This window comes from Prinia subflava, chromosome 1 (genome assembly GCF_021018805.1).
Source record: "Prinia subflava isolate CZ2003 ecotype Zambia chromosome 1, Cam_Psub_1.2, whole genome shotgun sequence".
In the NCBI taxonomy this organism is placed as follows: domain Eukaryota; kingdom Metazoa; phylum Chordata; class Aves; order Passeriformes; family Cisticolidae; genus Prinia; species Prinia subflava.
Window position 1 is genome coordinate 146,410,470 of NC_086247.1, and position 1,153,433 is coordinate 147,563,902.

General features: G+C 41.5%; 5 protein-coding genes and 1 long non-coding RNA gene across 23 annotated transcripts in view; 3 read left to right on the forward strand and 3 right to left on the reverse strand.

The window, feature by feature from the left end:
• Positions 1-3,585: 3,585 nt before the first annotated feature.
• Positions 3,586-7,193, forward strand: LOC134563265 (uncharacterized). Its single transcript, XR_010083345.1, has 3 exons — positions 3,586-3,777; positions 5,872-6,014; positions 6,789-7,193. It is a non-coding gene; the product is annotated as an uncharacterized LOC134563265 (long non-coding RNA).
• An 8,121-nt stretch (positions 7,194-15,314) lies between these two features.
• Positions 15,315-560,131, reverse strand: DPP6 (dipeptidyl peptidase like 6). 4 transcript variants are annotated; one of them, XM_063415978.1, is made up of 26 exons: positions 559,829-560,131; positions 184,810-184,924; positions 177,399-177,497; positions 154,054-154,148; positions 151,791-151,865; positions 130,933-130,985; positions 113,997-114,078; positions 97,214-97,334; positions 68,329-68,483; positions 67,034-67,131; positions 63,098-63,221; positions 62,220-62,258; positions 55,205-55,312; positions 54,556-54,647; positions 53,341-53,388; positions 51,301-51,419; positions 31,066-31,113; positions 27,963-28,061; positions 25,583-25,652; positions 22,964-23,158; positions 21,930-21,984; positions 20,980-21,085; positions 20,088-20,146; positions 18,738-18,810; positions 18,565-18,638; positions 15,315-17,586 (listed from the first exon to the last, which is right to left on the reverse strand). In XM_063415978.1, the coding sequence occupies exons 1-26, from the start codon at positions 559,883-559,885 to the stop codon at positions 17,440-17,442; spliced, it is 2,406 nt and encodes an 801-aa protein (XP_063272048.1). In that variant the 5' UTR covers positions 559,886-560,131; the 3' UTR covers positions 15,315-17,439. The 4 variants fall into 4 exon arrangements, with proteins under 4 accessions (XP_063272048.1, XP_063272065.1, XP_063272073.1 ...); XM_063415995.1 differs by lacking the exon at positions 559,829-560,131 and adding an exon at positions 499,573-503,443; XM_063416003.1 differs by lacking the exon at positions 559,829-560,131 and adding an exon at positions 304,370-304,513.
• Positions 560,132-884,148: 324,017 nt separating this feature from the next.
• On the reverse strand, positions 884,149-910,823 carry ACTR3B (actin related protein 3B). Its single transcript, XM_063416015.1, has 12 exons — positions 910,669-910,823; positions 903,303-903,358; positions 901,411-901,535; positions 900,356-900,466; positions 899,884-899,979; positions 899,622-899,729; positions 898,224-898,367; positions 897,451-897,624; positions 894,928-895,020; positions 886,158-886,283; positions 885,684-885,767; positions 884,149-885,094 (listed from the first exon to the last, which is right to left on the reverse strand). The coding sequence occupies exons 1-12, from the start codon at positions 910,710-910,712 to the stop codon at positions 884,999-885,001; spliced, it is 1,257 nt and encodes a 418-aa protein (XP_063272085.1). The 5' UTR covers positions 910,713-910,823; the 3' UTR covers positions 884,149-884,998.
• A 22,723-nt stretch (positions 910,824-933,546) lies between these two features.
• Positions 933,547-947,715, forward strand: XRCC2 (X-ray repair cross complementing 2). Of its 3 annotated transcripts, XM_063416170.1 has the most exons (4): positions 933,552-933,624; positions 935,604-935,707; positions 937,967-938,048; positions 943,616-947,715. In XM_063416170.1, exons 2-4 carry the CDS (start codon positions 935,696-935,698, stop codon positions 944,329-944,331), a joined length of 810 nt encoding a protein of 269 aa, XP_063272240.1. In that variant the 5' UTR covers positions 933,552-933,624; positions 935,604-935,695; the 3' UTR covers positions 944,332-947,715. The 3 variants fall into 3 exon arrangements, with proteins under 3 accessions (XP_063272232.1, XP_063272240.1, XP_063272224.1); XM_063416162.1 differs by lacking the exon at positions 935,604-935,707 and having other exon boundaries at positions 933,547-933,624; XM_063416154.1 differs by lacking the exons at positions 933,552-933,624; positions 935,604-935,707 and adding an exon at positions 935,715-935,915.
• A 33,444-nt stretch (positions 947,716-981,159) lies between these two features.
• LOC134560291 (collagen alpha-1(III) chain-like) lies at positions 981,160-988,118 on the reverse strand. 2 transcript variants are annotated; one of them, XR_010082708.1, is made up of 5 exons: positions 986,068-988,118; positions 985,398-985,563; positions 983,400-984,470; positions 983,025-983,178; positions 981,160-982,140 (listed from the first exon to the last, which is right to left on the reverse strand). XR_010082708.1 is itself a non-coding variant. In XM_063416134.1 (3 exons), the coding sequence occupies exons 1-3, from the start codon at positions 986,682-986,684 to the stop codon at positions 983,616-983,618; spliced, it is 1,638 nt and encodes a 545-aa protein (XP_063272204.1). In that variant the 5' UTR covers positions 986,685-988,118; the 3' UTR covers positions 983,190-983,615. The 2 variants fall into 2 exon arrangements, 1 of the variants encoding a protein (XP_063272204.1); XM_063416134.1 differs by lacking the exons at positions 981,160-982,140; positions 983,025-983,178 and having other exon boundaries at positions 983,190-984,470.
• KMT2C (lysine methyltransferase 2C) overlaps positions 984,789-1,153,433 on the forward strand; it is a 188,848-nt gene continuing 20,203 nt past the window's right edge. For 4 of the 12 annotated variants that reach the window (XM_063416057.1, XM_063416045.1, XM_063416124.1 and 1 more), the window contains exons 1-41: positions 985,562-985,744; positions 1,032,034-1,032,122; positions 1,044,991-1,045,129; positions 1,058,018-1,058,224; positions 1,061,504-1,061,643; positions 1,063,221-1,063,330; positions 1,086,606-1,086,768; positions 1,087,432-1,087,603; positions 1,090,276-1,090,390; positions 1,091,184-1,091,356; positions 1,092,096-1,092,256; positions 1,094,620-1,094,733; positions 1,096,320-1,097,053; positions 1,104,822-1,104,941; positions 1,107,342-1,107,458; positions 1,111,135-1,111,236; positions 1,111,395-1,111,499; positions 1,112,663-1,112,844; positions 1,113,542-1,113,706; positions 1,114,304-1,114,413; positions 1,119,849-1,119,914; positions 1,121,365-1,121,577; positions 1,124,221-1,124,349; positions 1,125,571-1,125,690; positions 1,127,781-1,127,911; positions 1,129,413-1,129,599; positions 1,134,841-1,134,945; positions 1,135,299-1,135,346; positions 1,136,502-1,136,639; positions 1,136,817-1,136,849; positions 1,136,932-1,137,051; positions 1,139,097-1,139,235; positions 1,139,483-1,139,697; positions 1,139,814-1,139,887; positions 1,142,486-1,142,668; positions 1,143,290-1,145,155; positions 1,146,170-1,146,495; positions 1,147,268-1,149,093; positions 1,150,141-1,150,252; positions 1,151,192-1,151,270; positions 1,151,390-1,151,453. In XM_063416057.1, the coding sequence (XP_063272127.1) occupies positions 985,569-985,744; positions 1,032,034-1,032,122; positions 1,044,991-1,045,129; positions 1,058,018-1,058,224; positions 1,061,504-1,061,643; positions 1,063,221-1,063,330; positions 1,086,606-1,086,768; positions 1,087,432-1,087,603; positions 1,090,276-1,090,390; positions 1,091,184-1,091,356; positions 1,092,096-1,092,256; positions 1,094,620-1,094,733; positions 1,096,320-1,097,053; positions 1,104,822-1,104,941; positions 1,107,342-1,107,458; positions 1,111,135-1,111,236; positions 1,111,395-1,111,499; positions 1,112,663-1,112,844; positions 1,113,542-1,113,706; positions 1,114,304-1,114,413; positions 1,119,849-1,119,914; positions 1,121,365-1,121,577; positions 1,124,221-1,124,349; positions 1,125,571-1,125,690; positions 1,127,781-1,127,911; positions 1,129,413-1,129,599; positions 1,134,841-1,134,945; positions 1,135,299-1,135,346; positions 1,136,502-1,136,639; positions 1,136,817-1,136,849; positions 1,136,932-1,137,051; positions 1,139,097-1,139,235; positions 1,139,483-1,139,697; positions 1,139,814-1,139,887; positions 1,142,486-1,142,668; positions 1,143,290-1,145,155; positions 1,146,170-1,146,495; positions 1,147,268-1,149,093; positions 1,150,141-1,150,252; positions 1,151,192-1,151,270; positions 1,151,390-1,151,453 (9,568 nt within the window). In that variant the 5' untranslated portion in view covers positions 985,562-985,568. Of the gene's footprint in view, positions 985,457-985,561; positions 985,745-1,002,539; positions 1,002,906-1,032,033; positions 1,032,123-1,044,990; positions 1,045,130-1,058,017; positions 1,058,225-1,061,503; positions 1,061,644-1,063,220; positions 1,063,331-1,086,605; positions 1,086,769-1,087,431; positions 1,087,604-1,090,275; positions 1,090,391-1,091,183; positions 1,091,357-1,092,095; positions 1,092,257-1,094,619; positions 1,094,734-1,096,319; positions 1,097,054-1,104,821; positions 1,104,942-1,107,341; positions 1,107,459-1,111,134; positions 1,111,237-1,111,394; positions 1,111,500-1,112,662; positions 1,112,845-1,113,541; positions 1,113,707-1,114,303; positions 1,114,414-1,119,848; positions 1,119,915-1,121,364; positions 1,121,578-1,124,220; positions 1,124,350-1,125,570; positions 1,125,691-1,127,780; positions 1,127,912-1,129,412; positions 1,129,600-1,134,840; positions 1,134,946-1,135,298; positions 1,135,347-1,136,501; positions 1,136,640-1,136,816; positions 1,136,850-1,136,931; positions 1,137,052-1,139,096; positions 1,139,236-1,139,482; positions 1,139,698-1,139,813; positions 1,139,888-1,142,485; positions 1,142,669-1,143,289; positions 1,145,156-1,146,169; positions 1,146,496-1,147,267; positions 1,149,094-1,150,140; positions 1,150,253-1,151,191; positions 1,151,271-1,151,389; positions 1,151,454-1,153,433 lie in introns of those variants that run through there. The other 8 variants (XM_063416066.1, XM_063416117.1, XM_063416028.1 and 5 more) reach the window with 7 other exon arrangements.

The window sequence follows — 1,153,433 nt, forward strand, 5'->3', positions numbered from 1 at the left end:
TGCAAATGGACCCAAACTTATAAAAATGTAAGCTCTAGTGACCTGTCAGCCATTTTGTGACCATTCTTAGTCCACCCTGGGTGTAGCCCTGGTCAGGCTCTTGTCCTGCCCGAGGTTACCCTAGAGGCCTTTCAATAAATCCCTACTTTATTCTCCAGCTCTGTGCAGTCTCTGTTTCAGGTCAGCCTTCCCAAGGCATCACCTGCCCTGCTGGGACATCCTGCAGTTCCAGCTACCACCACCAAGCTCCTGGTTCATCTCATCCATCAGCCTGGGATTCCTGCTCATTCCTGCTCTTCCTGAGGGTCTTGGTGCTTCTCAGAGCCCTGCAGAGGCACCAGGGTCAGACTGTTCCAGGGTTTTGTGAAGCAAAGTGTCTCCTCCATCCCTTCCTGTCTTGGCAGAAAAGGCCATCACGAGGTTCCTGGTCCTGTTTTGTTGTAATGCCATGTTTACTGTGTTTGTTTGCCTTATTACACATGCTAGTAAAGAAATGTTATTCCTACCCCTCACACTGAAGTGTAGAATAAGGACTTTACAGTTAGAAATTGTAAAGCAGGTATATTTTATCTCCAGCTGGGACACACAGGGGGATATCTCCTCCAAAGCATGTGTACCTGGTCAGAATAAGATCCAGGTTTAAATACACATGGATCCCACAAACCCACACCTGCCAGGTTTAAACACACATTGACCCCACAAACCCACACCTGCCAGGTTTAAACACACATTGACCCCACAAACCCACGCCTGCCAGGTTTAAACACACATGGATCCCACAAACCCACGCCTGCCAGGTTTAAACACACATGGATCCCACAAACCCACGCCTGCCAGGTTTAAACACACATGGATCCCACAAACCCACACCTGCCAGGTTTGAATACACATGGATCCCACAAACCCACACCTGCCAGGTTTAAACACACATGGATCCCACAAACCCACACCTCCCTACCCTCCATTCCCCACCTCCTCTCCCTTCATATTCTAATTATCTGTCACGCCTCCTGGCAGTGTGAGTTGGGCTCTTGGGAGGAAGGCTGATCTTCCCTTCAGGTTGATCTTCCCTTCTGGGCAGGTGCAGTGGAGGTTTGGCTGTTTTTCAGGTCACTTTGCTCTTGCCAAAGATGAGGAGCTTGATTTTGCCGGATTCAAGCCACAAAGTTCTGCTTTATCTATTTTTGACAAATATCCAGGTCCCGCTTCGCTGAGTTTCAACATTATACATCTTACCTATATGACTTCTAATTAGTAACTACCTAACAACCAAGCTTAACAGCTAATCTTCTGTGTCCTCAGTACAAGCTGTTTCTCTGCTTCTACAAAATCACTGAAAGCTGCTTCTAAAATCCTGTATTTTTATATTCATAAATGTCCTCCATATCAATATTCTTGCCTGAGAGGCTCTTAATTTCAAAATTATAATAATTAGGAGGGAGGGGGTTTACATTCTCCATTCCAAGAGAGGATCCTGCCTTCACCTATCTTTCAGACTAAGCCAGCTGCTCATGGAGGTTAATGGGGACCATCCTGGAAAGTGGCACTCACATAAAGTCCTTCGAGTCCACCTCTGCCACAGAGGTGTGTCCATCTTGTGTCACTGGCTCTGGAACTCACTCCAGTGACTTATGCCCACGGGCAGGAGCAGCCTGACCTGGGCAAAGGGGTTTTTCACTCACGTAGGCACAGGGATTTCAGGGTTGGGTGTCTGCGAAGCTGCAGGTGTTCCAAAACAATGCTGGAAATATTGAAACAAATAAACAGCAGGGCTGGTGTTTTCCTTATCCTAGTAGATCCAGCCTCTGTGTGCTTCCCCAGGCTGTGGTCCAGAGGAAGGGACTGTGCTGGGGTTCTCCAGCAGCTCCAGGAGCTCTGCACAGCACAAGGGAGACCCTGACTCGTTATCATAGCTGATTAACGCCATCCATCAATGCCTGATTAAAAGCAGCAGAAATGTTTTTTCTTCCTCTGCAGCAGAAGAGCTCTCTTATGCAGAAAGTGCTTCTCTTAATTACCACTCTGTAAACCCTCAGTGAGGCAGAGCATCAGCATTGTAGCTTAATTCCTCTCTGTGGTAATAACCTTCTCATTTCATAAGTGCATAAGGCAGGATAATGCCTGTGGGTTTTGGTGCTTTTCTTTTCTTTTTTTTTTCCCCTGTCATTTGTATCAGAAGTGTCCTTCTTTCAGTGATGGGATAGCAGAAAATGGAAGAGGATGGCAACTCCTACAGCAATTAGAAGCAGAGCCATGCTGTAACCCTCGTGTGGGGCAGGGGAGCTCAGGCTGAGATTGCAGATCCAGCTTTCACAGCTGGCTCGTTTCTATTATCTGCTCATCTGTGCTCTCTCAGATTCTGGGTGAAACCCCAGCTTGGCTGACATCAGGGACAAAATTCCCATTTGCTTCAATAAGTTAGATATTTAATCCATTTTTTTTAATGCCATTACATGCTCCCTTTAAATAAAGTTGTGTTTTAAAGTGTTTTGCAGCACAGGTACCTCTGCCACTTAAAGAAGAGTGTCAGTGGGCTTGTGAGAATGTGTAACTTCATTGTGAAACCTGATTGTGGCAAAACCCCCCCCCCCCAAAAACTTGGACATGACTGGCCCTCGTGCACAGCAACAACAGCAAAAGGGCATGAGTTGAATAAGGGCATGTGCCTCACCCTGTGTGGTGAGATTTGGACAGGATCATGTGAGGCAGAAATGGATGAACAGATGTGCCTGGGAAGATGCTATAGCCCTGAAATGATGTCAGGCAAGCACTGACAAAAAGGCATTGAGGAAATCAGAGCTAAAAGTGATTTTTGGCTGGGATAAATGCAAGAGTGAAAGTGAAATACAAAACAAATGCAAGGGAGGGTGGGTAAAATATAAAACAGTGCCAGGCACAGGAGGGGCTGTGAAGCAGGCACAGGGGGAGAGAGGAGCAAGAGGCACCCTGTGTGTACCCTTTGCCCTGCTGGTGTGTGTGGAAAGCAGGAAGAAAATCTTTATAATGCTTTTTAAGCTGCCAGCTGGGTTAAGAAGGGATTGTTTCAGCTGAGCACATGGGCTGGTGTGATGGCAGGACAGAAGAAAGCCACGGCACCTTGCAGCTCGTCAGGGATATGCTGTACCCAGCCCCTTCCTAAACATCAAGGCAGAACACAGACAGTGAAATCCAGAACTTTTGCACTTAAAAGTTGTGCTGTTTTTGCCACCCATAGAGAGCCGTAGGAAGAGCTGGGTGGTTCAACAATGGAAGGGAGAGGGCAGAGGGGAGCTGAGGCTGGGGAGGCTGGGGCAGGGGGTGGCAGCCTCAGCAGGCACAGTGGAGGTGTGGTGTAGCAGTGCATTTCCACAACAAACAGATGTTTCCAAATTAGGAAAAGGGGTTCAGTTACACCCCTGACTTCTAAGAAGAAGCACCAGAACTTTCTATTCTTCCCTCATTGCCATTGGGGCACTGGTTGGGTTTTGGAAATGCTTCTCAAAGCCTGTAGCTGTTTCTATTGGCAGCAGTTCAGATTGTCCCTCCTTGTTCATTGTATACTTAAGAAGGAGCTCAGAGGTTCTCAAGTGCTTTTTGGGTGCCTTAGCAAGTTGAAGAGGTGTCTCTGCACCGTGCTCTGCCTTTGTTTTGTTTCTAGATAATTTTTTATTTTCTTATTTATCAAAAACTTTGCTTTGCAAAGCACACCTGAAGAGCTCTCTGGTAAATATTATTAAGCCACTCTGGAAGGCTGCAGGTCAGAACTTGATCCATCTTCATGGGGCTCATTACTCTCTGGTAAGACTGGATCAGTGTGGTGCAGGGTGAGGAGGCTGGGGGTGCCCAGACTCTGTGCTGGGTGATGGGAGGCTGGAGAGCCCCATGTGAGTCAGGGATAAATGCTGAAAAAACCCTTGGGTGTCACAATCAGCAAATTGAGCTTTCCTGTGCTGTTGCTACAAGAAGAGAGTGAAGTCTACCTGTGCCAAAGTGGTTTTACAGGGTGGGCTTTGACAAGGAGAATCAGTACTGCTCTCCACATCTGTGGGCAGCAGTGCCAGGACAGGCCACAAAGTGGTCATGGAACCTCAAAAATTCAAGAGCAAAGCTATAAGCTTTACCTGGTTACCTGAATTACAGTCCAAAAAACCAAACCCAACTTTTTGCTTCATGTTTTTGGAGCTTTTCAGATGGCAAGTTGGACAGACCCTTTTCCCAAGCAGAGAAATGAGGTAATCCTTGAGCACCTGTCGAAGTCCCAGTCCCAGTCTGGAGGGCCATTGTCCCTTGTCCACCCTGGTACCAGATCTGCTCCTTGTGATGAGAGGCAGAGCAGCTCCTGGCAGTGCAGGGGAAAAGCTGTGTAGGGTTTGCTGTGTTAATCTTCATGAGTTCTTTAGCCCTGCAAATGCCCTTTCTCTTGGCTGGTGCACCCAGGATGTTGACTTCTCCCTAAGAAGGAGGGGTTTTTCATGTTTCCAGAGGGGTCTCTCTGAAGTCTCCACCAGCACACCCAGCTACAGCCAGAGGCACACAAGAAATGTCCAGAGCTGGGGACAGCTGGGGCTCTGAGCTTTGTTCCAGGCCATGGTTCACCCTGAAGATCCTGGACAAATGACCAGATTGACAGCCTGGAAAAAGCAAAGACCTGAAATGACTCTGCAGTCAGTTTTACCCAATTCTGGCAAGATCACATTCTGGTCAGCCCTGTATGAGACACGAGAGACTCAAAAATCCCAGGCAGACAAAGCAAATTGTAATCCCCAGAAGAAGAAAAGGCTGTTCCAGCCTGATAGGAAATGTCCAGGGAGATGTCTGGAGGCAGGACTCTTCTCCAAGTGGTGTGTCTGGCTTACCACAGCATCAAAGTGTAAAGGTTGCAGTAAGTTTTAATGGCTCCAAAGCCCAAATAATGCATAATTGGCATCCTCTGTAGGTTTTTGGTTGTTGATTCTGATAAGCAAATACAACCACCTCAGAAACTGCATGAATTAATTGGGGCAAATATTATTTTTGTATGCCTTGCCCAAGACAACTTATCTTGCACTCTGACTTTTTTCCTTTTCCTCTCTCAAGCATCTTGTGCCTGCATCATTGCCATTTCAAAATTTTCCATCAAGAATTTTCCTGTCTTTCCTTGTTCTTCACCCTCATTTCTAGACGTAGCATCTTTTTAACACCTAATTGTTCTAATTGCCTAATTATCTGTCTCACACAATTGTGATTCACAGCTGCAAAATGTTCTTTAGCTTCTGGATGAACATCTCTTTCAGTTCCTTTCATCAAAACCAAGGTGAAATTGTTTTGCTTGGAGGAAAGGATGGCCAGAAGCCAGAACACCATCTCCCCCTGCAAATTGAGCTGGATTTGGTTTCTGTCCCTATGCAGATGTCCCCAAGACCTCACAAGTCACATCTCTGGGTGACACCTCTGCAGGATGGTGGAAGTGTACAGAGGGAAAAGTGCAAAATGCAGGAGACAACTTCAGCATTCCTTTTTTTTTCCCTGGAAGAGCTGGATCTCCCTGTGCAAAGTTTTGGGATTCCACAGTTTGTGGTTTTTCAGGGCTTAAGGTCCTGCAGAAAGTAATTCCAGAGGTGAAATGACATGAAAGCAGGCAGAGCTGACATCTGTCCTTCCCCTGTCTTTTTAATAAACTCAATGTCCATCTAAATATCCAGTGTTCCTCTCAGCAGCTCCTGAGGGCTCCATTAGCTGTTTGAGGAACTGTACTCATACAGCTCAACTTTTTTCCAGTGTCTGAGTCATGAGCTTCTGCACCACGGCATGATGAGATCAGTTAGTGGGGTGCCTTTGCAAAATCAGGAACAGTGCCTGAATCTGTGATATTTGGGGGATTTTCTGCTAACTCCAAATGTTCCTATCTTGCAGAAAGCATTGTTGGGAGATGTTGGAAAGCAGGGCATGAGCAGCACAAACTGCAGCAGCGCTGTGGGACTGGGAATGCTCAGCAAGGCTTGTCCCAGCACAGGGACACATCCCTGGATGTCCATGGGAGCTGAACTGTGAAACAGGTACAATCCAGCAGGCAGGGATCAGCCTCTTTCCCTCTATGCCTTGTCGAAGTTAAAGCTGTCAGAGGTGTGCACTGAAAAGTGTCATTCATACTATGCAGACTAAGAAAGTTACGAAGTTTAAAAAGCAGACAACTGCCATATGTTCATATACTGACTGAAAGCCTGGGAACTGCAGTCTATATTGCTTGTAGCAGGCTTTCCACATTTTCCTCAACAGCAGCTAGACACCGTGGATATGCACTGGATTTACCAAGCCTGTGCAGTAAAGATGGTGCTGAGATCCTCTGGGTCAAATTTGTGGGGTTTAAAGTGTGTGGCAGAGACAGTGTGGCAGATGCCAGTGAATATCCTGGAAATGTGAGAAAGGGTAGAGAGACAGGCAGCTGGGCTCGTTTTCCCATGTTTTCCAGGAAAATTATTACTGGTAAGTTAACCTACAGCACAAATACAGCAAGACTCTGCCTTGTGGCTTCTGTGAACATCAAGTTGTGTGGCCTTTTAGCAAAAGGATATGAGAAAATTTAAAGCTGTCGTCTGAGTGACAGTGAGTTTCATTTGGAGGAATTGAAATGGCAGCAAGGATTTCCCTGGCAATACCCATGCCTTAAAGCAGGCTGGTGTCCTGTGCAAATGAAACGCTGGAGGCTGACCTGCCTTTGCCTGGGGTGTGTGGGGACATGTTTTGGGTTACAATGTAAGATGTAACCAGAGGAATGTATGCTATTACCAGCTGTTAAACCCAGGTGGGGCAGGGTTCTTTATCTCTTCCAGGACCCATCCTCCCTCCAGGGGATATCTGCTGCTCATGGGCCATTAAGGCTCACTGCATGACTGACAAAATTACATCATCTATTGGGAGATGCTCCACCCAGGGGGAGGAGCCAGCATTCCTACCTGGATAAACCCTGGGATTCACTTCATTCCCAGAGGAAGACCAGATCCATCTCTCCACCACTGGACCTTCAGAGGAAAACTACACCCTTCTACAGGATCATTGCTCCAACAGAACCACATCTGTCACTCCAGGAGGACTTGATTGGACTGCTGCCAACACCCTGACCAACAGGCTGTCAGGTTGTATTCTGACTCTGTCAGTGTTTTCTTTTTGTTTGTTTGCTTTTTTTGGTACTGCTACATTTTTATTTTAATTTTCCTAGTAAAGAACTGTTATTTCTATTCCCATTTCTTTGCCTGAAAGCTCTTTAATTTCAAAATTATAATAATTTGGAGAGAGGAGGAGCTTCTCCATTCCAGGGGAGACTCTTGCCTTCCTTAGCAGACACCTGTCTTTCCAGACCAGGGCAGGAGGGGAAGGCTACTCAAGAAGACTTTTGCATCAACACTGGTGCTTCCTTGTTGCCTGGGAATATGCTGGATGGTTTCTTGGACACTTCATACATCTTCCCACTCTTCAGGAGGGCCGGGCACATTCACATGCAGGAACACCAGAGCTCTGCTCTTGAACCAGCACCACTGGTGCTGCTCCTCCCTCTACTTCACAGCCCCATTCAAGGGCTGAGCTCACTTGACATGTGTGGAGCCGAGGCTGGGTTTGGAGCTGGAGCTCTTGCTGCCACATCCAAATTGCCTGGTTAGAGAATAAGACACCCAGATGCTCTGTAACATGGGTGAGCTCCAGAAAGTTTACTTTTTATTTTATCAAAGAGGAAGGAGGGAGAAGGCGGAGCTGGAGGGAGACACAGACATGATTGGGTTCCCTGATAGGTACCATGAATGGGCATCAGAGGGGATGACAGAATTCCCCTTTCAGTGATGCACTCTTGCTCTGTGCAGCATCACTGGCCCTGTTTGTGGAGCTTCTGAAGAGTGGCCCCAGCTCAGACAGGCTCTGGGCTGTGTGGCATTCTTGGGATGTGTTTTATGGGAAATGCTTGAGCTACTGATCTTGCATAACCCCCAGGTCACATCTGTGCACAGGACACTGACCAAAACACCTCTCTTGCAGCACATCTTCCCCAGCAGCTGATATATTTATATATTTATATATTTATATTTGTATAAAGGGACTGTTTTCAGAGCCCCTTTGTTTCTGCTGCTATGCAAAAGCCCCCTCCAGACATACATTAAAGAGCTTCACTGCTTTTGAAATGGCTTGTTTGCCTACTAAGGGAGGAAAAAACATCTCTGAAGTTGGTGCCTGAGCAGCACTTATATCTCAATTATCTGCACGTTGCTTCTCTGTGTGTGAGATTATGAGCTAAGATGATTTTCATGGCTTCATCAGCGCCACTTTAAGAGCAATATTTATCCCTGGTCATGTCAATCCTTTGGTCAACTCAGCAACAAAGGTGATGCTTGCTGCCCTCTTGCCACAGACTCCACTAACGAGCTGAGTGATTTATTCATTAAGGGCAGGGAAATCTGGAGCTTTATTCCAGAGGCCCTGGTGGGAAATTTGCATGAAAATTTCATGCTGTTCACTTACAGGAGCCCTTCCCTGCTGCGCTGCCCTTCCCCACACTGCAGGAAAAGGTCCAGCCATGCTTCAGCAAACCCTTTAATAGAAATACTGAATTCAAAGGGACTTTTTCTGTAGTTGTTTTTTTGAAAAAGTCATGGGACCAGGAAGTTGTCTGTTAAAAAAAAAAAAAAAATTGGACTCTGGAGTCCTGGATGGCTTTTTGACAGATCTGCCCATGTTGAAACATGCTCTGATCCCATTGAAGATCAGAAGAAGAACTCCTTTAAAAAACTTTGGACATGCAGGAAAGCATCTTCCCAGTTCTGAAGTGAAGAGGTGCACCAAACTAGGTCAGCAGGTCTCTAGTAACTGGACAAGAAATTAAATTTGGTTTACTTTAGAAGTCAGGCTTCATATCCTCAGATGGGATTTGCTGTAAATCTGGTCACACTTGCATTTTGACTTTGTCCTGCTTGCTTAGCTAAAGGTATTGCAGGTATTGGCTAGGCTATCTCATATCAAATCCAGATAATAATATTCTTTGTGCTGTTTCGTGAAGGATGTGGGGATCCCAAATCCATGTATGCATCCAGGCTGTGTGCTGCTCTGTGCTGGGCTGAGCCCCTGATGGTTGCTGGCCTCTGGGACTTTCCTTTCTCCATTTCTTTGCTGGAGGAAGGAATAGGAAAGAAATAAAAAATAAACTGATATTTTGGGATTTTTTTCCAGTGGAGAAAGGTATTGGCCCACAAAACACAACCAGCAATTTCCACATGGTCCAGCCTGGAGATCTGGCTTTAAGCAGAGGGGGTTTGATGTGTGAACCCCGGTGGAGGGGGGCATGGACAGGGATGATGTGTGTGGGAGCTGATGCCACTGTCCCATCTGGTCACTGTAACCTGACCTCAAACCAACCAGCAACTGGACACAGGCTCTGGTCTTGTCTCTGGCACTCAGATACCATTGGGAGAGGGAGATGCCTTCAGGAGGAAAAGCCTGGGGTGGCTTCAGTGGGGGTTCCTTGGTGGAGACGTGCCTTGGTCTGCTTGACTTGATCATTCAAGACAAGTCTGGGGTGTCTGCCTGGAGGGCTCTGTCCTGCAGGAGGGGTAAATTTAGGAGTGCAAGCTTTGGCATTGTTGATTTAATGACCATTTGGGCAGCCCCGTTGAGGGAGATGCTGGAGCAGACATGAAGGCTCTCAGGGACCACACACAGCCCCTCTGAGGGCTGCCACCAAGTGCCTGCATCCCTTCCTGTGTGGGGCTCAAGGCTTTAGGCTATTTCTGAGGGAAAGACAATTTTGTCCTCTTATTGTTGGTGCTCCCAGCACTCCCTGTACCAACTGCCTCAGGGGCCTGGGTGGCAACTGCTCTGCTGAAACTCCCAAGCAATAGATACCTCCTATAATTGCACCTTCGAAGCAGTCGACTGGCTCCTGCAATGAGCTCTTGAATAATTGAAGCAATATTTGTAGGGTTTGCACTGAAGTACTAACAGCTGTGGTATGTTTTGATATTTATGAAGCCAAATAAATTATGGATTAGTCAGTGCAGTGAGCCCAGCATGATGCTTATTACTTCTGGAGTGCCGGAGCTGATGAAGTGCTGTTCATCCCCTTTCACTTCCATTGTGTGGCTGAGTATGACTGGTGTCTATTACTGGACTTAATAGAGCTTGCTTGCAGGTTTAAGTTCCAGTCTCCAAGAGCTGATGGGGTGTTTTAATTTGGTCTTCACTCTACAGGCTTTAGAAGGATGTGCTGGGACCATATCTCAGGTCACAGGCCATTGCATCAGCTCACAGATGTGGGGGTTATTGTTTCTGTGGTAATGGGGATGGTGCTGGCAGAATTAGCAGCAATTCTTGGCATTGAACTGGAAATTATACAAAATCCAATCTTCTTGGCAAGCTGGTCTGTGGGTAAATATTGTGTGTCTTCTCTAGGATGCCTCATTCGTTGCACAAACTTTTCTTCCTAACTGAGCCGGCGCTTGTGAGATTAAACTCTTCACTCCATTTTCTATTATCTGAGAATGTATTTTTTTATGGATGAAAAGATTTTCACTTCACAAGCATTCCGGATATGTTCCAAATTTCTCCCCATCAGTGGGAGCTGCCCGCTGGGAAGGGATAAGGAGGGAGCAAGTAACCCTTTGGAGCAGCAGATGGCATCCTACCACTCTAAAGCTTCCTGGCACTGGAAACTGTAATAAATATATAACAGCAAGTGCCTGTGCTCTGCTCATAGCTGCACTCAGCAGCTTGGTAGAAAACTGAGGGGTTAGGAATAATTCCTTTACAAATGCAATACTTTCTCTGTTTGTTGTCCCTGTTTTGTGGGATGAAAAGAGGTATCTGCAGCTGATCTGCTCGCCCAGATCCGCCTGGTCCATGCAGCCCTCAGAGTGTGCCCTCACAAAGTGGGCATTGGGAGCTGGCTGGATAAATTTGGGTTGGAATGGCTGTTGGAACTAGGTGATCTTTAATGTCCCTTACAACCTGTCCTGGTTTAGGGCAAATTCGGGAGGAAATTTCCAAAGGGGTCCCTCTAGAAAGCAGATTCAAGCAGTCCCTCGCCTACTGATTCAGGGAAAGATTTCCTTGAAGAAAAGTGGAAAAAACCTGATTATTTAACAAACAGAGTATTCACAAACATAAAAAATGAATAATATTGAACAATGAAACCTCTCGTTTTTCTGAAGAGATAGTAAATTCAAAAAGTCCTTGTTGTGGGTGTGGCTTGGCTCACCCAGTCTCTCATCAGTCCCTCCCGTTCTGGAAAATGCCATCCTGGGGCCACAGGTGTGAGCTCCTGGTGTTTTTCAGGGTTTCTAGTCCGGAGCAGGGTTGAACAGTTTCCAGAAAAAGAAAAGCCACAGTCCAGGGAACTTCTCTGCATCAGCCAGCTAAAAAACAACTAAAAGCAAAGGAGAGCTCTCTCCCTCTGTCCATGCTGCAGACAACATGATCTGTGAGAAGGAGTGCAGAGGAGCAAATGCAGTTTCTGAAAAAACCCTGCACGCTTCTTTTTCTCTCCCCTTTGCTCTTGGAACCAGTGTTAAAAGTGCAGAACTTAATACCCAGGACAAACAGAAGAGACAACTGGGGATACAGTCATCACAAAGTCACCCTAGGACACAATCTAAACCATGATTCTATGAAATTGTGCCTATTAGTCTGAATAAAAAGTTACACAGCCTAGAATGGCTGTCTCAGCTGCTGAGATGTTCCATGTAGACATCTGCATTTCACTGGACCCCTCCACAGAACTGGCAGACATCTGTCCTGAAAAAACTGTGGCATTGTAACTTTTTCCTAAAAACGTCTTTCTACAGGAGTTCCCAGAAGAGGTAACTCAGGGCTGCTACAGACATAGGAAATCTTTGCATCCAATGAAGTGGGGATTAATTCCTCTTCTTTACTTTCTTTCCTGAAAATTCCTGCATGAGAGGATACAGATATTTTCTCTTTAAAATCCTGCTGTAGGTAAAGACTGTACTTTTCCAACTGTTATTGGTTGAAGCAGAGTTGCAGGTATTTTAAAGGAAGTTTGGGCTGAGTTTGTGGCTGCTGTGCTGCAGGTAAATTGTTCACAGCCTGTCTTTAGAGACAAGTGAAAAAAGTTCCTCTTATCCCAATTTCCTTGTAAACGGTATCATTATCAGAATCATCACAGTGAAAACAAAAGTCTGCTGGATCACAGAGACATGAGGTTTGAGCTTAATGTTTCTGGGGCTTTTGTTTTCAATAAATGCCTCTTCAAGAAGAACTGCAGCCCACTGTGCAGAGATGATAAGGATTAAAAATGATTCCATGGCTCTGGCATTTGTTTCCACTGAGCTGGGACATGGTTTACACTCCTGTCCCTAACAACACCTTCCTCATCATCCTCTGACAAAAGCCTTATCACCAGCTCTGGTGCTGACAGTCCTGCAGCAGTGATTTCTGCTCCTGTCCTGGCACCAGCCCTCTCTGTCTTTTGGCACACCCACTGACCTGTGCTTACTGCTCTCATTCCAGTGCTAATTTCCTCAGTGACCATTAACTCCAGGAGCACAAGATGCAGGATAAAATTGCAGGCACAGCTGGTGGCTTTTGGGTGAGGATGTGCCCATATCTGTTTCCCCCCAGCATTCTCAACATCATCATGGGTGCATGGGCAGCTCCGAGGGTTCTGGCTGTGATGGGCAGCTCCAGGGAAGAAGTGGGAGCCAGATCTCAGCTGTCTTCAGCTCACACTGATTTCTAGACTCCTACAGATTTCCCACGGAGGTTGATAGCTAGGAAATGGATACTTACTGTGTTAGTCTTGCTTTTCTCATCTGCCTTTTGGCACCTGCCTTAGTGCACAGACTGAAAATGTCTGGAGAGTCTCTGTTTCTCATGGGCACGGCCCTGACCATGTCAGAGGAGGGACTGTGTCTCAGGGTGGGCTATCCCACCTCTGGGCTTATTTCCTCCTTGCTCTGCAGCTCTTTTTAATAGATTACAAACTTCAGGCATCACATGCCAGGCCCCTGTGATGGCCACGTTTCCTCATGTGTGCCACGGCTCATGTGATGCCAGCATGGCTCTGATGACAAAGGAGCTGAGTACAGGCAAAACAACCTCCTCCCTGCTTTCTGCACATTCAGATGGGAATTTACAGGGAACAGAAGTCAACCAGGAACTGTCACAGCCAGAATCTGGGCTTCTGACTCTCTGCTCTCTTTTCCTGTGGTGTTTCAGAGCAGTGGATTTGCCTTGTTCATGCTTTTTTCTGGGTTTGTTTTTTTGGCTAAAGGACTATGCCTCACTCTGGGTGCTCCCAAGCAAGGTGGTGGGGAGCAGGTGCTCAGGATCTTCTGCAGGCAGGTTCCAAACACTCACTGGAAATTAATTACATGTCAGTTCCAGTTACTGGAGCTGCTCAGCACAAACTGCAGTTCAGGACGTTGACACTGCTGTTGCAGACACTGCAAGGATCCCTTTTCCAGCAAGGATGAGGACATCCACATCAGCTTAGAAAGTTGTTTCTTGCTTTAAAATGACCCAAAAGGCAGATTTAAAGTGAAATAAGTAAAAAGAAAAAAAAAAAAAAGAAAAAAAACCAAAAAAAAAAAACCCCAAAAACCCACAACAACAACAACTAAAAACCCAAAAAACCCCCACAACCAAAAACAAAACAAACAAACAAAACAAAACAAACAAAACCAAAACAAAAACAAAACAAACCACAAACAAACAAAAAACCCCAAAAACCAACAAACAAAACCACCAAACAGCCTGGAGGGAACCTTGCTATTCCACAGGAAAACCAGAGCAGGGTTTACTTTTGTGCTTTCCTGGGGGCTTTGTTCCATCTGTATTTGCTTTTTACTCCTCTTTGCTGTCAGTTATGGACATGGACATCTTGATTAAAGCTGTTCTTCCAGTGAGGAGGCAGAATGTAGCATCATTTAATCTCAGATTTTCTATTAATATCTCAAAACAAAAAGAAAAAAAAAATCATCATGAAGTAGCTATTGGAGTAAAGAATTTATTTTGGTTGTGGCTTATTGAGGGGGCTCACAATGCTGGTTTTATATTTGTCTCTTCCTGGTTCCCAAAGGGGTGCTGGGTTTGCTTTCAGACTGTAACCATGCTGAATGGGGAGAGGATGGAAAGATGAAGTGGGAAGAGGAGACAGATCTCAGCAAGTGCCCTAAGCTCCACTCTGAGCTCCAGCTGGGAGCTTTAGTTTAGAGAGCAGAATAAAAATAAGCAAACATTGGGCCCAGTAAAGCAACGTGATTAAGGAATTGGCAACTGAGATTTTGAGATTTTTCTGTTATCCTTTCCATTTCTGCCATTTACTCTTCATTTGCCAGAGGAAAGCAGGTAAGAAGTCCAGAGAAGAATGAGCACCCCTGGGAGCCAGCATTTACTCAGCAGAGAGCATTTACTCAGCAGAGAGCTGTCTTCAGCCCAGCCCCCAGGAAGGGCTGCAGGGCAGATGTGCCCTGAGACCCAACACACAAAATTTAAACATCCAGAGATGATGAGAGCCTGCTCACTGCCAACCCAGGGAAGGTTTGGGACAACATGGGCACATGCAGGAGCACGTCTCAGGTACCAGTACTCAACTTGCACCTTCAGCATCCCCCACTAAATGTCATTTTTCCCCATTGCAAACAGCAGCCTCCACTGGTCTTCCCATGGGAACATCCCACATACCCTTTCTCGTTCACTCAATTTTTTCCTTCCCACCCTTCAAAGAAGCAGTGTTTATTTGGCCTGAGCTCGTAAGCAGAGCTTGGATGGGTTTATGAGCTCTATGCCTGAACCCACAGACAATTACAAACATGGCTGGCTGCCTGGCTTTGTTAATTAGCTACCAGCAATGCTTCATTTTTCCCCCTGTGGTTTCCTTCTGAATTAGTAGGGCACTGCTCATTAGTTCTCTTCCTCTTTGGGATGCCAGAGTTGAACATTATGGCATCCAGACATGCCAGTGAGCTGAGAGTATAAGCTTGATTTGTTTGGACAATAACAAAAAAAAAATACTAGTTGCATTTAGATAATTAAACAAAATAACAGCAAAGCTATTTTGTACTCTTGCAATCTGCCCTTCCCTGTCCCACTGTTCCATTTTCTTGTTTCTTGATCTGCTGGAAACAAAGATTGGAGTAAGTGTCCTCAATCATTTCTTGGTTTGCTTTGAAATATTACATTTCTCTTCCTCTAAATCTGGTTTGGTCTAGTGGGTGTCAGCTGATGGGACAACACCCTGGCACTGATGATGTGCAGCAAGGCACAACGTGCCAGTTTGGGCTCAGCTGAACCAGAAATAACACTCCCAACAACTTGATGATTATTTAATAACTTAACACAAAATAACAGCATTAGCAACCAGGGTGGTAAAATAATGTTTTATTCCATGAATGAACAAACACTACCATGCCACATCCTAAAGTTCTTTCTACAAAAGATTGTGGACAGAGCAGATTTTTACATTTCTCAGTTCAAGTTCATTTCAGGCTCTCGAGCCTGTTCAGCGTAGCAAAATCTGGACACGCAGCATTCTCATGGTCTATTTGGCATTTTTGCCAGATAAAGCAGATTTACACCGTAGTTCTTGTTCACACAAAGTTGATGCACTGTAAATTAAAGGAGATAATCCCAACCAAACTAGGTAATTTCTGTGGTTTATCAATATATTTTTTCATGGTGGTCAAAGTACAACCAACATTCAAAGCTTAAAATAAAGGTAAGAAAAAAAGACACACTAAAGAACACAATGGAAACATCATCATTGCTGTCAGGATGTGAGTTTACCCACAGTACTATGGAAAAAGTAGGAACCAGTATTGACATTCAAGCTGTTAAAGAAGAAAAGAAATTACATTATTTGTTATATTTCCAAGCTAGTGCTTCTAAGGAGTCCTGACCAGCAAAGAAGTGTTACCGCATGCATGTCGAACACAAGACTAATATTGGATTGGGGATCTGACAAAGAGCTGACTTACATTCCTTTATATACAACAAAATGAAATATACAGTATTAATACTGGCTGTACATTTGGTCAGAATATTTTACAAGGAGCGACACTGTCAAAATTCTTATGATGCATTACATGGGAGTGGATGGAGGTTGGATTCCTTTCTGAGAGCTGAATGTTTTCACAACTTTTAAAAGTTGCTTTCCACTGCTAAAATGAACAGTTAGACCTTTTAAAGAAAAAAATCCTCTTTTTTTTTTTTTTTTCTTCTTTTACGGTTGTCAAAATTAGTGTGAGCATAAGAGGTAATTAAAAGTGTTTGTAATATGCTAATCATTGACCTGGAATAAAACTAAGCCACACACAGCATGTGCAATAAATCTCTGCACGTTGTCTCTGTTTAAATGGCTTTATAAGATGATCTGTGGGGTCTCTGGTACAAATTCCTGTACCACAGCCTCACCTAGCAGGTTACCCAACCCAACCATTTGTTCCAACACTAAAGAAAGAGAAAGAATAATCATGACTGTCGCATATTTTTCTACATCGCAATAAAAAATATCTCAATGTAAGCTGATTTAGCTTATTTATGTGCATATTTTTCAAGGCTGCCAAAGAAAATACTCAATCTTGCTGGCAAGAGATATTTTGGGAACTCAAGAGTGAGTTTTTCTTTGCTTTATTCCAATAGATTTTTTAATATCTGGGTAGCTCAATTCCCATAGCCTCATTAGACCCCTGAGGTCTAAAGTGAGTTGGTTAATTTGTTTTATGTTTTTTCCCCATCCAGAACAAGCTGAGAAGCTAATAAGGTAAGCATGAGAACCAATGAACAACAGAAGTAAAAGCCATACAGAATTAACAAAATAATTACAGGAAGGTAAAGATGGGTACAACTATAGTGATATTTCTCACTATTGGATTTGTGTATCCTGTAGCAATGACAAACCTCCTGAAGATGGAAAAGAGCAGGCAAGTGTATGAATTTGTATCCTTTAAAATAATTGTGCTATAGTCTCCATGTATTAGATTAGATTTTTTTTTCTGACACAGTGTGATGCTAACTATAGTAACTTTAATGTGGATGATGGATTTCACTGCTACTGCTTGACTGCAGAGACATTAAATCTTCCAGTCCTCAAAGTGGTTTCTTGGGGTGTTCCTTCAAGTTCAACATCTTACCATCTTCACTTTAGAAGTCATTTTGTGGCAAACAAAAAAAAAAGAAAAAAAAGAAAAAAAAGAAAAAAAAGAAGAAAAAAAAAGGAAAAAAAGAGAAAGAAAGAAAAAATCCAAAGAAAAGGAAGATGTTGGTTGTGATGGATTTATTTCAGACAGCAGTTTCTGCTGAGTTCACCATGCTTAATGTTCTTCCATTTAGGAAGGAGTTGCTGTCAAGTAAAGCAGAGGAGCTGCTTTCAGTTTTTGTTCTTTTTTTTTTTTTAATACATGCTAACAACATCTCTTTCTTCAGGAAAATGATCCAGTTGCATATTGTCAGAGAGATCTGCCTTGTGCTTAGCACGGACAAGTAGGGTTAATCCTCCTCCTCCTCCTCTTTCAGTGGGGCGAGTGGGAGTTTGTCTGGAACCTCGAAACACTCCACAAAGAAGTTGACAATGGACTGGTACAAGTGCTGCTTAACTGCTGCATTGCTGAAGTAATGGCTTTGGTCAGGGTAAATCTGCAAAAATAAAGATAAATACACACATTTTAGAGCTCAAGGTCTCAGGACTGGCCACCTGCAGCTTGAGCTGCAAACCCACTGCATCTCCTCAGCATCATAGGGCTTCCTATGGATGCTTGTGAGGCCCAAGGGAAGTTGGGCACCACAGTGCTCCAAGTGCAGGCTTGCATTTCCCTTCACAATTCCCTTTTGGGGCAGAAGATTTTCCATTTAATTCCTTTCTGAACAGGTTCAGTTTAAGAAGAACCAGCCCACTATTGTGGGAAACCAAAAAATGTGCAGTTTTGGAGAGAAATGGCCCTAGATTATACTGACTAAAATGAGGGCTTTAAAGCAAAAATGTCATTAAGTAAAAAAATTAATAAATATTGCTTGAAAAAGAAATCATGAAGCCAGAAATGAAATAGTTTAAACCCAACTTTTCATTTAAATGGAGCAGGTAACTTGAAGAAATGCAAGAGGAACATAATGGGTTGTCTAGGCAGGGATCATTTATTGTCTAGGGTGGGTTCATTTGGAAAGATGTAATAGCTTGGACATGGACCATTCAGCAAAACAGAGATATAATTTGGTGTAAAGTGCTGCTGTGCCATTCACAGTGGGATGTCACATTTAAGTGACATATGTCTTCATAACTTTTCTGGTTGATTTAATTTAGAATCCTCTTTCTCCGAAATTCATCCTGAATTTGTTCTGTTGTTCCCAAAGAAACTCAACAGGCATAAACTCCTTAGGGATATGTCTCTCACAACCTAATTTACTGTAATTCAATAATTGTTCTGCAACTGTCCAGACCAAAACACTGATGTCACGTAAGCATGGGACTAACAGAAACATGTTACATGCTGGTGCTACTTCTACTGCCAGGCTGAGTTTGCAAGTGGTTTTTCAAACCTTGCTTCATAACAGCAGTTTGAGTTCAAATAGGGAAATAACTGCTCAAATAGAAAAAAAAAAAAGAAATATATACTGTACCTGCAAGCTGTAATTAGCCTTTGCCCTAATTAGGTGTGTGATAAGGTCCGTAGTATGCTGAAAATGGATTTTTTCTGTAAAAACAGATTGCAATCATTAAAGAGATAAATTTAATTAACAAAACTCAAAGCTATCACAAACATATAATGAGCTCAAATGACGGGCTAACTTACCATCAGCAGTAGCATGAATTATCAAAAATGTCTGTTCCTTTAGTAATGAGACTCTGTGTGATAATTTGCTGATCTGTGAAGGTAAAGGTTGCAATAAGATTAAAAAACTTGCTAGAAATTAGCAATTTATATGAAGGCAATAGAAGTGCTTATTTCCATTTAATACTTTATCATCAGGATAACAAGCAGACACCAGCACAGCATATTCTCCTGGCTACTTATATAAATCTAGAGGTAAAACAGACCCCCACCCTGTGCTGGCAGGGCAGTGTCAGCAGCAGGAACACGTCAGAGACCCTCCTCAGTTCTGATAATGTTCAAGAAAAGCCTGAACTATAAAATACATGGAAAATAGCAAAGTGAATAAAAAACACCAATGAAGAGTGTTCCCAGGTGCCTATGCCTAAAAACACTTCATGGATGTGGAGGGACTTTGGTGTGGTTTGAAAGCCAACCTCAATGAGTTTATTACAGCTTGGGGGATGGCCTGATACAAAACTCAAGTGTCCACTGCTGAGACCATCTTTGCCCCCAGCTGTCTTTCAAATGAATAAGGGAATATAAATACAAACAATTTCTAAAAGAACAAAAAGCATTTGCACTAATGTAGAGATTATGAGGGCAAAATTTGAGAGACAATGAGCTCAGAGTTTAGGCAATCAGAATAAATCTTCCCTTGGGAGGGCACAGGGTGATACCTGCTTTCTCTGTGAGAACAGTGTCAGACCTTTGCTGCCTTCATGTTTTCTGGCTGGAGACAAGGCTTAGAAGCTGTACTAGCTTTTCTCTATAACAAATTTTGTTTGTGTGACTATTCTTTATCAGGTTTTGCCTCCCAGTAATTTCAGCACAGGATCCAACCGATCCCATCATCTGTATTAAATAATGTCTTTATTAACTGGTGCTGTGTCTCCTTTTCCATGTCCTGCTCAGTTCTGGCAAGAGTTGTGCCTATCTGAAATATCAAAAACTTTGAGAAAGTCAATCTGAGTTTCACTTGAATTTGTTTATCTCAGAGAGAATCAAAGTGGCAAGACCATTGGCAAGAACTTTCAGGGAGGTCGTGGCCCCCTGTCCTCTTGGACACATCTGAGTCACTCAGCTCTTTCAATCTCTAAAACTGTATTTACCCAATTTAGAGAGGCAGGCACAAGGTCTAATCAATAAAAACTTTATCCATGATTACTATTAAGACAAGAAAAGCAGCAAGCAGGCTGAAGGACACCTTCAGAGTTTCACTAGTGAGTCCCTCTTGCACAGCCTTGCTTCCTCCCCAAAGGAGAACACAATGGAGGGAGAGTTAAACCCAGTTCACATTTTATCAGAGAAATGCAGTGTCCATGCAGTTACCTCGTATGCTCTGTTATCAACCCCGTGCAAGCCCAAGTATCTTTCAGAAAAGGCTGAAGCTTGAAGAGAAAAAAATGAAAATATCACTTTCAGTCATGAATACACTGGTGCTTCTGAGTCAAATATTATAAATGCTAAAAAACACCTTATTTTCTAACATGGACTTAACATAGAGGATGCATTTCTAAAAGTTTTTGAAAATGCACTCAGGATATGTGTGATACCACAGGTTGTCATCATCACCACGTACTTCTAGTCTCTAAGTAAGTCACAGAATTCCCCCCTTTTTTTTCTTTGTTAATGCAGCTGAGACAGAAGGACTCTATCATGTTGTGTCCCTTTCTCCTTTCACACAGGGCCTTCTCCATCAGCAGCAAGTCCCCTTTGGTCTCAGGGATAACTGTACAGCTGCTGAAGCCTGGCTGAACAGCAGTGACTTCCCTGGCAGTGCCCTGGCTTTCACTGGCACTGAGTGCAAAGGGAACTGCAGTCCCTGAGAGGAAGGAGCACCCTGTGCAGTGCTGTGGTCAGAGGCAGGATGGGCCAGGCAGATTGGAGCACAGCTCGCATGGATGGGGGTTTCAGGCAGGAAGGAAGCACGTTCAGGGCAGTGGGGATGGTTGGTGGCAAAGGCTGGAGGGGCTTAAAGACCATGCTCCTTTATTTAAAAGGAGTGATAAAATTATTTGATTACCTAACTACCATGGCTGGTCCCACTAGTGCCAGCTAAATTGCTTTAGTGGGGAAAAAGGATTTATGGCTACTCCTAAAAAGACACAGAATATAAACTAAGTAGGATCTTGGGAAAGAAAGAGGGCAGGTGGGAAAAGATAGGGAAGAGACATCATTTGTGGTCAGGAGGAGGGTCTGTGGGCTGAGGAATGGGATTTACCATATAGTCTGAAGTCTGTCACTGGGGAAAGAGCAGCTCCACAGGCAAACACCTGGTTGTCTTCACCAGCTGGAAGCATGTAAGTGCTCAGGTAACCACCATAATCCTGGAACAGAAAGGGGACAGGGGTGTCAGTGTTCCTGCTGGGAGGCACTGCTAGGTTTGGAAACAAGGCAGCTGAGACCTTGCAGCACATGCTGGACTATTACAGAGCCTTTAACATCTTGCCCTGTAAAACCACAAAACAAGGAACGCCTCCCTGGTGGTGTGGCTGGCACTCTCCTGAAGGCAGCAGGGTTGTGTGCCCAAGAGCTGGCCTTCTTCATCTCACTTTATGGCTATAGCTCTAACCAGATATTCTACCTCTCCAAAATGTTTGCCCCAAACTTTTCCTACTTAAAATGAGCGTCACAGTTTCAGTGTCTGCTGCCAGCCTGTTTACAATTCCCTGCAGGGATGCAGCTCTTCACCTACTCCAAGCCCGTGTCTCCCACAGTAAACAATTTCCACTGGCAGTCCCACTCTCGTCTCAAGCTGTGTGTGCTTTACAGTGGCTGTTTCCCAGCCAGGCAGACACAGAAAATCAGCCTCAGAAATCCACAGGGTTGTTGTACACATGAGTTATATGTACCCACCTTCCCACAGGCTTTGGGAGGCAAGGTGAGAATGAAATGAAAGTTTCAGTGGGAAAAAATGAACCATCTGATGACGTTTTTGAGCAACAGTCACTTTTTGCACTTGGAAGTTAATTTAAAAGAAGTTGTTGATGAACACGTTGGTGAAATGAAAGCCTCCACCTTTAACATCACTGAGCAAGGTACAGTCTATCCCAAAAATAAATAATAATAAAAAAGCCACCACTGATATATTCAATAAATCAGGGTTTAACTTGGCTGTTTAGCCATGTCAGCCAACTGAGAGAGCACAGAGGAGCAATGGCAAAGCATTACCTTCCCAAACACACCGACTCTTGTTTTATCAATGAAATGCTCCTGCAGCATTGTCCTAGAACATGAGAGAGGAAAAGCAATAGGTTAAAAATATTTTTCCCTTCATGAACAAAACCAATGTAACTTTAACCAGCTTTATATTAAACTGGCCCCAGAAAAAACCTCACAGAATGGTTTGAGTTGAAAGGTCACTTTAAAGATCATCCAGTTCTAACTTCTCTGCCATGGGCAAGGACACCTTCTACTATCCCAGGTTGCTCCAAGCCCCATCCAACCTTTCCTTGGATACTTCCAGGGATGGGGCATCCACAGCTTCTCTGGGCAACCTGTGCCAGTTCTCACACCCTCACAGTTAAGAATTTCTTCCCAATATCTAATCTAAACCTGCCCCTTTTTGAGTTTAAAGCCCTTTCCCCTTGACACAGACAATCTAAATCATGCTGGTCCAAGCTGCTTTCACGTGGATCTGTCAGATTTAATCTTGCAGCCTCATGTGTTGTATTTGACCAAGCAATGGCAACAAATAACCTGCACTACCTCTGGAAGCCATAATAAGCTATTGCACAGCTATTGCAATACTCTGATAGTGGTTTTAATGTGATTATGTGCAGAGTAAATCTAACAATATGACAGGACTTGACATTTAGGGTTTTGCCCTGGTTATTCTGTTTAAAAAGTTTAAGGATTTAAAGATGGATTTTTTTCCAACTACCAGGCAAGCAAAAGATTAATGTAGGAACAGATTCAAGCTTACTTGTTTGTAGCTGTATGACTGTACAGAGCTAAAAATAAATAGGCTTTGGGCATGTGATACAGATAAGTGTGCTCTAATTTAGCTCTGTTTGAGGCTTGTTTTTCTCCCTCTGCTCTGGTTGACATGAGTTCCCTCTCACATGCAGTGCAATTGAATGACTACATTGCCCCTCCCTCCCATCTCCTTGCTCTACCCTACACACCATTAAAGCAACCAGGACTAACAAGTCTGGGGCTAATTATTGTAATGAATTAATTCCTTCAATAACAGGGCCACTCACCGGACAGCTTCCAGCTGATCCTTCTCTTCCAGCAGGCCCAGCCTCCTCCTGACCTCGTGCAGCAGCTTGGCGCCCTGGAAGCCGCTGCCGCGGCCGTCGAACTTGAGCACGATGGCGTTGTGGGAGCTGACCATGACGCTCTCCCACGTCACCTCGAACCTCTCCGTGACGATCTGGCTGCCTGGCGTCCCGTCCCTGGAACAGAGACGGGCAGAGGGGCCTGAATGAGAGGGGTGGGACCACAGGCGGCTCTGCAAAATGCTGTTTATTGTGTAGAAGGTGTTACAGCAGCTGTCACGGGTGACAGAGCCACACCTAAAGCTGCCAGCCTAAGACAAGTTAGTTCTGCTTACAATGCATTATGTAGTTTTCTTTGCTGAGCATCTTAATACATAACAACCAATCAGCATCATACACAATACCTTTACCATTGCCTCCAGCCTATCATAACTACTATCATTACCACATTATTTACAGTTTAAGCTTAAAGTGTTTTTTCTATTTTCTTGCAGTGGAAAATTTTTAGACCTGTTTTTGACTGGGTAAAAACATGTTTTTTGCTCGCCTGTGGTATCTTTTGCTTTTCCTAAGACTTATTTCTGCTTGATAAAAACATATTTTTTTTTTTGTGGTCAACATGTCCTTTGCTCAAGCCATGGAACCTGCTTCCAACTCGACTTAACCTTTGCTTTCTTAGTTGTCCAGTAACAACTGGCTCAGCAATTCTTAATTTAAACATCTTTTATTCTTCTGTATCAAAACTTACTTCCATCCCTATTCCTCTTTCAGATTCCACATTCAGAGAGCCTTCTGAGCTAAACCTACATATCTTGTATGAAAGTGAAACTTTCATATCAAACTTTCATCTTTCCCAACAAATGGGCATGAAGGAAAGGCAAAGGTGCCAAACGCCCTCCCCAGGCCTGGGGCATTGCCGTGGGATGGGGACCCACAGCTCCACCGTGCAGGGTTAGGGAAGGCAGGTTTCTGGAAGGGGACACCAGTCCCTGCAAGGATGGCATGGAGCAGGCTGATTGTGTGGGATGGGGTTTGAGGCTGGGTGGAAGCTGCAGGTTGGTTTCTGCCTCCCTTTGTGCACAGCAGTCTCTGAACTGAGGTTTGAACCACACCAGCAAGTGTGGTTCACATCTCTTACTGGTCAGGATTCCTCCTGAGTAACCAGGGCAGTGGCACAGGTATCAGTTGAGTTTTCCCTTTTTTATGCCTGCTCTAATGTATATCTATTTTCTGTGTTCTCCAAAGCTCTTTTTTATTTTCTGCTGGAGTGGTTCTGTCATCACTGCTTCACACAAGTACAGAGGGAAAGGATTCTTCTAAAGTTATAAAAACCAGCTTAATAATGCCCAGTTTGGCCCAAAATTGGTGAGAAGGGGAAAGGAGTGGGCAAGACTTCCTCTTCACCCATCTGCTTAGGGTCTGATCCTGTACAGGGGAACTGTCTTGAGAAACACAGACCCTAATTCAGCCAGGCAGCTCAGAAAAAAACAGGGATGATGATGACTTTAAGCAACAATTTAGGACCAAGATTACTGTAGAGCCACTGGCATTTTTATCCACTTTTGTGTTGTTTTTGGGGTTCTCAGAGACACCAGGCACTTCACTGCAGGACTTTATTGAGTGTGTGACTCCAGTCATCTGCATTTATCCAAGTGAGACCCTGGCCCACCCAGCTCCAGAGGCAGCCCAGTCAAGTGCTGTGCACCTGGTGAGAACCAATCTTCCACGAGCACTTTGACAATGAAGCACATTTTCTCCGCGGTAATTTCGCGGTGTGACAACGCGCTCGCTGCAGTGGCTTTGTCCTTCGTGGAGAGGCGTGCAGGTGGCACAGGAACTCACCAGGCATTCATCCCTCCTGCATGGGGCTCCTCCCTCACGGGGTGTTCCCTGGCAGGCAGCAGGTGGGATGGCACTGGGATGCAGCCAGGGCCAAACAGCTTCTTCCAAGGTCAATGAATTTCCTCACGCAGTTTCTTTCCAAATTGCCAACCACCCCCCCCATCAGTAATGTTTGTTATTATTACTAAATGCTGCATAAAGAAATATCCATCTGCTCTGCCTGCCAGGAGGAAAACCTACCTATCTCCTATCTAATATAAATGTTAACTTTGTGGAGATATTCAAAGGTTTCCAGCTCTCTCTTTGCTGTCACTTCAGAAGACACGAGCACTTACAAGGGAATGATTTCTGCATGAGGGCACCTAAAATTTAAGCTCTAGTAACGCTGACTGAATTCTACTCTAAAATTACCTGTTAATCACAAGGTGGGTGCCCTAAACACTGGGACAGAAAGCCAAAATACATCCTGTATTCCTCCTCCTCCTGTTTCTGCCCCACAAACGTTTGAAGTGTAAATGAAACACCTTCACAAAATCCACAATTTACTCTGCAGGATTTCAACAGGGTGCCCTCCTGGGAGCCAAAAACCTTGGCTGAAACATGGGAAAGAAGGGTTGTACATCTGGCCTCTCCCAGCTGTGAAGTGAAACGGGCTAGGGACCAATGTGCTGGACTCTGGCACTCCTTGTACAAAACACATCTTAAAAGTTTGTGATCATGGCCAAGGTGAACAGAAAGAAAGGACAGGTGAGAACTTACACAACCAAAAGCAAGGGGTAGTGCGCGGTGTCCGCAAAGGTTGCTGGCTTCAAGATCTGCATTGGCAATCCTAATCAAAAAAAAAAAGAAGAATTAGCAGCATGTCTTTGATGTTGGAACGCTGACATGATTCCAATAGAATTTCTGGTGTTTTGGCTACAGATGAGTAGGAGCAAAATGGCATTTCTTCAGAGACTGTGGCAAATACCACCTTAGAAACACAGTTGTGCAAAGAAAAGCCCCATATTGTGATAGCTGAGGTGACAAGAAATGCAAATGGGGGGGAGTACAGTGTGAGCTGCTCAGTCATGCATCACTTTTACAGCGTTCAATTAACATCTGTCAATAGCTATAATTTTCCTTTTTTGGCAGCTGGATGAGTGACGCAGAAAGAAATCAATATTTCAGGGCAGCAGAGAAGGAGGAAAATTGGCAATGAAAATGGTAATTTAAAACCCAATTAAGCATGGTGGCTGGGGAAGAGAAACAGAATTATTTTGCTATAATGGTGTAAAGACAGAGGGATAAACAAGTATTTTAATCCCAGCTTCCAAAGGGTTAAGTTTTGTTCTAAACAGGAGGCAAAAGTGCTGAAGCCCAAGTTGTTATACTGGTACAGAACCAATGCAAAGGATGGATGTGATCACTAAAGCTTCTTTTAACTGAAAGTCATTTCTGTGGCTTTGTATCAAAGCTGCCTCCATACAAACACTCTCTGCATCAACAACAGCACGTTTATTTTTGAAATGCTAACTACAATCTAGATTAGCAAAGGCCCAGCAATTAAATTGGTATTAGGAGCATTTTCAGTAGATTAATACACAGATTAGCAGCACGGTTTAAATGGTTTGCTTTGCAATCGTTTCCTGACACTCCGCCTAATTAGTTATTCCATCTGAATGCTAATAGCTGCAAATTGGATCAATGGCCCAGGGACAGCCAAAAAGGCCATCATTTGACTTTAAATATTACTAAGTGCTACGTGCAGTGTTCCCAAGGCTGCTCAGCCCAAAGCCCTGGAAACACAGGGATGGCACAGCAGAATGGCCACGTGGCTGCAGCCAGTTTGTATTTACTACACACAAGTATACATTTGGTTAAATGAGCAGAACTGCAATGAGGCCTGCATTTAAAAAATTTAGTATCAAGCTGAGTTATCCCTGATAAACTGCCAGTCTCACATGAGCTGGCTCATGGGGGGAAATATGGGCTCTTTATCCATCCTTTCCTGTCCATAAAACCTGGAAGTGCACGTCTGTTCCTGTTATTTTATGCACTGGTTAATGTTCCTTATGTTCCATGTGGCAAACAGAACATTTTAAGGCCATTGTTATCCTTTTCAAATGGCAACCATCTCTCAGCCTTTGCTTCACATTTTGTAACTCCTGGAAATGGCTGAATTCAGTAACCTGCCCCCAGCACAGCTCACTGCTTTCATTTCACTGCCTGTGGCCTGAGAAATACCCTCCTTCCTGGCAAGGGAAACTTTATGGGCCACACTCTGAACCCAGAGTCTTTGGGGTTTTTTCTAGAGTTGCCACCATACAGGCAGGCTGTGGTTTTGGGGAGCCTTTGTTCATCTCTGAGTGTGTGGATTTTCCCCATATGGGGAAGGTATCTGCTTACAGCCAGAGAAGAAATATTTTAGGTTGTTTCAGGTACAACTACAGAGACAGGCTTACGCTTTGGCTGGTTGCCATCAGGCATTTCTCTCTCTTTCTTTGGCACATATATATATATATATATGTATATATGTGTGGGGAATGATTATACAAGTGGTAGAAATAACACATCAGCTGCAGGTGCAAACTGCTCCAAGTGTCTGTTTTCTTTACTCCAGGTGAAATCTCCTTTGTCTTTTCTCATAAAGCTTTTTTTTTTTTTAATCCCTCCCAAATCACATGGCTTTTTTGAAGAATCCTGAGAGACTCCAATGAGCAGCCATGTGAGAGTCATCTTCATTCACTACAGCTCGGATTGTGCACTGAGAGGCAGCCACAGCTGTAGCCAGCAAGCACTCACATTATCCCACTCCAAACCCATTTCAAATGACACACACACCCCGGGGCAAATGCTTCCAACAATGGGGCACCCCACCATGTCATTTCCTAGAGTGGCTTTTTCTTCACAAAGAGCATTTTAAGAGAAAAAAATAATCCAACCCTATCATTTTGCCTTTCTTCAGCTGAATTCTCATCAAATTCTGCCTCTGCAATAACCTCCTGATGTAGCACATTCCAGGAGAGTGCTTTGCAAACTGTGTGAGTTTATTGAGAGTCAAAGTCATTTTTCCTCCTGCCAGCCTACCCAGGATGGCTGTGTCATTTCACAGCTATAGCAGTGAAAGACAAAAATAAGTCAGAAGAAAGGTGCCACTTACTGTAATCATCTATCTTGATTTCCATGTATTCTACCTTAGGCATTTGCCTGTCATTTACAGCCAGCTGCACATTTTCATTTACCTCCAGCTCAAAAATTTCTGAAAGAAGAAGGACAAGATCACAAAAACTTTCAGCACAGTTTGTGAAAATGCATTTTAACATTTTATAGTCACCTTGATATATATAAAACAAGTTTCCTTACAAAAGGATTTCATTCTATTACTCATAGAAGTCTAATTCAGTTAAATCTTTGAAGCCCCTTCAAAGTTCTGCCTGGGCAAAAGCTGTGTTCCTGAAACCAGTGACACTCAGCTGATTTGCAGGAGGTGGGAAGGTGACCTGCTGTGTTGGGACACTGTGACACATCCACCCACCATGCAAAAATAGATCTCAAATGGAAAGGTCCTCAGGTCTGTGTCCATGTTACAAATAATAAGTAGGAAGGGGAAGAGACTATGGAAGGCTTCAGCCAAAGTTGTAGTGCTGTGCAAGATGAAATCCATGGGGAGAGGAGGGTGGACAAAGCTCATACAAACCTGCAACGTCAGGTTTTAGAGCAGTCTTCACCTTTGGAGTGTTTCAAAAATTTTTCATTTTGCTAATGTGTCTTACCCAAGGACTCTCTGGGTCGGAAATAGAGAATTCCTTCCTCTTTCTTGGGATTTAAGCTTTATCCCCTCATCCTGGCTATGTGCTCTACCTGCTGAGCTTTTTTGAGAAAAAGCAGCTACCTCCAGCACTAAAAAGAATAATTTCTTCCCAGCTGGTGGGGAAAGGGCCTCTTTTTGGGAGACAATTCAGGTTGTGTGTCTTCCATAGTGGGAAATGTCTCCATGTGTCCAGGGCATTATCTCTGCCACCTGAACCCAAGCAGGGTGTGAGGTTTCACACCACATTGTGTGTGCCACTGACTCTAACTTCCCTTTCGAGAAGGGGAGTTTACACTGATAAATAGAAATGTAACCCCAGCTCCTCAAGTAACACTTCTGGTACCTGCTCATCCTGTTCTCACTGCCCTTCTCTGCTGGGCAGGCAGACAAAACCTTGCCCTTCTCAGTTAATGTATTTCAGAGATCTTTAGCAGTAGTATATTGGTTCTGTGACTATTCACCCTGCTTCTGCAAAGCCTGGCTCTTTATCAAAGCCACAACCCCCACAAAAGGGGCAAAGCAACAGCCTATCACGTTTAGTTAAATATTAAGATTCTCATTTAATTATGGCACACACAAGTAGCTTTATCAGCAGAAAGGGGCTTGCCACGTAGGGGAATTTAGTCAAGCCGTTTTATTTGTTCATGTAATTGCATTCACAGAAAGCCAGGAAGACTGTGAAGGAAATAAAAAAGATTGGCATATCTCCTAAAGGACTTCCCTTTTTGCTTTAGGACCACAGGGAGCTTGAGTCTGTGGAGTACAAATGGTCATTGCTTAATTAAATGTAAGCATTCTCTAATATTCAGTGCAACTCACCATTATCAGATTATTGCAGAATACAGAGGCAAACTCCCTTTTATAGAGTAATGGGCTCATATTAAATAAGTAAATTCAGTAACATGCAACTGTCAGTTGCCCTTTATTCAAAAGCAAAAGAATGAGGGGGATAAAAAGAAAAGAACCAGGGAAAATGGTAATTGTATGCAGAAGATCATGAATTTCAGTAGAGGATGTGTTCTGCACATGAGTACATTGAGTTTTCTGTGTAAAAGATGCTACCCATATGCATCTATCAAAGTAAAACTAGTCCTGGTGTGTTTTGTTTTAGTTTTTAAAGGACTTCATTTAGTGTTTCTGTTTTGTATTGTCTCATTTTTTTCACCTAAAATTATTTTATAAAACTGTACAGGAGGGTATAACACTACCCGTGCTGGTATAGCCAGTCAGACACCTCCATGTCTATGGTAAAATTAAGGTGTTTTATTTAAAGTGGGGAGAAAGAAAGTGACTTTGGAGTTGCAGGTCAGGGTGAAGAAACTCTCCTGGCTGAAGAGCCTTGTGGGCATCAGCTGGGCTGCTCTGGGTTATCCCTGGGGAGGGCACTGCCAGCCTCAGGGTCTGCTGGGGAGAAGAAGGACCTGACACTCCCCTGTGCAAGGAGCCCTTCCTGTGGCACTCACTGCCTTCAGTGGGAAATGAAGCAGGTCTGCATTTCACAGTAAATCTTTAGTAGGAGTGCCAAATTTCTTGGTTTGCTCCTCTCTTTTTTGTTTTTCTTTTGAGACAAGAAAAGTGAGTAGCTTTAAATCCAGATAAGTAAAACTGGTACGTGATAAACTGCTCTCAATTGTGTATAAATCAGATAGAAATAGAATAAAGGTGTTGCTTAATACTTGGGCCACATCAGTACCTGACGTCCCCAACTGCAGCTAAGGCTGGGCCAAATTCTTTGTAAAAATGAAAGATGTTTTCCCATCAAAATGATGGGAGGAGATAAATCTTGGTTTCATGTGAGATTCAGTGCCACACTCTGCCAGAGTGGAACCCCAGAAATCCGTGGCTTTTTGGACTCTACATTGCCAGTCTGGTAATGGCTATAGAGAGTGCCAAATATTTTGAGGGAAGAAACCTGTTTTGTGAATAATTCCAGCCTTGCACTGCTGTAGATGCAAATCATTAGCATGACAAAACCTTACCAACAATAAGTGCTACAATCTCCACGGACAGATCAGGGAACCAGGCAGAGGCACCACTTGTGGGGCTTGCTCCTCTGTGTTATCTCTGATAATTCATATCAGAGTGATTTTATTAAAACCACAGATTAGGCTAAATACTTCTTATATTTATCTTATTGTCTTATTTCTTATATATGGGATGCAAAACAAAATCAGTGAAAGACTAACAAAAAGAGAGAGATTTGAACTATGCATTGTTTTTGAGAAAGAGGACAACAAACATCATGCCCCAACCGTCATGTTTCCACCCCAAACAGCAGCTGTTGTGATGGCAGTACAACAGCTCTGCAAGTCCCTTTGCCTGGCAGAAAACTTGCATTTAGGCAGAGTCTAGGACCCCCCAGGAGTGTAAGTTTAGCAAAGAGCAGCTAGATCTCACTGTCCTGCCTGGCTACTTTCCTCTGAAGAGTTGCAAAGCTCCAGCCCGTTCTTACTCTGTGCATCTGTTGTGTTGTGAACAGTCACCATCGGGACACGGGGACCTTGAAAAGGAGAAGAAAAGGACTTGGTTAAATTCCTGTCAAAGCACACACAGACACACGTGAACCTGGTTTTGAATTCCGTGGAGCTGAAGGCTCTTGAGACTCGCTTTTCATGCAAGAGTAATCTAAAAAGCAAATCACCCTGGTGTTAGAAAGAGTTTATGACTAAATGACGGTACTGTAGACTCAAAGACAAGTGAGGTTTCAAAGCTCTTTCCCAACAGACCACGAAAAGCATCTTTCCCTAATTTGTAAACATTATAATTAGCAAAAACACAATTAAATCACTTGCCTTTAAAATTATTCTACTGACACCCAAACATCACAGCACAAAGCATTTACATTTTGTATGCTACGGATAAATATTGCTGTTTTGCATATTATTTTTTGTTAGTGAATTAAACACCAGCTTGGCTGTCACAATGAAAAAGGCCACATATTCTGTCTTAAAATGCAACATTTGGGTATTGAAATCCATCAGTGTTATACAAAGAGGATTATCATTACTATGCAGTGTACACGAGTGAACCACACAATTCCCTGCCGCAGGATGCTGCAGCAGTCAGGATGCCACGATTTTTGCCACAGGATTCTGTAGGGTGTTTTAGTCCTTAGCACAGTGATCTGGGTTTATCTTCTTGCCCAGAAAGCCATCAAGTGGCTGACTGATAGAAAAGTGGGATGGCACATGAGACCAAGTTCATATTATGGTTGTCAGCTTCCTTCTCCCTGTTTTCCAAATGTCATCTGGAGACAGGACACTGGGCCAAGGTGGGCTGGCCCAGGACAGCCACTCACATGTTGCTCCCACACCTTTTGGTAGAATTTTCCTTGCACCTGACAACGTTGCCCAGGAAGGTGGAAGCAGCCCTGCAGTGATGAAATAGTGAATTCTTCACCTCATTGGCAGTGGTTATCTTCCTTCCCTTCCCTTTCCCCACAATGCAGTGAGTGTGAGCAGCTGGGGGAATCTGTGTGCCCAGCAAAGACCCCAACAGCAGGGCCAGGAGGCTCCCACGCTGTGTGTGTGGGAAGATCCCAGGATCAGAGACCCATGGAATCATCTAGGTTGGAAAACACCTCTCAGATGATCGAGTCCAACCATTAACCCAGCACTGCCAAGCCCACCACCAAACCATGTCCCTCAGAGCCTCATTTATTTGGCTTTTAAATACCTCCAGGGGTGGTGGCTCTATCACTTCCCTGGACAGCCTGTTCTGATGTTTGGGAAACCTTTTGGAGAAGAAATTTTTCCTAATATCAAATCTAAACCTCCCCTGGTGAAACTTGAGGCCATTTCCTCTTGTCGTATCCCTTATTCCTTGGGAGGAGAGATCAACCCCATCTGGCTGCACCCTCCTTTCAGGAGGTTGTAGAGAGTGATGAAGTCTCCCCAAGTTTCTTCTTCTCCAGGCTAAACACCCCCAGCTCCCTCAGCTGCTCCTCACAGGACTTGTGCTCCAGACCCTTCCCCAGCTCTGCTGCCCTTCCCTGGACAGGTTCCAGCACCTCAGTGTCTCTCTTATTGTGACGGACCCAAACCTGAATACTGAATATCAAAAACCACAATGTCCTTTAAGCTTCAAAAGTAAGACAGCTTTAAGAGACCTAATCTCTTATATAATATGATTCTCTTAATATATGACATTCACTGAGATCTCAACCCTTTAAGGTTGCCTTCTTAAGCCCTTCAACCTACAAGCAAATCCTGTGGGATCATCACTTGTGCAATGGCAATTTGTGTAGGGCTGGCTGAGAAAATTCCCCTGAATTGCTGTAACTGGGAGTGTGCACACAAATAACAACAAAAGCAGGTTCCTGTGAGCCATTCATGTGGGTTTGGTAGATGAAATAAGTGCATGAAAAGCTTTAAGATGCTGTAATTGTGTCAGTGGTTTTCCCTGTGTTGCCAAGAACCCACATCCCATCGCAGGCACTCAAGAGTGTTTAATCCAGACCCTATACAGAGAAAAGGCTGAAAAGCAATTTATTTATAATTAAGTTGACTAATATAGCAGCTTGATTTTATTTCCTTGTAATTGAGAATCTCCTCCCCTGACAATCCAATTCTTTTGTTAGCACCATTTTTTAGAATACAGGAAGGTGGATTATAATGCACTAAGGAAAACAGGTTTACTCACCAGGATTTAGCTGATTTTACCTTTCTCCTACTGATATACATTGATATGCTGACCATATTTATTTATAAATCTGCCTGCTTTTTACCTGTAGTCCAAGGAGCCAGACTGCTGGAAAAGCAACAAACCTAATAAACATGGGCATGATAAAATCATCACTGAAAATAAAAGGAATCCTCCCAAATGGCTTCAGTTGGAGCTAGAGCAGTCCTTTAATTAACACCGAAATGGCAACAAAAAGAAAGGGATAAAAAGAGAAATACAATACATAAAATCCTTTTATTTTCTAATTTCTTTTTCTTTTTTTTTTTTTGTTGGCATTGAAAAAACTGTGAGAAACTAATAAATAAAGAGAAATTCTAGTGTATAGTTAAGAAAATTGAATGTATTATATATTGTGTTAGTCTCTCACTACTAACTACTGCCACTGTTACTAAGTCATCTCCCCAAATCAATGTTTTTAAGCAAAGTCCTATATAAAGATATTCAGTTTGACGTAATATGAAATAAATTTTTTAAAATTAATAAATAGCCTTGAAAAAGTAGATTTTTGACTTGCTTAATTTTTTTTTAACAAACAAGGAAATATAGTAGACACAGAAAATACAGAGTAGAATCATCTCTGTGAGAAGGATTACTCTTAACATTAAATATTCTCAATGAGAACACTCCAGTTGAAGAATGCATCTCACTTGTGAGCAGCCTGAAAGTCATCAAGAAGAAAGTCACTTTTTTAGGAATGACATAAATTGCTTACCCCAATGGCAGTTTTTAAAGTAAAACAACCCAGTTACATGCTAGGCTGTGTCTTTTAATGCACACACATCCGAAGTCTTTCAACACTCACAGACTGAGTGCCTAATGCCTGACAGGGACAGAAAGAATTCCTTGAAAGGAGAATTGTGTATTCATTAACTGCCTCCCCAGCTTTGTTTTTAAACCTGTGTTGGTGTGACAGTCCCATTACACATGCCATCTGCTAAATGCCATCCACTGTCATGTGTGGATCTGAGAGGGAAACCTGATTTGTTCAATGAGCTGCTGGGGGCTGACAGAAGCAGGCAAGGACATCCCCTGCTCCGTGTCTCCTTCCTCCAGAGGCTTTGATGGGGACTCCTGAGCTCTGGCACTGCTGCTCTGTCCTTTAATCTGCACTGATCATCCCCCTGTGTCTCCCTGCCCTCCTCAGAAACCTTGGGAATGCTCTGCCCTTGGCTCACTGAGGTGCTGAGAGCACGGCAGCGTTGGGATCCTTGGAGGATAAAACTCACTTGTGCCCTTTGAGGGGTAAAACACAGAGTGCTCCACTTTAAGGAGGTAAAGCAGATACTGAGCTGCTTTGGGCTGATTTGCAAAGGGAAGAGAGACCCAGCTCATATCTCATAACCTCATGACTGTGCCCAGAATCCCAGGCAGGCCACGTTCTGCTGACACAGTGAGGATGATGCTGTTGGATTTCTTTTCCCAGAGGGGTAGGTACAGGCAGGGCTGTGACACTCCCCGAGGCGTGGGACCTGGCACTGATGTTCCCTGCCACCTCCACCAAAGGTTTTAGAGGTGGCACCACACAGGCTCCTGTTTTCCCTCTCTGCATCCCTGTGTCAGGAGTGGGATGGGGTGTGCTTGAATGCCACTGCAGGCTCCTCTCCCCTCTCCTGCCTCCAGCACTGCAGCAGCCAACTCCAGCATCCTGACACAAGTTTGAGTGTTGTTTCTTTCCTTACAGCTTCAGAGAAAGGAGCAAAACTACTGACAGAAGTTCTGTGTACACACTCTGTACATCACAGAGAGCTGCACGGTTAATAATGCTGCAGAAGACTCTAGTTACATGAATCAGATTTTCAATGAATACAGCTGAAAGTCTGGGTTTATCATAAGGCCTTTGACTTTAAAACCATTACTGTAATTATCCATGCAAGAAGTAAATTGAGCTACATCACTATAATGACAACAGGCAAATTTATCACCCAGGAAGTGATTATTGCCCATAGTAATCTGAATGGGCACAGAAACTTAGTGCCTCAGTAATACGATAAGAAAAAGCACTGGCCATGTTTTTTCATCAATATTTGAGCATATTTTATTATTATTTCCAAGAGGGTTTTGCTTAAACATGAACGTAAAGAAGCAATTCTATATATTTAGGTGATAAGGTATAGATTTCTAAAATAAAAATGGAAAATCATTTTACAGCCTTGAAGAAAAAAAATTGCCAGGCATTTGTTTCATAATACTTTTTGTATTCCAGAGTATTCCTTATGTCTTCCTGATCTAAACAGCATAGGGAATTATATCAGTTAACACAACCTTAAAATGAAAGTAGTGATTATAAAAACAATATGAAGTAAAAATGAAGAAAAGTTAATCAGTATTATAGAAGAGTTTAAAAACAATAAAAAGATGAATTGTCTTATTCTTCTCATTTATATTCTCAAAGGCTTCAATGTTGCAGATAATTTCAGACCAGAAGCTAAATTCACAGTATGTAAACAATGAAAATTCAAATTGTCTCTGCCAGTGCCACCAGCATATCTCTTAAGCACTGATGAATGATTTAAAAGAGCAGCTGCAAGTGATGGGAGCTGAAAGGGTCTGGCTCTGCACAAGTGAGATAATTGGCAACAGCCATCTCTGTGTACAGATTCCAGATCTCTTTATTTGCTAACCCATGAATTATTTATATATGCTGCATAAAGTTCATATGTTGGGGTGATATTATCAGCCTAATAAATAAAGACATGGGGAGTTCCGTGAACCACTGCTCACAATTAAAATATTTCCCCATTTGTATTTTCCAGCCGACGCTGCAGACAGATGTTCGTGCTGTTTGCTTTGGCAACCTTGTTGACATAAACATCAAACAGATTTATGCTGCTATTCACCCTCCCCAAGGCATTTAATTTTTTAATCAAATCTTTACTTCCTCAAATGTAGCTTGTCTTGTAAAATAATCAATCCTGGCTTGTTCTCAGGCAAGCACTCCGATGGTACTGCTTGTCTCTGCCCTGTGTGATACTGGTAATAAATTTCATGCTTACTTTATGTGGAGCAGAAATAAATCTGGTTGCTCTGAGGCAGCATCAGTTGCGGTGACTAGAGGGCAAATGAACAAGAGATTTATTCTTAATTCCACTACACAGAACAGGCCTGATGGGTTCTTCAAAAGGTTGCTGGAATGAATAAGCATGGCCAGGTCCTCAGTCCCTTCCATGGGACTTTGAGAGGTGCCTGCAAACAGCAGTGTGGGAAGCTGGGCTGGCACTGACCAGCTCATCCCAGTTTGCCCTGTGGCCACTGAAGGACACGGGGCCTTTGGGTCTGGATGATCCTCCCTTGCTGCTTCAGGATATTTTGTGTTACAAAAGTATTGGCAAACACCCTTGAAATACAATTGAGCTTGCTGATGTAATTTCCTTCTGGTGTATAGCTCTTCTGGTAGGAGCAGCCTTCCAGCTTGAAGCTGCACTGGCTGTCACTCCCATTTACACCTTTTTGGGGTTGTTCCAACGACCTCTTTTCTGCCAAGCATGAGTATTTCCATTTTAGTCAGAGTAGTTATGTCTTCCCAAAAGCTCTCATCCAGTCAGATAAATTAGATTATTTTAACTCTCTTTTGGACGACAAAGTTTCTTTTCATTTTATTCTTTGATGCAAGAGTGTTTTACATTTAGTTCCTTCTTCCTGAACAGAAATGACCAGAACTCTACCCTTGCTGTGAATGATGCCTAATTGGTTGCCCAGACTGCTGCTTGCCCATTCAATGGACAATTCCTTGCCTGATCCATCCTAAACGAGCATTCACCTCTTTCATGACCCCACAGGAGGTAGGCAGTTTGCAAACATCCAGTGGTCAGCATTACATGCCCAGGCACCCATCTTCTGAGGCATTTGTAACTTTTGAGCTTCAAACATACAAGACAAATTCTTGCCCTGACTCTCCATGTGCCTAGTTTTTCTCTTTGTACTATTAATTTCTCCCATTCCAGCCCTGCAAGACATCCGGCTTCTCTAGTATTTATCTCTGCCTTCTGATCATGCTTATCAGCTTTGTGTCTTAAATTCCACCAGCTTCATCCAGCTTTGGGTTCCCAGGCTGGGAACAACCTGGGTAAGGTCATTCCCCCCACCAGTTCCTAATGAACCCTGCTGCTGATCTCCAATTAGCCTTTTATTCCTCTTCATCATAATCTCCTTCCTGTTCGTTTTGCTGGTACTTAACCTTCACTCACAACACTTTCACTAATCTCCCTCTTCTCCTTCTTAATTAATATCAGCCAATGAGGTGTCACATTGAGTGGGCTGACCATTTCCTCCCTTTCATGGGGCTTTGGCAAAGGTTTTAAAAAGCATAATGCAATAATGCATGTGGGTGGATCCAAGGAGGAACGTGGAAAACATACAAACTCTGGGCCATGGAGCAGGTATATAACCACTGTAGTGAGATCAGCTGAGAAAAGGAGGCGGATTAGGAGAATTTGGTTGCAGAGTTCATGAACCTGAGAGTGCACCCCTGGAGTTGCAAGTACCAGAGGTAGGAGGGAAGAACTCCAGTTCATGTGGGGGTAGCTGGCTTCCCAAAGCCCAGGGTATTTTGTTCTAGCATGTTGGTCCAACCTGTGGAATCTGATCATGCTTAGCTCCCTCTTATTTCCAGGTTCTGTTCTATTTGAATACCTCAGTTTAACCTCTTTCAATTCAGTTTTATCCAGGCTTTCTGCAAATGGAAAGAGACGAATCCAAAAGCTAACATTTGTTCCTATTTTTAAAGTATAGGTTTCTTATTGAATTAGTACTTGCTGGTCACTTCCAATCCAAACCATTCCATGATTCTCTGATATTCAAGGAAAAAAGGATAATTCCTTAGAACTGCAGCATGAAAGAAAATACTCTCTCTCAATGCCATTTACACCTCATTAACAGACTGAATAAAACCCTGTTTCATATTTTCTGTTTATTTCATTACAGATCTACTATATATTTATTTTGATAATTTTAATTTATTCTTTTCCGTAAGTAAAATTCTCTTGCAACAAAACAATGATTTCCTAGCTAATTAAGTAATAACTGGTGCTGGATATTAACTTAAAAAACACCACCAACAACCCATAAATACCAATGCTTCACATTGTCTGGTTATTAAGCTGTTTTCCTCTGATGAGTTCTCAGGTTTTAATATACCCTTAATGTACTGACTGCATTAATAAAGGGCTTAACAAGTACCATGCAAACAGCAAACAAAAGCCAGCAATAAACCTTACAGCTGGTCCAGCTGGCAAACAAGGTGAAAGGAGCAGTTTTCCTCAGAGGAAGCTTTAAATCTTGTGGGATGGTAATATCTGTACTACCCACTGCAGAATAATGAGTTCATCCAAGGTTGCTCATATAGCTGGAAATAATGCACATGCACCCTGGACGTGCAGGAGGCTTCTGCCTGATTTGTGAAGCTTCATTATTTGAAGCATCAGAGGAAGCTTGTTGTCATGGTCATTTATCTCCTGCAAGTGGAGCTCAGAAAAAAATTTATATGTAGGGAATGACCAAGTGACAAGAACCCTGGCTGGAAGCAGATGATAGATCACCTTCCTCTGGGCAATGCCAAGCAGCTCCTATTTACAGGCAAGAATCAAAATGAAAACAGGATCAAAACATGTGAAAACAACAAACATATTTTGCAGAATGGGGCCATTTCAAAGGGGAGAGGACTTTTGCTTTAATTCCACAATATTTTTCCTGGCACTGAAAATTTTACATTTTCTGTTAATTTTATTGGTAAATTTTCATGCATATTAGTAGGGTTTTTTTTCACCTGTTTTTATGTCACTGAGTATTTATGGGGAGTTTACAACACAAAAAAGATGTATAAGAATAGAGTGAAATCGTTTATAACATAAATGAGAGATCTTCCTAAAGGAAGAAAAAATGCTCTGGAATAGCCACAAAATAATCCATTTCAATTAATCTCACACTACAGAAATAACTAAAGCCATTTTAATTAGTCTCAAACTAAGGGATAACTGTGTTGTCACCAGGAGATGGAAAAGAAGTTCTCACCCAACTTCCAAACCGAGAACACCATCCTCTCTTTTCCTCCAGAAAAAGCTCTGGTGGTACCCTCTGTTTGTGCAAAAGGGGGTTTTCATGCCAGCCTGCTGTTTTGCAGTTGTACAGCGTGTGAGGGAGTGAGAATGAGCATCCCCCAGCCTGCCTTCACCCCGGGGATTTGTGACCCATGAACTGCGCACAAAGCACTTGAGGAGCGAGAGCCAACCTCGGCTGTTAAGCAAGAAAAGGAGTCAAGTGAATGCAAATGTGAATTATATAGTAATTATAATATAAATAGGGCCCAGAGATTAAGTCTGTGCATGCTTTCAAACAGCAGAATCTAATTTAGGCTTCATAAGCCTCAGGAAAAGTTCCAAAAGGTCACAGTTTGCCTGGAAGCGCTAATTACGGCCTCCCGCTACCGCACACACGAGAACCCGAGGTTGTGGCAATCATCCTTGTGTGGGAAACCACTCTGGTCACAGCAGATAACACTCCCCCAGTGACCTGAGATGTGAGCAGGCCCCGGGAATGCCCCCAGCCCCAGCACGCTGCCGGGCCCCTTCCCTCTCCCGCTGGGTGGGACCTGCAGGCGCGCGGCTGGGGCGCGCACGGTGCCCGCGGGCTCTGCAGGGCCTTCAGCTGGGCTTGGGCTTTACCTCTGTGCTTCTCATGCATCCTGGCCTTTGTTGGACAGCTCTTTTGGGGAGTTTGGCCAGGATACCTGCCTTGTGTGGTCACACAAGGGTAGAATCTCTTGGGGGCTTCCTACCCTGCTCTAGCCTGACAGACACCACCGTGTTCAGAGCCCCAGAGCACACACTGCCAAATATTGGCTTTCTGCCCCTTGCTGCAGACCCAGAACCCAGCCAAGGGTTCAGAAAACCCAAACCCCCAAGGCCTGCACATCAAGAGCCACGTAGAAAAAATTCATATAGAGGTATATTATAGCACTTGGTGGGATTTAAAAAATCTTGGTGGGATTTATTCACCCATTACATCTGGGTGAACTGATGAAAACCATATTTTATTTTTGAATGATGTAGAATATAGATACCATTCTACAGTAACAGGCTGCAGTCATTAGGTTGCCCATAAAAAACTTCCAAGTGATGCTTGGGGTGGTCCTGTGCAGGGACAGGTGTTGGCTTTCATGATCCTTGTGGGTCCCTTCCAACTCAGGGTATTCTGTGTTTCTATGATGATGAAATCCTCACTGAGGTTCCCTAAGACATGAATTTAGAATTGTCCATTCCCATCTCCACCTCAGTCCACCACGCCAACATGTCCCACTCCCTTGTAAGAGCAGAAATGTTTGTAAAATCATCCAGTAAAGCAGCAGATCAGCTTCTAGAACTTCTGACTGCAGCAGGAAAAAAAATTCTATTTAATTTTCATTCAGTTCAGCTCCTAGGCCCAGGTCAGCCTTGCCTGAGGTCTCCAGAGCTACTGGTGTGGCCACATGGAGCTGTAGCCTCCAGCTGGTGCATATCCCAGTAATGAAATCCAGGTATCAGCATTTCACATTTGTTTAAAACAAGGTGTGCCTACTGCACTTTTATATCCATAGGCTCTTGACTTGTTTAATAAAACCCATTTTCACTGCTAATAGTTATTTCAGCATCCAATTAAGTCTCTTTAGATCTCAACAACTTAATTTATCATGATATTTGCCAAAGGTCACCTGCCAAGCTCTGGCCCTCTTAGCAGGACCAGCTGCACTTAAGAAAGCATTTATTTGAATTCCAGTAGGGCGTGAGCTTTTCTAAGATGCTTTGCCTTTACCATGATGGGCAGTTTTATGACATTTTTAGTTGACACTAAATCCATATGCTTCAGAAATCTCACCAGGCAGCAGGCTTTCTACCTAACTAAATTTAAGTAGGGATTAAAAGAAGGTTTTTCCTCCCTGTGCATTTAATGTTGTTTTCAGGCTCTAGAGTGAGACATTTGCACCACAAGCTTTCCCTGGTTATCTGCCAGAGATGCTCCAAGTCACCATGGAGTGGTTACTTGGGGAGGTTAAATAGGACTTTCAGATTCTTCATCGCTCAAAACTAGGAGTTTCTATTATTTTAATTTTGGCATTATGGACAGAAAACTCTCCTAATGAAATATTACCCCAGCAGCATTTGAGAAGCAAATTGTTTCTGTGTTCAGTTCTTTTTAAGAAGCTCAGTAGATCCACATCCCCCACAAGAAGCAACAAGCACACACATACATGTCTGAGGACCCTCCAGGTGAAAAAAAGGGAAGATTTTTCCCCTTGCAGCTGCACTGGATCTCCCAGACCCTGATACGCTCACAGTGCTGTGAAAACATGTAACACACTGTCTTGCGTTGAAAAATGTAACCAAGAATGTGTATTCTATTTTCATCTGTTGAAGTCGGGTGGGAGATATTGTTCTTTATCTCTTGTAACTCTAGGGGGGGAAGAGGGCAGATGCCTTCTGTTAATGGGACACCTGATAACAGCAGATAAGGCAGGGCCTCCTTATCTCTTCCTGCACCCATCCTCCTCCGAGGGACATCCCCTGTGAATGGGCCATTGAAGGCTCTCACAGGACTGATAACATCACCTCATCCCATTGGGAGATGCTCCACCCAGCGGGAGGAGCCAAAGCCTTTCCACCGGGATAAAACAGCAATCCCAAACACCAGGGGAGCCTGTCCCCACTGGATTCCCAGAGGATGACTGGACCCTTTCTTGAGGGTCATCTCTACTTCAATGGAGCCACATCTGTCACTCTGGGAGGACTGACTTCAGGCTGCTTCCAACACCCTGACCAACAGGGTGTCAGGTTTGCATTCTGACTCTGTCAGTGGTCCTTTGTACTATTGCATTTGTCTTATTTTATTTTTCTCTTTCTTGTTGTTTGTTCTTTCTCTATTAAATTGTATTTCTGACTTGTAAGCACTGCACTGGTTTTGCTTTCAGACCAGCACACACACAATGATGAACTTAAAGCCAAAATGGGCTGTTACATTTTTCATAACTGCTTTACTGCTGCTATAACTCAACCCCCAGTCCCTGCTTCAAGAGGTGCCTGCCTGTCTCTAAAGGCGCTGAGTGATGCTGCGGGGGCACGGCAGGCTGGGCTTGCTGGAGCCCCATCCTCCAACACACCCAGGGCTCCTCTGCTGCTCTGGGTGCCTCCTGCCCCTGGGAGGACTGGCCCTGCACTCATTAAGGCCCGTGGTGTAATTACAGGCTCGTTATTGGATTGCTGTTGAGACGAGGCGCCGCACAGAGCCGCAAATGTCTGTGGCCATGCCTTGTTAGCTCCTCACTCCAGAACCATTTAACCACTTGACATGCTGGTTCTGCCACAGGAGAGCTCTCCTGCATACTAATGGCTGGGTTTCTGTGCTAGGAAGGTTTCTCTGCAGTGAAGATTCACCGAAGCTTTCAAAGCCATTCTGGAAATTTATCTGTCCAGGAGCCTCCGTGTCCCTTATTGTCACTGCACATCTGAGCCTTGCAGTCAGTAATGGACTTTATTTTCATAACACCTCTAGGAGCTGGAATCACAAGACCTGCTTGAGTTCTCTAACAGAGCTAACAGCAGAAAAAAAAAAAAAAGTCCATGTGTCCTAACCAGGCTTTGGCAGCTGCTTAGGATTTCTCAGAGCACTGTTACCAAATGTGTCTTTGAATTCTCCATGTCTGGATGTGGGTCAACCCATTAAAGCAACTGTTGTAAAAACCACCTGTTTGTAAGTACATATATCAGAGGTATCCACATCCAATTCAAGATTTAGAGAATCCAACAGTACTATATAAAACCCACAGTTATTTTGTAATGGAAGGGGGAACAAAGAAAGCAATCCACCTGCTTTTTGCAAATATATTTGCCTAAATATGGAACTGTTTTACAATTCATAAATAGTCAGGGAAGAGCTAAGTTGTACACTTCCATTGTGGCTTGCACTGATGTTTACCTGAGCATAACAGCTGCTAATTACAATCTGGTTCCAGGGATGTTATTGATGAGACTGTGACATGCAACATTTCTACGTGATATTTAAGGCAATAATGGGCAGTGTAAAGAGGTTTAAAACACTGCTTTATAAACTTGTGTTTGTGAATCATTGATGTACATCTGCTTGTCCATGGTTGGTAAAAATATCCTTGTCTCCAGATTTTCCATTGGTGTCCTGGGATGGTAGGTCTGGCCCAAATGGCACAGGTTAAAAGGTCTGATTAAATGAAGGAACTGAGGAAGATGTAGAAAGAGGTTCATTATTCTCCTGCCTGAAGGCATGAACCAGGCTCTTATTGCGGGAGCTGGGCAGTCATGTCCCTGATGTGTACATTATTGCAAAAATCCTGAAGAGGGTTAATTACCCACCATCCACGATGGAGACAGGCTGCAGAAGGAGTCACATTTCTGCTCTGTTCCAGGAGTCAGTGCTGCTTGTCCTTGGAGTACTGTCTTGCAATATGAGCAAGGAAATGGGGGTCATGATACTTGACTGCAGATGTGTCCACAGGCAAGTCACTAATTCTGGCTGCACCTCTGCTCCCCACTGGATGAGAGCATGAAAATTATCATCTGGAGAAAGGTTGCAATAGGATTTTCATACCTCTCCTTAATTCACATTAAAAACTCAGTGCAGTATTTATTTTCCCGACAATAAAACTTCTACTCCCCCTTCCTGTATCCTGATAAATATCACTATAGGATTTTCCTGAGATAGTAAATAACATTAAGCTCTTTCTGTTGAAGGAGCCATAAATGTAAAAATTGCTGCCAAAAAATATCTCTGTGACATGGCCCCCTAATTTTGATGGAGAAACTGAAGAAAAATGTGATTTGATTCATTCACAGTGAAAGACAAATGTCATGATCTTCTGTCCTGAGGCAGAAAGGATTCAGACACTTTTATTCACAAAGTAAGTCTTCATGAGTAGAACTCCTGGTTTTTTAAATGAATGCTACATTCAAAATTTTCACAAGACTGATATTTTAAGCAATTTTCATGGAAAAAAATTCCCCAAAATCACTTACAAGAAGTGCAGGTGAAACAGACTGAATCCATAAGTAGACGGGCAAAACAAAGCAAAATGTTACTTTGTTAGTGAAATTCATCAACAAATCAATGTGATTTATTGATTTTAATTTAGCTTTTCTATGGCACACATTCATGTCTGTCTGAATCAGCTGGTAATCCCATGAGAGAATAAAATACCAGGAGATTTTCCAAAATATGTTATCTCCTCAAAAAAGTTCATCTTTATGCAGTAATGACACAAATTATAGCCACAATACTAGAAACATTGCTCAGAAACTTATGTTTGCTGACATTTAGAAAAAACATAAAACTCCTGGGGTTTAAACCTTGAGCTGAGCTGTGCCAGTGATGCTGGATGCTGGAAGCTGGTGCTTCAAGTGTTTTTTCCCACTCACTATGCAGCACATGAGGCAGCACTAATGACCAAGTTTTCCCATTTTTTCCCCATTTTTCTGACCACCTCCAACCTCCATTAAAACTTTCCTTGCCCAGGAGCACTGGTGTGTGATTTTTAGTTAAACACCCTTCCCAAGTTATTAAAAGAAAGCAGGAGAAAGGTCAGTGAGCAGTGCCTGACTGGGGTTGGAGAGATGGCAGTGATCAAGGACACAAGCCTGGGTTTGGATCTTGGTCCTGACAAGCACAAATGCTTCTCCTAAAGCAGCTCTCCTCAAAAAACACTGATTTCATTCAATGGCTTTCATGACACAGACTCACCCACACTAAAAATTTCTGTCTATGGTAAACTCCAGAAGCACCAAACATTTCAGACTTCTGCCATCTGTGTGGGCAGGAGCTTTTGCTGTGTCCACATCCGTGGGCAGAACAGCCTGGATACCCAAAAGGATTCCAAACCAGGGGTTTAGACCTCCCCAGAGTGGAAGGCTGAACCTTGTTAGATCATGCTCTGGGCTCTATGGTGTTGAAATGTCTTTAAAAGCAAAGTCAGGACAACCTGCCACAAAGCAGAGCCAGATCATTTGATAAAACTTGACTACTAAGAAAAACTTTACTGACCCCAGCAAAATTCTGGAAAATAAAACAAATGTGGAATAATGAAAAGGCTTTTCAGGGATCAGCATAAACCTATTAAGTGAAAGCAGCAAGTGATGCTCCTAAGTGTTCCCATCTCCAGATGGTGTTTCCAAGTTTCACCAAGAGGGAGGAAAGAAGTTAATGAAATTCTCAAGGAACAGTTTAAGGAGCTGAGAAGTTTATAGCTACCTGCTGCCTCTATAAAGAAACAACTTGTCTTTAAAACTCATAAAACCACAGACAGAATGAATGACTGTCCAATGGCATGAGAAACCTGACTCAGATCTTCGTTAATTTGGTTATGCTGCTCCTTCATTAGTATGAATCACTCTCAAAGGAGATCCTTAAATTGCAGAGTTTTTTCTAATCAGTGCTTTTGTACCACTTGTTATCTGTGAATGATATTGAAACACGATTTTGTCTGGCAGGACGTAAGAGCAATAAATCCTCTTTTTAAAGATTTCCCAGGCCTATAGGCACCCCTCAGTGCCTCAGGGCCAGCAGTGCAGTTACAGAGTTGTCATCACTGGCTCAGAGGACACACATGGGGAAGAGCAGATATAACCAGATAAATTCCTTTTGTACTTGCTCTTTTGGTATTTTATCAAGCACAGCTCAGTTATGACAAAACATTTTGCTCCACAGCTGCAGAGTTGCCTGCTAGGAAAGGCAGAAATGACTTAATTTCTGTTACCTGTCATTACTGATCTACAGCATCCAGGCTAAGCTACTGAGAACTGCAGTGCCAGAGAGGAGCCAGATCTGGTGACAGTATTTTAACATTTTTCTTACAAGAATCTGTTTTCTCCAAAGAGAGAGACAGCTTTAAAGTCATTTGGCCTGCCTGCACAAGACTGGCAATAAAGGCTCCCAGTCACCCCAGACACAGCTTCCAGCAGAGATAATCTTCAGAGAGACAGGATAAACAATAGTGGTTTTATGGCATTTTGGAACAAACCAATCTTATAGTATCTGGAAGAGGAGGAAGGGCTGTAGAAGGACATAGTTCCCTGTTCAGGTACACTGCTGCCACTCCTCAAAGTGAAAGCTGTTTCTTCCCTAATTGATCACTGAATGAAGAATAACACACAGTGCAGTGGCCAAGGCACTTCTCCATCACCAGCAACCATGCCAAGCATGAGACAAATCTTCCCTTAGCCCTTGTTACAGCCCTCTCACCTCCAATTTTCTTTGTGACATCTCTAAAAAACGATTAATCCCTTCTTGATAGGGCATGGTTATGGAGAACTTTAATTAGCAGGGTGGTCGGCATCCCATGAACAACACTGCCCTCCCCTCAACACTTTCATTGTGCATTAAATGTCATTAATTACAGAGATGTATGCACAGGCCAGGGTCTTCCCCTCTATTTTTTCCTTACAGCCAGAAGGAATGAAGCCTTTTTGGGGAGAATCCCACTTCCCTAGGGCCAGGATGAGCTTATGGATGAGGTGAGTTGATGGAGAAGGAGCAACTTATGCAAAGGATGCCACAGTCTGCAACATCAGGGACGTGACCTCCGGATTCCAGGAAACATTTGCCAGTTCTGTGAGCCCAACTGAAACTCGCTGTGATTTCACAGATTTTTTTATGAGAGTGAAGACACTGCAGCCAAAGCACCTGAGTGTCAGAGTACCAATTATCCTGTGGCAGAAAAGGCTGCTTCCCTTGATTTTCCTTTGAACAACCTCATTAGGAGTTGAGTTTTAATGGTGCTGGTGGGTTACACTGGGGAGAGGCAGAAGGAGTCACTGAGGACAAAGTGTACCTATGTAAAGAGGAAATACTAAAACACTGCACAGCTGACTACAGGGTAGTAATTGATAGGGCTTCTCCATCCTCCAGAGAAGGAGCTATCACCTAAAAATGGGCTTTAGTGCTTTATTGGCTCATGTCATTCAGCCTTGCACACTCTACGTGTCTGTGTCCCACTCAAAAAACAGGAATAAATTGCTTCCCTTAGCCAAAATTTGTAATTTCCTGTTCCTCTCTCGATGCAATTGAAATTTACATCCCATTTCAGATGAGAAAAATCCATCCTCAATTAAATTTATGTATAAAACAGCAAACCACTTCCATCCAGTTTTTATTTCTGTTTATCTTAGAGGGAATCAGTGCAGGTGCCTGTGCTGGTTTATGAGAAGAGGCAGAACTGTAAACCCATATTTTATGGTGAAATGATGATGAGTGACCTTGGTCAAGCAGATATTGCTTTTTCAACCATGTCTAGAGGAGATAATCTAACAGCAGTCTGCAAAGCATCATGTTTCCTTAGATCCTGCTACAGTAATTCAATCATGAGCATATAAAATTAGATGAAAAATAAGGTAACTAGCCTTCTGGGACTGAGTGATTGCAATAAATGTTGCCTCCTGACAGTAAGCATTGCACTGTCCTCTTTTAAGAGAGGTTACCTTCTATTACAGCATGATGCTCTCGTTTCAGCCCGTGCCAGGTAGCAATGCTGTTAAATGTATTCTGCAGGACAGCAAAAAAATCTTTTAAGGAAATTATATGTTACCTTTAAAGTACCAAAAGAGCGAGTAGAAAACTTTCAGCTCTTGACCTTTGGGATCAAATGAGTGATGCCAGACCTTTCTTGGTTTTTTAAGGTTCTTTTAGGATAGATATTTTCCCTTTCCCTTGCCTTTCATTTAAGTATCAAGGAGTATTTTATAAGCACTGATGGATTGCTCAAATCTTACAAACCTTGCCATCCATTGTAGAGAAGTTCAGCTGAGCCACAGTCATATCTGTGGCTCCAAACTCAATGAAATTTGCAACAGAAGGTCTCAAAGGAAGGGACAGAGTGACACTGAGGCATGGTGGAGGTACAGAAATTGTTTCTGTCAGTACAGAAATTGTTTTCAAGCCATAAATATTTGCCCATACATTTGTCCTGTGGACAGCTGAGAAAATACAATTTTTAAAGCTATTAGAGGCTTGATTACAGTAAAATCATTTAATTTAGCTACCTCTAAAGATCCATATGGGGCTGACACAGGGTATACCAGTGATCACTGTGAACACACATTTTCATATCACAGTCACAGAGTAGACAGCAAGGCCTGAGCTCTGGGTGCTTTTATACATATTGATGCATTTTTATACATATTATGGAGATTTATGTATCTTATACATATTTAGATACAAATTTATGCATGTTAGATATATTATGGAGAAGAAAGCACTAAAGAGCCACAGGTACTGTCTGCCACTGTCTGGTCTTGAACATTGGTTCCAACTGTGGGGATTTTTGGGGAGAAGCAGAGATGGGAACTCCTGACAGAAGCCCTTGGGGAGCAGAAATTGTAAGACAAACTCTTGTTCACCCTGGTGGGCTTGCTCTGTCTGCCTGATCAACTACAGGATCTGCAGGGTCCCTTGATATATCCTCATTCAAGGAGCTTTTCTTTTTATGTTTTATACATGCATATGAATAAATAAGATTTTCTGTTAATCTAAACTGTACTAGAACATGAATGCTTGGGAGCAATAACCCAACACCCTGAGGAGCTGAGGCATGGCCAAGCTGTGGCTCAGCAGTCTGAGGAGCTGTGGGAAAGGAATTGTCCTAGTAGTGGATCCAGGTGATTCTCCATGGAACCTGTTTGAATGACCAGAGTCTGACAGGATGAAATTTTTATCCAGAAATCTGTACTTCATCCAGAACAGAGGTTCCCACTGACCTGGCTCACATCAGCTGCAACAGGAATCCAGGGGAGCTGCCCCTGCTGCAAGTGCACCCATGGCACACATCTGAGGTTAGATGGATCCTATATGAAAAGTGCAAAAAGGAAATGTGGTTCCTGCAAAAGCAAATGTGGTTCCCTGCTTGAAAGCAAATGGGTTGAAAGACCTCTCACTTTCAGTCATGTAAATAAGGAGTAACTCCAGCAAATGCAGTGGACTGGTATTTTCAGAAAATCACTGAAAATGGAAATTCTACCAAGATTTCTGTACTTTCTCATGCTTGCATATCTTTTTTAAAGGTATCTGAATGGAGACATTGAGACAAGCTCCACAGATGAAGCTGTGCTGTATTTGTGCTACAATGAGATTTGAGGATTTAGTCCTGAATAATCAAAATTCGACAAAGATATATTCAGCAGATGTAAATATATCTAACCCTAATGACCTTATAATTGAGTTATTGTTTATAGCAGCTGAGAATCAGGCCCATAGTTTATTATGCAAAATCATTATCTTGTGTACTGGATTAATGTACACACTAATAAAACTCATTATTCTCTTCAGGTATCACTGCAGGTTTTTGTGAATGAGATATAATGTAATTAAAAACAAATCACCTTTTAACTGGTGATAAGGCCCTTTAGAAACCTTAATCTTGTTATTCACAAATGCTTCTAACTACAGTAAAACAATTATCTTGGTGCAAAGGAAATGGACACTGTCTCTGGTAGCTCCTGACAGCTGTTCTTGAAATGAAAACAAGAAGGAAAATAAACAAAATTTTTCTTTTAAAGGGAGGAATTTCATAAATATAATATTTACTACAGAACTGAAAGTTTATTGACAAATGACAATTCTCTGCAAATGTCTGCCATAACTATAAATTCAGATTTACAGGTAATCCCATTAAATTAATCAGTCCATTAAATTAATTAATGTATTGCCCTGTTAATGCTATTTTTCTATACTATATTGCCATATATATATTTTTTAATATCTCTAAATGCCTCTGACATGCAACGTATCATTCCCTTCCAGGGAAAATCATTTTACAATTGTCCTAGTCCAGGTATTTTACTTTATACTATGTTAACTATTCTACTTCTCTACTTTATCTTGATTATTTCCCATTTTACCATCTCGAATGTTCCTTCTTTACCCTTGGTCACCACAGACAGTTGGTGGCAGCAGTGGATACTTGGCAGTCAGAGGAGGGGCAGCCCCTGCATCACCACAGAGATCCCTGATGTCCCCCTGTCACGGGCACCACCATCCCAGGGTGCCCAGAGCCCCATCCAACCCAGCCTTGAACACCTCCAGGGATGGGGCATCCTTAACTTTTCTGAGCAACCTGCTCGAGGGCATCATCACCCTCACAGTAAACAATTCCTTCCTAATATCCCTTCAAGACCTACTCACTTCTCTCCTGAGCTGTTGAAAATAAGGAATTTCTTGCTTGCTTGATGCTTTTCAAGCCTTTTTTTCAGAGGACATGCAGCCATTTGAGTACATTCAGTCCTAGGAGCAGATGACTGCTGTGCACGCATTTTGTGTGCAATTTTGGATAATTAAGCGGAATGAAGTTATGTAGGATTAAGTTTTGTGGAGTTCTGCATTTATTCTTAATAGAGCTGGAGAAAACTTCAACGACTCTTCTCCTGAAATGCATCCTTAGTCTCTTGGATACTCTCAGGCATTTTCAAACAGGACATCCCTGATTACGCCAAGTTAAAGTGGATGTGTGATGAATGAGTGGGGAAGCACCAAATATTGTGTACTCACACTGTCCATTAGGCACATTTCTGTCAGCTGCCTTTTCTTGGCAAATTGTCTTCTCTTTGTAACTTACTTTAAATCCCTCTGTTCACAGTATTGGTTGATGTATCTGGAATTTAGTCCCAGTCACCCACAGTCAACCCCACCTTGCTGGCTTCTCTCTCATAAATTGTCTGATGATTTATATCCTCCAGGTTTTGCTGTTACTTTCCTTTAAGGATGCTTGTGGTGGCTGGAGGAATCTACCTCTACCCTCTGTGCATGTATGCACAGAAAAAGGTTGTAAATACTTGGTTTTTAGCTACAAGTAAAAATATAAAAGAAAAGAAAAATTGTCAAGAGTAAAGCTTTAAAAGCAATATGACCCAGATATTCCTGGCCAGTCTTTCCAAGCTGACCACAGGCAGGCAGGTCTGAAGGTATCAGTGCTGGCTCTAAATCCTACCCCTGAGGGAAAACAACTGCAGTGACAGAACCCAACTCATACCTTCACATGTCAGCAGGAAATATTCCAGGTTGTGGCTGAAGGATGCACTGAAATAAGTACAGTTTTCAATCAGATCACAGGACAGGCACCTCCTGTTGAAGTTCCCATTTGTGCTTGCACTGAAAAAGTTAATACAATTCCATGAAGGTCACTGAGCAAATGTTATTTGAAAGCAACATTACTTGAGCCTTTCTTTAGAACAAGAATATAAATCTAATGTGTCCAACATTAGTAAGAGACAAAGTATTTCCATTTGGTTGAGTTTAAATAGCAGTAATGGATTTTTCCCCTGCTGCTTGAATAGAGAATATATAAATGGATAGTGATGTCATTTTGCAAGGTCAGGTGGTTATGAAGGAAGGTACAGTTTTTAAAAGAAAATGATGGTTGCAGTTCCACAAGAGGCAGCCATCATTTGGATGGTGGATGAAGGCATGAAACAAAGGAGCAACATTTCAACACTTATTTATATTAAAACAGACAATAAAGAGCTGGAATTGCTTTCTCTAAGTTTGTTATTGGTTGCATCACTGGTCTGATTTGCTAGCTGCTGCCTCAGAGGCCAAAGCCCTTTTATAAAGGTTTGAATAGATGCTCTTACAACCCCCAAATAGAAAGTAAAGATTTATTTAGGCATCTGTTGTTGAAGAAGGTAATGTGACAAGTCCATTTGCTCACAAGTTTGCTGCTATGAGTCCACTGAATGTTGAAGAATTACAGATTATTAGCAAATATTAATAGACAGCATTTCGTCCCACTACTCATTTTGAAACTTCAAGAACATTAACCAAGAGATCTTTCCAGTATTACTGTAAAGCAGATGAGTGTTTTTTGCTCATGAGCAAAAAATGAGGCTGAGCAACCTTTTTAGGATCACAGAGACAAATGAGTAGATCATGGGCCCTTGTTTAGGCTCAGATTTTATCTCTGACTACAATCCTAATTAAATCTATTAAATCAAACATGAAAAGGAGGGAAAAAAAAACCCTAAACAGGTCTTCATGTGCTCTTTCTTTGTTGTCTGTGTGGGGAGATGAGGCTGATGAGGCACCAGGGTGAGATGAATGCTGACAAGGAAGGGTGGGGAGTGCTTTCACCCATGCCAGCAGCTCTTGAACTGTGCCTGGATTCTGTTTTTAGAGTGAGGTTTTCTTCTCATTTCAATAGAAATGAAGGGTTAATAAAACTTCTAAAATTTTCATTAAGGAAATAAACACTCTCAAAAAATTGTGGCGTGCACTGAACAGGCATATAGATCTCAAAAGGAAAAACAATTATTCAATCACAGGTAATTTACTTTGTTCTAGTTTCCTTCCCACTGAGGAAAAGAAAAAGGGATGATGTCACGTGAGAAAAGGAAAATGTACTGACTGTCCCTTATCCACTGATGCCTTCACCAACTCTGCCCTTCATTGCAGATGTGATGGCAGCAGGGTGGCTGAGAAGAAAAATAGGAAAAATGGAATAATGATTCCAAAATGTTTATTTAAAAGTTGGTGTTTCCTCCACTTTAGGATCTGCTTACACAATATTTCACGACAGCAACACTATCAATGGCTTGCTGTTAAACCAGCCTTTTACTCATCATACAATTAGGGATGATGCTTAAATCTTCTGGAACTGCAGAGAAAGGTTTGTAAGCATAAAATATTTTTAATTTTTTTCAGTTTCATGAAGAGGTGAGCTATTATCAAATTCCTCAAAACCTCTATTGAAAAGTATAAAGACAGTTTATACCATTAGTTTATGTATTTCTTAATTCCCTTAAGTGATAAGTAGTTCTATTGGAAAGTTTTTGACAGTCGATCTTGAAACAAATTTAAAATTTGCATTAATATGAGAAAATTGCTAAGTGTAAAACATTTCCAGGTGTCAGATATTTTGTTCACTGTGGTTACACTGTTCTGTCTTTTCCAGTCACACATTGAAAGATCTTGCAATTAAAGAAACTGAAGAAACTGCTTCTACTGCAATTGCTTATCATTCATATGAAACTGAAGAAGTGAGAAATTCTAAATATGAAGTTAGTAAAGAACATACCTGTATAAATGTCTCCTTCTTGGTGAATCTTCTGTGCTATGGAAATAACTGGAGGGGGAAAACAAAAGTGAATTTCACCATTAGAAGTGTGTTTAGAAGTATCTCATGCAATAACATCTTCACTCATATTGCCGTTTTCATGATCTTGTAAAAGCAAGGAAAGTTTAAACTGAATTAGAAAAAGATACAGAGGGATACATCACTGAGAGCTCAAGAAAGTACAGAGCAGACAGCACTGCAACTAAAACAAGCATGGAAAACTTTGGGTCCTACACTGGTCATGTCAGTGGATCAAAAAGGATCAAGTGATTGGGTGGATGACATCTACCTCTACCTCAAAATTCGTGGCAGGGAGCTGAAACGGAATGATCTTTCTCTTCCAGCCATTCTGTCATTCTGTTTCTATGGTTTTGTATTGTTCTGAGGTTATTGGTAATTGAGAGAACTCAAAATCTTGAAGAAGCACTGTGCTCTTAATGATCATTCAAAGTCTGATATATTCCAGAGAATATTTACTCAACTGTTCAGTGACTTTAAATGACTGAGAGGTGAGAACCTTGTATCCATATTAAAATTTGTCTGGAACAGAATCTGTTATTTGATTCCAGAAAGCTGTCTAAATATTTTCTTATGTAATTTCTTGAAGTGTATTTGAAAGAGTGAATGTTTACAGAAGCTATTTTACAAACATAAAGAGCAAGTGTGAAGAAGGGTGGGTTTGTTTTTCTTGTTTATCTTTTTTTTTTTTTCCCTAATTTTAACTAAATACTTTTTTTGGTTTTTGGTTTTTGGTTTTTGGTTTTTGGTTTTTGGTTTTTGGTTTTTGGTTTTTGGTTTCTGGTTTTTGGTTTTTTTTCCACTGCCTTGGTATTTTTGCTGGTCAACAAAGGATTCTTTCCAAAACTAAGTGGTTGATGAAAACAAGTTTCTTTCTTACAGAGGCTAATATCAGAAGTCGCAGCAGGAGAAGTTACTCTTCTGCACAAATTTATTTAATAGTCATAGAAAGAGAGATCTGAACTGTACAGATTAATCAAAATGACACAAGATATGTGTAGTGGTATCAGAGGTTAAGCCAAAATGGAGACAGCTTCTCCTGCTTTCTTATCCCCTCCTCACTTACAGGTTTCAGTGCACACACAACACCTTTGTAACTGAGCCAGAGCCCAGGGCTAAACAGAGGAAGTCTGATTTGTCAGGCCAAAGGTTACTCACATTTTCTGCCTCTTTTCATCATATGCCAGTATCTTTGTCACATCCCAGTCTCCAGATGTAATAGCCTGTAATTCATCACTGCTGCTGTTGGGCTGCCAGAAAGAAATGAGAAGTAGATTTCTTTGTTGTTAAAACTTCTGAAAGAGGGAGCTCTTCTGGCTCCATTGCCCATGAAAAATAAACCAAACACCTGCAATTTCTACCACTACATTCCCATTTCTGTGAATCCTCAGGCATAGAAATCACAGAGAGTCATGTTAACCATGACTCCACTGAGGATAATGAGGAGGTGAATTCAGCACAGAGCAGCTCCAAAGCCCTTCCTCTAATCCAGCGTGCCTGCATGCTTCTATTTAATCCTTTATGGCAGGGTGGAGACTTACTTATCCACAACTAAGGTGGCATTAAGAAAACCAAACCAAAACAATAATAATATTTGGAAAGAGACACTCGACTGACCTTTTCCTTCCAAGTATTTCATTTGGAAATGCACATTACCTTATGCCCAAATAAAGCATCATTGGAGGTTTTCTTTTCTCCACAAGCCTTTTTTACATCTGCACCTCCCCATCTTGCTGCTGCAAGCACAGACAGCACTTTTTACTGCTGCGTGCCTCAGGTGAGCCCCAGAAGAGCAGCAGTGAGTCACCTGTGAGGATGACATGGCAATGTGGTAGAAATGCCCACGTCCTCCCTGGGGAATGGCCCGGACGAAGAAGAACTTGCGACCGTCCCTGGAGAAAACGGGCTCCTCATTCTGTACAAACAGCAAAATTAAGGGTGCATTAGTGTTAATTGGCTGCATTTACAATTGCTCAGCACTCCAACGCCCTGTAAAATGAATTCATAGCAAAGTAGAAAGTGCTCTTTGACAGCAAACTGAGCCCACTGGAAACTGGAGAAAGTTTTGAGCACTATTGCTTCTTGCTCCTGTGAAAGCAGACCCCTTTCAGCCGTGGGAGGACAGGCAGCAAGGTGAGTTCTTTGGCTGTAAAGTCAATTCCCATTTGCAAAGCCAGAGTGCAAATGTGGAGCTGACTGCTCAGGGCCCTTGGAGCCTTTAGAACTGGTGTGACAAACCCTGTTTACCCTGCTGGAGGAGCCTCTCTGTTCCTGTCCTGGAGGAAACACAACTGAACAGCATCTGACTGCTGTCTTTTCTACAGTCTTACAAATGCTTATCTCACTGAATCATTTATGAAGGAGAGGATCTCCTGCAGAACTCTCTTTGACACAGAGCTCCTGGGTGAAGGTGGTGATTGGCTTTTATTGGCTGACTGGAACTTTCACCCAGAGGCAGAAGAGACTCAGCGGAAGGAAAGTCAAACACCACATGTGGCAAGCAAGCATCTCCTGGAAGGGAATCTTCCTTTTGTGAGCAAGAACCCTGAGGCACATGAGAAGTCTCCACGACATGAAATGTTTGGACAGCAGATTCCCAGGGAAGGCAGAAGGATGGCCCATGTGGTAGGACACAGGAGCACTGTACCAACAGGACTGGCTACACGAAGCTAACTCTAAGGCTCAGCTAGAGTGAATAACAAGCTGAACCTCTGCTGAAGCTGTCCTGTGCTATCAGGATTTTCTGTGGCTGGATGAGGCTTGGCCAGGCTTTGTGAACCCTTCTTTATCCAGGAAAACCAACAAGGAGATTGCTGCCAGCTCTTCTGGGTCCTCTGCAGTTCAGTGTTGATCAAACCCCTTGACTTTCTACTTGGCACATGCCAAGACACCACACTGACCCAGCAGGAACCTGGTTGTACAGGGAGACTTATGGCATAGCAAAGGAATAAACATTTTTATTTCGTGTCAGCTAACACATTATTCTTACTCTGTGTTCCTTTGCTCCTTTGTTCTTTACTGATTAATTCTTTTCTGCTATTTATCAGATTTGTCAGTGCTCTATTAGGTGTTCAAACTGTTCTTTTGCCTTTTATTTTCCCCTGCTTAGGCTTTCAGTGTATTTTAAAATGTGCCCATTTGCAGCTTGTTGCAGCTCTATGAAATAATGGTTTCATTTGTTTCTGACATTGTTCTGGAACCCGAAACACGAAACTCTATATTATTTCCAAATGTCTTTCATGACAGGAGAGACCTCATTGAATAATGACTGTGATAGCTCAGGCAAACCTTCTGCTCGACAGGTTTTCCTTTCCTGAGGTAGGTAGGAACGAGTTCACCCTCCATTTCTGTGTCTGTGCCTCCTGCATTATATATTCCAGCAATAAGTCTCTGCCAGCCAGAGCAGGATTGTGCTGATGGGTTTGAGGCTCATTCAGAGCTACAGGGGAAGGAGATTCGTGGCACAGGTGACAGATGTGAGGTTTGAGCTCTGGTTCAGCACAGTCTGTTTGCATGTTCCATTGCTGGAAGGGCAACACATGAATGCAGTCAGAACTTTGTGACAGAGATGATGGCTTACCCAGGTGGCAGATGGGGAGACAGATTGAAATTCTCTTGGAACAGGATTTTTTATAATTTAGGGAGCTACAATGGGCACGTAATTAAAATATTTTGCATGTGATATGATCTGTCTGAGCCTTTTGTCAACCATTGTTGACTGAATCCCACAATAATAGAACAGCCCTCCTTGAAAATAATAAATCAGTTTAGTGCTAGTAAAAGACAATACTTTTACTATGCAGCAGGTATGGATTATTTGGAAGCTTTTGCCACAGGAGGTTTATGGACACAGCTGCTATCAGTAGGTGCAAAAAGGGATTGAACAAATTCATGTTTCATTAATACATCTTAAAGGATATTAATATATCTGTATGCTGTAATATATTAATATATTTAGATATCTGTGATTTTTTTGTTGTAGATGATAGTGAAATATGAGAAAATATTGCCACCAAATACTTCAGCTTTATGGGAAAAGAGAAGGTAATGGGAGGCTGCTGGAGGGCTCTGAACCTCCTGGAGGTCTGCACAACTCAGCCCTGCATGTCTGCAAATGGTCAGCAGAAGAACACAAGGAGTGCCTCAGGGCTTATTCCAAGTCTGGCAGAATCAGGATGGGTGAGGGCACAGTGCTAAATCCAGTCTGAGCTGCTGCAGATCCTAGAGCAGAACACAAAGTCCTGGTGCAAAGAATAACAATTTTTTAAAAAGGATGGAATGTATTCAATGTGTTTGGGGAGGGATCACAGAGAATCACTGGATCTGCAGCCACCTGAGGAGGACTCCTCTGGTAAAACAAGGGAAGATAAAATGTGTTCAGGATGGTGGGGAATGCACAAGTGTCTCTGACCCTGAGGTTTGCACGATCAAACACTCACCAGGAAAAATGTTTGAAAGAGAAATTACCCCATTTATGGTGAGTTGGAATTTATGAAAGATGAGTGGACACAGAAATACAGCTCCACCAAAACCACCCACACATTAACATGGGCCAAACAATCAGCATATTTCAGCACCACACGTTGCAGCTCCAAACTGGTTTGTCTTTGTTCAACACCTTCCCAGCCTCCTGCTCTGCTCCAGTGCCTCACATGCCCTTGGCTGGACTCCACACATTTCCTCACAGAAATCAGTGGTAAAGCAGATTCTTTGCATATTGGTTTTATTACTGACTGAGAATTATACTTCTGTAAGAATTATGATTTTCTGGTTCATCCTCAGGTTTTAAAAAGGAAACAAATTAATCTGAATAACTGAATCCTTTCCAATTGATTCTCTGATGCATTTTCCCTTCCTCAGCAGTCTCCCGCCCTCTCTGTCTGACCCACCTTTGCCCAGATGCCAGAATAATGATTTGGCTGTGTTGGCAATCATTCTTTCAGTGAAATGTTCCAATGCTTTCTGTGTCACAGGCCCATAGCTCTGATAAACAGATAGGTGTGACATGAATTCTTTTAATCCCTTGTATATTGGTAAACACTTTGTTTAAATCCATCAAAGAAAACACCCAATGTGCACTGACTCTAATGGGACAATGCAGCCACCTCTCTTTAGAGCACAGGGGGAAGATCTCTCTCCATCTCCTGACACACTCAGGCCCTGGGGCAATGCTGAGCTTCATCCTCACCCCTCGTCCTCATCCTCATCCTCATCCTCATCCTCATCCTCATCCTCATCCTCATCCTCATCCTCATCCTCATCCTCATCCTCATCCTCATCCTCCTCCTCCTCCTCCTCCTCCTCCTCATCCTCATCCTCATCTGTGGCTGGCTGTACCACACCTTTGGCCATCTCTGCAGCCAGGGCAGCTGCACCAAAATCAGGGTCAACAACTGGAGAGGATCCCATGTCTCTCCACTGGGTGAAATGGGAACTCTTCATTTAAGCACTCAAAATGATTCTTTGTAGCCAGGAGCTGCTTTTTTATCTCTGGTAGATGAATTTGTGTATTTGAGTTACGGAACTCTGGGTCTTATTTCTGCTGCATCCTTTTTTCTTTAGACCAAAATTAAGTCAGTTATGGGGTAATTACATAAGGCAAAAGGGCTTTAGACAGTGAGTGGGTCCTGTTTGTCAGTTCCTCTGAACTCCGTTTTTATTTTAGAAATCTCTTTTCATATCTCCTATTTACTACATATAAGAATTATTACTGGGGTTATCATGCAGGATTAAAGTAAGGGAGTAGTAAAAGAAAAACAGTGCCAGGTTTTCAGCATCTCCACCTTTTAAGAGAATGAGTCTTTATCTTCAGACTGAGGTCATATGAAACACTGGGAAACTGGAGGACTGGAAAGAAAAATGCAACTCAAGGAAACTGTTATCAGGGGAGGGCAGGCAGCCCACACAGGCACTTTTGGAGGTTATAGGGCTCTAAACAATTTTATGGTAATCTCTTGGTCCTGCCAACAACAATGTCAAAGACTGCAGCCTTTGATGGAGTTGCAATTGCACCCTGGTTTATAATTAATTTTTTTTCAGGCCACGTTCACAATTTAATAAATAAACCAATTAAAATGCCAGTAAACTTTATCTTCAGCAGGTGCTCAGAAATTGCCTGATTTCTCCCTTGCTGACTCATTGCCTGTATATGACTGTGCCCACGACTACTGGAAAAGGGCTTCTTCACAAAAATTGAAACAAAATTGCTTACAGCTATAATTAGTGTTTAAATTGTTGTGTGTTTAAGGAGAAGTATGAGTGAAGGTCAGTCTGGCTCTTGTGCTCTGAGGTGTAAAAGCAAGTATATAAACAAAAGAAATATAAACTTCCAGAGTCCCTGGACAGTTTCAGTGGACTTGTGCCACCTCATCTGACAAGGAGTGACAGATACTTTCTAGCAAATCCTGTGTAAATACTGTGTATTTATCATTATAGTTTAAGTAGCTTATCCTATTTTTTAGCTGCACAGGGAGTGGCTGCATTATTTCTCTTTGCCTGTGTTGGAGAAAGGCCTCTATAGGTTTTGGACTTGCATAAAATATATTCATGAACTTAGCCCAGAAGGAAACATAAGATTGTTTACTATGACCTTCCATACACTGACTTTTAAATGCCACTGAGTCACCAAACTACTACAACAACAAAATTCAAATTTGTGGCTTGTATGCTTTATCTCAGAACTCCCAGGATTTTAGACAGTGAAAAAATCAACCCTGCCATCCTTGGAGACCCCCTCATGTCCCTGTTGGGTATCTTATTGTCTCCTACTCCCAGCTGACTGTTTGTCCCTATCCAAGGGTGCCCCTAAATTCCCAGGAAAAAGGTAAAACCTGTGTATGCTTTTCAAAGCATGCACATGGAGAATTTAAAAGTATTTTAAAGATCGAGGCAAGCAGTTGGATTCCTTGGTCCCACTGATTTAAAATTGGGACTCTCCTCAAAAGGAGGTCTTTGGATGGGCTGATCCCTGCCCAGGGTCCCTTGGCTGTGTCACCCACTGCCACCACCCTGGCTGTCCCCAGAGGGGCCAGGACACCTGGCTCATTTACAAATACTTATATTAACATGTCTCAACACATTTGCAAATACTTATATTAACATGTCTCAACCCAGGACTCCTCATCCTGCGCCAAGCCACACTCCTGAGCTCCCTCAGCAGCTGCCTGATGTGCAGTTCCTCTCCTTCTTGAAGAGATTAGTGGACCCAAACTGGAATTTGACATTCTCACATCACCCTCATAGTCAGGCACACATGCCATGAAAATACCTTTCCAGTTATCTAGATTAATGTGTCATCGAATAAAAGGCAAATGTAGAAAATACAATTATCCCAGTAATCATATTCAGCCAAAACTAGAATTTTAAGTAATTTTGTTGTCAGAAATACAGGCAAAAGTGCTATATAATTCTGCAGACTCCTACAAAAGCTTTTGAAGGATGCTATCAAATGTCTCCAAAGTCCATAGAAAATGTTATTTTAGTTTAGCACTGAGATGTCTGACTCATTTGGCTGTAATGAACAACCTCCTCAAACATCAAACCAAGTGTGTGCTCTCAAACTAAGTATAGGCTTTTTGGAGATGTAGTAAAAGAAATTGTATTTCCCTGGAGCAGGCCAATTATAGACTGACAGATCATTTACTTCAGATATTGAGGATAAAGCAACTTCTTTTAATGCCTGTCCACGTGGTAGGTGACTAAATAACCACAGCAGTGTAAAAACACAAGTTCCACTGTACTGTGTCAATAATATAAAACACAACTTCTACTATACTGCAGCAAGTAGCAATGAAAGGATTATTTTATTGCTGTTGCCTTCAAACTTATAAAATAAATAAAGCTTGTTAAGTTTGGTGGTTTTTTTTTTTAATATACAATACCTGGACAATTTAATTTTCCCTCGATTTGGCTTGTCTTTTATTTCTCACTCAAGCTAATACAGTCCTTATGAATGTAAAGAATATTTCAGCATCATTTTTACTCTTATATCAGCAAAAAGACTATTTGAAATGCTTGGAGCACAAAATCCATTTCCCCATACAATCAACTTTCATCTGGATCACACACAGCTCATTGCTGCAGGCCAGCCACTGGAACAGGGGAGAGCATTGTTCTTGCTGTGAACTGATGTGGTGCCATTTCTACAGGGCCTGGGCTCCTCTGAACAGGCTGAGAACAAAAATCCAAAATGCTGTAAACCTGGACTTGGAAAAATATATTGAACAAGCTATTTTGTGACGTGCTGCTCCCTGTCTGGTGTTCACACAAGGCTTGGAAAACAGTTCAGTGTCGTGGCTGAATCGAGATCACAGCTTCTCTCTCAACAACAGCTTCATCTAAGCTGAGGTCCCTTCACAAACTGACTCCTGGGCAAGTGTTATATATGATATTTAAGTGACTCAACAGTCTATCTGCATGATTTTGTCTCTGAATGGACAGAGATCCTCTTTATAAAACGACCAGAAAACAACATCAATAGTATTTAAACCATCATCATCCGTGTCAGGGCAGGATATGAAGGATTGCCTCTCGGGTTAATCAGTCCTATACAGACACTGCCAGTGAGGGATTTTCCACCCACATCAGCTTTTCACCTCTTTTAAACACAAGTAAATTCCAGGCTAAGGACTATGGGACTGGCCAGAGTGGATGGTATCTTTACTAAGAGCTTGTTTGTTACTGAGAATCTCTTTTCTGTTATACAGCTTATACCATTGTCCAAGTATCTCTCTGAAATCTGGAAATCAGTTTTTCTCTTTGAGGAAAAACTCAATGAAGCAATTATCCTGCTAAAAACTTGACCACAGGAAGATCACTCTTACCTGTCTGTGCAGCCAAGCATCGCTCTCATCTTCATGTTTCTAAAACACAAAAAAGATCATTAATACTGTACTTGTTATATATTATATTTTGCCTATCAATGCAGGAAGTTGTTGGATTGGAGTTGAAAGGTTGCTCAGAAATACAAATAAACTGTTTAAATATGTGCTTCTGGAGTGGAATCCAGTGGCTGCTTTTCTTGACTTTCCTCCCTGATGGATAAGCATTCACTAGATCAAAAAAGCAGTTTACACATACAGACAAAGCACATAAATCCACAAGATATATTATTCTCCAAAGAAATAAATCTTCTTAAGAAATAAATAAAGACTGAAAGGAAAGTTATTAAGAAAAAACTTCTCACCATGCTCTATGCACAGAATTGCATCATCTTTTTCAATGGATGGGGATATTGGAACAATTTTGTGCAGTGGAAACATATACCAGTTTAAATGATGGAATCTGCTGGCCTTATATCAATACACCATTTGTATTTGTGCCTTTATAGAAGGGATTAATTAACTACAATTAAGGTATATATAGATAAGCATGAGTTTTATGCGTTTAATGCCATTAAATACATATAATGCAGCTAGAATGCTGCAAAGACATTTAGGTTGCAAATTGTTGAGGTATGTGAGCTTGTGTGTGGACAAAGGTATTTCCAGACAGGTAATCACTCTCCCTCAAACACACCCAGAGTGTTCTTGGATTTCTAGGTGTAAAAAAAAAAAAAAAAAAAAAAAAAAATTTAAAACTGTGAACATGAATATTCTGTCTGCCCAAATTAATGTGTTCCAGCCGACTTTTCACCATGTAAAAGCAGTGAAATAGTTTCTCCTTGCACGGGCTGTGGGTTCTGAAGCCAAACCTCTCCCACCTTGGTGCAGACCCCCGTGGTGGCGTCGCAGAGCGTCAGGATGGACACGTTCTGGGCCCTGTTCAGCCAGTTCACTGCCACCTTGGTGCTGGTGGCCCACTTCACCATGGTGATGTAGTAGTCCCTGCAAACACAGACACACACAGAGCAGATCACACCACTGCCATCCCCATGAACAGCCACACGGCAGAGCAGTCGGGGCTGCTGCAGGCAAGCAGTCCAGGAGAGAGCCATGGTTTTAAAGAACATCGTGTCCTGATGTCTCTAGGCTGCTTTATGTATGGATTTCAACCCCTAAAAATGACATTTTTAGGGCTGTGCAGGTGTTTTATCTGCCACTTCTGGCAGTTATTTTCAAAGAAGAGATGAATACAGAGATAAAGAATCTTTCAAGCTATTCTGTCTTCCAAGAAGGATGGAACTGCCTGGAGCTACAAATTTACACACAGGTGGAAAAGAAATTGCAAACCATTCCCATTCTGAGCACACCAACCTGAGCTGACTCAGACCCATCACTACCAATGGCTGGGGTGTTTATGCTTATGAAAATTTGATGGCCTCTGAGTATGCTGGCTACACACCAAAGTATCCAGGAGTGCTGCATTAAAAGACAAATAGTAAGAAAGATAGAGTTTGGAGAAACACAGGGTTTCTGTAAAGCAGATGCAGCTGGTTGCCATAAAGACATCAGCAGAGAGAGTCTGCATGAGCAAAACCACCCTCCTACACTGCCTGCACCATCTTACTGCTGGACATGCTCAGGTTGTGATGATACTTGGAGTAAGTCACAGGTTTGGGCTGAACAGTCCTGTAATCAATACCTTCAGGGAAAGTCCTGTGCAATAGTGAGGACTGCAACCACTCAGGCTGGGCTGGAAAACACAGGAATAAATTCACTGATGGCTGCCTTCTCAGAGCCAGGGCTACCTGATGTCCACCTCTGCAGCAATTCAGCTCTTCATTTGTAGGGCACAACTCTGGCTGAGCTGCCAAAGCTGCTGATGTTATATTATACTGCTGGGCCAAGTGGGCCAAGACATCCTTAAAGTGTAATGTGACTTTTTACAGCATACAGTCTATAAAAAATGTATTAGTTCATTTGTTTGCTATAAAATATGTATAAGGAATTGTTGCTCTCTTTGAAAATAATGCTCTGTGTCACTGGAGAGTCCTTTGAGTTCTGGCAAGAGCTCCTGCATATACTGAAGAGTGAGGGCAAAAGCACAAAGGTCTGTTTGTCTAGAAAAGTAACAAGCTGGAAATTGATTTTGTACTTTTCAGTAATATTTAGTGCTTGAAATTGGCTGCAGGAAAAGGAACAAAAGGTCTCAATGCTTGCATCCACTGCACTGGGGGGAAGGATATGCCCAGGTGAGACAACACAGTCTGGAAATTTAGAGCCTGAAATAAAATTGTAATTTTACTCTTTATCAGCAACAGTGTAGGCCCTAAGAGGAAGAAAAACACAACAGTGCAAAATTAAACTGTATAACTGTCTCTCTTTCTCTCCAAAATGAAAGATTCAGTCTCCCCAGAAAAGGAATGTGATTTTAGTTCTTATTGTGGCTTGGAGCATTTTTTCCATAAATCCAATTTAAAGTTTCAAGGATATATATTAAGTTTTTACATCCTTCTCACTGTTTGAACACAGTTATTTCTCAGGCACTTTTAATTATTATTTAAGGTGAATCATGGTGTTCTCTACCACCCCAGAGAAGGGCATGGACTCTCAATTTCTCTCTGAACCCTCTTCTGGCCATCAAGACCATGGACAACCCAGCCCAGATAACTGCAGATACCTGGTTAGTCATTATTCTAGTTTTTGACTAGTGTGGAGTAATTTCATTTACTTCCCCTCACATCTCTTCTACAGGACACCCAAGTTTTATGGTTCCCATTTTGCAGAGGAAAACGAGACAAGAAGGTGTGATTCATCTCAGCTAATTTTAAACATCTGCTGCTCTTGCAGCTGCACTGGTTGAGCAGCCAGTGGAGAGAAATGGGAAATCAGTGCAATTGCCAAGCCCTCTCTGCCTGACCTGTCCCACATTTTATGTGGAGCTGATTTAAAGGAGAACCTTTTTCTTCCACAGGATGAAATCTATACCAGCAGATCCTTGAGCACTGCACTTCTAGACATCCACACCAGAGGAGAAGGGAAGGGACACCTTTGTCTGAGCCCTGCCAGGCAGGGTGAAGCCATCCAGAGTTTTGAAATGAATTTCCACGCCCCAGTAAAGACATTATTGGTTTGGTTTGCAATCATCTGAGACTGAGATTACTGCACAGCACCCTTGTTCATGCCCCTTTGCACGGCTGCCTCCTGGAGGCAGGAATCCCAAACATGAGGTGTGACTCTACAATAGGAATTGTCACCTACACATACAGTGTGACCACGGAAATACAGCCACAACCACCACACAGAACAGACAGTGATTTATTACAGGCCAAGGGACAGGCAGCAGCCCAGCCCTGGGTACAGACAGCTCCTCAGATCCACATTGGACTTGTCTGAGTTTTTCCATTATTTATTTGTTTCTGGCCCATGCAGGGGCCAGTGACGACTTCTGCACTTGAGGGAGAGAATATCATCCCTCAGTTTGCCACCTGAGATGCAAATATGAGAAATAAGCTGGGTCAGGATCCAATTCTGACCATCTGCTGATGAAACTCTTGAAGTCTAGTGGTTTTCACCAAAATAAAAAATGCCCATCAGGCATTAAATGTTGTAGCACTACTTCTCCCCCTTCAATTTCAACCCCTTCCCTTCACTTTCTTTTTTTCACAGAAAAGCATGGCATTCAAGGAAACTTGACAAAAAATGTTCAGAATAAATAATATTTAAGAAGGACAAGTAATCAATATTGCACATTTCACCTCTAAATATATTTTCCCATCATCAGCTTTGCTTCGTTTGCTTTGGTTTGGTTTTTTTACTGAAAAAATATCCAATTCCTGTGGAAAATTTCTGGCTTCTTTCAATTTTGACAGAAAAAAGGCAGTGACATATCTCCACTTTATTATCAGCTTTATTAATTGTACTAAATCACTTTGCTCCAGATAAAAAGAACACGAAATACCACTCTGTCCATATATCATCTGCACTGAAGTGCTTCAGATAGGATGTGTCTGCTGGAAGATCCTTATCACCAGCTTCCCCTGCTTTCTTCAAACTCCCTTCTGTAGCTGAATGTACAGTACATCCCTCTTGCCTATTTTAATAAAATTTTATCACACTGCTCCTCTCACTTCAGAAAACATATGCATAATGAAAATACACCCCTATTGCTCTGGCAGCACTACTTCCATCATCCCTAGAGATGGCAATTGCCATGGTTTTGATGAAATATACAGGCACTAATTAATTATGATGTATTTTGCATCATTTTGCAATATTGATTGCAACAAAATAAATTATGGCCCCCCATAACCATATAGAACAAATTTATGAACAGCACTTGCATCCTGCAGTCGGAAGTTATTGCTGTAATTAAAACCTTTCTGAGTCTCTCTGTTTACAGAGAATGCTACTAAAGAGAAATTATCTTGTTCAGGAGCCACCATTCTGATACTGTGATGGGGATACTGTGATCCTGAATTCCCACCTGCTGTACACAGGCCTGAAGTTTCATTTTTGAAAGGCAGATGTCCATTTGGTTTGGCCACAGGTCATATATATTCTTTCACATAAACAGATTTGGATTATTTTAGAGTTATTAACTGTAAACCTGTTCTAATACAATGTTCCATAAAATACAGGTAAAAGACAAATAATTTGAAAAAAAAAAGAGGCAGATTTGCACAAAATGAAACTTCTTGATAGCAGCAGAGAAAGGTCCAGTGTTAAAAACAGTAAAATGATCTTGAAAAAGTCAGACTCTGATCTAAAACCCCAAGGGAACTGGGGCCAGCACTCAAGGGTGAGAAAGCACCTACCTCATTCTCTGATCATCTGGGGGAGTCATTTCCAGGTCATGAGTGGGTCCATTCAGACCAATCACATGCAAAGAAATGGTTGGGTTTTCCATTCCAGCCTAGATTTAAAAAAAGAATAAATTACTATATCATATAGAATACAGAAGGGTTTTGATTTATTATATCCCCATAGATTATAAAAAGCATTCCCACTGAATGGGGTATGGACTGGACTGCTGTGGCTTTTCACAGGGTGACTGCAGATCCAGGGATGTGGCACAGAGGTGTGGAGAGACACAAACAAGGGACAATTTTACTCAGGACATTTCTAACCTTAGTAAAAAATCTGGCTTTTCAAGGTAACTAGAAATTTTGCTATTTCCTGCACCTCTTGACAAAGAGCTGTCTAACAGGATGATGTAGTAAAATACTGCTTCATTTTGTACTGTAGGAAAGGACATCCCCTGCTGAACCATTGTGATTTCCACAAAACCTGCATATATGTGGGTATCTCTCCTGTTAAATTGTGGTTCAATTTGGATCAGCACGTGAGGTCTTAGGCAGTCAGTGCTAAAGCATGAAACCCAGAAGGAATGACTGCAGCAGACCCCCCTGTAGTGCTTTAGAGCAGGAAATCACAGCAAGAACAGCAGCAGTGGGGCTGTGCTGGGGGAGAGCTGTGTCTGTGCTGTGCACCCACTGCAGGTCTCTGCAGTCAAGGGGAGAATGGATCTTAAGTCTTTGCTGTCTTTCAGGCACAGCAAATCTCTAAAACCAATGTCTCCCCTGACATTAGGCCATCCTGGATATTCTAATACTACATTTTCTTTCTATACAAAAGAGAATTTATCTAAATATAGAATATGTGTATGTATGTGTGTGTCTATCTAATCTATCACCTAGCATCTAAATATAGAACTTTATCTAAATATAGAAGCATATCTGAATATAGAAACATGTCAAAATATAGAAATACAGAAATTCCAAACCCTCAGACACCATCCAACTTCCCTCCGTTCCAGCATGGAGGCACAATTGCTTTTGTGAGCATAAAAAGCAAGGACTCCTAAATTTTATTTTCACTGTATGTAGAATTACTAATTCTCACAGAACCAGAAAAGTTCAACTTTACAAATGCAGCTAAAGAGCAATGGGGACCACAGGCACTGTGTGGGGAACAGCTGATCTTCCCTTGGATCTGTTTATTTTCATTGCTTATGGGTGTGGACTAGTAACCTCCTGTCTGAGCCTACTGGAAATAAACAATTATTTATTTCTGATAGAGCAGCAGGACTGATTATTTTATTTTCCCTTACCTTTGGATAATGGTATGTTTTAACAGTAGGGTAAAGGATGCCTGTATATATTGGGATCTCCATGGTGGGGACTCTGGAGGCATTAATTGTTGCATATGCCAACCTGGTGCCATCAGGAGACCACCAGTGAGCAATGTGAGTCTTCAAGATCTCCTCTAATTAAGAAAAAAAAAAAAGGAGAGAGAACAGGGAAAAAAAAAAAAAGGCTATTAGAGGTAAATTATTAGTTAGCAATAAATGAAACAGTGCAGATATGAAAATCCCAGCCTAATCACAGCACAGGGAAAATGCCATAGGAATATCAATCAAAAATACTCATCAAATTATGCCATATACACAAATGAACACAATTGATAACAATTACTCTGTGTTTATAGGTTATTAGCCTTAATTACCTTTGCTGAAGAAACATCAAATTATTCATATTAGTACAGACACTCATGACAGCATAAAAGGCCCTGCTGCTCCTGCCATGTGTCCTGCACAGGATTAGGGCTCACAACATCAGACTAGGCACATATAAATCAATTCAAACAATGTTTATACAAATACTCCAGCAACAATTTAAATATTCCTCGGTTCTGCTGCCAGTTGGGAATAAATAAATATAGAAATTTTCTGTAACTCAAGAAAGGCCAGAACTTCAAAACGAGATACCAGGCCTTAAAGTCTGTGCCTTGGATACCATCTTGACTTTTACCCCTATTTCATTTTTTAAATCACTTTTGCAAGGCAATTTGCCATAAGTAGCCAGGGTTAGAGCCTGAACCTTTATACCACTGAATTTGGGGATTTTTGAGATTTCAGTGGTATAGTTTCTGTTGAAAAGGTGTTCAGAAAGATGCCAATGCAAACATGTCAGAGTTCAAGTATCTAAGGAGAAAACAATATTGCCATCATGTGAAATTACTTTTAATACTGGCAGAACCTAGTTCTCATTAAATTCAAATTCAAATAACTTCTAATTTCTAATACTTTCCATATCATCTAAGATCCTTCATTGTAACAATGAGTTCATCTTACACATCTGCAGAAAAGCTATAAAATTCACTCTTGGTCCAAAGTGTCTCCAGTTACTGACATTTGGAAGGCATTAACTTGGCTTTTTAAACCTCCCATTTTGTGAAAGACAATAATGTAATCCATTTTCATTAAGAGGTTTAATATCTGTGTGAGTCATTCCTATTTAAACCACCAGAAGGGCTTGCATATGCTGTACAGATTGATGGGCAGGAAGATGGGTCCCATTACTTTAATGTGAGAATAAAAATTAAAGAGGTTGCAGAGCGTTTCTAAGGTTTCTAAAGCTTCACCATGAAGTCCTGCTGCCCAGGTCCAGGCAGCTCCAGTGTCTGCTGCCATTACTGGTTACTGGAAAAATGGATGAGGATTTTCTCAGTTCAGACCTACCACGTTTTTACATCACCCTCTGATGACCCCCCCAGTCCACCCAGGACATCTCTCTGGTCTGAACAGTAGAAACTCACTAGACACTCCTTAATTAAAAAAAACCAAAACAAAACAAAACCAAAATGCATAAGCAATCCTTGGAGAACAGACAATTCTATTCATCACAGGTTAAATAAACACTGTTAGTGAAGACTTGCATATGGCTTGGAATAAAACTCAAGGTAATATCAGAAAGGGTGCAAGGGAAAATTCATCCTTGATACTTATGGTTTTCAGAAATAACAAACTAATTAATCAATGCTTAGTGGCAACATGTAAGTGGGGTTTTGAAAGATATTTAGGAAGTTACAAATGTTTAATGGGAAAGCACATCTGGCAAATTTGCTTTGTTGCATTGTCCCACCTGTTACATGTACATTTAAAAGATGCTGCTTTTGACTTTTATATTGGTTGCCCGTTAAAGAGATAATGAAGAGCATAAAGGAAAAGGAGCAAGATGGATGGCAGATGAATCCTTGACATTTTAACATTAATTAGGAATGACTTTATTCAGCAAACATTTTCTCCAGGATCTCAGACTTAATGAAGCAGTTTTGCTGAAGGTCACATACCCAGAAAGGTTTTAGTGCAGGTTTTGTGGTCCTCTGTTAATGAGATTTAATTGAGTGAACCTTTGCCTTGAAACAAAGCCAGGACCTTGCTGTTATTAGAGAGATCATTTAGCTTTAGCAAACCAGAGAACATTCTTATGGACTATAGAACGGATTAGTACCAGAAAGTTCTTTCAGCTGAAAGAAAAAATGATTTGCAGAGAATTTTTTCTTGGAGACAGTTTATTCCTTGTGCTTGCATTTAGCACCTTTAAAAATCAGCTGCATTCAATACTGTTGAGTCTTTCTAAAGTTAGTTCAGACCCTGCCTCATGTGTATAAAAAACCAGATTCTTCCTAAATACTAAAGCCCCCCTACATATTTGGATCATGACTTCCTGATGGAGAGCATGAAGTGAAAATTGATGAAAACTTTGCCCTCTTCCCCAGAGCTTGCAGTCTGAGTGCTACATAATGTCAGGATGCTGTGAGTGAGCTGCTGGGATTCCTCACAGGCAGATCCTGGTGGCTTTGGGCTCCTTCCTTCCCCACAGTTTTGCTGGGCAGCCCCAACAGGGCATGCAAACCCCAAAAGAACTGAGAGTAAGGTGTGTGGTTGCCTTACAACAAGGGCTGGTTATACCTGCTGGGTTCAAGCACAGGGTTTGAGACAAGTCAGTGTTTATTCCACCTCAGCACATTCAGTAAAGAATCACTCTGAACCAGCTGGGTGACCCTGCTCATGAGAAGTGACTCCTCAGTGGGGACATGTATTGGCCACTGATGTGTTTGTGCTCAGGGAATGTTACAGGATGTGTAAATCCTTTATTCTAGTGGAGTAAGGCCCAGTTGAATGATCTTTTCAAACCTTTTGTGTGAAACAAACAATCTTCTAAGTTAACAGACCCTCAGGAGGAGAATTTGAAGTCCCAGGTCAGAGTATATTGAGTGACAACTGGGCATATATCCATCTTAGAGACTTCAGTATCATTGGAAGAGAGAAGAAACTGGAGGAAAGGACAGATGGGAGGAAGGTTCCCTGAGCGAATTCAAGGTTGCTGCATTCCTGCATTATGTGGGTGCCTGTCTTTGGAATCAAGACCTGAGCAGCATCCAGGGAGAAGCAGGCTGCCCAACGTGGGAATGCCCAAAGTGGGCTGCCCAAAGTGGGAATGTCTTCTGAGGGATGTGTTTCCTGAGGGAGGCTCTCCTGCTCACCAGCAGGGAGCAGAATGAGAAGTCTCTTGCAGTGGTTCTCAGGCTGTGGCTGAGATGGGAGTGGATGTTGCATTTGGCTATGACACAGTGTGGGTAACCCCTGGAAAGACTGAAGAGTGGATCAGAAGTTGGGTGGACATTTCTGTGAGGTCTGTCATCAAAAATGAGTCCAGTGTGTATAAAGTTAAGCAGCCACCAGATAGTTTCAAACTGCAATTTAATTCCTGCAGCACTTGCAAGAGCAGTGAAATGGGAGACTTTTATCTCACTTCAGGTAACAAACTTCTCAAGGAATCAAATGAGTCTGGAAGAGATCCCAAAAATCCTCTGGCTTGTAACTCCATGGATAATATCCAGCCCAATCCTGGAAGGATCTTCACAAGTGGATTTGGCTATTCCTTTTGATACTTGTACAGCAACTTTATCCATGGAACTCAGACATTTATAATTATCCTTTCCAGCTCTGTCTAAGCACTGAACAGTCCCAGTGAAGTGCACTCAGACCTCTGACTTCCTTGATAGACTCAATGCAGGAAAAGCACCAGGCATTTATCTCATGTAACCTCTGTGGCAACCAGCAGAGTCTGGAGGAAAGAACTGTTGTATGCACCACATTTGGAAATCCACAGACATGATTTTAATGTTCTGAACCATAATCTGCCACTGGAGTGTTTCTAAAGACATTTCCATGACAAATCCACTTCCCAGGCTTGCATAGGGCTCTAGACTGGCAGAGTTGCTCTTTGCTAATAAACACGTACATGTAAATGCCATAGCCAGGGAGATTTCTTTATGCTTTCCTAAAATCCATCTAGTTCTGCAGCCTTTGTCAATCTTGAGTCATATTTGTGAGTTTTGCCTTTCTTCTGAAGGTGGCAAAGTTCTGGCTTGCTGTTTGGAAAAGATGAAGCCTTCACTAGTGACTGACTGAGGAATCCACTGGTAGCTTAGAGATTACTTCCAATGATATCAGGAAAAAAAAACTGAGAAAAAAGATAATTTTCAAGTTAAAAAAACCCACCTTTTCCTGGGTCTTCTTCTAAGAAGACACAAAATACTTGTATTTTTCAAGTGTGAGTTAACAGAAAGAGGGACTTGAACAAGAAGACAAAGATGCTCAGACAGACCAGTCCTCTGACAGTCTGGCCTGTACCATTGCAACCCTTTTCTATCACTAAAAACAAAATTAAAAAATAATTCGAAGCCATCAGCAATTTAAGGTTCGAAAGCTCTCAGGACCAGTGTTATTTATTGCTGATCTGGTAAAGCACAGTAATTCTGGGGAATGTAACCAATGGTTCTGGTTGTGTGATGTCTTGTAGCTGATGCTCAGATCGTGAAGTATTTGGTGTGCTGAAGACATTTTGCTATTTTATTAAAACTGTGAATAAAAAGGAATTTTAAGCAAAATGATATTAAAGCCTGACATGAAGGCCGTGGCTTACATTGGGAAAGAAAGCTCAAAAGAAATTGTCAGTAGGACGTATCAAAAGAACATGAGAGGAAGAGAGATCAGAGAACAGCAAGAGGGTCTAGGAAAGGAGAAAACAAAGACTACTGAGATAGTGAAATCCCAAGGGTTCTCATAGAAACATCAAATAAATACAAATGCTTATTTGACAGCTGCCATCTGTTTTAAAATCAATTATTAGATCATCTCAAAGCCCCAACCACATGTCCAAATTGATTACTATTGTAGAGTGTGAAAGCAAGAATTTTTAGCCAGTTAGAGAAAACTCATTGTTCTTATTTGCCTTTACTGAGACATGTTTCAGGGATGGCTGTGGAAAATGACCTTTGATTCTATGCAATCAACTTTTTCTCTCAGTTGCTGTAGTGTAGGTCTATACTGACTTCCATTAAATCATTGTAATAGATGCAAAATCAGTGTAAAAAGTAGTTATGTGTATGCAAATAGTATAAAACTGTTTTAGATTACCATACCCAATCTACATTTTCCTGTGTTGACATTATTTTGTGCTGATGTCAGCAATAGCTCTGCAGCACTATTGATTTCAGAGCAATTAATCCTCTTTCACAGTTGTCTAATTGAGTCAGGTGGAAAAAAAAATGTAATTTTGCAGGGCTGCTGAACAATTCAACAACCTTTTGTAGAAAACATAAAAATTTATGTGGCTGAGGTCAAACTATGGCCTCAGCCCAATTCCACAGTTCCTGACACCGAGATTAGCTTAGCTGGTCAGAGCAGGGTGCTGATAACAACAAGGGTGTGGGTTTGATCCCTGTGCAGGCCATTTACTGAAGATTTGAACTCAATGATCCTTGTGGGTCCCTTCCAACGCAGAATATTCTGTGGATCTGTATGCAAAGAACAACCCTACTCAAGCTGCTTGTGCTCTCGTCCAAGAGATCCTTAAGAAAAATGAGCTGCAGGTCTCCCAGAGATCTTTAGGAAAACAAGCTGCAGTGCTCACCCCTGCGACCCTTTATTCCTGCTTGGAACACAGAGTCTCCTCTGCCACTGACAGGCAACAAGCTTAGGAAGAATAAACTATTACTTGCTTTTATGGCATTCTTGAGGATGTGTGTGGGAATCTAAAAAGCAGAACACTCTAGAAGGTGCAAAAAAGCCCTAGAAAGTAGACAAAAAGCTGAAGAAAGGCTGGGAATCTTAAATTTTTCTCATAGGAAGCAAAGAAATGAAGAAGTAAGTGAATACATTTATATCTATTATAAGGAACAAGAACAAGGACTGATTGCTGGTTCAGGATGTAAAAGGTCTTGGATATACGCTTTGCAAAGATAGAGAAAGTTTCAATCTTAAATAATTAATTATTGTGTATTGTTTCTTAGGCTTACAGAAGTCATATTGTTAATATAAAACCCATGTGGGTCTTTCTCTGATTTGCTAGAATAATATGACTGTAAACTTCTTCTGTAAAGCATTGGTTGAGAAAATATCTAGAAAAAGGCTCTGCATCAGCTGTGGCTTTGTCGCTGATCTAGCCTTGCACAGATTTTATTGTTTTCCTGTGTCTCTTGCTTGTTGCTTGTATGATAGGGACAAATAATAAATCCTAAGTCTGCAACTAGGCAGAGTCCCATCCTGTTTGTGAGACTCTGATATGGCAGATGTGTTTTAGAAACCCCAAATCCTTGATCCAAGACCTCACCATGGAGGGCGAGCAGCTCCTGTGTGTTTGGCAGCCCGGGAAGGTGGCAGCCCCTCACCTCAGGGAAAGGAGCCCAGCCTGGAGTTCTGCATCTCCTCAGGCACAGAGAAGGTGAGAGCTGCAAGTGTAATTAGTTGTGATAGATATAGTGGGTTAATTTGTGGTTTTATGTATTATAATATGTTAAAATCATGGTTTGGTAAGTGTAATATAGAGTATAATTTAAATTCCAGCCAGCCACAGTTTTGAGAAATTCCGAGGCGGGCACCACTCAAAAACCACCATTCAAGAGGACACAATGAGATGCCAGGAGCTGGAGATGATGAGATTGGCATCAGAAGGGAAGACACATTAAGATAAGGGATCAGTTCTCCTCCCGTGGGCAGCAGAGCCATCAGAGCACCATCATTGCACCATCTCGCCTGTCCATTCAAAATTTCAGCTTCCATTCACCCACCAGAGGACTAAAATTGACACTTCTCTCTCCCATAGGAGACCCCATTCAGCAGACCAAAGATGGCGGTGAATTCAAATAACTATTCCAGGGAAACAAAGAACCGTGGGGAAATCTTATGCCGGGGCAAAAATAAAGTGTATAAAACCTGGACCCCAAACGGGGCCAATTCATGAATTTTGGGGGGACTGAAGTGCAACAGAGGCTGCGTCCCAGTTCCCAGTTCACCCTGGTGGGCTTTTACCGAAATTCTGTAATTTGATTTTTCATAAACCAAATCATATTTTCAATTGGAATACTGGATTGGCATTTATAACATTGTTCTCAGTCATCTGTTTTAATTGCTTGAACACAGGTTGTTTTCTGCTCACGCTGTCTGGCAGCCCCTTGCTGCTGCAGAACATCGTGTCGAGGCAGCAGGCAAGGGTTTGGGCTCACCTTGGGCTCTTGCCTCCCCGTGGCCACGTGCTGAGGGCCAGGAGAGAAGCTCATTTCAGCAGGGTGGTTCATGCTGGCCACTGGGGAAAACCCCTCCTCACGTGTTCTGTGGGGTCAGCAAGATCCAGTCTTGCCCCCACATCCCCACATCTGTGGGCCCAGAGCTGCTGCTCAGCCCAAGCCAAGCCCAGGCCTGGCAAACAGGCAAACCCCACCAAATGTGGACACAAATGGACTGTGGTCCACCTCCACCTCTGGAGGATGGAGGGGGCTCTGGGGAACAACACCACCAGCTGCAGTGCTCTGGATGCAGACAAGTCACTGGGGGATGCTCGCTGATACCTGGCCAGGATCCCTGAGGGAACACACGGGAATGAAGAGCAAAGAGTGTCCAACAAAGCCAGAGTGAATGTCAGGGGCAAATCTGCCAGCCAGCCTGGCCAAATCCTGGCCACTCCAACCTGGCCTCCTCATCCACACCCCCAACTGCCAGCAATAACCACCAGTGTTTCTCTAGAACAATGTTTAGGACACCGATCCCCAAAAAGCAAGATGAGATCATATTAGCATGGGACCAAGCTCCTGACGGACAGAAGAGATTTTCTGAGGCTCCTAATTTCACTCTATTTAAAAACTATTAATTTAATGTGGTTTGCTTGTTTTTTGTTTTTTGTTTTTTGTTTTTTTTTTCTTTTCCCTGACCCATTGATTCTTCTAATTTGTTGTGTTTCCAACACCAAAGGATTCTGTGTTTGCCAACTGAGTCAGGGCATTAGGAATGTTGTTTATGAGGTTATTGGCAAGTAGCTGCCAGACCTTCTTTACTGTTTGAGTGATTGGGGGTTTCAAAAGCTGGATTTATTGAACACCAGCTTGATCCTATCTTCAGAGACACCTCTACAGCCCCTACAGAAGACTCACAGGAGGCCAAGCTCAGGCTGTAATAACTAAAATCATGAATGTTTAAAATCTCCCTCAATCACACAAATGGATTTGTTGGGAAAAAGCCCCAATCAACCACCCAACAAAACAGATACACACAAGTATGAGATGTCATCTGAGACATACAGGTGGATTCTTACAAATAAGAATTCAGTTATTGATAATATTCAGAGTGTCTCCTCCAGGCCACCCTCACATTGTAACACACTGAGCACACTCAAATCCCACTCAGTCTGCAAATCCCACTTGATTTGAGTGCAAAAAGCCACTGAGAGGAGCTGCCCTCCAGGTTTCATGTGGATCCTGGGTGTCCAGCAGGAGCAATGAGCCCCAGGAAGTCTGGCACCTCTGCAGAGCAATCACAGCAGGCAGGCAGGATTCCCATGTGTCACACACAAAGCCATACTATCCTGTTGGCACATCAGTATTTTGGGGCCTGATTTGTAACAAAAGCTATCCTCTTCCAATAAACACACCAGAAAAATGTTGAGTTGCCTCCACATCCTCTTTCTCCTATTTCTAGAAGTTTCCTTTTCTGTACTTCTTTTTTTTTTTGTCACCTGTACCTCAACCTTAGGAATCCTTAATTTTCAAAAGCACTCATGATTAATGCTCCCAACTGCTGCTAACAATTAGTGTCCTTTGGCTGTGTGAGTCAGCCTCAGTGTCAGGAACAGCCTTTGCACCACGATGACAAGACTGACGTGCAGATGCCGGCAGGTCTGTGATCTGTCAGGATGTCCAGATGTAATAATGAAAACGGGGTTTGAATTATGAAAACAGAAATATCAGCCATCCTATCCTCAGCTATTCCCATTTCTAGCACTCACTCCAAAGAGCAAATGCATCCAGGAAACCCACCTGCAATGGCAAACTGCTGCCTGCCACTAATGTATAATAAGAATGTGTTTTCCCATCACCTGGCACAAACCTAAACCCACAGGCTGTTGTCAGCTCTTCATGAAAGCCTGTTAGCTGGAGGTATTAAATGGGTAGAAACATTTCCTGGCAGAAGTCTTCTGAGCAATTTGCAATGCAGCTCACTGCTGTGGGTAAATGCATACTGCAAGGTCCTGTTGTACCTTCTCAGTTTCTAAGGTCCCAGACCACACAGAATTCACATGGCCCAAATTCAGCAGGTTCCTTATAGACAAATCCTTTTCTCCTTTACCCCTCTGGTGCTGCTGAACAGGTTGCTATGGCTGGAAATGCAATTTGCTTATCTGTGCAATGCAGTGAGACAAATCAGGGCTTTCAATATATGCTGAATATTTCTCTATTCAAACACGCTCAAGCAGCTTCAACTTCACCTTTCCTTTAAATTAAAAGTTACAGGTTCTGTCTAACAAATCTGTGGGGTTTATGATAGGAGGAAGATGGACAGCCAGCCTTGACACAGGGGATCCATTTCAATAGCTACAGATGTATCAGGAAAGTTAGTGATCACAAAACCCTCTGAATCAAAAATTCATTAGATGATTGCAATAGTTCAAGAACACAAGTGCCCAAAAGCAATCTCTTTTAATGTTTCATAAAGAAATATGAGAGATAAGAAGACTGAACAGCCTGACATTGCTATTAAAGAACTTGATTCTTCAACCCCATGGACTTTTATCAGCACTTGCACAAGCTGTCTTTCATGTGAATTGCTTGCATGATTTATTCACCCTGAGCAGCACCTGCTAGTCACCTAGTCTGAGTGCTAATAAATGTCAGTTAATATTGCAAAATACAGCCCTGCTTTGTGAAATGGGAACTGGAGCACATTGACTGAATTTAGTCTGGCTCCTAATTCCTCACCTGATTTAAACAGCTAAAGTCATTGAACTGCCATTAAAAAACCACTCAGGGTATATATTGCCCTGTTATGGCAAAATTCCCAGAGGTTTCAACTTGAACAGTGACTCAGGACCTGGCTAACTGAGAGATTTAGCTCAATAATGACTCAGAGGATGAATCTGATTTTACAGGACTGAATAATCAGGGGAACCACTGAGATCAATAGAATCACCAAGGAATAATAATAAAAAAAACAAGAGAGCTGGATAAAAACAGAATTCAAATTAGCTTACAGCAATATTTCAGAAAAAAAGTGTTCTTATCAAATAACAGGAACATTTATTAATAATGAAGGTAAAGGTATGCAATCAGGTTATGCCACTGACAGATCAGTGGGGTTTGACTGTGCTTATCAGAGTTGTGGCACTTGAATGTTGAGCAGAATTCTGTTCTTTCCCTTGGTGTGTGCCTTGAAGGTCATCCACTCTGGACCCAGGTAAGCATAAAGAAAAGACAAAACATCCCTGCAGGATAATGCCCATGCATGAAAATCTCTTTTATCCCTGCTAGCAGGAAATACTTTCTTTTATCAATATTTTTGATCCATAGACTCTAGTGGAGTCACCCTAAATCTACTGACAAAGCAAGGGGAAAGCTCTGCCCCTGGGGCAGGGGCACCAACCAGGTCTGTGCAGCTCTGGTTGTCAGTGACAGCCAGGAAAATCCCACAAGTGAGATAGGAAATAAACCCCAGTGGGTTTGGTGTGCAGAATGGCCAGTGGGGAATTTCCAGAGGAGGCCAGGGAGAGGATCAGAGGGCTGGAGCACCTCTGCTATGGAGGCTGAGAGCTGGGCTTGTCCAGCCTGGAGAAGAGAAGGCTCCAGGCAGAATTTATTGCAGCCTTTAGGTACTTGGAGGAAGCCTGTAAGAAAGATGGGGACTTTTTTTTAGAAAACCAGTTGTGATAGGAAAAGGAGTGATGATTTTAAATGGAAGAAGGGTAGATTAGATACACCGAAGAAGTTTTTTAGAATGAGTGTGGTGAAGCTCTGGCACAGGTTCCCAGAGTGGTGGTGGATGCCTCAGCTCTGATCATTCAAGGTCAGGCTGGACAGGGCTGGGCTTGGTCAGGCATGGGGTGCTCAGTTCCCATGGAATATTTCCCTCACAGGCACCACCCCTATGTACATCTATATTTGATAATATTATTGTTTTTATATTTATGACCATCTGAATTTCCTTAGAGAGCCCAAAGTTTGTATCTGTAACAAACGCTGGTTTTACTTTAAAGCTCCAATTAGAGTCTTCTATAGAAAGTTTTAATTGGATAATGAATTAAATACCAAATGAGGTTGACTGTTCCTAGTGGCAATGGAAATCCAGATATTTAAAATTCTTTTAAATTTTCATTGTATTGATCTGAGTTTTCTATTCCATGATGTACCTTGTTTCTCTTGGCTGTACATTGGTCCCATTATTTTCAGTTTTTTAATTTCAGCCAACAAAAACTCTATCCATAAACCAGCATATAAAAATTTCTGAAAAAAAAATCCCAATATATGGAAATGTGCAAGTAAACACACAAAGGGCCATGCAGTAACAGAGGCAAGAAATTGCCTGTATAATTGGAACTAAAACTGGTAGGAGTAAAACTTATTAAAAATCAATATCATAGAAAGACAATTAAGAATTTTAGGGGGAAAAAAAAGCCCTGATTAATTAACTGCAAATTATAAGTATTACTTTGAATTGCATTGTACAGAACAGGCTCAAATTACCAATTATCCCTGCCTGCTTTGTTCAAAGATCATGAATGTGCATTTTAATTTACGCTGGAGAAAGCTAAATATGCTGAGAACCAGCATGCAGAATTCTGCAGAAACCACTGGGGATGAGGGTGAACTCCCCCATTACCATATAAATGACATGCACAGACTTATAAATGACATGCAGGAGATCCAGCTTGTATTGTTCCTTTAGATGTAGCAGGAAAATACCGGAAATTAAAATAGAGCTTATAACCTGCCAGATAATAAATGTAACCCATACTGCACAAATCCCCATCTACCAAAGATAATTTTGTCTGCTGTTTTTTGCTGATTAAGGGTGGCTTTGGAAAGAAATTCACCCTCCTTTCCCCTCTTTATCTGTTGCACTTACTGGCAGGATGGAGATGGCTCCATTTTTATCTACCCAACAGATCACAATACCTAACATAGCATAATCTTAATTTCCAAGGTCATCATAGCCTGCTGTACCCTTAAAAAGCTTCCTAGCTAGTATTGAGGACAATTCCCACATTAAAAAAAAAAAAAACAACACCAAAACAACAATAAAAACTCCTGATTACAGCAGCTCCTTTTCCACTAGTGTATTTTTACCTCACCATCCATGACATTAGCAGTGCTGCTGTGTTGAGGCCATGGCTGAGCTGCATTTCACCATTCCCTGCAGTGGTCCTGGGACTGGCTCTGGTTTTGTGGGGGTTTTGTTGAGCACTAGGCACAGCCAGGCCACAGCAAGCTGGGGAGAACTTCCCCACTGCCAGACCATGAATTCTGATGGCAAATGTTATGAAATTGCAAAGAAAATGCTCCTGTCCTTGCTGAGTAGGACCAGAAATGGTGATTTGTACTCTTTGCCATTTATTATTTATCACTAAAATCCCAGTCTTCAAAGTCAGGTTATTCCTGGAATATTTGGATGTGGGTGACACTTAGAGGTGCCAATTTTAATACATATATTGTCCCTTCTTTCTAAGACTTCCTTGGCTGCCTTTCATCTTTTCTTGGTAACTTTCCTCCTGGAAAGAGCAGCAGCTCTGGGCTGGCTGAACACCCTCCTGCTGATGCCAGGGGCAGTGCCCGAGGTGGGTGCTCAGCCCTGCTCCTGCAGGCACAAACACTGATGTGGGAGGGTTTGTCAGGGAGGAGGGCTGGGACCTGCTCTTCAAGCTGCTTCCAAGTGATATTTCCCTGTCATTCCCTCCAGCCCCTAAAGACTGCTCCAGCCTGCAGCTATAAATCCCAATTATGTTGTTGGCATGTTGGGTGGAAGGTTTCATCTTCATCAGGCTTAGCAGGATTCCACCAGGTTAGGAAAATATTCAAAGCATGGTTACACCATGATTACACTTTTTTTTTTCCTAGTGTGAAGAACTTTTCTTGAGGGAATGCTAATAGAATATCTGGTTTCTTTTTTGCAGATGTATTTTCCCAGACTGAAAATAAGACTATGATACACTGCTACAAACACAACCACCTGGCTGAAATAATTGCCTGTAAATTACCTTTCTGTGCCTCTTGTACTCAGAGAGATGGTTTAACGTGATTTTAAGTCCAAATTCATAACTGGTATAAATAGTAATACATACTTACTAATGATCCAGTTCTATTTTTATAATATCTTTATAAAATGTATAAAGAAATGTGACTGTCAGGTTTGTCCACTAAGGACTGAGGAGTTTGAAGAAGCCAAATCCACTCCTTTAATTTCTGTGAATGCACTCACGGTTCATTGTTTTTTCTTGAAACTAAAACCAGACATTTTCTTAGGAAGACTGTGCACACAAGCAACAATTTTATGCTTTCTTCCCTTTTTCAAGTGGTCAGCAAAGTACATAGTCTTTCCACTAAGTTAAACTAAAAGCTTGAAAAGAAGTCAGAGTGGAGAATCTCCATCTTTAGGCACAATCCAGCTGTTGTGTAGAAGGGAAAGGGCTATTTCCCCTCTAAACCCTGTCTCAGCTGAGCTTTCAAATGTGTGTTTTATCCTGCAGGAAAGAGTCAGGTCAAACATGGGACAGGACAGGTCAGGAACCATCTCTGGCTGTCCCAGGAAAGTTATTTTGCTGGAACCAAAGCCAAATTCTTTGTGATCTGTTGTTTAGTGTACTGAGTGGACTTGCATCTGCAATTTCTACGAAGTCCAAACAAGCTATTCATGCAGGTGAACATCAGTTCTGTGAGGGAACAGAAGGCTGGCTGGTTTAAACCAAATTTACTCAGTCAGGAGCAAGCCTGGGCTTCCAGCAATGTGGCTGGATCCATCACATTGCTGCCTCCTTCCTCTCCCAGGGAAAGGAGCTGTGCCAGGGCTGAGTTCTGAAGTCTCAGTGGGATAAAGGAAAACACACCTCTTGGCTTTTCCATACTTCCTGCAACTTCCCTCAGCTGCAGTGCCATTCTGCAGGGCTGAGCTGTGAGATCTGCTCCTTAAGGAGAAACCTGGACCTCAGTAATTGGGAGATCCTGTTCTACAGCCCTTCCAAATGTCACCTCAGTTGTTGTTAGGACTGCACTTCTCCCATGCTACTCCCACCTCTCACCCCGAGCTTTCTGCTAACACAGCCAGAACAACTCCACTAGAGGTTCCTATTTCTAAAATTATCATTTCTCCTTTTGAGGTTTGTTATCCCATCTTGAACAGTTTTAAATCTCACAAAAACATTGAAACATTCCTGATGCACGCCCAGCTTTCCTGGTTCACTACCTGCCAGCTCAGCATCCAGTTCAAATTACTTGCAAGGTCAAAATCAGATGACCAAAATTCATAGGCAAGCTCTTAAACAAGAGGTGTCCTATAAACAGCCTTGTGTTGTTGTTTCTCAAACAAAGCAATATTTTAGCTGGGAGTTTTTAAAAGGATCCTGAGTTCCTGAGTGGGCAGACGTGAGCTGCTGCCTCGTCTCAGTGTGTTGGCACTGGGGCCGTGGGAGCAGGGTGACAACTTCTCCCACCATGGCTCAGGGCCTGGTGTTTATCAGCAGTGCTCACAAGCCACATTCACAGCTCCACTGACTCTGCTGAAATGGGAAAAATGACAGGGAAGCAAATCCCCAGATCTATTCCCTGCTCCACAGAGCCAGGCAATAATCACATCGACCTCCCGACCCCCCATCCCACCACTGCCCATCCTCAGGATGGCTGAGGTAGCCACAGCTGTAGCAGATCAGGGAAAAGGAATGAGGAGCACAAAAGGATTCTAAAAAACCAACACAGAGCTGGAAAATTATTTATCCAGTGCTATCATCACACACAATATGATCTGGGCAAGGAGTGCCTTCAGACACACAGCCCTTTGGGCAATTCACAGGGCGTTGGGGGAGAGGGGTAGAGAGGAGACAGAGTTCAGAAGCAAAATCATTTCAAAGCACCAGAATTAATCCTTTCCCTCTTCATGGACTTATGCAACTTTGTGCTGTGCCTCCGAGGGGCAGCACAGCCTCAGCTATTGCATCTGAAATCCATCAGCTGCTGGGGACACAGCTCTTGCTTCCTGTCCTGTTCTCACCATTTCTAGCCTGCTATGACACTCCAAAATAATACACGACAATTTAAGGGTTAGGATGGGTCAGTTCAATAATCAAGTGAACTTTAATTTTTTAAGTAAGGAATTGAAACTTTTAAGTCATGTCCATGCCCACAGTCTGAGGCAAAGGCTGGAAAATCAAAACAAATGCAATAAATACAATGATGTCCAGATAATTCCCTTCAAGTAAGATTTATTTTGATGCCTCTTTTCAGACTGTTGCCTTCAATTTTAAAACCACAATAGCATGAAAACATAATGTTTTGGTTTTAGGAGCTGTTTTTCCTCAGGTTTATTTCTTACCAGTTTCTCAAATTGTTACCCTAGCTATAGTGAAAGCCTCCTTTAAGGAATTGCTTTTGATCTAGTCTCATGCAGTAGCTACTGATGGCTATTTTTTTTCTCCTGCTATTGTTGTTAAATCAAATACAAGACAATGACTCAACTTTGAGCAAAAGCAAAACTAATGTAGGAGGCAAATGCTTATGAGTCATTTGAGTGAAAAGGGAAGGGCTGAAGTGATTTGCTCCTTTTTTCTGGGATTTGAAAGGCAGGTAAGAGTCCACCAGTCCCTTTAGGATGCAGAACAGTCCGACAGAGCTGGGGCAGCTTTAACAACAGGCCTTTGCCTTCTGCTCACAGGGTGCCCTGTGGGTTGGAAAGGTTCTTATTCCTGGGAAATCACCAGGGACTAGCCCAGCCCTCTGTCTGCACAGACACATCTTTCCACATCTCTGTGCATCCCTCACATCCTGTGACCAAAACTGAAGGGCACCTGCCAGGGGTCTGTGCTGGAGGTGAGCTGAGGGATGTGCTGAAAACAGCCAAATCTGGTTTTCACAAAATGCTCTGCACTTTATTTGGTTTCTAGGGACTGAGGTGAAACTCTCACTTCAGTTTTGTGTCCTAATTTCTCTCATCTCGTCTAAAACCAGGTCAATAATCGTGCCTCAGTTTGCCTGTTTCTAAAAAGATGGTAATGATTCCTGTTCTACCAGGACATTATGTGAAGTTTTATTAATTGATGCTTGCAAAAGGCATTAAGATCAAGACAGAATAATTGCCTCAGTGGAGGTCATAATTAGACTTGTACCAAGAGACACATCTGAGCGTCATCTGCGATGGTCATTTAATCTTTTTCTTGCACTTCAGCTACAAGTGTGGGGGTGCTGAGGGAGGGAGCTGCTCTTAAATACTTAGCACAAATTCAAGCCCTTGATAAACCCAAACAGGCCTGAGCAAGGGATGCTGTGCACAGATCAGGGAAAGGTTCATGCTGCAGGGAAGACAAGAAACAGGCCTTGCAATGGGGCAGGACAGAGCTGTCTGAAGGGAAAGCCTCCAGAAATCCCTGCCCTGGGAGGAGAGGCTGGCCTGGCTCCCCTTGGCTGAGGGTCAGCTCAGGGGCACCACTAATCTGATCAAAAAGGGGATTGTGAAAAGCTGATCCGACTCAGACTGTGAAATCATGCTCTTGAATCCAAATAATTCCTGCAGCAACCAATTGTCACACCATGAGGAATTACGAGCTGAAGTTGGGGAGGTGGGGGGATGATGCAAGATGACACACTTTTGTGAATCCCAAATCCTGCTGTAGGCAGAACTTTCACTAAAAAAAATTACATTTCCACATAGTCTGTTCTGAAAAGTGAAACACCAAGGCTTCATGTTTCCAAATGTTATAGAACTGGGAAGTATCCCAGGATTATCAGAAGAATCTGAAAAAATCAAAATTCATGCAGAAACTCTGGAGATGATTTCAAGAAGACATTCAACACAATGATGGATTTTTGTATTCAAAAAAGCTTATAAATGACATAATTTTAAAGAGAACTTTCTTTTTATTCTTTTCTGCACTATGTTCACTTTCCCACTGAATGTTTTATGTAACAGCATTTTGAATTAAAATTCAAGTCAGAACCCCCACAAACACACCACCAAAAACCCAACCACACAGGCTAATCAAAAGCAAAATATGATTTCATCTCACATTGCCTCTTTCCATTCAGGATTCCATTTGCATACTATATTTTTTCCAGCAAATCATGCAGATTTCTGGCTGTTTGCAGCTCTCCTCTCGAATCCTGATGGGGAGAGGAGCTGCTCCAGCTCTCCATAGTTTTACCACATGGTGGCAATGTAACCTCCCCCTTCCTGCTCAGGAGGTGAGTTGTCTCTGATTTCCTCCTTCATTACTTCTTATTCACTCTAATTATCATATTTGTAGGTGGCAATTACAGTCCTCAGAGCTTCTGCTTTCCATTTCCTCAATAATTTAATAGAGGCTTGTTGGGTTTGTTTTTCAAATAAACTCTGCAACATTTCTAAGGTCATTAACCCTGCAATAGGAGAGTTTCTCTTCCAGTTAATGTAATATTGCATGTTTCTCTGACCTCTAATGAAGTTTTGAGGACCATTCTGGAACTATTCCCTTTTGCCAACAAGCATTCATGTGCCCTTCAGTATTAACCCTTTGCTTTCAACAGGAGTTCTCTTTAGACTATGCTGCTTTTGTTGCCTTATTGGAATTGAGAAAAGAAGAGAAAAGTCTGAAATTATTTAAAAGCAGCTTTAAAAGAATGCATGAAACACACAAAAAAAATTTTGAATATGTACAAAATAATAACAACAACAGAAAACAGTAAAATATTCAGCCTGGAAAGGAATTATAGGTGCAGAAGAAAAGGTGAGCCATGAGAAAACATGCTTTTAAAATCACACTAGGGAGTAAACTTGTAGTCTTCATTTTAAATGACTGTGATACAAATGAAAAAACAAGATCTATTTGCTACTACTTTTAAAATCAGTTTGCATCCAAAGTCTACATCTAAACTACAATGCAAACATATTTTTTTTTCCACTTTTGAAATGTGTGGATACTTCTCATACATAAATATAATATATAACCATACCTCAGAAGAAAGGTTTTGTTCTGGTTCACAGGGCAGGCACCACAGATTTAAGGCTTAATCGATGATAGACAAGAATACACTATATAAGTCAGTGAAAACGCTCAAAAAATCTTGAGGCAAAACTCAGAGAACTTTAAGGAATACGTACATTTGTTAGAGGTATCAGCTTCTGCTTAACTGTATAATTCTGATCTGGATCTAATATATAAATCAGGGCATGGTACATCCTGAATGAGATTCTAATTGTGAATTTTACATCTAAATTTCTGGCAAATTTGTCTGAACTATGGGGAATATTTCTCAGCTAACAGTTTGAAATGCAAATAATCTGCCCAACAGAGTATTTGCAGTGGTCATCCCCTGCTGTATATTCAGTACCAGGTGAGATGAAGAGTAAATAATTTCTTGGTGTAGTTTATATCCATATGACCAGTACAGCTGCAAAACCATCTAGGACACCTCACTACATCACAGGAAATTCTATGAGTAAAAACACAGAGCACTTGATTGTTTGCTTTGGTACTATATGATACTTCCACTCTCATTAAAATCTGAAAAGTACTTTAAAAGTGAAAAGACATCCCTTCAAAACCCACAGTTAAGGAACTTGTTAAGAAGAAGTATTTTAAATTGCTACAAATAAAACACAGTATTTAGCTCTTAGCTGCATTTTGTGTTCCTGTGCTGTTTGATGTGACTCAAAGCAATAGAATAATTTTTTCCAATGCAGAGTGGCATTCAAGGACTTTTATAGTCTTAGAACTTCTTATGGTTGGAGAATACAGCACAGCAGATTTTCAGTCATGAAAAACAAAACAAACCAAACAAACAAACAAACAAACCCACCAAAAAAAACTCCCAAAAATAAACAAGACATTCTAATCACAGTTTACACAGAATTACACAGGCAAACCCAGGAATGACCACGATCCCTTTAGAAGAAAAGAACTGGGAAGAATGGCAGCAAATCCAGGTCTACAAGGCTCAGCTGTGCTGTGGAGATGCTTCTCAAAGTAAGAAACTGTTTTCAGTGGAAAGAGAGGAAAGCAGGCAAAGAGGCCCCCAAACACAGAAGTGGTTGGGGCTGTTCTTGCTGGAGGCTGTGGAGCTGAGCAAACATCTTAACATGGGATTATCTTGGTTTTACCCCCCTGCAGTGCCTGGCTCTGCCTTGGTGGGCCATGACACCTGGCTCAGTGTGTACCCCTCACCTCCAGACTCTGGGAAATCCTGGTGGATGTGGGCAAGGGCTGGAGGGAGCCAGAGAACGGAGCAGGACTGAGCAGTGCCTGCTGCTGCTTGCCATGGATTTGAAGGAAAACATCTCCTACGTGTTACTGCCTTGGCTTGGTCCCTGCAGTCCTCACCCCCGGAGAGGCCTGAAGGTTCCTGCCATCCCTCTGGATTTGGTCTCTGCAGTCCTCACCCCCGGAGAGGCCTGAAGGTTCCTGCCATCCCTCTGGATTTGGTCCCTGCTGTCCCACACTGGCTGCTGTGTACCTGTGTGTGGGGTTTGCAGGCACCTGGCACCCCCAGCCTGGCACACAGCAGTCAGTGCATCCCTGGCCACTTACATTTTAGTGCTTAACCCATCCAAAAGCCTTAGGATCACCTTTGAAACCTGCCATTTCCCCCACTTTCCTAATTACTGTTAACTCTGTGGCAGAGTTTCCCCTTAGACCTGGACTTGTTGAAGACTGGGGAGCAGCTGGTGCAGAAGCTGCACCATATGGCAGTTACTTATAGCAATGTAAACTAATTGAGTGTTGAGGGTGATGGAATCCCTGGATGCTTTATCTTCCAGGAACTGCTGCTGTGTCAACTGATGGCTTTAAAGATCTGCTCTAGCCCTTCATTCCTGCTGGCACAGAGCAGAACCCAGCCAGAGCCAGCTCCATGTGCTGCTGGGTGTCAACATTGCAGTCACCACTGGGCTTTTTTGGCACAGTTTGAAAAATACCCTGCACTGTATGACCCACATCCCTCATGTCTTCAAGGTCTGGGGCCCTGTGGAGAGCTGGTAGCTGGGCACACTGCTGGAAAAAGCAGCCTTGTTTTCCCAGAGCCAGGATCTGGGCGTGCTGGTCACCATGCCAAGCACACACAGGAATAGGGAAGGGTGATTTTCACATACAAAGATTTAACCTCTTGTTTATTTTACATACAAAACTTTAACCTCTGCTGGAGGAAACCGTGGACTTGAGCTCTGTGGGGGCCTCCCAGCTGACCTTAGCAGTGATGCCCCCCTTGCATTTCACACCATCACTCCTCTGCTCTTCCAGTCACAGACCCTCTCTGACCTCTGGTTGCTTCCAGATGGCATTAGGATTTGGAGTTGTGCATTTTAAACTGTATTTCAATTTGATTCTTTGTCTTTTTTTCCCCCTTTAAATTAGGGAATCTTATGCAAATTATAAGATGACTTGTGTCATAATTTTGGAAATTCTTTTGATTTCCCTGCTATTGTACAACAATGGACAGGCCAACTCTCTAGTGAGAAGCACATATCTCAGCAGAATTTTCATCCCTTTCATGTAACTTTCTCTCATTTTAATTTGGACAGAGTACATTCATTTTTGCTTTTTTTCATTTCTTAAGGCAGATACTCTTTATTTAGGCCAGGGAGCAGTGAGACAAATAGGAAAGCTATTTAAGTAGCCTATAGCTTTTGCACTGGCCCCTTAATTTCCACAAGCAAGGGTGTACCAAGAAAAAAAAACCTACAGGAAATTACTTTTTAGGTCAAATTGATGGAATTATACAAGAACATAAAATTTCTATGACTATATTTCAATTTCTTTGTTCTTTCTGTAATCACTTCTTGATTGCAGCACTTTAAAAACATTAAGCTTTCTTTGTTCCTAACATGTTTTTCAAATAAAAGTTCATGGACACCCTGAGAAGAAGAAAATGACAATTTTCCTCAGGGAAATAACGAGGCACATATTAAATTTGTCATGATAAAGAGCTCCATTCCCTACAACCATCATGTACAAGCAGTTTATGTGTATTTACCCTGTTGTGTATAAAAACAGGCATTCTTTGTAATCTCAGAGGCAAAATGTCTAACTGCAAAGCTATCAGAAAAAGGCATCAAAACTATGCATAAGATCATAAAATTTTAGCTCTAGAAGAAGCCCAAAGAAGTTCTAATCCCCTCTTGCACTGAAATAGGATTGATGTTTATCTCAACAACCCATGACAAAAATCTGTTTAATTCACTCTTAAAAATCCCCCAGGACAGAGATCCCTGCAGTATCCCTGGGAAACATGCCCAGCTATTATATTTCCACCCTGTAATACTGTACATAATTTTTGTACAAATTAATTCAATTCTTTTAATCTCTTACAACATTCAATAGCCCTGAAGACTCTTACAGGTGTCACAGCACCACACCTCAATTCTACCAACATAGAAATGCAGTTTTGTTTTGCATGCAGTGAACCTGACCACCAATACATTTTTTTGTGTGTTTTATATTCTCAAACCACAGAAATGATTCTATGGAGTAAAAGCGTGGCTTTTAAATTTGAAAATAGTCTCTAACAGGCCACTCTTTGTTTTCTGGGAATAATAGTGTTTTAAGATATTTCCTCTGAAACCCTGATAGTGGCCATAAAGCACGAATATTACAGCAGGACCTTCTCATTCAGCAGCCTGGTGCAGACCCAGGGCATCACAACCAGCTTCCATGGAGTCATTCCAGACTTCAACTTAGCATGGCATAGGTCAAAATCTGTTCTGCAATATCCAAAGTGCTGGTATACTAATTAGTGATTAAAAATATCAGCATAATCAGAAAATGAGGACACAGCTCTCCAACAGGCAATTTAACCCAAGGCCACTGTAATAAAATTGGTGCAGAGAAACAGAACTTGTGTGTGAGCAGAAAACCACAGCAGCTCTGTTATACAACTCACAGTACACCAGGTTTTTTTTGAAATATTTGATATCCAGTGATACAACACCTATTTTGTGATACCCACCAGGGCTTCAGGGCAAACAAAAACAACTTCACTCACTGAACACCTCTTAAGGTACTGGCAGCTGCTGGCTGAGCTGTGACATCAGGATGAACAACTGGCTTCCTTCCACTGCCCCGAGGAGATCACTGGCCACAGTAAATAACATTCTCTTTTCCTTCCAAAAGCCATCCTGAAGCCTGAATGATGCTGATCCAAAAATTAGAGGATGACAGGTGTTGGTTTTGGCTGGCATCCTCCCTCCAAACAACCTTCTGCAGAAGGGGAAGGTTAAGGACTGGGCTAGAGCTGGCAGGGTTTCTCGTGGTGCGGTGCTGGATTTTGAAGCCAGTCCAGGTAACAGCACATTTTAAAGTTTTCAGGAGCTTGCTGGTTTCTAGGCAGGCATTCACAATGTGCACTGTAAATGGTTCAATTTTGCCTGACCTTTGCCAGCTGAGAAGGGCCAGAAGTCTATTCCTGGAGATGCAACCTGCAATGGGAGCATCCTTGGGACAGGGGAACCTCCACCAAAGCCAGGAGGTGATGGAACTTCTACAGAACCTTTCCTGACATCATCTGGTGAAATTTAAGACTCCCTTTTCCTCTGCTTTAACATGCATAAGGCAAAATAATGTTGCATCTAGTTCATCTTCCCTGCAACAGAATTTTATATGGTAGAAATATTCACTTCAAACATGTGGCTGAGGTCAAGAGCTGCTCTTCATCCTTTGACTGCAGCTAAACTGGGCAGATTTTATGTACATTTGGTATAAATCAGTGTGCACGTAACAGTGCACAAAAACCTGTCACCTTCAGTGGGCAACTGAATAATGGCTAACACAAAGGCTAATGTATTTCAGACTTGTATTTCTGACACTGTCTGGTGTCATTCCCCAGTTACGAATGTTTCCCAAATTCCCTTCAACCCATAGCAGCTGTGTAGAACTACAAATTTACTCATGTCCATGGAATGTTTTCTTTGTGACTGAAAATATGAAAATTCTTAAAGTAACATCTGTGTTCCCTGTCCCAATGAGTCTTCTCATATCTTGTCAAAATAGAATAATTTGTAGTCCCATTAAGGCTGGTTTCTTTCACTGTCTGCAGCAAAGGCTTTTGTATGGCAGGAGATTTATTTATCCAGAGTGTCTTAAAAAATGCAGTGATGAGTCAGTCTAATTCTTCATCTCATTTTCCCCCACCAGGTTTTGGAGCTTCTAATTACTGGGAAAGGTTAGCCCTGTCTGAAATATGAGGATATGTCATCTCCTTCTCTGGTGGCACTACACAGGAACTTTAGGACATACTGGCTTTCAGGCTAATTATGAATGTTCCTTTTCACATTCAGGCATAATTTGATCATCAAAGTTCCTGTTTCCAAGCAGAAGTTCAGCATTCTCATGTTATACAATGAAAAATTGAGCACACAGACAAATTAGGTAAGGCACTGCTTGAGCAGACTTACTGACTGGTTTCCCAGTACTAAATCACTTCCAGAGCCTCAGAATTAATATTTCTAAACATAAGATATATGTCTACTTCACTTGCTTGAAATGCTATAGGCATAAAAGATACTGCTGAAAATAACTGATATTTGATTTGGCAGCTCCTGCCAGGCGCTGCACTTCCGAGACCAGTCATACATGTTCTAAATATACCCTCTGATATTTTTTGTGAGATGCTGATTAAATTATGGGAAAGATTTTTCTTTATTACTGTGTTCTCTTTCTTTATGAAGTGTACAAAAGGAGCAGAAGCACTATTAGCATGAATCAGCCAGCGCCTTAGGATGTGTAGTTCCCATAAGCTCAGAGAGAGTTTCAGGGAAATGTATGTGAGGGGAAATTAGGAGCCTTTCCTTGGTACGGCAGCAAAAAATTCTGCAGTTTCATTGTCTTAATGACGGTGACATCCTGGCCTCTCCCACCAGGTGTCACTGCGAAGTCACACAAGAGGAGCTGCCGGTGATCACGCAAGACGCAGACAAAATGAAGATTAATAAGGCATAGGAGTCATCTCTGGAAAAGAGCCTTTTTTTCCCCTCCTCCTCCTGGTTCCTAGCCACAAAAGAAACACAGCAACACCACTGTGCCTTAAGCTCAGCAAAGCAGAGTATCAGTTTTAAAGGATGAATGGTGTAAAGCTCATACTACTCGAGGGATTTAAATGTGTGTTGTGGGAGCTGGGGCTTGGCTGCCAGGAGTGGTTCCCTCTTGATGTCTGAGGATGAGGAGATGTCCAGAGGAGATGTCCCAACCATGGTGTCAGGACAGAGTCTGGAACGGGGATTCTCAATTTGCGATGACCTTGAGATTTAGAGATTTCCAAATTCAGAGACTCCCTCTGATCCTCTGATCCTCTGACAGTGACAGGAGATAAGGAAGTAACTCACAAGCAATTCTCATATTTTAACTCAGTTCTTACTCATGCTAACTCACATGCTATTTCTACAAAAGTCCCTAATAACCACAGATGTGTCCCACAGAACAAGCTGCAAAGTTGCTCCTTTGTTTTTCTAGTTCCTCCTCTAATATCTGAGGACACATGCAGCAAACTCCTCATGTCACACTTTATGCATAGCATGGGACCATCTAAAGGTGAAAATCCTTCCTTCCCCTCCCAGCAGCGACAGAGGAACACACCACTGTGTCACATCCTTGATTTCCAAGCATGCACTTAGAGCATAACACCAGAAATTATCCAGCTTTATCTGTGAACAGAGACTTGCTCAAAGGAGACCACACCAGTACCCTGTCCTGCTAAAGGGACCCTGACTTACCCTGCTGGTCTGGCAGCAAGATGCCAGTATGGAGGGAAGTCCTCCTGCCCCATTCCCCAGGATTCAGCATCACATAATCCTCAAATCAATACATTTCCAAACTGCAGCACAGGGACATGCCAGCCTTCTTTTGTCACTTAACAGAGTCATGGAGGTGACCTCCATCAGAGTGCCCTGCTGCCACCCCTCCTCACAACAGCTGAACAGCCTTTCCAAGTGCTTGGTAGCAAATTAAGATACTTTAATTACACCATGACAGAATTAACTTCTGTGGAAGAGTGCTCTAAAAAAAGCATACAAATGATATTAATTTTACCTGCAATTTACTTTTTAAATGCACGTCATTTTAAAGATACTGCTACTTATATACAGAACATGTAAATACTCATATCTTATTGCTTTGGAAGCCCTTTTTGCTACACCAGCACTTGCTCTAAAATTATCTGTAAGACTTATTGTTGCTAAAACATATTCTCAAACCAACAATGATCATAGAGCAAACTGAAATAAAAACCACTCTTTGCTGCTGCTATGCATTTAAATGTGGAGCTGATTTCAGCAGCGGAACTTTAAACTCTGTTTTATAGGATATCACTCGATTTTAGTGCAAGCATCTATCAGGCACAGCTCCGAAAATGTTAAGTCAGACTATGAAAACATTGTCAGTGCTTATTTTAGTAATAAACCCCATGCTTAATCTATGCCTTCGTGTTACAGTAATCTATGTATCAATCTATAACCTTCCAGCTAAATGCACTAAGTAGATTAAGCTCTGATTGATTTGAAATGTTTTTCACTATATTATCAAAAGTCTACAGATCAGCACAAATACCTCGAAGAAATTTTTTCTCCTTTGGCAGATTTACAAAAGCAGAGCTTAACTTGAATTGAAATGAACTTCTGCATTTTTCCAGGGCGAAAAGCCTGTCAAATTTACTCTAGATCTGCTGCGCTTCTGGGCTTGGGAAGAACCTGTGATTATTAGTGCAGCACGTCTGTTGTGTCGTGACAAGAGCGATGACACTGTGAGGAGAAGTGTCCCCCCAGGCCTGCCACGCATGGGAAGTGTCAGGAGTCACCCCAAAGGCTGGCACTGCCGGGCTGCCATCTGCAGAGCTCTCACACAGGGAGCGGGGATTGCTGCCGGGGTGCTCTTGCTGCGTAGATCAAAGTTGTTAAAAGTCATTTTCCTCAAATAGAAGACACCGGGTTTTGTTTTCCTTCTGCATTTAGGAGAGTGAGGAGCAGTTGTGAGCTGGCACAGGCACCCAGCGAGGAGGCTCTGCCGGGGGTCACAGCACTGTGGCAATGAAAAGAGCATGGAGGGAAGAGGAGTGTGCTGAGCTCTCTGTGATCCTGCCTCTCACAGCTCCTTTCAGGCTGTCTGCTGGGCTGGCTGCACAGATGGAGGGGATTTCTGCATATGCTCAGCGCTCATCCTGGTGCTTGCTGAGCCGGCAGCATCGCAAACGAGCGCGGGCCTGAGCATCCCACCCAGCTGGGCCACAAACCACAGGAGCCACGGGTGAGGAGCAAAAACAGCCTTGAGGTGCCACAGTTCAGCCTTTGCCAGGTTTTCAAGCATTTCCAGGCAGGTAAGTTCGGATTTAAAACGTTGTCCAAGTTTATCCCACTGAAGAGGAGGCATCCAAGAAAAGGAAAGGTTTTGGAGAAACAAAGGTGGTGTGCTGGCAGAGTATTCCAGGTCAAAGCTCACTGGCAGCTGTAACTGGATCCTCTTGGACCCCACTGGGGAGCTGTCTCTCCTTTCTCAATTGTCCTTAACCATTTATCCCCATGGAATGTTCAGCTTCTGCTGGATCCTGCTCCATCCATCCATGCATGCAGACAGCTGGCGTCTGAGCACTGCAGACCAAACACCATGGCCCCACAGCTTGTTCAAGCACCTGGCACAAGTCCTCAGTCCTGACACCAGTCCCAGGTTTACCTCCATGAGGACTGCACAAGTAACAACAAGAGAAGGAGCTCAGCTCACACAGTTCAGCTCTGGATTTGATTTTGGATGCCCATTAGTTGGGAACATTTAAATCAGGTTTTCCTGTGGGACCTTCTACACCTTACTTGTGAAATAAGAAAATTATTTAGTTCAATATAAACTATATTAAGACACAAAGTGACATTTCCAAATCTTAATTTCTCTCAAATATACTCCCAGTGAACAGCAGGTTCAGTGGTCCTAATCTGCCTCGTGCCTCACACGTTACAGGACCTGGCTTGGGATAACCAGAGTGTTCTCAATCACACACTCATTTCTTACCCCAGCACATTAACATAAAGTTAACAAGCAAATTCATTACAGAGGGCAAACCTGAAAGTCAGTGTCAGCCAAGAAATTGCCTGAGCAATCCTGTAATTGAATAAAAATATGTGTCAGCAAAACAAGTGTCATCCTGGGCTCGCTGGTGTGCTCTGGGGTCACGGGCTTGACAAACTCCTCTCGGTGTGGTGCTGTGTGGGAGACCCTGCCAGGAGACCTGATGTACCAAATGATGTTTATCAGCCAAATATGGGTGGTAGTAGGCACATCTGACCTACAGAGTCAAACAGCCTGCCCACAACTTCACCAGCAAATTAATAAATAAAGTGGAAGAAAAACAGTGTTTTGTTACTTCTTAGCCACTCCACTGGTCACAAAGAGCTTTCACAGCACGAGGACATTTACTTGCAAATGTGCTGTATTACAGCAGAAACACATTTTAAATATAAAAAATAATAAACTCCTATCAGATTTTTCCACTGATGTGTTTCATGAGTTTGTAAACTGATTTATAGAATCAGCATCTTTGGGAGAGGCAAACAAACTCATTTATTTTAATTCCCTCCTTTCTGAGTCCAAGGGCCCTGGTCTAGTTGTGATACAGACCAATTTAAATAGTGATTCCTGTTTTTACACCAATTCCCTGCTAATGGCATTTTGTAACCTATTCTGTTCTATTAAGCCTCAAGAAATTTGGGAGCAGCCAACAGGACACAGTTAATAGATGTATCTGGAAACTTTCTCTCCACAGAGGTAAGAAAACCTTGGGGCAGTGCTGGGATCTGTAGGATAAAAGGTCACTTTAGAGGGAAGCTGTGTCACAGGAAAAAGACACTGCCACGTCCAAAAGTCAGAATCCTTGTGACAAGGAACTGCTGGCAGCAGCGATAGTCAGCAACAGAGAGAGGGATGCATGACATGTACCTCTTTTATATACATATATGCATATATACATATATATGTGTGTGTGTATAAACATTTTTATTCTGATATATTCATTAAAAAACCTCCTACAACCCCCAAAAGAACTGAGGGTGGTGAGGATCCTCTCCTAAGCTAAGGAGCAGTTGAGATCACTTTTCAAGCAGCTGCTCACAGACACCTAAATGGCCATTTGCCAGCTGAAAGGATCAGAGAAAAGCAGTGCTCCAGAGATGACCCTCCACCCTGTCAGGCCCATTTTCACTGGAAAGAAGCCAATTACTGGGGTCTGTTTTTAGAAATCTTTTTAGGTGGCAAGATCTGGGCAGCTTCCAAGGCCCACCTAGTTCTGTGGAAAACAGCTAATCAAGTAAAATTGTTTCCTCACTTTCTCCTTTAAGAAAGAACTCCTTTCCCTCCCCATTTCTGTCCTTTTCTGTGATTTGAAAACTGGCACATCCATGAGTGATTGCAGGTGCCATTAAATAATGAAGCAGTTCTGTTCATTAAAGCCCAGTGATTTATTACCTTTGGACTAAGGGAAAGAAAACAGCCTGAAAACAGAATTCTTACACCATTCCACATTATTTCCAGTCCAGCACATCAGGCAGCTGTTAGAATAGCAGGGTTTCAGCTCCATGGTCCACCAGTGCCCAGAAATGCAATGCTGGATGTCTGATTCCAGCAAGGTCTGTAATTCCAGACTGTAACTTCAACTCATAACTAACTGCTGGCCTAAATGTTGTGTCCTACCTTCATACAGCCAGTCGCTGAGCCCATTGAAAATAACACCTTCCTTTCCTGTGGAGACCACTCGGATGGCTTGTTTCCCCACATGGGCACAGTAATAGATGTTATTCTCAAAGATAAATATCTGATTTGAAGGGAAAAAAAGAAAAAGAAAAAAAAAAAGAGAACAGCATTAAGCAGTGGCTCCAGCACAAAATGTTGCATTTTGCTTTTACAATAATTGGCAGCACAAAATCACACATCACAGTTTTATGGCATCTTTTGTCAAAAAAAAGGATTTCCACAGCCTGCTTCCAATGCCATCAGCTAACAGAGAGATGCTAATTTACAACAAACTGAAGCCTTGGTGCTTTGATACAAGTTTTATTTCTCTCACTCCTGTCCTCATTTCAGAAACTGAACAGTTCAGTTAGAGGGTATGAGATGAAGAATGCCATTGCTCAGGTTTTGAGAGTTGTTAGAGCTATTGCTGTGAAATGCTCCTGTGAATCAGGCTCTTTATTTATGTGTTTAAATGCTGATCAGGAAGTAAAGCTTTAGCCAGCCAATAATAAAAATATTGTTCCACGGCATCAGTCGTGATCATGTGGTTAAATTGTTGTGTGTTCCTCTGTCATTGATGGTCCAGCTTTGTCCCCTCACCCCAAAGTGAAACATCTCAAAGTGAAACCCCAAAGTCTTGCTCTAAACTGAGTCATAGAATCACAGAATAGAATTACTTGGCTGTAAACCACTCTTAAAGTCTTTAAGGTGTTTAAACACCTTCCAGCCCAAACCATTCTATGATTCTAAGGTCACTGAGTCCCAGCATTAACCCAGCACTGCCAGGCCCATCACTAGAGCAGGTCCCCCAGTGTCACAGCTACACATCTTTTAAATACCTTCAGCAATGGTGACTCCACCACTGCCTTGGGCAGCCTGTTCCCATGCTTGACCACCCTTTCTCTGAAGGAATTGCTCTTAGAATCCAACATAAACCTCCTTGGCACAACTTGAGGGCACTTCTTCTTGTCCTACTCTTTGCTCCTTAGGAAAAGAGATTGATCCCCCTCACTCCAGCCTCTTTCAGGTGATTGTGGAGAGTGACGAGATCTCCCCTGAGCCTCCTTTTCTCCAGGCTGAACAATCCCAGCTCCCTCAGCTACTCCTTGTAAGATTGGAGCTCCAGACCCTTCCCCAGCTCTGTTGCCCTTCTCTGCACATGATCCAGCACCTCAAAATCTTTCTTGCAGTGAGGGAACTGAACACAGGATTAGAACTGCAGTCCCACCAGTGCCCAGTACAGGGGGACAATCACTGCCCTGATCCTGCTGGTTGTTTCTGATCCAGGCCAGGATGCCTTTGGCTTTCTTGGCCACCTGGGCACACCTTGCTCATGTTCAGCTGCTGTCCACCAGCACCCCCAGGTCCTTCCCTGCAGGGCCACTTTCCAGCCACTGTCCCCAGCCTGCAGCACTGCCTGGGGTTGTTGTGACCCAAATGCAGGACCCAGCACTTGGCCTTGTTTAACCTCACACCACTGGCTCTTTTTTTAGGTCTTTGCTGACCTGCAGCCACCTGAGTCCTCCCCAGTCAGCCAGGACTGCTGGTAAATGATGGGAGGTGGCTTAGTGAGCACTTCTGGCAGCTGCCCCAGTACCCTGGGATGGATCCTGTGTGTGCCTAAGAGCTGTGGCAGGTCACTGCCCCTTTCACCTCATGGGAGCTTTATTCTGCTCCCCACCCCCGTCCTTAACATATTTCTAAGCTCTATTCAAACTGAAAAGATGTACTGAACAGGGTATCAGTAAGCTATTTAGACTGAAATGCAAACTTAATGTAATTTAGTAGACATTTATAGATGGGTTTTTAGATACTTGAAGATACTGGAATAAATGTTATGTATCTTTACCACCATACTAGAAAGCAATTTCTCACGTTATGGAAAGACAGAATCGAGAAAAATATTTGCTTTCATCTTCTGTTTCACATCCTATTACGGTATATGTTTCATCCAAAGATAACCTGGAAATATTCCAGAAGAAAGTATAGATCTTAATTTAATTTTGGCAGGAGTTATAGCAAGTTTGCCTAAAGGTAAGAATTATTACTGAAACTGTATCTTGCTCTTCTTCCTTTTAAACTAGCAAGAGCTGCATTCAGTGAATAGATTTGGAAAGTAAAAAATACATTGTGGAAGATACTACATTCTCTTTCCTACCTTGAATTTTAGTAAACAGAGCAGCCAGATAAGGGGTTCCAAGTAAAGAATTTTATGTATTAGCTAATCTGCATATGGGGAGGTTGTTGAAGTTTAAATGTGCATAAAAATGGTGAAGACTAAACAGAATAAGATACTCAGGGTCCAAATAAATCCAAATCTCTGTGTCTGAGTACTAAATGTGCTAAGGGGTGCTTGGGTAAGAGTTCTTCTGTGACAGGCACACAATCAGGTGGATTTATTCAAGTGATGCAACCCTTCCCTTGCAAAGATTCTCCCAGCAAAATAAAGTTTGCAATATTCTGTACTATATTCAATGTTTTATGAGTTTACAGGAAAAATAAAGAAGGTGGATTGACAACCTGTTCCCATCCTTCCCTTTTTAAAATATTGCAACATTTCCATCTTCACTGTTTGGTCTTTCAAAGCTTCATTGCACTCATCAGGCTGTGTGAGGTATCTGGTAGCTGCAGTGGAAAAATATCTCTGACTTCAAACTCTCTCCCTTATAATTCAGAGCCAAACTGCAGCACCTCATGGAGATTTAAAAATTATCCTCCTAACTACGGTGCCTTGTACCCTAAAAATGTCAACCATAATCAAGATAAAGGATAACTGAAGCAGCCCAAGGAAGATTTCTGTGTAATGTATCATAAATTAAGAAAAAGCTTTTGGACTTCTGTTATTCATCAAGAAAGAAATGCCTTTGGATTACCTCATATCCCATGTTAGAAACATATTTGAAGTTATTGTGAAGTACCTGTGTGACGATTTTTAATGTTTTAGTTTCATGGCATCAAAGCAGTGTTTTCTATCAAATGATCAATTCTGCCAGCTAATTAGAGGATAAGAAATTTTAGTAAAGAAAAATAATAAAAATATGTACAGACATCTCTTTTATATTACTTTATGCCAGGTTTGCATAGCACTCCTAAAGAAATTTAAAATAATGACAGAAGGGATCAAGCTGAGTTTTATGCCTCTCTGTACAGGAGATAAAGAGCAGAGCCCAAATTTCTGCTGTCTTCTCTTTTGGTGTGCATATTTGAGGAAGACTTTAACCCAGACATTTTTGCAATATATGTGCCTTAAAATCCAACACTGAGCACAACTACTGGCATGGAAAACCAAGGTGTGCCAAGTCAGGAAGAGCCCTGAGTTGAATACCATGTTCCTTTTTATCATGACACATTCAACACAGAGGAAAGAGAAGATATTCTGAAAGAAGTAAGAAGAATGGAAACAGGAATTGCTAACTCTATGGAAAAAAACAGGAATATGTAAGTTCTACAAGATAATGGACAGACACAGAATAGAAGGAAAAATGTATTTTCACCATTTTATTTTTCAAAAACAACAGGCAAACCTAGAATATTTTTCCTAATTAAATCAGAATTAACATATGGAACATATGGAACTTCTTGCCACTGGATCTAGCAGAAGACCTCTCTTTCTGCTGGATGTTTTAACAGATGCACAAAAGATTAAACACTTAACAAAAATAACTGGAACATCTGAGGGGATTAAGATGAAGTTTGGGGTTTTTCAAATGCATTCACCTAATCCCAGGATAATAAAAATCAGTGGAGATTTTGCTGCTGGCTTTATGTGGCTCAGGATGTAACTTTCAGCTATAACCCCTTTAGCCTCAGGTACCAGCACACCACTAACTCCTGTGGTCTGGGAAGAAATCTCTGCCCATTTGCAACTGGTGTAGAATTGATTACCCCAAACCATTTGACATCCTTGCACAACCCAGCTAAAATTGGAGAAAAGAATATGAGGCTGATTAGACCATAAGCATGAGATAGGAGGAAAAGTCAAAGCTTAAGTATCCAGTAAGATAAATTTATACACTAGGGTAAATATTTGATCTAACAACAAATTAAACTTAATTCACTTCAAACATACAAGAGCCTTAATGACACTGATTGATTCAAGGATTTATTTAAAATTCTTTTGCAATTGCTTAAGGGCTTCTAAAATAATACTCTCTGCCAAACTGACCCAGAGTGGTATTCAGCAATTATGCTGCATTAATTAAAATATTGGTACTTTAAAATAGATTAATCTATGGATCTTTTCAGGAATATAATGCAAATCATCTCCTTAAGACTTAAAATTCACAGTGACCATCTGTTTTGAGTAGGTGAACACTACACCTGCTTTTACAGTTGGTTAACCCACCTTCCTTCCAGCCAAAGAGGTGTGTGAAATTCCTACTTCTCCACAGATCAAAAGAAAATAAATTCATGTGCACCAATCTGCATTTTTACTGCTCCTATTTATTTTCCAGCTGTAGGGTGGCATTCTGAGTTTATGTTCTCTTTAGCCCACAATTTCTAACGTATGACTTGTCAACTGAATGAGCTGCATCGCTCAGATTTCTCATAAAGTTAATGCCTGGATGCTTATTACTTTAAGTTATTAGCACATTGAGAAGTGTAAATGTTTCCTACACATTAAAAGGCACCTTTGCACTCTGCAAGGTGAGCCCACAGGATTTATCTGTGAGAGAACAGATAACATGGAAAGGTTGGCACTTTGTCATGGAGAGTTTGATCAAGAACTGACCTTAATGTACACACAGGCAGGAAGTCTTTCCTTGACACTGTGCTGGATTTGGCTGAGATGGAGTTAATTTTCTTCCCAGTGGCTGCTACAGGGCTGTGTTTTGGATTTGTGCTGAGCACAGTGTTGATAACACAGAGATATTTTTGTTATTGCTGAGCAGGGCTTACACAGAATTTTCTGCTTTTTGTGCTGCCACGCTGTCGAGGAGGCTGGGGGTGCCTGGGAAGATGGGAGGAGACACAGCCAGGACAGGTGACCCAAAATGACCCAAACTGACCCAAGGGTTACTCTAAGCCATACAGCATCATGATCAGTTTGGGATGTGGGGGAAGAAGAAGGAAGAGGGGGACTTCTGCAGTGATGGTGTTTGTCCTCCCAAGTCACTGATAATGTGATGGAGGCCTGCTCTCCTGGAGATGGCTAAACACCTGCCAATCCATGGCAAACAGGGAATGAATTCTTCTTTTTGCTTTGCTTGTGTGCACAGCTTTTGCTTTCCCTATTAAACTGTCTTTATCTCCACCCACGAGTGCTCAGGGATTTGCTCTTCTGGTTCTCTCCCTGGTCCCACTGGAGCCAGCAGCTGTGTGGGGCTTGGCTGGGGTTAAACCACAAAACCCTGTTTTAAATTCAAAATCTTCCTTTGAGGCTTAAAATGACCAGGCACAAAAAGGAAGACACAGTGAGTGGGGAAATAGGACTACAAACCAACACATTATCCTTTTCTCATCCAACATAATGTATTTCACTGTTTGTTGTTTTTAACATTAAACCTTTTTTTTTCTTTCTGCTCTTTTACTGGAAAACTAGTAAGAGAATATTCTGAATAATAAAAAAAGAAACAGAATAATTTAAAAACTTTTTGCACCTCTCAGAAACACTTGTATTTATTTTGCAGAATCAGTAAACAAAAAAAAAATCTATGAAAAGTTACAGACCTGCCACTGGTCAAAGCTGAGCCCACACTGCTAATGCATCTGTGAAAATGTATTTATTAAAGAGTAAAAATGCTGGGTTTGAATGCATATGAGAAGAGTGAGAAAGTGTAAGAGAAGCAGCCTTGCAGACACTGTGCTCAGTAGATGAGAAGGGGCAGGAAGGGAAGGTGTGTTTATTTTTATTTCTCACTCTCACAATTCTGTTACAATTAGCAAATTAACAAACTGATTTCCTCAAACTGAGTCTGTTTTGCCCCGATGGCAACTGGCAAGCGATCCCCCTGTCCTTAGCTCCACCCATGAGATTTTCATTGAATTTCCTCCCCCTGACCCACTGGGGAGGGGGAGTGATAGAGCAGCTTGGTGGGCAACCCACCACAGGAACCTCACAAGGGGATTTAAAGTGCCTTTAAGGACTTTTTTAAAAACACTTTTCAGCATAAGATACTTCCTTAGAGTAGTCTGAGGAGTCTGAGGAGTAGTCTGAGCCTGTTCATTTCCTTTTGGGTTTCAGTGACAGGAATGCTTTGTGCTGATCTGTATATTAGCTACCTACATGTTTATATGGTGTTATTCATCACATTGATCGTGAAGTCTCTGGAAAATACAGAGATTTATCTTACCAATATGTTCAGGAAGTGGAAAAGTATTATGTCTTTATTTATATGCTAAGTAGCTGGCTGAGGTCTGTGACAGAGCCACAGCCTGTAAATGGGGTTTGGAAATGTCAGATCACGGACACAAGCAGTTTTGATGGTGATCAAACCCTTCCTGGAAATGCACACACAGAAAGAGCCTTCCCTTCTCTCACCATTTCTAGTGCTCTCTATTTCCATCCAAATATTTTGGAGAGATCCCTTCTTAAGCTGTTTTTTTTTTTTCTTTATGCTGCCATAAGAAACCTGGAAGCTGAGGACTGTGAGGATGAAGAGCTGCAAAGAGAGAGATCCCCTGCTGTTTGTTTGAGTGAAAACCTGTCTGAACCACCCAGAATTAGCCTGGGCCTGTCCTCATCCATGCAGCATCATGAAGCAGATACAATAACTGTGTTTTCATTTTGTGATATCAAGGAAGTGTGACGAGCATTGTACCAGAAAGGTCCTGGCATTTTGCAGTTACTGCTCTTACATCAACTTCAGCAGAAAAATGTGTGATCGATTCAGAATCAGTTCCAAAGCTTGTTGCTGATTGATTATGCATTATTAAATGAATACTCTGCCAATTTCTTCTTTTGAGCCTCATAAAGTACAAACTTTGATGCTCAAATAGCTGTCATTAATGTATTCTGTCATTAGTGTTGTTCCTAATGCATATGATGTGATTACACCAGCTCTTATCAGTTCTTCAAAAAGGGTAACAAAACCATAAACTGCTCCTCACCAGTGAGCTTGCATAATAAGATCTAGTATTTTAATTAGGCTTGTCTTGTTGCCATTTAAATATAGTTTGATAGCAGGTGATAAAAAAAGACACAAGACAAAAAACTTCAAAATATTTTCATGCTCTCCAAATGGTTCATGTTCACAATTTAGGAAAGAGACAGATAACAAGTGTGACAGAGGAGTGAGATAAGGAATTTTTAAATCAACTTTTTTTCTTCGCAAAATGAAAATGTCATTATTAAGACCAGTGATAAAACAATGAAACTCTTCCCCACAATGATCACATTGCAGAGAATCACATCTTAATAAATAATTGACAGAAAAGGCTGCAGTTGGAGTTTCTCATACCAGGGTTTGTCTTTGTTTTAATTCAAAGTAAGAAGCTAATTCCTTAAGACACCAGGGATTTAGAAGACATAGCAGTTTCTGAAGGTATGCCACAAAGAGATAAAGCTTAGTTTAATTCAAATTTACCTTGCCCAGACATAGGCAAAGGTAATGTTTACATCAAGGGAAGGACTACACCTAAATAATTAGGTTTAAAATAATTCTGCAGGGAAGATTTCAGGACAGAGAAGCTGAAAAACCCCAGGGGACCACTACAGCCAGAGAATACAGAAGTGAGGACTGATGCATGTAAGAATCATGCTGATCCATGAACACATCAAAACCATTATTCATGACTCATCACGGGGATGGAAGACTGAACACATCTGATTCCAGTGGTGTGAGAGTTTAGCTGCACAGAAATCAGTGCAATGGAAAGAAATGCAATGGTTTGTGCAAGGGAAACCACATAACCCCTGCAAAAGTCAAAGAAAGAATCTGCTGCCTTCAGTGGCCTTGATTGCACACTTGGGAAAGTGTAGAAGAGTCGCCACTTGTAAATCATGCAAATCTCCTGATTTTAGCCATATACCTTGGAAACTGCCAATATACCTTGTAAAACAGACTTTGAGAACTTAACTTTTCTTTCACAGCATGCGACCAACAGAGCCACCAAAATGTCAGAATGGAAAAAGCATTCCTTCATGTCTTCAAATGAAGAAACATTTCCTATCTATGTGAACAGTGCCCAGAGCTCTGCAGCAGAGTCTTAGGGGCACCCAGGATAGGATGTGGCTCTCCAGGTCTGGAGGTGACTTCTCCCTGGGGCTGGGGGAGGTGATCACCCTGTGGGACCTGGGTAATGGTGGAGCAAAGAAAGGAGCAGTGGGAGCATGTGCCACCAGCTTTCTGGTCAGGAAGAAGGAGATGTGCCCTTCTCTGTATAAATGGAAGAACCCTCACATTCAAACACCCTGATCCTCATGGAGAACCTTAACCTTTATCTCCTGCAGGGTCAACAACATGAGCACAATAACCCAGGAGGTCTGTGGAGTGCAGTTGTTTTGACACAGGTGATGAAGGAGCTGATGAAGGGAAATGCTCTGCTGGACCTCACACTTTCAAACCAAGAGAAAATGAAGGGCAAGGTGAAAGCTGCGAGCAGCTGATGTTGCAAACACCATGAGGTGATGAATTTCAGGATCATAAAAGGAAATATGGCAAAAAAAATTAATAGCCCTGGAATTTAGGAGAGCAGACTTTGACGTATTCACAAACCTGTTTGGAAGTATCCCACTTGGATTCTCTCTTAGGAAATCAGTAGAGTTGCTAAGATTGTGTGGGTTTAAATGTCTTTAGAAAATCCAAAATTGTCAAAACTAATACTCGAGATAAAGTCCCACATAGTGGACTATAGAAGTAATGGCAAATTTCTATGATGTGGAAACACATTCCCACAATTTTTACTTTTCAACTGGATACAGAAGAGATTTTTTTTCTTCTTCATTCTCCCAGCTTCAGTGCATTAATATTCTTCTCAGTTTTCTACAAGTTTTTTTTTAATATTTTTGACATTGCATCGTTACAGATGCTGTGTATTTCCATTTGTATTCCGTGAGCAAGTTAGACCACAAGATGCATGGATTCTAATCACACCTAGAATCTGCCAAAGTACAGACAAATAAGCAATTATCATAATTCTGGAGATTTAAAAATACATGTTTCAAGAAAAACGTTATGTCCTATTTTCTGTTCTTCAGAGAAGAAAAGAGGGGTTTTTTCACCTCAGCAAAAAGAAAAGACCATATCTGCTTGTATTTCATTGCCCTGTATTCTAATGGGGTTATTTTAATTTATAACTGCCTTGTTACATAAAAGAATGAAACAGTAAATGTACCATTTAGTATGGAACTCTGTTTCTGCTTTTAAGTTCCGCTTGATGGATTATCGTGTATTCTGTAACCTAATATCTCTGATGGTTATGTAGGGCATGACTATAAATTAGATTATTTAATTTGAGATGATACAATGTTCCATTTAAAATGCTTTATTGTGTTATAGAAAGAACACCTGACTAAGAAGAGCACAAAGATTATTTGTGTCAGCATAAGGAAATTGGCAGTTGGGATTTAGGATTCCTCCAGGTGCACATCTGACCTTGGACAGTGAGCTGGCCACTGCAATATTCCTCTTTAATTAGAGGCATGATTGTAGAAACACTCAACACCTCTTCCAGCAGGTGAGGAGGAGAACTAACAGAATTTCTCACAAAGTTTCCTCATCTCTCTGGTAAATGGCAGCTTGTGGGGAAGGAGAGAGCAGCACCACAAGCCCATGTGGGACACTCCACGGTCCCTTGGGTGGCCCTGCTCAGTCCTGCTTGTGTCTCCCCATGTCTGTTCCGTCACCACACTCTCAGCAGTGACTGCTGCTGTCTAAAGGAAAAGGTCAATATTTTCTCAGCAGTTTTCAAGAACAGCACTTTTCATAAGCACATATTTCAAAGGATGTCATCCACCAACCACTGACTTGTGAGATGCCAGGAGCCCTTATGCACAGACAGGAAGATACTTTTGGCAGCTAGATCTCTGAAATTAAAACTGCCCTTCACAAAGAAGAGTGGCTCAATAGCCATAAATCTCAATTGAAATTCAAGAAATTTCTGTAGCAACAGGGAATTACTGACCCAATGCTGGAATGTTCTCCTGCTAGGAATATTCTACAGTAGCAGGTGAGGAAATGTGGTAACATTTAAAGGAAGAGAATTCAGTATTCAGTTCAATCTACAATTTTCTTGTAAAGGAACAAGATTCTGAGTTCCTCTAAGCTAGTAAATCCATGGATATTTGCATTTCTTGTAAGAACACACTCAGTTTCCTTAATGCAGACTGTGAATGTCAGCGACATTTAATGCATCAATTCTGTAAGTCCATTGAAAGGTAGGAATCTACAGCTGTAACTTCACCAGAACACAAAGTGACATATAGGAAATCACAGAGGAAGCCTGTGGCAGTGTCCCACTCCCAGGGGAAATGCCTGCATCATCCTATGTCTCATATTTGGGTGCAAGGGCAATTACTTTCTGATTTATTGGTGAAACTTCTATGGCAAATAATCAATTTCATTTTGTCCTCTGAAATCTTTCACGCCCACAAAAAGAGCAACATCCTATTTTAAATAAAATTACCCACATCTTCCTTCAGTAACATTTATTGCAGCACCTGCAGTTACCCTAAATATCTTGTTCTTTTGCCACCTGATGAAGTTGCAGTGCCAAGGATGCTGGGAGGGGAAGAGATATGACCATTTCTCAGTAAAGAACATAACACTGTGCCAAAGTCTCCTCTGGGGAACAAGGACCCAACACCAAGCCCAGGAGTGACAGAGGAACAACAAGGATGCGCAAAATTAAAAATAGGACACTGCTGCCACTGCCACCAAGGAGAGAGCATCAGAGGAATAAAACCCCAACAAACAAAACAAAACAAAACAAAACAGAAAACAAAACAAAACATTTTTTCAGTGGAATTATTTGAATAATAATTCAAATAATTGAGGGGAGAGGGGAAAGGAGCAACCTGTCCATGTGCTGAGTGTATATGTAATATATCTTACTGAAACTTCCCTAAAAATATCGTATTCTAATGCTCAAGAAGGGGGTGAGGAGATGGCACATTACTATGCTGAAATTTTGCTTTTCCAGAATGCAGAGACCATGTAAAAATCTGTCTGAATATCCCTCACTATACTTAAATAGGGTTTACATAGACTTTGGGGATGGTGGGGAGAGGCAGACAGGGCAGAAATCTTTTTTTCTTGCAACTAGCAAGGTAACCAAGCAAGAAAAGCGAGCTAGAATAATTACATACAGTAGACCACAGCTAAATATTGATTCAGATGTCATTGCAAAAAGAAAAGGTGAGGGAACAACAGCTTGAAAATAACAATGCAAAAATCTATGACAGAATGGTAGAGACAAATAGACCTACAGCAATTATACACAGAGCAGTTCAAAAGCCCTGCTGGAATAGGAACAACAGCAGATGATTCAGTGCCTCCTGTGAAAATGGTCCCCTTCCCTTGATATCTGTGCAGCCCTTCTGCCTGGAACTAAGCTGGCATGACAGGCACAAATTCAGGCAGGGAAAAAACTCCTAATTAGAGGAGTCACTCCAGTTTAGTTCCAGGTGTCATCACTTACCCAGCTTTTTTGTATTTAGATATCCTAGCTGGAAAAAACATTGTACTGCAGCATTAAAAAAAATGATAAGGGAGATGGGTAGGTTCTGGTCATGTGCAGCAGGATCTGTCATTCAAATGTTTTATGTATTTCAAAAATCCAGTATTTCTTTTAATTTTATTGCAGTTTTTTAAACAGCAATATTTATGGCAATAAGCTGTTTACCAGCATCAGCATTCACTGTTTGAAGGCACCTGCAAAACCCTAACCTGGTAGAGGCTGAGAGAATCACTCCATTTTTTTTCCCTGGCATTTTCATTTCCCTGAAATAGAGATTTCTTATTGCATCTTCTGCACCTGCTGTGAAACTTAACTTCTGTTACCTTAGAACCAATTATAAACTTGATTGCAGCACAGTCTACAGGAATAAGGGTTAGTGCCTGCTCCAAAAAGGGTTGACACTGAAAAAGGCTTATTGCCTATGAATGCAGGAAAAACATGTTTTGATCCTTCTGTAGGGCTGCAGTAAAATGCAAGGACATACAAAACTTCCAGCAACCCCAATCTGCTTTCTGTATGTTTTTGGTACTTAAAGAAACGGTGTAAACACTAACAGACTGGTCAGGAGAACCTTAAAAAAAGTGTTTCTCTTTGTAGAAGAATAAACACTATGATCTATGAGAGAGATGTTTTTAGAATTATGACTGCTGCCTCTAAAGCTGTGCAAAACTGCTTCTCCCAGCATCTGATGTGTCACCATTGCCATTAATATCTGTCAGGGTGGTTACAGATTCTGATTTTGAAAAAAAAAAGAAAATAGCAGCACAGCAGAAGTGCTTCTGCTTTTGATATTGGAGTTTAACAGCTCCTGTGAACTGTATTTAATGCTGTCAATGCAGACAAATATTCACTGCATTTTGTTAGAGCAAGCTTCCTTCCTTTTGCAGCAGGGCCCAGGGATATTCCTAGCTTGTCCTTAATGCAAGTACTTTGAACCTGGATGTGCTAATTTTGGGATAAATTTGATAAAAGCCTCCTGCAAGCTTTGGGTTTGATTCCTTGAGCACCTCAGTTAAAGACATGCACTGGACAGTCTCTCACTCCTGAAGAACTCCCTGATTTCAGCTGAGCTGCCAAGAAAAACAGCAAAGGAAACCTCTTCACACTGCACTGACTTTTCTTGATAAATAGACAGGTCCAGGCCTGTCAGCCACACGAGCTTTATGAAGCTGAGTTCAGGATCTATTAACTTTTCTTAGATATTGCTGGGGCAAATGTGCCACAGGAACATGACATGAGCTCCCAGCATGTGGGCAGAGCCTTGGAACATGAGCTGGAACATGATGAAACTGGTAAAATATTCCAATAAGATCAATTAACAGAAGGTTTTTATTTTTTTTGGCAAAATCAGAAGTGGGTAGCTGTTGAGTCATAGATGACACGATCAGAAAAAGAGAAGAAATCCAAGGAGTGAAGATTCTTGTGCAGATGAGCACACCCAGAACAGGACAAAGGTACAGAATAACACTTTCTGCAGTCCTGTCATGCCACCCACAGCCTCATATTGCTGGAAAGCATCACACAAACTGAGGATAGTACAGTCTGTTCACTAAAAAACCCCCAGGCACCGTGCTGAAGGCCAGTGGGCTGATAAAGTGGAATACTAAGTGAGGCTCTGGGCTGTCAGGTGCACCATGGAAAGGATGGATTTTTCCCATAGGCATTTTGCATAGTCATTTACACCCACAAATAGTGAATATATCACATGGCTATTCCAAGTTAACAGTGTTCTTCACTTATTCTGTAAAGGCATAAATGATGACTCACGCTGTAGGACAAATGAGAGGAATGAGCCCTTCATTAACAGCCACATTTAGGGAATGTGTTCCCTCTTGCATTGAAATTAGTGGCTCTCTTTCTAATTACTCTGGAGCTCACACTGGTGAGGGCCCTATTCTTCCAACAGCTTTGTGAGACTTAATTTGTCAAGACTTTGGCTGAGATCAGAGAAAAGCTGAAGCATTTTTATGAGATGCCAGAAGTGAGAGCTTTTTTGCATTCTGATCTTCTGACAGATTTTCTCTGATCCAATATCTGCCTTTATTTAAAGAGCTCAGTTGGCATGTGTGGCATTCTGCAGGCTAGTAAGAAGTCAAGAACGATGCTCTGAGGACTTAATAATCCAAAAATTGGCATATAATTTAATGAGAAAGGACAAAATAAAGCTAGATAAATAGAAAATTACTCCTGGGAATATTCTGCTATATTTTTAATCACAGAGAATGCAGATCATTCAGGCTCCTTCTATTTCAGATTTGTTTCTTTTTTGAATGATTAGACATGCAAGAGAGAAAGAGGTCAGGCACAGCAACGCAAAGTTCCCAAAGGAAGGATGAAATAGTAGCTACAAAGAGAATAAAAATTTTGGAACCAAGCCCTCTTACTCTCCTGCCCTCCCTTTCCTTTATGTTGCCAAAAAAGAACAAACCAGGAGATTTCAAGGGGAAAGTTTTTTTATTTCCTGAAAATTGGGGTGTCTTCAAGGTGATGCAAAACTCACTTGCTCTTTTCTCCCACCTTTCCTGGGAGGTGCAGCAGGGAATGGACTGAGCCCGTGCCCAGGGGCTGCTGCTGTGTGCACACCAGGGCTGACCCACTCTGGGGATCCTCCCTGCTGCTGCAGGACCCCCTCAAACTCTCTCAGCATCCTCCTGGCACCAGGGGAGCTGCCTTGAACTTCCCTGTGACTCCTTTCCCTCCCACTCAACATATTTTCCCTCCTTCTCCTGCAACACAACTCAGTATATATTTGGCAAACACATTCCCACTATCAAATTTTAATAGACTTTAATTTTTGCATCTCCACAGAAGGTGACATGAATTTTGCTGGCAATTATGTTCTGAGTAACCCAATTACTCCTGAAATACAGAACAGTGAATGTGGTGTGATTCTAGATCTCATTTGATATTCTTGTACTTTTTTTCTTATTTTAAAAGCTTTTTTTTTTTCCCTCTGGCAATTCTCTGCTGATTATTAGATATAAAAAGATTATATTGATGTATGTAAAAGCATGTTAATTTATAAACTACAGCTATAATTTTATTTCAAGGTAAATGACTGGTAAAGAAAAGGGCAAAAAGGCACATAGGTTAGAAGTATGAAAAAATAATGCTTCAACTATCAGTGAGTTGCTCCTCATCTACCCTGATTCCAAAGGCAAGAACAAGAAATAGACCTCAATTAAAGGCAAATAATTTGACATATTTCAAAGTAAAAAAGAAAAAAAAAAGAAAAAGAAAAAAAAAAGAAAAAGAAAAAAAGCATGCTCAACAAATTCCCTGTAGCAATATTTTTCCAAGGATCATATGGAATTCAACAAACAGTGATTTTTAGAGGTACTTAAAATATACATAGCATGTACCCCACAGAAGGAACCAGCATGAAACTTGATGTCTTCAGGAATTCTTAGGGTTTTGAGTTTTCATTGTAAATTGCTTAAAAAAATATGGTAGAAACTGGTATCAGCCTCATCAGCATTAAATGATAAAGTTGGCAGTAAAGAGGACTTTTCTTCTCCTGGACTCTGTATGCTGTCCTGTTTGAGATAGAATTTGTCTGTTTTGGTATGCACATTTTTGCTCTCTGTGTGGTTATTTTACTTTGGTAGAGAAGGCAGTGGAGGCAGGCAGTTGGTCATCTTGGCTTTGGTGAAGATCTCTTTAGATCTTTCCAAGGTGGGAATTAAGTGCAGCCCCTCAGCTTGGTAAAATGAGCACGGCTGTGAGTCAGCACTGAGCTGTGACCACAGGGCACATGTTCACTGCAAAATTCTATCAAAGGAAGGAAGATTCACTTGTGGGGTGGAGAACGTGACTAATGCCACTCAAAATTAGCTTTTAATTAGCAAATGTAGTTTTTGTTACACATTGTGGAACTCTGTTAGTCTTAGAGCTAGTGAGCAGAGAAGGAAAAAATGTTTTGGCTTTCTTTGCTACATCCTAAAGATATTCCCTACACATGGTGGGGGGGTTGGAACAAGATGATGTTGGTCATTCAAATAATGTGTGCAATAAAAGAAAAGAGGTCCTCAGAAGATATTTTGCAAAGAGGTAAAGGCTGCTGACTTTCCTCTCTGATCAGATTTGAGGTCAACGACTCTCAAACACAATTTTCCTGATGGAGCAGAGGAAAGACTTTCCTGTTCCTGTATCTGTTTTCTCCAACCTGATTTTGAGACTTGCAGTTATAATGACTCCTGTTGCTGTTTTTTTTTAAATCACAGAATTTAAAACAATCTAGTTAAGGACACAGACAAACAGTCCCCAAGAGAGGACTGGGAACAGGAGATACATGCCAGATTTTCTCTTATAATGAACTTTCAAAGCTCATTTCTTCGTATAAAGCTCCCATATCAAAAAAGATGTTGCCACTTTTTCATTTCTTGTTATGGTGGAAAGAGAATGTTTGGCATATGGAAAGACTTAATATTGGATTTGCACCAGGAAATGAAGCCAGGGGATTTGGTCAGGAAATACATGCTCTGAAAAAATGGGCACATCCAGGATGGCAGTGGCTTGGGGGTAAAATACTGGGGATTTTAAGATTTTTGCAGTATGAATAGCTCCATGAAATATAATGAATCCCTGACAAGTAGTGTGGGTGGGGGTTTTTTGTTGTTTTGGTTTTTTTAAGCAGCTCTGAAAACTTTCCAGGATTCACTTCTAATTCTATTCTATTTTGCAAACATCCACAGGGCAAATTCAGGGCAGCTCTGTTCTGGAGAGATGCATTCTCCAAAAGGGGCTGCTAATATTAACATATCCCCAGTGCCAAGTTTGCAAGTCTGAAGATGCCCTTGTGAAGCAATGAGATGCTAAATAAATCAAACTGTCTATTATCTCTATAATCTGTCCTGTGTCCAACACTGGGAGAAGCAGGTGCATCCTCTCAAAAAGCTTTCATGAAGTGTTCTTTCTCTGCATTTTTAGACACCATTACTTTGCAGTGAATGGATATATTTGGGAATTTTATAAATAAATTACATGATAGAACAATCAGAAATAAATGCTAGAAGCTACCACACAGGTTTCAATAAACTATTCAAAAAGGAATTATTATTTCTTTACTTCCAAGCAATAACAGCATGGTCTCTAAATGCATTTGCACACTTGTTTTTTCTCTTACCAGCTGTTGCCCTTTTGGACCCCAACCAGCATACTGAAGCTTTGCATTGGTGACCTCAGGGGGGTACAAATTCTGGGGATCCCTGCAAAAAGAGAAAAATAAGATTTCAGCTTCAGAAATGTCCTTGTTTAAGCTGCTGCACATCTGCTTTGGAAATACACCACAAACTTGTAAGATGTCTTTCAGCCAGGTTTCAGTAGACTTTTTTAACAGTAAGGTAAATACTAGCAAGTGTTGGTAAGATCAAGCACTTAAGTGACAATTTCTGTTTCTTATTAATAAGAAGCTAAACATATTTATTACACTGCTGGCTTGCCTAAGCCTTAAGAATTAGTTCAGGGATGGCAAACAACGTAACTGGATTTATCCACACTGATGATGTCCACAAAGGACAAACAATAATTATATCTCTGAATCCTACTGCCATAAGAAAAATAAAATTTTGTCTTCTGCACCCAATGGTTTTTTTGCCTCATAAATTTCCTTTGAATATGATGGCAGAAATGATTAGCAACTGTATGGCAACTGATACGAGCCTGGCTGCAAAGGGAAAAGGTCCTATTAACACAAAACATCTATTTTTTTAGAAAATAAAATCAAAATGCTTTTCTTGTTCTTTCATCCATTACCTTCATTTTGTAGCAGTGAGCACAAGTGACATACAGCAAATGCAATATAGAAAAAGGAGGCTTTTTTGGTAAATGTCAAAGCAGCATAATGTCATTTTCCCCCAGCACAGATAGCATCACCTTAACTGTATTTATACTCAGCACAAATAATTACATTACATATTCTGAAGTCACATTGCAACAACCCTGTGTATCGTAATATCCTACAAACAAGAACTCTACTAAAGCTTGTATAAAATATTCCTCATTAGAAGATCTCAAACTGCTTGAAAAAGTAAGGGTATCATCACCACTGGTCTACAGACAGGAATAACAAGGCAATTTGAGGCCAACATCACTGAAAACCAGAGAAAAAAGCCAAATCCTGCCTGGCCTTTAAGCAAAAGGCACAGTGTTTTCCAGAGCATGTTTTCAAAAGAGAACAAAACCGAATGCAGTAATTAGGCACTGAGTGAATTCTCTTTATTGCCTGTTTGGGGCAGCAGCACAGTCATGCTCCAGCTCTGTCTGTCAGTCCCTGGGGTGCACACTCCCCCTGCACTGGTGCTGTTGCAGCAAGGACAAACACAGCAGCAACAGGAATGCTCAGGATTGATTTTGTGCCATATTTCCACAGTGGAAAACCCCTCATTTCCTCTGAACTCTTCAAAGGCCAGGCAGGAGCAGGGCAGACCCAAGACCTGCTGGCCACAGGTTCCCCTTCCATCACTCCTGCAGGTGGAACCTTCCAGTAAAGCTGACAGGGCTGATGGAGATGGGATGAACTGAGGACATGGAGGGACAAGAGGGGGTTGTTGAGGCACTGACACTTCAAGTCTGAGAGTATCATAATACCCAGCTGGGTTTTGTTTCTACAGGCAAAATGTCACCCACAGCTGCTGCCTGTAGAGTAAAATTGTATATTTTATCATGTTTTCTTTTTTACCTAGAAGGTGTCTTTGTGAGCAGCCTAAAGTCGTTTTTGTAAGGTATGGATAAGAGAATACGTAATGCTCATACTGAGAGCAGCCACAAAATTCCCTTTCCTGTAGAAAGATGAGCCACACAACTTGTTCTGGCTTGTGTGCATTAGCTACTTGAGTTTCCAGTCAGCTGTGCCTTTTAGGAATCAATCTGGTTAGCTATCTTGATTATCTTAACAGAGACTAACCTCTGAGGGAAGAAGGAAAAGAGAAAAACAGTGAATTAAATCAAAACCTCTTTTGGGAAAGAAGAATAGCCCTTCACTATTTGTCAAATGAACTGTCTAGATCTTGGGTTATTTTACCCATGGTGAGAAGAAGAGCAAGAAATTACAAATAGAAGGGGAAATACCATCCTAAATAAACAGATTATACAAATTGTAAGAATTTAAAGCTGTAATGCTTCAGATAACACAGGTGGAGCTCAGGGACAGACGTGCCGGTAACAGCAAATAATTCAGACCCTAGTGCAGCCAAGTCCTGTCAGTTCTGTTCACTGCATCATCTTTTAGAAACGCAGTTTAGAAAACTCTAATGCACTGAGAAATTCTGCATAAACCAGCTTTGGTAGCTGATAAGGCAGAAGGAACAGAAAGCTGTGCTGTAGACAAAACAAAAATAAAAAGCAAAGTCATCTTCTCATTCCTGGGTATAGCCAAGGAAAAACAGAACTGCATCTCCGGAGTTCTTTCTTAAGGTGTCTCACATGGTTGGGAAAACTCTTTTGTAGCAAAATCTTGTGTACATCCATCCTCATGCTGTGAGCTATTCCCTTCTAGCACAGGCTGTGAAGGCAGACTAAGAAGTCTTCCCCCACAAATGCTCCTGAGATGGACATATTCCTCTTGGTATATTTTGGTTTGTTTCTCATCTCTTGAGGAGAATCTTCTTCCCTGAAGCAGCCACACTTATTCACCCACCTGCACAAATTTCAACACCATGTGCAGGGGGGTTGAGAAGACTTCTCCTTGCCAAGCCTGACCTCTCAAGCTTCAGAGAAACTGCAGGAGTCACCTGGAGCTGGGCTGCTCCAGCAGTGGCCAGGGGAACCTCAGCTGTCAGGAAACCCCAAAGGTGGCATGAAAATGGGGTTCACTCCCTTGTGAACCTCACTGTGAAAGACCAAAATCCCACACACCTATTTGGGCTACCTTTGGTTCATGGTCCATGGTGGAATATGCATGGCCTCGTGCTCTGGAAGCCCCATTTACACACCCATTACCAAAGACTCACAGACAGCTTTGGGTTGGAAAGGACCTTAAAGCTCATCTCATTCCAGCCCTTGCCATGAGCAGGGATGCTTCCCACTCTCCTAGGTTTCTTCAAGCCCCATCCAGCCTGGCCTTGAACACTTCCAGGGATGGGATATTCTCTGGGCAAACTGTGTCCTAACTAACTAAAAGTTAACTTCTCTGGGCTGTTCCATCAGCCAGAGAGAGAAGGAGGAGGGGGAGGATGGCCACAACTCTGTGATGCTCTCTTTGAGAAACTCTTAGTGATCCTCAAACTGAAAATCCCTTTTGTAGAGCATTTATCAAACACATTTCCAATTATCCCATGCTATTCTGGGCATTTAACTCTCCTTTGTTAAATTCTTGCAGGGGAGTCAGGCCAAATGCACACCTGTGTCCCAGGAGCACTCTTCCATTTTACAGTTGCATAAATGGGATCTCATGCCAGTCAGCTTCTTCTGGGAAGTATGTGATTCCTATTAATCTATGTCTTCCATAGCTACATCCTTTCTTCTTCTTCAAAACAGCCCGCTTAAAATTCCTCTGTACTTTTTTTCCCTGAATCAATCAATATTATGGGTCATCTCAGCCTCTCCAAAGAGCCAGTGCTCCTCACAGCCCCTCATAATTAGGGCTTGTTTGGATTTGAGCCTGTCCCTTGTGAGCTCATTTGTGCAGGATGCTGGCTTGGAAATGGGCAATTCCAAAGGCTGTCTGTACATCTCTGGCTCCTGGTTTGGGTGAAGAAACAGATTCACTGCTTTCTCACAATATTATCACTATTTCCTCACAAAAAAAGAACCTTAATCTTAATTTCCAGCCAAAGAAATGGCAAGGTTTTATTAAACCATTGCTATTATTTCTTTACATCTTTTAACATGATTGATCTTATAGCTGAGGAAGAAGGGAATAACACATTTCAGACCAGACAGAAGATGACCAGGTGCTACATAAACACTTCCACATTAAAATGACTTGTCTGGACCTGAGGCTGTTAAATTGCTCCAGACACAGGCGTGACTTCAGCACCATGTTCAAAAGACATTACTGAAGTAATAAATTGAGAAATTTGCTCATTTAAGTCAAGATTTCTTGCCAAAAAGTCTCCCCTCAAAATTTCAAAACGAGGAAACTTAGTGAGTGCAAGCAGAGTGCTGACTGCCAGGTCACCTTTGCTTGCAACTGAGCTCAGAACAAGATGTAGACTAAAACAACCTAATCTATCATGTCTGACCTGCATTTGACTTTAAAAATTACTATTATTAATGAGAAACTTGTTTGAAAGAGTTTGTCCTGGTTTTTGGTGAAATTTTTATATCTGTGTGTTCCCCCTTTTGACATTTTCTCCTAAAGAAGGCAAATTTCCCTCAGAGACTTCGTGGCACTGGTTCTCCTTCTGAGCATAAACATGATTAACTCTTCTATATAAAGTTCTTCAAAAGCAACATAAAAATACCCAGTAATTTTCCACTGTAATTGAGGAGTGGCTCCCTTTACTTCAAGAAGAATATTTTACAATGCCAGAGTGAAAATGTCTGAAGCTGACAAAAGCAGTCAAATTATGAGGTATGGTATAAGCTGCTGTTCTATTTTCATAACTAAATTTTAATTTCAAATACAGAACAACAGGATTGGTATGGAAATTCTTTGACTTTGCTGCCACCATGAACAAAAATGCAACAATTTTCATCACTAACTGCTCTGATCTGTCCATCCTCGAAAGAAATAATATAAACTATGTCTATATGCTTTACTGTGGAAAAATTTGAACCTCCTTACTTCACTATGCCATAATTTTGGAAAAAATTTACTGTGCAATTAATATGTTAAATGTCAGTAGTTTATAAGAGTTGAAGAAATAAAGACAGCTACAAAATCGTGTGGGAAAGGCAGAAATACTTCCTCTGGTTATCTGCATCAAGCCAGCACTGAATATTTTGAAAGACAACAGTCCTAAGGAGATCAGCTCACAGTACTTTAGGCATTTTTTATGGTTAAGTATAAAAAACTATCTATGTATCTAAACTATCTGTCTCAGCACCAGAACTCAATGTCTTCACATCTACCTCTAATAACATAAAATCAGACAGCAGCTAAGACAGATTTCTTCTTCCTTAGAAAGGGAGAAAGAAAATAGAGAACAAAATAAAGAATAAATTCAGAAGGGCAATAAAGAACTGGAAATTTCTTAACATTCAAGATTTTTTGATTCTTGATGAAAAACAAACTGGAGAAAATTTGAAAAAAACAAATAAAAAACATGTAAAAACATACAAGTTAATAATAAATGTACAAAGAACCATAGATAAGGACATGGAGGAAGAGAAAAAGATTTCTAAGAGGCAGAAATGCAATTCCTTGAGTAGCAAACACACAATTCTAATGAGTTGTTTTTAATGCATTAATGGCACAATTAAATGACTTGTTTACTTCAAAATTCACCAAGGAGAAGAGGAGACAGGTGCCATTAAGAAAATTTCTTCCCAGGAGATATAGAGCCCTGCTGAGACTCACAGTGAGATAAAATAAAATATCCTACAAATGGGAATAAAGACTTGCCAGAACAGATAATCAAGAAATCAAACTCTTGGAAGATGCAACTAAAAGAATCCTCCTGGAATTCTAATAAAAGTGCTTAATTAGATGGGAAAGGCTCTTCCATTCATCTAGGCTCATCCACTATTAAATATTTAATTCTCACTCACACACACACATATTTTCCTTACAGCACTTTTCAATGAACAAAAGCAGAAGGAGGTGATGAAAACAATTTGAACTTATTAATTTCAACTGCAGATGCACATCAATTCATTCAGCTGCTCTTAAAAACATCAGCACTCACCAACCATTTTTTCCAAGATGAATGAATTCCATGGATTTAGCGTACAAAAGATAAAAAGCAAGGAAATCTAAAACATTTGTCTCTTATTTGGCAATTCTTTTGGATTCAGGGCAACAATATGAGCTCAGAGGTCTTTTTTTATTATAGTCTGCCTATGTCTGTAAACCCCCATCAATGTAATAATGTACTTGCACTTTATTAACAACACCCTAAAATCACAGAATGGTTGGGGTTGGAGAGGACTTTAAAAATCATTTAGTTCCAGCCCCCCTGCCATGGACAACCACACAAAAATCAATCACTTGTCAGAAAAGGAGCCACCAACTCCCATTGGTAATGGCATAAAATGATGGCATAAAATGATGGCCTGCCTTTCTAGTTTAAAAAATATGATTTAAAAGTGCATCAGAGACTGGTAGACAGCCCTGGGTTGCAGTGATGCAGGCTGGAGGAGTGCAAAACATTGATCAAAACCTCTGCATTTCCCCGAGTAAGCAAACAGTGGAATTGGAGCTTGGATTCTGGTAGCATTTAAAATGATGACATTATCATGTTTCTCATGTGACCCCTCTAAATCACAGAAGACAGAGTGAATTTTACTGTATTTTTAAATGGAACTTTTGTTCCTGGAGTCATATTTTGTCGCCTAAAGAGACAATGAGAGGCGATAGCACTCAGGTGATAAACACAACCACTTAAAAGCAATTTTCTCTTACTCATGGAATTTTCTTTTACTCTGTAGATCTTTCTCAGCCAGCTCTGACCTCAGTGCTATGCAAGGCAGGAGGTAAGACACTGGATTTATCTGGGCTGCATTAGTATTTATCTACAACAGAGACATGAAAAATGAAAATCTAAATATTTGAATGCAGTAAAGAAGGCTAGTCAGAATTGCAGTTAGCCAAGGATCAGCTATTCAAAATAAGGGGGGAAAGCATGCAGGTTGAAGAGAAAAAACTTGGTGAGCACTGAGATGTTTCAGAATGAACTGGGAAGATCTTCTGGATGAGCCTGGGTTGAATGTGGTTCTTCTGAGCAGCTCTGCCAATCTAGAGGAAAGGAAGTTTGTGATGAAACTTGAGCATTTTCCACCCAGCTGACCTTGCTGACTTTCAAGTGATAGTAAAAATATGGCACAGTGATGTGATGCCTGCAGAGAGCAATATGGGATTATTAGTACATAAAATGACATACAGAAATGATCTCCTACCACCAGAGACACCAGAAGTGCCTTGTTACAATGAGACCTCACTGGCCATTAGGTCACACTTCTAATTGGGCAAGAGATTGATTCTTGGGCTTGTGCTCTAAAATAATTTAACAGCCCAAGTTATTTGGTTTCACACCAAACCAGAATGATTAAGTATTCTCCGTTTTCTTTTTAAAAACGAAGTCTTTCAGCAAATCTTATTTCTTATGTCAGCAGGATAAGGACATCCTGGAGGTTTGTGTGTAGGTTCTCAGGAGTATTTAAACACTTTTCTGAACAGAATCTCTCCCCACAGAGACTGTGTCATCATCAGTTAAAATTAACATGGCATGCATTTATTTGTGCCATTATTTCCATTTTCTATCAACAGTGATGTGATCACTTTTAAACACCACCACAATTGGCCTGGTTTCAGGTATGGTTTGAAAGTGGGTGGCAAAATCCTCTCCTTACTCAAAGGACAAATCCACCACTCTAACTCTGCACTTCAGCCCCATACCAGAGATGGATAAACCTGAAATCCCCACACAAGAGGGAACGCTTGGGGGGTACAACATCTGCCCTCAGGGCTCTGCATGTGGAAGGTCCTTTCATTCCTCTTATCTCCTTCTCATGTGTGACATGGGAAAGCAACTTTTTGTATTCCAGTCTTACCTCCTCAGATTTCTAGTGGAGCATTCAGTAAATGTTAGGGTAAGAGGTGAAGAGGCATCAGGGCTGGAGTGACACAGCCTGGGCTATCAGCCAGGTATTCCATCACCTTTGCCATTGGGAGACTTTCTCAGTGGTCACTCAGTGCCAAGGAAAATTCTGGCTGTAGCATCCAATTTCCACCCAGAGGTCCTCTCTTGCTTTCCAAAATATCCCCATACCCTTCTTCTCCATTTGTTTTGAGCTCCATAGGGGTTCTGGATGCCCATTTTGGGATAAGAAGGCATTTTTAGACTGCTACCTTTGGTTAGTGATGACCTGTGCAGAGGTCACAGCACCAAGGTGCAAGGACAACAGGGAGCCCCAGGACACATCTGGGGTGCACAAGAGCTGTGCCATGGGTTGCTACATATTTCTCAGAGGTGGGGCACTGTGCAGTCCTCAGTGGCTGGCACAGATCCCTATATAGCCCTCACTATGTCACCTGAGCCCAGGACTATTAAACCCCACAATAGTGAGGAAATGCCCATAATCTTGCAGGTTTGGGTCCTCAAAACTGACATTTTTTCACACGTCCACAAACAAAAGAAGTCTGTATTTTGTAGGATGCACATTCTTTGTGCAGCATCATAGAACAGCAGCACATTGAGAATTTAATGGGCTGAAAGTTTATCACCTAACCACAGCAAGCAATAGTCAAGGCTCATCTGCAGGGTGTCTCTGCAGTGCCACAGCAGTGGAGCCCATCCAGCTCTCTGGGGAAACCTGTGTTTCTTGTTCATGTCCTAGTGGAAACCCCATCCAGGACCTTGAACATTAGGGCAAAATGTAAACAAAAATTCCCGATTCCCACCATGAAAATCCACCTACAATTTTATTCCTGGGAAGGTGATGCATGAAAGCAGCGATTGCACAGGCTGTTAGTCAGTGCTGTGCATCATCACGTTATAAATTCTCTTTCATCCACCTTTATTTCCCTTTTCTGTCAAAACTCTGTACTAACTCAACCATACTGAGTATGAACAAGGAGGAAAGCCCATGGCAAGGAGCTGATTTTTGGTGGTGGCAGTCAGGACGTGCATGAGCCCTCCAGCAGTGACTGTGGTTTGGAGGCTGACCACAGCCTGGGGTCCAGAGGGGGTTTGTTCATCCTGAGGCATGAACTCCCAGGTGCAGACATGTTTCTCAGCAGTGAAGCACATTTATTAATGATTTAGACTTTAATAGGAGCCCTGCCTCCATTTCAGGGGGTGCTGTCTTAGAAATACACAATGGGAGAGTTTGCTTCAAACCTTTCTTCTTTTTCTTTTCTTTTTGATGAGCCATAAGATACTGACCTTTTCTGTAACATAAGGATGTTGGTTGCTGGGCTTTTCTCTGCTAAAGTGCTAACATTTGTGTCTAACTATTAATTACCCAAGTGCTTTTTTCTTTTTTTCAGTCATTACTCTAATTCTTAATATCAAATCCTCCCCTCAGGGGACCATTCCTTATTATTATCACTATACATGGTTTCTAAGGTGTCCACCCACATCACAACTGATTTTGGAAGAAAGAAGTGTGTGGTAGGAATTGCTTTGCCTACACAAGAAAGGAACATTTCACATTCATTAAAAAAAAAAAAAAAAAAAAAAAAAAAAAAAAAAAAAAAAAAAAAAAGCTGGGCAGTGATCAACATGGGTGAGAGAGTGGCAAATCCCCTGGGGAAATGATTTAGTGTTGAGCTGCTGAAGTGGATTTCCTCCCACCAGCACAGCCAAGAGTCCTTCCTGAGCTGCCTTCCAGGCTGAGCTGCTTTCAACCTGCCACAGCTTGGAAGTGAGTGATGCTCAGATAGTGGCTTTGCTTAATGAAATGCTGGTTCTTTCTTTTCAAAGAGGTCCAAAATGTATTCATAAACAAGAAGCTGGTATGTGATTTAACCACTATTCCAGTGATTTACAGAGTTTAATTCAGAAGATTGTAAAAAGCAAGAATCCAAACAGCTCCATCAGGGCTTGAGCCAAATGCCAGCAAACTCAAATGAAAAATTCCTGTCCACATTAGAGGATGTAAGGTCAAGCTCCACAATCAAGCTACCAAATGTAACCATTCCAAGGGCCAGTTTTCTGTTGTCAAAATGCAACTGAAAAAGCATCAGACATCATGAGGATGCTCTTATTTATAGTTTGGCATAAAAGCCACCACACTGTGCTGAAGTGCCTTAATTAACTATATAAACTATCTCAAAATGTGATAAAACCTACAGAATGATAATTGTTAGAGAGGGAGGAGAGAGAAGGAATAGAAATAGCAGGTTCTTCATGAACTGCAGAATATTTTTTTTTACTTATTTAACAAATTTCACATTTACATTTGCTTTTACATACCTTTTCATAAAGATTTTATTTCAACCTCTACAGATCATTCTTGGGGGAAAATATTCATCTGCTCTAAGTAAAATTTAATTAGCTTAAAATGGGTTTTATTAAATACTGTATTTTTTTCCTCTTAAAATAAAATGTGGGCACTAGTAGAAGTTTATAAATGTCAGAGTGAAATTGTGCAGCAGTCTGTACAACAATTACCACATTTTGCCTCCTTTGGGTAAGTACAATTTCTTTTCTTGCTTTGCAGATGGGGACACTGAGGCACAGGATTTTTTAGTGCTACAGAGATGATGCATAACAGGCCAGATCAACATGAAATAGAGCAGGCTTGATCTAATGGGCAGGTGTCTGAAGTAGATTCAGTTCCCTGAAGTTCTTTTATCTATGGTTTTAAATAATGAATCCCAATTTCTTTTTACGGTGAACACAGAAACAGGAACATGTGCAAGGGTAAACTTCTTGTCTTTCAAAATGTACAATAAGAAACACACAAAATTGATTATATTTTCTCTAATTAACTTTAAAGTCCATTTCTTTCCTGCCAGTGGCTTGTGAAAAAATAAAAGGAAGTAGGAAGAATAGTGAGAGCTCTTCAGAGAGATCTACAGACAGCACTTTGAAAATTTACTCACGGTGAAGCACTGGCTCAGTTCCTCTCCCTGTTATCACTTCTGTGGATCTCCAGCACGTTTTGTGCACTCACTCCACTCCTGGGACTTCTCTTGAAGTTACTGGGGCTCAGCGTGGGGCACTCGTGCAGGATTTTACAGACCTGTAAAATCCCTGGCAGTGCAGGCAGGAAGAGCTGAACTCAGCTCCAAGAGCACTCCTGTGCTCCAAGTTCCTCCCAACACAACACATAAATCCAGTATGAAATCTGGATCCTGCTTAGGAGTAATTGTGCACAATTCCCTCCTTCTCAAATGCAAAATCAGGCAGGAGTGGGAATAACTGCTGATTTTCTCCCTGATCCTGGTAAGAACATTTGGAACTGACATGTCCCAGCTGGATGTGCTAAGAGCTCCTGCAAGGGGGGCAGCACTAATCCCTGGCACTTGGCTGTGTCCAGAGGGAAATGGTTCATGCAGAACTGGCTGGGTGCTGGGAGGTCTGAAAAAACATGTTTTATGGTGGGCTTTATTTGGGAGAATGCAAACACAACTGTAAAAAAGTGTACCAGTTCTGCTGGCCACAGCAAAAGATTAAATACAGAAGATTTTAATCCTTGGATATACTATCCAAAATTAGCTCTTGCTTAAGACCTGCAGTGGCAGATCACTCCAGTGGTCCAGCAGCATGCACTGGTGTGAAAACACCTTAACACTGGTGAGGGAAATCCTGCAGCTGGGGTAGGGAAACACTCTGCCCAGTGCCAGCCTGTCCATAAAAACTCTGAAGTAAATAAGTTCTTTTCCCTTATTTCAATGAAGCATGTGAATGACTCAGATAATTCATATCGAGCCCACAAAAGAATAAAACAATTTTCAGTGCCCAGTTTTTGTAAGTAGGTTGTTGCCTGCATGGCTAAATTTTTATTTTTCAAAATTAGGAAAAATAATATTAGGAAATGATTGTTTATGGTACTGGAATCCCACATTTCCCCAGCACCTTGCAGGGGAGCTCCCTGTTCCACAGCTGGACCTGCAGATGCCATCTCAGCACCTACAAATTAATAAGTAGCTGGCAACTGCAATGCTGCCAGCGCAACTGTGGGGTTATGAGAAGAGCCTGTAAAATATTTATAATGGAGGTAGCTGCAAGCAGTAACCAGCAGCTCCCATGAACAGCAGCAGCGCTCGGAGGGGAGGGGTGGGACGGGACGGAGATGCTCGTCCCGGGAACACGGGGCTGGTTCCACTAGATGGCACCCGGAGCCAGCACCGCAGAGTTTTGGGAGCAGCAGCGGCTGCTCTATTTCATGTTGATCTGGCCTGTTATGCATCGTCTCTGTAGCACTAAAAAGTCCTGTGCCTCAGTGTCCCCATCTGCAGAGCAAGGAGGGACACGAAGGGAAAGCGGGACAGGACCCCGAGCATCACCGAGCATCCCCGAGCATTCCTGAGCATCCCCGACATCCCCGACATCCCCAAACATCCCTGAGCATCCCCGAGCATCCCCGACATCCCCGACATCCCCGACATCCCCAAACATCCCCGAGCATCCCTGAGCATCCCTGAGCATCCCCGACATCCCCAAACATCCCTGAGCATCCCCGACATCCCCGACATCCCCGACATCCCCGCCCGGGAGACCCGCGGACCTCAGCGGCTCCCCCTGTGCACACCTCAAACCACTGAATGCAGAAGAAAAATGAGTCAAACCCTGGGGGTGCCGATCCCGAGTTTACCAAGAGGCTGTGAGAAAGCTGAAATAACAGAAGGGAGGTACTAGATCTGAGTGTTCTCTTTCTTCCGCCCCGGGCTTATTTTAATTTTTAAATCCTTTGAGTCTGTGTCAGTGGCATCTATTACACCCATACAGACCTGGCGTGAGGAGTTTACTTTGACAACAGGTCTTGTGGAAAATGTTGCAGTCTTGTATAAAATACCATTTGGGAACATACATACTGAGGACTTTCCCAAATTGGTTTGTCAGATTTATTGAGAGGTCAAAATGAAATCTGGAAAACATTGGTATGAGCTCCTTTTGACTTCAGGCACAGCCTGAATCTGGATATCTGCAGAACGTGGCAAAAATAATTAGAAAATTCCCTTTAAAAAACAATTTATGCTGGCAGATTAATGACATGTTATTTAAAAAGTGATGCCAGAGATTAGGTTAATTGGCTTCCTTATTAGTTAGCCTCAGCAGGGGAGTAGCAAGGGCATGAGCGAGTGGAAATCCTAAATTGCCTGGCCTTCCTGGTGAGGCAGATCATAGCTGAGGATAGGGAGAGGGAGCACAGGGACAGTGACTCTGTCACAGCCTGTTTCCAGGAGTGATTGTCTGCTGAGCAGGAGGGACACTGGAGGGGAGTGAGTTTGTCCCCAGCAGTCACTGCCTCGCCCACTGAGCTGGAGAGATGCTGAGGGCACACACCAACAGGGTGTAAAGCTGTGCCTGCTTGTAAGAGAGGGGAAACTGAAAGCAGTTTGTAAAAATGGCAAAGGGCTCATTGCTCAGTGCAGAATTTTGTCACTGCTGTTATTGACAGGTGGAGGACAAGGATGGCTGCTTGTGGATGGCAAATTTAATCATCACCAAAGGATCTGGAATATCAAACTGAAGTGAACTTTGTGCTGTGTCCTGCCCTCAACAACCTTCATCCACAGATATCCATCACAGCAATATTCTTGTGTTAAATAGGTGATGAAGAGGTTTTTATACCTTCATTCAACAGAGGCTCTACTTTCAGCTATTTCACCACCTGTTATATCACATTCACTGTTCACCTCCTAGACCTGTCCTCTGTTCCTGCACCACCCTAAAATATACACAGAGCTCCACAGGCAGGATAAATGCCTATGGTCCTTGGAAATGGCAGTGTGCTGCCCTGTCCACCACTCACTTTCACCTGGAAGGTCAATGAAATTGTCACTCCACAATACAGTTTACAATGCCTGTTCATGTATCTACAAGCCTGAACTCTGCAAATCTTACCTTTACCAACACAAGGTTCAGTGATCCCTCCAGCCCTTCTTCAGCTCGTGTTCTCCTGATCCACCACCACATCATGCTGTGGGGACACCAATGCCTGACACCCCTGTGTGCCTCCTGGTGTGCTCTCACTTCCCAGATTTCCCCTTCATGCTGAAAATTTCTCCTCTGGCACATCCCACCCTTCAGTTTCCTGCACCACTGCCCAACCAAACTCAGAGAGAAAGGGGAGCCACAGCTGAGTGCACAATAGAGTTGGAGCTGGGGGGAACAAGGTGCTGGTTGTCAGGGACAAAGAAAGGTCATGCATTACTAGAAAACTGCTTGGACCACTGCATTGTTATTTTTTTAGAATTTTTAATACATGTTATGCATGATACTTCTATTTTTTCCACCTTTGTTTTGTCTGGAATAAAACTGCTGTCAGTCAAGCCTTTTTTGCTCTTAGCCAGGCTTGCTGCAGACACAAAGCTTATGTGCTCATGCTGTGTCTTCATCCTGTTGCTGAACACTTTCAGCCCACAAGCTACTGCTCAGATACACTGCCAGAAAGATGGAGTTTTCAAAATCTAAGCATACTGAGTAAATTCCCGGAAAAACCCAGCCCAACCAACCAACACAAAACAAAACATAACCAAACAAAAAAAATGGAAACAAACCAAAACAAACAAAAACAACAAACCAACCGACACAAAACATAACCAAACAAAACAAACTGAAACAAACCAAACCAAACAAAACCCAACCAATCAACCAACCAACCTACCAACCAACCAACACAAAACAAAACATAAGCAAACAAAACAAACGGAAATGAACCAAAAAAACCCCAAAAAACAACCAATCAAACAACCAACCAACCAACACAAAACATAACCAAATAAAAAAACCTGAAACAAATCAAAACAAACAAAATCAACCAACCAACCAACCTACCAACCAATCAACACAAAACATAACCAAACAGAACAAACTGAAACAAACCAAACCAAACAAAACCCAACCAATCAACCAACCAACCAAAAATCTCTCTCACACACACATATAAAAAAAAAATCCTACCCCCCCCCAAAAAAAAAGAAAAGAAAAAAAAAGAAAAAAAAGAAATCAGAAAATAAAGAGCAGATTGGGGCAGGGAAGGGAAGTGACTGAAGAAGTCTGGAGTGTGTCACATGGACACTACAGATTTAATAGGGTTGATGGTGAGAAACCTCTTCATTTCCATGTTCCAACCATCCATGGGAACAATTTAACATCAAGCTCATGATTTTTTGTGGTGAGTGGATAACAAGACAAGCTGGGAAGCAGGCTGCACAAGCTCTAGGGCTCAAAGACTTTACATCATGTATGTCTCTAGTACCCACTTTTTTGTACAAAGTATTGTTTTTCTGTCATTAAGTAGAAGACAAAGAAGTTATTTTAGCTTTGTTGTTATTGTTTGAGGGTTTGTTTGGGTTGCAGGTTTTTTGTGGGGTTTTTTGCTTGTTTTCTCCTGTTAACTTTTTGGTTTGTGTGTGGATGTGTGTGGACTAGTATGCTGAGACAAATCCTTGAGGGGCACCTGAATGGAGCTAGGACTTCTATGCAGAAAAAATGCTGAGAGATGTCTTAATATCTACACTTCTCCATTGTTAAACCCACTGGTTACTGTACCAAAACAACTGGACTGGAAGGAGGGCAGGGGAGTAAAAAATGTAGGCTTTGCAATGTCTGATTTCTAGGCCTTTTGCCCTGAAGACATCACAGCCCTGCTGAAAAGTGAGTTCCCTTGAGGGCTGCCCGGTGGGAAGGCTGCTGATGCACGGTGCTCAGGGCACTGGGAGCTGCCTGCAGACACTGACCCTGGAGGCAAAAATCAACAGGTCTGCAGGACACGTTCCAGTGCTTTCCTGAATCCCAACCCATTTAATAGAGCGGTATTGGGGAGAGAAAACAGAGAGAAACTGAGAGGGGAGGTTCACACTGGATATAAGGAGAAACATCCCGCCCATAAGGACGGTCAGGCAGTGTGACAGGTTGTCCAGTGCAGTCCCCATCCCTGCAGGTTTTCAGAATCCATGTGGATAAACCTCTGAGTAACCTGGTTTGGGTCAGGTTACCATCCTGAGGAGGATGGACTCAGGTGTTTCCAGCCTGAGTTACCTGGTGATCCCATAATCACCCTGCATACAAAACAGAAAGGGTTTTTTAAATCTTGCATGTTTGGCCAGCTGTTTCAAAGATCCAGAACACATCCTGTCTGTTTAGCCATCATGTATCATAATGGCAGCTAGAAGAATCTCAGCAAGTATTTAAATGAGTCATGTGCAGTGCAGTACAGAAATGGCAGAGCACAACTGCATTGTCCCTTTTTATAATTTCTGCACAGTTATCACCTTTAAGGTACTTAAAACACACAACCTGGCAGCGGCTTCCTGGCTTTTAGCTTCATGTTTAGTAACAATGAATTGAGGAACTTTGCTGTGTAAGTCATGCATTTCCATTGGTGCTGTGGAAATGTCACCCTTAAATGCTCTGTTCCAGCACATGCCTACATGTGACTCTGTGGTGACATCCCATTCCTGACCAGCTGGGCCACTGCTTGGATTGCATACAGGAAAAGAATGTATCTTTTAAGGGAAAAGAGGGTAGGCATTAAGAAAAACCCTAACCCTAAACTCTAAAGAAACAAGGCAGGTGACGAGTGGTTGGGTCATGGGGCTGGAACCCAGGCACTATGAAGACAAAGCATAAAAAAGGGGATTAAAAAAACCTGCAACTAATCAAAGCTAAAGAATTGAAGAATCATAGAATGATTGAATGGTTTGGGTTGGAAGGGACCTTAAAATGATCCAGTTCCAACCACCCTGCCCTGAGCAGGGACAACTTCCACCAGAGCAGGTTGCTCAAAGCCCCACCCAACCTTACTTTGAACGCTCCCAGGGATGGGGCAGCCACCACTCCCCTTGGGCATCCTGTGCCAGGCTGCATAACACTCACAGGAAAGAATTTATTCCTCATATACTGTCTAATCCTGCCCTTTTTCAGTTTGAAGCCTTTTCCTAACACTCCATGCCCTTGTAGAAAGTCCCTCTCCAGCCCACTTCAGGCCCCCTTCAGGCACTGAGAGGATGCAATAAGGTCTCCCCAGAGCCCTCTCCTCTCCAGTGCTCTGGTGAGTGGCCAACCATGGCTCTCAGCCAGACACCAGCACATCTATATTCCAGACAAAACCCCTGAAATCTGGAATATGAAATTCATGTAGTCTGACTCTCTGGGGAAGCTGAGTACTTCTGCTTCCAGAGTTTGTCATATTTTGCACAGCACACAGCTGAGTGGATGCTGCAGCTGAAAGCCAGGCCCTTGCAAAGGGCTGTCACAGCAAACCATTTGTCACAATACACATTGTTTTGCAGGATCCTTAATGGCTGAGTTTTTAAATGAAAACATTGAAAAATTGCTTACCCATGAGGTATTTTGCTGAGGACATAATATGCTGTATATGAATGCTGATACACCTGCAAAACAAAATTAAGAAAAAGACAACAACAACAAAAAAAAAAGAGATTAGTAACTGTCACCTGTGTTAACAGTGCTTGATTTTTTTTTTTTTTTCAAAAACAGCCTAGCATTTGTGGCTGAGAAGCTCTTCTAAACACTTCAAAATCTGGAGTAGAAAAGAACAATTCATGGATGCTCTCAGAGCTGTGTTGTTCACCCGGCGCTCGCGGATCGCGCACACCCCGATGCGCGGAGTCGTCGCCATGGCTACCAGGTCTTTGATTAAACCCGGGGCACACGGGCTCTGCCAAGGCTAAATATAGAACAGCCATTAATGAGGACACCTTGGTCAGCTGGAGACATGCTCCATCAGTATAACTACACACAAGGCATGGGGGTTTTTTTGTTTGTTTGGTGGTTTTTTTTTTTTTTTTTTTTTTTTTTTTTTTTTTTGTTTTTTTTTGTTTTTCTTTATTTCCACGTAAATAAAGCAGGGAGCGGTGCTGGGTTGTCAGTCAGGAAATAAAACTGCTTTGAGTCAAGGCATAAAGCTGACCTCATGTTTTCTGTGAGCTGCTAAGTTGCATCTTCATATCAATCTGTGCTCTGTGGGCCTCAGGGAGGAGCTTGCACAGCAGCTCATCTCACAGGGAACAGTTTATTACTTATTTTCTAAGTAGTAAATAATAACACCAGAGCCAATGCCAGTGATTTAAGAGGTGGTGATTTTCCACTGGTGATAGCATTCCCTTACAGTGATCAAGAGTCAGGGCACCAGTGTGAAAGGTTAACTATGAATCATTTTATACAAATTTATACAGGGTGTCACTTTTTCAAATTCTGTCCTGCTACTATATGCAAGTAAATAAATAAATCTCCAAGCAATCATTTTGTTTGGCTTCTACTTAAATCTTTAAACCATTTTTGCTCTCCAGCAGCTCTCAGAAAGCATCCTGTCCCAGAGGACAAAGGAGAAATTTCTTGAATAATTGCTTCACCAAGCAAGTTGATCAAAATTATTTTTTCCTAGCCCACTCTGGTTTTGAACAAGTATATTTTTTTTTTTATGCTTATGCCAAGAAACCATGAGTTGTCCTGGATGGTGCTGCCAGCCCCAGCAGGGGCCATGCCAAGCACATCATTAGTGTCACAGGTAAGCATGACTCACTCCCTGCAGCCCTGGAGGGCAAACCTGCACGGTGGGGTCTAGAACAGCCCTGCAGCCTCTGGGGTCTCAGGGAAGAGGCAGATAAACACGAGGCACATCAGTAAACACAAGGCATAACGTCCTGTAAATATCAAATCAAACTTCTCTGTTACAATCTGAAACCAAACTCTGAATCCTTACACTACTGCATGAGCTCCATGAAACATGCACAGAGGTGAAAGCACTGGATTTCTAGCTGTGAAATGCAGAAACTGATGCTGGATTGATGTGATTTCCTTCTTCCCTGTGCAATTTATGACAAGGACATCATGAGGTCACATCCCCAAATCCTGTCTCCTTTCAGGCATTCAAATCCATGAGGACTCTTCACGCAAGGTGATTCTCTGGTGTGTTGGTATCAGGGAAAGTCTTGCAATATAAGTGAATTCACCACAAGACAGCATTTATTTTAGTACAAGTGCCCTTTTTAGATCCAGCTATGTCAGATGATGTCAAATAAATGACCATTTTCTCACCTTTACCCAATCATACCAAAGAGCTCTTGAATCTTCTGACGTTTATACCTGAGACCTGGCTGATGCAAGCAGCCTTAGAGTTTATTTCAGCTTTGTTGAAGTCCTAAAACTGATACAATTCCTTAAAGAAAAAGCACTGGAAGACTGAATCTGCCTACAGATCTGAAAAACCTGGTAATACATTGTTATTAAATACTGAGACACTTTTGTGTTCTAATATGCTGGCAATAGGTTGGAGAAAATTATGTAGATAAATAAATTCTGATCTGAGGCTGGGACGGTTGTTCAAGGTTATAAGCCATGCTATGTTGTCAAATAACAGAGACTTAAGCCCCCCAAATGAGTATGAACAGATGCCTTCAGTGACAAATTGAAACATGTGGCAGGCTGGAGGGAAAAGAAACAGCCAGGGAAGTTTTGAACCTGCTGGTGTGCTTGCTTGTGATACAGTCCTACAGCCCTGTTGGAGAGTTCAGAGCTGTCTTAGAGGCATTAATAGGGACTGAGGCAAAACATTTTCTTTGCTGAGAGGGCTCAGAACTGAGGAAAACTAAAGTTGCATGACACTCAAAGAGCTCTTTTATTTTCTGAATGTCATTTGTTATCATCTCGGGTCTTTGGCCAGACTCGAAAATATCTCACATCAGCTGTGCTATAGTATACAGACTTCAAAGGCTTGCAGCTGTCAGGGTTCACTCACAGGAGCAAAATTTTCTCAGATAAATTCTTACAATGTGTAGGTTTGATTATGTAAAAAAGAACTACTTGTATGAGCAGAGATTTCAGGATTAGATGTTTACTGTTAATATTAAAGTTGTTAAGGAGACAAGCGCATGCAGCTCAAAAATCCCTCTCAGCCCAACTATTTCAAACCTATTTGGAAAATACTCTGCCAGCAATGGTACTAAACAGACAAGAATCCAAGAGAAAAATCACTTTTTGTCTGAGAAATTAAATGGAGGCTTTTTCTTAGACTTGCAAACCAAATGAAGTCTACTGAACTTTTTGAGAGGATGTCTATGTTTGCTTAATATCTCTACTAAATTTCTCCTGGAGTCAAGATGAATTTGGCTATTCACTTAGCAGTAGGAAAACCCCACAGCAGGGAAAAGTGTAGGGAAGGGATGAGCACTCTTCTGAAATCAAAACTACGCCTCAGAGAATGGAGAGTACTTAAAAGTTAGTATTCACTTCATTAAACCTCTTCCTGAGGCTTGGCCATCAAAAATAGCTGTATAAACTCTGTGCTCCCCTTTTCTATCAAAGAGCATGGTAAAAGCCATTGGCTGATTTGATGCTCTTAGCCCTGATTTGTAGCTGGATTCCAGCAGCATCCCAGCTCCCCTCAGCAGAGAGGCATATTTGGGGGTAGCAGAGGTTTTGGCACTTGTTTTGCTCTGTAGACTCTATGTGTCAAGCCATGCCACCAACAGAAGTCAGAACAGGTTTGAGAGTGCTCTGAAGGGTGCTGAATATCATCACAAGCAGGTCACAGAAGCTCCCACGCCAGCTGTCACCAACAAGTGCTGTGAAAGTCATAATGACAAAACCATTGGGCCAGAAGCACTCTCCTGCTGGGCTTCTCATCCCAGGTCACAGCACAGACCTTGTTTACTTTCAATCTCAATTATGCTCTGCAACCCGTGCATGTTTACACTGAAATCATAAAAGGACTGAGATCTATCTGTTCCACTGAAGTCTTGGAAAGGCAATTATCTCTCTAAAATTCAGAAGAATGCAGGGCTAATTATATGTGACAACACCTTGTTGTGAAGTCACTGACCTCGTTTTATGCAACCAACAGAAGAAACCTGGACCTGGTCAGATGACAGCAGAAATGGAAACACTGCAGCACATGGAGCAGCAGAGAAGGGCATGTGCCTCTCCCATGCCACCAAATTCCAAAGGAAAAAGGAAACTGTGGTTCCAACAAGGTGCAGAAACAAAATGGAAGAAACAATTTCTGTGCTCTGTCACTACAGAGCAAAGCATGTGTGAATGGTAATGTCTCCTTGGAAGCACTTAAGTGCTGTAAGGATACAGGTCCTTGTCCAGCAGGGCTTACTGAAATAGAAACTATATGGTATTTAAGCATGGAGTGGATTTGGACTCATTTATTCACTGTGACTCTTCATATACTTTAAATCAGAATCCAGAACTCTTGTTATTGCCCCAGAGTAACTGCAGAAACATGTGACATATATCCAAGAAATTTGTGAAATGAGTTCTCAGCACCTTATGGCTGGTATGAAAGATTGCACTACCTGCAGAGGGTTTATCACAAGCATCAGGAAAAAAGAAAGAGTTTAGTTTGCACTTCCATCTCCTCTGTCTGTCGGTTTCTGTCTCACTTTGGGGCTGATGCCAGGCCAGCACCAGCAATAATCCACATTTATGGAAGGCTTTCTTTAATGTTTGCATGGCAAGGTGCTGAATCAATACAAAGAAGAGGCACCTCATTGCAAGGAGGTTTACAAGCAAATAAAGGGGGGAAAAGCCCTTGGAAGAAGGTTTCCCAAATCAGCCCAATTCACTCATCTTCCTGCAGGTTTTTCTACTAAAACAGCTGATTTAGGGTCTTACCAGCCAGCATATAAAATAGCTCATGGATTTGGGATTAAACCCAGGTGGACTGGCTGCCATGAGCTCATGACTGTTACTTACTTCATAAATACAGGAATAAAGCATGCTTTGCATCCATTTTCTAAATGGCTCCATAGAGCCACCTGGCCCTTCATACAGTAGTGTTATTCACATTAAAGTATTACCCAGAAAACTCGCAAAAAAAATCCCATAAAACTTAGAGCTCTCAAGGGACCAGTACAGGGCAGAGCAGAAGTGTAAGCTGTTTGCAGCTTGCAAGGCTAAATACAAAATTTCCAGTGATTAGCATCTTTCTTTTTCAGGAACCACACATTTAATCCAAAAAGCCATCCCAGTGCTCCCAAATAAAAATGAACACACCAAACAGTCATCAGAAAGAAAATTGTACAACAGTTTGCAAAAGCCTGAAAATAGCATGAATATATTTTAATGTGATTAATCATAAAGCACTCAGGATTTATCTGGGTAAAATGACTAATTTTTTATTCTGTAACAATAAAGTATATCAACAAATAAGAGATTCCCTCAGGATTCTGAACAGACCCTGGTTTTCTCGAGAATGTATCTGCTTTTACACTGTGTAGTAAGACCATAAAAATATATCACAAGTGGCTGGTGAAACAGGAACTGCCAGATCCATTAAAAGGGTTTCCCACAAAGAGTCTCTAAAAAGACATTTGCTGGAAATAGATTATACAGCCCATTTTCCTACTTATGCTATGAGCAGAGAAATCCCCAAATGCACATGTGAATGTCAAACCAATTGAATAATCCCAAACATTTGACATAATTACATATTCCACCTTTCAAAATGGTCCTGGCGCCCTTAAACAGTAACTAACACCACGATGCAAAATATGCAGGTAAAAGATGATTTGCCAGTTGGCCTTTAGTATCTGTGATATTTAACCAGGCTCTGAAGCTGACAGATTAACAGGGAAAAGAGAATAAAGTAGAATGCAGGAGGGCTGCTGCTATGCATTGGCAAATAGCTCATGCATTTTGTACCTTGTTTTTTCACAATGAAGTGAAAGAGAGGGGAAAACAAGTTCAGGAGGAAAATACCAAGCAAACATTGGCCAAAGGTTGTGTTTCCTTCTCCTGCATGGAGGTACCATGTGTGTAAAGGACACCACAGTCACGTAGGTTCTTCTATTGATCAGTCACCAATAATCAAATCTGATGTTCACTTCACAGCGTAACTGTTTTGTTCATACAGATCTTCCAGGAGAAAAAAGGATAATTATTTGATTAAAAATACCTTACTGCCATAGTCAGTTATGGTAGTCTGTGGAGGATTAAAGCAGGTCACTGTATCTGTTTGCAGAATATTCTGTATCTTTTATGGAAGTCAACATTAAAAACTGAATTTTCATTTGATGTGTCAACATCATTTGCCTTGATCAAAATTCTTTATGATGCCAATAGTTTTGTTGAACCTTTCTGTCTGTTGAGAATAAATTCTTCTTTCGCCATTACATGTTGAACTGGCCCTCCAAAGGGATGAAAAATCCATTCCTGTACCTGAACACCAACTTCTGTGTAATGTTTTGTTCATTTTTGTACTTTCATTCTCCCCTCTATTTGTAATTTAGAGCACAAGGGGTTACCTCTGACTGAGGCATGGTTGGTTAATGGTCTTTCCAATTTTTCCCTCAGTGGAGATAGAATGGTCAACAGTGTTCTCCTCAGCCCAACTATTTTTGCAAAGGATTTTATTTTATTGCTAATTGGCACTCCATAGTAACCAGCTTGGAATTAGATTCTCTCAGAAACATCATGCTATCTTTTCCTTTTGTGTCACTGCAATAAAAAAAGAAAAACTACCGAAATCCATATTGGTATTTTCTAACATGCACTCACTGAATCTTGATTGCTTGCAAGAACAAAACAAATCAATAAAGCTGTATAATCTGAGGTGTCTTCAACATTCTCACCTTTCAGATTCATTGTGATACTGACCTATTTTGCTTTCTTCTGAGACAGCATATTCTCCTTTGTCCCTGCATTGAATTATCCCTTTATATTTCATCCCTTCTCCAGTAATGCACCTCCAGTACAGTCCCATGCTGTGTGTCAACCTGCCTGCACAGCCCTCTAAAGAACTCTGCCCATTCCTCTTCATGCTTCTAATAAATTAGAAAACCCATAATGAAATGCTACCAAGGAGCATTTCCTGAGCTTTGGTTCAGCTGGCAGCCCACAGCCCCCAGCTGCCATCACACCCCTGATGTGGGATGCTCTCACCCTCTGCTCCCTGTCCAGCTGATCAGCCACGTGTGTGACGTGCTCACAGCCACGGGAAGGGCACTCTGGCACTGCTGGGACACTGCAGGGCAGCCTGGGGAGCTCAGGGAGGGCAGACAGGAGGAAAATGGGCTTGAGCAAGAAAGGTGATGAAAAGAAGGGGCCTCTGAATCAACCAACATACAGAGAACTTGGCAACTGGTGCCCCGTGTTGTAATTGTATTTCAGAGGGATTAATTTAACATTTGTGTAAAAGGAGGAAGATACACACTTGGGGAATGCATGTATAAGAGTTGTTAAGGGAAGTAAACCTTTTTGTTGCAAAGAGGAGGGAAGAATCCCAACCCAGCAGTGTGACTGTGCCTGGGTGGGGTGACACAGCCAACATTAAGCTGTCAGTGCCTCACAAGGACCAGCAGGTCTGTGCCTCATCTCAGTCACACCAGTGAGGATCAGGAGCTGCTCACTCACACCCAGTGTCATAGGAAATCACCAACTGGTGGCTCCAGAGACAGGAGGAAACTTTAGCATTTGATTTGGAAGAAGGAAGTAATACAAGAGGCAGTGGATCACCAGGACATGCCTCTATTTGGCATATCCTTTAACCATTTAACCTCCTAAGACTGAAAATCAAATCATTGTCCTTGTTGTTTAAAGGACAACCAGGACAGCTCTTCAGCCATGCAGACCTGTGAATGAGAGGCTTCCTTGGAGAACAATCTCACATCAAGGTGACATCAGGGAGGGACAGCACATTCCTGCCATGGGGACCTTAATTTTGGAAGCATTTGTCATGCAAGCTGGAGCTGATTGTGGCGGGGTCATGCGCTACAGGCAGCACGCACGGTTACTATGTAAATCTCTCCCACAAACATACAGAGGCTGTGCTGGGATTAGAAACTGATTTTCCAAGCACCAAACCAAAGGTCTCTGAAACATCAAAGCCAAGGAGTTATTCCTTGGCAAATAATCTCATCTCAAGTGTGCAAAACAACTGTAAATAAAGCGTGATGGCAATCTCCCCCACAGTAGCAGACGGCCTGCTACTGTGTCGTGAGAGAATGCTGCTAATTCGCCTTCTGTAACAGGATGACGTATTATGGAATGAAGTTTGAGCTATCCCAAACCAGGCCTAAGGTTTGGGCCTGCTGGGCCTCAGATTTGGGTCTGTGTAGAAGTAGATAAGCCTGTGGCGCAGTTAGAATTTAGGTTAAGGTGTGTGCATGCATTAGATAGGACAGTTAGAGCAGAATCATGGTAGCTACCTTAAACTGAGATTGTTTGCATTCTTTTTCACGCTGAATACCAATTAGAAAACACCTGCAACTCTAAACTATTTGAAACTGTATATAACCAGCCATTTCGGGAATAAAGGGGAGAATGTATGATTAGATCATATTGGTCGTGTTCTGCATTGCTCTGTGTCCTGGGTTGAGAAATATAACCAAAAACGTGTATTCTAGTTTCATCTGTTGAAGTCAGTTGGGAGATATTGTTCTTTATCTCTTGTAACTCTAGGGGAGGAAGAGGGCGGATCCCTTCTGTTAATGGGACACCTGATAACACCAGATAAGGCAGGGCCTCCTTATCTCTTCCTCCACCCATCCTCCTACGAGGGATATCCCCTGTGAATGGGCCATTGAAGGCCTCTCACATGACTGATAACATGACCTCATTCCATTGGGAGATGCTCCACCCAGCGGGAGGAGCCAAAGCCTTTCCATGGGATAAAACCTGCAATCCCAAACTCCAAGATTGCTGTTTTCCACTGGATTCTCAGAGGATGACTGGACTTTCTGACAATCATCTCTACTTCAACGGAGCCACATCTGTCACTCTGGGAGGACTTGTTTCAGGCTGCTTCCAACACCCTGACCAACAGGTCTCAGGTTTGCATTTTGACTCTGTTAGTGGTCCTTTGTACTATTGCATTTGTCTTATTTTACTTTTATTTTATTTTTCTCTTTCTTGTTGTTTGTTCTCTCTCTATTAAATTGTATTTCTGACTTGGGAGTATCACTGGTTTTGCTTTCAAACCAGTACACTCTGTTCCAGCTTCCATATAGTTAATAGAGACCCTGGTTTCAACCTTTCACAAAGTGATTATCTGTCTCAGCTGCTTGATGATAATAATTCTTTATTAAAAGATTAGTTTTCAAAGGACACTTTTGAGAGTCTCGTACTGCTGTCAGCACCAGCAGGGAGTGCCGAGGCAGGCTCGGGGATCCCTGGCTCTGCGGCAGCACAGAGAGGAGAGGATGGATGCTCCTTTTGCTGCTCCAGCAGCAGCCAGGCTGCAGGTATTAACACACAGCTCGTGTGCCAGCCCTCGCCCCTCGGAGAGCATTAATCCAGTCTGCCAACTGCTGCTGCGCTCTAGCACAGCTCTGCCCTGCCAAGCAATCACAAAAGGCTCCTTCTGCTCCCGAGCCACCTGTCCCTCACAGCGCTCCACTGGCACCACAAAGCCCTTGGAGTCACTGGCTTAAAGGACGACTGCTCCATTTTTAACTGGGAAATAAAATGGGAGGTGCAAAGCCCTCTGTAGGATTTGTGCACCAGCCTTTGTGCACTTGTTGATGCTCAGGTTATTGGGGAGTAGCCACAAGGAAGTTACAAAGGATTATGAATGAGGGTTATGAATAATGAGCTCATTCTTTCATTGATCTTTTCAAAATTTTATCAATATCCACATCACAGATGTAAACCCCCAGGTTTCCCCTCTCACCCTCTATTCAGAAACTTGGAAATGGGAATGAAATTATCTAGTACATAGTTGTGATTCTGACACACCAAACAATATATCTAAGGAAATGAACTAGAAGATGAACAAATGTTATTATGTATTTACAAGTACAAAAATAGCCTGAGGGCAAATAAAAGGTTTAGAAGGAGATAGCAATTATCCCAAATCCAAGAAACACAGAACACCTTCAGATCCATATAAACACACCCACAGAAATACATAACCACAATTCTCTAGGAATATTTGGGATCATATAATTGCTGTGTTGGGCCAGACCCAAAGTCCATCCAGTTCACTACCCTGGCTCAGTAGCCCAAAGCCAATTCAGACAGAGGACTAGAGTTATCTGATTTACAGACATCCTTTCCCAAAATACTTTCCCAGGCTCCTGTACTGTGCAGTTTGGAGTGCCTCTCTTTGCAGCTGTCTGCCTTGAGGGATGTCCCTGCCACTGACCTCTCCAGCCATTCTTTACAACCATTTACCCTTTTTGCACCTACAAACTCATGCAGCAACTCCCTTTTCCCAGACAATGGTGCCAAAAGCTTGTGTGGGGTATAATTCCTCTCAGGAGCCTTTAATGTTTATTTTAGCCTTAGAATTACACCCTGAATTATCCTGTTTATAGAGGCAGCCCAGGAGAGCTGGTGGAGATGGGAGTTTACAGGGTTCACATCACATTCACTCCACTGACTCTCACCTTCATTGTCTTTGGAGTTGCAGGTCTGAGGGCTGAAGGACAGCATGAGAAATCAGTGCTTAATACAGCTTTTAATGAAACATTAGATAATGCCTTCTTTCAAAGAAAGATTTCTGAGCTGTGTGGACACTGACTGTGGAAATATTCTAAAAGCCTCTTTTTTTGTGAAGTTTACAATGCAAATGGTAAAGCTTTGTAGCAGCAATTATGTGAGAAACAAGCCATGAAAATGTGCTGAATGCTTAGTGTATCTATTTAATTGATTCATTTTTAAATAATTCACTTAGAGGCAGAAATTAACAACTACAGAACCACAGCATATGTTCTTTCTATTAAGATTTACTCTTAGCATGCAAAAATTGCTTCTTCTACTGTAGGAGCTGAGAATGTGAATACTACAAAGAAGTTAGCACTGGCTTTGAAATTTTTAAAGTTGGTCCTAGGCGCAGGGCACTTTTAGAAGACTCAAAGAAAAGAATCTGAAACAAGAAAGATGAGCCCATCAGAAAACATTAGAGAGCAGCAGTTTAAAAGCAGTGAAGTGGATGTGAAAGAAATGAAAATATTCATATGTGTGCTAGGAACCTTAGTCAAGAATTCTCTCCCTGTTCAGTGATTTATTTTCCTGTTCCATAAGAGATCAGAAGTCTCAGAGCTGTATCTCAATGTACACTCAGATCCAATTCACTGGAGGAGACAATTGTATACTCTGACATAAAGAAAACAAGCTGAAATCACACAGGAGGCAGGAAGACATTTTATATGTTATCTTTGTGATGCTGTGGGCACCTTCCACGGGGTAAATGGTCTGTGGTGATGATGAGCATCACTTTGGGAAGCAGGGGGAGAGCAAAGGGGACAGGGAGGAGCACAGGACCTGCCCTGCTCCTTGCCTGCTCCAGCCCTTCACAGCACTGCCATCAGCAGCATCACTCTTCCACTCCTGCACACAAAAATATGACAACTCATGCATTTAAAGACATGAGTAAAGCCCTATGATTCCTCTCCCTTTTCAAGAAAGAGCTTCTTTTGAGCACAGAATAGAAGAAAAAAGAATAGAATATTCCATTTTCAAATCTGGGTCATTAGCTGCCCAAGGAGGAACATTAATTACTGGTTTTAACATCAAGCTGGTAAAAGCAGAGTTCTGCAGGCAGTTAAAGAGATAAAAGGCACTTGTTCAGGCTAAATACAGAGAGCCACACACTCCTTGGATTTGGGCATGTAACTTGGCTAAAGAGGAGAGCATTTGCATCAGAAGATTTGCATTTCTGAGCACAGGAACTTCATTGGGGTGCCCTGCACAGAAAGAGCTGTTTTTCCAGAAGAGGGCACTAAATATGTAGTTTTTTACTATTTCGGTGATTAAAAATTAAAAAAAATAAAAAAGACTGGAAATCAGAAGAATTAGATTATAGACTGCTCCATATGTTTCTGCAGAGACACCAGAATTAAATTCTTCCAAGTTTTGTTCTCTGAAGCTTTTTAAATCACTGGTTTTTTTCTCATTTTGCATGCCATTCCTAATATATTTCTTTCCTTAACATTTTAAAATAACCACCTGTACTTATTACCATGCAGCACAAACCAGGATGTTTATTGTCCCTTAAAACTTAGGAAGCAAATTTATGCTAAAAAGCAGGAACTCATCTCTAATGTAATTCTAAAGCCCTTGTATGTTGCAAGGAATCTAATTATTTGTTGGATTTCAATTCTTTTTTTCAGTAATTTTCATACTTATTTTATTCCTCATAAAGCAAAGCTACCTCATGTTTCACTATGATAGATTCCCATACAAGTGCAAGAAAGAAAACTGTGATTATTTTACTGTTGTCCATCTGATTTTGGCTACACAGGAAACCTTGTACATTATCTTATGAAGGCTTTTTTCAAAAACAAATTGTAATTTATTTTTAAGACATTTTGTGAATCTTATTAGGACATTATCTCTACCAGTTTGTTCAAGTTAGCTCATCTATACACTCAGAAAAAGAAGCACAATGAGAAATATAACCTTACGCAAGCTAAGAAAAATTGGTTATTTTTGTATCATAGTGTTTTCCTTGAGGCTTTTTTATTTTTCCTTCCCTGCTTGATGAAAATCTTATTTACTAAAGAAAATATTTACAAAGGAAGACTGCTGATAGCTGATACTGATGTATAATACCTATGTACTTTTGCATGACAGGCTAATTATTTCTGAGTTTTGATGTTCCTCTAGGCTTCCCTGGAACTGTGGATTTGCTTTTCAGTTTACTGATGTGTATCTGTGCCTGTGAATAAATGCGGGATACAGTTTATTGGTCTTTGCTACATAAGCAAGGCTCTCCAACTTAGTCTGAAAAACAATTTTGCACTCAGTCATGTTTGTGCAATTTCTGTTGAAGCCTCTCAGCTCAATTCAGGAGGCTTCAGGTTTAGTTCTAACTCAATTTATCTGCATTATTAGGAGAACAGCAAGGGTTTAAACCATTGTTTTTAATAGGAAAGCAGTTAAAGCTCAGCAGCTGAAGCCAGCAGACTCCGTTTTTAATGCTCTGCATTTCATGCAGAGTATTTTGTTGCAATGATCAGACTCAACAGTCCCTGGAATGGACAGAATGGAGACCCAGTAAGAAATTGGGGTTTGGTGCAGTTTTACCAAAACCATTGCTATGCAGGGATCAGGCACCAGCAGAACTGGGATGTGGGGATGGGGAGCTGCAGGCTCAGCTGAGCTTTGCTTCCCAGCTCAGGCAAAGACACCACTGTGTTGAATGAATGCACCCAGAGCATCATTTCAGGAGCACAGACTTTCCCCTGGAAACATCCCCCAAAACCAGGGAGAAATAGAGCTAAAAATCTGGTTAGCAATGTGGTTTTATTGTTGGCCCATCAAAGAGCTGCAGGCCCTAAGTCACCACAGTGGCTGGCAATGATAAATCACTGAATGCTTTGGGCTGGAAGATCATCCACATCCAACCTCTCTGCTGTGGGCAGGGACACACCCTGTACTAGACCAGGTTCCTTCAATGCTGGGATGATCCCACTGCAAGAATGCCTGCTGAGGATGAGGAGAGTACCCATCCTTTGCATTTGAGGGGTACAAACATATTTTCGATGGAAAATAGACACAAGCAGCCCCCACCCAGCCATTCCTCCCTGCTGACACAGAGTACCTGTCCTTTCCTTTTTAGTAAGAATAGAAAACAAAGATAAAGTATGCAGACCTGGGATGTGTCTTTTCATTGCCCTTTCCCCCCTGCTGTTTCTACTGAATTACAATGGCAGACCCTTAATTCTAAGTAAGAACCCATTCCCCATGGCTCAAGCACCCTAACTACCAAAGTGTCCCTGCAGTGTATTTGTTTAGGTTCCTAAGCCCCCTCTAAATTCTTGTTTAAAGTTTGTTTTTTTTTCCTCATTAAATCAAGCTGTTCCAAAGTAGAAGAATTGCTGTCAAAAGCAAAGAACCATTCAAGCTACATAGAGGAACACAGATCCTGCTGGAACTTTGTTATGATTTCAAATGAACCATGAGGGTCCTCCAAACCAAATAAAGAATTGGTTTGACTAGTTTTCTTCCCCTGTGTTAGTTCAAAATTGGCCCTGAAATTTAGCAACCTGAAATTAGTTTCTGTAGTTTCTCCCTCAAAAGAAAACTCTAGGATTAAACTTGTCACTAATTATTGCTCCACTGGCCTATAACTGTGTCCAAAAATTTCTATTCTAAACAAACAATGGGACAGGAATTGGTGGTGTGTTGACTGTTGAGCAGGAAGAACACATATTCTCACCATTTAATAACATGTTTATGACTCAATTAAAGTGGGTATCCACCCTCCTATAGTAAGAACTTTTAATTTTGTAAGCCATGTGCAGCAGAGAAGATTTGGCACCACGAGGGCCCTGCTGCTGAAGGCACAACTGGGGACACCTGAGAAGGCAGAGTTTGCACAGCTCTGTAATAGAGTTTTGAAAACCCATGGATCCCCCGGGAGCTGTGTGGCAAACTTCCCTCTCTCTGTGCCACTGCAGATATCAAATGTTAATTAGCCTGAAACAATTACTGATACCAACACAGCACAGCACGTTGCTGATCTGACAGAGATATTGCTGCTTCTGCCTGTGCTGAGATTCAGTGAAACCTCCCGGCTGCTGAGGGTTCATGTGCTGGCAGCTTTGGTTTACTCAAGGAAAGCTGACCATGAAGAGCTGATCTCCTGCCTTAGACTCCCCCAGCTTGGAGAGAAAAGCAAATGGGAGTGTGGAAATGTTTTTGAATCAACCTTCTCTGATGCCTTTGAAAAATCTGCTTTGTCTATCTTGTCAAAAACAGCAGATAAAGGAATTTGTTCATGGTGGGTTTGAGATTGAAAAAGACAGACTGTCTTTCACAAAGACCAGATCCAGTATTAAAAACCACCACAATAATCTCCTTTTAAAATAAAATATTGCCTTTAAGTGTTGACAAAAAATAGCTGCTGCTTCAGCTTCAAATCCAAAGTAAACTACCATTCACAGAATTAATCTCTTGTGTGCTCTTAGCACATTTTTGTTAATGCAACAGGTCTGGACACACAGGCCTTAGATTTAGTTATGTAAATGTAGCTGGAGCACGGCTGTTCTACCACAAAGGCGTTAAACAGCACTTATCAAACAAGCTTATTCACGCTACTGATCTCAGCTGTTAAAATAACATCACTCAAAACAGGATCTGTGAGAAAAAGGAGAAAGAAAGGTGGTCCCCACCTTCAGCCCTGAAGCCCCAGAACATCTTCACTGAAAGCCCACACAGGCACTCACACAAAAAATGCTGCCATTTTCAGAAGCTGTGAGCATTTTATTGAAATATTAAAGATTAGCTGGATAGCATTAATAATATTTATTCTATGGGAAGTAACTGAGGATGTTGCTTTCCTGAAAATTTAGCAAATTATCAGATTTGATGAGTGGCTGGCCTATGTGTTTCACTAATTCATTAATAACTTTACCTCTGATCATTAAAAAAGCACTAAATGGCCACAGTCATACAGCTCATTCTTCATTCACAACTGCATTCATACAGTTGGTGAATTGAGAAAACAGAAGATACTCTGCCTGAAGATACACGCACAGATGTAGTAACAAATATTTTAACTAATATAAACAGTATTTGGATTGAGTCCTTTTCTTGTTTTTATTTAGTAAGTGCTTTATCCTAATATATTTTTTATCCTAATAACAGTAACTTTTTCTCATAAGTATATCAATTTACTGTGCTTTAGGCTTGAAAATGCTGGAAAAAAATAATTTAAGCCACCAGCCTTTGCTATAAGTGAACAATGTCCTTATATTGTGCAGCTTTCCATAGAGGAATGCTTCTGATTTATGAACAACAATGATTCAAAACTGTATTCACATTAAAAAGAGGATATGAAAAACCATAAACTTTTTACCTCAAAATGGCCCCCTCAAAAACTAATAATTTACAACAAACACCAAAAATTAAACAACAATCAATAAAACAGGTAGCATTATTTTACGACAGAAATACTCTATTTGTGCTCACTTGATCATGAAATCACTAAACATTTGCAGTGTTTCTGAAAACAACATTGGGTGAGAATGAAAAAAAAAAAAATTTGAAATATATTTATTGCCACAGAAAGAAAACAGATTTATGTAAGCCTATTTCTAGGCCTGGTAAATCCATTTCAATTAAGCAATAAATATCATGACTACAGTCTGAGCAGTATTACTGATGATAGTTATGACAGTGTTCAATTTTCAGAGGTATATTTATCATAATAATGTTTATCACCTCGCTCAAAAGGATGTTGTGAGGATTCATTAATATTTATACCCATTAGTGTTTTGGAAATAATAAGCATTATATTATTTTAATTTTTACACAGCTAATTAAATTAGTACGAGGCTATAATTGGACCATAAGCACAAAACCTATTAATTCCACATAAAAACCAGACTTGAAGAAATAAGAAAAAATAGTAACAACAACAAGAGTAATATGTTGCTTTCCATAAATAATGGGATTTTTTTACTTCATTCAAGCTCTAAATACCAAGTCTAAGATTTGTTCTGGGTTTTTCTGAGCTCTCTTTGGTCCCACCACTTGTGTTAGAGATACAGCCAGGGAGAACAGAAACACTGAACTCATCACATGGACTAGGCTGAAAATTAATAATTGAATGAGTTCTAATTACAATAATGATTCATTCTTTCCAGCCTTTGAGATTAAAAAAGTGCATTTCTTTTACTGCAGAATAGGTAACAGCAACTGTTGTATCAGCTGCAAAAGCCTCTGAGCCCTAACTTTGTTCAGAAGCCTTTGCTCAATGCTAATCAGCCAGGATTTCTAAGTGTAATTGCCCTTAACTGGCACAACACTCTAATGGGCTGGTAAAATTGGAGACAAAAGAGCAAAAAGTTTCAAGAAGAATCTTGGCAGCTTTAATTCCTCCCTTGCATGATGACAACACTGATTCCTACTAAAGGCAATTAAATATACACTAACATCTCACAGTGTCACTCCAGAAAATCAGTTTTCTCACATATTTCCTCTTTTATTGCCTTACACACACTCCACTGGCAGCTGACTGCCACAGAAAGCTGCACAAGCTTTAGCTACTTGTCTTTACTCTTACCTCAACCACAGAAATGCCACAGGATTCAAGGGTTGCTTTGTCACTTGGCTATTTAGGAAACCCCTTTTGTGTTGTGATGTGTAATTTTGTGGTTTAATACCTTATGATTTGTTCCTTTCCCCCTCCCTGGAGTGGTGGTTTAGCCTGGGTTGTGTCCACCCATTGGGTTGTCAGTTTTCCCTGATACCAACCCCTCATTCTGGAATGTTCTCTGTCAATCTGCCCTGATCACCAGCCCCTGCCTGGACTGCCCCTTGGAGAATCCACTATTCTTGGAGGCTCCATTGGTCTGTTTGTATAAATCTCCTCATTTTAGCCCCTCCATTGGTTTGTGCTCTGTAAGCCCCACCTTGTGTCCCTCCCTCGTCATCTCCCTGTTGGCCCCTTGACCCTAAACCTTGCTTCTGTCCCTTAAAACCCACGGGCATGCCTCTGGTCCCTTTGTCTTCCCCTCTGCACTGCATTCAAGTGAATAAATAAATCCTGGAGTGCATGTGAGGCCCACTTTGCTCCTTTCTACACTGACCCGACGGGACTGCTCGGGATTCTCCAGACCCCGCGGGTTGTGTCACTCCCCTGCAAAGTGCCTTTTCACCAGGCACCAGATGACACTTTTGGAGACCAGGGATCCCCACAGACCCGTGTGTGTCCCCCCAGGAGAGGGCAGCTCACAGGGCTTGCCCATCAGAAGGGCTCAGGGCTGTCTGTGGTGGAGCCGCGAGCTGGGCAAGTGTCCTTGGCCTGGCGCCACCAGAGACACCGTGAGCTCTGCACCCCTTCTGCTGAGCTCCTGTGCTCAAACCCCGCCTGCCCACGTGTTTCGGTTATTAAACATTCTATCAGAGCCCCACACACTTGTTTTGGTGAAGGATGATTTGAAATCAAAGCTTCTCCATGGAGGCGTTCATTCCCCAATCTTTCCCGAAATTCCGCTTTGCCATTTCGGCCTCAGGGTGTGCCTTGTTTGGGCACAAAGAAGCTCAAAACAAACAGCAGAAAAACTGTAGGGGTGTTTTAAGACAAAGAAGCCTGGTGCCTTTCCTGTGACCTTTCCAGAAAAAGAACAAATCTTCTGTGTTCCAGGTTAGAAAAGCTCCCTATTAGCACAAGGCTTACCCAGAATATTGCTACCTGAAAGATTAAACTTCTGTAAATACAAGCACCACAAAAAAAAAAAAAAAAAAAGCATTTCCAGTGAAACCTGACAGCCAGACTAGCCACAATGTACCCACAGCAGCATCACAGCTGTCTGCCAAGCTTCCTGGAAGAAATATATTTTAAGGAATGTGCTTTAATCCATTATCCTTTAAAATGATGAAGTGATACAACAGGAAAACACACATTAGCTGCCTCAGTATCTTTGCAAAATGCATGTCTGGCAGTCCAGTGCTGTGGTGTTCCAGTGTGGGGTTCACTGCTATCACCCAGACCAACACTGAGCAGAAATGCTTCTGTGCAAATAAATAGAAAAATATAGAAGCAGCTATTACTGGAAGGAAATGACTTTGTGGCACTTTTCTTAAAAATATCCCGCTTCATTGGAGTGACACATTGTGCTCTTCTATTTTGATGTTTATTCCTGGCTGGTATTAAACCAGAGATTGAATCCATTCATTTCAGAATTCAGACAAATGATTAATTCATACTATGCATATTAAAATATTATACACATATGTAAAGGAAGCACAACTCTACCGTGTAAAAAAAGTGATGAAAATGTCTATACTGACAATTAAAAGGCAGCACATCACACTTTCAAATGCCAAAAAAAAAAAAAAAAAAAAAAGAAATTATTTCTGATGGGTACAAAACAAGTATGCAATAATTTCAATAAGCTCCTTTTTTGAAATTGTAGAATTAAACTTTAAAGACATGTCCTCTGCCAATACATCTCCTGAAATTTCCTTTTGACTTTGCAACAAGGACAACTGCCCAAGGCTTTGCTAATCAATTTTTTGTGTTGCAGAAAACAGCGTAATTTGAATTTTGTCCAAGAATACAGTTTGAAATGCAGAAAATGTGAAGAGCTAACTAACATGCAATTATTTGTAGCCACAGTCTGCATACCAAGGGAGAAGAAAGCTGAAGAAGTAATTTAACAGTTATTGCCATTTTAATACACAGAGCCACCCATCATGGCTTCAGGCTGCAATAACCAAGACTGAACCCAAGTATCCCTCTATTAGCATGCTTCAAAACAGAACAAAACAAAACCCAAAACAAAACAAACAAACTTTCTTTTCTCCATAAACATGGCTCTTAAAGGAATAAAAGAGGGGAGTTTGCTTTGTTTTATTTTGCTTCAGGAACTCTTGCTATATATATGAAATCCTGAACAATGTTCTCTTACAGTGAGTATATGCTACACCCTGAAATGTTCCCAAAGGCCATGTCTTCAGCTTTTCACCCTGAGTTTTCCTTTCTAGAAAAAGATGTGGTGTGATGCAGGGGCTGCTCTCTCTTCTCCAGACAGGCATCCTAAGAACAACAAACTCAGTGTTTTGCCTGTGCCTCAAACTCACAGTCTGCAAGCACTGACGTGCAGAGAGGAGGATGCAGAGGAAGCACACCCAGCCCATCCCTTTCCATTCCCATGCCCCTCCTGCCACATTGCCCACATCAAGCACTCCTCCACAGGCTGAACGCAAAGTTTGGGCTGTAAAAGCCCCCCTAACTCTGCTTCTTTCAGATCTTCAGAGTGTGCAGTCCTTTCAGTGGATAAAGGTTGAGAATAAAAAGTTAATTTCTCATTACTGTTTTTCAGAAATTAAACTTCTTCTCTGGTTTTTTGTGGGGGTTTTTTTTTCAGTTTTTTTGTTTTGTTTTGTTGTTAAAGGCAATTTTCTGTCATTCTCAGAGGAACTGAGGAAGCCCTCCCTCCTCTAGGCTCTTCCAGCTTGCACAGTGCATCTGAGCAGAGTGGGCACAGGGCTTCCACAGACAAAGGGTGATTTCTACTAAAAGAACTGAATTTTACAAAACATCTCTGGCTCACAAGGCAGGGAATTCTGAAAGAAAGGCTTTGCTTGCTCAGTGACCCTCGGGCTGTCTTTCCTGTGTTTAGAACTAACTTAACACTTCCCTGTCCATCTCTGTCTAGAACTCAGCTAAGCTTCAGGTAAGTGAAGTCACACCACCAGTAATTTCCCACTAAAAATCCTTATGAATTACTGGTCAAGTTTCTGATACAGTTTTATTTCCCTTTCTTCTAAAACCAGGCATGTTTCTTCTGACTTTCATAGCACCAAGTCAGGAATAACTCCAAAGATGACAGCAGAGAAATCAGATGAGCAACAGAGCTACAACTTTCACTACCTAGAGGACCCACCAATTTCCTTTGATTAGCAGCTGAAATGTTGTATACATTATGGAAAAACAATTTTTCCATAATGTATACATTATGGAAAAACAATTAATTCAGCTGTCAGTGAATTAATTATTTTAATTTTGAAGAATTGGTGGTATTCTAGACTACGGAAACAAAATATATAGGGTTTATAGTTCCTCCAAGTAGCACAGCATAGCTATCACTCAAACATTTCAGGCCTTATAATAGCAGAATTGAGAAAGACAAAAATATTATTCATGTAGAAGAATTGCTTCCCCCATGTTTGATTCTGTGATCATCATTTAAAAATGACTCATTACACTTTTCTCTTTTGAAGTTTGGTAAAAAATTTGCTGTAGTCCAGAACTTAGAAGCAACCTAATGGTGATTTTTTACAAATGATTTATACCTAACCCTCTGAAGAAAAGGATTTATAATGAAAGTGCTAGCTCAAGCCTAACTGCAGCACTGGGAATGGTGACACCATAATTAATGTATTATTTCAGTTGTGGGAGAAACTGACAGTAGCTTTTTGTTCTGGAGAAGAAATTTATAGGATGACAGAAAAAGGCACTGTGGGGAAAAAAAATCACAGAAGAGGAATAGGAATCCTTGTAGCAAAGACATGTCCTTACAATCCCCCTCCCAAAGGCTCTAAAATCCTGGCAATGACAGTGTTTCCTCTACTGTCTAATTTATACCTTTCTCCTCTACTAGATGGCAGTGTGACATGCTCTCAGAATTGCTAAGTGAGGGGGTTTCTTGCTTTGTTTCATAGGAAAAAATTAATTTAAAATATCATCTTGCTGGCATAGAAGTGAAGGAAAAAAAAAAAAAAAAGAAGTTAGCCACTGGCTGTGTATTTTGAAATCAAATCTGTTTACTTACAGGTTCAACATCGAAGGCAAATAGTGCATATTCCCTGTCAGGTGACACTTCATACCGGATGGCCTTCAGGGAGACCTGCAAAATAAATATAGTTTTGGAACAAAGGTTCTTCAGTTTGCAAGCTAAGACACCTAGAACTAATTGTTATGATCATCTCTCTGAGGATGAAGAGTACTGCCAGAATTAAGTGTCTTGAAAAATATGCCTTTTTTTCAAACACCAGAAATGTTATTTGGCTCCCATAAGAGAAAGAATCAATGCATTGTGACTCAGAGCAGGCAGCTGTATCAAAAAACCCAGAATTTTCCTCACAGTCTTACTGAACAGTGGCTGCTGAGGTGGCAGATATAGGCAGTACTTAGCAGAAAACTCTGATAAATGGCAATTTATTAGTTCCTCTTCATTATCTGTGTTCACTGGCCAGTGCAGGAGATAAAAAACTGTAAATAGCTCCTGGAGCAAATTAGTAATAGAGACACCACTACCTCCACAAATTAAGATGACCCAGATAAGATAAACTATTCAGTTTTCCCCAGTTAAAGTCTTTGGGATGCTGCAGTGATCCAGTGCACCCTGACCTGGGCTCTGCAAAAATCAGCACTGTAAATCTTGCTAACAAGAAGAAATGGCAGGATATCTCAGACTTGCCAGGAATTACCTTTTTCCAGGTCCACTTTCCATTTGTGTAGTGAAGCCATTTCTCCTTCCCAGTATGTTTCAATGTCATGCATTGGTGGCACAGATGGCACCAAGGTCAAAGAGAGATGCCACTAGCACATCACTCATCCACTGCCTTTGAAATCTCACCCTCTCACCTAACAAATTAGATATAAGTCATTGAGAGAGTCCCACAGGGCAAAATTGAAAGGGGGATTGGAGAAAGACAGAGCACCCCACTGGGGAGAGTCATCCCCAAGGCCAGCAAGGGGGAATGTGCTCTGGGGGAGGGAAGGGAAAGGGAAAGGGAAAGGGAAAGGGAAAGGGAAAGGGAAAGGGAAAGGGAAAGGGAAAGGGAAAGGGAAAGGGAAAGGGAAAGGGAAAGGGAAAGGGAAAGGGAAAGGGAAAGGGAAAGGGAAAGGGAAAGGGAAAGGGAAAGGGAAAGGGAAAGGGAAAGGGAAAGGGAAAGGGAAAGGGAAAGGGAAGGGAAAACATGACCAAGTAGCAAAAGTTTTCTGCCCCAGGGCTGGGAAGGAAGAGGAAAAAGACAATGTGTCTGAATAAATTGTAATGGCAGCTCTTGCACTGGGACTTTCTGATCTATGTGGAGGTGACCTGCAGATGTCACCTGAGGCAGAGGAACAAAGGTAGAACAGGAGGGTGACAATGGCATGAAAATGTAGGATCATCATGTAGCACTCTGCTTTCCTTACAAATAGCAAAAATTAAAAATCAGTGGAACAAACAGAGGCCAAATGGAAATAATTTGACTTCAACAGACCTTGACATTAAAGGAAGCCAGCCCATTCCCTTAGAATTGTAAAGAAAGGGGTTACACTCTGGTAAAAGAGGGTTGCTTATGTGACAGCAAAGTTTGAAGGTTAAATGCAGCATGTGAAGTTAAAATTTGGGCCCTGCCATAAAAACTCGGTGATAAATTCTTTGTCTCATTAAAAAATAATTAATACAATTGATGCACTAATTTCTGCCACAATGCTGGTTTCATCTACTACAAAAAACAATCCTACAAAACACTTCTATCACTGTAAGTAATACTCTATATCAGATGTGACTTTGTTTTCTTTACATTCATTTTAATAGTCACCTACTAACATCTTCCCAACAATTTCATAGGGTTTCTCTCAAATACAACTCCACTTCTATTCTTCAACACTACTCATAAAAAACACTAAAATTACATTTCAACCATTAGACAAGAAAAATCAGCAAATGCACAAATTAAAAAGAAGGATTTGCATGGAGGAATATAGAGAATGACAACAGATAGTAAATTATATTAACTGTCCTTTTTATTGAGCATGCAGAGATGAGAATTATGCATCTTTCAATTACATATGATATGCAAGACTAGCTGCAAATCTCTATATGATACTTTGCAGAAGTATGAGAGAAACTGAGCTTGCAGAATAATAACAAAAGCTGGAGTTCAATCTCACATTATCCATCACTGCATAGCCCATTGTATTACCAGTGAATTGCTTCTCCTTCACAATACATGAAGTTGAAAACCAAGTCATTTTCTGCTTTACTGATCCAACTGCAAGACAGCTGTGAAATTCAGCTACTTGTCACAGAAAATACTTACAATTTTTTTGTTTTCTATTAATATTGTTGAACTGTTGGTTTCGACATTCCTCAGAATTACTGTGCCATTCTGGTTTCTATAAATGAATTCATTATCTGCAAGGAGGAAAACAAAAGGTCATTAAGGAAATCTGAAATTGTCTGTTTGTGTGGAACCTAATTAGAGATTTAAACCAAAAGTTCTGCTGGGAACTTCTCTCTGAAGAACACAGAGTGGTTTTTAACACAGCCATTGCTAAAAGTGACTTTGAGCACAGCCATAAAAGGACATGGTTAGTGTTTGTCACATGTTTGTTGTGTCACTTTCCCTTAGATGAGTGCAAGAGTGACCTGTTTTGAATGTACATACACAGCTTGCTATATAGTTAGAGTGGAAAACAAGGTCAAAAACCCCCATTCCTTATGATTAAAGGTTTCTGAGTTCCATGGTCTCTTTAGGAGTTTAATAAGCCTGGAAAGTCTCTGAAAGTGAAAGGTAAATGACCCTCTAACAAAGCAGATTCTGGAACCTAATATTGTGCTCCAACTCTGGCATTTGTTCTTCAGACTTATAGCAGAAGGAGATACTTGCAGAGAAATCACCATTTTCACATGAAACAAGGCAAATCAGCTTGTCTCTGTGCACTTGGAGACTATTCCAGCTCTCAAGACAGGTGGACAAGGACAAAAACACAGGAGACAGTGTCCAGGTCTCAAAGCACACAACCTGCCTGACAGAAAGGCTGGGGCAGAACTATGAAAGGGACTCCAAATGAGGGTCAGGTAGGAGGTCAAAAGTTCAGGATGAAAAACATTACAACAATAAAGGAATGTCACAAACTGGAGTTCAAGTCTGATCAGTGCTTACATGCACTGCCCTGCAGATAAGACATAAAACATAAGTCCCAAGCACTCTGCCATTAAAGGAATCAGCAGTTTTTCTTGGCACAGGATTAGGGGTTATGGGTTTTTTTGCAACTTGGTTAAACTGAGACACTGAGCACTGATGGATCCTACCAAGTTTCTGCTTCCAGTTTCAGCTAGGGAAACAATTCCTCATCACCTGCCATAACTGTGGCTACCCCAGGAGTGTTATCATGATGCAACAAGGGCTAGGGACATGTGGCTGGTTCAACATTATCCATGGGTTGTCCTGGGATGAGCCAAAGACGAGTTTAAATCCTCTAGGATACATACAGGCACAAACCCAGCTCACTGTAACTACAGGGGTGTGCACAGCCCAGGTGGGGTGACCTGCTGAAGGCAGCACTGTGTTTTGGTTCTCTCCAAACTTTGGTGTGCAGACCTAGCATATCCCTTATCCACATTTCAGTCCTTTATTTCCAACCTGGTGATGGTAATCCTCGTCACAGTCACTAACTAGCTGTACAAAATGCTCTGAAGGTGCAGATGAAAAGCTTCTGCACTCTACTTATTGCTGTCAATAAAAACATCTCCCCCTCCATATCACAGATTTACACATAAGTGGAAGAAGAAGAAATCTTCTCTGAGATTGGGATGAATCAGATTCTGTAAGAGCAGAAGACTGCTGCAATACAGTTGATGCTCTCAAAGCCACAAGGTTTTAGAGACTTTAAGATTCTCAGAGTCCAAATCACAGCAGCAGCCCTTCAGACTCACAAGCAAAGTTCTCAAAGCATAACTTTTTTAAAAATTATGGAATAAATTTTATCAGCAACTTCTATCATGAATTAAAAAAGAAGTACCTGAATTAGATTGACTTGCATTTATCTTTAAAGTATTTATCTTTAAAATATCTTGAAGTATTATGACTGAGCAAACTAAGAAACTCAAACTTGAGAAGGAACTGATTGAACAGAGCTAGGACAGAAGTCAAAAAAGTCATAAACAGTACAGAGAAGATAAATAAGGGATGCTTATTCCCTGCCTTTTCCAAAATAAACACTGGAAGGCACCAGATGACACCAGCCAGTGTCAGGTTCAACACAAATAAAAGGGATTATTTCTTCATGCTGAAGGCAAACAAACTGTGGAAGTCACAGTCCCAGAACAGAGCAGGTGCCAGGGCTGCAGGTGGAGCCAAAGTAGAATTAGAAAAATGGAAGAAAAATCCATCAAAGATTATATGTCTCAAAGGGGAATGCTTTTCAGGAAGCCCATGAACCAGCCATTGTGAGGGACTAAAAGAATATCCTGAATCCTCAACTTGAGAATTTTGCCTGCTTTTTAGAATGTTCCCTAAGTATTTGCCCTTTTCCTGGGCCATGTGCCAGAAGAGACAATCCCTGGAGCCTGATCCAGCAGCAATTTATTTGCAACTCTAACTTCCATCTTCTGTGTCCAGATCCTTAAGAAAAGTGGTTATGCCAACAATTTAGGAAGTAAGGTAATAAAATATTTAATGCTTCATACACACCTGGTCTTTATATACTCAGCCCACAAAGCCTGAAGCATTATTTGTTATAAGAGGAAAGCATGCAGTCTGAATTTTTATTTCCCAGCAATATTTCAGGCATTCCAGAAATAACAGGAAAAATTAAACTGAGAGACAGACTATTACCTAATTATCAGACATGTTGAAAAATATTACTGCTTTAATAATCACCCTCTGTCAACAACACAGAATATTTTCCAATTACACGCTAAGTTCCAGACAGAAAAATCATGTTTTAAATATGACCAGCAAAACATTTGGATAATTGTAAGGTTCTCAGGATATTTCCTAGTCACAGAAAAAAAAAAAAAAAAAAAAAAAAACCCACATGAAATTAGCTCCAAGTTCAGAACTTAGGTAAAGTAGCTTATTAATCTAATGAGTCTGTGAAGCTGTTCCTTGAACATTGCAGGAACGGATGGAAGTCACATTACTGCCCATAATGCCATTGCTACCAAATTTTATTGCTCCTTATGCTCCAAAAATCCCCATAACATTTTAATAAACTATGAAATTTAAAGATTACATAGAAGTTGTTCCATGGTTAGAAGTAGGAGATAACAGACTTCCCCATTATTTGTTAAACCGTAACAGGTTTAAAATCAGGTGTTAATCTGCTGCATGTACTTCTAGAATGCATTAAAAAAAGAATAAATGAAGCAGTGCTGATTTGTTAGGGCAGTAAATCTTGCCATTATATTCAATACCAGCCATCAACACACTGTCTGAGTTAATGAACAGAAAATTGGTCTGCTTAAGAGAAGAACAAATTGATCTGCGTTACATTCCAAACAAAACACTGTGAGGTTTAGTTGGGTCTTAGTCCTCAAAAGATGAATAATATTCCTGGACTTCTGTTTTGAAATGTGTGATTTGTTCCAGTGCAAGAGAATTTATTTAAATGGGACATACCTCAATCAAAGCCAGAGAGCAATGCAGTGGCCTCTGTCTATAATGAATTCTGTCCAGCAAGCTGATGAGAATTTTTAGCCTGATTTATGGTTGTCACCAGAGCTGATAAAGGTCATCACTGCATCTCATTTTTTATAGCTGCCTTTCTTTGGGGCTGGTGTTCAGTATAAATGATGTCGAAAATTATAATTTCCAGGCGTGCAGCCATTTATTCCATTTCTTCATCCTTCTTGGATTTTTTCCATCTGCTCTTCACCAAAGCAATCATGGATGCCTCATCCCTGGAGGCGTTCAAAGCCAGGGTGTTTGGAGCTCTGAGCAATCAGGTCTAGTGAAAGGTGTCCAGTGGGGTTGGAACTGGATGGTCTTGAAGGTTCCTTCAACCCAAACCTCTCTCTATGATTCAATAGCAAAGTTCACTTTTCCAACTCTTCACCCCTCTTTCAACTTCCAGGAAGTTGTCTGGGTGATAGATTACATTTTCTCACTGTGAATGTAGACACAGATATGTAGTCACACTCGAAAAAATGTGACTGGTTGCAAAAAAAAAAACAATTACCAGAATTGATGGATCAGCCCTGGGGCTGTACAGAGCCAGTGCTGAGGAATGGGCAGGCCTGAGGAGAAACTTTTAAAAACCTGCTCAGCAGAACAGGTGAAATCATAAACCCCATGTGCTTCTCTGACTTGAATTCAGTCAGGAAATGCACAGGCAGAGAAAACAGACCCAGTGAGAGGGAGCTCATGTCCCTTGAAGTCACTGAGCCCTCCCCAGGAGCAGCACAGACAGACAAACAGACTGGGCACCAGACAAAACAGCTCACCACAGTGGACAAGAAGGTTTGGGACAACCCAGCTTCTGGAAGGAGTAAGTTTGAGTGCTGGCAGTGCAAAGAATTTGAAGAAACTACATCCATTGACAGGAACACAGCATCAGTGCCCAAAAATTCAGTGCAGTAAAACTTCTCTGAAGTCCACATTACCAGAGAGGAGAGACTGGTTTGTAAGACTAGCAGGACCATGCCTGTGAGGGAAACTTTCATTATTTGTCAAAGATTATGGAAAGCAGAAAGCTTTTCCAAGTGAGAAAATAGGAGGAAAAAAGTATTTAAATTCAGCTTTAAAAAATATTTTAATGAAATTGTTGTTTTCTATGTAGTTTTAATAACTGGTGAACGAAAAGTACACAAAAAAGGTTGAGAAATTCACATGCAGCAAGTCAGCAGCTAGAGATAATGAAAGAGAGTAGAGTGAGGACTGTTAGGGCCCGTCCAGTCTTTTAGAGGCACAGATTTAGAGGAAAAGGCAACTTCTTCAGTCCTGATCAACAGACATGAAAGATAATTGAATGAGGCTCAGTCTGATGAAAGCCATCATCGAGGGAATTATCATTTTCAATCCCTAAGATTAAGGAAGATTGGTGAATAAAGGAAATTTAAGTCATGAAGTTGTTCTAAGCCATTTCAGATAAATGAGCCTCCAGACACCAGCAGGACTGGCAAACCTATTACACTGTATCAGGAGAGCAGACAGCAGCAGGACCCGTGGGATGAGCCCTCATCCCTCCCAAGGGACAGAGGCCACTTTGCACTGGCACAGCAAATGTCACAAGGCCACCAAGAGACCCTGTGTGGCACCCTCCTGTGATTCCTCATGGGAGAAAAAGGAAAGTTGTGGGGGGGGGGGTTTAATGACCCAAAGTCATTAATGACCCCACCCATTTGGATCATTTTAATGACCCCACCCATTTGGGTAATTTTAATGACCCAAAGCAGTCAATCCTTGGTGTTTTATCTTCCATCTGAAGGGTGAGCCTTGCAGGAGCCCTGCAGCACTGCCCACTGGGGTGCACAGCATCACTCAGCCCCTGGCCAGGCTGAGCCCACCCTCACTGAGGTGACAGCAGCACCTGAACCAGCCCAGGGTTTCCTGGAGTCCTCCCAGGCAGATCCTGATCAGACACACGTGAATAACACTCTCCATCTAACAAGAGAACAGGCAGGAAGACTGCAATTGTAAGGCGGATGTTTCTTCAGACAATTGGTATTTTCAAGAGGGTGTAGTACACTTGTATTCCTTTGGAAAGATACATGAGGATCAGATAGAGGAGCTAAAATTAAAAAAGAAAAAATCTTCTGCTTGTTTAGCATCTCAGCAAATTTTCTGAAGGGCCAGGTGAGCTCCAGAAGAGCAGATGGAGACCAGAGTGGGGAAAGAAGTGGCTGTGCCCTGTGACTTGGGCATGTCACAGCTCTCATCCCAGCACACACACACCAGGGCCAAAGAGAAGGCTCCAGCTGGAGAAAGCAAACCCAGATTATCCATAGGTGACCTGCTCCACACAGGAAAAACCCACTGCCTTGTAGTGATTGCCCACATTTTCAGGGCTGGGGGAGGCTAGCAGCTCACCCTGCAGCAGTGCCTGTGGGAGCAGCACCCTGACTGAAGTGGGTGCCCAGGCAGGCTGGGGCTCAGCTGGGGCTGTCAGCATTCACAGCCACAGCCCAGCCACACAGCAGAGCTGAGGGGACACAGCAGCTCAGCAGCAGCACCAGGAGTGGCTGTTCAGTACAGCCATCCCCACTGCTCAGGTGGGCAGCTCACGGGGAAAGAAAACTGGGAGGACTCTGAGTTTCCTGTAAAAATGTGTTTTCTGAGTGTCACAGGTGAGGGAATAGCACAAACTGTGGTTAACAGGTTGTTGTGTGAGGGGCCAGGACCCTAAAAAAACCCCTAATCCTGCCAAATGCAGCAGAAACATCTATCTTCAGAGACTGCCTGCTATCTTCAGGGACTGGTTCTGAGACAGAGGGAACCTGGGGTTTTTGGATATAATGGAAGCAGAGAGGAAGACAACAGAACAGGGTAAATTCATAGAGGAAATAGAAGCTGTCAGAAAAAAAAACCAAACCAGCAAACATTATGAAGCACCAAACAAGAGGAATAAGGTGCAGCATGGTGTGAGCAAGGAAAAGGATGAACACAGGCAGGTTTGTGGAAATACTTCTTTTACTTTGCTTTCATGAAAGGGGAAATCACACCTTATTTACCAGGCCTGCAGGATTATTGACTCTCTTAGGACAGAATCTGCCTAACTGGAGTCAGGTAGGAGAATGGCCCCCCAAGACCTGAGCTCATTGGGGCAGGTAGAATTCACTCCTCAGAAGAGCACTGAGAATAGATGTTGAACAAATGCTAGGGACTGTGCATGCTCACTAACTGCTGCAAAACTTCCCCACATAGATGATAATGCAAAATAAAAGCACAATCAGTCCCCAATGGAAGCCTATTCAGGTGTCCAGAGAGATGCAATCACAAACTCAGGTGGAAATAAGGCTGTTGTGATGATGCATTTAATACTGTGATCTGTTGTTCTTTCAAGACATGCTGCAGTGCATCTATTTGATATTTACAGCATGTACCCAACAAACAACTGACTCTGAAATTCCCTCCCCACGGCAGAAGCAAAGACTGTTTTGACATTGAGCTGCTTCCCAGAGAGAAGATGCAGGGAAGGTTTCCCATCCCCTGGTGCCTGCAGCAGGCTGGGATAACTGAGAAAGGGGAGGCAAGGACCATGAATAGGGAATAGCAGTAATACCCATTTCCATACCCCCAGCTCCTCGTGCCCTCAGTGAGCTGCTCCTTGGGGATGGGCCCTGTAGACTTTGGCATTTGTGATTTTTCACAGCCCCTGCCACCACCCTGCCACTGTTTCAATCCACCTTCCCCTGTCAGTGACTTCTTTTCCTTCTGCCTTGCTACTTTGCCTGAAATAAATAAGAATTTCTTAGGCTTTGTGATGCTGATACAAGGAGCAACAGGGGACAGAGAACAGCTTGCCTTTAACAACATTGCTGCAGCCTTTAATTCCAGGAGACAACTGGAATCCCAATTTTAGCTTTCTGCCATTATGGGTCATTATCTTTTTTACTGTTCCCAGCACTTTTTTTCCCCACATGCAAGGCTGAAAGGAAAACTTCTTTAAATAGGTGATTTACTGTAATTTAGCTAAATGCTGTATAACACATTGCATTGGTGTATTAAGTGCAACATGATAGAATGTGCTTTATTATGCAAGAAGTGGTTTTAATTGCTCATCATCTCAATGCAGTTGCACTTGGTGCACCAATATAGTGCTTTTACAGTAGTACCAGTAAAATAAAACACAATTATAGCTCAGGAAAATTCCCACATCAACGTGCACCTCTAGCAGGCTTGTAAATTAACTTGTCAAAAACTCGAAGAAGACTGAGTCTTGGGGAAACATAAAACTATAAAAATCAGCAATGCTGGTCTGTTTCTCTTTTTTATCTAATCCCATCTCTTTCAAGATTCAAGCCAAAAAAAAATTTAAAAAAGATTATTTCAGCATCAAGCCTAGAACACAGGCAGAGCACACCTTTGAAATTTGGGTCCCAGATTTGAAACCAGGTAAAATTCTGCTCCTGCCTCATTTGTGAGGCTGAACTCCTCCTCAAAGAGCTCCAGTCTGGGAACTCTGTGGGCTCAAATCATGACTCAGTGGCACAGGCTGAAAAGCTGAAATGCATGCGAGAAACTGAGAATTTGTTTCAACTTCAAATTACTCCCTTCCCAATTTCCATCTGCTTTTATAACAAATGGAGGGGGGGGGGGGAAAGAGAGACACTACAATTAGGCAAAAAATGAATGATACATTCGCTGGTCTAAATCCATTTTTATTCCATCCAGGGCAAACCATCTTAATGACAAAACTGCTGCAAAACCCTAAGAACAGCAGTGGAACCTCACATCTTCTTGCCTGCTGACCTCAATTTATCTTTCTAATGACTTGGGGGAGGAGGGAAGTGCATCACTGAGATGACTTTGGTGTATTCCAGAGCTGAGAAATCTCCCTCCAAAATTCCCTGCCATCTTACTCTCCTGTTCAGCTGTGCTTGTGCCATGTGCTCTTCAAATCCTGGATGGTACAGGAGGAGAAGTGCAGTGACCCCAGGTTACTGGACAGCTGCAGACAGCATATTACACTCATCCCTCTGATTCCCTGCTGGAAACATTTCATGTTCAACACAGGCCAGAGGCAATTTAACCCCAGACAACTGTTTTCCCAGGAAAATGGTCCTTGATGCTTTTATCCACACCCTGCATATTTTTCACAGTCACATCATGCAACAGAAGAGAGAAAAGAAAGCTCGGCCAACAGGTAGCAGGGACCAGCTTATCCCAGCTCCATGAAGTGACTGGGAGGGGTGCACAGCCCCAAATACCCAATGGCACGGATTTCACTGGGAATATAAAAATTCCAGGGCTTTTTCCACTGTAGTTTCTAGCTCAGATGAGAGCCCAAGCTGCCACTCCTGCTTGGTGGCACCCAGCTTGCCTGTTCCATGCAGGGACACCTGCCCCAAGCACTCCCTCCCTCTTCTCTGCCAAATGCACCAGCTCTTATCTGCCTCATTTGGTCTGGCTTCACACAGAGGAGTACATATTACAAAGTGTTACACCTAAATGTAATAATCCATTTGACACTGAGGAAAGAAAAGGAATCCATGAATAAATTTTCATTAAAATGTGACCCCACAGCTCACTTATTTAATTTCTCTGTGCATTCCCTTGCCTCCTTCTCTTTGCCCCTAACCAAATTGCACTTGTTAGTGGCCATAATGGGCAGAAAGAACACATAAAGTGTTTTTTTTTCTTGCTTTTCATTATTATTATCATGGGGAGATTACTTAAATCTCAGTGCAGACTGCATGAGACTGTTGTATGTGAACAAGCAGAAATGCTTTGTGTGCAGCTTTGAGTAGTTTTAATTATCTTTGCATGTAATATTTCACAATCCCTCTGGTGTCACCCTGTCATTTCAGATGTGTCTGGTCAGGTATGACTGTGATGAAGTCTAACTGTGTGAGGAGTCTGTCAGAGTCATGTCCATCACCCTGACCTCAGGATGTTGAAAACTGAGGCAGGCAAGAGATGAAATCCAAGACCCCAAGACGTGTTTTGGTCACCAGTGCACGATTATTTGTTTTGGAGTGGTCACAAGAGGGCACCCTGATACAAAGCCAATGGAAACACTTTCAACACTGGCATAGAACAATTAATAAATAATTAGATCGGATACTGGGCAGGAGATTGGTGTCCTGAGTGAGATGGCACTGAGGGAAGGAAATGGCACCTGAGTGAGAACAGTCTTCCTGCACCCAATTGCAAGGGAGCCACGGGTGGAGAAACACTTTGCAATTATACATAAAATCCCATTGTTTTTAAAGACTGATGAGGGAATGAAAAAATTAATGTCAGCTAAGTAGGGTGGTGAGGCAATAGAACAGGCTGCCCAGAGAAGCTGTGGATGCCCCATTCCTGGAAGTGTTCAGGGTTGGAGGGAGCTTTGAGGAACTTGGTTTAGTGAATGTCCCTGCCCATGGCAGGGGGTTGGAAATGGATGATCTTTCAGTTCCCCTCCAACCCAAACCATTCTGTGATTCCATGATGAGTGAGGAGCTCTTCCTTAGCATTGCTCATTGGTTTGGTTTGCCAACCAGTGACAGGGTCAGCTCCTACAGAGTCCTCACCAAAGCCCAGAAAAGATCCCTGAATTCCTTATTTTGCTTTTTCTTGTTCCTTTTCCTCTTTCTACCATGGAACCAACATCCTCCACCTGTTGCTGCCTTTGTACAGTTGATCTTGAAGCACCAGCAGTTGCTAAGAAGATAACTGTGCTGATGCTGGTGCAGAAAGAAAAGGGCTGATATGAACGCCTGGTTTAAATGCAATGGGTGAAAAGAGTTACACCAGAAGAATGACTGCTCCTTCCTTCCCATTCTCATCAACCTTCTGTCCAATAATACCTTCTCAATGGGTTGAAAACTTCCAGCAGACAAGATTAAATCCAAAGAACGCCCTTATCCAATGGAAAGAGCTTGACTTCTTCATATTTTTCTTTATTTTCTATCCTTACACAGTTTTTTAATAACTCAGGGCAATTCTTTTCATCATGCGATTCCATGCTTCTGTCATAGTCTTAATCTTTCTCTGGACCATTTCTATTCCCATTCCAATCCATCTTATTTGGATGGAGCAACCCAAGCTCACTGCAGTGATCAAGGTGATGATGTCCCTCAAACTGGATAAGAACAGGCTGTTTTCAGTATTTTTCTCTCCTGAGTACAGTTCAATACAGTTTCTCCTAAAAAGTTGATTGCAACAGAAAATTGATTACACCCTCAGTTTCCTGCCCTAGAGGAAGGAAAGCAAATATAAACTATGGAATTCTAATAATCCCTCTCCTGTTTTCTTATTCATAGTCTTCTGGCTTGATAGTTTAACTATATTAGCCATTCTGTGCTAATTAGGAAAAAAACCCAGGAATATTATAATTATAAGTCTGTATTTTTAAAAAAAAATCTTCTTTTATGAGCATTAAAATTAGAAAATAATTAAAGAGCATGCTATTATGTTAAAGCTTAATTTGGTTTCAGGCCATATCTTATGCCTGCTGCTGTGTTTGGTTTCAGCTTCGAGGCAAAAGGTAATGGCAAACTCTTATAAATGCTGCCCCAGAAAGTGACACCTGGAAGAAGGAAAATATTAAACACATGGAATATATTTATATATATATGTGTATGTACTCTTGGGCACATTTTAAGTTAGTGTTTAAAAAAACCCATATTTTTCACGTCACAGTTCACAGCCTGCTCCCCCTGGGAAGGAGAACAAGGAAAAGATACCTCCAAATTATTAATAAGCATCTTGGCTTATGCATGAGTATTCCAAGCAATTTGTCTTGTCAAATGAGTCAGTCCAGCAGCTGAAGCAGCAGCAGACAGTGGAAACTGCTGCACATGGCCCAGCATATGTGCACTGACCCCTTCGAGGGGCCAGCCCAGCCCTGCTGGCTCCACTCCCTGCTGGTGCTGCCAGAGGCTCAGCATCCAGGGCCAGCTGCAGGAGCAGGCCTGGGGATGGGCTCCTGTCCACCAGGAAATGGGAAAATTAACTGCTGAGCAGAGAATAAGTGTTTATTAGGGTGGTAACAAATTAGAGCATTGGAAAAAAATTCTGGACTCCGTCCGGGCGGAGTTGGTGGATTTCAGATGTTTGTCCAAGTCTTGGTTGTTCTTCTCAGTCTGCCTGAAGGTACCACGTTACTCCAATATTCCTGCAGGGAATGCATGGCAAGGCCAAGGCTTCCAGCCAGACCCTGGAATGGCTTATTCTGCATAAATGACCACAGGGAACAAAACTGCAATAAGACCAAAATCTCTGAACTGCTGGATTCACCACCATTCGTTGTGGAGTCAATTTTTATAGAGCCAAGTGCATGCCAATATAATAATAATTTATCTAATAGATCCAGAATTTTGCCCATTATGGAAGAAATGCTTCTGAAATGATATATTTAAAACTTTTCTTGGCTTGAACACTGACATTTCCCCCCGCCTTCTTACTAGACTTTGTTTACATTTTTTTCCACCCCTGCCATTCTGCCTTCCCTGGAAAGCTAAAATGCTTTGAAGATGATTACCCAGATTTTGTCAATTATTATGAAACCTAAGCATTGGAAGACAGGTATAATCCTTCAAAAGAACCTGATATTTTAAAAACATCGTTTCAAATGCAATTAAATGGATTTGTCTCCATTTACCTCTAGATAAGTTTAACATTTGAAGGACCATTTAGAAATAATTATGATATCTCTGAGTACTAAAAATGTTTTTAATTATTGCATTTTTTTAAATCAAAGTAGAGTATTTTTGTGTGCTATCTGTCCCCAGAGGCTGGGACTTAAAGTCAAGTAGCAAAATGAAATCTCTGCATCATACCCAGCAGACCCAGTGCAGAGCTGACATGAGGCTATGAATCCCCTGCTTGGGACCTGGATCACACAATTTTATGATATCATGATTACTTTGTGTGGCATGATTTGCTATAGGGACCTAAAGATTCTAACTCTAACACACAGCAAGATCACCTGGCTTCTCTTTAAGGTCAAACAAATTATACTGCATGCATACATTTGTCTTCAAGAGTCATGAAACTCAAATAATTTGAATATTTTTGAGAAGTTAACCCAGACACTTCTGTACATTCCTTTTGTGTAGTTCCCATCCTCTCTAATATTATATCCTAGAGGAGGAAAACATTTGTCCAAAGTCCTGATCTAAGGCTGACCAAGCAAAGCAGATAGAAACAAGCTCCCAAGAGCCCTTCCTCTTGCAACAGGTCTTAGGTCAGTGAAACTCACTGATGAAAGAAATGCTGGATTGCAAGAGGCTCTGGAGAGTGCTTGGAAAGTGTCTTAGAAGAAAAAACTATTTTGGGCAACTAAACAGAAAATATACCAGAGGATCTGAGAATTCTCTGAGCTAAGAAGTGAGTGAGGTTCACTGCCCTCTTGCTCACCCCTGTGCACACACATCTCGCCTCTCATGGAAACAGGATTTTGGGCTGGGCAAACCTTTGGTCTCCTGTGCTCTTAATTGAATTTCTACTGATGTGAGATTTTAAAGTATAATTACAGTCCCTTGATCAATGACAATTATCTCATTCTAAATTTCTTTTAATGAATTATATAAGTCTGGTACTCTTTCTTGTAAAAAAAATGCTTTTCATACATTCAACAGCTTAATCCAGTCAGGAGATCCAAGTTCACTGGGGACTTTTTTCTTAGATAAGTAAATCTTTGCCTGCTAAATTTTCAGTTACAAAGCCTTGATATAAAATTTAATCACCAGAAATACAGTATTTCCTGTCTTCAAATTATTTAATTATGGTATCTCAGCATATATTTATTTAATGTTCATTAAAAGGAACAAGTAGAATACATACTGCTCTAATTAATCCTGGGGAAGCATTCTGTGTTCAACAAGTGTCCAAGAGCAGTGGAGCAAGCTCTGGGAAAGCTACTGAGTCAGGAAAATGTTCTTTGCACCAAATAAAAATCTCAAAGAAGGAATCAAAGTTGGGCAGGGCAGCATTAAAAGTAGTAAATTGCCTTGATTAAAATACATATTTTAAAAAATTAAAAGGTAAGCAAATTGCATCACAGAGAATGAGATGTTCCCAGGGATGGGCTGTGCCAAAAAACAAACATTTCTCGAAATCACTACTGAAGGTTTCAGCAGTGTGTCATAATTAGGATCAATGGCTTAAGGAGAGGCCTGAACACCCTGAAGGGTTCTCCTTTCTCCATCACCCCTTTGCAGTCCTCCCTTGAATCTGCTTTTTGCTCAGCACATCCTGCAAATATGCACCTCATTTCTTCCATCTGTGCTTTCCTGGGTGCTTATCTTTTAAATACCACTTTCTTAAAATGTTCCCATCCTTAAATCAGCCCGTTAGAAAAACCATCAGCAAGTTTATGCAAACCCTCTTTCTTGACCTTCTTTTCCTACAGTTCAAAACTGAGTCTCCTTTCTATCTGCCCACATCTTCTAAGCAGTGCTGGACCCAAGCAAAATAAAATTTCTTACTCTCTCCAAAAGCAATCTTCCCCCTGGTGAAACACTGCCAAGCTCCTGGGGAAGGAGACCAACACCCTCTGCTGTGCCCAGCTTGCTCCATCACCCAGGAGCGGAGCACAGCTCTTGTTTCTCTCCCTCCTCTTGCCTGTGCTACATTCCTCTGAAGAGTCAAAGGAAAGAAACCCCAGCAACTTAATTTCAGTACAAATTCAGCCAGCAGGAATGCAATTATGTCCGTCCTTTTTAAGGTTTATCATAGACAATTTTTGTCACTGCAGTGCCCCCTTCCCCAAGGGCTGGGGTCAGCTGGGAGCTCACCCTTACCTGGTTCACAGGTATCAGCTGGGGAAGAGCATCTCTTGGTGTCACACTCTACTTGCAGCTATTGACATGGATTTTTAACACTCAATCCCTCTCCCAGTTACACTATTGGAAAAAACCAGTGCCTTTCCTTCAGCTCTGAGAGCAGCAGGGTTTTGATTTCAAGCCACTTTGAACAGGATGAAAAAACCCCTGATCCTTTTCCTGACTGGATTTAAACTGTTCAGCACACAGGCAGGACTGTGCATGTGGTTCTGTGTCTGTGGATCAGAAACACCTCTGCTGTGAGCCACCTTCTTCAAAGGCCCCCACAGATGCTACAGCTCCCTGTGGCAGCATTTCCTCCCCACTTCCATCCCTGCTGTTCTCCTTTTTAAAATTTATTTATTTTTTAATCAAAAGGCTCCCCACTGTGAATCTAGTGTCTCTGCATCTGCCTGGCTGGCAGGTAAAAGGACCCAGCACTGAATTTATCAGCTTTGCATCCACTGCTGACCCTAGAAATGCTGCAGAGCACCTTAGAGCAACAGGCAGCTGATGGGGAGGAACAGTGGGGGCAGCTTCTACAAAATTCCCAGGGATTTCTACCTCAAATCTACAACCAAACTTAACACACAAAGGAGCCCAAATTGTTCTAGTTTTCACACACCTTTTACAACTTCAAATTATTCCCTGAAGCTGCTTCTTTCTGGCAGACACAGTCACGACAGGAGGCATTGCCTTGTTTCTGAGCTACTGTGAGGGAAAAACACTAATTTTAGTGGAGTCAGGCTTGAAATGGAAATGGGGAATCTGTTTCTGTTAATGGCTATAGAAAGTGTAGGAAAGCCTGCTGGCCCAACATGTGAGAGTGGGATGTTGCCTGCAGGGGGGAAGTCTATTTTTCCTCTTTTGTTGTTTTTTTTTTTTTTAAATGGTGGGAACAGAGTTAGGCAGTTATGGGCGGTGGGTGTTAACAGAACCTAGACAAGAAGAAATGAAGTCCAAGGAATTCTCCTGCCTCTTCCAGTCATCTTTGATTCACTAATTGTTCTCTTTGATACTGCCATAGTAACTGAATGTGTTTTCCAGCTCTTCATCATAGGCCATTAAGCCACTTCTCAGCAGTACTGACATCCAGACTCACTTTCACTCTTCACACAGCTCCAGCTCCACCTGGAACACCCCCCAGATCCTCCCTGCTTGCCTGGCCTTGTCCCCTGAGTGGCTGCAGCCAGCCCTGCCTGTGCAGCATCACGTTGTCCACACCCTCCTCATCCCTCATTCCTGGCACCTCAGTGCTCCCAGTGACCTTCAGCCACCAGCCCTGCCCCAGACTCCTCACTCATCCTGGCAAGATGCAGAGACAGAACAAACAGAGAGCTCTGGCACTGAATGCCTGAGGCCACTTTTTAATGCATGTGGGTTTTTAGATGTTCTCTCATTGAAGCCATATGTTGATACTTCAGGAAGACGTTTGACTCAGAGGCTCAACAGCAATCATGACAAGCAGGGGAATGATTAGAGTTCCGCAGGCTTTGGAGAAATTAGGTTACCTATGGAGGCTTCTAAATATAGAGATAGGTTCTTATGGAAATCTTGGCCTCCTCAAGACATCAAACTACTCAAAAATGCCACACACAAACCTTCTATTTGATCATTACTGTGTTACTTCTGCTTTTCCAGGATGCAGTATTTTTCCCAAACATGACCTTATGCAATACATTTCTCCTTCTAAATTCAAAAGTTGCTGTAAACACCAAAGAATTATTTTCTCAGTCCAAAAGCCATATCCCACCAGCAATCTAGCACTGCAGAGAAGAGTGCACGGAGGGACTGCCCAATCCTTGGCACCACACTCCTCCCTGCAGAATGTATTAATTTTTGAAAGAGCCAAATTGATTTCCCATTTCATTCTCTCAAGCAGTAATGAACAAAACAGCTACATGGCAGGAATGCTCTCCTCCACGACCTGTTAGAGTCTCTTAAAAAGCCATTAATTCCCCAGTTTCCTGTCTTTAGTGAACAGGTTACTGCCACTGCTGAACTCGGGCAGCTGCCCAGAAGCTGAAAGGCAGGAGTAGGACAAATCCTCTCCAGTACTCTCAGATCACAGATCCACAGGAATCTCTGAAGAAGGGGATCCAGGGTGAGGCCTAAAATCAAAATTATGTTTCAAATGGTTTAACATATTCCTCACTTCTTCCTCAATGTGGCAGTAGTGACAGAGCAAGATCTCTTACCTACTGCTTTGGCAACACAGGATGTCACTTCATGAAGGCATTTAGAATAAAAACTAGTGATCAACAAGCTCTAAATGCACAGACACTTCCACTGGCACCAACACTACCCAAAAATTTATTTAACAAACATCCCTATCTTTATGAATCATTGCAGAGGGTTTCTGAAGGTCATCCCCAGCAAAATGATGCTATGTTAGACCAGAAAAGCCTTCTTAGTCCTTCCCCTGTATTTTCTTCCTGCCCACACAGCATTTTCCTTTACTGGGGGTGTCTTTACCTCAGCATAAGGTAGAGGCTGTGGGGTTCTTTGTAAAGGGGCTTGGAAGTTCACTGAACCTTAGACAGCACAAACCAGGGTGCTGTGCACCAGCTATCTTGCTGTGTGTTTCAGCAAGTATTTCAAAAACATTTCAAAAGCCAAAACACTCATAAAAATACTGAAGAAAGAAGCTGCCATGTGCTTGGAGATGAGGTTTGAATTGAGAGTGGAGAAAGTTTTCTTTGACCTGTTAAGACCAGTAAACTCATTCATCTCAGTATTTTTAACACACATTAAAAAAACATTGTAATTAATGAGCTAATATTTCTAATTAACAAGGTGGGCAAATATTCTGATAGAGTAACCCAGTTTTCTTTATGCTTTCACCAGATTTACACTAACAAAGGCACCTGTGAGCATTTTCTACCTTGCATTCGTTTAACATAAGGCAGGAACTGGGATGGCATTGGAGCCCAGGGAAGGGAACTTCTTGGATGACAAACAGAAAGATGAATTTTCTTTCCTGCTGACAGCCCAGCCTTGCCAAGAGAAAGGCTCCTGCTGCCTCACAGTTTGGATGGTCACCTGCAAGCTGTCAATTGCTCTCTGCAAAGGTTGTAGTGATGTGGGAGCTGCCTCTCCTCCCGAGTAACAAGTGACAGGACAAGAGGAAATGACTTTGAGTTGTTCCAGATTTAGATTGCACATGAGGAAAATTTCTTCACTGGTGAAACACTGGAACTGGCTGCCCAGGGAAGAGGTGGAATCACCATCCCTGGAAGTGCTCAAAGCCCATGTCAAGTGGAGCTTAGGGACATGGTTTAGTGGTGGACTTGGCCGTGCTGGGTTGATGGTTGGACTCAGGGGTTCTTTCCAACCTTAATGATTCCATGAATCTTTTGGCTCATGGAGAACAGCCCAGGGAAACCTGCACTCCAGTCAACCATGCTGTAGCTTCTAGGAGGGCAATTTTAGTCTAAAGAGCTGTCAAAGCAGCACCTTACCACAAACCTTTTTCATAATGAAAAATATTAGCACTTACAAAGTTCTTAGTAAAAAAAGCAACCTATAAATAATTCATGTACTCCACATATATCTGCATCGTTTGAAATGCATCAGTGCTTTTATCAATACAGTGCAATGGATTTACACTGCAGAGAAGAGGCTTGAGGGCAATTGGGCTATCAAAGTATTGTTGATCTGAGCATTATTACTAAAGGTAAACTGAAATAAATTACCTCAGTCACTACATGATGCTTTTTTCAGCATGGTAAATAAAACTTATTAGTTCTAGGTCATTAAATTCAATATTAGACTTTAAAAGAGCCCAGAAATTCTATGATGTTATTAGTGAAACATGCAACAAAACACATGTGCTTCAGTATTAAAGATAAAAGGATTACTCCATTATATTTAGATATTAGTTATTAGTGTATTTTTCAAAGGGGCTTTTGAAATAAAGGCCCAGCTGCTGTTCTTAGAGGCAAGTTGGGCACACCATGGTCCTGGCTCTCACTGAGTGGCAGGTTTCCAAATAACTGAGACATTTCTGAAAATGTCATTTGAAGCCTCCTGCTAATTTACTCATTATTCCTCTTCTCAAAAGAATAAATATTATTTTTCCAATATTTCAGGGGAAGTGAGTGGGCAGGGACCTTAGAGTGAAGGCCTTGATTTTCACATTTTTTAAGTTCCTGTGACCATAAATATGTCCTTTGCTGTCCTGTACCTCAGTGCTCCTCACTGCTTGAATATATTGTGCTCTTCATTTTAACCTTTGTTTTTCCCTCTTGGCTTCAACCCCTCTGCAAGGATTGCCTCCCCAGGTCTGGCCAGTGTCTAGCCCAAGGAAAATGCTCTCCTAATTAAAACCCCCAGTCTCTTACCTACAGCCCCAAATCCTGACAAGAGCCACTGCTAAGTACCCTGTCTTGCAAGATGCCCACAGCAAGGTGGGAAAAACATCCTCTAAAAAGTAAGGACTGACTCTTGCACCCAATCCATTGCAATAACCTCTGTCAGGATATTAGAGGCTGCTCTGATGTTTTTCTAACTAAAACAGCATCCAAGTACTTCAAAGTGGGCAAATTCTATTTGCCATTTAAGTACAAAGACAGAAGATTAGCATAAGTATCCACAAGTGGCATATACAGTTCAGTCTCCACTGCTTCTTTTACATAGTGCTCCCTCCCCATGAGGAAGGAGTGCTCCCAGTGACGCCTTGGGAAGGCTGACCTGGAACAGAGACTGGACAGAGCTAGAGAATAAAGTAGAGATTTATTGAAAAGCCTTCAGGGTAACCTTGAGCAGGACAAGAGCCTGACCAGGGCTACACCCAGGGTGGAGCCAAAATGGTCACAAAATGGCTGACTGGTCACAAGGTCTCACACTTTTATAACTTTTGGTCCATTTGCATATTGGGGTTTAATTGTCCAACCACAGCCTCAAGCTGTGAACTCTCATCCTTCTTGTTCCTCCCTTCAGCCCACCCTTGTTTGTGCGTTTGGACCCTAAAGTTGTCCTTGGTCTTCAGCAGGGAATGGATTTGTTTGGTCTACCTACTCTGTGAAGGGAGCTGACAAACATTTAATAAGAGGCTCAGAACTGCACCCCTAGGCAGCACAGAATCTGAAAATCCTGAAAGCTAAAACTTAAGGCATCACCAGGATGCTGGGGGTCAAATTCACAGCTGGCAGGAATCACTGCAGCCTAAAAGTGCCAAAAAACCAGAATGCATGACTCAACTGGCTTCTCAGGCCAGGTCTAAATAACAACTGTGAATTATTGTTTGTAGTATAAATCAGATGACCAAGCTGCTCTTCAGCACAAAATGCAACAGATTTCCTTATCCTGTTTTTTGTCGAACATTGCAAGACCATTGCACCATCCCATCGAGCTTTTCAGAAACCTGAGCTAAACTGCTGTGTGAGAGAAATTACAGGAAAAGCCCAGTAATTGTGAAGCCTAATTACAAGGTAATGTGGTGCTCATGAGCAGAACTGCTGAACAATTAGGGACTAGACTAACGAGTAGGCCACCTGTCAGCTGGGACAGGGCTGACGACAGGCTGGCACAGGACACTCCTGACAGGCTTTAAAGGGGGATATGAAAACAAGGAAATGTTCAAATGCTACATTTAAGATGCACAGGATGAAAAGAGCCACTGATTGGAGCTCATATGCTTGTTAAATATACAGAAAATATAACTGCAGTTGTACAGGAAAGGGAAATTCAGCTCAGAGTATGAGGAATGAAGCAATGAGGAGAAGAGCACAGGAGATGTGGGATGAATAGGGCTGAATGAGACACAGCTCAGATTATTTCCATTTGGACTGCTGGATGGGGGTGCCAATTAACAGAACCCCAAACTTCCTGTACTTCACTGCTTGACATCTACTGTGGTATAACATATATACTATGCTGTCCTGAAAAACAAAACCTTCTCAATGAAGTCAGCATTGACTCGCACTACAGGGAAAACCTAACCGATGGCAATCCCTGGAAGTGGACCTAGAAATAAACTCTGGAGCAGTCCATGCTAGTCACAGAATCATAGAATCGCAGAATGGCCTGGGTTAGAAGGGAGGTAAAGATCATCCATTTCCAATCCCATGCCACGGGCAGGGACACCTTCACTATCCCAGGTTGCTCAGAGCCCCATCCATCCTGGCCTTGAAACTTCCAGGGATGGGCCAGCCACAGCTTGTCTGGGCAACCTGTGCCTCACCACTTTCCCAGTGAAGAATTTATTCCTAATATCCAGTCTAAACCTGCTCTCAGCCAGTTTGAAGCCATTCCCCCTTGGCCTGTCACTATGTGCCCTATGAAAACATCGCTCCTCTGGATCGCCCTTAACAGAGCCAAAGACAACAGTGTCAGGGCAGTAGAAGACAGATGCTAATTAAATAAAGTATTCTTTCCTCTCCCTGAACCAGTGGATAAAAATGCAAACTGAAATTTGAAATTACAGTGGCACCACAAAAATTGTAAAATGTACAAATTTATGACTTTGCCACACCTCTCATTTCATGCAAGTAAATTTAATTGCAATTCCAATTAAAAATAATGCAAATATATCCACAAATGAGCGATGAGTTGTGATTGAAAGCTGAGACAAAGCCTGTAATCTTTACATTGAAAGTGTATTCATGTCAGCTTTTAGACTGGTTCTTTTCCTTTTTTCCTAGGTCCTTTCAAATCAATAGAATGACACAAAGCTATTGATTTAGAAATATGTTCTTTTCCCACATGCCCACTGAGAATCAAGAAAATACTAAAACATGAACTCATCACATCAATTTCGTGGAACTTTCAGCATATTTTTAAATGTGACCCTGAATATAAATATTCTATTTATTGAAGCACTTGCTCTAAGACTCATTGTAGATAAGGGAAAGACTTTCCTCATTCAGTGTTTGAATCAGCCCCTTGCTTACTGGGAAGAACACTGACTGAATTTTACTGACTGAATTATTTTGGGAGCAAATCCCTCAGATGATTCAAATTCTCCTAAACATGCAGCATGCTTCCTCTCTGGCCATCAACCTCCTCTCTTCTGCAGTAATGTGGAGGGAGAGGAAGGAAATAGAGCTTTGATGAGCCAGGAGGACAGAATTTTGCAGAGCTTTGAGTGACTGTCATATTTTGCTGTATGATTAACAGGAGAGGAAGGGGAAGAAGGACATACAACAGCTACGAATTTATTTTATATTTAAGTACTTCTGTTTTAACTACTGTGTGGATCCCCACAAAGCATCAGCTAGGTTTGTAAGCTGTCATCCAATTTTAATATGCTATTTTAAAATATGCATTTTTTTCTTTTGCTAAGGCATTCCAACAATCTTGTTATACTAAGTTAATTAGTTTGGCTTTGGCATTTTTGGAGTCCTTCATGTACATACTGGAAAATAAGAGACCAATAACAACATGTGCTTAGGAATCTGGCTACTGGTCTTTCATCTTAATCACAATTTCACCACTTAGCCAGCTAAAGAAAGCTGTGAAAAATCCAACTATAATACAGAAAAGCAATTAATGTTGTAAAATGGCTCTGGGTCTTTGGATGAATGACATTGTAGATAAGCATCTTGTCCTTAAATGCTAAGTCACCCTTGGGTATATCTGGTATCAGGGTATCTACTGGCTTCATAAAATTCCTTTAGAAGGATTAAAATCAGTGTCAGTGTTTGTCCATATCAAAACAATAGAGTAAGTAATTCTAAAATTTCTGTGTATGTTTTCACAACATGTCTGTGTTTTGTCTCTTACATAAACAGTATTTTAGTAATTTCAGAGGAAAGACAGCACTAGAGGGTCATAACGAGAGGACAGAGATGGATTTTTAAAAACTCAAGAATCATAATCTTAATGAAAATTTTTATGACTTTAGTATTTGACTATAACTGAAAAGCAAGGAAATGCTGTTTTTTCGCAGCAGACTGCAGTTGTAAAAAACAAGCCTTATGTCCACATAAAGTGATACTCATGAGTGGGGGCATATTTTGCCAGCTCTATGGAATTACTTCATTCTCTGTTCCTGCAAAAGTTTAATTTATTCATTATCATTCCCTCCACTGTGCTCTATTTGCTATACTCTAGCAAATAAAGCAAATAGAAGTGAAAGTCTCAGTAAAACCCCTTTTCCTTAATAAGGACCATCAGGATATCTGCATTAAAAGGAAAAGGATGCTAGCCAAAAAATCCTGAACTGCAATGCAGCTAATATTTCCATCATCATCCTTCCCAGAAAGTGGTTGTGGGGAGCACCATTCCCACGGAGAACACAGCCTGGAAAAGAGCTCCTGCACTCTGGCAGGTGTGTTTGGGAAGGTGTTTATTGTCTGCAACAGCTTTCCCCTCCCCTTGAGTGGGTTGCAGCTGGGGGATGTATTAATTCAGCACTACCCTTTAACACTCTCTCTTTTCATTACAGGTATTAAAATTGCTCCCAACAGGCACAGCAGACAAGGGAAGCTAAACACGAGGAAGGACTTGATCCAGTTCCCCATTAAATTCCAAAGAAAAGCTAATAACTTCCCTGATAATAGGAGCTGGACTAGAACTCACATGAGCAGCACACCACAAATCATTTTATTCTCTTGTTCTGACTGCGGCAATTTCTGGTGAGAGCTGGAATCTACATCCCCCAAAGCAGCTCCACTCCAGCAAATCCAACATGCATTAATTCAAGTGTTGTTTGGTTTTCCCCTGACTGGAAAATGTAAGGCAGCAGAGGATAAAAACAGCACATGGCTTGTGTGCAAGCCCAGCCCAGCTGCTGCTGGGCCACTGTTTGCCTGTTGCTTTGCATTGCTTCATCTCTCTGCCAGGAAAAAAATGGATTTGATGAGGGAATATAAACCTCCAGTTTTGTTTATGGTAAAATAATCACTGATGGTGCTCCAACCACTTCTCCCAACCATGTGTTATATCACTTACTAAGCCTTGGATGCCCTTGGAGAAAAAAGCTATCCAAGTTTTCCATGCCTATCTAGGAGCCCACTGGGCAGCCCTAGATAAAAAGTTAGGACAATGGTGTTTGCATGTTTAACAGGAGGAAGACTGGAATGGGGATTTGAAGTTGAAAACAGAAATTTGTGGGCATGATTCTGGGCAAACAGCTCTCACTGCTGGAGCTGGGAGTTGGACAAGATGATCTCCAACCAGTCCTTGATCCTGTGATTTCAGGAGCAAAATAAAGAAATGGAGGAATTAAAAAGAGCATAAAAAAACCAGTGGCCAGGGGGCAATGAAGCAAAGCAGAGATACTACAAAGTGCTCAAAACTCACCAGTTATCCATTTAGCCTCTGGGTCATGAATCTTGAAATCATCACTGAAGAGATCTTCCACTGTTATCTTCTTCTTCTGAGACAAGCTGTTATCTTCGACTGTAAAACATTCAAAAATAAACTACCATTAATTCAACTTTGAAATGTATCTGAAAGCCCAGAAACTGTGAATGTGACATGTCATATCTCATTTGGAAATCCACATTAAGCTTTGTGTCACACACAAATCCCCTCCCATGGTGTTATAAAAGGACCACCTAATGGTTCACTAACAGAACCTTCCCTGATATATATGCCTGGTCTGAACAACTACAAAAAGACCAAGAAATGGTCCAAAACACACATTTTCAGACATAACATGATCAGAAAAGAATCTAAGTCATGCTAACACACCTATAGGTGTCATAGTGATATATAATGCTTACTATTCAGCAGGTAAACCCTAAAATATGCCTGAAATTATGCTCTATATTTTTAAAAGTATTTTAAATGGCCATTTTTTTAAAGCTTATATTTTTTAATTTCCTTAAAAATTTAACTTAAAACCACAGTTGGTAAGGTGTTTAACCTTATAAGGGCTCATACAGATGACTTCAGAAATTCACAAAAGATATTCTGTGAGAATGAGACATTTGGTTGCAGAAATATTTTTGAAAAGTCTATTAGACATAACTCTTCATCCTTAGATGTTGCATAGCTGGCCCATACTAATTTTAATTTTTAGTGAAAGGATATACAGTTTCATTTGTAAACATGGCACTATCAAAGCTGAAAATAATTTAGAGAAAAATCAACAACTTCGAAAACCCAACAATTTTGATTAAAATGTTCCCTCTTTCCTTTCCTTCCATCAACTGTAATTTTTTTTTGTTTTGACAAGCAGTCACCCTCAATGAATAATTTGTTGTCAACATTCAATTTTTTTCTGAAATAATATTTTCATGGAAATATTTCAGTCAGCTTTAAATACATTTGCTCTTTTAAAGAAAAGAGGAGGCCACATTCTGAACATTTCCACAGCAGGAATGTGTGTTTCAACAACTTTCCTCACGACAGTATCCTCACGCCTGAGGTTTATTGGCAGCCTTAGATATCTTTAATACTGTTTAGGGCTACACTTACTCTGAATACTTATGATTAGAAGAGTGGAATCAGACCCTGGAGGCACTTATTTGTGGAAAATCAGTCTTCTTTGCTGTACTAAATTGAGGCCCTTGGGCTACCTGAGATGACAGAAATATACCTCTGAATAGTGTTTTGTTCCACTAAGAGGTGTTTCAGAACAAACTTCCACTTTTACCAAATAAAATTATATTCTTCAATGTTCATATTTTTCCCTAGTCTGGCTGAGATTTCATCCACACTGTGGCTTCCAAATACCAGAATCCATTAATACAAATCCTCAGCCAAATCCCTCTGTGTGACAGCGTTATGCCAAGTTTTTCTGCAAAATTTTATTTATTAAAATGGAAAACAGAGGTGACAAGGACCCCAGGAAATCATTCCAATTAATTTCACCGTGGCAGGTCCCCAGAACTGGATACCCAGGCAGGTCAGGTTGGGCAGGAGCCCACACACTGCCCCAGGCTTGTGCCTTTTCCAGGAGATGCTTCCCAAATGCCCTCTGGAGAAACACAGGCACCCTCTTCCCCCCAGAGGGCAAAAGGACAGGCACATGCAAACCTCTGTGCTCTGTGGAGATTTGGGAAGGAGAAGGGTGGGAAGCCCTTCCTATTCCTCTTTTTTGTGCTGGATGGGGACAGCCAGTTTGGGAGCTGCACCAAGCCTGCCCCTCCACAGCCCTCCAGCTCCTCAGCAGGAAGAGAGAGGGGCAGCACCTGGGCTTGGCACACTTAGGAGCCTCTCTAAGGGATGAGGTGAGATTCCCTTCCTGTCCCCTGCCTTGGGCTCTAAGAGCTGCAAAAGGTCCTCTGCTGGACCATGGACTACATTCATCTCAGCCACAGAGCTGGGGAGGAAACAAATAAACTAAATAATAAATCCATCAATGAATTTCAGTAACACAAAAAAAACCAACTTACTGACCCCTCCTCTAACAGACAGGTAGGTCAGAGGGCTTATTAAGAACATCTGCTCCATTCCTCTGGCCCTAATGGAGACATTTATGGAGGAAGAAATGCAATTGTGGGATCTCAGGCAACCCACTCTGCCCTGAGCAGCAGATTCTTGGTGTGCCTCAGGGTGTTTAAACCAGCTGGTGGACAGGTTGGGTTGTCCACACCCAACTGCAGGGACCTGGGGGCCTTTTTGGGCTTATGGAAGGACAGGATTAAGCAAGGGCTTTTTGGGTTTTTTTTTGCATTCCCATCCCCCAGGCCAGCAGATCCAGGTGGCAGCAGGGCTGCCATGCGAGTGGCACAGGGACTTGAGGTCTGAGTGCCACATCACAAACCTCAGCATCCCAACATCACAGCCTCGTGCTGGGAGAACCAAGCAGGAACTGTGTCTGTGTTGGGTTTGATCCAACCCTGAGGCATGGCAGGAGCCCTGTTTTTAGGTCCATCTGCCTGCTCTTCACCCTTGCAGTCAGTGCCCCCAAAAAAACCCAGGCTGGGCTGACATCACACTGCTCTCCATAGCACAGAACAAACAAAGATCCTCCACAACTCCAGAAAACTCCAACAAAAAGGGGCAAGGAGCTGACCTCACCACCTGTTTTGCTTCTTCTCTTCCAAGTTTTTCTCAACTCCAGCCATGCTCAGAGGCTGCTGGATAGGTCAGAAAGCTGCAGCCACCTTAGGGTGCCCACCCTTCTTTCCATCAGCCCTGGTGCTCAGCCGCAGGCTGGTGTCAGGTGCTTTCTCACACACCTCCTGGCCTGTTGTGCTTTGCATGTGAGGGACAGGGTCTCATCTCTCTGTGGCCAGCACACCAGGAGCTCCACTCCCACCTCAGCATGCCTGCTTGGGCCCTGGGCAGACCTAACCCCTCTATTCCCCCAGATGAGCTCTCTGTACCCAAAAGGCAGTGGCCAGACAAGGCAAACAGGCAGCCTTTCCCCTTCTGTAATATTCCACCTGTTTGTAAAGGTGTAAAATACACATTTATATATAACTGTGGTTAACAAATTGCTCTCCTGCACAGCTGGTCAAAGGATGGTGCCTTGCTCTGAGTATCACAAGAGCTACAAATCTTTCTAGGCAATGCTTTGACTGTCAGCCAGCATGCTGTGAATTAATGCTATGCAATGACTAGCTCAGTACCACTTCTGAGAAATGTTTCTTATGGATTTTGCAAAAATTTTAATATGGATTAGGGTGTACTTTCTTTTTTTTTTTTTTTTTCAGATAAAAGGTCAAATTTGAAAGAAGCAAATGTGATGTACATCTCCAGAAAGCTTTAAATACCAGGAACAGATGTATGAGAAATCAGCCTCTTCCTAATGGAATTTGGGAAGGCCTTATTTTACTCAAAATTTTGTAGGACTGGGCCTTCTTTTCATCTTTACTCAGTGTGTCTGTGCCTGGGCAGGCTTTTAGAATGTTCTACATGTGTTTATATAAATACACAAACAATGGAATGGGACCTGCACAGGTGCCACATGCTGTGACAAGTGCAGAGCTGCCAATTAGGAAAGCCTCAGGACAACACTGCTATAATTTGTATAAATAGCTTAACATTTTTCAAAGGTGGGTGAAATGGCAGGACTCACACACCGTGAAATTGGAGAAGCTCAGCAGAGGCAATGGTATGTGGGTGGTGTCCTACAGAGTCATTAAATACAAACTTCCACCAACTACTGCTTCTTTTGAGAAGGTTGTTCTGGAACATCCAAGGATATACAAATCATAGAAATGTTGAGGTGATTTTAGGATTTTATAAAATAAGAAGTATTAACTAGTGATAGAGCACTGCCACTGTAATTACAGTGCCTGCTGAATGCCAAGTCCACTGCTCCCAGTTTTTGTGCTAATCTTGGAGTAGGGTGAGTGACCTGCCCCTGAGAAACCCAAACCAGAAGGGATTTCATTCCTTCTCAGTCCAGAGCTAAAACTTTTAAAGGTTTGGGCCAATTTGAAAAATAATCTGGAAGAGACATACAAATCCTCATTTTCCCCAATTGTTAAATACCTTAATCATTGTCTGCCCTGCCAAGCAAATCTTTCCCACTTTACCTGTTGTTCTTGACTTTGAAGGAGACCACCTGAGAGGATACCCAAGCTCTCCCAGCACTAGACCAAGTTATGGGTTCAGGTAAACACTTTTCTTTTTCTGAGCATGATTGTATGCCTGCATGCTGCACTCTACCCCATATATGTCCAAAATTACTGTCTGGAATCAGGCATTAAATGATATTCAGCACTGGTTTTAAAGCATCTCTGTATTTCATGCCTTGGTACAACACTGCAAAACTGGTCTTCAAACCAGCACCAAAATACTGAGAGATAAAAGTCTTCCAGACAGAAGAGGACTGAGATAGACAGGGGAGAGTAAGGATTCAGAGGTAAAATGAAAAAGGTTATTTGTACTGGTGTGACAGCATCAGGCTGGGCTCCAACAATGTAATTAGAAGGAAGAATTAAAAACATTTGAATATCCTCAAGTACTTTGCCTAACCCATGCCAGACTGCATCACCCCCTTTGAGGCTTTTGCACTGAAGAGGGCTTTGTTTGGTTGTTTTGTTTGTTTCCTGATGTTTCCATACTTGCCATACTTGGCAGCTCTCCCTGAACAACCAAAAAACTGCTCCACCTCCTTCCTTCACTGTGCTCCTTCCCCTTTCTCATCTCTTGTTCACATATCCATCACTTAATTTTCAGTTTGACTACCAAAAGGTAAACCTTTCTTCTTCCAGAGAACTATTTCATGGCAGAGAACTGCAGACTCTGCCTCTCCTTTTGGACAGGCTTCTCCACCTTCCCTACTCCTACCTTGCTGGGACATGCTCTGCCCAGCTGGGATTAGCAATGGGATATTTTCACATTTGTCAGACCAGTCTCAGAGTCCCACTCAGTCCATGAAATGAGTCCCCTGTTCCCTTCTGTCACAGCCCAACCTTGTAGCAAGTTCCAGGGCCAGCGACTTAGAAGAAGACTGAACTCAGCAGCTGCCAAGCCACAGCAGCAACCTGAGCTCTGTAATTTACCTTGGCAAAGTCTCACCACGAAGCACTTTGGATCCATAATAAAAACAGGAGCAGTACTCAGCTCAGGGTTTTTGTATGTTCATGTGGGACACAATTCTGAAACATCAGCAGGGGAAAAAAAACAACCCAAGCCCAGCCTACCAGCAGATCAGGTAATTAGAAATCTCAGAAAACATGAATGGAAATTTTAGCACAGAAAATGACTTTGCATATTCCTAAGTTTTAAGCATGGAGACCCTCTCAACACTGTTATCTGGAGGTGTTGCTGGGTTCATAACAAAAGCTGTCTGATTTATTTGTGTGCATTTGTGTGCACACACACCCCAAAGGGAGAGTGTTTTTGTGCATGCATATGAAAGATAGATATAAAAAACTACACTTCTGACTTTTATTTATAACTGAATGTGAGTATTTCAAGAAGGAGGACTCTGGGAGCTACAGGCCTGTCAGTGACATTTCAGTGCCTGGTAAAGTTATGGAGAAGTTTATTCTGGGGGGTATTGAAAAACACCTACATGAGAATTCAGTCATTGGTCACAGCCAGAAAAGCCTCCTGAGAGCAGAGTCCTGCTTATCAAACCTGATTTCATGTCATGACAGGGTAACCCACATTGTCAATCAAGGGAAGCCAGTGGGTTTAATATTTTTGGATTTTGATGTCAGTGACAGCCCTGGTCCCATCTAGGCAGTGCTTCAGCTTCAAGAGAATTTGTTGAGGCTCATGGGTATGGACTAAGTAATCTAGGCCTTCATGTACCTCTTTGAAAAGTTTGTGCTTCTGCAAAACTGCAGGCAACCTTCTCATACCTAATAATCTGTGCCTGATGTGAGTGTAGTCCACACACCATGCCCCTAAACATCTCAGAGATGAACAGCCCTGTCCAAAGATGCTGAATCTGAACATCACCAAAATTAATTTAATAAATGATCTTTAATTAAGTTTAACCCTAATTAATTTAATTACATAATTATTCCAGCATGACCACGTGGTACTTAAATTTGTATTGAAAACTTCAGGATAACATGGAATAAACTGAATATGTCATGACAATAAATAACTAAAAAAATTATGTGCTGATTGTTCCACTCATTTTCAAATTATCTCAGTGCACTCCTGTATTTCTTGGTTTGTCATTGTCTCCAGTTCCTCACACAGCAGGACTGTGGGATAAGAATTTTGTCAGGGAAGATGGCCTAGACCTGCTGGACTGCATGCATTTTGCATGTAATGAGCTGGAAATTTTGGCCCCACAACTTCTGTCTCATTTTTCCACTTCACTGCCCTGTGCTCTTCCACTTCCTGAAGTTTGATTGCTGTCTTCCCTCATTCTCCTGCTCAGCTCTGTGCTCTCTGTCCTGCTGCTCCCTAAATTGTACCACTCACATGTATTCATCCAAGAGGGAGTCCCTGTTCTTCTCCTCTACATCCCTAAGCAGGGGACCTTTGCCTCCCCCTGTGTTTTGTAGCTCCTCACCCTTTCTGACACTGAGTTATTTTTTCTGTCTTGTCTCTCATTTTGTTTGTCTTTTCATATTCAGTTCACAATCTTGTCAGTGCTGCGAAGGAGCTTTATTCCTACTCCCTAAGTAGGCATGGAAATTTACAGGGCTGTATAAATACATAATAATCAATAATCATAATGACACCACATTAAAATTCAAGCCTACAACCTCAGCAGCTTCTGTAAGAGAAGTAATTTACAGAGGTTACATGCACTGAACTTTGCTGAAACTTGGTAAGGGGATTAACTTAAAGAATTCCTTATTGGGAAGTTACTAATTATTTGCTGTGGATAAATACTATCTGGTATATCATTATGTGGAATTGCTTTGTAAACACTGTGGTCTGAACTAAAATTCAATCCAGCTGAATGGGATGGGATTTAGGTGCCAAGGCATAGGCATCTAATGCCATTTCCAATAGTCCAGGGAATGACACTCAGCTGGTAAATACTGCTCCATGTGGACATGAATTTCAGGAGTTCCTGTGCCCTCCCTCACTGCCCTGTGTGGGCTCCTCTCCCATCCTGACACATCTAAAATTACATTCCCCATCCCTGTTTAGGCAATCAAGCTCCAGGCTTGTCCCCTCAGGTCAGCAGTCCTGACCTCTGAACTGAAATGTAAAACTCTAAAACAATCTACTGAAGAATAGCCTTGAACTGGGCATCACATTGAGATAAAGTGAGGAAGGAGGATTCCTTTGATGTTGGCTTTGCAGTTAGTTTGCAATCCCTTTACTCCTGGAAGTGTAAAATTACAGGAGAAAAACAGCCTGGAAGTGAGTTAAAGGTTATAAATACCTGGTGTCAGGAGTATGACAGAGGTGACAATCAGCGAGCAGATAACGAGAATAACAAGTAAGGCAATTGCAATTCCTTTCCAGTTTCTTTGAGGAGGATTACTCCCCACCAGCTCCTAGAAACATCAAAAGAAGATGAACATTTAGAAAAGGGCACTTAGACAAGGAAACAAGCACAGAATCCAGACAGCAATGCATGTCTGCAGGACTGCACCCTGCGGCCACGGTGGGTGACGCCCTTGAGCCAAACACAGTTCACGCTGCTATAATTCATGGTGGCATTAACTGAACTCATCCCAAATAATTACACAGTGAATAAATGCAATGCACCCACAGGTGGCTCAGCAGTGGAAGCCACATTCCCCATTACCTCCTGGCACATGGATACCCCTATCCCAGCACTCATCCAAACTCACTCATCAACGCTGATTTCCTACCAACCCTCATTAAGTCTGGGAATGAGGAGCTTTACAGTAACCTTCAAGAGACTTTTATAGTAAGATGTCAGAGAAGCATACAGGAAGATAAATTATTCACAGGGGCATGCATGGAGATAAAATCAATAAGGATCTCCCTCTGGTGAACCTTCCTGCCTTCCCAGAAAACATGACATCTCCTCAGGGCACGCTGCGTGCACTCCTGGGTTGGTAGGTCTAAGGAATTGAAGACAGGCTTCTTGTCTAGCATAAACATTAAATTTAATCACACTCTTAAAACTCCAGAATAAAGCTCCATCACCAGTCACTGATTAGCTCTGACTGCACTGTGGTTGCACCATATGTTGTGCCTATGATGTGTACAGCAGCCCTGCTCTCAGGACTGAGGTTTTTATGAAGTGCTGTGTTGGCATTCGCAAGATCTTAAAAATTTATTGCACTTTCATGCCTTTTGCTGGATTCCTCTTAGCATTTTGCACCATATGTGATTGCATGAATGCATTGGAGCACCCACAGGAACTGTATGAAATATCAGTGCACTCTGCTTTTCTGGGAGGCTGAATTCACTCAAGGGATCTGGTCTTACAGCCAGAACAACCCTGGATGCTCCTCCTCCTTGTGAAACTCATCTATTTAAGGAGGTTTTTTGCCTCATTTCCTTTACTGTGAGGGATGGTGTGTCTAAAACAGAGCTGCTGGTATTTATTTAAAAGACTATTTTTTTTCCACTTTAAATTTTTTATGAAAACAAAAAGCTTTCTAGTAGACTAAGTTATTCAGAGTTTGCTTATGTCTGTTTCCTATAGACAGCAATGAGACTGGAAGAGGGAAGTCAGGCAAGCCTCACAGTTTTGTTTTCAGAAGATGCTGGGAAATATTTTTTGACCTTTCCCCAGAATTCATTTTACAGAAAAGTTAATGTCTAGACTCATTTTCTATATGTTTGGGGATCTAGCTGCTACGAAAGCTATAAATCTGCAATGGAAAGCCACATTTGAGGCATTAAACACCTGATGCACTCCATCATTTATTCTAATTCTGGAAAAACAGGAGGCTTCTCCTCCTTCTGGCAAAGAGAGGTAGAGGTAAGCACACCCTCCCCTCCTTTTCTCCCCCTTGTGTGTACTTGGATTTCTATTTTAAATGTAAGATAATTAGAAGCAACAAATTTCTAGTTTACTATCATTACTGGAGAAAAATTTCAGAAGTAGGTCAAGAGCTTTGAGAAATATAATTTTGGCAACAAGCAAGCAGAATAAATACTTCCATTTATACAGATTCTTTACCCTAAATATGAATAAAAATGTTAATCAATTTAGTCTTCTAACAGCATTTTTAGGAAACTGTTATGGTCTCCAATTTTCAGGTGATACAAAAAGGCACAAAAGACAGTCTGTGGCTTTCCAAGGGAAGGAAACTTATAAATAAGCCAGGGAAATAATGTAGGGCTTCTCAGTAAGTGGGAGAAATATTCTTTCTTTCACAACAGGGTATAGGGGGGTCTAGAGAGAAACAGAACTGTGGAGAAGCAGGTGAGAAACCCAGCCAAGCCCTCAGGGTGTCTTGGGACAGAGGTGACACTGACAGTGGTACAGAACTGAGGCAACAGGCACAGCCCTGAAGATAAACTAACAACACTCTCATCACAAATGGTCAGAAGTTTTAAAACTGAAGAAAAAATTAGCTCATGGACTTGAATAACATCTGCAAACCCAGCTGCAGTTCAAGAGCTTAATAACACCTTGCATTAAGTGTGATTTCCCATCCATGAGTCCCAGTGTGATAGAAATGCACACACGTACTTGAGGGTTCAGGACAGCTGTACTTGCACTGAATCCATTATCTAGTCAATCCCATTAATTCTCCAGGCGTTCAATCAATATTTGAGCAAAATCTCAACAACAAAAAGACTGTGAATTTCTAGTGAATTAAGAGGAGGACAACTATTCATAAGCAAAATATTGGGGTTTAATATACTGCAAGGAAGTAGAAAAGAACATTTTTGCTTTCTTTTCAAAATTCCATCAGGAAATTTCCCCTGGTAAAAAGCAAGGAGACACAAATGACTTTTCAAAGAAAGACAAACAGCTTTATTCAGCACAGGTTCGGGAAGCTGCTCTTTTGCTCTCAGTCATTTGAAGTCTCTTTTGATAGAATCACTTACAGCAAAACTGCAGACACATCACACCTTATTCATGACAGCACTGCCAACTCAGATTATTCCTGCCTGTACTTCTGCTGATTCCAGAGGGACATTGCTGTGTCACTGGGACCATCTTTTACCTCCAGGGGATTACAGCCCTGCCAACCTGTGACACCCCCTGCCCTTGGCAGCAAACCCCAGCCCTTCACTGGGATTTCCCAGCATCAGGCATCAGCTGCCTGTTCACACTGCCCAGGGGAGCCTCTGTGATTGGGACTGAAGCCAGGAAGGTGTTGAACTCAGCCCTGGGCTGGTGCTGATTCCAGCACAGAAATTACATTCCTGAAGTGGCAGCCCAAAGGGTGCATCCCCAGCACAGAGCCCAAAGCTGGAATTTCCCTGTTCCTGACAGACCCAGCTTCCAGAGATAAACATGGAGACCTAAACTGACCAACAAGCAGATACCCTTTGTGTTAATCCTAAAGATACCACTTTTGGGTTTCATGCTGTGACACAAAGGGAAATAAACCAAGCACCTACAGTTTCTACTCTGATGAAAGACAACACTGAAGTCACTCATCAGTAAGAACCACCTCCTCTTTGCCTCACATGAAGCACTAACACAACATCCTCATGACCTCTGCAAGCAAACTAAAGCCCTTCAGCCTGGTTTTCTTCTTCTTTTCCTTTTCTGCTTGTTTTTCACCTCTTTCTTCCTATTACATGAAAACGAAATTGATTTTGGATTCAGAAAGTAAACCAGATGTTTCCACAGGTTTTTTTACATAGCCACACTTTATTGATGCTGCATATTAAAAAGTGCAAATGCTATCATTTACATCTTCATTCGTGATTGAAAAACGTTGCTAGCCACCTGTGAAGTTGATTTTGGAGCCAATAATCTAGACATCTACAGTATTTTAAGACTCTAAAATACAGATCTACAGTGACATATTTTCCTGCCTGTGAAAGAATCACTGTGTTGACATGTTATTGATGAAGGCTGGATGTGCTCCAACCCAAGATGCTGTCAACAAAATTATTTCTGGCATGTTGATTTGAAACCTGCCAAAAGCCTGCCAGCACAGTGGTCATATTACAGTAATATAAAACAACTTCTTAAAACAACTCATCAAGCACAACTTCTGTTTTCTTTTTTAATAACCATGTCTATATGGCTAAGGACAATATAGACATCACTTGTCAAGTATAGTTATTATTTAATAAAACTTATACTGGACAAAATATTTGAAGTATCAGCAGTGAGAAAGTCATGGTTGGCCTCTTAGTCTTTTTCAACATAGAGCTGCCACTTCTGTGCAATAACAATAAATCCCAGGTGTGTTGTATGAAATATATATATTCCAGATACAGGTGCTGTATTTGGAGGGTCCTTGCAGATGCAGGTGACACTGGGCAAGGAGACTGAGCTCTATGCTCAGTTACACTGGTGTAATTCTGAAGCAAAAGACAAAAGAAAGTCCAAGAAATTAATGCTATGAAATAAAAGCAGGTGCAAGATGTTTTGTTGCCCTCAGAGGTGTCAGGATGGGGATTTATAGCAGTAATTTTGTAGTTTCCATACTCGCTACTTTTGCAAGCTCTGTTTCTTGCTTCTTTTTGATTTATTTCTAATTTTTGACTTTAAATATTACACTTATAAAGACAGCAAGGAAAAAAAATCTTCTAATAAGCTTGTTAACACTCTTAATTGAAAGATGTGTATTATGTCTTTCACTTATGCCTAGCTCTGATGAAAGGTATCTCTGACAACTCAGCTTATCAAGTCCAGAACATGGCATAGAGTAAAAAGCTATGGGAACACTGTTGTCCAAGACAAAAACTCCAGTGAAGTTCAGTGGAAAAATAATCTTGCTGCTAATTAGTTCTTTATAATACAAAATTGCAGCAAATTATACCTGCTGAATAGTACAACAAATGAGCTGAGGAGTGGGTAACCCATACAGTTATTAGATTATTAACCTTATGTTGCAAAAAAAGGAGCACTAATTGCAATGATAATGGCAGTAAACTAGATGAATTGCAGTGGTTACAGCAGGAGGTTCCTGGTTATTCTGCTGATTGATACTGCATTTCTGTCTCATCACAATCCTCCTGCCTGGATCCTCCACTGCTCCCCTGCCTTAAACCTAGGATGGTTCTTCATGGGCAGGAATCATTTTTAATATCCTGCCTGGCACAGAGGAAACCTCAGTTGCTACAGCATTTATGAAGTATCATAACACAGATAAACAATAATAAGTATGTAACTGCATCATTCCCACCTCTGGAGTCAAACTGAGTTACTTTTGCTTGGGGATATTTTATTTATTTTCTTTCCTTTCCTTCTTCTCCCTAGTCTCCTCCCTCCCCTCTGCTGCTGCAGGACCTCCCTGAGCTGTGCTCCACTGGAGTGTGATGCTGAATAAAAACCAGTTTGCAGACAGACACAGAGCCTGAGCCCCAGGCTACAGCAAACTCAGTTGTTCAGGTGCTAAAGGTGACACTTCAGAGTGAGAGGAATAAAAACTTGCTCTGTTTCTACAAATGACGCATGGCATGTACGTGGGCTTTCCTGCAAAACCCCAACAGAAATAAGAGGGATAAATCCATCTGCCTGTTGTGGCGATGAAAGACAACTATGTTATGTTTTTCTTCATCTTCTGTTGATGTTTTTACTAATAGGGAGCAATGACTGCAGTAACAGTGAACATCTTTGCTGCCTACTCCCCAGCACTGTGAGACAAACCTTTTACCCCGCACACAATGCAGCACATTCTGCTGCCCTGCATTTCTGGGAGGCTTTTATGAGTGCCCTAAAGCCCTTCTGTTTGCTTCCATCTCCTCCCACCATTATCTGCAAAGTGCACACAGGCAAATGTTCAGAGGCTGGGCACCACTGGTGTGTTTGAAAGTGAGTGAGGAAAAGGCTGTACCCAGAACAGCTCCCCAGAATGTCAAACCTTGCGTGTTTTATGCTTTGGTAGAGCTTTCAGTCTTACGTGTTTGCATGACAAAGCCAACAGGAGAAAATGAATGCCATCTGCATCCCACACACCTAAGTGTAGCTTTAACAGATGAGAAGCCTTCCACAGTTCAGAGCAGAAGGCTCAGAGCAGATCCTCAGTTAGCATTGACTGACACAGACCATTGGCTCCACTGGAGCCCAGCCAGTCTGTGCCAGCCACAGATGAAACCCGGTGCTGTTACTGAGTTAAAAGAAAAATAAATCTGTAAAAAGATTTCAATACAGTAATATCTGGATTTCCTAGCTGTTCTGGATTGCAGAATTGGGTATTTAATAACTTCCCATCATTTTTATAGGCATTATGATGAAATGGTTTTGGATCACCTCCAGACCCTGCAGTACTAGAAGATTAATTTAGCATCTCTGTGTTTTGAGCTGGCATTTCACATGACTTTTGTGCTCAAGCAGAGTAACCACACTGCAACACCCTCCTACACCCTTACAACACAGGTATATAAGCACCACCGCCATATGAAACATTCCAAATTGTTCCTAGTGCTCAGGGGCAGAGTGACTCCATGGACCTTTCAAAATTAACTAGAAACTTGGAACCTGGACTCTGAAATCCTGCCAGAAGCCTGTTCTCAAGGTGACAAAATTCAAGCTGCAAACACCATCTGGACCTGTTGCACCACGAGTGGTTCCAGCCAAAGGCAGAGTCATGTTCTGACCACAGCCAGGAGAAAGGAGATGGCAATACTGTACCTGTGTATGGCACAGGACACATGTGACTACAGATGCTTTTAGCCAAGAACTGTGCTGGCCTTGATTTAATGTCATTTTTCTATCTCCTTCACATTCCCCCATTAGTTTGGTTCATTCTGGTGCTGTAACCCAGATGTTTTTATAGCACCTGGCACGGTGGGACTGTGAATCCTCTCAGGGGCCCTTAGCTGCTACTGTAATTCAAGTCATAATTAAAGATCCATTCCCAATACTGACAGAGACCATAAAACTAACAGCATTTCTTTGATTTTATTTCAGTGTTTGATATAAGCACACACATTTACCCGCTAAAATGGGAGTAAATCATCTCCTGGAGTGAAATATCTGCCACAGCACCAGGAAAACTTGGTTTGATGCTTAGGATTTTATTCCAGAGGAGCCTGTGTGTTCTCCAAATGCATGAAAAGCCTCAGTGCCATAGATTACATCAGTGATCCCAGGATTCTCTATGCCACAGCACTTGCCTAGCTCCAGCTTTTCCTCTACTGTGCTCTGACAGCCTGACTCCCTCAAACCAAGCCACAACACACACAAGCCCTGGGAGAGTTCATACCCGTGCAGAAAGCATCTGCAAAGAGTGGTCTAGCCAAGCATGCCAGGATGGCATCTCCCTGCTCTATTTCTTGAGGAATTATGATCTCAAGAAACAGGAAAATAAGCTTTCCTGAAAGATTTGAGAGCTTGGCAAAACAACCTCTCAGCTTTTTTATCTCTTCTAATTCTAACAAAATGGCATTCTCCTTCCATTTGTAAAAAGGTAACTGCAATTTTTAGTGAAACTGTATTTCAGTAAAAAAAAAAAAAATCGTTCAATTGATCACTCTGAACACCAAAAAAGAATTTGTGATAAGGGAAAGAGTGAGGTGTTTAATCCCCCTAGACAGAAAGACAGCATTAAAAATTTTGTTCAACATTATATTTTATAAATTCCTAGGCTTTTTTATAATTTAGTTTATAAATATTTTGTTTCTAATGGTACAGGAAGGAATACATGAGGCAAACAAAGTTTAATTCCTAAATAATTTGCTTGGGACCAATGTGAGGAAGAGCAATGAAGACACCAGGGTTCAAGGTCAGTGTGCTGCAGAAACTGTGGGAAGAGGAATATAAAATCCATATGTGGAGCAGGGAGGGAGGAGAAAATGCATTTTACACAACTTATTTTCACACAACAGTCATTTACAGTTTTTAAAAAGACAAATTGTTTCATGCACAGATGTTTCAAAGACAATACAATTGCACAATTAATCATTGTATTAATATTTATATGAAAATGATACTTATAATTTTACCTTTAAGGGATAATTTTACCTTTGATTTTCTGCTGTTTCTAGGATCAAGTTATTTTTGTTATGTAGCTCTCTAATGTTGCAGTATTTAGCCAAGGTTTTAAATAAAATTATGGAAAAAATATTCTTCTCTGATAGAAAATTTAACTGAGTCAAACAATGGAAAAAGAACATGTAAGTGTGGGCCTGCATTTTACACAATTCTTTTAGATGAAAACCCCGTTAGAGGCTGTGAGAGTAGGAGCCAGTATGGAGGCTCTTCTCTCCCAGCTAAGTGGTTTTTTCCCCAGTCTGTACAGCCCAGAGGATTTGCTTGGTCTCTGTCCCCTTCACCTCATCATGAAAATTTCATTCCTGGTTGCACAAGTAAATGCAAACCCTAATAAACCTAATAAACCCTAATAAATTCACCCAAAATCTGTTCTCTTGTCCCAAGGGTGATTGGCTGAGTGCTCCCCTCACCCAAGTGCCAAACCCTCCAATGCTGGAGTGCAGCACAACCCCACCACAACTTCTTTAGCAAAACAGTCCTTGCCCACTCTGCACCAGCCTTTTCTGCAGCATTCCTGTGACAGTCCTGCTGTAATGGGCCAAACCCACCCCTGGGAGCACCCTGACAAACCACAGAAATTATCTCCTGTGCTTGCACCCCTCCACCAGGTCACTTCATCATAGAAATGCAGCCCTAAACTCCAGCAGCATCCCAAACCAAAAACCTCAGGATTAGTCCCCAACTCCTCCCCAAAGTTGTGTAATTCTTACACTTAAGGAAAAAAGTTTGCTTCAGTCCACCCAGAAAGAAGAGAAAGGGACACAGCAGCAAAAGAATAGATATTTTTTATATATTTTTATAATGCTGACTATTTCTTTCTGGCTAGCAACAACCTGTGCTGACACCCATGGGCACCACTTGGATGATGAGGCAGGAGGCAGAGTCCACAGGCTGTGAAATTGTCCCCAAAGCAGCTGGGAGACATCTCTATTCTCCCAGTGGGAATTGCTAGGGCATTTCTCAGATACTCTTGAACCAGAAACCCCTTCATGGATATCCTGATTTGATGTTCACAAAGTTGTGGGGTTGTTTTTTTGTTTGGTTTGGTTTGGGTGGGGGTTTTTGTTTGTTTGTTTTTGTTTTTTTGGTTGTTGTTGTTGTTGTTGTTGTTGTTGTTGTTGTTTTGTTTTGTTTTGTTTTGTTTTGTTTTGTTTTGTTTTGGTTTGGTTTGGTTTGGTTTGGTTTGGTTTGGTTTGGTTTGGTTTGGTTTGGTTTGGTTTGGTTTGGTTTGGTTTTGGGGGGGATTTTTTTAACTTTTAATTTCCCCAAGCCTTTGTCCAGCACTCTCTTAGGACAAGTGTGGTTTGAGGAATTCCTGCTCTTTGAAGGGTGCTCGGGCTGTTGGCATGAGATGCCAGCAGCTGGCTCAGCACCGATGCTGCTGTCAGGAGCAGCAGCTCCAAGGTCTCCAAAGGTTTGCCAGTCTCATGCTTGGTCTCCTTTAATTGATTTGTGTTTTTGCTGGGGTTCTCACAGCACACTACAATGCTTTACAAAGCCGTTTATTTTAATTTTCAAAACTTTCTGCATGACAGGAAACACAACCAACAAACATTAAGTCATTTTTCCTCGGGAAAGCAAGATGCCAAATTTCCCATACTGAGTTTTGTTAACTGTGCTACAACACCACAGCAACGTGACTCCTTGTATAGAAAGAACACTGTTGTTGCTCATTTTTCATTTCATTTCATTTACTTCAGTAAGTAAACTACAGGATGAAACGGAAATATCCACAATCCCACTCAAAAAAGAAATTAAATAAAAAGAAACAAAACATATTGAGACACAAATTGCGATTTTTTTTTTCCTCTTGATGATCTTTTATCATTTTACAGGGGTCACCAGCAGTAAAACTAGTGCATTATCATGATAATTTCTAATCTGTCTGAACAATTGCTGTTGCCATCTCAGGAGCACTGACAAAATCACCTCTTCTCCTGAGCCATGCAGGTGGTTTATTCAAAAATGCAGGGAAATTATATTGAAATAAACATGCTGTAAGATTTGAGAAGAGGAAAATCACTCATGCAGACTCAATGACTTATTTATGACAGGTTCATTGTGTCCCATGGAAAAATGTCCCAGAGATGGTAAGGAAAAAGTGTCTGAGAAAGAAGTTTCTTCTCCACACCTCACCAACCTGTTATTCTCACAAGAAGCAGGGTTTGGGTTCTGAAACCGAAGGGTTTATCAAACCCAGCAGGCAGAGCCACGGCCACATTTCCCTACAGAGCTCAGCAGAGCTTCAGATCAATTTGTGAGCTAAACACACATTACAGAGGCCCTCTGTCTTCATCTCCCTGTCCCTCTCACTCATTTGGCAACACCTAAAGACGTCCTGATCTTGTGATGCTGCAGTGAGCCCCTTGCAGCACAGACCTCCCCCCAAGCACCCAGGCTGGGGCTGCAAACAGCCCCCTGCTCGTGGCAGGTCCTCAGAGCTCCTTCATCCCCTGTAACATCCAGGCACAAGGATGCTCCTGAGGACTTCTGCCTTAGTGCCTCTCTTCACCTGATCTAAGTTAAAAGATAAAACCCCTCCACAGATAATAAAAGAGTTCAGAAGTGCTCAGACACAGAGCAGTGAGACAGTAAATGACAGGGGCTGGAATACTGGTATTTTTAAAGATAGATGAGCACTAGCACAGCCAGGAATTCATTTACCATGCAAAAAATCTATTCAGAGCAGGATGGGAAGTCTACCAATTAATACACTTGACAGGTGTATCTCTTCAATAAGCAGAGTTACAGGGATCATTTTTCTTTGACATACACCATAAGGGAAAGAAAAGGTTAATGTAGTGTATGTGAGAGCATTTTTAAAAATCAATTTAAGAGAATTTTGTCTGTTGTAAATTATGCTCTGGCACCAGGGAAAGCCATCAAACTCAAATTAACAAAAGGAACTAAAGAATTTAATCTAAAACTACATTATGATTACATTGCTCATTAGTGCACACAAAAAAATCAGCAACATACATTTCATTTTTACCTCCTTTGATTACAAAAAAGCTATTATCAGTGAAAAATAATGTTGAATCATAATTAAAAGCAGGACTCTCTTTCCTACCAGCCTGCAAAGCACAACATTTTCTCTAATGCAATATAAAGTAATTTTGGTTAGAAAACCCATTTGTCAGCTCTCCTCACGTTCACCACTCTGTGGCCCCTCTGCCTCCTCCTGCACACACTTTTGTAACCTCAGAGAAGGCAGAGTTTGGCTTCTGAACTCCAGACTTCCCATTCAGCAAGCCCTGGCACTGGCCTTGCTGCAGCTGTGAAGCTCCACTGGGCTCATGGCATCTGCCTAGAAGATCTGAAAGAGTTTTTAGGCTTCCCCTAATTTTACCTGGCAGAAGAGCAAATGTCAGCTGAAATCCTATTTTTCCAAGAGATCCAAAACAGTTCCCATACTTCATGGCACAGCCAGAGGATCTCCTCTCCCCATCATCTGACTTGCAAACTGTGGACTCCTCTCCCCCTCACAACAGCACCCAGAGCATCTTCTGTGCATGGAGAGGACACAGAGCAGGACAGTGACATTCACTCTCCAAACCACAATCAGAACGTGTCTTTGAAGTGACACAGCCCCACACCGTGTTTCCCAAAATTATCACCCATCACAGCCCTTGTGCTTCTCTCCAGTGACACTTGCTGTCACCAAGCTCAGGAACTGAAAGGTGGCAAGGTTTTACAGTGTGTTCTGTGTCAAGGGAATGAAGAGAGAACGTGACACAGCTGATCTGTGCTCCTGTGCTGGCTGCCAGAAGACACCACAGCACAGGGAGGGAACAGATCCTCTGAGCTGCTCAGGATAAATCAGCTGCATTGTTCTCCTTCCATGGCGTTGGCATGAACACCTGCTTTGTTCCCCCTGTGTATTAACAGCTTCCCACCACTGACACTTCTCCCTGTAGAGAGCAGATCATGGTCAGTGTAAGGAACCTCAGTTATTTGATCTTCATCCACTGCCAAATGAGGAACAGAGGCCATGGTTGTTTTGCTCTTGGCATTTTTCACCCGTGGAGTTTTTCCCACACTGAGTATCACACTCCACATTTCCCTGTGTCTTCACAGTACCATGGGATTTTCTACCTCTGTTTCCAGAAATTCTTCATCTGTTAGTAAATAATGGCAAGACTATGTGACTACACATAACTTTAGTTTTTATGTCTATGAGGTTGCTATGGACCATTTATTCCCTACTCTTACAGTTGGTTTGATCTATCAGTGAAAGGACTGTCAAGTGGTGCTCTTGGTTGCCAAGATAAAACACAAGGTTAAAGCCACCATTTCACCTAAAAATTGAACATAGAAAAGGCAATGAGCCATGGTACTAGAAAAATTGCAATCATTTTTATTATATTAATTTGGACAAGGGGTTTGAGGGAATGAGGATCAAAGAAACCCAACCAAAACCAAATTGGCTTGCACAGATTCATTCACTGCCTTGTATTGCTACAGCAGTGAAGTAGATATGCACATATATATATATTTTATATATATATATATATATATATATACACACAGAGACACAACTTTTTCTCTCCATGTCTTGTCATGGGAAAGCAGAGACTCACCCTTTACACACACTTAACTTTGTGTGAGAAGTAATTTCTTTTTCACTCATTATTTTTTATTTCCTTTGAAATGTGAAATAAACTGTCCTTCCATATGCTGAGTGGAACTGGGCTTTGGCTTCTCTGAAGGGACAGCTCACAAATCAAGATCTGCAGCCTCCTCCCCATCAGGTGAGACAGGCAGCAGTGGAGCACAGCAGCATTTTCATCACCTCACCTAATCCCTTCCCCATAAGGTCAGGGACAATGACTAGTGAATAATTAATTAAAATATGTCTGACCAGAATTTCAAAAGAATCAGAGAAATTGAAGTAAAAGCCAGTGGCTTCTTTTTAATTTTTAATTTTTCTTCCTTTTTATTTTTTTTTTTTTTTTCCCCAGGGCTTCTTTGGGTTCACAGGGAATAAAAAAAGGCCCTTAGAGGCTGGGTATTCCAAGTCCCTGGAGGTGTTCAAGCCCAGGTTGGATGGGGCTCTGAGTAACTGGCTCTAGTGGAAGGTGTCCCTGCCCATGGAAAGGGGTTTGGAACAAGCTGGTCTTTAAGGTCCCTCCCAACACCAACCATGCTCTAAATCTGAAAGCTCACCCCATCCCATTTGTGCTCCTGGCAGCGTGGTGGCTGTTGGTGCCTCCCAAAGCTCAGGAGGGCACCTGGAGCTGAGCTGTGTTTGGAACATGGACCTGTCTGAGAGCTGGGAGAGACCTGGGGCAGTCACTGCAACCCCAAAGTCCTGAGACTCCAGCAAGATAATTTAGAGCTGTGATTCGTGACAGGCACTACAAAGCTTTCATTTACTTTTTTGTAGCAGGATGGGAGGAAAAAACTGTTTTATGACCTCTCCTATTTAATAAGAAATATGTTAAGACTGTGCCTTAGTGCCCAGCTGGGTTATTGGAATAGCAAAGAAGCAGCAGTGCTTTTTTTTGTATACACTATTTTGCCTTTTGAAATATTGTCTTATAATGTAAAATGAAAAAGTCATCTTATGTACAGGAAAACTCACAGCAAACTAATGGGGCACTACAAACCTAGGGTTGTTCTTTTTTTCCCATTTTATTGGAATGTATTCAAAAACATAATCAGAATCTAGTTCATTGTCTTACATAACCCTTTGTGAAGGACTCTTAAAATTCACATCAACAGCATCTCATTCCCACTTTCCCCTTAATTTCCATTTTGTTTAATGGCTTCATCACCATTTATTCGTGATTTTGGTGCTTTTTTTTCCCTCTTGTGAGGGAGAATAACCTCTCCTGGGTAATAGGACAAAGAGTTGGAAGCTGTTTGCTTCTGTTGTGCTTCTGTAAAAAATACATTAAAAAAAATCCTTTACAGGGAATAAGCCCAGTTCTATTTTTTTTTTCCCTGGGGTCTGGTGACACAATTCCAGCAATGCCAAGTCCAGCTGCAGGTGCCACGTGAGGAGGTGCTCTGAGTTCCTCCCCTGCACAGCCTGTCCCCTTCGCAGGCTGAAGACGTGGAGTACAAAATAATCAATCTTCCAGGGCCCTAATGAGCCCCTGTGCTGCAGCCTGTACCTTGCCATCAGCTTCCAGAACAACAAAAAATGCTCAGCACTGACAGAAAAAAAATAGCTGGAGGCTTCTATCAAATTTCTTTGTGAAATTGCAGGAGGTACTTAACATTTGTCCTATAACTTTTTAAGGGAAATGAGAACATTTGCCATCCAGACAAGAAGTCATTATCTCCCGTGAAAGACAATGAAAGACATCTTGATATAATCTTGATCCTTTAACAATAAGAATTCTGAACTCAAAAAATCTCAAAAGATGGGTCTATGGAATTTCTGTGCTTGGGTTCACACTCAGCATGGACTTCACAAGAGCCCCTCCTGTTCTATAGCATCTACAATTACATATTTCTTAATCATAACACAACTACATTTTCACTTACATTAAGCCTTATGACAAGAATTAAAATTCCTAAACCAGAAAATGCATCTCCTAGAGGGGGAAAAAAAAAAAAAAAAAAAAAAAAAAAAAAAAAAAAAAAAAAAAAAAAGTGGAAAGACCAAATGAAAGAAATGGTTGAAAAAAGTTTAATTTTTACAGACTACTTCATACTTGCACTACTTAATTTTCTGATTTTGAAGTAATCCCTCTCCCTATCAGCTGGTCATTCCATGGTAGAAGTGAACCATGTAGGTGGGAGGCCATGGTGCTGATCCACATTTTGATCCAGTAATGGACAACTCATTAACCTCCCTCAGTATCGATGCTGATCCCCAAATCTGCATCTTCCTGCTTCCTCACTGCTTTGTGGCTTTTGCTGCCACTGTTTGGCCAATAATTTCCCTTTCCATACTATGGGGAGATGAAACACCCTCACTCTCAGAACAGAGTTTTTGGGTAATATGGAGGATTTACTAGGTCATCTATGCAAGATATTCGGGCAATTGCATCAAAAGCAGGGTTAGGTTGTTAAAAATCATTTATGTTCTTGACTGTCCTCAGTTTCCCTGCAGGCAAGGCTCCCAAACATCTGAGAAGATTGATGCCCGGTGCCTGTTTGAGTGTAATTTAAAAACCATCTTCCTTTCCTCACATACAGCAAAAAAACCCACAATCTCCCACAAGAGTTTTGAGGTAGGGGAGTTGGAGCCTTGAAGTTGAGCCTAACACACAAGAGGTTTGCTGGGCAGGGCACAGAGAAGGCTGCAGTGTGGAATCCTCTGAACCCCTCAGGAGAATCCAGAGGGCTTTGCCCTGGAGGAATACACCATAGAGTCTCCACCTAGGCTGAGAGAAAAGACTTCCCCCGTGGTGCCTTTCAACACTGTGTGATCTACCCCAGATTGCTCTCCCCATATGCCCCTAATTCTCGTGGTTTCTCCTTTCCCTGTTTCCCCTGTGGCATCCCTGGTGTCCTGCCCCATGTCCACTGTAGGGCACTGCCCTCTGCCCTGCCCTTTGTACCACCCCTGTGCCCTCAGACCATTGGCTCCTGACCCCTACTTAATCCTGTGCACACCACATGGTCTGGCCTTTTGTCCCTGACCCCCTTCAGCATGTTGGAATAAACCTTTGCTGGAATTTATCACACAAAAGGTCCTTCCTGCCTCTCCTGGCTGGGCTGGCCATGGTGTGTGTGGTGTGTGGACTTGACTGCTTTGCCTGAGTGCCTGCCCAAGTGGCCTTTCCACAGGAGATGCTTATTGGGAAATAACTAGCAGCAACCACCATCTAAACCCCGTGTGGCTGCAGTGCAGCTCCCTTTATTTCTGCTCAGCAGGACGGGCCAGAGCTCTGCCTGTGCCTGCTCAGCTCTCCCTTGCAACCACACCCTCTCTGAAGCTGTGCCAGGTCACAAAACTCATCCTGAGCTGCAGCTGGTCTTGCATCCCTGCCCAGGGGCAGCACATCTGCGGTGTGACCAGCAAGGGGGGATGGAAGGGCAGAATCCCGAGTGACAGGAGCAGGAGGTGACATCTGATCAGCTGTTTCCACTGCCTGGTCAGGACAGGAGCATTTGAACTGGGCTTAGAGAGCACCATGATCCTCGTGTATTTTATTTACTCCTGGCATGCTGCATGAATGGACACCACACATGGTTCCAGCTTGCTGCTTTCACTTAAAATCACTAAAACATCTGATGCAGAGGGAAGAGGAATCCCATTTCCCTCACAGCAGACTGCCTGAGCATCTTCCACAGAGCCTGGTTCAGCAGAGAACGCTGCTGTGGGCAGATACGGGATCAGCAAGAGGTGGGGATGCTTGGTCTGCCTGCTAATGGAGAATACACTTGGAATCAGCCTCTGGAAAAGTTCTCCCATGTCCATTAGGGATGGCATTTACCTTAGTCCAGATGGCATCACCCTTTGTGCACCAGTGAGCTCAGGGATGGTGTGTGGTGTACAGGAATGATGTGTGCAGCTCCAAACTGCAAGTGTCAGCCATGTGTGTGTGTAGGCAATTTATATATATATATATATATATATATATATATATATATATATATATATATATATGTATATATTCAAGAGAAACATGGGCACATAAGCAAAGGAATAGAAAACAGGTAACTTCCAGAAAAAAGTAAAATGTGACTCCATTGTAATTAGGCTTTGCTTGTCAGTCAATGTTCCATTAAGCAACTGTACAATGTGCCTCAGATATTGTTCATTTCTTCATCCAAATTCAAATTTAACACTGCACATCATGGGCTGCTCCAAAAATCAATAACTGTATTTATTACTTAGCTAAATATTTTTGGTGCAAATAAGGAAATGCTGTTGTTAGTTAATGCATGATCCTGCACAATTGACTTTTCTCTCTCCTTTCTTTTAGGATGCTCTCCTATGTCTGCAGGACAAATATTGCCAAGAAAGGGCAGTGGTTTCCTTGTCCCCACATGCCCACAGTCTCAGCTGTAGATGAATTCATGAAAAGCATTAAATAGGATTAAATGGGTTACTTTTCTGTAACCATTTAGAGTTGTGTTCAATTCCCATGTACTTCAGTGGGATGCAGATACGAGTATTTCAGCATTTCCTAGACATTTTGGTGTACGACTTCCCAACATAAATAGCTGCTCTGCAGAGATAGACCCAAGATCCAACACAGGTGTCTAAACAAGGATATCCCTTCCCTTGCAGGGGGATGCCTGCCCTGTGCACAAACTCCTGCAGCACCTCCTGCAGCACCCAGCCCTCCCTGCACAGTGTGGGGAGCTTTGAGACAGACACCCAGCCCAGCTCTCGGGTGTCTGTCTCAAAGTGGATCTGGACCTTAATTAGGACAGGAAATCAAATATTGTGGTGTTTCACATGCGTGGTGGGTTGACCCTGGCTGGATGCCAGGCACCCACCAAAGCCACTCTACCATTCCCCTCCACAGCTGGACAGGGGAGAGAAAATACAACAAAGGGTTAATGAGCTGAGATATGGACAGGGAGAGGTCACTCACCAAACTCCATCGTGGGCAGAACAGACTCAGCTCGGGGATATAAACTGAATTTATTGCCAATAAAATCAGAGCAGGATAATAAATAAAATAAATCTTTAAATCTTAAAACCACCATCCCCTCAGCCTTCCCTCCTCCCTGAGCTCTGCCTCCTCTCTGCAGGCAGCACAGGGAGTGCTTGGCGAGTGCTGGATCTGTCCTGGAGCTGCATTGGCTCTGCTGGAAGTTTCCAGCAGCTTCCCACAGAACCCACACCTGCAGCCCCCCACTAGCAAAACCTGCCCTCTCAAACCAAACAACACGCAAATGGCTCAAGAATTTAAATTATACTTGACACAATCTATTAAAGAGCTCACAGGACTTCATAAACATGGCAGAATATGTCCTGTGTTTTCCTGCTTTTTAATAATTCTAATGATAAAAACGATGCCACAATATGCCATTACAAGAGAACATTATCAGGAGCATAAAAATGAGAAATATGGGGTGCTACCACAAATTTTATAAGACAAAACACAATAAGGTGTTTACAAGGCTGGGACAGGAAACAAAAACTCCAATTAAATTTCTATATGATTGATGGTGTAGGTTTAACCACTCCATTACAGAAGCAAACCAATGTCACAGTTTCCTTGCCTTGCTTTAGCCTGGATCTCAAGGGGGCTTATGAATAGTTAAACAGTTATATCAGAATTCATCAGTTTTTAGAGAAAAATTAAACCTCTACATTGATATCTATGATATAATGACTTACAAGTCACTGCATAATTAATCTTGATATTAACTGCATGCACTTGTGATAAATAATTTATTATGGGTTATTCATCTAATTCTTTGAAGGGTATTGCTTCATGCATACACAATCTAATAACTTCCCATGCAGTAGCAGGTGCTACTTTATTATAAAGACATTAACATATTTGGAAAAAAATAATTCTATACCAATTGCTCATACTGTGTTTTCACTTCTCCAATGGACTTGATAGTGATTAAAAACTAAACTGGAAAGGGATCTCGTGCTTCCATCTTCATCCTTACTGCCCTCTTCATCGTTTTTCATATTGAATTTCATACTGAATTTTTCTTGTTTCAGAACCATTTATATAATTGTGGTTTCACATACCTACACCCTCCTTAAAGGTATTCAGGGGGAATAACACATGACATTCTCTACTGCTGCTGTTTGGATTGGCAGTGCTCAGAGAGGATTAAGCATTTCAAGAGGCAGCTCATTCAGTCTGACTAACAAGGCTCTTCTGGACAATGCTGTAATGCATTGTAGGATACAACCATTAGTTTTATTTTGGTTTGTTGCTCTAAATTGTCTTTCCCCCTACTTGAATGCCAGCTGCTCTCAGACAGATGGTTCCTTCCTCATCAAGGCAGCTATCAGAGATATAGTGCCTGAGACAGAGAGAGAGGTCCTTACTTGTCTTTGAGGAATGTTTCCAGACAGAGCTAAAAAGGAAAGCCCAATACACATCAAATAATTTGAAAAATGCTTGAAAATAAATGCAAAAGTAAAAGCATTCCTGCAGCAGCCAAGAAGCATATGTGGGAACAAAATGTAACGACCACAGCTGACCACAGCTGACCACAAAGAAACATAACTATTCAAAAAGGATATTTCCTAGACTAGCATAATTTCCTTACTCCTTTCTCAGATGTTGTTCCTCCTCTGACTGTTCATTCATTTACAGATTCCTCTAAACTCAGCCAGCTTCCCAGTGAGGTAATGGGATGATTGGATAAATTAGCAATTACCAGGGTTTGCTTCAGCTTCCAAAGAAGCTGGTGATGCTTTGGTTGGCATTGCCTCAAGAGGGTGAGATGCAGGCATTAGATATCCTCATACACCCACCACAAATAAAAGAGAATTTACCACTAGTGACTATCACTCTGCTTAATAATCAGATTTTTAAATTCTCTTCAGTCTTGGCAGTGGACAGTGAATGTTTTCATCATAACTATGACCTCCCTGTGTTAGAAATTGTCCTGACACGACTTGTAAAGGGCTTAATTAGAAGAGGAAATGTTGACCCTAAGGCCCCTGTTAAGCAAGACACTGCTGACAACCTGAAATGTGTTAGCATCATTAGTGCACCTCTGACACAGCCAGCAGACAAAACCCACGACATTCTCTGAAATTTTTAAGGTGATTCTACCAACCCTGTACATAAGAAAGGGCTTTTGGAGTCTTCCTCTATCTCTACATATTTCCAGAATGTCAAAGAGTTAATTTGTGAATACGAACCAAATTCATGTGAATCAGGATCTGTTTCAGGAAGCTCTGTCTTTTCCTGCCTCATCCTGCCTCAAGGCAATGCCCTGCAGCAGATTCACACCTAAAAATTCAGTATTCTGGCCACAGAAAAAGCAACTACGCTCACCATATGTTTACTGGTGAAAATGAGATCCTTGCACACATGTGATGGATATCTCCTTTGAAACAGGCAATTTCACAGAGTTAACACAGGGATGTTGGTAGCAAGCAGCACAAACAAGCAGGGGGCACTACTGTGGCCCTGATTTCATGTCTGAGATGTTTGGGTTTGTGAAATTCCTTTCCCAGGCGATTTGCTGTAAACAAAAGGAGATGTTTTATTAACTATATCTTTGTTATTGATTCCTTTTAGAGGAGGCACTTCTTGATGGCCCTCTGGCTTAACGAGTCTGGTTGAAGAGGTGTTAACTTTGCCATCCAATCACGTTGGTCTCTGTAAATAGTACATAAAGAAATCGCATTTTGAATAAATCTCTTTTCCTTGTTTTTGAAAATTCACGGAGTCAGTGTGTTTATTTCATGTCCTACAGAGACACACACAACTTCCCATTGCTCCCCTCCCTAGCAGTGTGTGCTCACACACAAAACTGGGCTCTGTGTCCCACAGTTACTCTTCCAGGTGAAAACCCACGAGCTTTCCAAATTTCTGGGAGGTCCAAAGCCAGCTCCACACTAAGTTAACAGCTGCTTGCACATGGCACCCTTAGAAAGGAGCTTGCTGTGCTGTCCCTGTGAATAACAGACAATTGCTTTAGTTTGGTGGTACATAATCATTCCCATCAATGCCTCAGAGTTTAAAGATCTAATCCTGTCTGCAAAATTCAATTAGAGTTTGCATGAAAAAAAAAAAAAATTAGTCATTAAAGTTTTACACAAACAGATCCCAGCTAAGGACAAATCTGCACCACTGCTCCTGTGAATTTCAGCATTAAAGAAAATCAATATCCTGTGTCATATTCCTGTAAAATATTATCTACAGTACCACTGTTTTCTCATTTGTGCATGAAGTAAAAATTTAAGTCTAGTTTTCAGTGACTGTTTATTTGGTATAAATATTAAATAGAATAGTAAAAGGAGAACCATTTTCTATACCTCATATTTCTTTTTAGAATAGGTGGCCAAGTAATGCTCTGACCCTTAGAGTGACACAGGAGACAGAAGCCCTGGTTCTGAACAGCCACTTAGTGGGGAAGCAGCCCAGTAGCACCTGCCTTTTATTAATCTAACATAGCAGTGCAATGACTATTTGCATTTGCAATCAAATAAAAATTATCTGAGCTACATTTTCACTTTCTATATTTCCTTTACTTGTTTATGTGCTTTCAGGGGATACCTTGGTGTGGGGGCCAAAGAAGTTGTTTTGGGGGAAGGAGAGAGTTGCAAATGGTCCTTTGACTGGTGATATCTTACAAACCCCAAGTGCAGAGGAGGCACAACTGGGTTTTTCTCTCTCTTCTAAAGTTGATATGTTAATAAGTGTTAATTTTATCAGACGGCGTCTACAAGGTGGTTTTCAAATTCCTGTTGATTTAGTAAAGAACTTAGGTGTTCAGCACTTGCAAAAACACTGCTGTTTCGATAGACACCTTCAGACAGATTTAGGTATTTAACCTGAAGAGTCAACATTTGCAATTCTCCAGCAGGATTACCTGGGCTTTCAGGGCAAACTTCTACATCATCAACTGCTCTTGCTGTTGTGCTAACCTGGATCCTTGCCTGGCCCCTGAAAATGTTCCTATATGGAGTTTGTTGGCAGAGATGGGAGGTTTCTGCAAACTCAGGAACAAATCCTTAATGAGCCACGAAGTAAGGAAGAGGCTCTTTTATATTTCTATTTTATTGAATGTTCGCTCTCCTCTCACATGTTTCTGGGATACATGCTTTTCCAGAAACAATGTGAACTTTACTCCAAGAACGTTCTGATAAATTCCCTAAGAGCTGACAAGAAAATCTTGAGGAGAAGAATAAAAAAACAGCTTTTTTCTTCTAAAATATTTAATACCTGGAACCTATAAAGAATTGTTGAAGATCTGCCAACATTTCCAATGATTTCCAAAGTCATACCATTTTTAGTTGCTCCAGAACTGCTGGTATCAGCAAGCATGTCCTTCTAAATAATTTATTGGCATTTCTACATAAATTAGATACTTAAAGGTGAAGATGCCATGAACCTTGTGGAGGCTGAGTGCTTACTACATGGGCTATAATCCATCAACCCAACAGACAGATTTCCAAACTGGCTGAAACCTCAGCAGGCTCACTGCTTGGAAATAGTTCAAGGACTCCAGAGAATGCAATACGCTCTTGAAATGTCACTTGCAGTAAAAGTAAATTCTACACAAAAATAAATCACCATAAAATAAGGTAGAAACCTCAGAGAGCTATAAATTGATCATTTAAATCACAAGTTAGTTATTGCTCGAAAAAATAAGCAATGCATAAAATATGTTAACTTCAGCTAAGGACAATGTATTACAAAATACAGGGCAAAACCATTTGCATAAATTCTTCAGGAAAACACCTTTATCTTCTCTATCAGTTTCTAAAGTCATCGTGAACTTTTTTTTTTTTCCAAAAAAACTACATAATTCTGATTTGCAAAATTTAGAACATTTGGAAAATGTTATGCTGGCATTTCACCTGTAATTACTGTATTTATGAAAGCTCCAGATTGCAAAGAAGGAAACAGTCTGAAGAAGAGGGTGGATGATATTTCAAGAAGAATGCTGGGGGTGAGAAACTGGTAAAAAAAATGCTTCCCTTAGCAAGATAAAAATCTTAAAACTTCACAATCTGTTTTTAAATGAAAAAGGGAAAAAAATATCAAAGAAAGAAAGCTCCCATCCTGGCTAGAGAATCATTGCAGCCAGGGGTGTGTCAGATCCATCATTTGAATGGATCACTGAAATATATTTTTATGAAGAAAAGCCAGTGATGAATTAAATGCTAAAGGGGACATAAAGATGATAAAAGCAGTATTTTTCATCAGAAAACATGAGAGTAGGAGTGGTGAAATGCTATTTGAGATATAAACAAACAAGATTGAACAAGACTACAATGAAATAAGCAGGACAATCAACACCAGTATCTCGAGTGATTGATATGCAAAAAGTAAAAGAAAAAATCATCAGGAACTCAAAATAGTTATGGAATCAATAGTGATGGCCTAAAAGTCACAGAAAGCTTGAGTTTCAGCAGGAGAAGGGGGCAGGAAGCTGCTGAGAGCAGAGATAACAAGTGAGTGCTGGTGAAGGTCACTCCACCTCCCTGGTCCCCGGGTGACAACCCCAGCCCACCGAGGGATGGGACAGCAGTGCCAGCCTCCCTGTAAGGACACAGGGACACGCAGGAATTCCTGCCTGAATACAAATCCTGCCTCCATTCCTTAAACAGGCTGATGTGCTCATCGTTGGAATTCACTCAAAGGAAAATGCCAGGAGAGTGAACTTTTCAGCTCTTAGCCAAGTAATTCTTTGCAACTGTGTTTTGGTTTTGTTTTTTGGTGTTTTTTTTGGTTTTTTTTTTTTTTAATCTAGTTTACAGCACAAACCAAGACGATGTGGGGGCACAAACAAAAGGAATAAATTAAGTGGATGATGATTATAAACTAGGGAAATTCCAAGCACAAAAAGGATTAGTAGATTCTGGGGTTTTTCCTATTTGTTATCTAAAAGTCTATTTTGACAATGAATTATAAATGTTTTGTTGACTGTTCTGAATCTGTTACTATCAAAAAAGGAGAAGACTAGACATTTGTGTATTGCTGCAAATCCTGTCGTGCCTTGCTCCCCAGCTCTGTGTTCTTTTCAGTGTTTGATTTTGACTCTGACAAATCAGCTCTCCTAGCACTGACCAAATTATGGTTTTGAGGCCTAACAGAAAATAAGGTTTGGCATCATCTTCCTGGTGAGAAGAGATGCAGAAAATCTCCTAATCAGAACTCAGTCACTATAGCCATTTTAATCATGCCTGACTTCCTGCCTTGCTGCTTCACCATTCCTACCATTACTGCTTGTTCAAGATGAGACACCCAGAGGAAATTTGATTTTGCTCTCACAACTACACAACACCATTACTTTGCCTTAATGCCCTGTTTAATAAAACCCTGGCATCAACTTCATTACATCCTGCACTGCTAATGATTTGGTAGTCACCTAACACATCAATCTTGATTCATGGCTCACTTGAACTATTTATATTGTACAAAACACTTAAGTGGAGGTCAGTTGCATGCAAAGCTTCAAAGAATAAATTGCAAGACTTTGTGTTGCCTCTAGCTCCTCCTCAGCAGGAGAACATGCCTGGCCCAGGGTAGGGAGCCAGCTTTAGGAAATGATCCAGCAACTGTGGGCAGCAAAATCAGCCATATGGCCACAAGCATAAGATTTTATTACTAAAGAAAGGACTTTATTTTCACTGTTTTTTACATTCATAAAGGAACAAATGCTTTCAGATTGTTTCATCTTAATTCCCTTGATATTAAAATTATGTGCTGGCCCGTGGAAATCCAAGCTACAGGACACAATGCAGACAGCATGGGACCTAGTATAAAGACAGACATATGAATCTCTGAAATAACTAGAAAGGGCTTTAGAATCATAGAATCATCAAGGTTGGAGAAGATCTTTAAGATCATCAAGTCTAACCTTAGACCAAACCCCACCATGCCCACTGAACCATGTGGTGCAGTATCACGTCTGATACACTGAACACTTCCAGGAATGCTGACTGTACCTTCTCTAAACACAAAGCAGTCCCTAAATCCCAGACAGGGCTGCTTCTGCAAACCTATTCCCCAGCCACACGGGGCAGGTGAGGCCATGCAGTGTCAGAGACTGCTAAGCCTGTAACTTTTTGCCCCTTTTCCAGTCCATACCTCCAAGCACATAGGAAATGTCAGTACTGCTTCCAGCAGCACTGGCTTTCTGTGCTAATTCTGCAGGTGGTTTTCTGCTGGAGCATTTCCCCACGGGCTGCTGGCTACAAGATGCTGTTGAGGCTGAGTTGTCTGTGAAAGCTGGGGTTGATGAGAAAGGGTCTGACACAACCCTCATTTTCTACACTTAGTTCTCTTTGCAGCTGTTTTTTTTGCTCCCTGTGCACTGTCTGGTGACATGAATTATGGAACAGAAGGAACAGTTTAATCAATAGCGTGCTTAATTGCTAAAAATTATTCCACAACCACAATCTCACAGCCAAGAGACCACACTATCTGTCACTGAAGATGCATTATGAGGGAGAAACAAAGAGGTTTAAGTGTCATTAGCAAAACAATAATAAAATAACCCATAAAAATTGAAAATATGACTTAGTGAGAGCATATAAACATAAAATTGTGAGGCTCCCAAGATGAAATCATATTGCATAACTCCATATAATGTGGTTCAAAATGGCAAACTGAATTTGTGTTTTAAGGTGTGCAGACATATTTATTATGAGCAGCCAGTTTACTCTATTACTTCTTGAATTCAAGGAAAAATGTAGCTTCCATCAAATTTAATTGTATTAAGTGGTCACTGCACATTGAGAAGATATTCTGTTGCTCTCAAGTGGCAGAACTATCTGCAAATGTATATGAGAATAGGAATTTCTGAATATTAGCCACTGTATATAGCAGTGAGTCTGTTTCAGTTCTGACCCTTAAATGCAATGCTTCCTTGAATACTTACTCACTTTGCTAGGAAGATATATGTGAAGAGCCCAGTGAAATAATCTGCCTCAGCACTTCTGCTGTAATTAAATGCAGTCACAAGTAATGACCACCATCTGCTCAGATCCATGGCTGGTCTGTCCTTCACCACAAATCACACATCTCCACATGCCCAGCAAAATACCCATTACCAGCTGATTCTCCAAAGCACCACACCAATAATCTGAATATGCAGCAGGTTTGTTACAGATGAGTGCTAATATATTTGGCCCACAGAAATGCTTGTCCAGGTTTGGACTCTTTAATCTTAACACTGTTAAATGTTCAAAAAAAAACATACTAAATGGCCCAGGTTGCAAAGTTAGGTCTCAGGAATTAGAAAAAGCCAAGACTTACACAGTCTCTTCAGGTTATTTGGATACACTACCATGTCCTGGGCTTAGCATATCCTTGCCTAAAACTGTCTCTTTTATTTCACAAGATTTGTTTCACACTGTGGGCATGCTCAATGCTACTATTTCATTGGTTATTTTTGTTCTATTTGTATATCTCATCTTTTCATAACTCACCACTCAAATCTCATTACATATAAAGGTTATTAACTCCCTTGGAAGTTCTCCATTAGCATTTCTTCACCCTCAGATGAGGTCTGAGTACTTTGTGAACTCTGGGCTCTCCCACAAATTCACATGGTGGATTTGCACATCCTCTGCAGCATCCTCCAGGACAAAGCTCAGCCCTCCAGCCCTGCTTCAAGCTCCCATTCCTGCCTGGAGCACTGGGCATGGCTCTATCCCCAGCCTGCCTGGACACCACCTCTCCTGAGACTTGCAGTCTCTTATGGAATTGTTCTTTCCAACAACTCTTTTTAAGGAAGTAAGAATTATTATCCTTGTTTTACAAATGTATAACTAAGTCTAGACACATGAATGTCCAAATTTACATCTAATCTGAGATGACTGATCCAAAATTCACTATGTCAGTCTCACTTTCTGCAATCAGTCTTGAAGAAAATTTCACTAGGCAAGCACTGCTTAACCTCTGAAGTCATCAAGAAAGAATAGGATAGAGGATCCAGTGAAAAAACAACCTCAGGTGAGCGTTAAAGACTGTGCAAGGATATCTCTGTGTGAAAGGGACACTTTATCCTTGCATGCAGCCTGATTCTACTGGTCAATGTACAGGAATCTTTTAAGTGAACACTTCTAATGGATGGGAGTGTCTCTCAAGCTCTTGAGTCTTCTTTGCTTTGCTTTTGGACCTTTGTTGAATGAGACAAATATTTCTTGCTAGTCCTCTCATGGACAACAAAGTCCAAGAGCAAAGGTCGTGAGCTGTAACATGGGAAATTCTGGCAAGACACAAAAAACTCCTCACAATAGGAGTGGTAAATCTTTGCAACAAGGGCTGCAGAGGATGTCATCCCCACTCTTGAAGAGTTTCACAGCTGGACTGCATGAGGCCCTGAGTAACATGATGGAACTGCAATTCAGCCCTGCTTGGAGTGGGTTTGGGCCACATTTCTGCAGAAGAACCTCCACCTCAGGTTTTCTGTGACTGCCCTGTGCTGTCTCCACACAACATGTGCTGTATAGTGGGGGGCACTGCCCCCCTGCACTATGGACCTGCTCAGGTGAGAAGGAAATAAATAGATCACACTCATGACCCAGTTCATTTTGAAGATACCATTTGTACAATCATATGATTGGTTATTTAGGCATGACCCCTTCTAGGTCTCCCCATGACTGAGCAGCCATCACACAAATCTGTACTGCCAATGAGGTGACACAGTGTAGCTGAGGCAATTAGATCATCATTACCAGAAATAGACCTGAGCTATATATTGTCTGACATTAGTAAATTCAAGGGAATGAAATACCTTGTTCCAAATTACAGTATCATCCATCTAGACTTTCTGATAGCCCTGATAGACAGATGGTCCAGCAAATGGCTGTAACCATTATATGAGTACAGTTTAACTCCCTAAGACATGTTTAAAGAGCAATGTTTGCAGAAATATCAACCTGCAAATGTGAACAGGGCCTTCTGACTGGGCAGGTGCAGTGAAACATTCCAGTAACATTTCAGAAGATATTTCCTTCAGATATCTTTCACTTTCAAACAGTAACTTAACAAAAAACTTAAAGATGACCACAATTAACAGATTTACCATTAGTAATAATGAATATGTCAAGCTGACTTCATGATCCTTAGTTTGAAATAACTCTTCTCTGAGTCAGTTGAGAAGTCTTATGAAAAACATAGGACCTACATGTGCCTCAGTAAACAATGCTGATAAACTACATTTGCTTCAATAAAAGAGGCCAGAACTTATTCTCTGTTTCAGAGGCCAAAGCATGATGGTCATTTTTGGAAGGTCTTAGCCCCCGTGTGCTCCAAAATGTTCCTCTGTGTTCCTGGGAGAGCACTGACTACCATGAGCCACAAAAATGCTGAGGAGCACCCAGGGGAAACAGAAAGGGCAGTGCTCAGTTCTCTGTCCAGCCCTGGTATCAACTCCTTTATTCATGTATGTGCTGCAGTGGGGGGTTTATGAAGATGCCTGGGAGGTATTTTTCCTGCTGCACAAAGACCTCCCCTGTGCACAGTGTTGTTTATATCTGGCAAGGTTTTTTGTGTTGTATACAAGACCAAAACATGATCCTTGGCGTTCACAAAGCATCATCTGAATTTATCACCCAACAGCTCCTACAACAAATAATCCCAATTAGTTCTCAAGAAAGAAACCTCTGGACTATACTTGTTTTAAAGGAGAGGAGTCTCTGGAAGCACATACTGTCTCCAAAAAAAGATGAAAACCAAGACGTTAATCCTGACATGATTTATTACCCCTTTCACCTCACGCAATACTTCAGTTGTTCTCTGTGTCATTTTCTGATCTTTTAGTCCTTTCTCTTCTAAATCACCCTGTTTTTAGCAAAGGGAGAAAGGTCTGAAGGATTAGGTCCTGAACTCCAACCAATATTCTCCTGAAAGGAAAATGATGCATTCTGCCTGCTCAAATTGCCATGAGAGTAGGTGGCATAGGAAAATGGATTTTTTTTTTTTTTTGTAAACAAGGTTAAGTTATATTAATTCAGTTTTTTATTTGAAGAGAGTAGAGAATTTTCTTCTTCCAATTTTACTGGATTCAGTAAGTAAGCCATGAATAGAGCACGCAGGGAGGGGATGCAGAGTATCTGTGGGAAGATCCATATGAAACATGCAGATGGGATTAATCTACTCAGTCCCTAGTTGTAATTGCAGTTTCACAGAAATTCTGCTAAGAAACACATTTATTTGGCAGTAAATATGATGACTAATTGCAAAGGATAGCTGCACATAAATTCCAGACCGAATTTTTTGGCACACTTCTAATTGTAATACAAAAGAAAATGACACACTCTCTACTCATTTTTTCTAATTAAATATAAAATACAAAATTATTCCTACTACTCTTACTGGTGAAAATGAAGGGTGTTTCAATTTAGCTATGAAATACAGCATATGGTTCCCTGATTATTGGTAAACTGTGCAGAAGAAGTCCTGGGCAGATGATTCCAGAGGAGGACCTGGCCATGCCTGCACTGAGAACTCTCAATCCAAACTTGAAAATTGTTCTATAGAGAGTTCTGTGAAGCATACGTGGCCCTAAATTAATGACTACAGGATTAGGGTTATCTGGCTGTGGTTTTTTGCCCCAAAATTCTCTAAATAAATGTCACATAAATTTCAAACACAAATTTTGCAAGGTACTCAAGGTGCAATCCTTACTTACCTGTGGCCTCTTTATAGCAAAAGGCTCTTACAAACACTCAGCACCCAAAGTCATATGACATATTTGGCAGCAGAGGATGAAATCAAATCTTTTGTGTCCCAAGCCAATGACAAAACTCACCCATATAGGATTACTAATACAAGAAAAAAGGCTAAGATAAATTATGTAAAAATAATTTCCTGACAGCTTTGAATAATGAAACAAAAAGTCCTTTAAAATAGCACACAGTGTGAGATACTCCAATATATGTGGCATTAAAAAACCCCAGTCCTGCAGTAGCAGTATGGTGCAAGTCCAGCACAGAGCAGACATGTTTCAGCAGTGCAGAGGGAATTAAATGTTGCTGCCTTTATCTGCACACACAAGAAGAGCTCTGTCATTCTTTCCACATAATGGGATGCAAAGTAAGCCAATTTATTAATTGCTTAACATCTACCAAACAGCACAGTATTTCCCAAGTGAGAAAACACATGCTAAGAGGAGAAAAAAAACCCCAAACCCCACAACCAAACTACAACTTAAAGTGTGGCAATTCTTAGCACTGGACATAAAAGAGATTCAATAGGAATGCAGAGGGTTGAACACTGTCACTTGCCCTGACTGTGAGCCCTTCTTTATGCATGAGGATTTTGAAGTCTAATGAGTATGCACAGAGCATTCCCACTGATTCACCACCACAGAGAAGAGATTTGGCTGGGATTTAATCCAGAAAACAGCTAAGAAAATAGAAAAATACAGGTAGGGGTAAAGCTCAGATGTGCTCAAGGATTCTGCCTTCTTCCCAGGACACAGCTACCTTGTATGACTGCAGATATTTTCCCTGCCTTGCTGCACATAAACCCTCCTAAAGTCCACTTTTGACATTTTTCTCTTAGGATGTTTTCCCATATCAAAGGAAAACATGCTGCAAACCAGGGCTCTGACTTGCACATCTCATACACTGAACTCCTCTGCTCCGCACAGGAAACTCAAATGTCAATATCATGTCAAAGGTAGACAAGAACCATTTGCAACGTGTTTTTCTAACTGAGCTCTGTCAACTTTTCCATAATTAAAGATCATCAATCAGACTCAAACACAAACCAAATTATGATATTACTTGCAAAGCCATGGATATTTTCAAACAGGAAACCTAAAATGTATCATTAGCTTTCTGGATTTGATCTTTCCAACACATTCATTTCAAGAGATTGTTTGTTCACCTGCTTGATTGCTCCAAGTTGAGGTAGCTACTTGCCTCTTGGGACATAAATGCAAAGAATTGTCAAGAGCTGTGATAAAAACTGTGTCTCACAACCCAGCTAAGCCTCCTCCTCCACTCATGTTCTGCCAGAAGGAGACAGATGAGCTCCAGGTCTGCCTGTCTTGGGTTATGTAACCAAAAAACGTGTATTCTATTTCATCTGTTGAAAGCAGTTGGGGAGATGTTTTTTCTTTATCTCTTGTAGCTCTAGGGAGAAGGAGGGTGGATGCCTTCTGATAACAGCCCAGCTGTTCAAACCAGGTGGGGCAGTGTTTCTTATCTCTTCCACCACTCTCCACCCTCGGGGGATATCTTCTGTTAATGGGCCGTTGAGGCTCACCAGTGACTGACACATCACATCATCCATTGGGAGATGCTCCACCCAGTGGGGAGGAGCCAACCCTTCCCTACCCAGATAAAAACTGAGATGTAGGAACACCAGGCAGCCTGTGTTCCACTGGATTCCCACTGGAAGACCAGACCCATCTCACCACCACTGGACACTTTCTACAGAATCATCACTCCAGCAGAGCTACATCTGTTTCTCCAGGAGGATTTATTTGGACTTCTTCCAACACCCTGACAACAGGGTGTCAGGTTGTATTTCTGACTCTGTCAGGGTTTCTAAGATTTTTGTTTGTTTGCTTGTTTGTGTTTGTACCACTACATTTGTATTTTTAATATTCCTGATAAAGAACTGTTATTCCTATTCCTAAATCTTTTCCTGAAAGCCTCTAATCGCAAAAATTATAATAATTTGGAGGGAGGAGGGTTTACATTCTCCATTCCAAGGGAAACTCCAGTTTTCCTTGGCAGACCCCTGTCTTCCCAAACCAAGACACTGCCACACTCTGATTCTCACTTGTGGCTTTTTGTGGCTACAGAACATCTTTGAAAATGGGAGAGAAGGCTGCAGCCTTTGCAGTAGCAGTGTGTGGTCAGGATTTTAGTGGCATGGGTCAGGAGCACGGGGGGATTGAGAATCAGGCCACACAGGTACTGCTGAGAACACAACTTTTTACTGCTTTTCCATCTTCATGAACACATCTGAGCACCAGGCTATTGACTCATCAGTGCCAAAGACAAGATTTTGGATCATGAGATCCACATGGGTATAGTGACAATCGTGAGATGCTGGCTACCCCTGGGAATTGTAATGTCACGGCAAGTCTCTTCAGCTCAGAGATGCTAATCTCCTTTCATTGTCTGCTGCTTTAAGGAGTGTCAGGACACAAGCCTTAGGTGTCATTTACATATATCAGTTCAGGGGAAAACATCAGCAAGATATAGCAACCAAATGAGCAGCCCTATCAGCCAGAAACATTTTATATCTAAACCTCAAATTCTCTGGAGAAATCTTCAGAGTCAAGGAAACAGCAAACCACTGTGTAATTCATCTTCATAATCTTGGTGTGTGATTCTTATCACTGACATACTACTACACTCCTGGCTTTTACTGTACTCTGACTCCTGTTAAAGGCGTCTGTTTGGTTTTACTGAGGGATAATGCAATAAAATCACCTTTTCCTGTTTATTTCTTTTGGAGTCAGCGAGGGACTCAATGACATTCTCCAAGTGGGAAGCTAGAAGCTATATCTTATATTTGTTTCAGCGGTGTAAATCGATTGCAATACCACTGATTTCAGTGACATTACATGTGGCTACATCTAGAGAAAGCTGTATTTGATCATGCAAGCCCTTCTCCATCCATAGCTGGAAACCAGGAAAATTTGTTTTGAGAAAATACAGCTGTGCATTTGCCCTTTTATACACTCTTCTACAACCATTTGTGAGTGACCACTGCCTGAGACAAGGCACTAGACTAGATGGGTCCTGTCTGCTCTCCTAAGGTCATTCCTGTGTCCTTTGTAGAGCAAATATCTCCAGGAGTGCACCTAGCCTACTCTTTTAGCCTGTAGAGCTATACCTCAGAACCCATTTCTTTATTGGCATGAAATATTTGCGTCTTTTTGTTCAAGTGGAGATTGTAAAAGATGCACCGTGTAATACATTTTAAAAATCACCTGGTATTGAACAAACCATTTAATTTAACTTGGCTAATCTGGAATCAATATTAGAATTAATTTCCTACTTCATCTGTCTTCTGAAGTGGTGGAACAAACCAGTTTGTGTCAGTCCAGCCCTGCAGGATTGTGTGAAATGCTGGGGCTGTATTCCTTGTTTACACCTGCTAACTAACACTGATCACTGGAAGGGTTCCGTTTTTCCAGGAGTGCTTTACAGAAGCAATTCATGGCAAAAGAAAAGAAAGTTTCACAGCTTCATTTATTTGATTTAGTGTCTGATTTGATGTTTAAATCATTAGCCAAGCTGAACTGTACTAGCTTCAATTCAGGCAAATCATAAGGAATTGCCTGTCCTTTGTTCCTGTGGAATGTTAAAGTACTCCTGGGCTTACTTTGCTTGAAGGAGGCTCAAGGTACAGAGACTAACAAGAAAAAAAATTCACAATGCCACTGGGTCCAGTGAAGGAAGAGTCTAACCTGCCAAGCTCCTCCAGTGCCTCCTGGCACAGCACCCAGGTCTGCAGTCTCAGCCACCAGATGCAGCCTCCCTCACCTCTGTGGAGACAGGAAACCTCCTGGATTTACTACACACTGCACATTTCACATGCCAGCTAGGGCAGCACGTCTCCTAGAAAAGTAGGTTGACACCAATCCTGCCACCTTCTCATCTGTTAATGATCCCAAAGCTGAAGGATCATCAGAAATCCTGCTCACACTTCAAAGGTTTTCCCAATTACCAGTCAGCCAGACACAGGACCAGGGGGAATATCCTTGGCTGAGAGCTCACAAACACAGCCCACACTGCAAAAAGACCAGCTGCTACAGAGGTTAAATCTTCCTCCAGCAGTGAGGGACTACTCTGCAGACCTTCAATTCCCTGTGATGTTCAATCCAAAATTGCTACAGGTGTATTTTTTAAATCACTTTCCAAAAAAGTGTTTATTTTATCTGTCTCTCCCTTAGCAGAATGACTTTCCCCTCACAAGGGAGGTGTGCAGTGAAATGGGAATCAGAACATGCTGGAAAAGTTTGCTTTTCACTTCTACCCAGCCAGGGGCACGGGTCTCTTGGTTTGGTGTGATATCAAGCAACCTGTGATCTCTAAAGGGGCCAGAAAGATGTAAATAAAATAGAAAATGCAGGCCCTCATAGAGATATCAGAATGATTTAATGACTTGAAACTTCCTTTACAGAGTCCTCCAATTCCCACAACTCTTATTTTGCTTAATGAGAGCTGTGAGCATGCAGATTTACTCACCAGTATTGGGAAACTCTGCTTCCTTTAGCCTTGTGATGAATAAAAAATGCTTCTTTTTACAGAAAAAGATAAAAAAAAAAGGGCTTTTATGGTCCAGAGAGTTTATTAACATGATTGGAGTGATCCCTTGGAGATTCAGAAAGCCAAGCAGTAATTCAAGACAGCAAAACCATTTAAATTTCCAGATTCCTAGGGCAAACAGTAATTTCTTGAGAACTCAGATCATGAGGCACTGGCACAGGTTGCCCAGAGAAGTTGAGGATGTCCAAGGCCAGGCTGAATGAAGCTCTGAGTAACCTGGTTCACAGGAAGGTGTCCCTGCCTGTGATTCATAAATGCCTGAGGCCAACATCTCTGCAATGGTTAAACTCTCTCTGATGCTTTTCCTGGCCAGCACAGTAAACACAGGTTGGTGTCTCAAGGCAGATACCAGTGAACAAAGAAAAGAAAGCTGGGCTTTCTTTGGAGGGGCAAAAATATGTAAGAAAGAAACATTTCATGTAAAGATATCAGTTCCCTGCAGTGTTGCTGTAATCTGCCAGTGTGCTGAGTGAGGACCAAGGGACATTGTTCCTCTCAGCTGTCAGCAGGAGGCATTTCTCATTTCTCTGACCCCTGCTCTGGTCACTGCCCCAGCAGTGGATTTCTCAGGAGCCCTCCAGGAGTTATAAAGCACTGCCCATAGCACAAGCTGGACAAGGGGAAAACAAGTGTGCAGTTGAATGACTTGGAGATCCTGGAGGCTTTGTCCTTAACATTGTGCTGGTGGCAAAGTCACACTCTCCTAAAGCAGAAGACCATCAAAATGACAAGATCAGAACAGACCCTGATTAATACAGTTTACCTCCTTGCCCTTTGCTGTATCTGCAGTGACAAAAGCTGGAGCAGGCTTTGGGGAGCAACTTTGAACCCAGACTGCACTAAGAAATACATTTTCCCTTCCCCTGTAATTCCTACTTGCATGTCTCAAGCCTTTTTATGATAATTTCCATCCTCCCATAACATTACCCTGTAATACCTGTGCTACTGCAGATTTACTGATTAAAACAACCCAAAGAAAGTCTGTATGACTTGGTGTTTAATAATTTCATTTAATAAGAAAGAAAACAACAACAACAACAAAAAAGAACTCCACGTATTTTTATTTATTTGCCTCACTGGATAGCAATTTTTGGCAAGTGTTGTTACCCAGCTGAATTTAGCAGCACACTGAGCTGTTGCACTACTGACAAATAGAGAGCACACTTGTTACAACAGTGTTAAAAATGGTGACAACAAGAACCCAAGCTCTTCTCTGGGAATTACTGGGAAACTTATGCCCTTTTGACAACTGAGATCTCCAGAGAAATCCCCTTGTGCCTCACCCAGTTTAAAATTTTAAGAGGAACTGCAGCAAGCAGCAAAAGCAGTAGTCAAATGATTTTCTCCTCACACCAGCCTTGCTAACTTCAAAGGAGATTCACAGTGTACAGAGAACAATTAATATTGGTTTTCAGAACATTCTGATGCAATACAGAACATCATTGATAAATTTTGTCCAGTACTTAGTGTATAAGCTCAATTGCAGAAATTTTGAGAGACTTATGAGAAGCAAATAGGGGACATTTGATAATTAACCTTTCTGAGACCAAAAGAGATCAAATTTAAAGCTGAAAAAACAACTTAAAAATAATTATATTAACTAAGATAGATATATTGCCCTCTTTGAGCAATATTCTTAATATAGTTTCCACTCCATTGGGAATGCAAAGTACAGGATATCCTGAATAAACATCAAAAGTTATGTCATAATATTGTTTTGGTACATGAAAAATACTCAAAAGGCAAAAACCAGAACATTGTTCCATCCTGTAAATATCCCTAATATATAAACATCTTTTTTGACACCTGGTATTTGCTTGCTTTTTGAATTTGGTATGACATTTTCATCACACTAAATTACTCACTTTGGCCTTTTTGTTGCACCACATGTGCTGATAAAATACAGGGGACTGTGAGCACTTTTGAGGCAACAAATGCAGTATTTGATATCCAGAAATTACTATATGTGGGCAGAGAAATAGCACATGCTATGTGTTGTGCTAAAAAAACATCTCACAACTTGCAATAGGTAACACAATATTTATCCTCCTAGTAAAAGGGACAGAATAAGTTAACAGACACATATTCTTCATCTTCCAAGGTTCACCTGGGAAAAAAAAAGGAAAAAACTGTGGCAGAAGGTCTGTTTAAATAAATATTTCTAACACTTTGGAGCTTGTCAAATTTTTAAATAAAACTGTTGAACCTACCACTGTCTAGTCCCAGAAAGTAACACTTCTGATGGGAATGTGTTAATTTTGATGAAATCTTTAGAAAAGGTGTTTCGTGTTTAGAATGGTCTGAACATGGCAGACACCATGGGCAAGAGCAACAAAGAGAGGAAAATATATTCACATGACAAACCAACAACTCAGAAGCAGGTCAGAAAAATTTCCCAGTTTCAGAGCTGAGAGCTGAACTTGGCCACTCGTGTCCCAGGTGAATGTCTTTATTCTGCACATGGCCAATCTGTTTTCCTAGTCCAATTAATATTTAATTGTTTATGCAGCTGCAACAATAAGTCTGAGAGAAATCCAGCCCAGAGCAGCTAACTGCTGAATGGTGAGCACATTCCTTGGGGAAGTGGGAGAATGGAAAATGCTCTCATCTCTTTGCAGTTTGCTTAGAAGCTCTATTTTTTTTTACCAAGAACTTGCTCAGTTCTTGGGTTTTTCACCCACACAAAACAGGAAAAAAGAGTATATTTGAAAAAAAAACACTAAAAAGCCAATAAATCCCACATGAGCAAACAAAAATACCCAAACAAATCACAAATTTGAACCTCTTTGCTAGACAGAAATATTTCTTCCAGAGATATCCACAAAAGTGCAGTGTCACTTTGGTTCCCTATGGACTCTCAGTTGATGATACTCTCCCCACTTCTGCTCTTCAGCAAAAGGTCCACTTATTCCCCCTCTTGTGAAGACATTTCACAGCAGGTTCTGCACCAGTAGCCCTTATGCCCAGAGCCCTGCTGGTTTTGGCAGTGACACTTTTCTCTCTGAAGACTGGAACCCAAGGTTGGTAGAAGTGATCGGATTGGTCAAAGATTATCAAATCTTAATAAAAGAAACTAATATCAACAAAATGAATTTTAAAAAAAAAGTCTTAATACAGAAAAAAAACCCCACAAAAAAAAAACCAAAAAAACCCCAAAACTAAACCAAAACAAAAAAACCAAAACAAAAAACAAAACAAAACAAAACCCGACCAAAAAACCCCCCAAAAAACCCAAACCAAACTAAAACCAAACCAAAACAAAACAAAAAAAACCCCAAAACGAACAAACAAACAAACAAACCAAAACAAAACAACCAAAAAAAAAAAAACCTGTGATGCCTTGTTTACACAAGCCTTTTTGCAGGTTGCTCCTACCCCACCTCCTCTGAGGTGGAGCAGCTCTTTCCTTCTCTCCTTTTCACTCCCTCTCACCTGCCCCTTTGAAATCCCTCCCAAGGTCACTGTTTGTGTCACCCAGCCTGGTTAAAGCCCCTCTGCAGTGTCAGGGGTGTGTGTCAGAGCAGATGGATCTGCACTGCCTGACATCTCTGGACACCTCCACCAGCATGTGTGGCACTGCCAGCCAGCACAGTCCCTCCCTCCCGTTCCTGGGTGACTTTTATTAGCAAATTAAACACCCAATGTGTGCCCTGGTGCAACCACTGCAGCCACTCAACACACTGCTTGCATGACTTATCACAAACTTATCTCAAATGTTTCTCCTGCCACTCTCCTCTGCCTGGGCACTGCAAACTGAACCAGCACAACTGAGAATAAGGAATGTTTCTTCAGAAGTTGCTCAATAGTCTGAAGTTACAAAGGGATCTCTGGGAATTGGGTGATTCCCACAGCTCCCACAGTGCTAAATATCAGCTGCTCATGGCTAAATTAGCAATTCCAGCCATGGGGCACTTGCAGGTGACACAGCCAGGAATATTTCTGCAGGAATCCTCGAGCTGTGTTGGGAGCTCCCACACTGCAGAAATCAGACACTGATTTAGGCTCTGTGCAGAGCCTAAATCTGCACCACGTCAGGAGAGAATGGCTCATCCTCTGCCACTGCAGCAGTCAGTGTGCAGTGGCAACATTTATTCACCTATCCATACAATTGATGACACAATTAATGGCAATTTGGTTCCAGCAAAAATGCATGTGATTGACCTTACTTCATTAGTCTGAGGAGTATTTTACAAACTGAGAGCAAAGTGCTGTGGTTTAACAGATGAACTACAATAGCTGATTCATTTAATCTCATTTCAACTCTGACAAACCCAGTTACCTTTCAGAGATAATATATTAATGAAATAGCCAAATGTTGGTCCAAGATTAAAGAAAGCAAGTGCCTTTTGTCTGGATTTGTATTTCAAATAGATTTCCATGTGCTTAACTTTATTGATTCAAGAAGTAGGTATATGATTAGACAGACAGATACATGGAGGGTTTTAGCTGATCTATATTCATGACACCACACAAAAGCAGTCTAACAGCATTTTAGCTTTAATCTCAGATATCTGACTCCAAATAAATTCCTTTTCTAAGCCAGAACATCAGTTTATGAAGCTACAGCTGGAATAATGATGTGGAGGACAGCAGGACACCTTTGCTAGTGACAAACAGCCTAGATATCTTTTAATTGCAGGCTGTGGTGGGAAAATAAATGAGGCAGCTTTTTCTAGCCTCCTGCACTGGTAAAGGCACAGAAAAACCCTTGTGGGCTCTCAGTGAAGGACTGAGACTGCAAAGCAGCTTTGACATTGCCTGAAGTGGGGCAGAACTCCAATCCCAAGGGGCAGGGGCACAGCAGAGCCAGAGACAGCCAAAGCTTCACAGACAAAACACTACATTAATAAGAGCAACAACAAAAAGCATTCTGACAAAAGTGTTCTGCCAAAGCATTTGATTAGTAGAAAGTTGATTTTTTGACTTGTGATATTTTCAAAATGAGTCTGCTGCTGTCTCTTTTCAAAGGTATACTCAGCACAAACCAAGACAGACAACAACTTTTTCATTGGTTCAAAGCTATTAACTTTTCCCCAGCCCTTGGGAAAGAACCATTTTTCATTTTTGCTATGGAACTGCTGTAGAGAGAAAAAGTCATTGTTTACATAGCACTGTGGATGTGACAGGCTTTGGAAGGGGAAGGGGCAGGAGCAGATCCATGATCCTGTGGCATTCCCACACCCTGGCGATTCACCTGGGCAGCACAAGGAAAGGAAAACTAAACACACAATTACATCCGGTATTTCAAAACACCAAAAAAGAAATGAGGGAGCTAACAAGTTGCCTCATTCCCCCAGGCAATATGATAATCCCAGCTCGACCAGAAGTGTGAGACAGTACACAAAACAAACTGCTGTCCCTTCTGAGTGTGTCTGTCAGCTCTGATAGCTCAGCATCTCCACAGAAAGTCAGAGCTGCTTGTCTCTCATTGAGAATCTGGCCCAAAATTATTCACTTCAGTTAAATATCCTCCATCTTTAATATTATCTATGTGCTTTAAATGAAAGGGAAACCTAGCTCATATCACAGAGTTTAGTTGCACTAACCTGTTAGTGCTAAAACATCCACTACAGGACATGATCTGAATTATCCTATCACTCACCCTGACTTGATCACACCTCCTTTAGAGGCTGAGCACAGCTGAGAGGAACAGTTTATACCGAATAAACTTGCAGAAACCTCCAGCAGTGAGAACCAGCATCAGTCCTTTAGGGCTCAGGCTCCTGTGGGGAGGAGGAAGGGCTCCAGCTGGCACAGGCTGGAGCAGGCTGCTGCTGCAAGGGCTGCTTGCTCTCACCTGCCCCTCTGTTGGAGTCTAGAACATCCCTCTGGCCACCCTGGAGGGTTTGGAGACCGGACAGGGGGGTCTGGGATCTGTACAAGGGGCTCAGCCAGCCTCACACAGAGCCCAGGAGGACACTGCCTCTGATCCCTGGCCATGGGAGTGAATGCCCACATTGTATGAAGAATCACAGGCTGAGAGAATTCAAAGTAGGTAGTATTTAGTTTATCATAGAATGTAAATGTAGAATCTAGGATTCTCAGTATATGGGGTTGAAGAGACAAGATGGAGGAATTGGGGAGTGGCCCCTGTGCTCCTTGTTCTTGCTCTCGTCCCCCATTTTCTGCTGAGTTGGATCTCAGGGATTGGTTTGGAGTAGAAATGACATGTTAGCATAGGTAGTAGGCATTGGTACAATTTTGTAAATAAAAAGTTCGTTGTGGATGGTTGTTGGGTCGGGGTACTGTACATAAGGTGCGGGGCTCTCTGATCCGCCCAGTCTGCCGCGTGTCCTGCTCTGCTGGGGATGCCCTGCAGTGCTGGGACAGAACTAAGATAAGGTACCCTGCCAGGGAGGCCTGGCAGAGCTGAGAAAGAACTGAGATAATGAAGAATAAACAACCTTGGAAATGTGCACCGGCAGACTCAGCTTGTCGTCTCTACCTCTGGTGTGAAACACTTAGGGCAAAGAGAAGACTGAAAACCTGATTAACTCTGGGAACAGCAACCCAGGGGAAACCCCCAGGGAACAGCAACCCTGGGGGAACCCTGAGCACCTTGGGGAACACCAACCCCAAGGAGAATCTCAGGGAAAAATAACCTTGAGACCCCTCCTCAGATTTTGTGAAGACACTTGTTACTTCTGCCTTCAGTGTTCCTCCAACACATCTTGCTGGGCTGCCTTTCTATGCCGTTTATTTTCTAATGGATTATTCAAGCACAAAATTAGCCCTCAGGGTGAGTCAAAGTAACTCAAAGGCAAATTAGAAGCCTAGAGGAATTAGGAGCCAAAAAGGCACTTGGAAATGAGCATTAAAAGATTTTCAAGCTTGTCTCAGACTCTCACACATCCTGCTGGTGTTGCAATAGCCCAGAGCAGATTGTTCTACTCTTTTCTTCTGAAGCTGAGGGATTTAATCTTATCTGTTTTCTTGCACCAGAAGCTATAAAGCTTGCTAAGGGTCTGTTGTTTTCTGTAACTTCCATTTTACACTCCTGTCATACATCATCCTTACCTGCTTGCTCAGGTTTTTGTTTTTTTTTTTGTTTTTTTTTTTTTTTTTTTTTTTTTTTTTTTTTTGTTTTGTTTTGTTTTGTTTTTCCTTTTTCTTTTATTCTTTTCTTTCCTTTTTCTCTTTTGAAGATAAACCCTTTGCTGGAGAGAAGTTCAGCCTGTGTTGATTAATTCAGCAGTTAAGTCTGCCTTTGTTTTTCTTGTGAATTTTAAAGATGTAGACAGGATAGCCTTCCATCAATGATGTTATCAGGATATTTTTTTTTCGTTCTAAAGCAAGCAGTAGCCCATTGCTGATTTCCAACACAGAATCACCAGTCATTCCCATACAGTTTGGCTTTAGGGACTGAGTCCTTGGCTGCTTTTGTCTCTTACATAAAAGAAGAATCAGCCTCAGTAATCAGAGCTAAACGTCAATGCTAGGAGGAAAAAAACCACCCGACTCTGCTTCCCGGTGCCAAAACCCCCACATGCTTACTGCATAAAGAGAGCACTGTCCCTTAGCCAATGCCTACTAACCAGAGATCTTTAAATCTGGTTAGAGATTTGACCAGTTCTTTGATAATGATTGTCAGAAAATCAACATTTTTCACACTATTCAATTACCATGGAATTGCCCCTAAATTTTCCATAGGAAAATTCACTTTACATTTTCAGTAATTTCTCATCTTTTACCTTTTACCATCTGAAAATGTTCAGGTAAAGGTTGTCCCATCAGGCAAGAGACATTTTTTCACCTGATCCTATAAATTCCTTTTCTGATTATTACAAGATGCTAAAAAAAAGAACCCTGCAGGTTTGTATTTTTCTCAAATCTACGCTTTTCCATATTCAGATTAAAAGATTTACCTATAAATGACAGTTTTGCCATTTTTGAATTAAATCTGCATTACAAGATACACTTCCCCATGAAAGGTACACTTGCCCACTTCTGTGTATCACCCTGGTGCAAAATATTCTGGAGGAGATCCAGGCTCAATCTTATCTCTCAAACACATTTCAAAGGATGATCCTGCTGTGTGAAACACTAAAGTTCAGTGACAGGGCATAGGGAAGGACACAGATCTGGCCCAGTGCTGAGAGAAAGCACCAGCTGCTCATTGGGGTGTCTCTGTTTATTTAGTGAAGGCTCCTATTCTCTAAAACTTGGGGCAAGAATCTCTGAATCATTGCTACACAGAGTATTTGGGAAAAGAAGGGATGGCTGCTTCAAAATTAATGGGTTGAGTTCTCAGTGTTAGTCAAAGGGACAATGTGAGCAGGACTTCCCACCACAAGTCAAAAGCTCAGTGGTTCCTGGCCAAGAAATTGTTGCTATTCATCGAGGTTATCTAAGTTTTCCTCGTGTCCTGGGGTATTATAAGTGATTTTAATACATTCAATTGTCATACCAGGAGAATAAGGTTGGAATTCAAGCTACAAGGATGCAAGGCCAGGTATGAAAGATTGCAGCAAGCCACTGGTCCAGTTCAGGACTCTGGCACAGTAGTTTCCTACATCTCCCATCCACTCAAGTATGCTGGAATTAGATCTGAGAAAATAAGTATTTGTTACTCCAGGGTATAAGAGTTTCCTACCAAATGAACTCACCTGGAAGACTGGAGGGTTTCAGGAAAAAATATTAAAAGCTCTGCAAGACAGAGCAAGGTTAAGTGTTGCAAGTGATGGATTTTTTTCCCTTCTTCTGAATCTCTGGTTTCTAGACAATTTTGGCTGGAAGTTTGGATCTGGTACACAGATTGCACTACAAGAGCAATCAGAGACAAACAATTTCTAGTGGTTGAAACTTACCAAAGTGGCCAACTACTATTGTACAACTCCTATTTTCAGAAAATCTAGGTTGTATTAACAGTACTGGAACAAAACCAAGCAGGCATGAAAGCATCAATTCACGTATTCTTCATGGATTTCTAGAGAGAAACTGAGCTGCACTGCAGGAATGAAATACAGACACACTCCCTGCCCTCTAAATAGCCAAAAACCTCTGTAGGCCTTTCTGTTGAGCTGCACTGCTAAAGGAAGCATCAATGTTTCAGCCTCTCAGAATTACCATTATTATCTAAAGAGCAGAAAAAGCAGAAATGCAATTTTACAACTGTTTCTATATAAGACACAAGGGAAGAGCAGGAGAAGAGTTTCTTTGGTAAGTAATGACCAAAATAATTTGGGCTTCTATCTGCTGAATATAAGTTACAGATGCAACAGTTTCTGAAAAATACAGTCAAATGAGTGAATCTGAAATATGAGCAAATACCAAAGGAAATCACTGCAGAGAAATACAGCTGGGGAAAAAAAGAAAAAAGCCTAAACAAACAGAATATTTCTTTAAAGGATATTGAGTTCACCTCCTGCTCCCCTCAATAAAATGAATGAGATGACTTCTCATCCCAAAATGAGAACAAGCACAGTAGCCTGAAAATCTGCCACAGAAGATCTGTGACAATGCCCTTGCAATGTTTTGTACATGTAAGAAGAGCTTCCACTGCAATATTATGTCTATTGCAAAAGGTTCTGGTTGAAATTGCTTTCACAGTTTCAGGCAATGCAATTGATGCATCACCTCAGCTTAAAGACAAGCAGAGTTTTATTTGAATTTCATGGAATGACTGGATATGGAAAATAAATGAAGAAATTATAAAGGCGACAGGAATAGAATAACACGGTCCCATAAATGCACAACCCAACCATCTTAAACTCAGTGTCAATATTGTAACAGAAATGAGTAGTCAAGTCATTCGCTTGTAAGATCGAGTCCCTTCTTTTTGGCTAAATGAACATTAATGGAAAGAAGAAGATAAGGAGTTAGCTCTGTTGGTTCAGTACAGAACCTCTCTGCAGGAAAGACATTGAGATGTGGGTCTGTGTCCAGAGAAGGGAAACAGAGCTGGGGAAGGGTCTGGAGCAGAGAGGAGGAGCAGCTGAGGGAGGTGGGGGGGCTCAGCCTGGAGGAAAGGAGGCTCAGGGGGACCTTATCATTCTCTACAACCCCCTGAAAGGAGGCTGTAGCCAGGTGGGGGAATTGGTCTCTTCTTCCAAGGAAGAAGTGTTCAGAAAAGTGGAAATGGTTGCAAGTTGCACCAGGGAGGTCTAGATTAGACACTGGGAAAAAGCTTTTCACTGGAAGAGTGGTCAGACATTGGAATAGGCTGCCCAGGGAAGTTGTAGAGTCGCCGTACTTGGAATTGTTAAAACAATGTCTGGATGTGTCACAAGGGAACGTGGTTCAGTGGTGGACTTGGCAGTGCTGGCTCAACAGTTGCATTTGATGGTCTTAAAGGTCTTTTCAACCTCAACAATTCTATGGTTTCATGACTCTATAGTTGTTTCAGAGAGAGGTGAAGGTTCCTTGAGGACATTGGCCCAGTCAAGAATTACACAAAGCACTGAGGAATCAATGTGTGAGATACTGTGCACTGTCCAGTTAATCTTACAACAGTAAAACATTTGCTAGAAATTACAGGCCCCAGGATTTACCAGACTATTTTTCCTGGGTTTTTTTTTTGTGAGTTTTTTTGTTGTTGTTGTTTTGTTTTGTTTTGTTTTTTTTCCTTTGTTTCTTTGGGAGTTTTGTGTGCATATTTTCTATTTGTCTAAGAAATTTGGTTCTCTGTAACTAATGGTTAGATCTCGAAAATTATGAAACTGCATATAAATAATCAAGGATATCATCATGCTTAAGTTACATAAATGCTTTACCTATTTCTATGTATGGGAAAAAATTCTGTTCTGCCTTGATTGATGTGTCATTACAAATTTTCAAAGAGGTTCACACAGATGATGTAACAGTTTGTGTCATGAGATCATTTAGGAATTAACCATGGATACAATAAACTTTGGGCATGTTAGGACAGTGTTAAAGGCCTAATTCAGAATGGCTTTTCTTTGGTGACCTTGCTGACAACTTTTACAATTTTCTTACTGAATTTTGTATAAGCAGAGCATGATGGTACATATCTCCTAGGAGAACATCCACGTGCCCTTAATCCAAGGAGAAACAGAGAAACATCCAGTGAGTTGCTCTGATATTCTTCAATTTCCTACTTGAATGACAAAACCTATCCCAACTTTTGCTCCCTTGTTCTCATGGGAGAGCAATTTCAAGAGGGAGCTACCAGTAGCCTTGTTGTAAACACCTAAATCCCATGTTTTATCCATATAAGACTGGCAAGATTTGAAGATTTTAATATCTTTCATGGAGCTATTGATAGCATTTTGGCTGGAACGGAGGCAGCAAATTTCAATCTCAGTACAAAGCAGGACACACTGTTCTGAATTTCATTTAGTTATGTTAATCAGCTGAACAACTTGAGAGAAAAGTGTCATGAAGGGTAATCAAGGGAAGAGGTGATAAGGCTCATTTCCTTATCGGTTGGACAGAAAGTGGAACAGAAAGGGTTTATCAAGAGGAAAGGCTCAGAATAAAGTGGTAATTCAAAATAAAAATGAAGCTGTTGTGTCTGTATTTCTAATATCCAGCAAAGTTACGCAGTTTATCCCAAATCGCCTTCCTCAAAGGTATTTTATACATCTCCCTTGAGAACCCCGGCTCAGCGAGCCAGAGATAAAGGAGCTGTTTGCTTCTTCTCTGAAAGCCAGCTTTTCTGTCTTTTTCCAATTATCAGCAGAGAAGCATTTTGGTGCAAAGTCACTGTTTCACTCACATAACTCCAGGAGGGTGTTTGGAGCACTAGAGAAAGTACATCACACTGTAACATTTCTATGTGTGGAGCTCACTGGTTATTTGACTGTCAAGAACTTTTGTTTTTTTTTCTTTAGAGATATTTTGGCAGCTTTTCTATTTGTTGTTCTCACAGTACCTTTTTTCTATCAGTTTGGTAAGGTTCAGGAGAGCTGTTTAAAGGAGAGAAGAGAGAGGGTCAGCATGTGTTATTTTTCCAATGCAGGAGGCAGTCACGGAGTGATTTTCTGTATCCCCTATGGGATAGTAGCATAAAACCCCTGGACATTTTCTTTTTGAGTGTTTAAGAATGTTATGTCCTTTATTCAAAGATGGAAATTATTTCCATAGAGAAGCATCCTGCTGCATGGAAGTTGTCCTGAGGTGTCTGGGACAGGCTGGGTGCATTTTCCCCTCAGTGTAGATGCAGATGCAGCAATATCTGACTCCATCATGAGCATAGAGGCTGTTTGGAGCAAAAGCTTGTTGTGTGGAAAAGTGTAGGCCTGTGAATTTTCTGTAAGGAATACAGATTGCTCTTTTTGCTGTTGAACATGTTACCTACCAACTTTCCCTGGCATAGGAATATTCTTAAGACAATTTGATGGAGGACTACGTAGTTAATGTGTTTGTGCTAAAAAGGCAGAGAGAAGACTTGCTACTTGTCAGACTGAAGAATTACTTGTCCTACTCCTTTTAATCACATTCTAACTGGGTATACACTTCCCTGCTATCCCCACTGAAAATTCACTCTGGAAATCCATCTGTGATTTGATGTTTTTCTACAAAACCCCATCAGCTATTCGAGTCCATTTGCTCTGGGGATTTCATTATGTGAATATTTCAAAATCCATTTGGCAATGAATAACAGAATGGCCAGTCCTTTCTTGGGGTCAAACTGAATGTTTGTTGCCTTTCTACTGACAGCTGAATGACAAATCAGTGCAAGCAGAACTATTTGGAATAATAAGAAACAGGCCTATTTCTATGCTAATATGTTTGAAACACTATGTTTCTCTGACAATATCATAATGTTGGACTTTATAAAATGTCTATACAATAATTGTTCTGTTGCTGTGCTAATAAACAAGGATTCATTATTCTAATTTTGTCCTTCATTCTCTGTAACCTTTGCAGAAAGCTAAAAAAAAAAAAAGCTCATAAATAATAGTGGTGATAAATTAACACAGAGAACTAGACATATTTACATGGACATAGACTTCATATTGAAACAGTAATTACTGCAGGCAAATTTAGTTTTCCTTTTAATCAGATTTTACAGGTAATTAGCAGTTAACTAAGATTAATTACAATTCATTTTGTGTTAATGTCATCTTTTGGTTGCAGAAAGTTTACACAGTATTTTATTTACCAGATGTAAAGACTAATTCTTACACAGACGTATCAAGGTTATGCAAACATTTTTTTTAGCTCACTGCACACCTCTCAGTTGTGTTAGAAATAATGCTTTTGAGACACTCCGTGGTCTCCAGAGAGGCACACAAAAACCCCAGGCACCCTAGAACTCCTGGAACGTTGCAAGGTGTTCCACCCAAGCAGACTGGCACATAATTCAGCTGTAAAAAAAAGGGGTAACCAGAACTGCTCACTGCATTCATGGTGAGACCATGCTCCTGCATCCCACCCCTGCAGTCAGATCCATGCAGTTCTGCAGCCTTTCTCTCCCTTCCCCAGTGCCAGGTGCAGCCTTTGCTCAGTCCTTCAGCTGCTGGTGAGCTGAGCTGCACTGTGGGGATGTCCCACATGTTGTATCCAAGCATTCCAGTCCTCCTAGGGAAGCAGCACCCTGCACCCAAAGCCCCTCACACCGTGGAGAAAAAGGATGTGTCCCAGGCAGGAGGTGCTGAACCACCTTACAGAAACACCAGGATTCAAAGCCAGCCTGTGGATTTATGGCCAAAGCTGACTCTGGGGAAGATCATACAAAACTTGAAGTAATAAAAATTTTGCTTTGCAAAAATTCAAGAGCCTGAGAAGGTTGATGTTCTTGACTTGGAACCAGCTGCATGCCAAGATGCTCTTGCTGTGTTCCCAACTTCAATAAGTCTATAATTCTGGTTTGCTTTCCTCTCTCTTGCTGTAATCCATGTGCTGCAGGTACTCAGGAGTATCATACAGGAGATTCACTGCCTGAAGGGCAGATCCTTCCTGGATGAATGAACCTGATTCACCAAACTGACTCCTAAATTATTAGAGACACTTTTTCCATCCCCTCTCAGGCCACTTTCTAGGGATGTGTGTAGTACCCTGTCAAATAATTGAGCTCACATTACAGAAGTTATTCTCCAGAGAACTAAAGCACCTCCTGACCTGTCATTGTTCAGGAATGTGAAAATGAAGAGCAAAAGAAATGATTTTTAGGCCTCATCACAATAATCAGCAATCAGAGCTGCCACTGACACTGGAGACTATGAAAACCCACATCTCCTGAATACCTGCTCAGAAAGTGAGCTATAAAGGTCAGACAGAAAACTCAAGGGAGGCTTATGGGCTCCAGCATCTCAGAAGGTATTACACTTTAAAGATCCTACTTCCTAGGGCAGGACATTTGAAAATGGTATTTTGGGTATACCTCATCTGTTTAGAGCAAAGAAAAGGTCTCTAAAATAAAAGACAGTAGTTGAAAGACAGAAACCAGTTGAAAGACAGACACCATCAATGACCAGTTTCCAGGAGAGCCACAGTGTCTCTGCACAAATGGAAAGGGTGGCCCTGAGCAAAAGTCACTGCTGAGTGATCTCTGTGGAAGAGCAGATCCCCCTGTGGAGCATCACAGGCCCAGTTTGACACAAGCTTGATCCCACTCAGGTCCCACGCTTAGGGTTGCTTTTCTGGCTGCCCCCAAACCTTTACAGGCATGGAAAACTCCAGGATGTGGGTGGCACCAAAACTCTGTGAATGTGGGGACTCGGTGTCAGAGTCAGACTGAGGAGGTAAGGGCAGGGAAGTGCTGAACTGATCCTTCCTCCTGTCACTTCAACTTGTGCTAACTTCGTGCTGGTGTCAAGTGAGAAACCACCCATTGATGGGTTTTAATACTCCTCTGTAAACAACAACAACAAAAAAAGCTTAAATGTCATAGTCTGATCTCAGACAAACAAAAACAGATGGACAGAAATCATCGTGCAAAATCACAGAGACATCACACATCCTGTTCTGTTTTCCCATTGCCTTCTTCTTGTTGACCTTAGTGAAACAAAACCAAGAAAAACACAGAAGTAAATGAACCAAAACTGAAGAAGTGGATATATACTGAACCATGACTGTTCACCAGATCTGACTGAGGAGCACACTGAACACTGCTTAGCCTGAATGAGGAAATAAATCTGATCAAGGGGTGAATAATGGGCAGTATTTCATCCAGCTCACTTGAGGCAGGAGAGCAGAAACACACACTCAAGGTGTGCTCACTGCAAACCTTCCACCTGCACTTACCAACCACAAAATGAATTTCTGAGTATAAGATTAGAGTTCGAGGAGATTTTTCCCTCAAAACAGCATGGAAAACTATTCCATTATGTCAATTCCCTCCTGCCCAAGTGAGAAGTCCCTTGTGAACTTCTGCCCCAGATAAGAACTACTCAAGTGCCTGGAGACCCCCAGAGCAGGGGGAGGCTTGTCAAGCCTCTCTGACAGCAGGGAGACATGGCCCTTGAGCAGTGGTAAGATAATTCTAGAGTCACAGCACAACTGAACAACAAAAACCCATTGGCACCCTGTTTTTAATTTCTCAGATGAGTCATTTAGCAGTTAAATAGTTCAACAATACCCTGCACTGGTAACCTGTTTTAATCTAGTGATTTCAAAACACATTTACTTGGTAAAGCTGAACCTACATCACCCCTGGGAACTAAAAGCTACCTTGTAGAATTTTTTTTAGGGGAAAAAGGGAAAGAATGTCCAGAGTGAACAAGTGATCTTACCAAGGCTGCTGTAATAATCAGCAATAAAATTGGAAGCAGGAATAGAAACAGTGACAGTCCAATTTTCATACATTAATCCTGGAAGAGCACTTTTCCCTCTGCAACTGTGTTGCAGAGGTGATCACAATGATTGCCTGCAGCAGTCAGATTTCCTAACAGAAACAATAGTATTAAAAGTAATTATTTTAATATTTAAAGAATGAATTTAAATTAATGAAAATTAATTCTGCCTGCATACCAGATTCATCTCTGTATTTTCCTAATCAGGGCCCTCGAGCTCTTTTGTTTGTCAATCCTACATGTAGAGAATGACAGACAGAGTGTCATCATCACTCTCTGGCACCACCTCCACTCTCTACTCTTTTACTAAACTGGAGAGTGACAGCTCTGGCAAGACCTTGGTCTCTGTTTGATATTAGGAGGATATTTTTCCTGTCCCCTTCAGTAATACAGCAGTGAACCAGGTGATACCGAAAAACTGAATCTACCTCCTGCACTCCAGAAAGCTGAGCTGCCAAGGCACACAGAGGAGGACCTGTTGTTCTTATTTCTGCATAACTCAAGGACAGGGATAGACATGACATAATATTTTTAATGCTCCCAGCTATTCATTTCCTTGAACCCAGCTCTGTAGGGTTCAAGGGCCTGCCCTTGCTGCTGAGCAGTAATTAGGCTACCACAAGGAGGCTTCAAAGAAAACCCTTTTTAGCTGAAGTTGCTGCGTGTGTGAAACTAAAGTAATAAATTTGGCAAGATGAGGCTGGGGGTCACGGTGACACCTGAGTGTTTGCACAGCACCACGCACCAGCCCTGCCTGGGGCCCTTGAGCAGTACACAGCATTAATATCAATGTTCCCTAAGGACAGCAAGTTCATTAAACTCAGTCAGGAAGCAAAGTGAACTCAGTAGACAGTGGAAAAAAACACAAGACAAATTAACTAAGACTCTATACTTCATTCAAGTGTAAGAATTCTAGAAGCTTCCACGAGATTTCAATAAAAAAGTCCTGCTTTAACAAGCTAAGCAAAACATTTTCCAAGAGGAACTAAAAAACTGAGATAACTTTCAGTAGTTACACAAGATCTTCAAAAGTGCTGTAGTTTATGCAATATTTCAAATGCTAAGCAAGGACACAAAACCCAATTTACATCAAAGAAGTTCTTGATAAGTACTACATAAACTTTAAAATCAGCAAGAATTTAGAACAAATTACTTATATCTGTCTTCACTAAGAAACTTTTAATTCTTTTCCCTTTCAATGCTGTTCCGTAACTACTGTTCTCTAAATTCTTTATTTTTTAAAATCCCTGAGGCTGTAGTTTATATTTCTCCAAGCATCATGCTGGAGCATACCAACAGCAGCTTTTATCTCTTCTAGAGGCTTCTTATCTTCTATCCAATCCAGAGTATCATTACTTTCCATTGCAGCATTCCATTTTTTTTCCTCTGACTTAATTTCTGCTCTTCTGATGCAATATTTGCATTCTTTGCCAGTATCTCCTTGTGACAGAAATGCCTTCAAGAGCAGTCAAAAAATTTTAGTCACTTCTCCTTGATTCTGAGTCACTCACATCTATTCTGAATCACTGTGAAACACTGCATTAAGTGCTATACTTAGACTATATTGCAAATAAAATGGGATTTTAAATACATTTCAACCATCAACTCATGTCATGTATCAATATGAGAGATGAATCAGGAGACTGCAAATACATACCCATCTATAAGCTGAAACAAAATCCCAGCCTTTCATGACATTTAGATGAATTGGAAAGCAAGCTGACTATCCTAGGTGATGGCAGGCATCTAAGTCTGAACTACATTTTCAGAAGATTTTGAGGAGTCTCATCCTATAACATTAGAGGAAGAAGCTTTTAATGGGGTCTGACAGTTACAGCTTGGCTCATGGATTCCCAAACTGTGGTGCCTGGAATTGTACCCTCAGTCCGTAGTCTTTGGGCCACTGCTGGTCCACAGCTTACACCACAAAACAGCCTCCTCAAAAGGTAACACAGTTCCCACCTGGAATGAAAAGTCAAAGTGTTAACTGAACTATTTTCTTATGCTATTCTGCACAAGAAGATTCAGAATTCTTTTTTAAGAACATATAGCCTGTGAACAAGAAAGGGTGAAGACAGATCTGGATGCCAAAGGGTGAAGGCAACGATGGAAATGCAAAGATCATTCACAGAGGGGATGCTCTCCTGGTGCTGGTGTATCTTGGTTTTCATTCATTAACCTCATTAAAAACGTCAAATTTCACAAGAAACAACTGAGAACCTGACTCCCTATATTTTGCAAGTTTCCAACATATTATGACACAGCAAAAAATACCTACAGTGCTTTCTTAAGGCTCCTGTTCTCTGCAGGTAACTTCCTGAGCTGCCCTTTTTGTGTGGTGTAACCCTTAGTGCAGACAGAACACGAACATGGAATAAATTATCTCTTACAATGAGGTGCACATTATGAAAAGGATTTGTATAACCCCTCTCGATTCAACATTTGCAAGTAGTACCAGTCCAATTTTCTTCAATCATTAATGAAAACATCAGTCTGGAATTTCCTTCTTCTGCAACAATACACAGCAGGAAACTATGCAGCATGACTAAAAGTGATTAATAAGATTTCCTTGAAATAGGGCACTGACAAATTCCCCATGCACTTTCAAACTCCAGTGAAGTGAAATCAAACTGAACAAAACAACAAAGTGAGCCTTGGTTTCTATATTGAGGATCAGAACAATGCTCTAGCTGAGTGGGTACCCTATTTCCAACTCACACTAACATTTTTAACCTCAGAGAGGTGCATTTGTGCTCCACAGACAAGTGGGAAGAACCTAGAACAAGCAGGACTCTTGTATAGCAGCACATCTCAGTATAAAGAGCTATGCCTTGGAGAGCAGGCAGGATTAGATAAGCAAAAAACCTGGCCCTATATGGGGTAGTTTAAAACTCCCAAACTGAATGAATACATCAAATGATTTAGTAACATTATTTACTTCACTAAAAAGTAGATGCTGCAGGCTCACCAAAGGAATATTTCAGTATATTTATGTTCTTGGGAAAGGTCCATAATTTCAGTTCTGATTTTAAGATGAAATTTAAGGTCTAATCTCAATTTAGAGAGGTGTATTTATTCATCTGCTTCATGGGAAGGGGGGAGCAATGTGTATTTATCTTTGTGTATTAAGGTTAAGAGTATTTTCATTTAAGGTTAAGAAGTGTCTCCTTGTTTGCTCTTACTAAACTAGGATAAAATTTCATCCTTCATAATGCTGACTTGCTTGATCAATAAATAATCCATCAACAGATAGCAACACCAAATTCTTTTTTTACTGAGAGATGACATAGGATAGTTACAACTATTTTTCAGAGGGGAAGAATAAAATGCTGGCACTTAAAACTGAGAGCATCACTACTGAGTGAAGAAAGAAAACAACAACTCTCTTATCGAAAATTTGCTGGGGGGAAGAAATAATCTTCAACAAAATTCTGTACACAGAGATGCAAAATATCATTCTCACATGCACCTAATCACAACTGGTTCAGAACTGCCAGCTCGATGAGTGCCCTGAGGACAACAACTGCTGCCTCTGAAATCCACACTACCATAGTAAGAGCTTCCCTCTTGAATCAAAACACATCTTGTAAAGCCACCTTACACCTGAAAAACCTATTAACAAACAGTTAATAGCCAGCAGAGTGTTTAAAATAGATGTCCTAAGCATATAGCAAAAAACTGAGAAGTTTAAATAATAATGTACACTATTAAGAATTAAGATTATGCAGAAATCTTGCGTATAATATATAGGAAACAGAAAATTAGAGCTATTATTTCTATAATGTTGGATGAAAAACACATGCATAAATGTATATACAAGACCACACATAGACATATACATTATCCTTAACCCTTTCACACACCAAGGCACTTGAATTTCACCTTTCTGAAAAGCAAATACTTAAAGTGGTTGCTTCCTATTCCATTATCCTGTCTCAGCTACTTGATACAGGTCCTTCTGCTGCATGGTGACGACAATATATAGGCCATGAAAATATTAAGTTGTATTTAATTACTTGTATTATAACATCTTTCAATGATCAGCTAAAATTTTCCATAAAGAAAGATCTTTGGAATAGACCAAGCAGCCTGGAATGCCTTTTCATAAAATAAGAGACAGCACAACAGACTTTTTGTAGTTCTTCAAAATAAGAAATCAAAAGCTAGAATCCTTGATTTTCATTTTTTTTTTAGTGCTAGTATAAATATACCTATATATAAAATAACTGGAATTTATTCTGTGTTTGTACAACCATTTGAAATGCTTCCTGCAGTGGATTGTTTCCCTTGGGTTTGAGACAGCAGGAGAACTTTGTACAAAAGCATGCAAACTGTGATAGCCCAAGAGTGAGGCAGAATTCAAAGCCCCACCACTGCGAATTTTATGGTTCTCTCTTCAGCTCCTCATAAAGGGAAGAGAATCAAAGAAAACAAAATGTGTTTTCATGGGTACTTCTAAAATTAGCATTGACAGACAATTTCCCAGCTGAATGTCATTGTTTCTGTCGTTATTACATGAGTAATTTTTTTTAAAAAGGTATCTCCTCTACACTTAATAGATCTGCTTGCCTGAGTCATGTGTGCAGGATTTGCCCATAAATATGGCACAACCAGTAATATAAAGGCTGAAGAAGGTAGTAACTGCAATACCAACTTATACTTTTTTCATTGCAGATACATAACTAATATGCTCATGTAACTAGAAAAAGAAAGGCGTGCAAAAAATATGGGTGAAAAGGGGGGCACAGAACAGCCTGGTACTGAATAAACACACTGGGTTACAACTTGGATCATGTATATTTGTAACACATCTTGAAAAAATAAGCTTCCTGGTGACATTTTAACGAAGTATCAAAGTACCAAAATCAAAGTTTTTTGGTCTCACCTGCATTTGGAGTCAATCACAAGCATTGCCACACACGTGGATACTCAATAATGCCATGAACACTGAGAGCCTCCCTCCCACACTTGTCCTCTTGGGGAGACCAAAACAGCCACTGCTATTGAACCACCTCCATCTTCAACTGGAATATTTCACACCTGATACTAGCTTGCATTTATCTCATTAGTAGTTACTTGTTTCCCCTTCCCCTCAGTAGCTCTTACTTCTGCCCATCTCTCCTGTAGGGTCCATGTTGGTTTTGTTTGACAACATGGACCATTGTTTACTGTAATTTTTATCCATGTCAGCACAATGCAGCCTAAATTGTTCCTGGACTTCCAGCAGTACTTCAACAATCCATATTAATACACAATAATAAACATCTGTGTGGGCTGGGAGTATTCTGGGTGCTTTGCAGAAATCAGCAGTGTCAGAGCCTCCCCTGAACTGAGGCTGGCTCCAAACTCCAGTTTGGCAGCCTGGTGTGCTCAGCACACCCTGTGGGCACACAGGAATCAAGAAAGAGGATCAGTGTCCTGTGCAGCTGCCTTTGCTCAGTGTCCCTGCCTGCAGAGCTGTGGGGAAGCCACGTGGAGCTGTGTGGGCACAAAATTCTGCTGCAGACAGAAAGGTCTGGGGCCATGAACTCTGCTGGGGCTTGGTTATCCACCTGCTGGCTCTGGGCATCAGGGAAGCCCTGAATTTTCAAGAGAAAAGGGAATGGCAGATTGATTTCTGCACACTCGTTTGAAGGCTCGTGTTAATCAACCTTCTGCACAGCTTAAAACTTGAGGGTGTGGATGGTACAAGCAAGGCTGACATCTCACCAAATCTTTATGTATCAAGAGAAAAAAAATAACAAAAATAGGCTGTAATTTATTAAAAAAAAAAAAAAAAAAAAAAGCAGAATCAAAGAACATCAAAGAGTTTATGATAGAAAAAAAAAAAAAACCCAAAAATCTTAAGGAAGCTAGTTTGTTACAAAAAAAATCTTAAGAAATGTCTGTTATAAGAGTGCAGGGAGATGAGCAGATGGATGGAGAAGGGACACAGAAAATTATGGAAATTAGGAAAGCCAAACATTACAGCTATAAATCTCCAGTGGCTATATTCTGTGTGGAGGTTAATAAATTCCAAAGCTCTAAAATCGTTTCCCTACTCAGATTTTCACAGCAAACAAACCCATTACTTATGCTAATATACCTGTCCAACACACAAACCCCACACACTCATGCAATTCCAGCTGGAAGCCATTACTCTGCCTGCACTCCCTCAAGCAAACTACTATTTTTCAGGTAGAGGTTTACAAAGCTGTTGAGTCTTTACTACATGAGTTTTCCCTCTGATGTATCTGAGACAGAAAAACCATCAGCTTCACACTTCAGTTGTGGTGGCATATGCTATTCCCTTGGGAATTACTACAGCCACCCAGGATTTACAGCCCACTCCCAAGCTGCAATATTCCTTTCACTAAGCACTATGAAATCTGAATTTCTTCGCTTGAGGAAAACTTGTGGGAAAAGTGCTAAAAACCAGAGGAATCCTGAGAAATGGGAGCCAAAATGAACAATTTCCAAGGCTTTTTTGCTCAGAAGCTCAAGCTTCACTTTCTAGACAAACTCTTCTTCAACATTAACTCAACAATTCCCTGTGTAGAATTCATGAATTCTGGTTCTCTTATTCCCCTGAAAGTTCATGTTGGTGAAAAGGGAGTCTCAGATTTCTTCCAATACACACAAAAAGGGTCGGGAAGCTTTACAGCAGTGATCTGGACAGAGTTACAGCCCAAGTCAGAAAATTGGCCATGGAAAGGGAAACTACTCTGTGCTCTGCCCAGCCAGCTGGCAGCTCAGCCAGGGCATGCAACTGCTGGGTTGGTGTTCCATCCATTCCCCCTTCAGAGGCATTAATCTGAGTTTCTTTGTTCCTGTTCACCCACTAATTTTCACATTTGGATTTAGCATGTTTGAAATAACTGCCTGTTCCACCAGGCTTGACTGAAATCAGCTGCTGGGTTCCAGTTATTGGCAGAGATGGACAGAAAGGTGAAGGCACTGACAGAGTATGGATGAACATATCCTCCCAAATCAAGCCTAGAGATGTTTCTTCAAGGAAAAGCTGTTGATATCAATATACAAAGACTATATCCTACCAGAATGTATAGTTTTAGGCATAAACTAATATTGCAAATCACTTTATCCCACTTTTTTTCATATTGCAAGCTGTATAAGTGATGCACATATCCTTTTTCTCATTCCTCAGCAGCCACTATAATTTTCTATATTTCCTGCTGCATTACCAAATAAAGAGCAATTTCAGATCTTTTGGTTTTAAAATTACACTGGAACTACCTTCATGATCCACTCTGGTTGCATGCTGTCTTAGATCTGGTTTCAGTGTAAGCAATTGAGACATTTCTGCTGTATGAATTGCAGCAAGTAGATAATTGCATAATCATTTGGTTTATTCTTCCATAATTCTCTTGAACCAATAGATTTCAGATTCTGTGGTTCATATATGGGAAGTTTATCTCATGATAAATACAGAAAAGGGAATCACTTTTGCATGGTAGAAACTCAGCTAGAGGAGGCAATCCTAGGTGTAACTCCTTCAAATAGAAGAGAAATATTCTATAAAATCCAAGCAACTTTCTTTCATGTCAGTGAAAGCTGAAATGATGTCTGTAAATATTTTGTGAAAAATATTTAGTAATTCATAAAAGTACATAATTGTTATCTGAGATGAGGTAAAAGGAACTTACTATGAAACTGTTATGGGATACAAAAGACACTGGAAGAATGACAACTCATGTAAGATCTTTAAGCAGAGCTTTAGCTTGAACAGTCTCTTAAGAAACTAAATACTGCAGATCCACAGGATTTCGTGGAAGGCAAATAACATCAGCTGCTAGAGAGTACTGCAGGAAACCAGAAAAAAAGAAGAAACCCAAAGTCACTAAAAAAAAGAGTATCAGTAAAACAGTAGGATTCTAATCTCTAATCAGAGATGTCATGTGTTATTTTAAATGTCATGGTCTGCCCTGCTTGGCTTCCCCTGCCACTCCAGAAAGATGCAGGTATTTAGTTCTCTGTCAGTGACATGAAAATGCCACTAGGCATTTACATTCAAATACCTGAATGCCATTCTTAATGCCAGGGAAAAGAAACCCCACATAATCCTATCCGGAGTGATTTGCAAACAATAAATGACTGTGAGGTAATGACTGCTTATGTGTAACTCGTTTTGGCCTAACTTCAATCTTTCAACGGCACCAACTTCCAGCTCTTAGAAATAAGAAAGGCTTTTTTTTTTTTTAGCAGTTATCACAGCAATTCAGACTTCAGTCTGGTTCCTACTAGAACAGTCTCCCATAAATTTCTATTTATGTGTGCTTGTAGGCCCTCTACTATAGTTCCTAGAAAAAAAATAATTGATTTTTCAGCAATTCAAGGATACTGTAGGTCCATTAAACAAATCATATAATTTAATAATGACTCTGATGACTAATGATATCCCCACTTACAAGCAGCAATGAAATTTCTCATTATCCCTGCCCTGGTACAGTAGGGTTGTTAAGAAAAAATGCATGTTTAGTGCCTGAGGGTGTTTTCAGGTTCATTGGTCAAAGGGGCTGAAGCAGTAATGATTGTTTCATTCCATTTCAAATAGAATACCTTTATCAGAAATAAAACATTACTTCCAACACTGCACTTCAAAGAATGGGCTCAAGTCACTGCCAGACTATTCCTAAAGGAACTTCCAACAAATTCATGCTTGGTGTAACAATGGCTCCTCCTGTGCAATAATGTTAATCTGAAAACACCTCTCAGTGCTGAGCAGCCATTTGCCTGTTTACAGGTATCAAATAAAAGCATTAAATACCACAGGTTTTTTTCTAATATTGGTAATAAAACTGAAATGTGGCAGTGGAATGCGGCGAACTACTCATAATAGTGCCACACAAAAAGTTGCAGAGTATTATTTTAAAAAGGCAGCCCAGAAGCATAACTAGAAGTGTTCTTATCAAGAGATATCTGTGATGTCTTTGATGTATGTAAGATAAAACAAGAAGAGGTGTTTTCTCAGCCCTACACAGAGAAAGGCTCATGAGTTCCACCAGAGAAAAAGCTTCCAAGGGGACCTTTTCTGCCTATGTGCCAGTAGAGGAATGTGTACAGAAGCTGCATTTGCTTTTTCTCAGGAGCAGACATTGCCCCAGAGGACACAGAGAGGATGTCTCACCCAAATTCACCCTCAAAAGGTGTTTGAGGAGGAAACCCCCCAAAGGCAATGCTGTTACTGACAGATCAGACAGCAGAGATGCAGCAGTAGCAAATGTGCAATTTAAGACTTATTGAATAGCTCCTATAGTTCAAGGGTACTTCCAGCAAAACTGAGCCCATAATTCTTCCCTAATACACATCTGTAAGCACATTGAAGATATTGTCCAACATTGATATGTCTGGCATCCAGAACTCAAGAGAGGAGCAAGGAGGGATGAAAGATTGGAATAATATTAAATCAGAGCTGTGCTGAAAGAAGGCTCAGAGAAATAGTAAAAAAGTCCTGATTTTGACTGCATTTGCACCCAAAAATTCGAGAATCCTTTCCTTTTATTGTCCACAGTATTTCTTAAGCATCATATCCTGAATAATTTGGATATCAGGTGAAAAAAGAAATCAAGCCTGTGTTTAAATTCTGGAAAATATAAGTCATCTAGAGCAAATTGCTAAGAAATAGAATTTTGCTGAACAATCATAGATATGCAAGAGTTCACAGCAGATAAATAACATGAGCTTTTAGCAAGCATTGTAAGTTCCTGGGAATGAAACCAAGAGTCACAAAAGAAATCAATAGAACTAAAAGGAAAACAGTGTTTCTAGTAGTAGGGCTTTGTGCCTTCAAATAACCCTTGCTTTGTAGGTACTTTTAAAATAATACTAACATTTCAGGAAGCTTTTTGAGAGCAATTCCTGGTTACACTGCATTCTCTTCTTATTTATAAATAGCAATACCAGTTCCCAGAATTACAAATTTGGTTTGGTTTTGGGCTTTAAATGCTTTTGTTTTTCATTCAGTGTTTTCTGTCATGATTTGGAGAAGATGGAAACCCGAATATTTAAACAGTTTTCTATTAATATAGCAGACCACATTTTGCTCACTTTAACAACATAATCCCAACAGTAGAGAGATTTGCAGTGGCCTGTGCAGGTGAACAGGTGCTCTGCAAAAATTGGGGTGGTCCAGGTCCTCCAGTGGATCATCCTGCAGAAATGGAGCAGCTCCAGAGCTGCAGAAACACTCCTACAGCTTACAAAATTATTTCCTATAAACTCCTCCCAAGAATTTCCCTGCCACAGCAGTGATGAATATTGTTCCTATCCAGCTGAGGAGTAACTCCACCATCCAGGTCTAGAAAAACAGCTGAAGTCTTGGAGGCCATTCAGTATGAAAATACATTAAATGCAGCTTTGTAGTGTTCACCATGGTTCCACTGTTGGTGAAACCTCATGGTCATATGTTTTCTTTCTCTTACAGGAATTTTCTGGGATCCAAATTTTTATTCTCTCTCTTGCTAAATGAGCTAAGCTGGAACAAGGGACTGAATTTTTTCCTTCAGAGGTACAGACAAAAATGCCAGAGATGCCCACCAAACCACTGGGGGTGTGCCCTAGCAATGGAGTTTGGTCTTGTCATTCAGCAGTGATCTTGCTCCTTGTAAGAAAAAGTCCTGAAATGGAATGGATAAAGTGAGATTTCCAGCTATGGAATAACAGAAGCTTCCATCCCTTACAGATGGGCATCCCTGAGTGCACACTTAAGAATGCATTTAACAGATAATATTAGAGATTTAGTGATACATTCCTGTTAAATAAGAGAACAAAACCTTGTTATTCCTAAGACTAATTTATATAAAATTTATATAAAACATTTAAAATCTCATCATCACATAGACTGCTGATATTTTATTAGGATTGTTAGATTTTTTAAATAAGAAACAATAAAAAATGGAACAATACAGAAATGGGATTTAAAACTGAGAGTTTGGTAGTTGTAAAACAGAGAGATGAGATACTAGGAAAGAAGGAATAATGAAATCACTTGGTTCAAATTCCCCTGAGAACTGTGTTGCCAGAGTCACTGCAGGCAAAAAGCAGTGCAGAGCCTCTCTTTTGTGCCACCATCCAGTCAGGCTTGCTGAGCTGCACGTTGAGGTTCCCTCCTGAATACAACAATGAGAGAAGAGAATCCACTCTTCCTCCTTTTCAGAGTCCCACTGAAGAAAACGCTGATTTTCAAAAAGTGCCACTCCTTAGGGATGAGCACATTATTCACTCCTAATCATTGATCCTCAGTATTGTCATGCTCTCAATGTATAACCCTGTACTTCAGGATCTTTATCAAAGCCTAGGAAGAAAGTGGACTTTTCATTATCTTATTTCTATCTGTTTCACTGTTTGTGCTCATGATCTCCTGCTCTACACTTAGTTCCTCATTTCATTGGAAACAGAAACCATTATAATGACCAGAGCTACCAGATATTACTACAATAAAATAAATACAAGATAACCTAAAAATAGGAATTAGATTTGTGACTAAGAGAAAATGAAAGGTGTTGGAAAGCAAATTGACTTAGAAAAACTGAATTAAAATTTGAGCAGTGATTTCACAGAAAGAACTGTATTTTCACCTACTCTTGTCACCTCTAGATGTGGTCATCTCTGAGGTGGAATTCAGCATGACAGGCCCTTTCCAGCATGGCAAAGGAATATTCTCCTGTGATGAGTCCCTCAGTTTGTACAGGGGTGTATCTGTGCTGCTGAAGGATTTTTATTGCTCTTTGATACCACAGCTCACCACGGCAGGTGGAACCCATGAAACAATGGAAAAAGACAGGCTGCTGGGCCAGTGGGTTTCCATGGGAGCTGATGTTTTTAAAAGATGTTTTTTAAAGCATTCCATTGGTTTGTGAGACTGGAAAGCTTCCTGTGGCTAAGACAAGTATTTCAATCCAATTCCTCCTCTGGCAGTGAGGAACACTTCGATTTGCTTTTGCTGCTTCTAAGGAAATAATGTGGGGTTGTTTTTTTTTTTTCCCTGTGAGATCACATAAATTGTAGCAGTTCAAATGGCTCTTTTTTTACTGCTAAGAAAATGTGCAGGATCAGGGAGTCTATGCCAAGGGTATGGGAGAAAATTATTATGGAGGTGGGAGGAATACACTGTACCATCAATTCAGTACACTCTGACTTCCAAAGTTCAAAAGGGACACAGTAAGTGCCATGGGAAAAGCTATGATAAAAAATCTTTTTGCAGAAGAAGACAATTATTTGCTAATAATATAAGACAATGCTTATGTAAAAGGGACTAAAAAAGTTTTAAATGGGTAGGGGAAAAAAAAAAGCAAAATCTCAGTGTGCAGGCTGGAAGACTGTATCTGCAAAGGAGATGAGAAAGGAATTAATGCAGCTAAAATTACAGTTCTGACCCAACAGCTCTGGATACTGCTAGTGACTCTACTAAAGATCCTGTGCCTGACTTTGAGGAAGCCTCTCCTCTTCTTCAGTGAGCATAAAACAAATTCTGCTCTCTGCAGGCCAGATTCTGCCTCCTCTCTGTGTAAAACAGGAATAAGAAAACTCAATTTGTCAGTTTACACTGCCAGATCTTCATGGCAGTGTCTGATAAGAGCCTGACACAATGAGGTTTTGATCTCTGATGCTTTCTGCAATATAAATAATACTAAAACTCGACTTTGGGTCATTTAAATACCACTCAGAGCATGTCAGATAAAAGCCTCTGGAGGTTACCACAAGGTTTGTGATGTTCAGAACCAGGTCAATGGAATTCTGCATTCAAGGTTAATAAGAGAAATTGTGCCTACTCATGTTATGCACTGGTAAACAACAACAAACACTGCCAATACCTAATTTTAGCATCTCACATACAAGGTTGTTCTTAATAGAAAAAGCTAACAGCCCTTAGGAATGACAAGAACTTCACTGAGTTCAAGCATCAAACACTGCATTTTTTTTCTCGGTGTATTTTTCAGGAATGTGCAACATAAATTCTTGCTTGTGACTTGAAAATATTCAACACTGGTCTAGCTCTGCTCCCACTAAAGCCATCCATAAACTCCTGTTATCTCTACTGGCAAGAGAGAAAGAGCTTTTGAAAATCTCACCTGTAATCAACAGTAAGAGACTAAATCTACCCTAAAGTTAAGGTTCAAACATAGGCAGTAAGTTGGGCAACATCAAATTCAACCTCAAGGTTCAAGAGCTGCAATGCAGCCCCCTGTACATATTCTGTATTGTGCAGAAGTCTAATTACACATCCTACACACTTTCAACTGCCTCAGACACTGCACCAAGTGGTTGGTGCTCACACGTAATGAGGTCTCTTCAATATTTCATTTGATCCTCACTGCATTTGCAGCCCACAGTCCCAACCTGCTCCAGAGGCAGAGTTATCATTTTTCTCACAGAGGTTTCTATGGAACTCATCACTACAATACAGGAGTGCTTCAAATATTCATCGCTTTCCTTCCACAGCACCTCTACGTGGCAAAGGGAGGATGTTATCCCATCATACAGATGGGGAGCTGAGTCAGAGAGTGATTAAGGTCAAACATTTTGCTAATTTAGGGTGCTTAATTTCAGATGCCTGAGATCTGATTTTATTCAGAGCAATTATCATAACTTTATATAGTTGAGTATAGCTCCTATCTAGTTCAATTGTAGTTAGAAATGTCTAGCACTTCTGAAAGTCAGAAAAAAGAAAGTTTAGAATCCAGACTCTTATTTAAAAACTGTATCCAGCTAAGCACTGGGGAAAAAAAAAAAGAAAAAAAAAAAAAGAAAAAAAGAAAGGCACAAATGGGGAAGAGCTAAATCTGTAAAAAATTTGGCCAAGGGGATCACTCAAAATGATGTAGAAACTACAGCACATGGTGTGAGGGGCCCCATGACCACATTTAACCTCCTCAGCTATCAGAACATCTTTATTGGTCCTTATACTCCATCTGATACCTTCAACGACTGAGCATGAAGTCCTAGATAGTAACACATCAGTGTTAGGCTCCAAAAACCACTCTTAATATCAAAGATTGCTCTTTGAAAAGTCCTTAAATAAGGCATTTTGGCTTCTTTCAAGCTTCCCAACATTTGGTTCAAAACTTACTTGCTTTTTTTCCTTTGGATAGGAGAGGTTGGTTTTGAGTGAGTATTTCCACTTAGATGTACATGTCAGCACTTATTAGTTGGGTAATACGTGGATATAATGAAAATAAAAGTAGTATCTTGACTAGTTTAATTAAAAGCTATCATACTGCATTGAAAAATACTTCTAAAAACCAGCATTTATTGGAGTTCATCAAGGGCCAGAATCCTTTTCTTGCATGAAATACAGGGCTGCCCAGCCAGCCCTATGCCACTAACATTGCTAGAGCCAAAGGGGAGGGGAAAGACCACTTGGAGTATTTCAGGAAAGAAGCTATCTATAGCTTCAGATGCAGAATTTCCAGAAACAACAAGAAGCAGAGGGTGGTGATGATTTATTTTACTAGTCACTTTTCCTCATCCCCACATATATATTTTTTAACACACTACATTTATCTTCAAGGGAAGGCTTCCTCTCCTCCAGCCTCCACACTTTCTCTAGGTCTTCTTGCCCTCATTAGTTGTAGCTTAGAGAAATGCTGTCATTTTGCCATGCTATGAAAAGCAGAAAGAGAGACATTTCAGGGATTTTCCTGAAAACCTCATCATATTTCTTTTTCTCAGACCACCAACCCATGGCCACAGAACCATCTGTCTAGGGGAACAGCTAAAAGCAGCACTGTTCACCTGTCCCTCATGCCATTCCTGTTTGCCCACTGAGGAATGACATATACTCTGCTGCTCAAGGGAAGCAAACGTGTTTGCAGATAATAAAATAACTCCTGTCACTGGCAGTGACAGCAGACACTGAATTTTCTGGGAGAAAGGCTGATTCACAGAAGAAAGAATTAACAGCATGGGAGGCAAGGGTTAAGATCTGGGTCTGACACAGAGCTGGATCATCAATTTGTGCCTCTATCCTCTCCCTGTGGATGGAGAAACACAAATTAAAGGTAAGAGTGCAGCCTCTTACAGCTGGGAAGACTAAGCAGGCAGCCAAAAGAGTCTGCTCAGGCTTCATGAGCTATGCCAGCATCCAGCCACGGGGTTAAATTCATTAACAGAGTGAGGCACTGAGCTACAGGATGAGGCAATATCAGTGCATCCAACAGGCACTTCTGGGGCTCCTTTTGCCCTGTCACTGCAAAGCACTGACCCAAGGCACTTGGATTTTTTTTGAACAAAGCAGCAGATATCATGAAATTCTTCTTCCTTCAGGAACAAATAGCAAACCACTTCAAATTGAGAACCATCTCACTATTTTCTACTGGTGGGATGAGGCATTTTTCGAGAGTGGTGCACCAGTCTGCTTTTATTTCCCTGGTCAGTTATTACTTAGGCCAGTAGAAATCCAGTGAAAGCTGGAAAATGCTGCATCTCCAAGGGGAGAGATAGTGCCTAACACCTCTCTGGAAGCATTTTCGATTTATTAAAGTGATTTCTTGCTCTTGGGCTCAGGGTTCACTGAATGCTGCCAGGCACGAGGATTCATTTGGTGATTTTCATGGTGGGCTGTATGTGTGTGCACACATGAGCATATGTAATCAGTGTGCACATATTCTTCTGATGGACTATTGACACCCATGGTTGCTCACTACAGCCTGGTTTAGGAGGAGATTCTTTAAATTATGCAAGTCTCTAGAAGTGCCCATAAAGATCCAAAGATCCAAATGTGCCTGATCTCATTTAAAACAACCCAAATGTGAGTAGTGGAATGAATGGATGAATAAATCATTGTTAACATGCTCAAAGTGCTTCAGCAATGTAGGACATGTCTACAAACTGCCTGAAGGCAGTGCTGACCCAAACTCTTTGTCCCCACAGCCCTGATCATCACTGCAATTCGTGGGCTTGGAGCCTGAAATACAGGAGTAGCACAGCCCTGGGCAAGCCACTCCATTCCTGTGTTAAACTTCCCTTTCTGCCAAGTGTGGGTAATGCAGTTTACCTACATCGCTGAGATGTCAGAAAGAATATTTTTAAAAGCAATTCAAAGACATAAAGCATGAAGAATGTGTTAGCTATTATTGGTATTATCTGTGGAAAGAGCCATTTTAGCTGCACACACCTTTCTGCAAGGAAGATATATTTAAATAACATAACCCTATAATTAAAATTTATTCTCATTAATAATATAAACAGTTATTGGAAAGCATCTCCTGTCCTGAGGTCTTTCAGAGTCTGTCCTATTACAACTAAAAAAAGAAAACAAACCATATTCTATAACTAAAATGACAGTTCAGCTCCATTATTAATTCTTGGATGCAAAGGGAAAGACAAAACTCAGGGCTATCTAATGCTCTAAAATCTGAAAAACTGCTGCCTTTTCCTTCTTAATACTGTCCAAAAGACCACCCTCAGTCTCCTGAATTAAATTCCGTCATTTGATTACACAGGAGTTCAAATGTGTTTGTTTCAAGTGTGCTATTTTTCAGATGTTTTCAAAAGAAAACAGAGGAAAAAACAAATGACCAGTAATGACAGAAAGCTTTTAAGAAAACATCCTTTTTAAAAAGCAAGAAAACTGAGCCTTCAAAGCCCATGCATAAGCACCTGCACAATTGGCTGGATTTTCAAGAGCACTGAGCTTTCAGTGGTCCCCAGTGAGACCAACAATAGCTTTTGGATGCTCAACAATTTATCACGACTCAACAATTTCTCCCCTGGGCATCATTTAGCAACAATGTGGTGTACAGAAAGTGGAGACAGTTGAGACTGACATGTTTGGTTGGACCTGGACAACTAACTCTGTTAGGTTCCCTGAAAACAGTAATTCCACTAATTTTGTTCCTGGATCTTACAGCAATAATAATAATTAAAAAAACCCAAACAAACTAGACTTAATTTAAATGAACACTGCACACTAGGACTCAAACGCAAATGTTGTATCATGCTGGTAAAGGTTACATAAAGTAATGATTAATTAGTCTTTTTCCCTGCTCAGGTTTTAGTTGTCTGTCAACAAAAGGCAGTAGATGATTGCTTGGCTAAAATAGGCATTATTTCCAGCTCTCTAATATCCCTGAAAAGCAAGCAGCACTTCAATTTGCCAGCAAGAATTTATTGTGTAGAATTAAAATTCTGCAAGCAATCTCTTCTCATCTGTTACTTTCAACATCTCCCACAACTGTTGGATTTTCTTCCTGGGTTTTCATGTTAACTGGTCATCTCCTGCCAAATCCCAGCTAGCTAAACAAGTCTCTGAAGCTCACTGAGTAATTCTAGCTGTGTTTTACGCATGCAGGGTGCATTTCCCAACAAACAGAATCACATCACTCAGCAGCATGACCAGGAAAAAACTCAGGAAGATATTTGTCTCAAATGTTCTTTAAAAAAAAAAAAAAAAAAAAAAAAATAAAAAAAAAAAAAAAAAAAAAAAAAAAAAAAAAAAAATTGAGGAGCTGCCCCAGCTTATTAAAAGCTAAATAATGTGGCCAGAGTGTGAAGCATTGCCCAAATGACAAAAGGAGTAAGTGGCTAGCAGACACTGAAATCTGCTGCTAAAAATGGACAGGAGCCTTCTGTGCCACCCTCAGCCATCTGCCAGCGCGGCGGTGTCAGGGCGGGAGCACAGAGGAGGCAGGGGGGAACAGCAGCCTCCAAACCCTCTGAAAACACCTCCCAGGCAGGGACAGGGGGGCTGAGAGACCACCAACAGCAGCACCTGCTTCTGCAAAAATATCTCCTCCCTTTACTCCGTCATTCTCCCAGGCAAGGGTCACAAATGGGTTTTATTTAGTTATTTATATTAAAGAAAGCTCCCAGTCTTCTCTTGTTCACTGAAATGTCACAGGAGTGATTTTTATCAGTCTTGAGCTAACAGCATGGCTTCCTACAAGTTTTTTGAGAATCCTCTCCTCCCTCACAGAACATGAAAGCAAAAGGACAATGTAATTATAGTTCCTATATGAAAAGAGAATCAGCACAAATGGACAAGTGAGCGCCACACCTTTTTCAGACAGGTCTTCACTTTTGCACACTGCCAGCACAGCAAGTCTTGAAGAATCCCTTAACTGAAGTTGATCTATTCTTGATTTAGTTGTACCATCCATGTTGATGAATACTCTACGAAACACAGCTCATAGAATTTTGGCATGGCAGCCATGCACTAATCATAATTGAAGGCTTCTATGATTGAAAGAAACTCTACAGGAACTGTCAAGGCAGTGAAAAGTAATGAAGTATAAACATCTGAGTGTCACCTCAATTCAGTCTCCTTGGAGCAACTGTCATCTCTTGTTTTAACAGCAGTTTTGGCAATAAAAATAAATAAAAGCTATGCATTACACCTGACAAGGAGCAAACCACACATAAAAATACAAACAGTATTTGGTGAGTAACTTGAAACAAGAGAATTCCTGATTTTTCCTCTGTGAACAACATAAACCATTACTCAAGAAATGGGCCAAGGAAAAATAAAATAAAGGCTTAGTGGATACTGGAGTCTGTGTTTCTTGAAACCCATAGGCATTTGTGAACAAAAATGTAAGTGCCTGCTTAGAACTGAAGGAAAAATAATCTGGAAGATGGTTTGAAAAATGTGTACCACAGTCTCCCTGAACAGTGACTCCACAGAGAAAGAGCACACTCATGTAGATTCATTAAAATCTCTCATTAACTTCTTCCCCAAACCTCTGCAACATCTATTCTTCTGCTCTCTGGGATTATGAACAATTTGTGTATTACAGTAGACCTTGCTCTAGCAACTTATAAGAAGAAAGAATTGATTCTTTCTCCAACTTTCTTCATAGAGGCCAAAGAAAAATGACAAGAAAAAGCTATTTGGGAAACAAAAGCAAAGAGAAATAAGCTCTACGTGCAGGGAGAGGACTAGAAGTACCATGAGCACAGACCATCCCAAAAGGATTCATTTAGGATTATATTTTTAGCCTCAAGTACATACTTTATTTCTCATGTGTATTTTACATGGCCTGTTGAGCTCAATTACTTCATATCTTTGTGTACATAAAACAGTATTTCCAGAATGCTTTATTACAGAAATAGCAACCAGCCAAGCCCTCTTTACTCTCCCAGAGCAAGGTGGGAAAGAGATTTATGATGTTAATTGTGGGGGGGGGGGGGGTGTAATTAACTCCAGCTGTATCAAAATGGGGAAAAAAGTTTAAATTTTTAGATATTTTAAACCTTTGAGAATAAACCCAGAAGTTTATTGCACATTTGGGCAGCAGTAACATTTTTAGAACAATGAGAAAACAACGAGATTTTTTCTTTTTTGATTTGGTAATTCCTCATCCCATTAAATTTGCTTGCAGTCTTCTTTGGTTTTACATTGTTATGTAGACACACAGAAATTCTTAGGTCAAATTCTAGGTTTATGGTCCAAATGTACACAATGTGGAACCATAGAATCATAGAATGGTTTGGGTTGGAAGGGACTTAGGCCTAGACCATCCCATTCCAACCTGCTGCTGTGGTCAGGGACACCTTCCACTGTCCCAGATTGCTCTGAGCCCCATCCAGCCTGGCCTTGAGCACCTCCAGGGATGGGACAGTCACAGCTCCTCACCCCACTCACAGTACAGACTTTGTTTCTAATATCCAATCTACCCCTGTTCCTTCAGTTTAAAGCCATTATCCCTTGTCCCATCACTGCACCTGTAGAAAGCCCCTCTCCAGCTCTCTCATAGCCCCATTTAGGCACTGGAAGGTTCTCTAAGGTCTCTCCAGAGCCTTCTCTTCTCCAGGGTTAACAACCCCAACCCTCTCAGCCTGTCTCCATGGGAGAGGTGCTCCAGCTCTCCAAACTTCCTTCTGGCCTCCTCTGTCCTTCTCATATCAGGGACCCCAGGGCTGAACACGGTGCTCCAGGTGGGCCTCACCAGAGCAGAGGGAAAGGGGGAAATCACCTCCCTCCACCTGTTGGCCACGTTTCTTGTGATGATGATTCCTTAAGTTTTAGCTTTCATGTTTTCAGACTCTGTGCTGCCATGGGGTGCAGTGCTGAGCCTCACATTAAATGTTTGTCAGCTCTCTTCACAGAGCAGGGAGACAAAACAAATCCTTTCCAGCTGAGGACCAGAGACAACTTTCAGGCCCAAAAGCACAAACAATGGTGGACTGAAGGGAGGAACAAGAAGGATGGGACCTCTCAACCTGAAGCTGTAATTGGACAATTAAATTCCAATATACAAATGAACCAAAACTTATAAAAGTGTGAGACCTTGTGACCATTTGTCCATTTTGTGACCATTCTAAGTCTACCTTGGGTGTAGCCCTGGTCAGTCCCTGTCTTGTTCAAGGTTTACCCTTAAAGGCCTTTCAATAAATATCTACTTTATTCTCCAGCTCTGTCCAGTCTCTGTTCCAGGTCAGCCTTCCCAGGGCATCAGTGCAGCCCAGGATGTGGTTGGGTTTCTGGGCTGCCAGCTCACGTTGCTGGGTCATGTTGAGCTTCTCACCAACCAACACCCCCAGGTTCTTTTCCTCAGGGTTGCTCTCAGAGTCCCTGCCCCCCTTTCAATCCTGACCCACAAGCTTTTAGCCAGCTCCCCACCCATCCCCAGGCAGAGCTCCATGGAGATTTGAAAGGTTTCCCCAACATATTTTCAGTTGGATGATTTAATGGGAATATCCTTGCACAAATGAACTGCATTTTACAGAAAAACAGCTATGCATCAAACAGCTGTAATTTACAGCAGAGAGATCACTGAAGACTTAAAACCTGGGCTTAGCCTGTGACAGTGGCTGTGTGCTATTGATCACCTGAGTCTCTCTGGAATTCACAACAGGATGCTGAAGAGAAAAAAAACAAAAAAAAAACCAAAAAAAAAAACAAAAAAAAAAAAAACAAAAAAAAAAAAAAAAAAAACCGCTTCCTTTTGGCATGACAGACAAGATGACAAGTTATTTACTGATAACACTGGTTTACTACCCAGATGCTAAGAGCATTATAACTGACTGGAGAAGGGCTACAATTTATTGGAGATTGCAGGAATTTTAGGAACATACAGGAATTCATAGGAAGCACACTATCTAGAGTGGAGGTTTGGCAGGGAACCTATATGGTCCCCAAGTTCATTCCAGTTACCTCCCAGCTCTAGGTCAGGAGACCAGTGTGGACAGTATTTCCTCACAAGCAAGAGGATGGGAGCCAACAAGTGATAAAATAAATCTTCTGAAACAAATAATGAGGAAAGCAGACCCACAACCTTATTCCAATATATACAAGGCCTAATTTATATTGTGGTCCTAACCCTGAAGTCCATTCTCAGACAGAGCTCCATCAGATTTCCACACGTCTGAGAACCTAAGAGAAATCTGAAGAAGCACTTCTCTCCACCATGATAGAACAGTACAGAGAACTGTTTGTAATATCAGCCATTTCTATAATAAAAGCCACTTGAAAACAGAATGAGCCAGCTGAAATAAGTCTGTTAGTTACAAGTTTGTTGCTCTTGTAGACTAAAACCTCAATTTTCTTCAAAAGGGTTTTCAAGATAGTGAAAGATAGTACAGGGACCAGCTCATGGCTTGATGAAATCAGCAGATTTATTCTCAGTGTAGACACTCATGCAGAACATCTCACATTTCAGATACATACACTTTCCAGACTTCTTTGAAGTTCTGTTTTACACAGGGATGCTCTGTCATCATACAGCCCAGTATCAACACTGAATTCCTTAACACGTGTGAGCAGAAGATGCCTCATACACAACAACTCAGTCCTGTAATCTCCCAGAAGGGCTTTGGAAAGGCCAGTTTGTGAACAAGGCACAAAACCAAAAGAAGACATCATGTATTTACTTATTATCACCCTCAAAGGTGGGAAGGCAACATTTCTCAAGCAGAGGAGTAGTAACTGAGGTAAGCTGGTCGTGCCAAGAGATACTGATTTGGACAAGCAAGCACTGAAGAGCCCTCAGCAACCAAAATCAAAGCATTTCCCAATCAATATAATCTCCCTAATGCACAAACTTTATGTGCTAAGTACTTTCCAGGGCTGTTTCAATCAATTTCTCCTTGGATTTTTCTGTCCCATATTTTTACAACTGCTCTTTATCTGGCTTGTTTAGCTTTGGAATAAAACTTCCAATTATACCAGGACTTGCAATGGCAAAGTCAACCACCAATATAATCCACATAAAACCATGTGTTGCACCTTTTGAAGAAAACACCATGGAAAATAAATCAATTTAATGCAACTGCACCCTCCAATGATTAAGCTTACAAAGATTAATCTCAAATCCTTGTTAGATTCAATGGATCAGCATTCTCAGCAATGTTTGTAAATTAACTTTTAAATCACAGATATTGGGACATGAAAATTAGAAAAAGGAAGGCTGTTAGTGTATTAGAATCAACTAAACTGTGATGTGCCAGGGATTCTGAAGAAGAAGCAAAGTTCAGAAACAAATTTCTTGCTTTGAGGACTGGTCAATTCTTATTACACTCACTGCTATGACATCTGCAGTATCTCAGATTTAGGTAATTAAAAAAAGAAGTTTCATGATGCTTCCCCACCTTGAGCAATTGCTCCTTTTTCTCTAACACCACCATATCTCAGAATAATAACAAGCATGAAGTTTTTCCTTACTACATCCTCCAACCTATATCATCTGCTTTTCCATGTGTAATCCCACGCCTATTCTCTCTCTCATTTAATATGGGCTAAATTGCAACATGTTTTTTTCCTGTCCATCCTTGAGTTTCCTTCTATTAGTAGGCACAAAGTGCTGCAAATGCATTTGAAAATAACCTCTTTGCTCCTGGCCATGAAAACAAAAACAGGAAAGTGTGAGGCTCTCAGCACACTTAAGTGCAGTACCATTTGTTAATTCCTACAACCACATTAAGATTAAGTATCAGACCCCTTTAAACCCAACACAAAAAGAGTTGAGAGGTTGGTCACAGTGTGTGATTAAGCTAAATTAATGACCTAAAATGCATTCCACATAATATGCTATTATATGTTTATTACAGTATCTCTGACAGTCTAAATTAACAATAAATTAAAGTCTAAGTTGTGATTTCACTTTTGACAATATCTTACTACAACTAAGTCTTAAATATCTGCATGTAACTATTTGGCTGCAGACATAACTGAAGGTAATGGAGTCAAAAACTGCAGACTAATTGCTTCAGATGAAGCCTTATTATCTCTCCAATTTCAAGCTCAGCAGCAGTTAAGCAGCAATAGAAACTACTTTAGCCAAAGCATTGTGAAACTTTATGTAAAATTTACTTTTATTTTATATATCTTATGATGTTATAAACAATAAAAGGAACAGCCATTTGTTTTCAGACCAAAAAAGGATGTTAAGCTGAAGGGTTAAAAAAAAAAAAAAGAGACAATTCAGCCTCCAGATCTGCTTGGTTTTGGTATTTCATTTCTTCCCCTTTCTAACAGCTTTTTGCATGTTCTTTGAATTTGTGAGCTCAGCTTAACTCTTCATGAGTTTCCTTCAGTCTCTCTCACCCTCCTTCACCATGAGACACACTCAGGACTTGGTCTCCTGCTCAGCTTGGACTTGTGTATTTATAGAGATGCAATGAGTGCACAAGGGATATTTTTTTGGCACCCTGGATGGGTGGTGGATGCCCACCAAGGGGCTGAAAGGGGCACACCAAGTTTGAGGGAGCAGCAGAGAGATGATGTCTGGATGTTCCTGCTGCCTTGGCGACTCACCAGGATCCCACCACTGACTCTTCTCCCTCCCAGCACAAATCAGCTCTAACAAAACTGCTCTATCCTCTGCCCATGATCATCTGCATTTCAGCTTTTTTTTTTAAGGTGGTTGTTTGAGGCAGGGAAATGCCTTCCAACAAGGCTCCTCACTCACCAGCAAAGCAAGGAGGTTGCCTCGCCCTTCCACCAGCCCCTCCTGCCAAGGCCATTACAGGCACAGCCACAGTGCTGGCACTGCAGGGCTGTTTGACAAGACAAGATCCCAAAGCAGAGCCCCTGTTATGCCTCTGTGAGCAGATGTTGTTCAGCAGTCTGGGACAAAACCCTGCTCAGAGAAATTATGGTCCATCTGCACTTTTCACCTGCAGTTTCTTTCACAAAATAGTATCTCATAATAGTAATAGCCCGACATTGCTTGCCACTGACCATTTATCACGCAGACAGCACACAGGCTGTCTCTCAACACCTTCAGTCCAGCAGCAGTAAGGGCAGAGGCAATCAGAACTGGGGGTGCAGGGGAAAATGAGAGAAGCAGAGCCCTTTCCCTGAGCAAGAGGGGGACCTTAACCATTTTCCTCCTCTTGTTGTTTTGGGAATCTTTTTCCCTGGCAAAGAGAGCTGCTGCCTTTCCACCACCATACCTCCCATACAGCAGGCCACATCTCTGGTTACTGTGTTATTCAGGTACTTATTCTGAAGGCAGGGTGTTTCTGAAAGGGAGCAGGGTGCCTTAGAGCTAGCAAAATAAACCTCTCTTTGTTGCTTTGCTCAAGGCAGGCAGGTGAAGAGGTGCCTGAAGCTCCTTCCAACACAAGCATCTCTCACCAATCCTACTTCTGCTGTAATTCCCATAACTAGTCCAGAGAGTTAGTAGTCACTCCCTAGCCCACTCACCATCCCCTCTCTCATGGATCACAGAAAAGTTAGGGTTGGAAGGGACTTCTGAAGATCAGCAGTTTCCTAGATTTTATATAGTAAAGGATTTTATACAGTGAAGTATTTTCTCTAATGGAAAGTGGAAAGTAGCTATGTCCTCTCCACTACCATCACACTTAAGAGCTTCCAACAGCTTCCACAACTTTTTTCAGGGCTTTCTCTCTACAAGTACCAGACCCTGGGCTTCAGCCTCGGCTCATCCCCTTATCCTGACTTTAAGGAAGATGCTCTGCATCAGCCTGCCCAGCACCAAACTTCAGCTTCTGCCCTCCATTTCTGAAAGGTTTTGGTTTAACCTATGACCATGCATATCCTTGCCTCATCATCCCCCCATTTACATTTCCATTTAACCTCTCTGGCTCCTAATTATACTGCAATATTTCTACTGAAGAAGCTATTAATTACTCCTTCTCGGAAAAGGTCTTTGTATTATGCAATGGAGAGCTGAAGGATACATCTCCATCCTACCTTTAAGTATAAAATTGCTTCAAGTTCCCAAAATCTTAGAATCAGATACAGTCCTTGGATTCTGTGCATTATCGCTCTCTCATTTGCAAGTTTGCTTATAACTGTCCCAAGTCCTGACAGCATTTACCTTTATCTTGATATTTTTCTGCTGAAATTCTTATTCATATCTAAACCTTCAGAATGAGTTTTAACTTTCAGGTTTTCTCCTGTGACCCTTTCCCTACATTCTCCAAACATCAAGGAGTGCATCTCTCTGCTATCTCAGGTCCTTGTGCAGCCTGAGTTGCTACAGTATCTCAGAACTCCATATTTCACGTACTTGTCTTCAGGAGACTCCCTGATATTTTTTCTACCCCAATTTTATGCAATATGGACTATCTCAGCAGAAGAGAAACTGCTGACTGCCACTAAGGACCCTGTCGGAGTCCATGTTTCCATGGATCCTCCACAGAGAGTGAAAAGTACAGAGATAGAATTAAAGCCTTTAGAAAAATTAAAATGTATAAAAGCTTTAAATGCATAAAGTAGAAATCTAACCCTTAGCTTTAAGCTTTACATGCCCTAAGTCCTAGTTCAGTGTAGAAAGACACAGCTTCAAGCCTAGTGATAGAGTACAGACATAACAAAAATAGAGTAGGGTACTGTTTATCATTTTTAGTATGAGTTTTATGTACAACAAAGTAAAACCTTATGCTAGCAAGATAGTGTTTTGCGTTAATAAATATGTTATGTGCGTAAGTTCTGATACTGTTTTTCGTAGTTTTACGAACTTTAAAATTGTACCTAGATTAGTTAGTGTAAATAAAAAATATGAATATGCATTTTACAATTTAAGATAAAAAGCCTCAAAGTTAGAAGTAAAAGCATCGATTGATTAATCAATTCAATCCATCGATCCAACCTCCATTCTCTACAACCTGAAGAACAATCCTTAACAGAGAGCCGAGACGAGATTTTAAGGTATTATACATCGCGGTCCCCGCTCTAAGGGACCTGGGCCCCGGGGTCCCCCCTTTTCCCCTGCAGCACTTGCTACCGGTGCGCTGGTTGGGACAGTCGGGGACTCTGTGTGGGGAGGGACTCCGGGGCCCCACTGCACTCGCGATCCCGCAGACGGGAACCCTGCGCGGCTCAGACCCTCCATCTGCCCTCAAGAACCCTGCGCGGCTCGGACCCTCCATCTGCCCTCGCGGTCCCCCAGACGAGAACCCTGTTTGGCTCGGGCCCCCACTACCCTCGGGAACCCTGCGTGGCTCGGGCCCCCACTGCCCTCGCGATCCCCCGGATGAGAGCTCTGTGCAGTTCGGGATTTCCCGTTGCGTCCGCGTCCCTGTAGCCGAGGGCTCTGTGTAAGTTTAAAATTTCGGGGTCCCTTTTGTTACTACGATCCCTGTGGCTGAGATCCCTGTCTGAAACTTGTGATCGATTCCTCTCTGTTAGTGTGATCCCAGCGATTGAAAATGCAGACAGTAATAAGAAGTTGCTTTACCCTGAGGCTGTGAATTATATGCTCTGTCTATAGTTTTATTAGAGCTTTGTTTGTTAAGAATCTTGTGCTTTGTTTGCTGTTTCATTAGAACTCTGTGTGTTAAGATTTCTATGCTTTAGTTATTGTCTTGTTTAGACTTTGTTTGCCTAGGTTTGTAATTAGTTGTAGAATAAGGCCGCTCTTAGAACTCTCTGCCTTCAGATATGTGCTTTTGTATAAATAAACTACTTTATTTAGATACTAAGATGTAGTAAGATCTTTAGAGACTTTATACCCGTACCCAGCCTAAGCAGACCCAGCACTCTTTCTCAGAGCCACAGTGGATGTCTGCACATAAGGACTAAGTTCCATATTCCACCTCTGAATTTTCATTCAAAGGCAACCAATAATCCCACTCAAAATTTGTTATTAAATCAGAAGTTCATATTCACTTATCTTTCCATTCTCGACCACCTTCACTGATTTCAAATACAGGTCCCTTTCAATCATTAACAAAGGTTTCAAACGTGCTGAATGCACTCCTCTCACAGTAAGTTCTTCACAGCTTCACATCTGCACTTTGAAGGAGTGTGCACAGTTTGTCTGGTCCATTGCTGCTGGCACTCTCCTTTCTCTGATTCTATTTCATTTACTTAAACCCCGCTTAAGAATCAGAGTGGGCAGAAGAGAAAGGAGAAAGAGAAGATGAAAGGGGGAAAGACAATGGACAAAGATCAAAAAATGTGAACGTAAAACATACAGAATATAAGTTAAAAATAGACATTACTGTACTTTACATCATTTTAACAGTTCTGCCTTCTCTCACATGATCCAAAGTGACCATGATTCACCAAAACTTAATACCTGATAAAGATCACAAAGAAGCAGCATTAAAGGGATAAGAACTGAAAGCAGGTACAGCCACTGCTCATGAAATGCCTGTAGCAACGCACAGCACTGCTAATGGACCACAACTGGAATGACACATCAAATTCTGTAAGAGTCTTGTGGCATTCCAACACACCCTCATGACCCCAGATCACTGGTGAACTTCAGAGACAGATTATTCTGCCCTTATCCAACAGCAAAAGAAAGATTTAATGGGAAAGGATGCAACACGACACCTCTGCCAGGAATGGAGGGAGCAGCAGTACCAAGGACAGTGCCAGAGCACGTCCCACTCGGTCAAAGTATAAAGAGCATGTAAAGTTTACACAATCTCAAGCAGCATCCTGTAGAAATGTTCCAACTTTAGAGGCTGTGGCCTTCCAGAGGCCTTCCAGAAGCACTTCCATTTCAGCACCAGATACTGAAAAGGCTTTTCTGCAGTCTTTTCTTTTTGAGACTCCAGTATTACACCAAACATGATCATTTCCACCTGTCTCCCCCTCCCCATCGCTTAGCTGAGTGCATTCCTGGTGGCAAATTAACAGCTAGAAAAGACTGCCAGTTTGATGCAATTTCATGTCCTTGAATACAGTCTTCTCTGGAGCACTATTACAGAAATTTAATCTCTTGAGGAACAGATCAGGTACCATTAAGAGAATGAACAAATGTTCTCTATGATTCCTGGAGAAAGCCTGTGTTGGGTCTATTAGACATGTAATTTAAAGAGTTGTTATCAAGGAAAGAAGTATTCTTTCACATCAAGAACTTTATTTAAAAAAAACTATGCCCTCAAACAGCAAATACTAAACAGCTCTATCAAAACTAAAGAAACCTGTTGTTTTCTATGCAAATCAGAGCTTTCTCCTTTTTCCCTTCTCTTTGGCAGACACCTTCCCAAAGTGGGCATTGCCCCTGATTTCTGCACAGCTGTAATAACCTGAGCCAGAATATTGCAATGAGAATGAGGGGTTCTCACAAGCAGGCCCTCACCTTTGGGATGAGACAGTTCTCAGCCCCAGCCAGGAACGTAGGAGCTCTGCTGTCACAAGTCACTGAGGTAACACCCTAAATTAGCTCATCTCCCAGGAGACTCACTCCCACCTGCTCAACAGCTCCAGGCCAGGCTCCCTTCAGCCCAGTGCTGGATCTGGGCACCTCAGAGGTATTTCATGGTGCTATTCCACGCCTCTGCATGGATTCTGTGCCACTGGGATGCTGCAGTGAGGAGTCTGACAGTGCCAGATAATGGCTCTGTGAATCAGAGCTTTCTTGTGAATTCACAGCTCAATCTGCTTACAAACATTCAACTACAATGTGGAACTTCAAACCTTGCTATAAAAGAGAGAGGATTCAGCAGTGGCTCTTTGTGATCTAACATACAACAGAAATATATCAACAAATAAAAGGGCAAAAGTCCCTTCCCTGTTTCAGGAGATAAAATTCACAAGTTATGATTCATGGCTGAACCTGCTGTACACCACTGCCTGTTCACAATGTGAAGGGATCCTGCACTCTTTGGACATAATTTGGTTTGCTCGTGTGCTGTAGGGAGGCTTTGTTGTCACAGAAAATCAGGATCATTGCATTCTCTCATGCAAATCATGTAGAACCAACCAAGACATTTAGTACCCAGGGGCAGTGATTTTCTGGACAGCTGCCAAGTGAGCAGGGAAGATCTGGAATGATTTTAAGTCACACCTCAGAGGAAAAAAAAAATTATGTATATATGAATATCTTTGGATAGAGGAAGATATCTCACATGAAGTTACATTTGTTTTGCTTCTAGTCCTTTTGTTCATTTCAGATCTGCGTTACTGACTCAATCCCTCAGTTGTACACATCTACCATGCTCTCACTCACATTTTATGGCAGACTCAGAGTACAGAAACTGGCTTCATTTCAGATGATGCTTAGAGAGAAGATGCTGAACAGCTACTAAAGAACATACAGGCCAGTCTGGAATTTGTTTGAAATAATCCCCCAATCAAAAATATGTCTTTGGGACCTCAGTATCACATCTCTGACTCTCACAGGGTGGGTCCACACTACTTTCCAATGCAAGCCCACCCGTATTTTTTAATTTAACCTACTCAGGGAATGAAGTAAGAGCACAGGACCCAGCTCACAATGACAGAGAATATTTATGACCTTGCAGGAAGGCAGTAGGGCACACAGGGATTGACATCCCCTGGTACAGGAATCCCAGAATTACCTGAATTCAAACAGCACAGGGGGAATGCCTGCATAATGCAGCTGAAGTGCACTCTTCTTTTCTTATTTGGATAAAGTTACATAAGTAGAGGCACATTTCAGCACAGTTTATTAGATACTCAGCTGTACTCACTCTTCAAGGTACTACAGGCTATTTCTGTGGAGTGGAGTGGCAGGGGAACATTAGCAGCATGAAATAGTAATCTTTCCATCATTTGATTGCTGAGTCTGGTCTAGGTTTTCCAAGTAAAATGTGTTCTCTTTCCACCTGAAAACACCACACCTCTCATTTGGAATTCCAGCTGTTCTGTAAAATTCAGGATTGATTAACTTAATGACAGCTAATAGGCAGAACTGTTCTATTGATCTGATTCCACTCCTCTATGGAGCCCACTTCAATAAGGCAGCCCTCAAGCTATTTTGTTCTCCTCACTTATTTTTTGGTCTTTTACATGGAGTTCCAGGCAGTTATTAACAACCTTGTCTAGGACACGAGCACATTTCAGAACAGAATCTTGCTCCCCATAAGCCCATGACAGTTCTTCTCTACACAGCAAAAGAAATGAGAACAAAACTTATCCTCAGTGTTCAAATACCCAATTAACCAATCAAGCCTTTAAATATGTTTTATAAAAATTGTTCTTTGAGAATCTGTGATCCTGTTATACTTGATATGCTGACTCACTTTTTAAAATATTTAAAAGCCTCATTTTAGCATTATGCCTGTTATCACATTTTCATTAAAAAATCAGCCTCCTTATCTTTATATATGACTGCAGAGCTATTTGCATTCCCAAAGGCCATTAAAAGTAGCAAGAATTGGGCTAAACTAAGATAACAAATTTACAGGCTTATGTTAAAACCCAGAGATCTTCAGCCTGTGTAAATAGCTAAAGTGTTGTCAGAGTACTTGACCCGCTGTTGCTATTTTCTTCCCCTTTTTAATGGAAAAGTGTTTCAATGGCACATCCACACATCCAGCTAACAAACCCCGAGTGGGAGAACAAGATTCTCTGTTCCTCTGGAGCCAGATCCTGAGTCCATCAGTGCCTGCAGAGCTCTGGGTCTAGAGAAAGCCAGCTGTGCTGATGGTGCACTGCACGGTGCCCAGCTCCAACCCTCTGAACAAGAAACCACAGCTGCAGCAGGAGCAGCCAGGAGCACAGAGGGGACCACGTCCAGCTCACATCTTGATCAAACAATCACAGCCTGACAGTAACAGACAGCACTGCTTATCACTTGCAGAATGTTTTCTGTACGTGATGTCCAAAAGACTCAGAGTTCAGACCCACGGGACAGATAAGGAAGGAGATAAATGATTGGAATTCTGAGCAGTTTAACTGGCATGGAGGTGAGCAGCATTGCTTATCAGAAAGAAATTGTATAGAAACATTTTTTAATTACCTAAGGAAGAAAGGGATTGCCTGCTTTCAGCAGCTAAAGCAGTGCTTTGCTTATCTCCACATCCCAATCATTTTCTAATTATTATCATTTTTGTAAATCTCAAGACAGAACATGACTTCATTTGCATATAGACACATGAGTCTAAAGTAGATTTTTAAATTTATGCCTGCAAAGCTTCTGCAGATGTTTTCAAACTTTCCCCACCCTGTTCCTGCAGTATTTTTTCATGGCCAGCTTCTGTTTGGGTTAGTATGGTAGGACACAGCACAGATTTAAGCCAACTGTGACACTTGCTTGCCTCTGGATCCAGGGAATGTCACAGCAAGGAACACAGAAAAGGGATGGTCAAAATCTCTTACGACAGCAGCAGCTGCTACTGAAAAAGACTCAGTCCTCTACAGCCAGACCAGCACTTTGCCTTCAGTTTTTCTCCAAGCTACATTTCTCAATTTCTTGATCACTTTTAAGCAAGGAAAAGAATCTCAGTAATTCTTGATATGCATAAGCCTGGAAATAGAATTTCCGCTAGAAATAGAATTTGAATAGAGCCTTTTTTCGGTTAGGAACAGTTTTAGATAAAATAAGGGTTTAGATCTGCTTTTGGTGTTGGAAGATAAAAGTGCTCTCAAATCAATAGACAGAGATTGGATTCAACCCCCCGCTGTCAAGCCATTTTACTAATAGTGTATTGTGAAAACAATAAAAGAAATGATGGGAGTGAGCAAATTTGCTCACAGACTCAGACATTAATATTCATCAATATGATTGATATTTATATATTCTTGATATTTCTATTTCATGCTCACACTAGGGCAGAGCTGAGAGAGCACGTACTTCCAGAATATTTAAGTGTACCATATGGGTATAATTGCAATTCAGCCAGTTATAGAATATACTCAATCAAGATTCTGCATATACCAAAGACCTATTTTGAGCATTTTGCACTTCATGGAGGAAGACCAAAGTAGCAGAGACATGGCATGCCAACAGCAAAATGGCATTAGGCAGGTAACACTACTTGAAACAAAAAACACCTCTGCTTTATAAAAAGGCAGCATATACTTCTTGACTTACACAGCTTTAAGAAGGAGGAAGGGACAACCCCCATAGCCCTCTTTGTTCAGAAAAAGCACTTTAAAAGCCCTGCACTTAAAAACCCCTGCCTCCCAGAAATACAGATACTCATTTTAACCTGCAGCAAACAGTGACAAAAATATATATTCCAAAAACATTGAAAAGACAAGAAAAGTCCAACACCTGCAGGGTTAGATGAAGGCAAAGTTTCTTAACCCCAAACATCAAAGTTGTTTTCTTGTTTTCTCTGAAGCATTGAGCTTGCCTGTTTTGGTCATTGATATAATGTCACTCTGAAAATGCAGATTATATGATCCTATTTGTGATGCTTAGTGTCTTCCCATGCTCTTCCCTTCCCTAAAATACTGTATCAAGAACATAAAAAGAAAAACAATATGTGAGGCTCTCAGCCTATAACGCCAGGAAGAACTATTTTAAGAATTAATTTGTGCCCTGAGAGATCTGTTTAAATTATCCTCCTGTGCTGTCCTAACCAAAGATTAAAGTGGAGAACTTCCAGTGTCTTAAGGAGATGAGGAAAAACTGGAGAATTGTGGCTCCACTGCGGTGCCCCAGGCACGGCCCGAGCATGGGGAGGGGGAGGTGGGGATGAGGAGAAGGAGATGTTGTTCTGCCAGTGCCCCCAGAGCCCAGGAACCTTCACCAGCCACAGCTGGAGCTCCCAGATAGCAACCAGACTTTCTCTTATGCCACCACTTTCTTAACTCTGCCCATCTTTATGACTGAGGATACATTCTTTTTTTTTTTTTTTTTTTTTTTTTTTTTTTTTTTTTTTTTTTTTTTTTTCTGCCACCCGCTGCTTTTTAGACAGGGAAAGTTTTGACTTCTTTCCGTCCTGGTAAGTGCAGACACAGAGGAATATCCTCCAAAATACAGGTTTGGCAGAGAAAATGAAGTCTTTAACTTTCTGCCTCTACAGAAGCACACGAAGCGCCCACCAAGAGAAATAAATTAATCGAGTTCAGATATGCTGTGAGCACAGCAATTTCCCCCAAAGCCAGTAGCAGTTTTACCTACTTGCTGCTTTTTGCCCTCCCTCCCATCCCTGCTTGCTCATGCACATGCTGTACCCTCAAGTGCCCCTCCAAGACAATGCCAGGCAGGAAAAATTCACTGAAAGTGCATGACAAAAGTCAGAAGCTGAATCTCACTTTTACGATTTTATATCTATCTGCAGAGGGGCTTTTAAATACCCTTACCCCCTTCCTCCAGTGAGAAAGGGCCTCCATCCCAACATACTTCCCCCTCCCAGCACACATGTAAGGAACAAGTTACAGAACAAACCTCTATAGCCTTCAGCAAGAGGTACAGGCTGTTAAAAATAGCACAATTTCAGCTTCCCCCCTAAGTCTCCACACACACCGAGAAAGCAGACCTTGAATCCATCCACACAGCACTTTCCTCCTGCCACTGGCTGTGACTCAGTTGACAATTTTAAGAACACACACCAAAAAGATTTTTTCAAAAGAAAATCATAATAATCATACAAGAAACACAAAGCTACGCACCGCAAACCTATATCTCTTTGAAATTGAGGAAAATAAGCATTACCTGGTCTTGCTGTTGGGCTTGTTTCCCTGATGCATTTTGCTCCTTGGCTGTAGTCATGCTCACCTATTTGTGCCCACTGCAGTGGCAAACAGGATTTTACTCTGTGTGTGTGTGTGTGTAAGCTTGTCTGTGTGTTCAGACATACACGCACACACACACACACACAAAGACTAAAGGGATACGGATGAGTAACTAGTCCATCACTTAATCACCAGCTGAGAAATTTCCCACCCCCACAAAAAAAAGAAATAAATAAAAATGCAATGTAAAAAAGCACTAGTCTGGCTGTCTTCCCCCTTGAGCCTCTAAAATAAAAGCAGAAGCAGGAGCAGAGAGAAGGATGCTGTGGGGGCTTCTTCAATTAGCAACAGCCTCTGCAATCGTCACAGAAACAATGATAACTGCTTGGCAACCAGCAACTGGCAGCTCGGAGCCGGAGGCAGCGATGTGGTCCTCGCTCCCTCCCCACCTCCACGGCGGCCGCCCGCGCCTTGCGCATGCACCGGGGCTGCCTCGGCGCTGGCTGTGCGGCTGCCTGGGCTGTGCACCCATCCATCCCCCTCCCCTGGCAGCGGGGCCGCTGCCCCATCCCAAATCCTGCATCCTGCATCCCTTAGAGGCCGTTGCCCCATCCTGCATCCCGCATCCCTGTGAGGTCGCTGCCCCATCCCGCATCCTGCACCCCCCCGGGGCCGCTGCCCCATCCCAAATCCTGCATCCCTTAGAGGCCGCTGTCCTATCCCGCATTCTGCATCTCGCATTCCCCGGGGCGGCTGCCCCATCCCGCATCCTGCATCCCGCATCCCCTGTGAGGCCGCTGCCCCATCCTGCATCCTCCATCCCGCATCCCCTGCGAGGCCGCTGTCCCATCCCACTTCCTGCATCCTGCATCCCCCCGTGGCCGCTGCCCCATCGCTCATTCCCCTGGTCCGCTGCCTCATCCCACTTCCCTCATCCCGCATCCTCCCTTGGCCGCTGCCCCATCCCGCATCCCCCGTGGGTCCGCTGCCCCATCGCTCCGAAGCACACGCGGGCTTTCTGGCGGGCTCGCTCCTGTCTCTCCCAACTCGCGTCAGAGCCGGGCTCCGAGGCAGAGCCGGGCTCCGAGGCAGAGCCGGGCTCCGAGGCAGAGCCGGGCTCCGAGGCAGAGCCGGGCTCCGAGGCAGAGCCGTGTCAAGGGCAGGCGCTGCCCCGCTGCCAGCGCGGCTCTGCCAAGCGGGTTCGCAGCCACGGGGCTCGGGCAGCCCCGGGGCTCTTCGGGGCGCTGCCCTCTCCCTGCCGAAGGGCAGAACGTGGCCGTGGGTCCCGCAGCCCCTGTGTGTCCCCGCCGTGCCGAGCCGTGCCGAGCCGTGCCCGCCGCGGGGCTGCCATGCGGGTCACGTTGCAGGGTGACACGGAGCACGCGTTCCCGCTGCTGCTGCTCGCTCCTGCAGCCTCTGCCAGGGCAGAGATCCCTCCGACACTGTCAGAGGAGCCTGCCCGGCGCTGCCCAGCCCGCTGCCAGCGCGGGGGACAGGCTGTGCTGGACCGGGCACGGAGCGAGGGGCGCTCCGCAAGGGCCCCGCAGGGCTGCACAGACCCTGCAGCAGCACGGGGATGTTCAGTCTGTGCTTGGGGCTGGTGCGAGCCCCCACTCACCTCAACGCCAGGTGACACGAAAATGCCACCTTGGTGCTTCTCCCATCCTCACCCCCTACCCAGCACACCCAGGAGAGAGCCCGGGGCTGTCCTCAGGGCTGTGTAAAGCGAAATGTTCTCTCACTCCCGTGGTGCTGGGATCTCTGCCGAGTGTGCTAAGGAAAGGCAACATCAGAGTGTTTATCTGACAGGGAAGTGGTTATGCCTCATTTGATCCTCAGTTTTACAGCACGGATCTGTTATACAGGGTCACATTCACCAACACCACCACAGTCAATGTCTCCTTACACCTGGGATCATTTTGATCCTTGGTTCAGGAACAGATCTACAGCAGGCCAAGTTTTCCTAAAGATATCTGCAAGCCACCACTCAGGCTCTCAAAGTGTTTCTGCACAGGAGTTCATAGGAATCACGATGTAAAACAGCTGCAACATGGAATTATGCTGGTAGTAAACTGGACAACCTTGCCTTTTCCCAGGTGCCACAATCCAGGCAACAGCTCATTTTAAACAAAAAGTGAATAACACCTCTCTAACAAGAAACAATTACTTGCATTCAAATCTAACAGCCTGTGTTTATCCTCTGACACAGTCCTAGCTTACATTGCAATTCCATCTCTTTAGTCCCCATAGTTTAAGTCACAATATTTCCTAAATGTTTATAGTGAGGTTATTGTTCACACATTTTTTCCCCAGCCATCAGAACAGAATGTTTTCAAGGTTTTATATAAATGGATCAGTTTGAATTTTCCAATTGCCTTGGTCTACTTTTCTACCTGTTGTGAGTGGTAATGAAGGCTTGCTTTACTCCACACTTCTGCAATTTTTCTTTCCAAGAGGAAATTCAAATGAAACAAAACCGTATTTGGAATTGGTGTGTTGGTTTGGTGTTTTTGGTTTTTTGTGGGGTTTTTTTGTTTGTTTTTTTGTTTGTTTGTTTTGTTTGGGTTTTTTTAACTCTCCTACCATACATGCTGGAAATTTCTGCAAAACAGATCCCTTTTTAAAACATGAGCCATACACTGTGTCCCTGACCCCTCAGTAGCTCTGCTGGCAACCCTTAAACTTAATTGCACTCCATGCCCTCCCCGTGCACATTCAATTCTTTCACAGTTAACAACTTTAGACACAGTTTTCACTGCTTTTCTGGAAATGGCCACTCTCCCTTACAGTGTAGATTTTTTTTTCTCACTAAGCTTGTTTTTGGACACATAAGAAGTTAATTGTGCCAATTAGTCCAGCAGTTAGCTGTGCAAATGCACGTGGCTGAGCCTCATTACACGGATGCATTAGGAGGCTGCTGTTGTGACTGCATCTCCCAGTGCCTGGCACAGCTACCCCAGAGCTTCTGAAATGCCTTGATCTCTCTGCCTGGCAGTACCTCCCTGTCACCCCTGACCAGGGCACGGTGTCCCATCCCCTCAGATGGCAGCTGCTCACTGCCTGAGGATGTGGCAGCAGGGGCAGTGACATCCTCAATCTCTCTGTCACCCTCCTGCCTTGATCAAAGGGGTTCTGAGGTTGCCAAACACCTCCTGGGGGGACACTGGAGGAGGGAGCAGTCCACTCCAATAAGTTGTTTAAAAACAAATGTCTCCACTTTTCACATCTTTGCAGAGAAAGTGCTTGCTGTAAGCTTTCTCTCAGTGGCTTCTTGGGTTGCAAAACAACCCATGCAGTTCCTCTGTAGCACTCTAGCAAAAACCTCTTCCTTTCCACTGCCCCAGAGGCTTCCCCACAGGTCCACTTTCTGTTCCTCCTAGGAAAACCCTGGGTTCCCTCCCATCCTCCTCACTCTAGCACGATGCTCTGAAGCATCATCCCCACCCTTTGCACACTCACCACTCTCAGGAAAGAAACCATCTCCTCATCTTTCTAGATGGCTCTGCCCTGTGAAAGACATCAGGAGCCGGGGCAAGGTGGAGAGGCAGCCTGCCTTCATCCCTGATCCCCAGCTGTGGCCTTTCCAAAGAGCACAAGAGCACCCAGGCAAATAGGAACAAACATACAAATATAGCAATATCTTATATGCTACAGCCCTTCCCCATCCACACACACACACTTTCCTGTGGTCTGAACAGTGCTCCTGAGGCAACAGTTCACTTTAGGTACATCAGCTCTTTTTCTTGATTTTCATATGCAAAGTATATGTATATGAGTATATGCCACTCAGAAATGCTCCTTAGTGTACCACAGGCAGAGAATCATCTCCTCACACATTGGCAGGGCTGAGGCTGTCCCTCCTGACCTCTGGGCTATGTTGGGGTACCAAGGCTATTGCTTGTCTGAGTCATCACTGATTAGAGATTAATCCACCCCTACCAAAGGACCAGGATCTGCATCTGCCAGCAGGCAGAGGGATGGCTCCCAGGCAGTCCCATTTGGGGCATGACAGGAGGCACTGGCAGACAAGGACCCTGGGAGTACGACCTTCCCATCCATCCCTCTCCACAGCATCCCAGCTGATCACAAGGACACAGGGAGCAGGCTGGTCCTCCCTGCCAGGGTCAAATACACAGCAGGCTGTTCAACCTCTACTCCCCATTACTGAAACCTGTTTGTCCCCACTCCCTGCCCATGCCACGTGAAGGTGTCAATCTCCAGACCCACTCCCTGCCCACACAAACTGCATCCCTGTCTCGAGCATCCTCCATCAATCCCTGTAGTCCTGTGCCACCACTGGGACAGCTCAGGAGCCCACGATGGGCACTCTCCTCTTGAACCAAGATGCTCTTTCAAAATGCCAGCTACAACCATGTGAATGCTGTCCCCACACTTGTCAGCAGTAACCTCCTCAGGCCCCACGGCAGGACAGACAGACAGACAGCTGCCTGCCATCAGGAGAGGAACCAGCGACAGGTGAAAGGAGCTGTTCCAGCCTCTCAACTCATCTTCACTCAGAGTGCTTGTTTCAACAAAATCATGCAGCACTGCAGTAATACAGATAATTTTTAATTACCTTGTAACAAATTAGTCACACATGTCCTGCAGCATTTTCTGTTAGAAGGAAAGTGCTTCATTCTCCTGAGACTGGCAGGAACAAGCTTATGGTGTGGGATCATTCTTAAAACTCTCCTTGGAGTTCACAAAGTCACCACAAAGCTTCTTCCTGCTCAAAGATTGTTGAAAACCTTGAACACTGCAAAGAGGAATTAATGTTCCAGTGGCTCTGGAGGATAAGGTGGAACAAAAGCTCAAACTGTCATCACCACAAAGACTTGTGAACTCCTAGGAGCTAAAGCACAGCAACCTTTCTTTATGATGAAGCATTACAGCAACACATGATAGCAAAAGCAGGAGTTTGTTACTTCTCACAAACATTTTTAAGCAGACCAGGGTACAAGGCCACCCTTGATTCTGCCCTTCCATGAGTTGTCTGGATACAGAGCAGCTCCTTTATGGGAAGCAGCTCTCAGGAGTCAGTGCAGAGCATTCCTATTCCCTGTGTGCTGCAAAGGCAGACCCACGAGCAGCCTGTGCTCACAGTGAGCCCTCCAGCTGCACACATCTGTTCCAGGAGCCCAGACTGAGAGCAGTGAAAAGCCTGCAGCAGCAGCAGGGACAGTTATTGGATGCAGAACCCTTCTGTTCCCTTGAAACCTGGGGGTTTAGCTGCACCACGCTGGGTTATTCATTCCCCTTTCATTGCCACTTCAAGGAAGTGGAAGCCAGTGGGCAAAGTGGGTAGAAATTAATTCTGCTTGATTAACCATACATTGGAACAGTCTGCTAATGTACTCCCTTCTCCAGATAACTACCAGATCCCATGGAGAGCTACATATCTGAAATTTTGGGGGGGTCTAAGCCATTAGTACCATTAGTATTTGGGGTGCAGTAATGTGTTACCTCCAGCAGAACACACCACATGAAGTGGTTTTGTACATCCAGCCCCTCTGAGTTTGACACTTGCTGACAGTTCCCACTGGTTTGGCTGATTTGCTCTTGGTTCAGGAAGGACACAAGGCCCAGGAAAGCACATGGCAAGAGGAAAATCTACTCACAGATATGTTACAAAGGAAAAGGTGTAAAGGCTACAGGTTTTTAGAGCAGTTATATGGGCAGTAGATGTTTTAAAGACAACTCAGGAAGACAGAGACTCTGCCAGCACAGGCACCCACTATAGAAAGGTGAGATAAGCCTTTAAAAAGGTTGCAGCCATGGATTTTGGCATTCTTTGAAAGGCTGATCAAAACTTGCTCACAAGATGCAGGGGGAACAAGGCTCAGTGTGCATGGGTGCTGCTTTCCAAGGTGTGGAGGCAGTGGCATGAGGACACAAGGCTGGCAGCTCCTGCAGCAATGGTGTGAGAAGGTCTCTCTGAACAATGCTCTCCAAAGACCAGCAGTTCACCCCAGAAAATCCAAATCCACTCAACCTCCAATACTGATAAAATACCTCCAGTTTTCATAGAGAAATTCAAAGAGGAACAAGAGGGAAGGGTCTGTAAAAATCAAGATGTCCATGGTCCCAAGGTGTGCCAGGGCATGCTGGTGACCCATTACCCCTCCTCAGTCCCAGTGCCAACATCTTATCCACACAAAAAGCCATGGCACAGCCCCTCTCCTTCTGGACCTGCATGGCTCAGATGCAGGGTCAGAGAGGGCTGTGTCCTCCTCTGAAGATCCCTCTGGAGGTCAAGGCCTCCTCATACAGAAGATGCCAAAGAACAGAAAGCTGTAAACCCATGAGGGCTGCATGGTTAAAAACTCTTTTTACAGGAGTTTATGCTTTAGATGCTTCAGAAACAGGCAGACATTCTGGCTGTTCATTCTAGAGATTTCTGTTCTGTGCTCATCTGAATGAGCTTTGAAGAGGGAGAATTTAATTTTGTTTTGTTCAGAAAGCACAGTTTGTGCCCGGCCCCTCTCCAAGAAGGTGACACTAACATCACATTATTGCACAGCAACATACCCAGTTGGAATTGGAAACACTTAGTGGGAGGTCAGCTGACATCAGCCCTACTCCTACAAAGGCTGCAGAGCATCTCTATTGCCTACACACCATCCCCAGCACTGCTTCTCATAATAGTTCCTATTAGAAGACCAAAAAAATACATTAGTCTTGTTCCAAGTTAATCTTTAGCTTTGGCAAGATTTCTCAGTTTGTCAACTGGCATCCCAGAATTAAATTTATTATAAAAGAAAGAAATTCTTTGGCCTCTAAGGATATGCACTAATTAGCTTTATCTTGTATTGGCCATGCTACTGTTGCCCCTCTCTGGTTATCTCCAACATGTTGGTTCTACCAAGGGTTAATCATGGGAGGGTCTCTATGTCAAGAGGAATTTTCAGGGGCTCCACTGAGGAGCTCTCTGTCTTGGGGATCCACTCAGATGGATGATTTTCCAGATTTCAGAGGTTCTGTGAAAGTACTAGGGGTAATAACATGAATATAGTTACAGTTAAAAATGCATCACACTTCCATAAAGCATAACGAAAATCATTAAGAAAGCAATCTGGTGTGCTATTTTCGTTTAACAGATCAAATCCAGTTTATTCAGTCAATGCCATTAATTAGTCATTTGCATGAATATCTGCTCCTGCAGGGGATACACTTCAAAAATGTTCCCACAAGCATAAGAACTCCTTCTATCTGAGACAGCAGGTATGTGGCAGCAGGGGACACAGAGACAATGGGCATTGCAAGAACAACTTGTGTGTCTGCATAATAATCCCGTGGTGTTGTTACTATTTGGCCATTACCAAAGCCTCACTAAGTTCCTTTTTTTTTTTTTTTTTTTTTTTTTATCTTGAGCAGCAGAAGGTGGTTTAAAATTGTTAAAATAGGTTGATTTGAAGCACTGTATTCTGCTGCTTCCCATTTCTCGCTGCTGCTCCGAGTTCCAGGACCCCTCAGTTCATGGTAAACAAATAAGACTACATGGGCATGCCAGCTGTGAAGAAGTCTGCTCTTTCATGCACAGCTAGAGCTGTTTTGCATAGCACTTTCCTGCCTGAATTGGAGCGTGACTCTGGGGAACACAGCAGGTACCTGTGCCCCTCTCTCTTCTGAATTCCGCACTCACTCCGGTTTGCCTACCCAAAAGATCAAGTGTGTGTACTGACAGACTTTGCCATAGAAGCAGTTCCTGTTCAAAAACATTACTTTTAATCCACTGTGGGGTTATTTTTTAAGTCAGTGTATATATTTTAACACATCATCCCAGTCCCAAAGACAGGGCATGAGCAGTGCCACAATTGTTTGACGCTGTGTTATCTCTGCAAGGAATACAGACCCTGTCGCTGGCTTTCTCTGCCCCTCTGCCTGCTCCTGCTGGTGTGACCTTGGCAGCTGCAATGCAACAGATGCCTCTTTCTCACTTGTTTTTCCATGTGAGAGAGACTTCTGAGGCCACAACTTCGGTGCCAGCTGTGAATGGTCTCCAAATTGCTTTTTCAAAGTTTGCCTCCTCACAGTCTGGCTTAGTGTTCCTGTTCCCTGTGCTCTTAGGGATCAATATTCACTGACATTTCCCCCCCACACCTCCTAGTTATTTCTAGGTAGCAGCTGAATTCCTTCCTTATTGACTCAGTATGTGTTCTATTTAACTGTTGTTTTAGGAGAGGAAGAATTTATTTCTTGGCTCCTTACCCCTCCCTCCTTCCTTTCCTTCATTTCTTCCTTCCTCTCTTCCTCCCTTCCTCCTTTTACTGAATAGCCATAACATATATTTTGCACCTGAAATATCCATGTCAGAAAATGTAAAAGACATCACCAGGGATGAGAAAATCCCCCCCCAAATCAGTCAGAGAATCCCCATCTTCACAACAGCTGCAAACATATTAGGCTGTTTAGCAGCCTACTGCTTGGAAAAAAAGAGAGCCTCGTCTTCATTTTTAGCTCCAAAGTGATTTATAGGATGAATAAATGATCTGCATATAAGATGATGACTGGTTTAAATGTAAATGTTGTGAAAGACTTCTTATGTAAGCACATACATTGCCTGAGAGATCCTCGTACATAAAAGCTGCAGCTGGAGCAAGTGGCTTTTTAAGCATTTGTTTTATGAAGTACACTTTTCATCCCAATGGTTGTTATTTTTCATTTACTTTTATATTGGCTTTAACAAAAAGAAAAAAAAAAATAAAAAATACTTGAACTCACAACATGAGCCATACACTTTTAATAGTGAGGCTATGCAAAATAATGACACTGTTAAATGGATGCATAAAACATACATTCATCAAAGGTGTCTCATACTTGAAAGTCACACCATGACGACTTCTGAGGTGTCACAGGTGATGGAGGCATAAAGACCAAACAACCTCAGTTTCTGAACATAAAACCTGACATGTGGATCCTGCAGGCTGGGCAGGCTGAGCCCAGCTTTGGGCATTTGGAGAGGATCTCCTCGGGACAGCCATCACCTGTAGCAGAGGGTGTGACCACTGAACACCATGTTAGTCTCATAACTTCTCTCAAATATTCCCAAACACAGGAGGTGCAAAGAAGTCACCTCTGGTGACACAGCACTGCTGTTTTCTCTGGTGTTCTCTGCCTCCCCAACAGGCTCACGGGAGCTGGATGGATTGTGGTGATCACTGCCTTCAGTTTCTGGTGGGGATGGTGATGGCTGGGAGGATTCGTATGCTGGTGTGTTTTTATCAAGTATTTCTAGATCTCTCAGGATTAAATCTGTTGTGGTAGGCATATGTTGCTGCATTCCTGCTAGCTCTGTGGTAGATAAGCTTTTCCACCAACCTAAAATAACCTCCTCAAGAGTCTGAACAATGAAAACACTGCCAACACTTGTCTTCTCTAAAGGAGGCACCAAGGGACCCAAAGCCCTTCCTGTCTGCATCATGTCTTTATTTCTGGAGAGAGGCAAACCCACAATGTTTTCAGATTCCTCTTCTCAAGTCTGAGGGTGGAAGGAAGAGGCAGAAAACAACACTTGGGCAGAACTCCACTGAGCAGATAAAACAAGCAATGCACAGATTCATGTCACCTCACTCAATTTCCCTGTCTGTGCCTCAGCAGCTGCCCTGCATCCCCCTTTCTGGACTGCAGGCCTTGCATGGTTCATGTATTTATCCCAGAGGACAGACAAAATGTGACTGCTATGTGGAATGCCCTCTAGTGGAAATGCAATTTATGGAAAATGGGCCAGCTGGAAAGGCCTACTCAGAACCCCTGATGCAGAGGTAAAAGTGTGTGTTTACCAAAATAAATAAAGAAGGTGACCAGAATTGGCTTATTACTACTGTAACCTCAAGAGTTGCTTCTGTTGTGATGAAGGAAACAGAAACCAGAACAATGCCTTGCTCTATTTTTTTTTAACTGACCAGCAGTTTTGTTGTGCCATTTGTACCACCTTAGAGAGCTTTCATTTTCAGAAGCATGCTAGTTCTGTGTCATTGTTTTAACAGCTTCTGAGAGGTATTCTTCAGCTCTGAGGATATTGCACCAAACCAGATTCCCAACTCAGTCATAGCCAGATGACACAGTAAAGAAAGTGGAAACCTTACAGTATGATGTACAAACACATACAGTACAAACCTAAATAGAATAAATAACTCAAGTAATGTGGTGGTGAAGTTCTGTTCTCATGTATTTATTTGATCTACCTGCAACACAAGAAAATTAATGCATAAGAGATCCATAACGTCTATATGTCCTCTGCATCTTACAGGAGAACAGCAGGGCTCTGAGCACAGAAAAAGACCTCTAAAAGGGGATAAAATATCCTTTATTTAGCATTGATTATGTTCACTAATTATGGAGACTTAGCAGTTATGCAGCAATGCCAGCTTGGGCACTCTGGTGGAGCTGGAGCAAGGGCAGACCCACAGCCCTGACTCCTGCAGGCAGAGGGGTGTGAAACCCTCCCAGCTCTGCTGGAAATGACAGAGGGGGCTCAGCCTTGCCCACACTGTCCCTGCTGGAAACAGGGGCAGTTTCAGAAGGCTGTGACTGTCAGTGGCACAAGATCAGCAGCAGCAGAGATGGGATGTCCAAAATGTACAGGGAGCATAAAGAAATCTCTTGCCAAGTCCTCCCTGTGCCCTCCCATCCAAGATGTTTGTTCCTTTGAGCTCTGACAGCCAGGCTGAGGCACAGGGAATGGCTCTGGATGTCTGAGAGGTGCTGAAGGGTCCTAGGAGTGCTGAGCAACATTCACTGAGGGGCTGAGGACCTCTGTTTAACACACTGTGACTCAGGATTACTTTGAGATGGCCCCAACACAGTTTACAGAACTTCACTCTTTCTATGAATATGAATAAAATATGGTACAGCCTCCCCAAAACATTGCACAAATACTCTGATTTACTTAATCACGAGTTCCCACACTCAGCCCAAAACAACAATGTATCCTTTCTACAACACTCACTGGTGAGCTTGTCTCCAACACAGTTTTCTCTGCATTATTGTTTGATTTGGTATCTCCGACATTTTGATTTCACCACATCCTGAAGACAGCAAATTAGAAACAATGGCACAAACATTTTGAAGTAGCCTACACCTGTAAGCCTCTGAATTCTTGCACAAAAAAAAAAAAAAAATCACCAAAAAAACCACCCCCCCAAAAAAACCACAAACAAACAAACAAATAAAAAACAAAAAAAAACCCTGTGATTTCATTTAGTTCAGAAAAGAGCACAAAGATAGGAATTTGAGATATTTTGAGACTAACAGAAAGTTCCATGACATGGTTACACAAAGCTATGAAGAAATGTGGACTTTTTACCCTGAATACAAGACCCTTAGGAAATCACACAAATATGCAATGTGAGCTGGAGCGTGAGAGAGTCAACCAGAGTGAGCCATTTTCTTGCCACAGATAATTAAAACATGTCTCATTTATATACCTCTCAAATTTCATGTAAGTGCACATATGAAACATGCCTATCATGTGTACACACATGAAAAACAGATACAGGTGGTGCATGTGACTGCCTGAATATGCTGTAATAAAACACCAAAGCCCACAGAGACAAAAACTGAGCCCATTCCTCTTCCAGATTATCCCACCCTGGTTCCAAGAGGAGATGCAGAAGCACTCAGAGCCCTCCCACCAAGGTGGGCAGTAGGAGATCACTGCCATGTGCTCAGACCAGCCTTTGCTGCACACAGAGTTTTCTGCAAAGCCCTGGGTCAGTGTCCAGCTCTACCTGTGAAGTATCTGCAATGTGTTACGTTTGGAAAGCTCACAAAGTTTCACATTCATACATGAACTTAGGCTGGAATAATGTTGCATCACCCATCACTGCATTCTCAGTTGAGCAAATCAGAATTTTTGAAACAAGAAGGAGCAGATTTCATCAGTCCTGAGAACACTATCAGCCTTTTATTGCAAATATTACCCAAAGACAGCTTTTTGGACATATTTTCCAGGGACAATAAGGCAGCTTAGGGCTTATATTTATTCATGGAATCAGCGGTCTTTTCATTTCTATTGTTCATCTCTGTAGATCAAGACTTCTGCTGGTGTGGGAAGTGACTGCAGGATGGGATGTTTAGAGACTTAATCTGCAAGAGCCTGAAATAATGGAAAGAGAAGTTGGCCAGCAGGAAAAAAAAACTAAAAAAAAAAATCCATCTGCTTTAAGGAACAATCCAGAGCACCAAGTCAATTAATTCTCACCTTAGATTGCAGTTTGGTGACACCAGAACAAGCAGTAGCTAGTCTGAAAGGATTCATATGAGCAGAAAACATAAGAAGTTGATGGGCAATGCATCTGATCTCAGCATGAAAGGGAAGCTGTTGTACAAAGCTTTGGCATCACTCTTCAGAAGTGCTTGGACTGATCACTTTGCCCCTTCCAGCAGTCAAAGAAAAGTCAAAGTACATGGGAAAATTCTAACCAACAGATCAGGCTTTTAATGATGTCCAGAAATGAAGTCAAGAGACAAGTTTTCCAAAACAGATAAATCTATTTTCAACATTTTCCCCCCTTCATAGATGCCAGAGACAGGCTGCATGTGATTAAAAGCTACAAAAATAGCAGTTACAGTCTTGCAAGGATGCTTTCAATTTCTTTCAACTGATTTCACTTCAGATAATATTGGCAGCAGAATGTCATAGACCTGATTAAACAGTTCATTTTAAATATTAAGTACCAGCCTGAGATTGTTGGTTCATCTATGTGGTAGTGGTAGAAGGCAAATAAATATTCACTTACAGTCCATCCAGCACTACATTTTAATACTTCTTTATCAAGTGGCCCATTAGGATGGCATGAGTTGTAATAAAATAAACCCTTTTTTATCTCACTGTTAAATAAGCTCTGCAGTCTCACATGCCTTGATACAGCTCCATTCTCCAGCAGCAACACAGAGGATTCAGACAGCTCCCTTAGAGAAACCTGTTCTGAAGATTTAGTTTTCTCCCCAGTAACAATATGGTTTGTTAACAGAAGTTTGCACAAACACAGATGGTAGAAGAAGCCCTTATGATGCAGGCAGGCCTTTGCTGAAAGAGCTCACACTGACTTGTGGAACATGATACCAGAACATCTCTTCATTTTTACTTTCCTTCCATGTGGAAAAGGGGGAGTTAATTTGTTTGGTATGAATCTTTTTTTGGGATACAGAAATGTAAGTATATTTGTCAGATTTTGCACTGTAAATGAGGTTTAAATTTCTATAATCAGAGATAATTGATTGCATAGAAGTCTGATGGAGCTTCCACCCTGGCAAAATCCTGTGCACCTTCTTCTCCCAGGCACTGAAGCTCCTTGATGTTACTCTGGCTCTGTGAAGTGGCTCTAAGTGGCTGTAAGTGCAAGGCACATCAATTTTGAAGCCTCCTTACAGAGTCAGAGAAGTGCAGTGCCGACACAGTAAAAAAGAACACCCATTTTTTGTGTGCTGGAGTCAAAACCAAAAAAAATCCCCTATTCACAGAATAGTCCTGTAGTATAGTTGCATACAATCAATACAGCCACCATATAAGATCATTGTAATGAAACTAAATGAGAATGAGCCTCTTTCTTTTGATACAGTATTTGTATTCCAAGAGCTGCACAGCTGGGGGTTCCCTGTGCTTTGGGCTAGAGGAGTTTTCAACAGTACAACAGACCCTGCAGAAAATACTTTACAGTCCCAGTAAGAATATTCTGCCTGCCACCTGCACAGCACACTGCTGCCTGTTCCTGAAGAGATTATTTTCACTACCAGTGACTTTCTCTCTCCACATAGGACAGATATTTCTTTTTCCAGTACTCACTTCTGAGGCATCCTGTTAGAGACTCTTTCTGTGTGTGCAGCATTGCATCTCTGTTCCCTTGCTGCATACAGAAAGATTGAATGGTTCACATTCTGTAGCTTTTGGTGATGTTACACCTCAGTTTGGGTTGGGCAAGGACTTAAAATGTGCAGTTCCCTGCACAGGTGAGGCTCACTGGCAGGTGAGATTTGATGGAACTTCCACCAAACTCAGTGTTCTGTTTCCAGTTTCAGGGCTGGGCTTGGACACCAAGACCTTACTGGGGACTGAGACCTGGGATTTACCCTGCAGCTCAGAATTACCAAAATGTGCAACTTTGTGCTAAGTATCAAGAGGTAATTCAAAGTGCAGGGCTTATTTCCTTTCATACAATGCACATCTGAAGAACAATTCATGAATAAGAGTCCTGATCCTACCCAGTGGGATGTGGTGGTGTATTTATAGTCCAGAATCCATTACAGTGAATACTGCACTATTTACACTCACCTGCCATAAATCTAATACTGTTGTTTTGGCTGTCCTGTTTAATGTACTCCAGGAATGCTCTTCAAGCCAGTATCAATTATATTTGCAAGTAAACTAATGCTTTGGGTTAAACAAAGTGAAAACATTCTTCCTCTGAGAAATTTAGTACTTTGTATCTGCATCTATTCCAAGTGAATCTTGTGTTTTATTCAATTAAGCACCACAGATGACAACAACGATCCAGAAAACATTAAATGAAAACATTGATTCTGCAATAATAACGTTGGATGAGCCATGAACTGCTACCAATAACACAATCATGACACATCAAACTCAATTACAACTTCAAAATAGTCTTTTTATTTCACAGTAATTATTTAATGTTATTTTCAGCTTGACTCTTTTATCACTGGCATTTGCACCGAGCTGTCTCTAATTTAAAAGCTGGTATTTTGTGACCTCAGTCTAAGTACCTGGCACATAAACTATCAGGTGGCACAAATAGTAAAGAATGTGTTCTTATCCTATTCCTCTTCGACATTACTGTTTCCAAGATTAGATTGTGCAGGCACATCAAGCCAGAACCTTTGCACTAAACCCAGACATTCATTTTCCTTTGTCTTTTGCCACCCAACAGGCTCCTGATGATGGTCTGGACTGGCCAGGCTTGAACCTTACTGGACTTAGAAGAGTTTGCAAAGGGAAGGTTTTGACACTGTTTCTTTCTGCATTAAAAAAAAAAATCAACAAACTCCAATGAAAACCCAGATCCAGAGGCTCACAAATGAAATACAGGAATAAAGAATTTCCTAATCTAAACCCTTCTGCCATCATGAATTTTGATACAACAGAAACTTTTTGCTGTATAGTGTCTCATAATGAGTGACTTTATCAAACATCCATCCCAGCCTCAGTATGATGGTTTAAAAGCCAATACCAATCCTCATTATATCCACAGCACAGCCCTTAAAATGTCACTTTTGCCTTACAGATCAGAAGTATTTGCAGCAACCTTCTTTATAATTATGTTTATTATCAGCATCAATTTCCATTTCTCCAGGCACCTCAGAGGAACAGCAGATGCCTTTCAACATTTACAAGGCAAACTGGCAATAATTGCTTTCCCCACTCTGGAAACTCCATCAGTGCTGGGGTGATGGGAAGCACAGCAAACCCTAATGATGAATTAGTCAGACACTGAGGAACAGCACCAGCCTGGTTTTTCCAGGATTCCCTTCAGCTATCGATCCCTTACTCAGGACTGAAATACATTTGCAAAAAGGGGAAGTATTTAAAATAAAGGACAGTGCAAACAAACATGTCTGAAGAGGTTGGTAGAAGGTACAACTAAATCTTCAGTAAAGACTGATGTGTGGAGATTTCTTTAAAGTCCTCACACAGTGAAGCAAATGAGAAGCCCAAATTCCACTAAAAAAAAAGAAAAAAAAATCCATTTCTGGCCTTCCTGAAGAAAGGGGAAAGCTTGACTTCATTAACACAAAGTGCAAAACCCAGTAGAGATATAAAGAGGCCTGAAAATACATTTCCTTTTTAAATGCCAGTACTCTTTTTCTTTATTTCAAAAGCTGACAAATATTTTTGATTTTTAGTATGGATTATTACTTCTTGCACATTCAGGTCTGACAGTACAGCAGCTCGTTCACCTAAACATTTAGCAAACTTGACAATATTTGGTTCTAATAACTTCAAAGCCTGAGAAAGCACAGGAACACCATAATTTCACGCATCAGATCTGTTTAAGAACAGATCCAAAGTACTGCTCACAAGCCGTAACAGAAACAATATTGTCCCAGCAGTAAAACCACAGAATGGAAAAATCATGGAAATATTACCCATTTTCGAGTTCCATGAAAAAAAAAATATTATAGCTAGTGAAGAGGATTTTGGTCATGCTGATTTAGCTAGTGAAACTCTAAAGGAAAAATGGAAGTTTAATACAGGGTAATGAAATTATACTTTTTACATTTTCTTCTCAGCTTGAAGAAGACCCCCCGGTCAAAAGTGAATTTTAACTGGTTTCCAATATGTAAAATATAAAGGCTTTTTGTGATTTTGTAGCTAGTTGTGCTGTTGCTATCTGTGATAGAGTGATACTCAATGGCCTGAGTGCATCAGTCTAGCAAATGTTGTAATAAAATTACAGCCTGCAAGTGCAGCCACCTTAAATGTGAGGCCATTTCGGAATGAAGGATATGTTTGCAGCAGCAAGCAAGATCAAAACCACAAAACACATCACATTGGATCAAGCTAATGATCAGTTTAACAAAGCTTGTATTATGACAGCCAGAATCAGCCAGATTAAGGTGCAAAAATACTTTCACAAACCTGCTTAAAGGCACAAATTTTCTGTTAAGTTGTTAGTATTCCTTCCAAAAGCTCTTCTTATGTATTTCTAATCTTTATGCTGATAATTGTGAATGGTTTTTGTTCATGTAAACACTGGAGCACACAGAAGACCTGACTAGAAATACAAGTGGGTGAATTCAATGTGTAGAAAACATAATTAATTCCAGAAATTGTAAAGACCAGGAAGGATGTTGTGCTTCCAGTTTAGATTTTATCTTCAGCAATGATACTTAAATTTTAATTTAAGTTGTGGAGTTTGACTATCTCTCCTAAAAGGTGACACTGCTAATCAGAACAACAGCAGTATTCTTAATTTTAATATGTTTCCATATTCTTTCCAAACCTGTGAGAATTCACCTCTCATCTCCTTTTGTAGCAACAAGTTCCATTGGTGAAAATAAAGTCTGTGTATTTAATTCGAACTCAAATATTAGAAATGTCAGATTTATCACTTGTTCAGAAGCTTTTGTTTTCTTTTCCCTGATCATGCCTTGCAGCAGGACTTCAAGAGACACAGGGAAATATTTGGGTAAGGACAACTATTCAGCAGGAGTCTGCATGGGAAATCTCATTACTCTGGGTTCTGCTACCCTGGTTTCTTCCTCTCTGTAGCTTCTTGTTTATCTGTTCATCAGTGACCATGAGCATTTTCATGTGAGGAGGGGGAAAAGATGTCCTGATATTCTGTTTAGTCCCATTCCCTTCCTTTATCCTCTTCTACTGAATAACAGACTGAGAGAAAAGGGCTCCAAAATTGAGGATTCCTGGCAGGACACCTTTGATGTCCTCCTTGTGGTCTCCTTTCCAAAACTAAATAACAGCACTGCTTAAGAATTCTCCAATGAGTAAGATTTGCTCAAGCCTCTAAACACACTCATCAGGCATCTCTGAGCCCAGCCCTGCATGCAACATTCCCAGTGTAACCACTGTGCTTACTTATATAATTATATTTATATAATTACATTATAATTACCCTCTGTATTATCCTCTGTCCCATTTTTCATGCATTTCAACATCTTGTTTGCATTTTGTTAATTCCCTTTTTTTTTTTTCCTGAGTCCTGCTAAGCTCCTGGCCTCAGTGATGTATTGTGGTGATGTAGCTCCAGAGGTGCACTGTCATCCAAGCAATTACTGTTGTCCATTATCAACTAATTTCCATTGTCTGTAGGAAAACCCAAGGTCACACTCTTGCACTGCAGCTTTGGGCTGATCACCCAAAAGAATATGCCACTAATAATTACTATTTAAATGCTACAACAGATGAATAGCAAACACATTAACAGTGGTTCAGCTATGAAGATTATGCTGGAGGAGGAGATTACCACAAGGCTGGATCCCTGAAGGTGCTGAGTGCTTAAAGTTCCTATTTGCATTCCTGCTGGGTCAGTTCAAGAAGGTTGTCTGACAGGGTAGAATGCAGCATAGGAAATGTGCCCCCTTTACACCACTGGCCACATCCCACTTTGAATAAAAGTCTCACCTGCAAGAGACCTGCTACTGCTTTTTCAGTCTGCAAAAGAAGATGGGACATCCCTAGAAACAAATGCACCCCTAGAATGAAGAGAAAAGTGGGGAGGAGAAAAGAAGTTGCCCCTTTACATATCTACTGCCTCACAGGGAGACACAGGCTCAATTTAATACTGAGCTATATCACTTTGAAAGGTGAAGAGACAAGGAAAACATCACACACAGGAGAGGGATGGACAGCTGCCCACTTCTGTTGCTTTGGGAGCTCCCATCTCCAGCCAGGAGCAGGAATTCTCCGTGGGGAAGGAGCCCAGCACAGAGGGCTGTTAAAACTATCACACTGCATTCTTCATCTTCTAACAAGTATTTGCTGACATCCCCTTCAGCTGTGCTGGAAACAGTCGAGTTTGCCATCATTAATACTTTATGAGGCCAATCATCACCCCTGACAGAGCTGAGCTCCTCTGAATCAGAATCGTGCCTGAGGGGCAGCCCCTGCCAGCAGTGGACACCAAGTTTTGTACAGTCTAAAAGCTTGCACAGCCTTGAATAGCTTGTGGTGGTTCTGCCCCTCACTGTACCTGTACTTTGGCACAAGGAAGCACAAGATTTTCCTCCTTTTTCCTCTACATTTTAAGTCTAAAGCTCAAAACAAGAAAAATGTTGCACAAGGATGTCTAACTTGATGCAAATAGATCATTGGACAATGTATGTTTGCTCTTTGGGTCTCTGTTATCCCTCTGCAGTGTTACCAACACTATTTGTTCTCCCTGAGCTAATTTTTAATCATTTTAAGGAGATAATGTGCATTTATTAAGCAAATCAATATTTCTCATGCTGTCCTTTCAGAAAAGTCAGATAAATTATGGACTTTGCTTGACATTTGTCTTCTGGCTCAATAACGTGCTACAGAAAGTCAAGTGAATTTATAAGCCAAGAACTCCCTTTTTCTAAGTCCAAGCAAAATACCCTCTATCAGTCATATTCTTACCAAAGTGTTGCTTTGGCATTGGATTTTCCATGAGCATTGCTTATATATAGCAACCACATTAGCCATGCTGCCCAATCCTCTCCAACCACCCCACCCTTGGAGATGCATCAAAAAAATATCTGCCAAAGCTTTCAATTCCACTTGCTACTTCCATCTCAATTCTCAGATGTAACTCATCTAGATCGCATGCCTTGGCAATTTTTAACAGTTCTAATTGCCTAACTATCTGCTCTGGAATAATCATAAAACCTTTTAGCATTTCGTGTTGCCCCAAGGAAAATGTATTCTGGTCTCTGATATGACCTTCAGCTTTTTCTCCAAATACTAATGGCACAGAACTCATGGAGGCTTTTTGCAATGACAATCTCATCTGTCATTCCCTGCTCATGTCTCTTAATGCCCTCATCGACCTCAGCATTCCTACATGATTTTTGTGATATTTAAGGGCATTGCTGCTGTTTACCCATAAGCCAGTTAGTGTCTAGCAGGCCCACTTTAATTTTTCAATGCCTTTTTCTATTTCCTATGCAGTTTTTTTAAAGGAAAGCCATAATTAAACATTCTCTCTGTCTCTTTATACACATGCACACAAATATGCATTTGGGAATAGGTTTTAGATGCATTTTAATTTAGATAGGTAACTTCCTTTATTTAAACCTCCAGCACATTGGGATACTGACAAAAGGAAGAGAAGAAATAATTGTATAAAAAAGCCATCAAGTTTTTACATCCAAATCTTTGAGGGCTTGATACATCTAATCCTTGAATACATCTCTGTTTGCAGAAGGGTCTCAGGGGTTGAAACATTGCAGGGAACCTGATCTCAGCAGAGACCTTTGGGGCCAGACTCTCATCCCTGTGAAGCTTCTTCCTGTGCTATTTGTCAGGGGAGGCAAAATAAATAAAAGTAAGAATGAGGATGAAACCACTTTTCCTCTATGCTGTCTTTCCCAAAAATTCAGCTTTTCCCTGGTATTTTTCCCCTACCTACTACACACTTTTATAAGTACAAGCCTGAACCATTCACCAAACGTGGTCAGTTCAAATGCCCTAAGGCTGGCGACAATTTCCTCATTTTCAAATGCATTTTCTCATACATCTTCCCTTTTGCCATGTTAGTACCTCTGTTTTCTCTGCTGAAACCTACACCCATAGGCTGTTCTGTACTTTAGGGTAATCAGCCACTCCAGGGTATTTCCATTTTGTCTCATTAACCACTCCTCCTTCATCTTCACCACAGGTTGTGTGTATATTCAAACATCTCCTTGGTAGTAAAGCACACAGACCAGACACAAACAGAAAGGAAAGATTCCTGTGTCCCACATGTGCCTGAGCAGTTCCTTGAACAGTCCAAGCAGGCATTCAGCTTTCATTAGAAGTGACCATAAAGATCATCTGGTTCCACCCCCCTGCCATGGGCAGGGACACCTTCCCCTAGATCAGGTTGCTCAAAGCCCCACCCAACCTGGCCTTGAACACTTTCAGAATGTGAATTTCTTCTTCATATCTAATCTAAATCTACACTCCTCCAGCATAATGCCATCCCCCCTTGTCCTGTGCCCCTTCAAAAGGTCCCTCTGCAGCTCTCTTACAGGCCCCCTTTAGGTACATGGCATTCAAGTCTACTTTTCTCATAAAATGCTCTCAAGCAGGCCAAGTTTATTTAAGTATATTCCCTTCCTCCCCTCCACCCAAACACATTAATTTGTGTTAGGCAGAGATGAAGTTAACTTCATTATCTGTGAGTGTTTGTAATCTCTATGTCCCTTTGTAGTCTTTTTCTTTTCTGCCTATTACTCACAGATCCTCCCTATACAGAACCACACACAAATTCATTAACAGACTGTTTACTCCCTCTTCAGGATCATTAAATGGAGATGCTAAATGAGACCTGACCTAACACAGCTGCACTAAACATCTCCTTGTAAACAGAGACTTTGCCATTTATCAAAAACTTTGCAGTAATTTTCAGTCCACACAAAGCTATTTATACCGAGGCAATTTCTAAAAGTTTTCAAATTCAGACTTGACCCATTATTTTACCCTGACAGAAGCAAGTAAAGAAAGGCACTTAACTCAAACAAGAGTTCTTCAAGACATTAAACTGGTGTCTGAGGAAGCTCTCTCCAAATCATTATGAAAGCCTGAATACATCTATGGAGTCATGAAATAAAACTGGAAATGTGTGATTTTCTTCAGTTGGAGACACTGTGTGCAGGGCACCAGCCACAGTCAGCCCTGGGCTGCTGAAGGACATACATCAACTGGAAGGAGTCCAGAAGAGGCTCACAATTTTCCAAAAATCATATCTGAGGAAAAACTTGAAAGAATTCAGATGGTTTAATTTAGAGAGGCAGATGCTGAGGAGATGTAACATCTCTCAGGAATGGTGTGGGTATAATTAAACTTGCCTTTGGACACAAGGCTGAACCAGATGACCTTTAGATCCTTTCCATTCCTATTTTCTCTGACGCGCTGATTGCGTAGGTCGCCTGCCCAGATTTCTCTTACAGACATCAGCCACCACAGCCAGAAACCCTGCAGCCCTGAGCCTTGTATTCTACACCCCAAATGCATCCACAGCTGCTCCAGGATTGCACCTCCCCTCAGACCCCACGGCTGAGGCATTGGGTGCTCAGGGTCCTGCCAAATCTTCATTTCAAGGGTTGTAAATCCAGCAAGGGCTGTAATAAAGGTAAACACAGGAACCTCTGCACCTCTGTAACGAGGTCATGGGGAAAGCCTCCCATGGTATATCAGAGAAGATCTCAGCTCTGGATGCTCCCCTGGGACACCCACACCATGGAAGGAAGACACCCACCAGCCAGAAACTCCCTTTGGGAAGATAAATCTGGGTGCTGTAAAGACAGGGAAGCTGCTGGCAGTGCTGCTGTCTGTCACATCATTCAGTCTGCCCTTCCCTGAAGCAGGAGATCCCTCAAGTCCTGCTGCAGTTATCTTATTGGCATTTTTCACACTTCTAACCACCCCCTTGGCCTTTCTAATGAAGAGATACTCAGCACAATTTATTACAAGAGATCACTTGTGTCAAAGCACTTGTCTCTAGTCCTTATTTCTGATAATACTTAAAGAAAAATATTTTACCTCTATTTTTGTCTTCCTTAACAAACAAGGACATGAATCATTTCCCATTAATCACTTAACTGTCACACTTGGTCACCACACACCCTTCCTAGGCACTCCCAAAATGCTGGTGAGAGAACATGTAGCTTGCTATATCCATCTCCATCTCCAAAGCAGCTGCTTTTTATGCTGTCCTTCATTTGTGAATTTGCATAGTCTATTTACAAATATAAATACTTTAACTGTAATAAGGCCGACATGTTTCCTTTCATGCCCACAGACTGCAGATTAAATCTGCTGCTTAATTAATTTGCACTCGGGGTGTCTGTCTCTCCTTCCCTCTGACCAAAGCTTCTGCTCTGGTTTGTGCTCCCTGCTGCACTCACCACATCCTCCTCTCTTTGCCTGGCATTTTTAGTTGCTCCTTTTTCCATAGCCTGCATACAGCTGGACAAAACTTCTCGCACTTAGAAGCAATTGTCAGCTCAGGCATTTGGAAGGAGGGATATTTGGTTTTAATCAGGCACTTTGGGTAACTTTACACATCTCTCGTTTGATCATCAAAAGGGAAAAGCTACCTGTGTTTTCTTTAAAAAAAGCACTGTTTGACAGCTAGTTGTGTAACACAGCCCAGAGGGCAAATGAAACTGTTGGCGAAACACACAGAATCTTTTCTTTGATCACGGAGGTTCATGTAAACATTTTCCCTCCGTTCCCTCTGCTCATTTACCTACAGCCCACACTCACCCTTCACCCTTCAGCTCCTCGCAGCTCTCCTGCTGCCCTGGCTCTGTGCAGAACCTCATTCCCCCCGTGTCCCCGGGCCAGGCAAGCCAGCCCACATTTCAAAGGCAAAGCTGAGATTATTGCCAGTTTCCCGTTCTCCCCAGCAGTTTGTTCCTGCTGACCCGGACAGCCCCGAGCCTCCCCTGCTTTGCTGGGAAGGCAGACAGGCTCCTAAGGCACCAGGGGAGTCGAATTCCCTGTAAAAACACATCCCTTACACCTCCCTGCTGGCTGCTAATGACAGAACAGCTCCCTCCAGCTCCGAGAGACAGAGGAGAGGAGGATATATGAAAAGCTGATTGTGTCAAGCCTCAAACAGAGCAATGTTTCTTCTTGTCTCCTTTCCCACCTGCAGCCAGGCATTACCGGCTCTGAGCTAGTGGAGCATCAGTAAAGGAGGTTACATTAGCAATTACCACTGTGAGAAGCGACCCACATATAGGAAAACACCAGCATTGAATAATTACAGACATAAGGCAATGGATGCAGGAGTGCCCTGTGCCAATTTTACAAGGAGAAGGCGAGGCAGATACTCCCCTTTGCTTGAAAAAAATAGGATTAAAAAAATAGGGAAAATTTATTCTTTTAAAAATTTTCTACCCAATAATATGCAAAATAATGCCCATTCCTATCCTAAAACATTGTTCCCTGCTGGAGAAGCAGGATCCTGGACCTGCCACACCACAGTGCTGCCATCATGTTAAGGTCCATGGAGAGCAGGATGAGCTCCCACAAATCATGGGCTGGACAAGGCCCAGACAGAATTTCCATGGCTGCAAAAGCTGATGCTCAACCCCTGCCAGAGCCTCACACAATGCTTATGAGCTACCCAGGGCTCACATCTTGTACCACAGGAAACACCAGGAAAGAAATCACATTTGGCATTTAAAAGTAAGGCTAAGACCACCGTGGAGATTTTGGCAACTGCCCTTATCTTACATATATATATACATTTATGTGTGTGTGTATACATATTTATAAATATATATACACACAATATGTGAAACTTTCAGTAGTTCTGTAAACTTATGCTCCAGAATGTTTGTACATCTATGCACAGCAGCTGGATGTGCCATCTGTATAAATTTCTGCTGCATCCATGGCTACAGCCTGGCTGTCCTCTACACCAGGTATTACTTTAATTAAATGCCAATACTCAGAAGGGGCTGAGCAAGTGTCTGAACAAGCAGGCAGCAAAAGCAAGCAATGAGGTAGAGAATGGATTATCCAGATCCCAACACACAGCAGACTATTTACTAGATTTTATTTTTCCACAGTAAAAATACTGCACTTCATAAAATTACTTGAGTTACAGGAAATGAAACAGATGAAAGAACCAGACCCCACCTTGAATATAGCTGGGTAATATCTTAGATGAAATCAATTTGCACAGACTGTGAAAAATGAAGAATGAGATTATAATGGATTATTTTAGTACAAGCTTTTTATGTTTTGTGTAAATGTTTTTGGTATTGTTGTTCCTCAAGAGAGATGTTTAATGACAACTGCTGAAAATCTATAAAATGCAGTACTTAGGAGCACCATGGAGCTGCCTTGAAGTTGTGAGTGAAATTGCATGCAGAGGATAAATATATGTTCAGCAGCAGGAGAACTACCAACAGAAAAAAAACAGTATTAAAGTATTTCTATTCTAACACTTTAACACTTCAAGTCCCAGGTGAAATCTTACTTTATCAGGCACAGAATTCATGTAATACCCAACCCAAAGCAAAATAACTTCTGGAGCAGAAAAAAAATGCTGGCATATTATCAAAATGTTGATTGTCTACCAGAGTATTACAGAGAGAAGTACTCAGCCCTGTGAATCCTGGAAAACATCATTACCACTCTGAATATTTAATTTCCCTGTACATCTGTCCAGCATCTTTTTCTGCAACCATCCACAAGCATCACAGTTTTACCTAGTGCACTGAAAAATGCATCTACATCCAGAAATGTAAACAGGGGAGGAATCCACAAGATTTTACATTAAAAGGAGAATTTCTCCTTCTTGCCAGGAAAAGTCTCTTTCTGAATGAGGCAGCTCAACACACTGAGACCTTTCCAGGTTCATGATAACCTCAAACCTGACACCACCATTGTGGCCTCTCACAAGAGTCCCTTTGGAAATAAAAACTGGCCACAATACTGTATGTTCTCTTTCCCTAGGGCAGCTAAATGAAAATTTTAACCAAAATCCAAGTGATCTGAAGGGGACAGAGCCTTAAAAAAAAACCAAAAAAACAAAAAAACCAACAAAACAAACCAACCAACCAACCAAAAAAACCCCACCAAGATTGCTGTTTGTCTTGGGTTATGTAACCAAAAAAAATGTGTATTCTATTTCATCTGTAGAAAGCAGTTAGGGGTTGGTTTCTTTTTTCTTTATCGCTTGTAAACTCCAGGGGGGAGGGGGATGGAGGCCTTCTGTTAATGGGCCAGCTGTTAAAAGCAGGGGAGCAATGTTCCTTATCTCTTCCATGACCCATGTCCCTCCAGGCAGATATCTGCTGTTAATGAGCCATTAAGGCTCACCACTGAAAAAATTAAATCTTTCTATTGTGAGATGCTCCATCCAGTGGGAGGAGCCAAGCATTCCTACCTGGATAAAACCTGAGGTTCAGAACAGCAGAGGATCCTCTTTTCCACTGGATTCTCAGAGGAAAACTGGATTAATCTCACCACCACTACAGGATCATCTTTACTCCAACAGAACCACATCTGTCACTCCAGGAGGATTTATTTGGACTGCTTCCAACACCCTGACAACAGGTGTCAGGTTGTATTCCTGTCTCTGTCAGGGTTTTCTAGGACTTTTGTTTGTTTGCTTGTTTGTTTTTTTTGTATTACTGCATTGGCGTTTTTATATTCTTAGTAAAGAACTGTTACTCCTATTCCCATATTTTTGCTTGAAAGCTCCTAATTGCAAAATTATAATAATTTGGAGGGAGAGGGTTTTACATTCTCCATTCCAAGGGAAACTCCAGTTTTCCCTGACAGATAGCTGTCTTTCCAAACCAAGACACTGTTCAACACATAAAATTGCAAAAAATGCAGCACTTGCTTTTTTTTTGTAACCTCAGCTTGAGAGCTCTTAATTTAAAATCTCATCAGCATAATCTTCTCTCTTTTAAAGAGAGGAAACTAGTGCCCAGTGATGACTTACAGTCCCTAGAAGATGTTTGTTTAGTTCTGGCTACACTTGCACTGTATAAATCTCATAGACCAATTGGGTTATTCACTCTACTGAGCTGTGACAGGTAATAACACAAATACTGCTTCAGGTCCTAATCACACTCTGCTGTGGATTCTAAGAAAGTGCTTGTCTTATTAGATGGCAAGAGTGGTTTCTCGAGTCTGGATTCTATATAAATACTAACACGTGAACAGAGCAAAGAAAAATGTTATTTATAATCCTAAATACCATACCATTCCCCAAAGTGACAAGATCAATATTGCAACTTGGCACTTGCTACTGTGACAGATGGTGCTATTAAAATACTGAGCATATCTTTTCTGCAGGAAAAAAAATAATAAGCCAGGAGATTATATATTGTCCTCATGCAATTTGCATTTTAGGTTACTAAAAATTGGGTAAAAAAAAAAGAAGTAGAAAACACTTACATGTTCCTCTTTCAAATATAACAAAACAGTAAAAAGGACTATTATATTCTTTTTGAAGGAGAGAAGTGAGGGATGCTTGCAGCAGTGTAAAGACTATCAGAAAAGGGTTTCCATTATGTTCCCGACTGTATTTTGCATTAATTTCACATGGGCATTTTCATTTTTAACACAAGAACAAGAACAGATAAGACTGGGAAGATTACTGATGTCTTTGTGAACAGCTCCGTCGTGTCTGCTGGGAGCCTTTTGTGAAACACACCTGAGACAAGCACGGATAAGTGTCAGTTGTTTCCCAGTTCCCCAGACATTTCAAATGAAGATTAGTTTAGGTACTTACAAAGGGTCAGCACTCGCAGAGCTCATTGTGCTGCTGAAGAACCTCCCAGCTGAAATCCTCTAAGGCTGAAAACCATCTGCAACAACTTTTGCAATCAAGATTACCCGTTGATAGAAAGTTCTCCATTTTTATTTCTCCCTATTAAGATTTCCAGTTTGGTTTAATTACATCCCCTCATCCCCATCTCTAGTGTTTAATTCTCTGTTGTGGATTTCTCAGAGTTGCAACACTTGGCCTTCTTCTAGTTATTGGTTTTTCTACTGATTTAGATACTGATGCTTAGGCAAAGAGGAGGCATTGGATGTTGAATTAGGATTTTTTTTTTTATTAACTACAGCTCTGCAGAAGACTTTCTGTGTAGACTTAGACCTGACCTTTCCTTTCCTGTACTTTTTTAAACTGTTAACTTTGCTCAAGCAAGTTCTGTTCATTATCTTCCTTTCATTACATTCTTTTCATTCTCAAGGAACTCTGGCTAACTAGGTATTTCAGAAATACCTTTTTTTTTATTAATGAGAAGTGGCTGGATAAAGAATTTCCAGAGTGAAGAAAAAAACCCAAACCTTCCTATTGGAAACTGTTTATCTTCTGCCAGGTGCCTCTGTGTGTTGAATAGGTGAGCACCTTGACCAACTGGACATTTTCATTTATTATCTACAGGATACACGGAAACCTCTCTAAATTTCTCTCCACAGTGAGCCCACTCAGTTAAAGGCTGGATTCTTCATAAAAGAATTTCTGTGTGTTTCCATGCTCCCTCAGTAGTGCTGGAGAGGTTTGGGTAGTGACACAAAAGTTTAGGGATGGCTGCTGATGGTTGTTCTCCTGGTTCCCCTACAGGATGATGGGGAAGTTGTGTTTTAAGGTCTGAAAATTAGGCAATAGCTGATTTTCATGTGGGTCAGGAATTGTAATCTCTGGGCTAGAAAGGAGAAGGGTCTAGTCCTAATCAATACAGAATTTTTTATGAGAATGTAATCTAAAGGATCCTTCTAATGAAGCAGAATCTAATAAATTATAAAGAGTCCTAAGAATGAAATATAAAGTTCAGTATAAAGCATATAGTCACAAAAGAGTGCAACAGAAAAGTTCAGCTCTGGAGCTGCTAAATGTATCATATCAGAATCTGTGTTCAAAAACTGGGGTAGAAAATGAGAGAAATGAAATGAACTTCCCTGGGTAACCCTTTCCTAGGGATACAAAGAGGTGCTGGTCAAAAAGAATTAATTCTGTTTAATGTAAAGCACAGTGAGCCTGACTGTTTTAATTTGTCTTTTTAGTGATGCTTAATCCAGGCTGCAAACACATTCTGGAATTAAGAGCACAGAGCTGTATTCCAGCTACTCCAGTGGAAGGACAGACTGACAACTGTTGTGTTTAACAGAGGTGCAAATCTGAATCCATTAAATTAAAAAAAAAAAAAAAAAAAACCAAAAAAAAAAAAACCCACCAAAAAACACCAAAAAAAAACCAAAAAAAAAAAAAAGCCACTCACAATTCCACTGTCTCCATGTGTTAAGGCCCTGATGAAGTGGAAGAATTGTGGTTAACTATTACCTTAAATACATCAGGGAATTTATTTGAGCCAATTAAGAAGGCTTGATTTACCCACCAGACAAAAAAATAATTATGCACACCTTTGTTAATGAAAATAAATAATAACTGAGCAACTGGTAGAAGAGATTTAGTAAGTGGGGAAAGGAAGCCAAAAGGTGTTTTGGAAGAATCAGGTCAGATGATTAATCTTATAAAGAGCAGAACTCTGTATTTATGGGGATCAGATAACTGTGTTTTAATTGTTGGCAGTCAGGGCTAAAAAGAATAGTACAACAAGAACAAATACAAATAGGCTGAGAGAAAAATTAACCCCAGCACTGCTAAATACAATGTAGACCATCCTAAAGGTTAAATTTTGGGAAAATAATTTCAATTTTAAATCAGAAACCAGTCCATGTCTAGAAATTTCCATTTCTGCTGAACTGAAAAGAAAAAAAAATAGAAAGAGACAAGGCTTTTGATGCCAAGAATAGAATGTAGAATGAGAATAAATAAAATCAGGGAAGGAAGAATGAGAGAATTACATAATTCCAGCATCACACAATCACTGCCTCTGTAATTAGTTCTGACTGAGTCAACAAGTTTAAGCAGCCACATTTTGAACAGCTTGATCATGAAGTCAAATTCTACTAGAAGCAGCAGAAATATCTGTACTGAGATAACCCTCTCTTGTATCTTGGTAAACAGAGGACAACCAAACATCCCCAGAGCAGAGAGGTGGGAATCTGAGAGCCCTTCACTCACTGCCCAGGAGAGGGAAGGCCCTGCAGTACCAGCAGTAATTCCCTTCCTCTTTGAGAGCTGTCAGACTCCAGGGGATGGGTCATCTCTCCATAGGCACAACATCAGCTCCTCTCTACAGACTTGACAATCCTCCAGGAACTACAGCAAGGTGATCATTGCCTGCTGCCCTGATGATTTAAGATGCTTTTTGATATTCTCTTAATTTTTCCTTTTAGGGAGTTTCTAAATAACCTAGAAAATCACAGTAAATTATAAGCAATCCTTTTTTTTTCCCTCAGGGTACCACTGGGGAAAAAAATGTTACAAAATCATCTAAAAAGGCACAGTTTATAAGGACCCAGGACAGTCCAGAAAACTACCAGAGAGCTTTCTCCAAATATTGTTAAGCAGCAGGATGCATGATGTCAGGCCAGAAAAACCTTCAGGCAAAGAGAGGTAAGTAATAAAGTCACCTCCTCACGTGCACTTCTACTTTTTGGGTCTATTGCAAACCTCCTACTGAAAATGGGCTGGAACAGAGGTGAAGATGAATTAACCACGACTATGAAGGTGAGAAATAAACCCAGATCCCCAGCAGCAGGATGCCCACAGGAAAGTTTGTTAGCAGCAATCCTGTGGTGTAAAAGTGGCAATCAAAGAGAATGAGAAGGTAAATGATTCAGTCCTAGTGTAGAGAAATGAATTTCTTTTCATTTCTCTGCCACTTCAGAAGGTGAATGGGAAATATCCATTCCAAGGTGACACTTTAGAGGTAATGAAGTCAAAGTACTCACAAAGGCAGATGTATCAAGAAAAGAGGTGAAAGAACAGTTCAATAAATTATAATGCAATATATCACTCAGGCTGGTTGGTATCACTCCAAGACTGTAGAAGAAATGAAGGTGAGCGACAACATAAATGTATATTTTAGTATTAAACCATTTGAATCACAGCTCTAGAGGGGGAGGAGGTGCCTAAAGCAATGTCTGTTTATTAAAAAGGATGCCAGAGAGTGAGATAGGGAAGGGAGCTTTGCATTACCTTGTCTTGCCTCAGCAACAAGGAAGGGCAGAGGGGACACTGAATGAGAGAAGAGAGCACGGTAAAAGCACTTCAGTGCTTACTATAAAGAATGGGCAGATATGGGCAAACCCACAAACCACTGTGGCATTTGCCAGAGCAGTTGAGCCAAATAAGATGACAAGGGGCAGCTGAGGTCAAGCCATTAATCATGTTAGTCCTTCTCCAGAGAGACACAACAAAAAAAGCTGAAAGGCAAGAGTGGATTCCTAAAAGTCACTCCAGAGTCCTCAGGGTGGTATTTGAGTAATAACCCAGGGATGGAGGGGAATGGGCTTCTGTCCCACTTTAGGAAAGACAGCATAATATCACATGTGCAGTTATTTTGGCAGCCTGCAGGGTGATGGCAAAGATTCCTCAAACCAGAGAGTGGCTCCAGCTTCATCTGGCCAAAGGAATACAATCACACCTGAGCTCTGCACAAGATCTGTGGCTTCCTGGTCAAGAGCTACCCATCAACATATCCCACAGAAAGCCTAAGGAAACCTAGGTAAGAAATTATATTCTAAATGTGCCTTTTTCCTCCTATGGCTATAGAGAGAGCCTGGAGTGGCCAGGTCAAATACACACCCAGATATGATTTTTTCTGGCATTTGTACATCAAAGAGACCTATCCTGTAGAGCCTTACTCCATGGCTTTAAGGCACCACTCTTGGTTTCCCTCACTGAAAATGTGTCTCAAACTTGCAGGGACAAACCAGATCTACAACCAAACAGGGTCCTGCCTGCAGCACACCAGGGGTGGCAGGTGAGGATTAGGGGCCACTGGCTTCAGAAGTATCAAAACAATGCAAATTGAATCTTCTCAAGCTCCTCAGTGCAGAATCATCTGCCAATTGCAGATGTTCACCCTCCTCACCTCCTTAGAGAAAAGCAGCAGTGGGTTTTGCAGGAAGGAGGAAAAAAGCACCAGACTGCTGGAGTGTTTTCCTAGAGAGTTATTATCTGTTCAGCCAAGGATGAAGCTCCAGGGAGGACACCAAAACCTTCTAACCTACTTTTTTCTCCAGTCAAACGTTAAAATGCAGCAGCTGTTTCCCCATGGAAGGCAGTGCTATGAACATGGCTGGATTTTCATTCCACATTGAAGCTTGCCGAGGCCACAATCTCCCACAGAAGGGGAAGAGTATGAATTCACTCAGGTAGGTCAGTGTTTCTCAGGAGTTACCAAGTTTCCAGGCAAGCTGAATAACAAATTCTGTGCATGTTGTTTATTTGAAGAGGAAAATGTAAACTTTAAAAATCTGTCAAAAATATTGTACCTATTTATTCCTGCTTTCATCAGAAAGATGACTTTTTTCTGTCCTATTTCTTTAAGATGAGCACAAATCTGATCAAAAGAATAGATAGCAATGACCTCACTGTGTCTGATGATGCTATTTTACATGGCTTTGGGGCAGGCAGAGGGAACCACACTGCCCCAGTGACAGGTTTAGCTATCAGATCACCCTGCAGCCCACATGACACATTCTACATTGTAAAAGCCCAGAGCAGATGGTACAATCACAAAATTCATTTCACATCTTGCTGGAGTTCCAGGTGTGTAAATTTATCAGCCTCTTCCCCCTCAATTCTCATTCTCTCTCTTTAGGATTCTAACTAAGAACATAATAAGACTAACTAAGAAGATAATAAGACTTTTATTTTTTTGGAAGCAACTCCTTATGTAGTTTCTCTCCTAAATTTCTCAGCAAAAAAAAATCTTTGCACTCCTTTGATTTCTGGCTGCCAGATCTTTCAGGTCAGATAAACAGCTTGAAGAGGTCAGGCTGAAAACCACAGTTTAATTTAAATTACAATCCAGAACCCATGCAACTTTAGGGGTGAAGTTCACCAGTTACTGTGGTGCCATTTGCAAATTTGGTCCATTGCAGGAACCCAACCCCAGAACTGGGGAACCACAGAGATGAAACCCTCAGCTGTAACTCGAGGATGTGCAGCCATAAAAACCTCTCAGCTCTTCTGGTCCTCCCTCTCCAGCCCCCAAAATCCCCTGTGCTGGGCAGGTCCTAGAAGCTCCAGGAACCTGACAGATTTCCACATGATCCCTCTTTGTGACCCTGGAGGCCCCACCATAATCTGCTGACTTGATGGGGGGAAAGGGCTACCCCAGGATCCTGCAGTGTCAAAGAGCATCACCTGGGGCAGGCCTGCCCATTCTCTTTGAGGTGTGCTACTTGCAGTATTTAATTGCATATAATTTAATTATATCACCCCAGCAGCCCGGGCTTGGGAGGTTCAGGTGATAATTTCTCCTATTCAAGGCAGCTAGGAATACTTGCTTTGCTAATGCAGGGAACCATTGGGCTATTTGCTTTGTTCCTAGGGAATTCTCTGCCTGACTCCCACACAAATATTGTCAGTCCCATTTGCTATCTTCAGGTTTCAAGAATTTATGTGTAGGCACCAAAAACCTGGGGGACACATTTTAGAGACTCCCTGACAATTTTAAACTGCCATAAACCCTGACTCACGGAACTCTATTTACAAAATCTCCCCTTAATCTAATGCACTAGCACAGAAATATATGCAGAAACCCAAGAATATGCAAAAAACTAGAATAGTTTGATGATTGGAGTCAAACTCAGTTTTGCCTGTGCCACACAGAGTTTAGTCATACCAAGCATTTTATAAGGTGAGTACATTTGTAGCCAAACCTCTACAGTTATGATATGGTTATATCTTGTGTTCTATGATTTTTTTTTATACTGTGTGCACAGTTTCTAAGTGTACCTTTTCTGACACTGGAAGGATTTCAGTACTTTGACACTTGACATTTCTCTGTCACCTCTCTTTCAAAAATCCCAAGGCATTCTAAACCAACAAGTGTGCCTCATAGCACCACCAAAATCTCCCTGCAATTATTTCCATTTCAGCTACTGGGGAAGCTAATGAGAGACCTGTCTATAATGAAGTAGCAGCAGAACCTGGAATAGAAATTTGGAGATCTAGCTCTGATCTAACCATTAAAAATTTTGGCTCCTACATGGACTCAATAACCTTTGCAGAAAGAAAAATGAAAAAAGAGCCTGCTGTATAAGGAATCATATTTTCTCATTAGCTCTCTGCTGGTCATTCAGAGAAAGCAGACTCCAGTGGATGGGGTGGTGAGATTAGGAGATCCAGTCTCCTTCTTGATCTTCCACCTTTATTCCAAGAAAGCCACAGTCTCTGTGGTTTCTTTCCTGAGGAATAAAGGCCCTGCCTTATTGAGCCAGCTGGCATTAACCCATTGCTTCAGCTGGTGCATTGCTGCAGAGTATTAAGTATTACTGAAATTCTGCATGCTAGGATGAAGTTAAAATTAGCCTTTGCTTCAGTTGAAGTTAACTCGATTTATGAGCAACTACTTCTTGAAGCTTTCCCTCTGCAGAGCTTTTCCTCAGAGCTCTGCAGCTCTGCACTTATGCTTAAGTTAAATGATTGTATCCCAACAGCTCTTTTGAGCAGGATAATTGGCAATTACTTATTTTTGACATATGCAGGAAATCTAGTAAAGCATAATTCAAATTCTGTTAGCAGTGATGAACTCCTTTTGCAGAACAGTGCATTACAGTGCTCATCTCCACTGCCAATATCCCTGGCAGTTTTAATTCAAATCTCAGAAGTATTATGTGCAGCACATTGTTTCTTATCTGCAAGGTCCACGCTAGAGAAATTCTTTTGTTGTGTAACCTTGAATCTTTTTCCTAAACTTTTTGGAACTCCTGCAACCCTTGACTGGTTGAAAAGAAAGCAGAACTGATTTGATCTTGTTCCTCTTTATTTCCATGGCTGAAGCTTTCTGCATAAAGTGTATTAATTATCTCTAGTTCTTGTTAAAAACAAATATATCTAGGCATGTAAATAGCCAAACAGCAGCTCATCTTATTAAGACATTTTTAATGAGAGTGTGAACAAAACTGCCCACAGACATGCCTGGTGGAACTCTACCTAGAAACCAGAGTAATAGGCTCATTACAAAAAGATTAGACATTAGATATGCTGCTCCCTCAGTGTGAGTGCAGATTATCCGAGTGCATTTAGAAAAAAATAATTTAACCACTGGTAAATTACACCTTAGGCCGTTGGATACAACATGTGTGCAGCACATCATTATATTCCAGCTGCATCCAGAACCTGATGAATTATCTCAAATATCAAATCATGCAGTGACTGATTAAAAACTCATTACTGGGTGTTTGACTTTCATAAAACTGAAGTTTTAGAGCTTTAAGTGAAGTTCAAGACTGTGCAACAGAGGGAATCCTGGATAAATTTTTACAATTTGGGCCTATTTCCAGGTAGTAGGAGCAGTCTTAGTTTTGTTTCTTTCTGAAGAAATTAAAAATTAATTTGAAAAGAAAACATTGGAAGTCACATTGGAAAGGCTTAAATTTTTCTACTTGTTCAACCCTGCCTTAAAAGCCTCCATCCATATTCAAATAACAATTCTAGGGAGAAGCTAGCACACAGACTCAAAAAGAATTTCCACCCAACTCCAGCTGAAGACAAATAAGTAAGACTAAGTAGGGAAGACCTTGTCTTCAATGCCATGTAGAGAGAATTTCACTCTTCAGTAATATCAAGGCAACTTTTAGAAGTACGTGCAGCACAAAGTAATATATACCTTATTTTAAAATAGAGCATCACATTTCTAACATTAGTGTTTATTGAGAATTTCTGTACAATTTAATTATGTGGTGTGTGAAGTTATTGATCTGGTAGTTTAAACACTTTTTAAAAAATTAACTCCATTATAAGCTACTGAATTTTGTAATGATGTCATTCTTAGAGCTTACCATTATCAGTGCAATAAAAGAGAAGCCATTTCTAATTAGATTTTCTTAATGTGATCCTGTTCGTTATGGATTGATTTTTCTCTTTCCCTCTGCTATTTCTAAATGAGTTAGGTGAAGTTTCATTTATTTGCAAGTGGAGGTTAATTTTCACTGGCAAAGAAGCAGAGAAATTGTACAAAAGGTTTATGAAAACCTCCTTAGGCGACTTTGTCAGATCACCTCGGTGTTGTGTTCCAGTGTCATTAGCATTCAAGCCTCCAGCTCCAGCTCTAATAGATGCTGAAAGATTTGCAATATTACCCAAACTTGTGAAGAGGCTCAAACTTTTTTTTCTGTAATGGACACAGACAGCACTACAGCAAAGTGCTCCCGCCCAGCTGCGGGGCTGCTGCAATGAGGAGATTCACAAAAATAAACTGGCAGCTATGCTGGAGTGATTTGTAGCAGGGATTTTAGTGCAGGTAAGCACAGATGGATGAAGGACCTCTCACTGAGGGACCTGTGTGAGGTTATGTTGGGAAGACAGCCAGTGTGGGCACCCTGTCTGCATAAACTTGGTTCTCCTCTTGGGTATTCTCAACTCAGCCTGGGAACAGAGACACCTCACGAGGGGTGAGGACTCCATTTGGCCGTAACTTTCAAATTTCAGATTAATTCTTCAAGTTGCACAGCTGCTCAGCTCCCACTGGCTTTGGGGATGAAAAGCTCCAAATGCTGTGCATGGTTTGAGATGAGGCAGCCAAGAAGCACGTGAGCTGCTATGGCCACAGCATGGGGATAATGTCAGTTCAGAGCCCAAAGTGGAGTGAGCAGCACAATTCCAGCAGCATCTGGACTGAGCCATCTTCCCTCACGCCACTTACGCAAATGCCTCATCAATTCAAAGATTAAAACTGAGGCAAATAATGAGGAGCTTTCTTTCCATTCAGATAAATGCTCTTGACACAATGCACAGACATCAAGAAGAGTTAAGCAAAGACTCAAGGTCTTTTCTGCCGTGATCTGAGACAAAAGTCAGTTTACCCAATGCTCTCCCTTACACAACTGATAAATGCTGTCCTTAGCCTTGTAACTCTTGTGTATCTCTAAATCAATGACACTATGACTTCCTTTACTTAGCTTGCTGAGATCAAATTAGTTCCATAAAACCCCCTATATCCTATTTTTTTAGAAAAGTGTAGTGAAAGGCTTTGCAGACAGTTTTGTTACCAATTTTCCTCTCAGCAAGAGAACATCTTTCCTGCTGTCACCAGGCACATGTGTCACACGTGGTAGGAACTAGGAACCGAAGAGCTGCTGCATCCTGGAGAGGCATCATCTATCTACCAGTCTAAAACAAAGGGAAAGTCTTGAAGTTCAGATTGCTGCAGGATTTTTTCCTGCATTATTTAAATCATTTGATCATTTGAAAATATTCCTTTTGGATATCATGAGCTCAGAGCCATGCAGAGAAGCACGTTGTAAGGCAGACTTCAATGAAACCATAGGGATTGTTGAACACATGATAAAACAGAAACAATCCCATGTGTAAAGAGCAGAAGGAAAAGAAACAGAAAGGCAAAAGAAGGGGAAAATCACATTACCATCACAGATTGATCCATTCCATTTAGCCAAGTCAATGTGCTGGAGCCCTCTGCCCTGCCCAGAGTTCAAAGAGCACTGGAAGAGCAATATTGATAAAATTGCAGCAGCAGCTGGAGTGCAAACACATCCTGGTGGCATCCTGGCATGCATGGAAATGCAGAAGGGTTAAACGAAAAGGCAGCCACTCTGGGCTAGAGGAGTTGCTAGGAGATGGTGTCCTGCTTTGACATCATTCATCAGCCTGTGACAAACTGTTCCAACAGCACAATAATCTTATGAGTCACAGGTCTGTGTGCCTCCCCTTAGGGTGGAGAAAACAGTTCTCACCCGAGGCTGAAGCACTCTCCAGGCCCTTTAGGCGTTTTCTTGGATTAATTCTTGTTTTTAAAATAAGTAAGTTACTGTGGTTTTGCACAGGTCTCAGTGAATTCTACAAACCCCAGCAAGGTTATAGAGATCATATTTATTTATACAGTGAGAGCAGCACTGGTGCAGCACTCGTGGCAGTCTGGAGGACACTGCTCCGAGCAGGAATGAGGGTTGGGTCAAACCCATTGGCAGAACTTCTGGACCAAAGATCCTGAAGTCAAGAGGAACAAAGGAATTCCAGGCAAGAGAAGCCAGAAGCCATGAAAAATGAGTAACATATGGATTATTAATAGCAGCGCCTGCACTGTGTAAAGCAAGCCACCCTTTGAGAGTGCTGGCAGAGTGAACAAGGTTGTGGCTGGGCAGAAGATGGGAGGATGTGCTACACCACTGGGTTAGTCCTGTTAATTTTGTGATTCTCACTGCCATATTAAAATAAAGTCAAACTGAATGGCTGCAGGTTGTACTGCTCCTGCTGATGCTGTCAGGAAAAACGACTCCTGTGAAGAAACACCAAAGGAGGGGCTTAAAGAAACAAAATCACAATATTTGTGACCATTTATGCTAAGAGAGGAAATGTGGCCTTGTCTTTAAGGAATACATGACAAATCTGGGTGTTTCCTCTCAGTCCTGCTTTGCCACATTTGACAAATCACTTCTCTCATGGCTTTGTCATTTGTCCCTAAGGCAAGGATATTGATGTTTCCTCTCACATTTTTTCCTCTTTTTAGATTACAAATTCTGCAAGGACAGAACATTTATTTATCTTTATCATTAATGTAGTATGCCAGTGCTTTAAAAGCATTAATGGATTGTACCTTCACTGCACCTCTCATGCTAAACACTAAAAAAGGTAATCTCCTTTTGGGAGATGGAGTGTTGAAACACAGCCCAAGCTGACTGATGTACCCAAGGTCACACAAGAAGACTCCAGCTGAGGCAAGGCTTTGGCCCCAAATTTTTTGCCCTACACTTTTATCAACAAACCAGACAAAACCTGTGTGGAAGAGCCTAGAAGAGGTTATTTTTTTCTGACTGTCCTTCCAAAAAAACTAAATAAACTCCCCCTAGGCCATTCCTGAAAGACGTTCCTCCAGGATCTCCTATTACACCTTAAGTAGTGGAGATCCCACACTACTGAAAATTGATTCTATTTCCCTTTTGCCTAACATTGCCATTATTTCCTGATGTCTGATGAGAATCACCCGTTACTGAAGCTGTAATTTCTTGCCATAATCACAACAAATACATGATTTGTAGCACTTCTTTCCAACACTTAATTGCAGCCTCCTTACGGTGTCATTTTTTCTCACATATTGCACAAGGATTTAAACTAAATTCTACAGCAACTCATGAATTTTCTACTGCTGTAACCTGTCCTGTCATCCTTTCAGCTGTGCACCTCCAGGAGCTGTTGAGTCTGGCTATCCTCCAGGCTGGATAAATTCCCTCAGCCTCCCTCCACACAGCCCCTTACCCAGCCCTTGCCCACCCCTAAACTTACTACAGTTTATTGATGTATTTATTTTTCTGGGGATCCCCAAACTGGACACAGCATCTCTAATGGAGTCTCGGAAGTGGTGGACAATGGGGAAAGACTAACTATAAAGAGCAGAGAAATTGTTCAGAAAGTAAAGGCAATGTTGCCTATTTTATCTATTTGTGCTCCACCGTAGCTGGGAATTTATTTTGTGATAGAAATGACCAGATTTGCTCTTCAATCCAAAAGAGAAAACTATATTTGATTCTGCCAAGAAGAGACTATCAAGCTCAAGAGCTATTCCTCCCATGAAGCATTATAATTCCAATTATAAAGATGTATTTTGGTTTTCACTTTGAAATATATAAATGCACTCCCTGCCCTCTGCACACCAAAACCAGAACTCTGAGTGCCACAGATCTTTTTCTAAATCATGTCTTTAAATAGTATTAGGCCACCACCATATCAGTCTAGTTTTGCTGATGAATGCTTAATGGTTTTGGCTCATGATTACGCCTCCAATGCCAGAATAAGTCAATAGGATTAGGCCCATTATGTCTCTCACATCTCTGTTCTGCACAGTTCAACTTCAATAAAATATATTTAAAGGGTATTTACCTGTCTCTGAGGGGTGGTGTAAGGATAAATTCAGCAGTATTCCCACAGTAGACTGAAAATATATCTGAAATTTTCGAAGCCGCCTAGCGGATTTTGATGTACCATTCCCATTAATGTCAGTGGGAAGAGTATATCTCAGAAATCTCAGCTGTAAAGCACTGCAGTACACGAAGAATAATGGCAAACACAAAATTTAAGTAGGGAGCATAAGAAGTTATACCTAAATCAGTGTTCCACATAGCCTTTTTATTTCTAATTTTTATGTCCTTATACGGGCTAAAGGAAATGAAATCAGTAAAATGTGAGTCATCTTTTCTAATTACCCTGTTAAAATAAAAACTAATCAAGTTATTTTTGGAGATCAAATGTAATGATTGCCTCATTAATATTCTCTCTTTTCCTTAGGATGACCACACTTACTTCATGTTTTTATTAAATTAGGGGATTCTAGAACCAATTGCACAAATTGACCTAATCTCCTTAGCAATGATTCTACACACTATATTTGGGAGATTCTGCAATTTGCATCTTGACAGGAAAGAACTTCTAAAGACATTGGATTTGCTCTTTTCTGAGGAGTCTGGCTGGTGTTTAAAACAACTTGAGGAGTTGAAACTCTTGCTTTCTGTAAAATAATTTCCCGGCAAGGAGAGCAGAAAAGAAAGAAACAGCAAATGGGAGGATCCAACAAACCAAACACTAAAAAACAAACAAGCAGAAAATCCATGTTGGCTTCAATGTGGATATGTGTACAGCACACAAAAAGGCAGTGAGCAGGCTCTGCTGATGGATTCCAGGGGTCAAGTACACAGTCCCCTTACTCCCTGGAATGACAGGAATTTCCAGAAAATTACTTTCAAACCCTGGGAAGCTGTGCAACATATGAGCCTGCAGCTCTTGCCATATAATTCCTTCCCCAGGAGAAGAACCTCTGAGGTAACATCAGATTGCAAGTGATGTGAAAGGAAAATTCTCATTTAGGAGTATTTCATTCTAAATCTTTTCTAGTGTGGAAAGACCACTTGAGTCACAAGGTAATGGAGAAACAGGTTTCTAAGGTAGACTTTAAGCAGTAATCTTTCATATATTCTACTGCACTGGAAATATTTTGTAGACTCACAAGCATAAAGATTAAGTAATTAGGAAACAAGGCTCCCATTACCTTGCAGATTAATTGAATAATGATATGTTTTAATAGGTGCTTATATATTAATTCACAAAAGTTTATGAAGATTTGGGTTCCCTCCAAAGTTGCTCATCCCTCCACAAACTTAATTTCAGGGAGTTTAATAATTACACTCTGATAACCTGTAACCAATAGTTCCCCTGGAATCTCAGAAAAGTGCAGAAATGGTAACACAAAAAGAAAGAAAGAAAGAAAGAAAGAAAGAAAGAAAGAAAGAAAGAAAGAAAGAAAGAAAGAAAGAAAGAAAGAAAGAAAGAAAGAAAGAAAGAAAGAAAGAAAGAAAGAAAGAAAGAAAGAAAGAAAGAAAGAAAGAAAGAAAGAAAGAAAGAAAGAAAGAAAGAAAGAAAGAAAGAAAGAAAGAAAGAAAGAAAGAAAGAAAGAAAAGAAAAGAAAAGAAAAGAAAAGAAAAGAAAAGAAAAGAAAAGAAAAGAAAAGAAAAGAAAAGAAAAGAAAAGAAAAGAAAAGAAAAGAAAAGAAAAAGAAAATTTTATAGCATTTTCAGAAGTAGAAATACCTCTTGCAGTTTTTTTCTGGTAAATACAGCTCCTCTGAATGAATCTGTTTAAATCAGCTGAACTATCAGAAGCAATAAAAATCCGTAACAAAAGAAAAGATAATGCAGTGGTAAAGGAGAACATTTTCAGTCCATCACTGAGAAACCACGAGCAAATTAAAAAAAACGAATGGAAGATTATTTTCAAGTAATAACCATTAATTTTAACTCACTAAATGTTAACACACTCCTGTATTTAAACTACTTGAAAGCTTAATTCAGATGTGAGTGTAAGCAGGGTTCCTTAAGAATGGTGTCATGCTGTCATTGAGAGCCTTTTAGTTTACATCAGAATAGGAGATATGTGAATCCACATCAGAGGAATAGGAAAACTTCAGCAAAAGATTAAAAAATGAACCTGAATAGTTCAAAAATAAGAATAAGAACTCTGGTGCTCTGAAGGAACATGGGAAAATGTGCACTGAAAATTGTCTTTGACTTTTAGTTGTGTTTCAGACTGCTAAGTTTTTCAAAAACCAAGGAAAAGCAGATCTGAGTTAATTAAGATGAGCTAATTTAAATACAGATGCTAAAAATGTTCATTAACAGTAATAACTTTTTATTTATGAAACTTAAGGCCAGCTGAGGCTGAAGAACCCACAAGACTGCACATACAGCAGTAAGAGTAAATTATTGGTGGTGTGGAATTGGTTTAGTGGACTATATTTTGTGGGTTTTTTCCTTAGTCCCTTTTCTGAAACATTATACATTGATCCTTGCCAAAAGCAAGATACAAACCCAATAGATGAACAACTTTTTGACAAGAACCATCAAACCAGGCACTAAGTGGGACTCAGGCTGGACTTGGAACATGGATTTGGCTCAAGCTGAACACAAAATTGCAAATGATGACTATTTTCCCCTGTGATTGAGTTGCTAGGTATGAAATGGGTCACCCATCTACTCCAATCCTCCTCAACAATAATGTAAAGGTAGCCTGGAGTGCTGGCACCAAAAACAGTGAGGAAATGTTACATATCGTAGGGGAAGAGTGTGACCTAAGGATCCAAATGGCTGTGAATATGTCCAAGACACCAGGCTAGAATAACAATTATAATTTCTACATAAAAGGTAATCTTGCTGATTTAGAAGATGGCTCCTGCTCCTGCCTCTGTTGTTAATTCAGGTACTTTGTGTCTGGTACTTGCCTTCTAGGGTTACTCTTTTATTGCTGTCTTGGCTGAAACACCTATTTCCAGTGAAAAATCTCCTCAGTGTACCTGAGGGACAAGGATCTGCTACAGCAGGCACATTTTGATAATGGGAACTTTCAGTAAGATGAATGATGCTGTGGTCCCAAAGTGTTCAAATCCACAAAAGTCCACTTGAGATACCCGGGGCAGAGTTAGCACTGACGAGTCTGTAGGAAACTGCAGTGGGTTTTAAGTCATTCAACAGCTCCTCTGAATGCTTTGAGTGGACAGGTACACCCACTCAGGCTGTGCAAACCAGGAGCTGGAGAGCCATCCTACATCCAGATGTCCAGGAGAGAGGAGATATAAATCTTATTAAATTTTTTGAGGCTGACAAAGTCTATCACGAAGACCCTGCTCATGGGAAGTGACCATGATTAATGCCAACATGATGTTCATTGTTTCCAAGGATATAAGTAAACAATCCAAAGGGACTAGTCCTAACTCACAACCACAGTGCAGGCATCCCTGAGGAGTTCTCACAGTGCAGATGGTCCCAGAGCATGAGTGAATACCGTTAGCTCAATTAGTAATTGATGACAGGCACTTAAAACTCCAGACTGTGCTGAAGCTGCTCTTTAATTATTATCATAGCAATGCCTGGGTGGGGAAAGGTGTGAGGGAGCTGCTAACTCAAAGGATCTGGCAAGAGGTAACTGGAACCAGCTATTTTCCCACCTTCACATCATGTAGAACCCTCTGTGTTTGCAGAGCCCTCCCTTGGCTCATTTATACCCTGAACAACCAATCTTTGGGTGAAAAAAATATGGAGGTCCCGCCTTCCTCTTTTCCTTTTTCTTTTCTTTTCATGGGGTTAGGTCATCAGGTTACAACCTGGCTACACATACACAAGCACTCAAAATCTTTACTAATTTAATTTTTTTTTTTTTTTTTTTTTTTTTTTTTTTTTTTTTTTTTTTTTATGATAAATATAAATTCTATTTGCACTTAAGAATTTAAGAAGCCAAATGGACTCTGGGTATTATACTGAAGCTTCCATGTCAGATATTTAGGTTTTCAGTGCTCTAAGGGATTGGCCAAGCCTGCCAGTTCTGCATCAACATACACAGCAAGAGTTCAGTGGCAGCTCAGTGATAGTTCCACAGCATCAATTATCTTTAGATTTGTGAAGCAAAGCAGAGCAAAGATGATGAAGCAGAGTGTACCAGCTCTTAATGCAGAACTACAGAATGTATAATTTAGCATTTATTTTATTGCCAGCATTTTCTATATAATGTGTTAGTGCACAAAATAGCCTATCAAATGCATTAGCAAACAAAAGCTATATAAAGACTCCTATAATCAAAAGGCAGCTTATGAATAATTCACATTTCCATGCATTAGCAGTCATCCAGATAAAACACATAAAGTGCACTTAGCTTGTCCCAATGAAAACCTATAAATTATATGAATAACTATATATATATCATGTATATAATATCAACATAATATTTCAGTTACCTTAAAGGATAAAGTTGCTTTCTTGGATGACTTTGAAGACAATTTGCAAGCTTGCTCAATTTATGCTGACAGTAATTGCTGTACAGCTGCCTGATTTAGATAGAGGGGGAAAATGGAAGCACTGTGCAAGTTACAACAGAAGAAAAGCTGCTGGGCTACCTTTTGTGGTATCATTTGTACTCATTGACAGGACTGCTGCCAGCTGTTCAATTACCTGTCCAGAATACTCCAGAATACACAGAGCTTTACTGATAGCTTGGGCAGAAGAAAAACCTACTTTTGACTCACTTAGTACTTAGCAGTAGGTAAAGTAAACATACGTTTATTAGATTAACATGGAAGTTTTGGGGAGTATTTCAAAACTATGATGACAGGAGAAATTACCTGTTTAATGCCCAGAAATATAAAAGTTATAAAGGAAATTTTGGAGTGCTCTGATTCTAAACAATTTTAGATTGATTATCAATAATAAAATAGCATCAAACTACATCTGCAAGTCTACAAATACACGAACACAGTTTCGTGTGTTTGCAGAATCACCTGTGCACATTCCATTTTCGAGGATTTTTTTGCTTCCACACTGAAACCCACCCCTGCTTTAGCACTGGATAAATTGAGATGGAACAGCCATAATTCATGGCATTGCTTCTGTGGGTTTCAAATTTTGCCAAGAAACCTTCAAGCAAGCCCCAAGCTGCACCAGTAAATGATGACAGACATATCAAGTCATCAATGCAAATGGGGGGAAATGAAATGGACAGTTGTGGTTACATCATTTAACCTTACAACAGAGGTCACACAGCCTATGGAATACTTAGCCCCCCTAATTCTATTTTTTGTAGGATTCAGCTCTTGGAAGGAGTGTGAATCACGGCTCAAGATGTAAAAAGGGTCAGAAATTTGTTATTTATGCTCAGCTGTATACTGAGACAGCACACATCAAAGGCTGAGGACTCTGGCATAGGCACACATCCTCTCAGACACAGGCAGGGCTGCAGGGCATTAACAGGCTTTTAGGTAATCAGGAAATATTGCCATTATCTTCAGCTCACTTTCTTCTTTGGGATTGCAGCTGACTAATTACCACGAAATAATTTAGGAACAATTAAAGCATTTCTCAGTGCTTGTTGTTTGAGAGCAAGTTCCTTGATGCAGTAATGAGCAAAGGCATACACTAATCACCCATTAACTGGCAGGGTGCTTTAGTATCATTTTGTCTTGCCCTAGAAAGGGTTGTGTGCTGCTTAATTTGGTGCTTTGGTAGACCCAAGGCTGCTAAAAATGAGATCCAAATCTCTATTTAATTAGAATGTCACATGATATGGCCTCATTGCCTTTTGACTGTGAATATTAGAGATTTATGCCTTCTCTTTCATCTTGTGATCTCTTGGGAGGGGTATTTGTCCTGTAGAATGAGTATAACAAGCTGAAAAACTGAGATGCCACATACAGAAGTTATACAAATTATCTTCACACTGAATATCCAAGAAAGATTTGCTATGCAAAGGAACCAAGTCTGAGTTCTCTCCTGGATGTAATTTTGCTGTGCTTTTCCAAGGGGAGGACAACAGGGACTAATTCTGCCCTCTGTGCCCTCAGAGACAACACATTTGTAATTTAGAGAAGCAGATTTGTTACCAAAGCCTGGAAATCCAGGCATAGGGAAGTTTTCCTGTCCTCTCTTCATGTTACCCCAGAATGCAGAAGGCACAGAGCAAGATAGCAAACATTTTGTGCATCTCCAGCTTGACCTCATCTTTCAGGTGCTGCCTGCTCAGAAAAGTTTTGCTCTACCTTTTTCTTTGCCACTCTCCAGCTCTCTGTACAGAAAATATGTCACAGATATCCCTGAATACTTTATGAATTGTTACCTGCATCCCCTCTCACTGCTCTTGCTTCTGACTGTGGTTGCAAACTCAGCTGAGACCCTGCAGAACATCATAATGTCCTCAGAAACACTGGGAAAGTTTCACAGAACTCCTCACTGGCTTCTTATTTTTAATCTGATTTTTTAAACCCAGGTTTCCCATGATTTTTTGACATGACTATGTTGTATGTGTCTGCCCTGTTCAATTTTGGACTTGTGGCTACTCAAAAAAAATTGACAAAATAAAGTTCAACAAATCTATCAAAATTCCCACAAGTTTTGTGCAAGTGGGCAGCCTGGCAGGGAAGGCAGATGAAAGTAAACATCTGTGGAAAATGAAGTGATAGAGGACAAAAGCAATCATGTTAGGAGGCACTGGAGAATTCACCCCAAAGACCATCCAAGGCAGAGAGGATTCAGAAAAGTCTCTAACTACAGAACTACTGCCTGTAAAGAAAGAAAATTGATTTTTACAAGGTTAGTCAGATACACAAAACTTTGTGGGGAAGATCCTTAATCCTCTGTTGCAAATAAAGTATGCACTTAACCTTTACAGAAGACATCTCACTTGCCTTTACTTTTTTCTTTGTCAGTGAATCTACCTTTCAGACAGCAGATGAATTTTATAAATTACATAACCAGAGAGTAAATGCTTGGTGCTTATTATAGAGTGGAGAAAACAAGACATAACTGGAGTGACTCTCTGAAATATTTCAGTGAGATAGTCAGCTGAGGGCTTTTGGCTTTTTGGAAAGTGCAGGAATTGAATGATTGTGGAAGGCTGTAGGTCTCTAAAAGTAAAAACCGCATATATATCACAGAATAATAGTAAATTCTATTGCTAAATATCTGGTCAGTGTAGAAGCCTTCTACCAAGTATTTGTAGATAATTGGAAGGTATTGGTAGGTATGAATACTGTGGGTAAGTCAAACATAAAATTATGCTGAATCCTAGAGGATAATTTTTTTGAAATGTACATTTCTTTCTGTTAGTCCTGCTATTATTGACTTGACACACATAGGCTGGGGCTAATTTACACCTCTGTTGGTGACCCTAATGGAAATAACAGTGGGGCAGATGCTGTATTCCTATCATACCATAAATTTTTACATGAATTCCTCCAGCCACTGAGTCCTGAAACTCTGATTTTTTTCATGTTTATGTAGAAAAAGTATCCCTATTGCAAAAAGTGATTCAGCAGAGGAATTACAAGATCCCTTGAGATTATCATAAACTTTTATCATAGCCTCACCCAACAAGACAAAATGAGAACATTAGGCAAGTCAAATTTTGCTTTGAGGCAGAGATTTTTCAAGAGTGTTTCAGTGTCATTGATCCATGCACAAATCTAATCCTGATCACTGCTGTGTCTAAACCTTCCTCCCCCTTCAGTGGATGTTATTTTCCCAGCTTGCTTGTGCAGTGTGGAAGTGTTATTTCAGCAAAGGGACCCGTAGCCCATTGGTCTGGGGACATGGTTTGAGATGAGAAAATTGTGCAAGATGTTGGTGACAACTGCAATTCAACCCCAAACCAAACACCTCTGGAGCAGCTCAAACCAGCAGTGACCAGTTTTTCTTGATCAGATTTTGCAGCAGCAAGACCAGACAGAATTGCAAATACAAAGGCATCTGTCAGGAAAATGAAGTCTCAGTATGGATTTCAGAGAGTCTGTAGCTGGAACAGGAGTTCTAAAATATTTATAGGACATTCAGAATTCACGAGTTATAGGACATTCAACCAATCAGGTTGTCAAAATCTCTGAACAGATATTGGAGGGTGCCTTCTATTCTAGAAATACACAGCAGTTGCTCTATGGTAACAATTGATAATAAGGATACTGGGGAAAAAAACCCCTAACAACCACAAAAACAAGGAAGCAAACAAAAAACCCAGCAAAAAACCATATCCAAAGACAATAGGAAAAAAGAAACCCACACCATAAAAGGTTATTTTGTCCCTGAAGAAAAAAATGACTACCACAAGTGCTTAGTACCTCTAAGAGTACCTCTATGCAAGAGTTATTTTACTCCCTTCTTGGGCATCACTTCACCTTAGCTGCCTGCCACCATCTTTTCATTTTGATCACATTTTCTGATATCTGGCTTGTGACTGTGATGGAGAAGAGCCTTGATACAGCCTGAGACAAACCCCAGTAACAAGGCTGGGCTTGCACAGCCTTGGGAAATGTAGCCTTAGGTCTCAAGCATAGTTCTGGGGCTTTGAATGGGACCTCTGCAAGTGCCTTGTGCCTGTGGAGATGGGAGTAGGAAAGGTGCTGGTCCCTTGGACAAAGGCATTGCAGAAGCCCAACTCTATTGTGAGAACTTTTGCAGACCCAAAACAAGAGGGTTTCTCTCCCTTAACTGGAAAACAGAGGAAACCTTCACCTTGGTCAACTTCTCTTTCCAAGTTCCCTATGAATTTTGCCACACCCATGCAACCCAAACAGCACCACTCATATATCTGATCTCTGCTCACTGCAAAACTTCTCTTTGCACCCCTGGGTTATGAAGCTTCTTATTCCCTCACCCTGTGCCAGCCCAGCAGCTGAGCTGGTCACCCCAGCTCTGTGCCCTGTGTCCCTTTTTCAGTGTCAGGGTGCTCTTGTTGCATCTGACAGCAGCTCCTGGGTGCCATGGCATGAGCTGAACACTGGGGCTGGAGAAATGCTCAGCACAAGGAGAGAGCAGCACAAAGCCCTGGCTCGTGTTACACATCCTCACTGAGCAGAGCAGGTGGGGATCCTGTATGGGCTGCTCGTGGACAGGTGGTTTTCACACTTCAATCATTCCCTCACAACGTGCAGATTTTTCACTTCAAACATTTGGCAGTGTTGAAAAAGGGTTTTTCAACCTACACTGAGTTCATTTAAGTTAAGAGAGGTTCATCTTCTCCAGGTTTGTACTGCTGGAATGGCTTTGCTGCTACAGTGTTCAAAGTTCTCTCTAAACACCTTTTGGTGAAGCAGCACACCTCTCCCCCCTGAGGAGGACTGCTGCACTTGTACCTCCACAGCCAAGTGCAGTGTGACTACAGGGTTTTCATGTCTGTGTGTACAAGGAAATATATATATATTTATATATATTTATATATATTTATATATATATACAGAACTAAAATATTCAGGGACTCCATTTCTGAATTCTTCTAAATTTTCTAAATTTTCTAAGGAAACACACACACACATATATCTATTTATATAATTTTTATATATTTATATATATAGGTATATTTATATATTTTATATATTTATATTTATATACAAAACTAAAATATGTAGGGACCCCACTTCTGAATTCTTCTAAATTACATTTGACACCAAGAACTCCAGATTTATGTCAAACTGCCATTTGTATTGAAGTTTGTCAATTCGTCTTTTTTCCATTCCTCTTCCTGCCCCCTGTACTGAGTTCATAAGAGGAATCCTTGCCCCCTGCACTGGGCTTGCAGGTGAGGGGTTTTTGCTGTTTCTAGGAAGGCTTTTTGCACCTCCATCCCTCAGGCAGGGTTTGGCTGAGCCCAGGGAGGATGGAGATCCAGCTCTGTTCCTCTGCAGGGAGGCCAGAGGAGGGATTAGGGTTGGTAAGGGAGTAATGGACTTTTATACTGTGTCAAGCCATGTAAGGAAGTTATCTGAGCATGCCAGGGGCTTATAAATGAAAGAAACTCTTCAGAGATGTGGGAAGAACAGACCTGTGAGACTTAATGACTCAAAGAAAATCTATCCCCTAGTTAGGAGATGAATCCTGAGATGGCTGACCTAAATCCCAAATAATTCTGAACAACGAAAGACTGAGCTAAGTGCAGTCCTATCATTTAATCTTAAGTCCCTCTGTAGTACTGTAGAGCAAAAGATAATACAAGGAACAACAATCAGATATCCAGAATAATGTAACAATACATGAAGGAGCTTAGCTTAGGCAAGTAAGAGCTGTGGGCTTCATTTGCTCTGTTTAGTTATGCTAATAGAAAATAAAGATTTCCAGAAAAGATTAGAAGCAAAGAGATTCCAAAGAAGTGGCCTGGAGCTTTCTGTAGGCAGAAGTCAGAAATCCAGCTGAGTTACAAATCAGTGAATAAATGTATTCATTTTCCTACACAGAGAAAAATCATATTAGCAGGAAGGGTGTTTGTTTACCATGGGTGTATTAAGATAATTTAATAATACCATATTTAGTTCCCTTAGAGAAATTAAGGTAATGTCACACAAGTTTTAGAAAATAAGAGGCAGATTGGTTTGTGCCAAGCTGGAGTTGCTCAGCACTGAGCCTGCTTTACATCAGCAGATGGCCTGAAACCTCTCTGAATCTTACCACAGACCTCTGGACTGAGGGAAGACAGGAAAGATTTTCTCCACTATTAAGTTACCTGCCTGTTACTGTTCTTTTTCTGTTCTGATTTTAACAAATTCTCCTCTTTTTTACATTTATTTTCTTTATCACTTCCCATCCACACAATCACACATTCATATATTCTGTGTGACTGTAATGCATGTATCTGCCACATCATCTCTGTATGCCCTTCTAGTAAGTATGTAAAATTGAAAGTAAAATTATTTGTATTTGCTAGTTCAAGAGCTCCACTTGCTTAGAATCTCATGTTTCCCCACTCATATCTGGAGTCTACACAGCAAATTTCATCCTGGTGTGCCTGATAAAGGCACTTTGAGAATGCAAACCATGGGCAGGTTGTGAAAGCCTTGCACAGGTCCACCCCTTTTCTTCCCCCACAGCCCATCTCCCCAGCAGGTGAAATGCTGCTCCAGGTCACTCCCAGAGCCAGCCCTGTGGGCAGGGACACCCAGAGGCTCTCAGGAGCTGCTGTGCCAGCCCCCAGCAGTGTGGTGTGCTCGTACTTTATGTTTAAATGCCGAATTTACCCTCAGTTCTTTCAGGCTGGAGTGTAAAGGTGCAGTTTGCTAATCTAGAAGTCTCATGCAAGGCATGTAAACCCATCTGTAGGTGCTCACAAACAAGCTGGTTTTGAAAGGTGCTGAGTGACTCCGGTGCACACAGCAGTGGATATTCACAACCCTGGAAGAGCTCCACCATCCACCCAAGGAGCCCAGCCTGGAAAATGAGGCTTTCTTGCCTCAGTGGATGGATTCAGAATTAATTAGTGGTTATGTTGTCCAGAGAAATTCCTAAATGAGGGGCTGAGGAATAAGTTCTGCCATAGGTGCTCTGAGAGATTGGTGTCTCTGGACTCCTACCACTCTGCACAGACACATTTTTCTGCCAGAACAACATTAGCACTTCTTTATCAAAGCACTTCTGGTGCAAAAAGGAATTAAGAAACTTTTTTTTTTTTTCCTAAGAGGCATCAAGGTAAAATATAACACAGTCTGCAAAGCAATTAAGTGCAATACCATCACAGGCTCATGAAGACTGGAAATCATTGCAGTAGTTGCTGTTAAGCTCACTGCATAGCACAGAAAACAAGAAAATATCTCTGAAATTGTTTGTCCTCTGCACATCTGGCCAAATTCAAAGACTATTGGATCTTGGAAATTAGTGATGGAAAACAGCCCCAACCTCTCAATCATTCAGACCACCTTTTTAGTGATGCAAGGCTGGTCTCCTAAATCAGTATTTTGGTGTTTCCTCTAGGTCAGTTGAAAATTTTAATATAATAGCAAAGGGATTTAGTTGCATCTCTTATGAACTATTTTATAGCTGAAGAGATGGTACAGGCAGTACAGTTTTCTTTATATTCAGCATATATTATTGTATTTAAAATTTCATTTGATGAGTATAAATTAAACTCCAACTTGTTATGACAAATATTTGTTTGTTTTCCTCATGTTCCTCATGTTTTCATCTTGTTTTCTACATCTTTCATAAACATGTAAACTTTTAAAAATGCACATCCACACTAGTTGTCATTAAATCAAAGCATTTTATACATATTTCATTGCTCTTTCTTACACTAATTGTTCCAATCCTTTGATCATTTCTTTCACTCAGAGTGTAATCCTATAAAAGAGTGCTGAAGGAGACAAAAATAATTCACAGCAGGAAGCAAAACAAAGAGGCAAACACAATTTCTGGGTTTGATTTGGTAGGAAGAGAGGCCAAGGGGATCTCTTCAAGATATTTTTAGAATCACTTTTATCACAAATCAAAAGGTAGAATCCTCTTTACTTTGTGCTGGTGAACAACAGGCAGACAAGAAATTATGTGAGGAGAGAGTGAGGAAGGAGAATAGGTGCAGTTTAGATTGTTGAAAGGTACCAGCAGCAGCACAGGCACCCAGCATCCCCAGCAGAGCAGAAATCCTGGGCACCAGGCTGAGGCCAGACCTGCTGCACCCTGAAAACTCCTGGAGGGAGTTTCTGGAGGCCCCTGAGCACTCAGTGATGGGGCAGCAGAGCAGACTCACAGTCAGGGCAGTCCCAGCGGCCAAAGAAAGAGCCTGAGAGATTTTAATAATGAATTTCACTGAGCTTGCTCTCTCTGCAAAACCTTCATCAGGTGTGTCTGGCTACTCAGACACAGCCCTTGGAGCATCCCAGGGGTTATTGAGTGCTTAGGAGCAGAAATATGAAAAATGTTCTCTGTTTGTAACATCAGAAGTAGCAGGGAGATATGAAACAGCAGGAGGACTTCCCACAGAAACAAATTGCTGGCCTGAACCAAGAAAAAGACACAAAAAATCTAGTTCACATTCAAAAGGCAAAAATTTATTGACGAAGAATCCACAATGAATTTATGTGTCACCACAAACCCTGTGATCTATGAGAAAATATCCATGTGTGTTTAAAAAATCTCAGCTTCATTTTAGCATTTTATTGACTTTAAAATAAGCTGGTTTGTTCTAAGTCATATATGACATTGCTGCTTCATTTTCTGAGCAAACAAATTATTCTGGCAGTTTTGACAGGGAACACCACTACGTCTGAGGGCTGGAAATCTGTGTGTGACATCTATTTAAAGCACCTCTGGGAAGAGCTAAGTGTCACAAAACTTCAGTCCACCCTACTGTGTCTTTTAGTTGCAGACATCTATCATTGTTCATGTGCTCCAGAAGGGACTGCTCCTCACCAAAAGAAAGGCAATAATGACTGTAATGTAATAATTTGACCTTCTGCAAGAGGACTTTTTGCTCCATCAGTTGCTGTTCACAGCCTGAAACTGTAGCAGATGTTGTGGAGGGCAACATCCCAATCTCCTCATTGTCAGTCAAGTTACTTTTTGAGAGATACCTCAGGTTCTCAGGAACAGCCCAACAAAAGCAGTAAAAACAGTGAAATGCAGAAAGCAGCCATAAACCTGTTTCTTTCAAGTGCTTGCTCCAAGCTTCATGAGGAACAATGGGACAAGAGAAGGAATGGCAAGAGATGCTCAGTGGAACCCTTTCCAAACTCTGTACAGGTCAGATCCTTGTTTCAAAGCAAATGATCCTAAATTCTATCCTGCTATTGACTCTTCAGCCAGGAGTCTGGCCACATTCCCAAGGCAACACTAAGGCCTCCCTCCCTCCCTCCAAGGATTCAGCTCTGCACAAGTCCAAAATCTAGATGGGAAAATGATTGTGGGGTACAGCAGAATAGCTCCTCTCTTTGTCACTGCAGGTCTTTGTCCTCTGAGAACGTCTGTGGGATGCAGCTCAGCTGCTCTAATGCACTAACACAACAGACATGTTCAAAACAAATGGGTACTTTTAATTACAGAGAGATTTCCACAGCAAAAAAATGGTGGAGACTGAGGCAACATGTTGAAGTAGACCTCCTCAGTGTCTGAGGCTGACAGAATTAAGCTACACGCTCTCAAATGTACCCTATAAAGTCTCCATCCAACCTCATGGTTAAATATCTGTGCCCTCTTGATATTTTTTCCAGCAGGAGGGTTTCTGCTGGCACCACTCAACTCCAGATGTTGTCCTTTTCTTTGTGCAGAAAAAGGAAAGAGCATTTTTTCTTTGTCAATGAGCAAAAATGATGAAATTAAGACTGACCTCAGAAGGGTGCAGGAAACTTCCTTTGTTCCCTCTTGTAGTATTAGAAGAGAACAGAGTCAACACACAGAAATATTTTTCCTGTTTGCCTCACATGTGAGATGTTTGGAAGCCAAAGGTAATAAAAGGAAATCATCACAGGAGGAAAAATGGCCAGAAACTCAACAATGGTACATCTGAAGTGAAGACAAAAGTGATCTGGGAGCTGCTCTGGTAGTGAAAAGCAAAGGAAAAACCTTCCAGTTATTAACTTGTGGAAAAACTGTCCAAAAATCACTGGAGGAGAAGGAAGTAATCACCTTCCTGACCTGTCCTCCAGAGCAAGATATCTTCAGGCAAGGCTGGAGGACACTGATTTTCACCATATGATATGAGGTGTGGGCAGCAGCCAGTCACCCTGCCTGAAGTCAGGAACTGGTAACATCTTGACACAGAGCACCCAGTAAAAGACAGAGGGTTGAGTCCTTAGATTTCAGCAGACTCCAGAGTTTGCACAAAAAAATTCTTTATGAACTGAAAGATGTGCCATTTTATTTATTGCCATCAGAAATCATTCGTTTTACATGGCTTTTACACTCACCAAATTTGTGCAATTATGCAGACTCCTGCATTTGCCATTTGCAGAGGCGTTCTGAGTTATTAGCACCACTTCTCTAATACATGCGATTTTTTTGCCAGAAGGACACCATACCATTAATTCTGTACCCTCTCTAAATGCAGCAATTATCCACCAAACAGTTATTCTGTGCCATGCTTCAAGGATACTTTCACCTTCCCACCCTCCAGTGCTGTTGCTGGGCAGAGGAGGAGAAGTCACAATTACCCTCTAGGGAGAGAGGGTCAAGAGGAGCCCCAGGACAATTTCAACGTTCTTTAAAACAAAAAAAAAAGCCCCAAACAACAACGACACACACACAAAACCCAATAATAAATTATTATACGTAGACCTTTACTGTATTATTTGCCATTAAATTCTGCACATTAGTTCCAATGAATATCACCTATAAAATTTTGGGATTAAATATTCACTTTAGCAGGGCACATGCAAATTACCCAGCAGCAGTGTTCCTCAGGTGCCAGCCTGGACCAGGCTCACGTGCTTTCTTGCTTATGTAAATTATTTGTGGGATCAAAGATGCAAGAACTCTTGGGTAATAAACACTGGCCCTCCACTCAGAGGAGGAAAACTCTGAGTTAAGAAAGCCTCTGTAGAAAAGGCCTTCCTCAATGGAGAGGTCAGAAAAAGGGACAGGGCTGCTCCCTGCTCAGCTTTTTTATATTGGAGAGGGGTCCAGTTGTGCCAGTGAGCTCTGTCACAACACAGCCCAGTCCCCCCAGACCCAGAGAGCACAGGGACCCCTCACCTCTTTGGGGGATAGGGAGGTAGCAGGACTCCCCAAGAAAAATCTGCCCCATGCTGGGACCATGGTCTAGGGATGAGCAGGACAACCAATCTCTCCCCACAGGCCCTCAGGGGATCATGAAATTGCCAGTCAAGAGTCACTCTGTCCTCAGACAGACACACCTGGCACACATCCACATCCCTCCAGCAAGGAGTCCTTTGCTTATATTAAAATGTGTGAGGTGGGAGCTTTCTTTTGACATCAGTATTTTGTGAGTCCTTTAAATACAGGCAATAAAAAGAGCTTTTTTTTTTTTTTTTTTTTTTTTTTTTTTTTTTTTTTTTTTTTAATAGATAGATAAATAGATATTTTTGCTAAATGTAAATACATTACATTCAGCTTCTGCCCCATTGAACCTAACCCCAACCCTAACTTTTGGGAAGACAAACCTGTTCTCCAGTTTATTTAGATTTGGTTTTTTCTCCTTGGAAGAAGCTAGGTCCTACTTAGGAGCTTAAATTAGCAAGACTAGACTCCAACTCCTACATCCAGTTGTGGCCCTTTATTTCCAAAAATCCCAAGACTCTGCCAAGAAGACCACTGTGGCTATAGAAAATGAATCAAAGGCCGAGTCCCAGGTCTCCATCATTGTTTTAGGATGTGCTGATGTAGAGAAGAGAGCAGTATGAGACTGAGCTGTGGTGGGAAGAAAACCTTCCACCCTGAATGATGATCTTTGAGGTCCCCTCCAACCCAAATCATTTTATGATTCTGTGAATGCAAAAGCAGAGACTACTCATGTCGTCCCTGAACAGGAGAGCTGGGTTCTTGTGCTTTCCTTCTCCTTTCCCCTCCCTTCATAATTTAAAAATAAATTAAAGCACTTATGAATATGTTGCATCTCATTTAAATAAGAACAGAAAACTTGAAGTTACCTCTCTGTGCCAGCAATGCAGCTAAGTCCCCGTGCCACAGGGCTTGTTAAATCAGATTCATTCATCCAGAGAACCCTCAGCATCTAAGACTTGAGCTACAGTAACTTATTGGAGGTCTGCTCGTGACTGCAAGGATTTTGCTCTGCAAACCTCAGATCTCATCACTCACAGTGAAAATGCTGTCTGGAAATGCTGAAGTAAATTCCACACAGCCTGCTGTCACTGCTGACAGTGACTACAGCCAGCCATCAGTACAGCATCAGTGTCTCATGAACAGACATGCAGTCAACTCCTTAGCATGGGCTATTGTGAAAGGAGGATCAGAGGTGAAACTTGATTTAGAAAAAAGAGTTAAGCTGGAAATACTCATTTTCATTTTCATTTGCTTGCTCAATTTTCCATTTTAGCTTTAGGTTGCTGGAGTGTTTGAATTGCAGTTATTCTGAGAGCGTAATTTCTTTTGTAGAAATGCTGCCCCTGTGCTACAGACGCCCTGATGTCATCCCTGGTTTTAAACAAGCAGCCTCTCCGATATCTTCAGATGAAATAACCTGAAAGGAACTTGCTAAGGCAGGTAAAATGTTGGGGGCAAAGGGTTTTTCACCCTGGGAGGGTCTCCTTTGCAGTTTATTGCCAGGGTTTTACACCCCACAGGAGAGGGAGATGAATCCAAGTCCCTCAGAGGACCCCCCTTGCATTCCTGGTCTGCGTAGCTATGGCTCAGCTACATCTCAATCAGCTCTATCCAAATCCCTCACAACGCTGCCAGGACAGTGAACACCTAATGCCATTCACTTTTCAACAATTCATTAATTTTTTCTGATGGGGCAATAAACATTTATAGATATGTTTAATTTTATAGTCAAGTTTTTTTATGGGCAGTTCCCACAGAAACCAAAGAAGCTGTTGTCACGAATGGAATTGCTCATCTGAACAGGGGTTTGCAGGATCAGTGTGTTAAGTTTCAATATTGTTTTTTTATCCACAGGGGTTTGCCAAATTCGAATGGAAAGCAGAGAGCAGCTCTTTAAAGTAGCGCGTGCTACATTTGTATCTAATGCTGCAGTAGGATGTATTTGTAGATTGCTTTACCAAGTCCACTTAAAACCTTAAATCAAGCAATTTAAAGCCTGCTCACTGAGATTTGCAAGCATGTGTAAATTATTCTCTAATCCAGTTTACACCTAACATCTTTACCACAGCTGAGAGTCCCTTGCTGACCTCGGGGACTGAGCAGTAAAAGATCTACCCCTTAAACACAAAGTGAATTAAGTAGTTCCCCTATTGAACCAATACACTGCATACTAACATTTCAGTATAATTAGAAAACTTATAAGAGTTATAAAACGAGCAACACACAGCAGAATCTGTAATGTACATTTCTATTGATTTATAGGGTTTTTCGCACGACACAAAGGACAGGCCCTGAATAACTAAGACCAGCTTTAGCAAACCCATCTTTGCAAGGAAGTCCTCTGTAGCACTAATTGTTATGTCCAATAACATATTAAAATGTTATTTTCAAGAACATATTAAAATGTTTTTCCTTATTAGTTTAAATCAGTGCAGTTTGTTTTCTGCCACCCTCACTAGCAAAATGCATTTCAGAGAGCAACAAAAGGCCAAAGGCCCCCTCAAGGTGAACATTTGACCTTTTCAGGTTCAAAACCAGCAAGTTGTAAGTGATTGATTCACATTTATGTGGAAATGGTTGTTTTTGAACAGTTTTCTTGGTTCACTTGTCTGAGCACTTTCCTAGTGAGTCCTTTGAGCATGGCTGAGTCCTGGGACAGGACAAGAATCTCCAGAGAGGAGAATGGTTCAGCCATGAGAAGTCCCTGAAGGTAGAGGACTTGAACTGGACACAGCCAAATCTTTCCACAATCACAGGAACAAAACCCCACACAGAGTTATAGAATCTTTAAGGCTGGAAAAGTCCTATTTGGACTGGAAAAGATCATTGAGTCCAACCATTAACCTGACACTGCCAAATCCACCACTAAACTGTGTATCTAAACACCATGTCTACTTATTTTTTGGAACATTTTCAGGGATGGTAACTCCACCACTTTCCTGGCAGCCTGACAGCTCTTTTGGTGAAGACATTTTTCCTAATATCCAAACTAAACCTCCCCTAACATAACTTTAGTCCCTTTCCTCTTTTCCTATTGTTTGTTACCTGTGAGAAAAGAGCTGACCCACACTGGTGTCCAACCTTCTTTCCCTGTTGCTCCTTACCTAGGGACAAAGGAGTCTGAGGGACAGGAGTGTGTCCCAGCAGGAGCAGTGGTGGTGTGAGCTGTTCCATCCAAATCCCTCTTTCCTCCTCCTTTCCTCCACCTGCTCACAAAGCCAGCAAAGGGAGGAGAGGAGAAAGCAAAGGAAGCACCACAAAAGCAGAAACCCTGACCCCTCCGTTGCCCTCTGCCAACACAATGAGCAGCTGTCCCAAGGTATCTCCCACACCTGTACCTCAGATTTGGGGGGTCTCTGTCCTCTTGGCTCTTCTCAGACCCCTTTCCTACCTGCCAGCACTAACCAGATCATCCTCAGGCAGGTCCTCGCTGCTCAAGTGTCCAGAGGGCTGCTCCACCTCCACCTGGGCAGGCATCCATGGGTGCTGCAGGCTCATCCTCTGCTGCAGGACCTTCCCTTCAGGATGTGCTCAGCCCAAGCCTTTCCCCACCTGCCTGTGCTGAGGGTCATTCACAGACTTCCAGACGCCTCCTCCCTCTCTCCCTCTCCTCTCCCAGACATCCTTCCCACATTAGTGCCTGCTGCAGAGGATGGGAGCAGCATCCTTGCAAATGGAAAGTGGGGAGAGTGCTAATTGCCAGGCTGTTACAACCATTAGCCTCCTGTCCAAAGCTAATAGAGGGAGAGGCAGAAAATAAACCATCAAGAAATTTCCGGAGATGCGTGTTCCCTTCCTAAATCCATCTTTGCTCGTTCAAATCTGGGGCCATCAGCTCACATCAGTTCTTGCTTAGGCAGAGCTGCTGCAGGATGCTCTGACACAGCCCAGCCCAGGAGCAGCTCTCCTGCACATTGCAAGGAAGAAATGCAATTCTCCAAGTTTAAAGCTGCACCGTACTGATGGACAAGCTGGAAACTGCACTCATACCCTGTGCTCAGCAGTGAAAGGGCAGATCACTGCCACTCAGGGGAGAAGGACAGCCCTAAAAGTCTGGACACACATTCTGTTAACAGGTTAAAACCCTCCAGACTTTTTGCCTTTAAGGCTGGGGCTCAGGCTTTAATTCTTTAAAAATGTAATGTATTTTAACAGCAGTTAAACAAGACATTCTTTTTGCATCTCAGTCCCTAAACATGCTAACACAAGCTACTTAAACTAATTTATATCAAGATGTGTATTTAAGAATCAGAGAAACTTAAAAATTGCTCCGGAATTGGGGTTTTTATACCAATTTACAGCCTAAAATACAAAAATTATGGAGTGGGAAAGTACATCTGCCTGATGGAATCAGTGACAGTTCCAGGAGCTCTTCCTGAAGAGAACAAATTGCTCCAGCCCACTACCATAAGCATTTTCCAGAACAAATTAGAGGGATATTTCAAAAAGGCATATTTGCTCCAAAAACCCCTTCAAACACTTAGCATGAAAGGCCATAATGGGGTTTTATAGCCATCACAGTCTGTTGGGTCAAAAACACATTAAAAAAATCCAGAGCTTAAACACTTACAGGTATGATGGATTACAATGAAGTGTCCTATTGAGTAAATAATGTCTGCTCTAAACTCTTCTCTAAATACAGGCTTACACAAGAGAATCAGTGGCTTTGAAGCAGCCATTATACACTTTCATCCCAATTCTCACGTCTCCATGACGATTGCTTCACTTTTTTTGTTGTTAAGAAAATTCGTTGTGGTATTTTTTTTCCAAGCTTAGGGCAAGTGTTAACCAGACATATCTGCATCAGGAAGAACCATTACTAACAAGGTCTCAAAACAGGTAAATATTATAACCCTCAGTCCTCACCATGTCCCAGCATTCCCATCAAACACCAAAATCCATAATTTGCTTTACAATGACTGTAGGCAGATTTTTTGAGCAAATGTAAGCAGAACTGAGTACAGAAATATTTATTGCTTATTGTTTCTGCCTTTTTTTTTTTTTTTTTGACCCTTTAATTCATTTTCCTGGGGTTGTTTTTCTGGTAAGTTTGGCTTTATTGTCATTATTGGCTGTATCTTCAGGAGTGTTTAGGAAGCAGCGACATCTCCAGCAGGAGTGGATACCAGCCCAACACTTTGGAAGATTTAACTGTCAGTGATATATTCCAACCCTTTGGAGATCAGCATGAAACACAGGCCAGATCAAGAATTAGCTGAAAACAATGAGAGGCATCCCATGGATGGCAGAAGCCTCTGGAGAAATAAAAGTGAAGTTTCCCTGCCTTTTGCTGAAGGACATTCTGTTTGGTGTGAAAAATGACAGATACTTTTCAAGCAGTGCTATCTTGGAGTGTATATAATATTTCAAAAATATCTTGAAAGCTTCATATTTTAATAAACAGTTCCTACATCCATTTTTTATTAATATGTTTTTAAAAGAGGAGCAGAAAATTAACAGTGTGAGTCAGATCATCAAGAAGGCATAAATCATCACAGCTCCACTGGTTTCAATTTATACTGCTTGTGAAAAAGACTCTCTATACCTTTCTGGAATCACAGAGTGAATTCATCATCCCCAAATAATTAAGGATTTAATTTAATTATCTGTTAATCTCTTCATTTTATGACTGGATTCTGAAGGATGGCAAGAACTACGGAGAGCTATTGCAAGGGATGTTAATGATAAGTACAGTGTAAATCATAATTTTGATATATCCATAAATACTGAGCAAGCTAATGCTGAGAGTTAAGTGGAGGAAGGAACTGTGTGCCATATAATCTCCTGCATAAATATATGATGACTTATTATAAAAGCACACTCTGCACAATATAAGGTCTAACCCTTTTGGTTTAATCCCAACCATAAAAGCCCCCTACGAGATTTTGATGTTCTTCTATCCAGAACAGCCTGGAATAGGAGAAAAGGAAACAGTAGTATTTAAAATTGACATCTGATTCTGCAGAAATTTAATTTTGAGCTATATTACCCTGAAATGCCAGGTACCACAACGACGGAACAGGGACAAACGCTTCAGGGAGAAGAGCTGAAAATGAATCAATTAAAGGATGCCTAATAGCCTGCAGTTAAATAGCTTTCACAAATAGGAGGTAAAGGACAAAATGTTCAGCTGCACAACAGACAGGCTATATGCAAATAAAATCCTTCTATCCAAGAAGGACATTTTGTCTCTTACAACTGAAGCGCTCCTGAAGCCCATTTAAGTACCATGCTTTGACTACAGTAATTATCTCATGTCACTTAATATGATATAACATCTACTTATGCTTAATGGATCTGTTTTAATTTCTAAGGAAACTGCCTGTTTGCACAAATGAAACTTGTATGATGATTAAAATATAATTTTCACTCAGGCAGTAACACATTTCAACAAACAAAACCGTAAATAGAGATGTTACATCTATTGAAGGCATCTTATAAATGTGAATGACCTCTAGTACTCAATGCCCTGACTGAAAATTTCTGTATATTATGGAAAGTAACCATTTCTCATCATTGAATATCAAATGAAATGACTGAATATAAAACCAAAGCTAAGTTAAAGTAGTCAAATCAATTTTATCACTAAGCAACTCAACTGAGCTTCAGATCAAGGAAAATACACATTATTTAACTAATAATGCAACATAATTTACATAATTAACTGATATCAGAGCCCCATCTTCTGAAAACATCCACACAATTGTATTTAAAGACATTTAAATTCCTTTTTAAATGGCTACTCTTAGCAGCAAATTTAACAATGAGAAAAACTAACCCCAAATTCTTCAAGGAAACCCAATTCATGAGACATCAGAGAGATGCCAATTTCACTTGTTGCACCGCATTAATTTCACATTTTTTTAAAAATCGTCTGTTTAATTTCTATTATTTCCAACCTATGAGACATGCAATTGTTTATAAAGTACATATATGACAATCTATTATTATTTAACTTGACCATCATACTAGATTCCAATGCTTCAAGGGCTTTAACCATGTCCCATTTAGTTCAGCTCTAAAGTATATCTCAGCTCTAAAACACAGCTTGAGGGGAAAAGAGGCTTGGGGGTTTTTTGTAATGCCTTTTTTATATTCATCCAGCCTAAAATGGCATTTTTAAAGGCCACAGAGGAAATCAGTTTAGCTTAGTTTCCTCAAGAGCTCTTACTGTATAAATGTTGTTGTTGCAAATTCTCCGAAACTTTTCTCAAAAGTCAAATAAACTTGAATGCTTAATGTCTTGAGAAATTTGCAAAGATGCAGCTAATATGCAAAAAATAGAAAAAAGCATACAATCAAACCCTGCAATAAAAAATCTGATTAAGCAATGTGCACGCAGCCAGACAACTTGTCCACAAACACCAGAATCATCTGCTTGCAATTTATTTGCTACCATTGCAATCTTTCTAATAGATTGATGCACATTTTTCACTCACCCTCCATATTTTTTTAAATCTCTTCATTCTGGACAATTTGGTTTTGTTCATCTCTGAGGTCTGCAGATCCAATACATATCCTATGTGGCTGTAGACATATTTTACAACCAGTCAGGAGCCTAAAACAGCAGAGTGATGGATATTCTTGAAAACAGAGGCACTCCCTGGCTTTTAATGCTGCTTCCAACAACCACACAGTTCACAGCTCAGCATAAAGTAACCAATAGCTGAACATGGGCATTAAAAAAAAGAAAGCCAAAATCCCTTCTTTGAGATGGTATAGGGAGAAGTCTTGATCCAGCCAGTGCTTGATTTAGGTCAGTGAAAAAAAAAAATAGATGCTATTATGTCAGCCATCCAACTTTAAGATGACTTGTGAGCTGACAGTCATGGCACTTTAAAGCACCGTCATGATGAGTCTTTACAAAGGGATTGTTTTAATCCTGTATTAAAAAAAAAAAAAGAATAAAACCCCCTAGCTACTTTAGCAGTATGGAAATCACATGACACTACAAAAATATCTGCAATGAGCTGCAAGGGAATGAAGCTGAGAAATACTTCATGTAGTGTTTTCTACTTTATTTCTGTTTATTTAAGGGTAGGAGATTTGTATGATTGTGGACATCCACAGATCTGTTGCTCCTCTTAAATTGTTTTTAACTCTTTGTCCCTCTTTGAATAAAAATATCATATAAAAAAAACCCACAGAGATGTTATTTTTAAGTTCCCTGAAAATCAATCAGTTAATTATGGAATTGTACCAATTGTTTTATCAAGGAAAGACATCAGTGAGAGAATCCATCCAGGAGGGAGATCCCATAGAGAGTCCTAACCATAAAAATTTTCATCACAGTTCATGCTACCCAGCTCATAGGACACTATAAGAGAGAAGGACCATTTGGTTTTATTGTTCATACATCTGGGCTTCTTATGTTCCCTTTTATAATTTTGGGAAATGGAAAAGAAAGCAGAAAGAGTGTGAAATATCCCTCTCTGGTAAAACATAAAACCCCCTACCATATCACAAATCCATTTATGGAATGAGAAAATAAGTTTGTTTGACAAACACTGATTTATTACTGGCAGTTACAACTCCAAAGCTGATCTTCTGCAATGTGGGGGAGCATAATAGGCCACCTCTACAGATGTGACCACACAGAGGACACCCTGTGGAATTGTCAGCTCTGACTGAAAGCCTGGTGGTGTAACCCAGGTGGTGGAAGGAATTCATCCAGCAGAGTTATATAAGAATTTTGCTTTGAATATCTGGTGTTGTGGCTGGCTCTCTCAATAAGAAAAGGGGTGGCCACCATATTCTTGTGTGAGTGATGCTACTTTCTTTGTCACACTGTGCTACCATACATCTTTATCTTTGTGCTACAGCACCACAGAAGGAGCATCACAACTCCTCCTCCCACCTTACAACACAGTGCAGTGTGCACTTGATCAGATTACACTGAATGTAAGACCACATTTGATATTCTGGTCAAAACTCACACAGCTCTTATGAAACCTTTTCTCTCCTTCTCTGCATGGAAAGGCAGAAACCTGTAATGCTCTAATTGTGCAAGGTGCCATTATTCACACGGTATAGCAAGCCCATATGGGGGTGTGCAATGACCTGCAATTTGGGACCTGACCCATGTGTCCTAATGCTTGTGAGATGTTTCACTAAATGCAAAGATCCATTTCAAATGTGGATACCAAATTTAGTTGATGTCAAGATCTGTTATGTTCTAATTATGGAAGTGACAGACTGGTCCTGTGGATCTACTTGATTATTTTATTCTCATATTCAGTGTTAGAGTCCTAATGTTGTTCCATGAGGAGCATTCCCATTTATTTTAATGGCAGTGGAATCTGATCTTTGTTCAATAAAGAATAAAAATGACTCATCTCATGTTTATCTGAAAGGACTATATATATACCCCATTAAATTTCTTCATACCCCCTTAGTAATCAGCCTCTACATTATCTAACAGCATTCCAAACTCTTTCAGATTTAATTTCCTGTCATTCTGGCAATACACCCTTAATCTGACTGCCACTGGAGAGACGGATAAGAACATTTCAATTTTCTTAGCATTTATTGTTAGTCAGATTATTTAATGACTAGTTAGATGTAAGAGAACCTGCAGAAACCCTTCTTGATGTTTTGCAATTAGTACTGAGGCCCCAAGCACTTCAGCCAGACTCAGTGCAGACAAGTGCTGTTCTGGGAGCACGTGCCCTGACTGCAGCCCCAGCTGTGTGACTTCTGCATGGAGCAAACCCAGAGGGAACAGCTTTACCCTGACGTGTGCCTGCCCACCAAGAGCTGGGTCACTATCTGAGTGTGCCACTCTCCTCTTTCCTGTCTTTATTTATGCACCACCACACACCCACAGCTGAAAGTGCACTTCCCTGGACTCCAGCCATACCCAGAATGAAATGGAGGGGAATTGTTTTTCTTTCTGTGACCAAGGCTGATAAACAACTCAGCACATCCAGGCCCAGGTCAAGCCAAACGTGGATTTCTCCTTTGTGGTTTGAATGTTATGGTCAGGAGGGAGGGAAAATATTTCTTCTGAATTAAAGCCACTGCAGAACTGTTCAAAATGCTTTCACCAAGTTAAGGGCTTTTGACATTCTAATGTGCTGAAAAGTGGCTTTCAGCACATTTTTAACACGGTTTCATGATAAAATCCTGATTCAGAAATAAACTGCTGTAGTTCATTCACTATAATGATTACTCTGACAGAGACACTTTAGGAGAGCAACCTCTCTCTAGATTCAGGAAGTCTGAAGCTCACAAAAGTCAAAGCACTGGCATTTCCCAGGTCTTGCTGACAAGGTGAGGAGGTTTGAGGAGGTCGGAGTAGACCCCAGCTATTAATGACCAAATTACTCTCTCATGTCCTTCAAACCCCTTTCTATAAACTCTGACCTCTAAATAAACCTCCTTGCAGCAAATGGAAGATAAGTGTAATTCCTGTTCTCTCTTCACTGAACCGTAAAACCTCTCCTACAAAACCCGCACTTCAGAAGAAACAGCTGAAAAAATGGAAACAAACACAAGTGCAAAAAAAAGTCTCATTGAGGCTTTTTCAAAAAAAAAGCAACTGTCAAATCCCCACAAGTTCTTACAGATGACACTTCAGTATTAAGTTTCTCCATTTGGCTGCCTTGGTGGGTCACACGTTTGTGCCATGGAGCAGTGGCTGCTGCTGCGGGTTTTGCTGCTTTGCTTCCTGTAAGGTGAGATGCTCAGCAATTTAGTTAAACATAATGGAGTGAAATCATCCCAGAATATTTACTGCAAGCTCAAAATCCCACCTCAGCTGCACTTACTGAGTGCAATAACACTGTGTGCGTTCCTGTAAGTATAATTTGGTTCCTATAGCAGCTCTCAAATTAACAGAAGAGGAAGAAGATTTGATTGCAGTAATCGATCACAGGATTATAAACCACCAGTGTGGAAGGCAGTGAAAACAAAACCTGCACTCCCAGCAAGGAGTTACTGGGAAAGTCCTTGCTTTCCAGTAAGGGCTGAGAAATACGAGTAGGAAATCACAGAATACTGCTGACACCTCATTTGGACAGCGGGTGCAATTTTGGTCACTCATATTCATGAGAAATGAAAACAAAACTGGAACAGATGCTAATAATGGCTGGGAAGTGATTGGGGCAGTGGAGAAACTGTCTTGTGACATAAACTACTGGAGCCTAATTAAAGTAAGGCTGCCATCTATAAATATCCTGGGAGGGGTAGCAAAAATGGGGAAGAGCTGTTTCACCCCAAATTTAACACTGACACAGGGCAGATTTATATAAACCAGAAAGAACAAATGCTGAAAAAGCTGAAAAACAGAAAATGGTTTGTGACCATCCAGCTCTGGGGTGACTTTGTAATCAAAGCAGAAAGGAATAAATGTTAAGCAAATCCCAGATCACTGTTGAGTGGTTTATGAGGAGGACAGGATGACAGGGTGCCTGCATTATGAAACCCTGAAAAGCTGCTACGAATTTCCCACTCCTCAGAGCTCTCTCCTGACAAAATTAGGCAAACATCTTTGCAAGTTGGACCTGATGCTCAGCTGCACTGTGAGCACCAGCAGTGACCATTTTATGTTCCCAATGAGAACTCACTGCCCCATGAAGTGGTCTTAGGATTGTTCTAACTTTCTCTATTTACCATGTAAGCCCCAGGGTCCATTTGGCACCAGGGCATTACCTGCTCGCCAGGACATGATCTGATCACACCCCTGCACTGAGGATCAGTCACAACAGCCAGATGCAGAATGTTCTGACAAGTAAAGAGAATATGAAAATCCAAACAAACAAACAAAAACTAACAAAAAGGTAACAAATAAAAGCTACAAAAGAGGAAAATATGTCAATCTGCAGTCCTGTTTTCTTATGATGTCCTCAGAAGTGAAAGAAGCGGAGTCACACTCTGATTCCCATCCCAGCTCATTAGTTGACTCTGGAAATGGATATGGTAGCCCAGAGCCAGACCACAAACCAAAGAACAGGGGAAGTGTGATTCCAAACTCATGGAGAAAAAAACAGAGCAAAAGTACCCCCTGTGTTATTGCATCAGAAGTAACTGCTGGAAGCAAAAGGAGCAGAACTGGAACACCCAGCTCTCCATCCCATTTCATGAAGATCTTCTAATGGCTGGGACATGTGTCAGTATAGCTGAGCTGTGATGAAAACAGTACAAACACACCAGGCCACAGTGACAGGAGGGTGTGTGCCCAGCTCTGCCCACAGAGTTGTGACTCATGGATAGAAGCCTGGAGAGAGGAATTTTCACACCTCCATCTTTCCCCTGTCTCTCCAGCCGAGCTGCCCGTTGTAGTCTCAGAAGATGACGGCAGCTTTTGGCCAGAACACAGAAAACTGACGTGTTCTGTCCTTCCCTGCCTCCAGGACTGGCTGTACTCACTCTGCCCCTGACAGCACTGATCCTGCTGCTTGCTCAGGAGCAGAGAACTGGATGCCAATCCACCCCCAAACAGTGTTTTCCTGCTGACTGCCACTATCAGGAGCCTGAGGACAACATGCCCACTGCTATCCCACACTGCCCTGTCAGATGGTGCCCACACAGATGTCTGAACACCAACTCCTGCTCACTTTATTCCCATAACAGACAAACCCAGGAGATTCTTTTAATGAAGTCCCTCCCTTTACTGCCTTATATGTGGCAATAAAACATTGTGAGGTGGATCGGAAAATTCAGATTTTTTCACCAGGTTGTTTTCAGGGCAGGTCAGTTCACACTGATCTGGCTCACAGTGGGTCACTGTGTACAAACCATTGTGTTGGCAGGCTGAGGACAAGCAGCTCCCTGCCCTGGCATTGCCTTCCAGCCCCTCATGCTGGGAGCTCTGCTGAGCCCCTGAGCCTGCCCAGGGCTTCATGGAAACACCAGCCCTCACAGGGCAAGGAATCAGCTGTTTGCAAGCAAAAAAAGCACTGGGAAGAAGCCAGAGTGCAACAGTGTGAGAGTACTGGAGATCGTTAGCAGGAGGAAATAATGTGTATTTAATGGTCTTCACTATTTGCATATATATTAACTCAAATGAATGCTTCAGTCACATCCTGCGTCCACATCACAGCTTCTATCACTGTGATAGAGAAATATGAAGGGGAAAAAATGTCTTTTCTCAAATATAAGTGCACATAAGCAGGCATGGAGCCTTTGCAAAATGCAGCACCTATTTCTGCTTAGTTATTCCAAATCACACTCTGTGGCTGATTTCCAGTCTGCAGGAGATGGAAGAGAGAAGGCTTGAAAGCAGTGTGGGCTCCTGGTGGAACAAGATAATCTGAGACAATCTGCCATCTCCACTGTCTGTCACCAAAAGGCCCCATTTATTATAGATTTTATACTTTTTGCAAGCTGTGTCTTCATCAAACTCAGCCACACAGATTTTAGGATCCCAGTATGAGGCATTTAACAGGTTCTCCTTCCCCCCACTGCATGTGTTTTGTGTCTCAGCTTGTATGAAAGCTGTAGAGAAGAAAAAGCAACTGTGTTCCATTTCTGCCAGTGTGTTTAGACCATGGCATACAAGATACCAAACATCATCTCTGCAATTCAGTGCCAAAAGTCAAAATCTTCTTATTAATATTAGAGGTAAAACCAGATAGAAATTAAAAAGATTTTTAAATTGTGATTTCTAACTACCTGAAAAGTTCCATTCTCACCTACATGTCAATTTACAGCAACCCCCACTCCTGATTTGCACCACTGGGTTCACTGTGAATTCCTGACTCCTTGACCAGCAGCACTGATGTGACATCCTGTGCATTCAGGAGCCCAAAGTCCTGGACTTTGGTCTGCAGCAAAAGAGACTTAGGACTTTGGGGTCTCCTGGACTCTTTAGGAATATTTGGACAAACCCCTCTTCTTGTTTGGGAGCAAGAGGGCTAAGAAAAGAAGTAGGAGAGAGAAGTGGGCAGAGAGAAACAGAAAAATCAGTCAAATCAAGCCACCTGAAAGGCCAAATTTGTTAAAATTGTCAAATATGAATAGACAAGAGAGCCATCGGAAGATGCACTGGTCAGAGTTACCAGATCTCTCTGAGCATCTCCTCTTTCCAGGCACCCAGCTAAGCAGAAACTTTCAGGACAGGCAGATCCAGGGCTGTTCTCCACTGAATTTTGGCACTTTGGCAGCTCACTGTAAACCTTTTCTACATATAACACATCACAGGAAGTTATATTATACCTTGTTGTAAGAAAGTCCTGATTCTCTGGAATTAAATTAAAATAAACTAATTTACAAAGTAGGAGTAAAGGGTTAAGCAGTTCCTGTCAAATATTTTTCCAGCCCTAGTTTTGAAATTTTCACTGGTGGAGATCTGACAACTTTTGTAGGCAATCTAGCCCAGCTGCTACAGCTGAAAAGTTAAATTTCCAAGCTCATTATTCTATGCCATGCCTCCATCAAGACCTAAGGATAGCTTTCCTCTTTGCCATTTCTCTAGATATAAATAAAAAATGTCACTGTGTGTCCCTGTGATGTCAGGCATTAAACAATATCTGGGTTTACACTTCAAAAATTAATTTTCCATCTATGGTATAGATTCATTCTCAGGCTTAATAAATGTTATTTTATAGAGGCAGTTTCTATTTCTGTCCCTTATTAGATACAGATAAAGTTGTCTGCATTGTATTTAATGGTGTGCAGTCTGAGTGAGTGTGTTTTGTCTTTCTAAATTGTGTTGCTCTCTGACGTTGATTGGTGATACAACACTGTGCCTTGAAGATTCCTGCTATTTTTTATCCATCCTGTGTATTCCTGGGTTGTTAGGAATAGTAATGGTTTACCAGCCCTGGCATTATTTTCACTGGAGCTGCTCAGCCACCTAAAGTCAGCTTGTCCCCAGTCACTGCAGGTAAAAAAAACATAACAAGAAATGTCAACAAATTAGGCTTAAAGAAAATACACAGAAAGCTATTTTCTACCCCTAAGAATACAACCTGTGTTTTATCAAATTATAAACAACGTGAAATATAAAGCAATTAAGACAGATACAGATGCAGTGACTTTGGAAGATGCCAGGCATGGGGAGGGCAAGTCACTCTCTACACCCAGTGATTGTGCCACCATTCCTGCAGGGTTTTTTCTCCTTTAAAGGACAAATTCTACAGGGGAAGTAAAACCCTGTCCCTGTTCAGCCAGATTTTTCATCTGAAGTCCCCACCAAGGTGACCAATTAATGTTAATCCAGAGGGCATTTTGTGTGATCAACCATTAGCAGTGCAATCAACCCATTCATGGTCATCTACTGCCAACACACTGGGGCCATTATGAAGATGGATCATTTTGAGCTGCTAGTTAGAGGGAAAAAGCTTCTTATCCCACTCCCATAATCATCCAAACTCAGATGTAATTTCTGCTGGGCGATAAGGGAGGCTAGGGAAAGGGACAGACTGAAATATGTCCCCAAGAGCCTTAAGTGTTTTGGATCTCAATTCCTTGAAGCCACTTATCCTTCTAAAAATATTAGCTTTGCCTCCAAAGATGGGACCCATTTGGTGAAACACAGACACGTGAGGTCTGAGCAAAGCCATCCTGGATACCTTTGGAAGTCAATGGAGCTCAAGTGTTTGAAGTCACAGATTCCTAAAGGAGGCATCTAAACCCAGATAGAAGAGGCAGGGCCTGGCAGTGCCATCATTGCTCTTTTGATCAGAAAGGGATTTTAGGGTGACTGCATCAGATGGAAATGTCTTTGCTCCATTAAAACAAATCCTGCCCTATGAGCCTTCTGAGCAACTTCTCACCACCTCTGACAAAATCCTTCACGTTGCAGCCCTTGCACATCTTGTGCACTCAAGCCAGCAGGATTTGTGCCTCTGGGTGCACGTGAGCTCACCAGGACAGGAGGAATGGAAAACGTGCCCAGGGCTGGGGACCAGCAGATACCAGAGTCCCACAGGGAAGTGCATTTCTTTGCTCTATTTACTAGGAAAGCAGAAATGCTGGCAGCCTCCTTCTGCCACTGGATTTTCAAGCAGCTGCCCAATGACCACGTTAGTGGCTGGTTAGGGCACTTATTGCATTCTCTAAATGTTTAATATTTTATTCCTCCCTTGAAGCATCTGGTGTAAGTCACTTCTGGAAAGAGAACGCTGGACCAGATGGAGCATTAGTCTGTGACATTCTGATCTGGTAATTCCTATGTTAATTTTTATGACAATTTAGATGGGCATTGGCCACAGGGCCCAATCTGAGTCAATTTATTATAGGAAAATTCTTTTTTTTCCCTTTTCCTTTTCTATTGAAAGGATTTTTTTTTTCATGTTGATTTTCACAGTGCAGCGCCTGGGGAGAAAAAAGAGGCATTGCAGATTTCAGGAGTTAAGAGTTGGGCTCCCACTGCTGCCTCAGATGCAGAATGAAAAGGGGAACATTTTTTACAGTTGTTATCTGCAGATTTGGCAGATGTCTTTTCAACTGTTTAGGAGCTTAAGTGCTGTGTGATGTGCACCAGTAAATGCAGCATTTCTGGCCCTACAGTCAGCATCATAAAGAGGCCTGAAGGTTCCCTTATGAACCCCAGTTGTGTTGGCTTAGAAGGATACAGAAAAAAAAAGTCTATGATTACAACATGCTACATTTTTAGAAATGATCAATAATCCTGAGCATATCAGAGTCCAAAAGACCCAGCACAAGTGATCATAAAGGGAACTGATTTTCACTGCATTTCTGAATATCAGAGTTCTTTCCACGTTAGACTCGAGAATAAAGGCATCTCAAACTATCAAGCACTATCAAAATGCACCTCTGAGATACAGAAGTCTGTGCTAAACTGCAGGAACACAGCCAGGTTATGCTGTGCCACCACTTAAAGACAATTTGATTGATCAAGGTCAGCTATGAATAATACTGACGATTTTATAGCCACATAATTTTCTCTAATTCAACCTTCAGCTTCTATCTAGGTACTTCTCCCTTATGTTGTTTGTGCTTATACATGCTTGTGATGCCAAGCTGTGAAAAAATTATATGGGTCATATAATCTTGTCACTGTTCTTTTCTTACATTAATATATTAATTCCAAAAACATAGAGCAAAAATACGAACAAAAAGATTCATGACTACACTTCAGTGTGGGTAGATGTGAGTCCTTGCAGGCATTTTAGAGATTAGCAGTGCAACAAATTATTAGTTCCTCTAAATATCTGGTTCTGGCTAAAGAAACTAATCATATAAAACTGAATCATTAGCCTTTGGCAAACTGCCTCAGTTCCTGTTAGAACAGGCTGGTACAAGATGAGAAATTGAATGAGGTGGTTTGGATATTTTTTCTTTTTTAATAGCACAGGAATGTAGAAAATTTTTGCCCATTATTTTTTATGTTCTGAATAAGGCCTGAAAACATCCAGTGAAAATAGATCTGTTGTTTTCCAGTTGCCTTCATGAAGGATTCCTTGTCTCTGTAGGGCCATTTAAAATATACACTGTGATTGCACTGAAAGGTTAATGGGAAATTTCATGTCATTTTTGTCAGGGTTTTGTTCCCTTAAGTTTCAGTGATGAAATGGCAACGTGGTGACTTTTCCAATGAGTTTCACAGAGCTGCAGCAGCAATCATCACTGCTTAAATGGAGTTTTCTGCATAGACTTATTCTGGGCTGGGTCTGTACCAATAAGGCTTCACAAGGAGCAGAGAGGACACAAAGCTGAACCATCAGTGGTGCCACCAGCCTGAGGTACAGCAGAGCACCCTGGGCCAACCTGAGGCAAATGCTACCCCTGTTCATAACACCAGAGCCCAGAAAAGCCAAGATTTAGGGACAAGAGGGTCCTGCCATTTCCAGTCACCCTGTGAAAGAGGGACTTGTAGCTCAGAGAGCTCAGAACGAGCACAATTTCCTGCTGAAATGCCTTTCAGCTCACTCCTCACATCTCTGTGGGCTCCCTTCCATAACAAGCCTTTGCCAGAATTGTTTTTCTTCTTCACAATAGAAACCAGTTGAGCTAAACCCAATCCTGTGAGAGTGCATCTGCACAGGCAGTCCTGAGAAGGGCAGAGAATGTTCATCTCAAAAATGTCACTTGGAGAATTTTTTCCTGTTACCTGAGTAGCCAAGTGTCTGATTTACACTAAATTGAATATTTTGACTGCTTTTTTTCATATAAAGAATTAAAGCAGCTTGAGATAAAAGCCTGAATGTGTACAGTCTCATACATTAAGTTCACAGACTCCACAGCAAGCCCCCATATCAGCAGTGGAAGCACCTGGGGATGTAGAAGGGTCAGAGGATGCAAACACACTTGGAGCCTGTATTTCACACAATCACAGGATCATAGAATCATTCAGGCTGGAAAAAAATCTGCAGTATCATCAAGCCCAACCTTTGACCAAATACCACCATGAGCACCAAACCACAGCACACAGTTCCATGTCCTTTTGTGTCCTGAACACCTGCAGGGATGGTGACTCCACCACTTCCCTGGGGAGCCCGTCCACATCAGGGGGCATGGAAAATCCAGTTCTAGAAACTGGATTTTCTGCAAAACATGGCAGAAATTTGCTGTTGCCTCTTCACATCACCCTGCATCCCTCCCAAAACCACCCTGGCAGCACCAATACTCTGCCAGTGCATGGGGAAGGAGAACCAGGGCAGCAGCACAAGGCTGCACAAAGTGCCTGGTGGCAGGAGACAGCCTGCCAGGAGAGTGACCCTGGGGACATCAGAGTCCAGGCTGGGACGTGCTGGGTTCCTTCTGGAGGCACAGGATCATAGAACCACCTGTACCTGAGCCATCCCACAGAGCTGGGAGGGTGAGGAGGCTGAGAGAGAAGGAATTTATAAGTAGGGATAGGAAGGCAAGCCTGGAGCTGAAAGATATGGGATGAGAAAGATCCTCTTAGAGCACATCTGAAAAGATTGAAGGCCAGGGAAGAAAGAAACAGAAAATCTCAAGGCAACAGCGATAAAGCAGCCTGGTGAGAAGGATGTGAATAAGAGAAGGTTACAGGAGCAGGAGGTTGATGAAAGGCAAAGAGAAGATGCCAAGAGGAAAGATACCTGGTCCTGACAAAGTGAGAACAGACAGAAGAAATGTTATCTGGGGCAGAGCAGCTCCCAGAATAGAATATGATCTTCTCCCCTGTTTGGAGTAGGAAATGACAATTCCTATCTATAGACATGTTTTAACAATTTCCACAGTTTTTTCCTTTATTTCCTTGTTGCCTCCATCAAAACCTTCAACTGTCTGAAGTCACATTAAGCCAGTTCTAATATTCACATGGAAGATTGATCATTGTGTGGGGGGAAATGCACATTTGTGGCACTGCCTTCACCTGCAGGCTGGTGTGAGAGACCTTGGTGGGAGATGAGATTTATCCTCTGAGTGCTTGAAGTGCTTGTGAAGGTCACCAAAGTTCAAGGAGCAAAATATTAGTTAGCAAGGCCTGCTTTGGAAGAGTTCTGGCTCTTTTGTCAAGACAGATGATTTTTCTGAACTGATTTCTGAAAGGAATAAGCCTTTGAGAAAATCATCCATTCCATCCTGAATGCAATAAACAATAAAAGGAAGAAAGAAAAGGCAGCATCCTGCTGTGTTGACTGAAAAGAGATATATTTCATTTTTCTTAAAAATTACTATCACAAGCATTGCTGGGCAATTTTTACCCCCTCTGTTGATTTTTGCAAGTGTTTACATTTGCAAAAATGTATTCTATTCAATAAATAAGAAGGATGATTAAAAAAGAGGTTCTTTGTTGGATTCCCCAGCCAGTTTGCTTCTTTGAGGATGCCTCTCTTTTGTTACTACTGGAATTAGGTGAACTAGTGCAAGATTTTGGGAGCATCTTTTGAGCCTATCAGAGAGAACACTGAAATGGTGTCACCAATTCAGACAACTCTCAGTGAGAAAGAGGATCCTAAGACAGATCAGTTTTGTCACGGGAAACTCTATCCCACACTGCTCTCTCCACAGAAGTGATGAGTTTTGGAATGGCTCAGAAAAAGGTGGAGTATCTGTGCTGTGTTAAAACCTCTAATTTATAATGCATGCCAATTATTAGACAGACAAATATGTGCTTTTTAGGTCTGGCTGCATCCATCAGACCCCAATTAGGATCCTGAGGCAGCCATCAGATCTGAAGTGTTTTTCCCACCTTTTGAGAAGGAAATTAAAGTTTTTAAAACTAAAACAGGCTGATGAGAAAAATAGCCTATTTTGAAAATATGGTCGGTCAAGAGGAAAACCAGGCCAAAAATATTCACATTTCTTCAGAGGAACTGTGTTAATGTAATACTTTCAGTAAAATTAAAAGGAGGGGAAATATGACAGAGCAGCAAAACTTGATGAGCTGATATTAATGACTCTACCTCTTGTAATGATCAGAGGGAACTGTCTAGAGCAGGAGACCTATTCAGTCTCTGAGAACAAGCAACACATCCTTTTGAGAGTGAGAGGTTCAATTAAATAATCTGAGTGAGTTTTTGGAAGTTTGGCCAAGGCAGCTTATCTATGGGAGACTGCCTCTGAAATGAGCCTCCAGGCCCCAGTGGAATGTGCTTGGCTAAAAGGCAGCAAATCCCATCAAAACCATTAATGATGTTCCTTTCTGAATTCTGGAGTGCAGAGGATAGCCCTGGGCTCAGGAGGGCCAGCAGTGAGATGAGCTGAAATAAAGTACTGAGTCTGTCAGAACTCAGTCAGGCTTCTAAAAATAGCCCTCAGTGTTTTATTCATATGGATAAAATACCTGATTTCAGGTCCCTTAATGGTGTTCAGCTCCCAGCAAGGCTGGGATTGGCCTTCTGCCACACAAATGGCCCTTGTCTTCACTCAGGCACCTGAGCCTCAGGAAGGAACCAGTGAGAAGCAGCTCTGAAGGGAAACTGAGGCAGAGGTGACAGCTGAGAGTGCAGAATAACCATTTGGTGTTCTTTTAACACTGAAAGAAGAATTATTTATTCTAAAATAAGAACACATATTTATTTTAAAAATAGGTAATTTTTTTTTCTGCAAACTCTTGATTTACATTTTCTTTTTCCCCCCTCATGTTCAGGTATTAATTTCCTCTGTATACTTGATGTATGAGTTAGATACATTTAGCAAGTGATATTTTTTTAATCTGCTTCTGAAGGCACCTACACACATCCCCTGTGCAGATCTGTACATCTACCCAGGAGTCCCTTTTTGCCCTGTATGGTTCACCTGGCCACTCAATAAAGCCAAATGCCAGCAATTGCTTGGCACAGTGGCAGATCTTTGCAGATTTTGAAAGGTTCTTATGACTTTGGTGTGAAGGAAGAATGTGAGAGCTCATTACACATGCCAGGCTATAATCTGCTGGTTACACTTCTTTGATATTAGCTACAGTTCCTTGTGTTAGTATTTATCCCTCCTAGAGCAGTTTTTTAAAAGGCTTTCCAATATTATTCACCAGGCCTGGACAGACAAAAGAGGCTAGAGGGACTTTGTTCTTTCATTTGGCTTTTTGCTTTTACACTTTTACTACATTTTGCCCTGGGAATTCCATTGTCATCAGGCTGCCACTAAATTAGGGGCACTAGGAAACCTCTTTGAGTTTGAATTTTCAAAGGCCACCAGCTCTACTGTGCTTATTTTTGTCCTCTTTCACTAATAATTGCCCAAGTATTCTATAGATTTGATGAAAAAATGCACATTCTCCTATTTTCTTCAATATCACAGAAGCAATAATGTGACTTGTTAAAAACTTATCCCTCCTAATACATGTTTCAGTCTTGGAAAAGAGTGAATACTCTGAGAAAAAATGGGTTAATAAAACCATTTTAAATGAAGAGAGGTACAAAAAACCAAAAATGAGCAACCAGCAGAAATGGGATGGAAGTAACTCTGGACCTCAGCTCACCAGAAGGAAAAATATTTTCATGGTAAGAATAATCTGTATTTCAGTCTGTGGAATAACCTTACAGTGCATTTCCCACAAAATTGCACCAGAACTGGACAAGGCATTGCACAGCAGGGGATACACAAACTGTATAATCTAATAGATATTTTCTAATTCCAATGCCTGATGGTTTTGGAAAAGGAAGAAAAAGGTTACAGCAAATACAATAAATCTCTTACAATATCAAGCTATAAAGCAGCAATTACTAAAGGTCATGACTGTAATTAAACAGCATTATTTATTTTATTGCCAGTGCCTCATTTTCTATTAAGTTAGATGCAAATCCAGTCAAGCTAACAGCCACACTTACTTCCAAATAATTTTTTAAAAATCCTTGAGAAACTTTATTGCTGGAGAGTTGAGTGTCTTTTGCTCATGCAATGGGTAGAATTGGCAGCTTTTCATAAAAATATAACAATACACAATAGCTGACATTTTGTTCAATCTCAAGGTTAAAATTAATTTTTAATGCTTGCCTTGTTGTAGGTTATTTATAAATAGGTTGTTTCTAGCTGTATTCATTCATTTTTTCAGTGTAGGCTCACTCATCTGAATCCTACTTGCTTGCCAAGTTCTCCAAGTCACATTTTGTTAATACATCTCATCTACTACTGAAAGTACAGAACAATATCATGATGCTATTTCTTCTGTTTAAATTCCTTCATTTTAAAAATTGGGATGGGGGCAGTTTTCCACTTGATGATGTGTGAATACTCACTAGCAGACTTTATAATTTTGTCAAATGCTACTTCTGGCAATCACATTTGTGCTACTATTCCTCAGAATTTTGATTTCCAGCTCCATATCGGGTTTTTTAATCCCTTGTTTCCATAAGGTTTGGTTGCAGACATACCTGGAGTTTTGCCCTACTGCTCCAAAGGTAATTTCTGGATATGAAATTCACTTCCTCATCTCCCCATTAAAGGCTGATGAAGAGAAAAGTCATTAAAAGCTCCCTATGTAGAAAAGGTTGAGCTAGCATGGAGAATAAGAATGAAAGGAGTGGAATTCTGGAGGTCATGAGTGCCCCAGTGAGAGACACACAAACCAGGTTACACCCATGGCTCTGCTCAGCCCAGCTTTGAGGCTGTGCCTGCCCTGCATTTGCACCTGGGAGCTTGTTCAGTTTTCTTTGTAAATTTACCCCTGATTTATTTGCAAGTGGAGCTGATCCAAAGTGAGGATCAGCAAGCAGCTCCTCCCCCAGTTCAATATCCAGCAATTTGGATGCTGAGTGAGCACCCAGATCTCCTACAGACATTAGAGATCAAATTCCTCCCAGAACTGCAGTCCTGAGCCAACCTGTGAGGCACAGCATGGCCCTGTGGTCTTTTCCACTAAATACATATTTTAATTCTCCTCACTGTCATCCTGTTCAAAATGTTTTCTAAGTGATCTCCAGACACAGTGGATTTTAGGATTATAATCTCCATGTGTTAGAAAATAATTCAGCACACTGGAACACTGGATTCTCAGGGATTTGGCTGCAGGGGCAGAAAGTGCTCACAGAGGAAGAGATCCAAAAATGGTGATAAGGAGAGAGATGAGGCTGGAGAGGTGGCAGAAACACTCAGGCACTGCAGCCTCAGAGCCAGACAAAGCTGGGGATGGACTCCCAGGTTGGTTCTACTGAAGCCTGTCAGGGTGATCTCAGACAATATTTCTGTTTATTTTGTACAAAAGGAAAAAGTCCTACTCTGCCACTAGTTTGGGATGCCTAAGCTGAGCAGCACTCATGGAATTGGGAATTTCTGGTAGCTGTGAGCTGGGCTCCTTCTGGGCCAGACAGGAGAGCTGTTCACTCCTCAGCACAGCAGAGATAGAAGCATTACACAGCTTTTAGTTACATCAAGAACTGCAAATATGATGACTATTATTCTAAGCTATAGAAAAGCCTCCCCTATTTCAAAAGTTTATCTCAGCTAAACAGAATGCTTTGAAGTCTTTGAATCCCTATTTCTCAGCTGAACTATGCAGGCTTTCAAGACATGCATGGACTCGGGAAACAGGAGAAAATGACACATCTGAGCCCAATGTCTGCTTTTCAACATTCACCCTGTGCAAGAGATTTAAACAAGTTGGAGGATCCAGGACAGCTCAAGGGTTCAAGTTTTGCAACTTGAAATTCCAGTGCATTGTCCTTCTATCTCCTATCTGCATTTCAAATTGTATTTACCAAGTACTTCAAATTTTTCTTTATAACAGGTTATTAATCTGACACATGATTTTGCAATACTTGTGCATTCAAATTCCTGCATAGTTTAGCAGATACATCTGACCTTGCTATTATCCTTCCTTTAGGAGATTTATACAGCATTCCTGCTTTGGAAAGATCATTAATTAGCATGCCAATAGAAAAAATGAAATTGCCTGCCATCTCCTATGTAAATGCTTTCCCATCTGTTCCTTTCTCATTTCCTCTGCACAGACTCTACCAAAGGTAGCTTTAGTTTTTATACTGCTCTTAGAAAATAGTGCATTCATTGTTTTGCAATTTAAATCTGTTAAATTGTGTTGCACTGTGAAATGTGGCACTATTAAAATAATATATGGATTCACGTAGTCTCTCAGTAACTGAGCAATCTTCCAGCAAATTTGCTGGATGTCCTTTCCTTAATACCTATTAATTCAGCTTAAGGTCTAAAGAGTCAGAGTTTTATATTTTTGCATCCAAGACTGACACTAATAGTAATTGTTTTAAAAATTCTTCCATTTAATAATTAATAACAACTTACAGCAGTATTCCTGTAACAGCCCAGTGAACTCTTCAGGGGTTTCCACGTGGTGCTGTAACACCCTCCACAGCTCCTGGTTCTGCTGTGACAACACAATTACAGTCTCAGGTCCAATCCCATGGACTGTGCAGTCCTCCAACCTGCACTGAGCACTCACCTCCCAATGTGATGCTCTCAAACCATGAGGAGCTCAGGCAACACCCAGAAGAGCTCCTTGCACAACATAAAAGTCTAAAAGTGTCCATCCCTGTTCCTTATGGCTGTTCTCCACCAGCAAGGCAAGGAACCCACTAGGATCATCCAGTCCAGCTCCTGGCCCTGCACAGGACACCCCAAGAGTCACAACAAGTGTCTGAGAGCGGTGTCCAAACACTTCTTGAGCTCTGTCAGGTTTGGTGCTGTGAGCTCTGCCCTGGGGAGCCTGTTCAGTGCCCAACCACCCTCTGGATGAAGAACCTTTCTCTAATATCCAACCTAAACCTCCCCTGACACAACTTCAGGCTGTTCCCTCAGATCCTGTCACTGCTGACCAGAATGAAGAGATCAGTGCCTGCCCCTCCTCTTTCCCCCACAAGGAAGCTCTGACTGCAGTGAGGTCTCCCCTCAGTCTCCTCCAGGCTGAACAGACCCAGTGCCCTCAGCCCCTCCTCAGATGGCTTCCCCTCAACCAGTATTTTCTGTTTTCTCTAGAAAACAGATTTATTTTTTTCAGGGGTGTGGGAGAGAGGGGGCCAACACAACACCATTACATTTAAAGCAATGATTTTTAACTAGAACATTCTGGTCAATGTTTCTGATTTGGAAGCTCAGGATTTTATCTGACTGCTCATCACTTCCCACCTGGGCAATGAAGCCTTGCATGATCACCACTGCAGGCTGCAGTGAGATTGTGTGCTGTGTCTTTACTGTATATTTCCTCTTTAGTGCGGGTTGAAAAGAGTTGCCTGCTCACTTGTGTTCAATGAAGTTTTGCACCGCATTTCCAGTGAATTTTCTGGACATGGAATTTTAAAAAGTAATTAGCCAAATATATTACTAAGTTGTCTTACTCATAAATATCAAATAGCAACATAAAAGAAGCATATGCTGTTGTGGTTCTCCAACTGGGTGCCAGATGGCAATACTAAGATTCAGACAGAATCTGTGCTAGAGTCAATTGGGAATAAACCACCACTCAGATAACTTTTTCTTTGCAGTGGGAAACACAATCTCCAGAAAAATCAACACTTTCCATGTGTCTTTCAGCTCACATATTTCAGTTTCTCGTTACAGCACCCCTGAAAGAGAATATTTTGGCTTGTCAAAATGAAGGTAAACACCTTCATTTGAGTTGAACTGCCAGGAGGAGGACAGAGCAGGGTGCAGCTGTCACAGGGCAGATGCCTGGTGTCCCTGTTTACATTGCAGACCTGGTTCCCAGGTGTCACAGTCATGTCTGAGGTGGATCTGACAGAACACCCAGCTCCTGTGTGTGTCCTGGGTGTGCCAGGGATGTGTGTGGCTGTCCAGCACACAGAGCCTGCACAATGACACGTTTGAATGCACCCATCATCATCATCCACTCCAGCATCTGGAAAAAAAAGCTGGTGTAAGGGCACTGAGATATTTCCCTTCAGCCAAACAAAATGTCTTACGTGTCAAATCAGAAATATCAGAGATACTGACTTTCCAGCCAGGTGCACGGCACTGCCAAGGGAATAGGAAGATTTCCTGGTGTTTGTACTTCCAGATAAGACAGGATGTCTTCTTGGATGACAAATTGCAAGAATTGCAGGGTTTGACCCAGAGACAGGTGAAATAAGAGAAGGAGAAAAATATTACATGATCCTATGGTCTTTTGTGAATGTTAATCTTATAAAATATAGGAACTTGTAAAGAACTAGACCTCAAAATACATGAAAAACAGGAACCACAAATAACCTGCAAGGCAAGACAATATTTTTTAATGAGGTTTACTCAGCCAGTTCCAGGGTGATGTGTGGAAAACTCAGTGACAAGACTCCCAGGCTTTGATCACAAATGTGACACCTCCTGGCCAGACAGCTTATCTTGTCTGGTAGCTGGCTCATTAAGCTGCTGACTACAACATTGTCTGAACCCAAGCCTAAATTCTTAAAATCATTGGGCAAAGTTATGGATTTGGATTGTTTTGTAACTTTAGCACAGCTTGAAGATCTCTTCATGTATTAAAAACAGTTCAATGATTTTGAGTTTCCTGCCATTTGGAACTTGCTGCAGAGTTTGTGCACTGCTTTGTTTGCCTTTCCCTGCACAATCTCTGCTTGTTTTTGCAGGTATCATCTTCCTAGAAGTCTAATATCTCACTCAAGCTTGTTTTTAACTTCTTTAAAGCTCTACTTTTCCAGACTGAAGAGGGGAGCTCTGCCAGCTCCACACAGAATGTCACAACAGGTTTCTCTTCTTATCAGTGTTACAAGGAAGGTATTTTCTGCTGCTATTCATTGCCATTGCTTTCCTTGAGTGTTTAACCACTTCCATTTCCTTTTCTTCCCTGCACAGACACAGCACTTTGTTTTGAACAAGAAAGCCCAGCAGAGAATCTTCATTAATTCAAAAGCATTTCAAAGAAAAGGCCTTATATTTTAACTTCTGTCACTCTAGCCAAAGGCAACACTGGGAACTTCAAGGAAGAAGTGCCTATTTAAGTTCTTAAGAATAACTTTCACCTAAAGTTACCTCCCATTTCTCCCTATCAAAGCAAAGAAGAAAACATTTTCATTTTCCAGTGAACAGATTATGTTTTTATGATAAGCTTATTAGAAAATAAGTCTGCTTTTCTAGAATAGTTTTGTTCTGCATATCCTTGATTTCCTAAAGTCCTTTACTTGGAAAATTGAGAAAATCTGACGTGCCAAACCTTCTTAGCTGGCTGCAGCCACGACATTCCACTGATTGTCTGCACCATGCACACCATGGCTGTGAACAGTCATTCTGCATTCAGGGGTGCAAATGTGCTGGGACATCACTCTTTAACATACCAGTATAAATATTCATCCTCCTTTTAACCCCCAAGCACATGAGCCTTCAGTAGCTTTGGACTCTGCAGTCCTCTGTACCACAAAGCAGCCTACTTTCAACACATTGCTCTCAACAAATAAAACAAAGAGGGATGGAGTTTTTGAACTTTCTCTGTTCTATGCAGGAAACTGATTCTTCAGATGTGCCAAAGAACAGGAAACATGAAGTAATCTCAGGTGGTGTTGACAGAGACTCCAGAATATCTCTAGAATCACAACACATCATGTCTCAGTCTGAGCCCATCCATTCAGCTCTCAGGAGACACCAGAGTGGCCTGGAGGGAGACACAGGATCTGTAGCTGCTACAGCAGAAGGAGGATGCTACGTGGAGGTTTGGGCCATCTGCTCTCCTGGGTTGTTCTCTGCATGTCTCATGAAGACACAGAAAAGCAGTCAAAGATAGCAGAGTCACCTTTCCTTCAAAACCGCACGGTGATTTTGCAGAAGTCAGGAGTAAAAATGACTTCTCCTGGATATTTTTGATTCATATAGAATAGCACTGCATTATGTCTCATACAAATAAATGGCATATTTTATATCTCATATTTTATAGTTGGTTTCTTTCTTCTCTTAGCAAGTGTTTGCATTTGAAGCAAAATATTCCATTTCCAGCGGAGCACAGCACAAACACCAACCTGACTTTTCATCTGAATGTCACTTCAGCTCCTAGAGACAAGAAAGCCAAAACAATTTGGGCTGACACCAGAGATTGAACTGCAGCATCCAGGACCTGAAAGCTCCCCTGGAGTTGATGCATGATCTCCACACAAGAGAGCATCCTTCAACCCACTCCTGTGTGTTCCTGGACCACAGAGGAGGACACGTTATCACCTCTGATTCATCCATTACAGCAACAGACACTAAAAAGTTTTCCTTCTGCATAGAAAGTACAGGAGGGACTCGTGGGTATCTCATCAAGTTCTCCTCACTGAAGCACACTGAGGAAAGAGTAGGGATCATCTTTACTTTTATTTAACAGGCTGGAGATGATGTCAGTAGCCAAGACACCAGTTTTAAGCTACACCCAAAAGCCATAGCTGAGAAAGGACTCTGCAAGGGACACTCACTGTAGGTGCCCCAGGAGAGTCTGTAAAACCCAGCATTGTGCTGTGGGGCACAGGCAACCCTGTAGATGACTGGAGACATGCAGAGGGAATTCAGCAAGGACAGGCAAGTTTCCTTCCCCAGATGCATCAACAGACCCTGTAAAACCTCATCCCCCTCTGAAGGTTTGGCTGGGCCCAGGCCAGCTCAGGAGTGTCCTGGCTGCAGTCTGGGGCCAGGCTGCTGGGAAAGGGGCAGGGTGAGACTGGGGAGGCTCCACCAGGGGCTGCCCCTGCACTTGGGAGGTGCCTGTGCTCCAGCCCCTGCCCTGGGTCCTGCCCCAGTGATGCTGACCCCATGCCTGAGCCTGCCATGGGTCCTGCTGGTCCCAACCTGCTGATTTGAATTCTGGCTTGACTGTGGATCTATTTATCCTACAGATGTGTCTGGAGAGCCATCCCACTGTCAGAGCCTGGCTGCCATCCCTGGGGCAGCTCTGCTTGCCTTGCTCTGCCCTGCCCACCCCTCCCCAGCTCCTGGATGACTTCCCCTTGCTGGGCAAACCCACTTTGGCTTCTCCCCAACATACCCCCTCTAACAGGATCCTCCTGCTTAAAGCAAGGGATGTGTCATTTCAGGATGGATTCAGAAATTATCTAATAATGCATTAAAATAGCTTCTATATCTCAAAAGTGCATTTCTAGAATTCCCAAGCACCTACCAATTCAAATGGCCATTTACATAAGTACCATGGGGTAGTGAGACATAAAACCACTCACATTTTTTTTCCTGCATTCAAAACTACCTGAGAGGCTTTAGAAATTCTCTTGCCTACCTCACATTCAAAGAAAATAATCTCACAGGTTTAAACATTGTATTTAAACTGAGCATTCAGTTTTATTTTCCCTTTGAATGGAACAATAGATGCCAGAGGAAGGAGCATGTGAGTGTCACATCACAAACCCTCCTCCTGTATGCATTTCAAGGACAACCAGAAACAGCTTGAGGTCCCTCACTGACCTCAATACCCACAGCCTGAAAAGAATATCCACAGCCCCAAAGCAGACCAAACAGCTGAACAACAAAGAACCTCGAAAGTATAAAATCAAACTCTTTTTCATAATGGCCACATGCAAATCAAAAGTCTTTGATACTCCTGGTGATGTTTAAATTCATTTAAGCATTGTAGAGATCAAATTTCAAGTTCCATGAGTGGGAAATACTAAAAAAAGTGTTCAACATCACCTCAGTGTCCCTGAATCCTTGCATCTCACAAGACTCACTGTCCACTTCATTGCAGAGCTGCAGCCAGTGTGGGATGAGGGGCTCAGTCCACCACAAATCCACCATCAGAAAAGTTGCTGGTTTTATACTGAACTGACTTCAGTAAATAGTTTCCCTTTAATCAACAGTGACTAAGAAAAGTAAAGAAAGCAATATAGAACTGGTAGGGTCCTGCCTTAACTACTGTATCCTTCAGATGCTCCAGGGCAGACACTTTTCTCGTTCTCTACATTTTTCAATATGCAAATGTGCTATTATTTAGCAGACTGATAGTTCTGCAAACAAGCTACTCATCCAAAAAAATGCAATTACTTACAGAATGGATAATTAATGATCGTTATAATTTTGCCCAGAGCCCTTTCTGAATTAGAGCCTGTGGACTAGTTGTCTTGTAAATATCTACCAGGAGGCACCACTTGCCATTAAGTCCTACCATTAAAATAAAATGAAAAAATCAGACAGAAGACTAGAGAAGAAAAAAGGGACATGGAAAAAAGTGACTTCCCAAGGATAGCTGCAGAACACAAAGGACACAAAATGCCTGCACCATAAACCTTCATCTTCCCTGCATCCATCCCTCTTACCAGATGTAAATACACACTCTGCATTTTGAGCAGTTGTTTCATTCTAACATCATTATTGGTAACTGTTGAGAAAACCTGAGGACAATCTGTTCCTACTGAACTTTCCTTAATTATCTCTAGATGTCTTAATGGATTGCCTGGAAGTGTCAGTAAAAATGAGAGAAAGGACCGTGGTTCAATGAGGTTAAACTTAAATTAAAATCAGAGCTTTTATATAGGATCTGAGAAACACAGAAAGGTTCATTCTTTCCTGGTTTTACACTTTTTCATTAAAAATTAAAAATGTCTTGAAAAGCATCTTGCACCATCTTTGGGTTCCTCATTCACTCACTCCTCAGGCTGAACTGAGCTTGCAGGAGAGGCAGGGAACACAACAAAAAGCCAGTTACCACTTACCAGGGCAATTTAAGGATGAGCAGAAGCTTCCACTCTCTGCAGAAGCCTTCCAAGGCTCACAAGATAAAGTCAGAGAGGCAGCCACAGTGATGCATGCACGGAGCAGCGGGACGGCAGCGGGGAAAGAAGGGCAAAGAAAGAGGATTTCTGAGGAGAGGCAGAACTGTAACTAATGGAGGCTAAGAGATCCGAAAGTGTGGAGTCGTGCTGTGGAGTCAGTAATTCTCAATCATCTGCAGACGTTTTTATAGCTAGAAAAAGATATCCTAAACAGGTTAAACTACCCACTGCGACAAAAGCAGGCGCTGCTTGAAACAGGGATGGCTCATTTTTCCTGTTATACCTGTTACTTCCACTGAAGTCTAATCAGTATTTAATACTCCACCAAACAGGGCAGAAATAATGCCTTCCTGTTTCATGTCCCTAGGCAGAGCTGTGATTAGTGATGTTTTCAGGTTGCTGTCACATTTATCTCATTAGCAAGAAACAGCATTGCAGCTCTCGTCTGGAGGTGCTGTTTCTAGCTGCAAGGGCTGTAAAAAAACCTAAAATATATCACCTAAGCTAAACCACTGAATTCATCCTCAGTGTGCAGGTGTCTGTGAGACAACAGAGTCAAAGGAAGAGCAATATCTGCTCTGTCTCCTCAACAGATTCTCAGCTGTGAAATTTAAACCACCCAGAACTGGGACAATCCCTTCATTAACTGTTTTACATTTGCTGAATTTTATGTGAAAATGGCAAGTATAGTTATCATACAGTACCCACACCCCTCACAGGCATTCTTCAGGCCAAAAACCCTATTTATTGCCACTTCCACTATGACAATCTCCATGAGGCTGTAATGAGCTGCATCTGCAGAGTCTCACACAATGCTAAAACCAAAAAGGGTGGAGAGGATTATGCAGCTTTTGGGGTGGGGCTGGCCTTGCAGAGGGATACCTGAGTGTGCCCACACAAGCCACATCTCCAATCTCCCACCACAGACAGTGCAGGTCCAGTCAATGCAGCTAATGAAGTTCCAGGCACAGTTCAATTGATGAGGCTTTGAGAAATTGAAATTGCTAGATTTCTGTGTTAGGGTGATCTGGAATCTTCTGACTCCACTCATTTAATCAAAAACCCCCCCTATCATAGGAACTTAGTGGGCTGGATGACATTGAGATGCCTACAGTTCAGATTTCATCCTTAGGGTTTGTTTCAGCTGCTGCAGGTAATGGCATCACCCAACAAACTGTTAGGAGGGCAGAGCTCCAGCTGTCTCCTGAGAAGGGCTTGTTTTTTGGAAGATGCCCTTTGCTATTCAATTGCACTGTTTAAATATCTTATGACCTTCCTAGTGCATTAGTATCAAACTCATCTCTCTGCTATTTAATTTAAAAAAAAAAGGCAAACAAACAAAAAAACAAACAAACAAACACCACCTTTTTCATCACTCTTGAAGCTGTGGTCAAATGTTCTCCATGGGTGGAGTAAGACCAAAATTTCTGCCCTCAAATTTTCAGTGTTGTTTATCTCTGAAGCACAAGCCAGTGCCAGGGCAGGTCAATGAGCAGAATTATGATTTATTGTGTGAAGAATAAGTGACTCTTCAACTATCATCTGGACAGTCCAAATGTTCCAACAGGTACTGTTAACTGCTTCACCATAAAATTGCTGAATCTGACAGATTTAAGGGTGTTGATTGGTTTCTATTAGAGAAGTATGGCTTGCCAGTGATCATTAAGTTTGGAAACTGCTGCTCTTTCTTAATTCATATAGAAAATAAAGAAAAATTTTAAAAATACTCTTGCTATGTTTGCCCATCAACTGAGAAAAACGATTGGGCTCTTTTTAAAGATCTGGATTTCTACAAATACTCCTTTACATCTAGAAAGAGTGAGGTAACATGGTAATTATTGTGCTCAATGTTTGATGAAAATGCATGGGTAAAAGCTCACTGTTTATGAATGCTGAAAAGGCAGTTTCATCAAAAGCCCTATTTAATGACTGTCAGAAACTACACACCCACAGAGTGCTGAGTTTCTCTGAGTTTTGCTGTTTTAACTGCATTCTCTAGGCAGTGCTCTGGTCTGTTTTTTCTTGAAATGTCTGTTGCTAAAACCCATTTTATCTGGTTGCAATGACATTGTTGCTCTTTATCTCTCTGCTTGGTCTGGAGGTGTGCCAAAGGAATGTCACTACATCATTTGCAATGATGCATGGTCACATAAACTCCAGTGTCCTGAAGTTTATCCTTTACAATTGCAGAGGCAGACATTAAGGACTCCTGAAAGAAACAGCAGAGTCAGTGCCTGTGATACCTGAAAAATAAGGATCTTCTACTTGGCATGCCATGGCTTTATTTGTCACTTGGGCCTCAGAATTAGAGGGGATATTAGAGGCTTTATTTTAAAAGCCACTTGTTGTCTCACCACAGAACAAGTTGTGCTTGTCTTTCATTTGTTTGCTTAGTCAAGGTGTGGAGATCAAATACACAAAGAATGAAAAGACACAGCTTTTTCTACCAAAACACACGGGGAAAAATTAAACTGCTGGAAAAAAATTAATAAAATCCACATTTCCCAGCAGCTGGGTTGATTTATATTTACAGACCTGTCAAAGGCTGCTGCCTGTACATTATTTTTTTGTCCTGAGCAGTGTCTAATTTCTTCTGTAGGATTTCCAGGATCAGAATTTACTATCTAGATGAAAGTAGGTTGCAAACTCACACAGCTTGTAGGTGATAGGGGCCAGGTAAACTTTAATTTGTTCTACATTATTCCACTACATAAAAAATATGAAAAGTATTAGAAACTCATAAATCAGTATCTGTGTAAAGAAATGCCACAAAAATATACTCCAATTCTAGCAGTGCAAAGAGTATAACCCACTTTCAGGTTTGAAAAAGAAACTAGAGGAAGGTGCTACAGGAACAAATCTCTTTGAGAGCAGCATTTCCTATATCCTTGCAAACAATCCCATCAAGAGCCTGTCAAGAAGAAAGGCATCACTTGAAAGCAGATGAAAGTATGGTAAATAACTTTGACTTTCTCATAAATTTTTTATGTTTAGTAAAGTATAACTGTCACAAAAATATTTTGGAAAACCATTATATACATTCAGTTTCATTAAATGCCTAAAAAATTGAAAGAATTCACTGCCCAGTTCCAGATGGTATGTGAAATTTATTGGCTTTTATATTAGAAAGAGTGATTGTTAAAAATACAGATTTTAATGAACCCTTCAGATACGTAAAACTTTTAAAATAGTATTGCTAGCAATGTTGACACTTTTATATAAAGAAAATCCAATTTGCATGAGAAAAGGATAAAGTCAAAGATCTACCAGCCTAAACAAACCCAACTCAATCATATATAGTAAATACAAATAAAAAGCTTAATCAGGGATTATTTTTGCTTTTAGTCTCAGTTGAGGTGGTAACTCTTTAGAGAAAGCAACTGAAATAACAGCTATTTCCCCCCAGCCCCAGGGAAATGTTCTCTGATCTGACAAACTGAGTGGGCAGTGTTTAGTTAGGTCTGCAGGGGAAGACATTGGGAGTGAAGACTGAGTATTTCACAGCTGGCACGAGAATTCCTGGCACGATCTGGGAAGCTGTGAAATAACATTGAATTTGCTGCAAGGACAGCTTGAATCCTCATTTTCTTTCGTCTGCTCTGTGAAGAGGGAGTTGTGTTATTAATGCCACGCTGTCCTTGGTCTCCTGGCAATGTCACTGCTCCTGCTGCACCTCTTCTAGGGTGGGGAGCAAAGTTAATCTCAGTTTACTCACGAAGGGGAACAGGCTGGAGGAGGTGGCCAGACTCACTGGTGAGGGCAGAGGTAATTCAAGGTCTGGAATATCAGAGGTAGAAACAACTCTATGGCTGATTAAGGCAGAGCTTCAAACAGGGAAAAGTTTGAGCTCTGCACCTCCTCATCCCTGAGGTGCTTGGTTTGCTGTTCCCAGGGTCACAGCTTCCCTGCAGCTCCCTAAATGGGACACCTGATACAGACAGGGCAAATGCCCAGACCCACATGTGGGTACAGTGGGGTGGAAACAAGGCTAAAAATCCCACAGCACCTCCAGGAAATCTGTACCCAGTTCTTAAGGGTTGTCATCAGAAGGTCATGGGACACCAAGGGTGGAATTCAACTTACAAATTAAAATAGTAAAATTAAGGACCTATACTAATATTAAAATCATCTTTATTTCTCCAGGCACAATTGGCTGTATTGGCTGGATATTCACAGGATGTAAGGGGAGTTTACACACTTCTGCAGACACACCTGATGTTCAGGTGTCTTATTCTGTGAATTTAATTCCCTCTCTAGTACCTGATAATATTGCCAAATGAGCTGACACACATGGCATGGAGTGGCTCTCAGAGCAGGCATCCAGGAAGACTGCAATGACCAGAGAACTACCCTATTTCCCATTTCCTCTTAAAATTCTGTAAGAAAATAGAAAAAAATAATTTGTGTTTAAAAGCTCATTACATTTTTTGTCCACCCATGACACCACATTGGAAGAATACACGACTATATTTACAACTGCAAATCAGAATTATCTACTTAGCATTTCTTCTTCAAAATGTGGTACTTAGGCTGCTGCAAAGGAACTGTGCTGCATCTGTATTTTGATTCCTTAGTTTTGGTTTCCCCAGTATGTTTTTAAATCTGTATTGGAAGTCATTGGGGTGAATAAAAGGATGTCAGGAGAAAGTTTAATGACCTTTGCATGCAGGAATTCAGATAGTACAATCCTTTGTGCCCCTAACATCTATAAATGTGATTATATTCATGGTGAATCATATGGTCAGCTACAGCATGGAGAGGCCAAAAAGTTGACATACTGTTTGTGACTTACAAAATCTCTTGACTTTGAGGTTACTTCTTTTATACGTAATTGGATCTAAGGTGTTTCCTCTTATCTTCCCAAATCCCTCTGTTTACTTTCAGTAAAATCTACATCTGCAAGCTGCTAAACGGATTTGATGCTGATGTACCATTTCTGACAGAAAATCTCCTGCCCCACTTCTCAGGCTTTCTCACAGAAATGTAAAACGAATATTCAGAGAATGCCTTAAGTCAACAGGATTAAGGACTGTCAAGTGCACTGCTTAGTCTCATCTACGTGCTGAGGATTTTATTGTACTTTCATGAGAATATTTGCACTGGCAGTTAGGGATGTCTCTAGGGTTTAGCTTTTTTTTTTTTTTTTCTTTTTAATAGTAGCTGAGGAGGTAAAAGAACTGCCAGTTGGGATAAGGAGATGAACTCCTGCCTCCCCAGCTCTCCCCTGTCAGTTTAATTGAGTTCAGTGCATAACCTTTAATCTGACATCCTTTACACCCAGCAGTGCCCTGTTTTACCAACCCTTTAATTATCAGTGTGTCCCAGAGCTGAGGGCTGGCACACCATGAGCAGGCACCACGCTGCTCCCTGGGGAGGCTGGGAGATGGAAGATGAAGCAGGGAAGGACCTGGACCTTTGAGGGTAGATGAGCCAAAGGAGCCAGTGGACATCAGGAGATGTCCAAAAAATAGCATGGCAGCCCCCAAGGAAGAATAAGCACTCAGAAAACTGGGCAGTTTTGGAGAAACAGGCAGAAAAAACAGCATAAGATAGAGAAGATATAGAAATTATGAACAACGAACAGATTAAAAAGAAAACCTGACAGGCACAATCCTAGCCTTAATAAATCCTACCAAGCATGGTAGAAACAGAAGGCAAATGATGCAGGCTCTGCTCCAATAAAATGAAAATCTTCATTTAATTCAAGCACAGGTAGAGGAGTATGGGAAGCACCTTCTGCATTTTGGTATTCTACAGCCCAAAAGTGTTTAGGCCACCAGAGTGGTGTCTGCTGGAATGATACATAATATACTAAACTTGAAACACCTCAATGGACAAAAAATAGAAAGAAAAACCACAGAAAAAAATCCACAAGAGAGCTTAAAAAAATCAAACAAAACATTTCCAATATAAGTAGGGGGAATTTTTTAAAAGACAATTTCTGTGTTAGTATTTCAGACAAAAATCAAGATTTTAGAAAAAATCATAGTGAATCAGAAAGTTTCTCTTTTTTCTACCCTCTTCCTGATCTTCCCTTTTAGTCTGTCTTCCCTTCTTCCTCTCTTTCCCTCTTTTCCAAAAAAGAGAAAAAAACACAAACCAACCTTTTCTCAACTCCTGAGAGGTGATGGCAGAGAGAAAGGAAAGAAGACCAGAACAGTGGAAGAAAAATGCTGTGTTTAGTTTGGAAAAGGTATAAAACTTTACTGCCAACTCAAGTGAAAAAGGGTGGAAAAGGGTGGGAAAGACAGGGAATTTCTTCTCCACAACAAATTGCAAGTCACTTCCTTTATGTATTTCCAGCCCACACAAACAATTAATCTATTTAGAGACAAAAATAAGGCCTAATTTATTAACAAAAAATAGCAAGTCTGCTAATATCATATCTGTGTTTTATTAACATGAAGTACAGTTGCAGATCTTACCATTTACTCAACATCAAAGAGTAATCTTGTATAGTGAATTATGTACTGAATGTTTCTACCTCCATCCCAAAGGCCAGTTTGTTCAAGAATGAAGAATAACACACCAGAAAATGGATGGAGCTTTTATGGGATGCAGTAACAAGGAAGGATTGCATTGACTTGGCCCCATTCAGAGTCTGAGTTTGTAATGGGCTGTGAAAGAACAGGACAAAAAAATTTAAAAGACCAAACCTCTGCTGAATGTTCCATACATATGGAGGAATCTGGAGGAAGGAGGATCTAACAAGGTCTCCTGGCCTGCCAGTGCTTATGTCCTAATCAGAGAAAACACAGAAAGTCACCAGGAGAAATGCAAGGTCTCAGAGTCCAGCTCTCCAGGGCAGGGACCATCTGTCTGCTCTGTGTTTGTACAGAAACAAGCCCGGTAGGGTCTTTGTCAAGAAAGTTTAAAAATTATATTGGCTTTTACCTGAAGGTAATTTAGAGGCTGTATTTTGGGAACACCAGTGGGTGAACAATGACCTTGACTGCTTTATTAAGATACCATGACCATGGGCTAATAGTTCTGGCAGCCAAGATTTTCCTGTTCTGGAAACATTTGCATTTAACCAAAGGACATGCCACTTACTGGCACTTTAATGCTCTGTAAGAATACAAGCCAAAGCACAATTATGTTATTGTCTTTCCTAATTCTAATTAAATAACACTGTCTTGCTTGACCACGAAAAAATTGCAGATTTCATCCTTCTCAGCTGTTACTACCAGAGATGGAAAGAACTAGAAGAAAAAAACATCAAAGAAACAAGATCAGACATCTATAAACCAGAGAAGAAAACCTGACGTGTTGTGTGGTGTGAGATGCCTTTATCTAGCTGCCAGCTTCTTTGATGAGTTCACCCAGAGCATTCACACTGAACTGGGGCTGAAGGTTTTGTTTCTTTAACATCCCCTTCACTCAACTCAGAGTGACTGCGTGCAGCTCCTGCAAGGGAACTGTTCACACCCAGGGGAGGGAGGGAAAGAGGGAAGGAGGGAAGGAAGGAAGGAAGGAAGGAAGGAAGGAAGGAAGGAAGGAAGGAAGGAGGGAAGGAAGGAAGGAAGGAAGGAAGGAAGGAAGGAAGGAAGGAAGGAAGGAAGGAAGGAAGGAAGGAAGGAAGGAAGGAAGGAAGGAAGGAAGGAAGGAAGGAAGGAAGGAAGGAAGGAAGGAAGGAAGGAAGGAAGGAGGGAAGGAAGGAAGGAAGGAAGGAAGGAAGGAAGGAAGGAAGGAAGGAAGGAAGGAAGGAAGGAAGGAAGGAAGGAAGGAAGGAAGGAAGGAAGGAAGGAAGGAAGGAAGGAAGGAAGGAAGGAAGGAAGGAAGGAAGGAAGGAAGGAAGGAAGGAAGGAAGGAAGGAAGGAAGGAAGGAAGGAAGGAAGGAAGGAAGGAAGGAAGGAAGGAAGGAAGGAAGGAAGGAAGGAAGGAAGGAAGGAAGGAAGGAAGGAAGGAAGGAAGGAAGGAAGGAAGGAAGGAAGGAAGGAAGGAAGGAAGGAAGGAAGGAAGGAAGGAAGGAAGGAAGGAAGGAAGGAAGGAAGGAAGGAAGGAAGGAAGGAAGGAAGGAAGGAAGGAAGGAAGGAAGGAAGGAAGGAAGGAAGGAAGGAAGGAAGGAAGGAAGGAAGGAAGGAAGGAAGGAAGGAAGGAAGGAAGGAAGGAAGGAAGGAAGGAAGGAAGGAAGGAAGGAAGGAAGGAAGGAAGGAAGGAAGGAAGGAAGGAAGGAAGGAAGGAAGGAAGGAAGGAAGGAAGGAAGGAAGGAAGGAAGGAAGGAAGGAAGGAAGGAAGGAAGGAAGGAAAAGTCCTCCCACTGTCCCAATCTGGATTTATGAGCCATTCTTCTTAAGCAGGCAGCTGTCAGAAATGCTGTAAGATTTACCTCAATCTCCTCCCATTAAGACAGATGCTGACCATCTTAACCCATTCAAAGATATTAAAAACAATGGGCACTACAGTATACTTGGAAAATAATTAAAATCTCCAAACAAGGGAGAGTTTAACCTTCTGTTGTAAATTGCCATCTTTGCTGTTGTTTTTAAATATAATCAAGCATCTCTTAAGGCTTTGGAAGTCATAAAGTGGAAAATATGCCTATATAAACATGGGTTACAGACCTCTTTAACAGAAGGCACAAGGGAGAATTTGTCTCACCACAGTTCTTGACTTAGATGTAGTTATGCTGAAAAATACAAAGTGCTCTCATGAAAATTACTTTTTAAAGTGGTTTATAGTTTTTAGGGCAAACAAAGACAACAGAAAGGGCAAGCTGATCCATATGGAGTAAATGCAGACAGGTAAAAAAGCCGGCTTAAGTCAGTGGAGCTGCCTGGGTGAAGCAGATGCAAATGTTTAAAAGTCCCAAATTTGGCAAATCTGTCTCAAGACCAGGTGTGGAGCAAGAGGGGTCAGGTCCTCCTCTGAGCAGCTGTCCAGGGACAGGCCAGACTCCTCTGGCATACGCAGAAAAAAGCCTTTCACAGCTCAAATGAGGAGTCTGCACAGCCCAAAATTTGGGGTTCACTTTTTACTTCCAAGACACATTTGTTCTTCCTCTTCAGATATTCCAGTCAGGCTCTTGGAGAAAATCAGGTATGTCAGACTTTCTTCCAGAGGGACCAGAGCCTTGTTCATCCTTTGCGCCTTTTTAAGTCGAAGTAGACAAAATAATAAGCCATCAGCAATGGCAGACTTAAAAGAGCACATCATCATGCTCTCAATGTAATTATTTCATCAGAGAGAAGTTAACTGAACTGATGTTCTCCGCATTAATATGAGCCTATGACACAGTGCCTTGCTCACATTTTACACTGTAAGTGCATTCTCTATGAATTTCAGAAGCTTTTCAGATGTCTGTTTCACTGAAGTGGAGCCTGTTGTGGTTTGTTGTGGTTTTCCTCGTGGTTTCTTTCTTTCAGAAGGAATTCTTTGTCCTTAATTGAGTAAGACTATACAGAGGTTTTTAGAAAAAATATTTCCTCACTATCAAACTATCAGGCATGAAGCATGGTTCTCCAGATCAAGTATCTGCCATAATCTGTTCTTTAGTTACTTTTGAATTTTTTATTTTGGTTATGCTCTGAATGTAAACATCAAAAGTGGGATTCATGTGGTTTTAATGATGCTGCAACCATTTCTGCACCCTGACCATTAAGTGTCCTACAAGAGTGGTCTAAGAGAGTTCACCACAGTAAGAGTGGCAAACCTCAAATGATAAAAGAGATTACAAAGAGAAATAAAGAAAATCCTTTCTATTTTAGAGGAGTCAGAAAGTGCTCATCTTGTTCAGAACACAAAATTTTGTGTTAGAAGTAGGGACTTGCAAGTTTGAACCAAGAAAAATACTCTTCCTCATTTTCTTCTTCTTAAGCTTTCTCAACTTTGTTTCCACAGAAAGCATGAGGTACAACAGTCACACGTCAGTAGAAATAAATCTGTTTATCACTAACATCACTATGGCCAAAGTGCTTCCAATCTGATGAGTGTTTGTTCTTCTGACTGGTTGCAGCTAGGGAAAAAAATGCCCAAGCCTGCATTTATTTTGATCAATAGCACTGAAAAACCTTCTAAAATCCCTCTTTCATCTGAACATGCCCTTGAATGAAGGAAATATAATAAAAGAGGAATCAAGTTCCTTCTGTGACAAAGCTATGAAATAACACTCTTTACTGCTTGTTCTACCAAAGGAGATTGCAACCTCTGTATTTTAGAGTCTGTCTTGGATATTTCAGACCACATGTGTGTTTAAATATCTGCCAGACTCCAAATAATAATAATAATAATAATAATAATAATAATAATAATAATAAAAACAAAACCAAGCATGTTTTTTATATACTAAAAGACAACTATTGAACCATGGCTCGTATGCAGGTAAATTAAAGCACAAATTAACAGAATTAGGCATCAGCTTAAATACTGTGAATTTCAAAGGGACAGAAGCCCATCTTCAGAGATAAGTCCTTTTGCTGGGTTTATGATGACAAATGTGTGTTACAATTCCATTATTTATCAAGATCAAACTACAATTGGGAAAGGCACAACTGTGTGCATTTCAGTATGTTTGATTTCATAAATACCAACTCCTCTTGATGCAAGTGGAATACAGTTAGCAGACTGAGAATTTCAGTGATGAGGATGCAGTAAATCAGCAGCTCAATCAATGCTACTCACACAGGTCCCTTCTTATAATGAGGCTTTACAGAGATTTCTGTTTAGTGATTTATATCTCAATATCAAGTTGTGACAAAAGTATGGAGTTTAGACCCAGGTTTTAATGTATAAAGAACCATAGGTGTTTCTCATGTCTATTGCTTAAGTTTAGAAGAAATGATTGAGGGCATGACCCAAATCCATAGAGGCTTTCTGCTTCCAGTGCTCTGAATTGTTTGTCCTTCAAGGGTAAAATTTTATTTTTTAAAGTTTACTAGTAAGAGAATGAAAAGGGCTAATTTATTTCCACATTTCTAAGCTCGTATTTAAACTTCAGGATATCATACCATTTCTGAAATGGAATGCATTTCAATTTCAAACTTAATTTCCACCACATAAAGGTCTGTGCTGTGTTATGCATATGTTTTCTCATAAACAGGTTTGTTAAGAAAGGGACAGTCTATAAATGGAATTGGTTTTCTTCCTTTAAAATGTCATAAACCCCACCACTTTCTCAAAGTCTAGCCAATATTGCAGCCTGAAGTTAGGACTAAAAGAATGACAGAACTGATTGGAGTGTTTTTCATTTACTGATCAAATGAAATATTTTAGATTCAAACCAATTTCAGATCAGAACAGCTTTCTTCATTTTCCCCCACAATACAATGAGTGTGTTTCAGTGTTTGCTGAACTCACCAGGGACCAGTGATACCCCTCTCCCAGAAAATCACTCTTTGTAAGATATCTGCAGGATGCAAATCGTAGATATTCCAGATACCTATTAATAGCACATCACCTACTAAGAGCACAGAGATATTATAATGTTCTTTAAATCTAGCCTCAAACCTTCTTTCTATATAGGAAACAGGAATGCTTCTGTCCCTGTGTGAGGTTGAAGGTTAGAAATACTGAAAACTGAAATACTGCCTGCACATTTCAGCAGGTAAAGATTGTGAGTGCTGCTTGTTCTCCCACACCCTTCACGTGTCCTGCTGGGAAGGGCATTGACTCCTGACTCCAGTGGCTGGGAACACAGACCTCTGGGGCATCCCTGCATCCCCAGGCTGGGCAAGCACTGGTGTTCATACTGGGGACTGAATTTGGCATGGCTGCTCTGAGTTACCATTATCTGCAAGTTTCAAACTGGTTACATTTCTTCTCTCTACTCCTTTTGGTTCCCCTTTGAAGGAGGCACCAGAAGCGATCACTGACAGCAGCAGGAGCAGTTTTCATTCTCCATCTTTGGCACCACACAGTTCCACTCCCAGAGACACACAGGAAAACAGCACAGAACAGAGCTCACTGCCATCTGGAAACCCGTGGTGCAAACTGCCCTTGTTAAATTATTTCTATTCAAGTCTCATGTTAGGAACAATATTTTTATTATGAGATAGTAGTATACAAAATTACATATATATTTGCATTGTGGTTTAATTTTTTAATTATCTTTCATTAAGCAATCATTGAGCATCAGGCATCAACAATTGTAGGGTTTTTTTCAAGCTTGTCAAAAAGCTTAATTATTCTTAGAATAATATTTTTTCCTACTAATAAACTCACCTGTTCGTACTCAAAATACAGTCCATTCACTCTTGTTCTGCTCCTGACTCACTACTCTCCATTTTCTAAGAAGCTTTTGTGCACTGGAGATGCCTTGAAATCTTCTCATTTTAAATCAAAGAAATTCAGCCTTCAAACAAGGCTTAGCTTAGTTTTGTTTAGTTTTTAAATCTTGTCACTCTTGCTTTCCTCTGGATTCTTTTTTATTTGTACTTATAATTATGGAATTGGGATTCAAATCACACAAAAAAACCATAGCAGAATAACTATTTCCCACATCCTATTAATGCTACTCTTATTAAAACTTCCCTCAAGAAATTTCTTACATCTTTACAACAGCATCAATAATGTCTACCTAATTTATGATCTAACACAAGTTCTTTCTATGCTGCCCAGTGAAATATCCCCCATTTTATATCTTTGCATTTGATTCTCTTCAGCCCTGTAAATGGTATTTTTGTTTATTTACCTTTATTTTAATGATTTTAGGCTATTTGACAAGCAGCTCCATGCCACATGCTCACCAGTCCTGTACTCTGCAGTGTCTGTAGCCCATCCCAGCCTGGCATCAACAGGAAATGTCAGCAGGGCAGATTTTCCTCCATCATCCAAACCAGTGAAAATACAGACAGCAAGGCCCAAGGTTTGATGCCTGGGTACATTCCACTGAAATGCTCTCCAAGCTTTACAGAAAACCATGAATGGGTTGCTCTACTGCTTTCCAGGCATCTCTACACCCATTTTGAGACCATTGTGCCTCTAGACCTTTTGGGCAAAAAAGATTTAGAATGGTGTTGAAAGCCTTGCTAAAATTCAAGTTATGTCACACCCATCACTTTTTTATCCATTTGGCAGATCTATCCTTTTACAGGGATGACACAATTTATACCTGACAAAGCCACAGGGTCTATTTTTATCTTCTTATTATGCTCCACAGCTTTATTAATTAATAGATCCATCCTCCTTTGGGCTATTGGAGTCAGTTTGACTGGTGGGCCATTCTCTCAGGCTTCCTCTTCCTTCCTTGTGGTTCATTCCCACAGGTGATTTTACCCAGACACTCCTAAACTAAATATGTTTGACTCATCTACATATTTTATAGTGTTTTCTCCTCCCTTCTTTTCTCCAGGTCATCTGCCTCCTTGTCAAATGTAATCACTTTAATTAAAGGGTCACAAATTTTTTTAGAAGACTGAAATAAAGAACAAAAAATTTAACCTTTTCTCAGCCATCTTGTTTTTTCTTTCCACATTATGTAAGTGATTTTTTTGTTTTCTTTTTCTTTTCACATGATTCTAATGTATTTATAGTGAGGTTTTTGGTGTCCTTTAGGTGACTTGCTGCAAGTTACTCTGTTCCTAAGCTAAACCTCCTCTCTTTCCAAATTCTTGTGTATTCCTTCACGTTACCTTTTGAAACAGTCTGATCTCTGAGAGCTGAACCTTATGGAAATTTTTGCCCACACTAGAAAATACCAGAAAACCACGATGCCACAGAGTTTCCCCTACAGCATGTTCCAAGCAATCTGCTCAGATGCACAAATTTTTATGATCACAGAAATACCCCACATGGGAACCTGCCCTACCAGGCCACACAATTCCACTGCAAAGAAAGTTCAACTAATTTAAAAATCTGATCCAGAACTGGATTGTATTTTGGGATTTTTTTTTCCCCTCACTGTGCCCAGTTGTGTAATTGCCAAGCCTTTTGTAAGTCAAAAAACATGATGAGCCAAAGCCACAAGGAAAGAACTAAAAGAGCTATCATTTGTGGCTTTCACATACCATTCTTTATTTCGATAATACAATTTAAAATTATAGTGGTGAACAGGCATAAACATCAAGTGTAATAGCATTTGGTGGGAAAATAAAACAAGAACTGGCAATCCAACTGCAGGGCTCTGCTCTGGAGTCCTGGATACCTTTTCCTATTCAGATTCACAGCTGTGGGGAGCAGCTGTCTGTCAGTACAGCCCTGTGTTGTTGTCAACCTATTTGTCCTTCTGATCCAACCCACAGCAATTTGGGCTGATTGCTATGCAGCCTGAGTAATCTGGGCCCTGCTCTCCCAGACACTCTGGTGGCAGCTGCATTTCCATGGCTTCCTGCAGCACACCTGCAGAAAGGCTGCAGTGCTGCAAAACACCATAATCAGACCATATTTATGGCTGAGAGGGAACAGCTTAATTACAAAGGAAGTGGGATTGGGCATTCAGGGATAGCTGGGATGTTACCTGGTGCAGAAAGGTGAGTGCTGCTACTTGGCATGCGAAGCAACCACTCTGACTGCTTAACAGGGTGGTGGATTTTACTGAAACACACTGCAACCAAAACCTCAGCCTGAAACAGGAAATCCAAAACTCTCTCCAAGCATCCACGTGCTCCAATGCACCTGCACAGATCCATTAGAGCCAGCCAGAAGGGGTTTGATTGCAAGGAAAAGCCTGTGCTTGTCTGTTATTTCCCACCCTTTGGTATCAGAGCAGCAGCACCAGCAGTGCTGGGAATCAGAGCCTCATTTACCACCCACCGCTTAATGGGAGCTGTTGCCTGGGATTGCTTTCAAGGGCAGGTATTTGCTTTTAAACTGGGCTCTCAAACAGCCCGGGGTGGTCAGACAAGGGCACTGGCACATTGCAGGGGGAAGGGCATCTCCTGCCTTTAAAACTGCTCCTGGGTTCCATCAATTTTCAAAAATAATAAGGAAAATTAACCATATAAACTCAGCCTTCATTTCCATGCAGGGAGATGGAAGCCTATTCATTGAGAAGTGGGGAGAGCAACATGAAGAAGTAAAAGAGGGTGCCAAGAGATTACAAAAAACCCACTGGGTTCACAGGAATAACTCACTGACTGATAATTCATCACTGGGAAATAAAATGCCTTGTTTCCAATAAACATCCTATGTTAGTCTGCCCTATGCAAAATGAAAGATGATCCTGAAAACAGCTGAAAGGAGCATTTTTCAAAACCTGTGAACAGCAAAAATTGGTTTATTCCACTAATCCACACTGCAGAAAACAGCCTGGCATCGTGCTTTTGTTTATCCAATTCACATATCACTATACTTTAAAGACTATTACTGCTTCATGGGGTTTTACTTTGACCAGTGATAAATCCCTAAATGCAGTAGAGGTAGAGGAAGAGACAGCTCAAGGACTAAACAACTAAGCTTGATTTTCCAAGCAAAGAGTCCTGGGTAACAAGTTTAAAAAGAAAAAAAAAGGAAGAGATGTGTAATTATTTGATGTGGTGCACACATAATAGACTTTGAGGCAATTATTAAAGAAAATTCAGATGGCCAGAGTTCATTTCCTGTGCAAAGCTCCCCCTCCCCTGAGACTGCAGGCAATTGGGCTATGTAGCCTCAAGCACAAACCTCAATAACTTCATCTTTGGGGATTTCAACCCATTTGATCATTTTAATAGAAAAAGTGATGTGATACCTGTTTGTAATCACCCGGGTTTCCTTATGTAAGTCACCACTGCTGTATCAGAGCTGTGACCCCACACCCTGTTCCAGTTTGTGCCACAAACTGGGCCCCCATCATCTGAGAAACTTTGCCTCTTTGCCTCTCAATATATGCCCTGGAAATGAAAAATAAAGTGCTCAGCACTTCTCAGGAGTGATGCTCTGATGTGCAGACACATACACAGTACACCCTCTGCTCCCCTGTTTCTCTGCAGCGCCTAAAACCTGGGCAGAGACCTGAGAGAGCAGCAGGAGCCCAGCTTAGCACTAAAACTGAGTATTTGTAATGTTAACCCATTGGATTCTGAATCTTTTGCATCCTCTCCAATTGTAAGTGGCTTCTGGAAAGAGGCTAAAAGAAAGGTAGGTATGAAGATGGCAGAATGAAAACTATCAAATAACAAGGGCTTGTTTAAAACAGAAATTACTCCAGAAAGGCCTGTTCAAGAGAAGCTATTCCAAATAACTCACTGTGTGCACAGTCTTATACATATAAATATACAAAGTGTGTTTCAAGGACCCACTTGTGTGGGTCACCCTTCTGTGACAAGACAGAATACATTTGTATATCCTGTACCAAGGACACATTTGTGTGTTCTTCCACCCACACTGAAAGTGAGCAAGACCTAACCCTACAACAAGCAGAAAAAGACCTTGCTGATGTCTTGTTTTATTCACATTTCTTTTTAATTTTGCATTTTTAGTGCATAAACAGAACTTGGACCATGCCCTGAGGTCCAAAAGATGCCAGTGCCACAAAGTGCTGGCCCACATTTAAACAATATTAGACACAGCAGAAGAAGCCTGGAGCTGCAGCATGGCAATGGCAAGCATCTGCATGCCCTGCCAGGACCTGGCAGATTCCCATTCTCCTCCTATGGGGATAAGCAGCTGTAGGATGAGCAGCTTGAGATCAACCTGCCTGAGAAGCCAAGGGGAGGGTAAATCAGCAGAGAAATCTGCTGTGATGAGACCACTGAGACCCAGGAACAGAACCAGCCAAGGACCATTCCTATCTGAGCACCTTCTCTCTGATGCCTTGTTATGCCATTTTGTGGTTCAGCCCCAACCTGGTGGGATGAGGAGGAGAACCAGGAAAAAAGTAAAACTCATGGGTTGAGATAAGAACAGTTTAATAATTGAAGTTCAGTAAAATATTATATTAATATAATAGTAATAATAATAGGAAGAAGAAGAAGAAGAAGGGAGAGAAGTAAAACCAAAAAGAAACAAATGATGCATTCTATAATTGCTCACCGCCTGCTGACTGATGTCAAACCCATGCTGAATATACTGAATACTCACCCAGTTTATACACTGGGCATGGGGTTCTATGGGATGGAAAATCCCTCTGGCCGTGCTCCCTCCCAGCGTCTTTTGCACTTCCTCCATGGCAGAGCATGAATCACAGAAAATTCCTTGGCTTAGGGTAACCACTACTTGGCAACCCAAACCATCAGTGTGTTATCAACGTGATTCCGAATCCAAGACACAGCCCTGCATCAGCTTCTGAGAAAAAATGAACTCCACCCCAGCTGAAACCAGCACACACTGACAAGAGCTTGCCTGTGTATCATATTTGTGTAAGGCTGTCTGTACCTCGTAGCTGACAGGAAACTAAACTGCTTCTGTCGTTTCTTTATTTCATTTTCCAGCAATTTTCCGCCAGTGTTTGTGGGAATTTACAAGAGTGACAAACTCATTTTGGGTTTGTGCTGCAAACCCGACCAGCCGAGGTTTTGCTCACATCCCACGACTGTCTGAAGAGAATTGGCAGAGACTCAGATCCAGCTGGTGCTGGATGGGGCTTGGGCAAGTGTTGCACTTTCCAATTGACCTGATAAACTGGCAGTCTTGGATGGCTGCATTTTGTCTAATTTGCAAGAACTGCTACACAGAGCTTATTGGAATCATAAATTCTGGCTTTCTGGAGTCTGTGTTTCTACAGGTATCTGATTTTGCATGTGGAGTCTTCTTGATGAAATATTTTGTTTCCCTAATCCAAAAGACACCATGATTACAAACTAAGGGCTAGAAATCATTTGATACTAGACTCCATAATAGAATACAGGAAACACCACTGTGTGTACAACAAGCTCTCTTCTTGCATCCTGCATTTCCCCTTCTGAACACTGGGTTTCACAAAGACAGGACTCTTCTTTTTCCCAGCACATTTTTAGATAGCATGAATAATATGGATCAATATTCACAAAGAGTTTATCTCCAAATATTTCTACACTTCATTTTATTTTTCTGCCTATTACAGATAGGTATTTTGTTATCTGATTTTACAGCTCTTTTATCCTTCCTCATGCCCACTTAGTCTCTACCTGCATCTCTACCCTGTCTATATTCCTTTGTTGCTTTAATTCTTTAGATGTAACCTTTAAAACTGAGATCTTTGTAATTTTTAACGCCTTAGAGTGACATAGGAAGCAGCAGAAGCTGTAGAAGATTATTTTGGAGTTTAACAGAACTATCTGGAAATTTTTGAACTTTTTTTTTACAAGAAAATTCTATCATGTTGTTGCCTGCACTTCCCATTTTGAGAGACAACATCCAGCGACATCTGCTTGAGGGAGGGCTTAGGAATAAAAGACTGTTTTCAGAAAAATGAAGAACCTGGTGGCAAGGACAATTCTCCAGATCACAACCTGCCTGCCAGTAGCCACTTTTCCGTGGTAAAACTTCATTGTCCAGTCTGAAGGGACATCTTAGCCATGCTCAAACAGGAGAGACTGACATTACATGACAGGAGACAGAAGACCAAGCACCTGTAAGGTGAGTTCAGTGTGATGTGCACTCCCCAGGAGCCCTCACCTTGTACCTGCTCCTGGGTGATGCACTGAGCATCAAGTGTTTCATGGAGGAGATGATTGATGAGCTGAGGGTCCCTGTGAACAGTCTTTGAGCTGATTGCAGCATACCCATCATGGTCTAGTATGGCCTACAATTTGAGGGTATTGCTTGGCTTCAGTTCTCACAATTTGCAACATATTTATTCTCTCCAAGATGAAAGGAAGTGGTGTTTACTCTTTGAAGGATGAAAAACAAGGAACTGAGAAATTAAGTGCTCTGATGAATACTGTAAAAATACTGAAATGAGGCACAAGGACTAATTTACTCACAACTAGAGGTTGCCTGGCCTGCAGAAACACCTCTATCCATTTGCAAGAAAGAGAGGCATAGGAGGTGTAAGCCCCTTCTTGCAGGACCTGAGCAGACCATTCCTTTGAACCTTGGCACTTGTTCCCTCTCCTCGCTCATCTCAATGATGCCCTTTCAACACACACTCTGGAAAAGCCTTTAATGTGCACAATTATTGGAAAGAAAGCAGAAATCCCAGAGAGGAAAAGACGTGCAGAAAAGTGAGTAATGATTTTATGTAGCTTTGATTTATTGACTAGTGGAAGTTATGTGTGTATGGTTATTTAATGCCTGTGGCTGGCTGAGCAAATTTGTTACCTAATTCAGAGTGCTTAACGCTGAATGGTCATTATGTTGCTGCAGGCTGAATTAACTGGTGGGTGGACTATGGGTTTTAATATAGATGGAAAGGGGGGGTTGTTGTGTTTTTAAGCAGCAAATGTTTTATTAATTTGCCCCTTTTTTGCATACTGTCTCAGTATTGATTATAAAAAAATGTCAGAACATACTGAAGTCTTCCTGCCATGGCCTTTTTCAGTACCAGTCATTTCATTTTCTTAGACTATTCAAAAAAATTCTCTCTGAATCCCTATCCAGGCATAGTTTAAAAAAAAAAAAAAAAAAAAAAAAAAAAAAAAAAAAAAAAAAAAAAAAGCATTTTTGTCATCAGAGCCTTTCACATTTATATTTAGTTGGTACCTTTCAAGACTTGCACTGAGCTGATTTGATGGTCGAGTGTCAGCCCAGACAACAGACCCTGCTCTGCTCTTAGGGCGTGTTCAGTACAAGCCAGGTGATGAGCTTGATGAGCTGACAGCCCCCTTTGCTTCCTGATTTTCATGTTTCTATTTGAGTTTGTGACTCAAACCTGCAATATTTCCACCATGACCCATGTCCCCATGACATTTAAGGGACAGTCATTCAGACTGCAGGTGGTTTGTGATTTATCTCTCAACAAATGGAGCTATTCAATTCACCCTGCATCCAAGACTTCATGACATAAATCCTGAGCTAAACTCCTCTTTGTCAGAAATTAAACCCTGAGGTACCTGTCTGGAGAATATTTACCTTTGCAGCAGTAGGAAGCAGCAACTTGAAACAAAATTTTCAGCTGCTGAGGTATTTGGAAGGGTCTAGAAAACAGTTCAAGGAATCTCTGTCCCTCACAAAGGCAGGCACAAATGCATCTGATGCAGTGTCCCCACAGGTGATGACCACTGGTCCCACATTTCCCAGGAACATCCCTAGCTGGCTCACAGAAGCCATAAGGAAGGCCCTTGGCACATGGACAAATTTGTGCTTTATTTATCAGAAACTTTGCCCTTCTGTGATCTAGTGACTTCCCTCATGATGATGGGAAGATCACACTGTTAAAATTCTGAAATCCAGCTGCATCTCCTCACCACAGCACTCAGGACAGCATTGTGTCTCTCCAAGGGACAACAAAAGCACAGGGAATGTCACCCTCTCCCTCAGGGCTGGCCTGTGGTGGGCAGCAGGGAGGACCAGGACATGCACTCTGGAGGAACAGTATTAAATATGAAATAGTTTCTCCATGGAATTAACCTCTCCACAAGCACCTGTGGACTGGCTCCACACCAGTCCTCACTGCTGGGCTTTGCTTCAGCCGGTCTCAGTTCCATGTGTGGTTCCCAACTGGCTGAGTGAGCACTGAAGTACCAAAAGATTTCAAAAAGTGCTGCTCCTTTTTAAACTGTGTCACTTCATTTATTACTATGTATCATTTAGCATTATGTATTTGCCACGAGTGCATCTGGTAGCAATTACTCTGCTACTGTAGACATTTCCTATTACCTGATGTAGACATTTTCTATTACCTTCTCCTCAGCATAAGCCACTCTTAACAGTGCAAAAGGTGTCAAGGAGTCTGAGTTCTGACCCATGGGGTTTCCTGGAAAGCACTGAAGTGGTTAATTTATACAGCTCCAGTAAGAATCAAAGTGCCTGGCAACAAGAATATCATATAAACTCTCCTCAGCACAGGTAGTTAATTGAGTCTTGCAAATTCCACTTGCCTACTCAGCTGGGATGAGTAATTATTTTTGATGGACGAGTAAATTGCCATTAGTATTTCCATTCTGCTAAAGCTGGAAGATTAGTCTTTGTGGCTGAGGTGATAAATTTCCATTGCAGCTTTGCAAGTCTGAGCGGAGGGATGTAGCTGCACTCTCAAACCCAGACACAAAGTCTGTCCTTACAGGTACAGCCTGAACCCTTAATCAACCACAGAGCCTCTTCAGCAGGAGTGACCCCCACAGAAACACTGACACCTGCTCAGCTCCAGGTCTTGCTTGGTCTCTGCTGTTTAATGAGGAACAGTCATTATCTGAAATGCTACACGAGCTGAGTAACATAGCAGGAGTACAGACACTGGGAGTGTCCTTGCTGTGTACCCAAAGCCCCTGTTTTCTTCATTCCCAAATGAGGCTTGACCCCATGAATCACATCCCCTCATCTGCCCTGAGCTGTCTCCTGAAATGCCTCTCAAATCATTGCTGCTCATCCCTGATTTCTGTGCTGATGGTTCCAAGCCCCAGGTGAACCCCAGCACTCAGTGCTGTGGGACACAGCTGGGCCACACATCACAGAGTCTGTGCAAGGCTGATGTGGGACACAAACCCTTCCACAGCACAGGAGAGGTCACGGGTGAGGAGCTGATTGCAGGAAAAAGACTTGAAGATTGCATTAGCCATCACGATTCTTCAAGAAAAATCTTTCTAAAAGAAACTTTTGGCTTGAGGAATAGTAACAAGGACCTGTTCTTAGGATTACACAGAAAGGGAAAGGGTGTCACAGCAGGGACAGCACAAAGTAGCTGGGAGAACTGGCATTAGGTGTCTGAATCTGATTGCAGCAGTGTCCCTGCCCTCACTGAGACGTTCTCCGGCAGCTTCCCACTGTGCAGAGTCTGCCCCGAGCTTCCAACACTCCCACCAGCACCCACAAGCATGGAAGAAAGCTTTAAATGGACTACATGTTGGAATTCTTGTTTCTTTCCTGCTCCAAAGTCAGGGCAAATAAAACTCAGCAGACTTTGTTTTTGAAGTTTCACTCTGAAATTTATTGTCCTTATCTATTACAAACTCATGAGATGTAAGTTCTCTCTAACAAGTCAAGAAAGTGAGCCTAACATGGTGTCTACTCAAGGTTATTTAAGCTTTAATAATCTAATAACAAGTTGACCTCTATATTGTTTATGCTTCCAATCCAATTGTGATCACTTGAAACCTGCAATGGGGACCTCTTTCCCCCAATAAAAGAAAACCACCCAGATTTGTGAAGAAGAAAGAAGAAAAAGGTGCAAAAAGACAACTAATCCACACCCAAAGTTCTCCATCTTAGCTCCCATATATCACTACACACTAAAATCCCAAATCCACATTTTTCACCCTGAGAGATTGCACAATACTATCCAAACTACATGCCCATGATCCCAGCACTATCACTCATTTTTGGAAGCCTATTTTAAGGTCTCAGATTAAATGCAGTGCTTCCCTGGAGTTCTGTGCCTGTCAGCACAGAGTCCAAAACTCTCAGCATCAAGAGTTCCCACAAATTCACAGTCCCATTTGTGCCCTGTGCTCAGAGGGCACAGCACAATCCCTCACTAAGGCAAAGGAACACTCTGGAAAGGGTTTGCACAGCCAGGTGAGGGGAATGGCTCAGCACCTTTGTCCCCACACTGAGTTCCTCACCCCCCCTGCTGCCTTCCTACACCAGCAGGTCCCTGTGCCTGCTGTAAGGGCTCTCTGTGTCCTCTGATAAGGGAGGCTGCACTGGCAAAAAGCTCTTGCTGAATTTTAAAGTCCATCTAATTCTGGAGGGCTCTTCCAGGACACTTGTTATGGAGTCCTTACAGCCCTCATGTTCTCGAAGATGCTTTTCATGCACTCCGTGTTTCTCTGTTCTTCTTTCTTAATAAGGACTCAGAAAATCATTGCCAGGTTTCTCATACCCTTATTAATAAGTGGATGCTGTGACATTGTTTAATTATTCAATAAACCTGCAGTCTGAAAGTAGCTGGAGACAGAGAAGAAAAAAATTGTGCAACGCTTTTATCAGATGCACTGAAAAATGGCAAGAAAATCTGCCTAGCAAAAAGCCTGATCAGGATATGATACAAAACACAGACATTAGCTAGATTTTTAAAAACTGGTTTCACTGACATTTATAGATGCAATAGAATGTGTGTGAGAAAAGATTCTTTGGAAGGTATTTAAAACATAAATTGTAAAGCACTTTATTTGGGGAGAAAATTACCAGTAATTTTAGCAGCTCCAATTCCTGTCTACAGCAAAAATAACTAAAATAAAACAAAATAAAATAAAATAAACATCCCCTGGCCACTACTTACATTCTCTCTTCCCTTTCCACATCTATATTTAATTGTGGTTTATACCAACTGCAATTCTATCCTACTAATGTAGAAAGATGCAGGCTCACATGCTTACACATCAATGTCCTGGCAGATAAAACTCATTATGGGCCACTAAAGCTCAAAGGAGGAAATGAACTTTTCATTTGAAGCCAAAAGGAATTTTATTTTCATGTGTCAGTGTAGAGGGACGCTGTGCTACTCCCAAAGCACAGGGGTGCAAACCCAGAAACAGGCACAGCACTGTGAGATTTTTGGATTACATGGGACAAAAAATGATGACTCTTTCTGCTGACTTTGAAAGAGCATCAGCACACCTGCCTGCTGTGCTCTTGAAAAACCTCTCTGCAACTATTTCTAAATCATAGCAAGGCACTCCAGTGAGGAGTAGCTGAGGGATCTGGGGTGTCTAACCTGGAGAGGAGGAGACTTGGGGAGTCTTACCACTCTACAACTCTCTGAAAGGAGGTTGTGGGGTGGTCAGGGTCAGTCTCTTGTCCCTCAAAAAAACAAGTGGGGCAAGGGGACATTACCTTGTCCAAGGTTGGACAAGGTAATGTCCAACCTAAACCTCCCCTCAAGCTGTGCCAGGGGAGGTTTAGGTTGGACATTACAAAAAATTTCTTCACCAAAAGGGTTGTCAAGCATTGGAACAGGCTGGTCACAAGTCCTGGAGGTCTGTAGATGTGGCTCTCTCATGGTCTGGTGGTGGACCTGGCAGTGCTGGGTTGGACTTGGTGATTGTAAAGACCTTTTCCAGCTTCACTGATTCTATGGTTCTACAGGGACACATTATTTATTAATTGCAAGATGAAGTGAGTGATAGTGTTGATGAAATTTCCATCAAACACACAGAAAAGGGGACATGGATATTCCCTGAAGTTACTGCCTTGCTGTGGTAAGAAAGAGAGGGGTTTTATTTCTTACCATGGAATGAATCTGTATTCTCATCACATCACAGATACAACCTAAACAAGCAAGAAACCTAAACTCTCCACCTTCGCTGCATTTCCTAAAGCCACCAACTCCAGTATTGCTTTCACCTTACGAATTCTCCAAACAACCACCCACACATCTTTATTTTGACTTACCAAGGTAAGAACTTATTCAGCCATACCTGACTGAGGGAATTTATCATCTGGCTTAAGGCTGCAATTCCAGACATTCTCAGAACCTAAAAACACAGCAATATTTTATTGCACACATTTCCCAGCAATCTATGCAAATATATACATTGACCCTTGGGTTGCCTTTTTTTTTTTTTTTTTTTTAAATTTTGTTGCAACCATGCATCAGTGGCATGAAGAGATACAATCTAATAAATGTGCTGGATCAGAATTGCTCTGACAAGGTTCAGTGTAATAAATATATGATGAAAACAACACCTTGTTAATCACCAAAACACATCCCCTTACAGACACCAAGGCTTAGACTGGCTTATGGACAGCATAAGCCCAGCAGGGTTTGACAAAGCATTGAGAAAAGAGATCATTAGTTTTTCAGAGCCATAAATCTCACATATCCAATTTTTAAACCACTGACAAAGTATCTCCATGGAGTGACTAAATTTTTCAGATGGCATAATTTCCCAAGGTCTAGTTGCAAAACTGCAGGAATCATAAAAAGAACCCAAAAAATGCCAGTTTATTTTATGATTTATTCTTTAACTTGTAGCAAAATTATTCTCTTCCTGAGCTAGAGGACTCCATCTCTGGTCACGCCAGCAGGTAGAAAATGAACATAATCAATTACTGAATCAAACCAACAGGTTAGAGACCACCCGGGAAGGGAATTTAACATGGCATGTGAGGGACACACACCCATCCCAGTGAATGCATCCACCAACTTCAGTGAAGCTAAAATTAATGGCAATAACCAGCTCTAACAACAAGTGGAGACAGAAGAGCCACGATGTCACAGACAGTGTGGGGGATAGGAAAAGAATGACACTGGGATTTGCTCTAGTGGCTCTCAAGTGTCTTGAGACTGAACTTTCATGGATGGGGCAATGATGAAATGTCCTACAAGAGCCCAGTGTAAACACAGGTAAAGTGATGCACAAAGAAGAAACGACCCCAAAGTTTACATAGGGAATGATGGGGTTTGAGTAATCAGCACTCAGAGGGGAGAGCTTGGGTTAAAACAAACAGATCTATGAAAATGTCAGCTGGTGATCAGGATCAGTCAAGGATGAAAGTCAAATGCTGCAAGTCATTAGGCAAGAAAGAGGGAACAGTCCAGAAAAAACATACAGGACAAGGGTCCAAACAAGGAGGTGTGGAATGCAAAAGGTGAGCAGGGAATGCTTGTTTAATCTACCTTCCAATAGGATAATTATGCAACATTGCATATAATGCCCTAAAAAGGGACATGGATTCAAAAGCTATTGGACAAACTCATAAAATAAAGATTAATTTAGGACTGCTAAAAGGATGGAGAGGTGCAGCTTATGAAATTGCTGGAGGCTACGAAGATGTACCTGAAAATAACTAAGAGCATGTTCAGGAAATACGAAAATCTGTGAATTTCAAGATACTTGGTTAATATCTAAACAACTAAACCATAAAAGACTGTGTTGTTTCTTAGAATATTCTTTTAAGAATTTAGTAATCAGCCACTGAACAGGAAAAACACAGCAATCATAATTTGCAGAGGATCTAGATACAGAAATGTTTTGTACTCAACAGCAAAGACAAATACCCAGGAGACAAGGCTGATCTGAAAACAGCTTGAAAATAGAAGGAAGGGCCAAGTTAATTGGATAAATTTATTTTAATTGCTCATTGATCCAACTTTAGCTGTACCATAGCACAACATTCTCTTATTTCCTCTTACTTTATTGTGGAAACTCAAGCAGTCTGATGCAGAGTCATGATCATCAAGGGAATAAGTTTTTGGTTGGGCTGTTTTATTCCTTCAGGAAAAAAAATGTTAGCTAGCTGTATTCTAATGTCTTTAGCCCTTGCCATGCTTTATACTTGAATTCTGGACTATCATACCAACAGATAATCCAGAACTCCATCAAACTGATCAAAATGTATGACACGGCAGCATGCTTCTTAAAATGTCAGTTTGCTCTCTTAAATCATCCTTAAGCTCTAACAACTTCTCAGCAAAAAGCTCTGAAAGTTGTTCATGTTTTGCATTATAACCTTGCTAAATATCACCAGGCTTAGAAACCCAAAAATATCCAGCTACCAGCAGCACCCTCATTTATATCTCATAGAAACAGAATGGTTTGGGTTGGAAGGGACCTTAAAGACCAACCCCTCCTGGCATGGGCAGAGACACCTTCCACTCTCCCAGGTTGCTCCAAGCCCCATCCAGCCTGGCCTTGAACATTTCCAGGGATGTGGCAGCCACAGCTTCTCTGGGCAACCTGTGCCAGTGCCTCACCACCCCCAGAGGAAAGAATTTCTTCCTAATACCTAATCTAAATATAACATCTCTCACTTTAAATCCTTTAATCCTTGCCCAATCACTCCATGCTCTAGCAGAGTCCCTCTCCAGCTCTCTTTTAGCTCCTTTAGGCACTGGAAGGGGCTCTGAGGTCTCCCCAGAGCCTTCTCCTCTCCAAGCTGAATAACACCAACTCTCTCAGTCTATTTTCATAGCAGAGATGCTCCAGCCCTCTGAGCATCTTTATGGCCTCCTCTTGGCTTGGTCCAACAAGTCCCTGTCCTTCCTATGTTGGGGGCCCCTTGGGATCTCTTGAGGGATCTCAGGTGGGATCTCTTGAGGGCAGAGCAGAGGGGCAGAACCCCCTCCCTTGATCAGGCTGGTTTTGATGTGGCCCAGGACATGTTTGTGTTTCTGGGCTGCAAGCACCCATTGCCTGGCCACACTGAGCTTCTCACCAACCCAAACCCTCACATCCCTCCATTCAGGGCTCCTTCCAACCCATTGCCCACCCAGCCTGTATTTGTGCCTGTATTTGTGCCTGTATTTGTGCTTGTTTTCACTCAAGGATTTTGCCAGACAATGACTCACAACAAAAACTCTTTGCCTGCCACATAACAGCTACAGTTCTTTTCCTAAAACTCTCTGGGCCGTTGACAATGCTCGATCCCTGATTTTGTTTAATGGCACCCATGGGGAAATCATTTTTGGTTTAGCTCTTTCCCTGCTAGCCAAGCAGTAAAATGGGACCTTTTCCCAGAAAGTGATCATAGGAGTTACCCTTGAAGCTCTCTCTGACTCACCCTCTTATTTACATGTTCCCCAACTCAACAGATAATACAGTGAAATATCATCTTTTTAGTTAGAAGGTGGGATAGTTCTTAAATAATGATCCCAAGTATGTTGGTAGGTAATTCTGTGGTAGGGACAGGGGTTACCTGATGTCAGAGGATGGCATGGAGCAACGTAGGATCGCTTGTTTCATGTAAAGAAGCAGAATTCTTCCAAAAATGGGTATTTATAAACTCTTGTTTTGTTCATAAGCCATTCATCTGCAGGTGTTTAGGAATGTCTCCATGGCACTTAACCCGAAGGACAGCAAGAGCAGCACTTTGTGCTGCTTTCTTTGTGAGAAGCAGCCCTGACATCCACACCCTTCCCCTGACTCCTTGGGACATTATTGACAGCACCCACACAGCTCTTGTTTCTGCACCTCTTTTCTGTGCCACCACAGAATTCCTTTGAAGGATGTAAAAAAAATTCCTTTTTGGGCATAGCACATAGCCTGCACTTTCCATAGCAATGAAATCTACAGAAAAAAACTGCTGAAGGCAGCCCAGGGGAATTTCCAGTCCCTTACAGCACAGTTTCCCAACTACCACTGACAGATGTTTGTCTTCTCTCTTCTGAATTGCTCTCTTCAAAAAAAAGTACTCCATATTTTTCTTAAAGCCATGTATAATTATAAAGTTTCTTCTAAAACCTAACTGACATATTACTGTTGCAAATTAAAATTTTGCAGTAGAAAACTTTATTACAAAAAAAACCTTTTCACAGCTAAGACACTTTTTTTCTCTTCAGTTTTCTTTCTTTTTTTTCAATTAAACAAATACAGTTTTTTAAATATCTTTCATGTTCCTCAACACTTCTGAGTTCATCTGGACTCCTTCCAGCTTCCCTAATTTCCTTCCAAGCGTTAGGCCCAGTATTCAATTTCAGACTTCTCTGGTACCAAATAGAACTGAATAATTACTTCCTAAAACTTAAATACAACCATCAATATACTCTGGAATGAGCATCAACATTTCTGCAGTTGCACACATTTTGGATCTATATTTTACTTGTCAGCAACCATCTATAAAAGCCACAAAGCCCCTTTTCCTGCAGGGAGCTGCTTAGCCAGTTATTCCCCATTTTGTCCTGGAGTCAAATGACTTTCTTTCCTAACTATAATGCTCAGCATTTGTTTTTCTTTACTTTTATCATATTGATTTCACACTGTCACTCACATTTATCATGATCATCTGAAATTCTATACCTGTCCTCTTCGAGAGTGCTTGCAATTACCAATTTTGCAAACTTTAATTGTACTCCTTCTTCCATTATCCAAAATGCTTACAGAACAAAAATTCAGGTGTAGTCCACAAACTCTCCTACTCGTATTAAAATATCACCCTTTGAAAAATGACTGCATGTGGAAATCTGTAGAAAGATATAATCATTGTATTAAAAAAAACCATACACACACAAAAGGAAAGAATTCCTCAGTTCAGAATTTCAACAATTCAAAGCCACTTTTCCCCAGTTCCTGCTTCCAGGGGTACTTGTAAAAGTCACAGCTGAACCCTTTGCAGGGGCCTTAGAGTGGTCTTTACATGCTGACACACCACTCCCAAGGGAAACTGGCATTTAAACAGGGCAAAGTCATAAATTCCAGAGAGACACTAAGCTGGAGTCCTGTTCTACCTGCATCAATGCAGAGGAAAAGAAATTGTCCAGCACATGCAAATTGCCCATACAGACTGAACTATAAGCTTATGTCTAAATTATTCCAGTCTGCTTAAAGAAGTGGTAGCCTGTTACTGATGTGCCTACTTCATTATTTAACACATAAGGAATATAACTCCTCAGTCTTCTCACACGTACTGTCAGCTATCTGCTAAAAGTAACTGTGAGGTTCAATGTACATCTATTTGCCAAATTGGTCTGGAAACAATGGGGTTTCACCTCTATGAAGAGTTGTGAAACATGACATGACTTTGCAAATATTAATCTTCCATTTCCAAATATTATGGTAAGATGAATGTCCTGAGCATTTCTTTAAATTCACTGAGCAGGCTCCAATTCTTCTTAAACTTGTCTAATCAGAGGCACAGGTCCACCATTTCTACTCTGGGCATGGAGTGAACACAGTCTGGCCATTAAGGGCCCTCTTATTTAGCTACAGTCCCACAGCATCTGACAGACTGATGCAGTATTTATCCTCACCACACTCCCAGGAGGTAAGGAATGCTATTATCCCTCTGGAACAGTGAAGGACTGGAAGTGGGTGAATAGCTGCCCATCCATGCAGTAGAGCTCAGGATAATGGGTCCCAAAGCTGGTGCATCCTGAGACTGCTCATGAGCCCCCTGAGAAATGTATTTTTGGGTGAATCATCATTCATACACAATGTCCTGCTTCAGCAAGCAGGTTTTGCAGCACTGTGCAGCCACCAGCAGCATCGACCCGTGGCTCCCACTGGTTGTAGACTTCTCCTGTATTCACAACTTTCCCTGCCAGCACAGTGAATGTAATGTGTGCTCTCAGCTGTTATCTGGGTTAGGGTCACTGGAAAAGTGTGGCAGAATCTGAAGCTGCTAATGCTGCAGAGTTTCCAGGAGTTACTCAAAGAGCAGCAAAACTCAGCCCATACCCCCAGTGTGACCAAAGAGAATGGCTCATTTCAAAATATGCCCATGGATTAAAAGCCAGTTCAAATAATTAGCTTTTATTTAACAGTATTTTCCACCCTGAATATCTCAGTTTGTATCACGCAGTTACATCATAGGAAACTCAGCTCAGTGCTGGTGCACAACTCTTCAAACACTGCAGCATCAGTCTGGTGGAATGAGAGAAGTGTAGCAGGCAACTTCTGCAGCTGTCATTTTTCCTAATGAAGAAAGCACTCCCCAAAATCAGGTTTGGCCTAAAGAACCTGCAACAATAACAAGTCACCTGCTGTCCTGCATCCTTTTGATCAAACTCCATGGCATTAACCAGCTCCACATTTCTGCCCCACGCAGTGATTGCAGTAAATGATTTTGTCCAAGGGTACTGCTTGCACAGAGTTATGTCTGCCTGGGGCAGGGCTGAAGCAACAAGAGGGTTGGCAGAGGTGTGAATAAGTCAAAAAGTAATCAGCTCACAAAAAAACCAACCAAATCAATAAAAACAACAAAATAAAAGGAATCACATGGGAAGAAAACATTCTATGTCAATGTGAGGCAGACAGGACAAACCCAGCCCCGATGTAACCTGTGCTGCAACAGTGTCCTCATCCAACACATCCTGAAATGGAAAATCAGAGAAGCAACAACAGTGCCAATGGTTCAATCTGAGGACACAGCAGTGAAACACTCATCACACCCAGGCCTGCACAGGAAACCTCCAGACCTCCCCTCTCCTTCCCTGGTCCCACAAGGCTTCAGAACTTCTCTGCCCAGCACCATTCCTGCTGAATTCCCTCCTCCCTGGGACACAGAGCTCTGCTTGCAGCAACACCCACCCCCATGGGCGAAACACAGGGATTCCTATTTGCACAAGAAACTTTTTAGCTTTCTCTCAGTGGACACCAGGACATCTTCATCCAGAATTACAGGCTGCTCTCAGCCACACCTGGTGTGTCTCTGAGATATCCTGTCACCCTTGCTGCCTGGCAGGTAGCAGGGGCTCGTGAGCTGCCTGGAGCCTGGCTCTGTTGGGTTTAAATCTTGCCAGCCACTACAGCACACTCAGAGAACTCCACCCCAGCCCTCTCTCCTACCTGTTTCACTGGAGCTGCCTCCTCTACAAAGAAGTCTTCCATGGCTGCAGCTGCTCGGGCGTGTGCGAGGAACCGGGGCAAGGGGCGGGGAGAGGGGTGGAGGGGAATCCTGGAAACTGGCACAACCTAGATACACGGGCAGAGCAACCAACGCTGAAAAAAATCTTAATTAATTACACAGAACCCAGCAAAGGTCTGAGCAACCGAGCCGGCCCTGGGGTTGGTGAGGTTTTTTTAAGCGCTCATCACTCCAGTGGGGCACGAGGCACTTTCAAAGGCTCTTTGCTCTCTGCAGAGGAGAAATTCAGGATGGCAGCCATCCTTTGAAGAGGAGACACCACCAGCAAGCAGCAGCACACCCTGCCATGGAGCTGAAACAATACCAGAAGGAGCTTTTTATCAGTATTGTTTCCTAAAAAGGGGCAGGTATTTAACCATCCCAGTGCTACAGTGAGGTTCAGAAGGGATATTGGGAGTGCAAATTCCCTCTGGAGCAAAGGCAGGGGGAAAAAATGAGCCAGAGGCATCCTGCAAGGGCACCCTGGAGGTGGACAGGCTTTGCAAAGGCTGATCAAGAGCCACCAATTATGGCTTCACATGGGTCAACAGCTTAGATGGACTCCAAAGGGAAGAAATTCCTTTGAGGACAACAGCTCAGGCACTGCCTTTTCCCCTGCAAAAACACTGCAGGCTGTACCCTGTGGCTGGGATAAATCTCCATGGGATTACTGGCAAAATTCCCTACTGATTCCTAAGGATCAGGATCAGGCCTGCAGGCATGGAAAAAAACAACTCTCTGATGAACGTCGAGTCTTGTCATAGCAGCTAGAGGTTTTCATAATTCACAGGGAAAGTATTTAAAATAATCTGAACAGTTGTAAAAAGCAGCAGAGGTTTCCTGACATAATAAAAATCTGTTCCCCAAAGGGCATGGATTTGGAAAAAAAGTTATTAATTGAAAAGTAAGTGATGTAGAATGGAGAGTCATATAACTGATGAAGGGGAAACGTGCTTCAGATCTTCACAGAAATAAAATGAGTTGGAATCTCTCAGCTTTTCACATCACAGCTTTCTTCCTAGCAATCATTTTTTTTTTCCTCATGCAAGTCGAGAAAACAGACTTTGAAAAGACAAGAAACTCCAAGAAACTCTGTAGAAAAATAAAATTACTTGGAAGCTTTTTTTAAAACTACTACAGTACAATCAGACAGCAAAAGCAAACAACATTGGGTTCATTGCTAATGAAATGACCTTAAAAATCCACATTTCATTAAATGTGGTATGCAAGAAAATGCCACAGGGGAAACATTATTTTATTTAGTAATATCAAAAGCTGCCATTTTCTGCAACAACTTGGGGCTACAGAAAACCATATTCTCATGAATAATTAGCATTTGGCATTAAGAAGCATTTTATCAAGAAAGCTGCCGTAGCTCTAAGTAGCCCAAGCAGAAACTTTGGAGAGTATTAATGAAAAGTCAAGGTAATTGTTGGTCTTATCTATTAATTTGCCTTTGTAGAGTTAAAATCGAAACCTTTTCATTATAGTCAAATTTTGTTTTAGTACTAATGAAACTAAAGCCATATGAAAAGTTCTGTACAGGGAAGAAGATGGAAAATATCATCAGGAAAAACAACTATTTGCAACATCCTGACTTGCAAATGGCACTTTTCTGTTTAATAAATAGCCCAGTTCAGTAAATAACATGAACAAATTTTTGATTTTAAGGATACAAACTTTTTGGAGACACACTTGATGCTTTTTGCAACCACACTAATCTGCTGTCTGTTTTAAAGGACAGACTTCAACATTATTTTACTATGAGTAAGAACTTTTGCTGCAAAAGCAAAATTTCATGATCTTTATGGCCTTTTTCACCTGCTTGCAATTAATAGTTCCTTTTTATTTTTGTGAGCTGGGGCCAGGAAAAAAAGAATACTATTTATAACATATTACCTGATGGCATTTCTAAAGGATTGAGTACAGGAAATTATTAGATAACAGTTTCCCTGCAATAACTATGCACAATTTCACTTTTATGACCTGGCACTCAGAGGTAAGTGTAAGGTAAACTGAGTTAATCAAGCCTGGGCTGATTGAATGATACCTGGAGCACAATGAGCACAAGCTGCCTCACAGAGCTGAGGTGGAGCAAGACAGGTTCACATCAACAGCCCTGAATCAGCTGCCCTGAGGCAAATCCTGTAGTGCAGTAACAGGTTCACAAGGCAAAGCCTCACAAATCAGGAGGGTTAATACATTCATCAACTGTAAAGGATGTTTAAAGTCATTTATCCAGCAATCCTGATGGCTGCAGGTCTTCTCTGAACTTGAGTTCTGTTTGAATTAGACAATCCTTTAGTCCTGACTAAAAAAATCCCAAACAGGAGTTCCTTACAAAATTCTTGGCAATTTTTTCAACCAGCAGACGACACCTACCTGCCTCCTTTGGAAATCTTTCCCTACCTTCAGTCTTCTTTCCTCTGCTCTATTTACCTCTCTTTCAAGCAGATCAGAGAGATGACACAACAGAGCCCTGGACTTCCACTTCAACAAACAAATATTTCAAACTCACTCAGTGAGAGATATTTTTTCCTTCTCTCATGCAACATCAGAAAATCTCTTGATCCTCTTCATTGGGCTTGACAGTTTTTGAAAGTTGTCACACATGTAATTTTTAATTAACAATCCCGTCAGGATCAGTCAAAATCTACCATAATTTCCTTCCTATTGAAGGGTCAAATACATGTGAGCATTTTTGAACACACTAATGCACAGGGAGCTTGTTCTTCACTTGACATCCCTCAATGACTCCAAGTCTTTTTTTTTTCCACAGATATTACTTCCCTCACCCTTCATATATGAGCCATATTTTTGGTGTCACATGTGACTGGTTTGAAATAGATGGGGTTTGTGTTCTTTCAGCAGATCCAACCCATCGTGCATGTGTCACATTATCTTTAGTATTGACAGAAATGTCAGTGTGACATAATCAGAGAGCCTGGTCTGCCATTGCCTCTTGCATTTTTATGGTGAATTACACAAGTTTTGGGAGGGTGGACCAAGAACCAGCTCCTGCAGGACTGAGCACATCTGCTCTGTGATGGTTCTTCATGCACAATTACACTGTTAGAAAGTTATTGGCTAAATAGCAACCTAACCTAACATGTTGAAAGTGTTGATCTCTTTGGGGTTTCATCATCTTTGTCTCTTCTTAGTCTAGAACATCAATCTTCTAATTTATTAAAATGATTACTATTAATGACTTTTTCTTCACTTGCATCCTGACTTAGTATTTTTATATTTATAATCCCTTTTCTATCTGTATTTAAAAATCTCTTTGTACATTTTCTCAAAAAGATAAGCTAGCAAAGAAAAGCAGTATTTTTTTTATTACTGTCAGGTCACCCAGAGGACTATTCCTGAGCAGAACACAGAGAGAGACCCTCTTGTCAAAGTTACCTGAAACTTTCCTGAGATTTAGTTCCTGGAGGTTCATGGCATTCAGCACTTGTTGGGAATTCTGGACTCACACTGACACAAAAAAACCCACAGCAAACCCCTGTCAAAGTTGTCAGCTGTTGATTTGCCTCTCTCTTTTGAGATTGTGTCATTTCTACTTGATTTCTCCATGAAAATATTGAGGAACCTGGCCATGCTGGAAGAAATCTGAACCCTTAGTCAGACTTCAGAGGAACTTGAACCTGAATTTTGACAACTTAAAGCCAGGAGAGTTTGACTTTCCTGGGCTTTTCTCACCAATATTCTGCACAGGTCAAATGCTGAGTAACACAAATGTAACACAAATTGTCACACACCTTTCCTGTGGGCAGGAAACACCAGCAGCAGCCTCCCAACCAAACTGGGCTCTCCCAGGGATACGGGGCTGTGACAAGATGCTGATAACTCGAAATGCTCTTGCCTTTGTTCAATCTGCACTACAGACTGGAAAGGACAATAATCTTTTCCAGCTGTCTTTTCAGCAATATTTGTCACTTCCTTTAACCAAGTATTTGGATGAGAGTTATAACAATTACAGTCTCTGGAAAAAAAATCCTCTGATTTACTGATCTTTGCATTGTAAACAGAGTTCAGGACAGAGGGATATTTTTAAAAATCCAAATAGTGCGGCTCAGTTTTATTCCTTCTTTGATACTGTTCTTTTTTATGTTGCTACAGTATGTCTGCTCCATGTGAAAGTGAGGTTGCTATGGAAACTACTCATTATTTTTCAGTAGTAGGCTAGCTACTTAATAAAAATCCTACATCTTTTTAATCCCTAGAGAGTCCTAATTTATCCCATACACAGACTTTCCTTCTTGACAGTTCCTTTAATATTCACTGCACTGCAGTGCACATTAATCTGAACATGTCCAACAAATCCACAACTTATTTCTGAAATCAACTTTCCAGAAAAGTTTGGGTTTAAAAAAAAAGTATTTTTTTCGCTTGTCTTTTATCTGCTTATATTTCTGTAAAAGATGGTAGGTATGAACAGCAAAGCCAAGAGTGGGCCTATGTAAGAGTCAGACATGGAAGAAAAAAAAACCCAAAAAATTCCTTTATCTATAATAAATGGTAAAAGGTGCAGGAAGGGAGGATGGGCCATGATCTGGTTAGCCTGGAATTGGAGTTAATTCCTTATGGTGCCACAGCCTTCCCTGGCCAGCACAGGCAACATTCTTGGTCTGTCCTCAATTCACCACCTATAAAATAGGTGGTGCCTATTTGGTAAATAGGAGCCAATTTGCAATAGGAAATTTCCTGTTTGGAAATTGGAGCCCTCCCTGTTTGGCAACCTAAATTCACCAGTGATTGTCTCAAGCACTGAGGCCACAAACCAGGTAAGGGCAGTGAGAGGGTGGAGCTGTGGAGTTGTGTGACAACTTTCCACTTCTCTGCTTACACATCAGACTGTCCCTCCTATTTATTGACCTTTTTTTCAAAGAAGAAAAGTAAGTATTAATGGTTAATCAATTAACTCTTAGCCTACCTAAGTCCTTTTATACTGGGTTCAATATTCTACAAGGGGTTAAGAGAATGTTGTTGGTTAAAGGTCCTAATTTCAGAGTCTCTGCTAGTGTTTAAAAGAGACTCCTTTCTCAGAACAAATATTCATTCCTCCCTGAGGATGTAACTATTCTACACATTCATTTCCCTCCAGGGATCTGACTATTCCCACATTTCTCACTATTTATTTGAGGCAGATCAGTGGCATTTCAGTGGAGCAGCTCTTACCAGAACAAAAAAACCCCCAAAAAACTAAAGGAGCTACAGCAGCTGATCCTCTCACCCCTCTTGTATTAGTCAGGGTTCTCAGATTACTACAGAATTTAACCACTCCACCAAATGACAAAACTTCTCCAATAAAACACACTGAACAAGCAACAGGAACTCCAGAATTTAATGAAAGCAGAATCAAAATTAAACTGTTTCAAGTATTTCAGAGATTACAAACAACAGTTTCATGGTTATTGCTGTGACTTCCTTTTTCCTCTACATTTTCCTCCAAACAACCTTGTATGCATTTCATATGAGCAATCACAAGTAAACCTGATTAAAATTCAGCCACAGATGAGACCAGCTAAAGGGAAACTTTTAAAGCTAACATGTCTAGATTTAAGTCTTCCTACATATAATCAGCTTTTCCTCATGGGATTTCTAAGAGGAATCAACTTTCTCATCATTCATTGCCTATCAGTCCTTACACTGTGCCATTTAATCTAATTTTTAACAAAGGAATTAATAAATTGGGGCTTTTATACAGTTCAAGAAAGTTCCCTTCTAGCAGGCTGCTTGCTTATGGGTATTCCATACCAGTATCAGATAACATAATAGATCAATAATTTGCCACACAGAGTCTGAAAGGTTTAAAGCCTCAAATGTCTTTACCACCAATTCAGGTAAAAGACTCAGTATTCTCCTCAGCCTTTTTTTCTGGTTATTATCATCCTAGGACAAGGAACTCCAGAATTTATTCTTGTTCACTGTAATTGGAACTCCTTCCTGCAAGATATTTTGGCTTTTTCCTGACCTCAGCTCAGAAAATTTTCCCTGTGCTTCTTTCTGTATTGTAATTTTGCTTCGTTGAACTCTGTCACTTGTTTAACATTTCCCAAAAGACAGAATATGACCCACAAAAATTTTCAAAGTTATATAGTCCCTGAACCTACAAAGCTCATAAATATATCTTAAACAGCTTAACTGAACCAAAGAGTTAATGGTACATTGCAGGTGCACACACAGCGAGTTATGAATTTTATTCAAGGAGATTTCAATAAGAAAGCTGAAACTGAGAACAGCTGAATTAAGCTGGAGGGTGGGCAGCAGAGTGCTGGAAGGGCATGAAAGCACTGAGAGCAGGACTCAGGATCTCATCCCTGAGCCTCATTTCTCTCAGCAGAAGGAATTTCTGCTCAGCAAACCCTGCCCTCTGGTGACTAAATGCCATTAGTGCCACGCACACAGAACTATTTGGGGGTTGCCTCTTTGCACATACATTGCCACAAAAAAAAGGCAAGCAAACATCCATTCAGTGTCATGGTTTGGATTTTATTTGTTCCCTCTTCGGATATTAATGAAAAATATCGGGTTTTTTCTTCTGTTTCAGAGAAATGTTCATGCTACCAACCCTGTACATTATGTACATAAACATTTCATATTGTAATTACCCCTCTTGTCTGGAAACAACCAGCCTGGTCACACAGTGCTACAGATTTATTGTCCATAAATAATGGACATCTTTGTGTGGACAAACTTATCATATCTGTACAATCAGAAATCAAAGCCTTCCAAAGAAAATAAGAAAATCATGAAATCCAGATATGTACATATCTTTGACAAAAACCTTTCTTCAGAACTCCTATTCAACAGCTTTATTTAAAGTTACTTGCTAAACTATTTTCCTATATTTTCCTATAAAGCCATCAGCTCAGCACACAGCTGTTTTTCTTTCTGAGCTTTATAAAAATGTATGCTCCCCTCCCATCATGCAAAAACTCGTGTGGTTGTAACATGGACACCTTTCCAAGTGCTGTAAACCAAAATCCAAGCAGTCATCAAAACCAAAATAGCAGTTGAGGGGCAGAGATCAGCAGGTCACTGGATATTTAGAGCAGCTGCCAGAGTTTATATATTCACTGGCAGCTCTGCTGCGAGCTGCCAGGTGCACACACTGTGCTTCTCTTTCAAAACTGAGGAGTTACCAGAATTTTCAGTGGATTTTTTTTTCCGTGCAGATTGTTAGGCAGCATCGAGGCCTGGCACAAAGCTTGTCATGCTGAGACACACCTGGACAGGCAGGAAGGAAGGTAGGGGAGAGGCCCATAAATCACAGTTTTTTCCCTGTCCAATGGCTGCATACCACAAAATATTGCATTATTTGCCTGTCTCAGGCTGGGAGATCTGGAGTGGAGGAAGAGTTGGGTGCCAAGTAGCAGAGAAGCCCTGAAAACAGGCTCCAAGTGACCCACAGAGATCAGAGCTGGGACTGGAGGATACAGAAAGACTGGAAACAGCTGGGAAAACTGGTTAACTGAGAGCATTGTTACTGCTCCCTCTACAGCAGAACCCATTCTCTCCACAGTGTTAAACACTACAGCTCCTGCAAGGATGGCTTGAGGAGATATTCAACTCCCCTGCCCACAGGGGATTCACTGGGAAAGCAAGACCCTGCAGAGACCAAAGGCAGCAAGAGCAGTGGGAGTGCTCCTGCTGCTGCTCAGGGGGTGTCCTTCTGCACAGCCTGAGGCAAGCAGAGTGCCCCAGGCAAGAGCAAAGCCCCCCAATGGCCTGAAATTGCACCAGGGGAGGTTTACATTGGATGCTAGGAAAAATTTCTTCATTGAAAAGGTGTTCAGGCATTGGAACAGGCTACCTAGAGAAGTGGGTGGAATTGCCATCTGTGGAAGAATATAAAAACATGTGGATAGGGCACTTGGGGACATTGTTTTGTGGTGAGCAGGATTAACAGCTGGATTCAATGATCTTGGAGGTCTTTTCCAACCTTAATGATTCTGGGATCCTACGATGCACGAGGCAAAGGCAAAGCAGGCATGAAGAAACAAATAAAGCAATAAGAACAACAGAGCTCAAAGCACAATCAAGAGAACAATTATGAGGCTAGGAGGAGAGACATTTTATGCCTTGCTACTTTCTCTCAGTCACAGAGCTCCCACTAATTAGAACAGATACAATTTTCAGGCAGAGTGGGATTTTCAAGTTAATGGTGCCCTTAAATTTTTTTTCTGGCTTTCATTGCTATTCATGGCACACGAATTTGCTGTCACTTACCGTGACTCAGCAAAGGTCTTACACGGGCATGGGTTTAAGTGCATGCTCATGGAGGGAGAACACAGCTTTTCTGCTGAGCCAGAGCCCCACAAGGAGTGCCTGGATCTCAGGCCAGGGAGGCAGCGTGTGCAAACTGAGCTCAGCAGCTGGAACAGAGCACAAGGGCTCTGGAGCCAGGGCACAACTGACTCTTGGTTAGGGGACACACGGGCACAACCTCAAGTCAGTGCCACACTGGAGCAGCTCAGACCTGCTGGGGAGCTCAAAAGGTGTCAAGAGCCAACAGGTGCCAAAGAACCAGAAAATCCGGGGCACAACTAGAACTTGGAGCAGTGGGAGAAGCCAGAGCACACTACCATTTAATTGTCCTTTACTACAAGCTTGGGCAATTGAGTTCAACATAGTTTTTTACAGAAAGACTCCATAACAGGAGGCTAAGCCATCTTACCAGCCAGGGAGACGGACTGTGCCACTTTCAGGTGCCTTGAGGCTGCTGAAACATCATGAGGTATCTCAAAAATCACGGATCTTCCAAAATATTTTGTGTGTGGCACCAGTTCCCAACAACCAGGAGTGAAATTGCCCAGGGAAAGGGGCAGTGGCTTAGGCCCTGGATTTGCAGTCCCACAGCGTGGCTCCATCAGCTCATGCATTCCACACAGCAGTGCCAACGCCAAGGAAGGTTTCTGCTGTTGCAATGATTGTCAAATTGCTGATTTACTGAAGAAATGCTGAATGGCTTGCAGACAGAGAACATTTCTTTACTGCTGACAATGCTGAGCCTGTTGTTAGTGTTAAACTGCTGGAAAAGGAGGCAGAGAAGAAGCAATTTACTTGTAATTGTCTTGTCTCCAGTTCTGTCACTTGCTTTATATTCTTGGTTTTACCTCCTCATCTGCACCTGCCATAAATTCCTGGCTGTGCTTGTGAAGCCTTTTTCTGCCCCTCAGTGCCCCAGGGATGCCAGCCATGCCCTGGGCTCACCTTCTGCCCCAGGGTCTGAGGGAACACTGTGATCTTCATCTCAGTCCTGTTCATGCTGTTTTAATTGTGGTTTAGTGTCTTACAGCCAAGGCAAGGAGTGGATTTCAGGGCAGAAGGCAGACAGCTTGATACTTTCTCTCCTGTCTCTGATACCAGACACGGCTTCAAACCACCCTGGAACTTGAAAAGTGCATTACAATGCACGAGCGTGCCAGCCTGGTGGCAAAGCCACTAAGATGAGAAGAAATGACACATCTCTTCTTTCCTCCTTTTTGTGTGCATTGTCCCTTACTGCCTTTTTCAGCTTGCCTTCCCTTCCTTTCATCTTCACCTCTTTTCCTGGAAATTTGGAGAACTTCTTGAAACTCGTGAGTTTTATGCAATTCTCACCTGGACTCTGAAAATCAAAGTGAAGTCTGAGTCACGCTGCTGAGGAGAGGCTGGTGCCTTCTGTCCCCACTCCAGCACAAATTCACAGCACGAGGACAAAGGTGCAGCAAGGCTGGGCTCCCACACATTTTCTTAACTTCATGGAATTTTAACTTCATGGCATGTTAACTAATGGCATGTTAACCTCACAGGAATCTCATCTGCCCTGCCTGTGGGCCCGATTTTCTGAAGCCTGAGAATTGATGGCTTTTCCCAAGAGAAAGTTTTCAGCAGTTTCTCCTTTCTCAGGCAGCTTTGTGTAAATAACTTTTCTTCCCATAACATTCCTGGGCAAACAATATTCCTTTCCCAGGAAAACAAGAACCTCCCTCTAACAACCTCTCTCCCAGGTGCTGTTTGTGTTTCTTAACCAATGGAGAGAGGTGTCCATCCTGTGGACCAATGGTAAACTTCTTTAGCATAGCATGTTATAAAAAGGCAGAAAGGAATTGTAATAAAGCCTTCTGATGTTCTTCTACTGCTGGAGTCAAGCATCTTTATTTTGGCGTCTAATTGCGACACCTCCCCATCTCTGCTCCCACACCACGTATTCAAACATCCTGCTAATGCAATCCAGAGACCTCCAGAACATCCAGACCTTCACTGCTCACCCTCCCTTAGGGAAACCAAAAGGGTTTTTCACCTTGCTGGTAAATAATAATACCTTTCTCTTTTAAAGTAGTTTGGCAAATTTATTGCATTGCATCCAGGGATTGCTGTGACTAGACTCAAGGTCAGCCTCTGTCCCAGCTGCTCTGTTTTCCAGGCAGTAATTTAGACTGCAGAGGGGAGCTCTGTTCCTTGATGTACTGAGTTAGGACATAAGGGGAACAATTCCACTGTGTCCAAAAAATAAGTTTACCTTACTGATTCTTAGAAATAAAAGGGGATAGGGCCTGGCCAGGTCCTATGTGAAAACACAGAACTGATGGCTTCACTGCAAGAAGAAGAAGTAGGGGTATAGCTAGAAGTGCAGGGCACACCAGGGCTCAGATGCACAGGAACAGCACTGATTCTTTCAATTTATCCTCTTCTTACAAAAGGCCTTTCTTTCTTTCTTCCCTTTCCTCCCTTTCCAAGAGCAGAGAGTTAATCTTTGAAGCCCAATGCCCCAGGATTCTGTGTGTGCCAGAAATTTGTATGTGTTTGTATGAAAATTCCAGTGACGTGGCCTTGGGCACAAAAACATCCTCAGCCACAGGCTGCAGGGAGGACACGCTGTGGGAGCTACACAGTCTGTTTATACTTGTCTAATATCCTTTCTCCAGGCAATGGCTACTGACAATTGTCAAAGAGATGAAAAGAGAAGCTATTTTGACCTTTGGAGTGTGTACTCTGCTATGTTGCAGTACTGGAATTTACTTGGTGAATTCAGATTTCTTTTAGAACCTCAACACCTGAAATTATAGAAGCAAATAATAAAAGGCCTTGAGGGACTTAGAATTGTTTAATCTCCTGATTAAGTTAATCAAATCTTAAATTGTGTAGGCTAGAGTTTACAGATGCTGAGAATTTGCAATATTAATGCTGCACACCTTTCATTTCAATGTTTGCCTCCTCTATTCCTCCAAGACAGTGCACTGATCAACTCATAAAGATCATTTCTCCTGCTGTTCCATGGCAGGAGGAGCCTGGGAGGCAGCAGGAATAGGGGAGTTACGGTGTGCACAGCTCTGGGTGCTCCTCTCCCTGTCTGTGATGTGTGCAACACAACAGCACATGTGTGTCCTGCCAGGTGACACACAGTGGGCAGCACTCCTGGTCCTGTGATGGAAAAGGGATCATGATGGGAGCCCTCTGAGTGCCTCCATATCCTGTGCACCATCCCAGAAGTGAATAAGGGAGCAGAGAAGTAAAATGTTCCCTCCCAGGAGGGAAAGAAAGCTATCCAGGACTGTTCCAGGTGGCAAAACAGAGACACACGGCTGAAGCTGAAAAACAAGCCCTGCTGACTGACTGCCACCAACTGGTCCATGTGGAGCCCAGTGCTTCCTTGGGGATTCCTACTGACTTTGCTTCAGAAGAGTAAGGAGTTCACAACTCTCTGCATTGATCTGGAAACTGTCAGCCAAGAGGAATGGCAGAGTGATGCCAAACCCAGGCCAGGTGTCATCCCATTAATGGTGTCCCAATAGAGCAGCTGTAACCTCACAGGATGGCACTTCAAATTTCCTACACAGAGATTAATGCACACATGGTCAGCTGGTTTGCTCTAAGCTGAGATCCCCAGCTCAGATCACAGGGTCATTCTCAAGCCCCAGGGCTGGCCATGAACAATTCATATTCCATGGCCCATATCCCATCCCAAATCAGCACATGCAGCTCTCCAGAGGCGTGCAGAGGGGTTTGTTCTGGGAACTGAGGGGCTCATTGAGATTCTAGCTACAAAACAGGTTACTTCAGGGATGCCCACAGTTTGAATAATTTAAAGTCAAACTGGACAAACACAAGAATGTATTATGCAGAAGAGCCCATTTTGGAAGGATAGGAGATAACCTTGGTCTCATCTCTCTTCATCATTTTAACTGTGTTAAGAACTTCAGCTGGAAAATGTTTTTCCCAGCAGAGAAACATTAGGGCCATCCTGTGAAGCACCTGTTTAAAAATCAGACCTAAGCACATCAGGAACACCAGCCTCAGCTGCAGTGCTGAGGACTTGGAAATGTACCTGGTGAATCATCAGATCTCTGAAAATCAGCTTCTCCAGCAGCTTCAATTTCAATTTCAAAATACCCAAAGTTATCCAGGTTAGTTTATCATCTACCCTCCTACCCCCTTAACAGGGAAAAGAAATTAATCCCTCTCTCTGCATCAGTAGTGGCTTCGAAATGTTTTTCTACACATATTCCCAGACTATTCTCTTGGTCCTTTTGTGAATATTACTGTATTTTTTATTTCTGCTTTTTCTCTCAATAGGCTGTTGTGTTTGATCACACACCTATAGTACATTTTATGTAAGAGAACTGGCTGTTCCCCTCCTTACCTATTTTTCTCCTCCATTTTCATTCTTTTATCCTTGAATTTCATTTGGGGTTGCATACAGAAGCCACAAATCCATCACTTATATGGTCAAGGTGGAAGAGTATAGGCCAGCTCCACAGAGATACTTAAAGGCCAAAGCCCAGCAAAGTTCAGTTCTTTCCCATACCAGACTCTAATATTCAAGATAATTATTCTTATTATTTTAATAATATTCTAATTATTAATATTCTAATATTTTAAAAATTAAAGAGTAGTGCATTCTAAGTCTTCATTTTCTGTTAGAAGTATAAAAGGCAAACACTACTAGAAATGAGCTTGTTCACTCAAAATGCAGCACTATCATTCCACAGAATTTCCATTCTTATCAGTCCCATATAGACAATAAACAGGAAATTTTCTGACTCCTTAGCGCTAAGAATTAATTTGAATTTCATGACAAGAGATAGGGATCAGGGAGAGAGAGATTAAGAAACACAGTATATCCTCATACCCAGAGACAGGGGACTGCAGCCCACACTCACTTTGTTTGAGCAGGTTCAGGTCCCTGGGGCAGTGAAGTCTCAGCAGCAAGTTCAGCAAGGTTGGCCATGCAAACACAAACTTCCTGCCTCTGGCAGCCATGAGGAGCCCACAATGAGATTTGGGCTGCCAGGACTAATTTCCTAATGGCACCCAGTCAAAATAACCTTTTATCAGACGTGGCTACACCTACAGGAGCTGCAGCTCTACCTCCACAGTTGCAGTAATTCCTTGCCAAACATTTGCAGCAGCAAAAGAAGAGGTATTTTTAACGGCATTAAATGTCATATGTAGAAAAAGGAGTTTAAAAAAAAGTGACATTAGCACAGGCCCACATTTATAAAGCACTAGTTTCTTCCCTTACCAAATATATTGAATGATAGAACGGTTTTCAGCCTCCCAGCAGAGAACAATTCTTGAAGTCTGAAGCCAGACAAATTCAGAAAAATCCAGATGAAAAAGGAGGCACATACTTGAGAGCAGATTCTTGTGTCCAGGGGATGAGATGAACTGAACATAACCATGGAAAACAGGGAACAGATCTACGCTCTGTCTCCAAGCAGTTCAGAACTACTCCTTTTAGCAAAGGACATAGCACCAAACACTGCTCTGTCTGATATTAAATCCATAATTTATTGTTCCTGAATGCAAACTACTAAATATTTACAGGCCACAAACTGAAATTGAACTTTCTTTACAGAAAGAATTCTGAACAGTCTCAGGAATCTCACCCTTACTAAGCTTACTTCCAAACAGACCACACTTTAATCTTGTTTTCCTCAATTTGGTGAATTCTATGCAAATCATCTCCTCAAAACACATTTGTGTCCTCAGAGGACACACATGAATAATTTCTTCTGCATTCATTCATAAAGATTTTAATTCATTAAACTTTTATTTTTCTTCCTCAAAGTTAGTTTTTTGAGCCACTCAAGACAAGGAAAATTTCTACGTTCCAGGTACCTGAAGTTTCTCCAGACACAGAATTTGGAAGCAGATCTTCTGTAATATAAAGCAATAAAATACAACATCCTGTGGTGCTGTATTTCTCTCTTAGCAGGAGGACTCCTATTTTCCATTAAGTAATGATGAACATTTCTTCCTATTGACTCCTCTGGGAACTCTTCTAAAACCCTAAGGATGCTCTGTCTTATTAAAAGTAGGAAAATCTTCGAAGTAGCTGTGAAGTTCTGCCTAAACTCAGTGCAGATAAAGTATCACACAGAGCAGAAAGATGAATGGGAGACAAGATTGCAATTATTGCAAACACTGCAGATACAAAAAGATAAACCTCTTTTGAATAGCTTCAGTAGAGGAAAACTGGGTGAGGTAACAACTAGAATAATACAAAAGTCCAGAATGGTGTGCATGAGAAGAAGGAGGAACATGGAAATATAGTTGTACTTAATGTTTTTGTGGAAAGATTTTCTTTTCACTTAGTTCCACTGTTGACCTCCTGGAATTTTATCCTTGTGTATCCCAGGCTAAAGAGTTTAGAAATATGTTTGGAGGGGCTACTGTCATTCTTTTCCATGTGAACTGATCCACTTTGCATGGATCAGCTTAAATGATTATGTAGCTCAGAGAATTCTCAGCCATGGGGTTCTAAAACACTCTTGGAAAGTCAGATACCTGGGTTTAAAACTTTGCTCCTAGGACTGTTTAATTATCTACACAAGGTGGTAGGACTTCTATAAGGCATACACATAAAATCCTGTGTATTTGTGATTAGTGATTAGGAAACTTTCTGAAAGATGATTTCACCCATCTGGAGAGATTGCTACTACTCCCTTATTCTATTTTAATTTAGTCTAAATTAAATTGCCATTGCCAAAACTGTCGCCTAAAGTCAGGACAACCTTGTCAGTTTAATGTAAACTGAAATTAGAGAGTTCAGAAAGAAATCAGTTTATTTGGAAAACAGCTCAGCTAAGTTTATCTAATTACCCCAGCCCAAACCACACCCCCTCTGTGCCAGAAACTGTATGAATACCACAGAAAGGTAAGTGCTACCAAAACCATTTATTTTTAATGCATATTACAGAAGATATTCAGATGCACACAAAAGGGGAACAGATAGTGGAAAGATGTCAGAGCTGTTGATCTGACTTCCTAAAGAGTCAGGTAGAAATTACCAAAATACACCCTTTGCTATCAGAAAAGAATTCAGCATTCCCAATTCATCACATATTTCCTGCATTCTGACAGCTGTGACACTAGAGAGAAAAGGGACCTCTTTCCCCACAACAGCTGATCCTAAGAGAGGATGAGAGCAAAATTCTTTTCAGTTACTGCATTAACTCAAAGGTCTGTGGTCACTCTCCTGCCTTTAATCCACTAATGAACTGCTGGGGACTCCATTTGTGACATGTGATGCCACCTCTTGTTTCCCTGCTTGCTTTTGTAAGAAGGGGCTGTTTCTGTAGATTCAGCTGGGGACACAAAAGAGGTGCAGTTTTTAGGACGAGGTCAGCTCACGTGAGAGGAAATCAAAGGGCTCGTGCCCTTGGAAGTTTTTCTGTCCACAGTTACCCTACTAAAATGTATAACTTCTCCCTCCAAGTCTTGCTTTAACTCTAAGCACAGCACATTTTTGGGGGTCTCCATGGAACTGACACAGTCCAATGCAACCTTGACTTGTCCTGAAGCACTCAGGGATTTCTAAAGCAGAGCCCTCTTGAGGGGATCAGTGAGCCCACGGTGACAGGCACGGCTGGAAAGGAGCAGCCTGCAGGGAATGAAGTGCTGGGCTGGAAAGAGGCAGGAGGGACAATTTCATGACTAAGCAAGACGTGCTGAAGGCACAGGTGGTTTCCCTGTTTCTCACACAGCCAGATTCTGTGATGCTGGGCAAAACATTTGAGCTGAATTTTGCTAAGTGAGCACCACAGTGTTACTAACTTCACAAATGTCCACCTCTGGGACTTCTGATACTGTTTGAGAAATGCTGAGGGTCAGCACTGCCCCTGAGGTCACAGATCTGTGTTTTAGACTCTCACAAAAATAGTCTTTACATCTCAGTATTTAGGATACATTAAGAATTGTCCCTTAGCTCAGGGGAATAAACCCCTTCTCGTGTTCAGCAGCTGTCCCATGGAAACAAGTTCATTAGGTTTTCAGAAGCATTCAAAAATTGTGGCAGCAAATGCTAGAAAACTGTGCAAGAGAAAATTTAAAAGTATCTGAAGGGAGTGTATGGCCCAAGGCCATACATTAAACAATGGGCAGAAAATCAAACATTAAAGAGCTTTTCATCAAAGGACTCTGAGCACAGGAAGAGTGGTCCTGTGCAAAAAAAACCAACCACAACCACAATGACATGCAATCATTTAATTAAAGATGCACAAAATGCTCAAGGAAATTAGAGTAATGAATACAAGAAAAAAAGGAATGAAGAGATTCATTAGCCACGACAAGTCCAGCACTGTTGATACTTTTTGAGTGCCTGACATGGTGGTGATTCCTCTGCTGTATATTGTAACACCATGCAGAGGTATCTAAAGGAACCCTGAAAAAACTACATCAGCTACTGAAAGTTTACAGCAGGGTGAGCAATCAGTAGATTAATTAATTCTGACTAACGTGAATGATCAGCAGCTGAAAGCTTGCACTGCATCAGCCCAACAAAGTGCTTGTGGTACCCTCAGCTCTTCCAAAAGAGCCTTGCACTGAGCCCTGCACAGGCAGCTTTGGCACCAGGGACCCTCATCCCTCGGGCAGACACAGCCCTGGGGAGGCACTGATTTAGAGCAACTCTGTGTTTGGTGGCATGTGAAATTCCAGCTCAAATAACCATGAAAATCCTGAGTCTTCAGCACATATTAGCACTTCGAATCAGTATCAGCTGTACTGCTTGATCTTTGCTGTCTTGAGAAGTGAAAAAACCCAAGGAATTTTAGTGCCTTGCAGTAAGGACATTTTGTTGGGTGAATGATTTCTAACACAATGGCTTTTAGCCCAGGGCTTAGAAAAACCATCAAGAACAGAAAGCTCAAGTAAGATTATAGGATCTAGCAAGAACACTTCATCTTAACAGCAGTGTAGAAACAATATCAGATGGCTTTCATTGCATAACCAAAATCTTCTGGAAAATCTGCCCAATACAATCCAGGGATTTAAATGTTCCTGAAAAATTAAATTCCACACAGGAAGAGAAGCCAGCTTTCAAACTCCCAGTCACGTGCCACAGCCATGGGTTTGGCTGACTTGCTGCTCACGTGCAGCTTGCCTTCCCTCTGCTGCTGGGGAAACCTGGAGATTACTCTGGCAATTTCCACCCCATCACCATCCCCACTGTCCTGTGCACCCAATCCACTCCTCTGCACTTGTGCAAGGCTGTCACCTGCATCCTCTGCCTCTAGTCACACTGACACACACCACGGTCACTGCATCCCCTCAGCACCCACTCCAGAGAGCACCACTCCTGCTGCTCCCCTCCTGCACTGCCAAAAAAAGGAGAGAACCCTTCTCCTCTCAGAGGAATAATTGGTAAGAAATTTGCTGTCTCAGAGCAGCCCTGCTGCAATTGAACATCTTCCCACGTATGCATGTCATCACTTGATTTGAGGAAGTGGCTGCATTAAACCAGTCTGTGCCATGGGTCAAGTTCTCACAAGAGCTCAGGGCCAGGCACAGCAAAGGACACAGCTGCTCACAAGCCAATCCTGCACTGGCAACTTTTAGAGCCCATTGAGAGCTTCAAAAATCAGCACTAGGGATACTGAGGGGGAAAAGCTATCAGGAATTGCCTGGCTTTGCCTGTGCACTCCTTCTTGGGTAATTTTTACACTCACCAGCTGCTGAGGAGCAGAGCCCTTCATGCTGGCACTCTCACCACTACCATCACCACACCCAGCCGTGGTCACTTTTGCTCAGTTTTCTTTCCAACTCTCCCATGTTTCCCATGTTCAGAAAGGACAGGAGAGAGGAGACCCCTGCTGGGTCTGCAGCAACAGCCAAGAGCTCAGCCCAGGAGAGGGGGTTTGGAACAAGGCTGAGAAGGAATTCCTGACCTCTCACTAGACAAATGCCACACAGGAATGGGCAGTTTTGCTCCTCCAGGTGGGGTCTCAGAAACAATTTGTGTTTCATTGTTCAAACATTTCAATAAACCCACCCAATGAGCCATTGAAGGGCACCAGGTGTGCTCCTCCTACACGAGGTGAACTCTTGCTCTGCCTGGTTGTGAGTCACAGAGAGATTTTATGAACTTGTGTGCTCACAGCTGGGCAATTCTGTCACATGAGCAGCACATGAGCCCCTGTGGCCCAGGGGTGAGTTGTATTAAAAAAGGAAAATACCCAATAAGGCTGTTCAAACTCAGTGTTATCAATCATTTGAATGTATTGAGCCACTAAATTCTCTTCAGATACCAAAATCTACAACTCACATAGTCTGGAGTTAATGTTCATACACTGTAGAGGCCCTATAACAGAAAACAAACTGTCTGATATTCTGAGTTTCTCATCCACAGGCTTTGCAAAGTGTCTTTGTTATGGAGATAGGCAAAGCTACTGTCCATGAAGGACTCTGTGCAGAAACACTAAAGCCAAGCAAAATAAAAGAATGTACAATTCTACAACAATAAGAGAAAAAGGACTGCACTGAAATAGATTTTCCCACACAGAATATTTGCAGTGCAAATGTCTGTAGATGCTGCTGCCCTCCTAGTGAAGGATCTCTTGACATCTTGCCTCTGGAAATGGAAAAGTGTTTGGCCTACAGGGGAGGTAGCTGGAAATGCTTAGAGAAATATCACAGACATCTGACACAAGTTGTTTGAAATGCAGCAATCAAGGGACTCTCAAATAAACCTGACTGAACTATCTTAAAAATAATGTTCAAAGGACAGATTCAGCCCTGTATAAGCCATTATATTGTGATTATTTTTTTAAAACAGACACAGAGTTTAATAACCTTTGCTGCTTCTGGAGATTCTTTGAAAAGGTGTTTAGCCTGCATAATCAAAATTGAGTTCCTGTTACCAAGCTGGAGGCAAACACATCTTCACAGGCTCGTGCAAAATTTCAATAGATTTAGTTGCAGAAGTGCCTCCTATGTTTTCTTTGCTTCCAAGAGCAGAGATACAATCCCATAAAAGTAGGGTTACTGAGATCTAGCCTAAAGCTAGACAACTTTTATCCTCACCCAGTCTTTCTGGAAGTATTTCAATACTTTAGTGCTCAAGATCTTAAAAATCTTGTTATTTCCTGCCTAAAACGATTTATGACCAGATCAGAGCCATCAGTTCTTATTCCAGCAATATCTTTCATTTAAAAAAAAAATTACTGTCTCCAGAGAAGGGCCCATTGACCTGAAAAAATGAGAATCAGTGATTATTGAAGCTGACCAAGAAAAATGCTGGAAATGCCTCAGTCTGACAACGAAATTTTCTCCTAGATAGATATCCTGAGGATGGATAGATTCTCCATTTCAACTATCAGCAAAAAGGAGAAACCAAGTCATGGAAAATTCTAATCTCCTCCTTTTATAAGAGATAAGACCCATTAAGCACAAAAAGCATCTTCACCTTTAGTAAGCACACAAATTTACATTTGGAAACTCTGAAGATTGTGTCACTGTGATGTAAAGAACATATATTGGTGCTGTACCTTGCTGGACTGCTCTGAGCTCCAGAGGAAAAAAAGAGAAGTAAGCACTAACTATTAAATACATTGTAAGTTTTCATCAGAAAGTTCAGCAATATCAGTAGACAAACTCTCGAATAACCATTTTGATTAAAAGCAGCCACAAGATTTCTTCATCCAGTTTTAGAAATTTGGGGTATCTAACTGGTGTTAAGAGGCTCAGTTCCCAAATATCTGCTTGCCCATTTACCCCTTAACTAGCCTCTGCTTCACATTCATGGAAACAAATGGATTAGAAAAATAAAACAGTCACATTTTCTTGCTTATTTGAAAAGTCACAGCCAGCCTGTATGAAAGGAGGGAGAGAGGAAAGGCAGTCCCTAATGCCCAACATGTTATTTTACAATCAGTCAATAAATCATCCTTTTTCTGTTTGTAGAAATGCCTTGAGCAGAACAGAGCAGTCCTGAGATGGTTCATTACTTACAAACATTTGATGAAAGTGGATTCAGCTTTTGGTTTATGATCCAACATGCTGGAGGAAGATGAGTTTTCTAGATGAGACACAGGCTGTACACACAAAGCCAAACTGCTGCTTTCTGCTTTGCAGTGCTGTCCAAGGTGCTGGGTTAAAGAAAAACCCAGAGCGGGCTGCTGCCAAAATGAGCCCCACAGTTATCACTGCTAGAGACATTGATCCTTGTAAAATTCATCTTCACAGCATTATGGCAAACAGGAAAAGCCGCTGTTACACATATCCTTTATCATTTTTTCTTTAAGTTACTTTAAGTCTTGCAGTTTATCAGTCTTTCCCTGAATTGTGACCTATCTCAGCAACCTGCCTTTCAAGCAATGCTCATCAAATGTTTCTCAAAGGGCCCTGCAGCCTGCTGATTGAGTTGTCTCACAGAAGCCTTGCTAATGGTATATGTTTGGAGTGCCTCTAATCATTTTATGAAGTTAGGAAATTCTCATCTATTAAACTGCAGCGGACCACAGAGAAATTTTATGGCTTGTCACCGATCGAGATCAGCTGAAAGGAAGGCAGAACGGTGCTTTCAAATTAAATTACAGTTTTTCAGGTTGGACTGGCACAATCTGTCTTCAGCAAAAGTGGAGCTTTTTTTTTTTTGTGGAACTTTTAGAGCAAATTCAATCCTCAGATTCACTCTGCTGCTCCCTACCTTTGACAGGGAGCTGCACAGTTAAAAAGCTGACTGTGGCATTCTCAAGCATCCTTCCAGCCCAGTGGCCATGTGCTGTCTGCCAGAAGCCCATTTCCAGAAGAGCTCCAGCTTAGCACACACAGGGAGAGACAGTGAAGGAACACAGTCATAATTGGAGGGATTTCACATGCAGATTTACTGAGTGTGATTAAACTGGCTGTAACCTTGCTCTTAACCTTCACCTTCCATGCCCAGTGCCATGAGACACTTCTTTGTAGCTCATCCAAAAAGCAGAGAACCACCCCAGAGCTGTGCAGCTGTTCTGAGCACCCCTGTGTCTGTGGGAGAAAGGAATTGTTCCCCCAAGACCCACCATGAGAGAGGACAGAGAATTTCCCTCTTTTGCCTCTCTTCTAATATCAAGTTTGCCCATTGCCTGGAGAACGACAACTTACTGAGGAACATATAACTTGCTATTGACTGAATTGCAAAAAGAAAACAGAACAAAGCAACAACAAAAGTAAACATTTTGGCCATGTTTATATGTGCTCTGAATTTGCATCCTGTGAAGGTGCTGTTACCTTCTCTGAACATTCATAGAAGAGAATTTCAACCCCTCCCTGAATTTAAATGGTCACAGACAGTGAACGTGCCCCCACCCATGGGGAAGACAATTTTTAAGATCCCTTCCAACCCAAACAATTCTGTGATTTCTATGATTCTCCTAGAGACTTCTCCAAACATCACACACTTCTATACAACCCTGTAATACAAACAGAGTTAATCTAGGCTGAAAATAAACCAAACCAAACCAACCAACCAAACAAACAAACAAAAAAAATTCTGGTGTAAACTGAAATGTAAAGGGACAGTGTTTTTGTAAGTGACAAAATATACCTTGAATTTGTTATTCACAATTTGAACATACCATAAGGATTTTTTTTCCTAAGACTGTAGGTGTAACACAACATAGCCAGTCACAAGTTAAGTATTTATAGAATACCTTCTTTGAGACATTACAGAAGAGGAGAGAATGGGAGCTATATAGCTTTTCTGTCAGATATTTTATAAAGATATTAAATATTTGGTGAATTCTAAATAAAAAAAGGAGAAAGTTATCACAGAACCAAAATACAGCAGAAACGGCTTCTAATCTCTTCCCTCTGGAGGTACCAGAACACTTCATGAGAGGTGGAGTAAGAGTAGAAGAAACATTTCAGATGAAAAAAAATCAGAAAAAAAAATACCCAGTCTTCCAGATTATAAAAAACCTGCCTTCCTATCAAGAACTAGCTGCTAGATTGGGCTAAGTAGGAGGAAAGGGAAAATATGGAATATACTGTCTCAACCACAAAAGATATTTTGTCCTGTAGCAAAATATAGCAAAATTAGAAGCAAAATTCCTGATCTTGCAGTATCAGAGTTGGAATCCAGTTCTGTGCCTCATGGCTTTCCTCTTTCTTCTTTCTTTTCCTTGTCCTTTGTTTCGCATCTTCTTGTTTTTAATCTTGCTCCCCAGTCTGCCTCATTCTTTCCCCCAGAGGCAAATTAAACTGAGGGCACTGATTGCAAATTCACACGCAGGCTCTTAATGAGTGTATCATGGCTGCGTCTCCTTTTGGGCAAAGGAAAACTCAGAAAGGTTTTAGCACACTGAAGCTGCCAGAACAGCCCAGACACCTCACACACACACAAGGCAGAGTCTTTGAAAACAAAAGAAAGAAACCTTAGAGACAGCAACCACAAATGACTCCATTCTGCCCATCTTCCTTTCCATATCTGCTTCTTTTTTTCCCCTCAATGGCCTTTCCACCTCCCAAGGACATGACTTTTAACCCAGACAACCCTTCCATCTCTCCAAAGCCTGACATCCATGTTTGTGCCTCCCCAGGACCAGCCTTGTCACCTTACCACACCAGCTCTGTTTGTGACAACTCTTGGCATGTTTCCCCTCAACCAACCCCTGCTTCCTTTTACACCACACCAAGCACTTTAACAGCCAAAGCACAACAGTCTGATAACTGCTCACCCAGTATCATGTATCTTCTTATTATCTGCTACATTATCCTTATCTAATTGCATGCACTTTGGCTCCATCTGACATTTTCAAAACTACAGATGCTTATTAGCTTTTCTTAGCTAAAAGAAAAAATGTGCATTATAGTGATTATCAGCTCCTGGCACTGCCTGTGAAACATTGTAATGAGAGAGACCTTTAACCCACCATAAACAAGCACAATCAGGGCCTATTTTGGTTATTAGCAATGCTCCTACAAATGTTGCCACTGCCAGAATTAATGACGGCATGACTAATTATTAATAATCTCATGTTTCTGTCTATGGGTTCTTTTTAGCCAAAAGCTTTAGGCCAAAACCAAAAATTATTTAATTCTGCTCCACCACAAGGAAGCCACAAATGAAGTCACTGCCTTGACTCCTTTATGGTGCCAAACAGAAGCAGGTCCTGCCTCACAGGGATAAATAACTGGCTGAAGGCCATGCAAGACTTTCCTAATAGTTATTCCAATGCTCCAGCTCTGACCCATGCCCCCTCATACAGAAGGCATCTAAATGTGCCCAGAAATCAGAGAGAATTAGCCACTCCTTGAAGAAGCCTGTTTCAATCTCTTCATCCTCAAACACAGGGAGTATAAACAAGGCAAGTACAATAGATGGGGTTCCTGTGATCCTAAACCTTGGCTGTGTCAGTTTTAATTAATTACTCTTGTTTGCAATGACTCACTGTATGTGTTCTGACAAGTGTTTGTGCTGCATTTCATAACAGAACAAAGAAGCTGCCTCAACAGCACCCACTTTATCAGAGACACCATTGTGAAGCACTATAATACCTCTAGTGTTTTCTCCATGTGTCTCCTCTTGTATCTGGGATTACACAAAAAAAAATTACAAAAGGAAAAGAAAAGAAAAAAAATGAAAAAGAAGTTAATATAGAGCAGGCAGAGGAACTGTATCAATAAAGTGCTTAGATTTAATATGCAGTAAGAGTAGTAGAAGTGGAAATTTTGGTTCACTAGAAAGCATTTATGTGTCTATGGCAACATGGTTGTTGATTTCTACAGCTTCCCTGAGAACAAAGTAATAGAAATTTGGTCTTTTAAGTATTGCTTTTCTTTTCTAGCACCTAGATGAAATAGAAATAGGAAAACAAAATCAAAACCAAATCATATTTAATACAGGTTTATACAGAAACATGAGGAAAGATTTAGCAATAAATTACAAACAAATAAAGATAGGATTCTACAGTCACATGAAACATAATCCCACAAGCAATCTGTGCAAATCTCAGGGCTGTGTATGCAATAAACTTATCTTGGGACAATCAGTCTCTTATGCAAGAGGTCAAACACTATTTAAAGCAGATTCCAACATCCCCTTTGCTCTCTGCTCAAGTCTGCTTGTGCTTTCCCCTGAAACACAGGATAACCCAACCTGAGAGGAGGGCAGGGACACAGGCAGGAGCTGAACTTGGCAATGCCAGAGGGAACATCACTGGGAAGTGGCTGAGTGGAGCCATCTGGGCTCTGCTGGGATGTCCATCCTCAGGCGCCAGGGCACAGAGAGATAAGGCTGCCAGCAGCCACCTGTCAGACAGGGAGAAGAACTGACTCATGGCTTCCCAGCAGTGCAAAAACCACAGAGTTCTTCTCCCATGAAGAGGGGCTGGGAGAGAGGAGGAGACGAGCTGTGCTTGCTGCCTCTATGGCTTCTAAGGGATTCAGGAGTGTTGGGAGCAAATGGGAAGCCCCTCACCCCAGAGCCACCTCCAATACCACCCTACAGCCAGCAGCAGCAGCTGCCATAAGACTCCTTCTCTGTGACCCTGGTCACAGCATAAGTGTCTGTCTTGCAACTGCTACCAGGTCATACTTTTTCTTTTGCCAAAGGCTGGCCTTATAAATAAAAGTCTTTTTTAGCTCCCCATAGCCAGAGGCACTGCAGGACACTTGAATTCATCTTCACAGACACAAACTGTACAGACTGGGCTCTGCAAACTCTGCTTATACCCTTGAGGAGGGACAACAGGCAGTAACAAGCCTCCTGCTGCTGCTGGACTTCTCCCTGTGCCCTGCCAGAACAGGAGGAAAGCAGCAGGCACAGGGATCCTGTGCAAACCTCCTGTGGGTTCTGCTCACCAAGTGTCCTCAGATCTAGGGCTTGGAGACTGCAGCAACATCTGTAATTGCTCATTCTGCATGGGTTACCTTTCTCCTCTGACCAAAATACCACAGCTACGTTCTTTTATAGAGAGTTTGAGCTTATTTTAATGGAAAATAAGGAACACAAGCATACTTCTGACATAAACAGTTTAAAATTAATGACTGTGGTATAACTGGAGCTGAGGTTACCAGGCATTCCCCACTGCTGCATTTCCATTTCATGTAGCTCTGTACATCCAAGAGAGAAAGCCTGGGGAGAAATTTGCATTTGCTTTTGAGGTCTGCCTAGACTGAAATTTGCTTGAAATGCTGGAGCAGATGCTATTGACAAATACAGAAAAGAAATATAAAAAGCCCCAAACCACCCCCTCCCTGAAAAATTATAGTGAAATCATTAAGATACTACAGTCCTTCCTTTTGGATGCTTTAACCTCCCTTTTGCTCAAAGCAAGCTCCAAAGCCCTGAAGAGCTAGAAGGAAACATCAGACAGTTGAAATGTCACAGGAAAACTGTCAGAAATGAGTGCTAGATACGGGAAAGACTTAAATGTGCCAGACTTCACAATTAGTTTTACACCTGTAAGAATATCCATGGTGATAACTGAACAATTTTTAGTCTTAAAGCCCCTGGGGCCCAGAACCAGAAATTGCAATAGCTCACAAGGCTGAGCCACAGCAGACCATAGAGCTGACACGAACTGTCCATGTGCCACCTCAGCCTCCAATTTTCCATCTGCAAAGTGAACATAATAAATGCAGTTTTAAAAGGCACAGAGACTGCAGCTCCTGGAAGGGTCTAAGTAATAGTTGAGTTCTACTAACAAGCACCTCATTCAGAGGAAAACAATTTATACTTCGTAAAAGATAAACAATTAAAACCCATATTCAGTTTCCCTCAGCCAAGAGTGACAAAATTGTTTTTTTTTTTTTCAAATTCCCTCACACACTTCAGTACCTCTGCATAAACTTTAATGTTTTCAGAGTGAATGAGGACCAGACCCCTCTCTGCCTCTACCCCACCCTCCATATTGCAAGTTCCCTGAGGTTTAAAAACTACATTAATCTTTGCTATAATCTTTGGGAAGACTTTCAAGTAATATTTTAACAAAATAAATTATGAAATATCTCTAAATTAAACCATGAAATATCTCTAAATTAAAGTGCTTAAAAAAATAAGATGTGATTAAAGCTCTGGTTGCACGTTGGAAATTTAGGTTCCCAAACACTCTACAGGTGGAAATGCTGTGAAGGACTTCCCTTTCCACTACAGACAAACCACTGCCCACTCCCCCTTCAGAACACTTTCCTGGATTGTACCACCACATTCTCCCTCTCTTCCCTTCTTCACAGCTCTGTGCTGCAAAAATCCCTGAGCTCAATGCTCATTCTGACTCTCTTTTATAGTTATATACTGGCAGTAAAGATTATGGCACAGTGATCTATTCCTCTAGATGAATGCATGCACTCAAAATATGCTTTAACTCAGTTAACTCACCCACACTGAATCTTACCAGTACCAAACACCCACAATTTAATGAATACATATAATATTTTCAAAGATGCATATATCAGTAAAAAAAAAAACCTGATCCAAAATGAGTACTTGTGCATCTAACTAAGAAATATATTTCAGCATGTATATTTTGAAACAAATCTTTTGAAACACTTTGAAGCTACAAATCTAAATTATCTGTGTGTGCTTTTGAAAACACACTGTATCACAACCCACTATGAGTGGAAGAGGCTTTTGGGAAAACATTGGTTTATTTTTTTGCTTTCCTTTGGAAAAAAAAATGAAAAACATTCCCTTAGAAGGAAGGTTTGTTTCTTTCCTCCTTCTTCCATGTCTGAATAAGGGGCCACTAAAACTACTGCTGAACCGTTTCTCATGAGCTTTGAAAACAAATATTTCTCCCTGGAGGTGAAAAAGAGAGGTATAAAATTGCCACCAGCTCCATCAGGGCTGGAGAAGGCAGTAAGGAGCTGAAGAACCCCCACGTGCAGGTGTGAGTGTGTAAACACGGGGGTGGTTGATGCTCTCCTGTAAAAGGAAAAGCCAGGCTCTCCTCAGGAGGAGCAGTGTGATCGCCACACGCTGCCACCCCTTGGTCACGGGATGGAAACGCTCGCACCTCTCGGCAGCGTGCTGGGAATCTTCCCACACGCCAGGCAAAAATCCCGGGAAAACCAACCTGCAGCTAATGAGCTGGAACAGGAGAACTTGCTGCACCAGCACAAGCATAAATATATTAGCCCAAAGTAATGTAAAGCTTTTTATTTCAAGGGACAAAATCTGCTGACTCCCAAAGAGCATCTTCCAAGCTGTGGTGTACACCCTAAGGACTGCCTTCAGTCTGTCCCTTGCAGAAACTAAAATACACAAATGGGTGGAGAACAGCACACACTCACAGATTTTATTTTAATTTTTCCCCACCTCCTATGTCTTTGAAAGCCCCTTGGAAACCAACCTGAGCTGCTCCAACCCTGGGCTCAGTCTCTGCTTTCTGCACTCAAGCTCCCAGCTCAGAAAGAGAAACAACATGAGCTGAGTACTCTACGTGAGGTATCCCAACCTATGGCACAGTTCACTACTATTGGAGAGATGATTCAGTCTCTTCACACAGTTATTCCTGAATACTTTAAAAAACATTCTCTCTGGCAGATTTTTTAGTGGGTGCATCATCATCATGGCTAGTGAAGTCTGCAGAAACAGAGGCGGATTTTAAACTGGCAGCAAATATCATGTTTGGTTAATTATAGATACAGCCATAAAGCAAAGTATAAAAAGTGTATCACCTGCAGATCAGTGTCCAGTATTCGATAATCACAAATTATATAATGAGCTCCTGTGCAAATATAACCCATGATTTTAGTAAGGTTTATAACTATTCCTTTTGAAGGAAGTAAGCTGCAAGTTTTATTCGTTTCAAAAGGTGAGCTCACAGAATGTCAGCAGGGCCTGACTATTTCCATGGAAATAACCATTCTTGCTCTCTGCATCTTAATGGCTGGAGGATGGCTGAGTTCAGCATCCAAGAACTCACCAAGAAGAGGCAGAACAGGAGATTCTTACAGCCTTAAACAGTTGGTTTTGCCCATAGACACAGCAGTACAGATATATAGAGAGACATCTGGTTACAATTCAACTTGTTATAGCTTACAACAAAGTTGGGGTTTCTGCAGTCCCACAAACCCCTCTATGCAGTCAATTCATTCATCTCTTCAGGAGAAGAACAGCCCACCTTTGAAATGCCTGTTGTCTACAGTGCAGGCCTCAACATTTCTGAGGGTTCTGTCCTTGACACACATTTCTAGGAGGCAATCTCTCTCCCCATTAGACAAATAATGAACTGAAAATTAACACTTTCAATTACATGCAACAGCAAGTCTGATGTACCAAATTACTTTTTTTTTTTACATTGATGGCTTTGATTCTCACTTTCTCAGACTCACTCTGTTAACAGAAGATATTTGATTTACTAAATCCTTAATTTATCCAAGCACAAAATACAGTTTTACTGAGGCATCTCAAAATGATCTCTATTTATACCTGAATGAAATGAATGAATTAAAAACTTCTCAAAAGATAAATAGGCCTGAATAATCAATCACAGAACTCATAAAGTATAATATATAGCCAAACATAGTTTTAAGCAAATGCAGAAAAGAAAGAAATATGCAGAATTAAGTTATTGAAAGGCTATGCAGAGGAATGAAAGCTTTTGTACTTTGGGACTGGCTTTTTTTGTATGCTTAAGTCTCCTATAAAAGCCAGTAAGACTTTTGGCTAAACAACGAACCTGTAAGAATGCAGCATGTGTCTTTTCACATAAAAAAATATGATGTTTCACTGGAAGATTCAATATTTTCAACAGATAACTTATCATACAAAATTCACTTTAAAAAGTACTTCTGTGATCACTGTTTTACAGTCAGTGCCATATAAAATGGATCAATATTCCACATTACAGGAAAGTGTTGAATTTTTTATGCACCTGATTAATGCATTGTTATCATCCCAGTAATTAAAAGGAGCGGCATTACACACAATCAGCATGATACATCTTACTCAGCACCTCCTGGCAGTTGCCTGCAAAAATTAAACTCATTAATCACTGTGATGCCACGAAAGAAGCCTGGAAAAGATGAAGAAGCTCTATTTTATGGGAAAAACGTTCTCAATTCAACGTGTAGGAGAAAATCCCTTCCACTGTACAATATGTGAAGCATTTATCTCATCAGTCTAAGAGGTAAACCAATCAAAATTACCACTTAAAAGCTAACCTCATCAATCTAAAAGAAGAGAATTATGCTAACAAAATTTCTCATAACCTGCTATACCACACTAAACTGAATGAAGAGTTCTCACAGATGTTTCCTCATCTAAATAAATGTAGTGAAATCTAATCTTATAAAAAGGTAAATATGTCATCTGAATTTTGTTTCGAGCTGGTGCAATAACTTTAATATCAATAATGCCAGAGAGCCAACTAGGAAATGTTTTTCTGGAGTCATTTATACAGAACCTAGTTTCCTTGTTACTCCTCCTGCAAATAACATGTGTGTCTCGTCAGACAAACAATTAACATGAAAAATTTGCAAGACTTTATCCAGGTTTTGTTCAGCAGCTAGGTCTACTATATACATATTTTCTCATATACCTGCTATGAGTTGAATAATAGTAAAAACTATTTAAAATTCTACAGAATGCTGTGACCTCTACTTTGCTTTTTTAAAATGTTACTAAGCAATGTTCTCAAGTGTGTCTCAATGGTGTCTGTAAGTCAGCAGTTGTCATATAAAGTCATTATTGGTTTTGATTTGAATTTTGTTAGGGAGGAACTACCTCCTCTTTAACTCTGTGTAGGTTTCAAGTAGTATTTTTCCACCAGTAGTACTTGCAGTGGACAGAATGCTTACTTACAATGCTGTGACCTTCAAAGGCAAGATCCTGCCTTTCCTTCTGTTTTGTCCTGCACTGAGGTCTGTGCTGGAGCTTAAAAATGCAGTGCTGAGTGCAGCACACATATTTCAATAGGAAAAGTCATCATCAGTAACCCATAAAATACACTCAGTTCTCTTCCTATTATTAATCACATGACAAAGTTAGGAACAGAACAGTCTCATTCTCAGGTTTGTTTTGATATTTCTAAGTGTGGGAAGGGACAAAACCCTTTGTTTCTTTATGTTTAAGTTCTGGGATTTCCTATTACATTGATGTCAAAAGATGAAAGGCAAGGTGAATGTCTCACTTGTGCAAAATAGAAAACAGAAGTCTTATCTTAGGAAAGAGTTTCCAATGCTGTCTCCTTAAGCCCTTCCCCATGATGAACAACAGCACCTTCTCCTGACACCCTGCACAAACAGACCACTCTCCTTGTACTTCTCCCATGGTCTCTGGCAGCTCCCTGCCTTACTTTTCCCCTTTCCTCGAGGGTCTTATCCCCAGGGCTGCATTTGCTCCTACTGAGTGAGCCTGACTGCTGCCACTCTGTCTCTGCTGATCTCGCCTCAGACAAGGGCGGGAGGTCACTGTCAGCTCGCCTCGGCACGGGTCCTGGGAGTGTCTGGGAGAGCAAACAGCTCCTCCTCCCTGGGTCAGGAGGGGTTCGGCACCACGGACAGCTCCTTCTGACCCGGGACAGAGGGGTTCTGTACCATGGACAGCTCCTTCTGACCCGGGACAGAGGCGTTCGGCACCTCAGACAGATCCTTCTGAGACGGGACAGAGGGGTTTAGCACCATGGACAGCTCCTTCTGACCGGGGACAGAGGGGTTCAGCACCTAGGACAGCTCCTGACCCGGGACAGAGGGGTTCAGCACCTAGGACAGCTCCTTCTGACCCGGGACAGAGAGGTTCGGCACCATGGACAGATCCTTCTGACCCGGGACAGAGGGGTTCGGCATGCGGACAGCTCCTTCTGACCCGGGACAGAGGGGTTCGGCATGCGGACAGATGCTTCTGACCCGGGACAGAGAGGTTCGACACCATGGACAGCTCCTTCTGACCCAGGACAGAGGGGTTCGGCATGCGGACAGCTCCTTCTGACCCGGGACAGAGGGGTTCGGCACCGCGGACAGCTCCCCCTGTCCCGCTCCGCTCCGGTTCAGCACCGCGGACACCTCCAGCCGTCCCGCCCCCCCGCCGGTGCCGCGGCCGGACCCCCGCTCCCTGAAACCCGCGATTTAAAGAGCATTTCCACTGGTTTGTCATGACTTCATCCTCCCGACCTGAACGACCCTCTGCCGGAGACCACCAGTGCAGGTTGCCCTCGTGGAAGCGAGCACCTGGGAACTGCAGACCCTGCCCAGGGGACTTTCTCAGACAGGCTGCCCCCTTTAGAAACAAGTCACACTAAGTGTCCACGTGAGTTTAGAAGTCGCCTCCAATCCCTGTTTCTGGCCACACTTTTTTGCACTTTGTTGCAGAAGACACTAGGAAGGCACAGACACACAGACAGCAGTGCCCAGCAGTACTCTTGACCCACACAACTCTGAGGGGATGGGGTGGGGAATGAGGGGAAGAAAAAAAAAAAAAAAAGGAAAAAAAGAAAGAAAGAGAGAAAAACTTTCCATTTAGAAGTTAAAGGATATTCTCATTAATATTATTTTGGAGCCTGTCAGCAGAAATCACTCGCACATGCTAAACTGCAGGCTTTCCTCTGCTTCCGGACTCAGCGCTTCTGGTGACCAGAGAAGCGGCCCCAGACATCTGCTGTCTCCAAATCCAGGAAAGGGAGATTAAAACAATGAGGAAAATGTGCCTGAGCCCAGCCCTGGAGGTGGCACTCCACTGGCTCGCAGCGACATCTAGAGCCCAGCACACCGCCGGGAAGGGCCCCGTGTCCCCAACCTCGCCGGGAGAGAGTCACCCCTGGGTGCGGGCGCCGGGAAAGGGGCCCGGTGTCTTCGTGCTGTTGGTCAGGGCCAAGGAGCAGCAGTGCCAAAATCATTGCTGTGAGCGGGTCACAGGGAAGAGTCAATTCAGGTCCCTGTCACTGCTGTCCCCCGGGGCTGTCAGCGTTCAGTCACCTCAGGGAGAGGTTTAGGTCGATTGGCCCCATCGCTGACAGAAGTGCACTTGCTCTATGGACCACAAAAGCCTTTACAAAGGGACGGGAGGAGGGACAGGGATTTAAAAGATAATCCGAGGACATTTCCCTGCATACACAACTCTCTCCTCTGAGTGAAGCAGCCCTGCTGTTGTGGCTTGAAGCTGTGCCTTGCTTGGGAAGGCTCCCAGAGCCAAAGCTAAACCCTGCTGCAAAGCTAACGCGTCCCACTCGGGCAAGAAGTATTTTTAACAGACACAAACATTATTCCCAACTGCAGCCATTTGCTTCCCCTTGTGTGTGCTTCCAGAGGCAAAACACACTCAAATCCCTCTGCAAACCTAACACCAGCCAGCGATGCGGAGCCACATGTTTTGATCTATCACTGGCACTTGTTCCCTCAGTCTTCCTGCTTTCCAAATCCCCTGTCCCCCTCCTCAGCACCCCGAAAGAAGCAGGAGCAATGGACACAGCCTGGTCCAACTCCATCGGACACAGCAGGCAGCCGGCGGCCTGGATTAGTCACTCGTTACTAGGGCGATATGCAGATGCACCCTTTGAAGTCGCTGCTCTCGGAGGCAGCGCGGGAGCGGAAGGTGCGCGGCCGAAGTTTGCGGCTTCCCCGCGGGGCTCTGCCGGGGGCAGCGGGGAGGGGGCAGAGAGAGACCCAGAAACGGCTCCTCAGGGGTTAAAAAGTTTCCCTGCTGCCAGGTGAGGGGGAGGCTGCCAGGAAAGCGAGGAGGGAGAGAGAAGGTGAGGACTTCTGCCCCGGGAGAATGTTAAAGGCTAAAACACGAAATAATAATAATAATAAAATTTAAAAAAAATTAAAAGGGGGGTGGGGAGCCTTGTGGCGTAGCTTGGGGGCCATCGGACGGAGCTGGCACTTGGTGTTCCCGGAGGTGCTGACCCCGCGCCGCCCAGCCCCGCTCCCCGGGAGCGGAGAGCCGCGCAAGGCGCTCGGTACCGGGGAGAGCCGCGGGGACAGCGCGGTGCGGGCGAGCCCGGCTCCCCTCGGCTCCCAGCGGGCTCCGTCCCGTACCACTGCCGGCACTTCAGGGCACGAACAGGAGCGCCAAGACCCGCCTGGAAGAGCGGACAAACCGCAAGGAATCGCTGCCAGCTTAGAGGGGCACACAGCCATCCCGCAGGACAGGGGGCGGGGAGGGGGGGGCACCCAAAACCCAGCCCAACCCCACGCGAACGGCACCGGCGCTTACATCCTCCTCCTCGCAGTCACTTCGCGACTGGTACTGGAAGCGGGGCCGGCTGCCTTCCTGTTGCAATGGACGCGGGGTCTTGCCGGCAGCGCCGTCCTCCTCGCTGCTCTGGGCGCCCAGGAGGTGACTCGCTTCGGGGGGAACCGGGAACGAGCGGGAGGTGTTGATCTTCCCGCTGAACCGCTGGTACAGTGAAGCCATGAAGTCAATCCGCGGGAAACGAGGGAGAGGGAGGGAAAGAGAGCCGCTTCTTTTTTTCTTCCCCTCCTCTCTTCTTTTTTGGCTACAGCATGCTACACGCGGGTGAGGATCAGTCCCACATCAGTGGGAGGGAGAGCGAGGGATCCTGCTCCCCGCTCCGGGGGGTTCGAGAGAGCAGAGACGGGGGAGTGACGAGAGGAAGAAGAGAGAAGATAGACAAATAAATAATAAAACGCAATCGAGCCGTAACACCACAGGCCCCGGGAACGCTGCACCATCCAGTGTTGGGAAGGAAAAAAAAAAATAGAAGAGAAAAAAAAAGAACCAAAACACTCCACGAAGACGTACCCCCGATAATGGCGCCTGAGTGGATCAGCATTAAATGTGCTTTGGGGGTGTGCGTGTGTGTTTGCAAAAGCAGGGAAAAAAAAAGAAAGGGAAGGGGGGCTGGCTCAGTCGCTGGCTGTCAGCGGCTCCCCAGGCAGAGGTGGCGGAGCAGTCGCCTCCGAGGTCGCATACCAACAGTGTGCACAAGCGAGAGGCTGAGTGACAGAGTGTGTGAGACGGAGTGGAAGGGGCTGGGAAGCCTCATTCAAAGCACGTTGCTCTTCTTGGGAAGGAGGGCTCTTCTACGATCATCTCCTTTTCGGTACCTTCTGGGGCTTTTTCCTGCCTATTTTTTTTCCCTCCGCGGGGAAACAACTAAAAAAAAAAAAAAAAAAAAAAAGGCAACAGACACCTGATCGCCAGCCGAGAGAGAGAGAAAGAGGTGGGGAGGGGGAAGGCGAGGCTGGGAGGCGGGACCGGCAGCTGGAGGGGCTCTGGGAGGCCGCTGTGCACGGAGTGGCTCGGCCCCGAGGAAGGGGCGAGGGGAGGGAGGACCGAGCCTCCCCCGTGCCCTGCCCGGCCCCGGTGGGCACGGCTCAGCCCGGCAGGCGGGCACTGCCCGCTCCCGTCCCCTCCGCCCGTCCTCCTTCCCCCCACGGCCGGGGAGAGGAGGGAGAAGAGGGGGGGTTTGCGGGTTTTTCGGAGGTGGTCGTTGTCGTCGCTTTTTAAAATAATCCGGTAAATCGTGTCTCTTACTATTTTCGTATTAATTCATTTTTGCTGCATTAAAACGTGCTTCAGCGCCCCTCAGTGGAAATCCGCCCAAAGCTGCTCCCGGCGGCTCCGGCCGGGGATAAACAACCGCGATCGCGGCGCCGGGGATGGAGCCGAGCTGGGCTGGGCTGGGCCGGGGTCGGGGTCAGCTCCGGGGCCCGGACCCGCCGGGGATCCCCGCCGGGGCCCCGCTCGGGGCCGCGGGGCCCCGCTGGCCCGGGAGCCGCGGCCGGGCGGGGACAGCGGGCACGGCCCGGGCCGCACCGCGGGGACCCCCGGCCGGCCCGCCCCGCCCGCCCGGCACGGCTGCTCCGGACAGGGGGACAATTCCTGTTGCTCCAGCACCAGCCAGAGGGGTTTCCATAGCAACAGATGCTTAGGTTTAAAGGAAAGTGGCAGAGTTGCTGTCCCTTCTTCTGCTCTCCAAAATCCTCCCCTTTGACCTCTACATCTAGCAGATCACAACACACAAAGCATAAACCAGCGTTTGCCCATTCCCATTGAGAGACTTGCTGCTGAAGAGCTCACAAACTTCATTATAATTTAACCAGTGGATTTCATGGGCTAAAATTCCTTTTCTATACACTGTTCTTGCTTAAAGTTTTAGCTGTTAAGAGAATACCATCTTTGATACATGTAATTTCATCAGTCTTAAAAAAGCTCTGCTTTAGTAGATCATGTATACAATATTCTAAAGTGCAATGATTCCCCCCTCCATTATTTCAATAACCGCCTGATCAAAAATCTCTTTGCGTCTGAATTGTTTCATCAATTCCTTTTTATTTGTGTCTTCAAAGTCAGGCATGAGAAGTCTTAACATTTAGATGAAAAGGGAACCTTATCTCATCAGGAGAGAAAACAAAAACAAACACTCTATCTCCTTCCTGATGGAACTTGAAAGAACGAATCATTTTGATCTTCACAACTGAGATCCTGACATTTAATTAAAAAACAAGATGAGCACACAACACTCTGAAGCAAAGGTCTGGGTTCTAAGTCATAGTGACATCCGTCATAGCAGAGGTAACTTTCCAGAAGCCACTTGGACCCCTTGTAAATTCTGTTTCAGACACAAATTAACTACCAAAAATCTGGACACAGAGCTCAGCTAAATTCCACCTTGAACTGCGTTAATGATATTTGGAATCATCACAGGTTTATGATATTTGGAATTGGTGACAACTAGCACTGAAAAAAAAAAAAAGGAACAAGAGAATAAAATTAAAAGAAATAATATATTTTTAACTTCTAAGGAAAAACTAGGACACAAAGGAATAATCAAAGCCACAAAAAGGCAAGACGAAACCACTAGGCAGGAAAAACACCAAAGTCTGAATTATAAAGTTTCAAAGAAAGCACAGAAAAAAGAAAACATTCAGCATCACAGCCCAGTTCAAAACCAAAAGAGCCTCTAAGTACCAATTCAGATCCAAATACATTATTTGTGGTTTTAATCCTTAAGAACCAAGATTTCACATAATTGAGTTTGCTTAGTCATGCACGCATATATTGGGCATGTATGTGTGTACACAATTCATGGAAAAATTATATTAAGGGAACGCAAAATTGCAGCGTCAGACACTTGAAAAGCTCAGTAAAAAACAAACAGCCAAATGGTCCTCATCCACCAAAAGATCCTGATCATGTAGCTTTGGGCTGTGATTCATTCACCCAAAAATAAATAATTACAGCTATTTAAAGGCATTTCTGATTCCAGCTCTCCCCTCCATGACAGACCAGGGACAGCAAAAACAATTTAATGTCGTGTTCTGGGTATTGTGGTGGGTGAAGGAAGATGGTTTGCACCAGCTGGGAACTGCAAGACACATTTCTGTCACCCTGCTACATCCAGAATGACCTTGTGTGGAAGGGCTGAGCAGGCAGCTGGATGCAGAAATATCTTGAACAACCCCCTGCAACAAGAGGCACCAGGATCAGCCTGTCAATGCCACTGCTGAGAGCAGGAGGATTTCTCTGAGTCATAGGGGACCCAGATGATTGCATTAGGGACTGTGGAGAGCACTCCAGCCTGCCTCTGCACAAGTTATCTCAGGATGTGGCTTGTCCCTGCAAACGTGTTATGGTAGCCCTGCCTGCCTGTGGGGAGGGACACAGCCCAGGGCTCCCGAGGCACTGTGCAGTGCTGCCAGAACCTCTGCCCTCACCTCCACCCTCCACCTGCAAGCCCGTGGTTAATTTGCTGCTCATCTGTGCATGACTGAGAGCCCAGAGTCCTCTACAGCATCCTGGTTGTGTGACCAGATACTGGTTACACCAACGGGGCAAGGAAAGCACAGAGCCAAAAAAACCAAACCCAAACACAGGAAACATTGAGACATGGCAGGAAAATGGCACTAAACAAACTTCAGGAATCAGGGTTGCATTGCAGCAAAAAACCTTCCCAGCCCACGGCAAGATTTGAGGAGAAGTGAGAAGTGAGCAATTTACGTTATGGAACATGTGTAAAGAGGCAAAATATTTCACAAGTACAAACAGAAGGTTCTTGTCTTTAAGCACATATCCTAAAAGTAAGCAAAATCCTTTCCCTAAACCCTGCAATGAGATCCCAAGATAAAAATCAAAGCACTTCAAAACAGTGTCCTCAAGCGTCTTTTAGTTGTATATTTAATTCAGTATCCGAAGTTTTGAAGGGAGGTTTGATTCCTAACTAGTGACATTTCCATCAAAATAAAGTGTGTTAGTTAAGACATTTTCCCTGCAGCACCAAAGTGTGTTTTACTGACATTTTTAAAGCATTCAGATAGAAATGACACTTTTTTCTCCCCATGTTGTATAAATAAACAGAGTCCCCATATTTCAACACTATTAATGTAACACAATCAAAAGCAGGTCAAACCCAAGCCCTACTGCCTTTAAAACTTTACATTAAATATTTGTTTCCAGACAAATCAGCTCTGAAGAACACTGGCAAAGAAACAATCCAGAAATATTACTCCTGGATATTTTTTATTTAGATATAACTTCTATCTGTCAGGGAATTCATGCATTGTTATTCACATTCCATTCTTCTGTTCTGACAAAGCAATTTATGAGCTTGCCATATAAATAATGTAGGGTTTGTTGCAGACAGAGCTAAACATGTTTCTAGTTTTCAAGTGTTGATAGTTATTAAGCAGCTGATTTGAGGGTTTTTTTTAACAAAAGATAATTTTTCAATAGTTCAAGTACACTTTTTATTATTTGAACAATTGCATTTTCATTTCCAATGGATTTATAAAGGAATTTTAGAATTTCCTGGTTATTTCTTTTTATATCACTACCAAAAAGGGCAAGTTAGTATTTTTTCTTAAAATGACTATTTATTAATACAAAACATCTGAGGTTTTGATAATAGCATCTAGGCACTAGAGAGACAAAGATACAATATTTTAACTCCTCTTACCATGGTCAGCCAAGGTAAAATCATCCAGCTCATGAATCTCTAATGGCCCCAGGCTTACACCTTCTATACATCTGCTGCCTGGTGTTGACTAAAAACCCAACCAAACCAGAACAGAAATCCCTTTCCTGTGTCAAATGCACCAATTCAGCAGTCCCTGAGGACACACTGGATCATTCATTTTGATCTAATGGGTGTGCTGGGGGGAGAACTGCACTGTGTAAAGAAAAGTGACAGTAGGGCTGTGGAGGGCCTATATATATATATATATATATATATATATATATATATATATATATAGTGGAATCAGTATGCTGAGCTGCTCACTGTCTTAGCTCATTATTTGTGCTAGCAGCATCTCAGAGCAAGTGATGTAGAAATGCAGCACTGGACAGTGAGTGAGGACACAGAGAAGCATATTTCTCTCTGGAATCACACACTGTTCAGAAGAAAACTAATCTTGAAAGCCTTATAATGATAAAAAAATATTAGAACAAACAAAAGTCCCTAAACAAACAAGGAAGCTCTCCAGCCTGAACTAAGAGAAACATTAGTAAAATTAGTTTTCTGGACAACACAAGAATAATCCAGTGTTCCATAAGTGGTGGAATGAAGGCTTTTGTGGGGATACTCTTCCCTATCCACTGATACTATTCCCTTCCTACTGGGAATAATAGACATTGGTGGCTTTACAGGATACAAGATTTTGGGGAAAAAAGAAAGCAGGCTGGAAGAAAAGGCTCTTCAGGAGAAGAGATGGGCCCAGAGGGAGCCAAGAAGAAAAAAATCAAAAGCTTATAGAAGAGGCAGGGACACAGTGAAGTACCAGGAGGGCCAAGAGAAAAAGGAGATGAAGACAAGTGAGGTCAAAGAGGAAGAGAAGAAATGGACCAAAACTGTCAGAGATGGAAAGCACCAACATGCCTGGGGAGCAGGGAGCCAGGCTGGCGTGGCACAAGGTTAATTGCAGCCACACAATGGGGGCATTTTCAAAACCAGGGAGATCAGCTGCTCCAGAAGGCAATTCCAATATCTGGTGGATAAATGTTGCCTGTGTGGTCAGTGAGACAGGTGATTGTAACCACCTTGATGTCCAACAAGGCCTAATTAAATGAAATCAAGAGCACAGAGCTGAATATCAGCAGGTTCTTCCTGGTAGTGTGAGCAGGGCTGTTTCCAAAGGAAATGGTTGAAAGTCTTAATGCTGAGGGCATTTATAAATAGCCTGTATGAGGCATTAGAAAATGTGCTGTAAGGAATAATCCTGCCAACTGGCAAAACTATAGTTCACATGATCAAGAAGGTCTTTCCCATATGGTTTTTATGATTTTGCAGTTGGTGCAGAGGTGATGAAAGGCAGGGGAAAAAGAGAAAACAACACAGAAGAGATGAGTCAGAAATAATGGTTGTGCAAGACTGGTGCTAAAAAAAGGTTATGTAAAGCCTAAGTAAAAGAAAATACTGAGGTACAGGTGTTTGTACAGCTGCACACCACATCAGGGTCCTGGCTTAGCCCCGTAGCTGGTACTGACATTCATACCTACAGAGACTTGTACTGCAGACTGTCTTTCTTGTCTCAATTAACATCCTGTCTTTGGGAGCTTTATCTGAGAGAACTTAGGGTGAGATCCCAATTCTGTGTCTTCAAGAGCAGCCAGGAAGTCAAGCATTACAGATAAATACACTTTCCTTTGGATAACACAAGCAGTTGGCATCCATGTGAGACTTGGCTAACATTACTGAGCTGGTCTCCACTCTGAACGCTCCTCTCTGCTTTGTAACCTGCCAAGGTTTCATACTCAAGTCAGATATGCCATGACAGCAACCAGGTTTCCTGATTAATCCTATCTCTCAAGGGGGTTTTCAGTAAGAAAAGGGAATATTTTTGTCTTCAGAAAGGCAAAGAAGGCTGTTGCAGGTCTATCAGAAAAGCAACCACCTTGCAAAAGCATCCCCCTGTCACCTCAGGCAGACTGGCTCAAGGCAGGAGACACGCTCAGCTCTAGATGTGAAAGGGATGCACAAGGTTCCTGCTCTACTGGCGTGCAGGGGCCACATCTGCACATCCTTAATTGCCCAAGTTGGGAGAAGCTGATGCAATTCCTCCCTAATTCACCACTGTAAAACTGGCAGCACACAGAAGCAAAATACCTTGGAGAAATTCTGAATTTGCACTTGCCAAAAAGAACTTGTGCATGAAGAATCTTGGAGAAGCAGAAGGAATTTAATGAGTTAGCATTTCAAATGCATGCCACAGGATTCAAAGGGATCAGAGAAGACAAAGTAATTTAATTTAAAGACTTTTTTTGTTTTTAATAATACAAAGATTTTCTTTAAACAGATCTGACTCCTCAGACTAGCTGTCACTAAATTCACAGGGGTCTTTTTTGCTTGGAAGAAAACTAAAACCTAGATTTACTAAAAGACTCAGGGGATGTAATGACACAAATTTAGGTTTTGGAACCCCCCAGCTGAAAGGAAACTAGAGAGAAATATGAATATGCAGGGAAAAAAGTACATTTAGAGAAGCGGACATCTCAAAAGGGCTACCTTAGGCTAACCAAGTATCTTCCCTTTCCTTTGTTCTCCTTCTGGCCCTGCCAGACATATGTTTCTTCCTGTAGTTTGGCATAGATTCAGCATATTCAAATATTCTTCTTTGCAACATTTACAGAAAAAGGAGCAATGATGGAGGTTTGTAAAACCCCTCCCTGTTCACATTGGATATTCTTTAGGAATAAATATCAGTTCAGGCAATCTTGAAGGCTGCAGGTACAACTCATCCCAGTTTCTGTCTCCCACCAGGACTACAGACAGGTGAGGGGCTGTTGTGGGATGTCTTCTTGGGCAGTTTTGCATTTACAGAACTGCCACTGGGGGTACTTCAGAAGTTTTCAGGCTGGACAGAAAAGCATTTGATGAGTTCCAGTCATCTGGAGCTAAGTGGGTTGTGAGCATGGATTTTATAAAGCAGCTCTTGATTAGCTGTCTGAAGCCCCCTGAAATCACCTAAAAGCAAATAATCCTATTTTGGATTTGGGACTGATTTAAATTGGTAGATATATTTGTATTGATATTTGTGCTTCTTCACTCTAAGTGCTGGTGCATGTTTGCTCCTGCCTATTTGCCTTCATAAATTGATTAGGAGGAAAAGCTTAGATGCTTGCTCATAGTTTTCTAAGTACAGAATATAGCATTTGTCCAACTCACCTGTCTCAGTAACATAAAGCCCAAAATCGCTGAGGCTCATGGAAGTTATTTTAAAGGTCTGACCCACATAAAATATTTTAAAATATTTTAAACATTTTAAATGTTTCTGGTCAACTGCCATTATGTAACAACAAATATACAGGATTATAAATGGCTGTCAAACAGTGCATTCATTTTTGAAGGTGGGAGACACAAGGACAAGAATTGAATACTGGTAGGAGATCAGTAAATTACATCTTTACCAGTTTTAAAAAAGTTTATGACCAAAGATGTTTAGGGTCAATAAACAAGGCAACTAATCAGAGGTTTTTATTTTAAACACTTCTTAGGGTGTACCTGGATTAAACTCACCAACACATGTACTTCTTTTTCATTTGACTGCCCTCTTTCAATATATGCCAGAGGCACTAGGCTTTGTAAGGTTATTCAGCAATGTGAGGTACTGGAATACACACGGGAATTATCAAAATCAGATCAGTGATGGTATAATCAATATGAGCTGCTGCTTTGGAAAATTCCAGGGGTATTAACGTGAATCTTGACGTATTCACTGCATGTACCTAAATTTAGGGGCATTTTATTTCTAGTTGCTACTTAAGCTGACAGAGATCTTATTGGCTTGTTAAATAATATCTTTAAAAAACAAATAAACCTAGTTCTTTGTGAAAGAAGCCAGGCACATACCTACCTAGTCACTCCTGAGTTAGATCTATAGGTATATTTATCTGCATATGTCAAGGAACCATAAAAGCATGTCAAGTGAACTGAAGAAAGTATGAAAACTAACTCTGGAGATGTTCAGTAATTTCACCACACAGATAAAAGTAGTTCAGGACTCCTCTAAGTGAAAAAATGCAAGCTGCTTCATTGTGATCTGAACAAGACTGTGACAAAAGCAATCCTGGGAAATTCTGACTTCAACTGATAATTTCAAATCTCTGGAAAAGTTTTGTTCTTCCAGAGAAAATTTAATCCCCTCCAAATTATACAAGCACACAGCAGCATTCAGATCCTCCTGTTTCTCTCCACAAAAGCAGGTAAACAGCAACTAGGCAGCTAAAAATGTCACAACAGGATCCAAAACTGAGGGTTGAGTCCATCATAGTTTCTGCAACACAACTTCAGTAGCACAACCAGAGCTGCATTTTGTAAAAGCACCAACACTGAATGCAATTGTTGAAAAAAGGAGGCCACCATGACTTAAAGAAGTAAATTCTTATGAAAGATCATGTGCTACACGGGCTGATTCCAGCCCTCCAGGAACCTTATCAGCAATGGGCAGATGGAACCAGCATCACCATTTATCTGGAATGTTCAGTTCTTAAATCACTTAATTGTTTCTCAACACTGCATCTTCAATGATTTCATATAAACAACCACATTGTAACCTTCTTCAGCTTCATGAGGCCGAGTGAATTTTACCATTTTTCTGTGGGAATTGTTTATTCCAGCCATTATTCACCAATTCAAACACATCTTTGCCCATCCAGTAACCTGGCAAAACAGAATGTGCTACCGATTCTGAGGGCGATAATTTTCCCAAAAATTCCCTTTACTGAGAAAAATTTCCTTTACCTCCCATTCAGAGGTGCTGATATCCCTCTGTTGGTGCTGCTTGGTATTTTTGGAAGTGGATTACACCTCAAAACCAATCAGCATGGCCTGGTTGTGTCACCCAGAAACATCCGGGTCCTTGAAGAGGAGGCACGCGCGGTTCCGACGTTTGCAGCGCATTATGACAAATGCAGGCAACAACTTGTCAGAGGTGGAAACATTCGCTGGATAACAGAGATGACATAACCAGAAAGTAGGACAGTCAACCCAAAATGAGGCAAAACTGTGTTTTGGCTAGAATAGGACATGTAGGAATTTAAATGACCTGGGATTTTCCTACAAAAAACATCTGCCTTATGTTGAAACGCACAGCGCTTTCTTTGTATTAGAGAATTTGCAAGAAAGTGTTGGAAACTGCCTTATATCAGAGCTCAGATCTTAAAAGAAGTATTTGAGGGAGCTGAGGGTGTTCATCCTGGAGGAAAGGAGGCTCAGGGGAGACCTTATTGCCTTCTACAGCTCCTTTGGAGCAGGTTGCAGCCAGGTGGAGATTGGTCCCTTTTCCAAGAAACACGATCAGAGGAAACAGCCTCAAGTTGAGCAGGGGAGATTTAGAGTGACTATTACAAAAAACTTCCTCATGGAAAGGGATGTCTAGCACTTGACCAGGCTGTCCAGGGCAGTGGTGGAGTCATTGCCTGAAGGTATTTAATAGATGTGTAAATGTGGCACTTGGGACATGATTTAATGGTGGGTTAGCAGTCAGTATCAAAGACCCTTTCCAAACTAAACAATACTATGATTACATGATCCTATGGGAAAAGAAAGAAAACACCTGAAAGGGGCCCAAATCTGTGGAATTTCTCAGTCTCTTAAGGCTGGAATAGTGTTGCTTTCAGAACACTCATAGAGGCCCATTTCTAAATGAGTTCACTGGCAATCATTTCATCTTTGCCTGCTTGTTCCAGGGAGCTGTAGAGGAGCACTGCTTTATCTGTGCTGTACCTGTGCATTGAGCTCCTGGTCCAGGGCTGAGGGGCTCCCTGTTATCATGACTGAACCTTGACTGGGATTCTCATGCTGAGCTTAGCTCCCCTCTCCACCACACACAATTCTCTAGGCAGGCCACCTAGTTTAAGAGGCAGCACAAGCTGCCTGCCCTGCCACCTTGCAAGCCCCACATGTGCCCCAAAAAGTCCTAAAATAGGTTTGTGGGTCAGCTGCAGTGTGGACTGCCTGCATATCCCAGCTTAGTACTGCAGCCATGGTGGGAAAGGCTGACTGCACCTTTCTGCTTATTTTAGGAGCAGCCTAAGGCAAGTTTACAAAGTAATCTCCTTCTCTTTTTTTGCTGCCAGTAGTGCATTTCTATAGAAAAAAAATACAATAAAAAAAGATCACACTGTGATTTCTAAGCTGACAGCAGGCCTTTAGGATCAGAGCACAGATTTTAAATTAAATATGCTCCATCACACAAAGTTTTTGTCTATTATATAGTTCATATTAGAAAATAGTTGTCATTTCTTTATCAGATCCCTTTGGAAACTCACTACTGTTGGACCCTGCCCTCTACTGACATGCTTCTCATCTGAACACAATGCAGTCTCTTATATAGATGGCAACCTAGATGGCACATTTAAAATGAGTCTTTTTTTTCAAAAGAGAGTTAAAAAAAAGAGAGAAGGACAAAGATTACAATTCTACTGATTTCTATTTTCTATGTCAAATAGCTGAGAGAGTGCAAAAAGAAAAAATAAATTGAAATTAAATATTAATAATAATCTGAAGAAAATTCATTTGGATCAATACAATTTTATAAATAAGAGTCTTAACTGCCTTCTACCCTCCAGAAATAGAACTGGGTTTTTTACAGTGTTTGTCAAGCCTGTTCTCTGAGTTTGGTACAGAAAAGATGCCAGACATGGTAGAAGTTGCAGTGGTAAGCAAGCAGCTGTGCCATTCTGCTAACCCACACATTGGTACACAGGGCACAAGGCAGCTCTGGAGGGGAGGGAGCACTTCCACTCCCCCCACTCTGTGCACTCTGTCCTGCACACATTGTTTGAAATGATAAGAGAGTAAGCATTTGGATATCTGTTTTCACTTATGGCCCTTAAAACAGAGACAGGACCCATCAAGGCTTACAGTAAATTTCTGAGATGAAACTTCTTGTCAGTATTGTCGGGATGAGAGCAGCAGAGCTGAGGGATTTGCTCATGTGGGTCTGTCCTGGGAGCAGGAGGGTGCACAAGCTTTACCCTATGGCCTTTGTTCTGCTGGGTTATGACTCTTGTTACTGGGAAGGCTCAGCAGAATTAGAAGGAGGTGAAACATCAGGAGAGGGGCTGCTTGCTAATTTTGGAAGCATCAAGGCCCCAGACCAGGGCTGTTCATCCGATCTGGTGTTTAAAATAGGCAGCTAATGGAAAAAGACCTAAACAAAAAGGATGGTAAGAATTCCTTAAGAAATAACATTCATTCTTCCTAAGTCATTGCTACAGCTGTCACTGGGGTCAGCGTGTGCTCAGGAAATTGTGTTTCTTATGACACAGTCGTTCCATGTTTGCACCACAGTCTGGAGGGAAAACCCGACGTGCTGGCTTCTCTTTCTATAGGATTCTCAGGTTAGTTATTCTAGCTAAATCCAGAGTTACTGCAGGCACAGAGAATGCTTCATGCACTCCATAAAATCATTTGACAATCCAAGGAAAACTTCCCTGAGACTGCTGTTCAGATTAACTGTGATTAATTGTATTTAGTGGGCACTTTACCTGAGTAAGGACGGCAGGGACTGACCATACCTGAGCAGACCATCCCAAAACACTGAAATTACTCATAAGCCTAGAAATAAACATTTGGGAAAAAAACCAACTGTAAATACAGATCAGCATCACCACTTGAGGGTGCTGCAGTAGTTCTTAAATATTAACACAAAGATGTGCTGCCAGGCAGGTACTGTACACAGAGCTGCAAGGCAATAATTCACCTAATTACTTCCATGGAGGCACTCAGAACATTTGGAGCTAAATTAGCACAAAAATGCTGCTGAAAAGGAGAGCTTCTTCTGAAACAGAGGTTCAAAATCCTAAAAATCTTCCTAACTAACTGTGGTGATAAAACAGGATTCTCCTTAAAAAGAGCTGAGAAAAGGAAAAATTAAGCCAAACATGAGAGGGCCCTCAATTACAAAGTCACATGCATTTCCAGCTTCAAGAAAGTCATTACAAGTATAAATTCTCAGCTCTGCACACACATTTCCTTTGACTGTAATACAAGAGAATATTTTTCAAGGCATATCAAATTGATTTTGCTATAAACTATTACGGGATTATAGCCTCTTTGAATAGTCTTCACTCCAGGAAACACACAGAACTGCTCTCTGTGGGAAATATATTGAATAGTCAGTAAAACACAAAGCAATACCAAAATACAATAGAAAGTGTTTCAAAAAAGCCACAGCAACCTAAATGAAGAGCCCTTGTCAAACATAATCTAGGATTCTCCTACTATGTAGAAATTCCCTTTTATAATAAAAAAGTTATTTTCTTGTGGAGATATAAAAATGTGAAAAAGAAAGATAAATTATGATAATGATGTTTCTTTTGAATGTATGAAATCATTTTATATGTGAAAGCATACTGACTGAAATGAGCTCTCATTTGTAAAGTTTGTCCAATTCCAGGTTTTTTTAATCTGACTCTTATCAGGCACTCAAGAGAGCTGGTCAGGAACTATTTCATGATACTCTTGGAAAATGCTGACCCATCCAAGTTAAAACTGCTGTTGGTAAAAGAGCTAGTTTAAAAGAAAATTCCCTTTTCAAAGACATTGGTGGAGGGGGATTTATTGCTTAAGGCTAGAAGACATAAATCAGCCAATTTCAGCCTGAATATAACACCAATTTGTATCCCAAAATAAAGTGATTTTGAAATTTGGATGAAAAATGGAAAAAATTAAATTAAAATATATCATTTAAGTTGAACCAAACTAGTTTTATTTGTTGGCTTGGCACAGAGCAGAAAACTGCAAGACTTATTACCCATCCCAGCTCAGCACAGCAAAGGTTTTGGAGCCTTAAAGCTTTAATTTCTCCCAGCTCTGACCTCCTTGCATTAGAACATGGTATGATCTAAGGCTTTCTGAAATTACTGGAAAAGATGATGATCAATTGGACCTGGACCTTGAAGTCAAAGTGCTGCAATCAGCTAGAAGAGTGAGAGTGCCCTGATCTGCAAACAGGTAAGCACTGGGAACAGTTCTTTGCAGTGAGAGGGAAAGAGTCTCACTCTCTTTCCACAGTTGCTGCTGATGTGGATGCCACCCACGATCCACAGCATGCACTGCCCTGGGCTGTGCTCTCAGAAATAAGGAACTGGTCCAGTTTTTGAAGAAGATTGATTTCAACATGATGAACATCTTTCTGCAGCGTGTATGCACTGCCCAGTAAATGCTTGAGCCTCTCCTTCCCAGCTAAAGATGACAGAGGGAAAGCAATGAGATGAGGGTGACTGTATGAAGGTGTGAAGAGCCAGGAATTCATTCTGCAAACTGTGCTTCTTCTCTGGCCTTAGCACTCTAATAGCCTAGAGCCATTTGGCCCCTAGATTGCAATACTCAGCAACAGAAAAAGAGAGCAAAATCTACTACAGGCACTTTACAGAGATGGGAGTAATCTTTGAGGCTATGTAGCAAGACATTGTTTTATTAAAGTATCTGAAGTTAGAGCCAATATGTCAATATTCACTCTCTATAAAAAGTGTGTCAGAAATAGGCAGGCAATCTTGACACTATGTGGGTTTTCCTACAGCCTATTCATTTCTACATTGCATTGTTCAACCAGTTATTTTTAAATTTTCATTACTTTACAGACAGTGCCCTGATTATTCCATTGAGAATGGTATCCTTTTAAATACCTTTACAAATGCCCTTACACATGATTAACATTAGCCCAAGACCTATCTGCTTCCCTATGCCAAGGTCACAAACACCAGATAAATATTTCCAATGATGAAAATAAAAGATATGTATCATTTTACAAGTTAAAGGACTGCTTTGAAGACTTTTTTGAGAGACAAAAATAGGAAAGGAAGATAGAAAACCATCTTGGCCTCATTTAAAATACAATTCCATCTCAGACAGGTGAGAGCTCCAGCTTGGCCAGCTCCTACAAGAAGTGTCAGCAAACAGGCCAGAGTGATTTGGCTGTTGGATGCACAGACACGAACTCGTGATTATTGAAATGCATCTTTACTACATGGGAAATTGTGCCTCCAACGAATTTTACCATAGCATTTATCCCCTATTAACTTCATTCAGACCAGGATTAAATTTTGGGCAAGCCTCTCTGATTGTTTCACTTCCCCAGGAATAAAAAGTGTGCATAACAACCTGCACCTACCCCAGAGGGGGCTGTGAAGATTAATGGTAGGAAAGCACCTGGATCCCAAGGACAGACATTTGTTCTAGTTATGTCTGTATGAAAAATGATCAGAACTCCCCTGTCTCTCAGAAAATGGTCATGGTGACTTTAAAAGACATATCCAAGCTAAGAGTTATGAGCTCAAACACCAGAGTAGTTGAAACTACTAAAAAGTAACACGTAACACTGTAAATGTATTTCACTGGGAAAAGGTCAGCGTTGGAGACAGGAGACAGCCTTTCACATTAGAATAACTCATATCACCTTCTCTTCATCAGTCATGTATTTCCATAACTACTTTCTTTCAGTCATCTTATTTAACAAAAAGGATTTATGTTTTGTGGCAAACAGCACTATGGAAAATGCATATTTATTAAGTCTGCCATTGCAAAATCTTTTCTAGTAGATAAGTGTTAGAGCCCTCAGCTTTTTCAAGAAATAATTTTATTATTTATTGCACAATAAATACTCCTACTTTATATTTTGTTCAGTTTAATTACAGCAGTAACACGCTGGGTAACATTTCTCATTTTCCTCCTGTAAATAACTGGTATCATAGCAGTCTCCAGTAAACACTCATTACATACCAGGAGCACTGACACTCACATGAAACCACTTTGGTTTCCTACACACAAATGTTTTTAAAGCATTGAAATCTTTGGACTGAAATATTTAATTCAAAGGAGTATGTGGTTGTTTTGTGTCAACACACACAGGAGAGACAGACAGCTATGCAAACACTGAATTATGGCATAGTGCAAAACTCCCCAAACTTCCCCACAGAAGCATTTCAAAACTTCTGTCCTCCTACAAGATCATGAGCACTGCATTTTGTGCATAGCAGGGTTAAGATCTTCCATCCTTCTACTCTGTTTGTTTGCAGTGTGCAGAGAAAGGGGACAACAAAGTGATTTCATTATTCCTGCTCCACAATCTTCCTCCACGGCTTCACAGATGAGCAGAATATTGCTACTGCTGAGATAATTAGCACAGGCAGTTAATAAGAGATTGTTAATGTTTCACTGAAACACAAATAGCAAAAGATAAATAATTCCTCCCCTAAGATCTAAACCAGAAAGAATAATTAACAGCTGGAGGGGAGGGAAAGCAAGAAGCTAGAACACACTCCAGAATTCCAATCTGCCACCCAATTTTTGCAGGAAAACATGAGTGCTTGTGCATTATATCATTTATTGAAACATCTATCCCACATCAGCAAACCACCTGCACAACTTCCCACTGAGTTCAGTGAGAGCAGAATTGCACCTGAAGTTGAAAATGCTTATCCTTGGAAATGGGAGATCCTAATAATGTGATCATATGGTCAGTGAGAAATGTTGTTCAGTCTGCACAGAAATCTTTGCAAGATCAGGGCTACAGCTTTATAGTATGGTCACCTCATAACCCACTGTCCTCATCTTTAGCCTGTGAGGAGTTATAATCCTTCTTTCACTCCTTGCTTTCTCCAGCTCTATCATTCTCTTTCCTGTTAAGAAAAAAGCTTCACCCCTTCTCAATTCTTCATAACTTCTTTTGCTCCTCGGGGAAAGTGAGAAACATAAAAACCATAATTAAGATTTAACAACTCTGTGTTTTAATTCAGGACCCCCAAAAACCCAGCTGTAACTAACTCATTCTGCGTTTCATGCTACCCCAGGTAGAGTCCCACCACATTTTTCTCTAGAAGACTTTTTTTTTTTTTTCTTCAGAGGGATTTTCCCCATAATCCTCCTCCACGTTTTTTGCTTCCTGAGCTTCATTACCATTTGTGCTTCTTTATGACACAAACATACCCTTCTCCTAAACACAGCCCTGGCCAGACACTCTGCCAGGCTGTCAGCTCTAAATCTGTGCCACTCTTGCTCCCTCTGAGCTGAAATAAAGAGAGGGAAAGTCCCTCACTCTGCTGGGACAAGCCACCACTAAACCTTTTTGCTCTTGAAAGGAGATGGTCTACACTAGAATATCCATTTCAAAACTACTGCATTTCAAGGTCGAGTTTTTCAGGTGTTTTGAGTATGTGGTTGCCTCATTCCCACTACACACTGATAGTCCTGTGTGTAAAAATAAAAAGAATACTGCCCATCAGAGTCTGCCATTTATGTATCCCTTCCTGAGCTCTGCCAAGCTTCAGGGCATAGCAGAGGAAGACACTTGTACCTGCCCCTGACACACAGCAATTCTCATTTACTGTGGATCAGTAAAACTCCCCTTCCTTCTCCTGGGGACTCAGCTTCTTTAGGCAGCAGATGAGCAAGCTTTTTAGCTGACAGACACCCCTGTATCAGTCCCCTTGTGCAAGAAGGAGCACAGGTTCTTGCTGCCAGGCTGTCTGCACACAGGATGGCCAGAGGGCTCTGCAGTGCAGGGCACACCACGGGAAGGCAGGAGTACACAAGCAGTGCTTCTATGCCCTGACACTCTCCTCTTTCTGGGATTACTGGTGGGCTGAGGAAGTGTCTAAATAATCCATTTCTTACAATCATCAGAATAAATCACTGAGGTGTTTTCTGTCTGCAGTACTGAGGAAAGGTAGTTCTGGAGGAAAAGGAAGCTTAGTAAAAAACAGAATAGAAATACCTCATGTGCTACAACAAAGTTTGTTTATTTAGATTTAGAAGAATTCACAAAACTGCCTCTCCATGGGTCTCAAAGACCTAACATCATTAACTACTCAATAGAATTTCAAGAGCTTTAAAGTCATCACTTTCACAGAAATCTAGGCAGCAAACCACTCTGGAGCTATCACCTGCTTCAGTGCAAGCAGAAGTCCACTCTGCCTTTTGCAGTGTATTCTTTAAATATGGTTTGTTTCAGTCCTTTGAACAGAAACTGATTCCAGAGTCCTGGAGAACATTCTCCTAATTGCTTTAGCTCTTAATGGGCACACAGGTCAGGCACCCTTCTGATCCCAGCTTGATGATGCAAGTTTGACCCTTGTGCTGGACAAGCTCCCAGCATCATAGATCATATCTTGTGCACCATCCACAACCTCAAAATGACCAGTGGAGATCCTGGGCTGGCCATGCCCAGCAAAATGTTTTCCTCAGAAAGAGAAATTTTGCATCTGCAAATGCTCATGGAAATGTGCATCTCCACAGCTGGCCTGTGATAGTGTGACAGTAACCTGTGCATTGATGACCAGGTATGGACAAGGCTGCTGGAAAGGAAGGTCAACAGGCATTTTCCAAGGGAGATCAGATGCAATTCTTTCTTTCTAAGGCACAGAAAATACCTGCCTCCTCATCCTCCCCTCCAGACCTCCATAGTGCTGTGGACAAAGCTCAGGCAGTTCTCTTTAATCCACTCTGAGACATGAGTGGAGAGAGAAGCTGACTTCCAGCACTCAGATTTACTCTGAAAATGCTCCCAAACACCTCAGTGCTTGTACAGACATACACATATATTTGGGTGGGGCACACAAACATACAGACACAAAGCACTGGCAAAGTTTGGAGCCACAGTCCAGACTGGAGACATGCAGGGCTTCCAAACTCTCAGCAGCCTAAAGCTGGAACTCAGGCCTGATCCAGAGTCCACGAAGAGTTTTTTCACTGGCTCCAGTTGTTAGGCTTCTATGTGCTGAAATAAGAACTGAATCCTCCCAAGAGTAGCAAATTAAACCCAGATTGGTACTGCCTAGGGGAGTAGAACATTGATGAGATATTATGTTCATCCCTGGGATTATTTATATCAAGAGAACCAAGCTTCTTGTTTATTTGTAAAGAAAGCACAGTCACAGCATGCTGTCTAAATGAGCAGTATTTTGATCTTTTAGTAAGCTTTTCTATTTATGCAATTGGGCAATATTTTACTCTCCTCCTGCACTCTGAATTTTACCTGTGATGCCCTTGTCTATACACATCTTTCATGATGTATATAGACATTTCTGGCAGAAATGAGTGCCACAGACATTTCAAAGCACCACCAGTCATTTCACAAGTGTACTACAATGCAGTAAAATACACAGCATATTGCAACTACAAAATACATTTTAATCTTTCCTAAAGCTGCTTCTGTTGATGACCCATAAAAGGGAGAAGTTCAAAACACTATTTCATTGCTTATCTTCCCTGCCTAGGCTCCAACATTACAAGCTGAGAAATGTTATGGGTGTGAATGAACTGACCACAGGCAATAAGCAAATTTCTTTCTACTATTTGAACAGCAAATATGCACAGGAAATGCAATAACCTTCTATATATGTCAAAAGGGCAGAGTGATCCTTAAATTCAATGGTCTATTCCTATAATTGCCAGAAGGCTCTTCAATGCAGGCCAGAAACTTAATACAAGTGGGCACTGTTCTTTTCAAGCTAGAATAACACTGGTTTTCATTTGGAAAAGCAACACAAAAATCTAATGCAGCACAAAAAGTGCTGCATGAAAGGAATTTTTGATACCACTCGCTTTTGCAATTTCCCTACTGCAGATTTCCTTCCTATTTCTTACCGTCTCAAATCAGAGCAGCAACCTTTGCTTTCTTAAATAATCACAATGACTTAATGCAGGCATTTTACATCCACCATGGCCATGATTAATGGAAATAGATTTGCTCCCTCTGCTTAATGTTAAACAGCTGAGGTCAGGTTAAATGCTAATTTAAACTTCAGATAATCCTCCTGGCGTCAGTGGGATCACATATGGCACAAACCACTGCTCCAGTTGCATTTCTGTCTCCTGAACCCTCTCACTGCATCTTTACACACATCTTTGGTGGGGTTCTGATGGGTACTGAGCAGTGAGAGTCATTCATTCTCATTGGTATTTTGCCCTGTTGCTTGCAGATGGGAGTACTGGGATTTGCCAGTCACACACCCCACCCCCCCAAAACTGACCTAAAACTAGACCATAAAAGGACAATTAAAAAAAATAAAAAACAAAGAAATAAACCAACATATTTTTGTGGAACAGAGCTAGTGAAGCAAACTTTTCCAGCTAGGCAAAGGTAATGGTTAAATCCTCTGGTGTCCAATGAGGTGTCAGCTCCAGCTGGAATTTGTCCTGTAGGTGTGCATTTTATAACAGATCTCCTTTTAGGAGGCCTCAAGTGCTTGATAAGACAAAAAATTACATAGCAATCTCCCTTTAAAGGCCTATGAATTGTGTCTTTTCTTACCAAACTACTTATTTTTAAAGAAAATTGTAGCATTTTTCCAGAGCTGGTTAAAAAAGCACTGAAATAGGCAAAATCAAATAGATACACACCAAACATCACTCTGGGTGCCTCAACTTCTTTGGAAGCTTCTTTGGAAAAGTAGCAAACAAGAAGGAACATAGAAAACTCTTACCATCTGCAGTAGGGGTCTTCAGACAGTGAAATAAATAATACTTAAAGCTTACAAGCTCTGAAATCCCTCTCTGGGAGGGTATTCCCCCTCTCCACTGGCTGTAGAGACCCAGCTTCCTTTCTAAGATATCTGAACTGAATGCTGAGAATGAATCTCTCAAGTTGGCAATTTTGAAGACCAAAAACTGTGGATCTAGTGGATCCCTCAATGAAGCCAGAGAGTTTCCTTTGCCAAGTTTGAATTGCCCCTGGATGTGCCTATGAGCAGCTCCTCCAGGAGCTGAAGCTCATTCTTAAGGACTTCTAGGAAGAGAAGAAACTGCATTGTTTAAACTGAAACACAGCTGGCACAAAAGCAAGGTGTGGCAAAACTGCAAAGGTTCAGAACCTTTTTGAGATGGTTCTCATATAGATGTGGCACATTCTCTGGGATATTTGTGAATACTGAGATGTGCTGTGGGGTGAGTACTGCTTCAGCAAGAGAAAGATGTTTCATTTGGCTAAAAAACCTGCTTCACCATCAGCTGAGTGTCACAAAACTGCAACATATTTATTTATAGAAAAGTCTTCACTACTACTGCCCCTGTCCCTACTAAAAGGCCATCTGGGACCACTTCTACTTTATTTCTAGTAATGCCCCATCCCAAGCTCAGTTGCAGCCACTGGGGTTCTGTTCTGACATCTGTAGGATCACTGGTAGGCAGGGACTGTGTCAGTGATCATGCAAAATAACTGGGCACAGCTAAAGAAGTATCAAAAGATGCAGAGCTAGAATTAGTGAAAGAAAGCAGAGTTTTATTATTTATATTCCAGCAGCACACAGGAACCACGAGTGGGATCTGAGTCTCCATGTGCCAGGCAACACATAAATACACGGTGGAAGCCAATTCTGGCTCTGAAGAGATTACAGTCTGCAGAAGCAAGAGAGGTGGGAGGTGAGAAAAGAAACAGAGAGAATTAATATAAACACATCAAAACCAGTCACAGAGCTAGGAGTAAAACTGTCTCTTCCCAGGCTCTGAAGCCTCTCCTCTGTCCAGTTTGTCATGCTGCCTGCTAATCACAAGTTTGACATCTTTCATACGTTCACTTTCCACAGGAGCTCTGTCAGCTAAGCCGTGGGGAGCTCCAAGCAGAAAGCAGGTTGAATCACATCCCCAGAAACAAAAATTATCAGTTTATTCTGCTGTAACTCTTCATGAATCCACACTAGGTTGTTGCTCCTTTGTCCTTTACTTCTCTTTTACTGGCTTTTTTTTTTTTTTTTTCCCTAAGTAGGTCACCTCATCTCCTGAAGTATGAAGCCGTAAGACTATGAAAACATAAAGGAGATTTATTTCTCTTTGTGTGCATGATCTTCTCCACTGAAAGAAGTATGGGAACGACTACAAGGTTCATCACTGACTTCCAAGAATAGACAAATGCCTTTGTTGGGCTTCTGTGGCATGTCTCAAACACAGACAGGATGAAACCCTCAGTGAAGGCAGAAGAACTCTTGCCATTAAGTTGTTCACTAAAACACTTGAGCATGGTCCAAGGGTGATAAAAGGTCAGAGAATAATTTCATTTGAGATTTTTAATTTCTTAGACTTAACATAAGGCCATTATTGTGGGTTTGTTTTTTTTTTACCTCCCTGTCTCAGACCTCTCTGCTCCTAGACACACATTTATATTAAATTTACGATTTACAAGCATCGTGACAGGCTGCCCTTTGCTAGCCTGTTAGAGGGCTCTCAGTCACAATGATTCTTCACATATGATGCTTAAATACATTTTAATAAGTTGATCTTGAGAAAATAAAATCCCCAACAACTTAAACCCTGGGCATGTCTAATACGTGAGGTTTTGGGAGAATAAAAGCGAACACTTTTCTCCTCTCAGTATTCTTATTTTGCCTCTTTTTAAACTGATTTGTGTTTGCACTGATTCTAGAGGTCTCAGTTCACATTACCAAAAAATGATGCTTGTTTTTGGGAAAAACCTCCACATGAAACAAGGCAAGGTTGAAGAAACCTAGAGAGCAGAGCAGAGCCTGCATTCAGGCTGTCTTGTGAAGGAAAAGCCTGTGGCTATTTTACCAAGAGGTGGATGCCAATGCTGTAATTCCAGAGCTATTTATGAATGTATCAGACAGCAGACACAAGCTCCCACATTAACACAGAGTGTTCACCAGTGTCATGAAGGACTTGATTCACCAGTGGCCATTTAAACAAACACACTGAAATGCTGATATTCCAATCTTAGGGAAGATGCTTCTGACAATAGATTAATGACATGTGCTTAAAAAATTAATGATATAACCCCACATTCCAAGCTTCTCTGCAACAGGCAGACTCTTTCTGTAACATAAGCAATAAAATTATGTGCAATAGGAAAATCTCTTCAGAAGATTAAAACAGAAAAGATTGCGCTAAGAATCTCTAATTTTTAAGGTGTTCCTATATGAAAGTTTCACTTGCATTTAAAGCCTACTTTCTTCCCTCAGGACCAACAACTATTAAGATGCAATATCTTTCTTCGGGACTAACCACAAGCCCATGGTCCCTGCCGTCACCAGAACTACCATCCACATTCCTCTGCATCTACTCACTCCCTTTGTGTGGATACACTTTTCAACTAAAAGCAGCCCTTCTTTCTGGGCATCCTTTATCAATGGTTCTTCCTTACCTTTGACAAAGCAGAGAACACAAGGTTCAAAGGAAGAAAAGCTGCTGTGTGCAAATAAATCAATGAAGTTCACAAGAGGAATTAGGTTTTTAGCTATGCTGATATCTGATTCCAATGGAATCAAAGGCAACTATACTAATGTAGTGTCTGCTGACCTAGAGCTTTCATTAGACTCACAGGTAAATTTAAGCTTTAAAAAAAACTTGTTAATAATGCCAGATGACACAGTCATGCAATTATCTGGTCCATTAGTTTTGCAGTTTACAACCACTCACAAGCAGCTTTCCCACACTCCGAAAACTTTGATGAAAAACACTATTTACAGTAGAATAGCTGTTACCAGAAACTCTTCTCAAGTCCCTACTTCAGCTGTATCCAGGGCTGGGATAGAAACCTCTGCTGAGGACTAGGAGAAAAGTGTAAGTGAGATCTCCTGATGCCTCTGGTGGCTGCCAGCCCAGGTTCCTCATGTGTGCAGCCTTTGGAGCCGTGATGTTAAAAAAAACAGAGTTTTCACACAACTTAGTTTTTACAACTTGCTCCAGGAAAACTGCAAGCAGAATCCATAAGAAAGGACACACCAAGCAACTACTAAATTCTGGGACTTCATTTGACCTACAGGAGCGGTGAGCTTGACAGTGCTCCATCCATTAGTATTACTGGCCAAGGCTGCTCAATAAAGGCTTTACGATGAAAGCCTAACAACCACAGCAGGCATAATTCTTAGTGTTCCTGTGGACAATGGCTAAATCAATACCGAGCACCAGCCTCAGAGGTTCCAGATAGCAACACGGTAAGTCTTCCTTCTTCATATAACTTCACTAACAGCATGCAGTAAACCATTCAGCAGGCGAGGAAAAATCCTGCATTTCAACACAACAGAATAAATTTTCCCCTTCTAGCTTGTCCTCTGCTGTGGTAACAGGACAGATAGGCCAGGGTGAAGTGTGCTACCTGGACATGCATTCACTTCTGTGGATTTACTCCTGCACAATAAAACTTCTCCTTTGTGATATTTAGATGAACACAGCTCTGATCTCTGTTGCATTGCCCATTTTCAACCTGCATCCTCAACTCTGTCTGCAAGGTCACACAACCAAAACCCAACAGTGACAGAAAAGGATCTGAAGCCATCACTGTGTCCGACTTCTCTTAGAAACAAAGCATGGAGTCCACAGTTAACTCATGGTTTCCTAATCATTGGAGCTCTTGGCCGTGCTGTACCCTCACTGTACCAGCTGAGCTTTATTTCACACCTTTAACCTGCTACAATTTAAATATTTATAGCTAAGCTCATTACATAAGCTTCCATTATAAGTAATAACCACTGTAGGTCAGGAGTCATTTGATCTATTTCAGCACCTATTTCACAGCAACGAGCTCTGTGCAAGCCTTGCTAGGAGCACTCACTGATCTCCACAAATTTCAGTAGGAAACGGGGATGAGCAGCTAAGATGCAATGTGTCCACCCCTCATATGCCTACATTGCATCAGGAATCCTGAATCAGTCCTGCCCTGTGTCTGTCAGTCTCCTGAGTGGGCTGCAACACTGATCTCACATAAAAGTACAGTAAAGAAAAAGCCCTTAGAGGCTGTTCCATGTGGCTACTGAGGTCAGAGAAGGACAAGGCAGAGCTGAGACTGGGTGGCCCTCAGCCATTCAGCAGCTATCTCAGTCAGAGGGCTTTGTCTCTAAGAAAAAACAACTAGACTTTGCAAGTTAGACAAACGTATTTTTACAGATAAGAAAATTTCTTAATTAATCAATACTTACTATGAATAAATTTTGACAAAAGAATCTTAAATTGTATTAATGTTCCAAGATTTATATGTAATAAAACTTTAAATTAATAAGATACAGATTTATTATTTCTTAAACTTTATAAAACTTAAACTTAAAAGTGACCTAAACTTATCAGGGCCCAAACTTAAAACAAAACTTAAAATAACATAATTTAACTGAGCTGGGTTTTAATTAACCACACATTCTGACACCTTCCTGGGGAGAATTTACCTAACTAAGGGAAGGTTTCCAGCTTTAAGACACAGCAAAATAAACACCACAGCTACTAACAAGGGATATTCTTGGGGTCTAATCCAAATTGAATCCATCCACTATGCTCTGGTAAACATTTCTATGTATATTAAATAATTTTCAATTATGCCAAAAATCAAAATCAAAATATGGTCTCTTAATTGCATGTATAATCACTTCTGTAGTATATATGTAAATGTCATAAATAAAGGCACTGAAAACATGTAAGAATATGAAAAATACACATTTTAAGTGTAAATCCTCAAGCTACCTAGGATACCTGGCCTCAGTTCCCTATCTGACTTGAGAGTACAAATGCCTTTGATTTTCAACCATTAACTCTTTTGTGACACTGGGATGTGCAGGCCAATTAACTTGGGGGTGGTGAAAACTGCAAAGATCCCTAAAGAATAATCTGACTTTACTTGTGTGTGAAGTCACTCATCACCAAATGCAAAAGGAAAACCAAACAGGGCTGGCCCAGCCACAGAGGTGATGGAGAGGACAGGGTAACACCACAATCAATTTCTTTCACAGGAAGAGAAAGAGAAGTGTTTTCTTGTTAAATCCTTTTTCACAGAGGATTAAGCTATTGTGGAAAAAAAAAAAAAAAAAGAACAGTGTCTGCATAACAATTCCAAAACTGCACCATCTGTAAACAAGCATCAGAGTACTTAAAATCCCACTGGCAGACCACTGAAAAACCAGTTTGGCAGTGTCTGCTATACTCAGAATCAAGTGTAAGGAGAAGCCAAGATTAAATCTATAGAGATACCCAGATGTGGAGTCTCTCCTCTGTCAGATGTGGATATATCCCCACACATCCGAGGCCAGGGAAAGAGAAGAACCATGCACACAGGCTGCAGCTGGAGAGCACACATCCTGTGGGGTCACAGCACAGGGGAGAAGCCACGTGTGCTTCACATGCAAGATGCACAAGCCAAGGGACTCGAGAGTGTGAGCTGGAAGCCAAATGTGTGATCTTATACTTCATGCATGAGACTCATCAGGCCTGCCTACAGCCTTACAAAAACACTCACAAACCAATTTCAGGCAGCTGGTTTGTATTTTCATTGTATTTCCTAGGGGCAGAAAACAGTCTGCCCACAAACTGCATTCGTATTCTCCTCGTGTAAATTTTACTTTTCAGCACAGCTATGATGGGTTTAATTTCACCTTGATTTCTTTGGAGGGTAAAAGCATTACAGAAAAAATAAATTTCTTCTGCTTTGCCTTCAGCCAGAGAATGACAGCAACATTCTCGCTGTGAAGAAACTGGTAATGCTGCAGTGATTTTTATCACTAGCACTTGTATCTCCTGGATATTAATAGATGTTTGGAAAATGCTGTAGTATCTCTTTATTTATAAAATATATCTGGGTATAATTCTGCAAAGTGATGAATTCCTCTGCATCAGGAGATCACTTGCCTTAACTCTGCAGTTTATATTAATGGACCACTAAAGGTTTGGCTTGGAAAGGGGATCATAATACCCCAGATGAGGCAGATCTATATTATGCAATCACCACCTACTCTTGTCACATCAAGGGCACAACTGCACTCCCCCTACCTGCTGCCAAGTCAACAAATGTGGGTGCATCACCTGTAAATGCATCCAGATCATTACAGGGAGAAAATGTGTCTGATCTTGGAAATAGCTGACCAACACATCATAGTATTAGTCAACATCAGGGTATCAAAATTCAGACAGATTCTAAGCTGGAGAAAGAAAAATATAACATAATAAGGACAAGAAACTGCATTTCAATGAGAATAATGAGGCCAAAAAAAAAGGATTGGGGAATTTAGAGACAGATGGAAGTTCTGAGGGAAAGAACTTTCTACTAAAACAGTTCTTAAACTTGATATGAGACAATAACACAACACTTTTGGGAGGTGCAAATACTATGATGGAGTCAGTGAAAGACAGAAGAGTTTTAAAAACACTTCCAGTAGGATTTTTACTAAATCTAGCATTTAGAGTTCTGTGCCCATTTCGAGACACAAAATGTGATCAGTTGGGAAAAAGTATGGAAATAAACAAGGAGGAACATGCAGAAGGAAAAGTAATTGAGGGAATAAGGTAAAACCCCAACAGCTTTGTAACAGCTGGCTATAAAGGAAGAGGCAGAAAATTGCTGTGTCTGTGCTGGACAGAACAGAGAGTATAAGAAGATAAGAGGGGGAAAGGATTTCTAAGGATGCTGTAGCATCACCCAGGAAGAGTGTGAAACCTACCCCATTAGGATTTTTGAAACATTAAATAGGCACATCCCAAGAATGACTAAGGCAGCACAATCCTGGATTGCAGCTGAGCAATGAACTAAGTAAAACCTTATATTTTCCATTAACTCTGTATTTCCTTCTTTCTTGTTGGTGAGCTTTGTTTCTTGTTTTGTTTATCCTGTGGATGAGCAAGGCAGAAAGTCCAGTCTGGCTTTCAGTTCCTGACAGGAGACTGCAGGGTGTAAGAGTACAGAAAAAAATCTTTCTATTCTGTGGAAACTATGCACATTTGAAATTATAAAACTCCACAATAAAGCTCCAGAGCCTTAAACCATCATGTGTCAGAGTAGGTATTTTAAAGATGATTTTTATTATACTCCATATTTCTCATTTGATTATAATCTGATTCTATTCTCACTTTAATAGGCAGCACTTTTACTGACTTCAACAGCATTATTCCTCCTGTTTTCACACTCACTACACTAAATGAGGGCAGACCCAGCTCTAAATGAGTAAAATGGATTTAGCATTAGACAATTTCAAAGTTCTGGGTGTTTTTTGCCACTTACTACTCCTCCAGCAGAAGTCCTCCAGGCTTCCTTTATTTCTCTAAATTGTCTCTTTGATGGCAGTGGCAGGGATGTGTTTGTGTAAGACAGGGTTTGCCTCCATAAGCACAGGAAGACAGATGAACCCCTGCAGAACCCTGCAGCTGGAGTGAGATTGATCTGTAACTCAGCCCAGCAGTTTTTAAATACAGGTAACATGAAAAGCTCTCCAGCAAGCTGCTGAATGCAGTAGTCTGTTTAAAAACAATACAAGTGACTGAGCAGATTCATCTCATTGTAACAAAATTCTCACTAAGACAAGCTTCCTCAAAAGCCTGGGCTTTCCTCTCACTTTCTGGGACTTCAGCCCCTGGTAAGCTGCACTTCTGAGTTCATGAATGCAGCATGAAGTAAGGAATATTGAGAATCTGGTGCTCTTTTTAGATCTCAGTCCACCTGTAGACAAAAGCCCTAATAATGTCCAACATTCTACACATTGGCTGGAGTTGAGGAAACACATTATTACCACAACAACAGGTATAGCAACCTGCAAGTTAAACTAAACTGGAAACACTCTGACAGTCCATTTTCCTAAGTGTTCTAAAATTACATTCAATATCAAAGCTCTGGCGATCTCCAGCAGTGCCACATCATTGCTCCAGTGGGCATCTCCCAAACACTGATTTCATTTTTTCAAACATAAAGTCTCTCCAGCTTCACAATATTAAACTGGACCTTGTAAGATCTGAACAAACTAATGAATGAGAACTTGCCTCTTTTTATCTTGGAGTGCTCCCTGAAGGAGTGTACACCTAAAACAGGGGCTGGACAAGAACACTGGACTGGCAAAGGAAGTTTGAGAGACCATCCTTCATAGATAAAGGATAACCAAGAGTACTCCTCCAAGAGTAAACAGTCCTTACATCCAAGAAGATACATAACCTCTAAAGGCTCTAGAAAGTCACAGTAGGTAACTTTTAGTTTGCTATTCTCAAAACACAGTTGTCTTTTAAAGAATCAAAAGAACTGAAGAGTCCAATTCCTGTTAAAGTATAATCTAGTTTAAGTCCCCTTCCAAACTCTGCTTTACCCAGGAAGATAACTGGCAAACTGGAGGTGTTTAGGGAGCCAGGAGACATAAAGTTATGTCATGACCCTTTTTAGTTTGCTAAACTCTTCCATGAAAGTTGAACCTGAGGAAATCCACAGAGCTGATAATCACCAAAATTATCTTCCCTTCCAAGTAAAAAGAGATAAGGTTTTTCAGGTGGAAAAGGGTTTCATTACTTTCACAGCAAAGTAATTCTGCCTACCTAACCACACTACTAACACCTTTCTCACAAGAGAAGTCATTATGGTGACTTTTGTAAAGGACAATTTCTGATTTCTGCATATAATATAAGCAGAAGATCCCAGAATCCTGGATGAGACATAAAAAGAAAGTGCCTAAGATGGAGCTAAGCCCATAAAACCCAGCACTTGGAAACCAGTGTTGAATCCAGAGCTGGGGTTAACTGAGGATGCCTTGAACATTGTGTGGATCATCAGTCATGACAAGCACTCCAAAGGAAATGCTCTGTCTCTGTCCCCTGTGAAAGAGCTCCCGCTGCTCCTCACGCAGAGCACCACTGCTGGGAAGACATTTCAGGAGAGAACTGCTCCCCTGATTGTGTAGGCTGCCAACAGCTCAGAGGATCTCTAACAAGCCACTCTCAGAAGAAATCCTGAGCATTGTCCTCTCTCAAATCTATGGTAATTCTCCAGGGCAAGGGTCAAGTCCTTTGGCAATTAGCAGAATAAATTAGTTTGTTAATCACCTTGGAGGAACAAGTACCTAATCAATAGGGAGGTGCTGTTATACCTGACTAAAGCTATTCACATAATCACATAGCTAGAATGTCCTGGTTTTGAATGACATTTCCTACCCAAAATAGCCTGGAGGAAGAGAAGTGCTGTTGACAAATGGGAGCTGAGTGAAGCTGTTTGGGAATGCACGAACGGTGTGTTGCCTTAAGCAGTTTAAGTGAATCTGTGTGCATTGCAAAACTACATCTCTGAACTATTTCAAAGTTAAGAGTTGCAAGGAACTATTCAGGAAATAATATGAAAACAGTTCTGGCATCAATCAGAAATTCATAACTCTTACACTGGATGGGAAATCAGGAAAAAACTGCACAGGACTGAAACTACGAGAGCAAGACCATGGAGAAATCAACTGACAAAATAAAACTGCTCCCTGGTTACATCTGGGAACTGAAGTTCTCCTTAGCATCCTTTGCTTTGGTAGGCATTCACCATTTATTAGCACTAATGAAATTGTGTCCTGAGTGCAGCAATCAGGGTATGCTCAAAATTTTCTAAGCAGCAGACCTGGAGTTTGCTTCTATTTAAAGATGAAAGGTGACAATTCATATAGCTTTTTATCTGGATCTTGCTCTGACATAACCTTTAGGAACTCTGATGCCATCCAGAAGGACCTTGACAGGATTGAGGAGTGGGCCTGTGCAGACCTTGTGAAATTTAACAAGGGCAAGTGCAAGGTCCTGCACACAGACTGTGATTGGATTGAGAGTGACATGAAAAGCTGGACATGACCCAGGAATGTGTGCTCACAGCCCAGAACCACATCCTGGGCTGCATGACAAGAAGCAGAGTCAGGAGTTCAAGGGAGGAGATTTTCCCCCTCTATTCTGCTCTGGTGAGACCCCATCTGGAGCACTGTGGAGTCAGAGCTGGTAAAGTCTGGGGTCAGACCGGTTAGAGCAGGTCCAGAGGAGAGCTCAGAGGGCTGAAACACCTCTCCTATAAAGAAAGGCTGAAAGAGTCATTCAGCCTGGAGATGCAGCTCCAGGGAGCTTTCCTGGAGCCTTTCAATACATAAAGAGAGGGGGATTATAAGAAAGGGAAACTTTTCACTGAAAGCCTGTAGTGACCAAACAAGGGGCAATGGTTCCAAACTGAGAGAGGAGAGGTTTAGATTGGACATTGGGAATGTGGGAGTGTTGAGACATTGGAACAGATTGCCCAGAGAGGCTGTGGATGCCCCATGCCTAGAAGTGTTCAAGGTCAGGTCAGATGGGTCTTTGAGCAACCTGATCCTGTGAAAGATGGCCCTGCCCATGGAATGGGGTTTGGGCTACATGATCTTTATAGGTTCCTGCTAACCCAAACCATTCCATGAGTCTTTGAACTTTCTGTGCTTCCCAAGCAGGTCTAATTGCATTCAGTTCTGGGCAATTTTCCTTTGAGAGCCACAATAAAGACACAATGACCCCAGACAGATTCTCTGAAGCAAAAGCAAGCTGCTCCTGCAAGGGAGCTATGGACTATCACACAAGATGGATTACATACACTCTCTCACCAAGAGTTTTTAAGAGAGCCCAATGTCTTCTTCTAAAGTGCCCCAATCACAAAACCCAAGGTTTCCCATTTGGTTTTTGTTTCCCCTCACTATCAAGAGTGTTCTGTCTACCATTTCCAAATTACTTATCAAAGTTTCTTAAACAGGGAGACTCAGTCCAAACCTCAAGACCTTGTTTTATCAAATCAGCACTTTGATAAGATTTCAAGATCTTTATCTGCATTGTTTATCTGTCTTAGGCTTCTCTAGGATTATTGACTTGACTTCCTTTAGGAGGTCAAAATAACTCTCTGGTATAATGAGCAAACAGGAACAAGCTTGTACAAAAATAAAAGGAAAAAGCCTTTCTGATTTTTCCTTCCTCACCAGATGATTTGAGCTACTGTCCTGTGCTGGGGCCCGGTACAATCACAGAGCAGAAAAATGTTCAGGACACAGTCCAGTCTTATGTAAGGTAGGAGGCAATATACTCTGCAAGTAAAATTTGCCAGCCAAACTAGCACAGAAGCTTCACCAGGTCCCCTGTGGACCTGTGTTGCACAGAAGCTCTGATTAGATTATCATAATGATCTGATTTAGGCCACAGAATCTATTATTCTGAACCAGCACATTACCAGAGATAATTTTGTAAACTGATGTCAACATTAGAGAAACTCAGATTACTATTCAATCAATACTTGGAACATTAAAATAAATTCCTTAGAGCCCTTGTGTGTATCTAGTGCATCAGTAACAGACTGTAGTATTTGCAGAACTCAGGGCAAGTATCAAGTCTATTTGCTTAGTCAAACAAGAGTCCTCTGGATTTCTGTGAAGTTTCTCTGGCCTAACTGACATCAACTAACAGTTCCTCTTAAAAATCTTACTGCTTTTAGTAATGAATCCAAGGGAAAACTCCAGGATGCATTGACAGCACCAACCTAACCATCCCCTATGCAGGAGTAGATTTTTCAATAGCTTTTCAAAGAACTAGCAAGTCTGCTTTGGAAATAAATCAGTAAACTTCCCAGCTGGCAAGACACCAGCTTTCCCTGACGCATCCCTGTTATCAGCTAATTTACTGATGTAATTCAATCTTCCTCTGGGTTTTATTCTCAGAGATCCTAAATGTACATATTCATCTATAAGGACCCTTACCATGGATAGAAAGTTTAGATAATCTCTTTTGACTCACTCCATCACATCAGGTTTGGAAGTGAAGTGAGGGTGAGGTGCATCCTGCACAGCTCTGGCTTTTTGGCCATAACATCCATCAGTTAAAGAGTCAGGAAAGAAGAGCCACCTACTGAAAAACAAACTTACACTAGTGGAAAAGGATAAGCTAAAGCTCCTGGCTCCTTCTCATCAGTACAGCAGCAGCAAAAATTAGGCAATAAGTCACAGCCTAACAGCACATTCACTGGCACAGCATCTGGACACCCAGCCCAGCACAGGCTGCAGAGCCCAGCCCCAGCAGCTCCTCACTGTAAAAGGGCAAAGGCCAACAGGCACAGAGCAGCAAGAACTGCTTTAAAACAAACCATTAAACCAACCTCAGTTTCCAAAATAGCCCATGTTGGTCTGGATACTTCTGGGTAATTGAATTATCTGGGGAAGAAAAAAAAATTCAGAAATTCTCCTGATTGTCTTGCCCATAATTATATAGCTTGAGACACGTAAGATTATTGCAAAATGAGTTCCTAATTCTGAACTGGTGTCTTCAGCTCCTCAACCACAGTAAACACCTCACAGTTAGGCTGACTCTTCTCAGCAGACAGCACTCTCACTGATGGGTATATTGGAGAAAAATACTCTGCAAAATAATTACAGCATTTAAAATGTTTTAATTCACATCAATATTCCAACCCAAAACAACCAAGAGGTGGGTTTTTTTTTGAGATTTTTACCATAGAAAAGGGTACAATTTTTACCATAAAATTGGGACTGTTCAGCTTGCAGAAGGGAAAGTTGCATTGAGACCTCATCACAACCTTCAAGTATTTGAAATTGCACAATTGTATCCAAAGAGATGAAACTTCTTTTGTCCCTAAGCAAAGTGACCAAAATTTACGGAGGTGTCCTTTAAGAAAGTATATATTTAAGTTTCCTTTATTTTTCTCATTGATTGGCTGTAGAACACAGGTTTATGAAGCAATCTGATGCAGGCATCAGTTTTAAGGTGACTTGGGAGCCAAACCAGGAATATCTGCTTAAAATTGTATCTTTGCTGAGCAATAGCAATTGGTATGACAGATAGAGCTAACAGAAGGCAACAGACACACAGCTGCTGCATTTAAAGCCAGGTATTGTGTCAGAAAATAGTCCAGTACTTCCTAAAATAGGCCTCAGAACACACAGCATAGCACTGGACTCCTGCAATGGAAATTCTGCCAATCCCCTGCAAACCTAACAAAGTATAAGTGAAAGGAAGTGAAGCATTACTCAGTCTTGGTTTTCTAGCCTTATATACTCACTGAAAATCTAATTTTCACCTGTGTGTATATACATATACACATATATTCCTGAGAAAAGCCTGTGGTGAGCCACATATTACAAATTCTGAGGTTACTGCACGCTGCTAATATGTCCCCTAATGTACTTTCTAAAGTCATATCAGCATCTTTTAAAAAGGCTGTAGTATGGGGTATATTGCTCAAAGCCTAAAGCCAGGAATGTAATCCAGATATGCCATAAAGATGTTAATTTAACAATCACAGGAAGGACAGGGAAAAGATATAATTTAACACTGTCATAGTATTTGTGAGTTCCCAGTGTCCAACCACAAGTAGCAAAGAAATGTGGTATTTTAAAGGTCTGACTGATCAAGGCTAGACCATTCTAAGTTCTGTCAAAAAGAAAGAAGGTTGACTTTTAAAACCAAAAGGAAAGAAGGAGCTGTAGCTCTGAGAAGTCTCCAAAGCAATTCAAGAAGTTATTTGGCTGACTTACATGGAACTGATACGGAAAATCCCTATAGGTAAGCATAATGTTAGGGACATGTTTTGGTGTTGTACCTCTTGCTTCTTTATTTCTAGGAAACACAGTTATTTTATTTTTTTATCATTTTTTTACCTTCTATGTAACTTATTTTATTAAAATTATAAGACAAATTTACTAATATAAATCTGAAATTTTCCAGAGTGGTTTTAGTAGAACTTGTTTTATTAAAATTACTGTTGCAAAAAAAAACAAAAAACAAAAAACAAACAACAAAAAAAACAAACAAAAAAACAAAAACAAAAACAAAAACAAAAAAACCTGCACAAGTGTGTCCCTACCCTCTATTTACAAGCAGAGCCAAGTAGTCAAGAAATTCTAAATCTGACATTTCTATACTCATATACCAAAGCCCAGTAATACAAAAAGCTGTTTGTAAGGCTCACAGCACAGGATCAAAAATTTTCTAGCTACATGACACACAAGTTTGTCACACAGAAGCTCATTCTGCTGGCCTAAATCCCTCAAGCATGGACAAACTGAGGTTGTACTGGCAGACTTTTGGTGAAATCAGGTAGAGTTTTGCCTTCCACAGCAGCCTTGGAAGCCAAAGGAGCTGACAGAAACGTGGGCATGTGCCAAATCCCAAATTAGATCCAGCTCATCTTTGCTGCATGGTCCAGCAGTCCACGGATGAGTACAGATGATTTTGAAGGCACAGCTTCTGTCTTCTCCAGAGAACACAGACAGGCCTCTCTATTCCCACAGATCCTCCACTGGCCTCAAACTTTAATTGAGTCTGAAAAGCTCAAACAGCAGCAGTACAGGACAAGAAGAAGTCTGGAGCACAGCAAATCACAAGAATAGCAAAAATGGCTTTGTTTACAGTGTTTCAGCAATTTTGGGTAGTTCAATTTGAACAGAAACTCAGAAATACAAATCACAAGAGGAGATTTAGAAATAGTATTCACCTTGCTGTTTCAGAGGCTTTTGAGTGACTGAGCCATTGGTTAGTTTTCAGAGTTCCTGAGTGTCTAAATGTGTTAGGGTTCAGACAAAAAATAGCAGTTACTGGTGAGGGTAATGCCTGTGAAAAAGTCTCATTTTCCAACGAGGCAAAAAACTGTTCTCTCTCTGCACATGCAAACTGTTTAAGAATGATGAGTTTTGCCATTGAAAAATCACACTGTTTCCTGACAGTACATACGAAAAAAACCCAAAGAAACAAAAAAAAACCAGTGCAAGGTAGGAATGGCTGCATGCAGTCTGAAATCAGGACTCTCCTGGAGGGCAGGCCCAGCAGAATTTCTCCATTACCAGGACAGCAATTGCACTCAGCTGCACAACCTCTGTTCACACCTACAAGGTGCTCTGAGAGTGCATGAAATACAGAGAGTTTTAAAAAAACTCCAGGGGTTCAATACAGACTGAAACTGAGCTCTCCATAGTCTGAAGCAGATCAGAATGTTCAAATATTTCTACCTCGTCAATGATGCATAGCGTTGAATGTTGGTTGGCTGCACTCATTTTTTGAGGGGAAATAAAATATTTAAAACAAAAACCTAATAAACTATTTAATAACTCAGTCATCTGCAGAAGTCACAGGCAGACCCTATAAAGTAGTCACATTTGCATTGTTGTGTGGTAGTAAAAATGTCCTTAACCTGACATGATTTGTTATCAGGATGGTGTTTTTTCCTACTGTATTTTCACAAGCAGGAGACTGAGGAGCATTTGCAGCTCTTTACTCTCTTTTAAGGAGTTTAGATACCTGAAATGACAGCCTGCACTGTCTGAACTTTGGCAATTAACTAAAACTAAAATTGATCCTCAGCCCTGTATAAAAAACACATCTCACTCACACAAGCAGACATCCAGGCACTCCATCCATTATGAAGTACTTCTGAAATACCATTCCTTATGACAGTGGTAGCTTTTAAAATGAATTGCAGCTGAGAGTGTATTTTAAGAGGCTAAAATAAAACATCAATTGGCATCTGACAACCAGGGAGATGAGGGAGAAAAATAACACCTGTTAAAGATGGACCTGATGTACAAGAAGATCCCCCTCAGTATTTTCAGCAATTCCATCAGGGCTCATTCCTGGACAAAAGAACTTATTTTAATTGTATAGATTTTCCCAGACATGTGGTTATTCTAGCAGAGAAGGCCACCCCTGTATGTGCTTCTATTCTAGAGCACCTGGATTAGAACTTTGTGCAGGTTTTTGTAGCACCAGACAAAGTCACAGTTCTGGTTTGGGAATTGGGTTCATAGGTACTACTCAATCCAAATTAGTATCTTTTTATGCTGGGTGAACATTTCCTTGTAAATATGGGGAAATGTAGATAAATTATCACTCTTTGCCTAACTGCACTTTTTAAAATTCTACCAATGCTGTGCCATATGTCTAGTGCAGTATGCAATAACCTGGAATTAATGAGAGGGTATTTGAGGATCTATTATCTTTTTGGTAGCACCTGCTGCAGTCAAGTTTCAGAACTCCACTGAAGATTTATTATGTTTTTACAAGGTGTGTTTTCATATGGGGATTTTGAGACTGGAGAAAAACCTAAAAATTATAGACCAGCGTTTTCTTCCATCCATGTGTGCATAGAATCATAGAACCACAGGATGTTAAGGAGTTGGAATGGACCCTAAAGATTCTCTACTCCCAACTGCCCAACCAAGGGAAGGAAAAAAATCTCACTTGACCAGGATGTTCAAGGTCTTATCCAACCTAACCTTGAACAATGCCAAGGACAGGGCATCCAAAACTTCCCTGTTCCAGTGTTCTCATGGTAAATATCCTTCTCAGAATCTAACATAAATTCCCCTCTTTCAGTTTGTACTCATTACTCCTTATTCTATCATTTTCATAGGACATGCTTGTATATTTTTATAGTTTTCCTGATTTATCAAGCTATTATTGTTCATTAAATCAACAAAATAAATATTTAAACAATTCTCTTCTAAATACAAGACAATGTTTTAACATCTACAAACAGAGAAGGGCTCCTGGGAGAACAGCTGGTCACTCGTGGTGGCCACCAGGGCTCAGGATTTGGGCCAGTTCTGTTTAATATCTTTATCAGTGATCTGGATGAGGGGGTCAAATGCACCCTCAGTTTACAGGGGACACTAAGTTGGGAGTGTTTATCTGTTGGAGGGCAGGAAGGCTCTGGACAGGGGATCTGCCATGGCATCCTGGCTTACACCACAAATAATGGGAGCAGCAGGACCAGGGAAAGGGTGGGCCCTGTGTCCTCAGCTCATACTGGAGTGTAGTGCCCAGTTCTGAGCCTCTCTCCACAAAAAGACACTGAGGTGCTGGAGCAAGTCCAGAGAGGGGCAAAGAAGCTGGTGAAGGGTCTAGAGAGTGAGTCCTGTGAGCAGCAGCTGAGGGAGCTGGGGTGGTTTAGTCTGAAGAAGAAGCTGTAGCAAAGAGAGTGATCTCTTCTCACCACCAGCAAGCAGCAGGACAAGAAGAAATGGACTCAAGTTGCCCCAGAGAAGGCTCACATTGGCCATCAGGAAGAATTTCCCCACTGAAAGGGTTCTCAAGCTTTGCAACAGGCTGTCCAGGGAGGTGGTGGGATCATCATCCCTGGAAATAGCCAAGAAATGACTGGATGTGGTACTTGGTGTTTTAGTTTAGTTGATGTGGTGGTGTTCAGTCAAAGGTTAGATTTGATCTTTGGTGTCTTTTCCAACTTTAATGATTCCATGATTATATTTCCAAGTAGTACTCAGAGATGCCACAGGATACATGATAAAACCATAGAGCAGAAAGTCAGGAGTGCAAGTTTTGGGCAGTTATGAATTAATTACAGTGCTGAACTTCCTTAAATAACGCAAGAAGTCTAAAATCATGAAAAATAGTAATTATTTACTCCTAGTGCTTTTATTTGCCATTTGCTTTTCAAATTACTGAGCTTTCCATTCGCAAGTTCCTTCATAAGCATCATGGACAACAATTGCCTTTATAAATGCTGTAATTGAATATTAGATTTTCCATTAAACACATGACTGCAGGGCTGTAAGATGGGAGACAGTTCACTATATACTGACATACTCCCAAAGACATAAAAACTGATAGCACAAAGGCTATTATTGCCTTGATGTGCATGAGATTATAATAGCCAAATATAACAAAGATAGGGGAGGAACATAACAAGTAATAACAAGACCATGGCATAAACAGAAAATTCATTTTCATTGAAATAAATGTTAATTACTTCTTAATTCAGAATGCGCACATCTATGCATAAACCCCACCCCAGCATTAGTAACAGAGCAAGTAATTGCAGAAGAGTGAAGTACCTCATTATGTCACTCCACACCTCTCACCAGCTTTTACAGAATATATTCTTTCTATTCTACAGGTAGCAAGAGACACACAAAGTCTCCAGGGGTAGCCCAAGGTCACTGAGGTCAGTGCCAGCACAGTCAAATCAAAGCCCCTCACTGGAGGTTATTGGCTGTGTTCATACAAGGCTGCATTTGTGATTTCTCTCCAATTTCTGTTTGCTACACACTCAAGTGACAAAGACCTGATCAAGGATTCTTAAATCAGGTGTGAAGAGAATACTTTTTTAAAGGTATATTGTGGATAAAGGTTAAACAAGGGGGAATTTTAGAGAGCCACTGACAAGACAATGTTGTTTGCACACATTTCTCCTGTGCTCATTTTTCTCCTGGATAAAACTCCTCTTGAAACAGAGGTGCTGATTTTTCTAAGTGTTTTTTATTACTGCAAAAATAGCAAGGTACACTGAGAATTTTTCTGGCCTAAGGGATATTTACATTTATTTAGTTTTTGATCTGCCAGATACAGTTTATAACCTGGCTCTCTAGGACAGATATGCTACTTAAAAATACAATGAAACAAGCAGTGTCAGTCTGAATTGCAATAACTGGTTAATTCAAAATGCCTAAACAGGCCTAGGATCAAGAATGAGAAACCAAGGTTCCCCAGTCAAAGATCAGTAGTTTAATCAGCTGCCCAGTGGGTCTTTGGTATCCTGTGCCCCATGAATCCCAAACTGCATTCAAGTTAAAATTTTAATAGCTAGAGAAAAAAGGCTCTTCTGCACCCAGGAAGGGACATAAGGGCTTGAGCCACTTAGGCAGAGGAAGGATCTCATGCTTTATATAGGTGAAAACTCTAACAACGAGGTTTTACAGAAAAAGAAAACAAAAAAAACCAAAAAAACAAAACAAACAAACCACAAAAAAAAAACCCAAAAAAAACCAAACAAACAAACAAAAAACCCACACAAAAAAAACTCCAACTATTCCTGCTCTGTACCCCTCCAGCATTCTTTCTGAAGCAGCAGCTGTGTGTTTTTTTCAGTAAGAGTTGATCAATGCCTGTTAAGGGTAGCAGCACCTGTGGAACAGCCTTGCAGGGATCAGGACCATTTCTCCTGACCTGACACAGGCAGAAGGTTGTTCCATTGTGAAATAGAGACAAATTTCAGCATACAAAAACAGGCTGTGCAGGCACTTGGCAGACTGAGATTAAACAGGAAGATATTAAAACCATGTACGTATCCTGAGTTTTAGGCTATAGCTGACTCAAGAATTCCAGGACTATAATTCTTAATTTACATGACTAAATTCTTGACAGCTTCAGCTTTAATCAGCTGAATCCTGGTTTTTTATTAAGTTCTTATTCCCTACAATAAAAGTGACTGTAACATCACTTTACCCCTTGTCTGTGTAAAAATTGACTGGTGTGGACTGAAGAGAACCAAAGGTACAGATTACAAAATTATTACTCAAGCCATGTATGAAAAAACCAACATTAAAGGAGTGAAAACTTGTGAGATGATCAATTGCAGAAGACTAGAAAGATGAGTACTCAGAAAACACAGATATTTAATGGTGGATGACAATCTTAATGAATTAATTTTCACTCCAGAAATTGAATAAAGTTTTCCATCACCTCATATATCACTGAATCCCTTGTTTACCACATTAGCCAAACACCATGAAAGCAGAAGAGAATACAGCAGATCTGGAAAAGAGTTTGGTGAAGATGTAAGACAATGCATTTGTACATGGCTTTCATATAACATATTTTTGCAAGCATTTCCCTGGAAAAAAAAAGCAAGTACAGTTTTAAAAATGTGAATTCTTATCACCTAACAATTGGTACAAATAGCACTTGAAATGTAGCAAAGAACAATAACAGGATAGAACAACATCTACTAAAGCAACCAGATGGAAGTTCTGGCTGCAACTGGAAGAAAGTGGTTTTCTACACAAAACCTTTGCACAAACTTGGAGACAATGAAAGGAAGAACAATTTGTATTAACAGCCCTCGTGAATAATGATGAGAGCTTTTACAATTATTTGTGGAAAGAAATAAAAAGCCTGTGAGACAGACTTGCCAGGAATAATGCCTCAAATCCAATAACAGCTAATGAGAATGTTTAGTAAGTACCAACATTCAAAAGGAAAAGAAAAAAAGAAAGGGAAGAAAACAGAGAGAAATACCTTTGTTCTTACAGCAAGAACCAAGAAATGGAACAGAATTGTTGGTTATTGCTGAGCAATGAGGGGCTGACAGGTCATATCTTGTAGCAAGTGGGGGCTTTCTGCAATTAGCATGTAACTCTATTGCCATCAGAGATTCCTAGTCTGAGAAATGTTGGGGACATTTGGTTTTAGGAATAAGGCTTGAATTGCTCCTGATCTTAGAGAAGTGCTTGCAAATAGCAAAGGTAAGTGATCTGAGAGGAAAAAGCCTGAAACAGAGAGTCAGAACAAGTACTGAAGCCCAAGGGTAAAGGAAACAAGAAACAGAACCAGTACAGAGGCATCTGGGTTTGGGATACAGGAGGGAGGGGGGGTGCAAGAGGCTGAAGAAAGGCAGGTCATGTGCCAAAAATCACTATCTTCTAATTTTAAAAAACACAACCATTTAAAGAAGAAAGAAGGCAATGTATGCAGTTATTGAAGACACAGGGATTTCCAATTAAACAGAGCTACACAATGTGACTTCAGCAAATCCGAGGGCCATCAATGTGTAGACACTACAGGAAAGAACTGCCAACAATTCAATCACCACATTGGCACTTACACTGTTAGGTCAATGACCAATTCTGTTCCAGCAGGACTGAGGAGCCAGCTGCAGTGTTATCCCTACAGCTCTGACAAGGCACTCACAGCAGACCATAACACTTGTGAGCAAGAGCTGCCCACGGACAATAAAGCCACGTTGAGCCAATGGCCAAATGCAAAGTGTCAACAGGAGACTCACAAAAAACCCAAGAGCAAGTGCTGCATGAAGTTCACATCAGCTGACATGCAGAACTGAACAGGTCTGGGGAGCACAGGCTGTGGATTTATTCACAGTAGAACACTGGGAAAACTTGAAGGGATGCAGGCATAAGAAGTATCACAACAGGGTTTATGCTCCATTGCATTACAATTTTTTTAAAAAGTGTATTTTCAGGCAATGGACTAGAAATAACATGTCATATATCCCAGGAAGAGAGTGAAATACAGAATTCATGGGAGTCATTTAAAACTATAATGGAATCAATATTGTCACTGGCAAACAAGAAGCTTATAAAAATTGAGGACTTTGACTTAAATCCACTTTTTAAATCCACAGCACTGCATGGGGAAGTGTCTGCTCATAGGTTACTGCTCCAGTTTCTCTAAGCTGAGAGGTCTGGAGATGTTCAAGCATGGCCTGCTGACACAAGAGAAAAGTTTATCTTAGCACATCTTTTGTATTGAGTTCAGACACAAAAAAAGAGAAGACACAATCAGAATATGGTGAAACACAGAAGTGATCTGGTGCCAGTTCTTGCCATTTATCCATGGAGAAAGACAGAAGTCCCTCAGTGAGCAAGAGACTAAACAGCAAAGGCAAGAGGGGAAAATACGTGTTCCCTGCTCCAAAACATTGAAACACTGCAGTTATCTCCTTCCAGCAGACAGAAAGTCAGGATTCTGCTTGGTCTCTTCAGAACAGGCAGTTGCAGCCTTGGAGAAAAATGACCATCAAGCCAAACAAACCAACTGAAAGAAGCTCAGACCAGGGAGGCATCCTACTGAAGTGAAGATGCCAAGAGCTCAAAGCCATTGCAAACAAAAAATCTGGTCTGCTTCCAGCTCTGAAACAGCCACACAAAGGAAATGGGCTAAACTGCAGTAGGACACAGCATCCTCCACAGCTGGGGGCTTGGGACAGAACAGTGGAGAAGGTAACTGTGGAGTAAACACAAAAAAAAAATGGATAAAGAGGGATGATTGGGCAAGCAAAGAGACTTCTGTTTGTGTTTTGTTGAAGGGACAGAACTGAAGCTTGAGGATCCCTGCAGTGTCAGTCAGCAACAAAGTCCTCTCAATTATTTCAGATCCAAAAATGTACTGCAGATAGGCAACATCAAGAACTACACAGGACACTGCATTGGACTTGCATGGTGCTGCACAGGTAGCAGGAGGAAAGCATTAGAGGAGCAGCAGAAATTTTGTCCATTCCTGGACTACATGGAGTCAATATGAGCCCAAATTATCACATCAGGTAAAAAAGGTCCCTTAACCTATGGCTGTTTTACTGTCAGGACTCCCAAATCCTCTCAGGCTATTTCCCAGCAAGTGAAATTATTTCCAGTCATGCAAAGGGAGAGTAAATCACAACAATTCTTATGTGGCAGAGGGCTATTCCTCCTTGCCCAGGCTGTTAATGACTGCCTCAAGCACAAGGCATTAGAGAGAGGCAGGTTGGAAATGATAACGAGTCACAAAATCAGCCAAACATGAACCAATTGCATTGAAATAGCATATTTTGATAGAGGTGTACATATAATAAATATTAATATAAATTCTTACTATTTGAAATTCTATCAATTTGTTTTGCATGCATTGATTTTTTTCACAAATCTGCAATATCAGCAAGGTTCAGCTGGCAAGTCCCTCCTTGGGGCTTTGTAACTGTGTGCTCACCTCACAAGTAAGAGCTGGCATCTTCAGCAATATTGCCAGAAATTTTATTTATTTATTTATTTATTTATTATTTTAAAATTCAACTTCAAGTATGATGTCACATTCAAAATGAGTTTTTCTTGCCTAGAATGAAATTACCCCCCATCTCCTCATATCACCCAGACACTGAGGGTTTAAACACCTTTTCCTCTGCAGGTCTTGTGCTCTGGAGCTGTTTTTTATACTCTGCTATGTCCTTGTGTTTCCACACAGCACCCAAACTCCTTCAGGAGCCATCACTGGACCTCTTGATGCCCTGACTGCTGCCAAATGCCTGTAACCTCCACAGAGCTACATTATTCTTACACTTATTCTCCTAAAAACAAGTGGGCATATTTCTGTTGCACCATCTCCCTCTCCATCCCTGTGCTTCACCCACTTTTTCTGCCTCTTGAACCTGTGCCTACCACACCTGGCCCTTCCTCCATGAGCAAAGAACACAGGTGCTCCTGGAGTATAAACAAGCATATAACCCATCAATTCTCAAACCTCACCAGGACATTATTCTGCTCCTGCCTGCAGCTCTTAATTTGCTTCTGTCTTTGCTGTTAACTTATGATTAAAAGCTTTGACTGTTATTTAACTCCGTGAAGCATGCAGCTCATATGAGATGGTGCAAGATGCAGGCTGGATCTTACAACTTGAAACGCTTCATTATATTAAGAAGAAAAAAGAGGCTTATGATTAACTTTGATTTCAAGCCACAAAATGAAACAGTTCAAAGCCATTTTAAATATGCTTCTCACAGCAGGAAACAGAATAAACCAACAAAATAAACTAAACATTATAATCAAGCCAATTATTACCTTCTATTAGCCAAGTGCTTAAGGGATGAAAAACATCAGCATTTTAACCTGAGTGGAGCATTACAGAGACATTATCCTGGGGAATGGTTTCCAGGCTACTTTTAGGTTAATCCTCAAAAAAGGTTTGCCTTTCCTTTAAAGACATTCAGGTGATTGGTCCCATAGGTGTGTGGGTGAGAAATTAAATCTTAGGACTAACTTTAGGTTCCACTGTCTTCACATATCTCCTGGACAAGAATCAGCAAGAAATATGGGGGGTGGTGTATAATAGTTTAATAAGAAAAACCCATTCACATACAGTAATTACAAAAATTACAAAATCTGGCAGCAGCATCAGAAAGATGAAGGGGAGTGGCATCCACAAAAAGAATCCATAAAGCAAATAAACAAGCAGCCAACCTCACATCATCCCTGTGTTTGGCATTGTGCACAGCTCCAGATCACTCTCTGGAAATAAACCTGACTCCCCCTCCTCCCTGGGATTTAGAGGCTGGATGAGATTTAAGCCTTTTTTCTCCCAGTGAAAGGCACAGGAGGTGCCCTTCTGGGTAAGATGAGGGGCCCAGGAAGCCTCAGCTGAGGCAGTGCCTTCAACCCTGCTGTGCCCACAAGAGGCACTGGCCCCTCTCCTGCAGCACAGGGAGGCTCTGCTGAGCACCAGAAGGGGTTTGTCCTCATCAGTGGGGTTTTCCCTCCCTCTTCCCACTCCCTTCTCCTCTCCCCACACTTTTCTCACTGGTTTCTCAGCTCTGCTTTCCTGCCCGAGAGGAACTGGGAGCTGGGGGATGGGACACCAGTGAGAAATACAATTTCCATAGTAATTTGTAGGCTGCTGAAACACTGAAACTGCATCGTGGGGATGAATTCATCCTTCTGTTTTACAGCATGCTCTCTCACTGCTGTGTTTAAAAGGTCGACACAACTCTCCCCCTCCCCAGCTCCCTGAGGAGGCTCCACAGCAAGCAGCCTCAGCTGCCCTGGCACTGGGATGGAGCTGGAGGGGGAAAAGCTGTTCCATGGGCAAATCCCTGGGAGGTTTTCCTCATGAGAGGGAAAGGTGGGAGGTTTTCCTGGTGAGAGGGAAAGGTGGAAGGTTTTCCTCATGAGAGGGAAAGGTGGGAGGTTTTCCTCATGAGAGGGAATGGTTGGAGGTTTTCCTGGTGAGAGGGAAAGGTGCAAGTTGGGCATTCCCAGCCCCAGCAGAGCTGCAGAGAGCTGGGGTGAGCAGCCAGGGAGGTTCAAGGCTGGGGTGGGAGGGCAGGGCACCTGTAGCTCACTGAGAAGTGTGGAGGCCATGGAGGATGAGGAGGAGGATGTGGTGGTCACTCCCTCAGCTGAAATCATCACTGACATTTTGGCAAAGCCAGTGAGAATAGGAAGTAAAATCCCCCTCCTCAGTCAGGTCAGGGCTCACCCTACTCCAGGCCCCTTCTACAGCTGAAGGTGCTGATGGCCCTTGTCCCTCATCAGTTTTCTCATCAGCCTCCCATCGCCTTCCTCAGGGCTCAAATCAATCATCAAAACGAAAAACACCACTTTTCTTGGGGGTTGTCCTCTGCAGGGTCGGGAGCTGGACTTTGATCATCTCTGTGGGTCCCTTTCAACTCAGAATATTCTGTGATTATCCCCATTCCAGGAAACCATCCCCCTTTCTCCAGCTGTGTGTGGCAGTGAGCAGGGCTGATCCAGTCACAGCCGTGTTCAGGCATGGCTGCCCCAAACCCTCATCCCAACCAGTGCAGCACTCAGTTCCAACTCCTCCTCTCCATTCTTTGGGACAACCCTTCTTCCATGAGCCCAAAATGGTTCACCACTTGGTTATGATAATAGATTAATGGCATTTATTCTGGAGCCAAGCCTACCAGAAACTACAGCAGCTCCCTGGAAAACAGTTCCTTTGGCTTAGCCAAGTAAACCATTTTATTTATGCCCCACTTAAACACCTGAACATTGAATGCTGTATTTAAACGGGACAGCAAATCAATACTCAATAGGAGACATGTGTGAGGAGGGAAAACCCAAAATCTCTCTGGTTTTGCTCCCAAAACATAAATTTGGAGAAGCAGAAGGAAAAAATGCCCATGAGACTGACTAAAACTCATCCAAACACATTCAACACAATCCTTATCTCTGGGAAACAATTACTATTACAGATTCAATTAATTCTTGCTGTGTGTTAAAATTAATAAAGTAGAAGGAGACAATGATGGCATAGATGATTTTTGATCAAATTTGAATTTACTTCTTTGATTTGAGAATAAAAGCTTGATTTAAGTTGCTCTATTTTTAAAATCTAACATTATCTCCTGGAATTTGCTGTAAATTGACAGTTATTGATTGACAAAGGTTTGGATAATGGGACTTGTTTCTCCATACCCAAGAGATACAGAAGGATTTAAAAGAGAACTACCATGTATCAGGTCAAATTGCACTCTTTCTTTGGAATAAAGAACAAGCTGTTTCCCAATTTTCAAAGAATCATCATAGAACGGATTGAGTTGAAAGCAACATTAAAGACCACCCAGCTCCAACCCCCTGCCATGGGCAGGGACCCCTTTCACTAGACCAGGTTACTCAAAACCCCATCCAGCCTGCCCTTGAACACTTCCAGGGGTGGGACATCCACAGCTTCTCTGGCAAACCTGTTGCAGTGCCTCACCACCCTCACAATAAAGAATTTCTTTCAAATATCCAATCTAACCCTACCCTTTTCCTTTGAAGATGTTGTTCTTGTTCTGTCACTGTCCAAAATTCCTCTCCAGCTCTCTTGTAGCCCCTTTAGATACTGGAAGGTGCTCTAAGGTCTCCTCAGAGACCCAGAAGGGCTCTAAGGTCTCCCCTTCTCTTCTCCAAGATGAATAACCCCAGCTCTCCCAGCCTCTCTTCATAGCAGAGGTGTTCCAGAGCCTGGATCATCCTCATGACTCTCCTCTGGACTCCTCCAACAGCTCCATGTCCTTCTTACATTGGGGGGCCCAGAGCTGGAAGCAGCACTGCAGGTGGGGTCTCACAAGGGTGGAACAGAGGGGCAGAATCACCTCCCCTGGCCAGCTCCCCGTGCTGCTCGTGGCACAGCCCAGGGCACAGGTGACATTCTGGGCCGCCCGTGGGCATGGCCAGGTCACATCACACCTCTCATCCAACAGCTGTCCCACCTAAGGCACAACAGAACACACAGCATGGTCTGTAACCTCAAAGTCCTGCATGCTCCCCCAGGGCCCGTGGCAGCCTGCTGTGCACGAGATCATCACAAGAACCCTTCAGGAACAGATTTACAGAGGACATGGAAAGCACCAAGAATGTTCACCCCTACTGAACCTGGATTTCTTACCTCTGGAGAGGCACTGCTGATCAATAACAAGCATCCACAACAGGACCAAGAGGACACTTTTATGGTTATGATTGAATGTAGGCATTTACTGCCAAAATATGGTAAAAATATTTTCACTGAGTAGATTTTTGTTTTGTACTAAGGCCATATATCAGTAAAGGAGCTCTCAGAACAAACATTTGATGTTGGCAGATTAATTCTCCATGAATAAATTAGTTCAGATTTATGGCCCTAGCATCACATGTGAGATTAGGCATCCACACAGTGTTGACAGGCTCATCAGAATTGCCTTGACAGTTTAAGTAACATCTTTTGTCAAACTTTGCACCTTTGCTCCTAACCCTGTTTCCCTGAAGTCAGCAGGAAATTCCTATCATGAATGCCAACATTTTGCTTTGCTAGGGATTTTTGTGTGACTTTTTTTAAATTTCTATCTGCTTTCATCTATAATCGCTGATTTTGTTTTGCTTTTATATTACAACTTTTCTTCCTGGAATTAGTTTGTCCCAGTTACAAAACAGTGCAAAGTCTGGTAATTCTTATCTTTTTTTCCACAATCAATATTTAATTATTTTTGCCTCAGCTACTTACTTTATAATGACAGTCTAGAAATGAAGCCTGTAAGAACTCCATCAACCATGTCTTTTTTTTTTTCCTCCTCAAAATCATTACAAATATGAGGCACCCACCCCACAGTCAACACCAAAAACTGCAACAGGCTATCAAGGCACTGTGATCTCATCCCCTCTGGCATTTAATCCACACAGGGATGTCACCCCAGCCCTGCCTAGGAAAAGCTGAGTGGTACCCAGGCTTCAAGGAGGCAGCTCACAGCTTTTTAAGTCTGTTCTAGACTTCCTGGCAGCTTTTTTGCTAGCATTACAATATACAGAATCAGAGATGTTACACTCCTCTGAGAACAGTGGAAGCGTAAAATCTGGCATGAAGCTTCTCAGGCCTTTCTCAAAGCAATTCCTGGATATACTTTTAATAAGTATATATATGATCTTACCAGATACAGTTTATTGAATTTCTTATCTGTTCTAGGAGGTCAGTTTTTTACCAAGCACATTATTTATGACTTGTGTCACCACTCCATAAATTCTCTACGTAGACTCATAATTTAGGTACCAATGTGTGCTATCAACAACCATTTCTTGAACACCCCTTGCTTTTTCTGTGCCATATTGGTTTGTTTTCCTTTCCCTTAGAGACAGAAGTGGAGTAGCTTATTGCTCGTGCTAAAGAGAGATTTCAGTGGACAGATCTCAAAATGCCCAGGTACCAATTTATTCCTGCTCTCCTATGCGTTAGTCTGTGCAATTTACAGTAAATCCATTGTTTTACAGTCACAAGTGTAAGTTCCTGTCAAGCTGCAGTCTCTCATCTTGTTCATCAATGCAACTCATGCCAACTCTTCATGGGAGTCAGCAATTACCAGAAAATGGATTATTCTCCATCAAAAAAGTTTCAACCCTGGACTACTGACACAATTATTCCCTTCAGCACGTGTAACTCTGAGGGACAGGATAATGTTGTAGAATTGTTGAATTCTGCAAGTTCAAACCATTTCTGTTGTAATACCACAGGAGTGCCAGACCAAGGAGTCTGTGTGTTAATAATCATTGCACTCTGTCACAGGAACCTTTGCACAATTTTACCCTGATGATCTACTTATATTAGGAAGGAGATAAATTAGTATTTCTTTATAAAAAAGTTCAAATTGTGGGGGGTGTAGATAGCAGCATTTCCCAACTCGCTTAAAAAAATTCATGGAGTAAGGGTTTTCCCTGATTTTTCAAGGCACAATTATTTTAAATTAAAGCGGTAAAATAAAGGCAATCCTAATTTAGACAATATATACTGACTGAAAACAAAATCACCATTAAATATGAAGAATCACTTTTCGAGCAGACTCCTTAGCACAGACCCTTTCTAAGCATGTTCTCGGGGTAAAATATAGATGTAAAAGTTACATATTTAGTTACAATTCCATGAAATTGCCACCTAAAGTTTATCCAAACCCCAAACTCCACTAATAACAATAATTTTACATGTTCACTGTCTATGAGTTTGTCTAGAGAAATAAGATACTTTGGTAAGAAAATTTAAGGTATTGTTTTAAGTGTGTTAATCAAATGTTTGCTCCTTTCTCAATATACTCTTCTAAAATTGAGCCTTGACAATAGAAATTAGGTTTATCACTGAGAGATCCAAGTATTAAAAGACTGAATATGTGATTTTTGCTTTTTTTTCAGATGTTCTTTCCTATATAAAAGTGCTGAAATCCAACCCCAGACCGATGCACTTTAGAAAGGCATCTGTACAGAGTAACACTGAACATCTCTTCCATGTCATATTCTCCAGAAAATAAAAAATCCTTGTGCTAGATTCCTATCAGAAGCTGCTTTTAACGGAGAGGTGACACGTGAGTTGTGGCATTATCTATTGGTTCCCTGGGTTGCAGTAGGGAGGGAGAGTTAAAGCTCACATCAGTAAAGGTTTGCCTCCCATTTCAAAGATTTAAAGTGATATTTGCAGTTTTCTTTATTGCTAAGGGATCTATTATTTGGAAATAGTATCACCAAACGAGATGGATCCTTTGTGGTGACAGTCCCTGGCATGGAACAGCTTTGCACTGAGGATACCAAAGGAACCCTGCTCAATTAAGCACAGCCCTAATTGTTAATGTTTATAATTTTTACTACAGCCATACATATGAGGTCCCACTAAACTCATGATTTCACTGACATTTTATAGAAAAGAATGAGGAACTGCCCCTTCTCCCACAGCAGAGTTTTCTTATGCACAGCTGTACATGGGCCAATATCAATATGCATTTTATTATCTGCATTGAAGGGGAGTCTTTAGGCAATAAATACTACTGCAATACACCTGTCTAAAAACCTCCTCTTTTATTCCTCTGCCACTGGGTGGGAACAGGGATTTAGAGGTTAATGACAATGTCTTGGTTCTTTTCCTGCAGATGATTTAAACTGGAGTGAAGGAAGTGAGGTTTTCTGGTGACTAAATGCCACACCTCACACACCCTCCCTTTAAGTAAAACAGTTTCTTATTCAGAGCTGCCAGCAATGAGTGCTGTGATCCTCCCAGGGCTATGGGCCAGTGTGTGCCCAATGGGAGACAGAGCTGCCCCAGGAGAAAGCAAATGTGGCAGGTCAGGAATTACCCTCCAGGTCACTGGGAATGGCTGGCAGGACTGGGACTCAGGCTTAGCATTTCTTGTTTTGCAATCTCGTCCTGGAATCAGCCCTGGTCCTGCTGCACATTTCAGGGCATGTATTGACAGCAGGGCTGCAGAAGGTGTCATGACAGTCTCAATTAAAACAGAATGCTGTCATTTTTGATTGGGACACCTCAGTGATTTGGGTTGTCTTCATTTCACTTAACACTTACAGGTCTATTTTGCAACTCCCTTCTTTTGTCTGCTATCCCTATGGAGAGGATGCTCCCCATGAAATTAGATGCAATTAATATTACTGTCAACATCTTTACATTTTTACATGAAACCCCAGCAACACATAGTGAAACTAAAACAATAGAAATAGTGCTACAGTGAACAAAGAGAAAGCCCCTGTATTCCCAGAAAACCAGCAGCAATTCTACCTGAGGTTTTTTTCATGTTACCAGATGGGGAGGTGGATCAGAGAGAGATGGGGGAAGTGATGAGACATCCAATGAGGACAGCTTCTCTCTCCTCCCATCTGCAAACTGAGCAGGGGATGGTTTCCCTGCTGTGCAGCCCTCCCAGCATCTCCACTCCAGCAATGAGCACCAGGAAAAGCTGCAGAGAGTCTTTCAGACACCTCAGAAAATAAAAACAATTGTGGAAGCAAATACCTGAGGAGCCTTTGACTGTTCACAGAAACACTTGCAGTGCTGCCTGGATTTCCACCACTGGACACTAATGCTCTGTGCACTCCAGCTCTCTCCACCTCTGCTTCTCATCTTCTGCCCCCAGGCTTCACTTCACACTGCTTCATCACTTTGCTTTTAGCTGAGGCCCAGCTGAACAAGCACAGCCACAGTAAAATGTCCCAGAAGCTCTTATGGAAGTGCACTGCCCTGCTCTGTGCACAAAGACTGCCTCTGTGCTTGTGTGAAGTCTGAAATGAGGACTCCTGACCTTTTTCCCACTAAGCTACCTCACACAGACTTTTAGGGTAAGAGCTGCCTATTCTAGGTCTCTGCAGTGTCTGAGATACCAGGGAGCTCTCCTTGGTTACTTGGCAATAAATGCAACTTTATTACTTGCTAACAAATGAAACAGATAATAATGAAGTTCTTCCCCAGAGACAAAATATCTGTTAAATCTGCGAGGAGAAAAAAAAAGTGAACAACCTCATTTTAATATCTTTGTAAATAGAAAGACCTCCTTAATCAGCATGAAGCTTAAATGAGGTACTTGCTTAGCAGGAGCACCTACACAGGAGCTGATTTTCAGCAAATTGTCTGAGATGGCCCTCTACTCTGGATAATTTTCAAAGTGATTACTCCATCCTGCCGGGGGCTGAGGAGTAGGACATTACAGGTACTAACAGGAACCAGTGTCCTCTATATTACAAGCTGTGACATTCAGATCAATTTTCACAATGTATCACATCTCACTTACAGCTGCATTTGAGCTTCAAAGCCAACCCATTTCAATACTCAGCTGCATGGGAAAATTAACTGCTGTGGCTACAAAGCAGAAAAAAAATACATGGCTATGGATAAATTGATATTGTTCTACTGCATGCACTCTAATCTTAAATAAAATCATTTTTATTCTGAAATAATATTTACTATGAAATTAAGACCTACATAGCAATGGAAGTACAATTAATCTTTTCTGGTTACATTGTTTTTCACAGTGGAAAATGAAAATTCTTGCAGCATTGATTATTACCCTGCACTGCTAGAGTGATCGATTTACCCCTGATGTGTGTGTCAGCATTCACCTTGGCTGGTGCCAAGGTAGCCACACTGCTCATCAATTTGGCAGCTTCTGCTTTTTACCACATTTTATTTTCAGCCTTCCTTCATAAAATATTTCAGTCTTAAGGGTCTTGGCTGCGTGGTCACTGTCCACAAAGGGAAACTAGGACACTGCATCACACCAGAAAACAAAATGTTTATTAAGGATGGGAATTATTTGATCAAATGTAGATGCTTCTGACTATCTGACTTCTGAGCTGACCATCCTCATCCTGTTTGATAGCCAACAGCCCTCACATGAGGCTGGATTCCTCTCCTTCTAAAGCAGATATCTAAAATAGATCTGAGGAACTGTACCCTAAACATGCCACTTGCCCTCCACTCACTATCAAGGAAGTCCAGAATAAGCAGCAGAAATAGAAACATCCACACTGTACAAGACTTGTTTGTATCTGTCTTGCTCATATCACCTCTTTGGTGGCTTCATTTCACTCCTGAATAACTGGCACAAAGTTATTTATTCTCCTTTGAAAAGCAATTTTTATCTCTGTGGACAAGAAATATCACAGAAGTTAAATTATTTAAAGATTTTTTTTTCTGTTTTACTAAATGGGCTAAAATTAATTGTATCTAGTTAGAAAAAATAATTTAGTTAAATCTAAACTGAATTCCTCAAAGGAATTATTTAAATTATGTTCATAAATTGTTAGTCTGATGACCCTTTGCCCACAGCACATTTAAGTTGTTTCTCACATGTAATCTCCATGGCCTAAGAACTGAGTAACTCCTGTTGAAATGGAACAAAGTTCAAGACTATATCTGAATTTCTGAAATCACAAATGGAAGTTTGATGGCCTTTTAGTCACTTCTGGTGTAAAAAGAAAATCCAGGTTTATGTTTCTGCCCTAAACTCTGCAGCTTGTAATGAAAAAGGCTACCAGGTTTGAGAAGTCTAGTTCATAAAGAATACAGAAATAAGTTGTCACTCATCCTGCTGGGGACAGGCTTTTATTAGACAAAGACAGTGTCACACCCCCAGGAGACCTCTGCCAGAAAGCCCCAGGAATATTCCTTTAATTTAGATTTGAGATGACAGGCTGGTATTTCTGCACACACTGAGCAGAACCACCTGCTTCAGCCACACTGGGATCAGCCACTGCCTCTCTGTGCTCCTCCATCTTCCAGCACTCTAAACAAGAGTAACTGCATTTGACATCTCTAACCTCTTCCCAGGAATATCTGAAATGCCAGTTGATTAAAGTAGCTCTAGAACCACAGTAAAAAGCATTATTTAATCAGCTCCCCAAAAGGAAAAAACATATAGAGCAAAAGAGGACAGCAGTAAAAAAATCCTGTGTTTTATTCACCTTGTTTAGTCTTTTCTTAGAAGTTCCCCTCAGTTTGGGTAAATAATTTCAGGTTAAAACAGCAGACTGCCCTGCTTCCAACATGCCCTCTCTGCATCATTCTTATGAATTTGCTTGTCATTTTTCACTCAAATCAATCCCAGCCTCTCCTAGGTCAAGAGGGCCTTGACACTAATTCCTAGAAACCACACAATTACAGTTCAGTTATGGAGCAGGTCTGGCCACATAGAGAATCACTAGATAATACTGAGTGAGGTTTACACCTACTCCTGTGGAAACTCTGCAGTAACTCCTCTTTGTGAACAAACTCTGTGTTTTCTCCTTCCCTGCTAGCTCTCAGCATTGCCTGTGCAGCTGTGGCAGCCCAGGACTGGGCCCAGGAAATCCACCCTGAGCTTTGGAACTGGTTATTTTGTTCCAGATGTCTCCTTTTATTCCAGCTCCCTCACAAGTTACCCCACTTCAATTTATACTTTCAGAAAGTTATGAAACAAGAGCAGTGACATTTCCCAGTTAGAACAGAGATCTTCAAATCTAGTGCTGGTTTGCTGGAATCCTTTTTTTCTGGAAAAATCATATCCTCATTCACTCCTTTCTGGATAAGGCTGCAAGCATCTTTAGAGGACTGCAGCACTGAACAAACTTAACACCTGAACTATAAACAAAGCCCTTGAGGCCAAAGAAAGAAAAACTAAACTTCTGGTAGTCCTAAAAAACACAATGAGAGAACACCACTTAACCTTTAGTTTTGCCTGCACCTGGGAAATTCCATCACCTCTGGGCCATTCCAGCTGTGCTGATCAGCCCTGCTCTCAGCAGGGTTACTCAGGATGGAGGATTAAAACACTGGTGTCAGCTGATAGTTCATCACTTGCAGATGAACAAGTGGGACACTTTTAGATTTCCCAGTGGAGGATAGGCCCTTAAGGCTGCTTTGTGCCTTATCAGGAAGGAAGGGGAAAGAAAAAAAACCCTAAAAGCACTTTGCTTTCACATCTACCTTCAGTGATACAGCACTTTACTCCCCAGCAGGAGGCTCAACCTTGTAAAACAGATTGCACTGTAAAAAAATTCAACTCTCACCTGAAAATGCTGAAAATTAGACCTTAATGCTGTGCTAAAGAAATTATGTGTTTCTTTAGCATTGTATGTACATCAAACTTCAGTTAATCTCATCAGTCCGTTTGCTGAGAAATGAAAAGATTGTTTTGAAATACCGAAATGGATTCATATGGAGATGGTTTTAAAGGACCAAAAAAGAATCCATGTACACATACCCCTATAAATCAATTTTAAAACTTTTCAAGAGAAAAGAAAGTAATTCTCAATATTTTCCATTTGTGAAAGCAGATCTTGAAACTAACACAGCAAATGTAAGTAATTATTACTCATTTTGGTAGTAGAGAGAATGACATAATTACTTTTTGAACTTGCAAGATTTTTCAATAAGTTTTGGTCTGGAAAAAAACTTCCAAAAAGAAAAGAAAAAATAGTATTTTCAACAAATTAGGACCAGACATGAGAAGTACTTAATCAGCCACTTTATTAATGAAACACACTTCAAAAAATAATTTACATCCAGATGACTACTTTCAGGATGGTAGTTTTCTTATTAGAGACAAATTTGCTCACTTCTTATCTGCTTTCACACTGATGATTTCCCATGTCCTTTTGAATTCTTTATCTGAGACCACAGTCATTTTGGAGACAAGATTTACAGTCCAACTGGTAGAAAAAATTAAAGTTATAGGGGTTTTTTGGGCCAATTACTGTTAGTTTCATTTTGCTCTGAGCACCATGGGAGTCCTGCTCTGTAACTTAGGCCTCACAGGCATTAAAGTCAGACTCAGTCATTCATAATTAAGGGTAATGATTATATCATGTCCCAAATCTCACAGTATCTTTTACTTAGCTGTTCAGTCAGGCTCACCAGTTAAGAGAATTTTCCTGCACTCAAAACAAGAGTTCTCCCAGCAGATTCCAACACACTGGGCAGATCCTAAAATTCTGCAGCTCTGGCACTTTGTGCTTTGTGGTGGAGAATATCTTTCACCGTCATGCTGGAAAAAGATGCCAATCCCTCCAGAGCAAGCAGTGGAAATGAGTAAGGTCAAAGAATACAACAAGTCCCAAAATCAAAACACAGAAGGGGAAAGTGGGGAAATAGATGGACTCAAGAATTTTATATATAATACTGGGGACAGGTTGGAAGAAACAGAGGAAGGAATTCTTGTGCCTAGCCATCAAAGAATAAAGATTCATGGGGAATTAGACTTGAGGAGGATGAGAAATTACTTTGAACATTCAGCTCCATTTTCCCAGAAAAGAATGAGACCCAGGCTTGCTTTTGTTTTAACAGAAGTAGGATCTGGTCTTTGGGATAATTCAGACAAGGACAGATCAATTCCCCACCCCCGAAGAATCTTTTCCCAATCTTCATCCTTAAATACCATTGAATGGTTCTCCTTGTTCCCACTTTTCCAGGACAGCCCTGGAAAAGCCTTCAGTCAAAGAGAAACCGCCAACATGTAAATTTAAACCAACTTCACATCCTTTCCATCAAAAATAGTTCTGAATGTAATAAGCTTGGTGATAATTTATAATGTTGTGTAGCATTGAAATATCTGCTTTATAAATGTTTTCTTTTCTTTTACTTGTTACTCTGAAAATTATTTTTTTAAAAATCACTATGAATATATGAATGTGTACTTGGCTGGCACCTTGCTTCTCTCAGGAGATGTTACAGGAGGAAGAAGGTGATGGCAGCCACTCTTGGGATAGGGCACATGAGGACCTCACTTAGTTCCATGTTTTACCGTGCTGGATACTCTTCAAACCATTGTCAAACTCATAAAAAACTGCCAACATGAACAAACACTTACTTTGACCCTTTGGGGATAGCACTAGTCAAGCAATGGAATATCACAGCACACACCTATTTTACCTCCTCACAGACAGATTAAGGAAACTTGGCAGAAAATAAACTTCTTAGGCTGTCAGTGTAGATTCCTGAAGGGACTACATGAGACCATGGCCCACCATGTGTTCAGATGGTCTTTGCTTAGAAGCAAATTAACCAATTGTTAAGCTGGGGAGGAGGCGGTGTTTGTTTTTGTTGGTTTTTTTTTTCTTTTAAGTACATACAGCTAATAAAACAGCCACCTTTTTGCCCCAAATCTCACCCTCCACAGAGCTCTGGCATTGCTTTGCTGTGAAACTGGAGGTGGGCTGAAAGAAAAATTACATCCAAGAATGGAAGTCAAATCAGTGCATCAGAGTTATAAGAGGTAACACCAGTGAATAAGCTGCAGTGATCTTATAAACCTGTCCTGTGGGCAAACTCTGCTCCACTTTCAGAAGTCTATTGTAACAGTACTGAAGGTGGGAATTTGGAAACAAACTACAAGACTTGTGCCCTTATTTGCATGCCCTTCAATGCTTTTTCATGTCACAGCTGTTTCAGAGCTGGCAGATATTAGTGTCAACCCTGACTTCAAAGTGAAAGTTCAAGGCCTTTGCTGAAGTGTGCAGCAGACTCTGCCTTAGTGGATGACACTGGTCCTTTCCCCACAGTGAAGTTCTTTGGCTACACACTTTGAAGTGCCAGAAAGAGGCACTGGTTCCAGATCTCTGACAAATCACACCAAGTTCTGCCATGGTGAAATAAAATAAATCAAATGTATTTTTCTCTGAACAGGGCACAAATAATGTTCAAAGCTCAAAAGTGCACACGAAATCACATTTATCACTAGCCTTCTGGTTACAGGCAAAACACAGGAATCTTTTGTTACGTAACCTACTGGAAGAGACCCAAACACTTTGCCTGTTGTTCCTTGAAGAACTCGAGTAAGCAGGCAATAACTGTGGGAGAAATGACAGGGTGCTGTGCCTCCCTTCTGCTCTTTCTCTCAGCTCTTACTTGCTCTGGGAAACGTGGCTTGGCTATCTCAAGGGCCCTGGCCTCCCACTCACAGCAGCAGCTCCAGAACCTTAGGTGAGGATGGTGCTCTGCCTTAATAACCTCAGAGGGCAGCATTCCTCTGCTTTTCACGTCCCCAGGGTTTCATTAGAGGATCTGCTAAATCAGGCTTGTATAGTCTGTCATTAACTGCAGAATTTAATTACGCTGATTTGCATTTAGGAAAGACTGAAGCTTGCTGAGTTATTGCTGCTATCATGCTGTGTTTATCTTCTACTCTGTTTTCTAAGGGATTTTTTTATAGTGCATAAAGGTCAGGGGGACAAACACTCTCAGTGCAAAGCCACTCCTGAAGATGCAGTCACACCAGGGCCCTGGGTAAAGGCCTTCTGGTAAGGGAACAGACTCAGTACCAACACTGGAGTGTACCCATCCCACACATCTCACAAGCCAACATCAGCCTGGTGTAATCAAAAGAAATGATGAGGAGAGCAAGATGATCCATTGAGACTCTGAAATGCACCCACAGGACAGACATTTGCAAACTGCTTATTTAAAACATGTGAGTTCCCCATACCCATCATGTCATTGAGAAAATGCCTGCTGACTTCAACAAGAGCTCTGCCAAGCTTGACACTTTTGATAATCGCATCTGTGTCGCTGAACTGCTGATCAAGCTTTTTGCTCTCTTTTAACTACATCACCCTGGGTGAAGAATTGACAGAGAAACATCCCAGATTGTTCTCTCTCTGCTGGAGTTTCCGTGATCTTGCCTGCAGTATTAATATGGTTTATGTTCTGAGTATTGACAAAAAGAAGTGATTTCCTTCAACGTTCTTGCAGAGTGGAGAAAGGAATGGTGCTGCTGTAGCTGAAAGCCTCTTCCCATCTTGCAGGCTCTCTACTGAACCAAGTTCCTACTTCAGGTCTCTCTACAACACCACAAGTTTCAGAAGCCCTGTGAAAAGCTCCTCCTACTCTCATTCTAAACACAGCCAAACACAATCACTCTGTGCTAAAAGACTGCAGCTGGTAAGGAAATTAAATTTACTGCAGATCACCCAGTAATGCATTATAACATAAATGATGGAGAGATAACAATCAAGACATGCATAAAAGTGTTTCAGAGAGCACCTTAAAAGTTTAAGGCTTTATCTAAAAGACCAAAAACCCACCTAGTAACCCACCATGTCTTTTTTTTCTTTTTGACTGGTGGATGGATTTATAAGAAAAGCAATGTATTAACAGCACTAATACGACATTTACTCTGTAGTATGCATTTATCTCACAAGTCTTTTGAATCCCAGTAAATGCTTCACTTTTTGTCATTTTTTTAAATGGAAAATTGTAATTCCAAAACACAAAACAGAGACAGATCATACATTTTCTCCAGTGCAACCTGCCCCTCACTGGGCCTTATTGCCCAAAAATGCAGAAATCCTTCACCAAGAATCTTTAATGTGTCTTCTCAAATGCCGGAAAAATGAAAGCTTCCTAGAGAAATCACTCGTGTAATTCTTGCTTTCACACCATCAGAGTTTAAAAGATTGTACATTGGAACATAAAAAGAATTATGCCTCATATTTTTTTAACATTTTAATATATTTTTCATTATAACTTCTCAACTGAACCTGCATTAAAGCGCTCAAACAAAAATCCAGAAAATCTAAATTGCTTCACTTTCTTTGCACCTGTGCTAAACCCATGCTCAAAAACATTTCAATGTTTCTGATTAACAGGATATGAGTTCTACTGCAGAGACTGACAGAAATTTCAAGAGATGAAGAATTTGTGGCAATTTTTTCACTCTCTCTGAAATAGCTTTCAAGCACCTGGAATGCATTGCTAAGAACTATACAGACATGATGCTGTTTAGACTATTAGATTTCAATTTACATCACAGAAAAAATGCATTTGTGAAGTACTTATATACACAAAGAAGCATAACATTAACTGCACAGTGGAGATGTTATCACTTACAGCCACTGAGTGCCTCAACTACAAATTAGAGGATAATTAATTTAAAATAGACCTGTACTAAAACACAGAATAGAGTAGTTAAAAGAAAAAGCTATAATAGTTCCCATGACAGAATTTTCTTTATAGAAAGGACATGAATGTTACATCAATTTACTTAACAATGAAAGTTTGGAACAGGTTGTAGAGTAGGATTTATCTTACACAATAAAGAAGAGCCTTAAGCAAGATCTAGAGGCACAGCTTGACATTAATCCCAAATTTGCCTCAGCCCCACCTTGAGGTTGTGTTCCACCAGACCTCTATTGACTGGATTCCAGACACAAAAAATTGAAGCCTGTAGCTCATTTAAATTATTTGATACATGCTTTGTGACAAACAGAAGCAGCTGTGGGAGGCCCACAATCCCTGAAGCTGGGAAAGGGCAGGGTTGGACCAGTGCAGCTCCCAGCACTCGCTGCATCCCCGTTGTGTGAGTCCTGGCCAGCAAACACTCACCCACCCGAGCATCCCTGCATGTGACACAGTCCCTGGGGAGTTCCAAGTACAAAACACAGAGCCAAGTTGCTCATGCACTAAAACATTTACAGGTTCAAAGCCTTGACTTCCACCTAGGCCTCAGATGAGCAAAATAATGGCTGCTCAAGGCCAAACTGTTTCAATTGCATATTTGACTTGCCAGCAAGCATATCTTTTCCTTACTGAATAGATTTTTTTTAATATATGTATATAATTAATTCCTCCTTTCTAAACTTTCCTTTATACAGCTATATAGAAACCCATGGTGTATTTGGCAATTGCAATCACCAGATAACATCTTACATGGAGAGAATTTCATTCTTCTCAAGCACTTCAGAAGGTACAAGTTTTTCTGATGTCTTTTCCTCCCACCCCATTTACTGAGATATTGACATATATTTATTGTAGGTTTTTAACTTCAGGTAGTTGGATGTTTTTCAGCATATTCAACTATGTCTGTAACCTCAGTCCTTGCACTTGAAAAAATGAATGTATATAACAGTAGTGAATAATATATATGCATTAAACAAAGTTCTTCCTTCTTGAGGTATACTTCATGTTTCCTAAAGCCAAGCTGGCAGAACCCTCCTATCTCAGGTAATTATGGTCTTTGCATCTGCTCTCCATTATTCTGCTGGAATTCTAGGACAACAAAACAGATTTTTTTTTTCTGTGTTATTTCAATGACACTTAAGAGAAACATCCATTCATGCTAGACATTTTCAAATGTTTAGGTAAGTTCTTACAGTTATGAAGTTATTTTTCATGTTTCAAAACATTATTTTAAATGTAAAAAAAAAAAAGGTCTTTTTCATTTTAAAACTAATAAGAGGATTAGTGGCAGAGGATTTCTGTGCAGTGGCAAAATACCTGTGAATTTCACAGCAATCATGAAGTACTGCCTGATTTCCCACAGTCTTCCCCAAAGATTCCATCCTTTTCTTTATTTCCCCAGGAAATAGCAACCTGTGACTGCAATAAAGTAAATCAACAACTGTGCATTACTTCATGACAGTGTTACTATTGATGTTTTTCACCTTCTAATGAAGAAGAAAGACTTTCTGTAGTAAAAACTGTGCATAAATCACAAAATGGTTTGTGTTGGAAGGTCCCTAAAAATCATCTTGTTCCTGCCACAGGCAGGGACACCTTCCACTAGACCAGGTTGCTCAGAGCTCCATCCAACCTGGCCTTGAGCACTTCCAGGGATGGACCATCCACAGATTTTTCTGGGAAACCAGTTCCAGTGCCTCAGCAACCCCACAGTAAAGGATTTCTTTCCAATATCCCATCTAAACCTGTGCTTTCCCAGTCTCAATCCATTACCTCTTTTCTCATCACTACCTGCCCTTGTCAGAAGTCTCTCTCCAGGTGTCACATAGCCCTGGTACCGGAGGGATCTCTAAGGTCTGCCCAGAGCCTTCTCTTCTCCAACACAAACAATTCCAACTCTCTGTCTTTTCAGGAGTGGTGCTGCAGCCCTCTGAGCATCTGTGGCTTCCTCTGAACTCCCTCCAACAGCTGCACATCTCTCTTGTGCTGAGGATCCAATCTAAACACACTAGTCCAGGTGAGGCTTTACAAAAGACAGATTGCTGGAAAGTACGCCACTGTTTTCACAGGAAACATTAAAAAAAAAAAAAGCTGTAAAATGGCTTTAATAAATAACAAGCAACTTCAATTAAAACAAAACAAAACAAAACCATTTCCAGCCTGCTTCTTCTGCCTGTAATAAAGCTGCTATCTGTAAGCTACTTCCTGCAAACAAATCCTTATAGAGCAGGGACTCAAATGTGCAGAATGATTGTATCATTCAGAATGATATTAATTCTGAAGAAAAATCGTGAGTTCTGAATTATTAAGGAACACTGTCATTGAAGTTTTCATTGAACATCCATATCCTGAAGCCATACAAATGTCACAAAAAGCCACAGCATTTTGGCTCTGATTCAGGGCAATTTTTAACCAGTCAATCAAAGTACCTCTGTATTTAAAGCTAAGCATGTGCACAGCATTTCCTGCTAAATCAGGCCTCAGATTCCCACATCACTTTATGAATCTGTGACCATCATGCTTTTAAGCAGAACTGAGGGTCTTAAATTCCACAGAAAATGCTTACAGACCTCAAGAGAACCTGCTTTGTCTATATGGAGGGAAAACTATAACATCCTAAACTAGGAATTTACAGTCCATTTGCTGTTCCGTGTCAATTCTCCTGGTGAACAGTTGGTGCCCTTGTTCATTATAAGTTTAAACACTTTCAAAGTATATTATTAAACAGCAAATAAAGGTTTTCTTGATAAAGGCTAAAGAGCTGTTTATCCTGAGATTCTTGGAGTACTACATGTCAATTTACTTTGTAGATGGACAAGTTATGCCACATTAAGAGTCTGCAAAGATAGTCCCTTATGGAATTAGATATCTTTAATTTAATTTAGCTTAATCCACTTCATGAGTAAAATAAACAAAACACAATGAAGGCTACTTTAATTCCAAATGAGAGTTTTATGTGGCTTAAATAGCCAACTGAAAACGTTTTAGTTAATTCATAGAAACATAGAATGGCTTGGGGTGGAAGGGACTTTAAAAATCATCTTGGTCCAACCTTCCTGCTAGTGCAGGGACACTTTGCACTTGACCAGGTTGCTCAGAGATCCATCCAGCCTTCCCTTGAACACTTCCAGGGATAGAGAATCCACAACTTCTCAGATGAACTTCGCTGAAGATCCCCACGTAGATGGTCTCTGACAGTGGCCAAACAGAAACAAGAAGAGGCAAATGGTCTTGCATAAATGTTCCTCTTCATTTGCAACAAGCTGATAAGAAACAAGACTGAGAGTAGTAGTGTTGTGTTTTCATCCTGGCTCCTGCATGCCTAACTGTGGCCATATTTTAAGAAGATGCCATTCTCATGGTACTTTTGGAGCAAGCATCTGTACAGTTCTTTGCACACAGAATTTCATTACAATCAAATGAACCGCCGTGTGCTGACTCTCAAGAAGAGGGCTGAGGTCTGTGGGTTAAAAACCAGGGAGTGGGGCAGGCACTGGCCCAGTGAAGGGCTGAGGACATGCTCAGCCTTCCTCGCTGCTGGCAGTGGGCAGCGTCCAGCACCGGGGACAGCGCCCAGCACCACGGACAGCGCCCAGCACCGCGGGCAACGCCCAGCACCGCAGGCAACGCCCAGAACCATGAAGAGTGCCCAGCACCATGGACAGCGCCCAGCACCACGGACAGCGCCCAGCACCGCGGGCAGCGCCCAGCACCATGGACAGCACCCAGAACCACGGACAGCGCCCAGCACCGCGGACAGCGCTCAGCACTGCTGGCAGCACCCAATCCCACACCATCCGCTCCCTCCCACAGGATTTTAAGCCTTGCCAACCAAAATCCCATCTCAAGAAACACCTTTGAAGTCAGATTCAGAGGAGAAAGTAGCACAGCACAGGTCGTTCAGAAAGCGCAGTGTTCAGGCTGGGCTTTTCCAGGCCACTTGGAGGATTATTCTATTTCCAGAGAACCAGGCATTCAAATCTCATCAAAGCTTTTGGAAAACGTCCGACTAAGCAGCAACTGTTATCCTTTAAAAAGGATGCTCATCCTTCAAAGCTCATCACTCAAAGCTCACTTAAGTAATGAGTTGATTCCGTGATTCCAAATGTCCAAGGCCTGAAGGGAACCTCAATTACACTACAGCCTTGGGTTTCTTCCTTGCTTCTGTAAGGAAAGGGTGAGGAGGAATTCTTGTAATATTCAACCTGGATGTGGAACCACCTTTGTGGTGCACCCTGCTGTCAGTTAAATATACTCAGGATTAAGTGGCTTTATTCTTAATTTCTAAAGGCATTGTTTGTGCATGCGTGGTACAAATACTACATCTCCACAAAAACAAGCAGCAAACCTGTTTTAGTACAGGAGCAGGTTTCTGACATCTTGCTGTAATTGCTGAGCTGGACTTAAAATGGACAAGAAGAGCAGTGAAATAGTGCAAAGAATCAGTATTTTTTATAGCATCTCTCATCCAAGGATCCCTAAATGCTTTTAAAGTTACCCCTCAGCAAGCTGAACAATACTCCCATGTTACAGACAAATGTTAAGTTGCCCACTTTACAAATGGCTGAACACAGATACAATGAGGCCCCTTAGAGAAAATTTGCAGAAATAGAGATATTTTTTTTTTCGCACCAAAGTAGCTGCAAAACCCCACCACAAAGGAGTCATAGACCTTATTCTTCAAAGGAAGATCATACTGCATCTGCAGCCAGCTGCAGACTGAACTGAGAGACCACATGTACCCTCAGTGCTGGTCCAGAGTACCCTTGTCTCCAAAAGAAGCAGAACAGATACCCCCTCTGCACTTGTCTGATAGGCAAGCAGTCAGCTTTGACATATATGAAAAGGAGAAAAGACATAGTATTGTCAGCTCAAAGGCAGATAGAAAATTCAGATCCAGAAAGACATGCTAAGATGAAAAAATAATAAAAAAACCCCATATTGCCTTCTACTATTTTCACTGTCTCACAAAATCAAGACATTAATTTTGTTTAAGTTTGCAAGTCTGTAACAGTAACGCCTGTAGTGGCTGTTTTGGCACAAGTATTAATACTTCACCTTTAGGCAGGTTTGAAAAATCAATATACTGTGAGTTTCCACTAGAGACAGTAATTAACAAAAACCAAACCAATACCCAAACCTTCAAATGAAGTGATTCTTCTATATAATCTGCCTAGTGACTGTCTGAAGTTTAATTGCTCTAACTTTTAGCAATGAATAATAGCCACCTGTACAACAATCTGATTAGAGAGCAGAGATTCCATTTGTTATAATTAAAAATCTTGTTCAATGCCTTTCACTTCATTGGTAATTTGGCTGGAAAATTCAGAGTCATTTATGAAAGTGATAATCAGGGTCATTTATAGATCACACCACCATACACACAGGCCCATGAGTCTCTACTGTGCAGGGCTGGGGCAGACTAAATCTAAAGGAAACAAAAAGTTTCTCTGCAACAAAATCATCCTTTAGTCTATTTGGGTCAGTTTGCTAATGGCTAGGAATTCTGTCATTACAACAGAGAAGGCTGCAGACAGCATAGCTAGAAATACAAGATCCTTATGCACTGCAGATTTGCAATGAAGTATCAGTCCAGCTTTTTAAAAAGCCCCATCACCTTATTGTCAACAGTAGTTGGCATCCAAACTTCAAGACAGAGTGTATAGAAATATGCATCTATATTGCCAACAGCTAAATCCAGTGCTTTGGATTCAATATTTATCAATTGCATTTTGCAAAAATATGTACTGAAGTGCTCCTGGCGACATTGCTGAGTGGAGAAAAAAAAAAAAAAAAAAAAAAAAGACAGAAATAGAAACACCCCAGAATAACATCCAAATTCTCTCCTGGTGAAGTTCAAAACACTTTTTGCCTCTCCCAGAAAAATAAACCAATGACCTACAAATACCATAGGACTGTAATAGTACAGAGAGATAAACCATGAGGAGGGCATGACTTTCATTCCACAGTACATTTGTGATCACAGAAAAAGGCCTGAAGAAAAGAGAGTGTGGAAGCTAAATCTTCCATGCTGGGGAGAAAAACAAGGTTAGGACTACAGCTAAAAACTTTGTTACTGATGCTTTCATAGAGTTATGTTAGACAATGATTTAGAAGCACAGTCCATGTAAGGAGCATCACCTCAAGAAATAATAGTAACAAGATGATTTTAAACAAATTAAAAATCAATTCACTCTGCATTTACTTGTACCTTTTACTTTCAGTCTTTCAAGCTTAATTCAGCTCTTTACCTTTTCATCTGAACTATTCAAATTTTATTTATATTTTTCCACTACTGAGAAGCCATCACTAAGCGAATCGATAAAAATTTCACAGAAAAGTTGACATTTCCTAATTAAACAACTAAGACAGAAGAATACGAAAGCTTATATTAGAATGACACCGCAGACTGTGATACTGTCTTTTACTTGCTAAGAACATTCTATTCAGGAGTATTTAAACCACTAACCCTTTGCATATTAGCTCCAAATAACTGATTGAGTGCTATGCTTCAGTATTTTTCTTCCTTTTTCATTTATTTCCTTCTGAGGGAGCTCACATGACATATAGCATAAACTTTGAAGGGTCTCCTTTATGAAAAAACAGCAAATCTCCAGGCCAGGTTTTGTGCACAAGCCTTTTTGGGGTCAGTTGGTACCATTCTTGTAGATTGCTGACGGCTGCCCTGGGACACTGTGATCTCTTGCCACAAACACACACCACACCCAGGCAAATCTGCTATGGAATAAGGATTACCCTGAGAGGTAGCATTTCTCTAGGAGCTGTTCTCTAAAGCCAACACATACATCTCAGCAGATTTAACAAGGCAAACAAGGACAGAATAAACTGTATTTAGAATGTGAACAGAGTGGGGACTGTGATCAAGGTCAAGTTTAAATGTAGTCAGGGCATGACAGCAGCTCTGGTAGATGTATCCAAGCAGGTCTGGGATGATATTAGATTAGTCATAGGAACATGGTGCTCAGAGCAGGTGTCTGACCCAGATTCACTGGCAGTGATTACTTGGAAACAGGATAAAGGGTGCCTTTATGTGCTGTGGTTTCACCTTGGGCATCATTTCCCTCTCTGTGCCCATTTTAAAAGGCACAAGTCTATAGGATATGCATGGAGAACCAAGATCTAAATGGGTGGTACCGGTACCAGAATGATTACCCCAGATGGGATTTGGATCCATCCAGGCATGTTAGAAAGTTTTGTCCATTTGGAGATCTTAGAATGCACTGCTTGAAACCTGTAGTGCATGCCAAGGACTTTAGGGATGCCTGCAGTACTCATCAGTACACTCTTGGTAATGAGTGACTTTGAAAGCATGTTTTTTAAAGGAATATTCATAGCTGCAAAGGAGCTATCACATTCTTATTGTAAAAGCTGTAATGACTCTCTGGGGCCTCAACACAAAGGAAGCTACGCACACCCATTACAGATCTCAAACAGTAGCTCTCTTTCTGATGAAGACAGAGAAACAAGGCACCTCAATAACTTTCCATCCTGTAGAGACTTATAGTCTAAATCTTTCTCACTTTATCCTACCAACAACCTGAAAGGAGTCAAATCAGGCCAGAAACACCACGTTGAATATTAAAGCAGTTGTGAATGCAGATTCCGGACTTGCATAAGCAAGGATGAATTAAGAACAGACTAATAGCTTATGTCTAAATATTCTTTTTTCACTCCGTTCAATTTACAATACATTTTTAATGGTATTGACAGGCGGTAGAGGAATGGGAAAATTATGTGCTAAAAAGCAAAACCGAGGTGAGAAGAGGAAATTAAATCTCCATTTAGCAGAAAATTTATTTCAATATTTGTTTTCCTTCCAAAGCAAGATGAAAACAAGGACTGTTGAAACTTCCAAGTAAACAAAATTTCCGTTCCCATCAATCAAACCCTTATTTTATTAAAACTGAAATAATTAATTTCCCACATATTATTTATATAACATAAAGGCAAACAACCATCAAGGATTACATTTCAAAGCTTTTTTTCATGTATCAGACTTTAACAGAGTACTCTATTTAATCTTTTTCTAAGCACTGCAATATCAAAACCATAACGTTCCTAAATTAGGTTAATGGCAAAAAATACAGAAAGAAATATTTGATTTGAAAATTTTATACTAGACTCCATTATCTGCCAGAATTTTCTCATCAACTAAAATATTATCAATTTACTAATACATAGGGTATTGTCTGATTCAGTAAAAAGTTAGCTTCTGTGCACTATCTCAAATTCCATATTGGTTCATACTAAAACCCTGACTCAGGCCCAAACATGGGCATGAAGAGAAGATATTATCCTCAGTTTTCTTTGCAATTTGGTATAAACCTGTTCTACAAGTGTAGCCTAACTAGTATTGTACAGATTCCTATCATCCCTTATTGAACATTGTATTTTCAATAGCTCAATGCATTTGTATCATTTAATGTAATTCTAATTATAGACAACCACTTAAATTTAGCACAATAAGACACAGTTTATGTACCAAACAAATATAGATGGATATTATGGGAGTTAAAATTCCACAGTCAAAAGTTAAAGAAAGAAAAGGAATGGAAGGAATTATCAACCTTATTCTACAAATGGGAAAGGAAGGTAAAGCCCAGTGAGAAGCTCCAGGCAGGATGTGGTTCCCACAGAAAGAGGTGGTAGAACTGCCCTGCAGGGGCACAGTTATCCTGTGCATGGCAGCAGCATGAGATTTGTCCAAGATGACACAGCAAATCACTATCTTATTCCCTCTAAATTCAAATTTGTTGTGTGCAAATCCAAGTGTATTCACTGCAGGATGCTGCTTCTCATCAGAAGCCATGAGATGTCTCAGAGCCTGCATGAAGGAGATAAGGTGAGGATACCACAGTTGCCCCTGGTCGGCACAGAGCACTGCACCTGCTGGCATTTAAACATGGGGTTTCCTTTAAATTTCATTTTTTATGACTAGATCAAATGCAATATCCACTGGTTAAATATCTCACCCCCTCAATCCCATGCAAGGCCCTACAGTTCAACAAATCACAGTTGTCTTGCACATCCTGGAGCCTCCAGTAGTCAGGAAACTTTTAAAGCCATTTGACTCCATGCAGCTTTGGCAGACAAACAAAGTGGGAACAGTGAAATGCAAGGGCAACACACACTCTGAGAAGAAAACTGTGTAGACTATGGGGCTCAAGTGACACATTCATATAAAAGATTTACTATTCAGGTTAACATGCTGAATTTTGATCAGACACTTTGCATTTCATTACCGTAGGTTAGTCCTTACCCTCATTTACAGTCAAATCTCTAGACTTACTTTTCTCCCCATGGCAGGACATATTTGCATTAACAACTTCTTAAGTTGCTCCGTATCACAGAAATGTGGCACGGGCTTTTCAGTGACATACACCACCACTCCAGCACAGCACGTGCAGAACTCCATCAATATTCCTCTGCTTCCTGCCCCAGTCTGTCCTTGCTGCAGCTAATTGTTAGTGCCTCTCCTCTCTTCATGAAGTTGTTTCTCCACAGAATCACCAACACCATTTTTGTTTCTTCTCACACCTTCAGCATACATTCCCACTGCTTGCAAACCAAGTGTGTAACACACAATACCACTGTTCAGAATTTTCACTTATAACAATTCTCTCTGCCTCACGCTCTCCTGTCCTCTCACGGATGCACGCACTCCATTTTACTGATGCTGCAGATTCTCAAATGGACTTTCTTGCTGATGGTGCTCTGTCTTACCTCGTATCATAAAGTGTCTCCCTGCATCTCCTCTTCACCCTTGCTGGTTTTATCCTCATGATTTACAGCATTTAGAACCAGCCTTTCCAAAATTAATGCCCTATTTACCCACAGAAATGACATGGCTTTGTTAGTCTCCCTTTAGAAGGACTCTGGCTAAGAATGGAAAAGTAGTAAAGCTGACATGGGAGTCAATTAATAAAGAATTAAAGGATAGCAGTATAATTAATGTTACTCTATACAGATTTCTGGAAAATAAGTCCTGTCAAACAAATCCAATTTCACTTCTTGATGAAATTAAGGATTTGATTGATAAAGGTAATGGTGTACGCATGACAGACTCAGACATTTGGAAACCCATTTGGCTTCATTATTTGAACACATTCCATCATTGGATTTTCGCAGCCCCCAAACACCCTGCTCTTATTTTTCCAGTCACATCTTTCAGTGCTACAAGTGCCATCACATGGCTCGGAAAGTCAGGACATGTGACCTTCCTCCATTCCCATATCATGTGTGACCTAATACAAGATACAGATCCCCATTAGCATGCAGAAAATGACCAAGATCTATTTCTGAGCCATGTGTGAAATGAGTGTAACAAGCTCTAGTGCCATACCACATGGAAGAAAATGGTACTTATTAGCAAAATCTGAATATACTGGTTTTATCCACTTACTCATTCACTCTCTTTCTCAGAGTTCATCCATCACCCTGTCAAGTGCACCAATGTGTTCAGGTAGTCTGACTGAGATGATCTGCACAGGTCATGGCAGACAAGGGACATCAACTATTAGAGTTCCCATCACTACACTGCTTTTTTTTCTTGACCAGTAATGACAAGTTAGTTTTTTGGCATATCATATAATTTTATGAGTCAACAGTTGAGGTGGTCCTTTACTCCCAAATTTTGCCTATTTAGGCATTCCTAAGTCTTAGTGAGGTTGCACGTCAGTAGTAGATTTTGTTTATATGGAGTATGTCTGAAAAACAAACATTTATTCAGCTGGTGTAGCTCCCTGCTGGCATAACAGGGAAGGAATCGTCATCACACACACAATGTGCTAGTACCTTTTGGCCTTTTGGTGTCCTTAGAAAGGGAGATCCTGTACTTGAGAAATGTCTGTACTGTGACTTTTGGGGCTTGACAGCACAGCACGTTGTTCAGTTTTATTGTTGGGAACAATGTTCTGTTATCAGCACATGTCATTCTTCTCACACTTACTTCACTATTTTTTTTCCAGTGTTTACAGAGACATATTTGCATCTGTATTTAATTTATACCAATGTTAGTATTTCTGCTACGAGTCTCTACATGTTTAGTTTCACAAGAGGAAAACCAGCTTACTAAGAGAATCTCCAAAAGGAGAAAGCACAAGATAGAGAATACAGCAGAGTGGATGTGCCAGTCTGACACATTTACAAGGCACAAGAGAAATAAATGAATTCACTTTTCAAATAGCAAATGTGTTTACTGGGCTTAGCTTGTGTGATCCAATGGACTCTCCTAGCCTCAAGCAGAATTTCTCCAGCATACACCAATAAAAAAGATGCTGTGCTATGGTTAATTTAGACAGCTTGGAACTAGACATTGTATCCTCCAGTCCTATGAGTTGCAAGTTCTTGATGTGCTTCAACTGCAACATTCCTTGACATAAGGACTCTACCCACAAGTGGAGTCTGCACGTGTCCTGACTACAAATTTAACTCGCTCTTTATTTCACTCCAGGAGCCAGGATTTGAGCATCTGTGTTTCCCACGTGGCAATTCCATCTCCAAGCTGCCTTCCAAGCAATGCTGCTAGCTCCCTGCAAAGGCACAGTTCACAAAGACAGCCCATTCCAGAGCCCTCCCCACAGAGATGGTGCACACTTAGGACATATCTCTTCTCCTTCCTACTCTGCTCTAGCCTTTTGTCTCAACCCCTGCATGCAACAAGCACACATTCACACATCACAGAACAAAATCACCTTTCAGGACTGAATCCTGCTCTTCAAGCAGAAAAAAAAAAAAAAAAAAAAAAAAAAAAAAAAAAAAAAAAAGGAATTTATTTCAGTTCCAGTAACAACAAAGCCATTTGGGAACAAGGGAGGTTCCTGCCAAGTGATGTGCAACGTGGACACATCAGTCACCTCCAGAGAGTGCCTGAGTGGTCACAAGGTGGTTCATGGCAATTCCTTATGCAGCTGGGGCTCTGTTCCTCCCACAGCACCCAAAAATGAGTGAGCAGGCAACGAATGTTAGCAGCCATCAATAACTATCAGTTTAGGATGGATTCAAAGATTGAAAGCTTGCCCTTACACAAATGCAAAATGCCCAAAGCCTCCCAGTCTTTCCATTGTTCTGCCTTTCTGCAGTCACATCTATTCTTAATGTGCCTTCACTACAGCAGGAAGCAGAGCTCAGGAGAGCACTACAGCCATTTGTCACCATTCTGCAGATTAGTCCACTTTGTCTCAATGTTTTTGGTGATGGAACTGTTAATATGCAATGTTTCACTAGCAAACAGCTCTTAAAAAACTGAAGGGGTTAGGCTAAACCCAACCAAACTACGTACCTGAATGTGAAAATTAAATACTAGAGAACTCTCTAGAAACCAGAAATCCAAACATGATAGAATTGTATAAATGGTGAGAATAGGGGAAACTTTGGAGGAAACTAAGGCAGCCTCTCTCTGAAAATACTGAAAAGCTAAATTTTGTGCCATTGAATTCAGGTAAAATGATTATACTCCTCCGCATCTCTTTAATATCTCCCTGGAAGTGTGTGCCTTTTCTCCTCATTTCAATCCATCAGAAGACCAGAATAGATAATGTGATACTCAATGCTACATTTTTACACTTTGGCAAGTTGCTTCTAGGCATTCTGTGGGGTCAGAATGCCCCCACATTTGGTAAATAATAATTCCCTTATTTCTACAATAACCCCTTATTTTTCCACAGATGGATTTCTCTGCCTCCACCTCCTCTTGCTTGCTTTACTGAATAGATGAATAGATCACCTTTGACTTCACATAATTTTGCCTTTTCTTGAGAGACTCTTGAGCATCAAGTTCTCTTTTATTCTCCTGCACTGAATTAGAACTTTTTTGATATTTTTTTTTTTTTATTGCAGACACAGGCAAGATGGATCCTAATATCACAAAGAAACCTGTAAGGACTTTATATTTTATGAAAAATATCTGCAATTTATATGTACAGCCAGCTTCAAATCTTAAACACTCCACATCACAACCAGGTGAGGTTTAAGGACAAACACATGCATAATTCATGAACGCATAACCATTATTGGTAGCTCTGTAGAATAAATAGTCCTTGGTAGACACTGTGTGCTTGAAGGATGCACCATATTCATGCTAGCAATATAGAGCTAAATTTTTATTTATGGTGTACTTGCAATCCATTCAATTCTGTTTCCATTTGAACACACTGGTGAAATAGAGTGCAATATTCTGTTTCAGTTACCAGCACAAGATGCACAACTCAAAGCAGAGCTCCCAACAGCCAGAGAGCACAGAAGAGCTGATGACTGCACAGAGTCCACCAGGGATCTTGTTATGCCAATCTAATTAACCTGGAAAATGCACAGCTAGCACCGTGCTCTGGGCTCGCACTCGTATGGAAAATGGGCTGTTCAACTATTGTGTGTGCAAGGCAGGCTCCTCACAACTCCCAAGTCAGCAGAAACATTTAAGCATATGCTTACCATTAATGTTAAACAGGTGCTTAAGTACGCTGCTGAGCAGGGAACATAACAGGGAGCACGCCTCTGGAGGATGTGATTTCTGCTTTAATTGCTGTTGCATATGATTTATTTGCTACCCTTAGATATTACCAATGGCCTACTTTCCCTACCAAGACTGCAATTCTGTTCAAATTTGAGTAGGAAAATAGTGGGAAATGCTCTCTTTATAAAAGAATCATGAAAAAAAATAAAACAAAACAAGGTATATCTGAAAATCCCAAGATACTAGAACAGAGAGAAGTAAATTTAAATTTTAAACTTTCTAGAATATCTTATAGTTTTGATTCCTACAAGAATGTCTGAATCAAACCAAAATGGACCATCCTTGACAATGTTTTTAACATATTAAAAATGGAGATCCACATGGTTAATGCAAATTAAATAAAATACATAGATAATATCATAAAATCAACAGAGAATATAACATGAACTTCTTTTCCCTGAGAAAAACTCTAAATAGTGAAATCAGGAAAGGCTCAGTCATACTGATATGAACTACAATTAATTTCTGAATTACTGCTCTACCCACAGCATTTTATATGTCCTTCATGTAGATCGCAGATTCAGTTTTTATCAGTCAATAAACTCAGAGCTCATGAACAGTCATACTCCTGTCTTACAATCACTTGCTTTACAAACTAGATCTTCATAAGTGGTACTTTCAGCCCCCTCACAGCCAGATGAGAAGGCATTATTATGAGCATATTTTTTACATGCTTATAATTAGGCACTAGAAAAAAGCAATACAAGCTTATTTCTACGTTACTTTGGTTATATCATAGGCTGCAGAAGAACTGCTAAGTATTTACAGAAAACATGCCAAGCTATAATTTCAATTTTTCCCTGCATTTTTAATAACATCAGTCCCAAATGATAAACAAAAATGTGTCATTTTCAGCATGTTTTCCAGTTTAACATCATCAGTGAAAACAAACACAAGCAGCAGTGCAGGGACGCAGCATGCTCTGGGGAACAGCTGATGGAGGAGCTCATGGGGCTCCATGGGGAACAACTTATAAAATGAGATGAAGTAAAAGAGCCAGAGTGCCTGTCTTAACCACCTCACTCTGCTTTTCTTCTGCTTGCTTTCTTACCACACAGTTCCCCTTTTTTATTTTTTTTTCTTGTCAACTGCAGTATATTTCACTGTTGTTACGTTTTAAAAATTACTGAAAGTTCCTGGTGACACAGAACATGGTGGGGTTACTCAGATCTGAAAGCACCTGAGCCTCAGACAAAGGTCTTACTCATTTCAGCAGGAGTAGAAACCCAAAAAGTTTGGCAAAAGTTTTGCTTGAGTAAGTGCTGAATAATGACTACAGAATGAGGCCATGCAATATGTGACTGGAATTCATGCCAAATCTGTCTACACACGCCTGAGTTGACAAAATCTCCTGGCCAGTATTCCCTGTAACTTGAGAGGGATTTTCCACAGCATTGACCAATCTGTTTACTACCCAGTGCTTGACCTGGGCATGCAATGTTCACCACCTCAGCTCATTCCACTGTCTTGAATTGTTTGTTTTCTCAGACTTGCTTCGATTCGACATTTGTGTGCATCTCAGGACAACCCCTTAAATCATCATTCCATTGTAATTAGGGATGAGATGGTAGGAATACTTCACAGAAACAGAGACACACTATGAAAAAGGCCTTCTCACAAACAAAATCCTGAACTAGTTGCTGGAGGTGCACAGAGTTTGCAACTCTTCTATTGTGTCTTGCAAATGTGCAACTTGGGAACCGCCAGTTTACAAGTGAGGGTTGGACTCAGATCCAGTTACACACATCATAATTCTCCCTCTGATCAAGATAAGACAGGCAATTCCACTGCTTCTGCTCCCACTCTTCACTTCTATAGCAATGAAAGGGATACTGCTGGGCATAGAGAACCCACAGGGAAAATTTTGAGCTCACAAACCACCAGCAAGGCACATACTTCTTCCCAACACACAGCATAAACATTACAACACAGATGTTCCAGGAACTCCTAATATCTCCACGGATGCACAAAGCCAGGTTTTTCAAAATCAGAATTTAGACATAATCTTGATAATCCACTCCAAGGGCAACAGGACACCAAAAGAGCAACCTTTGTGTGCTACAATGCAAGCTCTATTCATACCATGTCCTTAAGAGGACGGAAAATCCATGCAATCTACAGGTGATACAGGTGAATGCATGCTCCAGCTGGGTCCCAGTTCTCTGTGCATTGTAAGCATTCAGGCTCTAATGGTTTAGATTTGTTTTTAAAATTGCATTCTCAACTGCAGCCTTTTCAAAAGGACTGAATACTGTGGGAACTTGCTAAACGCAATGCTCCATTGGGAAGGAATGCCAAGCTTACTAAGTGACAGCATTATGCATTAGTGGATTACATGAGCTTTAGAGTACATAAAACAATTTAATAAATGGGCTTTGCTTGTTAATCTCACGTGAGTTACTGTGTAGTACAATACTGTACAGACAGCACACACAAAAACGCAGACCTAGAAGAATAAATCCTCATCTTGCACTTGGGATGACATTAAACCATTTGGGTTAAATATTTTTAAAGCCAAGGGTGCGTTGTAGTGTTCTAGGACAGCTCAGTTTATACAAACTATGGACCAAGAGACTCCTGCTACAGGATGGCATCTTGCTGAGATGGAGCTCCTCTCCCACTGCAGGGCAGGGCTGTGCTGCTGGCAGACTGCATCTGCTTCTGCACAAGCTTACAGGGACTTGGGAAGAACAAAGCTCCAAATGTGGAGCTCATCTGTCTTCACATGCCACTGCAGATGTAGTTGACAAACCCTGGGCAGATGTGCAGGGTAGTTTTTGTCTGATGTAACAGAGGAGGCTGGAAAGGGTTCTTAGTTCCACTTAAGATGCTCTGGAATATCTACGACTGTGTTTAAGCAACAGACTCATCACTTAGATACCTGCAGGATAGATGTTTATGGTTCAGCTTTTACCCCATAATTCCTTGAGTCAATGGAGAGAAGTTGGCATTTAAGAGTGCAGGTACTCTGGCCCATTTTACACATTTACATGAAGATGGGATGAATCATGCCCTAGACTCTACTGACTAATTTGTAGAGAGAGCCCAGGCTGACTAACTTAGATATAAATGTCTATACTGAAGAAGCCAGTGTTTAGTCAGAGGAATCCAATGCCCATCTTGCTCTAATGAAGAATTACCACACTCCCACGGAGGCTGTTCGAGCAGTTCATCACATTCACTGTAAAAACCGAGCACTTTATCTTGTAGTTTGGAATGCTCTAGCTCCAACTTCCAGCTTTGAATCTTGTTTTGTCTTTGTCAGCTGCATTAGTGCCCTGTTGGCACTAAGGGCTGTGTACAAACCAGAGGTGCTCTTGGGGCATGACTGTTGCCTTCCCCTCCACATAATCAGTTAGGCCAATACTGAGAGTGCAAAGCTCTGCAAAGAAGGGAGACCTCAGTGATACACGAGAATAACACTTGAAACGTGCTGTGTGGTATCTGCTGGCACTTGAAAGACTCATTCCACAGAGCAGAAAGAGAAACTCCTCATCAAATAAAGCCTCAGGCCATCAACATCTACAAAACTTACATTTGAGGTATTTATCTTAACAAGCAAACCCAGACTTCATTAATGAATACATGTAACCTCTCAAACACAAATGCTGTCTTCCCAGCTGCACAGACAGCTCTGTGGCTCTGTTGCTGCTCAGGGCTCTGCAGCCACCCACTCAGCTGTCATTCACTCAAATCATAACAGTCCCTTCAACTTCTCCCCTTTTACTATTTGGAAAAGCAGTGAAAAGATTCAGAAAGAGAGGGAGGGGACAGACTATCCTGTGAAAAGTCAGACAACTCAGAGGAGGAAGGGAGAAATCAACACAAAGTGAACCTTTTTCCTTATAAGTAAGAGGAGCCAGAGAAGCTGCTGAGGACTATGGAAGAAAAAGATGCAGGTGTGAGGAGCACCTCAGACTCAAGATTTTTGAACCCTTCTGACAGTGAAAATTAAAGTTAGACCACATGCCCTCCTTCAATCTCACAGTGCAAAATAGCAAGCCAGAAATGTGGAGTGCTTCTCACAGCTCCTGAAGTTATTCTGAGACAGCCTGGCACCATGCATTTCTCACAGGTCCTTCAGTGGATCCCTTACAATTCCAGGCTTTGAACTCCTCTATCCCCTACATAAGGATGTATCTAAAAGGACACTACATTACATGGACAGTACTGGGATCCTACAAAGCTTGTGGAACTCTCTGCCATCCCACCTTGAACATAAAACGACTCCTAATTTCCACCAACTAGCAACATGACATGAGAACAGTCTCAGCATATCTCACAGCTTTCCCACAATGCAGCAATTCCAGCAGCTCCTATGGATTGTATGCAACCTGCACATATTATCCTAACAAAGGAGAATCCTTGCTCCCCTTTATGCCTGACCCAGAAATGATATGAGAACATTACAGTCCTCAAAACACAACCTGCCTTTCACTAACCCACTGCAGTCCCAAAGATTTTTTTTTTTTCCTGCAATTCTTGCTGTAGCATCAGCAATTGAATTCCTGCCTGGCTTTAAACTCCAGCTGAACTGATGATAGCACACCTGGGAACTGCTACCACAGTTCCCTTGCTTTCGGTTCTGGAGCTCCCTGTGTTTTAGCTGAGGTAGTAGACAACTAAGGAATAGAACACAAATTGCACTATTTGTAAATTTGGATTGCATCTGGCTTCTAAGTCAAGCTAAATATAAGACAGAGGGAAGGCTAAAGTAGCAGAGAGCTGCACTGGATGAGAAACTCCACCACTTCAGCATGGGAGTTTCAAAAAAAATTAATCTTTACACAGCTTCATTAGCCCTTGTTAGGACAACTGCATTTTTGGCTGAGAAGAATTTCACCCTGTTTCAGTGCCATGTGATTGAACACTGCAAGAAACACACCTGTAGGTAAATTATGGCAAATAAGGGAAAATCACAATGGAACACCAAGGTCTTTTTTATTTTAGTAAGAATTTATTGCTCCTGAGAGGCACCAGAGTTGTGTTTCTCAAGGAAGAGCAGGAGCACTCCTGGGATGACAGAGTAGCTTAGTCTTCATGCCAATTGTACCCTTGTGGTCTCTGAGGCCTCAGAGGTGCTAGCAGACTTCTGAGGAGATAGCAGTTGCCACTGGGCTTATTTTATTTGGGTTTTTTATATGTACATCAAAACTGCAGCTATCAGAGTTGGAATTTAAGTAGTCAGACTGAAAATTCTAAATCTCCAGACTCTCCAACTCCTCTCAATGAACCTGATATGTCTCTTTTGCCCTATTCATACATTTTCCATCAGAGCAAAGTAGAAGCATGGCACATCCACCACAGTTTCTCTTGGCAATTTCCAAACTGAGCAACTGCAGGTTAGACTGAAATTCAGAACATGAGTTTTTCACATCCTTCTAATACACACAGATGGAGCAGGGTGCCCACTGCTTCCACTGACCACTAAGTATGCCAAAGTAACAGCCTGCTCACACACAGCACATTAATTTGCCTCCAAAACCCCTCTGTCCTCCCCCAAGACCATTGTTCCCACTCACCTAATTGTCCACAACCAAAGGCAGTAGTTCCTTATTACCCTTGTTGCATTTGTACCTCTAACAACTTGGGATTTTCATGAGTGCTTGTAAGAGAAGAATCTGGCACCACAGTAAAGGCCCTCTTCCAAACAGCTCTTTTGGAGAAATTTGTTTGCAAATCCATCAAAAACAAACAAACAAAAAGCCTGTGTACATGATAGATCAGTCCCTGGGGAGCCACAGGGAAGGGTAGAATAAAACATGCAGTTGGCACTGTTGTCCTTGACCTGATAACTGGATGTGCAAGGAAAAAGTCTGCAATATTTTAATGAAATAAATTCTATAGGCATACCTAAAGTTAGGATAAAATGCAAGTGCATTAGATTTACCTCCAAAAGTGATAAACCTTTATCTCCATACTGTATTGTTGCATATTAACTTCAAACACACTGTGGAAAACTCAAGGGTACATCAGTTCTTACTAGGAGAAACCACTGTGTATTAATCACTCCCTACAGCTTTTATGTAGAATTAAGTGAAATCCCATTGTAAGAGCCTGAGCTATTTCTGTATGTTGCATTCCCCTGGCTCAAATGATGAATGGGAAATACAGCAGTAAAATAAAAATAGGCAACTTTCCAGGTAAATGCTGTTGTTTAGAAAAAAACCAAACAAAGCCCAGGTAAAATACTGCCACAGGGATAAAAACATTTATCTCAATGTCACAAGAATGGCTTCGTTTTTTGCTGGTCTAATTAGGTAATAAAGAAATCACAGGTGTAGTGACTCCATGAGCTATTACCACACTTTAAAAGGGCCCACTGCATGGCCAGGGACCAGTGTGTCAGTATTATCACTTGTTGTCACATCATTTTAGGAATGAAATAGCTCAATTTAACAAAGATTTTTAAAGAGAAGAAAAATCAATACATAGTTAGAAGCTTGTCAGGATTCTAAGCAACAGCAAAACTGCCAGAAAACAAACAAACAAAAAAAGTCATGCTGGGCTTTGAATTTTCAGTGACACTTTGAATTCTGCTGAGGCACTTAATGCAGGGCACACTGTAATTCACCTCCTGGGATTCCACACACCCTAACCCTGTGCTCTCAATCACTGCCTGATACGTGAGGGAGGGCATCCACAGCATAGGATTTGACACAAGTAGTTCAGGATTCTAATTTTAATTGTAACAAAAGTGATACAAAAACAAAAATACTATTTTTTAAACAACCGCTTAAGGAAAAGGATAAAGTACTAGGCTGAAGTTGTTGGAACTTCCATCCATACCTCAGTTTTCAGGAATAAGTCTGCTAAATACTATCTTGAAGAAATATAAAATCTATTCAAGCATCTTAGAGCTCAAATATTCACCCAAACTTGATTCTTGATTAAATAAACCAGAGATTCAGCTGCAACCACAGACCAGACTAACACAGAAACCAGCTGTGTGTAGTTTATGGTGGACCATTAAAACTGACCTTATCTAAATAGTATCCACCTGTCCCCCCACCAAAATCAAATGTAACATATTGCCTGTCTTTAAATTTGATTCCCAGTGTCCCAAAAATGAGGTCTCCAAGGAAAAACCTTGCATTCAAGTCCAGGGAGACTGCCCCAAGTGACAAAAGAAACTGTGACTTAGGAGCCTGAGGGGCCAGATCCTGCTCCTGTCTGAGTCAAAGGAAAAAACTATTGTCTCTGGCTGAAGGTTGGAGCTGTGGGCAGCCCCTGCTACCAGCCCTGTGCAGATCCATCACCCAGCCTGTGCTCATCCTGCAGAGCTGGGGATGTGCAGATCCATTTTGCCACGCTCGGAAGCGCCAGCCAGAAATCCCAGCAGGAGCTCCAGCCCTGTGCTGAGAGGCAGTGGGGGAATCCCTGCCTGCTCCTCATTCCCTGCCTTCAGAAACCAGCAAGGAAAACGTGCAAGAGGTTTTCATTAATTCTGTGGGTTTACACATTCTGTGTATGTGAATTAGGCTCACCCTGTGCTTGTATCAATGTCATCTCAGCTGGATAATTATTTTTTCTGACTGATAGAGAATGTCCTAACCAAAGGCTATAATGACCACTAGAATGTGTAGCTTAAGCAAATACTAGCCTAATTTTTTCCACATTTAAAAAGTTCCAGAACTAGATATTCCACAGGCATTTAAAAGGCAAAGTAAAAGGAGCATGCTGCAATCACACAGGCTGTGCAATTCTCCTGGAAAAAAAAATGTTTGTAGAAGTTCCTGTTCAGTTCCCTTACTTGAATTCACAGGTCACATAGCATTGCACCTTCCTCTTAAACAGTACCGCTGGAAAAAGCAGTGTTATTGGAGTTGGAAAAGGAGGCACCTCCTTAAAAAGCCAGCAAAGCATTTCACTACAGAACTTCATTAAAGGACGGCGAATACTTCGGCTGCTTCTCGCACACGTCAACAGAAAGGCATGAGAGAAACAGGTACTACCTTTGTATTAAATATTAGCATTTCCCCTCACAGGGGAGGCAAAACACAGACAGGAGCGCTCTGCCTGAGCGGAGAGGGGACAGGAGACCAACAGGTACCCTTTAGGAGCTCCAGGCTCTGTGAAATGCCCTGGAGCCTCTCCGGGCTGCGGTGCACCCCCGCCCCACCGCAGCGGGCTCCTCCCGGCTGCGGAGCCGCCGCATGCGGGGCCCCCCGGCCCCGCCGCCCCCAGCGGGTCCAGCCAGCAGGCAAAACACACCGATAAATTTCCATCAGCACAAGATGGCAACCAGCACTTCTTCCGGCACAGCAGCTGGATGCTTTTATTTTATTTTTTTTTCCTTAAGGGAGGAGGGGGATTAATGAAAAGGCATCCCGAGTAGGTGTTTTTTGGGTTTTGTTGGGATTTTTTTCTCATGACATGAAGACAAATGTTTCCAGTAGTAATGCCGGAGGGAAGGCGAGGCACCCGCACCGCTCCCGGCTCACGCACACACATCGCGGTCATCAACTTGGCGAAGTTGGCCGTGCCGGGCGCGGAGCCCCAGCCAGCCCCCCGCTCCCCCGCCAAGGGGGGACGCCCCAGCACCCCCAAATCCCCCGCGACCCCCTTCGGCGGGGGGACGGACACCGAGCGGGGCAGGGCAGCAAGCGAAGCCCCCTGTGCCGCCCCCGCAGCCCGGCCGCAGCCGCGGGGGCTCCGCTCCGGGGGTTCCGGCAGCGCCCAGCCGAGCCGGGAGCCCCGGCACTTACTCACAGTCACTGGAGGCGCCAGCAGCAGCCACTTACCAGCATGTTTCCTTGCATTTTAGCCGTTTGAAACATTGCCTTTTCCTTCATTTTTGCCGTGTGTGTGCGTGCGTGTGCTGTTCCCCGAGAGTTACTTAATCCAGCGGCTGGATCACTTTAGTGAAGAACTGGCGTGCACTTGCGATGGCTCTTTTTGGTGTGGAGTGGAGGGACTACGAGCAGCGGAGGGGGAGGGAGCCTGCTTCCTATCTTTTCCTTCTCCACCCTTTTCAATATATATTTTTTCCTTTTGACCGAAAGGAGAAAAAAAAAAAAAAAGAAAAAAAAAGAAAAAAAAAAGGGAGGGGGCAATAAAAATAAAGCAGCCCCTGCCAGATGAGAGGCGAGGCTGGAGCAGCGGGGGCACCCAGCGCTGTCAGCACCCGGATCCCGGCTGTGCCCTGCGGGAGCCGGCGGGGCGGGGTGGGCAGGAGGGAGCCGCACACACGCCCCCCGCCCCGGCCATGCCCGGCCGCCGCCCCGGGCCCGGGCGGTCCCGCCAGCCGAGCCCACCCCGCGGGCCAGTTGCAGAAAAAGGGAGGGTGGAGAGAGAAGGGGGGGGCAATAAATAAAAAAAGAGGGGAGCTGGAGTAGGCGGAGGGGCGGTCGCCCCCTCCACTAGCCGTGCCCGGCTCGCCGCTCTCCCGGGGGGGGTTACACACGCTTTTTACAACAGGAACCGGGGAGGGTGTGGGTTGAGGAGCCGCCTCTCCGGCGTTAACTGTTCACCGGCTGAGCCGCGGCGGGCCCGGCCAGGCCACGGTGGTGCAGGGAGGGTGGGGAATGGCGGGGCGCTGCCGCGGGGAGCGGGGGATGCTCGGCGCGTTTCCATGGCTGCGCCCCGGCCCGCCCGCAGCCCCCGGAGCCTCCCGGGGGTCGCGGTGCTTTCAGGCACTTGTCCCAAGGCCGGGGTTTGGGATGCGAGGCGAGCCCCTCCGCACGCCGCAGGGACGGGCAGGGGGATGCCGGAGCTCGGCTCCCACATGGGAGAACGCAAAGCCAAGGGCATCGCCCGGCAGGGCTGCAGCTGCACCCGGCCGTGGCTCCGCGCCTTTCCGGCGGTGCCCAGACTCGGGAGAGGGTTCCCGTGGCTGTCACTGCGGTCCCTCGGCTGCTCTGCCCCACAGGTGGCCGGAGCGGCCGCGGGAAGCCGGCGCTGTCCCGCTGCCCTTGTGGGAACGCGGTCCCTCCTCGCCTTGGTGCAGCTTTCCAGGGACAGAGCCTTGCCACACATCCCACAGGTTCACACCTCAGCTTGCAGACAGAAAAAAAAAGCCTTGTGGAGTGTGGTCTCTTTTGTCTCTCCCTGATGCATCAGAAGTAATTACATTTCAGCAGAATCAGGTGCTGATCGATTTCACAGGAACAGAGCTGCTTTGCGTGTTGCTCACTCAAAAGGAGAGAAGAAACTGAGAAGTGATTTGATTAATATCTGAGAAGGGAAACCAAGAAGAAAAAGCAGGAAGTCTTCTTATCATCCAAGGCTTCACCAAGCCAATGGCTAAACCAAAAGCTGCCTTTCTCTCTCTCTCTCTCTCTTTTTTGTTTTTTTTTTTTGTTTGTTTGTTTTTTTTTTTTTTTTGGTTTTTTTTTTTTTCTTTTTTTTCCCAGCTGGGGAACTGCATATCTATCCATGCATCCTTATTTTATGCCCATCTGCAGCACTTTGAACTCTGCTCCTTCACAGTTTGCAGCATCTTCCCTTCATAGGCAGTGGGTGTTCATTAGAAATAGGACACAACCTGTGCAATCTCCTAGTGCTGTTCACACTCCAGTTTTCTTTAAGCCACCCAGCTGCTGAAAGATATTTAAAATCTCACCCAAGACATTAAGCAGGTATCTCAGAAATCGTGGTAATGGGAGAAGTGAGACTCCAAGACACTTGTGGGAAGTGCCAGTGGCAGGTGATGCTGGTACCTTTGAGGATTACCTGTGGGAGCTTTTGTTTTACAAAAATGCTACCCCTCACTTGAAGATCTTGACACCTCTCTCCCTTGTCTTTATTTGGGAACAGCTTGTACCTCATACAAGGTGCATTTTGGGCAGGAAGTTCTTCATTGTATTCCTCAAACTCTGGTCTGGTTTTCTATACTTTGATTTTGGTGTTTTATCAGGCAGTTCCTGTTCCATCTCAGTTTTCACCTTTAGGTGTTTTAATTATGTACAAATGCAAAACATACCTGTACTTCACTGTTAATAGCTCCGTTTGCCTCCTGCATTACTTCAAACACCAATAGAAATATTTACCATATGTTGAACACTGGCAGTACTGGGGTTTTGGATATTTTTACCTCAGCTTTGTCATAATGCAGTTGCAGTGTTTATCTCTTATTTTATTTCATATTTAATTTATACACTATTGGCATAAAAGTAGCAATTATCTTGATTAAAACAGCTTTGTTTAAAGTTGAGATTACTGGCAAAATGCTTAGTTTACCACTGACAACATCCAGGGCTTTTTGTTTTATTAAACTCCAACCAGGGTCCATTTGGCTGGAATTTATACATTATTGTGTTTCCACTTCTGCCATCGAAGTCTGACTCTGTAATCCAGAGACTTCCAGAAACAGGAGACGAAAGTGTTTTGCAGTGTTGTGCAAAATGACACTGATGACGTTGTGGCAAAAAATGCCAAACATATTATGAGACAGAATCCTTGTTTAGAGATTTAATTCTTGTTTTCTGACTCATTCGACACTTTGAGAAAAGACATAGTGAAAACTCTGATAGATTTTATGATCAGAGTCCACCCTTGGACGTTTCCAAAGCTGAATGGATGAAGCCGTGGTCATCGTGGTCTGATGTGAGAGGTCACCTTGTTGTGAGCAGGAGGTTGGGCTGGAGACTTCCTGAGGATCCTTCCAGCCTGAAGGATCACAGCACCCCAGACAGTGACCCTTTAGTTACAGATCAAAATGTCTCTAACAAATGACTTGTCTGTTGCTTTCTGAGATGATTCCAAAACTGTTTCCTTCATGTTCCCAGAGACGTCAGGTTATGCTGATCATGACCTTAATTTTCACTCCTGAACCGCTTTTGCTTGGCTGATGGAACAGCTCAGACTTGGTCTCAGATCTGTAAGTGTGAGACTAAGACATGCTGAGGTTTTGTATCAGGCTGTGGCCAGGTGACTCTGTAGCAGTCAATTACATTGTCCTTCAGGTCTGGGACTTTCAGGGCAGCTACAAGTGATGCCACCACGTTACTCCCTCAAGTGCATTAATCTGACTGGACTCCCTGTCATCCACCATTCAGTTACCTTTTGAACTTTTCTTCTTGATGGATGTTCTCCATGTCATTGTAATGGAAAATTGCTAGAGCTGCAACAAATACTCTCACTGAACAAGGAATCGAGTTCTTTATGATTAGGAAGTGACATGGTGAATGCAGAAAGATGATCTGATATTTCTTCCACATTTTTGCAGGGAACTTTTTTTTTTTGCTTCTTTTGAGTGATGTGAAAGGACAGACAATCACCCTGGGACCAAATAAACTAGTATGACTTAAATAGCTAAAAAGCCTCCGTATTTAGGACCAGACATCTAGCCCAGGAAACCTCAATAAAACATGAAAATATTCCTTCATCATATCAGGCTTGTTCTCAGAGGGAAAATGTGAAAATTCATTACTTTTGCATTCCTTGGTTTAGCCTCAGTGCACCTCCTTTGCCAGTAGATTTACTTTTGATATGAATGTGGGAAGGTTTGGCCCAGACTCAGCTGCATCTTAAGAGAAAGATATGAAGTGAAACCCCTGTATAAGAAAGGGTTTTCTTGCAGTCTCTCTGTTTGTATCTAAGGTGCATAACAGGAGGAAAACCCTGGGAAATCAGAAATTTTTTATTTCAAATCTGATCTAGAGATCACCTCTGTACCTCAGGTACTATGACAAAACCAACATGGCATCTTCATCCACCAACATTTTTATAGGCCATTTTGAGAAAATGTGCTTTTCTTACATCTCTCACAGAATGAAATCTAGGAAAAAAAATAAAGCCTCAAAGATATTCTATTCTTTGTGGGTTTCAGTACTCTGAGGCTGACTTTCTTTATCTGAGAAGGAGCACAGGCTGCAATGCTTACATCCTATTCACAATACTTTATTTAAAGCCACGTTGATAAGAGACTGGGAGAATTTATTTTATCAAATAAAACCCATTCAATGCATTTGGTGCTGGCTCTCCTCACTCTCCAAACAAGCCTAGGAACAGTCCTTCTGAATAGAAGGAAAGAATTAATTTCACAAAGTATGAGCTGGCTGCAGAGCACAGACATTCATTTTTTCAATATTTTGAAAGAAAAATCTTTTAAGAATGTAAGGCTGCAGACAAATACAACAGCTGTTGTACTAAGAGTTAGTTCTAAGAGCATCAGGATTTCACTTCCTCTCCTTAATTTAAGGTTACTTTTTTCTGTCTCCAATAAAAGTATTTGTGTGTTCAAAATACAACAAATGGCTTTTTATTCTCAGTCAGACCCTTTTGTGAGGCTCCTATCTTCTGCCTGTCAGCTTGATGCCACAAGCCTATGCCCAGGCTTCTGTCCAACCTAATTTCAAGACTATGTTCTCTAAGACTGGGCTAAGCCATATTACTCTTTTGCTCTGAGTTCTCCCCATCCTCTGCATCCCACCTGAGCCAGATCCCCAGCATATTTTGTCAAGTGCCTCACATCATCTTCCCTTCACTGAGCCACAGTCTGAGCTGAGCAGGAGGGGAGGCTGACTTGCACTTTCTGTCACACATCCATGAAAGCTGGTGACTTCCAGTGGAAATGTTGAGGAGGAACCCATCCCAAATGCTGGAGATTAGACAGCCACTCAGAATGGAAGCACCTCAGGAAGTCCCAAACACAACCTCCTACTGAGGCAGTGTCAGCTCTGAGGTCAGACCAGGCTGCTCAGAGCTTTGCCATGTCTTGACACCCAGCAGGAACTGGGATAGCACAGCCTCACCAGTGGCTGACTGTTCTAGTGGCTGGCTGTTCTCACAGGGATAAAGATTTTCCCTATATTCTGTCTGAACTTTTCTTGTTTCAATTTTGCCTGTTGCTTCTCATCCTCTTGACGCACCTCACTGTGAAGAGCTTGGTTCCATCTTCTCAAAAACCTCCCTAGAAAGTTGGAAAGCTGCTGCCAGGCCCCCCCAAACCTGTCTCTTCTCCAGGCTGAACCAGTACACCTCCCTCAGCCTCTCTGCAAGGGTTAAATGTTCCAGTCCCTGTCCATCCTGGGGGCTTTCTGCTGAACTTGCTCCAATTCATATCCAAAACTGAACCACAGATGTGCTCTAATGAGTGCCAAGAAAAGGAGATAACAGCTGAGGCAAAGATCATCTCCAGTACTTGCTTTGTTATTAAATTATAATATTCAAGAGGAACAGGATTGGTGGGATTCCAAATGAAATGGTTGAGTGTTACACTGTGCAGTCCTAAATAAGTCAGAAACAGTTTCAGTAATTGTAAATATATTCCATAAGAGTATTTAGTAATGCAACACTGAAAAAAAACCCCTCAGACAATTACAGCAAGGAACAATTTTTTCTTATTAAGTGGATCAATTTTGAGAATTTCATTGCTCAAGCCAAGCTACATTTCTCTTCTGAAAAATCTTCACTCCTGATATTCTAAAAATTTGCACAAGTATTTACAGCTTCTAGTCTTGTCTTCTAAGGAAGTCTTGGCTTGTCTTCCAGAGAAGATATTGGAGAGAAAGATAAAGTAGATACACTGTTAAATAAATTTAAAATTTACTTCTGAGGATCACTAATTCTTCAAGGGATTAGAATAATGACAGAGCAGCTGCTGTTAAAAAGTTAATATTTGCTAGCTCTTACTTCATGAGGGTGCTTAAGCCATCTTTGTTAACATAAATGGGAAAGTCTGAAAAAAGATTATATTGTCTCAGACAACATGCTCTGTTTCCTGAGGAAAAAAGTATGATAGAAACCTCTGAATTTCAGAATTATATATATTGATTAATTTTTGTTCAATTAGATTTTGTTGGGTTACTACCAAACTGTTCTCCACCTTATTTTTTTGACAGCATGTTCATTCATTTCTCATCCCTTCCAGTTTAATATACGACTTTAAAACTTCACATGTTCAGGGGATTTGCAATGTAACAGTTGAACACAGTTGTCTTTGAGAAAAGACTTATTGATATGTTCTTGTTACACCAACAGGAGTGTGTTTTCCCAAGGGAATAATTGGACAATTTATTCCTCATGTACCAATTTCCCAGGGGAAACAGTGGGGAGCCCAGCACATCTGATGTCTCCTGGCACTATTGAGACACTAAATACCTGTAATTGTGCTTTGACATGTAGTTCTTAGCAAATGTGGTAATTTGTGAGATTCGTCAGGGATTTGGCTTGAGGCACATCACCTCTGGACAGCTACCTGGAACCCAGTCAGCTCCCCACTATCCCTGAGTGAATTATTCATCTGCAGATAGAGCACGGGGTCAGGACAGAGATCTCCAGCTCAATGTCATGCAGCCCACGATAAACCCAAGAGCTTACAGGCTCACGTGGGGCAGTGCCTGTGGTTTTGTCATGCTGTTACCTCTCCTGGCCCAGGCAGAACCTTCTGTGCTCTCACAAAAGCAGAGTGGGTGGGCAGGTCTCAGACTCATACCCACAGCAATAATGGATGTGCTGTATTTTTACTTCTTTGGGTAGAAGTACCTAATGTATCTCAAACATGAGTCCCTGAGCATGAGGTTTCCTCCTAGACAAGCAGCAGATAAACTCTATAGTGCAGCCCAAGCATGAAGTGATGATGAAAGCTGCAGGAGGGCAAAACCTGGACGATTTCTACCAGAAGTATAAATTCTCCCTTAAGGCTTCTTGTTTTTTCACATCTCCAGCTTTTAAACTCCATTAATAAAAGCTAAAAATACACAGTGTTCAAAAAGTTGCTTTTCCATGAATGAAATTGAAGTTGCTACGGGATTCAGAGTAGGAGGAAAAGCATTCAGAATATGATTTCTGAGTCATGTCTGGGTGTATGAAATTTAAATGCATGGGGATGCTAGGGTAATCTGTGCAACTTCATTAGAATCACTAGTAGTAACAGGAAAATGCTAATAAGAAGAATTATGGGACTTTGTTTTTCAGGCAAGTACCACTTCTGTTTAATCAAAGCTAAAGATTTTTTATACTTCAAAAACTACAAGTCCTGCTGTAGAATAATATACTATTCATTAATCTCCTCTAGAAAGTATCCTCATCCTTAAATGTAGCTTGGATTTCCATCTGGACTTCACCAATTCCAGTGCCTAGCAAATGGATCCTATTGTGTTTGCTAAATTAAGAGTATCCTGTTCCACCAAGCTTCTCCCAGTACTGTGGAGACTGCAGATCTTGAAAAACAAATGCATAAATCCACACAAATGCCTAACTAGAATACAGTAGGATGAAAGCAACATATGTGTTAAGGTTTTCTCATTACCACTGAAATGAAAATATAGACAGACTTGTGGTAAACATTTGAAAGTTTGTTATGCAACAGATTTCATCCTCTGAAACAAATTTAATTTTATTTCAATACCATTCTGACAGTCTACATTTTTTTAATCACAATTATGTTGAGAATGCAAAAAACCATCAAAATCTCCTTCACTCTTGTGTTCGCTCCTGACAGTGATTCCAGCCAAGTTGGAAAGATATCAAAACCACAAGTCCCAGAACCACGAAGGATCTCACACATTGCCAAGAAAACGCCAAGCACTAAGAGCCAAGGAGGCTCATCCCTTTGAAACCAACACAAGTCCTGCCACAGCTGCAGCCAGGGTCTAGCCATAAAATTTCCTTCAACCTCACCATGAGTCAAGCTCTCCTGGTTTGAAATAACACAGCTCCCACTTCAGCCAAGCAGAAAACCTGGGCCCACAAATGAACCTTCTGTTCAGCACGAGCCCTAGTGATGGCACATTGCTCAGGAGGCATTCTGCCTTTGGTATATGTTATTTCACTATTCCAATGCATTAGTCCTGCAGATAACTTATTTTGTGAATATCAATGGATTTCTATTTAATTTGTGAAGCTGTATAGGATCTTTTAGGTAGATAATTTAATGCTTGCCAACTTCCATTAATTTTTAACTAGGCTTTCTAGCCTGGAAGACATACTGAAACATTCTCATTTCAGATCAGGTGAGTCTATCTTTTGATTAAAGAACCAATTTTTTTCTTTCATTGTGATATGGATGATTAAATTTCTCTGCTAATTATCTGTATCACCTCAGAACACCCTGTGCCTGACATAAAATATTTCAACAAAATAAGACTACATGTAATTGCATTACTCCTTTTCTTAATGATGAGAGGTTGATATAAGCCTGTCAATTCACTTTGAATTCTTCTCCACCTTGAGGGCAAAGCTAATGTTTCTTGCTGTTGGATTGTGTTCCTACAACACCAGCAGATATTTTTTTTCTCTACTTTGTAGCAGAATTTCAGTGGAATTTTAGTACAGTAGGTGGCCAAATATTGCTTTATAAGCATTTTGACATACACTTTATTCTTCTTAGGTGTATTTAGTAAGCTAATTTCTTGATTTTTTGAAGCCGAGTACCTAAGTTTCCTTCCTTTTGAAGAAATTGCTATCATGCCTAAAAGTAATCTTGTTGTCTGTTGGTGCAAACCAACTGTTACTATGGTGTTTTGGAGCTCTCCAAAGTCAAAGATTTAGTTAATCTGTTGTGACAATCACTCAATTTTAATTATTTGAGTTTATGAAAGTGTAAACATTCTAGATTAGGGCCTTCACTTTATCACACTGATAAAATATTGGAGCAAACAGGGCCCTGACATCTATCCAATAACATAAAATATTACCATAGAATTGTTGTTTTTCAAGTGCTAGTAAGATGGATAGAGACCAAGAGTTTATCTCTGAATGTCTAAAATATTTAGGAAGAATAGTCAAGTCTCTAACTACTTCTGTCAGTTTTCAGCTCCAAATCAAGGTATCTAGAATAAAAATTTACATCAATGTTTTGCCTTCAGTTAAAGACAGTGTCTAATATGGAGGTAGAATTTTTCCTAATGGAGTCAAAAGGAATTTAGGAAAAGTTATTATTTTTCTAGGTATTATTTCAGGTTACCTGCCTTGGGGTAGAAGAACCAGAGTTTAAACCTGCCTTGGATTTCATTTTGGGGAAGTTCTCTTCTACCTGCAATCATAAGTTAATAAATCCTCTCAATATCTTTCTAATGCACCCTATTGTGTTGAATTTAGACAGTCCCCTAAAGGTGGAGAAACAGCTAAGTAAAGAAAATGGTGTTCATTGCAACAAATGCATGGAAAGCAACAAAAAAAAAGCTCTAGAAGTCCTATCAAAAAGAAGGATTATGCTATCCTTCACTTATGAAGACACATAAATGGGATTTCAGGAAATCCAGCTATTGATGCTCATTGTGGGGAGGTGAGAGGAACCTCTGGACACTCTCAGTTAACTTAGACAGACCCAGCATGTCCAAGCACATGAATGAGAACATTGTTTTGGTTCAATACAGGGATGCAAAAAGCAGCTTACTGGGATGCTCTACAGAAAGGTATGAGGAAAAAAACCCTGGATCAAAACTGTGGGGTCCCTCCCTCTCTCTCCATGGAAGGACTGTCAGGCAGCTCACCTGGCTCCTGAGTGACCACCCTGCATGGAAGGGAAACAAAACTTGAGCCACCCCTTTGAAGAAAGACACTTTGTGCCTGGAGTCTGGGGAAAGGCTGGCATCAGCTGTGTGCTGATCACTGGGTTGCCATTACAGCTCTTTGACATGGCACAGGGTAAAGTCATTTCAGTCTTTTGGGTGCCACCACCTCCAGCAAGCACATTCCCTGGCTGATCCCAAAACCAAGGGATTTTAGAGACGTGTTTCCCAGAGCAGCACTGAGCGAGGGATCCTGGCCAAGGCTGCTGGCAGGAGGAGGCTTTGAGCTGCAGGCTTGGCGAAAGGCGAAGGACATGGCCATGATGAAATGCAGGATGCTTGTCTGGAATTCAGTGTGGAGCCTCTCTGTGATTTCAGTGGGCTTTCATTATCAATTTTGTTTTCTATTTCAGTCTTTGTTTTTCTCTTTCTCTTTTTTTTTTTTCTGAGAGAAGTAGAGTTCAGTGGTTGGTTTGGCAAGAGGTTACTTACATCTAATCTTTTGCATAGCAAAATGTAATTAGAAAACGTAAATATAACTTAACTCTATTACTGCACTGAACAATAAAATGACCACAACACAGGCTACCCTGGAGCTCTAAAAATTCATCATCCAAATTACACAGCACATCTCCATTAGTCTGCCCTTTTCCACAAAATTCATCTTGCCTTGCTGCAGCTGAAAAACAAAACCAATTTATTAAACAACAATACAAATGAAGCGATGAAGTTCAGGGTTTGGAATACAACAAGAGGAAACATTTTGAGGATTACAATCTTCTCTTACAGATAAGAATATATTTTTAATGCTGAAATTTTTAAAGGAAGAACTACTGCTCATGACTGATTTTGTTTTGAAATGCAACAGGTTTACATCACAGGAGTTCATAAGACATTAACCCTTTCTGTAGGATAGATCCTTGGTTTACTATCTTGGCTTCCAGCTACTGGATATTTTTACCAGGTGTCTTATGCCCATCATGGATATGGACAGCGTGCCTTGCACAAGGAATGTTAACCAGAAACAACAAGGGCATGAAAAGGCAAAGTCTGGTTACAAGAGACCAAAACCTCCTCCCTACACAAGCAAGGAGAAAATGTGGATGTGTCTGTGGGAATTCTGGCCATGAAAACTTTTATTTATCAAAACCTGCAAATTGTGTCTAAAAACCATTTAGTTTTAAAATAGATGGTTAAGAATTTACTAAGTCACTCATTTCCATTGAAGCTGAGTCCTGTAAGCCCCCAATAACTGGTACACAAAGTGAAGTTTTACAGACTGCTGAAAAAAAAATCAGGTTACCATTTCTCACAAACTAAGCTAAAATATATTTTAAAAAACCCCTTTTTGTAACCAAAACTTGCATATTTAAAAGAAAAGTTATTGACTTCTGTAATACCTATCTGCAGGATATTTTACAAACGGAACCCATCTCAATTGTCACTTATAAAGTTAAAAAAAAAAAAAAAAAAAGCAAGTAGAATCACTGATTCCAAAGATGGATAAGTGGCAAATTCAAAATGTAAACAAATGTTTTGACCAATCCATGATGTAAAAGGACACAGTGACCAAGCACAGAGCAAAATGGGAAGACTTAGAATAACATTACCACAGTGGTTCTGAAATGGAAATATGTGGAGTAAAAGGAATTGAGGCCAGAGGAAGACCTGGAGCACTAAAGCAAGATGTGAGTGGAATGTGTACATCTGGGTCTACGGGTGAAATCATAGGAATTTCAGCTCAGCCCACACCCCTGGGTACTCTGGAACCTTTTAAGCTCCACTGGCACTGGGGTTTGTGACCTGCACAGTTATTCTGGGTTCACACAGACCTGGGCTACCCCAAGAAAGTGCCCTGGCTTTGAGAGGCCACGAGGTTCCACAGCTCATTTGTGTGCTTGGGCTGCCTGCAAAACAACATCCAGCACCCACTCCACAGCTTTGGGCAAGGTGTGCTCTCCTCAGCCCCTTCCACAAGGAAAGAGGTGGGCCCCCAGGAGCTCTAGGGCCAAGAGCTATGATACCTTAATACCCACATGATACCCACATGCAGATACCCTTAAAAGTTGAGGAGGAGAGCTTGGAAGCAGTTTTTGTGGAGAAAAATGACATTATTCTCTCAAAACTTTACTGAGGGACAAAATTTATATTCCTGTATCTGTTGCTGTAGTTAGAAGTGGATTGACATCCTAACCCCAGGCAGCCACTCACTCTTTTGTCTGTCATTCAATTTCACATAAATCCTTCTACCCTCTTGAAATTGAAGTGTTATGTGTTTTTACAGAATACAAGGAAAATAACTTCAGAACTCAAAACAAGTCTTACAAATCTCGGCCAAAGTCAGAGTGGAGCAATTTGATGTAACTCCAAATGCTGCATGAGACTGGCCATTACAGTTTTTATGTCTTACTTCCTCTTGAAATAATTGCTTTTTTTTTTTTTTAATTAAATAAAAAGTAGGCAGTTTTTGGTACAAGAGATACAACTTCTCCCTAACCAGCTGTAACATGCATTCTGTTGAAGCAGTTACTCTGGTACTATTTACCCCTTTGTAAGAGAATTTGAAATCAAAGGTGCTTATGAGACAGGAGCTCAGAATATGTCTTGTGGTGCTCTCTTTTTTCTGATGTTCCTCAGGCTGCTCTTGCCTGTGCAATAAATACTCCAGCTATTCTGGTTTCAGCTGAGTCTGACTTCTGTGTGAATTTATGTGTCTATGAAGTGAATAAATTAGATGTGAGCTGAGATGAAGGAACGTAAGTGAAATTATTTTCTTTCCCTTATAACTTCCACAGATTACTTCTAGTGCCATAGCTACTGTTTTTAAAATTAAAAATGGCAGACTCCCAGTTGAGTTAACCCAATACCTCTGTAATACTTAGGGAATGGAATTCAGAGCCTGGGTCCTGCACAGGTAAAATGGATGTGGGTGTTTCTTCTTCTTTCATGTGCATTACAGAAAAATGGCTTGGTCTGAGTCCTCTGTGAGAGATGCTGGACAATCTCCTGGCCATTTTTGTGCAATGTGCTCATGATCCAGGCCCCTTTCTCTTCTTTCTCTCCTTATCTGTGCCCAAACCCTCTTAAATGTCTTGTCTCTGAAGACAATCAACCTAGCTTTCACATTTGCTTCCATTTTCCCAAACTGTTTTCCATGGCTTATCCCCATGTTCTCCATCAAAAATATGTTTTCATTAAAGTGGCCTGTGCTCTACTGTGGTCTAGGGCTCAGTTCTCAGGCCTGAACTAACAACAAATCCATTTGTGTAATCGTTTACCATTTATTTTATAATGAAGTGGAAATCTCTGTGTTGCCCCATGGATTGCACAGCTCCAGCCAGTAAATGTAAAAGGAACTAAAATGCTGGGACATTTTTATGAACACAGAAGCAATTAAGTAATGGACATTAAGTTTGTAAATCGTATTAATTACAGAGGATTGACGCAGCACAAAAGAAAGATGGTTCAATGAAGATTTGTCATGTCTGCTGATATTCTTCTGTGATCTCAGGAAAGGCACGAGAAGTTCTTGATAGACATATAAAGGATTCACTGTCTTGCACAGGGCTGAGTGCCAGGGAGCAGCAAAAGCAGGGCTGCTCCTCAAGGGGGAAGGAGCTGGAGACACAGGGCACCAGCCCACAGAGCTGAGCAGGGCCTGGTGAAATGAGCTCCATCAGGGGAAAGGGGGTGTCACCTGCAGCTCTATTCAGCCAGCTCCAGCAGGAGAGCAGCTTCCAGCAGGGAAGGTTTGGGGTGCATCCAGGGAGGGCAGTGCCTGTGCAGCCAGTGCCAGGCCAGCAGGAGGCTGGGCTGGGCTCAGGGACACCTGCAATGAATATCAGGCTTGGATACCTGAGCACAGTCTTAAGCAGAGCTCCTGGACATGGCCAGAGAGAGGAGATAGAGGTGCAAGATGAGGCTGGTCAGGGCAATCCATGCCTGCTGGTGTACTGACAACTCTGGAGTTAAACATCAATAACCTATGAAGACCCAGATCTTGGCTTCTCTGTGCACCAGTCCATGGAAAAATTAGGACACTACTAGCTCTGTTCCAGGCTTATCATTAGGAAACAGGTTGTGATGTTCAGGATTTGTCCTAAGAATATCACTTAGAAGCCAAAATTTGTTACAGTGAAGGAAAGAGCTTTGCCAGCAATATTACAACTGTTCAGGTCTTAACCTGCACACTCTGTTCTTGAATATTCACTGATGAAATAGGAAAAAAATTTACAGCAATCAAATAACAGAATTAACAGGTTTGCTTGAACCCAGCAACCCCCCCCCAGCTCCTCCAGGCCCTGGGCAGGGTCCAGTGAGAGCTGCCTCCCACACCCAGCCTTGGCCACCCTTTCAAAGCACAGCTGTAGCATAATCTCTGTGGAGAAGTTCTGTGCCACCCAAAGAATCCTGAAATCTCAAATTTCAGGATACTTAAGATTCAGGATGGGACCTCCATGCAGTTCTACTTCAGCACAGAGGGGTTAGTCAGGAATGATTAAAACCCCTCAACCCCACAATCACAGGGACTCCTTACTGAGCAGAGCTGTTCCTTGTGCAGTTCCATCTCCTGTCTCGAGCAGTTTGCTCAGTTTCTGCCTTCAAACACATCTCCCAGTGCAACCAGATTTTGTCCAGCCTCAGACACCACAGCACAAAGTTCCCACAGAGACTGAGAGAGTGGCTGGGACCCTACAAGACATCAATTACTGGGACTAATTGCAGGATTTGACTTTTACTAAGGACATTCTGAAATCAAAGGCTAATGGGGTAGACTTCCCTAGACTTCCAGAGCAACCTCCACAGTCAGAGCAGTCAGTGAGCTCTCCACTGGTACTGTAGTCCCCCTTTTCTACCTACACACCATTCCAATTTTTTCGACCATATCTAATTTTTTTTTTAATGATTTCTTCCCAGTCTCAAGCAGCTGACTCTCCTCTGGCTCTTTTGGAGGTGCTGCCCCTGAAATGAACTGTAGAGCCATGGGCACAGTAATTTATCATACACTTTTCACCACTGATCATTTGTTGCCTACTCCATTTTTCCCAGGGACTGACTTTAACTCCAAAATTGATGGTGAAATAAATAGACAAATAAATCAGCCAGCCAGAAATATCTCCCCTTCTATTACCTGATGCTCTAAAATATGCTGGTTTCCTCCTTACCTCCAAATTTAGTTTTGGCTGTGGAGCAGCTCAGATAATATTCAATCTCTATGCCTATTTCAGGTTATCTGTATATAAAACCAGCATGAAAACAGCAACCTGCTGGCTCTGGAAAACTAAAATGCTATTGGAAAAAGCTTTTTGAGTTTCAGGGGTTTTCACCACAACCTTCTAGCACACCAGGGTGCAGATACACAACTTCATAGCAACAAAACCTGAACCTTGTCAGCACAGCAGCTCTCAGCAGCTCCCAGGGGATCCAGGCAAGACCAAAGGAGAGCTGTAACAGGAGCCTTACAAATGCCATCAGCTGATCCTAAAATGCTTTTGGCACTGCCAGAGGGACAGACAATAGTGCCCCACGGTGCAGTCTGGTCTTTTTTCAGTACAGATAAAATCTGAACTCAGAGACAGAACAAAGATCTGCTGAGCAGTGCCCAGTCAGATGTTGATTTACTTTTTGGATCTAGCACATTTTTGACACATATTTCTGGTTATAAACAGAGCCTGGCAGACCTAAAAATTATAAGCAAGTACAGAAATTTGAAGTGCTTTGGTGAGGCCAAGAAACCTTCTTTACCAGAGCACCCAACAGAGGAAAACAACAAATGAGAAATTACATTAAAATAAAAAAAAAAAATTACATTGACTTATGCTTCAGCCAGCACAAGTCAACAAAATTCTGCTCAGGTCAGAGAACTTATCCTGATTTACATCAGATGAGCACCTGGCCTCACATACCTTATGATTCATCACACAGAATGAACTTTCGTGGGTGTGACCTCCTAACTCTGGGATCACTCTTGCAGAGCTGATGTCAAATGTGGTCTGTCACAGATGTATCTGTTTGTAACTCTTATTTCAAGCTCACACCAAACAAGCCTTGAAATCCCAGTGCATACTTTGAATTAGGATGCAGCATCACTTCATGCCTTGACTGCAGGGAGCTGCATCCACACTAAAAGTGCTCAGTAAATAAGTGGCAAGGAGCCTGACTGGCAGAGAAAGAGCAGGAGCTGCAGCTCCTCAGGGGCTGTTTCCTGGCTGTGAATGCAGCTTGCTGGAGACCCCAGGCCTGCTAGAAGCAAGCTGTCAGAGGGAAATAGCAGATCTGTTTGTGCAGATGGCTCCTGTCAATCAGTTTTTAGTCTATTCCTGATGTTCAGATTTACTCCCACTGCAGAAACTTTTCATCCAAAGGAAAAGCAGCAAAATAACCCTGTTTGAAAATAGCCCTGGGTAGAGACATTTGTAAAAAGAACAACTCTTAACAAAATAATTCAGGGAGCAGTTCACACAGCAAAGATGAATGATTGGAAAGATGACTCAAGTCTTGAGGATGAGGTGTGTATGTGTCATATCATGTAATGGGAAACTTCCTTGGGAATAACCAGAACATATCTGGCCAGTAATAAAACCAGGGATGTAATTTTGCAATCCAGTAGAGGGCAAACTTAGCCCATATATTCTCAAAGTGCTCCTAAGACAGTGCATGGCTGATGTTCAGACATGTTTATCTTTCATTTGATAACCTACAAAGATATGTAGCAACCTACAACACCAGAATTTGTAAGATGAATCTGCATCAATCATACCTGTAATTCAGTGGCTCTTCAGACAAGTCAATGCTTGTTACAAAATCAACAAACTGATAAGGAGCAACATAAACTTTGAATATTTTCCATTAACGTGCTGTTTTATCCCATTAATTCCAATATTTGATTAATCAGTACTTACACACCTATTTTCTGGAGTTTGCCCACATACATCGCAGATAAATGAAGAATTCACCTCCCTGCTCTTAATAATACATATCAGGACACTTGCTTCAAGCAGATTTGTTTTGAGTTATCTGCTGTCTAAAAGAGTAACATCTTCTTTAAACAGGGGGTTGTGGGTTATGTGGAGGAACACAAGCATTTTTGGAGAACATTTTCTTGAAGAACCTCTTGTACCTAGTACAAAATCAAGCTGCTTTTATTGGCCATGCACTGTGCCCACAACCTTCCCAGCCATACCTTGCCTGGTCCTGGCTAGAAGAGTTGAAGAGACCATTTTTGTTCCTCAAAGTCTGTTTCGCATGTGTGCCTTTCCCTGCTCCTCTCTCAGAACCCACAGCCCACAGCCAGCAGCTGGAGGTGCAAGGAGTCAAAACGCAGCTCCAACAACTCTCTAAAGGATGAACAGTAAAATCAGAGGTGCCAGTTCCTGTTGGAAGCCCCCAGAGACTGATGAGCCGCAGCTCTTTCCATACTGCCCAGCTCTTTCCATACTGCCACAACAAGCTTAACCTCAGAGGAAAAGGTGTGGGGACATCATCACTCACAGTGACTGAGGGAAGGAGGGGTCCTGCTCACACAAGTGAGATTTGGGGGGCAAGTGACTTTTTATTGGTTAATGGTGACTTTTTTTGGTGGTAGAGCCAAAGGAACCAGAACTGCACTGCTGTAGGTACCATCCACAGTGAGAGGGACTCCTCGGAGAACTCACTCCCAAACAGTCTCACAACTCAAGACGTGTATGTTGAGTTTTAATTGCAAAGCTGCCACTGGGCAAATCTTCAGGGGTAAATCTAGGGCAAAAGGTCTCTCTGTTACTCCAATAAGGCCTATATCAAGTGCTGAGATGAAAAGCACTGAATTCATGCCCGAATTTTGGGAAGTGCCACTATTACTATGAGCAGTCTCACCATTTCAGTCTCCCTCTTGCAGAAAGCTGAGCAACCTGGCTCAGACCAGCCAACCATTTATGCTTTTACTTTGACCTACAGTGACTATCCCCACACTAAAATTTCAGCACATTCATCAATGTCTCCCTGGATTGGTGCCAGTGAGCTCAGTAGGACCCAGATTTCTGATGGCTTTTCAGAAACTATCAATGGTGTCCTCTCTTGGAACTCTCTTATCTTCTCTGGGACCTTTAGGGAGCTAATGAGGGGATACACACATCTATGTACAGCACACATAAAAACATGCACAAACACACCACTTATGCTCAAGCAAATCCAGGAATGTCCTCCTGAAGTCAGCTCATTTCTGCACAACTCAACCCAACACAACCCATTTTAGTTGTGATGCTTTCAGCAAATCCATCTCATGGTCTGCCCAGCTGCTGCCCTGCCTAATCTAAATGAGCCATGTGTCATTAATTAACCTTTCCCATCATTGATCTTGCTGGGGACACCAACCTGCCTGTCTGAATCTGCCATCCAATCCATCAGCACCTTAAACTGACACCACTAAGAGTTATGTCCTCTCCCTTCCCCAGATTTATCAGCAGCTGCCTTGCCTCATGCCTCCCACAAAACAGAAGCTTTCCTCTGAAGATGGCTAACAGAGACATCAAAAATCAGAAAGGGAACACAAAGGAAAGACACAAAGATATGTAATCAGCACAAATATCTAAATCTTTTTCCATAGGAGAAAAAGGCTGCTGCAGGGCTCAGAATCAGCCCAGTTTTCTTTTCTGCCCTTTCAGTGTGAAGTCTAACTGAGAAGAAATGACTAATGAGAAGGTTAACCTTCTAGACACAGAAATGGACCAATATCTACCCTCTGCTCTCCAGGAAAATGCATATAATGGAATCAAAACTCTTCATCCCAGAAAAAAATGCTGCACCAGAGCAGGGGCTACACAATTCCTTCCTCATGGGTGAGTTTTCTACAGAACAAGGGACCTCAAAACCTCACATTTTTAAATTTTACATATGAAAATAAAAATAAGTAAGGCTTATTTTTAAGACTTTTATAAGACTTATTATAAGACTCTTATTTGACTGTGTGTAGGTAGATTACAAAAGATGTGGCTCTAGGAAAGAGCAATAAGGCACAGGCAAATGCAGGTCACAGGTGGCATCAAGAAATGAAAGTACCAAGGAAAGGTCCTGTGCAAGCAGAGGAGCAGACAGCTTCAGGTGAGCATCCCCATGGCCCTGCTGAGAGCTGTGCCAGTCCTGCAGCGTGGGGCTGAGCTGGAGCAGTCAGTAACAGAGGCAACATTGGTCATGAGCAAAGATCCTCACAGCCAGAAACAGTCCACATCCAGTACAGCCAACAGTACCTTTCTCATGAAGCAAATTGAATTCTTCTTGTAACATGAATTTCTAGAGAGGCTAACAATTAAACACTGCTGGTGGCTGGGCTTTTTGCAACAACAAAAAGAATAATATTTGTGGTTTCATGTATTCAGTAAAGAGAAAAAAGAACCAACCTAGATGGGGTTTTCACAACTTAACATACTTTCTTATAAAGCAGAAATTTGCTATTTCTTTTTTTTTATTATTATGAGTGTACTTAATCTTTCCTGTGCATCTGACAACCATCTCAACACTTTTCTATTTTGCTGTATTAATTTTATATGCATTAGCAATTTCTGTTGTTGTAAACACTGTGGTCAAGGAAGTTGCTACTGAGGAATTAGAGTCTCATTTTAATATTAGACTGAGCTGGCAAATATCCCAATTTGCAGCACTTCTCAGTGGCTCACATGGAAGCTCTCCACAAGGATCACCAGACAATTAAATCCCTGCAGAGTTCTCTGTCAATCTCTACCCACAGATATAATCTTGGCCCATCACTGGTGAAGAGGCTCCACATGAGGCACCACACACAAAAGAAAATTCACCTGCCCATTCTCATCTCCTCTGCTCACCTGGGTCATTGCTGAACCCCAAAGCAGTTTATTCAAGGGATGTCTGTTTAATTCTGACACTGGGTGAGGTGCACTGGTCATCACAGCACAACTCCTCAAGGAGGAAATACTGCCCTAGAAACTAAACACAGCTTGAGAAGGGAGGAGGGAAGGATGGGAGTTTCTCCTGCAGGAGCTGAGACACACAGCCCAAACACACAATTTTTCCAGTGACTTTTCAAAATTGACTTTTCCAGCATTAAAGGTCTGAGTTTATTTCACTGTCAAAGATCTTAACATTTTAATAGATTTATTTCATTTGTGTGCTTCAGAGACACACATGACAGGATGATGCTTTCCAAGAAGGCAAGCACTACACGAGTAAGACAGCTATTATAGTGAACTCTGGCTGTGAATTTAATTCTCCTCTTTGACACAGGCACACTTGCTGAGCAGTCTGTGCCAGAGATGCATGTTTAAGCAGGGCACTAAATCAATATTTACCATAATTTTGAAAGACGTCTGAGCACAGCCTGGGAACGAAGACAACACTTGATGAATAACCATCAGTGAAACACGGGGCTCTAAAACTTTCCAGATAATAAACTGCTCACAGGGCACTGCATGTCAGAGACAGTGAAATCCATACTATAAGCAGCCAGACCTGGGTAATTCTGTTTCAGCCTTCTGTGCTGTGTTCTCAACCACAAAACTTGTGTTCCACGATAATTCACTGTTCATTAAATGAACTTTCTGATAGCCTGTGACTCATCTGGGCTCTGTCAGCCTGTCTACCCCCAGTCTTTGTCCCCTCACTTCTTAGAGACACCTTTTGAACCACCCTTTCCAAAACCCTCTGCAGCTCTCCTCCACACAGGGATTCATCTCAAGAAAGGCACATCTCTAAGAGCCAAGCCAGTTTTTGGTACTCAGTGACATCTGGATGGACCCTCTGGTGCCAAAGGCTGTCTGAGCAGAGCTGATGTGGATCATATGGTAAAAAAACAAAAAATCTGGAGAAGCTTATTCCCCCCATGGCATAAGAAATACAGAGAAGGGGTTCACTCCAATTTTACTGATGGAAGTAGGAAATTCTGAATTTGGAAAAAAAATTTACCATTTAATTTCTCACTAACAAAAAACTCTAAAGAGAAATAAACAGTCCATCAAGTTACAGGGAAGTTTCAAGTGAAAAGCATTTTAATTAAATATGAATTATGAATAGATACATGATGAACACAAATATAAAATGTTTTGACTATGACATCTGTAACAAAATTAATCAAAATGGTAAAGTAAAACCAAAATATTTTCTATATTTAAATGAAAGAAACCTGACACAATTAATTTACATTCATTCTCCATTTAAATTTGTATCAAAACTGAAACCAATTTGTTCCTGCAAAATGTGCCTACTTTGATTAAGCTGTATTTCCTGATGGTTGTTAAATTTGAAATGTTTTTGATCATCTCTAATTGAGAGAACTCTAAAAGTCTAGAAACTGCTCAAAACAGAGAGTATTTTAGATAAGAAATAAAGATGTGACTAGATGACTGTAGGTATGTCAAATGGCCATTTGATGACAACTGTGTCAGGAATATGAAGAAAAAGGGAATAACACGTTTTCAGAAATGTTTGTGAAATATTTTCTATTCCTTTTCATTAACTCCTACACATTGAATGATTTCCCACACCTGAAGCACCAGGTTTTAGGCCTCTGCTTGAGTCTTACTTTACCAGTGAGGCCCATAAATGTCACATTTCTTAGTATAAAGAGATGAGCATGTGGAGGGTTTGTGCAACTGAATTAATAAATCTGTGTTAACACCTTTTCTGCATCTCCCAAAAAACCTCAGCTATGTGCTTCTTTCAGGCTCTGGCTTTTCAAAGGCTTTCACAGTTGCTTAACCTGAAGCAGATGAATGTATATTTCTAAATGTTACATTCATTTTTAAAATATGTATTTTTTTGAAGTGAAATAGATACCCAAATCTCTGCAGCACTGAAGCATCAGAACATAAACTCCCTGAAACTATCTTCATATGTATCTCACACACTGCTGTCAGCATCTTTGGTTCTTGCTCTAAATCAAACACAACGTGAGAGCTACGACAATAAATAATGAAGTTTTCAGGACGTGCTTTTGGGAGTGTGTGAAGGCATGAAAGAGAACTGTACCTTTTGTTTGGCAAAAGATGAAGCCAGTGCCCAGGTCTGGATTTACTCAAGGGTTTAAAGTGACTCCATGCCTGGCTTGCTTCATGTCCCAGGCACATGGGACATCCTTTTCAGCTTCCCGACCCTTCCTGAGCAAGGGCAGTGCTCTGGCCACCAACCTCTGCATGGCACAGGGGGAACCTCATGTGCAGTGACCCAGTGCAGTGCAGAACTGTGAAACACAACTCGCTGCCACACAGCTGCACGGGGAGTAGGGGCAGCAAGGGGAAACATCCTGTCAAAATCTACTGAAGCAATGTGGCCACAACCAATGCAAAAGTCCTCCTACTTCTCCTCCTGAATTTACCTCAGACCCTAAATAGAGAACAGTGGCCTAAAACTCTGCTTGGGAGGAGAAAATGTCAGCCACAAGTGTCAAATAAACCTAGACTTATCGATATGGGTAGTGGAGGAAAGCAACATGCACACTTTCTAGAGCATGAAATGGGTTTTCTTTTGCATTTGAAATAAGCTCAGAATAAATAAATGCTACCAAAAGTAGGGAATGCTGCTACCTCTTCTACTACAGGCATAATTTCCTGTTTTTAGTGCAGATAATTTCTTCTCTATTGTATCTTGAATAAAGATGACTGCTGTTATTTTCAATTATTTGTATTTATCACTATACACACAGAGGTGAGACAAATCCAAGTAAGATTGGGTTCTGAGGAGGATGATGATCACACCAACATTGAGCCTGTAAAGCTTGTCTTGTTCAGCCTGGTGAAACAAAAGCCCAGAGGGGATGTGAATGTTGTCTATAAATACATCAAGGAATACAATAAGAGAGGAAACAGAGCTATTTAAGCTAAAGGACAACATTGGCACAAGAGCAAATGGATATAAACTGGCCATGAATAAATTGAGGCTGAAAATAAGAAGTTTCAAAGCAACAGAGAAGTGAGGCTCTTGAACAATTTCCCTGTGGGAGTAATGGTAGTAAATGACCTAATTTGTTCTAAGATGGATCAGCTAATTAGTTTATGAAAGGGTTTATCTGACAGAGGCTGACTATGGCAAGGGGTTGGCCTCAGCCCCAGATGCCCTTTACAGCCCCACTTTTCTAAGTAATTTAAGGTATTAATCCAGCTCCTTATTGAATGGCATCTCATGACAGTTTCTAAATCCAATTTTTTTTTGTCCTGAGTGATTCCATTATTCAATGCCACTGACATGCACATTACCTTCCAAACACCAAAAAATTTCCCTGCATGCAGGAGTTCTGGTTTGTTTGGGTTTTTTCAGACATGCACCACATTAAGCACAAGCAAAGTGGTGTTCAGATGTTTAGGGCACAAGGGGTGGAGGTGACAGACAAAGGTAAGCCAAGACAAGAGCAGCATCCTTGTAAAAATGCTTTTGAGGGAAGCAAACCATGACCTACAACTCTTAATCTTAACGTTTCCATCTTGCTTCATCTTTTATACACCAAGCATTGAGTGTTTCCATCAAATTTAAGCAAAGCTGTGAGCTAAGGTGGTTCATAAATTTCTGAGTGAAGGGGATGGAGATAAGTGGCCCTCTGGAGGACAGGAGCTGTTCTTGATTACTCATTTCTGGCTGTTCATCATTTCCAGCTACCTGAGAAGTCAGGTCTCCTCCTGCCTCTCATCTGGTGACATTTTTTCCTTCGTACCCTGTCAAATCCCCTGGCTGTGCCAGCCCTTGCCTTGGTAAGTGCTGATCTCTATGTGAAGATGCACAGAGAAGAATACAGCTACACCTGTTCCATAAATTCCTCATCCTACACAATAATAGAGTTTATTTTAATTATTTGGGGGTTTTAGTTTGGTTTTGGGGTTTCAGTATTTAGGGTTTTTTTTTAATTTTTATGTTAAGGAATGGAAACACACTCTGGTCACTTGAATGATTACTTTACCAAAACATGATTCTGGTGAACTGAATTTTTTTATTTCCCAAACCACTTTCCAAAGCAAAGAATTTCATGATGTAGGCAAGTTTAGTAAGAAATCTTGAAGAGGAGGATGATGCTCTTTTCTGTGCTCTTAAATGCCAGCACATTCCTTCCCTCAGGGTGTAGCCTCTCACTGTTTTCAGGGTTGAGAGGAGGAGGTTGAGGGTTTTTTGGGAGGTAGGCTTTATTTTTGGGGGGAGGGGCTGTTTTGGGGGTTTGGAGGGTTTTGGGGGCGTTTTTTTGGCTTTTGTTTTATTTGGCGTTTCTTAGTTTGTCTTTTTTATTAAGTTAAATCCCTTTCAGAGAGAATTGAAAATTCATCTTTTGTGAGTTAAGATACTACCAAAAAATCAGCAGGTGTGACATTTAAGGGCAGAAGAAAATTGCACTTCATAAACAGGGTTATTCTGGGGCAAGGATTGTCTATTGTCTAAATGTCACCCTGGTACTTTGGGTTTTCAAAGTGAAATTGTACAATTGAAAACCGTCTGCAATGTTGTGTTTTCAGTTTGAAGTTTTTAAATAGTGGGGGTTTTCAAGTTGTGGGGTTATTGTTCATGTGAACCACTTGAGAGCAAACTTCAATTTTTGCTGTTAAATTGTGAAAGAGTTGGTATAGCTATATCCTTAAAGGTTACATGTAAAGTATATAATCTTTCTTGCAGCCAATTGCCTACACATAGTGTCCAACTAACTAAACAGGTGACCACCACTTTTAAAAGCACCACAGAACATCCTGCATAGATCATTTGGAGTACAACCCCATCACAGTCCCAGCACAAGGCACTCTGTGCCTACTGAGCTATAAGTGGGAGGCCAGCCTAGGGACAAAGACTGAAAAACAGGACATCAAATTTATTCCCATTTCCTTCTGCACCTCTTCAGAGCTTACAATCAGTGGCAATCCTGCCAGCCTTTCCTGGGGCACTCAGCTTCCCTGCATCCTGTGTGTGCACCAACCACAGCCTTGTCTTCTGCACAGCCCAGTGTGATCACAAAGAGCACGGCTCAGAAGAGCTTGGTTTGCTACCAGTTTGCACAGTTATGCCTCTGGAAAAAGATAAAACAACCCACTGAACCTCTGCTGTCCAGAGGCCAGCAGCAGAACTCCAGCCATGCAGCTGCAGTCCCTTGCTCCTCCAAAGCAGGGAGCATATGCTGCCAGCCCACTGGGAGAGTTCTTTGGCCTCTGCTGTGGCTGGAGCTGTGCCCAAACACTTCTGAGGGCATCAAGAGAGGAAAACTGTGCCAGCAGCTCTGTAAACAGACTGGCACCATGGACAACCACAGGCAGCTGGCATGCCCTGCCCTGGCCCTGCATGGAAATGCTCAGTACATCAGGCATTTCAGAGGGAAGGGAGACCCCTGTAGTCATACAGAAGTTTCCTTTTGTACCAGAAAAAAGAAGACTAACAATATCATAGCTTTTTTTTTTTTTTTTTTTAGAAAATCCCTCAGAAGACACTATGGAGAAAATTCTGGGTTTAATCCAAAGCCCTCTAACAGCAACAGAGAGATATTCACAAGAGCTTCAGTGGCTTGTGTTAGGCTGGGAGAGAAAGTAATACCATAGATCAGAAACTAGGTAAAAAGTAAACATTAAGAATACATAGCACTTGTCAACATATCGAGGATAGGAAGAGGTTTTTACCAAGATTTCAGGTTATAGAATTTGAGGGTAACATGCTCAGGAGTGGCAACAATTTCAAGAGAAATATCTGTAGTCAGGCTAGGAAGTACTGAAAATATATATTTATACATTAACAAGGCAAATGACAGGCTGATTAGATCAAATCTAGTAGTTTGTTAAATGACCAGTATGTAGGGAGGCCAAGTTTGACATAATTATGCAACTTTACCTATTTTGATTTGGCTGCCAAGCTATTGCAGCAAGTAAAGATAAGCACATATTAAATGCATTAACCATAAAGGACAGATCATCAATTACTGCAAATTGGTCCTAAAGCCAGTAGACCTAAATTAATTTAGGTTACTTTGGCTACAGCATTGTGACAACAGAGCTGCCAAAAAATCTGAAAGCAATCATGGATGAATTTTGAATTCCTGTAGCATGAAAGGGCACTCATAAAACAGGATTGCTCAGCAGGGACAAGAATTATCAATGGACTATTTATGAAAAACCAACCAATATTGTTATATTTAACCTTCTGAAAAAATTAGTGAGGTAGCACTGTGTGTAAAAGCTTCTGCAAATAGCTGAAGTTCCTGAATCTTCATCAATAAGGACTACATGCTATTGGTATAAAAAAATACAGATACAGTTCTCCTCGGTGCAAGGTAAAGACAAGTTGAACTGAGGACAATTTTGGTGTGGATGAGTGAACTAAAGAGACCAAGTTTTCTGAACAGAGCAGCCAGCTACTTCAAGTGTATGCACACAAATTGATCAAATAGTGTAGAAAAAAAATAAGGAAAATATTGTTCATGCTGTAGGTGCCTGCATTCTGAAACAGCTATGTTCAGATAATGCAAAAGCATAAGCTCTTTTTCCAGCTATTTTCCAGTAACACAGTGACTGGTGCATGAAATGAATGCAGCTGAGCTGTTACAGGAGCCAACACCTGATTTACAAGTTCAACAATACTGGGAGATGAAGACAACAATACTGGAGATGGAAATTTAGATAAAGGCAGGCAAGAACATCAGAAACAAATTATAGAAGTTTTGAGGTCAAATCCAAAGAAATTAAAAGATCTTTTTGATCCAAGTGCTGATTCAGCCTTTGATGTTTTATTTTGGTGGATGACAGTCAGATATTTCCCTGATATTATTCTGCTTATTCACTCAAAAAGCTTCACACAATCTTTTTTTCTTTTTTTTTTTCCTGGAACACCATCTGAAGGTAATATCCTGAAATTGAATTCAAAGGAAGGTTTTCAGCTAACAATACTGAATCTCCCTTTATTGGCAAAAACTTAGATGAAACAATCTTTGGTTTTCATTAGGACTATGCTGTAGTCTTTTTCTCTATTCTGTGCCTGCTTCTGGACACTGGGAGGGCACTGAACCAGCAACTGGGCCCAGATTCCTGCATCTGCATTCAGCCTTTTTGCCTGACTGCTTGCACCTTTCCACCCCCTGCTGAATCAGGTCCCACTTTGGCCAGCCTGGCTGCAGGGCAGGAGGCACACACATCATCTGCCGTGTGCTGTGTCACTGCCACACTGCAGACTCCACCAGCAGCACAGAGGCATCCAAAGCAAAGACAAAGGAATCAGAAAGGTATGAGAAAAGTTTTAGGGTTGAATGGCAAGGTTCACTAAGCTAGAATCATAAAATTGTTTAGGTTGGAAGAGACCTTTATGATCAAACTATCGACCCAGCACTGCCAAGCCCACCACCCAACCAGGTGCCTCAGTGCCACATCTATACAGCTTTTAAATCCCCCCAGGGCTGCTGCCTCAACCACTCAGTCACCACAGGTACAACATTCCCAGCTCCCTCAGCCTTCTTCCAAAGGTCACAAACTCCTTTTTTTGCCTAGTGCCTGCCAAAGCCTCGTGTTCTGCCAGGCTTTCTTCCCTGCTTGCTTGTCCTACAGCACATGGGAATTTCCTTTTTGAAGAATGTCCACCTTCGTGGACCCCTTTGCCCTTCAGGACTGTCTCCCAGGGGATTCTATCAGCCAGGCTTGGACTGTTTCCTCTGTGCTCTATTGGATTTCCAGCTGACATCTGGCCAGTTGAAGTCCCCCAAAAGAACAAGAGCCAACAACAGCAAGACTTAACCCAGATGCTTATAGAATATTTCATCTGCCTCCTCATCCTGGTTTATAACAGACTCCCACCATAATCCTGCTCTGTTGGTCTTTTCCCGGGTTTTATTTACCAATTTTTTTATTTACCAAAACCATTGGTTTATTTACCAATAAACACTGAACCTGATAACCATCATTATGTTCTAGACAAGTTACTCAAGTTTGCCCAACATCCTTGCAAAAATGAACCTGGCTGGAATAAAATCCACAGAAAGCAGCACAAACTGCAACCTGCAATAAATTCCACAAGTAAAACACTGTGATGATGAAGATTAAATATGAACATCAATGTTAGTTTGTCTCTCATTTCCTCTGACACCCCAACCTCACTCAGGCATCAATGTTTGATATTGTCAATGGAGAAAAATGGGCATTTCCAGCAGTTTTCATCTAAAAGTCTCAGCTAGTGAAAAGCAGTCCATGTCTCTTTCTTCCTGAATATTGTCCTTTCAGTGAGTAGTTCACCCACAGAAATTAACTCTCACAGCCCTCAGTTAGGAGAAATTATTACACTTCAAGCAAGCAAAGAAATTGGAAAAAGAAGGAGCTTGTAGTATTTCATATATTAACAGTGGGCACTTCCAACAGCCTCATGAAAAGTTAATCTTTGTTTTGAGCTCCCCTGGTTCCACTTAGATATTTTAGCATTTCTTTGTTTCACAAAGTGTTGCATGAGTTAAAGAATTGGAATTAATAGCAAAATTCTTAATGGACTCTGTGGCCTTTTCCCTACTTTTCTCATTGCTGACAAAATGTCTTTTTGATGCAGGAATTCTCTGTTCTTTTTTTTTTTAATGCCATCGATTTCCTTTTTTTGTTGTTGTTTTTGGGTTTTTTTGGTTTTGTTTTGTTTTGTTTTTTTTTTTTTGCAGTTAGGGGGTGGATTGCTGGGGGAGTTGTTTGCAGAAATTTCCAAGACTTCAGAATGTAGGAGATGGTCTTGCTATGTCTTCCTTGAGCTAATCAGGGTCCCACAAACTGTACGTACAATACTGCAAAAGTAATACCAAAGGATAATTTCTCCTATAATGCCAAAGATTTCAGTGATCACACATATCAAAAGAGCGTGATTAATTATCTTAATTACCTTTACACAAATACTCTGTGTTCTTCTTTTCCTCCTGTGCATACTGATGCATTCTGCCATCATAAACAGGCTTAAAAGGCAAGGATTGCCCTACTTGGCTTGGAAATTACTTTTCTCCCCTACAGTATTTACCTGCAGCTGTTGTCACATCAATCTTTCTTCAAAGTTTCAGCATGACCTTCTGTGCATTTTTTTTTTTTCAGCCTGATGCAGTTTTGTGACACCCACTATTTACTCTGTCTCTAACAATTCTATGCATTTCATTTGGGTGTCTTCACGTTCACTTCTTTCACTCTTAAAGGGAATGAATTTTCCTTCAGCTGTCATTTTAATACATACACTGTCACGTCACAAAGTTTACTCATACTTATAATGACAGTGATTTTTGCCTCCTTCTATATTTTTACCTTTTTGTTTCTTCCTCCACAAAGCATCTTGTTTCAAAGAAATAAAGGAGTTAACAGAAAGTGCAAAACTGCTGGGCTTCTTTGGAGACAGGGGAAAAAGATGCCCAGTTCCACGGGAAAACATGCTGATTCCCACTGATTTTAACCATGTTCAGTGCATTAAATATAACCCCATGCCAGTATTTTACAGATCTGCTGTGCACAATAGACAGTAATGGCTCTATAGAAGCTCTTAGGGCCTTTTATGAGAACTCTCAATATGAGAGACTCTTTTATTCTTTTTGACAAGTGGATCCTTTAAACCACTCTAGTAAAGGAAAGAATGGAATAAGGCAAAGCTAAAATTTTCGCTTTTGCCCAGCATGTCCAGATCAATGCTAATTAAGACAAACTATAAAAGAGACTTCTAGGGATTTCAAATCTAAATGTAATTGTGTGTAATATAACTATTAAAAACAGATCTGAAAGCTTGATGTTGAGTTTTTATGAATCCCTGTTTTTCTCAGACTGAGACACCTGGAGTCATACACAGAGCTATCTGAAAAGCACTCACAACAACCCAAATTTAGACCAAACTCACCTGATTTTGGGTCTTGTTATGACAGCCAATCTATTAGAGAGTTGCATAATCCCTTTGCTGCTCTATATAGGCAGTCAGTGCAATGAACAGAGGACAGAGGTGATGTGATTTCAGTAATCCATGTAGCTGAGGAGGCTTACAGCTCCATTCTGTACTAGAAGGTTTTTTTGGGTTTTTTTGGGTTTTTTTGGTCTGAGCATAAAAGCATAATTCTTTTCAAGGTCAGATAAAGTATTTTGCAATAATAGAGGGGGAAAGTACTGAAAGCATTTAGTTACAACCAAACCATGAAGCCTGCACTGTTTCTGGAAAAGATGGCACATAGCTCCCCAGAGAAGGGAAAATGCAATTTTTTACTTTTCTTTGGTGTGTGTCAGAGATTGCTATGTGTCTTTCAGAGCTGGTGAAATGTTTAGGAAGGGAAATTCAGATTTGCAGGCTGTTAAAGAATGCCATGAGTAGAACACATGCTATCAAAGAGCCTTCTGTGGATTTTGCCTGTCCATCTCTCTGTGGAGAGAGGATATATTTTAGTAGAAGACTTGATAATGTTGGAAAAACTGTCAGGTTTTGGATACACAATGAACTTCTCCAGGTCTGGCACAGAAACACCCACCTTCAAACACAAGTGCAAGTTAAGAGCAGCTCTTCAGAATTTGCTAATTATCTGAACCAGACTGCCTTAGAGAAAAGGCACCTCTGAAGCAGAAGGGGATGTTTTGCAGAGTTCAGGGTGACAAAGGTGACTTCTCTTACAGCAAATGGAAAGGGAGACAGTTAATTCATCAGTGATGAAACAAAAAAGAGTCTCCAAGGAGAGCAGAAAGTTTCCTGCAGATATAACTTTTACCAAGCCTGGGTTCAGCTCCCTCCCCAGTCGCAGGGACAGAGATCAGAGGTGACACCAGGACTGTCCCTGGAGCAGAGCAGCCTCCTCATGGGACAGCTGAGCTGAGTTTTGCAGGGGGAGGGTGAGACTAGGGCACCGTGGAAATCCAGAGAGGGCCGGGGCACTCAGAGAAAAGCTTCGCTCATCACAAAACACTTTGCTGGAGTGCTGCCACCCTCCTTTGGCAGGATGGCAGAACAGCACCCGCAGCTCTGCTGAGCACGGCACAAGGGCAGCAGGAGTCTGCTCCTTTCAGGAGAAGTTACAGAGCAGCATCCATCACTGCTCCTTCCAGTGCCCCTCCCGCCTTGGGGTCAGACTGGCAAATTAGTGAAATCAGCGTGGCCAAATCCAAATTTTCTTCAGTGTATGCTTGAACCTCTGCAGTCTCAGTCACAACTCACACAAACACTTCAACTGTAATGAAACCATCAAAATTATAAAGATGAAAATTAAAAGCTTGTGCTACCACAGTGATTTAAAATTTTCAGGATTTTTATCTGTCTGTGACAATTACACCTTAAGGCTATGGCTGGTACTGACAGAGGGTGGGGTTTTCAAATCTACCATTGATGTGACCTGGCTCTTGCCAAAAGTAAACTCATTGCAGTTAACTAATAATCACTGTCCTGCAATTGTGTCATCCTGAGTTATCATCCTTCCACTGTACCAAGAAACAGCACGAGTTAAAAAGCCCTGAGGGCTCCTGGGCCCTCAGACACATGCAATTTCCCTGGAGATGAATACAACTAAATGCTTTACAAATTTGTACTTCTTTTTCCCTGCTGATAGAAGAAAAGGCCAGCAAAAAATGGCTGAGTGGGTGAAAGATGGAAAAGAATCTTTTCACCTGAACACATGATGTTCCTCTTCATCCTGGTTTTTAATCTCTCTAATCTGAGCTATGAATTTCAGGGTCAGTAGTTAGCAGGAAACAACAAAGACAGTGGGATAAGTATTCCTTCAGGAATCCACTGGAATTGAAGCAATACTGGGTGTTACTCTGCACTGATGCTGAAACTGTATGGGATGAGAGAATCCAGCCATCAGCCAGCAGGAAGAAGTGAAGTGTGAGCTCCTACCATACACAGAAATACCCACTGGAAAGGGTATCTCTCCAAGGAAATGATCTACAAATTAAAGTTGTGAGTTCTGCAGCACCATTCACTCTGTTAGCTTCTTGCACTGTCTCTTAAAGACTGTGCTACTGCTGTTTACTTCAAATTCACAGCATCTGATCTTCCTATAATAAGGTTACAAAGCTTATTCTGTTCAGAAACACAGGAAACGTTTCCAAATCAATTTCCAATGCATCTGAGATTCCTTCTGTAAGTTTTTGAACTGGGATGCAGAGCATCAAAGCTGGGGTAGAGTTGGTAGAATCTTTCACATGCCCATCTTTCACAAATATCTTCTCTGTTAGTACATTATATATTAACAGTAAAAAGCATTAAGCCAGAAAAAGCCCAAAATTTTTATACAGGTTTCTTTTTCCTTTCTTTTTATATAAATAAAAGAATTATCCCCATAATCATCTTGCTTGAACTAAGATGATGAGAGAAAATGTCCTGGGGCACACACCTAAGGTGTCAAGGTCACAGGAGAAAATATATCCCCATGTACAATAAAGGTAATGGTTGTTCTTTTGAATTTAGTGTAATATACATTCAATTTTAATTGAAGTTCAGCAGAATTACTACAAAACTTCTCTTCTTCCTGATAGTGTAAATGCCAAAAATTATGAACTCAGATGAACAGTATGAAAATGAAATTATTCATTTCCAAAGATCTGGGATCAGTCTGCACAGACCTTTTATAGCCCTCATATCACACACACATGTTGGACTACATTTCAGAACAGAATGTTTTCTCATACAGCATAGACATTTTTCAGTGTTCTAATGTGGGAAATGGATTCGTAGAGAATTCCCAAAGCCTGACAGAAGGCTCACATAGTGTGTACTTGTATGCAAGCTCTGAGATAAAAAACAATGACTTACAAATTCCATGGAGTAGGACAGACATTGTTGAGGGAGAAATGGAACTGGAAACAAGTTTCAAAGGATGGACTTGCAAACAGATTAGATACTTTGGAGAAATAGAGCTGTGAAAGATGCATTGTAGTAGGAGCCACAAGGAGTAATTTTAGATTATTGGCTTTAAGACACTAACAGTATTAAGTGGCAAAAGCTGATAGGCCAAGAAATGTTTATAATGGATTGTAATTAGGAAACAGTTGACTTCTGATTGTGATGGCGTGAACTGGAACAATCTGTACTGTCTCACCCTTCTCATGCAACTGAAAATGGAATAAAGGTTTTAGAAATGCTTCTCAGTTGCCCCGTCTCTGGGTCAGAAAAGGGTATAATCCAACAAAATTGGTGTCCCTACATGCCCCTACAAATCCATTTCCCACATTTTCCTACTAGAGTTTTAACATTACATTTTACCTGTTGATTTCCTTATTTTCTTGCATCATGAATTTGAATCCATTGAAAATATTTGCAAAAGTAAATACAGTCTGAAACATGTAGAATGAGAGAACATATTCCAAAGGCTTGTGCTAAATTTACCAAGGAATTTTTTTACTGTTCCTCAAAAACAAAAGGCAAGGGACATACCCTACAAATGGCATTGTAAAGGGATAAATCCTACTCCATGAGGCACCCCTAGAAGAAAAAAACCTTTTCAAAGCCTTCCACGTGAGGGATGCAGGTTCCTGGATTGTAAACTGTGTTAAAACACCCAATTGTAGCCATATGCTTTAATTCTCCACTGCTTTTCAAATTAAATATGCATTTTAAAGAGGACTTGATTTGCTTGCACCCTTTCAATTTTTTTTGTTTGCTTATTTTAAGGACTACAGAAACTTTTAGGTTTGAAAAGACCTTGAAGGTCATTGAGTTCACCTGAGCATTGCCAGGTCCACAACTACACCACGTCCCTCAGTGCCACACCTCCACATCTTTGAAACACCACCAGGGATGGTGACAGCACCTCCTCCCTGGGGAGCCTGTTCCAATGTAGGACAACCCTTTCAGTGAAGTTTTTCCAGCTGTACAATCTAAACCTGTCCTGGTGCAACTTGAGGTCATTTCTCCTTGCCCTGTTCCCTGTTGCCTGAGAGAAGAGACTGACCCATGCCTGGCTACACTCTCAGGGAGTTGTAAGGAGTGGTAAGGTTCCCCCTGAGCCTCCCTTTCTCCAGATTAAACACCCACAGCACCACTCACTCCCCATCAGTGCTCCAGGCTCTTCACCAGCTTTGATGCCCTTCTCTGGACACACTTTGCCAGGATGGAGCCTTAAAGTTTATGTCTATGGGAATAACTATGGCACAGAAAGGTCAGGACCAGGAAAAACCCCTTTGGAGCAATTCATGTGGGGAAACAGCTCCAGTCAAGCTGCATCTCACCAGCCAGTGGGTCCTCCCTGTGACTGTCCCCACCTGTCCCCACACTGGCTATGGGCTGAGTGGTAGCTGTGCTCTAGACACAGAAACTCATATGAAGAAATGAAATTAGAATCAGCCCCCTACAGATGCCTCTGTCACTATAAAAGCCACCTGCTCTCAAATTAACACTTGTTTATACATAAATTTAGAACGCCATAATAAATTAGCACCCACTCAACAGAAATGAGCTCTTCTGAATGGTGCTTCTCTTCCCAGTGGATAATGGGAGGGGGAAAGTGCTTTTCCCCTTGAAGGCATTCCGAGCAGAAATGCAATAGCAACACAAAGAGTGGATGTTTTGTGGATGGAGTAAACACTTTCCATGTGCCAGCATTTACTCTGCACAGAAGAATTGAATAGGGTTGGTAATTCTGCAAATACCAGCTTGAAGTAGACACAGAGTACCTCTATCAATGCCTCAAATCTAAAAAATGTACAGTCAGGTATTAAATCAGTAAAGTGGTCAAGCTTAAAGCTCATGCAAAAATGAAAAAAAAAGTAGGTCTAGACAAAATGAAAAAAAAAGTAATAATAATAAAAGAATAAAACATGATAAAAATGAAAAGTTTTAGCTCAGAGATCAGGAAAGTGTTTTGGAGGTGTTTAAGAGATTAAGGACTTTCACTCTGAGGAAAAAAAAATCCCAAATCAGTTAGTTCAATGTGCAGCTGAAATGAAGGTGGCAAACAAAATGTGTGGTTGCTAGGAGGATATACCATAAATCAAAAGCACTACTGTAATTGCTATACACTGTAAGACAGTGATAAGACCTCTCTGGGTATATTATACCTATTCTTTGTTATCATACCAAGGAAAGCTCCCATGCCTTTTCAAAGAATGCAGTGCAGAGCAAAACAAAGTGAACAGCCAGCCTGAAAAATTTAAATTATTAACTACAGATAGAGTTAGGAAGAGAAACTGACAAACAGCAAAAGGCAGAGGCTGAAAGATATGAGTCTGAACACTCAGTATTATTGACAAAAAAAAAATTCTGATTGGGTCTATCAGCCCCAAAGTTTGGTTATAAAATTCTTGCCCCTTCCTGAAATCAATGAACTACACAAACACCTCCTAACTATCCCTGTGTCCACCCTCTCCAAGAGGGTAGAGTGGAAGCCATTTCAAAGTCCTAAATGTGTCCTTGTCAAAAGTAACCCACCCTTATAGCTAGTCCCAACCCCTCAGTAAAGATCCCAAGTGAGATGGCATCTTATACAGATTCAGAAGTGAGTGTTGGACCTTGAACCTTCCAGCAGAGGCCTCCTGAAATACCTTGGACAAAGAATTTCCTGCCAAGGTTTCCAGTTGCAGAAAGGGGAAAGGACCTTCCTGCCTTCCAGAATGACAAAGAATGCATTAGACAACAATGGAATAACTTCAATAAAACATCACTTCTCCAGACATATTGGCAGATTCTCTCTCGGCTGCACCTCAGACATACTCTGACAGGTTTTAGAAATATTGGATGCAAAACATGGAATGGATGCTTCACACGAAAGTCATGGGCTAAAGCTCTTAGTTTTTTCACGTGTACAAAAAGATAAGGAATTATCCAGAGTCATCCCATCTAGGTTTTGGCTCTTGACCCAGGGCACAACATTGAGAATGCAGATACCTCTAACTACAGTCTATGTCCTGGAATGGTCTGCCTTAAGGAGTTCAGCTATGGCCTTTCCAAAAGAGATCAAACCACAGCCCTGCTGCCAGGGCAGAGTTTCTGTCCAGCGTCATGACATCATCAGTGCCTTGTTCAGCTGGCCAGACTCTGCCCTGGGCTGCCAGTTCTCACCAAATTCCTTTTCCACCAAACTTCAGGTGATCCCAAAGACCATGGGTTGTGTGTCTTCATTTGTAACTCTTGTACCCCCACCTATTTATTGATCTAATGACCTCGTGTCTAAGTTTGTTAAATACACAGCTATCCACATAAACAGCAGCAATGCAGTCATAAACCACAAGCTATTAATGAAAAAAAATGCATTATCTTGCTCCTTATTATATTAGAAATCGAAACTGCAGTGAAGTCACTGGTCTGTCTTCCATTAGGAATGACATGAGTGTTCTGCAACATTTTTCATGTTTCAAGAAACACAGTGGCCAAACACTGACACTGTTCAGGCCGAGGCTGGAAGCTCTGAGAGAGAGCCTTGTGATGAATGTTTCAGATATTGGGTGGAGGGAACTGCTTTTGGGCACATCCATCAAACTCCACCAACTATGAAGAGAGCCTGGGGGGGACCAGACTTCTCACTTAAATTTGTCAGCAAGGTTGGATGAACCCAAGTACACAACTCCCTGTAGCAAAGAGAACCAGGGTTTTGCATCAAGAGTAAAATGCTGCTGCTGTTAACCAAGATACCTGTTGGAAGTAGGAAAGGATTCTATCATATGGATATAGTTGAGAGGGTTACTGCCAAAAATCCTGCAAATGCTTGGAAAGATTCAAGAAATAGGGCAGGAATAGGACCTGATAAAGTGCTAGCCAAACTCCAACCAAGCTCAAGGAAAATGAAAAAGACTGTAAAATTCTGGATAAAGTCCCTTGTAGTTAGGGGAAAATGACCAAAAAATAAAACAAAACCCCACAAGCAACTCTACCTAGGATATTCTTTATGAAAATGTCAGAGAGTTCACATTTCTCTTTGAATTTAAAAATAAATAAGGAGTAAAGATCTGTGTGTGTGTGTAAAGTATTATTATTACTAAAGTAATACAATATTTTCATCAAGAATGGGCTCTGACCCATTGTGCAATGTGCTGTCTAAAAAACAAAGAGACTGTGCACCAGAAATCCCAAATTTCAGAGAGGAGACAGCACAGACATGGACAGGCACACATGAGAGGAACAGGAAAAGCAATGAAGGAGCAAAAAAGAAAAATTATTTGAAGGATGATAAAGGATGATAGTGAAATAATTTCATGAATGCTTACATGGGGTTCCTCTCATGCAAAGAAGGACAGTTAGCCCTTGTTTGAAGATGTATGTGGGTACATGGCTCCCACATGTGCAATCACATCTTGTGATGAAGGCTCAAACTGCTCGTTAGTGGTTTTCATCGCTGTTTCTCTTTTAATTCCTGCACATACAACAATATTATTGAAAGGCACTGAACGATGTTAAGTCTGGACCCAGATATAATTTTTTTTCTGCCCAGCATCTTCTATTGAAACAACTTTCATTCCACTGCCACTTGTTAGCTCAGCCTCCTTTAGGTCACCACAATCCTCACACACCTGGGGCTTTGTACAGGGCCCATTTCCCCAAGGAATCCCACCCTTCTTAGCAACTCATGAAACATTACAAATTACCTGCTCACCCTAAAATGAGAAAAACCTGCTAAAAACTACACACTTCCCTTTAATTTTTTGATCTTGAGTGATCCTGTGTTCTAAAAGGCCTATAACCCTGCCATGGCACAGCCAATCCTCACCCCAAAAGGAACCAAGGTTTCCTTGCAGAAAGAAACAAGTTCAAAGACAGAAGCAGACCCCTGATGCCTCACCACAGTGCTGATAGCTCAGAAAGGCAGCATGGTCTAGATGGCAGTTTCTTTGCTAGCAATTTCTCTGCTGGGCTGTTTCTCAGAAGTCTTAAGCAGGATGCCACAACTTCTTTAATTTTTAGTTACACATAGCCCTTAAAATAACATTATATTGCTGTCTGGAATAGCAGAGAGAAACTAAAAAAGGGAAAGACATTGGCTCCCTGGGCAAGGGAACTACTGAAGTCTTGTCTTCTGCGGCCCATGGCCAGATTCTCTGATGTCTAACTAAATATCAGCTCCTGCTGATGCTTCTTCCTTGACTGGAGCATTCCTGTGTCTCCTCTGTACAGTGCCTCCAGTATCTCAGTGAGCAAATCCATACTGCAGGCTTTAATATGGTGGAGGCACAAAAAGAGTCTCCTTTATGAAGCCATTGATTTTCATGGAGCTTGTCAGACCTTTCATCACATCTAACTGATAGTGGTCGGTCGAATCAAAAAAGCTACTGGAGAGAAGCAGAAGCAATTGTGCACTCACACACACATTGTGGTCACATAACACCTCATTTTCACAGAAAACCAGCCTAGAGATCTTCCTCTCTGTACAGGCCATTGAGAAACCACTTCCAACAGAATGAAATTATTCACACTGTATGACAGAGGCAAGTTCTCAGCACGTACTCTCTGCTAACTATGCTCAGTCGATGCAGAATCCACCAGCTCCAGGCTCTGAATTAACATGCAGACCAGCAATACAAAAACCCAGTCTTTTCTGCAGTTTCTATTCATCAGTTCAAGCAGGGATGAATGTACTTTATTTTTCTCCCCAGATGGTTGGAAGCTGCAAAGTAATTTAGCAGCCTATGTTCTTCTGAAAAATTATCATGCTTTTTCTATCCTGGGTGACTTCTGCATCCCCTGCTGACTAGCTTAATGGTACTGAGAGTTATGGAATGATATTGTTTTTATTATGTGCCTTTTTAAATTGCATTTTGACACACAGTCTATCCATTCATGAGTCTTTAAAGAGGAAGCTTTGCCCAAGTGCCTCCAACATCTAAGTAACAGAATGGTTACCTTGAAAAGAGACTGAAAATTAGCCAAGGTGCCTTTGGGATGAGAGTGCTCATTTTCAGTCCTTTCATTTTGCCATTCTCTAAAGAGGCCATGAAACTACTTACTGACTTGTGAGAGTCAGTAAAACACTTCAGGAGAAGTTTTCCTCTGGATTGTACTCCTAGCTTGGAGCCATACAGAGAAATCAGGAAATGGCATGATTTTAAGAAGGATAGTTCTCTTCACTAAGCCCTCACAAATGCTGGGATCTTCCTGCCCCTTGTGCACATAGGAGCACTGGGCATGGCTGTGAGACTGGTCCCCTGACACCAAAAAGGGAAAGGGCCACATGTCTCTGTTAATAAAGTAACCAGAGTCAAGGGCCATTTGTGGGCACTGGTCCTGAGGCCTTCACAAATTTAAATTGTTAACACAATCACCTGCATGGTTTTGGCCCTTGACAGCCACTGCTCCTGGGTGCACTGGGGGTTAACACAGGTGCTGGCCCATTGCCAAAAAACAATTGCCATCCTCTCTGGGGAGGCTCCAAGGTTCAGCAAGGAGATGCAGGCAGCATGTGCCAGATGGATTCAGTGCCTCAGAAGTGTCCCAGGCACCCCTCACCTGCTGGAGCCAGGGCAGCCCAGCAGGCTCAGTGAGCACGAGTGTGCAGGTTGTTCTGCACAGGGACATCACCAACCCTCCTCCTGCAGCCTCCCCACGAGCACCAGGCACTGCAGGACAGACCCACCAAGGGAAGCAGTGGCAGGGAAGGGAGAACTGTGCTTGGGGGTGCCAGGGACAGTAAATTCAGTCCCACTATCAGTCCAAAGGCTGGTTCTGGCAGCTGACAGGGTAGGAATTGGAAGAGTGCTCTCGCATGAGGAGTGCAGCCAGGAAAGGAACAAGTCGTGCTGCAGTGGCACAGGACTTCCAGCCAGCTGCTGGCACCCAGATCTCAGGCCACAACAGATAATTCAGCCTCCTGTTGACACAGAGATAACAGACTCGGGACCAGAAGGGATCAGAACCCATTTAAGGTGATGGCCATCATCTTGCCTAGCACACTGGAGGCCTGAGGCAGGGCCATGCCACCCTGGCTCATGCCAGAACCTTCAGATGGACCTGGTGGCAGACTCCATGTTTCTCCAGAGCACAGATGAAATCTGTTCTGCACACTGAGATGGACTTTTTCCTCAGCAGTTTATGGTCAGCTGGAAAAAATCCCCTCCTGGCACAGAAGAACCTCCCACTACAAGAAGCAGCCAGGTGTAGAAGACCTCCCCTAACATGCTGTTTCAGGGCACCAAGCACAAGCACATCTAAAACGGGCCTGAATGTTCCAAGCTGCATCTCCCTGCCATTTCTAAGTCCAACAGCAGCAGCTGGAGGGACCTGGGTGTTCCCAGCCATCCACTGGCAAAGATCTCTCAGGATAAAATCCCCCCAGGGAGAGCCAGGTGGGGTTCAGCCTGCACCCTTGCAGAGAGGAGCTGCTGAGCAGAGTCAGGGCTGCCTCAGCACTGGGAACTGGGGACCTACAAGCCTCTTCCCCACCTTCTGCCACTAACCTGCAAAGAGGTTGTGAGCAAGGCACTTTGCAACTCTGATTTCACCTTTCACACATTGTCTGTTGTTTATTTTGGGGCATGATGAAGAGTAGGGATGTTTGTTGTTTATTATGATGAAGAGTAGGGATGTCTAGCACATATCTCAAATACAAGGCTCCTGTGACCCAAGCACAAAGCAATTGTCTGACACACATCTCCTCAAAAGATGCTGAATTTTTGTCTCTTTCTCTCCAGTATCACTTTTTCCTTTGGTTCATCTCTATTTCTGTTCATTTGCCTTAACCACAGAGGCCAGAATGAGATGAAGTTTGCAAAATGTTCTGGCATTATTTAAAGATTTAGCTCTGCTGCAACAAATCCTTTCATGCTTCTGGTTGCTAATTACAAGCAAATACTTTGATAGCCATGGAAATTACTTAACTATCCTTCCACCTTTCAAACACTGTGTCAAACTATGTATAAATGCACATCTTAATCCAGTTTGATCACAACCTGAAATGAATAAGCTAAGAATAGGCTCTTGGAGCTTAACACATGAAAGTAGGAAACATTTGCTTACTATTTGGGACCCATTTCTATTTGAATTAATGAGCACGGTGCTATAAATATCTAATTTCCATGAATTTCAAATAATGTGGGAACACATCTGGGATGTCAGTATTGGGGAAAAAGCATCTTTGCTTCTTCACTGCAGCAAATCTGTGACATTTCCATTTTAACTCGAGGCCCCAGTGACTTCCTCCTGCCAACTCTTGACACTCTCTGGAGAATTTTTAGCCAGTGACCACTTCTGCTGGGAGAAACAACACAGAGCCTGGCAAAACCCCACAAACCCTAATCTGCTTAATTAACTGTGATAGAAATAGTATTCACATGAACAAGGGAAAAGAACGGAATAGAGCCTATCAAAAAAATTCAGCATTGCTGTTAGAAAAGACATATTCATTGTAAGGAAGTATAATTCTCTCTGTATTAGGATGCTTGTCTTTTATCTGTAGTATATTATCTTTCTGAATGTTACAATGAATGTGCTGCCTTCTGCAGTGTTTTTTTCTTTATCTGACAGCACATTCAGCTCCCTGATAGCAGGCTTTGCATTTTGAGTTTGAATATGCCTCTGCCACACACCTACAGCTTTCCATCATGAGCAATAAATGTATTTATTTTATTTTTTCTTGAATTTTTTTTTTTGTGTAATGTTTTGCGTGCTCCAGACAGATGTGGCTACATACGTGCTAAAGCTCTGTTGCCAGAAATGGAGATCAGGAATGTTGAGGAATTCTGCTCAGACCAAGAGCTAAGAGTGAGGATGGATGGATGGATGGATGGATGGATGGATGGATGGATGGATGGATGGATGGATGGATGGATGGATGGATGGATGGATGGATGGATGGAGAAATGTGAAGTCTCAAAACAGCAGTTCCTGTTGTTGCTGTGGATTTTCTTTTTTTTTCCTTTCCATGCACAAGCAGACAATTACTTCATTCCTTAGTCATAGTTTTAGGATCCTTATGTTCTTTAACAAGATCTGGCAGAGGTTTTCCACTGGAGTAGATTTGCACCAGGAAAAGCCTGATTGAGAATACCTCAAAAAGCTCAGTTTATACAATCATACAAATTTTGACAAAATTTTGGAGGAAAGATAAATTCTGACTTTTTGTCAGCTCCAGTCTCAGCAGTTTACTCAGGCACAGAAACCATGAAGAACTGAAACCTCATCCTTTATAGATTTTCACATATACTGGTTCCTCATGTAAAAAATTTGAATGAGCAAAAAAAAAAGAGCTGTATCCAATGACACCATTAATTATTTCTGCATTCTGTGGTATGACACTTGAAATATTTCTCTCTCAGTGTTTTGAGAATAAAAACCCTCTCCGTGTTACTACTGCATTAAATTTCTGAGCATGGGCAGCTGCCACACATGCCAGTGTGCTTAGAGCAAGGGAAGTGCTGGAAGAAAAACTCTGAAAATGGTCAAAATGCTCTGCCTACAAATACTTGGAGCAAAAGTGGGCCAGCTTAGCCAACCCTGAGTCACAGGATGAGGCACTGCATAATTGTCCAGAGACATGGAGCCTCTGTTCTTTCACTGGACAAATTAATGCATGGACAGCCTCTGGTACAAGTACAAATTCTGCAGTTCCTGACTTCTTCCTGCAGCTTTCAAACAGGCACTGATTTTTTCCATTATGAATGATATTTACTTAAACCCATTAATAAAACATGCTTGAAACTAGTTCCTGCAAGGGGTGACTGAACCCCCAGCCCTTGGTCCACAAATTCCATTTACAGAAACAAAGAGAACAGGTTTGGTTCAGAGAAGTAGCTCTGGAGATCACCAGAGCTGGACCTGTCAGCAATCCACACTTAATACAGAGAGGGAGAGAGGGAGGGAAGGAGAGAAGGAGGGAAGGAGGGAGGGAGAAAGGGAGGGAGAAAGGGAGGGAGGAAGGGAGGAAAGGAGGGAGGGAGAAAGGGAGGGAGAAAGGGAGGGAGGAAGGGAGGAAAGGAGGAAGGAAGGGAGGAAGGGAGGAAGGGAGGGAGGGAGGGAGGGAGGGAGGAAGGAAGGGAGGAAGGGAGGAAGGGAGGAAGGGAGGAAGGGAGGAAGGAAGGGAGGAAGGGAGGAAGGAAGGGAGGAAGGAAGGAAGGAAGGAAGGAAGGAAGGAAGGAAGGAAGGAAGGAAGGAAGGAAGGAAGGAAGGAAGGAAGGAAGGAAGGAAGGAAGGAAGGAAGGAAGGAAGGAAGGAAGGAAGGAAGGAAGGAAGGAAGGAAGGAAGGAAGGAAGGAAGGAAGGAAGGAAGGAAGGAAGGAAGGAAGGAAGGAAGGAAGGAAGGAAGGAAGGAAGGAAGGAAGGAAGGAAGGAAGGAAGGAAGGAAGGAAGGAAGGAAGGAAGGAAGGAAGGAAGGAAGGAAGGAAGGAAGGAAGGAAGGAAGGAAGGAAGGAAGGAAGGAAGGAAGGAAGGAAGGAAGGAAGGAAGGAAGGAAGGAAGGAAGGAAGGAAGGAAGGAAGGAAGGAAGGAAGGAAGGAAGGAAGGAAGGAAGGAAGGAAGGAAGGAAGGAAGGAAGGAAGGAAGGAAGGAAGGAAGGAAGGAAGGAAGGAAGGAAGGAAGGAAAAAGCTCAGATTTTGCCAAAGAAATAATGTCTCCAGGTCCACAGTTCCTGAGCAAGTAACCTTCATAATTAACCTCCACAAATCTCCATAGCGGATCTGCAAAACCATACTAATTAGTAAAGTGAGTAGAAAAGAGAGTTTGTGAAACATCAGACATTTTCAAGGGAGAAAATACAAATAACAGAGGAGATCAAAATTTCTCTAAGACGAGGTAAGGAGGGCAATGTCCTCTGAGACTAAGTCTGGGTCTAGTTGCACCTGAACCCATCTCTGAGGAGTGTAGAATTCAAGGGGTTCTCTCCTGAATCTCATGACTGAAGAGGAGGATCCCCCTGACAGTTCTGTTGAACTCTGTCCTCCATGCAGTAAATAATCAAGTGTACCTTGCCACTGAATTTTATGCAACTAAACTTCATTAAATTGTTGGTTTATATCAATATACATATTGCTACTTCTGTCTTATGAGTGAAGGGCATAACTCCATACATGAGATCTGAAAGAAAAAAAAAAAAGGAAAATTATGGATAATCACAGATAACCTTTATGTAGAAGACTTTTGGGCTGCTTTCATCCAGCATGGAGCAAAATTATCTCATCCCTGTCAATCTGAGACTAGAAGGAACCAAGCTCCTCATCTTGGGTAAGGAATCAAGGCCCAGTGCCCTCAGCCCAGTCTGCTGTAGTGGGAGGCTTTCAAGCTCTGCCTGTTAACCACATTTTCAAAGACTCATCTTCAGTTCACATCTCCTGATTTTCTTGTATGAGCTGTACAGCACCAGTTAATTGCCTCTGTCTGAAGTAGCCTCCTTAGCATACAAAGTCTCTGCATGTCTTTTTTCTTTTTATTTCTGCAGAGCACTGTGAAAGGAACTTTTAAAGAGAATTACAGAGTAACTAAAAACCAAGGAGGCTGCAACTTGAGCATTTTCAGATTGAAAAGGGCAGATTAAATGCATACCATTGTAATTTTTTTTCAAAATATCCAATTAGATAATTCCATTCTTAAAAAAATATCAGTGTATATATTTTGGTTAGGATTTTTAAAAGGTGATACGTGAATATCTAACTTTGTCAAATAAATGGCCTCATTCTTCTTCTGTTGGGGGCTAAAGCCTTTCTAGAAACAGTCCTCTCACAGACAGAATCTCAGGTTGGAAACAAAAACTCCTCTGATGCCAAGACAGAAGTCAACAGGTGCAAACACTGTCTATTCAACCTGCCAAAGAGAGGCCAAGATCTGAGTTAAAAGCTGAAGAGAATAATAATAACAAAAAAAGGACAGCTTGACATTGGTTCTCATCTTGAAAACATGCAAACCCACCACAAGTGCTAAACAAATCAACACAAACTGAAAATAAACTACAGAACAGCCTAAAAATCAAGGGACAGGCAAAAATGGAATAGTCAGGACCAACAATGTTTATTTTCCATAAAGGAAAAAAAAATCATGTAATTTCCCCATAGCACAACGAAAGTTATAGAAGTTAAAGAAGAGAAAGGCACAGATTTCAGTATGCAATTTATTATTACATCTGGGGTTCATTACAAAATAATTAATGTGCTGCTGCCACAAGGTACAACCAAATTGCACAGAACAGTCCTGATTTTCAGCCAGCCTTAAGACCTGTTCAGAGCAGGTATAGAGAAGAAGCCTTTTAAGTAGCACAAAAGATGGACAGAGTGATAAATAATGAGTGTCAGGAAGCAGCCTGTACTTGCCACTGGCACATGAGGATCTCTTGGCTTGATCCCCTGGAAAATGGGATCTCCACCCCTGGGGTTCTGTGGGAGGCAAAGAGCTGAGGGATCTTGTTCAGCTGGAAATGTGTGGACGTGCCCTGGCTGGTGCCCTGTGCCATGGGGGGTTTGTAATGCTCAGCAGCCACCGAGAGAGTGAAAGAGCCCTGCTGAAAGCAGCGGTACTGGCTGCAAAAAATACAGTGCTGCAACTCTTCTTTGGCCTTGAGATTTAACTCAAATGTCACCTCACAGGAGAGAAAAAGGAGTTTCTTTCTGCTGGGAATGGCATGTCAGAGTTCAGTACCCTGTGTTCCAACACAGCTCAGACATTGCAGCATGATAACAGTGTTGGCCAGCTGGCCCATCCCTGTTCTCTGCCTGTTGCAGGATTTTCTTGGCATGCTGGAATCTATCCTGCTTGAACAGCCTTACAGCCACCTCTGCTCCCCATGTTTTCCCCAGTTTCCCTTGTGATATTTGGCTATACCCAAAGATCAACATCAAAATATGCTTTAACTGCTCATACAACACTCACATTTTCTTCTGAACTTTGCTCTCAAGCTCAGTCTTTGGCCATGACTTTAAACTGGCAGCCAGCTATTGCTGCCTATCAGTCCATGAGTGAAACCCATGCTCAAGTGAGGATGATGCACACCAACAGTACAGCACTGCAGCCTCCTTGTTCTGGATCAATAAAACATGCTCTTCATTCCTAAAGAGTGGGATTTTCTCAGTCTGATCTCTTTCTCATCTTTATTTGATGGAAGAGGCAGCTTTGTAGAAGCACTGTGCCTGGTTAGACAGCAAAACTCTTTAATGGTGTATATCACTGCTCTAAAAATCTAAAATTCACCTCAAGCCAGAGCAAGGGAGGAGGGTACAGTCAGCTCACAGAAAATTAAGTATGCATGTATTCCAAAAACTTCCACTGCCCTTTTTCCTTCATGTCATGAAGGAAATGGGAAAGCAGGGATGTTACAAATAGAAAAAACTTGCCAAAATGTCATGATCAAAGCATTTTAAGGAGCAGCAGAGCACTTGAGTGACTGGCACAGCATGTATGAGTCCAAATGAACAAAAACCAGGTTTTGAGTGAGGAGACCTCAAAGCTCCACTCGAGAGAGGCATTTCTGCTTCCCCACCCATAAATAGTGCTGGGAATGCAGATCCTCTGTGCAAAGGTACCAAGCAGCATGCAGCAAAACAATCATGGCTTAAAACCCTCAGGTCACTGCACAGCCCCTGCTCCTGCTCTCTGCATGCAGCAAACATGGGAATAAAGCAAAGAAGGGAGATTCTCAGGGCATTCTCTTCAGAGCTTTGCAAATTGAGGCTAATTAAATGTCACAGAGGAGTTTTGCTCTCAGCCAAGTGAAGGATTTGTGTGTTTATTCATATCACAGGCATGTCATGCAGAAAGTTATCAGAACTGAGCAGATGAAACAGGAGATCCCAGAAAATCCCCTTTCCAGGCTTTTACCTTACAAATAATAAACAATTAGGAGTATCCTGTATTTATACCTCAGGAGCTCTGGGCACCTCCTGGTGCCTAAAGGGAGCCTACAGAAAAGTTGTAGAGGAGCTTTTCTTGCAAGGGCATGTAGTGATAGGATAAGTGGTAGTGTCTTTAAACTGAAAGAAGGCAGATTCAGGTTACATATTTGAAATAAATTCTTTACTGTGAGCATGGTGAGGCACTGGTACAGATTGCCCAGAGAGGTGGTAGCTGGAAAAAAGAGACCCTACAAAGAGCTCCCACCTCCCATGTACCAGAGGACAATTGTGCAAGGACTACCAAATGTCATGTTTAAACACAAAAGTGAAAAACATTTTTCAAAATCCAGTCCCTGCTGTCCCTGTTTCTCAGTTCCACTGTGTGTAAAACTGGAGTAATACCAATCTAATGCAATTCAATCCAATCTACAGCAATCAGTAGTTATCTGTAGCAAATGTCAACAGAGGCTTGAGGAGCTAAAAACATTACAGCAGTGGAGCCCACAGACATATCCCAGCTCATGACTGTCACTCTTTCACTCCTTATCTCCTCCCTTCTGCAGACAATGCATTTAAAACATAGTTCACTTAGTTCTAGTAGAGTTTTGAAAATTACTTTCTAATATGTGCATGTTTTCCCTTAGGAGTTGATGTTTTCCCCACAGATTTTTACAAGTTTTTCTGTCACTTGGCCATAAAGTTATTTTGTAATAGAAGAATATATCTTCTTTAAAAAGCACAACTAAAGTAAAAAACCCTCTAAATGAAACATGCCAGAGCTACCCACCAGGAAAAAAAAACCAACTAAAACAACTGTATTTCCCCCAAAATAACCTTCCTGACATTTGCCTCTCTCTATTTAGACCTTTAGAGGTCTAAATATTTTATATCTTCTTTCCTAAATATTAAAGAACCAGGGTAGAATTAAATGCTAAGATTTACCAGTGCTAAGATTGTGGGAATAACAAGAGCTGTTGGCAGCACTGACACTGCCTGGTTTTTCTTTACCATCATCCCTGTGCTGAATTAAGCCCACTGAGGTTGTGACAGGAGGCCTGAGGGAAATGTCACCATGCTGGTGGCATTGAACCCACCTTAGGGAGTGGAGAATGAGCCTTGGCTTTGGACACTGAAGTAAATACCCCAGTAAATACCCCATCTTTAGTTCTTGGGGCAGTAAGGGGAAGGCAATTTTTTTTTTTTTGAAAAAACAAAACAAAACAAAACAAAACAAAACACACACACACAAAAAAACCATAATAACGAACAGAAAGCAGTGTATTTTTCAACACAAGATCTCATTATTAATAAATTTGTTTAGAGCAAAATCTACAAAATCAGTCATGGCCTGAGTAACAAGTGACTGGCTAGTGTTTGTGAAGGTTCCCAAAGGGACCAGCAGTCAGAGACACCAACATTCGTATCATGCTCACAATTTCTGGCAAAGCATGACTTAACCTTTCCTGCTTTATCTACATCTGCCTTCTGCTCCACACAGAGATTCATAAATCTTCTGTGCACTGATATCAGCATTTTTGCAACCCTTATTTGCCTGTTTGAAGAGAACTGGTATCTTCAAATTCACATGAGCATCCTTTTTCTGTTGTTCCAGGCAACAGGGTGCCTCTCCAAGGATTCATCAAGATTGAAATGCAGACATCAGTCTAAGTCTGCTGCCACAATTACCCTGATCAGAATAAACAAAGTTTTTCTAAAACCTGAATTTTAGGAAAATAGACCCGGTCTTTTTTCCCCAAGCTCTCACTTCTGTGCCTTGTATTTTTATAGATAAATCACTCTCAGCTTTGCTGATTACACTCTGGTATTCAGCCATCCATCTGGACACACAAGAAATGTCCTGGCTCTTGGAAAATGGCAGGCAAGGATTTATTACTGTAATTCTTCCTAGCTTTTCTTACCCACACTGACAACTGGTAACACAGCAGACGAGGCTGAAGCTACAAGAGGGATGCAATTTGAGATTAGGATGTCTACATTCAGGGGTTTATATGAGTACCAGGTGTCTAAACTCCTATTAGAGCCAACAGGGATCTAGTCAGAGGAAATCAATGGAATATAAGCAGCAAGTCAGGGAGCAGCCAGCCCACAGCAACCTTGCAGAGAGGTTCATCACTCCTTAAACACCACTAAGTCTCGCTGACTGTAATGGGAGCTTAAGTATTGCCTGTCCAACTGGCAAATGAGATCCAAATGAGAATATCTAGCATCATTTGAGATGTCCCAGTATCTCCAAGACACGCTGTTGGTGCTGGCAGGCACAGCACAAGACCCGTGGTACCTTCATGTCCCTGTGGAACAGCAGCTGGAAGGATACATGGCACGTCTCACACACCACTAGTGCAGAAATATCCTGCTCCTAAGTTACATGTGAGCAGAAATAAATGTCTAAATATTGGTGCTGTGATCCTAAACTGAATTCTGTTCTTCAAGGATCACCTTACACTGGTTTTCCAATTAGTGCAGAGAGGGAATGTCAGTCTTTCTGAGGAATCATTGAAGTCAACACCCTTGGAGCACTTTGGCATTTGTCACCTCTGCAGCAATACTGGCTATAAACTTGTTAGTTTTTTTAAAAAAAGTTTGGTTGTTGTTGTTGGTTTTTTGGTTTTGTTTTTGTTTTATTAAATGAAATTGGAAGTCTTGAAAAGCCCATGGAATCTCACACTCAGTAAAGCTGTTGTGGTGGTGCTTAGAGGTGCTGTTACAGCACACAGAGACACAGAGCCAGAATGTGAAGATTTGTTCATATTCACACATCAGAAAGGCAGTGTCCCTCCAGTGATGGTCCAGTGCACCCTTCTCACTCATCAAAAAATATCTCTTTTTTAGCAAACACTGTCACCTGGACTCCATGGTGCTGTTGACAGGACCAGGCTTGCTGGCTTTCAAAAGACACGTGGGACAGTAGACACCTTTTCTACCACACAATGTAAACATATATTTTATTGCTTTATTGCAGTGTTTGGGTACATCTGTGCATTTCAGTCTCTGCAAAGTACAGCTGCTTCTCAGGTAAATACAGTCAGTGTTCATATGAATGCTGTTACAATCTTAATTAAGTGACTAAGTCTGGAAATGGCAATGGTAGGACCATAGTGAAATTTGCTCCCTTTTCCTAACTCTTTAATTTCTATTTCCAAAAATAAAAGTGACAACTTCCATTGAATGAAATATTGATTTTTTTTCCCTGAATGATGTCCATATCAAAATCCAAATCTAACAAATGCTGACAATGAAATAAGAAAGGATCTTTCAAGAAAGAATAAGTAATTTGTGATAATGTCTCTACAAACTATAATTTAAAGTGCTATAGGCCTCATTTTTGTACAATGACTAAAACTTTAAGTACCAGGAACTATCATTCTTCATTACTGATTCCTCAATAAACTTTTACACTGGAAAAGCTTTAGAGACAATTCTTCAATCAGCACACAAGAGATTTAGGGATGCTGCTTCTGCTGGCATTACTGGAAGTCAGACATTAATTTCTTTCCTGTTCTTAAAGAAAACCAGGACAATCTCCCTCTCATTCAGTTAGACCACATCAGCTGCCAATCAGAATTTCTCTGGTAAAAAATATATGTTGCAAAATATAATGAAGTTACATCAGGAAAGTACATGAGGAAAGCCAACTGTTGGAGGACCCTTACAATATTCTGCTGTCAAAGAAAGTTTTAGCATTTTTCTTATAATGCTGTGATGGTGCACAGCATTGATCATTTTCCATTAAAATCATAAAAAGCACCGAAGTTTTCTTAAAAAAAAAAAAAAAAAGGATATAAGAGAAAAAACCCCAACAACAAATTCCTGCCAAGACTAAAGAGTTTGAGGGTTCATAAACAACTTCTTTCCTCCCTCCTTCCTTAGCTAATACCTTCATCACTTCCACTGCGGTCATGCATGGCTAGAAATTCTTGATGCAGCTTCTGAATGGCAGCTGGAACTACTTCCATGAGAGCCACCACTGCCTTTTCTCTGGCCCAATAAAGATATTTTTGTTTCAGTCCAAATCAGCCCTTTAGTGCCCCTGAGCTAGACAAACCATCAAGGCAGTTTATTTTTTGTGCTACAAATGCCCTGTACAGGCAAAAATAAACACAGATTAGCAACAAAAAATACAGACAAATTTCCCTTATCAATTCATGTAAAGGAAAACTAGCTGGTTTTATTCACTGAAAGTAAATTAACTTCTTTGTAAAGTGGAGTATTCAGCTCCCTCCCCTGCCATTAAAAAACCCACCCAAAGCAGTAGGAGCACAGCAGGCATAGGAAGGAAGCAGGAATGAACCATAAATGAGAGAGTGAAAGATACAGACAGGGCACAGGTATGTTCTGTAATACCACTTCAGCCTTAGGGAATTCTAACAATATCGAGATAACTCAAGTGATTCAATTTGGAACCAGTCTGGAAATGTGAAGGCACAGAGCATGCAGAGATCAGGACCTGGGAAATTGAAGAACAGTCCTGACCTGCTGGAGGAGAGATCTCTGAGAATAAAGAGTGGCTAAAACTGCTGCAAAAGACTAAAAAACATCAGTGGCCTCTGCTGGCTGATTAATTGTGAAATGGGTGGTCAGGCAAGAGGATAAGTGACCAGGGAAAGGGGTTTCACTGCCTGCTCCCAGTGGGCTCCAGCCCTGAGAGATGATAACCAGTGCTAGGGCAGCCCCATGAGCATCAGTGAGCTCACACACAGATATCACAGCTAAGCACCAAGAACAGAAAGGGAAGAATAAAGTCCAAAGCTTGAGGGATGACCATAAAGCAGTGAGCAAATTTAAAATCTAAGTTCTTTGATGTAGGAAGCAGTATTTTGCTATCTACCTAGAGAGCCTCTTGTTCAATTGAATCCCAATATTCAACTAGCATTCCTATGGAGTGCTGCAATAGAAATAACACTGATGTTAGCCCCTGCTGCTGGCCTTTTCCTGGACTTGTAACCTGTGAAAAACTCTCTGATCCTCCACTTAGGAGAGGTAGTTAAAGCAGTGGCAAAGGCTCTGTGTGAGGTCATTATCTGGCAAAATCAGACTTGAATATAAAACTGCACTAAAAATCTGCAAACAATAGGATGGCTGGGATGCTAAGGGAAAGTCCAAAAAGAAGTCCAAAAAAAGTTAAAAAAAAAAAAAAAAAAAAAAAAAAAAAAAAAAAAAAAAGAAGAGCCTAGAAGCATAAACTAGTACATAAGAAAAAGAAATTGTATAGTGTATCTGCTGTCCTGAGTAGCAGTAAATTACCAACAGCACACATCTGTCTGCCATAATTTCAGCTTCTTCCTATCATTCAGACTTTAGATGCCACCTGCAAATAAGAAAATCAGCTGATTTCAAAATGTTGATGTCCTGCCCTTTTTCAATTTGCCAGCAGAGCTGAGAGGGGCCCAATGGCCACCACTTTTGTCAGAGCCCAAGGTTCTCCCTGGGGCTCTCACGAAGGACAAGCCCTGACTTTGTGTGTTTTATTCTCCCTAGTTGAAGACATGACACCTAGGAGAGCTGTGCATGCTCTCTGTTTAAATTATCCAAGGTTTTATAATTTTAACAGCCTGCCTTTCAAGTTTGCTGAAAAATTGATGTGGTCCCTGCTTATCCTCCACATGCTCCATAGCTGCAACACAACTCTCACTTTTGGGTACACTTCCCTCCAAGGCTGTCATTTGGAGCAAGGTTTGGATGACATGGAACAGGACCTGTGCAAACAACTCTATCTCTGTCCCTCCTCTACCTTTTTACTTCATGCCAAGGAATGAATGGCACCAAAATTTGTAAAATCCTCAGATTTTAAGCAGAGATACAAAGCCGAAAATAAAGATGGGAACACCATATAGTGGATTACAAAGTTGTCCTCCTCCACCAAAGAGCTCACAGACCATGCACGTGAAGTGCTCATCCTTACTTTCACTAAAAAACTGAAGCATGGGCAGAACTTCAGTCCCAGTCTCAGTGAGGTGGAACTGCTGCTGACTTCTGTGAGTTCACATCACATCCCCAAGACTGTGCCTGCACTGGCAGGTTAAAAGCAGGTTAGAGAAGTTTTTCTGGATGGCAGCAATGTCTGTCTTTGAAAATCAGCTACCACTTATGATAACTTAGCAATGTGAAAATGCAAAGCCTAAACCACTCAGGAGTTATCCCAATGTAACTCAGGGCTTAATGCATGAATCAAGACATTTCCCTCAAGTGTTTCAGCCAAACTTTATTTATGTAAAGGCCATGAAACGCAAATCATCCTTGACTATACCTGGATAAAAAAATGGTAAATCAGTGCTATCTGATAATCAAACTATTTCACTGACAAAAATAAAATAAAACAAAATCCCAACATATCAATCTGCTTATTTTAAAACCAGCACAAAACTCCCCGGTATAATGCAAACATCATAAACATCAAGCTCTGCAGACTATGCTCATGCAAACTGCATGAAAATAAAGAAAAGCACTAAATAAATAAATGAATTAAACCAAATCACTTTCCTAAGTGTTAAGGTTTATTTAACAGTGCTGATATAGAAATAAGCCAAATACATTCTACTGAGCAAGAAATTGAGTCTGAAGATAATCCCTTTTCTTTTTTTTTTTCTGTAGCCTAGAGGTCCTTTGTACTCCCATTGAAATTGTGGCCTCAAGTAATCCATACAGCATTCACAGCATGATATTATATCTATTTTATTGGGAAACACAATAACCAAAATGCTAAAATAAATCTTCTTCCTATGATCTGATTTAAGCATTGAAGTATTGAAGTGGCTAAGCTAATTTATTTTGATTATCAGCCCATTAGTCTTGGTATTATAAATTAACCCCACAATCTTGACAGAGCTTCCAGCTACCTAATGTCTTAAAATCTGATTTTGTTTAAGCACATATCGTGCTAAGATTTATTTTGGAAATTTCAATTAATCAGTTCTGGTCAATAAAAAGTTAATATAAAGTGGTTTGCTGTGAAATGACATTGGCACTCACACATTTGCTCTGTCCTACACCAGTTAAAAAGCCATTGCAGATTCCCAGTCATAGTGCTCAGAGCTCTGGCTGCATTTTTAAAGCACCAACTGTTAGTTAATTTTGTTAGCATAAACACCCAATAAAATTTTATGGTGTGTTCAGCTCTCATTGAAGATGAAAAACAGCAGCAGAGCAGCACCCACAAATAACCAGGGATGGTTCTGTCACTGCTGATGCCCAGAACTCATTCAGATCCAGGGCTCAGGGCTTCCTGTGCCTGAGGACACTGCAGGGAACACAGAGCACGAAATCCCACGCACTGCTGGAAACCCCTGGAGCTCCACACAGCTCTTCCATAACGCTCCAGGCAAATATTTCATGGGGGAGGAACAATCTTTCTCCAGCCCCTAAAATAACAGCTGTTGTAGGCAAAGCACACCCTTGCTGGTGCCTATTTGCTCAAGTCTACAAAAACCACAGATCCTTTTGTTCCCCATCACCCAAAGTATCCTAGACAGGATGCTCCATCAACACCAGGGCTGGAGGAGCCTGCTGTTCCTCAGGTTGCATCCTGTGGTTGGATTCCCTCCAGTCAGGGAAAGCACAACCCCTGCCAGGAGGTTTTTTGATCACTCAGGACATTCACAGCATCAGCCTGGCCATCTCCCTTTGTCTTCCCATCCTTCAAAGGGGTGTTTGAGCCTGCCACTGAAATTTCTGGTCCTGACCCACATCGTTCTTCTTGGCAAATTCCCTGTTAGGGGCACTTTCACGAGACAGCTGACACTCCGACAGTCGCAGGAAGCGCTCCAGGGAACACTGCTGGAATTAACTGCCAAAAGCCATCAGGTTTACAGGTAGAATTATAGAGAGAGCAGATTTCACTGTCTGAAATAATAGCAGGATCAAATCAAGAAGTTCCCACAGCTGTTACTCCTAAAATCCTTAGGGCTGCATTACTTAAGGCCGTAGAAGTTTCTAAAATGATCTTTCCATTTACATCAACACAAGCAGAATTTCTCTCGCTAAATTCTGCACCTGTGCCAGACAGTGTCCACTGAAACTTACAGTTTACAAGAAAGTCAGAGAACATAATAAAAACCAGTTTCAAACACTTTCCTTTAAGTTCCTTGGCACGTCTTCTTGATTTAGAGTTTATCACTTGAAGTTTTGATGGGTTTTGCCTCTGCAGCTTTGTGAAAGTTCCTCCCAAAGGATGAAGATAGAGGATCTTCACAAATTGGTACAGGGGAAAGACCTAAATCAACATTACACTGTTCCACTGTTTGTGCAAAATGAAACCTTGCTCCTTCAGGAGTCAAACTAATATCTGGATCCCTGATGGACAGAGGACTCAAGTGTACAGTTTTCTTTCTCTCCTTTGCTCACAGGTTTTTCCTGCTGACACTTACCCTGGGCAAGGGATAACATGCTTCATGTAGAGGGATATACTGGTGGAATTTGGGGAGTACATGCTGGTGAGCCTGCTGGCTCTTAAATGGACAATTATTAGCATTTCCTTATTTTTGGTGGCAGAAAAAGCTCAACTTTTAGTCTATCATCTCTTCCTAATCTGAATTTTTTTGGTGCTTTACTCCTGACACTTCACTGCCTGCAAAACCCTTCTCCAGATTTTTGCTTCTTATTGTCCACTTAAACCATAAACACACTGAAGACCAAACCATTTCTGTCTGTGTGGGGTCACAGCACCCAGCAGGATGGGGCACTGATCTTTGTTTCTCTCAAGCAATGCTGTATCAGACTACTCTGAAAGGTTGATGGTTTTAGATGGAAGTGTAATTTCCAGGGGACTGCCCTCTGAGTAAGGCTGGATTTTGGAGACAGCTGACTGATCATGTTTTAAGGCCCTGGCAGCTACATCGAGTCCTGCTTTTATACTTAGTAGGTGTGGAATTCGACCTTGCATTCCCACTGGAGCATTAAAATTAGGGAACTCAAAAATACACTGCTCAGCTGTGCTCCTGGAGGGTAACTTAGCAGTCACAGTAAAATACAATGTGCACGTAAAGCTGAACTTGTTTCTGCTTTAGCAAGAGTACAGAGGAGCCAGCACAGCTTCCTTATCTTAATTTTCTGCATCCAAGAGCCCTAGAAATGCTGTGCCTCTATTGCTTCCATAACTTTGGAGGTATTGAATCTCTCTGCAATTAAACCAACATAAATAAGCAGTAATTCAATTGAAATCAGTGGAATTCTTGTGAGGGTAATAGCTCATGTAAAAGAGAAGATAATTAGATTTACCCAGTGTAGATGCAATAATCTCTTATTAATCGTTTGAGGAATAAACTATAAAAACAAACTCCCTCATAATCTGTTAAAATGATATTATGGACTTCTTGCCCCCAGCTGTATGAATGTTGTACTGTCCCTCTAGATCAGGGCAGCCAGAGCACCCTACATCAGCAGTTTGTATTTCTTAGAGGTTAAATTTGTTCTTTTCAAAACAATGAGAGAGAACAAGCAGGGGTACAATCATAACTGCAATTACAGTTCAGCTTAATTGGATGTGCTTTGCTTTAACAAACACCTTACATTACTGCACTGAGTTGTTTTCATACCTACATTCTTACATACCAATACTGCTAATTAGGACAATTGTTTCTCCTTTAAAAGAAAAGAAAAAAAAACCTGTCCAAATGATTTGCTGTTATTCCTGAACATTCATTATTGCTGATTAAAAGTGAGGTTATGGTTACTCAGGAGGATGTCCTAACTTTGTTTCACCAAGCTTTTTTTAATGCTTACATAATTAATGCTGGAGAGAGGAAAGGTGTTTTTTTAGTATTTGCTACAATCCAAAATGTGATGTGTTGACACCAACAAAATCCATTTCCAAAATGATGGAAACAAGCCCCATTTTCTCAGGTTCAATGCAACTTTTTTTTCATTTTACCATACAGGGACTCTCCTCACTGCTGTTGAGGCAGGAAAACACTTGTCTCCCACCCACAAAACAGGATTGGAATGAGGAAAAGGTTAAAGCTTTGCTGCACAAAATGAAGATATAAATGCCTAATAAACACATAATCTACCCTCCAAACACATAATCAGTTTGAGTATTCATCAGTGGTGCCACAAGCTGCATTATGAGGATGGCAAAGGAGCTGGGCTGACATCTCACAGGACAGCAGGAATCAGATTCGGGTGACCCGATCCAGAAGATGTGCACTGACCGTATCCACGACTGAGCTCCACACAAACCAGCTAAAACAGCTGCAATTGTTCAAAAATACAGTCAGGGAGAAGTCAGAAGAGACTGAACAGCAGCAGGGTTGTGCAAACATGTCCTAAGGTACTGCTGAGGTTGCTGTACAGAGCTGGGGGTTTAGACCGTGCCCTCCAAATTGTGCCTGTCAGCCAATGGTTTGGCTAAAGGCATTTTCATCCAAAATAAAGAGACAGGGCATCCCCCTGTCCTCAGGAGACACTGTGAGTTTCCATCTTACCCACTCCAAGGAACAGCCCTGAACTCCTGCTCTGCCCCTCTCCAAAAGGAGAGATGGGAGGGCTCCTGCTGTGGAGCAGCATGTCAGGAGACAGGGTACGACAGTCCCCAGAAGGATGGTGGATCTCTGAATCCTCATGAACATTTAGAGGGACACCAGACCCACAAATCCTGATCCACAGGACACCTCCTTTCTCACTAGCTGAGGATGGGGATCTTCCTGAGATGAGGAAAGAAATTGATTTCTGTAGATTTTCCTCCCTGAAGACAGATGAATTTGTGAGTCCCAACATAAAAAAAAAAAAAAAGCCTTCTCACAGCATCTTCCTTGGTATTAATTTAAGAAAAGAAGCTAAATTCAAGACAATTTCTGTGTCATTTATTGGTTGGTGTTGGGCTTTGGACTGCTGACTGCAGGAGCTGCAACATGCAGTGTTGAAAAAGCCCAAATCCCCATATGGACTTAGCCCTCATTAATTGCTTCAAGAAATCTGGTGAAATGTGACAGCTTGGAACTGACCCCCAGATTCTTCTGGCAGGATCTGAGTGACTTTGCAGTAAAGTGCACTTCCTTAGGCAGAGTTAAAGCCTGCTCCCAGCCCACACAAGAGAGACTCGGGTGCTCACCACCCCAACACATCAGAAATCTTCCTGTGACATTGCTTCTCATTACAGCGTTGGGGTGAATCCTCTTGCTTTCCTCCCACAAATTATCTTAGGAAAGGCAAAAGGATTAGTCATAGGCAGGAAAAAAGAGCATTAGAAGCTGTATGTACACAAACTATTTCTCAAAAATAGTTCTCTCTAGACAATAAATCAGTCTTTCAATAGCACTCACAAGTGGCTTAGAGCTTCTAGCTCTTGGTTAGGAACAGCTAAAAAACATTACATAGAAAAGTTAAAAATATATACGCCTTTTAGTGGGCATGCATTACTAGAGTTTGGAATTACAATCAAGCCTATCTACTTATGGGCTTTAATTGTATCCCTCCCTTGAAATGCTACCTCCCTTGCTCACCACAACTGGGCAAAGCTGTAAATCTCGTAAAAGAAATGTGAAGTCTAAGTGCCCATTGCCCAGCAAGAGGGAAGCTCAGGAGAAGCCAGGAAGAAGAGTGACCTTACCTCACTGAGTTGACACAACAACTTTTTTGGGGGATGAAAAAAAAACCCTAACAGGTTATTTCATCAGCTGTGACAACAGAGTGATTTATGACTAATTATTTGCTCAACACACCACCCCCCTTGGGAAGACCCCAGCCCTCATCCACAGCTGCCTCTTTGCCTCCATAAACTTCCAGTTCTGGAAGTTCCTTCTGTGCTTTTTCCTTTCTCCCATTCCCTCCCAATCTTTGTCTGTGATGGGCAAAGGACAGGCTCTGTTGTAACAACAGCCATGTGCTGACTGAGGTGTTGGGATGAGGTGGGACAGATTTCTCCCTGCTTCTTCCTTTACTGAGGTATTGAATAATCCTTCTGTTTTAAGCAATTGATTTTTGTGATATTTGTAGCAAGCTGACACAACATTACTCTTATTCTGTCAATTTTGGTTAAAATTGGCTGCGAGTTCAAAAGTTAGGAGATTAGGAAAGTCAGATAAATCCTGTTTGTGGTTCTGTTTTCTTATTTTTTAGTGAGGTTTTGTTTGTTGTTCAGAAAAAAAACCCAGACAAATGTCTTAGAAGTCAGAGTCACAAAAAACTTGGCTGTTCTGCCTCTTGCTTACTCCATCAGAGACCTCTTACTGATCAGTTACTTGATTTTTCAGCCCCATTTGATAAACTCTCATTTCTGAACTCTGCAAGGTTTCCTTGAAACTAAATCAGTCATGCATGGAGCTTTCCGTGTTTTAATTAAGTCCTGAAATCATCAATCATTTCAGTCTTATGACTTGAAAAAAAAAAAAAGTATTTATTTCTAATGGAAAATAGATTCAGATCCTACAGCATTTGAAAATGAGACAAAAATACCTTCAAGGCAAATAAAAATGTATCAATTATCATGTGCTAAGAATATATGCATTTGAGCCCCATCTCTTTCTTCTGCATTAAAGTATTAGGTCAGCAGCTTGATGCAATAAATTATTACTGATATGCAATAACCTTAGCTGTTCAACCCAAAACTCAAAGAAAACCAGAAAGTGCAAAGGAAGGAGGCCCAACATTAAAGTTACAGGCAAGATCCAGAGGACATTTTATTTAGGGCCCTTGAATTATGCAAAGAGCTTAGGTACAGGTTCAACTTCAAATATATGATTAGTCATGGAGCTAAGTAAATAATTTCAGCAGACTCATCTAATCTGTCTGTTTACTTCCACAGCCCTCATCTTGTTGCATCTTTTAATACTCACATAGCCCTATGATTAGTGGGCTTAATCCTAAAAAGACTGTATGAGAAAAGGAGGAACAATTGTATTCACTTCACAGAAGGGGAGGTATAAAGTAAATCTGTGTGCCTAAGAGTTTGTAGGGTCAGGTCTGCACTCACTAGACATGAAGTGTGCAACCAGGTGAGCACAGCACCAGCAGCATCTCAAACAACATCACAACACCAAGTCTAGAGGATGGAACAGGACACCAGTATTGAGGTAAAATTTAAAAAAATAAAATTTAAAAAAATATAAAAAAAAGAAGTTAACACAGCACCATGTCTGGTGAAATACAAATTTTGCACTTCTTTGAAGTGCATCCCATTAGATAATACAGAATCATATCTCTCTACCAAATACTAGCCCCAAAAGCACGTGAAATTTTGGGGAGGGTAGCGTGTCCACCATAACAGAGAAACATAAACACAGAGAAATACTTCAAAGAGTTGCAGAAGAACAACATCAGCAGAATTGTCTGTAAGAGGGCAAATGCATCTGACTTTACAGCACTGATACTCTGCAATATAAAGCACTTGTGTAGATGTAAGGGCTATGTTCATCACCTCCTAAAAAAGGTTAATGCAAACTTGACCTGGATCAGGTACGAGCACCCAGTTACATTTCTACTGAATTCAGCAGGGTGCACAACAACGCATTTTATCTCAGTTATTCTTAACGCTGGCTATATGCAAACACACCGTGGCAAGAAGTAAAAGCAGGGGATAAAGCTGTACCCGATCCCACGTCTCACTCCACCACAAACCCTTACCTTCCAAGCGTTTTATCCCGTTTGGAGCAGGTGCACGAGTTCTGACCGCCCCAGCACTGGATGCTGAGAGGCCGCGGCACCCTGAGCGCCCGGTCCAACACCGGGGTGTCACCGCTGCTTGGAGGGACGGAGAGCCACCCCGAACTCCATCCTGAGCCACCCCGAGCTCCATCCTGAGCCACCCCGAACTCCATCCTGAGCCACCCCGAGCTCCATCCCGAGCCACCCCGAGCTCCATCCCGAGACACCCCTGCCCAGCACCCCGCGGGGAGGCGGCGGCAGCCGGGCAGGGATGCTGAACTTCGCCAAGTGCTGGGCGAGCGGGGAGGGCAGGGGGACCCGCTCTCAGCTGTGGGTTTGGGGACAGGGAGCCGGGGACGGAGCATCCCCAGCCAGCCCAGCCAGCCCCGCTGCCCGCGGAGCAAACCCCGGCCGCTCTTTCTTACCTTGGAGCCCTTGCCGGAGCAGCGGACGTGGTTGCTCACCCCGGCCGTCTGGTTCATGCTGGAAAGTTGGGTCCGGGCACGGCTCCCCGGGCAGCGGCGGAGCGGGGCTGGCAGCAGGCAGGGCAGGACGGGCTGTGCCCGCGCCGGGATTGTCACCTCACACCGGGATTGTCACCGCGCTCCGGGATTGTCACCCCGCCACTCTGCCCCCGTCCGCGGGGGCTGCGCGCTGGCGGCGCTCCCGGCTTCCCGGCTCCAAAACAAAACCCGAAACACCCCCCCGGCCCCGGCACCGCTTTCCTCCCTCCCCCGCCCTCCAAAGCAGAGGCGAGGCGAGCCCGGCTCTGCCCGCCCCCCGCCCTCCGAGGCCGCCGGGGGAGGGCTGGAGGGGCTGGCAGCGGTGGCAGCGGTGGCAGGGGTGGCAGGGTGGCAGGGGTGGCAGGGGTGGCAGGGTGACAGGGCTGACCCGGCTCCCCTCCCCACCCCGCGGTCCCGGGCCCGGCCTCGCCCCCGGCACCGCTCACTCCTTCGGCATCAGTTCATTTAATCCGCCAGCCCCGGCGTGGGCAGCGGGAAATCGCGTTAAGGATGCCAAGGGTTCCCGCAGAGCTGGGGTTTGACCTGCTCGGGTCCAGCTCTTTAGAGAGAAGGAAATGCTGGGCAGATGTTTTCTTACCACCAAGCTGAAGGATTTGGGTCTTACTGCTTTGACCGATTCATTTTCCAGGTGTGCTAGAGTTAAGTATTGACTTTTTTCGTTTTAGTGAAATAAGAGCTGCACAAGCAACTCTGCTTTGCTGTTTAAAACATGGTGCTTTAAGTTTGGGGGTTTTTAAAATAAACAAACAAACATAAAATATCCATGTTTGGGATATCATTATTGGGATATTTTTCCCATCCCCAGTCTACTCCTCCACTTCAGCCCCTGTGCTCAGACACCACCTCCCCTTTTACTGCAACAGAACTGTGGCAAAATTCAGTTCTCAGAGTTGCAAAAGAAAAAACCAACCAAAGAACCCAACATACTGTATGCTTGAATAAGAAGATATGGATAGCCAAGGCTAGAAGGATCCATACTCCATCTCATCAAATCAAGGTTTCTTTTGTCTTGGGATTAATCTATCCAAATAGATTGTTTCAAGTATTTTTAAGTTCCTACAGAATACTTTAAAACCTTTAAATAAATAAAACCCTTTCTGGATGTTTCAGAAACAACAGAAATAGTTTTTTGTCCCGTCCCAGAGCCCGTGCTGCTTTGGAGAAGCACAGCTCCTTCTTTTCTGAAGGGCAAATGATCTACTTCTAACGGGCTGCACCTTCTAGCCCTGTGGCTAAAATAGATGTAAGGAGCCTGCCATGGAGGCTGACAGCAGAATAAAGTGTAGTTAAAAGGTAAATTTAATTAGAGGCACTTGGTCTCAGCTCGGAGGCAGGAGAGAGGACGCAGTGCCGCCCTGTGCAGTCAAACATCCCTCCCTGTCAGCAGGCTTTGAGAGGACAGTGGCCATCTAAGGACTGATTTATCAGAGAAACAAGTCCCTCGGGCACAAACCACCTTGTCAGGGCCAGTCTTTCCTCCTGAGGCAGCTGTCCTGGTGTAATGACCACACTGCTCCTTAATCCTGCAGTGTCAGCTCCTCTTTAGCTCAGAGTGCTGCCACTGAGACCCCCTCAGGGACAAGTGTCCCACCAACCCCCGTGGGCAGACAGTGCTGGCACCTGGCTGACCTGTCAAGCATGCTCAGCCCCAGACACCACATCATCACTATTCCCTTCTACAGCTCTATGAGGGCTTTTACTTTTTTCATTAATTAAGATTTGAAGTTTCCTACTCTGACTGCTCTGTTCAAGTGGTTTGGTTTTCATACCCTCCCGAGCAAAAAGTCTGTTAATAAATCCAATTATAGACTTCGAGTTGCATATTTGATGGGGCCTGGCATCATTGTACTCTCTCACCATGATTTGCAGACATGCAGAACTTATTTGCAATTGAACAAGTGAGCAGAAGAAATTTGAGGGAAAAACAAAAAAGAGACAGGCAAGCAAAACTGCCCAAAGAGATTTCAAACCCATGGCAAACCCTTCTGGCCACTAAATGCAGCAGGTGAAAAATCTGTACTCTTTTCTCTCTTTCTTACATAAAAAATATTTTGCATTGCACAGATGGATCATGGGAGTGTTGTCCCACTGGGTTTATCAGTTTTCACCACCCCACTGCCCTTTCTGAGCAGAAGGCCCCTCTCCATTCTGTAACCAGTGAGAGCAGGCAAGGATTTTCACTACAGGGCACATTTTGTCTTATTCCTTGGCAAGACAGACACAAGGAAAGTCTCCTGCTCTCTCTCATTTTTCCACTTAATGCCTGTCTCACTCATGGGCATCTCCATTCTCACCTAAAACCAAAACACACTTTATGGCAGTGAACCTCCCTTCTCTATAGGAAAGAGCAATTTCCAACTGAGATATCAGGGAGCTTTCACAGAAAAGGCCTTTGCTTTCTAAAATGTGAGCAAGCATGTAGATGTTCACTAGCTCTCGAGAGGAGACTACTGAATGCATGGTGGAAGTGCAGCCTTTGAAATTTGGGAGAAATGGATTCCATTCCAAACTCTGCAAAGGCCTCTCTACAAGATCCTGGAGAAAACAAATCACCCCCATCCTTCTTTGCCACCCCAGATCCCACCTCTGCCTATCTACTTCCAAATTCCCTGAGGCAGGACATACCTGTGCAAGCCTACAGTGCCCACCATCATTTTGGCCCTTGTTTCAGTGAAAGCCCCTAAATTCTGCAGAAAACCAGCAGTGAAGTCATTACAGCCTGTTGTTTTTTAAGCTGGAGTGGCTTACAAATTCAGAAAAGTGCAGACAATGCCACAAACAGTGCAGAGTTTTCCAGTGCCTGTGAGAAAAGTAACTGATTTATAGATTAGTATTCGTAGACTGTTTAGTGAAGTGTGAAGGAACAACAATATACTGTCATATAAGCTGTAGCATATAAACATCCCTTGGCATTTTACACTTTGAAAAGGATTATACATAAGCTTGGCTGAGAAGAGTATTAAAAAGGAATCTCAGTCATACTTTTTGGGAACATTTAGTAATCTGTCTTTGGAGCTGAGCTAAAGCTATGTGAAATGAATGCAAGGAAATCCATGCAGTCATGACATAAGACTTTAAAACAAAACAAAATTTTAAAGCCAAAGTTATGTTACAAAATTTAATAATGTGTGGAGGACTTTTTGAGTTCTTCAAATTCATACTTTGCAGATGAACTCTGTAAAGCTGAGTGAAGATCAAAACTGAAATCCAGACTTTTATATATTTATCCTGACTCCAACAGCTGAATCTTTTGAAGAACTATCCAGTGTCACAAAACTCAAAGAAAAAACACAGTATTGCCAAGACTGTTACATGCAACTAGTTTCAAGTTCTAGGTTAGATTTAGATGAGGACCTTTGAAATATCTCTTAAAGTTTTAAATTCTTCCCAGGAGCCTGTTTTGGTCTAAATTTGAGCTGTCTGGGGCATGGTGACACTGCTCTCTGAACTCCAGGGGTTTTGAGTTTTTCTCAATAACCTGGCAAAGATAACCCTGTTGATTTCCTTCTCCACTATTTTCAGTAGGAAGATGACTGAGATTAGTCCAACACCTTATCACTCAGTAATTTTTGACATCACCTGTGATGTAACCAGAAAAGCACATCCATTTTGAACAGGTCAAAGCCACAGCACAGGGACACACAAACTGAAATGTGAACTGGAACTCGTACAGAGTTCAAGGTACTGCAGAAACCACCAGGGTTCACCTTGCTCTCCCCCTCAGAAGAGAAATGTGGTTAAAAGGCTGGTTTAAGGAAAACAGAGAGATGAGCAGTAAACATGCAGCGAGGGCAGAGAAATCGAGAGCACAGGAGACAAGGAGGATGTGAAAATTGAGACCATGGAGTGCTAAAGAACACAATTCCAAAAATCAATGCAATGATGGATCAGGAACGAATGCAAAAAGCACAGCACGGGAAGGCTATAATTAGATGGTTTAGTCATAGCCAGGAGCCTGACTGAGCTTTTTGAATCCACTCAAGTGGACAGAGTTAATGCAGAGTTTGGTTTGATTGTTAGAGTTCTTCTCATGACAGCAACACAGAGGAGGCTCACAGGAGCTTTTAGTCTCCACCACACAAATATATAAAATAAAAGCCCACCAGCACACACAGGGGTCTCTCAAGTTTTCTTCTAGCTAAGGAAAAGTGATGCCTGCAGACAAGAGCATCTCCTACAGCAGCTGTGCTTCTGAACTGGTGTGGACTCAGCAAAACTCTGGAAAGCAGGAATGACCCCAGCAGCACCTGGACCTCTTCTGCCCCACACTGTGTTCTGTGGCTCTGCTGTGGAACTGCAGAGTCAGTCTCCACTCTCACTTTTACTGCTTCCACAATGGAGGTTAATCAAAGATAGGGTTATGATGGGAAAAATGCCAGTGTAGAGTTACACTGATGGGAGCATTAAACCTCCACGGAACAGAGACATTTCTATAGAATTCCAGATTTTTCAACAGGCAGGGAAAAAGAGGTGTTTTGAGTGCTCCAAAACCTTGATCATGAAGAGAAATCTTTGCTCAGAGACCCTATCATGACATATCTATGCTGACTGTAAGAGGGAGAACACCCAAGCTGCTGCTGCCAGCACAGAGCCCAGCTTGGTCCGATATTCTCTCCTCGAGAAGGATGAATTTCAGTTCTGTGCATTCAAAGCCAGTTGATGACATCTCTGCAGTCCCCTGCAGCCTGCAGGCCTGACTGCTGGCAAAACTGCCCCTGAAAGAAGTCCACCCTGTGAGAATCTCAGAAGGGTGTGGGAGCCAAAAAACTCCACACTTTTCTGGTCTTGTTTCTGTCAGTGTACTCACATCAGCTCCCATCTCAACCAAGTCCTCCTGTCTCCTCAGTTACAATTTCCAAATTTTTTTTACCTGGTCTGTTTTTCTCCCAAGGCATGATGACAAAAGAAAGCTTAAAAAGCAAAAACCAATTAATCCTACAATGCTGGACTCCTCTGGTCTCCCACAATATTCCTCCTGCCTTTCCCTGCCTGCCTATCTCATCCCACTGTCATAATTTTTGAGCAAGTGGTTTCTCAAACACTTGAGCACCAGCATGGAATGTGGGATCCAAGCTTTGCTTTTGGCTCAGCTGCTGATCCACGGAGTCCTTTCAGCTCCCTGGATCATCCACATTTTCTTCCAGCTGCAGGTCAGCCAAGCAGCTGCTCTAACACCCTTGGGGTACAGACAACATGCTGGGTTTGGTAAAGAATTTAGTGGAAGTCAAATACCTGAGTTAGTTAGAAAACAGCCAACTTCACTTTTATATTTTGTAGGTCCCACAGGCTCTAAATTCACTGAGTGCCAGAAAGCCCCAGCTGAGGTACTAAACCTGCATTCCTTGAAAGTTTTGAACTTGCCCAGTGGAGAAATTTGGGCTCACAAGGGCAGAGAGCACATATCCAGGGTGAAAATCTACAGTTTTGGTTCTAAGTGCTTTTTTTATTTTTGGTATTTCTGGTGTTTGTACCTGCTTCCAAAACTGCATTTTATTTTATGCAATGCAGCTGCTGGATGAGTAGTTCTTTGGCCAGATGCATGAACACTCCCAGGTGAATGCTGTAACTATTAGGAATGTTTTAAGCATGGCATTATTAAGTAATAATTTACTCATTCCATTTAGTCTACGAGGTCTCCTTATCGAGGAATGTTATTCATCAGCACCACTCTAGCTCTCACTCTAATTTATTTATACTTAATGGCCTTTCAAAGACATCTCTCCACATTACTTTCAGGCACCAGAATATATATGGGATATTAAATCACATCATGATACATGACATGTTACAAAAATATTGCATAATTTATATAGATTATAAACAGAAGAAAAATCATCTAATAAACCCTGCCATCAAATATTCTTCAGGCTAGATTAGGGCTACATGAGCCCTTTTAATTTAATAAATCAAAGAGAAATAATTTTATTCAAATCTCACCTTTGCAGAGGAAGCAAGCTGTGTGAAGCAGATGAAAGATTGGTGTATCTGCACTGAAAATGAAGGGCATGTCTCTATCTGAAGCTCACCTGCACGTGAATGAGGGGGGTTTGGCAGTGATGCCATAACCCTGCTCACCACCAATGAGTCAGTGAAACATTTTGGCCATGCCTGAGCTGGGTGACACGTTCAAAAAGCATCTCTGACCCTTCCACTGGTCACCACTTACATGTTTGGAAAGGTAAGGTCACTTCTGACAACAGGCAAACAATGCACAAAGTCCATACTAAAGACAAAAAAAATCAAAATTACTAGATACTACAATACTACATAAGTTTCTTTTTACAGCAAACCAAAGGAAGAATTTTTTTTTTTCCTTTGGAATATCTTTGAAAAATAAAAATAAAAATTGAAAAACATTGCATTAAAAAAAAATTCCACAATATCTCATAAAATAAATGCAGTGTAGGTGGAATGGCTGTCTCAGAGTTGGGCATAGGAGCAGTAATCCAAGTCCATTTCCCTGGGCTTCTCAGTTGCTCTTCACCTGTCATATTGCAGAACAGTTTTCTTTTGGAGAATCATTGAAAACCCAGTGTGGGGTCTCCAGTTCCTCCGTGATCATGGACATCAGAGAAGGATAAGGGGACTTGGATCCACCAAATAAAGATGTTTATAAGGGATAATAATATTTTGAAATCAAAACATTAAAACTGTTCAGCAAAAAAAAATTAAACTCTTCCCCCAGTGGTTAACAACTGGGTTTTTTTCTTTGAGGAGGTGATGAAATCCTCACTGCCCTTCCTGGGATGAAAACCCAGTATTTCTCAATGGTCAATTTTGATGGAAAATTCCCAAGCAGGCTTAGTTTTCATCTCAGTTCTGTGTGAACTACTTTTCAGCATGAAGGATGAGCAACACAGACACGCAGCATCCCCGAGGCAACTAGAGCGTTTGCTTAGATGGAAAAGGAACAGTAAAAAGATGTTTCAAGCCAAGATTCTTGAAACCAGATCAGTTCTTCTGAACGCTTCAGTTACTGGACAACAAGCCCAAAAGACCTTCCTCCTTTTCACAAAGTGCTGAGCTGTAAGCTTTCACTCCCTAAAATCAGGTGCTTTTAAGAAGACTTGCATTAGGCTCCTGAAGGGTTCATGTAGCAGCTTCTGAGTTCTGAATTGACTTTTTAACTGTTTATTTGGTCAGCTTGGAGTGGAAATCAAGGTGAAGGATGAGAAACCTAGGACCCATCAGCTTGCAGCAGGTCCCTGCAGAGTGCAGTGCTCTGTGCCACAGCCCCCAGCAGTAATCATCCCTCCACACCTCTGACTGGGCAGTCCATTCTGGCTTGAAGAGACTTTTCCCTCCCTTTACCCTCCTGTTCTCAACAAGGAAGAGAAAGTAAAAAAATGAAGTGATTCAAAAACCTTTTCAACCCCAAACTCTAAGACAGCATGATTTTCTGAAAAAGTATCCTCTTTTAACTACATCAATACAATGTGTTTAATGGATGGCTGTCTGCCCAATTGTCATGGACAATTGCAAACCCCCTGTACACTCTGTGTAAAGACTGCCTGTTGTCTTCCAAGACCCACTGTTCAAACCTCCATCTTTCACAAGCCAAAAAGAAATAATTTGATGTTGAAATAAACTCCAGTATTTGAAAAACCACAGTCAGGTGTACAGAAACACAGATAAGCTGATCAGGGTGACATCAAATAGTAAGAGCTGCACAAAAACAATCAATCTTTGCTCCCTTTTTGTGGTGTCTCTCTAGTGATGCTGGGTTGATCAGTGAGCTTTGATACAGTTGTGGGTGGTAAGAGGCAAACTGGGGTGGAATATCCATTATCCCTCATTTCAACACTTTGGAACAACCCAAATCATTGGCTGAAGCCTTGGGCTGAGACCCCACATTGGAGTCCCGTTCCCATCATGGCCACCACAAGCTCTGAAGAAGTCAAGGAGCCTAAAAACACATTTCCAGAGAACTCTGTGGCAGGCCCATGAAGCAACACAGCACTGAAATCCTCAAACTGCCACGTAAGGTTTGCCCAAGAACCCACCTCATCTTCCATCTTACAACTTCTCAAGCATTTCACTTTACTTGCAAAAAAAACCCCAAACTCCAAACACAGGAAATATTCAGAGATACATGTCAAAAAAACATAACTGAAATGCTACAGACATCCCTAATACCAGTGTTCTGCTTTGCAAAACAAGTTCATCTGCTGAAAAGTTGTATTGACTGCTGCAACCCAATGGACAGAAAAATCAGAAGTCAATGAGGCACATAATTTTTTACAGACAGATGATAGATAAAGATAAATAAAGATTTTTCAAGTTTTATTTACCCCTTCAGCAGCAGAGCACCAGAGGGCAGGGTTTCACCTTCAATACTCAGTTTGGGGCAAGTTTTGTTTATCACCTGTACAAAGCAGCCAGCAGAGCAGAGGGTTGGCAGCTCTGCAGCACAAGATGGGATCAGGAATCCTCTGACACAGGACTGCAGCTCCTGCTCTGTGTTGTGAGGCCAAATTTTATCTCAAAGGTGGACTATGAAAGGCAGCTGAAATGGCAATTTCACATCAGCCACAAAATCTTTGCATTCCTTGCTTCATTTCTCACAAAACCTTCTGCAGCTCCGGAGTTCCAGGGCTGGCCTCAGAAGAGTTCAAGCACTGGTTTTGGCAGCAAGATTTAGCTTTTTATACACTGCACAAAACACCCCTGTGTATCTTATAGATCACAGTTTCCTACTGAAGCCTGATTTTAGCAGCATATTAGTTACAGCCTGAATTTAGATGAAATGGGGCTCTGAACATGTTCTCCTTTATGTTACCCTCAGAGCTCTTTGCTCAGACTCACCAAAGTCTGTTTTCCTGGATCCTCCCCTTCCTCTGCTCTTCAGCTGCAACCACACCTCACCCCTGTGCTTCCCACCAGTGAGCAGAGAGTTACAGCAGGTCAGAAAACTACAACAGGTCAGAAAATCACAACAGGTTGGACAGAGAGTTACAACAGATCAGAAAATTACGACAGGTCAGAGAGTTCCTACAGGTCACAAAATTACAACAACTCAGAAAATCACAACAGGTCAGACAGAGAGTTACAACAAGTCAGTAAATTAAAACAGGTCAGAAAATCACAACAGGTCATCCAACCCAACCAGCTTCAGGGAAGGGCCTCATGGCTGGGTCAGGTCTGTGAGCCCCCCAAAAACTGAGGTTGCAATCCAGATGGTGCCTTAGATCAGCCTTTCCGTCAACACAATCAGGTGGCATTTTCAGCCCCACCAAATTAAGTCTGGGTTAATAGTGCCTGTAAAATCTCCTGCTGAGGGATATAAGATATGTACAAAATCTATTTTACCTGGAAGTACCCTGGTTTTACAAACCCTGGAAATACACATTATAACATATTCTATTTTAAAGGGCATTCCAGCCTCTACATCTGTTGTGGTTTAGCTGTGGCTTAGTTTTTGCTTGTTTAAGAATTTAGAGGTTTTTTTGTTGTTTTTAAGGTAAGCAATGTTATCTCTCTAGGGGTATTTATTGTGGCATTGCATGGAACAAATTTTAGTTGCCAGGGAAGACAAAATGGCATATCCCACCACAAATGCATTCAGGAGAACTAACAGGAGAAAACCTTTGAGATGACAGATTCTCCCTGCATCAAGGGCAGCAAATGAAGCAATCATTGCTATAGCAGTTACCAGAAAAACTAATCATGCATTGCTGTGGAGGTGTAAGTGCCTTTTATAATTTTTTTCCTCCTGAATGCTGCTTCTGATGTCTTTATCAAACCATTTACAAAACTAAGTTTTTCTATATGGATTTCTAAATAAAAGTGAAAATCACATAGGAGCTTAGAGAAAACTTGACAAGAAGGTGCTTGTTAACTTAAATGAATCAATATTTAACAGCCAGTTACTTTGAAACACTGTGTGTGTCTAGGCTCTCCCTCCATCTCCATATAAGAGATCAATGAGGGATAATTTGCACTGTGGTGATGACACAGTCAAATCCCAGACAGCAACTAAACACCACACAGCCACATTCTCACTCCCCCAGCAGAGTGATGAGAGAGAGAAGTGGAAGAGTACAGTGAGAAAACTTGTGAGATAAGTACAGTTTAATAGAACAGGGCAAAAAAGGATAATAATAGTAATAGTAATAGTAATAGTAATTAATAGTAATAGTAATAGTAATAGTAATAGTAATAGTAATAGTAATAGTAATAGTAAAAGAATTAGAATATCCAAAACACCACTCACCAGTTGCCATCGGGGCAGAACAGACTTGACTTGCAGAAATTAATTAGTTACCAGTCAAAGAGAATAGGATAATGAGAAATAAAAATTAAATCTTAAAATGCCCACCCTCCACCCCTCCCTTTTTCCTGGGTTTAATTTTAGTTCCAAATTCCCTGCCTCCTCCCCCACAGTGTCACAAGGGCACAGGGAAGGAGGGTTATGGTCAGTTCACCACACAGTGTCTCTGGTCCCCCCTACCAAACCCTTGCCACACAAATCCAGTGCAGTTACCAGCATTATCCTCATACTGAATCCAAAACACAGCATTGTTCCAGCCATTAGAAGGAAAATTAACTCTATCCCAGCCCAAACCAGAACAGAATCCACCCTTTATTCTATGTTGTGACGTCATGCCCAGGTCCAACATTTTCCAGTTCATCCCAATTAGTCACCATCACCTTTCCTGTCTTTTGATACACACCCAGTGTTGAATTGTTGGAGACTGAAGCCAGCTGTGGTTCCATCACCACGGTGTTTGTCTGGTTCTATCACCAGAATTCATTCTTGATTTTTTGGGGGTGATTTTACTGCAAAGAGATGTTGATACAGCAGATAGTCAATCCAAAACACAACACTATACCTGCTAGAAGAAAGAAAACCACTCTTTCCTAGTTAAAATCAGGACAGATGCTTTATAGGAATACCATCCTAAAGAATTCCTCAATAAGATGAAAAAGCTTGCAATACAAGTAGGCATTACCTAATTCTAACTAATATTGAAGGAATACCATCCAGACTTTTAAACCAAAAGACTTTGTGGCCTTTGTGCTTAAAGCTGTAAAACCTCTTAGGGGTTGTGGTCTGTGTTAACTACAGCCTGTCTAGGGAGGGGAGGGGGAAGTTAAGTTGATCTTTTTAGTGCTGAGTTATTCAAAATGAAAAAATCCCAAGGCTATTGACTGAAGCATTACAGTCATGCCCAACACATTAACCTGGCACCACACATGTAAGGTTCCAAAACAACACACATATATTCTTAATCTGACAAATAAATTAAACCACACTGGAGTGCTCTTGTTGACCTGCTGCATTTAGAGTTAATCAGTGCAGGACTGATTGGGGGGTATGTTATTAAGATATTACAAATATAAAACTCTCATTTTCTTGATTAAAAGTTGGAATGAACAGCACCCAGCACTGGCAATCTCTGCAAGTACAGGTTTGTTTGTTACAGAAGAGCAAGATTGCAGTTGTTGTTTTAAAATTGTTGGGTCCAGTTTTAGGTTCTTCTCAGGAAAACTTCTGGTAAGGCCACCTCAGGATGGGTCTATGGGATGGTAAAAGGCAGAGGAGGATCAGGACTTCTATGCCTTGTCCAGAGCAGATGGGATCTCACAATATCCAGATGCTGAAAGTGCTCAGCTGAATCAGCAGAGTGCCCAGCTTTATATGGACAAAGAGTGCTCAGAGTGACCCATAAATTCCTTTAGTGTTACAATCAGCTACACAACTGCCCTTACTTCATGTTTTAAGGTATTGACTGATATAAATGAAAACACCCATTTGACACCAAGGGCCACACCAAGTTCTTGGAAACAGAGATTATAGACTAAGCATTAGAAATTGTCCAAAAAAAAAAATGCCACTATGGCCACTATGAAAAATAAAAATGCTGAAACACAAAAAATAAGCAATTCTCACTGAAAACAAAAACAAAACAAAAACAACAAACCAAAGAAAAATAACAAAACCAAAACCAAACAAAACAACAAAACCAACATCAAAACCAACAAAAAACCAAAACCAAAACCAAAATAAAAACAAACAAGCAAATAAAGCAACCCCCCCAAAAAACCCCAAACATGAACCTACATCCAGATTGTGCTTTTTTCTTTCTCTTGTTTGTAATTTTTTTTTCTATTTCTCTCATACCATGCAGCACAACCAAGATAGAAAACTCAGTGGAAAAAGAATATTGGGGAATTCAAGTGAGAGACACCACAAACATGAGGGAAATGGGAACTGGGCTCTTAGGGAGTTCTCTGGTGTCCAGAATAGGACAAGGCTCAGCTGAAGCATTTTCTGCTGCTGGTATGTTTGTAACACCTGCCCTTAGGTTCTCCAGTACAATTTGGCTTCATGCTGCCTCCCTTTCCTCAGTAAGGAATTGCTACAGTCTTCATCCTTTTTCTTCCAGGCCAGCTATTTACAGGAATCTCCTAATAACTCTGAGACTCTTAATTCTCCATCCAATCTGCTTAAAAATGCCCAGTTCCTGCTGACAGTTTTTGAGATAAACAGATCAATGTATACTCATTAACAGAGACATCCACAGCACAATCATGTCTATCTGTATCTATTTATATTTTTATCTACATATTTAGCAAACTGAGTTGAAGGATCAACCACATGTCTGCCAGTACCTATTTAATTTCTTCTGAAGATGCTAATTCCAGATATTCCAGATGGATGATGATGATATAGATTTATTGTGAGTCTACAAATGGATGACCCTAATTTCAGCCTATTAAGTTGTTACTGAGGTACTTATTCTCTGCATGACAAAGTACAACCCATTTTGATCTCCAGAGACTAATCAAAGCTTTTATTCTTACTGAGTTATACCTCTGTAGTTGTGGAATGGGTTAGAAAATGTGAACTGCAGTTTGTCTTTGGCTAGTTTTCAAGTTCCATACTGAAACTATTTTTAATTTAGATTTTAGACCTAAGCAGTTTCTAGCTGTCATCTGTGACAGCTTGAGTGCAATGTCCAGCATTTCTGTGAGCTCAGTAAGCTTAAATTGAATAGGGAAGAATCTGTTGACTAAACAGGAAGTTCTTTATGCTGTAAAGGCTCTTAGGATACAGAAAAACAAAGATAAACATATGTAGCAACCTGATATAGGTCAACTCAAGTAGTCAGAAGTTATGACTTTGAAATATTTCTGAATAGAAAAATAAATAGTAAAATAGTAGAGGCTACAAGGATTCAGTCTTTTATTTCAGTCAGCAAAAAGAAATTGAAATTCAAGAGATTTTTCTTGCTAGGCTTGCACCCTTTGTGGGAAAAAAAGGGAAAAAAAAAAAAAGAAAAAAAGAAAAAAGTAAAAAAAAAAACCCACAAAACTAAAAAATCCAAACAGGTAAAAATGTGGATTGTATAAATAAAACCACCGCCTTTTCATTCTCCTTCAGTTTGTTTGATAAGAAGGCAATATCACTTCAGTGGAGTGACAAACAAATTTGGTATTTTATAGATTTTGGGAAGTGGAGGACTAGAATTTTCTCCACTGTAATTTTGTTTTCTTCATGATTTTGATTTGACTTTTGCTTCAGATTGATTTTCTCTGGAAAGAAGATTTCCCTGGAATCTGATTCTGCCCAACTGAGTCATTGTTCCAATTACCATGACATCTAGCTATGCTTCTTGCAATTTTCAGCGTGTTCACAGTCAAAAAGGTTTTTTTCCCTAGTTACAGAGGGAGACATACAAGACTAGATCCAAAGAAAGCCTCAGCTCTGACTGATTCTCTCACTTCATCAGGAAAGTAGAGACTGAATATGTTTAATTTGTATGCTAGAAGTCCCCAAATATCCCAGTTTTCAGTGGAGGAAGAGTTAGGAGAATGTGGGGAGGGTTGTGTTTGTCCATCTGCCTCTCCCACCCTGGCCTGATGGGCACTTTGCTGAGGCTGTCCTGCAGAAAACCCCCTTCAGCTGCTGCATTCCTTTGAAACCTGGCTGGAACATGATCTCCATCTGTCAGAAACAGCTTCCTAACCCACCCCACCAGGACCTGCCTGGGTCCTGCTTTATCTCTCTGTAGGAGTTATAGGTGCCTCCCCTACCCTGAGGCCAAAGGTGAACCTGGGATGAGTATGGGGTTCCTTTAGGAGAAGGAGGGCTGGGAACCAAGAGAGTCACTGTCACTTGCTCTCCTTGCAGCTTCTCCACAGCATTTGGATAAAGATCCTCTAGATCCAGCAGCATGGCTCAAGCAGCTGCTGGTTTAGGCACTCTCTGGCAGCAGTTGAGGAGAAGCAGGAGGATGCTGGCGTGCTCACTGTCTGCAGAGAACACTAAAAGCTTTCATATTCTCAGAAGTGATTTGGGTGCTTTATGGTTACCGAATTATCCAACACAGGGCATGTGTGATACATAAGACTGGCCCTACTGCAGTCTCCTCTGGAAGGCAGCATAGATCTCTGCTGCATTTCTCAAGGGAAGAATGGAGCTTAGGAATTAATACTGAAAGGAGGAAAGTGATGCATTAAGTGCCTGCACCATAGGGAGAGTGGGATTTAAGGAACACATCTGCCTGCTGGTCTCTTACCAGCTGGTGCAAACACCTTCCCACTTGGGTTGTGAAATTCCCTCTGAGGCACTGCACAGGACACTGAGATGATGCCAGGCCATTCAGCAGGGCAAGGGCCAAGTATTCAGATCCTTCATGGGCCAAGTGGGACTGCTGGGAGACAACTGGACTGTTCCAACCTCTCCAGACATCCAAAGGAAGAAATTGGACATGGTCAGCACTGTCACTACTCAACCTCTGTAAAGAAACCAGTGCAAGAGGCAACACAAACTTTCCAGAGGCAATATTATTGATAAAACACACATCAATATCTGTTTACCTCAATATCATCAATAATTAATAAAGACATATGGAACCACATCAGGGTAGTGCTGACTCCAGGAACTCACACAAACATGATCATGATGAGTGTTATAACTATGCTTGGCCATGAAAGTTAAGATTCTTGCTGTCACCTGCAGCTCTGCTTCATTTAAATTATGTCCATGTCTGTTATACATTGGAATTCCAATTATTAGAATTGTACGTTGCAGGTAATTAATTTGTCTGTTAAAAAAAGTAAAAGAAAAGAAGGAGGGAACTGTGTTACATTGCAAATCTCTTTCCAGTCCTGCATGTTATGACTTAGCATAAAATGCATTTTATTCCCAATTAAACTGTGTCAGGGCCTTGTTGCAGTGCCTCATTACCCGTTCTCCACAAAGAGGCATGGCCCCATCAGTCTTGTGATGAGATGCCACCAAATAAGGTTATTATGCCAAGAAGCAGTCTAGGGAGAAGCTATTATCTGGTTTTCTACAAAAGCAGTTTCTAGTCTTATTGGCTTGCATTATGTAGTAGAAATTGAATTTATATTGCAGAAATTGAACTTAGGAGGGTACAGTGGAACATGTATGCTACCCATTTTTCAGCCTAACTGTAGGATGTTAAACTTCCTTTAGAGAGAGAGCAGAGCTAATAGTCCAGGATCTTGAGGTGCACAGTCAGCATCTCAGCTGAAGACAGTGGAAGGAGTCATGCAGTTATGATAAAAAGGGTTATACAAAAGTCATGCTGAAATCTATTTCTCACCTAAATATGGTAGAAAAAGCCATCAGGCCAGAAAAGAGACCCTCTATTCCTCCAGATAATTGCAAGTGCCTTCACAAGCTTTTTATTTACAAGAACAGCTATAGCCCTTGCATGTGTAAATCCTATCATTTACAAAGGGAAGTTTACAAGATTTGACTGCACAAGGATGAACCTCCCTGTGCATAAATGTGCCTTAGGGCCCAGCTTCAGATTGGAGAAGTCTGGTCCTGTGAGCTCTGCAAAATTGAAAATTTGTTATCCAGACCTTGCTTTGAAGTATTGTGACTGAAATTTTGCCCATGGATTTACATGGGAATAAAACAAAGGCAAAATTTGTCCTCTTGGAATTTATTTTTATTATTATTGTTATTATTATTATTAATAATAATAATAATAATAACTGTGATAATTTATTCTGAGAATTCAGAAAATGTGCTGAAATTCCAACAGAGGATTCTGTAATGTCCACTCAACATCAGCAAGTATATGGATTTGAAGGCAGACTGTAAAATATTGCAGACTGCACTGGGAATAGATTCATTTGAGTTAGAAAAATATTCAGTCACAGGTGTTTAAATATGAGTATTCACTTTCAACTCATTCAGAGAGGAAAAAAAATAAAGGGAAGACAATGTGCATGGGAAAGGAGAAAGAACATTTGAAGCCTTATTGGCAATTTGGGATTGAGATTTGTTAATAAAATAAACCAGATTTCTTACTTACAGATGAAACACAGTCAGCAGTCTTGGGAAAGGAAACAAAACCCCCTCATGTCTCTTTCATGAGACTTTTCTGCCTAACAGCACCTCTGGTTACACGGTGATTATATTGTTCAGTCTTGTGTTTGATCTGTGATGTAAAACCATGTTCTGTGGAGAGTGTCACCGTGTCCTGTGTCCTCTGCATTTGCAGCCACTCTCAGCCTGTGCTCAGTGGAGTGCCTCAGTGTTATAATAAATAGGTCACTGCCCAGATCATCTCTGAGTGCAGAAATTCCTACCTTCCCCAAAAAGGCATTTTGAAAGGTGTGGTTTCAGACTTACAAGAGAAGGAGTAAGAAAATGAATGCAGCTTTTGGGAATAGCAGGTCTGGGGAAACTTCTCTGGTTTCTTACAGAAATACCATCACTCCAGTGTAATCCATGACAGTCATCACATAACAAGGAACAAGGTGTACTTAATTTTAACAGGTGTTTGGCCCCCTATCTTTAAGCTTGTGCTTAAAGGTTATGACAGAAGTTGAGCCCTTCTTGGGAGCTGTGTATGAGCCCATCCTGAAGGCTGCTTGAAGAAGAGGCAGCTCAAGACATCTGTGATCAGGCCACCGTGCTGGCAGGCAACAGAGAAGGCAGAGGAGTGCTGGAGGCTCTCTAAAGTGGGAAAGATTGTCACTCCCAACAGGAGTGAGGTCTTTTGGTGAACCCTGCTTGGCTGGGGTGATGTTGACAGACTGTTGTGGCCCTAGGGCTGCTGAGGGACCACAGCTCTCCCTGAAGAACTGCAGGAACAGAAAAGGAAAACCAGAGGGAAAGACACACATCCACTCCCAGACCGGCATCTAGAGGTGGGAGGGAGGCACATCTGACTTCAGACTTGCTGAACAAACTTGAAGGAGCCCCAGGTGAAGAGGGTTGTTCTTTCAAAGAATGGCAGAGCAAAGGAGACAGAATGAAGGAATTCACTGGCTCAGGTTACCCTGGCGTTGGTCACTGCTCTGGACACTGCAGGTTCAATCTCATTATAAAGATCTGTGGAAAGCAGGCTCACTGCTGTGCATGGGCTGGGCTGGAGAGTAGAAGGTATTGCAGGTGTAGAAGGGGCCACCCCAAGTCTCATCCTGGAATTGCTGTATCATGAAGGTGCATTCTTGTTCAGATTTGGGGCCATGAAGGCCAAGGAGAGCTGCAGTGGAACACTCTACCCTCAACACTGCATTTCAGCCCCTCCTCTGGCACATGGATTTTCAGTGCACACAGTCCTAGTCTTCCAAATCACCTTCCTAAGGGGCCACAGGCAGGAAATGTCCACTGAGGTAACAGCTTGTGTAGCTGCAGGGCTGCACAGTCAAAAGTAACCCAACAGTAGTAAATCAAAATACTTCATCACAGCAAACCCCTCTCTCCCTAGGAAGTCCTCTGGATGATACCAACCTTGAAGTTGACATTAGATTTACAGCTCAATTCCCTTGGGTAATGATGCTGATTACATCCCTACTAAAAGAGCAAAGCAAGTTCATTTCCTTCTGCTCTGCAGTGAGACTTCACTCACGGCTGCCACAGGAAAGCCTATGACAGGTTCCTCAATTGCTTTAGACATTTGGCAGCTGCAGAGCCCTTTGTAAAGGATAGAAATCTTCCACTGCTCCAGAGCAGCTGACAAATGAAGAAACATGATCAGCCAAATTCTTTGTTGTAGCCACTCCACATACCAAGATAAGTAGAGTGATTAAACTGATTTATAGTACTTGGATACCCAAACTGCTTTTCTCCCCCAATGTAAGATCTACAGAACAGGTACCTAATTGCTTAATGAAATGAAACAACCCTCCTTCTATTGACAGCTATTTACTTAAATGTAAGCAGAGGAATCCCAAAATGTTGGTTTAAGGCACATTCACCTTTCACATGTGGCTTGAGTCAAAAATCCTGGGACTCAGGCTGAGTGATTTTGCTGGGACAGGTATTTAGCATGGGACACGTCTGCCTAGCAGGAGATAGCTACAGTGGAGTTATGTCCCTGTGAGTTACACCAAAGGCTCACTTTCTTGTCAATGCAGAACTCATCTGTCACTCAAGGGGCTCTAAGACATGATAATCTCACTGTAGAATAGACATCTAAAATATATCAGATGAATCATCTCTGAAAATGTGTAGTTCCCCACAATTTATCTAAATCTTCACTTGCAGCTAAGGTTGCCTGAGAGCCGAGAAAACCAAGCACAGAGGAAACCCACTCAGATGAAAAGCAAAATTCTCAAGTACCCTATCCATGCTGTTAGGCAGAGACCTTGCTCTGCTGTAAGCTCTTGCACTAATTGCTTCGTTAACAACTCCCACATTTAAATCAGAGGGTCAGTGGTCACCAGGGGAGTCATTGCAAAGAGAAAGGGCAGGGAATAAGGCTCTTCTGACAGCCCTTGTTGTCTGTCACTAAACTATTCCTTCCCAAAGCCTTTTGCTGAGCAGGGGTAAGGAGGCTGCTGATAATTTCCAATGAGATTTGATTTAATTCTCTTGGTTTCTTGGTGTCCTGTCAGGAATTTGACCACCAGCAAGGCTGGAAGCAAGTGCTGCTGGCAAATGCTCTTGGCAGGGACCATTCATAACCAACACAGCTCAGCAGAGCCCTTGAAGGAGCACACCTGAAGGGGATTGCTCAGGGCAATCCTGTTCAAGTACATTTGAACTGCATATAAACCTGATGATGATCCTAAAGAGGCAAAAAGACACTTCTTAAGGTGGTGTCATGAGCATTAACCAGCTCAGGAATCAGACTGAGGTTGTGGTAGAAGTCCCCTGGTATCTTGGGAATATGAATGTACCAGCATCTCTACTATAACTGCATTATTTAGCATATAGAATCTGAGAGCTTAATAGATTGAGTAATTTTAGTGATTCACCCAGGAATATTCACTATTTTAAGTATGTTTAAATATCCTGTCCTGTTGAGCCTTTATTACATATTCTGAGAAAAAAAAAACAACTGTGGTATCTGAGGTAATCCTTGGTGCTAATCTGCAGCATTTCTCCTCACCAGTTTTGTCTCTCTTTTTTTAGGACAGCCAGACAGCTTTCTTTGGGAACAGCAAGGCAGGCAACTCTCACCATATGCTGTGTGGGTTCCCTCTTTCTCCTCCTCAAAGGAACTGACAGCCTTGCCAGAAAGGAAACAAAACAGTGTGCTTTACACACAGGAAAAAGGATTTGAAGGTTTTATTCAGGATCAGAATTAAAAAAAAAAATATAATCTTACATACGAAAATTCAACAGAGAAAACTCAGAATAATTCAACACCTGGACTACTGGTGACCCACTTTCCCACTTGGGTCAATGTACCATTCCCTCTTGGTTTCTTCTCTGACTGCAAAGGTGCTTGGACCATTGAAATATGGGTTGCTCAAAACAGAGGTAAATGTTTTATACCTTCTGTTTAAGAATCTACATTCCTTTACTGGAAACATGGGTTTGATTAACCATTTTCTAGTGATTTTTTTATTCCTGTTATGATGTGAGGCTGAAAATTTTCATTAGAGTAGCTGACCTGTGCACTATTCTTCTTCCTCTGAAGAAAGCAGTCAGCTCCCCCTTGCAGAATCTCAGATGATCACAAACATAATCCCACCTCCCTCATGCAAATATTGGCACCATGGTGTTGGTGGGAGCAGTTTGACCTGTAAAACATCTGTATTTCCAATGTGAGGGTTGCTGCTCTGGGTCTCACCTCGTGCCTGGTGCTTTTAACTACTTGGTCTGCTCTCCCAATTAACCAATGTAATTTGGTTACTTACTCAGCTGACATCAAAGGTGTTCCTCTCCTGAGGTTTAGAGTGCCAGCACTTAACACAATTCCTGTCCTCCTGAAAAACGCATGTGTAAGATAAAGCACAGCTGAGGGCAGTTGGCTCTTGGCTACCTGGGCTGGGGGTTTTCCATGCCAGAACCTCAGAGCTGACTCAGCTCTGAGCTCTTTGAGGAAGCACATGGAGATACAGCTCCGTTGTTTGCAGGGACAGAAACAAGGCCATTCCTTTTTGGGCTGTGCCAGCTTGAATTACAAACCTGTTCAGAATAAAAACCACTCTATATACCCAGAGCTGACACAGTGCTCCTCCTGAGAACTGGCTGGGCTGAGATCTGGAGCTGTGCAGTTCTACGTTCAACCAGCTCGGGCTGAGCTGGGATCATTATTTCCAACCACAACAGATCAGGGCACATCCTCCTGGTTCCTGCTAAGAATCACAACCAAGATAACAAAGTTTTTTGTCAGTATCACCTTCAAGATAACTGTGCAGGACACTGAGACTGTGAGTGTCCTCAGGACATCCGAGCTTGAATCTGGAGCTGTTTGGAGTGCACTGACTTGTACGGCCATGGGGAGAGGGAGAGGGAGAGGGAGAGGGAGAGGGAGAGGGAATGTTTTTTTTCGAGGTAGTTCCATTCAATCAGGATGTGGGACCAAGACTGGGAAAGTACTCCTGAATCCCTTGGTACAGGCATAACCTGATCATCTTTACTGCAGTGAGCCTGGGTCCCAAACTTCTGGGTTTGAATCAGAAAACTCCTGAATCCAAACAGGCTGTGGCTTGGCAGCTTGGTTAGGATGCCGGATTGGAAGGAGTCCCACACATTTGCACTCTGCCTTGGCTTGGAATCAATTCCTCCAGGAATACAAAGTGTGGACAAGACAGTGCCAGTGCCAGCACAGCAGCCTGCCATGGCCTGGGCTCAGCAGGGAACATCACATAAGCTTCATAGTCACCATCCATGCCAGGGTGCTACCAGGGATTTGCTCTTTCCCAGAGTATTCCAAGGTGCCAACACCCTGGGTGACAGAGTGGTGGCTGTGGTGCCACAGTGACACTGCAGTTAATGAGGTGTAACTGTTGTACCCACACAGATCTCCACTGCTAATTACAATATAAGCTGAGTAATAAATAGGTGCTCCTTCAGCCTCACATTTAGCAATTCACGTGAGAGATGTTACATAGACTACATGTAAATCTGCTGGCAGATTACAAATGTGCATTTTCTGGTAAACATACCATCCATTTCACTCTTTCTACCTTCTAGATTTTGTTTTTTAGGAAAACAAGTACATTTAAGAGTCTCAAATAGTAAATTTGCAAAGGATTTTTTGCGTACTGCATTTTTCTAAATAAATTTTTCTAGCACCATGTTAGTACAGTAAGTTGCCTCACAAAGCCAAGTTCATTGCAAGTACATGGTATCAATTAATTTTCTACTAAAAATACATTCAATATCAAATCTCCATCTGCACACAAGCAGGACAGAAGTAAATTTTCCTTGTTGAGGAAATATCAAAATGTGTGCATCTCCTTTTATGCTTGCAAGTCATATTGAAGGAACAATTTAAGCAGTAACTTTAGTTTGGACAAAAGGCCAGGTTTAGGGAACACAGATATCTAATTTTCTTAGGAAGTCACAGCTGGGCTGCCTGAGGTTTTTCATGCAATTTTGCCATTGTGAGGTTGCATTAGATTGTTTTTCCAGGCAGTTTTCCTACAGCTATGATGAAGTTGATTTATGACCCATCTACTCCTACATGTTACAGCAGCAATATTAGCCAAGCTTCTTCAGAACATATCCACTCTCAGACTTTCTTACTCAGAGGAAATGAATTTACTCCACAGTCCTACGTGGAGCTTGGTCTTTATTCACACTTTAATCCCCTTATCATGTATAGGTTAGAGGAGAAATTTAAAGGAATGTGTCTTAGGCACTGCCCCTCACATAGATCTTAAAGTAATAGTGAGACTGCCCTTAAAAGGGGAAAAAAAAAGAAAAAGAAAAATTCTTTTCTTCAGGAGCAGAAAAAACCTTCCCAGAGGTTAACTGAAAGAAGGGGATAGGATGCCATCCCTTCTCCTCACTCCTGTGAATTTGATGATGATGAAAGGGGAAGTAAATGAATTCTTCTGTTTCATTCCCATGGGAAGTTCATTCTTGGTCTCTGAAATTAGGGACAGCTGGGCAATGTGTCCCTTGTATGTGGCTCATCCCTTCACTGGGTCTCACAGAGTGAGCACCAGAGTTACAGCTCTGCTGTGGCCAACTCAAAATACAATTGAAGAAGGGAAGCTCTAAATGGAACTACATGTCACAGAAATGAAATGTCCATAAGCTGAATTCTGAACCAGGCAGAGAAGTGCTGTGGAGAAGTTCTAAGCATAAAATATTTTATCTAAAATGAAGAAAGGAGTTCATTCATTTCACAGTGTGAGCAAAGCTTGTCACTGAAGAAATCATATTTTGTAATATCTTTTCCCGCACTGGGTGTTTGCAACCCTCACTTTTGAGAGCTCATTGCTCTCTGTGTGGTACCTGAAACATCCTGCATGACTTTCAGATCTGAAACTGGTGAAAAATAAATAGACAGTGACAGAAGAGGGGAGCAAAAAATAATTGCTGGTGGTTTGCACAGAGAACAAAGAGAGAAAACAATACAAGGAAATCTGCAGATAGACATATCTCAGTGATTACTTTCTGATTTGTTTGATGCCTGATAATTGGCAGAGCTCCACTCTCAAGAGTAAGCAGGGAAAAGAGGAGGGAGAGAGTGCGAGATAAAATCAGATGGAGAGGGTTTGGTTGCCAATCATTTTCATAATTTTCATCTCCCAGCATTAAGCTTTTCTATCTTTGTTATTCTAGTGGAGATGGATGGAGAGGTAAGAACACAGAAACCTTAATTTTATCACCACATATCCTTAGAGAAGACAGGTAAAATAGCAACTTCCTTAATAAGACAGGATCATGATGGAAGGGGCTGGGGGAAGTGGTTTCCAAGGACTCCTCCTTTGGGAAGAGGCAGAGTTTGCAGGGCTGGCTTGGCAAAGAGAGTGCCAGGAAGAGCAGCAGCTCTTCCCAGCCTCCCTTGGATGACAGAACTGGAGCTTTGCTGGTGTCCATGGATCCCTGGGGCTTGGGGAGATGTTCCCAGTGGGGTTCATGGAGTGCATTCACTGCCTCTCTGCCAGTGCTGGCACACCGGTGATTACACTCCCAGGGGCCTGGGGACAGTGGGGTGGGGGCAGTCTGGGGACATTTGCACCCCTGTGCTGCCCATGCCAGGAGGAGAGGGGTGTTCCCACCAGTGTTAAACATCTTAGTTAATTATATTGAATGTAGGCAAAGGTTAAATACAAGCTGAGCCATCCCCTCGATTCAAACTCTAGTCATGCTTGAGCAAAAAGGCTGAATGTAATATAAAATGGGACATGGGAGAGTCCTGATTCAGCTACACATTTAAGCATATATATATAGTTTTTCAGCAAATGTATCATAAGCAGTTGTTTATACAGTGCTGAATTAGGGCCAAGTTTCCCTCTTGATACGAGATTGTGATTCATTTTTTTCCTACTACAACCCAGTGGAAAGAAGCTAGACAACATTTTTGTTAATAAGCTTTAGAGAACCTGAGAACAGATCGTAATAGTTTGGATTTGATTTTCTCATAGGATTTGAATTGAAAAAAGAAAATGGCAATGGTGCTTTTTATCTTCTCTAAAGTTTATTGATTTCTAGGAGAAATGCCTTTTCCTTTCAGAAAATCAGAGGATGCTTTTTGAGGAAGGAAGAATATCCAAAGGGTTAGACAGTAAAATCCTACATTACCAGGATTATTTCAGCGTGGCATCTTGTTAAAGCAAACGGAGATGAATGGAAAACAAACTCTTGGCAAAGTTGTGTTGACAGTACCCCTGACTCTTAATGGAGAAGACAGCCCTAATGTTAGAGGATTTATGTTCTTTACAAAGAGAAAGAAATCGTATTGGAAGTTGACCCAAGTAATCTCAGTTCAAACTGGAATGAATGAAACTCTTCTCTGATACCTTTTTGTTTAGAAAGCTTAAGCTGAAGCACCTCTTTGGGGTCAGGTCTTTACCAGGTCAAACACTGAGAATATCTTGTCCCTCCAAGGTAATGCCCTGTTCCCTAAAGAGGCAATATGCTGCTGAATATTAGAGTGAAAATTATCATCTTTCTAATTGCAAATAAATAATAATAAATGGCAAACATATATGAACAATAAATAATATATTAGAGTGAATCCTGCATCCCTACAGCCCATCTCAGACCAGGCATAAGAGCAGCTTCAGAAACCTGGAGGACTTTAAATGCTAAATTAAATATCTGATCCCTTATTTTGTCCTCTTTGGTGTCCTTCTTTATTCCAATTCACAAGCAGATATTGTTTAGCCCAGAAACTTGTGTTTGATCCTAACATTTATTTCAGAAAGCTGTGCTGGCTTTAAGGATAAACAAGTAGAAAATCTATCATGTCCTTTGGGAATTTTTCAGCAGCTACATCATCATGCTAATACAAAACACTTCCTTTTTTCAAATTCAACTTTGTCTTCACTTCCAGACACTGGTTCTTGTTATCCTTTTTTAGGCTAAAGAGCCCTTCCAGAAGCAGGACATTTCCTGTACATCAGTGCTCCCACAACAGCAAAGCAAATGGAATCTAATCTCTTTCATTTGCTGGATGGATGAACCAAAGCATCCTGGTTTAGGACATCTTTCTCTAATACTAAAAAAATATTTGTACCTTTCACTTGAAAACATTTTCAAATTAATGCAGTGTGAAATATGGACTAGGAGCTACGAGGAACAAATTCAGTAGATGGGGAATTTGCTTTCTGACTTGGTATCTATTATCATCTTTTTACTTTCTTTTCCTCTTCAGGACATATTGCTTTAGTGGAAAAAAAGACATTTGTTCAAGACATTTGGGTATTTTCTAACATGTAAGAGATCAGCTGTGCTGCAGCACAGGCACAGAGGCTCTGGTGTGTGTTTGGCATATTGAAACAATCAGAAAAAGAGGAGAAACACACTGCTCCTGCACAGGTGCTTCAGGATTATCTACAATTTAGGCTCCTGTATGGACTCTGTGTGAACAGCTAAATCAAAGCTTTTGTCTCCAACATGTAAGAAGACTACCTGACCAAGTAGTCAAGGGCAACTTTAAGAAGGAAACAGCAAGGGTTGAAAATGTTGAATTTCAAGTCAAGGAATTGTTGTATTTAAAATCCTTCTGACTTCAAAGAAGGTTTAACATAAGTACTTCATAAGTTAGTTTATAATCTTACTAATTCCTGCTGCTCCATTGTGACACAGGTTTTACATTCAGAGTCCTCAGCACAGTGTGACCCTGCACCAGTGGAGATCTTCAGATATAACCCTTATACTACATCACAAAAGTTCATTTCACAAGTCCTGCTAAGCACCTAGTGTTTATACAAATGAGACCAGGCAGCAAATTTGCCTGTTGTTCCTTAATTTATTTGAGCTATTACCTACAGAGCTTCCACACCTCCTACAGGCTAACTAAGCAAAGGCTATATTTTTCAGATGCTAATTTACTTGTTATGAAGCATTTAACTTTTAATCTTAGAGGAGCATGACTATTTTAGGAGACATTCAGGAATTTTGTGGTTTAGCAGCGTTTAGCTGTACCCTCCATTTCCAATACATGGATTTTGCAATGCAAAGGAAAATTACTAAATGGACCAGCAAAGTGGTGAAAGTTCTCAGATCACAGAATAATATTAATTCTAGAACCTAGACTTTCTATGAAGAGAAAAAAAAAGAGAAACAATTACTTAGTTGTGAAATGCTGATGGGGCAGATAGAATTCAGCTGCTGGAGCAGGCTCTGCAAAACTGCATAACTCATTTCATTAACTTTTAGAAAAAAGAATCATATAGTCCACAGATTTAGAGTTAAGACTGAAAACAAGGTTTGCATATAAGGAAAGCTATAAATGTGAAACCAGCATAATTATTTCATACACACCTTCATCTCCCTGATCTCCATTTAATTTAAGAAGTTTAATTATTGGTCTTGTTAATCAGCTGAATGGCACTATGAGGAATCACAAGGTGTTAGGGAATCCATTGCTGCCTCAAGTCCTGAAGAGAGAGCATCACTCCACAGAAGACAGATAGACCCTCAACCTGCTCACCTCTATTTCTGCCCTCTGCTCCCTCTTTTCAAAGCCCTCTGGTACTCAAGCTGCAGGATTTTCTTCCAAGTGTTTTAGAAGTTCCAGCTGGGTCCATCTGAAGGACAAATTTCCTGTTACCTGAACCATCATTTGGCTTTACCTCTTCATCTGTTACTTTCTTGCTCTCTCTAATCAAGTTTTATATCCCACATATGCGTATCTTTCATATATATGAATATTTCACCAGTGTTATTTTTCACAGAGTTAAACCTGTTTTTCTGGCCACATATGGGAGAGAAGGGATCCTTTCTGCTATTTCACTGGAGCAGAATTTTTATATACTTCAATCGATCACCCTCTGCACAAAACAGCTGGGATGGAACAGAGATTTGAGCACAGGAGTCAAAGGCAGAGGGGTGGACCTCTCAGCAGTTTCATACTGATGAAAAGTTTCTCACAGAGATCTTTAAATTTAGTTGAAAAATTAGTACATTCTGTTAAACTGTATTTATAACCTGTCTAGATTATAGAGTCCTTGTAAAGTCACCTAGAAAATTAGTGTTTTGAAAATTAGCTAATCTATCCCCCATCTGCATACCAGTCCCCAATCTACCCAGAGCATTTTACTGCCTTAGCTTTTAGTTTCATCTGAAAAGGTAAAAAGCTGGCATGCAGCTCACAGAATGCTTAAATGGATAAAAAATAACATATTTAAATACAGATAAAATGCATGGGTTCGTGTTTTTTTAAAAAAGAAGTGTGGTTATAGAACAAGGCAGAAGAAGAAGTTATGGGAAAAAAACTGCACTTCTTGAGTAGCTGAGGTTATGCACCAAAGGAAAAAAATCGCTTTTCTTTATGCACCAAAGGAAAAAAAAACACTTTTTTTTTCATACTAAATGCACAAGCAGAATGCAAACCAAGGCCTGTATTGTTCAAATCTCTGAATATCCTTTCCAGGTGCCTCATCTGCAAAAAGCTTGAGTGCCAGAAGATGATCAAGGCATAAAAAGAGCTCAGAGAAAGAGTAAGACCAGATGAGACAGCTGAAAAAATGAATTATAACAAAAGACATAGACTAGATGATATTCACCAAAAACCAGGTGAATACATATATGTATATGCTGAAGTATAAAATAGGTGAGCTGCTAGGAAATACCTGGTCTTTTGTTTAAAATTGTGTTAATATCAAGGAGTAAGTGGCCTTGTGATTCTGGTTTAAAGGATGGTGGCAGAGGAATCAGGGAACTGAAGCTTTGGGGCAGGATGGGTATCACATTAAATTGGTAAATTGGTAGAAGCTGAATTATATCAAAAACTAACAGAGACATTGACCAAATCTGGGATATATTAGGAAGAGCTGAGACTTTTGCAGAGAAAGTAAAAGAGGATGTTGCCCAAGTCCATTGGATTACTTTGAAAGAAACTTGTCTGTGCACAAAAACTGGAGCCTGATGAGGTATTTCCTCACATTTCCTAAATGTTTTTGAGGAAATGTTTTACCAGAAGTTCTCAAAAAGTTAGTTCTTTTGGAATATGATTGTGAAAAATCATTGCATGGACAAGCAGATGGCTGGAAGGTGGGAGTAAAAGGGCAGGAATGTGTAAGGTTGTCCCAGTGCCACCCTACAAAGGGTTCCAGCACAAGCACTTTTTGAATTACACTCAAAGGTTGTGGAGGAGAGCCTTGTCAGTGAGGAGGCTTGCAGATATTTTATTATTCAGATTAGTAAAAGACAAGTGAGCTGAAAAGAACTGCAGAAGAATTACAGTATTATGTGACTTTATGATGAAATGGCAAATGAAATTTAACACCAAAGTGTGAAGTAATGAACTTCATTTTAAAAATGCCAAAAACCCTCAAGCACAATCTTAACTTTGCATACGTGATTATGTGCTGTGAGCTAGTTATTACTACTCAAGAAAAACATCTTGAGGTTAGAAAAGCCACTTTCATGCCTCTATTAGCTGGATGCTCACTGACAATCAAAAAATGAAAAATAAAAAGCAAAAAGAATAGAGAATGGAACAGAAAACATCATTATGCCATTATATGAACCCATTAAATAATCCCACGTTTGAAGTAATGCATGCAATTTTTATCCTTCCTCTTGGAAAGGATACAGACAATTGGATAATACTCAGAAGAAGTTGCAAAGGTGAACAGGGGTAAAAAAATTATTTCCATATAAGCCACTAGACTGAATAGAACCACCAGCAAAGAAACAAATTGTGGATGTCACAGTAGAGGAGGCAAGGTGGTGATTGCCCTTCATACTCATAATATAGGAGTTAGAGGTCATCAAGAAATGATGAGAGGTGACAAGTTTGAAACAAATCCAACCAAAAGAGTGGGTAATTTTTTGTACAATGAGTATTTAGGCTGTGGTAGTTTTGTCAGACTTTACAGGTGTTGTAAATGCTAAAAGTTTGCATAGACTTAAAGAAATTACTGTACAAGTTCAGGGGAGAAAAAGGGTTGCTGGACAGAGGAGTCAGACAAGTCCCAGGGCTTCCCTGGACCAGGCACAGGTGGGTGCAGCTGCCTGTTCACACCCTCCTCTCTTCTTGTGTGAGTGCAGCACTCAAAAATGGCATCAAATACGTTTTTCTGCATGTCTTGGAGAGGAAAAAGGGCATTGGCTGAGGCACAATTCTTTCTTCACTTCACCCCAAAATGGGGAAGGTTGTACAGTGGCTGAGTCAGAGAGACACTTTTACTAAGAAAGCTCAGTAGAAAAGACAACTTGCACCTCTTAGCAAAACCAGAGCAGAGGCTCAGCCCCTGCCACCTTCTCCTGCTTGGACAAACCCACATCCCAGCCCAGCTGGCTCTCTGAGCCCTGGGAGGCTGTGCTGGTACCACGGGCTGCTCTCACCCTGGGGAGGGTGAGCCCCTCCTCAGGGCTGTGCTCCCAGGAGCTTCAGCCACTCCTTTCATCTTCAGCCTCACCAAAGTTCAGCATCTGGCCTAGCACTGTCACTGGGGGTGTCTGGTCACCAGGACTGTCCCCTTCTCCCCAGCCATATGGAAGCTGGCAGCTTGGGGGGAGCAAGTGGGAAGAGGTCTGAGCTGCTCCTGCTCACACTCCTTTGCTCTGGCTAGAAAGTTGCCTGGGTGTCTTTAACACAATGAAAATCAAGCCCTTTGTATTCAAATGAGGATGCAGTTGCTGTGTAATTAAAATAATCTAATGGCAGAAAATCCAGAGGGAATTTGCAGCTCCCACCATAGTGGATTTTCAAACACAAACACTTTAAAAAGCAGTAACACATCTGTATAATGCACAGCTGATTTACAGACTAAGTGCCAAACGTCTTAGGGTTTAAAAAATAATCTCCTCTATTTCAATTTTCTCTGTATCCCTCAGCAAATGTATGCACCACAGCCTGAGAGACACCAGCAGCCCTGCTGAAGGATATTCTGGTGAGGCAGCTGCTGCAAACAAGTGTATTACCACAGGAAGAAAAAGAGCATGAATACAGCGAGCTGCAAAATGCCACATCAGCATTACCATGTGTATTTACCTAGGCTGGAGCTCCGTGTAAATAATATATAAGGAATGATTCTCTGCTGTGTCCTAAGGGAGGAGCAGCAGTTACAACAGATCATCTTAATAGGACAGAGTGTCTAGGAGGCCCTGGAAAATTCCTGATGTAAAACCTCTGCCGTAGTGTAAAGATGTGCTTGCCTATGACCTAGCTTTTACAAATGCTTGGATAACCCATAAAATGCCTTTTGGGCAATATTTATTTACACATAACTCATCTGAAGTTACATGGAAGTGTGAAATGCACAGAAAGCTGCCCAACACCAAGGCCCTCCCATGGAAAGATGTTCCTCAGCCATCAGGCTGTTTGATTTTGTGGCATGGAGATTGAGGGTGACCATGATTCATGCAGGATGACAAGAAACACGATGGAGTGGGAACAGAGGAAGCTGATGGCAGGGCTAAATGTGGGTGACTGCTGGGACTGGGAAGAGAAGAATGGGGTTGGCACCACTTACAGAACAGAAGGAATAAGAGGAAGGTCTGCAAAAAAAAAAGAAGCCGAAAAAACCCCCATGGACACAAGAACAGTTAGAAGAGAGTTGTTAATTTAGGGGATTGTAAGTCATAAAGTGTGGAAGAGTGAGTAATCATAACATTAGTAGAGCCCTAAGCATCAAGGAGCATGGCAAGGGAACTGAGGTCAGGAGATAGGGCCAAAAAAAGAGTTGTCAGTGAGAGTTCAGAGAGAAGCTAAACTTGGGTGAAAAACAAGTCAGAAAAATGGCTGGGGGAATATAAAATGGAATTGATGGTTTTCATCAGCATTTCCAGTTAGTTGAGAGGAGAAGAAGGCCAGGAAGATTATAAGATTAACAGGAAAAAGCCCTGGCAAGGTGTTGGGTGTAATGTAAAATCAGCTTAGCTAGTGCTTTTCCTCTCAGAAATGTTTAATGTTGAAGGAGTGGACCCCTTCAGGAAAGGAAGCTACGAAGAAAATAAAGACAGCTGATAGCTGGGAATGCAGGATTGGTCAGTGGAGGAAAGAAGCAGGAATAAAGAACAAGCAGAGACATCAGAGTGAGAGAAACAAGGGAGAGTGAAGGAAGAAAAGACAAGATCATGAAGAAAGAAAGGTGGAGGGGGCTGCAGCTTTGAGCCACTTTGTCACAGTTTCTTAGTCTAGGGATTCTGTCTGGGAGCTGAAATCGTATCTGAAGGAGCACAGAGCAAATGCTTGCAGGACATTCCTCCAGTGTCCCTGAGCCCTCTCTTGGCCCATTAACCATACACTGGCACAGGTTAATCAAAGCTGGAATGCAAAGTTAAGTTTTGGGGGAGAGCTTGAACATGTGAGGGAAAGCAAATGAAAGAGAACTACACAAAGCATTGAGGACAGAGAGCAGATGAGAGAGGAGAAGGCTTCACCTCTGAGATAATTCTTAATCCTCCACAGAAGTGCCTGAAGCTGCTTGTTACTTATATGGAAGAGAGCATGGCATGGAAAGTAACTGAGAGAGGGCTGTAATCACCACAGAATCATCATAAATGGTGAAACATATCCCCCTCATGATCACATCAGCAGCTGGATCACTCAGCTTCTTCGTTAGTCTGTGCTGAAAAACAAGAAGGGAAACAAAGAATTATATATTTTTTATAAGAAGTTATTTTTCTGAGCAAGCAAGTAAATCACAAGCCAGCATCCCAGAAGAGAGTTCCTGTGCAGAACTCATTGCAGATTAGTTGTATATTATTTTGTATTAAGTGTTGGACATATTGTAGAGGGACCAACTTGTTGCCACTTCATGGTTCCCAGTGGAATGCTGTTTCCACACTGATTTCTTTCTCTTGACAGCTCTAGTAATACTCTGGATGTGATGGGTAATGGCTTGTAAATTCTGTTTAGAAAAAAAAAAAAAAAAAAAGAAAAAAAAAAAAAAAAGTTGCCTTTAGTTTGGCATTATGGAAAACCTATTTTTCTTCCATTCAGATGTTTTTGCACCTGGCTACCAGAACCCAGACATGGGCAAGACTGGAGCAAGTGAACATGGGATCTCCCTGTGTTTTCCACAACCAATAATCAGCATTTTGAGACACATCCCTGAAAATAAGGGTTTAGGGAACGTAAGGACAATCACTTTTTCTGGATCCTCCTTTGGCTGTGAGACCCAAATCACAGCTCCTCCTTTTCAGTCAGTAGTATCCTAAGGTTTCTTACAGTAAAGAGTATCTCCATTCTCTCTTTGTGCCATGTAACAAGCAGAGCCAGCACGAGTTTCTTTTCCATGGGTGGCCTGATAAAACCCATATAGACTATGAGTTTTCAGGTTTTTCAGACAATATTTTTCATTGTGTGGAGGAAACCATGCCAGGAGAAAAGGCAGCAGTCTGTCCTGGGCTGAGAGAGGATAACTGGTCTCATGTGCCCACGAGCTCAGCATTCAGAGCCCACTGTAACACCAGTAACAGCTCACAGCACCATTTCTGAACTTTTTATTCCATATCCATCTATCCTTTCTCACTTAAAGGTAAAGCTGCTGCCAGGCACCTCCGTGTTTTCCTTTGGGAAAATTACTTGTCCTTTGGGTGGCAAAAACTTGCACACAAACATAAAAGGGAGCAACAGGAAATACAACTGGTGTAAACCATGCTGGGTTTGGGTGTAGGAGACTTTGTTCCAACTCTTGTCTGCAACAGTCCACTGCAAACAGTGCCAGTAGTGTGTACAACCACAGCATCACCAAGAGCATAGTTGTAGCATCAGGTAACATCAACAGCTTTACAAGCACAGACAATTTAAAGAATTCAAAGCATTTTATACCTGGTAATTTTATTATATTTTACATGAAAATGGCAACAAACCAGCTGAGACTAATTCTGCTTTCACAACAAGGGATTGCAGTGGAGACACGTTAGGATGGAAAAAAATCAGGGTTTAACTTCCTATATATTCCCCTCCTGTCTGAACTATTCCCATTAGTCTCCCCCTTCTATTTGTACAACATGCTCCCAGGCCTTGCTAGCTCCAAGTTTTCACAGCTATTTGTTTTATGCTATTAATTTAAAACTGATTTCCCTAAGGTGAGCAGTGACTTTTCCTCTGCTTTTCCATTTCCCAACATAACAGGACGCGGCCCTGAGTAAAGCTTTAAAGCTGCAGAATGGTGCAAGTGCAAACCAGCAGTAGCAGCAATATCACATTCTCAGTCTCCCTCTTGAAAAATTATTTAATATGAAAAAAAGACAGGGAGAATGCCTTTAAAGTCAGAAGGGGTTTAATGCAGCTTGTTAGACCTCTGTGTAGCATGCGTCCTGGGTATTAATTCATCACTCATGTGCAGTAGCTCTAGTTGGATTACAACTATTTTGGGGGAAAGAGGGTTTTCTTTTTGGTCAAAGGTTGCATCCTTAGTGTGCACCTGATATTTTTGGGCCTCAGAGATTTTAGCCTGCTGGTAGCTGCTAACTCCTTTCCCAAGGGAAAAGTTTCTTAGGAAAGCTTCTTCCCAAAACAATCTTGGCAAAACAACCATCCCTCCCCAGCAGTGTAGTAGCCAAAGTCCCTGCCTACCATGCAGGAGACCCAAGTTGGATTCTCTCTCAGAACCAAAAAGGCAAATGCTACCTGGGGAAGGAGAGTTCTTTTGCCAAGATTGTTGGTGACTGTGAGTGAAAATTACAGAGGTCAGTGAGAAAACAATCAGTGGAAATACCGAATGACAATGTTCAGCTCACGCTGATGTGTTTTCTCAAGAAGCATCACTCAGGCAAAATCTCCCCTCGTGGCCATCTGGATTTCCTCAGGGGGTGCCATGGATACTTGTGTGCTTCTCCCAGGTTCTGCTGTCCCTGTCCCAGATGGCTACAGATGTGTACAGATGTGCACAAACCCTTCACCTGCACACTGTTCATCCCACCACTGTCTCAGGTGAAACTGCAGGCTGGCAGCTTTTTTGACAAGTAAGCAGCAAATAATGAATGGACACAAGCAGAATGAGATTTTAAAAAGAAAAGCTGGGTAATCCACAGGTCATGTAACCAGTAGGATAAATAACAGATGGGCAAAGATAATCTAGGATTGGAGGCTGAACAGTGAAAATGCAATAGAGTGACTTAAAATGAACTTGCAATATAGAACTGTCCTTGCCAGGACCCCTGACAAACTCCTTGTACTCTAGCAAGGATTTAGAGTCAGGAGCTGTAGAATCCAGCTCTCTCTGAATTGAAGCAGGAAATTAAAGGGAAAGAAGACAAGAAACCAGCCCTTTTAATCCTGAGAAAACACCTAGGTCTTCTATTAATAGAAATAAAACCTGGTATTAATGTTTAAAATAAAGTGACAACCAACCATTAAATCTGCCACAGACAGGAATAGAAATCTTTCAGGGTTACTGGAGTCAGTGGTGATCTAAATAGGCATGAAATGAGGTTCTCAATGACTGCAGGGTGGCTTTCCTTTCCTTTAGGGCCACAGCTGGGATATTCACACCACCAATATGGGAAGCAGCCACTGTTTCTGGAAATGATCCAGCACAGGGAACCTCCTAGGAGAGAGCTTGTTTGGAAGAGAAAGCAAAGAAGCCATGAGCAGCATGAGTGGCTGTTTCTTGGCTTTACAGGAAGCTGTGTGTTTGTTTTGCTGCTTTTTTTCCCCTTTCACTGTGTAGAACACACTCCCTGGAGAAAGCAGGCTTTGCCCAGCTTGCTGAAAGCTCTCTACTATTCAAGCTGCCTAATTACAAATTACGTCACATCGACTCATCTGACCCCCCATGCAGGGGGATTAGGGACCTTTAGGGAGTCAGATGAGGCTGCTAAGTCTCAATTCACTTTGAACATTTCACAGATAGCTACTAATCACAGGCAGGCTCTTCTGTGCAGCTCAGGAAGCGGGGTCATGTCTAATCTGGTAAATCAGTGCCCCTGCTGCCACTGTTCCCTGGGTAAGCACAGGACATGTGTGACCTGGGGGTGACCTGGGCTTCCCACACTGCAGCCAGCAGATTTATAAAACCAGAGTGGGTGTGTCAAGAGAAGAAACTCTCTGGTAAGGTGGGAATTGAGGATGATTTCAAAGAGTTATGGGTCTTCTGTGGGGTGGTACTCTAAGTTGGATGCTTCAAATTGTATTAATTTAAATTCCCTTTTCAAATTAGAGGAATGAGGCTTTCTACCTGGAAGGTTACTGCTGAAGCAAATAACTCTTGATTTTTGTTGATCTTATTTGTTTGCTGAAAGTATGAATCAGTTGGCTCCTGAGGACTTGACACTGAAGAATGGCCACAACAAATTCTGTGAAAGATCCCCAGAAAGGCACAAAATCTCTTCTTGACTGCACTGGAGTGCTACCACCCAGACAAAACCACAAAGGACTTTTCCTGAAATATTACAGGTTTGACATATCTGTGACTTCTCTGGAGTCTCCTTTGCTACCTCACTAACTCTCCCAGGAAATGAGAACAAGCTGAAAACCAAAATTTGTGACCCAAGAAGTATTCTTGGATTTGAAGTTTAATCTGGCACCACAACGAAAACACAAACTCAGTGTTTATTTGGTTTTTTTTTGTTTATTCTCTTAGCCCAAAATAGTTTCAAATAAGGTCCTTTTCCTTACTGAAATATTTTTCTCTTGAGAAGATCATCATTCTGTTTACTCAGAAGTTGTTAGAATTCATTTTGTTATCTTAAATTGGATGGAGCTTTGAGAAACTTGATCCTGCTGAAGATGTTGCTGCTCATTGCCAGGGGTTTGTAATAGATGATCTTAGGCATTTCTTGGGTGTTTGATCACAACCTCCCTGCAGGCAGAAGCCAAACTCCTCTTGATTTTAGCAGTGTACCTTTACCCCTAGGAGCAGATCAGAGTGAAGGTTACAAAAGCAGCATTTTTGCAGCCAGCCCGGGGATTCTCAAAGCTGTCATGGACCAAAGGAAAGGCTGGCAGGTTTCACAGTAATTTACCATCTGTCCCCCTTTTATCTCACTGTGGAGGTAGGGGAGGAAGGCAGTGATGTGTGGAGACAGCCAGATCCAGATCCTTCCCTATTTTGATGGCTTTCTTCACTCTTCTAAAATAAATATAAACAAAGTGATGATGTAATTTATATCTCAAATGACACAAAACCTGCCACAGCAGACATGTCCTGCAAGGTGACTATACTTGGATATCTGAACAAGAATAGTTTCTAAGAATTGGAAACACTTCCAAAGTGCTCTGTCCAGCTGCTAGAAAGAGAAAAGCTGAGCTGTTCAGAGCTGTGACCAATGGCAGGGTTTATAGCTATGATTATTTTATTTTTTTTTTTCCTCAGACTCTCCTATCTTACCTACTATTCATATTTCTTCCCTTTGTTTCAGTAGAGAATGAATAAGCCAAACTGAAGAATATGGATAATACTGCCCTGGAAGTTGTGTGTTAAAGAAGTAAATTTAATGGAATGAAACCTTTGTATCATCTTTGGGTCTGAGTTGATGTGCTGTGGGGCCTCTGTGGAGCCTGGCTGGGTATATTTAGATCTTGAGGCTTTCATTCAACAAGGCACTTAATCATGTGCCTTGACATTCTGCTCCTGAGTGCTCCTTCTGGACTTCATCAGGAGTCCTCATCTCTCTGACCTTGTTGGTGAACATGTAGCTACATCATTAGGTTCATCTACATTAAGGACCTTAATTAGAAAAGGACTTCATGTGAAAGGTTCATAGCTGAGCTGAGGGCAGGGGGGAAATCAGCTTTTGAAATCAAGTCTCTCACAGCCCTTAGCTGTGAATTTCTGCATCTGGAGGTCTTGTCCAGGAGGGTGCTGCCTTCTGTCTGCCAGCCATGGGGGTGAAAACAGTGCTGCTCTGGGTGTGAATCAGAACAATTCCAATGTCAAACACACCAGTGACTTGTGTCTTCCCAAAATGAGGCCAAACAAAGTAAAAAATGTGCAGCACAAAGTGAACACCGACGCTGCAGAATAAAAAAAGGTTTCTGTACAAGGCCGTGATAAAACAAGTTTACATTTATCATCCCACTTAATTGTATTAGGTCTAAAATTAATGAGCCTTACCTCTAAACTCCATTTAAGACAATAGTTAATTGCTTCATTTTAATAAATTTTGGCAGAATGGTGAGTATAACAATGACTGAATGCTCAATTATTACCTAGGCTAGAAAATGAAGATATACAGTATTAATGATATACACAATCTGAAAAGCAATTAGGCTCCTGAAGGTAGAATAAGCAACTCACTTAAAAACAGGGTAATAAATGAACTTTCTTATCAAACACAGGGGGAAACAAGGTCTTAGAAGCAAGAAATCTCACTGCCTGGGATTTTAGCTTGATTCATTTCCCTGTGTCTGACGTGCTCAAAACCTGTCAACAGCAGAGTCATGGGAACACAGGAGAGACAAGCAAGGAGCAACACATTCATGCTGAACAGCTGCTGAGGCATGAACTGTTTCAGTTTCTGACAACAGCCTGTGCTGTACAGGCTGGATGTAAAAACTGCATTTGAGAGCTCAGCTTTACAGCAGCATCAACAGAGGAAAGGGGCACATGACAGATCTGGAAACTGAGAATCAGAAACAAAAAAAAAAACTTTGGACAGAATTAATCTTTACTGTACATACATTCTGCACCTCAGAAATACAGTGGTAGTTCTAAACCCACAAAACTGTGGGGTGTGGGGATGTTGTTTCTACTCCTAACACTTAAGTTAATATAAAGCTCTCTTTTTCCCTGGTTGTGATTCCTCTGTGGGTGTTGAAAGCTCTCTAGAGCAGGGCATGTCCCCTTGTCAGTGGTGTGAGACAGGAGTCCTTGGGTCTCCAGGACCCCTCTGTCACCCCCACAGCTGCACCAAGGAGCCCTCAGAGAAGTGAACCCTCCTCAGCAGGTTCCTCCTGAGGGCATCATTGCAATTACCCCCTTGTATGGCAGGGGCACAGCATCAAGTGGAGGCAATTTGGATAAATATTGCTGGAAGTGGCAGTATTTCTTCTGTCTTGCACCTCTCCATGTGTATTTTTTTCTTAGGAGCAATGTTACCAATCTGATGTGGGAATGTTTACAAGAAAGACCCTTTTCACCAGGCACTAGAGGAAAAGTCTAATTTTTTATTAAATTCCTGAATCTCTGGAATATTTTAGATGCATAATATTAGCCTTCATCTCTATTTTTCCCAATTAAGAGAAATTAGGTTGTTTCAGAAGCACAATGACAGTTACTCTAGATGGTCTTTAACTAGTAAGCTGTACAGAAAGACTGCACTACCTCTCCTTTTGATTTACAAATTATTGTATTCCCCAGAAGTCCTAAGTCCTGTTTACATTCATTAGCAAAGTTGCTGCCTAAACTCAGGACATTTTCTGAACCATTTTCTGTTTCTTTGGCAAATCTCTTTTCTTGGCAGCTTGCAGCACTGTATTTCCATTTTCACAACTGCTTTTTTGGTTTCTTGTTCCATGACTGATTGTGCTCTGTTTATCTATATTTAATCACATTCACTATTTGATATTACTTCAGAGTCCAATTTCAAAGCCCATTATCATTTGTGGGTCTTTAGCATGATTTAAAAACCAGAAAACCTTGATTTCAGTGTCATTATACCCAGTGTTAACACAAACAATAACAAATCTCACATCCCACAGCTGGCTTTTGCAGTCTCTCATGGCTGTTAAATTTTCTTTTAAAAGGGATGGTTTCTAGAATTAACCTAATTTTAAGCACTGAGCTAATATCTCATGCCTGTATAATTCTGCTTCTTAGATGTTATTTTAATTAGGAACCACAGAATTGGGTTAAAAGCTTTATGAATTTCCTACCCAGTGTAGTGATTGGTTTCATCACAGAAGGCTTTACACTGACAGTAAGACCCATGTTCTAACAAGCCAGTGAAGCATAAAACTTTTTTTTTCTTTATGAAGTCATGTGGGTTTTCCAAAGTAGAGCCTGTATCATATATTTTGTGCCCTTTAAAAACAGATTCCTTCTTTAAACCAGATCCATTCATAGGAGATAGGGCATCATTCAGGTGGCTTTGGGGATTTTGTAACAGATCAAATGTGCAGCCTGAGCAGAGTATGAAAATCCTGACAGTGGCTGCTACTGCTGCCTCTTTTTTGTTTCCTTTCCTTTTTTTCTTTTTTTTTTTTACTTTTTTTTTTTTAATCATCGCTGCTTACTGGCACTGCTTTTCTAACAAATGTTTGCAAGATGAGCCTGTTTCCACCATTTTCCATTCTCTGTTTTCTGAATCCCATCAGCTAGGGCTCCTGCATCCTGGCTGAGGCAGGATGCTCACCTGAATTAATCCTTAAAGCAATTCCTATTCAGCTGGCTTTGAGACCTGTAGAAAAAGGTGGGGGTTGTGTGCTGTGACTTTTCCAGGACTTTTGGTTCAAGGCCTCTGTCAAGGCATTTCACCCACTGCACTGCACTTGAGACTTTCTTCAGCAGCTTTAGTACCTCTTCTCCGAGGTGAAACCATGGCAGGAAAGTTACCTTTATGCCAAGGATAACTGTGCCAATGCCTAGAAAATTTATTGAGCTGTTGTTTTTGGCAGTCAGCTTTTTTTCCCCTGGATCAGTAGAATCTTCTGAAAACTCGACAGCAAACATCATCCAGGCTTGGCTTTTCACTGAGGCTCCTCCTGCCTTTCAGCTCTTACTCCTGCACTCTGCTTGCATGGAGACACTGGCTGAATTTGCTCTTCACAGCTCCAGGGCAGACCCAGATGTGCTTGGAACACGTTTCAGCTCCTCAATATCAGGGTGGACAGTTTCTGTCTCTCCTGTGCTTTCCACAGCTTCTTCTTCTTTGCTGCTAGTATGATGGTGAAGGGAATTGCAGGGCTAGACAGAGTCTGGTTTCAAAGGTAATTAAATTAGAGATAAGGGATAAATCAGAGATTAGAAAGAATGCTTAGACAAAGAGATTAGCACTGGGAGGTAGAAGAGAGGCCAAGGAAAGGGAAATAAAACTGGGACCAGTCAAGAAGGGAAGAGAGAGACACCTGGAGCAGTGGTTCTGTGAGGTGGGCAGAAAAACCTCTGAGCATGGTAGGTGGAAAAGAGGTTCAGACTCTCATTAGACTCTCCTGCCACTGATGGAGAAGCATGAAACCCTCTGGCCAGCCACATGCCCTGCTCCTCAGTGCCAGTCTGCACTGGGAACAGTGACCAGCCCCTCCTCTACTTCACTGATCCCAATGACCACAAACACGCCTTCACCTGCTGGTTGTGGCAGAGGGACTAATTTATGTTACACCACATGCTGAGATTCACCTTGGGTGGTAACGAGGTTCTGTTTGGGTTTTTAACCAAAGCAGAATGGAGGAGCCTTAATATTAAACAAAAAACTCATTAAAAGACCATTACTGGAAAATCAGTCAAACATGAAATACAGATTGACAGCAGAGATCTCTCACTGCTGTTAACACATCTTGCAACTGAGAGACATGGAAGCTTTAAATTCCTCAAAAGTTATAACTCTGGGTGCCCTTTTCATAAAAATCCTAAAACAATGAAAAATTAGTTCTGTTTTTGGTCCTTTCCTTGTGATTGCAAATGTTCATAGGATATGGGTCAAAAAAGAATTTTAGACATTCTTTTAGACATTCTTTTTCCAAAGGAGGGGTAAAAATCTTTGACAAAGAGAGCAATGAGTAAAAGTGGGACAGTTTTATCTGCAGATGAAGGTAACCCCATCAATCTCATTAACTGTTTTAATATCTTTGGAGATGAGAATTGATTCTTTAGTGCTCACCTGTGTGGAGGGAAAGGTGAAATAACAGAGCAGAAATTGGCAACTTGGAATAACATTTCAGTTTACAACTCTGTAAAGAACCTCTGGTGTGTAAAGGGATTTACTAACAATAGTGTGTAAAACCTGGAAAAGGGAAAGTAGAAGACACACATTTGAGGTATGTTCTGCTTCTGCTAAACCCCCATCTCATAGTGCTTATTTCCTGCAGAATTCAGTTTTGCAGTGTGTTTTACAGACAAAAATGAATAGGTGGCTTCCCCAAGATCACGTGAGGACACCAACCAGAACCCCTCACCCTGTCCTGGGCAAAGAGGTGACCTAAGCTGAGACATGGGAGCCACTCAAACCCAAGAGTACAAGGAGATGGAGGAGATGTTTGTCTGTCTCCAAGCATCTGAGACAGTCTGACTATCAATTGTGCCTTCTCCCAGGGTGACTCAGAATATTCTTGATGTACAAAATTCTCCTGATATAGTCAGAACCCAGTCTTTGAGAGGAAGACCTGAAAGGACAGCTGTGAAAATGACTTTTGGAAGGGTTGGGAATTAATAGGAATCAACTTCTCAAACACTCATGGTATTTCATATTCCTGACAAAAGATCTGAGGCTGCCCAATATACTGCTTAAACCACGCTAAACTAGCTCATAAAAAAATAGGTGATTCTAAGGAAACAATCATAAACCTCTCTTTGGCCCCACATCTCTTTAGAACTTGGCTTCAACCACAGTACAAAACAAGATTATGGGTTTGTCTAGGGACAAAAGTGAAATTTATTTTCCCATAAATAAATATTTTTATTGTGCTGGTTTTAGCTAGGATAGAGTTAATTTCCTTCACAGGAGCTATGCTTTGGATCTGTGTTGAAAACATCACTTTGGATGATGTTTTAGTTATTGCTGGGCAGGGCTTACACAGAGCCAAGGCCATTTCTCTTCACCTGCAGACAGGAGGCTGAGGGTGCACAAGGTGTTGTGAGGGGACACAGCCAGGACAGCAGACCCTGACTGACCACAGAGATCTCCCACACCATAAGGCATCATGCCCAGTACATAAAGCTGGGGGAAGGAGAAGGAAGATGTTCAGAGTGATCACCTTTGTATTCTCAAGTCACCTTTATGCCTGAGGGAGCCCTGCTTTCCTGGGGATGGCTCAGCACCTGCCTGTCCATGGGAAGCAAGGAGTGAATTCCTTCTTTAGCTTTGTTTTTGTGTGTGGCTTTTGCTTTACCCTTTAAAGAGGTTTTGTCCCAACCCACAAGTTTTCTCATTTTTGCCATTCCAATTGTCTCTCCCATCCTGCTGGGAGGAGCTGTGTGAGTGTCAGCCTTAAACCAGGACAGGGACACTTGTTTCCAGTATTTAAACAAACATTTCAAAATAGATGGGGGCAATTGTCTTTCAAAAGGACATGATTAAGAAGCCTGCACATGAGATTGTCAGTCCTCCACCCTTCACAATAAAAGGTGATTTATCATCAGCAAGCAGACTGAAGTGCACTTTTGGAGTCTGCATCCTGCCACTTACTCTGGACAGTAGAAGGAATGGTTTCATGAGCAAGTATGAGACAGAAATAAAGAGCAAGGGCAACTAAAGCTCAGGCCCTGATTGTTGCAACATTTCCTGATGGCACTGGCAAGTGATATTGTCTGTCTCGAGTTCTTAAGAAAACCACCATGGATGCTTTTAGAGTAGTTTGGGTCTTTAGAGGGTGAGGGCAGAACCTCCATCCTGGACTCAGTAGTTGTTCTGAATCTACACCAATTACAGGAGACAAACTGTGCATTTATATTTTTATTGAGGACAAACTCAGCAAAGTCATTGTTCCATTTTCTAGCTAACTGGTGCTGTGATTCATCTCACCTACCTAAAGAACCAAGCTAGTCACCCCTCATGGTCACTGGAAGACCAGGGGCACTTCAGGGACATAATTTGTCATCTGTATTCACAATCTCAGGCTGCTCAGCTGTTCCCTACCCTGGGTAGCCCCCATCACTTTGCTCAGATATGGATGTCTACACTGCAGATGAATTTTAGTCTCACTGACTGATTTTTAAGTTAAACATGCAATTTTTTTAAAAATGTCAGAGGCCTGTTGAGGTGTTTGGAAATTGCTGCTGTTTAGCCAATTTGTGGCATAACTTTCTCAGACCCTTTGACTCGTCAAGACCATGAGGTTGTGAGAGCTCATCCAAAATGTCACCTTGGTACTTCCAGGACCCTTTTCCTCAGCAGACACATTCAGGCAGAGACATCCATTGAAACATTTCTTGCAAAAGTCTCTGCCCTCAGTCTCCTCATCCTGGCAACTCCAGCTCCTAATTTTTCTCTCACAGATGAAGAGATCTCCTCAGCAAGGCTGGGGTCTGAACTACAGCTGGACTTTGGACCTTCTGAGCCATTTCAACATCAAAGATCAAGGCTGCAAATCTGTCAGAAAGTTGGAAGCATTTAGGGCTGAGTGAGCCTCTCTCAAAGCAGCTGTATTAATCCTATCATAAAATTAAACTCATCCTGTCCATGTGTTTTTCTGCCCCATGGAAGTCAATGGAATTTTTAAATATGAGTCAACAGGGCCAGGTTTCAGACCATATTTCGTTTTAACCCTTTCTTGTGCATTTTATTAATCAAGATTCTCTTATTTAGCTCAGCTCAGGGAACTTGGGGAGAAAGAAAGCCAAGGTTTTCCTTAGTAAAGTGCACTAGCTACTTCCCCTGTGGAAGTCCAGAAATTTTATGGAAATGCTTTACAGTGGATAGAAAAAGGAAATATGAAAAAAAAAAAAAAAAAAAGAGTTGTTTAGAAACTACAGATCCACCAACTTCTGAAAGTGTTCAGAATTTCTTAAATAAGGGCGGAAGAGAAATTAATATGTGGTGTCTCCCAGGGTGGTAACCAAAATGTTCTCAAAGTTACTTTTTGAGGCAACAGATTCTATTCCTCATATTTTGTATTTTGACATTAGAAAAAAATCACATTTGAGAGCGCATTTAGCAGAGGTTATGCTTTTGCTAGCTTTCCTTGACTGTTTTGTAACCAGTTTTGTAGAAAGGTGTTTCTATTTTAACTGTGTCTCACCTTTGCTATTGAAATGTTTCCAGACCTGTTGGTCTCACAGCAGACTCTGCAGGCTACTCCAGCTCCCCAGATCTGAATTATGCAGCCTGAGACCTCTCTTATCTTCCTAGTTTCTTTCTTGCTTGAGCCTTGGTTCATTTCCTGAGAACTAACTTAATTAGTCTTTGATCTTTTCTTCCCACACAAAGAATGTTCTGATTTCAAAACATCTTCCTAGCAATGCTGATCTTAGTGGGCTACACAGAGTGTGTGCAGACATCCCCATGAGAGAAGGAGTTAAAGGGAACAAAAGGACCCCCAAGCCCTCAGAGTAATGTTCTTTCCCACCTCCCAAGTGTTGTGGTAGCACCCATCAGATCAGCTGAAATTTTTCTGTACCCTGGCACACATTCCAGACAAGTTGTGCAAGATACTGATATTCTCTGAATACCCACAAGTGCCCCCCTGAACCCTGATGTCTTTCCTACAGACCGTCACAGCAGGGGGAAGGAGTTTCCTTCACCCAAAATCTGCAATCGTGGCTGTGTCTCCATGCTCCACACTGCAATTAAGTGATTAAATGCCCCTGTGCATCTGGAATCCTGCCCAGAAGAATAATGGATAAAGGACAAGGGATGTGGGGAGCAAAGAGGGATGGTCAGGGGTGCAGAACCCCTGTGGGAATGAGAAATAGCTGTAAACACTGTCCAGGCTTGGTGTGAGACCACAGGGAGAGGAGGCTGGACTTGAGGCACCTTCAGCTCCTGCCATGGAAGTTTCCTGTAGATAATCCCAGTTGAGTTCTGACACTGGCCCTAAGGAGACAGGGAAAAGGAGCCTCTTCCTGCTGGCATGGACCAGCAACACCCAGCTCATCTGCTCTTGACCTTTGCAAACAATAAAGGCTTCTGAGACATGCTGCTGTGAGGGAGCATGTGTGAGGAGGGATGCGTGTAAGCCCTGAATTTATTTTCTGTATCATTTCATGACTGTTTGGCTTCAGTCTTAATACACTTCTTATAAAGATTGAGAGGATGGAGTGAAGCAGCAGGCATGAGATACCACATCAGGGCTCAGCCAAATCCCCCCCAAAAAGTGAGCATATTAGAAAGGTGCTTCCACACTCTTCCTGATTAATTTTTATGAGTTTTCTGCCCAATAAAGGGGTGTTGGAATGAAGGCCCATGGTGATATTGCCTGACCTTGGAACTAACATCACACAGCAACTGAACAAGGATATAGAAAAGAAAAAGTTGTTAATAGATTCTTCAGGGGGAAAACCCACAAACCTAAGACTGAAATATTGCACTCAATCAACACATCCTGTCAGCCAAATTCTGGTGCAAGGAGTTCTTTTAGATTTGATGAGCTTATTCTTAAAAGGTAGAGGAAAAGTATTCAAGCTCAAAAATGTGACTGTTTGCAGCTCCCTGTGTGATACAGATAATTACATCTGCCCTTGTGTGCAGCCACTTACCTGTAATTAATTCATAAAATAATTATTGCAAGAGTGCTGCTGTAGTTAGATTTTACGTTGAACTTCAATAGAGAACTCTGCTGCTGCTGAACACCAAGAGCTAAAAATAATCAATATGAAATAAGTGCTGCCATAAATACTGGATGGGACTGATTTGCCCTGCATAAGGGAAAGACAGGAAACAGTGAAAGGAACTGGTTCACCATTGAGGGAAAATTGATTGAACATGAGGTAGTGAAGGACTGAAGATGCCTCCTCCTCCCCTTCCTCTGTTTGGGCTGTACATGGTGTGTGCTGTCAAGTGGTCTCATTTTCAGCTCATAATCTGAACACTAAGCACAGGCAGTCACTTATTTTTGTTACATGGTAAAAGGAAATAAAAAGCCAAGGAAAATTCAGAATCAATTCTTTCCCAGGAGGATTTATGTGCAGCGCTAGGACAGTGAGCCACAAAAAGAGCAGGTTTCCATTTTATCAAGAGCTGGGATAGATTTAAAAGGACTCACAGCATCAACTTTCACAAATATTCTTTCCGATTATGCATATCACATCTATCTTGGTTTATTGAACTTCACTTTTGCCACAGTAACATTGCTTTACTTTTTCCATCTAATTTGAGTTATGTTACTACTGACATGGGATGCATGTGGGAGGCTCAGTCATAAGCCCAAATGTTGTCCTCTACTCCTCTTTCCCTCTGCTTCTGGCATCACTCTGGCCTGGTAGGGAAACTGCACTACATCATTTTCAGAAACATCACACACTGGCCAGAGGCCTGGGGTCAAAGCACAGGATTTTCCAAAGACATCTCTCCTATGGCTTCGGGAGATTCCACACTTTCGTCCTTCAGTAAAGCCCTCACAGACACCAGACCTCCCTGGTACCACTGACAGAAGGTGTCTGAGGTCTCCACATGACATACTTGGTGGTGAGAGCTGGGGCAGAGATCTGAAATTATTATTATTAATAATAAATTAATATTATGAATATTTATTATTATTTAAAGACATCTTTTTATCTTGAAGCTGCAGAATAGCACAAGACTCTGGCACAGCTCAACAGCCTGGGGTTGATTTGGTTAAGTGTCTTCTCCTGTTCCTGGGTCATTTGTGAACACACAGACAACACCAACCTTGCCAGAGGTCCTTAATGTAGGACCTCACTCTCTGGTGTGAGAACAAACCATTTGTTCCTATCTAATTAATTAAGCAATTCCTGGTTAACTGCTTTCAGTAATTAATCCAGAGTAGGAATTTCCTTCTTATCCCTCAAGAATTTAGTTTCCTTAACAGTCTTTGGTGAGATATTTAAGTTTTTTAAACTTCAGCTCCTTTGCAATGACAAAACCATTATCTTCATGCTCATTAGCTCCTTACAAATAATCATGAGATATGTGAAAGACAGAATTTCTTTTTTTTTTATGAAAATCCAGTGAATTCTTTACAATATATCAGGGTTTCGTATCTGTATTTTCTAATTCTTTTTTTTTTAATTGTGTCCTACATATTTTTGTCTGGTGTGAAAGACAGAATCACTAATCTCTGGATTCTCATACCACTCCTAAAACTTTCTTAAAGGATAATAATATATTTGCCACTGAGATTGTATTTCTGGCCTTGCATTCCTCACACAGGAAGGCTCCATTTAACAATACTTAGAGATTCCTCAGTTTCATATTTGAATACCATTTGAATGCTTTAGTTAATACCATCCAGCTTTACAATTAGCCCTTCATCTCAAGCCACCTTTTTCAACTCTGCAGCAATAAAGCAGAGTTTGGGTGTAGGAGTCTTCCAAACCTGTAATGAACCACAAAGCAAGAATTTCATTTCACTCCTTTATAAAATAGCAAGTTCTTCCCTCTCCAGTGAAGGGTAGTTTATGAACATAATAAGAGGTTGCACTATTTCAAAGTATTTTCTCAGCTTTTGTTATCTGTAATAAAATGTTGAAATAAAATTAATAAAATATCACAGCAAGCCGTAGCAAATAAAGCCTTCCACAACCCATTAGAAGGCATTATTGAAGGAGCAGAACTGCACATTAATTTTTGAATTACACATACGTGACAAATCATGGCAAATTGAGTATCTTCTGCAAGGAGTGCTGACTTTAGGCCCTGTCAGTTTGGACTGCTGCCTCCTATCCCCCTACAGATAACTCCTCCCTTGAGAGAGCTTTGAAGCTCTGTTCATCCCTAAGTGTGAAAGCCTGGAGCTCATTATCCCAGTGGTGCATCCTGTGGTGAGAGTGACCTGCCACTTTCTGCCAGCCTGCACACGAGTAGTGAAACTCTCAGTGAGATAGTTTTTTGCTAATTGCTGTTAAGGGCAGGCTGGATTTGGGGCTTTTTTTGTTGTTAATGTTTGCAGCTTTCCACAAGTTGCACCCAGGAGAGCTGCAGCTGTGTTTTTGATGCTGTGGCATCCAGACCTTAAAATGACATTCACCCATCTGTGCCAAATGCAAATCCAGCCTTAAAGGGTGGGTGCCCTGAGACTCTGCTCCTCCCAAGAATGTCTTTCCCTGCAGCATCCTGTGGGAGCTGTGAAGCCTGGAGGAAGCGGGGACTTTACTCACCTGCGGGCAGATGTCTGCAGGCAAGGTGTCTGACAGGAACCAGCCCTCCCCAGCTCTCTTTGGAGCTGGTGTGTTCATCTGGGCACAGCCTGCAGCAGGTCAGATGGCTGGTAAGGCAAAAAGCTCTGCAGATTATCAGGGGACCTCAGGGTAAACTGCCCCAAGGTGTCGCCTGCCTTGCCTCCCCTCAGCCTGGCTCTGGATCTTCTGGGAGCAGCACGAGCAACCAGAGAAACTCAGCAGCCCCCCAGGCTCCTTATCTATGTTTTTTTAGCCTGGTGTTGCCCCTCTTTTTCCCATCAGAGCAGAGAGGGGGGGTTGAAGAGAAAGGAGAATGTCCCTGGGTTTCCCTGCAGCTCAGGCTGCCCTCGCACAGCGCTGGCACCAGATGTCCCAGGGAAGGCTGGGGCAGGTTGTCCCCGGGCAGCTGGCCAGGGGAACAGATGGCTGCACACAGGCTCTAAAGACTGTGAATCAACCCTGGATGCGGAGGGCACAAGTCAAATAAGCACATTTAAAGGTCTGCCCAGCCTGCAGTCAGCCATCAGTTTTAAAGGAGAAGACACAGCGTCTGGAAGTAGCACTGGGGGTCGAGTCATTCTATGAGTTCTGGTTGAGAGGCTGCTCCTTGGAAGATCTCAGAAGCTAAATGTGTACCATCCTTGGAAAGAAGAGCCTCTTCTGTCTCCAGAACATTCCTCTGTTAGAGGAACTCTTTCAGCATAGATGTTAATCTGTTTGTTTTCTTATAACAACAATCAAATCAAACCAGGATAAATCGCTCTGAAGAACCCCCGATGCACCCGAAGTGCTGTGCCATGCTTGGTGCTGTTCCAGACACAGGGCAGTGCATCCTGCCTTGGAAGGAACAGTCTGAGGCAGGGAAGTACCCTCTGAAGTAAAAAAGTCTGTGCAATGAGGCCAGCAGTGCCTCCTGCTAAGATTGCAGATGACTCATTTCTTATCTAAACAAGAAGAGTGAGCATTTGGAAGGAGAAGAGCCAGGTTTTGCCTGCTTGGCCCTGCTTTTTGGCCACCAGGTCAGGAAGCTGCTAAAATCTGCTGCAGAGGATATTTGCCTCACAGACCCTCTAAATCTCTGACTATTCAGATGGGAAATGAGTCCTCCTTGATTAATAAGTTTTGCATGCACAGTCCTTCCAGTTTTGATCAAGCTTTCTTTTAAATGTGTTGTTTAGTTAGGAAATCTGTTTAGATTTCCTTTAAGCAAAGAAAGCACTTTCCCGTCTAATAGCAGTTTTATTATTTTCCTAATCTTGCTTTGCACTAGTCATGCCTTGACTGGTTTAAGGACGCAAAATAACAAATATTTCAACACGTATTTTCTGTTGTTTTCCTGGCATCATTTTTGGAGACACTATTTTAGCACTTATCAGAGATAAATATTTTTTTTAATATGCTCAGTCAAAAGTAACAGGAACTGTAATTAAAACTGCAGAAGAGTTTTCATAATAAAGCCACCTAATTCCCACATATAAAGCACCAGATTCTGTTTGGATTCCTTCACTAACATTGTTCACTGACGAATAATATTCATTTATAGATCTCATGGGAACAGCAGTTTAAAATGGCTGAAGGAAGATGATTAAAGGGATGATAAGAATCGCTTATAAAGTGTTAGAAACTCTGGTACATAAACACATCATTAACTGTCTGGAGACAGTTTTCACAGATTTATTGCCAGAGAGGTGGTGCAGGGGAGTGACAAAGGTCCTGGCTGGGCTCCTGCTGTGGCACAGCCCCTCTGTGTGTCCTTGTCACCTTCACTTAGCCGTGAGCTCCGTGGGGGTGCACCAGGTGCCCCCGGCTCTGAACCAGCGGGCACCACTGCAGGCGTGGGCATTTGCTTCTTGGGGACACATTCCTGGGGTGCTGCTCCTCACCAGTTTGATGGATAAATGGTGGGCTCCAACAGGATTAAACTTCTTCAGGTGCCCACACCTGATAGCAAGGCTTCTGGTTTCTTCCTCATTTTTTGTAATGCAGGAAATCAAATGTCTCCATTGAGGGATGGAGATATTTCCCTATGCCCACCCAGAGGGAGGTATAGAAGTGAAATTCCTCCCAGCTCCATGAGAACTCTGAGAGATGCAGTGGCTGGCAGTGGCATGTGCCTCAGCACCCAGTGATGGGCTGAGCTGCCCACAGGGCTGCTTCATCCCGTGCTCCAGGTGGCTCAGCACCCACACCTGCCTTGGCAGGGGGTGGCACAGCAGGGTGGTGCAGAAACAGGCTCCCTTTCCCTTCCAGCACAGCTGTGCTGGGGTGATGGCTCTGGGAGGCAGCACCAGCCGGAGAGCTCTGTAGTCCTGAAATCCTGCTTCCTGTGGAATTTGATGGCCGTGCCCTGGGGAGGAAGGGAAAAAGAAAATGAACAAGCGGTGTGAAATTAAGTGTCTCCATTTAAATAGAATCTGCACAGAGGGTTGCTCCAGGCCATGGAGGAGGCAATGACTGAGCTGAGAGCTGATAACATCAGGGACTTCTGTTTAATCCATGCCGTGTTTTCCTCATCATTTTGGCTCTCCAAGCAGCACCAGGTGGCTTCGTGCTTCTCAGCCTTGGCCTCGGACACAGGAAGGGATAAGGGATGGCTCCAGGACTTGGCTGAGAGGGGTGAGCACCTTTTGCAGGATTTTGGCTCTCCAAGCCCCTCCAAGCTGTGCAACCTCCACAGAGCTGTCCACAGATGCCGGCCTGTGGCTGTAACTGAGAGAGATCATCATGCAGCAAGGCTGGACCTAAAGCCCACAGCGTATTTTCATTCTGCTGGGATAAAATAGATCAGGGAATAAACAAAAAGTTTTTTTTTTCCATTGGTACTTTTTTCCTTGCCACTTTACAGCAATGTGAACTGAAGGAGGGGCACGGGACTAATGAATTTCGACCTGTTTAGTCATAAAGATTTATACCTGTGGCTTAGAACTAATATTGACCAATCAAATGGCTCCCCAAATCCTGCCCATTTTATAAAAGCTAATCATACCCTCATGGCAGGCCAGGTACAAAATAAATTTTGATTTACAACCTGTACTAAAAAGATTGCTATTTTATGCTGGTCATTAACAGTATTTCACACTGGAGAGTTGTTACATTAGAAAACAGTAAAATGGTTTGTATCACATAATGATATTATATTTGGACACCACACAGAATACCAAGGGCTTATTGAATTTGTTTCTGAATGGGAAATTTGTTTAAAAACCTGAGCATTGCAAGTGGCAAAAGTGTGTATCATTTTCAGAAGTTTGTTCTGCTAATACACAGTTTGTGCAAAAGTAACTTTTTTGACTTTGGTGCTATAAGTGATCCTGCTCCATAAATTATTCAGCAATGACCATGTAAGAGGGCTGAAAATTCAGACCTGTTTCCTCTTTGGTCCATGAATCTTAGAATTATAGAAACCTGGAGTGGTTTGTATTGAAGGGACCTTAAACATTATCCATTACCATTACACAACAACATTACTACCCCTTGCCATGGACAGGGACACCTTCCACTATCCCATCCAACCTGGGCTTGAACACTTTCAGGGATGGGGCATCCACAGCTTTCCTGGGTAACTTGTTTCACCACCTTGCCACCATCATAGAAAAGAATTTCTTCATAATATCTAATCTAAACCTGCCCTCTGTCAGTTTATAGCCATTCTCCCTTGTCCTATCACAACATGCCCTTGCTAACAGTTGCAGGGAATATTGGTGTGGGTAGGTCAAGTTACAGTTTTATTCTTGCAGCAGAGCTAAGGTTGTAAAAATATATATAATTGATAGATTTTTTTTCCTTTTTTATTCACCTTTTTTCAAATATTGTTTCCTGTGTTAGGAAGCACATGGTGTGATTGTCCCAGAGAACAAATATGTTACTCATAATCCTGACACTTGAGGGTTCAAAGAGGGGTGGCTTCCTAAAATATACACGTGCATACATCACACTTGTGCTTGTACAGTGCCCAGATCCTGGGGAGTTCTGATGAGGGTATTCAAAGAAACCTGATGGTGCATGGTCCAGCAAAAACATTTCTGAATCAGCCCCCAGGAAAACTGTAAATAACTGCACCACTACTACCACAGCAGCCTGATTTCCCTTTCATTATAGAGCATTTAAAGTCATGCATTAAAATGTGCAGGAGAGTGGGACTGAACAAAAGGTCAAGAGCTTTGTGGGGAGTGTGATTTTCCTGCCCTGTTTTTGCCTTGAGAAATAACACCTGAAAGCTTCAAAATTTTCAGTGTTTTATGCACAGGAACAAAGCAGCTGACTTTTAAGGGGTGGCCACTTCCAGAGGTGCCTGAGTGAAAGGTGAGTTTTGGGCAGACTCCTTGTGCCTGCTTGTATGGTGACCCCTCTGCAAATACCAACTGTGGTGTGACTGCTTTGTGCTATTATATTTTAAGTGTCTAAAATTTCATCTGAGAGGGTACATTTTGTTTGGTTTACCGCAGAAAGGGAGAATGTAAATGAAGCTCTACATTTCAGTTCACTGTTTTATTTTGCTTGGCACAAGGTCGCTGCTGTTAAAAGACAAGAGTTTTGCATACAGCTTTCACTCACTATTATTTTAGGAATTGCTTTAAATTCCTGAAGCATTTGCAGATACTGGAATTTTCAATGCAGCAGATCACAACCAAAGAACATGTCTGTTCTATATGAGCCCTTAGGAACCAGAAACAAATCAAGAATCCTCCCAGCTCACCCCTCTCCCTCTGTTGTGTGATTGTATAAGCACTGACAGAAAAGACAATTTTGGTCAGTAAATACAAATTAATTTTAAGCCAGGATCACTAAAATAAGTCAATCTATGGCAAGTCAAGTTTATCCAGAGTAGAGGAGGAAAAATCCAAATAAAGCAGAAAACCCCAGAGAGGATGTAAACATCCAAAGTGATATGGATCCTCTCAGAAGATGACAATAATGCTCACGGCTCAGTGAGGGTTAAATTGTCCAGGCTTTCAAATACCTTCCTTAAACTTGGTTATTTGCTTATCATTCCTATGTTTCAGGTTTTGCTCCACCACAGTGCCTTGCTTTACTCTTCCCATCACGTGTTTGTATTTTCACCTATCTGTTTTCAACAGCTACCTGAGGAGGAACAAAACCCAAAAATTCTACCAATTATTTGGCCGATCATTTTACAGAGCTGGCACGAAGAGAAGAGATGGGCAACTGAATGTATTGTTTATCTTGTTCTAATCAAAATTGTTATTGGATTCTAATTCCTTGGATGGAAGGAAAAAACCCAGCCTTGAATGAATGGTGAAGCTTGGAGATGGAGCGAGCTGACAAAGAACTTTAACAACCTGCAGCTCCCTGAATGGCAGCTGATAATGAGCTCGCAAACTTGTGACTTGTGAGAGCTCATCCGTGAAGGGGGAATGTAAAAATTGCTTTTATGAGTTTTAAAACACTCATAACTTTATTAAGCTCTCCTTTTCACTAGTAGAATAAGTTTAATTGCCCTTCATGGCTGAGGAATTATGTTTATTCTAAAGTGATTCATTTTTGTCTCCTGTTGAAAGGCTTCTTTTCTTTTGCCTTTTCTTGTGCATCTCTCAGCTCTTCGTGTGGCAGTGAAGAGAGGGGAGGAGAAGGCTGTCACCAAAGCTCTGGCAAACCACTGATGTTTAATTCTTTGTTTCCACTTGATGGGTTTATACTGTGCCAGTTTCTCCAGTGGTGTGAAGGGACTGAGTTCCCTTTGACAGCCAGTGAAAGCTGGGAGCCTCATAAACATTTCACCATGACAAGCCCTATAATTAAAAATAATGATAACAACAAGCATTCAGCAGCCACCAGTCTTCAACCTATTTGTGAATGTTTGGGTTATAGAAACAGTCTCTTGTGAAAGTCATAGGCCTTGCTGTGCTAGCTGGATATCCAGAAGATGATGTTTGGTCATTGTGCAGTGATCCTGGAAGGGTTTGGTCCATGATTACACACATGCCTGTTGTGTACTACAGGATTTCCCAGAAATCATGTTGACCGAGGGATTCCTACTCCATCCTGCTGTGGAAGAGTTTCTCAGATCTCTGCCAGTGTTAAGCCAGACCTCATGAAATTAAGCTTCAAGGACTCTTCTTCTTTCCAAAGGTGACCTTCAAGGAGTGAGAGCAAGTACTGAGCCAAAAAAATCTAAATTGAACTCTGTCCTCCTGACTAAGATGGCTTTTTCTCATTCGTGGTAGTTTGTTTCTACATTTTTAATCTTAGCTACCAACTCTGGAAGTTCTTACTCTGTTAGAATCAAGATCTCATAGCAAATTAGGCTGGCTGTGAGAAGAGACAGGACCAGTCTGCTGCAAGACCCAGGGACTTCTGGGCTGATTCCAGGGAAAACACTTGGTAGAGGAAGTCATTGCCATTCCTAAATGCAATTCCTAAATTTGTGCAGTGGTTTAGTTGGAGACTTTGGCACCTACAGATGGCACGGCACAATACAGATTAATTCTGAGAAAGCTGGAATTCGGAATTAAAAAGCAGAACTGAAGTGGAAAGCTTTATTCCAGGGGAAGAAAATGAATAGACAGAAGGCAGAGAGCAAAACATTGAAGCAAAGGGGGCATTTATTAAGAACCTGGCAGCCAAAAACGTGGATATTTTATGATTGCAGTGTTACTGTCTCCTGGTTGCTTGGCTCCCTTTCTAGCTAACCAGGTTGTTTTGTCCCAGAGATTTAATTTCCTGTACACACAGTTTGTCTCATCACTTTCACCTTTTTTATCAGCAATGATGGAAAAGCCCAGGTCTTCTTTTCCTTTTTGCTTTTTGGCAAGATTCAATAATCTCTTCAGCAAATTAACAGGCTGGTCATTGGCTGAACCATCATTTTTTAAGTGAGCCTGGCTGTTGGAGCAAGGCAGATTTAAAGCCCTAGATTTCATGTTTAATGCAAAATACCTTTGTTTTGGCAGCAGTAGTGACTGAGGAGAATCAGGGAAGTTTGAATTCACCGTCTGTAAGGACCATATGTGCACTATAACATTGTAATCTAGTTACTTACTCCAGCAGAAATTACAGCTGAGCAAAAGGGACCTGCTGAACAAGGTCTGTCATAAAAATGGGTATAGCACATCAGTTCTCAAAAAGAACCATTTCCAGAAGGTCAGGCTGGTCCCTGGCTCCCACTGGTTAAAAAGATTCAGAGGTTTTCCAATTTCTCCTGCAAAAGGAGTTTTACAGCTCTGATGTTTCTAGCAACCTGAAAACAAACATGACAATTTCCCTCCCCACATTCCAACATGGTGAGGCAAGACCAAGGTTTTATAAGACTTCCCTGAGACAGGGAAATGTTCTTGCTCTCATTGCTAGGGGTTCCTTCAGGAATTTCATGGGCTCATGGTGCTGTGACCCCTCTCTTCAGAACCAGGCCAAGAGGAGAGCAGCCAGTTCAGTATTCACAGCTTGAGCCAGGATTTTTTTGTGCTTCTGTGGCTTCTTCTTTATAAACGGGCAGTGTTTGCTCCACATAAGCTGATGTTGCACTCCTACAGTCTATGAGCCTGCCAAGGTGTTTTTCTCAGTCTGTGGAGAAAAACAAATTAATATCAGGACTGAAGCCATCTTTAGGATGAGATAAAATGCATCTTGACTTCTCTGAAAACTCCCTGGCTGAGTTTCCAATGGCCACACAGGGAACCCAGGATAACCAGCAGCTCCTACACAGAAGTCTGCATTTTATGTGTCTAAATTGTCTTAGATTAATTCCACAGTAATGATCACAGTGTGTCAATATTCTAGTCAACCAGGGTTTTCAAATTAAGTCTTGATTGCCCTTCTGTCCTTCATAGCCCATGGTGGAAAGAATTTCCTTTTTTTTTACTGTTGTGATTTTAACCTGGAAATTCAGATGAGTCCTGACCATTGTAACCATGCAATTACAATAAAATTGTAATGATGCAAACAGCAATGCAGTCTCCAAAATTAATAAAGAGATTGGGATTATGCTTTAAATTACACATCTTTCCTGATTCTTCAGAGTGCTTATTTTGCACTGTAAGGTGAGTTGTGTTAGGTTAACTGCATCAAGAATAAGGAGATTTGTGTTTGTAGGATCTATCTAAATATCATCTCACCTCTGATGTTCTAGTCTAATGGGATCTGAATTATGTACTGGCATCTAACCTCTGTAAACAGATTGAATCTAAATTATTTGTATGAAGAATTCAAGGACATCACTATTGTCCTTGCTGCTATTCCCTCTTGACCAGCTGGTCTACAGCTCATGAAGAAAACATTCCTACTTTTGAGATTGATGCAGAAAGTGCTTCCTAGAGGAGGAAATAGTATTACAAGCAGAACTCTGAGCTGATAGAGGGATATTTTCAGCAGCAAAGCACTGTGTCTTGCAATCTCCTGATAAATTTTCCAAAATACTACATGGCATATCTGTATTCTTGATTAGGTGATTTGTTATGGTAGAAATTGGTTTTCCCTCTTATGATAGGGAAGTCTCACTTACCTTCCATCACTTAACTACTGCATCAACAGAATACTTGACAAAAACTTGACATTTTTGCAAAAGGTAATGTTTCCTTGAGGAAACAAAGCTTGTGAGCAGTGTCTGGTTGCTGCCTGGATGGTGCCCAGAGCTTGACTTGCAGGCAGCCATGCAAGAGCCTCTCCATCTGGAGATCCATATGGGTTCCATGATAATCCCCAAAGTGCAGCTCTGACATCCCCCTCCTACATGACCACTACTGCAAATGCACAATCCATAGTTCTTGCTTGTCTTACACCATAGATAAACACTTAGTGTCTTTGTAAATGAGTACAACAAAACAAAATAATAAAAACCTGTCTTTTTTGAGCCTTTCTCTATGTGCAAGAGAATGTTTTAATGTTTGGTGTCTTTATACAATTGGATTGCTTTAGCAGTGAGAACTACCTGAGAGATTTCAGATTCTCCATCCAGGATATTAATCAACACATCAAAATAATTTCCCTGAAGCATAAAGATTTTTCTAGGCACAGCACACAAGAAGTCTTCAGGACAGTTCAAATTTCCACCAAGAGAGTTACACTGAATAATTAAATATTTTGTATGAAAGGTGGCAAGAAGGGAAGTCAGTCCCTTTGTTTCAGCTTTGCTGGTCCACTGCTTGAACTTCAAACACTGCCCTGTTCCACCTGTGCAGCTGGGGAGTCCCTGACCAGGAGAGGAGTTTTTTAGGTCGTGACAAGAGAACAAGAAGGGTCAGGAAGAAAATAAAAGGGTAAATCAATCCTGCAGGTTCATGCAGAGTCATGTCACCACTCCAGGTGGAGCAAACCACAGCATGTGGGTAGATGGAGGAACTCATAGCTCCTGACTGCACAGAAGAGCCCAAGATTTGTGTCCCCTGCCCTCCTTACATCATTCTTGCTTTGTATTGCTGCTTTCCCTGGGCTTCAAACACTGAGGTATAAATTTCAAAGCCCAGAGTTTGGGTAAGAGCACTGGGAGATTTCATTAATTTTGCAAAAGCAGTCTCAAAGATAACATTGTGACATTCTAGATAATTTCTTCACTTCATCTGTGCATTATATTTTAGAGAAAAGAGACAGTTCCAGACAGAGATACAGACAGAAAACTGTAGGAAAAATAAAGGAGTAACACAATGAGGAACTCAGTACACATTTCTTTCATTTCATTTAGCTGTTCTTGGTTTTTCTCTTTTTCCCAACTGTTTTGCTTCCATATTTGAAGTCTTTGCACATCACTGCTAGGCCGGACTGTTCATACCAACAGCTTATTGGCAGTATTGGTTTATAGTATTATAAGCTCCCTTAGACCACGAAATTTTAATAAAGTGAAATGTATTCATTCTTGTGAAAAAGCAGATGTAGGGAAAAAGAATTGATCAGGAATGTCTGATAATCAATGTTCCCTGATAAGCACACTGAATAATTATTCCTTCAGATCCCGCTGTTATTCTGCCTCCCCTGCTCATGCATCTTACAGACAATCCATCAGCACTTCCCTGCTTCCACCAGGAATAAAATGATATCTTAACAACACAGCTTTCAGATGGTGATTGTTCAAGTATTATGTGCAAAGTATATCATCAAAGCAATCCCTTCCTGAAAAATATTCTTCAAAACCTTTAACCAACTCCACAAAATAAAGATATGTCAGCATGTGAACACTCATTGCAAATGAGATTTAAAAATGACAGTATCATTCAAACCAAGCAGTAGCTGTTAGAAACAATTTCATGGTCTCACCTGTAATGGCTACTTAAGATTTAGTGGTGGCACCTGCAAATGGAGGTCAACAATGTCTCTGATTTGACCTCTAGTCAGTTTGCTACTGCCTTGGGAATAGTTCTTTGGAAAACAAGATGTTAGAAATAGCATCTTTATTATTGACCACAAGTTTATAACAACAGCATGTCAATTATTGAGCTTTGATGTTGGAACTGGTGGTCTTGGTAAGGAATACAGTTCTTCACAGGGTCAAGCATTGCATAACAGGCAGAAACATTGTCCTGTCCCCAGAGATCTTCCACATGTGGCAAAAGTCCACAGCTGGGGCTGCTTCTGACCAAATACAGGTGCCTGGAGTCACAGAGAGACCCTGACATCCATTGCAGACATTGGTGAAATACAGGTTTTTTGAGGGAGTCACCCAGACAAAAGGTCTAACCTGGACTAGGTGAGTTACATCTGTGCCTACCCACCCATGCTGACCATGAGAGTGACAGGCTCAGACTTTCACTGCAGACATCCCAAGGAAGGCAAGGTGATCCCACCCCAGAGACCAGCCCAAGGGAGTCACTGAGGTTAATGCAAGTCTCACCAGCTGCCATCCCAGCTGGGCAGAGACAGAGATGACCAGCAGAATCACAGAATACCCTGAGCTGGAAGGGACCCACAAGCATCATCCAAGTCCAACTCCTGACTGTGCACAGGAAAACCCCAGGAATCCTACAGGGTGATGAAGATGATTGTCCAAACACTTCTTGAACTCTGTTGGGTGTGGTGCTGGGGAGCTCTGGGAGCCTTTTCCATTGCCCAACCATTCTCTGGGTGAAGAACCTTTTCCTAACACCCAACCTAAGCCTCCCCTGACACAACTTCAGGCTGTTCCCTCAGGTTGCATTCACTGGCCACTGCAGAGCAGGGATCAGTGCCTGCCCCTCCTCTCCACCTCAAGAGGAAGTTGTAGCTGCAATGAGGCTTTTCCTCAGTCTCCTGTTCTCCATTCCCTTGTTCACATGTGAAAAGAAGGTAGTGAATACAGTTATCAACAATTCCTATCCCTGCTGTGCTGTATTGGAATATGAAGATATTTCCTGACTGGTCTGCAATAGATCCAGGGGGATGAGGGAGAATGAGTCTAAAACAGCAGTGCTGTTTCAGGCTCGCCTCATCTGTAGCTCAAAAACCCTTCACCACACTGAGCAGTGTCCCTGGGGAAAGCTCCAAACTGAGGGGATACCAGGCTGAGAGCTAGAGGTGGCACCCCCACCAAATGTGTGCTGCATTCCCCTTCAGCTGAGAAAACACAGGTTGTACACCAACCACCCTGGCTGCAGAATGGGATGTCTGTTCTCAAGGAGCAATGCAGCAATTCCTCAAAACACACTTTTGGGTTTCCTGCCCTCCAGGAGCACTTGTAAGCTATGAAAATATAGTACAAAGGGCAAGCTGAGGAAATTTTCTCAAACTAATAAATTTCTGCAGGGGAGAAGGAGTAGGGTGTTTGTCTCTGGGCATGCTGGGCTGCATGTTCAAGATTGATTGCCCAGTTGAGTCCCATACTGGGGGAGAGATTTTATTTCCCTTCTGGCAAGCATTAACTTCCTTTGATTTTCTCTTACATTCACTAATCCTAGAGGGAAATATTTTGCTGAATACAACAGCATTTTTCATGCTAAGTTATTCAGTTTGTGCCCAAGTCTGACCCTGTGAGGTGCTCCGTCCTCCTGCTCACTCCAGAAATGAATCAGGATGCAGAGAAACTCATGGTTTGCAAAAGGATCAGAAGATCTTCCAGGTTCATGCTCACTGCAAGTAAAACAAGGAAAATGTAGCACCCACAGTTGGCAAACCTGCTAAGCAAACATCAGTGCTCATAAGGAAAGCAGAGCTGGGCTACGTGATGGCTGTGCTGTAGCTGTTCTCATCTGCAAGAATAATTAGGAACTGAATAAATTATTTAGCAACTACTCAATGAGCTAGCAAATGTTGCAAATACTGGGCTAAGGAAGGAATATATAATTTTTCAAGGGCACCCAGCTCTTCAGGTAGCACTCTGGCTCTAGAAACAAGTTTTGTTAGAGGTGTCTTTTAGCAGTTTATTTCATAGCCCTCCACCAGACAGAAAACTGGCACATTCTTTGTCCTGTAGTGTTGTTTTCTGCTAAGGATGGTCAAGCTCATCAGACTGGTGGTGTCAAGTTAAAGATGGATTAAGATGTTATGAGAGTGCTCAAATCAGTAGTGAAGCAGAGTAAAGCATTTTTCTAATCAAATCTAAATCTAAATCTAATCAATTCTTCACAGGAAATGTGATGCAGGACCTGGCCTGAGCAACTTGCTTCCCTAGTTACATTCTGCTTGGGGAAATCAATGAGAAATCAGCATTGTAACACTATCATAAACTTTAGCTTGCAGAAAGGGCTCTGAACAGGATTTTCAGATGTTTGCTTGCACCTCAAAGTAGCTCAGGTGGAATACTTGGACTTGTCTCCTTCCAGCGGAAGGAAAAACGTCCAAGGAAAAACGACTTGGTAAAATTCTTTTTTTTTTCTTTAAATATTTTATTTTGAAATATAGAACTTGGGGTTAAAAAAAAAAAAAGAAAAAAGCAAAGCCAGGATGACAGGATGAACAGGACAAAGAAAATGTCATGTTTGAAAACAGTCTGGCCATGTTTGAAGAAAAAAATTCAGTTTTGCCAAGCCAGTGTTTGAAGCAAAGCAAGTGATCTAGCTTCCTACAATATCCTATTGTCTTTTACATCACTAATGATCACATAGAGTTTGCCAAGGATAAGTAAATGGAGGACTCTGATGCTCAGGAAGAAAAAAGAAATTACCTCCACAAACACTCCTGGGTACCACTGAGAAAGACAGCATCTTCTGCCAAGGACTTTTGAGCATTACTGCTTTTGGAAGCCTGTAGGCAGCAGATGTGGGCTTCCTAAATTATGTATGGGATCTACACAAACCACTGGCTTCCCATTCATAGGAGTGAGACCTTCAGAGATCAGCTCTGCTCAGAATCATTAATGTATCACTGCTGACAGGTGCCTGCACAGCTGCTTCATAACAGCCCACAAAGGTGGAAATGCTGGGCCCTCCTAGAGCTTCAGCAACCTTAAAAGGTTTTTCCTGAAGCCTAACAAAACTCTCCATTGCTGCTGTCTAATGCTGGTTCTTTCCCTCTTACCCACAAGGAACAGCCCAAGCAGTTTATTCCTTGAAGCAACAAGTAAAACTTATACCCTGTTCTTACAAACCCTGTTTATAAAACCTTTTGCATCTCTGAAGGCTGTTACTGTCCCTCACCCTTGACTGAACAACTCCAGTTAACTCCTCCAAACCCCACAGGTGCTCTGCACTATTGCTGTTGTGCTCTGCACTGAAGGCTGTGGTTGAGCTGAATCTTTATTTTTCCAGCAGGGAATGGAAGGCTCCATTTCTAAGCACCCCCCCCTAATTCCCCACTGAACCACTTACCACAGCACCTGCACAAAGCCTTTTCTGCAGCACCACAACCCACCCCAACACTCCCTAGTCAGGTTTTTGTGCAGTTATCACATCCACCAAACTGGAACCAGGTACTTACCTGCTGAATCTAGTCTGTTTTTATAAATATATAACCCCCAATAGCATTCCCTTTGTAGCTTCTACAAGAACAAGTCCTACCATGAACAACAGACAAAGATGCATTCACAGCTTTTAGGATCTTTCTCCATTTGTTGCTATTACCTGCCAAAATGGCATTAAAAATTTACCAACATCAAAGCACCATCGGTTTTTGAGAATTTAAATTTCCCTTGGGGTAATTTCAGCAGTTTGGGAGCATGCAGGTGATTGACTCTGCCACAGGGTCACACATATTTGGTGGATTAATTTAAATATTGAAGAAAGTAGGACTGAATGTGTTACTAGGCAGGTTGGCAATACAGGCTGTTTGCATGTAACCCAGAGAGAGGCCTGAGAACAACTTATACCAAACTGAAAAGTCACTTGTGGTAAATGTTTCAGTAAAATCTGCCATCCCACCCTTTTCATTTCACCTAGAGAAATATTTCCCTGGAATTTCAGTCCCTGAGGGTTTCCCTAGTGCATTCCTGTGCACAGAGATTAGGAGATAAAATGTCAATATTAAGGACACAAGGAGTACAGAATAGTCTGATGGGCTTTTACTGATAGAAAGAAAAAAAGGGGTTTTTTTTTAAAAAAAGAGGAAAAGGTAGAATACAATCATAGATTCATGTGGAATGATAAGAGTAATTCAAGAGGAGTCACTTAGCCTGTTTAAATTTCAAAGGCAGCATAAATGAGGTACCTGAATTCAAGTGTTCATGTCTGTTGGCTATTTTACTACCAAACCACTTCCTTCAACAGCAGCAGGAGCATTTCTGCACTCACCTCATGAGCTGTGCTCAATGGGAAAGAGGGCAAAACCTTCCCAATTTCAAAGCTGCTGCTCACCACGAAGTACCAGGCTATGTAAATCACCTGGGGGCTTTCCCTGTGTGATCAGCTGCAGTGGGGAGCCCAGTGCTGCTCTGACCCATGTCCTCCTGCTTAGGAGGGTCTTCAGCCCAGCCCTATCTGCATTCCCCACACTGTGCAGGGTGCCTAAACCACTTCAGTTTAAAGCTCAAGGCATCACTCCACAGCAATGGCAGAATTAAGCCTTGCACAGAGCTGCCTGGGCAGCAAAGCCTCACCAGAGGTTTACCAAGCCATGCATCAGAGTCTCCTTGCAGCAGGTGATGCACAAGCTCACATCCTACAGCTCTAAAAGCACAAATACATGGCTCTAAAAGCCAGGTATTTCACAGGGAGGTGCATTTAAACATGCATTGCAAAAGGAACAAGAAGAGCTGTGTTTGCTGCAGCAAATTATCCTGCTTGATGCAGAGATAAATTTATTTGCATAGATCTACACACACTTCTTAAAGGTTAAGTCAGTTCATATAATTCCTATTAAGACAGGCAGTAGTAGGCCAGTAGAACTTCCACCCACTCTGTTAAAAAAAAAATCCCTTAACAATTTCATTTTGAGCTATGGAAATCAAGTCAGAATAATATTTGTGCAACAAAATAGACTTTATAAGCAGTGACTAAGTTGCATATTAAGCTAGGCAAAGTTTGTATGGAGGAAAAAGCATATTTTGTTACATTGACTGATTTACTTTGAAACAATAGACAGATAACAGGCTAAACAACCCTTTGCTGAGCCAGGAATAGGGCTGGGCCCTATTCAAAGGTGAGTATGAGATGAGAACAAAGGCTGGAATTTAATTATGTTTTCTTAATCACTTGTGGGGAAAATGATAGAAAAAAGTTTGATAGTTGTAGTAGAGAAGAAAGAGTATTGCAAAGAGAAAGGTGCCATGAGAGTATCTAGAACTGAAAAGACATAGAGAGAGGGAAAGGAGAGAGGAAGAATTTACAGCTCATGGCACATGGGCAGTTTCACTGGGAAGGAATTTGGGGTGGTGCTGAAAGGGGAGAATTATAACATGCCATAAATGTTTGTCTCTGTTGACGCTGTGACTTTTTCTTATCATGAGCAATGTCTTTTGATGGCCACCTTTGGAAAGTAGCTTCCCCTGGAGGACAGAGACTTAGAGAGAGAAAAATTGAGTGTCTGTGTTGAAAAATATTTCAGTCTACTAATAATGGGGTCCTTTTGCCATTCTGCTTTGCCTTTGTTTTTTTGGTTTTTTTTTTTGTTTTTTGTTTTTTTTTTTTTTTTTTGTCTCATGGAGTTTGTTGCATCCATAAAATTTCTATGAGGATGTAATGCAGTAGGTGAAGTATATTATGCTTTGGGAGGAGCCCTAGGCATAAGATTCAGGAATATTTTTAAGACTGGGGACATATTGACAATTTTCCTACACATTATTCAAGGAATTATATGATTCCATTTGGTATGTACTCCTCTTTGGTATTTTCCTTTTAATGACGAGTCTGGTGGTATATGGTGCAGTTTAAGGGGTTTGGAGAAAATTTCTGAGAAAATATAAAAGAACTGTTTGTGTGGAAAATATTTACTTTCCAAGCAGCTTCTTTAGGCTGTCAATGTGGATATGGGTCCCCTTAGAACAGATGTGGTGGTGGTGAGAATTTGACAGCCTATTGTCTCTTTTTTAGTAGGTTTTGGATGACTGCTGGCTTTGTGTTCACTGGGGTGTGACTTCCACATTATTATACAGAACAGTTTTTTGGATACCATTCTTATGCCATGGTTTGCTGGACTTTGATACTGCTAGAAGAGAATTCAAGAGATAGTTTGATGGTAGACTGAAGTGTCTGGAATTTTTCTTAGAAACCATAGAGGGAATTCAAGACTTCAGCCCAGACAGTAAAGATACCATCTGTGTTTCTCAGGTAAAATGCTGACTAAAGTTGACTTCAGATTGTGGGGGTTTAATCCTCTTCAGCATTTCCTGATGAAGCCATTGTAGGTGCAGACACCTTGGTGCCCACTTCTGTTCATACAGTCAGGAGGAACTGTCTTGGCAAGGGCTACAAAAAGATGAACTTGGCAGTGTGTTTGGGCTGGCAGTTTATTCAGGCTGGCCTACAGGTTGGTTTATTCTGACAAGTCCTCAGTGCAGGCTGCAGGCATCAGCACAGGCTGTGCTGCCACCAAGGGTGAAACACCAGTGCTCATCCTTCATGACTAAGGTGGTGGCACCAAGCTAGTTTGAGTTGTACCATCAAGTTAATTTAGCTTTGAAGGTGAGAGGTTTTACTTTGGCCTGGAAGAAGGGATTGTTTACCTGACAGTTTTCCTGTTTTAGCCAGGGATGAAAATCAAGCCAGAAATCTCTTTTACCTCTCTCCAGAAAACCTGCTCCACTTCCAGCCTCAACTCAACAAGCTTCAAAGCTTACTAAGTATTTCCACGACTTTTCCAAGCAGTGCCATCTGCTTTGGCTGCAGCCTGGACCAAGACCCCTGAGCTCTGCCTGGCCACAAAATACAGGAGACAACTCCCAGGAGTGGACTCCTGCCACCAGTCCTGCTTCAGCCACTGCTGCTGTTCCATCTCCAGTCACCTGGAATCATCTGCTTCTCCATCCAAAAAACCCAAGGCCCTGCAAGGACTGCACTGGAAGGTTTTAGCTGTTAACAACCAACAACAATTTAATCTAAAGCCCACTGCACATTGCTGCACAGAAGCCAAAGGCACTGATTGAATACATCCAGCTATGGCTGGGATTTCTGACAGCCTTGGAATGAATTGAGGTTAACTATGCAGTGACCACTGATGAAAGAACTATAGTCTAGAGAAGGAAACAAAAATGAAACATTTGACAGCAAAATAATTATTTACATCCCACTATTCAGAGTGCACATAGGTAGGCACATTGTAGCTCAACGAGAGAGAAACAAGGGAAAGGTGGGGATGGAAAAGAGAGAAAGAGAAAGGTTAAGGAGGGAATAAGAGGGTAGCTGAGAGGCAGTACTCAGTCATCAGGTTCCTGTGAGAAAGGAGAGGGAGGTTTAGATTGAAAACTGGGGAATATTTCATTACTGAAAGGGTGCTCAAACACTGGAACAGGCTGCTCTGAAGGGGGTGGCAATTCACTATTAATATGATATTGGAAAATGAGAGGAAAGAGAAAGGATTGTTGAAGCTGAAGCAGAACAGCACGTAGGAAAAGAGAATCTGATTAACAGCGTTGCAACTTTCCTTTGAAACAAGAGAGGAATACACAATGTTGCAAAAGATGTAAATTATAGAGAAGGAACAGGACACTCCATGAAAGAAGTCTGTGGAGCTGAATCACAGACAATAGCAAAACTGAACTAGGGAGGGAAAAAAGCAAAAATTACAGGAAGGGACAACAGGTTTTTGTGCTAAGTACTAAGGAGGAAATTACAGGCAAAGAATGCAATTCTAGGAAAAATAGCAGCTGTACAACACAATACAGCGATGAAACAATGCTTGCACCACTGAAAAGTCACTTATGAGGACAAATTGTATCCATGAAAACAACAATGACAATAAAAGGATTAACAATATGGGAACAACTGAAGATGCAAATATTTGGGTTAGAGAAAGGGTAATGATGGCACAGAAATCAGTGACAAACCACAAGAATGTTTTTTCACAGTGCTTCTTTGCATCTTGTCTGAAAGAACTGCTTACAGCAGATGTCTTTCCCAGAACCTCCAGGAAGGCACAGACTTCTTCAAGCTTCTTGTCATTATTGTTATTACTGCTGGCTTTATAGGAGCTTAATGACCTCAGCCATGGGTCACTGCTCATCTGTCCTAGGCACTGTACAAATATTCAGGGCAGCTTTATGATTTATGACCCATCAGGAGGAACCTGAGCTGATAAGCAGGAGTAGCAATAGTCTGGTAAATTTGGGGGTCAGTCAGCACTGACTGTCTTGGAAGAGTCACTGGAGAGAAAATAAATGTTCCATTGTGGCATACTCTGATCTGGAAAGTTAGCTGACCCTGGGACTGGTATGGTTCATGTGGCTTCTCAAGATGCTCATGGCCTTCAGGAAATTGCAGTACTTTGACAAAAAATGAAGAAGTCATGTCACATTGTTCCAGGGCTGCATGTTGTCTTAGCACTGCATTTCATGCTATCAAGGATTTTCCCTGGCAGCTTCCTTCGCATTGCTGGCTCCTCACTCGTGTCATAAATTACTGGAAGAGGTCTTGCACTTCCAGACAGAGCCTGGACTGACAGATCTGCTCTTAGTGCCAGAACAGTGCACCTGCACTTCCAACTCAGACTGTGGCAACATCCTTCCATCCCCCCACAACTGCAGAGAGGTGCACAGATGAATCACTGCAGAATTCAGACACTGCTTGGCACACAGAACCCAGCCTAAGAAGAGAAAGAAGCCCATATACTGTGCTTTGGGCATATTATCAATCAGAAGACTTGCATGGTACTGAGTACTTTTAATTTTCCTGTGTAAGCAGCTTGTTCTGCAAAGCCTGACATCTCCTGATGAATCCAGAGGTGGCTGGGAGGAACATCAGCATCAGTGGGAGAAATGTAGGAAATAATGTCAATTGGGAAAACTCAGAGTCTTTTAGATTTCCTTTATTAGATTTACAACATTATTTAAATATCCCAAATGCCCTCCCCTCACCAAATAATTAGGAAAGTGAATTAATGTTTTGACATAGTTCTGGTTAGTATACAGCATTGCTTAGGCAAGAGCAATTTTGCTAAAAAAATAACTACCCCTGGAGGTTGAGGCTGTGATATTCAAAGAAAATGCCACGAGTTCCAAGGCTAATTCTAAGGGAAAAGGTGAAGGAGAACCTTTTAGTGAAAAGCAATCCAAGTTAAGCACATTTTAATGAGAGAGGAAATAGCTGTGTACTGCTGCCACTGCACCAGCTTTTTATCCAGTGGGAGAGGTTGATGAATGTGTCTGTCCATGGCTTCCCTGGTTTTGCACTTGACACCTCTGACCCAGATTCTGTGTGTCAGCTTGTGGATTTAGCTGACTAAAAGGAGGTGGCTGTAGCTGAGCCAGCCACTGCAGGCTGCCTTTAAAGTCAGTGGAGGTCCAGTGAACAGGGGCAGAGGTGGGGGAAAATCATCATACTGACAGAGGCATCTGAAACAGGTCAGATGACCTGCTCTTTTAAACTACCTTTTTATCTCCATTGACAACAAAGAGTCCCATTGAGGCAGATCTTCATGATAAATCTGAAGGGGCAAAACTATTTTGATTCCTCTGTAATCATACTTAGGTTTCACAAATTCCTTTTTACTCATATACCCCCTTTTTTCTGGAGTAATTTCATGCCATTAATTAAAATAAACTATATGGTGCTGCAGTTCTTGATAGAGATTCCCATAGGAAAGCCATCTTCCTGAGGCATCTTAGCATAGCCCAGGATTAGCCTGTGATCTTTAGAAGCAAAGGTCTGGAGATGCAGAAGCCATAGGGAAAAAATTTACTTTCAGGCCAGATAATCCCCTTTCCTGAATTTGGAGAGTCCAGAAAACTCTGTCTTTGAGGCTGAGGAAGGAAACCTGTCCATAACACAACCACAGCATCAGTCTGTCTTCATAGGACCACCAAGCACCCATATGTGTGAGCAAACATGAAAACCTTACACCAGCTCTTCAAACTTTGGCATAACCCACATGGTTTCTACCACCTTGTACATTCAGGTTTCTTTCTGCCTTGTAGAGTGACAAACTGAGCTTTGTTTCCCTCGTCATTTCCCACTCCAGATGCCATTCCCACACCTCAGGATTCACATCATGGACACAAACCCACCCTCAGTTGCAGAGTCGGGGTGGTTTGAGCACGGGTTTGATTATGCAGTCTGCACAAATGCTGCTGCATCCAGGAGCTTTAACTCCCTCCCACTGTTGTTGTTGTTGTAGGCTTACTGTGTTTCCAGCTGCCTCCACTGAGGTTTCACTGCAGGGCTCTTGTAACTCAGGACTTCCTTACTTCATCATCTGAGTTGAGTTAGGGTGGCCAGGGCACTTGTGTCCCTCTGTATCACTTTCACAACCAGGACAGGCACTCTTCCTGTGCTGCATGGAGGCAGCTGCACAGGTCCTGGCAGATGGTTTTCACCATCACATAACACAGCTCTCCCACAGCATGAGGAGAATCCTTGTGTCCCATTCAAAAGCCTGAGAGGAGTGATCACAGCATCTGTGCTAACATGGGCTGTGGGAGGCCATAAGCAGCACGACTGCACTGTAGTCACTGCTGTTGCCCTTTATGGTCCTGTTTTTCTTTTTATTTTGTTCATTTTATACCTCAGCGCACATGATGTCTTTGGCTTTGCCTCCAGATTGCACAGAGCCAGCTACTGTTTTTGCAGAGATTTGTGCACCTTTCCCATTAGCCAGCTTTGTGCTTCCACTTGCCAAATCTCTCCTTGTCAACGAGCCAGGCAGGCCACTCCAACATCAACCGTGGCAGCTGAAAAATAAGCTCATCCTGTCAAGCCATGTACACAGGGTGGATTTGTTCCTTTGTCCATGCCTCTGCTTGACATTCCCTGATAGACACTCCCCAGCTCTGGCTTGCAGGAGGTCATGGGAGTCTGGACACAAATGCAGAGCAGATGCTCCACCCCCAATGCAAACGCTGGGTTTGACCCAGTGGTCTAATTTTCTTTTCTCTGCCCCTAATTCTAGGTTTACCAAGCCTTTTTAGCAGCAGCTTTGAGCTTGAAAGTAGTCTCCAAATGTCTTTCACTCTGGGAATGGTGATACCCACCAGTGATCCAGGTTTCTCCAAAGTGAGGTGAGATTTCCTTACCCCATACGTGACGTACAAACCAGACCACTCCCCCAAAACATCTTCTCCCCTTCCCCTTACAATTTTCTCATTTATACATCCAAAATTAGCAAGAGTCCCAAAGGTATTAGAGTATTACCAAACATGGATGTTAACATAACAATTTTCTCATGAGACTGTTTGACAAAGTTCCAGTTTGCAAGCACTAACATGCAATTAGAGTAAAGAGCAATTAAACCAAAACTCATCTGTTTTATGTAAACTTATTTGCAGTTTTACAACAGCAGTGCATTAGGGCCATGGTGCCCCACATGAGAGTGAAATGAGTAATAGTAATTGGGATCACAAGTTTGAAAATGTTCCATCTAACACGATGAAAGAGTGCACAGCAAGATGTACTTAAGAAACTGTAATGGAAATATTTCTGATACACTTTCCATCAAACAGATGCCTTTGAGCTTATGGTTTGTCAGGCAGAGCAAGACAACTGGTTAACAAGGATAACAGAGATGGAACTCAAGCTGTGTGGAAACTTCTATTTTTTGGTGCCTGTAGCCTGAAAGTCTTTATCTGAACATCTGCTTCATTAGGAGATATTGTGATGCTTTTCACGACAGCAACAAAGAGCTACAGAAAGCACTTTTCTCTCTCTCTTTTTTCTACCCACATCTCATACCCCCCTTCAAAACTTTGCCACTACAGATGTGTGCTACAACACTTACTGTTGGCTTTCACTGTGCTTCCCCACAGTAATGGTAATGTGCTTCAAGGGAACATCATGGAAAGCAGACCAGTGACTTCTGACTGTTTCTGAAGTAACAATCTATGCAATTTTATTGTTGTTTCTGGTTTTGAGAGAGACCTTAAACTGGGAGCAGAGGAATATCTCCAAGTCTGCAATTACCCAGATATGGTCAGAGCCCTGCTTGGAATCAAGTTGAAAAGGCTGAATTACAGAAGTAGTTTTGGAGTTCTGTGCTCTACTGACCAGCTGCATGAGGGAGTAGAATGTTTAAGCTGTCCCTCAAACAAGATTAAAAACATTGTTTTTCCAATATTTCTTCCTTCCTCAGCCGCTTTGGAAATTCATAGGAAATAATGAAGATTACTAGAAAAACATGTATTGAATATCCTCCTTTAACAGGAGATCAGCTTTATGCTGCTTAGTTGTTATTCAGTTCATCCTTTTGGTTAATCTTGCTTACTACAGATTCTGCCTTTGATTTCCTACTTGGTGACCTGTTTATTCTAATAATGATATCTTAATTTAGTATCTAAAACAGCCAGAGGAGTTGCAGCCATGGCTATCCTCCAAAGAAATATCAGCAATTGCTTGGGGAAGTGTTAAAATTATCCAAAAGGTGGGTGAACGGGGATGTGGGACCCTGCAGACCCAAGGAAAAAGGAACAACTCCCCAAAATTCCTTTTCCTGCCATGACATTTAGCACATGGAGAGACTGCATTTATGACTTCCAGGTAACAGATCTGTGCCAGCGTTAAGCCAGAAAGAAATGTAGATTTCAATTAATTTGTTTCCAGATACATGCTTATCTCTAAGCAGGCATGATTTGCAGGAGGAGGAGGAGTGGGTGTTGCACCTTGCAGGCTGTTCTTTAAAAATTAAAGCAGACCATATCTTTATCCAGCAAGGTCTGGCAGTTGTCCTTTTAGTAACACATGGCAAAAACACAGTCAGGCACTAAATGCTTGTGCTGGGACCTGCCCTCACCCACTGTCTCCTAGGCCAAAAATTAAATAAGTGGACATATCTCCAAAATTTCAACAGAGTGAGCAGCAAGGGCAGTGAGGAGCCATTAACTGACATCAATAAAAATTGGAGCTGTTGCTGCATGGTCATGGAGAGTTTGGGTCAGGGTTCAGTGCAGCCTTGGTGAAAAACAGATATGAAGAAGTATCACTTTCAGGTGGATCTGCCTTTGAGGATAAACTTTTCTGGGACCTGGTTGTCCCCACAATGGATGACACACACCCAATAAACACAGCTCAGTGCTATAGGTGTGTCTAGCTTTAAAAGTCTGCCTGAGTGGATATAAGTAAATACTGATGTTCCTAGGCGTATTTTTTTTCCAAAAGGAACTACATGAAATGAATCAACTTTATAGAGGTTTCCTCTTCCCCTTCCCCTTCCCCTTCCCCTTCCCCTTCCCCTTCCCCTTCCCCTTCCCCTTCCCCTTCCCCTTCCCCTTCCCCTTCCCTTTCCCCTTCCTCTTTTCTGTTTTTGCCTTTCTCATTTCCTTTTCTTTCTCTTTTTAAAAATTTGAATTATTAAAATAATTAATTTCTTTTTCCTTTTTTACCAAGGCCCTTGTGTCCATGTGCTCTCCTGGCCATTAGCACACAGAAATCCAGATACATACTTTGGTTCCTGGATATGTGTTTAGGAGTTTAGGGTAAAAAAAATGCTCACCATAGCCTCCTTAATTGATTACAGCAATAAGCACTAAAGGATGTGAAAGGCATCTGCTGAAAAAGAGCAATGAGTATTTTCTGCTTAAAAGCATCCCCTGGATTTGCCTGAGATGGTGGAAGCTGCACTTTCATTTCCTACTGACAAACAAGCAAGCAAAAACAAACAGAGAAGTAGAAAAGTCTGAGCACTCCATTCATTACCCTCAACACAACGTTGCCCAAAGGACCTCTTCTCAGAAAGACTTTGTTCCTACTCTTTTTCCTCAACCTCCAATCTTGGATCTGGCTCAACAGCCACCTGACCATGAGCCAGCAGTGCCCAGGTGGCCAAGAAAGCCAATGGCATGCTGGCCTGGATCAGCAATAGCGTGGCCAGCAGGAGCAGGGTAGGGATTGTCCCCCTGCACTGGGCACTGGTGAGGCCACACCTCGAGTTCTGTGTCCAGTTCTGGGCTCCTCACTGCAAGAAGGACATAGAGGGGCTGGGAGTGTCCTGAGAAGGGCAACAGAGCTGGTGCAGAGTCTGGAGAACAAGTCCTGTGAGGAGCAGCTCTGAGAGCTGGAGAAAAGGAGGCTCGGGGTGGACATTACCCCTCTCTACAACACCAATGGTAATGTGCTGCCAGGGAACATCCTGGAGAGCAGAGCTGTGATTTCTGACTGTTTCTGTAGCAGGTGGGGATCAGTCCCTCCTCTCAGGCAACCAGAAACAAAACTAGAGGAAATGGTCTCAAGCTGCACCAGAGGAGGCTCAGTTTGGACATCAGGAAGAATTTCTTCATAGAAAGGGTTTTTAAAGTTGGAATGGACTGCCCAGAGAGGTGGTGGACTCACCATCCCTGAAAGTGTTCAAGAAATTATTGGATGTGGCACTCAGAGCTGTGGTGCGGTTGGCAATGTGCAGGTTAGTCCAAGATTGGACTCAGTGATCTTGGAGCTCTTTTTCAACCCAAATGATTCTGTGAATACTTATAATGTTAAGAATTAGTTGGTATTTGAACAAGTGGCCTGGGTTGGTCTAATCACTGCATGGTGCCACATCTTGTTGAAGAAGAACTCTCTTAGTTCAAACACAACCATGGCAGTTCTGCAGAGGACCTGCACCCCAGCCCCATGGATCATGGGAAACTCAGACCTAGCAAATGGATCTGGCTCCAGTCCCTTCAAGAACACAGCAATGCTTATCTTTGATTTTTTTTTTTTCTATTGGAAAACTGTAACAATGATGTAAACTTCAAGATAATGACCTTAGCTTGCATTATGTTGCTTGGTAATGGAATTTTTTCTGCTCAGAAATAAATAAAATTGTTCATGACCAAATAGAAATTGCTTACGTGGCCCTTGCAGGATGTTAAACACAGTCTTGATTGAAAAAATAAATGAATAAGAATATTTCAAAGGCACTCACATAAAATAGAGCAATTACATGCTCCCACTTGGATCTCAGCTGCCCTCCAAACCAGCTCATGGGCTGAAGGATGCCAATACTCATTTGCAGTCAGGATAAAAGCAAAGAGCAGTTTTAATCTAGGACATTCTGAGCAAAAGCAAGAAACTGAGGCAAAGCCCCTGATACTCAGAGAGGAGCTGGTGTGCATCCTCCATCTACTACAAACAAGCTACTGCCACTCTCTGCTCCGTGGGATTCAAAGGTGCAGGTCTCCAGAAACTCTCATTAGAGGAGCTACATAGCCAAAAGCACTACCCAGAAAGGCACATCTGAAGTTTTTAAGCACCATAGTTGGAGGAAGCTGGTGGGCAGAGAGCCCTTGGAAACTAGGACAGGAAAGTTTTGCAACCCTCCCTCCTGTCCCCAGGAGATGGAAGGGTGGAAGACACAAGTGTGAGCATTGCTGTGACTCCCATCAGAGGCTGCCCCAGCCTGAGCCATGCAGGAATGGTTGTGCTGAGGGAGCAGCCACATGTGGCAGATGCAGCAGTGGATCTTTGAGGTTCTTCACAAAAACAGCTGTGCTGTGACTCTGCTGGTCCAGCTGGGCTGTCTCCACTGATCCAGATCAGCGTGGAACTGATGAGATGCTGGAATCGTTTTCTGGGCATTTTCAAAGCCTACATCTACCAAATTATTTTGATTTGGAAAAGCAAAGTACTGGATATACTTTAGATGACAGTCCTGTAATAGTAAGGAGATTAATTAAAAAACCAAAACCACTCTCCCACTCTCTCTCTCTCTCTCTCTCATCTCTGTGATGGTATGAGACATATGAGAAAGAATTTTTAGAACCAATAATATTCATAGGCTAAACATCTTTCATCCAGGAAAGAAAGACAAAAAAAACCCAAAAAAAGTGTGCTAAAAACCAATAGCTGTGTTCATAAATCAATTCATTCAGAAGAATTTTTTTTTCTTTTCCCAGGCATTGGGGTGGAAGTAAATCATGAGAAAAGGCTTTAAGAAATGCCTCAAGCAATGGAGAAATACAAAAAGCACTTTGCTGCTTCACTGACATGTTTAACATAAAAGAAATTTAAACATGATCATTTTTCAGCTCAACAGTTTTTGACTTTCTAATGAATAAAAATTTGAGGAAAGGAGAAGAAGAAGGAGGAAAAAAAATGCTACATCAAAAGGTGCTCCAGTCAGAAACTTTGTCTACTGATGCCCAAGAACATTCACAAGGTATGTTTTCTGAAGATTATGGCTAGATTTACCATTAATATCAAGTTTGGTTTGTTTGCTTGTTTGTCTGTTTAAAATTAAACTAACTTTCAACAGATAAAGATGAACTCAATTTATGTCAAAAATCATCTCTCCCTTGTGTTGGTGCACTCCATATAAGGCCCATGGCTAAGTCTGCTTCACTGAAACTACATATTATGTTTCTTATTCATGAAACTTGGATATTGTACCAGGCACTGGCTATGGCGTTTTGCCATAACAAATAATTTTAAAATTAATAATCACTCTATTTAGCTTAAATCTCACAAAATTAATAATTTCTTGTTCACCTTGCACCCGTCCTTCATTTGACACCAGTCCCAATGGTGTCAGTGGTGAAGACAGATTGGAACTCTCAGGCTCTGCCCCCCTCTACTCATCCCAGTCCTCTCTTCTGTCAGAGCATCCTGGGGAGGACCCAGCCCACCCCAAGCCAGTGTGGAGAGTGGCACACAAAGTGTTACTTGGAGCATGAAAAGGCATTAGTAACCACTCACTGCTTGCAGACTTGCCTTGCCATCAAATGGCTTGGAAAAGCCTAAAACTAGGCACTGTAACAAATGCCAGCTTAGTCATGTTTCATTTCTCCTACTTAACAGTCCTGATCATTATTTTTCTTACAGTGAGGTAATTAAGTGTATCTGTCATGTATTAGACTTTTAAGGTTACAGGCATTTGGTAAAACATTAAATGAAAACTGCAGTGATTCAGAGTTGTTAAATTTCTAATACAATATTAATCTTCTCTCAGACTTTTATGCATTATGCACACACAGTCACATGCACTCTCACTCCTCCTGCTTGATTTTTCAAAACCTTTCCTTTACGTGAGTCATTATTTTTACAGGGCAACAGGATGCTTCTGTCTCTGCAAAACACATGGGCAGCTGCTCCTCATCTCCAGCAGGCCATGGAGGGATTTCAGAGTATCCCAGAAAAGATGTGGACTTTCAGTCAAGACTTTTCTTTATATTACAGGTACCAAACACAAGGAAAACCACTTGTGCTCTTTTCCACCATGACAGGCTGCACCTGGAGACAACACAATTCCCAAATAGAGACTGGAACTGTGGCTAAGAGCAGCAAAACTGTTCATGAGGACTAGGACTCCTGCAACACTTCTGATGCCAGACACTCACCTGGGTGGTGGGGAACAGCAGTACACATTTAGGCTGTCCTAACTCTGCTGTCACAAAGGTCAAAACCTGGCTTACTCCCAGGAGAATTAGGCCAGCAGCAACCACTTTGCTAAAACTCCCCATGAGAGCTGCCAGGTAAGTACTTTCCACACTTCTGTCAGTGTAGGGAGAACAGAATTTTATTCCTTATTCTTCCATAATTTGCTATTTCCTTCTCTGGAGGTGTCTCACAGGTTCATAAGCCATAAGCCACCAGCAGTGTCACTAAGGTTATTCTCACAGCTTTATTCACAAAACACTTTCTAAAATTTGGTTTATACTCTGTCACCCATGGAGCCTGGCAGGTGAGAAGACTATTCCTACAGAGTCAGAGAAAGGTAAATAAGAAAAAGAAGCTTATTTTCAGTAGGTTTAAATTTGCTACACATGCATCCTCCCACCAGGGAGTGGTTACAGATAAAAAGTTGGAATGCACACATTTAAAACATCTCAAGCTTCTAGGAGATGGAAGCAAAAAGCCTTTTTCCCACTAAAGATGCTTTCAGATGGCTAAATGTAGCTCCCTGCACTTAAATATTCTAACCCACACTGATCCCACAGGGATCCCATCAGAGTTAGTGGATATTCAGCCAGAGAGTGAGCAGTCTAGGGGGAGCAGCTCCTCTGCAAACAAGCATCTGTAACCCTGCTGCAGGTGCCCATTCCTCTCACTGGTTGTAAAGGAAGCCCAGGATGATACTAGAGATGTCTAAAGCTATGTGAGAATAAATCCAGCTGATTTATTAAACCCAAGCAACTGAGCAGGGCAGGGCTCAAGATCCAGCTCTTCCCTCCCACCCCGAGCAGTCGTGATCCCCATGCACCATCCTGAATTAAAGTCAGCAGTCTGGGGCTGAGGAGGGCAACTGAGAGCCCCTCTCTTGTCCAGAGAGTTCATTGCTCATTCTCACTGCCCTCATCTGCACCGTGCAAGCTGCCCCCAGCATCAGTAAACATCCTTGTCTCATGAGAGAACAAAGGAAAGACAAACACTGGCAAAGCTGAGCTACCATTCCATCATCAGGCCTTTTGTAACAGCATCAATATTTTAAACAGCCACCTTGGCCCTGTTCAAAAAGTGGGCTGTCTTCTTTGTTTTCTTGAAATAAACACAATATTTTTCTTTTTAATTTTCCAAAAATATCCTGCGGGTTCAGATGTGTCTACTGCCTCTGTGCAAACTGGAAGAAAGAAGTGAGCAGCACTATAAAAAGAAGTTTGATATCCGACAGAAGAGGTTCTGAACAGCTCCAGAGGCTGTTGACAGGCTTAGTTTAAAAGATGGCTGGAGTTAAAAGAGAAGCAAAGAGAATTTTACAAAATGTGTTGTTGCCACTGAAAATATTCTTATACCCATGTTGCCATGGAGATTTTTGGACACAGAAAGGATCAGCCAAGACTTTTCTTCTCTCACCTTGACTGTCATTGCCAAAACCATGGTTTGTGTAGATGTTAGCTTCTAATAGTTACTGGTGATGAGGGTTTCAGCTGCCTGATGTAAGAGATCATGCAAAGTGTAAATAATTGCAGCTCTGTCCCCCAGCAGACAGGACAGAGCACTGCTGCACCAAGCAATGGCTGAGCTGGCACACAGGGATGGGTTCTGCTGACTGCCCCTTTTCCCTCAGCTCTTTCTCCCTGTCTAGGCAAAGGACTCCAAATGCAACATGATTGACTGGATGCCTGTTTGTTAGTGACATGCCAGAATGACTTCTCAGACATTTGGATCAGCCCTGGAGGCACGAATGACTTTTGAAAGGCTGCAATGTCATTTCCTCCCTTCCTCAGCAAACTCCTGTGGATTCTGATCTGCACCAGCTGAAGGCCAATGCCCAAATCTTCAACCAGTGATCTCCACTGCTTGGAGGAAAGCAGACTGAAGACAGGAATCAGCTTTTGCAAAAGAACCAGACACACAGGCAGCAAAATCCTCTCTATCCCCATCTTCTTGTGCACAGTCATCACCAGTGCTTATGTGTTTCAGTACATAAATTCTGGGTGCTTGCCTGGAGAAAGATGTGGGAGCAGTTGCAATGCATTTAATCAACTCAGAACAAAAGCTTTTGCTCTAGCTAATGTGCAAATTAAGTATCTTTCTCCTCCAAGCACATTAAAGTATTTTAAAAAGTGGAGAGCTCTGATTTAATAATTGAATAAGGAGAATTGCAGGAATTTCTAGTAGCCTTGGTCCTTACAGTAATCTGCACAGCCTTTGGAAGCACCAATACCCACACTCTCCTGTGTCCATCCCCTAAAAATGCAGCTCCCACATTCTCTCTCCCCTTCTAGTAGACAATTAGGAAAAAAACCCTAACCAATATTCCCAGTGGGTGCAAAGCAGAGGACTAGACCTGGGCTGGTGCTGCCTAGGAGAGGGGAGCCCAGTCCTGCCCCAGGCAGAGAGGGAGGCAGGCTTAGGAGAGCTGCCCTTAGGGGAAACAGAGCAATTACTGAGGCAGAAAAATGAGATACAGCCTCCTCCTGCCCATCCACGTGCAGCTCCCACAGCCTACCCTCTAGTTACTTTATACCTGTTATAACAATGCTGCTTTGTAGGAAAATGGGATTTCTGGCACTTCTTATGAGCTGGAGGAATTCACAGCCGTGAGCCACAGCAAGGTATGGGTCAGGCAGATCTGCAGCAGCTGACTGGTCCTGATGGCAGATAAAAGAAGATGATGACTTTTTAGGAGCAGACAAGTCTGTCTGTGACCCACATAGCAGGGAGACAGAAGACATAAACAGTATTGCAGAGACTGGTGGAAAACACCAAAACAAAACAAAACAAAAAAAGAAGAGAGAGAAAAAATTCTGTCTCTGGTGCTCTTTTTTCTGATTTCATCCATTTGGAGTTTTGATGATTTGGCTGTAGAAGTGGTAGTGAGATCAGTTCTACTAAATGTAAAAGTCCCTTCTTGCTTCCTCTGCCATCCCTTACATCCAGAGTTAGGGCTTTATCAGAGGAAACTCTGGTTATCCCAGGCCACAGTGTGAGCCTGTCCCTGCATGTCTCCAGCCCTGGTCAGTGGGACTCTGGTGCACCACAGCTCTGCCAGCTGATCCCAGAACACAGCTGCAGTGTTTGCAACTCTGTTTGGGGGCAAAATACAGCAGGGTTCATCCAGACTCAGGACACAGGAATAAAAAGCTGCTCTCTGTCTTTTGCTATGGCTGTTTATCAAACCAGATATAATAACCATGAAGGTGAGAATTAGCTATGCTCAGATACTTTCATGGTTCAGCTGTATTGCAGCAGCACAATTGCAATCATTGTGTGCTATTCAGGTACAAATCTACTTTTCTACCTCTGTTTACAGCCCCTTCCACAACACACCTACCCCTCCCTTCTCCATGGTGTGACAAGACTGTTTCTAAATGGCTTTTGTCCCCTTTAGGCAGGTCTTATATTATTTCGTTTGTAGGTTTGTATTATTTAGTTGATCAATGACATGACCAGAACTGCTGAATGGGCTTGGATCACCCTGGACACAGCACTCCCTGTTTCTGTGGGTGGAAGAGAGTGCCAACACCAGAAAGGAAACATGAATAGCAGCTCAAAAGAAGCTGCAGCAGGTATGAACTGTAACATCACTGAATTTAATAATTTTGGCACAGCCCAAAGTTATTCCTCCCGCTCCAGCCTTGCCAGCAAACCTCCCAATGACAGAAAATGCATTTGTTATGATTTCTATAACAAGCTTAATTCTCTGAACAATCAGGTGTAACTGATGGAGATTGCCTTTCTCATTTATTCAGTCTTGAAGCTTTCCTTGGAAGATCTCCAGGAAAATTCTTTAATGATAATTTTTCTTCCACTTCAGTTGCTCTTTATGAACTAGGACAATGAGTGGGCCATCCCTTTTTAAGTCTCCCTGAAGAGTTTAGTTATATTTGATACCAAAAAGAACAGTGCATAATAAAAGAGAGCCATTAGTGTAGACTCCATTCCTGTCAAAAATTTGAAGATGCAGAGTGATAAAAAGCACTTCAAGAGTCTTTAGCACTTTTAAGGAAAGTACACAATCTTCTCTGCAACCAAAACAAGAAACAGATGCATTAAATAGAGCAACTTTCTGTTGAAAGTGGAAGAAAGGCAAGACATACCTTCAAATTCTGTGGATTTAATTACAAAATTATACAAAGGTATAATATGAGAGGGAGGCAAACATATTCAGGAAAAGACACATGCACAAAACATTAAACCTTTGATTTCATTGGCCCTTTAAAATTATATTTAACTGTAGCTTAAAAAAAACCCCAGCAAAACAAAAACAAAAAGAGAAACAATAAAACAGAAAATAAGCAAATAAACAAAGAAAAAAACCACCAAGACCTAGGTATTAAGTGAGGTCAAGAGAAGGGAGTAAACACTTAGAACAGCCTTTATCAACTCAGAAACTTTTGTTTGAAAAGGTCTCTCTGCAGGTATTGACCATTCACATAAAGTAGTGTATTAAGAGTATTCAATGAGAGGTAAGGCTGGTAGAGGTCTTTGCACACCTTTTGTTTACTGAAAAAGTAGTAACTAAAATAGTGTAATACATGGCTATAGGCACGTGGTGCTAATGCTGTCACTGTAACTGAACTACCAATATCAACAGGTTGTTCATAACTTCCTGCCTAAAGACATTTATTCAGAGAGTTAGAAAGACTTTATTTGCTGCTCCTTTGTCTAGGGATGTGGTTGAATAGATGTGTGTAGCATCTTCTTCTTCAGAGAGTTTGATATGAGGGAGAGAAGATTTTTTTTTTCCAGAAAACTGTGGGGTTTTTATGGGAAAAAAAAATCCATATTCATATATGAGTGTCTTGGGTTGCAATGCAAGATGTATTCTATTCCCATCTGTTGTATTCTATTGCCATCTGTTGAAACCAGTTGGGGACGTGTTGTTCTTTGTCTCTTCCACCACCCATCCTCCCTCCAGGGGATATCTGCTGTTAATGGGCCATTAAGGCTCACTGCATGGCAGATAAAATTACATCATCCCACTGTGAGATGTTCCACCCCATGAGAGGAGCCAAACATTCCTATGGATAAAAATCTGAGACTTGGAACACCACAGTAGCCTGTGTGCACTGGATTCCCAGAGGAAGAACAGACCCATATCACCACCATTGGACCTTCAGAGAAACCTACACCCTTCTACAAGATCATCTCTGCTCCAACAGAACCACATCTGTCACTGCAGGAGGACTTGATTTGACTGCTCCCAACACCCTGACCAACAGGGTGTCAGGTTGTATTCTGACTCTGTCAGTGTTTTCTTTCTGTTTGTCTGCCTTTTTGTACTACTCCATTTTTATTATTCCTAGTAAAGAACAGTTATTCCTATTCCCATATCTTTGCCTGAAAGCCTCTTCATTTCAAAATTACAATAATTCAGAGGGAGGAGGTTTACATTCTCCATTCTAAGGGTGGCTCTGACTTTCCCTGGCAGACACCTGTCTTTCCAAACCCAGACAATGAGACACACAAAATGCATTTGGAATTACTATAATAATGGAGAAAGACAAAAACATAGTGGCATATGGGAATGTTGGAAAAAATTAGCAGCAAGATTACATTCTTCCCTGACTAAGCACTCTTATGAGGAGAAAAAATATTAGAAATACTTTTGGGTTGATTCCATCACAAATGCTGTTTCTGGGGAATAATATGAAGCCTCATGTCACAGGAACATGACTTTCACTGCATTTTGTTCATAAACCTAAAGAGAGGCAGGAAATACCCCACCAATACACATTTAGCAAATCTGGAAAAGTGGCAAATGTAAGGAACCCTAATTTCTTTTTGCACATGGCATTTTTCTGCTTGTAGACTGTCAAAAAACCAACCAACCAACCAACCAACCAAAACAAACAAACAAACAAACAAACAAACAAAAAACAAACAAACAAAGGCAATAAAAAATCAGATTGCAGAGGCAGTTACTTGAGAATATTGAGATGTGTCAACAAAAGCAGGCGGAGGTAATTCCTCATCTCTGCTTTCTGAAAGAGCAGAAGTACTTAATGCAAAACTGAACATAGAAAAATTGGATCAAAAGGATTGTAAAGACTTACTGAAGGGATGGAGCTTTAAGATAGCTGAAATAAAAGCCCACACACTTGTTTTGTCAGATGTCTCCATCAGTGCTTGTCATGGGAGCAGTTTCCAGAAGCAGGAGAAGAATGTCCTGGACCTGTCCCAGGTGAGGAATGGCCATGCCATGGTTTGGGTGTCTCCACTGCTAAACAAGTCACACCTTGGCACTGCTCTGCCTGGGGTGTCACAGGATGTTACACCAAGGTTGGGCATGATTTATTTCTAGGCTTTCACTGCCTGGTAGGTATCCTCAAAGCAATAATTTCATAGGGCTTTGGGCAATAGTCCATTTAATCCCCCAAGCTTCCTGAGGCATCATCTGCTATTCAGCATTACTAAACAATGCTGAGGCTCTGAACACTGCTTTAGAAAGATTTATTATCTATGTGTATTGTAGCAATGCTAAGAAATCATCATCTGGGTTCAGGATCCTGCCATGGTGGGCCTGAAAAAATACATTCCTCCACCCTGTTAGTGGACCATAAAAATGTCTTCCCAGGCCATTCATAACTGCAAACATGAAATTTGCTTTTGTTTGTGGTTTTTTTCAACTTATAATTATTTACATATAATTCTACTAATTTTAAGCCAATTGCTTTGGGATTATTACTGTTTATCTTCTGAGCTCTAAGTTGTGAATAATGACATTTCCAGGGTTTTCTCATTAATCATAAAGCCATTAATGTGTTTACGCTCAATCAGAGGTAGAGAAGAGCTGTGCGTGATCACAGAGACTTAAACACCAGGGTTTGAAGAAATATTCTAAGTATTTTGAGCTTTGTGAAGAAAAATGGCACTGACAGCTAATGCTTTATGCAGCTAAACCCTTTCACACTGTTACAGGTAGGATAACCACTTGCCACCAGCTGCTGAAGCCTATGTGTTAAAATAAGTTGCAAAGATGGGATAATGGTGTTGTCTATTTGCCAAATACCCTGCAGTAAATTTACTTTCACTGGTGGCACCAGATTTTATATAGAGGCTTCTTACTGAAATGCAAAAAAATGGGATTTATACATCAGAGAAAAGAACCTGTGTGTCAGTTTAAGTCAGATTGTGCCATTTTTACTTTTAATGTGTTTGAAATTGGCCATAGAGTATAAAACATACAGTGTAGATAGAAACTTCAAATGCATACTTATGAGCTTCCTTGGCAAAGTCATTATTCAATGTGGAAGAACTCATAGTTTAATTCAGCAAAAATTCCAACCTAAATAACTTAGGGTTCGTACTTGGCAATGTCATTAGAGGTGTTTTTTCCTTGCTTTTCAGTGTAAGGAGGCAGTTCTGCCTTCTCTAGTCAATGCAGGTAGTGCTCAAAGCGTGGTGGATGAGAATTAACAATCTCATTGCGGTTGTTTAACTCAATACATATTGATTTGTGGGTCCTGTGACCTAAAAGAGAAGACAAACTATATTAAACTTCGAGATAATGCAAAATAAGGATGGGCTTCACCCAATTAGACAATAGAAAACATATCCCAGTATCACTCTTGTGGTAGGAATGTTCAAAGACGTTGGCATCTGGAAACCATAACTTTTACCAGCATTGATATTCCGTTGGCAAGTTGGATCTCTGGCCAAGCTGACTCACTGATGTGGAAGGCATCACAGCCATATCAATCCTGCCTGTTTCAGCCAGAGTTCAGTTCAGTGGTAAGTGCTAAAGGCATCTCGACCCTGTGGCTGATACTATTGACTGGCATTTAAGAGAATTATCTCCTGCTCTGCCGCAGAGTTTGTGTATCACATTTTACAAACCTGGGCATTCCTTTGCTGTGCATTTCCTGAGGGATAAATGCCTTGACCACCCCGTCAGGGTTCTGCAGCCCTGATGACCAGGTGGGGCTCTGCCAAAGGGTGTTGTGGCCCCTTCTGGCACACAGATCTAGATTTCTGTGAGGCAGAAGAGTATCTGCCTCTTCTTCTGGTCCCTCATCATGGTGTAATGAAGGCACCTATGTGGACCTGGAAGGTGTGCCCCAGTTCTGCTGGGTTGGTAATGTCAAATTAAGTGTCACAAGCCATCTCCACTGAGCTGGTTGAAAATGTCACTCCCTCAGTGAAATTATTGAACCATGAAGGGGAGGAGAAGAACCATGCAGGTGAGGGCAGCAGAAAGGGAAGGGACACTCCCTTTCCATGGCAGCCTTTGTTTAAGCCAGCTGAGAAACCACATTTACCTTTGCCATCCACATTTCTCATCAATGCTTTCTGTTCCATAAACTGGTTTCCTGTACTCAAGCACATGGTAATTCTTCCCAGATAATTATGTTCACTGTTCTCTTTATGACCAGAACATAATGGAAATGCTCATAGACAATGCTCTTGTTGAAAGTTACACTGGTGGCAGCAAGGACAAGGATGTGTCCCTTTGCTGTGACATTGCCTGTGAGGGGATCAGCAAGTACCTGGCCCTGTTCTGTTGTTCTGATTTTTGCAGATGAAACTGTGTTTCTTCACATCTTTCTTTGGATGCTAAATGTTTTATTTTAATGTGACATATTCAGGTGAAAATTAACAACTAATAATGCATTAAAAGAATCATTTTATTTCAGTAAAAATAGCTGTGTAATTAGATGCAGTATTTACTGGCAAGATATAACTGACCTAGTCTACCTGGTAAAGAATCTTATCTTTTGAAGTCAGGTATGTTGAACATTTCTGATGGAAACAGAGCACTGATAGTTACATAAGAGTTTATTGTTGATATTTTGTTACAGCACCAAAATAAAAGCCCTGCTACACTCTCCCACTTTACCACAACCAAATTCAGACTCATGGATGAAGTCACATGCAGAACTGATTTTCCCCTGTGTGAAGCAGTAAGATGCTCCTCTGGTGGCATTTGTACCCACCCTTCAAGCCCATGAAAATCAATACTTTGTAGGGCTGTATAGAGAATTCCAAGCAGGAATTAATTTGCTGAGAGGTGTTCCTGATGCTCCATAGTCTCTTGGGCCCATTTCCTTCTGCTCCAGGAGAATGATACAAACTGTTCCCATACTGACATGTGCAAGTCACAATTAGTACTAATTACTTTGACATAAGAATGTCCAAGAACAGAAAATCAGATTTCTGAAAGATTTGACAGAATTTATGAACAATCTTTTTCTTCCTTTTTTTACTTTATTTTTTAAATTTTTCCTTACACCATTTTCCTCTTTTACTTTCTCAGTTTTTCTTTCCAAAACAGCTAGAATGGTAAGACAATTTTATATTGATGTACAGTTTGGTGCATGCTCAGTGAAAGTTTAGTGGTGTTCTTTGAAAAGTTTTAACCTCATGAGGATCTGTAAAAAGTTGTGCTGAAGGGAAAAATTATCAAAGACCAACTCATGAGCTGGCAGTGTAGAAGAATAAAAAGAGCACGAAGAAGCAAAATATCTCCAGTTGTGTACTGAGGCACTTAGCTTGTGAGAATTTGACTTCTGACAACAACAGAAGACAGGAATTAAAAAGAAAGCGAAGCATTCACCCTCTTCCAGGATGTTCTCACCAATTTTACAAGGTAGGACATCAAACAAGAATAAAACCACCACAATATCAAGGAAACACTCCCTGAAATATTCAAGGGCTGTAAATGTTAATAATGCCTGACAGCAACCTTCTGACTTAGTTGGCAGTGCCTAAGTGAATTTTTTTGGTAAAAAGGAGCAAGAGTTTGAGAGAAATGGATTTTTTTTTTCCAAGCAACATTAAACAAAGCTTCTTCACTAGAGATGCCTCTCAAAAAACTTTTCTTAATGCAACTTCTCTTTCAGTCCTCCACAGGATATTCCCTATCTTTTGATAGAGCAAAGGATATTTTCTATCACTCTTGCCAAAAACATCTAATAGCAAAGGAAAGAATCCCCCAGGCTTAAAGAATTCAAGGAGGATTTTGTAATCTGAGTTCCCAAATTCCACAATTCCCCAAAGTCCAAGATCTCTCAAACTTTTATTTTCTCAGATAGTCTCAGAAAGTGGAACAGAATTGGACATGGAAGAAGCATGGAAAATCTTTTCCTCTGCAGCAGGGTGTGATCCCATCGTGGTGACAGCCTCTAGATTATCTGAGCACCCTCAAATGATGTACTAGAAACTGTCTGACACCTTGGCAAATCAATATGCAAATAAATATCTGGCCTGAATTTTAGCAGTGTCTCTGACACAAGAACAGTATGTGTGGATAAAAAATAGCCACTCCCAGTGTTTCCTCTTCCAGAAAAGCTCAGATTTGTCCTGCTTATTTCCAGTTGTGGTTAAAGTGACCCAGATGTCAAGGACTGTTCCCTGTGTGATTGTTTCCCTAAGTTACCTCTACAGTGTTAGGAGGCTCCTCCTGCTTGTCAGACAAGTCTGTCCTCTCCTTTTGAGCAGTTCCACTTCCTTACTCATGCCTGGAACTTGAATTAACTTTAGAAAATCGTGTCCTTCTCAGGGCCACAATGGAAGGAGACACTCTGGTGTGGAGAGGAGCCAGACAATCCATGTGGATCATTTACCATCCACAAAGCATACTAATTGCTACTGTGTTGTCTGCTTTTATCTGGGTCATGCAGGTCAGAGGTTTTTAAGATATTTATAGAATGGTAAGAGAGGCAGTTATCAGAATTTTCTAAATCACCTGACATGCATGGAAATGAAAGACAAATAGTCATCAAGGTACTTCAAAAAACCTATTCAATACTAACATATAAAAATGCTTTTTAATATCTAGCCTGAATATTGTCTTAGAGACAAAATATATGTAATTATTTTAAATGAGAAAGGCATGGTTTAATGGGAAATTATTTTCACCTGCTTCTAAAAAGAGACAGAACTTGTTGTTTCTGAATGGCTGTGTGGGATAGGAGAACACAAATGAACTATTGGACAACACTCCCCTTTCCCACCCAAATCTGTGGATTCAGGTCTGATTTTAAAAAAAGACAACATATGGAGAAAAAAAAGCAGGCAAACCACTTTTCCTATATGTCATTCTGATTTTTTCTTTAGCTGGCTCAGAGAACATCTGTCCTCACCCTACAGACCTTCCTCCCATCTTATGCTGACCAAGGACACAGAGTGGAAACCCAAACCCACACAAGTACTGTGCCACATCAGAAATGTGCAGTGGAGTGTGGCTGCAGCCTCCCTGCTTTAGGTACCTCCTCTAGCAGAGTATTTGTGAAGTACCTTTTCTCCTTTCCTCCTTTGCTGTACACTTTGTCCTGGGTACCACAGGACCTGCTACAGAGAAAACTGATGCAGTTTCCTTCTCTTACACAAACAAATCTAAAATAAAAATCCCTTCTGGAACCTTGATGCAGAAAAATCACAACAATAGGGGCTAAAAAGCCTGATGCCACAAGGAACACCCAGTGCATCTTCCTTATGACATCTCTAACATTAACAATTTTCCATTGTTCTTCCATCCTAGCAGCCAACTTTTGGCTTAAAATTAGGGAAAATTAATCTTTTCTGTTGGCTGAGATAGCCAGGAGGAGTCCTAAATCAAGGGTTTAATATGGCATAAACATGATGTCTATGGACAGTAAAAAAAAGGGGAGGGGATTTTGCTTTGTTTTTCTCAGTCCTTGGATCAAAACTACTTCCATTCATTTAAAATACAATGATTTAAAAATCCTCTGTGAGCAAAATGGACCACTTCCTTTGGAGAATATTTCATGATAACTTAAACTTTTATGGAAAAAAAGTATTTGTTTTTCACCAGCCTGATGGGATTTGCCCTTCTCATGCTTGCCCTTAGCACCACCACCATTGTGACTGGCAAAGGCCAGGGTTCCTACTAATTGCTGGAAAGTAATGAAACAGGGTCTGAGCTATCTCCCCTCTTTCCCTGATGGATGTGGACAAGGGCATATCATTGTTCTGGATCATGACAACCTGGGAGATCCTTCCCTTGTGAAAATTCAGATGTTCCCAACTTTACTCCTCCTGACTTGTATTAACTTCTTATTCAGAAAAAAAAAAAAAAAAAAAAGAGAAAAGAAAAAGAAAAAGAAAAGAAAAAGAAAAGAAAAAGAAAAGAAAAAGAAAAGAAAAAAAAAGGAAAAGAAAAAGAAAAGAAAAAAAAAGAAAAAAGGAAAGAAGATACTATTTTAAGTAGAAACTTTGCACAATAAAATGTACTTTTGTACCACCTGGAAAAACTCCTAGGTAAACACATTTACTAGACTTTGTGGTCAATGGGCTGGAAAAACACCCTTTGCATTGTGCAACCTAAGTGAAGATTTAAATAATGAGGGATTTAAAGACTTGCATGAATGTGCTTGAGTCATCTTCATCTTGTAAAATTCAACAGAGTTTCAGAAATCTTCAGCTCCTCTCTTTTGCAAAGTTAACACTGTATATATTTTATATTTGAGTTAAAAAAATAAAGCAAACAAAGTAGAAAACAATCCTCCAAATATTCAACCAAGCTTGCAGTGCTGCTCCAAATAAATAAGCTCAGATGTAGCATTATGCAGATCAGTTCATTTGAGATCAGCTTTCAGGTGTCACAGTGGTGATAATGGGATCATTTACAAGGGGATGAAATCATACAAGCCTATGTAGGGCAGGGAAGGATGTAAGGGAAGCAAAATATCTGTTGGATTCCTGCTCAGGGCTTCACCTCTTTGGCTTTGCCAGATCTCCCTCTGACACAACCAAAAGCTCTGGGTATGCTAAGAGCAAAGCAGGCAGTCAAATGCATTATGTATTTTTTTGGCAGTCTTTAGAGATGACTTAGTTTTTCTTGCCAGACATTTTCTGAATATTTCTCTGCTGCTTTATGGGGAGACTGTGTTCTGCTTGTCTACATCTTGTTTCCAGGCTGCACACATTTTTGCTTTTTAGGCTGATGTTTATCACTCTGTGTTTACCTTGAAAAAGAGAATCTGTTTCCAGTGGTTGTAGTTATTAATTCTTTCATCTCCTTCCTTATTTGTTTCATCTGCATTGCGCTGCTACAGGGTTTATATTCATTATTGTGCTATTATTTGCCTCAAATATGTTTCACACTGTTGCATGAATTATTTTTGACAGCTGAACAAAGGCAAGATGTTAATGCAGGGAAGTCATCTGCAGAAAGTGCTATTAAACAAGGGCAGGGATGTCTGTGCAATGTACCCTATCCAAAGAGGAACAGTAAAAACTGGGAATCATCAGCCTGTGGGTGTCAGCACACTGACAAAGCCAACAGCACTGGGAAGTCATGGACCAGAACTGTGGCTTGAACCCAGCTGGAATTAGAGAGATTAAGCACCATGAAGGCACTCGCTCAACCCTGCTCTCCTCCCTCCCCACCCCTGTGGAATGAGGAGGAGAATCAAAAGTACAACTTGTAAGTTGAGATCATTTAGTTTAACAATTGAAAACAAAGTAAAATACAAAAGCAATGGTAAATAATAATAATAGTAATGATGACAATAAAAAGGGGGAAAAAACACACACACACAAAAAAAAAAGTGATGCAACAGTACAGTTGCTCACCACTCACTGACTGATACCAGATCCCCCTCCCTGAACTCATATCACTCCCAGTTTATTTCTCCCCAGTTTTGGGGAAATTTCCCCAGTTTATACCCTGGACATGCATTCTATGGTATGGAAAGCTGTTCAAGTCACCTGTCCCAGCTATGCTCCCTCCCAGTTTTGGACATTGATCATGTGCAATACACGCCTCATCCTTGATATCAGACCTACCCATGGCTTATGTTTCATTCTCAAATCCCTGATGTATCACTCAATAGGTTTCAGTTCTGGAACTGTAATCTTAAAACCCCACTTGGTCACAGGGCATGTAATAACATTCAAAAACCTCCATCATGCCAGAAAAGTTATCCTTTCTACCTCAGTGAACACAAAACTGCACTCTCTTTTAAGGTTGCTTAACTTTCAGCTGTTAAAACTGAAGCAGTCACTTACCAAAAGCACTTACATATATCACAGAAGTAATAAAAAGCTAATGTCTGTTCATTTATTTGTCTTCTGAAAGATGGCCTGAGTGCTACCTCACTCAGCACTGGGAGGTATGAGTAACTCCCAAGCACCGACATAGATAAATACATATATCATTCTTTATTACTGACAATTGTACATGAATGCAGTAGGGGCATTTAGAGCTCTCTGGGCAAATGAGAAAGGGCCAGGACTTGAGTCCTTTTAGCTGAGGAAAAATCACCCCATTCAAAAGGGTTGAAGGCAGCAGAGCAAGAACATCCTGATCCTACTCACAAATGGAGAAAGCACAGCCCTGTTAAACATACACCTTTTGTAGCTCTGCAATTGCCCATTCACCCTCTTCTCACGCAGAAACCACTGCTGTCCACAAGTAATGAATCCCAGCTCTCCATGCTGGCTCCTATTCAAAGCTCATTCAGATTTTTATGGGTGGTCCTGTTCTCCCGTTCATAATCCTGACAAATAATGACAGTGTTCAGAAATCCATGTGAGTATTTCAAAGCAGAGACTACAAAATAACCAAGATGTTCCCTCCAGGCTGGTGTTTCTTCTCTTTGCTTTGGGAAACACCAAAACAGGACATGGATTCACTCTTGTCTGAGAAAGGGGAATTCTGTAGGACAACCAGAGACACTGAGATCCTCTCTGTGAAGTAAATGTTAACAATAGATTTGAGTAGTTGGGTTTATATTATTTTTTTTTATTTATTTATTTATTTGAAATGTTGTATCGCAAGGTTTCAACCTTCTCCCAGCTGTAGCTACAAAAACCCTAGAAAGCAAAGCCTTGCTTTGTGTGGATGTTGCATTTTTCTTTTTTATTTTTTCTACTGATGAAATCCATCTCGCTGACCATTTTTCCAGTAGGTGACCATTTTGCCCTTGAGAATGTAGATTAAAGAAGAAGGTTTTATTAGTTACTTGATGTTCTGCAAGAAGTCACAAGGGCTCCTGAAGCTCCCTGGCCATGGTGTGCCAAGCCAGAGAGCTGCTGAACCACCACAGACACATCAAACAGCCGGTGAGACAAAGCCTTTTCTGATCCACTCTCTGGAAGCTGGCTGAAACTTTGAAGTTGTGAGGGATGTAAATCAGGGCAGGGTTTGTCAAAGTCTTTTCCAGGCAATTTTTAGAGATCTTAAAAGAATAGCTTGCCTGCTCTTGCACAGAGCTGTGGAGCACCCTGGGGTGGTGGCAGTACTGCTGAGGCATGGGGGAGTTTCTGTCTTTTCTTAGGGAGCTGTTCCTTAGCTCCAAAAGCAATGACTCTTCACATCCTTACTCTTAAAGAGATATTTGGAAGGAATCAAATGCTAATAATAATGGTCTCCTGAGCTGAGATCTGCCACCAAGAGGCTATCTGTGCTCACATTTCTGATGAATTTCAGTTTTCCCACCCCAGTGCAAGTGCTCAACCCAAATCATCCTCCTTGTGGTTCACAGCAGGATTGGAATGTCTGAGTTTAGTCACAATTGCCTGGTGAGTTTTCTTGGTTTTTTAGCAGTGAGTTAGGAAACCTGAACAAGACAAATCCCTTTTTGACTTGGTGCTAGTAGAGAAACATTTCCTTCCTCACCATTCTAAGGGCACTTGGCTGTTTTCCATCCTTTCTTCCATGGGCTTCACTCTGAAAACTTACCCATCACATTCCCATCCTGATGAATTCCCCTTTAGCTCTCCAATCTCAATGCTGTGTCTATCCCATCCCAAATACTACTGGAAGGTAGTGCACCTCTCTGCAGAGATGTAACAACACCAGGCTTATTTCACAGCAAGCAGAGCTGTGGGGGTTTTTCTCCACATGAGAGAGTCAGCTCTTTGAGAACATGAACCAATCTGGATCTTCTAACCATAATCACAGCTGTGACTAGGAAATGGCTCTTACTATTCTGTCACCAGAATACATCATAACATCTGTGATCGTGTTAGGTAGTTTCATGAAACGAGAGGGAAAAATGAAACCAGAAGTCTTTTCATACTCAGGAATCTGTTGTTTGATTCTGAACTACAGAAGTATTTCATTGCAGCAGTGCCAAAATGTTTTACAGAGATAAGGAAATAATATATCAATTTATGTGATGCCTTTGCAAAGATGTAAAAATACATATTGGCATGGGATGGAGCAGTCTAGACAAAATTAGTCTGGACAATAAGAGTCAGAAGGAAGCTTTTTTTTTTCCTATCAAAATAAAATGAGAAAAAAATCACTTGGATTTTCTCCCATCTTATTTTGTGAAAACTGGCACATTCTTACATGCATTTCTATTTACATAAGTGTGATGGTTTTTGTGGAAACCTGTTGGATCCAAACTTTTTATAAAACCTATTAATGATTCTCTCTTATCTTGTGGATCAAATATAGTAAAGTGGGACTGAGTCTCACTTCTGGAAAACAAGGACTGCAGCATGAATCAAACCTAGTGGAAAAGGACCAGAGAAGTGTGAGGAACCCAAGAGCCATATGTTCTCTTGGATTATTCTGCTGAGAAAACAGATTCCTGGGTGCTGGAAAAGCCACAGCTTCTATTTGTCCATAGTTAAAGCATTTCAAGAACTGGATAATTACCTAAAGTGGTCAGCTATTGAATTTTTCTGCTTCCCATTGGTATGAGAAGTAAGCACGTACTTTTTGCCAGGCAGAACAGCAATCAATAAGTAATGGAGAAGTAATTTGTCTGATGACATCAACTGGATGCCAGTCCTTCAGCACCTCTATTAATAAATGTCATGTATCCATGCCAGGAGACTTGAGATCACATTGAGGTTTGAAGTCACAGTATTGACTATGAAATATTTCTAAATAATGTCTCAATCTATATTGCCGGTTTCCACATGAGATTCGAGATTAGATGTGCCTCTCATTTCCATTAGCTGGAGTTCAGAGCAACTCCACTGGCTAACTCCAATATGAAATTAATTTTGCTGTAGGCAAGAATTTGCTTCACTGCGTAAGTATCAGATGCAAGTTTAATACTTTGCAAATATCTAGCAGGATTCTCAGGGTGAATGAACATCTCTCTGCTGAAACCAAATATCTCACCCTGGAGACCTACACATCTAGGTCAATGTTCTCCAGAATGGATTGATCCAGGGATAGCTTTCACTTCCCTAAAGTAGATAATTCACTTTTTAAATGCAATTTAGGCTTTCAGCTTGTGTTCTCTTGTATCCATGCACATCTTCAGAGAGCAGAGATTTCTCAGGGCACTGCAAATGGGCACAGTATCATTGCAGCATTACTATGACAAAGAGCCCTAAAGGCAGAGGAGACCCTTCCCTGCCCAGGGAACTAAAGAATCCTGTGATCCTTTCCTGCCATCTTCCTCCTCATTCCATCACTCCTCACCCGAGATCTTGGAGGCAACTTTGCCAACGTGACTCCTGCTTGCAGGAACAGTTGCAGTGGCTGCAGTAGCTGTGAACCATCTGCTTTCTCTCTTTGCCTGTGGAACAGACTGAACTTCACTTCATGTCACTTGTGTCTTCTCTCCAGCCCTATATGCCCATTTTTTCCTGTTTCTTTCTCTTTTTTTTTCCACACTCACTGTTCTAACCCTTTCCCTTCACTGAGATTTCTTCTGAAGCCTCTTGTGTCTTGTTAAGTCTTTGGGTTGTTCGTGTTCCTACACACTGTGATCACATACATGATTATGCTGTTTATTAGTGATACTGTCCTGGAATTCAGGGATGAACGCTGGGTCTTTCACTAGAACTCAGGGATCTGCAGTTGCAAATAAATGGATTCATTTACCATTGACTCTGGCATTTTTGTATCTGTCCATTGTATGGACAATACAGTCTTGTCCAGTGACATTTATGCATTAGTGTAGTCTGAGAGAACTCTTTCAAAATGCATTGGCATTCCCTTACAGGGAACTAAACTCTTCTCACGGGTCCAGTGGGGTCAAGTTTAGGGCTGAAAATTCAGAATGTAGAGATAAGGTTGCATCAAAGTGTGACAGCACCTATTAACAGTCTGTTACACTCCAAAATCTGATGCAATTCAAAGTGAAGTGAGCAGATGTAATACAACATGCTCCCAGCACACTCCCAGAGTCTCACAGGAGCTCTGCCTCTATTCATTTTGGTTTGAAAAGCAATTAACTAATACAAATTAGGGAAAACAAGAGATAACTGCTAAATCTGGCTGTAAAAAGAACATTATAACACAACTGCCTCAGTGTCAAGTTTCTACAAGAATGTGCTTGGATAGTACTGAGTCCAACAGGATCTGTACACACACAGTAAATAATATTTTTTTCAGCATATGTGAAAATATATTCTTTTCTGAGAGACTGCCCACTTTTCCAAAATACACTTGCATCACTGTTTATAGGGGAAATACTGTGTATTAGCATCAGAAATGGTGCCTCATAGATAAAGTAACCTGAGTGTCAGCTGGCTAAGTACCTACACTACCATGTCCATTCTTCCAGCTTAGTGAAGTTATTCTGCAGTCAGTAAAAGTCAGACATTAGGGTTTTTCGAAAATCAGACTGCTTTTATTTCAAAGACATCTCTGGCACCCTCCACCCACTGGCTAAAATCCCACTAGCAAAGTCCCAGGAGAAACAGAAAAAAGACTGGCAGTGTTGGCACTGCCTAAGCCCCTGGCCCAGCCTGCAAGTGACACTGCTGTCATTCCCTTCTGCTTGTCTCCTTAAACAGGGAGAGGGCTACTTTATTTTTTATGTTTAACCACCAAATTGAATGAAGAAAGGGATTTCAGTGGGAATGAAGTGAGCAGCTTTATGCAAGTGAAACCTCCATTAGATTCATATCTAATTTCTACAAAAAGATTGTTGTGAGTTTGGGAGTTTTTGTTGGGTTGTGGATTTCCTGCTTCTGCTTCTGCTGAAAAAAAAAATTGGAAGGATTTCAGAAATTTTGGAGTTTTGTTTTCAAGTTTCACAAATCAGTACTTTCTAACATGATGGAACATTTCATTTTAACAGCTTCCGAAACTAAGCTCTTGAGTTTGTCACTTTGAAGCCTCATTTTCCATTCAGAAGCAGAGGAAAAACAGGAGGCTTTTACAGCCCACCCAAATGAAAACAAACATCTCAAAACAAGTATTTTGATTACAGTGTAAATAGATGCCCACAAAAACAGATTCCATCACAACCAAAGGAAGGGCTGGGGAAAGAGGTCAGCCAAGCCTGACAGCCTTCACTGTGTGTCTGAGGGGCTGCCCAGGGCAATGGGGCCATGAGGCTGGACCTGAAGATAATCCATCTTCTATTTCCACTTGCCCATCTCCACTTTCTGCTCTGTCAAAGCTCTCCCTGTGCCCGTGATCTTGTTACACAGCCAGGAGCTCTGCAGCACTGGGAGCTGCTGTCCTCTCCTGGACACAAGTGTAGACAGCCTGATGGAAAACTCCAGATCCTCTGCCCAAACATTTCACTCTTTCAACCCTAAATCCACAATGTAAATATTTCTACTGTTGTGGCTGGAATTTAACTGGGGGTCATAGTTTATTGTTTTGAGTTCTGGCTGCACCTCAAGGTATGGAGAGGAGGGTCACTGTTTGCTGTTTGCTGGAGAATTAACTCTGGTGTGTGGGTCTTACTCCTTGGTTGGCACAGATTAAATATAAAGGAAGCTGATAAGAGAGTTTAGTTGGGTTGGAAGGAAAATTACTTCCTTCAGCTGAAATTCCTGGCAGAACCTGTACTTGGACAGAGAATGTATTCAGTGTGAAAGCACAGGAGCTGCCCAAGCCTAATGAGAATGAGTTCATACTTAAGGTGTTGTGTACAGCTTTGACACCTGCTTAATATTTGCAGAGGACCCCAAGGATGCAAAAAGCATTTCTCAAAATTCCCTTTAGCTTCTTTATTTGCCTTAAAACTATGACAAATAATTTCAGTGCCTGGTGGAAGTTAAAGAAGGTATGAGTGTGCATATTTGTAAAGAATTGTGCCAAGACTATCTTGGCAAATCTAGCAATCTGTAACCTGGTCCTTCAGCTGACAAGAAAAGTCAAGTGCTAGTTGTGTAATTCATTGTGTGCCATTGCTGCAGGAGCTGGCATGAGTCACCATGTGCTAACCCAGAGGAAATTACTTCTTGCTATTAAAATAAACCCCAAACAAAACAAAATTAAAAACAGCAACAACAAAAATAAACCATAACAAAAACATGCCTTAAAGGTGCATTTCTCAGTGTCTGTTTTAACCATAGATCTGCAAACTAGTAACCACATTTTGTTTTCAGCACATCTTTTGCCTCAAAGACCAAGAAGTACCTGCATTTCCTTGCTAGGTGTGCTCATAGATAAAGATTAAGGCAGGAAAGACACTCTGGTTTTGACAGGTGCTGATCCTACTTGGCCACAGAATAACCTGGCACACCAGCACTTTTCCAAACAGTGGTCCTTGTGCTCACCAGAGCTAAAATAGAGACATGGAATTGATTTTCCAAGGAAATGGCAAAATGGATTGAGTAATTTGTGAAGTATTTGGAGGCAATGAATGTGACTGTTGGTTTTATTGTCACAAAATGATTCAGGTTACAACGTGCTGGCAGTGAAATATGAGAGCTCTAGAAACAAAGCATCCACGAGGAGAGAACACACCTACCCATGGCAAATCTCCCCAGAGCCTCTTGCCTTCAATATCACTTGAGCTGATGCTTGCTACATCGATTTATTACCCCACCCAGAAAGCATTTTTGGCAAGTTCCTCCAATGTTGTCATCGTAATCTTCCTGAAAGGGAGAAAATGTCACTAAATTTGAAGCATTTTTAAAAGACACTTTATGACAATCTTTCATGAATAACAGACATCTAAGCAATTCATGTGTTTAATTGCAACTAATAAGAGATAAACCAGAAAAGTTTAGCAATTAGGAGGGATTTTTCGCTTAACTCACTTTGGAAACAATTTCTGCAGCAGCAGATCCTGTGAGAGTAGAAATGATAAATGAGGAGCTGAAGACATCTTTTTCTTTAGCTTTGTAGTTTGGGATGTTTGAAATATGAGAGGCAAAGCAATATCCTCAGCTTATTAGATGACAATTTTCCATTAGCTGACTGAGGGGAGTGTGTGATGCTATGAAGACCACAGGAGAGGGAATAAACAAAAGGCTCATAATCCTGCACCTAATCAGGTCTCAAGATATTTGCTTCCAGCTCTTACACAAGCTCTTTACATGTGACCTTGGACAAAGTGCCTGGGATGAAATTTTCCAATACTCAGATCCTCAAAGTCCTTAAATCTGTGATTTTTTTTTCAAAAATGCATCTACAAAAACTAGAGAATGCAAGTTCCTAGCCTTGCATAACTTGCAGAGTTGCCATGTTTATCCTCCTTGCTCCTACTACCACCTACAGCTCTATCTTCTGTATTTTTCATATCTGCTGCTGATGAGCTCCCCTCATCAGAGGAGGTGATTGAACAAAGACCTGCAGAATAATAGCAATAACAATAAGAAGTATCCAAAAGATGAATACTTTCAGAGAAAGTAAAAATTGAAGAAACAATCACACTAATTTAAGTGTTCTGTCATAAAATGATGAAATTGCAAAACAGCAGAGCCACACTGATGACTTGGAGGGAGTCTGATAAATGTGAACTTGATCTCTGTGACAAGGAGAAAAGGCTATGAAGAAAATCAGACTGTTAATTCTTATTGCTTTTGGAATCCAAGGAGAAATAAAAGTGATGTATATTTTGTCAACTGCAATCAAGACACTTGGGGATTTTCTTGGGAGGTCGTGATGGCACAGTATAAGAATAAAGGATGTAAAGCATAAAATCCATTCTAGCAGCATTCAGCGTATCAACTCCAACTTCTCTAACCATTTCAGGGTGTGAAAAAAGAACAAAAAATGCCAAACTCTCAAAATTAAAAAAAAAAAAATAAATAAATCACACCAAAAGCTTCTGGGCTGTGTAGCTGAGCTCTGGATGTTCAGTAGCACAACAGACACAGATTGATTGCAAAGGTCACCAGAAAATCTTGATCAAGGAACGGGTCACACACAGAGCTGCCCTGAATGGTAACACTTATGCAGAAGAAGTGTTTGATCTTGATATTGAAGAAAACAGTGACAAAACTTCAAAGGAAGCAGGACTTCAGAGAAAGCAGCACTGGAGCCAACATTAAGAAAGACATCAAATTAATTTTTAATGAACTAGTTTTGGACCAATCATCCAGTTGCCACCAGTGATACACTCTCTGCAACAGTGATTCAGATGTTCCACAACAGTTACGACTCCTGGAGAAAGCTCCAATCCAGTGTGCTTCATAATGACCAATATAAAGTCCTTCATGCCACAGAGGAGGAACTGCACTGTCTGCTGAGAGCTACATAAATATCAATTATTCTATTCATAAACACAGTCATAGAAGCTACTGCCTATTCACAGGATCACACAACAATATCCTAATTGTGGGGGAAATGTCCTTTTATATATTTTAGAATGAAAGAAATAATGAGCTGCTGTAATATAATTCTGGTTCAGTGGGAGGTGCTCACATTTACATGCATTGTAGAACTCCCACTGACTCGTTGGAGGCAAAATACAAAGTAAAGAAGAGCTCAGGTTTATCACCCATGAAGTTCTATCAGCACTGTGGGATGGAAGCTGTCTGTGGAGCCCAGAAGCAGCTGAGAAGGACACATCCCCCAGGCCCTCTGCTCCCTGCAGCTGCAGTGATTTGAGGGGTGGGATCAGGAATAAGTGAAGCTGACCACTAATTTTCAATTAACTTTATTACATATATATAAGTTAACTAATATTAACAATTACACCATGAAGAAAGGAGAATGGGGGAGGTTGGAAGAGGAATCAATAGAGGAGAAGAGTTCTTTCTAGGGAATATAAGAATAATTTATATTTTATGGTGGAGACTTTGAAAATTGGGTACTTTCTCATTAATCAAAATTTTGCAATATTGACACTTCCAAAGAACATTTCTGTTTATTTTTACAGAAACCATGACAAAAAGACCCTTTCCCAAATTTTTGAATCAGCTTTCTGCAGGACTTCTGAAATTTTAAAACACAAGCTTGTTTCATTCTGATGTGCAAACAAATGTTGAGGAATTAACACATCCATTAGTATAGAAATTCTCTTCTCCATATGGTTCTGGTTTGAAACTTTTCTGCTCCATCTTCTCTGATCTTGCAATTACAAATGGAAATGTGAACTCAGCTGTGGAAAGCTTTCAGTTCTTTCATTGCTTTCTAGGATAAAACCCAGCAGAAGAAAAAATACATGAACACATTTTTCTCCAAAATTAAGTTTATTTGACATTGCCTCTTTACACACCTGTGTTAAAGCCTTTGCACCCCTACCTGGCAACCTTTCATGCAGCACCTCAAAGGAAGGAGAGTTTGATGTGAACATTCTGAAATGCTTTCAAAGTCAAATTCTGTTTCTTTTTAAGAGGCTATAAGACACACAAAATCCAGGACATCATGACTCCTCATGGTAAACCTGTGGAAATATTTCCACAAGGTAAAAATATGTAATTATTTGTCTCTGAGAGAACTTTGGGTTTTAAGCTTTAGAAATACCTGCCACAAAGGTAAGTTCATGTATGCACTCAATTTTGGCTGGTGCTGAGCACTGTCACTGTCATCTGCCAAAGTACAGAAGCATTTGCATTATTTCAAACATGTCAGTAATTACATCCCCCAGCTGATGCTCAAGCTTGAAGTGATTCTGAGAGCAGGACCAAGCACAAGACTTCATTTTGGTTTCATATCTGAGGGGAAATTATTGTCCTGTATGGGGGATGTACCATGAAGTGGACACCAGAAGATCTGATCTGAGTTTACAAAAGAACCCCAGCGTTACTTGAGCTGATAAATTCATGTCTTTCCTGCAGTGTCCATGTGTAATCAGTAGAAATTCTTGGTGTCTGCACCTCATCCACCTCCCAGCAGCTTCCTTAGATTGGGAACTTTCCCTACACAGAGCTCCAGTGAGCTCCAAGCCCACCCTTCCATCCATCCCCTCCATCCCAAGGGAGCTTCAAGGATCTTAGAACCTCACCCATCAGACCTAAAGCAGCCACCTGAGACTGGGGAAGCAAATCCACCTGTATCCTGCCAGGTTCTGTGCCTTCCCTCTGAAACAGTCTCTGTGTTGGTGTCAGAGGCAGGATTCTCAACAAGGTGGGTTTCAAGTCTGTTTTCAGGTGAAAAGGCTCCTATATTCCCTGAAATACATTATTTGCCTTTTTTCCTTAGATCAGGGGACTTTCGGATGTAGAAAATGTCTTATGAGGTTTATAAAACGCTGTGTAAACTTTAGCTAAAAAATTTCTTTCATTGAGCAATAATGATAAAGAACAGTGTGTGAAATCTAAGCATTTAGAGAGAAAGGGTTTTATTTTGGAATCTGTACTCTCCTTGCAAATCCAAAAGCTCATATAATGATGTGAAATAGAAAATGTTCCTTGACAGTGAGCCAAAACCTACAGCTTTAAAAGTCCTTTTTTTCAGATAAAACTTTTACTTTCTACATTAGGGTGACCTTTGATTGGGAAGGTTGTAATTATTATTTTTACAGAAACAAAATTTGTAGTAAGCACTTTCAAAGGAGCAAAGGCAAGACAAATTCTAACTAGAAAGAATCTTTGATCCATGGATAGGAGTTAATGTCCACCTTCACATGATAGCAGGTAATTTTTGAACCTGTATTTTGTTTAAAATACGATTACTTGTGTTATGATTGCATGTCAAGGTTTTGGTTGTGGAGGAGCTAGAGGAGTGGCTTTAGTTTTTATTTCTCATTATCCTACTCTCATTTGATTGGTAATAACTTAATACCAATAACTTTTTACAAATAATTACCTCCTTCTTCTAACCTCTGCCTTCTTCCTGGGCTCTACTTCGTTCCCAGTTTTCTCTGCCTCCTCCCCACAGCAGGACAGGGAGGGGGAATTGTTCATCACACACTGCTCCTTCCTCCCTGTGGGCAAAGTCTCACCTCTATTCCTGGTCCAGCATGGGATTCCTCCCATGGCAGACAGTCATCCCTAAACATCTCCAGGGTGGGTCATCTCCATGGGCTGCAGCTCTTCACTAACTGAGACAGCTGCATTGCCTCTATCACACACAGGGGGAGCTGCTGCAGATTCTCACAGAAGCCACCCCTGCAGAGCCCCTGCTACCAAAACATTGCCATGCCATTACCACATTACTCCAATCATAATCTCAATTCGGCATTGTTTTAATTACTATTTTTAGTTTCTGGTGCTTTAAAGTAGGAAAGATATTTCTGTCCTTTCTCACATGCTTGCTGCCCTGTTTGGCAGACGCAGGGGGAAGTACTGACAGTACCTCACAAGCCCTGAGCCTCTGTGCCTCCCCTCCTTTGGCCCATTTTGGTTCCAGTGGTGGCCCAGCCCTGCTGCTCTGAGCTCTGTGGCCCTGACCCTTCTCACTCCCCTCCTGCCAGACTGCTCCCAGGAGAGGAGGGGAGGAGCAGCCCACAGCACAGGACAGCCCCAATGCACAAAAACCATTTGAATCTTGGGAAACCCATATCAAGGACCATTATCAGTCAAACCCACATTAAAGATCATTATCAGCCATGGCATTACAGTTATTAACATTATTACCACAGGGTACAGCTGCAGCCAGAACAAAGTGATGAAGGGCAGGGTGCTGGGGTATTCCATCAGCTGGAAAAACTCTCCAGCATTTCTCACACAAGCCCTGCAGGAGCAACAGCTCACCACTGGGACTCCTAAAGTTCCATTTCAGGCACTGGACAATAGTGAATCATTATGAACCAGGCATTTGTGGGAATCCAGCTTCCCACACATACATGAGCTTAAGGTGAGAGAGCTATGATCAAAGCTTGAGGCTCCTACCCCTCGTGGCTCCTGGGCTTCAGAAATCTGTTCTTGGGTTTTATTCAGACAGTTTTACACCCTTTTATGGAGTCCCAACAATTTACTACACAAATATTCCTAACGAAAGCTGATTCTAATAGCTCCCTCTCTGGTAGGATTTTTTTATTTTTCACCAGGTTTATAGCTCTTTAAATAAACACTGCCTCATACTTTTCCATCCTCTGTATCTCTCTGCTCTTAATTACACTGAACTTCGCTTGACCTCTTGTTCAAGCAGAGGGAAAACGAACAGGTTGCTTAACTAGGTATGACCTGCTTGTCACAGCAGTGATACCAGCTCTGCAGTCAGAGAGCAACCCCTGCTGCCTTCCCATCCTTCAGGGCTTCAGGGCACTTTTTTTACAAGGGTACCTGGTGCTAGAACAAGGGGCAATGGCTTTAAACTGAAAGAGGCCAGGCTTAAATCAGGAAGAAGGAAATCCTTCCCTGTGAGGGTGGTGAGGCACTGGCACAGGTTGCCCAGAAGAGCTGTGGCTATCCCAGCCCTGGAAATGCTCAAGGTCAGGCTGGATGGGGCTCTGGGCACCCTGACCTAAAGGGAGGTGTTCCTGCCAATGCAGGGGGTTGGATCAAGACGACATTTAAGGTCTCTTCCAAGCCATACCATTCTAGGATTCTGTCTTGGTTTGAGAAGACAGGTGTCTGCCAGGGAAAACTGGAGTTTCCCTTGGAATGGAGAAGGTAAACCTCCCTCTCTCCAAATTATTATAACTTTGCAGTTAAAGGTTTTCAGGCAAAGTTTTGGGAAATGGAATAACAGTTCTTTACAAGGAATATTAAAAATACAAACGTAGTGGTACAAAAACAAACAAACAAACAAACCCTAGAAAACCCTGACAGAGTCAGAAATACAACCTGACACCCTGTTAGTCAAGGTGCTGGAAGCAGTCCAGATAAATCCTCCTGGTGAAAGAGATGTGGTTCTGTTGGAGTAAAGATGATCCTGTAGAAAGAGTCCAGTGATGGCAAGATGGGTCTGGTCTTCCGGTGGGAATCCAGTTGAAAGCAGGCTGTTTGGTGTTCCTACATCTCAGTTTTTATCTTGGTAGGAACAGCTGGCTCCTCCCCACTGGGTGGAGCATCTCCCAATGGATGATGTAATGTGTCATGTCACTGGTGAGCCTCAATGGCCCATTAACAGAAGATATCCCCCGAGGGTGGACAGTGGTGGAAGAAATAAGAAACACTGCCCCACCTGGTTTTAACAGCTGGGCTGTTATCAGAAGGCATCCACCCCCTTCCCCCCTGGAGTTACAAGAGATAAAGAAAAACATCTCCCCAATTGCTTTCAACAGATGAAATGGAATACACTTTTTTTTTTTGTTACATAACCCAAGACAGATTCTCTGGACTAAGAAGCACCATATCACAAGTTTCATAGTAAATGCAGTTCCTGTGTCTTGCTCATCGCACAGGGAATGAACTAAAGCTGTTTCAGCTTCAAATCTCGGGGACCAATTAAAGCATGAGAAGAGTTTCTTGTGGAATTAAGCCAGCCCAAGCCCAGGGTGCAAATGTGCACACCAGGTGCTCTCACTGTGATTCTTTATGGAGCTTTGTATGAAGCATCACAGGGCAACACTGAGATGGGAAGAGATGATCTTTGTGTCATAGCATAGTGAGCTATCCCTCACTTAAACATGGATTTAAGTCAGTTCTTAATATGTGAAATATTTTGTTTATCTTCTAGAAATCAGAATCTTCCTATTGAAGTCTACAGCACAGATATTTTTCTTATCTTTCTTTAACATGAAAAACTTCATCTTCTTTCATCTAAATCTATTCTTGGAAGCGGCCAAACCATTCAGAACATTTCAGTGAAAACTCAGGATACTAATTTGGGAATGTCTCTGATAACAGAATGTGATTTTAACAGAAAGTAGTACTTGCAGAAGCTTAATTTTCAAGAGTGCAGTCTTGAGGAACATTTACAAAACCCTGAGAAAAGCCAGTGCACTGCCCTCAAGTGGGACATAGGCTCAGAGTTACACATTCCTGCAGAAGGTGCTCCAGCACCTGCAGACAAATAAAGTTTATTTACCTTGTCTTACACTGGGCCTCTTACCTCTCTTCCTTTGGACAGCCACACTAATAATGAATGTGGCACTTTTTGCAGAAGTAGAGTAAAATAATGGCAATAAGGAGCACGGAAAACCCATAATCAGCCATGCTTTACCACAAGGAGAGTTAGAGCAAGAAACAAAATTATTATAGCTGTTTCTCTTTCCAGTTCTGTTTGTGATTCAAGGCATGAATTTTTGTCCTGACACCCTCTTGCTCTTTGTTCCAGCTCACATATGATAAACATTGTACTCAACAGAAAGGTCACAGAGCTCAGTCCTTTGGAATTAGCCAAGCCCTCAGAGTTAGCCAGCTGGAGGATGTGGGATTTAGTACTGTAGCTTTTTAGTAAGAATTCCCCAAATGTGTCCAGAGAAAGATAGGAAATTTCCTTGGGTGTCCATCATTTCTCAGAAGTCAGGCCATTTGTATTTAGGTGTTTAAAAGCAGGGTTAATAAGCCTTGTTCCAGCCAGCTGGCTTTGAACCTTTTAGCCAGCAGGAATTTAAAGGAAGTGCTGAGCACACCTACACATCAACAGTCCTTGCCTTTTCCAAGATTTCCTTTTTCCTTCTTATTCTTCATGGATGTCACAAAAGTCAGGGAAAAGTTATGTGCTCAGGCAGTTAGAGGTTGTACAGTACCAGGACACAGCCAAACCAATCTGAATGAAAAGGCAAAGTGAAAAAAGGATAAACATGTAAAAAAAATTAAATTTATGTAGTGGGATGTCTTTGCTGACACTGGGCTCTCTGAGTGACTGGGATCCAGTGGCAAAATCTCCTAAGTGTTTTGACATGTCATGTCCAGAGGCTCCTCTCCCTCTTGACTGCACACCCAAAGGCTGTTTGCCATTTCTATTACGTAAGGCAATTCTTGCTGGCCACCACTGCCTCTTTTCCCTGAGTAAAATGCACTCAGGCTCCCCCCATGCAGCTGTGCAATGTGCAGCTTCTGCTGATCTGAAGGGCACCCCTCCTCCTCCTCCCCTGATGATCCAGGAATACAGCAGTGAAGTGCCTTAACGGTAGCATCAAATAGCCTCATGCCATACATTTTTAATTTCTGAAATGGTCCTTGTTAGAGTTTCAGGGTTCAGGGAACTAGTGTGAAATGTTGCTAAAGTGGATAAAAACATCTTACCTAAAAATAAATTGTTGTCCAATTCCTGCTGCATCACCTCAGTCAACTACTGACAGATTCTCTGGTGACTAATATAGCTTTATCACCACAATATCCAAAGACCTGATAATTATTAACGATATTTTGGCCTTTTGTCACCCTAGAGATGGAATAGTGAAAAATATAAAGACTTGAGTCAGTGATGGTTGAAGAAAATGTGCATGGACTGTGCAAGCTCTTAACACAGGCCCTGAGATCATGTGCAGTATCAAGAGGATTCTGAACTGCCACCAACCTAGAGGTCATCACTCAGCCCCCATTGTCAGAAATGTTTATTCAACTTCAATTTTCCAATCTGGGGCCTGAGGAGTTTGGTTCAGTTCTCAGAGGAGTCAATCCCAAGAAGCCTTGTTGTACCTTCTACTGAAGGTAGAGGTACAAACTTTGCTTGTTTTGCCTCCCAGACCCTGTTGGCAGAGTGGCTGGGCTTGATCTCACCACAACCAAATAGGAAAGGTAATTAAAGGCTCCTTTTAAGTTCCTACCACTCTGGAGAACCTCCAGAAGTGACTTAGAAAGAGAAGGTGCAAAACCCCCTTTCCCTCTTTCCTTTTCTGTTAATAGATGTCCAGCCACTATTTCCAATCTTTCCCTCCACTCAGAAGCACAACAAAGTACATTATTTTCTGAGTAAAAATCCACTTTTGAAGTGAACAGTGCTTTGTTTCCCAAAGGGAGAAATAAAACACACAATGCACAATGTTCTAGGGCTGAGATTGACACAGATGTTTTGATAGGACAGGGATGAGACAAAGAGTAATGGATGCAAATTGAAAGAGGGGAAATTTAGGCTGGATATTAGGAAGAATTTTTTTACACTAAAGATGATAAGACACCAGAGCAGGTTGCCCAGGAAGGTGGTGGATGTCCCAACCCTGGCAGTGATCAAAGCCAGGCTGGAGGAGGTTCTGAGCAGCCTGGTCTAGTGGAAACCCCCACAGCAGGGGAGTTAGGACTAGATGGTATTTAAGGTCCAGTCCAACCCTTTAAAATTCTATGCTTCTGTGATCATCATTAGCTGTTATTTCCACTGCCCCACAGCCCGAGGCTGTGGTGGTATCATGGTCCTTTACCTCATGCTGATCTCTCCTTGCTGCAGAGCACAACAAACCTGGAGTGCTGACTCAGAAGAGAGAGGTTTCCACCTGCAGCTTTCCAAAAAAAAATTACGATGTTACCTCAGGTCATGATAAGACTTTTATCTCTAGTTATGTCAAAATTATCAGGAGGACTTTTATTTCATATATTTTCAAAGCTTCTATATGAGCTACATAAAGCTGAAACTAATCTCATTTGCTTAAAGTGCCTTCATTAGCAATGCAGAGACAGATCAGAGCTGTATCACAAACTCTTGTGGTTCCATTAGGATTCGTGGTGATCAATAACTACTGAGCTCTTAGGGCCGCCATATGGAGAGGAAAAAAATATAGATAATCCTTTAAAGATCTTAATTATGCAAAAGCAAAATTATTATTTTAATAAGCCCAAACTATTTAATATTAATCTAGTTGCAACAACTTCTGCCTGAGGATTGGGGATGGCCTACATTAATCACTGAGTGTATAAGAGCAGGTGATGGCTGATAAAAGAAGCAAAGTAGGCAGCATCTGGCAGTGGGATCTGCTTGGAAGTTTTTCTGCTGGTAGGTACTGAGCTGTGGGAGGTTTTGTCTTTGTTTCCACTGAGCTTGATGCTCAGAAAGTATTGGAGCTCAGAAACTCTAAATGGGCCAATATTTTCAAAAGACATCTATCACAAGCAGCCAAGGAAATGTTTCTGCGTGTCTGGAGCCTGTGAGCAGGTCAGAGAGGCTCAGCCCCTCCCATACTCAGAATTCAAATCTCCAAGGGGAAAAGTTTTAACACTTTCTTAGTTTCATCCAATTTCAACATATCTGCCTTGCATTTTTCTAGTTCCTTTTGCAGAATAACTAAGAGAGAAAAAGAGAGAAGAGATGGATTTTCCATGTGATCTTTGGATCAAGACTTTGTGATCCAAGTCCTGAACTGCATTTGTTGCTAATTAATTTGAAAGAATTTCTTCCTGATATTTTACCTAAATTTCTCCTCTTTTAATTAGTATCCATGACTCCTTGTCCTATCCACATCCTATCAAAACAGAGAAGATAATATGCCCTTAATGTAAACATTTCAGCCTCAAGGTACTGAGAAAAACAGCAACATAGAATAGCACTGGAAGAGCAGTCATATCCAGCTTGTGACTCTTTGGTACTTGGAGGTTTTTACATTTAAGCCTTTTATTGTGCTGGGAAGTGATAAAATCCTTAGCACGTGTCCAGAGGGGAATGAGACACGTGAAAATTCATCAAGTCTCTGAGCATGTTCAGCCCTTCTCAGAATGGCTTAATAATAGCAAGACAACTTCTCTGGACATGCTGTGTTAAACAAAAGGTTTTAATAATGACAAAAATAATAAACATCATAGAGCAAAGAAATATAAGTCAAACACAGCATAAAACAGTCTTACACTCGTAAGGCAGTCCCAAAAAAGCACAGAGCACCTCTGTGTTCGTCCTTAAGTACTAAATGACCTAGGTGGGCTATTTGGCATCTTGTCCAATGAAATTGGCAACTTTGAGGTACACTTCCAAAGCCCAATCAGGGCTCTTGTGCTGGCACTGAGCCAATTACAATGAGAAGGCTGTAGGAAACCCTAGTTTAACTTCCTCCCATGTTCAGAGGTAAATTAAACTGTTTCCCTTCTACAGAAACACCTGCTCAGATGTGGAAATGCATTCCTACAGGGAAACCAAAGACCTATCAGGCTGGGCATGGTGAAAGGCAGCAAAAGGCCCAAGGGTAGGAAAGGAGTTTTGAGGAAACAGAGTGCAGATGTAACATGTAGGGAAGAAAGAGGAACAAACTTCTCCAACTGGTGCCTCCCTTATCCTGTGGCAGAAACAAGCGCTTTACACAGAGTGGTAATAAAAACCTTCTCTTCTCTAGTGGAAATCCCAGTGAACACATTTAGTAAGCAGAGACCTGACTAACTGCCTGCCATTTCCAGAACAAACCCAATTTCCTGCAACCATTTCCTGTGAGATGCCTGCTTCTAACAGGGTTTGGACAGCAGTAGTGCTGCCTCCTCCTTTTCCCCACCAATGGTCAATTCCCCAGGCAGAGAGGACTGACGTGAGGTGGATGCACACCACAATTCCACTCTGGGTGTAAAACATCTGCTCTGACATCCTCTTGATGCTGGCAAGAAATTGGCCTCTAAACACCTGGCAGCTCAGTATCTAATTTAGTCACAATCTCCCCTGACATTTCCACTCTTGTATTATCAACTTCATGAAATTATGCCCCCTGCAAACAGAGACTGCCATTTTCTAACAGCTTTGGCAAACTGCCCCAAATTTTTCACTGGCCTGGTTTCCAAGAAACTATGCAGATGAGGAGGCTTTTACAGCTGGGCATCAAAATAGCAATCACCAAACACCTTTGACATGGTAGGCATAAAACCAGGCACAGAACAGACCCATAAACACCTTGAGGCAAAGAGTAACAATTCTCCTTCTGAAAGTTCAGCAGGGACAAAGTTATACATCTTTTGGTCATTAAGGAAAAAAAATCTATTTCATAAAATTGAAATGTGCATTACTATATACTGCAGAGTAGTGTTGCTCTCAGAGGAGACTCTGATTTTTGGAAAATAGTTCTATAAACATAGATATAGAAATATGAATAATTTCCTTAGTGTAACAAATCAACACTTTACTGTTATTTTACAGCAGCTGACCTGTGTTTATGCTTTTAGGCCTCAATGAACAGGAGTTTAAAAGTGTGTTAGGCCCAGGTCCCTCACATTTACTGTCAGATCCCCTTAGAGGAGTGCCTGTACCTGGGAAATGGTCATGAAGCCCTGCCACAGAGTGATTTAGTGCTCCCCAGTAAAGTATTCACATGCCCAAACCTTTCCATTGCTAAGCATTTGTAAGGACAGGGCTACCACATTGTAAGTAATGCACCAGTGGGCCAGACTAAACCATTTTTCTCTGCAATAACTGAAAGCACTTTTCCAAGATGGTGTTCTAAGAATGCAATGTCATCATCACCATTCTCACAAAGACTAAATTTCTGTTGGGAGGTGTTTTTTTAATTCCTGTTTGATATTAGGACTGAAAAGATTGCCGTTTGATCACTGATTGAATGACTGATGTCAGGTTTCCATAGTTACATAGTAACAACTAAAAAAATAAGGCATTGAACTTCCATCTATTTCAATGGATACTGAGCAAAGATTTCTTCATAGAAAGAAAAATGGTTCGGTTTCCCCAGTTCCCTGCTAAGAGAGAGTTTATTTGGGATAGATCTGTCAGTTAAAGGAATATATATTCAGATCTGCAACTTTAGTTTGTACTGCCAGCCACCCTGATGGTTCACACAGCAGCACTGTCAGAGATCTGCCTCTGTGCATACAGTGAGGACACAAATGCAAGAAACTGCATGGCTCAGATTTGCCTTCCATCCTTTCCTGTTTGGCCTTCCTGAGTTAGAACACAAAAAAAAAAATAACTCAGCTCTTTCCAGCTCGAAGTTAATGCATTTTCTTTGAGGGCTAGAGGGTGTGTAAGTAAGCCCTATAAGAAGCATAAGCTACATAAGAAGTGTAGACATGAGAAGTGTATCTGATTAGGAGGTGCTCATTTTCTTAGAATTTGCAGTACTGCTTGTTCAGAGGCATTATTGTGAACAGTAACATTTCAATTTTTATAAATGTCATAAACCAATAGGTCTGAGCCTTGATCAGCATCCAGCCACCCACTCTTTCATTGTACACTTTCTAAATAATCTCTCAGCTTTTCTATCAATCCATAATGAGAGACTTTGCCATCACTCAGATAAGAGGTACAGTCTGTTGAGTCCATAGCTGATCCCTTCATCTGGATAGTGCTTCAATTTACATCTCCCCTCTTTCAGTTTGAAGCCATTTCCCCTTGTCCCATCACTACATGCACTTGTCAAAAGTCCCTCTCCAGCTCTCTTGTAGCCCCTTTAGGTACTACAAGGTGCTAGAATGTCTCCACAGAGCTCTCTCTTCTCCATGAACAAACCCAACTCTCTTATTCTGTCTCCACAGAGAGGTGCTCCAGCCCTCTGAGCATCCTCATGGCCTCCTCTGGGCTCACTGCAACAGGTCCACACCCACCTAATGTATGTTGCTGTTTCTCAAGAGAATCAGCAATCTACGGGTTTTCTTTTGTTTAAAGAAGTAGATGCCACAGAAAGACATTTTCTGCAAAGGTGCAGATCAAGATCTTCTGCAGGGTGGCACAAAGAGAAACCTCTATATGCAGTAGCTGGGAAAGATAAATGAAGTGGCAAAGTTATGCACTGGCAAGTCACCTGAAGCTGATAAATTACAAGTGGGTAAATAGTGAAATCATTCACATTTTTCGTGTCCACGTAAACCTGTGTCTGGCTTCAGGACTTTTCAGGGACTGTGTGCTGAGCCAGCTGGAGCTGCTTACACAGAGCATGTTAAAAAGTTATGCTCAACCTGAATTCATTTTGTGAGCCTCCGTGGCTGGAAATGCTGATGAACAACAGGAGAACAAAACCAAAACTCTGAAGGAGAGTCTGAAGTATTGGAATGTGTTTAAGCCCACTAGAAACATAAATGAAATGTGATTTATTGTATTCTGAAGGTTGTGCATAGCAGAAAAATAAATGAAAGTGCAGTGAAGGACAGAAAAAAACCCAATAGAAAATACAGGTGAAAGATCCCAACAGCCCCACAGCTCCTACCCTACAGAAGCTCTCTTAGCCCTGAGGTGACAAGTAAAAGAAGAGCTAGGAAGGCTTATTGCACTTAGAGAGTGAGCTGTTGACTATTCGTCACAGTATGACAAATAGGCCTCAGAAATAAGCAGCCTGCCTGCCAAACACCTTACCACATTTCAATTTTGTAACTCATTGTTGTGATATATCATACAAGCCAGGAGAATAAATGGATTAAAAAACAGATTAGTCATAAGCCATATCAATGGGTGGCAGGTCTACCGGCAGCTATTAAACACAAAGGTTAAAATATGTTTAAGATTAAAAGATTAAATCATTTGTGATTCCAGAGCCTCTTGCCTTTTTTTTCCTAAAATTTGCTGGACAAATGAGACTTCAGCTCACGGCATTTCCAAGAGTCACAGCTCACAGCCTCTTCTTGATGATGGACTGCGGTCACACATCTGTTCCCATTCCTTCAGACATTCCTCCTGCCTTTGATGCCCTTGATCAAGGGATCTTTGGGGGTTTTTCCTCTGAATTTTTTGGTTCCCACTGGGTCTGAAGAGATTTGCTCTCTCCTCACTTTCTGGATGCTGTTGGAGCTGCATGAAGGGTGCCCACCTGCTCAGGGACGCTTTTAAAGATGCAGGTGGTGAGCCCAGTTTTGCTTCTCTGGCCACTTCATTCCTCACTTGCTGTTTTTATTTTTGGCCCACCCAGTTTCAGATGACATTGATCCCAAGTGTTACACATTAAAACAAGGGGGATGTGCAGTTCCTGAGAGCCCCCTATGCCTGCAGTCTCTCCCCTGTCCCAGTGCTGCCTCCACAGAGACACAGTTCTGAGAGTTTCAAAACCCTTTAGCTTTGTCTCCCTATTTTCAGGGAAAATAACAAGACACTGGAAAGCATAGGAAGCATCACAGAAGATAACTGGCACTCTGGAGGTGAGCAAAATGTTTAATTTTAAACTTAAGGCACACATTCTTATGCCACTGCCCCATGCTTGCCTTTTGCTATAGCCAACCTGTTGCCTTGACTGCTGAGAGCTCCAAGGTAAAATGTAATGCTTCACTTTGAACCTCTCCACCCTAATAAAGAATTAAATCAAGGCTCTGACTCACATTTCACAGTCCATTTAAGAGTGGCTGATGTTTAGGCTCTCTGCCTCTCTCCTCACAGAGATATCCAAACTGAGCTTAGAGCTACTCCTGAACTGCCACAACCCCAACCCCCAGATTAATGTAAATCACAACCAGCTACAGTTTATATGAACGCCCTGGGCTTCAGCACTCCTGAATTAATTGCCTGCAAGCCTGAAAGCATGCTTCTGTAGTTTGATATCACAGTGGAAGGTGCTGTTCCACCCCTCCCACTGCCCTGGGCTGTGCAGACCATGGGAGCTGCTCTGGCAGGAGCCTCATTGCTCTGGCTGCACCCAGGTCCTGGCTCCTCTTGGGGCATGGCAGGCAGCTGGGGCAGGAAGCAGTGCAGGTGGAGGCTGTCTTGAACCAGCAATTAAACTACAGTCTTTATCTGATAGTTTCACAGGCCAGCACCAAGGCACTTTTTGCCTGAAGAGGTTGTTTCCCTGGGGTGTGTATTTTAGACAAGCTCCAGCCCTGGAGTGTCTGGGGCTTGTGCTTGTCAAAAACCCAGAGAAGCAGTCATTTTTGTGGGTTATTTCTTTGTTGTTGTTGTTTTTGTTTTTGTTTTGGGTTTGTTTTTTTTTATAGTCTGCAAGGAAACAATAAACTCCCAGATGAATCCTGTAGAGGTTTCATTCTGCTCAGCTTCAAAAGCTCAATAAAAAATAAAAAAAAATTACTGTTGCCAGCAAAACAAACAACACATATTAAGCCTTTTTATTACCATGTCTAATGTTTTACTGGCTGTGAAATCACATTTTCCAGGATGAACTGTCTCAATACTCTTCTGAACTATCCTGGTAGTGCTCAGTGTCCATTTGAAAGAAGAATTCTGTCCCAGGCACAGGCAGCAGACAGAAGTCTTCTGCCTGAGGACAGCACAAGACACACAGCTCCATTCAACCAGATTCAGATAGTTCCTCATCCTCCTGTTCACAGCAATCCAGCTCCTAAAGACAGGCTTTGGGATTTTTTGGTGGGTGTACATTTATTTTCCTGCTCCTTAAAATACATGTGAAATCTTTAGTAATAACACTGATAATAACCACAAGGGCTAATATTATGTTCTTGTTTCATCAGCAAACAACGCAATTTGCCAAAAGAAAGGGAAGCATTAATATTTCTGTTTTTTCTTGGGTAAAATGAGGCATGACAACACTTTTCCATGGACATCATACAGGCCACACTTAGCCTGTTACCTTGGGTCCCTGTAGCATTTCTTGATTCAAAATTCACCCAAAATGCAGTCCTGGAGTTTTTACTGTTTCAGCTTTTCCACTGATGCCAAATTTTCAAGGCAAGTGTGTAAGGACGAGTTGTGTTTGAAAATTCTATTAAGTTCTTCATGCTTTAGAAGGCTCTTCCTGTGGTTACAAGCAGTGGCTTTTTATTAGATATGTATAAAGTGCTGGTATTTTGCTTTTCATGTGTCTGCACTGGATCATGGAGGAGAGATACAAAAGTAATTTTATGGTTCCTATTAGACATTATTAACGTGATAGTCAGGAGAATACATTTACAGCAATGTTGCACTGCATGAGGTGCTGTAGAGTTCTTGATGCAAGGAGCTCACATCTTACAGGAAAACTTAAGATCAGTATTTGTCTCCTGGGGTTTTTTCCCTTTTCCTCAAGCACACAAGAAATTTTTTTACTAAAACTGCGCAAATCTAGAAGGAATATTTCTCCAATTTCTTTCTGTGCTGAAGGTGCTGTTCTGGGGCAACAGGTCTATTGAATCTATTGAACTTAATGGCTTGTTTCTGCATAAATAACAACATAAAGAAAGATATAAGAAATCTTACAGTAGTGTTTATAAAATAAAAAGGAAGAAGCATGAGGACTGGATCAACTCTACTCTCACACGTTTATACTACAAAAATTTGAAACAACTATTCTCATAGTTCAGGTGACTCAAGTTAAAGAGCTTTCTTCCAGATGTTTTCTCTGCGACTATTTAAGGAGTGCAGCAGGTTCAGTGAAAACAGCAGCCCAAGTGAAATCCCATTTGAATTCCTATTTTCTGCATTAAAAAATCAGGGCAGAACCTCCAGCTTTGTTTTTCTCAGGAAAAAAAAATCAAAATCCCAGATCTTTGTACGAGAGCTCGGGGACAGATGTTGTTGCTGAGGTCCCAGGCTGCAGTAAAACAACAGGATGATGCCAGATGCAGGTGTTGGGCTCCACCATGGGCACATCTGCTAAACCCTGGCCCCTAAAGCAGCAGGGCCCTCGTTGCAGTGTGTTGAACAGGAATTAGAGTTGTGCCTTGCAGTCGTGATGAGATGTCATCAGTCTACAAAATTACTTTCATAACAGGTAATTGAAATATTTTACTAACAGCTAAAAAAGTGTAAACCAGGAATAAAAGATTTCTAGATGCTTTATAAGCAAGAGAATGGGATGTCTGGGGAGTGTATGAGTGTTTAGCACTGGACATCTTCAAGAGCAAGTTTGACATGAATAACATTGATAAAGGTGGTGCTGCCTTGGGCAGTGAATGTCCTGGCTGACCTTTGGAGGTCTTTTCCAATACCACAATGCTATGAATTTGAGAAATCAAATGACTTCTCTTAGTGATTCCTCCTGGGAGCTTAGGACAGACCTCACCACTCAATTTCCTTGCAGAAAATTGTAACTCATCTGTGTTCCTTTTGCTTGGTGGACACAGTAAAACTGCAGCACACAATTCACACAGTGCAAGTAAACACCACTACTCCTGAGACCTCGTAGCACCACCCTAATGCCACCCCAATAACAATTCACCTCCTCTTTTTCTCCTCAGTGATACCACATTTTGTACCTATGCCACAACTCTTCTATCAGAAGAGAAGGAGGACTTCAGCCTCAAGAAACATTTGGTTGTAAGGTTACTGAAAAAATAATCAGAAACAAGGAGCTCTCACAGAGGAGTGACAGATATCTAATTCTCACCACACAGCCCTTCCAACACCCTTTCCTCTGGTCTTAGCAAATGTAATTTTGCCCAGTCATAATGCCCACAGATCTTGACAATATGTTTTGCCCACCATTTGTTTTTCTCTTCACTATGCATTTTTCAAACACTTTTCACCCCATCAGATAGAAACCTCCTTGCTGTCTTTCTTATCTTTTTCAGTGTATCTTTTTCAGTGTCTATTCTCAGCTCACTGCCTCCTTTTCACCAGAGCAATGTCATTTCTTCCCCCAGCTGGCCCAGAACACTTGTGTGTACTTCCAGAGAAGGGCCTTCACCCCATTCTAAAGGCAGAGGCCAGAAGCTGCTGAGAATCTCTCTCCACCTCCATGTGTAAACAAAGATAACTTTTCTTCCAGAAGCTGCAGGGAACAGGAAGCCATTTGGATGCTGTGAACTTCTGAGACATTTGTCAAGTAGGAATGCTTGAACATGGTTCAGGTGATGAAAGCAGCAGCACAAACACAACCTGGGCAGCACCTTCTCAGCATTGTGACTCCTATGAAGGCAATGATGATCCAAATAACCTTTTAAATATAAGCCCAGAAGTGCTTGAATCAGAGTGCCTTGAAATAGAAAGTGCCACTTCAGATAAAGCAGTGAATCAGAAACCTCAGCAGCTAGTAGAACTATCACAAACACTACAACAATTTATAGAGAGGAATCAATTAGTGGATGTGGGTTGGAAAGACATGAATCTTTTGGAAAAGAGTTGATTTTCTTTAGCCTTTACCCACAGAAGGGTAGTGAGCCACAACAGAGGATCGAATTCTGCACTCTTTAAAGCAGCCAATCCATTGCAGCTCTCAGGACTGCAAGACAATCAGATTTAGCTGATGCATCCACTTTGGGATGCAACAAAACAGGGGTGACTGGAAAGGGCCAGAACCAGTGCACTTTTACTGCTCTAACCCCTTCTGATGAGCTAATCCAGCAGGAGACAACCCCATGTTCATGGACAGGGAAGTTGTGAGCCAAGTTCATCCACTCCCATGTTCCCACCAACCTTTCCCAGCTACTGTTTCAGCTTGTGATTAAATCACCAGATTAATTTCAGCTTTTTGGACACTTCTGAAAAGTTACAGCTTTTACAGCACATGTAAAACATTTCACATCTGGAAGATTCGGGTGTCCAGCTCTTTCCAAAAGTATGGCCCTGTTGTCTTAAGCAAGGTTTGCTGGAGGAAGTTTAGGGACAGTTGCAGTGCTGGGAACTCTTTGTCCCTCTGTGGTCCCCTGCTATTAACACTGGTTTTTTAATGTCACTCCAACAGAGGACCACAAACAATCTGCAATTAAAAACAAACAAGCCACCTGGAATTTAAAAAAAAAGTCTAACACAAAGAAGGATTAAACCATTTAATCCCGAAACAAATCCTGATCTTTATTTTTAGTTCAATTTCCAAAGTGATCTTGTTATTTTTACCCCAGTTGTCTAATTTTGTTTAGCATTTTATTGATTGGGCAGTATTTGATGAAAGGCGCTTGTGGGCTGTGGGTTTCTCTTACATCTTTGTCATTGGTTCATCTTTCACTAAAAAGTTTAGAGCATTCTCATTTTTTAATCCCAGAAAGCCCTAAAAAACTGCACATTAACCAGTTCTCTTCCTCCACAGAAAAAAAAAATAAAGTTATCGCTCTGATGAGCTAAACCATTTGCAATACCATTTTTGTCAGTGTAAAATAAGGAAAAAGTACATATATCTACATAGGCAGGAGTAACTCTGAATTTTGTGTAAGCAGTTACAAACTGTAGCTCAGGAATTGATTTTCTGTTGTTTAAGTTCACATTTGAATTCACTTTGACTGGACCTTCACCCAACACTGCACATATTAATTTTCCATATGTTTATAGTCACCTATTCTACAAAATCCAGTTTGCCCTTAAGAAAGATTGATAAATCCAAAATGCAGAGACGTGACCCTTCTTCTCAAAGGAAAAGATCTTTCACCAGGAGCAGTGCATTGTTAAGTCTGAAATCTACATGTATATTTAGGTGTTAAGTATCCCAATTTTCCTTCGTTATTGGGCACGTATTGGAGAGCCAGATCCAGAGTCTCACAAGATAGAATATCCTATCTCAAAAGGGTCATTCCTGAGCCTACCTGTGAGACCTGGGGCTTGGAAAACACAGATAAAGAAGTGAAACCATCAGCAGTTGGGGGCTGGACTTTTCAGGATTGTCTATAGCACAGGAAACAGTGCCATGCTGAGCACACAGAGGGGAACAGAGTCTGATGCATTTTCCACCCTAATCCTACAGAGATCACCTGGGCCAGGCCTTTGCTGCCATGGGGAGGGGACAGAGAAAGGTCACAGCAGGAAGTGGGATGAGGTGGGTCTGAGGAAAACTGGTGTGGACAACACTTCTTCCCCCAAAAGGTCACCCTGCATAACCCCATCCCTTCAGGAGCTGCCAGGAGCCTGGCTGCCCAAACCCTGCTGCTGACCCTGACCACCCTCCCACACTGATGTGTGCCACAGCATCCCTTGCCAAGGAAATCTGTAAAAATCCAGCCAATACAACGTTATATTGAGGAAAGTGCCTGTATCTCACCCAGCTGGAGAGGTGACTGTGCAGGGAGTAAGGAGGCTTCAGAGGAGTGGGGTGAAAAACTGTGCCACTGTGAACTGTGCTGGCACTAACCTGTGCTGCTGAGTGGGCCATGGCAGACTCTTGTCTTCAGCTACAGATGAAAGGTGAAGGATGAGCACTGTCTCAAGATCTCCCAGGAGACTGCTTGTTCCAAATGGGCAAAACAAATGATCATCTGCCACCTTTTTTTTTTTTTTTTTTTTTTTTTTTTTTTTTTTTTTTTTTTTTAGGAGGAAAGAAATTAAAATATACAGAGTTATGGAAGGAAGAGGAAATTACTCATTGTGGCAAATAATTAATGAGCCTGAAGTCTTTGTCATGAATAAAGCAGGAATTCAAGCAGGAAAAAAATTATACTCACAATAGTAAACTAAGGTTATGATTATTACTTCTTACTTCAGAATGTGGCCACATGCCACCAGGCAAAGTGAGGGAAGGAACCCAGCTTTTGCACATTTGGCCAGTGGATGATACAAGCTTCAGAGTGAGGTGGGTTTAGTTGAAGCTAAAACAAAACAATGAGACTAGAAAACACTTAAGTCTAAGGCCTTTGAACACAAGTTCAGAACATATCTTATAGAGAATAACTAAAAATTAATTAACTTATGCTTTATTGGATAAACTCACCATTTAACTTAGTGTACAGTGCTATAATTACCAGTCTCTGCTCTGGAGAAGATCAGTGGAAGAGCTGACAGGCTCATACAAGACATTTTCTATTTATTTAACCATTGCTCTCTGACCAAGACACACGTGTCCCACTGGCTTGGTCAGGACAGGTCAGAAGACTGTTCTTTTTCCCCACTGAACCCTCACATCACAAAGAAATGTGCATCATTAATTACCACATTAAGAGGCAGTCACAGTGGCTGTGCATAAGTAAGTAGTCTTCCCCAAATTCTGGCTTTCCTTAGCCTCTGTTTGCCTGATTTTGTAATGCTACTGATGTTTTCAAAGAGTTTTTACGGGGTTAGCAGAAGCATACCTCCCTATCTTCATGCCTCTTATGGCTTATGCAGCCTCAACAGGCCATTGTTGTTATCTAGTCTGACTCCAACCATCTGCTGTACCACAGACCAGAGAATTCCAGACAGTGCCTTATGCATGCACAACCCAACATTTAGCTGGGAGACTTTTTCAGAAAGCCATCTCATTGACACTTCACTTTTTTTGTGCCTCTCCTGGGAAGGAGCTGCATTTGAAGCCTAAGTTGCCCAGACTCTGCTCTGGGCAGACTATTAGGCTCACAAGGTATTTCTCCTGTGTGGGAGATTTGGCAGTAAGTGGTTTTAAATGCAGCATTTAAGCTCATTTAGCAGCTTGAAAATGCAATGTTCATCTTACCACTCTGCAGAGGAAAACAATATGATTGACCTGTTAAAATAAAGGGGAACTGCAAAAAGGAAAAATGCGAAGAAAGCATTTTGAAAAGATACTTCTAATATGACTCAGAATGCAAACACCAGGATGCTCAGTCATCTTGTGCTTCCCTATTTAAAATATCATCTCTTTTTACAGCTTTACCTGTGCTGTTTGTCTCTAGCTACAAATACATGCAGTAAGCTTTCTTCTTAAAATCATGGTGTATGAACTAGAAAGCCAAGTACTTAAAAGCAAGTCTGTGTCTGCACATTTTGTCCACTCCATCCTGTCCCTTCATGCAGCTCTGTAAATTGATTCAGAACAGTAACTCAGAGATGTAGGACCCTAAGAACCATTTCAAAGGCTAACAGCTGAGCACAGAGGGAGAGAACAGAGGGAGAGAACAGAGACACGGAGTTACCGGAGGGGTTTTAGGTGTTGTTTGCTTTTCATCTTTGGAACTGGACAGTGGAAAACACATCCCCAAATTCCTTCCTCTCTATTTACAGCAAATAGACTCGGCCATCCTCTCTTTCCACCCCCACACTCCCTCCAGAGGCTGATTCCAGGGAGGGCTGATCATGATTTGCCTTGCACACAGCAAAACAAGTGCTCTGATTGTCAGCCCAGTTTCAGAAAAGCTAGTCAGCAATGGGGGATTTAATCTTTAATTGCATGAAGTGTATTTATAATTAAAACCAGTGCAGCTGAAGTACTGATTCCAGAGTATTACCACATACTGTGTGGTAAAAAGGGCCAGAAGTAGAAGGCACATCCAGACAAACCAAGGCAATATCTAGGAACCACAGAGGAGGTTAGAGGACATTTCTAGAAGAAATATGTGGATTTAGTAGCATAAATCCTATTGCAACTGAGGTACATGTTCCTAAACCTCTTAAGTCAGCATGTAAATCTCCTATTTATACCTTCATGGTCAAAGTCAAGTTTGTTTTCTGTGCCTTTTTAAATCTCTTCTGCTCTGAGCAGCACCACAAATAAATATTTAGTGTGCCAGTACATTGCTAAATTATTCATGCTTTAAATTCATAAATGGGAAAGACAATCTTCCTGGCTTTACACGCTCTCCTGGAGAAATGCGTTATTCATTGGTGATTTTAATTTCATATGCATCTTATTTGTCAATCTGTGCAAAGCAGAGTTGGAACATAGGGGGAAAACTGACAAAACATTTTAGAGGTATTTAATTTCACTCTACTTCTTTTCATTAATCACCAAAAAAAAAAAACTAAAAAGGTGTCAGTTAGAGTTACATGAAAATACTTTGAATGGTTTTAGTGCTCACAAAATTGAGACACCTGATTAAACTGGATCAAAGCAGCACCATTTAATTTTGCTTTGGTGACATATAAGAAACATGTGGAAGGTGCACACCCAGGCAGGACCTGTCCACCCACCAAAATGTGCCTGCATGTCACATAAGGTGGGAGTCAGGGAAACGAGAAATCAAGGGACAGCCACTTGTGAGGAGTGTTAAATGAAATGCACATCAGACACAGTGACCTGTGCATGGTGGGCTCCAGAGGTGTGATGGAAGCTGCAGTCTGTGTGCCATGGGAATTAAACAGGATCAATGAGCATGAAAGGGATGCAGGTGAATCCTGCCAGAAGGGCACTGTGATATTATCTCTAAATTATTCCACTACTGATGCCTTGGGAAGGTTGACCTGGAACAGAGACTGGACAGAGCTGGAGAATAAAGTAGGTATTTATTGAAAGGCCCTTAGGGTACACCTTGGGCAGGACAGGGCCTGACCAGGGCTATACCCAAGGTGGACTTAGAATGGTCACAAAATGTCACAAAATGACACTTTTATCAGTTTTGGTCCATTTGCATATTGGGGATTAATTGTACAATTACAGCTTCATGTTGTGAGGTCCCATCCTTCTTGTTCCTCCCTTCAGCCACCCTTGTTTGTGCTGTTGGGCTGAAAGTTGCCCTTGGTCTTCAGCAGGAAAAGGATTTGTTTTGTCTCCCTGCTCTGTGAAGAGAGCTGACAAACATTTAATGTGAGGCTCAAAACTGCACCCCTGGGCAGCACAGAATCTGAGAAACATGAAAGCTAAAACTTAAGGCATCACTACCAAATAAGTTCTGTTTACGGGTGAAGAGTTTGTGTTTATTCACTTTTAGCACTCCTGAAACCCAGCCTGAACAAGAAAAATAAATTGGGACCATCATTTCAGAACCATCAGCAAAACATCTGATCTGTTAATGCTGTCAACAGGATGAGAAACCCCAGCAGTCAAACTGAGTTATTTCTGGTGAAAGGTGTCTACCTACTAAAAGGAGGAAGAAGAAAAGGGACAAAGCCAGTATGGATTAGAAAGGGATTAAAGTTCTAGATAAAATATGAAATAAGCATTACATTTCTTGTTTTAATAAGAAGAAAGAGGCAGGATTGCTTGTAAAGCCCAGGCAATCAGAGTAATGGAGCACAGGTAGATGATTAAATTCACATCCCAAGTAAAAGCCAAGTCCAGGGATCTCAGTATACCCAGGGTACTAAAAAAGGCCTAGCACAGAATGCTGGGGGAAAAACCCAGTGCAAAAAATCCAATCCCAACAGCGGGAACTATAAAAAGCTTGCTGGATTGGGAATAGTCTCACAAGAAAAATAGCATGGCTGGGGGGAAGAGGGAATTCAGCATGAAAATAATCACAGTGAGCCAGGGAATTTTCAGATGATATTTCCAGTGATGGCACAGCATGGCAGGTATTTTCCCACAGGAATAAACAAATCCCTGTCTTTAATACTTCACCACATATCTTCAGACCACTGCACTCTAAAAGAAAAGAGATGATTTGAAAGAGGTGCTTAAGACTTGCTGTGCAATTCTATGAGACAATAAGTCTGATCTCCTCTCACTCTAAAGTCATTTAGCTTATGTTTAACTTATTTGGTGTAAAAAATGAAAGAGAGATTATCATTCTATAAGATGTGAGATGATGGATTGGGTATAAACCCTAGAGGGAGGACTATTAAAAGAAATGCTGGAACAAGGACTTAGCTATCAGTAAAATCGGGCTGAGAATCATATGGCATTTTCTGTTAGAAGAGTGAGGATTTTGAATGCCTTGCTGAAATGGAGGAAAGACAATGTAGATGAACTCAAAAGAGAGTTTGTCAGATTATGAACAGGATTTACAATGTTCATAGGGGTGAAAGGTGTCTGGACTTGATGACACAGAACCAACCAATATTTTTTTGTAACCAGTTGTTCCAGAGCTCAGTGTGAAAATGAAACACACAATGGCACTGCTTTTGTGTGAATTAGGAAGTTTCTAGAAATCCTTTTTGTAATCCTTGCTAAATAACCCTCCATACCTACCAGACAGGAGCATGAGCTTCAAGGGCATCATCCTCAAAATTCCGAAAGTGCTGCCCAGCAAGTGGCCCCTCAAGCCCTGAGCTTGACCAAGGTAGTATCAGAAATAAGAAATGGTGCAGGTCTGTTACAACCTGAGTTAATAAATCCTGTGGGAGTGCAAGATAGGTCAGCTGGACCTCAGCCTGAGCAGCTTTGCTGCTGGCATCTCCCCACAGTGCTGCCCTGTGCTGTGTGTGGTGCCAGCATGGATCACTGCTGGCCCTTGTCTTCCATCCTATCCCACAGTTTAACATTCAAATCTGAGGATACTGAGACACAAAACCAGCAGTGAAATCACTCCTCCAGTTTTGAAAAACTTCCTGGAATGAAGCACCTGAGTTTCAGGCTGCAAAATCTTGACCATGAGCATGGTCATTCAATGTTTGCTTGTACTCAGTCTGTTCAGCTCATGTCCATGAGGCCCAGCCACAGGGATCCCCCAGTTTTGGTTTGTGGGGTCCCACAGGTCCTGGACACAGCTGGTCACCACAACCCTGCTGCCTCTGCCAACTTTCACTGGGGGCATGAATGACTGAGGTACACCTGGGGCTGAGACCTTCCTGTGGTCCAGAAAGTTTGGAAACTCTTCTCCAAACTCTGTCCAATAAAGGAGAAAATGTCTTATTTGGAGATTTGGAGATTTGGCAGGTTTACTTCAAATTTATCTTACAATATTAGTTTCAGAAATAAGCCTCTGGTTCCCAAGATCAGGACTCATAAACCATGTTCCCAGTTATTTAGAGACAGTGTTTTGCCATATCTCTAACAGGTGAATCTGTGATCCCATTTCTGTCATTGCCTTTCATATGATCATTTCAGTAGTGACTTCAAAAGCATTTGCTGGCAAAGTAAAAAAGTTGTGTAAAGAGATCCCAATTAGAATGCAAGACGTCTAAAAACTCCTAACCTTGACAGAAGGCTTTACAAGATCCTGTCACTGAAAACTATAACCTTTGAGAGATGAAGATGGGATTATTTCACCAGGAAGGTAATTGCTGCCACACATGTTGCCCTGGGACACTCCAGGTACTTTCTTTACACTATTAACCATCTTTCCCAAGTGTCTAGAAAATGGTTACAATTTAGGATTAAGGAGGGTGAATTGGGTGTAGCTTTGATGAAGATGTAGAAATCTTACAGAAAGATAGATTCATTTCATCTCGCGGTTAGAAATATCCATTTTAGCCAGCAGTCAATGCTTTTCCTATCTGTTTTTCACAATGGATGAATGTTTCAAATGCAGGTCTCAGGCAGCAAAGGAGATATGTAAAAACAAGATGAGGTTCATAGATTGTACCCTTAAGTTTTACCCACAAATCAACCAGACTACCAGGTCAGATAGAAGAAGCAGAAAAAGATTTTTTTTTTTAGTATTTATGTCCTTTGCTTAAAAGTCTGTATTAGTAATATTGAAAAAAAAAAGTGGAACTAACAGCCTTACATAAACTTTATGATACTTCATATGCTAAACCAAGGATTGGCACACTGGGACAAAGGTACTGAAGAAAAAACTAGTTTGTATTTTTCTCTGGTGTAAGGAAACAATAGCCATTGGGGTATGACAACTGATGGCTTAGGAAATTAAAATAATTTCAAATTTAAAAAATGAAAAACCTAAAAGTTCAAGATCTTACCGGACAGGGACTGACAGAGAGATCTGAATGCTTTCAAGGAGAACATATGTAACCACTCACAAACAGTGCTGAAAAGTGTAGTCCAACCTCCAAACTTTACCTGCTTTTTACCAACCCTCCTCCTTTCTACATTCCCTTCCTTGGGGAATTTAAAGGTGCCCTCTCTATTAAGCCAGTGGAGAAGACAGGTGGGTGAGCACTTGCAGCTTTCAAAGACAACAAAAAATGTCTACCTGACTCTAGAAAGAAAGCAGATAAAAATAATGGTGAAGTTAAATATGGAAATAGCAGGAGATTCTGCTGACTTAAAAGGGAATATTTTTAAATATTTTTGGCACAGTAAAAGGATGCCGAGTTTTAGAAACATGACTTGAGGGAAATTGGGGAGCGTGTGAAGTTTTATGGTTAACCCACTTTCTAAAAGCTCTAATCCAACTTCCAGCACTCAGTAAAGTCCTTTAAAAATGACCTGACCTGTGCCTGGGCATGACCCTAGCAGACCTACCTGCCCCAAGCCCACCTGTGTGGCTCAAGCCCTGCAAAGAGCACCCTGAGCCCAGCTCAGCCTTGGCTGTGGCTGGGACAGCAACGGCTGCATGTGGCTTTACCAACAATAAAATACATTTTCTGTTGCCATTTGAAGGCTACACTGTCTGCTTGTAGAGATGGGCCAGGTTTGGGCTGCTAACATACCCCCAAGGCAAATTGCTGTAGCCAGAGCATGCCTGGGGAGCTGAGTTTCCAGCAGAGATATGGATCTGCCTCATGCTTTTAGTGGTTGAGATACTCAAGGATGGCTCAGGGCAGACAAGCCCCACCAGGCACACTGACAAGAAGCTTGTATCTGCCATGCTGACGCCAAGGTGGTCAATTTGAGTCTGTAATTTGGAAAAACTCAATTGAAATCATGTTTTCCTACTGTTCTGAGAACCTCCTGTGTTTATAAAACCTGAACAATTCAAAGCTCTTTGGCTCCTCAGATGTGAAGCTGTACAGAAACTCACAAAATACAAAATAGAGTTTTGTGTCAACCTGACCTGCTTCTTTGTTGATCATTTATACCAAGAGCAACAGTCAGTCCAAAGTTAAAACTTCAGAATTCATCAGTAAGCAGTCCAGTCACATCCCCAGTAGAGGGTTTTCCTATTAAATTCCAAAAACACTATGAAAAGTTGAGTGTAGAGGAGGGGGAGGTGATTCTCCTGCCTGCAGGAAGCCAAAGCATTTGTGTTCCTGAAGTAGACAACAACTCAAAAAGCTGCAAAGTCATCGCGAACAACAAGCATATGTTCTTCAGGTAAATACAAGTGTTAGAACATTTTGGGGGAGGAGCAGAATTGCCCAAGGCTCCCTGGCTTTGCAATCTGTCAGGAAGAAGCTTCATCAATAATTTATTAAGAGGAATAGTTTGCAAGACAGCACCTCACACTTAGAGAGAACAGATGCACTGCAGTGAGAGGACCCAGCTGCACTCACGGCTGCCTGGGGACGTGTTTGATTGCAGGTTGTGGCACTGTCCTGCCTGAAAGGAAGGCAGAGGGGACAAAAGTGTGGGGAGGGTTTCACCCTGCTCTGCAGGAGCCACTCTGGGCAGGACAGACCCTTCCTCTGCTCTCCCTTATCCCAAACCCATGGTTTGGAGAATCTGGTTGTCTTGGGTTATGTAACCAAAAAAAAAAAAAAAAAAAAAAAAAAAAAAAAAAAAAAAAAAAAAAAAGTATATTCCATTTCATCTGTAGAAAGCAGGTGGGGAGATTTTTCTTTATCTCTTGTAACTCCGGGGTGGGGGGGTGGGGTGCAGATGCCTTCTGATAACAGATCACCTGTTAAAACCAGGTGGGGCAGTGTTTCTTATCTCTTTTACCACTGCCCACCCTCGGGGGGTTATCTTCTGTTAATGGGCCGTTGAGGCTCACCAGTGACTGACACATTACACCATCCATTGGGAGATGCTCCACCCAGTGGGGAGGAGCCAACCATTCCTACCCAGATAAAAACTGAGACGTAGGAACAGCAGGCAGCCTGTGTTCCACTGGATTCCAGAGGAAGACCAGGCCCATCTCACCACCACTGCACCCTTCTACAGGATCATCTCTACTCCACAGAACAACATCTGTTACTCCAGGAGGATTTATTTGAACCCACAGGGTGTCAGGTTGTATCTCTGACTCTGTCAGGGTTTTCTCGGACTTTTGTTTGTTTGCTTGTTTGTTTTTTGTACTACTGTATTTGTATTTTTAATATTCCTATTAAAGAACTGTTATTCCTATTCCCATATTTTAGCCTGAAAGCCCCTAATTTCAAAATTATAATAATTTGGAGAGAGGGAGGTTACATTCTCCATTCCAAGGGGAGCCCCAACTTTCCCTGACAGACACCTGTCTTGCCAAACCAAGACACTGGTGCAGCCTTGGAGAAGATATCCACACCATAACCTTTCCTGAAAAAGTGGAAAACTGAGATTGGAGTTGCCATATTTTCATGACTGGTAATCAGGGGCTGTTAAAGCTTCAGTCTCACACTTTGGTGCTCATTATTGATGGTAAGCTCCTCACTGCTCCATACAGCAGTTCTATGTCCTTCCCAAAGCTTTACAGTTGCAGATTTGGAGGGTCACTTGTATCCCTGTGTGACAGCCCCAGGCCTTCTCTCTGCCCTAAGGACAGCAACACGCTGTGGAGTCAGCAAAGGGTCCCTTCTCTTCCCCTCAGCAGCAGTCATGGGGCCTGGCATTTTACCTGGGCTCTGAGTTTAAAGAGTAAGAAAATCCTTGCCATTTTAGTGGAGGGTTATTTCCTGCTCTACCACAGACTTCCTGAGTGTCCTTGGGTAGCTCCCTTTACCATCTGGGACCTGCCCAGCCAACAGATTTTGTATGTGAGTACTCCCGGAAGAAAGGGAAAGGGAGGATAAGATTTTATCTGGGGAAAAAAATAGTCACCACAACCGAAGGAGCAAACCCATGACCTCCCCCTGGCCCTGCTGATCAGCCCTGATGGTGTCACAGAGCAGCTCCATCAGCTTGTGCTAAGCACAGTGGAATGGTACCACAATAAAAAATACCAATCAGTTTAAATGCCTGCTGTCTTTCCTACAACCTACTATCCAGGTAATTCCCACCAGCCAGCAGGACTGCTCCCCATGGGAAGTACTTTGACATGGGATGGTCAAGGGAGGTGTCAATGCTGTAGACAGATAGATGTGGGAATTTGGAGAGTTTGGAGTGGTCAAAGATTGGAGTTTAGGCTAGTAATGTGGGCTTCTAAATGCACCCACGTTGGACAGGAGCAGGAACTTCGCAAAGCACTAGAATGGAGTCAGTGCTGGGAGACAGGGAAGGGCAGAGGATCAAATTTCAGGAGACAAATACAGAAACAGCAAAGACTTCAGGCATTCAAGGGCAGCAGCAGCTACTTTGGATCAGATCAGATCTATCAGCTCAGGAAGTCTCTGAAATTGGATCAGGTCATACAAAGCCTGCCCCTTCTTTCAAGCATGAAATGGAAATTCTGTATTTTCATGGCCGTGAAATTTGCATTTAGCTTTGTCTGCTTAGGAGGATAGATGCTTGTTACTTCAAATGTCGTACCCCTTTGGAGATAAACACTGAATAACTCTGTTGGAACTGAGGCTCACAGATTCCCTCTTTTGTAGCAGAATCAAAGAAGTACCTGACCTGAGTAGGTGTTAAGACTCTCACTGTGCATGTCCTTTTCAACAGGAATTTAAAATGTTCTGTGTTTCCTGGAATCTGGTCTGAAACTCAGTTTTAAGCAGAGAAGACAAAGACTGCAGAAATGAAGTTTGACAGTGACCCATAGGAGTTCACACCCCAGAGTGGAAAGGAAATGCCACAGGTAGGAATCAGCACTGTTTCCATCCTCGTTTTCCTGAATGCAGAGATCTGAGACCCATAATAAATTAGCATGCTATTAATTTAGGATAATGAAAATGTCTTTAAATAAGTGTGTTTCGAGGTAGTCTAACCAGTCCCAAATTTTAGGCACAGTGGGTAAAAAATATATATGCTTGATACACAGAAACATGCTTTAAAGGAAAAAAAAAAAAAAGGCAACATCTAATGAATTTTTAGAGGTTTGTTCTGTAGTACCACATAGTACTCTTCTGAACTAAGAGCAAATTATTCCTTTTTTCTATCAATGGTGGGTTAAATCATACAAATACAACTATGTCACAACAACTTATATGAAAATTGAGGAAATTGAGTAATACATTTTTTTAATTATTTTTATGGCAGACAACAGCCTTAAAAATCAAAATCACAAGTTATTTTTTTAAGCACAATGGATAACTTACAAGAAGACCAAACTTTTATTTGAGACTGAGATCTCTGTGGCCTTCTACTCCAACTCAAGCAATGGGTTGGGTTATTTTGAAGATTTTTTAGGCTAAGGGTACAGGGTAGTTTTTGTTATAATTGCTTTCAGTCCCTGAAGCTGGGCCAGAAAGGAGGCAAGAGACCAGCACAAATCAAACACCTGCACTCAGCAGAGTTCACTGAGACTACAGAGAGCCACTGCAGGAAGTGATTTTCAGAGATCTGGGCAGACATGGATATGATGGGAAGGGACACAATGCAAAGCCCTGACTGATCAGGAGATTCATGTTCTCTGTAGGCTCCTGCAAAGTTCTGTTGCTTGAACACAGAAAATGGACAAACTGATATTTTCATCAGTAAAACAGTGAGGACAGGTTGAGTGATGCCCTTTAAGAATCTGTGTCTCAGTTCTTATCCTCCAGCCATTCAATCTTCAAATAAACTCTATCACTAGAATGGCAGTGTAACTCAGTGAACTGAGGCTTTTACCCTGGGCACCAAGGTGGAGAGGAAATCAGCATCATCACATTGGCTAGCAAAGAAGCCATGCTGGCAAAATTTGTGGAGTAGAAGCCTGGATGTTAATGAACACAACTCATTATTCCAGAAGTTATGTCATTTTCTTGGGTAATGTTTATCAGTGGCAAATGAGTCCTGTCTTTTTTCCTGTTATGTTTTCCCATCTTCATGGAAAGAAATTCAGATTAATTACCAAATGTCTTTCTAACTCTTTGAAGACTTTTATACAAATGACTATAAGAAGAGAGAGAGCAACATTTTACATGGGCAGACACTAATGGGACAAGGGGAAAAGGTTTTAAACTAAAAGAGATAAGATTTTTATTAGAAATTAGGAGGAAATTCTTTAATAAAGTGTGTGGTGAGGCATTGGAACATGTTGCCTGGAGAAGCTGGAATCCCTGGAAGTGTCCAAGGACAGGTTGGAAGGGGCTTGGAGCAGCCTGGGATAGTGGAAGGTGTCCCTGCCCTTGGCAGAGAGGTGTCATTAAGGTCCCTTCCAACCCAAGCCTTTCTATGGTTCTATGACTCATTATCTGTACTAACTGCTCAGGTCAGAATTCAAAACAAGGACAAAGTTTACAAATGTTCAATGCCAGAATAAGAAACAGTGCTCACTTCCAGCAGCTGCCACCTTCTGCTTCTCAAGTGTTGCTCCTCCCTCTGAGTGCAACCTCCAGGTAAGCAGAAAGATGTGTTCACATCCTTCCAGGTGAAGGCTGTGACACTACTGGCAGCACAATTTAAGAGAATCACTGAAAATAAGGCTTGGCCTATTCAGTCTCGATACCTTTGAAGTCATTGCCATACAAAAGTAAATCTCCCCTCCTGATTTTCTTATGGGACCATCAAAGAAGCCCAGTTAAGGTCTAAGCTGAGTGGGAAGGGTTTAAGACACACCTGGCAGCTCTTGGCATGTCATAGAAGGGTTTCCACATGTCAAATCATGTTTCCATAAGATTATATTTTTTTTAACTAGGAAAATCTTGGGATATGTCTGTAAATATGCTCTGAAACACTGCATAAAACAAATATAAATTAAAATCATGAACCTGGCTTTGGCCATCTTTAGTAGCTCCCTATGTAGTGAGATCTCTGAAGCCCAGCTGTTAGGGGGTTTTTGGGGAGCATTTGAATGGGCCACTGATTCCAGTTCACAGGAGGAAAAGATCAGTGTCTACTTCTGTGACAGAAATAGATTACTAAAGGTTGAAATAATTTAGGTATCATTTGCTTATTAATAATTCCCAGTACTATGTGGGCAGCTGATAAATTAGATTTTGAATTTTTTTATTTTCTTACTAAGATGCATCAAGGAGAGCTCTGTTATTAAGCTGAGGAAGAAAGTAACCTTTAATTTGCAGATCTGCCAAGGGGCTATTTGGAACACTGAATTATCCCTGTAGATCTCTAAATGAAATTGTATTTCCCTTACATCTGACATTATTCAGATAGCTGATAACTTTGCTGTACCTAAATTAATACACAGTCCAAGCTAAAGGCCACCAGAATGGCTGCATGGCCAGACCCAAGCGTGGTGTAAAAAGATGGAGATCTATTGAATTCTAATCACCAGGGCTGCATTTCTGACCCAGAGAGTCATGAAGGTTTAGTGAGCTATGGTAGCAAGTTGTTTGTAAGCCTCAGATATTGGATTAAAGACCAGAGGTCTTTAGAATTGATGGAGTGTGGCGTTTTTTAGTAATCATAAAAGCAGCGCTTGTCCCACAGTTTATTTTCTCTGCTTTGCACACCTCCTCCTCCTCCCCACAGCAGGCACATAAACCAGAGCATCTCTTACAACTACATACCTGCCTTCATGCCTCAGTGATTCACTGCCTTCTCCCATTGACACTCAGCTCTCTGGGACATATCCTTGGAGGTCAGGATGCTCAGGGACGTACTCCCTGATGAATGACGTGCTTTCAGGGCAGGGAAGAAAGGTTTGGAGATTACTTCAAAAGACATTACATCCTAAACTCAGTCAGACAGTGTTCAAACACTGCCATGAGAGCCAAAAAATCCCCAGCTGAGGACAGTGAATAGCAATTCATGTGGGGATTAATTCCCTACATGGACCCGTGGCATCACCCATCCCTGTTTAACATAGAGGAGTGCAGGGCAAGTAGGGATTTTCCAGGTCATTGTGTTTTCACCCCTGCCTATTGCAGGCAGACAAAGTATGGGTCATCTTCAGAATAGTCTGGTTTTGTACCCTGACCCCATCCAGAAACTGCTCCAGAGCTTTGCTCCTCTGATGCTCAGAAATTTCTAGCTAAAGAGTATTCCCAGCTACTCTGTGTATGTCTGTTCCTTCACCTGTATGATTTCTCTTCTCTTCTCTTCTCTTCTCTTCTCTTCTCTTCTCTTCTCTTCTCTTCTCTTCTCTTCTCTTCTCTTCTCTTCTCTTCTCTTCTCTTCTCTTCTCTTCTCTTCTCTTCTCTTCTCTCTCTTCTCTTCTCTTCTCTTCTCTTCTCTTCTCTTCTCTTCTCTTCTCTTCTCTTCTCTTCCTCTTCTCTTCTCTTCTCTTCTCTTCTCTTCTCTTCTCTTCTTCTCTTCTCTTCTCTTCTCTTCTCTTCTCTTCTCTTCTCTTCTCTTTCTTCTCTTCTCTTCTCTTCTCTTTCTCTTCTCTTCTCTTCTCTTCTCTTCTCTTCTCTTCTCTTCTCTTCTCTTCTCTGTCTTCTCTCTTCCTTCCACTGTGTCTCCATCCTGTGCTTCTGCTCATCAATCACAGGTTTATTTATGGTTGCCATACACCTGCTTGTCTTTCTTTTACCAGGCTGTAAAAGTTTTACTCTCCTTTTCTTTTTTCATAAAGGACACTTTCTTGTTCCTACCCACTCTACTTCCCTGCTTCCTAGTTATCCATCTCACTTGAATGACCAACGTTTTATATAGAAAAATGTTACAATTCCTGCTGTCTGACAATGCCCTAACAGTGATGTCATTACTTACCTACCTCCACTGGATGTGCTTGTGCCAGTGCAGCCTACCAAGGTATTTATCTTTTCATAGCCATGGTGCCTCCTAGTCACCTTATGAAGGAATATATTTATCTTTCCTCACCGTTGCTCCTTTATTTGTCTATAAAGTGGTCTTGCAAGGATTATTGAAAAAGATTGTCAGTAACCTCCCTGAGACTGACATAGCTCCTGTTAGCTGCTACAGCTTCTTTTCTGTCATTTCACTGAGCAGTTCTTGCTCTGGTCCTCATGTTTTCTGCTTTTACTTACAGTTTCTTCCCACATGGCACTTTCTCAAATGAGTTTTTTGGGTTTTTTTACACCAGGTAAATCTCATGGATAAAATCTCTTTATCAGAGAAAGGTATCAAGCAGCATGGCATGCTGTCCCTTTGATAAACCTGTGTTGTTTTTTACCTGAGTTAAAAAATAAACCTGAGTCTGCTTTCTGCTCGCCTCCATGTCTCTGATTTTTCCTTGCTTTCACAGTGATTCAAAGACTTTTGGTACAATTGCAATCAGGTTATTAATGTCTCATTGTTTCTAGCACTTTTCCTGCTTTCTTTTTTTATTTTTCCCTCAAGGACAGCACTATTCTCCAACAGTCATAACACACATTTATAGAGTTACTGTTGTGAATCCAGTTTCACTTGTCTGACTTTTGGTATTGCAGGACAGTGATAATTCAGCCCAAGCACATTAATCTCCTTATGTTCACAGTTACCTCACATTTAGCACTGCATTTTCCATCTATGCATTCTCACTGGCCAGCACACCTTTACTTTCAGATCCAGCCTTATCCACTTTTCTGAAAGCTGATGCCAGGCAAACAGTTAGGTTTTAATCTGTATTTTTTTTATCCTTAAATAATATTGAAACCTTCTTCTTTTCTTGTCCACACTGAAGTTGAGATCCAAGGGAAAGTCTAGTGGTCATCACAACACTGACAAGGGAGAAGGGACAACGTCCAAAAAACGTTAGGAAGGCAAAGCTACATTTAAATGTAATTCCCTCTTGCTGAGAACTGTCCTGTTTTATGGATGAAGGATGATCTACCCACGCAGGATTTCATTACTTTTCCTTTGATATATCAGCACATTCAGTGTTACAGCCCTCCCACCTGTCTCCTTTACTTTATTGTCTGCCATTACCTTGCAGTGCTAAGTGCAGCCTAAACTGAGCTCCTCACAGCACACACCTGCCATTCCAGAGGTCCATAAAGTGCTGTGCCTAAGAGGCTGCCTGAATAAACTATCAGAATGTAATAAAGATGACTGGAGTGCAATTACAGCTGCTAACTCAGCTTTGAAAATGACATTCTAAGTCAAGAACATCCAACAAATAGACAAACCATAGGCTCCACCTGGGAAAGCTTTGACTCCTCAGCAAACCCTGCCCTGGCTCTGTGACCTTGGGCCAATCTTTTACCTCTACAAGCATCCCTTTCCTCCCACACCTTGTTTCTTTAGTCTGCTGGATCTCTAGGGACAGAAGTGGATTTTTGTTTCATTTCTTTTCGTTGCCTGATGATTCTCACAACACAAAAAATATACCAAACCCCTCAGGTTCTGTTTCTGTTTTAATCCTCCTCCACCACATGAAAGCTGAGCTGTGCTCTTTCTGTCCTGAGTGTTGTCACAACCAGATGCACACCTGGGACTGTGTGACAAAGTTGAGAGCAGGGCAAAGGAGCAAAGTGGCTGGATCCTTCACAAGCCCAAACTGGAATTTTATTTGAACTACACCTCAGCAGAGCAGGAGCATCTTTTTCATTCTTTAAGGGGCTGCACCTTGAGGTACAGCACTCGCTGCTTCCAGCATCATGCCAGAGGATTTACAGTAGAGTAGGTTTTCCTCATTCTCACATGGAAGAGGTATTCTTATCTTCTTTCTAAATTGATCAAGTCCCTTCAAATCTGCTGCCAAATTCCCTTGGCTGATGCTGCCCTTTCCCATTTTGTCTGCCTTTGCCAACAAACATCACAACATGCTACAAATGGCCCAGGTCCTGGGAAGGGGCACCAATGCTGATCTTTCTCATCCTCTGGCAGCTATTGGTGCCCTGAAATATTAGAAAGTCCTTCCCAAAATAATCACTAGAAATAAAGCTTAAATGCACTTTTTTTCTTCCTATGTGTGGAATTGACCAAAAACTCAGCCTGAGGGCAGTAAGTAATCACTGCACACCGGCCTTATTTTTGTTTCATTATATATAAAAGGCATTGTAACACAAGCTCTCAGTGTTAACCCTGAAGGATTTTTTTTTCCCAGAAGCTTTCACAGTTCTTTGATGGAAATGCAAGTCAAGATGTCTTGACCTGTTCCACGTGCCCATGCCTCTGGCTTTAGCTCCCTAACCACACACCTTCACACCTGAGACATGTATTTGCTCCCCTGTCTTCTCCCTGCAGAGAAAGTCATGTCCCCACACTCCCTACGTTTCTCAGGAGAAAATCATGAACAAGTTGAGGAGAGCAATGACTAAGGAAAATAAGAGCTGCCTTCACTGATGGGTTGGCTCAACTCTAGCTCAGCTGAAGTCTTTTGAATGATGGGAATATCTACCAATACTAAATTTTACCAAATGAGCCCTATCTGCTGTGGGTAGGTCTGTCCCATGCATGTTGGTGGCAACGTGACATTTTTACCACTGCTAAAGCACATTTTCAGGTACAGCAGGATGTTGAGATTGCATTTTCAAAGGCAAAAAGCCTCTCTTCTTCATATCATTGCTTTTCAATAGATTACTGAGAACTAACCAGTGTTAAACTTCTGGGGCTGCTTTCTGACATAGACGTGTGAGATTTGCCTCTTCAAAAGTCGTTAGCAAGGTCTGAACCCCTGACCTGTGGAGCTGAACACAGATCTACGCCTCTCAAACTCACAGCTGAACTTCACCAGCTGCATTAGGTTCTTATCTTCTCAGACAACAGGGATGCATGACGTGCACTTTGAAGGCACCTGCAAGTTCTCCTGAAGCCAACTACCCGAGGGCAAGGACTTGGCCTCTCAGTATTTTGTGGATTTCCTTGCTCATACCAGTCAATTAAAACACTGTGACATTTGCTACAATACTCCCTTTTCCAGCTGTCTTTTAGGGTTTTTCAACAGGCTTTGGTGCCCAGCAGGAGCTCTAACAGGAGCAAGTGTCTGACATTTTAAATTCAATTCCGTGACACTTGCCAGAACGACCCTTCTGAAGTCAGTCACATAATGCTCCCCTCATCCACCTGTCCAAGCAGGTCTGACTTGAGTGAATGCTTCTGCTGACAGAGTAAGTTTTCTTTGGTAAATTTATGACAAGTGTAATGTTTACCAATGAAGATTGAACTGAAGATGAACTCAAAACATTTCCCATTACCGTAAGCCAATAAAGAGACAGAAACAATATAAGAAGAGAAAGACATCAACTTTGTTACTTAGACCAAGTCCAGGAGGAGTATGACAAAGGACAAGGATGTTTTGAGCTCTGAATCTATCAAAGTGAGCTGTAGAATGCCACTTCAGCAGCACACACTGGTGAGTCACTCAGTTCAGGTTTCCAGAAGCATTAAAATACTGAACATGGAGGGTAAGACAGAAGAAAAAAAATGTATAAATAAAAAAACCCCACCATGTTTTCATGCCTGCCTGACTGGGATGATGGTCCCCAACTATGTGGACACCCACTGAGTGTTCTCACAATATAGAAATTGGTCTATTTAATGGTACACTGGTACACTTCCCAAATGGTCACTGTGGTCCTCTTCAGTGCAGTTCATTGCTCAGCCATGTATCAACTTGCTTGTACCTTCTCTCACAGCCAATCCAACTCAAAAAGATGCTTTGCTGCCAAGAAGGTTCACCCTCTGAACAGAGACTCAAACCTCCAAGTTGTGGAGCCAGGGAGTGGTCTGGAGAGGGAGAAGACTCTACCTTATCTTGATTTCTTCCCATTGCTGACAGCCTGGTTGTCCTCTGTGTCTATAGCAGAATATTTCACATAGGCAGGAATGGTGCTGGTACAGACTAAACTCACTGGGCCCAGTCCAGGGACTTGAAGGGTCCAGAGACTTGGAGGTCTCTGCCTCCCAGCATGGTCTCAAGACCATGGTGGTCCCTCCCAAGACACCAAATGAGTGCTCAAGATTCATCCCAATTTAGCAAAGTGCTGCCACTCATGCCTCAATCTCTCCTCACTTTGTCTCAAGAAGCAAAGCAGTATTTTTATCTTTGCTCCACAGCAGGGCAATCACTTCTAGCACAGAGAAGAAAAGTTAGGGGCTGAGCTGGACACATTAAACAGGAGAGCTAATTGATTGGAAAGTACTCAGCAAGATACTCCTTGTAAAGAACTGATGAATCAACAAGACCCTTCAGTCTTTTTTTCTTTTTTCCTCAAAACCAAAGTTTGATTTTGTTGGAGAAGGTGAGAAATCAAAATCTCCAATCAGTATTTGGGTAGAGGAGGGAGACACAAATCACTGTCTTCCCACATGTGCTCATGTGCAGTTGCTTCTCAGAGTGGCAGTAGACAGTGAGGGCAGATTGAAGGAGCCCTTTCCCTCCTAACAAGCAGAGCATCCACAGGGAGTTCAGGGGAGTGACTCAACTGCCAAACTTTTTGCTCTGCCAAGACTGCTCTGTTCCTCGACCTCCCCTTCCTCATTTCTCAGGAAAAATAAATAAGCAAACACAGTCATTTTGGTAGGTCTCCAATGCACATGGGTTTGGCACAGAGAACTCCTTGAAGCTTCAACATTTTTCACAAGACAGGAAAATGGATTCACAGTCACTTCTGATGATGCAAACCATTTTCTGCTATGAACAGCCAGGGTTTAAAACTACCTCTGAACATCCATCCTTCAGCCAGTTCCTGAAATATGTGCCCCTTCAAATGTGCTTCTGTTGGATTTCTGATTAGCCTTCAAAGGCTAATCTACCTCATAAGAATTTAATTGCTTAGGGTGTTGGTACATAAGGACCACAGTGCATTCATGACCAAATGAAAGACATTTTATTCAACATGAAATGCTGTTTTTATTATTCCTTTTAATCATTTGAGTGGGCTTGACGATAAGAGGCAGAAATATTCTCAAACATCCAAGAATAATTAATCTTGTTTGTTTATGCAGGGAAAATGGATAGATTCATGTAATATAAAACAAGGGCAAGGAAAAAGTAATTTTACACAAATGTCTTATTATTTAAATGCTTACTTCTGCTTCACATGATTGAAGAGGACAAGGAGATCAGAAAAATGAAAAGAGTTTTCAAAAACTAAACAATCCTTCCAACATGCCCCCTTCTGTTTTCTTTTACACACAGGAACTGATCACAGACACCTTTGTGGCAATTTTAATTACTTTTGTTAAGCCTCTGAATGAGGGGAGGAAAGACCCACACAGGGAAAGCTGGTGAGTACAAAAATAACAGAGGGTCAGAGAGATTTCACCCAATTGAAACATTTCTTTATAAGGCCACCAAACTGTTTCAAGTGCTAATCTACTGCTTGGAAACAGGGAAACACACCCCCACTGCACAGCCAGGGATGCTGCCATGGGAGCAGGTGCACTGTCACAGTCTGAAAACTCTGGAATACATATGAACCTCCCTTTTGGAGGCATTATTCCTGAAAAAATATTGCCACGTGTTTTACTTTGTTGCCAGACTGTTGTCTAGCACAATGAGGTCCTGCTTCTGGCTTACTCAGTGTCTGGCAGGTGAATGGCTGAAATGGGCAAAGTCTTGGATGACAGCAGTTCAGACATAATTCTGGGTTAGCCATAATTCAGGGCCAGCCATAATTCAGAGCCCTGCCTCTGCTGCAAGCTTTGTCTTGTGGATCCACATGGATATAACAGGAATTGGATATTTGATGCCAGTTAGCATCTTTCCCTCAGAGATGTTTGGCTGCCATGAGGAAAGGACAGGCAAAATCATTGTGCTCCTGAGCAATTTTCTATCAGGGAAAGCTCTTCAGTGCTCTCAGAAAAGGGCAACACAAGAACAGGGAGGAGAAAAGCTTCAGCTGGAACCAGCTGAGAACATTGCCAACACTCAGTACTGAAAACACTTCGGCTGACAGCAGCCACTAACAACTGGTTTTCTTCTGAGGTCACATTGCTCTCCTCCAGTAAAATGAATTACTACAGTGGCAGTCGCAGCAGGGAGGACAGAGACACCCAAGTCTTGCAGAAATTCTCTTTCATCTCACTGCTCAGTGCTAAACCTTGTCTTGCACCAGACTGGCAGAAGCCAGAAGGACGCAGGGAGGTTTAACTAAGTCTCACTCCTGCCCTGTTTGCAGTCTGAAGACACAAAAGGGTCTCAAGCTGTGATTCTCCAGCACCTCCAGATGACCAGCTGTGGAGTTCTCCTTATCAGCTGACTGATAAGAGTGCAAATGACTGTAAAGAGCTAAGGAAAATCAAGGCACAGCTTTCTCCTGTTCAATCCAATGGTTCTGGCTCACTCACCCTGACAGGAACCCTCCAGCCTTGCCCCTTGGAGATGTTTTCAACTGAGACCAAGAAAATAAAACCTGTAAACTCTCCAGCACTCAGGTCTGTGCTGCCTTCCCTTCCCAGAGGAACCAGGATTTACTCACGGTATGGCACAGGGAAGGACAAGAGCACCAGGACAGTTGCACCAATTTTTCTAAACCCAGTGTTCAAACTGAGAGGAAAAGGAAAAGTGGAATGAACATGATGAGCCTTCAAATGTAAAGATTTAAACAAGGATTGAGCCTTTAAGGGGTACAAGTCACAGCAACAAGTGGAGGAGCATTTTCATCAGCAAGGACTGAACTCATGGGAAAGGAGAATCCTTAACTCTCCATTTGTCTGTCTGCAGTGCCTGATGAGATTTCCCATTCTTCCAGTAAAATGATTATGCAGTTTAAACATCCACTTAATTCGCTCCTAGAAATTTCAGAGAGTTTAATTCTGCTTGATTACCATTTCCCTTATTACTTCCATCATTATAGGTACAGCATAAATTTTATTGGTTTTAGATGAAAGACAAAAAGAGACATAAATCTTCTACTGCTCCTTGGTAACTAATAACCTTTTTGTTTGGAAAGGCAGACAGATGCAGAGTTATTTACCCTTTTCCAAATATGACCGAGCAACATTTGAAAATTAGACCTCAGACTTTTCTGTTTGTTCTAATATTTGATTAAGCTGCCAGATAAGCATTTTTCAACACTGAAAATATACTTACTTTCTACCTAATGGCATTCATATGAATTACTGTGTTTAAATTATCTTCAACTTTTTAATGGGGTGTGTAAAATATTTTTAGGTAGATATGGAACTTAAATGTCAATGCTTGTGTGCTACTTTGATTTCACTGAGCATTTTGAAAAGAATTTCTGGCATAATGTAACACAGGAAATTCAGTCATGATTTATGAAAAGCTTCATTTAACATTAATAGAGCTACAGGGACCATTCACCCCTGGTCAGTGCTGTATTCTTAAGGCAGAGCACAAAAAATGTGCCTTGAAATATGCTTTGCACTGCCACAAGAGTAAAGAGAGAGAGAAAGAGGGAGATTTCATCTTTACTGCTCAACCTTAACTGCAAAATAGTTAAAATAACAGAAATAAAATGCATTGAGCAGTCTCAGGTAGGAAAATCAAGCACACAAGGCAATTTAAATGAAGTTCTGTCATCCTGGTTTCTGGGCACCTCCAGTTTGCTGCACATGCCCTGGAAGGGTATAAAAAGGGATGTAAAAGCAGCAAACAGAGCAGAAGAGACCCTGGGACTGCAAGGTACAGAAAAGTCCCCAGAGCAGAGAGTGCAGGGGTGCATCATCCTTTTCCTCCCTAAATGAGCTACATCAAAAGTCTTTCCAGATAAACAGACAAGGAAACAACGTAATTGTGCTGAGCTCAGAAGAGAATTTTTCCTCGAGAATTATTCAAAGGACATTCACTTAACCTGCTAATAAAGTAAAATTATATTAATACAAAAATGCATAGTATATAATAATACTATTATAATTTTGGGGTCTTTCTCCATGTCTATAGTGAATGTAGGCTTGAGAAATTTGATACCAGTTGTAGAAAAGTGTATTAAAATCCCAAAGGTTTTCCTCCTTTATCTTCTCAATATAAGTTCTGTCCTTTCCATGGATATATTGGCAGGCAGAATAAAAACAGGTTCTTAAATGAGATTTACAAAGGGAAAGAATGATCAGAACAGGAAGAAAAGTCCCACAGACCATTTCTAATGGTCTCTGAACCAACTGGATTCTTGGCTGGGCAAGGTCGGGAAACCATGCCCAAAACCTGACACTGTCAGGGCAATGTCCTCTGCAATGTCCTGAGGCCTGGATGCTGCAAGGGCAGGAGGGCAGCTGTCCTAAAGGCTGAACTAAATATCAAAGATAAAAAACTGCTGTCTTTTCACCAACTTTTATCCACCCTGGAATGGAGAAAGCTGCTCACACGTCTCCCAGGCACCAAACCACTCTTGACACCCACTCTTCTGTCTGCTTTTATTAATGCATGTCAATACATCACCAAGTGAACAGTCTGATTGCAGGAACCAGCACATTGTGAGACCGTGAGCATTGTCCTGAGTTACCCACTTGCTGCTTGCCCAGGCTGCTGTAGGGAAGAGAACCTGCCCTCTTTTCAAATGACAGTCTCCTCCCTCCAGTCAGTCCCATCCAGCCAAGGGGGAAGATGAATTTCCAGCCTCAAAAACTCCCATACTTGGTCTCAGCTGCATCTCAGGGCACTTAGCTGTGAGTCTCTCACCAAGTAGCTCAATGGGAGGGCAAAAAGTGATGCTGATCCTTCTCCTAGGCCCACTGAAACCAGCAAACTTCCACAGCCTTGTCTCTCTTGCTAGTCAGCCAAATCACTCCTTCACAAGCCCAAAGGACACAAAAGCTGTGAAGATATTGTCCCTAAAAGGCACAAAAGATTTCCTTTTCTTCCTGTCTCCCCAAAATCCTCTTCAGCCTTGATGTTCCTGCAGTCGTTGTTGTTCTAAAGGCTTTTCCTCTCTTGATTCATTTTAGATCCAGTTTGCTGCCTTTGTCCCTGCTTTGAGGACTGTGCTCATCTATGGAGTCAGGTATTGTTGATCTTCTCATATTTTCTGTTATCAAAGGGGTTGGGACTCATAAGTCCTATTGCAGTTCTTAGAAAAAAGCATTCTTCTGACTTCTATCCAATGTGGGGTTTGTTTTTTTTTTTGTATGGAGGGTGACATTACAAAGCATTCTGCTCCATCCCAACCCCCTGAGCTGCTCACTGACTGCCATCTCCTTGCCATCCCCTGTATGCCATGCAGAGGTTTGATAGCCCAAGGGCTGAGCTTCAGACAGCAGCTCCTGCTGAAAGAGAATTACCTTTTTAATGAGTCCTTATCACTGGTAATTATTCTGCTCACAACTAGACGACAAGCTACTGGATGTAGGGTCAGGTAACAAAATCCTGCCTCATTAAAACCTCAAATGTTCTGACACAGCCATCATCTGTTTCTGCTATGAGCTGTAATTTCACTGCAATCACCAGGTTAGGTCACAAACCACAGAGTGTTTTCCACTGGAATTCATTTGACAAAAGAAAACCCTCCAAAGCAGTGAATTCTTTTCATGGCCATAACATGTTGCTGATGCAAACAATCCCAGTTCTTCTGCAGGAAGGTCACTGAAGGTTGAGGCATGGATTTATGCAGGAACCAGTGAATGCAGAACCTGACCATTGCAACAGTGATTTCCCCGTCAGCAAAAGCCACAAGCAAATTCAGAATTAGCTTCATTATTTGCAGCCAAGACATCTTAAACTGTTTTTCTGAGGTTATAGAGGTTAAGCAGCTTTTTTCTGTATGTGTGTGTGTGTGCACCAGAGAGACTGTGTGACAGTCCTGCTGTAACAAAATCAAATTCAACACGAGCAGAAATCTCAGAGACGTTTCATGAAAACTGCCTGACAAAGAGAGCTTGTAAAGTACTAAAAGATGCAAGGTGAACACACACTTCATTAGACACCAGACGGCCAACCACAAGATATAACTTGGAGGAAAGCAGGCTGCATTAACTCCAGTGTGAACAGACGGATGTGCTTTTAACAGGGAGCCCCTGATGCCCAGCATCCTCACTGCTTTTAGCATTAAGTACTTTGTTTCACAACAGGTTGGGAATGATAACTGCACTCAGTGGTGTAACAAATCCTTCCAGAGACTGAAGTAATGTCTAACTTTTTAAATATTAATTTTGGAGAATGAGCATTTCAAGTGAACTGCGTGTAATAAGTGAAAATCAGTGGTTTTCGACAGGCACATTTCATGGGAATTTTCAGCTCTGTGCACAACTCCTATGTTGTCATTGACATTTGGAAGCCCTTGAGATTTAAGCATTAATCCTGGCTCATCTGTATCTGTGAGTTTTAATGTCAATATATTTAAAGGTTCATTCTACATAGTACCCGTGATCTCCTCAGGAATTTGAAAGCACAAGGGAAGATAAGGACATTACTGGAAAAAATAATGATGCTGACATAGGAAAATATTCAACAGTTAAATAATGACCTCACTTCCACTAAACTCAGACAGATAATTAAATCATCTTATCTTTGTTCAATTTAAAGGGCAAGCACCAGTAAAGTGGAACACAAGCAAGCAGAGCCATTAAGGGAAATGGCACTGTCATCACAAGATGTCAAATCTGGAACCATGGCTTGATGCTGTTGAAGACACAAGGGATGGCATTGCCACCATCCTTGTCCACCATAAGCATTCAATATGTCATTGTAGAAATGTACTGGCTTGCATCAGGGTAAAATGTTACCATTTTAATGCAAAAAAAAAGTTCCCCTGAAATGTATTTTGCAAACTTTCTTTAATTTTGAAAGGAATGGCAAAATAAAATCACAACATGCTTTACGTTTCACACAGTTGTTTACTTAAGCATACTTTCAACCCTGTTGAGGAGTCAGTTTTCTAATTCCCCAACAGGAAAAGACTATATAAATATCATAATTCAAACTGCAGCATCAAGGAACCATGTTCACTCTATCTGGGGAAAAAAAATAAACCTCAGGAGATTAATAACTAAACTTATCAAAAAAATGTTTTTCTCTCTTCTTAATCTAAGAATCAACCCACATGCTTTGTGACATGGGGCAGTGACAGCTGGACATGTGCAGAAAACATTGCACATGAGCAAGATGTTTGGCAGAACATTTGGCTTTGGCACTGGAGGAAAAAGTCCTACACATGCTAAGCACAATTTCTTCCCCTTGCTGATTGCTAGACCAGAAAACCTTGACATGTCTGCACCAGTTAGAGAAGGCTATAAAATGCTTTCAGAAATCATTAGGTTTATTATAGAACATCAGCAGGAGGAGGATGTTGGTAATTATTTAAACAGGTGATTATGCAAAACACTATTACCAAACAATTTGTATCTCTCTTCAGAGAAACCTGAACAATATTTTTCATTAGTGAAAAGCTGAATTTGCAGCCATTCTTGGAGTTATCATAAGTAATAAGTATAGCTAGGACAAATGCTTTGATTCACTGTATGAAATCAATATGCCATCAATTAATTTCATATTTATATTCCTACATAACATCCCAAGTGTTACCTGCAAGAGTGTTTGTGATCTCAAAGGATAATCAGAGGGCAGTTCAGTGACATCATATCCATTTATCTCATATAGTCAAAAGAGGTCAATTATGAAACTTGTAAGTCTCATAATTGCTTGTTTCAGTTAATTCTGTCCTCAGATGAATTGGTGAAAACATGCAACAGCACTGTCCACAGAGCTGGATTGCAAGCAAGCACTGATAGCCTAAGGGGGAAAAACTGCAGAGTGTTTAAATACTGCAAATACCACAAATGTTAAAACCAGACAAAATAATGCACCTGCACAATTTAGTAAATAATTCCTTTCACTCTGATTTCTAAGATGGACAATGCCATCTGAGCCATGGTGGTTTAAGTGGGCAGTGACAGGAGCTGTTTTGGGGTTCACATTTTCAGCTGGCCTGAGCTAAGTTAGGCACTGAGTCCCTGAACTGCCAACCATCCCTGTGGTTGATTGAGCTGACTCTATCATTCAGACAAAACCCTGGTTCATAAGTAACTAAAGCTTTATCTCTCCCCCTTCCAGCTAGAAACTCTTGGATTTGAGAAGCCTTCATCAGGGTTCACACATGACCAGTATAACTAGAAAGAAAGCGAGCTCACTTAAAAAAAATAAAAGTGTTAAGGTTTTTTCACTTTGACATCTGAAAAAATGAAGGGTTAAATCAGAATATCTTGCATCAGGCTCACATTGTAGTCAATGGAGAGAAACTGGCACTTCTAGGGTGAGAGCCACTTGACTGATTTTAGGTGTCTGCTCAGAATGAGACAAATTGCACCACAGATACCACTGACTTACACTGACTAAATATCAATTGATTTATTCATGGTGTAGTCAGTGGACATATTGAGTAGCTCATAGAGAAGTCTGTGTTGCAGATACCCAGATTTATTCAGACAAACCTTTGTGTGGGACCATAATTAGTTTTCTAAATGTAGAAAATGAACAGACATGAGTCTGGCAGACAGGACACAAACCTACAGAAGACTTGGCTCCTGCAGTGACACTGTTTGGGGGAGAGGTCCTTGGACACCTCAGCTGGCCCTGGTGTGTTTGACCCTTACCATGTGCAGGAAAAGGAAATGAATGACATTTCCAGACACACCACACCACCTTTCACAGTGGCAATGACAGCAGCAGCAGCTTGGTGCCACTCGTGTCCAGGCAAAGGGGTTTAGCAGTCTGTGCCCAGCAGTGACATCGTGCTGCAGGCTGTCCCCTGCCAGGCAGAGGGTCCTTCCCAGGAGGGACTGGGAATGTTCCTGCTGCAGAGCTCCCACTGCAGTCTCCAAGCCATGCAGTTCATCCTGCCAGCTTACTGAGCTCTGCTTCCACAGCTGACAGGTTGCTTTGCCCTTACTCAACTACCTGAAAGATTTGTGGACTGGAGCAATCCAGTGTAAACTAATTCATGAAAAATTTATAGCAATTTTGTGTTGTTCCAATACTGGCCTTTGGCTGAAACTGTTCTTTCTCCTCACTTCTACTTTCTCCTCTGTTACACTCAGAGGCAACAAGCCTCCTGCAACATACACACACATCTTTTCTCCAAAGGATAAAAAAAGGGAGAAGAAAGCATCTCATTTTTCTTTCTGGGGAAATGAACACATATCTATGCTAAATAACCCTGTATGTCTGTTCAGGTAACAGCCTGAAAGTAACAAATTCAAAGTGCAAAACATTTCTCTTCTCTGCCTTGTTAGAAAGGATTAAGGCTGGTCCTTCTTTTCTCCAATTTGGTATTACAGGGATTTACATCTGGTAGGAGGGTGGAGAGCTGTCCCCTGTTCACTGGCATTGCTAACCTCCAATTCCCAAGTGTATGCATCACTCCCTTTCAAAAATGAACCAGGATTGTCTCAGTTATTTTTAAAAGCCTCTGAGATGATCCACACACTTCTGTCTTCTTCTTGCTATGTTTTTCTCTACATTTCCCTACAATTTAAAATAATAAAACGTCAGTCTTGCTGCAAGTGATGCACATGAGGAAGTCATTATAGATTAGAATGAAACACATAGAGGTGAAAAATTAGATGCAGTAAAGGAGGCTGGAAGAATAAACAGTTAAACAATGGTGGAATAAAAATATAATCCTTTGAGAATGCAGGAAATAGGACAAATTTCCATCAGTCTGATGCTGAACTCCCAGAAGGATGAGTCTAATACTACACTGAGATCCAAAACTGACCTTACTCTGAAACACAGGTGAAGAAGAAAACTGATGTCTGATCAGAGATCAATGCCATATGTATAAATAGATATATGACCTTATCAATTTGTTGGAATGAAGAAGTTCTTCCTGGATGTGTTAGTTTTGAAGATGCTCCACCAGCCTGAATGTTGACTGCTGCCTGCTCTGTAACTTTGGAGACCTGATTTGCTGTCACCTTGTCCCAGCCCCTTGGTCATCTCCTGGTTGATTTTGAGAAACTTCAGTGATTTTCCTGACTCTGGTTCTCAGCATCCCATTTTCCATGGCTTTTCAGGTGCTGCTGCTGACTAGAGAAGCAGTCACCTCAGTCAGTCACTCACTGTGAGTGAGGGGATGTTTTCCCTCTAAACTCTAGTAATGGGATGGGACCATAAAAATAAAAAAAACCCCAACTTTCATAATGAGAAGTTCTGGGATTTCAAAGGTTCTGTATCTTGTATGAAGATATGAACTGGCCTGCAGGCTTTGGACCAAAAACAAAACAAAACAAAACAAAACAAAACAAAAACAAAAACAAACAAACAAACAACAAAAAAAAAAAAAAAAAAAAAAAAAAAAAAAAACAAAAAAAAAAAAAAAACAGATGTGTATTCTTGCTCCTGCTTTATCTGTACCTTTGTTAAATTTGGTTCAGCACTGTCCTCGAGGTGAATTCAGCCTTTTGTAAATATACAATGATCTTGGAGTGCTACACAAAAGAAAACTGATGTCATAGCTGCATTTTATATCAAAACCATGTTGTTGGTTGTCAACAAATGAGTCCATCTGCATTCACTCCCCGACATGGCAGTGATCAAGAGGCACGGGCACAACTGCAAACCATTTGTATTCTCAGCAGGATGCAGACTGTCAGGGACTGAATGGAATACGTAAGCTTCACAGGATTTTTAAGTGTCCAGTACAAGTGTTAGAAACTGCCCAACAAGAATCTAAAAACTGTAAAATAACTGGGTCTGCTGAGCAAACCCTGCAGAAGTTTATGAATCTCTGTATGATGGTCCTAATGGGTTGTGATGATTTGTACTCTTAATCCTGCAGCACACATCCTATGTATGATATCTCTCTAAAAGGATGGATTTCAAAAGGCCATATAAACTTATCTGCCCTCCAAAAATCCCTAACCTCTGTGAGTTCAGCCTGAACCCCAGCAACATTAGCACAATCTTCTCACTGACTGCAGTGGTGTTTGGATCAAGGCATTTATCCAGCCATTTAGAAAACACCACAAAATTGTGCAGTTCATGCTTGATGAATGGACAAGTTATAGGTCACTGTCGTGTGCTGCATCAGTTCTGCTGGCAGTGGTGTGCAAAGCAAAAACAATTATTCTACTAGTTGTCAGAATGAGATCTTGGCTCAAGAAAGCACTTGTCCTCTGCACAGACATATGAATCCCTGGGGTGTTTGCTGAGGTAGTGTTGATCTATCTGTAATGCAAAAGGGTCTCAGGTATTCATGAAATACACCCAAGTTCCAGCATCTTGAGCCACAAAAAAAAAATCACCAGAATCAGCAAATGTTGTTCTAAGTCCAAACTAAATACAGAGAAAAAATAGAATGAGTGTACAAGTGTAAGAAGCCAGCTGTGCTCACAGCAAGCTCCAGAGCATTACTGATAACAGCCCTTAAAATCCCACACAGCTACGTCCTCTGTCTGGGAGCATCTCCAGGAGAGCTCAGAGCACATGTGGCAGCAGTGCTATAAAATCTGGGAAATTTTATGGCCCAGACTGGCACAACTGCTAATGTGCTCAGGGAGGAATAACTAAGTGGGTTTAAAGATTAAAAATTCAAGCTTGAACCAAAAGGCTTGGACAACTTGTTTTTGTGGAACAGAACAATACTTGAGACACTTAGACTTGGGTGTCTTTGGCTTTGGGATGGAATCTGAGGTACAGTCCATGTTTTATCTTAACATTTTTATTGTATCAAAATTACAGTAGACTTATATTACATGAATAACAGAAAACTTCTTTTCTGAGGTTCATGAGTGCTTTGTGCTTTTATGGATTTCAATGGGCATAACTTTCATGTAGAAATTAATCCACTTTAGTACTTGCAAGCATCCCCTGAAAGAGAAAGGACAGTACTTCTGATATCTCTCAAAGAACCTTTCAAACATCAGGGAAAAAACCAGGACTTCTCTGAAGGTTTATGAATTGGGGAGGATGTTTCAAGATGAAAACAAAACAAAACAAAAACATTCTCTTACTGCCACTCTCTAGTCTTCAGTGACACCTGTAAACACACCCAGATTCACTCACAGTACAAATACACCCAGAGCTTTCAGTGAATATAACAAAAGCTGCAAGTTTGCAACAAAACATGGAACCTGTTACTGCAGTTTCCAGCTCTGGACTGCAATTTCCTGACTGCAGGAGTCTTGTTTTCTGTCCCTGATAAATGTCTTTTCAGGTGGCAAGGCTCCCTTTGAAAGCATGAAAGGTGTTCCCCTTTGAAAGTGCCTTCTGTGGAGATTAGGCATTCCTATGATCAATTTTTCATGCTGCCCTTTTTCTGTCTTTGTGAGATCCTGATTCTCAAATGATAACCTCCTAGAGTCATTGCATATCTTATTTCAGCTGAGCTATCATTAAAAATAGCATCTTCATCATATCTCTCCCAGATAAATCATGTTGTCTTATGTCTTATGTCTTTTTTCCCCCAGTGAAAATAGTAGCAGGATTTCCTTCACAGAGAACAAACTGCAACATTTTCCCTCAAAGAGATAGACATACTGACTAGAACTGGCTCACTTACAGTGAGGAATTGTGGGCAAATTGCTTCAAATTGTTTCAGATCAAAGTTGAGTGATTGTCAGGAGAAGTTAAACTTGAGACATGTAAGATCAAATGCAGACCTGTGTCGTTTCTGTTAATAAATCAATCCATCAGCTCAGTGCAGTCTTTGCCTGGTAACTGTCAATAGCTCAGATAAGAACCAAGAAGCACACAGGCCTATATCCAACAGGAGGAATAAAACCAGATCCAAAAATAACGTGGACTTGCATGCTTTTTTGAATTAGCCCTTCATTTGTCTATGGTTAAAATAAAAAGTACTCTCAGAGAGACTGAGTCTCCAGCTTAGTGAAACTCAAGGTTTATCAAAACTTGCAGGAAAAGACTTCTGAAATTTCTGGTGTAGTTTCTTGAGGACTGATCCTATAGAAGTCTCTTTTGAATAAAACTAGTTATAAGTGGGAAAAGGTACATTTGTTGTTCAGGGTTTTATTCCAGAAGGAAGCTTTTGAAACACTGCTAACATTAGCTATGAGATTGTGTCTTCCCACCTGCTAGAGAGCAGCCCTGCTGAGAAGGACCTGTGAGTTTTGGTGAGTGACAAGTTGGCCATGGTATCCTGGGGCACTTCAGGAAGAGTGTGGTCAGCAGGCCAGGGGAGGTGATCCTGCCCCTCTACTCTGCCCTGGTGAGGCCACATCTGGAGTGCTCTGTCCAGTTCTGGGCTCCTCAGTACAAGAGAGACAAGAGGGTACTTGGAGAGGGTCCAGCAGAGGGTCACCAAAATGATAGAGGGTCTGGAGCATCTCTGTTATGAGAAAGCAATGTTGGAGCAGGGCCTGCTTGGTATAAAGAAGAGTGAAGAGGTGATTTCATCAATACAAATAAATATCTCAAAGGTAGTGTCAGAGGATGGTGCCAAACCCCTTTCATTGGTGCCCAGCAACAGGATGAGGAGCAATGGCCACAACTAAAACACAATAAATTCCACCTATATGCAAGAAATTTCCTCATGTTGAGGGTGGCAGAGCACTGGAGCAGCTGCCAGGGAGGTCTTGGAGTCTCTCTGGAGATATTCCAAACCCAGCTGGAGGAGTTCCTGTGCCACCTGTTCCAGGTGACCCTGCCCTGGCAGGGAGGTTAGACTGGATCATCTCCAGAGGTCCCTGCAAACCCAAATGTTCTGTTATTCTGGGATTCTTCACCACTACACTCATGTGCACAGTGGAGGATGTCCCAGTTGGGTGATGAACTCTCTGGGACTGTCCTGATTAACCCACAATTAGGATCTAGAATGTAAGCCTCCTGCTACAGGTTCCCCATCAGGAAGAGCTCTGCTTATTCAAATAAACTTATGCTCAAGCTGTCAATAAGAGAAGCAGACAATATATGGGCCATGATAAATGTTACCCCATGAAAAGTAGTTCAGGAGTCCTATTTATAAGAGATACAGAAGAAAAACTTGGGACACTTTCTATGTGACTTGATAATAATATGCAGTCTTTATGCATGTGCCTGTCTGCAAAGCATGAGTCTCTGGTTTGGGTTTGTTTGGGTTTGTTTGTTTTTATTTTTATAAAGAGGTGCTCTATATAGAGGTTCATGTGCAGGGTATTAAAAGTACTTAAAACTAGGTACATTTATTATGAATTCAGCACACATTTTGGTAACACCTTTAATCTTTCAACAGGACTTCACAGAGTGAATGAACAAAGCCCAGCAAACAGGGCTGCTCCAAATATTTGCACAGAGCCTCCAGTCTGCACAAGCTGGATCTACACTCCCAGAGCCCACTGTAACATTCTCAAAAGCCTTTCAGACCTGGAGGGAGGCTGTGAAGCAAATCCCACCTGGCCTCTTCCACACTGGAGCTCATTCAGTTTTCCAAGAGCCTGCAGCACTGGGGCTGCTCAATCAGACAAAGCAGAATTCCCCCAGCCATGTTCAGAAGACCCTTCTGAAGCAGGTGAGCACTGGGGCCCTCATTTTACAAACACACCCAGAGGCACAGCTTGGAAACTGTGATCAATATGCAGACGGATTAAAAGAAGAAAAAAAGCCCAAAAAAACAGGTCAAATAAATTATTTGCTACACATTGTTCACTCAGCATCCCTTGGAAGCAAGCAAATTCATAGCAAGGTCTGGATATGCTGTGCTGTTCCAACACTGGTGTATTTTAATAGTTTTCAGCTCTTCTTTTTTTCTTTTTTCCCTCTAATTGGCAGACCTTCAGGCATTTCCACAGAGGCAGGAACCCCTGCATAGTAAGTTAGCCTAAGCATTTTTTTCCTTGCTTCTCCTCCAGGATCCCTAAGAAGTAAGCAGATTCCCTCTTAGCCTCCTACCCTCATCTCCTCTCCAGAGGACCACAGACTGAAAATCAGACTGTGCACAAATTTCTGTACATCTCCAGCCCAGACTCTCCCAGTTCTCTATCTAAATGAAGCCCTCCAACTTTCAGAGCTTGTTCCAAATGCACTGAAAACCTGTCAAGAACAAACAGGCTCCAAAAGTAACATCTCAGGGATCACAGAGTTTAAATTCTGTACATCAAAATCAGAAATGTTTCATTTATTAAGAACCAGTTGGAACATCTAATAGCTCAAAGCTGCTAAGATTCTTTTGTTTTTTCTTCTCTTTTTCTTGTGGTTTTTTTTTTTCCTTGATTTTGGTTTGAGGTTTTTTTGTTGGTTGGTTGGGTTAGGGGTTTTTTTCAGAAGTAGCTGTTGGCTTGACTAATTCTTTCTCTGTTTCATTCTGGAAAAATGAGTCTTATGTTGAGTCCTCTGAAGGATGGACTGTGAGTGTTCTCAACTGTCTCTAGAGAAATATTTCCAGAATTCCATCACTTTATCAGCCAAGACACTGAACTCACATGGAAACAGAAAACATACTGGAAAATTAGAAGTTTGTTTTAAAAAAACACAACTCTGCTCACATCAAAAAAACCCTCTAGGGACCAGTTTAAGCACTAAGGAAAACTTATAAGTCTTTGCTTGCTTCTGTTGAAGAGTCTGGCCATCCTAACTCTATTCTGGTCAGATATCTGCTGGTCAGGGAGGAGAGTGCCAACCAATCTTGACAATTGCTGATACAAAATCAAAATGACAGAGTGCATTATGTGCTCAGTAAGAGATAAAGAATGGCCAAGGAGCTACAGAGCACAAGGTACTTGATTAAAAGTGGTTTTTATCTTAATTCAATTCAAAATAGTACCATAGACGAATTGGCCCTAATCTGTTCAAGTTAAGCAGCAACAAGAGGAATAAGTCAATATTTGAGAAGCTAAAGTTATGTTTTTATGCTAAATAACTTGATAAAAACAAGTTAACCCTGTTTCTGGCTCTCTACACTGTTAATATGCTGACTTGTATCCAAAAATAACACTTGTCAGTGGCTCTGACAAGACATCAGTTGGCACCTGGTAATGTCAACTTCTGCTCCAAAAAGTGGGTTTGGATTAATACTAATGTGAGATTCTGTGTTTAATGATCTCTAGTGGTTTCCAAATGGAATAGACTCAGGAATTGTGTCATTTTCACTCCAGTCAAACACATTCTCCTGAAACAGACAAAAGAAAAGCAAAATACCCTAAAGTGTGCAGCTGATGCAGTCACGTGCCATTCTGCAGACTTCAATGAAGTCTTCACACTTCAACAGATCCTCCTGCAGGAGTCTCAAACTCCACAGAAGTAAAACAGTCCTCCCAGGAGCGAATACAATATTCTGGAGTCCAGATAAATTTAAGTATCAGTCTGAGGGGAGAATCAAATAAAATCCAAGAGACACTAAGTCCTTCAAAAATAATGCTTTGAAGTTTTGAAGTCCCCAAGACCAACATCCCAGAGCTTCTGCTTGTCTTTCCATGCTCCATGCCAAGTGATGACTTGGATTTGGCTAAGGCAGCTGTTTGTGTGCAGAGGTGCCCCCCAAAGAGGTACACACATGCTCTCTTAGGATGCATTTTGGGGCTGAAGGTGATGGTGGGTGACTGTCACAGGTCAAGAGGTGCCAGGGGCTGCACCTGGGCAAGTCTGGCACTCACCAGGCTCTTCATCATCCCCTGCTCTTGCCAAGAGCTCATTTCTCATAGCTAAACTTCACTCATCCCAAAACTCGTGTAACACTCATGTAACCCGTGTAACACTCATGTAACATCCCAAAACTCATGGCCCAGGAAGGCTTTGGTTGGTTCTTTGGGGCCTGAGGAGGATTGAGAAGAGGTGAGACAGGAGACCTGGCTGTGCAGTGTCATATTTATCTCCTATGCAGGCAAATGCAAAGACTTCCAGCCTCTTCCTTCCAGGCCTAAATGTACACCTGTTTAAAATTATGGACCTTGCCTTCATTGTATTTCCCTTCCCTTTTTCCCTTCCTGTTTTTCCTTACTCCTTCCTCCTTGGATGTTTTCATAGTTCACATCTCACATGAAAACTCAGGGCCTAAACGTTTTGCCCATGGCAAAATTTCAGATGTGTCCATGACATCTCCATAAAGAAATGAATTTCCCTGAAATTTCATCTTGTAGATTATTTGGTGTGTCCAAGGTCTGAGGTAAACGCTGGGAATCTTAAAATATTTTCATAGACGTGACAGAAATTTTTCAGTCTGAACTGCTCCCAGGAGCATTTTTTTAAAAAAAGCCATTAATTTCAATGTCTTTGCACAGAACAAACTCTTGGAGTAAATAAAGAGACTTTTGTGTCAATACACACAAAGAAGCAAATGCAGAGTTTGTTTCCTCTTGCTGCACAGTTGTCCCGGCTACAACAGTAAAAAGTGCATTTGTCACCAAAACCAGGCAACCTCCTTGAAATAAACAGAGGAAGACACAACTCTATGGATAAGAGGCTGTAATTTTTTAAAATTATTTTCTTTTTGGAAATCAATCAAAACCAGTTTCTGCAGTGGTATACATTGCAGTTTAAATGATTCATATACCAGCTTACTTTACAGTTTGCATCTTATGCATTTTAATTTTTAATTTCAATACAAAAAACTCCTGACAGTGTATTAATGGTGGATAGGAAGATAATGCAATCAGGATTTGAGGAACTGTTGCCCAATCACAGCTTCTATAAAATCTGTTAGTAGTGGAACACTGAAGGTATTTCCCCACCACCACCATAAATGCAGGATTATATGCATGCTGTGATTTCAGAAATTACTGAAGTTCAAGACTAAGAGATATTATTTAATTGATCTCCCCAGCACATTTCATTTACAATTCATTTTTTGTAGGTAGACTGTTTTCATGACAAGCTGATGAAGTCTCACTTAATTTGGGGTTTGGTTTCTATATGATACACAATAAAAATAAAAAAATCTCTTCCAACGAGGACATTATTTGACATTTTACTAAATATTAATGGGCAAGTAAGATAACAATTTGCCAGACTTGTCAGAATACAGGTATAAAATGCAAATGTTTCCAGCAAGCTGTCAGTCAGAGAATTATGATTGTTCAAATAACTTGTATTTGAGTCAATAATTTTCCTAATTTTATATGAACAGATGTTATTGTGCTGAATTAATTAAAGAGAAACATAAATAAACATTTTTACGAAGGATATTTCATGAACAGTACTCTATTTTCAGTTACAATGTAGCATTCCCTCACATCTACTATAACATAAGAAACACATTCCACATTCATTAGGTGCTCTGAGCCCAAGGGCCTGGTATTTATGAATGTTGTATTTCATGTTTATCTCAGTAGCATACAAGTATTTGTACTGCTCAAGGCTGATGAGATTCTCTGAGCCCCTGCCTAAGTTCCTTTCTATCACATCTGCAGAGAAGCACTGTGACAGAAATAATAATCTGCTCTGGGTCGATTATGCTCACACCACCAACATAACTCTCCTGAATGGGTCAATTAGAGCAAAGGCTGCCAGCGAGCCATCCTACAAATGTGTGATGGTTACCTCTTCATGGCTGTTCTCCCTAAAATTCTGAGGGCTGTGCTAATTTGCAGTGCATGCATTAAAGAAAACAAAAACAAGACAGCAGAAGTGTTTCTCGCTACTGCTCAGAGACAGGGTGCCCCCCTAGAAATTGTTATAAAAAGCTCTCCATCCTTTCTGTCAAAGCTTTCCAAAATTCCTCAGCTGGGGGCACGCTTGTGGCTGCAGGTTGGTTCCAACATCCCAGGCCCATGACCTTGAACATAAACAGTAACTATTGATTTTCCATCAGGCATTTTTAAATGCCAGGTACCTTTTTAACCTATAAAGCACAATAGAACAAACCACAACCTGAGCATGGACTTCACAAACAAAATAAAAGGGGTGATATTAACAAAGATCATGCCAAGCCTTCTCTTTAGATTTGGCTATTCCTTGTGTTTGCCTGCTAAATCCACAGCCCAATCCCTGCATCTTAGACAACCCTTTTTCCACTTCAAAGCTGACTGAAATACACGCAGGAGATAAATTTGGGTGCCTTGAAACCCCTTCCCAGGCAGATGACCAACAGCTACTGGAATTAAATGTTTGCAGGGATGCAGAATAGCATCCAGACTTTATTTAAAAGCTGTAGGAGACAGCAAAACCACCATTTCCCCAGTTAACTTGCTACATTTGTTATTTTCTTGATCACGCAGATCCACTGTCTGGCCATGAAAGACATGGAGGTGTCAGTGCTGTTTGCAGAAAAATGAAGCCCAAAAATGTCTACAAGCACAATATGTATTTTATACAAGGATTTAAGTGAAGGTGAACCAGGTAGAAGAAGACAAAACCCTTAAGACTTTACATTTTCTGGTCTGATTCCTGTCTCCAAGATGACAGCTTGCCTACAACTTGCCTGGGTTTGCAAAGTTTGGGGAGAGTCCTTGCTCTCCCCATTCCGGAAGGGCATGTAGCAAAGAAGTATTGAATGAATGGCACCATTAAAAGAAATATTTAGGGATAATCTGGGTCCACATAACATATGGAAACTTTACAGGTCTGTCAACAATCATCAAATACTTGCTAGCCTTGGAATAGAGAGCAGTGATTAAAATATTACTGCTTCTCTCTCACTTCTGGCCTTCTGTCACTGTGACAGAAAGGTTCTTCCCTTTCATTCATTCATTTTCTACTGCTTTCTGCTATGACATATTTTACTCTATTTCAGTTTTAGTGAACAGTTTCCCTGATCTGTGCTTTCTGAAATCATCCGTCTCCTGGCTACCTTTTCTTCCTTTCTGCTTGCTAAGGACAATGCATTTGGTCCTCAGGTAAAATCTCCCCTGAAACCTTTGCCTGTGACCGAACCTGGTCAGATGACAGAGTTTTGCATCACCCAAATCAACAGTTATGAACCTATATGGAATCAGCATCAAACGCAGTTAAGGTGCCCACTTCACTACTAGATTTGGCCATTGTTTGCTGAGATTATTGACTGTAAGATGGGTTGCAGGCTGACAAGTGCACGGCAGTGGTTATGGTTCTGCCTTCTGCTTTTCCTCACTGTCATCTCAGTCCTCCCATCACGAGATCCCTCTTAATCCTGACCCCTTGGGTCTCCCACCCCCTTTTCCTTCATCACCCTTGATGCTTGATCCACTCTACTCCCTCTGCTGCTCATGGCCTTGGATCTCTGAACCTATTGAGAAACAGGTACAAACAGCAGTTTTTGAAATATTATTACTTTGTATTTGTGCTGGTAGTTTTTTTCAGAGGAATGGCAAAAGCACAGATCTGACCCATAGTCTCTTAGCTGTAGACTTCAGTCTTCAGCTCAAAATACAGAAGGCTAGATCTTCCCAACACTATGACTCCAAAACAATATTTACCAAGGCTAACATGACATTTTTACGCATTGATTCATTCTCTTTTTTTTTTTAAGTTGGAATTGGAAAAGGAAAAAAATTAAAAAAAAAAAAAATTTGCTCTCCAAGAAGTATCAGTTCAATAGTTGATAAATACTTTTAATATAAATTCTGAAGTCATTTATTCAAGGTCTTTCATACCAAACCGTGAGTTAGGCATAGTATCAATATATCAGCTTTGCATCAGAGGGATACATTCTGGCAAGAGATACTTTCAAAGAAAATTGGGCTGACTGTCTAGGACATACAAAAAGAATAAAACCATTTTACTCTGCCCATAGAACAGCAATGACCAGAATAAAACAACTGAGATTTTTGGCATTAATATGTTGTCATGAAATAATCTTTGAGCCTGGCTAGTCACAGCCTGCCTTTATGACTTCCAAATTGCTGGATTTGATTAGCATGAAGAGAGAAAAAAATTCTTGAGCTTAAAAACTGAAGCGCTTCTGGCTCTGTTCAGAAATCAGGCTGAAACCTCATAGCAAAATTTAAAAAGAAGGTGAATGAGAATCGAGTCTAGATATATATATTTGTCTGTATGCAGAAGGAGCAGGGAGGGACAAGAGAATAAAAGTATAGGAGCAGTGAGGAAGAGAAAGAAAATAAAGAAGATAAATAAACATGCAGAGAGAGATTCTCAGCTGGCATAAATCACTGCTGCCCTGTTAAGGTCAATACCTCTAGACAATTTTTATGTTTAATACAAGACCTTTTGGCTTCAGCTGTGGTAGACCAATTGCATTTAAGCACACATCATTTATTTTCAAAACTGACTGGAGGCAGAAGTTACAATACTCACACCACAAAACTTCTCTAGTACAGTCATTTTTTGAATAACAATTTCATCCAGGCTGAAGCAGACATGTTTGGACAAAAGAGGGATAATACCACTCTTGAACAAAATTTGAAAGAACAGTCAGCAATGTCCCTGACACAAGGCAGTGCAGAAAGTCACCCACCACCAGCAAGTTCATGTATTTCTCTCCATCTGTTAAATTCTTTCCTGTGGGTCCCCTTTCCCTTTCCCTTTCCCTTTCCCTTTCCCTTTCCCTTTCCCTTTCCCTTTCCCTTTCCCTTTCCCTTTCCCTTTCCCTTTCCCTTTCCCTTTCCCTTTCCCTTTCCCTTTCCCTTTCCCTTTCCTTTTCCCTTTCCCTTTCCCTTTCCCTTTCCCTTTCCCCTTTCCCCTTTCCCTTTCCCTTTCCCCTTCCCTTTCCCTTTTCCCTCTCCCTCTCCTTACCAGAAATACCCCTTCACTTTTCTAATTCAACATTCATTACACTGGTCCAGATTCAGCTCTGCTTAAGTTTTTTGTACTGACTATGCAACAGAAAAGGGTTTTTAAACCTCCTTCATTTAACTGAGCTGAAACTGGGAGCAACAGGAACAGCCCTCCTGAAACTGGTTGTGATTTCTGCACGTGCAATTCCTGAAAAACAAGCATGTTCATTTTTCAATGACAATTTTATCCAGAGATCTATAACAAAACTCCTGATTTAATGGGGAAAAATCAGGAGGCACTCCCAGTTGAATGAATAGTTCAGTTTTTTACAGAGCTGTTCTTGGAAATAAAGCCTGTTTTGCAAGAAACTGTTCCCAGGACTGAGCCTGATATTTGTTTTCTTGTATTTATGTCATGAGAGCTCTCTAATGCAAAAAGATGTATGTTCTAAGTATCTACATAATGGCTTCCCTCCAAAAGGGCCATTACAGGCTGTAAAATAAATAGTGCTCATTTAATTCCTTTTGTAAATATACACAGTTTGGAGACAATAATAACACAGAGAAAGTAAATTAAACCACAGAAAACCACTGCATCCAAATGAGTTTCTGAAACCAAGGGAATGGAAGAGTAATGGACGAGTACCTTGCAGTGAAGGTCCCCAGCTCAGCAAACTATTTAAGCATATGCTTAATGGAAGAAATGGCCCTGGGTAACTTGCTAAATGAAGGCTTTGGTTATGCATAGACATATGATAAAACAAAAACAGCCTACAACAACAACCAACTGAATTTAGAACGTTCAAACCTCACAGAAGTGATTGAATGGTCCCCTAGTTGACAACATCAGAAACTTCTCCACTCCACTGGTGAGACGCCCAGACAAGGAGTCTGCAGTGAGGCAGTTCCATCCATCTTGGCCTGACCTTCCAGGGAACCAGTTTCTGGGGCAGCAGCCTGTGTCCAGCACCCATTCCTTTGTCTTTGTTCAGTTTATGACTTTGTATTTGCTGTTGCACAAAGGCACTTGTGGTGCTTGGCCAAGCTCAGTTTGCCGATCAATGCAGATCATTCCATCTCCATCACACCTCCTCTCATTATTTATCACTCCCCCAATATTACTGTCATCACCTTGCTTTATCAGATAGGATTTTATTCAAAGCATTGACAGAACTCTTAAATAGCAGTATTTACTTGCAGGTCACCTGTCCAGTAATGATCTCTAATTTACAGGAATGTTTTGAGTTCTTCTCATTAGCAGCTTTTAATCAATTCAACGCATCCATGTTCATTTTCTACTTTTCTGTGTGGGACTAAGGCAAATTTTTTAGCAAAGCCTAAGCCCATTAAAGGGATATTATTCTCCTTATCAGCATAGTTTGTAAAGCTATCAAGTAAAGTTATCCACTTTAGTTTGACAAGATCTACTGCTAATAATCTTAGGTAGATTAGCATTAATTACATTACTTTCTTTTAATCCTGTATCAGTCAAATATCAGATTGACTGTTCCATTATCTTCTCTGGAATCAATGTCATACTGAAAGAACTGTAATTACCCTAGTCTTATTGTTTATCCTTTAAAAACATCAGTATTTACTTTCCAAGGTCTTGCTAACCATCAGTTTTAACGAATTTAAGAGTACTGTGTGTAGTTCCTTTAAAATTCTTGAATGCAAGTTATCTTCCTCTGTTCTTTTACAATCTTTTAACTCCTGAGGAGTTACAACTAGGAAAACATTCAGTCAGGGGGAGTACCACCCATCCAAGCACTCCTTTTTAAGAGTGATGAGGGAGCAAGTACATTGTGATCTTCACTGGGCACAGCCAAGGGAACAAGGCTGTGTTTTGTATCTCATGACTGCAGCACAGTTTTCCTACTGTACAGGAAACAGGGTGGCTCCAGGCACTGGGATTTCACCAACAATTATGCTGAGAATAATTTCTTTTGCATTTTTATTGTTTGGGGTTTTTTTGGCATTTCCGGGGGGGGGCGGGTGTGGAGTGTGTGTGTTAGCACTATGTTGAGATTCAAATGTGTTTTTTGTCTTTTTACACAATCTTGTTAAAGCAAGAACAGTAAAGAAAGATTAATCCCTCATCTCCACTAAGTCATGTCCCAGTGCTTCAGGAAAAGGTTTTCAAAAAGGACTGAAAACAAACAGCTGTTAAACACTGGGTCAATATGATTTGTGGTATTTTAATGACATCACTACCCAATCAGTCACCTTCTAGGTTTGTCTCACTGAATTAACAATTAAGGTAGTGAGAAAACCACAGGATACTTAATGAATACTTAGCATGATTAAGTATTAATTAGCAGAACATAAGGAGTTTGATTTTAGGACCAAATCTTTTTACTTATCTTTAGAACCAAATCTTTTTGACAGTCCTTTAATTTTTGCTTTGTTGTTTATTAAACACAGACTTTGCATATCTTTAGTTCCCTTGCCTTGCTCAAGTTGCATTTGGCTGTGTCCAATTTACTCTTTCCTAACTTTGGGAAGAGGCCTGCATTCAGCACCCAATTTAGTGGAAGTGATAAAGTACATTCAGATAAACCAGGGAATGTAACCTACTCATTTCCACAGCACCCAGATGATAGATTCTGCCCTCAGAGTGGCTGACAGTGAACTTGTCCCTTGCTCTGAACAATATTCTGGACCAAAAAATATAATATATCTTCCCATTATTGTTCAGGCTCCCACTACTGACACCCCTGGGTTGTAATAGGCAGGGAGGTGACAATGTGTTACACATATACCTACAATGACATGTCTGAAGAATTAAATTATTAAAAACATCACTAAAAGCTGATCACACTAAAAGCTGATCCCAGAAGCTGAAATATGAAGGATTTAATTAAATATCTCCAATAGAACCCTTTCTTCTCCCAAATCCCAAACTCCCTGTGTTACACAACAACCAGAGGAGAACAAATCCACTCCATGGACCTGTAAGACAAAATGGGAAAAAAATTATTTAAAGGTTTCATTGAAGTATGTATTGCTTTTGCTACTGTTCTTCTTTGCTGTTGTTTGTGGTTTTAATAATATGTCAAAGGTTTAGCAAATTCTAAGGTATGAGATGACTTCACAGTGAAAAATGATGTATTCAGAAAATGTCAGAAGTAGAATATTTTGTTGCCTTCAGATTCTTTCTTTAGGTTGGCAGGGGGAGACCATGCATGATAGGGAGAGACAGAGACAGAGAGTTTAGAGAATTTTATTTGCTTTGAGCAAAATGTTTTTGAAGATGACAGATGTCTGTTGTCCTTGCTTTTAATATATATTATATATATTTGGGTAAAACCACAGATTTTTTACAGACTATCATAATATAGGGAATTGCAATTAACTCTGGAAGCAGCCCCATCACTCCTCTGCTCTGACACTGATATTAAAGAGTCAAATCCCAGAGGTTTTACTGCTTCATCAAGGGATTTGCCTCACCTTGTAGTTCCTGTGAGCCCAACATCCCTGCAGACAAGGTGCCAGGAAATAATATGCAACATGCACTCAATCTTTTTGCAATGCAGCATTTTATAACAAATTGCTGAAATTTCCCACTCCTGGAGCCCAGATGCCAAGAACCCTGCACAACTCAATCTACAGCTCTGAGCACAAACCCCAGCCATGTGTGCAAACTCATTTGGTTCACAAAAATATTTGTACAGTTTATGGACAGACAAAGTTCCCGAGGCTTTTCAGTAACACTAAATATCTTGCTATTGTTTGCTCGTGGCCTTGGGTAAGAATTACTAAATGGGTGCTTGGCTTAACTGTAATGGAAAGCGGATATGAAAATAACAGGTAACAGCAATATAAAGCAAATGATTCAAAGTATCTCCATTAAAGCATCACCATAAGCATCAGAGGAATGGTTATGAAACAAGAGCACAGCACTTTCCTCCTTAGCTGCTCCTTTGTGAGAAAGGAAATGGATCAGGTAAAAGACAGAAAATCTATATCCATTTTTTTCTAAATGGCCTATTACATCAGAGTAACACCTCAATATCATATTAAGAATTTTATAGCTTAGCCTATTGGATTCACATGAATTTGATATCTGGTTTTACGTGCTGAACACCACTTGCTGTGGGCACAAAGGGCTGCTGTGGACCTGATGAGTCTCTGTGAGGGCAGCCTGCTCCTCCCCATTTTCAGGCCCTTGCATGGTGCTTCCCAGCACACACTGATCTTTGGAATTCAATTCACCTCAAATGCAGGAGATTTTTGTCATTTTTTGTCTGGCTTGTTCAGGTATTTCAGAGAGTGACAAAACAGGGCATCAGCTGTTGGACCTCTGCTCTGGAGGAGACTGGAGAAGCATGGGGTGGGTGTCTAACATGCAGTCAACAGTACTAGCAAGGGAAGAGAGGCTTGATTCTTTGGCTTCACTGGAATGGGACAAAATGCTGGCATGTGCTGGCTGGAATTGTGGTCTGGAAAGGATTAATTCAATTTCTGCTTTGTCCTGTGAGGGTCCCTGGGCAGTGTATCACCCCTGTGGCTCCCTAACAGCTGTGCCAGCTGGGCTGGGTCAAGTAACATTTAACTAATATTTCATCAGTATGGGAAACCAAGCTCTAGATCTTGAGTTTATACTCTGGTTTTCCCAGACTTCCCTGCTGGGAGAAGCCTTTAGTCTTTTGAAAGGGTAGATAAGAATGAAGGAAATCCCTCACTGAACTGAGTAGAGACTGTCACTCCCCAGGGGCTGGCCATCCAGGCAGCTGGGTCAGCCTCAGACTCAGTCACCTCCCAGTCGTGCTCTTCTCCTTTTTGTGCAAGCACAGGAGTGCTTCTCCCTGGGCAGGCACAGGCACCTCTGCATCAGTAACACCTCACTCCCAGGTCCATTGTCAGCTGCTGCAATCAGTCAGGGTTCATGCTGCAAGTGGCTCTTTAGCTCTGTTATCCTCCCCTTGGTCTGTTTGCTGTCTCACCAGGGTGCAGGCCATTCATTTCTAGCTTCTTCCATGTGTAGAGACACCTTTCTCATGAAACAGCCACAAAAGCATCAAACAGCCACAAAATCAAGTCTAATCCCTCTCCAACCACATTGATGGCATTTCCATGGTGCCTGTTAGTGCTGCCTGCTATTTGTATCCCTATGGGCCTTTGGAGTGCAGCCTCTCTGTTTCAAGAGCTGCCTCATTTACCCCAGATACCCCCCTAAATGTCCTTGCACATGGAGGCCATTCACTTTCACCTTCTCTCCATATAACCATATGACAACAACCTCCAGAGCTGCAGTCCCTTGGCCTGGGATAATAATAAATTTCTGATTTACTTGCCATCACTCAGGATGAGTGGGCCTCCCCAGCACCTTTGCTCAGGGTGTGTGTGCCAGTGATATACTTTATCCACTGAAACTGCCTGTTCCTGAGCTTCCCCCAGGGGAGCCTGGCTCTCTGTCATATTCACAGCTGGATAAGCAACAATTTTCCAGAGGTGAACATAGCAAACTGAAGCCACTAGTTCCAGGCAGATACATATGTTGACTTTTCAACCCAAATCTAAAATCTGAAGTACATATATTTTATTTTTCCAAGGCAGCTATGCTACAGTGCTGCCTCCAAAATGCAGTATGATGGGTATCTTTCACACACAGCTCTGTTCGTCAGACTTGCCTGCCAATTTTTTATTAGAAGGTGCTGCCTTAGCACTGCTGGGTTTGCTGCTTGTTTTCCTGGTCTGACACTGTTCTGTACTGCATTAGCTACTGCCCTTGAGAAGGCAAGAAGAAATGCATAGCAGGAAGAAGAGTTGGGGCAGGAATGATTCAGTAAGGTCTGGCTCACATTCACTTAAACATGACTCAACCTTTGTCTCCATGCCCAGTCAAGAGAATCTGTATTGTGATTTATCTCACCCTAAAGCTGATGGCTAAGCAATCACATACATCATCTTCTAAATTGCCCCTTTCTGTTAATTGACTGAAAAAGGAAACAAAGTGAGATAAAATGGTTCCTCTCTCTGGGAGGAAGAGCTCAAGTATTCAGACTGATCCTACTCTACCTGTATAATTTAAACAATGTTCAAGGCTTTCTTCATACTCAGACATGATCTATCTGTGGGTGGAATCAATTATCCTTAAAAGATACCCACTGGGAGCATAACCAGCCACTGGAAGCTGGTCAAGCACTTGGTATCTGACAAAGATGACACCCAACCCTACAACAGCTCTCCCCCTTCTGTGTGTAAGTGGAGGAATATAAAATACTGGTGGAGATATAGGCCTGTATAAGAGTGTGAGGACATATTAATATTATCTACAGCAGATTGCCCCCAGCAGCTGCTATGATCTGCATGGGAGGCACTCACAATGCACAGGTTTCCCCTGTTCAGTGAACAACCTTTCCAGCACACATTTATATTCAAGTCTGATCCCTGCTGTGTGTCCCAAGGGCATATCAGCATCAGTGTTCAGAAGGAATACGTTTTCTAACATATTAGAAATGTTTGATCAAGTGTTAGGTCAATCTCTTCACATGCCTGTCACCATGTCCCTTCAAGTTCTTTAATCACAACAGAGTTGGGTTTTTCCTGTTATCTCCCAAGAATAAGTAAGTTTGCTTCTTTTTAGCCTTGGGCCTATTTGGTAGAAATCAAAATAGACTGAAACACAAGTGGTATGTAAGACCCATGGTGTATTTCTAGAATATTTTCACTATCTCTACTCAGGTAAGGGCTTAAGCTCACCATGACTTGTGCTGTCAGCCAGTTCCATCCACACAACACCCAGAACTGCTTTTCCTCTGCTGAAATGCAGTCAGAAAGTACTGTCATACCCCATCTCCCAAGCTGTTTCTTCTTTGCCAACAAGCAGCCTCTTACTCGAGGATGAAAAGCTGGAGGATTTCTTCAGAAGCTCTGATTTTTTTTTTCTTCCTTAAAATAACTAGACTCATAAATAAAGCAGAACTGTGCCCTCAGAATCAGATAGTGCTGCTCAGTATGTGATCACAGGAAACAGATGAAGGCCCCTGTGGCCTTGGTGACTCTCTCTGTTGAGTAGTTGAAATGTTTATGTGCAAATAAGGATAAGGAGGCAGCAAGTTATCCTGTAAGTGATTTTTCTTCCAAGTTTAAGTGATTCATGTGACCTGTTAGGGCTCTTATGTATGACAAGGTGAAGCATGTCTTGATCAATGGTGGGATTCTTCTCAAGCTGAAGATGACATCTAAGATGTGTCAGAGGAGCCACTCCCTAAATATGCATATCTCCTTCCCTTTAACTAAGAGGGTGACACCTAAAGTTGGGTGAAATCAATACTGGCAAAAAGGTAAACCCCAACACAGAATAAGTAGAGTTTGGAGTCACACAGCAGTTCAGGTGCTGAATAAAGAATAAAACACAGGTTCTGCTTTGTCTGCTGTGATATTTCTGTCCTGTTGAACCTGTTCTCCCCAGAGCTCCTGAACAAATCCAGGTATCCAGAGGCTGATACCTGTGTTGAAAGGCCAGTGGCAGAATAGATGCTGAAACTGCCTCTATGCATCACAAAGAAGCAATAAAGGGAGCAAACTTGTTTTTTCACATTTCAGCTTTGTAGTTCACTGTAAAAGGGAAAAGCTCCCAATAGTGTCCATGGCATCCAGAGTTCATAAGAGCACTTGCTGTCAAGACCTGCTGGAGCAGTGTCATCTTCTCTAGCAATCTATAGCAACTGAAATAAAAGAAAAAAGCCCTATAAAACTTGGTAGGAGAAACAATCAAATCCTAATGAAATTACAAGAGCCTGAAGATAAGACTGCCACAACATGCTGTCCTAGTCCCACCTGCTCTTAGCAAGAGTTGCATTGCAGTGGCCAAACTTCTCAATGATTTCTTTCCAAATAAAGATGTTGGCAGGTGGGATATGTGCTTTACTGATCTACAGCCAATTAAATATTTGTCATATGACAGCCCAGGGAAATACAGTGGGAATACCAATCTGTGTTTTAGTTGCCTTTCAGAGATCTCTGCACTCCTTTATGCTCCATTGAGAGGCCAAGGCTACAATGAAGGCTGTGGGTGCTGAGAGCTGGACAGCAGGATAAATAATTAGGAATGCACAAGATATTAGACAAACACATTCAGAAATTGTAGTTGTCATTAGGTATCATCATGGGTTTCTGTTCATTTGAGTTTTTGTCAACAGTGTGACACCATTGGCAAACTATCCAAAACCACCAGGAGTGCAACTCAGTGATAGGAATTATCTTTACTCAATCTTAGGAAGAGGGAGAGGTAAACATTTGGGATGCATCATTGTTAGTGTTGTGCTTGGAGTGAGGACTTTTTTCCTTTGTTTTCCAAAAAAATGTAATAATTTTCAGGAGAAGAATAATGTGTGCCCTCAGTTGCCATCTTTCACCTGCATACTTTCCTGTTGCTCTGGGTTTTGCCAGCATGGCATCACTATGTCTTTAGTCTTTGATAAGCTTTCATCTCATCTAAGAATATTCACAGTGCAAGAACAAAAAAGTCAGAAGTTGAGCAGGCATTGGTCTACTTTCACCTCAGCTGTATCTGGATCCACTTTTGTAGCAGGGTTTAATAGCACAAAGTCAAAGCCACCATCTGAGATGGTAACTCCCTGCATTCATGATTCAGAAACGTGGTTTTCTCTCCGGTGAAAACTACTCCAGGCCTGTTCAGTAATCCTCAAAAAAACACCTGTAAATTCATTACAAACATAAATGCATACACAGTAGAGAATACAATGCATATGAAACAGGGAATAGACTTCTTAGACTATCACATTATCTCAGGGCCTAGAGAGCCTGTGGGGCCAGCTGATAATCCCAGTGGACAAGGATCACTCAGGAAAGACAAGGCCATTTCCAGGCAGCTAATAAATTCTTTGCACAGGTGTTAGCTGTAGAAGAAACTGAGAAGAGTCTTGTATAGCCTGTAGGTCTGTCTGAGACTAAATAATCACAGGAGAGGTGCTGGGATAAATGGTAAAAGTGAACACCAGCCACTGACCAGGGCATCCACTCCTCCTAAGCCCAGCAATGAAATAGCCAAAATACCAACAGCAGCATTTAACCTTTGCCTTAAAGCTCTCTTGGAATCAGAAGGGTGTAGCAGGTGGAAAATGAAAGGTCTGCAGGAGGACCTGGGGCAGCAACAGCCTGAAAGCCTGGTAGTTTCATTGGTCAAGAGGTACAAAGGTCAAAAGGTACAAGAAAAACAAATTAAACTTAGATGGTGTGATTTGCTTCAGATTTGACTGCCATTATAGTTATTAGCTGAGTTATCAGTGGCTGCAGGTGGCTGCTGTCCATGTGGCAGAGAAGAGCTGCAAAACACAACACAACTGCCTGAGCCCCTCAAACTCAGTGCTCTCAGTACAGCCTCACACAGCTTTTTCAGGGCTGTGTGAACCCTGAAGTCTCTCCACCTCAGGGGTTTGCACGACCTGAGCACTGAGGCTTGATAAGCAGCAGCAGGATGCACTGCTAGGATTAATAGACTTTTTATCCCCATTGGTATGGCCAGTCTTATGTTGTTAACACTGTTGTGACACCTTGCACTAGCTGCTCTGAAGGTCCAAGCCTTCATGTTGGTACTTCTTTCATGAGAGCAAAATTGCTGTTTCTTCAAATTAATACTAGATATAAGTATTTCTGCTGGTAGCACATCAAAGAATGATTCTGAATTGTCAAAAAATCTCAAGGGTTAAGCCAAAGTTTTAGGAAGCACTTAAAGCTGGTCTGATTCTGCTTCTTTTAAAGCCAATCAAGTTTCACTGCAGCTTTTTAGATCTCAGCTGGGTATTAGAGAGTTTATTTGTGCTAAGACCTTCAGTAGGGCCCTAGGGCACATCTTCTTGATCGTAGAAATATAAACAAATGACCTCTCCACTCACCCCTGTTCTGCAGCACAGCTCTGAAGTAGTTTACTGTTTGGGGATGTTTGAAATCCAGGCCTGGCTAGATTGTTTCTGGAGATATTGATTTATCAAATCACAAGATGTGGGGTCACGATCTGAAACCACAGACACAAAAGGCTTTTGTCTGGTTGCTGAAAAGACCAAACACCTCCTTGTGGTCCTCCTCAGAGCAGTGTCTCCTCCAGCCTGCTGCCTGTTTCTCCCTCCCAGCAGTGCAAATCTTTCATGGCACAAAACTCAGAGCTACAGCAAGCAAGGCATTGATACCAGTCATGGACCAGCCAAGTGAGGAATAAAGACTGTTGTGCAGGTTACTAACCTGCCTGCAAAGCAGCAAACACTGCTCTCTGGAAGAAAAACAAATCCTCACAGTCCTGTCTGTTCTCCTCTCTTAGAAGTCAATGTGCTGGTTTGTGGGAATGTATTACTCAATGCTGAGAGGCAGAATCTTCTACAGCACTGGTCTCTGCAACTTTACTTTCCCTCTTAAAATTCATGTTTGCCTCGGATCACCACTCCCAACAAAAATGTGCAACAAAAAATAATCAAAGCCAAATCCCCTCATTGCTTTGACTTTCCTCATGCAGGCTCAGAAGCATCTGGAACTTCTGATAGTGACACCACAGCTCTTGACATAATAAATTGATGCCACCAGAAACAGAATGCCCAGGCTTGCACACCAGATACACCAAAACAGATAACTACTTCAGAGATTTACTACTTATTTCACACAGAAAGACTCCTATAATTCTCTCTCTTGAGCCTCTCAGCCACATGGGTCTTGAAGCCTGATAAAGAAATGAATTACAATGGAAAAGTCAAAAACTGCTATAGTGAATTCTGCATGGCGAGTGCTGACACATCCTGATGATGGGCAGCAGCACCATTGCTGAGACTGACAGACAGACAGACAGACAGACAGACCACCCTGATCTGAATGCAGCAGCAGGACATGGCTTGTTCACTTGTAATTCAGGACTGATACAGCCCATCCTCCTCTGGAGCATGGGGACTGCACAGCACACCAGCCCTCTGTCGTCATTGGGATTCGAGGTGCATCTGCCTTTGAGAAAAATCCTTGGAAAAAGCACTTTTCATGTTGTTCCTGCAGTTTCTCCCAGAATGAAAAATCACTTCCTTGGGTTTTTCTGTGAAAGAAAAATGGGGTTTTTTGTATGAATCAGCAAGTAGAAGAGCTGCTTTTTCTTCCTGCTTACTGATCAAATTGGTTTTATCTCTTTCCTAAACCCAGCTCTCCCTGCCCAGTCTCCATCTAGGCAGAGATCTAACAAACACTGACACGTGTCTAAGGTATTAAAAGAGGAAACCAAATTCTGATCTCACTTTTGCCATAGTACATCTACACCAAATCTCCTGATTTCAGAAATGTAACTGCCCTTGTCACGCAGCTGCTGCCTGCTGACACAAGAAATGGAGATGCAGGAAATAGCAGGGGAGATCTGCAATTGAGAGTTTCTATTGCTTCATGAAATAAGTCATTCATTGGGATGCAGTATACTACAGGATATTTCTGTCTTCCAATAACTGCTTCTGCTAAGAAAATTTATTCCAGTTTTGTTCTAAATCACTGTGACTTTCCTGATTTTAACAGAACAGTTTGTTTCAGCTGAGGATTTGCCACAGGGCCACATAACTGCACCATAAATTCAAAGACTCCAAACTTTCATATGCACGGAAAATAGGAATCATTCATGGTCTGATCATTTGGGAGAACTTTAATCTGGCTGGTGAGGCATGTACAGTTTGGGAAATGGATCTGGATTTCAAACACCAACCAGAATTCAAGTACAATCAGGCACCACAATGGTGTTACAAGAACATCTGGATGTGGTGGCTGGATTTTCTTTGCCTCTCTGCCAGTAAGCATGAGCATGTCACACATTCTTTCTTTAGGGCAGTGTAATGTGGAAAATTATATTCTCTTCTTATAGCATGATCAGATCTGGAGCTGAAAAACTTATAGTATCATTTTTTAAAGCTTTTTAGTAATTTATGACAAAACACAATAAATAAGGTCCTGGTGTATTGCCCTTCTCAAGTGTGCCACCCCTTTGTGCAGCCAGCCACTTTGAACCCAATTAACCAATATTTAAACCTGAATCATCTCAATTATTAATTTAAACAACTGCCTTTTTCTGAAGGGTGTTTCCATCTCCATCCTCCAGGGATGACAAAGTCTGTCCTAGGAGCACCACTGCAGGTTGTGCCTGTGAGTGGGGACAGATTCCTACACCTGGCTCCAAACTGTCCCTGCCCACATCTGCACCCTGAGCTGGATCTGACATCAGTGTGCAGGTGGAAGCTGATGCCTCACACCATCCCTACAGCACCAGGGACATAATCGGATCCAAGTTCAACTCCAAACATTTTTGGTATCAACGTTATCACTTATGTAAGCCCCTAAAGTTTTGTATAGTGGAAATTACTGATACAACATTTAAATCCACACTTTCCACGTGTAAACTGCATAAACTGATACCCATCAACCTGTTTCCATTCTCAAGCATTACTGTGCCAGGTATGTAGTGAAAATAAATTTGATAAGTGTAAGTACTTGTTTAGCTTTGGGGTCCTGTTAAGTCTGTCTTGGGGAATTGAGAAAATAGTCTAGACTTGTATTTTTCCTGCCAGCAAAAATGTATTTACACCATTTAAATAAAGGAGACATTATTTCTGTGGGGCACCAAGATAGATTCTTTCAATTATTTTGACTGTTTTATCACAAGCAAAAAGAATGAATGCTCATTTGAAGTAGGAAGAAAATTCTTTTACTTTCCCCTTGCTGTTGTTCTGTTTTGGTTTGCAGTTTGGTTGGCTATAGGATTTGAGTTTTGTTTTTTGGCGTTTTTTCATTTTAAAGATTTTTCTTGTATCAAGGAATCCTTTTTTCCCTTAAAACATTTCTATACTGTCTTTCCTGGAGTCTAGGAACAGAAGCCATATTTAACTCTGAGAGCTTCCTCTTAAAAAAACCCAGGAATGTACTGTTCTAGTCACCATTTGCTGGAAAAATGAAATTTTAATTGGTGAGATCACATCCCCAACAGGATCTGTGGAAATCAAAATCCAAATGTTATCTGACTGTGAAAAATTTGCCACTACTTTAATGTGTAGCCCCTTAGCTCTGATCTTCGCCTCTATATATTTTTGACAGGGGCTCCAGAGAATGTCTGAACCCACAAAACATGACACCAATCAGAGGATGTTTGCCAATACTCTCGAGCAATACAGCAATAGTGAATTATGGAAAATTTCTTCTAATGTTTGAAACAGTGGGGTCTTTGCTCTCCTTGTGTGAAACCTCCTCACTCTGCCTGGGGGCACTGACATTCCTTTCTCCCTCTGCTGCCCAAACCATCCTCTCCCACATTTATCAGCCATCAGTGCCAGAGCTGCTCTCTCAGTATCTCAGTCACTGCTGTGCCACATCAGCATTTATGCAGCATCACATATGCCAGCTGGTAGCCACTTCCCCACTAGGATTTAGTCTCAGACCCACAACAGCTGTTAAGTAAATAATTCCATCAAAATCACTGAGTGTTAGTTGGCTAATTCCCATCTGGACTGTTGCATACCTTTGAGGACCTGAGTCTTGGCCACACTATTGCCATTCAGAGTAAAGTATATGTGCCTTGATTAATTTTTTAATGAGGCCAAAATTAAGGTTGTTTTATGATGGTAGTTAAATGCTATTTGTCCCTTTGTAAATCACTAGTCCAAATAAATGTGGTAAGAAGCAGATCTCTTCTGAAGGCTGTAAGTTCCCAAGGGCAGAATAATTAAATTTTCCAAAATACTTATCATAATTATGTTTTGTTCCGAGATTAGTTGAGCTCTTCTCTTGGGATCAATTATGAGTCATCTTAAACCCAGAAGCAAAAAAGTTTTTTGGTAAATCCTATTGAAATGAGTACCAGCTGTTCCTTACAATAAAGTAGATCTTTTTCCCCCCCATCACATTTTAACATGCTAGTGAAGTTATTAAAACGTTGCTCTTGGTCATTCTCCAGCATTTTGCACAAAGCACTTGAAGGTCACTGTGGCTGGCAATTAGAGAGTGGGATATGCAAAGGAGCTCTCGAGCAGCCAAGAGCCAGGTGCAGGAGGCTGTTTAACAAGAGCATATGGTTTGTGTGAGAGAAATTAATATTGCTCTGCAGTTTCTGACAGAAAGAAGCAGAAGATTAGAAGGTTAGAAGGTTAGGACAGAACATCAGAAAAAATCAAAGGGCCCAATTCTGATTATCTCATCATTTCCGACCTTCAGCAACTCCTGTGGAAGCAGATCTCTCATGTACTGCTCCTGCAAAAAAGGTGTCATACTACTTAACTTCAGCATGAGGAAGGTGGTTTGGGGTCATGATTGTCCTGGTATGTTTCCAGGGACAGCATAACTCTCTCTCAGTTTACAGTAACATCCCCTAAAATCATATGTCAATAGTACCTAATTCTTTAGCTCTGGGATTCTGACCCCCCTGTGTGCTGTACAGGTAGAAAATCTGCCAACAGCTTGAGTACTGAACACAAACACCTTTTGTTTGTGTTTAGAGGTGGTAGAAACTGTCAACTTCTTATCCAAGCCTGCTACTTGAGACCAGAGAGTTAAAAATTCATAAGGCAATGGTCTCCAGACCCTTTCTGTCCCCCAAACCAGGACTGGCACAGGCCAGTGGATCCAAGCCCATTTCACAACTGAACCCATGCTGCACAATGACACCCCAAGGCTTTGCTTTTGTGTTTTTAAGTCTTTGACACTTTTGGAAAAACTTTATACATATCTGTACACATTTGGTATCTTCAGCATTTAAAAAATAGTCCTGAAGATGATTAGAGAGGAAAAGGAAGGAGCAAGTGGTTCTCCAACATCTTAAAGAAGCTTTGCCTGTGCATTTGCAGGCTGGTAGATCCCTTTCAGTGGGGGTAAGGATTGATTTAGAAATGTCCCATCCTGGACTCCTGGCTGGATGACACCAAGGTATTGCTGCTAACACCACAGAAAAGAGAAGCTTCACATCATTAAGCATCCACTGCCCATCTTTCATCTTTGATTGGTTTAGTGAACTTGATGATCAGGTAAAATTACAAGAGAAGGATATAATAGGGAGAAGAGTATTTTCCATAGAGAATAGTCCACCTGTGACAAGAAAATGCAGATTCTGTTGTAAGAAATTACCTTCTCCCATTATTTAAAACAAAACAAAACAAAAACAAAAAAAAAATAAAAACAACCAAAACAAAAACAAAAACAAAAAAAAAAAACCAAACCAAACACCCCTTAGTTTTTTATTTACTGTGACAAATCCTATTTCTGCATCAGTTAAACATCTACTGAAAAAGGTTTCAGTGGGCAATTTCTTTCATGATGCTTTGCACTAGAAAAGGATTTATTTACCAGCTCTGACTGTGAGTATCATCAGCCAATCAGTACTGAAAGGTAAATCAATTGCATGAACCAAACAGATCAATAAAAAATGGAGCCATTAATTTTGCTCAAGACACTTTACAGGATATCATTTGCCTAACAAGAAGGAAACACAATTACATCAATAACCTCTTAGGGTTAGAAAGGTCTGCTATAAGAAATAATTGGAAGTGATTATAAAGATCAGATTTCCACATTTACAAAGATTAAAGCATTGCACAGTGTTCTGTCTCCTTTGAAAAGCTGTTTCTTCAACTGAAGGGTACTGTAAGCAGGAAGAAGGAAAAAAATAGCATTTGTATTACCCAAAATTCAAGCAGGACAGCTTAGAAGACAGTGTTTAGAATACATATATTAATCTTACCAATAAGAGAGAAGTATCACCTTGTCTTTATTGAAAATAAGTTTTTATCAAAGTGATTTCTATCCCTATGGAGCACAGGTCACCACAGTACAAATACCTGTCTGCAGATGGCCCTGCCCAGCCTGGGGAATCCTTGGGTCAGAGGGTTTCCTCTGCAGAAAAGCCTTCTGCTGACAGAATCAGCAGCAGAATCACGGCCTGTGTGGAGATGGATGCTATTATCACACCATGTGTCTGCTGTAGGCTCGTCTCTGAAGGACACAAATGACCCTCAGACTCCTCAGAACCACATAGCAGCAGCAGCTGACTGACAGGGTATCTGCATGAATTTATTCAGCCTGATTTTTCAAGCAGAGATGCATGCCAAACTGGCAGCCCCATTCCCCAGAGCAGTGCCTGGTTATTCTGCTTCACATGGATTGCACAAGCACATAAGGATTTGATCAATTCATAAAGCTCCCTGCACTGGGTCTGCAGGTGAAGACCTGGAATGGCTGCACACAGACAGAGCCCATTGGATGTGAAAACACAGCATGAGATACTGCTCAAGGGTGAATCAAAGTGAAAGCATGTTGCCATGAGCCCCAGAAGTCATGGAGCAGAATCCTAAAGCAATCTGGGGTGGAAGAGACCTTAAAGATCATCTAGTTTCAACCACCCTGTCCATGCAGGGACACCATCCTGGGTTCCTCAGAGCCCATCCAGCCTGGCCTTGGACACGTCCACAGATGGGACCTCCAAAACTTCTCAGGGCAACCTGTTCCAAGACCTCACAGTAAAGAACTTCTTCCTAATATCCAATCTAAACCTACTCCCTGTCTGTTTAAAGCCATTCCACATTGTTCTATCTCTACCTGCCCTTGCAAAAAGTCACTCTCCAGCTTTCTTGTTGGGCACCTTCAGCTACTCCTTCACTTATTTGGGATTAAGCTGGAATAGAGCATCCCTCACCTCTTAACCCTTTTCTCAGCCAGCCCCATGCCCCCAGATCTTTTTTAGGTTTCCTCTCTCCAAGCAAGGGCTAAAAGATTCTGGAAAGTCCTGGGGGAAAAAAAAAAAAAAAAAAGTGAAATTCAATAACAATATCTGTACAACTGAAGGGATGGAAAGCTCAAGAGTGTGACTAAAAAACAATACAATACAGGACTAATGAGCTGCCAGTTGTCCATCAGAGGACTAATGCCAAATGCTGCTGAGTGTAGAACTCCCCTGGAAATTAAATACTAGAAAAATAAATGTCTATCCTGAAATTAGGCTAAAATACCTAGGATATCCTAGCTGACAGGTTAGCTGACCTCCTCAGAACACGTGGAGGATCTTTTTACTGAGGTCTTCTCCTGATTTTGCTTCTGTTGATATTATATTCTGTCATTTTGGTGGGATTGCTTCTGCTCAGTCAATTTGGGAGTAGAGCAACAGGTATTTCTAAGTCTGGCACTTTTGCTCTGCTGGTAACCACAGTGGAACAGAAAAGAGAAAACAACCAGAATAATCAAGAGAAATTAGGAGACTCTCATGTGCAGTGGAGTGCTCCTACCAAGCTAAAAAGAACTGATGGGTCTGGTGTACATCAGTGGTTCAGTTAAAAAAAGGCTGCACAAACAAACAGGCAAACAGAAAACCTGTCAGGAGACTGCCAGGGCCAGCGAGCACAGCTGACAGTGACAAAGCCAAAGATAGCACACAGCAAAGAAAAAACCCATTAAAGAAGCACAAGAAGATAAGGGAAATTAGACAGGCACCAAAGAGCATCCCATTAGAGTGAAATTTGGTGTTAACTACTGCTACTTACAGTCATCATATGGCCTTAATGAACAATTTGTCTTTGCCAAAGCCCGATGTCCCTACTGCAAGCCACCATGTTTGATATCCTTTTAATGATCCACGTGTTCCATTTGTAACAACCCAATTAACAATCAGGCTCCAATAGCTCTAATTATCATCTACTGTTAATATAGTTTCTGTGCTGTAGGGAGTTTGTTAGACTGAATTTTGCACAACTGAGATTTTCGATCACAAAGTCCTGCTTAACCTGTTAAAACTTCTGGAGGGGAATGAACTGGTAAGGACAAGAAAAATAAATCTACAGAAGAAATGTCACTGAGCTGCTGCAGCAATTTCTCCTTTCAGGCACAATTCTTAGCTGCAGAGAGTGTATTATGTGCACAAACCATATGACACAGGCTGCCAGAGCCCATGAACAGTCTGGAAGAGAGAGACACTCTCTTTTGATTTGCTTGCTGAGAGAGGAGCACACACTGCTGGGTCACTGCTGCTGAGCATCACTTTTCCATGCTAGAAGTCACCATGCAGCAAGCAACCAACATCAGGGGGAAATTGCTGTCCCAGACACACAGTGGAGGGAGCTGTGAAGGGACCAGATGGAGAGGATGGGTGCTGCTGGTGAACCCAGTTACACAACCCCCAAGAAACAATGGAAATGGCCAGGTACACAAAAAGGATTTCAGTACCCCCCATAGGCCAAGAGAGAGGGGACAGAGAAAAACTCTAATTTATTTGAGGGGCAGGCTAGAAAGTCTGGCTATTTACATCCTGTTCTGCTGAAACTGCATCATATAAGGCAAACACTGCAAAAGAGGAAAAAGGGGAAAAGGAGGAAAAAGGGAAGGGGGGCAGGAAAAGGAAAAGGAAAAGGAGAGAAAGAAGAGAAGAGAAGAGAAGAGAAGAGAAGAGAAGAGAAGAGAAGAGAAGAGAAGAGAAGAGAAGAGAAGCAGAAAAAGAGAAGAGAAGAGAAGAGAAGAGAAGAGAAGAGAAGAGAAGAGAAGAGAAGAGAAGAGAAGAGAAGAGAAGAGAAGAGAAGAGAAGAGAAAAGAGAAGAGAAGAGAAGAGAAGAGAAGAGAAGAGAAGAGAAGAGAAGAGAAGAGAAGAGAAGAGAAGAGAAGAGAAGAGAAGAGAAGAGAAGACAGAAAAGAAAAAGAAAAAAGAAAGAAAAGAAAAAGAAAAGAAAAGAAAAGAAAAGAAAAGAAGAGAAAAGAAGAGAAAAGAAAAGAAAAGAAAAGAAAAGAAAAGAAAAGAAAAGAAAAGAAAAGAAAAGAAAAGAAAAGAAAAGAAAAGAAAAGAAAAGAAAAGAAAAGAAAAGAAAAGAAAAGAAAAGAAAAGAAAAGAAAAGAAAAGAAAAGAAAAGAAAAGAAAAGAAAAGAAAAGAAAAGAAAAGAAAAGAAAAGAAAAGAAAAGAAAAGAAAAGAAAAGAAAAGAAAAGAAAAGAAAAGAGGAGACACAACCCCACCATAAATTCCAACAGCTCTTGAACCCATTATATATTTGCAGTCACTTTTTGTGTTCACTGATGCAAAGACCAAAATTATAACCAGATGATGATGTGGACTGACTGCCTATCCACTAACAATGCCCTATGGGGGTCCTTAGAGGTCCACAGTAAATATAAAATAAACAACTTTAGAGCATCCTTCCTATCACCTCATTATCTCCTTTGAATCTAATCCAGTTTGGGACAGCAGACTCTCAGCTGTGCCTTCCAATCTTTGTGTATAAGCTGCACATTGGTGTTTGCTCAGAAACTATACATGCACATAGTGTGCTATAGAATATACAATAGCTAATTCAACTCCATTTTTAGCTTTTTATACCCAGGGTGGTGTAAAAATAAATTAGGACTTCTGTAAGATTGGACTGTAGATGCTGAAAGAAAAGATCACTGCGACACCAGTTTTCTTTTCATTCTCCTTGTTAATTTTTATTCCTCGATTTTCTGCATAAATTGGCAATATCTTTCTATGCTGTGTAATGCTGGATAGCCAGAAATCTAACAAAACAATCTTCTATTTCCTTCTATTTATAGCTAACAAATACCTATTCCTTTTTTTATTATTTTTAGCATGCTATTTTTATTTTTCAGTAAAAAAGACAGAAAAAAAGCATTTAGAACATCTTTGGGATTCAACAGGATTGAGACTAGGTTAACTCAGAAAAAACAATGTCTATATGAGAAGAAAAATGGAAAATATCTCACAACTTTCCCCGTTGACAGCATTTACATATATTTTAGTGCAATGTATGGAAAAAAAAAGGGATAGCCTGACACTTTTATATATGTAAGCAAAGCTAGAAGATCTAAATCTTCAGAAATCCAGTGCAAATTATGTGTGGGATTATTGATCAGTGAATATTAAAAAACACAGAGGCAAGTGAAAAAAGCTTTTCAAAACAACCCTAGTCTTCCTTGATATACCTGAGAGATGCCCTTTGAAAAGCATCTGGGCTGGAAATCATCTTAAATTTTCCTATTATAGCAATAGGCAAAATGGATTTTACTAAGACTAGCAGATTTTGGTCTTAATGACAGAAATAATCTACCAGAAAAGGCAGAAGGAGAAAGATGTAGAAAGGGACTGATTAACAGCTGCACTTAGGCAAGATCAAACAATCTAATAAAATTAAGTATCTCTGCAAGACCAAAATAAGATCCAGAAAACTAGACCCTATTTGAGTCAAGTAATAAAGATGTTGTAGCCAATAAAAGTTTATGTGGAAACCTAATCCTCTAAAATGATAAAATCTAATTTAACCCAGAATAGTTATGAGGTTACCAAATTACCTTTTTTTTTAACTTTCTTTTAATGTCAGTCATATTTCATAGAGCCCATGACAGATCTTAGTGTAGCAGTTGAGTTTCCACCCTGTGAAATAAGACACATAAATTATTATTTTTTCTCTCCTGATATTTCTGAGAGCCTTTACTGCTGTTCCCAGACTTTTACCTGCACCAGCATGTCAGGAAGATATTTCCTGCCCAAAAGATTTAATCATATTATTGAATGGCTTATTTTACATTTGGTGGATGGACAGGTAGAAAGTGCTTTTCTACAGTGTATTCACGACCCTTATCTTTCCACATCTGTCATGTGAGCACTTATATCTGCCCTATATAATCAATGGAAAGAAATGGGCACTTCTGGGGGCTTGTCTTGATTCAGATGTCTGCTTTCAGGAGGTGAGTCATGCCTTTGCAGTGTCTACTTGTCTCCACTGACATCAAGGCAGACTGAGGGCATTAGGTCAAATGTAAATTTGATCAGACAAACTGCCCACCCCTGCTAAGTGCATCAAAATGGGAATGTCAAAAAAAATTACTGTTGCCCTAAATTACATCTCCTTCCTTTTTCTCCTCATTTCCTGTCTGAACCAGCTCCCTAGGGATGTCATGTTGTTACAGGAGAAAGTTGAATTAATAAGTTGGTTCTCCGCAGTAGAAACTTTGTGGTGTTCTCTAAAGAGCAATGCTCATCCACAGGTTTGGTGTTAGCCAAATCTAATGTTATTATCCAATGGTGATAGCCAATGTCACAATCCAAGTTATTCTGGCTGTTTGTGGGGCAAGCACAACATGCTTCAGAGAATCATAGAATCATTTAGGTTGGAAAAAACATCTAAGATCAACAAGCCCAGAGCATGGACACATCCTACAGCTCAGGGTGCCCAAAAGGCACAGTTTGTGTCACACAAACATGCCCTGGACCTCCAGACAATGTGTTTGAGGCTAGAACCTCCAAACAATGTGTTTTCTGTTCTTCTGCCTCTTTAGACCAAGTGATGAAGAGTCATAGAGAGGAGAAGGATGGCAAAGAGGGAATCTGTGGGATGGAGCCACATCCTCAAATGTGTTTTCTGGCAGGGCCTGTGCAAACATGGGAACCCTCAGGGGGAAAGACATCTGGGTTTGTGCCATGGCCACTCCCTTCCTCTGGCAGGAGAAAATAGACACAAAAGCCACAGTGTTCCCCATTCTACACCTGCCTTCTTGCTACCTAACACAAGAGTCAGCCTCTGTTTTGAGTTTTTAGGTTAAGTGAGTCAAAAAATGATTTACAGGTCAATAATACTATATGAAAAGCATTCTCATTTCCTACAGTACGCACAGTAATTGATGTTGATGCCTTTTGACTGGAAGATAAAGGGGGAGATAGGGAAATTCAGTAAGCCTAGCCCCAAATTCCTTAGGTTCCTTCTACTCTCTGCAGAGGGTTTTGGATGCAAGCATCTGTGAGCTCTTCAGAGAGCTCAGAGTTGTCAGCACTGTGTTATTATTAAAATATATTTTTTTTATTTTAAAAGTTAGTGGCTGATTTATGATAGTTTTCCTTTGCTTATAGAGAGTGTAATACCAGGTGATTCCCCTACTGGCAGTGACAAACTGTGGAAGATCTGAGTGGTGTCAGTCTCTCCCTGAGTTTGATGCAAAGCAGAATTTTCTGCCAGCAGCCACACCCCAAGTAATGGTCTCCCAGTCATTGTATCCTGTCACCTTATATATACACACATCAAATGTGTGATAATTTCCACCACAATAAATAATTGTGACTGAAAATAGGTTGTCCACTGAGAATTTCTGCTGATTTATAGTCTATCCTTGTCTATACTATAGATTTAAAGTGATCCATCTCCCGCTGTAGCCAAGCAACAACTACAGTTCCATTTGGATGGACTCCTCATGGCAATCAACCACAATTTGCAGGCTGATATCCTTGCCTGCTTTCCAACAGAGCTAATTCCCACTGGTGGAAATTCTGAAGATTTGTCACTGTGCAGTTGTACCAGCTAGTGAAAATGGGGAGATATGAGGGGTGGGCAGAACTGTAGCACATACAGCCCCTTTTGGAGTCTAACTTAGTGTCTCTTAGGGAATGAATTGCCATTAAAATATATGCAAATGAGCTGGAGTTGTCAAGAAAGGAATGTATTACAAAATCCCCAATTCTGCTGGAAAATTTACTAGACCACCAGAGGGGAGGGCTGAGACTGGCTGTAAAACATAACAATTATGGAACTCAGAAAGATGCTGAGCTGCTGACTAAGAGAAGATGAGGGCTACAGGCTGCAGGGCAGCTCTGTGTACAACTTATGTTGGTCTCCTAAATGTTTCCTGAATATCAACACCTACTGAATATCAGCCACAGGATGAACTGCTAGACAACCTTTTGGTTTGACCTGTGTGGCCATTTATGTACAGAGTAGTAAAAGGATAATTAACAGATTCAGGTCAGGTACTTGAAGATGACTGAGAGCCCTTTTCTGCAACATAAAACTGCCCTAAAGGCCCAGTCTTGTCTTTATCAGAGCATTTTCTTCTGGTAAAATTTTGAAATAAATAAAAATTTAGACTATAGGACCTATTTCCCATGCTTCAAGATTAAAAATATGGGAATATTTTCCATATTATTTGCACAGTCTCAGAGGGTTGATTCCTTGCTGATAGATTTGGGTTGGGTCCACTCTGCCTTGTGTGAATCAGCCTTTAGTGACAGTGACCAAAATATCTGTGAAAAATACTCAGATTAAAAAAACCCTTCAAAATAAATTTATTGCAGTCACAGAGTAAAAAAAATTAGGAAATGAACCTCAAACAAAACAAATATATGCTGATGATTTTAAAAATGCTGATTATAAAAAAACCTGTTCTAAGAGAGTGTGTTTATCAGATCTAGGATAGCTGAGTTTTTCAGAGCAGCAGAAAGAAAATCATCCACCATGAAACTGCATCTCCGTTTCTCTTCTTTGGGAAGGTTATTCATGAGAACTCCTACCTTTTCTTTTCCTTTCACTCACAAATCTCCTTTTTCTTTCTATCAGCTTTACCTAAGTTGCCCTTTAAAACCACTTGATTAAATTTAGGCTGGATTCCTTCACACATTATATTACCATCTTCAGACAGATACTCTGTTCAATGTCAAAGTGTTTACATGGAAAACAGATACAGAGAAGCAGATCTAGAGATAAATACAAAGATTTTAAAGATCACCTCTTCACAATTCTTATATCCTGCTTAATTCTATCTGGTATGAACAGGCTCCCACATTTAGATCATGAATCAGAGCCGATTAAACTCAATGGAAAGTTCACACTGACTTCAACAGATATTAGATCATGCTACAGAGAGGGTAATAGACCTTTCAGAAGAGAAAATGAAAGTGTAATAATATACTGGGTTAGTGTATAATCATGTCTTCATCTAAGAGCAAGCCCCAGTGTCTGTAATAATCCACTGATTTCTTACAGCTGAAAGGTTTACTCTACTGGCTCACATCTTACTCTTTTGGTATTGAAGGTCAAGGATTCACTTCCCACCAAAAGCCACAAAGTCATGGATTCTCTTCCTACCAATATCCAGAGTGTTTGAAGGGAGGCAGCTGCATCTGTGAATGGAGACAGCCATGGAATGATGAGAACTCCGGCTTTTAGAGGGATTTTTCAAAAAGGAATACTATCTAATAGAAAAATTTGGTTTCTGAATTCTTGAATCATGAATTCTTCCTCTAATCCTCCACTGCAGAGACTACAAACCCAGGGTTTTACTGACAGCACACATAACTGCCACATAACCCTAAGTTTGCTGACAGAGATAGCTTTTTGAGTACTGGCATTTGTGATATCAAAATATATGTAACTCTGATTACTGCAGAAGCCATATCTCCACTACTAAACTGAAAGATGCCAGGCAATATCCCCAGACTTTGAAATGCTGTTTGTGCTGATACACTGACAGAGGGCTTCCAAGGGCAGATTTGACCAACATCTCCCAGAATCTTGCAAGATTCCTGGGCAGATTTGACCATTCCCAGCAGATTACTTTGGAACATAAGAGAACCATGGACATTGTGCCAGTGCCAAACAGTTGGAGGCAAAGGATCTGAATCTCTCACCCAGCACATCTTCATCCAATCCAGAGGAAAACTCCTGTTTTAAAAGTCAGTTCCAAGTAGCATTGCTGCATTTTAAAGAGTTGTGCACTAGAGTGAAGAATGTTGCAATTGCTGGTCTATATTTTCTGCATCACAAACATTAGTCTGAGGAGGTTTCGGTGAAAGGATTGGCTGCCATGATAATAAAAAAAAATTAAAAAAACAGAAAAAAGCCCCAACAGAACAGATAATACAGATTTATATAAGAACATTTCCTCCAAATGGACATGTCTTCGACTGACATGTATCTTTTATCTGTAGTGTAGGATGTGAGAAGGAAAACCAATATGCTGCAGCTTCAGCCCTTGATAGCATCTTCTCAGCACTGCACAACAATGACTCATGTAGAGCTTTTCCAGCTCATGCCTGTGTGAAAAATTATTGACTGCAAGGAGGAACTATTCAGAAAGAAGATAGCCAAGAAAAAGTACACACACCCTACATCTCTGAAAACACCCTCCCTTGTATTTTCTGTCACTGGAAGAGACAGAAATAACAATACCAAAGGACAAAAAATTAATCTCAGAACTCCCAATAAAAACGATATGGAGAAGGCTGACTCTGGCTAATCAACTTTGGCAGTCCTTCATCTCCTGCAATATACCATGAGTATTCTCCTGCAAGCTCCTTACACGAAACATAAATGGGTGTTTGAGACAAGAAATTATCTCTAGTGATAGATTCTGACTGGCACAGGTTGCCAGGATCAGTGGGAACATATTCCCAACCCATCATCACCTCCACCTTGCCTTTTACTAAGTGTCTCTCATAACATTTTCCGTTCCGTTTACAGATTCCTACACTCAAGATTTCATTTCTAAGTAAGCAGAAGTAGGAATGCAGATGCTACCTTGATTTAGCAACCTCATTTTCACGTCTCCTACCAAGATTGTCAAGAGCCATGATTTCCAATCCCATCTTCTGGATTCTCCTCCCCATCCCACTGCCCATCAGCCAAAGAGGTTTTCATATACATTCAGGCCTCTAATGGCAGGAAAAAATTTCCCTTCAAAGTACAATATCCATTTACTCTGGTGTGTAACTAGCATAAAGTAGGTTATAAAATGGGGATAATATTCAGCCATAGCTATCACAAAGCCAGAGCTTCTCCACCTTAGTTCTCAAGTTCTCATATCAGCTCTTTATAAAAGGTGCACGAAATACCTGACATCCCTCAGACAGGACTCTCAGCAAAAATTTATTAAGTGCCCATTTTAAATGATAAACTTCATGTTTAAACCTAATCCGTAAAGAAAGGACATAGACTTTTAAGTTAATAATGATTTTATTATTCTCCTTCTCCTCCTTTTCCTGACCTGGGAAATAGATCACAGCATAATAACTCCTAATTATATAATTACTATTGTAACTATGGCATAATAGGGTAGATAATCATGGTATTGCAACTAAAAATATGCAAACAGTCAGATTCTGTTATCACTATTTAGATTTAGCTGTTCTACACACCTTGACAATAGCATCACTGACTCATGCAGTGAATTCAGCTTTACACCATTTCAGTTCTTACAGTGCCACAAAACCTTCCTGCCTTATCTTACAAAGTCCTTGTGAATGGGATTTCATCTCACTTCAAACATTCACAGAAAGGATTTCAGCTGCCAAACAAATACCTGAATGTCTCTTTATGGTCATCAGGAAGAATTAGATGATTCAAGCCTGTGATTAACTTAAATTATTTTAGGATGAGTAGAATAGCACCCTATGAGTCCCATGTTTTGACTCTGGTTCCTGTAAAGGAAGCCAAGGAAGATGAATTCATCTGGAGTCATCTACGCAAGGAACTCCTGTGCAAAAAATCTTGCTGCTTGAATTTTTTCAAAAGAATATTGCCTTTATTCAGGATATCAGACAAAACTTGAAATATGATTTAAAAGACTGAAAATGTCCAGCAGGCTTAACAAACCATGCCTTCCTCCTAGCTTCTTAACTGCCATTTCCCCCTGCTTGAAGTTTTAAATACTCAATTTTTTTCAGTACAGTTAAAAACATATGTGATTCTCCTCCAAGAAAAGAGTTTATTAAATGGCAAACCTCAGTGGGTTTATTTTTTGACTAGAAATACCAGAAGACCTGATTTAAAAAGAGCACTTTGTTTGTATAAGGTTTGTGCTAACTGTGAAAAACAACCTCTTGGCAGTGATGAGGCTTTGTTGGAACCACTGTTCAGGGACAGAAATAACTAAACAAGACAAATCAGGAAATGCAAAGGAGAAGAGTGAACAATATTACCTGAATCAAATTACTTCATATCATTAAGTGTAAGTGCTACAGCTGAGAGCAAATCAGCTCTCCAAATCAGAAAATTATCTGTGCCAGTTGCAGCAAGGAGCCATTCCACCCTGCTGCTAATTCTTCCAGGACTTGTGCTCATTCCTGAGAGGCTCTGAATGCCTTTGGCTCCCCCAAAGCCAGCCAAAGTGATGGATGCCCACATCACCACGAGACTAGGGATTTACCAGTCATGTTCTCCAGCTAAGAGATTCCAGAAAACTCTTATCTGTCCTGGTTAAACACCACACAGGCACTGCCTCCTTCTCTCACACAGTGGGATGGGAGATAGAATTGGGGAAAAAAAGTGAAGTTCTTGAGTTCAGACAAAGGCAGTTAATTGGGGCAGAAGATGTTGGGGAAAGAATAATAATGATCAATAACAATTATAATACACAAATGATGGACACTGCAATTGCTCTCCACCCACCAACCCATGCCCAGGCAGTTCCCAAGCTGCAGCCCCTGGCCAGCTTTTCCACACTTTATACACTCCAGTGCCATGGGGTGGTCCAGAATATCCCTTTGGCCAGTTGGGGTCAGCTGTCCTGGCAGTGTCCCCTCCCAGTTCCTTGTGCCTCCTGAGCCTCCCCTCTGGTGTGAGAAGTTGAAAAGACCTTGATTTAAAGTAAGCACTGCTCAGCAGCCACTAAAATATCAGTGTGCTCTCAGCATTATTCTCGTTCTAAATTCAAAATGCAGAACTGTACCAGGCATTGGGTAGAAAATTAACTCTACCCCACCTGAAACCAGGCCAATCTCCTAAAATCTTTTTTTCCCTCCTTCTCTGACTATAAGCTGAATTTGTAGTAGAAGCTGATTTTTACTTTTCCTTTGAAAAAGAGAAAATATAAATCCTTGATTCTGCAGAATTATAATTAATCTAATCATTAAATAGTCTTGATTGATAATACCACCATAACCAAGCACAAGGAAAAAACACTGTAAGCATTTCCCTTCTGCACTCTGAAAATCTGGCCTTTCTTGCTCTCAGGACAAGGAGTTAAAAAAAGTAACAGAAACACAATAAGCCTTTAAAAAACATTGACAGGAATCTTTTTTTCAACCACTTACTCTGACTGTCACTGGATCTCTCTGGGATATACTCAGAGAGTTCCTATAACTTATGACAGACTATTTTAATAAGAAGAAAACTAATAAACAGAAGAGACAGAACCAAGTGATTATTAAATAAGAATTTTTGATTAATACTGGCTGAATTATTTAAAACAAAACATTCACTCATATAATTGCAAAGCCTTATGTAAGACCACAGCCAGCAAATTCATTTATTACATTTTAAAAGTACTCCAGTATATATCCTTATAGCAAACATAAGATCAAACACAGCAAAATCAACAAAAGCATAACAAACACAAGCTGAAAAATGAGAGGACTGCTTTCAAAACAAAAAGAATAAATTTCTGTTTAATTATTCAGTAAAATTATTTAAAACTACAAAAGCAATGGAACCGTTATTAATGTTTCCATTAACAAGCAGCACGTCTTTGCTCCAATTAGGTTTTTTACTGCTAGTGAGGGGCTGTCATTCTCTCAGGGCTAATCTGTGCTGCAGATGGCTCTTGCAAGAGCAGGTTCAGATCAGCCTCAGAGACAAAGCTGAAGAAGAACACAGTCTTCTTGAAATGAAGAATGAAATTAATTAGAGTTTGTTTCCTGTCCGCTGCATGTTTGTTGAGGTGGGCAGTGATTCAGACAATGACTGTAATTTAGTCCATCCCAGAAGGAAAACCACAGCAGTTCAGGAGGATTTCTTAATATAAGAAATATAAGAAATAAAAACTTAATAATTGTGTGGAGCAGACTGTCTGTAGTCCAGGAAAAATAATGAGCTGGTGAGGCAGCAGGAAGAGAATGATCTTCCAGGCAGTGGATGAGCCACAGACCAGAGCCAGGATCCCCTGCTCACTGTTTCTGATCACCAAATCTGAACTGTAGAAAACAGGTTTTTATCACTCCTCTCTCTCCTGCCACGCTCAGCAGATACACAAAGCCATTTCATCCAGCAGGGGAGGGTTCCAGCACAAACACAAAGTGCATTTGCTACATTCCAGTCTCAAGGAAACTTCTTCACTATGGTTCCAAACCATCAGATGTAAAGTAATTTATGCTTGAGCTGTTTCAGTCCAAACACTGACAAAAGGCCAAAATCAGTATTATTTTGGAATATTGCCCAAAGCAAGGAGCCTGCTGAAAAAAATTACCGTGGTTGATTTTGTTACCATCGAGTATAATCAGAACCCAAACCTGTTGCAATGGGGATGGGGTTATTTGGTTTACTTTGTTATGTGATGAAAATGAAAAGCAATGCTGAATTTCAAGGAAAGCACCCAAAAGCACAGCAACAACTCCATCCCTAATTGTTGCTTTTTTTTTTTTTTTTAACCTGTCATTTGCAATCTTACTTTTTATTTTGTAGCTAATAACCTAATCTTTGCAGCTCATCTGCCACCTTGTGGCCCAGCTGCAGAGTTTTCTTGGAGTTGAAAAGGAAGAATGAGCTCCTCAGCAAAACCTCTGCATCTGCTCTGCACTTGCCAGCCTTCATTATTATTAAACTGATTAGCTTTTCATTCCACAGTGTGAAAAATTAGAATACTAAATATAAATCATCAGGCCATGTCTGTAAACTGTATATATTGGTCTAGTATGTTGTATATGTGTATATGTGGGGACAGAACTAATTGTATTTATTAAATCATATATGTGAAGTCCTGAATATATGTGTGTATATATATATATATATATATATATATATATATATATATAATCTATCATGATATGTACATTGACAAAAATGAGGCTGGAAAAGACCTTGTGATCTCACCTAGTGAATATTTTTCTGCAAAGCTGTACCAGATCTCACAGATCATTCTTGATAGGTACCTAAGCTTTTCACAAGATCTTCAAATAATAGAGATTGCTCAGCCTCACAAATAAACTATTCAAGTGCTGTCTTGCTGGTAGGCAGCTGCTCTTCTGATTTTACCTAAACCTTTGTTTTTAATCCCATCACTTTCTGCCCAGTGTGAACAGAAAGTATAGTTTACTCCTTCCTTTCACATACACAGAAAACATTAATGAATTGATATCAGATTCAGCCCTTTCTCTGATATTAACTGATTCTGATATGGCTAAATGGTGGATATTTACATTAGAACTATCTGGGTTGAAATTATTTCCAAATAACTAAAGAGAATGCATGTCCAATTTAAATCTCATTGAAGAGGCTTGATTTCTGAAGTGTCACTTTGCAAAAATAGGTCTCTGTATAGTCAAAAAAAAAGGAAACTAGAAACTGGGGCATCAGAAATAACTGATGTTTTTGAAAATGAAAATGCTGATATTGTGAAGACTAAATCAACATTTGTATTTCACGGTGATAAAAATTTTAGCTAAAGAGGGTCCAGGTGTTTGATCTTGCTATCTTCACATCTTCCAAAATTACAGCGCACACACACCCCTCCCCTCAAAAAGAAAAAAAAAATTTAAATTGCTTCTAGGTTTTTTATATTTTATCTTAATTTCAGAAACAAGCTGCTACTCCATCTGCTGCAGCAGAACACGTTTACAGAGTCGAGCTGCATGGTCTACATGCTAATACCATTACGTGAGCTGCACAATTACTGCTCAAAGACAGATCAGATCTGCACATCAAAAGGATCCTGCAGAATATGCCAATTTGAGGTGTTCATAAGGAGCAGTCACTTCTACAGCTAGTGCCATGCCTATTAAAGGCACTTATGCACATTGCTGATATTAAAGATATCCCTCAGTCTTATCTGGTTATTTACTGAGAGCTGTGTTTATATTAAATGTCATCTGACATACAGCTTCCTTGCCTGAAAGGGTGGAAGAAAAATGTACAGCAGAACTCAGCAGGGAGATAAAATAATTTAATACCTTTTTCAGTCTTTGCTTTGAAGTGTCCCTCCCATCCCAGTTCTCTCAAGCACAGAAGTTAACTATACTCTTTTCCTTCTGTGGTGTTGCCTACTGATTTTCTTTATCACCAGTACTTCAGTCCACATCATCTCTTTTTCACACACAAGCACCAGATTCTCAGTTAGCTACAAATATGACAATATTGACTGTGGAGACAGAGACCCCCCAGTGCCTTCCAGGTTTGCAGGTCCTTGCCCCACCTACCTTTTGGCACATTTGGAAATGCCAAGCTCCTCATTCACACCAGTCCAGAATAAATGAAGCCTCATCCCATGTCAGCACATGGCAACAGGTGTGAGTCACAACTACAGCATGTTCCATACCTACTCTGGCTAAAGCACTGGCCTTATGTTTTTATCCTCAAGACTGATTGTAAATGCAGGTGGATTAGTTTAGTCCTGAGCATCTCAAGTGGTCAGAAAACCTTGGCTGCCATTTACTGACAGGAGATAGAAAGTTAAAACTCAGACTACCACATAGGGCCATGTCTGATGCTTCCCTTGGAGGATCACTGTAATTTTTGCCTGAGGGCAGTTATGGTGAGGGTGTCCCCCTGCTGATTTAGTCACAAACAGGTCAATGTGTTGGCAGGGGCAGAGAAAGCTGTAGGTTTTGAGATAATTTTGCCCAACTACATCTGCTGGACATGAAAAGGGTTGAAAAGATACCTGTCAGCCATGTGTCAGATGTCTCCCAGAGGGAGCCTGAATGCAAAAACACGGCACTTTTTGTTGAAGCATTGACCTCAGCCTGTCTCCATGGACACACCTGATGCCCTGGGCTGAGGCTGTCTCCAGCTCCCCCTCATCTGTCCTGCCAGCCTGGGGGCCCCTCACAGCTCCTTTACAGCCACCAGTGCAGCCCTGACAGTGTCAGCCCTGTGGGATGGAGAAGAGAAAGGCCCAGCTGCCTCCCCAGTGCTCTGTGTGTGCTGGGAAGGGAATGGGGAATGTGCCTGGTGATGGGTGCCAGAGAAAGGGCTCAGCTGCTGCTGGCTCCAGGCAGGGAATGCACACAGCCAGGCAGGGAATGCATGCAGCCATGCAGGGAATGTATACAGCCAGGCAGGGAATGCACACAGCTATGCAGGGAATACCTACAGCCATGCAGGGAATGCACACAGCCAGGCAGGGAATGCACACAGCCATGCAGGGAATGCACACAGCTATGCAGGGAATACCTACAGCCATGCAGGGAATGCACACAGCTATGCAGGGAATGCACACAGCCATGCAGTGAATACACGCAGCCATGCAGGTAATGCACACAGCCATGCAGGGAATGCACACAGCCAGGCAGGGAATACACGCAGCCATGCAGGGAATACCTACAGCCATGAAGGGAATGCACACAGCCATGCAGGGAATGCACACAGCCAGGCAGGGAATGCACACAGCCAGGCAGGGAATACACGCAGCCATGCAGGGAATGCACACAGCCATGCAGGGAATGCACACAGCCAGGCAGGGAATGCACACAGCCAGGCAGGGAATGCACACAGCCAGGCAGGGAATACATGCAGCCATGCAGGGAATGTATACAGCTATGCAGGGAATGCACACAGCCAGGCAGGGAATGCACACAGACATGCAGGGAATGCACACAGCCAGGCAGGAAATGCACACGGCCATGCAGGGAATGCACACAGCCAGGCAAGGAAGCTGCAGGCTGCAGTCACCATCACTCTTCAGCAGCCTGTAACCTCAATACTGCCATTCCCCTGGCAGCCAGCAATGCCAGAAAGCCTCCTGGGCAGCAGGCTGGCCTGAAGAGGGACATGAGCACTGCAAACCCCTTCCTTCAGACATGCTGGCTCTTGTTTTCTGACCATAGAGCATCGACCTCAATGCACTCCTCATCAACAGCTTACACATGTTCTCCACGAGCCCCAGGCTAAATATTTATTGGAAGTGGGCACAGAGTATGACCTGCACTCTGCTGCTTTCCTCTTGAAGTGTTTGCTGCAGAGTAAAACACTGTTGATCCCTGCTTTAAAAATCATGGGGTGCAACAGGTCCAGCTGCTTGTACGGTAGAAATATAATGTGTAATTTCTGGTTGTTAAGTGCATGAGAGCAAGAGGAGTGATCCCCACTCTGAGAGCCACCATTCTGAAAATAGAGACATTCCACCTGCTTCACCTGTTTGATGGACTTTTCACTGGGAGCAAACACAAGATGCCTGAGGTTGTTTCTTACACAAAAGCTCTTCCTGCCACCTGTCCTGTGAAGTCTGGTCATCAATAAATTAAAACAGTGTCTGTGGTATTACAAGGGAGACCTTGGAATTACACGGTATTATGAGGGAGACTGGCTCCTTTCCCATCAACCAACAGCAGGAGGGTGTTGCAGAGGCCTCAGAGCAGACTCTGTCCCAGGTACCTTCAAAGCAATAAAAAATACTCTAATGAAGCACAGAGATGGACAGGGTAGGGTACAGAGAAGATATATTCCTTGTGGCCATGCAAAAGAGTTTTCAGATGAAGATCTCAAAGGAAGTGACATTGAAAAGAAATAAAAGTATAAGCACGCAGTATAATGATCATATTGTCAGCAAGGATGTCTAAGAAGGAAGAGACAAGGGAAAATAATATAAGGTGGGCAGATTAAAGGATGTAAGATGCAAAATATTTACCACAGCATTTGGAGAAAGAAGAAGGAAAAATAAACTTTACAAGCCAGAGAGCATCCCTGCAGAGCATCTGATGGGATCACAGCAGGGTCCCATGTGCTATGTCTCCCTCAAATTTCTCTCTTACATATGTATTTAAGACCATCTGCATTCACTCTTTACTATTTCAGAGCTAGTCCAAAGAGCTCCCTTGAATAATACATTTTTTATCTGTACCAATATTTTAAAACAAAGCAGTTCTGCATTATTTGTTCCGATCTGTCTGCAGTTTAAATTCTGCCACAGCAGAATGTTTCAGCACGAAATGCATTTGAAAAATAAAACTGTTTATGCTGCTTTTTCCCCCTTTCCAACTGAAAACAACCCAATGTACCAGTTGTAATGGATTTTTAAACACATTTATCATTAAAGAATCTTTCCAAGGAGTAAAAGCCAGTAAGCACAACACAAATGGACCTTCCTTACAATATTTCCCCATGGTATGGCTGTGTACTAAAAAATATGCCAGAGGCTTACACCCTCTAATAACATTTTCTTTGTATTTGTGATAAATGAAATTTTCAGCTTCAAAGAAAAACTTTTTAAAGGAACAAAATCTTTAATTACTACAGTTAAGCAGACATTCTTTGCTCAGCACAGATCTCCCCACTGCCATTCATTATGTAGGAAAAACCAGACAAATCTCTTCAGGCTATGGAGCATTTCCAGAAAGGATTTGTCTTTTCCCATCAGCAAGCTGAAAGACAGCTACTTCTCAAATGAACAGAGCCAGAAGTAGCTAAGAACATCCCCCAAACCCCAAGTTCAGTCTGTTCTAATTTTCATGGTGTCAAACAATGGTCAATTATTTGCCTGCCTACCTGGCACGGACACAGCTTTGTTCTGCTCTAACTGTGAGAGGCTCCAAAACACTCTGTCTCACCTGTATTTATACATTCTCTGAATGCAAAAGTGTTGAAGAAAGACCATATTGGCCATATTGTTATTGAGATGATGTCTTGCCTGTGGAGAAGCTCTTGCAAGCTGGGAATTTATTTTATTATTCAATTTGTCCAGATAGAGTGAATTGTGAATGGTTTTTGATTGTCTGGAGTGGAAGTTTGATTTGCTTTTTCTGAATATCTCCCTACACAATAGATGCATTATGCTAACTTTATTAAGAATTCAGATTAAGAAAGCATCTAGATTCAATGCCATAGATATTTCTTTTAGCAAGAATTTATTTTCAAGGCTTTAAGATTTTTCATTGTTTGGGGATAATAAAAAGTACATCCTTGACTTCCCCATTGACTGTCTCAAAATGAAAGACCCGTGAATCTGTAATGTCACTAAATACCCAACTCATTAGGAAAGGACAGAGGAGCTATGTATATTTTCAGCTCTAAATTACCTATCCAAGGGCACTGTTATGAAAATGTTACTAAGTAGAACATCAGTCTTCATTTAACTTCAGAATCAGCAACAAACTGCATACCATACCCTTAAAAAAATCAGTAATTATAGAGAGAATGGAAAAATAATAACTGATAGGTGTATCAGTTAAAAAAGGAGGTTTGAGCAGGGGTTTAGCTATGCCTAAGAAGCAGCTGTGGATGCAGGAGACTGCAAAACTGTACATGCCTAGTGACCCAGCTGTAAAAGTGGCCAGGCTTTTTCACAGTATTGCATCTCTTGTAGTAATGGCTGCTGTAATAGTTTTATGGCCCATAGAAGAAAATTAATGTATCCAGGCTGTTAGCTGTAAACTTGTGATCCCTGACACTGTGACCTGAAAATCTGTGTTTCATTTGCTGAAGCTCTGTGCATCTTGCTACTCACACAACTTCCAGTCTTGGCTTCATGCACAACATAGCAAAGATCTAATTTTACCCTCAGAAAGGTACATGCAGACCTCAAAGGCTTCAGGCAGACTTATCTGGCCACATCTGAACATATTTCAGCAGACCCTATCACTTGCTGTATGTTGCAGACACATGTCTGTCCCCACCATGGGCATCAGGGCAAGATTCATTAGTGAGAGAGAAAATTAACAATTAAAAGAGTAAAACTTGGGTAAGGGAACTTGTTTAAAAGAAATTGCTTTCCTATGACTTATTTTTTATTATTATAAAATTAACTGATTTTAAAAAAATACAAAAAATGCCTCTACAATTGTAAGAAAACAAAGAAATGGAAATGAATGCATTTATAACAACGATGCAATCAGAGCAGACCAGTCTCCTAAAACCTCCTTTTCTACAATCACAGCTGCATGAAATATGTAGGCAAAAGCTCCGTGTTTTTCCCAGAAAACAATTTATATCTTGCTAGGACAGTTAATTATGCTCACTGTCACTTTTCACAAAACCTTTAAAGGGAAGAAATCATATATTCCAGAGACCTCAGCCTGACAGTTCTGACTGCATTCGCTGTTGTGTTCATTGACGTCTTTGCATCTTCACTGTGCCTTTAATACACATTGACTCAATGTGGAAGACAAAGCTTAACTTCTCCCTGAATTTGCTCCAAAGCATCTTTGAGAGTAATGGAGCAAAAAGAATCCTCTCCCTCTCCACCCTGTCCCTCCTCGCTCCTGTGTGTGCTCATGGCAGCACAGGCAGACACATGTGCATCACTCCTGCACGTACATAAGCAGAATTTGTTATGCTGGGGTGCTGAGACACTTTGTTAGCAAAAAAACACCTCAGCGATTTGTTTAGATACTCAAGTGCCAATAAAAAACCCGTATTATTATGATATGAACTTTCTGGCCTTCGTGTGTGCCCGCATAAACTTCATTTAGGCTTGATGTTAGCAGAACCTGAGTGCTTATGAGTCTGCTTTTCATAAGGATTTATTCCTGAGGCACATTTGAAAACCTCACTAGAGATGTGTGTCACCATTTAGACAGTGAGAATATGGGATCTGCCCACTGCTGATCAACCTGCACCTGCCATAAAAGAAAATGCTGGTTTAAAGCCTTTAGAGCTCAAGTTTTCTACATGGTGAGTATACAAAAAAGAATTCTTGCCTCCACCTTTTTATTGATATTCTGCTACATGATACTATGACTACAAACCTCCTCATGCTTTGTAAGATGCTGCACAGCCCTGATCTCAGAAATTTGGGATAAAAACAATGAGGTGCTGAATTGGGTGCTGGTGCTTCTTTTGGTAAGGGCAGAGTGCTGTAAAGGGAAAACCTGTAACAGATCTCTGCTGCCTCTTTTCTTACATCATACCCAAGAAGACCAGAACTGTCATCAATATTTTTAAGTCTTTGCTGTAGCCACATAATTAGGGATCTCTGCAATTTTCAGGATTTATGCCTCTAACTTGACTCCAGTTAGTATTTTTCCATGCAAACATAAGCATTATAGGTGATTATTACTGCAAACCATGTTCATACCATTTTAACTGCCCTGTGCTGTGCAATGGAAAGCACTGAGAATCCTTTCCTGGATGACAAGTCCCCTGCACAGCCAAGCTTCCCTCTTAAGTCAACAAAATAAAACAAGACAGAGTGCAGGATAACAGATCAATAGACAGAAGGCCTGAGGGATTTTGGAAAATAAGAAAGAGGGAAGAGAGGAGGATTTTAGTGATTTTGGAAAGTAGGAAGAGGAAATAAATAGGAAGAGGCAGAATAACAGATGTCTAGCAACAGGGAAAAGCAGAGAAAGGAAATTTAAGAGGAGTAGAAGTTCAGAAGGTAAAAGATAATGAGAATGAGCAAGAATGTAGACAAGAAGAAACTTTCTCTAAAAACAGTTTAAAAATAAATGAACCTGGCCCTAGTCCTCACAACTCTACCAAGAAAGGCTCAAGAACAGGGATGTTTTCACCCCAATCTCTAAAAGCCGAAACACAGCCCTGTGTTGCTGCTGTGAAGAAAATGAAACCAGCACACCCCACTACCCTGGGCAGCTTCAGTCAGGTGGTTCCTCTGTGTTGCAGTGTCTACACTGAGTCAGGCACATCCTACTGCTCATGGCTAAATTACACAGAGGTGTGGAAATTGCCAGCCTGTGGATCAAAAATGCCTTCTCCCCACTTCCCAGCTTGGGAATGGCAGGAGACACAAATAAGATTAAAAAAACACATCACAGTATGTTTCTTGAAGGTTAATTAAAAATCCATATGAATTATAGACTATAGGAATGAGCTAATACAGATTAACCTGAGACACCATTCAAGACTTAGCAGGTAGCACAACTGTTTCACTCCAAATTCTCATCATACTTTAACAATTTTGAAGGCAAACAAGACCTTGGGTAATCACTGCCTCGCAAAACTTCTGCTTTTAGGGATCAAGTCTTATTTATATGAGGAGGGAACACTGGGGAAATCAAGACCAACAAGAACCTGTACAAGGAGGCAATCCCTCTTTAAAAGCTCCCTGCTGAAGGGCATTCAGCACTCCCAGTGCTCGTGGGGGACCACTGAAGATGGGTCTAGTGTACACAAGCCTCAGGACCCTGTGGGGCAAAGCCCTGGATATTTTGCCTGGAAGAGCTTTAAGAGGAAAGTGCAGCATCCAAGTAACCTTAGCAGAGCAGTGAAAACAAGAAAAGACTTCTCCTGAGTGCCCTGCATTGGACTACTTGTTCTTGGGGCTGGAAAGCATTTAATTTCAACATTAAGACAAAACAACAGATCCTTGATGACAGGATCAGGCACCCATTTGCACCCATCAAGAATCTGTCCCTTAGGTCCAAATTACTTCCACAGTTTCCTCAACAGAATCCAGAAATAACAATGGATTTTAAAGACAGATCGTTTTAGTGCAAAATTGTAGCACAAGCTGTAATGCCCTGAAGTAAATTGAATATTATCCATGTGTTTTTAAATTTTGTTATAGTAAATTCTAGTTTTCCACTAATATATTTAAATTCTAGATGTATTCTCAAAAAAACTTGAAAAATAAACTGTACATGAAGACTACAACTAAGGAATAGGTGGCCAAGTATGGCTCACCAGGCTGGACTGGGGTTGCTCTTACTACTCTGGGATCTGGAATTCTGCTCTTGGGCTCCTTGAATAGGTTACAGAGAGGGGCATCTCTGCAGAGCTCTTTAGCCCATCTTAAGATAAATGTCAGCAGAATCAGCGTGAATTTCCTTTGTAGAATAAATGTGGGTTTCTACATGGGGTATTTCCAACATATTAATCCCACAGTGATTATATAGACAGCGTGATGGGAATTGGTTTTAGCTAACAGCAGCTATTTAGCTTTGCTTGTGTTCTGGCTTTCCACTACAATTAAAGGAAAGAGAGGCAGGCCTTCAGAGTAACACATGCCCCTGCTGTTATGACAGGATAGAATACCTCTGGATGCTTCCCACTCCCTACCAGCTTCAGCAGGAAGCAGGACCATTATTTTGAGAGCTTCTGAATATGAATACAGCCCAAACAATAGATTTGTGCTTTAATGTGGAATATAACCATGGTTTGAGCTTTCCTTTTGCCAGTGGGTCTGTATCTCCAGTATCTTGCTGAGAATACACAGTCTCGTGTCAGTGAGGCAGTCAGCCACTCAAAATGAACTGGTCCCTGAGTGAAAAACCCACAAATCAAAGGGTTTAGGCATTTGCCAGGTCTGGGGAGAAGTAATCCAAGCAATTGTACCATTAAATCTGATTACACCCAAACAGACACAGAGGCATGCAGCTTTCAAGCGCTCATTTCACACAAACCAATCAGTATTACCCCACAGTGTTTTCTTCCCTCTGAAGAAAAGGTTAAATGCCCATTTGACTGACACACATCCCAGCCAGAACGCCAGAGCAATACAGAAATATGAACAGATAGCATTTAACTGTGCATTTCAAAGTCATGCCTAAAAATGTAACCATAGATGTGCACTTGAAAAACAGCGAGGTGAGTCAGACACCCAGCAATTACACTGTACTTAGAATGAGTGAGAGGGTTGCTGCTGGGAGGTCACGAGAGATCATTCTGTCAAGCAGTGTTAAATGAAGCAGTTGCCCCGTGTCTTTCTTCTGAGCTGCTCTGTGGAACACGGGATCCAGTAATTTAAAGGTGATGTGAAGAATAAGGCAGAGAGTTTTCAGGAAAAAAAATGCTGGCTGTGTCCATTTGCAAAAGCATGGACATGAAAAGATGAAAGATGCCTTTGCATGTCAGTCAGTGCAGCTCTGCAGGCTCCAGCTCTCTGCTGAAGGGGAAACAGGGACTCTGAGGCTCCTGGGCAGGATCTTTGCACAGCAGTGAGGCTTGATTTCATGCACTGAAGTTTAATTCTGGCATCCACTGACAGCCAGGGTAGCCCGGATGTTAAAGATGTCCCAATTCTGGTTCTGAAGGTTTGATGCCATTATCCAAATTGTGATGCAGCTAGGTAACTTTTTATATGGAATGAGATGCTCAGAATGTAAAAGGACTGCCGTGGTGTCTCCATTCCCAAAATTTTCTCCAGCATGTCCATCTGAGCTCACCGTTTTTTCTGTCTTCCTTTACTCTGAACATTCTCAGTATGAGGTATGAGAGCAATAGGCAGGAGATTTCCCTTGTTCCCTGAAAGAGACAACCATTTGAAATACAGATTGATCAGACCAATCTCCTGCAACCTTGATGTGAACACCAGCTATGGTTCCTGTGCTCTGTGCTCCATTTTGCCTTTTTCCCTCATTCACCTATGGATTTGCTGATTCTGTGTCCAACATTCTGGGCCTTCCAAAATTCTTGCTGTTCCCTAAGAGTCTTCTTCTGTATGCAGTACAGATATATTTAACATTCCTTCATCAAACAGCAGCACACAAGAGCTTGGCATTCTTTTTCTTGGAATGGAACTTACACATAATGTAGTGATGGCCATTGCCCCAAGAGGCAAGAATTTAAGGGCTACTGATAGCAGTGAGAAAAAGATGTCCAGTGTGAAAGTTACCCTCTGGCATAGGTTAGCATATTTAAACATCACTAACTTTATGTTGAATATTCAAAGAGTTTAAAGAGTCCCCAAGTGCTGAGCTGACCCCCTGGTTTGTCCTTTGTGACTGCAGTGGAAGCACACGATAGCATTTGCCCTTTAATGGGATTTCAAAAGCCTTTACAATCCTTTAATAAAAAAGAAAAAAAATACAATCAACAGAAAATAAAGCTGCACTTTCAATTAACGAGGACAATTACTTCTAATTGTAAAGCTCATACATTTTTAAAATGAAGAGATATCATTTTGCCTTAATTGGTAGGTGCGGTGAATAGGCAATTAAAAACACATTAAATTTGCACCCACAGATAACAAGGAGCAAAATTCTGTCCTGAGCAGATTACAGTCGTGAATGTGCCTCTGTTGTCACTTTAAAGCCAATAAAGGGGCTCCCTTGGCATATTTCATGGTTCCTCCATTATTGCCACTGAAGATAACATATCAGCATTTCCATTACAAACAGTTGGGTTTCAAGGGGACTTGACTAAATGATCCTGCAGACAGAAGCATGTCATCACTCAGCCCAGGAGAGCTGAGTGTGGTTTCAGAAACACTGGGTTGCTTTTTGCTCCCATTAGTCATGCAGTGCCTGCCCTCTGCACCCTGGTGGATGAGCCCCAGCAATTAAACAGCAGTGGGGACCATGCTGGTTCTGAAGTGCAGATGCTCTAATGGAAATCCCTGACAGAAATATGCCCCTTTACCCCCTCACACACTGATGGGTGCTGTGTCTGCTGCTGGCAATTGCACAAAGTTGAGAGCAAAAAGGAATTTCTCACTCCTTCCCCAGGTCTTGCTCCTGAGTGTATCAGCCAGCTTTAGAGAGGAACAGGCTGCCCCTTGCACTGAAACAGCTCAGCCCTGGAGAGCCATGTTCTCTCCTGCTACATCATGGGACAAATTTACATGTGAATCCATTTGTGCTGCTATTTATCTGCAAATCAAGAATGGCATATGCAAAACAACAGTCAGCTGAACGTACTTTGCAAACCACGAAAGCCTCTGTAATTCCAGTTCCATTCATCTTCTTCATTTAAATCCTGTCTCTTTCCAACACTCTGCACCAGTCAAGGAAACTGAGGATCTCTGAGGGCACCAATAAGAAATATAATTTGGGATTCCTAGAGATTACTGGAGGTTGAAAGGATTTTAAGTGTAAAATGACCTCCAAGACCAGAAGTTATGGCCATCATCCTCTCAAGCTGGAGGGGTAGCAGAGGGGTAGAGAGGTGAAACCCAGGCCTTGTTCATAACAAGTGTTCAAAACAGCATTCACAACAGATGCTTGAAGAGCCATGCTGTAGTCCCTAAACTTTACCCAGCAGTAAAGCTAATTTGGATTAGAAAATTCTTCTATTTACTACTCTGTTCATATAGCCCATGGAATTTTAATAATACCTAAAGTTGATAGCAGACATCGTTATACATAGGATTTCCAAAGCAAAAACAAACCAGAAACTGCCATTCTCTCTCTCTTTTTTTTTATGCTCAGGAAAGCAGAAAGCACATATTTCATTATTGTGATTTATCATGCACATACACTTATTCCACCAAGACATCTTTACTTGAGCTGCTTGCACGCCTGGAGCTAAGACAGCAGAGAGCTGACTAAAAGTAAGACCAATCAGACGCTTAAAGGTAAGTCTATCTAAGCACCTGGCTGATTTGGGGCTTTTAATAAATCATTCATGGAAACCCAGTTCATTAGGCTTTAGTCTTTATTGATTTCTTGCCAGGACAATTTATAGAGTTGCAGAACTCACAACTTCCTACAAAGATTCTTGTAGAAGCGTGAAACACAGAAAGGGTCCTTGTGCTCATGGATGAGCAACTCCTGCCAGTCCCCCAGAAAGCAAATTTAGCTCTCCTGAGGTAGAGAATTAGGGCTGTGGACCCAGGAACAGCTCACAGGTCAGTGCTACCTTGGTCACAGTGGGGACTAACCTGGATAATGGATGCTATTATCTAGAGCTGTGAGAGCTGCCACAACAGACCAAAATAGGGCAAAGGAAGCAGTGAGTTTGTTTCAGGGGCTCTGACCAGTCCAGTGAAAGTACAGCTACAGGTATTGCTGTAATATTGATCTCTACAAATACAGATAATATTGTTTCTAAATCCATTTGCATGGTTCAGTTTTTTAACTGTTTTCTTTCTGCAACATCTGAGGCAAATATCATGCTAATGGCCAGAACAATTTCTGTACAGATGAGATTTTTGGTAGCCAAAAGCTCTAATTTCTTTGTTTTGCAGAGAGACCTAAACTTTGGCTGGTTTTGCTAGATGGCATTCATGGCAGTGTGCTGATGGCTGCTCTCCTTTGCACTCTCAGCTCTTTGCTGAAGGACATTGTTCATTTTGCATGTCACATCACTCATCCCAAAAGTTCCCTGGTGCCATAAAAAACTGAACCAGCAGGTCCCTCTGAGTGCCTCAAGCAAAGTTTCATGGAGATGCAGCTGGAAGGACAGTGTGGTGACATGTGAGTTGCAGAAGTTCCCAGAGCTGCCCAGGAACCAAAGTGTGCCCATGCTGCACTGGGTATTCCCCTGCCTCTGGATGACTCCAGGATCCACAATGCTGCTGCTCAAAGGAAGATCCTGAGACTTCAGAAAACTTCCAGCCACCATTTCTGCAGAAGCATCTGCCAGCAGCTAAATCTCTCCAAGAGAGACTGAGAAACAAAATGGCAATGGAAATCTGGTCTCTTGAAGCCAGGTCTGCTGACCTGAGGAGCAAAAAGAAAAAACTCCTTCAGGTAGTGGTGGGAAGCAGCAGTTCCTGTGTGATGCATGGTCAGGGGTTATCTGGAAGTGCAGAAATGCATTACAACCCTTGGGGCTCCCCTTGGCTAATCCAGGTTCCACAGGCACCTGCCCCAGGGCTGTGGAGCACTGCCAAGCTGTGCAAAGGGAGGAAGGAAAATAATAAATATCAATAACAAGTGATATAAATGAACTGTGTAAATGAGTAGGATTGATATTAGAAGGCTCTCTAGGGCTCCAATGCATTTGGGTCCTGCATCCACAGTATTTCTCATCATTTTGTGGGTAGATAAACAGATACAGCATAGATGGACGAAAGAAACTGCAGGGCTTCAGTCACAGAGAATGTCAGGAGAACTTTCTTAGGGAATTTTCTTTTTAGAGGCTTTTGTCCTCTCAGGAGGTGCAAGATCATCAGAGCAGAAGGCATTTGAGTGAGAAAGCTCACTGGACTTGAAACTGTTTCTATATACTTGATATATAGTATTTCTCTGTATAATCAGAGAATGGGCAAATGATAAACCTAATTTTGCATTGTATTCGCATCTTAAGTTCAAAAGCATAACTATAAATGAGGATTTCAAGACAACAAATTTTATTCATACACCTGAAAAGAGTACTCCAATATTAAGGTGATGAAAAAATATTTGCCTGAGAAAAGCTGATTTTTACAATGTTAAAATATTCCATGTACAGCAACCTGAGTAGACTAAGAGACTGTTTCCTGCTTGGGTTGTGAGATGCATAAATATGATGCATTACATCAGGGAGTGTTAAGATACATTTATAATTTGAAGGACTTTAGAGACTGTTTCAGTGTGGAAGATGAGATACCAATAAAAAGGGATGTAATCTTGAAGAGAGCTGCGTTGTATCCCTCAGAAAGCAAGGCAGCAAAAGATAAACTGTGACCACAGGCACATACTTAGTTGTCTTCCTTTATAAATATGTATCAGCTAAAAAAAAGCACATCTAGTACATCTGTCTCAACATGTGTGTAAAAACCTAATCAATACGAAGGATAACAGAGCATGGGCTGGGTCTGGTGAATTCACAGATGTTGTGATGTATGAATATGTAAATGTTCATTACATCTGAAGCCTGGGATGGCAATGAGTGGTGGATACTGCTATAAATACACAGGCATGGGCTGACTGCACTGATCTCTGCTCTTAGGGGCAATGCTGAAGCAGCAGCTTGCCACTGCTTTTCCTGACTGGTCACTGCTAATCAATAGCCTTATAAATCAGTGCATTTAGGGCACTGCCAGTCTGATTCCTCATGGAAACACTTGTCAGGTTCAATTAATGGCCAGCCAGGCCTGCTGCTCTCCCCTGGCTTCTCCTGATGCAGCACCAAGCCCAGGCTGCATTCAGAGTGGTAGCTGGGGTTGTTCTTCTCTTCCAGTGGTGGTGAGGGAGGGAGAAAGGCATCACAGCCTCCTTTATCAGCGGCATTTCTAGGCTTGCTGGGCTGCTCTAACTCCACTGGACTTGCTCCCAGTTCACTGCTGTGTCATCAATGGGGAAGGTCTGACTCTGGGGGAAGAAATCTGGAGGAGGAGCATGTGAATACAGATGGGAAATAACGTAGTGAGCCACAGGCATGGACAGATCAACACAACAAATGAGTCCTTGCAGATTAATGCACACATTAACATACAAGAAACAAAAGGAATAACAAAAAATGGGGAGAGAGAGAGAGGCCAAGTCCTTCAAGGAACCGTCCCAGAGTTTGTTCAGCACAGCATATTCATAAATGGTTTAGGGAGAGGAATAAACAGCAAAAACCTATTCAGAACAGTCAATTCTGTGCTGATTTCAAAGACTCACAAAAGGAGCTCACAGTGCTGAATGACAGGGTGATAAGATTGCAGTTAAATTTCAATACTAATGAATTCAAAGTAACCCATTTGGGGAAAAAAACATAACCACACATACAAAATTATAGGTTATATGAACTAGAGAGAAGGAAGAAAAGGATAGGAGAGGTCTGTACAGGAACTGTGCAGAGAAGAAAGGCTGCAAATAATTATTCATGATGCCCAAGAAATAGCCAGTATGAAATGCAATGATCAGAAGGAAAGTAAATAAAAAACAAAACCAAGAGAAATTGTTTTTATGCACTTCATAATTAAATTGTGTAACTCATAGCTACAGGAAATTGCAGAGACAAAGGCAAAATCTGGTTCACAAAAAAGTTTAATCTCATTGATAGAGAATATGTCATTGCAGATTTATGGTGGCTCAGAAATTCCTTGAACTGCTGCTTGCCAGGAGCTGGCAGGATATACCAGATAAAAACAGATCCTCATACAATCTGTTAATCCTCACCCAGGGGAATCACAGATTACAAACAGAGAAAGGATTGGACTCTACCTGCTTTTCATCTAGCCCAGAATTCTTTTATTTTTAATAACAATATTCTTACCTACTTTTGGAAAAAAAAACAAACTACAACATCAAACTGCCATACATTTCTATGAAAACTAGAGAAGGTGTGGAAATAATGGGATGTACTACTCCAAATTTCCAGCCTATGGAGAAAGAGATTATTTCCCTCACTTTCCTACTGATTGGGATGATATCCATATCTTAACCAGCATCTCTGCTTCCCCATCACCCTGACTTTGCTACAGACTCAACTGTTCCAGGCTGGCAGCTTGCCTGGCAATATAGGGACTGTAGGTCATGAACAAAAAATGTCCTGCTTGTCAGTAGTGATTCACAGCATGGCCTTAACCACATCAGAAACTCAATGCAGCTCCAAAATATAAAAGCTGTTTCATGAATGGTCAAGTTAAAAAAAGATTGTTTTCTTGCAGTTCTCCCACAAGTCAGGTTTTCTGCCTTCTTTCCCATCCACCCCAACCAGTATTTCCAGTTTCCTCCAGTAAAGCAATTTTTGCCTCACGTGACAAGGCTGGTGGGCACTGGATGGGTGCTCTTATGCCCAGGATATATGAGCCCATAAATGTTCTTTAAGTGGTTATCCCCTTGCTCCTTCCTTGGTCTCCCTTTGATCTCCTCTTTGGTCTCCCCCTTCTTTTCTGTCCCCTTTGGTTCCTTCTTCTTTTGTCCTCTGTTTACCTAAGTTTTAAATATATCATTAAGGTCTTAAATTCTCATAGAATCACTTAGCTTGGAAAAGACCTTTGAGATCATCAAATCCAAACATTAACCCAGCACTGCCAAGCCCCCAGTAAACAAAGTCCTTAAAAGCAACATCTACACATCTTTTAAATACCCACAGGGATGGGGACTCCACCATTTCCCTGGGCAGCCTGGTCCAGTGCTTGATAACCCTTTTGATGAAGAGTTTCCAACCCAATCCTCCCCTGGCATAACTAGAGGCCATTTCCTCTTGTCCCATCATTTGTTCCTTGAGAGAAGAGCCTGACACCCACCTGGCTACAGCCTCCTTTCAGGTGGTTTTAGAGAGTGAGAAGGTCCCCCCTGAGCCTCTTTTTCTCCAGGCTGACCCCCCCAGCTCCCTCAGCTGCTCCTCACAGGACTTGTGCTCCAGACCTTCACCAGCTTTGCTGACCTTCTGTGGACACTCTCCAGCACCCCAGTGTCATTCTGGCTGTGAGGGGACAAAACTGACCACGAGATCCAAGATGGGATTTCATCAGTGCTGGCACGGACAGAGCCACTCCATCACTGAGTGGGAATGGCCTCCTTCATCAAAAGCTGTCCAAGAGGAACAGACAGACCAAAAGCTCCAATAAACAGCTTTGATTCCAATACACAAGGGTCACAAAGAGTGTCACCTATCACTCTTTGTCTGTAGACCTTATGAAAATTCAACCTCCAGGGAGAGAGTCATTAAGAGACAATCCCAGTGTGTATTAAACAAAATTCACAATTTTCCCTAATAAAACAGACAGAAAAAAACCAGCTTCTGGGAGATATTAATTTATAAGAATATATCAGAGAACAAAAGGGCTTTGCTAGAGGTGCTCAAACTTGTAAACATTGTCGGTGTTTTCTGTTTCACTACAAAGAGGGATACTGTTTACCTCTGCAGCATCTGATGAAACAAGAAGAGACAAACACAACCACAGGATGGAAACAAATTGCAGACCCCATCCAATTACACAGTTCAAATTCTTAAATGATATAAACTGCAAGTCAGGCATTTCAGCTCAGTTTAGTCGAGAACAAGGAGAAGAAGAGGATTCCTTGAGAAAACTCCCTTTGTCTGAAAGCAAAACACTGCCAGCCAGCCATGAGCTGCAAGTTCAAACACCTTTGCTAAAAGCCTCTATTCATTTGCAGTTTATTGGATAGCATGAAGCTGCCCCTCCTGGTTACATCCGCTTTTTTTAAATGCTTGGAACAGTGAAATATAAGAAGATTAATAATATGTAATATATATTCATTAGGTAAATTTCAGATGAGGAATCAAACAGATTACTTTGCATAAACATTTCTCATAAAATAGGAGAGGGCATCATATTTAATAAAAATCACAAACAAGTGGAGACTAATTGCCCTGAACACAAAAGCAATATAAAAACACCTCCATAAGCTACAGTTTCACCACTTACCTCCACAAGCTATTCATACATACAATCAATTTATAACAGCAAATAGGGTCTGGGGTTTGCCATTTACAACTGTTACTCCCTCAAGAGGGAGACAATATGGAACTTTATGGTAACTTCTCCCTTACTTAATACTGCACATAAATTATTGTCAGGTCACAGGGAGCAAATAAGCAGAGTAAGTCCCATTTTCTTTCCATTCCTTCTTGTCTCCTTTTTGTTTTTATTTTTTTATTACTGCTCCTTTTGAGAAATGTATTCCATGAGAACATTTCCTTCCACATTAAAATACAATCACTATTTTGGGGGGAAAAATGGGCTATAGGTCAAATTTTATTGCTGCCTGTTAAGAGACCAGTCACTGCTATAGAAGGGCATAAAATCAGCTACACTGCAGAATCAGTACAGCACTGAAACAAATGAAAATAAATTATTTGAGAACCCAGTGCAGAGTTTGTTGGAGCAACACAGAGCTTTACAGTAAAAGCCTCTTTTTCACAAAGGTGAAAGCCTGACAACAGTCAGTCCCTCGGGGACCACCATGCAAGGCTGGCACAGCACTGGAGAAGGGAGAAACCCATCCTCAACTCCCTCACTGTAAGCATAAAATCTGATATAGTCAGTGTCCATAGGAGACAGTCTTTCCTCCTGGAGTAATGCAGGGCACAGGGGTCAACAGCCAACACCACCTGGAGCTGTTTGGCCTTTGGAATTTTTATAAATCATTGTACATGACAAACACAGTCAAAGTAAAAATACAAATCAGTGGAGAAAGGGGTGCTAAATGCAAAAATCTATCACCTCCGGCTAAGGAATTTGCTGAGTCACATATCAGAGACTGGAAGAATGTGCTGGGAAGTACCACTCTGCATTTCTATTCCCCACTCTCAGAGAGAGTACTGAGCAAGATGAACCTCTGCTCTGACCTACAGTTTTTAATAGTTGATCATTCTCAGTCTAATCTAAGCTAAAAATGTGGTTCATATTTTTCATCAAATACAGGTAGAAGCTTGAGTTTAAATAACCATGTGTGTCTGGTCCAATGTGCTCTAGGAAGAACTCCAGAAAATCAGGCAGTGAAGGAGAATGAAGAGGTAAAAAGTTGGGTAAAGGAAAGTTGAAAGCCATGGGATGCAGAACACACCTAATTATCACTAATGACAAATGTCGTAGAGGCAAATGGAAGGTCACACCACTGACTGAGAACAAGCACTGATAGCACCCTCAACTTGTCAGTGTTATGCATCATTTTTACTGTCACAGTCTGACAGTTTGCTGAGGAGAAGAAAGTGGTTTTTCCTTCACTTACACAACCAGCCCAATAACAGGGCTTTATGGAGAGACAGCAAAGACATGTTCTTGTCAGAGACTGCACTTCATAAAGGTCTTCAAGAGACTAGGATTCTTAAAAATTTGCTTTTCCCATGGTTGGTCTATACTGTCTGGTTTTTACCTTATGGAGAAGATTCTTGAATTTAAGAGCCTCAAGGGTTTAGCTCTATTTTTCCAATTGTGTTAATAGAGAACAGCCCAGGGTACCAAATTAATACTGAAACAAGAGAATAATTAGTGCAAATCTTCACGCGCGTCCCCATCAACCCAGAGAGTTTTGCAATTCACAGACACATCACAGAGCACATTAATGGCTAACAAAGTCTCCAGAGGTGCTTTAATGATTTACACCAGCTAGCCTGTAGTTTCTGAGCTTTGGCCTTTTACTTTTCAAATGAGCAAGATTTTCCCAGAGGAAAGAAAGCAGGAAATAGGAAACAGGAATTTAGGAGGTGAAGAGAAAGAAGATACATTGGAATACTTCTGTCAGAAAAACTCAGCAAAGCTCTCAGAGCATCCATGAGGATCCACAGTCTGAACTGCACCAATCTGCAGCTTGTGTTCAAAAGGGATTGAGGCTCCAGGATTGTTATTCTGCCCACCTTGCTGTGCTCTCTGTATTTTATCGCTCAATCAACAATCTGTTTCTCTTTTTCCTGTTATTATATCTTCTGTTTTCCCTATTATTAAATCCTCCCCTCCTAAATCCACCCACGAACATACAATATTCTGAAATGGTACCATCTATCTTACCAAAAGAAATTCTACCATTTGAATTAAAATGAGAAAAAATAACATGGATTCTATCTTTTCAGGCTGAGTTACTGCTTTAATCCATCATGCTGGCTACACTGGTAAATGATGGCCCAGAACTCCTGAAGACCACTTGATTAGCTTTTAATTACCCACCACGCTGATGCTGTGATAAGAGACATGATGAGTTCTTGATTTCTACAGGACCTGCATGAATGGCTGTGATTAACGTAAATGCTGTGAGATTAATACGAGTGGCTTTGGAAGAGATTATCATGATATCTTCTCAAATAGAAGCAAGAGCAAGCCATGCTTTGTGGGTAAAATTACAGTTTTTCTTCCTCCCCCTCAAAAATTTAGTGCTACAGTGCCAGATAATGTATTGCCTTGCATGCTCTTACAGCTATTTGCATTTGTAGTAGGCACTTTACAGCTGGTTTTCAGGGGAGAAGTGCATCACAACAAGGTGCTGGAGAGCCAGCTTCAAAATATGCACAGTTGATGTGAATATTCCATAACAATGTTGTCCTTCTTCTGCCTCAGGAGCCGAGCCTTGCAGGATAACCTGCATAAGATAAATACTACAAATGGACAGACATGCAAACACATACAGAAAGAAAGGAAAAAAATATGACTACTTCTTGTCAAACCAAGTACATTATTAGTTATTAACTTGACCTATTACATCACAGTGGTGGGAATTCTGTTGGGGAAGACAGAAACAGGAATAAGAAAAGGAAATACTGCATTGCCCAGCCATAAATATACAAACAAAAGCAAGCTGATCTTATTTTTTTTTATTTCTTCCCCAGGTGCCACACTCTTTGACAGTGCTGAGATTAACAACCCCACTCTCAAAACATGTGGTCAGCCTCTGCACTCGAAGTAACATTCTCTGGTTTCATTCCCTGGTAGTTCTTGATAAGGCTTCTGCAGAATTTTTGATGCAGAGCATTATCACACTGCTGTGGTATTGATTGATCCACTGTGATATGGGCAGGAGGTGCTCACACAGGCTGGAAATCCCCCTGCTTGGGCTTGCAAATAGGTCCCCAAGGCAAGATTTATGCTACTGAGATGGGAAGAAGTAAAGCAAAGTTCACAGGGATTTTAGAGATGCAATTCCAGCTCCTGAACTATTTGTATATTTTAAAACATATGTGTAAAAACCGTATATATTATTTATATTTGTTATTCACAAACACTGTGTCACTGGGGGTTTCTCAGTGATTTAGGGGGAAAAGCTAATCTCCCTGCTTTCCATAACACAGCTGTCAGGTTCCTCAGGCTATGCACCACAACACATTTCGGGATCACTCTTAATTGGAGCCTGAGCCAGAGCTGCAGTAACTCAGTTTGATGCTGCTCCTTGCCAGCAAACAGCACAGAGCACCCTGTGAGCTCAGGGAAGAGATTTGTACTGGCTCAAACCACCAGCTCAGGGCAGCTGCTGTGCAGCAGAGCACACAGCCACATCTAAGAAAGGGGGCACAACCAAGTGAAAATTCAGACAGAAACAGACCATGCAGATTGCAGAAGACAATTCATGTGAAGGTTTTTTTTTGTCCTACTAGAAGTTGCTGCAGACAACGATAGCTGTGACATTTGCCTTATAGAGCATCAACTTGGCTTAGTCACTGACTGAACACTCCTGCATTTCCGTTAATTCAATCACTGAATTGGCTTCCTCCAGACCCAAAATTTTTATTATTACAGCAAATTGATCTCTACTCCCAGCTCTCTTATTCTGTCACAGCTCACACTGTGATAATAGCAACCATGAAAGTGCAAGTGTTGCTCGTTACAGAAGAATGTAAGTAGGACCTAAATTATTCCCCCATTTTAGTCATGTATTAATTTCCATTAGTTACTAATTACCAGCATTTAGCATCTTTGGGCTCACGCAAAGAGGCAGCATGAAGTTCCTAAATCTCCTATATAACTTGGCATGTGAAAGGAGCCCTGCTGTAACTCAGCTCTGATTTAGAGCTGGTGGAAAATACTAGAGTCTGTGACCTCAGGAAATACCAGGACATCAAATTCTGAATGTTTTTATAAAACTCTCCTAGAAAAAACTCCTTCAATGAACTACATTCTCCCTTATCCTTTTAGATTTGAACTTTGCTCTGTTCCACAGTAGTTTTGTGATAGTACTTAGCAGCAGGTACATGTCCTACCCATGACTGGGATAAAAGATGCTCAAGGAAAAGCAAAAATTATACACTATAAATTTGTTGCAGATACAGTCACACTCTCCCTGGACACTAAACCAGCCAGAATTACAGTGAATATGGTTAACCTCTCTATAAACTAAGTATGTTCTGCCTTTCAGTGGGAAGAATTGATAAGACTGTCCCCTTGGAGAATGAGCCTGTAAGGGATGTGATGCAGAGCACAAGTACAAACTCCACAGCATAATCAACTGCATAAGAGATAAGAAGCAACTGATTATGCAGCTTTTCTACAAAAAGGATTTGGGGTTTTTAGAGGATCACAAAGTAAAGAGAAACCAATGTCAAGCTGCTTTAAAAAGAGAAAAAAGAAAAAAAAATGAAAAAAACCCCACAAAATAACTCTTGAAATATAAACAGAATTTCTTCTTTGCAACTCAAAGTTGACCAAATCACTAAGAAAACACTCTTCTGCTTCGAGCATCTCAGTTCAAGGAATGCATGGATCAAAGAAAGTAGAGAAAACAGCAACAAGAGCTCTAGAAAATGTGACCTATGGGAAAGGCTTGGGGCTCTGTTCAGTTGGAAAAAGGACCAAGAAAATAAACACCAACAACATAAAAGATACATAAAAAAAAAGGATAATAATAAGGTGTTCTTCATGCCTGCTGTAGCTCCGAGATAGATATTCAAAAGCTGGAATAGATGGTAAGGAGGGGTTTGGGCTGTCAACATTGGAGATTTCTAAGCAAATGGTAGCTAAGCTTCACCCTGCACCAGAGAAAAAACATCATTTTTTGTGTCAGCTTCAATAAGCACATGCCCATTTTGTCCAGCAGAGCCATCGTCCCTCAGATCCAAAGCAGACAGAGCAAACAGACCACTCCAGTCTTGTGCTAGATAAAGGCTCCTGCCTATTTGTAAAGTTTGGTGTGAAACTGCTAATTAACCTGCATTTGTGAAACACTTCAAGATGCTTTAAAATACGAACGTGGGATTGGAGCATGGAGGAAAGCAGATAGAACAAAGAGAAAAGCAAAAGAGAACAAAGCCAAATAGCAGGTTGAGTTCTGCTCCTGTGAGCTGTGCTGGAAATCCAGGGCAGTTTTGTGTGGGGTCACATAGGTGCAATTAACAGAAACAAAATCACCTTTTCTGTTGCCCAGACTTGTCAAGGGTGTCATTTGTATGATTAGCATCCAGCTGCTCTTGCTCAGTCTCAGTCTTAACAGGACAAAGGAGTGGCCTCCACGTGAGGTGTCTCAGTGTCTGGTGGAGTCTTCCAGCTGCATGATCCAATTGTTGGTCACAGGGGGAAGAATGTTGTTGGGCTGTAGTTGGGCAGAGAACTAGAAACAAAATTACCCTTTTAACAAAAGATTCAAGGTGAATCCAAACTGCATTAGGATGTTCTAATACATATTGTTTCTGGACCAGCTGAAGGAGAAGTGGTCCTTTAAGAAATTTTTTGTGTGCAGAGACAACACTCTCAGTCTGTTATTCATATACCTCAGAGTATTTCAGGTTGGATAATTTGTGAATTTATATTTCTGCTTCTTCTTTTATGACTTTCTCATTGCATTCTTCATATTGACATTGCTACCACCACATCGTATTTTCCAGCTACTTTTACAATACCAGCCAGAACTTCTGCTTGATATCCAGTTCCATCTGCCACACCTTCACATAAATTTACTCTCCTTAAATCCCTCTTTCCTGTTAATTCCTGTGCAAAGATCATCATCTTCAGTGACCAGCTATCAAAGAGGGATCTGAGGTTCATAATATAAAAACCATCCCGTTTTTAACCCCTGCAGAGTCCTGGCATTTTGTAGATAGCACCAGGAGCAGCCCACCAATGTTACCATCAGCTGAGAGCTGCACGTTTGTGTCTCATGAGCCACTTCACGTTTTTTTTCTCATGGCACTCTGCTGTCATTAATTAGGTGACTGCAAACTGGGGCTGCTCTCTGCACACCCAGAACATGGACATCCCCTCTCCAGCCACCAGCACACCCTGTGCTGGTGCCACCAGATGTGTCTGCACACCACATTTCTATTTCTCACTCACTCTGTGACTGAAGAGCTGCACAGACAATGCACTTGCTTTAGGTGAAATGAGGAATAGAAGGGATTATTTTACCATATAAGAACACACCAGCCCGAGTTATTACAGAATTCATGCAATTGGTGAGGAGGAAAGCAAGCACAGGCTGTAAATCACACCTGAATTGGAAGTGGCTCTGTGCCTCACAAAGCAGCCATACAGGACACCATGTGTATCCTTACCATCTCCCTCATGAAAAAATTCAGGCATCAGCCAAGGATATCCATCTATGGCAGATTTCCCAAAGCCTGCCCTGACAGTCAGTGAAAAACTCCCTTTTACCTCCAACTCGGATGGTCATGGGAATTTAGAGGTTGAATCTGGTTAGAGATTAGAAGGTGAGCTGGTGTGCAACCATAAACCTGCATCTAATTTCTGAATATACTGGTTGTACTGACAAGGGTCTAAAGACTGCAGAAGTTTAGCAAAACTTTCCCCCTTATTACTCCTTCTTCTGCTAGATGACACCTAAGGGGAAAAAATGTAATGAGAAAGCTGTTGATCTTGAAACACAGAGGTAAAATTCCTGTGGAAATTAAAGTATCAACTATGCTTACAAATCACTGAAGTCCATACCATAGCATCATATGGCCTAAGTGATAAAAAGAAGACTAAATATACTGGCATGTATTAACTTTTTGAGACATAGATTTTGCAAATTAAGTGATTTTAAATGTGTGTGCATACAGGTAAAGTGGGAATTCTGCAGGGTTTCTTATTCAAAAAATATAGATGTCTGTCTAATATGCCTTTTAAGATGTCTGGGTGCATTTTTGTAACTCTACACAGTCTGAAGTATTTTGTTTCAGAATTTGGCACCACTTCTATATCTCTGTAGCAGTGTACTTTCTCTTCACAACTTTTTCTGCTCCAATGCACTCTCTCTCTGCCCATGTTCCCACAAATAAGACCAACAGAAGAGCCAAACCCTGCTTTGAACATAAGAAAGGAAAATACTGCTGGAATATCCTTTCTGACAATACTGCAGCTTGTAATCCTCATTATCTTTGCTTCCAAAGGACCCCAGGTTTGCTCTTGAAGGCACACAAAAATCCCACTGGGGATGGCCCTTACAGGGTTTCAGAAATTCCGGGGAATTGTTTGTACATAAGGATTGAGATGATCTGAAGGAAATGTGGGAAGAAGAAATCAACAGAAGAATGGATCAAAAGGATATCAGTTTTGTAGACAGCTACTTCTGTGTCCAAAAAGGCTTCCCCTAATTTTTTAGTGCTCCTTCTTGTCTTAATTTTGTTGGATTTTTATGTATCCGATAAGTGCCTACGTCCAGGAAGAGATGCTCCATTAATGTGCATGTAGAAATTTGGAATGAATAAATAAGTAAATTGCCAGCTATTATTGCCCCAAATTGCAATGCCTGGCATGTTTATCTGCATAAATATAACATTAAACATGTACCAAGTTTTCTTATTTCACACAAAATCAACCTTTGAAATAATAATTAAAAAAAAAAAAAAAAAAGAAAGAAAGAAAAAAAGGAAAAGCCCTGTTGCTTACTCCTGCTTCTTCTTTTGGCTAGAGCTCCAAGAAGCAATTTCTTCATCCCGGCGGGATGCCACTTCTGCAGCACATTGCAAAAACAAAATCCTACCCCTACATAACAAAACCCAAGAACACAGTGCCCAAGCAGACTCACACTTCAGAATTGCCACTCTCAGCACTCAGCCTTTGCAAGTTTTCCCTCATTATTAGAGACATTAGTGATTGCTGATACACACGGATGCAATTAAGAGGGAGCAAAGAAAGGATTCACAAACAAGCAGATGAGTTTTGTATTTGGGGAGGGAGTAAAAGCTCAATCATTTATTCATTTTTCTATTTTAGCTGTGAAAGGAGAGTGTAGACTCATCACTATGAAGCATCTAGAAATAAAGCTTGTAGCATAGATATGAAGTGGATTAAAGAGGGAAATTTCTTCTGTGCTTTGTGCTCTTCCTTTTCTTATAGCATTTATGTCTGCTTTTCAAAAAGTGAGGACTGTGTTTTCATTTGGATCTCTAACAGTGTCATTGACAAAGAGGGCAAAATTCTATAGACCACTGAAATCAGCAGAAACTACTGGTAGAAATAACACAAATTGTTTCTATTTTAATCTCAGCCCAAGAGACTTCGATGATTTTCAGCCAAATTTTCACTAAAATAATTTAATTACCTGATAACCTACTTTTAATCTATAAACAGCATCTATGTTCCGTCTTTTGGAGAATTTCCATTTGTGTGTATTTCCTGCAGAACATTTTAAGACCCTCACTGGGAATTACCACATAATGAATAAATGCCAAAGCTGAGCTGAAATCCTGAGTTTACATCCAAAGCTGCCTCTTCTTGCTTTCCAGGGACATTGACATCATTCTGAGTTTACTTGGGACTCCAGAGGAAGCCTGGAATAGAATTAATTTAAGGCACGAGATTCTGCCCTGTGTGCTACCCAGGGTATTCAGGATTGTTATTAAGATCACAAGGCAGTCATGAATACTCTGACTGTGAACAAATATTGTCCAAATGACCCACGTGAACCAGCCTAGCTGCTATATTGGCATGAAAGCTGTGCTTTCCCTGATAAAAATTAAGAGTTCCCCATTTGTTTTGTGGACCCCTGGACAGAAAGAGGTTTGTGTGAGAGCAGGAAATTACATAAGCCTGAATTCTTCTTTGCTTTCCCTTGCAGGCAGTTCAAGGCCAACTTCATAGGATGCTGCTGGCTATGGGAATGAGTGTTTGTAGCCCCTCAAACACATGAAGTAGACTGAGTCATGGAGATATTCAGTACACCTCAGATGCTGTGGTACCAGCACAGGATGACTGGTTTAGTGAGAGATATCAATAATTCAACAAGGATTTTTTCTACACTTTTAGAACTGTGGGTACTCAGGAAGATGAACTGCTCTTTTCAGGAGCAGTAAACAGCCCTTTTTCCAACACATATTTTAATCAAGTGCTGACAAAGATTCAAAGTTACTATCTGAGGGTGCCCTTCACGGCCTCTTATTGAGATGTGCTATTTGTATACCTGCCCTTAAAATGGAGGTGGATAAACTGATAGTGAAATCTAGACTAATTTTGGAGCTGTAACTTGATTCCAACCACACGAGCAGTCCCATTGAGTTCAAAATGCCTCAGCCCAGTAAGACTCTGTTTTGACTTAGTCATACTGAAATATTGTTCTGTCACATTTTGAGTTAGTGTGCAAACTGGTGGATAATCACAGACAATTTCCACAGCACAGGCAAACTGACCCAACTTTTGCAAGGCTTGCAAACATCAGGAGAGAATAGCAGAAAGCATTTCCTTCCCAAATGTCTCAAGAGTTCCTTGAAAATATTCAGATTCAAACATCTGTGGCTTTCATGAGCACAAAACACAAAACACAAACACAGTTGTGTCAAAAGGAGCTCTTTGCTGGCTATCAAGGGACCTTATGTCAATGCCCTAAATTTTAAGATCTCCAACTTAGTGTGATCCTTTCACATCTGAGTAAGTCTTCTAACTCTATCAAATTCATTGGGATCTGAACCTTTTTCCCACAGTGCTGCCTGAAAAAAGTTCTGTGGGACACCAGGACTTCCTACGGAGTTATTTGCCACAGGATTTGGTTTTACTATCAACAGAAGTCTGCAGTATGTCTTCCACAGCAGCTAGGAATAGCCATGAATAAATCATGAAGATGCTTAGGAGTGTTCATATATCTGAATTACAACGTTTCCTACACTAATTACGAAATATTCCCACAACTTACTTAGACTCTGTCACATATTCCATACTGGTCATGTCAGCATTATACTTATTTTCTTCCTGAACCCCCTCAATATTGACAGACTAGTTTGCAGGCCTATGTACTGCCCAGCCTCCCTACCAGCCCCTAAATGAAAAGGGAGCAATCCTCCAGAGAAGTCTTCACTACAGTTTTGCATCACTCCTCAGATTATCAGATCTTCTCCAACCCCAGTTCATAGTATCTGATTACCCCATAGCCTGCTCTCAATTATTTAAAGCCCAGCCCTTACTTATTGAATTTTATAGTTTAATGTTAATAGATCAGAGGTTAACTGGCTCCATATTAGAAAAGGAGTCACTGGCTCAGTAATACAAAAGGAGTCAGGATTATGTTGAGCTCCTCAGTAATATTATTCAGGCTTTAAAGAGAGACCAGAGAACAGCACATGTCAGCCACAGCAGGGTTTGAAGGAGAATGTCAATATTTACAGACATGAGTGTCTCCTACCTGAACTGCAGACAATTCTGAGCAGCTGGGGCTTGATAAAGTCAACTTCAGACTTCTTCAGAGCAGAGGAAATGATACCAAAAAGGCAATACTTTACCCAATTAAATCTGAATACTCCTAACATTAAAATAGATGCAGTATTATTAGATGACAGTTTTAACTGACTGGGAAGGAATGGCACAGGGTTACCATCAGACACAAAACATACAGGGTTAACTCCCCATTTCTCATCTGTTTTCCCCCCCATTTTGAATGTGTTAATGATATGGTAGTGATAATGTTGTAGGCTTTTAAGGATCCAAAGAAATATGGGGAAAGATGACTTTATTTTTATTAGGCTAGCTGATATAGTTGGGAAAAGCATAAAGAGCTTTTGATCATCTGTTAGGTACCTGTGGGGTAAATGGGCTTCTTGCCATGGTATGAGAGGGGAAGACAAACTAGACAGCCAGCAGCAGCTTTGATATTCCAGATAATGGTAAAGTATCCCAGTCTCACTACCTCTGGTGCTTTATGAAGTGTTCAGACCCAGGGGTTGTTTTTCGGTTTTGTTTTTGGTTTTTGTCTTGTTTTGTTTTGGGGTGGTTTTTTTGTTTGGTTTTTGGTTTTTGGTTGTTTTTTTTTTTTTTTTCTTTCAACCTGTACATTCAGGCAATCCAGAAACAGTCCCCATGGCCTAAGTGGGCCTTGATAACCATCACAGGCACTGCTGCCCACAGCAAGTACAGTGTAATACAATTTATTTTAATCTCAGTGGAAGAAGCTTAAGCCTCATTATCTCACATTTACCAGGACTTAGAGTGCTCCCAATACAGTTATTTCTGCTATTCTTCTCCTGTCTTTTCAGATAAACAGAGTAATATTTTATGCCACAGTTATGAACTAACATTTAGACCAGTTTCCAACAGCCTTTTCTCTGTTTTTAGGAGGTCATTTTTGACAGTTTGTTTTAATTTTACACAAGAAATCTCTTTTTAAAGTAACTGTAAACCACATCATCCTTCTCCCAAGAGAAGTGTCAGAAGCAAATTCTCCCACTTCAGCAAATAACAGTACTACTATTATTGAAATCAGGATTTCAGCTCATGCTCCTCATCTCCTTTTAAGCATGAGCTCAGTGTAACTGGACACTTAACAGAAATTGTTCTAAAGATTCACACATAGCTTTTCTGAAGATCAGGATTCAAAACTCCAGCCTCTTCTATGTCTCTAATTATTGGGCTAGTTAAAAGCCATAACATCCCTAACCCTGCTGTTCTCAACACTTACTATCCAGAGTAGGAGTTTATATCTCTATAATAAATGAAATCATTCCCTATTGAGGAGGATATCTCTATTCACAGAATTCTGTAGCTTTTAGGCTTTAAACCCACCATGCCTCTTCTAAGCCAAACAATTCCAATTACCTTTATTAGTGCTTGGGAAATTGCTTGCAATATCTTTTTTAAGACCCACACTGAACAGAACGTTTTGCCACTCCATCTGTAGTGTTTTATCTGGAGTTTGCTTCTGAAGGTGTGCAAGCTTCTAGGGGAAAGGTGAAACAAACAAAAGCATAGTACTGAATGCATGGAAAACACTGAATCAAACTGAATCATTCTAAGAATCTGGAGTTCAGTGACACTGAGACTCAATTATCTGCCACAAGGTGAACCTAGGCCTCCTAAAGTATCAAGCATTCCAGCTTCCAAACCAGCAAGAAGTTGTCAGTGTGTGTGAAAGCTGACAGCACAGGAAAACAGTTGTTGTGCAGGATTGAGAGCCCTCTGTCCAGCTCTGAGGGCTGAGAACTCTCTGGGTCACACCAAGATCAGCAGGTGGTAGCAGCCAAGAGCAGAGGGGCAGCAGAAGAACTCTCTCACGGAGACAACACGGGATATTCCTGCCCCAGGGAGCCTGCAGGTGTCTCCTCCACAGAGCTCTCACTGCCCAGCTCCTCAGCAGAGGCAGGACAGCTCTGCCTTACTCGGAAAATCCACCAAAAATCCAGGGGAAACTGCTCAGCTCATTGTGCACCTTGACAGGACACAGTCAAGCCTGCAGCCCTCCTGACACCTCAGCACAAGGAGGGATGGACAGGCTCCCCTGACAGATACCAGCCTTTGTGCAGGGTGATCCTGGGTCATCCCTGGCCCCAGAAAAGTCCAGGCTAATGGCAAATCACCCTCTGGGACAGCTGTTTGAAAGAACATTAGCAGGGAAAATCCAATCTATCTTCTTTTGGGTTTGTTTGGACTTGGTGCCCCCCAAGTTGGGCACCATGGAGAATTGACCTTTTGTCTATGCAGGGCCACACCCTAGAGCTCCCCACAGATCTGCCTTGTCCTCCAAATCCTGTGCTGATGATGTCTGGTTCCAGGGACACATCAGGGCCCTATTGGCTTCTGTAACAACACCTGTATCCCCAGCCTCTGCCCCCAGACCCCCAAATCCTCAGTGGTAACTACAAACCACCATCCCCTTGCAATATTATAAATGACATGAATTGAGATGCACTTTTTGTATTATTGATCATTGCAGGAAAAGATAAGAATTTGCACAAAACCATGAGCCCAGCTTAGATTATTTAGGTGCCTTTTGTCTGATCTGATACAGAGTCCTATCCAAATTATAGCTCCATATGTACAGAGGAAGCCCGTTACGTTTCTCCTGCTAGGAAGGGAATGTGGTTTTTCTTAGATAGATGGCATCAGCAATGCCAAACAATATCCCTGCTGGGAAAATATTGCCTTATTTCTGAGGAAAAAGGTTTGCCTTTAAGAGAGCAGGACAGTTTTATGTAACCACTGACTAAAGTCAATAAGATTTCTGCAATAATTATCCTCTTTTCCACTCCTATTTCCAAGAACTCCACCAGCAGCAAATCCTTATCAGTCTCTGTACAATGCTACTGGATTTTCCTTCACATCAGCAACATGTACCTCATTATTTTTAGTGATCTCATTAAGTAAAACACTTAAGAGACCAGGACCCAAAATTAACGGGATTTGGGGAAGCCAAAGACTGAAAGACCATCATATTTCATTTGTCTAATCTCAATTTACTTTTATGAGATTCCCTTTTTTAAGCTGTCATTTTTAACCACTCATTTTAGTAGTAATTTTTTTTGAGTTAGCAAATTGCTTAGACTGTGAAACTGCTTTTCTTTTGCTGACAGAAGTGCTGAGAGTTCTGCTGGAGATGTGCTTGTGGTAGTCTCCTGTAATGAGATGATTCAGTCATCAGTGAGTCTGGAAAGACTTGAAGATGCTTCTTCCAGGGCTGAAAAACTGGAGGTGTCCTAGTACACAAGAGGCATTTGAGGGTTTATCAGAGGGTTTCTTGTCCTTGCACAACACCACATCACATCAGCCCCATGGGACAGCTGTGCTTCCAAATTTGTGTGCCCTGATCACACTGCTCCATCTATGCTTTGTCACTATTCATTTCAGCTGCTGCAGCTCAAGCACAGAAATACAGTGAAGAAGGCACAGATACAAACACTCTACTGCTTTTATTCATAGATGTGTTCATCAGCAAATGGTAGTTGAAAGTCCTCAGATGGATTGAAAACATTTGTGTTTCAATACCAAAAGAATATGGAGAGAAAGCACAGAAATGCAAACAGTTTTTAGGCTGGAATGCTCAATATGAATTCTGGTATCTGTCTAAAGACTTCAGAGTATGTGAGCAGCTGACTCTGGTGGCCATTCAGTCCTCCCTGAAGCTGTGAGGTACTGCTAACAAGAGCTGAAGAGTGGGAAGATTAAAATGAAAGATCACATCGGAAACCAAGAGATTCCTCCCAAAACCACATTTTAGTGCAGCACTGCAGGGAAAGACAATCTGTATTTGCAAAGTGTGTCATCCTCTGAACTGCCTTATAGCAACATCCTCAGATAACAGAGGTGGGACAGCAGGGGAAAGAACTACTGTGCTAAGGTATTTCTTTTCAGTACTACAAAGCAAGACATTTATGCATTTTTCCTTCTTTAACATTTACTCAGTCAGCATTTCCTAGAAAGAAATCAAACCCAATGTTTGGAGAACGACATGCAAAGGAGAGCAGTCCTTTCAGCAGCAGCCTTTTCAGTAGCAACTTTTGAACCACGAGGTCTGTGCTCATTTCCCAGCCTTTTTGGGACTGGTCATGGCTATGAAATGGAGAAGAAGCAGGAAAGAGCCCTCATCCACAGAGGGAGACTGGAAAGCCAAGTGACATCATGTCTCTGTCCACACGATGGCTGCCCTTGACGTTAATGGCATGGGAAGGGAGAACTGACTCCATGAGTCACATGTCAGGGCTGCTGCTGATCACTCTGAATTGTCTCTTGTTTGAAATTGCTTCTCTTCCAGCTATGCTGAGCTCCTTGTTTGGAGCTGCCCTGCGCTCATGACCAATGTCAGTAAAACCCAAACATCTTCAGGGAACAAAACAGAGTGTGAAGGTTGGGTGGGATGTGGCTCCCCTCCTTCCTCAGCCCCAGGCTCTTCACTTCAGGCCCTGAACACGTCAAAGCAGCGATGGCTTCTGAGAGATGGGGCCTCTTGTTCTGAAGCTAATGGAGCTAGGTGTATTACAACAGAGCAGGAAAAGTCATCAGGCCTGATTTATGTCTGCCTCTGGAGCACTACCTGTGACAGCAGAAGATTTAGGAAGAGGTGGTGCTGTTTAGGTCTCCTCAAGACACCCAGGTAAGAGACACTGGAAAAGCACCACAGCTCCTCCATGATCAGGAAGAACAGCAGTGCAGGAGAGCAAAAGTGAATGCAAATTAACTTTGCCCCAGGGAAGGCATGATGCCAGAGGATAAAGCAGGATCCTTACCTATAAAACTTGTAGGTCTACAGGACAGTGAGTGTGTTGTAGTGGCTCAGGGCAGGGGTAAATAGAAAGTCCAGCCTGCTCTATGTTCTATGGACTGTTTAACATCAAACTGGTGGTTCCTTCTGACTATCTTATACCCTGAGGGAATTAAAATTCCAGCTCCATGGCTCTGCTCTCTTTTAGTCATTCCCTCCCAGGAGGCCTTCACCCCGAGGGAAGGCTCTGCTATCCCACCCTGGTGCCAGCCCTTTCTCTCACACACACAGCCTCTCCAACAAGTCAGAGAAATTCAGCTCACTCACAACCTTCTGCAAGGCAAAACTCCAAGCAGTCTGAACCTCCCACTGCTCCTGTCCTTGCTGTGTGGGGCCACACAAGAAAAAGACACACAGCACCTCAGTGGGAAGAGGAAAAGGAGGGATATTGGGGAGAAAAAGGAAATGTGGGAGGGTAATATCTTCTCTGTTAGGGGAACATCATACAGAATGCAAACCAGGAAACATCACTATTCTAGAAGTTTCTTTAATTGAATTTAGTTCATTCATCCTCCCTTCCACGTATTACTATTTTTGATTAAATCCCACAGGGCCAGGATTTTCATCTCTCATTTTGAGAAGCACTGCTATAACATCACATATGGAGACAGGAATGCAGCCAACCAGCCTAACAAGAGGCACTTGAACTATTAAGTGGGACAACAGAACCAGCAAATCTCCCTTAAAATAAGAACTGAGAAAGGAAATATTTTTGCATGAAGAGAAGTAGTGCAAACATCTAGGTTTCCACCAAGAAGCAAAGCAGTCTGTCAAAGAAGGAAGAAAATATCATTTTTGTTTTTGTAAAAGTAGGTGGAAAGCTTGTTCCATAAATAATTTTAAAAGATGCTAAAGAGTAGGCATGAATGCACAAATTTGAATATAGCACTGCATGCACCAGTGAGGGAATTCATAGTTGTTTCCATATCTGTTACAAAATATGGGGACATAACATAGTCCCTAAATGAGGACCCAGGCACTAGAACATCATTAATAAAGATGAGTTTTAGTAACAACTCAACAGAAATGTCCTCTGGATTTCAAAAACTTTGTCTTTTCCCATCTAGGTCAAGTTAAATGATGTTTTTTTCATTCTGCAAATTAAAATGGATTAAACAAAACAAAAATCTTTACACACAAGCCAAGAGAGGATACTAATTCCTTTTCTAGAAGAAAATTTAAGTGCATAGGAAAATTATTGTGGAAATTGGAGACAAGAGTCTCTTTGAGACAAGCAATACAAACATTCATAAAAATGCAAGGAGGCTCAAGCAGAGAAATTTTGCAAGAGTAATTTCAAGCTTGCAGGCAGAACAATTTTACAAAAACAACACATAAACTAAGTACAGCAAAAAGACTAAACTTAAAAGTATGAAGTATATTATTTGTAGTAGCACAAAGAACAGGAAACTGATATCACAGGGAAAGGAGCAGGATTTTCCTTAAAGAAGAGCAGAATCAAAGCCAGCACAGGTCTGGAGCATTATGTCCTGTTAATAAGATTTATTTGAGCATGAGTGACTGGCAAACACAGGTGAAGCAGGATTGAATTATTACAGGAACCTCAAGGGAATTATTATTCAGCTGAAGAAGACTGCCAAAAAGTTGTCAGGTTCAACTCAGTTATGATAGCCATGAACTCAAAAAACAAGTGTGGCTCAAAACTTTACCAGCAAAATAGAAGTTATATCCTAATCCTTATTTTTAAAAATAATCATTTAACTAAACATCAAACCCCAGCTTTTTTTTTTTTTTTCAGAAAAAAATGGGTTTATAATTTTCATCTGACATTCTGCTGAATAAATCAGATCCATTGATAATGCTATGAAAAGGAAAAATAAAACACTGCAATAAAAATATTGCAACAATAGTCCAGAAATATTTTGGAAAAACTTCAGCTAATCTGTGCATAGAGAGTATTATCAGAACATGTATCCTTACATGCCTCTTAGTTCTCAAAAAATCCTTCTTTGATCTAGAAAAAGCTGACTTTTGACAAAAAGGAAGGTATTATTGTGGGCTGATTTAAGAACCAGGGGTTTTGCTGATGCCTTGAATTAAATTCCTGACAAGGAGAGCCTCTCCTGCAATTTCAGGAAACCTTGCTGAGGAAGATCTGAGCATCCTTCACTTAGTCCCTGGTGGAAGACAGAAAATATTCAGCTTCAACTCAATCTGAAGGAGGAAGAAATCTCTCTATGACTTTTACTTTTATCAAAGCTGGTAAATTTAAAATGTGGAAGGGGCTTTTTTCTTTTAAGCAACTGAGCACAGGGCTGTTGAAGGCTATTTCCCTACATCTGCCATATACTACATGTATCTATAAATAACTACAGAATGCACTAACAACTTGAAACTCTGAGAAATGTCGCAATAGATTTTTTTGTTAAAAAAATTAAATAAAAATAGTTGACATAGTGTCAATATTAAGGGCAGATTTTTTTTAAGTGTATAATATGTATTTAATTCTGCTTGTAGTTTAGTCAATGATTTTGGAAGTCCCTCTCAAAACCAGGAAAAAGATTTATGGCATTTGGGAACCAATCCAATTTCCACTGCACTCCTTATTATTTCAAGAAAAAGCAAATGGTTTCTCAGGGGAGGTGTAAAAAAGCACAATTTAAATTGTATAGACCAGCTCATGCAGGGCATTGAAGACAGATCTATGCAGGGCCAGCTGCTGTGCTCAGAAACCCCTGAGTAAATTCACTTTACTACCAGTCACACTGAAATTTCTCTAAAAGCTCACCAGTTTAGCAGGGAAGGAAACAGAGCCCAATACCAGAGCTGTAATTTTCTAGGGGAAAAAATAAAACTAAACTAAATTAAACAAGACCAACAAAAACCAATTACAAGACCCAGACATACCTGGCAGAGACTCACACTTTACCCTTTAACTGTCTGTAATGCAAGCAGAAACATGCCAAACACCAGGTTTTAGCCAATGTTGGCAATAAACAGCCACTGAAATTTTGATGACAGAGCTGTGGAGTGGGGAAATGGAAGCAGGACCCAATGTCTCTACCAGAACTCTCCATGGAACCATCAAAACCAGGAGGTGCTGTACTTCCCTCTCCCTGCAGAGATGGCACAGCTACAGGGAAAAACCAAGTACAGTCCAGGCAAAACAGAGCAACTCTGCAGGGTGCCCTCACCACAGCAGAGATGCACTGAGAGAAGTCCTTGGAGCACAGTTCTGGATGGAGCCTCTCTGGGGATGAGAAGTGCAAATCTTTTTCTCATGACCTGTAGCAAGGGTGACAGCCTTGTGCCCTCTCCATATGCCCTAGCTCATCAGCACTGCTGAAATGACATTTTAAACGAAACAAAACCAGAAGAGTCTCCAGCTGCTGAGAGGACCTGAGACAAGCTTCTTGTGCAAAGTGCTGTTCTGGAGAGAGAATCACTCAAAGGTGATGTGCTGCAGGAACCGTGACCCCTTAGCTCTCCTGCAGGAGCTGCTCAGTAATTCCCACCCTTCACCTGCTCTTACTGATTTTCCTCCAACTCTACATGGAGTGCTTGCCCTCCAGAGACACTCTCAGAATCAAAAGCTGTGGAGCCAGCCCGCCGTGTTTTGCTGAGGTTGTTCAGCTGACACCAAGAACAGAGGCACAGGACTTTAAAGTACCTTGCAAGTGCAATGTAGCTGCTTTGAGTGCTTTGATCTTGCTGCTCAGTGTTTCCAGGTGAGCAATGACAAGCACAGCAGGAAAGGAGGAGATACAGCCCCTAAACACACCAGGAACAAGGGTACAACCTGAGCCAGTGGTGAATCTTACCCCCTGAACAGCTGCTGGCATTGGTTGTAATACAGGTCACACCCCTCAGACCCGGTCTTTACTCTCCATCAGTTTTTATGTGACCCTTGTGCCATTTTGAGTCTAAGAAAGGGTTTAGAAATATCACAAGGTGAGATCCTCCACAAAGGCTGCTTTTCACCAGGAAAGGGGAAATCTTAGGGTGTTGCCATGAATTTTCCTGGTTTGCTGAGCGTTCATATTAAAGGAGAAACGTGCAGTTTCTCACGCTGGTGAATTGTAAACACAGGACCATGTTTTGTAAATATTGGCAATGTTATGAATTCTTTCTCCAAGACAAGGGGAGGTTGAATGACAGCCTCCTGGACCAATGTGACAGGAGAGGTGGCGATACCCTTCTCCAATCCATGGTCACCTTGCCACAGATATATAATGGAAAAATAAACTAAGGGCAGGGGCTTCTGCCCTGCTGCTGTTGTTGCACCCAGATCTGTGTCCCCAGTCTGTTTTCCTGGTTAGGCCTCCACGTTGATATTAGGGGGTAAAGCAAATTGGCAGGCATCCTTAAAGCCATTCCTCTGTGACTAGCGATGGCTAGTGATGAGGAGAAAATCTCTTGATTGTTTAACCAACATAAGGCTGGAATAAAGCTATTAAAGGACTGCAAGAATCATGGAGGGGCCAGTGGATAAAACTGTATGGGTTATACTCAGTGTTTCCTTTGTAACTTAATCCCATGTCTTCCCTGGGGAATGAACAGCCACGTTCATACTGGCTCTTATTCCTCTAGAAAATGAAGTACAGGACAAACTTTGTTCTGCTCTTTATATGTGCAGTCTTTGCTCTTTTAAATTAGAGGAAGTAGTACTTGAAAGGACACACTTTTAAGTACTTTTCCTGTAGTTCAACTTTGTTTTCTCTTCATAGTTGGCAACAGCCTCTTAGGAGCTTAAAAACAAACATTGCTTCGTTCTCCTTCCAAATGTGTCTTCTCGTATTTGTCAAACACTAATTCCCTGCACCCCTTGTGTTACTAATTAAGCTTAAAATTAACATGCGAGTAAACAGCTAGAACCTCGTTTGTGCATCTGCATCATCAGAGATGACAGCAGAAGAAATGTTATGTCAAGTCCCTATCCTCACAGCACGTCTCCTGGAGCACAGTGATAGCAAAACCAGTGAAGTTTCAAGCCTTGCTATTCCACAGGGTTACCATAAACAACAACAGATCTTCAAGGCAACCTTCACTGATTCTCAGATGAAGGGAAAGAAGAAAGACTTTGGCTTGGAAAAGTCCACAAAGTTACCAAAAATTCCTCCAGCATTTGCTTCTTCTGAAAATTCCCACCCCTCTGACTGACACATAAAGACAAAAATACGTATAAAAGGCAATGGGCACAGCAACTGACAGGCAACCACCCAGGGGAGGTCCTGCTTGAAGTGTTACAGAAAAAGGAGAAGGTTTTAATGATGACAGAAAAACAGGCTGCCACACCCTTCTGTGCAGCATTCACATAAGGAAGTGAGACCATTTCATGACCATACATTAGGTTTAAGGGTATAAATTTGCTCCTCCTCTATATATCATTTTTCTACAGTTGACAAGTGAGAGCCTTGTGCTTCTTAAACAGCAAAGTTTGTTTCCACTTTCCAGAGATTCAAAAAATTGGGCAAAGCCCCACACAGGAAAATCAAAACAAATGTCATATTATTTTACTTACCTGATAACTTCTTTTAAATGACAGAAATACATATAAAACTGCAAGTTTTAGTCTGGCTGACCTATAGCAGGCATAGTGAAACTCTACTGGCACAAAACCCACCAATTCCTTGAAAGACACATTTGTTTGAAGAGCAGAGGAAATTCCTTTACTCATTGAAGGAAGGGTTCATTTCACCCCAATGGAACTCTCTGGAAGTCACAAGATCAAGGCAGATGTCTAAACTTCCTATACTTATATGGAGGACACATGTAGTCATGCTCCACCAACAGGACATTTTATTTTTAGGCGGAGGAGGCTCTCAGGGCTTGTGACACTGCTGGTGTCTGAAACACAAAGCACTCAGGTATAATCCTGCCCTTGAGCTCTCCTTCCTCCCTTTGATAATTCCTTCCTCTCACCAAGTCTAAGAGGAGCAGTGGCAATGGCTGTGATTACATGCATGAAGGAAGCACTAATACAACTGAAATGCTAATGGCTCTGGACAACCTGGGTGGTATTTTAAGGAAGGTATTTTCTGTCACTGAGCATAAAAGAAAATGTAGATAGGCTTTTATTGTCTCAGCCTGATCATGGGAGAGCCCAGGAGCTGTTTCAGCCCTCAGATGCCACTGTCCTCCAAAAAGCCTGCACACAGAATGAGAAAACAAACCACCTTTGGTTTTATTGGGAAGAGTGGTACAAGAGGCACTACCCAATAAGGATAAGGGGAGGGAGTTAAGGTCATGAGTGATATAATCTCTCTGATTAGAAGTCTCCTTCAATCCTCAGATATTTGAGACCAATTTTATTGACATTTCTGTTCCTGCTTTCCTCCACTGGGATATTGTGATTTCTCTGGGACTTATCCACAGAGCAGATCACTGGGGCATTAACTCATGATAGCAGCATTTCTGGAATAAATAGTCTTTATTAGCAAAGTGAGAGAGGTGTGACCTGTGGTGAGTATTTCTGAATCTTCCAATAAAGTTATGGTGGTTAACTGGAGAAGAAGTATGGAAAGGAACAGTATTTCAAATACAACTGATTTTTCTGTCTTGAATTTAACTCTTGATTGTTTGCCTTAAATTTTGACATTCATGGGTTGGTGTGTCTCAAAACAAAATTCATGTCAGATTCCTCTCCCACTCCCTGGCAGTGACATCCCCTGGGACCACTTATGAAATTAGCTCTTACCTCCCATGTCACCTGCGCACAAATTTTCTTGCCTTTATTGAAGATACCCCTGCATCAAGCTGAATAAGTTTATCTTAAGCATATCCCTTCAGTAATTCATGTTGTTTTTTTAAATAAACACAGCTAGAAGAGCTGTTCTCTATATATCAATCCACCAAGTCACTTCAGGTTCATATTCTCAGGTGATTTATGCCTTCCTTCTGACATGGAGTCATTTCCTTGAGCTCAGAAGGTGGCTTAACGCCTGTCTGACTACCTAAGTGGCAATTTAATCGTTAATTAGAAAGTACTATTTCCACTTCTCCACATGCCTTGGAAATGAGCTCTCTGTAATATTTCCTCTGTGCAGAACTGATCAGAAGGAAACTTTGCCATGGGTTCTGCCATTTCCTGCAATTTACACTAGAGGCTAGGAGTGGAAAACACAGATGTTAGTAGAGCTGGATGCCTGAAGAGATAAATTCAGCTCTCATTCTACCAGATCCAGGATGACAAGGACAGGGAAGCACTGTTATCAGCTAGGCAAAGCTGGGATTTGAACCTATTTCTGCCAAAGTACAAGCTCCACCCAGCCTCCAGAGGTAATAAATACACATCCACGTTGCTGTGTCCTCATTTCTGTGCAGAGAGCAGAACTCACAAGTGCCTCAAATACCACAATTTTCCATTCTCTTCTTGAAGACTGAAACCCACTGAAGTATTTACAATTTCTACACCAAGAATTACATTTCCTAGGGGTTGCAGTCACCCTGAGCAGAGGATGAAACCACCAACAAATGCAAATCCCCCGTCACCACTTCATTATGCACCTCAGTGTCAGACAGCCCTTGTGTGACAGTTTTCAGTCTGTATTTTCAAAGTCCACAGCAGGGTTGAGGGCAGCTGGGTTTGACAGCAGAGATGCTGAGGAGCAGCCCAGGGGAGGGTGTGGTGGGAAGGAGTGACAGCAGCTTCTGACAGATGGACAGCATCTCCAGGAAGGGGATGTTATGGGAGACAATGCCCCATGGAAAAGACTGAAAAGGGAAAATGGCTCTAAATTGGTTTCTAGGGGAAGGCTCAACCTTGTCACCTACTGAAAGCTGCAGAAAGTCAAAGCTGCCAACTCTGAGACCCAAGGAATACGAGGTCAGCTGCAGGCACAAGGCTGTATGTGAGGATTTGGGTGGGCATAGCTGGAATTACTTAGTTCAGGGATCCTGCTGCAGGTTTAGTTTGCCTTACAGAGAGTGGCTGTGTCAGCCTTGTGTCCCACAGAGAAAAGGGATTTCTGAGAGTAGAATGAGATGCTTAAGGCAGAAGGAAGCAGGACATGGAGGTGTTGGAGTGAGTCTGGAGGAGGCCATGAAGATGATCAGAGGAATGGAGCACCTCTGCTGTGAGGAAAAGCTGAGAGAGCTGGGCTTGATCAACCTGGGCAAGAAAAGGCTCTGGGGAGACCTTAGAGCACCTTCCAGTACCCAAAGGGGCTACATGAAAAACAGAAACAAACTTTTTAGCAGGGCCTGTTGTGACAGGACAAGGGGTAATATTTTAAATTAAAAGAGGATAGATTCAGGCTAGAAATAAGGAAGAGATTATTTACAGTGAGGGTGGGGAAACAGTGGCACAGGTTGCCCGGAGAGGTGCTGGATGCCCCATCCCTGGAAACATTCCAGGTCAGGTTGAATGGGTTTCCCCAACTGTTTGAAGGCAACCCTGCTCATGGCAGGGAGGCTGGACTAGATGAGCTTTAGAAGTCCCTTACAACCCAAAATGTTCTGTGATTCTGTGAATTTCAGACTACAAACATGGAGCAATTTAGAATGGGGAGTGCAAAATACTCATAAAATTCTGGACTCTCCATCTCAAGGGACAGTTGAACAATGACTAGTGTGCCAAAAGCTGTGTGAAAAAAGAAAATCAGCCCAAAGCATGAATATGGCACAGGAATTTCTAAGCAAGGCCATTTTCTGACCATCCAGAGAAGGGTTCAGCAGGCACAGCACTGAAATGCTAACCCCTGTCCCATTTTCTTATCCAGTAGAAATACAACACTGGAGTGGTCACAAAATCCCTCCCGTATGAGCACCATGAGTCTCTCTCCCATCAGCTCTTGTTCAGCTGATCAAGCAGAGACCTAAGCAGCATTCTCTGAAAATGAGATGTAACAACACACACAAGCCTTCAGATTTAGTGGAATCATGCTGCTCCTGCAGCAATCTCCAGTAGGGAATTGTCATTCTCTTACATTTGTTTGCTCAGTTAATCATTCAGCCTTACAAGTGTGCAAACCAAAGGAGTATTGATCTGAGGATCCATTGTGATGTGTTGACATGGAATGCTGTTACTGGGGCTCCCTGTGGAGCTCTCCAGGCAGACCCAGCCCCTCCACCTGCCCTGCCCCAGCAATCCAGCTGCTGTGGTAAATTCAGTCAGGGCTGGGTACCCATCTCTGATGTATGGGTGAAAATGGGGGGTTTGCCTGCTCATGTAAAAATACGAGATTGTAACAGTGTTATTTAAAAGAAAACCTTCTTCAATTTTAACCAAATTACCCTGAAAATCTGAGTTGAGGTATCTGTGTCCTCTGTCCCAGGTGGGTATATAGTCACTGTAAAATTAAATGAGACAGAGCTGGAATACAAGTTGTCCATTCACCTAGCATTTATTTTCCATTCTATTTATCTCAACATCACAACGAAGGAAGAAGCTCACTCAGAAGGATGAAAAAAAACGAAGAAAAAGAAAAGGAAGGAAAGAAAGGAAAAACTGTATTCTGTGTGATATCTAAGTCACTTCACAGTTAATATAAGCACAAAAGCATTTTCGTTCCTATTCATAAGCTCCCCTCCCCGTGCTGTTCTAACAAAAGCAGTTTCAATGACTGTACTTCTCAAGAATGCCAAATGAACCTACCTTTTATACTGCAGCACATTTTTTTCCATAGGATAACTATATTTCACAGTGCCTTAAGTTTTGCTAATAGATGTGGTTGTTTTACTAATCCAATCTGGCCAAAAATGGCACCTTCATATTTCACTAGGAGTTCAATGGCTTGTGGCAGAAGAGCTGGGACATAATTCTGCCTTTGTATGAGCTGTTAGTCCTCTTTTGGAAAGATTAATCAGTTTGCAGGATTCTTTCCTTTTGCCTATAAAATGAAGACTGTTCTTTAAGAGTTTTTAGCTTTACAAAAAGGTGTTGATTAGCTGGCTCATGATCTCAGCACCTCTGTTATTGCCTCTTCCATTACCCACACTCACATCAGCCTTTCCCAGGCTGCCCTCCACCTTCTCTGCAGCCTCTCTGGCCACTCTCCATTACCTTCTCAGCAGGGCCATATTTCAGGATGGAATGGGCACAGAAATCAGGGCTGGTTGAGTGACATACAACAAGCCACGGTCTTGAACATTGCCCAGAAGGGTCTATAAATCTCCTCTCCTACTGTTTGTCCAAGAGTAGAATCCAGCTATGCTCTAATAGATCAAGTCCAGACCTTCCACCTTTTTCTTTAAATGTCCCACATAAATCTGCCTACAAGGTGATCTCTTTCCCTGCTATTTCTCTCATGCTCCTACACTCCACACAACTTGCATCCATCTCAGATTTCTCCTTCAGGCCAGCAGTGTTTGAACCGGGTTGTGCAGCAGAAACTACAATGCTTAAGAGGGAAATGACCATTATTTCAATGTCCATGTGTAATAAGTAATTATTCTCACCTTTTTATTATTATCAGGGCAATAAATAACCTGTGTTGTTCTTGTATTGTGCAATACTGTTCCCGTAAACCTCCACTTCTTGACATCTCAATAGCATATCTCTATCAAGCATGAACAGCAAAGAAAGGCTTAGGCAAGGTTTGAAAACTTCTGGTGGGAACTGACCCAACTATGTCCAAAGGAACTTTGCAAACTAGTTCCCAGCACAACTTAATGGAGGAACTTTACAATGAAGTAACTCTGTAATTACCTAACAATTTTTAGGAACAACAAAACTGGTGTAGGCAAAGGTCTGGGTTTCTTGTCTTGCCAGAATTGCTAAAGCAGCAGGAGATTTTTATTTTGAAGGATGGGGCCTGGAGCAGAGACCTTTGCCACCAGCTGTTGCTACAACTCGTTTCACCCAGCAGCTGGGTAAGCTGTGATTTGTGACCAACAGCTGTGCTGACAAAAGCTTTGCAGTGTGGTTGTGCTGCACATGACACCTCTGCTGGGTTGTCTAAGAGGAAGGAATAAGCTGTGGCAGCAGAAACCTCTCCTCCCCAGTATAAGTTGCCAGCAAATACCCATCACTACCTTGGCTAACAACCACCAACCTTCAGGCCTTACTCTTCTTGGAAATCAGCAAGAGTTTGGATTTGGATTGTTGGTGTAGCATGAAAAACAGGTCTGGTCTCTTCTGTTGCTTATCACTTTTGACAGCATTACTCACATTTTCTTAACTTTCTCTGAATTCTTTAGTTTTATACAGAACCAGTAAAAATTAATCACTAGAGCACTGGGGAGCCATCCCCAGCTGAATTGTTGTAATATCCAGGCTCCTTCCAGGCTTCCTCTTACTTCCATGGAGAGAGTGATGCTGATAAGCTCTCACAAAACTACTCTTCCTGGTTGTTATTAACCCATTTTAACCTTAAGCCTAATCCTCCCTCCTCCTACATTCCCCTTCAGCAGCCATTTCATTTAATTTTGTTATGAAAATTTAGAAACACCACCACACAAAAATAAAAAGCCAGATAATGTCCTGCTGTTCACACTTTGCTGTGCTAATTCCCTGAGATACACCACTGGTATAATCAGATTTAAATATTCAAAAATGGATCATATTAAGACCAGTGATGAATGGTGGATTAAGCATTCATTATCATAAAAACAGATAAATAAAAGTGAAAATGGAAAATAAATTGTAATGAGTATAAGTAAAAACTTCCAAAGGATTAGCTGAACACTGTTAACGATGATGCCAGCAAAAGTACTTGATTGTGGATGCTGATTAATAGCTCTGTAATTACGTTCTTCTTAGATTTTTAAAATTATTTTTTACTTTTACTAAAATCCTGAAGACTCTGTTGTAGCTAGAGCTGTTCATTTCTAGAGATTTAAGAGCTTCCTCCAACATATGAAACCAAACCTCAGGACAGCATATCTTCCAAGACCACAACCACCTTCTATCTTTCAGGGAACTGAACTTAAATCAATGGCCACATTTCCTAGCTGGGTCCTGGCAATAAATTTTTGGGACACACAAAATGAGAAGAACAAAAAAGAAAAATGATATCATTGGTTTGTTTTATTCAGGCTAATGTTGGAACACCAAGAGGTGGAAATTAAGTATGAAAATTCAAAGCTGAAGTTGGTAATTTCAGGGGAGTTCAGTAAAATTATGATAAAAGGCATGGTGTTTCTAAAGTCCATTTACATTAAGATTTCTGGCAGATTTTGAAATGCATCTTCCCCTCTGTTCTAATCACAGGATACTGCAGAATAAATCTATGTGACAAAAAGAAATAAACCTCCGGCTGCCTCAACTCAGCATGACAATAATTCAACAAAGGAAAAAACAACATTTCAGCACTCAACAACATGTAATTAACTTCAGATCTGTCCCCTTCAATCACAGATTATAGACAACCACTAGAAAACAGACTCTAAAGAAGATTCTTGTCCTGGCTGGGGAGGGTGAGAGGATCCATGGCAGCAACTTTCTGCTATCCCCCATCTCAATCTTCCTTTTGCAGATCTCTTGGCAAAGCTGAGATGAGAGTTCAGTTCAGCTTGTGTTTATGTGCTCTGAACTATTTAACATCTTCAATAAACCCTGGGGCTGGGAGCTCATCATTTTACGTACTGAGAGCTCCATTAGTGACAGCTGTAAGTGACACTTTACCCAGTTGCTCACAGGTGTAGTTTTTGCTAGGGGATTCTTATGTGGAGAAGAGAACACTGAGAGGCATTAATTACATTTCTCTCCTGGTTTTATACACACTGATTTACTTCCATTAGCTTTTTAAACTCAGAGGCAAATCTGGCGTTCTTGGACATACAGATATTTTTGCTATATTTATGCATAGCAGGGCAGAATTATTAGCCCAGTTTTAATGCCTGCTCCTACATAAAGCAAGCTCCTGATTTTATGAGTAGTAGAAATAGCATCAAGACTATTCTCATGCCTGGGTAGCAAACGTGATTTATCATGTTAGACTGTAAATCCCTGTCAGAGCTGGATTTTTGCTGCCTCTTGAAAAGCTTTGCAATGGTGATGTAACAAGACAAGGCATCCCAAGGTATCCTGAGCACGTGACCCCACTCTTCTGCAGAAGGTCACTCACTCTCTCCCAGCTCACTCTCAAGGAGTTTCCTTGGGAATATATGCCAGTAAGAGATTTTTTTTTGTCTGAGTGAAGACAGGCTTTGCAAACCACTGCAGTTTCATAGTATTTGTTTTGATGTAAAACATGCAAATGACATCCTGCTTTGAAAAGAATGACATGTATGTGATTTAATCTCTCTAGCACTTTCCAAATTTATCTTGGGATACATCTAACATTCATTTATCCAGAATCTAGAATTGAGAATTCATTTGGTAGAAGAGTTTCTAGCTTTTTAGATATTCTATTTTTTATTATTTTATTTGAAATTATAAATTATCATGGCATTTTGTGGGTTTATACTTCCTTACTACTCCTTTTGATGCAGTAAAAAGAAAGGAAGTGACACCAGCAGATCTGTAAGCTATGTCCCAGCTGAGGATCTGCCATGCCTTAATCATCCCAAGCAATGCTGAGCTGAGAGCTTCTGAAAGACCTCCAGTGGTGAAAATTGTACATCTCCCGTACAGATCCACAGATCTTCCAAAAAGACTTCTCCTAACTTCAGTGTCATTCTAACCTGAACCTCCCCTTCCAGGGGTCACTACTTCTTGTTCAAATCCTAGGGCACTGCAAAATTCATATTCTCTATTTTTAGTAAATTGAAGACTTAGGTCACATTTTCTAGTCCTTTCTTTCTGGAGTTAATTTTTCAGGGTCTCTACAACTGCTCAGGGTTTGCCTTAAATGTCTCATTAATATGTGTCTGTAACACTCGGCTGAGATCTCACCACTGCAGGCTACAATGTACATGGAGCTGCAGTTTCCCCAAATAATCACCTGTACATACATGTCCCAGCCTTACACAGGAGTGTACAACAGCATAGCACAGCAAGGGTCACGAAGATCCCAGAAAAAGACAATGCATAAAATTAATTTTTCTTTACATTACTTTTTCTGAAATGCTAACATCTGCCACACATTATTTTATTAAACATTGCAACCTAGACACACCCTCACCCCACCCCCAAAAAAGTAAATATATACAATTCTTCTGTTACAAATTTGCAAACACTTTCTTTAGTAGCTTGGTTTGTAAACATGGAAAAAACCCACATGTTCCTGAGGAAAGCTGTCTGGAGACCCCATCCTCTAGAAAAGTCTTTATCTCCCATGTAAGTCTGTGTAGGACAAGCACATCTGCTGCAACCACAAAACAGACACACTGCTTTTCTATTCCCATTGCCTCCCACTCTGCCAGAATTATAACACAGGCCAGGATCTCTGCTGGGATCTGGGCTGTCTTCTTCATTTAGGGTTACACTGGAGACTGCTAATCTCAATGTTTTGCTACCATAATTAGATTAGTCAGAAGCATGAAATGAAGTTATACTTCCAGCTGACCAAATTAAGCTTGGAAATAAATTCAGTCTTGCAACAATCATAGAATCATAGAGAGGTATGAGTTGGAAGGGACCCAAAAGATCATCTAATTCCAACTCCCCTGCCATGGGCAGGAAGACCTTTCTCTAGAGCAGGTAGCTCAAAACCCTCTCCAACCTGGCCTTGAACTTTTCCCTGTAAGGGGTTTTCACAATTTCTCTGGGTAACCTGTGCCCATGTCCCATTACCCTCTGAATAAAGAACTTCTTCCTAACATCTAATCTAAATCTCTTCTTTTTAGTCTAAAACTATTCCCCCTTGTCCTAGCACTATCTGACATGCAGAAAGTGTCTTGGTGTAGTGCTAAAAGACCCTTGACAGGAGATGTGACAGATCTGTGATACGTTTGTATTCCAATGTTGTGCTCGTCAGAGGTTTCTAAAGCTCACATTTAAACCTCCTGCCTTCATAGCTGCAAAACAGATGACACGAATTCCTGATTCAGTCTTCAAAGTTCTCCAGTGATTGTTTAACTGTCCCTGGCTGATCACCTGCTTTTCTGGTAGGTTATGATCTGTTGCAATTGGGTGAGATTTGTGGTGCACTTTTACAAGCCCATCTTGGTGAGGAGAGAAATGCACAAACGTGATTTGGGAAAGATTTGAAATAAACTGAGAGCAATCAAAAGGGTGAATCAGACCTTACCTGGTCTGAGAAAGTAACTGGCAGTACAACTTATGTGACAAGCAGAAATACCACAGTTAATAAGGTGCAGCAAAGCACAGGAAGTTATGTCTGATTTTCAGTTATTTAGAAGAAGCCCTTCAACTGCCTGTCACCATATTAGCATATTTAAATAGTTCTAATCTGGTTTCATCACTGTGATTAAAATTGCTGACAAGGGTGGATAATAATGATGAACAGGATCAAACGACAAGGAGGCAGTAAATGGGTTTATAGAGGCATTAGGACCAGCAGCACACCTAAAACAAGAACAAAACCAGATCCCAAAAGGAAAACTTAGTAGGCAAAATTACAAGAAGTGCCCATGTTTCAAAACTTTCTTTCCTTTTCTCTCTTAAGTTCATTCTTTGAATTAGATCATAGATGAAGTGAGGCTCAAAGGAGGTAGAAGTTAGGAGGTGTTAGCTCTCAAGTAATTTGCTCAGAGGGCAGCAACTCTAACGTGTCCTGTACTGTCAGATCTGTTGATAGGCAAAATTTGTTGGCACATCACTGGTCCTGTCAAAAATAACCAAAGAGGATGACAAATGCTCAGAAACATCACGAGCCTGAAAACTCATGGGACCCTTCTGAAATTATCTTTTGCTTTAAGCATTATGATTTAAGTATTTCTTATCTTGGAATCTAGGAGAGCATTTTGTTAACAGAGAAACACTGTAAGTAAGGCTTCAAGGAAAAGCATTGGTGGCCCTTGAAGAAATTGAAAGACATGGAAAGTGCCTCCTTTCTGCATGGCCCAAAGCAATTCAAGCAAGGACTAAATTCAACCATTGAGCAAAGCAGTAGCAGTAAAATCATTTCCACATTAAGAAACAATTGATGTGATTTTGAAGAACATTCACGGTGTGGAGGAAGTTCCTCTGTACTCCCCAATGTCTGCAACAGTCTATTTTGAGCTGCTGGGTTTCTGCAATCCCTCTTCAGTGGAGTTTGGAGATGCAGCAGCTGCTGTTTCTGGAACAGCAGTATGGCTTTCCTGAAGGAATCCTTCCCTTCAGGCACCACAGCCTCGGGCACTCCACACTGACAGTGGGGTGACATCTGTCCCAGAGTCTTCTCCACACGCCCATATCCAGTTTTTTAATCATTTAAGCATCCCAGAACGTTTCAGATCCCCACACACAAAGAGAATTTGCATCTTTAGGCCTCCAAAATCACATTAAAAACCTGCCCCAGTATCATGCCAATGCATTGTGTGTTGTGGCATATATGGGAATTAAGCTCATGTACTAAATTTCAGGCTACCATCCAGGAGACCATTCCTTCTCTCCCTTGTAGGGCCTACAGGTCTCCAGAGGGCTGGCAAAATCAGCATCTCTCTCTTTTTTCCTACCAATGGGGATCACAGGGCAATGTCCCCAAGCTTGGATGCTGCCCCAGGGTTCATTTTCTTATCCCCAGGGCCCATCATTAGGAGTTGGGAGCACATGGACCCCACTCAGCACCTGCCTCCTGTCCCCTGTAGGATGTGGCCCTGGCTGTTTCTACAGAAGTAGCTGAACTGCAGGAAAGCCTGTGAAAGCTCAGCAAGAGGGTAAAACAAGCAGAGAGAAACCAACTGGTGTGTAATCAAAGACAGAAGAAGTACATACAAAATAGATCCCTCTTGTTCCTACAGATCCATCTCCATTTGTATCTTTTACACCTAAGCTTTTTCCCACTGAAAATGACAGAAGGCAATATGTCACTGAGAACTGAGATGACACTTGCAAATGGTAGGTGTTTTCACTAGAAATTGCCAACACAAATTTTGATGTCTTTCTCTCATGGAGGCCTTCAGGAAAAAAAAATTATGCCTCGGAGGTTTTATGAAAAGCTGGAATATTACAATAAAATACAATGCAGTACAAGGCTATATAAAATTTATGGGGCACCTTTTATGAGAACATCCCAAGGGGCTTCATATAATAGCTATAAAACAGTAAAACACATCAGGGCACAGATTTAATTTTTAAAATGGCAGCATATATATTAATGATTTACCATCATTACTCGTTGTTGGAGGTCTAAGAACACTAATAAAAATGGTTCTATCAAAAGTTAATTTAGGTGAAAGGTTTTTAATGTCTGAATATGGATCCCATTTTAGTAAGTTCAATTGATTGATTAAAACAACACCAAAACAGAAACAAAAACGACGTGTTTCATTCAGGACAGGTTTCTGAATTATTAGCCACTGAAATTTCTTTACTGTTCCCTAAGGTTGCTCAGGTCCACACCTCCCAAACTTGCAAAGGGACAACTGAGAGGAAATTACTCGAGCAGACTATTCTGAGACATTCCCCCTTGTACTATCCCACCTGCCAAAATGCTTCTATCAAGGACAGCATGTAAAAAAGAAGGAGGGTCCTGCCAAGAAACAGCAAGCAAGGAAAGCAAAGGAATACACATCATCTACAACATTAGAAATGTCTGTGCTCCCTTTCATACCTCTCCTCTGGCATTGCTGTAACTGAACTCTATGTCCCATCACCACCCAGAGCAGCTTCCATATCACAAGTTGACAAAAACTGTGCAGTCCAGAGCTTTCCCTGAACTCCCATGGGTTAACAGCCACAGACTCTGATTTCTGCTCAATCTAAGTTTAATTTATTTCAAACAAGGACTGGAACCAGATTGAAATGCAGCTCTGCAAATGAGTTGTTTAAAGAAAGATAAGCCAAGTGCAGTGAAACTCGCAATTAATACGCTGAGTAAGTTATGGACTGACCCCAGGGAATAAAAAGTAAAAGAATGGTGTCTGTTTTTCAGCTCTTTGATAATAGAAAAGAGGTCAAGGCTCGAAAAAACACACAAAATCATAGACCAAAGTGGGAACATCAAGTCAGATGGGGTAGCAACAATTAAATGCATTAGAGATTGTGAAAGCTCAGCAACGGTGTTTATCTGCTGCTGTACGCTGAGGTTTAACACTAAAGTGACCAGCAGCCTACACATTTCAAAGAACATTTCAAGACCCTACTATATACACATAGGGTCTTGAAATATCAAGAAGTAGCCTGGGCAGTTGGTTGGACTCATTCTGTTGGCAGTCCATCTGTGGGAAGTTGAGCTGAAGAAGCAGAGTTCTTGTTTTGTTCTAAATTCCAAGGTCCTTCATCCCACACTGGAAATGAGCTGAAGAACCAGCAAAACAGAATGTTTTAGAAACAAAAGCTGTATCCTTCAGGCAGCTGTTTAGGGCAAAGGAAAGTCTTTTCCCAAGAACAAAGATCATATTTACGTGAGGTGCATCTGCTGGTATTGTCCAATGCTGCAAACCCACGTCCTTGAATTTGACCTGCTCTTGGACAGTGCATTTGGGAAGACTGAGCTACAAAGGCACCTGCAGCAGATCATCTGCTGAAACTGCTGCAAGTCTGGCTGGAGGATGTGAGTGACAGCATTCCCACCTGGACAACTCCAGTGCACAGGCTGTGGGTGAGCACAAACACAGCACAACAACCAGGCACACCCACTGGTGGAAAGACTTTTATAGCCTTAACTCCTCGTACATGGGAGGCAGAGCCATGAGCACAATGGGGTTTTATCCTCAGGAGAATAATTCAGAGTGATCTTCTGACCCTGCTCATGCACTTCTGACCACCTCTTCACTGCCTTCAGAAGAGGACATACAGACACACACTTGTATCCTCTGTCTGCAGCATTCATGGAGTGAAAACACACTTGTCCTCTTGTCTGTAAACCACAGTAACAGTCAAGTGAGCACCTGGATTCCTCACCTTTCCCTCCAAGGACTCTGGAAGAAAGCACCAGATAAAGCCTGGTCTTGTGCAAAGGCAGATCAGGGATATTTCTACAATAAAGTAGACAAATAACCCAGACAGACATCTCCTGAACCATCTTAGTATCTGTCCTTGTCTCTGAATGAAGCTGAAGACCCTCATGTCCTCCATCTAAGTTTAAAAAAAAGCTTCTGATCCCAAAACTTTGCTAACAGGTAGGCAAGCTCAATCCCCAAGGACACTGAAGTATGGAGGGATTGGGATCCCCACGAGGGCTGAGTGCTCTGCATTGACAAAGGGCATACATTGGTCATGCCAGCACAAGCAAACCTAGCCTGTAACAGGGCTTGTCAGGCAGGATATCACCCAGCAGGCTTAATAGCTCTGACTGATCTGAAAAGCTGTAAATTAACAAAATCTGTATGTTTTACAAAATGGGGTAAGTAATCAAAGCCCTGCGGTACTGAAATGATAAGCCCAAAGATACAGCATAGGAGAAAGCTCCTTATTGCTTAATCCTCAGCTCTCAAGCAAGCCAAGCATAAAATCCTTTAATCAAATCTAATAACCTGGGATAATCTTCAAAATAATGTCTGCAAGGAATAACACATTCCTGCATTCATTAAAGGCTGAGATTTTCAAAAAATGGATTTTCATTAGCAGCAGTGCTAAAGGTATTCTCACATGTTGCATTATGCATAACTTCCCACAAGTTAAAAAAAAAAAAAAAGAATATTTAAAACCCCATTGATTACACATTCTGATGGTATAAAAACCAGATCTCTCAACAGAGTACAGCAACTTCCTATGTGCAGGAACAAATGACATGTTAGTGTAACCATATCAAACACCAAAACATGATGCTCTCTGTCCTGAAAAAATTGTCCTAGATATCAGAATTATTTAAGCCTCATGAGAACAGATTTATTAAGAAGTTTTACTCTTGTCCTTGGTTCCTCAGTATATTTTTTAGCTGCCAAACAGTCTTTGGGGGCTTTGGGTTCATGTATATCAATCAACCCACAGCATCATTTATTTCTAGGAAATTCTGTCTACAACTATTTTCTAAAACTGATAGTACACAAGGATGAAACATATTGTCGTATGGAAGATATAAATGCCATTAAACACAACAAACTCTGTCTTAATACAAACCATCTGAGAGTCTAAAAAGAGTCATTTATGCCTCCTCTGCAACTGATAGATGACAAATGATAGACAAGTCCTAACTCCTTGCCAATTTCTCTCTTCAGCAATTATTTTTTGCCTTTCTACAACATTCTTGCAGATTTATTCATTCTGAAGCATGACAAACAATGAAAACGAGAAAAAGATATTTCAAAGCTGGCAAAATTATTTCATTTCAAAATGTGAACAGATTTGCCTGTATTACAAACAAATGAGCACAAAGACGTTTATTTTTCTGCTCACTCATCAATTGTGAAGTGATAATGTGGTATTTACACATCACACAGAAATAAACAGTTTTCAATCAAAGGCTTATATATGAATTTCACTCCCTGTCTGTATAAAGTGAAAAATCAGCTGTGCCAAGGGATAATATCCCTCCTTTTGGTGACTAAAGGTTTGAAAGTAAAGATAGGGCAAGAGGTGATTATTGCCAGCAGTATTCCTGTTCATCCTCATGTCATTCTGCTCACAAGCCAGTGTGGCATTAGTAGGGAGAAGAGTCTCTGCCTCCAAACAGTAATGCAAATAAAAATCTCACTCACACCACAGAAAATCAGGCTGGAAGAAATCCAAGATGGCATTACCTGGTCCACCCATCTCCCTGCCCAAGGCATTCCTGACATTCCTGATGAGTATTTGTCAATGAAGTCAGCCCCATGACAGAGTCTCTGCAGATCAAATTGAAATTTCCTTAGTGAAGGTCAAGTCTTCTTCTTCCATTTTAAAATGCATTTAGAGAAGATACTCTCCTTTTTTTCTTTAACTGGAGAAAATAGGGGAAAGTAAGTAAAAAGTAACATGAAAATTAAATAAGGAAGGTAGTATGTTCTTTTTAGCATTCTTTTTTTGCTTGAACAAGACAAATTCTTTCAGTATTTTCTTGTAGGTCGTGTTTCAAACTACTCTCAGCTAGAGAATAGATCATCCCTGTCTTGAAGGACAGCACAAAAAATGGCACAATTCTCTGTCTAAGGCCACCCTTTTGCTACACAGAACTAATTACATCACAGGGCAGCCTGTGCTCCTGTTCACACATTCCCTCTGACACTAAGTACTTTGCAAAGCTTGCCATCATTCATCTCTGTCTATTTTGCAGCTCTCTATAGCCTCTTCACCAATTTCAGGATGTCCAGAGAGTTTTCTTCTCATCCTATACTCATCTACTTGATTATTCCCACGTAAGTGTAATCATTCCCTATTAAATAATGTTCTCATTTTTCAGGTCATACATCCATTCTGTCAGGATCATTTTGAATTATGGTCTGTGTGGCTCTGATGGGGATTCTCATCTCAGGATCCTCTCCATTGTACAGGTCACTAACAAAAACACTGATCACAGCCAAACCCTGAGGAAATCTTGAAGGACTTCACTGACTTTATCCTTCATTTGAAGGTGAAATGCTTGTGTGTTACGTTTTTCTGAGAGAACTAATCAGTCTGCTGTCATTTCCTCTAGACCACACCTCCCTAGTGTCCATCCACATTGTACACCTGTTGGGTACCTCACTTATCTCCAAGTACTCCCGTGGGGGAAAAAGTTTCTAAGGGCTGCTAAAATTCCTTTGACGAAAAAACTTCACATGATCACTTTGAGAACTCCCTCTGCTGATCTGCTCTCCTGCTCTGGCTGTCACTTCACTCCTCTGTGTACAGGTATTAACAGTGCTGTCTACCTGCTGGCAAGTGAAGATCAGCACAGAATAAAGCATTCATCAGTTTAGGCTTCTCCAAATCTTCTATTAGGTGTCAACGTTTGGACTTCTCCTAAGTAATGTGCCTTGCTAGTTCATCTCACTTGATGTCTTAACCTTTTTGATTAGGTCACTGAGAGCTCTCACAATGCCTTTGTTCTCCTTAGTAACCTGACCTAGTTTCTACTTTCTGTATCGTTTTCTCCTGTGTTTGAAGTCAGTGAAAGGCTCATAATTTAGCCAAGTTGATCTCTTACTGACTTCTTATGTCTCCCCCACAAGGAGAGAACCTTATTAATATTCTTCTTTAAAGAACTGCCAGCTTTCTTAAATTCCCTGTTCCATCAGGCTTGCCTCCCAGGCAACACCTACCAATTTCATGAGTACTGAAGCCTTCCTACTAGAAATCCCTTATTACTGTCTTGTTGCTTATGTTCCTTCAAGTCCTGTGAATCATAAATGTATCATTTCATGATCATTCTCAGCTAATATGATCTTTGTCTAAATATTGTCAAACAGGTTTTTCTATCGGTCAGTATTTAATCAAAGTTCACCCTATTCTATTTATCTTAATTAACATTGCCAAAGTTCATCAGAAACACATTCAAAGTACTTGCTGAACAGACTCTTTCTGAAATATATTTTATTTGCAGTAGATATGTGGGTAACTAAGAACCTGCATTAAGATTTACAGCTCCTTCTGCTTGTTCATCATCCTTCTTGCATTACAGTGAGTGCCCTCCACTCTTACGACTTTGTGAATAACAACCAAGCCTGGTTTTTATGTCCACCTAAGTCACCATCTTTAATGCTACTTCTGGTCTGATTAGTTCCAAGTCAAAGATCTTCAGTGGTCTCCATTTTTTGCTCATCCCCTTGTCAAACATCATTCTTAGGTGAGGAAAACAGAGACCTCCAGGTATGAAACCATGCATTTACTTCCATGATGTGTGTTGTCAATCCCTGTGAACTGATCTCAGTGAACAAGCTGAAAATAGCACCAGCTGTGCCCTTGTTTCTCTCAGCCTTGTCCCTTCTCAGCAGCCTTATGACCACTTTGACCTGCAGTACTGAAATGTTCACTGAAGAGAACAAGACCCCACAAGACAGGAAACCAGCACAGGTCAGTGGAACAGAAATCTCTGTGTACATGGCTGACCACAGCAGATCAGACAGCTTCAACAGTTCAGTGAAAGGAGTTCAGCAGCTGGACAGAGACAAGATGATCCAGTAGTTGCACCATAAAAAGACAGAAGACAGGACAATGGGAGAGGGAAAAAGACATTTACAGAGAAAACGATGCTCAGAGAATCGCTGTCTTTGGAGATTTTCAGACTGGGCAGAACAAGGCCCAGGCCCCCGAAGACTCAAAGTCTGTTCTCCTGAAGTCTGGGGCTGTGATCCTGCTTTTTGGCCTCCTTTCATAATCCTGACTTTTACCTTCACGCTGTCAGTGTCATCAAGGTTTCTGCCAAACTTCACATGGCCCAGCACTGCAAGCATGAGGTTCAGCAGTCTCCCCACTCATCAGCTTCACAGTCACCTGTGTCAAGAAGTTCTGATCAGTGCTGTCACCAGAACCTTGCTGCATTGCCTGTCCTGCTGGGCCTTTCCTGCACATATCATTGTGGCTTAAGTTCACCATGAGGTTCAGAGCTTGTAAACATGAGGCTGTTGTTTGAAAAAAGTCTCACATACTTTTTTTTTTTCTTCATCCTAAATGCTGTGTATTTTGTGAACATTAATACAAAAACTCAGCAAAGATGGAAATGCATTTACAAATTCACAGCAAGTCTAGAGTATTGTCCATTACTTATTAAAAAACTGCAATGAGGAAGAGACAAAATGAAGAGGCAAATTTAAGGACTCCTTCCTCTGAAGATCGGGTCATAAAAGACTTTCTTATTAAAAACCAGGCAGGTTATAACTATTAAAAAGCAAGTCTGTGAGCTCTAGGGATTTATTTCACACCACTATAGCCAAGATATATACAGATGTGCATATATCAAACAGTGAAAGAAATAGCTACACAGAATCCTAGAGAAAGGCCAACAAGATATATTGATAAGAATCTGTACGCAAAATTGGGAAGCAACTGCAACAGAGATGAATTTTGCAAATGGTGGAAAGCGGGAAAAAATGCCGTAACACAGCAATCAGCATGACTACAGAGGAAAAAAATGCTACAGAAAAAGCAGTTCAGGCAACTGCACAGACAATGGCCAAAAAGCTGTGCTGATGTGCAAAACTTACGCTTCAGTGCACCAAAAAGTCAGTGAGATGTGTGTTTTAAACACAGTAAAGATTTTTTAATTATTTTTCTTAAGAGATCTTGTTTATTAAATTGCATTCCAGTAACACATACAACACACACAAGACAGACATAGAGGAACAAGTGTAGCTAAAGAAAATTACCAAATTAACACAGTGGGAACCACTACGTTTCACCAAAATAGTACCCTATAGAGAGCCCAAAATAAAAATATGACCAAACAACACATGCCAGTAAAATCACAGGAGTTCAGAAAAGACACAAAGCATGTGGTATCTGCCATGCAAAAGCAGGAAACAGCATTCAGAGAAAAACACAATTTATGGATCTGATTTCTCCTTGGTTACCAGTAAAGGAAGAAAAAGGTCATGTTATATCAGAATTACACAATTCTTTCTCATACATCCTAGAGAACCTACAGAACCTTCCTCACAGAGGAGTTTTTGAAGGCAGGCTGGAAAAGGGTCACACGTGGATAGCCTGGGTGTACCTGCACAACACCATCAGAGGGAGGAGGCCTTCTTGTACATTTTCCCTGCATTTTCTATTGCAGTAGGAATAATTTTCTTCACCTTGGAAGAAAATGGGCCATTATCTTGGATTGCTTGATTTTTGGTTCTGAGATGCAGCTGGTCAATATTAAGCAGAGGTGTCAAGCTTAATGGCATGAGAAGTTGAGCATTGTCCTTCCTCACGGCAATGCCATGGGATGTAGCAAAGGATCCAAAAAGACACTTTTGTACTTTCTGTGCTGTGATAGAGGAAACTGGTAAAGCAGAGTACTAAATTTACAGCCAAAGCTGAAAGACTTACATCTGTTTCCATCTCACAAAGATCTGGCACTTGGTGGAGGTGCAACACAACCTCCGGGGTCCCAAGAGTCCCAAGCGGTCGCCGCAGGATCAGCGTAGGAAGGAGTGAAGTGGGTCTCGCATGCAAGCCCAAAGAATCTTTTATTCATAACACAGCTCAAACAAATAGCAGAGACAAGGACATGCCCAGAGCCATTGCAGTGGGTTTTAAGAGACAGAATGAGGGAGGGATTTTAAGTTAGAGGGACCAATAGGGAGAAGACTGGGGAGGGACACAAGGTGGGGCTTACAGAGCACAAACCAATGGAGAGGCTAATGGGAGAGGATTTATACAAACAGACTAATGGAGCCTCCAAAAAGAGGGGATTGCCAGAGGGGTGGTCCAGGCAGGGGCTGGTACAAGGGAGGATTGACAGAAAAAATTCCAGAATAAAGGGATAGGCATCAGGGAAGACTGATAATCCAACGGGTGGACACAACTTAGGCTAAATCACCACCCCAGGGTGGGGGAAAGAACAAGCCATCAGGTATTAAAACACGAAATTATACACCACCACACAATAGTAAAGTAGAATTTAAATATTATAGAGGAATATGTATAAAAAATTCACTGGACAGCAAGCCAGACAATTCATCTGAAAATGTGAAAGGGCATGTTGATGGCCTGGGGATATGAGGTGCAGCAAACACTGAGAATGACTGAAGGGTCTTAAGCCATAAAATACCAGACTTCAGTCTCAAGCAAGAGCCATATTATTTTAAACTGAAAAAAAGCCTTGCCCCTGACCTCATTTTCAAGTAACATTGCATGTGCCAAGACTCCAATACAAGATGGTTCAAAAATAAGATGAAAAATTTAAGAGCCCAGCAAAGCCCACAGAACCTGTGCTGGATTAGCAAACTGCCATGGAGGCTGCAGCACAAGAGGAGCCCCAAAAAGAAAAACCTTTTGGCATCAACAGAAAACACCAACTTTTGACCTGTTGAAATAAATCAAACTCTTTACAGAAGCAGCAGGGAGGGCTGGGAGCAGAACTGCTGCAGAATCACAGAGCAGGCTGTTTATTAGCCTCTAACACACCCACGGGTTTGGAAGCTACTGGAAGATGTGTACACAAAGTGAAATAGATGGTGCACTTGCTATATTGACCCAAGCAAGTATCTATGAATAACATTTTCAAGCTTCCCCTGGAGTTGCAGTTTCAAAGCAGAAACTAATCAGTGAGCACTGGCTGTAAGACCCAAAAGAGAAACTAGCAGATACCACCGAAGAGGATTTTGCAAATATGGAAGTACTTAATCACAACTAAGGTTCAGCTTGGGTCCCATTAGTAATACCACAAACACTTTCAAGAGCAGCTAATGATCTGAAACCAGCAGTAAACCTGCATGCAAACATGATAAAAAGCTTTGCACTGAATCTGCAAGTCTGCAGATGAACTAGAAACAGATCACTGAAGAAGAAACATTGCAAATAGAAGATAATCAGTCTGTGTGCATGTTTCTAATATCAAAATTCTAACACTGTTGTCTGGGATGCTTTTCAGGGCTCAACAAACCAACTTCTACACCAGTTGAAAGAAAAATGTCAATAAATACCAGAATCAGAAAATCCCAACAAAATTTGATCGTTCTCATTTGGCCACAGATAAATGGAGACATTAAAGAAACACAATAGTACCAAAAGAACAGAGATGTCAAAACCAAAATAAATAAATTGTTTTCATAGTTTAAAATAGTAAGAATTTGGTAAAATTGACAGTCTTAAGCCAAGCTATTATGTTCCAGAAAGAATCATTTCAATCACACTCACTAAGGAGAGAAGACAAGACTTTTAAAAGAACCAAGCTTTTGAGAGAAGCTTCTTGACAGAAGAAAGTGAAAGGGGCATGCCCCTGATGATCCATGTATTGACAGCTCAGCAGAGTGCTGCCCCAGAGGGCTGCAAAACTGTGGCTTGGAAAGATTGTGCCCCCTCCTAAGACACTGAGATTCATCATTGCTGCCTGAAAGCAAACTAAAGGGCTATACCAGTTATTGGATTTATCAGAGCTTACTAAATTAATGATAGTTTACTTGGAAAATAGAGAAGGGGATCAAAAGCTAGACCAGTAAATAGATGCTTCCAGGAACTGAAGGCTCCTTTTGCCATGATTTTTGTATCATCTATTGTGTTTTCTGCAAGATTTCGTGTTCAACTGAAGCAAACGCGCACAGTCTGGCTTTGATGATGATCTGAAGATGGTATTTGTGAAGAAGTATTTTATGTCCTGCATGGGTAGATTCAGGCTAGATATAAGGAATAAATTTTTGAATTTGATATCTTATTCAATAATGTTCAGTGAAACACAGGAACAGGTTGTCCAGAGATGTGGTGAATGATCCCAGGAAATATTTGAGGCCAGGCTAACTGGGATTCTGAGCACTCTAATATAGCTCAAGGTGTCCCTGCTCATTTCAGAGGAGTTGGACTACCTCACCTTTGGGTTCTTCCAACCCAAACCATTCCGTGAGCCTGAAATCCTTACAAAATGTCCTTCCTTTAAATAAAATTGTCTTTGATGGTCAAGAGGTACAGCTAAGAAGCATTTGTTTTCTGTGGCTTTATCACACAAGAGCCCTGCATGCTAAACAGAATTCAAAAATCATGGAAAAGGGTTATTAAACAGCTATTTCATAGCCAGTTTTTGCTCTGGCTGCATACTGCTCCTGAAGTCCAATTTACTCTCCTTAGCACTCTGTAACAGGAATGAGTTAAGTTTATATCATTCCTTATTACCACTGTAATCACAGTCTTGAGACAAGATTCATATTAGCCATTTTCTCTTCTTGTTGCATCATTTGTCAAGAAAATGAGGAATAAGAATTTCAGCACCTAATATGCTCTGTGAGTTATAGGACTGTGCCAGGGTTATACTCAGCTTTCCTGATAGTTGGTGGTTCTCTGTCCTGCCTTTCTCTGCACACATCTGCTTGAGAGCTGACTTATAACCAGCTATCACTTCACTTTTCCAGGGACAGCCTTCACTTCTGGATCTGCCCAAGCTGTGGCCCCTAGTAAGAAACCAAAAGAGGGCAGTAAATCTATCAATTGAACAATAGCCCAGCCATAAGTCTGGTATCACCTCAATCTATTTTGGGGAGCTTGCTTCCAGCTCCCAGGTGTGAGCCTGAGTATGCACATGGTCCACTTGCAGCTGTACAAGGAGACAGGGATGTCAGGGCACAAGGTTCTGTATGTGTGTGTCCTTTGGCTCCTGTGTGTGAATTGGATGGGTGATGGATATAAAGTGTGCAAATTTAAATACACGAGGTATTTGGTGCTTTCATGGCCTTGGTGTTTACTGAAAGGTCTCCTCCCACACCCCTGTGCTGAGGGCAAAGCCAGGGGCACTGGAGCACTGCTTGTGGTAGAAGAAGATCAACGTAGAGGGTACAAAAACTTGTACCAAAAGATGTGAGAGCAGGAAGGATGCACCCAAGGGTGATGGCTGATGCATTAAGGAGCTGTTCTCTTTGTCTTTGAAAGGTCATGGTGGCTGGGGAGGCTTGTGATGACTTGAGCAAGACAAACATCAGACGCATCTTCAAGGATGGCAAGAGGAAGCTGGAGCAGGGGCTTAACAGACTGGAGAAATGAGCTGGCAGAAATCTCCCATATTTCAGGAAATTCCCTGTGCATGGGAAGGAATAATCCGCACTCTGGCATGGGCTACAGGCCAAACAGCTGGAAAGAAGCTCCACAGATAAGGATCCACAGGTGCTGGTGGGTAAACGGAGGGCAAGGGAGTAGTGCAACACTGCAGCAAATCTAAACAACCAAGTACTGGGCAAAAGCATAGGGAACTAGTCAAGAGAAGAGATTTTTCATCATTGTTTGGCAGTTTCAAGACAGCATATGGAGTGCTGTGTCTCAGTTGGGGCTCCTGTATACGGGAGGGACACAGATATTCAAGAGAGACTACAGCAGATGTTCCAGAGCCTGGAGCATGTAAAGTACCGTAAGAGGCTGAAAAAACTCATTTGGTTCTCCTGGAAAAGAAAAAGGGTCCAAGAGAGGCTCTTATTACTGTCTTTAACTACTTAGTAGGGTGGTGTAGACAGAAGACACACAAAATGTTCAGAGAGGTGAAGTGCAACAGAACAAGGGGTAAGAGGTGATAGTTACAAGAAAAAAAATCTCATTAAATATAAGTAAAAGCTCAGCATCTTGAGGGTAGTGAAGCCTGAAATCAGTGTCTTCAAAACATCTACAACCCAATTGGAAAAGGCCCTGAGCAATCATCACCCAACACTGAATTCAGCCCTGCTTTAAGCAGGGCCTTAGACCAGAGAGTCTTCAACCTAACTCACTCTATCACTTTGTGGTATAAGAGCAAGTTCAACATCAGCCCTTTCCAACACTGCCTTTTTCTCCAGCCTTACAAGGTTGTGTTGTTGTCTCAAATACTCTCAAACACACCCTCCTCAGGGAGCCTTCTTCCACGTCTCTAAATCTTTTGAAGTATTCTAATGCTGCCAGTAATTACTGTCTACCTTTGTATTATGGATGGAAAGTGGCACATTGTTGAATATGAAAAGTAAAGTCACTCACAATGTACATTCTAACAACAGGGAACTTAGAGTGGAATTAATGACTGATGAAACCACAATGAATTGAGAAAAGGGTAATGAGCTCCCCGTGGCCTCCACTGTGCTGCCCACGTTCCATTATCTGCTAAAATCTCTCTTCAAAAATCTACATTCCAACAATATGTGAACTGAAACTAATGAAAACATCATCTTAATTAACCCAATATGATAAAACAGTTGGAAAGCACCTCTGAATAGGAAGGAACAGCAGTCCTAGATGAAAACAGACATATGCAGACATAGATGTTGAAGAGAATTCTTTTCTCTAATTAATTTCTTGCATGGGAGTTGATTCCAGGAAAGTATTTACACTTCTTCCTTACAGATATATTTTAATATTTCAAATGAGATGTTCCATAATATTCACAGTAAAACTTTCACATCAAAAAAGATAATAGGCAGATGAAGTTTTCAGGTTTCACCATAAACTTGCAACCCAGATTCCAAAAGAAACTGTACAAAGCTTTTGAACGTGTTTGTACAATTTTATGGCTTTCAGTCAAATTCTCAAGTTCCTGCAGGCCTTCCAACAGCTGCCTCCCACACAGACAATATGAGAGGGGAATGAAAAACAGGAAAGCCTCTCTTCTGCTCCAAGACACTTCTTGCATACTAACTTGATTTAGAAATGGTATCACAGGGAATTTTTATAATGAGACACTGCCATCCTGTTTCACAGTTACAATTTTAGAACAGCAGGATGTCTCTAGAGCTCTGCTGGACTTAACAATTGGGGTTTTAGCCATTGTCAGGGTCCCCAGGGGACAGATATTTACAGAAGAGGAGAGAAGGTTAAATGTTATCAGTATTTTGGAGTTCTTGGAGTCTTTGCTCAGGAAAAAAAAAAGTACATTTTTCCCCTCCTTATTTTGCTGCTGTATGTTGGACCAATTTAGATTATTGCCCAGTTCCTAAGGCAGAAATTCTATTACTGCACAAGTTAGTCTATCTTTGGATACATATATAAGAACTTTTTAAGATAATATTTTTTTCCTCCAGGTGATAAATTTTGGAAAAACAGTCTGTATTGGGTGGAAGCTGACAGGAAGGGACAGGCTGTGTTTGTGGCACCTCTGCTTTCAGGTTTCAGAGTGGCTCAGGACACAGGCAGGATCAGCAACAATTTGCTGAAACTTGTCCCTACAAAAGCATCCTCACGTTGCTCCTTCAGCAGTGGAACCACTGTCCCAGCTCACAGCCCTGGCAGAGACACAGTGCTGCTGTTTCTTCTCCCTCATACCCTTCCTGAGCTGTGCAGGGAAAGACAGAGAAGGTATCAGGGTGAAGTGTGCAGAAATCACTGTCTAAATGAGTATTTGCCACCCTGACCATTCCCTTTAAAGCCTGCTACAGTCACCTCTGCCCAGCATCTCCTCCTGAAGGAGAGGTCAAATTTAAGGACATTGATGTTGCCCATCACTGTCAGAATGCTGGAAACTTGGATTTTAGGATTTTTAGTGTGTGGTGATGTGTGTGAGTCAAGATGGAGGATTTGGGGTGTTATATAAGTCGTTCTTCTTCACCTTCCTCTTCTTCCTGCTTCATAGATTTGGGTGGTTTTCTGTAATTGGGAGAGGAAGGTCCACGTTGCGGGCCTTGGGTGGTCATTATTGGGTCAAGAGTATAAATAATACTAGTCTCACATTGGTATAGGGTAATTATCTCCTAAATAGCCTTGAAGAGAGTTAGAAACGTACCATTTTACCTCATTTCTCTAACTTGCAAGTTGAAGCTCACACCTCATGAGTCTGTAACTTCTGTAAATAGATAAGACATAATAAACAACAAATAGATAAGACTGAACTTGAGCTTGGGTTTCCCGTGTCTTTCATCCTGACCTTGGCAGAGGGAAAAAGAAACCAGAACTGTTACACATCACCACAAATTGCAAGGCCCACAGCAGTGTTTTCCTTGTTGCCATGCAAGGTCACTCTTGGTATTCCTTCCCTTCCTCGAGAGCTCTGTGTTGTATTTGCACATGTTCACTGGGCAGCCACTGTGAGGTGGATTAGGAGGAGCAGCAAAATAAAACAGCACAAATGACAAGGAGAAGTGATAAGATAGCTAGCAGGCCTCCCTCATATTCCCCTCACGTTTACAACAAATTTCAGGTTTGTTTAGTTTTCACTGGGCTGCAGAAGTCACAAGAGGCCAAAACTTGTTTTTCTGACCTGAAGCCGGTTTTGCTGTCCGGATGGTGAAGGCTCAACAGCAGAATAAGGCACAGGCAGCCTCCCTAAGCTGGAGTTCCACAGCAGCAAAAGTAGGGAAAGGAAAAGGTGTGGAGTTTATAAAAATGAAACCCATCTGTGTTCTGTTTCCCTGTCATAGTCCTGGGGACAGTGCATTCTGCATGGAGCATCCTCCTTCCCCATTTGGATACCTGCTTCAAAAGGCTCCAGTGCTGGCCACTGCCTGTGAAACACAGAACTGCTCTGCAGGGTCAAAACAGCCAGAATGTCCCTTTGCAGCAGCTTTTCTCATATCCCACAGTACCTAACAGTGGATTTGCACAGCTCAGGGGCAGCCTGGGCAGTGCAGGCTCAGCTGTGCACCCTGCTTACTCTGTCAGCACATGTAAATCACAGAATGGAAAAAATACAGGATCACTGGAAGAGACCTCTAAGATGACTGAGTCCAAAATTAACCCAACACCACTGTGCTCACCACGGGTTCATGGTGGGTCCGTGCAGGGGTTGGTGATAGCCAATTTATTACAGCAGTCCATCTATTGCACCAGGTAATAGATCCCAAAAAGCAGGATATAGTCACACTAACACAGGTCCTTTTCTATCAGATGAGGATCAAGAGCAAAACAAGCTGATAACCATCTACAAAAGGCTAGATATATCTGTATTCTGCCCCTTTTTCAAAGGTTAGGGCTCTACTTCATCCAGCACCATGGAACAAACACTTTTAGGGTCCAGCTCACCTGACCTATTGACCAAAGGGTTTGGCTGCAAATGGCTTGATTACAGACATCCAGAAATAAATACCTTAATAACTGTACAGTAAACTGAACCTGGGAAGAATGATACCAACCCTGTTTTAAGTTGTTCTGACACCAAAGAGATAAAGCAGACCCTCCTCTGGGGCTGTCTGAAGCAGCTCTGCTGACTCCTGTGCAGCTGCACTGCAGAGCATCATCACCCCCACGAATTAAAGGCCAGGCTCTTTGGCATGGTCTCATCACACAGAGCATTTCTAGAGTCCATTTGGAGTGCAATGAGTACAACAAAGATCTCAATTAAAATGAAAGATTATAATCCTTTGTTTTTCACTGTTCTTTGTTTCCCCTCAACAAAACACTTGCAGATTTATAGTGAAGAAGAAGAAGTACAATAGGGGTTCTAGGTGGTAGGTTTTTGTATTGATGGGATGTAGGTTTTCTTAGAAAAAAAAAAAAGAGAAATATTTGTCATGTACTACAGCCACTGTTGTATGTATCAGCACATGAAATACAACCCAAATTCCATCTTCAAAGATATCACAAGATATATTGTTTGTACTGAGGGTTCGTAAAAGGCCCTAGCAAGTTATTACATTTATAGTCCAGGTTTTTTTTTTTCTTTCCTTAAGATTTATCTTCAATTTTTACTCAAAAATCTGGGGCCAGAAAAATCACATTTGAGCTTAAAAAAATTTATCTCTTTCCCTCATTTCCTCTCAAATTGATAAGTTAGTCTTAGCATTCAACTTAGAAATACTTTCTGCAGAAATGCATAGTTACTATACTGTCACAATGTCCTAAAGCAAAGAACTGATATTTTATGAGTCATTATCGTAAAATAGAGTTTAGAGTAGATTTTAGTATCCCTATTTCCCAGCTGTATTGCTGTAATCTAGCTGCCTTCATGAAACATCAGCATATCCCTTATCACCCTTAGTACTTGTTGGTCTTTTCTTTCCGCTTTCAGATTAACGTGCTAACAACAAAGAGAAATAATGAGAAAATACATTTGCTTATTGCCCAGAGAGAGGAAAAACTTGATAGCCCCCTGAACTCTGTTACTGAGATCCTTTCCTTGGAGTGTGTTGGGCTGGAGTGCTTTGGAAAAAAGGAAGACTAAGAAAATGGTTTAACTTTGTTGCCTGATAATATCAGAATAATGAACACACAATGAAATAAGGAGGAATAATGAGTAGCTGTCTGCTGACTTCTGAAACTGAGACTGCTCCTTCACTGGATTTAGGGCATGGCTGGGGTACAGCAAAGAGCAGAAAGCAAATCCTTTTGAGATATTTTTTTATCTCTAAACATGTACTGCTCACTTTAAAAGTTAATTTCTGTGACATTTTCAGATAAATAAGCAAGAGGAGAGCATGAAATGAAAAATGCTTACCTTAAAGTACCAGTGAAACTTAAGAAGCAAAGTGCTGAATTATTATTAAGCCAAAAAAGTAAATATACACCTCTCTATAACTCAGGTTAACAACATCTAGAGTGGCTGGCTGTAGAACTGTGAAATATAAAAATAGAAATATCCCACGGGAATATACAACTGCCTGCTTATGAGACCATGGAGACATTCTGACTGGAGATCAGTCCATTACATTTCTGTCATCATTCTCAGAGAGCAGAGGTCAAGCAAGGGTTCACAAAGGATAAGGAAAAAATGATTCAAGGTCTGTAAAATCAACTTTCCACCAAGAGTTTTAAAAATGCTCCGTTTGGCTTAAGTGATGAATTAGTCTATAAATACCTACTCTAAGAAAAAGATTTTTCTGACTTAACAGGATCTTTAGGTCAGCAGACAAAGGCATAGCAAGGTCCAATGTCAAAGTGAAATAAATTTCAGCAGGAAATCAAAGCAAATTTTTAGGAGAGAGTAACTAATCACTATAGGATGTTTCCAGATTACTAAAAGGCTTCACCCACCCCTTCCAATTAAAAAAAAATCTTCCTAAAATGCAATGTCTAGGAAAAATAACATTAATTCAGGGAGACTTAATGCAACACAGGCTTGTCTAAATCCCAATGTACATTTACAGGCACTCTTCCCCTGTGTTTTTGCAGAGGAAAATAATGCTGTGTTCAGAAAGCACCTCAGAAATTGGTTTCCAGGTGGTTTCTCACAGCAGCCACCATGGCATTAGCCATCAGCTGGGATTTCAGCACTGGAAGGTTTGCTTTAAAGCCCATTCAATTCCAATACACAGCAATGGGATAAACTTAATTTTGCACCAACACCTGGTTTCATCAGAGAGTGTAAAACTGTTTCCACAGTCATCATTCTTAGATGGACATACAGGAGTATTTCATTTCCTACCTACACACAAGAACAACCCACTCCTCCCCACTCTTTGCCAGCACCCAAACTCTGCCAAACCCCTTTTGTGATTTTCCCATTCAGAGCAAGTTCCTAAATCAAAGTGAGAAGGCCCCTCTGTGCTGTCCAATAACTGTGAAAGCCAGATGTGAACTCTACCCACATAAGCAGAATTTTTTTCAAATCAAATGTCTAAGTTCCCTCTGGCCGCTTAAAAATCTGAATTTCTCTCCAATAAATTCCAAAATTATGCTCTTGCTTTTTACATCATTTATAAACAAATTTGCCATGCTTTCTGTTTCTGTAAGGAATAATTCTACAGGAGTTACAAAATAAGTCTCTGTGGAAAGGGGAGGTGTAATTTAATTTTGCTAAAAATTTTATTTCCCATTTTTTGCTTAGAATGAAACTGTCTTAACACGTTATATGTAAAACAAGAATTAGTCTTGTTGTCTACACCTTCTGACACACCAAGGTGGTTTCAAATGCATGCCCACCAGAATATCTCTGAAGAGTTACCGACTCTTTACACCAAAAGACAAGCAGAAATTTTTGTAGACTACCCTCCATCCACTCCCATAACTAAGATTTCACAGTTCTACAGCCATCCTGGATGTTGCTAACCTGAGTTATAGAGAGATGTATATTCATTTTGGGGAGCTTAATAAATCAATGCTTTGCTTCTTAAGTTTCACTGGTACTTAAGGGCAAGTATTTTTATTTTCATCCTCAATTTCATCCTCAAACAGCCATCAATTTTCAAAAGATTTGAACCATGAGTCCTGCTCCAACTATTTTTGTAAGGTTGATTTGAGACAAAAAGAGGTTGGGTAATCCCACTGCCTTCGTGCATTCTCTTAACATCAGAACCACTCAGCCAGATTCAGTGAAAATTGGAAGACAGGACCTGAAGGCTTAGATGCATTCAGGCCCTGAAAGCTTTGTGAAAAGGGGTTCCAATGCAGAAGAAAGAAATTAGATCAGAACTACTTTAATTATGGAGTCAGACATCAGAGAATCCCCTGAGTACAGAGTGCTACAAATGCTGTTAGAACTTCAGGAAAAGTTTCAGTCAGAGCCTGCACTTAATTTGCTGGAAGATAACCCAACCACACAATATAAAGGCAGAAGAAACCAAGATTTCAGTTTCCTGTCACAGAGCACACTGCTGTGTTTTTAAACATGCTTGGATCTCACTTCTGCAGCTCTTCTCCAGGCTTGTGGGCTCAGCACTAGTGAATTAACTCACACCAACTCATAAGCCAGTTTTACTAATATTTAGGGTTTGCAGGCTAGAGCACAAGAAGGGCATTCACCAGCAATATCTTCAGGTTTAATGAATTATAATATTCAGGGAAAACAGCTAAGACTCATCCAGTAGCTGCCATTGTCAACACAAGAAACATCAACCAATCTTAAAAGGTTTGGTTAATGCCTAAGGGATTTTTATTAGAGCCTTAGAAAACATATGAGATTTTGAGAAGGATAAGGATTTTAAGAAGGATTAGCACACAAGATAATGATTCAAAAAGTGTGGAGTGCTACACAAAAGGCATAAGGATGCCAGAAGCAAGAGAAAGATAAAAAAAGAAAGTTGTGAGATGGGAGGAGTTGTTGGCAGGCTCAGAACAATGGGCAGTATCAGAATAAAAGGCAAATTATTTTAAAACCAAACCAAACCAAACCAAAAAAAAAAAACAAAAAACAAAAAACAAAAACACAAAAAAACCCACCCAACCCTAATGAAAAAACCCTCACAAACCTACTAAAACACATCAAGCTGAGAAAAGAAGGACAGAAAAACTGGCAAAGACTGTGACCTGTCTAAGAAATGGTGGAAAATCATCAGCAAATTCTGCTTGCTCCAGCAAACGTGCAAGCAGTTCTCTGGTCAAGGTGTAGCAAATTGTTTGAAGCTGCTTTGCCTAAGGTAATTTTCATCATCATATTTATGTATATCTTGTACCACTACTTCACAAAGTCAAGTTTCATTTTTCGTCTCTTCCAAGACATCAATTGCCTATTGATTTCTTCATTTCAGAATCCATTGGCCTCAATTTGAGCACAAAGGGGATTAAGATGGCCATCGATTCAGCAACAGTGGATTAAAGCCAGTGTTGACACACTGACAGCTACTCAGGGGGAGACAGGACCACCAAAACACCAAACTTGCACTTAGGACAAACATACAGAGCTGCAGCACTGACTGACAGCCAGAGCAGACAGTCAAAATGCCAGGAAAATAATATGGAAAATAATTGTTTCTGTGGAATCAAGAGCTCCAGTTGGAACATTCCAGTTTTCTCAAAAAACACAATTTTCCCCCTCTTTCCCCATCAACAAGTGATCCACATTCAAGTGATCCAAGAAAGGATAAACAATATTAACTCATCTTCTCCTAATTACATATCTTGGTGCATACTTAGCTTTTCAGTCAAACTCTTCTTCCACTTCTTTAAACAAAGTCCCAGTGACAATTTTCTTCTGCCATTTACACAACTTCATTAGGCAAGATTCTGTTCTTCATCCTGGTATATTTGGAATCAATTTAGCAAAGTCAAGCTCCTAATTTATTAAGAGAAATCATGCTTGCAGCTGAAATTGAGGCTTTCCTCACTGATTCTTAACAGATGTTGTGCATAAGTTTCTTTAAACCTTTAAGGCTTCAGAGTCAGATAAAAATCTTTAGCTCTGCTTTACAGTTTTTGACAGAAACTCACTCATTCATATTATCACTCCCTCTTGCTGTCTCACAAGATCTGAGTTTTATACACTCATTAATCCAACCGTGACAAGAGCTTAAAGCAGGATAGGCATTTTTAATGTACAAGGGAGGCAAAGTTCTGAGCAAAGCTTGAGCAGGAGATGTGGCACTGGCCACTGGCTCAGTGTGGTTTAACAGGCACCAGCAGAGGCTGCACACACTCAGGGGACAGTCCTGTGACAAACAAGGTTTCCAATATGTTCCTTTTTAGTTCACTAAGTTGTCATAATACAATGCCCACAGACAAAACCCTTCATAAACCCTAAGGGGTTTAACTGCATTGACAAGAGCTCAGTTCCTTCCATCTCATTCAGCAGATGAGGACTGGGTCAACACAGACCTCAGGATCAGCTGTGGATTGCCCCACCTCTGTTTCTGTTGGTGTTAATATAGAAATACATTAAATATTATCATGAACTAAAGTATTCTTCATAGTCCAAAGAGAGTTACTACCTAGGAACACCTGCATTAGTGTTTATTGTTCTATCAGGAGATAATGAGACATTTAATTCAAAATCCTCTCCTTGATCTGAATGTCACATGTAATTTAAACTTGATTCAGAATAAAAGAAAGTGCGGTTTATACATTAAGAAGTTTGTACAAAAGAAAGTGCATTTAATTCATTATCCATTAGATCACAATATTCTATGATCTATGGCTGATCTTTCATTGTTATTATCAGTGCCATGGAAACTATCCACCACAGTAATATTTAAGCTTAAAAAATAAACTATAAAGAAAAAAATGTTCATTATTTCTGTCCTAAACTTTCTGTTCCCCATCTCAAGGTAAAAAAACATTCTCTCAGTGGTAAGAACTAAACAGAAACCCTAAGAAGATTGGAAGAAAGCCTTTATAACAACTCATAATCATTAAGATACTATGGCAGATATTTACTCTTGCCAAATTAAAGAGGCTTTCCTCACACACATCGGAAGTACAGTGGGGAAAAGCTGCTATCATAAGTGTGAGGAGATGAAAGCTGCTTGTACCTGCTAGGACACCATGCTAAAAAAAATACAAATATAAGTACATTGGTCAGGGTGAAAAAATGCTACAAAAAGAAACTTTAATTATTTGCTTTTGTCCTATTTAACTCAGCAGGGGTCACCCAGGGAATACACTTTATGAAGTACATTGCATTTTTCCTCAGTGAGAGGGGTCTGCTGAACCCCAGCTAAGTGCCTGCCATCATATAAGGATTTCTCATGGGGTACCTGGAGAAGAGTAATTTTTGACCTAAAACTAAAATCAGTGTCTCAGTTGGTGCTTTCAAACCACCTGCTCTGCTCTCATCCACATCATCCCTCTGCCAGCACTGGTAAAATGGCAAAGGGGCAGAGCCAGAGCTGCACTCTGGACAATTCAGCCTTCCCTCTGTGGGAATCAATAGCACAACAGCCACTGACTCCAGGGACACAGGAACAAACCTCCAAAGTCTGCAAGTTTGCTCTGAACTCCAAAAATGCTTAAAACACACACGTACATATGTTAAAAAAAAATTTAAAATTTTTAAAAAAATTTTTAAAGGCAAGAAGATTGTTCATGGCATTCCCAACAGGTTTACTATCTGTAAATGTATAAATGGTGAGCTAAATGGTAAATTTACATACCCCATGATCCAACAGCAGGTAATGGGAAGAAAATAGAGGGAAAGCTTTTTTTTTTATCAAATTGCCCAATTCTGCAGAATTGGATAATTCCTCATTGAATTGACAGCATAAACTGAAAAATAAGGGTTTAGCTTCCCACTTAAGGTTTCTGAAAATGTGATTTCTCCCAGTAAATACTCCTGAATTCAGTAAGGAGATGCCATGCAACAGAAAGAAAACGCTGGTGGTCACCAACAAATCCACTTCAGAGAAATTAATTGTTGCTATGACTTCACATGTTCAGGCTAAGTCTAAGAATGCTCTTTGAATTTTTCTGTGAGCACAAATATGATTTAGGTAAGATATCCCTCCCTGAAGTATAGCTCAGAAGCAGCATGGTGATTTGAACAGTGATAACCTTTAATCTTGCAATAAATTTAGTTTTGCTCTTAAAACATAGTGCTTATTACTCAAAAGGAGAGGTTTAATAGATACGAAGAACTAAAAATTTATAATTTATAATATACTGCTTTTTTGCAAGTGGCACAACCCCGTATTTTCTTCTGATAAAAGACTCTCAGACATATGGTGAGGCACTTGTAAGGCACTTGATAAATACTTCAAACACTTCCTCCCTCTTGTGTTACCTTACTCATTGAAATAATCTAATGAGCTCTTTACCTCTCCAGCATCAATTTTAATTGGCAATACCTGTGCATCACTGCACCCCCAGGTGTTTGCCAGTGCACCTGCATGCACTGATTTGTCCAAAATGGGGTGAGATGCATTTCACAGCCTCCAAGGCAGCTTTGCAGGCAGCTACCTTGACCTACCCAAGCAATTTCCCTTGGCATCCACAGGGCAGGTGCCGTGCCCACCACTGTGTCCCCCAGGCAGGAACAGCCCACAGGCAGGAACAGGGTCATCAGTGTCACACTCACCCTGTTTGGCACAGGAGGGTTGGTAAAGGTGGTCACTGATGCTGGCATTGAGAAAGGTTTGCAGTTTTCCAGCTCTCTCTCACCAGCAAAATTTGTGTAAAGGTCCCATTCATCAAAGTGCCCTGAAAAGCCAAGCAGGAAAATCAGGGATTTCTGTCATTAAGGCAGACACAACATACAGAGTGACACAGAAGAATCTTCAGAACGCTCCCTTTGTTATAGCAGCATGCTGTCTTTTATAGTTTTTACAAACCTCATGGACAACTTTAATTGGTTAATAGCTTTCTTGTTAATTATTCTATTGGTTAGTAAAAGGTATTCTATTTGTCCATCAATTTGATCTATTCTTGGATTGTTTACATACTTTCTTTACTGATTCTCACGGGACAAATCCCTTGTTCTTACAGGTGGATTTGTTTTTCACCCTCAAAATAGATTGATGTTTTAAAGGAACTTCTCATTCTCAAAATAGCTTTGTATGGGAACTTGCAAATTGATTGTTAGCTGCACTAAAAAGAGATGACAGACAGCTTTGGCTCATTCCAGTTTTCCATGCAGCTATCTCAAAAAAAAAAAAAAACCAAAAAACAGAATGAGAATTCTTTAACATCAATAAATCCTGTCCAAGGCTCTTCCCACTGTTACCACACGAGGCAGGGATTGCCATGGCTGAACACAAGGCAGGGAGCCCGAGTCTGGCTGTTTCTCCAGCACTGAATGTCTGTCCTGTGCCCATGACCAGATGTTAACAGCACGTGGAGACAACCACTGGAGCACGAGTCCTCAGGCCACAGGGTAGAAGTTCTCCTTTCCAGTACTCCTCCTTAACTGGAATCAGAAGGGCTCAGAAGTACCAGAGATGATGTTCACACCACATCTTTCCAACCATTCCACCCCCATTTTTCTAGCTAGAACATGGCAGGGCTTCGCTTGCTGTTGAGAATTGTAACCTGCACCTTTGTTCTTGAAATAAATGTTTGTTTAGCCCCTCTTTCATTTCTCAGCATCTCTAATTGATATTTCCTTGTAAATACTGAACACTACATTAATTCTATGACTTTCTGTGTCTTTGTGGAACTTTAATAATCAGAAACATCCCATTCTCCTAATGCCTTCTTAATAGCATTTCTTGTTTCAACCACACTTGTTCTCTAAGTGGAACAGACCCAAAACCATCAAATAATATATGTGAGCATGCAGATCCTTTGCTCCCTCTCAGCTTTTGCAATCTTTTCTGGAATCTGTAAAGCAGAAATGCAAAAATGTTTCTCTAAATGCTGTTGTGCTGTGCTGTGATGTTGACTTTTCTCTGTTTACTCTTTCCAGCATTAACAACCAGGTAAAGGAGTCAACCAACAGAGTTATCCAGTTCAGTGTAAAATAAACACCCACACTCACCCATCTCTCTCTTCTACTTTAGTTACCCGCAGCTGGAGTAGCAAACACACAAGACTAATATTTCTTGTAAACACAACATCTTATTATGAAACAAATCCCGAGTTTCAATAGCTAAATCCTGTGGAACAGTACAGTTAATTCATTAATTTACTAACAGAATGATGGCACCTTTGTTTTTGGAAATTTGAACTTGTGACCAGAGCAAATAAAAGCAGAATGTTCTTTCAGTATTTTTTTTCACCTGCACTTACATATGGTATCAAATAATTTTAGTATTAAAATCAAATCAATCAAAATAAATCAAATAATATTAGTATTTCTGGTATGGTTGATGAACTACTTTTGTTTGTATCTCTTGATAATTTAGCAGAACAATATATAATTGTGATATGTTTCAAAACAAGATCATCTCTTGTACTTAGATGTCATTTCTCACCTGGAAGCTTCAACTTGTTCTTCTGGGAAATCTGGAGTTAGGAAGATGTTAGGAAAAGGCTCATTTCTGGTGAATGCAACATCTTCTGTTGCAGTGTTTCTATTGCTGATGTTAACAGTATTCTGGTTTTATTTTTCTTGATTTTATGTACAAATTTAATAACTGCTGGGACAGAAAACTTCTGCAGCATTTATATGGGCAACAGTAGGAGCCCATCAACTTCACCAAGTTGTTTTCAGCTTGTCCATCCTCCTCTAATCTATTGCAATTACCCAACAGTCCATTAGTGCTTGTCTTTACAAGTACACATTTTATTTCTGGGAGAAGTACTGCAGTTTACCTGCTGGTGACCAACTTGAACCACATCTGGGTTTCAGTGAAGTTTCCCTCATTGGGATCCTTATGCCCAGGATTTTTATTACATTAAAAAGAATTTTTAGCAAGAAACCACTTGAGTAGTTCTGAGAATTTTTCACCTCTGGCATTTCCTTCTTAGCAAACCTTTGGTGGCATCAGGAGATGGAAACATCTGTGGATCTAGGAAGCTCAGGAGAATATCCACTGCATCCATTGCTGACATTCAATTTGCAGTTAACATTCCTCAAGTAGCAATTGTGCCTTGCCGGGAAGGGAACACTGTTGATTCCTTCTTCAGTGTTCACTTCTTCAGATGACACCTTCATGTGACCTAAAATTATTAAATATGTGTTAGGCAGCAAAACAAGTTTACTGATATTCTTCAAATAAAACTAAAAATGTAAAATGTATAAACAACAAAGGATACAGCATGGGTGACTACCAGGAAGTTCTCATCAGAAAATTTTATCACCTATAGAAAGTTGGACTTCAGGGAAGACTGAAATTTACCCCTAGGACACTTTAGTGCTCAATATCAAGTTCACCATTTTAGATTCCAGGCAAAATCATTCATTCATGCAACACTTTAAAGAACAATGGATCATAAACTTCACTATAAAACTTCAAACTGATAAAATTTCACCCACTACTGATGTGTTAAAAAAAAAAATCAACTGTGAGACAGTTTCTTAGAGTAGCCTCAGCCTGGCCAGAAAAGAAGATTAATGCATAAATATTACCATATGCACACGCTCTTTTACTTTATAAAAATTATTTCAGCCGTGGGCTGGCTGCCTGTGGTGAGCACCAATCCCAGAGTGCCTGAGGAGCTCTAAGCCGACACAGAGGGAGCACAGGCAGATGAACTCAAATCAGTGGATTATTTATGTATTTACACTTGGTTGCATTGGAGCCTTAAAGGGCTTATGACCAGCACCAGAGGTGTTACCATCCCATCAGCAGGGCAAGACATAAGCCCTGAAAGAAGGAAAAGCTTTGCATTTTCTGAAATGAGCAGAGATATGATTTTCCATGGATCACTGAGGGAAGCAATAATTGCCTTGAGGCTTATTGCAGTTTAGGCAGGCAGAGTTTCTGGGTTGCTGATGGTGGATCATCAAAAGGCAGCATGCAAATAGGGCAGATGTTAAAAATTTCTACAGTTTTTGCCAGCAGAACAGTTGAAACCCTTTGTTGCCAAGGTCCTTGGAAAAGACAGAAAATGGCAGTGCTACAGAAAGAAGTGTCCTTCAGCATTACCCACAGTCACTCCTCTGAATACCCCAAGAACAGCAAAGGTGGAGTGTGAACCTTGGAGAACACAACTTAAATAGGGTAGGTAGGTAAATAGGTAAACAAATAGGTAAATAAATAGGTAAATAAATAGGTAATAGGATGCATCTTCTGAGCTTGTGCCAAAACCTATCAGCTCTTCCTCCATATACCTCACACATGTATATAAAGCATTTCCAACCAAAAAAGCCAATACATGGAATGGCTGAAAAGAGCTTATTCTTTTTCTGCTGCCACCAATCCTTGAATTCATGGATATACAAAAATATCTCCCAAAGCTGCTTGTTCTTTGTGCTTCAAAAGAAAACAATCCATTGTCTGGTGATCTGCCAGGAAGCAGTGAAACTTCATTGATAATAGTTGCAGGTGTAAAAAGGTTACTGCAGTCAAATAAATGGCTGAGACACCAAGACTGCAACCTCATTTGGAGCTGTTATTTTTAATATGTCTAATATTCAAAGGAAAACAAGAATAAATATTTACTTCCAGTCAGGTGCTTCATTCTCATACAGAGTCACACAGCAGAGCACCTTGAGAGAAGAATCCTTTGATCTGGAAGTTTATGTAACTTCACTTTTCAGTCACTTGTCATGTGCCAGGGGAATTTCAAAAGTACAGGAAATCCATTTGTCAGCCTTCAGCACCGCAAAATGTTCAGATACATCCACACAGATAATTACATGTATATTGAAAGGATCTCAAATATTTCCCAAAAATTACCTCTTTCTATAGAGACAAGGTGAGGGTTACATTTTCTTCACAGCGGCAAAGATGAAAATAGTGGAAAGACACTTTTGACTGAATAGTAATTATGTACTAAAATTGCATGCTAAAAATTTCAAGATGCTGTCTTAGGAGTAGAACAGTCTCATCTGGGATGTGCTCAAGTCTGTGACACAAAGGATTCAGTGAAAAACTAATTATAACAAAAAAAAACCCACCCAAACAACAACAACAAAAACCACAGAATACAATCTTCAGTCAGATGTGTAACTTATTTAAAAACATCTCAGGGGTTTTTTCTCATCTCATCAAAAAAACCCTCGAAAATTATTCCATGATCTGGCTTCTGAACACCCAATTCCATAGCAAATAAGATAAACGTACCCTGAATCAGTCTTTTTTTCTGTGAAGAAAAAAGTTGATTTTTAAGGTCCTGAACCCTGAGAGGCCAAACTTTAATACAAGGTTGGATCTGAACATTTTTTTTTTAGAAATACATTGTACCCACTGGCTCAGTACAGTGAGTACACACAATCTTCCAGAACCTTCAACATCAGTTTCCTCCAGCTTTTTTTAAAACATGTGGAATTTATTACATCCTTTCCTATCTCTAATGCAGCCACAGAAAGAATATTTTTCTCTGCGAAAGGATTTGGGCAGATGCAGCATCTTGCTGAATATGGATTCTGCTAAGGCTGAACTTCTATTAAAATTGTCAGTGGAAGAGGTATGGACTTTTATGACTAGGTTTACGAAAACAAAATGTACTGAAATATATAAAAAACTGATAACATGCAGCATTTTCACCAATAAATTGAGGCTTGTGGTGACTGACAGTACATTTCAAAGCGGCAGAAATATATATTTGAGATAAAATACATGTGATTTACCACGGGAAATGCTGTTTTCCTGGGAGAATGTCTAAAATAAGGCCTTTTCTCATGGTCATGTTCATTATACTCTGTTGGCAAAAATCCAGTGGGGTCCCAAAGGTCCCAGGTCACATTTTGGAGGACAGTCAGACCAGGATCCATCCCCTGGTATTACACACAGTGCTTCCCAAAGCCTTTTTGCTCTGCTGACAGAGCTTTGCTGAAGGAGCATTTTCAAAAGAAAACCTCCTTTTCCAGTAAAACTTTTCAGATAACACCAGCTCCTGCTAAAAAGCTAATCTACCTCTGCTTTTAAATGCAACATTTATGGTTTGCTAGATCCACAAATTAAGTATCCATACTACATTTGCTCTGTGGTTTTTTTCTTAATGTGCTGTTGAAAATGAGTAAAAACTACAGTTCAGAACCCCTGTGCCTTGCTGAGGCATCTCTAAAAAAGCCCAGCTTAGAGATAACAAAGGAGCCTTGGAATCCTCTGATGGTCTCTATTTTGAGGGTTTAATTTGATTTTTTTGCTGAAGTCAAAAGCATTCTGTCTGCAGAGCACTTGGAGCTGCAACAGCGACTGTGTTAACATCAAATTCAAACAAACCCCACGTGTATTGTTTCATCCTATGGAAATGGTCATGACTTACAGGAACCAGCATAATTATGTATTTATTTTGGGTGTCATTAAAGCCAGGAAGATTGTTCTATAAGATAGATTTAGATATAAGAGTGAGCCAGAGGGAATTGAATCTATAGAGAAGCTCTGCTGAAAGATCACTATAAATTAAATCTGCTTCAGATGCATTCAAAATAAGTTGGTAAGCAATTCTCCTAGAGAGAATTTCAGGGCTTTCAGGGCTTTATAAGGCTTTTGAATGATTATGGATTCCTAAAAACCACAGAATATCTGTGGCATAAAATCCCACTATCAACTCTGGATGATGGCTTTATAGGCTTAGTGGTTATCCTACTCTTAATTATAAACAAAACCCTCTTTTTTTTTAAATAGAGCTCAGCTTCTGTATATTATCCACATTACTGGAAGATGCAGTTTTGTCTAATTTGAGTCTTATGCTGAAAGAAAAACAGCAATTTTAGCTTCTAGTAAATTGTCCTGAAGGTTTTCAGTGCTGCCTGGCAGACTCAGATATAAAGTGTAGCAGAAATAGAATTTAATTCCAATAATGAAATTCCAATTTTACACTGTGATGAGATTAAGAAAGCCAGGTAACATTACAGGATGAATTATGGGTATGTAAAACTGCAGCATGGAAAACATTAGGCCACTATTTTATTACTCAATTACATATTAATATGGAATTAAAAGACATCATGGTGCGATTTTATTGCTAACCACATCTGTTTGCATTTTTTTATAACCAACCACTGAGTCCTTTCATAAGAAATTTCCTTCTTGAAGCCTGAATTACCATGCCAAGAGGAAACCTTTTAAAATTCAACAATCAAAAAGGCTAATCAAAAAAAGTTTAATAAAAGCCTTCTACTGGAAAACGGTGTTCATTCAAAGCATTCTCTTAGGATAATTTCAAACTTTAAATGAAAAGCTTAAACCACTATGAATTAAAAGGGGGATGGGGGTGGGAAGAAAGAGAAATATTATAAAATCAGCCCAGAAATACAGGTTCTAATGTGGTTCAGCAGTTCCTGGTGCAGAATTTGGTGCTGTTTTTTCTGTCCTGGTACTTGGGCCAGATCCCAGAGTTTGCTGCCCATCCCTTACATCTCCAAGGTGACTCAGCTCAAGAACACAGCTCACAAAAGAAGTGTTTACAACTCACCTGCAGTACAATTCCTAAGTGCCACAGCTTTCTTAATTTACTTCTTCCCATTTGCAGCCAAAGAACAGGGAAGGTGGGAGCAGGTGGATTCGTTCTAGTTAGTATGGACAGAGTGGAAAAACTCCCAGTCGTGTCTAACCCGTGCTGGTTGGGTCTACACTAGGGTATTCTCTTTAGTTCAAAGCAGCAAGGGGGTTCTCATGTGAATCCCCATTATTTTGGTCTGCAGCACAGTGCTGGCATGTGTGAAATAAATCTCCTCTGGAGGAAACTGCAACAGAAGCTCTTCCCCAGGTGTTCACCAAAAGCAGTACAAATCCCACTCCCAAATAGGGTGTAGGGTTACAAACCAAGGGCTGCTCCTTGTAACACTTCCAAGCTACTTATAAAGCAGAAAAACTCACTCCAGAGCAACAGGTTAAGTTGGATTTGAAATAAAATCTATCATAGGGTAAGGCTGAGGGGGGTACTCAGCATCAGCTCCTCTGCAGGGTCTTTCCTAACACAAACGCAGCCAATTCTATCCAATTCAGGCAAATAATTTCCAGGCCTGTGTGCAGCAGCACAGGTGTTTGCAGAAAGAGGCACAGCCAAAGCTCCCTGGTGCTCATATAAATTTAAGTATCTCTAGCTAGTGCTTTTATTGGGTGTTCAGACTGGTACACATGCACTGCAACAAATGCTCTGTGGAGATCAGCCTGTCCTCCTTTTGTCAGTGCTAAACATCAGCCTGGGCACAAAAGCAAACCAATCTGCTTTCTCATTTTGAAGGATAAGAACAGCATCACTGCAGCCTCGTGCAGTTATTTACATGTTTTTTCCCCACCAGATGAACCTCATGAGACAAATATCTAATTTTCTTGGAGTTCCCAGAGAGGCAGCAGTCATAAAATCCATGTTTCAGCTTCCTGCACACAGCCCAGGCAATGTCAAGCAGAGCAGATGTCACCATGCTCTCGCATAGAAACGAGGAAGCAAACAAGTGGCCCATGTCTTCCCTCCACCTGCCAGAAAAACAAGCAAGAGGCTTGCATAGTTTGCAAATAAAATTCACCTCGTGGCCTCTAAAAATCTCTGAGTAGTGCAAACCACTGAAAAGCTGAGCCCGTATGTGGCTCAGCTCACCCACATTCAGAAGCACCCAGAGCTGCTGTCAAACCAACCTTCCTTGTCTGTGGCTCTGCAAAAACACAGAGCAAAGATAATTCTTACAACAAGGAAAAAACTGGGTAGAGAGGAAAAAATCTCAAGCCCAAAGCTTTGAACAGGAATTCAGGAGGTACATCTTGTGAATAAGAGTGCTGAGGGAAGGGACAAGTTGTTTGCTGGAGGAATGCTTGTCTGGCAGCTAGTGTGAGGCACAGAAGCAGGCAAAAATGTCGAGGGAAGACCAAGGAGACAACGAAAACACAGCTCCTGTGGTGAGGTAGAGGAGTATCTTCCAAGGGGTGGGAGTGCAGTTGGGATGGTACATAAGGATGCAGGAGGACGAGGCAGAAGTGAGCCAAAGTGATTCAGCAAGACTGGCAGTGGCTGCTCATTATGGACCTCACCCACCACTGCATTGAGCTCTTGGGCCAGCCCATAATTTACTCATTGCTTAAATACTGCCACATCATAGAGCATCAGCTGGGCACATCTGTATTGGTGTATGAAGATATTCAGAATGAAGCACCAGAGACAAATATTCCAGCCTCTCCTGTCAAACCCCCAGGCACTGGCCATGTTATTCCCATAGCTACTGGCTCCCATTGGCCCCACAGTTCCCTGGAACCTCTTGTGCACAAGCTGGGATCCACCCCTGCTTTTGGCTTACCAGAGTCAGTGAGGGAAGGGAACAGTGCTAAGGAGAAGCTCTTTTGTTCATCTTCCCAACAAAGAGTTCCTATGCTGAAGAAGGCATTTCTCCATTATCAATGTCCTTGTGAGATAAACTACCCTGGGATGTGTGCCTGTCAGGAAAAACAAATTGCAATAGCTAAGGAAGTGATAATAAATGCAGTGTCATAGCCTCCAGTATTAAAAATTAAGTCATGCCCTACAACATTTACCTAGAAGTGATCTGCAACGGTTTCCTCCAGGCATTAAACAATAAGAATTAATCAAGTTTTATGCAAGGAAAGGGCATGGCATCCCCTCTGGAGCTGCTTTGCTTTCTGTACTTGACACACCTTTTACCCATTTCAATTAAGGGTTAAGCTTTTAGGGCAGCTGAGCTATTTCTAAGGTAATAAGAGCGACTCAACAAGCAATATTTATCTCCTCATGCAAATGGTAAACAGGAGACAACAAATACCTAAATTTAGTGTTTGGCCAGGCACCAAATGTTGTGTCAGGAAGTGATATTCTCTCAATGCCAAATTACAAGTGAGAAAGGCAATGAATTATTGGGCACACCTCTTTGTCTTTAATTTACATTGCCCCTTATGCTAAGGTCTCTGTAGCAGCCTGATAGTAACAAAACCAGAAACAACTGACAGCTGATAGTGCAGCTGAGCAAAGCAGAACACAGACAAGCTCTGAGAGACTCTGCACCATTTGTCAGTGGGCTGATTTAGCCTGAAATCTGCTGCAAGAGCAATCCCTGACTCTGCTTTTTCGGTAACAGCAGCGTGAAGGAGAAAGTATTGCACAGGAGGCAGGGGAAAATCAAAGTCATGCAAGCTCAAATTCCTGTCCCATAAGCTGGGTTGCACCACCTGTCTGGGCATTTTTTGCCAGGCTGGGAGCAGCAGTTCAGGCTACAGCAGGATGTACTGGCAGCTGAAAATCCATCTGGCAAAAAAAGGGTCATATGTCATTCATGGATTCTACTCACCTTGTGACAAGCACAGCAGGTAGCTGGGATGCAGGGAAGAGACAGGTCTGGGTGCTTGCTCTCTTGTACCCTAAATGCTTGCAGCTAAGGCAGGGGATGAATCTGTTCGGCAGCACCTGATCCCTTCTCATGGCCAAGCTGGGCAGAAACTTCCCATCTGGCTGGCAGGAGGGAAGCATCATCCAGGTACTTGAAGAGGGACAATTTCAGTGGGGGACAAGTGGGGACACACAGCCTGAGGGTTGTGTGATATCTCACATGGGCTGGCTACAGCTGAAGGCATCAGACTGATGGAGCTGTGCTCATGTACACAGAGTTTTTGTCCCTGCAGGAATGCAGCAGAAGGAACACTCTGCAAGGGAGATGCAGGGACCAAAGGAGCAAAGGGATTGTCAGCACCTGCAGCAGGGGCAAATCTGAACTGCTGAGTCAATACTTGGAGCATCCTTCAATGTTTTTTCTTTCTCCTTGGAACGCTCTTAGCAGTGCAATGTAATTTTTATGGCCGATTCTATAATCTGAGGTGGGTGTAAGTCACTTGTAGCAGGGAGGGAGCAGTGGAGAGGATCAATTGCACTGTGCCTCTCTCATCTCATGGCAGTAAATTAATAATTCACAACTCTTTAATCCTCATCTCTGTCTATTCCCAGAAGTTTTGTGACTCTCTATTAGCTCTTTAGCTCTCAACAAATGAACATGCCTCCTACTTTGTTTGCAGCACACCCTTCATTAAATTTAGATGCCTGCCATTCATCTTGTGTGCTCCTGCTGAGAGATGCAATGGGAAATGCTGGGACCTGGGAAATTCTGTGGGATGAGGAGGACATGGAAACATCCCTGTGCCCTGCCTACACACCTTCATGCACCTCCTGTTGTCTCAAATACCCAAAAACTCTCTCAAGAGCCCAGAAACTTCCCGTCTATCCACAGATGGAAGTTGCTGGAGCTGAGCCACTCGCCCAAAATCCCTGTCCTCCCCATGGGAGAGCCTTACAAACACAATCTTTCTTCTTGTAGATACTCGGTGATGCTGATTGAGACTGTACTGCTGAGCTTCTCCTGGCTATGAATGAGTCACAGGAGGACTCCTAAAACAACCACAGCTCTTTGAATTGCAGCTTTTACCCTTCCCAAACCTTCTGAAATTGTTCTTGAGGTTTTTTTGTTTGTTGTTAGGCAGGTTTAGCCCTAAAGAAGCCACTCTTGAAAATTATTTCCCATTTCTTACATTCCATTAAACAATTGCTTGCCACTTGCTTAACTTTAGGGGACTGTCAGAGATTTTTTTTTTCTTTTAGGCTGTTCTAACATCTGTTCCAGCTTGCTCAAGGAACAGTAAAGCCTGATTTAAGGTAAGACAAAATTCGGTAAAATATGCCTCCCCTTTGGATAAGATCATCCTTTTTAGACTATAAAACCAGATAATTTCATGGGAAACAGAATCAGGTAAAACATAAATTACAGTTCTCCCGTTTTAAAGACTATTTTTCTTACTGCTCCCTAGAGTTCCCTGATGGAACATTTATTTCAGTTTTCCATGATATTTAGCTCTCTCGTGAAGAGGAGCAGCCACTTAATGATACCAAAATATTTATGTCAGCAGCATGTTTATAATCAAAAGCTGTTTAACCTCTTCTAATGCATTGGTCCTACCAATGTACAAACCCAATACAAGAATAGTACTGGAGAAACCATCAGAAAAAGAAACCAAATACCTCACTACTTAATGGCCTTCAGATTTATTGAAAATAAGTCAAATATTTTCACTGTAAGGCTGTGTGAGTGAGGAAAGAGACCATTCTGTGGGAAGACCACTGCAGAATAATAAAATACCTGTAGTAAAACCCTCCACTACATACTTCTATAATCTTTAGGGGGGCAAAACTTGGGGTTTTTTTAACATTTCTGGTAAATGAGCAGTAAATAAATAGCTGCTGAAGATATCACCTCTCTCCAATGGAAAACTCATTCTTAAAAAGGCCTTGGATATGGGCTGGTGGGATGAACCCCATGACAAATATCCACACCTGGGCCTCAGGGCAAGCAGGCCCCCTCCTCCTCATGAGCTGGGAAACACTGGCTGGTAGAAACTTCCCCTTCAGAGGAAATGTTTCATGTTTTTATGATACACGTTCAAAAGCTTTGCTTGTCAAACTGCCATTTTTCTTAACAAATTTAAACATTTCTTGACTTTTTGCTTCACCTGTCTCCTTTTTGGAGACTCTTTGAGGTAGAGAGCACCCTGCACCCACCTTGGATGCCCTGGACACAAGGGTATCAATATTGCACAGGCTTATTTCCCTGCCCTACACAGCACAGCACATGCTGAGCTCCAGAAACACACAGGAAAACGCCAACATAAAATTCAATGCCTTCTTGGTCACAAAGAAAAACACATTTCTGCCCACCACAACACATCTGACAAGCTTTTTCAGGAACAATTGCACCAGCACAGACACAGGGGAGCTGCCCTGCAGGATGACTGAGAGGAAAGGCAGCAGCAGGGAAGTTGTAAGAGAAGTTGAAGAAGCTGTCCATGGCTGGGAATGATGAGCCAGCAGCCACAGCCAGGATTCTATTTGGAGAGTGACCTGTGCAGCCTTTGGATCACAGCTTAAACCTTCCTCCAGGGCCTCTCTCCTGCCTCTTTCTACTTGTGTGCACTCTGATAGCACAAGAGTTTGTCTTTTTCTCTCTGTAGTGCAACAAAGAGAAGAAGCCAACAGTTCTCAAGGAAAGATACTTACTGAATATGCACATTTTGTGAAGCTTCTGGTAGTGTTGTAGCTTTCTATTTCTGTTTAAAACACCTTTCACGTTTTTCAGATTCTGTGCTGCCTAGGGGTGCAGTTCTGAGCCTCATATTAGGTGTTTGTCAGCTCTCTTCACAGAGCAGGGAGACAAAACAAATCCTTTCCTGCTGAAGACCAGGGACAATGGTTAAAAGCTTTCAGGCCCAAAAGCACAAACAAGGGTGGGCTGAAGGGAGGAACAAGAAGGATGAGACTTCATAATCTGAAGCTGTAATTGGACAATTAAACACAAATGTGCAAATGGACCAAAACTTACAAAAGTGTGAGACCTCATGACCAGTCAGCTATTTTGTGACCATTCTAAGTCCACCTTGGGTGTAGCCCTGGTCAGGCCCTGATCTGCCCAAGGTGCCTAAAGGCCTTTAAATAAATATCTATTTTATTCTCTAGCTCTGTCCAGTCTGTGTTCCAGGTCAGTCTTCCCAAGGCATCAACTGAGGGCATTAAAATTTCTTTAAATCCTGTAGTGAATTTATCTTGTGCCACTGTTTGTCAGCCTGACTCTGCCTAGTGGCTGAAAATCCACCTTACTAACTCAGGAAGCTCAGTCTCTGCCAGCTGTGCAGGGCCTCCTTCATTCTGCTCCAGTAAGAAGCTATTTCAGTTGAAAAATACACTGAAGCTGCTTTTTATCACATCAGAGACTGCAATCACTAATTCAGTCCTCTCACAAGGACACAGAGAGCCAAACGTCTTCCCGCTTTTTTCCACAGGCCTTGATGAAGCTGGCATTATCATGCTAAATTACAGTTCAGGAACTGCTGTGCATGTGGAGCTTTATCAGAAGAAAGCTATTAAATGTCTTCAGTACGGTGCCAATTATGCAGTCCCCAACACATAATTAAGTGGAGGCCCCAAAGTATGTATTTTAATCAATCCCTGTTCAGCAAAGCACTTATGTGCTGGTGCTTTACTTCAACACTCATCTAGCAAGCACATGGGTCCTTTTGTGAGCAAGGAAAAACATGGGAGCAGTAAGAACTTCACCAGTGCTAATGGGCCAGGCTCTACTGGGATGAGACACTGTAGTAATTTGGATAATGGTTTATATTTTCAAAGTATCTCTATAAATCTGAAGCCAAGACCAGTTTCTAGATGGACCTCAGCATGGAGCTGTAATGGGGCAAGTAAAAGACAAAAACACACGAGTTCTGGAGGAATTAGTATTCTTCACTACATGGTATGCAATTGGATAAAACTTGCAGACTTTAGGCAGCAGGAATCTTCTAACAGGGCTGTAAAGCTCAGATTTAACCTGTTTGACCTGAGCTGGCCCCAGGTCAGCTATGCTGCCTAAACAACTCACCCAGGATTTGTCTGCAGTCAGTGGAGAGCACATGTAGATGCCAAGGATGAGAGGAAATGGCCTCAAGTTGCACCGGAGGAAGTTTGGATTGGATATAGGAATATTATATTTATTTTTTTATAAAATAAATATATAAATAGATATAGGAAAAATGTGTCCACTCTAAGGGTTGCCAAGCATTGGACCAGGCTGCCCAGGGACATGCTGGAATCATCATCACTGGAGTGTTCAGAAAACGCATGAATGTGACACCTGGAGATGGTGCTGGGTTAGCAGGGGTCTTCTCCAGCCTTGCTGTTTCTATGAATCCATCCCCTGTGGAGGTTTCCAATAAGGATAGGGTGAATCATGCTCTGTTTCTCTGTTGTTTTTGTTGGAAAAACCCACACAAGTAGTTTAGATTAAACACGAGTTTCATCTGACTGAAGTGTCCACCCAAGCTACCTCTCTGTGCTAATGAAGATACTGATGTTACACACTAACTAGACACCAGCTAGGCACCTAAGCTGAAATAACTCATGCCCTAAACACTCATTTCTCTCCAGCCCAGCCTACTCTGACTAGCTCAGCTGCAGAGAGAGGGCTATATCCATCCTGTCTTGGTTTGGAAAGACAGGTATCTGTCAGGGAAAACTGAAGTTTCCTTTGGAATAGAGAATGTAAAAACTCCTTTTCTTCCAAATTATTACAATTTTGCAATTGAGCTTTCAGGCAAAAATATGGGAATAGGAATAACAATTCTTTATTAGGAATATTTAAAAAAAAAAAAGAAAAATACAAATGCAGTAGTACAAAAAAAAAAAACAAACAAGCAAACAAACAAAAGTCCTAGAGGTGATTTCCCTCGGAGGAGGATGGGTGCAGGAGTAGGATGGGTGGGTGGAGGAGGAGAGAAGAACAATATCCCCCAACAGGTTTCAACAGCTGAAAATAGAATACACATTTTTGGTTACATTTTCCAACCCAAGACACAGCCCCATAAACATCAGGGCAAAGCTCTGCTTTGGGCACTGTGTGTTATCACAGGTGGCCACCAAATGCCATCCCAGAATAACACGAGTCTGGAGTGACTCCCTTAGCACCACTGTGTGTGTCACAGGAGCTTGGTGGCACCCTGAGCACCCCACAATTAACACCAACATGGCCTAGGGGGAGCCCCTCCCTCTCTCACCCCTCCTCAGGGTGCAGCAGATCTCCCTCCCCCTGCCAGACACAGCAATTAACAAAAGCAGGGGGTAAAGACCAATCATTTCCACACATCATGGGCTTAACCAGCAGAGGCAGCTCCATCTCACTGCTCCCACGTTCAGCTGGCATCAGGCATGGGTCATTTCAGAGCAAAGTGGTAGATACACACAAAGAACCCATGGAAAAAACAAAGAACCTATGACAAACATGTATTGACTTTGAAGCTGCTATGCAGCCTGAGCTAGAGCAGTGAGAGCCTCTCTGTAATCCATTACAGCTGTGCAAAATGTAATAAAACTACTACAAGGTGCTCTAATTCCATTTACTAATAATCATAAAAGTGTTTGAGATGCATCTGATGAACCATTTACAAGATGCATTTTTTCAAAGATGATTTGTAGTCCAAAGAAAAGCCTTTAATACCATATAAATTAGATTTTATGTACAACAATATTTAAAACCATAGCAAAGGGGGTGTTTTGTTGTTTTATAGTCACTGTTCAGTCTTCATTGAATAATTTCTTAGAAGAAAATGCTTGGCTTCTGAGTCCTTCCCAATGAATCATAGAGCAGGAGTAATATCATAATTTATCTTTTTTTTATCTGCAGATGCCATTGTGTTCAGTGTCTCTACCCAGTTAATCTGCACAGCTTCTGATGAATTGCATATACTAAAATATACAATATTATTTTGCACTTAACCAACATCCTGAGCAGCTGCACTGACAAATCGACTCCTACAACATGCAAACACACTAATGTTTTCCTCTTCTCAGAAACAGGGGCTGGGTGTGAAGGAAAAATACATGGATAAATAAATCAGCCATTGATTGATCTGCTGCAGCATTGGTGTCAGCCAGTTTGATGGGTTGAAAGTGACTGCCATACTTTTATTTTTGTCTTACCATCAGCTTTTGCCCTTACTAGGCACTTGTGTGGCATCTCAAAGAAAAGGGCTGGTCTCACTCCAAAGATGCATGTGGGGGGTTTCTTACACATTTGCTTCATGCTGTCTCTGATCTGTCATTCTGCATAGAAGTTCTCCTTAAAGGTACAATTCCCTTTGCTCCCATTTCCTCTAGAAGAGCAGGAGGTTCCTGCTGGCCCCTGTGAACATCAGGCTGGCTGTTACACTGAATTTTTCCATTATGCTGCAGTAGTGAAGACGTCCCCACTCCTTGCACCTGGCATGGCCTTGCAGAGGAAAGCAGATATCAGGCACTCTCTTGCACTCAAGCTTGACTCCAGGCTTGCCTTTATCTCCTCCAGCCCACAGCTAACCAAACAAGGATCAAATCATCTCCCATGTACATTTTGCACGCTTTTTCCTTTTGAAAAGCTGGACTAGGAACACTTTCCCTCACCCCTCACAATGCCATGTGATTTAAATATTGAATCACAATGAAGTCAAGTTTTTCATTTTTCTGCCAGAGTAGAACACATTTTCAAAAGACAATCTATAAAACACAGTGAAATAGAAAATCTGTTTCTCCACAGGATCTCAGAGCCTTTTCAGCAAACCACAATGTGACCATTAAAAGTCTCACAGAGGCAGCAGTGCTGGCTAAGGCTGCCAGTGGTACGTGGGGTATGTTAAAAGCAGCACAGTCTCACACAAAATGCCTCTGCCAACTTCATTCAAACTTACCCCACCTACAGCTTGTGCTTGTAAAAGAAAAATGAATAAGAGAAGAAAGCTGGAAATCTGAGCAGCACTAGGCTGTCATATATATATTTTTAAGTATGTACCAAGACCTATATTGTCATCAGCTTTTATTCCCCTTTTTACCCATTGGTGGCACAAAGCAAATGCCTTATCTCCAAAAGTCTTCCTCATTTTTTTTGCAGGGGCAAAGAGAGTCTCTGAGGTCAGCTCCAACAGCAGACAGAGAAAGAGGAAACCTCTGAAATTAAATACCACACACTGAAAGTGCTGGGATGAAAAAAAAATTGACAGCCCTCCCATCCTGCCCTTTTCACCAAAGAAATGTTTGGGGAAGGTGAGAAAAAAAAGAAAAATAAATCAATAAATTTGCATTTAGAGAAAAATCTTCATTTACTTGCTTATTTCTTGAATATAAATGTATAAAAGTCACCGTTTTCCTTTAAAGCTTATACAGAAAAGAAAAACTGAAAAAACTTTTTGCAGCCATGCTGTCCAACAAAGATGTTACTGCCTCTGGCTTAAGGATTTGCCTCTACAGTAAATTTTGATCACTACAATGGCCCATGTAATTCTCAGTTACTTACAGCTGTACACATACAGTCCTACTCAAGTGTAACACAGACTTTTGGATTTTTTTCCAGCTCACCTTATCAGTTTAAGCTGGGCTGAAGAAAAACATTTCCACTGCAACAGAGGAATTATATTTTCATGGTTACATTTTCATGATACCCAAGTCTTAGCCACACTCCTGGAGAACAGCTCTGCTGGGCACTGAATAATCACCATCCCCAGGAGAGTCTGGGTAACTCACAGGACTAAATCCAGGTCACCTAGGCAGGTTCAGTAGAGTTCAGCAGACTCAGTGCCCACTTTCCTGCATGTCAGACACCAAATGAGCATTTGCAGCATTCAAATCTCAGCCCATCACCTTCCCTTCCCCACAGACCCTGCCTGCCCACCTCTGTGGGTGAGCAGAGCAAATGGTGCTCCTGATTTCCCCAGCCATTTCTTCATGGACTGTTATATTTGGAGCAATCCTTAAATACCCACAGGAAAGTCAATCATATTTCACTGCAGTCAGAGCAGCTGCTTTACACCTGTCAGTGGGACTTGGTCCTCAAACTCCAGCAAGGCAAACTCCTATTTGGGAAATTCCAGCTGCTCCCACTCCATAGGAATTCAAACAGAAATTACTCCCAGGCAGTGCTGGTGCAGCAGCCCAACAGTGACTGCCACCTGAGCCTTCAGGGAAGATTTTTGGCTGGTTGGGCTCCACACACTACAAACCACACAAATAGGAAAAGGCAGCAGGAGAAAGATTTCCATCTTTCCCACTTTGACATTACCTCTGCTGCTGTCAGCACACGTCCCATGGCTTTAACTCTCCAGGCAGCAGAAACACAAGAAGAGCCATAAATCCTTCACTTCTGACTCACACCTAACATAAAATCTTTGGAGTCACACACCTTTAGCTGGCAGCTGACCTGTGCACTCATGCTCTCAGCAGTCAGTCTGTCCTAGCACAACAGAGAACACACTGTACAGCTTGAGCTGAAAGAGATTGATAAACTCCCATTCCATAATCAGAATTATCAACAACTACAGCATGCATTGTAAATCTCCCAGCACAGACCATGCATTACATTACAATTTGGTGTGAGCAGCAATATGCCTAAACTGAGAGGTGAAAATCAAGGCTGGAGGCAGCTGCCATTTATACCAAACCAATGGGGAAGACTAAACAGCTGCAGGTGCTTTTGACTCCTACAGGTGTAAAGCATATGCTAGAAACTTGAGTGAGTTGTTACAGGCTTAGCTGAAGTATTGAAGGTTTATATTTTACCTAATTTGTTGTATAATTACAAAGGTGCCAGTTTAATTTGACTTAAGTGTTTCTGCAGGAATGAGCAGTGTTTTTCTTCACTTGGCAAATGCTCCCAGTGCAAAACTTCTGACAGCCAAGATGCACAAAAGTTTGACTTCAAACCTTCAGAGAGTTTGTGAAAACAGAAGAAAGGAAACCTAGACCATCCTATGGGAAATTGCTCAGAGGGGAGATGTTTCAGCTATTGTTTTTGGCATCCATGTTTGACATCAGTCAAGAAAAATTCAAATTCCTCCTTAAAACCACAGGCTCCTTTTTGAGCTTTACACCTTCATAGAGGTGCTAGCAGTGATTCCTGAGTTGTGATGTGTGGTGTGATGCATCCCAGACAGGCCATTCACAGCCAGGATTTAGAATTTGGACTGCCAGCAGCCACACGCAGAATAACCTTTCCAGGGTAGTTTCATCCAAGTCAGGGAAGATAAAACAACATGACTGACATGGATGCTCAAAAAAGCTGTCACAACATGTGTGTACCAGTAGGAAATTCACTGATCCTGTCCTCATACAATCTTGATTTTTTTCTGCCAGACAACAATTTCCAAAAGAGATGGAAGAAGGCAAAAAGAACCACTGTTCTTAACAGAATGGGCTAAGAAGTCTTGGCTGGTTTTAAACCCAGTCAAAATACCTGCTTTTTTGCCCAAGGAATATAGCACGATAGAGGTAGCAGAGATTTAAAAATGGTGCTTAATTTCTTCCCCTTTCTCAAGGCAGAACTGATTAATGCAACTTGAACACACACAGGCTCCCCATCACAAGCAATGTGAACACTTCTCCAAAAGAAGCGTGAGATTCTTGAGGCATGTAGAGGATGTCACTAACTCCCCAGAGGAATATCATGAGCAGGGCTGACCCAAACTCCCAGAAAGGGAATTCTCTCTCTCTGTGAGCCCACAGGGAGCAGGCTGCAGGACCACGGTGCTGCTTACATGGCAAACCTGCAACCGTGAGCCGATTTCATCTGCGGCTCTCAGCTCAGTCTCACTCAAGACAAGACATCCTGCCAGCAAACCTGGGCTCTGCTTGTGAGAGGCAGGACTGCCACATTTCCAGTGCCACCCCCCACCCTGGAATGCCAGGGCTAATGTTTCTAGCAAATTACCTTCCAAATGTTGCAGCACGACATGCTTTATAGGAGCTAATGAATCACACAGTAAAAACTAATTGCAACTTACACACTGTTGCGGGCTGAGTTGTGCAACATAAAAGCAATCAGCCAGCAATTAAAATGCTAATATGGGGATGAACCTCATATAACAGTTTGCCAAAATCTAGTGCAACACGGTGCTTCCTGGAGTATTTGGAACAGATGGAATTTAGTTAGTAGTTAGTCATTTCATCAAGCCTATAAACCTTACCATGCTGGAGGAGGGTCCCCACTATGGTACATTACATATTTCCACTATTAAAAGTGGCAGTAAAGGATCATTACATATTTTCTTCTTTTGAATGGCTTTTCTAGTCTCATGTAAATTATTAATAAACTCTTGGCAAGTCAGAAAGGAGCTATACAGACCAGATGCTCTTTCCAGACACAAACATCCTGAATTCCTTTTTGTTGTAGTATAGATGGACTCCAAATGTGGTGATGGACATCATCAAACCTACTTTCCCTTTTAATTACAAAATCTTCTTTTCACAGATTCACTAATGCAAGGTTGTGAATTGAATGAAACAATTACATTTTAATTGGGTTCACCTCCCCCACATCCACTCTTTCTTCATTACATTACTAATACTAAGACAATCGAAATACATTAATTAATTGAAATGGGGACTTATTAATTTTCAACATTATCAGCCTCAGAGAAATTACCTCTGGTCCTGGAACAAAGCTCCCAGGAAGAGCTTCTTCCATTGCATGTTAGCCTTTGAATTTGTACAATCATTATTTGTAACAGCACTGAAAAAGCAAGAACAAGCTCTAAACTGACTCACTAACTCCTTTGTTTTGAGCCACCTGCAAAGAGAAGCCAGAGGGGAGACCAGAGTAGGCACCTGGAACTTACCTGTATATGGTGGTGCCATCCAAACTCCTCTCAGCTGGACACAGAACATGAGATACTCAGAAATGTCCCAGGTCTTGCCTGCTTGGATGAAGCTGTCCTTGAGCCACAGGGAATCTTGAGTAATGAGGTCTTGGCTCTCAGGTCCTTGCAGCCCTCCAAGCACAAAAACAAGGCAGAATCCCTGCCTGGTCCTGAGACATAGTGAGGCACAGATAAATAATACTGATAACAAAAAAATGGACTAAAGTGTTTTCTTCTCACTCATCAGTGGCTTTCATATCCTGCCTAAGTCTTCTATTGAAAAAATAGCTATTTTCCTCACATTTCCTACAGTCCCTTTCCCTGTGCAATGCTCTTCATGAGAAGCTCTACATAGAGGACCACATTCCTTGATTAACAACCACTTCCCTTCCTTACTATTTTGTCCTTAGCATCTCCACATACCCACTTTCCCCATCCTGTCTCTACTCCAACCTGAGCTCCAGAGAAATATCAGCTACTGCTCCCAGCTCAATCCCAGCAGTAAAACCCCGTGCTCAGCACACCTGTACTCCCCTCCCATGCATCCATCCTAAAAGGAGACAGGACAGAAAATGCAGCAACTCTCCAAAGGCAAAACAGATGCCTAAAATGCAGAAGATGTGTCCAAAAAGAGTAAGGAACATCCCTCCACATGCTCCAAAGGATGGCAAGGACCCTAAACAAGAGGTTGGGGTTTGCTGCTGTGTTCACTGCTGTAGCTCCAACACCATGTCAGGACAGAAGGTCTCATTCTGAGACAACTTTAAATTTATGAAACAGGAAACCTACTGCTCAGGATGCCAAAAGTGAATTACCACTGAAGAAGTGACCCAAGCTCTGAAAGAGGTCTGTCAACAGTGGAATTGAAAACTTTAAGCTTGATTTCTCAGATTACCACTCTGAGATAGCTTTGAAAGAAAACTGACAGGAGTGTAGAAGGAAAAGGCACTTTTACATGGAAGTGTCTCTCCTGACAGCAAGACAGAGCCTCCCTTACCCAGGCTAGGGAAGGAGCAGATGTCACAAAAAACGTAGTATTCCTGGAAGTCTTAGAGTTTTGCCTCTACCTGTTTGCCCTGGGAACCCAAAAAATGATGGGAGTGTTTATGATCCATCATCAAATCAGAGCTCTAGTGCTGAGCTCCACAGGCAATGCATCCTGACAGATACAACCTGTCTTTATGTTAGAGAATAAAAGCTGCTCTGCTTTAAGGTTCTCTGTACAGAGGAGAGGAGCAGCACCTTTATTTCACCCCAGTGAGCAGAGAGAGTGTGTCCAGGTGAAGGATGTGCCCCAAATCACACAGCATTTTGGGTAACCCACCCAGTGCCATCATCATCACATCATTCTGCTTCACTTACAGCACACCCATAAGGCAGTAAACCTGAATTCCTCCTTCAGACACCAAGTTCCCAAGCCCACACACTTAACACTCACCAATTTATGTGTCAACTGGGGCCTGTGACACCACCACCGATTTTTAAGCAGTTCATTCATCTTACAGTGGGTGCAGACACTCCAGTCTGACCCAATTCTTCTGTTTTATTGGTAACTGTGACCTTGAAACCCATGCATTGTGTAAAGGGGAAAATAGCTGTAAATCGTTCTATGCAGTGAAAGTTGGCTGATTTTACAAACACATTAAAGAAATAGTGTTAGTTTGTGCCTCCTGGAAATCTGACCCCCATAATGTGCTTCTGTACACATTTGCAACAAGCTGTAGACACACACATTATCTATTTTTCACCAGGCAGAAATAGCCACAGTGCACATTTGAAGAGTAAATACATTGAATTCAGAGGTAAGTAAATGAAAGAAAGGCTGAGATGTAAGCTGGACATGATAAAAAATGCTACTGTAATTCCTTGCAGTATTAAGCTCTGTCATTCCATCTGATGCCTTGGGATAAATATTGCAATAAGGCTGAAGATCTCATTTCATTGTACCCTGGGACGGGATTGGGTTCAGACTGCCTGCTCTGGGAGCCTTAGAAAGAGACTTATTCAATGATTTCATAATAATTTGCTTTCATGCAAAGCTTTGGGACAAATGGGAATCATTCAGCATACATGAAGCTCTGCTGTCATATTATTGTACCTGTGTGTACCACAAAACATCTCAATGAGTAGTGAAGTTCTCCTCTGATTTGAAAGATTTTCTTACACAGAAATAGAATTTTCAAGGATGGCACAAAAGCAGCCAGATAATCAAAACATCTCTGTGTTTTCCAAATTTACACTTTTGTTTTATTCCCATGTATCTCTCTAGTAACACAGCAGAGTAAAACAGGGAGGAAGGAAAAAAAAGGAATTTTGTGGTTAGCAAGGGAGTTGTGAAGGAAGTTTAATGTTCAGGAAGAATAGCAAGAAGACAAAGGAGTACAGTCATGTCAAAAAGAAAAAGTACTGAAAAGCACTTTCTCTTCTAACAGAAGGTCACAGGAGGAACCTGGCATGCCATGCTTCACTCCTTTGTGAGTGAGAGATGGAGCAGTAACTGCTCACTGCCTCTGGAGCAAGCCCCAGGTGAGAAAATATCTCAGGGAAAGTCTCACAGCCTGTTCCCTTACAGGGAAATACTCATCTGCACTAATGGCTGGGGAATTTGCATATAATTTCAGAAGCCACCTTCCCAACCCAGAGAAATGCATTTCACTGTGGGAGAGGAAAGATCAAGGTCATTTTTGGAGACCTTCCCTGAATGGGGCTCAGCTGCAGAAGACGGGACCCTGGCTCCCTGCAAACAGCAAAGGATTGGGGCAGGTGTATTTTATTTACAATTCAATGCCATGGTCTGCAAATTTCCTCAAGGCCACATCTCAGCACCAGCACTGTGAGGAACAGAGAAAACTTCAGCCAAACCAGAGCAGGGCAGCTTCTGGATCAATGATGAGGTCACACATCCAACTGGGAAAAGAGCTGAACTGGGAATCAGAACCCTGTGAGGAATCAGAACCCTGACTGATGAGTTTGGGACTCACACAGCCTAGAAAGGGCAATTGCCCACATCCTCCTAACCTCTGAGATGGATTACAAAACCAGAAAGAAATCACACAAATGGACATTTTTTACTAGGCTGGGGCACCTGCAGAAAGTCCTCATGCCCAGAACCTTCTTGGATGGCTCCTCTGACATGAGCACTATGGCAGCATTTGCCAGAATTTCTTTTCTTAAAGAAGCACCAGTGAGGTGAATGAAATTAGAAGATATCAGAGGCATCATGGACCGGGGTATATTGCCATCAGTTGATGAAGTTTGATGCAGGTGACCCACAGGATACAAGCACTCACCAGAAACAAGGAGAGAATCACAGACATCACCCAGAGCCCAACTTAGCCATAGGAAGGGGCTTCACAGGAAGAGGCAAGGCTGGAAAGGCCAAACCTCAGCACTTTGAAGGAGAAACTCACTGAGAAATGAACTTTGAGGGGCATTTCTGTGTTGTGGATAAGGGGTTTTCAAGTGGTGAACCATCTCCACTTCCAAACAACAGCCCATAAATCACTCAAAAACCATCATCATGGGAGGGAGCAATATAAAAATAAAGGTAAAAATTACAATAGGGCAAAGGGAAAATATATTAGCTACAAGGAAAGCATCAGCTTTTCCAGAGAATTTAACAAAATCAGGCATAAAAAAACAAAGCAAAATGAAGAGAGAGGGGAAGAGGAGTAAAGGTATGATTGCTGTGGTCAGCACCACACTATGGTCAGATTTGTAAGAAGGAAAAGAGCAAGAGCAGCACAAAAGTAGGTCAGGGAGTGAAGGATATGGGAAATTGAGGTATTTGAAAGGGACATATCTGAGGATCATGACCTGACAGCGGTGGGATGGGATGGTGGGAGAAGAGATAATAGGAAGAGGAATGAAAGGAGCAGGAAAGGAGGCACTCAGACACCAGAGGGATGGTTTTCACCAGAAAAGCGTTAGCAAAAATGTATTAAATAGCCCTGTATGGGCATCTGAGGGCTTGTGCAGTGGGTGAGGGAGATTATTTTTATGCTCACAATGAGGTGCTGGTGTATAGATCAATTTTCCTCAAGCCAAGTCAAGATGCCCTGTTTGAAACCACTGCCTGAATGCCCAGCCTGTCCGTGCTCTGGTGAATCCCATAATAGCTTGGAGAGGTGAAGGCAGGGAAATGCAGCAAAAGTGCTTGGAAGCAGTCAAGAAAATGAAGTGAGATTGGAAGAACTGAGCTCCCCACGGAGGGTACTGACTTTGTTCAAAAATAATGGGCAAAGTCAGAAAGGTGAGATTTGATGAGGACAGAGACGTCAGGTCAGTGAGATTAAGGCTATAATTGAATACAGTGAGGTGGCAGCAGAGGTAATTAGGGCTCAATAAGCTGCAAAGGGCACAAATTAAATGAGGATAAAACAGAAGTTAAAGCACAAAGACAGTCAGCGTGGTGGTTTTCTTTGCCAATGGCAATCTGGCTGATGAAGATCAATTAATTGAATTCAAAGAGCTGGGATAAGCCAGACCTCCTGGGAAAACAGAGTTTGGATTGAGAAGAGGAAGAATAGAGCTGGTGAAAGAAAACCGAGTGGTACAAAACAAAAGTAATTTGGGCTCAAAAGAAGATAAGAGGGAAATGCCATGAAAAGAAATTAGGAGAGAGTGCTGGCAGTGCAGGGAGGAAAACGCTGAGAGAATTAAAGTTAGAGAAGAGTATCAAAGAGGGGGGAAACTGAAGAGTGGAAAAGAGAGAAGAGCACTATCAGAAGTGGGAAGAATGAGGAACACTGATTCGTCTGTGTTATTGTCTTGATGTCAGACTGGGTATTCACAGACCTCACCAAACATTCTCTTATCAGTGGCTAATGCCCTGCTGATGATCAGCACTCCATTCAACACGGGATTTCAGCTGCTTTTTTCCTCCCTTCATGCTGAGACCATGAAGAAGGACAGAGTGATCTTCCCGCATGGAAATTATAACGGGAAAGCACCAATAATAATTTTCAGGGCTTCCTTCTTCTCTACTCAATGCTACTGGGTAAAGTCTGGCTTTGTGGTCAGAACTTTGGCTGCACCAAGCCATTTCCCAACCTTTGCAGCCACGTGGTGTTCTCAAAAAACAAGAGGCAGGGCAACAATCCTCCACCAGTGGTGCCCGGGAGGCCCTTAGGTTGGTGCTGGGGAGATCGAGGGTGGAACAGTGTGGCTTGAGCCCCAACACAAGCCTGGCCAGGCTCTCCAGTGCTGTGTGAGGTGTCAGGCTTGGGGAGGTTTCTGCCTCAATTTCCCCCACCAAAAACTCAAGTTCTGCACTTTGTCAAAGCACACTCTACAAGGAGGCAACTTGTAGGTGGATGAAACTTGGCTCTTATGGATGCCATGACTGAGAACAAGGAGGTGTAAAGAGATCTGTCCCAGTCCTCACTTGTTGGTCCATTCTTCCTGGTTCTTAGCCCAGCAACCTTCAGGGACTTCTGGAGATCAATGGACTCTGCATCCCTCAAGGTTTGTAGAAAACATTTCCTTCCTTCCTTCCTTCCTTCCTTCCTTCCTTCCTTCCTTCCTTCCTTCCTTCCTTCCTTCCTTCCTTCCTTCCTTCCTTCCTTCCTTCCTTCCTTCCTTCCTTCCTCCCTCCCTCCCTCCCTCCCTCCCTGCCTTCCTTTTTGAGTCAAATGGGCTGATCTACAGCATGGCCACAAACTGTTCATTATATGGATCCTGGTGATGTAAAAATAGTCAAGGTGGGATGAAGCTCTGTACATGTACAGGGGACAAATCTTGCCCAAAGAGTTCCCAAAACTAGAAAATATTTTCTCTTGTTTTTTCACTTTTTCTTTCTTTTTCTGTTTTGCAGGCTGGGAATGCTGACACAGACAGGATTAAGCACTAAACTATTTAATGGCAGCAAAGCCTCCTCAGTGACAATCAGATAAGGTAGAAATACAAAAGAGGGTAAGGCTAAGAACTGCCCTGAGTAAAATGCCAAACCAAAGCAGGCATTGCTGCTGATCATTTGGCCAGGAGTGCGTGGCCACTGTTGAAATTTTTGACTCAGCAATTGCAGAGTAAAGACCAAAACTAGAAGAGGGGCTGGCACTTGCTGCTTCCCCTGGGACCTGACCACCAGAGCTTTTCCATGGACTCCCAGCACAGGCTCATCCCTGTACTCCCAACCTGACCCAATGCTGGACTTTCGTAATCTTGGTTGGGTTTTGTCCACTATAGACCAGAAAACCTAACCCTTATCTCTGTTTTTTCTCCTCAACAACTGGTTTGAGTTTCTAGTACTACTTTGATTAAGCTGATCCAAGTATGCAATCAGTCCAATTTATATTCCTAAAACAGACAGATGTGCTCTGGCTGGAGTCTGTGTTTTCTGTCTGATTGCTTTTCATTTCACACTTCTTTGTTTTAATTACGTTTTAAGATTAAATACGGAGATTGCAGTTAGTTGCACTCCATGGATATTGTACAGATTCAAGGGTCAAAGGAAAAGGAAAGGAAAAAAGACAACTAATACCTCATTGTTTGCTGTGCCTCCTATTACATGGGCAGTCAAGTGCACAGTGAGTTTTTATATAAATTTGGCTTGATTGTGATTAAATGAAGAATATACTGAATGAATTCTTCAGCTAAAAACTACAGACTTTTAATTTTTTTACCTGTATTGAGCCTAATAAAGCTGGTTCTGCAGAACTTTCTTGACCTCACTGATTGCAATCAATTGCAAGATAGATGGCTTGGATTTAAAAGCATCAGCCTGTTGCAGCAGCTGGCCAAGTGGTTCGTAGCTCAACAAGGAGATGATGGGAAAGAAAGGGACAGATTGTGAATTTTATTATTCCTTTCACTAAGGTCCTAAAAATCTGCTTACCTGGATCACAAGGTCTGTTTAAAATTAATAAATAACAAAAAGAAAACAGAAGAGTATTTAAATATTATTTATTAATGTTCTTTTAAAATTAATATTAAGAAATAGTAATTTTTAAAAAGCTGTTGCTTTCCTTTATTCTCAATAATGAGAACTGAGAAGCAGTGAGAAGGATTTTCACACAATCCCTATGGTTCCAACAGTGCCCCAGCTCCCTTTTTAATTACCCTCTGGTACAGTTTCAAGGCAGATGCTTCCCAGAGCAGCCAGTAGCATTGTGAGTGGTGCTTTCACAGCTGAGCTGGTGAGGAACAGAGTGAATCACAGAACATGGAATAGCTCAGGGAATTTTTCATGTTCTATTGCACCTCACACAGCTCTTACATTACACCCCATACATTATATTTGCTATCCTGCTATAAAAAAAACCAGTATCTGCACCTACCAGGATTTCCAAGGTCCAGAGGAAGACAGGGAGGTGCTAAGGAGGAAGCAACAATGGATTTCATGCCAGTGCTTGAACAGGGAGCTTCATGATGAGAAAGCCCTGTGAAATTCCACAGAAAGCAAGCAGATTTCTATGCATGAGGATTTAGTCCTGGGATCATTCAAACTCAGGCTGGATGGGGCTCTGAGAAACCTGGTCTAGTTGAAGACACCCCTGCTCATTGCAGGGAGGCTGGACTGGATGATTTTTAAAGGTTCCTTACAAAAACTATTCTATAGTTTTATGATTCTTTAACTTCACCTTCATACGTTTTTCCCTCCATATATGTCTGTCTAAATGATGCACAAAGAGGGAGAGCTATGGCTGTGATTTACTAATTTCTTTGCATTTGGATTTGCAATCTTAAACATTTCTGAAACATCTTTCATGCTAGGAAATAGATACCAAAAAATCATCATGTCTTCTTGTTGCTTTTCTTCTCTTTAGGCACAGAGATACTTAATAATGGGAGATAAATAAACTAATCAAAACACTTAAAAAAACCCATGAGAAACTAAATGAAGACGAGGAATAACACCAACAGCTCTTCCTATCCATACCTTTGCTGACTGCTAAATCATTTCTCAGACAGCAAACACATTTGCATTTCTTTAAGAGCATGATCCTGATTATAACTAACTGGGCATTAACCTCCTGATAATTAACTGAGCATTAGCATCCCTGACCATGAAGGTCAGCAGTCTGTAAGCAGCAAGGGTCCTGAGAGTTCTCCAAATTAATTGAAACATCAATAACTTAAGTGATGAGGCCCTCACTGCAAAACCTAATGAGGGTGTTTATTTACTTCCTAGGCATGATGGAGAATGTCTCCTTTGACTACCAGAGGAGCAGAGGTTGCACAGACACCCAGTGACTTCTGGATTTCTCTGGAGGTGTCAAATTCTTCTCCCCTTTTCAACAATAATGACCAAATAGTTGATGGTATAAAATGGCAACTCTGTGGAGGAGGGAAATGAAGTGTCAGGACAAAATACACAATTATATCACGCTAGAAGAAAATCAAACACATCTTCTGAGCTATATGAAGAATATGGTGCACTATATACAAAACAATAAAAATATTTCTATTTTATTCCATCCCATTCAGCTTCTTATAGCGCCCATATGCCTCAAAATCTGAGTGTGAACTTGAAAGGTGATTTTGTGAATGGAAATTAGGGCTGACGAGCCTTCCAGGCAAAAAATCAGTGATGTGGACATTCTTTGGGGCCCTGTCAGGGTCCCCAGATGAGAGAATTGTGATACCCTGTTCTGCAGTGCTTGAAGAAGAGGAAATTCTTGGTTTTCCACTCTCTTTACTAAGAAAGTTTAGTGATTTAGGGTGATAGTAATTCCTTCTTCTCATGCCCACAAGAGTGATGCATAGAATTTGACCTGGCAGTTGTAAGCCAACACTTCTATTCTGTACTAGCCAAAAAATTCAGATCTTTCAAAATCTTATTTTTACTCAGTTCTAGAGTTTTTAGAGACACTTCTGCAGAACATTGCTGGCTCCCCGTTCAGAATAAGTAAGTGGAAAGTAGCACTCTCCACACCTCAGCCTTAAAAAAAGACACAGAAATAAATGAAATGCCTGACATTTTCTCCTGCCTTTTTAGCAATCATTGATCCAAGGCAACATAATCTATATACTCTTACACTAAAGAGTTGTTTCCTAATGGCAATTATAGTTGTTGCCAGAATGGAGGGACCTTTCCCACTCTCACCAAGATCTTTCCCAGGTGAGGCCTTCCAGAACACACTCCCTCAGATCTGACAAACAGTGTGACTCGTGGATAATGAAGGGATATTGGCATTACAAAACAACAGAGATGAGTAAGTTCACCAAAAAAAGAGAGGCAGTTGCTAGAATAGACATCAGATTTACAGAGCCTAACAAGTTTCATGGTACTTTAAAGCCTTTTTTGTTGTTGTTGAATAACAAGGAAAACCAGTCACAGACAAATCCCATGCCCAAGAAATCTGTGGTAGCAGTGAAATCCTCTGATGGTAACAGCACCATCCTCTTTGGCATGAGATCCACAAGAGTTCCTGGAAGAGGGGGTAGCATTTAAGGGCTCCCTGGAAACCCCTGGGTAGTGCATGAGAGATGGTTTTCAGGAAGTGGAACATGGAAGGATGAAAATTAATTTGAAATGGGTAGATGAGTCTCTGAATTTAATACACCAGGGGTAAAGACAAAAGTGAAATACAGATGAGCTGATCTGCAGCCTTAAGGAAAATAAGGGGAAGATGGGGCCATGCAGATTTGGTAGCCAGGAGGGAAGCTGAAGGTCATGAAAGACTTTTTAAGCAAGGTAATGAATCTAAACCTAATCTGTGTGACTGCTTGACCTGGAGCACTAAGAAAAATAAAATAGACATGTTAGCACTTTGGAAAGGAACCCAAAAATCACAACATTCCTCTTGTACAAAAATTTCCAAACACCCCAGTAAAATTCTTTCCTGGAATGAGAGGTAGAAGGGCAGGTAGGACTGGAAAGAAGGAGCTTTCGTAAATCAATATGACAGTATAATGGCCAATTTCTTCCCCAGGTGCAGAAAAACAATCTGACAATGTGGAGAAGGAAATTGGTCAGCTATCCAGAGGCACTCACCCATCCTTATTTCTTCTCTGTGTTCTTCTGTATTTTCTGAGCAGCAGTATATGAAATGGCTCATGTAAATAAAGTGCAAGCACTTAACTGAAACAGCCTCCAAGTCTACTTAGTGTCACTCCTGATTCGTGGCAGAGAGTTTGGCAGAAACTCAGATCATTAACAAAATTTAACCCCCTATCCAGAAGGCCTTTGGGCTCTTGGCAGCCATTGCCATCCAACACTGGCTGCCTGCCTGCCAATAATTAAAATGCAATCTGAGAAATAATGGGAAATTACTACTTCTGGATGCTTTTCTGATAGCTGAGCACCAGTTGCCTTGTCCTGAGCTGTAGGAGCTTTCAGACAGCTGCTATTCTTGAGTGAGGAATCAGAAAAGAGCTGCAGACAGCTCCTCTGGACGGGTTTTTCTTTCAACCTGATGGTCTCCAAAGCTTTCCTGAGGTTTGGGAGCTTTGTAAGCCATTTTACTGGCTAAGTGGTTCCTCAGGGCCAAGTGTTTGTGGCCCAGTGCCCCAGTGAGCAGTGCTGGATTAGAGCTCTCAGGTAACCTCAGCAGCTACACCTCAAACCTAACCTAAGGGTGACAGAGTGCAGGGACTGTGTGCAGCACATCATCGACTAAGGGGACTTATTCTGAGCCTCTGGAGAAATGGCAAGGGAGTTTTGCTGACTCCCAGGAGAGTGAATCCCTCTTCATCGCACCTGGAGGTGGCTGGGAGTGATTGATTTCACTCCAGGGAGGAGGGATAAGGCACAGGCTGAGGAATTGCAGGGGGTGGGAATCTGCAGCAGCCAAGCATGCAGAAGGGGCTGAGTTTTGTCTTCATTAATGTGCAGACTTGCCTGAAGTGAGGACGTGTGTAAAGCCCTTGCTCACAGCATCCTTCTATTATGTTGAACGACACCTCTTCCTTTTCCTCTGTATTTACACTGCTCTAACGTCAGGCTGTCACAGAGACAAACTGTGCACATTTGGTGCTTAACTTTTCTTCATAAATCCTGGGCTACAGCCTTATTATTACCTGTGCTTGCATTCTATCCTGTCCATCAGTGAGTCCCAGTTATGACCTGCCCAGGAGGACCAGAAGATTGAAGGCCCTCCAGCTTAGGCAGTGAAGCCACTGCCTCCTCATCCCATTGCCCCAAGCCACAACATCCACGATTGCTCTCCCAGCCCTTCCTACTGCTCCTCATGTGCTTGGTCCTTCCACTGAATCTGGAGTTTGTGCAGTTTTTCTTCCTTAAATTGCCTTTCATCTAGTTTTTCCAATCATTTCCCCAGGCTTCTGTCTCAAAATTTTTGTACAAAATTATAGAATCATAGGACAGTTTGGGCTGGAAGTGACCTTTAAAGGTCATCTAGTCCAACCTGCCTGCCACAGGTAAGGACAATTCCCACTAGACCAGATGTCTCAGAGCCTTGAATGTTTCCAGGAATGGGGGATCTGCCCCCTCTCTGGTCAACCTGTGCCAGTGTTTCACCACCCTCATTGTAAAAAAAAAATATTTCTTATATCTAGGCTGAATCTACCCTCCTTCACTTCAAAACAGTTCCCCCTCATCCTATCACAAGAGGCCTTCATAAAGAGTTTGCCCCCATCTTTCTTATAGGTCTCCTTTAAGTACTGAAATGCCACTGAAAGGGGTTTTGGGAGCACACAGCACTAACCTGCCTCTCTGGTGAAGCTCTGGCACCCAAATTTTTTGCCACTAGGCACCATAAAAACTTTGGTCAACTTTTTGATGGTCAGGAGGAACATCAACATGACTTGTTTGGGTTATTCCTGCTCTAAGACACCGTGTCCTGCTGCTGCCACTGTGTCGGTGCCTGTTTCAGTGGGTACAAGGACTTTAAAAATCCATATTAAACTGCCAGTAGAGGCTTACTTAACACATGATTAAGGAACTAAAATGAGACTGCTGCAACGAGCATTTTTTTCCCACTAAAACCTCTATATAGAAAAAATTGATAAGACGTCAAGTTTTTCCTTTAACCGATTTATCTTCCCTGCAGAGTTAATAGTAAGATCATCTTGAATAACTAATCCACAGCCCTAAAGCAGAAGCTATCATTTACTTTAGCATTTGCATTTAAACAAAATGATATTACAATTCTGCAGGACATGATATGTAATCCAATAACCTGAGGTAATGTAATTCTAGTCCATGTAGCAATTATTCCCACAAATAATCTGACCATACATGGCCAGCAAAATTTATAGCAAGTATTTTTGTATTTACTGCTGTAATATGACTAAATTCAGTAATGAAAAGTATAAATGTTTTTAGCTTTAAAGAACTGATTAATTGAGCTTCAAGCATTCACTGGCAAAAATTTCATTTGCTTCAGTACATCAGCTTTGTTGTACCATCAAAGCTTCTGATTTTTACTGAAATACCAATGTGAATCTTTGACAGCTATTTGAGGGGACTCACTACCAAGGTTTATTTATTAGTGAAATATAATCCCAAAACTATCCTTACTCTTACAGAATGTCAAATCAGTGTCTCAATTTCCAGAGAGCAAGTCAATCCTACCTGGTCTTTAAACCACCAAGATCTCCAGTCCTGGACTCTTCCAGCAGAAAGGGCTTTGGATCAGCAGCTCTGCCATAACTTGCATTACTGACCTCAGCCTGATGAGAGCACCAGGCATTTTTACACAAATCTATAGCATGGCTACTGACTTCAGCATTATGATCTGTGAAGGCAAAAGAATAAATCACAAAAGAAAAAAAAGAAAAAATATATATGTATAAGGAAACCATGGAGTGCTGGTGGTAAAGAGGGTATATTGTCTGCTTGCTCTTCAGTTCTACATTTTCCCTCTGACACGTTATTGGCTGTGCCAAACACAGGCTTGGATGGATTTTAATTTGATCTTGTATGGTCATTCTCATGATCTTGTGAATAGTTCATTCAGTAGAAACTATTTCATCCCCCTACAGACTGATACCATGGCTTTCCTACTATTACATGGTCAAATTAACAAACCAGAGAGGTATAAATGATTTTTTTTTCCCCAGAAAGCCCTTCCGTATATAAGGCAGACATTTACATGTGACATGACAGAGTTGTTGGGTAAACTCTCCAGGGACCTTCACCCAGTATAGGACAGCATGAAGTCTGCAAGACACTGACAATCCTTCAGAGGCTTTTCAAACACCTTCCATAAAACACTTTTCACCAAAAGACTGACATTGGCTGAGGGGAGTTTGAATAGGCATCAGTAAAGTGAAAGGTTTCAAACTTCTGCCTTAATTACCAGGGGAAAAGACATCAAATTCCTCTTTCCCTAGAAACACAAATAGTGCACACACAGCCTCTGGAACTGTGTGCTGGAACCCTTTGCACCAACGAGGAGAATTAGCACATTAATAAGAAAGCTGAAGGCAATGCCAATGCTGAAGACAACTGGCCTTGGCTGCCCCAAGGGGACCCCACAGCCAGCCTGTTGTCACACTCCCAGCCTTGAGCTGGACATGGCAGAGACAGAAGCTGAGGAAGACAAAAATCATCAGTCCCATCCTCTTTGAACTGTCCATCCAAGAAAGTTTCTCCCTAAGTGTTAATATCCAGCAAAATTATGCCAACCTAATGTGACAGTTTTGTAGTGGGACTTGTCAAGCAGCCTCAGTGACAGGAGTGTCACCTGGGGATACTGCAGGAGCTGCTGCCTGCACTGGTGGCTGCACCACCTGCCTGGCAGCTGAAAAACAAGATGTGTGCAGCCTCTCCCAGCTCACCAGGCCAGGCTGGCTCAGCTGTGATGTCAAACTGTCCCCACAATGCAGCCTTCCCCCTGTGAGCATTATTTCAATGAATTGTCTCAATGTGCTGAGCTCCTCGACAGCCCGGGGCTATGCATTTCACAAGTGTTCATCACATTCATTCAGCCTTCAGGTTCACATTTGCTAGCTCTGAGTTTTCCTCTGAAAAATGGGGAAAGAAGCCACAATTATTTCATGAACAGGACAGGCTATTGCTGGTCTCATTCTGTAGTTTGCAGAAGCACCAGAGGTCTCAAGGTTATCCAGGGGAATAATGGCACTCAGATCTCTGCTGATATTAAAGGACTGTCACAGATTTTGCTCCTAAACCTTAACCTCTTCAAATAATAAATTACTTTCCTTCTGCTTTATTAGCTATTTCTTCCAGCCTCAGATTCTTTACCTCAGAGCAATAATTCCTCATAAACTTTCTGTTGAAATTGCATTTGTTCCTGTAATTTGCATTTTATTCCTTGTCTATCAAGCTCTCTCTTCCCTTCCTGACTTGTATGACTTACACTTTACATCTGTAAGTGCTTTGCAATTAATCTGCACTGCAATAATTTTTCATCCCTGTTGCTTTGTCCTTTTTATTGGTTACCCCTTTTAATCTCCCCACTTGATCTGGTATTATTTGCCTCTAAAAAGGCCTGTCTGATTGTTGATGTGACAATGTGATAGCAATCATTTTCCAGGGAGCTGAGGATACAACTTCCCAATCATTTTCTGGGAACTGCCATGATTTATTGAGTCTGAAAACATCTAAGAGTGTGACTGCATCACACCATGATGAGCAGAGCAGAAATGCCAGAGCGAGTGATGGCCACCCAGGCTCCAGAGCAGTCCAGCCCCATCTCTAAGAGCATCAGTTTTGTTAGGAGACAGAGATTACCAGCATGGGTTTATTGCTGTGCTAAGAGTGATGAGGAGCTATTGGGGTCTCATCTAACATCTCTGCGTGACTCAATAGCCACATGATCCCTGTCTGCCTCAGAAAACTCCACACTGACCCGCTGATGCTTGCAGTGAAATCAGCTGCAAGGTACAGATGTGTCTAGAGGCAGGACAGATCAAGTGATGGTGTCCTAATGCAGCTGTGCACTAGGAGGAAGCCCACAGGGAGGATAAGGAGACAGTTTTGACCAAAAACTGAAGCACAGGAGACATCAGTCCTCTACTGGAAACCTAACCTAGATACCTGTGCCCCTGGCCCACTGATTGTCACTCACTGGTGTCAGTGAAGGGGCTGCTGCCACACAAACCTGCTCTGTGTGGAGGTGTCCCAGATGTGGCACCCAGCTCACAGCCCTGCTACCTTGGGCTGCCTGGGCCTTCTTTGTGTAGATGAAAGTCCTGGAAGAAGCTTTGTGTGGCAGAATGTCCAGCAGCAGCTTGGCCACTGAAGGCAACTGACTGGCAAGCAAATTTGCAGACAATATAGAACTGGGAGGAGTGGTTGATGCACCAGGGGCTGTGATGACTGTAGCCTTGATTTCATGTCTCAGATGTTTTGGTTTGTGAAATTTCTTTCCCAGGCAATTTGCTGTACACAAAAAGAAATGTTTTTTTGACTATATCTATGTTATTCAATCTTTTTAGAGGAGGGACTTCTTGATGGCCCGCTGGCTTGGCCAGTGTGGTTGAAGGGGTGTTAACTTTGGCCATCCAATCATGTTGGTCTCTGTAAATAGTATATAAAGAAATCACATTTTGAATGAACATTTTTTCTAGCCTTCTGATAATTCATGGAGTCTGTGTGGTTCATTTTGTGTCCTACTGTGACATCACCATCCAGAGGGACCTCAGAAGACTGGAGAAATGGGCCAACAGGAATGTCATGCTCAGGAAAGGCAAGTGCCAAGCCCTGCAGCTGGGGAGGAGCATCCCCAGGCACCAGGATAAGCTGAGGGCTGGCTGACTGGAAAGCAGCCTGGGAGAAGAGCCCTGGGGGTCCTGCTGGACACCAAGCTGAGAACATCATTTCAGTGTCAATGTACCCCTGTAGGCAAGAAGGAAAATGGTATCGTGGGCTGCACTGTGAGAAGCATTGACAGCAAGGGGTGGCTCAGTGCTAAACATGGGTAATATTGGTCTGAATTGTTGCTGGAACAGGGGAGAACCACCCCAGCTCACTCTGTGGCCACAAAAGCAGCCCTCTTCACCTGCAAGCCCTAAGTATGCCCCCCTGCAAAAATGATCCCCTCTTACCCCTCCCAAAGCTTCGTGCAGAGCCAGCCAGGCCCTGTCTGTAGCAGACCTTTGCAGAAGCAAGGCTGCCTTGGACTGACAGGAAAAGGTGTATTTTTGCAAAGAACGTGTATTTGTAATTCCTGTCACTGAGAGCAAGCCAAAGGTCAGTCCTCACCTCTGCCTGTCTCCCCAGCACAGCACAATCTCTCTCCCCAAGATATGACCCAGATAAGCTTTCTCCACTTAAGAATGCAGCAGCTGCACCGTGGCTGCCCTTCAGTCATGTGTTTCTTAGGTTCACAGATTTGTAATGCCAGGAGGGAACATTAGGATCAGTGAGTATGACAGCACCGTGACACGGGGCATAACATTTCACCTGGTAATTCCTGCATAATTTCTGCTTGAAGTGAGTAAAGCTTACCAAGAAAAATCCAGCAGTGATGCAGAATCCACAAAATCATTAGATGGAGTATTACCAGGGCTGCTAGCTTGTAAAAAGTTCTGTGTTGTTACCCTGAATATATCCAGCTTGAAGTTCTGACACAGGATCTCACCATGTCTTGGCCTGCTCATTTCCCCAGCCCTCTGCCTTCAGTAATTTACTGTCCCACATAGGTGCTTGCAGTCTGTGAGTAAGACACATATTTATTTCTGAGTAAAATTCCTGTTGTAATTATGCTTTTTGCCTAAACTCAGATAATTTTTTTTAAATGTAAGTGGCTATTCTTGTAGTAAGGACTGCATTGCGCCTTCATTCGGACTCCTCGATAATTTCTGGCCATTGAACACACTACAACAGCAAACAGCAATAATATCACTTTCTTTCTTTTGTTCCATTTTCCCCTGGATTTACATCTAAATCTCCCATTAGATCTCTGAGCCACACAATTCTATCAGACACCAATTGCACACTGTTTATTGACCATGACCTCCCATCCCCTCCCCAAGTCAATGCCTTCCAGGAGGCAGCCCCACATCCTGCCTGCTCCAGGCACAATCCACTTCCCAGGGGCACATTTTGGCATTAAAAGTGCTGGTTCTTTAAATCATTCCACATCACAGTCCTTCCCTCACCATTATTCACCACTGCCAGCTTCTGCTCCAAACCACAAACCTGGCTAATAATGAGCCTATCTTTTCCTTTGTATCATTAACAAATGCATTGTATTGAGCTACACCCTGTGTGTAACTACTCACTGAGTTCTCCTGGTAAGATAGGTCTTTAAGATATTTTGCATGGTTCAGATGATTCACTATGCCATATATTGTGGGGCTTAATGGATGGTTTAATTGTCATTTAATATCACTGAGTACAATTGCTGTAATCCTCCCACCAAAGTCAATGTTCCCTGTTCATATCATCCCTCAGGGGCAGATACACCAGGATTACTTTGGCCCACAGGCATTTTGAGAGATGCACACCTCTCTTTTGGGAGCCCTGAGCTACCCTGAAAATATCAATACAGTTTTAATCCAAGGCCAAAGAGAGCAAAGGCTCTGTGTGTGTGCCCCTGCACCCCTGCACACACATCCATAAACACATGAGGTGTTTGCCTTTGCCAGATGTGTGGGTCTGCAATATCCAGCCCTGCCTCTGGGCAGATGTACTGCACCAACACATCACAGAGCAGCACTCCAAATGGGACTTGGGGTGATAGAGGACCAAAGCCACTGTGTCTGAGAACAGCTCACAGTGCTGCAGCAGACCTGTCCAAGATTCCCTGCATTACCAGGGGGATGCTCAGCAGTGGGGCAGGAGGAGCTGAGGAGCCCTCAGCAATCTGTACTTCAAAATGCAGTTAAATCTCCAGCCGTGTCTGGTATGATTACACTGATAATTTGTCAATATTTGTTAAAATAGCCCATATTTTCAGGGTGCATCAGGATCACAACCCATGTTAAGGGTATGTTAAGTTCCTCAAAGGTCACTCAATGTTATAGATGTGGATATTCAGAGCTATGACCTCCAATAACCCTGATTTGGCTTTTCTGTTTATTTCTGACGTTTAAAAGCCCTTGGTAAAATACAACCCCATGGATTGAACTGTGGTGCTCTCACCTCAGCTCTCCACCTGAGATCCTACTTTATATTCTGTGGTAACACCCTTCTTGGCAGGGTCAGGGGAAAATTTCAAAAGCCCATTGATGGCTCCACAGCAGGAAGCTCCATGAGTTACAACTTCAAATTTTGTGGACTTTAACAGAGGCTCTCCTCCTAAATAATTTTGATTCTTCGGAAAAGCTGTTATTTCCAGCTGCCTTTGTTTAACAGCAGGATCCCCAGTTCCTGCAGAGGTTCTGTTTTGGTTGCTGCTGTTACAGTGCTAGTGAATATGGTGGGAAGGAATAAACAGTTGATCTGTTTATTTTGATGACTCCCTCCAATGCATCTGGATGGAAAGATATAGAGAATTATTGTCTGATTATGTATTCTTTGGCATTAATCTCAGTGGCTGAAATGAAATATTGGGCTATTACGAAGTGTGAATGAGTTTCTAATGTGATTGGGAAGGTTAAGATTTGAGCAGTGGCTTGGTTTTCTCATTCATCTTCAGCGTGCCAGATGGTGTGTCATCGGGCCTTTATTGGTTCTTTATCAATTTTATTAGCCATATGATTTGATTGATCTTATTTTGCCCGAGCAAAAAGATCAATTCAAAAGGTATAACTTACAAGAGTAGCTCCCTACCTTAAAGAAGTGGAAGAGCCTAACAAGCATTAAAAAAGTGTTGAGATCAGTGTGCTTAGAAGGGTTCCAAAACACGTCCACATGAGAACAGGAGTTGTCATCAGGAGGTGAGGCCACCAGGAGAGGGAGGAAGATGGATGCACTCCATCAGACTGGAGCAGACTGATGGCTCCTGGAGATACAGCTGAGAAGAGGCATCAGGGAACAATTATCCTGCAGAAACAGCAGCACAGCACCCTCACTGCTGTGTGCAGTTCATCGCTCAGGCAGGAGGCAGCCGTGGCCTTTGGAAGCATCAACAAGGAGGAAAGAAACATTTCCAAATTTGGGGTCTTTTTAACAGCATTTCTAGAAGGGGTCTCTTTCAGATGAGGGGTCTGGAGAAGGCAATTTTTAGGGTCCCTGCCATCTCTTGGGACAGATTTCACAGTAGCTTTGACATCCAGCACTGTCACCTCCAGGCACATCTTGCCAGTGCCTACATGCAGGCATCTGCAGCTGACCATTATATCTCAAAGAGATCCAGCCTGTCTAATTAGTGAAATCTAGAAAGTATTAACCTCATCCTACATTTATACAGAGCTGAACAGCTCTCTGCAATCTGCTCTCTCCATCAACAAGTTCTCCATGGAATAAAATGTGAGCACGTGGCTCACACACAGCCATCTCCATCTGAGAGTTTACAAATCCCTACATTTAAATCTGCATCTCACCAGCAGTTTCTGAAATCAGGACTAGAATGCATCTCTTTTTCCAAAGATAAACTATTTAATGGAGACATCCTAAATTAGGGGATACAAACACCATTCACACTGATGGCCATGGCTTTTCTACAGTAGCAAATGGGCCCAAACAGGTACAAACACACCACTGTGCTGCAACAGCAACCCCAAACCCAAAGGCAATTTGGGGATGTGTAAACCTCATTCAGTGCCAGGAGCAAGCCAGTGCTCAGTAATGGGGTTTTACACCTCAAAGCCTGCCAGAGTAGTGCCACTGAGCTGGAGGTTCAGGGATGGAGCAGCTCCTTCCACACCCTGAGAGGCAGGGGAGCTGATGATACCTGTGAGAAGACGTATCCTGTTCACAGCCATATGCTCCTCCAGCATCCCAGCCTTTGTGAAACCCTTCCTGATAAGAAAGTGTTTCACAGTCAAGGTCAAAGCAGAAAAACAAAAAAGAGCACTGCCCCCCTCCCCACAGTCCAAATGGAACAGGGAGAGACACAAATAAAACACCCAGTCAAGAGCAGGGAGGAAATGCTGAGGAAGAGAGTGTGAGAGAACATTATGAATCCCATTACACTTCTATCTCACAGAGCAGATTGCTGCTGGCAGGAATTTCAGATGTACAGTCTAACTTGCTGTACAGTCTTATCACATATAAAATTGCAGTAATCATAATGCCAAGGAATGAGACAATGACAAATGAAAAAGCTTTCAGAAGTTAATGTTCACAACACACTGCCAGCAAAACACACAATCTATTTAATTAGTAAAATGCCATGAGATACTGTTCAATTCTCCATTCAGAGAGACTGTGAGTAAATATGCAAGAGCGTTATAATCCAAAGAGATGGCTGCATTAAAGATTGAAATATATGTGGCTGGTGAGATGCAGACACTGCACATTAAAATAAACACACTGCCTCATAAATTTAACACACTTGACATCATAATGGGCAATGAAAACTATGTCACCTATGAAAACAGCTGCAGATCCTTTACAACCACAGGCACGGACTGCTGCAGATTCACAGCAGCTTGCCCAGCCACCAGAACAGGCATGGGTGTAAGAAGAATGAATGGTCTTTGTTGGGATGGAAGGAATCAAGGATTTACCCATGCCATGGTGTCAGTTCTCTAGACAGAGCTCCTTTCTCCATTTTCCTGGCTCTTCACTTGGCTCTTTGCCTCAGTTTAGATAGCAAATTCCACACACTAAATCAGATGCAATCTCACCAGCCTCAGCCTTTCCTAAATGCTCTTCCCCCTTCTTCCTCTCGTGCCTGAGGACTAACATGTTCCTCTTGGTCTGTTCACAGTGCAGGTGGAACAGGTTTCAATCTCCACCAAACACCACCTGCAGCAGTTCCATAATACTCCAAGCCAGGAATGGGCAGGTATTCTGAGCTCCTATTTGTCCACTGACTCCTTCTATCATTGCCACAGCCACCTCCATTGCCAAAAATATTCTTAAAAGGGCATTCATACTTCCCAGCAAGCTCTGGAAAGCAGCCTCAGCCATCAGGAGCTTCTCCAGCTGACACAGTGTCGAAGGATAACTTTTAATTGTGGGTAAACTCACGTGTGCCAACATGGAAATCCCAACTCCCTTGGTTGTGCTGGACCCAGCTGAGTGTCACCCCAGCACACCTGAGATTCCCTGGAAATGGCTGCCTTAGGATGAGGGAGTGAGGAAAAGGACACGATGGCACTGTCATCAATTCAGGTCGCTCTGCATATTTTAGACCATTGTGTTGCACTTTTCACATGCAGCATGGAATATTTAATATTCATGGGACTCCATGTGGCCCTCAGGGTGTCTACCCAGCAAACTATAAATTCTGTTCTATAAGCAGTAACTTTGATTTATCATTGCTGGTGTCTATCCCTAAATCAGCTCCGATGTCTCCAAGTCCATGCCACGGTATTCCTGTTTCAGCAAGTGATGCAATGATTCACAGTGAGCAATCTGGTTCATCAAATAATCTATTCCCTCACCTCAGTAATTATTTTTAATTGGTGATTTATGGTTTTATGAGCAAAGCAGATTAAAAGCCTAGCACAGCATATTTCAGGGTGTGGTGCATAGTTACAGCTTCCAGGATGTGGGTTTGAGTTCATATGTCTCTCTCAAGTCCAGGATTGACTGACACATCACAAAATGTCACTTCATTAGGAGACAAACAGAAATAATCCAAGCAGAACAATTTTTATTGATAAAGTGGAGCAGAGAAATATCAGGGCCACTTATCATTTTGTATGTGAGGAAGAGGCAATGAAATCTTTATCGGAAAATTCTCTCTGACAGGAATGCACTTAATCTTGTCAGAGATAACACAGCCACAGTAATGTAGTGCTTGATATTTATAATAGCTACACTAGATAGCCCTACCCAAACATGCTGTTTCAGCAGTTCACAAGGCTTAAACTACTTTATGTCAAATGCCTTTGAAGATTTCATTTCTCCCTATTTTTTGCCAGAAAAACCCAGTATCTAAGCATTTATAATGTGTCTATTGCAATTTCTCAGCCTTAATACAGAGCACAAAAAGTGCCATGTGCTCTAGAGCACACAGGTTTTGCTACAGGACTCTTGCACCTTCAGAAGCTGCTTCTGCAGGACATGTAGAAGGTTGATTTTGATTTTGAGAGGTTCCAAATGGTGGATGGGAGACCTTTAACAGGCAAAACGCTTGCAGAAATGCTCACACCACTTGTTTTACAAGTCACTCAAGCCTTTGAAAACAAAACTGCTTTTGAATTGCTCCAGAAAGACTCTTTTGTTCTTGCTGCCACATTAGTGATTCCTCAGGAAAATGTAAGCACAGTCAATAACCTCCACATGGGGAACATCCCAGTGTGGTGACATCCTCAATTCCAGGGCAGGAAATGTTTCTGTAAATGAAGCCATGATTTCTGTAATGTATTATACATTATTTTTCAACCATACTACAGTAGTAAAGAGACCTTATCTTTCAGTTAGTGAACTGTAAGGAATCCAAACCAACCTCCTCTGCCAGATATTTTTTGACAAATACCTCAAATGTCGACAGCTCTACATCCTTATCAGTGATTCTCTCTTCAGTGTTTCATTACCAAGTTTTTTGTGATGTCGATTTTAAATCCTCCTTGTTGCAACCAAAATCCATCATTTCTCATCACATTCTGCAGGAACTTGAAAAACAAGTTATTCTTGGTAGCAGCCCTCAGTGTATTTGAAGACTAGAACTATTGCTTCTCAGTCTTTTCATATTTAGGCTGAGCAATTGTTGATCTCAATCTTTCCAGGTTATATTTTCTGTAAATTTTACAGTAGAATTCAGCTCCAGAGAATGAACTTCTATATAAGTTGAACCTCTATATAAGAGCCTACTTATAGCTCTATACATGGAATTCAGGTGTCTAAGATCCCAATATAGTTAACAGTCAATCAACAAGAATTTAGAGAATGATTTTATTCCCCTTAAAGCAGATATCTCCAGATTATTTTGCCTTCATTGTCATCATCTATAAGACGTTAAACATCTGCTTTGCCTGCAGATGCTCACACTGTAACCACAAAACCTTAAGAATCTAAACCACATATCAAATGATCCCCATAGAATTTTCAAAATTTTCCACTGAATTAGTGCATTCAAACCTCTGGGGCAACTTCGTGCCCTCCCCACTTGGCTTGTATCTCTCAAAAACTGCATTCTAAGAGTTTTCCCAAAAATTAGTTATTTACACCATATATATATATGTTTATATAAAATAAGTTATTTATAGCTCAGACAAACAATTCAGAAGACTCCTGCCCTGACCTGAAAACACTAAGTTAGCAGGAACTTTTCAGCCAGGTATTTTTTTAATGGCAGATATCCCAGGCCTAGGAATTTTTAAAAATGTTAATCTGGGGCTGGGGAGCAGTTTCAATGCTCCACCAGCCTGAAAACAATTATAGTGATACTGGCAATCCTCCTGACCTTTCCAGGGGGCCAAATGCATCATGAGACAAGCAGGAGGAACATACAGCTACACAGCTGTGTCCTTATCAGGGAATGTGGGAATATGCATCAGCATCTGGTGCTGATCCAGATAAATCTTAGCCTGTCCCCTGTAAATCTTATCCCCAGATGAAGCTCAGAGGAATGTCAGAACACCCTCTCTCTCCTGTGGAAGGGTTTTATGTGGGCACAGAGCCTGAGCAGCCTCCAGACTGCTGCCACCACTCCCTGTGCTGCAGAAATGCAGAACCCTGCACAAACACACACTGAGGGGCAGACCCTGGGCAGGCACTTATAGGCAAAACAGACTCAGCAGCAACAAATAAACAGAGAAAAACCTTGCCAGGTCCGGAGTCCCCAGTCTGGGCTGAGATACACATGTAAAAAACATTCCTGCATCTCCTCACTCTCCCTTTCTTGTTCTATCCACACATTACCTTGCAGGCTCCATGGCCAGTTTACCCTCTGGGACTGGTCCCAGCTCCTGGCAGCTGCATCTGTAATGGGAAGAAAAGCAAGCCAGTGCTGTTAACTGACAGCAGATTTCTGCAAGATGAGATTGGAAGTGACTTCAGCAACAGCTGCCAACTGAAGCATCCTTGACTGTAGATAAGAAAATTTCATTTTCATCTGTGCTCCCCTACAGACCAAAGCACCTGATTGATGTTCCTAAAGAGCACCTAAAAAGCAGGACCTGTAACAGCCAGCTGTGGAATAGGAAAGGGCAAACCACACCTTGCCTCTCCAGGTGCTTCAGAGCAAATATTTCAAACTGTGATTTCAATTCTCAGAGCTGAGGTTCAGCATTCCCCGCTTCAAGCTGAAGCTCCCCTAAAGACCAGGATGGGGAGCAGGATGAAGCCCCCACAATCCAAGGGGAAAAGCTCAGGGATCTGGTACACCATAAAGACACACACAGCTCCATGGGCCAGAGGGGATCCACCCACAGATACTGAGGGAGCTGCAGGAAGTTCTCACTGAGACACTTTCCATCATTGACCAGCAGTCCTGGCTAACTGGGGAAGTCCCAGTTGACTGGAAGTCAGAAAATGTGATGCTCATCTAAGGAGGTCCAGAAGGAGGATCTAGGGAATTGCAGATTCAGTGCCAAGGAAGGTCATGGAGAAGATCATCTTGAGTGCCACCACATGGCACACAAGAACAAATAAGGGATCAGGCTCAGCCAGCAGGGGTTTAGGAAAAGTCCTGCCTGGCCAACCTTATCTCCTCCTGTGACAAGGTGATCCACTCAGTAGGAGAGGGACAGGCTGTGAATGTCTACCTGGACTATAGTAAAGCCCTTGACAGTGTCTCCCCCAGCATTCTCCTGGAGAAACTGGTTTCCCATGATGTGGATGGGTGTTGTGTTCACTGGGTAAAAACCTCTCTGGCTGGCCAGGCCCAGGGAGTGATGGTATATGGAGATTTTTTGAAACATCCTGGAATGGAAAAATCGGCAGTTTTCAAGGGTTCCAAAGTATTTTTAAAATTATTTATTGTGGGGTTTTTTCTCCTTACTTTTCACCCTGATTGTATTTATTTTGAAATGGAAACCTAGAAATGATGTTTTGTCCTGCCCAGAACAAACTGTTCCCTGGGAAAGAAAGGTCATGGTAATGGTGAAGTCACTCAGGCAGTTCTTCCTGACCCTCCAGGAAAAACCAGGTTTAAACTTGGCCTAACCCTCTGCCTGTTAAAGTCTTCCTAGCATCACCAGCTTCCTGCACAGACAGACCTGGCTGAGACATCACGTGTGGCAGCTGGAGCTGAAAGAGCCATTGATTTCATCTGTACTGAAAAGGACTCCATGCTCCACTTGATTTTAGTGCTGTTTTTGTGCAGGAATCTTTGAGACTTGTTCTCCATTATCTCCACACATAAAAATGTATCCTGCCTTGAATTACAAATGTCAGTAGTCCAGGTTTAAGAGATAACATGTTTGTACCCAGCTTGCTGTAAAAGATGTCCAGGAATGAGTTCATCACACCCAGCTGAGACATCTCAATATTGGACGAACTGAGGTATGGACACTGAGGTATGGGGCAGCCAGGGAGTTTAAATTTCATGGAACTACTGATATTACAAAATAAAACAGCAAAATTCTTGACCAGAGGGCAAAAGGGTTGCAAGTTTAGTCTTGACACACATGTAAACATATAAAAGCCTGCAAATCCTATAATCAAAGCTACACAACAAAGGCAGGAAGGTCTGGGGGCTCAGTGGCTTTCCTAGACATCCTGCATGTTTCCATGGACACATTTGGCTCACAGTGCACCTCAGTTCTTCCACCTGTAAACTGAGCAAAGCAGCACTGCTGGGCTTGTGAGATCCTGTAGGGTTTATTTCACTAAGTATTGAAAGGTAATCTGAACATGGGAAAGTGATAGTTCAAGATTCATGAAGCACCAAAACGCTTTTACCAAACCCAGACGTGAGAGCAGGGAGAAGCTCTGATAAGAGAAAATCTACAGAGTCTTCACAAAATTTCAAGACAACAGAATTTTTCCTGTGTGAAACCACAACTTCAGCAGGAAATAACTGGGGTCAAACTCGAAGTCAACGAGTGTCATCCCACAGAGAGCAAAGAGCTTTGGGTCAGGCTGTTAAGGAGCAGGCACTTCAGCACAGGAGTATCCATGAGCAAATGTGCTTCACACTGGAAAACAACTCTTACATACAGCTCTGCTGACTTCAGAATTAAAAATGAGATTTTTTTTTTAAGCAGATATTTGCCTTTCCACTGTAGCAGGAAGTCATTGTAAGGGAAGCTGAAATATTCCTCTGTCAGGGTGCCCAAATTTTTTCTGGAGGTTGGACAGGCAAACGAGCTCAACAAAGCCCCATTTCTTACGCAGAAAACCTATTCCAAGTCTTTAAGTGTTGTCATAAGTTTGGAAAACAGTATTCATGACAGGTTGGTGATATTAAATTTACTATTTTGATGAGAAAAAGCAAGTCTGAAATAGCACATATCTTTGTCTAAGAGCTCCCTCTAGCTCATCAAATAGTGTTCAGTACCACAGAACTATTTCTTGCACCACAGAGCAACACTACACATATGCAAGCTGGATTTACAGAAAAGTATTGCAGTAGAGTATGTATGTATAGAAATATTGTATAGAGTATATGCAGTATGAAAATCCACTTCTCATCATTCCCATAGGATCGAGAACAACAATAAATACAAACCAGTAAGACATTAAGTTCAGTTTCCCAAAACTTTTATTTTCCTTCATGTTAAATCCAACCTGCCTTTAAAAGAGTTTTTGCCCTTTCTTGGAGCTCTCAGAACATTACAAAAAAAAGAGTCTCAGCTCTCAATAATGTTTTGCCAATCTGTGTAATGCAGCTGATTTTGCTCTGCAGGATTACCAAGAAGAGATGGGAGAACAGAAGTTGCTCAATTTTCCATTGCAGGCAGGAGCTCTTATGCACCTGGCAGCACCTGAGTTAGTGTCTCTGGTTCTTCAACATCCATGTGCCCAGCAGCAACACCCCTGCACTGTGTTTGGCAGCAGCAGCCATCCCACCTCACCCACCTTCTTCTCCCTGTCCTCAGGTAGGAAGCTGGAACCCCAGAATGGTTGTAGTGGCTGCTGGAGGGACAGGGGAGGTGAGGGAGGAGATGAAAAGAATTGATTTTCCAGAGGGCAAAGAAGGTCACGCCCCTGGAGATCCCAGGGATGGGGTCACACTCCCCACACCCAGCACTGGCAAAGGTTGGAGCACACTGCTGCAAATGCTGAAGGCTCATGCTGGGCTTTAATTCACTGCCAAGGACCTCAGCACAGCTTATTTAGAAAACAAATTACAGCTGCCCTGCACTGCTTTATTGAGCAATAGACAGCAATGGTTTCTCAGTCAGCTGCATCTGTGTGGGGGTGATATCTGAACAGAGAGCTGGGTCTGGATATCTGTCAGAGCTGGACAGAGCTGTGACAACAGCTGGGAAGGGTCCAACAATGGCAGCAGGAAGCCTCTTCCTCCTTCTGCATCATGGAGCACAAGCAGCATCATGTGAGCCATGATGGGGAGTGACTGGAGGTCTCTGACACCATAAATCCACATTTAGAGAGTGCCAGGTACTCCAGTCTCTGCCAGTTTGTATGTACCCTTGCTGAGTTTCCCCAAACAGACACTGTTCCACAGAAATCATCATGGTTGTTCTTGATTTATGAGCCTTGAAGGAAGGACTGATAAAGAAAGTAAATGGAAGTAAGGCTTGGAGTAAATGTCTTGAGACAGATCTGTTCCTGCCTCTTTCCAAAGCCCCACCAGCCTCAATTCAGTATTTCTGTTTGCTAGGGCAATGTAATTGGAATCACCATTTATTTATAGGTTTCATACAACCTTTCCTCAGAAATAAGCCCTACCTAAACAGAAGGAACACGAAAAGCTGAATTTATTAATCATCCCAAGCTGGATCAAGACTCTTATTTTTAGTTAATAGCTCACCCTGTGTGTGAACATGTACATTGCCCATACTCAGGCCTTGCCTCCAAACAAAATCCTGGTTAAATACCTGCTCCCAGCCAAGGAGAGCTTTTTGTACAGAATAGCAGTCAGACTTAAAGATTAACTGCAGAGAAGTTTCCTTCATCTAAATTTAATTAATGTACATCCTTATCAGGTTTTTGAAAATTGCTGAGAAATCAGAAGTTCTGTGCAAAATAAGTTTCTAGAAGTAGAAAGGTCTAGGGTTTCCTTTCTGGTAGAAAAAAGATTAAAAAATGCGTTCCTATATAATCTGTAATTGTCCAATAAATTGCAACTATCTGATCTTCTGTTAAAGGCCAAAAGGCAAGAATTCAAATGGAAATGTCTTCTATCACTATGTCCTGTACATAAAGTAATGTATCAATGCAATGAGGAAGTTAATTGGTTTCATGTTGCTTAGAGTGCACATGGAAAAAAAATTCAAAGGACCCAATTGCTATCTCTAATTAGAATTTCTGAGGGGCAAGATTGTGGAGACAGATTGCCAGCTTCCTCAGGCATTTCCTGCTCATGCCAGTCAAATTTATGCACTCCATTCCCAATTGGTACCTTAATTCCCTTTCCATAACTAACAAACTAGGGCTGGCTGAAAGTTTATTTTAATTCACACAGTCACAGAGATCTACCAGTGAGCATCTGGGCAACCAAGTAAAACACTGTGTTGCAGTGATGGGCAAACACTGCTACATGGAGTATTTCTATTACAAAATTCAACCCATTACAGTTGTCATTTAGGACAGTACTTTTAGAGGAGAAAAGAAGTAGGTAAAAAATAGCAAAAATATTTTGAAAGCAATATGGCTATTGTAAGACATTCAAATACATGAGAAGGCTTTCATGAATATCTCTGCTTTACTCACAGAGTCCTCTGGAAATCTGGGCTGGCTCTGGTTATTCATTAATAGTCTCCTTTTATTGCATCAAATCCACACAAGAGGCTGTCAGGTCAAGCACCCCAGAAGGGCAAAGCCATTAATGGAAGATGTCCCTATCCATGCAGGGATAGGTCCTTTAAAGGTCCTTGGACTAAAGGACCTTTAAAATGCCAACCCAAAACCATTCTATGATGCTATGGTCATGTGTCCTTCCCGAGTGCCCAACCATGAAAAATTCAAACTTACAAAAAAGCAAGAAACTACCTTAGACAAATTCACACTCACTGTTGTTTTTCTGTCCTCCCACTCCTTCCCTGCACAGGCCAGAAAAGCAAATGGTAAACTCTTGCCACTGAGCAGCTTTCCCAAAGTTAACGGTTTTGTTGAAAGCCAGAGGGGATCCTAGAAGGGGCAGCACAATTCTGATGGTTATGCAGATCTTTCTTGGGACAGAAGGCCCCTTGGCCTGGGACCTGGATGCTGATGAGGTGTGAGGTGAGTGTGGTTTGTGGGGTGACTGTAGCAAAAGGTGACTGTAAGCACACAGCAACAGAGACTGTTCAACACAGAGGACAGCTTGTTCTGTCTGTGGCAAAACTGACTGACTCCAGGGCAGGTGTAACTCAGAGCTGCTGGCTGGTACATGCAGGCAGAACTAAAACATGTTGCTCTACAGATGTACTGAGCTATTTCTCCCTGCTCGTTTGGTGCTGCTCACTGCAAAATGTCTTGGCCTTGAAATGTTCAACTTTTCTAACACAGTTTTCTGAAAAAAAGCACAACACACCACCCTGCTACCTCTAACCATTTACTGAAGGGTTTTTTTTCTAGATGTGTTCTAACCAAAGACATAAATGTTAATTATAGAAGACAACAGCTATGCAGTCATTCCTGTGGCTGGGAGAAGGTGCAGTGAGCTGTGTGCTCTGTGTGCACTCACAGAGTGTTATTGTGTATGTGACATAAATGGGACGTGAACTGTAGCCATGCATCAAACACTGGGTTGAGCTCCAGCTCTTCCTGATTGCACTGGCCAGAATTAACACTAATGCTAATTAACACCTGCCAGGTTCAGAACTCTACACAGGCAGCAGAGAAGAACTGAGACAACTCCATCCCAGACAATCTGCAAGATGCCCTCAGATACTGAATCCACCTATCCCACCACTGCTCCTAAACTGTGCTCTGCTGAAGATGACAAAATTAGAAGATGAGGACCAAGCAGCCCTCTCAGACCCAGTTTAAACCACTACTGAACATTCTACCCTGTATTTGACCTCTAATGGGACAGGGAGCACTGGACAGTGACAGGTGGAATCATTACTGGGAGTTGGAGATCCTGCCTGGACTGATGAGTGACGTATTTTGACTGTGTAAAAGCATATAAAAATGGGAACATCTGTCCATCAGTTTCCCAATTATTGACACTCCCTGAAAGTTCTGCTCTGCTGATTCCCACTCACTTCTGTAATGGAGACAGCAAACCAAGTCCAGGACTTTGTGCTGCCTCCACACTTCCATCAAGTGCCCCAGTAAAATTTCAGCAAAGATCACTGAGGTGTCATCACTGAGGTGTACAACAGCTTTTTTTTACCATTGTCAAAATCCCTGAAAAAGTGTACTTATTCATAACTGGACATTTCATTCTTCTGAGAAGTATCACCAAGGCATCCTTTCAAACGAAATTGTTACAGCAGACAGGGATTCCTAATTCAACTTAGGCAGAGCTATAGCAGAATTAAGTACTATGATACATTAAATGGAAATGACTTTGGGGAAAAAATGGTTGGCAATATACCAGAAGCACTTTACTTACACAAAAATCAGAGTAATGAAGGAAATTGCTGTTCAGCATCTATGACTTTGCACCTTGTAGGCTAACTGCAGTGATGCTATTCCATTTGCTTATACAAATGTTAGGTGAGGAATAATAAATTTGCATCAGTTAAAACTTCATGCAGTGAACTGGCCAAAAGCTTGGAGTTTTTTAAAGTTATCAAGTGTAATGATAGGATTCTAACACTACAACAGGATTGAAAACTGACTAGAAAGCAGGAGGCAACAGGTTAATGCACACTATTCATGATGGCAGTTGGGAAATTCTTCATACAAACCTTTCTTCATCAAAATTAGGAAAACAAAATGTTTTCACATTCTTATCCAAGCTAAGCACAATGAGTAAATCAGCTTTTTAAAAGCATTTGAACTTTTAGCAACTTCTCTAGAGAAAATTACAGAGCAATAAACATACTTTCCCTATAGGTCCGATAGGATAAATCAGTATATCTTCTCCCACATTGTGCACCTGCACAGCAGCTCAGGTTCTTTTCTGAGGACCACCAGAAGTACTGCAGTGATCAGCAGGACACGAGGCAGGGCTGTGATGAACCCAGCAATCTCCAAAAGAAGATGGGCTCAGAACTGGGCCCAGCAGGCACATGGACCTGTGGAGCAAAGGCATGCAACCAAAACAGCATCAGGTGCTGTGGGCTTTAGATTAAATGTCAGTACAACCCTCCTCCCCATCTCTCTGTGCCCCACAAGCCTTTGTCTTCAAAAGTCAACACAATCCAGGCTGATGCAGCCATTTGGAGTGAATTAACACTGACTTTGACTCCCTAAGAAAGCCCCTACACCTGACTATTATAACAGCTTGACTAACAGAATTATGCTGTGCTCCCAAGCAAGAGGATAAACTGAAACACCCTCCCCAGTACCAGTGGAGGACAAGACATCCTGTTTTCAGCTACTGTTTGTTGCTCTTCTATTTCTAGGTTGGAGAAAACAAATTGCTTGATCCTGGCTGCTGCCTTCCCTGCAGTGCAAGCTTTCCATAGGTGACTCCTTCCCAAACATCCCAGGCCTTGCTGCCAGAACATCTATTGTCAAGATCCTTCCCAGCCAAGGATCCAAGAGACATTTGCCTCTGCATGCAGGCTGCTGTCTCACAAACTTTGCTCTAAAGCTCCCAACAAATAAACAAGTAAATTAACGTTATTCAGGAGCATTCACCCATGAAAGATTGGTCTGCTTCGGCCACTGACATCCCATAGCCACTGTACACATTCAAAAGACACCATGAGGGCACATGGGAAATCAATGGGATGGATTTCCAGAAGCAGAAAATGGTGCTGTCCTGAAAAGCAACACTATAGTCCAAAAGGACCAGCAGCTGAGCTGCTCATGTTGCTTCTGTCATGTTGATTCAGGAAAGGTCAGCACAGACTGAGCTGCTGCATTTTCCCTGGTGTGTTCACAGGGAAAATTTTCCTGCAAAGAACCTAAAGGCCCTGTGATGTGCCCAGCACTCCTAGTCAGTGCAGCAGAAAGACACAGTGTAGGTAGCCCAGCAAATCACTTGTCTCTAAACAGCTTAATTAGAAGGCTATCCTCAGAGTAATGTCCTAGGAAAATGGCAGCTCAGAGCAAGAGAATATTGACAGCTCTGTGTGCAAGCAGTGAAAATGCTCTGACCTGAGACTGGAAAGGGTATTTTGATACTTCTACCACCACCATCAACCCTTCTTACTTCCTACAGCAAGTCATTTACTTCCTCTGCTTTCACTTCCCCACCCGAGGCCATCAAATTTAGTCACCTTTCACAATTCTTGACTTTAAAAAGAAAACGCACATCTAAGTGGAGGGTGTCATTCCTGTGACACAGAATTTGTTCTCTGCTATAAGCCTGCCCTTTTTAACCTTACAATTCATGATGTGGCTTGAAGAGCAGGTAGAACAGCACAAATAATTGTAGGTAACAGCACCTGCCTTTTGTTTCTTTGGAGTCATTCTTAACGGGTTCACTTCTCTCCACCAGTCAAATCACTTGATTTTTTTGATGAGGGACTTGGGGTGCACCTCAAACTTGTGATTTGACACACAATGTCTGGTGTCAAAGGCAATTGCTGTTGTTCACTGCAGAGCAGCAAACCTGGCTGAAACAACGGGACACCTGACAGTAATTTTCAGTGTGCAAGACAAATGGCTGGATACTGTGCAGCTGAATGGCTGGAATGATGGATGGGCACTGTATAATAACAGCCATCACACAGCAGCTGAGAGCAGGGAGCAGAAGCACTGCATTTGGTTTTATGGCACCAATGAAAACAACACCAAGCTGGACTTGTCCAAATGTCCTGAACAGCAAGTGCTAGACTGACCACAGAGATGCTTAAGACTGTCTAAAAGGGATTATCTGAACTTCTGGCCAATGGATTGAGCACTCTTTATATGTTTAAATTTTACATGAATGTAATTTTTGCTGCTTCCAAGTTCTTTACTTCTCCTGCTACACCAATGACAAATAAATCACAGAGGGATTTTTGCCCACACCACAGGAACCATAGCACAGCTTTTTTACCAGGACCCTTGGTACCACCATCACCTTTATGGAAGGACAAGAGAAGAACCACTGAGCAGGGTATTGTCATTCAAAGCCCTTCCAATACTTGTCACATTCCTCATCAATACCAGAGGTAACCAGAGACATCCAGGAGAGCAGGCCAGCTGTTCAAAAGGCTGCACACAGCATGGTGTGGCTGTCTCATGTCTTGTAATTCCCATCAAGATTGTCATAAAAACAAAAGATCAGGTTCAAGGTAACAGTGTCCCTTTGGCACCTCCTATCTTAACATCCATTTGGCAAAAAAATACTGAAGGAACAGGCTCCACTGCCTGCCCTCCTTCCCCCAAGGATTTAGTCCCAACCTTCTTTCAATGTGCTCACAGTTTAACATATTGCTCTCCTCCTCCTCATCTGTTTGCTTCTTCTTCAAAGCTCTAATTCATGGAAAAGGTAAAAGCAATCTCAAATGATACAAAATTAATTCATAAAGCTATTTAGGAGATTGTTCTTTGCTTTGAGTGGCAAGAAATGCAGACCCAGAAACAGGAATTAGTCACTGATGAGCTAACAGTTGCCTTTAGGATAAGAAGGCTGATATCCTGTGTCTGAACTCCCTATTATTGAACTCCAAAGCTATAATAAATGCCTTGTTTGATGTCCCTAGCCCTCGATAAATCACAATACAGCAAGTCATTGCAGCCCTGTTTGTTAGAATGAAGAGATGCTGACAGCTCAGTGAAGATAAGAAGCAAAATAACATTAAAAACAGATTCATGAAACACAAATACGGAAGGAACCAAGAATAGCTACAGTCCAGGAGTAAAATTATTTCAAAGACATCAAAAGAAGATCTTTAAACATAAGCAGTACTGTCACAAACAACAACAATGTGAAATGAACCTTCTCAGCTCTGACACTGCACATCAACGCCACACCTTTGAAAAGATGTAATATTCACATTCACACAAATTACATCAGCTAAAGTACAGCATCACATAGTACCACTGAATAATGAAGAAAGGATGCATGGAAAGAATAAACACTCACAGTTTATCTGATCACGATGGTTACACTCAATTTAGTGCTACCACCAGCTGGTAATTGGTAAATGGATGTCTGAATCGACTCAAAATTCAGGGCAGCATGAAAACATTACCAGAAATTTCATCAGGAAATGTAGTTTCTTTCCCTGCTTCTAGAAGTACACAGCTTTTCTCAGCCTTTCAGAGATTTTAGTCCTTGCCTGATCCTCTCAGGACTCAGAAAAAGCCTGCTGCTTCTGAAGAAGGGTTAGCAAACGCCTGTCCTTGTCAGAGGCTGGATATACCACCAGAAGATTTAAGCCCAAGCTTGTGACACAGATTTGAGTTGAAGAAAACTCTTCTCACTCAGTTTCATCTGCATGTCTTGATCTCACTGCATGGAAAGAAACAGGCAGTGCCATGGAGCCATTCCTCTAACCCATTTCAGACCTGTGTGAATTGCACCCAGCAGCACACACTTCCCTCCTTGGATTACAAAGAGAGCCAAAACCGATGAGCTCAGGTTCAGGAATCTGAGAATCATAAAGTGGAACAGATGAACTCTGTCCTAAAACACAGCATGTCATCTCAGGATTATAACCCTGTTTTGTCAGCATAGAACAGTGAGTTACCTCAATATCCACTAAGGAATCAGGAATCCACTAATATCAAATGTGATGAATGCCTTCCTCAGAGAAGAACTGACATCTTCAGGAGGAGGACAAATTGTAAAGTAAATTTTTATCACAACATCCCCTGCTTCCAGGAGAATTTTCTCACATTTAGCTCCACTCTGCTGCCCTTCACAGAGCTGAAAAACACAGCAGAATGGTCAGCAAGACCAAGAACCTGAGAGATCAGGAGCAAAAGATGCTCATGTTGAGCAGTTGTGCCAGGCTGCCATGTGTTTGTCTTCCTAGTCAGCACTCACCGTTCCCATAGTGACATCAGAGATCATCTAGATGGAAGGAAATTAGTATCTGTTGTTAATTATCACCATAGAGGCCTGGTAGAGTGCTGAGAGCATCTCTGGCAGTTCACAATATTAGATTAGGTCAAACATTAGATTTATTGGAGCTCACAAAACCAAAATAGCACTTTGACCAAACTTTTGAGAGGATTAAAATGAAATGAAAAATCAAGAGGAAAAAAAAAGGTAGAGAAATCCTGAAAGCACTTGCCTGTAGTCCAAAAGGAAAGAAAAATCCCAGCCAGAGCAAATCATAGCAAAAGTGCAGCTTAATGATCATTTCATCATTTGATGTGTAATACTTTTATCAGCATCATTTGGAAATGAAGAATTTCAGTTTGGGGACTGAAATACTTTATTTTCCTCACAAAAAAAAAAAAAAAAAGATGTCTCATGAAAAAAGTGTTTTATCAAAACTGGTTTTTGGACTAACCAACTCTGGCTGAGAAAATACTGAGCAGCCCATCATGAATTCTTCCTTTAAACAAACAAACAAACAAACAAACAAACAAAATCAAAAGACCCAAGCAAACAAAGAAAAAGCAACAAAACTTTATTTTGGGTGTCTGGTTAGAGTGACAGCTACCTTCAGAAGCTACAGCCCATCCCTCAGATGGGAAAGAAATCCCAAACAAGGAACACCAATCCCCAGCTCAGAAAGCATCTGAATGGTCTCAGGGAGCTGCTGGTCTGCCTGATGATTTCTGGTGGTGGCTGGAACAGGTAAAAAGTGGCTGCAAAGAGGCAGCTCCTGTTCCATGTAATTTATTATTCAAGTGTAAAAGTTTAATGTGCCAATTTGAACAATTAAAGTGTGCTCTCTAGAGCAAAATTTTCTTTTTGTCTCTGAAGACACACTGCCTCATGAATCACTAAGTGCTACAGCCAGGACTGAACGTGCATTTAATTTCAAGTGGCTTGTTGCTCTGTACACACCCAGGAGCAAGAAATAGATTTATTATTATAATAGACACAATTAAACAAAGATAAAATCAAGAACCTCACACAAAACTCACTGGGCCTTCTGTGACAAATCTGCTCACAGCTCGAAGCCTGCTATGTTTAAGGGTGGCTGATCTTTAATACAATTTTTATACAATTTTTGCAGTGCTGCTATAAAAGCCTGTGGCACAAATCATGATTGGAACAAGCAGACCTTCCCTTCAGAAAGAACTGAGTTGGTTGTGCTGCAGTTTACATCATTTAATGTTTCAGGTGTTTATATCTTTGCAGTTTAACTGATGGTTGTACCAAGCTGTTGCCCAATTACATTCAGTACCAGGAGAGGAAAGGGGAATTAATTTCACTGTTACTTTCACTTATTAAGAGTTTGGAGTACTCATGACCCAGGGTCTCTAACTCACTGGATGGATTTAAATTACTATTCTGTGAAAGATTTGCTTTCTTTGGCTTTAATTATGAGCATACAGCCTAACCTGTGAAAAAGAAGGCAATGTTTGGCTTTGAAAGGAATGCCACCATTAAACTTGTCATCTGCTGATATTAACAGTTTCTTTTTCACTGCTCTTCTGCTGCTATGCAAACCACAATGGCAACTGCACCTAGCAGTGTAATTTAACTCTGCTTTTATTATTTCATTAAGTTGAACCCACTTGAGAAGGCATAGGTTCAAAAGACTGCATCTTGCCAAATACTGAGAACTTTCCTGATCTGAAAAATTACTCTTTGTAGCAGATTCGCCCAAAAAATCTTCCCCTTTCCACTGAAAAGTCACATTTTGTCACAGCTAATCTTTTTGTTAATCACTTAATCAAAACGTCCAACTTCTTAGGACCAAGACAGAAGAAAACTGTTGCAGAGGGAACAGGGAAAATATCATACAGACACAAAAGGACAAAGCAGAATTTTTACAACAGTTTCAAAGCAGTTTCTGCTTGAAGAGAAAGACAGAAGAGCTTTAATGCTCATGCCACGCACACAGCAGGCTGGCTCCAGCTGCCAGGTCTTAGTTGTAGCAACACTCCAGAAAAAACTGCTCAATTCATAGTTCTGTAAAGCCATCCAGAGAAATATGAAAGTCAGGGAGAGTGGTTCTTCCTTTCTCACATGTTTCCACATCAGGAGGAAAGACTCTCAAAGACAAATTAAATGCTAGATACATCTCTGTGATGACAGCTTTACTGAGGTTACACAATGGTAACGCAAGTGAAATTAAAAGATGAAGGAAAAAATCCTGTTAACTATGAACAACTGCAAAAGCTACAAAAAGTCAGGAGTGTAAGCTGACCTGTATTGTTACCTATGTACAACTTACACATTTAAATCCTATTCTGACATTAAGAACTGTAACAATGTCTTAAAAACTATGATTTTTTTAAACAAACTGGAGAGTGTTTTTTCATCGTTATCTGACAGTCCAAGGTTCACATTTCTTCGGCAACTACAGTAAAAGCACTCTCCTAAAACATAAATCAGATTCATGAAAAAAACAGCATGACAAAGACATGAGGTCTTAAGAAAATAAAACATCCTGCTTGAAATATTTAGCATCACTCTGCTACTCAAAAGACACAGGTTTGATTTATGCTGGTAAATTAAACACTGCCAAGGAACATTCCCAGGTGCTTGAGTGCCATCAGCTACATTGTTAAGTTGTAATCGTGATCCACAGCACCATTTTGGCCATGGGTAGCTGTCAGTGAGCCAAGTAATGGCTTAGGAATCAACACAGTGCAGAGATCAGCCCACAAAGCAGCCCAGACATGGTCACTGCATTAGCACAGTGTGGGGAGGTGAGTGAGAACAGGCTCTTTCATGCAAGTGGGTCTCAGTGCCAAAGAAGGCTTTGAGCACATCTGGTTTACAAGCATTGCTTCAACCCCTCAGAATGACATGGGAAGCGAGATGATGCATTTCAAAATTAATCTAAAGTTTGATACTATCCTTTAGGAGAGTCATCCAAGTTCACAAAGTGAAATGGCATCTAGTTTGTGTGTTGTAATTTGGCAGGAAGCAGCCTAAGCTTTCCAAACAACAGTTCAGAACTCTCCTGCTACTCCAAAGACAGTCCTTGGTTACATTCTCATCCATTTCAAATAGCACCAGCATTGGTTTATCTTCATTACAACTAAACAACTACAGTTCTTCAGAGAAGTGTTGATTGCAGAGGTTCTTCATGTACTCCTTCAGAAGGAGTACATAATTTCCAGATATTCAGGAATAAAATGTTTATATCCTACTACTTGTGTAATATGTAACAATATATCATGAAAACTACTTTCTCCATTCCACAGCAATGGGGAATCCACAGCATTTTGCTGAGGTGTGAAGGAAGAGTGCAAAAGAGGAGTGAGTTTAACAGAGCAGGGCTGGCTACTGAAGCTTGTCTGCTTTCGCTTCCTTAATACTTCAATTTCAGGGTTGTCTGCTCAAGATCTGAGCTACTCTGGCCAGTCCCTGCATGATAAACTCAGGGTTAGGAAAGGAAACAAGCATAACACAACACAAAACATTCTCCTGGACTGTATCCTTTAATAATATTCTCTGTGAGAGGTCATCAGCTCCTTAAAGCCAGTGAGTTGTGAACAGTATATCCATGAACTGCATGTTACAGGAAAACAGCCTGTAATCCCCCTATTAATCCTTGGCATCAGGGCACACACAGTGTAATTACAGACTGCAGCAGAATAATTTGAAAACTTTATTCCACAGGGCCATAATTAGATCCCGGCTGTAATCCTTTAATTGCCAATATCATCTAATACATTACAGACGTAGCACACAACTACACAAGCAAATGTGCTGAGAACTTGTGCAAGAGCAACAGCAAAAGCAACAGCAGAGCCAGGGATACAGGCTGCTAGACAAGGAAAAATTAATAAACATCAGAATATACAACCTAGAAACACCAGGATTTCTACTCTCTTTCAAATCTGCAGATTTGTTGCATCAGTAGTTGGTGTCCAAGAGCACCTGACTAGAAGCACAAGCCAGAACTACTGAAAAAAATCTGCAATAAGTTGCCACTTATGTCACTCGACCACCAAGAAAAGGGCAGAAATAGATTTCTAGCAGTGCTTTGGAAGAAGTTAAGGAGGACTTAGACTGCAGTAGATGCTGACCCAGCCCAAAATGGAGTGAAACCACAGCAGACCATACACACCAGACAGTACACATCCAGCTGTCAGGTCTGTGCTCCTCTGTGGGAGATGCCCATCACCTCAGCAACACACAATTTTTTTTTTAACTAATTCTTATTGCAACTAACCCAACAACACCCTGCACCCAACTGCAGATTACCAGCAGCAATAGAATTACAAGCAATACAAGTTTACATTAAAAATATATTTCTCCTTCATACCACCTGTCAAAGGCAGTGAACCATTTTCCCTTTGTAAAAGTGGCTGCAACTCTTGTCATTACCCCACAGGGGTGGAAAAAAAACAATAGCACAGCAAACTGCTGAAAAATTGCATGAGAGGAATAGAGCCTCCCAGTTAAACCACTCTGCTCCTTTACTTACTGATAGGAACACACATAACAGGGCACCACTTCTTTAAGTGCATCACAAACTCAAGATATATGGAGGTAATCATTCTCATAAATACCCTCTATTTACTGATTTTCCAAATCCACATCATCTCACTTTGTTTCCTATGCAGAGAAACATCTCCCCCGACTGGCAGCTCTGTCACTTCCTTGCCTGGATTAAACTGGAAGACAAATTGAAAATGAGGGGGAAATCCCTTCATGATTTTCCATGTATTCATTAATAACACAAGATATCATGGTTGTTGGGAAATGAGAAGTCTTTAATTTTAGAATAGTCTAAGCAATTGGGAAGATGTAACAGATTCCTGGAATCAGAAGCAAAGCAGCACCAAACCTCAAATTAGATCTAAGTAAGAAACAATTACTAATAATACAACCTTGTTATATTCACCAGCTGAACTCAAGAGGACTTGAAGGGAAATAGGCCTAGAAAGGCAGGAGAGGTGATAGGAAACCTGTTTATTTACAGATACTTATATGAACCCCATGCCTCTCTCCATTATGATGGGCTTTTATTGTAATATATTGGTAAAACTGTAGTTTCATTCAAACCCCTAAAAGAGTTACCAAATTCTCCTTCTTCTTCCCAATTTCACCTGATGGAAAGTTGAAAAATAATGCACATGTCCTGATTTAGCTTGACCTCTACTTCAGCAATATCTGAAGGCAACAGATGGGTTCTCAGGCTCCTCCAGAGCCTTTCACCTGCCCAGCAGGAGAGAGCTGCAAGGCACAAATGTCACTTGTACAAGCACTGCTTGGAATGGACAGAAGCTCCTTCCTGAACAATGTGACAAGTTCTGGCACAGCTGAGAAACTGCTGAGAGCTCTGTGCTGTGAGATCACACCATGGCAGCTCTGGGCACATGGGACAGCTGTGCCAGCTCACCCTTATCGTGCACCAGAGAAAGCTGCAGCTCACAGGAGTTCATCCTCCATAAAAACAGGCAGGAAGAACAGCACAGTGAGACCTAAGCTGTGAACACACGAGCAGGACCACACAGGTTGTTCATTTAAATAACATCAAGGTAAAAATCCTCAGGTTGTTTGGAAGCCAAGGCAGTAGAGCAGCATCCTTCAGCATTTTTCTTGAGTGTAGTGCAGGGAAGAGCAGCAGCCCCTCCTCAGCTCCCTCAGCCACACTGCCTCAGTGTGTTCCACCAATAGTGCCCAGAGACCAAAATCTGGATGGTTTTTTGGTTATTTTTTTCCCCTCAAACTTTGAGCCTTTAAGAATTAGATGCAACATCTGTGCATCACATCACAGAATTTTATTAACTGAATGGAAAAAGCAAAAGATGCCAAAAGATGAATGAACAACTTCTTTGAGATGCATACACGCTAGCTGATGAGATGACTTGTCCTCAGAGTGTAATTATGCTACTTTTGAAGGCCAAGTGACCATGTCACACATCTGCACCTAAGGATTGGTCACTCATGTCAGAGCACACACACTGGGTGCTAAGGTATTTTCATAGAGGCAGTGCCTAGAAAAAGGTCAGGAAAAGCAAACAGAAATGAAGCAACCTGCCTGAAGTGATGCAGCATGAGCACAACTAACATGTCAAGTGGCTGTAATAAATGCAAAAGAACACACAATAGTATCAATACAGGATCAGTAATGCCAAAGAGAAATCTTTTCCATCAACTTTGGATCAGGCCCTGGATATTGACGGAGAAATCATCAGAGGTGAAACAGCAAGAACAAAAGTGACCACAAGAGCAAGACATGAATACATACCCTTTTGATTCTGTCTTCCACCACATACGTTTAGCTTGCAGAAAAGAAACCTAAGCTGGAAAGTTATACAAACACTCCCCTTCGCTATTTTGTTTTTCTTTACCTTTCTTGCTAGAGATCAGTGTATGAAAGTGAGTTAAGTGGCTATTTCACAGTTTTACCTGAGCTTTCATTTTCTGTAACTATCTGAGGGCATTACACAGCACTTCTTAATATCATGCAACATAATTTCAAGTTAGGCTGAAGGCTGTATATCTCTGCTTAGTAACCCTGGTGGTTTTTAATAAGGTTTTTGCTTGTTCCATCTCCAACACTGGCTTGACACAACAGCAATTTTTCCAGATGAGAGAGAACGCAGCAATTATAAAGAATGAATTATTTACAGAAAGATCAGTACTCCAGTACACATCAAGACTTCACTAATTGTGGTTAATTGAAAGCACCACACTGAACATATGCACAGTGCTCTTCAGGTTCATAAAAGCTTCAAGTGTTTTTAAATACTACCAAAAAAAAAGGTAAGGGCTCAGAAGACTGACAGTAGAAACAGTATTTTCCAGTTCTAAAGTCAAAGGTAGAACACATCATCTGCTAAGTGGCTGAGGAGGGCAGGTAATCCCTTTTTCTAATGGGCACACAGTATCATGAGGCCCCAGTTACAGCCATGCAGATCAGCCTGAACTTCTTCCTGCAGTTCAGTTTACCTGTGCTCTGCCTCCATGCAGGCCCTCCACCTAAGCCATGCTGATCTAGATCTTTGAAGAGCTTTTAAAAAGACATTCAAGGCATTCTACAAATAAAAAAACCCAAACAAACAAACCCAAAGAAACAAACTAGAGGACCCAACTTCACAAGACTCATTTAGAAAGCAGCAGCAAAGCTCAAGATCAATTTAGGTGAAGGTTCATTGTTCCATCCATAAACTTGCAGTTTCTGCAAGCATGGTGAAACACTCTAACAGATCGTTGTGTGCAGGAAAACAGGGGTGGGGCCAAGTTGCCTACAAGGTTAACACTTCAAATCATCTCACAGAAGGGTCCTGTGATCACCAGGGACAAAGCAGGATCACAACCCCTTCGACAAGAGCTGGAAGGGCAGCAAACCCTTACCCTCATCACACTCCAGACATGTTTTATGTTTAGAGAAAGCACTCCTTAGGAAATGGTGTATAAGTGCCTGGAACTGGACTAAGTACCTGCTGACCCTTCTTGTTTACAAGTTTTGGGTTCAATTCCTTCCTCTGTCCAGAAGAGTTCAAAGCGAAACCAGGTTAGCACCCAAAACACAAGATGAGGGGATCTTTTTCAGTGTCACTGTGGCTATTGATAAACTATTTGCAACAAATCCATAAAATCTAACTGAAAAGGCAAGCTTACTTGCCCTGAAGCTCAAGTGATCCCAACAGCAAAAAGACAGAAGGGGCTAATAACTCACATTTGCATTGGTCCCCTGACTAATCTCACTTTGGATATTTTCAGTGACTGTTTTAGACTCACAGGGTCTGTAGTGTGGCAGGTAGTTCAGCCTTCCAAAGACTTGAAGAACAGGGAAATTCAGCTTCAGATCATTCAAACATCCTAAACATTCTTACTATTTATATTTTTTCATGAAGAGCAAACAAGAGCCCATTTCCTGGTTTGTTTTCAATGCAAGCCTTGCTCATTTTCTGAAGGCTTTTTTTTTTCCCAAAGACAAAATGGGTGCCACGCCTTGTATCAGAAGTTATTATCAAAAATTGACCCACCTCCTGCAAATTTCAAGATGTCTTAATGCCTGGCTAGAGCTCTTTGCAAGTCAAATGTAACTTCCCATGCTACCTGCCCAGCATTCCCTATTTTGTAGAACCATGTGAGTGTGCAGGTGCCTCAGCAGCCACTTTCTCAGTGCACCAAATGTGTGACTCTTCCTCTGAAGGCTGACTTCAGCCATGCTGTGCTCATGGCTCTGGATTCTGCTGTACAGGCCAAAATTCTAAGTAGGCAGCAGTGCACTGACAAACTTGAAATGTAGATTTAAACCCAGACAAGCTGATGTGATGCTGGAACAAGCTGAAACAGTAGACATTGTAATAGAATATCCATTTCTTTATTAGTCAGAGGATTGAGGAAATTATGCTTCCATGTTTTTCCCCTGAGTGCTGAGCTTAAGTTGAAAAGCATTCAGAAGCAAGCTTGAGTCCTGCAGTGCCATTTTGTTTAATTTCTAACTTATGCTGAAGAAATAATTGCTCAATCTCAAACCCCCCATGCAAGCTAAAATCAAATTGAGTTGTCTTACAAAATTCTTAGTGGACTACACAAACTGTATAAAACCTCTGCTGACAGAGACAGGATAAATATCAGCAAGGACAGGGCAAGTAGCATTTCCTACTCTGTTGGATTTAAAGCACAGAGGAACAAAAGCTCTGTCCATAACACAAGAACAAGTACTCGTAACAGAGTAGCCAAGCCCTGGAACAGCTTGCCCAGGTGTTCAGGAACCTCCATTCCCAGAAATTTGACTGGCCTTGAGCAAACAGAGAGGATTTTGAAGTGAGCCTTGCACTAAACAAGAGTCTGGACCAGAAATCTCCTGAGGTCCCTTTATATTCAGTGTATGTGATCCCACACAGACTGACATACAAACACAAAGCCAACCTCATCAGATGAAGTGGGGGAGTAAATCAGGACTACCACAAGCATTCAGAAAGATGTTAACAGCTTTTATTTCACTGGTGCAAGGCCTGTGTGTCATCCACCACTCACCAACAGCAAAACAAAACATCATCTCCTAAAAAACAGTTTCAGAAAATTCAAAACAAAAGAACATTGGCTATAATAAACTTCGTACAATACCATAAATCACTTTGTATCATCCAAACATAAACAGATCAGCTTCTATCATACATGGCTTATTTTTTCCCCAAAAAAATATACCAGCACTACTCCAATACATGCCTCACACCTGGAAATGCATAACACCATTCCATGACATTGACAGCTGTTCGTGCTTAGAACTAGTCATCAACTCACCCTACCAATGTCATAAAAAACAAAATGATATGAAAACCTACATTTACAAAGTACTGTCCCAATCCTGCAGTCGATTCCATTTGGGTAGGTACTTGTATCCATTCCAACTCCCCTAAAGGCAATGTGGTATTTAGTGCTCCATTGCTAAAGGTTTGATTGCAAACTCAGGGCACAAGTGGGAAAGGTTTAGATCTTTCCACAAGCAGTAAAACACTGCCTTATTCTTCTAGATGCAGTTTCAGTAGTATTTGCACAACCTCCTAAACCGAGACTTACCTATTTTCAATTACCTCACATTTAGGAAGAAAGAAGGAAAGGCTCTGAGTACTCAGCAGAGAAATGGCTTGTACTGAAATGACTTGGGGCTGTAAGCTGTGCTTTAGTGCACAATGGTGATCCAAATGCCTCAGAGTTAACCACATCTTGCTTCAGTATTTACAGGATCTGCTGCCTTCCTCTGCACTGCACCAGTTTCTTCACCAGCACGGATTCAGAGATCTTATTTCCACTGGATGAGCATTATGACATGACTCCAAAAACGGGATTATGACGACAAATACTAGGGCCATACTCTTCATAGTCCTTCTTGGTGTGACATACTTGGAAAAACTCTGGCTATAAAAATATAAAACAAATACCCCCAAAAGGATAAGGATGTAGGCAGAAAAAAACAACTAATAAATAACATCTTGGCATTTCTGTAGACTGCAGCCTTAAGACATTATATTACATTTTAAAATATTATAAAATTAGAAATATTAGGATATGAATACAACTAATCAAGAGAAGTTTGTCTGGTCATAAGATTGCTTTTAAACACAGCAGTAAGAAATCTCACTTGGCAGACAGCAATTGCTCCCATTTTTCTGTATTTGCTTCTCTCTTGTATTTAAGACCATTGATTTGGATTCTATATTCCTGAAGGCCTAACTAATCTCTAGTGCTGATTTGAAGAATAAAGGCACTATATTGGAACTATCATATCCAAACTACTTCAGAATTATGTCAACTCATGATATACTTACTTGAGCAAAGCTCCCATTTGCCCTGCACAAATTTTATTGAGATAAAACTTGGGTAAGGATTCCAGAATGTGATAGTTTGGGCTGTCACAGTGAAAAAGTTTAAAACTTAGTACTCAGCCCAAATACAGCCAGAATTCAACATGCAATAAAAATTAAGAACAACTTTGATGAAGACTTACTGTTGAAGCCAGCATGGAACCTCCAAACCAAACTGCATAACGCTGCATGTGATGTGTTATCACTTGAACTTCCACTGGTTTGGGCTAAGGAGAACAGTTCGTATTTAGCTGCTTTTCAAACTTAACATCGCCAGAACCAGACACCTTCAACCCTCCATTCACGTCACTACCACACTTATCACTCAGATATGCTCCCCCCCTAGGAGACTAAGTCATAAAACTCTTCATGATAAAGGACACAAAGTTAAATCCCTCTTGCCTACTGCTCACACAACTCCTAGAAGGAAAACTAGAACTGCTCACAGTAATTTTAAAATTCCTATAAAGAGATGTTATGCAAGGCTACCAGTGCTTTTAACAACACATAAACATATCCTACTGACTTTACAGAGTATTTTCACTAGTGAGGTGAAAACTTTGAACTTGATTTCTGTCACCAGTCACGTAATTAATGCCCTTGAAACCCTCACTTACTTTGATCCGACCACCACTGAGCTCCTCGCTAAGCCGCAATCTGGCATCCACCACTCTCTTCAAATCCCTTTGCAGTCGTCGTCCAAAGTCCCTGAACATCGTGGATCCTCCTGAAAGGACCACATTCTGTGCAGAAATTAAAGACACATTCTTTAAATCCATCTTCAAGCAAGTTTCCCAACAGCCAACACTGCAGAGGTGACTATTTGAATCTCAGCATCATTAGGAAGTTGACAAGGAGGTAGAACCCCTTAAGCATCCCCCAATTCACAGGAAGTTCGTGGTTCCCCTACTTTTCTCCTTTAAATACATTTATGTAGAATGGGTTATTACAAAGGAGGATTCCATTAAAACCATGGAATACACAGAGCAGCACAGAAATAAGACACTACATCAAGAAGTTTCTCTGGGGATGTTCACAGCAAGCAGTTTTAGCCCTGACACTAAATAAGTCTCACCATATTACATTGCTACAAAAGCTACAAAGTTATCTAGAACTATTTTCTTTTTTTAATTTACAGAGTTCTTCAAAAAGGCACCACACCTTCAAAGAGAACTGCAGCACAGAGGAAAGTATGATGCCTCTTCCCTTGCTTGTTTGATATTACTTGGTTTTTAGAGCAGAACAAAAGGTCTCTCAGCCTGGACTTTTATTTGGATTCTAAACAGACATTTTTGAATTTCCCATCCCTAATTCTGATAATGTTACAGCATTCCAGACTAACACAGAAGTCCCTTCAAAGGTGGGGGATCCAAAACAGGACCCCTAGGACACAGCATGAGTGGCAGCAAAAAAGCAATTCACGACCAGAAGAAAGAACTCAACAACACAAAACAGCACAAATGCCTTTGCACCGTGCTAAAACCACTCACATGCCCTTGACACACATCCACAAGGAACTTGGATCATTGTACACAGGTCCAAGGATTATCTCTCAGTAACATTTTTTGGCACTGCAGACCAAGACTGTGCATGTAATGAAAGAACTCCTGACCCATTGTTTTCAGCCTGCACATGGATCTGAAGAGTCAGAGACATGCATAGTAAGTGTTCACACTTGCAGGGTGCAGAAGTGCTTGGATTTTAAGCAACAGATAACCAGGGAAATCTTGTTTGTACCTTGTAAAATGAGAAGAAGGCTGTTTGTTTATTCATGAGAAAAAAATCCCTGCACATCATAAAAACTATTACAGTAGGAAAAACTCATTTCTTCACAGTTTCAGATTATCTACAGTATAAAAGAATGCATAACAAGGCAGGTGTGCTTTGAAGAAAAAGGCACAAGTCCCCATAACATTACTGAAACATTCCAAAAGGAAAAGGGGAGGACAGAGAACAGGAAAGGAGCCAGAAGTCACAGCTGATCCTAAAGTTAAAGCAGGAGGGAGGATTCCCCCTACTCTCCCCATACACAAGAACATCTCTTCCCCTGCATCAGTGGTCATGCACTCCACTTGGGAAAAGGAAATTGCTAATGGGCAAAAAAGACAACAACCAACCTGAGTGATGAAATAGCAATTAAAAAGATGTCACCAGAAAATACTACCTGGAGATAATGAAGTTGGCAGAGAATGTGAAAGCAATAATTCTATTCAAAGCAAATTAAACTTCAAGCATACACCATAAAGTGGACAATGCTATCACTAAAAATAGATTCCAGAATAAACCCAAGAATTATTTTTTGAATACATCCAAGACCAATTCACATAACTACAGAGTTAGCAGTATCATTGGGAAGTGCTCTTCACTTAGTTACCATTTCAGAGTTAGAGGCTAAGAAATCACACCTTCCTCAAATTATAATTATTCAAGTACTTCTACACACCAAAATCAGTTCAACAGTAACAGTGTCCAAAGAGAACAGAAGTACCAAGGCAGAAATGTTGAAAAGATGAGTCACCACATTATCACATATCCAGACCAGCCAAACTAAGCAAAATTCAGGATATAAGTAACTAGGTGACACCAACTGCATTTAGAAGATGGTTAATTATACAATTACAGTTCCCCTGCTCCCTGCACTTCTTGTCAGTTCCAGAAGAAATCCATGCTAACTCTTTAGTAGAAGACTTGTCAATACAGCTTTCAGCAAGTTCTCAACTCAGCAAGTCAGGTCAGAAGCCAGGTACTCCTCACTTAAAATGAAAGCAGAACCCATATCCTTTCCAAATCCCTCAAACACCACTTACAAACGACACAAAAAAGGTGAGAAAAGATGGTCAGATTAAAAAAAAAAACAATCCAGAAAACCACTAAGGGGGTACCACCCACCTCCCTCCACCCTAACCTCTCAAATACCTTCTCTAGAATAAATCTGTGTAATTCTAATAACTACTTTTAAAAAAATCATAAAAACAAAGGATGCTAAATACACCTGTGGAAAAAATTTACTAGTGATGTTTGGGTTTTCAGACTGTCAGGGAATCCTCTGGCCTCCCAGAAAAAAGGACATCAAAGAAGTTAGGCTTTGAGTATCTGTTTCCAGCTGATTCCTTTAAAGAAGACTTCTTCTGATCTTACTCTGCTCAAATACACTTCAGCTGGTTTAACAGCTCCAAGCAGCCCACACGTTTCTCAGCTAACACCAATTATCATACCTGCTGATGGAAAGAACCTCCAGCTGCTTTTCACTTTTATGGCTAACTGGCTAAACATTTAAGTTGTTTTGAAAGAATGCGTTCCCTTAGCAGAGAGGGGCGAAGCCCTTCCACAAAGTTAAGCACAACAAGCAGATAAATGGAATTGGCTGTTTCTGGAAGGAGGCCAGGGGAATGGATACCAATCACAGACTCATTAAGGGTGGAACAGACCTCTAAGATCACCTCAGAGGGCTGGCAAGAAATTACTCCCTTCTCATCTCACCTCTTGCTTCTCTTATGAACTCTGTGATTGTTTCTCGTTGTGCCATTTCTGGTATTATCCCTGTACAATGTAATGCTGCAGACAGATGAAATTACCCAACAAAGCAACCCAGCTCCTGCAACAGAAATCTCTGACTAAATCAAGCTTACATAAAAACTCCAAAGAGTGAAATTAGCTCCTGAAGAACCAAGCACAAGGTGCTGAATTGGTTTGTGCATCTCCACCCTGCACCGTGGTGTGAGCCCACTCTCAGCTGGACACATCAGACACTGCAGCACCAAACTGAAAATCATCCCTTGGAGCTTTTCTGGCAAGTAGGAACAACACATCCCATTTTCCCTTCTTTCCAACTGACAGCCTAAATTAAAGTTAACGTGACATGACTAGACCACCAGTGACATGTAACAAGATCAATATATGACTGTGAATAAAAATTATTATGGGTAAAACCAGGAAGGTTCATAAGCTGAAGCCAAGCATTTCATTAGTAAGTGAATCAATTAAGCTACATGTCTCTTTTAATTTGGTTAAAACAGGGCACTATTTGCCAACACAGTATGGAAAGTATACGGATAAATATTGTTCATACCAAACAATAAATATAGCACAAAGAAGTAAATTTATTGTGAGAAACACTATTTAAAAATACATTTACTTCTAATAATAAAGAAATCATTTCTTTTTCCTTAAAATCATGGATTTAACATTCATTTCACATTTCAAGCAATAGCAAGAGATTTCAGCATGACTTATGGTGGTGCCATTCTGCAGAAATACACCTCTAACACAAAAGGAACCAGAAAATCCCGTAGATGCACTGAGAAATTATTAAACCAACTAGCAGGAGTAATCTTACAAATTTATTTACAGCTCTGATAGGAATAAGCAAGGCTTCTCCTCAGTACTCCAGTGCTACAGTAACAGAATTAATCTCTTGGGGCTTTCATTCAAATAGCTCAGGAATACAGCAGTATTCAGCAGGAGTGCTGTTCCTTTCCCATGCCCTGTCATGGTGCCAGCAGATGCCATGGCCTAGCAGTGTCTCCCACCTTCCCTCACCCCCAGAGCCTCCCCACTCTGCTCTGGGTCAGTAACAGGGAATTCCTGTGGTGCTGGAGCACAGATCAGCAAAGCCAGTCCAACAGTGCCATCTACCCACCACGCTGTGCACTGAGCTGTGTGGGAGCTGCTCTCAAACCAGTGTTTCCATTTAACAGCAACTGAGGTCAGAAGTGATGTCAGGGGGTTTTTACCATCCCTACACCCTGGACCTCTCCAGTGTTTGAGGATGGGCTCCTGTGAGCTCAGCAGTTTAACCTGCTGAGTGAACACTGACACAGGAACTGACAGTCTAAGTCTTAATTGTAGCAATGAGCTTGACTTTACTACTTCACAAAGTTGTCACTTTGAGAGACTAATCTGAGTCCACAACAGCTGCACACCCAGCTAGGAAGTCACCTTCTCTAAGGAAAAGAGGCAATTTGTCCAAATCTTCTCCCCATCCACCTGTGTTTCCATGGAAAACCTGGATAATTCATCTCTAATAAAACACCACACTTGCCAATATCCTACAGTCCCCCACCTCATGCAGAATTTTCAACTTGAGAAGTTGGCTTAGAAGTTTGAGGTCAAGGATGTTGTCATTTGATTCAGCATGATCTGAATCATGAATGTTTAAGCATGCTTGGCTAGGACCTTTCAGAGATATTTCTGAAAGAATTTACCTGGCTTCGGATGTCATTTATCTTATATTCTTTCATTCAGATATTTGTGCTAAAAACACAGCAGAGAAAAGTTGAAAGAAATCAATTGCTGCGACAGTCAGTGACCTTACACTTCTATCCTTTGAACTGGCAGAAGGCAAGGACCTCAGAACCATCAATACTGTTCTCATCTTAACTCTGGAAGTACCTGGGGAGGGGCTCTGGATGAAGAAAAAGAAAGATGAAGCAGAGTGTGGAATAAAAGTGATAGTTTCTGAACCTGTGACTAACAAAAATATTGTTTATGAGGATAGCAAGCAGTTTTAAAAACTTTTCAAAGCCTTTGTCCACTGCTAAAGTTATTGTAACTACATTCAGGAAGAGACTGTTTTTTGACATTAAGTGCCAGAAACTCATGTCCTAACTGACAAATGTTCAGAGCCCTTTCAGGTTGAAAAGAGACTTTTAAATACCAACTAGTGCTGAAAACATTCCACACCAGCATCTGCTGTGGCTGTACCACAGGAGCAGAAGTTCACCACTGATCCAAGCTGTGTGTGCAGTAGTTTATTCAGAGTTCACTGGTGTGCTCACAGGAATATGAAAGCTGGGGAAGGGTCTCATTTTTGTGTAGAGCACAGCCCCCATCATGCTACTGCACTCTCCCTGTCATTTCTCTCCATTTCTGAGATATCAGTTATACAGTGTGTTCATATAATTATGAGGTAAGTACATGAAAAGGCTGTGGAACAGTATTTTAAGAAAAAAGGAAGAATTTTTAAGAATTTTTGCAGAAATTCTTAAAAAAACCCAACTAGATGAACTATACCCCATTCTTCCCAGAGAACAGCAAGGGTGATACAATGTCTCACTGACGCCACAAGAGCAGAAATTTTAGCTGCACACAGGATGGGTCATTTTTGAGTGGAATTCAACACACAGGAATGATCAGCGTAGCCAGGATGCCAAATTATTTCATCCATGTGGTAAGATCCAGAAAGTATCTCCTCTGTAATTTCTCATTTCATTTGAGCACTCATTTTAAATTTCACTATGCTTTCTGAAGCTTTGGGTTTACCAAAAAACCCAAGAACAAAACGCAAAAAACAAACAACAAACCAAACCCACCAAAATCCTCCTCATCTCTTCATATTTCAATGCAACTCCCCTGGTTTCAGACCCATATCTAACTTTTTCTGTTCTAGCAGAAAGCAATTCACCCCAAGCAATCCAGATCTCTCAACTCTGTGTTAGAGAACACAAATCAGTTTTTCCAAGCAATCACATTAAGATGATGTAATCATGGGAATTAGAGAGGGCATTGCTGGCAATCATTATACAATTAAAAAAGGCTTCATCATGTGTGAAAGGATGTTTGTGCTCAGTATTGAACAGCTGCAGGTTATGGGGTCTTGTGGAGGCACAGAGAAGCTGACTTCAATTGTGGGATGGACTTCTAGGGGTGCATCTCCCCCACTCCAGGCCCCAATGGGATCTGAGAAATGCTCATTAGCCCTCAGCCCTGACAATCTGCACTTGGACTAAGCCCTTCTTGAGCTTAACAGAAACACTGTCTGTTCCCAGAACTAACAGGTCTTAAGAGAGAACTTGTCTTTTAACAGCCTTCAAAACCTTTTTCTTGCCCAAATAACAACTCAGTGAAATAATATTTCTGTTATTGAACTTTCAGAGAAACTTACCAACTCAAATTGTGGCCAGGATGTAAAAGTGCTATGATTAAAGGCCACTCTCTACTGGTCTTGTAAACAGCAGTACAAAGTGAAATTCTTTTTAGCTCTCGATTTCCAGCAAATAAGGGGCTCGTGTGTAAGTCTCAAACACCACTAACTAAATGGCTGTGGAACTAACCAAGGCCTGTTGGTAATAACAGACAAGAATTGCTGGTAACAACCAGGGAATGTTGGTATTAACACACTGTGAGGAAGAACAGGATTTGGCTGGAGAAGAGGGGCCAGGCACATGTAGGGCATTTGTCCATGAGAACAAACCACACCGAGTGGAGGAAGTTGGCATGGACTATAGGGTGGGATTACAACCACCAAATCCCTTCAACCCATTTCCAGAATGGTCTGAAAGAACAGACTGCACACAGTAACTAATTTACATGGGGCAGAAATACCTCTCCATAGAAAGGTACCCCCATCCCAAGCCCAGGGGATGCCCCAGGACCCTGGACATGTCATTGGCCAGACTGATGCAGCTGGATCAACACTGAAACAAGGACTGGTGCTCCCTTTTTATCCCTTTCTTTCTTTAATTCATCTCTCCCTCTTTAATTCCTCTCTTCCCTTTCACCCTACCCCTTTACCCAAAACCTACTGCTGTGTGCTTAGATAGTAGGGCAGAGACTAACAAACCAATTTCCATGCCAAGTGTGCAATTTATTAATAAAACTTTCAGACTCTCTGACTTTTGTCATTCCTTTTGACCAATGAGCATTTACAAATCTTAGATGCTTTCTTCCCTTTAGGCTGGGTTGTCACAGATGTGGCTAAAGGAGCCTTATCAAGGTTCTGCTAGTCAAAACATCAACATGAGGTAAGATAACTGGCCTTGTGAGAGAGATGTTGATCAGATTAGGAAACAGGGATACTGGCAATAAAACTCAGAAATACCATAGGACACCAAAAGATGGGTTGTGGAACAATGATTCAAAGGCTACATGCCAGATAAAATCTGCAATAAGGGTACTCATAGGTATTTTCTGCAGGAACACCGAGGAAGAATCCAAATACATTGATGGAAACTCAGCTCCAAAGCACAGGGCCCTGGTTGGCCACCACTCAGCACAGTGGGCAAGTGGAACTTGGATAAACCTCAGAGAGAAAGTATGAGTGGAGTATTTCTGTTTTAAACAATGAGAACACGAGATGCTCGTCCCTTTGAAGTGACCTTGCTGAAAGAAGATAGCAACAATTACCATCAATAACAACTGACCTCTCTCAGAACATTCGACAAGAAATTGTGAAACCTTATTTTAACTAAGCAAGTATAATGAAAAACAGAAAAAGGAAAAATAAAGTCTCAATCAGTGGCAAGCCAAGGGAAAGTTATTTGTCTAGTGATTATGACGAGGCAGAAGTAACAACCTCAGGTTTTAAACACCACTTTCTAATCAGTACCAAACCCTACCCCACCAAGCAAAGAATCTGTTGCTCTGAGGAAGCTTCAGTCTTTCAGAAAAAAAAGCAGAGATCCTAAGCACAACCACACACTAAGGGGTTCTGAAACCCTTCTGCTACCTAAGCTTGAAGTCATTGAAGACACCTACTGCAGAACTGACATAAGAGCCTGTTAAGTACTTCCACTTCCCCTTTTATCCTGCCCCACAGATCTGCTCTGGAGTGATACATCTCATTCTAGATTGCAGAGGGTGTTCACCAGGCAAGGACAAGAGACTGTAGAATTTTAATAGTTAAAAATTATCCTGAGACACGACTTAGTTGGAACTTAATGCTCATTCTGCCAGGTGAGGAGCACTACCACCTTTTACATGAGCAGATAAATCTCTGCGTGCTATAGCTTTATGCTGTTATTTCCAAAATTGTACTGCTCCTGCACAAGCAGAAAAAAGGTAACCATTGCATGTGCTGCCAATACAGACAGAGTGTCTGGCCATGGACTATGCATGCACCTTACTTTTCACTCCTTAACTGGGAGGAACTGAAAGTACCCTCTGGACTCCACCCTGGTTTTAAGCAGGTTTAAGCTGGCCTAACTGTTCTCCCCTAAAATATTTTTAGTTTTCATGTACTTTATAAGTGATGCAGTACTGACTAAACTGCAGACAGTGGGCAGGTACAAGACAAGACCATGAAAAAAATATTGGAAACCACCACTTAATAAAGCAGGGGAAGGAGGGTAGTGACAGAGGAAAGACCACAGAATAACCCTTAAAATGGGCAAAACCAAAAGTCCTTCATGCACAAGAATTGACATTACAAATGTCAGATACAAATAACATCCCTCTGTCACAGTTCCTCAGGGACAATACTTACCTGTACCTACAGAAACTTTTCTTTCAAAACTAAAAAGAAGTAAATATGTACTGGCATTCAGAAGTGGCAACTCATTTAATTTCTATCCAAAGTTCACATTTCTCATTGTGGAGGAAGTGATAGCAATGATGCTGAGATTTACGATTTAAATAAATTACATTAATTTTATAAGAGAAAGGCCATACCTTATATAATGGACGCCGGACATCAATGGGACAGTTCTGTATAACTTCATCAACTACATCCGAAATGGATTCCATGAAATCAGGGTTAGCAAACTAAAATCAAACAGAACAGGCATTAGATTTTTCATCCAAAAAACAGAGAAATAAAAAGGCAGAAATAAGACTGTGGAGAGACTTTAAAACAGGAGAAGAGTAGTAGTTTCAAGTCTTGCTCACGGCTTATTCTACATTAAAACAAACACTTCTCTACAGAGGAAATGACAATTTCTTTTTCTGCTGAGAAACTCAGAGTCTCTTCCTTGGTCAGAAATTCACTCTTTACAATTTATGCACTATGCACTTTTACTGCCTGCAAGATGAGTTTGAGTTTTCCTGCAGTATTAAACACACTGTTACCATGCACTGTGGTCCTGCCTTTCCTTTCAAGTGAGATTAAAAACACCAGTGTGCAAATCAGAATGTTTCCCTCAAAAAGATTTTAATGCTACTAAAATAGTTCTGTTAAATTCCCACCAAAAAGTCAGATTTTTTTCCCCAGGAAGTATATAATGTTCAAAAAAGCATAAATAGTCTAAGGTTTTGAGTGAAAGTCCCCATCAATGCAAACATGAACACAGTGCTAATGTAAATTTCTGCATTTATAAAACTAGAGAGTCAAGAGTTGCTAATGCTAGAAAACAGTCTAGTGGAAATTTTCCACTTAAAACATAACGCAAGCTTTAAAGAAAAGAATTGGCAATAGACCATGATTTTTTCCCTTCAGAGGTTAAACTCTGAAAAATTGAATCAATAACCAATACATAATAATATATTATTATGGATATATTAGAAGGTTTTGTGTAGAAGCATGTGGGACTTACATTCAAAACAAGATGAGGTATCTACATGGATGAACAAATAACAGTCAAACATAGCAAGTATACACTGAACTGAGAGAAAATTAGCAAAGGAAGTTTGGAGCTCAGGAGCCTCAAGAATGATGAGGGCACTCCCCAAGAATTCAAGTTAACAGCCACAGCAAGAATTAATCATGCAAGAAGCAAAAACATGAAGCCACATAAATCAAAAGAGAAGCTGCTGCACACCGAGTTTTCATCTGAATGAACTACAGCCTGAAATCTCCTGAGCTCTTCACAGAGATATTGAAAAAACAGCAGGGAAAAAGGACTAAGGAGAAATGAGAGGTAGGGTGTAACATCATCCCAGAACAGGGACAAGAGAATTCATTGTAAAATTGTAGTCTGCCAGCCAATATGAGATGGTTGGAGAATGGCAAATAAAATATCTAATTTAAAAAGTAGAGAAATAATCTGGATAGCCACAAACCCCAAGAGCTAACTTCAGGAGTATTAAAGACTTCAGAACAAATTCTGTAAACTGAAAGTAGGAAAAGATTACAAGACAGCTTTACCAAAGGCAGCTTTTACCTAGCTAAGTTGCTACTTTTTCAAGTGCGGAGTTAATGAAACACAAGAAATTCTCTCTGGATGCAGTACACATTATCTAGTATGTTTTTCTTGTCTAGGAGGTCAGTTCAAGTTCAGGTGGTTTTTTCAATACAGAGTCAAGAAACTACTAAGAAATGAAAAAAATGGAAATTGGTCCTTTATCCCATTCCCAACAGTCTTTTTAGAGACTATGGAAAGAGGAACTCTTAAAATTATGTCTGACATGGGATTCAATGCTTCTCCATTAAATCACATTGGTAAACAGCAGAGAAGAAAAACGATTTAGCTCAGAGATTTAATACTGGCAGAAGATTAGATGGCTACAAACTGACCACTGAAGATTACAGCTGGAATTCAGACAAAAGGTGGCAGAGAGAAGCTTTTAAATATTCTTCCAAGAAGGAAAAAAGGAAGCTTCACCAGTGTTGATGTGGATTTTAATAAAAGTTTTTAACAGTATTGCAGTCTATGGGTGCCTGCGTAAGTTCAGCCAAGTGTGCAGGAATGGTGAGGACCTGTACTAAAACCTGACTCCTTCCTCTCAACAATATCCTGATACTCACTCAAACTGAACTACCAAAAATCAGAGAGATGAGGAACAGAAATCTTTCCCAGAATTGTACATACTACTTATGGCCACAGCAAGAGAGATTTCAACAGACTTCCTTCAAGGATAAACTTACCATCCATGCCTTACAAATTGACTAATATCAGAAATCTGCATCCAATATTTAGAATACCATCAATGCCATGCTTAATGCTGCCCAAAGGGATTGGCAACACACAAAATATAAAGACAGCCTTGTTTAAACTGAGGCTGAAAGAAAAAGGAAAATACTATACAAAAACAGTGAATTCAAACAATTTCTTCTCAAGTTCAGATTGCCTTTAAAGGAAAAGAACAAGGTTTTTTTAAACATTCGACTGGACATCAGAAAAACACTTTTCTGCTGTGCTGAAGTCACCTGTGAGTGCACCAGGCCTGTGTTCAGGAGACTCGCTGGCCCCTCACTGCCACGGGATGGCGCCCGGGCACCACGAATGGCTCAACTTCACAGAGTTCCCCTGCTCTTACCTCGGGATGGAAGAAGATTTCGGGCCCGAGGAACCTCTCGTAACCAACATCTATAACAAACTTGGTTTTGTTGATGGCGTTGATGCCCGTGTACTGCTTGATCCACCTGCGAGAGTCTCCGTCGTACTTGGCAAATTCCTTCACTATGTCGGGGCAAATGTAACAGTATTTCTCCTGTGAAGAAACACCAGGCGTTAAAAATAGCTGAAATAATTAGTACTTCACTGAATTAAAGTGCAACACAATCAGAAAAGTGTGAGCATTTTTACAGATGGAGCTGTTTAAGGAATTTTCTCACCCACATCACTACTGAAGCCTCAACCCCACAAGGCTCGAGGCCCATTTGCTCCTAAAGGGCTGCACACGCTGACTCAGCTACGTTTGCCCCTCTCAAAATAAAAACATCTCCAACAGTAGGTCTGTGACATAAAGAATTTCAAGGGCAAGCTTCTACTGCAAGAGCAGGCCCACAAAATCACCCTACTCTTCTTTTTTTTTTTTTTAATTTTATTACAAAGCAAATTATAAACAACTCCAAAGTTTAAATGCTGATTTAATCTGCGCAACATCCTCACTCCCAACAGTCTAGCATGAATATTTTCTTCCTTTTTCCTTCCCCCACTCTTGATTGGATAAATGACCAGATGCTGGCACAATTATAATACACTGCCTACATTTGCATTTTTAAGAGAGCCACTGGCAACTTGCTAGAGCCAAAAAATTAGCTCACGGAGATTTATTATGTATTTATTAAGAGATAAAGGAGGGTGTACCTTTATGGCTTTTGCTGTCTCCAGAGATTGTTCAGGAGGAATTCCTACCTCCCTTTCCCTTAGAAGCTGTTGAATAAAGTAAGTAATATCTCTACCTGCAATAGGAATATGTTTGATGCAACTTCCAATTACATAGCCTTCTGCCTATGTAGGAGGAGAGGAAAAGACATAGTTAAGGGGAAAACTTACTGTGTATCAATAATTAACGTTCATTTTTATAATACTCTGATTTTCTATTAAAAGTAAAATCCTGAAACTGTAAAATCACTCTAAAATGTGTACCCCTCGGCAAAGTGGGTATCATTTTTATCTAAAGACCTTGATTACCACATATAAACAGATATTGACTAACTAATAAATACACAAGTGATAAAAAGTCTTGTACACATTAGTCAGATCCGATGGCTCCTTTAAGGCACCATCAGAAAAGCAAACACAATATAAATAAACTACCTGTGTTCTGTTTGAGGGTAAAAAATTAATAGAAAAAAGTATGAAATTTCTCAGACAAGAAAAATCAAATAGGAATAGAAAACTCAAATAGAAGTAGGATCTTACAATAAGCACAATAAAACCAGAAAATCTACTTGCTGAATTTTTTTTAGGATGCATTTACTGAAAACACTGGTATTGCTGAGCCACATTATTTCTTCCCTTGCCTTTTTTTTTTAACACTTTTCAGAGTTTCATGCAGTAAATGCTGTTTGTTCTCAGCATTGCCCATATGACAAAATACTGAGAAAATCACCTTAACACCAAAATGCAAGATGAAGTTAAAAGGAATCAGATTTTCATTTCTAATACACCTGATCATTCAAGGACACAGTATGGTTCAAAAATACACAAAATTACATCAATGGATGTCAGTATGCACAGAATAACTCTGTATTTTTAACAACCTCACATAACTAAACTGATGAGATTGATCATGTATAATAACAGATACTTATATAAATTTGTAGTTGTTTCCACATAAGCAGAGTGGAAACAATAAAATCCAATAAATCACATAAAAAGCACACATTACCCCATACATTAAACAGTCAAAATGCAGGGTGTCAAAAAATCTAAGACATTTCCTGTCAGACACTGTTGGCATGCAGGAGACATAAACCCATGATAATCATTGATATTTAAGAGAACTGAGGCATCACAGTAATGGAAGGTTGTACAGAAATAGCCTTTTAAAAGCTGGATTGGTGATTCTTTATTGTGACCTTCCTGTAGTCTGCAAGCTAAATTAATACATAATGAAATACATACTTTTGCATGGAAAGAAGTCCCAAACAACCCTAAAAACTTAAAAATCAGGTTTCATTTGACACTTCTTATTTAACTTCATAGTAAACAAACCCTGTCCAAAGCAGTGCTGGTTTCAAAGTGCACCCTGCTACCTACCACGGGGATGACATGGGTCACTCCGTCACCACTGTCGATGACAATCCCAGTCAGAGTCCGCTCCCCAACCTGCCGTGACGTCCAGGAGGCAGCTAAGGCCAACACTGCCTGCAGCACACAGAGTTTATATTTAGAAGCAGGCAGAGTGCTCTAATCTACACTCTCAAAAAGTACTGTTTCAAACACTTCAGACACGTGCCTACGAAAGGCCAAAACACTGCAGTTATTTTGTACTGTAGAAGAACACATTTGCTTTGTTCACCTGCACAGCAATGTAAAGTCCTGGGATGTTAAATGATTCAAACATGATTTCTGCAAGATATTCTCTGTTTTCTGGTGTGTTCAGAGGAGGCTCTGTCTGCAAAAACAAAGAGTTTTGAAAAAGAACTTCTATAGGATCCTGCCTTGATTAGCTTGGTATGGTAATCAAACTTTAAAAATCCTCAGTGCATTCAAAATAAAAAACTACAAACTGAATTTAAACAATGTTTGAAGCTTTTCAAAAACAACAGCTGACCTGCAGTAGCCTGCATCACAAAATTAACAGGATATAGTTACAATGCAGCTTTAAAGATTAGTTTTCCCCTTCAAATTCAAACCCAAACCCTGTCACTGCTAGAGAAATAAGACATACAGAGAAAAATCCTCCAGCAGGATGTGCAAAATTTGTTCTTGGAATGGTATTTGGTTTTCCTCTTACAAAACTATTTCCTTACCAAGCCTCATTAACTCACCATTAAAAAATAGTGATCCTCAGGCTCAGCTCGAAGATACTTAAAAATGACCTGCTCCATGAACCTCTCCATGAGGTCCCAGTCTTCAACAATTCCATGTCGGATAGGCCACTGCAACAGCAAAACCTGTCAGCACTGGATCATGCAAGGACAAACAAACCCAGCAAGAGGAACAGTGTGACACCTCATCTCCAGGTATCTTATCAAACCCTTCATCCTGACTTTAATTCAGAGGCAAAATTCAAAGTTACCTCCTGCTCCCAGGTACTTCCACCAAGCCAAATTCTACCTTGCAGGACTAGCAGCCAGAATCCAGACTCTATTCCTATTAGTCTGTTGCAGAACTGTGTTTTAACCTCTTTTTGTATGAATTTTATCACTTGTAAAGTTGAGAATCATACTTGGCTTCAATACGCCTTTCCATATTATAAAAAGAAATAAAAACCATATAGGCTATATATTTTTCAACAAAAATTTCTGGCAGAGATGATGTTTACATTTTGTTCAATGTTAAGAACACAGCTGACATTTAAGTAACACAGAAGGATGTATAAAATATGATATTTTTCCACGTAGTTCATAAGCCAGTAACACTTCGTAAGTACAAAAAGTCCTTTACTAGGGGATGGAAAATATGATTCACAGAAAAGCTGCATTGAAGACAGCCCTTCCCAAAACAATTGTGACATTCCCTGAAGCAAAAGTATCTAACACATTTCCCAGTTCATATGCCATGTTAAAAGGGCACACTTTTAGCAAGAATTTAAATATTCAGTGTATATGACTATTTTAATAGCTCAGAATTTTGAAACTGAACAGCTGCACTGCATCAATGAATATTTACACAAACACCAAGCACACAAGACAGCACTAGTAAAACAGATATCTAAAAAAGGGTAAAGCCATGAACCAAATCATGCAGTTTTTAAAAAATAAAAATACTTCACAAAAAAAAAACCAAACGTGTATTGCATGGCTATCCAGAAATCCTTGAACATTTTACCACAAAAAATGCAAGACTTGGGAAAGGCTGTCTAAGTCTCCTGAATGCTCACCTTTGTAGCATAGGTAGGTTTGTCTATGGCTTCATCTCCTATGAAAAAGTCCAGATCATCAACACCTTTCATTACCCTCCTCTGAGCCTGGTCCCCCACTTTGGCCGACTCTCGGATTGCAATACCTTAAAATAAACCCAAAAAACAAATCAGAACAAAACTAAAGCAGCTAAATACCAAGTGGTGAATATTTATTTATTTGAGGATTCTTTTCCAGAAATAAAACTTGGAATATAAAAAGTAGAAATCATGTGAGTGACCTGCTGACAAGCCAATAGAGCTGAGTTCATTCTGGTCAGCCCTCCCTCATTAGTGTACATAATGATTCACAGAAAATATTGAAAATGCCTTTTTTACAGACCACAGCAGTCACTAAACCTGTACAAGCGCAGCATTCCAGTAAGCAACATGATTTTATGAGTTTTAACCCTAGAATAAAGAGGAAGAGCACAGGAGAAGAAAATAAACTGTGTATTCAAAAATAAGTATTGGAGTCATTATCCTGGTTGGTGAGAAAGAGGAAAGAGGGAGGGGAGAAATCAATTTGCAGTACTACAGAGAAATCTTTGGAGACACTTATGCTTCCCATTAGCAGCCTGCAACTATCACTAAAATTATTAGATGATGGCTGCTGTAGGCAAGAAGATGAGACAGCAAAAATCAAATCTGGGGCAAGCTAAAAATAAAAATGGAATGAAGTACTGCTAAAACATAACCTTATTTATATAGTTTTCTTTTAATAGGTCATAATTAGGATCTAAATAGCATGTAGCAGAAAATGCAGAGTAGGCAGGCATCATCCACAAACACAAAAAATACTACTAGCACCAAAAAATGACTCACAGGCAAACAATACTTTTGGAAAAACATCTACCCCCCAACAGGCTTATAGTTGTATAAAACAGAATTTATAGCAAAATCAGAGGAAATCCTTGCTATCCCACTTGTTTAACATAACACATTTAAATCTTTACCAGTGGTTTAGGTTTCAAATTTTACAATACTTAATATAGTGAGACTGTAAGCAGTATTGCAGCTACACCTGGTGAAGAACATGTGCCCCCTTCACCAATTACCTTTATAATTTCCTTATCTTTAGACTTTCTATCATAAGTAGCTACAAGGTAGTCTAGATGCATTAATAAGTAATTAATTGGTAAAGTTTACAAAAAATAAAAAGCAGTGCTTGACATAAATGGAGGTAACAGATGCCATTATAGATGTAAATACATAGTCAGTGCTACTATTTATAAATATATATATACAGCATTTCAGAGAAACTATTAAGATGTCAATTAAAATCAAAACTACCAGAAATGTATAACATTTTAAACAACACATTAAAAAAATTAAAGAGTAAATCTGTTCAACAAAAGCATGTGAAATGCGCAAGAACGTTTTAATTGGTAAATACACACCCAAAAGGAACATTTTCTAATAGCAACAACTTTTTTGAACATTAAACTGTCTACAGTCCCAGACAATGTAAATAAGGCAGACACCACCTGCACTTCAGTGCTTAATTTGATTGGGAGCCTTCCCCAGATTATCCAGGCTGTAACCATGGTGTCAGGTAGACAGGAGGTAAATTGCATTCTGTCTACTCAAGAGTCCTGGCAGAAAAATAATGGAGATAAAAAGGAAATTGGACTGGAGTTCTCTTCATCTTTGTCATAGCAACCAAGAGCTGGTTTAATGAGCAACAGCCCTAGCAAACTGCAAACAAGGAGCTCTGTTTAGCTCCACTCCAGCCAAGGATGCTCACACGATGAGTGTCACTTCCCAGATGGACACAGGCTGAGCTGGGAGCTGGAGGCGTGTCATTTAATCCTGAAAGTGCTCAGTGACAGCAGTGTGTATTACAATTGGGAGGGACAAAAAAATCAACTCACATGATGGGATAATGAACTGAGGTTCTGTATTTCCTGCATAGCCAAGCTTCGTATACCTAGGGGAAAAAAAATGACCAGGTCATTACATGCACTTAGATGTAAAAACATGAAGAAAAAATACTTTCAATTCACTCCACTTCTTAAAGTAAAGGTGGAACATGCATCACGTGCCATGTCCACATTTTCTGGGTTATGCTTTCAAGTATCATCCTGCTGAAAAGAAAACTCAAATCGGTAAATATTTTAGGCGTTAATTTATTTTTCATACAACTTCAGCTTACAAATTTTGCTAGTGTTATTCAGAACTATCAAGTCTGAGAACTCCTTTTTCCATCTTGTTGACCAGCTATGACAAAGGACAGGCAGGTCACATTGCACCCTTTGGTAAAAATTAGGGTTGTGCAGATCTTACCCTTCAGTACCATGACCAAAGAGAGCCTTAGACTTTACATATTCATTTAATAGTCTCCAATACAGGAAAAAAGAAAAAAGAAATAATACAATGTCACAAGTATAAACCACAGCTGAGAACTCTTGTTACAATCCTGATACAATTCCCTTTCAGGCCTCCAACAAACTATTCACTTTGTCACAGGTACAGTATCTGTGTGTCATAAAGGACAAATACTACACCAAAGCAAGCCTGCACTGATGAAACGCTTTAGAAATGGGCAGCAGATGGTACAAAGCATTGATAATTTCTTTCATTATACATGTAGTATCTATTTTAACAAGTGAAGGATCAAGAAGAAAAAAGAAGGGAGAAGAAAAAAAAGTAAAGAAATTTTCACATAAAACGTAAAAATTTCTAGAGCTATTAGTAGCTGCAAGTTACTCCAGGTCTTTAGCAACTAGAAATAATTAGCATCTCAGACTATGAAAAATAGCTGTATTTCCTAGGGAAAAAAAAAAAAAAGAAAAAAACCCACAATAACAATAAAACCCACATCAGAAACAATGTTATAAGAAAAACCAACCCAACTAAATTGATTGAATGCTTGCAGAGACTGATGTCACTCTTGAATATTGACACAGCAGCATGATTTGAGGGAATCAGCATTGCTCACATCATTTTTACACAAAAACCCTAAAGCCATACAATGAGATCAATCCCAGTCTGGGTCCTAAAGTGAATATAAAGTCTTTGTCTACATCCTACTCTCAATATTTGCAAACAATATTATGCCATGGCCAAAGCAGAGGGTTTGCATCTTCATTAGCAGCTTGAAAGGCACATTCCTTTTTACAGAGTACTTGCTATAAAAATGTTCATTAAGAATCACAGTTTTATTAGATAAAGGAATTAATCTAAATTGAATTATCAATGACCTGGGAACGTCAATATTTATATTTCAACTTCTCTTCAAAGCTATAGCTTCAATAGACTTCAAACAATAGTTAAAAAGCCATTCCCCACAAGGCTAAAAAGACTGTGTTGGAGGCAAGGGTTTGTTGGGTTTTTAATCATCATCATAGACATATGCTTTAGTCTAATCCAAACTGTTTATGCACATTTGCTGTGGCTCTCAGAAAAAAAACATAATCAGGATGTTAAATTATACTGACTGTAAAGAAGGACATTACTAGTAAAAATTCTTTTCATGGTTATTATTGCATAGATTCTTCTCATTTTAGAATGAGGCCTACCTAGGGAATATTGTTAAAACATAACAAGCAACAACAGGAGTTCTACTGGGATTTAAGAACTGTACAGGCCGCTTTCTCATATTTCTCTCTCTGAAATGAATCATGACAAAATGAACATAATGAAAACCAAGGAAAACATTTGTTTGTTTAAAACACCTAGTTTCAAGACTTAGAAATGACAATTAGGCAGAAACATCATGCAAAAAGCCCTTCAAGCTTTAGTGACAAAAACCAAAGACAGTATCTACATACACATACATGTAAATATATATATTTCTTATGCAATTTTTATATATGTGTATGCATGAATAAATTAAAAGGTTCCTGCAGTCTAACCAGAATTCATTTCTTAAACTAATGTCTGGCCAAGAGGTGAGTTCAGTTTGCTATCTTATCCCCCTCAACACACATGCTAAACTCACACCCACTCACAGTATTAAAAAAAGAAAACACTCTCTAAAAGTCAATTTGGGCTACCAGTCTGCAAGAGCTTTATCTTCCCTCTCCTACTAAAGTAACTTGTAAAGTTACCAAACCCCTAGAGCTCAGCATTTTACAGATTCATTCTTAACCTGGGTTAATTCACCTAGTGAAAAAAACTAAAAAATAAGTGTATTTCTCAGTATAATGAAAAAAAAAAATCTCTTCAAAGAATTCATCTCACAGAAGGTAACATATGGAAAGATTTCTTTTGCATGCCATTAATCCATGAAAGACTAATATTAAAACTAAGATAATAATTCAATTCTCAGTTCAATGGTGAAGCAAATCAGCAGAAAAACAAAACCTGTTTAAAATATCTACTTAGGATCAAACAAGAGACAGACTGGATCGAGCAGCCACATTTCAGGTGTTTTGGACAAAACCAAATGGAAGGGAAACTCAAATTTCTCCCAAGACCACTCAGGAAGAGAAGGAAAACAGATGATGCAGTTGTGCTGCTCTTTGCTATCCAGGAGCCTCAGGACATGGCAGACTTGGTCCCAGATCTCTGCTCTGCCCAACAGGACCCAAATTCATTCCACCTTTCAAGGGTACATTAAAATGTTTGGGTGACTCATTTCAAGGACCTCCTACAGAAAATACTCCCTTTCCTACATGAGATTTAAATATTCACTGACCAGAAAGGCTCTGGACTGAAACAGTTACAGAGGTTGCCTGGTCTCCAGTCCCTTCTCCAATGAATATTTAAGCATCTAAAATACAGTTTCCTTTCTCCTGAGTTACAGCCTAGCAGACTAATGGTAATGTAACATCTTGTGATCTGTAAAATTACAGAGACAGCTGTAGCAGAATGTGTAGATAATCAGTATTCCAACTTAATTTCATTAAAAGCAGCAATTTGTTGCCAGTGAGATAGGAACCTACTGGAAACTGGCCAAAATATAGGATACTGCACTAAAAATTAGCAGAAAAATGATCCGATAGACTAAGGCTATTTCATGCAAAGAGATTTGGAGGACTACTCATTTTTTTAAAATCTCTGGAAATTACAATTGTTGAAACAAGCAATTTCTAAAAATAGTATGGTCTCTTCCATACTGTTTTGACCAGGTGAAGAGTTTGTACACAAGCCAGTTTCACAAACTTTTGCATGAGGATTAGTTATCCTAGCCCTGTTCTCTTCTGAGGTCTCACCAAGATGGAAAAACTTGCATCAAGAATTGACTCCAAAGATATACAAATGGACTGCACTTGGAAGCAGATGCTGCACCCTTAACCACTTTAGAAAGAAGAGATATGTTTTGGAAAATTCCTCCCAAAGCACGAGAACAAATCACAAACTCAAGCAGTTGCTTTATCCATCTGAAAACACAAGACATCCAATTTTTCTCTGTACAAGTATGCAAAAGAGCAAAGCCCAAACGCAACTATTTTAGCATTTGATCACTCTCTATTGCTTTTCTGGTCCACATCTTTAAAAAAATGTGTTACATTCACACACAAAACAACCCTCTGAAAAGATAAATATGACGTAATTAAAAATAGCAGAATGCTTTGAGAAAGTCCTGCAAACAAACAAATAGCCTCTGTAAATAGAACACTTTCTCTGACAGCTAAGAGTCTGAATAACCAGGCTACTGCTGCCAGAACACCTGTGATGCCAGGCTGCCATGGCAGACTCTATTATCATTATTACAAGTATGTCTGAGGAACTGGCAACACGAGTTCTGCACAAAGGTTTGGGAAAGCACTTTTGAAATCAAGGGATGGGAATGAAGACATGAAGGAGAAAATATCAAATAGAAAAGAAATGTACTTTGCACAATTTACCTAAGAGCATCAGCAGCCACTATAAGAATAAAGAGTACAGTAGAGCCATTGGGTTTCTTAAGGAAGTCTAGCAGTTTGCAGGACTGAAGCCCATGATTATAAACAACAGTTAATTAACTCAAGCTCCTTAGACCCAGAACAGCAATTACAATAATGCCTGTTCACATGTCTCACCTATGAAAAGCAGAGGCAATACTTAGCTAAAGCAACTCACTAGGCATCAGAAATATAGTATGAGAGGGGAAACATAGCATGTTCTGAGGCTGCAGCTATCTTTAATAGCAACATCATCAAAAAACACCTTAAGCTTCAAGTTTTAAGACCCAGTGCAGCTCACTTCTCCCAGAAATCAACTACTTGCCTCTAAACTCATCTGTAAGACTTTGCCAAAGTACATTTTCTTTACTAGAAAAGAATGGCTTCAATGAAATACACCCAAACCAGAAGCACTCCTCAGCCTCTGCAAATACACTGAAGAGAGGTATTTTAAAATACCTTTGTTTTGCCCACCCACCAACCACAGTTCTATGTCCCACAGCTAAATGCCACTAATAAAACTAGTTATGAAGTTTAAAGCTATTTAAAACAGCAACACAAAAAGGCCTGGTAGTCCTAAGAAACTAAAAATAGCATGCCCTTCTCCACAAAAAGAGTGACAGCAATGTGTAAACTGATCACGAGGAGAACCTCACACAGAGAAAATCAAGATGTAGTGCATCAAAATTGCACTACGTCAAGTCATTTGCAAATATTAATGGAAAAGATTTAGCAAATTAGTAACTATTCCTGCAAGATTTGTGAATAAAGAGTGAGCAGTTTATGGTAAAGGAAATTCAAATCATCTATATCAAATAGAGTACAGGAACATTATTCTGCCCTGCTATAAAAATATGTTTCTCATTGAAGGTCTGTAACTATTTTTTATACAATTATTCTTACCTTTTTTTTTTTTTTTTTTGAGGAATTCTGGCATTTTACAGGAATGAGGCATGTGGCTACAAATAACAGTAAATTAAGCCAGCCTCCTCATGCACAAAACAACAACAAAACCATTCTTTTAACAAACTTTTTACAACTCCTTACATGAAAAAAGATGGATTAGTGGCTGGACAGAACACCTCATTCAGTACCAGAGTTTTAAGTACAAATGTGTATTTTATATACACAATGTCCCACAGTGCAAGTCTGCATATACCTTTCCCTTTCTGATATGCTCTTTCAAATACTTTATCTGAAAGCCCTTTTATGAATAATTTGAATGAACTGTTTGAAGCTTGTAACCCAAAGTAGACTCATTCTAACAATAAAAAGGTTTTCAGCCCACACAGAGGAAAATTCCAGAGACTGCGTATCAATGAGTCAAGTTACTTCTTCTGGCTGCTTTTGTTCAGATTTCATTTCATCCTGAATTCTGCAAGATAACTTATTTCACATGCAGTAGTCTCTTTGCTGAAAAGTCTTCCATTTTTGAGTGCCCTACAGCAAAGTCAAGCACAAGTCCCACCAGCAGAGACATCATGTTGCCTCCTGTGAATCCAGACCATTCGTAGACACTGAAAATCAAATGTGCATCATTTGGGGACTACCCAAACCTTTGCTGCAAAAAAACAATATACATGTCGTGTCCCCCCCACCAAATCCATCAGCTTTACCCATGCAAGCACTAAACAGATTTTAGAAATTCTACTTCAATTATTATTTCTTTGAAAGGACACAATAAGCAATGTCCTATCCTTATTTATTTTGTGTAACTGTTGGCCAGCAGTATCTACTGCTAGTGTAACTCTGGAATTACTTCCCATACTGAAAGCCAAGGGGGTCTCCTGCAAAAGGCAACTTTGGCATTGAGTTTATTTTCTGGGTTTTACAGTTTCCACTGTTCTTTTTTAAAGGATCCACCTAGATATCCCATTTCTCTCAAAACTATTAAGTAGTGATCCTTCAATAGCAACAGATCTGTGGAAAACACAGATACTTACAATGTCTTCAGCAAATATATAGAAGAAACCTAGGAAACTACCAAGAAGTTATCTAAAGAGCAAGCAGAATTACACACAAGGCAGAACCTGATCTCTATTCTACTTCCAAAGTCTGCAGCTGTAAACTCCAGTATTCCCCACTGAGGGAATAGAGCTGGTTTCTGGTAAGCTATGGTATAAGCAGAAACAGGCAAAGATTTCTAAAACTTTCACGACAGTTTAGTACAGACATATTTCAAAATGTGATACACTCTTTCAGGAGAAGGCAATGTGACACCACAACACTGGAAAGTGTTTCCTGCATTACCTAGGCATTGGGGTTTCTTGATTTGGTTGGATTAGTTTGGGGGTTGGTTTTTTTAAAGATTGTTCAGTTCAGGAAAATGTAAAGATAACTTTCCAAGTATTAAAGAAATTAAAACAGTGTTGCAAATTCCCTTCAGAGGAAAGGCTAAATTAATGCAATCCGTGACACCGAGTCTGACAAGCAAAGCTATTCCATGAATAGTTACTCATGGACCGGTGCTTCACTCCCTCTCCTCAGAGCTGTCTGTAACTGCTGGGCCGAAGGAAAGGTATTAATTAGCAAAAGCACACCGAAATTCAGTATTGCCTTCATTACAGCTCCCTCTGACACCTCCCCCCGTAAGGCACAGCAGGGCTGGATGCTGAATGGGTCTTCTCTAGCACAGAGGTAGGACAGACCCGCTGCTGAAACGCCTCCCAAGAAAAGCCTCTGCAGCTCAGAGTCACTCCTGCCCTCAAAGACTTGAGATACAAAACTTGTGCTTTGGTTAAGTACGGAATAAATCTCACACTGATCCGAGAAAGGTGAAGGGATGACCCAACGACCAAGAGCATCACTGGAGCAAGGCAGCGCGCTCCCACCTCAGCTCAAAACGCTAAAATTGGGTTCGGCTGGTTCCGAGCGGGGAGCGGAGGCAGGAGCGGCCCCGGGCAGGGCAGCGGTGCTCGCTGGGCTCCGTGTCCGCGCACGGCACCGCTCCCACAGGACCGCACCCGGCCCGGGCTCCTCCGCCAGCCCGCCAGGTATCCCTGCACCGCTCCCACTGCGGGCTCCTCTCCCCTTCGGAAACCAGCCGTCCCCAATTTTAGCACTTGCATCATGCAATACTTCAAAGCCAGAGGGCACAGACGAAAACGGGTCCCGAGAGGCGAAAAGGGCACACAGAAACACGCGCGGCGGGGACGCGGCAGGGCTGCCCCGCTCCGCGCTCCAGCGGGATGGAAGGGCACGAGGGGGACAGGGAGGACGAGAGCGATGCGCACCAGCCCGCTGAAGGCCGGAGGGGAGCGAAACACTCAGCAAGCCGAGAGGGCACCGGGACACACGGCAGGAGCGCGGCCCCGTGCGAGGCATGGGAGACGGCGGAGGGGCGCGGCGCGGAGACACCCCCCGTCCCCAGCACGGGGACCGGCAGCCGGTCCCCCCTGCCCGCACTCACCCGGTGCCGCCGTCGATCACGCAGGGCGGCAGGCAGCTCGCCATGCTGCGGGGCCGGCAGTGCGGGCCCTACGCCACCATCCGGGCGGCCGCCGGCTCCCCCGGCGCGGGCTCCATGCGGGCGGGCCCGCAGCGGCCGCCGCCAGCGCCGCCCCCCGCGCCTGCGCCGCCGCCCGCGCCCGGGCCGCCATGTCGGGTCAGGGCCCGCCCGCGGCTGAGCGCTGAGGGCTGAGGGGGAGGCCAGTGCGGGGCTGTGCCTGTGGCAGAGAGCCGTGCCCGGGGCTGCGTGATAAACTCGGCACTGCCGAGTCAGTATGGTTGGGAAAGAGCTCGGACGGCCTCCAGTCCAGCCTGCCACCCAGCACAACCAGACCACGTCCAGTCTTTCCTAAAACACCTCCAGGGATGGTGACTCCACCACTTGCTTGGGTTGCCCATTCCAAACTGAACTCTTGTTCCCCCAAATGGACATATCTGTATTCTGAACCATGTGCTCAGCACAAATCCCAACCAGCCACTAGACACTGTGAAGAAAACAACACCAGCTAAAGCCAACATGTTCCACTCATTATTCCACACCACTGACATCATGCAGAGGTCCCAGACTCAATCTCCTGCTTGTGAGAACACTCCTTCACCCATGTCAAGCAGGGCCCCTGCTACATGGCCTGATATGATGGATGGATTTCATCAGCTTAAAATCTTCTGAAGTTAGATATTAAAACATTTAGGTTGGATATTAGGTAGAAGTTCTTCACCCAGAGAGTGGTTGGGTGCTGGAACAGGGTCCCCAAGAAAGTGGTCACAACACCAGCCTGACAGAGCTCAAGAAATGTTTGGAAAACACTCTTGGGTACACGGTGTGGCTCTTTGGGGTGTTCTGTGCAGGTCCAGGAGTTGGACTTGACAATCCTTGTGGATTCCTTCCAACTCAGGATATTCTGTTTCTTCCAGCTACATATCATGGCAAAGGCTACAAATGCAGGTTGCAGGGGGAATAAAAGGCTCACCACACCCCAGCAAACCCTGCAGATGCTGCTGCCCCTCAGAGCAAGACCTGCCTCGGTTCACATCTCAGTGAAGGTGGGGTTTGCCCCCGGAAAAAACACCAACATCGAAGCAATCACTTGTGAAAACACAAAACACTGGTTTTTTGGGTGCAGGTGGCTGCGCTACAGCCCACAGATCCTCCAGGTCAGCCCAGAATACCATGTACTGGTACACTTGAGCACTTCAAACAAAAAAGAAAAAAAAAAAAAAAAAAAGGCTGCAACAAACATCACCTGCAAAGTTGTTGACATCTAATTTGCATACGGGATAATGATGTGTGACTCAGCCCTGGTCACACTGCGAGTGCGTGGTGATGCCAGAAATAGCTCCTCCAGATGCCTTGGTCTGAGCATGAACTACAGAGCAAGCGTGTTTCCCATGAGGGGGCAGTTTCCTATCCCCAGCTCCTTGTTGCTTTACCAGCAGCTTGTGCTGACTGAAGGCCTGTCAGAAAATTAATGAGATGCATGCTCTGGTCCTCATAGCCAGTGTTGGTGCGGTGGCTATAGACTGTGCATATGTCCTGAGGGGGTTGTTCTGCCATTTGCCACAAACTGAGCACACTCGCTCAACATATTTGTTCGCTCTGTTCCCCTTGGAGATTTTGGAAGATACAGAGCATGATGGAAGGGAGCCCAATTTGCTTGTTGGATGGGCTCCCTTATCAGTGCGTCGAAACAGCGAATGTTCAGACTCTAATAAGTACCTCCAGAGCTGGGGATTGGAGCGTGATGGAAATTGTCTGCCCCCCCTCGTCTGGCCAGTGAAATCAAACAGCACATGGAAGGCACTGCTTTAGCATCCAACAGATAAAAGAAAGAATATGCTTTGACTTTCCTGGCCAAAATTTCCCCTCTCCCATGCTGTTGCACAATATGCTGCACTGGGCTCAGAGAATATCTGCTTGTATGCTATATGGGCACATCACCATAAACTTTCTTATAATTCTCAACTTTCATTTCATTTTATTTTTCTAAGAAGCTGCTAGCTGTTACAGCTGAGGAGAGAGAACACCTCATCTGAAAACGAGTATTACAATAGCTCACGTGCAGCTTACAGGTTCTCTGTAGACATTCAATTTGCAAACAGCTGCAGAGGTTTGAAACATTTGTGCCCTGCTGTTCTCTTTTCAAGCTGTTTATAGAGTCCCTTGGGCATTGATTACTACCCGGGTAGCTCTCCCAGCTGTTTGTCTCCCTAACCCACTTGAAGCAGAATTAGCTGAGTTCAAACAATTTAAATAGGAGCCATACACTAACTGTGTTGATTGTGCCTGAAGTGGGTTAGGGAGCACTCAAACAAGTTGCTTTGTTAGCAGAAGTGAGGGGAGGGGTAAGACATAGTAACATCTTAAGCTGTTGCAGAGGATGACATCTGTCTGTAGTTTAAATAACATAGACACAAGTCCATGGAGCACCTGGAACACAAATTGTGCCATGAAACTGTGATGACATATGCCAGCTGATGGTCTTGGAGCCATGGGAAATATTAAAACATTCATTCATCCTTGTGCTATATTAGAAACTCAGTATGTAATGATTACTTAAATGGCAATAACAATAACTAGTTTCTCAGCTAGAAAAGGAAGAAGGAGATACCTGATCTAAGGTATAGGGAACGGTAAATTCTTCCAAATCCATCCATCATCATGCGGCGTTTGGAGGATACCCTGGGCTCTCCCTTGGAACACAGCCCTTGTAATTGTCATTTCATGCTTTAAGTCCACAGGCATCATTATCTCCTTCTGCTCTCAACACCCTATAGGTCACCACAGTTGCTGATTTTAAGCTGTGCTGGAAGGGAAATGGACACCCAAGGAGGTCTCAATTTGGATGTCTGTAGTGCCTGCCACGAGTTACATAATTTAAGCTTTGTTGTCTTATGTTGGTTTGTCTACACCCCTTTTCACCACAGCATCCAAATGCCCTCCAGGAATGTGTTCAGTGAAGTGGCTAAATATCTGCCACTCTTTCATTTCAGGCTCAAAGGCAGAACTGTGTAGGCAGTAGAGGGTTGGGGGTTTACTTTTTATTTTAGGGGTTTTATCTTCAAGTGTTGATGTTACTGTATGTTTACAACAAAGAAAGTAATCTAAGGGAGTAGAAGGTGGGGTAGCTTTGATAATCCTTTACTCCCATTAGAATTTATTCAGCGCTAACAGAGCAGGTCCCAAGAAACTCGGATAACTTTGAAAATGCACATCTGCACTTAGCTACGAGAAGCCAGTATGTGAGAGGGAGGTGCTTGTAATGCTTTGTGTTAAGATGAACTGCATGTTGTGCTCTAGATCCTGCATCTCCAAAGGTAATAGCGCCATACCCAGCTATATCGTGTTGCTGTTTCAGGGAAGGGGTAATGGAAACCCAGCTTTGGTCACATCTGTAATCTGCCAGGAGGAGACAGGGGTTCTCAAACAAAACAGATGCACAAGATTAGTAGCAGCTCAGAGTCCAGGGCCATCACCAAATGAATTAGCAGGTTAACCAATAGTGTTTGCATACCCTCAAAGAAATGAGCCTACAAAAAAGGTTTTCTTTGTTTACATAACCTCTCCCCTGCTTGAGATCAGCTTCAGTCAGCTTTTCCTCCTTGCTGAGCTGCTCTGTAAAAGCACGCTGCTGTCTCACTGGTACTGATAACACCTAAGATCTGCTGAAGGACTGTGCTGCTGGCACTGTGGGTCTTCACATTGCCCAAACAACCTGCCTGCAGGCCACATGTTCATGGTAAATTCTAGTTGAAAGGATTAGTTGGCAGGGTGTACATCTTCATATTTAGTGGACAGTTTCATAGAGGCCCTGAGAACATTCTCCTGCACTTCTACCTCCTCACAGAGGTCATCAATATCTTGAATTGTGTAACATGAGGATGAGGAAGCAATATCACTTGTCTCCTGAAGTTTTTATGCTGTCCAGCTATCATGCTTCATCAAAAATAATATGTTTTGGCGTATTTTTTAAATTATTTTCAAATATAAAATTTCAATCTTTAGATTCATGTCCAGTCAGCATTCTTTCTTTAAACTTTGATTTTTGATGTGGAGAACTGCTGTCATATCATATTCAGTGAATTACTTTTGAGTTAGATAAACTATCTCTCTGATTTTGTTCATCGTACCAGCTGAAACCAGTGCAGACATCTCAATCACAAATACATGATTGAATTCCTGCCTTGTTTTCTAACTATCAGAAGCGATGACAACAAAAAAGACTCACTTCAGAAGCTCAGAAAGCAGCAGCACAAAAAACAGGTCTTTAATCCCTGATCACTGTAAACTTGAGGCTGGTTTAAGAGCAGCTGTTAGGCAGTTGTCATCGTACAATCACTTAGGAAAGGTCACCAAGTAATGATATTCACACACCAGCCATCACAGCGTGTTACTCAATCCCTAGAAAGTAAATAGAGGGAGAAGCTAAACCTTCCCTTGGCTGCAAACCCCCTCAAAAAGAGCAGTAACACAGTGTGAACTATTCAAACAAAGATGTATCTGTAAAGCACACATTAGCTTATTGCACCTATGTACAGATGTTTCTAGGACCATTCTTCAGCAGGGTACTTCAGTCCATCTGCAATTTAAAGTACATAGGTACTCCCGCTGAAAACAACAGAACCATCCATGTCCCTGAATTTATATGTCCTTTAAAGAAGTCTGCAAATTGAGGCCTTTAATTCCTGCCAAACAGACCTTAATGTACTGTGGCAAACAACTACAAGCTGTTTATGCAAAGAGTCTAAAAAAGTACTTGCTGTCTTTAAATTATATCAGGGTCTTATGATACAAGACAAGTTAAAGACAGTTTGGTTGACAGGGGACAGAGATGTATTTTGTAGAATAAGTGTCTTATTACTGAGTGTCTTTCCTAGTTGTGCCCACTGTTGTGGGTCCCTTGTGTGCTTCATAGATCCATGAGGGAATATTGCCATTATTGGCACCTGTCTGTTCAAAAGAAGTTTTTGTTTCCTAACTAAAAATTTTTCACTGCTTCTCAGGTTTCTAAAACATCTCCTGTGTCTGCTTTTTCTGTGCTAGGATTGAACAGAATCAGAATCCAAAACTCCTGCTGATATTGTACTACCAGCCATGATATAATCAACTGCTTCCTACCTTCCTCTTTCTATAAGCCACTCTAGATTTACTATTGGCGTGTATTTTCTTAAATTTTGCACAGCGACTTCCTCCCTCCCTTTCCTGAATGGCCACTGTTAATTTAGATCTACTCAGAAACGTTTTGGATTCTATCTAATCTATTTTCTATTTATACTACATTCATCACCATGGTAGCTGAATGCCTTAGAAAGTGCCTTTGAGGTAGAGGCTATGCAAAGCTTATTTTAAACCACTCTGATTCTTTGCCTTTAAAATTGAATTCTCACAACTTCATCTTACCCCAGCTGAGAAATTGCCCCTTTGCCCTTTGCAAGGAACCTTCAGTAATTTGAAGCCAGTCCAGCACTTGGGACCCAGTTTTAGCTAAGAATATCAGCTGCAGCAGCTCTCACACCTATGTAAATAATACACTTATGTTTTGATAGTTCTCATATTCAAAGAGAAATATTATGATATAGAACATTTATAAATAATTAAAGCAGCAGTTCCACAAATGTGAGCAAAACTGGTAGACTTGCAGTAAACTCATAATCACTTTCACCTATATTAATGTGCCCATCTACTCAAAATCTGATTATTGACTGCTGTACAGTCTAAGTCTGCATATTGAGGTGTATATGTATATATAATGACATAACTGTGTCACATGCTTTTAAAACAGAACACCCAATTTTGTTCCATACACTCAGTCCTGTGTACTTTGTGAAGTTGCACCATGAAATTTGCAAAAAATTGCAGCTCTAATTTTAAAAAGAGTACACCAGAAGCCATATTTTTACATCAGGGGATTTTGCACCTGCACTTCTGAAGAATTCTGGCAAACAACAGAAGGTCTAGCCAGTACCTGGGGAAGGTCTGAACTACTCCATTCATCTTGCTTAACAATCCCAGCAATACACTAATGAATTGTAAATTTAAGGAAGAAAAAATAAGTCTGCCCATATTGAACAGAGTCAGTTGTATTTGTCAACTTTTTATATTCATTGTAGTGTTCACTTTCAAATTCCTCCTTTGGTTTTTCAGTTTGATATTCTTAGGAAAAAAAGTTGATATTATCTGATAGATTCTTCCCTCCCTCCAACAAACTCTCTGGGCAATTTCAACCAAACTTGAGTCAAGGGTAGAGGTCTGAAAGACCTTCAGGAGTTGTGCAAATAAAATTGCTGAGGGAAAGGCCAAATATTGCCCTCTCAGAGAGACTGCAGCATCAGCACAGCTCTTATTAGACAACAACAAATTAACATGGCAGAGGCAACTTCCAGGTGCCACTGTTTAAAGGACTATTTGCTTTTTTTGCCTGAAACAGCCACAGATACCCAGCAAAAAGGCACAGAATGCAGCAACACAGTGATGAATTTGTCACTGTTGGAGCATGTATGATCTCCCAAATAAAAATCACCAAGACAGAGAGAGATTTAAGTTCATGCAGGGGTCCTGCAGCATGCAAACAATAACCCAGCTCCACACGATATAGAACCACACTGCTCTGAAAAGTGCATCACCCGTATGTGTGTGCTGAACCTCCTGTCCAATGGTTCCATCCTTAAATAAAATCACCTGTAAACTGAATTGAGCCTCTATTACTCTAGATTGACAGCTGCACATCTTGTCTCTCGTGCACTGAATGGAATATTTTCTCCTATTCCTGGCTGAGTCATTAAAATACCATTCAGATAACTTTTATGCAATGTAGTTTTTATCAGAATCAAACCTGCTCGAGTTTTGTGGTTTGCTAAGTTTCTCATGACATGCTGTTCATAAAGCATAGATGTGTTTGTCACAACAATGCCATATGAAACCTGCTCTGAGGCCCAGAAAACCTGATGGTAAAGGAGAAGTGATTTCTTCATACAGACCATGAAGCAAACAAGAGATCACAATAATCTGATGAGACGATCTCGACATCCTCCAGCCCAGCCTACCTCCACAGACATGTCAGTAGACTCGTTTGGACAAGCAGTTTGTTGTTTGTTTTCTTTTAAAATACATCAAATGAGTAGACATGTCAACAAAGCAACAACATATTTTTCCAGTTACTAAACACATTTGTTAATCAGCCAAGCCAGAGATAGAGTGAAGCCTCTGTGATGAAGTCTTTGGTTCTCGAAGTCACGGCAGCACTGTCAACACAACACAAACATCATTTTGATCTAATCAGGCTTTAAGAAAACATTTATTGTAGCTGAATACAGCTGTTCAAAAATCACAGACATCCAAACTGCATTTGACAGGATCAGCCCCAGAGGCAAAAAATGGGGTCTGACCAAGCTTTACTGCAGGGCACGAGCTGGTCTGAAGCACCATTAAAAGCAAGATGCTATTCCTCATCTCCTAAACCCCTGCTATTTAGACCAACTATCTCTCTGAGTCTGTGTGTAACTTTCCTAAGCAGCAGAACTATTTTTAAAAAAGGCTTTTGAGGAACAACTTGTGAATTTTTCAGGTTGCAACAAGTCACACACCAGAAGGGCTCTGAGGCTGGTACTGGCACACAGTAATTGGAGGTGGAAACTCAGCCTTCCACAGAGGCCAAGGGCTAATTTTCTTCAGTTACATGAAAATCCTGGGATATTCCTTCTGTCAACAGTGAAATAGGCTGCTTCATTCTCCAAGGCCTTGCCACAAAAATCTTCTCAAACACTGGAGCTAGACCTTGCTGCTAACCCAAGCAAATACATCTTTATTTGGCACATACATATTAAAATTCCCCAGAATCTCTAGTTGGACCTAACTCACTGCAAGTATGCATCCATTTAGCAGTAAAAATGCTGAGTGTGAGGTGTTGTTTTGACTCTAAGTTCACAGGTCCAACATCCAACAGCTGTCATTCACTGGAAAGTGCTCAGACCTGTGGTAATTGTCCATTGATTTACACCTTTTTTTCCTTCTTTACCTCAAGCACTGTAAAGGTTTATGCAAACCTCAGCATTTTGAAGTTATATAAACTCAGTCACTTCCAAAACTTATTATTTCCCCACATTATATATCAAGGGAAACCCATCTTCCCAAAGCAGTATTTTAATCTTCTCCGATATGGACAAATAATTTTCTCAAATACATTTTGCTGCTGCTTCCCCCTCAGCTCCTCTATCTCCACTCATACCTCCCTGCATCCAGCTCCATTTGTTTTGGGGCACTGAAATATTTATCAACTAGCAGACAAACTAGGCTTTTTCCACAAACAAAGAATTTTGCTAACAAATAATAAAATGTTTTGATACTACTGCTGTACAGAAGCAACCCTGAGTCTCCTGTATCGTGGCATCGGCGTTTGCGAAAACAAGAACTTTCAACTCTGTGGACACCTGGTTTCACACACCACCTTCACGTACACCGTAGTGCAACAGGTCTGTTCTGCAACTGGAAATAAAAATACAATTGCAGCACCTGTAAACATATGCAAACCATTTCTAATCTTTGTATCTCAGCTACGGGCAGCCGTGACGGCGCGGCCGCGCGGAGTGGGCTGGGGGTGATTAACCGAGTGGGTGGCGCTTTTTCATTGATCTCTTCTCCCTGCTTGTTGCCCCAGCAAAGCAGATCAAAGTTAAATTAAATGTACTTACCCACACTACAAGCAGACCCCCAGCTGAGGCAGACATGCATGACCACTATGCCATAAATCCTTGCATATCAGATTTCCTCTTGCCTATACTCCCACTCTGAGAAAGGCTTGTAGCAACTCTTTAGAGCAGCTAAGGAAGAAGTACTTCTCTGGGACTTGTGTGGGTGCCATGCCTTTCCTCAGCTGGTTTTGTTTTGTTGTTTGTGGGGAGTCTTTGCATAAAAATCTTTCATTACAGCAGCTCAGGCTATCACACCATGAGGTTCAAAGTAAGAAACACTATCAGCAGATGCAAGCAGTGAGGTGAAGATTCAGTACTAATAATCTTAAAGCCTGACAAGAGGCAAGTGGGAATCACACACTGACAAAATAAGCAGATGCAATCAAGCAGCTGCACCCTTTACAATAGAGCAAGTTTTTATCTTATCTATTCATTGCAGATGCACTATTACTTTTCCACTTAGCCAGGTACTCTGGCTCCCTCAGGAAAGGTATGGAATTGGCCTGAAGAAAATAGGAAAGAAAAATGTTCATACTGTTTGAAAAATGTATCTGCTTCACAGTTTTGTAGATGAAATATGAGATTCTAATGTAATTCAGAAGCTGAGAGTTCCACAGAATAAGGCAATAAAGATTATCCAGCAGTCACAGTCTGCCAGGCATACTGCAGGGACACAGTCACTGCATGACTGCATCATCACTTTGTGAATCCTTACTTACTTTGTAATGACAATGTCATGGGTCATCTCTGTGCACCACAGCTCAGACACTGGCATTTCTGCTGGGATTTGAAGAAAGAGAAATACAAGGAGCTTGTTCTAGATTGACTTCTCTAATACGATTAAGCTAAAAAAAAAAAAAAAAAAAAAAAAAAAAAAAAAAAAAAAAAAACCAACCAAAATAAAAAAACCACCTGCTGATTTGATAGCCAGAAGGTCAGATCCTCCTCATTTACGTTACCAGCAAATCAGCCAGTTTGGAGAACTCAAAATAGTGATTCTAGCCACTTATTGTATTGCTAAATAACTCCCAGAGGAACATATTGTATACATATACGTGTGTGTGTATGTATGTATGTATGTATATACATCAATATCAACTTCTGTCATCACTTTGGAATAAACCTTGCCTGAGGTCTGAAAAAGAAGCAACATAGTGAGCCCTTAAAGGCTGCCTCATAATTTTGCTTTCTGCAAAGCTCCTTGGAAAAAAGTAAAATAAAACATGATCTTAGTATATCCAAGTGAGCCTTACACAGGAGTTCACTGCTGAACACGGGTGGAGATGACAGCTCAGTCTCTGCAGCACACTCCCAGGGTGTTAAAGACCCAGACTCTTCTTTCCCACAGCTTCCACTTCTCCAGAAAGATTTTCCAGCCACTGGAATATAAACTGCTTTGCCCCAGTTCTGTGTATCTCCTATGACAGCTGGCAGACTGAGCTGCAAAGAGGACAGTGTTCAATAGGCCAGGTGAGAAGCTAAGCATCAATCTGACTCCTTCATTATGAGCACCTCCAGAAGGCAGGAATCTGGTTCCCACTCAGTGACTGCTTGTATTTTTCCATTTAAGAGTCCACCTACCATTACCTACCTTCCTAAAGGTATTCAGTATTCTTGATCTGCAAGGGACAGAGACACCCCCCCAGGCAGTCCCAACTCCGGCACCTGGTCTCAGACACATCTTCATCTCATCATCTATCCCAGGAGCTTCTTCCTCAGCCCACAGGCTGCATCATCCCATAGATTCATTACAAACAAAAGGAGACTTATTGCCTCCAGCACACTGACATGGCCTCTGAGCTATCTGTCTTCACTTGGAATCACTGCCTGATGGCCGGGAATTAGTTTTGAAGCATTATTTCACTTTAACCTAATGCCTGAAGCTACTGGGTATATCAAGTCCTCGGCTGTGTTTTCAAAAGCACTTGTGCAACCTCAGATGCCCAGAGTCACTTTCAAACTGACTCACTGAAAACACTCTCTTACAGCCTCCAGTTGTCTCCAGAGGACAAGAGGTGAGTAAGACTGAAAAAAAAAAGGAGGTTAGAAGATATATACATAAATGTATCTGTGTACACAATGATAATATTTAACATCACAAGAAAATTAATAGAAAGATATTTTACAAATTATATAAACCATTAAGTTTTGGAGTACAGATGAAAAACTCCTTGATATAAACCAAGGATATATTTCCCTTCCAGTAGAGGGTTCTCTAATGGTCCACTGGTTTCTCTTATCAGTGCTTTGAACCAAATGGTAGTTCCTCTCTTTGGAGCTAGTGAGGTTCAAACCATGAAGAGCTTCACTAGTTAAAAACTTTTATTTTAAACTGTACTATATGTCAAAATAGAATATAGATCCTGACTGTCAGTTGAGAGTTTCTTCCAAATTTCCTTTTGATGCCCAGTTTGGCACCCAGCACTTGTGAGCAGGTTATTTCCTCCCTGTCCTCATCAAGCAAACTGCCACAGGGCTGTCTTGTCTCCTTGCAGGTGGCAGGAAGAAGTCATCACAAAAAGGAAATCCTATCATAGCCTGATGAGCATTATTTTGGGCAGCTTTTTCTGCTAAAGGAGTCCCTGCTCCTACATTGTTATGCCTTGTACCTCCTAGGTTGCTGCAAGTCAATCAGAGCAGGGAGCTGAGCTAGATAACCCCCCACCTCTTCTTTTTCAGCCAGAGTTTTTTAAGTCAGATTAGCTCTCCCTTTGCACTTCACCACATGCCCAAATGCTTGTGCCAGAGTAGCAGAAGGAGGAGTAAGAGAGTGGGAAGAAGTGGCTGGAAGTAGGAGGAGGTGAGGGAGCAGAAGGGACTTCTTCAGCTCTGAGGCCTGCAGCCTAAAAAAATAACTCCCTCACTGGGATCAAGTACTCCTGGGGTGCCCTTGTGAGGATGGATGTACTTACTCCCTGAAATGCTTCACTTGATGACTCTTCATGTACTGGCAATTATTTAATTTGCTGTAACAGAGATCTGCCACTGAACACATCATTTTCCAGTGAGGACATTACCTGTAACAGACAGAGGGTTTCAGGCAACCACTGTCAACATCTCCCCCAGTGTGTTGGCCTTTGGGCTTTTGTATGTCTCCAGCCTTGTCTTAGGGCACTGAACAGATTCTCACCTAAAGCAACTCTGTAAGCAGGCGTTCTGTTGCCTCGGATTTCACACAGCCCACAGCGCAATCACAGAACCTGCAAGCGGCTCGGTTATATTTAGAATCCCACATTGTCATTACTTTCATCCTTCAAAACGGAGGTGGGGAGGGAAATAAAGAACAGAGGCAGATGAGGAATGCACAGCTGGAGAATGTCAGCAGGCATCGAAGCACTGGCTGGGCCTGCTTCACCTCCTGTTTAACTGAAAGGGGGTGGGTGAGCCTGAGAAAAAGAAAATGGGCATTTATTTCTCTTGCCCTGGTCAACACCTGGCTGCCCCTGCAAAGACAGTGCTCTGGTAACCCTCCAAGCATCGTTTTCTGTGCCAAGTCACTGCTGCCACTGAGGAACAAGTGGGAACAAGGGAAAGGACAGAAGTCAAAGAGCTGCCAGTGAGGAGGGGAGCACGTGGCTGCTACCTGGACTGAAATATCCCACAGGAAAAGTGAGACAACATGCCATAAGGACAAAAGGGACTGAAAACAAAAGGTGATAAAATGAAAAAAGAAAGCAGTGTCACAGTTCATTTAGCAATATAGAGATACATATATGTAAGCAGAGATGCTTATAATTAATTATTTAAATATTTTTTTTTCTGATTCCCTTGGATGTGAAGTGGGATTTTTTTCTGAGACAGGATCCCAAGAGCAAGAGGGCAATATTGAAGATACAGATAAAGTCTGAATTCTACCTCCAAAAGACACTTCCACAATTGCTCAAACTTATCAGCACTGTTTCCTGTTCATTCTCCAGGCCCCTCATTTATGTCTGTGTTAAAACATGAGCAGAGTTGCTTCCAGGGGAAGCAAACTGACCTATTTGTGTTCCCTTTCTGCTCCTAAGGCAGCTTCATTTAACTTCTCAGAGGTACTTCACCTCTTGAAAGCATGGAGAACACTTGCTCCTACAGCTGTAATAGTGAGTAAAATCAACTGAATTATGCCTTTATTTTTTTATCTCATTGCTACTCTTTACATTAATTTGTGAGGTTGAGGATTACTTTAGTGAACTCTCTGGCCTGTTGGGGCTTTGCCAATGGCAAGAGGGAAAAGGGAATAGAGAGAAAGATTCTGGCTATTTTATTTTATTATTGAAGGAACTATTAGGTTCACTTTAGAAGAGCAGGAAAACACAATAGTCTGCTGAAGCCCCCAGATTATGGGGTAAGAAGAGCTTTTCTGGGCTCCCATAATTGTGTTACTCTTTAATCCTTGTTGTCCTTAATTTCAGAAAAAAATCCCAGCAATATTAGGGACTGTCATGTTCAATTAGAAGCTGTGGTGTTGATCTCAGAGTCATAACCACATCAGCCCCCCCATATTTCCCCTCTGTTGCAAACCAGCCCCATTCTTTGCTCTCAGCATCCTCAGTAGCAGTCAGACCAGTGATTCCACTTAAGTGTATTTTGCAGATGTTTCCATGTCCCATTCTCCTTCTACAACTGCATCCTGAGAAGCAGATTTTCCAATTAGCATAGACACACATAAGTCTCTTAGAAAGCCAGGACCTTTGTTGATGGCTGTGAGATGTCAGAAGCTCTTATTGCATAGGATCCTTGTAGTAATTTTTAACATTCAGTTAACTTCTGAAATACCTGTTGGACATGGAGGGGTTCTCAGAAATCCATGGCCATGAACTGTGCAGGTCTCACAAGTCTGCTACTGCTTCCCAACTTTCCAAGTTGTCCCAGATCACCTCCTTTGTTGTTGACCATCTGTTTAATCAATCCAAGCAAGGGCTAGCATGCAGGTCTTTAGGAGAAGCACTGCAACACACTGGTTGCTACTATTTTTATGTGTGAAATCACTCTTGATTTCTGAAATTCTGAAATTCTGCTCCCATCAGAGGATTTATTCAGAAATTGTTTTAGCCTACGGATCTATCGCAGTTCCCTCACAAATGAAAGGGTAGAAACTGCCCTGTGTTGGGTCAGTCACAAAAACCATTTTGGATCACCTGCAGGTGGTATGGCAACATGGTATTTTCTTCTGGATGCTTCTTTGCATGCTTCAGAATTTCAGGCTTTGTTTTTGAGACTAAATCTCACAAAGGATAAATTTATTTCTGAGATTTAATAGTGCTTTGAGGTCTCACTGCAACTGTAGTTACTTTTTTCAAGCTAAATACAGAAGCATGTCCTGGCCTCTCTCACTTCTGCTTTCATGATGCCATCTCTGCACCAGGGAATTGAGCACCAAAACTGGGGTACCATCCTTCCTCTCACCTCCATCAGGTCCCAGCAGCGTTGCAAGGCTGACCTGGTTCAGTGCATAACCACCAGCACAGCCCAAATGAGACAGCAAGAATGTGCAGCCCAGAGAGGGTTCACAACTTCCAGGAGCAGCTTGAGCTTATGTTGTTTTAAAGCAATCAGGCAATTGCAACCTTAGCCTGCACATTGAAAATTTTAAATTACTCAGGTGTGGTTTAGTGAAGTGATTAATGTTTCAATAGAACACTGTTCCCTGCTGCAGTGATTATCACAGGTTATGGCAGTGAAAGAGCTGAACATGTTTTCATGATCTACATAAGCTGAAAAACTATGTCAGAAAACCCCATTTGCAGAGAAAGGATGTTATCACATCCCCCCAGAGATGTGATAACTGATAAGAGATGTTACACTTTTCCCCCCAGAGACTACCATTACCAAATTGCAGTTCTAACTTTTTTTCAAACATTTCTGTAAGAGGAACCTCCTTTTGTAACCTATTCCTCAGCAAGTTTCTTGTGAACATGCATCATCAGAAAATCAGGCCTGCTTATGTGAGTACACAGAACATGCAGTTGATGAAAAAAAGTTATTTATATATATTTTTATATATTTATTTCAAATTATTTATTGAGAATCAATTATCTGCAGATATTTCTGCAGATATTTCTGCAGACATTCAACAACTTGAATGTTGCCTTACAAATTTGTTGCTTCAGTGAACATTCCTATCAGCAGTTTATTGTGAGGGCATGTGCAGAAAATTGAGCACTGAAATAGGTATAAACACGACCAAAATGAATACATTTAAAAATTATCCCAAAGTGAATTTTTTCAGTAGTGTCAGGACACAATGAACATAGGCAATCAAAACACAGGATAATGTTCCCGGGCCATGACAACCATCTAATCTAACAGAATATTAGATGGCTATTTTCTTTAACAAACAGTAGGAAAAGGTTTCCCATCCTAGGGGAGTTTCAGTATTTCAAAACCCAAAGAGCAAAGTCTTGTACTCTAATTCACCAGTGAGCTGAGCTATCAAGAGCATTTTTGAAATCCTTCATTTTAACTATGGCCTCCTTTCATTCAAATATCTTAGTGTATTTAATGTTAAGATCAGAAAAAATGTTTCTTGGGGCAGTTTTCACTCTTGAATTGTTAACCTATGATGTCTCAGCAACTTCCAAAACACTCCTGCCTGGAGATTTTGAGGATGAGATATCCATTCAACCCATTTTTATTCAGCCAAGAGAGTCCACAAAGAAGTTTTTGTTTTCTGCCAGCCTTTACTCTGATAGGAGAACTATTGATTGTTAACCTGTTGACCGATTCAGTTCCATGTTGCTCCCATGACCATCTTCCATCCTCACAACAGAAGAACTACAAACACACCAGGGTGCAGGATGTTCTCTACAACTCTCCACATGTGCAACCTCACAGCAGGTACTGCCAGTTGCCTTACACAAGATACTCTCCAAGGCTGATGGAACATCCATCATGGATAATGCAGCTTTCCACAGTACCAGGAGACTGAAAAGGCTCTGAAAAAGCAATGGGAAAGCCATCTTCGATGTCTAGTTTCTGGCCACAGATGTCTAATCTGCACAGATTGGAATTTCTGAGAAAAGTCTAAGCAAGGACAACCCCACAGACCCAGGCAGGCTAACTCACCTGAGACTCCTCTAGCTGCTGTGTGGAAACAAGGATTGCAGAATCAGAGAAACAGCAATAAGCTGCTGAAGGCCATTTGAGCCAAACTCCCACTCAAAGCCAGACTGTCACCAGCTGTAACTCAAACCAGCTGTGGATTTATCCTGAATCTTGAAAACCTTCAAGGACCAAGATTTCACAACTCTTCCAAAAAATGTATTCCAGTGCTGTGCTATACTTTCCTCCTACTGAAGAAATTTTGCTAATGTCCAGTTTCAATCTCTCAAGATGAAAACTGTGGCCCTTGCCTCAAATTTGCTCTGAGTTTCCACCCTTCACAATAAGTTTCCAGTTTGTGTTGCTGCATGAGATTATTCTGCTCCAGGTACCAGGCTTCACACACCTTACTCAGTGTCTCAAGGTCCAATCCACAGGTGTTTTCAGTCTCTCTGGACTGAAGCTCTGTTGTTCAGAGTGCTAATCATTTCCCTCAGTTTAGCATCACACACAGGTTTTTAGAAATTGCATTCTCACTGTTCACAAGGAAAATATTGAACACCACCAATCTTGAAGTACAAAACTGAGTTTTGTGCTGTTGATAACTGTTCTTCAAAGCTCATGGTCCAGTCAGTTTTCAACTGATCTAAAAGTCTTTTCATCCACGCTGTACTTCCTCATCTTCCAGATAAGGATGCTGTAGAAGCCTTACTGAAGAGATAACGTATTAAATCCATTCTCCCATCTTTTTAGCCAGTCATTTCACCATAAAAAGCAACCAGGGTGGTCAAGAACAATTTACCTTTGGTAAATAAATCCATCTTCACTCTTCCTTGTTGTTACCATCTTGTCATTTGTCTGTTTGTAAGTGGATTCCCAAAGGATGTGCTCCATGAAGAGCAGACTTGAACTTCAGGAGTAGTGGCAAGGCCAACATCACACAAAACCTAAATTTATTCACAGATATCAAGATATTGGGATATGACTCTGCTGGAAGCACAGCAGGTGTAGTGAGGTTAGCTCAGACCCTACAAAGAGTTTACTCACAGTAGGACAGACTTGGTCACTTTACTGAGCAAGCTTGTGCTGGGGCTTGGAGCCATGGTGAAATCAGACTGCCACAGAAAACCTGTCTGCAGTGCCAAAGATGGGCAGACACTGCAGTAAATGCAGCCCAGGTCTTTCTGACAGATGGAGCTCACAGGCTGTCCAGGCTCAGCTTTAGGTACCTCTGGGATGAGAGCACTGTCAAGTCCAGTTTTAAGACAACAGTCAAAAACAAGGCATTCCCTGAATAGGGTCTGGAGTGAGGTAAAAGTCTGGTGTAGCTTGAACAACAGTTTATAGCCTTCTATAAAAACATACCTTTTTCTATTACTGCTGGCAGCAGATCTGACAGTGTTATCGCTCCACTTATATTTTATGCTTCCTAATTCCAACATATGATGGCACTTCACTTCCCAATATCCATTGACATTCTTTTGATGTATCTTTTGGGCTAGTGCCTAAGCACATTTGCAAATAGTTTAGTGCTCAATTTAAGGCTGAATATATTCCCAGAATTCCTTGGGCGATCAATTATTTATTACTTACAAGTGTTAAGATCAAAAAGAAACGAAATAGATGTATATTCCACGCTGACAGGAGGTCCATGGGGATTACAGAAAACAGAAACTTTAATGCTAAATTTGTGTAAAAAGGATAAAATGGGGATTCCCTAGTCAGTTAAAAAAATATAAAAGAAAAAGAAAAAGAAAAAAAAAAGAAAAGAAATGGCCTGGATTATACAGTTATTTTTCTTGCCCACTTGAAATGCACCATTAGTTCTTTGTATCGCACAGGCAAACTGTGATCTGTTTTCACCAAGAAATACCAGTCAGCTTGAACTCAGTGCCAACTACCCTACTAGAGGATGCCCTTTTAGCAGTGTGCCTAGGGGAGCATAAATACCTAATTAATTAAGATACTGATTCACTCCTATTGACAGGCCTAGGCAATTTGTGTGAATTCTTCACCAGGGTCATAGTGCCTCCATGGATTCTTTGTAAAACCTGGGGTTTGTAAGGGCATCAACTCTCAAGTAAAGGGTAACCCACAGGAGCAGAATTTAGAAAAATCATTCATACTTCATTGAACAGCACTGTAGAAGGCAGAGGACATTTTCACAAGCATGTTTGACTGAGGAAAAATTTTCTTTATTCCCATCAGTGGGGAAAGAGCAGAGAGGGAGGCTCACAAGGTCAAACACAAGACCTCTCCCTCCATGGGCTGCAGGTCAGAGCTCAAGTACTCAAAGAGAAACATCATCTGTAGTCAGTGCTGGCTATGAAAGTGGCTTTACAAATCCCATGTTCTTCTCTGTAAGCTTTACTTACTTATTGCTAACCTGAAACTGTGCCTATAGACTAGCAAGAAAATACCCCTGCCTGGGTCACCAATACAAACCCAGTCCAAGCAAGGGGTATCTGGCAACTTTGCAGTGAGCCAGAGTAGAATCATTCAGGCAGGGCAGAAATAGCTGCAGGAAAAGGACAATGTGGTACAAACAAGCATGAAGTAATTCCAGCTCAGGAAAACAAGCTGATGAAAGGCAAATAAGAAACCTAAACATAAATACAGGTGAATGGCTACACAGAGCAAGTTTATTTCTGATGTATGTCTGCAAGCTGAAAGGTAAAATAGAATATCCAGCAACTGGCCATGAAACTATTCCAGGCCAGACTGGATTGTGCTCTGAGCAACCTGGTCTGATGGAAGGTTACGTGTCTGTGGGCAAGGGGCTGGGAACTAGATGAGCTTTAAAGTCCCTTCCAACCCAAACTGTGTTATGATTCTATGATCACAGATGCCAGAACTAATAAAGACCTGGACTTGCTTTTTCATGGCTAGCAGTCCAGCTTCCAGTGGATTAAATTATTTGCTCTTTGTGGAGTTGTTTTTATTTTTTCAACAAAATAGTAAATCTATCAGCTTTTCAGAGGTCAGTGAAATTATAACACATTTGCAATTTAGGTTACTTATTTCTCAAATAAACAGATAAATTAGACTACCATAAAGCCCAAAGGCATCTAAAGAAAGTGGCAGCTCTCCAGGTAAAAAGAATCAGCCATCTGCTCTAAAAAATAAAAGCAAAAATCTAATAAAACCCAGTGACAGATCACTTCACTCATTGAGAGAAACTTGGAACAGAGAGGCTGAAATCAGTTCCGTGAAACTGGAGGAGTCACACAACAGAGAGGTTGCAACTAATCTGATGGCGCTCACTACATGGAGGCTCAACACATACTTTAAGTCTTAATTCTTACTATCACTACTACTTCTGTTTTTATTATTAATCCTTTTTAGGTCTGCTTACAACTTTGAGATGGTCTTTAGTTGATAAACTTTTTGGGGTTGGAGCATTACTAGGCAAAGGAGGAGATAAGACAACTCGAAACTTTTTTGGTTTATTTCTGGGAGTGATTCTTTTGTGTAATGACTTCTAGAAGAGTCAATTTGTCACCTCTGGAATGAAGGTATTTAAGAGTCTGGACATTCATTAGGAAAACAAGAATTAACTTTATTGAAAGAGTTTAAGTTCAACAATATGAACAAACTGTTTTCAAGCTAGAAGATCTGTTTGGAGCTGGTTTGTGCTGGAATGTCACCCACACAAATCTTGTGAGGGAACATTAAGTGACAATACACTGAAAATGATGAAGCTTATGTTGGAGCAAAATCTCTGTGGCTGGGAAAAGAAAAAAAATGCTCAAAGGAGGAAGCATTTACATTTCAGTTTCTATATTAGATATTATTTAATTAAATATAGAAGTTGGATGTGTTCTTTTTGCAAGCATCCTCACACAATCTAGCTTTCTTGTCAACGTATTGGTTTTCTTCATGCTTTTCCCCTTTTGTTTAAGCTCTCACCTCAGGCCTTTTTCCAGGACAGTGTGTTCGTTCTTTAGACTGCCATCTAAAGTCTAATTCTTGAGACTATTGTATACCAACTGGCAATTTAAATTCAGGACTTTGCATCTTAAAAATAAATTAAATGTTTATACATACAGTGGACTCTCAACAGCCCTGGGGCACCTGAGCTAGTCCTTCCTTCTCCAGAACTCCAGTTTCCTTCTGCTGGCTAAAATTAACAATAGTGAATGTATGAATAAGCAAATAATTTTTAAAAAATACAATAAAAAAAAAATTTGCTCAGGGCTGCATATCCACTTCAAATACCTTCATCTCTTGTACTCTCATTTTTCCTTGCAATAACGGAGGTCTTAAGCACATGCAGTGGAAAATACAGGATCCCAGTGTGGGAGATGTTCAAAATCAAGATTAGGAAAGGGGCATTTTCTCCGGAATACACAATTCAGAAAGACAGAGATGCTCACCCCTAGAGTCTGATCTTTCTGCTATTAGGAAAGTCCTTGCTCCTGCTGCTGAATTGCTACACGAGCAGTGCTGCGGCTCCAGGGGCCCCCTCAGGCTCCCCTCATGCCAAACAAAGGAACACTAATTTTCTGCCTGTAGAAACACGAGTGCTGGGGCATGGAGACCCTGGATACTACGAACTACTCAGAGCTGGAGTGCTTTAAGGAGGATTCTGCTGTTTAAGAAGGAAGAGTGAGGGGTGGGTTGGATCCTGTACTCCTGGATCGCCCACTGTCACTCAGAAATGCCACAGAAAAATATGAAAGAATGAATCATAATAAATAAATAAAGACATACAAATAAATAAAGACATATAAATAAATACATAAGCCCACCAGAAGCCCAAAAAATAGAGGGTGCAATTAAAATCCTTGCTCTACTGAAACCAATGGTAAAGAATTTCTCTCCTTACCTATGTTACTGTTTTTCTTCTAAGAAGCAAGGTCAATGAAAAGGTTTACCATGCAGGGAGAAAAATAAACAAACAACAACAAAAAAGATGAACTATGAGAGTTACATAGCTTTGACAAAATATTACAAAATTGGTAAGATGCCAGCAATGCTGACTGCTGATGTGCAATCTGTCTATCAAGGTGACCAGTGTATTTGATTTACACATTTCTAATTGTTATGCACTAACTATTTCAACATATTAAACATCCTTAATATCCTTTTTTTTTTTTTTTTTTTTTTGCTGCTCAGATGAGTTCTGTGTTTTTACCGTCTCTCTCAAATATTTGTTGCTTGATGTCCATTGAACTGTGACACTTCATTTTGCATTAGATTGTAATGCCAAAGCTGTGTTCAGCTGTGGAGTAGGAGAGCTCCCACAGAACCCTACTGGGACACTCACAATGGTAAGTGATGAGGTAAGAGTGGGCTTCAGTCAACTGACATTCATCTGTGCTGTATATTTTATGGCTCTAAATTCAAGTAGCAATCACTTTTTAAAAATTAGTGCGACATCCTTAATTAGAGGACAAGAACAACAGAGAACCTATAATTATAAAAAAACCCAAAAATCATGTTTGCATGGTTGATGCAGTGAGTAGTGTCTTTGTCATCACAGTGAGTCCACTCTGCTCTTGGGTTAGGTCACTCCTCACTCAGCTTCAAGGGCAATCACTACTAATTAACAAAGCTTTTAAACTCTTCCAGGGAACGTGGCCCAGACCACTGAGGTACTATAAGAATACTCAGACACACAGCTCTTAAAATTCTGTCCCTTATGTTGACTTCTTCCAAAATGCAAAGCATAAACTTCCTTCAATACAACGAACCCAAAACCATTGTGGTTGCATTTTTGTGCCCTCCCCATGGCCATCCAAGTCTTTCTCACCAGAGAACCACCTTCCATGCTCCTGATAATTTGGCACCTGTACCCATATACAGAAAAAGACAAAGACTACTCAGGCTATGCAGAATGACCATCTTCCTTCTGGACTTTAATGAGCAGAATTAGGACTGGACACCAAAACTAGAGGTTTGAGTTGGGTTAAATCTATCTGATGGCATCCATCTAGAGTTAGTCAAGTGGCAGCAACAGTGTGTTTTGTATTGGAGCTGTGTAATTTGGGCTGAAAGAGCAAACAAAGCTAATGCCTTGCATGTGAGGTTAGATTTTCTATTGTGGTACCTGCTAGTAGAAACTCTTTTTTATAGACAAGCATGATTTCTTTGAAGAAACAGAGAACTTCACCCTCAGTTTCTCCTAACTGTAAGGACGTGCAGTATCACTGATAATCTCGCTAGACCCAAAGGGATGATATCATTACTGATCTTTGATGTGCAGATACTGGGAGCTGCTATTCTTATCCTGCTGGTTTTGCATTTGGCCTATGGAGAGAACAAACAGGTTCTGCTGTGTTCTCCCTGTGCCCATCCCTCTTGCCTTGCCCATCCCAGGCTGCACAACTGCAGTGGACGGGCCGTGGTCCGGGAGGAGCAGGTCCTGCTGCTGACCATCAGCTCCTGCCTCAGAGCATCACACACCACGCAAGCCCAGTTCATTCCAAGGACTTATTAAAAATACTCCGGATCCCTTTTAATTTAAGCTGTAATTGATAGCTGGATTTGGCAAAGAGCAGTTTTGCAGGCGTCAAGAGTTTAATTGCAGGCACGCGAACGAGCTTCCCTTGAGTCACAGCTATCCAGTGTCACCAAGGAGCATCCCCTGAGTCACAGCAGCCCAGCCACCTGCCCCTTTCCAGCAGGAGCAGAAAAAACCCACACACACCTACAGAAAGACAAATCCTTAAAAATAAATAAACAGCTTGTCTCTTGGGGGGGGATCAGGTTCTTCTCTCAGGTAACATGGGACACAACAAGAGGTCATGAATGAGGTAAGCTGTGCCAGGGGAGGTTTAGGACGGGCACCAGGAAGAATTTATTCTCAGCAGTAGTGATTAGACACTGGAATGGGCAGCCCACGGAGGTGTTTAAGGAAAGACTGGACATGGCACTCAGGCCGTGGCCTGCTTGACATGGTGAAGTTCGTTCATAAGTTGTTCTCGATGACCCCGGAGGTCTTTTCCAGCTCATTTCACTCTTTGATTCTCCCAACCGTGTCCAAGGACTCCCAATTCGCCTACCACGGACGGGCCTGTGGGCTGCCGTGACTTGAGGCGGGGGCGGGACGCGAACTCGCGACTCCGCAGGCCGCAGGCTCCACCCCGCGCTCCCGGGGGCGGAGCCGCGCAGGCGCAGAGGGCGCAGCCGGGCGGGGGCGCTGCGGGGCGGCGGGCGCGGGGCCGCCATGGGTGACGCGTTCGGCGGGGCGGAGTCGGGCACGCAGGTGAGGCGCGGCCCCCGCTCCGCTCCCCCCGGGCCCGGGCACACGGGCGGGGACGGCCGGTGGAGGCCGCAGCCGGGGGAAAAGAGGAGCGTGGAGCCTCTCCCCCTCACTCCCACGGGGCGGGCGCGGGGGAGCCCCCGCGGGGCCTCCTGAGGGGGCGGTGCGTGAGGGAGGGAGTTCCGCCCCCAGAGACCGCGGGGGCTTTCCCGGTGGATTTCCTGCAGATCCAGGAGGGATCAGGGTTCCCTGGGTCCCTGTTCTGCCTTTGTGTGGGGATGCGGGTGCGCTCCTGCCATGGGCGCGTCTGGCAGCACGGGGGGAGGTTGGTTCAGGTGTCTCGATAATTCCTTTATAAATATTCCCTTCGCGCTCCCCTCTCAAGCATTGGAGGGGATGCCTAAGGAAGAAGACCTGTGAGGAAGGTTTCATTTAAAGGTTCGGACTTGGTGATCATAAAGTTGGGTCTCTTCCAACTTATGATTCTATAAATAAACATTATGTAAGGTAGAATTGTTTTCCTCGTCTTTAGGAGACAAGAGGTCTGTATTTTGGGATTTTGTTGTGTTGTTTTATTAGTTCTTTTTTCATTTCTGGATGTTTTATTTGTTAGAAACTTCCACTTGCAATCAGCAACTTAATTGTTTGGAGATTTCTGTGTAACTGTACCAGAATATGCACATAAAACAGAAAAATGTGATAATATTTATTTATTGTTAAAGCTCTGTGTGGTTTTTAGTGGGACTTGAGCTTTTAAGCCCTTTTGACACTTTTAAAAAAATAATTAGTACCAGATGTCCACTATTGACAAATAGACACGAATTAAGGGCACGGGCTGTGCTCTTTGTCCAAGGGGTAAATGAATTTATTTATCCACATGAGTGGTGCCAACAGGGAATGCACACTGCCTGCAGTGGATGGATATCCAACCTGGAACAAGGGAGGAGCTGATCACCAATGGGTTAAGAAAAGTCAGTGTGTGAATACAGTGTCCAGACAAAAAATGGGAAAAGCACTTGGAACTGAAACCACTTAATTTAAAACAATCCTTCTTTAAATAGTCTCATGCATGAAGTCAGATTTTACTGAGTTATACTGAGACCGCAGTATTGTGCTTTTATTATTGAATATAATTAATACAACAAATTAGAACTTCTTGCAAAACACCTTTGGTGTGTCTCAGTAGAAGTAATGATAAATAGCTTGCATTCGTCTTCATGCCCCAAGTTTACAAAAGCTCAGTCAGAGCGGTTATAGTGGTTGAGAATTAAATTTTCTCTAGTACTCGAGATAGGTTTGTATGTGTAAATAGCCTGTAGGTTAGCTCACAGCCTCTACCAGAGCTGGAGTGTTTAATTTGAATTTCTTTAACATTTTAATGAAGTAATCTCTCATTCCTGACAAGACGTACGTGTGTGCTTCCATTGATGCACAGCTCTGGTGAAACCAACAGAGTACAACCATGTCATGCATTAAGCAGTGGGACTGTCCATATGCATATTTGTTTATTAAAAGGGTGATAAATTATAAAAGGCATAGCTGAAATATTTGAGTCTCATCAGCTTTGTCATTAATGACATTTAACCCAGCTGCTGCTGAGCTTTTGCTGTACAGCTTGTTCTCTACACGTCACTGCACATTTGTGCAGTTTCTTGCTGGCATACTTACATTTTCAAAGAACACCTAAGAGTGAGGAGCTGCCACTAGCAGGTTGCTTAAAGGGTGGTGTTCTGTGTAAAAAAAGATGAACAGGGGCTTATGGAGGAAGAAATGAGCACCTACACATTGATTATAGAATCTGAAGTCTCTAAAATGGGATTTGAAATTGAGTTTGGATTTTTTTCTAAGCTCTTCCCAGTCCAAGGTTCTCTCCAGCGGTGCTGTACTGCTGTGTTCTGTACATTGTCTGTACGGGACACCTGACATCCACCCTCCAGATTGCCCTTTACATGCTGAAGACTTCTCTCGCTCTCATTTTCCAGAAGAACATGTGAGGAGTGGGAATGCCTCCCCTGGAGCCGAGCCAGGCTGGCTCTTGCTCCATTTGGAACAGCCCGTGCTGTCCCTGTCTGCAATGTGGGCAGAGGTGAGGGATGCCTGTGGAGTGTCTCATCTCAGCCTTGCTTCCATCACTTCTGCTGCAGTGTGGACAAACCTTTGTGAGAGTTGAAGGAAAATTGTTCGCTGTTTCTGCCAGGAACCCTGTTGCTCCCAGCATGGCACTAATGAGGCAAGTGCCTTTGGAGATTCTGCTTCAGAACTCGGAAGTAAATACAGGCTTGATAAAAACACAGGTGCGCTATCATCAGCAAATTACCATCAATTACCTCCATGAGCAGTGCTCAGAGAAAGCACCTGTAGTTATTTAAAATTAATACATAAATTTGTCATCTAAATAACGGCAGATTCATATTTAAACGATCGTGATCAATTTACTGTGTGTTTCTAGAGCTCTCTCAGTAAACTTAAAGATTGATAGTCTAAGAGGAGATAGGGGCTGGCTGTTCCAGAAAAAATAAACTGCACTGGGTATATTTGTTAATGTACAAATTAATTTAGCAGCAGGAGGCTGCAGCAGTGTGTTCAGGCCAGCAGTAGTTGTGTCTGTGACCCCAGCAGTGCCCATCATTGAACCCCTGTTATCCCTGTGTGCCACAGCAGTGCTTCCTCTGCTGAGAAGTGCAGAGCATCAGAAGGCAGCAGCCTGTGGTGGTTTTCCTCTTTCCCTCAACTTCCACTGCTGACAAAGGGGTGAGACACTCCCAGTTCTCCCCTGTGGGTGCAGCCTCTCCTCACCAGGGCTGGGGCCAGGCCCTGGCAGCTGCTTGCACAGGGTCTGCCAAGGCCCTCTTGGTAGTTGAGAGCTGCTGGTTTATGTGCCCCAGCTTCTGTTCCTGTGTTCTTACGTGCATCTGTCCATCTGGATTTTCGCCTTGTTCAGATCATGGAACCCTCCTGGTTCCCAGGAGTTCCCTGTGTCTTTTCCGTGCTGCACAATGTGTGGAGTGTAACGGGAGGATCTGCTGATCCAGAGCAAGGTCAATTTGAGTGGTTTTTTGGCCCTTCAGAGGACAAGTTAGAAAACTCTCCTGGATATGTGTGAAGAGGCCAAGGCAAACACATCGACATTTTGTTAATGGAAGGAACGTCTAAAATGTCAATGAAAATGTCACACTTAGATTCCCATTGTGACCACTTGAAGTAAATTCAGAATCATTTGAAGGAGTTTTATTTTACTGTTAAAGGCAAACACACACACACAACTGTTCAAATAATTTTTAAGATCATTCAGAGCAAATGTGACATGGATGTGACAAGGAGGAGAGCAAGAGAAGGCAGCAGTTGTTTGAAGGTGTGTGCTCACTGCTTTTTTGGTCTTGAGGATGGGATAAAACTGAACAGGATTTGTTTTGTTCAGATCTTTAAATGACAGCTGGGTTTCTTGGAGGATGTAGCATTTGTCACCAGGGTAGGTGCTCTGGTGACACTGAGCATCATAATGTCCTTTCTCATGTGTGCTAATACATGTGGGGAATAACAGCTCTAGTACCAGGGAAAATGTTCATTCTCACTTTACACAGTGTGCCAGAACTACTAATAACACAGGGTTTGTGAATACCTGTCTACTTGCTGTGCAAATACCTCTCAGTTTAAGAAACTGTCCATGATCTTTGAACTAATTAATTTTACGATGGACTTGCTTTACAAGGGGCTTTGGAGAACTTGCTTAACAAATTCAAGCTTGCTTTAGAAAGGTTCTTGCAGAGCCACTGGTGACTAATTACTTTTGAACATTCTTAATCCATACTCTGTTTGAACAAGTAACTATTATATAATAGGATTGTAGCCCAGAGGAGTCCTGTGTAACTTTTCAGGTGAAGTGCACATGGTTTTACTTACAAATGCTCAGAGAGGCTGGCTCAGGGGATTGGTGATTGGTAAGGTTTCACCTCTGAGCCAGTATTTTCTTTTTGGAGGTGATGGTTGTTACAAATGTTGTTCTTTCCCTTTGTTCTTTGGAAGGGCAGCACTGCAGAGCACTGGGGGTGATCCCTCTCACTAGTGTCCCTGTACAGCCTTTGTTTTTTAAACTTTATTTCCCCTCACATCTCCAGTCCTCACTGCCACTGAATGTGTGCTCATTGTTTGTAAGGTTGGGACCTTCTGCTGCTGTAGTCCAGACTATACATTTCCATATGAATTTATGAAAACATTCTTGAAATCAGGCTAATCTTTCAATAGGACTGTCATGGAAAACTGTCAGATTCTTAGAATCCTTTAAATTTGTTTCCTGAGGTCCATTATTTTAAGTTAACAGCATGGCTCTTTATCTTGTCTTTAAAAGCTGCTTGCACGACTCGAGGGCAGGAGTTCTCTGAAGAATCTCGAACCTTATCTGTTTGCTGAGGAAGGATCTCCTGTTCATGGTAAAAATGTGTCTTTATCCCATTTGTGGAAAAATGTTCATGTAAAAGTATTCTCAGAGATAAGCATACAAGTAGATTATTTTGCCCTAGATCAGAATTTTAATTGTTGATGAAGTTCAATGCAAACTAGATGAAATGGAATGATGCAAAGTCACCCTTCCAAACATTATTAAATTAGGCCTTAAAATCTACTTTATGCATATCAAAACACAGGTGTAGGTGTGTAAATACCAAGCACGTTGGTCAGTGTCAGTAGTTTTCCAGCAGTTTGTTCTAGAGTCTGTCATTAAACCTCTTTGTTTGTTTGTTTTTATTAATCAGTGGTCTAGACAACCACCACCAAGTCATAACTGCAGAAATTTGCAAAGAACATGAGGTTCAGTAAATAGCAGAGTTCAGTGATACAGAGTTGTCTGGGTAAGTTAGGATAAGGGGCATGAGCAAACAGTATTTTTCAGTGAAGCCAAGTCATCAAGCCATTCAGTCTTGACCTGAAAAATCCTAAGTATGCTTAGATAGAACTTCATAAACAATGCCATTATGGACATAGGTACTAATTAGTTGAATGAGTTCACAATGTCAGGATCAACGTGGCTCATAGAGACCTTCAGTGAATGAATGACAATTTCAGATTGCAGAAATGGGGTAATCTTTCAGTCACACCAGTATAAGAAATTTTAAGATCAAGACTGGATATTTTAATGAAAGAAATCAGTGAACTAAACAGAAATTAATACACTATTCATGAAGTCCGACTGATTTTTCAGATTGTGTGAAATTTCATGAATTTCATGATGGAAGAGACAATTCTGATTACACAAGACTAAAAACATACACGAAAAAAGGCATATGAGTGGCAAACTGGAAGGATCAGTGTTGAGGCACTACTGTTGTGGAATTGATGTAGGAGTGAGTGAACCTCATAGGGTAAGTCTGGGGCTTCAGTAGTTAGCAGCACACTTGCCTGCAGTTTGAATTCCCACAAATGTGGAAGGTTCAGAAGAAGGAGCAGAAAAAGCAATAGAAAGAATCAGGATAATTGGATGGGAGATGATGATGCTTAGTCTTCAAACACAGTCACTGTGAGGCCCTTTGTGTATTGTTTTCAGCACTGGAGAACACTTGTGGGCTTTAGCAGTGCATGATTCCTGCCCTGAGAGTTTCCAGTGTGACAGAACAATGATAAAGGGTGGAGAAATACTGCTAAAGCAGTGCAACTAGAGCACAGAAGAATATTTAAATACTCTAATTTCTGAACTGCTGTGTTACTCACAAGAAGAATTAAGAGCCAGGAGTAAAATTGGTATATGCTTCATGAAGCTCTCAAATTCTTATTTTTTTTAGAAGATGAGATATTACTGTATTTTTTCAAAACATAAATATTAAATTATCTTTTAGTCTGGATGTTTGGTATTTTTTAGTCAGCTTTACACACAGCAAACAAATGTTTGAGACTGGACTGGTTATGTACTAGTCAAACAGATTTTAAGATGTTTTCTTGGGGATCACCAACTGCCTTTGCTGCAGTCCATAGTGTTAGATAATTTCATGTCAAATTATCTGCTTTGCCCTTAAAGCTTTATATGTTGCTCATGTCTGTTTGAAGACTGTTCCAGAACCTCAGTCCTAAGATGGCTGGAAACCTTCTAAAATCCATCACTGGTTTCTGTGTGCCAACAGAGTCATTGAACTTTTGAAGCACATGTATTTTTCTTCTGCTTGCAACAAATGGTATCAATTATTACCCGTACTGGTCATGCTTTTTGGCTGACATTAATGAAGCTGCCTAATAAATTAGCACAGCTCTTTAGCTGTATATATATAAATGGACTTCACCTTTTATTATGTTTTTGCTTTGTCTTTTAATACCACAGTATTCATGTGAGCCCATGTGTTATTTTGATGTGTGTTCTCATTATTCAGTCTTAAATCCCTGTTGAAGGCCTACCTCTCCATTTGTCACAAGCTTGACTTTTAGTGTGTCACTGTGGAATTCTGTAATGTTGCCCATGAAGTCCATACTGAACAGCTCTTCTTCTAAAATGCTGTGATTAAAGCAATGCAAAGACCTAAATTACTCTTTTTTCTAATGGAATTTGAATGGAACAAATATATGAAGTTTCAATAAACTATCCAAAGGTTACATTTTAGTTAAGTGTTCATAACTTGCGTGTCAGGGTACTGTAAAATAGGGACAGGTAATAAAGGTATTAATATGATACTCTAACCACTGCTTATAATTATGATGGACTTGCATGTTTAAGAGCACATAAGTACATTAATTACGTACTATTTAAGCTCTTCTGGAATGGACCAAAAGTGACACAAGCATTAAATAATCTTCCATTATTGCCAGTCATATTTCCCCTATGCTACTGGCATGAAGGTGTGGGTGTCAGTGTAAGGCTCTGATGTTTACCAACTGCATGACACCCAACATTAATTTGGAGTAAATATTAGGCCTTTCTAGTTCACTTACAAATGGTATAAATATTAGTGACAGCTTCTGCACAGTATTGTAAATGACCAGCCCAGGAACTTGAAGGTAGCCTGCAATGTGGAACACACAAAGTTATTGCTGAGTATTCCAGCAGCATGTTTGTATCTGCAGTGTCAGAAAAGAGTTTAACCATTTGCTGGTGGATTGATTTCAAACAAAAACTAGACTCTTCCCACTCAAAACATAACACCAAACTGATGATCAGGACTGAGCACAGTGTTTCAGTTTCAAATATATTAATCTTACATAAACATTTACATTTCTTCAGCATCATTTAGTTTAATGTGCATGCCCATTCATAGGAGTGGACTCTTGTTCTCTTTTGTCTGCCCATAATGGGCCAGTTCAGACTGCCCCGAGCCAGGCAGTGTGTTGAGGGACTCCTTAAAACCTAACTCTTGAATTCACCAGTGCTGAATTTCGTGTGAAACCACTCTGCTCATCCATCTCCATCTGTTAAATCTTCACAAACTTAAGTCTTTATTAACCCAATTAGTTTGTCTTCTACATGTTTTGCCAAGCTAATGGAACATTCATCTACTGATATGTTTAACGTCTGCCAACACCAATTCTAATAGAAAAAATTCTCATTAACTTTCTTCCATGTTAAAGTGCTGCTCCTGCTCTGCCTCTCAGCCTGTTCTCATCTCGTGACAGTCCCTTTTACTAATCCTCCTTTCAAAGTTGCTCTGACATTAATGGATGATGCTAGCCCTGATCACTCCATTTCTTCTGTGACCTATTGTCAGCGTGTCAGAGGCTTCTTGAAAATGTTGCTGGCCTCACTTCCTCCTCTGCTGTGTCATGGTTTGTCCTCTCTGATCCAGAGAAATGAATTTCCCCTCTTATCTTACTGTAACAGCCTGGTTGCTAATTCAGTGAAACCCTACATTTATAGATGTTGCTATAAATGGCTCCTGTTTTGCACCCGTTCTTCTTGTGGGCAGCCTCTTGGATAATCAGGAAGGCACAGAAACCCCCGGCTCTCTTGAGGTTTTCTTGCAGTCCAAGCTGTTACTGTTTTCAGAGTAACTCAAGAGTCTTGGTCAAGCTACAAGGCAGCTGTGTATCTCTTTCAGCAATGTTGAACAAACTTTAAGGAGTGCTTGGCTGTCTTGCTGTTCACACTTATAAACCATCACCACCTCTGAGAATGATTTTTGTCATTGAACTTAGAATTTTTACTTAAATAAGTTTTATTAGTTCTGCCAATAAAAAAACCTCATGCAGTGTCAATCTGTAGCACACAGACATCTTTCAAATAGAAAAAGTGCAGCATTTATTCCCAGAATCACTTTTGAATCCAGCAGGTCACATTTTGCTGTACAGGCAGGTGAAGCAGTGTGTTGCCTGTTGGCCCCACTCAGTTACTGGTTTGGATTCAGAAATGCCAGTCAGGCTGGCAGAAGTTTTGTGCCACAGCCAGTAGCAAAAGATACACTTTGTTCCTTATCAAGAGCTGCCTTACGCAATTGTTCTAAAATATTTCAAAAGACAAAATACGAGGCAATGACCTACCCAGCACTTTTAGGAGGAGTTCTTCCAAGCTGGTATCTCACCCTGCCAGGGTGTGGTTATGTCTCTGGCACAGGCTGTGTGACAGCAGAGCCACTGGCTGCAAGTGTCAGAGTTGGGCACTGTGACCTCTGGACAGGAAGAGAAAATAAACACTTACGTCCCAGGAAGTGTAGTTTACTTTTCATCTCAGGAGTGAGGGAGCCATTCAGAACAGTTTAGTAAGGGAGGCAATCAAGGTTTTTAATAAATTTCAAAGTATCAGAAATTCATAGAAATGGTATTTCTGAGTGTCACTGAAATGGACAGACTTGTCACATCAGGTGTAAATTGCTTTTAACACTTGCAAAGGGAGAAGAGCTTGGTTTCTTCCCTACCATCCTCCTCCCTTCATCCCAAACTCTATCTTGACATAGGCACTTGTGAATGAGGACACCCTCTGGAAGATGAGCAGTGACTTGAAAAACCCTGTCAACTTCAACTCAGGCAGGCACAAACATGTTTAAGGAAAGTTGCAGTTAATTCTCTAATCTCGCATCCCCCTGTGGAAAGCTGTTATGCCATTTGCACTTGCCAAGGCCGTGGAAATCTCTCACCTTCCTGCAATTACAGCTGTGTGATTCTCCTTACTGCATGTAGTTACCCTTCTGCCTATAAAATCCAAAACGTCATAAATAAATAATCCAGTTCCCAAAATTAGAAATTTATAAAAAGCAGCTAATAAATGAACTTTTTCTAGGGTCTTGCTCTGATACAAGACATCAGAAGACTTTGGATAAGGCTTTAGAGTGTCTTGTATTCACATCCAACAAAAGAACTGGTTTCCTAATGAAGCGTAATGCTGTTTTTAATTAACATTTTAAATTTTTATGATATGTATTTTATGACCCACATGGATGAGGTAATTAGGCTGAATCCTTTTATGAACAGAGATTCCTTGCTCCAGACAGAGGCATTGCCTGGAGTTGAAGAAATCCCTGAGTCTCCCTTGTCAAAAGAAGCAGTTTCACATTATTGTCACCACAGTAGAACGTGAGTGCCAAATAAACTCACTGGTGTTCTCTTCACCAGTCACAGATTCGTGTAGGAATCGTGTGACATGCAGCATGTGACATCTATGTGAAATGACCTCTAATATGTCAATTCTTTTTTAGTTTTGTCCTCTACTTTGTAATTTCTTAATCGTGTGTGCATAGTGTAGATGGTTTCTTAGCCACTTTTGTGTAGCAGCTTCCTCTTCTGCCTTCTTTTGCCTGTAATGTTACAGATGAAATCCAGTTGCCAACCTTCTATTGATGGAAGTCTCCTCGATGGTGCTGGCAGAGGTTTTCAACCTTTGTTCACAGTTGATTAACTTCACTTTGGAGGCCTTTCTTGAAAACTGAAATATCTTTTGGTAGCTGCTAACCAGGATTTAAACAATTTTATGAATTTCAGATAAAATGCATTTCCCAGTTTATGGAATAGTGAGTATTGGTTCAGAAAACACTGAAAACCAACTCTGGGCTATAAATGCTCTTACCTGACAACGTGCTGCTTTGTTTTTGAACAGGAGATGTTGTTGAATTCCATGGCCCAGAAGGGACGGGAAAAACAGAAATGCTTTATCACCTCATAGCCCGCTGCATCATTCCCAAAGCAGAGGGAGGACTGGAAGTAGAAGTCATGTTTGTTGACACAGATTATCATTTCGATATGCTGCGGCTGGTCACCATTCTGGAGAACAGACTGGCGCAAGGGACAGAAGAAATGATAAAGCAGTGCCTGGGAAGGCTTTTCCTTGTGAGCTGCAGTAGTAGCACTCAGCTACTCCTCACTCTCTACTCTCTAGAAAACCTGTTCTGTGCTCACCCCTCGCTCTGTGTTTTGCTTTTAGACAGTTTGTCAGCTTTTTATTGGATAGACAGAAGCAACGGAGGGGAGAGTCTGACCTTGCAGGAGATGAACCTGAAGAAATGTGCTAACATCCTTGAAAAGCTTGTGACACAGCACCACTTGGTCCTCTTTGCAACCACACAGACACTCATGCAGAAATCTGCAAACCCTGCAGAAAGCTTTTTACCTTTAAAACTTCCACATGAGACTGAGACAGACTACAGACCGTATCTCTGTAAATCATGGCAACAAATGGTGACCCACAGGATATTTTTCTCTAAGCAGAGTAATTCTGGTAACAGCAAAGGTTTTACTGTAGTTTCTTGCCACCTCAAAAGACACCAGACAGTAAAACGTTCATTTAGTGTTGCAGAATGTGGAGTTCAGTTTTAACATCAGTTTATTTTGTAAACATTTATCAAATCCTGGTGCTTAAGGCCTGATTAGGTCTAAGTAGCTTTTAGTAACTTTTCAACTAGCTGGTTATTGCTGGGTGATTAATAATTGTTGTCACCATTTCCTTGAAATTCAGTGAAGGTCAGGGAATGGTAAAATTTATGAATTACTTCAGCAATTCAGTCCAAACTATAGAGGAATGTTGACATTACTTCTTTGTGCTTAATCAAGGAAATGGTAACCAAAGACACATAAAGTCCTGGTATCCTTCAGCAATCTAACCTCTAATGCCTGTTGGAATTTCTGGGCCTTACTGCTTTACACTCCTTCTCTTCCAAGCTCCAGAAGTAGGAGCCTACTTGTCTGTGGCAGAGATTGCAAAGAGGTCAGAGTTCACTCTTTATAAACACTGGCCTTAGTTTATTCCCTCTAGATTTGGGCTGAAGAAGAGGATTCATTTTCAGAGCCTGTTAAATAGGTGATCCTGACTGTTCTTCTCCTGGCTCTCAGCCTCTCCATTTATGTTAGCGAGTGCTCAGAGGAGCAGGGCTTGCAGCGTTCTGACCCTTCCAAACGTCTGGCATTGAAGAATCTTCAGCTAGTAAAGAAATGGAGGCCTGATTTCCATAATTGAAGGAAAAGTAAAGACCCAGCTCTGGGTACCTGTGAGTTTGTGCTTCATGCAGCAAACAAGTTATTTTTTGAAAATAATTAAGTGCAAGTTACGGGTTGTTTAGGGAGTGGAGGGGTTTTTTTGTTGATTACCATTTTTTAAAATGATGCACAGACTTTTTTCTCTGCCCTCACTATTCCTTTCCACTTCTTTCCCTTCCCCACTCTCTCTAAGAAATCCAGGAATGCCATGCCTCTGGTCTTTACCAATATGTATTTGTCACATGTAGAACATTTGTGTGCAGGATTTGGCATGTACCGTGTTGCAATTCTGGCAGAGAAGATTCAGAACTTATGAAAAATGCCCTACAGTTCTGGCAAAGAACACCACATTATTTATGAACCTAGAGTGCCCTTTGAAAGCTTCAAAGTACTTTACAAGAAAGAAAATTGCACACAGTACATTATTTACTACAAAAACTTACATTAGCTTACAAATTCAAATTACTCAAACAAGGGGGAAATACTTCTCACAGCGATGTTTGTTCAGTCATGTTGCACAGCACGTTTCATAGTTTAGATTGAAGAGATTAATAACAAAAATGCATATTAAGAAGAAGTATCTAGCTCAGTATCTTTTTGAGGAAGATGCCTAAAAAACACTGTTGTGAGACACTTACCTTTGAATTTCCTGACTTCTGAAGCAGTTTTTTCAAGCTGAATGTATGTCTGGAATCCCAGCTGTGTATAGTTCAGTTACTCTTGGGTTCCACTGTGTCTGTTCACGATGAATTCAGTTTAATTATTCTTTCTGTGGGAAAACTTCCTTTTTTCTCTTCTCATTTTAAGCCTTCCATCTTATCACTTCTTCACTCCATCAGTTCTTTTACTCTGACACACAAGCAAACTTTGCCTTTTCAACATCTCCCCAGAGCTGATGATTTTATAGAATGTCACTTCATTTGTGCTTTCTCATCCATCAGCACCAATATGTTTTATTTCAAAACCTGCATAAGTACACAAATCCATGAAAAAATATATAACTATTCAGCCTAGAATGGACCCAAGTTTATCATGAGGTAGACACTTCCACTATGAATTATGATAAAGGGCATTACTTAATTTTTTGTGAAAAAGAATGGGAAATTTCAAGTAGAACTAGAGAACCTTAAAATCTTAAAATTCTAGGACTATGTAATTTCTACTAGAAAAAAAAATCAAAAACAAACAGCCCCCCTTTCCATTGGAGAATAGAGCTCCACTGATGATTAACTTCTGCATAAAATCATACTTGCTAAAGAATATGCTTGAGAAAAAAAACAATGGGTATGTTCTGGCATTCCCATCTGGAAAAAAAGCTTTTCTATTATTCACAATGTAGTTTGTATTTTGCATTGTACTATAAAAGAAATGCCTAAATTGAAATGAAGCCAAAGTTCTAGTTGATCAAAAAGAGCACCTCAGGAAATTTTAAAATTTCCCAGTTTTATTTTTACTTTGAATGCAGACAGGTTTTTTTAATTCTCTGGTAATTGTAATGTTCATGCTCTGCACATTTGTTTTAACTGTATAGCAAGCCTGGATTTCTGAGGTGCTGAGCATCTGCATTTCCCTGTAATGCTGCAGGAGAGATAGGCAGTACATAATCTGGGAGTTCACTGACCTCATCCTCTGCCAAAATTATGCCATTTGGAAAAATGAACCTTTAGGATACAAGTGTCAGAAAGATGCAGTGATAACCTGGGAAGCAGCAATTTTGTTTGTACCTTAATGCTCTGCAGGTAAAGTAAACATGAGGTTTGCCATTTTTAAAATGGAGAATTTTCTCAGAATTTTGTACTGATTGTAGTTAGTGGAGACTGCAGTCCATCCCTGTGAGCCAGGAAGGGTGTAGGAAATGTAACATTATCCCTGGAATACTCTGGTTAATGCAGATCCTGCTCTCTCACCTAGACCTGAGGTACCACCCTGACTCCAGCCCACTGTCTCACCTGGGGTGCCCTGAGCTGCTGCAGCTCAGTCTCCCAGGGAGGAAGCACATTTCGGGTTAGGTCTGTGCTAAATCAGCCCTGCAGAAGAGCATGGAATATATGTATTCCTGAACTCTGATCTAGCCAGGTATTTCTTAGAAATGAAAATCCTTTCATGTCAGTGCCATCGTTCTTCAGCTCAGGGTGGTATTATTAAGGCTTTTGTAGGCACAGGAACTTTTTACATTCCTTAGAATTTTGTTTGTTGTTTCATATGCAACATGGAATTAGAGCAGCAAGCTTAAAATAAAGAGGAAGTAGTTCACCCTTTCCCCCAGCCTTTTCATACTAAGAGGGCTTCTTAGCAAAATCAAATTAAGGTGTTTTGCAGGTTTTATATTTCTTTTCTACTAAACTAGTATTTCTATGGACACTTGGAAAGAAAATGTTGAGTTTTATATTCAGTTAAAAGTTCTTTGTATTCCTAGACTTTTTATAGAGCAAATAAAATACAAATAACAGTTTGCTTGGTTTAAGTTGCACTTGCACATAAAATTCAAGTTTCCTTTTTCTTATGTAACTAATCTCAGAAACTTAAGTTTCCCTGAAGTTTGGAAATGGCAGAAGATAAATATTCTCCTGTGGAAATATACCTGCAGTTGTATTTTTGCTGGAGAATAATGGACAGAGGAAGAAGAAATCCCACGTTGATGGCAGCTGTGTAGAAGCCTTGGATTGTGTCTGAAGAGGAACATGACTTTTTTCTGTGGCTGCTCTAATAAAATGTCTATTGAACCTCTTTATTCGAAGGTACTTTTGATATGCAAATACCGTACTGGGGCGATGGGCAACATCATTTTGCCATCACCAAGCCTGGTGCCAAACTTAACACCCATCCCAGGATAAAGCTGCTACACAGCACCAAAATCCAACTTTTTGCAGTGAATTCTCACCTGTGTAAAAGCTGCAGACAGATGCCATGTATCCAACAACTACAGAGTAGCACAGGACCCCTGCATTTCCTAAAGAAGGGGAGGCACTGGAAGGGCTTGGAGGACTTTGGCAATGGAAAAAAAATTCAGACAGGTAAAGGAACATGAATGCAGTGCATGTGCATGATCTGGATGGAAAACTGATGCCCTGCAGCAGTCTCTGAAATCAAAGGTCTGGCCATCCCTGTGTTCGAGACAAGACAGCAGAGGGGCACTGGGCTATGAATAACATGGAATGTGACAAAAGAGCCCATTAGGTGTTCATAGACCTGTCTAGCATGGTAATACTTTCAAAGAGAAGGTTGACTAGAGTGGACCTGTAGGTTGTTCCCACCTGGGAATATGGATTCCACTATGTAGATGCCTTATAGCTTATTATAATGAAAATACAAAACTCCCCTGCTCTGGACCCAGAAGGAATAAGATGTAAAAGAGAGTTCCTATTTTATGTGGGGGATTTTTTCCCCTCCAGCTCTAGGCACCTTCCCAACAGTCGGCACTTAGCTCCAGAGCACTCTTGCAGCTTTCTGTGGCAGGAGCAAGCTTCACTGAAAGTGAGTCGTTCTCTCCTTTGCTGAGGGTTTCTGTACACCCTTTATTACTGGGCCACCCAGACAGGGAAGCTTGAACCCCTGTGACACATCAGTGTAACTGGTAAGAAGCCGTGGAGGCTTGATTCTGCTGGCAATCAAGAGTAATGTCACATTTGAGTAGATGATTTTGAAGAAACAGGGCTGCGACTTCATTTGGGAGAAGTCTGGCACTCTTTCCTGTGCTTTCCCACCCTGCTTTGCACCGTGCCCCAGCCAGCTGGTCCTTGTACCTGTGTGGGCCTCAGTGCTCCAGGATAGCGGTGACAAGATGTCACCGCCTTGCCAAATGCTGGTGAGCAGCCATGCTTGGATCTTGGCACTCTCATTCTGCAGGAGCTGGCACAACCACTAGAGTTAATTAAAACCCTTTGCCAGGTTTCTTTCTCGTACATCTCACTGGGCCTGTGCTAAAGACCTCCTGGTCGTGGGGGAGATGGGAAAGAAAAGAAATCTTGGGGTTTGAGTATAAGAAGGATAAGATTTTAGGCCATTGCTCCAAAAAGAGGCCAAACAAGGCTGTGAGGTTCCTGCAGTGGCAGACAGAAGTCAAGGCCTCAAAGGTGGCTTGGCAAAGGTCAAGGAATGGACTGTACATCTGTCAAAGGATGAGTAGGAATTTTAACTTAGAATAATTGCACATTCATACTGCTGATGAAGAATGCTCTGGTGGGCAGTGCTGTCTCTGAGGTACATGTCAGGCTCTATCACTGACAGTTCTGTCTCCATCCCAATATCTCTGTGAGGAGGGAAGTGAGAGGGGAAGGGCTTGAGAAGAGAAGAGGCTGTCTGGGAAACTCCTCAAGGCTTTGCCCATGTATGGGAAACAGGAGAGCCATTTGGTCATCAAAAGTTGGCAGGCAAAGGGCTCCATTTCTCTCCAGAGCCTGTAGAAAAATACCCATAGTAGCAAAGAATGGCTTAGCTAAACCAAACACACTCTCAAAAGGTCAGGGGGGTGCAGGAGCAGCCTGCAGCCACCATGAAGAGGAAAACCTGGCTGGAGAGGAGACACCACCAGAGCTGCTGTTCTGCTTTTCCATTCCTGTGAACATGTCCTGGTGGACAAACTGCCACTGGAAGCTCCTGTGACAGCTGGAGATGGGGCACCGTTCAACCCCTTCTGAGAAGCAAGAAGCTGCTGGGAGGCCACCCTGTCCCCATGGCTGCTAAGCAATCTTGCCCATGATGAGGCACATTCACTTACAAGGTCATGGCTAAACTTTCCCTCATCTTTTCTTTTAATGCCTTAACTTAGCGGCTCTGCAGTCATACTACCACCACTGCTTGCATTTCAGTTACATATGCATCAGTGGCACTTTTCTGATAATAAAATCACATTTTTTGAAATTATACAGGTGCTTGTATTTTCACCCATCAGAAAAAAATGATGCTTTAAAAAAATTTATGAATCCCCTAAGCAAATGCTGTAGACCAGTTGCATAGGCAATGAAGTTACAGAAGCCAGTGGAGCCAGGAATTTGAATAGCCCACGCAGTTAAAGGAAAGGGCTCACCATCTTTAAAATCCGTGGAGGCATTCCAAATATGATTATTCTGCAATCCTGTTCACAACAAATCTTGCAGGCTGACACTACATGCCCCTTCCCATTGATTGTATGGCCTGCACAAGCACTCTGAGCCTATTAAGCCTGAAGTCCCTGCTGCAGATAATAACTTCAACATTTCAGTCCCTCGAGCAGACACAAAAAGTACTTACTAGTACAGTTGTCAATTTTGTGGAAATGTCCTGTGGGATTCCGTAAGTATCCTAACAACTGGCTGAGCTCTTTCCTTTGCTCCCACAGGTGTGGTTAAATCAAGGAGCAGTCAGTGCTAGCTGGAGGCAGGCAGGGCTCAGCTGCCTGGTGCCTGCCAGAGTGTCTGTGATCCACTGCTAAATGCTCAGGAAAGGTTCCATCTCCCACCATGGCAGAGGAGTCAGTGAGAGCCCCCCTGGACTCAGAAGGGAAATGCCTGATTTTCACCATGCCACGGTAGCAAATCAGCCTTTCTCAGTGATGGAAATGGGAATTTCTGACATTCTCAGGTCTTTGCTGCTTGCAGATCAACTCACACTGCTGTCAGTAGTTCACCCCTGTGACCGAACATCGCAGCACAGCCTGAAGGAGACTCACCTGGGGGCACCTGCTGGGAGGTCAGCACAGCTCCTGGACCAGGGCACTGCTCCTGGCATCCCTCCTGGCACAGGGAGAGCCAGCTCTGCTCCTCTGGAGCTGCACAATGCTCACGTGTGGTGGCAGTGACTCCTGACCACTGTCAGGGAGTACAGACACCCCCAAAGGAAACCCCTGTCGCTCATTCTCATCAAATTCCACAGCTCTGCTCGTGGCTCAGCTCTGGTGGGATCCTGTGCCTATGTTTTGTGTTGAACTCACTTCTGTTTGGTAAAGAAGCTCAGATGGTTTTCCTGTTCTGAATGAAGGACAGAGGTTATATCCACCAGTCTCGGTGACATGTTACCCACCCTCATGGCTGTAGTGGCTATGAACCAAACAGTAATGAGAAAGAGCAGCATAACAGAGTGTCAAAGTTGCAAAACAGGCTTTTCTTTTTGTGTTGGTTTGGGTTTTATTGCTGCCTCTAATAGCTCTTCTAGGAAACAAAATTTCCCAATACTTCCTTTTCTAGTAAGACAGAGTGTGTGTGGTATCCCACCCCAAAGGCAGGAAAAGGAAATTCTCTGGGTTTGTTTTTTGAACTAAAACCGTACTCCCTTTTGGGCTGTGCATTTCTCAACACAGGGTTGCTCCACTCGTGGATTGATCAAAGATACCATGGACAATGGGAAAAATAGGAAGGAGTGCTAGAGCACAGAGCAGGCGGTGCTGCAGACAGGTATTTAAATGAACTCACTGTAGATGAAGAAAATTCTGAATGATTCCTTCTGAATTTGCACCTTTACATGTACAGCACAGCTGAATTCGAGCCTGAAGATGATAAAAATGCAGACACAGAATAACAAGGCTGGTTTTCTAGATCTTTTGATCCTGCAACCTGTTTTCTCCAAGAGCAAGGTTTAGCTTCTAGGAAAATAAAGGTGCCACAAACAAAAGTGCTTTCTGTTGGGATAAGAAATCATCAGTACAAAATTTCAAAACCTGCTGAATTCTCAGTATGTAGAATTGGTCCTGGCTACTCTCTGCTCTGTATGATTTCAGTGTCACTGTTGTCCTGTCATTTATTTGAAGCCAAAACCATTATATTTGGGAAGCAGGTAGGCTTTCAGACTCTCCAAAACCAATTCAGTATAATTATGGGGTAGGATGTACTAAAACTAAAATGTTAATTCATACACAGACTAAAACATATATTTAGCTGCCTCCAGGATTCTTGTGAACAACAGCAACACACAGATAGGACAGAAGACATTTCATCTTGCAAAGCCATCGTGACACGAAAGAGGACATTCAAAGGCAATGGAGAAATCCTTTTGTTTAATGAAAACTGAATGCGAGGTACATTTTTGTACATTGTGGTCCCAGCTCTCCTCCCTGTCTGAAACACTGTGCCAAAGCTCAAGCAGTAAATCTCTCTTTGCCAAAAGAAGCCTGCTGGAAACCAGAATAAATACAAGTGGAGACTGAAGTAGAGACTGAAGCCTCATCTCATTTTTGGATTTGCCTTGTTTCCCCCCAGCTCTCCTTCTCACCAGTTAATTGGTCTTGATACTGAAAAGCAGATCTGGATAATCCTGGGCAGGGTGACATTAGGTTTTGAATACAGAAGAAAAGAGAGGTCAGAGCGTAGTCTTGATACAAAGACCCAAACCCCCCAATCCTGTGAAACTGTATAAAAGCCTTAAGTACTCCTGAATAAGGAGTTCCTTTTTTGCAGACTTTTAGTTGATGGTCTTATTTGAGTACTCATTTTTAATTCATCAAAGGAAACATAGAAGATGGTTGAGGATGTGACTTGCTCAGGTTTCTGCCGTGAAACAGCAAAGCCTAAAGGTCTGTTTTAAGGTGTTTTAACCAACACAGGTCTAAAAGCCGTGTGTATAGGGCAGCTTCGGCAAACAAGTGTCCCGTGGCCTCTAATGGTTTTGGTTGTGCTGTATGCTGGGTTCATGTTGTTCTCCAACCACCAGTTCAAGTCTCAATTTTGCTTATTTGCTGGAAGTTTGTGTAGCTGATATTCTAAACAGGCCATGGTAACTCCAGAACAACCTATAGATATAAATGCTAATGACTACAGCATAACCTAGACAATAAACCTATCAAGAAAAACAGTGTGAAGAAACAGCTACAGACAATAAAAATATTTTCCATGTGAATATTAAAAAAACAATAATGGGCTAATAGCTAACAGCATTCTTGCTAGCCCAGGTAAGCTACTGCTTGAATCAAAATTCATTACTTATGAACAAACTTGGGATATCTTGCCCACAACAGACTGCTCAAGTAATGTAGATCCTGTTCATTTTTATCCATCCCCTTTGTCAGGCCCCAATGGAATTGTTTAAGTTGGACTTAGCACAGAAGCCACCAGCAGAATGCACTGAGTGTGCTGCTCTGTTGGCAGGACTCAAGGTTGTCAACGCAATGAAAGGATCTCAGCCACACAACCCAAGTTAAACTTGCCTCCTGCCAATGTGCCACATGCTAAATTCCAGTAAATTGCTTAATTAACGTAACGAAAGCAAACTGCACTCCAGTCTGCTCTATAGGGAGCTGAAAACACCCTCTCATACACAAGCAATGATGCCCTGTCCTTTAACAGTGTGACCTATGCTTATGTGTTCCTAAGAGCTCCTATGTGCACACCTCTTGTAAATTTTTCTATTCCATTGTACAGAAAGTATTTCTGGTTAACTATTTTGGTAGCCTCATTTATATTCCCTATTTCTAGAAAGGCTCACGCATATGTTTAATGCATGAATAGTTCCAGGGAAGTCAATGGGAAAATTTATACCTTTAAAGTTAAGGGTGTGCATACATCTTTACAAAGTGAAAATGGACTTTTCATCTACACCTCAAGGTTTCCTCCAGCTGCGTCTGCCAGAACATACATAACTGAACCAGACTTCCAACACTAATCCATTATTCCTCCACCTAGAAACTTGAAATCCACCATTAACTCTATGATCATTATATATGGCTCTCTTCCTTTTTCCTGCTTCTTTCCCAAATTACTCAGAACATGGGACATGAGAAAATTACTGTGGTGGCTAGGAAAGCACATGCACAGGCAGAGGCAGGTGGTGCTGGCTGGAGGACATCAGGCCATGCTGACAGTGGCTGTTGCTTCATGTTGTGATTCCGAGGCCTGCAGGGGTATCCACAGGCTCAGTGTGCACAGGGGAATGGGAATGTCCTGTTCCCAGCCTGTGATGACTGGCACTCACTGCCCCCTTGTTCTGGATCAAAAGCCATGATCTAAACATCTGTGCCCAGTCCCCTGTACTCTCCATGCCCCACTGACTTGGAGCCCTTTCCCGCCAAACACATCACTCATCATGTTGATGGCTTAGGACCACACTGGTATTTTTGGTATGTATGTTCCACTCAGGAAAAGTCCAACAAAGTTTAATAATCTGTGTGGCACAAAAAAAGTAGCTCCATTTTATTTCAGTTTATTTTCCTCTACTACAAGGAGAGGCCAGTCAAAGACTCCATGGAGTAGAAAAGTGTGCTGAGTAGAAAAGCACAACTCCTGCCTACATGACGTTAAACTATCAGGTAGAAACAACATTTTTTACTTGGTGATTGCATTCCCTCCCGCTCTCACACAAGCCAAGAGGAGTCTCTTGTGTTTACAGCCAGAGAATGGGAGACAAGCACTGGGCTGGTCTTGGCTCAGCTCAGTTTTTTGTTTGTGTTGGACACACGATGACACTCCCCTCTTCAGATCCAAGGTCCTAAAAGCAATTTGTTTTCATTTAAAAGCAGAAAAGGCCGTGCTTTCTTCCCAGCACACACGCTGGGGAAGGCTGACAAAGCAGCTGCCTGTCCCTGTGCCTCTGCAGAGGAGCTGTAGCTCCCATGGCTCCCACCCAAATCTCGGGCGCGTCAGAGAAGTATAACCACAAACTTTCCAACCTTTTGCGATCGAGCCAGCAGCATTCCCGGTTTGGCAACTACAACTCCCAGTTGTCAGCCTGACTGGGCTGTATCAGAGCCACGTGGACACAGGGAGCTGCTCACACAGCCCAACTTGCAAGACCGGTGCCTCAATTTGTCATGCTCATATAATAAATCAATTTGTTGCCTTTAACTAGGGGTTAGTCAGCAAACCCTGCCTCATGCTTTTCTGGCACAATAAGTCCCACTTCCCTGTAGGATTTGTGTGAATGTGGCCTTACCTTTGCTTTAGGAGAAGCAGCGAGATGAGGTTGGTTTTCCTGAGATATTCATTCTCTTGTAAATCCCCCCACCCAACAAAAACTTGATTTTTCTACCCAAGATGAACAGCTATTGGACACGTGCTCTACCCTGTGGCCTGCACAGTGTGGTATAGGGAAGGGATGTTGTCCTGACAAGCCGGGCTGTCCTGGATGTGATGTGACTGAGCAGCAGAGCATTTCACCCACAGCCCCACTGCCCCTCCTGCTCCGTGTCCCGGGGGCATGTGGAGGCTCTTAGTTCCGGAACAGTCTGGGACACTTTCCCACTGAGCCGAGGGAGATCTGTCTGTCCTTCTGGACAAACAGGTTGTGTTAAGCAGGAGAGGCCTATCAGTGCTGGCATCTCCCAGTCTGCTCCAGCAGGGCTGTGTGGGAGGGCTGGTTACCAGCACCAGCAAAAGTGGCTCCTTGTAGCCCCTTGGCCCCTCTGCCCCCGCTTGAACCCTGCTTGAACTCAGGTTCAGGCGAGAGATTTCGCACGTGGTTCAGAGCGGGGCTTGGAGCAAGAGGACAGTGTCAGCAGCAGATCCCTTGGCACTGCTCCTTCCCAGCTCTGGCTGATGGGCTGCAAAATCTCCAGCCCCATGTGCTCAGCCTGACTCGTCCAGCTGTGGGAGGAATTTCAGCTGTGGAATAATTTCTCAGAGGAAGTGTCTATCCATGAATTAATGTCTCTAAGAACTAATTATTGGGTAAACTGTATAAACAGTCCCTGGAGTGCCTCTTCAGTACTCAGCTTTTGGGCTTCAAAACAGACAGAGCAGGCAAGAAGATTTTCAAAGGACAGTGTGTCTGGGCAACCAATGATGTAGGTGACTCAGTGGTTTTCCCCCTCACAGCCTAAAAAGACAGAAAGGTCCATAGTGGTCATTTGGCGTAAAAATTTATAGCTTATTAATTAAAAAATAAGAAGAAGTAAAAAAAAGCCATTTCTAGGCCAGATCATAGATTCTAGGCTGCTATCCAATGTCAGAAAATGTTCCCCTCGCAGCAGGGGATACAGGCTAAAAGGTTATTTAATACTTTCTGGTTGATTTTCTGTTTGGAATAACTGCCTTAAATGATTGGTTTTGGCCTGAGAAACTGTTTGCTTACCTGGCACCTGAACTTCAGTGATAAACTTTAATATCCTCCTCTGAGTATTCCCACAGCACACAAAGGAGGCTTCATGCAGTCCCACTGGCTATACATCTTACCTTTCTTTAAAAAAAAATTAAAATCAGATGTTGTTCATTATCTCTTCAAACTCCCATCTACCCGTGAACATCCAAAAGTTTTAAAAGCCCTGCTTAAGCAGGTCTCCACTCCATTGATGGAATATCCTTTAATATTTTATAGCTCTGACTTGCACTTCTAAAAGTACTAATTAATCTCACTAGATAAAAACTGGCACAAAATGGCACAAGTGAGAATAGCTCCATCCTTCCTCACAGCAATCGTGTGCCAGTTCATCTTGGAGCATGTAATGATTTACTGTAATAGTTTTAGGCCCGTAATGGGGCCAGTAACTGGCATCTGGAAGCTGTGAGGCTCTTTCCCAATGGATGCCATTCACATATAGTTATTTAATTAATTAACAGCTCCACTACTATAAGCCAGTGAAGAGTCCATTAAAGTTGTTGTTTCGTTTTTTTTTTTTTTTAATATCTTCCAAAGTAAGAACATATGCTGCACACTGCTTTTCCCTTGGAGAGTGCTTAATGTTGCAACCTGTTTATCTTATGACTGATTTTCAAATTCCACCTTAACCAGCTGCTTTTTGCTCGACTTTGGGATTCAGCAGAGGCTGAACTGCTGAGTGCTCAGCAGGAGCAGCGGAATAACATTCTACCTGCATGTGCTCATTCCTGAGCGAGGTGCCAAACCCCTGCAATGGCTGCCTGGCTGCCTCTGTGCTCTTCCCAGACTGTACATGTGATGCACTTCCACTTGCCCATTTTCTCTGCTGAAAGAAAAAACAACTAATGAGAAAAAAAATCAAGGTGTGGAGTTCATTTGGAATAAGCAAAAAATCAGCGGGAAAATAAACCCCAGCAGACATTGGAGAGAGTTGGTCAAGTTTGTAAAATGCATTTGAGAGCTCAGTCCCATGTGGAAATGTGGAAAAGCCATCAGGGGCTGTAAAGCCAGCAGGGATGGGTTTGGTCTGGTAACAGTGCCAAAGGATTTTGCTTCCCAAAGGAGGATTCCTACTCCTGAGGTGCAGTTAAATGCAAACCACGTCCTAGTGGGTGCTGGCCTGCAGTGGGGTGAAGGGCTTGTCCGTGAGCCTCTGTCCTTCTGCAGGGAGCTGAAGCAGGAGATAAGGGCGGTTTCCCCTGGCACAGGCACGGGCAGCGTGCAGCTCCAGCCTGGTGCCACGCAGCACCTGGGATCTGAGGAGCTGCCCCAGAAGGACGAGGCAGACGTGAAATTGGAGAAGCTCTGACAGGACGGGAATGTCATTTAACAGTGACTGTCTACAGGGAGCCCTGCTAACGTGGCAGGGCACAGCGTGAGCTCCCTGGTACTGGATCGTGATATGTAGGACATGTCAAAAGTTACATAATCCCTGATGCGGAATCCTTTTCCCTGGCTGTAATGTGTTGTGTCGTTCCTCCTCCTGCTCTCCCTCCCACTGGTCTGCAGCAGAGTCTTCTGCCTGCAAGGCTTTTGCTGGCGTGTGCTGCAAGGCTTGGGAAAAACAGCAGTGCCCTGGAGCAGCTGTCACCTGGTGCCTCACCCCTGTGATCCTCCATGGATCATCCAAGGGCCGCCCGAAACCCAGGGGAAGCCAACAGGAGCTGGGTTTGATACCCTTGTGGGAGGTTCAGGTTCTCTCTGCCCAGATGTCAGGTGTGGACAGTGAAGAGCCAATCTTTTTAATTGTGATGTCTTGTGCTCCTCCCTAGGTAGGGCCTCAGGCATGACAAGCCTGAAAGTTCAGCACCCAGCTCACTTCCAAGTCCACCAGGGCTCTGAAATTGCTCTTCAGCCTAAAGCCCCTGAAGCAAGCAGTCTGTCCAGGCTGCTGGGTCATGGCAAGGCCTCCCTGCAGATCTTCCTCCTCCCAGAAGGTAATGGCAGCCACTGCTGCCTTGCAGAGCAAGGGCTGTACAGGAGCTGGTCCCCACTTTCAGTTGCTTCATGGTCAAAGCACTCTGCTGGAAGCAGCACATGGACCGAGTTCCTTCTCCTGTAAAAGAACATTCAAACACACATCTCCTGGGATAATGCACTCAGTCCCTGGGATAATGCACTCTCCTTGGCTGGAGGAAGAAGGGACACTCTGCATTCACTAATGCTTGTGTCTGGCTGACCTGTCATCTATACAAACTCCATCAGAAGTCTCCAAAGCAGAGGCCAGGACTCAAGATCTCTCCTTCTAGGAGACTGCCATTACCAATAGGCCATGCAAGGTCACCTCAGCTAACTTCACCAGTATCCAGGTACCTACATGTCTCCTATAGGCAGCAGGGAAACAGGCATTTCCTGTCCTGAGACAAATGTCTTGAGTTCTTTTTCCTCTCCACTGACTGTATGTGGAGCCTGGGGTGACTAATGCAGTCTTTGAAGTCCAGCTGTTCAATAGCTACATCAAGGATGATGAGTCCTCCCCCTCCTCCCTCCAACCCTTCCCTGTCTTCTTTTTCTATCCCAGTAAACCTTTCATGATGCCGCAGATCTGACAGGAAAACCTGGGAGAAACAGAGTTATCCTAATCCCCTGCAGAACTGCCAAGAGTTAGGGGCTGGAAGGCTCACCATGGAGCTGTGTGCTCAAACCATCTCTAGGAGCTCTCCTGTGAACCAGCAACCCCCAGCAGAGGAGGTTCCTGACATCTGGTTTTATTTCCTAGTTTATTTTAATAGGCAGGACTGACCACTTCTTGGTTTTGCACAATGCATGCTGTAGACATCTATCTTCTTCAAAGAACTGAAAAAAATATTAATTAATATGATAATTAATACCCCATGGGTACTTTGTGCTTTTGTGGAAAGCAAGGCAACTATAACCCAGTTTGACTTGCTGTTCTGTTTTACTGATTTGTCCTGCTCTACTACTTCAATTAATATCCCCTTTAAATGTGATTTAGGCTTAATATTACTTATCTTCAAAATATTAGAAGCATCCCACATGACTTCAGGTTTCTTGATTAGTGTTCATTTACAGATAAATTACCTCAAGGTGCAATGAAGGTTAAGCACATATACTGGGAATTTAAAGTAAAACACGTCTGACAGATTTTGCAACTAAAGTAAAATCCTGCAGCAGAAAATCCAAAGCACTCATTCCTAAAGTTACACTTAAAGTCCAAGCCAATTAATATTAGAATCATAGAATCATAGAAAGGTTTGGACTGGGAGAGACCTGAAAGATGACTTCATACCAATTCCCCTGCCATAGGGCAGAGACACCTTCCAGATGCTCCAAGCCCTGTCCAGCCTGGCCATGAACAGTTCCAGGAATGGGGCATTAACAAGTTCTTTGGGCAACCTGTTCCAGAGCCTCACCACTCTGAAAATAGCAAATATATTTATTCTCTGGTAGAGTTTACTTAATGAGAAAAACATATTCTATCATAAGCCTCAAAAGAAAATTTTGAGCAGCTCCAGCCCAGGATTTTGACCCCTGCAAGATCATAGGCAAATCCAAAGATGCAGTGCCGGGCCTTTGTGTGCTGACATCCAGCCTCTAGACAAACCTTTCATTTCTCTTCTAGGTTTGCAAACACATCAGACTGAACTTCTGAAAATATTCAGAGGCTCTTTGTTTCTGTGATGTGGAAGAAAACCCAATTCACAGCCTGAGAACTGCCTGGGATGGAAACAGGTGGGTGTGATTTTCTGTTTCCAGGAGTGTCACTGGAGGATCAGGGAGTATCATTAAAGCACAAGACAGAACTTTCCCTGGACATATGCTGTATAATGTAAAAACACTCAAAGGATTAACTGCAATCAGGGATATATCTCTGGCTGTGCACACATACCAAATCTACAAACAAGGGATTAGAGATATAGCATATGAACCTGCAAGGAAGAAATACAATGGGGCCAGAAATGGGATCATAAGAGAAAGGTTATTCCCGTATTCGTTAAATTTTATACAGATCCTGGTATTCCATGATGGCTTATTTGTATTGCAGGAATATGTAGAAAAAGAGATCAGTCAGAGCTGCTGGGGTTTGTATACTCTGCTCACAAAGGAGAGTGTCTGACCTGGAGCTTGCAGGCCAAGAGCTGTTCCTTGCAAGTGCATCCACATGGTTGGACTCTCAGCATGTGCAAACCCAGTGCCAGGCGTTAGCCCAGAAGAGTTATTGAAACAAGAAACATCTTTATTCTTTTGATGCTCATTACTAAAATAAAACACCCTTCTCAATTTTAACATGCACTCTCTGCCTGGCTTTACTTCATCACCCTCTTATCTAGAAAGTTTTTCCTAATGCCAAGCCTAAATTTTATTACCTGCAAATAAAGCTGGTTCCTTCTTTCCCTATCCCCCAGCAAGCATGGGGAAAGATTTATCACCATCCTTCTTACAGTAAACTTTAACATATTGCAAGATTTTTATCACAGCTCTTCTTTAGACTCTGCTGTTCCCAGACTAAACAAACAATCCTTTCAACATTTCCTCCTAGGTTGTTCCTTCTATGCCTCTGATATTTCTAGTGTCTCTTTCCTGGACCCTCTCCAGTTTGTCTACATTTTTCTTTACAGCACAGTGCCCAAAACTGGACACTCTATTCCAGCTGAGGCCTCACCGGTGCCAAGTGGAGTAGAATAATTATCTCCTATGTATTAGGTTGCAGTCTCACATCCTGTTCTCCCTGCAGCTGAGCTGGGTGAAAAGTTTATTTCTTTTCACCCACTCCAGCTGCTTATCACCACCCCTCAGCTGCAGGCTCTCCCCCTCCCAGGTCAGCAGCGTAACTGCCGGGGGATGGCTCCCAACACAATCGGGGTGAACAGTGCAGGTCAGAGGCAATAATTCAAATAACAGGGCTCTCCTGATCACCAGCAGGCCCAGGTGAGGCTGAGGATAAACAGGTATGAAAAAGATGAAACCTGAGGTGGGAGGAGATGATGAGCAACAGGGTAATGGACAGCAGCTTTCACAGCTGGAGGAACTACAGCTAGGAAAGGAAACCTGATATTGTCCTTACCCTCAGCCTTTTGTTCCCTCTGTACCCTCAGTCCCTTCTGATGCTGCTGCCCAGCTGGGAAATGCTCTTTTTGTATTTCTCCTCCCAGAGTGCTGTAGCTTGGACTCCATCATCAGGTTGACTTTGTAACATTTTTCCTCATTATCAATGCTCTTCTAAACTGAGATTTTGTTGTCCTGAGTAAAACCAACCCAAACAGGTCTCTTGTGAGCACATCCCTTGTTCTCACAGCCAAGATGGTTATGGAGGATAGAGAGGAGAACACTGAGGTCTGGCTGAAAAGCTGTCCTGGTGTGGCAGCAATGCTTTCACAGCCATCACCTGGAGGTCCTCGTCCACTGCTGCACCATCTCAGAGTGACAAAGTTTTGTGTCTGCTCACAGCCCTTCACTGAACTGGGTCACAAGGCTCACCAGTGTCACAGTGAAGATTCCTGTTGCTTTCTGCACTTGCTCTGCCTACAGAGAACACCTGGCAGGACCCCATAAGGGCTTTTCCCCCTGATAGGAGAAATACAGCCAGACAGTATGGAAATACAGCACTAATTAGACTGAAGATGAGCCTTTCTTTGCTTTATCTGTGGCTTCTGCAAAGATACGATGGAAGCCTGAGCTGGCTGCTGATCTGTCTTGCAGATTTTCTGCTCCCCTGCAAAACAGTGTTTTGTGCTCTGAAGAATGAAGACTTGGGAAAACAACAATCCTGTGAGCTCTAAGGGCATTTCTACAGCAGGACCACCAGTCACAGTGAGAACATTCGGTGACATCATGACCCTGTGGGACTCCCTCCCACAGCTGACTTTCCCTTCTGCTGTTTAGACAGTTACACCCAGTCTGCTTTATTGCTTTATTACCTTCAGCTCTGGGCATACCTTCATCCCACCCTTTGCTTATCCATGTGTCCTTCCCCTGTTCATCTTCATTCCTTTTTTCCCCTCTTCTCACCTACTTTCCATCTCCTTCCATTGAAACTTCCCTCCAACAGCTTCCTTGTTTCTCAGGCTCCCCTGTGCCACCTCTCCCCTCTGCTGGCCCCACCACGGCCCCCAGTAGCCGCAGGCAGGCTCTACCCTGCCCAGACACTGCTGTGGGGACTCTGCTCATGCCACAAATCCCCTCTTTTCTCAGGCTCTGTGGGAGCTGAGGGTTGGGTACTGCAAGCTCATGGCAGGCTGAAGTAATACGAGTAGAGATGAGGTGAAGTTCTTGTTCTGTCTTGAACACAGACTGCCAATCATGCCATAATAGATGGTGGTTCTAGGCAGGGAACAGCTTTTCAGCCCACCAAAATTACACTATTAAATGGAATTTCCTCTATGGGCTAATCAGGATTTGAACCCATTTCTCTGGAGATAAAAGGCACAGCTCAATCTCCTGGTTTGCAAGGTCATCTGGAATACAAATCAACTTTCACGTATTCATTTGAAATGTTTTTATGTAAAGGATATATATTTTTTTTTAATCTGCTTGTTAGTGCCTTGTGCCTAAACCGGAGCTGTGAAGTGACTTTTTCTCACTAGAGGCTAAATAAAGTACTGTACTGTTTTTATAAATGTCCTAAGCTTTGCCAGAAGGCTGGCAATGAAAGAGGCTGGCAGGAGACAGGCACAGTCTCTGTTCTGTATCACGGAAGTGAGCCCAAGGACACCGGCCAGTGCCTCCCGTCCGCGGGAACGCCACCAATTAAGGCACGGATGATGTCATGGGATGGCAAAAGCGCTTCCCTCGCAGCTCTCCCCGCGCTGCCAGCTCCAACCTTCAGTGTATTTTCCTCAGTCTGGTCCATGTACTGTAATAACTAAGTCAACTGGAAAAAATATTGAAGAAAAGACTGAGGAAAAACAGAGTGTAGGGGCAGCTGGAGCCAGCAAAGAAGGCACACTGAGAGCTATAAAGACGCTTTGTGCAGCAGCTTCTCTCAACTTCAGGATATTTAGTTCCACAGGAGTTGGAGAAGATGGGTAATAAGCTGGCCTTTATTTTAAGGGATATCCCTTGTAGTCTCAGCTGCATAAAGATCAGTCTTTGGGCATGTGGAAACAGTGCTAACAGTATCTCTCTTTCAGTCCCTCCTGCTGCTCACTCCATTGAATGGCCTTGGTCCAGCTAGAGAGGAAAAAAGCCTTCCATCCCAAAACAGTCATCAGTCTAAGGGAAAGGAGGTGATGAAAAGAGGCTGCAAGTGATGAAGTGAAGTAATTATTTATAGAAAGATACATGACCACCGCACTCAGGTGCCTGCTCAGGAACAGGGCTTAGTACAGCTCATCCTGAATGCAAGGGAGATGTGCCTATGCCTTCCCTGCCCCAAACAGGCAAGGGGAGCACTTCTCTGGGCTTCAGGCACACGAGCCACACTGTGCTCAGGGTCAGGGAGCACTGTGGATGTGGGATGAGGCCGCTCCAAATCCAGCAAGGAGAGGGTCAGTGAGGGATGAGGCCAGGCTCAGATGTAGCTGCAGCATCACTGGGCACAGATTCAGGGTGGGAGCTGGAGAGCAGCTCTGGAGAGAGGGGATGAGCTGCTGGTGGGACTTCTCCCTGCTCCTCCCACACGGTCTTTTCCCAGCAGCTGCCCCCAGGCTGCAGCCACAGCACATCTGAGCTGGCCTGGAGCACTGGCAGCCAAACCTCAGAGAGGGAAAATGTTCTTCGAGGCAGTCGGTGCACCCAGATCTGTGTGTGCCTGTGTAACCACTCAAGGAACTGGCCTAAGGAGGAGAGCACTCTGTAAAAATGATGAGTTGAGACATCCAAATGGAGTAGAGACCTCCAAATGGAGTCAAGACATCCAAATGGCCATGTGCCACTTGGGGTTATGGATATATTTGCAAATTGGTTCTGTGTTTGTGAACCGATACATGCAGTGCTGCTGATGCATATATATAAATTCAAATTGGCTTCATATGACTGTGAATCAGTACATGCTGATAGAGCACAAATACAAATTCCAACTGGTCCTGTGTTATTGTGAATCAATATCCATCGTGCTCATCAGACCCATCCAAGTTCTTTTATTTTGTAGCTGATGGGGAGAGCCAAGCTTTGAGCACGGATGGGAGGAAGAAGCAGCCCTACAGGCATTGAGCAGAATCCCAAGGGCCAATGTGTTAAATTGATCAGAAAACAAGTTTAAAATTTTACTTGGAAAGAAATTCAGAATAAAATTGCCTTGAATGTATCACAAGGGAAGGTGGCTTGCAGTGTTCTGTTGTGCTAGGCAAGCCAGCAAATGTTCACACTTCCTTTTAACCAGTCACCTGCACACACTTAGAGAACATTTTTCTACCCTCATCACTTTGCTCCCAAGCCTTTGCTTTTCTGTTCTACCTCTATTACAAAACTGGCTTCAAACCATCTCCCAAGCCCGGTGTGACAGAGATGGAGAGCAAAAAGGTGCCAGATTGCAGGTGGGGGCTCTGGCTGACTGGGACATTGCTGGTAGCTGGAATGTGCTAAGACAAAGGGAGAGCAAAGGAGCCCAAGTGTTTCAGATGGAATTGGAAGGTTCCAGGGGACCTATCTCTGCCTTGTGAAACACTTTGCAGATCTTCCAAGTGGTAAAATGTAAAGTGACACTAAGTGAAATAAACCACTTTATAATTCAGCTATAAGTATCTTCAAGAGCCATATGACTAAATTTTAAATCGTTTAATAAAATAAAAGTTCTTGTTCTAGAAGAGTTTTCTTTTTAATGGGTACTTCAGATGTTCAGTTAAATGTATTGTGACCAATGTAATTATCATTTGTCTGTATCTCAAAATTGTCTAATCAAGCACTAGTGGGCTGAGTAGTTAATAAGCACAAATAGAGATACTGAACTCTTTTCATGTGGATTTCATCATCTTCCATTTCCACTCACCAGAAATACCAAAAATGTGGAGACAAGGGCTAGACATAAGGGTATAAGGAAAGCATAAAGTATAAGGAAAACTAGCTGGGAGTAAATGCAAGGTCAAAAACCAAAAGTCAGGTTGGGCATAACTTCACTGCAGGAAGACAGGAGAGCAAAGCAAGGGAAAAAAAAAAAAAGGCGAAAACAAGCAAAACTACTTTTAGAATGGAAGTTTGCCCATGCAATGAAAAGGATTACATCATGTTTGTCTGCAGAAGTGAAGGGCTGAACTCGGTGACCTCAGATATCCCTTCCAGCTCCTCGGGCTCACAGATATCATTTCACTGAGCACAAAAGAAACACCTGACCCCGCTTCCTTCTGCCACAGACCCAAACAATGCGGCTGTCTGTGGGCAGGAGCAATTTATAAACTGAGTGCTTTTTTAGAAGGACACTCAGAGTTTATCCCTGCTCCTTAACCTCTGGATTTGGACAGAATTTAGAGACCTCAGTTCCAGAAGTGCCAAAGAGAGCACTGCCTAGCCATCATCATTGCCTGATCCCCAAAGGGCCCTGGTGAGTCTCCCACCTAAACCCCCCTGCAACCCAGATTTAGGCCAGATCCTACACAGAACTTGAAAGATCACTGGAAGGGCACACTCAGAAAACACTGACAAATGCCAACAGAAACACAGTGATGAGGTGAAATCTCTGCCCATCTCTTTCCCAGCAGTTTGGGCACCCCTCAGGAAGCAGGAAAAGGGCACTACAGGCTCTGCTCAGCCCAGTGCCTCTGACTGTTTCTTCCTGAAGAGTGGGCTCAGGTCAGTTTAGTGCCCAACAGAAGTTCCTCCAGGGCCAGGATACCAAAGGGATCCAGGGCAGCCCTGAGAGGAGGGCTTTGAGTTCAGGGAGGGGAAGGCAAACACAGCATTTAGCACTGTCTACATCCCCCCAACACTTCCTTTCCCGAGGAAAGCAGACTGGCTTTTTGACTCGGCCTGTGCATGTGAAGCCCAAATATCCAACCAAGGTGACCTGGCTCATCCTGCTGGAGTCAAGTCAGGTAATTTCAGCAATGACTAATGGGGGCCTAAATTAGGTGGTCGTTTTTCCTGACCTCAGTTCCTTACCCAGCTTCCCTGCTCTGAGGTGACTTGCAATTAGCAGCACTGTGACTAACTGGTTAATAATAGTTTCAGGCTGCACAGATTTTACAAGTATTTCAAAATGCCACTGAGCTTTACAGTGCACTGCTTTCCCCTGCAGATGGAAAGAACAGCCTCCACCAGCCCTGTGGACCAGGTATGTCTGTCAGCAGTGCTAATTCACCACAAATATTGTTCCTCCCCCACCACACAAATATTGTCTCCATCTCCCCTTCAGGAGGCAAAAAATCCCACTGTGCTTCCCATTTCTCAGAGTAGCTGGGATCCAGCAGAATACAATATCCATCCTTTGGTATTTTGTATTGTTACTTTTGTATTGACATTTCGGGAAGAAATGGGTGTATGGGCTGCCTGCAGAAACTCTGCCAGGGCTGTTGTTCCTGCTGAGCTCCTGCAGGCACTGTGGAAGCAGCAGGCTCCAGAGCCTCTCCCTGTGTCTCTCCCAGAGGCAGGATCCAGCCCAGCATGCCCGGCTTGGGGTGCTCCGGCTGCCAGCACAGGGTGGACGCACAGGAGCTCCTGTAGTTTGCTCCTGTAGTTTGCTTCTGCAGTTTGTTCCTGTAGCTTTGCTCCTGTAGGTCTGCTCCTGTAGCTTTGCTCCTGCAGTTTGCTCCTGCAGTTTGCTCCTGTAGTTTGCTCCTGCAGTTTGCTCCTGTAGCTTTGCTCCTGTAGGTCTGCTCCTGCAGTTTGCTCCTGCAGTTTGCTCCTGTCGTTTGCTCCTGCAGTTTGCTCCTGTAGCTTTGCTCCTGTAGGTCTGCTCCTGCAGTTTGCTCCTGCAGTTTGCTCCTGTCGTTTGCTCCTGTAGCTTTGCTCCTGCAGTTTGCTCCTGCAGTTTGCTCCTGTCGTTTGCTCCTGTAGCTTTCTCCTGTTTCTTTTTCCACCCCCGTTTTTCACTCTGTCGGCACAGACAGGAGCAGGCAGAGGTGAGCTCACCCTGCCAGCCCCTGTGAGCGTGGCCCGCTGCCCCAGCCAGCGCTCCTGCCCAAGGCCAGGGCAGAAGGAGCCTCTGTCTGCACAGAGCCCAGCAGCTGCCCTGGAAAGAGGCACAGCTACTGCTCTGCAGTAAGACAACCTTTTCCTAAAATACAGATACAGGCACAAAAGCAAGGGATTGTTAATTCCAGGAAAGGCTGTGTTATCTTTCTTTGAAGCTGCCATGCATCAATCCAGCAGCAGCCCCAGGAAGAGCACAGCAGGAGCCAGGGGAGCTGGCTGCCTCCCTACCTCTGCTCTGGCCCTCCCAGTGCAGATTGCCCATGTCTACCTCCCCTTCCTTGAGGGAAATGGAGCAGAACGTGCACTTTCCTAATGCAGTTTTGGCCAGCAGCTATCGCTTGAAAGCTCTGTGGTGATCTGACATTAAAAAATTATAAATCTGTTAAAAAAGGTAACACTTTTCTAGAACACAGTCACACATTATATCCTATTTTGATAGAAGGAGAACAGTACCAGCATCCTTCAGGCCATATGTAGGCATGTCAAAAAAAGAATAATTTTCAAAAGAAATTCCTGGCTGCTAATAAAAAGTTTACTATCTGATCCTTTGTATATCAATATGGTGATTCAAGGCTGGTTCTGGTGCAATATACAAATGCATTCAGTGTTTCTTTGTGCAACACCTACTTGGTTTACCATGCTAAGACATGACTTCCAGTGTTTGTGGCCAGGTGGAAAATGTTCAGCAAAAAAAGTCCAGTGTCTATGAGCTGTGTTTTCTCGGAAAGATAAGGACAATTGGGAAGGGAGCTAGTTCTTAATATGGGCTTCCTTCAGATAAGATGTTTTTGACTAAATTTGTATTTGGTAATCAAAGGTCACCCTATTTGAAAACTCCAGTGAGCTTCACACCCCAAGGTGGCAGCTTAAACAGAGTCCATGAAGAAGATCTCAGGGCTCTTTGAAAAGCAGAATGATATTCTGAAATGTGGCCATGACTGATAGATATTTAAAATTTCAGTAAAGTTTTGTTAATTGGAGGAGCCTTCCTATTGCAATCTCTTTCTGTATAAGCCTGTATACAGACAAGTTATTATGAATAAAAAGAAATAATTGAAATCTTCAAATCTTCGTGAAACAAAATCAAGAGTAGAAATTTAAGTTGCTGGGTGTTTTCTCTCTACACCTCAATGGGTCAGAGTGGAAGAAGGAACAAAAGCAGTCACTATGTCCCTGTGATTCCAGAGGCTGCAGCTATCATCCCATCCCATATCCTTGGGGAAGTCCAGACTGAAAATACTGCACAGTGCTGAAATGCTTGAAAAATTGTTTGGGTTGTGGCATCTAACAAACATCTATTCATTAAAGTCTTGCAATTGTGACCCAGCCCTTCATCTTGCACAAGATCTATAAAAAAGGCTGAGTGACTATAAATGTGTCCCTTGGAGCAAGTTATGGAAGACATTATAGGAAGACTGGTTTCAAGCCAGCTTTTCCAGCTTAATGAATTCCTTTCAAGGATGTGTGAAAGCTCCATTGAGACCAATGGTGAGCATCCATGGACTCCTCCAGGAAGATTTTATAAGGGGTCTCAACTATTGTATTCTTATTTTTCTTCTATTTTCAGAGAGCAGTTAGAAAAGGATTTGAAATGGTAACACTACAGTTCAAGCACTTTTCACTGTGAGGACTGACCTAACTGATCCATGAAGAGTCAGCAAAAGGCTCTTGGGTAGACCAGTTGTATCATGGTATCAATGATCATGAAAACTATTGGAATTTGTGTGCTGACCACTCTGGAAGAGATAAAAAATGCTTTCCTGCACTTTCCACACTAAAACCTCAGTCATTTAATTAATGTACAGATCTGGATTTCCAGTGTGTTCCTACAGACATCGGCTATACGTGGGCCCAGAATGGGAATACTGAGAGTCAAGGAAGACTTTGCTCAGATCAAATACCTGTAGGTACCTTATAATTAGGATATCTCTTGCAGCAAAAGGACTTTCATCCACACACTTATTATGTTATCAGCTGACTTCACATATTTTCTGTTTCTCCATTTAACAGAGTGAGAAAGATAATGATCTGCAGTGTTTCTCTCTCTAGAGACTGGTTTGCTCTTTCAGACTCCATGCCTTCAATCACTCCTGCCCAAGATGTTGGGATGAGTAGGGGAGGTGAGGGAGAGAAATTATGAGCTATATGGAGAGAACCTACAAAGGGCAGTCCATGGAAAAAAGAGGGATGTTTCATCCTGGAAGAAAAAGGCACAGAGCAACGGGGGGAAAGATGGCAAAGAAACAGAAAAGCGTATAATATACGGGCAGAAAAGATGGGAGATGAATAAACGGAATAAAAAAAAAGGTATGAAGTTTTAGCTGAAAAGTTCATCACAAGTCCTTTACTTGTGTGACTTCCCATCCAGTTGTACTGGAATATCCTGATATTCAGCTTTTTGCTCGGGTACAGAGCAATTCACAAGGCCCAGGGAGTGAACAAGTGCTGCACACGGCAGCACAGGCCAGACCAGCTCCCACTCACACTGACCCCTGGAGCTGCTGCTGCCACCTCTTTGTAAAGTGCTACAAATGAAAACTCATTTTATTATCCAAAGAGAGAAACATCCCAAAATAGGTGTTGCCACATGCAGCAGGAATTTCAGACACATGCTGAAATACATGACATTACAGACCAGGTCCACAGGCTGATGTCAGGGCAGCTGTCACCTAGAGATCCTTCTGGCCTAGTATCAGGAAGGCCTAAAATATTGTGTTTGTATAGAAAAGGCATGAGCATCAGGAATCTGCTGCTGTCTTGGTTAATGGGCAGAACCATCCTTCATTCTGTCTGGAAAGCTGAGCCATGGATTCTAAGCATTTCCCTATTTTATTGTTTTTCAGACTACAAACAAAAGCAAATTAATTCCCCATGTAATTCCATTGAAATCTAGTACATTAAATGAAGGACTGCATTTATTTAAGCCTGTACCAATATTTATGAGATGAATTTAGGCCCAGAATGTGTTGGCTGATGGCCCTTTATTGGGAGATGAACAGGATTGCTGTAATGGAAAGACTCCCCAGCCACTGGGAGTGACAGTGGGGACTGGGGAGGAGGAAAGAGAAGAAAAAGGGCAGAACAGAGTGTCAAGATCACAATAATTAATGCTTCATGAGACAGAAAAGGAGACAGACTCAGAGGACAGCAATACCAGCACTTTAATTCATCTGTTGTGGAGTTTCAAAGTTAAATCAATTGCTTGAATGCAGTTTTATCTACACAGGTGCCTCGAGTACCTACTCAGTATGTCACAGGTACACAATTTCTGTTATTAAAAAAACCCAAACAAACAGCATTAAACTGTCCTGCCACAGCAACAGGAGTCCTGCCAGTCTGCCATGGAAGCAGGGAAAATACAGATAGGAAAATCTTTTAAACCTTACTCATTTTAGATTTCAAAAATACATCTGACATTGTTATGCCAGTACCACAGGCCTGCATAGGGTGAGAGTAAGAGACAGTTCATTTCAGTACAGGGATGATGATTTGGGTGTATTTGAAAGTGATTACAGATAACAGAGCTAGAAAGAAGCTGGAAAACACCAAAAAGAAAGTTCCTCTTCACAGAAACTAAGATGCAGACCCTTCTGATGTTTTGTATAGCCTTTTTAAAGTTATTTAGAAGTTGCTAAGGCTGAAGAATACATCTCTTGAAAGACAGAGATTTTTCACAGCCCTTTAAATTAGAAATAAATAATGTAAGTCCATAGGCCTAAATAATGTGGTTTGTGATACACAGAAATGTGTGTGCCCTCTGAAACACTCAGCAAAGGGATCAAGAGTCAATAATGGTTTCTTCAGCTTTTTACAGGAGAAGCAGTTTAGAAGCAATGTCAGTCTCATGGAAATCACCACATGGAAATTACTGCTGAATTCAGGGATAAAATTAATAACAGGGGCAGTGTAGAATCAGTTGAGCTTCTTGAGTTCTTTGAAAATGTTATCCAGTTTTAGTTTGGCACCCTTTAATATTTGTGGAACATAAAACCTCCCTTGTTATTCTGCTGACAAGTAGTATTTGAGTTTCATGGACTTTCATCTTTTCTTTGCAATTAGGTTTTGTCAGTTTTTTGTAATTTTTTCACCTCCAGAATGGATTATCCCATCATTTAAGGCAAGCACAGAGGGGCCTTTGGTACCACCAGTCTGTGACCAATGTGCTCACACCACACTCAGACTCTGCCCTTTGCTCTGGACACCCCTCCGGCCCTTGGTAAAAATTCATACTTTTAGTGATATACTGGGAAGTCTTTGATAATCTGGAACTCCGTTTAAATATGGTGTCTCCTTCCAATCTGAGTTGTTGCTATTGGAAGCTTGGTTTTTCCAAAACCAACAGCTGGGTATTTTTGGTCTGTACATCCAAACCTGCACTTGGCACATTCTGTAAGTCCAACCAGCTGTTTTCACTGTTACTGTATTTCCATACTTGCCTTTGTTTGGTTCTTTGCCCCTTTGTTGCTGGATTGGCAGGGGTGGGGTATTCCTGGTTTCTTGGTGGAGCTTTACAAAAGGCAGATCAAAATCCTAGACTGGAAGTCAGAACACTCCTGGTTTCACAGGTTTTTATGCACAAACTTGCTGGTCTGTGGGGACTAAGGAGTGCTGCAAACCCTCTCCTCTGTGTCAGCAGAACGAGCAGTTTGAGCCCTCCAACATCAGGCAAATTGTTACACACCAGGGCCATCCCCTCCAGACCAGCCAGGCTGGGGCTGAGCCCTGAGATGCTGCATAACAAACTAAACAGGAAAATGTGCATGTCTGAAAAGGGAATTATCACTGTGGTAAAATGACTGCTATGCCTGCCTGGAAAATGCAACATGGTGTGGGACTTTGTTCAGGCACTTTTTTTTTTTCCCAAGCTGCTACTGCCAGCTCCAAATGTTCAAGAACTACAGTTTGACCCTCAAAATCACAAGCCTGTCTGTGAAACGATAAATGTGGAGCTCTTTTACTGTGCTTTCTGGTTTTTGAGCTGTTAGGGTGCACCTGGGTCACACTTGCAAGCTTTATACTCTAACCATTAGGACTAGAAACTTACTTTAAATTAAAGAAAGAGGAAAGCTGAGTTTCTAACCTCATTACACAACTGTAGTAGCTGGAGTGTAAGTGAAACATCAAACATCACAAGACTTGTGATAAAATCATGAGTGCTGACAACATCAATTTAGAGTAGGAGGTGGGATAGCAGGGGAAACTCAGGGCAAATGGATTTACTTTTTATCTTAATGTTTTTACAGGCTGTCTACTTTTATCTTTAATCAGAAGTTTTCAGTGGCAGCTCTTTCTTCGTGGATCTGTGCATGACATTAAAAGGTCACTCCTGCATTAATACCTGATGCCATTTGCTAACTGCATCTCTCTATCAGAGATTACATGAAAAGGTAGGTGTACTGATGTACCTGGTGCTGGTATCAGAGCAAAGAGGAATTATGGAAGTCCAGGTCATGAGTGCAGGGGTAAAACAGCATTGAGAGGGATTCTAGTCCCCTGTGGGGGGTGTGTGTGAAGAATACAGGATGTTTCTCATGGCTGAGAATTTTTGATGATATTTACTGCCTGAGCAGAGAATATTGGATGGAGAAATTGCCAGTAAAGCTCCACAATCTTTGTGGAATGGGTTGTTTTAAGGCATTGCATGCTGGATTTTTTTATGCCTGAAAATTACCTCAATGAAAAATAACATAGAAACTTACAAAGGTAGGTATAGTTAAACCTTTCATTATAATAAATTGTCTGTAATTAAGTCGAGTAATTAACGGATCACCATGATTATACATCAACAGACTGCCCAGATCAAGAATTCAGGTCAGTCTTCTGTGATGCCAAAGTGGCAGCAGTGACAAAGTGGTCAGCTGTCCCTCCACTCTTAGAGGCAGTTTCCAAACTGTGCTTTTATTGCTCAAAAATGCTCCAGTTTGAGGGAACTGTGCAGCCACCAGTCCTTCCAGCCACATACAAAGAGTGGCCAGTGGCAGGTTCCTTGGTCACCTGCTGTCACTTGGTCTAATCTGTCACTGATCTGAGAGGGCCAGGGCAGCAGGGTGGCCACTGAGAAGGCAGCTCCAGCCCAGGGAATACTTCTGCTCCATCATCATAATCCTGGATTTAAAGCAGGGAGCTGAGCCTGGTTCAAATGGTCAGTTTGCTTCAGCTGCTTTGCACAGCTCTAGGGGTACAAGCAGAGTGCACAAGGGAATCCCATGGTGACAAGCCAGAGGTTTTTATGTGACATAATGCTGATATTATATATCTTCCACTCATGAAACCAGCTCCAGATGCATCTGGGTGGGATCGAGTTCTTCAGTTCATGGGTGATTATGCTGCTAATTGGAAGGAAACACAGCCCCTGTGTGAATCAAGAGGAGGTGTTGAAGGTCTCTAGTGTGGCCCTGGTCACAGCAGAAGGGATCCAGCAGGTATATAACAAAATCAGAATATTCCACTTATTCCCCCCCAAAACATCACAAACTCAGAAAATTTAAGACAAGTATGCACAGTTCCAAAATCCTAATAACCTCAAGTTTGCTGTGATATGATATATAACTACATGTAACTCACAAGCATGAGAGAATTTCATAGTTCATAGTCTGAATTTGGAAAAAAAAAACAATTTTAGAAGAAAAATTACTTTAAAAAACATGTTTCAGTACATTTTTGTTCCATATATTGCTACAGGGATAGGGTTTGACCTGTTCATTCTCATGCAGGTGATCTGGCATTTGGTCTGATTTCATAGATTTCATCTTTATACAAAACTCAAGTACAGAGGTCAAAGAAGGAAATGCTTTGTCATCCCTGCCTGCTTTCGTGGGGGAGCACTGAGGTTAGCCTTCTGGATTTAAAATCTTACCACAGAGACAGAAAACAAGATTGGCTAACCACAATGACTTGACTCAAAGAATTAACAGCTCTGACATAATGGAGGCATTCCTGAAAAATCTCAAGTCAGAGTTCTGCCCACTTTTGTGAATAAATAGCAATCAAAAAATCTAGGGCAATAAAACTCCATAGGCGTCTCAGAATTTTATTTCAGCCAACATCAATCTTCCTTCCCTTCAGACAAGCTGAATTATACCAGTAAATCAGGGACCTTAAATCAGTCAAACCAGCTGAATGCAAAAGCTGAGGGAACAGACCAAATTTGAACTGTGTTTACTGAGAGAAAGAAAACTGCTCATAAAGTTAAATCTTAAATAAACATGAACTCTTAGAGGGGGTACCCAGGGAAAAGGAAAGACTACAGTCCAAAACTTCTGAGAGGCCTGAGTAAATGTACAGGGGAGAAATGGACTTGGGTTTCTCTGTGCTTCAGAGGCTGCAGCTTATGGAGCCAGAGCTGTAAAGGAGCTAAACCAGAGTTACCAAGAGGCCAGGGATGGAGGCAGGGCCTGCCAGGACTCACCACCCAGGAGCATTCCCAGTCTGATGGCTCCTGCAGCTGCCACTGCCGCAGTGACGCCGTCGGAGGCGCAGGATCCAGCGCGCTCAAATCGTCTGCACAAAGTAGGGCACGGCAGCCACGGCTCTCCAGGGACTCACGGCCCTCCCTGATGTCACTGCAGTGGCTGAGGATGTGACAGCCCTGCCTGTGTAGCTCTGGAGCCCTTCCTGCAGGGATGGAGACACGAGTGTGCTCGCTGCCAAGCCACCGATGCGGCAACGAAACCTCCCTGATAGTTTAGGCTGAATTGTGTCGAGGAGACCGGGCCGGGGGCAGCTGAGCTGCAGGGGCAGAGTGTGTTTGGTTCTGCTGATCATACAAGAGGGAAAACTCAGTAATGGACCCTCCAAGGAAACGCTGACCACACTGCAGGGTCGTGCCTCAAACCCTCCAGAGGTACAGGCACTCTTTTCACCAAGGCCAAGGACGTGTCTTACATCACCCACATCTCTGCCACATGGACATTTCAAACTCCCAAACCACACAGGACACGGGGTTTGACTGCTCCAATGCAACATTCTTCAAGCTTGCCACATCTGTAGGAACAGGATGGATCACTGCTTTGTACAGGCCTTGAATAACCTTTAATCAGAACAAATACTGGAGAAACTATAATGAAAGAACACCCATGCACATACAGACAGCAGAAACCAATAAGAACATCCTGATTTTTCTCCTCCTGTTCTGCTCCAGGAGGCATTTTGCTGTTCCATCCAATGAGAGAGCTGTGAACTGTCTGTGGCTGGGATCTGCCATCCCCATACAACGATTTTGAGTGAGGTTTTTTCAAGGAGTGCCCAGAGATGGAAAACTGAACTTGCCTTAATACAGAGCTCACAACAGATCTCCCTGGGCTCTACTTCTATTGAGCAAGGGACATCTGAACTTGTCTGCAGAAATCAGCTGGAAAAAAAAGGCAGAAAGGGGATAAGAATGACTTGAGATTACTCATCACTTGGGATTGCTTTGATTTCCTCTCAAAATATGAAACAGTAGAGGTGGAGCAGGTCTAGTAGATCAGTGAGTGCATCTTACTTGAAGAACAGGATTAATATCTTCCCACAGCCATCCACAATGAAGAATTCTTCAGCTGCCAAAATAATTCTGTGCTGAACAGAGGAATCCACAGGTGGGAAGCAATTCTCAGTGAATTTGCTTTTTGGGTACTTAATAACTGCACATATTGAACAGCATCTTTCTCTAAAACAAACAAAAGCATTTTTTCTGTGGTGCCCTCCTGCCTGTTGGCCATAGGGATCAGAATCCCCAGTTCTGTTCCTAAAGGCTGGATCCACACCACCAACTGGTGGGTTGATCCTTGCCAAGACATTTTTAGAGGAATTATAAAAATCCCTCTTACAGAAGGGAATTATATGCAGTACTTAGGCAAAACAGGCATTCCATTTATAAATATAATTACTTCTGCTATTCTATCAAGAAAAATAATGTAGTAGTGAGGGATACAACAGAGAAAATTATTCATGTGTTGACACTTGACAATATAAATAGAAAACAGATCTGGCTGGAACTAAGTGGGAAATGAAAAAAACATGAGAAAATATGTAACTGAGATTACCAGTTGGGGGGATAATTTATGACCACTCCTGGTGCATTCCTTCCAATGGAAGTACAGTCCCTCATTTTGCTTTATGTTTGGATTGTAATTATGCATGCACTTAATTAGCAACAAATACACGAGCTCACTTTGAGTTTTTTTGGCAAATTATCTTCTTTTGACTGATGCCCTGAACACTACAAAGCAGGCACTGGTCTCCAGTGCAAAGGAAGGAACAGAAGATGGCTTGGACACAATCCCTCTGCTTTAGTGAGCTGTGGCACAGGCTGGGGAAGAAAGGAGTGAGAGTGCTGTTCACACTCACAAGCAGTGACTGGGTGAAATATTATCACCTTAGGAATGATCCTGACCCCATCTCTTGTATTCATGCTCCTTTTACTCAGGCTGCTTGCCTGGGTATGTCCATTACTGCACGTCTTCTGCTTTAGATTTGGGAGGAGTATTTTGCTCCAGCATCTTCATTCTTAATATTAGTGATTTATCACATATGGTGCACTATATTTTTACAAAGCTGTAAGATACCATGGTGATTAACACCATATGAGAACCTAAATAGAAGGGAACAAGATAACAGAAATGTCCTCCCAGCAGACACAGGGCTTTGGTTTGTTTTTAGACACAGTATCTCAGCTGCATGATTTTACTCTGTACATAAGAATTCTAGGAGTACCGTAATAGAAAACTGTACTGTATTTGACAATGTTGTAGAAAGAACAAAAAACCTCATGTTTAATTTCCCTCTAGCCTTTAACTAGGATTTTCAGGTCAATTTGGAGAGATTGATTATTCTAACTCTTTTGATCATACAGATATATTACTTTGATTTAAGAAGGCAGAAGAAAAAATGTAAGAACCACAAGTATTACCCCTCGTGTTTATACATGTAGATATATATATTCTGGTAGGAGTTTCTGGTAGGAAAATATCCCAGTTTCACACAGCCTTGCAAACTTGTCCCGTCAATATTGCAGTCCCCACACGAAATCTATGCACTGAATTTACACGGCAATGGGAAACTAATCACATTTTACTTACCCACCCAAACACTGTGAAAGCCTGGAGACACTGAAGGCTGCTTCAAATGAACACACCACTGCTGGGCACGGCACAGCCCTGCTTTCCAAACAGCTCTGTCCTCACCACCTCTGTCAGGGCTGCCACTGGGAGAGCCTTCCCCTGGCACTACCAGATCCAAAGCAAGGATTTCATTGAAGTGTGGCACCCAGCAAAACCAGGAGGATTGTCTCTGGGCACTGGGATAAACCAGAATAGCAGCCTGGAAAGTGTCAGGGGGAAACCCCTGTGGTACAAAGTTGCTGGGCATGATCTTTGACTCATGCTGGGCTCCCATGGCAGACAGGGAAAGTGTGGGGAAGCCAAGGAGGTGGCTGCAGGCTGGGCATCCCTGGGTACTGCTTGATCCTCCAGGAGGCCTGCAAGGAGCATGGGGAGATGAGCACGAGCAGCTCCTCATGCATCTTCCCCCCAAGCAGCACAGCACAGGTTAAATTAAAAAATGCACTGGGGAAAAGGTTGTTTCTGTAAAACTGGTCACTAGCAGCCAGGCCCCCAGGGATGCTCTCCTTGCCTAAGGATGAAATGGGATTATGAAGGTAATGTTTGCTGCACTGTAATTAAGGTGGTGTCAGGACTTTCATTAAAAAGTGTGTTTTTGTTGAGGGACTACAGCTCGGAGAAAATTTTTGCTTGAGGCTGAAATATAACATGGTTTTCAGCCAGAAAACACATGCACAACCTTTATTATATATGTAATTTAGAATCTCACTGTAGTCTTGGCTGTGAAGGCTTTGCTATTGTTTCCATAGAGGTATGTAGCTAATTGGTTAAAAAAATTAGTTATTAAAGAAGTGGAGGACTGAATTCTGTTCTGGAAACTCATGTATGTGACATGTCCTCATTAACTGTCTGCAATTAACTCCAAAAACCAAAGGCCAAATGCTGCCCTTCTTGCTCAGACACACAATGTTATTGAAGTAAACAGCTGTAAACAGGATTGGGCACCTGTGTCCAGGTGTTTACCTCTGCACACCCCAAGGCCTCTCCCACATTATAACAACTCTACAGAACGTGAGGCCATCCCACGGTGGGGCAGAGATTATTTCCTTGCAAAACTGGCCATCTATGCCAAGCTCATTTCCACAAACAGTATTTAAATTCCTGTTATCGTAGCACCCAGGATCTCAGATAAGGAACCACGAACCCTGTGCATGAGGTGCTGTGCAATACACAGAATGAAAAACCCAATATATGACTGCACACAAACAAATCCTTTCCCCCATTTCATGGCCAGGTTTGTATTATTTCTGTTAAGTAATCTGAGTGTAACGCACCACTCCTGCAAACAGCAAACACTGCTCAGACATTTATTTAACTTTCTGCATGATAAAGTCCCAACTTCACAGCAATCTATTGTCTTTCCCCAGAGGTGCACACAAAGGGGACAGCTACTGCCCTGGGTCTTGCTGCTGGCTCTGGGGTTTTTCCATCTATCTGCACTCTTTGGCATGTACTGTTTTGTGGCATTAATTTGATTTTCCTCAAACTATTAGCATTCTACCTTTTTGGATTAAAACCCCCATGCAATGTCACAAAATATAATTTCTCTGCTGCTCGCCACCATATAGATAAATAAAAGAATACTAGAGTTTATAAAATTATTAGAGTTTATAAAATTAGTTTCATAAATGCATAAACCAGACAGGAATTCCCAAAGAATGGAACAGAAGTTCCTAAGTAACTTATAGATACTTTATGTGACTTCACAGGGATGCTAAGAAAATACAATGTAACATAGCACAGTTCATTGTTTCTTCTCAGAAAAAAAATATTTCAAGTTTAGGAAGAATTTAAGCATTTCTGCAACTGTTTAAAGACAGATCAAACTTTAATCAGGGGGTAGTTGGCTTCAGTGAACCTATTTATGCATCTAGTTATTTATCTGCCTAATTTAGCATCCCCAGGATCATGGCCTCAGTTTGGAATAACTAAATTAATTTCAGTAGAGTGCCTCAGCTACCACTTGTAAAAATAGGATGCTTCAAATGCAGATAAGTGCAAACATGTGCAAAATCAACATTCCTTATAGACAAAGCTTCTCCATATAGGAAGGTATTACTACCACTGCTACCATAGAGAGGCAAGCATAATTCCTCATGTGGACAAACTTACTCCAAGTACTTTTTTTTTATTTCACCTAAATGAATTAAAGAAGTTAGACTTAATCTAAAAAAAGCCAGAAGATGCCAGGATAAGTGAGTCTGCATGAGGGCTATTATACTACAACCACTGGTTTTAAATTCACACTCTGGCGTGCAAAAAAGAACATTTTTTATGGAGATAAAAGCCTCCACGTGTAATAACTCGATATATAGACAAGCCCTAGGGGCTTGCATCTTGAGTACTTTACATTTTTGGCCTCATCTTAATGGATAAAAAAAAGGTGTGTTTCTCAGTCACATTAGCCCAGTGAAAGGAGCTTAATATGATGAAAAGGCCTTAGGGTTTGGTGAGGCTGAGGTGTAAAGGTGTGAGCACTTCCATCACAGCGTGGGCACTGCTGCCTTAGCACACACTGGACTGGTCAGGGGGTGCAGCAGGGATGGGGAGCAGCAGGGACGGGGAGCAGGAGGAATGGGGAGCAGCAGGGATGGGGAGCAGCAGGGATAGGGAGCAGCAGGGATGGGGAGCAGGAGGGATGAGTAGAAGGCAGGGATGAGGAGAAGGCAGGGATGGGGAGCAGGCAGGGATGGGGAGCAGGAAGGGATGGGGAGCAGCAGGGATGGGGAGCAGGCAGGGATAGGGAGGAGCACGGATAGGGAGGAGCAGGGATGGGGAGAAGGCAGGGATGAGGAGAAGGCAGGGATGAGGAGCAGCAGGGATGGGGAGCAGCAGGGATGGGGAGCAGCAGGATGAGGAGAAGGCAGGGATGGGGAGCAGCAGGGATAGGGAGCAGGCAGGGATGGGAAGCAGCAGGGATGAGGAGCAGGCAGGAATGTGGAGTCTGGCCAGTGTCAGCCCCACATTCCTACAAACTCTGGATGCATCCATTTGGGGGGCAGCTGTTGTCCAACAGAAGTCAGGATATTTCACAGAGGGAAGCAGGTGAGAAAACATGACCTAGAGTGAATTTTTTTTTTCCTCACAGACTGTGAATGCCTCCAAAGAGAGCAGTTAGATGGATTCCAGGCAAGCTGGACCTGCACACCATGTGCACTGCTCCAGAGCCCCTGGTAACTGGAATTCTCCAGCTGTCTGGGGATGCTGCTCAGGATGAGAAGCAACGCTTTTCCTCCACCATGGCAGCAAAAACCATCTCCCCAAACTGCTGAGAAAGGCCCTGCTGCTCAAGGAAGGGTCCCCAAACTGCTGGGAAAGGCCCTGCTGCTCAAGGAAGGGTCCCCAAACTGCTGAGAAAGCCCCTGCTGCTCAAGGAAGGGTCCCCAAACTGCTGAGAAAGCCCCTGCTGCTCAAGGAAGGGTCCCCAAACTGCTGGGAAAGGCCCTGCTGCTCAAGGAAGGGTGTGTGTGTGCCACAGCCCTTACCCAGGCTGTGCTGCTGCCTCAAGTAAGGCAGATCCATGAGATGACAAGTAAGCAAAACTGATGAAAAGAAGAAACAAACATTTCAAGTTTCAAACTAGGCTTCCACAACACATTGGTTAGCATACGACAATTAGCATATGCTAACATTTTTTGTAGCCCAGCCAAGTTCAGTACAAATTAACTAGAAGTCACGTATTTGTATGATGTAATCCTGATTTTATCACTTGATTTAGGCTTTGTCTAGAACTCTTTTAAGTTATCTCGGGCTTGTTTTTTTGTTACTGAAAAAACTCCAGTAATTTGGCTATTTCTGAACTACTTGGGTGAATATAAATGCAGATGTAAAACAAAAATCACAGGCAGCTGATGTGTTTGCTGCACTCAGCTGCCCCTGCACCTTCATCCTCAAGTTTGCTCCAACGAGAACCATATGGGATGTGCAGCAGCACCAAACTCTCTGCAGTTTCCAGAGCAGCACACTGAAATAAGCAGATGTTGAACACAGTCAATTATCAGTTTAGCACAGGGTAAGACAAAGTAGTACAATATACTGAACATCTGAAATGTTGCCATGTTGCTGACGAAGCTTAAATGCAGCCTCTGTGATAACTTGGACTTTTTTTGCAATGGGAACACAAGTGTGAAGAGAACAAAAATTAAACTTTTATTTGGTTTACGTAGAGTGATGAATGATCATTAAACTGGCAGAGTTCTGAATTAATGTCATAAACCAGAAAGTATCTCGATCCCATTCCAGATGGAATCCAGAATAATTTTATTATTTATGTTCCATACACCAATTTAGTTTTATAATGGCAAAATTATATTTACATTCCAGTTGTCATTTTCCTTTAATTGTAACAGGATAATTTTCTTTAACTTGCTGATTTAAGACAACATCCTGTCTCCAACTTTTTTTATTATGAAAGTATTTGTTATTAAGCACATTGGGACAATTTAAGATGTTTTGAAGTTAAAGCCACTAGCATGCCTTGTTTAATCAGTACTGCAAGGGTCTCACATTCCAGAAACAATTCCAAAACTACAGAAACTTTTATTTTAAGGAAGGCTAGAATGTAAAATTCTAGTTGAAAGTTTCAACGCTGCCTGCCCTTGAAAGTTAAAACCAGCAGGTGTGTCAGCTCACCTGAGTTAGTTTACAATGAGCTAGAGGATCTCTTAACACTCAGCAAAGCAGACAACCTGTTCATTCAATATTACATATTTGCTGTAAAAACGTGTGTTTTCCAGACAGCGATAATTTATAATAGGTGGTTAGTGTGGCCAAGGTATAAACATAAAAATTTTCCTGACAGAACTGTTCAAATATCCTGAATCAACAAAGCACTCCCACATTGGATTTATGTGTGGTGACACGTCTCCCAGCTCGTCCCTCTGCCTTCTCCAAGCGACAGATAACGCCAGCAAATAGTTTCCTACAATTCCATCTCCGCTTCAGGTTCCTGCTCACGAGTCCCTCTCGGTGCCACACAGTTCTTCACACCTTTGATTGCCACAGCAGCCGCTCACAGCACAGGCCTGCCCAGCTGTGTTTGGACACGTAAGGAGATAAGGCACAGCGCAGAACTCAGGGGCTGAGTCCCTAACTCGCTCCTGTGCTAGACCACACTACACGTTTAGTCCTGCCTCTACTCCCATTTTATATCGTGTTAGATACATAGACATATAATTAACGGAGTCACAAAAACAAAAGGAAAAAAAAATTGAATTACACATTTTTGTGTAAGACACACATCCCAAAGCTCAGCCACTCACGGGTGATCTAAAGGCACTAAAAACCATTTCCATGGGAGGATGGGATGAACCACGCACGGCCAAGTGACCCCAGCGATTTCTCTGGCTGCGTTCCTGCCGTGGCCGTGGCAGCTCTTCCCACCCCAGCAGTGGGGATGTGAGCCCACGGTGCACTCACGAGTCGCAGCTCCATCAATTTGCACACGCAGAGTGGCTCTGACACAGGCCAGGCTCTCCCGGCCGTGGCGCATGGGCACAGCTCCGCTCACGCACAGCCAGTGCTCCAGGAGATGGCCTTTTTTTTTTTTCAGTAGACCAGATGGCAACCTGGCAACTCCAGCAAATGCCACACCAGCCATCCCACTGTGCAGAGGCGGTGGCCTTTTCCTTCCCTCTCCCTGCCCATTTTCTCTCTACTCCACCCAAGCCTGGGCCTGTAGAGCATTAAATGTTTTCAGTTAAATTACGCTAACTTGCCCGAGTTAACAAAATTCAAAAGCACTTTCTTCTGTCAGACAACATAGAAACAAATTAAGATCCCATATCTGAAACTGTATGAGCAGTATACCCGTGCTGTCACTTGCTTAATTCATAACACGAACATTTAACGCAGGACGTATTTTTTTATTTGGCATAAATGAGTACATTTTCAGTGATAGGGCCAAGAAAGCCTTACCAACAATCCAGCTGTTCTCCTTCCATGGTTGAACAACAGGGATGGCTCTATATAATTTTAAATGTATGTAAGCGGAGACAAATGTGTCACTTTCTAATGTATTTCATACGTTACGTGAAAATGTCACAAAGGTCTAATTTAATTGCTCACAAACCTAGAAAAGAAATCAACAAAGGCTTTATGTTACAAAAGGGTTCTGAAGAAAACAGGCTAGCAAAAGTATTTGCCACAGCGTATCATTTAATTTTGTATTCTGACGCTGACAAGTGAAAAACCGGGGAAAGAAAAGCAGTGTAAAAATCTGGACTGCTGTGTGGGCTTTTTTACTTAAAAAAAAAAAAAGACCAACATCAGCCTTCCCTTCCCTCTTTGTACCTGTGCGATACCCCAGGCCATTTGATCAACTGGGATTCAAACAGAACCTAAAAGCCACTGGAAACACGCTCCGTGCGGGGCTCTCGGGATGCGTTTACGCGCACCCTTGGGGCTATCGCTCCCCACCACGTCTGCGAGTCCAGCGAAGTTGCCGAACCCGCCCGCCAAGCAGGAGTTCCCGCGCTGCTCTCGTGTCCGTGCGCCCCGTTCCGTGATTCAGCATCCGCGCCCCGACCCGCTCCCTCCGCTCCGGCCCGGCAGGGAGGGAGGGAAGGAGGGCGGGCCGGCCGGTCTGGGGCCCCGCGGGGGCGGCTCAGGGGTGCCCTTGGGGCGGTGCCCGGCGCGGGGGCCCCGGGCCGGCGGCCGCGCTCCGCCGGAGCCGCTCCCGCCGCGGGCAGCGGAGCGCGGCCGGGCAGCGCCGGGAGGAAAGTCCGGGGGCGCGGCCGCCTCCTCGCCCCGTGGCCGGACTTTTCTCCGGCTGCGAGGCCGCGGCGCTCCCCCGCCTCCCCTCGGAGCCCGCGTCCCCGCTGGCCTCCGGGACACGTTAAATCCCGTGTAATGAGGCTTAACCCCGCCCCGCAGCCGGGCGGGCAGGCAGCCAGCCAGCCGGGCCCCTGCCCGGGGAGCCCCCCCTCCACCCTGAGCGCCCGCAGCTGTTCCAGCCGGAGCTGCTGGAAAGCGGCCACGCTCCCCAGACTTTGTCTCCCTCGCACACAGCGCTGAACTCTGCTCCCTCCCTCCTTCCCATCCCCCGGGGCGCCCGCGGCTCCCCCCGCCTCCACCGCCCCGAGCCGCAGACGCGCGGCGGGGGGAAGGGGGAGCGGTCCCGCCGGGCTCCGGCCGCCTTCCCGGGGTAGGGGGAGCGCTCCCGCCGCCGGGCTCCGACCGCCCTCCCCGGGGGAAGGGGGAGCGCTCCCGCCGCCGGGCTCCGGCCGCCTCCCCGGGGGCTCCGCGGGGCCCGGGGGGAGCGAGCGCAGCCGGGGCGGGTACCGAGCGCTGCCCCCGGAGCGCGTCCTGCGGAGCGCAGCCCGTGTGCGGGGAGCGGCCGCTCGCATCCAGAAGGGGCTTTTCCTTTTCCACGGGCAAAGAGATAAAAAGAAATAACAAGGGCGGGGAAAGGGTGGGGGAGCGCTGGGGCAGCGGCCGGGGCGCGGTGCGGGGCGCGATGCGCGGAACATCCCGCGGCGCCGCGTCCCGTCCGGGCGCCGCTCCGCGGTTTCCCCGCAGCCCGGCGCGGCCCCAGCCCAGCCCGTGAGGTCAGCGAGGCGGCGGATGGGTGTCTGCGCCGGGGGACGGGCGGTGGGCGGGCGGGGCAGGCGCAGTGTGGGGCCGCGGCAGGGGAGGAGGAGGAGGGCGGGCGGTCGCTGTGTCTGTGTGTCGCACTGGCGGGGGGGAAGGGAGCCGGGGAGGGGGGGGTTACACACCAGGGCAGCGCCGGGATCCCTTCTCCACCCCGCGGGGAGGGGGCAGGGCGCCGCCTCCTCCTCCCCCTTCCTCCTCCCCCTTTTTCACCCTTCCTCCTCCTTCTTTCCCCAAAGTTAAACTTCCTGCTCCCGGCCCGGCTGGGAAGGGGACGCGGAGCCCGGCCGGACTCAGCCCCTCGACACACACAACAGCTGGAGCTGTCAAAACTTCCTCCGCTCGGCCTCGGCCCCCGCCGCCTCCGCCGCCGCCGCCCGCTCCTCCTCCGCCCCCGGGGGCTCTGCGCGGGGGGAGGGCGCAGGGCCAGGGTACAATGAAGCGGCGGCCGCCGCAGCCGGGCAGCGCAGCAGCCGGAGCCGCCGCCAGCGCCCGGGGCCTCTGAGCGGGGGCGCCCAGCGGCGGGACCAGCCGCGTCTCGCTCGCTCGCTCTCTTCACCTCCCCCAGCCCCGACAGACCCCGCCGAGCCCGGGGAGGGTGTTATTGTGTGTGAGACCCTTCCTTCCGTCCGCTGCGCTTTCTCTTCGCCCCCCCCTCCCCTCCTCCTCCTGCTCTCCCCATGCTGCTCCCCCTGCTACCTGTGCTGGTCGGCGGCGGCTGAGGCCAGCGATGCGAGGCGGAGGTGGAGGAGGCGGAGGTGAGGAGGAGAGGAGCCGCGGGAGCAGGAGGAGCATCGGGATCCCCATCACCATCCTCATCTTCATCCTCATCATCATCATCCATGTGTCTCTCTCGTCCTGCTGACTAGGATGTCAACGGAGGACAAGAGTCTGGTGGTGGCGGTGGTGGAGCCGCCTCAGCAGCAGCAGCAGCCCCCCGAGCCTGGAGCTCCCCCCCCAGCAGCAGCAGCAGCAGCCACAGACAAAAGACCTAGGGGCCGGCCTCGCAAAGATGGCGCTTCCCCTTTCCAGAGAGCCAGAAAGAAGTAAGTTCAGCGTTTGTGTGTGCGAGGCAGAGAGGGGCCGGGGCAGGCGGCCAGGCGCAGGCAGAGCTGTCAGTGGAGACTCGCCGCTCGCCGCCCCCTCCCCTCTGCCTAATGCCATTTTGAGAAGGGCCCTTCTTTCTTCTCCTCTCCCCTTTGCACTTTCCCCTCCTCCTCCTCCTTTTTCACCTTTGTCTTCCTCCGCCTGCTCTCCCTTTTCCACTCTTCTTTCACCATCCCTATTCCTTTCTTCTCCTCCTTCTTCGGAGTTTCTCTTTAGCTCTTCCCCTTTCACCCTCTTCCTCCTTTTTCCCTCGCCTCTGCACCTTCCCCCTTCTTTTTGGGTCCGTTCCCTGCCAGGACGCTCGGCTGCCTTCAGCGTCGCCCGGGTACTCCCTGTGCGCTGCCGGGAGTTCCTCGCCGCTTCCCCTTGTCGTGCCCCCCTTCCCCTCCTCTTTTCGGGAAGGCAGACACGGTTCTCGGCGGGGGCGGCGGGGACACCCCCGCGCCCCCGCGCACACGCGGAGTTGAGGCAGGAGTTTCTCGGCGGCGCGGGGGGAGCTGTCAGCGGCCGCCGCTCGCAGGGACGCGCCGGCGGGACGGTGCCGGAGCACAACAAACACACGGAGGGAGGGGGCGGAGGGTGGCGGGGGGAGCCCGTCCCCAGGCGCTGGCAGCTCTCCCTTCGCCGCGGCCTCTCCCCGCCGGGGGCGCGGGCGCTCGCCCTGCCCGGCGCCCCTCCCCGCCCCGCCGGGCGCTCCCCGGGGGCCGCCCCGCTCCCCGCAGCCCCGGGCGGGGATCCCGGCGGGCCGGGCCGCGCTGCCCCGCGGGGGGAGCGCTGCGGGGCCGGGGAGAGGCCCCGGCCGCCGCCTCCCGGGGAGCGCAGCGGCCGCGCTGGCTGCGCTCCCCGCGGGTTATTTTTGAGTAGGATGGAGCTTGCCATGGCATAGCTGATGGCAGCGGTAATAGGGCAAAGCTGGGCGGCACGTTTGGCGAAGGAACGTCGGGAGGTGACCAAAAGAGCTCCTGCGCCGTGAGGTCTATCCGAGCCTCGGGGTTCGGAGGTTGTTCCCTTTGTTTTGGGGGACGCGCTCGGTTTGACACTGCCGTGTTTGTCCTGGCGAGGTCCTGGCGCTTCCCTGCACGCCCATCCCAAACATCACTGCCAATTTCCGCGCCGGAAACATTTCGGTCGGAAAAGACCTTTAAGGTCAAGCCCGACCATAAGGTCACGGTGGAAGTCCACAGCATGACAAGGGATTCTGCTGGGCTGGAGCTAAACGCGTGCAAAGACCGTGCATCTTTTATGTGCATTTATTTTTACAAATATATAAGTATCCCAGGACAGAACTGTCGTTAGTTTGGGCTGCATGATTTTTGTTGTTGTTGCCATTGATGAAAGTTTACCTGCAAAGATTTTCACGTCACCTCTGGTTTTGGGGAAGGTGTGTTGTTTACAGCTCCCTTTTCATTATCTTCTGTATTCTCCTGATAATTTTTTTAATATAGCGGTCGTTGAAAGTAGTTGGCAAACATCCACATGGTGAAGTTCTTGGGTTCATCTCCTTTACACTTAGTTTTACATGCTTTGGTTTTATTTTTACTTAGAGAGTCCACACCTTACATAGGAAACCTTTGAATGTTTTATTTTAAAGGAAATTTTTCTAAAGAAAAATGTAAATGCAACTGAAATGTATCAGTCTTCACAAGAAATCAAATAGTGTTATATGTGAAAATTGATGTATCTTGTTAGGCCAGTTTGAGGTTGTATATGCGCTTTTGAGGAAAAGTATGTGGTAAAGAGGTAATTCCTTGCCTTCAGTTAGGTTTTTGGTGTCATGAGAACGTTGTTGGCTAGGTTTAGGAAGAAATAAAATACTCCTGTAGAATATGAGCTTATGCAGACATGACTATAAGTGTTTGTGTAGAAGTGGGAAATTAAATTAGCTGAGACAAAATTTGAAATGAATCAATACTCTTTTTGTTCACACTCTGATTGTTTCTGGCTGGTGTGGTGCTCCCTGTCCTGCTTCATCTTTCTGCAAATCCTGGACTTTTGGTAAAGGCATTATGACATAAGTCATACATGCTTTTGAAGCTCGCATTTTATAAAAATTAGTTCTTTTCTAACCTGCACAGCATAGGTATAGATTGGTGGTTTGTAGTTGCATCCACTTTGGGAAGAAAATGGTTTGATTTTGAGTTTTCCTTTTTACAAAATACTGATTACAACTAGCCTAGCAAATACAGATGTAAGACAACTAAAACTATTTTCTGTTTTTTCCTTCAGAATACTTGGTCTTGTCTTCCTTTTCACTTCTGTGCTTTCCATTTGGATTAATGTGCCTCATGTAAACCAGATAAAAGAGCATATGTCAGACCATTTTCTGTACTGTAATCACATGTCTAAATCACTATTAGCCAGTCAAATTGTTCAACTGCTTTATCCCATTATAGGAAATGTTCCACTGAATGTTCAGTCTAAGTGCAGCCTAAGTAATGAAACGAAGAGCCCTGCATTAAACTGGCAAAGCCAGAATAGAATAATTCCTCAGCTATGGATGCCTCCATTAAACAGCAGTGCCATATTGGAGAGTGCTTTAGGTTGGTACTTTACCTTCTTTAAAGGCCATGTTTTTAAGCAAATTTGATGAGTTTAAGCAGACAGATGGAAAACTACTTTGAATCTGCTCCTGTGTGATGCCGGGGATTCTCAGCTGTTCTCACTAGTAGGGAGCAGAGGGTTCTTCAGTAGAACAGTGCTTGCCCACATCTCATTCTGCATTTTACCTGGTTATCAGTAAGAATTCCAGTGGTGCTGAGGACACAGATAATACAGGGAACAGTGGAGGCCTCCTGTAGGTGAAGAACTGGGAATCAGTGTCACCAGTAGCTGGAGAGAGGTACACATGGTAGAATGTGGTGCTAGAACAGCCTTTTATCATTCTTTGAAGGATGTAGCTTCATGTAGCACTGTCAGGAGAGTTAATCTTAGGTGAACAGTTCATTTTTATTATTTATATTGTAATTGTGCCTAGAGGCCAGGGCACCATTACACTACATGCAGAACAAATGCATAAGCAAAGGTTGTTCCTGCACAAACAATTTCTTAATTTAAATGTAAAGATAAGACAGCATGTAAATGTAAGACATGTATTGGGAAAGCACAAGGGAGCTGTGAGAATGCTGTGAGCAAAAGAACATGCAGAAGTTCAAGTACCCTGGCTATCTCAGCATCGGGGAGTGATTCACAGGCATCCGATTTGGAGGATATATTTAAAGCAGGGTAGCATTGTCACCCTGAGGATTTTCACAGATAGCTGCTTTCCTGCCTGAACTGCCAGGCCAACACTCCTGTTTTCTTCCTTGCATTTTGACAAGGGGGTGTCTGTACAGAGCAGCAATCCGAGTTTAAGAGGTGGAGCAAGAACAGGCCAAGCAGAGCCTTGAAAGTTAGAGCAAGGAGGTTGTTCATGCTGTGGTGCATCAGGAAGAATAGAGAGAACTGTTATCAAAGTAGTGAACAAAGAAAATATCCTTGTAGTATCACCTTTCTGCCTTAAAAGGTAGGAAGACTGAATTTGTAAAAGTTGAAAAAAATAAAGTTGCATTGCTAGAGCTATGACATGATGGAGAAGAAAGAAGCTTTCAGATGCACGGTTAAAAGAACTCTTGCTAGGATTGTAGAGGAAAAATGGAAATAATTCAGTGCCACCTCACTATATGGCCTGAAATCTTGGGAACTTAACTCTTGCTTGGATTATACTTCATGTTCCAGGGTAGGGACCTGAAGGATAGGAATGGGGTCAAAAAGAAGTTGCAGAGGAAGAGTTCTGTTTTAACTATACTGTCATTGTATGAACAGCTGGTTGTTGGTGAAAATGTATCAGAATGGTATAGTACAAGTATAGTAAACATTTTAGTAATGAATTTTAGTAGCAGAGCTTTCTTAATCTCTACAGGTTGTAAGCAGCACAAACAGATGCAGCTTCTTAGCAAAATTTAGTAGCAGAAGTCTCATTGGTTGTGACCCTTTGTAGATCAGTGTCTAAGCTCACTTTAAATTTTATTTTCAGTATCCATCAGATCTTGATGTATGTTACAAGTTATTTTTGCAAATGTGTTTAAAGCAGCATATAATAATGCTTTCAAAATTGTGGAGAACATTTTGTGTTTCTTTTTTAATTACCCGTGTTTTAATTTCCATAGTAGTTTTTCATTACTTTGGCCAATGTAAACTGCAGTAGGTTTTCAAAGGCCATTGATTTCACATATGCTGATAGTTTTGAGGACCTTTAAGTATAAGTGTTTTTGCCAGGAAATGATTATTTGAGAATTTTTATCATCACTTTAGTTGCATTTGCATTAGGGTAGGCCAATATTTAAAGATACCTACTCTCATTTCAAAAGAACCTTAATGTGTTGGATGGAGCTTCATAGCTCAGCTGTGTTTCTTTAGTTCATCACACACCTTCTGTGTGATACTTGTGTCTTTACTTGCCTGCCCTTTTCTCAATTCAAAATTTAACATTTGCAAATGGAAGATATATGTTGTGTTGTAGAATAAAAATGTTCCTAAATACAAGATTGCAGTCAGGGAAGGTCAGCACTACCTGGCAAGACTGATGGACAAGCTTTGTAGGACTGTTGCACAGCAAAGGGTTAATGTATTAAAGCAAACACTGGCCTGTACAAGCCACGTGTATCAAACTGCTTGGCCAAAAGCCAGAAGGCAGAGAGTGGAACACAGAGTGAGGAGGAGATGAGGTGTGAGGATTGAAGTTGGCTCTGTGCAGAACAGGGCTGAGCTTTGTGCCATTTTCTTCAGCAGCCCATGTTCTGTGACTTCCTCCTCTGTACTTGAACTACCAAGCAATTCCCCAACTGCTTTATGTATTTTTTTTGCGTAGGAGCCTCGCTCACAGTGCTCAGGAGGTGAATGATATCTGTATTAATCTTGGGATTTTCAGTTTGTGGTAAGTAATTGTGTGATGGATAGGGTTTATGGAATTGTTCTGCCACAAAGTTGTTAAAATGTGGATTCATGTAGAGTCTTCACTTGAGTCTTAAGGGTGAGTAAAGTTAAGCTGAATGCTGGAAATAGATGCACAATTTCCCCAATTTGAAACAGACTGCACTTACTGTGAAGGACTCTTCAAGACTCTTTTTTGACATTTCTGTTGTTAGTTTCTCTATGTTTGTATTTAATAATCCATTGAATTCCTTTAGCACTTGTCATGAGAAGACCTCTAAGAGCTGTCAGACAGATCAAGTGTGATGTCTGTCTGAAATCTCAGCATACTGGGCACAAGGTGTGTTTTGCCCAGTTTCAGAGCCATCTACACACCAGACATCTCTTCATTCTGTGTGCAATGACATAGGAGACTTTTCCCTTTTATTGTTTTATTTAAAACAATAAACCAGTTCCAATTTCTTGGCTTTGCTTGTGGATTTTTTTTTTCTTGTTAGCATGTTAACTCCTACTAACTTCTTGTCATTGTTCTTTCATAAGATAAGTGATTGGAAATGGACATTTCTATTCTTTGTCATAATTTCAGCTGAGAGATGGTTTTCCAAGGCAGTTGGCTTGCTGAGAATAGGTGAACTCTGCCTTTCTCAGGCTGGAGTTGTTTTTTAACTCCTTGCACCACAGCAATATTGGAGGGGTAACAGGGTTGTGTATTTCTGGGGAAAATAGAATTTTCTTATCCACCACTAATGATCACTCTCTTATACAGTGTTATTATACACTAATGCTGTTAAATTAACATTTCAAGAAACACTGTCATAGGTACACTAAAATGTTATTAATTTCTAAATAATTAGGTGACCTACAATTCCAGGAAATATTGAAAGCTTTTCTCCTTTCTACATTTAATATATTTGATCACCAGTTCATACAATCTGCATGGTTCATATAGTTTGGATAAATACACAGGAGGAAGATTTTACTGTGTTTTTGCTTGTAAGTCGTACTTTTGGTAACTTGTACTGAATTCTGCATTTTTTGTTCTGGGTTTTTTTTGTCCCCACTGGAAGGATGGCACTAGCAGTGCTGTTCATGCCATTCCTCTGTTAGTCAAAATAAGTTTGGGCACTTAGTTAAAGAACTACGCTGAGTAAGTTCTTCTAACAGCACTGGTGCTTTTGAAAGCAAGTAAGATAAAGCAGGAAACCCCTTAAAACTTAGAATATTTATTACATAAAGACACATAGGCTGTGAGTGTATGGAGTGCATCAGGTGCTTGTTTTCCCCAAACATCATAAATCTTAGGCTGCTTCTGGCAGCGAGAAGGAGCAGCAGCGCTGCCCTCCCTCTGCTCCCAGCTGTTTGTTCTCTCCCCTGTGCTGACCCAGGCTTGTGGTGAGCTGCACTGGGAAACTGAGCTGGGGCAGAGCTAACCTGGCACAGGAACGTGTTTGTGATAGCAGGGGCGAGGAGGAGGCCAGAGCAAGGGCCAGGCTGCTGCAGGAGGCAGAGCTGCGGCTCTTGGCAGCGCCGCCGGCGCGCAGCGCGCTCTGCGGAGGGACAGCCTGGGCACTCTGCAAATCGAGGGGATTTGCTTTTCAGGCTGACTCCTTCGAGCTTCCCAATACAGGAGTAAATTCAGGAGACTGAGATTTTTACAGCCTATGGTCACATAAGGCTGGTTCATTGGTTGTTTGAAAAGAAATGGCAATGTTGAGAGGGGTCCACACAGTGTATAGATGGAGGAGTTGTTCTCATCTTCCTTGCCTCAGACATTGATTAAATCAAGAATTTCAGTTCTCACTTTGATCCTGAGAATCATTCTTAAATTGAGTATTTAAAGCACCCTCAAATAACAAATAACAATGTAAGCAAAGTACTTTATGTTAACAATAATTTCTGGTGTCCTGGAAGCTCCTTCCTACAATATATCAATATCTAGGCATTATAATAAAACCAAATGAGATCTTGGTTCTTTCAGAATACTTTTACCTTTCACATTTCTTTGGGGAAGTATTTTTACTAAATCACACATGCACCCAATCCTATGGCTAGCCATTCCTATATAAATTTATTATAACTGCTAATTTTCAGTGCTGTATTTATCAACATTCTAATTGCTTCTCTTGAAGAAATTGCTGGAAGCACTATCAAACTAGGATGTTTCCACCCAGACCTTTGGCATTGGGTAGGGGGAGGGAAAAAGAGGACATTTTCTCTTCTACTGCGTTATTACTGAAAATAAAGTCTTGCCAAAACTAGTTTTAATTATGCTCTCTGAAAAAAAAATCAGCTTTAGGAAAAATTACCAGTTTTTTACTTTGCCTATTATATATTTATATTCCTTGGAGCATGTGCAGTTGAGTTATTTGCATGGCACAGTAAGACAGAAGGGATTTTTGGGGTGCTGCCTCTAAACATTTGCTGACATCTGAGGTGGCTGTTGGTGATGTGAGTATGTGTGGAAGCTGTAGCTAATCCAGAATGACCTCTGGAACATCCCAGTGTTCATGGAACCTGGATATTCCAATAATGGTGTCTTACTCTCCTGTCTGTCTGGCAGTGAAGACTGTCTGCAGTGTTCTTAGGGCTCAGGAGAACAGGATAGGATGGCTCCATATTGTTGTTAATAAAGAGAGGAGTAATTCTGTCTGAAAATTTGGGAGATTTATTAGTAAGCCATTTCATAAACCCAGAATGTGAATTATTCAGGGTTCTTTTTCCTAAAGTGCGAAATTCAGGAGCACAATGAAATTATTTTAAATAAAAGGAATATTTAGTTTTCCTGTCTCAACAGAGATAAATGGAACTGTATGGCCAAAAAAGACTTCAGGCTGATCTTGCTCATCCTTCTGTGTGTTGTGTATCTGTTCCATTTCTGACAAATGGTTCTCTGACTTGTTTCTGAAGTATTTAGTGAATGCAGTTCCCTTGTATCTCTAGGCAATTGGTTTTGGTAACTAATTTTGTACAGTATAAAATAAATATCCTTTACTGCTGATTAAGCCAGTTTTGTCTTATATTACTCACAGTTGAGGCTTCACAGCTGAAATGGAGAACAATTTTTTTACAAAACTTTTATTTACCAGGTGATTGTCTCCTTTGTTCTATACTGAAGAAACTTAACCTCTTTAGCAACATAATATTGATTTAACTGATTCATCCTTCAAAAGATTGCTAGTCTTTATTAGGTTTCACTTGGTTGATATGAGCCACTTTTCAATTTGTCAGAATGATTTTTGTTAAGAGCTTATCTTCAAAAATATTTGTAGCCCCTGCCTCCGCCATGTATTGTATGTAACTCCTGTGTGTGTCAATGTCCTCATGCAGGTCCTGGAGGAAGGGACTTTCTTGCAATGTTCATCCACATGGATTGAAAAGAACTTGCAAATAAAACCCCTGAGTGCTGTGGTTCATTGTTGCCAGCCTCTCTTAGGGCATTTTTACCAGGACTGTATTGGGGAAGATGATTACTCATAGTTTAGAGATTACTCCTCTCTGTTTCTCAAGCATTGTGTGAAATTCTTCCAGTCCTGCTGACTTGAATTTCTCTGATTATTTAGTCTAGCAAAAAATCAGTTTCTAGTATTAACTACAATAAATCTGTTTTATGAAGGCTAAAATACAGAAAATGGCATTTGAGTCTGTTTTATCCGTTTGTTCTTTCTAAATACTGTTTGTACAGACTTTTGTGTTTTCCTTCTTACTTCTAAAATATTTCTGAAACTTTGTTTGCCTTTTATACTGCACAGTGGTAATACTGCATGCTGTGCTTTTATCTCTTCTGATTTTTATCCCTGACAGTTTATGCTGTTCCTTTATATTCATTAAAATGCCCTTGTTTCCATCCCTAATATGATTCTTTCTAGTTTCAGGCCCTTATTACTGGCTGCTTTTGATGTAGCCCGTATTGTTCATATACATTTCCTATCTGTCCCCTGCTTTGGAATGCTTTGCCATTGTGCACATTCCAGTACAATAACTGCCTCTCCTCCTTTAAATTGTAAGTCTCGAGAGATTCTAGCAACAAGTTCAAAGAGTTTGTTGAAATTTGCTTTTCTTCTTTCAGTTAATTGAAGATAAAAATTTGCTTTCCTCTCTCTCTGCTGCTCTCGCTTTCCCCCTTCCTTGGCACAGCGAGTGCTTCTCGTTACCACTTCCAGCCAAATCACTGTACACATTGAGATGTTTAAAATGGAGCCTGCCCTAATAGAGTGAAGTGTGAAGTAACTGCTCTTCTGGCACCCTCAACTTCGTGAAACAGTTGTCCTCAGCGTTTTCACAAATATGTTGGGCTGTTTGTTCCGATATTTTGGTTTTCTATTAGACGTATGGATGATGAAGGCCTCCTCTTACCCTTGGAGATACGTGCTCTGAAAACTTCTGTTAGCTGATTCCAAGACTCAGCAGCTTCCTCAGATTTTTCTCTCCCAGCCTTCCCAATTCCTTTTTCCCTAATTCCCATTCTCCATTGCTTATGTGTTTGTTTCACCTCCAGTTTCTTTTCCCTTGTAACAAAAGCAAGTGACTATTTTTTTCTTACCGTGGCCCACTGAACTGCATGAGACTAAAACTTAGAAATGGGCCAGATGCTTTTCATTGTGAGGAAAAGCCAGGAATTTTGAAATAAAAATAAAAATAACTGATCATTTCAGTTCCCTTATTTTTTTCCATTCCTAAGTGGGGCTAATTTGTGGCTGTGCTTGTGTTTTGAATGGATGAGGGGCATGGCTGTAGCCAGCAGTAGTGTTCTGGCACAGGAAGCACTCGGCTTCTTGTCCGTGGTTGTGACAATCCCAGCAGGGGATGTTTGGAGTTGGCTGGACACTGTTGTCCCCACTGTCACACGGTTCCAGTGATTGCTCATCCAGTTCTGACCACTCTGCCAAACAGTTCCCAAGGCTGGCCCAAGGTTTCGTGTGGTCCACACGCTGTTCCCAGCACGGTTTGTGTGGGAGTTTGGGAATTAGATAGCAGGGATGGAAGCTGTCTGGTGCTTGTCAGCCTCAAGGCCAACATCACCAGCTATGTTTAACCTACTGGTAGAACCATAACTGGATTTGTTTTGTTGCTGGTGTTCTTTTAAGGAGGAATTCAATCAAACTGATAGAATTCTCAGTTTCACTTCCAGCCTCCTGGGCAAACAGTGTGTCACAGTTAATGTTCTCTAACCCATAGGGATGTGAGTTTAGGAGGAGCAACTCACAGCAGAATTGCTCTAGAGGGAGCAGAGGAGATGGGATGTGCAAGGCTCTGGGAAATGCTGGCTTGTGCTGCTACTTCAGGCTTCTCACACATGATGTTTCCTGGTTCATGTTTTGAGTAATTAACCTTGCATCAGACATCCTGGTAGAGATTTATGCAAAGGAAAGTGCAAAACACATTCAGCAGGAATTCTAATTTATATTTCTGCCTGTATCTTCCAGAAATCCTTTAGGAGGGAACTGGGCCCAGAAAAGGGAGGGTAACTCAAAAAATAAATGATCTGTAAGCAAAATTATTTAAAGGAATAATCTCTGAGCTCTTTTATGTAGCTGGCTCATGTCTGACTATGCTGTTGTCTCTTTCTTTAATGGAATGGGAGAGTATTCTTTATCTTGCTATGAGCAGCTTGTAAATACATTCATTTCAAATGTATTAGTTGGTGAAGAATAAATATAAAAGCTTGGTAAACCCACATTTCTTGTGCTCTCTTTGTGGTCTTCTCAGACAAGGATACATTGGTAGAGCAGAACAGAGAAAGTACTGTTGGTTGTGAACCTACTTTATGGACAAGCAGAAAATCCTGATCTCAAGGCTTGTTAATCAGATGTTGTCAGTGGGGGTTTTAAATAACTGATAATGTAAATAAATATTTGTTTAAGAATATTTTTGGTTTACTTTTTTTTTTTTTAATTCATGCATCTCTTTCATTTTACTTGCTTTAGACTGTCTTGATAGACAAAAAAAACCAACCTATTTTTACATTGTTAGCTTGACCACTTTATTTTAAAGGCCTTTTTTAGACCTATGAAAGTTAATTTTCTGTACTTAGTTAACATGCTCTCACTTAGAAAAAGTGAAGTCATAATTGTCTTGGACATGTTTAAACTTGTTGAGTTGAAGCTTGGGCTCTCAGCTGTAGATGCACTGTTTTCCTCATGTGGCTAGAATTTGGAAAAGTATTGTGATAGACATTTGTTAGCTGGCTTTTATCTAAAGACTGAATGTTGTTCAATCAAGTTGTTAAATAATTCTGGATTTTTTTCTCTTTTTTTTTTTTCTTTTTTTCTTTTTGTCCCCTAGTATTTAGCCTGAGCTAAACCTGGAGAATTAACATCTGCATGGATGTGAGCACGTCATGTGGTGTGGGAGCAATATTCCATAACAGCTATTAGTAATGGGCCTTGGGGACAGGGCAGAGGCTCAGTTCTAGCTCCTGTAGTCATGCCACCTTTCTTAGGAGCATTGTGATGGTGTAGTTTCTGTCTGAATTGTTTTCTTTCAAAACTTGAATAATTATATTTATTTTGCTGTTCTAAAGGGGCTTACTAATGAAAGGAGGCGCAGTGTCTTTAAATTCTGCTGAGGTCTTAATGCTTAATCAGAAGAATGAAGTAGTTATCTCTGAAATGCAATTGAGGTAGATGGGGGGTCTGAGCAGGGGCAGACTAATAGGAAATACTAAACAAAGGTGTTTAGGTGTGATTTAGGTTGTCTGAATATCACCTCTATCCCCTGATCTCTCTTGTCTGTACTTGGCATAAGTTATTTCAAATGGGGTGCCCCCATCGGATTTCAGCACTGTGTGTAATTACACAGCTATGTAAACAATGAATTGAACTTCAAAATATTTTTAAACCATTTTGGGAACTGACTCCGACCTGCTTTGAGCAGGAGATTGGACTGGCTGGCCTTTGAGGTCTTTTTCAGCCCGAGTGACTGTGATTGTATTCCATGAGCATTCCTTCTGATGGTGATGTCCATTATTTATGTTGTACCCATTGCTTTTACGCAGTGAATGATGTGTAATAACTTTTACTTCCTAGATGGTGTTTTCCTGTATTGTTTATGGCAAGAAAATAGTTTACTCAATCTCTTTGTTTCATTGTCTGTGTTTCTTATTTCCTTTGTCACCTGATACTTGCTTTATCTATTAATCTGTGTGATTCCACATATACTAAATAAATTACTTCCTTACCACATTGGGATTGTTTTTTTTCAGAAATGGTGTCACCTGGAGATTTTCTTTTTTAAAAGTACATTTAAACATTTATCTGCTAGAAGAGGGTAGGGCTATTTTGATTACATTAAAGAAAATATGTCAGAATTTATGTTCTTATTGGATTTCCATCCTACACTGTTGAAAACAGTTTTGTCCTGCCTTTGCTAGCAGCCAACAATGCATGTGACTAGAAATGAGTCATTTTCTGATGGCCTGGGAGTGTTCAGGTATTTCTGTTTTCTGCCTCTTCTGATCTTGCATCTTCTTTTTAAGTTATGGTCTTTTCATCTATATTGGTTTTCAGTCCTCTCTGTATTTATTTGCACTTTTTTTTCTTTTTCATAAAGAAAATTTTCATCAGGAACTCTAGTTGCGGGACAAGGGGGAATGGCTTCAAGCTGTCGAGAGTGCAAGATATAGAAAGCTATTTCAATTATCTGACTTACATTGCTGTTTAAATTCCGCTTCTAAAAGCAAGCTTGCTAGATATGACATCTTAGATATAATGGCTTAAATCAAATTTATTACAGCATGTTCATGTGGGTATGCAGTTACTACACTAAGCGTGTTTCTTGGCTGTGTGGCATGCTCTGAACCTGTCTTTGGGTCTAGAAGAGAGAGCAGGGGAGAGGAAATAGACTGTTTGGAACTGGTTTGGAACCTGTTTCTATTCTGTTTTTTACCTTTAGAAATGGAGTCTATCTCTAGAGAATGTTGTAGTACAGGTTAGAAACTAAGAACTTCCAAACCCCTTCAAATGCAGTCAAAAAAGGAGTCAGTCATCTTCTGTATAATCCTTTGGCTTGGAAATTGGAATTTAGAGAGAAATTATTCACACAAGAGGGTGGTTTGAGTTGCTATGTAGCATGGAAGCATAAAGGGATGCTAGAAGGTAGAATGCCTTTACATTTCAGTAGAATTGCCAGGCTAAGGAGAAATAGTTGCATTTCCTTTTCTGCTGTTGTCCTTTTGTTGTTCAGTACTCAGCACTTAATCTCAAGTTGTTACAACTATAATATTTTTAGAAACCCATTGAATATTTTGGAAAGAGCAGGTCATCAGGAGTTAAGGAAAATTTTTAAGAAAGACTAACACATCTTTGAACTTCTTAATACATGTGTATTTACATTTTAAAATCAATGAAGTAACAGATTAGATGTATGACCCAGTTAGAGTAACCAAGTAATACTTCTGTTGAGAAGCCCATGTCTCTTATTTGTATGTGCTCCATCTGAACTTTTGATGGGACAGGAGTATATTGGAATTGGTGACTTCACTATTTCTGAATTTCTCTTGGTTGCTGTGAAGAAACATCCTCTCAAAGTTAGGAATGTAAATAGGGCCTATCACAAACAGAGAATGTGTGCTTCACTCAGTGTGTCTTGATTAACTCAAGAGTGGCATCCCTGAGTTAATCAATTTGAGCTTGGAAGAAAACAGTCCACCATATGTATAGACATAAGTTTTTATCTTAATCATTAAATCTATCACTTCTGTTGCTTATAAAAAAAAAGAAGTCTGAGGAGAGACGACTGGTCCCATTTTTCCCATGTACATTTTCTTGGCAGAAGCATTGGCATAAACACCTCCTGCCTTGCCATGGTGGTGACACACGTTTGTGGAGATGTGTGAATCAGGGCAGGGAACTGCTGCAGACACAATTGCTTTGCCTTTTCTCAGTGTCCAGCCCCACTGCTGCTTGCTGGGTTGCCCTGTAATAGGTTTGGTCTGTGTCTGGTTCACAATCCAACATTCAGCTAAATAGAAACAGTTCTGAGCTGGGAAGAAGAGGTTTGGGCTGGGATCAGCTTCCATTGGAACTGCTGCTGAACATATAATCCTACTGAATGCAATTTTTGGGCAGTTTGTGTGGAGAAGTAGTAATCAGTCAACATGACTGGTGTTGGACCACATCTGACTGTGCTGTAGTAAAATTACACTTTTTCCTTCCTAAGATTTTTATGGCAATTAATGTGCTCTTACAGTAAAAGAATGAAATCTCCCCCTTTGATGTGAGAGAAAATGCATCCCCAAAGGAGGGGAAGAACAAGGCCAGCTAATATGGCTTTATACCTGTTAGCTTGGATCTTGGGTCACATGAACAGCAGGGAAAAATACTGAGAGCAATTTATTGTTATTATTTTAACCAGCTATTATTAAATTACTTGTTTGTGTTAGCATGCTTAAACTTGCCAGGTGACCCATTACCTTCTAGGGTAAAACCTGAAGTTTTTAACAGTGTAGCACATGAAAATATCTGCAGGTTTAAGGTACAGCAGCACAGACAACCCTGTGAATTGATGGAGGGTCAGTCATGCTGCAGGGGTATCACTTGGAATGGTACCACACCAGGGTTGTAGTGGAATCTCACCAAAACAGGCACTTATGGGATAGATGACACACAGGAAATTTGGTGCTCCAGCCTTCTTAACCTACTGACTGTAAACACTCCTTTTATTTAATATAAGTTGGAAAACACACAGCTTCTGTCTGCTGTTTGGTATCTTATTTGCTTGAAGAGAAGCTTACTTTAGCTGATCTCAGAATAATTGGTTAGCAAAATGTTTAAACTCAGCAGAGATGGATGTCCAGCAGGGGCTTTTCCTGGCTGAACCTGGACTGGGAGTGTGAAAGGGAACAGGCAAAGTGATTATTGTCTCAGTAGGGGCTTTGCAATTCACCACTTGTTGGTTGGGCCAAGGCAGCCAACCCTTAGTGCAAAATAAACCCCTGACATTCACCACCTCAGCTATGGTTTGGAATAACATATTTAACCTTCTCATTGCAGAAACTGAGTGTGCTAATACGTGTGGTTACAGATGTGCTGATAAGCCAGAGCTTGATAGCACCTTGTAGCCAAATATATTTATGTGTCCGTACCTGTACTAACATGGCACAATGGCTCTTATACAATAGTTACTTGTTTCAGAGTAAACACCTGGAGATTTTTTCATGTGAGTGCTTTCTTTTTAAAATTTTATCTTCATCTCTGCAGAATGGGTTTGATAAAAGCTTACTTTCCTGTAGGCTGGGCACATAGAACATGTTCCAGTTAAAAATGGAAGGAGAGGCAGTGTTGGTCCACTCCCTCTGCCTGGGTAGATCCTGCTCTGTGAATCAATGTAGGAATTTGGGTTTGTTTTCTTCAGTTGTAGAAGTGAAATGGTATATTTGAGTTCCTAGGTGCGTTTATTGAGAGTTTCTCTAACCAGTACTCATAAGGCAATACTGAACTTAACTTGCTTGTCCACAACAGATGGTGCCCAAGATTAACTGTGTCCAGCTGCAGCTCGGTGTGATAGAAGAGAATTTGATAAGAAAAAATATTAAGATGAGTGAGCAAATAGAGGTGATGGTCTTACTTTGTTAGGCAGACAAGTCAGATTATTGTTGTCAACGTGTCAGCCTGTGTCTTGCAGGTGTCTGACACTTAAACATTTTTAAAGAAAACTTGAGATTGACAGAAGCAAAGCATTACACAACAGCTGCTTCGGGGTTTTTGCGTGAGGGGAAGTTGAACAAAGGTAGTTGCGTTACTGCTCAAATTGGCAGGACCCATTGGTTTGCAAGTATCTATCAATGCAAGTGAAGTGACACTTGCGTAATGTTTTCTTGATTTGTTTTTCTCTCTGTAGGAGAATAAAATTGGCAAGGAGCATTTGGAGGATTAGGAAAGAGCCATTTGTAGATGGACATTTGTCAAGCTTTGCTTTCTTAGTTTGTCCATTCCGGATTGTTTTGGAGAAGTGTAGAGCAGCCTGGAAAATGTTGGAGGGGGGGTGTGGGAGGGGGAGAGAAAAAGAAGAAAACTAAAACATAAAACAGTAACTAAAATCACAAAAATAAACACCAAGAGTTTCACCTCAACACGAGGAAGAACTTCACGCTGAGAGTGGCAGAGCCCTGGAAGAGGCTGCCCAGGGAGGTCATGGAGTGTCCCCTCGCTGGAGACTTTCCAAAGCCACCTGGACGCGTTCCTGTGTCACCTGCTCCAGGTGACCCTGCCTTGGCTGCGCCTTGAAGTAGCTGATCTCCAACCCAAAGGGTTCTGTGATTCTGTGGAAAAGGGAGAAAAGAAAAAAACCAGGGCGATCCCCGGAGTCCCGCGTTAATCTTTCCCGAGTGAAACCTTGGTTTTCCCAGAGCAGCCCCAGCAGCCGAGGAGGGGCCGCCGGGAAAGCGGCTGGCGTCTATGGAAACGCAACTTTCGGCCGCGCCGCTTTGTTAAATGGAAAAGTGCGGCCGTGGGGGGAAGGGAGCGGGAGCGCTGCCGCCCGCCGCGCTCGGAGGGTGCTCCCGGCCAGGCCGGCGGGGGGAGCGGCCGGGCGCTCCCGCCCTCGCTCCCCGGGCTCGGCCCCGGGACGTGCGGGCCCGAGCGGGGGCGCGGGGCGGGGGCCGGCCCGGGGGAAGCCTCCGGCGGGGGCGCTGCGCCTCCGGCCGCCGCCGCTCCGCCTCCCGAGCGCGGGCGGCCCCGCTCCTGCCGCAGCGCTCCGGTCCGCACATTGGCGGCGCCCGGCTGCGTCGGATCTACTTTCTCTCCCTCGGCTCTTTTTTTTTCTCCTCTTTTTTTTTTTTTTTTTTTTTTTTTTTTTTTCCTTTCCCCTCCCCTTCCCCCCGCTCCCCTCCCCCTCCGCCCTCCTCCGCCGGCGGCCCCAGCCTGGTTCGGGGAGGATCCCGGAGCCGAAGTTCCGCGGCGATCGGGGCTGTGGCGCATCGCTCCCCGGCGGCGCCGCCATGGGGGGGGCCCTGTAGAGCCGCCCGAGGCCCCGGGGCAGCGGCCGGGGGAGCGCCGAGCGAGCGGCACGAACATGGCAGACCGCGGGCAGTGCTGAGCATCGGCGTCTCCGCTGCGCGCTGGGCTCGGGCCCTGGCATGTAAATAACTTCTCTTCCCTCCGGATCGCACCGGTGCCAGCCCCTCCATTTTCCAGAGGGGATTTGCGAGCGGTTCCGCGGCGCTGGGCGATGTCGCGCACAGCCAGTTCGCCGGGGGTGAGTACGGCTGGCGATGAACTTCTTTGTATCGAGGGCAGGCGCTGACAGCGGCCAGGGGCTCCCCGGGGACGGGGCACCCGCCGGCACCGGGCGGCAAACTTGGCGTGGGGACTGGGCGCCGCTGACACTCGGCACGGCCAATTCGACGCCGTTCGGTCAAAAAAAAAACCAAAAAACCCGGACCCGCGTCCAGACGTGGGTGTAGAGGTTCAAGTTACACGCTCGCTGGATGATCCGCGGCCGTTCGCTAAATAAAAATAAGGGAAAAGGAGGGTGGTGGGTGGGAGAAAGAACCACAAAAGCCCCGCTCTCTGTGACCCGGGCGCAGCCGGGCATCCGGTCAGCGCTGCCCCGGGTACACCTACACACGTGTGCCCGCAGATAGTCTGTAAAAAATACCACTTTATACGGTTAGCTATAGCGCAACTGTTTTTTTCTTTTTTTCCCTTTTTTTTTTTTTTTTTTTTTTTTTTTTTTTTTTTTGTCGCTTCCTGATGTAAATACTGGAGAGACGGAAAATGGAGATAGGGTTAAAATTTTTCTTTAATATTTTAAAGTATTCTGTGCACGCTATTTTTAAAGAGCGTGCCATTTTAATTTTGCATACTTTCAGAGCATACCTGTATAGTGTTAATTTTAGGTGGTCCTCCCACTGTTTTAGACTGTAGTTCTAAACTAAGAGAGAAAAATAAAAACACTTTTAAAAATAAACAGTGTTTTTAGTGCATAATGGATGACCAGAGCATCATATATGATGATTTTTGTATGAGCAGTGAGCAAATAGGTCATAAGTCAAAGTAAGTGTTATGTAACTGGCTGGCTTTAACAAACTTGGTACAACTGTAAAGAAAAAAGTCTATTTCTTTTTTTATTTGGGCAGTATGAGAGGCTGGCTCCCCTTTTTTCCAGTGGCCTTACTTTGTAGCAGTTTGATTAAAGAAACCCACCCAACATAACAACCTACGGTTTCAAAAGATGAACCAGTTAATTTGTGTAGTGTTTTGTATTTTCCTGGAAAACTCCTTCAGTCTTATGCCTGATTCTGGATACTAAACACTACACGCTCACCAGTGAATCATTAGTTAACACTCTAACTGAATTCTTACATAATTGAAAAACGTTCCCTAGTTTAGATTTTTGTTTAACTTCATTTTTTTTTTCTTAGAATACTGTTCTTTGGCGTAGAGTTGTTGAAAGAACTGAAGATCAGTATGAAAACGGTTTGGAGCTTATTCATGTAAAGAAATAAAGCAGTAGTGGGTTCGTACTCCTGTAGCAAAACTGAAATAACTGGGCAGACATTTAAAGGTTCCCAGTGACTCTCTACAATGCTGGCTATTGAGGAACACACAGCTCCTAAGCTGGAGGTTACGTGCAGGGGTCTTTGTGCTGTGTGTACATCATGGTGATGATCGTGCGGGGTGTTTGATGCTCCTGCACAATAAAAGACACTTGCTACAGAAAATAACTGCAGCTCCCAGACTGCTGAGTGCAAATATTTTAACCATCTACTTGTAAGAGAGAAGCAGGAGAGGAGATAGACTTTCCTCAGTGCTGTATGATCAGCAGACTATATCTAAGTGCCATTCAGTAACTTCACTGATGACTACTGTATATTTGTTTTTAAAGGGTTTGGTTATGCGTCCTTTACTACTTTGTTGTAAATGGCCTTTCTCTTGAGAATATACTTGGAGTTCGAGTATCTGTAGTTTTTAGTTCCTTGCCTCACTTACAGGTCATCTTTTTAAACTGTTTTACGAGTCGTCTTTTGCTTTGTCTCTTCTATATACCTAATATTCTGCCCGCATTAAATATAGGTGCTTTGGGGTGAAAATACTCTCCTTTTTGGTAGTAATAGTATTTAATTTTGTATAATTATTTTGTCAGACTCTGCACTCAGTTGACTTATGTTTTTTTCCCTTGCATTTTTCTTTTTTTTTTTTTTTTTTCCATATTATTCTCTCCTAAGCAGAAAGTCCTGCAGAGTTTTAGCTAAATATTCTCTGGGAGCTTTTTTTTTTTGGAGGGGAGGACACAAGGGGTGGTATTATTGTCATTTGCATAATATGCCAGTAGAAAGTTGTTGCATCATGTACAGTTTCTTAATGTGACCGTTCATTGGACTTGCCTGAAAATTTATCTCTTAAGCGTAAATGGCTGAGCAGAAATTAAAAGCAGCCATGTATTTGTTTCTCCTTTTGTTTCAGGGTAAAAGGACCATTCAGTATGTGTTTTACATGTATTTCCAGACTTACTGTATTTAATTTATTCAGCTATTTAAAATAATGGTTAAAGTATTCTTTTCTCATCAGTGCTGTCAAATCTTACGGCTTTGCAATTCTGGTTTCCTGTTCTGAAAGTGTGGATAGAAAACTCTTAGTATGGAGAAGTATATACTTCATTTGTACTGTTCAGTGTAAAATACACAGCCCAAGAGGATGGGAGACTGGCTCTGGAGTGTTGTCAAAAGCACACTCCAAACAAGCTGAAAGACACTTTTTTGTTTTATTTGGGCAGTTCCAATTTTAGTCATTACTAAAGCTCCTGGAAGCCCTGGGACGTAGGGTGTTTGATGGAAGAAGTATTGAAATCCGCTTTGACAGTGGGCCTTCAGCTAGTCTTTTCTAATTCTGCCTTTCCTCTGCGAAATCCTTTTGGCATGTTGAGGCTCTCTGGCAGGATCCCAGCGTGTGATATCACAGATATCAGATGTCTTCTTGCGATTCGTGGCATTTGCTGTGCCGCAGTGGTGCTCCCTGGGCCGGCTGAGGTGAACCAGGAAATGTCACGGAAATTCGGCGTGGCACAGACACAGCCACGTGGGTTGGGAATAGGTGAGCGCCTTGTGTTTGACAGTGCTCACGTCTTTGTGTTTGGTAATCTGATGTGGAATGTGTTCAGCAAACAGATGTGTCTTTTAGTGGTCTTGACAGGTTGTTTTTTTTTTTTTCTGACATCTCAGACGGAGTTGAGTGGTAAAACATCACAGTTAAGCTTTGTCCTTTGGAAATATCTTTGAAAAAATGGAGCATAATTATACGTGGCCTTGTTAGAATTTTGTTTTTTATCTCAATGTTGAGGTGCAATGCCAGGCACAAGCATAGGTGATAGCATGCATTTGGAGGATATTTGACCCTTCCATAAGGTCTGTTGGAAGTTTTAGTCATAGCTCTCTGCCTTTCTGTCTGTCTCTTCAGGGAAGTCCTGCTCTTTTTTCTACTCACTGGTGAAATGTTACACAGTAAGTGTGGCTTGTGCTGATGGTGCTTTTGTAATACAGCTAGAAAAGAAAAGATTTCATGCTGGCCTCTTTGTCCCATGTTTTCATCCTGATTTCCAACCATTAAAAGGTGTATACTTGTGTAACAATAATTAGAGAAGATAAAGGCGTGGAGGAGGAGTCTGCTTGTGTATTTATTTGTTTGTTTAGCCAGGACTTGCAGTTCTTGGGTATAATTCAGTTTCAGGAATGAATTCTTTGTTTTAGATGGAGCTCAACGTGTTCCCTTCAACCACAAACACTTCCATGTTGTTTTTACTCTGGATCTTCCTTTTTCTTTCTTTTTTTTTTTTTTTTTTTTTTCTTATTTTTTATTTCCAGACCCCAAATGCCCCCATGCTATAAAAAGAGAAGGTAGGTTGCATGTGGAAGACTCTGTTTAGGAAGAAGTGCATGTGAGAGCAGGTTATTACTGCCTGGTTTATATAGTTTCTGTATAGTTTATGGATAACCAGTTTGCAGTCCCTGTTAGCATGTAATATCAGATGCCATAGAGAAAAATGGGACAAACTCTGAAGAAGGCAGTTCTGGGAATAATCATTCTGGTGGAATTAGACTAGGAGGAAGGGGAACTGTATTTTTTCCAGAATTCAGAAAACCTCAAACAGAATTCTTATTTAGGCTTACAGTTGTGCAGAAATCTGCCTTCTTTGAATCAAGTGACTTGTGAGGGTACTGAGTTTGATACAATTTGAAGGCTTTTTTGAAGCAGGAACAGGGTGAAAAGATGTATTTGGTGGAACAAAGAGGATGGGGTAGGGGGAAGGGATGAATTGGATGGGACTATACAAGGATGGTATATTTGGAGCAACGAGAAGGAATAAGGTTGGAGCTTTATTTCAATCACCTTGCCTTAGGTTTGAGTGGGACAATTTTGTCAGCACGATTTTGTGGCACTATTGAGAATGAATTTAGCATGCGAGAACACACCAGCAGTGGTCAAGGAGAGTGATGAGGGAATGAATGAACCTAGAATGTTTTCTAACCTTTTCAAAGGTGCTTGATCTGGGTCAAATAATAGGTGTGCTAGGTGTCGTCACTGCCATGTCAGCCTTGCCTTGTGTACAGAAGGTTTAGTCACAGTTGTGGCAGAAGTCATGCAGTGTATGTTCAGGACTGCCATAAAATGGAGGTCAAGGTTGAGCAGTAAGTACTACTATTAACCTTTGAGAGACTGCTCTTGATGGAAACATTTAATTTTGACTTTGCAGTATTTTAGTGGCAGGCTAAGTGCACATAGGAAGGGGTACAGAAGCAAGGTAGAGGGCTTTTGGAAGCACCGTGGGTTTACAGTGCTCAGAAAAGAGGAATCCAGAGTTACAGGAATATAATCTGTAAAACAGATGGGAGAGGGAGTTGAGGAGCATGGATTTTGGTCTTTCACCTTAATCCACCTTGATGGGGTAGCTTGCCTGTAAGCAGTGCTTATTAAATGTATTTAGTTGTCTTTTCCTTTCAGTTTCCTTGTTATCTTTGTTTTCACCTTGTTAAAGGAAGCTAAGATTTTTAAATTAAGAAAAATAAAACAGTTTAGGGAACCATGTGAGGACAGTTGAGTGCAGCTCCAGAAATAACAACTATTACAACTTGAAGTCTAGTTCTTGGAAGAAGAGAGTGATGGTGAGGAAGTCTGGAAGATTCCTGAGGTGGTTTCTGTGGATCAGGGTACAATCCTGCATTAACAAATTCTTGAAACTGGCCTGGGGAGAGGAGTCTGCCCTGTATATTTTCTTTAGATATCTATTAGTCAAAAAGATGTTGACAAAATAGACACATTTTTTTTCCCCTCTGGTGTATTTATCCTCAGATAGTAAAATCCACCGAGAATCATGAAGAATGTTTAGCTGTGAGGAGTTAGTGAGTTTATTTCTTCCATTTTTCAGAAGTGCATGTAGATACTGAATCTGTCTTGGTGCCTGTGGTTCAGTAACTGACATGGTTGTGTCACTTTTCCCTAGAAAGTTTTAGAATCCTGGAGCTGAACTGGTGAATAGCTACTGCTTCAGGCCATTCTCATGCTTCCTTTGGGGATGTTTTGAAGTTGTTGACTCCAGTTTAGTTTGTTACCAGAAAGTCAGAGTTTCTGAGCTGTGCTGTGTAGCCAGGGATTGCTCTGGCCAGCTCTGACATCTGCATTCACCCATGTTGATGAAGAGTTGGCTGCTGTTTTCTCTGCTGAAAGCTGAGAGATGCAAAGGTTAGGGAGAGGTGGTTCCCCTGATCATTGATAGACCTACATAGAGTTGATACGTAAACCATCCGGTATTATATTTATTTCTTTCCTCATGGCTGCCTAATCTTCAACATCTGCTGCTGACAGCTTTACCAGTACTACAGAGGAGTTTTCATTATTGATGCCTCTGGACCTCCAAATAAAGAACTGTCAGGGAGTAAGTACTGTATGGATTCATTTAATTATTAATCAGCGTGGTGGGGTACTCTCTAAGGTACACAATTCTGTTTCAAAGACAAGTGAAGTCAATAGAAAGTTTTCCATGGAAATAAAATAGTCATGAGAGTAAACATTCATCAGTACAAGTAAGAATCCGATAGCGTAGACTGTTCTGTACCTGCTATTTTGAATAGTGCTAACCGATTGCTGCTCTGCACGATCCAAAACTGTGGGGAAGAGGATGCTTCAGAAAAAAATAAACCAGGCATGGTGGAATAGCTTTTCATTCTTCAGATATCAAGAAAATGTGAGAACAGTTTTTTGTCAACTTAGATTCTGTGAAACAGTGCTAAGCTGAAATCACAACAATTATAAATTGCATAAACTTGTTCTTGATTTCTCTATTATTCTTTTACTGGCCAATTAGTCATGTTTTACTCCCACTGCTTTGCAGAGGCTGGCAAGAATCACAGTTCTGTTGTGTGCAAAGAAAAAACAGGGTCACTTTGGGGTCACTCTGAGAGAGCTAGGCTTATTTCTTCCTGAGCTGGATATGTATTTTGTGCCTCTGAGACTCAGCCTACTGTCAGATACTTGATTTCATCAAACACAATCAGCATCTGAAAACACTGATATTACGTGTTAAATTTTATCAGAGTGATGTAAGGCTGGATAATTTTGCATGTAGTACTCCATATCTTGTCCTTGCACTTCTCACCATCTCCTGTGCTAGATGTTTCAGGCCAGGAAGTGTGTAAAGAAGAGCAACTTAAGTTGGCTTTCTTGGTAAGTAAGACATACATTTGTAGGTGAAGAGTAGCAGACTTTTTCTAGGGAAGGCTGTCTTGCCAGGGCTTCTTTTTGATGGAAAAGCCAGTGATGGTTGTGGTCTCTTCAGCAGTTTATAATGGCAGTTTTTTCTGATTGTTCTGTAGCATCTTCTGAGCATGAAATTACTTCTGAAAAATTTGGAGCATGTGCTATAGTGGTATAGTTAGGGGCAGAAAAGCAGTGGTGGTGGGGTTGTGTCTCTTAAGGCTGTAAGAGAGGCAAGGATGGGGTTGAGGTGGTTGTATTTTAGGGAGTCCAGTTTGCAGAATCCTTTCAGTGGTTGCAGCTTGTACTGAAAGAAGACGTATCTTGAAATAATCTCTCCTGTAATCTCCTCTCCAGTCCTTCTAACAGCCTCCTAAGCCTGCTAAACGTATCAGAACTGAACTGTCTGCAGATCATCCTGTACCCTGATTCTACCTGAGCAGCAAAAGTGAAATTTACTGACAGAGCTCCCTCCATGCCATGCCAGTACACATGCTCCAGGTCAGAACCATCCAGGTCATGGGACTCTGCATAACACACTTTGCCTTTTACTAGGTTTCCTCATGAACATTGACCACATCCTTATGGAAAGTAGATGGGTGAAATTAAGCAACTTTTAGGAATAAAGATGAACTTGCCCACAGTCAGTGAACACCAACTGTTTTTTATAAAACTCCTTCCTTGGCTCTTTGGTCGTGGCATTCAAAGATGCTTGTCAAACTCCATCAAAAAGATGAGCCTGAGTGCTCAAAGTCAGGACTTTATCTGAGGCAGGGTGCAAAACCTTGCATCAATTTCTCTTGGTAGTCTTTAAGTGACAAGAAGAAGCAAAAAATTATGAATTCCCTGTATAAAGGTAAAGTTAGAATGCTTGTGCATTGGGTATTATTTCAGATTAGAAGGTAGCAGCAAAGTGTCAGGTGATTGTATTTACAGGACACAGGGGACTTTAACTTATTTCTGATGTTGTGCAAGGAATTTGGCAACTTAGGATCCATTGATCTGCCAGAAGAGCTTCGTGTTGCTTAAATACAAGAAAAATAGGTGTTCTTTGACTGTGAGAGCATCTTGTTAAAAAGCATGATTGTATGACGTGAAGCAAGGTTATTGTTTTGCTGTGGTAGATAATGACCTGACTAAGGGATAGGGTATAGAACCTTTTCAATACTGTAGGGATAAAGATCCTGAATGGGAAGGTATATAGGATGCTTGAGCATTGTCTTTGCTTCCCACCATGCACAACTGAATCTGGAATCCCACATGGGAGTCTGTGGTCATCAGAAGTCAGAAGTCAGTCTTTAGGAGGAGTGGAACTTCTGCAAACCACTAAAAACTGCATAGTCACTGGTTCAGTTTTCAGAGTACAGGATGTTGAATACAAGGCTGGTTTAGTGTTGCTAAAGATGAGTCTTTAGATGTGACAATAATCTGGGCAGTGTGATGAGCTTTCTTGGTTCAGAGTCTTTTTGTAAAATAATTCAGAGAAATTACTTATTTCACAACAGCATCTGTGCTGGGTGAGATCAGAGATATGGGTGTCCTGTCATCATGTTTCCTGCAGTGGTTAATAGGAAAGTAAGACAAAAGTAATTTTGTAACGAAACTTCCCCAAACCACTAATTGCAGGAGATTGGGAAAGAATTGTGGGATTTCTGGAGTCAAGGATAGGATTGCTGTGCTAGATCTGTTGAGCATAAAAATCTCCTTTGAGTGTGTCCAGCCTCTCCTCAATCACACAAACTTCCAGTGTGCTGAGGATGGAGTTCCAGTTCAGCTGCAGTGTGAGAACAGCAGGCTTTCACTGGGGATTTTCTTGATCCTTCTATCTACTAGCATCAGTGCTGTGTAGTAAGTGTTAGAAGAGACAGTAAATGCTGATTTTGTAATCACCTTTTCAGTGTGAATTGTGGTTATAATTGTCAGGACGCATGAAGATGTTTGTGTGGGAAAACCAGACTATATTCTTTCTAAAGATGTGAACAAATGCCAAAGACGTGGTTGAAAGCGCTAGGGCACATCAGGGAAATTTTATTTAAACTGAAAAAAAATTGTATATGTTTAACAGGACTGCTTTTTGAAGGCAGTAAGAGACAAGTACACTCCAAAAGCAGGATTTCTGGACTGTTAGCAAGTTTTGCTGTGGTTCTTATGGCAGGAAATTTTTTCACTTTTTGCAGCCTTAAGGAACGGTATCTTGTTTTCTGATGTTAAATGTCTGTTGCATAGCTTAGGTTTTGATTCATTCTATTAGTTAAATAATATTTGTATTTGGATAATGAACCTGGTTTTTATATAACATAAATTGACTTAATTATTCTGCGTAATGTGTCTCCTGATAGAACTGGTTATTAGTGAGTTAAGGCTTCACACTTGATCATGCTGATGTCTGTGGATCTACGGATCTTTTAAACCCCCAGTGTATTAATGCTGTTATCAACCAAAGCTGCTGCAGCAGCTTTATTTGTTTTTCCTTCCTCAAGGGTACTGTAGGGGCCAGTTGGAGCGTTAGCCACCAAATGCCAAGGTGGCTGTAGAGTGACTGCAGCAGCATTTCAGCATCTAATGGACCAGGTCACGTGCAGAGCCTCATTAAAATATGATTAAAGTATCCCCTTTTGTTTGTTCGGTGGAGCCAAGCCCATGCTGGACCCTCCATTATGTTTGTGCCGTGTGCTTGGAAATGCCTCCTGTTTTTTGTGAGGCTCCTTGTCCACCCCCCAGGCCCCAGCCCTGCCCAAACCTCAGCTGAGGAGCCTTTTCTTATTCCTCTGCCCTCTTGCATCCACCGCTGATTAATTGGGAGGAAATGAAAATGGTGTCTGCCTTCATTTAAACATACTGCTAAAGCCAAATTTGAAGCTTCTGTTGTTGTCTGGGGGTGTCTCCTGCTTTCTTGTACCTCTGCTTTTAAACTGCTGAAGACTGGGGTGTGTGGGGGGGTTTTTTTTGTTTGTTTGGGGTTTTTTCTGGTATTTAATTAGTAAGCTAGACTTGCAGTTAAAGAACTGGCATAAATTATGTTGGTAATTTGCCATGACCACCTGTGGTAGTACATTAATAATGAGAGAATAACAAAAACTTAGAACTAAATTAAAAAGTAAAAAGGATTTTGTTACGCTTCTAACACAAGCCTTCATAGCTCGTCTGGAAGCAGTAAAAAATGGGCTGTTCCTTAGGTTTATTTTTTGTGAAACATGGAAATCAGTATGCTGAAAGCTCAAAGACTCATAGCATGAATCCACAAATTTAGTTTGTATCTTTGATCACATATAGCCTTGACAGAACCCATGGACAGCTTAAACTTACAGAAACATGGTGTAGTTGATTAAGTCCTATGATCACTGTAAATGACTGGAGAGGGACAGCAGACTTCTTGTAGCCACTGGAATTTGAGCAAATGCAGAGTATTATTTCCAAATCAACATGTTGCAGAGGAAGAAGGGATAGAAAATGCTATAAAAGTTCTTAGATCTGGCTTTTCTTTTGACACTCTGTGAAATCAGATGATTTGGCACTTGTAACTGCTGTGGGTAAGAGGCGTTCATAAGAAATAAAATAAAATGTATATGTGGCAGTGGTGGGGGAGGCGTCTGTTCTGAAAACATCTGAGATGCTGGAAAACTTGTCCCCAGTGGGAAAGAGAAATTGCATAGCTGGCACTGAGGCTCCCTGCTTATGCTTATGTGGCCATATTTAGAAAAGGATCAACACTAGGAACTGAATTATTAGAGAAGTGAGTGACTGGAGGGATTGAACAGAAAGGAAATAATTCCTACCTCGCTTGTTTGTCTGAGTCGGGCCAGACAATTCTGTGGGAGGGCTGCGAGCTCCAGGCTTGCTGCCTGTGTGGAGTGGATCTGGAGATGAATTTGAGGAGGTCAGAGCTGCTTTGAGCTGAAACTCCTCCCAGCCTGGGTTTGTAGGTGGCTGCCTGCAGGTTAAAGATGGGCAGGGATAAGAATGACCCTCTTGACTTGGGAAAGGCTGGAAAGACTTGATGGAGCGAGGTGCACGCTCACAGTGCTGTGGGAGGCTTCTGGTTTCACTGCATCTCACAAACACTGGAGTGTACAAGTAAAGCAAGCAACACTACGTTTTAAAGGAGTTGTATATATAAAAAATAAAGCTGTCTTATTAAAAAATACTTGTCAGTATAGCAGCACAGTTCATCACAATTATTTGCGTCTATGTGGCAGTGTTAGTTTATTGTGGTTTTGTTGCAGAACAAGAGATTATCGAAATAAATTAATTTATTTGGGCTGTGGGGGGGATTAAAACAGCATTTCTAAGGAAAGATCCAGGAGGAATGCTTTCAAAGTTTTTAGGAGCAGTTAAACTACCCTTCCCCCCTGCCTTTTTTTTTTTTCCCTTTTTTACTCCTTTAAGAAGTGGTTCTTTTTGTTCCACTCATCAAGACTCATTTTGAAAGACTTATTTTTCTGGTTTTGGCAAAACAGTTGATCAGCGCGACTGGCAAGGAACTGCTGTGGAGCAACAAAGAATTTCTGTGTAGCTAAAAACTGTGTCTGAGGCCATCTTGGAGCCATTTGTGAACTAGAGTAGAAACTCTGTGTAAGAAAGGCCATTCAAGTTAAGTTGCACGTTTTCCTCCCCAAAATTAGCATACCAGAATACTTCATTGCAGTGTTTAGAATACTTTGTACAAGAACTAGCAGTAAGTTGAAGATCGCTAGCTGAGGATCTGTAGTGATGCCAACTGACTTTTTTTTTTTTTAATGAAAGCTTTGTATACATAACAGGATGAGTCATCACTGGAGAGTTCTGAAAGTGTTTGGCATCCCGAAGAATCCTTTTGTGTGTCTCTGCCGCACAAAACGAGTATTTTTGTCATGAAACACTGCCTTAAGAAGTGCTGCAATAACTGTAAGCTTTAGGGGGAGGTTTTCTAATGTGGCTTAAACCTTTACTTTCTATTATTGTTTTAAAAATATTTTGGTGTTCTTAGATCTTCCTGAATAATAGGATAGAAAATTCTAAATACTTTTTTGGCTGTTTTTTTTTTTTTTAAGATGCAGCTTCAGACATGCTTCTGTTATAAATTTGTTTTTAAAAGTGTGTAATAGCAGCTTTACTGTTTTCCTTAGCTTTAATAAAGTATTAAAAATCTGATTGTGGGAGAAGACTGTGAACTCATTTTGCTTTATTCAAACAGGGTACCTGTAGTAAACTGATAGTAGCTGCTTATCTGAGTCACATTTATTTTAAGTATGTTTTCTTTTGATACATTTGTCACGTTGAAGAACTGGTTGGCCTTGGTAGTTTTTGTTACATGTCTTCAAAATGAATATCTTACAAAGTTAGAGGGTTTTTTCTTCTAAATGTTAAGAACATCAGTAAATGCTGTACTCAGTCAGAGCAACTCACTGATAAAAAGAAAACCTTCCTTACTGAGGTGTTGGTGAGGAACTTGGCAGACCACCATTGTATTTGACCCATGATTTTCCTGATGATGTGAAACCTGGCTCCTGTAGTCTTCCAAGTGTGTACAAGGCAGCAGAGATGGAATTTTGCAGCTGGTGCAATAAGACAGGAAATTTTATCTGAGATGTTTAGGAGTGGATGACATTTTTCTGAGATTTTTCCCCCCACCATTCATTCTTCAGCAATATGTTTTCTAAGATGTGCTGTCATTAATTTCAAAAATCAAATCCATTGATTGATTCTTCCATGGTTTGTTACAGTGATGGTGTATTTATTAGCTAGTAAGTTTAGCAGTTTTAATTTTTATGCTTTCTTTTGAGTCAACCCAAATATAAAATTACTGGCCAAGGAAACTTTAAAGAACACAATTCTGCTTCAGAAGAAGAATTCATAAAGAAGTCATCAAAATTTGTAGAGTTTCATTAAAAATAAAGCTTTCATAATAGTTGAGAGTTATATAGGCTTTTCACCCAAATGCTCTGGATTGTGTTGATAACAGAATGCATAAAAACCAAAGGGCTTTCAGACAGTCCTTGATGAACTACCCAGGTTAATTACTCAGCCCTGTGTGTGCACGTGTGATGGTTTTGAGTCAGGCTCTCAGACTCATGTATTTTTATTTTAATGTGCACATCCAAGGTTGAGCGTTTGAACCGGCTTGCATTTGACTTGGAAGATGAAGAACAGAAATGTACTTAGCCTACAAAGTTTATATTTGATGATATTTTGTATTAAACTTAGCCATGAATTCAGTGGCATTGCTAAGAGATCCTGTTTAATGGTAGAACACTCGGTCAGTGTTGTTTTGTTGTGGTTTTTTTTTAAGCTGAAGTTCTTGGGCTCTGCATTACCAACTTAGTGTTATTCTGCAATAAATTAAATGTTGGGGTGTGCTAATGTGGGGTGTGTCTAATGAGACTCAAGCCCACGTTTGTTTTTATTATCCAATGGAAGCTAAACCTCAACTTCTGATACCATTTCTGGAAGAAGGAAACCCTCAACATATCTGCAGATTGGGACATAGAATTGGCTGTAAGAAAATAACGTGTTGGGGTGTGTCTGTATACAGAGAAGATAAAACTTTTGCTGTTACTATTAACTTTGTTTTCCTGGCATCTTCCCTTTCATTGGAAGAATCTCTACTTCAAAATACTGTACTTTTCCCAGCTGTTATTATTTCCAGCTGTTTAGGTGAAGAAAGTTTCCCTTAGGGACCCTGAACCAAGCATGTTACCTTTACTATAGGATCCAGATACAAAGAAGAAAACCAATATTTGTCCCTTTATCAGATGACTTTATGTAGTTATTCTGGAGCTTATGGGGTCTGGAATTTCTGTGAGTCTTACGTGTTCCCCCAGTTAGATGATACTTTAGAATTAAAGTATCATAGAGTAGCCTTATCCAGGATGCTCAGTGCTGTGACTCCTGCATGCTGCTGTAGTTTTAAGTTTTCAGTAAGAAACATTTCTGCCACAATCTCTCACTGAAACAACAAAAGATAAGTGGGGAAGAGAAGGTGGTGAAGGTTACTGAAGGTTTCCCACCTCATCCCTTCTGAGGACCTGTTCCTTGGTAATTTACCTCCCCTCCCCGTGTTTTGTTGGTAATGGAAACTTTCTGGTTAGCTTTATATTTACGGGGCGTTCAAGGCCACGGTTGCAGAGATCTGTGCTGCTCCTCTGGCAGCAGTGAGTGACTTGGGCAGTGGCTTTTATTGCCCTGCTGCTGTGCCAGGGCAGTGCTCAGATGCCTGCGTGGGGATCCTGCCTGGCAGCTGCCTCCTGACACAGCAGCCTCACTTGGGGAAGGGTATGTGCAGCTCACCTTTAATTCAGGGGAGTGTTTGACTGGTGGCCAAGTCCTGTTCGTTTTGCTCTGACCTACAGAGGTTTCCTTGTAAAGCTGTTTTTCCTTGTAAAGCTGTTTTTCATGTTCTCATTGTAAAATCAGCATGCTCAGAGAAGCTTTGCTTTTAAAAGGAGTAAGCCTTACTCATGGCAGTTAGTTTACAAATAACTTTTAAAATTATTTATTTAGTCTTTATCCTTTTTAGCTTCGAGGTCAGTGTTTCCTTTCACTGTTGGTATAAATTTATAAATTTAAAACTTGTGCTTTTATCACTTTATTCTAATTTAGCGAACTCCCGATAATACATCTGGAACAATTTTAACCTGTTTAAATCATTTGAGATTTGAAATGGTTCAGATATGCAGGAAAAAAGACAAGGTTTGCTATAGCATTAACATCTTTATCACGTCAGTAACATTTAGTCAGCAATTAAATCTCTCCTGTTGTGCCCACATCTGTTTTAGTTGTCAGTAAATCAAACCTTCCACAAGTCGAGGCATGCCATGTTTAGGCTACACACTCAGGAGATTTAATTCTTACAAGGAATACTCAAAACTGCCCTAATACTTTTCAGAAGCTGAGATCCAGGAAGCCAGCTTTGTGTTATCTTCTTGAGAATTTTGTGGGGAAAAAAAAGTCTAAATATAACAAAAAATTGATTAAAAAGTAGATTGCTTAATGTAATAGCTGTCTAAAGAATTCATGTTGTGGTGTGTTAGCACTGAGCTTTTAAAGATGAGAAAATAAGGGTTAATAATTCATTTTACTTATGGTACTTGCAGCACAGTTTACAAAATGATAGGTGCGGATATTCTGTAAACGTTTTGTGGAAATTTGTCATGAAAAATCAATACAAATCGAGCTGCAATTCCAGTGTGTTTGAAATTGCTTGTATCCAAGAAACAAGGAGCGAAACCCATCTGAAAGGTGGGAGCTGAGTGGAAATAGTTAAGGGCAGACTTAGGGATGGATTAGTGTTGGGTTCAGCCTTGCTGTTAATGAGCTGGAAAAAGGTGGGAGCAGCGAGTTAATGCTATTGACTGACAGTGTGGAGGTAAATGGATTTGTCAACACAAAGAGGGAGAAAATGGAGAAGAACACAGGTTAGGAATATACAAAACAGTGAGGAAGGAGGTTCCCCCCAGCCTGCTCTAGCACATGAAACACCCACCATTGATTGAGTCAGTCGGGGCTCTGATGGGTTTTGCAGACACAGCACTGATGTGAGAGTCTCACAGTAAAAAGTGCTGAAAGGGCACAGCAGATAAATGAATGGGGTTTTTAAACCATATTTTAATTACTTCAAATACATGATGAAGATGAATACATCACTGTTTATTTTGCAGTTAGACTGTGTCGAGATAACAACAGGTATGTCCATGGCACAGTGTTGCTTTGAGACAACACTTAATGTTCACACCTGACTTAAAACTAATTCATATTGGGGAAAAAAGTGTTGCTAGTAAAATATAGTAGTTAAGAATGAAGCATGTTTAAATCTAGCAACTTTCTGGTTTTATGTTAAAAATATTCAACCTGTTTTGTCTTGTAGATGTTAGAAATGTAATGGTAGGCAGAGGGGTTTTTTTCTCTTTTTTAGGAACTTTGAAAACAAAATTATACTCAGAAGGGAGAGGGCAATTTTATAAAATAGCATTTTCTAGTGATAATATCTGTAGCCCACAGTGGATGAAAACATGTAATAGCTATTACCATCCTAAATAAATAAATAAAATTATCCACTCTTGAACCATCCCAAATGTAACCTCAGCTGCTCTGCAGATACAAACATCGAGACTAGACTAGCAGCATTTACCAGCTGTGTGTAAGAGCTACGCTGCACGTAAAGGGATTTCACATTTTATTATGTGGGAGGGATGATGTCAGTTTGGTTGATTATGCCCCTTTCAAGCTGCTGTGATAATTACCTGCTTGTTACCAGAAGTGTCGAACCCATTTTCAATTCTTGTTTGCTTTTGCTGTCATGCCCTAATTGCTACATAATTTTGTCCCTGCCAATTACTACCTTGGAGTTGAATTTTACAGTGAAAAAGTTGTAAGATGCAATAAAGTAATTGTTTTTAGATCTTATAATTTTGGTAGAATATTTTATTATGCTACAAAGTGAATTGAAATACATACTGCTCACTTCTGTGAGATAGTGAAATCCCATGGTTCCCACTGAAATGATGACAATGTGGAAGACATGACTTTTGGGCAGATATGGATACTTTTTGTTTTAGAAATAAAAGTATTTGCTGCATTCTTTACAGGCAGGAACTCTTAGGTTTGGTGGGCTTTCTTTTTAATGCTTTCCCTTCCTTTTTATCCTTTTTTCCACTTTGTGAGTTTTCCAAGTTTCCTTTGATGTAGATATTAAGTCATCTGATGTGGTCTTTTGTCCATCATTTTCTATGAAGATGTAATGTAAATGGATTTCTTTAAAGGTGCTGGGCTTAACAGTGTTTTATACCCTGATTAAAACTATTTGTTTGAATTATTCACTGGAATAAAGCCTGCAGTAATTGGTTTAAGGGCTGGCTGACCAAGCACTTTGTTGTCTTTGGGAACTGTCATCGCTTTGCTTTGGGTTTTTTGGGTGGTCCTCCAGCAGTGAAGTCTGGTATTAGTCAATATTAATAACAATTACTGCTGTTGAAATCTGTATATGGAATGACATGGATGAGCACAGGGAAGAGGCAGAGGAGCAGTTAAACAAAATGCTCTTCAGAATAAGGAGAGGGGATGGTGTTGCCATGTAGAGATTTAGGGATGGGGCTGCAGTCCAGAAAGGAGCATTTCTGGCAAGAGATTGAAAGTGTGGGATGTTTGTGGCTGTGCACTGAAGCTCTGTTTATCATAGAGATTGTGAGATTTGCTGCTGCCATTTCAATGTGATTCAGATATCCACAGCTGAAAGACCGAAATATTGGCAAAAAGTCGTGCAAAGGACCAGAAATTGTAGAAAGCTTGGAGGAGATTGTGTTGGGGAGGAAGGCAGAGGTGCTCAGTCTGTGTGATTATAGGGATGGGGGATTTAAACCCTAAAAACAAGCAATAGGGAACAGTGAATGGTATCTCCAGCAGAGAAAATACTGAGTTCTTAAGGGTTCCCTAATGTAAGAGGAAAAGGGACAAGAACCAGTGGTTGAAAGCTGAAACCAGAGAAGTTCACAAAGGAAATGAGCACGAATTCAGAAGGAGGAACAAATGACAAAGGGAATGGCAAAGTGAGTGGCTTTGTGAAAGACAGGCTGCAATCAATTACGGTTATTGAGTGATAGTTATGGATATTGGGCTGGCATGGATAATGATTCTGGCATTGTGTCCAGTGAATCTGGGAGCAGTCAGACTCCCTGTAGCAGCTTTTCCAGGGCTGGTGTAATGAATGTTGAACACCTTTGTGGTTGAAGATTCTTTTCAAACGTTATCTTTAATACATTGATTGCAAAAGACAAATGGTTTCTAAGGTTCCGAGGACAAGGCATACCTCAATTGTAGTTCTTTTATTAGCATAAAGGCTTTCAGGTACTTCAGGGAGAAATTTCAGTGTGCAAAAATACTGCAAAAAAAATCTGCAGAATACTCTTAAGAAAAAATAATTATTTTAATACTGAAATTTGTGTGGCTGTGAGCTAGGAACTGCTCTGTCCTGTTGTGACACCAAGGCAGTATTTGGATAAATATGAGTAGCTTTAGGGCCATTAAGTTACATGTATGTGCTTCGCTGTCTGTGTCATCTTCACAAGTGGTTGCCAGTGTAGCTCTTTCAGAGCTGCTCTGCCAGATTTTTATACCTGAAAGTACTTCTGAAACATTTGATTAAGATAATTTTTAAGGCTCTGTGGTGTGGTCTGGTGAGTAGAACTGAATTTCCATGCTGTAAAATGTTAATTAGAAGCATATGTGTATATGTAAAAAGCAAGCTGAAATAAAAGTATAAATATCTAAGAAGCTGTCATTCCAGAAGGTCTGTGCTCAGAAAAGATTAGGTAAATATACAAATAGTCCCATTATAAATCAACTGCAGTATCATTTCTGATTATCTTCATTACTTTTTTTTCTTGTGGTTTGCAAAAAAAAAAAAAAGTTAGAAAGCAAAGGGATTCAGATTATGTTTTCCAAATCCTTTTAGACAGCGTTACTTGCACTGTCACTAAAAGAAGCTCCACTGGCTTTATTCTCTCCTCCTTCTGCAGTAACCCTTTCCTATCACTGCTCTTCTCCGTGGCTGCTTCCAGCACAGACGTTCACGAGCCTCTAATGAATGAAATAAACTGATGTGGATGAAAACTCTCCTTTTTGCTGGGTATAGATTCAATCAGTGTTAATTCAACTTAATTTGTAAATCACTAAGTCTGCATGTTTGAATCTTGAATACTTCCATGTTTTTCTCCACAGTGAACATAGATTTTGAGAATTGGTCTCCTATTATATAAAAAACCCCCACATTTTAACATTTAAACTGAGTATATTTGTGGAACTGGAGAGAAATTGCAGAACTTGAGGACCTTGTGCAAGTTGCAGGGCAGTAAATAGAAAAGAGCTTGCAGCCTTGTGTCCTTGGATGGTGGCCTCAGAGGAACTTGACCTGGAGGTATCAGTTGGTCCTCTTGGATGGCTTCCACTGTAGTAGCTGCTCTAGCAGGGTTCTCTGGGGACATGCCCCTCTCATGTGACAGAGAATTTTGTTTATAACTCTGACCTGTATCGCATGATGTAGGCTGAGCAGTAGATCACCCTTGTGCTGGCAGTTCTGGCACTCTGATCCCTTCTCAGGCTGGGAGTGTCAAGGTGATGGTCAGGTAGAAGAAATTCTCTAGCATCAAGTGCTGGGAAGCCCATCTTTTTATTAACTTCACGTTTTTAAAGGTTTTCTTTAAGGGCACACTAAAGCAATGAGGAAATAAGACTTGAAAAAAACAATTAGCCCTCCAATAATTAAAAAAAATTAGCATTAATTCATATTAAAGAGTTGAAGTCTGTTATGGAGAAAAAATCTACAAAGCAGCTTGGTATAGTTGGTAGTGGTCTCGAATAAAAATAGGTGAAATTTTGAGAATGTTGGTGAACAGCAATGATCATTGTTCCAAATAATAATGGTAATTTAACAGTCCTTCAAACAGAAGTGTAAAAGTTCTCTATTATTATTATTACTTGGAGCTAATTGTAAACTATCTGTAATTGTCAGCAGGCAAATTTATGTGTCTGGGTTAGAAGACTCTTCTTCAGGGATGAAAAAAAGATTTAGGCACATTATTGTTAGCAGAATTTCTAACAAAAACCTTAGAATTTCTACCTCATCAGCACCCCTAGAGATTGATATGCCTGTTTATACTGAAGCTTTTAGACATGTTGAAGATCTGTATTTCTTGTGCTGTGCTGTGGAGTGTTGCTTATTATGCTACTTGTATTGTTGTTTATATTTCACAATAGTATTTCCAGACATTTATTTACTCTGGTATAAAAATAGTTTCCATGATCTGGCTTTTAGGATTTACATCTAGTTTGAAAACAATTTTGTTAAAAGAAAAACAATTCATGTGAATTATAAATGTACACTGACACCCATCTGATTCCGTTGCCCATTTTCTTCTTAGATCTATTTTTATTCTTCTGAGGTTTTCCAAGCCTTCTGACTAAGTTTTAATGAATTTTTAATTAGTGAGCATATCTTGTGCTTTTTTCCCTTTGGCTTTCCTAGGTTTAGCAGTTTTATTGAAAGAGAAATATTTCATAATACTTGTTGACATTATCTGAAATAAAAATGTATTTCTTTATAAGGAGCACTAAGGGTGCTAACAGATGGAAAAGATATGTGGTGATATGACATTCATTTCTGTTGTGTTGTGTTTTTTTCCTGTCTAAATCCATTTTGGATGGGTAATGACAAACTGTGGTTGACATGCAAGAACTACTTTTCTTATATGCCATCAATTAATTTGAGTATTATAAAGAAAATTCTGTCTAATGTATTCTAGGCCAGCATCTTGTATAAAAGCAGGTTATTTATAGCTCTTTGGGTACTGCCCTTCCTTTCATGTCCTGATCCTTCTAGTTGAAGCTTCAATGGTTGTTTAAGATTAAATGCACTGAAATTGTTGCCCATAGGTTCTTCTTTGCTTTTCATAAACATAATTTCAGGTGAAACTGGTGGACACCTGCCTTTCTCAGGAAATCCTGTAACACCAACTTGAGGGAGAGAAAGGTGTTGGTTTTTTGGGTTGTATTAGTGGCATCAGAAACATTTCAAAAACAACAAGAAGCAATGGATTTATTTTCCATGTAATCTACAGGAAGACTTTGTGTTTGCCATGAAGTCTGAAGACATTAGCAAAAGTGACTTGAGACAAAAGACTCTGAGCTTTATTCGATGAGAAAGCATGAGAGATGTTCTGAGCTGGCTGATGCGTTTTGATAGATGTAAGATCTGGAAACCTCTCAAAATGATGTCATGTGAGTGGGGTTAGTTTATCTAAAATATAAAATAGTTGAATGTTTGCATCCTTTTTTGAGTGTCCAACTAAATTAATGATGAATAAAAGCAGTGGTTACAACACTGTATAATCAGTGTATGCAGATTCACTTGCTGGGTATAAAAACACATCTCTGAGTAGAAACTTTAGTTTTTAGTATTAGATTATTGGATTATTTGTATACCTGCACTGTGTGTGGCTGAGTGGCAGAGAGCCCAGCCTTCACCTGGCACCTAAATATATCCAGTGAGGATATTTAACTTAAGGAGACAAATGCACTTTGCAAGAATCTTCTCGATGTTCCTGTGATAAGACTCTGTCAGACTGCAAAGTTCCAAAAGGAAATCTTTGAAAATGACTTCTAATTAATGGTGCTAAAATTACAAAAATCTGTTCACAGAGACCTAAACTTCTACCAAGTTCCAAGTACTTGGCAGCTGTTTCTCATGCGTGATGACTCAGATCCGCTGAATTTTATGTACAGGATCTCGAAATCACCAGACATGAGAATTACAGCCCTTACCATTGTGTTGCCACCTTTGTTCAAAAGAGAGTAGCAGGCAAACCTTGCAGCGTGTGAAAGAACAAGGAGCTGGATAATTCTTAAAAAAGACACGAGCTTGGTGCTGATGTGGGTAAAAAATTCTGGGCACCATGGCTGTTCACAAGATTGGAGGAGTTAGAGCTTGGCATAGCCCGTCGTCATGGAGAAACAAATCTTGTGTTCGGATCAAAGTGGATGCTTATGCTTCCCGCCAGGAAAATGCAGTGTTGGGTGCAGTGGCATATTTTGATGCAATTTTGTTTACTTAGAGGACAGAGGAGCAGGGACAAGAGCAGGTGCAGGTTGAATTTGTCACGTGTGGTTAGAAATTTGTGCTCTTGACAGTGCCACTGGTCTCTGAGCTGTTCATGTTGCCATTTCTTTCTCTTTGTCAAAACAGAACATGTGAAAACAGTCAGTGGACTTGATAAATATTATTTAGCAAATTTACCAAAGAGCTTCACACTAACTGTTATCTGGGGGTATTACAAAGGCAGAGCATTTATCAAGTCTTGAGCCAGGTAGAAAAACAGAATTTGCTGGGATTGGAAACCTGCAGATGCCTCTACTTGGTGGTAGCTCTTGGTGCTCCCAAAAAATTGTCTTAATTTGATTCTAGAAAGGGTTTTTAAAGATATTGGAAGTGCTGCAATTCTAGTATGTGATTTTGCATCGTTATGTTAGTGAGTATGGCCAAGTGCACTTTAACAAATATAGAAAGGATGTAGTTTCTTCAAAGCTGCAGATACACAATGTGTTGTAATTGCATCTGAATTTTTTTTGCAATTTTTTCTGAAAAGTGTGTAATTGTTCAGATCTGCATGTAAAATGTTTTGTGTTACAGAACCAAAACTATAAACGAGGCTCCATATCAGTGGGAATGTGGTTCTTGAGAAAGAGGAACCTGTAGCAGTTTCTGATGCTGTGCTTTGCTGGGTTAATGTGACAGATAGTTGACTGAAAGCAATTTTCACTTACAGAATTTATAGATGTCTAAGCAGTCGGTTTGAAGAGTAAAAAAGAAAGCTGGAAGATCTGAAAGCCTTTTATATGATTTCTCACTCTGTTATTGGAACTGTCTCCAAATCTGAGGTCCATACATGCGGATCAGGCAGCCTGGCTTCATACTTTGAACATCCAACTCAGATTTTCTCATGTAATGAGAAAATGTAACATAAAAAGTGTGCAGAAGTCCTTGCAGTGTAGTTGGCTTGTTGTCAGTGTCTCAGGCCATAACTGGCTGTAGCAGAGCTGTGATGTCCTTGGTATTTTCTGGGCTCATGTGAAAAATGTATTATTTTATGTACCTGCAAGTGTTAATGAACTGGTAATCAGTGATACTGAGTCTTCCTGGTTTGACCTTTGGTTGGTGTGACCCTGTGTCTTTCTTGCCAACCCACTGAGGACGTTCTCAAGTGGGTAACAAGTTGGGAAGAAGACTTCATGGTCTTGATATTGTTGGGAAAGCTCTGTTTCAGCTATGATAGCCTTCATCAGCTTTATCTCTTAAAAGAGCAGTTCCAGACTCAAAGTGAACAACTGTAAATAACATCAGGGAGGAACAGAGAAAATACTGAATGTGGTGGCTTTGTCCAGACCAGCCTCATCACTCAACAGAGTGCAGCTTCAGCCTCCTGGATCTGTGGCCTCCTGCAAAACTGAGTTGAGATTAAGATTTTTCAGCACTGGGTTTACATTCCTGATGCTCTTTGATTTGAGTAGACAGTCCTCTGACGAGTGCCTGCAGAGGCAGCACATCCTATTTGCCTTTTCTGGCTCCTATGGAAAGTAATTTTGCACCAATATGGGCCTGAGAACCTCCATAGTACAGGGAGCTGTGTGAGGACAATTGAAGTCAAAAATACAGACAAGCAAAGCTTCACATTTACCTAAAAGTACTAATGTAGTTGGCTTTAAATCATTAGAACTATGCAATGCAGATTCATTTTGATACTTCACTCCCAGCCCCTCAGGCCAGCCTTGTTTCCTCAAGAGCTCTGCATTTACGAATGAGTTTCCTCTGCATTTGCTTACTTTATGTCAACAGTGACTGTACTCTGGAATGAAAGCAAAGATGCATCTATGATATTCAGTACAATTAATCTTGAATTCTATTTGCATTTCTTTGGGCAGTGTAGGAAATCTTTGACAAATCTCCCTGTCACAGGGCAGTACTGCAAAAGTTAAGCTGAGAATTGTCCAGTGGAGGCAGGTCCTTTTTATGCTTTTTCTCAGACATCCCTGATCTCAAAGGCAGTAATATTCTTTTTTTTCTAGTGTTTGTTGCTTTCAGTAGTAACTGCATAAAATAGAGATGTGAAAAAGTTTCAGCTCTAAAGATGTTGCAGCCCGAGTAAAGGAATAGTATTGAGTGACTGAATAATGTTTTTTAGATCGTTACTGGTTAGAGGAGATGTAAGATGGGAAGTTGCAATTTTTGGGTTCAAATGTAAGCTGGTCACTTCTCTTTGATGTAGTATTTTATTAAAAGATTATTATGCTTTATAAATTAAAAGTAGTAATAAACACACTTGTCTTTGATTGTACCAGGAAACTAACAGGCAATATCAAGTGTATTTTTTGATTGTTTCAGTAATGGAACTGAAGGTTTTCCAAGTTCTGTGAGATTTTAATTGAAGTCTGGTTCAGCAGATGTTAAACAAGAAAGTTTTCACTTCTCTCTATTAATGAACAGTCAACTTTTTGTCACCTTTCACTTTACATGTTTCTGTTACACATCTTTCTCATGCATCAAGATCCCTCAGCCTTTAGTGTACACATGTATAACATAAGAAGAAGAAACTCCATGTTGCATTCTTTTGGTTTTTTACCATGTACAAAAGAAAACAGTGGAGAATGAGGGCAAATGCAGAAAACATTTTCACCTATTACTGATTGCTCAATTTAAAAAATCCTGTGAAGAATCTTTTAAATCAGAATCAGTTTGAGGCTGGAGTCAATATAAGTGAGTTTCCTATTTTAGGCTTGGTAATGTTTATGGCTATTGAAGTTAATTCTAACTAGGTGGCATCTTTCTTGCTTCCAGAGCTGTGCTCTTCATTTTATCCAGACTTGGATGTAGAATTTTCTCAACTCTTAGAAGTAATACAGAGTAAAGCAGTGTTCAGAGAGGGTAAAAAAAAAAAGAAAAACCCTTTTCCTCATAGGTATTTCCATGAACTGATCCTTGTTTGCTGTGGTTCTCTTTGCTTGGGGCTACCAGCTGAACCTTGAGTATTTTAGCTTCTACTTAAGCACAGTTAAACTTTTACAGCTGTATTTAGGACTCTACGGTTCAGTAGTAGTGTAGTGGGAGCATGTGGCTTTTGCACACCTGTTAAAAAGATTCTTGAAAAGAGGGTAACAGCTTTCACTTGTGAAAGTGCCTGTGAACACAGTTAATTTGTGACTAGCCGTGCTGCTGGCAGCACTAATTGAACCTTTTTATAAATCCTGCCTGCACCATCTTCCAGGGTAAGGCTGTGGACAGATGTTCATTTAACAAGACATCTGTGCTGGTTTAGGATGTTACTGTATCCCAGATGTTACACTGCTTTTTAAGGTTATTGGCCCTGGTTTGTATATTTAGCACCATCAGTTTGCTCCATGGTTTGCAGAGCATACGAAGGAAGGTGCTTTTGTTTCTGAGTGATTTAGAGGTTTCAGCATTTTGGAAAAAGAGGTCAACTCTTGAGTGAGACATGTGTACCTGTTTTCATAAGCCTGGAACAAAATGCATGGGGTGAGTACAATAGTTTTGATAGACGGTCTTGAACAAGCTGTCACATGATTTTGTTGGTAGCAACTTAGGGAAGACTTACAGAAACTGGTGTCTGGCAATAACTTCTGGGTAATCATAAACCAGGCCTGGCAGTGACAGGCAGCTGAGGATAGTAGCTTTGTCAGTTATTTCATGTGGTTCCAGGAAATGTTGGCCCATGGCCTTATTCCTGATCACTTTGTGGAAAGAATGAATAAGATCCAAGATGTACTTTTGACCTACATTGTACTTGTCCAGTTACGGTGCTATTGCTGTTACCTTCCAAAAAACAACAAAACACAAAAAAAAAAAACCCAGTCATGCAGAAAAGAGAAGAAAAGAACCAGTATCTCATTACTGTCAGTAAATAAGAGATTTTTCCATTTTTTCCCCGTGTTTCTCTCCATGCATTCAGCAGAAGCTGCTCAGGTGCCTGGTGATCTCCCAGTGTTATCCAAGTCCTCAGGGCTTTGAGACAGCCTCAGCAGGGCTTTCCCCCTGTGTAGAGGGAGTAACTAATGCTCTGCTGAGCCCTGCAAAAGGTTTTTCTGGGCTTTTTTTTCCCCCTCAGGGCTAAATTTAATTAGTTGCTTACCCAGAGAAGAATTATGAGATTTTTGTTTACCATGGTATATTTAAAGATGGAGATAATTGAAAGTCATTAGCTAAAAAAGCTAATTGATAAAAAATTTAGGAGTAGGTCACAAAGGATTCTGATAAATGACTGTTGTATGGAAGTAGGAGAAAATTACCGTAGACAGTAATTGTATTCAACTGGATTCCTGTGTTAATAAAAAAAGTATAGTTTTGTCTTTGTTGTTGACTTCATTCCATGAAATGCTGAATGTGCTTTAAACACTTCAAGAAGTTATATTTCTCTCAGTGGATCTGTTCTTTTGAGCCGAAATAGACGTGCTCTTTTTTTTTTCCTTCTAAATTGAACTGTGTAGTAGGAAAAAGGCGAGGAAGCCATGGCAGGGACCTTGGCAGGACTTCAGCACCCTGCCTGCCCACTGACTGATATTTATTGTTTTGTGGTGGTGTGTGCAGTGGTCAGGCTCTGCCTGTACATTGTGTTCTGGCTCTGGTGGGAGCTGTAGGAGCCGTGACTCATCTGTGTTCAATATTTCTGCCACCCCGAGCTGCTGGGCTCCTGCGCTGTGATGGGGAAGGGTGGTGGAGTTTCTCCTCCTGGTAAGAAAATTTGGGGTTGGGCTTCAAGATCTAGAGCAGAACTGAGGTTGTAGTGTTCAGTACAGGAGTTACAGCTCAGGATTGCCTGGTTTTGTGTGGGTGAAGGGCAATAGTCATGGGCTGTTGTTCTATAATTGCTTTAAGGCACCAAAAACTGGCCCCTAACACCATCTTTCCTCTATTGCCTTCTCACATCCTCCTTCAGAAGGATGAGCTTGAGAAGAAACCAACTCCCAGGCAAAGAACAGAGCACGTGCTGCTTTTCTCACTGTAGTTAAGGACAAGTGGAAATAAGTATAGAGAAAAAAAAAAATTAACAGGGTTTGTCAGTGGAAAAATGCAGTGTTATGCAAACCGGCCAAAAGCTTTATGTATAAAATGTGTAAACTTAATGCAAATAACATGAAACAGTCCATTCTTATTAGAAATGCTGATTGCAGCGATTAGGTATGCTATATGGCCTTCTCAAATGGTGTTTGCTGTGGAAACATTAAATTATAATTGTCAGTACAGTGTATATTTCACTGTTTTGTGACTTGAATTATTTTTTTACTCGAAGCCAAACATAAATTTGTAGGGAATAAAATCTCTTCGGATGACTGGGAAATGAATGTAACCAGCAAAAAAAAAGTTAATATCTAGCATGATATAATCTACCATGCTTTCCACTGTTTCTTCAATTTTATTTAAAACCTGCACAACATTAAGAAGGCTTTCTATAAAATATTTGGGGGAGGGGAATGGCAAGAAGACACCAGACATGGTTATATCTTCTGCTGAAGGAAGCAATTATGTTTAATTAATTGAAACCTCCGCTTTTCCTTGGTGTTAAATAGGTTGCTAAAATACAATAGGGAGTTCAAGGCGCAAATACTGCTCTTGTTTAAACAAAATGTTTAAAAAGGCTTTGTGAGGTACTTCGGTGTTTAATACATGAACTGTAGTTTAATAGAAAATCTAAACTCATCTGTAAATTATTAAATAAACATAAACAATCATCATCTTCCACTATGCAGCAAGTTTTACCTCCAGGGCTGTGTTGAGGAATACTGAAAAGGGGTGGCTGTGAAAAAGCAGAATTATCATTTATGTTTGTGATGATTTCACTGTAATCTTTGTTTAGTACGGACTTGTAACTTTGCATTGCAGACAGGTAGTTGGTAGAAGAATAATTGGGATAGGATTTAGAAATAATCCCTGTTCTTAGCTGATTGTGTTCTGTAAAGCTTTTGAGCATTCCTGCACCAAGGGAAGTGTTTTCACTCACCTGCATTCCTGTCTTGTCACTGGATGCTGGGTGATGTGCTGGGATGTTGTGAAAAACTGCAAGAAATTTAATACTTTAATGCTTTGGGCTTCTTTGCCTGCTGCTTTGTTTTTCTAAGTGCTAGAGGAGTGTTACCTTCCTTGCTGCATCTCAGTCTTGCTGGAAGATCCAGCCTGTTGTATCCAGTGGCTGTGCTACTCCGTGTGCTCTACTCCCTACTCCTTTTTACAGATGGGAATCCATCTCTGTGAGCATCTCAGATGCTGCTGCCAGCAGTGTTTGTGTCCTTCCCTCTTCCAAAATGTGTGTCCCCATTCTGGCCAGCTCTGGGCTGATGCAGTGGCTGAAGAGAGGAGTGCAAGAGTTTCTTCTGGTCACTGTGCAGTTTATTCTGCTTTCAATTTTTGTGTGAACATGTAAAGTGGCAAATAAGGGGATGCTCCTGTCTCTTGTAAGAAAGGCTGTTACTTAGTTTTTGTTTTCTGGTTTGCTGTCACTGCTTATGGATAAGCAGGCAAGGGGAATGATAGGCTTGTAATCCTTAGGGTTCCCACTGTGCTCACGTTTTTCAGCGTTATTCTGAACAAATTTTATAGGGATGCCAAGAAAAGTCCTTTTGCCCTTAATCTCTTCTTGCTTTTCTCTTCCCCCCAGCTCCTTTGTAAATTGAGTGGGAGGTTTTCAGACTTTGGTTTGAGCCTCATTTTAATTATTCTTTTTCTCCTTCACAGAAACTAAAATGGTCCCAACATAATTTGAAGGGGTTGTTGTGCTAGGTAGTCCAAGACAGTCAATCCTCTTCTAGCAGGAGAGCAACCAGTACAGAGTGCAGAGATGATTCCAGTTCTGCCCAGTTCTTTGATCCAGGAGAACCCAAGGCACTGCAGGATAGCTTTTCTTCTGTAGCTCATTAATAGATCCAGTCCTGCGGAAGTAGTTTGGATGGACCCAACTGCTACAACAGTCTGTACAGAAAAAGGAAATGCTGGTTTTGGAATGATTTAATCGCTTCAGAAAAACCCAAAACCTTTTCTCCCCGATGCAGAACTAAACCCAAACCTTTCAGAATCCTCCTTGAAAGAGGAACTGGAGGGGTTTTGTCTGGGGGCAGGCGGGGTGCCCGTGTGCTGGCCTGTGTGGCATCCCAATTCCAGGCGTGTTGGTTGGCTGAATGGTTGCCTGGGAGCTCTGGGACATTGGAACTGCTGAGATGCCCCAAACTGCTCAAAATTTGTGTACTTGGAATCAGAAGCTCCCAGGGTCTCCCAGGCTTTCCGTCAGCATGCCAGGCAGGTTGCCAAGTAGCCTGAAAATTTGGGAGGCAAGTTGCCAAGCTCTTGGCTCCCTTTCAAATGGGCTGCTGAACAGCTGGGAATCTGGATGCCTGGGCTTCTCAACAGCCCACCATGATAGTTACTGAAGAGCCAGGCAGGGGAAAAAAGGCTGGAATTTGTGGCACAAACCTGTCTGCTTTCCCTCAGACCTTGGTTGAAATTGAAACAAATCTGCCAGGTATTTTAGTTTTGACAGTGTGTCCTCACGTGATGACTTTTTTAATGTGATGACATCTAGTCATCTCTCATAACATTTTACTTCATGTGTCAAAATATTGTTTCACTGAAAATAATGTGTGTTTCAGTTTCATTGCCTTAGCATCATTATTATTCTAGGGAAATTTCTTCCAAGGGTGCTCTGTGTGGATCAGTCTCTATTTTATGGCAGCTACTGCCCAGATTTTGGGTAGTGTTCTCTCTTACCTCTCTATAGTTATGTGTTATGTGGAGCAGACAGGATGGTTGTATCAAAATCTGGCTGAGTTAGGCTGTTGTTTGATCTGTAAAAGTTCATTATTGTATTTGTCTTGTAAAAAGAATCAGAGAAACTTAAGGGGCCAACTGCTGATTCAAGTGCACCTTGCTGGGGACATAAACCTAGAATGGGGAAAAAGGGGAGGAAGCTTCCAGTTTTTACAAGACTGACATCATGGGTTAGCTTGGATGTTACATAATTAAGTGCTGACATTCATCCTTCAAAATGAAGTGATTTAAGTCCTAATTTTACAAATGCTTTCAGTCTAAAAAGAGTTTTTCCTTTTTATGTTTGCAGGCCTCGGAGTAGAGGAAAAACTGCAGTGGAGGATGAAGACAGTATGGATGGTTTGGAGGCAGCAGAAACAGAAAACACTGTGGAAACAGGTACTGAGAATATAGTGCTGATGCTCTCTGGGATTGCTTCTCTCTCAGAAATGCATTTAGTTATGCAGGACTTTGGTAGACAAGAAACAGTTCTTTCATTTTTTAGCACCAGATGTGCATTTGGGCAGATTTAAAAGGACAAAACCTCCATATTTAAACCTATATTAATTTAAAGCTATTGAAGCTGTTATTTTAAAATAATGTCATGGGAATGTCTTTGTACTGGAGATTTGTAGAGGTTCTTTCCCTACTTTTGCAAGGCTGTATCTAACAAAAATAAAAGCTCTGAAGTGGCAGCTGCTGTTTTTGGAATACCCGCCAAAATACACTACTACTTATTGACCTGTATCTCCAGCTAACTACAGCAGTTTATATACCAAAGGGATAACCAGGATAGCCAAATACTAATGCTTCCTGCTGCTGCTTAGGAAACAGGATAAATCTCTGTTCCTGCTTTGGTAAATATTTGTTGTGGTGGTAGCCAAATGCTTCAGTTACCAGAGGGAGCTCATTGTTCTGGACTGAGTACTGGTAAAACATTTTGTGATTTCTGTTCTGGCAGTTCAAGAGCCTAAAGAGACAAACAGATGAGCCAACACATGAGATAAAGGCCATGGTGAGGAACTGTCATCTCCTTGCCAGGCACGTGTCTGCAGCCATTTGCCTGTTTTTAACCAGGCACTGAGTGTAGAAGGATCAAACCCACCAGGAAGGATGATGCCGTGGCCACTTGGCAAAAGTTTGTTGTTTTGACAGAAATAAGCCTTGAAAATGCATTGAGACCTAAGGGTTTATAAATTTAATTAGGTGGCCCTGTGTGTGTGATGAGAGAAGTGGAAGGAGGCACAGAGACACGAGCAGCAGAAGCTGGTGGTCAGGGCTGAAGTGGCATGGAAGTGCCAGCTGAGTTAAGGGAGTTGTCCAGTTCCTCTCAAAGCTGCTGAGTGGAGGGGGGAAAGGAGTGAAGTCCTTAATGACAAAGAGAGGTATCTGTGCTTGGTGTAGATTTATAGGGACAAATGGTAGAGGATCTGAAAAAGAGTCATTTTTGCAGCAGCATTTTTCATGGGCCATGCAGGAGCGTGGCTGCTGTGGTGAAAGCCACAGATGAGGAGGAGGCTGGAGTTCTCCTGAATTATGTGCTGGCTGCTTGCTTCCTTCTTGCTAGATGTGCAATGATGCTGAGAATGCTTTGTGCTTGTGACTCGAGGCTTTGGGGAGTGTTAGGAGTGTGTAGTCACAACTTGTGGTGAATTTAAGTGTTAATAGCATGTGGACATGAATATTTCATTGTTTTATTCTACCCATTGTTTTTCTGCCCCTGTAAATAAAACTGCTGAGTGTAGTGAACTTGGGTGATCTTTTGCAGCTTCTACAAGTAGGTTAACTAGTTAATAAATAAATAAGTGAAAACGTTGAGCACGTATTTGTGTGTAGAAAAACAGAGTAGGGTAAAGGAAGACTAGTTCTAATTCTATTATTACATCATTATTATTAAGTTATGATGATGATGAGGATGATTACTCTTTATATCCTATGTGGTAGAAGCAGTCTTATGAAAGTCAGTGAAGGGGACAGAAAGTGTCCCTGTAAAGTGATAAGTTATATAAATTTTAAATATATTTTAAAAAACCCAACCTAACTGGTACACTGCTGTGTAGGGAATTCAGTGATAGCTGTATTTTTTTTTTGCTTTTGTCATTTTTAACAAAGTCCCTCAGCAGAAACCTGAGAGCAGTTTTTGATTCTGAAGAGAGAGGAACACATAATTATCTTTAAGGCTCTGAGAGTGCATATAGATGAGTCTCTCCATTATCTTTCATCAGAATAATCCTGAGTGTCACAGGAGGCTGATACCCCTTTCTAAAGGTGTGGGCAGTAGTGGCACTGTGCTGGAAATCCCAAGGGACCAGGACTCCACCGGGTCTGCTGCTGGAAGTGAGGCAGCATCACTTCAGTGCTGAGGATGGATGGATGGAATGGAATTACAGACTGCACTCCTCACTGAAACGATGCCTAGTAAAAACACATAGGTCTGAAATCCCATTTTTGCAGGCGAACCAAAATAGACTTGAAATAGCATTACTGTGTTGAGCAGTTTGATAGAGACAGAATCACAATTATGTTATTTTAAAAGCTGGGCACCATGTGACTTGCTAGAGGTTTAATCATGTTACCTGAAAAGGCTGCTGCCTCTGAAGCTTATTCTGAGCACTTACCTGTGTCAGTACAGAAGTGTGGGAGAGGGAATAATCTCAGTTTGTTGCTCTGTTTAAAACTGTGTTAATTAAATGGAAGGGTATTTCTATACTAGTTTATTAATTTCTACTTCAGCTAAAAGATGGTTTTGTTTTCTTTGCTTGCAAAGAATGGTCTTGGCAGCAATTTTCTGCAATAGTTGGCAAACCAAAACACAATATAGTAATATTAAAAACTTGAAATGAGATGTCTAGAGATCTTGACATGTGATTTGTGACATATTTTCAGTCTCTGTTCCTAGCTTCTTTTCCATTGTTTAATTCGTATGTTGAGAATAATCAGGAATTCTTTTACTATGGGAGTTTGGGTTTTTGAGGTTGTTTCTTTTTTATTTTATTTAACTAAGTTTCATAAAATGAGAGAAGTCCATGTTACTAATGTTGTATTCAGTTTAATGAGCTGTGCTTTTAGGGCAGGGAGCAATGCAGGAGGAATAAAAACTCCCTTCACAGGAAGGGAAAAAGGATATGCCCCTGTGATGGTTTAAGTTCATCCCCTTTTTTGCTAAACCACTACAGCCCTGTGTAATCCCACCTAAGATAAAGAAATGTTTGGTAGCTGTCAAATCTTTCATGGGGAGAAAAAGCAAGGAGTGTGCAAGTACCAAACATTATTTCTGTTTGTAATGTTGACACAAATGTTTGTTTAAATAAAAAAAAAAAAGAAAAAGGCAGAAATTGTTCCCAAAGGGGCTCTTTTGCAATGCTGAGGCACAATCATTCTAATTGCAGTTCGGGAAACAAGTGAGTGCCCTTCCCAAAATTCTGTAATTTCACATGTGAATGAGGCAGAGCTGGAACAGAGCAGGGTAGGCTGTGTGCTGCTCTGCTCAGTTCAGTATGGCTGCTTCCCCTGCCAACTGCAGCAGTTCTGAGCCCTGTCCCTCCTCTGCCAAGTACTAGGATCCCTTTGGTGTAGATGAATTCTTAAGGACGGAAAGAGAGGAGGAGGGATTTGGAATTGGAGAAAGGAAATTCTGGAATTTGGAAAAAAAATCTGTTTGGAGCTAAGTAAACTTTTTCCTGAAAAAAGGGTGGTGACAACTGCTCCTACTGAATTGATAGATTTTCAGCTTCTTGTAAACCTCAGGACAGACTCCTTTCATTTACCCACCAGCTCAGTCTCTCTTGCTGATCCTTTGGCTCCTCACTTTGTCTGTTCTGCTCTTCAGCTTTGTATTGGTCTTTCCAGCTGTCTGCTCCTCCATTTTTCTTCACTGTGGTTCCTTCAGTGATGTTGGTGTTTCTCTATCCAGGTGATGTTGTGGTTACCCATTTTTTCCATCACTTTGGCACCACGGCATCGTAGCGTGGTTAAGGATGGCTGGGATCTCTGGGGATCATCTCACCCACACTCCTGCTCCAGCAGGGTCTCCTAGAGCTGGCTGTCCAGGACCAGCTTTTATTTCCAAGGATTAAGGCTCCACAACCTGTTCTGGATAACCTCACAGCAAAAAAGGGTTTCCTGATGTTCAGAGGGAGCATCCTGTGTTTTTCTCTGTGCCTGGTGCCTCTGGTCCTGTCAGGACCTTCCAGCTGTCAACACCTTCCACCTTTCTGGTTATCAGTTAAATGCTGTTTGCTGCAGAGTCCTGTGTTCCCCTCTGGAGCCTCTTGTGCTTCTCCTCTCCCTAACAAGAGTTTTGTTCTCATGAGCAAGTTTCTAATGGCCAAAAAAATACAAACCAGAAAATTCTGGAAATTATGTGGCTTTGTGCACAGGGATATATGCAAATATAAAACTGTTAATCCAAAGAAAGAAATAATACACCAAGTAGCTCCTGATAGGTTTGGTAGCCCTTTTGCTACTAATGAAGACTTGGCTTCTGCTTCTTTTCCCATCTTCTGTTAGTTTCAGCAAGTTTCTGTACTTGATATTTTCTTGGCTCTGCATTTAAGTTGAAACCGAAAACTGAATTCTGTGTGTTAATTATCTGATTATTCCCCCTTTTTAATTTTTTTTTTTGGAGAACACTTGTGAAATATGCCAACTCATTCTAGAGTCTCTAATTCTTCCTATCTATGAACTGTAAAAATGTTGAGATTCAGATCCGGGAGAAATGCAATAAAATAAGTTTATTTGATCTGCTGAGTCTCTTGGGAAACTATTAGTGAATCCATCAGGTATTTATTCTGTTAACTATCCATATCATGTCAACCAGCTCTTCCAGCAGTGCTTTCCAGCAGACCCTCAACTCCCCGTGGTGTTCACAGAGTTGGTCATAGATAAAAGAGCCTGGATGATTTTGTCAACTAGTAGTTCCTTATCTAAATTATTGTTGTTAGTAACATTTTTATCAGACCCAGTGATGTTGCCTGGCCAGTTGATTTCTTGTTGGACTTCACATTTACTTCCTGAAGATAAAGCTTCCTCTGACCAGCCTCATTTGTCTCTGGGCAAAGCACTGAAGAACCAGAAGCAAACACTTCTCAGTGGAGGAAAGTTATTCATGCAGAAATTGCCAGGGAATTTTGGACTAATTCAGAATCTCATCAGCTTTGAAGCAACCTGAAAAGCACTTTTCTAGAGAAAAAAAAAATCTGCAATACCCTATTTAATAAAGGAAATACAGGCATCCTTTGCAATTATATGCGTCATACTGAATAGAGCCTCTCCTTGAAGAAAGTAAAATACACCTGAGGGCAAGTCCTGGTTTGGGTGAATCAATGGCAAAAGCTCTTGGCAATGTGTTAATACCAAAATCCAGTTTTAAAATCCAGGCAGATACTTTGACCTCATCATTGCCATCCATCCCTTCTAAAATTAATGAAAGGAGGAATTAACACCACTGAGAGCTTGCTTTTAGATTAAACTTGGCCTTATATATTTGTGGCAAATACACACTTAGAAATGCACTTGAATATTTTTAAGGCAATTAATATTCTACGTACTCGTTAGAAAAGGAGTAATTTCTTCTTTCTTATTCTGCTTACTTCTACCTGCTCAGCCATTGGGAAAATTAGCAGAACTGAAGTATGTTGTTGTAATTATTATAAACATCTTATTATTTTTGCTTTATGTTCTGGTAATTTGTTTGTAATGAGGAAAACAAACCAAAGAGGAGGTTACTTGATAATTGCCTTTAAACCATTACAGGCTTACTCAATAATACCATTTATCATCATGCATGCTTAAAATAGGCCATTTAGAAAAATCCAATTTTTTTGCCTTCTGACTGATATTTCTGTCTCAGGTGTTTTGAGAGCTGGTGGAATCTGTTACTTCCAAATCAGTTTAAACCTTGCTGAGTTTTTCGTTCTGGAGGGGTTTTTTTTTGAAATGCAACTTCTTTTTGGTTTTACTTATTTATTCAATGGTGGTTTTGCAGTTTTGGTATCAAACTGTGCTTTGTTAAACATAATCGCACAGGTTTTGAAATTTAGAATTTTAGAATTTTCCACGTCTCTATTACCTTGATGTTTAACTCTGCTGCTGTGTCATTAGTGATGTGATGGAAGATCTGCATGGCCATTACCAGTCAAATACATTGAAATAGTTGTGTGTGCTCTGTGTGCTGTATGCTCTTCTCCTCTTCTCAGGAAAAAGGGCTGCTCTGTGCATGTTTTAGTTCATAGAATCACAGAATGGTCTGGATTGGAAGGGACCTCAAAGATCATCTTGTTCCTTCTGCCATGAGCAGGACCTGCTTGCTAATTTTGTGGACCTGTCTTAATTTTTGTTACAGTAATGCTGTGTTGAGGCTGACTCTGATTCAGTTTGGTAAAAGAAGTAGAACAGAAATTCAGTGCTGATGAATTCAAATCACAGTATAAACCAGGCTGGTTTGTGGTTGGAATCCCACAAACACCTACCCTGGTAGCCCTTTTCTGGGTCAGGTTCAAAGGGGAAGAATGTAGTGGGTAAAATGAATTATTTAGCATAGTAAGAGAGGTGCCCACTTGCAAGGCACTGAAGAGTGACCATAGAAAATTAAATTACTCTTAATTCAGTAGTGGTTCATGTGGAAGAACATGCAGGGCAGAAATAGCATCCTGCTTTTATGTAAACAAAAATCACTCTCTAATAGCTTTTGCTACCTGAGCAAGTGGTGCTTCAGTTCTTTTGAGAATTGCTGAAGCTTTCATAAGTCAAAGAGAGAAAGAAATTCTAGGAATTACTGGCAAAGGGATAAGCAGAATAAAGCATCAGCAAGGGTTTTTTTTCTCTTTCTACTGTTGCTTTATAAATCCTTGGCATGTTAAATGCCACGTGCAGCTCTGCTTTCCCTTCTCCAAAAGGATGAGCTGTAAGTGGGAAAGTACAGGAAAGGCCAACAAGTATGACAAGAAGTAAGTGATAGCTTCTGTGTGGGGATCAGTTAAGGTAAAAGCCTTCAATCTGAAGTGATTTCACTGGGGAGGAATGTAATAGGGCCCAAAAAATGATGAGTGCTAGGGAGAAAATGGACAGGGCACAGTGATTCATTCTGTTGTGCAACACAAAAATTAGGGGACACCAGGTGATGTTCAGAGAGTGCAAGGGCAGGTGCATTTGCACTCAGCATCTACTGCAATTACAGAATTCATTGTTCCTGGATGCTTTGGGCATGAACAACTTGACATGGCTTTCAAAAAGACCTAAACAAATAAGTGGAAAAACAATGAGATGAGTGCTGTTGAATACCACTCCTAGCTTAGGAAGTTCCTCAGTCATGGAGGTTCCGTGTTATGGTTATCTGTAATACGGTTCCATGTTTTTTGGGTGACCAAAATTACAGTTTAAATGGTCTTACATTGAGAATCTTGTTTTATTTTATAACTAATGCAACATTTGCAGATATTTTCTGTATGAAATGGATTTAACAGTTAAGAGCACTTAAAAGCTCATTTGAATGAAAAGTATCAAAATATCCAGTGGAATGTACAGAACAAGAATAACTGCAGGTTTTCTTCTCATCTCCATCAAACACCTCTTGCAGTAAGTAAATCAGAGAATTACAGAATAGTTTGGATTGGAAAGGACCTTAAAGATCATCCACTTCCAGCCCCCCTGACATGGACAGGGACTCTTAAGCCACATTTCTTAAAGCCCCATCCAACCTGGCCTTGAGCACTTCCAGGGATGGGGCATCCACAGCTTCTCTGGGCAGCCCGTGCAAGGTCTCACCCTCACAGGAAGAATTCTTTTCTATTGATAATCTAAAACCACCCTCTTTCAGATCATTATGAAATATTTCTGCCCCTAAGAGATCTCTGCAGGTGACTTCCTCAGACACTGGCAGAGGAGGTGATGTTGCTGTCAGATTGTATCCCAAGCAGTGACAGAATTATGACCTGTGAGTAGTGGAAACTTGTTTTGTTCCTAAACAGGGACAGTGAGTGAAACCTGGTAATTACAATACTGGGTAGTGTCAAGGTTTATCCCAGCTGTCTGCTGAGTACCACACAGGTGCCCCCTCACTCCCTGCCCCACTGGGATGGGGAGGAGAATTGGAAAAAGGTAAAATCCCTGGGCTGAGGTTAGAACAGTGGTGAGCACCTGCACAGGTAGACCAGAGAAGCTGTGGCTGCCCCATCCCTTTAAGTGTTTAAGGATGGGTTGGATGGGGCTCTGAGCAACCTGGTCTGGTGAAAGGTGTCCCTGCCCTTGGCAGGAGGTCGAAGCTTGATGATCTTTAAGGTCCCTTTCAATTCAAACCATTCTGTGATCTGCTGGACGTGGTGTTCTATGGTGTGGAGAATCCCTCTGGCCATGCTCTCTCCTGGCTCCTTTTTGCACCTGTTTGCTGCAGAGCATGGCAAACTGAAGAGTCCTTTCTTTAGAGTAGGCACTGTTCAGCAACAACTAAAACATCAGTGTGTTACCAAAATTAAATCTCATCCTAAATCCAAAACACAGCACTGCACCCAGTACTAAAAAGAAAATTAACTGTGCTAACCAAAACCAGGACAGGTAGGCATTTTAAATTCATAGTTTGTATTCCCTTGTTAAGGTTTCTTTTCATATTGTTGCTACACTGACCTGGTTTTTACCTGTCAAAAGTACTGCATTTTGGTGTTGTTTGTAGTTTTGCAGACCCCTATGGGGTGTGTAAAGCACTTGGTCCCATTGGCTGTTTCCTGACACAGCACTATCTATCTCCCTTGTGCAAAAATAGCTGTGCCTGCCTTCAAAAGCTCATTTCTCTGTCTCACAGAACATCTTGGTAGGCAACAGCTGAGACCCCTGGGGTGTCCCAGCTGTGTTTGGTGATCTTGGTATTTCCCGGTCTGCAATATTTCTGCTCTTAGTGAAAGTTCTGGAAGCTCACGGCATGTGCTTCATTGCCTGCCTGGTCAGTAGGTCTGGCAATGAAGTAAAGTGGTTAAACAGTCAACCTGTTGCATCTAAGTATTAATTTAGTAGTAAAATATTAATATTATGTTTATGACAGCTCTTTGGGTTTTGTTTGGTTTTTTTTAAGTGTCACTTCATAATGAATATTATAATATTTTAAAGATTTTTTTTTCTGGTAGAACTCTTATGCTTTTTAGGTTTTGACTTGACAGGTAGTTTCTGAGTATTTAAAGGAAAACCTTTTGGATATGCTGTCTGTCCTTTGCCTGATTCCCACAGCAGAGTCCACACATACATTTCCTTATTTTCCTTTATGTTTGCCCAGTAGCTTGTAGAATAGGGCCTTGTGATTGTGAGAAAACAGAAAAGGATTGTTTGTAACAAAAGAACATTTTAGATCTTAAGTTGATGTTGCTTTATCACATCCCCAAAGAAAGCTGTGATCATGTAATAAAATCCCAGCTATCCCCAGTCTCCTGCTTTTCACCAAAAGAGTGATTCCCTTGTGAGTTTGAATGTCCCACCTGTGTCTCACATGGGGAGAGGTTTCCAAGGGGTCTGAAGATAGAGCAGGAAAACAGGAAATTACCAATTATTACTCAGAATGCTGTAAATCTCTACATTAGACAGGGAAATAAGGAGAACAGATACTCTTAGGAAGGTGGGTACTCTACATAATCAAGTGGGGGTGCTATGTGCTGTTTGATATTTTGAGTGTTCTCTGCATTCTCCTCTATAAAGGGGAATAAATATAATAAGAGAAGAAATCTTTGAACCTCTGTAAAATGTTTTTCTTCTCATTTGAAAAAATCTAAGTTACAACTTGAATAGTATAAAAGCTAAGGACTGTCGTTTCACCACATATTACTGAAGCAAATGTGGTGGAAGTGTTAATTAAAGAGGAATGCAATACACATGCTGTAAATCTTACCAGTCCCAGTGACTTCTCTGCTTAACTATCCCTTGTTAATGTTAGACAATTTAATTTTTTCCCCTTGCATTTCATATCTCCATCCTTGGAGATGCTCAAAAACCATGTGGGCAGCTGGCTGTGGTGGCCCTGCTTGAGCAGGGGTTTGGACAAGGTGCCAGGGCTGCCTTCAAACCTCAGCCAGGTATGATTCTGTGAGTTACCCAAGCTGTAAAGTGTGTGGAAGTCTCAAGCCTTTTGATGGCCCATATGGACAGGAACTTTAGTCCTTGTACTTTTGAGGTGTTTCTTTTAGTAGGAAAAGAAAGCTTTTCTGTCCTCAACAGCCAGATGAGAAAGAACTATGGATGTAATTGTGTTCAAATAGTAAAATTTTAACTGCAGTGTTTTCTAGTATTTTCCTAAAGTTTTAGTAAAGGATAATGACATTAAAAAGTAGCCTGGAGACATTGGGGAATTGTACAAGTAGGTTTTTTAAATCTCAGTCCCCCCCCAACTCACTATGCATAAGCAAGACCTTCATTGTGCCAGAAACAATCATGAAAAGAGGATGCAAATAAAGCATTATATATGAAACTGCAAATGAGCTTCACATTTATTAATCATCCGTGGATCCTTCATTCCCAGTAGCTTCAAAGTAAAATGCCATACCCAAATCTGGTGATGTTCATTAAATATGCTGTGCCAGGTGCATCCAAGAACATCTCTGAGGTGTATCTGAGATGTCCCCTTGCCAGGCTGGTGTTGGGATCCATCTCCTAGGAATTTGACTCATGAAATGCAGTGCTCCTGTTCTTCCTTAATCTTCTGCAGGAAAACTTTCACAAAGTTTTTTTTTTTCCTCAAGTAAATACTACTTTCATGCTATTTAGTGAGCACCATGTTTTCAGTCTTCCAATGGCATATTGAGGCACAGTTTGCTTTATTGCAGAGACAGCAACTGAGATGTTGTTTGTCTCATTTAGTATAATTTGGGTCCCTCCTTCTCTGGAGAAGCAAACAGCAGGGGAAATGCACCATAAGGATGTAAGCTCATATAGTTGTCATGTGTAGTGAAACAATCTGTGTCTTCTCACACAGCCCAGAGTTCCTGGGAGTGAGTTGTGAGTGCCCCTGAGCTTCGCCTTCCCAGTGTGCTGGGTGCCCAGTGATGGTAATGAGAGGAAAGCTGGCAGAGAGTGAATGGCTTTTTTCCTTTACTTGATTGAGAGTTTCAGCAGGCACACAATAAAGACAGAGTTCCTTGTGCACAGTTGAACTAGGTTAAAGAAAGTTGCCAAGATGGATCGGAGCAAGGCCAGGGTTTCCGGTGGTCTTCTGGAGCACTTCAGGCGTGGTTGTCTCGGGCTGTGTTGTGGGTTTTGTTCTGAGTGCTTTGGTGTCTGCCTGTCTTCTAGGTGTTTATGTTTTGCTCTCTTCATTGAGGTTGCATTTAGAAATTTGGGAATTGGTGGCACAAGATTGTCCTTAGGGTCCAACACACTTGGAAACGCACCGCAGACCGCTCTGAATGGCTCCGCTGGACATCGCCTGGTTTGGGAATCTTCATCCAGGAAACATCCAGGGATGTTTGTTCACAAGTGCCAAAAATGGAGGGTGTGGGGTTTGGGTTTATTTTGTTTTGTTTTCTGTACTGTTACAAGGGATGTAGTCCCAAGAGGATATTTATTTAGTGTTAAATAATCAGCCAGCATGTTTTTTCAGAATAGGTTGGTGAAAGGGGTCTAACACAAGCCATTTGGATTTTGGACAGATAGTCACTTTTGGATGTTTCAGGTGTCCAAAAAACATTTCAGATGTATGTTACTGAGGGATTTACCTGAAGCAGTTTCAATTTACACCAGCTCAGATACATACTTGGAATACCCAGTCATGAACAGGAATTTTTTTTTTCCTTGATGTTGTGTTTCTCTTCACTATGTTTTAGAGGTGTTCGCTGAGGGTTGTAAGTGTCATACATTGTCTCCCTAAATGAGTTCACTTTAGGTTAAAGAAAAATCTTCCCTCAATCTCTGTGCATGAAACAAGACAGATTTCCCATTTTCCATGTGCTGTTGCAGGCATATGATTTCAGTATTTCAGATCAAGCTGCACAGTTTTATGTTCTGAGACTTTTTCTTCTCTTTTCTTGGTTTTATTTATAAGATTAAAGCTTGTAGCAGGTTTTTATGCGTGCCCACCCATGCCGCAGATTCTTCTACCCTTTCATTTCTCCACTTGTCATTTATCCTTTGCAATATTTAATTATATTTTGACATGTTGTGCACTAATTTTTTGAAAAATGTGAATGTATCCTCTGCTGAAATTTTCTAAATAATCTGCTGCTTTACTCTAACTAGACTTCTTTGCAAGAGCTGTGTGCACTGGCCTCTGAGCTCAAACTTGTATTTACTGGGAATTCTGAAGTGGAACTTCTTCTGGCACTGCTGTGAGACAGCCCTAGAAGCCATGGGCACAGGCAGGATGAGGCACACACATCTTAAACTGGATATGCCAGAGCACATCTGTCAGAGCCCTGTGGGTTTTATGTTGCTTAGGTTTCAAAATCAAAGTACAGAGGAGTGCAGAAACACCAAATTCTGTTGCTGTACAGCCTTGAACCTTGTTCCTGTGCATTCTGGTGCACTTGGAACAGCACTTTGCTGTGTCCTTCTGGTAAATCCCTGACTCACTCCAAGCAAAGGGGGAAATGATTGGGAAGAGGGTTTAAAGTTGCACGGACAGTGGCAACTCCGTATTTCATGTTTTAGAGCAAAACCAAACTTTCTCATCAAATCTAGCACTGTCAGCTGTAGGTGTATATATTTTTCTGTCTAACAGCTAAGATAATGTAAACACATGCTAAAAATTATATGTTCCTTCAGTTCAAAATGAAGTTTAAGCTGGCATAAACCATGTCCCTCATCTTCACCTCCTCAACCCTGTGCCAGCATAGTTAGTGTAAGCAGCATTGAATTTGTGCAGGGAATTGAACAATGTTAAAGGTAATAGAGGAGGAAAAATGTTTAATACACACCAGATCAGCATGCTCACGGTGATTTTTGTTCAGGGCTGACACAGCAGGTGCATGGGAGATGTGGGGAGAATGGAAATGTCTAAAACTCCAACCTTGTGTGAGGTTTGTCATTGAACAGCTCTCCCCTTCACCCCATTCCTTATTGCTGTTGAAGAGCTTTAGTTCACAGTGGTGCTTTGTGCTATGGAAATAAATGTTGTAAGCATCCAGTTTCATGTTAAGAGCTAGATGTGATAATTTCCTATTCTTTTGATTTTGTTGTGTGGCAGAAGATACTTACATGGCTTAACCTGTCTATAAATAAAATGGACGTTTGCAGCACAAGGGAAAGCTCCAGATGCAGATAAAACATTCAATAATTTCTCTTTTCATGTTTCTTTACCCAGAAGTCAAAGAGCAGTCTGCAGAAGAGGATGCCCAGACGGAAGTGGAGAGCAGCAAGCAGCTAACACCAGTCCTTCAGCACTCGGTGTCCGAGGAGTCGGCGAGCTCCACCGCCTCCGTGGGCGTGGAAGCCAAGAGCAGGTGAGGGAGAGGGCAAGGAGGAGGCGGCTGCTGGGGCAGGGCAGGGCAGGGCTGGGGCTCTGGGCTGCAGAGTGCTCGGGGCACAGGGCTGGGACTCGCTGCTGCTGCTTTGAAGTGCCTGGGACTGGTGCCTTAATTGGCGTCCGCGGAGATCGAGGTGACAAGCACGTTCCCTGAGTGCTGTCCCCACACTGCTCTGGGAAAGCCTTGAGTATTGGCTGGGTAAATTAAAGGAGGCATAAGTGATAGGAGATAAAATGTGATTCCTGAAGTTTTCCTGCTGTGTAGGAAATGGTGTACTTGCAAATTTGTATAAAGTTATTTTTGATGTTTCGGCTTGTGTTGAGTGTATTTTCAGGAACAAAGTAAACCAAATCTCTTGTCATATCTACTCTGTTCTTTCTTGTTTTGGAATTTATAACAGAGAAAATAACATCTGTATTTTTTAAACTTTTTAGTAATACAAATTAGCCTGAAAGCAGTGAAAGTATTAATTATGTTATGTGAAGGAAACCAGAACACACTGTCTGTAGTGTGTTCTGGTTTCACAGTTCTAGCAGAGCTTCTCTGGTGAAGCTCTGATAACAGCTCCTAACCCAGTAGCAGGTCTCTCCTGCTGCAGAATGTGCTGTTACCAGCTACCAGACAGTTACAGGTGTAATTATATTTTGACAGACTTGGAGAGAACTGTCGTCATCATTTTCTTCCTCCTAATCCAACACAAAGCGTATTTTCCATGCACAAAAAATTACTTAATCTACTTGATGCATATATAATTTTCATGTTTTACATGCTCACAAACTTCTTAGATTTCAAGAGCTACTTTCCTTCTTACAGAAAATTCAGTTGAATACTTCTTGTGCATATACCTGAGTGAAATATGTAAAAATTTCTGTTCTTGATGGAATTTTCCAAGGCTGAGATTAAATTGCATTGAATTTGTAGAGCAACTTGAACTGAGCAGCTGCTCTGCTTCATTATTTGACCCTGGTTTGGATCATTTGCAAAAATTTTAGTGCTGTTTCATCCATTCTCCGTTCTTCTCAAGGTTACTTTTTTGCTGTTATCATGAATATTTGATTACAGCACTTTTCATAGCCATAGACTTGTTTCTTAAAAGCTGGACAACAGTCTCATGAAAAAACTTTGGCCTGGTTCTGAGCCAGCCCTTATTTGCCCTCAACTTATTCTTCCTTCCAACTGAAAATGTTGACTTTGATCAGTCAGGATGGAATGGCTATTATGTGCTCATTGCTTTGGCTGATCAAAGCATTAAAAAGCTGAGTACTATTAATTTTTAATTAAAATAATAGTGATCAGACTCTCTCTGACATTTTGGAAAGAAATGTATTGAGGAGATATGAAACTGTTAATTGGGAATCAGAGGGTTTCTCTGACCCCAGGTAATCTTGATTTCAAACTTAGAATGGGGCTTAGTTGCAGAAGTCATTGATGTCCTCATAACAGTGGAAAAAGGTTTTCTGAGGAAGGGTTTTGTGTGGAAGTGAGTGTTGAAGAAAGCCTCTTCTGATCTGTGACTTTTGATCAATCGTTTGTGTCATTGTCTGTGTAGTGCTGCCACTGACATTGTGTCACTCAGGGGTTGGAGGACTGAATTCTGGGGGCTTGACTCTGTTTTCTTAGGAGAAAATGCAGTGTGTGAGATAACAGACACTGATAATGGTTGTGTAATGATTGGAGGAAATGTATCAAGATTTAGGATAAATTGTGACTCCCCTGTGCCTTAAAACTGTAACTTGGGGAAGTAGTTTTAAAGTTGATTTCCAGATAATTCATAATTACCAGCTTTATCTCTTTCTTGGTAAGTTTTTCTGTTTTATAATATAAGTAACTTTCACTTTCCAATAAAATGGAAGGATTTGTATATTTAAAAATAGCTTTAGGTATGTTAGACACAGGAGAATTATGAGAGTATGTCATAGCAGACAGAGCAGAAATTGCCTAAAAGACAGAAAAGAATCAAAGCCTCCCTGAGAATTAGCTACAGGTGTAGGTGGAGCATTGCTTTTTTCAGAGTTAAGACAATTCTGTGTTTCTGTCTCTGGTAGTGAAGATAAATGAAATAGAGAAGCACAGGACACAAGGTGTAAAATAAAGTATTTTCCATGAAAAAATTAAATAATTTGCTACTGAAAAGCAGTGATCTTAACATAGTAGGACATGTCAAAACTAGGATGAGGATTTCAGTAGCTGAGAGATTAGCCAGAGCTTGACTTGTGTGCTATTTTTCTCTGGATCCTTCTCGAGACTGCAGCTGAATAAAAACATTCAAGAGAAAGGTGAGAGGGCTGGTAAATTTTGGAACCTTCCTGAGATGGGATATGGGAAACCAAGCGAGTGGGATTGGGGCAGGGAATTAAACAACAGGTTCAGGATTAGTGCTCAGAAAGCAATGTGTTAAAACCCCATTAAAATAAAGAGTCTGAGCCTGGGGTAGGGAGGCTGAAAGGGATGAGGCATGTGCTTGAAAGGAGTGAGTGAATTATTGACCACATGTGGGGAGGGGCAATAACATCAAGCAAAGATAAACTCCCAAGCCTGGCAGTGGCAGGAGTAACACTGCCAGCTCCTATATATCATGAGTGTCACGGCTTTGGGAGCCTTTTCCTTTGGTTGTCCCCTTTTTTTTCTCTTTATAAGCCTTGTGAGAAGCTTCTGTCAGGCCAGGAGTGGAATCCAGCTCCTTCCCAAGGGATCTGCTGCCTGGTTGGTGCTGCCTGCAGAGAGCAGGGGAAGTGCAGCCCTTGGGGAGGGCAGCGAGCCAGGAGCCGGCTGCGACTCCGAGCTCAGCCACTGCCACCTTCCTCCTCTGTTCCCCACACTGGCAACCCCTGGCATTAAAACCTAACGAGAATGGCCTAGAAACACAATTTCATAGAAGAACAAAACACCTTTTGATTCATTTTACGTTCTGTCTGCTCTCGGAGACTGTGAATCGCATTAATTGCGTGTTTTCAGTCCTTTTGCCATGATCATGAAGACTGAACATTCTTAAATAAGTAGAAGCTGAGGTTTTCACACAGCTCTTTTTGATTTTGGTGTTTTGGCCTGCTTAAATATCTGCTCTTGAGAGATTGTTGCTAAAACTACCAAAAAAAAAACCCAACACCAAAGAACTGGCAAAACACCTTCCTTCTTTCTTGCTTCACTTGTAATTGGACAAAGCAAATAATTTTCATTCCAGACCAATTGCGCCATTCCCTGTTATTCCGCTGCTGCTGCTGCTAAGATAAAATCTGGAGTGTGGAGATGGAGGGCTTGGGTGCTTTATGCCATCAAAAAGAAGCGGTTGGTGAACATCTGTAAATTGTGTGAACAAAGAAAATAGTGAAAAAGTAGTAGTGAACTTCTTTATCTTTGTTCCTCTATTTTTTTTAATAATCTTAAAGCACATTACAAAATTTGTAACACTCAGAGCAACTCAGTGGAAAAAGAAATTGTGGAGTGACAGAGAATAGACAGTCTGGACAGAATACTGCAGTGATGGAAGGAAAAGCTAGATCTCTAGGCAGGAGGAGGTTAGATAAAAGATATAATATTAAATTATGTTCAGAAATTTGTTGAAGTTGTAAAGTCAAGCACATGTTTTGAGGAGATACCAGTATGAAGATTAATTTTGAAATGGATTATTTCTTTACATGAACGTGTACTGTGTTGCAGTTTGTAATTCTACGTGAATGTTTTTTCTCCAAGAATTGTTTTGCAGAGAATGGGCCTTATGCATGACACAGGGCATTTGAAGTCATTGCAGAGTTTTGCCTTTACATTTCCAGCTCTAGATCCATATAAGCATTTATGGAATCTTCCTGTGAAGCCAGTGATTTACATCTGGAAAGAGGACATGCCATTCCTTTCTCTTCCAAAGTGAAGTACTACTTGAGCATTATATTAATGACCAATCTAATCCAGAGTGAAATTACTGATTTGGCTAGCAGGGCACAACTAAAGACTAGGACCACACACTGAAAAATGAGAAAAAAGTTAAATATTTACTGGTTTTATATCCTGTTTGTTTCATGCATTATTAGGGAAATGGTCTCAAGGAGGGTTCTGTGACGAATCATTTTTGAAGCCACTTTGCCTTGGATTTATAGGGCAGGAAGGACCTTTGGAACTCATCTTGTTCACCTCCTTTTCCAAGGCAGTTATCTACAGCTGTCGTTCCTGACACAAGCTTACATAAACTGCTCTTAAATCTTCCAGTAATAAAAACTCCCTATCTTCCCTAAACAGTCCCTTCCATCTCTTCTTTGTTTTTACTGTTGGAACCACTTTCCTCACATCTAACCCACACTCTCCTCATTCTGGGTTTATTCCATTACTACTCGTACCATCTGCCAAGGATAATGGAGGACAGCTTTGTGCAAAAGTCTCTCATTTATTTCCCCAGCATGCTTTACCTCGTAACAGAAATCCCAAATTTGTTCCTGCTTTCTTTGTAGATGATGTTTTCTTGAGCTCAGATCCTTCTTGCTGGTTTGAGTTTTCTCCAGATGGTCTGTGTCTTTCTCAGAGCACAGAAGGCGTGTCACACAAATAGGGCCAAGGAAGGGTTTAACAGGCAGCCAAAATCCTGCCTTTTGCTTAGGCTGAACAATTGCCATTGTGGCCATCCTCTCATGTAGGACTTGTGCCTCGTGGGATTTGACACCATAATCAATGACATTTGTGGCTGGGTTTTTAAGCTGCACAGACCTTTGCTCCATGATTTAATCTGTTCTGTAGGATGGTCCAACCACAGAAACCATGAAATGTCTCCAGCCCAGGTGCTCACAGATGCTCCAGGTTTCTGGACTCTCACAGATGTTCTTAGGCAGTTTTTCTGTCTCATCCTCATCCTAAGGCTGCTTGTCTCCACCTGGGTCTGCCCTGCTGCCTACAAGGCCTGCACTGGTGAGCAGCAGGCTGAGCACTGGCAGGTCAGTGATGCCTGGACAGGTATTCTGTCCTCTGGGAGATGGCAGTCTGTCTGTCATGCCTGAAGGGCTGAGGGCAGTACTCATTACAGCATGGGATGCCTGCTTTGTCAGGGGTTCCACAGATACAGGATATTCACAGACAGTTTTAATAGTCTGGGATCTTCCATTCCAGTGTTGAGTGAATACAGTGTTTGCTCTCATTCCTTCCAAATATCACCTCTTCCATTTGGGTTTTTTTGCCTTCAGCTTTCTTTGCCAGCCTCCTTGGTTTTCTTATGTTGTTGAATGCTCATATTCCCATTCTCTTCGCTAATTCTAAACTGCTCATCAGTTTTAATCATTGTTTCAGGGTTCACTTAGTTGAGGTTTATTCTTTTTTGTCTGTTTGCCTGATGAGCAGTTTCCTTCCATCCATTCCCAGTGACTTCTAGACAGGTGTTTGTTACATGGTACTTCTGCTCACCCCTTTATCCATTTTCTTTTTCATTTTCTTGTCAGTTGTGACTGTTTTCCTCTTGCTTCCTTCTGCTGTCTGTGTGATCTGTGTTGTTTCCCATAGTCCGTAGTCCCATTTCTCCAGCACCTTCCATTTCCCTCGCACAGCAAACTGTGTTGTGCCCTGCATTCCTGCCTTGCTTCCATACCGAAGCTGATGGAAAGGACAATAATTGAAATGGTAAAATCTGGACTTTGAGCACCTCAGAGCTGTAATTGCAGAGATGATCCCTGTGAGTGTCTCTGGCCTTTGCCAGAAGGATGTTCATTCACAGGGAATGGATGGTGCAGATGGAGTCTGCTTTCACGTGGGGACGGAGAGAGATTGGACTTTGTTCAGCCAAGAGAGAATCTTTGTGCTTGTAGCTTCAATGTGCAAAAGCTCTTCTGAAGCACATGGGCTCTACTTGGTGAGCATAGAAGCATTTAGAGGAAGGAGTCCGGACTAATTTTCGTAGGGTTACAGAAAGTCCATCTGTAACTTCGGAAATTAATATAGTGAAACTTAAAACTATTCTCAGAAAAACAAAAGGGTTGATCAAAGATCTGAAATAAATTCCAGTTAAATAATTCAGGACCCTTCAGTCTGTAAAAGATGTTGGAGAAGGAAGATAAGAAGCTTCAGAATCATAGATGGAGTGGGGAAGGTGGTGGTATCCTGACTGTTTACTTTCTTTTAATGCAAGAAATTGAGGGTCATCAAGTGAAACTTTCAAGGGTCAGATGCAAAATAAAAGGAGGTGATTGTACAGCAGAGAGTTGTTTAGAGTGACATCCTTGCCAAAGGATGTGGTTTGCTGAAACTTTAGATGTGGTCAAGAGCAGACTGGGCGAGTTCATGAAAGAGATGATGTTTAAGGGTTCCTCCAACCCAAACCATTCTGTGTATTGTATTTTAATTACCAAGAGAGAGAATTTGGCTTACACAGACAATACTTTCTGGGCACAGGTGCATCCTGAAAGTTGAGGCTACAGGACTTCTTAGTCTTTGACTTTTATCCTTCAGAAGTGAAGATAATCCTCATAATTGCATGAATTGCCACTTTTCAAGTACAATCAATTGCATTCTGTTGGGGATTGTTATTTGAGAGCACAGGTCAGTTCACATAGACCTTAAGGAATTATCTAGAGGACCTTGAATTAGACCTCTAAATTCACTTTTTTCAGGGTTGGCATTCTGGTAACTCCTCTTGCATCTAGGATATGTTGAACCCTGAGTTTAAAATATTTGTTTAAAGCTGACACAATTTGTGGTGAATAAGAACGTATTTTCTAAATTTCAAAATGTCAGTAAGATGTGTTGTTTTGGTTGTGTTTGGAGGGTAATGTTTTCTTTCTTTCAAATGTAAAGAGTATCATTAAGTTGATTATATGGCTGTAGAACTCCAACTGTGCTGTTTGAAGAAATTGGAAAGCAGTTACTGTCTAATGCAGTTTAATTGCTTTGTATAAACTTTTAAAATGCTTCACTTGAAGTTCATAGAAACTCTGTCCTGCTTCCTTTTTTTTTTTTTTAAGAATTATGGTGCATAAATTAAATACTTACTTCAAACTCAAATCTCTATAATAGTATAATAGTGTCAAACCACTTCACAATTTCAGGTTGTTCTGTGATTCAGTTACCTGTCAGAAAGAGATTGTGTGTCAAACCCTAAAATACAGCTTTTAGCAGAGATTTTTTGCTTCTTTCTCTTTGTGCTGTCTCTATTTGCCCTTTCCATCCTTATCTGTCCTTAGTATCCTTCATTCAGAAGGTTGATTTATGGGGTTGTTAGTCCTGTATCAATGTGAAACTGTTATGCCTCACCTAATGAGGTTTCTTCAGTAGTTTCCTTTCAAGCTTCATTATTATTGAGGTCCAGATACTTACAGAGTATTTAGACGATGCTGAAAAGCTTCATCTCAATCTGAGTTTGAGAGTAACTTTACCTCTGCGAATATTTCACATATATTTGAACTCACACTGATGGTGATCCCCAGTATTGTTTCAAGTCAGAAATGGGATTTTTTTTTCACTTAAAATGCAGCTTGCAGGTATTGATTTGAATTTACATAAATGATACAATGGTGGATCTTCACTAAGGAGAAAAACACTTTACTCTTTAAATAACAACATGAAATGAGAGCAAAGGTGTTTTGTGCATTAGCACAACTTGGCAGAGCTAAATAAATAGTAGGTCCCCTGTAGCATTTAATTTAGCCTTTTAGCATATGTTAAAACTACTAACAGGGTTAGGTGGAAGAAGAATTCTCAAGGCCAATTCTCATCAGTCTGCTTCAGTAATTAGTACAAACGATGCTCTGAAGTTCTGTTCTGCTCCCAAATACTCCATTTCACTGTGTTGAGCTTAATTTTAATTGTGAAAAATAGATGCTAAAAACACTGTAAATTCCTGTAAGAAGGAGAGTGTGAAAAAGACATCCTGAAGGCATTTCCAGTCATTGAGGAAAATTATTGCATAATTCCTTTAAAAGCAAATTCATAGCAAAAGTCACATGATACCCTCTTTGCTTTCTTTTTCAACCCAAACCTTGAATGAAAGAGATCTTTATGCTTTTAGAGTTGGATTACTTTTTAACTTTAGTGCACTTGTTATCATGGCAAATAGCAGTAGTGACAATCTGCAAGTGTTTAATGTTGAGGCAATGGCTATAGCTACTGGATCTCACTGGAGTTGCTATGTCTTGCATTTTCTCAAATAGAATAATCTATTGTTTTTTCCTGTTTAAACCTGGTTTAAATGTGATTAATTGGAAAAGGTGAATGCACAGCAAAACTCCTTTGGTATTACCAGCCCTAGAGTAGGCTGGGAGGGATTTCAGAAAAGTTACGAGGCGAGCATCCTTCAAGCTGAATGCAAGAGTTTGAATTTCTCCTGCTGTTGACAATTCTCCCCTTTATCTCCACGTGATGCTTGGACTCCCCTGTGCAGGCTCTCCTGAAAGAAGAGCACCTTTAACACCTCTGTGCAGAACAGACAGCTGCAGGGTTTCCTTCAGCCTGCCACCCTCACCATTGAGTACTGAAAGCCTTGGATAACTTCAAGCATCTCACTGACAGACATGCTCAGCACAGGCCACTCGCTGTCTTGCCTGGCATTCGGCTGTGTGGGGGCCCTGGGGATGTGGAAAGAAGTCATTTCTGTGAGAATGAGGAAGGAGGATCTATTCCCCCAGCTGTATACGTGGTGTGGGGGCATGGCAGTGCCCATATCACTGCAGCTTGTGGTGCATGCTCCCCATGTGTGAAAAACAGGCAGGAGAGTGAGAGTGAGATACTGTTGAGGGTCACACAACCTCCCGTGGACACATCTGAAGATTTCCAGAAGCTGCACAGTGCTCACGTGGGCACCAGAGCACATCTGTGAGCAAACAAAACACGTTTCCATGAGCCAGTCTGCACAATTGCTTGTTATCAAGGAGCCTTGGCTGACACAGGATAACCCAGTGCCATTGCCCAGTTCAGAAGGATCCAGGAGGAGCTCACTCCTGAGAGTACAACTACAGGTCTTGGTGATCCTGATGCTGAGGCTTAATTCTGGTAAAAAAGAAGTTTGAGGGACTCTGAGTTTTACCTTAATTCTCTGACTGAATACTTGCAACCAGATGTTTCTCCTCCTCTGGTTGTGATTTAATATTGTGCAATTAGTTGCCCAATCCTGCATGTGTTGAAATGAAGTTGTTTCAATGGGAAAGTCTGTGTTTTAGGATGAGTCCTGATGACTGTCATCAGTCTAGTAGAGGAAATAGTGACTGGTCTCCCTTCCTTCAGGATTAAGTGGCTGCAGGGCATTTTGTTATCCTTTGTCAGGATGTGGACAGGGGAGGATTATAGCACTTTAGATTCTTGTCAGGGGGTTGAGTAAATTCTGCATGAGGAAGAGACGCTGACCTGATGAAATAAGAACCTGTAGAAGAGAATGGCTGTGAAGGAGTGATGGCATCAACATCTTTCTTGTTAGAAAGGGCATCCTTCAAGCAAGATCTGAGATCTGGATCTGGATCTCCTCCCATGGCTCGATGGGAACAGACATCAGTTTCAGACATGACTAGCTTTTCTGCATCTTACTGCATCCCCAAAACTCAGTATGTCTGGTTCATTCTGAACACAGTTTTTCCTCAGTGTTATGTATTGAAATTTCTGTACATTTAAATTTGTGAAACCCTCTGGCATGAGATGAGATATAGGAGCACCTCCTGGTAATAAGCCACCTCTGGATCTTTAAACCTTTATAAGAAAGTAGCATTTGTCATGGGAAAATAGGTAATTTAAGTTGAAGTTACAGATAATTATGAACTTAGATTTTGGGTTGGAGCACCCAAGATGTATCTCAAATGGAGTACTGATGAGCTTCTTCTTTCTCTTTTTTCTTAGTAACTTATAAAAAGATTTGTGACACATCGTCTCTTGCTTTTTATCCCATTTTGAATTATCCTGTTCTTAAAATATGTTAATTATGATAACAGATCTAGGGTTTGATCTTAAGATTTGCCAGTATCTCTATTTCGTTATCTTCAGTATGAGAGCTCTTCTTGCATCACAGATTTAGATCCTCTAATTGCATATTGACATATGGAAAGTAGATTTGTAAGTACTTTCTGCAGTCCTCAGATGATAGGAAAAAAAATCTCTACCTTCTGCCCATACAGACATAACTTAAAATATTTACTGAGCACTTTAAGCTAAAAGGCTAATGTGATGGAACTGGCCACTTTGTATGGCCTGACAAGCCAGCAGCTGTGGCATGTCAGGAGGCAGAGGAGCGTGGCTTTCCTGCAGAGGGTCTCTCCAGCATCGCAGCAGAGGCTGGGAGTTCACTGAGTGTTTGTGGGTGTCTGGCTGTGGGTACAGTTGAAGCCCCTCTGCTTTCTCCCCTGGAAAGTGTGAAACCTTTTTTTCCCCTTTGTGTAATCTCTCCGCTCTATCTCAGCCCCGCAGTGTCCTGGCAGTGCTCTGGGCACGTTCTGCCGCTCCTGCCTTTAACCTCTGCACCCGTGTGCTCCCAGCCTGCAGTGAGGGCTGCCCCAGCCCCTCCCCGTGGTTCAGCTGCGTTCCCAGCTCTGCTGAAGCAGGAGCAGTAGCACAGGCCATATGATTCCTGACAGCTTCCCAGCTGTCCGCACCACGCTGCAGAGTAGCTGTGAAACTCACTGCTCCTGTTGTTTCACTGCCTGCAGAGAGCTACTGCTGCAAGTTGGGATGCCCGAGCTGCCTTACAGGCTCCAGAAATACCAGCATTACTCCTGCATGCCTTTTCAAGTAATACCACTTGAAAAGTTCATTTATTTTTTTTTCTTAATTACTGTTTCATATTTCTCTTTTATAGACCTTAACATTATTGCATATTTGCCGTGACTCCATTATAAAGAACTTCGTTTATTTGTTTGTAATTATCCTCAAGTCTTTTAATCAGCACTGATAGTCTGTCCTAACAGGATGTATGAATAATTATTTATTCCACTGTGGATAATCTTGTGTTTGTAACTAGTGTAATTTATATACCATGATGTTGCCTGTTTAAATCTCTTAAGTCTCCTCGCAAGTCTCCCTAGTCTCAACCAGCATAAATAGCTTTGCTTTCCCTGCTTAGGAACTCTGCATGTGAGGGCAGATCAGGTTTCACTGGCAGTCCAGTGGCTACAGTCACTGACAGACAAATAATAGTGTATTTGTTCCTCTATCACACTGAAAGCTAGCTATAAAATAGACATATATACTGTTCAGGGTAACTATTCATTTTTCACTGCTCTCACACTACCTTTATCCATATTTTCTTTGGATTTTTTTCATCTTCAGATATCTTTTCCTAAAGATTTCTGGAACATGTCAGACATTTGCCATCGGCTCTGGGGCTTGTGCTGGCTCCTGCTGGTTTTGTGTTGAGGCAGATCAGTGAGGGATGTGCAGCCGAGGCCACGACATGAGGACAAATGTTTCCTAGCAGTACCACAGGAAGGTGTCATTTCAGTACCATGGACTGACTTTATCTGCCCACCAACCTGCATGTGGAAGTGCAGTCCTACCTATCAACCATAAATAAAAGCATTTGGCTTCATTCTGGGCTTCATTTTGGGCTCATGATATGCTTCTCCCTTCCTTAGCATCTGACTGGTATTACCAGTAGTAGTAGTAGACCTGTTCAGGTTTCTTTCTTTTTCTTTCTTCCTATTGTTGCTCTATGGTGAGAGCAAAAGGAGCCACCCCAGAGTATGATAAACCAAATCTCAGTGGCATTGCTGGATTCTCAGGGTGTTCTGTTCTGATCTGGAACTTTCCTTTTCCACTTTCACTTTTTTCTGTTGCTGCTCTTGTCTCTCCAGGCTGAAAAGCACAGGAGGCTTTATTTTCTCCCCCAGAATTTAGTAAATATTTCACAGCAGTTTAGCCTTAAGGTTTTCTCTTCCTCCCACTTCACTTCTCTCCTCTCACTCACAGAGCACAGAGTGTCCCAAATCCAAATGTGCCACCTTGGAGATGCACTGAAATCTATTTAAATGGAATCCAGGCATAACCAAGGCTCTATCCAAGTGCCTGATTCCCTGAGGCATCTTTTTGGGGTCTTTGGGGCATAAATATGAAGAAAACAGAATTGCTCATTTAAGCATAAAAAAAAAAAGTGTTAAATGGCCTTCCTTTAATGCAAACTGCATTAGTTGCAGAAGTTCACATTTTAAGTTTGTGGGTATGTTTATTATAGAAATATTTTTCAGTAGCTTCCATATGATGTGACACAAGGAGTGCTGTCAGAGCTGTCATTTCAATCCTGTCGCTCTGTTGTGCATGTTAAAACATAATTGCAAATGGTACAGGGTATTGCAGCGGTCACAGTTCTGTAAATATAAAATTCCTCCAGTAAAACTTTTAGACATAATTTTGTTTTTAAATATTGAAGTAAATGAAGATGGTTGGATATGTTTATGTGGTGTGCTCTGGCATGTGTGACTGCAGCCATTGCTGTGGTTTTCTCATTATTCCATTTTTCTCCATGTTAGTAAACCTTTTAGTGTATAGTGTTTGCACTTTGTGTTAGACATAAGCTGTATGTGCTTCCAGAAAGGTGTATGTGTTGTAATGTTCTCTGTGTTCTGTAACATTTTGATACCTTTTAGCAAGCATGTGTCTAGACACACGGAATTTTGGAAATTCAAATAATTTTAATTTTTTAATTTTCATTTTTATTTATTTATTTTGTATTTACATATATTTCTATGAATATTTTTTGTTGTTGTTTGCTTCGTTAATCAGGCAGTTTTGTGAACAGAAAAAAGTTCTTTTAATGTAACTGTTAATTAGCTGGAAATAGTGTTTCTGAATGCGGAATTCTGATAGCACGTGGGAGCTTTTATTGTCTTGTTATAAAGGGTTAAATTAGCATGAAATTTACTCTTTTATGGGGTATCCTCTGCTGGTTTTTACCCCCTAATAAAGAAGTAATGATCTTCCCTTTTACAGCGAACAACTCTGCGCCTTTTGTTACTGTGGAGAACGGAGCTCATTAGGACAAGGAGACTTAAAACAATTCGGTCCCACTCCTGGGTATGTTATCCCGTGGAAAAACCAGCCTTTAAATAAGAGTGAAGCCAGCGACAGCACCGATGGAGCCTGTGAGAGAACTCCAAGGCAAAACTCAGTGCCGCGCAAACAGAGAGGCCAGAAGAAGTAAGTCTGTTCTGCAGAAAATATATGGAACTTCTATTTTGCACAAAATTCAGGAAGTGTTTAACTTGTATTTGTGTAATGTGAGGTTTTAATATTAATAAATGTTTGTGAGGAAAATCAACACATACAAAAACTTAACTAAAAAGAGAACCCCAGAGCAACCAACATGTGAATGTATAGCAGTGGCTGTCTCTTCTGCTTTTTAAAAATGGGTTTGTTTCTTCCCCAAGTGAGAACCTTCACTCTGGAAGAACGCAGAAAAGAGACATAGCTGCTGTAAAGCACAGATCTACTTGTGATGCTGAAGTAAAAGTGCACATGAAGGGTGGAAGAGGATGGAGTTTTGACACTTAATGTGTTCTGGAATAGTGGGCACCTCTGCCCACCTGGTTAGAGCCTCTCCTCTTGCCCTCCAGCGCTGGCTCTCGGTGCCGGTGCTGTTGAGGGCACATGGCAGTGGCTCCTGCCCTGCAGGAGTGGGGTTTGCTGGCAGCTCTCCCACACAGGGAGGTTTGGTTATGGTTCCCGGGCCTCTCTGATTGGGAGAGATGGCAGAGGCATACGTGGCCCCGCACTGTTGTTTGTCAGTACGTGGTGTGTCTGACAAGGGCACTGGGATGAGAATGAGCAGAGCCACGTCTGTATGGGCACGGGGCTCCTGTCCCCAGGGCCTTGTGTTGACTGGGGTTCATTCACGGTTGATGGTGAATGTGGGGTCACTCGGTGCTGTCTGCGTGACACAGGGGCTGCAGCCCTAGAGAAACAGGAAGGGGGCCAGCGGCGATGCAGGGCTACAGGCCACAGCTACAGGATGGGCCATGAGGGGCTGCGGGTGCTGAGGGGTTGAGGGTGCTGTGGGGCTGTGGGTGCTGCAGGTTTGAGGGCGCTGTGGTGATGTGGAGCCGTGGGCAGTGTTGGGTTGAGGACAATGTGGATGGTGCAGGGTCAGGGGTGGTGTGGGTGATGTGGGGCAGTGATGCGTGGTTGAGGGTGGTGATGTGGTAACAGTGCTGTGGGGTGGTGATTGAGGGATCGAGGGTGGGATGGTGATCCAGGACCGCGGGTGGTGTGGGGCAGTGGTGGTGTGGGACAGGGGTGTGGGGTTCAGGTTGGGGTGATGATGCAGGGCTGTGATCCAGGGCTGTGGTGGTGTGGGGCAGGGATGCAGGGCTGTGGTGGTGTGGGGCAGGGATGCAGGGCTGTGATCCAGGGCTGTGGTGGTGTGGGGCAGGGATGCAGGGCTGTGATCCAGGGCAGTGGTGGTGTGGGGCAGGGATGCAGGGCTGTGATCCAGGGCAGTGGTGGTGTGGGGCAGGGATGCAGGGCTGTGATCCAGGGCAGTGGTGGTGTGGGGCAGGGATGCAGGGCTGTGATCCAGGGCGGTGGTGGTGTGGGGAGAGCAGGGTGATGGTGGGGTGATGGTGGGGTGGGTGATGATGTGGAGCTGTGGGCGGTGCACAGACCAGGCACTGGGGGATCGGCTGCCATCCGGGGAGGGAAGCAATGAGGGAGGCAGCTCTGGCTCTGCCAGACTCCCCGGGGTCAGACCCGTCCCTGGCTGTGCTGCTGCTGCAGAAGCTGCTCAGAGTGTTCCACCCTCACTGAGGTTGCTTGGGTGCAATTTGTACATTTCTGTCATCATGCTGGTGGTAGAAAAGTGCACATTGTGTAATGCTGGTATAGAAAAGTGGCTTTTCTTAAAGCTAATGAAAGTAACACTCTCATCCCAGGCTGTATTCTGTAATATGTGTTATTTTCAGAGGAGTCTTTTGAAAGTGTTCCTGTGCAGGGCAGGATTGCAGAGTAAATTGAGAAGTTCTGTAAATGGATTTGTTTGATATTGTGAGAAAGTTTTTTTTATACGAAAATGCCTTGTCAGGTGGGATTTAGTTTTTCTTAAAGATTGTTTAAGCTTCGGTGTTGTGAGTAGCAGTTTGGTGTTAGAGGAGGCTGCACTGTCACGGGGGTGAAGCACTGGCACTGGCTGCCCAGAATAGTTGTGGATGCTCCATCTCTGGAAGTGTTCAAGAGCAGGTTGGACAGGGCTTAGAGCAACCTGGGACAGTGGAAGATGTCCCTGCCCATTGTAGGAGGCTTGGAACAAGATCCTTTCTAACCCAAACCATTCTGTAATTCCAGTGAACATGAATGGTGTTCAGGAACCAGTTCTGTCCAACAGAACATAGTGTTTGTTAAGGAGGTTTTAAATGTTGATTGTGTCAGAGTTAATAGGTTTTGGGGTAGATGCTTATTTAAATTACACAAGTCATGAAGATACCATGTAAGAGTAGAAAACTTTTAAGATTTCTTGGGTGATGCAAGAGAGATGTTACTCTTTTCCCCATAAAGTAAGGGGTTTTTAAATGTACTCATGCATGTAATGGCTGAAGTAAAGCATGGCTTTCAGGAAAGCAAGAGTTATCACAGGTTAAAATTCCAGTTGTCACTGTATCTGCTGACAAGTGCATGCAATTGACTTATTAATAGCAGAGAGTATTCAAGTTCAAAGAACCTTAATGGAAAATGCAGCACCACCTTTCCTCCCAATTGTTGAGGCATCAGTGATCAGGTCTCTTATCAGTAGGCCTAAATGCACACCCTTAGATGTCCCAGATATTCTTTAGCCTGCAGGAAATAAAGGCAGAGTTATCGCTTCTGGTTTTTTTACATGGAGTAATCTGAGTTGTGTGAATTGTTTTCTGTTGAGATTAGAATTTGGGGAACAAATTAATAAGGTTGTAAACTAGTACAGTATAGTAGTCTTTACATCACTGCATTTTTTAATCTCTCCCCCTCCTTTCCTCCACCTCACCCCCACATTTTGTTGTTGTTGTTGTTTTTAACATTTGATGGCATTGTATAAAGATGTTTATTTCCAAACAGATTTTGAAATCCTGGTCTTTCTTCTACCTTCCCCTCATAGCTGTATATATTTTTTATAGGCACCTCACCTGTGAATGTTGTTACCTCATTCTCAATTCCAAGGGTTGGGCAAGTTTTATTATCAAACAGAATCAAAATTAGAGAAGCGTGTGTATCCTGAAGAACTGGAAGAGAGCAGGCTTGTTTACTGAATAGGAGCTTTAACTGGAAACTCTTACTGGGGAAAGTGTTGGGATAAAATATAAGGAAGACGTTTGTTCGTGTTGGTTTATATTTTATCATATTAGGAAAAAAATTTACCTACTTGCCATGAGTTTTGGATCATTTGTGAATATCCTGCTGATTGAACAAAGAATGTGGTCACTTCTAAGATTGTTTTTCTGCTTCCTGGTACAGATCTCGATCGAGTATAGCATCATGTACAAGTGTAAGCACCCAAACTGCTTCTGACGATCAGGTTGTCAAATTCTGGGATGAACTCAGTTTAGTTGGCTTACCAGATGACATTGATGTTCAAGCCTTATTTGAGCCAACAGGTAAGATCCATTGTTTTCCTCTTTTTTCTCCCTGCCCAGTAGCAGTACAGTAGCCACATGAAGTGAAATTTTGCAGCTGTTGGTTTTTTGTGCTGTGGTGTTTGTCAAGTCTTTCAGGGTGCTTTGGTAGCTTTTGCCCATGTCAGGTTATATTTTTGTAGTCTTCTCTTCAGAAAAGAGAATCCTCAGCTTTGTAAGATTTGTAATTTATAATTTATAATCTGCTGCTGAACTGGTGTTCAGTTAGTAATACCTTCAGTACAATGATTCTGTTTCAGGGAGAAAAGGGAAAAGGAATGAGGCACAGCTTAATATAATTCTAAAAAATCTTAATCCTATGACATTACCTGCTGCAAATGTTACTGGAAACAATGGAACAGAAGATTTAAAAGAGCAGCATCATTAGAGCAGTAGAGGCATAATGCACATGTATGTTTCCACAATCTGCAGGTTTTCTGTCAGGAAAATGTCTGGTTTATCATCTGCTCTTTCATTTCAGTTGCACTTTTCTATTAATTGAGTTATTAATTAGTTTTTCAGAAGGCATCTCTGTCCAAACGCTTTGATGCCAGTAGTCCATTCATATATTTTGTTCCAAAAAATGGAAATATATTTACGTAGTGACAAAAATGTCACTCTTTCAATGAGTGTGGAAACTTATTTCAAGGTCTGATGAAAAGAAAAAAAATAAAATCCAATGGTTTTGTTTAAATAGTTTTACTATATTGTGTGTAGATGGCTGGGTGTAGATTTATCAGTCTACATTTTTAGTGTTGTTATTATTTGTAAGTTACTCTTCTCAAAGCCATATAGAGGTTTTTGGGATTTTTTTTCTGTAACTTGAATTACTAAATTGGCTGATACCTAATTTCAACAGCTAGTGTAAACCATCATTTCTAATTCTTGTGTAAAGCTGACAGAGCATTCCTTTGGAGGTATGCATCATTTGTGTTGTTTTTCCCAGAACTGAATTGGGAACTTCTTGTAAGAGTTACCTGTTGAATTCTACAAATTCTGATTTTTTTTTGTTATAGGTATGTGTCTATACTGTGTTTGTTGTATTGACACCATTTTCTCAGTCATTTATAGGAGTTTCTGTTCATGCTATATTTTGAGCTTTTAAATACTTTGTGTAGACTCCTAAAGTATCATATGAGCATATTCTACATGAACATAGAGATAGCCAATCCTTGGGAATCGTAACTTAGGAGTACAAACCCAGGGAAATGTTATCTGCAGTGAAATATAAGTGAAATGGAACTCTGTGTCTGTCACACAAGCATTGAGGGTAGAATCAAAGTCAGAGAATGCTGTGCACCCCAGTGCTATGATTACAAATAAACAGATATAAGAGATGTGTTGTATATAAAAGAAAACTGCAGCGTTTTTAGTGTCTGACAGTAACTGCAATATATTCACTGCATGATAATACGGGGTTCCAGTGTTGCAACAAGATAGAAAAGGGAGAGAAGACTTCTCTGTTTTTTCCTGGCAAGCATTTACGGGCAGAGCTGAGTTCCATCCTTGGAGGAGGTGCCTGGCAGAGCTGTCCAACCCTGCCCTTTCCCTCTCTGCAGGTCACTGCTGGGCTCATCACCGCTGTGCGGAGTGGTCCGTGGGAGTCTGCCAGACTGAGGAGCAGGTATCGCTCAACGTGGACAAAGCTGTTGTCTCAGGGAGCACAGAAGTGAGTAAAAACACTTGGCTGCTCAAGTCTCTAACAAAACTGGATGGGTAGAGCTGATAAAAAGACAAATGCAGTACAAAGTGTGACTAAAAATATCCAGGTATGGATCTCTGAGTTCCCATTTAAAGTAAGGTTTCCTTGGGCAGATCCTCGTGTTAAAACCTTCTGTTACAATTTATTAAAAAGTTTTATGGAGTTGCACGGAGTAGATCATTAATTAGTTTTGAGGTAACTAAAATGTAGGAAGAACCACCTGACCAAAACAAATTAGAGACAAAAGAAATGTTGAATTCAACTAGTAAATACTCTGACAGGTAGAGGAAATGCTTATTTTACCAGTTTATATCCTGAAATTACATGACTCAAATACAGTAAAAAAAATTCTCAATTACTTTCATGCCAGTTTCAAGAAGCAGGTTAGTATAAGAAAGGCACTGTTTGCCATGAAATTTGTTTTGATACTCTAAATACTCATAGAAATACACAGACAAATAATTAATCTTTTGAATTGAAGTGATAATGTCTTTGGAAAAGTAAGTACCTTTGAAAAGGATGAACTTGTTCTGGTCATATTCTGGTACCATTTTGAAATATTGGAGATGTATTTCACATTGGTTTTGCCACATGTAGCTATATTTTTTTGGTCGTGTTTAATAATACCCAAGAGGGCTTTTTAATAATTTTATTATTTTTTATACTAAATCAGCCATGCTATGAATGAATCTTTGTAATTTTTGGTGGTTTTCTTGTGGTTATGGTTCAGCCTTTTTTCACTTGAGTCTTCCTGCTTTTCATGCATTATAACAGAACAGAAAAAATTGGCATAAGATACCAGGAGATGTTCTCCATCATTTGGACTAAAAAGATGCTTTACATCAGCCTTTTAATACAAGCCATAGAATACACCTTTCTTTGCACCTTCTTCTATTCATATTAAGTAAATGCTTTGTTTTGAATCATTTATTTAATTTCTGTGTTTCTGCTTTCAAAATAAGACTATTCAAAATGAACGAACCTGACAGTATTAAGTTTCAGTTGAGCTTGAAAATGCTAAAACATTTGTGTTTATGTGTGTGTAGGTAAAAACAGTAAGAATTGAAAGAATATTCAAAATTGAATACTATTTTTAATCTTGCTGCTGAAGTTTTTGCTCCCTTGTTTCTGGTTTGCAGGTACTTTGTGATCAGCTCATTCCTGTCTGTAGTTATTTCTTCTAATAGAAATCCTGGCTGAGCTGTTCACGTTGCTGTTTTGCTGTATTGAATTTCATCCTATTTTCATTATTTCAGTTTCATTTTTTTCTGTCCAGTACCTTGCTCTTCCCGTGCTCAGGGTGATGATGCCTCACCTTTATGTCATCAGTAACTTTTAAAGTTTTGCATAGATGTTTACAATGCAATTATTTAACTACAGATTTTTTGAGGAATGGACGTCTCTGGTGTTGCAGTTTCTGTTTTGGCCCCGTCTTTTCATGTGCTTCATTGAATCCTCCCTACTGATCTTTTCAAATTCTGCAAGTAATGTTTAGATCCCCCTGTTGCACGTTTCATGGCAATGCAGAGAGGAGAGGAGTTTGAATTGAGTGCCATTCTGTGTATTTTCTATTCAGTCTTTGCTGAAGCCATTGAGAAACTTCCTTTGTGTAGTCCAGCAGTCAGCCAGCGAAGAATTACACCGATTTGGTTATTCTCTTTTATCCTTCTTGTGATGTCTCCAGGGAGAGCTGAGTAAAGGCACAACTGTGATTCTAGAAGAATAGCTAGGTGGAATTGGACTTCTTTATCCTGCTATCACACCAGGGATTTCTTTTTATTTTATTTTATTTTTTCGAAAAATAAGGCCCAAACTCTTCTGTAGTTCTGTGTTCCTGAATACAGAGAAGTGTAGTGATTACTCGAGGAGATTGTGTGAAACTGACTTGGAGCCCAAGTGTTTGCTTGTGTCCAGGCTGTAGTGCTTGGTAGTAATTTTTACACTATTTTTTAACTTGTTACTAAGATTAAGATGGAAGAAAAAAGTATAACGTCCTGCCTGTCCTGTGTAGTAGTGGAAAATCTCATCTTTGTGCAAGTTATTTTTAAGTAGTTTAGAATGAAAGGTAAATTAATTAATTGAAAGTACGTGTTTGTGTTTGCAGCATCTTGTGCTTCTTTTCATTTAGGCTTCTTTCTAATGAGATGTTGCTGCATTTTAAAAGAAAAGTTCTGTTCAGATGTTCTGAAATCTGTTGGCCATGCAAATGCAACTATGTGCTCAAGGCATACAGAAAAATAGTTTAAATAAAACCAAGCTGTATGCTGTTTCCTCTGCTTGCCACCAAATTTGCTTTGGGTTTGTTGTTGTTTGTTTGGTAGGGGATTTCTGTCTTCTTGGAAGTCCTTTTGTCATGAGGAACTGGTTTGTGATGTGGTCTACAGCACTGAAATCTTTTCTTTACTGGGAAAGTACATTTTCTTTTCCTTCTGTTCATGTAAAAATGCATATTTGAAGTGTAACCAACTTTTGATGATATAGTCCATTGGTTTAGATCTTTTCATTTTTGGAGAACATTTCAGGCCTGTTCTTACCTTGAGGGACTCTTTAATTTGTAAGCTGCAGTCATGTTTCTCATTAGTTAGGCTGCCTATTGTTTGCAAATCTGCTTTAACTGGCTATGACAGTGTTTCTTATTACTCTGTTTACCAGTTGAGATGTCCATTTGGCTTCACTGAACTTGTGATTGCATTAGTAAAGCTTGTGTGGACACACTTCACTGACCTGCTCCAAAGTACATATTTTTATCCATTTTGGTTTTCTTCTGCGCCCTTGTTCGCTGAAGGTTTGAAACACAGCGGAGATCTCAGAATCTGTGAATGTCTCACAAAATACCCTGCTTAGCGTGTCTTTCCTCTCCAGTTCTTTTGATTTACTCATTGTGAAGGCCTGGCAAAGGCACCTGACCAGCTTGTTTCATGTATTTGTGTCTAGACAGAGGTGGATTCTTTGTCTTTCTTTCGAAGTCTGGGGTTTGTCGTTCTTTACTATTCATGAGTGCACAAACCTGCATCTGTGAGGTGTTTGAAATCTGTGTATCGCGTTGGTTTGGGACAAGGGACAAAGGAAAGCTGGAATACACAGTCACATCTGTGGTGGACGTGCCTCAGTTCATCTCAGTGCTTGTCTTGCTTATCTCAGCAAGGGAGAGTCGTGGGTTTTCTCAGAACTGCTTTCTAAGTTTAGGAGGTCATAGGGAAGATCTTGGTGACAAACCTAGTGCCAGAGCTTTTCCCAGGGTGACTCCTAAGAATTCACCTCATTATCCTGGTACCATGTGTGAGGTGGAGCTTCAACTCCCCAACCTGGCAACACCTTCCCCCAGTACTTTAATAGCATTTCATGGGGTTTGGGAGTAACTTTGTTTCAAGGTTTGAAAGAAAACAACTCTTCGAAATATAAATGGGGGAGACAAAAGTTCCAGTGATTCGTTTGATCCAAAACTTAACTCAATTTTCTCATCATTCATGACTGTTTTGCTCAGTATATAAGATTCACCATAGTAAAAAAGCTGTCATGTTGTCAGCTTCAGGAGGATAGACTTTTATTGGTGTTTCTACAGATGCATAGAGTAAGATACAAAACCAGTGTGAACTGTAGATGTAATAAGATAAACCAAGCAAAAGAATCTGATCAAACAGATATTGGAATTTTTTCCCTGGAAAAAATATAACAGATGTGGACAAGTGGAATTTGCAGCTTTTCTTCTATTTCTGGTTTCAGTCTTACACTTTTGTAACTCGTCTGCTTTTTGATATTTGGAAATGTGAACTTACATTATCATGTAAAATGTAGAGGCCGTTAAGGCTTGCATTTGTTCAGCTTTTAAAAAGACTGGTTTCTGACCTAGTGGTTCCCAAAATATTTTCAGGTATTTTTAAATAATACTTTATAATTTTGATGTTTATTTTGCATGTATTGAGTAGGTTGCTGTTTGTTTGTCTTCAGTCAGCTGAGGAAAAATAAAGTTTGCCAATTACCTGCCTTACATTCTCTAGTGTAGCTGCTGTGTATGCTACAGAGTGCCAAATAAGCTGGACTTTTTTTCCCCCATTATGTAAATAGCTCAGTTCAGAAAGTGAGTTTAAGGTAGTAGATAAATGTGTTTAAACTACTTTTGAACAAACTGGGCATGAGAAAGGAATTCAAGGGTAACTTTCCCAGCCAGCTTTCTCTTCTGATAAGATGTAGGAAGCAGTGTCCAAGTTGGGGAGAGTTTGTCAAGGACATGAAAGTCAAAGAAAGCAGTGTTGGTGGAAAGCAAGGAGGAGGTTCCTATCTGCTTGAAGACTGAATAGGAGAAACATGATAGTGATGAAAAAAGTCTGTTTTAAATGCTTTGTTCAAGACTTAATTCTAGCGTGATGCCTACCAAGCTAGATCAGAAAGAAATAAGGTGAGGGTAAAGATGGGGAACATATTTATACAACCTTTAAAACTGTCCATATTTTCAATATATCTTCATCCCCTAATCTCAGTGCATTTCTTATCTTGAAAATTGTTCTTGGTTTTTGCAGTGTGTGTGTTTTATTTGTGCTGCTCCAATTTGAAAATCAGTTGGGCTAAAATGATACTTCCTTTTGTTGTTCCTTGTATGTAAAAGTGAGCATCAACATCCTAATGTACTGTTAACTTCACACTGAGGAGGATTGTGCCCATTTAACCACAGCAATTTTTCATTTGGTTTTACTTTTTGTTGAGAAAAACTGTGAGAAATGGCTTAGATGACAGAATCCTGAATGTGGGGATGGCGTTTGCTTTGTGTATGTCTCAGCCAAGCTGAACAGAGCATGGAGTGATGTGGGGTTTTTCTAGACAGAGTGCAGGGTTTGCAGTTCTTTGATGCTTTAGAAGCTCCCTTCTTCCTTTTTCATTATTTGAAGAACTACTAATTCTTAAATCCAGGGAAAAATGGATGAAGAGAATGTAATCTATCATAATTTATACCATTTTTAGGCAGTGTTCTCTGCGTTTGCCCATTTTTCAAGGATGAGCTTTGTAACACAAAGCTGAAGGAGCAGCTCTGGTATTCAGAAGTTCCTTTCTCAACCCTTGAGTTTTTTATGGTGTTTTTTACACAGCAGGCACTTGGCTTCTCCTCATCTCCCTTCACTACAGCTTGGGAGGGACTACCTGGCTGCTCTTGGGAGTGGCTTCTGATTTTATCTTATCGAGTTTTTTTTCCTGTACTTGCTTTTGTCCTGCAACTGAGGAAGTACTGCAGGAAGTTTTCTTCCAAAATAACATCTACTTTTTTTTATGAGTTGCTGTGTCTTAGGGAACTCCAGCACAGAAAGTGCTAGAGAAAGAAAGACTAGAAATAGTGACATAAATCTCACCAAGAAGACACTTGCATGTGCTTTTGGTCAGTTTGGTAGTTTCATTCAGTTCCTGGCACATTTTAGACATACTGTCACAGTTCAGCAATGGGAGCCATGGGCTGGTCAAGTTTTCCATGAATTTCCCTGTTGTTAGTTGGATTTTCTCTAGAGCTCTGTAGCTGTTCTCCTGCTGATGAGGATAGCATTGTTTTTAAAGGACCTTACTGACTGAGGTTACAACTTAGGGATAGTTTAACACTGTAAATTATCTTCTATGATTTGCTCTGTTCCATATGGATTTTGGTCACTTAAAGCCAGATCTTTGTTGTGTTGAAGAATGTGATTTGTTCTTAGAGGTTGCAAATGAATCAGAAAGCCTATATCAGTTGTTTTATAGGTGTATTTCTCAAGTTCTGTAAAGCAGCTGTGGTATCTTAGAGTTATCATACATGTGTAATTCTACTGGAACACCTTTGTACACATAAATGTCAGTACAGCTTTAATAAATCTGTTCGGGTTATAGAGCTGCCATGGGACCTCTCTGTGTTCAGATTTTTTGCAGGTCCAGCAGTTTGAGAACAGATACTTGGTGCTTAGTAAGATACACAGCTTAATTCTCGTTAGCATTATCAAGTGAACAGTGATTAAAGTATTCTTTCATTTGAACCAAAATAAACTTTACCATAACAAGAGTGTTGCTCATGTGAGGTCACAGAATCACAGAATGGTTTGGGTTGGAAGGGCATTAAAGATCATCCAGTCCCAACTCCCCTGCAGTGGGCAGGGACTCATTCCAGCCAGGTTGCTCACAGCTCCATGTAGTGGGAAGACAAGGGGGAATGGCTTCAGTTCCAGATTTAGACTGGATTTAGAAGGAAAGCAGTGCTTTCCTGTGAGGGAGGTGAGGACTGGAACAGGGTGCCCAGAGAAGCTGCCCCATCCCTGGAAGTGTTCAAGGCTGGGTTGGACGGGGCTTTGGCAGCCTGGTCTGATGGAAGGTATCACTGCACATGGCAGGGGGCTGCAACTGGATCATCTTTAATGTCCTTTGTAACCCAAACCATTCTTTGACTCTGGGATTCTGTTTTTTCTCCTGCAGTGGAACATAAAACAAAAAAACTACAATTTAAATTACAGTTACAGTTCTGACAGAAGAGTTTTGTTACCTATCAAAAAAAGCCACCTTTGAAGCTACAGAGTTAAGGTCTCAGCTTTCAAAACTCAGTTTTCATTTCTCCAGTTTTCTGGTAGACCACATTTTCAGAACAAAAATAAAATACATTTTTCTAAATCCCTGCTGGTATTTAAGCCAATGAACTAAATGTGAATTAAGAGCTTTGAGACTGTCTTCTTATAGTACATTTTTGTAATTATTTTGGCACCTAAATTATGGATACCTTGGGAAATAATTAGACTCCACACTTGTATGTGAATCTTCAGCAGTGTATTTAAAAGGTTGTAAGGATTATATAAACTAGACTGGTCTGTCTGAATAGTTACAGTCATGAACTGAGAGGCAGTAACACATGGGAAATATCTGGCTAAAGTAAAGGCTAAGCACCTTTGATGATTGAAGGGGTCTGGAAATTATTTTAATTTTGATTTTTCTATTTATTGAGAAAAAGCTTTTCATTAATTTTCCTAGTCTTTCTGGTGTGATTGTTCCCCTCAGAATACTTTGTTATTTGGCTAGGTCTGGGTATGTGGCTGAGGGAGAGGCAGTAAGGGTTAATTGTTACAAGTGAGTGAGGTTTATTGAGTAAAGAGCTGGTCTGTTTCTTCTTTCCCCACCATTTTATTTAGATGGATTGATACTTCACATTTGTACTATGTGGTGTGAGATACTCTGTTATCATTAAGTAACTTCCCAAGTCAGCCAGCCAGTGAAAAAAATGAAGTCATACAAAGCTACAATATTAAACTGAAAAAAATTAATTAAAAACTTGTTTCTAAAATAATCTGAGGAATATTAGGCTTTTCCCTGAGCCAAAATTTCATTTAAAATAAATACAGAATTTTAAAGTAATTTTCCTATAATTAAACATTTTTATTATTAACATTCCAGTCAAGCCAGTACTGTGCTTCAGCCTGTTAAGGTATTTGGGATTTTTACAAGTGGAAAAGTTTATTTGGAATATGAAGAAATACTTATTTCAAGACTATGACACATCCAATTTAGCACTTTTTAAAATTAGCATTCAAGAAACAAAAGATGTTCCTTTCTTTAGAGACACTGATCTGTTTATGTACTAATGTACAATGGAGTATCAATATACCAAATATCAGCAAAGTGTTTGATTTAGAGCTTTTTCTGGGTACTTGTTTATGGAGTTTGATTCTTAGCAAGTGCAGATACTTAAATATCACTTTGCAGTTCCTTGTTTGATAATCTGTTATCAGTGTGATTCTGACCTGTTGTCTGGAAGAAAGAGCACATGGTTATGTGAAACCTACTTAGCTGTCATTATTTTTTTATATTTTCTTCATCATGTTTATTGTATTTACAAGAGGAAGGCAGGCTTTAATTTGTGAATTGCAGGTCGGATAAGAATTTGCATTCTCAGATGAAGCAGAACAAAAGATACACATTTTTAAATGAATTTTGTTTTGAGATTTTTCTTTTGATGTGCTTTGTCACGAACCCCCTGTGAAATAACATCTGTTTGTATCCCTACCTATTTGTTTCCAAGTATAGGAAAAAAATACTGTGAATTTGTGTGCAGCTCAAGTGGTAGTGTCAGTGCACATTGGAACTCACTGCTCAGAGTAAAATTGTCTTGTTCCTTATCTGGGCCATAAGAACCAAGTTCTAGAGCTTACCCTTGCCAGGGACAATGACCAGGGCATGGATTCTAATAAATATGTTTTAGGTTTAAGTAATAAACTTTTCACAGTGAGACAGGACTTTTCATAAACTGGCCCTTCTTTCCAGCACACAGGTATAATTTCTCTCACTTCCATGGCTCTGTGTCCTGTACAGTTTCCATATCTGAACAGAAGCACGGTGTCATTTCTGGCAGGTGAATCTACCTAAATGATCTTTCCCATTATAACTGCATTTGTGGAATACAGCAGCAGACAAGAGAGGAAAATACTTGGGTTACTTAGGCAGCATTAAGTATTTTTCCTTAAGATGATTTGTGTGGCTTCATCTGAAGGGAGAAGTATTTGATTTTTCAGCCTGATCCATGGCTTTTCTCTCCAGAGCAGTGGTGCTGCTGGGTTCCTGCTCTGGAGGCAGGAGGAGGTGCCAGGGAGCTCACCCTGTGACACTCAAGTAGGAAAGCAGAGTCAGCCTTAGAGTTTTCAGTGTGGGTTTTTTTCAAGCTGAATGCTTTGAAAAATGCACCTTTCTTGAACTCCAGATGGAGGATAGGTGGATACCAGAATTGGGAGAGAGATTGTGGTTGCAGAAACGTTTCTGAGAGGGTTTTGATGCTGAACTGGTGATAGGCACTGAGGGCAGGCTGAGGTGTAGGAGCCAGACACAATGGACTGGGGGCACAGAAAGAGACTGAGAAACAGCAACAGCCCAGGAATGAAAGCTGAAGAGCCTTGCTGAGAAACATGAAAGAGCCTGTGTTCCTGGAGGAATTTCCAGTTCAGGTTTCCTTTATTCACTAACATTCACTGAAATAATTTACTGAAGGCTCTGAAGTGAAATTGTTCAGTGTGTGTTCCAAACTGCTGAAGTGTGTTTCACAAAGACCTTTTCTTCCTTTTGCATGACTTGAGTAGAAAACACTTTTTTTCATAATATGTGAAAAGAAATCCTCTTTTTTTTTTTTCCTCCCCCACGTCCCTTGGTGTATTTCATAAATGTTATGTCTGAGCATTGAGGCAATGACATAGTAGTTCACTAACATTCCATTGCAAGATTTTATAATCTGGGGGGAGGGTTATGTGTTAAAACCAGAGAGAACTTCATCTCTGAGGAGGAAAGAAAGGATTTTCACTGAAGGAAAATCACACAGTCTCTCCAATCAAGAATATACTTTCTTCCTTGGTAATGTGTCATTTTGTGATCCATTTGGGGCTTTGCTGTAGAAAATGAGAATGCAGATACTTGGGCTCTCCCTTTCTCCTGTCTTTCTGTGCTTGGCAACAATGACGTAGTCCTTCAATGTCTACAAAAGAGAGAAATTGTCAGTGGAATGCCCCCAAACTCTGAATGTGGAACAAGGAAATAAAATCTCATTTTAAAATGTATGAAAATATTAACAAATTTATTTAAATTATTATGCCGTTAATATTTTCAGCATATAAGGAAACTGGAGCTCTGTATATATTTAAAAAGTCAGGAAGCCACACCCATCTCTTAACCAGCATGCCAGCAGTAAGTTTATAAAAATTTACAAGGAAGTGTGGCAGTACCACCAATCTCCACAATTATGTAGGTGTTTTAATACAGCCCTCCTTTTCCAACCTTATTACCACTTCACTCATGGTTGCTTCTGATTTAAATATTTTATATTCAGTCTTTTCCATAGCTGATCTGGGGTTTTTTATTGTTGGTGCTCAAGGGTCTAATTTTGCCTTTTGTGTGATGGTTATATTTATGAAAAAAGACTAATCAGTCTTTTGGAGTTAATATTGGTTAGTTTCAATCAAGAACGGGTCCTCATTATGCTTTGAACATTATAGAAATAAAAAGGCCTCTTCAGCAGCTTTCTCCTTAATATATAGCACTGGAATAAAAGGAAAAAATATCTCAGTGGGTCTAGTAGTTGTATTTGCCCAGCTGTAGCATTGTTTGCTTAGTGTTACACAACTGACTCTAATCTAGGTTTCACAGCAGTTTCCCTTTTATATAGTATTTTATTTAAGCATGTCTGTTAAATTTATCATGAATGTGAGTCACGTGAGTGGGGTTTTTTTTTTTTTTTAAAGGAGAGCTTTACAGCCCAGACTCTCTAATGAAATTAGAATTGTAAAGGGGTTCTGATTATTCCGGTCAAAAGAGTCTGAGGTTTTTTCCTGATTAATACAAATCATATTGTGGGTTTTCACCCATCCTCAAAAAAATCCTACAAACATGCTTTAAAACTCAGGAGTACTCCTCTTAGTCTGCTGGCATCAGTTTGCTTTTAAGCAGTAGCCTAAAAACTACTTCTGAGATTGGTGTACTCAGCAGCTCGCAAAATCAAGCCATTAGCAAAAAATAGTTTTGAACTCCCTGAAGGTTTTGTTATTGACTTCCATTAGTGTAAGTTCTGTCCCAGAGTTGCAGATTGGGCATAAATATTGCAGACATCAGTATGAAGTAGTGCCATTAATGCAGGTGTCATTGAGTGGGTTTTTTTAATAACATGGAGCAAATCAGGCATGAGAGAGGCGTCTTAGGAATCTTCACAAATGTGGAGCAACTGCCCTTCCTGTACAAGTGTATCACCTCAGAGGGAAATACAGACATTACTTGCATTAAAGCTGTTTTTCCTAATAGGCCACTGTTGGTAGTCATTTATTTATGTGAAGGAATTAATATTGTTTATTTTCATGTATATAGTTGTTCTCCTCATTCTGACCTGGGAATAAAAAGTAGGCAGACAATAGTAGGTCTGCTGCCAGTAATGAATGTGTAGGTGTTCCATGAGTCATAGTCATGATTAATTATATGAATCCTGTTAAATAATGTTAATTGAAGAGCTGATGAAGTGGCATGTTCTCAAAGCGGCACTTCACGTAAGGTTTTTTTTAACCAGTGTGTTTTCAGTGATATTAATGGTTTCCCTCAAAGATGTGACTTTCTTCTTCAGTACATCAGGGAGGGAAAGTAGCTGTTGTGGAATAAATATTTATTTCCTGAAGAATCTAACATGGGTAAAAGGACTTGATACACTATATTGCAGTGTCATGATCTCACTTCAGATACATGTTTTCAAGCTGCAATCTAGACACTCTTTTTTTATAAAACTGTAAGTGCTTCCACATCTAGCCTTTCCCTTTGCAGTTTTTAATTTATACTGTAATATTTCCTTTCTGTTCAAAAATTTTTCGCCCACTCTGCTTCAGTATGAAATTGCTTTGCAAAGAACTGGGAAGAATGACAGAATCTGCAGAATAAATAGTGAATCTGAATCTAACTACTGAATCCAACCAAATATCCAAGCAAATACTGGGGTTTTTCTTTTCCTTTCAGTTACTGCTGGTTGCTACAGAATATTAGATGTTCTTTTTGTGGTATTTCCAGGGAGATGTGTTGATAAAGCATAAACCTTTAAAAACAAATAGAGAACTTCTAGAGGAATGACACAAGAAGACAGTTCAGTTGTTAGTATTATTCTTTGAGCTTTGTGAGGGAAATGTTCATTTTCCAAAATATAAATGGATTTGATATGTTCAGTAAGTAGGAGTTTCAGTTTTCTCAAATGTCATACCAGGTAAGTTTTTTTAATGAGAGTAACTTGAAATAGATGGCAAATCATTGGGAAGACTGTTACCATTACTCATCCATCACATCAGAATGTGCCTTGGGCACCTCCAGAATGTTTGCTTCCTGTCAGACATAAAATACTGTGATGGATAAATCCCCCAGTAAAGGTCGGCCCTGGCAGCAGCGCTCCCTCGTCTGAGAAGCTGAAAGGTCAGGATGCTCAGGGTTCTGGTAGCACTGGAGGCTGAGCATCTCACCAGTGTCTGCTTGTACTTCCACTCTTAATTTTATGTGAGCTTGTTGTGTGTGGTGCTTCTGGAAGTTCATTTCTGTAGGTAAGTGCTCTGTTACAGTCTTAGGCACCAGCTGAGTGTTTTTCAGCCTTTTCTGAACTCTTTTAAATAATTCAAATAAATCAATTTTGTGGTAAACCATTTCTTGCCTTATGGGCGTTTTAAGTAAAATACTCATCCTAGTACTGTGACAGAATTGTTATCTTAACACTGTCACAGCATTAGGATGTCATCTGATGCTGAGATTTCTGTGCCATCAGATAAAATTGGTTTTAGAAAACAGTGCAATCATCTTGATTGTTTTAACAATCTGAACAGCTCTCTAATACTACTGGACTGCTGACATGAATTAGCCGAGCAGCCTGTGTCTCTTGAGGAGTTTATTTGTAGATGATGATGATGATGATTAAGCCCAGGAACCTCAGTGAAGTGGACTCTCCACTGTGCCAGCATGGGGACAGTCTGTGTTCAGGGCTTGTGACCTTTCCACACAGCCTGGTCTGTGTGGAAAATGCCCTGTCCAGAGCACAACACAGAGGCCAGAACAGAACCCTCAGAATCTCAGACCAGCTCCTGCTCTTTTTCCAGGCACCACATCTTTTGTTGACCCAAATTGTTTCCCCTTCACTAGCTCTGATGTATTATTCATGTTATTTCAATGTGGTTTTACTTTTGATAAAGGAATGGGATTTCCCCATTTGACTGTAAACATGGTGAGAAAAAGCTTTTAGGACATTATTCCAGCCCTAGTTGAGCTGTAACCAGCTGAAATATAAATATCAAAACCTCCTTGTCCTGTCATTAGAGATTAAGGAAAAGCTTTATGAAGAAGGAGGACTGTGCTTGGTTTGACTTTGTGCCACAAATGAAACAGAAGCTTCATTTAATTGTTTGTACCTTTACACATAACGATGTTAAAAAACACACAGGATCTTGTAGTGGAGAAAAATGGGTTTAATGTTAGAGACCAGGTAGGAATTGTTTCTTGAACAGAAGAAAATATGTACATTTACTAAGGGAATCTGTGACATATAAAGCATAACACTAATCTCTGGCAGTTCTTTTCCATTTGATGGCACTAACATTTCTATAATTAAGAGCAATGGAATTATTTAGAGGAAAACTGTGTTACAAACCATTCTTTTTTTAATTGAACAGCTGTAATTTCTACCAATGGAGCAAACTATATTATAAGAAAATGATTATTAGTTTAAAATGCAAAGTTAAATGAATGCAAAATTAACAAACAGATGGTGAAGAATTATTGTGCTTTATTTTACTCCTGGGTAAGAGGGCTCATGCAGGATTGTAAAAATGTCATCACACTTCGTAAACCTGAAAGCAAACAGAATTTGCAGTTGTGCACATCTGTTTTGGGACACTGCTAGAGGGTTAGAAGAATCAATGTTGTTTTCAAATAAGGGTATTCATCAAAAGGATATCATTTACTTAACAGTTATGGCTTCTGCTAAGCATCAGACTTAATGTTCTGTGGAATTCATTACAAAATTTGGCAGCTTTTTTCTTGACAAGCTACTGAGGCAGCATTCTGCAAAACTGAAACAAACAGCCCCTTCTTGCCCTCACCTCCCTGAAGCCCAGAACAACAGTTGAATAACCTACTTCAGTATTTGACCAGTAATTTTAAATAAATAAATAAAACCAGGGTTTTAAATTCCAGGTCAAGATGTTGCACTTCGCAACGCTTGCCTGAGAAATAGCAGTGAAGGAACAGGATGGAAAGATATGAGGCTTATTTATTTATTTCACTGGCTAGTGATTTAAAGAATTATATAATGTTTGGGAATACCATGTCTTGGGAGAAGCAATGCATGTAAAATAAATACATGTAAGTGACTGGTTTAGTCAAATTGAAAGAAAAGCTAAAAGCCCCAGCCAGATAAAACATCAAGTTTTTATTAGGAAAGAAATTATATTAATGTTCAAGCTGGTAGTTTCAAAGTATGCCACCTAATTGCTTTGTTTGAGCTCAATTTACAAAAATTAGTGAACTGGAGATGTAGGATTTTGTTTACCATGACTTTGTGCCATTTGGAGAGTGCAATTTAGGAACAGCCAAGGAAATAGGAATTATGAACAATAAGGTACTGATTGCAGTCAGTGGGGAAGGAATACTAAGGAGGTGCTCACTAATGAGGAAGGTATTAAAGGCAGGAAATTCTTGCATTTTTTATGTCTCTACATAATCCAGAGTTTCTTGTCACTCCATCCCTTCTATTACCTTGTAAATTATATGTATCATTGAGTGTATATAGTGACTTTGGCTGACATTAACTTTCTGTTAAATCAGGGTAATCTACAAAAATCTTTCTTAAAAGACTGCATTATTAAGGCAATAAAATGAAAGCACAAAGTAAGGCCATGTCAGAAGACAGGTTGTCTGCACACAGTTAACATCCTTTGCACACAGTTAGTGTCCTTTGCACACAATTAATGTCTTTTGTGCCTAGGCCTGATTATGCGTCTTTAATTGTATGGTCACAGGCAGAACAGTTTGTGCCCAGTTCAGTCCATAGGATGAGCATTGCTTTATTGATATAAACCTCTCCACTATTCCATTTTTTCATTATTGTTTAGTGTGTAGGTATGTCGGCTGTGCAAGTACTGCTGAAAAGAAAGAATTCCTCATTTCTGTGTGAGTTTTTCTGTAATGTTTTTACAATAATAAACATGTGAATAGCTTTTCTATATTTTTTTAAAATAGATTTTTATGGCGTTGTTATGTATCTTAGGCTACATTTTCCCCCAGTGAAGTTGAATTTATTTATGTCTGCTAATTTGAGTGGCAAATTGAAAGAGTTTCAAAAATGCTCAGACTTAGTTAAAAAGGTTGCACTGATACTGGAGTTCTTCCTTCACTCTGTTGCAGTTGAGAGTGCACAATCTGTGTAGAAATTAAGGCTGAATTTTTACAGGGCAAAGAAAATTTCCAGGCTTTTAACAGTAAGATTAAGAACTAAGCAAGAAAAAGTAAAAAAATAAAAAATTGCTTAGTGCCCTGCCCAGTATCATCCAGGACTTTCATGGAAGAAATGAAAATAAACTCTTTCGCAGGCCATTGATCAGTTGCCATAACTAAATGCTTTTCTTCCCCCACAGGCCATCCACAACCTTTTCCAATATTTCCTTTTTTCCCCCTCTGTAAATTAAGCACAGTCTCACAGCTAACAGGTCTCTTTAATGCAGTGACTCCTCTTAAAAGATCTATTTTATGCACAAAATCCATTTTTGATCTGTAATCCTCCTTGTGTTTTAATGCACACACACACGTACGTGTGTGCGTGTCTGCTCATTCCTTTATCTGTGTCTCCATGGCTCTGTGTTGCCTTGTATTTGTCTGCCTCTATAATTTCCTTTTGTCAGAAGAAAAAGGAAGAGCCAGACCTCCCAAACTGCAGGCTTAAAGCCTTTGTGGCTACATGAGAGCGCTGCTATTTGAGCTGGCTGGGTGATAGTGATACAGCATTAGGTGTCAGAGAACAGGCTACTTTCCCTCTCTCTGTAATCTTCATCCAATTTCAGTTGCCTCAGACTTCTTTCTGTTGAAGTTGATACTTACAGCCGCTTCTACTCTTCATCTTTCCTTAACATTTCTCATCCCTTTTGCCTGGGTTCTTTCTTAGATCTGTCCTGTCACCATTTCCTGAGTCTTAGCATCTGAGTTCCCTTAGGTCTTTATCCAGTTTGAGATTGGATTCATTGGCCCTTCAAGTGTTACTCCTGCCCCTCCTGAGCTTCCATCTCCATCCATGGAGTCTCCTCCCAGTCTCATCAGATTCATTCACACAGTGAATCCCTTTTGTCTCTTTGCTCCTTACTTGTCCATCTGCCTGGGTACTGGATACTCTGAAGTGGCAGTAGTGTCAGGATCCTTAGGGATTTCTGCTTTCCATGCCGGTGGCTTTTTGTGCTTAGGCTTAAAGTATTTATTCCAGACTTCCTCCCTCTAATCCTTGTCAGAATGAGGGAATCTTTGTAGGAGGTACATGATGTCCAGTCAGTGCTAGAAACTGGAGAGGATCAGTCACGATCAATGGGAGTAGTTTTTTCTGTGATTTTTCACTGACAAACTTCTGGAAGTGTTTTGCATTGAAAAAAGGAGATTGTTTTCTCAAGCTTGGTCACATCCGGATAGATCTGCAGGTAAAGGGCAGAAGCTACATCCCCCCATACTAAAACTCATGACAAATTGCAAGTCTAATGAATGAGATTGTTTTTAAGATGAGAAAAATGACTTTTCTGTTCTCAGTAATGGCTGGAAAGTTTTGTCTAAGTGTTCCAAAAACATATAAGAGAATTTCGAGATGTGTTATGAGAAGTTTAGCCCAACTTTTTATTGTTCAGAAAACTTGAGAGGATTTATATGAAAGTATCTTTAAACAGTCTCCATGAACATCCCTTCTTTGCACTGCTGATGAAAACTTTGGTGTGGACTTGGCTGTTGTACCAGTAGAGAACTTGTGTCAACATAGGACAGCTCAAGACTGTCATCTAAATTTTGACCTCCCTGTGGATGTGCCTACCTGTGAGCTGTGTTCTAATTCCAGCTGCAGGCATTGGAGATCTGGCCAGTATTGTAGCCTGGAAATGGACACCCACTTTTGGCCAGCTGAATTTTCATGAAGTAAATTCATAAAATGACTAAGCCTTACTAAGTATAATGAAGTTTGGATGTCCTCATCAAGCCTTGTGTCATTTGGAAGCATGATGTGACTATATGAGCAGTAAATTCACCTTTTACTTTAAATATCTGTATAAATGTACTTATGACATAACCTATAGAATGCTTGAGCTACTCCAGAATCCCAGATATGATTTAGAAGGTTAGGAGCTGTGCTGGATTTGACAGAAAGTTGACTCCATCCCAGTATGTTCTGCAATGACCAGTAACAGATGCCTGGAGATGATCATTAAACAACAAGCATGTAGCAATGTTTCCCTCAATTATTTTTTCTCAAGCCTCCAACAATTTGTGGCTCAGCCTGTGCTCTGCCAACACAAAGAAATGTCTACACACACTTCTTAAGACCTTCTGAGCATGAATCAAATGGAACTGGCACAATAGTCTGTTTTCTGAGCCTGCCAAAAAGCAGCCTCAAACCAAAGCTGATGATTTTTGTTCTTGCCTTGTTTGTCCTGGAGTTGCTGATGCTGAAGCCTAATAACCACAGTTTAAATTACATTAAACTTTATTGACCTTCTTGTTGTTGACAGTCTAACTAAACAACAGGCTCGAGTGTGCTCTTCTGCCACGGTGGATATTAGATGGGAATTAAGGGAGTAGCTGATTGTTAGCTGTGGAAAAGCTTAACCTCACTCAAAACATTTACATTATCCTAAACATTGCAGAAAGCCAGGAGGTGAATAAAAACCCCCCTTTTTCCCCATGTGTCTTGGTTTGGAAAGACAGCTATCTGTCAGGGAAATCTGGAGTTTCCCTTGGAATGGAGAATGTAAAAACCCCCTCCCTCTAAATTATTACAATTTTGCAATTAGGAGTTTTCAGGCAAAAATATGGGAATAGGAATAACAGTTCTTTACTAGGTATATTAAAAAATAAAAATGCAGTAGTACAAAAAAACAAACAAACAAACAAAAGTCCTAGAAAACCCTGACAGAGTCAGAGATACGACCTGACACCCTGCTGTCAGGGTGTTGGAAGCAGTCCAAATGAGTCTTCCTGGAGTAACAGATGTTGTTCTGTGAAGTAGGGATGATCCTGTAGAAAAAAAAAGGGTCCAGTGCTGGTGAGATGGGTCCTGTGTTCCTCCAAGAATTCAGTGGAAAACCAGCTGAAATGGTGTTTGGTTGTGCTGGTGGAAAGAATTTGGCTCCTCCCGCTGGGTGGAGCATCTCCCAATGGGATGAGGTGATGTTATCAGTCCTGTGAGAGCCTTCAATGGCCCATTCACAGGGGATGTCCCTCGGAGGAGGATGGGTGCAGGAAGAGATAAGGAGGCTCTGCCTCATCTGGTGTTATCAGGTGTCCCATTAACAGAAGGCATCCACCCTCTTCCCCCCCTAGAGTTACAAGAGATAAAGAACAATATCTCCCAACTGACTTCAACAGATGAAAATAGAATACACATTTTTGGTTACATTTTTCAACCCAAGACTCCATGAAAGTGTGAAAAAAGCAGCAAAGGCAGAGTCTGTGAGGGAAATCATATGCATGCAGTTGTTGCATTAGCTTATGTAATGATGAGGAGAACACAGCTCTAAGGCACCCAAACTCTTCTGTGGAGCTTCTGAATAAACAGGGTTTGGGAACATTTCAGGTTATATGAGGAAGGATTTGTGTGCCATAAACTTTGCATGTTTCCCTCTACCTATTTCAGATTTCCAATAAAAAATGGTATCTCACTTTGCAAACTTGATTCCTGAAAGTTTTTAACGTATTCACCACTATTACAAAAAACACCCTTCCAAAACTTGAATGCTTTTTTCTCTGAATTCTTAAATGCCTTAATATCAACACAATTTATTTAATGTACTTTTTAATGAAAGTGAAAAAGAGAGGCAGCTGGTAGGAATGAGAAAGAAAGTAGTGACTTATAGAGAGCCTGAAATTTCCACACTTAAAGGGACTTCTGCTTTCTGTGTTGATTACATGTGTTGAGTGCCTGTGTTAAGGTTTGAGGAAGAGGAAGAACTGATCTCTGATTGACTTGCTTGTTATAAATTGAAGTAACTTCCAAATTTGTGATATGAATCATATAAAATTAGAAAGCTAGAAGGTAATTTCCAGTACTTCTGGAAAGGTGTTCTGTTTAGTACTTCTAATCAGTAGTTCAGTTGAAAGCCATTAATTGTTTTTATGTTGCCATCTTCCTGCATTGTGCTCTTTAGTGCTTTATGGTACTTAACCCAGTGTATTTGACAAGAGAGGTGCTAATGGTCATTAGTGTCTGCAAGCAATATAAAGCTTCTTCTAGATGATGGAGTAATCAATGAAGATTATCAGAACTAGCAGAGAACATACTTCATTAATCACCGTTTATATAAAAATTTCTTCGTGCTATCATTAATGGCTGGTTGTTAAGGTCCAGTTCTCTTCAGTCACAGGTTTGTGTGACAGCATTTCCCAACAGCTAAACTGTCTGAAATTTGTTCTTACAGGTAATACATTAAATTGTTTAACCAAGGATGGATGACTTGTGTGTACTTTTGGTACACTGTCATATAATTAAAATTTCTTATGGTTCTCATAGGTTTTTCACGTGATCTTCTTTAAAGAAAAAGTTCATAATCAGTGACAAACTTGTCATTTTGCTTAAGAACGTTTTGCAGTTCACAGTTGTAACATTTAGATTCACGACACTAACCAAGTTGCAAAGTACTTATTCAAAGACTGTATTTTAGCCTTTCTTTAATATCTGCCTTTGAAGGGTTATTACTTGTCCAGTTGCTGAGACAGTAGTACTATAAAATAATTCTAAGGGCAATAAAACAGTGATAAAACATGAGCTCTGATTAGTTCATGGTACTATCTGGATAAACTCTTACATTGTCTTACAGGCATCTTTTTTATAATTTGAATTTTGGAGTATTCAAAAGTATGGAGCAGCAGGAAGGTTAGAAATACATGAACAAAAAGCTGCTGCTCTTGTCACTATTTTCAACTTGGGCCATCTGTTTTCAGTAAAGCCAGTAGGATTTGTGACATCAGCTGAGCTGAACAAGGCAGAGTTAACATTTTTGTTTAGCTGGTTTTGGTGCAGTTACAGTTGTGGCAAGGAGGAGGTATGAGTTTTTGTCTTCCTGGAAATCTTCTGTGTGGTTTCTTCCACTCTTATTTCATGGAGGATGTTCTCCCATAGAGCTAGAATACAGAGGAGGTGATGGATCAGGTTTTGTTTTCTGTTAATTCACTTAGTTCTTCCTCTTCCACTGTATTTGTACAACAACGTCATAGTTGAGCCAATGGGATTAGTAAATAAAGGGAATTTTAAAATTAAATTTTAAAGATGGCATAGCTTTTGCTTTTTAAAAGCAGTTCCTTTTCTGTCTGAAAAAGCAGATGTAAAAAAAAAAAAGTCAAAATTGCCAAGTAGAAAGAGGAGTGGATAGTTTTAAAGGATGGAAATGACAATAGTAAGAGGAAGTACAAGTAGGGATGGACTCAGAGCTTTCTTGCAATGGAGAAGTGCACAAGGAACTTTCTGAAGGGAACAGTTGGTAATCTCTGTGGGACTTGTTTTTGAGTAGGAAAAGAGTCTGCTGGCTCTGCTTTAGTTTATTTCCTTGAGTGTACTATGAATAAGTAATAAGCTATCTCTCCACATTTCCGACACCTTGTAAAGTTGGGGTTTTTTTCCTGTAGAACAGGAATGTAAAATTATTTGATCCATAAACAAACCAGTGCTTGTCTTGCCTTGACAGCTTACCATTTTCCAATACCTGCCCTTCAAATACTCGGCTTCAGCTTCCACCCCCTTCACACAACACCTTATTTTGTGCTCATACAGTGAAACTGGAGACTCCAGGCTGTCCCTGGCTCTGGTACTGTCCTCATAGGGCATGCATCTCATGGGCAATATGATTTATTGCTTCATTCCATCTCCTGCTGTCATGATTCCATATTTTAGCAGCAGTAAAGAAGTATTCATTACTGATTTTATTTAGCAGAGGGTTTAATATTTTTGTTTAATTCAATACATTTTTGCTGTTCTTTTGGGGTCATAGCATGGGGCCTGGCTTCAGAGTAGTGTTGGCTTCTAGTGCTGGAAAAGTAACTCTTCTCACCAACATCTGCTGCCAAAAAAATCCCTTTGGGCATTAGTTTCTTCAGACTGTTTTATCTCTCTTACAAATTCAGCAAATGTTGATATTCTGTGCTTTTTATTTGCTTCAGATGATACATACCACATTGTTTTCAGAGTGTATTTCACTTATCTGCCAAATGGTTTTCATTGCCAGTGCAGTTTAGCAGATGGGTTTGAAGAGTTCAATTACATGTAGCTTGGGCTTCCATTTTTCTTCCAGCATCTTTATGTGGTTCCTTAAACCCACATCAACATTTTTCAAGGTTTTTGAGTAATCCTTTAGTTTGCTCATTTTCAGTAATTTCATCATTTGGTCATAATAGAGCATTTGGGAAAAGTTACATTCTGATTTTGTATTTGCTGCGTACCATGGTTGATGGGTGGTTTTGAGAAACAGATGTGGCATTTAAAAATGCTATTTATATTTCTAATTTATTCCATTATTACCAGCTTATAATAAATGATGGCTTATTCGAGTGCTTACAGTTCTTTCATAATTTTTCTTTTCCTGATCAAGTAGTTAGTTAGGGTCAATGATGGGATCCAGCAAAGTCTTGTTGAATACTTTTCTGAGGGATACATTTTGGACCTTAGCTCCTCTTAAATTCCCCTTACTATTTTTTTGTATTAAGTAAAATCTTTGAAATAAGTGTGGCTTGTAAGAGTTATGTCTTAGCTAAACCTGGTCCATCTCCATAGGTTTTTGGAACATCAAGGACAAAATAGGGCAGTGGTTGTGTGTGGAGCTGCAGTTCTTGAAGTTGGAGGCTTTGGGCTGTATTTTCATGGTTTTACATCTAAGTTGAGGATCTACCTTGTGCAGCTTCCTCAGCAAGTGCTCACTGAAGGTATAATTTCCTAAAAGGAGTTTCGTGCAGGACTTGGGTTTTGTTGGCAGTCCATAAATGTGATTACCATTGCTGTTGCCTTGCCCTCCTTCAGGAGCTCCATGTTATTATTTGCTTTTCTTGTTCCCCCTGCTCTCCTCTGCATTTCAGCTGGTGTAAAGTGACAGGATGCACCTTTCCCGTGCTGTCAGCAGGTGTTAGACATGGGTAGAGGTGAGATATCCTGCAGATCAGAGGACAGGCTAAGCATCGTAGCCCACAAACCTGGCACTAGTTCTCCTTGGTGATCCCCCTTAATTCCTGTGCCAGAGGGTTTTATCTCTTTACACTGCAGTTCTGCTTAGCATACACTAATATTTTTTCTGTCTCTTGTCCATGAATTGTGGTGCAGGCAGATATTTTCCTGAAGATGTTCATTTCATCTGGCTTTAAAGAATATCAAGGTAGCTGTTGACACAGGCAGCTTTGTGATTTGTATTTTCATACGGGCTGGTTTTGATATCTGTAGACTTGTAGTAGCACTATTTCATGCCTAATTTCATGGCAAGCTTTGAAACAGAGAAGAATTATGGTAATAAATATTGTCTGTATTCTAAGAATTAAGCAGATGCAGTACATAACTTTTTTCTTTGATTTGGTTTATGTTCCTATTTGGATGTTACTTGACACTTCAGCTGGTAATCAAACATGCTGGTGTTAGTGTTGTGTTTTTAGTGTGAAAAATGAGAGTCCCTGAGCTCAGTTGTTGCTGTGTATTATGTATGCCTTCCTGTGAGCCATTGACCTGTTTTTTCTTAAGTTTACTCAAAATCTTACGGTGCTGTGCCTTAAAAAGTATTGTTGCCTTGGTGAAAAAGTGCAAAAGGATGTTACAGTGCTTCAGGGACTGTAATGAATCTGAGAGAGAAAAAAGACTGATTAACTGAATCAGAAAGGTGTGGGTGATTTTTTACAAGCAGACTGATAGACTCTGCTCTCTCTTTACTAGAGAACTGGAGGAGCCTTGCATAGCTCTTTCTGAGAAATTATTTCTCTGGTGTCTAATAATAATCGTGCTTATTTATGACTTCTCAGAGTTTGGTGGTGATACTTGTGTAGTCTTGAAATGCAAGATGAGAAGAAAATGCAAGGTTATGTAATGCATTATCGTCCCAGAGAGAATTGTATAATGCCAGTAAGATTTTCGGGAGAACATCATACTTGATTTCCATTTGCATTTCTGATTACAGTGTCTGTGGTTTTACATTACAGCTTAGAGAGCCATGTGGTTTTTAGTCATAACCTATTGACAGCATGGTGTCATCTGCCTTTATTTTCAGAATAAGTTTCCAGCCCCATTACTGAAGGCATAGCTCAAGTTAGATAACATAGAATGAAAATGCTTTTCTGTGACAAGAAGAATCTGAATCATCAGAGTGCATTTAGAGTGGGTTTCATTAAACATTTTAAGTAAAGATTTGGGAGTGTCACTGAAAGACACTACCCACTAGTTTCCTTCTCAGTATTCACTACCTCCTACTGGCCAAGGTGTTCATCTGCTAAATGAAGGAGGGGAACAGATCTGGCTAAAAAATTACAACAAAAAGGATTTTTTTAATGACTTGTTCTGTTTATTTTTCAGCGATGTGCATTTTGTAAGCACCTTGGAGCCACTATCAAATGCTGTGAAGAGAAATGTACCCAGATGTACCATTACCCCTGTGCTGCTGGAGCAGGCACATTTCAGGATTTCAGTAACTTGTCCCTCCTCTGTCCAGACCACATTGATCAGGCTCCTGAAAGATGTAAGTACACAGTGTTCAAATGACATAATTAGCTCCAGGTTTTATGAAAACTGCACTGTCATAGGATCAGCTTAAGAAAGCATTTGTTTAGATGCACTGTCACAGTTCACATACCCAATAATTCGTGTGTGTTCAGGGGTAGAAAAGATGTGAGTTCATACTCTTCTGTTGTTAAAGACCAGCACTGCTGCACAGCAAAGTATTTTTCTTTTAATGACAGAACAAGGAAGAGGTTTACTGGTAAGGCTTGTCTTCTGTCAGGTTTTAGTTGAAGTTGATAGACTGCTTGTCTTAACTTGAGTTAGAGCAACCTTCTTGAAAGCACTTCAGCCAAATAATAGATTTAGTTCTGTTATGAGCTTTATTTTGTACTTGTTCCACAGAAGAGTTGGTTCCAAAGCTCTCAGCTTTATCTCGAGGAGAATAAAACTGTTTCTTTTTGTAAGACTTCATTAAGGTTTAAAATGAATGTACTTTTGTTATGAGAAGATTAGTTGAGAAAACTGAATTGAAGTAGTAGCTATTAAATATATTAATTAAATTTGAATTTCATAAGAATGATGAAATTTTGTATGCATAAGAACTGCTAAGTAATTTTTTAGGTTCATTGAATTGTTCATCATTTTGAACAAAATAATAATAGAACAAGCTATTTCTTTTTAGCAAAGGAAGAAGCAAATTGTGCAGTGTGCGACAGCCCTGGAGACCTCTTAGATCAACTTTTCTGTACTACCTGTGGCCAGCACTACCATGGGATGTGTCTGGACATTCAAGTCACACCTTTAAAAAGAGCAGGTTGGCAGTGTCCTGATTGCAAAGTGTGCCAGAACTGCAAGTAAGTGAGACTTTCAGGACATGGAGGATGGTGTGAGATTTATATGCTGTGATTTTGAAATTCATATTTCATTAAGTGTTGGGGTTTTCTTCCAAAAACTGTAGATTATTTGCCCATCCTGTCTGTTGTGATGCTGTATTAAGTGGCTGAGCAAATCCTTGTACTGGAAACTTTGTTCTAGAAGAGCTGAGTAAAAAGTCCTGTGTGTTTCACCCCCAGAGTTACCATTATATTGTCAGGTTCTGGAAAGCAGCAAAACATTTTCCTTTTATACAGGAGGATTCTTTCCAAGTTTACCAAACAATTTTAATGTAGTGCCTTCCCAGTCTGAGAGCCTGTGCTTTTACTCAGCTCACAGTTCAGTTGTGCCTGTACCCACACAAGGGGCAGGTCTCCTGCTTTAGGCCATCTCATATGATGTCTCAGATGCAGATCAGGAGTCATTATGAAACAAAACCCTGGATTAATTGAGCAGAGAAACGAAGTGACATGAGTGGCCCTGACTGAGTATTTGCACCAGCCAAAGACAGAGACAATGAAACTTAAATGCTGGGGCACTGTAAGGGTTCACTTAAAAATTCTGACTGCTTGTGGGTTTATTCTCTTATAACTTAATCTGATGGGCACTGCAGGGTTCTTTTGCTTGCTTGTGTTTTTCGTTTTTTTTTAAAGACTTACTGAAAAAGAAGTAAGAGTTTTGTTCAGATTTAGTCAGATAGACTGGACAGTATGAAGGAAAATAACCCACTCCACTACTGCCTCATGCATCTGATTAGTCAGTGCTTTCCTGTTTTCCAAGAACACTTGGTATTTGTTAGCATTCACTCAACCCACTTCAAAAAAGGGTGTTGTTCCCTGATGACACACAGCAGATAGCAAATCTCAGCAAAGAAGCTAGAATAGAGAAGCAAGTTCTAAAATGTATCCCTGAAAATGTTGTACTGGGTAATTTCAGTATCTGTGAACCTATCTTCTCTTTAGTGGAAAAGTAGAGAAAATGTGTTACACCCAGTCCATGGGACCATGTGAGATACAGCCATGGGTTCTGAGGGAGCTGGTGGATGAAGTGGCTAAGCCATTATCCATCCTATTTGAGAAGTTTTGGCAGTCTGGTGAAGTTCCCAGTGACTGGAAAAGGAGAAACACAGACCCCGTTTTTACAAAGGCAAATAAGGAAGACCCGAGGAACCACAGGCCAGACCTACCAAGGTCATGGAGCAGATCCTTCTGGAAGCTGTGGTGAGACACATGGGACATAAAGAGGTGATGGTGACAGACACCGTGACTTCATTGAGGGCAAGCAGTGCCTGAAGAATTTGGTGCCTGCTGTGATGGAGTTACAGAGTTTGTGGAGGAAGAGCAACTGATGTCACCTACTTGTGCAAAGTCTTCAGTACTGTCCAACACAGTAGCCTTGTCTCTAAACTGGAGAAAAATGGATTTGACAAATGAAGCACTGTGTGGATTCAAGAGCTGGGATGGGTGGTGTTCTTCAGGGGTCACAATTGGGTCACGGGGGCAGTGGGGTCGAGGCCACCCTCAGCAAGTTTGCCAGCCACACCCCGCTGTGTGGGGCAGGTGATGCTGAGGAGAAAGAACATCCAGAGGGACCTGGGCAGCTGGAGAGGTGGGGCTGTGTTCCTCATGAGTTTCAACACAACCAAGTTCTGCACCTGGATTGGGGCAGTCCAAGCACGAGTACAGGCTGGACAGAGGGGCACCAGAACAGGTTCTCCAGAGAAGCCCTGGAAGCCTCACCCTGGAGGTGTTCAAGGCCAGGCTGGATGGGCTTTGAGCAACCTGGTCTAGTGGGAGGTGTCCCTGTCCATGGAACTGGATGGTCTTTAAGGACCCTTCCAAACCAAACCATTCTTTGATTCTATAATGATTTAATGCAGTATGGCAGTTTTCCCACCATTATTGGAAGAGCAGCATTTTAAGAATATCTTCAAGCAAAGAGAGGGTTTTTTAAAATACCAGGGCTGTCAGGTAATGAGGTAGTATCTAGCATGTATAATGCCATATACTGCAAGGCTTTATCTAGGCAAATCTTGTTGCATGTTTACTTACTGAATTAATTTATTTAAACTAAGGCATAACACAATGCCTTTAGATATTACCAAAGTATTTGTCTTGTTCTCAGCAAATTTATTTTATCTCTGGAATCTGTGGTGAAGCTCTGTAATACATCACTGTAGAAAAATTGAAATCTCTTCCTTTAATGTTTGTTTTGCTCTTGCAGTCATATTCTCTGACATTGTAGGAGCTCCAATAGTCAGACTTGATGGCTCCTTTTTTCCTTTGGAAAAATTACAGTCAGAAACAAGTACAATGGGATGTTCTCTTCAGAAAGAAGTAAAATTTATATTGCAGATTTTGAACTGCTTTCAGTACAGAAAGGCCATTAAATCTGTCTACACATGTGTAAGTGGAAGTGGGCCAATACCTAGTATTCAGAATGATTGCACAGGCTCAGCTCTTGGTGAATGAACATAGTGGTCTGCACTCACGTTTAAAAATTATTGTGAAGGCATTGTCTCTGGAGATATTTGTAAGCAGTGTTTGTATATTTTTATGTGCACACCTGTGTCTTCCTATTTAGACTTTTCTTGAAACAGGTATTTTATTGCTGCTTATTGAAGTAATTCTTGATCTCTTGTTACTTTCCTTAGACACTCTGGGGAAGACAACAAGATGCTGGTGTGTGATACATGTGACAAAGGCTACCACACTTTCTGTCTCCAGCCAGTAATGGATGCCGTACCAACAAATGGGTGGAAGTGTAAAGTAAGTGGAAAAGTTTCAGAGTAACAACTCCTTATCATTTATAAAAGCCCAAACTTTGTTATCCACACTGTGCTGTTCCAGGTGTACTGTGGATTGCTGTTGCCCTGTAATGTAATTTGTAATTTCTGAAGGAATCCCACTGGATGTAAATCCTGTGGCTCTACAGCTGCTCCATGGGGGGAGCTGTGGCTGAAGCAGCCTATACAGGGCAGTAAATCAGCCTCCATAGGGAAAAGAGAAGTGCAGGATCCAAGTGCAGTGGATAACCTGCACTTAATAAGAGCTGCTCTTGTGATACAATGGGAACAAAAATGTAAACTCAAAGCTATATAGTAGTATATGTAGTCTATACCTCAAATCTCTTTATATTCAGCTCCTCCTTGCTTACCAAAACAGTTCTGCAGCTCATGGGTTCCATTGCATTTGAGGAGGGCAGGATGAATTTGTTGTTTTATCAGTAATCTTGTAAGTAATTGCAGCATGATGTGGGAATTCCCTGTATTTGAGATGTATGTAATGTTACATCAGTTTGTGGTGGTCCTAAGATAACTGAGAGTAGCAATAAAGAAGTTTGATCTCATAAGAAATTCTCCTTTTAAATCAGAGAGTAGTGTCAGGAAACTTCTTGCTGTTGTGCAGGTTATTCATGCTCTGCTATCAAATCTTGGATAACTTTGTGTTATTAAGGACAAAAGCTATTAAATTTAATTCAAAACAGGAAAATGTCAGTTAATGGCAGTTCTATCACATTGTGACATATCATAATTAACTACTAAATTCTTGTGATCTCTAGAACTGTAGAGTATGTGCTGAGTGTGGCACACGAACAAGTTGTCAGTGGCACCATAATTGTTTGGTATGTGACAGTTGTTACCAACAGCAAGACAACTTATCTTGTCCTTTCTGTGAAAAACTGTGCCTCCAAGACTTCCAGAAAGATATGTTGCATTGTCACATGTGCAAAAGGTAAGTATCCAGCTTTTGTTAATTTGTACTAAAATGCATAAAGCTTATGGTGAGGTGTTTGACACTGATGTGTTTCTGGGAGGGATGTACACTGTGTGTGGTGCACAGTGCCACAGGATCTTGTGCAGCTCCTTGATCCTTCATCCCTAAATACAATGAACAATAGCAGATGGCTTTATTTTAATCTTAGCAAATAAGTATTAATTGGCAGTTACCTGAGGGTATGGCAGTTACTTGCTGCAAGCTACTGCTGCCTCTTGCATTTCACCTATTTTGTGAGGAAGCAGGCTAAAAAAGTCATTGTCCTAAAGTTTAAAGATTGTTTGCAGCGGTCTGGTTTGTTTGGGGTTTTTTTCAAGTTTGTTTTCTGTTTAATTTTTATGTCTTTTTCTATTTTAGTAATTAAAAACAACTAAAAATACACTATTTGGAACATTTTAAGAATACAAGCTATATTTTGTATTCAATGGTGTTGTATCTCACTGTGCAACATCATGATGATGCTCTACATCTTGTGGAGTCTGGCTTTAGGGATAATATAATTCTTCATGTTTAAGTTTGTTCACTGTTTGACATGCTGACATACCATGCTTATTCCTCTAAAATTCTCCATAATCAAGCATTGGTTGAAAGCCTTTATTTCCCCATAGGAATGGGAAACATTGGTATTTTTTAATGGATTTTTACTATGATGCTTTATATTTTCATAACTGAAACAGCAAAAAATTAATCTCCCCAGATGGATTCACATAGAATGTGACAGATCTCCAGGTAGTGAATTGGAGTCTCAGTTGAAAGACTACATCTGCACTCTTTGTAGACAAGGAGAAGGGGATCAGACTCAGTCATGTGATGTAATGAACACTTCTGAACTCATTCCTGAACCTGACAGTATAACAGGTAATCAAAGCTAAACTTCACAGTTCCAAAATGCTGACATCAGATGTGATACCTGCAGTCTCACCAAGGCTTTTGTGAACCATCCACTCAAATTCTGCTCTGTGGGGTTCATCCCTTTATCCAACAGCAGCTGCTCAAGCAATCCATGGGTGACTTCTCTTTGTGCCTTCAGGATCCTGGATACATCCATGGGCTGTTGAGCACCATAATTGTGGCTCTCAACCTTCCAGCTCCAGCCTCTCAGCCTGTAAACTTCACTCATTTATTTTGGGTGTGGTACAGTTCATAAATGTATTTGTTTGACAGCCTGGCTGTTTCACTCAGTTGTGCTTCGTATATGTTCTTGGAAACCTTCAGTTCTGTTTCTCTTTGGCTGCTGGTCAGTCTCATAGTGCCTGTTCTCCTCACTTTATCCAGGAAGGACAGAGAGTGGGAGCTGGACTGTGTTCAAGGGACAGCTTTTAATAGGGGTCCTTTTTCAAGCCAGTATATGATCAGTCTTTCTTGTTTCTGAGACATTCTTGTCTAAGTGGACAAATCAAGCAGAGGGCAGAAAGCTGTGGAGAAGTTTAAAGTATTTTTTGAAAAGTAAGGAAGCACAGGGAGGACTTGGATCTGCTGATCTGAGCCCAGTGGGTCACCCACAAGACCCATGTTACAAACTCGTAACTAAATGCTTTTGTGTATTTCACACCATGTGATCTGTTGGGCAGCTCCTACGCTCATCCAGGCTGAATTTCCCTGGAGAAATACAGCTGTGGTTAAATTCAGAAGCAAGGTAAAATGTAACAGATTAACTGCAGAGCCACTGCCATGTGCATTTTTTGGGCTTAAGCAGCAGTGCTTGAGCACTGATCTTCTGTTACAAGTATCTGTGGCTTTGAAAGCCTGGTGAATTTTGGCAGGAAAGGCAAAGTGTTGGACTACAACAAAACTCTACTGTTTGTGTTCAAACTGATGTTTTGTATAAACAAGTCATACCTTTGATGTTAGCCTGTACATTACCTTTTGTGAGCTGTAAAGACATGATGGAGAAGGTGTTCCTGGAGGAAGGGCAGTGACAGGAGGTAAATATCTGTAAATGAGTTCACTCTGTCAGTGGATGTGGTCACCAGGTTAGGAAGAGTGGCCATGTCAGCCCTTGCACATCATTTCCCTTCTGAAAGCTTAGGAGAGGCTGTGGACTCCCAGGCAGTGTTCTTAGAGCACTTTGAGGATGTCCAAAACAAAACATACACTGGCACAACTCCCAGTCTCCTACAAAACCCCCATTTGAGCAAGGGGCAGGTTTATCTGGAAGGCTGAAGTTTTAAGCAATACTTCTGTTAGGATTTCTAGCTAGCAGAAACATTGACAAGCATGCTCTTGTCCCCAAGGAAGAACAGGACTGTCATCTCAGCTTCTAGGAGTAATCTGGAACTATTACATCAATACAATCATGCAGTGTTTTATACCCAGGAGAGCACTTCTGTACTTTAAAATCAGATTTGGAGCCAATGTAAATGATCATTTCCTCGAAGTTAAAATATCACTTTAAAGTTGGCAGAGTCTGAGAGCAGCTTTTAGGGTGCTAAAAGTAGTATCACCTAATAGTTGCTGGCTTTTTGAACTTAGAAAAGACTTTGTTCATGCAGAAAGCTATATTTGTTTCACCTTTTTGTGCTAACATCCATGGAGGATCAGTTCTCTTCAAGTTAATGCTTGCTGTATACTTTGTTTTCCATACTTCATCTAGTGCATTTTAATGAATTTCCTTAACAGAAAGAGCTTTTACACAAGGGGAAAAAAAAAGTATTTCCTGTTTCTGTGCTCTGTAATGATCCTGTCAGCCAAAAAAACACACAGTAGTGCCTTTTCCATGCAAAGATTAAGATAACATGTAGGGTGAAAATTGGTGTTCCCAGTGCTTATAGTAGGTGGAACTTCCTATCTGTGCCATAATATATTGTGTACAAATATATATTTGTTTGTATACAAATTTAACAGTATACAAGCTGCCAGTTCTGTTGAATTTTATAGACTAGGAATTTAAGGAAATTATTTCTTCTGTTGCTCTGGTTGTGCAGAAGTCTGTGACTGTGTGCATATTTTCGCTTTTAGGCACATGTAATTGCTTTACAGACATGTTTTACCATCTGAAAGGTATAAAACAGCTTCAGTGTTAATGAGTAACATGTTCCTAATTTTTAAGGAGTACCCTGCAGTCTCTTTAACCTTCTCACTGACCTGACCTGTCCTAAATCCTATCATCATTAAATATCAGTCTCTCTTGAGCCAAAAGGTCAAGCAGTGACAGCAGTTGCTGATGCCAACGTAGTAGAATAAACACAGCAATTTTAATAACTGCTTTGCTTCTCCTTAAGCTTGTACAAATGAAATGGAAATGGAAAGTGGTGGAGAGGATATGGCATTTCAGGAACAACCCATTACTGGTGATGGCCCTGATCAAGAATCAGCCACTGGGTGTGTTACAGAAGGTAAGAAAGAGTTTTACACTGAGAAAATACCAATTCAGAACCCTGCAGAGCCAGAGCCTTCTTCCAGTCAGTAAGGTTTGCATTGCTTTAGAAATGCAAGAGGGAAAAGCACCTAGAAAAGAGTAGAAGACACATTTTAACAGTTCTGAGCTCTCAAGCAAGAGTATTACCTTTTTTGCTTAATAAAAGAAGTGTTTTATTGAAGGCAAAGAGAATCTTCAGAATATTTGTGTTGCTTAACTTTTGTTTTTTGTTTGACTTTTTTGTTGAGTCTGGCTTTTTCCAAGCTGGAAAAATAGTTGAATGCTTTGTACACTGGAAGTTTATTGTAAAACCCAATGACTTATTGCAATTCAAATACTGTCACTCACACTTTTTGTTATGTGCTTTATGCTTGTAACTCCACAGGCATCCTTGGTTTAGGATTTTCTGGTTGGTTTTTTTCCCCCTTTGTAAGTAAAAGATAATCTTCCAGACAGGGTTGCAGCAGCTGATGGTTTCTGTTTTGGGAGAAACTGTATCTTACCACATGCACAGGGAGGAGCAGCTAAAGAAGGGTCAGATCCACTAGATGTGTTAGTGACCAACATCAAGGGTGAAGAACTTGCCAGGATCTCCCATTCAGTCCCAGATGGTGCTGGAGGATGGTTGCTATAACGGGAGACAAGAAACTTGTATTTAAAGACAAAGTAAAAAAAAAAAAAAACAATTTTCAGATTAGCTGTAATCACTAAGTTGTGTGTCACAGCCTGTGGTAGAGAAGGGCCATGATTTAAACTGTGAAGAAATATTCAGAATAAAATGCTGGCTGTGAACTTAGTGGCTGAGGAAGTTGTAGCAGCGTGAGTTTAAGAAGAGTCCAAGTGTAATAGAAAATAAGTGGCCTGTAAGAGAATCAGGGCCCATCAAGGGAAGGTGTGAGAAGCCAAATTCAGAGCAAAGAATGTGGTCCTTGATAGAGTGGAACAAAAACTCTGGAACTCCTTTCTGAAGAAAGTTATGCAGGAAAGGTGCTTGATTTGGTTCAAGGGAGGGCTAGATAAATATTTTTGAAAGAAATTCATAATATGTTATTAAATTAAATTAAACCAGCAGCAGCTGTTTTCATTTCAGTTGATTTCCTAAAGTCTGAAAGAGTTTTACGAGGAAAATGTTTTTTATTTGTACTTGTCCTGTTCTTCATAACTTTTTGGAAGTGTTGAGACAGTAGCTTAAAATACATTAATTTATGATAGCATAAATCTTCAATACACAGAAATTAAAAAGAAGAAACTACTTTAGGCTGCCTACCTGGAAATATGCGTTCAGTTCCTTAAAAATTAATCTTGGGTCTATTTTCTTGTAATTTACTCTGCTGTGTTTTCAGGGAAGAAAAATAATGAACTAAAAATACAGACTACTGTAAAAATAGGTACAAAGAAAGATATTTATGAAGTATATTTTAAGCTACATATTAAATTCACTGAAGTAAAGTGATATGTGTTGGCCTGCATGATGTGTACCAAGTATACTTGTTGACAGTGCACCAGAAGTTTTTTTTCTTTTTCACAGTGGGCCTTTTTTAATATGGTTGTACTTAATTACAGGCATATCACCAGAAGAAAAGACCACACATCTGGAAGCAGAAGTCTCTGTAGAAATCAATCCAGCTGAAATGGAAATGTCTCCTAAAAAGACACCAGCATCTGGTGACAGTCAGACTGAGAAAATGATGGAAGTGGTGGAAGGTGTTCAAGCTGTAGCACAGCAGGAGTTGGACAGACAAGCTGGAGAGACACAGCTGCCTCAGGGGGGTGTGGAGGTACCAGAAGTGTCCACAGCAGACTCTCGGTCTCTGTCTTCAGTGCCTGAGACCACGACTGTGACACCAGAAATGCTGGAGACTGAAGGAAAAGGAGATAGTTCTGTCCCTGTAGAACAACAACTGGAAATAATAAAAGTGCAGAAAGATGTAGAAAAGGAGGAAACCTGTGAGAAGTCAGAAGCACCAGCTCTTCTAAAAGTAGAAACTACTGCTCCAAATGGAGGTGTTGCAAATAGTTCACCAGTTGGAGACAAACCCTTAAAAGCACCAGCTGAGACTTGCCCCTCACTTCCCCCATCACTTAATCTAAACAAGACAAATGTGTCTTCCTCACCAGATGTTTCTCTAGACTTGCATTCTGCACGAGACGTGCAGCACAGCCAGCCCCCAGTGCTGCCTGCAGCTGCTGGGAGCGCTCTCCCCACCACCTACATATCAGTCACTCCAAAAATCGGCATGGGGAAGCCGGCCATCACCAAGCGCAAGTTTTCCCCTGGGAGACCCAGATCCAGACAGGTGAGCACATGCTCTGTTGTATTATCTGTTTATTAAATTTCAATATAACTCATCAGATCCACCTATTTCTTAAAATAGACATTTATTCTCCTAAGTGAACGTGTAGTTTATTTCTTCAAGGGATTAATGTTCTGGTAAATAATGAAAAAGTCAGCCATCATAAAGCTTCTGTGGTAAGAATTTCAGTTCTTTTGGCTCGTGGTTACAGCAAACTAGAAGAAAATTTGTTGTATTTTTCATACAATATGCTAAAAATGCTGGTAGACATGATCTGTGCTACTTACCTTTTAATATTTTTCATATATGCATTTTTTTGGCTGGTACTTTCAAAGTGTGTTAAAGCTTCTTAAACTGGCTTTAGAGAAGAACCTTCTGCAACTCTGTGTCCGTTACTCTGCCAGATATTTTCCTGATCGACATTTCTAATGGTGTGGTAAATAATTTTGTGGGTTTGTTACATTAGGAAATACCATGCAAGAAGTGTCTTGTACAAATCATTGTGGTTTGACTAGGATTAAATTTGATAAGTGAAAAGAATTCTCAAGTCTGTCACTTTCTGCAGCATCTTTCTCTCTATTTCAGTTGTGTTCTGCAGAAAAAGCTTTATCAGTCCGGGGTATTCATTTCTTGTTGGTGAAATTCTATACAAGACGTGTGTCAGTGTGACACGTTAGTGTTTCATCTTCTCATCACAATTTATTTTTAGTCTTTGGGATTTCCAGGTTGATGATTTAATGATTTTCTGGACTTGGTGTTAACAAAGCTTTTTTTTATATATTGCATGATTCTTTCAATTTTTTACATGTCACCTAAAGGTTCAAAATTTTTGCTTCCTAAGGTATGAAAGAGTGTTCTGGAAAGTTTTTCTGCTGTTTCCACTGAGTTTAGAGAATCTGTGTTTGTTGTGCTGCAGTTAGGTTTTCCTGGGTCAGTGTACATTCGGGTGTATATATCGTATTTGCAGAAATATGTTAATGCCTTAAACACATTTCTCTTCAGTACTCTTAATTTCCTACTCTGGGATTTTGATGAGGCACTGCAAGCTGTTGAATGATGTTCTGATGAAAAAAAGAGATTTTTAAATGTCCAGTTACGGGCAGGTATTTTCCTTTTGAGCAAGATGTAATTGGACAAATCCACGATGTGGAAGGCATGTATTTAAATCACTTTGGATTGCAGACAGAAATAGGTTTAGATTTATTTTGTGGGGGTTTAAAATTTTTCTTTCTGCTGAAAACATTCCTTTTTTGAAAGAATTGTGTACTTTTTCCAAGTGGAGAGTTGTGGACAGGAGCAGAAGTAAAATCACAGAATGGGTCAGGTTGGAAGGGATCACAGTGGGCCATCTGGTCCCACCTCCCTGCTCAGGCAGGGTCATCCCAGAGCACATGGCACAGGATTGCGTGCAGACAGTTTGGTTTCCTGTTACATGGGGACTCTGTGGGATAGGCTGGAAGGCAAGCAGGCAGGTTTTCAGCAGGTATAAACCCAGTGTTGAGTGTTGTTTCTTTGTGTCAGTACTGTAGACACGTCAGAATGGATGCTTTCTTCAGTTCTGGCTTTTGGAAAGCATCAAACAGGGCAGGTGCTGGCAGCTGAGAAAAGGGCTCCTTGACATTCCATCCTATTTTCCATGCCATTGGAACTCCACAGATCAAGAAGAGACATAAGATTATTTTAAAACATTTTAACCTAGCACAGTGTTTCAGTTCTTGTTCACCTGGAGGTGATCACATTGATCTAAAAGCAAGTAAAAAATGGGGAAAACAATACTAGAGGAGAAGATGCTTCTATAAAGTTATAGGTGTAGCTGTTTGGAATAAACCAGGTCATGTGTGATTCTTCTCTGGATGGCACTGAAGAGCAATTGTCTTCTCAAAAACTGGTTAATTTTATGGATTTGGGGTCTGCTTCCTTGCTATTTATTTTTTGCTAGATGCTGCTTTTGCGTGACTTTGTGTCAGGTGTGAGGTTATGCCACACAAATGTTACCTGGCAGCTGCAGGAGTTCTTGGCTGCCTGTCATGAAGGGGAGGGCAGAATTGGGTGGGTTTTATTGGTTAAAGAGATTGTGACTCCTGTGCCTGGTGAAGTTAACCTTGGGTTCACCCCTGCTTTCCTCTGTTGTGTGAAGGAATTTCCATTGCTGAACTTGTTCCTTGTCCAGGACTGCTTGGGTTTAAAAAAGTTCCTTCATGGAGTCTGATCACTTTGTGAACCCCAAAGATAAGCAAATGTAATTTTACAAATAATTTTACAAATAATATTCTGCACTTTCTCCTAGAAGGTTGAAAGCTTCTAATATGCAGTTTGCTTTGTTGGGATGTCCTTTTCCTGTTTTAAAAATGCAATAATATATCCATTGCAATGGGTTTATGGAACTTCCTATAAAGAAGAATAAGAAAAAAATTATCTGGATCTTGGATATATTTCTCCTCAATTTTATAAGACACATACTTCACTGGAGTCAGGGGAATCCATGTGGAAAGACCGTTTCTGGTTTGGATTTGTTCTCATTAAATTAATGTCTTGTGCTGGACAGTAGGATGAACTATCAGGCCTTTGCTCAGAATCTGTTAATACAATTGCTGATAAAGTATATTTGAATAATTATTCTGGTTTGCCACTGAATACAGAGTTGTGCATAATCTGAAGTAATTTCCTGTGTAAGATAGTAGTTTGCTCTAATGATGTATCTGCAACACCACACTGCTCCTGTTTGGAGAGGACAAAAACCCCTCTCAAAAATGAAGACAACATTCCGCTTAAAAAGACGTCATGAACCCCTTCCAGGGCTGCAGTCAGTGTCACAGATGTCAGCATCCCTCTGCCCCCTGGCATTTTTGCAGGCATCCCAAGTTTGCCTAGAAGCAACAGGATAAAATCCAGCTTCTAACCAAAAGGGGAGCTGTGTATAAATCAAAGTGTAGGTACAGGTAGGAGCTGTATGAATTGGCATTGGCTGTTACAGACTTATTCCACTTTGGGGAATGTGTCAGCTTGTGCTGGTTTGAAAGCAAAACCAGTGAGACTCCAAGTCAGAAATACAATTTAATAGAGAGAAAACAAACAACAAGAAAGATAAAATAAAAATAAAATAAGACAAATGCAATAGTACAAAGGACCACTGACAGAGTCAGAATGCAAACCTGACACCCTGTTGGTCAGGGTGTTGGAAGCAGCCCGCAGTGAGTCCTCCCAGAGTGACAGATGTGGCTCTGTTGGAGTAGAGATGATCCTCAAGAAAGGGTCCAGTCATCCTCTGGGAATCCAGTGGGAACAGTCTCCCTTGGAGTTTGGGATTGCAGGTTTTATCCCGGTGGAAAGGCTTTGTCTCCTCCCTTGGGTGGAGCATCTCCCAATGGGATGAGGTGATGTTATCAGTCCTGTGAGAGCCTTCAATGGCCCATTCACAGGGGATGTCCCTCGGAGGAGGATGGGTGCAGGAAGAGATAAGGAGGCCCTGCCTTATCTGCTGTTATCAGGTGTCCCATTAACAGAAGGCATCTGCCCTCTTCCTCCCCTAGAGTTACAAGAGATAAAGAACAATATCTCCCAACTGACTTCAACAGATGAAACTAGAATACACATTCTTGGTTACATTTCTCAACCCAGGACACAGGTCCTGTCAGCAAGGTGCCCTTCTGCTGACAGTGTTTTTTAGGACAGCATGTTATCCATACCCTCAGCTACAGGAAAGCTGCATTCTGCCCTGTGAGAGGACCCTCTACCTGCCAGGCTCAGCACTCACTGGGTTTTGTTCCATGGACTGTCTGCTGTTCCTGTTTCCCTACTCCGTAGTGTAGCCAAATGAATTTTTACATGTATGTGAAATTTAGATGTTCGTAGATCACAGATGCTCACCCTGAGCTGCTAGCGTGGGCAGGTTTTTACAGTGCTGTCCTGTCCTTTTACAGTGTCTGTCCAGTTTCTTCTCCATGGAATATGGAAATGCTCCACTCTTGCCTGTAAACTGCAAATTTATGTCAGGGCCACGACCGCTCTTTAATAATTTCCAAATTTCTCTTTTCTGAATCAGTAGTCTTAGTAGAAATTTTTATGTAAGTTTATTAATGACTAGTCTGACACAGATCCAGTTTGAAATGAATCTTCTCAAGGAAAAGGACTATTTCTGTGGAGATCTATGTTAAATGGTGTTGTGTTTATTCTGTATATCTGAACTGAACAGATTTGAAATAGTTATTTTTGCTATGGCACTGTGTACTGGAAAGCATAAGATTAAGTCAGTAAATGGAAGGCATTACAAATTTTGGCACTGAAACACTGGTAGGTGAAGAGTTGAGAGCATTCTGTAGAATAATTTTGAATAAAAACCAATAAACTTCTGTTGGTTTTGCAAATTCCATAAATACTATTTTAGTATTATTCCAGAATGTCTTTCTTGAGGAATACCATGTTCAGAGGTATATAATTTTCTTCATGAAGGTGTTGGTGATCACTGTTTCTCAACACACTGAATATCTATTGGTGTTTTAAGAGATTTTTAATCTTAATTAATGAGATTAAATGAGAGCAAAAAAGATAGAGCACTGTGATGGATTTGGATGTGTGCTGTCTTGGATGGTATGGCTTTTTGCTGTCTTCACTTAAATGGTATCACTGAGCATGTTGTTGTAAAGGTAGATGCTGGGAAAAAAGATTTAAAAAAGAGTCTTTTTCAAGACTCAGTTTTTGTTACGGTTTTTATGCTTGGTGCTTGGTTGGTTTTTTGTGGTTTTTTAATGAGGAGAGCTGTATTTTCAAGTGATTAAAGTTTGTTCACAACCCTAAAATTACATTAAATATTAAATTGCAAATCCAGCTTTGTGCAATTGCAGTTGCAGTAGGATTCATAAAGCGTTAAGCAGCTAAACACAGTCAGTGGTAATTTAGTGAGATCTCCTGACCCTTGCTGACACTGGGTTTCCTTTTGTTATAATTTACTTGCAGCTGTGTTGTTCAATTTTGAGGACTCAAGAATATGATGGAGAATTAGAACTTCCTGTTTCTGTCACAGTAGATAATTATTGCTGGGGTTCTGATATAAATGAACTGAATAGAACTTTCTTTTCAGTGTTGTGTGGTAATAGGCATTAATTAAAAGCCAAAATATAATTAAAGCATCTCTTTGATGTAATTCATTTGTTCCTGGTATTGTGGAAATGTGTGTTTTTAATTAAGTTTATCTGACCAAGAATTCAAAATTTTCTGATCTACAATAAAACTTGGATTAAATTTCCAATTTAATTCTTAACAGTATGGTTCATGAATCATATACAAATCATCTTGTTTTGCAAGAATGAATATTTCATATTCAGATTTAATGTTATTTTAGCTTTTTAATCTTTTCAATATATTTAATCATTAGAAAAGTTATCGTCTTAAAACGCGAATCATTTTGTACCTCCAAACTAAGAGTAGGTAATTTTAGTTGTTGATTAAGTATTTTCAGCACATTTAAGATCTTGAATTTTGACAGTCAGCATGTTGCCTCCCTTATAGATTAATGTAAAGATCGTTTCTTTGATAAATAGATTTTCTGTGTGTTGCTATACAGATTTTCTTTGAGTTGCCACTGTATGAGAACAGTTACCTACCATGCACTATGAATTTTAGAAGTAATGGAGAGACTAATTAAAATTCAATGGAAATCTGCATTTTACCTGCTGAAATTGTCTGTTACTTGATATTAAAACGGTGGCTGGAATTGTTAAGGCAGATCTCCTGTGCTAAGACCTGCTGATGCAGTTGCCTACCAGTGTATCAAATTCTCTTTTTCCCCCCATCTCTGACATGATGTCCCTGTTCTTTCACAAATGTTCTGTCCCTGTGCCTTGGGTGTGAGCAGGGACCCATCCATCCCTAGGTCTGAAGGTGCAGGAGGTTCCTGCCCAGCACTGTTCCCCTGTTAGAGGCTGATGAACCTCTTCATCTTCTGAGTTGTCTGCATGATGACCACTATATGAAGTCAAGGAGAAAACTGAGATAGCAAAATCTTCCAATCCAGAGGGTTTATGCCAGCAGACACTGACTGGAACCCTTGAGCAGCTGCTGATCTTTTGAAGTGGGTTTGGCAGAGGGGAGGCACTGATGGCCATCCCAAGCACTCAGGTGCTCTGGGCACTAACCTGTTGTAGGTTGTGTGTGCAGTTACCATCTCATGTGGGCAGAATTGTGAAGTTGTTGGTGTTTGAAGTGTTACACTGTCCATATTCCTCCTCCTGTGCTGGCAGAGCTGAGCTCCCAGAAAGCAGATTCATGCTGAGTACCACTGTGTCCACACTGTGGCTTGGACCAGGGGTTGATATTCTTGCCACGTGACTTTTATCCATAATCAGGCTTTTAGGTCACTGACAGGCTTTCTCTTTTAGCTCTACTATGCCAGATCATTTAAGGGGTAGCCCTATTTTCAGTCAGTACAGCTGTTAGCAAGACTCCTCTTTGCAGTCCAAGATGAATATATGTTATGAAGGAGTTGTTGATGCTAAGGAAACCTATTTCCAATATGTTCTTGATGGAGAAATTGCATTTCAGAAAAGAAAAAAAAAAAACCCAACACATTTTGCAAAGCCATCTCGTTTTTCTTGATGCTCATTATTATTGTACATCCCAGTGTGCAAAGGTGTAAATGTGTTTGGGCTTGCCCTTGTGAGCAGTTGTGAATGGTTGGGATTGTTTTTATGCATGAGGTTATTCCATAGCAGCCCTGGGATTATGCTGCTGAATGGCATTTGGGGAAGGTAAACCTGCACTTCCCATCAGTTCCACTTCTCATGCTGGTATTCAGTAGTTTTTACTCTCACAAATGCAGAATTAGGAAAATGTACTGTCCTTTATTAATCTAATGTGTAAATTGGCAGTGAAGTTATTTATGATGTCTGTCTCCCGAGTCTTTCTTCTGTGCTTGGGAAAAGTCTTCCACAGATTTTCCTTTCTCTGAGGAGCCTCAGCACTTTTTTCCTTGTCTGTCTTAGCATTTTCTTCTCTCTTTGCTTTATTTCTAATGACTGTCATACAATATCTCACCATGATGGAACTGCATAAATAGGGATAATAATTAGTTTAAAAGAGCGTGTAAATACACCATACAGATGTATATTATTACATGTACATAGTAACATGTTAAAATGTGATACCACAAGATAACATGAGAACACTGGGGTGAAAAAAAACAGTGGTAGGATTTTTAAGGGTTTATTTGTGACAGACTCGCAGGAATGAGCTGCTTTGTTTATTACCATGGCTGTTTTCCTTTTCTTTTGTCCAGTGGTTTATTCATATTCCTTTTGTTTGCTGTGCTTCTCAGTCAGTTGTTGCTGTGATTGGGGGTAGTTTAGCTTCAAAAGTCAACTGAGGCCATCAGTTCTTTCAAATTGTGATTTGCAATATAAAAGGGAATGTTACTGTCTTCTTCACTGATGCAATAAAATTTAGACATATAATTTATAGCTGTTATGATTGCTTGCTTTAGATTTGTATTAAGCTTTGTTTATAAAACTCATTTTGTTATAGTTAACCATCAGTTGGAAGTAAATATTGATTTTAGGGTGTGTTTCAATGAGAACCTAAAAATTTCCTACTTTCTACTCACTCAGTGAACTAATTGTCTACTTAAGTTAATGTAGAGATGCCTATGCCTGCATGTGCTTTGCTTTTCAGATTTTTTGTTGCTTGCTTTTTGCTTTTTTTGCTTGTTTTCTTTTTTTTTTTTTTTTTTTTTTCTGTTGCAAAGTTTTATACATCTATTTTCTCACCTGCCGTATCCTAGGGGGCTTGGAGTACCAATAATACAGTCAGCCCACCTTCCTGGTCCCCAGACATTTCAGAAGGTCGGGACATTTTTAAATCCAGACAGCTTCCTGGCAGTGCCATTTGGAGCATCAAAGTGGTAAATAACTTGAATTTATTTTCATGTATCCATTGCTATCTTTCTGCTGTAGAAATTAGTGATGAAATTCTGTATCTCACACCTTAATTAATCTTCCATTCTGTTACTGTTCAAGGCCTCTAAAAATTATTGGCACTCTGGAGCTTTCAGGTTAAAAGATGTGAACTCTCCAGAGTGTACAGTATGATGGCATTGCCTTGATTTTAAATGGCAAAGAACACTTTGTATTACCCAAATTTTGTGTGTGTTAAGTACATCAATTTTTGTGGTTGGCTTTACGTAGCTGTCAAAATAAATTACCTGAGAAGAAAAATGTCCTTAAGACTGGCAGTAAGGTAAGCCAGGCATGGAAAGGAGCCTAGGTCTGAAGGATGGCTTGAATTTGTTGCTGTGGAGAACTCCTGCAGAGTGGATTTAAAGTGACATCATTTTTAGCTGATGGGAGAATAAATAACAACTTTCCTACCTGATTAGATGGACCAGAAGTTGTATCCACAGTGACATTTGCCATTAAAAACAGCTGAAGTGACTAAAGTAGAATTATTTGGTTTAAGTAAAGGCAAAAAAGAGCTAAGTTATGAAACTGGCAAATAGCTGTAGCTTCCCAATGATTTAAGTTCATCTCACTTTAACTCTCATGCTAATTTTATTTTAATTTGACATCAGCTTAGCTTTTGCTGCTTTAAGCATTAATTTTCAGCTTAATATTCAGCATTAACATTGATACAAGTATGTGCTTATTCCTATTACTAGTTGTGTGAAAATAACAATACTGACACCTGTTCTGAAACAGAAGATAAGAAACTTATCAGAAGAGTTTCCATGTTAAAAAATTGATGATTGTATGTCCTGTGTGTGCATATGTATTAGCTCCATAGATATCTAAGGACATTTTTGTTTCACCTCAGCCTCCAGCAGCATCCTTCCTTTCACTCCTCAGATATCATTGTGTTACATTAACTTGGTGTGTGAGTCAATTTAATTTCTCTTGCCTTTATTAGATGGATGTTAATAAAATTTTAACATTGGGATCCTTCAGTTCTCCCTTTAATTATGACCATAAAGTTCTATATCTTCTTTAAAGCAGGAGTTGGAATATTTGAGAAATATTTCAGGGAATATTGAGGCCACAGTGCTTCTTTCCATCCAAGAAACTCCTGCCTCCATCAGTAAAGATCCTTTCTACCTGTTGGTGACACAGTCCCCAAGGAGCTTTGTTGCTTCTATCATTGTTTTATGGAGCAAATGTTTTGCCATGGTGTTAAAAGTATTTTGCAGCAAACATTTGGATACCCCATACTCTGTACTCCATACTTTGGCTGTATTAGGAGCTGAGATTATTGACAAATGTGAAATGCAGTAAATAATCTCAGTGCTTATTTTGTAGCAGGAAAGGTGCTTATTTGAGTACATGAAATAATTATCAGTTACAAAGATTAGAGGCTCTGAGACACATTGTAAAGATGTCTGATATATCAGCCAGAATTTGGGGATGAGAATATGTTCTTTTTCTCTCTGGAACTGATTAGGGAGGATTAGGAATCCTCTTGTGCTTAGTTCATTCTGAAATTTAAAAAGAAAACAACCCACCAAAAAAAAAAACCCACAGAAAATTTCAAACTTAAGTCACTGTATGAATAACAGGCAATTATTAGTAAAAACATTTTTGCTCTCCCAAAGATAATTGCAGTTGAACACACAGTACTCCAAAGCAAAACTCTGCATCTTAAATTAGGAAGAGAGAAAAGAAGCTGTCTGTAAATAAGAGGAGATTGTGGAAGAAAAACTTCACATTATCGGGAATGTTGATCTGAGTGTAATTGATAGAATTAATATGAAAAACTCTCTATGTATATGCTGAATTAGGAGAGTTTCATGGAGCCAGCTCCCACTTTGCATTGCGAGCAGGACTCAATCCTAATAGATTCCAGGTTTCACTTGATTATTCATAGTGTAAAAAAAGCCTCTATGATTACCAGTAATCAAGGGTCCAGACCCTGTGGAGAAGTCCTATGACTGTCTGGACTGACTGTTTAAAGAGAAAAGAAAAATGAATCATAGAATAAAAGATATATTTTGGAAACTTTGCAGTTGAGGTGGGGGGGAAGTGGTGGAGGAAATCCTTATTTCCAGTTACTTCTGAGTAGAAAACATTCCTGGTTTTGGCTGCTTTCTCACTGATGATAAAGGTGATCATATTATGCCATGTAAGTAATTAAAGATGTTTCACACAGATTAATGCAGAGGTTTAATGCCCATGCCCTGGTGTGCTCATACTCACCTGAAATCACAGGGTGTTTTTTTTACTTACACTTTTCCCTAGATGAACTGAACAAGTTTGGGTGCTGTGTAATAAAAGAGCTCGAGGTTGCATTGACATTGTTCCCTTACCCTGCCCAGGGCCGAGGCTCGGGATTCCCCGGGAAGCGGAGGCCGCGCGGAGCGGGTCTGTCGGGACGAGGTGGCAGAGGAAGATCAAAGCTCAAGAGTGGAGTCGGGGCTGTGGTCATTCCAGGGGTAAGGACATCTTGTTTGGAGTCATACTGCAGTCTGTTAATGTAACAATTTTATTCAGCTGTAATTCTCGTATTAAAATACTGTATTAGAAAAGCAGCGAGCTGTACAGAGCCAGGGGTGTTTGATGGAGCCTGGCTGTTAGTGCTTGTGATGATGAGCTAGAACACTACAGCTCAGGGGGCCTGAGGCAGTTCTGTGCTGCTCTTGCCATTTGAAGACACAACAGTTGGGAGTCTTAAAGTGCTAAACATGCTGGGTAAAGGCAGCACTGACTGGAACAACCCAGAAGGGTTTGTGCATGAGAATATAACAGCAGCCATAGGAGACCAGAGCAAAGGTTCTTCCAGACTGAGTGGTGCAGGAGTGTAGAACAGAAAAGGAGACATTTCAACAGTTTGTGGCTTGAGGACTTGCTGAACAAGAGGTGGTATCTTTGTTTTGGGCAGCCTGTGTTGGAGCTTTTTTTCATAAATCTGCCCATTCACTGAAAAAAAAACTTTAGGAAAACCATGTTAACCTTTTTCAGTTCTGCAGCTCCTCAGCTTGTTTTAAGTGGCTGCCTCCTGGATTAGCTACCTGCCCCTCAGAGTTCTTAGAGAAGAGACAGTGTGGAAAGCTGTTTTCTGTTCACTTCCTCCATCCATGCCACTCAGTTTCTATAGACCTCCATCATTTCTCCTCCTTTCCTTCCACTCTTGACTTGCAAGTATGAAGAGTGCCAGTATTTTGAGTTGTTCCTTGTATGGAAGCTACTCCGTATTTCTGATCATCAATATCAGCTCTTTTGTCATGTTGATTTCCTTACTTTGTGACTGTCATCTGCCATTTTATAGCCCAGCACTCAGCTTTATGACATTCTTGTGCAGTTCTTCACACTTGTCTTTTGGATTTTATTGCTCTGAATATCCCAATCCTGTTGACAAGCTTTGTCACCTTGCTTCTCACTTGATTTTTCAGATTGCACACGAGTGCATTGAGCACCACCACCTGTTAGCAGGCAGGCCCTGTCAGATTTTCACTAGTGCTCTTGTCCCACATACAAAATTGATAATTTATTCCCCTCTTTATTTTGTGCCTTGTATCAGTGTAGGGACCATTCCTCTTCAGTTTAAGTGGCTTTGGTGAAGGGCTTTGCCAAAAGAGTTTGGTAGTGAATTAAGTTGCATCAATCAGATTTCCCTGTCCCCAGAATTGCTGACTCCTTCAGAGAGCCCTTACAGATGATGATTTACCATAACTAAAGCTTCCTTGACTCTTTAATGAATTAATATATCAGTGACTCTCAGTTCTTTGTTGTGATCAGATGTCTACTATTCTGTACACAGCTTCTGTCCAGAAGCCCTTGAGAAAATTATTACATTTGCTGTCTCCTGTTCTTCAGAAGCACTGAAGTGATTGTATGCAAGTGATTGCTCACTGCAGTTGATAGTTAAGCTACTTAATACTTGAAATGTTTTTAAAACTCAAAAGTCCTACACAGTCCTAGTCTGCTCCTCATAAGAAGAGGGATTTTGAAAAACTTGGAAACCTGGACTGTAAAACAATTCTTTTTTTTTTCCCCACTGTGGACTTGTTTAATTTGAATGTTACTTTTAAACTTTGATTACCAACTAGCCCTGCATATTTTGAGACACATCCTGTTCCTTGTGTTCAGAGAGGAACTTTGTCATTTTTATGTCTTTGTGAAGTAATTCCTGAGACTCTTCTTAGAGCTGTGTTTTTGTGTTCTTACATGTAATCTGTTTGAGTTTGTCACACTTTCTGCTGCCTGTGTAATAATGTCTTGGAATACTCTGGTGTTCATGATTTGAAAAAGGAAGAATTATCTCTATCACTTTTCTCTTTTAAAGCATTGGATGGTCAAGATTTCATAAAATTTTAAGATTTTAAACATGCAGGATGAATTCCACTTAGGCTAGTCACAGCACCTTAATGAATTGGAGGCATTCACATCATTATTTTGGTGTTACAAAGCACAAATCTGTACTTCAGGAGAAGCTGGGATTTATAGATCAAACTTCTAAAAGTTTTCGTTGTTGAACAGAGGAGAGTGATTTAGGTAACTTGCTATAAATACAAAATGGACATCACTCTCCACAATTTCCTACTGAAATTTGATCCTTTGAGTCATCACATAGATGGCAGCTCCAGAGTTCCAGAGATGTGGCTGCCTTGGGATAGAGTAGATGAAGTTAGCAACACCAAGAGGATCAGCCTTTTGCCAGATAAATGCGAATATTTTCAGTCAATCTGCACAAAATAATTCTTACTCAGCATGGGATCAGTGGACAGCACACAGATTTAGAAGTATCTTGGTGTGTGTTGGGAAAGGGTAGAAAGGTGGCTACAGGTTAACCCATGGTGGGTCAGTGCTGGGGTTCAGCAAACACCAAATTCCTTCAAATTCTGCCCTTTGGAATGTCCAGTTACAAGAACTTCCTGAAACCTGTGGAGAAGTAGGTAAGGGAAATGTTGTCCCTGGAGGTATCAAGGTGTTTCAGGTGCTTTGGAGTTAACTGGTTAGTTACAGCTGCACTGCTGTCAAATACTTGGTAATCAAAACACATAAAGAGTATATTCCCTTTTTAGCTGTTTCTAAGTAAATGCTGAGTTTCAGTAACTGTGTATCAGAAGAATTCCTCTAGGATACTTCTGATGTAATGATATTTACATGTGCCCCTAGAGTTATGTCTGGATTTGTAAAATATTTAAATTATTATTTAAACAAAACTTATCTGTGTAGGATTTACAGTGTGTTTAAAATAATCCACATATATATAATTGGAACAGCTGGTAAAACAAAGTTACATTTCTCTATCATGCTTTTGATCTTCTATATGGAACTGTGTGCCCTTATATTCCTGATTCAGAGATAACACTTGGGCCTGTTAGTTTAAATTCATGGACAGCAAAATCTGAACTGCAAGATTCGCATGAAAATCAGAACACAGTTGAAATGTTTCTTTTTTCTCTTCCTGAGAAGTTGTACATGAATATGTACATGGATTAGTAAGGGGCAGGTCAGAATAAAAACCACTTGATGTAAAAGAAAAATTACTGTCTATAGTAAGAGCTGATGGATTGAGATCCAAACAGCTGTTTCAAGTTCACTGCAGGTTTTTATGGTAAAGATAGATAATCCTCCTAAACTGCTTGCAGCTAGTAACTTTAGAGTAACTTCAGAGCACTTGCTTCTTCCTCTAACATACTTGGAGCATTAGCTAAACCACATTTTAGGCAATATGGGACAAACCACATTTCTGCAGTTGCTCTTTGAATTAATACTCAGAAGTCTGTCACTGCAATTAACTTTTTGATGAAAAGAACTTCAGTGTTTACATGCAGGGAACAGAGCAGACTGGGCACAGTATGACAATTTCTGCTTAGTGATTTTTTTTCTTAGATTATGTCTCTCCTTCCATTTGGAAGTGTAATGGGATAATATGTGAAGGTGAAAGAAGGAGAGGAAAATAATATGTCTGTAAAGCTATAATGCTGATGATGAGAAAATGTGAATTAATGCAGTAATTTCAGATGGAGGTAGCTTTTTATGAAAGTTTAAACTGTATGAATAAATATTTGCAAAACCCTTATTTAGAGAATGTTTCAGTTTGTCTCATGTCTTAAAAATGTGATGTGCTTGCTGTTGATGTGATATTTTGTGTTTTTTTAATAGGTCACAACCATGGATATTTCATCTAATAAAGATGAAGAAGAAAACTCGATGCATAATACAGTTGTCCTCTTCTCTAACAGTGACAAGTTCACTCTCCATCAGGTTAGGATAATCGTTACGATTTTTCATTTTGTTTCCCTGCTCTTAATTAGAAAAAAAAAGTGAATGAATGTCCTTGTTAGGAGTTCAGTTTTACAGTTCCATGTTTTCAGGTTGTAGTGTCTGGCATGTATTGAGAGTTTTCTTCTTTGTCATTGCAGGATATGTGTGTGGTTTGTGGGAGCTTTGGCCAGGGCGCTGAGGGCCGGCTGCTGGCCTGTTCCCAGTGTGGGCAGTGTTACCACCCATACTGTGTCAGTATTAAGGTGAGTGCTATTGTTACACACAAAAATCACTTTTTACACTGTTTTCATATTGTGGTTTAATAGCACTATGCTGCCTTTGGTTTTGTGGTAATTAGGGGAGTCATTAACTTGTTAGATATTCATCAGCTAATGTGACCATTATTTGTATGCGACTTGTGAAAGACTTTAATTAAATGTCATTTTATAGTATGCATAGCCTCAAGAGAAATTAACCTTTTTGTAATTTCACAACCATAAATAGCGCTGATTATCCAGCAGTTGGTTAAAATAACAGTTTGAGATATAAGCTTTAAACCTAGATACAAGCAGAATTAAAAACAAAGAAAAAATTATACTGCATCTTCATTTACTTGGGGCATAAGGTTTAGTTGATTCAATTTGCCTGTTGGCTGTCAGAATTGACAGCAGTTGGAGTGGTTAATTAATACATTTTACATTCATTAGTCTAGGAGAGAATGTGTGAAAATTAAATTTGAATGCTGTGAAATGACCTAGCAAGCACAAAATAAGCTATTTACTGCAGTATATACACTGTACACTTTTCATTGGTTGTGATGTAAGTATATGTGTAAAAGTGGGATTTTTTTTTCAACATGTCAAAAACTTTGTTTTGCACGTACTTTACAAAATGCCATATGCGTATTTCATGCAGTTATAATTTGACTTTTTGTTTGTGTACTGCTCTTGCATTATATATTAATTGCAGTAAGTTAGCTGTTTGCTTCAGATGAGTAAAACTCCAGCACTGTGATCACATCATGACGAGAGAGGATCAGGTTTGTGAGCTCTTGAGGAACCAGAATGAGCACAAGTCTCTGGGACCTGACAAGATGCTTGCCAGAGTCCTGAGGGAATTGGCTGATGCAGCTGCCATACCACTTTCCATGATATTTGAAAAGTCCTGGCAGTCAGGTGAAGTCCCAGGTGACTTAAAAAGGGAAACACTGGAGCTGTTTTTATAAAGAGTAGAAAGGAGGACAGTTTCTTTCTGTTTAATCCATTCCTGTTCATGGAATCATCAGAAGGTGTGTTTGATAAAGAGCTCCTTGAAATGTGGGTGGTGTGCCCAGAAGAGCATCCTGAGCTCCACAAGCCAGACCTTAATTTATTGATCACACTTCACTGAGCCATTTTCAGCTAATTCTCCCCTTGCATTTTTTCAGATTACTAAAGTGGTACTTAGCAAAGGTTGGAGGTGCCTGGAGTGCACGGTGTGTGAAGCCTGTGGGAAAGCCACAGATCCAGGGAGGCTCCTCCTGTGCGACGACTGCGACATCAGCTACCACACCTACTGCCTGGACCCGCCCCTGCAGACCGTGCCCAAGGGAGGCTGGAAGTGCAAATGGTGTGTCTGGGCTCAGAGATGCTGCCTGCTGTTCTCTTCTGCTTCTCCCTGTCACTTGGTGTTTGTAATGTCATTGAATTGTAACGAGGTTTCAATCGTGTCTAAGTCAGGTGTATTAAACAGAGCCAACACAATGCTTCTGAGTTGTTTCATTCAATTATCACTCTATAAAGGAAACTCTTATCTCCTCTTAGAACTGCTTCTTCATACCAAAAAATCACACAGAGATAGACAAAATTCCTCTTTTGAAACTCATAGCAAAAAAAAAAAAATCAATTTACATTCATTGTAATTATTCCAGTGTTCATTTGGAAAAATTAGTGGGTGCTTCACCTAAGTGTTTTCAAAATAAAACCCTGTGAAAACCATTTGTTTTACTTGGGTGAAACACAAACAGACCAGACCTCTCACATGGTTGAGTCTCTGGATCTCAAAGTGAATGGCAACTGGAAGCAGGAACGCCTTTGACCTGTTGAGCTGTTACAAGAACCCATCTGCCTGCTTTTGCAGTTTCAGGGGAATTATTAATTAGAAACTCCCTTCAAAAAGTACAAAAAATGTTGTCAAATATTTGTGGTTAAACATGTTGTTAAGTTAAAACTTAATTACTCACCTCATTCTAAGTGGAAGAGATTTAAAGCCACAAAATGATTTTCCTGTGAACTGACAGTAACAGATCTTTTTGTCTGTTCTGCAGGTGTGTTTGGTGCAGACACTGTGGAGCAACTTCTCCAGGTTTAAGATGTGAATGGCAAAATAATTACACTCAGTGTGCTCCCTGTGCAAGTTTGTCTACCTGCCCAATCTGCTACCGCACGTACAGGGATGAGGAGCTTATAATTCAGTGTAGACAGTGTGATCGGTAAGGAGTTCTAATATTTCTCATATTTTTCCTGCTCAAGTCTTATTTTAATTTTTTCCCCCTAATGTAAAAGTGTAGAGATGAAGGAAATGGTCACATGGTAAAGAACACTGGATTACTGAGTCTCAGAAGTCTCTTAATGGTTCATTCCTGGTTGTGCCACAGACTTAACTGTCTGATTCTGGGCAAATTAATTAATCACTCTGTGCCTCTTCCCCCCTGCCCTGTAAAAATAAACTAATTTACCTCACAAGACTATTGTTGTGAGGCTGAGTCTAGAGTACATTGTATAAAGTAATTAAAATTATTGCAATATAGGGAGAAAATTATCATACAAAAACATACTTGGGAGATTGTTCTATATAGAGTTCCTTCCTGTGGAGGGAAATACTTGATCTACTGCTCCATATACAGGATGTAACACACACCACTGTAGGGGATGCTGTATATGGAAAACCTGATTCTGTGGTTTCTCCCTAAAAGAATTCAAACTGAACAACCATTTCCCATTTACTTGGACCGTAGACTGATACTTGGGTCTCCTAAAACACCACCTATTTCCTTTAAATTGTATTTTTTCCCCCACTTAATTTCTAGATGGATGCATGCAATCTGTCAGAACTTAAACACAGAGGAGGAAGTGGAAAACATAGCTGATATGGGTTTTGACTGTACCATTTGTAGGCCATACATTCCACCAACGAACGGTAAGAAGACGATCGAAACCAATGGCAGGATTGCACACTGCAATAAATAGGTTTGGGAATGTGTTCTGTGCTCTGATGGAGGTTTGGCTCATGGCAGAAGTAAGATTTTCTTCGTGTTTGTGTTAAGGGCTCTTGTGGAAGTGTCCTAGGCTCTTTTTTGCACTCTCAAGTGATTTAGGCCAGAGGAAACCTGGTGGAAATTCTGGGTTGAGGTGTTGAAGATAGGGATAAACTGCTAAGAGCATTTGGTGGTGAAGGGGTCAAAGGCATATATCACTTTGTGGAAAGAAGAAAGCCCAGTTCTCTAAAGTTACATCTACAGAAGAATCTGAAAATTACTTCTAAGCAGAAAAAGTTTGTGTATTTTGATGCTTTGAGGCTGTGTGAGGCAGCAGTAGCTCTAACAACAGTCTGTGTAAGCATTTTTCCCCTCCTCCCTCATGTTTTCTTAATGCCTTTTCCTCAGCTCTCCCAGTATTCAAGACCAATGCTTCTCTCCCTAGCTGCAATCTCAAAAAGAATTGGCCATACTTCTTTGTTTGGGAGTTATCACTTCCTTATTAATTAAAATGTGTCATTACTTCTGATGAATTTAGCATTTCTCTGGGTAAGGATACCCACAGCCTTGTTGGTCTGTATCACAGTTCTGTTACAGTGGCACTTCAGGAGCCAAGGTTACTGCTTTTTAAGCACATTTACATCACCTGGTTCCATGGGATGGTGCTGGTTCATGTTCCTGTGAGTGGCCTGTCAGCAGTTAGGTTGGCCTGTGACATTTATTTTATGATTTATATTTTAGTCTTGCTCAGGGGTGATAGCCCAGGTCTGTTTTCCCTGCGTGTCAGCTCAGGGAAGTTGCTGCTTCAGTCGGCTCCTTTACATTGACACCTACTCCCATTTTTAGCATAAGCACGTGCAAGTGTTCATATTACCCCTTCATTGGGGTATCACATGAGAATATTAGGAGGAGGGTACAAAGAACTAAGCAAATATTTCAAGAAAAATTTGTATCCATGGAGAAGTTGTCAGTAAGATTGGTTTTCCTGAATCGAAGAAGTTGTGAGGCATAGGCTTGGAAGGAAGGTCTGCCAAGGAAAATTCAATAGAGCATCTCATGTCCCTTAACACTGGCATGTCCTCATCACAGCAGTAATTGTAACTTACTGACCTGACCTTGGAGGTTTATAGACTCCCTGCTGCAACACTTCCAAGTAACCCATTTTTATCACTAATAGAAGAATGCCTAATGCTTCTGTATTTCTGCAAGTCACTTCATTGTAAAGATCTGCTTTCAAAAATTCACAAGGAAAGAGGTTTTGTAAAGTGGAAAAAGCCAGAAACTTGCAGATAAAACACAGACTTTTGTTTATTTTTATAATAAGCTTTGAGTACTTAAGGCAAAAAGATCCAAGTAAGAAATACTTCTTCCTTTCTCTTTGGAGCTGGCAGAGCTACCTTTTAGAGATAATTAAAGTGATATGTGAGATGGAGCAGCTTCACAAGAGGTGTTTCACTTCCAGGCAGAAGCTGACCCCTGAGTTAGCCCTTCCTGCACACCTCTATGAAGTTGTGTTGCTTAGGTTTGGCTTCCAAGGAAAAGGAACCAGTCCCTTGGGAGCTCCCAGGTTTTCTTTGCAGGTTTTCTTCACCTTTTTTGTAAGACAAGTTTTTCTGCTTATTCTTTCGTGTTTTGACTCAGTATTAAAACCTCTCTAACACATGTACATTTGCACAGTTGCATGTCTGAATATGTCCTTTGATGCATGTTTATAGAAATACCTGCATGTACTTTTATATGAAGTGTTTTGGTCTTCCATGAATTCTTCTAAAACTCCTCTGAAAAATTGCTGTAAGTTTTTGTTTCAAAGTCAGAAGAATTAGCATCTGATAAACTTAGAGAAATAAATGTTAGTAAGCAGTAGAAAGTTGTAAATACATATTATATTGTGGGATTCTTACTGGGATGGTTCTTGCTCTTTCCATTTGATGTATCATAGATGTGTTGCAAGTATTATTACAGGGTTTTAAACCACTTTCTTTCCAGAAGAAACAAGAGCCCCTCAACCTAATAAGTAAAACATAGCAGGTGTACCCTTGGTGAAGAGTAAATTGTTCTAATGTGTAGATATTGATAAGGAACTTCCATTTTCCTTCCTTCAGAAAGTGGAAACTTTTTTAAATTTGTGAGAGCTCTTCCCTGTCTCATCATACCTTACATTCTTAAAAGGTCATCTTCTTCAGGAAACAGAAAAACAGTGTTTTTCTTCTTGAACATACATAAATATCAAAAGCCAGAATGGTGCAGGATTTGGTCCAGTGCAAATGGACCAGAAACCTTCATTACTAGGTTATTGTGTAATAACCATCTCTGATCAGTGTTTTAGCAGGTTCCTTTTAGTACTGTCTCATAAAAGATGTCCTGCAGCTGTGTCCTGTAGAGAAATTTATGAATTCTCATGACTAGAATCTAGGCGGGTGCATTAGGTAGCAGCAGCTTTCCCCCTGTGCTGTAATTCCTGCACATTCAGGAGGGGTGTGTGTGTATCCCATCCACATCACTCCTGGACGAGCAGTTCTTCACCTGAACCCATCAGTTCTGCCTTTGTGTCATTTGCCCTTGTATGTCCTGTGCCCCATCTGCAAATCCCATCCCTCCTCACGTACTCCCATCCTGTCTCCACCCAGGCTCCAGCCTCCTCCTCGCTTGGTGCTGTGTTTGTTCCCCTGTAGGATGCAGAGGGACCAGCTCTGGTTTTCTGTAACCAGTTAGGACTGATCTGGTTGCAGTTTCTGAAGCTGCCTGTGTGCAGTTATTCCTCCTGGGGCTCAAGTAAACCTCCTCATGGAGGCAGTGAGGATTTGGTATCACTTACCCCTGTCCAGGGGTTCCAGTGAGACACTTCATGGCTGGCAGTCTCTGTTGTATCATTTTCATTAAACTAATCTAAATTTTTCTTCATTCTGAAGCTGAATTCTATGTACTTTACAAATACAAGAAACAAATCCAACATAAAACTATGTGTTAAAAAATTAACTTCCGATTTTTTTAATTTAGCACATTTACTGTGTCACCTCTAATGTTCTTGTGTTACTGTATTTACAAAAAAAAAAAGCCTGTGTCAGTGACACAGTTATGCAGGCACTCAATAAAGAGTGCTCTGCTAGTGCTGTATTTCTACATCAACCATTCCACTCTGTCCCTTATGTTGGTTTCATTTTTTCATAGAATTGTTCTTTTCTGTTGCAGCCTTAAAAATGAACTCCACTTTCTTTGTATTTTGTATTTTGTGCAATTACTTGTTTTCAGCTGAGGCTACTAAATGCTGTACAACATTCAGCATGGTTAAACCCTTTTGCAGATAAGCTTAGCGATTTTGGTTAAAATTCAGCTGAATGCCTCAGAAAGCACTATTTTTGCCATTTTTATTTTTTTTCCCTTTGGATAGGCTTTTTCTAACAGTACTATGCTTTTCTGCTATCCATTTTATTGATTGTAATCCTTAATCTGCACTCTAATTAGATCCTTTTCTGAAAGTCTGTTTGATACTGTCTTCAAACACTGTTTGTTCATGCAGTTTTTGTGAATGGGTCTCTGAAGGCCTCACCTCTGTCACTATCAGCTTGTTTATTTGAGCATTTCAACTCAATTCAGTCTCCAGAGCTAAAATTGTTCAGTCTGACCTGGATGAGAAGATCTCTTTGTTGTTTGACTTTAAATGAAGGATTTCAAATTCCTGTTCACAACTGTCTTTCTGAATTTCTTGTTTACTTTTAGATTCCAATTCAGTAATTGCTACTTCAGTCTTAAAACCATCTTGCAAATTATAACAAATTAAATGAACAGATGATGTCTTATTCCACTTTGAATAGTTCTTCCAATCTGCCTATTTTCTGTTGTTTCAGTTCAGTGTTTTGAGCATCTTCCTTTCTGCAGCTTGTCCCCTATTTTTTATTTCTTTTTGGCTCTATGTCTCTTTCCAAGTGGCATTTTCAATTTCTTTTCTTCCTTGTTTTTTCTCTTCACTGTTCAGTTTTTCAGTAGTTCTCATAGGCTCCTTTCATTTACTAATTGCATGAAGCACTGGTTTTCTCTAGGTTGTGCCCTGTGCATTAGTTGCACATTATATAAAAGTATCAAAGCACTGTAGTTTCTGAAGGCAGACTTGGACTTTCCTTACATTTATTGATCTGCTAGAAGGCATGCTGTATGTTTCATGCTCATTTTAAGTGTTACTTGGAAGCTTTTGTGCTTTTCCTGGTCTTGCCCTGGCTCCCATGGTGTGTGTGAGGTGGGAGCAGCAGCACATGTGCCATGGGTGATGTGACACACAGAACCCCCCATGTGTTCTCTGCCTCAGAGGTCTCATCTTGTGTGGCAGGCACAAAGGAAATACTCCAGATGTTATCTTGAGTCCTAAACTCAGCATTAATAAGATTTCTAGGCAAAAGGGAAAAAAAAAGGATGGGTAAACTTGCCTCTGTGGTCGTGCTAACTGTGCCAGACTAACAGGTTTTCTGATTCTAGTTTGGTGTTTGCGAGATAGAAGCTCCTAATTTTCACTTACTGCTCTGTCTACATAATCTCTGTGAAGTCACTACTAATATTAAAAGTTTAGTCTACACATCATAGGTGAGTGAAGCATGATTGCAGTTTTGTAGTTAAGGCAAAAGGGAAGAGGATTTCTGCCCACTGCAGAAGTAACCTGGTGTTGCAGGACATTTTGATGATGGTTTTTTCAGTCACACTGTTCCACTGCTGCCCTGTGCACACAAGGTGTAGTTTTTGAGTTTCTGCTGTTCCATTTAGCAACACTCTTATCTGGAATAAGAGTTTCCCTATCTAACTTCAACAAGTCCCATGTTATCTAGTCTCAGATACATCAGCCTTCTCCAAGTGCTGTGTGAGAGGCCTGACAGCACAGACACAGTGAGAATCTTGTGTGCAAAGCTCTTGGAGTGTGCTGGCCCCTCCTTGGGGAAATACTGATCAATACCCACTTCACAATTTTTAATGATATTGGCATAAAAATTATTAAAAATAATTTTTAATTTTTAGGGCAGCAAAACCTGAACATTGCCTAGAATAGAATCATGAAACCTGAACATCATGATTAGTGTAGAGGTTGCTTTCCAGCCCAAAAGATGCAGTGTATTCATTGGCCCTTGGTCCAGAAAGATCATTTCCCATTGAGTTCAGTGCCATTCCAATGCCTTTATTGGCTTTAGGAAGTTGGAGAACTTCAGGTTGTATCAGGCTTCTTTTGTAGTCACATCTGTGACACTGAAAAGCACTTTATTTTAAAGGTGCAAGTAAATAATTGCCAACAGTGTAAATTAGGGAGTGTAATGGAACTGTTTGAAGGAAAATCGATAGTTTCAATTTAAGTCAAGTCACCATTTTTAAAAGTTGAAATTATTTTCCTTATATTTTTCAGTGCCTTCTTTGGACTGTTGTGATTCATCAGTTGGAGCTCAGATAATTTCAAAATCAAAAGAACTAGGTAAAGAATGGAAATGCTTAATATCTGATCATTTAGCATATTTAAGGGTATATTTTTACATGAGACAAAAATTATTTTTTCCCATGGTTTTGTAACACACAGCATTAACTATCCTTCAGTTACCATAGCATGCTTTCCATTTTTTTTCCTCATTCTCTCTTCTTTCTCCTCTCTTGCCTGCCATACCTGCACTATAACAATTACTTTAAATTACGCTTTGATCCTGCAGTCTTAGTTGCTTGCCTTAATATCAGTGGTAATAACACAGTGTGGCTGAGTCAGGCATGTACACAGAATGTTTACAGGCTGGAGCTGTTAGGAGAATGCAGCTTTTCTGTATTTGTCTGGTTTGTGCTAGGAGTTTACAATCCTGACAAGCCTACTCACAAGTCAGTTTTTATAATGATAGCACCCAGCAGCTTCCATCATGTTAGGACAGCTTCCATCACATCAGAATTTTTTTTTCTATTTGACACCTGGGAGAAGGTTCTCCCCTCAGATATTCAATCTGAAAAAGAGTGTGAGATGTTTTTGAAACACACACCTTTCAAGCTGGGTGTAGGAGGGCAGTCAAGTGGGATGAATTTGTTCAGAACCAGCTGTGTTGTCAGATGTTACACAAGGAAATGTTTCTGGTTAAATGGAACAAATGTTATTATATTTGTATGTTTTCAAAAGCTGGGTTATCAAATTGACTCCAGAGAGCTGAAGCATCATTGCAGCCTCTTCGTTATTTGGCTGAAAGTTCCTGAGCTTCCACTTGCAGGGCTCCAGCACAGGTGGCAGGACCTCTTTGCATGGTGAATTAAGGAATATCCGAGCTTATCAGTGGGCTCAATTGTCATTTAACAGCTTGAGGAGGAAGCAGTCTTGCAGGTCTTGGGAGACTTGGGTTCTACCCACAATTTCCTATTTGATCTTGAGCAGCTCACTTGACACAGCTTGGGTTTTTTTCTGCCTATAAAATAGGGCTGATAAGTTCTCTGAGTTACCAGGAGTTCTTGGAGGTTTCAGGTTATTAATAAGATGAAGGTAAAGTGCTGAGGGCTGGATGGGGACCTTGGCTGATTAGCAACAGGGACACAAAGTATGACTTGCACAGTTTTCTGTGGGTGCCAGTAATACAGAAGTACCCTGCAAGGCACCAGTTTCCATAATTGAATTGTTCTTTCTAATGAGTCCTTGGTATAAGTTGTTTCATAGCAATGTAATGAATTATTGCTGGATTTGACATCAGGCTCTAGATCATAAAGCTGTAATTGTAATATGTAAGACAGTGTCAGATATCTCTGGTTTATTTATACCAATTTCTTCACTCACGGGTCAGCTCCATACATGTGGATTATTAACTCTTGTAAGTGCTATTCCTAAAAAAATAAAAAAAAAAAATCTAAGACTTGTAAATTAAAAGAGTTTTATATTGCTGTTATGATTCGTTCAACTTTTATAGACCCACCGAAGACATACACCCAGGATGGAGTGTGCTTGACAGAATCCGGCATGTCTCAGTTACAGAGCCTCACTGTTACAGTGCCCAGAAGAAAACGGACGAAACCAAAGCTTAAACTGAAGATTATAAATCAGAACAGTGTGGCTGTGCTTCAGACACCCCCAGATGCCCAGTCAGAGCACTCAAGAGATGGGGAGATGGATGACAGTAGAGGTAGCAGTCTACTTTTGGCATGTCTTGTAGCTTGGAGTGTTGCAGTACCTGTGTGTATTGCAAGCACCCCTGGGAGTTTTTATTACACTGATACTCCTGTGTTCTGTACAGAATGTTTCATGGAAATTTCTTGAACACTAGTCATGGCTTGTTGTTGTCCATTTCAGGGATTTTCCTTGTTGTTCTGTTTATGGGTCATCCATCCTGTAGGAAACTCCCTTTTTTAGGGCTGCCAGCACTGGAAATAGGGGAAGATTGTTTTGGTTAATCTTTGGGTTACCTGTGGGAAACACTGTGCACTCACTGAGTACAAGTGTACTCAAATTCAGTGCAAACTGCTTGAAAGTGTTGGCTCAGCAAAGCAACATCTGTATCACTGAGAAGCTGGTATTAAAATCAGGTGGGAGAGTGGAGCAGTTCTTTGCTGAGGTGTTTCTCTTTCCTGTAAGAATTATGGTGAGCTGACCTTAGAGTCAGTGATTTTGGCTAACACTCGAATCCATGGTCTGGGGCAAGGCTCCTTCCAGTGGCAGGTGAGAAAGTCACTGCATTGGTCATGGAGGTGTCTCTTTGGAGAGGAACTGAGGCCCACTGGCACCCCACAGTTCTGTTCATGCAACACTGCCTTGTTAATCAGATTAAATGTCATAAGCTTATTTTAGCTGCAGAGTGTACTTGAGATAACTAGGTAGCTCAGCCATCAGTGAAGTTTCAGTGTTAACTTGTTGATAGAAGTATTGTTCCTGTTGTTTGATGACCACATTCTGACCCTCTGTTGTTGACTAGGACTATTCTTCTATAAAAATAGCTCCCTTTTATTTCTTTATAGCCTTTTAAACAGTTTGTTTTTGTTTCATTCCTTTGAGTATTCATAGGATTTGGTACATTATCCTAGCATTACATGGACTCTGAAATTCCATCTCATATTTTCATATTCTCCATCAACTAGGTTTTTGAAAGCAAAAAATGCTTTTGAATTTGGAGGCAGCTGGTCACTTCCCTTGTTCTCCTTCAGTGGTTAACAATCTTTACTTTTAAAAAGGTGTGCCTGTTTTCTATATGACTTTTTCTGACTTCATCATCTGCTTGTTGGCTTTTATAGGTGGTAGGACTTTCCAGGTAGATAACGGGATACACAGATGTGATAGCAGGGTATGAAAGGGAGAGCCAGAGCATCCACAACTTCAGTTTCAGTTCTGATCACCTCCTGTTCTCTTTTTGAGAGTTAAAGCACATTCCTGTGTGTGGTGGTAACAGCACAGGGAGTGCATGGGAGGTGGGCTGGATTTCCTTGAAGCTCTGGGTGTGTTGGGCTCTGCTCTGCAGAGGGGGTCAGTGTCTGTCTCTGAACATCTGGAATTTTTGTATGAGCATCAGGATGAATACAGCTGTGCTGTGACTTTGATTGGAGTGATACAGTGTAGTAATCCCTGGGGAAAAGGGAAAAAAACTTATTTTGACTCTTGATGTTCCAGGTGGAAAAAAGAGGCTTTATGTGAGAACGGTGAGCTCGCGGAATTTTGTTACCATCTCATCTGTAGGCTTGCATCATGTTCAGCTTTCATTGGGCCTTCTACATTTTAAGTCTACTTGAAAGTTGAGCTTGCTTTGGGAGCTTCAGCTTGGTGGCCTTTGCCATCCACTGGCCTTGTTGGTAGAACTCAGTGAGGTCTTTATCAGTGGGAAGGTCTGGGCCATCACCTGGCCTGTGGAAGAGTGAGGGTTTCAGTTCTACCATGGCAAAAGTGGTGTGAAAGAGTCCAGCTCTGTTATAACAACATTTCTCCCTCTTACAACTGCATGGGGTTTTACTCCATCTAGAATTATACACCTATATCCAAAGCAGAATGTGAGAATTCCAGTATCTTTTCAGAGGTGAGAGTATATTTAACATTTCAGAAAGTTTGTGATAAAATGAAGATGCAAGGTCTTTTTGGGGGTATCAGGAAGAATTAGTTCCCTCTCTCTTCAACACCAAAGGCTTTCTGATGTCAGCATACTTCACATCTGTTTCTACCCTGCTTTCCCACAGAATATAAACTCTAACATTGAATTATAGTCTTCATCGTCAAGGCTGAGTGATTCCTTTGGGCTGCATTTTGTATTTCATAAATCAAATTCCTCTTCCCAGATCAGTCTGCTTTCAGTCAGTCACACAGCTTCAAGTCATGAACCCACCACACTAAAAGTCATTACACTTCACCTTCCAAGGGCAGGCTGCAGTTTTTAAGGATCTTCTCAATAAAACAAAAAAAAAACCCCTGTCAAAACTGAGGAGGACAGGGAAGAAAAGGAAGTTTATTTTGGTAAATGGATTCATATTCCTTGATGGAATAGCTGGAGATTGCTCAGACACTTAGCACAAGTTTCTGAAGGAGGTACCAAAAACTTTCTCTCATTTACATATACTAATTGTAGCATTTACTTGCTGGTTTAGTCTAAACATCATCTCATAGGAAATGTGTGTATATAGATAGGATGCGTTTCCCAGAAATGTCCAGGGATTATGATTATCTGTCACCCTTTTGAAAAATCTGTCATTCTCAGCCAATTTCTTATAGAACAGTCAGACATGGAAATTTTGGAAAAAAATCATTTTCTTTCCCTTTTCCAGTTTAAGTTACCATTGCCTCTTTTCTGCAGAAGGTGACCTTATGGATTGTGATGGAAAATCAGATTCCAGCCCAGAACGGGAGGCTGTGGACGATGATACCAAAGTGGCTGAAGGAGCTGATGGGATTAAAAAAAGGAAACGAAAACCATACAGACCTGGTAGGATAAAGTAACTTGGATCACTGTGCGTCCATTGTTCATTTTTTCTGTATATTTACAAAAAAACCACAACCAAAACAACAAAAAACCACTATGAAATTCTGAAGTATTCTACTGCTTATTGTTGACTGTAGATTTTTGTAGATTTTTTTCTCCTATTCTGTTTAAACTTTCCTTTTTTTCTTCTTGCCAAAACACATTTCCAAAGGTTGCTGGTCTGCATTGCCCCTGTTTTTAGTGTGCTAATTACTTGTGGTAGTTCAGATCTGTGCCTTGTATTGCTGCTTAACTTGATAGGAAATGGTGCTGTATTTCTGTACTTGGTGAAGGAGAGTTTTTATGTGTGTATATATTTATATATATATGGAAATATCTGAACTTCAGAGTACTTTTTGCAGTTATTTTACTTGTTTGCTGAACTATTTTAAAAGAGTAGTTTACTAGGTATTTGCAGATTAATTCTGACAGGTGAATTATAATGAATTCAGTTATTGTATGAATTCATTTATTTTAATTTCATTGTGCACTTGACTCTTAATTATCCTGACTGAATTAATTACCTGTATGTCTTGGGTGCACAAACAGTTGAACTGTATCCATGTAGAATCCATCCATTAGTTTTCTGCAGCCAACAATTCCCCTGGAAAATGAAACAGATCTGTATCTGATACATTCAGATAAATGCACAGCAACTGCAAAGGATCAGGAACTCTGCATTCAGTCTCCAGTGAAGGATTCAGGAGTGTCAGGCATTATAATGTTGATTAATTATCTTTTTATTTGGGATATGTCCTTCTCTAGTAGCATCATTTGGAGTCGTGGGCTCTCTAGAGCTATTTGCAGAGGATTTTTTGTGGTCCTTTGAGGTTCTTTAATAGGTTTCATTTGGTAGATTGACAGCTAATTCCAGCAGCTCGTCAGTTTGCCCCAAGAGAGGGGAAAACCAGCATCTGAAAGTTGCCAGGCTTGGTGATTTGAACTTCTTGTGGATGTTCTGCAGTCTTGAAATTCTGATCATTTTTCATTATATGTTCACCCACTGAGACATGAAAATTCAGAAGTGTTTTGTAAAATTCCAGATGAAAACTCCTCAGGTATCTCAGATTCATTCTTAGACATGTAGATGCAGCAGTCTCCTTGACCTGCAGAATAATCTTGGCTCTCATTCATACTGTGAAACAGTTTTTATTCAATATGTTGAATTTTTGCTTCCTCGTTCAGGTATTGGTGGATTTATGGTACGTCAGAGAAGTCGTACAGGGCAGGGGAAGACAAAAAGATCTCTCTCCAGAAAAGATTCTTCTGGATCTGTTACTGAACAGTTGCCTGGCAGAGATGAAGGTAAGTGCAGGAATTTGGTGTTAAATGTTCATGCTTAATGCAGTAAAAGCAATACAGCTCATCAACATGTACGTTTGTCATAATGGTTTTATTAATTCAACTGAAAGTACCCATTCCTGCATAGCTGTAATTTCAACTGAGCCCATGATGTACAGAGAAACTGAAAGAATGAATTGCAGGCTGTTGTAGGAGATGAACAGTGAAAATTATTATTACAAAGTTAGATTTAGAGCAGTCCTCTTTCTGATACACCTTTCTCCAGATGTAGCCTTGGTCCAGGGATGTCTTCTGGATCATCAGTTTAACACTCAGCAGTATTCCATATTCCATGAGTGTGCCTAATCTATTTTATATATTTGTTTATGCTCTGGAAAATCCTTTATTAGAGAATTTAGTGATATGTTATTGTTGCATGAAGAAACTATTCCTGTTGATTTTATAAGCTTCCCTCGTATTTATTGTTATGAAAGATTATTTTTAAAAAATCGTTCATATTAATTTGTAATACAGAAATATTTTCTAGATGTGTATAATATTTCCCCATCAATGTTGCCTTTTCCTGGGCTGAAGAACCCTTGACTTTGTTTGGTGTCTTTTCCCATGGCAGAGCCATTTTCATGCCTCTGACACTGCAATTCTTGGTAGATTGAGCACCTAACAAGAAGTCTGATTTTATTCATGGGCCCTTTTCTGTTTCTTGCTGTGTGTGATTAGACTAAATTATTCCATCCATCTGGAGCTGCTCACACTAATCTAGAGAATGTTGAGGTATCATTCAGGGGAGATGTGGAGTGTGTTTACTTCGATTCCAAAATCTTGGAAAAAAGTTCCCAACCTTGGTATAGTTTGTGTTTTCTCTTTAATATTCGTGTTGCAGCTGTGTTTCTGCTTTGTAAATAATATTTCAGTGTAGCATACTGCCTTATTTCATGTTGTGCTGAAAATCTTGTGTTAGATCTTTTCATCTCCGTAGGGGTCTGCTGCTTTAGGTTGTTTTGGTTTTTGTTGTTATTTTTTTTTCAATTGGCTAAAAAGCTAATTCCCCATTCTGGGTAACACTACAAGGCGTATTGTTAAAAAGGAGTATTCTTGAACAAGTATCTTCAGTTGAAAGTTGGAGCTTCTTGTCTGCTCAGGCACAATTCCTACTTGTAAAAAATACAAATCATAGCTTGCCAAGAGCCTGCTTCTCAGTGGCCAGTACCCATCAGCTTTACCAGGGGTTTTTTGCACCTTTGTCACATCCTCTCCTTTTCTCTGTTAAATCTCCTCTCACACAGTGCAGGGGTCACAGTGTTGGTGAACCCCACTCCACTCATGGTCCTCTGGATATGCTGCAGGAGATCACTGCAGTACAAAGCAAGCTGATTTTATTACCATGATAATATAGTTCCTTAAATAACTGGCCAGAGTCCTTAACTTCATGTAATTTGCTTTGGCAAGACAGAAGTAACAGGACTTGGAAAGTTCTGCATTACCTGCAGTGTTTTTCGTGCTCTGTTGTAATAAAATACTGAATGATTGATGAGCACTGTGTGCTTTTGTGTTTATTAGAAAAAGCAGTGCCACTTCGAAATATGACAGCTGAATAAATGTGTAATTTTTCTTGAAGAGCTTCTTTATAGATTTCTTTTTCTAGGCTGTTCATTATTTATATGATAGTTCTTTCTCAGATTTTAAAAAAAAGTTTTTTACTTCTAATTTGAGAAAAATAGTGTAAGAAATGAAAGGTGGTTAATGTGTAACTCAGCATTGATGACACTGGAATTATCTTTTCAAATATCTGGTTGAATAACACCTGTAATTTCTGCCAAATGAGCAATTCTTGGGTTGCCTGGGGATGCAGAAGTCAAAGGTCTGTGTGTACCTGGGAGGTGCAGCAGAGATGTGGCTGCTGTCACCTCTGGCATTTCCTGCTGCCACAGCCTGGGTGGTCAGGGCAGTCACAGCTGGATAAAACCCCTCTGGAATGCAGCTGGAGTGATGTGCAGTGACCCCTGCACCCAGAGGCAGCCAGATGTGCTGCCACAGGACCTTTAGAGCAAAATCCTGAGTGTTTTATTCATTTGTGCACGGGTGTTCCTTTGTAGGTTGGACAGAGCAGCTGCCAGACACTCCAGTTGAGGAGTCTACTCCAGCTTCTGAGAGCACTGAGAAGATAAAAAAGCGTTACAGGAAAAAGAAAAATAAACTGGAAGAAACCTTTCCTGCCTACTTGCAGGTAAAGCTGGTGATCTGCTCCTCTTACAGGAAATCCATTTAGGGGCTTAACCTTTATGTGTTGTTTCATAGTTCGTTTAAACCGTTGATTCCAAATTGATGATTTTAGTGAAATGGGTGTTCTCTAAAGACTGTTCATGAGCTTGTACAGAAAACTGTATATTATGTTAAATCTCCAGGATTCTGGAGAATCCTTCTCAGTGGATTTGGATCTCTCCTTGTGCTGAGAGATGAGATGGGGTGGAAAAATCATTCCTTTGCTCTCTGAACTTTCCACATTCAGCCCTGTAGGATGTCTTAGCCTGATCAGGCTGCTTCCTCAGCTTCTCAGTTTGGTTTTTGAGGGTTATAGAACATGATTGGATAAGGGAGACTTGTTTCCTACAGTTTTATGGACTTATATGCCCTGCATCTCCCTACCACAATAATGTCTACTCTTCCCTCCCAATAATTTCAAGGTGTCCCTAGCAGGTAATAGGCAGCAATTGTGGATAATAACAAGGATATTAATGGTAATTGAGTAACTTTCCTTCATATACATATATATATATATATATATATATATATGTATCTCACTTATTTGGCTTCTTCTTCTTCTCAGTCACCTTCTTTATGGTGAAGGGAGCTTTCCAAAGTTGCAACTTTCATTGTCTTGTACATGTTCACCAAACTTCATGCCATGAAGTCTCCTGAGGTTGAAGGCAAAGAATTAACAGACAGGCAGAACATTTTCTCTTTAAAAAATAGTATTTCGTAAGTGGGGAAGGGACTTGGAAAGAAAATACTTGAACATTTCCTTTGGTTGGTATTACAATAATTGGTACTGAAAAATCTATTTTTAGATCTATTTTTAGAACAGGTTCCTAAATCAAGATTTTAAAGACAACAAGTGAACAGAAAGGTTGTTACATAATGAATAAAGATTGACTTGAAAATTTGATAAGTTGTTGACAAATTACTGAGTATTCAGGCTTAGATGAGTGATAGCTGTTACACAATATTTTAAAAGCCACTTTTATAATGTAAGCTAAACATCTTCAGGTGTTTTGTTATTGCAGTTAGACATGAGGATGATTTTGTCGAATGCAGTGTATGGTCATTCTCAAAATTGAACCAGAGTTCTAGATCAGGTTGCCCAATAATGGGCCCCTTCTTCAGCTGTTGTTTTTGTGAAAGGAGAAATATTCTAAATAGTAAACAAATTGTGATAGACAATAACACTGTATTGGTACACTGTCTGTGACACATAAGTGTAAGAAGACTAAAGTTTTTATGTATAATCTAAGGCATTCATTTAATTCGAAAACTTTGGTAATGTAGGTTCCTCAGGTAAGTCGTAGCCACTGGAAGAGATATTGCCATCCTGGAATGTCTGTGAGACTGAGACTGTGTTTTTATGTTCTTATTAATCCTTGACTTTTAATTTTAACTTTTTCATTGACTCCAATTTTTCAGTCAATACAGTGTTCTTCCTATGTTAAATCATTTTTTCTTCTTTACAGGAAGCTTTCTTTGGGAAAGACCTACTGGATACCAGTAGACAGAGCAAGATGAGCCTGGATAATTTACCTGAAGAGTCACTTCCACTTTCATGTAAAGCAAACTTGGCCACCAATTTCCTGGATCCTTCATCTGACCCTCTTCTTAGCTCCACCTCCACTCCAGCTCAGACAAAACTGGGACCTCAAGGTATACAAACCTAAACTTAGTGATGATTCAGTAATTTGATTTTATTGTGGTGGCTGGGGCTTTTCCACTCTCTTTTCCATTTTCCTCCCATGGTTTATCTGATGTATTTTTCAGCATTCTATATATGAACTGTCCTTGTGAGATTGATTAACACTGATCTTCAGTGATATTCTTCTCAAGGGCTCCAGCTGTGTCAGAAAGAGCAGTGGATGACACAACAATTGGCACTTAATGCAAATCTGCAACATCTTGACTATAATATCCATGGCTATAAAATCCATGAAAATTAGCTCTGTGTAAGAAAATGCATACAGTTCATTATAGAAGAAAACACAGATACTCTCATTTAAAGATATTTTTAGTAGTCTAGTGAACACTAGTTGGATGAATATCATCCAACTATTCTTTTCTTTACTGGTTTAGATTATTTTGGGTTGCCAGTCTCCTCGGAATTTTTGTTTCACTGTGTCCTTTCTGAACATGAGTGCCCTTTCCAGGTACAGTTTGTAGCCCCTAGGCAGTCTTTTGCTTCTGCTGTTGGAAAATCTTACTGAATGTTCTGCTGAGATTTTTGCAAATAGCCAGAGGGTTGTAAAGTGCTGCTGAAAGAGCAGCCCCACACAAAAGAGCAATTAAAACCTTACTGTCTCCTTCAAATTATTTTTTCTCTGTTGTGTAGTATGTGCTGTTAGCTAGAGGTGTCTTTATTTTTAAAAACTTCTACTATTTCTTTTGTATATTAATTAATTTATGCCTTGGGTTTCATCTGATCCCCAAAGTTTTTCCATCTAAAACTGTTTGCACACACTCTCACAGTTTCCATTGGCCAGAGATTCATTTGAAGAAAGGTCTCCTATTTGTGACTCAGTGAAAATCTGCTAAATGAAAAGCAAAAGGCTGTATTATAATTATACATTGATTCTTCTGCAGTTAAGTTGTGAGTAGTAGAGAATGGAAAAGGTAACTTGCCCTGAATGGGAAGCTGCTGGAAATTGAGTGTTTCATGGTCTGCATTTCCTTAGTTCTAGCACTACAAGAAGATAAGCTCATGATGACATTTTCCATCCTGGCTTTCTTTTGTAGCCAGAGAAATTCAACTTCAGAGGTCTTTGTTGGCCTATCCAACTGCAAGCTTGAAGTCACTAATGTGTTCCTGTGCTGTGGTAGTACAGGGTTTTAGAAATTTGTGAAATTGATGTTAATTTATTGTTTTTCCAAAGTGTGAAAATTCTCCATAAAAAAGCAGAGTTGTAAAACTTCATAGTTTGTCTTGTTTTTATTCAGGAATAAATAAAGAGTTGGCTGTTAATAAATCACTAGCAGTGGCTTTAGTGGATAACCTACTGTCTTTCCCATTGGACACGTGGGACACTCGAGAGACATTGCTTTTTATAGCCTAGGCTATAGGAATGTTCCCAACTGTCTTTCTCAATTCTCTAGCAAGTGTTCATATTTCCAGCCCAAACTGTGTCCAGGTGGAGCTGTTTGGTGGAGTTGGGGCAAAGTGGGTGGAATCATGTGCCAGTGTTGATCAGTTCCAGTGCAGTTCTGAACTCTTTGCCTGTGGCTTTGTGGGACACGGTTGTTTCCACAGCAGCATCCCCCCTGTGTGACAGGCCCTGCTTCCCTGGCTGATTGCTGAGCTCCCTTCTGGCTGCACTCACAGAAGAGCTGCAGATGAGAACAGTGTCCCAGGGCACCTGGGATGTGGAGCAGGAGCAACAGGAGCTGTTTGTTCCCTGCACTGGCGGACTGCAGGACTGTGTTGTCACCAACTGTGCTGTTTTCCTACAGTGCCACTTCCCACAAGGACTGCTGACTCCTGTGAGAGTCCTTCCTTAATTGCACAGGTCTTTTCCACAAGGAAAATGTTCTTCCCTTGGAAATTCCATTTGTGGCATCCCAGCATTGAGGGTTAGATATGTTTGTTCATCTTCCAGAGAGCTCTCAAGCATCTGAAGAAGTGACCCTGCTCTGCTTTCCAGCAGGTACCCAGCACTGCTGGGAGGGCAGAGATGTTCCAGCTGCTCCTGAACTGGCAGTGCATTTCAGGAACATGTTCTGTGATTTATCTGTTCTCACTCCTTGGTTAGGGGTGCCTGAACCTTTCACTAGCCAGGATGGCAGTAGTGATGGGGATTGGCCAAGCTGGACACAAGAGGGGTTTGGGAGTCCTTTGTTTGCTGTTCATTTCTAGAAACTGTGACTGAAGTGAGCTTTAGGCTCCCAGCCCTGCTTTTTGTCTGGCAGAGAAGGTTGCTGGTTTTATTTTCAGTTAGAAAACTCACCTTTCCTATGTTTTTATAACACGTGGCACTGTACACTCCGTTCTGCATGGCACCAACCCTTAAAATCCCTTCCAAGGGCTGGAGCAGAGAGCAAAGGTTTGCTCACAGGTCCCACTGTCTGTTCATGGGTGAAGCTGCAGGTGGTGATTTAGATCTCTTGCATTCTGAGGACTGTCTGCCTCTCTCTTGAGTTTCCTGACCTGTGTGTCCCTGATGAAAAAGAAGCCACTTGATGAGGTGTGTTTTGTGAAGGCTCTGGCAGTGTGACCTTTCCTTTAGTTTGAAGTAGCTTAAATTCAGTGTATTTTTTTCTGGAAGTGCTGAAAAAGTCATCTGTTCAAGTGAGGTCTCCAGAGAATTCTAAAGAAATTGTTCCTAGACAAAAGAAGAGGAGTTGTCTGAGTCTCTGAAGCTAATTCAGGTGCTGTTGAGACATTTGATAACTAGAAATGTTACTGTGTGATTAAACATCTTGGGATAGTTGCAGCCTTGGGAGAGGCAGTTTTATGTTGTTAGAAATACATAAATAAATATCTGCATTTGAGGGATCAGGATCACAAGATAGCATTAGAACTATACTCTCTTAGAGATCCAGCATTACAAGCAAATTACTTTCCTTTTTACTTTGTCTTGGCTTTTTTCTCCATTCTGAGAAGAGTCAAATAATGAGCAGTATTGAGCTATTTGTTTGGCAGCAGATGTCAACTAGCTATTGGTTGTGATCTGAAGCAGCTGACTCAAGTGATTTTGTTGTTTCCAAGATAATATTTAACACACATTGAATTAAAATAAGGAAAAAATAGAAGAAAAAAAGTAAAAACATGCTTTAGATTAGATGTCTTGTGTGAGTTTTATAGATTATAGACTCTACCCCTCTGCTGTCACCAACACTCAAGTCTTTTTATAGACTTAACAAACTCCATTTTGAAAGCAGGATGGTTTTTCCAGCTTATCTCATCTGAAGACTGCTATGGAATCTGATTTCCGTCATAGTTAAGAGAACTTCAAATTTGAAGCCTGAATTTATTCATGGGCAATTTGTAGCTACAGGTGGTAAACTTTGTATCTTTAAACATCAGATCTTTTCACCTGAGCTCTTCCCAGCTACTTATACAATATATTTATATTCATATTAGAAGTTGAATTATTAGGGACTGTTCCATAGCACAAGGGCTGTGGAGAAAAGCACTGTAACATAAAATACTAAGGAAGAATTAAAGCCTGCCAATACAGTCCCGATGCTTCCTTCATGGGCTTTTTTCTCCCTGATACTTAGCTGCCTTCAAGCAGGAATTGAGGAAAGTTAAAAAAGGGCTAAAATCCATCCTTCAGCCAGCTGAAGTCATTTCATCACCTTGTGGTGCCTGGTGTTACAGTTACTTGCAAAATGAGACCCCACTGACAGAAGGAAAACAAGTATCAAAAAAAATCTCAAATAAACTTTAAAAAAAACGTAAAAACAACCTGCCAAACCCCAGTAACTAGGTTCTATTGGGAGACTTACATTTAACAGTGCTTTTTATCAGGTACACAAATAACTGTGCCTGCAAAGTGGTGTGGTTTTGTGACACTTTCAGATAGTTTTGCTGGTATCAGTAGGAGCTGTATTTTGTACATTTAAGTGGACTGGTCTGCACTGGTTTATTAATCCACCTTGTTGAGTGGCAAATCTAAAACCTGATTTAATTAGCGTGGTTTCATCTTGTCTGCATTACAAAGGGTAAAAGTGAAGGATGAAAACAGAAAAGTGAAGAAAAACAATTTTTGTTTTGACTTGGTAATGGAAGAAGGGGAAAAGGTTGTCTCTGAAAATCAGCAGAAGGCACTTGGAATTCATTGTTAAACTTAGCAGCTTGGAAAGTAAGCTCAGGATAGAAGTAAATCCTTGGCACCAGGCTCTGAATTAAGCTGAATACTTTCCTGGGGCAGTTGGATTGTAACAATGGGAAATATATCTGTATTTGTGTGAAATGTGTGTGTGTTCTTTGGCTTTCTGGTCCCTCTTCAACCTGGCCATATATTTGTTTTCCACACCGTATATTTTGTGAGTTTTATTAATCCCTTTTTTCTGTTTAATTTATATTTGCCATCTCATCATGTTTTATTGGTCTGGCAGTGATTGCTCATGCAGTCATGACAGTCTGCAGTTTTACTGAAAAATATTTTTCTCAACTTTTATTAGTTTGTCAAACATTTTTTGCAAATGTTGCACATCTGTCATAGTCCAAAGCAACTAGTTAATAAAACCAGATGGGCCATTTGGAGCAATTCCTCTCTAATGAATTGGAGGTCAAGAAGATAATAGTATCCAGAATTTATTATTTAATATTAAAGAATTTATTACTAGACCAGGCCAGTTTTTCCTAGATGGCAAACAAACATGACATATCTGTCTCTGGCCATTCTTGCTCCTTTAGATTGTCTTCTGATCTTAAAAGTACCATCTTCAATTTCTATTTATTTACTGTTCTTCTTACTCTTGGATTTCATTTCCTTATCAGGGTGTAGTAACTAGTTGTTTATGTATTAAGGAAGAGAGTGGTGGTAAAAGAACTGATTACCTGTTTCAAAAAAAATACTCTTTGTAGTACTGTGTGCTGTCCAGTATAAAACCTATTTGTTTGACTTACACATCCATGGGCCTTTGTGTCTTAGAGGCTGCAAGTTCAGAGTAGATTTGGGATTATTTTCCCCCTGAAATCATCCAGTCTTAGTTTCACATGATGTGATCACATTATCACTTCTGAAAGGACTAAACAACGTAAGCACGAGCAGGTGGCTCAGTCCTGGCAGGGAGGGGCTGCTGGTCAGCACAGTCTGACCCCAGGGACACTTGAATTTTAAGACAGCATAGGAGACCCTTGGAGCCTGGTACATCTGTGTTTGGGTTTGCAGCTCAAGAACATCTCCAGAGATGTAGAAATGCTGATTTTGTTCCCTGCATCTCCTACAGGCAGCACCGACGATCCTTTAGCTGATCTCTCTGAGGTCTTGAATACTGATGATGATATTCTTGGAATACTTTCTGATGATTTGGTAAAGTCTGGAGATCATTCAGGTATGTATGGCCTTAGGGTCTCTCTAGTAATTGTTTCCTTTTTTTTCCTCTTTAATACAGATGTATTTGTTGTACTGTATCTGTAGGTTATGCTCTAGGTAATTTCAGATACAATTTTCATATCCTAAGAATACCTTGGTTTGGAACAATTTTGGTTTATTCTACCAAAAAATGCCCAAACTTGTCAACATTTTGGTTTTACTTTTCTCTTTGCTTTGCTGCTTAAGAGAGGATAAAATGTAGCTGCTGTTGTCTCTCATACCTGCGTAGCTTTTTTCAGCATGCAGCTTTTTCTTTACTTTTTTTTGTTTTCGTGTTGTAATCATCCATTTTATCTGGTTTGGGTCCTGTAGGTCTTGATTTAAGCACTTTCCAGGTTGAGAACTCACCCTCCCCATTTGGTAAGAATCTAAACAATGGATGATCCATGGTTAGCAGTAGCCCTCTTTTCCTAGTGGTTTTAGCTGAAAGAACTGCATGTGTAGAAGTTACTTCTCCTTTACTGTGTCACTAATTCATGTTTCATTTTCCACTGTGTGGTGTTTGAGTCTAACACAACCTCTAAGCTCTGCACTCTGCCTTTAAGAGTCCTGCATCAAGTTTTGCTTACAGCTTTTGAACACCTTCCTTAGTTTCTTGTGTTTCATGATACAAACCCATGCATATTCTTGCTGCCACTGTAAATATTACTTCCTGTAGTAGTGTGTAGGTTTTATCATAGTGGTATATTTTGTAAATGAAAAGCGTTTTTATCAGTGTGAGTATATTAAAGCATGATTAAAGCAATCAGGATCTTTTTTTCACTGGATAATGGTTCATCACTTTTTATATAAAAGGTTGACAACAAGTAGAATGGCATGTTTCATTATTTTAAATTTGGGGGTATTTGGTAATCACTACAGAAATATATTTTAAATACTAAAGGATATAGTACTTTTTTCCCAGATTTTTCTCATTTGAGAGATTTATTGACTTGTAAAGGATGTTAGGAAATTTATGGAGTGAGTTATGTTTTCTTAGTGCCAACAAATGACTTCGATGTAACCCATAATAGTCAGGGTTTGTTTTTGAAAGATAAACTTCTATAACTTGTTTTATATTGGCTACACTTCAACAGCATTTCAGTAAACATTTTATGTAATATTTGAAGTGAAAAACATTTGAAGTGAACCTTAAATACATGAGGATGAACCATGTTTACTACTGGTGTGATTCTTTTGAAAATGTGAAAAACAGTTAAAGTGGAGCTATATACTGAAACCTATACATTCAAAATCATGCTGAACCTAAACTCAGTAGTCTTACTTCCCATTCTTCCAGTTGAATTATATTCAATTAACATTCCTCAAACAATACAATAAACTGGAGGTGAAGAGTGGGAAAGTTTTTTTACTTTTTCTAATCCATGTTTTGTTTTGCCTTACTTTTCAAATATTAGTAAGTCCTGGTTTAATTGACAGCTGAATTCTAGGGGAAGGAAACAGGATTTATACTCTTTATTCAATACTACTAAATTTTACTATTCATTTCTAATTTAATATTCTTTCTTCCTCCAGCTGGACTGGACATTGGTCCCATCTCTGATGATCCTTCCTCCCTGCCTCAGCCGAATGTCAGCCAGAGCTCACGGCCGCTGAGTGAGGAGCAGTTAGATGGAATCCTCAGCCCAGAGCTGGACAAAATGGTCACAGATGGTAATGTTTTTGTCCCTTACCTTGGTCTTCTTCAGAACTTACATGGAAATCCTCTTCCCTTTTTTGTTTCCCTCAGATGACACGTCTCTGTACTGTAGCAGACCTACTTGGTTGCACAATTACTTTTATTGCTTCCTCTGATGGTTACTAACCCTGTGTTGCCTTTCCTTTGTCCAGGTGCTATTCTTGGCAAACTGTACAAAATCCCAGGTACGTGTCCTGATCCTCCTTGTCTTTTATGGAGCACAGCTCACAAGCAATGCCAGCAACTCACGCAGGGTGTTTTTTGCAGAGCTGGGAGGGAAGGATGTTGAAGATTTGTTCACAGCTGTGTTGAGTCCAGCAGCCACACAGCCAGCTCCTCTGCCACAGCCTCCTCCCCCGCCACAGCTCATGTCTCTGCACAGCCAAGGTATGTTCCTCTGTGCTTTTGGGAGCAGCAGCCTGGCCAGGAGACTTGTGCACATTTTAAGTGCTGATGTGGAAGTAGGACAGTCCTTATCCTGTGCAAAATTGTGGAATCTGCCATTGGTAATTTGTGAAATATTATTCTAAATCTGTTCCGAAGGGAGTATGTGATTAACATCCACGTTATTTGAGATTTTTCTGACGTGTTGGTGCTTTTATTTTAGCTGGCACTTAGATGGTTTGAAAATTAGTCTGTGCTAAAGCATATGTTCTCTTCTGACTTCACTTTTTAATAACTTTTGAGTACCTCCTCAAGGTTAAGGCAAGAGTCTGTGTGATACTGATTTACTGAGTCTTAATTTCTGCAATAATGCAGTTTAATGTATTAGCTAGTCCTAGTAGAAAGAAAGCTAAACAAATTTTTAAAATATCTTGGAAATCATACTTTATTTTTTCTTCATTACTACTAAAATTATCACGAGTTGATAGAACATCTTACTCTTGTATTGACTGCAAGAGGCAGATTGATTTTATTATTGTTATCAGTAGAGCTGGTTTTTTAAGCAGTATGTGTGAATTTAATGGAATGTGCTCCTTTTCTCATCAGACATCAGCTCTAGGGTTTTCCATGAGCTCATGTAAAGACTGTCCACTCTTTTATACTATACAAGAAGGACTATGCAAATTGATTTGACCAGTGAATTAATCATAAGAAGAAAAGGGATTTGTTTTCTTGTTGGATCAGTTTTCATAAAATCTAAGTACTTCAAAACCTCTTAGAAAGGAGAGCATTTTAAGTAAATAATGACTTGATTTAAAGCAAAAGATAATACTGATACCATTGCCTGTTTCCCAGTTACCTGAGTACTTGGGGATAGCTGCAGCATTTGAGCTCTGTAAGACTGTTCAACTCCTCCCTGTGGGAGCTGCCACAATAATAAAGTTTTAGATTTACAGTTTAGTTCTGCTCCAGTGGAATGATCCACACGTTTCTGTGAGATAAATGCTTCAGTAACGGGGAAGCTTGCAGCAATTTCAAGTAAAATTATTTATTGTTCTCTTCTCATAAAGACATGTGAGCACCCGGTGCAAACCAGAGGCCTGACTCCGTCCTGTTTGTTTGCCAGGTCTTCACAATTAGTTACTGTGTTTGCCAGCACAGTTACATTCTCTTAAATTTTGTGTTACAACTGTAGTTTCTGCATAGCTTACATAACCTTTAGGTCAGAAACAGTCTCCTAAAATGGGAGAATGATAACAGTGTCATCCTGCAGATGCATCTGAATCCTGAGCTGCTTCTGTGCTTTTAAGGAAATACTGGGGCAACAGCTGTAATCTCACTGAAGTGATGGGATCCAAAGGCCAGAGTTAATTCTGTGTAGTAACATCTGCAAATACCATCTGCTGGAATGAATCTGCCCGTGCCACAGCTGTAACACTGTAATCAAATAAATAACATTTTCTGCCTTTGTACTGCTAGGCTGGACACTTAATTAGAAAATGTTAATGCTCATTTGAGCAGAGTTATCTGTTTCATTGGTTACAAATTAGGGAGTTAGTAGATAATGAGGCTTACTTTGGTACAATGCTCAGGAGTCTCAGAAGAGGAGATGTTTAATTCAGGTGGCTAGTGATCATCCTGCAAGGACTGAAACCACCTTCTCCATGGCTTGCTGCTTTAGATCTGGGTCTAATAAACATGGAGACCATTAGCTTTTAAGTTTATTATCTCAATATAAAGTGCAGTACCATGGCATGGGTTACTGCAAAAGTTTTGGGAATCCATTTTTGAAAAGAAATATATTTTAGAGAAGGAAAAAAATTCTGTGCAGGGATAAGATAGAGTAGAAAAGAATCCTTCAAGCTTATATGGAAGGATTTAAAACTGATTTAAAACTTTCCCAAAAATGTAAGGTCAGCACTGTAAAATTTTGAGGCGATTAGTTTTTCACTAAAGGTCATTGTTTTCTCAGTGAAAGGTTCCACCTCTGCCTTAGCAGCAGTCACCTTTGAAAGCTTAAATGAGTGAGTTAAACTTTTTCTTTGCAGGAGAGAATGCATTTCCAAGAGTGCCCCTCATGAATGGTCTGATTGGCCCCAGCCCTCATCTCCCTCACACGGCTCTGGCTGCTGGAGGTGGGCTGGGCACCTTCTCTCCCATTACACAGCAGCCATACCCTGATGCCAGGTAAGTCCAGATGAGGAATAGAAGATACTTGGGTGTACTTAACATTTTAAAAAAAATCTGAGTAACCAAAACACCTGCAGGGTGTTGTTGGTTACTAATAATGTGATATTATTTGTGCCTTGTGCGTTGTTGTAGTGTGTTCATTGCTGAAATAGCCAACAGAATGAGTACTTTGCTAATGGAGGGTTGGTTTATTCTGTTGGTTTTTGTACAATGTGTAAAACAGCCCCCTTTTCTGGTCTGCCAGGGATAAGAATCCAGCATTCAATCCAATGGTGAGTGATCCCAACAGTTCATGGGCACCAGCGGCTCCACCCCTGGAAGGTGAAGGTGATACCATGTCCAATGCTCAAAGGAGCACCCTGAAGTGGGAGAAAGAAGAAGCTTTGGGTGAAATGGCAACTGTAGCACCTGTTCTCTATACAAATATCAACTTCCCTAACCTGAAGGAAGAATTCCCAGGTGAGTAATTTACTGAATCAAGTTGAATATTTTGCAGTAAATGGTTCATCTTGATTTGAAAGTATCTCAAATAAAGTTATCATAGACTTGTGTATTGACACATCTTTTGGTTGCAGACTGGGCTACAAGAGTGAAGCAAATTGCTAAACTGTGGAGGAAAGCGAGCTCTCAAGAGAGGGCTCCCTATGTGGTAAGAGCAATTCCCACCTGCATTTGCATGCTTCCAGCAAACACGTTTCATTTATAAGGTTGTGTTGTTTTGTTTTTAATAACTCAAGTTCTAAGTTTAGTGAAAGTTCCCTTACTCTAAGAAAACCTTTTTAATTCAGCTTCTAAGTCTGAATACTTCTACCTGTGTTCTTTGTTTTCCAGTCTTGAAATAAGCTCTATTAGTACTGTGCAATCTGAAGACATCAGCTGAGATGAGAGCATTTGTGGCTCCCACTGCCTCTCTGCTGCATTTGATTCATGCCTCAAATAGGCCTTGCTCTGTCTCTTTCTATACAGAATCTCACCAGTTTCTTCAGAAGAATAATAACTGATTATGAGATTCCTCTCCCTTTCATCATCCCCTCTCTCTGGGCTGTTCTTTTATTCCCAATTAGAGTTGCTGAAGTCTTTCAGCTATTGAACTAGCAATTCCAGAGGTGTCAGTGCTCACACCTCTGCTTTCCTCATTTACTTGTCCTTCTGTTCTTGCTTCACTGTTCCCTTTCCCTGCTTACTCTCTTGTATTGCTTTGTATGGAAACTCTTCTGATATCTTCTGATATCCATTTTTCTGATACCATTTTGTGGGGAGCATGAAGGACTCCATTTTTCTCTGGAAATCATTCACCTTCTTCCCATCTGAGTTAAGTGAACACAGGTACTTGTAGCAGCTATCTGGAGTTATATGGTCATTGATTTCACCTTGCAGAACTTCTGCCATTCAAAGGGGATGACCCTTAAGATTTGTTGAAGCTTGTGTGCATCCAAATCTCAGAACCTATATTATTGATTCTTTTGGACTTTCCCAGTAATCGTTGGCAAATGTACTTTTCTTTAATTTCCATTCTCCCCTGGTTCTTGTTTTTGTTTCTTCACAGCAGTAATGCCTCAAGTTTTAGCTTTCATACTGGATGATCATTCTCACTTTGCAGGTTGCTGTGGATTTTGCAGTTTTCAATCCCTTAGCCTTCCCCTAAGAGCCCTTTTTTCATATAGACCCATCAGTAAACAAATTTCATTCCTCTGCATATTGGTGACTCAGAGTTTAGCAGTAGTACATCATCTTCTGCTGTCCAAATACAAAATTGCCTTTATCTCTGGCTTAAGAGGATAACTCATATCCCAAACTCATTGTGAGAAGTGGAGTTCTTAATCTTTCTGAAACCCTTTCCACTTGAAAGAATAATTCTCTCGTTTCTTCTTTGTATCACTGAGGCAGCATCATTATTCTGCTTTTTATTCAGTGTTCCAATTTCATCACCTTTGGACCTCTATGTCATCTTGCCCATGCTATTGTTAATCTTGGTGATTCCTTCTTTGTAGTATTTATAAGATAATACCCACTTACATGGGTGGCATTTACCACTTCACAATTATTTCTACACTGATTGCTTTATTTTTCATTGTTCCTAAACAATGCAGTCCTATCCTTCTGATGGATATCCAGAAGTCAGCAGCAAAAATTACTTCCTTTATGTACAGGAGGAGAGTGCAGGCTCCTGCACACCAGTATTTACCTAGCAAGATGTGCTTAATTCCTCTCAGAGCAGTCCTTGTGGCCCTGCCATGCAGCTCCTGCTGGTGTTCCTGGCATTGTGCACACCAGAAGCTGCTGTGGTGCCTCTCCTGAGGGGCTTGCACTCTGAGGGGTTGAGTGAAGGCTGAAATGAAATTCAGAGGAGTGCTAGTAAATTTTCACTATAGGCTTTTTACTTTACTTAGCATGCACAATCCCATCACTTACAAGGGAAAATGACAGTGATTTTTCTGCTGCTGTGACATTTGTGCTCTCATCCATGTCACTATTTCATTTTTGTGGTGGGGGGGGAGAAGTATTAAAGCCTTTCCCTCTAGGCAACTCCTGCTTGACAGCTGCAAATAAATTTGTGAAAAGAGGATGTAAGGGTTTGGTTCAGAAAAGAAATCACATCCTAGATTGGTGGTAAAACAGGCTCTTTGAAACTTCCATTAGATACTTTAAAGTGTCACTACGGCTGTAAAATGCCTCATTGAAGAGGAATTGCTGTGTCTCCATACAGTTTTTCCTGATCCATAAGCCCATATCCTATGTTTATACTGTTAACTGTTAACAGACTCAGATCTGTAGAGGTCTTTTAATGGACTAGGCTGTATTTTTCTTGTCATTGAAGTTCTCCGCATTAGTGGCCTTTATTGATCCAAACATCATCTGCTGTGCTCAGCCTTCACATTGCTAGACCACACCAATATGTGATTGGAAAGGTAAACTGGTGGGATGAACGATTTCTTGGCACAGCACAGGGCCTGGAACAGACACCCTCCTGTACAGAAAAGCTTTGTTAATAGGTTTACTAATTTAGTAATTGCTAGTGACCTCTTAGTTCCTTCCATATGTGTTAAACACAGAATTTCCGTAGAGGTGTGCAGCATTTTCTGTCTGGAATTCTTTTTGAGGTGCATAACGTCGTTTCCACGAGGATGTGTGTGATTAAAACAGGCTGTACAAATAATTTGGTGATAGATTTTGTAGGAATAACAGATGCAGTGTGCAAACTCAGTAGAAGAAAATAACTCTAACTGCATCTTTTCTCTTTTTTCAGCAAAAAGCCAGAGATAATAGAGCTGCTTTGCGCATCAATAAAGTACAGATGTCAAATGACTCCATGAAAAGGCAGCAGCAACAGGATAGCATCGATCCCAGCTCACGCATCGACTCCGAGCTCTTTAAAGATCCATTAAAACAGAGGGAATCGGAGCATGAGCAGGAATGGAAATTCAGACAGGTGTGTAGCATTTAGGGTGTTTTGTTATTTTCTCCCTGCTTTTTATTGCTTTGTCAGAATCTGTTGTAATAGAACCAGTTTGAATCTTTCTTTATAGAAGAGTATACAGTCAGCCATTCTGCTTGGGAAGAAAATTGATAATATCAGGAGATAAACTGCCTGTAAAAAAAACTTTGCTATAATTTTTGACTCTTAAATCCTGGGTGTTGTAGAAACAAGTTCTTCTTTCTCTGCATGGGTGGCCGATGCAGTAGGTTATTACATACCCTGTATTGCAGTAGCCTTGTCCTGCAGACTGCTGCCTCACATGGGGCTGGGTGTCAAAGTCCACACCAGTGCTGTGTTTCAGTAACCTTTGTCTCCAGAGTATAAAATTGGAAAGTAGTGATGCTCTTCAGGCAACCTGGGAAATGCTTATTCCCAGGCAAGCAAGATCCATGCCAAGGTAATTGAACTTCACAAATAGCTGGACTCCCTGCTCCCATTGCATTTAAAATTTGCAATTATTTGTGACTAATATTGCATGTGTCCTAAAGTTTTAATTATAGATTCAGTAATCAGAAAGATTTCGTATACCCTAAACTTAGAAGTGTAACGTTTTTCCTCATAATTTTAAAACAGCAAATGCGGCAAAAAAGTAAGCAGCAGGCCAAAATAGAAGCCACACAGAAACTTGAACAGGTGAAAAACGAGCAGCAGCAGCAGCAGCAACAGCAACAGCAGCAGCAGTTTGGTTCCCAGCAGCTCCTGAACCAGTCTGGCTCAGACACACCCAGCAGTGGGATCCAGAGCCCCTTAACGCCACAGGCTGGCAATGGGAGTATGTCTCCTGCACAGCAGACATTCCATAAGGATCTGTTCACAAAGCAGCAGCTCCCTGCTACGCCCACGTCGGCGTCCTCAGACGATGTGTTCCTAAAGCCACAAGCGCCCCCTCCCACTCCCACCCGAATCCCAGTACACGATTCACTGTCTCAGCCTCAGACTCCTCAGACACCATCACAACAGATGTTTTCTCCGGGTTCCACAAACACGAGGCCTCCTTCCCCGATGGATCCATATGCTAAAATGGTGGGAACGCCCAGACCAGCGCCCATCAACCAGAACTTTGTCAGAAGGAGCACCGTTGCCCCTCTGGATTCGTGCGCAGCGCAGTCCTCCCTGTCGCGGGAGCCGTCGGGAAGCAGGCCCTCGCCAGCCAGGGACTCGTGTTCTTCATCCCCGGGCAGCAGCGATCCCTATGCAAAGCCGCCGGACACGCCCAGGCCCGTCATGCCCTCAGAGCAGTTCTCCAAACCTCTGGGAGTCCCACGCTCACCCATCGTTATGGAGCAGTCAGGGAAGGTTCCTCTAGCTGCTGGAAGCAGCGATCCATTCACCAAGCCGGCTCCTAGGACTGACACGTTTCAGAGACAGAGGGTGACCTCTGCCGATGCCTATGCACGGCCTCCGTTGACTCCAACTCCTGCTCCTGTGGATGGCAGCCCCGGACCTTTCAAGACTCCTCTGCGCCCTCCTCAGTCCCCACAGGACCCGTACTCGTCCATGCCGGGCACGCCGCGGCGCGTGGCCGTCGATCCCTACGAAAGGCCCCCTCTGACACCGCGGCCGGTGGACAGCTTCTCCCATAACCAGGCCAGTGATCCCTACAGCCAGCCCCCCCTCACGCCCCACCCTGCCATCAAGGAGCCTTTTGCGCACGGGCCGCGGGTGGTGCGGCAGCAGGGGGACTCGTTCCCTCAGGCGGGGCCCATTGCAAGGCCAGCCTCTCAGGACCCTTACTCCCAGCCTCCGGGGACTCCCCGGCCCGTTGCCGATCCCTACGCCCAGCCCCCGGGAACGCCTCGGCCCGCCACGGTGGATCCGTACATGCAGCAGCCACCCACGCCCAGACCTGCTCAAGCAGCAGATCTGTTTGCTCAGCCCCCAGCAAACCAGAGACATTCTGATCCCTATGCCCAACCTCCTGGAACACCACGGCCAGTCCTCAGTGACCCTTACTCTCAGCAGCCAGCAACCCCAAGGCCGGGGATTCCTGAGAGTTTTAACAGACCTGCCATGACAAGGCCAGGACTAATACCAAATAGAGATTCTTTCCTGCAGACACCGCAGAGCAGGTTGCAGGGCGCTTTTGTCAGGCCATCAGACCCATGTTCTCAAACTCCCAGGTCTGCAGGACCTGCAATAACAGATTCATTTAGCCACGGTGCTGCTACTCCAGCACGTGACCCCTATGATCAACCACCAATGACTCCAAGACCTCAGGCAGAATCTTTTGGAACCGGTCAGCTGGCCCATGATGCTGCTGAACAGCCACGGCCTGGGCCTGAGGGCACCTTCAGTGCGTCTGGAAATTCTCCAATGACTTCTCAAGGACAACAGTTTCCCAAAGTTTCACAAGTTCCTGGCCCAGCACTCACCACGGGAGTAACAGATACACAGAACACCATGAATATGTCTCAAGCAGATACTGAGAAGTTAAGACAGGTGAGAATTCTGATGATATTAAAATTCTGGAAGCAGAAGAATTTCTCCCATTCTTGGTAATACTTGAAGTTTCTTGCCATTAAACATAAACTATGTGTAAGATATGAATTACCTTAATTTACTTACTAGTTTGGCCCTTCTGGATAGAACCACAATATACAGAATACAGAAACATCAGTAATTTTTAAGGAGTTTGGACAAGATCAAAAAAAAAAAGAAGCAAAGCCACTGAAGATGCAGATGTTTGGTCTGTAACAGTGTTTTTAGCTACAGTCTGAGGAAAAAAGAAAACATTTTTAAAGGTCAGTTTGTTCTGTTCTGAAATCAATGAGGTGTGGAACTGATTGTCAGTGACTTGTTCACTGGCTAGGGAAGGGAATAGAGGCAAAGATCTCAGCCCACATGCCTGACTTTGCAGTTGGCCAGCATGAGGTGAATCCTTCCCTTGGTCACTGCCCTTCCTGAGGCACATCCACTCCAGGTTTCTGTCCATGAATGTCTGGCAAACAGCTCTTGCTGAGGGATAGGATTACGTTCAGCTTGTGAAAAGCTGCTCAATCTTCTATTTGGAAGGAGGGATGGGAAGTGAATTTAGTGGAAAACTGGTGATATTTATCCTACAGACTTAGACTAAATTCTGCAGCTGTGGTGTCAAAACATCTTGCTGAATTTTCCTCAATGGACCTCTAGTCACCTTTGTCCCTGAGAATGCACTTTTCCTGTGGTGAAAGGGCCTGCATTACTGCAACAGAAAAGGGGAAAGAGAGTTGCTTCCATGTTAGTTGGTAGAATGGGATCACACTGTACACCTTACCAAAATACCTGGATGTTAAGTTGGCACCGTGCACCATTTGACCCTCCATCTCATTTCTGAGGTGACTGTGGTTGTTTATAATATTTTCCTGTAAAACTGAAGGAGTTCTTTCCTCCAGAAGGCTTAACCTAGCAGAGTGTAACACTTCAAAAGATGTCAATTGCAGTGTCAAGCATAATGATTTCTTTTCTTTTAAACAGCGCCAGAAGCTCCGTGAGATTATTCTCCAGCAGCAGCAGCAGAAGAAGAACGCAGTTCGCCAGGAAAAGGCCTTGCAGGATGCAGCAGCTCCTCCCCATGCAGCCCCCCTTCAGCACTGGCAGCAAGACAACCTAAATCAGATCTTTACCCGCCCTCCTCCTCCCTACCCTGGGAATGTGAGGGCCCCTGTGGTCCCTCCCGGGGGACCGAGGTTCCCCATGTACCCAAAGGAGCAGCGCGGGCCCTTCCCTGGGGATGGGCAGTTCAGCAGGCCCCAGTTTCCAGGAGATATCAACACCATGGGCATGAGACCTCATGGTCTGAGGTGAGCTCTGGGATCTCCTAAGCTCAGGGGTAGTTGGAGGAAGGGGGCTTTTTGGACAGGGGGAAAAATCATCTACGGGAGCTGGTAACCTTCCTGAGATCTGTATGTGTAATGGGTTTTCCTGTAACATTAGAATGTGTGTTTTATACTAAGTAAAGACAGTTTGGTTGGGAGCAATTCAGAAAAATAAATGGAGAAACTGCAGAACTAGTCAGACTTATGTGACCTGAAACATCTCATCCATGGCATTTGGGACATTTCTAAAAAAAAAAAAAGTAAAAGATCAGACTTCATTTTTCATGTCTTATTAATGAATAAACTAATTTCTAATGAGTATATAATTAAACATCAGCTTCTCTCTGTGGCATTTTTACAGTGAATGCTACAATGTAAAATGAATACCGGTATCAACATACATTGTCATCTCAGAAATTAATTTTTTTCAGTATGTGGATTTATTTCAGTGATTTCCAAATCCACACACTAGGGCTTTTTTACTGTGCATTGCATTAACATGTATTTTAATTACTAGGTTAGTTCTGACTGTCAGAGTTTTCTATCCATTATTATTATTGAAATTGAAAACAGGTTGTTTATTAAACATAATTAAAGCAATTATTTTATTGTAGTCATAAAGCTCATTTAAATGTAAGTATAATTAGTCAAAACATTTATTTAAATATCTTGATGAATGCATCATGTGAAGCATTTTGGTGAACAGTTACTTAGTCATGAGAGAGTGAGAAAAAAAGATGATTTGGTTTTGTTTTAGGTACGGGTTTCCAGGAGGCGGCCACGGCCCGCCCTCGGGCCAGGAGCGTTTCCTGGGCCCTCAGCCGGGGATGCCTCGCCCTGGAGTTCCCCCGCAGCTGCGGAGGTCCCTGAACATGGACCTGCCCCGGCCCGTGAGCGCCCCGCAGCTCAGCAGCGCCTCCGGGCTCCCGCAGCATTTCCCGCCGCCGGGAATGCCGGTGCAGCAGCACAACATCCTGGGCCAGGCGTTCATCGAGCTGCGGCACAGAGCTCCCGACGGGCGGCCCAGGCTGCCCTTCGGCCCTGCTGCTGCTGCTGCTGCTGCGTCTGTGCTGGATGTGCAGCACCAGCGGCACCCCGGCTTCCTGCCCCGGCAGGAGTTCGCGGGCCCGCGGCAGGCGGAGCCGCTGAGACACGGCTCTCAAGGAATGCCCAGCCAGCTGCAGATGCCCGCGGGGTTGGAGCACATGTCCCAGGCCCAGCAGGATCAGATCAACCCTGAGAACCCCCCTGCGCTCGTAATGCGATCTCTGGGGCAGCCGGTCGCCGATGCGTTCCCGGGACCGGCCTTGTCTGCGTCTGCACCAAGTGATGAATCTGCAAACTTGCAGATTCCCAGCCAGCCCAGTGATGGTCTAGAGGAAAAGCTTGATCCTGATGATCCTGCTGTAAAAGACCTGGATGTGAAAGACCTTGAGGGGGTTGAAGTCAAGGATTTAGATGATGAGGATTTGGAAAACCTGAACCTGGACACAGAGGATGGGAAAGGAGATGAACTGGACACTCTAGATAATTTGGAAACCAATGATCCTCACCTTGACGATCTTCTGAGATCTGGGGAATTTGATTTAATTGCGTACACAGACCCAGACCTTGATGTGGGGGATAAGAAAGGAATGTTTAATGAAGAACTAGACCTCAGTGTTCCCATTGATGACAAACTAGATATCCAAGGCAAAGCAGAAGAACCCAAACAGAAAGAACAAGGTGATATAACTGTTGCCCCTGCTGAGACCCAGTCTCCACCAAAGAAATCAGCTACAGAAAATGAAATTAAAACAGAAGTACTTTCCCCAAATGCTCAAGAGGAAAAGAAGAATGAAAATGAAAAAGGTGATGGAAATACTGAGTCCACAAGTACTCCACAGACTGCTGAAGTGGAGTTGAAGGATGGAGAAAAGGCTCCTGCACAACCTGCTAACCCAGAATTCCCTGACAAAACTCCTGCTGTTCCTAGTCAAGATACAACTGTGCCTACTCCAGATGCTCAGGGATCTGCTCCACTGCCTGTTCAAGGAGCAGTAAGTTCCTGCAGTATTTCTGGGTCCACCCCAGTCCTCTCAAGTTTGCTGTCCAGTGAAAGCTCAGACAATGCTGAAGCAAGAACTCTGGGATCTCCATCTCAATCTCTGCCACCCACACAAATGAACCACGGATCAGGTATTCCACAAACACTCATGACACCTGCTGGACAGATCTTGGAAAACACTTTAAATTCCAATATGCCCATGGTTCCACGAATGAACCATAATTTTTCTCAAGGGTCACCAAATCCAGGATTTATTCAGGGTCAGTCATCTAATCATAACTTTGGGCCAGGACAGGCATCTAACCAGACTGTGGCTGTACCAAACCGTCCCGGTCCCAGTGGCATCTCTGGTCCCCAACAGATGATGCTCCCTCAGCCATTAGCTCAGCAGCAGAACCGAGAGAGGCCTCTTCTGCTGGAGGAGCAGCCACTTCTCCTGCAGGACCTCCTGGATCAGGAGAGGCAGGAGCAGCAGCAGCAGAGACAGATGCAAGCCATGATTCGCCAGCGTTCGGAGCCGTTCTTCCCCAATATTGGTATGTGGGTGTCCTGTATGTCTGTGTTCTGGTTGGTGTCTTCAAAATGCAGCAATAAATAGCTAAATAATCCACAGCACTGCAAGAAGCAGGTAAATATGTAGAGCTTGAAGGTAGCATAATAAAAATGAACCTGCCTATTAGCTACAAAGGGAGTATGGAAATTGAGCATGTAGGTGGAATTCTGAACTCTGTTGTGAGGCTCCTGTTGCCATTACCAGGATCAGGGGAATTCTCCTTTACTGATAATGTTTGTGACATCAGCTGTGTCACAGACTCTCATTATACTTCAGATTCTCATGAGATTGGGAGTAAAGGCAAACAAAATTGTAAACAAAATTAAGTGATCAAGTGCAGTAGCTGACATTTTGATATTTGATCCATAAGTTTGAAGTTTATGGTTGTTTTGTGACTTTTTTTGCAGTATTTGTTGTGTCACAAGAAAAGGGATTATCAAAAGCTGTTACTAACCCACAGTCTGGGCAAGGCCCAGAAATATCACACATAATTCTGCTTGTACTAAAAAAATCTAAGAAAAACTGTGGTTGTTTGTGTAATAAAACCTAGCAGTTTCAGCATTCAAATCAAGACTATTGCCATCATTTAACTGATCATGAAACACTAAAATTTGAGAATTGTTTTGAGTTGTAACTACAGTGACCATCAAGGCCATTCTCATAGTGCATTAGTGATGGTGTGCCAGTTGAGATCACAGAAACAACTTCTCGAGTCTTACACCTAGAAATAGAATTTATTTATCTGTTGGGTCGTAGGCCAGATTTGGTCTAGAGCCCTTCTCAGCCTCTCTTTGGTTGTATGTTGTGGCTGAAAACAAGGACAGCTGTTGCTGGACCCACTTCTACAGGATAGGTGAAACTGCTTATTAACCTTGAATATCAAAGTGGGGCAGGCAGTGAATGTGAAATAGGAACACAGTTAATATTTTACTGAAGATTTACACCTGAACTAAATGTAAACAAGCAATTTCCATTTGATAACTTGTGATGTTCAGCTGTGTGACTCACTGCTGCTCTTTTTGTCTTACAGATTTTGATGCGATCACGGATCCCATCATGAAAGCAAAAATGGTGGCTCTTAAGGGGATCAACAAAGTCATGGCACAGAGCAACATGGGGATGCCACCAATGGTTATGAACAGGTAGGCAACACTTGGTACCCTTCTTTAGGACTGCAGAATGTAGAAGGAAATGACAGAAGTCAGGGAAACTGTGTGCAGGAAATGAAAAAAAAAATTTCCTGACATGTGGTTCACATTCCATGCTAACACAGGATTATGTCCTTAAGCCAGTGTGGCAGTAGGAACTATAAAAGATACTCAAATGCATCAGACTTGTGTTCCAGTTGTAATGTCATGGGTCAACATGGCCAGCATGGCTTCACTGTTGATGCCTTCTTGTTTTCCCACCTGCTGATTAGGTAATGACACATCTCCCATGGATTGTGCTGGAAAACTGGGGGGTGGCCATGGCACAGTGGAACCTCATGTTGCAGCAAATCATTTCATGCTGGGTGTAAGATTTAGCCCAAGGAGTGGAAGTTCCATCTCTCCTTGTCCCTTCTGAGGACAAAAGGAGCTGTGAACAATGCAGGGTGCACATGACTGTCCTTAGGGTAAGTGGGCACTCCATGGGCCAGGGAGGATCTGTGCCTGTTCTTCCTGTGTGGCCCTTCAGACTGGGTTTTCTCTGTCCAGTGCCCCATGATAATAAGTGTCTTACCCAAGGTGTACATTTATCCAGCTCCAGTTGGCTGTGGTGGTGACCAGGAAACCTAAAAACATTCACCTGTTTGCTTTAAATTATAAAATACTAAAATACAAATACAGATTTGTATGTGATTTCACTGTTCTAGCACAGTAGGTCATATTTATATCATCTCTTGGAATAATGTAAAAGTTTCAGCCAAGGGGAAAATGCAGTCTGTATTCTCCAGATGTTCAAAAGGTTGGGTACAGAAGTTCAGGTGAATGTCTGTGAAAGATTTGGGTGCTTTGTTTGAGTTGAACATAATAAAGTTGTCTCTCTCTCCTAAAATGTCAGTTTGCAAGGTTACAGTTTCTCTTTCTGCTCATCAATAGGTTTCCCTTTATGGGTCAGCCAGTGCCAGGGGCTCAGACCAGTGAAGGCCAAAATCATATGCAGCAGGCAATTACACAGGTAATGCAACTTGATACAGGCTTGAAATAAAACTGTTCAATAATGGTAACTAGGTTTTAGGTATTTTAATTGAATCATGGTTTAATATCCTTGTCTGTCTGTTTTACTGAAATTTTTAGGATGGAAGTTTGACACCTCAGATTTCCAGACCTAATCCTCCCAATTTTGGTCCTGGTTTTGTCAGTAAGTAAAGATTTAATAATTTATTGTGTGGATTGGTTTTTTTTTTTCATTTTACACTTCTCTTTTCTTTAAAATAAACTATCCATAAATGGATCCTGTCTATAAAAAAATCATCCTTTTAAAATTGAGTCATTTCATCATTATGATGCTGGCTAATTAAGGGCTGTGTAGTAAATGCTGCTAATGTTTTTTTCTAGAAGCTATCATCAACAAAACACCATAAGGAAAGAGGGAAACAGAAAATTAACATTATTTGGATTTGTGTGAGAGCAGTAGTCTATTAACTAGCAGACTGCTGTATCAGAAACCTGGTCTTGGGTTGTGTTGCAGTATTCTGATCTCAGTGAGACCAACTTTATGTATTGATGGAATTTTTTATTTCAGAAGCAGAAAGGTTTGTGCAGCATCATTGTTATTTGAACAAATACCATAAAAAGCTTTCCAGGCACTGGTTAGGCAAGCCTGGCTGTGAAGCACAGTTGTTGAAAACAGGAATATACTGCACTAGCTTTTTGGATTCCATATTTCTGGCTGCCCTAGATCAATTGTGAGTCCTAGTCTCTCCAATGAGAAAGATTTATTAGCAGAAGTTAAAACTGAGCATATGTTGGGAGAGGAAGACCATGTGTAAAAAAGTGGTTTTATCACAAACTTCACAAATCCTTCATTTGGTATTTATGAATAAGAAACAGAAGTAAACTCCTTCACTTTTTCCAGAAGCTAGAGTAGCAGCACTGAGTATGCAATAGAGCTCTGGCAGTATTATCTGTATTAATTATTTGTGGTGAGATTTCACATGGCCCTGCTCTGGTTGGGTGCTGGTGGGTTCTGAGCACTTGATTAAATTTGGTTTTCAGTTCAGTAGTAGTTACTCTTACTTGGAACTCATTAAAATTTAAGTACTTTTGTGTTTCTCTTGTTACTTTCGGTGTTGACACTCAGTTGTCCCCTCGGTTTTTGGGATCAGTTATGCAGAATTTCTCTCTGAGCTGTAGCTCACCCTGAGTAGGTTTAGTTGGGCTGTCACTGACACAGTGACTTGTGGTGTACAAGGTGGCAGGGTCTGGAGCTCGAGGAGGATGGGGTTATATTGAAATCATGCTGCTGTGTGGTATCTCTGTTAAACAAGGATCCTCACAAGGAACATCTGTGCTTATTTGTGGTGTCCCAGTGTCACTCCAGATGTGATCAGGAGATAAATGACACCATCCCCAGTGCTCTCTCTGCTTTCTGTGCTTAGGGCAGGTCAAGTGTTATCAGACATGGTTGTTTTGCCTCCAGAAAACATCAGAGAGCAATGGACTGCCCGTGGCAGATGAGCATTTTCTCATTTGGAAGAAGAGCAATGTCTCAGTTACAGCCTAAATGAGAGGCATTTATTTTGGGGCAGGAAATGGTACTGGTGCTGAAGGCCCCACGCTGGGGGCTGGCACTGACAAAGTGATTTTTACAAAGACAGTATCTTTCTTTCACTTCATGAATATTTAATGGTGTTCATAATTTTAATATTTTTCTTAGAAGTTGTAATAAAAATGAATTTTGCATGTACAATAGTTTTGTGTAAACACCAGAATTAATCAGGCTGTGTTTCCTGTAAGTTTGTGTCCTTGCTCCCTAATCTCTTTGTACTTGAGTACTTCCAGAGGTCTTCCATGTGCCCTCTGCTGTGACAGGACAGGGAATCACTGGGTTCTGTAGCAGTTCTCAAAGCCATTTTTGCTCATGGCAAGGGCCAGTTTCCTGCCTCAGCAGCTGGCTGATACCTCCTGAAATGAACTGTGGTAAAACTGTTTTCTCTCACAAATGCAGTAATTTGGGTGTCTGTCTCATTTATTCAGGTCACTCCAAGAACATACCACTTCTTGAAATACCAAATTCTCTGTCGAATTTGGCTGAATTTGACCACTAGCTTCTTAAAATAACGGGGGGAACCTGATGGTTAAACTTGAGCTTTAAAAAGTGGGATAAGAGCTCATCTCC

What these genes read in the sequence shown, in the direction of transcription:
- DPP6 (XM_063415978.1), bottom strand. Translation starts at nt 559,885, where the DNA reads ATGAACCAGACGGCCGGGGTGAGCAACCACGTCCGCTGCTCCGGCAAG. An exon ending in TTTCCTGCTGACATGTGAAG is followed by an intron (nt 31,114 to 51,300) that starts GTATGAGTTGGG and finishes CTCCTTTTCAAG; the next exon opens with GTCCCCGTGTCCCGATGGTG. An exon ending in TACCCCTTGCTTTTGGTTGT is followed by an intron (nt 23,159 to 25,582) that starts GTAAGTTCTCAC and finishes TCTCTGTTCCAG; the next exon opens with GGACGGGACGCCAGGCAGCC.
- ACTR3B (XM_063416015.1), bottom strand. Translation starts at nt 910,712, where the DNA reads ATGGCGAGCTGCCTGCCGCCCTGCGTGATCGACGGCGGCACCGG. An exon ending in GTGATCGACGGCGGCACCGG is followed by an intron (nt 903,359 to 910,668) that starts GTGAGTGCGGGC and finishes TTTTTCCCCTAG; the next exon opens with GTATACGAAGCTTGGCTATG. An exon ending in AACCTACCTATGCTACAAAG is followed by an intron (nt 900,467 to 901,410) that starts GTGAGCATTCAG and finishes TTGCTGTTGCAG; the next exon opens with TGGCCTATCCGACATGGAAT.
- XRCC2 (XM_063416154.1), top strand. Translation starts at nt 935,715, where the DNA reads ATGCCTGTGGAGTGTCTCATCTCAGCCTTGCTTCCATCACTTCTGCTG. An exon ending in CAGGCTTGATAAAAACACAG is followed by an intron (nt 935,916 to 937,966) that starts GTGCGCTATCAT and finishes TGTCTTTAAAAG; the next exon opens with CTGCTTGCACGACTCGAGGG. An exon ending in GGAAGGATCTCCTGTTCATG is followed by an intron (nt 938,049 to 943,615) that starts GTAAAAATGTGT and finishes GTTTTTGAACAG; the next exon opens with GAGATGTTGTTGAATTCCAT.
- LOC134560291 (XM_063416134.1), bottom strand. Translation starts at nt 986,684, where the DNA reads ATGGCAAGCTCCATCCTACTCAAAAATAACCCGCGGGGAGCGCAGCCA. An exon ending in ACCCAAAAAGAAGGGGGAAG is followed by an intron (nt 985,564 to 986,067) that starts GTGCAGAGGCGA and finishes TTGACATCCTAG; the next exon opens with TCAGCAGGACGAGAGAGACA. An exon ending in GCCGCCGCCGACCAGCACAG is followed by an intron (nt 984,471 to 985,397) that starts GTAGCAGGGGGA and finishes CCCGTGGAAAAG; the next exon opens with GAAAAGCCCCTTCTGGATGC.